General features: G+C 36.5%; 7 protein-coding genes across 12 annotated transcripts; 4 read left to right on the top strand and 3 right to left on the bottom strand.

The window, feature by feature from the left end:
* The first annotated feature begins 93193 nt into the window (after positions 1 to 93193).
* LOC148830690 (cell adhesion molecule 2-like) lies at positions 93194 to 784778 on the top strand. Of its 2 annotated transcripts, XM_088921768.1 has the most exons (11): positions 93194 to 93319; positions 576594 to 576620; positions 636443 to 636592; positions 690131 to 690283; positions 700785 to 700922; positions 734246 to 734407; positions 734763 to 734853; positions 737980 to 738158; positions 751678 to 751797; positions 779507 to 779632; positions 780796 to 784778. In XM_088921768.1, the coding sequence occupies exons 1-11, from the start codon at positions 93262 to 93264 to the stop codon at positions 780912 to 780914; spliced, it is 1323 nt and encodes a 440-aa protein (XP_088777894.1). In that variant the 5' UTR covers positions 93194 to 93261; the 3' UTR covers positions 780915 to 784778. The 2 variants fall into 2 exon arrangements, with proteins under 2 accessions (XP_088777894.1, XP_088777895.1); XM_088921769.1 differs by lacking the exon at positions 751678 to 751797.
* A 173993-nt stretch (positions 784779 to 958771) lies between these two features.
* ltn1 (listerin E3 ubiquitin protein ligase 1) lies at positions 958772 to 990739 on the bottom strand. Its single transcript, XM_088921853.1, has 30 exons — positions 990629 to 990739; positions 989305 to 989508; positions 988778 to 988876; positions 987387 to 987617; positions 987093 to 987145; positions 986430 to 986610; positions 985345 to 985518; positions 983852 to 984042; positions 983016 to 983163; positions 981707 to 982510; positions 981141 to 981182; positions 980637 to 980826; positions 980039 to 980278; positions 979181 to 979334; positions 977911 to 978061; positions 977147 to 977351; positions 976640 to 976802; positions 976311 to 976415; positions 975702 to 975844; positions 974503 to 974638; positions 972903 to 973047; positions 970402 to 970615; positions 969042 to 969279; positions 968505 to 968585; positions 967608 to 967794; positions 965842 to 966013; positions 965093 to 965313; positions 963691 to 963885; positions 962303 to 962470; positions 958772 to 960384 (listed from the first exon to the last, which is right to left on the bottom strand). Exons 1-30 carry the CDS (start codon positions 990668 to 990670, stop codon positions 960322 to 960324), a joined length of 5340 nt encoding a protein of 1779 aa, XP_088777979.1. The 5' UTR covers positions 990671 to 990739; the 3' UTR covers positions 958772 to 960321.
* A 786-nt stretch (positions 990740 to 991525) lies between these two features.
* rwdd2b (RWD domain containing 2B) lies at positions 991526 to 995760 on the bottom strand. The gene is made up of 5 exons (XM_088921292.1): positions 995681 to 995760; positions 994971 to 995188; positions 994044 to 994111; positions 993469 to 993831; positions 991526 to 992127 (listed from the first exon to the last, which is right to left on the bottom strand). Exons 2-5 carry the CDS (start codon positions 995175 to 995177, stop codon positions 991881 to 991883), a joined length of 885 nt encoding a protein of 294 aa, XP_088777418.1. The 5' UTR covers positions 995178 to 995188; positions 995681 to 995760; the 3' UTR covers positions 991526 to 991880.
* Positions 995761 to 995797: 37 nt separating this feature from the next.
* Positions 995798 to 1012325, top strand: usp16 (ubiquitin specific peptidase 16). Of its 3 annotated transcripts, none has more exons than XM_088921792.1 (18): positions 995798 to 996087; positions 996587 to 996665; positions 999884 to 1000062; positions 1001498 to 1001601; positions 1003161 to 1003276; positions 1003665 to 1003879; positions 1004346 to 1004441; positions 1004542 to 1004672; positions 1005530 to 1005617; positions 1006135 to 1006216; positions 1006499 to 1006590; positions 1007095 to 1007148; positions 1007476 to 1007640; positions 1007978 to 1008614; positions 1009366 to 1009457; positions 1010341 to 1010427; positions 1010967 to 1011117; positions 1011548 to 1012325. In XM_088921792.1, exons 2-18 carry the CDS (start codon positions 996605 to 996607, stop codon positions 1011670 to 1011672), a joined length of 2475 nt encoding a protein of 824 aa, XP_088777918.1. In that variant the 5' UTR covers positions 995798 to 996087; positions 996587 to 996604; the 3' UTR covers positions 1011673 to 1012325. The 3 variants fall into 3 exon arrangements, with proteins under 3 accessions (XP_088777918.1, XP_088777920.1, XP_088777919.1); XM_088921794.1 differs by having other exon boundaries at positions 1003668 to 1003879; XM_088921793.1 differs by lacking the exon at positions 995798 to 996087 and having other exon boundaries at positions 996548 to 996665.
* Positions 1012326 to 1013999: 1674 nt separating this feature from the next.
* Positions 1014000 to 1023226, bottom strand: cct8 (chaperonin containing TCP1, subunit 8 (theta)). Of its 2 annotated transcripts, XM_088921795.1 has the most exons (16): positions 1023073 to 1023226; positions 1021613 to 1021703; positions 1021232 to 1021311; positions 1020241 to 1020390; positions 1019874 to 1020054; positions 1019570 to 1019631; positions 1019355 to 1019492; positions 1018855 to 1019033; positions 1018549 to 1018615; positions 1017986 to 1018073; positions 1017458 to 1017573; positions 1017127 to 1017198; positions 1016873 to 1017037; positions 1016279 to 1016398; positions 1015589 to 1015706; positions 1014000 to 1014282 (listed from the first exon to the last, which is right to left on the bottom strand). In XM_088921795.1, the coding sequence occupies exons 1-15, from the start codon at positions 1023130 to 1023132 to the stop codon at positions 1015599 to 1015601; spliced, it is 1677 nt and encodes a 558-aa protein (XP_088777921.1). In that variant the 5' UTR covers positions 1023133 to 1023226; the 3' UTR covers positions 1014000 to 1014282; positions 1015589 to 1015598. The 2 variants fall into 2 exon arrangements, with proteins under 2 accessions (XP_088777921.1, XP_088777922.1); XM_088921796.1 differs by lacking the exon at positions 1015589 to 1015706.
* Positions 1023227 to 1025682: 2456 nt separating this feature from the next.
* Positions 1025683 to 1048487, top strand: map3k7cl (map3k7 C-terminal like). 2 transcript variants are annotated; one of them, XM_088921797.1, is made up of 5 exons: positions 1025683 to 1026083; positions 1028458 to 1028538; positions 1030784 to 1030845; positions 1042061 to 1042176; positions 1046760 to 1048487. In XM_088921797.1, the coding sequence occupies exons 2-5, from the start codon at positions 1028463 to 1028465 to the stop codon at positions 1046938 to 1046940; spliced, it is 435 nt and encodes a 144-aa protein (XP_088777923.1). In that variant the 5' UTR covers positions 1025683 to 1026083; positions 1028458 to 1028462; the 3' UTR covers positions 1046941 to 1048487. The 2 variants fall into 2 exon arrangements, with proteins under 2 accessions (XP_088777923.1, XP_088777925.1); XM_088921799.1 differs by lacking the exon at positions 1046760 to 1048487 and adding an exon at positions 1040461 to 1040692 and having other exon boundaries at positions 1025707 to 1026083; positions 1042061 to 1042168.
* An 8472-nt stretch (positions 1048488 to 1056959) lies between these two features.
* On the top strand, positions 1056960 to 1072006 carry bach1b (BACH transcriptional regulator 1b). Its single transcript, XM_088921380.1, has 5 exons — positions 1056960 to 1057093; positions 1059897 to 1060142; positions 1060775 to 1062079; positions 1066751 to 1066957; positions 1068434 to 1072006. Exons 2-5 carry the CDS (start codon positions 1059909 to 1059911, stop codon positions 1068815 to 1068817), a joined length of 2130 nt encoding a protein of 709 aa, XP_088777506.1. The 5' UTR covers positions 1056960 to 1057093; positions 1059897 to 1059908; the 3' UTR covers positions 1068818 to 1072006.
* The last annotated feature ends 28091 nt before the right edge of the window (positions 1072007 to 1100097 follow it).

The following is a 1100097-nucleotide window of genomic DNA, read 5'->3' on the forward strand; positions in this document are numbered from 1 at the left end:
ATGAAAAAAAATTGTATTCAAGAACACATGTACAATAAAGTCTATGAAATTGAAGGAACAAACTTTTTATATATATCCCTATACTCAACCTAAAGCAGCTCTCTTTAAAGCATTTCTATGTAAGTGGTGTTACCTGTCAAGTGTTGTTAAAGCTGTAATAATGGCAAAATGAAAGCATGGCAACTGAAAAGAACCACTTGGAAAATGTCACTTCTTGACTTTTCTTACAATACTAGCAGAGAGTCTTAAGTTGTCCATAAAAGATGTAGAAAACAAGATGCCTTTTGCCCTTGAGAGCTTAAATAACTTAAACTTTTAGCATCCAGTGACCTTGGTACTGTTTGGAAAGGTGGATGCAAGCATGAGACTGTCAACTGCTTAATTGACAGGAGTATACTGTAGCTTACAAACAGAGGCAAATTGTACCTTGTGTTTGATTATATTTTTAAACCTACAGTATACAGTAATCAGCATACAACTGATTTATTGATTTATTTATTCATTAGTAGGTTTCTGAAAATGACGGACATTTATAAGGGAAAGCACATACTGTACATCCACATGTAGCCATACCTGTACATATAATGGAATATAGTATTTTTTCACCTTTGGAATATTGGGTTGTAGAGATCCTGTGCATGTCGGTGCAGCTTCAATTTCCAACTGTTACTTGTCTCTGTCTTTATAAAGGTTGAGGTCTAGAAAGGGGAGAAAGGTGGTCTAGATAATGTCACAGTTTTATAAATATCTGTAATTATTTTGCAAATGTCTTGGATATTTCACAGGTAAAGGACAATGAAGTCTTTAAATCCATCTTAAAATGTCCTAATTTTCAAAATATAGGCTGTGTGATATGAAACCAAATAATGTTTGTGCTTGCAATTATGAACAACAAGAAATGGACTGTCATTTGAACAATCTAGGACATTGATTGTTGCTAATTTTCACAAGTCTTGTGCAACTGAAAAACTCAGACTTGCCATGTCTTGCAGATATTGGTATGATCTCAGAAGAGAGAAACTGGATCTGGTCATTATTGGGATGAGAAACCTTCAAGGATAGGTAGGACCTATCCAGTAGGACTCCAGCAGGACCCTCTTGACCACAATTTCCAAATCAACGTACAGTACAAATATGTTATTCCCGGACAATATGCTATAGGAGGTACCACCTATGGATGAGGTATTTATCTGAAGTTCTGACTAATTGGTCATTACCCCATGGCGCTGTTTAGAAGATTCTATAAAATAATAAAAATAATATAAAATGCTTTTATGTATTTCCTCAATCTGCCCTACAGTACATAAAGATCCCTCTTAATCCAACTGGTGAAGCAGTTTCTCACTTCCCTACTCAATTTGTTGTATATAATATAATCTGTCTGCAGCACTTTACAGACCAATTCAGATATTATGTTGATGCTGCCACACGATAGGCCTTTACTGAAATATCAGTCTAAATGATGGCAGAAGCCAAATGCCTAAAGCATTAGGACTAGGATGTCACTGTCTCTTTAAACCTGAAGTGGCCACTGAGACTCCAAAAACCAACTGCAACACAGCAGTAGAACCTTGAAAAAGTGTGCAAAGTAAACAAGTTAGCCATAGCACAGACATCACAGAAAAATGCAACGACATCAGGCTCCATGATTTAACAATGCCTTGTAGGGCAATGACCAGCATTCTTTAATTTAGGTAATTAAATTTGCACCTACAGTAAGACCCTGTGGAATGTGCATTTTATATCCACTAACTGACCAAGCATTCTAGATCCATAAGAGACTAACAGTGTTTCGATTGTCTTTCAGTCCCATTTGGTACTGAATGGTGAAATTGGAATTAGTGGGAGATCTGTACTGTTATTTAATTAAATTTAGTTTAACCTTGCAATGTATATAGACACTTTGAGGTCCTTCCAGAAATGGCCAGTTGATTTTTTGTGATTGATGAGCTACAGTTGTTAAAACAATGATCATTTTTGATCCAACCTAATCTAACAACCAAGTAGATCCAACCTAATCTAACAACCAAGTAGTAAAAAGACTCAACAACTAAGAAATAAAAACAAGCACTATTGTACTTGCTCTTCATATATCCACAGGGCAGGAGACCTATGTGTACATAGTTATTTAAGAATACTGAAGTTCTTGTTCTGAAGTGAAAAGTTATACAGACCTATAAACTGTGTAACGGCGAGGCTTATTAAAGTACAGGAATTAAGTTTTCTGCTCCCTTGCCAGTCCCTCTCTCCTTCATCTCAGTGGTGCTTGATACAGAGAGGCCATTCCATTTGGTTCACATCTAAGGTGTTTTTCTAGCTGATACAGTGTCCTGATAAGGAACAACTCCCAAGGCTGAGACACATCAACCACCCTAACAAATGGCCATCTCTGGCACCTCAAAGTCTGGGAGATTCTGGGAGAGTCTTATTCAAAGTTGTTTACAACTATAAGGCCAGAGTGCATTGTTACTCATCATCAGCCAATCAGGAACTGGTAGGGCAGGTTAACCCCACGTGGGTCTCTGATGCCCATGAGACTTTCAACCAATGAACGACCTGCAGTCCCTCCAGGTAAAACAGGCAACACAGAGCCCCTCTCAAAGCAGGACATTCTTTGAGAGGCCTCCTGGACATTCAGCCTCAGGGCTCCTCCTGAACATCCTCAGACTCAGCCCGGACCACCACGTAATAGCCTGTGTGTCCGAGTGCCAGGACTTTCCTTTGTTCTAAGAGTCGAGAACGGAGGCTGCCAGCGTGTAACCAAAGGATCCACCCGAGGTTAGCCCTCGTGAACCCACCGCGAATGCTCACCTGATCAACAAGTGAACTACGGTCGGAACTGTGGACACCTGAACAAAAGGGTTCAGGACTAGCGCTTCATCAGGAACGAACCGGTCTTCTTCCTGACCTGCTGGGACCCGCAGTCCCTTTTCTCCTGTGCACAAACTTTGCTAGTTTCAGCCAACACTAACTAGCTGGTCTTCAGAGAGCATCAGCAGCGTACCGCAGTAGGAATCTCTCCCACCACGTCGCACACCGCAACAGCACTGCCTGGCACAGAGCCAGAGAGCACCGACTGGACAGCAACAAGCTTGCCACTGCTTCTTTGTGTCAGCGGGAGATCTGAACCCACACAGATTAGATGAGTATTCAACCTTTTGCATTACAGCTCGAGAATTCAATTGTTATCTCAACCAGTTGATATCAATTTAATTCCTATGAGTGATATACTTGCTTTTGAGTATCTAGTGTAGAAGTTGTAACCAAGTTAATTTACGAAACGGTCTAAATGAATGATATACTGAACGCATGTCCCTCTTGGTATTTGTACCTCTTCGTGACTGAATATATGCCTTTTGGATTCTGCTAACCCTCACGATAAGATCTGTTATGTTTATATGCACATTTTATGTATTAATAAATTTATTCCTGTGTATTAGTACCCGTGTGTGTGCGTTGTTTGAGTTATCCCACAAGGTTGATTCTAATACCATCAAAAGAATCATTTTGTGACTTACTGCTACAATTAATAAGTGTCCCAGTTAAGCACAAAACCCCTACATTTACTGGGTCCTCGTGAGAGGATGCCTACAACTGTCTCCAAACAATGTACACTGATGATCTTATAAAACAAACATAACTACCTCAGGCATTGTTCAAAATTAGCTACATCAATGGCCAAATAGAGCAGCAATGTTTTGATACCAAAAGAGCATCATATTTCAAAAGCCACTGATGTGCCAATTATTGAAGTTGCGTCACTCATTTTACCTAATTAATAATGCTTTTCAGAAACAAAATACCTGGATTTTTGCAAAAATTCTAACATGGTCACTACTATAATTTTTCATGTCCCAGAAAAAAAAATAGGCTTACAAGTTAGTTTCAGGTCCAGAATACTTAATGCATTATTCCATATTTCCATACATCTTCTCATTCACTTTTTATTCATTTTATGGATAAACCTTTTTTATTCCACAATGAATTCACAAAGATATCATGAGCCAAGGACAAAATGTAAAAAAAACATAAAGGACATTCTGGTCAGACTTAATATCTGAAAAAAATGTAATTTCTGCGGATTGTAGAGAAATAATAATGTAAAAAACCATTGCAGAGAATGGAAAACTTAGATTAAATGAGCTAGACATTCTTTAACTCTTTTTTTAAAGATTTATCATTTATTTTTAAGTATTTTGAGACAGTTGAATATTTATGCTTTTATTTTGTCTGGTAAACCACCAACAACAAACAACTTCCTTGGATTACCTTCTCATCACTGATCTAAAAAAGGAAGATTGTTTATGTGCAAAACGTGCAATGTTCATGAGAATTATGTGTGTGTACTGCATATCTTTCTAAAATTACAGAATTAAAGTGGTTTGAATAATTGTTCCTACTTTCTAATTAGGAACAATTTAATGTGCATTCATGAGCTTCTTAATTATTCTGTACAGTATATTGGGGTGGTTTGAATCGCTAGTCCAACATGTTGAGGATTTAAACTGAATAGCAGGTTATTCAGGTCCTTCTTAATCATCAGTGAATTTAACTGAACATATGTCCATCATTCTGTTTATTGTGTGAATGCTTAGCATGCATTTGTTTTAAATTTGCAACTTTACAACTAAAAATAAGTAATGTTGAACCTTTCAAACAACATTATGTTAACAAAGTTTTGTAGCTGGGAAAAACCTGCAAAACCTTCATCAACTGGCAAGGGCAAATATACAATATTGGTATCACAACAATGTAAATTATTTAGCAGTCTTCAACAAATATCATTGTAAGCCATACCTGTCTCATTTTCATTTAGGCTCAAACTGGATGACATTAAAATCCACCTCAAATAAATGTAAGGTTTCTAAAATGCTCTACTCATATAATTTACCAAAGAAAGGGCTCAAAAAGACAGTGAAGCCGGGGAGGCTGACTGTCCATTTCTGAGTACAGTAAGGCATGATTCAACAATTCAATCCTATGAATTGTTTATGCCAATAAAATATTTTTTCTTATTCATGATGGTGGCTAATAAAGAACGGTATTTCAAATAGATTCGCAACACTCCCTCTCATTATCACAATCTAGAATGTGTCACTTAAAACAGGGATACTTGTTATATGTGTTAATTGGAAAATAAGATCGCAAGCTAAGATTCCCTGACTTTCCATCTATATTGAATCTACGCATGTTTTTAGTACTAATTCCTTATCAAAGGAAAACTATCCCCTGATAACTGAAATATCTAACTGATTTGCTCCTGTGTCCTGTTTCTTATGTGGACAGAGCTGTATGTTATTTTATCACAAAGACACCAATATGCACAGAAAAAAATTAACAAAAATGAACATTACACAGTGGATTGATCACATGAAAAGAATGAAGCATACAGTTCATTTCACCTTTACAATACATCAGCCATATATACTCTGTTAATGAAAACATTTATGTAATTTATACATTACTATAAAGTATTTGTATAATAGGAAATCAGACTGTTATATAATAGGAAATCAGACTGATGGATTTAGAAAAGATCCCTGAATTTATGCCACTGAAAAATAAAACGGATTCCCTGTAGATCAGACTCGCGTTTTAAATTTTTAGAGGAATTAAAGCATTTTCAAATTGATGGTATGATGGCCTTTTTTCTCTCCTTGAGTGAAATATAAAAGTTTATTTCTTATTGTGTGATTATAATAGCAGGATAAGGGAGATTAAAGTATAATAAGGGATTTTTAACATGACTACATTTCCAATTATAAATACCATGGTAGAGCTTACCTACCATTGTCATTGGTAGTGTCTGCATGCATTTGTGGATGAGATGTCATTGAATTAAACTAGTTTAATGTAATTTGATTTAATAATTAAATGTAGTATTTATCTGTATATTTTATTGGTTCACATCTTTAATTGTTTTGCCTTAGTTTATCTAACAGTAAACTAAATTTAGACGTGAAGTATAAACTCCTGAAAATAGAAGTCCCAAAAGTAATTCTCATAAATGAATAAGCAGTTAAGCCACTTACCAGCTTCAGGCTTATTTTGCCCTTTTGTTTAACTCTATGCCTCAAAACTATTTCATTACTGGAGTAAAGTATGTACATGCATATCTTATACAATCAAGTTAGTTTTAGTTAAAGTCCTCCCTGACTGGATGTGTCTCCTGGGGACAGTGGTTATCTCAGCTTCTGTATTGTTTAGCAAACAGAGTACGCAATACCCCCTGGGTGAGTTTCTAGTCTATCACAGGTTAATCTCTTGCAGTGCTTGAATACACTATATATATCTAGGATGTCTGGAGCAAGCTGGATTAAAAACCTTGATCAAGGATATAGTTCTTGCTAAGACTTGTACCTCTAGCAATGGGCCTGAGATACAACTGAGTGTCACCTATGAAATAGTAGAAATTACAATGCTTTATCACATAGCCTAAACTTTGCAAAAAGTTGCTAATTTGATCTTAAAATTAATATAAAAGTTATATTTTAGATCTAAAAGCATAAAATATGCAAAAAAAAAGAAATTCCTCTTAAATTGCTCCAATATTATATTTAATCCACTATGAGTACCATGATTTTTCCTAGTGTTTTACCTGATTTATGGGAAATCATTTCTGGATACAATATATTGAACTCTTAAAATTCTCTTGTGCACTTAAAGCTAAGTAGGGTTATGATATGCTTTTCATTGCTTTTCAGTATCAAGCAGATATAGTACATTTACAGTAGGTTACTTATTATCTTAGGATATATTTTTTCCTTTTCTATATTTTATCTTATGTGAAGAGCATAGTGTGTTCAGTGTGCATAAACATTAAAATGGCACTTGATTTAAGTATTCAAAGTCCTGAAAAGAATCGACAAAATTAATCTAACGGCTTCAGTAATCTTTGTAACGTTTAGAGGGTTTGAAAGTCATTTTATTCCTGTGTCCGTGGCTCACTGAAAGAGAAGAATAATCACCAAACAATAGGAAAAAGTGCGTTCTTCAGATACACAAAAGGCTTTTGTTCCTGCTCAACAAAGTGGAAAGTTTAGACTGCATTCTGCTCCTGCATATTCGTTTCATTAAAAGAGACACTAACTGAGTGACCCTAATACAAAGGACAGTACATGGTGTCGGAGTATCCACAAACAAGCTGAAAGCTAACAATGGACATTGCTGGCATTCCTGCACCAAAGATGGACTGGGATTCCAGAAATCTCTCAGACTCATGGCAGCGATTCAAAAAAACATGCTGAGTTCATGTTCTCAGACTGAAGAAAAGCAGTTACCTACTACTCTGAGAGGGCAGAAAAGGAAAGGGGATATCAGAACCTAGAGAATCAGTGAACAAGATGCAAGGGTTCTAAAAAGGTGCTGTAAAAGGGATGGAAGCATATGCTGCACATAAAACAGACCAGATTTTTTTTGCTAGAACTATTTTTTTATAATATTCAGAGCATTTTACAATTGTGATTGATTTGCACCTTATTATGTGCTGTGGTATCAAAATAGTGACAATATGGTAAGAGAATGCATTTTCTTTATTACCAAACCACTGAAGAAATTAAAAGTGAAGGCCCACAGAATATTTAAAAATAGGCTATAGTTAAGTTTAAAAAAAGTACAACACTTCATGAAAATAATGGGCAGCAAACTAAATAGCATGCAGAATGATAGTTATATGTTCAAAACAGCACATGTGAAGTATATGGTAACAAACCAAAGCCTTCCAAAAACCACTGGGAAACAAAACAAGAGCAGTAGATCTATGTGTGCAGCTTTTGGAAGAAAACAGTGCTCAAGATAAAAGACCACTATAGAGGTGGGAAGTTTACAAGATTTAAGAAAAAGAATTATTTTGTGACTGAATGTGAGCCAAATACACATACATGCACACAGCTGATAAAAATAAGGCAGGTGAAAAACATTTGAAAGGGCTGTTTTAACACAAGAGTACTGAGTCATATAAGGAACTCAATGGAGACCAGTCCATAGTGGATGGCAGTTTGATGTACATGCACACAAAAGAAGAACATGATGCAAAAACTCAGCAAGAAGTTGAAGTATCTAAATGTGGACTTGGTGCTGGACAATTACAGGAAAGGAGGTTGGTCACTTACTGTACACTTCATATTTTTTCTGTTACTGGAGAAAAAATATGTACAGAGAAAAAGCCCTGTGTAATTTCTAAACAGTTCTGTCAATACTTCCACAATTGTAATGTTAGTGCTGAGGCAAACCATAAACCTTTTGGATCCATAAAGGCAGCACTTGAAAGATGACTTCATAAACTTCAGAGACAGTCAAGAAATAAAAGGATTGTTTACAATTACAGCAGCCTTACCAAACCTAAAGTGTTGACAGAATATGGATTATTGGAAGTACAATGAACTATTTTCTTTCAGTATTATTTAAAACAAGGCAGATCTACAGTAAGAATATTCAGAAATACATTGATCATTTGTTAACGAATTGCTAGAAAATGGGTCTTTCATCAGTGAACAAAAGATTAGTTCTGCTCAATAAAACAGACAAAAATTAAATATATTCTCATTTTGTGTGTTTCTGTAAAATAGATACCAAATAAATGATCCTAAAAAAGTACAGTGCACAAAGAGCAGTAGTGTCTGGACCAAACTACCTTGTTACTTAAGTTCTTTCCATCAGATTATTCAAGAAACCAATGGATGAGACCCTTGATTGTCATACTGATTTGCCTCCTCTTATTTTAAACTTATGTTCTCTGCATCTTGAGAGGTTTGACTATCACGCAATATGTTTCAGCAAGTTAAAACTGACCTTAACTATACTAGCTGTTACGTACTGTATGTAAATCAGAAATATTTGTTAATGTGCTGTGCTCAAACTTACAGTAGTTAAAAGGCAGGTGTATTGCCAGAGCAACTATAAATGTTAAGTGGCAGATATTTAAATCAAAACATTGGTCATAATGACTTTTTAATTGTCCAACATACAGTATATGATACACAAATTTTCCTTTTCTATACTGTTTGGGGAAAAATAATTTTAGCATAAAAATAAGTATAACTTAAGAAACAAAAGGAAAAAGCTGAGCACCTGATACCAGTTTACACTTTCCTTTAAAATGTGAATTTTAAACAAATCAAATGGTCAGGACCCATAAAAAACACACCTGTTTTACTGAAAAGACACATGAATAAATCCTATGTCCTTTCATTGGGCCACTGGGAATAAATTGCTCTCTAGTGGTTCTCAATACATTTAGAATTGATTGACCATGCACTGTTCAGCAAAAGCACTGGCTGCTGACACAGGAAGTTGGTATTGCAAAAAGCAGTAGTAATTCCATTGTCAGTCTGGGATGGTGAAAGTCACTAAAAGCAACGCTTTATGTTTCACCTTCAAAGACAGAACCTAGGACTTAATGCTTCATGCAAAATGCTGCCCATTTAAGATTATCACATCTTAATTCAAAAACTGTGGCTTTAATGTCATCATTACAGCTTTAATAGGTATTAGATTCAATTAATCCAGGCAATTTAAAATTTGTCTTTGAATCATACTGTACATGTGAAGCTCACGTGATGGGCATTAAGCAAAATTGTCATATGGGGATTAAATTAACCCCTTCTATACACATTTTAAGATGTCTTCTGACCTTTAGCCTAAGCATAGTGAAAGCATAATTGAATGTATGACATGATTTGCAACAAACACCATTTCAATTTGACATTGTGATGTTAGTAATTTGATCTTTTGCAGCATCTCTAGTGATCTGTTGATTTTTGTTTTTAATATTTAAAACCAGACTGTTTCTACTTAGAGCCAAGGATCAGTTTATTTATGACTATTCTGACCAATATCTTTAAGCCTTTTGTTGTGCTATTTTGTACATTGAAATTGTGTCAACCTGTCTTTGAACTTGAACTCAATGTAATTAATGTAATGCATTATACTCATTTTGCTCTTGGTAGTTTATTGAATATATACAGTAAAATGTTACTATTATACATCAGTGCATCTGCATGCAGTTGAAATGAATGACAGACTGAGCTTTTTTTCCCCTATTGTTGCTATTCCCCCTATTATTAGCTTATGTTCTTAAGCACTGTAAGTGTAATTGCATTGGTTCTGCTCAGCAATGTAGGGTTTGAGAACTCAATAAATAACAGCACATGTATTGTAGTCAATAGCAACAACTATCAAGAAAGGATTTTCACTGAACAAAAGAAAGTTGGAATTGTCCTCTGAATCAAAGCTTTTGTAATGTTTTTGTGGTGATAACTTCTTAATTGTACAACCAATCATAAAAATGTCCTCCAAACACATGAGGCTTCAGCAAAAGGTATAACCAACTTACACTTATCAAGGTTTGATGAGAAATACTGAAGTCAAAAGAAGCACCACAATCTGTGCAAGATTTCACATACAGGTCCTTTACTTGCTCAGTATCCTTGCCTCATCTTGATTTTATTTTTGAAAAATACTGTTCTTTAAAATAACCCTGTCACCTTCATTCCCCAGAGGCACAGGCAACCCAGCTCAATCTTCCACAAATCTCTCCACTTTGTCCCAAGACTATGGACTTATTTGCCACTTTTCTGACCTTGAAAGCAGCTTCAAACCTTGTAGAAAACCCGACCTTTGAGTCATTAAAATCCAATCACATCCTGGGCATGTTTCCATATTTATCAGAACAAGAGGAAGATATATTTGAGCATGCTTCTGAAAATACCAGTGCATTAATCAGACGTTTCCCATCTTCCTTGACAGATCCTGATTACAATCTTGAACAGCAAAACCACAGTAAGGTTAGAACAGAAAATTTGTTCATTATGGTTTTTGGGAGCAAAGCAAAAGTCTGAACGACAATCTGAAATTATCTGACTTATAATGGTCTTGTATAAACTTCTTGAAAATTGTTTGCCTTTTCCGATGATTAGTTACACCAGATGTAACACCAGATGTTTTACTGGTGTCATGATGCGTAATTTTTCTTACTGTTTTTTCTGTATCCATTTTGATTTCGAAACAACATGGCATATATATGGAGCAAAATGGAATACAGCCTATTTACTACATTAATACCTTTGCAGTAGATTCTTATTCTACCATAGAACATTTCCAGAACATGTATGACATGGTACTGCATAATTGCTGCCTGGTGTCATCTGACCTTTAAGGATGCTTGCTTTCTTGTATTCTTGGCACTATTTTAACAGCATTATTAAAGCTTTCTGCAACCCGCATCACATTCTTACCTGGTATTTCATTCACTTACTCAAGGAAGCCTCTGGTATAATTGAATTCAAGCTATTATGGAAATCTGTAGGAGTCAATTACATGATGTAGCAGAAAAAAAGGGATTTCTCCTTTTTATTTTAAAAAGATATTAGCTTTTAGTGGAAAAATGTATATGGAATTTACAGTATATACTGTACTATATATATCCACACTTTTAGGTGTAAATCTGAATCTCTCACATTCTTCAATAGCTATATACAGTATTTCCATGAGTACTACAGTAGCTGCATTCTAATGTCTGTTCCATTGTTTTCAGGGTGTGAATATCGGAGGCTAAAACCTAGGGAAGATTAAAGCTTCCAACCCACCAACAGACTCTCTACAAATTCCAAACCTAATACTGTGCTAATTGGTAGCTTTCCCTTGGTAAGATGCAACAGGCAAAGAAGAGACCCCACCATCAAGTGACATGGTTAGAATTAGCAAACAGTAAATAGGATAAAGGTGTAATTGTTACATATTTACAACATAGTTACATATTAGGTTGATTAATGAAATGCTTCTACCCACTACAGCAAGTCAGTGCAGAGCTGTTTAATCAACACTGAGAAAAAAAAATAATTTAGAAGTTCTTATTTGCTCAGCATGGTTTACAAAGTTTTACTTTTGTTAATCTACACATAATGGGTCTACACTCCTGCCTTATAACTCTAGATTACTATGTTTGACTTTATTCCTCTGTATCTTTCAGTATGGAGTTTGTCTCACTCCCAAAATGTTAGGTTTATTTTCCCTGTTTTCTGTGTGGCCCTGCAATGAGCTAGCTTCCTATCTAAGGGGAGAAGAATGATGTGCTACCTGTCCTTCATTGTGCTCTGTGCCTTGGGGATAGTCTGGGGATAGGCACGACCTTCACCATGATAAACACTGTTCCAATAAGAGATAATAATAGATGGATGCATGTAGAGTACACCATTGTTAAGTGTGGTAACATACTTTTATTGTACATGATAAAGAAACCTCATTGCAGAAACCTCATCAAAAACAACACTCAAAACGTCGAGTCTGTCTTCAGTTCGTTAACAAATAGGGATGATTCTCACACTTTCCACATAGGCTGAAGCTCACTTTTGAATTTTTCACATACAAAAGCAACGGGGAGAAAATAAAAGGGAAGTCAGGAAGGAACTAAAAAAAGGTTTGTAATATCATAACTTTTATTGTTAGCAACCTAACAATCACATTACAAAACAAACACCTGAAGAAGGCACCACAGCCAATTTTTTTTGGAATGAATCTTTACTTGTTCCTTTGCAGCTCACATGTTGATGTTCTCCCTACGCACAGCATAAACAATGTCTACTTTTGATGAAATGGATAAAGAGAAAATGAGCAACACGGGTATGAAAAAAACTGAAGCAACACATTAAAAATAACCACAGAAGATCTGACATGTTAGGCTGCTTCTAGTACAAGAAGAGCATTAGAAAGTTTTAAACTTATCTTAAAATATTTTGAGAACATTTGACAAAGTGGAGATAGCATGCTTAAGAGGTCTGATGAAAAATGGTTCATATAGCCTATAGAAAAGCTGAGCCTTTGGTCCCCTGATGGGTGCAGCCTATGGTGAAAAACCTTTGAGGATGATGTGAAATCTTATTTCAAACTAATGAGGAGATGGTGCATTTCAGAGAACGAGTTATGCTATGAAGATTGGCACAAATTGAAAAGAAAATGTAAAAGTGCATTCATGCTGACTTAATGCATCATGCAGAGAGTCAGAGAGGCTCATTACTCCAGCATTTAAAGTTCACAGTATCAAGTTTAAGAAGCAGAGGTAACAGCAAGTGGCAGAATTCAGACTCCTAAGGAGATTAGAGGTAAATCAATATGTACATTTCTTCTCCATATCATAATGTTGCCAGTTCCTGGCCTGACCACATTTTGTACAGCTAGCAGTCAGTACACTTTGCATACATGTGTTCTTCCATCCATTCTCTAATCACTTTATCCAGGGCAGGGTCACAGAAGAGCATGAGACTGCCCCAGTAAGCAAAGGGCACAAGGCAGGATACAGCATGATCAAGATGCCAGGACAAGCACAGACACTAACACATACACATTCACTCCTGGGCAATTTTTTCCAGAAACCAGTGACCCTACCAGTATTTGTTTGGAATGTGGCAAGAAACTGGAACACCCACTGAAAATCAATTTTAACACAGGGAGAACATACTGTAACGCTACGGGGTTCACGTGGGCGCCCTTGCCGCTGCTGCATCAGGTCGGCCCCCCACTGTCGGGGACTCGAACCTGGGCCTCCGGCATGACTCAACAGGGACCCAGCCTGTTGAGCTAAAGAGAGATCTCCCCTCAGCCCAGTGGCTGCGGGCCCTGCTATTCACAGGGGAGGGCGGTGACGTCACCGCTCTAGTAAGCCGGCTCTTATCAATGGTGGCCATATGTGTTACAATACAATCTCCATGCAGATACCCCAGGGATTGAAGTCAGGGCCCCAGCACTGTGAGGTACTGTAGCAAAGCTAACCACTGCAAAGCCTTGTCGCCCAGGTATACACATTTTTTGGAGAAAATTAATTTTAAAGATAATGGAGAACTATAAAAAAACATATTTAAACAGTTTAGCTGACATGAATAAAACATGTTCAACAATGTTCATTGTGGATTTTTTTTGCCTCCATTGTTTTAGAGACAGTGTAATAGGGAAAACAAGTTCAACAACAGGAGTGGCAAACAGAGAATTTAAACGTGTGTATGATGAAAATTATCCTCAATAATTCCTACTGAGCCTAAGATATTCTCATTCTCCCCGAGACTGGCGGTGAGAGGAGCACTGGCAATCTGTGAGGAGTTTCTTCTGGTGGTAGTCGAGTGCAGAAACAAGAGTCAGTGGCTTTAGTTTCATATCTGCTCCATTTTTATTTTAAGTTTTAAGGGCTGTATATACTGTTTAACCAACCCAGCTCTTGTGTCTGACCCTGTGTACAAAAGCCCATATTACTATATTTAAATGTAGACTACACTTCCTCTGAACATCTATAATTTTGTCACTAAACTTGATTATTTACAGTGATAATTGGTAGACAGTGGTACAGTGGCATTGGTAGGTAATTACAGCTTTAAAGTAACAGTTAACTTCTTGTGTGCAGCATAGCATGTCCTAACCCCCCCCAAAAAATGACAACTGGTCCTAAAGCTAAATACTTTCTAAAAAGATAACCCATATTTCAAACATTGTTACTACATGGTCAGTGTGAGAGTGCAATTTTTTAATTAAAATCCCCAGAAACCTCAGGGGGAATGTGCTGTTGCTCCAAAGTCACCTGACCAGTTGATGGAAGAAGACAACTGGACAGGTAACAGTTTTAAAACCAGGAAGTAGAGGCTTTCTGGGTTGGTTAATATGATGTATGGAAGCACAGGACAGATCCTCTGCACTCTCACAACAGGAATGGAGGAAAGAAGTGATAGACCAAGGGAAAAGGAACTTTTGAGAATTTTGGAGGCACTTATTTTGTGCGGAGACAAATGTTGGTTTAGTTGGAAGAATTTTGTGAAGCCTCAGGGCGAGACTGAAACCAAGCTTTGCGTTTGACTAACTCTGGAAGAGAAAGTATTTAGATGCCAGTAAGCTGTTCAGCAGCCCAGTATGACCGTTAAGGCCTTCATGAAGAAGTTTAGCCAGTACCCCAGGTGGAGCTAGGTTTAGTTTTTGGTGTCTGTTTGTGGTGGCTGTTGATACTTCTCTCATTGTAAAATAAAGATCGCTGGTATGTTTTTCAGCCTTACTGCGTTTGGTGTTTCTGTTGTCCTAGAGCTAACTATGTAAAAGATCTCATTATGACGTGCCCAACAGACTGTCGCATCACAAATTGAGTTAAAAATTAATGTGGTCCGATAATGTGTTTCCTCACAGACTGAATAGAAATTTGTAAATCACAAACAAAAATCCTATTTAAACTACAGTATAGAGACTTGGTAAAATCTGAAATTTCACAATGTTTTAATTCATAAAGGACAGACAAAATATAGAGATTTTAAGATTTTAAAATGGACAAATGAATTATGCAATAACACCTTTTGCAAACTTGTTACCTTACAAGTAGGTTTATAAAACTAGATCTTTTCACAAGGAGAACTGGGAGATAGAATAATCTACATTTTTAAAACTGACTTCACAGGATCCCCATAGGAAACAAACAGATCCCTTGGATAAAGATACTAACCACCTTATAGTAAAATTGTGTTTTCATTCAAAGAGCAGGTTTTCAGTTTAGGATTAAATTAGTCTAGAATTTCATCTTCGCTAAAGTTGTTTGAATGGAGTCTCCAGCTTTGGTCCTAATTACTGTAATGCATACTAATTAAGATGATGTCTTGGCACAGACAACAGATCTACAGGGTAACAGCAGCAGTTTGGAAAATGTGGAAAAATAGTTTTTCAGGGTAGGAAGGACACCAATCAAGAGGGAGGTTGTTACCTTAAAATACATTTAAGAACCTATTGGTGACTATTGTAGGGGTTATGTGTCCATAGAGGGTTAAATGGGTCATCTATACACAGTACTTACTGTACTTTGAACCATCCACTTTGTATTTATTCTTCAGACTTGTCTTTAGGTTTTTTATGGATATGGCTTTACTTAAGTTATTTCTATATATCTGTTGTTTCAGAAAGTAAGATGCAAGAAAAAATGCAAGGCTTTCATAAAAAAATGCTGAATAGACTTTTAAAGTTTGGAAACATCTGCTAATTAGTCAAATCTATAGTGACTAATCATGGAGAGAAATTAAAGCTGCAGGCTCCTGAAGTTGTGTGCAAGAGAAATTTGCATCACTGTTCTAATTCAAATTATTAAAAAAGGTTGTCATTTTCATACTGCTGTATGTCACACTAGATAGATTTTGAATTGTACAAGGAGATGACCCACATATGATTAAAAAAGTAAAATTTCATTAAATAAGTGAAATGTGAATCATTTGTACAGCTTGTCTTCATAATTTTGTTTATATTCTGTAGTTGATTGTAGTGATTTCCATAATGGATTAAATTACAATTAAACATATGTTAGAGACTTTTAGGAAATAATGTATTCACAAAAATACAATAGTGCAATCATCTAGTCTAAGATTTGCAATTTTTTTAGTATGCAAAAGAAATGCATATTTAGTATGCAACATTCTTCAAAAATCCTTTAGGAAATAGTTTCACAAAGGCAGGAACTACTAGATTCACTAATAACCATTCTAAGCAGTATGAGATTAAGAAACAATATTAAAGTATAATTCAATTCAGTCACGGTTGATGTACAGTAGCACTGAAACTGTACAGCAGAAAGGTCCTGTAGTATCCTTCACATGCTGTAATGTTTTCAGAAGAAAACATGTAAGATAGATATAGGATGGACAGAATTAAGTTTGAGCTGGTAAAATCTAAGAAAGCGCTAGAGAAGATTTGATAAAATTTACCCAGCAGCATGTTAAACCATGTGGAAAATCCTCTGTACAGGTTTAGAAAGTGACTGCCAACTGATGAAATGGCTATATGTGTCCTCTGTTGTCATCAGTTAAAGATTTTATATGAGGAAAGTTGCTTTTTTTATACTAGCAACACACTGACCTCGGTGGGGTTATGCTTCTGGGTAAATTGAGTTTACATTTCACTATGCATTTGCTGAGATACACAAAACAATTTCAAACAGCATCAAAAATATTACTACCTCATATTTTAAGCCAGCCAAACTACTAACACATAAATGAGATCTGGACGTCTGGGATTTTTCTAAAATGCTGACCACACATGAAACGGTCTTTGATATTTGAAGAAACAATGGCTGCAGCATATTTTTCCAATGATGCACTACCCTGGTTGAGATGGCTATCATCATTATCATCATCATCATGCCCAAAACAGCACAGTATAGAGAAAATCAATAAATAAAGACTGGCACCTCTGAGAGTTTCAAACAGTAAAGCTACTTTCAGAGGGAAACCCAGCCAACACTGGTTTTATCCAGTATCACTAGTTAGCTGTGAATAGGATTCTCCATAATTGAAAGTACTAACAGAGTGGGGTGGACATTATCATTATCTTCAACACAGAGCAATCTTGTATTGAAGAGAACTCTGACTTGCCAGACACAAGGAGTTCCAAGCTGCTATAAAGCACAGTGAAGTTCAGTGCATGTCAAAAGATGAGTGGCTCTGAAAGACAGATCTGTCAGAGAAGCATGTCCTGCAGGTACTCATGGCTACAGCTCTTGCACTGCACAGTGAGAGTAAGACAAGTCATAAACAATTGTCATTCTAGAACTAGGTTGGCAGATACTGTAATAGTAGACTAGGTCTTGTCTTTATTTTTATACAGTATTTGTATTAACGTCTAAAGCAGTAGCTCAGCATAACTACTTTAATTCTTAATAATGACATTTTATCATTTGGATGAAGTGGGCATCTTCAAAAGACCTCAAACACTTGAAAAAAAAATGTAAACTGAATCTAAGTGACCAAGGTTTAGCTACAGGTACACCTGCTTCACCTTGATCTGTGCACTATTAAGTTTAGAAAATTAGGGAAGATATGCTGGCCAGGAGCAAATGGATTTTTCTACAGATTATGTAGATTTTCTTTGATTTTGGAAATACATTTTTTTGTGGGAAAATAAGAATTCAAAATGATGGCAGCATATGGGCTGAGTTATAGGGGCCCTAATGGCTTCACAGATGCTTGAATAGACTAGCTCCAGAAATTGCCATTTGTCTAATAGGCTCATGAAAAACACAGTGACATTGAAAACCATTTTATCATCTGCTGGAAAGAACCTACCGAATCTGGTAAGTATGCTCAGTATTCAATACAAATTGTTAACTATACAAGTGTTTTGCAAAAGTATTCAGAACCTTACTATCGTATCCCATTTTCTGAAATTGTGAAATGAAGTATGCACATTTTTGTAAACTTAATTTTATTCAAAACCTTAATGCTCACTCTGAATACTTCTTAGGGTTAGATAAGTTCCACTAAATGTAAGCATAAACTAAAGAAAAAAATACAGATTCCATATGCTTCCAGATCCCTGGATTGAATATTTGGTGAAAGCATTTTTGGCAGAGATTATAGCTGCAAGTCTTTTTGGATAAATCTGTCAACTGTGATGCCAGCTTGGTGCAGTTTTTGCCCATTTTACCCAGTGCAGTTGCTCAAGCTTTCTCAAGTTGTTTGAGATCACTTATGGACAATACCACTTAAGGACATTCACTTTCATATTCTTATGCCACTCCATTGCTTTTTTGAATCACTATCCCAAAGACAGACAAATGTTTATCCCAGTTTTAGGTCTAAAGCAATTATTTCTCAAATATTTGTCAATACTTTGCTCCACTTACTGTACAGATGCAGCCATTCAAAATGCGTGAGGTATTTCGCGGCATACCCCGGTGGGCGTGTCACAGTATCACGCGGTATGACGCAGTTAACGTGGTGTCACGTGGTTAACTATCCGGCGTCGCCTTGTAAAACCGCCAGGGGGAGCTTAACCTCTCATGTACAGCATTTGAAACTTTAATTTTGAACTGTGTATTACAGCATGTTAATCATCAGTCATTAAAATGTTGGTATATTTTATGAAAGCAAGATTGCTCAGTTGGACAAAAGTACACAACCTACCTTTATCAGAAATATTTATGCATCAAAGCCTTTACTGAAGATATTACTAATAGTATTAATAATGGATGACTTTAGACAAGCTGTATACTCAAAGTATAATTTCTTTAGCACATTTGTACAAGCACTTGGAATCTGTCCAAGCCATACTTTGTCAGGCATTTTGTTTTACTTCAACGGGCATAAAAACTTCCTTGCTTTTAACAGGGCGTTTCATAATTTCTAACTACGAAAATGATTTAAAATGCGACACTTATCATTCAACTAGAGCTCAAAATATCACAAGGATCCTCAAGAGCACAGCAAAGAGTGTATTAAAAGACACTTGTATTTATCAACGCTTTCTTTTCCGTATACCAGATTTTATGGAACCACTTCAGAGGGGTGTCAGCCAGTCAGATTCCAGGAATCGGCACTTTAAAGGAAAAATACACACCGGTATTCCATTTCTCCCTAACGATTTTAAGCATCGAAGTATTTAACTATCATGTGAAATAGCGTGTGAAAAAGTGGTAGTTTTAAGCTTTTCTGCTAATATAATATGGAATCGCGTATCTAAAGAATTTAATAACAGTATTCGTGTGCTGCGACAGGGCTGTGTAGGGCTGTTTCGCCTGCCTGTTCATGCGAGTTGTCTTGTAGCCGACTGGTCTAGGTGCGTGACTCCCAGCTGACAGGTTGTGTGGTCGAATCCAGCTGGTGCTGGACTTTTCTTTTAACAAACATTTCTTCGAAAAAATAGAATAGCGATATTATGGACAATCAATTGACTTTTATATTTCAAAATATCGCAACATGATCAATATTTGCGATATTTTGAACATATCTTCCCTTCTGACAGCGGTGCCTGCTTCTATTGTGTGTGTGTGTGCAACAGAGTAAATTTTTATAGAGAAATGGAGGCTGGACAGTATGCGTTACAATATAAACATTTATATTGATTTAAATCGTGTTCTGATTTAAATCGCAAACGCGTGTTTAATTATATGTGTTTTTTAATCATAATCAGGCTAATGCAACATAAATTGATACAGTATCTTTGTCTTCTAAGTATCTTAATAAACTTTCAGCATAGCTTTCTACCCGTCAAGATTTATATTTCTTGGGATTTTGGGATCAAACGTGGAAGGATTAGATAATAATCGTTTTTATTTGTCAAATACGTGATTGTATTTCTGAATGTTATGTGACACCTACAGTAGTTCACTGCTTTAAATACATCGAATTAAGAAAGTTATGTGTAGCACTTTAGATCTTTTTTCTGAACCAGGGAAAATCTGATCATGTTTCTCTATAACAATAATAAAAAAAACTTTATTTTACATATCGCCTTTAAAAGTGGCATCTCAAAGCAATACAGTAGATCGAAAAACAGTTAAAAGGGACCAAATTAAATACCAGACAATCGCAAACGCATTTTCAATAAAATTATTTTATTCATTCAGCAGTTTGTGAGAGGAACATCCAGCAGGGAGAGACACACACACCGGTTTTCATTGACAAAATTGTTTTTTTTCAATTCCTCTTGTCTAACAGGAATGTTTTGTTTGTGGACAGACTGTTAGACAAGAGGAAAAGACCGCCTCCTCCTACGAAGCATTAATCGCGTATCTAAGGAAAATTGCAGTATACCTTTGTTCATGCACATCATTATACAGTACAGTATCTCAATTTGTATTTCGATAAAAAAAAAATCGTTTGCCCAGCCACTACTGTTGTTATTGTTTTTATCCTGTAAAGCGTTTCCTTTTTCTGCGTTTTCCATTTCCTTTTTCTGATCACTCGCTTTCTGGATACACATCTCACCTGTCCTGTTCTTTGTTTTCCTGGTTTGCTGATTATGCCTGCTGCGGTCCACTCCTACCCTCACACCTAAAGAATACTATTTTAAATTTCTTGGCGCAGTTCATTAACCCTTGTATGTGCTGTCCGCGCCCAAAATGCAATTAAAAAAAAAGTAAAAAACCGCGCTCAAAATGCAATTTAGAGCTTAATAAGATACACTCCACAGGCAAAATTAAAGACAAAATTAAAGACGATTAAAATCTGTAATCTTTCCACTTGTACTGTGAGTCATCGGAGAGTTTCTGCTTTGTGTAAGGATGGTGAGAAAGCTGTGTTCAATGTATTTAAGGGACTCAAAAGTAAAAGAAGATGCTTCATATTGCTTGACTAATTTTAAAAACCAAGTTATAAATGCAGACGCTCCCTCGGTGCCGCGCCGGGTGTAAATATCAAAGTATACATTCCCAACACTGCTTGTACCCATCTGTCATGCAAATAAAACACCTTGAATTGAATTGAGGGAGAGATGGGGGTAGTGGGACAGAGATACTGTAGACAGACTCAAGGCAAATAAGATACTTATGGGTACGTAGGCATTCACGACAGCAACATACGAAACGTTTGCACGTACTGTATAGTTATTACTTGGTTTTCAAAGTGCAACGAAATACAATATTGTTGTTGCTGCTGTTCTGGTTGTTTTTATCCCGTAAAGCGTTTTGAGAAGCCACCTTTAAAGGCGATATATACTGTAAAACCACTGATTCTTATGGAATGTGTTCCGCAGGAGATTCAAATTTTTATTTATTTATTTTTTAATCGCGTATCTTAGGAAATCTCAGTATAACTTTGTTCATGAACAGTGGCATGTTACATTATCATTCGTTTTTTTAACAAGGCTCGCCAGCTAATGTGAATCAAAACCTGTCTTGCTAGCTTTTAAAGTCGTGCATGTGTAAACTGTACTAGAGGGCATGCAAGTTACTCTGCCCCTTTCAGCTGCAGGGAGTCCCTCTGCTGCAACACACAGCAGACAGAACGGGAGACTATTGCCTTTCATATCTGACACCAGTGAAGTAAAAGGGGTGTCTAAAGGGGTGATTTCAGACCACATTTTAGTTACTTTATTTTGTTTACTTTTAACATTTCTGTAATTTACAGTAGATGTCACAATAGAAGCCCGAAGCCTATTATACTCAGTCTAGCCTTGGATCCTCTGAGTCCCTTGACTCAGTTATTGCATATTAATTTCTTGAGATACGCGATTCCATATTATATTCCCTTTTAATCAAATTCTAAAAGTATGCTTGTTGACTCCGGTATCGCGTTAGTTAAAGACTTCGATGCTTAAAATGTTTAGGGAGAAATGGAATACTGGTGTGTATGTTTTCTTTAAAGTACCGAGACCAGCCATATACTGTATGTTTAAGTTCCAAAATTAATATCGTTTATGGACTTCACACGCGTTGCAGTATGCTCCTATTCTTTTTATGCTCAGGCACTAAGATCTCCCTTCTGCTTTGTGTAAGGATGGTATCAAGAGCAATCTTAAGTGGTGAGAAAGCTGTGTTCAATGTATTTAAGGGACTCAAAAGTAAAAGAAGATGCTTCATATTGCTTGACTAATTTTAAAAACCAAGTTATAAATGCAGACGCTCCCTCGGTGCGCTGCTCTGGTGCGCCGGCTCTTACACAGTGCCTGTCTGCCGTAAGCGTTACAATATACATACCCAACACTGCTTGTACCCATCTGTCATGCAAATAAAACACCTTGAATTGAATTGAATTGAGGGGAGAGGGGGGGAATACTAAAGCCAATACTGGCTCAATACCCTCAATGGGCTTTGACGTGCTAATGCGTTGGTTTAACAGTCCGGGTGTGGCAGGCTTCCAATGTCAACTCGACTCGATTGGAAGACAATGAACGTATTTTAGCCCTAAATGAATAAAAATTTACTCTGTTGCACACACACACACACACAATAGAAGCAGGCACCGCTGTCAGAAGGGAAGATATGTTCAAAATATCGCAAATATCGATCATGTTGCGATATTTTGAAATATAAAAGTCAATTGATTGTCCATAATATCGCTATTCTATTTTTTCGAAGAAATGTTTGTTAAAAGGAAAGTCCAGCACCAGCTGGATTCGACCACACAACCTGTCAGCTGGGAGTCACGCACCTAGACCAGTCGGCTACAAGACAACTCGCATGAACAGGCAGGCGAAACAGCCCTACACAGCCCTGTCGCAGCACATGAATACCGTTATTAAATTCTTTAGATACGCGATTCCATATTATATTCCCTTTTAATCAAATTCTAAAAGTATGCTTGTTGACTCCGGTATCGCGTTAGTTAAAGACTTCGAAGCTTAAAATGTTTAGGGAGAAATGGAATACTGGTGTGTATTTTTTTCTTTAAAGTACCAAGACCAGCTATACACTGTATGTTTATGTTCCAAAATTAATATCGTTTATGGCCTTCACACGCGTTACAGTATGCTCCTATTCTTTTTATGCTCAGCTACTAAGATTTCCCTTCAGTGGTAAAATTCAATACCTACAACGGGCACAGCAAAGACGTTTACAGTAAGTCTTTCTACGACAGACCAACGGACCACGAGTGCCCCTGTCGGTCAACCAATCACGTACTGCGGTGCCACGCGTCATCTTGCGTCATACTGAGCGACGTCACCTGCGGTACGTGTCTGTAACGCGCACTTTGAATGGCTGCATCTGTATGTTACCATCGGTCTTGACAAGCTTCCCAGTCCCTGTTGATGAGAAGCAGATCTATTAAAATGCAGACAAACCTGGCAGGAAGACCATGCTTCACAGAAGAGATGGTGTTGAATAAGTGTTGCACTATCTTGAGTTTATACAGTATAAAATGTAATACTTTGCATTTAGACTAGAAGGTTCCACATTTGTCCTGTTTTTGTAGTCTTATTTTTGCCACATCTGCAATATCAATCTAAATAGAAACCAACAGGTAAATGTTTGGGGGGAGAAGCTGGGGGCACTCCTCCCTTTCATTCAATTATCTCTTTCTTATTTAAACCTTAAACATGCTGATACACACGTCTAAAGTTTTGAATTCTCTCCACCTCCCTCCTCCTCCTCCTCCTCTTTCTTTCGTGTTGCCTTTGCATCCAGGTTTTCTCCGGGGGGTAAGTAGAGGTCTGCAGCACCACCGTGACCCCTCCTGGGGAGGTTCTCACAGCATTAGCCAGAGGGGACCCCCGGCCACATTGTTCTCAGCAGCTCTAACCTACTAATTCAGTCCCCTGAGGGACTTGCCCAGTTGCAAGACAGCTCTTTCTCTTCATTCTCAACCCCTGGTGCAGCTCCTCTCAAAGTGATTCCTCCAGTCAAGGGATACTTTCATTTTCTCATTTTGGGATTCGCTCCCAGTTGCGAGGCAGGGCCTCTTAAAGCAACTCTCAGAGAGTCAAGGGGTCTATCTCCTCCTTTCTATCCCCTGTGGGCATAGCCCAGTTGTGAGGCAGCACTTCTCAAAGTGACTCTCGGGCAGTCAGGGGAGTTTTCCTCTTCCTTCTCTTCCCCTGAAGACCCAGCTCCAAGTCACAAGGCAGCACCAGTATCTTGGTGCTTTCCACTTCTTAATGCACAGCTTCAACGTGATCAAACAGATATCAAGGGTATTTGAAATGTTTTTTATATCCTTCGCTTCAAATGTCTTTCTACAAATTTATCCTCAAGTTGCTTTGAAAGCTCACTGGTCTTCATGATTAAATCTTTGCTTAAAAGTCACTCCTTGACTGAACTGACCTTATAGAGATAACAATAGATGGCAAACCACTATTATTGCACACAGAGTTCACTCAACTAATTGCGTGGCTCATTAAGGCAAATCTGTGCACCTACGTTAATTTACTCTATGTTTGTGACAGCAAAGGGTTTGAGTACTTCTGCAATCTTGATTTTTTCCTTTTTGCTTCATATTTTCTATTTACTTAATTTTTCGTTGAATATTTGGAGGAGGTTGTGCATATCTTGGATATGAGTAGTCTGTCACAGGGTACAGATAGCACAGAAAATACAACATGCATACACCTTCCATTGAGCGGTTGCTAGATAAGTTCCTGAGGGTGCACACTCAGAGCTTGACTAGTAACTGCTATTACTTAATTTCATATACATTCACGTACATGAACATACCTAATTTCACATACATTCAAATACTTAAACACAGGTATGAGTGAGTATTGTGGTGTGAATGGAGAGCGCTCTCAAAATGGATGTTACTCACTGTTTGTTTGGTGTCAGTACTTCCGGGGTGAGTCAGCCTATGGTGGCCTCAAAAGGTCAAACCTAACCCCAGTTCTCAAGGGTTATTTATGGAAAGGGGAAAAACCACTTTGAATTAGAGAAATGGTTTGTTCCAGAGGGGGAGGGGCTTACAAGCTATTTAAGCTGGCTCCTCAGCCTAAGAGTTTGGTTAGGTGGTTAGGTGGTGTCATATTGATTGATGGAGAGATGATGGAGGATTTACCTTTATTTGAATAATTAGTTTTTGTTTCTTTTTTTGGGGTGGGTTGTATTCTGATGTGGGGGACTGGGAGCAGTGTAAATAGACTGAACTTGTTTGCTTGGGTGCTTTTGCGGCAGAGCCAGTTTGAAATAAAACGGACCTACTTTGGCCTTGCTCAGGCCGTTGTGTGACATAGTTCAAAGTGTTCATTTTAAACTAATAAATGGTCTGAATATGTTTGCAAGGCACAGTATATCAATGGTGGGTAGTGTGTTGTTTCAGTCTTTTAATCTATTTTGCAGACAGTCCAAAGATTCACAATAAATGTTAACAGTATCAAGAATAACATTTGTATATTGAAACTGTCAAGGTAGAAGAAAGACCATTTGTTCTATGTTTGGAGTGTGTTTGTAGGCTACCTTGATACTGAGTAAGTACACCTCTGGGGATCCACAGCTATACTAATGACCATTCCCTTAGGCACTCTAGCCCATATACAGGTCTTACAGGACTGTCAGAGAGAGCAAAATGTTCATTTGTGACATCTAATCCCTTAATAAAGGAATTAATTATTGGTTGAGTCACTTATCTTCTCAGACTATTGTTTGAGCATTGCAGTCCACACCTGTTCATCAGAACACAAATGTTCATCAGAAGTTCAGCACTTGGCTCTGTCATTATACAGAGGGTGGCACAGAATTAGTTGTGTACTGCTAGAGTCAGACAGGTTTGAAATCCTTGCCACAATGAAAAACAACAATAATCTCTCTGGGCTTGCAGTGTGTTATCAGTAAGGGCTACTTCATTCCTCCATTTGAAGTCTTAGTTTTCTTGTTAGAGCTTTGGACTTGTAACTCCTGCACAAAATGTAAAAAAAAAACTGACAAACAGGTACTGTATACAGTTTGGTGTACCAGACTTGATCATTGCCATGCCAGCCCACTGTTAAAAAAGTAGGCAGTTATTGAGAAACTGGGTTGGGTTCTCTGCTGATACAGTGTTTGGGTAAAGAGGGAGTTAGGTGAGCTTTTATTTACAAAAATATAGAGAGGGAAAGTATAGTAATATCAGGGTTATTCCTAAACTCCCCTATGTGCTACTCCACTAAATTGAGGGGGACCTGTGAGAAGTCTTTAAATAGGTTGTATTTAAATAGGTGGAATAACTAGCAATCCCAAAAACTGGGCCCAAAAAAAAAATAATTGATGAAAATTCAAGCATACAGTATTTGCTGTAGTAAAATTAATGTTTAGATTACCCTATTCTCACATTTAACTGCCATTTTCCATAAATAAAACCCTAAAGTTTCTTAGACATGTCATTCCACCAATAGCTTTACATTAGCTTTGTTGGTTCTTATCCCAATCTAAAACATTCATATTGTGTTGTCTTGTGATAGGAACTTTTGCTTCTGATACAATACACTGTTGAAAATGATAAATATTTCATTTTAGCTTTTTATGCATATGTCTTGCTTATTTTGACTGGTTGTTGCCTTATTAAAACTAAAAAAATAATGTTTGCATTGTTTTATTGCAGACAGAATCAACTTGTGTCTCCAGACGTGATGCATACAGATTTACAAAAATATTGTGAGCTTTCATGTTGTAGCATTGTCATATTTTAAGACCTACTCCCTGAGAGGTCTATGTTAATTTGGCAGCTATTTTAGCATTGACTTTGCATCAAAGTATTAGTACTTTTCAAGATCCTGTTTTTTTTTTTAAACTTTCAGAACCTGGGGAAACCAGATGACTTTGCAAGAATTACTACTGTATATAAATAGACAAGGTAAAATGAAAAGTAAAAATGGCCAGTTGATATTGTGTTTTATGGAGCTATTCAGCTGTTTAGTTTTTTATTCTTCAATCAAAATACTTCACTGAGTCTTCACTGAGGTTCACTGTAAGAATAGGGAACCGACAAACCTTTAGACATGAAATTAGAAATCAAAGACCAGTTTTTCTAAAGCAATAACCATCAATAAGGATGTAATCAGTTGTAAGTTGTCAAAGGCAGTTAAGTACAGTATCTCTTCAACACAGAGGTCTAATAGCTTGCTTTCCACATTTCAACCATCAAATTCTCACCCAAACAGGTTACATTTAGTAGACACATGGAAAGCTTTGTTACTTTACCTAGTTTTGATCAAGACTACATGTAAAAAGAAACTTACCACTAAGTTGTAAATTGTGAATTAATAAATTATAAGAAACAAATTAGTAATAGTGTTGGAAAGATTAACTTCATGATCATGCCTTATCTGTGTAATATTTATCTACACTTAACATCCAAAGGTTGAGGTAAGATTGCTGGTAGCAGTTAGATATCCTTGGCTTTAGAATAACGTTTTGCCTTTCTGTTTTTGCAAAAAATGCTGGAGAAATGCTGAAGTATCTCTCAATAGTATTTTAAGAACCTATTTAAAGCCTACTAGAAGTGAAGTTCTTTGTTGGATAAACTTCACATTAGGAGACTTCACAATAAGGGATATGAAGAAATGTAAACATAGCATTGAGAAAACATTTAAATTGTTTGAATAGATGAGATATTAATATGTACATTATTGAAAAACTTCTTCAGTTTTTCATTATTGTTCATCAGGGGTGTGAGAATTTTTGGCCATTATCATCTCTCTCCTGCAAAATGAAAATACAGTTTGTTGAATCAGAAATGTGACCTTCAAAGTTTTTGCGAATTCAAAAGGCCACAGTGTTGCATTTAATGAGTAAAATGAAATATGAAAAGGCAAAGAAACAATGCTCAGTTGATTCATTGACTCAAAGATCTGTATCACACTTTTCTATTAGATCCTTTCTCAGCTGTTAGCTTCAGAAAACTGCCCCCAGGGGGCAAATCTCTTCAGTTAAGAGTCAGCTGGGGAAAAATGACAACCTGACTACATTTTGGTTTGACTTTCAATACCCATTGTATTTAACCCAGATTTTCAAAGTAAGCCTGCACTACACTGTACTAAAACCATGTGCAAAAACCACCCCCATGTTGATAGAACAAGGTGACATTCACCTTCACAGCTGCAATTGTTTGAATTCTCAAGTACATTACACCTGCTGCAAACTATGTGCTACTGTATCTATATTTTACATTGACAAAGAATTTCACTTTTGATTTCCCACTTAAAAGTTATCTTACTTATGAAACAAAAAGAGTAAGAAGGGACAATTCACCAAGTCATGAATCAGAATTTTTTATTAAAGATTTTCATTCCCTTTAGTGTAAATTACTGCATGCAACCCTAAGGAGAAAACCTTGGGAATACAACTACAGATGCATCCCTACAATTCATGCTATGCTTGTAATGGTCCCCAATGAGGTACTGCTCTGTGAAGCTTTGAGTAAATAATTTGAGACATCTGTTATCAAATACAAATGACATGTCTCAGCCTGTTTCCTCTGTCTCACAGAAAGATGCTTGGTCATATATTGAGAAAGAGCACAAAGGTGAAAATCAGAGCCTATGAAAACTAATTTCAAACAAAGAGTAAGCAGCACAGAGATTCGTGACTAAGATTCTACTATTGATAGTCCTTGGTATTGCAAGTGTAGGATGTCTGATGAGACCCCCAGACTCAAATCATCACTAGAAGCACACATCGTAGTTCCCCATCCACAACTCCTGGCAAATCCAGACAAGTACATAACCTGTCCTCCCAAAATATTACCCCTTACTCAGGGAGATTCAACATTCTGAAGCTGTGCTACCCAAAGCTGGTATGGGAGTATCTCTGTGTTTTCTGGTTTTCATTCTAAGAGACCCTTTTTGGCTCATCAGCTCTTAAACTGAACCATTGGCCTTGTATTTTCAAATCCATTGCAATTTTATTATAGCAAAAAAAGTTAGAAATGAACACGAGACCTGTGCCAGATGCTGGCAGAGAATAAGCCATAAGAATTCCTATTATAAGAATTAACGATGTCATTCCCACTTTTGTCTGCACATCATTATTTGATAAGAGCGCTTTACAGAACCATAGGGAAGCAAACATTTTAAACTTCTTGCTCACTATGTTTCCAAGAAGTGGAATGCATAAAGAAGAATTGCGAGACAGTCATGAATGCAGTAAACTATTAAATTTGATCAGTTTGTCCATCTATGTTTTCAATAAGCTTTGATTAAAACCTCAGAGTGAAAAAAAATGGAAGAAACTCCATGATCCAGGATTAGGAAATACCGCTTTTTTTTAGTATATCTGATGTGATCTTTTCTAAGCAATAATCTGTGTTGTATATATTTTTTGGTAACACAAAGAAAGCCTTGTTATTATAGGTGTTTGCCACAATATCATAAAAAATAAAACCGCATTTAGAACATTTTCCCATTCCTGTCAGTCCAATCCAATGCTATATTTCAACAGTTTCCACTGAGGTTTAACTTAATATGGTCAATTACATGTTGTGTAACATCAGTGGCTATGTAAATATCACTTTAAAATGAACCAGGTGTCGTGCTGGCCAGGAAATGTGTTCACTGTATTAGGGCATAGCCACAAGTGATAACTGGATATCAATCAATCAAGCAATATATAATATTTAAAATACACAGAGAAATGGGTTACCTGCATATTATCTGTGTTTTGCAGGTTATGCTCAGAGGACAGTCAGACCTACTAGACTGAGAATGGAAAAGGTGGCCTTTGACTGGAGATTTAAACAAATTAAATCTTCTCACAGTGCCGCAAGCCCACAAGTGTCACTGTTGCACAGAGAGCTGAGGATACCCAACTCAATCCTAGCCAGCTCCCTGACTGGCACACAGCCAATTGAATGCTGCAAGCTGGGAATCCTGATTACAGCTGGTTAATTGATAGGCTGGCTTGTAATGATGATTTCTTAAATAGAGAGTTCAATCAGAACTTTGAACTCCAAACGTACTTCCAAAGGCAGAGTTTCAGTAACAACCTTTAAGATGGTCATTCCTTAAATGGTAGAGTCAGTTGTTTGGAGTTTTGGATGTTGAGGCTGTTCTTACTGTTAATTTTCTAAGGAAGTTTGCCACCAATGCAGTGCAACTGAATCAAAGACTTCCTGGAGTTTTAAAAAATTACAGGTAACATTACAATGGCAGACGTTTCACATGTACATCACTCTTACACTTAATTATCTACATATACATTGACATATTCAATACAAGGTCTCGTTACTCACTTTTAAGGCTCTAGATAATCTGGCTGCATCGTGCATCTCTGTCCTCCATCATATTTACACTCCCTCCCATAGGCTCCATTCAGTTTTAGGCTGGTCCTTAGCTCATTGTGCTTATGACTAAATGTCAGACTATTGGTGACTATGCTTTTGCTGCAACTGCTCCACTGTTACAGAATGCCCTTCCTCTGACACTTCAGGAGATGAATTCTTTGACTCTTTTCAAATCTTAGTTTAAAACTTACCTTTTCATGAGGACTTATTGTACATCTAATTTATCCAGTTTATCCTGTTTAATTATTTTAATTGTTGTATTTTTTTCTCTTTTTATCACTATGTACAGGATCCTTGAATCTGGAAAGGCTCTTTATAAATAAAAGTTTTCTTATTATTACAAACCTCCCAGGAGACACCTTTTCCTAAACTTGTGATAGGGGCCACTCACTTGCTTTAGGCTAATGATAATCTGTTTTATTATCTAAGCACAGTACATTATCAAAATATTGACTTAGGATGTTTTTACAACTGTAGCTCTGATCATCTCTTTAGAAGAGATAATAGCATATTGGGAAATTGTCATAAAATGGTAATCTCCATTCTTTATTGCTGTATAAAATATACAGTATTCTGAGCAAACTCTAAATTTTGTAATTCATACATAAATATTAAGACTTTAGCTTCATTATGCTTGTAAGGTTAAATGCATTGTAAACGTTAATTCCAATAATGCGAAGTTTCATATCATTAGCTGTTCTTTTTATGAATAATAAATAATAAATCCTACCCAGAAACCTCCTACATTTTTTCTTCTCTACAGTATATCCATAAAAAGCAAAGTACAGGGCTTAGAAGTAAAATGCTAATTGGATGAAAGAACTTCAGATTTACTGGTAAAACACTTCTTTGGAAGACAAGATCATTAATAAGTAATACTGTTAATTGTACTACAGTAACAGCTACAGGAGTACCTTTTTATGGTTAAAGGTGGCAGCATAGTGGAATTGTGGTTAGTGCTACTGGGCTCAGCCCTTACCAGGATCAAGCAGCTTGCTGATAGTGGATGAGTGATTTAAGTAATAAAAGGTGATAGAGAATGTACAGATGAAACAATAAAATTATTTTCAATAGACTGCTTGCAACAGTCACTTCTCCATTGCCTGTCTCAAGGCTTTAGTACTGACCGACTCTTGTTCTCATTCCAGTTGAGCTCTGTCAGACAGCACTATAGAAAATCAGTCTCTTTCAGACATGCCAGCGGTGAAGCACAAGTGAATGTGTACCAGAGGAAATGGCATGCTATTTCTATGGAGTTTTGCCAAAAACCTGCAATTGCTATGGCAGATTGCAACCTGAAAGGTCAGCAGGCTAAATATTGGTTATGTTGTGCTGGTGCTTCCAATCAAAGCTCCTACATTATGTCCAACATTTAAGAAAATCTGTCATTTATTAATGTATAGTCACAGTTCTACATTTGAAATAAATAATATGTACAGTATATTTTATGTTTAAAATTAGGACATTGGTATTACTTTACTTATTGAGAATTTGTATCAAGAGCGAGGGATATTTTGCTGTCCCAGAAATGATATACAGTAATGTTAATCTAAGTTCGCAGGCTACTGAATATCTGCACATAATCAAGATGTAAAATAGAGTTGCCCATGGGTGGGTCTGATCAAATCCCACAGGGAGTACCTTATAGTCATATTAGCACTATGACCCAAACAGAAAAGATGCCTCAGATTAGTTACTGAGATTGCTATGGAAGAAGTGGAGGAATTTGGAGGGATAAAATGTAACAAGTCTTATTTGAAATTGAGTTGGTTGCATACAAGGTGATGTCACTCCCTTGGAACCTGTAAAGCATTGAAGGTTCCCACTGCAGGAGGCCCTGCCTTTTGGCCCATGAACAGATGAGAATTTCAGCAAGGGCAAAGCTGCACTTGTCATACTGATAATCAGGAACTTTATTACTTCACATTCTGTCAGTCCACAAAAGTAGTACATTTTATTAATTGTGGAATGCTGGTTAGTGCCAGGTTACAGAGATCTGAGGTTAAGTGTAATACTTTTCTGCTATATTGATTTTGAATTATGAAGACAAGCTTAAAGCATTTAGCTAATGCATATTGTGCATTACAAATCAAGTAGAAATCAAGGGTTATAATACCGGTCAAACAGTAGTTCTCTGGATCAAAATTGATTACAATTGTAGCAGGTTAATTTGGTTCATCACACATCACATGATAAAAGGAGAACCTTTCTTCATTCAAAAGTGTAGGGGATGCAGGCATACTATTACCTGTACTGAAAGCCTCAAACAAAAGCAGTATTTGAGAGATCTGATTAAGGATTTCAAAATCCAATCCCAAAGGGGTTAGACAAAAAAAATAACAGTATGGCATATTTTCAGGAAATGCCAAAAATAAATCCGATAATATTTTCTATTCTTTCATGAGTATAAAGTTGAATAATATATTAAATGTTGGAATATATTTTGATATTTACATATGTGTATTAAATGTTTTGCTATGCATTACAGCACTTACAAATGCTCGTAGCACAAATTGCAGGAAAAAATGAAATTTATAAAAGCTTACCCAAGACTTACTGTACACTCTGATTCACAGGCCCTCGGGTAAAAAAAGGCTTTGCCCTTTTCAGTGCCACTATCAGCTTTCAAAGATGAAGGGAAAGAAAATCACATAAAACACAAGTGTCAGGCAGCATACAGTAATAGCTGCCCATTCAGTATAACCAAGGACCTCTATGACACCTCCATGTTTTCTAATCCTTTGCTGGGTGAAGTTTGATGGACATGCTGATTGTTTTATGATGTACTGTATGCAAACAGAGGAATTTGCATTATATCATGAATTAATTTTGTCAAAGATCTATATGGCAGACAACAAACAATGATATGACTAGGACATGTCTTTACAGTATACCACAATTTAAAATGCATTCCAAAAGCTACACACATTTTTTAATTTTTTTTCAGACCATTAATTGTAGACTGAGTATCGTTTTTCAATATATCCAGGTCATTTTATTGTATTACTTATTTTGAATGCAGTCTGTGCTCTCGTTCCTTATAATACTGCAAGTCTTTTCTGAATATACCACACAAAAAAAGAACTAGAACTGCAACTTTTTTTGAAACACATTTTGAAAAGGTTCAAAACATTATTAATGCCAATGCCAAGATCTTGTGCAGCATGGCGGTGAATTAAATGGCCTTGGTCATTGTACAAACGAGCAGCTGTTAAAGAACAGATAATTAGAAGGATCTACAATAGGTCTGGTTGTGATTCTATATAAACGTACAGAAAACAAAGTGTGTTTCAGCCTCTTCTGAAGGCTATTCCAGGGCACTGGTAGATAGTTCAAAGAAAGATCCACCAGGAATAGAAAATGTGACAAAGAACAGAGAGGGAAAAGGTGAATAGGTGAAGACTTGCATTTTGAAATGAGAACTACAGTGAAATCATGTACAGCTGACAATTTCAGCTGTGTAATTTTTTTCTGATACAGCAGAAGTAAAGATGAATTTCAATTAAGGAAAGTAGGGATAATGGTACATTTCAAGAGAAACAGTCCACTGAACACAAAAAGGTAACATTCAATACCACTTCACACTATTTCTCAATATACTGATATTGTCTGAAAAGTATTTTTAATACATTATTGCAATGTTATACTACTGTACCGTCTGATAATTCATTGCATCTTGATCCACAACAAAATGAATAAAAGTGCTGTGTTTGGACAAATTCATATTTTACGCACTTGAACTTTTACTGTAATCGCATCCTTATAAACCAGTCTCTGATTTTTTTAAAAAAGCAAACAATTTATGTACTCAAAGACCGATTTTTACATAAGATAGACTGGTAATTTTCCATGCACAGGCAAAGGCATAGTTAAATTGAAGAGCTTATTTTTTTTTATGCTGGAAGGTTGTAAAAATCTGTTGCATTTTTAAAATGAGGAAATCATCCATGCCAGGGAATACATTTAAGCAAAGCCCAACTCCTTTCTTTTAAATAAAAAACACAATGTAATAAATGGTGAATTACTTTCTTTTCCTTTCTAGTTCTTTTGATATATATATATGTTTTCCTACTAGTCCCTAAAAAATTGTAATGCAGAAGTAGCTACATCCATGTCTTTTATACTGTCAGCTGAGAAACATTCCATTAAAATAAACCTAAAGCATGATGACCTTTCTCAATGATGTCTATGACTCAAAAGGTATCTTCTACAGTTTTCTTTTTTGAAACATCAAGTAGGAGGGAAGCCTTAGACCAGATACTCCCAGGTTTGTAATAATACACCTGAAACAACATTTCCTATTTGGTGAAAGGTCACCTGAAGTAGTATCCATGGAATAACAGACAGGTGTGCTTAACTCTTCTTTGGCTAAACACCAAGTTTTCACAAAAAAATATATATTTCTTTTACTGCAGTTTGAGACCTACAGTACATATTGTATATTGCTGATTCAAGCCTGAGCTATGCTATTAGACTGCTGAGACCGGATTCCATCTGTAGAGGCAAATTAACTGAGCTCTGGGTTGAGTTCACTTGAGTCAGCCTGTATATTCTCACTTTTCTATGCAGTAATGCCTCATGTAACCTGCCAGGCATACAGTAAGTAGTGAAATGTATCGCAACAAGTGTACGTTTCAAAGGAAAGCACCTGTGGTTTCTTCCCTTTCCTGTTCCTTCCTATTGTTTTCACCCTATAATTCAAACAAACCTGAAGAAGGAAATCACACTACCTTTCACACTAGAGTGTGAACATTAGTGGCATTACTCATTTCTGTCATTTGAATAAGAAAACAACTCCAAGTAATATTATTTTACTAGGGACAACAACATCCAATGATTGAATGTTTGTAAATGTTTGGAATATTTCAGTATAATTTGGCTTTGCCTCTTTGTCCTCTTGGTTAGTGGTTACCTGGCCACAGGATGAGGCTCGAACCTCATTCAAGGGTGAACCAAGGGGTAGCTGTAAGGTGAAGAGGGGATGGAAGATGGATGCTTGAAAGTAATGTGAAGGGAGGCGTTTGAGTGCAGTTTATGTACAGTACCTGTAGCTAGTTTTGTGGTGACGATGATTAGGTGCAGCTGTGTGAGATTGACTTGTCTTTGTTATCCCTCCAGAACTTCAGTTCATATCTTCTATTTTATTACTTTCCCTGAGCAATAGGGTATAAACTTGGCTGATGTCAAGAAAATGTTACACAATTGTTTTTCGATTTAAAAAATATGTAGGTTTTGATTTATGTTACAGCTGGGAAATAAATGACTAGCTAAATATATACAAAAGTTCTTTGGTGACTGAGTTGATTTTTTCAGCACATTTGTTAAATGTAAGTATTAAAATGAAAGCAACATTTTAACAGCAGAGCATAACTAACAGAAATGAAAGCAGTCCATTCAGCTGGTTTTAACTATCTATTCACCTAAAGATTACTGATCCACAACCCTTATCTGTTTTTTTTAATGAAAGCTTCTACAGAACTCAGGCTACCTCAGCACAGAGCACACCCACCCAAAAAAAGCAGAACATTTGTCAGTTTAGTCACGTATGAATACAGGGCCCTTAGGGGTAAAAAACTTCCTTATTAAACCAATTTAACACCTTTCTTAGTCTTAAGCACTAAATCAATTTATCCATGCAGTCATGCCACACTGTGGCCCTTCAGGACTTGAGCTGTATAGCTGTTGATAATATAATCTTTTTTAAAGAATACAACATACCCTGTTTTGTTCTAGAAATCTTAATTTAGTTCACCACCTTCTAATGTGTGAAGACCTCACTGAAAAATATATCCCTGCTTGGAACTTGCCTGTCAGGTTAATTTTACTATTTGCTTCATGAAAAACACAAGCTGGCCAAGACCTGTTTGAAAATAATCTACAACCATATGTTTCTGTGGGTAGGTTACAACAAAAATCAGAACAAGAAACGTATTCATCTATTAATTTTACCATAAGAAAGTCACTGCATCTCCCTCCTGTGTTATTCAAAAATGTTTACAGACACAGTTCACATTTCCAGCTGTGGTTGCTGAGTTAATATTTATAGGTGCATTCTTTAAGACTGAAACACTGCAGATAGTTCAAATAAGCCTTATATTTCTCATCTGTGAACTAAAAAAAACAAGACCCCAGAAGGAAACTGAAATTTGTGAACTGTGTGATGCCACAGAAGCAGTGCCCTGCTGTATCATAGTTGCCAACACCAACTACATTCTGGCATACCGGGTACTTCAACTGTTTGCCACAGAACCATGCATTTTGGTATCATGTACAACAGTAGTACATAAACCTGACTGCAAACACTATGACCATTAGTTCCTTCTGACATGTATTGTCAGTATCCATGAAAACATGTTCTCGCTGGTCTCATTTGTACTTAATATTGCCATCGCATGCTAGACTTTTTGCAGTCCAGTTGCATAATTTGACAACTTTCTAAGCACCCAAACATGGCTCTTCTGTGAACTCTCCAAAATTTCAAAGCATGACTAATCAACATGCAAATTAAAACTTCAAATCAATACAATAGGATTTGAAGGCACAATTCCCTACTTATAATCTCCCACCCAGAATCTAAATTGTTTAACAACACAAGAGGCTGCTTCCAAACTAATAAAGCTGGTAAAAAAATAACACCCAGGGGAACTACTAAGGCAATTTGTTCTTCACTTCTTCTCGGTCCTGCAGATTTTTGAATTTCATTGTGTTACATTATGGCAGACATTATAATATAGGTTTTATAATGCAGAGACTGCTATTGAATGTATGGGTATTGTTCCATTGCGGTAAAGGCAAAGTAACAGAAACTTACATCTTTTTTAACCACTCTTGTGCTATATTGGAAAATGATGGAAAATAGAGAATGAGTTACAGATTTGTTTTTTACTTGCTCGGTTTTATCAATGTTATCCCTATAAGAACCCTTCATTTCTGAGACAACCAATAATTGCACCTGTCAATCTAGTAAAGAAATGCTGAATCTTGGTACATTTCGATCCTGGTACAGTGGCACATTTATTGCTCAATGTACATACTGTGCAGTATGTGTGTGAAATGATCTTTAATGTAATCCTGGTTCTTTTTTGAAAGACTGAAGTGGAAAAAACACTTAAAGAGTCATTGACCTAAGAGTCCCAATGGGATCGGAGATGCGTCTTGGTATCCTGGTGAAATCATCCCTAGAATATATTAAATTGTGTTATTGACAATCTGTGGATGGTCTGGGCCAATTGTACTAAGATATACTCTGCAGCCATAAGGCTTCTGGATCTACCATCTCTGGTCTCTTATCAGGTCTAGAAGTCAAGTCCCCAGTTGTTTTTAGGACTATCAACTGCTACTATAACTGAAAAGTACCTTAGAATCTGACAGAGCACACCAGGTCTTCAAGGACAGGAACAGCTTATCTCTGATTTGGGACTATAGTGAACATTCCTAGGCCTGTATAGGAACAATCCAGCAAGCCTTCCTAGCAATCCTTAAATATCAGTTAAAAACACATTTATGAAAATTGGAATTCACATTCCTTTGCCAAATAACCTCTAATTTAATTTCGAAAAATTAGCTGCTTAAGCAGTAAATTACTATTTTTTTTTCAATTGTATTTCCTATCAAACCTTACATACATCTAATAATGGCTATGCCTGCTAGATGGCATTCTGTTGCCCCTTTCCAATATTTTCTACTGCTTTCATAAAGCGGCTGTGCTTTCAAGTCACACATTAAATCCTAGTCTTATACACAGGATCTTTCTAATGTTAGTGTTATCGAGTGTTGATGTGTTTACTATGTTTTTAATTGTAAAGCATGTTTGTTTATGAAAGGTGCTAAATTATAATATAGCAATCATAAATATTAACATAATATATTCATAAATATAAAAGTGATGACAGCTAATATCATGAGGGGCTAAAGAAATCCACACACTATACTGGCTTTCATTTGCTAAAAAGTGTCACAATTGTAACAATCTTATACTTTTCTTTTCATGAAGCTAAAAGTACATTTGTATTAAAAAAACTGTTGTATCTTTGCTACAAGAACAATGTAACTCACTTCTGACTGGGAGCATGATTCTTTGCATCAAACTATCTCATCCCAGTTAACTGATGAGGTCAGGCAAAAGTTACTAAGGAGGAGCTCAGTTCTTGCATTCAATTAGATTCAGTTTGATCTGTAAGTGAAAGGATCTGGATATGAAAACTTCTTCAGAGTCAGAATCACCTTTGCTCATCAATTTCATGTTTCGGGTGTATTTGGTGCTACAAAAACATTCTATATATACTGAATCATACACAAACAAGACAACAGACACTAAGATAGTTCACATGTAACTAGTAATTCTGGTTAAGCAAAAAAGCAACCCTATGAAATAAGCTTTTCAAATACCACATTGTTCTGGTTTTAATAGACCAATTGTGTCTTCCTAAGGGTGGTGTATGGAACAGCAATCTTTCCTGCTCCCTTCTTTGTTCTGGAATTGTACAAATCATCAATACAAGGCAAATGAAAGCCAATGACCCTCTCCACACAGCAAACACCGCAGTTCGGAACAGGCAGAACTCTCGCTAAACAGTTATGGAGGCAGTTAGAATGCTCAAAATAATAGCTCAGTAAAAGAATTGTTAGAATTGTTTGAGAGATATGAAAGCTTTCAGCTGGCACTAAAAGTATGGCATGTTCTCTGCTTTGCTTTCTTTGTGATATTGGTGATATCCATATCCCATTTAAGGGTATTAGAGATCAAAGTTTGCAAAACAGCCACATCATGATTACAAGGGAGAGTGATTTTGGAGAATGTTTTCAGAAATCAACCATCATTTCTACTGTTTTATGAGTATTAAGTTCCGATGTTGTTAGTACACCATAATATACCAACTGACTCTCATCCCTCCTGTACATGGTTTATTCATCATTAGGGATGAGATCTATAAGGGTGATATCTTCCACAAACTTAATGGTTTTGATGGGAGAGTTGCTGGAAGTGCAGTTTTCATGTACAAGAAGTAGAGAGGTGAGGAAAGAATACAGTACATCCTTGAGGTACACTAATATTCACAGACAATCTGACAAAAAAGAGTCTAACCGCACCCATTACCTTCTATCTCAGAAAAAGCTGGCAGATGGAAAATGGAACATTCAACCATAATTTATGGTACAGTAAATGAGTTCTGAAAGAATAATGTTAAATGCAGAGCTAAAATCCACAAAACAAATGTTGCATATGAGCCTTAGGATCCTAGATGTTGCAAAATGCAGTGAAGGCCCATGTTAAGAGCATCATCCACTGACCAGTTGGCCTTACATGCAAATTGTAGAGGATCGAGATGTGAATCTATAATACTGTTGAGATAAAATATAGTATACATTTGAAAGTCTTCAGTATAACAGAACTCAGAGGAACTGGCCTATAGTCATTAAGACTAGATATTTTGTCCCTCTTTGGTACAGGAACAATAATAGAGGGTGGGGACAATCTTAAATTTATTCAGTCTCTAGATCAGTGCATCAGTGAACACCATGGCGAACTGCTCTGCCCAATGCTTCAATTTAGCAGGGGAGGCCAGGTCAGGTCCAGTGTTTTTTTCCTGCAATTCTGCCTTGCAAAGAGCTTTTGAACTTCCCATTCTTTGAAAATTAGATGTTGAAGAGGGGAGGGGCAAATTGAGAACTCAATGTGTACTAGTTGCCACTAAAGGGAAGAGGGAATGAACAAGGGCAATGAAGTAGCAGAATTTGAAATGATTAGAATGCATGAACTACTGTATGATCATCATTAGGCCTCTGTTTTTCCAACCTACAATAAAACTCATTCAGTCTATCTGGCAGAGACAAGTCAGATATAACATTGGGAGGCTTCTTCTTATAATTTGTGATAATCTGAGGGCTCTTCCAAACAGTATGGGTCAAACAGAACACTTCCCATTTAAGAAATGGACATGTTGAGTGGACCTAATTGTCAATTGGTCAGATGACTGTCTAAAATATCTGGCAGAGGAAGCTTCCACAGTCAATATGGAGGAGTGGATGCCTACTGTTGAAGGTGTTAGAAAGCAGAACCCCTGTTCTGTACTCACCAGAGAAGAGAAAGTGAAGGTGAAAAAGCTTTGTGAACATTTTCTGAAAGGCTTAAATGATAAAGAATGTGATAGAGAGACTGTTTATTTGAAAAATTGAAGGGGAGTCTAAGCAAATTTAAGACTAAGCAAGTAAGCTGTTTAGCTGCTTGGCTCAGTTATGTTAGGGACCTGAAGAATTTCAGGTAGAAGCTCAAAGAAGAGCATAGGCTCCTTTGTTTTAGTGTTTGGTTTGTATCTTTAATACCCTGCACTGTAAATAAAAGCACCAGTGACTCTTACAGCTATGTTTTGTGTCTGTTGGCCTGGACTCACTTATTTTAAAGATCTCATTACAACATGCCTATTTCACAGAGTATATAGACTTCTGACAATCTATGGCTAATGTAGCTAATCAATTAAAAATTCACAATCTCTGTAAACAAATTGTGGTGGCATATTAAGGCCTTGCACATTTAATTCAATAGAATGTAAAGGAACGTTATGTCCAGAACCAGTTCCCTTTGTGTGATAGTTCTTGTTCTATTAATGTACATTAGTACAGTACCTGCAGGGCAGCACAGTGTGTTTCTACAAAAGATTTTAAAGACAATTCCCTTCGACTTCATTCAGTGACTTTTTTTAAACATGGAAAAGAATGTGCAACCCTTGACAACACTTTAAAATTGGTCTTTTTCTAAGTTGACTCATGAGAACGAAAGAGGAGAATGCACTAAGGGAAAATAAATGTAAAAGAGATGCTTGATACAGTTGCACAGTAGTCTACTAAATTAATAGGAAATTGTTGGAATGTGAGTGACAGTTGCATTACCTTAGGGGACTTCAGCATGAAAATCAAAAAAAGACTCAGAGGATTCCTAAAACAAATGTCAAAAAGTTCATCTGCAAAGGTTACCAATCACAGAGAGGATAGCAGTTAATGAAAAAGGATGGAAGAGTGTTACTAACATCTTTTAATAGAAAAGACTTTACAGAGGTTTCATTTTTAGCTTTTTTTTCCCAAGCCACTCTCTCTCCTTTTGTTACATATGAAACTTTCATCTTTGCATATCTTCTACTTGTTAGTTTTCAACACTTGGGGAAAACTTATTCTAATTTTCTTGCCATAAATGAGAGATCATTGCTTTGCACAGTACAATGATGCAAGTCTTATCCCTAGGGCTTATCGGATACATTTCATCCACTCTAATTGGAGAATCCACTTCCATCTAGCGATATCACCAAGACAGCTTACAATTAGCAACTATAGTGATGAAAAACAGTATGATCCAAAACAGCAGCATCCCTGAGTTATCAAACATAACTAGCTTGCAATAATGTGTAGAAGTAAACCTAGCAAAACCTAATTGTACACACAATTTGCAGAATATGGTTTTGAGATCTTAAGACGAGGTATCTTATCAGCAGGATGAGTGTTAACAAACTAGTTTTATCAGACATGACTATGCTCAGCATTATTTTTAGAGATGTTTAATAGTGTAAGGATATAAAAAATATCCTACTGAAACCTTTGAAAATGTGATGGTGGTTAATATGAATATTCATAGGAATGAAAAATCATACATCTGTATATCAATAGATGGTACTGCAATGGTGGCACTGTTGACTTTGAATTAAAAAAGAGAATCTCTTACAAAAGTGGGGGATGTCACAGAAGCTGATAACTTCTCATTTAGGATGGTATAGGTAAACCGGTACTAATTAAGGATCTCTTTACAATACGGGTGATTGGTGTATGAAACAGGCTACGTAACTATGTTCCTGAAGCTAATTGAGACCCTGAATCAACTGGCTTCTTATAACAAAATATAGGGCAAAAGCAGCAAGTCAATGATCTTCCAACTGACTGTTCACAAAGTCAATAGCCCTCCTGTGGGTAGTGGATCTGTGAACTGGTGGTACTCCCTATGGTTTTTGGTATACACTATTTAGAAATATTTTGGAATAAACCGCTTGGGGGATAGGAGGGTTTCTTTTTAATCTCAAAAGTCAAGCTTTACAATTATCAATCCCAGATCAAACACAATAAGTTACACTATTACTGGGAGAAGACATTGATGGGAAGGAAAGGCAGGGAGAAAAAAATCTAATTTTATTTGTAGACAACTCCAGGTAATGCAACACTGCAAAACAGTTTCCTCTTTAAAGCTCTATTTTCCTTAATTTAATTGACAAGGATGAAGAGGAACCAAAACAGGTATTAGGGGGCATAGGTGGAAAGGTGCAACTCTCCAGTAAGTGTGCTTATCTCCTTCTATTGTAATATGTTGGATTCTAAATAGGGAATTATGCCTGACTGCAGAAAAAGACTAACAGAGGTGAGTTTGGTTGTTCTTATCATTGACCATGGAACCTGTTTGAGTTTTTCCATCTGTGAAGCTATGTAGCTGGGGTTCTGTGGTGAAAGGAGCTATCCATCAAGGAAGTTGTTTTGCCTTTTCCCTCTTCTATCTACCTCAGTTTTTTTTTTTCCAACACCAGGCCTTAGAGTATGTAGAAGTGTTCTTTCAATGCATTTTTGTATGCCTGTTACTCACAAAGTATAAAGAAGTAGCTCTCTAATCTAATCCATTTCTCCCATTGTACTCTTCCCAGTAGACATTAATAAAGTCTATGAAATGAAATCATTGCCACACTAAAAAACACTGACATTTAAGGTGGGTGTCTACTTTACAAATAATAAGTGTTGCCAAGATAAAAAAAAACAGTAGACACACTTTCATTATAGTGCACTATACTTCTGTAACAATCCTTGTGAACTGACAAAAAAATACCAATAAACTGAAGGAAAAATGAAACCAAACATTTTTCATTTTCAAAAAAGTTCAAAACAATTTGAGGCACTTAAAATAATATTAAATACCCCCAGATGACATTGTAATTTGATATTCATTTTTTCCCTCTGGAAGGCAATTTTAAAAGATTTAGAAACTATGGTCACTTGCTCTTCCTGAAAGGAACCCACAGCACACAATGTAACATGACCTCTAGCTCTGACACTACCAATCTAATTATACTGTGATGCAGAAAAACACTTTCTCAACAAACAAAACAAGTGAACAGAACACCATTCTATTTACAACTAGATAGATTATAATGATTTTTTGCTTCCTTTCACTAATATTTGTTCAACCTGTTGAACAGTCACATCAAGGTCATGTTCTATGATGTGGTTTGGTTCTTTCAGGAAGAACAAATGTCCAGAGCCTCTGAAATGACAGCTGCATGTTTACATTTATGAATAATTAAATATAGCCCTCCAGACTAAAGTGTTTGGGGGAAAACAACAAATCATACCAAATCATTTGAGATTCTTGGAAAATTTAATCAGGGTTTAATTGTGGCTTAAGTCATGGAATATGTAAAGATATTTATTATAATGTTAATATGAAGACTTCCAACCAAGCATATTGTTTCTAAATCATCACATTTGTAGCTATGTGTTCTTTTACACTTTGTCCAAAACATTTAATTCATGAGAGATGTTCATGTGCAAATTCAAAAACTACTCATTAAAGCTAGAAACACGATGCAAAAAAGTGTTGAAGACAAATCTTTTTCGCTTCTTCAAGGAAAGCAATCTTTGTTTGAACAAAGAGATGTGTTACAAATAATTATGATTGTGTGATTAATATCATCTCTGGACAATCATAAAGGTTTTTTTCTTTCAAGTTAATGGTGTTGGGCAGATAATTATGCCATGAAAGGAAACATACAAGATCAGCAGGTCCTTTGGTATTTTGTTTGAAACGCAAATGGACCCCAGTCTACAGTAGTTTCCCACCACAGCCTTTTGTAACATTACAGTTAATGGACAGCTCCCTGTGGCTCCTGCAGACATACAGTACTGGCAACTCTGGTCAACAGGAATTCAAATTGTCAAGATTTGTGACTTTTGTGGCATCGGCTGTTTTTCAAATGCTCCTTAGTTTTTTTTACTATAATATGTTCAAAAAGTGTAAATAGGAGTTCATGTTTAAATTCTACAGTATGTAATGCAGAAAGTAACTGAGATGTGATATAATTACTATGTGATATAACTCAGAGATACTTAGTGATTGTAAAATGTAATGTTCAAAACAGTGTGCATGCCATGCCTCTACTTCCCACCTGATAGTACCAAGTATGATGATGCCAACCTGTATAAAAACAATGCATGTGCTATCCAAGTGTCTTATCTAGTTATGCCACCCATTTGATCTCTGTGATCCTGGGCTAAAGCTTGGGTCATTTCACTAGCGAGCTTTGACCAGGACCCATGTACAGTTGGCTAAGTGTTGCCCAGTGTATTGTGGGATCAGTCAGCCACAGATGTCTTGGCTTTCAGCAACCCGATGACCCCTGCGGCCTCCTGCACAGGCTTGCGGTTTTGTTGCTGATTGACACACGTCTCTCCAATCAGTGCTGAACCGCCAGCTTGTTGCTATGTTTTCTGTAATGCGTTCTAAGAAAAATGGTTCAAAGGTTCAGTCTGCCTACACTTCCTCATTCTCCCATGAGAGGTCACACGGCTCATAGCAGCAAGCCGAGAAATGAAAAACACAACTGATTATTTTAAATCAGATGGGTATAGCAATTCTAAATTTAAAGAATAAACATAGAGAAAGCAATTAATGCCATCTTTGTTAATTTAGCTTAGCCTAACTTTTAACTGGTCTTCATTGAAATTCTGTTCAGGAGCCTGTCTCTTATTGTTAAATCCAGAACTTAAATGTTTTTGGAATGAAGGCTGCAAGAGCTCTGAGTTACAGTATTACATTATTAGGAAGAAGTGAACATTTTGCGCTACAGTACATGTGGATTAACTACAGGAAATTAACGGTTGCTTGTAACAATAACTTTTGAAGCTTTGTTAGAAAATGTGGAGGACACAGTAAGATAAATTATCGGTAAAATAACCTCACATGATGTTTAGGCTAGTTAGTTGGCATTCCTACTTATCTGAGAACATAAAAGTTACAAATAAAAGGAGGTTATTCGATCCTTTTAGATCAGGGGTCGACAAACTTTTTAGAGCAAAGGCCACAAAAAAATTTTACTAACCTTTGCTGGGCATCTGAGTGAAATCCTCTATCTAGCCGATAAACTCACTGACTGGAATAGGTCGCGTTTCTCTGGGCACATCTCCTCCACGACCTCTTGCATACACTGCTTAATAAACTCACCATCCATGAAGGGTTTGCCAGCTGCTGCTAGAAGCTGTGATACTCATGAACTAGCTCGGGTAGCTGCAACATTTTCTTCAAATTTTCTTTTTAACAATTTTTGCTGCCCCTGAAGCAACTTTTTCAACTGTTCTAATTTTTCCCTCCATCCATCTCCTGTGCATTCAGAAAACGTAACCTGATGTTTTGTCTCATAATGCCATTTTATGTTGTATTCTTTAATCAAGTCGATTGTTTCCCAACACATACAGTAAGACACATTACCTGTTCTTTGCAAGGGACACAAAAGTAATCTTCTGACCATTTGTCATTGAATTTTCGACCCTCTGCATCAATCTTTTTTTTCGAACATGGCAGGAATAACTTACAGTTAGCCTCTTGTCAGTTATAACTTTTAGAAACATTTGAAATCATTACCTGCTTTCAAACAAGATAGCATACACTGGAAGTCATTTGGGTGACTGAGCCAATCACAGTAGGCAACAAAAATCCAAATGTATTTACAGTAAGAATCAGTTGTAGCACAGGCGTATGTAACCTAGGCTAAAGCTCACATCTGATAGGCTAAAAGTAAAATTCAGTGTTGCTCTGCAATTGACGGTTAGTGCTGAGAGAGCAGCACAGCTAACACGTATAGTAGAGGCCATTGGCAGAAGATTTTCAATATCTGATGCAAAAAATAACCCTCAAGATACAAACAGTAGTGAGCTGCGGGCCACTCAAAAGTTCAGTGGGCCGGATTTGGCCCCTGGGCCGTAGTTTGCTGACGCCTGATTTAGATCGTTTCCACTAACTAATTGATGACAGGATCTTATCCAGGCATTTATTGAAATAGTATCCAAGGTATCATTTTCAACAACATTGCTGGGTAAATTGTTACAGACTCTGGAACACCTACACAGTAGAAAAATACAGTAATGTGAAAAAGTACACCTTCTTGCGATTCTATGGTTTCACAAATTAAGACATACAGTATCTGACCTTTATCTAGTCTTTACCAAGTTATCAGTAGATAAATCTAATCTCATGTGACACATAAAACAGATAATTTTTATTTTGTCATTATGTGTTTCACAAAAAATCAGACAGCATTCAGAATCCTTGTGTGAAAAAGTACACCCGTGATTCAGTAACCTGTGGAACCTCCTTTAGCAGCAATAACTTTAAGTCAACATTTCTTGTAAAAAATGTATCAGTCTCACATCATCTGGGAGGAATTCTGGCCCCTTCCTCCTTACAAACTTCTTCAGCTTCCCATTCCAAATTTGGACATTCCAAAATCCTGATTTTTTTCTTTTTCAGCCATTTAGTTGTAGATTTACAGGTGTGTTTCTGGATCATTGTCCTGTTGCATGACCCATTTGCAGCTAAGCCTTAGCTGTTGGATAGATGGTTCCATGTTTTCCTCTCAGAATGTGCTGGTATAGAAATTCAAAGTAGACAATAATTGTGAGGCAAAGGAGACCCAAATCATCACCCCTCAACCACCATGCTTCATGATTGGTATGAGGTTCTTGTGGTGATATGCAGTGTTTAACTTTCCCCAAACATGTCGTTTTGCATTACAGTCAAACAACTCTACTCTACTCTCATCTGTCCAAAATACATTGTTTATTTAGGTGCTGTTTAACAAACCTAAGCTAGCAGCTACAGTATCACCCTACAACTCACAACTGCCAATGCACTGAAGCTTACCAGGTGTGAGGAAATCTTCTGGGACGCTCACTCCTTGATTAGACTGACAACTGTATTGAACTTTCTTCATTTGTTAATTATCTTTTTCATTGTGGAAAAATTGACTTCATATTGTTTCAAAAATGCTTTATATAACCCTTCCCAACCAGACTCAAAAGCAGCAACAATTCTTTCTCTGAGACCATCACAGATATCTTTTGACCTAGGTATGATGTGTTACCACAAATGTTAATGCTCAATATCAACATGACCAAGTTTCTGATTTTATCAGGTACAGTATTAGCACCCCCTGATTAACTAATCATATAAACGTGTTTAGCAGCACCTGATTCACCTGTCTTAATATGTAAAACCATTGAATCTTCAGTGGATGTGCTTTCATTTTCACATCACCAAACTGTAGGTGTTTGTTGACATTTTCACCACCTCAAATTTGTACAGAAGCAAAGTAGGATCTAAAATTAAAAGTATAACAAATGGGTACAATATATTAATATAGTACAACTAAAAACTAGTACCTAGAATAAAATTATACAACTAAAACTTAAATTTTTCAAAAAAATTTTTTAAAGAAAATATGTATTTATTCTGCTAAGGGTAAATGCTATCATGCCACAATGGTACAGTATGTAGTCAATAGTGGCATTGTAGCTCATGGGTCCTGAATTAGATTCTGGCTTGGCACACAGTCTCTGTGAAATTTGCGTGATCTTATTGTAATTTTTTTTTTTTATAGGGATCACTGCAAAGGGACTTTTTAGGTTAAATTACTACTTTATGTCTATAAAGTGTCCTACAATGGATTGGCATCCTGACTAAGCCGAACCCTGAACCCTGTCAAGTTACGTTCTGGCTCACTACAACCCTATAAGCCATCAATGTAGCTGAATGAATTTATCTTGTTAACTACTGGGTTTATTTTTTTAGTTTTGGAAATGCTTTAGTTTTCTTTAAAGAAAAACCCTGTTCAAGCAGTTTACTGGGTCGATTGAGGATTTTGAGTTCTTGAATCAAATTTTTTCTTTGCAAGATGTTGACCACACCTGCACACCCTATTTATTGTAAATAAGGTTTTACTAATGCGTGGTATAAATTTAACATACATCTTATTTAAATACTATGCTTGTATGAAATATAATTAGCATCCTGCATATGCATTTGTATACATAATGTTCAATTTAATTAACCTCAATTTTGTAATGACTATATTAGAAAAAGAAATATTGAATAGCTATTAAAATAGATACAGTAATAAACCAATGTTTCTAATGTCCATAATGCATTGCATGTCATGTTATATTGAAATTCCAAGCAAGGAATTGAAATGTCTCCACTTTGAAGTCTGAGAGCAATTTTGGATTTTGCTGTTATTTCTAAAATAAAAGCTGACATGTTCCATCATATTCAACTATGTTTGCTCTAGATACAAAAGATGTCTTTATAAATAATAGTAATGCAAGCCCCAGAATTAAAAAAAGTGAACAAGCTGTTTCAATTATAAATGAAAGGGTGCATCATTGTACTGTATGTAACAAATTTGGATAGAAGACAGCAATATTTTCACATATTTAAAAAAGGAGGAACATGTAGCCTGTAAGTGAAGCTAAGTAAATTGCTTTGCTCTTAGCTATACGACAAGCCAGGATTATTTTTCAAAGCCCATATTTTGAAGAGAAAAGTACTGTACATCAATGAGAGTCAACCTAAACAGAATTTCTGAAACTGCTACAGAGAAAACATTTTTTAGATGCTTCCTTATATACTGTAATTTAATCATAGTTCTTCACTTGGGTGACATTTTCCAATTCTCCCCATTGTTTCATTCAGCAATCAAGCTGTTTTTTTTTCTTTAGCCGTTTATTCATGGGAAATGTACTTCCACTGCAAATTTAAGGTTATACAAGAAGTCTGGAATACTAATACTCTAATTTGACCTGACAGTGGCATTTAATTTTAAAGCTTAAGCCAGAATTAATGATCAAACTGATGCAAAGAGCATTTTTTTCTACAGAGAAAAAATCTAGTTAAGAATAAAAAGATCGTAAGATGGAAACATTTCCTGTCTCACATTACACCTCATTATAATTGTACAAGTCAAACTGCTAGCTAACTTGTTGCCTATGGACACATTTCTTTGCTTAAAACTTAAAATCATTTGGTAATGTTAAGTACTGTAATTCTACAGTACTTCACAGGTACTTGATTTTATTAACACAGTTCTTAAGATTTTAATTTTCTGTTTTGCTACAAATGCCTAGACAGTTAGCAATGCAAAATACTTTCAGAGTGTTTATATCATACTTTTAGTGAGTTTAGTGGATAGGTCTCCTTCTGGGAGATCTGGGTTTGATTCCTGCTTAGGGCACAAGTTTTTCTTTGAACAAATACTCTTTTTAAAAATAAAATGGTAAATATTATGTACACTATATTAACAGTTATTTATTATTTTTTGCATAACACAACATATTCAATATTAAAAGATAATAATAAAATAAAAACGTGAATGAGCAAACATGAATACTGTCAACAGTGGGAGTAAAAAGCAGTTCAGCCAATTTAATTAAAACCAATTCAAATACCTTTCTCATCCCAATGGGGCAATTTAACACACACAACAAGCCTCAAAATGAAATTGTATTTATTATAATCGAGAATAACAAAGTGGTATTAAAAATACCACTGAAACCATAATAATGTATCTGATCATTATTAACGGTATTAATTTATTAATAAATCATTTAAAAATGTTTTTATTTTTTTCCAGAATCATCTGTTTTCTCTGGTTTTCATACCCATCGCTTTCTTATTAAAACACCTATTTATAAGACAATGTTTCAGATGTCAATGACCTATAAAATGACACAAAACCTTCAAACCACAGGCATTTTAAAGATCACTATTTGTGAACATTTTCACAGCATTTATTTAAAAAATACCTAGTACCTGGTGGAATTTTAAGAAATCTTAGTTTGAATAAAGTGGATCCCAGGTGAAAGCGAGTTCATAATATGAGAACGCATTATGCTACATTTTTTATGCATTAGTCGAAGCATTCTGGATTCTCTCAAAAAAGTAAAAAACTGTAACATTGGCACAATGGGCAACTGATTCTTTTAATTAAAAACAAACAATAATGTGTCCCTGCCTAAATTAGTCATTTGCATGACTTTGAAAGCTATAAAAACGAGTTTAGACAGTTAAAAAACACTTGTGTGAAAAACGGGTGATTTTTCTTCCTTGTGACCAGCTTAGAATCTTTATGTAAGCTGAGAGTTTTTTTTATTCTAATTAAACATTTAAAACACATTTTGTAAATGCAAATGCAACACGCGTTTCAAAGAGAAAAAAATCACATTCTCCCCTTTTCCTGTGGTGTGAAGCAGATTAACAGGTCTAGTAATAACGAATGATCCTCCAGACCATCTCCAGGATACTCAGAAAGGAGGGATTGTGAGATAATTACTTGTTTTACAGCATTCACAAAGATTCTAAGCTGATCACCAGGAAGAAAAATCATCCGCTTTTTGTGCATAATAAGTGGTGTTTAATGATCTAAAAACATTTTTATAGCAAGGCAGATGTTTTATCGAAAGCAGGTTTAAGTCTCTGTTTAGTGGGATGTTTTAGATGTTAAATTGAGGAAGGGAGACAATCCCATCCCCTGGACAGACAAATGTGATAAAGGTGATACAAATCCATTTAAAATTGTCCAGTGTGTTAACAACTCTGCTAACAGAGCCGCTTGTAAGAGCAAGGTGACTTCTACTCAATTAAATGAGAGTTACAGTACTGCAGACAGTACGCGTCCACACACGCGAATCCCATGAAGTCAAATCCACAGATATACCAAAACAGTAGCACACACGGCAATGAACGTCAGTGTGTTCAAATACTGTATACATACTAAGTACAGATCCAGCCATTCAAATGTGTGAGGTATGCTACATTAAAATGCGGTGGGCATGGCGCAATACATCGCATCATACCGCATGTTAATTAAAATATGATAATAGTATCCGGAAGCACCTTGTAAAACCGCCAGGTGGAACTAATAAAGCTTTACATCTCATGTACAGCATTTGAGCTGTGGGCAGAAAATGCCCGGTTTCGAATCCCAGTCACTGCTGAGGGACAATCTTTTTCCATTTAAGAATTTAATTTATATACTCTTTAGACATTTAATAATTTTAAACTGTGTATTACAGCATGTTAATCATTAAACATTAAAAAGTCTATATATTTTAGAAAATCAAGATTTTGTTGGACAGTTGGACAAAAGTACACAACCTTCCACCTTCATCATAAATATTTTATGCATCAAAGTCTTTAACTTGGTCATTTACATGGGTTCTGGTTTTAACATGCTTTTTTTAACATTATTAAGCTTATATTCTGTACTACATGAAAAGTTATAATGTGTTATCCTTCTCTAAGACTACGTAGTAAGAACACCACTTGCTGTTATTGTAAAAAGATAAATGTTGTATCACTTGATAGTTATATTAATATGGAATCATGTAACTAAGCAGCTAAAATATCACATGTGGACATTTTGGAAACATTTTGACATTCGTTTCTTTTAAAAAAAAAATTCTATTGTCCCTGTAGTGGTAATGAGCACTGTAATGTAGCAAGCTGCGCCCAGGCAGTTCAAAGCGCAATCAGAGCATTACTTTTGGTCTGTTTCTCAGAGCTGAATGCATAAAAATAGTCTGTCCACTATTATAGGTTATTGTGAACATGATGTGTCTCTTTCAGGTTTACACCCGAATTGAGAAAATCTATATTTTGTCTTAATCCAAATGTCAGCGGCCAGTAATCAGCCAACAATTTAACTTGGAATTTTAAAAAAAGTTTAAACTGTCTATATAGTACACCACCTGGAATTGAACCCGGTCCCTCAGTGTTAATCAACAGGGAACCAGCTGGATGAATTATAATATGTGATGGTTTTTTGTTTAAGGATTTCTTCACTGAAATCTTTAAATTAAACAAGGGAGGGGGGAAAGATTATTTTTTAAAATTGCCAGTAATCGAGGAACAGTTTATCAACACGATGGGCAAACGTTTATTTTTTCATTTTTAAAAACAATAAAAAATAAGATACAATGACGTGTTCCTGCCTAACTCAAACATTGCATGACTTTAAAAGCTGTAAATAACTGGTTTAGATAGTTAAACACTTTTTATGCATGACAAACAGGTGGTTTTTCTTCCTCGTGATCAGCTTAGAATCTTTGTGTACGCTGTAAGATTTTTACTTTTTAATTAATCATTTAAAATACTTGAATTTCATAAAAGTTGTACTGATTTAATACCTCTTGATAATAATATTAATATGGAGTCGTGTAACTGAGCAGCTAAAATATCACAAGGGAACCTTTTGGAAACATTTGATGCTCGTTTTTAAAATATATATATATATTGACGTTATAATGGTAATAGGCAATGAACTGTCATGTAGTGCGCTGCACTCAGGCGGTTCAAAGCCCGATCAGATAATTACTTTGTTTCTTACAAAGCCGAATATATAGATATAAATAGTCCATTATTATAGCTTGTTGTTGGCTACAGTGTTAGTGTGTGTATCTGGATGAATTATTATAAATGGTTTCATGATTTAGGATTTCTTCATGCAATTCTTTAAGTTAAAGGAGGGAAAGGGTTATATTTACACGTTATGTATCGCCTCTTCTTATATTTGTAAAAACATTCCAATTTAAATGCAATACAGAATATATTATTAAAATAACATTGTAACAAATTCAGATTCTTGGGCTTGTGCCCTCGCTGCTCCTGCCCCAGATCACCCTTCCCCAGATGAGCTACAAAAGACCTTTCAGCACCAGCGGCCAGGAGCCCTGTTATGCGCAGGGAAGAAGAGGCCTGTAATGTCACCGCTCTGCAACCAGCTTGTACCATCTGTATGCCTGCCATTCGTTACAATATTAATAATGAATGACCATGGATGAGCTGTACACTGAAGAGTTAGAGAAGACACGTTGAGTCTTGTCTTTTCAGCTTGGATCCCTGGATTGGAAAATGGATTGGATTAATAACTGGAGCAAGAAAAGATATTTCACACATACTTTGAAACCATATGGCTTTGGAACAGAGGGAGGCAAGACCCGGCTGGGGTGGGTGGGTATTTTGATATTCCCTGAGGCATGTTGTTCAAATTTCGGAAAGATAAAAAATAAACCTTTGTTGAGTTCGCACGAGAGACAAAAAGTACCTTTTGAGAAGTTGTGTACTGCTTGCAAAGTAGCAGATTTTGACAAACAGTTAATTTTGCTTGAGTAATTTAAAATCTGTCTCTACTATAGCTTCATTTAATTGAGCAGAAAGCCACCTTGCTCTTACAAGCAAAAGTTTGTGTTAACACACCACACCCTTTTGAATGAGTTTTAATCAACTTTGTTAGTGAAAAAAATGACCACAGGCACTTTTCCTTCCCCCCTGGTGTGAGGTGATAATGTGGAAAACTTATTTTTATTTTACTGTGTGAACATTTGGTGAGCACTGGGGCATACATTGAGACTAACACGGTGAGATTACTTCTTTAAGTTAAACAAAGGAGGTAAGAAGGGTTATTTTTACAATTGGCACTCAGATTCTGACTGACTTAATTCCCATCATTTAGCTGAAATGGATAAAGAAATCATGCAGTAGTTACAGTATATGTATTGGAAGGTGCTCTGTTTTATTAACAGACACTCCGACTCAAACCTGTGTCGTACAATGATATAGACGTGGGTAATGTCATCCCCTTTAAACAATGTTCTTATTGTGCAAATCCTGCTAAATTAGAAGCAATGCAGGAGGTGATAAACTGCACATTATTTACTGGAGCGCAGTTGAGTTCAAAGAAGGAAGTCTGTGAAGCCCCCCTGTTTATTGGTACCAAACATTGATGAGACGTCACAGTTCTGTACAGATTACAGAAAACGAATGCTGAAACTCCACCAGACGCTGTTCCCATTTGTAACAGTGTTACTCCCTGGAAATTAGTTCCTTCTAACTCGGAGTCTGTAATGTCGGGCACTCTGAATGAGTTAATAATAATAATAATAATAAACTTTATTTTATATACCGCATTTAAAGTTGGCTTCTCAAAGTGCTTTACAGGACAACAACAATAAATAAGAATACATAAGATAAAACACAATTACAATATATAGAGAAGACCATGGATGGTGGTACTAAGAAGAGCAGAGGGGTGAAGAATGGAACCAGTTAAGTAAAGGCTTTTCTGAAGAACGGGGTTTTGAGTCTGGATTTGAAGGAGTTTAGAGAGGGTGACTCTCTGATATCCTTGGGGAGAGAGTTCCAGAGCTTGGGGGCATAACAGGAGAAGGCCCTGTCACCCATACAATGTAGACGGGCTTGGGGGACAGCAAGGAGAGCAGAATTAGAAGAGCGAAGGTTGCGAGGTGGGGAGTAGGGCGATAATAGTTCAGACAAGTACTGAGGTGCCAAGCCATGCAGAGCCTTACAGGTGAGCATGAGGATTTTAAAGTCTACACGGAATTTGACCGGAAGCCAGTGCAAGGACTCCAAGATAGGAGTAATGTGAACACTTGCACTAGACCTGGTCAGGATTCTGGCTGCTGAATTTTGGACATACTGCAGTTTGTTGATTTAGTAGATGAGCAGATTTAGATACCCCAGCGAGTAGAGCATTACAGTAGTCAATTCGAGAGAACACAAATGTGTTGATCAGCTTTTCAGCCACAGTTAATGATAACATAGGGCGTAGTCTAGCGATATTTCTAAGGTGAAAAAAAGATGTTTTGACAGTATGCTGCACATTTCGGTCGAATGTTAAGCCAGAATCAAATATAACCCTAAGGTTTTTCAATTTTGATTGAAGCTCAAGTACAGAACCATCTACAGATAGGGTTACAGGACTGGCTTTACGAAGTTAATGGGGGGTGCGAATAAGCATGACTTCAGTCTTGTCGCAGTTAAGATGAAGGAAGTTCTGAGTCATACACATTTTTATGTCAGAGATGCAATTAGATAGAATAGAGACAGCCACATCAGTGTCAGGTTTGGTATGGATGTATATTTGAGTATCATCAGCGTAAAAATGAAAGCTGTGGCCATGTGATCTTAAAAGCTGACCAAGTGGGAACATGTAAATGCTGAAGAGCAAGGGGCCCAGTATTGAGCCCTGAGGAACACCAGACTTAACAAGACCAATTTCAGACCTGTACCCATTAAGAGAAACAAAGTGACAGCGATCAGTGAGGTAAGATTTGAACCATTTGAGAGCAGTGTCAGAAACTCCAAACACAGTCTCAAGACGAGAAAGTAAGATGTTATGGTCAACAGTGTCAAAAGCAGCACTGAGATCAAGAAGGATGAGTATAGAAAGAGAACCAGAATCAGAAGCTATTAGATGATCGTTGGTGACTTTGACCAGGGCAGTTTCTGTGCTGTGAAGTTGACGGAAGCCAGATTGGAGGGGTTCGAAAAGGTTGTTTATCATGAGGTGGTTGTGTAACTGAAGTGTGACAGCACGTTCTAGAATTTTAGCAAGAAAGGGTAAGTTGGAGATGGGGTGAAAATTGTTAAGATTGTCGAGAGCCATGTAAGGCTTTTTTGGCACGGGGGTAATGAGGATGAGGAAGGAGGAGGTATGGAAATGATGTGTAGTGGAAAGGATGTGATGCCGGATGTTGTCAATCTTAGAACTAAAGAAATCTAAGAATGTGTTGCAAGTTGTGATGAGGCAGGTAATGTGGTTGGGCAGTTTGGCTTGAGCAGTCTGTTGATGGTGGAGAAAAGATGTCTGGGGTTGTTTTGGTGATTTTCAATGATGTGAGAGAAGTAGATGGATCTAGCAGACTCTATAGTAACCTTATATTCAGATAAGTATTCTCTCCAAGCCTGATAATGTACATTTAGGCCAGAAAGATGCCACCTACGCTCAAGTTTACGAGAGGCTGCCTTCATGGATCGCAGATGGTCATTGTACCAGGGGGCAGGGCAAGAGATGGTTCGAGTTTTTAAAGGAGCAAAGGTGTCGAGGGTAGATAAAATAGCACTCTCAAATAACTGTATTTTGTCCTTTTGAGGGTCAGAGCAAGAGAAACAAGATAAGGAGGACAGAGCAGAATTTGCAAACCTTGGGTGATCAATTGATCGCCAGTTGTGGAAATTTACAGAGCGTGGGGGGGGAAGTGTTAGAAACAGGTAATTCCAGATTGAAAAGAATGGCTAAGTGGTCAGAGAGGCCTAGATCAAGGGGAGAGCAGAGGGAGACAAAAGAGTCATTTGCAATAATTAAATCTAAGGTGTGTCCTTTGTTATGTGTAGGGGTACAAACAAACTGAGTAAGATCAAAGCATCCCAATAGAGAAAGGAAGTCTTTAGCCAGACTGGAAGACCTTGAATTCATGTGTATATTAAAGTCCCCTAGAATAAGGATCCTTTTAAATTTAAGGCATAAAAATGAGAGAAAATCAGCAAACTCACCTAAGAAGGCTTCACTGGGTTTGGGTGGTCTATAAACTGTGGCAATAATAGTATATTGGGGGATGGAAACATTTAAAACAAGACACTCAAAAGAAGAGGGAAGAGGTATAGTAATAGGACTTAGACTGTGAAAAAGGTTGTAAATAACAATGATGCCCCCGCCTCTGCCTGAAAGACGCGGAAGGTCAAACAAACCATATCCAGGAGGGACTAGTTGGTTGAACAGGAGTCCATCGTTTTGTTTGTGCCAGGTTTCAGTTAAGCACAGAAGGTCCAAGAAGAGCCTTGTTGTTTATGGAGCGGGTTTTGAGTAGCACTGATCTGGCCAGTCTCTGGGATGCAGGGGGAAGCGGAGTGTGTTCCAGGTGCGGTAGTAAGAGGAGATTTTTTAGGTCAGCGCCGGTACGGGATGGACTTACAGTCGTGCGCCGAAAGGCAGGGATAGAGATTCCGCTGGCAGACGAATGAAAGAAACGGGGGCCTGTGCTGCGATGGATGTAGCGACTCAGTCGTAAAATCCCAGTAAAACTGCAATAATCGAATGTGTCTTTCACCAAGAAGTAGCTTTGTTTTAGTTGAAGTTGCAGTGCAGTGTACCTCAGAGACATGATCGATGAATCAAGACGGTGTAACAAGACAGGAAGGAAATCCAGGGTAAGGCGGTAGCAAGTGGTGAAGGTCTTCAGTTGAGCAAATTCACAATGCAAGTGGAAGTCGCATTTGTGAATTTGTAACGTGAGGCAGATAACGTGAAGCGGATAAAAATAGATACATTAGAAATCAGTGTTGCCGAGAAGAAAAAGGAAAAAAAAAGACATAAATAAGTTGATAAAAAATGAAAAACTGGTGAGAGGAGCGGCAGCCAAACGCGCTAGCATTCCCTCTCGACCGGAACCAGAAACCGGAAATGATAAATAAATGATGATCATTGATGCATGATAAATAAATGTTTTTTCCACGAGCTATACTGTAGTATTTAAAACTATACAACATCCCGCTGTTTGCATGTGGCATGTCTTTGTTCAAGTTTTAAAACTACAGAATGGAAAAACGAGTGTTAAGAAAAAACAGGACATTTGATTGATTGTTGCCTTACGTTAAACAGCAACAATGACAACAGAGCATGCTACTGAAAATTCCTTTCCATCCCCCAGAATTGTCTATTCTACATAACATTACACAGCGTGGTGTTAACAGTCTTAGCCTTTGTGAGAAGTACGGAGCTGTGTTACATAAAGTGGCTGCAATGGAATATACTAGAAGGTAAAAGTTAATTCCAAGCTGAAAAGAAAAGACAACGTGTTTCCTCTATAAATCTTCAGTTTACAGACTGTTCAAGGTCATTTATTATTAATAATATCTTCCATATTGGAAGAATTGGAACGTTTTTTACAAGTGTAAATTCACCTATTTTCTGACTGCTTTATCCAGGACAGGTAATAGTTTCACCCCTCCCCCTTCCCTCTGCCTGCCTGACCTGTTCCCATTTTTAACCATTCTGTGTCTGAATGGCAGCAGTTGAGAGAGTAGGGATAGACAGAAAAAAAGTGAACCCTGTTTTTTTTGATAGACAGATTTAATGGATGTTTGAACACAGTCTTGCAAATTAATGTTTTTACAATATGTGGGTGCAATAATTGATCACAGTGCAAATTTTAATACTAATTATTCATTAAAATTAAAAATTAAAAATAAAACATGTTTACAAAGAAAGTGGATTATAGTAATACTTCCAGCTATATGAATATATATTTAGATCCTTAAATTAATATAGTCATTAATTTTTTTAGATGCGAATTTTATATTCCATATTATATTCCTTATTTAGCAGATTTTAAAAAAACATGAGTTTTTTTACAGCAATAACAAGTGCAAGTATTCATAGAAAAGGTTAAAACATGGAATACAGAGGGAGTTTCAGAAATTAAACAGAGGTCTGGAACACCCTGTCTCAAAAATATGTTTAATAAATTGAAGTTTGTGAAAACAGTGACAAATCACCCCGAACAAAATACAATTTTAAAATACAAGCAGTTTGAAATTATTAGTTATTAATAAATCACTTAACTTTGAACATGTTGTGATATTTAGAAATAGCAACAAAATCAATATAGTGTCGATAATACTATTATTTTAGTTTTTTAAAGAAATGTTTGTTAACGAAAACTCATGGTGAGAGCTGGGTTCAAACCCCCACCCTCCAGCCTGCAAGGCACACTCCTAAGCCATTACACCAACATGCCACTTAACAACTTAAGCTATAGCTGAAAAGGGGAGGCAAAAGTTTCCAAGTAATCGCAGGTGAAGAGGTCAAATTGATGCAGATGTTTACAAAGAAAGTGTACTACTGTAATAATTTGAGCTATATGAATATAATTATATCGTTATTAATTTCTTTAGATACGTGACTCCATATTATATTCCCTTTTAATCAAATTCTAAAAAGTATGCGTTTCTTTTACTGCAATAACGATCGCAAGTACTCATAGAAAAGGTTAAAACATTATAACTTTATGAAGTATATAAACTTAATAAAGTCAGAAGGAGCACGTAAAAACGTTTCCAAAATAACCACTGTAGACAACCGAATGAAAGACTTTTATGCTTAAAATGTTTATGGAAAAAGTAATACTGGTGTGTTTTTTTATATTAAAACTACCAATACCAGCCATATACAGTTTACATAATGTTTATAATTCTAAATTAATATCCTTTATGACCTTAAGACACGTTATGCTCCTCTTCTTTTTATGCTCAGCTTCTAAAATTTAGTTGTAAAATTCCATATCAATATTCAATACTAAGCAGATTATACGTGCACAGTAAAGAGATTAAATGATGCAATCGCTTCACTAACAACCAATGCACCACAAGTGCGCCTGTCTGTCATTTTGGCCAGCCAATCATATACTGCACTAAACTGTAGATCATTTCGCGCGGTACAGGGTTTTACCGTGCATTTTGAATGGCTGCATCTGTATGATACCATATGGTTTCAAAACCACTACAGTACAGTATGTGTGAACCATATTTCTTAATCAAAATTTAAAGTTAAATTTCTCATTGCTGAAATTTGTATTAAGCCAAATTTCAAATTAGCCAAAAGGATCTCTCTAAAGGTTAATTCCAAGCTGAAAAGACAAGACTCAACGTATCTTCTCTATAACTCTTCAGCTTACAGCTTATCCATGGTCATTCATTATTAATATTATTAATAATATATTCCGTATTGCATTTAAATTGGAACATTACGAGTATAAAAAGAGGTGATACACAACTTGTTTCCTCTACAACTCTTCAGTTTACAGAAAAAATAACCCAGAGCCACACAACATTGTCCTTGTCTTTTTCTGTCTAAGTCCCAGGAAGTAACCCTATTACAAAAGGGAACAGCGCATCAGTCCTTCATTATGGTTAAATAGTACATACTAGTTGTCTGATGGAATTTCTGCGTTCACTTTTGTTATCTGTAGAGAAACCCATCAAAGTTTGTTACCAATAAACAGGAAGAACTCCACGGACCTCCTTGTTTGAAATAAACTGTATAGTATAGTATATCACTTTCTGCAATGCTTCTAGATTAGCAGGATTCACGCGATAAGCAAATTTTAATGGGGATGACATTACCCACGTCTATATTGTTTGAGTCGGAGTGTCTGTTAATAAAACAGAGCGCCTTCCAATGAATTTAACGACATCTTTTTTCCGTTTCACCATGTGTATACCACTCCACATGGTCCGTGTGTTGCAGCCATGATAATATGACTCTAGTTTTACTCTGTAGTTGTATTTAGCTCTTTTGATGGCTTTCCTGAGGTCGTATCTGGATTTTTTGTATTTACCCATATCGCCAGAATTGAAAGCAGCTGTCCTAGCTTTCAGTTTGGCGCGTATCTCACCATTTATCCACGGTTTCCGATTTGGATATGTGCGAACAGTAATCCTGGGAACCACGTCTTCAATACATTTACTGATGTAGCCAGTAACATAGTCCGTATACAGATTGATATTATTTTCGGCAGCTTCGCGGAAGATCTGCCAGTCAGTGGTAGCAAAACAGTGATTTAGTATAAAATCTGATTCATCCGACCAACGTTGAATGGTTCTTAACGCTGGCCTCTCCTGTTTAAGCTTCTGCTTGTAAACGGGAAGTAGCAGAACGGAGGTGTGATCAGATTTGCCGAAAGGAGGTCGGGGGAGGGCTTTGTAACCATCCTGGAAGGGAGTGTAAACATTGTCCAAAGTGTTTGTTCCGCGCGTCGGGCAGTCGATGTGTTGATGTAGATTAGGCATTGTTTTTTTCAAGTTCGCACCATTGAAATCACCCGCTATGATGAATGCCCCCTCAGGATGTGTATTCTCGTGTCTGTTAAGGTGAGAGTGTAGTTCATCCAGTGCCTTTGTGTAATTTGCCTGCGACGGAATATACACCACTGTGAAAACTACCGATGTGAACTCCCTCGGGAGATAGAAAGGGCGACATTTTATTGTCAAATGTTCAAGATGTGTAGAGCAAGATGTTGAAATAATCTCCACGTCTGTACACCAGGAATTGTTTACCATGAAGCATACCCCGTCGCCTTTGCTCTTACCCGAATCCATTGTTCTGTCCTGACGGTGAATAGAAAATCCTCCCGGGAGAATAGCAGAGTCCGGAACAGATGGGTCAAGCCAGGTTTCAGTGAATGCCAGCACGTTGCAGTTCTTGATGTCCCATTGGAAAGCAAGCCTTGCTCTCAGTTCATCCAGTTTATTGTCCAGTGACTGAACATTAGCAAGAAGTATACTCAGGAGCGGGGCGCGATTGCTGCGTTGCCTCAATCTTACCAGAATGCCTGCCCGTTTACCCCTCTTCCTACGAAGCCGTCTTCTTCCCAGTACAGGTACAGGTGAGACACCACAGTCCATATAGTCGGCAGTAATTATTGGTGTAGATTTAACTGTGCCAATATTCGATCTTATGTTCATAAGTGTTTGTCGGTCATAACTAATCACCGAGCAAGCAGTATGTGCAGTTAGCAGTATGAAAAACAACAAAAAATAAAGAAATAGACAAGGACGAATGGGAGCTCGCAGGACGGCAGCCTTCCCTGTCGGCGCCATCTTGGCACCATTACAGACTACAAAACGCAACCCAGCTATATCACACAACAGTCTGCCTCTCTTCCTGATGAGCTAAATTCGTTCTATGCTCGGTTTGAGGTCAGCAACACAGATCCAGTCAGGAAGATTCCAGAAATCCAAGACAGAAACCCACTGATCATATCCAGAGCGGATGTGTGTAAAATTTTTAAAAAGACCAATCCACGCAAGGCTCCTGGCCCTGATGCCATCCCTGGCCGCGTTCTGAAGGCATGTGCAGACCAGCTGGCAGATGTCTTCTCGGACATATTCAATCTCTCCCTAGCTCAGTCTATAGTTCCTTCCTGCTTTAAGAAAACCACCATTGTCCCTGTTCCTAAAAAATCCAGAGTTATCTGCCTAAATGACTACCACCCTGTTGCACTTACATCAGTTATCATGAAGTGCTTCGAGCGGTTGGTCAAAGCATACATCACCTCCTCACTGCCTGACACCCTAGACCCACTGCAATTTGCATACCGCCAGAACAGGTCAACAGAAGATGCTATTGCCACTGCCCTCCATACTGCCCTCTCACACCTGGATAAGAAAGGAACATATGTGAGAATGCTGTTTGTTGATTACAGCTCAGCATTCAATACCATAGTGCCCTCAAAGCTCGTCATCAAACTCCAGGACCTGGGACTGAACACCTCCCTCTGTAATTTGATCCTGGACTTCTTGATGGAACGTCCGCAGGTGGTGAAGGTGGGCACCAACATATCCTCTACCCCGACTCTAAACACTGGAGCCCCCCAAGGCTGCGTGCTTAGTCCTGTCCTCTACTCCTTATTTACCCATGACTGTGTCACCAGGCATAACTCAAACTCCATCATCAAGTTTGCGGACGATACAACAGTCATTGGCCTGATCACAGATGGTGAGGTGTCTGCATACAGGGAGGAGGTTGAAACCCTGGCAGTATGGTGCCAGGAGAACAACCTCTCTCTGAACATCAGTAAGACTAAGGAGATGATTGTGGACTATAGGAAACATCAGGGTGGAGACCACACACCTATTCATATCAATGGGACTGCAGTGGAGAGGGTCAACAGCTTTAAGTTCCTGGGAGTTAACATCTCAGAGGATTTAACCTGGACCCACCACACCAACACCGTGGTCAAGACAGCACGGCAGCGCCTGTTCTTTCTCTGCAGGCTAAAGAAGTTCTGCATGCCATCACATATCCAGGCCAACTTCTACAAGTGCACTATTGAGAGCATCCTGACTGGTTGCATCTCTGCCTGGTATGGGAGCTGCTCCGCACAGGATCGCAAAGTATTGTTAGAGGGTGGTGAAGTCAGCGCAGCTTATCACCAGCTGTGAGATACCAAGCATCCAGGAGATCTACTCAGCTAGATGTCTGAAGAAGGCTAGGTCCATTCTCAAGGACCCCAGTCATCCCAGTCACAAACTGTTTTCCCTCCTACCATCTGGTAAACGGTACCAAAGCATTCGGTCCAAGTCCAACAGACTATGGAACAGCTTCTACCTCCAGGCAATAAGACTGCTAAATAGCCAACCTGTAGCTCCTTAGCAAATCACCTGTAATGGCTACACGGACACACAATTCTCACTATATTCAGCATAACTGCACTACATGTATATATTGCATACACCATGATCACATAACAGCTCTACTCACATTGAGTTTTTATTCAATTTCAAAAATGTAACCTCAATTTTGTGATTTTTGTGTTTTTGTGAATTTTTGTGATTTTTGCGATTCTTGTAATTTTTGTGAGCTCGCAGAAAAAGACATTTCATTGCCAGCAACTACTGCTGCACGCCATATTGTTGTGCATTTGATAAATAAACTTTGATTTGATTTGATTTTTGATGAGGCGAATAAAACGTCAAATCAGTCAGGATCTTTGAGTTTAATTAACGAGCGCTTTGGTCTAAAATACAGCAATAACAGCAAGTGGTGTTCTTACTACTGTACATATTCTTAGAAAAGGATAAAACATAACTTTTTTTTGTGAAGTACAGCATATAAACTTTATAATGTTAGAACAAGCATATTAAAACTTTTCCATAACCCACTGTAAGTCACCAAGTTAAAGACTTTGATGCATAAAATATCTGTGAAGAAGGTGGAATACTGTTATGTGCTTTTTTATATTTAGCTACAAATACCATCTACTGTGTGAACATTAGGTATATACAGTATTATGTTATACTTCTGTTTTTATTTTCTGCAACCAAAATTTACCTTTGGATTTTCTCTATGTAGATGTAAACCTGAAAGAGGCACATTACATTCGCAAGCTACAGTATAATAATAAACTCTTTATATATCCAACTGAGCAATCTTGTTTTTATAAAATATACCTATTTTTTAATTAGTTTAATATTTATCATGCTGTAATACATAGTTTAAAATTAATAAAAGTCTAAACAGTATACAGCTTAAATTATATAATTGGAAAAAGGTTGTCTCTCAGCATTGACCAGGATTCGAAACCAAGTTCCAATCTACTTAATCTGAAATTATTTATCTTAAAATAACCAAAGATGGTATCCAGAACAAAATGACAGTTCTATAAAGTATTGTCAGAAGTGTTGAAATAAAAGCAACTGAAAGACATTACACTAAAGAATGTGAAGAAATAAGACATGATTGAATAAGACATGTCTCACATGACTCCTAAGTGAGAGAAGTGTATGCTTTCATATCATGCAAAACATCCCAAAAGCATGTCCCTAAACTATTTTTGACCATAAAATAATTTTAACTCAGTGCAGCACATTTGATTCTTGAAAAAGTCCTAAAAAGTAAAAGGAGCAGAAATATGTTGTACAATATGCCACTTTATAGCAGAAGAAATTACTTAAAGAATTACAAGAAGTCATTGTAACATTCTGAAGTTTACTATTATATAAACCACCTTAAATCTTACTTAAAATGTATGTCTTGTTAAATGAAAAACAGATGACCATGTTGCCCAATATAATCTAACATCTACAGATGCAGCCATTCAAAGTGCACGGCACAGACACGTACCGGAGGTAATTGGCTACGGCCTCGCGCGTCACGATGCAAAATACCGCAGTACATGATTGGTTGACCGACAGGGGCACTCGTGGTACGTTGGTCGGTCGTAGAAAGATATAAATGTCTTTACTGTGCCCGTTTTAGTATTGAATATTTATATGGAATTTTACCACTGAAGGGAAATCTTAGTAGCTGAGCATAAAAAGAATAGGAGCATACTGTAATGTGTGTGAAGGCCATAAACGATATTAATTTTGGAATATAAACATACAGTATATGGCTGGTCTCGGTACTTTAAAGAAAAAATACACACCAGTATTCCATTTCTCCCTAAACATTTTAAGCATTGAAGTCTTTGACGAACGTGATACCGGAGTCAACAAGCATACTTTTAGAATTTGATTAAAAGGGAATATAATATGGAATCGCGTATCTAAAGAAATTAATAACGATATAATTATATTCATGTACCGCAACACAAGAATAGTACACGCTGTACGATGTCTGTTGATAATGTTTGTAGGGCTTTTTCAACACTCCTCAGGTGACCTTGTCGGTGGCGCTGTGGGTTAGGTTCCTGACTCCTATATCACACGTTGTGTGTTCGAATCCAGCTGGAGCCATGACTTTTTTTTTAACAAACATTTCTTTGAAAAAATAAAACATTTCCCTGGGTCAGAGATTAAATAAAACTTCACTCGCACCAAACAAATTCATATTTCTAAATATCACAACATGATCGAATTTAAGTCATTTTAATAACAATGAATAGTCACCTATGAGTTACAATATAAACATTTATATTGATTTAAATCGCGTTTAAATCACCTTTATTTAAAACCCATAAATAAAGCTGATACTGTTTAGACTTTTAATTATTTAAAACTGTATTACAGCAGCACAATGCACAATGCACAATGCAACATAAATCGCTATCTTTGTCTTCTGCGTAATAATGTTCACCTCTCTGTCCAGCAAATTAACAATAGTAATAATAATGAACTTTATTGTATATGGCGCCTTTAAAGGTGGCTCCTCAAAGCGCTTTACAGGATAAAAACAATAACAATAATACTGTTAGGCTGGGCAAACGATTTTTTTTTAAGAAATACAAAATGAGATATAATGATGTGTTCCGGCTTAGACATTAACGAAGAGCATAACACGTGGCCGGCGTAGCGGTCGGCTCTGGCTTTCCCATCTATATCGATGCACTGCAAGTACAACCCCCCTCTCTGCGGGAGTGCTGGCTGTGACGAATTAAACCAGTTTCACAGGTATTTTCAAAGTAGAAGGGGGAGAGATTTCCAGCGAAAGACACCTCCCCCCCTCCAAAACCCAGTAAGTACAGTACTTACTAGTTAAGAAAGCTAGGCTCCTTAATGAAATCGCTTTAACATGCTAATGCGTTGGTGTAACATTCCGGGCGTGGCAAGCTTCTAATGTCTCCCGACTACGGCGAAAGGAACCTTTCTTTCATTGGAAGACAATGAACATATTCTAGCCCTAAATGAATTAATAGCAAACATGGTTTACATAAAAGACATTTTTCCAAGACAGTTTAGCCTTTGTCACTAATGAAACCACTAAATAAAGACATAAATATAGAAATCTTAAGATTTTTAAAATACATGACTTTGCTAAAATTTATTTTAAAATAAAAACGATTACAAACGCCAGCGGAGAGAGAGAACAGGGGAGGGATGTTGGTTTTGCATAAGGGGCGGGGCTATGGAAATGAGGTCTATTTGGGAATGTGGAGTTACATGTTCTGGCTGTTTGTGAATTATCGTTGTTGAGTATGGAGTGTTGAGGTATTGATTTTGTGTAATGCTTAATGTTGAAAACTGAGGTGGATTTTGTTTATGATAAAGAGGATAAACTGGGATGGGAGGAGGGTTTGGTTTTGCATAAGGGGCGGGATTATGATAACTGGAGGAATTTGAGAGAGTTTGCGGGCTATTTTTGGTTTGTATTATGAATAATTCGTACAAGATATTGAGATTTGTTGATAATTGGAGGACGGTTTTGCTTTAATGGTTTGATATATTTGATTTTGTATTGGGTTGTTATCTATGTTTTTGGTTGGTATTATGTTTATATGGTTGTTTTTGTTGGTTGGTCGTTATTATGGTTATTATGTTTATTGTGTCATTTTTGATTATTGGATGTAATAATCAAAAGAGAGAGAGAGAGAGCGAGCGCCTTCTTTTTACTTTTGTAGCCAAAGGGCCTTGCAGATCAGATTCCCTTCCCCCTACGGAAAGACAGACATGTTTTCACAGTTTAGAAGCCGCTATTCAGACGCAGGCGAGGCGAGCAGCCCCTAGATAAAACATCAACTTTATTTAAACTCCAACGAAAGTATTAATGGTTTTTAATTACCGTACTCTTATGGAACATGCCACCAGCCATCTGCATTGAACGATTAAAAATAAAAACGATTACGATTGGCACTCCTGTAGCTTTTTCACGGAACCTCCTTTTTCATGAAACTTCCAACATAGCTGTTCAACCGGTTTTTATCGGGCACCTCTTATGTCAGGCGTAAGTGATAAATATACAGTATTTAGCTGAAAAGCTGTACAACGCAAGACATTTCGTTACTCTAGGAGGATTCGTGAAAAAGCACATTGTGCTGCTGTAATAGTTTAAAAAAAAGTCTAAACAGTATCAGCTTATGTATGGGTTGTAATTTAAAAAAAGTCAAAAACCGCACTCAAAATGCAATTTAGCGCTTTTAGATAAGCAATTCCATGTTTTTCTTTAATCCCTGGCGGGACCGGGCGTCCATAAGAATCAAGTTATAGGTTTCATTGCGCTTTGACAGAAGGCAAATTATATCATTTTTAATTTCTTTAGATACGCGATTCCACATTATATTCCCTATTAATCAAATTCTAAAAGTATGCCTGTTGACTCCGGTATCGAGCGTATTCGCAGAAAAGCTTAAACCTACCACTTTTTATACACATGTTATTTCACATTAGTTAAAGACTGCGATGCTTAAAACGTTTAGGGAGAAATGGAATACTGGTGTGTATTTTTTCTTTAAAGTACCGAGACCACCCATATACAGTTTACATACTGTTTGTTTATGTTCCAAAACTAATATCGTTTATGGATTTCACACACGTTATGGTAAAATTCCATATAAATATTCAATACTTAAACGGGCACAGTAAAGACATTAAATATACATATACATACTGTATACAGTACAGTATACATGTTCCTAAATCAATATCTTCTATGAGCATGTGAAAGGCATGGTGAATGTGGACCAGGGAAATACTTTGAGTTTACAGCTTGTCCAAGGTCAATCATTATACTGTAAATACTATTAGTAATATCTTCGGTAAAGACTTTGATGGCGACAGCTCAAACATGCTCCCCCCCTCCCTCTCTCGATTCATTTCAATTTAAGGTGCTTTATTAGCATGACAGATGGGTACAATCAGTGTTGGGTATTTACTTTGTAATCTGTATTGCTTTGAGATGCCACTTTTAAAGGTGATATATAAAATCAAGGCTTTAACTTGCTTTAACTCCACAAGTCTGAGTTCTTGTGTCCGTCCTATCCGAGCCCGAAAGTATTACAATATATATCTTTATAGCAGGTGGTGTACAGCTTTTTAGTATAGATTACACTTTTCTAAAATGTATTTAAAAAATATTAACGATTACAATCTAATCTTTCCACGTTTGATCCCAAGATCCCAAGAAAAATAAATCTAAATGGGGAGAAAGCTATGCTGAAAGTTTATTAAGATACTTAGAAGACAAAGATATCAATTTATGTTGCATTTGTCAAAACGCGATTTAAATCAATATAAATGTTTATATTGTAACGCATAGGTGACTATTCATTGTTATTAAAATGACTTAAATTCGATCATGTTGTGATATTTAGAAATATAAAAGTCAATTAATTTCTTTAGATACGCGATTCCACATTATATTAGCAGAAAAGCTTAAAACTACCACTTTTTTACACGCTATTTCACGTTAGTTAAGGACTTCGATGCTTAAAATGTTTAGGGAGAAATGGAATACCGGTGTGTATTTTTTCTTTAAAGTACCGATTCCTGGAATCTGACTGGCTGACACCCTTCTGAAGTGGTTCCATAATATCTGGTATACGGAAAAGAAAGCGTTGATAAAAAAGCCTGGATTCTCATGTATCTGATACAAGTATCTTTTAATACAGTCTTTGATGTGCTCTTGAGGATCCTTGTGATATTTTGAGCTCTGGTTGAATGATAAGTGTCGCAGTTTAAATAATTTTCGTAGTTAGAAATTATGAAATGCTCTGTTAAAAGCAAGGGAGTTTTTATGTCCGTTGCAGTAAAAGAAAATGCCTGACAAAGTAGGGCTTGGACAGATTCCAAGTGCTTGTGCAAATGTGCTAAAGAAATTAGCAAAAAAAGTCATTCCTTTATCGTATTGGCTAGCTAATGTCCTGTCCTCGTTAGTTAGATCAACGAAATGCTGTGGTGTTTGTCAAAGAAAAAACTAAAAGTAGTTTTGTTAAAAATGACGGTTAGAAAGAATGTGGACCAGCGTAATACTTTGAGTTTACAGCTTGTCCAAAGTCATTCATTATTAATACTATTAGTAATATCTTCGGTAAAGGCTTTGATGCATATGTAGCGGCGAGGCTTAATAATAAGGCAGAATTAAGTGTTTCTGAGCTTCCCAAATGAGGCCCCATTTCTCTGTTCATCTCTGTGGTGCCACAGAGAAACTATTCATGCAAGATGATTTAAGGTTTCCTAGGACAGCTCCCAAAGGGGGATGCACTTAGCTAAGTCTGGCTATCATGATCAATGGTCATCCACTGGCGCCTATCAGTCTAGGGAGTGCCGGATGGACATCTGGACTGCATTACTAAGTGTCAGGACTAAGTGACTCATATCTCACCTTGATCAACCAATCAGGGACTGGTAGGGCTGAGTAACCCACGTGGGACTCTGATGCCCATGGAACTTTCAGCCAATCAACGAGCTGAAGTTCCTCCAGGTAAAAACAGGCAACACAGAGAGCCTGAGAGATTCAACAAGATTCAGATTCAACAAGATTCAGATTCGGGAGATTCAGTAAGATTCTGGAGAGGATTCTGTGGACTGTTCTAAAGGGAATTCAAAGGAGAATTCCAGGGCAGGACGGCCCAGGAGCAGAAGGCTCCCAAGGGCAGGACATTCTCGCAGCGCGCCTCCTGACCATCCCGAGACTCAGCCCGGACAACCACGGAACGGCCAGTGTGTCCGAGTGCCAGAACTTTCCTTTGTTCTAAGAGTCTAGAGTGGAGGTTGCCAGAGAGTAACCAGCAGCAGGCCTCATGAACAGGTCGGAACTGTGGACAGCTGAATCACTATTCAGAACTAGCTCTTCATCAGGAACGAACCGGTCCTCTTCCTGACTTGCTGGGATCCACAGTCATCTTTTCTCCTGTGCACAAACTTTGCTAGTTAAAGCCAACACTAACTAGCCGGTCAGTGAGCATCTGCAGCGCACCGTCGCAAGCCGCACAGCACAGCCTGGCACGGAGCCAGAGAGCGCGGATTGGACAGCAACAAGCCTGCAGCTGATTGTTTGTGCCTGCAGGAGATCTGAATCCCCAGAAATTGGATGAGTATTCAACTTCAATGCATTACAGCTCGAGAATTCAATTGTTATCCAAACCAGTTGATATCAGTTTAATTCCTAAGAGTTATGTACTTGTTTTGAGTATCTAATGTAGAAGTTGTAACCAAGTTCATTTATGAAACGGTCTTAATGAATGATATACTGAACGTATGTCCTCTTGATGTGTAACACTTCGTAACTGATTGAATATATACCTTTTGTATTCTGATAACCCTCTCGATAAGATCTGTTAGGTTTACATGCATATTCTATGTATTAATAAATGTATCCTCGTGTATTAGTACCTGTGTGTGTGCGTTGTTTGAGTTATGTCGCATGGTTGGATTCTAAAGCCATCAAAAGAATCAATTTTGTGATTTACTGCTACAATTAATAATTGTCTCAGTAAATGCCCAAACCCTACAGAACTGGTGCCTTCAGAGAGCCACTATGGTTACATATTTGGCTTCCCTGAACGGCTATGAAACACTACACATAAATATTTCTGATAAAGGTAGGTTGTGTACTTTTGTCCAACTGAGCAATCTTGTTTTCATAAAATATACCAACTTTTTAATGACTGATGATTAACATGCTGTAATACACAGTTTAAATTTAAAAGCTCAAATGCTGTACATGAGAGGTTAAGCTTTATTGGCTCCTCCTGGCGGTTTTACAAGGTGATTCCGGATACTTTCCGGCATGACGTCAAATGACGCGATATACCGCGTGATACTGCGTTTTGATGCGACACGCCCACCAGGGTATACCGCGAAACACCCCACCCGTTTTGAATGGCTGCATCTGTACATATTGTTTTTACAGTATGTATAATACTTATTTTTTGTCCATAGCCACATTTCATATGTGACCAGTGTATTAAGAATGTAGTACCAGCAAATCTTTTACAAGCAAATCTTTTAGCTATATAAAGTATATATATACACTGTATATAAACCTTTAAGATTAAGATGGTGTTTGTCTGAGAATGTGGTCTTGGAAGGTCTCTTGATTGACACTGATGAAGGTGTTTCCAGGGAACTCTTTGATAGTCAATTTATCATCCATGTGGGTTAAAATTACTCTGATTCAATCAAACTGGTCTTGATGAAATCATGTAGCCAAAATGTTTAAACCTAAGCTTAAACCTAATTATTCAGCAACTCTAATGTTGAGTTCTTCTGCTATACACTATGGCCTGTACTTGTCAAAATTACTAATACTTCATTATAAACATGTTTGAAAGCTCCGATATCTATTTATGGAGGATATACAAACATTTTGTATGATGGCATATCTGGATAAAAGCCTATACAACTGGAATTGGTGAAGAAAATAACATTTGTAACACATTAAGAAGTACTTAGAATGAAACTGCAGTTCTACAGTAAGTACTATTACAAAGAAGTACTAAGAAAAATTGCAGAGCAAACACAGACACAAACATGCATACACTTACACCAAGGCCAATTTTCCCATAAGCCACTTAACCACCAGTGTGTCAGTGGAACACCTGGAAGAAACCCATGAGAACATGGGGAGAACATACAAACCAAACAGATAGCACCCCAGGGCCCTAGTGTTGCAAGGCAGTAATGTTAACCACTGCCCCACCACACCACCCTGTTTTTTTACAATGCATCTTAATCTTGCCTTAACCCCAATAATTCTTCCAACCTAAACAGAATGAAAATTGTAGGCCAAATTAAAAATTGTAAAATACGTGTTAACTCTGCATGCATATCACATTGGAACATTTCTGAAGTGAAATGCATCACATTACTCATCACTCATGCGTCACATTAGTCATTACGGTGACCAGTGAGTAGGAAGGGCTGCGTAGGGTTGCAAATTGTGGGAACTTGAATGCGAGTTAGCGAAAAAAAATGGCGACATACAGTAGTTTTACAAAGTCCACGATTTTGAACTTTGTAAATTTTTTCTAGAATGTCAATGAATTTATTTTTTTTACAGAGAGACAACCGGTCAAAGAAATTGGGACTGCAGTTCCTTTAAGAAAGTTGAGAGTATTTGATAATAATGGCTACAGTATCTAAGCATTCCTTAAAGACTCAATTTTGCATTTGACATGGAGGAGAGATCAAAGATCTTAAGAAGTTGCCATTTTGTCTAGCTTTATTCAAGTGAAGACAATCTCCAAAGTGGCAGCCAAATTGGGTGATCATTTCAAGGGGAATGAACATGTCTACAACATCAGAGCTGTATTGTCAATTGATTAAAAGTGCAGTGAAAGAAAAAAAAAACTGAACAATATGGTTCTAGCTACAACTTTGCTTGGCCTCCTAACTAAGAATCATAGTAATTTATATTAATTAGCTCTTCATTTCTCAAAACTGAATAGTCTTGTAATTCTGCTTTAGATATAAAACCAAGGGCAGCAGGTGCTGTACATAACACAAAGTTACTGCTTACTTTTACCCCGAAAGGTTTTTAATGTGCCAGCAAAAATAGGGTCAAAAAATGAAAAACAAATACAATATTTTTTTTGTATTTTGTAGGATATGTAAAAGACTAATCTGGAAGAGGGAAGAACAAAACACACAATAGAAATGGCATGCCAAGAAAAAAAATCCAACAATTCGTTTTAAGTTTCCCTCCAAAACCTGAGGCAAAGGCTCCCTCTGCTACAGTCAGGAAATGTGTCTAGAATAGCAGTTCCCTGTACCTCAAACCACAGGGACTTACAGTATGACATCAAGGAAAGCCAACAGAGAGCCCTCTAGAGGCTGCAGCTAGTCACAGAAAGCATTTTAATACAGCAGTTAAAAAGCACATGGACAGAAGAAAAGGTGATGCGTTTAACCAGATCAGCTGTGATAAATTCTAATTCTTTTTTTTATTAGGCCATTTGTGCTTGTACTTATTAGATTTTAATTTATCAACAACACCCAGAATTTGACTCTTCAAAACCATGCACTAGAATGCTTAATTATGCATTTAGATAGGAAAATAATACAAAAGAATAAAACCTACAGTAAATAGCCATTAATACTGGCAATAAAATCATTATGATGTTTAAATTTTTTGTCAATGTTATTAATTTGTCACTGATTGATATGGTTTAAACATAGATCAGGTAATTTGTTATCTTAAGTAAACATTTTAAAAATATGAAAGCTTTCAACTATGTGTTGTACAAAAATAAAATGTATCTACTCCAATATTGTATATTACTGTACACAGTTAGCAAGTAGATTAGTAGGATTCTTGAAATGTTGCAATGTAAGAAATGTTTTACAGATGTCTTCTTTAGCCCATGAAAACATACATTTAAGCTATTGTAAGTTTAAGAAGCTTTTGTGTGACCAGAAACAAAGCTTGGAATGTGTAGTCAACAATACATTGGAACTGAGCTTCTTGACTGTCAAAGAGCACTATAGCCATTACCACTAAACAGTGGTGCATGATGCCAGAGCATAACAAAAGCAAAAGATGTAGCTGTAATGTTTATTCACTAATTTGTCATATTGTTGCTGACAAATTCTCATTGCACATTACACAAATGAAAAAATTATATTCTGTCTTGAAAGTATTTAAAATGTAATTTACTGCCATTTAAGAGGCAAAGCACAAATAATTTAATATCCTAGAAAAATGTTAGAATGTAATAAAAGAATTTTATATTGTAGTGTTGAAATTATACAATACACTAGTAAGATTTCATTTAGAATGAGCTGTGTTACAAAACCATGTTAAAAAAAACAGTAATACTGCTTACTACTGCTTTGGAATTGGCACAGAGAAAAGAGATCAGATATATTCCCAGGCTTAAAGGAATGCCCTTCCCAGACAGACATTAAGACCTGCATTTTTTTTCATCTCGAATAGGAAAGTCTACAAGGGGTCCTAATTCAGGTATTCAAAATTCTGAAGTGTAGGGAGACAGTCAAACCAACAGACTTTTGAATCAACATGCACCAGAAGGTACAAATTGGAAATGCATTTAAAACTAAAGACTGAAGGTACGTTTTTACACGAATGGTTGTGGGAGTCTTGAACAACCCATCAAGCTCTATTGTTGCAGTGGATACTCAAGCTTCATTCAAGAACAGGCTGAATAAGATTGTCTGACTACTAACCCAACTGATGGGCTGATCTAATTTTGGTGTAGCTCAACTGATTATTATATTTTAAAATCAACAATTTTCTTAAACTTTCCTGCAAATGTTACTGCAGGGAGAGAACTACTGAATAGCCAGTAACTGTCTACATAATAGATTTTTAGAAACTTGTTTGTATTCAGAGATTGGGAATTTATTTATTTATTGTGGGAACACAATTAATCTGATATAAAAATGCACTATTAATTATACTGATGATATTTTATGATAATGATTAAGGAATTATGATAGTATCAGTGGCTTGATAAATTTAATAGAATTGTTAAATCACAGTCAGGCATTTTGAGATCTATACCATCAAATGGATTACAAAATATAGAACAATACACTAGATGAATCTGATAATCTGTGAAAACCTGTGAACTATGATTATACAGTAGCAGTGCAGTATAAATATGATAGAGGTGGATTTTATAAGTTTTCAAGGTCAGTTACATCTATGGCAACTTGCATTCTCATTTCATTCCTATCATGCTTAAAGGATTTCTATTTTGCACACATTTCTATCACCTAATGCATTTGTTGGTTGTATTACAGTAGCTAATAAGGTGCATGCCTAATGCAATCACCTGTTTCAGTTTAGCAATGTATCTCACCTGCTGTATGTTTGCCCCTATTTAGACATCTTGCATTGTGCTCACACATATAGTGAAAGGGCTGAGTATCCTCATGATCAAGCGCTAATCTATGGGAATAGCTATAGTAGATGTCTATGCAGATCAAGAAGTCCTTATCCAGTGCTTAATTTCTGGATTTGAAAATATTAAATTAATTGATAACATAATCAATCATTAAACTATGATATGTTTTCTGAAAATCCAGACTTAACAAAAAAAAAAGACATTGTGCATTTGTGCAGTACCTGTAATGTCAAAAGTTACAGCGGCCTTGCATTTTCACATGTACGGTCATTCAGAGAATTCAGATGTGGATAGGCAGGGTCTTTTTACTATCTTCCATTTCCAAGTGCTTCACCAAGGTTACAATCTAATCACGCACCTTACTAAATTCATTCATTTCCCTATTTCAGAGATAGAGAAGTGAAAAGGAGAAATTTACTATACTTTCTGCTTTCTCCAAGTGATAGGCTGCATAGGTTGCACACATTACAGTTAAACCTCCAACTGTGATAATGCAGCATTCAGAAATAGGAAACATGATCTTTCCTTAAATGTTCAGATAATATGAATTATCAGAATTGTCAGCATTCCAGCCAATTTTCACAGATTATGCCACAGTGCTACCTTCCTGCCACAGAGCGAAGTATACAGAATGTTAGGATGCATGGTTATTATGGATGTATAGCTATGAGGTAACCATTGTAGTTGCAGATAATGCATTCTTTATGTTCAATTCAGCAACATGTATTCATGTTATAAAATCTCTACAGGCGAAAGTGGGTTCCTCTTGAAATCTTGGCTTTGCACTCCCCTTCTGAATTAGCAACAGCAAGCTGAGACAGCATGTAATGAAGTGTACTGTACCAGCAGGAACGTGACAGAAAGGGCCTTTGGGACCTTGAAAGCTTGTTTAAACTGCCTCAGTCTTGGCAATGGGTTTCAACACTCAGCAAAAAGAACAGTGGCATGGGCCACACTACACAACACTGGATGACATTGATAAAAGAAGTAGCCATCAGTGAAAATGTTTGGAATTAGATATTCCAGTTCCGGGTGGTGCCAGAGATGGACGTGCTCTTATCAGATATTTTATACAAAAGTATAAAAGGAAAGCCTACTTAGAAAAAAATATGAGCAAATAATTTTATTAAACAGACCCTTAGCATAATTCAATCTATCTATTTTCTAACCACGACATCCAATTCAGTGTCATGGGGGAGCCAGAGCCTATCTTGGCAAGCAATAGGCGTGAGGCAAGGTACACCCTGGACATGACGTTAGTCCCCCTGTCATATCTAATATCTATAATTTCAGTTGGATGTATTTCCCTCATAGCCTTTGAGCAGTTTTAAATTTGAAAAGTAGTTCAAATTAATTAGACATTGTTTTGTTTAAATACAGAATGTACCATTTTCTTACATTTTTTCCCCAAATGTCTCTTGTGGTATGGAGTACGGTCTCTGTCACCAAGAACAGTGTGCCCACTCAAACTGGTGATGTTCAATCCTGATAGTTCAGATTGCACTGAAGCACCATTGTTTTTCTCATTTTTTTTCAGGTCTTTATGAAGTGGCTGTGGAACTAATTAGCTTTTTTTTTTAAAGATGCCACTGTAGGTTTAAAATTCAGGAATAATATTCACTCATTTGCTGTTAAAAGTAATAAAGCTGAATTCCTTATGACCTCAGGAAATGGCCTTAAGTGATGACAATTGGACCAAATTGTAGCATAGTAATTAATGATTTATTTCTGTTGTTGTTTGATAAGTCAATATAAAATTTAATCTTGATGCTTCCTGAAGGATCCACATTGCAGGAAGACACCCACAACTCTTCGTGAAAAAATGAGTTTTATGTTCTCTACCAGTTTTCCAATTCACCCCTTGTTGCCCTTTTGCTACAGAGTCTGAATCATATCCTTCGGGATGACCCTCTGTGTACTCCTAAGGATATTTTATACTTACAGTATTTCAAGTTCTGTTTCAGTCTCCTTTGTTTTAAACTGAAGAGATTCAGGCTCATTTAACAGGTTTGCTAAAAAAATCCCCTGAAACCAAGAATCATCCTTGTCCCTTTTCTTTGAACTCTTTTTAAGGCAATAATATCCTTTTTGCTCTATTGTGACCAAAACCGAATACAAATGGGAGCTAACACCATATAAAGGAAGAGCAAAACTTCCTCAGTTTCCCTGCCATATAAGTATACAAAAATTAAATTTCCTTTATTGCTTCCCTGCATTATTTTGCTGAGGACATACAGTACTGTATCCAGATCAGCCCAGATGCCTTTCATACATGCTGTATTTTAGTATAGCTCGGAATTTTCAATGTGATATACTGTATGTACATTTTCTAATGTTCATCTTCCTACATGAATTACTTTCTATTCCATTTGTCAAATATTTTAAGATTGTAAATTTTTATAAGTCCTTTACTGCTGATTCTGTTTGCCATGAACCCCCTTTTTGTAGCATATGCAAATTTAATTAGTTGGTTAATTATATAGGGCTGATATAGGGCTGCATGGTGCATGTTAATTGGCGACTAAGTTGCTAAGTTGACAAAGTTAATTAGCGATTTTAAATTCCTCCTGTGTGTGGAGTCCAATGGACTGGTGTTACTGCTCAATTTAACTAGTTCCTTCCTAGTGCACCAGTTTAGGATTTAGACCCCACTTTTAAAGATTGAAAATAGACAAGATCTACTATATTATGGTCACAACCCTCTATGGTTCTGTCACATTTACTCCCTTTGTTCTGTTCTGGTGGTACAAACAGATTAGAATCCTCTAGTAGGTGCCTTTATGAATAGAGTTAAGAGAAAAATCAACAACCATTACACTTACTGTATATAAACGTCTGTATTTCCCATCCAATTTGATGTGTTAGAATTTAAAATCCATCATTAATAATGCTACATTGCTGCATCCTTCCTCATCTCATTACACACTATGGGCAGTTTGCACCCTTGTCTCTGTGAAGTTGTGTGTGTATTGTAGACATTCATAATCCCTTAACATTCAAAATTACTGGTTATACAGTAAAGTGAAAATTTAACATATCATTTTACTGACTTTTTTTTTACACACTTGTCCTGTGGTGGAAGCTATAGGAGGCTTGATGGTAATTACAGGCTGTTTGTGCTACATAAATATTAAAATACAAGATACAAAAACTGAGTTCAAGATCAAATTAAACTGTGAAATGAACTTCTGATCAACTACTAGCACTAGGACGGTACTGTACCTTTATTTTGAATTTTAACGGGTAAGCAACTATACTATACACATTTTTTTTGTTTAAAAAAATTTGCAGCATTTAACATAACTGCCGCGCCACATGTTTGATGGAAATAGTAGGGGAACAGCTCCTATTAAAATAGATTTTTCCATGGGTAAATTATAGACTTTTCTGTTTCACATTACACATTAAGTTTATTTTAAGAATTAGACTGAGTGGGTGTATTTATCACTCAGAAAACTTTAACTGACCTTGTTTTTATTGTTCTACATAATAAAAGCCATTTTAATTCTTCCAAAACATGATTGTGGTACTTTTATGCAAGTGTGTCAGAGACCCATCACTGACTAACCTGCAGTGACTATTGCTATCAGTGATAAAAATGAATACTAACTGTACAGTATGTTGAACAGAAAATGTAGCATTGAATGCTGTATGTACAGTACAGTATATAACACAATGTTGTATAGATACACACTATACTGCATACAGTATAATGTTATTTACAAAATATACTAAAACACATCTGGCACTGGTAAAATGCTGGGAAAGAGCACTGTAAATGTAATTCACCTACAAAACAAATCTTAATATTTGCTTTCTGAATTGTCAAACTATCCACTGTCAAACTATCCACTGTTACTTGTTCCAACATGAACTTCATACTTGTTATGGTTCATACTTCTTCATACTGTGGGTAACATTATTAGGCAGGCAACACACCAAGACTCATTCTCACTTGTGCTCACTACGCTGCCTATCCTATACCACTAATTGCAGAACATCCTACCATCACTATCTCCCAGTTTTTAGAGAAGTGGGGATCTTGGCTACCCTAAAGCCACTCTGTCTTCCCATGTTGTTTCCAGGCTGTCATTGTACAGATGTGTTTCCATTAGGGTGGTCACTAGGATCCTGAAAAACTAAACACCTTGAACCTGAACATTTTGTTTTTTTAAATAAAATAAAAGTAAACTGAGTGAGTGCCTAATGTTCACTAAAAGTTTATTACTAAGTATTGCCATATCATTTTGACTAATATCAGAAACTTAACCTTAAGTTTACTTTCTCCTTCAATTAAAATGTTTCAATTATCTGATGAATAGTAGTAATAGAAGTCGGCTAATTTGTAGTGACCTATCAGATCAAATACTAACCTAACCACCTGTTCTCAGTCTGATCTGTGACAAGAATTTAAGGATGAGTGGAGGTAGCATTGCCTTGTTCTCAGATATATAATAGTATTGCCTTCAATCTCAGAACAACTTCAAAATCCTGGTCTGTCTGAAGCTGTCCAGTTTTATTGAAGCTTGATCACCAGTCTAATCTTAAGTAAGGCCTGGTAGCAGTTCCACATATCAATGCCTGGAGACACTGCACAGAGAAGGGTGCAGGTCTTTTCCAGTGGTATGCTGTCTTGTCAGTATGCACAATCTCCCTAAAGAAGTGGGTTTTAAAATTTGCTCACAACACAGCAAAAGAAATATACCCATCTAATTAAATACTAAATTATACTTTTATGAACAGAAATGTGAAAAAAATGCAGAAAAAAACTGTTTAGTCCCCAAATTACAATTGCGACTAAATGACCAACACACTTCTAAAAAGCAACTTAGTTATTTAACTTTACTTTAAATTGTAGAGTCATTAGCTAAACTGTATTTAGACATTAAGGCACTATATTAGACAGTAGGAAAAAAAAAGATGCATATCATATATAAACACACACTACAACTACTTTAACTTAGAGCAATAATTTAATGTAAAATCTGGCTGCCTGCTTATCTTGAATTGTTTTTGATTAGAACTAATCCTGAGAAGGTAAAAAACCTACAGTAAGAATAAATTCTGATAAAGAAAAACCATGGAAAAATCTTCCTTTGTTCTTTCAGGTGGCCAGAAATGCATTCTGGAAGCAAAGCTGATGTAACTGAAACCAAAAAAATACCCTGAAGAACGTAAAAAGGTTTAAGTCAGACAAACAGCACACAAAAATTTATGTTACATTCTCCCTCTTCCAGTCTCAGTAATTTTGTCTTGATTAAATTGTCATGAAATGTATTGTTCTTTCACAGTTACAGTATGTCTACCTGAGATTAAGTCAGTAGTTAAAGTACTCTTCAGAGAACAACTGACAACCCTCAGAAACCTGGGACAACATAATATCATCATGTATAACTCATACTGTATTTACCTTTTGTTTGACTGGAAAATGGCAATTTTAAAAAGCATAATACTTTCTAAAACATTTTTCAAAATAAAAAAAAAGCTTTATTTGACATTTTGCATTGTTTGATAGTGGTGTGCTTTAAGGCTGTGTTTTTAGGATATGAACATTAGGTTAGTATGCTTTTAATGTGCATAAATATATAATGCAGACTGATATAAATATTTAATTACAGATGGATTGGAGCAAGTAAATCATTTAAAAATTCCCACGATATGTGGATTATGATTAGGCTAGACAGAATTCCAGTTTTTATGGCACACCGATGCATAAAATCTAGATGTGTAAAAAATAACAGCTGGTTGTGTCTTTTATTTACTGTTTTTTATTTTAAAGTCCTTTTAAACAACTTATTTTACCCCACTAAAAACTAATTTTCTTAGGTGGGAATGAAGAGAGTAAATAAAGAAGGTGGTTTTACTGATAGGTCAAAATTCTATGTAAAATTTTAAATGTTTCACAACATTTACAGTATCAATTTAAATTAAACAGGGTCATATTTAGGAATAAACATAAGTTAGTGGCATATTTATGTTAGTACATAATTCCTACATTTTGTTGCATGAAATTAGTGCTGTGTATATACTGTACAGTATGGTATTCGAACAGGCACACAGAACTAGAGTGTCCCTCAAAAGTAAACCATTTTGGGATAAAGTCCAAAGAAGCTTACAGTTGTGGCTGTATATAGTCAGAAGAGGTCAGCAGATAAGTGTAATTAGAAGTAAATCTATGAAGTGCTGGGCAAGTAAGTATAAGAGATTCAAAAGATTTGAAATCTAAAAGGCAGACTGAAAATGAGCCAGATGTGGAGTTGTAAGTTCATGCTGCTTGTTAGCAATGAGAATTCTAGCTACTGCATTTTGCATCCAGCTGGTGCCCCTTGATAGAGTGCAAATAGAACATGCAATTCTTTGCTATTCCAGACATTTGTAGAGAAAGGTATGACAGAGAAACTCAGAGTCTCAAGCAGAAATACATTCTTAATGTTCCAGGGACAGACGTTGTAAACATCTTCATAGTGGAGAATTAGCCTAATAGCCATAGGAAGTGTCTAGTGAACAAGGACATGACATGATGTCTAAGCTGAAGCCTGTACTTCTATGTTTTGAGGTAGCAAGAGGCTGCAAAGATTAAACCTGTGTACAGTACATGCATCAGTCATAATGTGCAATGATACAAACATAAGACAAAGTTTACAAATAGGAGGAATATGTTGGGCTCATCTAATTGGCTACAAGTAGCTCATTGATCCAAGTAACTTGTTCAGTCATTTGTTGAAAGAAGATTGGGTTTCTGATTGAACATGACTGAGCAGCTTGTTCACAATCCTCGGTGAGCTACATTATGTATTTACTTTCAAACTCGGAGCATACTTCTAGGCTTTATCACTAAAGAGCTGACATGTACTGCCTTTCCTAAAAATAGCTCAGCCATGCGGACTCTAGATCTGTAACTTAAGGACATTTGTGCACAGCAGGCCAGTGATTTCCCAGCTAATAAGAGCCCATACCTCTAGAAATGCTCAAATTGTTAGTCACTATAGTAGAGGACCCCTGTCATGGGTAATCCCCCAGTCCAAAGTATTGCTTCCTGGTCCCATAACACCAGGACATTTTGACAAGACAAATTTCAAATTTAAAAGCTGTTCCTGAATGTAAGGATTTGTTTTGTTTAAATAGCCAGCAGTTATATCACCATGCAGCTCACAACTGGCAACCCACTGAAGCTAAGCAGGACTTAGATGGGAGACCTCCTGAGAAAGGTAAGGTTGCTGCCAAAAGAGGTACTAGTGAGACCAGTAGGGAATGCTCACCTTGTGGTCTGTGTGGATCCTAAAGCCCCAGCATAGTGATGGGGACACCATATTGTAAAAACAAAAGGTACCTTCCTTCAAATGAGACTCTCTGTGGTCACTGAAAATTCCAGGGTGCTTCTTGAAAAGAATAGGGGTGTTAATCCTGGCCAAATTCCCCCCTGGCTTTTACTAATCATGGCCTCCTAAAAATCCCCATCTATGAATTGTCTTCATCACTCTGCCCTCCTGCCCACCGATGGCCGGTGTGTGGTGAGTGTACTGGCACACTTTACTGCCATTGCTACAGTGGTTTGCATCAGGATTTTTTGGTACCATTATTCTATCCCAAGGATTAAAGCGTAGCAAATATCTTACTGCTATATTGCAAAATTCAAATAAGACTTATCTTTAAGTTCAATTTTACGTTTTTAAGTAGGAACTATATTTCCTGCTTATTTTCGTAGCTGTTCACATAACTGGCTCCTGTATCCATAAGAGAGAAGGAGGGATCACCTCTTGAGTGCCAGTAGAACATTTGTACTGTACAGTATGTCTCTCACTGATTTCATCATTCTAGAATGCTGTAGGGGTCAGTGTTTTACCAAAACCTGAGAAAGCTCATCCCAAACAATCCCAACCAAGCCACTGGAAGTGTTGAGCCCATCATGCACTACCACAGAGTATCTTTGTCATAGTCAGCTAGCGATATGACTCAGGCTTCAACCCATGACGTCTGGATCTTAGGGCTCAACATACACTCAATGTGAAAATAGGCTGAGCCATTCTGTAACCTGCCAGCTTCCCTTAAGATTTTCACCTTTACAGGAACATGTTTTGTTTTCTTTCTGAAATCTCATCACATTAAATGACTGCCTTGATATGCCCCTGTACAGAATCTTCAAAGCAAAAAAAAATTACTAAGATCATTGTATGAAAGTTGGAAGCTATTGTTGTGCTTTCTTTGTTTTGTACCAGCAGGCTTTGAGCTGCAATCTTTTTATTTTGTGTAAAGCAACAGAACCATGGTGTGGAAAGTCCACACCATACACCATACCTCTTGGTTGAAAGTCTTAAGTTGAACCACAAATGATTCCACCTTAAGAAACTTGTTTATGTATCATGTCAAACATAATAGGACATCAGTGTCGCCATACTCAACTCAAATGCATCTTTTAGTTATATAAAGTAAGCAGCATATTGAAAAAGCCAGAGGTCTAGAATGTGTTCGCAACTGTGGTTTATAAGCAGGTCTTTAAGTCATCAAGACTAACACCTGAAGAAATCAATTACAGTATATTGATCAACTTAAAGCAGGGCTGTCCAGTCCTCATCAAAGAAGGTCAGTTTGTTTTTCCAAGTTTTATTAATCACCCTTTAATTTCTAAAAAATAAATCATTCTGAACACTTCAGCACATGACGTTCAGAGATCATCTGAACTAAAAACACTAACAATGCAGCACTCAAGGACAGCAGCTGGCCATTTCTGGAGGACTCATTGGCTATAACCAATGAGATTATATCAAACTGTAAAGATTTGAAACAAATACGTTTTGATCAATTTTATATTACAGGCAATCTATAAGACCTGTCCTAGATCCAAGGACTATGAAACTGTTGATTAAATCTGACTGTAATATCGCCACTCAATCTAATATACCGCACTTTAAGCAAAATGTTTTCATGCAAATTTCTAGAGCCAGTAGTTACAAGTTTAGTAAAGACAGTCACCAACATCACATGCAGTATCTGTTTTGAAATTAATAGACATTTTTCCTCTCCATGTGGAGGCAAGTATCTCAAGTTACAATTTGGAATTGTGTATGCTTTGGGATCCACTATTTTACTTCTCTATAAAAAGAAGTGGATTTCCCACCTCTATGAAAATCCAATTTCTCTTCTACCACCAATGGTCAGTTACCCTCAGCTTTACAGTACAAGTGCTCAAGACAGGTGTTAAACCTAATAGGTTATAGTGTTTAAGTACTAGTACCAAGATCCACTAGATTGAATGAGCTCTGAGTTTCATGTTTGAATACTGTACTTATCAGGAAAATTATATTACTGTATATAATTATATACTACATCTTATTATAGCTTAAGGTACAGGGATATATAGTGTGTACTCTGAAGGAATTGAATGATACAGTATGTGCAAACAGGAAACAAATACGAATGATATGCATGTTGTCTATGATTGCAATTTTCATGTTAATAGAAAACAGTGCTGAAAGGGAAAGCCAAAATAGGCCAATTTAGTAGCAATCCTGGGATCTTTCTGCATTAAACCTGATCAAGAAACTTGTTCTCAAAGGTGGCCAAATTGCATAAGACTAGTTGATTACTGCGTAACAGCAAAGGGGTCAATAAGTGACAATAAAGAAAAATGCACTGATGTTTAATTAAATCTTTGACTCCAGGCCAAATGATGCTTTGGAGATGTGGCAAGAGTTTTATTTTTTAAAGAACATCTCCTGCCAAGTCAAATGTTTATTTAAAGTCTGAAAAAGAACAGCCTTTGCAAGACGTATTTTTAGACAGGTAGGCCAGCAGTAGTAGGGGAAACACTCAATATGTTTGTAACCAGGCCCGCACAGCTTGTACAAACATTCAAATACTGTTAGCCATTGATGAAACTATAAGAGACCAAGTCTCTGATAACCACCTGTTGAGCAAACTATGATGGTCATCTCTAAGTGCATGAATCGTAACAAACCTTGGATATAGAAACTAATATTCATCTCCGCTCAGAGTGCTAAAATCTTCTGCCAAATGCTTCTTGTCATTCCAGGGGTAATATTATGTTTGTTTTCTTTTAAAGTTTATTTCATGTTGGAATAAAGGGTATTTGCTTTGATGGTCATCAATACAAAATACAGGCTCAATGGCTCTATTACAAAGCAATTACTCATCCCAGAATCATCCAAAGATTCAAGATCTACAATGATGTAAGGAGTGATAAAGGTGATAAACATGATAAAACTTAGGTTCTGTTTGGATGCAACAATACTGTAACTTCAGCACTTAATTCAGAGGATTTAAAAATTTGCCTCAAAGACTCAGGACGTAACCTAGGCATCATATTAGACACAAGGCTCTCATGTAGCTCTCATGTTAAAACAGTATCTAAAACATGCTTCCTACAGTTAAGAAATATTGCAAAACTAAGGCAGTTTCTCTCCACTCAAGACACAGAGAAATTAATACATGCTCTTGTATACAGCAGGTTAGACTATTGCAATGCCCTACTATCAGGGAGCACCCACTACTCTTTCAACACCTTACAGCGAATTCAGAATGCAGCAGCTAGAATTGTTACGAGGAGCAGAAAGTATGACCATATAACCCCCATACTAAGCTCTCTTCATTGGCTTCCTGTCAGGTACAGGGCAGACTTCAAAATCCTTTTACTTACAGTACTTACAAGGCTCTCAGAGGTCATCACCTATCTATCTAATGGAACTTATTAATGTTTACCATCCAAGTCGCCTGTTTAGATCACAAAATGCAGGTCTTTTCCATATTCCACGCATTAATAAAATAACAGTTGGCATTAAAGCCTTTAGTTACAGGGCTCCTAGCTTATGGAACAGACTCCCACCCCATATTCAGGATGCCGAGTCAATCGCAGTATTCAAATGCAGACCGAAGACCTATTACTTCACCCGAGCCTGTTCACACCTTACATCATAGCCTGCTGCAACCATGGCTGCTGGTGCTGTTGTACAAGCCATTATATGTCTCTGTGTTGGCCCACCAGGTAGATACATCTGTTCTGACCAAACTATCCTATTCTCCTCCTCACATGTCTGGATGGCACCCGGGCTAAGCACCATCTGAGTTGGATGCTGCATCACTGCCATGGATCCAAGAGGAACATTGTGGATATAGCTATAGTTTAGGAGGAATTTACTGGTCTACAGAGATCTGCATGGAGTACTAACACACAGAAGACATTATGGATGGATTAAAACCCTCATTAATTTATTTCCTTTTTTAAATTATATAATGTTAGCATGCCCAAAGAGGTTGGGCAACCAGTTGACCTTGGACCCCTAGAGGGTTTTTTCTCCTTACTAAGGAGTTTTTTGGTTCCTCTCCTCTGTTGTCTTCTGGTCTTCTGTTCTGTATTGACAAAATGTATGGTCACTTGCATTGTTAAGCGCCTTGGGGCAACCTTGTTGTGAAAGGCACTATATAAAAATAAATTGAATTGAATTGATAAAGCTAAGTACAACTTGGGCAACACAAATTGTGGTCCAGCACCAGCTTTTTGATTCGTACAAGTGAAGAATGCAAATTAGAATACCATAAAAATGTACTGCTGCATGACAGTAAAACACCATCTGGGGTGGTAGCTTTTACAAACCAGAGGGCACAAGGGAAACTAAGTGGAAACTGAAAACGGGGTCTTTTAAATGTTCTAGGCTTAAAGAGTACAAGAAGAAGTCTAAGACGTTAAGCTTCAGAGGAGAACAAAAAAACGGGAGACAGTTCTCTTCACGGACAGGGTTGGAGGTTGGAGCAAACTTTCTAGCTTCTGTGAAATCCATTAAGAAAACAGTTGATAATATTCTTGTATCATTTAGCTGTTTTTTAAAAAAGATTAAATAAATAACTTCTTCCATTCTTAACCTTCAATCTGTTTCTTATGAGGTATTCATGGTGGTACACAGTACATTTTAAACTTTGACTTTGTTCTTAAAACTTTTTTCCTAGCATTAAAAACAAAAAGGCATGACTACTCAGCACTCAAGCTTCTAAATGCCATAAAAACCCATACAGGGATGGAAACAAATAGGCAGATAATCCACCCATTAAACAAATAAAGGTGGACTGCATTTAGTGAATACAAATCAGATTCAACACTGTATTCAGCGCAAAAAACATTTTAGAACTGTTCACAGCAAAAATGTTCTTCCTTCTTTACATTTGAGCAGCTTATGTAGTACTCAATACACCCTTCTTTGTTTTATTTGAATATATATCTTACTATACCTACAGTACAAGTCTTCTACAGAGTGAAACAATTGATCAATTGCCATCTGTTTTTTTCATTTGTAAAGAACTGTAGACAATAGCTAGTTGCTTAGTTTCCAGTAAAAGTAGTATTGTTCATTTTTGGCTTGCAATTCTCAGAATCTTGAACATAAATATTGGAATTTACAACATTCAGAAATTCTGTTGTCATAATGGATTTTTTTAATGACCGCAAAAAAGTTTACAAATTCAATGGACAATGGTGTAGAGGAATTTTACATACAGAAATATTTTATGAAATTGGTTCCAATTAATCAATCTAAATGTGAATGTAATTAAAGTTTACCAGTGAGAAAATCACAGGTACTCAAAAAAGCAGTGACTCAATTGTATCTTGGGCATTAAGACTTAATTTGTGCCAGCTGATATTTGGACATCCATAGTCTGAAGACCTTGATTATGTGGTTGATTCAACTGAAGTGATTTCCAATTCCATGCATGCTGGCTTGTTCTCCTGGATTCTTTTCAGTTATCTGTACTATAGATGAAATGGCCTGATTTTACAATTGGATTTTATCAGAGTCCCTATAAAGCACGTTTCCAGAAGGTGCAATGTCTTGCAAAGAATCATGCAAAGCACCAGATCAGAGTTGCTAGGATTGATAAACACAAACTGATTCACTTTACTAAAGCTTATAACTACCTCATATTGTACAATACGTTATCAGATTGTGGATGAAAACTGTTTAGCTGTCTCAAAAGACTACCTAATTGTTCCACCTGTAAGTTAAGAAAATTAACATACAGTATAATGTATACTATTTTTTTTTCTATGCAAAACATTCACTGGGCAGCCTCTTCATAGCATTGGGAAATCCACTGAAAAACATGATCAAACGTTCAGTCTAATGGAACTGTTTGTCCCATTTTCAAAGCTATCGCAAGAGCAGGTTTACCAAATATGGACAAGATAGAGTTCCTATTTCACCACCAAACTTGGGAAAGCAAATACTGGATGTAATGTCACCAGCCTGGATTGCACAACATCATAACAACTGGAACATTTTAAAAGTCGTGCATCATTGATTTTAATGTTGCCTACTAAGCTGATGTAGCAGCTGAGACCAGCTTAAACAGAAATTCTAACAGTATACTTTGCTAAAGTCAAAGCGACATGAGTCTTTGAGTCCAAAGCATGAAGGTTTGTCTTATTTTAAAATATTAGTGACATGAAATAGCTTCTTAAATTTCACGGCAAATAAATTCTACCACTCACTTTTTTCTAGCCACACCGCAGTGCAGGAAATGACAGTTTCTCAAATTTTTAATACATTGGGAACTCCTCACAGATGCTTGGTATTCCCTAAATACATAGCAATTTCTACACATTTTAAGGCATGATGACTGCATGATCACTTCTCTAATCGGTTAAAGTAGCTCATGAAACATGTTTATTTTGTACTGATTGGTGACCTTTAAAGCGGTCTACTTGAAGGACACTTGACTTTTATTCAGGTTTTCTGTGGAAACCACTGTCTGAAAAAATGTATCAAAATGTTACCTTTAAAAATTCTCAGTCAACTTCCTGTAAGCAAGCCAATGTTTAAATCTTGCTTTTATTTTAGTTATTTTTGTGGGTGATCATTTTGACCTGTTTTCAGTGCTGTAGATTTCAAAAAGTAACCTTTGAAAATAGCAAGTTACTTCACTTAATTTTAACCTTTAATTAAATTAATGACAAAATAGCTAATTGTGCAATAATCTGAGAGTAAGCAGTAGCTTCAGCTAGCTATTACATCTTTGATAAATAAATGTCAGGAATGTAAAAATATTGCAAATATGTTCAAGTATACAGCCAAAGGGGCGTTTTACTGTCCACTATGTGTTCGCACAAGCAGTCAGATTTGTTGGCCTTTGCACTTTTCTTGAAACAGCAGTGTACAATCTCAAGATTCTAAAGATGATAAACAATACAACTCCCAAGTGGCACACAAGTTTGAAATGTTGCTTGAGAAAATCCACAAAATCCTCTGCAATTGCTACCACATTAGCCGTTCAGTATTTCTATGGCTTCAGACATCTGCTAAAATATCCTGGAATGAATTATGAAATCCAAGACAAATGTTGAGTAGGCTACTTCATGGATGTAGCTTCCAAAAATTTAAATACAAATGGCAAATGGAAAGAATTTTCAGTGTTTTGGCATATGGTTTTTGAAAATATCTCATTGTTTCTTTGCTTTAGTTAAAAAAACAAACATCCATCTACATACACCCATTTTGTTAACCAAAACATAATTATTATGCATATTATTGTTGTTTTTAATTACATTTATACAAGGAATTTCTGGAAACTCCACTCAAAGCACTTTACAGGTAATGGGGACTTCCCTCCACCATCACCAATATGTAGCACCCACCTGGATGATGCGACGGCAGCCACAGTACAGACAGTATGCTTACCATATATCAGCTATCAGTGGGGAGGAGAACAGAGTAATGCAGCCAATACATAGATGGGATTATTAGGAGGCCATGGTTGGTAAAGGCAAATGGCAAAATTGGCCAAGATGCCAGGGTAATATCCCTACTCATTTTGAGAAACAACCTGATTTTTAATGACCACAGATAGTTAGGACAGTTTTATGTCTCATCCGCAGGACAGTGTCTTTTTACTGTATAATGTCCCCGTCACTACACTGGGGCATTATAACCAACAGACTGCAGGGTTAACACCCCCTACTGGCCCCTCTAATACATCTTCCAGCAGCAACCTTAGTTTCTCCCAGGAGGTCTCCCTTCCAGGTACTGAGCAGGCTCACACCTGCTTAGCTTCAGTGCATTGTGTGTTTCAGGGTGATATGGCTCTAGCCAAAACTTACATTTCTTTGAAATTCAAAGAAATAACTAACAAAGTTAGCTGTATTTCTGTTTTTGTATGTACATATACAGTACCTAAAGCATACGCAAATGTGCCTAGGATATAAAAACACTCTGAATGTAAACATTGCACATTACGGAAACTGCACTGTGATCCACATTTTATTCTTAAATGTTAACATTGCAACACCAAGTACTTGAAAATGAGGAAAGAAGAAATGTCATTCTGTCTAATAAATAATGGAAGACTGTTGCATTGGACAGTACATTGAAAATCTTTAGGATTCAGGATATTTTAGAAATTGGACAGGGACTGTAACCATTCCCGTACCCCTGGGACACAAACGTGTATCGACCAAGTTACTATTCTTAGATATCATCGTCTTCTACAAAAACATAAAAAGAAGAGAGGCTGCTTGGGTGGGATATCATGCCAACATGAGAATGACCTAGGTCAAATAGCAAGTGTGAAATTAGGGACTGAAATGGCAAAATATTGCTGGATATAATTTGTAAAAAATACCTTTTCTTCTGTACCAAGAAGCATTGAAAAGCAACTTATAGACTGAGTATTGTGCCTGCTCTGCTGCTGTAAAGTCAAAATAAGAAAAAAAAACAAAGTGTCTATACCTAAAGTAGAAGCTATTTGTTATTCTAGTAAAATTTACATTTAATGTGTTTTTGCTCAAATCACTTATCACTTATAATAATGTCTTACAATAAATCAGTGAAAACCACAAAGAATTAAGTCTTCATAGTGCATTTTCAGATGGTTTTTCCTGTAATGTAAAGTGCAAAACTACCTTCTGGAACATGTATAAAACGTAAAAATCAGAACAGAACTTCATTGCTTTCTTTTTGCAACGAATTGCATTGTTTTTCTAGTTTTATAAGATTTAGAAAAGTTCACAGATCTGACCCTTCTTTCTGATCACCTCTGCTGTACATCTATCCTGATGAAATCTAATGTGACATTTCACTAAAGAATATAGTGTCTTGAAAACAAAATATGCAGAGTACAAAACCTACGTTTACATAGACAATACTAAAATTAGCAACTATCAAATCTTGTTATCTTACAAATCAGTCAGCAAATGCCAGAAGCTCAGCCAAGGAAGTATATTTTAAGGGAATATAAAACCGGTTTTCAATAAACTGTTTTGATTAAATGCTGCAGGAAAATACTAAAGAGGAATTTTGACAGAGTACTTAGTGTATGAGTTTAAGAACAAACAGCGGTTCATGAAACTGAATGAAAATGCTTTTTTAAACATTAAACATTTCCTCACAAGTGGTAAAGTTCTCCATACCATCACGCAGACAGAAAAGATGCATATATTCAAATATCTGGATCAAAGTTGAGAAAGGTTGTGTTATAAGTTAAGACTAAGTAATAAAACACGTGTTGTAGTCATACCAAAATGCCAAAGCCATGGATACTCTATCGATACTTAACATTACAGTCTGTGACCATGTGTTATCCCAGTTTGATTAACTTGTTTTTCCAAACGCCATAGTGGAATGGACCCATCTGTAACTGGCTCTAAACAATCATTTTACTGTGGGAACATCTCTGTATACAGTAGATATACAATAACAGACCCACTTAAAGTGGGAATAACAATGAGCTATGGTCCAATTTACTCAAGAGTAAATGTGGGGTAGAAAAAAAAGTCCAAGAGAAAGGGAAGCGGTTGTCAGCGCTACACCAATTTAGATCTGTGTCTGAGTTCAATTGTACTGCTAAAGCATTAAAAAAAATTCTACGTTGCCATAATTCAGATTAGATAAAGTCAAATTAAGTTATATACTATATATAAACTGTATATAATCAATTTTCCTTCGGGATCAATAAAGTCTTATCTATCTATAATTTTACAACCGGACATGTTTTAAACTATGTGCGCTTTCAAAAATGAAAATGTTTAACTGTTCATAACACTATGACATCGTGAGAGTTCTGTAGTGAACAAAGGGCAAGGTACCTGTATACTGTACGTGGTAATACTGTGGGTGGAAAGGCAAATCAAATACTGAGAGTTCAGTAAATATCGCATAATATGATGTGTAATTTAATTTATGGTACACGCAGTTTCTTTAGGCAAACGAGCGGTAAACTTGAATAAACTTTGAATTCAAGGTCTGGTTCCTCTAGCAGCGTGAGCAGTCATTGTCCTTTCAGAAACACACTTGTCCTTCCCAAGTAAGAAGGGGAATCTTTATTTTAACAGTGCTCATCTTAACTTCAACGCTTCTGATTGGGTTACAATTGCCAGCAACCATATAACAAGGCGGAGCACCTGCTAATAAGTCTCACAGGATCCGATACTGGACGGTTGCCTTTAGCTTGAAATTACTGGATAATCAAGCGCAAAGGCGATTTGAATTGGACATTGTACATGCCAATCTCCGCGCACAGCTCAGTGCCTGCTCTTTGTTTTCCCTGGGTTTCTCTCGCCCAGCGGTTTCCAAAGCCACAGCTCGTGGAATATTTGTAGGCGCCCGCTATTGGTGAAGCGTCTTCATCTGTCAAATACGTAGGCGGGACTCGGTTTGCTGCGGCTCCTGGGCTAGGGAGGCTGAAACTGCACTTCTCTGTTTCATAGCAAGAGCATCTCTTAGCAAGCAGTCACAGTAACGGTGTCTCAGCGCCAGGATCGGGAGAACTGTGGGACCTGACAAACATCACCATTCGCACAGGAGCGTATAATTCTCCACTGTTTAAATTGCACGCCTCACCTGGATACACCACAGTCTTCATAAGGAAAAGAAGCGAGACGAGTTGCCAGCTCACTTAGCTGAAGGAAAGGAGAAGAATGATTCTCAAGCAGCATTTACTTATTCTTTACAGCTTCTGTGGGATCGTTTTAAAAGGTAAAGTAAAACTTTAAAGTTAAACGACTTGCGATATAGGTTTTTGGCCAGACTCTTCTGACTTTTCCAATTATAATCCTGGCACGTTGGATGCGAGTGGGTATAGGGGTATTTTATAACGAATGCTTTAAGATGTGATGGAATGACAATTCTGATGTTTTCATTTGATAAAAAATGCATTTTGTTAGGCTGCAGGCTCTCAAAATACCATCGTAATTAAAAACAAAATAACGTGGAATGTTCTTATTTCGCAAAAGACAAAAGCATAAGATTAAGCAGTTAAGCATTGCGTAGCATGTATTAACGCTAATCACATTTTAAGTAATTGAAATTAAGCAAGTTACCAGAGCATTTCTTTGGACGATTATATTAAAATGGAGGTGAACCCCTGATACTAGATACAGTATTTTCCTAGTTTAAAAAAATCAAATCTCAGAGGCGAAAGCAATAAAAATGAAAATGGTTATACCTTAACTTGGGAAAAATCTATTCAAAAACTTATATTTTTTGTTTGCGGGTGATGAGAGTATTTTTTTTCTTTTTGCTGGTTGTAGATTTAAGCGTTGTTAAAGGATAGGTTGTGTTTGCTACAGTACTTAACTAGCGCATTAACATTATGCTAACTGCAACGAGGTCTGGGCTTTACACATTGAGTATCAGGATGTTCCATCATTTACGGTGCATTAAATGGATGCATTTCATTTCTAATGATGACATGCAGCAAATGATTAAACTTTTAAGTTAAGTTCTTAAATAACCACGATAAGACACGTAAGATACTGTGCATTGCTATAGACAATTTAAAAATAATTTCTGTGAAGGAAGGCACTATCACTGAAACTAGTGTGAGATGGGATTCTCGGTATCTTCCGTACATTTTGCAGAAACTGAAATTACTCTTTTGTTCGTTATTTAATATATGCATTGAAACATTGTATGGTTAATTGCGTTATGGGCATTCATTTGGAGGGTTTAATTGGTTGCTTTTTACCATTTTATTTGTTTTTATGGTTTAAATTGTTGGCATTCCACATGGATTCTTCGCTGACCTGAATATGGTATTTGCAGCAGTCTGCATCTTGGGGTCGTAGTAGCATAAGCTTTTATTTTTCTGGGCGGCTCAGGAACGATTCTCTCTTTGATTCTGTCAAGGTTGATCTGTGAATCAGCCTTTCCTTTACCACAAATTTAAATCTACAATTATACAATATGTACAGTATCTGTATATAAGGTATTGGAAAGTATGACTGTTTCCTGCATTTTACTGCTCTCCATCTATCCGTGTTGCTCAAAAATAGTATTTATGCGGAACACTACATGATATAGTATACGTATGAACTGTCTTTGCTATTGATATGAATTCAATGACCTCTCTCGATTACTCCATACACCTTAGCGTAAAAGTTAAGGAATAGTCTACGCACGTACCAGCGTCCAAGGTCAGAATACTAGTAAGTGATTTAGGTTACATGATATTTTGTTAAAGGTGTAATTTGAATGTTTGAAAGGGTTTTAAATATTTCTGAAAAGAATGAGGCGCTTCTCTTCAGAGCAGTGATGATCGTGGATGATAGTTTCGAATTATGCAGATTTTGACTGAATGAAAACGCGCACAAAGAAAAACAGACAATATGACTATTTTACAAGTCAGTATAAGACTTCAGTCAAATTCATTAAAAGCGTTTAAAAATGTGGCTTTTTATCCTTTTGTCGATTCACTCTGTCCCACCAATGCCTTAAGATGCAAAGCCACCGCCCAGCAATACTGTTAATGGATTTCATGTTTTCGCCAGTTATCTTTCTTGCGATTTTTTTTTACTTTTTAAATTCTGCACTTAAAAAAAAGCTTTATTAAGGAAACATTACAACAATTTTCTTCATCTTTCAAAGTGAACACGGGGCTTAGAAAAGTTACTATTAGCAATTGCTGGTATGGTGAAACGTGCCTCGTCTTTCAAATGTGTAACTGATGGTTTCATCGCCTTGTTTTTTCCCCTTCTTCCTTTGTAGTACACAACACATTCGAACTAAAAGTGCATAAGGTTTTTTTGCGATCTTAGTAACCAGCGGCAATTTAGCGTTGCTAGTGTATCTAACCATAAAGTCTGGCCACTGCCTAGTACAGTACTGTACGTCAATGCTACAACTTCATTTGTTCGGACCCGTTTCTCCCATAACATTATTAATAAAGATAAGCGAAAAATAATATCGGAAACAAAACATACAGTACTTTAAGAAGAATACCCGTAAGATGTGGAGTAATTGAATAGTGGCGCTAGGTTAAATTTGTAACATTCCCATTTGCAGTGACACGGTTTAAGGATACTGGGTTACTAAAAAAAAAGACTGGAAAAATAAGTTACTCAGTCAGCCTCTCCCGAGAAAGGCCTTCGCAATCTGTAATCTGAGTTAATTAACGGATTTTGATCGATTTCAGCTCCAACCATCACAGGGATGCGAGAACGGAAGGAACACATCATTCTTATATCCCCTTTCTGGCTGATATTGACGCTACACCCTTTAGAATAGGTTGAAGTTCCGAGAGAATTTAGCTCATTGCTGCTTGTGATGTTGACTGTTTTCAAGGTGGCAGAAGTTACTTCTACAGGATTGAAGATGACATCAGAATTAAAACGTATTTTTAAATGCCTGAGACATTTCCCTATCAGTAACCTGGAGTGATATTAAAATGAGTGCCAGGTAAAATTGTTTCTGTATAGAATGAAAAAGGCCATTTCCCCCGTTTTTGGTCTCTTTAGTTTTCTTTTATTCACAGACTCCTTGTAAAAAAGTTGCTTTTTCCCCCCCCCCGCACAAAATTAAAGAATCTGTCAATGTATTGTTTGCATAGATAGCATTCTGTCATTTATTACAAGACGTGGTATTTATATTTGGTGTGCACAGCTTAAAGTGACTAATAAACTGTGATGCCCACAGTTAAGTTTTTCATTTCTGTGAATACACTATTAATCATTGCTTTATTTTTCTACTCAGTAAATTTCATGATCTCTAATCCTGTCATATAAATGAGTAACTGAAATGCATTGCTTCCTCCCCCCCCCCCATTTTTATGTCAGTGTCATGAACTGTGAAGTGGTTTTCAAGTAACTTGGCTTGGGGAAAGGTTATAAATTATTGATCTGGAGATGATTCATTTCTCAAGTCTGGTTTGCAGGTGCTCTCTAGGCTTTTATATTTAAAAGCCCGAAAAACTTATGCAACGAGACAACCTCTAAAAGCAAATTTCAGAAAATCCCACAACATCACATATCCTCAATGAAATTTGAATATTGTCACATACAGCTGTTGACTTTCTACCAGCATGACAGATGGTACTGGGTTCTAGTAGAATCCTAGAAGCGCTGTCTGGTAAAGTGTTAGCCAGAGCAGGTTACTGGACAAAAGATGAGGATGTTCAATGTCAAATGTCAATTTGACATTGAGGTTCAATTGGAACCGAGTTTGCAGCAGTAGTTAATGTAACATACTTTATTCTTGCTCTCTATAAATTGTTCTGTGTTAAATGATATCCCATTTTAATAATACACTATATCAAAATCTCAAAGTATTTATATTTAAATGGATTAGTTAAATTGTGTTTCAAGAACTTTATCATACTGTAAGTATACATGCAGGCCAAACTCTGCAGTCTTGATGGCGGACATAGTAAGTACAGCCATTGTACTTTGGAAGGGCTGTACAAAAATGGGATCTTTCAAATCCATGCCACTGCAGGATAATCAGTACCTTACTGTATGTCTTACATTGATCGTGTTAAACATTAAAGAATTGCCTGAATAAGAAATCTTCAGTGTAACCTTATTTTATGATAATTCAGGTGGACACCTGCTTCAGCATTCATAGGCTGCAAAGGAACAAGTAATAGGTTTGTTCCATGCTGAAAAGAGAAGAAAACACAACGTTTCGTAATATACTGTACACAAGGTTTCAACGTAATTGAAAGACTCCATGGCCGAAACATTGTGTTTTCTTTATCTTTTCAGCATGGAATAGACCTATTACTTGTTATTTTATGCTATCCAGGTACATCTATTTCTAAAGACAGCTCTGGGACTTGAAACACCATATTACAAGATTACATAATTGGTTCAAGTTCTAAGTTTTTCAAGCACATAAACCTCTCCAAAGCTGCAGAAAAAGGTACTGTTAAAATTAATTTTGCTGGTTAGTGGAGAAATATAGCCTCTATTTGACAGTTCAATTGCATGTTAAAGTTTAAAAAAAAACATTGATCATCATTTGAAGAAGCAGCAATATAATTTATACAAGGTTTATTGCATTATGGTCAACATGCTATGGGGTGCATCTTGTGTCCAGAGGCACCACAAAAGGGGAAGCATCTAAGATTGAGAATGGCCTCAGTGTTGGGAATGACACTCTTCCATGTGTACAGAATATATTCATATAGTAAATATTGATTGATGTGTCATTTACAAAGCAGTAAGTTACATGTGATCTAAATCTTAGGATACTGCCCAGCAAACAACAGAGTCAGGTAAATAGAAATGATTTGTACAGTATATGATTCAGAAGTGGAGGGATACATGGTAATTAACAGGTTTTACACATAGGTAAGAACAATAAAGGATAGTTAATGTGAGGTGCAGAATTAAGACATAGTGGGTTAAAGAACAAAGAAAAAATATTCCCAACATCTAAGCAATGCAGTGTAAAATGGAATGATAGGTTACATACTCTAGTAAAGAGTGTAGTATACAAATCAAGACAGGGTTAAACTGTACAATGCATTGGTTAGATCACATCTAGACACTTCATACAGGTATACAAGAATCCAGAGAAGTGCAACAAAATTCATTCCACACTTACTGTAATGAAATGGGTTGTGAAGAGAGGTTGAAGAAACTTAGCCCTTACAATCTTAGTACAGTACACAATATAGAGAGAGATCTAATATTAAAGTAAACCAACAAAGTTGATTCCAGTGGTTATTCCAGGTAATGTTCAGTGATTGGAGTGTGGAGACATTAGTGGAAACTGTAAAATTACATAATAGAAAAAATATTGAGAGCTTTTAATATGTGGAGAGCATTTTCCAGATTGTTGGATGCTGTGATGGGAAGTGGAGAAGTGGAATGAAGTATTTCTGCTCTGCCGTGGGTTACCCAATCCCTGCAGAATGACTAGGATGTTGAGTGCCAGTCACCACTTTTTTCCCCTTTAAACTGCAGTACTGTATGCTGTATAAATATGCTAGCAAGAGGAGACCGCCATGTCTATATCAAACTTCATTGCAACTGTAGTGTCTTCAGATCACATCTATAGTACATGGGTAAGACAGAAAAACATGTATTTGGACAAGTGATAAATACAGTCATCAGTTGCCAGTTTTGTTGGCTGTCATGCATTTTTGTTTTTCATTAATTTCTTGGCCAACACATTGGAAAAGGGTGTTTTTCAATTTCAGTTTTTTCCCCTTTGGGTTTCCATTTTTTAAAGAATTAGTTTTAATTATCAAGGAGTATTCTACAGATTGCCTCATGTCAGAATTTGCATTATGTAGTTTGTTCAGAATTGTCAGGGACAAAAGCAATCATGGCAGAATAACGACAAAACAAGACTAGACCTGCAGAATTTATTTCCTACATAATAGCAGTTTTCCTCAATGTATTCCATGCAGTGTCCTTTCTGTTCCCTCCTCCCCATCTCTAGTGTGACACCTGCTGAGATATTAGGAATTTCCAATGATCAAAGAAGCTCTTTTGTTCTTTGAGGTGATAAAAAAGTAGAATGAAAGGTTATTAGGAGCAGAAAGTATACTTCTTCAGAATAGTGTACACCTTCAGTATATTTCAAACTCTTTAGAGAATGAGCTTTGAAAAGATCATCTGTTTATATCATATAGAATTTACAGTGACAACACACATTACGAATTGAATGGGTCTTTGACCCTTTCGCATAAGCAGAACAAAAATAATTGAATGCTTTTGATTAGGCACGCATATCTTACCTCTGATTCCCCCCCCATGGAGTTCCACTTATTAATTTTTTTAAATTAAAATTTTATTTTTAATGAGAATATTCAGGTGTTTGTCTGCTTAAAGAGCCTGTAAGATTTACTTTTACAGTTAGATTAATTAGTTGCAATCAAATTTGTTCGGTAGCAAATTCTTCTGCTTTCCAAAAGTAAAGATGGAAAAATGGCCTGAAATACAATAAATTGAATATATGTTATGCATATACGAGATGCAAAAAAGCTCATTTCCATACACTGTAGTTACTTGCTTATCGTTGCTTATCGTTAATTTTGCCATGGATCCTATAACAGGCTCATCATTGCCTGCTTTGCTATATGTACTGTAGAACATGAAAATGGTTTTGTGGCTTGCATGACAGCAGTTACTGTACATGGGTTATTTTACACTTGATAGAAAATTGGTGATTCAAAAACTGAAATAGTGAATACTAGGAATGGAGTTGTTTGTGGTTTTATAAATGTAGAAAGGATTTGGTAAACCAAACTTTCGGTGCATATGGATAAATTAACAGTTTTTAAAACCATGTCATTGGCTCTTTAGGTTATTGAGAAAAATGTGTATGTCTCTCCTTGAAATGCATTTGGCAAATGAAACAATTCAATGAGTCCGATCTGTGTAAAACAGTGGAGATGACCCCTCCTTTGTTTTTAACAGTGTAAATGTGATGCTTAACAGAAATCTTTCTACCAGGTAATGTTTTATTGAATGGTGCATTTTATTGAGAGTTGCATCTTTATCATAAGTTACTCTCAGTAAGCATTTAAAGTAATAACTAATTTTTCCTTGTATAAATCACATTCTTAAGGTGATTTAAGTTTGATGTCAATCATACAAAAGTACAGTAGATAAAGATATCTTCAGGACACAAAACCTAGACCATCTCCTACGTCTACAGTAGCAATGTCAGTCTAATACCATGATTGTTTAAATACAATATAGACTGAAGTAGAAGTAGGAACAAAGTATAACAAAAAGTCTAATGACAAATACTTAGTCTGGAGCATTGTTTCTTTTTGAAAAGAGTCTGCCATCTTGTCAAGGGGCTGTGAATCTATTAAAGAAATAAAACTGAAGCAAAACAACGTAAGAAATAAGATTTCAGACTTCATTACCAGAAGAATCTTTTTTCTTGACAGAGAAGAATGTATAAAGATACACTTTGAAAGATGTCGTAAGTCTGTGAGACAACAGCCATAATTGGGATCTGTCCATTACAAGGACACATCCATTTAAGTTTTCAGAATAGAAAGTGCAATAATTGTCTTCGATTTTGAATGCATTTTTCTCACGAGTAGGAAGCCTTTCAAACAATGATATCTGCCACCAGAGGTCATCTATATTCATTGGCAGGTGAGGATCAGGAATAAATGGGGTCACAAATAAAACCCTGTGTTATTTGGATATGTTGTGAAGTACAGTATATTAAAAGAATTTTCTGACATTTGACTATTCTGAAGTTTATAGTTGATCTTAGAAAAATCTTTGTTAGAAAGCTAAGGGAGTTCATTTAACGTTAAAGGGAAGAATATAACACCTGGTTATTTAAAAATACTTAAGAACTTGTGAAAATAAGCATATTTTCTTAATACCAGTTACATTACATGATTGCACGAAATAGCAATTTTTAAGAATAGTTGTATTTTGTAACATTAATTAAAAGTTGGAGTTGAGAAAAAAAAGGTGGAAAAATTCTACTACCCTATTGATTTCCCGTAAGGTTGATCTACTGATGTACAGTAGCTCTGCAAGTTACCAGCAAAGAAATGTTCAACTAGTATACAGCACTGGGTGGGATAGCTGACTTTCCAAAGGGTCGTACATCAGAACCTATTGTATCTGTGTAGTCAGAGGCCCCGGCGGCTGAGTGGACGGAAGCACCGGTGTGAGGTTAACAGGGACCAAAAATACAAAAAGAGTGGAAAAAATGCAACAACAACAAAAAAAAGAAAGAGTACTGCTGTGCTGCGTTACCTCAAGATAGGCTTACCCTATATAACGGGGTCCAGCCTGGGAAAAAAAGAGCCGCTAGCACAGCGGTGACCAGACTGGACTTACCCTATTTAGAGGGGACCAGTCTGGCGAGTAGGGCGCGTAAGGTCAAATCAAAACGAGAACTGAGTGCGTAACAAAAATGCATGTGTATGCCTGCCCCAGTGAAAGTGTGTGATGGGACAGGCAAAAAGAAAAAGAAAACCTTAAATCGGTTGCAATCCCCTCCTGGGCTGTCGGAAAAAAACTCCTCCCCCCCCCCCCCACTTTCCTGTTGTCCCCCTGCTCATCCAGTCGGAGGGTGTCCAGTGTGTCTTTATAGGACCAGCCCAGCTGGAAGCCAAAACAGCTGGGACTACAGAGGCAAGGCGTCACCCTTCTACCAGAGATCCGCCTCCACACTGGACACGCCCCCACGTAATGCCAGACTAGTATAACCAAGTGTAAAAACCTACCTGAAGGCATTACTTAAGATGTATCCTAATTAACCAGTCTAAAAACCTCTGACATGTACCCAAATTTACAGACATTAAAAAAGCACTTTCAATTACATTGGGCAGCTTGTTCTAGTCACGCAACATTTATGTAAAAGACGACCTTGTGTACTTCTGGTTCAAGTTCTAGTTTTTCCATTATGTCAGTAAATACTGAAGGCATATAGATTATTCTGATTTGGACATTGGTCCTGCAGTCATCTTTAGTTCACAACTATTGTAGTTTTTATTTTTTATAGACTTATTTAGTGTATGGACCAATAAACGTTTGAATGTGTCGGAAATATGAAATTCTCAGGTGACAGTAATTTTCACTTATGAACTGGCATATTTAAATGCCATTTCAACTGGTGTGGTTACTTGAACAGGACACTTTTGGTTACTGGAAACAATTACTGTACCAGCATACAGTAAGAGAATGAAAATTAATATACAAAGATAATTGATTCTTTCCATACTTCACAATAGTACATTAGATGTGGCCCTTTTTCCAGGAGATCTCCTTTCTTTCTTTATAAAAATGGCAAACCAATATAAATAGGTATATTACTAATTTCTGTGCAGTCTGCATTGCAGATTTCTGAAATTTTGACAGGATCATCTGACTGCTGCACCCTCTCTCCTGTCTTTCAGCCTGTTGTGTTTGGTTTATAGGGTGGTAACACCATCTGTTGCATGTGGGCTGTAATTTCACACCTAGACCAACACTGAACAATCAATTAATCTGGAACATGATGCAAGCAACATAAGTATTTATGAACAGAATAACTGTGCTGAATAAATATCGGAAGCCAAGAGTTTCCTTGTCCATTACTAACTAGTCAGAGTTGTTTTTTTTTTTCCCTGGGTGCCAGTTTCATAAGCTTTGTCCATCCATTTTCTGCTGCAGCACTCTTATAAATATATACATGATAAAGCGGAAATTTGGCTTTGGTTTAATGTAATAATTCTACTTTTGACATTAATCTAAAACAGTAATCTGAGCCAGTGGACAAATACCTGAAAGGCAAATAAACCTAACATTCAGATGTTTGACAGATAATTTGGTATAAAACATTAAATGACACCTCCAGGCTTGCACTGCAAATATGACTTAGTGCAGAGAAGGTGGACATATAAAATGCTCAGCAAAACAGCCCTCTGCCACCTACTAATATTATATAATAGGGCTGTCCAGGACTAGTCTAAAATCATTTAAAATTCAACTGACAATACCTAATCCTAAAGAACAATTAACATTAGTTTGGGTTGTTGTTGTATTGAAGACTATCGTGTAGTACAGTGCAGAGCTCTGTGAAATTGAGCACTTCTGCAGTGCAAGTCCTTTATTTTCTCTACATGCACTTTGTCTGATAATGGTAATAAGGTTTAGTTATGAAGAGCATGTTCCGAGAAGAATGAGAGTCCAATGGCTAGAAGCTTGCAAATCACTCAGGTTGTGCAAACTTAGGTATGTATGCAATTACAGTTCTTTACCTCTTTAAAGAGCTCCCTAATAAGAGAAAAGATACACTGGACAGATTACAATAGCCGAAAAGACAAATGTTTCTATGACATAGTCAATTAATATGGACACCTACCCTGGGGGAAACTGACACATTAATTAGGCTCTGTTTGGAGTCCGCAGATGACAGGAAAAAAAAATGTAAATGAGACTTGATTTTTTTTAACCTGAATTTCTAACTCTTATAAATTAAAGATCAAAGGAATAAGGTTTTACAGTGGAAGTTTGCTGTAGTGGCTTTCATGCTATCTTTTTCTGCTCATACAATAGATGGAATACAATATATTCCTCTTTGCTATATTGCACTCATGACATCTCTCCTCATCAAAACAATAGAGTGAAGTGTAGATTAAATAGCAGTGATACAGTATGCCTGACGTTGTAACTGCAAAAGGTGTTTAACTTCTGTTCTGTATGATGGGCGATAAACCCACACAGTATCAGATTTGGTGTTTGTTATAAGGCTAAAATAAAAAAAAACTATACAAATGATGCCATCATAGAATACTGATGTATGCATCCAGAGATACTCGTTGATATTTTGGTGAAATAAACATACCACGCTATTTGAACGTCTCACTCCTAAGTATATGTGAAGCTAAATGTCACCATAATGCAGAACTGTTCATTTATAACAGGAACTAGAACTGCGTGTACATTCAAAGAGCAGGTGAAGGAGCAAATACAAATGTAGCCCAACCTGTGTGCTTCATCTCCCTACCATCTTAACAGACAGATGATTAGATTGATCTTTCTCAGTGACCATTCAGTACTGCCCTCATATCTGGAACTGCCTTGAAGGATAACTGGTTGTGTTGAATTTTATAAAGGGGAATAATATTTCACAGGACAAGACAGCAAGGTCCTCTGTCTTGTGTCCTCAGTTGCATTCAAACGGACTCTGGAGGTTAAAGCACAAAGGGCTAATGAATTAACCTGCCACAACAATGACTTACGCAAGGCTCTCCATGGAAAATGAGACTGTAGTGAAGGAGAGGTTGGCATAAATGGGCTTTTCTTATTCTTGAAGTTTTTTCTTGCTTCACATTGCTAGGGCAACCTGGGGGAGCAATTCTGAAATTCTACAGCAGCTCGTATAAAACCAGTGTTTGCTCCCGAAAGAAAGGGCACTCTCTGAAGTTTTTTTCATAACTTTGGAGTCTTCTGCAATTTTAAAATCAAACTGCTTTCCTTTTGTCTTTGGGAGTATGATCTATAAATTAACAGCTTGGCAAAGCCCGTTGGAATGGAGAAGATCTGTATCTAAAGCCTGCGAGTTCTGGTCCTAGTCTCTAATAAAATATTTTACAGCATGAGCAGTCGTGCATTACTTCAGCAGTATATCATGAATAATCTAATACAAGAAGTATTTTCAATCCATTTTCAAATCAGCCTGCCAGACCTTAGTACCTTCAGATAGCATAACCTTTATAGGAATGTGTGGAGTAGAGGATTTTATCAGAGCCTGTAGAATAAAGAAAAAAAACTCCAGTTGAATACAGCATGAATATATGTTGATTTGCTTTTATTAGATTAAAGCTGTCAATCCCTAAATTGTACAGTGTACAATTGTACAGTGAGTCTTAAAGTAAAACCTATAGTGCTTATTTTATTACAGAAGTAACAGATGCCTAACCACCTTTAATTTTCTCTTCACAACCCAGACAGCTAGATACTATATTTACTAGTACTGTAGGCAGATGGTTTTCTTCCCCACCTTTGCTGAATTGAGGTACATTCAGATTGGAGCTAAATTGTTCTGCTTGGTAGTTTTCAGTTGGACGCTCTGATCTGAACTGAGTGAAACTTAACTGTGGGGAAATGTTTGAAACTCAATTGTGATGCTATATCTGCATGAGGCCGTTGCGAAGGACTCAAGTGGAACAATTTATAACGGTGGAAAAAAAGAAATGAACTGCGACCTGGGTTCAGTGAATGCATACATAATGGGCTTTCAGGATTATTCCCTTGTGCATTGTTGTGTTGGAGGCAAATATCAGTAGACAGAAAACCTTAGCACCATCTGTCTTGCACTGCCACATTACAAATCCATTATAAAGAATGCATGAGGGGGAAGAACAGCAGGTTTTACTTATTGATTGGACATTAAAGGAGCCAGAAAGTGTTTTCATACTGGAGAAATTATCAGTGTTGGTTCTCTGCTTCATAAACAAGGCGACTGTGCATCAAGTTGTAGTGAGACTTAATTTATAGCACTGTTCCGATTACAGCCGCCTCTTTTATTTGAAAGGAATCAATGTCCCCTACATTATTCAGACATCCCTTTCTTCATATAAAAAAGTACATCCAATTGTCTTGTTGGTCTTTGAAATTCAACAGCAGCTTTCATGTTTTTTCATGAGTAAAGAAATGAACATAGTAAATACCTACAGAATATGGTTTAAAAAAATAGCAATTTTACATGTGATTTAATTGTCATTTTAATACTAAAATCCGGTTAAGTGATATTGCCTTTGAATTCTTTTGTCACTAAAAGGTGTTTGTAAAATACTTTTCATTAAGTAACAATCTCAAAGTTCGGGGGTGAATTAGGGATTAAAGTGTTCTAGCTGATTATGGTCAATAACATCTTTAGGGCCCAGAATAAAACAGGATTCCTACTCCATTTTGCAAATCCCAAACTCAATGCTTAAGAGCATCTTTACAGATTTACAAATCTTTTGCAGACAGAAACCAGGGGGCATGTTGGGGATTTGCCGTTGGTGACTGGAGAAATTCAGTGACTCTTAAATGTGGTTATAATTAAACACTATAAGAGAACATGGCAGACAAATTACATGTTTCATTTCATAAATAAAAAATTGTATTGTCCCTTCTTCAAAGTATAAAATTAAGCAATACATTAAAAAAACTTAGAAGCATTTAAAGAAAGTAAAAGCAATATGGATTCCTCATGTGCTTGCCTTAATTTTACTAGCCATTACAACTTGACTCACCAAAGTCTGGTGTTTCCCCGTCATGCTTTGTATTTGTCAGCTTTGGTTTTTCTTTGGTGCTTCAGAAAAACTGTTGCATGTAGCACTAGATTAAAGACGGGTAATTTTTCCATGTGTTAAACATCTCCTGAAGATATTTGGGGTTTCAGGTCACTGCAGATAGCTGTTCCATTTTAGGCTCTGGGATTTTCTACAGATACAGTTTGTTTTCCAGGTGCAGAGTTATCAAAAAGGAACAAATGTCTAACTCCCACTGGAGTTCCTAACTCAATCAGCAAATCCTGCCTAAACAGCCAGATATCTAATCCCTTTACTGACTAATCAAGGCAGTATTTAAACTGCTTCACTTAAGTAGAAAGCCTTTGCTTTTTAATTTCAGTTCCAAGCATCACCATTGGTGTCTTTTTTTTAGATTTAAGAAAATTCTCACAAAGCCAATCTCAAACTATAGGTCTAAAGTTGTGTTTGCCACGCCCTTTTATACTCTGAAACACAGCCTAATTAACAACATCTGTTCCCCCTAGCTCAGCAAAGTACCAATCCTCCTGTTGCTCACTGGGATATGTAGTACTTTCCATGGTACGCCTTCAATATGTACTTTATAGAACAGAGCTGTTGAGGGTGGAGGCCTCTTAACATTCTTTATACACAATGCACTATTTCTATATCCCAGCTCCACAACATATAGTATACTGTATATACACAATATGTATGTACTGTATGTAATAAGATATTCACTTTATTGTATCACCAAAATGATTTATTGTATCATGGGGAAATTGAATTTAGGACAATGAACTATTAAAAAAGTCCATCATTATGATAATACAAAACCTTTACAAGTGTCTTCTAAAAAAATAGGCAGTTTTTCTTCCATTTTAATTTTGTTTCTTTAACCACTAATGCATTTGTGTAGCAGTAAATTTCAATGGTACTATAACACATTCCTTGTCTATATAAGAGACCAAATAACATTGTCTTCACTATATTCTCTTATATTTGTACCATGTTTTAGTAAGTATTAAATACAGTAATAGTACAGTAAAATACCACATTAAACACTCAGGAAAACACAAAAGGAAAATACTGAATATTTGGTGAAATACAATAAAAAGTTGAATGATAAATGCCCTTGTTTTCATAAATAAATTTAAATGTATGAATAAGTCTCTTACCTTTTCTTGTTCCCAATGGCAACTGACAGTATGAAGACAGCACATTTTCTTTCATCTTGTTTTTCTCTACATAACCACATAGGTTTTTCATAGTAAATTTTCTTTACTGGGACAACACTGCATGTCCCTTTCGTTTTAGCATGGACTCTGCTATTCAGAATTTTATTCCAAATTTCTCAGATTTCTTTGTCATGCTTTGTGCTCAGAAATACTGTGATTTTCTAGAAAATCTTCCTGCCCACTGTAATATTCTCTGCTTTGTTAAATTGCAGAAATTTTTCTTTTCATCAGTCCTGATGGCAACTTCCATATGAAGAAGTGTTTTTTCTCTCTTTTGCTTTGTATACAATCACAATAATGGGTTTTAACAAGCATTACCACAATATAACCTGATCTTGTCAGATCCTCGCTGGGGTGCCACAGTAGTACAGTGGTAAGCATTGCTGCCTCGCAGTGCGGGAGTATTATGTTCTGGATTCTGGACTTGGGGCATCTACGCAGAATTGTTATGTTCTCCCTATGTTCATGTGGGTTTTTACTAGGTGCTACAGTCAAAAGACATATAGTACTTGTAGTATTTGCCCTGGTGTGAGTGACTTTTGGCATTTGAGATCCGATGGCACTGTTGGTAAGAGTTGGGGTGTGACCCTCGGTGTCCTGACTAAATTCCATTCTGTTCTTGTACAAATTGCTTCCTGGCATTCTCCCTTTACTCAGTTGTTGCAGTTGGGACGCTGGTGCCAGGGCCGGATTTTGGTATTCGTAGGCCCTAGGCACTTTCACTCCGAAATGTGCAAAATGAGATATAAACACCAATTGAATTACTGTATGTCAATTGGCATGATGCACTTTGAACTATTCTAATGCTAAACCACGTGACTGATGGAGCGACCATCACTTCGATACTTCTAGTTTCTTGACCAGCCGCTAGATAGCATGTTATTATTTTTTTGGAGCACCTAGAGTCGATCGCAAGCATGTTGTTTCAGCTTGTTTTTTGTTAGTCCCTAGTGTTTCCCTCCTTCATAGGCCTTAAAAATTTTGTAGGCCCTTTGTAGGTACCTTTGTAGGTACCCATAGTACCTAATGGGAAATCCGGCCCTGGCTGGTGCACAATTGGTGCTGTGGTGGAAGAAGCTGATCTCTTTGTTATTTGTTCTTTGAGATAATAAGTGGTGCATTAAAGCAAAGCATTTTCTACTTTCCACCAGCCCTACAATAAAATAAGAAAAAAATCTTTATTTTGGTTTGACCATCTCATATTCAATAATGCACAAACTAAAATTATAGATAGACTTCAATATAGGGTACAGGCTAGTTGCAATATATATATAAATAAAAGACACCCTTGATCCCTGTTTTTAAAATGCTGAATAAAGTGATGAATATTTTGGCAGAATCTTGTTTTAAGTACTAGTTGACTTCACAATTATGGGATATGCATTGACAAATATGTTTTCCATTTTTTCAATTTTCTGTATTTTTAACATTGCATTATGCACAGTTTTAACTGTGTTTCGTTAGTTAATGATTAATCAGCATGTTTTTATCATGACTTGAAGAGAGGAGTGTAAATTAAAAATTAGACTTGTAAATTTACATCTATAAATTGAATCATCTTGTGATTGAATTTATGCAAATACAATATTAAAATCTTGTGACTTTTTTGCCAAAAAAGTCTGCTCTCAGTTATATTTCCTAATCCCAGATATTCTCTTAGATATTATATGTACCTACAGTACATCCAGTTCTAAATTAGACTCCCTTACAGTATTTGAAAGAATGTCTTTAATTTACGAGACCATCTGCAATTCTGCACCATGCGGTGAAATTTTATTCTGTTAATGGGGTTGCCGTGATACATCCTGAAATTATTTATGTTGGGCAATTTGAATATATTTTTCATTCTAAAGTGCACTTTTTGCTTTAAAATGTTATTTTGTTACAGACTGTATTGAATCTGTGGGCATAAAAACTATATATATTTAAAACTTTGAAGTTTGATGTCGTCAGTGTGCTGATTATCATCAATTAATATGAAAAAAGATCAACCCCAAGAGTCCTGAGATTTGTCTTATGTTTATTACATCTATTCATTGAGCCCTGAACAGCATGCAGTTTTTCATACTAAAGTATGTTGTTTTCCAGTTCTGTGAATTTTAACAACTATGTGTTGTTCAAACAATAAAATGTAATTGATATTGAAACACAAATTCTGTTCGAATTAAGAAAACATGAGGATGATTTTCAGGGACCTAAAACTATTAACAGAATTGTTTTTCTTTATCTGAAGGTTTCTAAATAAATTAATAAGAAATAGATTTTACAATGTCAAATTGGTATCCCAAGAAGAAAAACACCTCTCAGCCATACGTTTATATATAATTTTTGTGTATTGTTTCTAATGAAAATAACGTACAGCAAAAGTCCCAAGCTGTGTGGTTCATTGGATGTATTTTTGCCTTTTCATTGGTAGTCTAGAAGCGTGTTCACCCTGAAGCAAAACATGGGAAGATATTGCCTTAGGATGTGGTGCCTGAGGAATTCATATGGAAATGTGATCTGAGGTGACAGAACAGTAGAGACCTGAATATATCAACAGATGTATTGAGCAGCTAGCAAAACTGTTTTTTTAAGTAAGCAACAACATTTCAGAAGTTTGTCTCTGAGCAAGTATAAGTATCAGAAGAAGTCAAAAACAATCTTTTGGGCTCAAAATTAAGATAGAAATGCATAGGAGCTGATCCAGGGTGGAAGTGAACTTTTGTGTTTATGGCAGATTCTGAAGAGCATCTTATCAGACTCAGACTCACATGTGCTACGAATGAAACTGTAGGTTCATTTTATCCCATTTGTTATTGTAACCTATGTGAGTTTCTCGGTAATCCTTCACAGGCTCATGAAGGTGGGCAATTTACAGTTTTTCAGTGTCATTTTGTGGTGCTCTTCCCATTCTCACTTTCCTTAAACCAGGTCATCACTTAACACAGAATTCATTAGTACTGATAATATTTTAACAGCCATGTTACAAAGTAGATTCTGCAGTTTAAGACCAAGAATATGTGACATTTTTAATTACATTATTAAGCCATAGTAACACAACATGCACAGATTTTTTTTTCATGTTCTGGTAACTTTTAAAGTGGTGACTTGGATGCTGATGCAGAGTATTTTGAGGTATATACTTACACTACGTGCTGTTTTTGAGTGCACTTGTTCTAAACAGAAATGCGTAAAACATTGGCTTGGTGCATGGTTTGTAATGGAGAGTGCATTATTCCAGTGTTTCATATTTTTTGCAACATACAGCAAAAATACGGTCTGAACAAAGACTGAGAATACTGAGGATCAACTTCCAGTCCTCAACTATAATTTGCAGCAGATAACCTATTTTGTTATATAGTATATAATATATAACATAGATATTGTAAAGACATACTGTATTACTATACTGTACCTAAAGCAACTGTAGTATAAAATGTCAGTACATAGCTTTTTATAAAGGTTAAATGTGTATAGAAAATTTAGTGTGTCATATACAGTAAACATTATCTATCAATGGTAGGACAGTAAAAATACTGAACTATAAATACTGTTGTAATCTTTCATGGTGGAGGTGAGATGGGTCATATTTAAAATGTGGAGGGGGTGTATAGAGAACCAAAGGGCTACCTTATAATATGTTTCAGGGGATGTGCCTAGAGGGGAAATCACTTCCTATTTTTTATTCCTTTCTAACATTCCCTGTTTATTTAGGCTAGGGAACTACTTTACCAGGATCATTTAAAAAAGGGGTTGTATAGTGAAAATTCAGACTACTGTCTTTGTTCTTCTTTTCTTTACAAACCTTTCCAGTACAGGTCATACTGGGAATAATCCCCTCAACTATGGAATCCCTTTGAACATCCCCACTCCTTGGGAACGTAATCAATCAGACCTAATTAGTTTGCATGAGAAAACTGGAGCACTTGACAAAAATCCACTCATATGCATGGGGATATGCAATTTACACATAGGCAAGCACCTCAAAACTGGAAATAAACCCAAGACCCTACAGCTGTGAGGCAGTAGTGCTAACTGATATACTGCCCAAAGTAAAATAAAATGGACCCTCTATCCTTCAGTATAAAGCTGAGTATCTGTGACATAACATTTCCCAATGAAGCTTAAAGTCACTGTATTAATGCTTCTGATCCCAGAATTTACAACTGATAAAAGAATTAGTGGCAGCTCCATGGTCTTGTTTCAGAACTATTAATCTACTGTAGGGAGGCCCCTGCCACCCTCAGTCTTTGTATCTAAGCCCTGGGTTTAGACCTGCTTCACAGCAGGTATTCCCATATTGTAAAACTGAATGTGGAACAAAGAGAGATTAATCCATGAGAAAAACAACACCAGGAATGCTAAAAATGAACTCACATACATCACCTTGGGGATTTAGATCCAAGTGTAACTAATGAAAAGTTTTTTTTCCCTGTTGTTTCCATATCCCCCAAAACCAGTACACCAAATCTTAAAAACCTGAGGGAATTAACTAGAGTTTTGATTTACCTACTTACAGTAAATATCACAAAGTATTAGCGGAAAGTGCCAGATGTTCATTAGCAAAATCCTTAAACCAGTAAATCAAATTGAATAAAAAAGGAGCAAGGTGTTGAATAAAAAAAGTAGGGAAATCAGCAGTAAACTGGTATAATATGCCATTCCATACACATCTCAATGTCTGAGTGTCTGAGTCTAATTAATACATTTAAAGAACTGACAGCTTTTAAATGAAGTAAAATAGGATGTGCATGGTGAAATGATTACAAGGTATTCCTGGAAGGTTGGTTCAGCAACATTTTGGCAATGTGAATTACTCCTACTAAAGTGCTAATTATACCACTGAACTTGGAGTTTTGGGTTGTGATCTAGTTCATTGTGCCTGCCTTTAGTAATGCGATTAACTTTTTGTGTGAAGAGACATCTTTTGCGTTGCATTTCTGCATGTTGGCCCAGAAACCAACAAGAACAGATACAGCTGGAGCAAATTGTAAGTGTAAAGATTAAGGGCACACAAGCAAGTACCATTTAATACAGTGTGTATTAGTAAGATTATAGGGTTGTAAAATAATTGATTTATGTCTTTAATTCAGTGCTAGGAACAATTTAATGTAATCAGATGAAGAGCAAGCCTGCAACTATAATTCCGGTATGGTTGTGACTCACACTTAATATCTACAGATTGTGCATTGGGGAGCAGGAAGGGATACAGTATTTCACTGGGAACGTTTTTGACCCTAAGAGCCTTTGCCCTTTCAAGCTTCAACGACATAATCTCAAAATGCCCATGTACTCAAAAACAGTGCCCAATCCACCTGTATGTGTCTAAGGGAGCTAGCAGATTGGTGTTATTGTCAGCTAGTAAGCATCCTGGTTAAATCCTCAACCATCAGGGGATTAAAGTGTGGTTTCCAGAATGTAGCATACAGTAAGTGCAATTCTCAAGTTACAAATGTTGAAGTTTCTCATTATTGAAATTTCTTCAGTTGCACAATGTTGCTCATTTAAACCTCTAACAGGAGAAAGAAGCAACTGACATGTTGTCTTAGAGCTTCTTCTGCATAACAATAAATGACCAGTTAGTGGTATGCAATATTGCTTATCACCTTCTTTTTACCAAAATCTCAGGGCATATAATTTAAAGACACTACAGCCTACCGGTTTGCTTAACCTTTAACGGCATACATTCTCCCTAAGTAGTTATATTTAAAAAAATATATAATCTAATAGCATTTTGGTCTCATGTGCTGAATCTTTGTAATTATGTGCATATGTAAAGACCCATTGCAACATGTCTCATAGTATAAAATGAGTCTCTTATGTTAACAACACACCCTAGGTCTCTCGAGTGTTAAGGTTCCCCATGGAAAGGGGATGCTTTTTTTTCATAGGGGGTGTTCTCTAGCTTATCTTGGCTGTTCTGACTGATTGCTCAGTTGAGCTTCTGACAATTGGATTTGAGGGTCTGAATGTGTACTGTATGCTTCAATCTTCACATTCTGGGGATACATCTGCTAATCTGATAGGTGGTGAGTTCAAAGAAATTCCAACCAAATATTACATTAATTGTATCCCTAACCCTGATCCAAATATCCCTATCCTCATCCTAACATTGCACTAACTATATCCCTATCCCCACACCACTATAACCATCTCTGAAAGTGCATTTATCAAAAGTACTCTGAATGCATTATGAGTAAAATTACACAAAAGTTTGATAGTAATTCTTTGAGCTGAAATGAAAATAGGAAATTGACAAAAAATGTTGGTTGGCAGGTTCTTATTAGTTTTACAAACTTTTCCAGCTCTGTATGGATAAAGTAGAAAAGGTGTTAAAACTTGCATGTGCCTAAATGCCTTGTTTCTAAATTGCATTCACTTCAAAAGCCATTTAACACTTGTTTAACAGTTAATTAGAGCCTCTGGCCTTATGAAGCTGTGAATAACATTTAATAGTTACCCTCTTTTGCTTATTTTAAATCAGACAAGGGTAGTTGGCAACAAAAAATTATCTGATTTAATGTAAAACTTAGCACTCCACAGCCAACTGCTTGAACCCTTCAGGGAGTTTTCCTTCTGAGGAAATTAAATGATTAACTGATTACTTTTGCAGCTGCATTTTGCCTTGATTTTTAACATTAATTTTCTCGGTTTTGGAGTTCAACTGCTTCTGAAGAAATGTCATCCAAAACCTTAATCAGTCCTCCACCTTGTTGATGAAATTAGTCTGGGTTCAGCTTTTTCTTCCAAAATAAATTACTTGCTTAAAATATATTGGTGTAGAGATTCAAAATGAGAAAAGAATTGCATTTTGCTCCCTGTTTTGTTATTTTTTCTTTACCTGAACTATTGTACAATATCTGGCTTAACATCATAATGGTTTTTGGGGTTGTGTCACCTTCAGATGTTTTATTCATTTTGAACATAGTTTGAAATTTGCAAAATTCATTTTCAGCTTTAACTACAGAATGCATAAATAGTCTATCAGTCCTTCTTATGTGGCTGATAATGGAATTGCAGAAAGAAGATAAAAAATAAGGAAAACTAAATGAATCTCTTATTAATTTTAAATAACTACTATTAAGATAACGATTTTGGCCATGCTTGTCTCAGAAAACTATCTAGGAAGGAAATTCTCTTAGGCATATTTACTTTGAAACACACTATAAACCTTGCATGACACTAAAGTGCCAATAAATTTGGCACTATTTGCCAATAAATTTGGCTGTAGTGGACTGACTGCATTCTTATGCTCTGAGTTGTTTTTGGACTTAGATTAAAATCTAGAGGTTTGTCCAGAGGACAAACTAATGACTATATGATTTTGTGTATATTGTGTAACATTTTCACAAGGACAGTAAAAAAACAAGAACAAATAAAGCATGTGTGTAACTTGCAACAACAAGTTTGTATTAGCAAATGTATTTATTGGCATTGAGCTTTTGTGAATGGTGTGATGTATTAAGCATTTTGCAGAGTGTGAAGTGTTAACAGAAAGAAAGAGGTAGTAATAGTAACTGAAAAGTCAAAAATCATTTTACTGAAATATACTGTATACAAGCAACATGCTGGAGTTTGGCTCCACTGCGACCCTAAATTAGAAGAAGCAGTTAGAAAATTAATTAATAGATAAGCTGTTTACAGTACTGTATATACAGTAGTATATTAACTTTTTGCCTCATTTTAGTAAAATAAATACTTAAGTAGGTGGAATAACTGGAAAAAAAACAAATGTACTGTTGCTTTGAAAGTTGCAGTATTATACTGTATCTTTCAAGGAGATCGTATTGTGACAGTTAAAAGTTTGAAAGGGGCAGAACGATTCAGCCATTATCTTAACTTGTTGACCTTAGGTATCAAAGAAATTAAGTGCTGGAAGACAACACATCTTTATATAAGGGTGTGTGGGTGTAAGGCACGAACAGCCAAGTCATATCGTGGAAGCTGATTGAGTAAAGTCATTAAAAGAAGAATGTTTTGATGTGCTTTCCAGATCAATAAGCTGCTACAAGATAGACGTTAAACACAATTTAAGGAGGCTCCAATTGCTTGTTACCTCTTTTGTATTCCAAAAGATTTTGCATAGCCTTCAAAGAACAAATTAACTAACATGTGTATTAAATAAATTAAAAGACATTCCAATCAGTAATAGCTACTGTATATCTATAATGTGCTGTTATATAAAACGATCTAATACAGTATATATTCATGTGATCAGCACACTATAAATTGAAATTTTGTAGAATAATTATAAACTGTCTATAGATACATTTTAGTATTTCTACTAATCCAAACCAAAACCAAACCCTAAACTCTACACTTAACCTCTTTTCTGTGGTACTCATTATCTCTTTACTGTACAGTATATCTATTAATGGAATATGTACGAAACCTCCATTTATACAAATTATTCATTAATTTCAAATTATAATATTGCTGTATTCTATTGGTGCCCTCTATTTTTGCACAATGTTGAATTTGAGATACATATTTCTTGATTCTGTGGTTTGTGGTAATTGAATATCTGAAGGAAACATTCTTATTTGGAAACCAACAAACACATTAAAATGCAGGAGCTCATTCTGATGCTATTAAGCTTTCACCATTAAATTAAATGCTTACCCACGTGTTTTGTAGTAAAAACATATGGTTAGGCTGATATTACCATGTATTAACATGCGCAGGGTGTGTACATGAGTCAATATAATAGCAAAGCGTATTTTAATATCAATAAATGCAGATGTGAAAGTAAAACATTTAGGCTTCCTTGACAAATTATCCTGGTGTCCAGTCTTTCGTATCATTTAAATTATCTTTGGGCATCTATAAATGTTAAAAGGTCATTGCAAATATTAATGTTTATGCTTCTTTGCAAGAAATTTGGGGTTATTATTTTTGATGAAAAGTATCAGTCATGATATAATCAAAAATTGATTCTTGCAGTAATTACAGTATTGATTCTATTTTAACAGGGCCATTGGTTATCAAAATTACAGCTGGGGATTAGAGATTAGACAAGAGATGACCTTTGCACTGCATTTGTTCATAATATGTCCGCTGTTATTACAGTCATTGTGTTTAATGTGTTTCGTGCCAGGATATTTAATTAAGAAAGTGTCACTAGCACAAGATTGATCTGAGTTACCTTGTGTTTATGACCTAGCTGTTTGATGCAAATGGCTTGTGAAGTTATTGGTCTTATGCGTAAACAAAGCTCACTGTCACAGGGTAATCATACAGGTACACATACTGTAAGCAAGTCAATAGATTTGAACTGAAAAAAATAAATCTTGCAATGATGCCAAATATGTGTGTGTGTATGAATGTGTAATCTTTCTATAAGAAAGGCCATGTACATTATCTCTCTAATTATCTATAGTATTTAGTCTAGATTCAAGAGGCCATACTGTATGTTTCTCAAAATATCTCTGTAGTTATTGATGGTATATAGAGAATATATAAAAAAATATATTATATACAGTACAGCAATTGACTAGCTGCTTTGCAGTGTGTGAACCTCTGTTTTCACCATTAAGATAAGGGTTAGATAAGATCTTTATTGTGAATCCTCTTCTTAATATGACCTGGGCTTTGTGCTTCGGTCAGCATAGAGAAAGATTAGATTTCCTATGGGACTCTTTCGAGTGACCATGCTTTCCACATTATACTATATAGGATTAAATAATTTATGCATAGAAAGACTGGCAGATTATACATAAAATGTGGATAAAGTGGATCTGCAGTTCATTTTAAGAACATGAAAAGTAAGGGGAGGACAGCGGGGCAGTCTAGTGTATTTGATTTTTAGTAGTCAATTGACTTGAGTACAGTATGTCATCCAGTTGATGATACTGTAGGTGGTACTGTGGTTGGTACTGCATGCAGTGCTGGGGCCCTTTGTTCAATTCCTGACTTGGGGTGCTATCTGTGTGGAGTTTGAATGTTCTCCCCAGCTTTGCGTAGGCTTCCTCTGGATGCTCCAATTTCCTCCTGCAGTCCAAAACCTTCTCCTTGCTTCTGGGAAAATTTGCCCTACAGTAGGTGTGTGTTTCTTTTTCTTTTTGGTGTCTGCCTTGTGCCTGTTGCTTGCTGAGAAAGGGTCCGGCTCTCCCATGAACCTGAATCGGAAGAAGTGGTTAGAAAATGGATGGATGGATTTCACTCAGTCATTTCTTGAAAGAGTCCAGAGTCCAACATTATGGCAGGGTACCTTGCTTCATACTCCCATAACTTTGTGGGTAAAAAATGTAACTCCTAATCTTAGTTTTTATGTAGAATTATCACATACTTTCCATTTTATGTAGAATTATTACATATTTTCCACTTGTGTCCTCTGGTTTCCGCTTCACTTTTAATCTTGAAGAAGTCTGTCAGATTGACTTTGTCTCTTGAGGTCTTTGAATATTTGTATCAGATCCATCTGCAGTCTTTCCTGTTTGAGACCAAACAGGTTCAGCTCTTTTAACCTGTCAGAGGCTCTCAACGGGTTTCTCTTCTCTGACTGATTCTGAAAGAGCAATATCTTTCTTGAATCATGATTACCAACGTTGTGCACGATATTTTTAATGGACTCTTACTAGTGCATTGTGCAGCTATGCAATGCAACATGGATATTAGAAAAAGCAGTTACTGAAACAATTTGCCTAGAACGTTACACATCTCAATTTACAAGTGTGGCAGGTTGCTGGCAGAAGATTCAAGTAACAATAGAACTGCCACCAGGGGCAGCCAAATCAGGTTCAAGAACTTCTCAAATTTGAATATACTGTAGCATTCATCAGTTGTATTTCCATTCACTAATTGCTAAGGCTGCCATTATATTGGAATGTATAAGTCTTCAAAGAGGCCTTTCTTGTTTAAATAAATTCATCTGTCAGTCACAGTCACTTGGTTCATTCTGTTGTTTTAGCCTGTCAGTGCAGGATATTCTTTTAAGCCTGGGAATACTGTATATCCGCTTGCTATTATCTGTACTTATTCCAGAGCAGCAATTTTGTTCTTGTACTGTGGTGACCAAAATTGTATGCAGCTTTCTAAATGAGATTTTACTAGTCCCGTGCTTTTAATTATACTGTATATCCTAACACTTTAATGTATTTTTTATTGCTTTCATTGTCTGATATACATTATCTTATAAATACCTTTTAATATAATACTTTTTTTGTAAGTAGCCTGTTTTAGTTCAGTGTTTCCTATTGTGTAACAATGGTTTATGTATTGTCTACCTACTGTATATAGAGTAAGTTTTTGTACTTGTCTAACTTAAACTTAACTAAACTTAAAATGTGTTTGGATTTAATTTGATGCTTCTATAGTGTTTGCCATTCTGATGTCTTTGTATTAGTTGTAAACGTGATGTTACAAAATATACCAGAATCCAGATCATTGATATAAATTGCGATATGAAGCACAGTGTACAGGTTCTTGTGGTACTCCACTTTGTATATCCAAAATGTTGTTTGTGTTACACAATTGTTTAGATTATTGCTTTTAAGAGTTTCTGTATTTTTGTGTCTACTTTGGTACAGATTAGCTCCTAAATTGTCTAACAGGTCAGCAGCAGTTGCAAGAGCAGCTTGCATGGTTTGGGTGTTTAGAGAACCATATAAAGGGTTAAACTGGGCTAAGGGATTGAGGAGGATTAGAGAGATCTGGGAAAATGTGTACATGTGGGTAAGAACACACATTTTCATGTGAGATCTCCCATCATATAGCTACCACTCCCCTGTTACAATTGACATTAAACCATTTCAATATTGTGTGGAGCCATTGGAAATCATAAAAAAAATATATATTAACAGGGATCTGTCCTGCATTTTATATTGTCAGATTTAGAAGATAAAACAACCAGTTGTGAAACATTTTATTTACAATAGGCACCCTAGACATTAGAAATTTCACATACAGTATTTAAGGTTCTCTGGAGATTTGTTCTTTAATAGACTTATATGAAAAAAATATAAGTGACAGATAAGTTAACAGGATTCAACCTAATTTTCTCATGTTAAGTAATTAAACTTGGCAGCTGTCTGCAAAATTGCTCTCCATTTCTTAGTTTTAAAATTTGAATGTAGTTAAGACCTGAAATGTGGACAAGATTCGTATAACTCCTCATAAACACATGGCATACATAAAGATTTAGCAACATATATTGTAGATAAATGTTGTTCTTGAACAACAGTGACAATCTTATGTAATACAGTATGTCTTGGCCCACACTTTTAAGGTGTGTGCTTCCATGGATATTCTTTGTATTTTATATCTTACGTAATTAGATTTTATTCAGTATTGGCAGCTTCTGTAACTGAATTGTATACTGTAGATGTACAGTATATCTTTTCTGCCCATAGCTTTTCAACTGTCTCTCTTTACTGTATATTCAGTATATAGGACCTATTTTATGCCTTCTTTCATAGCACACACATTTCTTTATCGTGTTTATTATTCCATTTTAATAGAGATGACCGAGATCTGTCAAAACCCTAGAATTATATCAACTTATGTTTAAAGACATTTCATTTTCTGTATTACTTATTAGTTCCAAAAACAAGTGTGACATTAGTTATTTATTTACATGGTGTAAAAATTCATGTTTTGTGTGATTTGACCTTTGTGGAAGCTTAATGAAGAGTATACTGTAGCTGCACTTAAAAAGCACAATACCCTAAAATGGTACTGAGGAAAGCAATGTTAACAATAACAAAACAATATGTTTTGTTCTCTTGGCCTACTACTGTGTTATTCCAAAAAGGATACAGTATTGTGTAACTTAGTAAGAGAGCAATACCTAAGGGCATTTTGAAGTTCTCTTTCTAGTATTGGTTCTTTGGTTCATCAAAATTGAATTAAGGTGCAGGACCTGAGTGGCTTTACCTTGAAAGGAGCTTGCTGAGAGTGTGGGTTAAGTCCCATATTCCAGTCATTGCCAATCTGTGGCTTGGCTATGTAGTTAGCTGAATGCAACCACAATTCCCCAAGCAGAAGCACACAATTGGCTCACTACTGCTGGGACTGGGAAAGTTTCACTTGGCCAGATTAGTCTATGCCTGCCACATAACAGCAACCCCTGTTACTAACTGTGAGCTTAGTGTTGGCAGTGAGAGTCGCATCACTCTTCCAAGCACTACGGGGCTTTCAGTGGGAAGGATGGTTGAAGACTCTGACAAGGGTGGTTAGAGGGAAATGTGAATGGTCCTTATCCCCCCACTGCTTGCACTCAGCCATTAGCTGAGTTGATTTGCAATAGTTTGTTCCAAATGTGACATGCACTGCTGCATAGTGTATAGTAAATCTTACATTATATGCATGGTATGAGCATTTTCACTCATATTCTCCACTTGTATTTTCTATTAGTATAACAAATTTGAATAATGAACAGAGATAATTTTGGGTGAGGGACCAAGGATGTCATTTAGCTTTTTTTTTCAGATCGATCAGATTTGTTCAAAGGTAAAACTTAAAATTCAGAAGCCAATATGAAGTGTTGTACTAATTGACACATTCTCTGTTTTTAAGTATTTCCCATCGTTAGAATAATTTATTCCTCTCTACAGATCCATAAAGCTAAATTGCTAAGTTTTGCATTAGGGCATACACTACAGTTCTAATAGGACTAACAGTTAGATTGAAACAAAAAGGTTAAATTTTCAGTATATACTCACCATAGATTTGTGGTTCTGCAAAACAATGCAACATATTGAAAGAACAATTCACAACACTAAATTAAAAAAAAATAAAACAAAATATTGGAAAGTATGAATACAATTTGTTTAAACATCAGGTTAATAGTGCATGCTATTGGAGAAAGTGAAAACAATAATCTTTATTAAGTTTCCTTGCTGCATGACAAATATTGTTTAAACCTTCTCAAGCTTCAGCTTTTGGATATTTTCTCAGCTGTTGTCTTATCTCAGTTACGGGTGGCCCAAGAGCTACAAACAAAATGACTATGAGAGAAAAATAATAGAGGGAATGACTTAACCGTAAAATTGACTTCTGCAACCTTAAAATAGTCAGCACTTGCAGTTTCTATGCTTAAGAAAAGGATAGTGCCCACTCCAGCAGTCTTCTTTTCCTTGCTGGCTGTCACATTGTCCTTACACTCTGTTTCTGAAATATTCTAAACTACATTTCTGTACAGTCTCTAACATAGCTATATTCATATGGCTTTCTGTTCTTTGTACAGGGCCTTTTGCTCTGTTTTAACCTCCAGAAACTATACAGTAGAATACATGGTCTTTTTAAACGTACTGTATAAACCTGAACAAGAGTGGCGTTTGGCATAAATTTTAACACCAGTTCATAAAGGACAACAGCATGCAAAATTCAGATGCTTTTGTGAATATTCTCATATTTACCTAGGATAGGATGAGCAGGCCTGACCCCCATTCAAGTTCAGGAGTTAAACAAGGGGTGTGTGAGGTGGGGGAGTGTTGTATTAAGCAAATGTGAAAAGAGGTGTTTGCATTAGATATATACAGTATATACAGCTAATTTTGGTAATGATTATGATAAAGAACAGCTGAGTGAGACCGACTAGTTGTCCCTTCCAAACGTCTATTCATAACATCCCGTAAATCCATTTACAATAGTGTAGAAATTGCTAGTTTTATAGTATTCAAGTAGAAAGCAATGTGCCATGTATGTAAAAATGAATATTCTGTTCTAATACTTGCATATTCTGATACTAAAAATGGATATACTGTACTAATTAATTCAGTGAATGCTTAATCCTTCTCAAATGAACAGGAATAACTTTAAATCTGTATTTTTTTTTAAAATGCAAGTTTTTTAATAGAGTAAGAAACTGAAAGTAAATTGTGTTAATTAGGGAGGCAAGCAACAAAGCTGCTGTAACCATGTTATTGTTATTGTTGTTTTTTTCGCTGGAATATTCCAATTCTGAAACTTGGGCATGATACTACAGTACTTCATTTTTTTCGTCCAGCATTTTAACATCAGGACAGTTTGTTAATTTTTTTAACCCGTCTATTGGGAATAAAATTAATACAGTACATATAAATTGAGGTTCTCTCTCTCCATTGTTTGCCACAAGTTTCTACATTAAACATGTGGCCACTGCAGGCCAATCAAATTAGAGAAGTGATTAATATAGTATACAGACATTTACTTATGTTGTGATGTACATCTGTAGAATATGACAGGTTTGAGAATCATTACAAAATTAATAGGGTTAATGGGAATTATAGTCCAAAATTGACTAATACTGATAGGTAACATGGTTTGGCAGCTGTATAAGACCTAAGACCTCCCACTCTGGTCAAATTCAAGATTCGTTTATAATTTCATAATGAATGCAGATAAGGTCATTGATGTTATACAGTAGAACACAAATAGAAACCCTTCAATGCTCTGATTAAAAATGACCTTGCTTGTGATCCCAAACCTTTCCTGAAGGTCATACGCAAAATCTGGAATCCCTTACGGAGTGTATTATGAAACACATATAGGATATTACATTTGCTTTATTTAAATATTCTTAGCCATGAACTTTGATATCTTTTAAAGGGAAAATACAAAACTATTACAGCTCCTTATAGAATGCTTTGAGGACCACGATCCTCTGGAACACATATAAAAACCCATATATACATTATGCATCTTCCAAAAACAATATTCTAGTGACTTTTGGCCTGTAATTAAGGTGAAATGCAAAATGAGCTTATACAGTAACTCCTAACATAGTGTAGACAGGGTCATAGATACTGTACCATGGAGCACTTATATGGTTTGTTCAAACATTTATTGAACCTTTATGAAAGGTCAGTGATCATGCTTAAGGAAATATTTTCACAGGTATATGTGTCTCATAATAACTTTTTTACACTTTAGAAAGGGTCATAATTATTATGAGATGCATATCCCATTATGAAAGTAATATCCTTCCTCTGATCTCTGACATCTCTTAAAAATGTGTCTTCCCTGCATGCAGATATATGTTTTTTCATTATAACCAGTAATGCCAAGTTTTTTCTTTGTTAATGTAATTTCAGTTTTTATTACTGCAGCAGGGGTGCTGTGGTGGCAGACTGGTTAGCATTACTGTCTCACAGCACTGGGGCCCAGGGTTCACTTCCAACATGGTGTTTGTATGTTCTCCCCATGTTTGCATGGGTTTCTTCTCACAGTCCAAAGACATACTTGTAGATTAATTGGCTTCTGCAAAAAATGGCCCTGTGGTATGTGTGTCTGTTTTTATCTGCCTGCTCTGTGGCGGACTGGCATGCTGTCCACGGTGCATCCCGCGTTGCACCCATTGCTTACCAGGTTAGGCTCAGGCTCTCCTGCGATTGGATAAAGCATTTAGAGATGGATGGATGAACTTCTGGAGCAACTAATGAAATAGAGGTACTCATTGCCTTGTACTTGGTGACTGCTTGAAGATTGTCTTCCTAAGAACCTAAGAATGTTTGCAAATGAGAGGAGGCCATTTGGCTGTTATACAGTAGCCTGTTTTGTATTAACTAATTGATTTAAGGATCTCATCCAGATGTTTCTTGGAGGACGCCAGGATATCAGCTTCAACAACAAGATTGGGTAGCTTGTTTCACTTGAACTCCTCTATAGTTTCCACTTACATCCTGTAGTTTATGTTTCACAGTTGATGCTGAAGAAATGTGTAAGATTGATTTTGTCTAAATGAGTGCTTACAGTTTGTTGGACTGTACTGTATGTTGAGAAACCAAAATTTATTAAAATACTGTAATAATCCAGTATATTTAACAATGTAAGATTCTGGTGTAGACCAATGCCATCAAATGGATCTTTTGAATCGGCCTGATTGTTTTTGAAATGCAGCCCATTATTTAAACGAACAGTTTGTTTTATATATTGACTATTGTTCATGGCCCAATTGGACAATCATTTATTCAGTAGTTCAGTTAGATCCTAAATAATGTGATAGAGGTACAAAATGTGTAGAGGGTATTTGTCAAAATAACCAGCTCACAGCCCCTCACTATTGCGAGGACTAAGCTAGAGCTGCTGAAAGAATGGAGATGGGATGGTTGAAGGACAGCGAGAGACATACGTTAAAGGATGTCCTGGGTACAACACTATACAGAAGCTAGCGGAAGTGTGCCACCTGAAGAACTTCCGTTATAAACTCCATTAATCATAACTATTCATCTGTGTGAATGTTTAAAGTCACTTATGTTCCACATATTCAGTAAGATCAGACTGTCACATCTGGCAAGTGTGTCACTTTCTTTCTGAAAACTTATTTTAAATGTGACTTGCTTATCAATGTATATTGTATATTTGTACATAAAATGTATAGTATATCTGTATAGGAAACACATTCTCTATAATCAGTGCTGTTTAAACCTACATTGAAAGTACAGTATAGTAGTCTCTACTAGGTTTATAATCAGTAATTGTCTGTGAGTTTATACCCGCTTAATGTAAATCCAAATTCAGACTTGCTGCTTTCACACTTTCAATTTTCATGAGTCACCAGCTGAAATGCCAGAAGTGTTTTTTTTTCTATTTCACTTTTAATGACAATAATTCATTAGAATGGGATATCATCACAGTTGGAGACACTGAAATGCATCAGGACCATCAAGCAGAGAAGAAGGGTATAATACATTTGTTCTTTTTCAAAGGAACAGTTTTAAAACACTCAGTCATAAAAAGTTTAATAACACTCAGTGTAGCCTAATTTTGGAAGAGACATTTCAACATTTATCTTTATTGACTTTAATGTTATTTTGTGTGTTCTTATCGATGCCCTTTTTGATTTTCTTTGATGTTAGAATCACAAAATCATTCTTGCTGTCATTTGCTTTTGTACAATTTTTCTGTTTGCCTTTTCTATCTGCAACCTTATGTGAAATTGGTGGAACAACTTTTATTGAGCAGCTTTTAGTAATTGTGTACTCTTATCCATAATTTAGTAAATGTCAGGCCTATAGAGCTGTGGCAGGTTTGGCAATAATAAAGCACTAATTCACTCCAAGTGAGTTATGGAGTTGTTTTCTTTCTTTTAAACAAAAAAAGCCTAAAGTAAAAAAAACGCTTACCTTTCCTAACACAAATCTGTGCTGTTTTAGTGATTTATTTTTTAAGAAGTTATTACATTTTTTGAAGCTTGAAGATTTATGTGAGGCAAGATTACAATTGCACTGGGAAAACGATAGCATTCAGAAACTTCATGTCCTTATACAGACAAATCTGCAGTTTGCACAGGACTTGCATACAGATTTGAAAATGGAATGCACAGTTGGTGTGCACAGTTTACTGAAATGACTGGCTTCACAGCTAAGTTGAACAGAAAGACTGGATTTTTTTTCTGTGCTTCATATGGCGTGGCTGCAAAAACATTTGGGAACTGAACAGTGAACACTTAAAAAAAGTGTTAGTCACAGACCAGTGGTGTTATTCGCACGGGAAACAGATGAATAATTCCCTTGTTGATGAAATAAATATGACCTTCTGTTAATTAAACTCTATCCCAATTTGCAATTCTTAAACTGGTGTGTTTTATAATCAATGCCAGTGATCATGTGAATCATTGCTGGAAAGTGCTTTCCTGTCAAATCATGGTAGATTTCTGTTTTGTACTCCTGAATGCTTAAACTGTTGTATTCATTCTCAAATGAAAGTACATGTAGTGTTCATTTTATTTTCTTTAAGATCTGTACTGATGTGTTTGTCTGGTGATACAAAGCATTTTCCATTGGTTGATCATTTTCAGCACATCATACTGGTTTGATATACAGTACATAGATTCGATATGTATCCTTTGTCACCATTGCATTTACTTCAAAATGAATTTTGTTTTTGATTGAGGAAATTTAGCAAATAAGATGTGTAAGGTAGAAATAAGTAACTGGAATGGCATGGGACTCGTCACATTTTTGAAGATACACATTTTTTTCAAATTTCAAAATAGGTATATTTGTACCAAAAGGAAAAGTTTATTTCAGTATTGGTACAAATCAGCACATCAGATGTTCATTGGTTTTGCTTTGAGAATGTAACCTGTATGTTAAGCTAAGTTGTAGTTCTTGATTGTTTTGTTAGACCTCAAGTCATTTGTTTAAGGAAACAACTAGCAAATGGTCTTTAAAGTGTTAGGATACACAGTTTTAAGGTTTCTCCACAGTTAACATTTAAAGGAATTTTGACTCCTCAGTCTGCCCCTATAGTTTAATAAGCCAAACATTTATATTAAACCATGCTCAGCCACATGTGACCAGAGAATTAATTGAAGTTTTAATCACATCCTATTACATGGGTTTGCCTGTAAATACTCCACCTGGCGACCTTACCAGCTGTTTAATATAGACTAATGGTCAGTTTACTATTTTGTGTGTGACATTAATGGGAAAGCCTAACAGAAAATACTTTGGAGTTATAAAATATGAAGTGCATTGGTCTTTGGTTCAGCAGTGCTCACTCTTGTAAAATGCAGAGCAACAATAATACAGCATTTAAGGTTAAAAGCATTTCCAGTTGTGCTTATACTTTTCCGATCAGCAATCCAGAGGCAGTCACCACTAAGCAATTAGGCGCCACCCTGGAAGTAGCTATGAGTTTAAATAATGAATGTCAACACTATGATAAATGTTTTGAATTTTGAAATGAAAAGCATTTCAAATTGAAGCTATAACTCTTTGCAATATTTCCATTAGCATGACTTTGTCTTTTTATGTTTTCTAGAATTCTACCCTTGCTTGCACAGCAATATTTATGCAATTTATTGGTAATTTGTCAGTGGGTTCAGCATTAGGTAACTAATTTAAAAGCCATCCTCCATTATTCAACTTTTTGCATAGTCTTTCCATTCAGGTTAGATGGGTATAATCAGCTAAGTATCTCAATTGCTTCAAAGTATTTTCCTATTCAATTAAATATTTATTTAGAATAGGACCACTTAGTGCATCTTCTTACCTGGTGAAATCATATAAATGCGTGGAGGTCTAAAGTGGATGAAATATGCCACAACGACACCACTAAAAATTCAACCAATATGAACTGTAAGAAGATGGCATAATTGCAGGATAGATTCTGCAACAAAACTAGTGAGCCAAATCTAATTAAACAGCTGCATGTTGTTTCAAAAGAATCATATTTTTCACTTAAGGAACAGGCATAATCAAAGTGTGGAAATTTCAGACCTAAGCTATAGTGATGGCCAAAGAAATACACCAGAATTTAATTTAATTTGTGAATTGTGAACACAGTGCAATACTTTGAGGAGTGGCAAAGATATAATTACCATTGGGCCAAGCTGCTTGATGCTAGCGGGTTCTACAGTATAACCCTGTTTTCTTAACCACACAGATGTAATACAGTATATTAAGCCACATTGTATGATTCTCCTACAATTGTGGTTACTATTGAAGGGAATAGTATGAATTTGTTAAATTCAAATAAGACAAAATAGATGGTATGTTGGTCTTGCCATTACATACATATGAACTTAAATCTACAAGGCTATGGCTGTTCAATATCTTGTGATGATTATTGAACAGTAGTAATTATGGGACAGTGGTGAGAAAAAAAGATCTTTCTAACATGAAGCATTACACTGTCATCATGCATTACAAACAAACATTGATTATAGCCATTGGATTGCTGAATAAAAATCAAAAGAAATTAAATTTTGTGTTTGATAACCTAAAACAGCAGAGAATAATAAAGGATGAATTGGCAAGAATAATTGGCAATGTCTGCTTAGAAACTGGTCTTGTAGTGCATACTCATTGCTATAGTTAATACTGTATGACCACTTTTTTGTTCATATCTGTGTTGATTAAATACTTTATCCCATTGGTGGCTTTATACTGACAGTAAACCAAGTCTGTGCTATACAGAACATAGAAAAAAACAACTTTCCCCTTATTACTCTAGTTCCTAAACCTATTTTTATATAAAAACTTTACTATCCAGGATAAATCCCTTGAGATGCAACACCTCATTGAAGAGAGGGTACCAGGGGGTCTGTATGTGGTACACAAACAACTCTTCTCCAAATAGTTGCACATATCAAATGGGCTATAACATTTACTGTCTTTGCAAGCATTGCTTTATCTAGAATTATCTCTTAAGGACCTGATATCTCTCCCAGTCATACAGGTTTCTGTGTCAAATATGTGTTTTACTAAGATCCCTTGGAACTTTAAAAAGAACTGCAGTGGCTAATGATTATTAAAATTTGACTTATTTTAAACTAATAGCACAATTTGGATTGAATTAAATCAACAGTCCATCAGCAGGCTAGTTTTTACCAGATGTTCATTGTTTCGCTACTTACAAATGTGCACAATTTGGTTTGTGATGTTTTCAGATTTTATGAACACTTAGTTTTTCGGCTGCATCTGCTGTTTATGCATGGCTTAACAAGGCTAAATTCATTGTAGCGATTAGGTTTTTTTTTTTCAGAGTAAATACTTTCTGATAATTGTACCCATAGCCCTGCATACTGTGTTTCTTTCCATATTCTTAAATTCGCAGTGACTTGTGACTGGCGGTCAGGTTTCTTTTAAATACCCATAAACAAATGTGGTGTACAGCCACTCAAAGTTCAGCCTTTTAATTTGCATCTCATGCCTTTTATGGCACACAAACATCTCTGTTTGTTTCCTTTCACTGTGGCTCACTTTCTTAGGCCTTGCTGTATGTCACCTGTGGCCGGCCAGTGTCTGTTCTATTCCAGCTGGATGTCCAGTGGACACCAACATCATTGTTATTGTAATTCTGCTTTTTTCCCTCCATCATGTATTTTTTGTTATTCTACACTTTGTCTCTGAATAAATAAACAATCCAAACAGAATATGAACAACCAGCATTCAGTCATGTCCACAATAACTTATGTATTAAAACATATCCAACACAATATAGAAAAGATGCTGCTCCTTTTTTATTAGATACAGTAATGAATGTGCCACTTACAGTAGATCTTGATTTTTGGCAATTACACTTATAACTGTGCTCTGTGTTAACTTCCTTCATAATTCAGCTTTATAGCTGGAAAACTAAAAGTCTTCTGCAAGATGTGTACTCATATTTTACTGAAAAGACATAACATGGGTAAAATTCATTAAGTTGGTTAATATTTGTCATCAACAAGTTTAGTCAACAGGAAGTCTGTAAAGTCTGCCTGTTGTTAAACTTAGAAAAGGATGTGCTTCTTCATTGGTATTTGACCTCTAGATGTCACATTACATCCAAGCTCATCCCACATGAAACTGCATCCAATTTTGTTGACTTTCAACAGGTTAAACAACCACATCACTCATGTCCAATCAACTTTTACATTAAAGAGGTGTAATTTAGTGTATGATTTATAATTTATATAACAGTCATCACTGCCAGTCATGAATTGCATCAATTGCACCAAAAACCTTTAATTATTATCCAAAATCCATTTATTTAAGTTTTCAATATACTGTATACTGGTGAAAAAAAGAAACATCACATTTTCTGGAATAAGAATACAATAGTTAGCTCATGTACTTTCACAAAAAGTTGTCAATTTGTTTTAAGCCTTCTGACCAGCAATACAGTTTGTGCAGTGAGGCATTGCAACTTGCCAATCACACAAAAACTCGTTAGGTGCACTTTTACCCAATGAGGTCCAGGTGGAAAAATGTCTTTAAAAAGGCCTTAATTCAAAGCCTAGCGAATTGGGTCACTGCAAGAAAAAGGCCACACTTAGTTTTCCATGCATTCCATAATGCCTCGAATGTCACCAGAAGCAAGGCAGGCATGTCATATGCCAGCGTTGCCAGACACTATGGAGTAAGCTGCTCCACTGTGTCCCGACTGCAGAGAAGGTTTCAGCACACCGGCAGGACAGATGACCATCCAAGATCCGGTCGCCCTCGAGTGACCGCACCAGAGCAGGACCAACACATCAGTCTGGTCCATCTGAGAGATCATTTCAGATCTGCCACCCATACTGCTGCTGAAATGCCCGCATCAGTGACAGGACAGTGAGGCTCCTTGCCGCTGACCTTAGAGCAAGGGGACCTATCAGAGGCCCTCTGCTCATACCTCCTAGATGTCACACTTGACTGGCTTGGGCCAGTCCGAGGCTGCAGTGGACTCGTCAGCAGTGGTATCAGGTCCTCTTTACGGATGAGTCACTCTTCAGCCTGTTCCACGCAGACGGGAGGGCCAGAGTGTGGAGGAGGATTTCTTTTTTCCATCTATATATATACTGTATATACAGAGTGATGCATTTCTTGTGTAACTCAGTATAAAAGTGATAAAAATACTGTTACGGTCGGCATCCCCTCCTCCAGAGGGTGTTCCAATCCTCTCTTGGTATTCCTTTTAATAATTACTTGTATTACTTTCTGGTGTGTCTAGTTATGGCTCCCTGTTTAAGTTTACTTTCTCCTTCGGGGCTCAGCTTTGGAAGATGGTTGCCTGATGGCCAGTCTACATAGGCCTGTTATAGTCACCCTGCCCTTCTGAGCCCGGGACATGGAGCGAAGCCCCATAATCCCTAGTTCCTGTTCTTCGTGTGTACTTGTCTCCATTTGTCTCTGGATAGATTTCCTGTTAATGGATCTACGGACTGTTTCCCGATTCCCCTTAGGACCCGCCTGGGTTTGTTTGCTATCGGACACCTACCCTTCACTACTGCATGGGCTTCCCTGTTACCAGTGTGAGCACTAACAAACTTTGTGTGTCTTCCCTGAAGTCCATCTCCAATTCCTTTCCGGATTTGCCGCCTCGCATAGGGACTTAACTACACCCTCCACGGAAGGCTGACCTTGTTGTTAAATTTAACTCTACTTTTTAGATAACAGTAAAGGCTTAAATGGTTATATACTGTATTTATTTTTTTCAGTGACAAAGTTATTTTTATCATTTGCCTTTTCCTTTCTTTTCTGTGTTTTTTTAACAATACAATAATAATGCAATAATGCAAAACTGCTAGTCAGAAATAAACGTCAAAGCTCAAGAGTGCAAAAACAAAGTTCAGGTTAAACTCCTAGAGGGAGGTTGATTACAAACATATAAAATCTGGTCTTGTTCAGTCTCATAATTTTGTTTTTTAAAAGCAATTCTTTGACATATTCTGCCAGCTGGGTATGTAACAAAATGTAGAATTTCAAGAACAATGAAAGCAAATATTATGGAACAATAATTAAGTCTTTTAAATGTTTTAACACCTTTCCAAAACACTCCACACACTCCAGTTGAATGTACAGTATACAGTATGTAACAAGATTTTTAGGTGTATAAATTTAAAGTGAAATTATTTCTGACATGTCACAAATACTTCTACAGAACCATGAAGAAGGCTGGATGGAGCCCTGCATGCTATAGAGACCCGCCAACTTGACAAAATATATAAATGTGCATTCCTCAGGGACTCAGAAAAATACTGTGCTTCCCAGTCATATTTTTTACTTGAGTAGAAACGTTCTCTCTCCACACAAAAAAACAAGGAAGTGGTCTTAGTTTACACCCTGGAGAATACTAAGCTGCTACACTACTGCCATTCGCTTTAACTGCCTAAGATTTTAAGATTAAGATTCCCGTAGTGTCTTTATGTGTTGAGGTGACATATGAACATTCCTCTCTTGCTTTTCAAGTTAACCTTTAGTAATAAAGTGTATGGCTCATAAATACACCTCCAGAAAAACAGAACATTTCCCAATTATGAAGATGTACAACTAATTGTCTAGGGCAAACAATAACAATTAGTTTATTATTAGTTTATTATAACTAATAATAAAAAATAACAGCAAAATCAGTTAGTATCTGTGCATCTTTCTGGTTGACAGAGAAATGTGCTTCTGTTGCTGAGGCAGCTGCCTATTAAAAGAGGGAAAATTCCAGCAGTCAGGGAGGAGCAATTTAGAGATCTCTTAGATGCTTTTCAGTACAAGACAAGAGAGATATCTTTACCTTATTCCAAGTGGGGGATCCTAAAATCCCACACTTGGAATAAGGTTTACGAATTGGAGAGGTCTCACCACTCCACAACTGGACTACAGCACCCACTCTGACATCAGCTCCACTACACAGCATATTACAGTACCTACAAAACCGATATACTGCTTCAGAAAAATGAAACCACCACCTACAGTATGCTACATCAAAGTAATTTTAATGCCTACAATGTGGATAGTTTTTCACTTTTTTCAATGCTTGATGACTCAGAATGACCATAGATACACCTTCGAAAACAGAAATGTTCTATACATTTGAGCGTTGAAATTGTTCTAAGTGCATTCATTTGTGCTTAAATAACTGAAAATATTAAATGAGTCTAGCAGAATAGATTAACAAAATCAGAGCACACACATCCTTACCATTCAATTACCAATTAGCCCCCTCCTTTTTTCTGTTGCCAACACACTGTTTGCATCACATTAATTTGCTTCTAGTCTTAAAGCTGTGGCTCAGAATTTACAGATTAGGCAAAAAGAAGGCTCTTATTCTGTAGGTCCTGGGAATATGTGTTATGTATTCATTTTCTGGACTTTCACAGAGTCAGAGATGATTTCCAGGAGCTAGTCTATTACTAGTGAAAGATTGCTTTGCCGTGCATTATTTTATTGATTGGAATAGAAACATATCTGAGTTCTGGATGATACCATTACTGTTTAAAATAACTTGCAATAACTTGCAATAGGGGCTCCACAGAGGTAGACAATCTTTTTTTCGGGACACTAATGAAACAATCAATCTTTGGCATTGCCGATATTCCCAAGGCACTTTTTTGTTAATTGGGTTTTGTTTTGTAATACTGTCCTCAGATTTCAACTTATAACTGACTCCCCATAGACACACTGTGGCAGACACCCACCCCCATATTGTCCACTTTAATCTGTTTTGCTCTTGGTATGAACTGTCACTCACATTCTATCTTTTATAGTGACATACTGTAAGACTGAAAATCGGTTACGTATAAAACTTTCACTTGGTAAATTACGTGGCAAATAACCACGCCCATATACATTATAAAGGGGCATATTTTAATTTATTCATTTTTAATTTTTTACTCTGAGGTACATTCATTTTGCTTTTAGTGTTTTCCCTTCAGTCCTACATTTTTCTATGTTTTACATTATTGATATATCTAAAGCCTTCTGAAGTCCAATACATATTTTACTTTGAGGATTTGAATGAATGCTCTTGGACCCAGACATTAATGTGCAGTAAATGGCACTAGTTGTAATGAATACCATTTAAAGTGCTCAAAGCCTGTCGGCTTTATGGCATAATGGTAGTCTGTGAACGCCGAGTCCCTGACGTCTTAAGTTTGGATCTCTGTGCAGGACTTCAGGGAAAGGCACCTTCAGTGCTCAAGGCTTGGATTTATGCAGGTTTTTGCAGGTACTGTACATTTTTTAAAATAAAAATGTGTTCAGATCTAAAAAAAAAAATACATGTGATTTGACTTCTTGGAAATCTTGTGGCGAACTAAATGCATTCCTTTGTCCTTTAATAATTGAAAATGGGGAATGAGTATAGCAGACTGGAATAGTAACTTGGGAATTCGATTAGGTAATTAAGATCAGCAGCGGGATGAAAACCAGAGGACCTTGCAGCCTTCAAGGACTGCTGTTGCCTATCCCTGCTCCATACATAAGTACAAATGATTTCCATATACTTTGTATCTTAGGTCTAAGGTACTGTAATTTCTTTTTTCAAATATAAGCTGTTAAAGTCCTGTGCTGCTGCATCTCAGACAGGTACAGTAGGCTACTGCTACTGGAGCACTAGAAAGCTGCAGCTATCCTTCAAGTGGAATGCATTGGACTCTTTTTCCATTAACTCTGCTGATGATGCATACATCCACTCCGGTTAAGCATCATGCATTGTTTATATTGTATATTGTCTCTGGGACAATCCATCTGAGTGCTGCAGTATACCGTATTTACAATATTTCCTCTGTTTTGATGTTCCCAGGAGAAAAGCTTGTATCTCTTGCATGATTTCAGTGGAGTCTGAAATGTAGCCCAACTCACTAGACACAATTCCAAGGTGGAACAATATAGAAAACAAAGAACTGAAAAGCAGGAAATGAGATTTCCCCTTAGTCCAAATTATCTAAAAACTGCAATATGTTTGCTATCACAGTTGCACTACCTAGAATAAAAAAGGTTGTTGGTAGTCTTAAGAACAATGAGGCATTTAAAAGATACAGTTTGGCAGCTCCATCATGAATGCAACATCTACCTCCTGATTTAGAAGCTGGTTTGATGTTTTCTTCAAATAGTATGATGTTCAGGACTGGACAGAACCTGGCAATGAGCCACACAACTCCCAAGATTAAAGGACAGCAGTCTCTGAACAAATTTGAAAGAAAGTATTTTGTGATGGACAGGTGGCCATGATAGGAAAAGGAGCTTTGATTTAAAGTTCTTTCTTAACTGAAGAACACAAGATTGTTCAGAAAAACAGGTCCGTCTGAGCCTGCATGAATTCTCTATCAAAGACATTGCAATGGCGCATCCAGCATTTTTGGATGATCACCATGTATTTTAATCATAATCTCATAGGTATAGATCTTGCATCAGCTCTGAACCGGCTTTTACGAAGTTACCTTTTATCTCCCTATGTTTCTCATGGTGAAATAAGTTTGAAATACCCATCTGTAATTGCTTTGTTGATGGACACACATAGAAGCATCATAGAAAAGATGGCTTTCTGGAAAAAAAAAGTAGGTAGGAATTGTTTTTTTACAAGGAGACATTTTTAGTGCAGGAATGTAATTTTTTGAGCGGGGGTGTGGGTGAGTTGATAGTTTCTTAGCCTCTACTGAAAACGTTAATGAGCAAATGAAATCCCATTTGAACAGCTCATTAGTAATCTTTTTATGCATACAAATTAACATTTTTCCCCTTCCCAGTCAAAAGAGCAATGAAGCAACGAAGGTCATTACTAGATAGTCTCAGATTCACTGTGTCAATCATCCTTAATCTTGTCCCAAGAGTCCCACCCAGTATTCTTCTAGGTTAGGAGTTTTGTAGTAGAGGTGACATAGACTTGGCAATTCTCAGTTCAAGCCACCTTCATGACTTCTTTTACAACCAATTATGACATTTGGCTTGTGGTTTGAAGACAGCTCTATCTTCGTTTTAATATTAAATGCATTTGCCTCATCAAGTTTAATGTTTCCACATATACCCTACTGTATGTGGAGAAAAAAAGGGCTCATATATTCATCACTGAAGGGGAAATACATTATTCAGAATTGTTCCATTCTGGGATTTGATTTTCAGTTATGTTTTAATAGGTTTAAATGTGTCTCTGATACTTTTAATGTATTTTTAAATAAGAACACATTACAAAGTTATCTTAAATTTGAAAAGGCTATCTGAGGGGCTAAAATCCAGTATTCTTTAATACAAGATTAAATAAACAGGATTTTCATATAATATAACAGCAAGTGACACAAGCCTAGGATTAAACTGTAATATATTCAGTACATCCATTTTCTAACCACCCTATCGAGTACAGGGATGCAGATGCAAAGCCTATCCTTGCAAGCAACAGGAGCAGGGCAGGATACACCTTGGCACGGGATACCAGTCTATCACAGCTCACCCAGAGTCACAAACACACACCCACACTACGGCCAATTTTCCCAGAGGTCAGTTGACCTACAAGTATTTCTTCAGGCTGGGGGAGGAAACTTGGGCACCCAGAGGAAACGCACATGAACACGGAGAGAACATACAGACTCCACACAGATAGCACCCTAGGAATTAAACCCATGGACTCTGCACTGTGAGGCAAGTACTGTATGTTAACAATTTCACTACTGTGCTGCCCATAATATATACATGAAACAGGTAATTTATTGTGGTGCCTGTAATGTACCTTCTCACAAAGCTCAAATCTCTTCATGACTTTAGTGCGGTTTGATGTAATTATAGATCTACTCTGCAACCACAGAAGTTACATATTTGAATCTATTTGGATAAAAGACTCAATCTTTTTGCTTAAAAATAATTCTAAAGGCTCCAATTCCACTCTTAATGTTACCAATATAAGTATTTTGAATGCATTATTTAAAAAAGAAATTAAGAAGATGTGCACTTCGCAGAAGGTTTTGATTTTTTTTCCACAATGTGAAAGTGAATGGCCATTTTATGGTGATATACCAAAAACTTTTATTGCTAAAAAGAAAAATACTGTTTCTTTTATAAAATACTTTAAGGATCATATGTGTCACATGAAAAAAACAACAACAGAATAACCTTTTATTTTTTAAAATAGACTTTTCTGTATATTTGTTAATGTCTTTTGGGGGATTATGGTGGAAAGACATTCTTCCTATCAAGAGCCAAAAAACAGAAGTGGAAGTAAGAGTAATGTATTTTGGTATTAGGCTTTTGAAGTCAATGTCACAGCAGGATTTCCAATTGTTTATTTTTTGAATGGCACATAAAACTACCTTGTAAATGACTTGGCTACATCCAGCCAGTTGGCCAGTAATCCCAATTATTTTAGTTATGTGGAGCTTCACAACCGCCACAGATAACATGACCTCAAAAGCAGCACTAAAACTTTGCATGCCAACTCACACATTAACATTTTGATAAAGCTATGTTAGTTATTCAATACATTTCTTGGCAACAGCATGAAAAGGTGAAGTCAATATTAGAAAATATTAGAAGCATACTTTATAAGTTAGCCCGTTAACAAATGCTTTGAATGTGTGATGATGTGAGTAGAATATACTGTGTATGTGTTTTTCTGTAAAATAATTATTCAAAATGACTGTTTTCATCTTATTAAAAACTATAATATGCAGGGATGACCCTAGTGTTACTATGCTTAAAGACAGTGGCTTTTGCTTGAAAAGTATGTCAGTTTGCAACTCTAAAAAGTACAAATGGAAGTTATTAGCACAAGTTCAGGTGGGATGACAATGACAAGTCAATCTCACACTGCTGTACCTAATCACCATCGTTATGAAATTAACTGTTTATACCAAACTCAAATGCCACCCTTCACATTCATCTCAAGCGTCCCTCTTCCACCCCATCTTCACCTGGCCGCTGCCCCTTGGTTCACTCCTTTTGAATGTGGTTCAGGCTTCCTTGTGCTGTGGCCAGGGGGCTACCCATTAACCAAGCGGGTTATGCCAAACCTAAACCAAGCACACTAAAAATTCACAAAGCATTCAATACTACTGATACTGTATGTTATTCTCTCAGAATGCCATATTACCATCCATGTGATATAGGTTTTTTGCATCTACACATCTAGAAAGCTAACCCTTAATGTGTGTAATTTGTTATCAGATTTGTAATGTTTTGGCTCCCATATCAAGCATAATACCGTCAGACCTGAACATTGCAGGTCTTCACCACAGAGCACAGAGGACCACAATTCCCCAGCATCCTGCTCTGTGAAACTGAAACTCAACATGGTACATAGAGTGAGAAAAGTTTAAACACGATACTTAAGATTCTCAAGGTAGAATCTATGTTGAACTTGTTTCGATTTTGTTTTTTACTTACTGTATATGTCTCATATGTTCGGCCAGTCACCCCTGGTAAGCAATTAAATGATACTAATGATAAGATTTTATACAAGTAGGATACAAGAACAAAAAAATAGTTTTCTTGTCTTTTCTTAGTACAACTGACTCCAATGAGGGTTGCTTAAAAGGAAAAATATGCTGAGCTGAAGACAATGAATTTATTAGAGTGTTTTATTTTCTTGCTTTATGCTATAACATCAGCAGGGAATCACAGACTATAAACTAAACGAGGGCATAGTAATCCAGCATGCACTTAGGAGATCAACCCAGTTTTAAAGCAAGCATACGGTGGATGTGATGCTTTTAGAAGCATGCCATTAGGCAGGTTTCTATTAGTGAGTATACAAAATAGTGTTTTGATTTGTTTTATAGAATGCTTTTTAGACTTGCTTTTCTGACACAATTTTTTCTGTGGGTAAAACACCAGCCTTGTATTTAATAGGTTTATGTCAGTTTGCTTGTCTTATGTTTAATTATCCAAAACATGTGCAGCCATTATACATTAAGGCACAGCAAAATTAAGTATTTTTTAGAAAATGTGAGAAAGGGGTTTTAATTTTTTTTGAAAAAATCCAATAAAGATGAAACATGGACATACAGTATCATATTTGTACAAAGTCAGGGCTCTTACACTGTATTTCTTTCTAGAATCAAATATCCATTAGTATTACAAAACAATAATGTACTGTATATAAATTTCCTGAGGTTCTGTTATTTATAATTCACAACATTTCTCACAAATTACAATATGTAAAGAAGAGAGCGGTGCAAACTTGTGGTGGAATAGTGGTTTATACACAGCATATATTTGGCTTGCGGGCAATTCAAATTATTTGAGCTACACAAATGCCACAACGTGTTATAATACAAATACCATGGTCTCCTTATTATGGATCCCAACTGTGTATTTTAACTGGGTAAATAAAACATGATATGAATATGGAAGGCACAAGGGCTAATTCCATACTGAAAAATAGAATAAAAGAGAGAGTAAAACACAAAAAGTTTCAGCCCTGGAGACTTACTCAGTTGTGTGAGAGGTGGGGTGCGGAAAGCAAAGGAAAAACAAATTGAGAACGGCTGGGGATGAAGGTAGAGAAATGGTGAGGTGAAATCCAAGGTGAGGTGTGAAAGGCAGCAGTCTGTGAGCTGATCTCAATATACCGGATAACCTAGCAGGGCTAAACTGGAAAGCAGACAAAAGGGGAACACTTCCTGTTATCAAATGTCTTGCCTTAAAAGAGTGAGGCTGTTGCCATCACATCCATTTTTCTGACAACATTCCTTTCGGTTGAGTGTTGTAAAGCGTCACCGTTCAGGCACACTGTTTGTAATCCTTGGGTCTGTTTCAAGGGTACTGTCTTTTCACAAGTTGTTTTAAGACTATTGTTCTTGTCAGAAACAGCCCTCTCATGTTTATCAACACCACATATCAAACTTGAGCCACAAATTTGAAGCTGAGTAGGGGACATTTTTCAGACTGGAGAAGAGTCAAATCAGAGAACAACCAAGATTACACTTATCCTTTTCAGGTTGTGTTAGCTGGAAGGGAAAATACTTTATTTTCAGAAACAGCCTTCCATATAATGTTATTTTTAAATTGGTTATGCAGAAAAAAAACATTTTGTGAATGCAAGTAATGAAGTAGTGAAAGTTGAGGTTGAGGTCTTATTGCTAGGGTACTGATGACCCCACTGTCTACCTTAAACTTTGTTGTGAAAATTAACCTATTAGAATGAGATATGAGGTGCCTCATTTATATGTGACAGTGTCATTTCTTCTCAACCGGGCAGGTTAGCATTAATCCTCCTTAAATTAATCTGACCTTCTTTGGTGATCTTTATTTCTCCTTTTAAGACTGAAGCATGCACAGGGTTAGACTTAATCAGCTTGGATCCAATTCATAGTCATGCAAGACAGGGCTCACTAAATTGAGCTGGCTGTGCTGAAAACTGTCCAGTATGCATAACAAACACGATTGCTGCAATGCCCAGCAGTATTTCTGTAAGATTTGCACTTTTTAAGAAAGCGTCCATTTTGCTTTTTCAGTGGTTCTGATAACTTCTGCATCGTAACAAAGGAATGGTCGAAACAGTTTGTGTCTTTTGAATCTTTCCTACTGAGTGGTTGCAGCCGTGGTACTGTATGTCCGTTATGGCTCTTGTTCAGATTCAATCTGTCATTTCAAACACAGCAACTCACATAGTAAAGGAAAAGAAAAGTGTGAAACCTACATCTGCTGAGGAAAAAAATGTAGAAAAGCAGGAGTAATCTACATAATGAAGCAGTTCACGTGTTTGACGTGGTTGACTGAGCATCCTCAACTGCCAGCAGACACGCTTGTCTGAGGGGAGGTTTTACCTTTGATGGTTTTGAAAGGCTAAAATAATAAAGTAGAGAACGATCAGCCACTTCCTGAAGTGCTGCATATTTCTATACTGTACCTGTCTGCATGAAAATTAATTTAAATAGTAAGTATCATACTGTATATACAGTATATATATATATTCATATATTATCCATAATGGTCATTCAAATAAATACAATTAAAAAGTGTCAAAATAAAACCTTAAGATATCAGTGTGACTAAATTACCTGGCAGTAACTCCAGGCTTATAGAAGTAATGAATAATAGGCCAAACACAAAAATTAAGTGCAAAACCAGTGATTGTTTACTGAAGTGCTCTGGTGGAAGAATGATATTTACAATGTAAGGAGAAAAAAGCTTAATAGAAGATAAACTGTAGTTTCTCCAAGGGATTTCCCACTAGCACCTTTTAAAGAGGCACTGGCTTGAGAATAATCCAAGATGTGTAACATCACATGCTACAAGCATACATTCAACACAAAGACTAATTGCTACACAGTGTGCGCCATCTTAAATACTTAATCTCCACCCCCAGCTTGATTAACAAGTAATCCTCCATTTAAACCAGAGGTGAATCAAGGTCTGTAACCCGTCACAAAGTAATGAAATGGACAGGAGACAAGGACCGCACTATGGATCCACGGCAGGTACAGTATAACAAATACAAGTAACAGCCAATGCATCCAATATTTGTACTTAAATGAAAATATTAAAATAAAAAAATAAGTACTGTACTGTGTAACGTACTGTATGGTTAAACATCCTTTTCATGTCTTCCGGAATGACTTTCATGGTGAAACAGGTAAACTAGAAATGATAATGAGAGATTATGAGGGACCTCTTCAGAGGTCGTGCTGCGATGGTTTGCAATAGCCATTTATCACAATCTCCTTCAGAGAAACAGTGACCAAGTTCTTAATTCTTGTTTCCCAGACTTCCTGACAGTTACTTATGGTAATTTGTGGTAATGTACTTGCTTTATGAGTAACAAAGATGCTCAATTCACTCTTTGAAATTATGGATTATCTACATCGCCAGAATCCCCTAGACTTAATTCCACGATAGAACTCTAGCAAAGGCATTAAACCTTCTTTTTCTTCCTATTGAAGGGAGATTCCTTCCTTACCCAAACTTTCAATCCGCTGGTTCTTGGTTCCATTGTGATTTCACAGGCTGCTCACAGGAAAAGAATGGGCTCTAAATGCACACTTTTAACTGGGGGCTATGCACACAATAGAGGCACACAATAGGTAAATGTGATTTCAATGAAACCTCAAAGACTACTTCTGGGTCACAGTAGCAGGGCAGCGTAAAATCAGAGTGATGCTTTTACTGAATAGGAAAATGAAAAACGTGTCAAGTGAGGAATGAGACATTTTACAGGAGCAAGACCCATTTGTGCGCCTTAAGCAGCTTTTAAGTTGTTTTGTTGCATAATCATTCTTTGTTAAGTACAGTATAAGGCTGTTCTTTCTAAAATTACAAAACTTCATAAATGGTGCTAAATTTGATTTAAAAAATTGTTCTCTTCTCCAGTGGATATTCTAAAAAAAGTGAATACCAGATCAATGTTTCATAGTATGCAGACCATTTCTCATAACTTTGCATTGGAAAGTTTGAAACTTAAAAAAAAAACTGTTTTGAATGACTGAATTGCTTTTCTTTGTATTGAGTATGATATTTAATTTAGTACAGAGTAAAGGTTTTCATCCGTATGGCCATATGGTGTGTTTATGCTAATTTCATTATTCATTGTCCTGTAACAACTTTATTTTCAGTTAGACCTCAGTGAAAGACTTCGTCTTGTAACACTATCTTTATACAATCGTATGGAGGATAACTGTATTTAATTCAGCAGTGTATACTTATGCTAGTTCATGTTTTTTAGTTTCTATCTGTCAGTGTTTTTAAAGCTCTCAGCATGTTCTGGTGTTTTGCTGAAGGGGGAAGGAACACTTTGGTAATACAGTACTTCCTTTATGTTCCTGTGAAGTTAAACTTTGAAATAACAGATGGGCCTTTCCTGCACCATTTTAAAGGTACTTTCTGTACTGATTAAGTATTTCTCCATAGCAACATATGCTGTTATTTCATTTTTTAAGTCACAGGTTCCTTGGATGCATGGTATGAGAGCCTTTATGATTCAGCTTTTTAATGAAAATAGAATTATTTTCCCCTAGAGTGCAAAAAAGAACTCCTGCTTGCATTAAGGAGCTCAGTTAAACATCTTGCTCTTTGTTTTTAAGCAGTGAAACAATTCTCTGAAAATGCAGATGGGTGAATGAGGTAGATTCACCATAAGAGATTTTGATTTTTTGAGAGGAGTCGTCACAAATATCCTGAAGGGCAACACACTGTGAAGAAAGGTTAGAATGGGAATGTTCAGAGGGAAGAGAAGCCTGAACAGCATTTCAGCTTTGTCTTCAAAGTGGAGTTAAAGCAAGAGGCCTCTTAGAGAGGTTGTCAGCTGGTCCTTTTTTACACCATCTCCGTTCTACCTCAGTGCCTGTTGTAGTATGTCAGCATAATGCTCTAACTCAGAAGAGTGCCTCCCTGCTGACTTATCAACAGTGCTTTGTAGAGGTTGTTTGAGTAATTTGTTGCATCCATCCTTCTTCTCAGCCTCCTGTACAGGACCAAAAGAGATCCAAGTCCACTGATGTGGCTTCAAACTGTTATGCATTTAAAAAGTGATTTTGTTTTCAGTTCTTCTTAATCAATAACAGGCTTGCCACATTAACATTTGAATTCATTACAATTGTACTGTATGTGTCATTAAGCCCAGGCCTTTAATGATATTTTGAAAAGCTCACGGCCAACAAGGGAACAAAGACTCGCTTACTGGGGGATTCAGAACCTGAAACGTATTAAAGAGATGGTATTAGTAGGAGGTTACTTGTGAATTAAGAAGAAGCACAATTTGCAGAATAAGAAGGGAGGCTAGACTCATTTACATGTTATTGTATTTTAATTAACCCTGGGTTTATGAAAAGCAACTCTAAAAGAAGTGACATTGTTCATATTTTTAAGGTTGTCTTTATTATCCTTCTAAGTTTTTGGGAGTCATTCTAAGCATTTAAAGTGTCTCAATCCATTGTGAGATGTAGAGAAAGCTGCTGAAAAGAAACAGAACGAGGAAGGCAGCAGGTGGAATGCTGGAGTGAAAGGTGGGAGTGTGTGAGTGTAGGGGGAGTTTCTTACCTTGATTCTTCAGCAACCGCAGTCTGCGCTGGGCATTCCGCCAACTCTGTTACCAAAAGACGGAAATAAATGACACCTAATTAAATAAATACAAAACCCCAAACATTCTATTGACAGTTTTAAAGACGTCTTGAGAAATCAGTACTCAAAATGCTTGGCTTCATTCAATGGGAGGACATGGAAAAAGACACCTTCCCTTTTTTCAATTCACTTTTCCCTTCTTGCTAACAAGTAGACTCGATTGAGATGTGCACTGTAGACAGATTACATTTTATTTAGTTGTCTGTCTTGGGTGTTTTTGAACCCTGCCAAATGTCTAGAGTGAATTACAGTAGGGTATAGGAGCTACTCAATAGAAGTCTCTTTTACCACTTTTTTTTTCCTGGAGTAAGTATAAGAAGGAAAAAGAAACAACTGTTTCTCATAAATAAAAATATATATATACTGTATACAGTATATGAAGTCCTAGTAGTTGTGGGTTACATGTAATTAATATATTTGGAAACAAACTATGAACAATGTAATATTCCTTCCACTTTTTAATGGATAGTTATATCTTATACAGTATATCAGCCCTGTCCTATAAAACTGTAATTATTGTGGAGATTGTATTCTGATTCAGTCATATACTGTAGTAAACCTATATTCATATGTGACTCATAACCTTAATCACAATGCACCATAAAGTTCATACTTAAGTATTGAGTGTCTTCAGTAAAAATGATAATCTTGTCCTCTTTTGTGGCACTAGACACTTTTGGGCTGAACTATAATGTTTGCCGCATAGAATCTTTCATAGCAGATGGCTCCTATTGCCAGCAGTAGAGCAGAATACCCCAGATACACATGTAAAATATTGTTCACAAATGATTGCGGGAAGGAAGAAGATATGGCTATCAAATGATATGATAACATTAGAAAGCCCACGGGCACTGCACAGGTCTCTCCAATTGAGTGAGACACTGACCACACCCTCATTCAAGCCTGTTTTACTCTAGGGACTATTGGACAGTTACAGTATGTGGTGCTATTTTGGGGAACAACAGTTGGTGAATGCAATACCTAGAAGTCAGTAATAATGCATGTGGGCTTCTCATACTATTATGTATGAAGTGTTATAGTAAGCTGCAATTCATTAAATGTAGAGTACCTGTATTTTTTCTAGATGTACTGTATGTGGTGCTTTAGGTAACGCATGGCTCAAAGTAGACTTCAGAGAATGGAAGTGACCTGCTAAGTACAAGAACAAATTGAAATCTGGAATTTGCATGTTACTTTTGAAAATGTGAATATGGACGGGCCTTTTTTAGGTCACTGATTACCAAGTCTTAAGGAATTTTTGATCAGTGTGTTGGTATAATTTTTACTATACGGAATTAAACAGGAATGTTTAGTAACATTTTTGATCTATAATAATAAAATATATTCTCTTACTGAAGCGATTTTTTTATTGTAATAGCAATGACTGGAAAACATCTTGATATTGATTTGAATATTAATGTCAGTTAAAGAATACTATGAAACTATGATTACAGGTATATTGCTTTAGCATTTTATTGGACAGTAATTTACTTCTGTTGATAATAGTAAGTATTCCAGGTAAATTGAAATTAGATTGCAAACCCCTGTCTGGTACTTTAGTGTTAAATTTGTTTTAAAAAGTTTTCTTGAGCTGTTGACTTTTGTAGTGGATGATTAAAAAAAACTGGTGTGTCATTATTTTATTATTTCCTTTGAATTAAATAGTTCAATTTAGTTTTTATAGTAGCGGCGGCGGCAAAATACCAGTTTGTCAGCACAATATAAAAGTCTTTTTTTTTAACTACAGATCAATGTTTTTTTTCAAGTCAGGTTGACTTTAGAGAAATAGTAGTTAAAACAAGACATTAACAACTCACCCATTGATGTTCATAAAATAACAAGCATGTTATGCATGAAAAGCATGAAAATGCATGTTTTGCATGAAAAGAGAAAAAAATGTATTTAACTTGATTTATATGAATACGGGCATCCAAGATCTTATTGACCGTGTAGGAAGGTAGACCGTCAATGAGTCGTGGTGGGGGTGGAGGTGGCCGAAGCCAGGAGAGGGGGGATCTGTGGTAGGGTTTCAGGAGAGAGACATGGAAGGAGGGGTGCACCCTGAGAGTTGGAGGAAGAGCAAGACGATAGGTTACAGGGGTGAGCTGGGAGAGGATGCGAAAAGGTCCAATATAACGGGGTCCCAACTTATGTGAAGGCTGTCTAAGGGGTAAGTTTCTAGTAGACAGCCAGACAAATTGTCCTCGTCGTAGTCTGGGCACAGGTCGTCGATGACGGTCAGCGGTGGTCTTCTGCCGCAAGGAGGTCTTCAGAAGGGCGGATCTGGCTTGTCTCCAAATTCTCCTGAGGAAAGTGAGGTGCGTCTGGAGGCAGGGAATATCCGAATCAGGGATAGAGTCCGGGAGAAGAGAGGGTTGGTATCCTAGAGAGCAATAGAAGGGGGACATCCCAGTGGTGGAGGAAGAGAGAGAGTTATGGGCGTATTCAGCCCAGGGGAGGAGAGAGACCCAGTCATCTTGAGAAGCAGAGACGTAAGATCGAAGGTAAGTAAGAAGGTCCTGGTTGGTTCTTTCTGTCAGTCCATTGGATTCAGGATGATAGCCAGACGTGAGAGATGTGAAAGTCCCAAGAGATTTGCAAAAAGTTCTCCAGAATCTTGAAATGAATTGAGGTCCTCGATCTGATACGATATCCGCAGGAATGCCGTGAAGTCTGAAGACATGAAGAATGAAGAGGTCGAACATGTCTTGGGCAGATGGAAGGGCAGGAAGAGGAATGAAATGGGCCGACTTCGAGAATCTATCTACCACGACCATAATGGTAGTTTTGCCTTGACTCTCGGGACGATCCGTAAGAAAGTCCACTGAGATGTGGGACCAAGGTCTTCTAGGGGTTGGGAGTGGTTGGAGTAAACGGGGCTTCTTAAGACGGGAGGATTTGGACATGGCACAGATGGGACAGGCCTGCACATACCCAGTAACATCAGTCCTCATAGAAGGCCACCAGAAATGTCTAGAGATGAATTCCAAGGTACGTTTGACACCGGGGTGACCTGCAAACAGTGAATCATGACATTGGGGGGGGAACGGTTTGGTTGTGAAGTGCACGTTTGATTTGGTTCTCCAGGTCCCATCTAATAGCAGCACGATTCTCTCAGGGGGTATAATAGGTTCAGGAGGGTCCAAAAAGCCAGGAGGATCATGGAGGCGAGATAGGGCGTCAGCCTTTATGTTCTTGGATCCCGGTGTATAAGTAATGAAAAAATGGAACCTAGAAAAGAAAAGTGACCAGCGGGCCTGGCGCGGGTTCAAACGTTTGGCAGTCTGTAGGCATTTTTATGATCCGTAAGAATAGTAAAAGGGTGTAGGGCCCCCTCCAACCAGTGTCTCCATTCCTCCAGGGCGAGTTTGATAGCCAGAAGTTCTCGGTCTCCAACATCATAATTGGTCTCGGCCTGGGACAATTTTTTGGAGAAAAAGGCGGAGGGGTGGAGGATACCCTTCTCTCCATGACGTTGAGATAATATGGCACCGAGTCCGTTGGCTGAGGCATCCACCTCGAGAACGAATGGAAGGTTGGGATCTGGGTGACTGTGGTGAACAGTCTCTTGAGATGAAGGAAAGCTTGGTCTGCCTCAGGGTTCCATCTCCCTTGATCAGGACCTTTTCGGGTCAGGGCAGTAATGGGGGAGGCGACAGAGCTGAAATTCCTAATAAAACGGCGGTAAAAATTGGAAAATCCCAGGAAGCGTTGAATTTGTTTTAAATTCTGGGGGGGTTGGCCAGTTCTGTATGGATTCAGTCTTGGCAGGGTTAATTTCAATGCCCAGGGGTGACAGGATGTAGCCAAGGAAGTGGATTCTGGGAATGTGGCAAGTACACTTTTCCAATTTGGCGTAGAGTTTGTTCTGAATCAAATGGTGAAGAACCTCGCGCACATGAGAGACATGCTCCTGGAGACTGCGGGGAAAAAAATAGAATATCATCCAGGTATACCAAGGCATATTTGTGCAAGATATCCCTTAAAATGTCATTCATGAACTCCTGAAAGACAGCAGGACCATTAACCAGTCCAAACGGTATTACTTGGTATTCATAATGACCATGGGTAGTAATGAATGCCGTCTTCCATTCGTCACCCTCCCGAATGCGGATCAAATTATAAGCACCGCGGAGATCCAATTTAGAAAAAATAGTGGCGCCCCGGAGTGATTCCAAAGCCGATGAAATTAGAGGAAGGGGATAACCGTTCTTGATAGTTATGTTGTTCAGACCGCGATAATCAATGAAGGGTCTGAGAGAGCCGTCTTTCTTTTTAACAAAGAAGAAACCGGCGCAGGCAGGTGAGGAAGAGGGGTGGATGAAACCAGATTCCAAGGATTCCTGGATATAATCTTCCATAGCCTGAGTCTCCTCGTGGGAGAGTGAATAGACATGGCCCTTAGGGGGTAGAACCCCCGGAATTAGGTCTATAGGACAGTCAGATGGGCGATGAGGTGGGAGGGATAGAGCCTTCTGTTTACTGAAGGCTAGGTGTAGATCCGAGTACTGGGAAATAATATTGGGGAGGTTATCTTGAGATATACAGGAGATGGAAACTTTCTGAGGGAGCTGACAATGCGAAAGGCAATGGGAACCCTAGGCTGCGAGTTCCCTTTGTGACCAGGAAATGTGTGGGTTGTGAATCTGTAACCAAGGGAAACCAAGAACCAATGGGTGAGAAGGGGATTGGATGAGAAAGAACTGAATGACTTCCTGGTGGGTGGCGCCGATGCTAAGAGTGAGGGGAGGGGTCTGCCACTTCACCAGACCAGGGGGGAGGGGGGAGCCATCCAGAGTGAGGAGCCGAATGGGCGTGGTGACTGGCAACCGGGGAATATTCCAGGACGAAGCGAGTCCAGAGTCTAGGAAGTTCTCTTCGGAGCCCGAATCAACAAAAGCAGAGAGAGGTTTGTCCAGTAGTCCATGACAGGGTGGCTGGGAGAAAGAGTCCGGATCCGGGAGAGGAAGAAGTGACACTGGCCATAACAGCGGGTGGATAGGAGCGAGGAGAGCGACTGGGGCAGGCTGCTCCGAGGTGATCGGGGAACCGCAGTAAAGACATTGCCCCTCACGAAGTCGGCAATCTCTCTCCTCAGAGGTCAGTCTATGGAAGGAAGGCAGTTGGGAGGGGTTCGATTGTCCGACCTTTGCTGTTGAAGCCTGACCTCTAGTTCAAAAACTCGAGAAATGAAGGATTCAAGTGATGGGAAGTCCAAGGGCAGGTGCACCACGTGATCCTTGAGTTCATCAGATAATCCGAGGCGGAAGTAGTGAATCAGGGCATTGTGATCCCAAGCGAGTTGAGCAGCCAGAAAACGGAATTCAGAAGAGTAGTCCTGAAAATTAGATCTTTGAGTGAGGGAAGTGAGGCGTGCAACAATAAGGTGGCAAGTGCAACTGCCCAAAGGCAGATTGTAGAGCTGTCTGAAAAAGGTGGAAGTTGGCAGTCTCAGGAGCGTTTCGAGAGAGGAGATGTGCAGCCCACTCCAGAGCTCGTCCAGAGAGGTAAGATACCATAAAAGCAATTTTTTCCTCCATCGGTGGGGAAGCAGTCTGGGCGGATGTGGAAAGCCATCTGACATTGAGTCAGAACGCCCTGACAGCTGGAGGAGTCGCCATCAAATTTTTCCGGGAGGGGAGGGGAGGGGGTAGAAGATTAATTTGCATTTGAAGCGGGGGTGCAGGGGCAGGAACTGCAGGTGGTGTTCGTGGAGAATAGAAAGTTGACCCTGGTCCACTGGATCCATTTTAATATGGCTCACTATTATGTCAGGGAACCTATAGGTGGAATAGGAGGATCCTTATGCGTGACCAGAATCCCACAGAACGCAGAGTAGCAAAGGGACGATCCGAAAGACGAAATCCAAAGGCTGGGTCAATAAGGGAGGCAGAGGGTCCGGTAACGAGAGATATCCAAAAACAATCCAAAAGTCAAAATCCAGGAGGCAAGGTTGAAAAGGGAGGCTAAGGGTCCAGCAATGAAAGATATCCAAAACAATCCAAAAGTCGAAATCCAGAAGGAGGAGTCAAAAGGCGGAAGCAGAAGATTCGTAACAGGAGATCAGTCAAAAGGCTTGGAAACACACACTGGAGAATACTACAAAAGGCTTCTCAATAGTGAGCATGGGAAGGTGTGCGAAGGGGGTTTAAATACTGAAAGGAAAGGGGTGTGATTGGATGATTGGTTAGGGAGTGAGAATTTGAGGAATCTGATGCATGTGAGAATGTGATGGGTTCAATCAGGGATGAGATTGTGAAGCAGAGGTTCCGGGAATGTAACGTTGTTTGCGAGGGAGAGTGTGGAATGTGACAGGGACAGAACGGCGTTTCCGAGGTAGAGTGTGGGGCGTGACAGCTGGGGGAATGGCAGCCTATCTGAGCCTATTAGTCCCAATTAAGTATCTAACTAACATTTTCTGTTTCTAAGGCTAACTTTCTAAAAGCTCTTTTTATAGTTTATTTCTGTAATTAGTGTTACATGCTTTTGTACAAAGATGACCCATGTGAGAATTCCTCACATTCCACCAACTATCATCACAAACCATCTGTCATAGGTAAATTCTAAAAAAAAAACTTTAGATTTTCAGGCTGTCTCCAGTAGAGTATTATACAGTTTAGCCTATTGTAATGGCCCTATTGTCACTTCAACCATTCCATGGGCAGCCACATTTGTTAAAGGTGGGAGGAGCAGTAGGCCAATTCCTTTACTCAATTTGAAATGCACAGTTCTTTAAATAGTGAAAGAGGTCTCCCCTTCCATTATGTGGTTCAGAATGATGAAGTCTGTCTTGAGAAAGGATGTCTGTCAGAATCCAGTGTCAGCTTGCCGTTGTGAATGTGTTTATGTATCTTCGTTTACTTGGAACCATTTTCTATATTAATCTAATTACATTTTCAAGGCAAACTGACCAGATACGTGATAAAGTAGGTTTCCTAATTTTAGTCCCACTATAAATTCCACCACGAGGCAAGGACAATTATGTGTTTATTTATACTTCTTTGTAAATTTATCAAACCAAAAGCATTCAAAATGATCTTAGACTTGAAATTGATGTAATTTAGAAAAAAATAACATTTGAAAACTATTGGAGTCTTTCAGAAATGCAGGGACGTTTTTCGACTTGCATGTTGCATTATTTAATATAATATCTGATCATCAGTTTTTAAAAGGGCACAAATAGCTCCACGAGGGATTTAAGGCCTTTATGGCAATGACAGTGGAAGAATCACCATCATATCCAATACATCACCAAACCCCTTGATACATGTGGAACAAGACATGTGGCTGTGGCTCCTAAAGTACTAATGAGTCAGTTCATTATGGTTTCATAACTTTAATTGCTCCAGAACTATCACACTTGAGAAATTGGTTAGCTCCTTTATTTACTGTAGACAGAAGATAAAGTAGCCAGGATACTATGGCAGATTTTAACAGAGTGTGAATTATTCATGGTTGGAAAATGGTGCTTTCCTTTTCTCCAGGCCTCTATTTTTGATATTCCAAAGCTGCCGCTAAAAAAACAATCCTACAGAGTCATACAGTGATTAGCAAGTTCTTATTTTAATGTCATTGCCAGGGAGGGCCAGATGGCAAAAAGACGCCTAAAGAGAAAAGTCTTAAAAGCATCTGTTAACTGCCTTTGTACATGCGTACAAAAGTAGCCGTGGGAGAGTCATTAATGTTCGATAGCTCTTCTTTCGTGTGTTTTTTAATGTTATTCTCCAACTGTTGACTCTTCTAGACCCCCCTGATAAAAGGTCACATTGTATATCACTTGGTATCCATCCTGGGAGCAAAAAATAGAAAGGACATTCAGCTAATGCATTTATTTCAATAGATCAATCCTTCCCCCTTACCCAAAGAGAGAATAGATAAAGCTTTGAATAAAATGCTGTACGTTACTATACACATGAAAAATCTGCTAAAAAACACAGGAAAATAGGCAGGATTTAAAGTATTGCCAGCTTTGAAAATTAGCTGCAGGATACCTTAGAAATAAAACAGGAATGTCAGCAGAGAAAAAAATGCCTTAATGTTAATACAAAGTGATGAACTTCAGGTTATTGGGTTATCCTAGAAGTGAAAGGAATCCAATCATGTGAATGCAAATGAATGAATGTCATCACCGATATCTCTAAATCTAGTTTCTAAACTCTAAATTTTAAAAATGAATGCTTGTGGGCATTTAGCTGGAATATATTTAGGTATAAAGATCAAGTGTGTGGGTTGAAAAAGATTTAGATAGAATTCAAGACTTGGCAAATGTCAGGCAGATGAGCCTTTGATGTAGACAAGTGCTTTGTTTTACATACAGGTAGTAAGAACAAACTTTAAATACAAAATGGGAACGCTGAACTAGAAAGGGCTACTTATTAAAAATGCTTGGGTGTATTCGTATACTGTATCATTTACATCTTGTAGAAAATACCTTTTAAAACGCTGACAAAATGATAGAATGTACACTTAAAAGTATGTTATGTTCAAATTGTAAAATGCACTAGTAAGGCCTGATTTAGAACACAGTGTACAATGTTGGTCACCACATTACAGAAAAGACATTTCTGCTCTGGAATCAGTCCAGAGAAGAGAAACCAGATACATGATGGAAATGTCCTACACTGACAGGCTGAAAGAACAGATTCTTTTTAATCTTCAACATAGGGCTTTATAAGGGGACATGATACTATACAAGGATTCGAAATCCCCAGAGGCACTGACAGGCTCAACCCAGTGGATTTCTTCAGAATGAACAATGAAATTTGAACTAGAGGGAACATGTGGAAACTACATGGCTTTAAACCCAATAACATGGGAGATATGTCTTTACTCAACGGGCTGTAGGAGTGTGGAACAAGCTAACCGGCAATGTTGTTGAAGCCATTTCTCTGACTTGTGCAGTTTCCAATTTGAACATAACATACTTTTACGTGTACGTTCTTTCATTTTGTCTGCCTTTTAAATGGTATTTTCTACATGATGTAAATGATACAGTATATGAATACACCCAAGCATTTTTCAGGCAATAAGACTGCTGAACAGCCAACCTGCTGCTCCTTTAGCAAATCACCCGTAATGGCTACATGGACATATAGTTTTCATTATATTCAGCATACTGCACTACTTGGATATAATATATTGCATACAGCATGGACACATAGCAGCTCTATTCATATTGAGTTTCATTCAATTTCTATTACATTATTATCTATGATTATGTAACCTTTTTTTTGTAACCTTAATTTTGTGATTTTTGTGATTCTTGTGATTTTTTTGAGCTTGCAGAAAAGACATTTCATTGCCAGCAACTACTGCTGCACACTGTATTGTTGTGCATTTGATAAATACACTTTGATTTGATTTGATTTGACTTCTTTCACACAACAGCCGAATGCAATTTTTGGATCAATTAACTGCTAGCAACCAAAGGGAATAGATGGATTCCTTTAGAAGATAGAATTTAATTCATTTAAACTTCTCATGGCTTCCTCTTGTTTGTAACCTTTCTTGTGTTCTTGTGTAGTATATCCTTCTATATTGCTACTGTACATCTAACATACTGTACTGTTACTGTAAGTGAAGAATGTTGAACTCTGTCTGATTCCATTTTTAAGATGGTTTCTGTTATAGACTGTTTTTCTTGTGTGGCTTAAAGTTCTTGCTTTAAATGTTAATGCCCAAGTGTCTGGAATGGTAACGTAGTATTGACAATCAAAGATGTCATAGACAAAAAGGAAAGCTGAAGCTCATGTGTTTAAAAAAAAAAACACTCCGGGGCCATGCTATGGCCTCTATACCAAACAACAAATGCACAAGAGACAAAGCATTTTGACAGCACAAAGAGATGAGCATCTTTTTGCAATACAAATTTGAACTAGCAAAAGAAAGTATAGCTATGCTGCATTAACTGTTGGAGTACATGAAGAAGTGTAACATTTTTGAAACCCTGTTTGCTTGTTCTTTGAGCATAATGACTGAAAGATGTTATGTTGTTTAACATGTTTTATTCTGTGTCATAATGGCTTGTTTCAGAGCCCCAGTTTCTGAAATCTGGGTTAAAATCCTGGTTGGGATGCTCCTGCTGTTCTCCCCTTTAGCAAAGGATTTGCCCCAGTAAATGCCCTGCTGTATGAATGGGGCTTCAGGCCGTAAATGTAACTGCAAATGAGAATGTTATCTCAATTGACTTACCTGGTAAAATAAAAGAAAAAAGTATCATGTAAAATAAATTCAGAAATACTAAAATGGCTGAAATGTTTTTTTTTTTCCTGGGGGAGTATCCTTTTCTAAAGGATGAGTACAGAGGAATGTGAAAACTGGAGGAAACCCATTAGTCTTTGAAATGAACGGTCGACAAAAAATGATAAGGCTGGTACGGAATGAGGCCTGTGAGTGAATGCTGAAAGTAGGTAGAGAGGACTGCTCCATACTCGCTATTTGATAAAGTGTTCCTGACATGGTTATTGTGGCAAAATGAATCTGCCAATATTCTAAATGGATTTTGTGGAAACATTGCTTGTCTGAGCCAGGGGAGTGAAAGGGAAGTGTGGGGGTGAACACGACACGTCAGACAGATAAGTTGCTTACTATGAGGGTAGAAGAGCTGAATGTTTAGTGCTGGTGGAGCTTGTGGGTCTGCTCTGTGCTGTGAAAATGCTGAAATCTCTCGGAGTAACATAAAACAAATCCCTTTCCCTGAAATAATTTGACCCTTGGAGGGGGTTTTCCTTTTTGGAAAATGCAATTACTGGCCTATAAAAAAGGATTTGTATTCAGGGAGGAGAGCAAATTAGCTCTTTGAGCATTTGAGGGAAAACTTGCATCTTGTATTTTCTGTGAAAGGAGAGGAATGGCAAGTGAGTTTGTGGACCAGAGAGGCTTGTGTCCCAGGTACATTTGTTCATTTACCATGTCTTGCTTCTCCAAAGAAGAGAGAGAAATGCCATTTCTAATCCTCCTCTGGTCTATTTCTACTGCCAATTAACTGTTCACACAGTAAGATGCATGGCCTCTCTAACGAAAGGAAGGCCAGGCAGCTTAGTCCAGTGGTCAGAACCGTTCCAAGCTACAAACAAATTAAAAAAAAAACATGAATAAAATTATTCCTGTGGGAAGAGGAGGGGGTCACATTTTTGCAACTTGGGAAGGGGAAGTGGGATTCACTCTATGCTTTTCTGCATCCCTGCAGTCCCAAAACATAATTTTCAATGTCCACTGGCAACTGGCAATCTCTCAAGAATGTAGAAGTATAGTTTCACTTCTGCATTCTGCATTTGTTTCCTCCATCAGGGGCATTGATTCATCCCACCACAGACAAGTGTTTTCCTGCATTGACATAATTGCCATTTCAAGAAGCATGGTAGAGCAATAGGGACACAAGTATTTCAAAAGAAAACTCACATCTGAGATGACACTAGGTTCAGGGAAATGAAAATCCTTGGCTTTGTTAGAAAAGAATTGTCACCTGTTTTGTTAGTTGTTCTTCATTATTAGGAATTTCAGTAAGGCTCACAAAAGCTGTTCTTTGTGATAGTAGGGGTCAAAAGGGAAGCCATTCTCTAGAGATCCTCAATGTGAATGAATGTACACTATGCACTTCTCTGGCAATCATTTTTTATTATTATTTAAGTGCAGTCAGAATATACAATACATTTATAAAGTTAGGAAGGTTTTGAAAATAAAGCAGATGTTTGATGAAACAGTTTGGATGAAATGTTATCCAGTGGGTAGTCTTGAACTATTGCACATTCATTTCTATAAATCTGTTAAGGATTCATGGCCATTTATATGTGTCTGAATATAAACTTGTGGGGATATTTATAGTATAACTGCAGTAGTTTTGTCATTCTGATTTTGTTGCTACTATGAATATCAGTCGATGAAAGATCCAATTTAGAAAAAGGAAAGACTTTGTCTTAAGTATCATTAATGTAGGTGAAAGATGGAATCAATGGACATAGTTTGTACTTCCTTCAACGCTAAGACTCATTCTGCTTTAATGTAAAGGGCTCTATTTAAACCATTTGTAATAGCAGCATGAATGTTATAAAAAGAAGAAAAAACATTTCTTTGGGATACTAAAAAAATGGTTTCCGAATGATTGCTCATTGAAAGACTGATGTAAATGCTTTTCACAGAGCTTCCTTGAACCCTTGATATGAAGCTAGTCTCTTGTGTTGTCCATCCTAGGAGTATTGTCAAATTTATTTTACACATTTTGGGAAGGCCATTAACAAGATATGGTTAATGCTTTTAAAAATTACACCAAACAAAAATACACAAATCTGCAGTATCGAATTAATATGTACCAGTAATTACTCCTGTAAGATACTATTAATTTATTCCTTAAGCATTTATACCGTACAGTACGTACCTTTCTCCCCATAATGCAAAGACTGTATACAGTATATGATATGAACCTCACAACAATCTTATAGTATCATCTATTGCCTGTCCCTGATGATTGTGTTTGAGATTATGACAATACCGACACTAGTTTTACCGGTGGCTTAATCTCAAAAGAAGAAAATGAAAGCATGGAATTTCATCATTGAGCCTTTGTCTCACTTTTCAAAAGCAAACAAAGTTGGTAAAGCTGTTGATTTTGCATTAAATGATCATATCCTACTGAGGAGAATCAGTACAAATGAATTTGCAAACAAAAAATATTGGATATATTGTCACATCAAACTGTTTGTTTGTCCTTTCTGCAAGTGTTACTCTTCTTGCCCCGAAAGTGATGTATTTGCTGTTTTTCTCATAAAATTTGCTCCCTGTAGTAGTTTTGTAATGAAAATGCCATTTACATGTAGCTGTGTGACTGATGCTCTTATTTCAAAAGCGCAACGAGTTAAGAAAATGATTGAGGAGGTGCTAGATTTTTTTTCTGGAGGATCACACTGAGGCACCTGTTTTTGACAGCCTAATTTATTAATTGTGTCAAATTGATGGTTTCTGTTGTCGTAAGCACTTCAGGTTGGACTGGAGGTGTTTTGAGAAATAATGCAAGCTACCTTGCTCCTATCAGGGGTGCAAGGAAGGAAACTAATCTATAGTATGTGGCTGCCCTTGTGGAGCCCATATCATCTGAAAAGCAAAGCACATTAAATCACTGTTAAACTACGTTAAAACAAGAAGAAACCATGCTGATATTAAAGTGCAGCAGAGGCATGAGGAAACCATTAAAAAAGCTGGAAGAGAAAATACTATGCTGGTTAATCATGGCAAAATTTGCTAAATGTGCATGTAGTTTTCAGTTTACCCAATGGATGCATTCCTGATAAACATGTCTCTCCTGACAACCAGGTGTTCAATTCAAGCATTTCAAACCTTTTGTCCAAAAAGCCAAAGTAAAATAGAAATAAATATATATATATATTAGACTTTAATATGCATGGAAATATGACCTTGACTAAAGGTTATGATAACCATTTTTATTATTGGCTTTAAAATGTTACATTTTATACTCTTATTAGTCATTAAAAAAATCGGTTCTTCAAGTTTCAGGCAATTGCCTTTGATTAGATATAAAAACTTTAAAATGTCTTTTCACTTTAATTTGGAATAAATATCATATACCAAACTTTACTTTTTTTTTCCTTGCACCATTTATCTGTGATTTTAATGTAGCCAACAAAGTAGTGACAGGGTCACAGGTCTTTTAACTTTTAGCTCATTTATATCCCTTGACAAATAATCAAAGGGATTTTTTTCATCCTTTTCATTTCAAACCAAAAGGGTTAAAGAATGTTTAATTTAACAAAGTTCTATATAAAGTACTGAACTTCAACTGTTTGGTTTGTGCTCTGTAATTGATTGGTGTGGAATTGCTTTTACTGAATGAATTTCTTTTTACACTTTATGGGACTAATGGAGTCAGAAAAATATTGTTTTATTGATTTGAAGCTAATACATGCTATGCATGGTACAGCTACTTTTATTGTTATCACCTCATTCCTAAAGGGATGCAAATAAAGCCTACCATTTAATATTCAGTCATAAACTTTAAAGTGTGTCTTAATGGTGCTATATGGAACTAGTCCTCACCAAAATCCATTTAAAGACTTGCAGATTGCATTAAATGCAAGCTATTTGCAGATGGTGTTAATAAGTTGTCAAGTGCTGCTGTCTCACACTCAATATTGTTTTTCAAATGACAAAACCTGGAATATCTAGTATGTCAGTAATGTTTGTCATGGCACATGGCACAAATTAAAACTAAATGAAATGCTGTTATTTGTTCTATGTTGGCACTTTATTTGTTTGACTATCTTAACAGCTGTTAATTTTCCTGCTTAAAGCATCACCACACTTTACCCCATCTGAAAATAGGCATACTCACGCCAATCCTTCGATGGATGTTCCTAGCTAATGAAATGGTTGTGATGCTTGTGTTAAAATGAATTCATTTCTGTGGAAGACAAGCTTTAGAGTTTATGAGCTTTGCTTTCTGGAGGTTTATAGTAATTTAATATGCAGCATCACAAGGAGGTTGCTTGTCAAACATAACTTTGAAGCCAGTGCAATTATCTACTGCTCAAGTGGGAAGTTTATTGCAGAAATTTTATAGATTTATGTCCATTATGGCGCTGACTTTTGTGTGTATTTTTGAAGCCTTTATTATGGAAATTAAGGCAATAAAATTTGTTTTTAATACAAAAGATTGCTTTCATAGCTCTTTCATTCTTTATTTTAAACTACCTATTGTATTTCAGATTAATGATACAAGATGGCAACACCAGCAACTTCAAGTGGTATTTACAGCTAGAGCAAGTTCTATTATATGTTTATACAGTATGTTGTCCCTGGGCTTGTGTGGGTTTCCTCCGGGTGCTCTTGTTTCCTCCCACAGTTCAAAAACACAATGGTAGGTTAATTGACTTCTGGGAAAATCGGCCCTGGGTGTAATTATGTTTGTGATGGATTAGCATCCTGTCCAGGTTGTACCCTATTTTGCACCCATTGCTTGCCATGATAGGCTCCAGTTCTCCTCACGACCCTGAATTGGAGGAAGTGGTTAGAAAATGGATGGATGAAAGAACATTAGGAAGGTTACAAATGAGAGCAGGCCATCCAGCTTATCTATTGTGTTTGCTTGATTTAATGTGTATCAACAAGATGGCTGTAACTTTTGTTCCAGAGTACCACAACAACTTCACAACAGCATCACCACTGCCTAGATTTATCTTGTCACATTTTAAAAGCTGAGCAAGGCTAGGCCTTGTGAGTACTGGGAGGGGAAAACGCAAAGGAAAACCAGGTTGCTGCTGTCAAATATACAGGTGGCACTGTTCTCTCTGGCCCAAAATTTCCAAATGAGTGCCACAGTATGGTGACTGTGTAAACTTTGTGTAGAAGGTACTGTTTTTTCAGTAGAGATGTTAAGTCAAGATTCTGACTACTTGTCATTAAAGATCCCATGGCACCCCAACATACATACAGAATAGAAGCTTAACCCAGATGACCTGGCTGAATTCTACATTGGGCTTGTACAGTTTGAACTACCTAGGTGTCCATTCACATTTTTCAAGTTTTTAATCATTGGTTTTGTCTCTGTAAAATTGTTCCTATTTGCCCTACAACTGTTATAAAACCACCCGCTTATTGACCAGTTTCACTGGCTGTTATGGACCATTTTTTGTAAGATGCAAGGACAGAATTAACTTTTTACACTTTATTTCAAATGCATTACATAACAAAAATGTGAACATGAAGCAATGGTAAAGTTATGCTAACAGGCATGCAATGTCAATTTTATACCTGCATGAAGAAGGAAGGCATAAAAAATTAGACCAAATAAGATGTTTTCATGAACCTGGTAAGTTCCAGGGCTACATTTGCATTATAGAACTGAACATTAAGCCCCTCACACAATAATATGCCAGTGGAGGAAATGAAAAATGAATAAACACTTTAATTGGAAATTTTTGTTTTTTGTTCATCGGTCTCATATTTTTTTTACAACTATGTACAAAAACCTAGAGCATTTTTGACATTTTGCTTTGAGATGAGCAGTTCTATTTATATTAGTTTAAGCAGAACTACTGATTTATATAAAATAGGGTCTGGACTCATGTATAGTTATATGCAGCATGTTCTAATAGTGCTTGATTTATTGGACACAGGTAAAAGTTGACAATATCTGGAATGTCACCTTTAGAATCAGGAAGGATTACTTTAAACTCATATATTTTTGTGGTTCTAATGCTTATGGATTACCTTTTGGTCCCATCTACAGTATTTGGTACACTAGGATAATCCAACAGTTATGCCCTTAGCAAATGGAATTGACAATTTATTAGTTCAGGTGGGTAGCTGATCCGCATGCGTAGGCTGTCAAAATGGACAATTTATTTCCTTCAGTGCTTTTATCTGGTAAATCCCACTAACCATGAGATCTCCTTTTCAAGGGGAACCCAATTAGTAAGATTGGAAACTAAGCAACCTTTCACTCAATTAAGGAATGGAGTCCTTAAATAGGCCAAGTTTGTTTTGCAGAGGGCAGGTAAGATTGGTACTGTAGGTATGATTTCTCCTGTCAAATGTGCTTTAGTATCTTGTAATGTCTCCCTGTAATATCTCAAACAGGAAACATAATTTTACACCCCCTTACTCCCACTCAACTGTGGCACTGTATTGGACCTGTTTAGAATCCCTGGTACAGAAGAAAGGCTGTCAGCTACTTGTCCACCAACACTATGCCTGGTGGCAACCCAAATTTCCATAGCTGTCTCCCTTCCAGGTACTGACTTGTTAGATTCTGAGATTTGATGAGATCAGGTTTGATAGTGACATAGCTGCTGAATATAATAGTTGTTAAACATGCCAAAGGTGTTTCTCACTGTCCTTGGTGCAATTTTGTGCAGAGCGGCCATAACAGGTGGCTGCATTATCATCTTAAAAGTAGCAGCTGCTAACAGAGTACAAGTATTGCATTGCTTTGTCCAAAATCATGTTCCAGAGAAATCAAATTTCCCTGGGCACTTGACTGACCTTTCTCACACTAGTTGCTAACAGTTATTGTTTCTCCAGCAGGGATGACATGTCACATGAGTGTAGTAGAAAAGTGTATGTGGTTTTATATGAATTTGTGGGCACCTATGCACCCTTCTCTCAGGATTAAAATTGAATGCTTCTGTACATCTGTACAGTATATCTGCTTTCAATGTCCACTGTGTTGTACTGCATAGTATGGTACATTAAAAAGAAAGATGTGATATACTTTCATAAACACCAGCTGGTTGATTCCATTTGCTTGCTTTTATATTGATGCTTCTGTTTATTTATATATTTTCTTTTTCTCTCCTTGTTTTCAACAATAGCATGTCTCTTGTCTTGACTGAATTTGTTTTTAGATTCTGGTCAAGAGTGGCACTTGTATAATTTACATTTAAGTAGTGATTTTAAAAGAAAAACAAATTCCTGCAAAACTGAAAATCAGAAGATACTTTAAAAAAAATGAAGGACACCAAAGTGCAGTGTGCAGCAAGGTGGGTTGTAAATCAAGGTAATCAGAGGTAAATAGTAGAGATGACTTCTGACAGGATATTTATATCAGCAATGTTTAATAAATTATATAATACTGGGGACAAAAATCAGTGTCAGGAGTTGGTCCAGTTGCCAATGCCAGTTGGAATTGTAAAGGATAGTAACTGAGAAAAAAAAGATTTAAATATCACAATACAATTGTAGGATATTTTACAGTGGAGTGTCAAATCCAGTGACATTCAATGGATAGTTAGCAGTTCCTGAAGAAATGCAAAGCACAACATACATTTTATAGCTGTTTTTTAATCAAAACAAAGCCTCCTGTTTTGTTCTGATGCTGTAGGCAAACAAATGCCCCTCAGTTAAACCTTAGATAATTTTCTATCCAGTCAATCCAGCTTTGGATGTGTACCAATATCTGTTAGGAGCAAAAACTGCAGGCAAAATATTTCATAAATATTCAAGAGGATGTGCTCTCATCTTTCTTCCCAACTTCATAAAGCTTCATAGAGAAATCATTGCTAATTAAAGAATAATGAGAAATGAGGAGGAAGAATAATAATGAATATTGTTTAGTAACCCAGTTTTAAAGGGCATGGAGCATGTTTACAAATTTTAGATACTGTATACAGTAAACTGTGTTCTATAGTGCTGTTAAAAGAGCAAACAAAATTATTTTGGTCTTCTAAAGGGAAGCCCAAACCATGCAAATGAGCATATTCTAGGTTGAGAAAGCTGAGTTTTTTGATTGAAGTGTGGTGTCAAGAGGGAAAGAAACAAGCTTCAGGATAAAAAAAAAAATATATATCTGGTTCAACTTTCCAGTTCAAACCTTCAAAATCTGCAAAGAAGGCAGTATACTATACTAGAGAGCAGTGGAAGGGGCAGTAATTTGCAAAATGTGCAAAGATCCAAAGGTTAGTTGGTAATAAATTCTGTAAATACAGATTTTTTTTTTATTACATACATTTGAAGTTCCATGTATAGTCTTAAATATTACAGTATATAGAATCTCCTGGTTTTGTTCTAGACATTATTTCAGTGTGTTATTCAGTGTTTGATCTGATACTTAACTTTACCACCTATGTTTATGAATATCTACCCAACGCTGGAGCTTCCGACTGTTATAATGACATGATTTAAGCAATTCAACATTATTAAGGGAAATACTGTGTAGTTTTAATACACATTTACCTACATTACTTTGCATAGCAAGTATTTCACAGTTGCAAGCTGCTTCATAGCTCTGAAGAAGGTTTTAATTTACAAAGTACGGTATGTACTTGAACTGTTAGCTTTTTACAGGAATCTATAGAAATCGTTAAAATTTTCACCAAAAAAGTAATAAAATAATGTAATGCCATTTTCTATCTGGAATGAGATTAAATGCAAAAGTTTTTTTTTTTAAGTCAAAACTGCTCTTGCATGAATACAACCTCACAGCATGCTGATTCCATAATGAACATCTTCTTATTGGCATCATTGAGTGAAACTTTCTCATCATTTCATTGTTTATCTCCATTCCAGCTCTGACTCCACTATTTGATACAGCATGACTTGAATTCATTTCATCCTCTATAAATTATTCAGTGTTTTGCATCGACTAACTGCCACATACATAAGGATGTGGGCCAGAGCCCTCAGTGCACTTTGCATGTTAATACTATCGGCATTCAGAATATTATGGACACAAGCATTCCATTCCTAATACCTCCATTAAATCTGATTAACACTGAAAGTCCGTCTGCCTTCTGCTTGCAATTTGTGTATAAAACACTTGAATTTTCATTTATGCTGTCATCAATTATTTAACACTAAAAGTATTCCCAGGTTGGCTATTATTAAACAATTGAAGGTCAAATTATAGGGGGTAATTTGCAATTTTTTCATGTGCTTGAGTGAAATTCAAACAGTCTTAAGTCAGAGTTGTAGAAGTTGTAAGAGATGGAAGTTATAAGTACTCAACATCTGTTCTTCCCATCAAGGGTACTCTGGGTATAAAGAATGTACGTACAGTATCTAGGGAAGATCTAAAGATCTAAAGAATCTAATCAAGTACAACAACTTTTCTTCACTTTTATTTTTTGCCTTCTGTAAAAGCCTTGGGTTGTAAGAAACTGTGTTTATTTACTTATAATTTAGGTATACATTACTTAAATTAATTAGGTTTTACATCATTTTTAGGGATAGGCCATTTCATACAGTATGAGCTATTGCTAAATTGAACAAGGGTACAAGAGGTTAAAGTTGTATTGCCATTTCACAAATGCTAATACCTGGATATTGTTGTACTGTAGGTGAAAGGAGAGTGTCAAGTCAAAAGTAATTAAAACTACTAAAAATGCTTGACCTTCAGGACAAGCTGTGGAAGGTAAAAGAGGCAGACAATTTATTTACAGTGAAAATTTCTCATTTAATTTGTAACTGATTCAAAGACAGATGGTAATGGGGCTTCAAGGAACTTGTGAATCAATTGCCATGAAATGGTGGGTTTAAGTCAGAAGATCACCCAAATAGCCAAAAGTGTTAAAATATCTCTTATAGTTTCAATATGTGTGGAGGGAAAGCTGCCCAGAGTTAAACACTTTTGCAGCAGAGTGACATCAAGGGTGTGGACAACTAACTGTTGTCTGGTTTGCTTGGGACGTGACCCTCATGTAACCCTGTAGTAATAGTAGTTTATTTTCCATCTTAAAATATTGACTGCTTAATGCCATCTGCTCTAGCCCAGAAAGCCTCAGCAGACTGAAGCTGCAATAAGCAGAGATCCATTTTCAGACACATTTAGCTTCTTCTGAATGTAGAGTGAGTAAGAGGGGACCCAGTGCATCTTTGTTTTGAGGTACTTTTTCCAACATGTGTTTGAAGTGAAAATATACCTCTGCATTTACATACAGTCCATCAAAAAGAAAGAGAAAGTATGAAAGTAATGTACTATATATAGTAACTGCCCCCCCCTATACGTTCACCGGGAATAACATCATCCAATAAGAAAATGAGTTCAAGATGAGTTCAGCATAAGATATTTTGTCTTAACCCAATTGGCTAAGAGCAAACCTACTGTCTGTAGGATGAGAGAATCACAACCCCAATACAGAAAGAAATTTAACCAAGCTGCAGAGGTGGAGAGGGGAAGGAAGATCCATAAAGATAAATGTGAGAGAGAGAGACTTACAGAGAATTACAGTATTCATAGCTGATTTGAGTGACATCATGGACAATTATGAGTTAATTTAACAGAGGGAGACCATGGTTGCTGTCATCCCTCCCACACTTTTGTCAAAATCTCCATGAATATCCTGTGAACTCCATGAATAATCTTTTTCTTAGAGGCAAGCAATAACTTCTATGTCACAACCTCAACTGAAGTAATCCTGTTAGAACAATGAGAAGGACCTAGGTTGCAGACTAGTTATACAGTACATAAGTTCTAAGTACATAAGGTATAAGAACTTATGAAATACAGTTTGAGTAGTGTCCAGTTTAAAGATGTTCTTTGCACTGACACAGGGTCAACACATTATTAGTGGGTGTGACAGTCTAGTCAGTAAATTGAGAGCTTTAAACTGTGAAAATATTTACTTCACCTTGCTTAGTGGTGGAGCTGGAGGGACTATGTCGTTAGACTACCCTAAAGTCAAATTGCATCATAAACAGCATATTTTTAATTGTTTCAGAGTGTATTGGACATGCAAGTGATCTCCAGTACCATCTAAACCATTAAATTTGCTTTAACAACAGTGAAACTATTTTTTAAATGAACAAATCAATGACACAGCACTAACTTTAGAAACAATGTTACATACAGCCCTACCCGCTTCTACAGGTTTTCATCACCTTTTATCAGCAAAATCAAAACACGGCACAACACACCATATTCAGTACTTTATCAGAAGAAATAAGAAAACCAGTCATTTAAAATTTTCTGAATTTGCAGTATAAATAGGTGAGCTATGTTCAAAGTCCACAACCTGCTAATTTATCATTTTTGTCTGTAAAAAATATAATAGCAAATCTTGGCAAATCACAAAATATCAAAAACCCAGTGTCCTTACTGTGAAGCTGCAAATGCATTTTCCTAATTGCTGGAGATAAATCCAAATTAGAACACAAAAAAAGAAGGATCAAGAACTGGGTCTTTATGAAGAATTCTTAAGAAGCGCCCCACTTTGCAGTTAACTTTGCTGCTCTAATTGGTGAAACTAGCTGTCACTCAATGAATTCTGACCATTTAGGAATTTATGGAAGGTTTAAAGGTGTCCAGAGGAAACACCAGAAGTTTTGTTTTCCCCCAAAATGCTATCATTTTGTTATCTGTTTGGCTCCTACAGCCTAGAAGGTATTTTTACAGTATAACCACAATAAGTACAGTAGTCAGCCTTATAAACCTATAGCTGTATAATAATAATAATAATGGAACTTTCATTCTTTTCAGTAAGGCAACCATGTCAAGACCTGGCTTTTGTCTTTGTTTTCTCAGTCTCAGATTTTTATCCAAAGTAGTAGACATATTGGAGGAGTCCTGGAAAAAAAATGGGTTTCTACTGTACTGTACCTACGCTACAACTTGGAAAAAATGACTTCTGTCGAAAGTGACTTTCTTGTTTTTTTTCTGTTTTTATTTTGAATATTTTTCTAGTGTGCGTACTAAGACATGCTGTATAAAAAATCCAGTGCTTCAGACGTGATGTCCAAGGGGTTACCCAGCATTCAAGCCCTCAACAAGGCCTGGCTTGTCTATACTTTCAAAGATGATGCAAGATGTTGAAGGGCACATAATTCCAGGTAGAAATCACCTCTGCAGGGCTGTAGGTAGTAAGAGAGGTATTAACAGTTCATATAAAACTTTTAAACACTATACAGACGTTACCTTCTTATTACGATATCTGTGGCACACAATTATATAGGTTTTGCAATTCAAGATAACAAACCATCACATTTTGGAAACCAAATATCAGTTAGAACTTTAAATAGTCTTGAAAATTAGTTTTTCATGAGAAATAATTAATATTAATGTATATATAACGACATTAATATATTATACATTTTCCAATTTGAATTTGAATTTGATCTTCTTAAAGGGCCTGTGCTGCTCTGCTCTTTTAAGTAATTGCAATTAATCTTCTGACAAAAGTGATTATTGAATTGTGCAGGATCTGTTAAGACATTTGCTTCCCATTAATTTTTATTTTAATGTGCCAGTGTATTACAGTTCCAAATAAACTTAATTCTTTATCATTACAATCTAAATATTTATGCTAGAAGAATGTTAATATAAAATAATGTTACAAATATTGATATTTGGTAAATTTCACAGAATAAAGATTTTTTGTATATTAATAATCCAATTATTTTGTCAACAGTAGGTTAGTTCATGATGAATTTGGTGTTCTGAGAGGCTACTTGGCTTGCATTAGTGTTGCTCAACATGATTAATTTGTTTTTACAGTCCACAATTATTGTAATCTAAACCTGGCTGTTAATTTTCATTTTCCTGAAATACATTTATCTCATTGCTGGTTGTGGTAAAAACCTCCTATCTCTAAATACATGCGTTTCTCCATTAAACAGTTCAAATAACTTTTCATTTTCTGTCTAATATGGGTTTATATTTAACATATTCAACACAAACAATTTTAAGGGTTCTCTGATTTATAACAATGGTTTAAGGCAACGGATGCCAAATTCACATAATGCTAAACCCTGTTCTTGCCATATTTATTATTTATGACTAATGTGTTTTTTACTTATTTGGACTTGCAATGGTTATAGTAAAAGAAAACTGCATTGCAGATACCATTCAAATCAGGTTACAAAGGCCAGTGCAGTATAGAGTAGGAAATGTAGAAGAAGAATAGTTAATGTGTTAATACTTAACACTATATGGAGTGGGTATGATAGCAACTGTACAGTAAGGGGAAAAAGTAGGAGACCATTTTACCTTGGCATCTGAAGATGGTGTGAGATGGTGCAATGCTGATATTTTCTGGCTGTTGATTCAACCAAACCATGGTGGGCGTGAGGAAGGTGTTAGAGGCCAGGAATCAAGGAAAGGGCAGGAGTGGTTGGCCAAGGCAACGTGAGCAGGACTGGATTGGATGCAAAAACTGTGCAGTTAAAGAGAAGCAGAAAGAATACGAACTACATCCCACCAACATGAAACGATCTCTTGAGAAGAGCACTTGCTGCCCACATGTCACAGATTTTTTTTAGATTCACAAAGCTTTAAATTAGTTCTTGTCCAGGGAACCAAGTGACACAAAATGAGAGTTATTCAGGTTTTATGATTGCAATATTACCACTGAGATAGAGAAGGAAAGAATAGCTTAGCCATTTCCTACTGTGACATCAAAATCAAAAAAAGCATTAAGATCCGGCAAATGGGTTAACATCATCTATTAAATCAACTGCTCTGGCTTCTCAGTTGTTTTACATTTAAATGCCTCTATCCGGTAATGTAACTAGCAGACGAAACAGGGTACAAGTCTCCCTTAATATACCTTAATGCACTCATTTTGTGTTCAATCTTTTTTTTTCCTTTCTGTCATTTTTTGTGTTTATTCATCTTTTAGAGTGCAAAAAAACATATCCTTTGCTTATACCCGATAGCATTGGCCTGACTCATTGCTCAATTTGCTATAGTATAATCTCACTGCGGTCTGAGAAGACACAGAGCTACATGAATCATGGAAAGCTTTCCATAACTTCCATTTTCACCTTGAGCTCATATTTGAGATTTCTCCAATTGTATCAGACAAAACCACACCTTTACCTTTAGATGTGAAAAGTGCTCAGGTCCGAGCAAAATGTTAGAGCGACCATATTTATTGTATTAAAGTAACACTTTATTTAACCTGTGAGATGTGTGTATATAAGGGTAAAGAGCATTTTCTAACCACATTATCCAATACAGGGTCATGGGGGAGCTGAAGCTTATCCTGGCAAGCAACAGGTGTAAGGTGGGATTAACCTGGACAGGACACAACAGACACACACACACTCACACCAGAGTCAATTTTCCCAGAAGTCAATTAACCTACAAGTATGTTTTTGGACTGAGAGAGGAAACTGGAACATCCAGAGGAAACCCACACAAACACAGGGAGGACATACAAACTCCACAATAATAGCACCCTGGAAATTGAACCTAGGACCCAGAGCTGCAAGACAGCAAAGTAAACCACTGCTGTACTGTACTGCCTAGGTAAAGAGCATACTACTTATAAAAATGATGGGGAACTGCTTTAAAGTATCAGCTTGGAATTGCTAATTAATTAGAGTCTTCATTGATTTATCAGTCATTTACGTACCCTAAACACATGACTAATAGATTAAAGGGCATGGATAACAGCAAGTTGCTAATTAGCAAGTATGTACTTAATAATTACCAATTAAACAAATCTCCCCAAAGTCATTGATGAGTGATTTATCTTCAGTTGATAATTCGTGGTTAATACATGCCTGAACGTAAGCTTCCCCATAGCTATTTAGCTGAGAGTCCGTCAGTTCTAATTAGCTAGCCATTCATGCTTAGTACTCGTCTGCTGCCTTAATCATGAAGCCTAAACTTTGTCGTAAATTTATAGAGCTGTGGAATATAAACTGTCTTGCACACACAATCTTTCACAGGGCACTAACATCTCATTTCTTGCACAAGTGGATTGAATTGGTTCTGTCGAGCTGTGTCATTTCCCATAAAACAGTTCTTAGTGGTGAATGCAGATATTGTTAGTCATAATGATAAACTATTTAAATCAGCCTACATGTTGCCTTTTTGAGTGTTTTTTTTCATTTTCTTTTTAAAAATGTAGCAAAGGACAAAAGGGATGCCGGTGCATAAAGGGCCTCATTGCAGCGCCCAGGCATAATACTGTAGTTGCCTGGTGATAGTCATGTTGGGGGTGTCCCTTTGATGTTCAGTCTTGAAAGATTCATCATGCACATCTAAAGGGATTAAATATGTTGGTTGGTTTATTGTATGAACCTCCAGGAAGGAGCGGCAGTGGCAGTCTGCTTGCTGAAAAGGACTGTAGGTGGGCGACAGTAGTTAATGTTCTACTTGCTACTGCAAATTTCACACTCTGCCTTTGGTTAATCAAACAAGGCTCCACAGAAGGCCAAGGAGGCCCATTCCTTTATCTGCAAAAAGGATATGTCTAGTCTGTGAGGGAAAAGGACACTTTTCATTGTCCATATTGAGAGTTCAGCAGGGCATTTGCATTTTGTTATCCAAGTGGAAAATAAAATATATCCTCCGAAACAGATATTTATTTCTCAGTTGTTTTCTACATTTATGTTACAGCGCAGGAGGATTATGTCTTAAGTTCCCAAAGCATCTTCTGCTTGTTTTCTTTTTTGAAAATAGTTTACATCTTGAGGTACAGTAAATATTGTGTATTTAATCTCAAACTAAGCAAGCATGTATCGTCACAGCTTTCATGGTGTGCCTACCAAATTGTGTAACTTTTAAAAATAAGAATCAAGAGTTTTCTTATTTAATGCAGGTACAGTATAAAGTTTTAAGTAAGACAACAACAGTTGAACAGCACTTTGTAAGAATAAGCTTGTATTTGTATTGTAAAAGTAATTATTCGAGCTAGCAAACTACAGTATAAAGTAAAACTAGTAATAAATGAGCAACAAATTAGTTTTAATTTGTGTCAAACACACCAGGGTTTTAATTGCTGTACTAGTACAGTAAGTAATTTTGCATCTTTTTAACCTTCAAACTCAAAAATATTGAAGATGAGAAAAGAACTATGGAATTGCTCATGGGACAATAATTGTAGTCAACTGTGTTGTCCATCTTTATCAATCTCTGTGATATTTTATTTTTAACACTAAGGTAACTTGTATTCCAGATTGTTCTGAGTTATTGTATTTACATTTGTTAATCTAAAGAGCATATTTAATAAAACATACTGTTGGTTACTTACAATGTGAGTATTCTGTGCATGTATCTGCTGAGTAGACAGCTTCTCCAAGGAGATCACACAGGGTTGTGACAGAGCTGGCAAATACAGTATCTGATTTGTTACAAGTCTGTCTACGTCATCCTCAAATCAATCCCTAAATCTAGGTCATGTTTTAAAATTATCCACAGTGTACACTTTAAATGATGTTTTCAGCAGGATTTGATATATAGATGATTCCAGATGGTATTAAGCACATGGTTTGCATTTTAAACTGCTTGTTTTTGAAATGGGACAATCCAATATTGCATTTACAGAGTTTTCTGTTGGTGGGGGAAATGCATATCTTCTGGTAGCATTGTTAGCTACATTGGTAACAATGTTAGGATGAAGGTGATTGAATTTAGTCAGAAGATACTGTACATATGCAGACACATCACATGCAGAACATTAGTTTGGAACATAACTGCAAACGCAGCTTTTTTGTGCAACTAAGTACAAAAAATTGGCCTTCAGAAGGTAAATGCATTTTAGCCTATGCTATTTTGTCAAATCTAAGTTAGAATCAGAATTGATGGTAGCTCTATTTCTTGGGCATACACCCTGGGTTTGAAGTAACAAGAAAACACAAAGTCATGGGATGGTTCTATTTTTGTAGACACATTTGTCAGTTCCTTTCACTTGAACTCAGAAAATATGTTTTTTTATAAAAGAATTGAGATAAAAAGAATAATACCCCCAAAAAACGAAAAGCCCAGACATTCCTTGGAGTGACAGCCCAGAAATATTCTGAAGTGTTGACACAGAGACCCCAGTGGAAATGCATTGCAAAAATAAACAGGTTTTCTTCTTTAGTATATAAATTAGTTGAAAAATGTACTATATGAAAATGCCTCCATTCCTTCACTCTCCTGTCAACCATTTTAAGTTAAGAATTATAAACAAGTCACTCAAATTGGTAAAATATATGAATAACATTATTTCTTGTAGTTTTCTTACGACTAAAATACACAGTTCTAAAATGCTTTTTATTCTTGCACATATTAAAAGTGAAAACTGTGCATGTTGTAATGATATTTGGAGTTTAAAGTCTGGAAAAACTCTCTTTTAGTCCTACATTGTGATGGACTGCTTTGACCTCTTTTCTTTGACTTTACAGAAGTGAACCTGTTTAAAAGAAATTGCGAATGAAACAATGCTTCTTATTACTAACAGGTGAATGAATATAGTTTTTACTCCAAGAAAATTGTTTTGGATTATTTAACATTTGCATGAAGGTATTGTAAAAGATGGAGATCCTTGTCTGATCTGCATTCTGAGAATGCTGTTGGGAATCATCTTCCTTCAGTCACCATAACAGTTGAAAGAACAGAATTGGTCAGGTGATAATTAAAAAAAAACTTCAAGAAGCAGAGGTCTCCAATGTTCAATATTTACCATCTGGGGACAAAGGAAAATCTTTTGCCAATACATTTCACAAAATTTCACTAAGGGGAGAAAAAGATGACAGAGAAAGAGAATTTTGACAGAAACTTGGGTAAGCAGTTAAGCATCTTAGTTGTCCAATGTGTACAGTATAGAGAGGAACATAAAGAAGTCTAGGTACAGTATTAGTTTTTAAGGAAGTGCCTAGGCATTTGTTCTGCAATTTTGATTAATTTCCTGCACTGTTAATAAAACCAGCTGGTTTTTGTACTTTGTGGCTGCATTTGTTCTTGGTTTCCTGAGACATACCTGTTAAAAGGTTGCTTACAATAGGACCTCCAACCTCTAGGTGTGCCACAATACCCCTAGGCAAATTCTAGGCAGGATTTTATTACAGTCCATCAAAAAATGAACAAAAACTTCATATATCATGCAATTGTCATATAGATTAAATGAACAAAAAAATGCAATATTTGAACCGGATTAAAACCTGGCATAACCAAACATTTTTATATAAAATGTGTGTCATAAACTATGAAGACCCATTATACATTTTTATATTATAAGTACATGCTAAAAGGTCAGCAGGTGAGATGGGTACTAAAGTTCTCTGAAAGTTTAACCACATGGTTTTACTACTAAATCTCTTCACAAATATGTTTTGGATTAGGTTTTAATGAAAGTGGACACATCTATGCTGTTACAGTAAAAATGTTTATGTTTTATTAAATTCATTTTGACCACAGCATTACAGAACCAGTCTAAAATACTTGTTGGCCCCCGCTCTGATAAAAACAAGATATCTTACCCTATCTTAGTGTTGAGTTTTCTCTGGCAAATGAGATTAGCATCAGTTTTAATACTGGATATGGCATTCCAATACGTGGTTTGCCATTCCACTCCTGTTTTCATAAGCGTAATTATGATAACCCTTTGGAGCTTGTAGTCATTACAGAAGGAGACTTGGGAGCTGTAGTGCATGACTCGAACATTAGCAAATTGAAACTGTTCTACTTTTCCTGAGTTTTAGTTCCTCCTATAAACCTCTCTCCATATACCATTAAAAGTCTCCCATGCAGGTCTGTGTTCTCTCCTGTGGCACTGAGAGTAATTACAAACTACTGTAGATGCTTGCTCCCTTCAGAAGGTGGAGTAGAGTTACGCCCATTAAAACTCCCAGCCCCATATTTGCTGTCAATGTTTTTGTGACCACCTTAAACATCACTTCATATTTTAGTTTTGAAAGCACTCTCTGAAAATAGTTTTTTTTGTAAACGTTTCTGTTGAAATGATAGGAGAACATTACTGTGAAAAGGAAATTATTTCAGTAATTTTAAAGTGGAGAACCTTTATAAATTCTTTCATTCCAAATGTCTGCTGTAAATTAATAAAAACATAAAAAATTACCTGGAGAGATGGATGTTTAGCATTTACTCAGTGAAAGGGTGGAATAATAATAGAAGAATGATCTTTATTTTATATGTCTCCCCTCATGTAAGAACCATCCCAAAGTGATTCTCAAGAATAAAATAAATTACATAATATTATATTATGCAATATATTATATTATGAATACAGTATATACTTTTCATACAACAGAAGACAGTAAAGAACCAAACAGTAAAACCTCAAGTATTAAATCAAGCCTTTAATGTAATTTATTGCTCAATGCTTTAGCTGTTAATAGTAGAATATTAAATTTGCCTGTAACTCCACTGGGACTCGATGCTCTAGACTTAATACTTGTAACCTATTTGTAGGAATTTGTTTTAAAATCTAAGTGGCTGAATTTTGCACATATTGCAACTTAAGGACAGTTCTTGAATCAGCAGTAAGTCTATTATACTGATTGTACATACAAGTGATTGTAATATACAATATATGTACAGTGTATGTATTCATTTCTTTGCATCTGTCTGAGAAAACAATGTTACAGGGATGATAAAAGACACCTGAGTAGCTATAATGAGAAATTTCCAAGTGTGCATTTATGTAAATATGCAATGCAGTAGCACCCTTGAGTTGTTTTTCTTACCAGTTAAAGTTCTTAAATGATAACAAATCAAATTAATTCATTAGGGAGATTGGTATTGACTGTTAACTTATTTACTTAATTGTAGTTTTAAGGTCTGGATTTAACTGTTTTTTTGTAATGAAAGTATTCAGTTGTTTGACATATCTTTTATCTTTCATCTTTACGTTTGCCTCCAAAAATGTTCTTTTAAAAAGAAATGCTTTCATTTTAATAGTAGTCACAGGATTAAGACTTTATTTCGAGATATTGTTATGATTTTCATAGTCCCTGGGTATTGGCAATCAGCCATTAATGAGGCCAGCAGCCCCAGTACACAACAGCTCAGGTGGAGAAGTAAGAAATTGCTTCAACCACTTCAATGAAATATAGAATTACCTGTTATACCGGGTAGAACCACTACTCTTAATAAAAGTTCCACAGGATATTCACTGAACAGTCCTGATCAATAGTGAGGATCTTAGTTTGTCTCATCCAAAGATGACTGGTTCATCACTGGTCTCACTAGTCCACCCGCCAAACTTACAGCAACAACTTGGATTTTCATCTCCAAACTCAGTACTGACCAGGCCCAGCCTTGCAAATGTCAAAGAGAGAGCAAGGAACATTTATACCCTTTCGATCTTGTCACGCCCTCTACAGCTAGAGAGCGCTCCTACTCTGTCCTGTTCCTAGTTTCACTTTGCTTTGCTTGTCCTTCCGGTTTGTCTTTGTTTGGGGCTGTATATTTCGGGGTCACCCTTTCCTCCTCGCTCAGCATTGAGGGATCGGATGTCTTGAGAGCCACCTAGCACCAGGTTGTCTCCTACACAGCCTGAGGGCATAGGTTTTACCTGCCATTGTCTGACCTCCTGAGCCTGGGCTAACCCCCGTTTTGCCACTACACATAGGGTCTTTATTGCTCTCCTGGCCTTTCTGACATCCTTGACGGATCTGGGAGACCCGATTCTCAAATACAGTAAGTTCATCTTGCTGCTACAACCCTTATTTCAGACTACAGGAGAAATGAAAACTTCCCTCACTATTCCTCCAAAACACATACTAATCAAACTAATCAACTGTTTCAGGTTTCATGTGAGTGTACGCACATGCTGGACACTGTTGGCCAATGTTGTAGTCCAGCTTGAACTGATATTGTCGCCACTATAAAGAACTTTTGGAGAGCTCCACACTACCTGCAGTTCTGTTAAAATTAAAATAATCTTTGTCACTGGAGACAATGGATATGACAATTACTGTACATATCGTACTTGGATTTTGGAGACAATGAGACTGGGGGTCTGGATGGGTTGTGTGAAATCTGGAAGCACAAGATGTTATGAGAGGTGGTTATTGTTCAAAATAGGTGTTCTCTCATGATGGGAATGCTGACATCTGGATCCCATCAGAAGTTATCCCTGAAATGATGTTTTAGTACTACCCCCAAGGAAGTCTATGAAAGGGAGGATCTTACAGGAGTGATGTCTGTTAATGAGTACGACTGCTGAGGTGTTTCTTTGGTCAGTTGAGCTTCCTTTTCAGGTCAGAAGGTGTCTGAAGTAATGGAAGGACATATAGGCTTTCTTGCATAAAACTAAAGGATAAGTTACTAAAACTACCAGCAGCACCAATATACACTGTGTGTGTTTATACCGTAAAGGTAATAGGAATTTGCTATTGTACCATATTCACTTACTCAGATGAACCAAAACCGTCAAGCACACATCCCACTCAAACACACATTAGCCAGAAGCACCCTAATAAAATCCCTGAGTTGGAAATGCTGTTTTTTACAAATAAATAGAAATGCAGTTTTTTTACAAATAAATAATTAAATTCCAGAGGTAAAGATTTTTTTTAGTTATCAAATATATCACAGCATAAAATATGTGATGTAAAATATAAACATGTACTGTATATGTATACATATACTGTAGTAAAATAATGTATGTAACTGTACAATACATATATTATCCAGATCAGACACTGGGATGTGGTATTATAATGCAGGATGTTTGTACAGAATTAAAATTTCAAGTTTATTAAAAAGGGTGATGTTTTGATGTGATTAAGCAAATAATTTAGCTCTTTTATTTAAAGCCACTTTCTGCCTTTTGTTATCATCTAGACAATTCAATACAAGAAATTAGTTTCAATCAGATTAATTTGATTTTTTACTTGCCAGTGGCATATCATAATACTTATACTGTAAGTATTGAGTATATTAACAAGAACATCAGAAAGTGACATGAGATATTTTCCATTATGGAAGTTATTGGATCTTATGGATATTTTAATTCTTATTTTTTTATGAATGTTTGTCTGTACAGTATCTTGCTCAAATATGTATAGATTCCATAAACACTAAATGAAACAGACCAGCTATACTGCATGTGGTTTAATTGTCATGCTTTTTAACAACGCCCTTTAAAACCATAGATGTCGGTATGTCATTCTTTGAAGATTTTGTGTTGAATTTTGTATATTAGATTGTATTGCTTTGCTTGGTGGCTGTAGGTATGTCATTGATGACACTGGCTGTGTCATTTCCGGAGGAACTACAGTACAAACAGTGCTCTAGTGCTCTAGAGCAAAATGTGTCTTCCTTGAAATTAAATCTAACAAAACAGAACTAAATTTTGTTCTGTGAAGAAAAACATCTAACATCACCAAGCTCATAGGTGAACACCTCTTTGTTGTGTTTTTTTTATTAAGAAAAAAATAAAATGGTGGTTATTTGTGTTTTAATGATACAATATCCTCTGTATACGAAACAGAAGTCAAATTAAGTGAGAGCTGGAAATTAGTAGTGTTTATTGATTCAATTTGACTATCATGTTAACTACTGTACAATATTTGCTCATGAGCATTTTTGTGTTTCTCCCATCATCACCCTTGTAACAATTGCCATTTCTTAATGGCTCTCATCAACTCTTTCAAGCCAGGTTTTGTTTGCATAAAACCCTTTAAGCATGGAATACCTTAAGTATTAAGTATGGGCTCAGTTACCCTTAACAAGGCTATTGATTTCAATGTGTTAAACTGCTTTTGTGCAGCACTTAAGCAAACATACATAGAGAAGATTATGGAATGCGTTAACTTATTTTGTGTATCAAGCCACTAGACCTGATTGCACAAACATTTTTAGTATTCAGTACATGTGTAGAACTATTGTAGTTATGGGTACTTTCCCCCCATTAGTTTGTTATTGCCTTCATTGTGTTCAGCTGATTTGTGGAATATCAATAAACACAAGGAACATTTAAGGCTGGGAAAGCTTCATTTCAAGGTGTTTTATTCAACCTGTAGCAGGCTCTCCTATCTAAAAGAAAACAAACTGATTAAGAACCATGTTAGTCTCTCTAAAATACCTTTACTTTTTAGTTATAACTAAGATGATGTATTTTTAAACTGTAGCACGTGTGCATTTAGAAAAATGACTGCTATTTATTTTATCCAAGAAATGGACCCCCTGGAAGTATGCAATTTGTCTGCATAGTGTCTGCATAGAACCTATGCAACACAGAATTCATAGAAGAATAAAGGATAGTAAACAGCTCTTATAACAGACCCATGTTTTTATTATTATGATGTCACCCTAAATATTTTATTCTAAGCATAACTAAACTTACAGCTTCCATTCATCCCTCCATTATCAGAAATTTGATTATCTCTAGTAAGAGCCTTAGCTCTCCAGAGCCTGTCATTGAAGCACAGGGAGCAAAGCAGGACTGCACCCTGTACAGGATGCCAGTCCATCACAGGTCACAAATATACACACATTATCAAAGTGACAATTAAAAGACACACTTTCTACTTAAGAAAGGAAGGTAGAAGGAAAGCAAATCTCCTGGTGAAAATGCACACAGACGTGAGAAGAAAGTGCAAAACATCAGTGGAAGTTGTGACTTCCACAGTGATTTCAAATGTAAAATAACCCTTTTATGTTCTAGGACTGTCTACCAGGTAAAGGCTATGTGTTAATCACTGGTTTTTGGAAAGATCATTTTATGTACAGAAAAGAATCATTACAGTTCCACAGTACTTTGTACATGCGGCAACATTTCCAACAGTAAGATTTGTATGTATACTCACCTCCGTTTGTCTTGCCACTTCTCTTGATTTTACTTGCAAATAAAGCTAATCAACCAATTTGGCTTAATGATGCTCAAGTGCCACAATAACTTTAACAGCGTGCTCCACTTGATTTCCCCAGTTTGCAAAGAGCACAGGAAAGTGCATGCTCTTGTGGTTATTACCTGATTATCTGACTTTAAGCTCTCAGTGATCAGAGAGAGGGTTGTATGCTAGTACTAATCAAAAGATGCCCACTTGTGTTGTCTGGAAATCTGTTCTCTAAGTACCAAATTAGCTAAAGTATGCAATGTCATCTTTTAAAATTCTTAAACTGTGTCTAGAGGAACACACTATACTGTACTTCATTCCCATTTCGTATTGTGAGTCAGATAACAGTTTGTTTAGTGTGCTATATTTATTTAGAATGCATTTGAGCAAAGCCAGGTACCTGATACATGCATGTAATTCAATTTTTTACAGAATCATATCTGAAAAGGGCTGGTATTTCTTTTGTATTTGATCAGAAATTACTGAGGTCTGTGTATCATGTTTGGGACCATAGAAACCTACTGTACAAATAAAAAAAATAAAACAATAGGAAGATTTCAGTTTTTACAGCACTGACATGTAGACAAGCTAAAAAGAGCCTGGCTAAGGTGACCAGTACTCCAAAGTGTGTGGCATACTGTTAAATGAGACAAAGAAAAGTACTTGAGAGAGTTAAATGAATGTCTTTTTAGTGGTGCTTTGTTTAGTTCAAATAAAGAGTTGCATTAGTTTAGTAGCTTAGTTTGTGAGATATTTATTGTAAGAACCTAAACAAAATAAGTACTAAATCATAATGATTCATAGAAAGACCCAGGCATTTGAAGAAAGCATTGTGCTATTGTAAATACTGTAAATAGAAGTAGTAAAAAGTGACGAGTGATAAAAAGACTAAAGGTTGTCTTATTTTTTATTATTATTAATGGACTTATAGAGTCCACCCTTCTGTTTGATCATATTTCATGTTCTTAAAATCAGGATTTCTCACTGCAAATCCTAGCCCTGATTTCGTTGCCAAATCAAAAGCTTACAAATGTAATGTACTTTCCTCCATAATGTGAATGGTGAGAGGTCGCTTTATGATCATTATTTGCAAGAAACAAGCATAAACCAATTTTCTCTTCACACTAAAATAAAACTCTCTTTTTTAAGTTCCTGTGTGAACTGTCTAGAGATTTGATGCATATAAGCTCTCAATCACATGCCAGCACATAAATGTTGAATTGTGTAAGACTCCCAGTCAAACATCTCCCCTTATGGTAAAAAATACAATTTTTCATTGTAAGTCTAAAAAGCATCCTTTTAAAGTTATCTGCTGTAGCCCGTTGTATCCTAGCAGAGAATTACCTGTCAGCGCAATGACCAAAGTAATGAACAGGAGGAGTGCATGATAGTGGAAATGACACTGGAAAAATATGTGGATATGCATTGCACCAAGATGAGAGAAAAAGAAAAAGAAATTCTCTTTGAAATCAGTGTACTGTATTTGCCTGACCTTTAAGTTTGCATTGTCTTTCAATTCTCGGCTTTGCAGAATGCTTTCTGAACAGGAAAGAGAATACATTATAGTGAGGCGAGTAAAGCATCTCCTTTTGGTTGCATTAGATGAGGAGCATCTAACAGACTGCTAACAAAATCATTGTCAACCCTGAGCGTCAACTAACTCTTCTAATGGATTACTCTAATTTCCGAAAACGCATCAATATTGTCTGGCCTTTACTGTTGTTCTTAATCATTTTCTGAAATGCAAAGGTTATCAATCACCACATGTCCAAAGCAGCGGAGGGCTGAAGATCAAGAGTTCTGTGTGTTTTCTTTCAGAATTCCTGGGTCCAGTAAAGATCACACATGCTTTAAGTTTTGTTGTATGAATTGAGTTACATGTGCATTTTAAATTGCAGTATGCCTCTAAGATGTTAAAATAGTTCTGCACTTACCTGTTATGAAAATTTTAAACAAAACTAATTGTAAAGAGCCGTTAGTATTACACACTAAAATGTCGCATAACAACGTAGGGTGTTGTTCTAAAACATGCTCCGAACTGAATGAGCCTCCAAGATCATAAATAAACACAGAAATTGTTTTGTATCATTCAGGCTAACAGCCATTTTACCCATTTACTGTACCTTGTTTTCTCAGGAATATGCAGGTAGGCTGTGTAAAAGTTAAGTCTATGGACTATCAACACAGAATTGCATATTCAAGTTTACTACAGCAGACTCACTATGGCAGCCCTTTAATTTTAGCATTTCCTATATTCTTTATTTGATTCTTTATTTCTGAATGCAACAGCATGTTAGTGTGTTTGCTTGTACTGATTGGGAGGAGAAAGCTCTTAATTTTCAGCCTCTTTGCTCCCATATTTTAAATTATTTAAGCCTCTTTCGTATGAGCACGCTCCTGTCCCACTGAGGGTGAACAATTGAATCTGCGCTGTAAACACATCTCAAATGCCTGGGAAGATAGAGCAGTGTCAGAAAACCCTGGAGAGAATTTGTTTACAGATCTCCCGCTGATACACTGATACAAGGCAGAGAAGTGCCGCTGTGTTTTAGCAGGTTTCAAATAAAGTCCAGGGTGGAAATAAATTACATGAACTTGGTGGAGCTCATTTCTCTCTTGCTTACAGAGAAGGAGATTGTAAGACAAAAGCCTTTTTTATTTCACAAGATTGCTTACCCTGCAATGCAGTGTAAGAAGGGTAATTTAAAGACAAGAAAAGAAGATATGTGCACACATTTAAATATCTAAAAATGTGCTTAGGTGAGGATCATTTATCTAAATAGGATCAATGACTACATAGACCAAATGATGATTTAATTGATGTATGTGTTCTAAGCATTGGAAATCAGTCGCTGACCTACGCAATACAGTACAGTGACTGGCAGAGGAGTCTGTTGCACAAAACTACACTGTAAAAATGTAATTGTTTTAGCACTATACTGTATGCATATACCGTAGTTACATTGTGAATTTATACAGTATAATAAAATACTAAATTATATCTGAAGCTTCAGGGGTATTGATATTATTGAAGCCATTTAAAATGATATTATTTAAAAAATAATTTCATCTGTCCTTTAAAAACATTCCTTGTGATTTTTGTTTCTTAAAATGTGTGAAATAACATGATTGGTCTATAGATTTCACATTCATATAGTGCTTTTTATATCTTTTAATAGTGCCTCTTATCCCAAAGAATCCCAAGCTGCACTAAATCGCAACATGTAACTACAGTACTGTAAGTCATCACGCACCAGCAGCCCTACTGCCTCACAGATGTTATAGAGAAGTACAACATGTTCACCAATGGTGGCACCTTCTACAGCACAGTGTCTCCAGTCACCATACCAGGGTTTGAAAGTTCTGGTCTAGAGGGAAGTGAGCCACCTACTGGTCCATGAACACAACTTGCTGTAGCAACCTGGATTTCTTTGAAAACCTCCCATTTGTATAGCGATTTTGGCAACCAAATCAGCCTTAAAGGATAAAGCCTTACTTAGCTTGATAGATCTAACTACAAACTGGCAGTGCTGATTTTGCCAAATAAAGGAACACTGATTTTTCATTTGTATAACTTCACTTTGATTTTTAAATAGAAAGGAAACCATGTGAATATAAGTCCTGCCTGTCTGAATGTAGAGTTAGTTTTGAGGGATTTGCGATGGTCAATGCAAAGAAAAACCTGTTGAATCCATCTGAGTCTTATGCAAAATCAGTATTCACACCTTTCACGTCTGTTGGTTATTTACCTATTTCTATTGGCAGAGCTGTCCAATAACAATAACATGTCTGTTTTATATCTATTTCTTGTGATAGTGTAGCTTAATAGGTAGGTTTATTGAATGAACTCTTCCAGGTGTCATGTAATGTATTTAGTTGTGTAAATGTGAAGTCTATATTACCATATACAAAGCAAACTGCTTTCAAATTATCTATATTTAAATAGTTAGCAAAAATCCTGTATATAAATATTAGCTAGTTATTAGTTTAATAACCAAGCAGTGAAATGAGAAGAAAAATAAGGAAAGCTTAACGTTACTTAGATATCTCTAGCCTGAATGACAAATACATGTTGTCTGAAGTACTTGAAATTCTGATTTTAGTAGCCTTGTAAATATTTATACTTCTTATTAGCTTTCTGCAGTTTTAACAGCAGTGGAGGTTTAACAGTAGTAGAAAGGTAGCGCATGATCCTTTCTAAGTAAATATACAGTAGTATACATTTCTTAATTTTGCAGATGTTTTGAAGAATGCACATATTAGAAAGGAAAACAAAGAGCAGCACTAATGACGTGGTGTGCTTTTTGGTCTCTGTTATTCATGTAAGGAAGCAAAACGAGTGATTTTCGCACTCTTTTAAGTCTGGAAGTGGCTGTAAATTACATATCCTAGGGACCGCATCCACAAATAGAAAACAGCCATATAATGACATTTATTACATGCTAACTGTGACCCTAAATATTGCTTTAAATATGTTCTGTTCATTCAATTAATTTGCTTCTGTTGCAAAACAGAACAATTCAGATCTAATATAGCCTCCAGAACACATCTGACTGATAAAATGCAGAAATTAGCATTGCATTAATACTGCAGCTTTACTGTATATTAGTTGTTACCAATATTGACAAGGGTACAAAAGAGATGTAGTTTACATTTCTTGGAATTATATCACATATATATATTTATAAGGTCAATACATTGCAAGGACTGAAAAAATAAATACAGTACATTATTGTCATACCTCGCAGATTTCAGGTTTAATCATTGGTCAATGCAACAGTAATGAGAAACAAATCCTTTGAGTCTTTTGCTAAGCTGAGGAGTGAAGGGGGGCTTCCAATATACACATTCTCACCACATCTTTTCACAAAGGTCAAGAACCTCAAGCAGTTGCTCAGAAAGATTTTGTGCTTTTTAATGAAGATAACGCAGACTCTTTAAACAATTTATCTGGAGCATGCACTGTAGAAGAAAAGACTTGCTGGGAGTTTTTCTATAGTATGTCCTTTATTAATCTTACCTAATCTCTTTTTTTTCATCATTGCATGCTCTTTACAGGAATTAGTCCAAAAATAAATTTGACTTCATTAATATCCTTCCCAGCACTGAAGAAAATTATAGAAACCTGAAATCTGTTAATGCTTCAAGTTTATGAGTGTCCTCCATTATCAGTTTAATAAGCCACGAAATACAAATGCTCCATGGTTTTTTTTTTAACATGGAGACTATTGTGTTGCCTTAAACAGACAGTAGCTGCTTAAACCTAAAGGTTGCCTGTCGTTCAGCCATTTCGTTCTTCTTTAATGCCTGTTGTCCCTAACAATGTTTAAATTGCTTTATAAAATTCTAGATAATAAAATGTCACCTTACTTTGAACTGCTAAGTAATATGTTATTTTCTGTTAAAAACATCCATCTGTTTTCTTACCACTTAGAAAATCCAATCCAGCCTCCTGGCAAGCAATGGGTGCAAAGTGGGTTACGCACTGGATCGGATGTCAGTCCATAACAGGGAAGATGTACTGTACACACACTCAGACCAGAGTCAGTTTTCCCAAAAACCAATTAACCTACCAGTATGTCTTTGGACTGTGGGAGGAAAATGGAACACCTTGTGGTGCTCCATGAGAACTCATGAGAACATGGGTAGAACATAAAACTCCACTCAGATAGCACCCCAAGTCCAGTATTGAACCCAAGGCAGGAATGCTAAACACCATGCTGCCCATCTGGTAAGAACAGAAATGCACTAGATTGAAGTGTTGTTGGCACATGGACCAAGCTGCCATGCCATGTTGTTGAAGCCAATACCCTGGTATCTTTCAAGATATGACTGGATACAGTCCTTGGATCAATTAACTATTAATTAAGCAGATGGGCCCTCTTCTCACATGTACTGTACCTTTTAATAATAATAATTAAAAATTGCTTATACTTATATAGCACTATTCTGGACACTCCACTCAAAGCGCTTTACAGGTAATGGGGACTCCCCTCCACCACCACCAACGTGCAGCACCCACCTGGATGATGCGACAGCAGCCATAGTGCGCCAGAACGCTCACTACACATCAGCTATCAGTGGGGAAGAGAGCAGAGTAATGAAGCCAATTCATAGATGGGGATTATTAGGAGGCCATGATTGGTAAGGGCCAATGGGAAATTTGGCCAGGACACCGGGGCTACACCCCTACTTTTTTCGAGAAATGCCCTGGGATTTTTAATGACCACAGAGAGTCAGGACCTTGGTTTTACGTCTCATCCAAAGGACGGCACCTGTTTACAGTATAGTGTCCCCATCACTATACCGGGGAATTAGGACCCATATGGACTGCAGGGTGAGTACCCCCTGCTGGCCCCACTAACACCTCTTCCAGCAGCAACCTTAGTTTTTCCCAGAAGGTCTCCCATCCAGGTACTGACCAGGCTCACACCTGCTTAGCTTCAGTGGGTTGCCAGTTGTGAGTTGCAGAGTGATATGGCTGCTGGCTGCTTTCTTATGTTCTTAAATCAGATACAATAAATATACCCCATACATACTTTTTGATTAATCCTGCTTTAATCCTGCAGCTGGCAAGGTCTTTGGGGGCTTATAGTCAATGTACCACCTGTCCTCTCAGTTGACATTTGTTCATTGCTTTAACACACATGAAGTCATTCATTTATTAAAGATGAGAGACTTAAAAGGCTTCAGTTTAATGAGGTTTAGGACCAAGTATGCTCTATCTATGTCCTTTGTCTGCTCCTCAAAGCCAAGTATTGCTTGCTGATTGAAGTGAATGTCGCTGTACATGTTTTAATGTTATTTTTATGTTATGATATTTTTTTCCATTTAAGACTTGGTTGAGATTCTCTCAGATAACTTTGTGGGTGTTTGATGTACATGAAGTTTGAGTGTGTAACTAGCAGTAGGTACAGTAGGTGTTTCTTAGAACCTGCCGGTTTTATTAGGTATGGCCTTGGACACTGGTTTCACATGGCTTTACATGTCATTCTGTATAGAATTCACCGTGGCAAAAGTTTAGAGACCACTGTATTCTCCATCAACCTGGCACCTTGTTTATGTCATTTAAGTGGTAAATATAATTTGAGTGACAATACACCTAACATATAATGGAATTGGGTTATTGGGGCGTAAGAAGCCGGCTCGATATTTTGCCTACAAGTTTCAGCCTATTATTGCCTTGCAACAGTCATACCAATTGGCTTGAAACTTTGTGGGTTCTGTGCACTAAGATGGAAATTCAGACCACTGCCCAGCAGGCTGCAGTAATAGTCAGTGCTTTTATTATTTTTCATTTATATGTTTTATTAATCCACTTCGAGTCATCACCTTCATGGCAAAACATGGTCCCTGGTAATATAATATCTACTTCTAAAAAACTGTTAGGCCCACTGTTAAATACGTTCACACTTGGGAGGTACGGTATCATTGCAGTGACACTGCAATTATAACACGGTGAATAGAGTTCTGTATCACTCAGGCAGACCCTCTGTCCTGTCTTTGACCTTTTCTTCTCTTGTATACAGTATGCAGTATGTGTCCTAAACCACATACAAAACTGTTTCATTCTAGTGACATACTGTACTATATAATAAATGTTGAAATAAGGCTCCTGCTTAAACCAGGGTGATAGACTTGTCTTTCTTCACAAACTACCAACTACCACTAGAACAAATTGACTTGTAAGTTGGCATGTTTCATTACACTAATCAATGCTTCAAACACATGCAGTTACACTTTTTATTCCCACAGTAGTTCATCACCTTGGTAAAACTGCCAACTACTCTTCACAAACTGTTCAGCCAGGGTTTACCAACCTGTGTCATTCTAGATTCTGCTTCAGTCGCAATCAACTCACAATTTAAAGTAAGTTAGTAGGGACTTGCCTGGGAGCCTTTAAGCCTTCACTAGGGTGTTCACCCCTTGAAACAGAATACAAAGGATACCAACATTTGTAGTGGAAACAGGTGCCTCTCTATGTTCTCTAATAGTTGGTCTTCCAGTTCATCCCCTTTCTCAAACCCCCCAGTAAAGATGCTGCTCAAAACACATTTATTACAATGGAGAGTTGAATCATACACTTTTTTTAACCCACCCTTTGCACTGTAAGAAAAGACTTTTCTTGCCAAGATATTCACTGTTCAAGTGTTAGTAGATATGCATGGTTTAATCATCATTGGCAGCTCTTCTGCTCCACTGAAATTCATTATCATTTAATGTGGTGGTGCTCTTTTTGTTTGAAATTGACCTTGTTAAGAAATGGCCTTTGGAGTGTTAATTTTTCATCATAAACGCCTTGTCAACAGTTCCGTTGGGATCCATGTCTGTAGGGATCTACATTACGATCACCAAATTCAGGCTTCTTACAAATGAGAGTCAGATTTGTATTATCACAAACCCTGAGATACACAAATTTCAAATTTCCCTGGGACTAATATAATCTGCTATGACAAACAAGAGACTAGCTAGAACTTGTGAAGATGAAAATTGACGTTGACCTTAACACTGTTCAGTTGTTCCTAACAATGAATGATTAATGGTGTTATTTAAAAAAAATGGAAGAAGGTCAAATGCTAACCTCACACTTCCACTCTCCTACATATAAATACTCGCTGGCTGCACACATCTCTGCACACATCTTTTCTAGCTCCTCTCTCTCCACACTACTGTAGCTTTTTGCCAGTGTTTGAAGTTATGGGACTTCACAAGACCAATAGCTACTGTACATGAGACAATTTTCAATGCTGGGTAAAATTTATATTAATAATTATATTGTATTAATTGTAAATAATTGTATTATTTATATTAATAAATGATAATGCTTTTGGAGAAATAGAAGTTTTATTAAAAGGAAGCAGAATATCTATTTTTCTTGTATCTCTAAACTTTCATTTTGTATACAAACATAAAAAATGCTTTAAAACAAAAACACAGGTACTGTAATAGAATCCCTGGGTTTTCTAGTGTTGATAGGAAATCTAGGCTGGTTATTGGAGACTGGGTTAGCCATAATAAGGAAGCTGGTTTGGAGAGTTTGAAAGTCATAGGTTAACAATAAATAACGACATAGATTCCATTCTCAAGTCAATACCCCACCACTCAAGTCTATAGTCTCTTGTGAATCAGAACCATGTGCGGGATGTGTTTTCTAATGAGGCACACTAATGGTATGCTGCCAATCGCTTTTCTCTTCAGCATCTGGGAACTAACTCAAGTATACACTGTGTTTAATTGGCATTTCAGGTCATGTTTCACAGCAAACAAATAAATGGTGTATTATTTTGCAATGGTCTACTAACAGTTTATTATTATACTGTACATCCATCAGGAAGGTAGGTTTCTATATTGCAATTTACAGGAAGCAGCCATTTTGTTGTACCTTCAAAACATGGCACCATGAGATAAACTGTCACTTTTCACACATTTTCATCCTGTGACTATTCAAACACAAATCCAGTGCCTTGAGGGTCTGGTCCTGAAACAAGCAAAGCCAAAAAGATGTGATATAAAAGGGATTTGAACTACAATGAGTCTGACAGATATGTGCTCAGAGCCAACTTCAACAACTTGAGCAAAGCATTACTAATTGCATCTCTTTTAGACAAGACTGAGATGTGAATGTTCAATTTAATTCAGTTTGCCTCTGTGCTTTTGAATATGCAGAATTTGCTTTCAAAGAGAAAGCAAAGAGAAGTTTATCATTCCCGTATTAAGAAATTATTCATCACTGTATCTTAGTAACAGTAATATTTGCTTCTTTATAAGGAGCAATGTGTTCTATCATTTCCAGAATGTTTTAGCCATACTGTATGCAGTATTAAGGACTGCCAGAAAGCATCTTCATAGTGAAAAGACCTACTGCTTCCCTTTAATTCCTAAAAGATTTTTTGTCACCTTCTACCAAAGTAGCTATACAGTATAATGTGACAGGACTAACACTATTGTGGTTTTTCAGGAGAAGGCAGCCTAGGCCAGTGATTGAGCCCAGACTGCCTGCTCTGCAGGCAACTTTATTTCTGTAGTGCCAAAAGCCCACAAACCACATGGCAGGAAGGTCTTTGGCTGCTGTCATTGTGCATCCATTTGGAACTGTACTGGAGGGTATGCACATTATTTTCCATTTATTTATCTTTTCACTTTAAAGTAATTTTACTGTTTGTGATGGTTAAAGAACAAAGAGCTTTTAAAGAATTTCTTGTGCCCCAGCTACCAAACTGTCTTTCTTAAAAATAGAATGTAATTTTGTCCAATCCACAATCGTAACAAAATAATATAAAAAAATATATCCTACTGTATACAGTACCTCATAAACTCTGCAACTGTTTAAATAATAGAACTGTTACTGTATGTTCTGCATTTCTGTTTTTATTGTGATCCATTCATCATCCATTTTGATAATATTTAATCTTACAACAAGATACTCTTGTTTCCCTCCAACCCTCCATGCTTTTGTCTCCAGAAAGCATTCTAAGAGACGAAGCTTGTTGTATTTTGACAACAAGTGAGTTTTCTTAATAACAGAAGACAGACTGTGGTTTGTTTTTCAGCATTTCATAATTTGCTTGCAAAACTTGTCCCTGAGCATCATCTGTGGCCATAAGGTTTAGACAGTTATAAGGTCTGAAAGGATAAAATGTCAGCATAGAGGTGATTGGATTCAGGGCTTGGTTGGATCCAGCTTATTGAATTGGGGGTGAAGACAGTTGGGCCATCAGAATAATTAAATGAACATGTTGCCACTGAACCATGGTGCACAAACAGTTGTGCTTAGCAATATAATGGGGTGAGGCTTGAATGCATAAGGTTGATGGGTAGTAAATGGAGAATGATTTGTATTGCATACATATATCTATCATAGAATACAGTTTTGCAGAGATGGAAATAGCTTGTTTAATTGAATGATTTCTGATTACTTCCTAATGCGCTACCTTTTCAGAAATTGGCAATTGTTGTCTGAGAGATTCTGCATTTTAATATGGTTAGTAATAGATTTTTACTCATATAACTGTGGGTAGATTATGGGATTCTTTTTCCTTCTCAGCTGCTCCCCTCCCCCCCAAAGATGACTTTTTTTTAGTCATTTTTGACACCAGAATGATGCAATTTATAATTAATCTTTGCAAACTGGATTCTTTTTTCATTTTCTAAAAAAATGTGTGCCTTCAGGAGAATATTGACACTTCTACACTTCATTTCTGACATTACAGTGTTGCACAAAAAATGAATATTGTATAGGTTGGCATTGCATGCATGTAATTCAACAAAATAATATTGAACATTAATATACCAGTACTGTTTCCATCCTAAAATGTCTTTTGTTTGGATTAACCTGAAGAAGACTCCCAAACATCATCCTTGAGATTTTCACTGACTTGACCTGAGGACTATAAAGTGTTCAATATGTCCAAGTCTCATAATTTGCACAGTATATATATCCCTGATGATCTGAAGGACTAACTGTTGGATGATGTAGGTTGGCTGAGGTCACATGAGGGGACAGACTTTTCTTACCGAGGAGTGATCAACAAAATAAAGTAGAACTACTGTTGTTTGAGCTAATCCCATACATTTTTCAGAGAGTTGCAGAATATTTTACATTTATAGATATTAAAAACCAATTTACAGTAAATCCAAACCTATGGATGTTGAGATTTTTCATTAGCACTGAATAAAATTTGAATGTGTTTCAGGCATTTTTGGTGGGAAATGATTTGTGAAAAACCCTGTGAAGATAATTTAGTTAATGTGAATTGTAGTTTGTTCTTCATGGAAACTTAAATTACCATAAAGTAGAGATGAGTAAACATGTTTGTACATGTAAGTGATGTAACTATTTAAAAGTATTGAATACAAAAATGAAAGTACTTTAATCAAGAGTATAATTCTAACTGGAAAGATAGCTACTCTACATTGTGGACATATAACATTTTTATCTGACTTATGCAATTTGAGTTCAAAATTCCTGTATCAGTATTTTAATTACACTATTTAGTTAATAAAAACATAAAAGTGACAATGTGACATGATCACACAGCTACCTTTACATTATTTTGACAAAAATACATATTCAGTATCATTGAGGCTACATGTGGTAAAGCAATCTGCAGTGTACGGTTACATTTCCAAAGCTTTGCAATTGAACAATTCAGAGATAAATTATAGTAATTGAAAATATAGCCCAACAATAAATATAGTAGAAATTCAGTACGATTATGGGTAATATTAATTTATTGTAGTTATTTGACTTATTGTATGTTAGAGGAAAGTGCACCAGTACTACTGAAACTGGCAAGTAAAATGACTGTTAGAAAATCAGCGATTATTATACTGTTTAATGATAACCAGTGACTCTGAAAAAGTGCTTGTGCACCAGGCATGCAGTTAGTCAATTATTCTTACTCCTGGCCCAGGAGAGTTAGTCTTCTGGTTTCCACTTCAGATAAAGTCTTAATGACTATCTTCAATTTTTAAATATCAATATATAATATTCTCAAAAAGCAAATGAACTGATTAACTGATCATTAAAGAGAAAATAAAAGGACAAGGAACAGCTAGACACTTGTGACTAACCAAATACTGGGTCTTATTAAGAGTCAATAGATATCATACTGTACTACATCCATTTCTAACTACTTTGTCCAATACAGGGTCACGGGGGAGCCAGAGTCTATCCAGGCAAGCAACAGGCACAAGGCAGAGCACATCCTGGATGAGACACCAGTACATCACAGGGCAGACCCACACACTCACACCAGGACCAGTTTTCCCAGAAGCCAATTAACCTACCTATCAATATGTCTTTTCACTCTGGGAGGAACCTGGAGCACCCAGTGGAAAGCCACACAAACATGAGAAGAACACACAAACACAAACATACACACAGATTGCACTGCAGGTCCGGAATTGAACCCAGAGCCCCAGCATGCAAGGCAGCCATGCTAACTACTACAAAAACAGGACATTTAATGTCATTGAACAGGAAAAACTCTGCTTTTTAAGTTTGAGTGATTTCTGGTGTCCTTCTAACATACAGTCATGTACAATGGAAATCATGGGGCAATCTACAGTTTGACCTGAAGGATGTGACATCTTTTGTTCCAGATTATGACTTTAAGTGTAAATAGCATTCTATTTACAGTATTTGTTTACAGTAAATAAAGTTTTAAGGTAACTCCTTGCATCTAAGTGTCCTTGTTCCCATTGTTATTTCTACTAGTAATGAAGCTCTAACTGAATGTTTCAGTAGACAGTAAACCCCTCAGTGCCTTTGTCTCATTGCGAGTGTCAAGGGTTTACTTAAAGAGAATATCAATTGGATTTTCAGATGGTTCTAAAAGCAGGATCAAGGCATCAGGGATCATATCCTGTTGACCTTGCTAGAGGAGTTCTGATTTATTTCATCTTTCATTGATTTTTTTTTTGCCAGATGATGTTCATCCCAGCACAAGCACACACTAACAGAATCTCTATTAACTTCTGCCTGGAAAAAAAAAGATACCAAGATTACATTTTCCATCAAAATAAGCCTCTCTTCGACTTCAGAAAACAAAGGGGAATGTATTTTCTTAAGTATTGGGATGGGACTATTTTCAAAGTGTTCAAGTAGCTTAACAATCCACAGGATAAGGAACACTTAGAAAAGAAAAACAAAAATGGCACTTTAACTTGTGGTACTTATACAAATAACTACAGTAAGTTTAGTGATTCCCGGTATTACAGGGACAGTTCACAAATGGTCCAGAAATGGAATAATATGGACTAAAAAAGTCCTGAAATCTTTGCATACTGGGAGGACAAATGCAGTAGGCCTGTCATGCTGCTACCTGCTGTGTAGGTTCAACATGGCCACACTAGTCAAGCTGAGCCTCATCCTTTCCCACTGTTAAGATACAGTGAAGGAAGATAAGCTATTTGTTAATTTGCTGGAGGGGTGGCACATAGGGCAATTTCCATAGTTCCATTAGATTTCATTTAAAAAGGAAGATGCACAGTACAGTATGTTTTTTTCTTTGTTCCATTAAAAAATGTAAGAGATATTGTCAATCATTTAATCTGGTTCGATTCATAAGCTTGAGGTTGTAGGAAGAGTTTGGGGAAAGCAGATAACTGACATGAGCTCAGTTGTATGATCATGGTACAGTATATATTCTTTGTTGTGCGAAGGGTTTATGATTGAAGGAAGAGGTTTTAAAGTCATCACGTTCTTATCATATTTTCCTGTGGCTTGCATAAAAAATAAGGTGATTCTGAAAATTAACCCAGAGTCTGCTTTTGGAGTAGCAGAAAATATATACTAATGGAAATTTGGCAATTTAAGCTTTAAACACATCTGATTTTACTACTTTCAAGCACATGCTTATGAGTTTTATCTCCACAAGCATCAGAGTAGTATGCCATACACATGTCCTGATCTCAGTTTGAACTTAAGCATTGTGCCAAAAGAGGTAGAATTCTAAAGTGTTTAACAGATAGCACTAATGCTCTTACTGTATGTACAATTACAAAATTTATGTGCACATATTTGTAAACACAAAAATGTCATTTTGGTGCATATTTTGATATCTGATTAAATTTTTCAACCATTTACAAGAATCATCACAATATTTTCTTACAGTATCTGCGCTATATACTGTACTTAATACATAATTCTTTCCCCAACTAAAAAAAGAAACTAGTCACAAAATGTCAAGATTAAAAAAAGTAGTTTTTATTTTGACCGAAATTCAGTCCTGAAATGCTCATTTTGAGATGCAACAGTATGAATGGCAAAATCCCAATTTTTCCATGTTAAGTGACAGTGGAAAGAAATGCATCAGTTTCTCCTATAAGTAATTAGCATGCAATTCCTCCTGGTTGGTGTTGGAGAACACTATTTTATTTAAAATTCAAAGTTCACCCTTTTATTTATATTATTTGTTTTTTTTCTGGTGGAGTGAAGACTCGCTTTGCTTTACCAAGCCTTGTCACTTTAGGAGCTTCTTTATGTCTCCCTGAACTCTGTAAAAGGTTGATTCTAATACTTGTCTTACAGTATATGGCTTTGAACATTTCCAAGTTTAGAATTCCATCTGGAAATAGGTTGTGGTAAAAAACACCTTTGATGCAATAGATTCTCTTAGGTTACTGCCTACATTAGCAATAAAAATACTGGTATTCAACCTTAATTTGATTTCAAGATCAATTACAAGGGTATGGACTCAAACACCCTGGCGCCAATGTAACACCAAGCTATACTTTGCACACTTGTTACCTCAGGGTTTCTGTTCATGATGGTCTCTAATAGCATGAATTGTATTACTGAGATTGAGTTACAACAGCCCATATTTCCTTAGGTTTTACTGTATTTTAAAAACTGAAAGACTCACCATTTAACTTCTCAATATATTTTAGCCACTCAAAGCAAGAAGTCAGTTGTTTCTTTACTCTAGTTTATCATATTCCATGTGTTTGAGATGGACTGTCTCTGTTTCAGAAATAATATTACAATGTATTATGACCATTACATGAGTCAGAATCTACAAAAAATATATAGTTTTTTGACATTATTCTGTTTTTCACTTTTCCTGGAAACCATGTTTTTTTCAATCAAGTATCTAGTTTGATTTATGCATGTTTTATTTCATTGCTAGGGGGCACTTGAACCCTAAGACTGAGATGAAATTTGCAGTCACATCTTCTTAAATAGTTGAAATTGTTAAGTTGTGGTATTTACTATTTAGTAACCACCAGCTGTGCAGCACTCCATCTCCTACATTCTGGCATTTGGAATTTATTCAGTGATTTCATGACGCAGAACAATTTCTCATGTAGGCAGCAGAGGCAGAATTATACAGAAAAAAACTGCCAACACTTAAAAATTTCAATGCAGCTAAATGAAATTTGTATTTAGAAATTATGCATTTAAATGATGCTGTTTCCACAGCTCCCATAGGAGGTGCTTTTCAATATTTCATGCAAATTAGCAAATTATGCATTTAAGCAATATGCATTAAAGTAGAGTGCACTGTACCTTAGCAACTTTGTGCTACAGCGTAGTCACTTGAAACATAAATTTTCTAAAATGAAGCTATATTCTTATGAATATGTACACAAAATATTTGCTTCTAATTTACAGGAGGTACAGAACTAAAATGCAGAATCTAATTCAATTGAGTGTTCAAACACTGGATTTTTAGAAGCAGAAACATCTTGGTAAGAAAGAGATTAATCAGATTCAATTAAATTGCATTTTGCCAGAATGAACTGACATTGTCCAAGTCAAAATCTATTCTTTGACTTGTTTCTTTTCAGTTTGACCTCATGGTCTGGCCTTCCCAGAAGGCCCATGACGTTTAGCAGCCTTCAGAAGAAGAGGGCAAACCTCCTTGATCTCTTTAAAAGTCGCTTCTTAAATGGTTTGGTTGTGAAAGGGAGGTAAATGTCAACAACCATTGGGGAATACATGCTCTGTTATTGAGGAGCCTCAGAAACAGCTTCAGTTCTAAATTAGATATTTTACCTACTATGACCCACAACCCATGAATGACTGTGTAGTGGTGTTTGGCATTCTGGGGTATCTTCTGTAGACAGAAACAAATTGTCTCTTGAAACAATTTTAAGGCAGCATGTTGCTTTCTTCTTTTATACAGCCATAAAATTAGTTTTGCACCTTTCCTTATTCAACATTTAATGACTATTGATTTTTACCATATATACTGTACCGTATTTTTGATTATTAAATTATAAGAACACTAGGGGATAAAGCTGTTGTTTTCTTAGGTTTCTTTACTCTGTTTAGCACTTTTCTCAGATAAAATCTAGATAAAAAGATGTTTGTTCTTTAATACTTTACTAGCAATGACTGGAAAGTAAGTCAGCCTTGCACAATACAGTAGTTGCCTGTCTGTTGTAAATGTCAGTATTTGACAGTTAATTGTACAGTACAATCCCCAGAGACTTCTTTACTGTAGCAGAACTGAAACTACTCGCTCAGGGTATGTTTTCTGAGAGATTGGTTGCAAATTCCTTAAGAGTTCCTCAAAATTTTTCTATTTAACCACTTTAAGAAGAAAGATTAAGGTCTTTCACAAACCTACTGGCTCACTGGTGCCAGAATGTATCCCATTTTCTACAGTGTTAAGTGAACTCAGAATAGAATATTATTTTATAGAACAGAAGAGAATAGAATAGAATTCTCTAGTATACTGTATTGCCAATTAACCCCCAGAGCCATGGGTAGCACCCATTTATACAGCTAGTTGGCCTGGAGTAATCAGAATAAAGCACCTTACTCAAGAAGGCATCAGCTCTCTCTGTGTTTTGGGGCTTGAATCCACAAACCTTTCGTAGTGGCTCCCAAATCCTAATCAATGCTGTGTGCTTCCCTTCTCTGCATTTTAAAAGAAATGCATTTAATAGATTCTATATTGTTGTTGAAGCTGTTACTAGTAAAAAAATCATGGTGCACAAAATAATAAAAAACCCTGCATAATTATTGCAAGTTATTGAAAAAAATAAAATACTGTTGGTTTGCCAGTTTACTTAGCCAGTTACAAAGGTTTCAGGGGTTGTTAATGTGATGTGAAAATAATGTTAGTGAAAATAGAATTACTATTTTTGCAGCAATTCATGTTAGTGTACACATAGGCGGAACGTCTATGTGGTATATTTTCACATAAAAAATAAATACAATTCTCAGAAGCAATAGAAAAAATATAATTAAGGTGTGACACCTGCATAGCTAGAGTCAAATTGCAAATGAACTGAAATGGAATTATAAAACTTTATCCTGTGCATTTTCAAGAAAATTGCTTGACACCTTTTGATCACAGTAAATTAACAATTAGTCCATATACACACCTATCAGGTTACAGTATTAACATGCTTTGATGTACTGTATGTATTCAATAGAGTTCATCTAGTTCAGATACACCATTGTAGAAAAGCTACAGATACAGTACTTGTTTCCTTATTTTATTTTTTTTTAACTTGGTGGGGTTGATTTCTTACGGCATGGCATAAGAACGTATGTATAGTACCTATACGTACAGTCTATATACTGTATATATATGTTTTGTTGAACAGCTGCATCTGGATACTGCAAACTTGACTCACATGTTTTACTGCTTTTATGTACAAGAGTCATGTGGCAATAGCAATATGTCCTGGCAACTGTTTTGCACAATAAGACATTAATGATTTTTAATTAAGAATAACTGAAGAATCTATGATTTGCAGTATGCATATACAAAAAATGAAGCCACAGTTGTGTTTATAGCTCGGTAATGTTCAGAGGCATGGTTCTGATAAGTATGTCAGCATCTTTTTATATTCCTCTGAGGTTAGAAAAATAAGTTTCAAAACACACAAAAGTTTTAGACGGCGATAAAAATCATATTTCAAAAGCATACGTAGATTAAAAGAGGGAGAAAGACCTTTTTGTTAATACTTTATTTCTTAATGTTAGGGTGATGTGCACTGATATTTAAAAACAAGCCACGGCCTTTTCAGTTTTTAGAGACACTTTCCTTCCAGAGATTATTCAGTATATAGCTACCCTTCTTCAAATCTTTTAAATGCACCCATGACATTTTTATTGAAGAAAACGTCTCTGAAATGAATATGTTTTGCATTGTGAACTTGAACAAAAATGGCTAAATTACAAAATGACATTAAAAGTGGAGAGCTTAGAAATAGATTCCAAGTTAAAAGAAAGGGTCACAAGCAACCAAGCATATTTTTTTAAATTATGTGCTTTTGCCTCTGGCTCCTTGAAAACAAAAGTGCATTTAAAATCTCAACTTACTTTATGGAATATTGTAAATTTCCATCAACAAAGACTTCATAGCCAAATTTGTTTACAACATTATTGTGAAAAATGTATATTATTTCCAAGCGATATTTATTATTGTTAATGGTAAATAGTGTTTTAATATAAAAGGATACTACTGAGATTTGAACCCAGGGGTTCTTGTAGGCTACTTACAGTAAGTGCTGTTTATTTGTTTTTTCTACAAAACCAGCAGTTCAAAGCCCTTTTGAGTGTAATTTCCAAACATTTCACATAACACTGTGCTATACATGAAAATTAAATATTATACAGCAAAGTCCTTATATAAGCAATGTGCTTAGCCCTTTATGCCCAGTTTTCCAAGTTCACTTTAATCAGTACCAAATCACCTTCTGAGTCACTGGAGTCTTATAAGCCATCCATCCATTTTCTAATGACTTTCTCCAATACACTGTCACACAGGAGCTGAAGCCTATCCCAGCAAGTAATAGGTGCAAGGCAGGATGCATGGTGGACAGGACATCAGTCCATCACAGGGCATGCACAGACACACACTTACTGTACACCCGGGTAATTGTTAGCCTACCAGTAGGACTTTGGTCTGTGGGAGGAAACCAACATAAGCACAGGGAAAAAATACAAACTCCACACAGATAGTAATTCAGGAATTGAATGCCGGGTCCCAGCAGTGGGATAACAGCAGTGCTGACTATTGTGCCACCCCCTTATAAATTAAATAATGGAATATTCTGTCCAAGAAATTGAGCTGCAAACCACTATTTTTCCTGCAGAAGTCATTTGTTTCTAATCATAATCTTTGTAAGTCTTTCCCTCTCACACCTATCAAACTCTCTACCACAGAGGCTGCAAATGTGTCTGCTGATATTAAAGTACAGGAGCGAACCTGTGCTTCCTTTCTTACAGGAGCCTAACCACAAACTAGTTGTTCTTTTCCTCTTGGCTACTATTACATACAGTACCAGCTCAGTAATCTAGTGGAGTGTCCAAATACACATGGAGTCTGTTTGCTCTTTTCCTTAGAATCTCACTCCTACTGGATGCCAATTATCTAATTAAGCCAGGTGTATCTTTTATCTTTTATCTTTTATACTCAAATAGGGAGCTTTCAAACAAAGCCCATACTTGCAAATTCACAGATTGAAAACTTTTATCTGAATTTTAAAATGAACAAAATAACTGTCGTATGGCATGTTCATGTTTTTTACTACTGTCCCTCTCATAGTAATGTTGCCCTGCAGTTTAGGTGGTGATAAACTTTTGATTTGCACTCTTGCAAATGGCTCTTTACTGCGTTATAAAAAATAAAGGCAGGTCCAAGAAGAAGTTTTCTTCTGTCAAAAAGGACATTAACTGCTGTATGTTAGCCGCTCTTACAGTATGTCAGTTTTTAAAAGACAAGCTATCAGATTCACAGTACTTATACATATGATTATAACAAGGCAATATTTCTTACAAGAAATGTCACAATGCAAAGGAAGCAGTCTATAAGTAAATTATGGAAATATTCATATTGGACTGTGGAGTGCTTTCTCTTGTGATCCACACTCATTATATACTGTTAAAATGCATCACTTATATACAATATGCTTGAGTTTTGTGTTTTCTCCCATTAAGAAAAATGTCTGGAAAATATGACTAATAATCTGAAAAATAATAAAAATATCAGATCTTTAGATGATTGGGGTGCTTTTTTATCAGACTCTATTCTTGCTGTTTTATTAGTATACATTTTTAAAATTTCTTTAATGTTAATACATTATCTTCCATAACTTACAGTAAGATAATGTTTGCCTGTCTATTAAATGCTAGCATTAACAGCTGTGGCTGTTACACCATTACATCTCCTACAGCTTAATGTCATTAAATGTGCTACAGTACGAGCCGAAATGTCTCATGCGGCCCCTTTTACCTTTCAAAATTGAAGCCTTTTAAGGGGTGATCTGGTTTAGAGGCATTCAGTCATAATCCCACAGGTGGACACTTTGACTCTTTGGCTCCTCAGCTAAGTACAGACACCAATTGTCTGAAACTGCAGTTGCTCTTGCAGCAGAATTGCTATTATAACAGCACGTCATCAGCAGAGCAAAACGAACCTTTGATATAACAAACAGGAAGCAGAAAATTTAGCGAAGGTTAAGGAAGACTGCAGGGTTTCTGTTAGAAACATAACATCTGTAAAAAACAGAAGCCATTCATTCTGAGACTTGACAGAAGTCAAACAGTACTGTACTGTAGGTACAGAAGTAGGTCTTCATTTCAAATGATGGATATTTCATGCTTTTGTAGGTAAATGCCCATTTTTAAAACAAATACACTGTTCGATAAAAGTCAGAATAATTCTAATTCTAATTCTATTATGAAATTTATCTTTAGTTTTGTTGATGGCATTTTAAAAATGATAATTCGTGCATATCATTAAATAAATGGTGCTTTGGCTGATTAAATATTATACATCTGAAAAAATAAATAAGTGGTCTATCCACATATACAGTATATAGACATATACAGTTTCCTAGCCTTTTCTAAGATGGCATTGTGTCCTTCTCAATAGTATTCCACCCAGACCTGAACACAGCTTTAAAAATGTAGACCAATCAGGGTATTGAACAATGTCACTTGCAATCTCTGTGGATATGTATTCTATCCTCACCAAAACTATACCCAAGTAACACATACAGTATACCTTTTCATTCCTTCTCCCAAATGCCTGGAAGATGTCTATCTTTTTTTCCAGAAGGCACTACCTATTTTTCAGTCATTTATTTGACACGTTTTTTATTTCTAAGCTGCATCAGTTTGCATTTGTTATTGTTAAATATCCTTTGAATTGTGTTTTTTTGGTGTCTGTTACTTTTTTCTATCTGCCTAAGAGGTGGATATGAAAATGTTGGCTGTTCCTCATATTCTTGTGTCATGAACATATTAACATGTCCAGATTGTTTACATGTATTAGTGGGAGCAAATGGCTCAACATTGAGCCCTATGGGAATCTGTGTTTTTTTTTTCCATTGCCTGCCTCCTAGAGCCAACAACAGAGAATACAAACATTGCTTTTTTATAGGACACATTTACACACTTAACAGCACATTTGCCTTAGAAATCAGTTGTTAAGAGTAGAAAAAGTTTAATGCTGCAACACTAGGTAAATGAGTGCCGTATAAAAAAATGCAAGAAATGTAAGAATATTGTTAACATTGAAATACAGTTCATTACACTGTTATGTCAACATGAAGCAACTGCTGCTAATGGGGCTGCAAGATTGCAATACTGTATGTACTGTAAGACCACCCAAGGCATGGAATGCAGAGGGGCAAAGCTTCTCCTTGCGAAGCATGTGCCTTTAAAAGCCTGCAGCTATAGATAGTGATTTGGCGACCGACAAGTGTGGGTGGCCTTAAAGAGATATTACTTACATGAGCTGCTTGTCTCTCCTAAGGGAGAGAGCTGGCAGGACACTGAAAGGAAGGAGGAGAATGTTCCTCCCAAGCAGTGTGTTTCTCTAGGCTGTGTTGTTGTTGTGTTCGCCTAGCACATGAGGAGGTGCAGAAAGCAAAAGCAGCCGGCCTGGAGCTGTGGTGATGCCGGCATGTGTTTGTCTGTGTTAGTGTTGTGAGCTTGCAGACTGTGTTTTGTGTGCAAGCGGTTTCGCTATATGTAAGCAGCCAGTTATACAGCAGAAGGCTGGCAGCTGCATGTGTAGTTGTGTGATATGGGAAGCCTGGAAGCAAAGCAGGCTGCAGCTTTCTCCCCTGGAAGGGGAGTGAGTGAGTTCAACAGTAGGAATGCCTGTATGTGAGTTACACTGTGTGATGCGAGTTAGCACTCTAAGCACCACTTAAATGGTCTTAATTTGTAATTGTAATTTTTGTGCCTGCAATCCCGTTGGTATTAAGACTGTGGTGTTTAAAGAGACAGCCTGTTCTAGGAGTAACAGGAAACAGGGCTGTCTGAGAGACGTTCCACTTAGTACAAGTTTAGTGAATTACTGAGTGATGCCCAGGGAGCAGAGGGGTGGCCAAAAAGATCCCAAGAAGATGACTAGCTGTTCATCTCTGGCAGTGGTGTGGATCATAGGCTGGCAGAACACAAGGTGTGCCAGTAGTTTCTGGTTGTAACAGGGAGGCTGGGCATGAGGAAGGTGCTCTGGCACCTGTGTATTGTATGAATGCATTTTGTTTATTTTTAATTTTGCAGAAAGGCGGCACCCACATGCGCCAGCAGCTGATAATTAACCCAGCCTGGTGGTATAAGGTAGCCAGCGGCTGTATGCCAATGGAAAGTCAAAGGGCAGACTGGCTAGGAGCCAGGCGCACTGGCAATTGCTATTAGTGCATTTATAGTCTGACATTATGTTGATGCCACCAATGGGAAGTTGAAGACCAGACTGGTTGGGTGCCATGTGTGCCAATTAGTGTGTGATCAGTAATGTCTATTATAGCCTGGTGGAGCAAGACTGGGGGGCCAGCAGCTGTATTCAGACAGGGGGTGAAGGGACAGTCTGACCCAGGGCGAGTTAAGCCAGCAGCTGTCAGGATGTTTAAATACACTGAGGAGCCGGGCGCTTGGAGTTATAGTTCTACTTAGAGTGTTATAATTTCACTGAGGAGCCAAGTACTCTGATTAAATACACCACAGAGCTAGGGGCTCTGAGTTACAAAAATGCTTCAGAATAATAGCAGACTTGGTCATTGCCATGTTGTCCTGCCGGCAAGGTAATGTGATGATTACGTAGGATCCTGTAGCAGTATCGGTCAGCAGCAGAATAGGCAAGGTAGAGAAAGGAAAACCAAACAAAAACACTAGGCAGAAGCCTGGTCAAAAATAGGTGAGGGTCAAAACCAAGAGAAAACCACAGGGTCGAAATCCAGAGGAAGCAAGGGTCAAGACACATATTGAAGTCTGTAGAAAGCAAGGATCAAAACCAGATATAGCAACACAAATAGAAAAGAAAGAACACAGACTGAAACAAGCTTCAGGTCTAAGCAGTGAGTGAATAGAGAAGCTGGTTTAAACAGCAGTCTTAATTATATTCTAATGCAGGCGTGATAAATACTAAAGTGGTGTGGTGGTAAATAGTCAGAGGAAAAATTCTGATGTGGAAGGAACATGGTAGCTCTGAGGGTTCAATATTTGCTGCCACACAATAAGCAAAAATGATAAAATCACAATTTTGAACTGCATATTACCATGCCTCACTGGTAAAGAAAGCAGTAGAATGGTGCCAGCCAAATGGAAATTATCAAGAACTGGGTTTTCCACTGCTCCTGCCTGCATGGGCTCTTCATTCTGTTATGCTCTGAATCCATTAATAAGGGGCCAGGAGCACGGGCAGTGTCAAGCCTTAGCTTGCAAGAGGTAGGTAATGGTGTATGGATTGTTGAGCCTCGCATTCCACTAGAAAAGAGTTCAGTAATCCCTAGTTCAGGCTTCGAGCATGAGTTCAGAGGAGCTCATAAAAGGTAGATCTGAGGCGTGAGAGGGATAACACAGGGAGTTTGTGGAACCACTGAGGGTGATGTAGCTTGGCAGACAGGCCTCTGAGCCTGGGCTACTATGAAAAAAGGGATCAGAGATCTATAGTTAAGTCATCACTCAGATGTATTCTAGAAAAAATATCTGGAGGCATGCCTGTTTATAACCCTGATGCCTCAGGTACTAACCTTTCCTGAAAGGGCGCTGAAATTCAACAATACTCTTGGACTGCGATGGGGTGTGTTGGCTGGTCTGGACCCGCTTGGATCAATGCCCCTAATGTGAGCTGCCCCACTCAACATCACAGTATGAACAGTGCAGTGCTGATGTTATAAAGGTTATAATTCCCTTCTCAATTCATTTGAAGAACAGATTTTTTTGGGAGATATTTGCATTCGGAAAATGAAGCTACACAACCTCATAAACCATACAGTATTTCAATGAAATATTGCTTTTGTAAAGAAGGTCCTAGAGATTGTTTATCTCCTCTTCTTTCTACTGTATCCTCTCTTTCACCTCCAATTTCCTGGAAGATCTTTTCTAACAATGTGAAAAATGACAATACAGTATATACTTCCAACATATCAACTGTATGAAGGTTAGTGTGGTTAAACTGAGGGATCAGTAGGTTTTTGGTCAATATGATATCCCCTTTTATTTACTGATATTATTTTGCAAAGTTTGCACCCAACCTGAACATTTCCTTCTATTGAATGTTATCAAAAGACAGTGTAGCTTTTAAAGTCTTGTAGATAATATCCCTCATCTTGCTAAAAGCTCTGAGGACAATACCACCAGGTCCTGGAGACTGATTTGATTTAATAGTCTGCTGTCTGTTCTATTAAACACAATTCCTGTGTATTGATTGTACCTAATAGTACAGGGAAAATATCTGTAATATTATAAATAAATTTCCTGTCTTCCTTAATGAAGATAACATGCCTCTAATGTATCAATACTTATTATTCACAGTGGATTTGTTACAGTGCTGTACAATATTTTTGACGGATATTTAAGGTTGAAAAATGAAAAATAAGATTTTGGGTATGAGATGGAGCAGGTGATAGCATAGGGGTTATTGCCTCAATGGCAGTGTTCTTTCTTATTAGATTTTCCTTATTTTTCCTATTTCCTACTTTTGTAATGTTGATTGAAGATTTCAGGATGCTTGTGTATACTGTACACCCTAACTTCCTGTGTGGATCATTTCTCACTGTTGTGATCCATGTAAATTGAGACAGCCCAATTAATAATGTGGGCTTCAGCTCTGAGAATATTATGGAATCACTGTCTACATAGAATAATGTTATACTGGTTTGTTATACTGTGTTAATGACAACCACCCTGGTGTTGTAGAACGCATGCCTATTTTTCTTTTTACTTTTCCTGACAGCCATTTTGCCCTGGCTTTGTTTTGGTGTCTCGCTTATTTTATTCCTATTTACTTCTTACTTAGTGATCAAAAGCCTTCGATCCTATTCTTCAAAATTAGCATTCTGAAATGTTAATGACATAAATCTGTGTACCTGTCTTTTCAACTGCTGTTGTAATACTACTTCTGTTTTAATTTTCGTTTTTATGGAATTTGGCTTTCAAATTTTTGACACATATACAGTCAATACATAAGATAAGAGATAAGATCACTTTATTAGCCATATACAATTGCTTGCATTAGGAATTCATCTTTTCACATACTCCATCTTGCTCTCCATAAGACACACAGACACAGAGAGAAGCTTGGGGTCAGAGTGCAGGGTCAGCCATAGTATAGCGCCCCTGGAGCAGCTGGGGTTAAGGGTGTTGCTCAGGGGCCCAATGGAGCAGGATTCTTCTGCCGGCCATGGGATTTGAACTGGCAAATTTCTAGCCATAGGCGCAGATCCTTAGACACAGAGCCACTGCTCAGCCCTGAACATTATACAGTATACATTATAATTTACCTTCCTAGTAGTTTTAGCAGTTATAGTGTAGTTTTAGTTTAAAAACTACTGATATGTTGAGACCAAAACTGATAAATTAACCATGGCCTAACTGAAAGGCTTAAGGTCATAATCTAGTATGTTACTCTTTGCTATTGAAGCCACAAAACGTAACTTAAAATTTAATTTACAGTTACAATTTCATTTGGTTTGTGCTCTGATATTGTTTAAAAAATAAAAAGGAAAGTATCTTACATTTGTCACTGAGAGGAATTCTCAGTAAATAAAAAGCCTCAGATAAACACAATTAAAATTAAACATTTTCAGTTTATAGATTAACGTTTAGCTTAATGAGAGGAAAGCATGCTATTAATAAAAGCAGTCATGCAGATGAATGTAATTTTTGTTTTCATAATACTTTATATTGTAGTTCACAGATGCCAAGCCTTTATTTTTCTATTTGAACTATGCAGTAGAATTTTTTCCCCTCACAAAAAAGGCCTATTGATTGTTTTATTAGATATTGACTTTTTCATATATTCATCAGTGAGACCAATAATGAGTTCTTTAAGTAAACCTGCTAGTGTGTGTGATACTGTCCATGGTGCTGAAGCTGTATTCTTTGGTGTATACAGTAGTATCTTCTAGATAAGGCTGCAAAATTTCAGATCTCAAACTACTGTACATGCAGTTTCTGAACCTTTTGTAATGATTGTTTCTAATACAATGGTTTTATTATTCACAAGAACATTAGACCTTCATTAGACCATATAACAGAACAAATTAAAAAAGACAGTATTTTAGCAAGAATTTAAGCAATTAATTGCTCCATTAATTATGAATTTGGAATAAGATCATTCTTAAGTGCAATAACACATTGAAAATATTTTTTTTGTTTTGTGGCATGTGGCATATTTAAGTACTCATCTCAATAAACTTGAATTTTTATAGTACTATTTTAAATAAAAAGAACCTTTTGTATTATAATTACAGTTTTATTTCTTTCATGTTGTATTTTAATAGTCCAAGAAGTTGAAAAACAGACTGTCCTTTAAAACATCAGCCTGACCAATACCTGTGTATTTGAATGTTTTTTTCAGTCAGTATATACTTTTCTCTGTGCTGTTTCCATTTAATTTACAGGCTATGAAAAATGAGTAATCAATACCTTTAGAGGTTGAAACATCCTTTTCATCCACAAACATTATGGGAAGGCCTTGTGCCAGCTTCCCTTAATACGGCAGCGCTGGCCCATACCAGAATCCCTGGGTTGAGGTTAGAGGATCATTTATTTCCATGATTAATCACTATACTGTCAGCTTTCCTTTCAAGTAAGTTATATTTAATTGCATTAAATTGTCTGTTGTAAAGATATACAAACTCAAAGCTAAACACTCAGATAATATATGTGGAATATATGTGGAATGAAATAACACTATATTAATATGAACATATACAGTCTGTGTTTCCATAAATTTACTTAATAATTTCAGTTAAGTTGCTATATAGACTGCCATTTTACTGTTTTTTAACTACTGTGTGTCTGGTTTTCATTAACTTTTGCTTTCAACTAGCATTATTATATGAAGCCTCTTTTCTTATTTTCTGAATATTAGTCTACCTTTCTGAATATTAGTCTACCTTGTGTTATTCATGACAACGGAACATGGTTTCAAAATCTTCTGCCTTAAGGCAAACCTGAGTTTTGTGAAATACAGTGGTACAGTGGTAATTAATCACCTTCCATAATATTAACATGAATATTTCAATACCCAGTCAATAAACAACTGTATAGCACTAAAACTAAAGTGTCAAAGTTAGATCAGTTAAATTACAAAATTTTATAGATATTAATGTCTGTGACTTGCACTCATCATGCCATGAATTTCTTCTTGCTTGTAATATAAAATGTATTACATGTCTTTTACTGCAGTTTTTTTGGTACCTGGATTTACCATAACCATCACTATATGGTCACAGGTTAGCAGAGCAGGACAATCTTTAAATCTTCTGAAACGGGTCTGTTTAAAAAAAAAACAACTAAAAGAAATCTGCATAATCTGTCCTTCCCTTTCTGATTTTCAGTTAAGAAGTGATTTTAAATCACTAAATAAATGTGTTAAACTTCACTTCTTAAATGTCCTGAAATACTGAAATTTTACAAAACCAAGCTAAAGAAGACCAGACTCTCAGATCTTTCAGCCAGAGATTTGCATGCTCTCTCTCTGTTTTGTAAATCAGCTAGAATTGAATGTTGTGTGGCCTCCATGGGTGTTCTTTGAGCCAGTGTCCGTGCATATTTGAAATACTCTTAGCTGTTAGGAAATCACGAACATTCATGTGGGGGTTTAATGTTATTAGCCATGTATCTCTCTTTTGAAAAAAACAAAAGGAAAAAAGTGTTTTTTAGGGATGATGGCAATAGCATTTTGACAATGTACTGTATTCAGTTGATGCTTATGAAATGATGAGGTCAACAGGATCCAAGAACATCTTGTGGAAAATTAACAGAATATCAATCAAAAGCTAGCCAGTGCCATATGAGCAGAACAGCTAAGGTACTCATTGCACTCATCCCCCCTTGATTGCAGTCTGCTTAAGATAGTGCAGTTGTGTTCTGTTGTTCGATGAATTCCTGGAATTGAAATTTATCTGGCAAGATAGATTACTCATTGATTTTCAAAGCAAAATGGTTCTGTGAGTTTTAAAATGCAGTCCTTCTGAGCTTTGAAAATGCACCCTTTCTCTTTCAATAATAATATAGTGCCATACAGTACTATCCTGAGATGTACATATACTACAGTATATGTATATTATACATGTACAATACATAGTATGTGAATACTGTCTTTTTATATACAGTATGCACGTGGAATTCTTACCTTTATCCTTCCTATAGCATTCCCCTATTTGAGCTATTCTAAATCTATTCTTACTCTACTGTTTGAGTCTTTATTAAGGCTGTTATATAGTGCAGGCAATGGTTAAAATAAAATACTGAACTATATTGGAAGACTGAAGATAGCCTCCCAGATATTATAAAAATATGCATGAACAGCTATGCAAGCTTATTTACACATCTTGGTTTCTTTTTTTAATGCCATTTTTAATGCTATGTATTATGATTACATTATTGACTACTGTATGTCTCCATTTGCTATAATTGCTTCAGTCAAACCTTTAGACCAACCAGAGGCTGCGGGAACAAGAGATGAGAATGTATGCTCTCACAAAACCTTTTTCAGATGATGAAAAGGTTAAGCACACTTCTCAAGGCAACCCACAGTGAGCCAACAGCAAAAACTAAGAATGAACTGGCATCTTCCTGTTAAGAAGCCCTGGTCCTGTTCACCTGGGCCAAATAGCCACCCTGCCTTTGCTGAATGATGATTTAAATGCTGAAACATTCTTAACAGTTTGGTTATCATCATGCTCACTTATTGCATTGCTAAATTGGACTATGGTTAGCTGCAATTCATTGAGGCAGTAAACTGAATGAAGTCGTAAAGTATGATGTAATGGAGAAAATGCTTGAGGCCTCATTCAATAATTTATCCAAAGACTTATAAAAGAGTTTTAGGTTTTTATTGTAGGTTGATCATTAAAAAAATCAATACAAATCTTGGTTTATTTTCTTCTCTGTTAAGGGTGCAGAGCCTACCTGTGGCACTTTATTTCAAATTCAGTGCTTGAGGGCCCAGTGCAGCAGAGTCTTTAAAAGATTACCCAATTCAGACCTAAGACCTGATTTGCATGGAGCACCTTCAGAGGAAGTATACAATGTATCCTATCACAATGTTTTTAATGATTGCTTATTTATTTGAAATAGTTAGCCTCTGTAGCCACTAGGTGGAATTGTGTTGGAGCTGAAACATTGATTCTGTTTTCAAGAGCTGGCTTGTGGTAGTTCAAACTGGTGCCTCCAGGCTTTACTTTTCTAACAGCGAATAGGGTCTACTTCTGACAGATGCTTTGTCTAAATGCTCAATCCATTGTTCGCTTTGCTATTTGTTTGCCTGCATATACATTTTTTATAATTTTAATACATATATCCTCTTATTAATGTATAAACAGCAGGATACAGTGGTAGTGCTTGAGGCTTTGTTTTTGTCTATGTGAAAGTACTTTTCTCTCAGATGTTAGAATTGAAATGTTCTATGCATTATGTAATTTTGAGTCATTACTGTTATAAGGACCTCTAAGGGACTTATCAACATGTATTAAACAAATATACAATCGCTATATAAGATATATCATATTTAATTGCACAGCTAAAACAGAAACCAAACAACTCAGATGACTCCAGGTTCAAAAAGCTATTTAAATATTTTTAATCACCTACTGTAAGTAGGTAGCAGCTTGCTAGTCGTTTTCAGCACTGGAATTTCCTTTGACTCCTGGTATAGCAGACCAAGGGCTTCCATGGAAATGTATGAGTTTGTTAGGATGGAGAGGATTTTGGTCTCGGAGGCTCTTTCATAAGGATGTGCGACAAAGCTGGTGTGAGTTTGTCGCTTAAACATGTGTGATCTGTTTGTGATACTTGAAAGGCACTTTCTTCCATCTCAGCTAGGACCTTGTGTTCAGCCACAAGTTTACTTTAATGGATATATAATCTTTTATAGTTCTTTGAAATTTCTGATAGTTTCCAGTTTCCACAGGGTATAGAAAGAAAATACTCCCACACGATGTGCTTTGCAAATGTCACTATTTCCTAAATAGCTAACATTTTGTTCTTCTCACCACCTTCACTGGTGTACTGATTTTCTTACTCTTACATCATGTCAATTTAAAATACTGTATACTGTATGCTGTTGAACAATACTGTAGGTGGTTGCATGCATGGTGCACAACATTATTATTCATATGAACAAGTAATAGGTTTATTCCATGCTGAAAAAAAAAAGAAAGAAAACACGTTTCGGCTGTGGATCCTTCTTCCGGTGTGAACTCACACCTGAAGAAGGCTCCACGGCCAAAACATTGTGTTTTCTTTCTTCTTTTTTTCAGCATGGAATAAACCTATTACTTGTTCCTTTGCAGCCTACGCACGCTGACGCAGCTACCCACATGAATTATTATTCATATGTTCCAAATTGTAAAAAGAGGCTTGATAATGCAATAACACAATGCACATAAGTTACTGGAAATAAATACAAACACATAAACAATAATGATTTGATGCCCATGAAATGCAAAGAGATGGGGATTACTCTCAAAGACATGACGTAAGATCTTTCGTTAAACAAGCTTTGCAAGAACTAACATTGCCCTCTGTAATTCAAATTAGCAACTAATTTGAGGTCTATTAGTGCGAGATACAGATGCATTTCTCTGGGGCTCCTAAGGCATTTAAAATGTAAAATGTATATTGTTGCAGACAGGCGTTAACTATGTGACAAAGGCCAGTGAATAACCCTAGGCATTAAAATATTTTGACAGGGAGTGTTAATCTTTTGCTTTGAGAAAACTGACTGCTGTCCTTTCTTACCTAATGTGAAATAATTTAATTTGCACATAAGTGTGTATCACCTCTTTCACACAATCCTCTTCTATATAAGTGCTAATTGCACTTATTTGTTTTAGCAAACAGGGAATACTGTACATTTCTATGGGGTCCTTACATTGCTGGTTTGTATTCACACTGTACAGTACACGTTTGAAATTGTTCCTGATGTTTAATTTTGATTTGGAAGGGAGTTGACCTACTTTATGACACTTTTACTTTTGTTAATTAATACACAGTAAATAATTAATAGATGCATGTGTAAATATAAAAGGTTACTATATGTAATGTTTTCACATTTTTATATAACCTTGTATTTTTCAGTGTTGCGTACAGTATATGTTTTTAATATTTTGAATTTCTTAACTTTATAAAAATGTTACATACTGGAAAATGTTGGAAAACAGTCACGGAATCATTGATGTACTGTTCTTACAAGATCCTTTTTGGTTGTATGTACATAAAATGCAAACTTTATATATGATTGCAATTTCTGAAGATAAGTGTATCTGCTAAGTAAACGCATCATAAGAATAATATTGTTGCTTTCAGAGTGGAGATTTCTGTAAACACAGTACAGTGATGTACAGTACAACTGCAAAAGCAAACTAGATAGGCCTGCTACTATTTGTAATATTCCTTATGTTTTTAATTGAATTGACCTGCCTTTCTCACTTCAAAAAGTTTTTTTTTAATATAGCATGCAAATGGCTGGGTTCTGCTGTCTTGTTTTGTTATCCCATGGGAGATGGGTACTGTAGGTATGTTTGTGGAGAAAAAGGAGTTAAAAAAACAAGTGGATCATCGCTTCCTTCCTTGGGATTGCTATCATTAATGCTGCCAAGAGGTGAGCCTGAGAACTATTGTAGTTCAAAAGTTATTGTGATCTTAAATGTTGACAATAAGCACATTTGCACTGACGTCTTTGATTTGGATAAGTAACATGCAATTCTGCTTAAAATTTGAATTTTAACACTGCTGGATCAGAACAAATTCTCATCACAGGTACTGTACATGATACAGATCAGGATAAAATGATATTACTTGATGCACAGTGCTATTAACATGGTTTAGTAAGCGGTAGAAAAAAAAACATTCCAGAATTATCCATCCAAGGAGAAAACAGGGATTCATTTTTTTTATTGATAAAATATGTTTACAGCTTCCTGTGAAAACCAGTGTGTACTTGCTCCTGTGTTGTTCAGGGGTATGTCATAGTATGCAACCACAAGAGTTATTGACTTCTACTCAAACTGCACATGGGAAGCTCTCAGGGTTTCTCAAATTTGACCTGTGTACCACGTGACGTGCCAGCACATCACACAGCACGCTTAATGTTCCCTGTGACACACTGGTGGTTCACAGTTATATTTTAAAGGTAATATTTCTGTGCGGCAATTCACTCTAGATACTGCAAATAGCATTCAGCAGGGTGGTAATGATGTCCTTGATGAAGCCACAAAAAAGTTTGGGCGTATAAGTGAAAGAGTGATATCTCTTTCTATTCTGTATTCAGCACAGTAAATAATAATGTGTTGTTGTTAGAAAACATCATATAATACTTTGAAATCTCATAAAAAATGAAAAAAAACTTTTTTTTTCTGAAACCCATTTTCACATCTGAATTAAAAAAATATTTGGTCTTCAAGCAATATTTCGTCTTCTGAAAATTACTATTACTATTATATGGTCAACATCAATAGTGGCATTTATTTTCCTGGCAGTAAAAAGCACATCAAATATATAAATTACATAGCGGGCTGTAACCTGTGACCATATTATAAATCTGGATTCAATTAGAGATTTGTATGGCACATGGCACCTGGAGCAGAATTCTTCAATTATATGGTGAAAGCCAACAGGGCAAACATAGAGGCAGGCAAATGTACCTCGTTCAAATATTCTGGAACATGCGGTCCGGTTCAGAAATGGCTTTGTAAGTGCAGCTAATGTGCAAGTTTATTTTATTTTCTTTCGACCTTTGAATTTCAGCTAAGTGCCACGTTTGTGAAACTGCGCATGCTTCCATGCTGTTTCATTTTGATCAATTTGTCTTCATTGCTTCCCCACCCCACCCCCAACTCATCGACTTCTGCTCGGGAGCAATTTGTTTTCGCTCAGTTGTGACAAATGTAACCTTCAAAGACAAATTCAGAATTGTTGGTAGGTCATATTTCCCCCTTCCAGATACATGTTAATTTTATTAAAGAGATGATGGATGGGGAGGTCTGATGTGGTCTCAGATGTCCACTTCTAAGGGTGCAGTGAAGGACTTGTAACATCACGGATGTGACTGACCTTGGCTTTCAGGTCAATCAGACACCTTCGGTTAATGTGTTTTCACAAAATTTTGAAACAAACACCCATGATGGGAAAAAAAAAACTCATGCCACTGATCTAAATTCTTGCCCTTTTGTCCATTTCTCTAGATTTTTCTCTGACTTATTCCATCAGCCATACTGTACTGTTTCCCTCACAGCTTCCTTCATGTGGGGGTGTTAGCCTTATTCTCATATCCAAGGGTTCAATCACCAGCCAAACTGTTTAAGCCAAATGTGCTTTGCATAACCTGTAAAACAAGTTAAATAGTGGGGGTATTCCCTGTATCTCCTTCTTAAATTCCTAGTTAAAGTAGTGGTGATACACATAAAAAGAATAAAATGTTCATTCTTTTTTTAACTTTAAGGTTAAGGAAAACAAGGACAGAATTTCTAGAATGAGGAATATTTAAGAGAGACCTCAATGAAGACATAATAGAGGAAAAGGAAAAGAATTTTGTTGCAAACATAAAAGACATGTCAGCAACATTTACAATGCAGGTTTACCTCAGGGGCTAGGCATTAGGACGTGAGATGCGCACACCACCTTAAAATACTTATAGCAATTCCTGCTTTGAATGAGCACACAAAAGAAAATAGCAAAATAAACGTGTACAATTATCTCATTTAGATTAAGGCTTTTTTTCTTTTCATAACAAGGTTTATATGTCCCCTGCCATGTCTCTTTAAGACACATTAACAGTTCAAAATTAAATTGCCTTACAAACGACTTAGTTTCAAATAAACTGGATGCTGCCTTTTTGGTTTAAATTATTCATTGAGTATGAGTGTTTTACTTAAATGTTAATTCTGAAAGAAGAAAAAGATCTATATTGAACTTCTAGAATTTTAACATTTGAATGTCACCGTCTAATGCCTGTATAATGAGTTTTCACTGCATATTTTGCTTGGCTAAGAGTCAGCTTCCTGGAAAAAAATATTACAAGTTCTTAGTGATGGAGCAGAAATAAGTAAATCAAATGCTTTTCCTCAAATGTGACATTATGCACTGCTGCCCTGAAAAGAGTTCGGTGATGAGAATTAACAGGATTAATTCCCAATATCTAATGTCATACTGTACAGTACATAGACTGGTTAAAGTCATTGGACAACTTTGCTCCTGAACAGAAGACATTTTGAGTTGATTAACAACAATTATAAAGAAATAGTAGCCTTGGTTATAAGATGGAGGTGTCTAAAATAGAAAGGTTCTGCAGGAAATAAGGGCATGCTAAGGTCAAGATAAATATCATGTATATTAAAAGACCCCAAGGCAAATAGCTGTTCAGATGTGTGGTGATGTGAAAATATTGCAAAATTGCCTTGAATTTGAGTTGGGTTAGAAATAGTGATTGGAATTTGTTGCTAATTATCTGTTAAATGTAGTAATTATCTGTAAACATCCTGGGAATACATAATTGCTAGGGTACAGAAAAATGAAACCTGAGTCAGTAGTTTTCCAGTAAAATTAGGTGGATTAGTGGAAATGAGAGGAGATTGAGGCACCTTGGAGCTGCTATTAGAGCTATTTGAGCTGATGGATTCAGACCTCTATAAATGTCACCTACTGTATGTACTGTATAGTGCATTCCTGTTTTGTTATTAGTGGTATCAAGTAACTTTTGATATTGAAAAATTCCTAATATCATTAATAAGAAAGACACTAATTTAATGTTCAGCAATGGCATCTACTGTGTTCCTCTTTTCCTATGACATTAGTACAGAATCATCAACTTGTCAAAGATAGCAAATGTGCACATCACATTATTTTCTTGATGTAATCATTTATATAAATGTTTTTTTATGTACTGACATTACCAAAATAGCAGTAGTGCCCCAAATATGATCCTTCTGCTGCCACTGATTGAACCCTTGAGGTATTCTGCCACAAATATGCTTTCTTAAGTGTTGCATTTATTTTCACATTAAAATGAATGCTAATGTTTGGATTTAATTTTTGATTGGCAAGGTGTGCATCCTAATTTGTGTAATTCTGCATTATTTTGTTACAGCATTTCATATAAACAGAATTTTGAATATTGATAAGGGATTGCTAGGATTTTCTGTATATTGGACTAAGAAGAGGTTAATTCAATCCTGGAAAACAAACAGAAGACAAAAAAACAAAAAACTTGAATAAGCCATATAATATAACTACCTTGTTGAAGCAAATTTTTATGTGATTCTTTTACAAATTGACTTGAGGGATTCTAACATCATGGAGCTTCTAGCATCATAGCAAGCAAGGCTAAATGGCTTTTTGTTTGTAACCTTTCATATGACCTTAGGTTTTTAGAGATAACAATCTTTTACTAAAATACAGAGTCACACCCTACATCATAAAGAATTGGGATATCTCAAATCTGCTATACCCTGGGCAATAGCTTAATATGTCCCCTTTGAGTATATTACCTTTGCATTGTCAGACTAAAGTTTCATTTCCTGTGTATCAGTTTGTGTGTTTTGCTAATGACACAATTATAGTTTCACTTAGTAACAGTTTGGCTCTTTTCACTGTAACAATAATTCATATCTGCTATGTGTTGTTAGCAGCTTTTGATTTACCGTAAAAGATGGGTGGATTAGAATCCAAAATCCCTTTTCCAGTAGAAAAAAAAATGATGTTCAAATAGCCAGGTATGCTCTCTGGGTTATTGAAACTATTATTTTTAATCGACTACTTGATAGGTTTCAACCATTGTGAAGTGAATTTTATCTTGCTACTGGCCCCAGCACCTTTAATGGGTTGAAGCAAGTGGAGTTTTTCATCGTTTGGAAGAATATCAAGACGTAGTAGCATTTCTAAGTGTTTAAGGGTCACAGGTTTCTTCTATGAAGGGTATTTTCACAGGTTCTCTGACCAGAGAACAATACCTCTCCAGGGGTGTTATCACAGGTGATCCGGGGATAATTATTGGTGCTTTCTCAACCTGGGAAAGGTAGTCTTGTGTGTCAAGGGACAAAAGAAAAGTGAAAATGTAATTTTCTTGTTTGTTTGACACCTGTCAATATACTCATGTACTAACCTTGAGATAACCCTGAAATACAGTAAGTGCCAGAGCCAGGTTACTTTGTTCATCAGAAAGAGAGTAAAGACAATTAGTAATGTAAACATCTGTTAACAAGCTACAGTATGTATTGTAGGTTCTAATTGTAATAGGCCATTCAAACAAACAGTACAGTCTGTTTTAATTGAAAGGACATGATAGATCCCTTGTATTAATTTGAAAGAGTACATTAAAGAACTCCTTGTTGCATCAAGTAATAATATAACCTAGCAGCTCAACAGGAAACAGGCTTAGAGTTTTTTTTTCAGTACCAAGCTATTACGGCTTCAAGAATAGAATAGATCAGAACAAGAATTTTTACCTCACTGGCAGGTTATTCAAGTAGAAATTCAGGAGAAAATCTTTCAAACTTGCAGTTCTATCCAACTAAATGGATAGAAATGTTAACACATAATGGGAAAGCTTTATTTTTTGTAAAGTGAGGAACAAAATTGAAAAATGTGAGATGCGAGTAATGTTAAAGCCTCTCATTTCCTCAAGGCTCATTTTGTATTTGTTTGACACCCTTAAATGTAGGGTTAGATGAAATTCAAAGTCCAACTTTCCCACTCATTGTACATTGCGAGCACTGTCCTACTGGTGAAAAACTGCTGTCAAAGTGACCATCCAGAACCAGCTTTGCAATTGTGAATATTATTGGGTTGGATTTTTATCATTTAATCCTGTACATATAGATATTTTACATCTTCAGTTACATAAAGAATTCTGACCTTTCTGCTTGAAAGTATGTCCTAATGGACAGCTAGTATTGTCCTGTATCTTCTAAGTATGAAGTTATTTGTTCTTTCTGTTTATCTTTCTTTTTTATTTATCTTTTATTGTTCTTATTTTATTACAACTTTCCTAATTTTTATTTATTTCTTTTTCAAGCATAAATTGACATTTATGTTGCTTTACTGCATTACTGTGTTTTCCTTTACCACTGAAAGTATATCTTTTAATTTTAAGATTTAATTTTTACGCTTGGTTTGTAAAGCACTTTGAGCTGCTATTTGTATGAAAGGTGCTCTATAAAAAAAGTTTATTACTATTATATTATTATTATTTTCATTGTTATTAATATTAATATGATTAAGTATTGGTTCTACTATTTGCAGGTAAGTGAAAAGAAGAAATGTTCAAAGGAACTTTATCTGCATCATTTGTGAAGCAAAAATGAAAATTAAAATTAAAATTAGCTGAGGTCCATGCTTAAATTCCTTTGCAGCACAGTTTTCAATAGACTGTTTTTTAACTTAATGGAGTAAGTAGCAAGCAGTGGAAGTGTTAGAACTTCAGTGACAGGGTTACTGTTCACAGCACAGTCCAATCCATTATCCTTATAATGTCCCACTGATTTTTTAAATTTATGCCTGGAGTTAGCTTTTTTTCCCTAAAACCATATTGGTTTATTTCTTATGAGAAATCCAGCTGGAAAGATCTTTAAAAATGTATTAAGGGGAGGAAAATAATGAAAAACAGCTTGGTTCTTAGAATGAATGACTGGAGACTTGGGTTTGTGATAGAAGTTAGCTTCCAGTTTCTGTAGAAGAAGAGTATTGGTGACTCACCTTCTGAAAGAACTAAGGACTGTTAAGTTGCAAAATTATGTTGCAGAAAATAAGAAGAATGTCTTCTGTTTTTAATGAATTAGATTTTAAAGCCTTAACCTTGTGTTGGACATCCTCACATGTGCCATAAATACAGTAGTTGTTAATTCTGTTTCAGACTTTGTGTGACTTGAAAAGTTAAGTTTGCCCCTTGCCATATAGTGGTGGTGAAATTAATGTTTGGAAAGTTATTTTTAATTTATTATCAAGGTTTGTCCTCTAAAACAGATGGTGAAGTGCTGTTATTAATGGGCTACACTCCAGATGTGATAATCCTGAATTTTAAAGGATACACTTCATGAAATATATCCTACACACAAAAAAACAGCACAAACTATTTTTAACCCAGAGAGACATAGTTCATAGGAAACTGTATTTTGTTCTTAATTGAAACAATGCATACATTAAGCATCCTTGAGCTTGGAAAGGCATGCTCTTATTATGATATGATGATGATAATGTACTGTAGGAAGTCATGCAAACTTAACTTTGTCTTATTATACTTAATAATAATTCTAATAATAAGTTCTTATACTTATATAGCACAATCCATATAGGACACTCCACTCAAAGCGCTTTACACGTAATGGGGACTCTCCTCCACCACCACCGATGTGTACCATCCACCTAGATGATGCGACAGCAGCCATAGTGAACCAGAGCGCTCATCACACACCAGTTATCAGTGGGGAGGAGAGTGATGAAGCTAATTCTTAGATGAGGATTATTAAGAGGCTGTGATTGGTAAAGGCCAATAAGAAATTTGGCCAGGACACCAGGGTAAGACCCCTACTCTTATCGAGGAAAGCCCTGCAATTATTAATGAATTATGTCTCAACCAAAGGACAGTGTCTTTTTACAGTATTGTGTCTCCGTCACTGTACTGGGGCATTAGGACCCACACAGACCACAGAGTGAGTGCCCCCTACTGGCCACACTAACACCATGCCCAGAAGCAACCTTATGTTTTCCAAGGAGGTCTCCCATCCAGGCTCACACCTGCTTAGCTTCAGTGGGTTGTCAATTGAAAGTTGCAAGGTGATAGGGCTGCTAGTTAAACTTATCAGAAAGTCCACTCAATATCAAATATTTATTGTTAATTGCAAATAAAGTACTGTATTAGTGACTGGAGATGTCATCTTTGATTTCACAAATACATCACAAGTAGCGGTAAATAAAAGTTAGAAATAACTACACATAACGTTAAATGTAAGGGTACCCCTACTGATCTCACCAGGAGCAGAAACATTTTCTTCAGCAACTTGCATTGTCTTCTAACTCATTAAAGTGAATGGAAATGGGAAAGCAATATTGCCTTACTGAACTGCCTTGGTCAAAACCTTTAGCTTGGCAGAGGAAGTTGGGAGGGGGCTCGGAGAGATTTGGCCCTTGCAGAAGTAACCAGATGTCTGGGAAGAGGAAGGAGGTAGGGAGCATTGAACAGTATATAGTATGCTAATGCACGAGGATAAGAAAGGGGGATAAATGGATAATTAAGAGATGATTGCCCTTGCAGTGATTGAGAAGGCTTAGTGGGGCTCTCCAGCTGTGATTATTTTCTTTCCTATAAATTTTTCTTTTCTTTTTTAATTGTTGACTACAATCATCAAAATGATATGCCATACTGTATTTCAAGTGACAAATTTTCTTCACATCTTTTTAGTCTTGGTGCTCTGAATAAAGCAGCTCTTACGTTTTATGTGAGTTCAGCATTGTCAGTTGAACAATGCAATTTCAAAATGTAGAATGTCTTCACAAAAAGCTCCTGTCATATATATTTCTGAACTTCCTTGAAGTGATATTATATGTGTTCTGCTTGGTAGTCTCTGTACACTGTATGTTCTGTCATCGACACATATCATTACCCCCAGTAAAACTCATTCCGGATTAATTTTATTTAATTAATTTTTTGACACAGGAAATGTTTTTCCACTTGTTGGAAGAGGTTTAGTTTTGAGACTATTCATAAAAATATTTTGTTCATATAAAGCACAGGCTGAACTATATAGCAGAATGGGGAATGAAATTTAGAAGAGTTTACAGAACATTCTTACCACTTAAGCTGCTACTGGATCCTACTTGATTCAGTCACTTTGCTGGAACAAAATTCCACATTAAAATTCCACATTTAAAGAATATACTGTATGGACTACTTTATTTGCATTTAATGGATGCTCTTCTTTGCCCAATTTCAGACTTACAGTGTAACAAAACTGTGAGATCCTGCATCTTGTTTTAAGCAGTTTTACCATTTGATTTTGACTATATCATATTGCCAGTCCTTTACTAATCTTTGCATTCCTCTCCTCCCAGAGAAAATAAATCTATTCTTTCAGAGCTAGGGCCTCTTAAACAATATGTACAATGAGGCAGAAATGACCAGAAGTCATACAGCACAGATGTGAATAAACACATGTGAAGTGAATTAATTTGCTGCGCAAATCTGGCCTGATGCATTATGTATGCCTTACACTTTATCTTCAGATTAGCCATATTAAAAAGAGTCCTTTCAGCTTTATTCAGTCCTTTATGCAGCATTGCTCTTTTTTTCTATATTTTAACCCTCAATGTCAATTATTTTACTAGTGAACATCACATCATCTTCTGTGTCATATTCATCTTCATTTTTCATTCCCTAACTGTATACTGTCTGAAATAAAGGCTCTAGACCTCACCCATTTTGATTCATGTCTTGATGTACCAGTTATCCCTAGATAAAACCAATGGTTTTAATAACTTCTTCTCACCTTCCAGACATATGCTAAAATGGCACTAGAGAATGATACCCACAGTATTCACATCTGTAGTCGCTTCCCTGCAATGTGGGTGGGGGACAACACCTAGTCAAACTTCTCTTGAACTTGTCATGTAATAAGTCCCACCAATAGTAATATTTTTGGAGCTGAAACAGCTTACATATGACCCACCACATTCTCAAAACGCCCTTTCACATACTGTACTAGCACAGATATCAGAATATGGGTTTGGATTAGGAGTTCAGTTGCTCATTATTGGCCTTGAGCTGTAGTGGTGATGGTTTTGTGCATGAACATTTTTCACATGTGAAAGCTGACTCTGCATATGGTGTTAGCTTAGTGTTAGGCATACTTATTTACTGACAACCTTGCATCTACGCTACCTAATTTAAACTGTATACCTATATTTCTGTTAACACCACAGTATTTAGGAGATTAAGAATCACTAAGATGTAGTGTAAATAAAAACATCATGCTGTTGCTGAAAAAAGGAGTCACTACTTTCATATGTAGCATTCACATATCTACCGTTTAAACTTTGGACTGGACAGGAAACCTTTATATTTAGTTTCAGATACTGTATACTACTACCTTTTGTTATTGCCATACAAAAAGAAAATGGAGGAAACATACTGTGTCTGGATTGTCTGAATGCTTTAGGGGTGCAAGTGTTTTACATTATATTCCCAAGAATTAAGTCAAATACCAAAATGCAACGTAGTATCTGTGGATAACACAGGACTATTTCAAGGCACATTATTTTGAAGGCGATGCCTTTACAATGAAATTTCATAGTTGTGTATCATTTGTTGCTTGAGATTTTGACAGTAAAGAGACACTATACCAGGCCCGAAAAGAATTGCATATAATTATGTACAAGATGAAAAATATAAAATATAATGCTGTACATAATTATGACTCCAGTAAAGAGCAAATCTCAACCCTCATTCTGTAGTTTCTCTCTCCAGTGAGTATAATTGTTATAATGCCTTAGAAAAAAAAATAATTTAGTAGTCTTAAAATCCGTGTGAAACATTAATTTGTCGCTGAATACTTTCTTTTAATCAGCTAGGCAAAGTATTTACTATATACTACAGTATATATATCCTGGAGGTTTTATATGTTTGTAAAATCAAAGCAAGACAATTCTAGACAACACTAGATATCTTCAGAATTAGAACTTAAATACAGTACAGTAGAAATATGCACATGATGTGCTCTGCTCTTTTAATAACCGATACTTTCCTAAAAGTCAAATCCTATTTACAGTACAGTATGAATAAGATGTCTTGAATGAATTCACATTTATTTCTGCTTGCTTCCTCTTTCCATTTTTTTTCTGTTTTATTCTCTGTGTTCTAATTTTATTTTTATTTGCATTTGTCAGCAGTGCATCGGAAACAGGATTGCTCCCTAGAGACAATATCTTTGTACACTCAGGAGTTATTGACAGGCTTGTTTGCAGCAACTTTACAGTTCACTGGAGACCACAAACCTAGAAAGTAAAACAGTATATATTGCAAATTAAAGTTTTACAATATTTGTTATTTTCTACCACAATACTACTGTAACATTTTAAAGTAGAGTTTGGTGTAAACATTACTTTTCCAAATTAAAACAAAAAACATTCTTTATATTAAATCACTTTATTGATGAAACATGGATAGTACTCAACATACTGTATCTAGTGTGTCTTATCAGCAAGTTCAAAGCATTTTATTGAATGGCTTTTTTGCAGGCCCATGTTAAAACAAAACCAGTCTGTGTCTCATGGAGAGCAAGTTGGGATATGTGAAAAGACAAATTCCGAATACAAGAAATTGTATATGGCCAATGAAGTGATCTTACCTCTTATAAGTACTGATCTTATCTTAATTTGATCACTCCTGCTATCGAGAAATCACAAACCCTGGACTTACTAGGAAAAGAAACTAAAAAGCCACCTAATAAGATGTACAGTACATGTAATTCTAGTAATTTATAATTTGTGGTTGGGTCAAATTATTGATATAATGTGATATAAGGCCTTAGTTTTTGCAAGCTCCATTGTTTTGTTTCGCAATGAAGTTTATGTGTGGTGTGTCAAACCTTCCCTATGAAACAAAGCTTTTACTGGCATCTGATGCAATAAAAGAAAGAACTGTTAAATAATCATTAATAACTGATACACATACTGTAGCATCTAATCAGTCATACACACCTTCAAAAGATCTCTCAACAGACATACAAAATACTAATTGTACAGTATATCCAGGTTATAGTGTAGGCTTGTATCATCCGGTGCTGGCTATCCTTATTTTCTGACTGGCTGTCCAGATCACAAAAGTAATTGCTGCTGAAGTTCATGTTTAAACTAGCAATGAAAGTGCCATTGAGGGCTGCATGATTTATGTTAAGACTAATCTTTGTAGATAGGTCATTGTTTCTTTTTTAAATCTTATTCAGTCAAAGCAAAGGCACAAACCGTATGAGAAAAAGAATTTGATTGCACTCAACTGGAATTAATTTAACACAAGCTGCCAAATGATGGCATACTGTACATAGATTCATGTGTATTTGCATTTTATTTTAATAAAATGCCTAAGAAGAGTCTCTTTTGATTGAATGAGATTTTAATGATATGGACGTTAAGATAAGAAATGACTGCTCTGAAGATTTTTGTATTTCCTTTTTTCACCTTGTCACCTTGAAGTCTTGCTCTTTTGAGGACTCCTTGAATTATTTCATGAATAAATGACCAGCCCAAATGTGGGACTTTAATGATTTGTTCATTGTGGAGAACAGCATATACTGTATGATTTTGCTTCATGTCTTCTTGATTGCCGTTGAGCCAGCCAACAGGTGATCTCTTGAAATGGTTAGTGAATTTCCTTTCACTGTGAGTCACTGTGTAATTCACAGTCAAAGACCACTTGTGTGGCTGAGCGGTGAAAGAAAGGGTCACATTCAACAAACAACACTGGATTCTTAGTGTCCTATCTTAGGTGAAATACTGTATTTAAACTGGCCAATTGTTTCATTAAACACATCAGAGCAGTGAGGTTTAGAGATCTCTCTAGGCCAATAGTTCCCCATTTGACCTCAACCAACCATGACAGCCTATTTTTGTGTGTGGTCTTTCACTCGAATTTCAATTACTCCTATACCAGAAAGGCATCAGAAGCCAAATGATCAATAAATCTCGAAATGATGGACTATTATTTTCAATTATATCCAATCATTTGCAAATTTCTTTCTTCCACACTTCTCTCAGAATTTGTCTCTGGAGCCCCTTTATCCTTCCTCACCAATCCATTCATGCTTTTTTTATTTGTTTCTTCTTTTGCTTTAAATTAATGGAATAATAATAATAACATCTTTTGCCAGTCTATGAGAAAGTTGTGGAATTTTGTGTTTGTACCCTCTTTAGAATGAGAGAATCAAAAAAATGTGGAACTATGGTCTTCGGGATGTTATCTGATAAGCAGTAGGTACTTTTATGATGTTTAGCATCAAGGAACATACAGTAGTTATTATTGTACATTAAACATCTGAGATAAATCAAAATGAAACATGTGTAATAACAAGGTCAGGTAAATGGACACAAACTCAACCAAAGTTGAGTAGGGAGAAGTTTAAATCCCTAAACATCAAAGAGTCGTTTTATTATAGAGCTGTCTTGGTAACCATCTATTATCAATCCTACTGTTCTGACACTTGATCTTCCAGAAAATTATTTCTGGTTTGGATTTACTATTTTGAAGGGCAATGGTAGCATTTCATCGACAGCATTTCATTTGGGAAGATAATTGCCCCTGATGGATGTATCCATGCTCGTATCTCTTGTGTTCCATACCAGGGAGGGGGAAATGAAGAGATGATGAAGTTGCTACCAATTCAGTTACACAGGTAGTGGAAAGTACTGGCATACTGACAAAACATCACAAGGCAAAAACTTAATTGACAACAAAACACCATCTCATTAATAAAACTTCATTAAAAATGAAAAGGTCAAAAAGTAGATTATCATTTTATGAAGGCAGATATGGTCATTTTTTTTCATTTTAAGACCAAGGTTTGTATACGCAATAGGGTATATTCATATTTCCTTAACAGAAACAATGTACAAGGTACTTAAGGATGACCTTTCTGTTAATAATGTTCTGGTCAGTTATGCATTAATTCTGCTTCGGAACACTAAACTTTGTCCCTTGTTACTATTAAATAGCAATTTGGAACTACAGTAGATACTAATTGAATGAAGTTTTATTGGTTCATATCCGTAGCCGGGGGACTTGATGTTTTTTTTTATAATACTGTAAATGGATACTATCGTTATCTCACAGTGGTCTGCAAATTCATCTTCTATATGCTTTCTTTACACTTTACATAAGGACAACACTGCCTCATAGAGATAAAGTAGCCTAACAACAGTGCTTTTTCTGAAGTGATGTGGAAAAAGAACAGAATAGCTGAATAAGCATGGCCTCGGATGAATTGCACTGGTGTTGCAAATGTAATGGACATTTTAGCATTTCCTGTAACAGCACACAAATGGAGTCTAGGAAATGTCAATGAAGAACTTTCCATTCACCAATTGAGTGAAGGAAAATTGAAACACTCGCTAAAGTGAATTTCTAAAGATTATTTGAACACGATCACTTCCTGAAAGCAGAGTTTTCATACAGTACCTTCCAGGGTTTCAGGAGCCAGTGGTGAGGATTTTTTTTCAAGAAAGTAGAGTTAGTATTCTATTGTTTAGATTCTAAGTACTTATAGGGCAAGGACATAGCATTTATTTGAAATCAGAGCTGTTTTCTTTGTGCTGTCATTATTAGACGTTCATACTGATAGTCTGCAATGAGTTGACAGCAATTATCTTTTCAAACATTCTCTATCTCTGCTAATGTATTGTTCGAATAACATAAATCTGTATGATCTTTAGTACACTGTGTATTTCACTGAGGGTTATCATACTTTAAATAGACCTGAATGGTAGATACTGTGTTGATGCTAAGACCATGTTTGATGAGATAACATGCAAAATACATTTTTAATAAACATACAATATACAGTATGTATGTTACATAAAATATAATTAAAAAAGACAAAAGCAAAAATTAATGGGTACAATACAATTGAAGCATGACATATCCAATGTATCCTGATATCCTAATATTTTTAATTACTGAGACATGATATTTTAATTTAATCTAAAAACACAGGATTGTTAGTTGTCTTGTAAAGATTGTGTGGGTAAGTCAGAAAATAGCACAAAGGCATGTCTGTCATGAAAAGAATGAGGACATTAAATATTTTATATTATATTTTGTTTCAATGGACACCTTTGTGAACAGAACAGAACATTTTTATGAGAGCCTATCCTGGCAAGGTGGGATACACCCTGGACAGGTTGCCACTGCATTGCAAGGCACACAAAGGCACACAGACATGCACACACTAACAGCAGAGTGAATTTTCCTAGAAGCCAATTGACCTATCAGTATGTCTTTGGACTATGTGTGGAAATCAGAGCACCAATTGAAAACCCAAGTGAACAAAGTGTAGGGAGAACATACAAGCTCCATGCAAATCACACTCCAAATCTGGATTTGAACCTAGTGTCCCAGAACTGTGAGGTGGCAATGCTTACCATGGTGCCAGAGTTCTGTCCAACATTATTATAATGTGATGGAAAATGGAATAAATTGTTAAATATTGACTGGGTGACCCATGGATATTTCACATTTGCCAGCAGAAGTGTGACCATAATTCTGTATAGGTCTGTGTCCCCATACTATTAAGTAGTAAGTGGATCCAGCCTGTCCTGTGTGTCACTAAACAGTAGTGACCACAGCGATGCTCTTATACATCAACCATGACGTTACCATGGTAACAAGGCTGCTTCGTGAGGATACAACCAATAAGGGCTAAATTTGAGCCCAGCATTACTGCACTATTCCGATGTACAATATAGGGGCTCCACTGTTTCTATTACAGAAATTGATTGTTTTCAGAATCCCAGAAAATCACTTGAATTATTTATCTGTATCTAAATATTTATCTGTACGGTATGCATACACGTACTGATGTGTACAGCACATACATATACAATATATACTGTACATATATCCATTCAGTGAAACTCAGTGGAAATATATATTTTTTAATAAAAAATATGAAATTTTAGAATGTCTTGCTTTTACTTTACTGCACTTGCCTAGCTTCCGATAAAAGTTTTGAAATATTTTTAGTTTTAGGCAAAAAATGGCAAAAATCCATATTTTTTGTTGATTCGTGATTTATAAAGATCAGGATTCTATTATACACAACAGTGTGTGTAAAGAACTGATTTGTAGGTCCTACTATCTAGAACACAATCAAATTAATTAACAAAAGCTCATCTGTAAGGATATATGTCACAGTGGGATTTGTCACAAGCTGGAATGTGTTTAATTTGGTCATTGATTTCATCCTGTACTTTTCTTCATTCTCTTCAGATAAGAAACATCATAATTTCATAAGCCCCCCCCCCCCCACTCCCACAGCCCCAATGTAGCTCAGTGAAAAGACACTGATTTAATCCTTTGTGACAGATGTTGCTTAAGTAGGGCATTTTTCTCAAACATCAGAGCCGTAATCTTTTGTATAATCAACTGCCCAATTTCTGAGGTCATTTTTGAAAGAATACATTCTATATTTTTTTTTGTGATATTAGTTTACAGAATTAATAGTATCAGTGGCACTTACTGTACCACCACCAGAAAAAGAACAAAAAACACATAAAATGAATGAATAGCCATTCATGAGAATGACTTAAGTAACCTTGATGAAGGCAGGTTTAATGAACAGTTTAGGACTTATTCTAAATAAGTACATGGGTTACATTATTCTTTTTTCAAGATGGATTTTTACACCATACAGTTTTAAAGCCATTGTCCTTTATCAGGTTGTCACAGAATCTTCCTTAGAATGGAACTAGATTGATCTGGGTGCTGCCAACATATTAAGTGGGGATAGAACTATCCCTTTACTTACCAATATGTTATTTGTGCAATCCAGGGGTGATACACCTCTGCAAAAGCATAGCATTCAAATTTTAATTTCTGTAGATGCTCAACGATAACACAGTCCAATTTTTGTAATGAAATACTGTTTGATCACTGAAATTCTTCTTTTATTTTGAGTTTGCAATGTGTATTTTATTTAAAACTCAACACACTGTTTTTTTTTACTTGAGGGATGACTTTTGCTCTAGCATAAGTTGATCAAATCTCTGAAAAGCACAGCAGGATAAAATGCAGAGTAAGTTTAGATTTGAAATGCATATTGTGATAGCTGAATAGCTCAAAAGTGGATGATACCTTTCTTTTGCTGAAATCATGCTTTTGGTTTAAGAATTGTATCAATTTTTATTATATGGTGAGTTGAGTTTGAATTTACTTAGAAACTGGGGCATTAAAATAATAGGGCCACTATAATTCAATCAATCTGACCAAATAGTGATATACTGTACACACATGGATTCAAAGAATACACTATGCAATTTTAACACAATAGTACTATACGTTCATAAGTTTGGTCAAATCAAGCCTTCAGGGCGGAGTGGTGGCTCTGTGGTTAAGGATCTGTGCCTATGGGTAGAAGGTTGCCGGTTCAAATCCTGCTGCTGGCAGAGGAATCCCACTCTGTTAGGCTCCCGAGCAAGGCCCTTAACCCCAACTACTCCAGGGCTGTTGTACATTGGCAGACCCTGTGCTCTGACCCAAGGCTCTCTCCCTGTCTGTGTGTCTCATGGAGAGCAAGCTGGGGTATGCAAAACGATAATTCATAATACAAGAAATTGTTAAGGGTTAATAAAGTGATGTTGCCATTATATTATTATCCCATGTGAACAACACCAATAGGACATAACCTCTCTTCATGAGGAATAAGCTAGATAGCTGCTTTAAGACCAAGATGGGGTGGAGGGAGGGGAAAGAGAAAGAATTGTGTATGATGTAAATCAACAAGGTAGGAGAGTGGAAGTACAGTTGGTAGGGTTAGATATTTGATGTCCTGTTGAACATTCATTTAAAAGACCATATATTTCAAGTAGACTAATACAAGAGTATATGTGACTCAATCCACAATAATACAGTACATACAGTACATGTGGCTAATCAATATCTTAGGGATTTTAAGAGACACTAACAATGCAGTGTCTCTGAAACCGAGGCTATAATATTCTGGCTAATGCAGTCAGCCTCGTAATAATTTCATAACATCTCAAAACAAGCATCGACATGAAGAAATGCTCTAAAGACAAAATATTGTCACACATAAACACATACTTGTTTGGAATGACATCTTCATTCTCAAGTATAAAAATGTGAGCATTGAAGGTACTGTACTGTATACTCATCAGAATTGAAAACATTTGAACAAGCACAGTTCTGGTGAGGTTTTTTAAGTTCCATGAGGGCAAAAAAGCTGAATCCGTGTCGATGCCTTTCTTATCTTTGTCTACTGGCACTGTGCATCCTATTGGCATGGAAAGAGGGGGGTATAATATTTACACGGTCATCCACTGGAATATTCACATTGGCTTAGGACTTGGAAACAGCACACATAAGAAACAGAAACTTAGGAAGTCTGCTCGCCCATATTTGTTTACCTGCTACACTGAATATTTGCTGATATTCAGGAATATTGATAAATGTCCATCTACTGTATGTTACTGTATGTCCATCTATTGTATGGGCAGGGCGGTGGCTCTGTGGCTAAGGATCTGTGCCTGTGGCTGGAAGGTTGCTGGTTCAAATCCCACAGCTGGCAGAGGAATCCTACTCTGTTGGGCCCTTGAGCAAGGCCCTTAACCCCATCTGCTCTAGGGGTGCCGTACAATGGCTGACCCTGTGCTCTGACCCCAAGCTTCTCTCCCTGTCTGCGTATCTGTGTCACATGGAGAAAAGCTGGGGTATATGAAAAGATGAATTCCTAATGCAAGAGATTGTATAGGGCTAATAAAGAAACATTATTTGAGAATCGTTATTTGAGTGACCATCTATTGTTTCCAGTGTAATCTTGGACATAATTGTGGTTTAAGTAGGGTCAGTCAGCAGTTACTTTCAGCTAAGTTTGTTTGCCATTGCGGTTCAGACAGCGCTGGTCACAGTCATATGATTAGTTTGCTGTCAAGTTGCTGGTGTCCTGCCAAACACTGTAACTGCTTCTGCAGGTACTTTGAAGTTGGATTATCTCAAATGGAGATTGGTCTTGACATCAGCCAGCAGCCATATCACCCTGCAACTCACAACTGGCAATCCACTGAAGTTAAGCAGGTGTGAGCCTGGTCAGTACCTGGATGGGAGACCTCCTGGAAAAAACTAAGGTTGCTGCTGGAAGAGGTGTTAGTGGGGCCAGCAGGGGGTGCTCACCCTGTGGTCCATGTGGGTCTTAATGCACCAGTATAGTGAGGGGGACACTATACTGTAAACAGTATAGTGTCCCCCTTCGGATGAGACGTAAAACCGAGGTCCTGACTCTCTGTGGTCATTAAAAATCCTAGGGCGTTTCTCGAAAAGAGTAGGGGTGTAACCCTGGCATCCTGGCCAAATTTCCCATTGGCCTTTACCAATCATGGCCTCCTAATAATCCCCATCTATACATTGGCTTCATTAGTCTGCTCTCCTCCCCACTGATAGCTGATGTGTGGTGAGTGTTCTGGCGCACTATGGCTGCCGTCGCATCATCCAGGTGGATGCTGCACATTGGTGGTGGTGGAGGGGAGTCCCCATTACCTGTAAAGCGCTTTGAGTGGAGTGTCCAGAAAAGCGCTATATAAGTGTAAGCAATTATTATTATTATCATAAGATATGATGCCAAACCATTTTGCACATTCCTCATTACATCCCTGTCAGTGGATTTATGACAGGTAACCTTTGCTCTGAATCCAGATGTTCCTCCCTCTTGGAGATGTGGACTGACAGACATTACTGGAGGTATCAGGATGATCCCTGAACATCATGCTTATGAGTTCTATCTCAGCAACATTCCTAAAGGGCCGACTCAAATGAATTGAGTAGTTCTAGGACTTTTCAGTTCAAAGACAAAGCACTAGTAAAAAAAAATCTTTCTGAATGCTTAATTCTAAGCATAGTCATAGCATTGTCCCTACAGTGTCATACTGTCGTATACATTTTGCAGACCTTTTTGTAGAATAGTAATATTATATAATATTTTATTGAACATATTTTGTGAAATAGTCACTATATACAGTATACTGTATACACCATATACATATGAAGTTTTTACCCGTCTAAAAACATGAATGTGACCAACAAATCTGTTGTGAAATATTGAAAAATGTGTTCTCAACCATATTGTATTCAGCATGGTTTACATTGATCACATACAGTACCTCATGACTACATGCACATTATGATACACACTTAAATATCCCGCTTTGGACATATAAGGAAAAACACAGAAAATGGTGTTTGTGATGAGTGTTACAGAGTGTCTCATAAATGTGAAGAAACAGTGACTTTAGGAGAAGAACCCAACTATTAAACATAGAGATCAGATATGGGTGACAATTCTAACAAAAACAGAGGAAAATTTAACTTTGCTTTTAAAATTGTTCCTTCTTCCTTTCACAATTTTTTCTGATTTATATATTTCAGTTTCTTTCCTTTCATTTATTTAATGTCTTGTAACTCCAGTTATACTCTGTAATACAAGATGGTGCTTGCTCGCCCACTAAACACTAGGATTAACAGCCTTTGACTATTGCATCATTATGTCTCCTACAGTTTAGCTTCCTTCCACATGCTCAGGTTTTTTGCAGACCCCTTTGGGTTTAACAGGAACAGATTCAAAGGTAGAGTACAAATTCCTGCAGGACCTGACAGGCTTGTGATTTTGCTTTAGAAGTGGGCTGCATCTGTGAAAATAAGGTGCCTTTCAACTGAGCTGGCTTCTCAAAGTGGAAATCTCAGGTGCTGAAATCAAGGTCTCAGGTTTACAAAATAGAATAGATTTTTGCAGATACAGTATGGTATGTACTAGCTTTTTTGTTACAGACTTTAAAATGGCAAGTTAAAACTTGTATGAATAACAGAAAATACATCTATTTTGTTTAATTTGGTTGCTGACATACTGTACATGTCAAACCTTAACACAAAAATTAAAGGGAATTTGTCACCAGAATTCACACCAGTAGAATGTAGAAGAGGTATGTACAGTAGTTCTCTTTATAGTTTCACAAACAGATGCAGGCCAACCCCCAGTCACACAGTGTCACACAGTACCCAAACATGTAGTACAGCAACACTTGAACTTTACAGCCGAAACAGGCAATTAAACATGAAAACTCACAACCCAAGCTTCCAACTTGCTCATGTGGTAATAAAGCCAAAAAACCCCACCTCCAGGGGCCCGTCGCCATTACAATCTATATATTTAATGTGGCATATTTTATATTCTTGCTAGCTATTCTGTACTACTTAATCCTCTCCATGTTGAGTGGAACTACTAAGTAGTCAATCCATGGGCATTACAGATAGTAAATATGTAAAAATAAACAAAAACATGGTATTTTTTGTGTGAGAGAAGCTTAATTCCATTACATCCTATTTACAAACTGGAATTCTGGAAAACAAACTGCAATGACTATTCTTCTGTAGGACTCAGAATTTCTTTAGGAAAAGAAGTTTGAGAAAGCCATTGTACTGAAAGCCTATAACTAAAAATCATTGTGCTTAGAACTTGCATTCTGTGTCACTGTACATATTAACTACTTGACTCAGGAATAAATAAAAATAAAGAACACATTACTGACAAAGAGAATTACTACGAACTGCAAACTAATTTTCAAAAATGAAAAATGCCTACAAGCTGCCTGTCCTTACCTAATGAATTATTCAGACATTCATGAAAGAGAAAAGACCCTAATACAACTAGTGTCCTTGATTTCATTTGCATAGCTATTTTACAGCACAGAGAGATAATTTATTCACTTTGTTTAGCAATAACATCCTTTATTTGAATAACATGTTCCTCATGTGGTTGAAATTCAAAAGTAAGTGTGGTGACTCATTGAACTACGAAGAACTTCTGAAACAACATAAAATTTTAGATGATAACTGGTAAATGGACCCATTTGCTAAAATGTGTTTAGCCAAAATGCTTAACTAACAGTAAGCAGTAAAACAGTCCAGTGAAATTTCACATTATCTCCTGTGTAATTGCCTGAAGTTTTTAATCCTGTGCAATTTTATGCTGACCTTTTTATTTACAATAATTGATGTCTTTGGTTTATTTTCATATAAAATATTAAAAGTATGATATATTGCCAGTAAGACTAGGGGCCTTGCGGGTTTCAATACAAATGAAGAGTTGGATTGTGCTTACCTTACCTAAGTCTATTGGCTCATACTGTATGTGGCTGTCACCAGTGGGAAGCTGAGGCTTCAGGTACACCTCTCATTATACTCCTGTTGTACAACATGCCTTAAACACCGTGGGACTAACCACTTACGCTCTATCAAGTTTATACCTCCTTCTGTGTAGGCAATAGATCTGCTTCTTTCAAAGCAAGTAGAACATCCATTCCTAGGATTACACTGAGTCATCGTCATACAGTATAATGGTGAAAAAACTACATAACAAGAATATTGCAGAATAATTTCAAAGTTGTATCCTTCTCACAAGCACTGTGAGCCCACGCTATTCTTTTTAAGACTTTCAACAAGGCTAATTGTAGTCTTATTATATGAGCTAGCCACAAACTTAGTATAGAAGGGTATGCATTTCTGAGTTTGTAATGGAAGACTTTTTTTTTCCTGCAGTACTTTGCTTTTGTTTTTGACATTTATTTACCTTTCACTTTTCACAGGGACACTGAAAATTTGTAAGGGGTTTCCACGTAACCTGTTCACATAAACTGCAAAATGCAAAAATGTAACATGTATAATTAACCCCGATGATTCATAAATGTGATAATAGCAATCCAAAGCAAATTAATGGTAATAGGCATGGTGACAATAACAGTTACACCAATTAAATGTGTCTGTTTGGTCAATAAGTAGTTTACAATGTTAGATACTAAATAATAGATTCATGGTTTAGATAAATTGTGAAGTGGTCCTTAAAGAGGAGAGGGGGTAAATGTACTTAGATCTTTTTTGTATAAAAAGCCTGTTTTTTAACATATGAGACTACATTGCTGACCTGTGATTGGGACTGTCAAAGACATTTCAATACATGTACTGTATAAGAAAATGGTAATGACAAGGACATGTTCTGTTAAGGTCATACTGCATGTAAAACAAACCATAGTAGCATTTCAGACTAAGTAGTTTCTAAAATGCACAGTACTCAATACTATCAAAAATGAGTTAGAATTGACCATGAATCTAAAACTTTAAGATCTGCTGGAGTCCAGCATGCTGTAAGACAGTCTGCAGGTGTTACGAGTCCAGCTAATAAAACCGAAAGAAATATATAAACCTTTATGCTGGAGCTGGAAAATTAACCTGCAAAAAGATCTTTTCCGCAATTCTAAAAACTAGGTCAAAAGGGGAAGCCAGTAATCCCAAATCAAGAGAGTGTGATTGCCGAGTCAAAGCTGTAATCCAAGAGCCGTAGTTAAGAAGAAAAAGCCAGAAATCCCAAACCAAGAGGGGTACTTGCCAAAGCCAAGCCGAAGGTCCAACAGAGAAAAGCATTTTAAAGCCGAAAAGGTGTAATCGAGAAAAGCATAAAGCAGTAGTGAAGCTCACATGGAAAAAACAATACTGAGCGAGGAGGTTAGGTAAGACTGTGCCTAAGTATATAATGAGATGGAGGTGTGGTGGTGAATAAGTGATCCGATGGGTAACCTAATTCAGTGTGGTCTACACCTTCTTCTGCTAACAGAACTCTGTTGGCGGGAAGCTGGGATTGTAACATTACCCCCCCTCGAGGGGCAGCTCCTGAAGCCCTAGCGGGCCAATTAGGGAAGTTGTGATGGAAGTCCCGGATCAGGGTTGGATCCAGTATATCCTTCTCCGGTACCCACGAACGTTCCTCTGGACCATAGCCTTCCCAGTCAACAAGATACTGGAGGGAGCCACGAGACAAAGGCAGGAAGTCCGTCAATTACCCGAGGCGGTGGGGGCTTGGGTTGGGGTTTTGACAAAGTGGGTCTGTGAAAGGTCTTAAGGAGGGAAATATGGAATGTAGGGTGAATCCTAAGGGTAAGAGGCAAGTCCAGTCGATAAGTTACTGGAGTGATCTGTGTGAGGATGCAAAAAAGGGCCGATGTACCTGAGGGCAAGCTTGAGAGATGGTTGCCTTAGTGGAAGGTTGCGGGTAAACAACCACACAAATTGTCTACATCAAAGTCTGGATATAGTTCGACAGTGCCGGTCTGCCACATTCTTTTGCTGAGCTGCGGTGCAAAGCAGGCTTTTGCTTTTCTCCAGAGGTTTTGCAGATTCGTGATATATTCCTGAGCAGATGGAATCTCCGTGTCTGGAGGGGAGTCTGGGAAAAGAGGAGGCTGGTAACCCAAGGCACATTTGAAGGGTGACATGCCTGTAAAGAACATTGACAAAGAATTATGTGCATATTCTGCCGAGAGGGGTACTTGCCAAAGCTAAGCCACAGGTCCAACAGAGAAAAGCATTTTAAAGCCAAATAGGTGTAATCGAGAAAAGCGTAAAGCTGTAGTGAAGCTCACATGGAAAACAAATACTGAGTGAGGGGGTTAGGGAAGACTGTGCCTAAGTATATAATGAGATGGAGGTGTGGTGGTGAATAAGTGATCCGATAGGTTGCCTAATATCTGTGGTCTGCGCCTTCTTCTGGTAATAGAACTCCGTTGCCGGGAAGCTAGGATCTTAACAGCAGGAGCAATAAAGAAGAAGATTATTTGGACTGTCATTAGAGTCCATTCTCTTGAGTTCAGAAGAAGTATATTTCAAATAGTTGGTGTAGTATAAATATGGTTTGAGGAAGTGATACATTGAATTTGTGAGATGAAGAGTTTGACACACGATGCACCACAAATTATGCTTACTGTGATATCCCATCTTCAGGAAAAGAGGACCATCTGGAAAGAACTATTGCAATGACAGACGATTAAATGCAGTATGCTTCTAAAATCTGGTTAAGCAGTACAGGGCACAATAATTACTGATGACCCAGCAGAGAGGTATTGATAATATTGCATGTAATGTTGTATGGTTCTGTCTCCATTACTTTATCAGCTACTGGCATGAATTATTTTTAAATTTTATTCTCATGTTACAATCTGTGGAAGTAAACATAATTTCCAATTGTGAAATGCATTAAAATGGTACTCAAATCTACTTTATGTTATACATTGTTATTATAATGTAATAAATGTTACAAACAAGAAGAGAACATTCAACCCATTTAGAAGTTGGCTTATAGCAAGTAGCTAAATAATTCAAGGACCTTATCTAGTTGTTTCTAGAAAAACATTAAGGCTGTCAGCTGCAATGACATGTCTGAGCAACTTATTCTAGACTCCAGCAACACTTTATGTAAACAAGCAAACTTTATGTAAACAAGAGAAAGTGGCACTTCAGTGCTTTCTTGACATAAGTCAGAACTACAGCCAACAAAGTAACCAAGTAGCACAATACAACAAAAAATGAGGGAAACTGTGTTAATAAATACAGTACATTTTATATTCTCTAACTGTCTGTAGTTTTGATTTTATTTTGGTTTAATCTGTACTTTAAAAAATGTTTTTTTGTACTCGTGATTTTCATTTATAACCTGCTTTACTACCTTACATATACAGACCACTTCCAAGATGTGCTAAGATATTAAAACAAAAGTGAGTGTCTTTCCATAACTTTGTAACTTAAGGAAGCTGGAGACAGAGTACAGCTTAAAATTCTGCCATTTGCTTTTATATCATGATGACAAGGTAAGCCATTAAACATCTCTTCATATACAATATTAAAACAAACCATTAAGAACCACAGCCTCGTTCAGGGGTGCTCACTGGCTTTCAAAGACATTCCCCTGCTGTCCCTGCCTAATTAAAAGATAAAGCTTTTTACTCTTTCCTTGTTTAATACTTACAACAATGTCACATTTAACACAACTCTCTCCATACCTACTTAATACACTGACCTCCATTGCAGAGATTCTACTGCGCTGTATACTGTATGTTATCTTACACAAATAATGTAGTCAGTTTCTTTACTGATGTAAGAAATCTTCTGCCATTACATTTCACAGCCAACAAAAAATGATGGCAGTTGTAGACTTGTTTGGCAGACTGAAGGTCAGACTGAGGGCAGAAAGCTGCTTCTTACAGTCATGTCTGTCACTGTAAATTTCCATTTTGTGTGGACCAGAATTGACTCGATGCCCTCAAATAAAATGGATTGATATAAAACTACATGTGCATTCATTGACATATACCCACACCGTATTGTGCACCTTATGTAAGTTATTTATGTTGTTTTTTTTCATTCTTCTCAAACCACTTTATATAGCCTCTGATCTGAAAGTTTGTCATGCCTAAAGGTGTTCCACCTTAGGTAAATCCATGGTCTCTTGGACAGAGTTACACTGTGAACTGGAGTTAGACTAAAGCCAGGAAGGCAGAACATTTTTCTCAAATAAAAGCCTTTGCACAGTCCTGTTGAGCAATCTATTCATGCTGGTCGATATTAACTGACTGTTAAAAAAAAGCAGTGACAAAAATAAGTTTATTTCTCTCATATTAGTTCCCATCAGCATGAATTAAATTCCTCCCCTGTGCTGATGACAGCTGGATTTATCTTTTACCAACCACAGCCATCCTTCAGTTGTTGCTCAGAGCTGTTGGCCTGTCTAACTGATGTGGAGGCTCAGTTGTTTGAATATCTCCTGCAACTTAATGCAGTCAAGCGACAGCTTCGTGGAGCTTACTGCTTCCTCTTTTGTGTAAGCAGAGTTCTAAAGCATCCATCACCATTACCCATGAGTTTAGAATTAATTTTTGCATTCTGCATTAATGCCTACACTAGATGATTTTTTTCTGGCTTCCATTTTGGTTGAGTACAATTTTTTCATTCATTGTTTTTTTTGCTTTTTCAGTTAATCCTTTGTGCTTATTTTGTTACAATGTACAGATAAAATTTCCTAAATGTTTTGAACTAAAATTCTTTAAGAAATTTTACTTAACATGTTCTATATGATTTCCACTTGCATTAGAAATAGGAAAATCCTCCCTTCTTCTTGAAAGTTCTAGCAAAGAAATAAAATTGCATTTCAGAATATCCATGTTATAAGCCTATTACCAAGTATGGTGCTGTAGTTAATGCATGCCATTCACACTTAAACAAGGAATTATGATTTGACAACTAATTAGAATGAGAGAGTTTACAAATGAGAGGAGGACATTCAGTTCTTCTAACTCATTTGGTTGCTTCTAGCTATTGTCAAAGTTGGATCTCATCCAACTGTTTCTTGAAAGAAGCAGTGGTATCTGCTTTGACAACATGGCTGTTAAATTTTCCATATTCACACTACCTTATTTCTTTATCAGTACCTGATAAATTCTTTAGCATTTCTTTTTCTGGTAAAGCTGAAGTAAATGCATTTCTGTAATTTCAGAGAGCATGTTCCCTATGGATTTTTGATGACATCATACTGTAAATCTTGAGTTCAGCAATTTTTTATAGCCATAAGAATGACTTAAGAAAGCGCCCTAAACTCTTCAGCCTCAGCAAAGTAATTTGCCTTTCTTCCCCCGTACTGTACAAGTAAGGGAGGTGTACAACATGTTTACACAGTAATTTATAATATAAACTGGGGATGCAGGTGAAGCTTTCAACAAATGTCATTTCTACCTCTTCTTTGTGTGAACTTCAAAGGTGAGCTTGTCTTTGAAGCTGAGGGGGCTGTTGTTGCTTTGCTGTTGTTTATGATTTAAGTAACTTCAGAAATGTCTCAAATTGAAAGCAACACAAAGGTTTTTAGTACATCAAAATGTATGGGGACGTAGTTTTTCATGACTAGATTACTTTATACTACAGGCTGGCTTTGACATCCGAGGCCACACTAGGGGTTACTTTGGAAATCTTATTTGATGTACAATGCAGAATGAGGAGGTAAAATAGTGTCACATTGGAAAATGTGGGGATGCAGACTTTGTATAATATGCCAAAAGCATACTGGAATTTGTTTTTGTAAAAAAAGTCGAATCACCAGCTATTTTCCTTTCACATCCACTCCCATTTGGGAATTCCTACACGCCAGTCAATTCATCTCATCGTTGTGAACCTTGTACTAGCATGAGAGGGATGGTAGTATGAGGCGTTTGCCAGAGCAATCTGTCATTTTATGTGATGTGAGTTCCATGGTGCCTGTACAGGACTGCAGTGTCTTTTCATAGCTCTGATTGGAGGTGTAACAGGAGCTGGTCCAGGCTCCCGCGAAGCGTAGTTCAGGACCCCTATGCAGACGGTATAATCCAGCAGTAAGAGGAGAAGAACATCAGGGGAAGAGACAGAGAGGATCAGGACGGGTTTACAGACAGGGGGGCATGACTACGGTGATCCAGTGCTCAGGGGGCGTGGCGATGGCAAACAAGTTCAGGCAGTCCAAAAGGGGTAATCCGAGGCACAGTCCAAAACCAGGGGATCCATCAAAGACGAAACAAATACAGTTAAAAACCCGGAACATGGACTGGGAATAAAACGAGGGTAACGAGGCCAGGTGCTCCGAGCCCCAGACTCAGACAGTCAGGAGGCCGTAATGAAGCCTATGCCATCGGGTCTCTCCTGGACCCGCAGGTAGGCGGGCTTCTGGGCGTCCATCTCCCAATGCTGAGCCAGGCATAGCAGGAGTGCCCTCCTTAAATAAAGACGGACAAATGGGGCAGGTGCACATAATCAACTAAAATACGAAAGGGCCGGAGTGCCCTTCTGAAGAGGGATTTCGATCGTGACAGGAGGAATGATGTAGCTCTCACTGTCCATACTGCAGTGGCACTAAACTGTCACTGGCACCTACATTATCAAGTCCCAGTGTTCTTGTGGGACTTGTATGTGAATACATTTTGGCCAATTCAGACCTCCCATCCCTGGTGGCATTTTGAGTGTTACTGCTTGGTGATTCCTGGTTATAGGCGGATAATGACAAAGCTGAGTCTCAAAATGGTGAAGTCTAGACATTTGTGCTTATTCTAATTTGAATGAGCATCTTTACTGTATGAGCCACTCTGCAGTTCATTTTTTTTTGTTGTTGATGGTTCTTTAGCGAAATATATATTTGAAGATAATATTTCAATTAGAATGACAAAATACATCATACAACATTATTTTATTTACTGGCAAGTTTTGTATTTTCTAATTCTTTGTACCAATTGACACAGATATACTGTATTTGTGTAAATTTGTAAATCAGATGTGAAAGAAAATAAAAAGGCAGTCGTTTTATTCTTCTTCCTGTGAACATACAGTAGAATTATTTTCAAAGCTCAAATGCACTAGATCAGCTGTCATATAAATGTGAAAATATGCTGCATATAGGGAAGGTACTTTATTGGTGCATCATCTTCTCTATGCCTAATAGGCATACTAAAAAATATTCAAAAGTTTAAAAGCACAATTTGCCACAAAAAGTCTTTCACAGGACATAATGTTTTTACAGAAGAGTATATGAAAAACAGTGGTAATAATTCAGACGGTATGCTCCTTGTTTTTGTATTTACCACAAACAATGGTAAAAGCAGCTTGAGTGTGACACTGATTGCATCAGTGTTGAAATTATGCATGACAAAGGGTTGGTGACCTATCCTTTTAGTGGCCTCTCCATGGAGACTGTGGCTTTGATTGTGTATCAGACTGCTGCGTTACTTGATGCTTGAGGGCTAGAATGAGGTGAGGAGTCGGTGGACACAAGCTCAGGACCAAAAATGGGCCACACTTCTTTACATTTAGGATTGTGGGTCTGTGTTGGAAGCTGACGAACCATGTTGTTGAAGGCATAAAATACCTGCATGAGATCCTTAGGTTAATAAGATACCGGGAACCAAACTGAGCATCCAGGTTTGAATTGTTGTTTATAAGCACAAAAGCATCAGTGTGCTAATACATATAGAATCTAAGTGGATTGAAACTAGAAGTTTTCTTTTTCTCCTTCTTTTTAATATTAGGAGGTTTTGCATGCAGCTTTGCCTCAACAAAACTTTCTGCCAGATGTAGTCTTGGTCTCGGTTTGTACATAAATTGCACTTTGTAAGAATAGTGTTTATTCATAACTTTACATTAGATGGTAATGTATTTCGTTAGCATGAGTGATACAGTAACTCTGTATTCCATTTAATTGCAGAAGTACTATGACAAAAAAAGTCTAAACAATATTTTCATTCATGACAAAAAATAACATTTCCCTTGGCATTTGCATTGCATTTCTTTTTTGAAAGTCTGATTTTGAAATTTTAGTTTTATCCAGAAACATCAAGAACAGGTAAAAGGCTTAGGAACAGAACTGATCACAGGTGTATCTGCCTAACTCACTGCATAAGTGATCATAAGCATCTCTAATTGGAATGTGGTGGCATTCTGTGTCTTGACAGCCTGACAGATTTTTACCTAGTCCTGTCATTGCTTATTGGAGAGACCCAATTATGAAGGACAAAAATATGCATCAATTGTCCTTCCTGTCATTCATGTAGAATGTGAAGTTATGGTAGTGGTGCAGATAGTACCTTTAATGTCTAGTCCTCTGAGGGAGCTATATACTCCTTACATAATAAAATGTCTTTTTGCAAATGATGACATTAAGGGTACTGCAGATCGTCAGAATCTGACAGTTTTTTATTTGAATCTGATTTGTTTAGAAATGTAACTGCAAAAGTTCAACAAAGGTGCATGTGTTTAACTGGGTTTAGGTTTTTATGTAGATTTTAAATTAGAATAGCCATAGGCAAGTATAGAATTTAAAGTAAGTGTTTGTTATGCAATAAGCAGGTGCATTTTCCACAGTTATTTAAAATAGGATTAGAATGGTTTTACTTAGGGATAGAGCTGTTTTGGATTTATATTTTATCTCATCATAAGTTTAGTGATGGTGTTACTTTTGACTTATTCTTATTTTTGTGGTCCATTATGAAGTAATGAAAAATTACATAGAATTATTAAGGAAATATCATCTAGTTTTTATAGTTAATGTCAAATTAGGCTATTTGACATGGGTTCTCAAGTAGCGAGTAATAGTAATAGAGAGAGTAGCCGTCTCTTTCAAACCACTGTTTTCATTGAAAAGAACTGAAATCAGTGTTGTGTCTCATTCTTAGTTAAGCTTGTGTTCAAGGGATGTGAGAAACTGAGAGGTGACTTAAAGAGAAAGCCACCTATGGATGGAAAAAATCTGTAAAAATGAGACACACCTTGGCTGTTTGAAACATTCAGTCAGAGGAAGTGGAATACCATATAAGGGTAAAGAACTGATAGGATGGACTCTTTGTGGATTTGGAAACTTCTTTGCGGCTTAATTGAGAGGTGTATAAGAGCTGCCATGAGGCAAAGAGCTTCAGTCTGTGTCTAGGTTTCAATGGATCGGGATCGGGATCCCACTGCCATTGGGTTGAGCTACCTCAGAGGTCTGTAGGATTCAATAAGTGAGGCTTGAGAAGATAGTTTAGGCTATACCGAGGAGCACCACAGGTGCTGGACAAATGGGCTGCACAGTGATTAAGGGTTTGTTGTTCATTACCCAACAGGCCTGAAGGTGAGGGAGTAATGGCACCCTATGTTCCCATGTGTAGCCATTCATTGTCTGAGCTTGATTAGAGTTGAAGTATGCTAGCGAGAAACAGGGCTGGCCTGCTGAACTTGGGCTGACTAGAAGTGTTGGTACCCAGAGGAGTGGGGAATTGTCTGGCAAGGCAGCAGTGTATCTTCTCCCCACAGCTGAGAGAGGGGCCTACATGGCACAGGTTGACTCCTACAGTAAATACTCCCTGGAATTACCATCAGCAGGCAAATGTGCTGGACAACAAATGAGCTCCTGCTGTGTTAGTTACAGATTGATGCCCCTGACCAAACAAGATCAGTTGGCACAGTTGGTGTCGATGAGTAATTAGTTGCTTGTCAAGATTGTGTGCTTGGTGGAGACCAAGAACGACCAGTTGAAAGAGTAAGAAAAAGAAAAGAATTGAGTGGAGTGTCATAAGAGAAGTGAGGATTGCAATTGGATGATGAAGTGAATTAGATGAATGCTTGGGTGCCCGATTGGATTAGTGAAGTACTGTAAAGAGGTAATGAGTAGAGATAATGATTTTGAGTGGGACATTGAATGGAGAGCAACAAAAAATAAAGACAGTGTAGACATCCCAAAGAGGTGGGGGGAGGGAGGGCTAGGTTCCTGGATTGGGTACTATATGAAAAAATGAAAGATTACGTAATGTGAATAGAAAACAAGGTGAGAGAATTTTGATTAAGGTGGCGTATGTGATGGCTTTGACACAACTGAACCGGATCTTTTTTTAATTTTCAATTTACTGTATTTTTTATGAGAAAGTATGTATACTTCAGATCCTTTTGCATCCTAATACTGTACCAAGGCCTTTGTGCTGTATTTGACTTTAAAAATAATATCTTTCAAATACTTCTAAAATATAATCATCACATATCATCACTTAATGAATAATGATGCTGGCAGTATGAAACTGAACTTAATCTCATACCACTGTATGAGATGGAGGCTACATATTTCTTGTAGTTTTTGTGAGCAAGAATTCAGATATTGTAATCACAAAATGATCATATGAAATGCACATTGTTGACTGTATTAGCCTAGTTTAAATTTTAAGGTTTAAAAAGTGATTACTTATAACATAACAGACAGTGATATAGTTTGTTGGATTTCTTTTGCTGCAAGCAGTATAGAAAAAATAGAAAAAAAAATATGTACTGAAAGTGTAGAAGTACTGTACTGTATACATTGTGATCTGTAAATGGATGTCCTGTCTCATGGAGGATATGATTGTCCTTATGCGATAAAGCAGTTCATATTTAACTGAAATGAACTGTTATGACTGTTGATTAACATATAGGAGGTTGGGTGTTTTAATTTGCTGCAACAATCAGAAATTGTAACAGTAAATTACAAGAGTACTTGATGACTTCTAAGAACCATTCAAACATAATAACTTATAGCCTTGGGTTCAAAATATACTGTACAATATACATTTTATTGATGTAATCAAAGCATTAACAATAAACAATGTGATAGAATGTAATATGCATTGCCTATAATGTTACAGTCTAGTTTGTAGGTTTAATCAATCTCAAGAAACTAAATCACATTTTTATTCTCAGGCACAATTAAATATGCATTGACTATTGTGAACTAAACATTTTGTTTGTAATAATAGTTCAGACAGTGAATTATGATGTATATAACATAATTTTATAATATAAGATTCATGATCCAGCCATCCTTAATGAGTTTAAACTTTACCCTGATAAAAGCTGGCTGGGTTTCTGTAGCAAGACAGAGCATTTCCTTGTGCTGGTCTCAGGCGGCTCTGCCAAAGAATCATCCTGCTGACTTTGGTCTTTAAAACAGTCTGTGCACAGTTTGTCTTCTTGGAGTTCACAAGGTAGGCAAAAGGGGACCCCAGTTCGTTCTGTGCTATAGTTTTGTTCAGAATGTTCTGGATATTCTTTATGTTGACAAAAGTGAGAGTCCAGCTGCCTAATTTTGTTGATCAGGCAAATATAACAGTGGGGTTTGCAAACACAAGATTTCTTCTGCTTCAGGAAGGACTGAATTCTGCACTTTATGACTCATGCTCTCTGCCTGGCTTCTTGGAGAAATGTTTAAGCCCTGACTTGGACTGCCTGCAGTCACATGATCATAAAAGTCCAGTGGCCAGTTTAGAGAGAGATCTTCAAGTCAGTCAGTTAACCAATGAAAAAAACTTGCGTTCCAGTGTATATGGGGGCAAAATCACCAGTTGGTGATTGGCCAAGATGTTATTAGGTATAGCTTTAGTACCAACCCTACAGATGCCCTATTTTTCGATCTTCATTTGGGTGATGCATAGTGACCTTTGACATGTGGTTTTTGGGAATGAACTATCCTGGAAACTGACTGGAGCCCATCTGCACTATCATCATTCCATTGTTTAACTTGATACAGTTTTACATTGTCTCTTATCAATGGGGCATTTTTAGCCACATTCCTATGCTTTTAAGGAGAGGCACCAGGCTGCTTGGTCGAGGCACAGAAATCTTTAATAACATTTAATTCTAAGTGAAAATTTAGACCTTGTCCTTACATTAACTTGTTCCCTTGGGACATATTCTGTGACTTAGGAAACTATTGTATTTTCTTTTTATAACAAGTAGTGAATTACTGGTCTTCATCAGGTGAACAATTGAATTTGTGGTCAGCAAATAAAGTGATCATGTAATAGTTGAACCAAACTCTTGCTACATATTTTCTTTAAAGCTCTAGTAAGAGATCACATGCTGTAGACCACACTAGCGGTGAAGGAAAACAAATGCCAATTGAGCTTTTAATTTTTAGTTACAGTATTCTCACACTGCTGTAATAGTGAAGTGGTCATATGGGGAAAGTTTTATAGGTTTATATCTGAATCTTTATTTTATTGAAGTCCAAACTTTGTTGGAACAATTAGCGGTTTAACTAGAAAACACTAATTCTTTAATGAAGGTGTTAAGACTTCTGTACCAAGTACATCTTTTAAACCAAAGACCTTGAAATGATTTAATGTTCAGCTAAGTATGTACTGTAGTTAGGTCATTAACAGGAATTGGGATGTTATCTTTATGGAAGACCAAGCTTCAGATGACATGCAAACTCCCCACAGCAAAGGATCAGTCTTTCTTTAAAGTGTAAATAGGTGAATTATTCATTCTGCATGTACCTAACTAGGAATTGCAAGTTGTTTCTTTATCTTGATATTGACTTCTGTGCCCACAAAGAAAATTATATGTGCTACAAGCTCTATAGCAACGTTCAAGAGGTTCTGTGCTAATTGTAGAAGGGGTGTGTCCTTTAGTGATGTCACCATGAGTCTGACACCTGAGAAGTCACTGTTTTGGGCCAATGTACTGTATTTCAACACTATCTCCGGCCACATTGAGCCAAGTGGTATCCAAGTGGTATCAACTGTGGTATCCCAGTCACAACAAGCCAAAGCAAACATTTTGCTAAAGTGGATTTGTTGCATGTTTGCACTTTGGAGACTGAACACTTGGAAATATTCCTGAGACTACAGTCCAATCACATGTACTGTATTTGAGTTTTAAATTTCAAAATATTTTCACTAATGTGACCTAATCACTTTGGAACTCTCCCAGTTCTGGAGCAGGAATGAGTTAAAGTGGAAAAGACAATCAAAAGGTTTCTTTTCAAGGATAATTGATTTGTTTGTGGAATTAAAACATCTTGAATATAGGAATTAAGGCAGGTCAGCCAGCGTTTCTATCTATTGTCTGCTCCAGTACAGACCTTATGTTCTTAGAAACACTTGAATAAATTACAGAAATGTTTGTTTTGGATCCAAATCACAAAATATTAAAATAATCTATATTATTATTTGGTTCTGTAATACTGATTTCTGAAACTTTTTATATAACCAAAAATATACAGTGGCTAACATGCTAACAATACTTTGTGAAATGATAAATTTGTAATGCAACATAAAATGCAATAGAATAAACAGTACAGATTTCCATGACTACGATGGATCTGTCTACGAAAGCTAGATATGGTTAGAGATGTTTTAATTTGGAATGCAGTAAATGGCAAAAGTATGAAAGCAGAATATCAGAGCTTAGCTTTTCTGGGAGTACAGTGATGTGCAATTAAACCTCCACCACTGATGGAGATCTGTTATTGCATGTTGAGTACACCCTATATATGAAACATTAGCAGCAGCTATGCAGCAACTGTTGTTTATTGGGGTTTTTTAATATTGATTTTGGTCCCAAAATATTGCTATTGTTCATTTTGTATTGAATAGTAAGTTTTGTGGGAAATATTTTAAATGTTACTGTTCTGCCACAATTTATTTTTGAATATACTGGTGTAGTGTGGTAGCTGTATTTCCCTTTCATTAAGGACATAATCCCTTGTTTTGGAATACTATGGAAGAGCACCATAGGTAACAATGTAATAAGGATAATGTTGCTTTATTAGCCCTATGCAATTTCTTGCATTAGGAATTCATCTTTTTGCATACCCCAGCTTGCTCTCCATGAGATACAGACACAGAGAGAAGCGTGGGGTAAGAATGCAGGGTCAGCCATTGTACAGCACCCCTGGAGCAGTTGGGGTGAAGGGCCTTGCTCAAGGGCCCAACAGAGTAGTATTCCTCTGCCAGCTATGAGATTTGAACCAGCAACCTTCCAGTCAGAGGCAAAGATCCTTAGGCACAAAGCCACTGCTCCGCCTGTATATCCCCCACTATACCACTATACCGCCGGTATAGTGTTATGCAGCCTACTGTACTAAACCTATTACAGTATATATATATAATATATTGGTATATTTTCCTCTCTCATAGCTGTTAAGACTACAGGTTTTTCTGGTAGCATGTGCTGATTAACATTTTTTTTAAAAAAGCTTGTTTCAGCAGGAACATTGTACGCAATTACCAGTGACAGCTTTCTCAAGAATGCCAGCCACTTTCAGGGTTATATTTGGTTATGTACAGTATAATGTGTCCCTTAGCATTTTAATTTAGAGTGTTTAAGGGGACTCTGGATGTAGTGCAAATATATTTTATAAATGTTGGATTATGCAGTTGAGCTTCCGTTACACATTACCTTCTTATGGATCACTTTCTTTTACCATATCAGATAAACCCAGACTAGAATAGAATCAAACGACTGGAAGTTGAGAAGTGGAAAGGAAATGAACATATCTGATTTGATATTCATTGTGCTAGAATACAATAATGATAAAGTATGACATACAGTATTGGAATTTACATGAATCGGGCAATTTGAATTGACGGGGAATGATCTGGTGTCCCTGTTTTTACTGACAGGAAATGATTGTAGCTCTGTTGTTCTGTCCAGCCAATGTGGAAAAAAGAATTACAGAATTAATTGGTCTTAAGGAATTCAAACAAATGGTCAATGAAAAAGACTACTCTTTTCTTGCTAAAGTAATTACTTTAGATTGTTTTTGTTCTAGTGAGCAGTTATTACAGGTCTTTGTTTTATTATAACTTTCATATAAAAATTAAACATTCCAGATATAAACTGTACAATTATACTTCATTATGTTTTTGAATAACATCAAATCTTCATAACCAACACCTTGCTTGTAGTGTTGCAGCCAAATAGCAGCATATTGCAAATCAAATGTGTATTTCGTCACAAATTCATCTGACTAATGAAACTCATTGTTTAAATATCAGAATAGTTTAAAGGCAAAGATGAACTTGATGTTCCAATGCTTAATTCTCCCACAGCTCTAATTTTCTAGCCATGCAATCAACTGTATTTTATCATAAGGCTCCATGAGTGTTGTAAGTGATAGAAGGCATTGGTGGAAATGAGACATGATTGGATTTATCATTATACTTGAAAGAAAGAGTCTGGGACTAAGTATGGATTTTCTTTAGCAATTTTTTAGTATTAATTATTGCATTTATTGAGTCCTGGGGCTGTCATGTTTAATCTTATTGCTTTGAGCCAGTTACTTGCTAACTAGACATCTGGCATTTCTCCAAGCTCAAAAACCAGAACAAAAAAGATTTCCACAGTTTAAAATATGGATGAATAGCTTTACCTTCAGTGTACAAAAAAGCATGACTTTTAAGCCATTAATGGAAAAATCGAAATATCATTTGTGGATTACGAAATTAAGTATATTCAGAGTTTCATATCATGAAAAGCTTTTTTTTTAAATATCTATTTCCACTTTAAGTGGTCATGCTTATCATGATAAAGTCATCAGTATTTTATTGTTGACACTAACTTCTGCACTTAGAAATCCTTGGCAGCTAAGCAGAGCTTCTGGGTAGATCGCGGGTATGTGCTCAGCACAGGTCACAGACTAACAACCTCTTCAAACATTAAACCCGTCCATACTTGAATAGCATCAAAATGGTTTGTGTCGCAAGTAAGGCTATCTAATATTATATTCACCTGTAATGGAAACAAGGTTTTGTTTGGGCACATTGATTTGACATTAAATGACAAATCTGTCTAGGAGATGTCTGTCTGCCTCATAATAAAAGCAAACTGGTTCTGGTATTGTAATACATCCCCAATTGAATTGACAGTGCACTAGGAGGAAAGGTACAGTACCTGCTCTTGAGAGTTTGTTAAACTCTACCCCTATAAAGCTGGACTGGCACCAACCAGGCTGTTTTTTTTTCTTAAACCAAAAATATTTTCTTACATTGTAAATCATATCTCTGTCAGTTTACTCCTTGTGTAGCTGCTAGTGTCAGCAATTAAATCTAGAGCAATATCACATGACTCATCTTTGCTAAACACAACTTTTGGTGTCAGAAGTGTTCATGTAGCACAACAGTGACAATGTACTTTCTCTCAACACTCTGGACTCACCTCCCATGCCGCCACTTTTAAGACTTAATCCCGAAAGGCAGAAAATAAAACTGCTAAGTACACACTACAAAACAAAGTGGAGCTTCTGCATTGTTTCCATGTTGAGTCCTGGCAGTATTTTAATGTCACTAGGTCAGTTCATCTTTGTAGGCGAAGCATATGATGAGTTAGCAGGAAACTGTATCCCATGCCCAAAGCTTTTACGCATTACAATGGGAGCTACTTTAACTATTTGGAAAATATACAAGCAGAAAAGCTTTTAAGCAGGCATTTCAGATTTGGCAGGAGACCCTATCTATGTATGCCTGTACTGAGTATTGTCGGTATCAGTAAAAATAAAGCCTGTTAAGCATGGCTACAAATTTCACAGTGTGTCATTAGGAATGCATTTGCATTCCATTATACAGCCATTGTTCGCTACTCCCACCTCATCATTTGGTGTTTTCAGATCTTGCATCATCCCATATTCAACCCCAGACTAAACTGCTCTTGCTTTACCATGCAGTACTGAAGCCAACAATGTAGAAAGCAGAGAATGACATAGGCTGGAAGCCCAAAGAAATTTATGTATGATTGACTCACCATATTTGCTATTTGTTTGTCTTTACTTCTAAATGTTTATTGCTCCTAAACACATGAGTCTGTAAGCAATCTTTATTTCTGCTATACATTGTAAGACCTACAAAATAAACTCATAATACTTTCTACAGGCACTATATTGTTATCTTACACTAATTAGTTTTTCTACAGTGCATATATTATATGTATGTTGCCTTCCAGTTAACTATTTAGTTTAAAAAAACGTATTTTCTAATTTATTCTCTACACTTGCAGAATGAATAGTACAATCTGCTCACGCATGGAAGTAGACTGTTGGAAATTGCCTTTTAAATATTCATACCATAACTTCTGATCTTTTAACTCAAATCCTATATCAAATGTGCTTCTCTCTGTGAATAACAGCTATGGGCTTGGGCAGTACATCTCCATTTATATAGCTCCAGAAATGTGCATATTAAACAATCATTGGTGTTCTTAACGGTTCCACAAACTGTTTTATTTGGTCTAATAAAGAATTCGATGTGATCCAAATATGGAAACAGGATATTTCAACTGTATACCATACACAGGCAGAAATTAAGGCTCTGTAAAATACAAGTCAACAACCATTGTTTTTAAAATATCTTATGTCTTTTGTGTATCTTATAAAATATCTTAAATATCTTATAAAATATCTTATGTTTTTAAAATGTCTTAGGTGTTCACATACTGTAGATCTTGTAAGATTATATAAAGGTTTAGCATAGTTTAGCATTGAGTATCATCTGCTGGAATGAATGCTTATGTATAGTTTTGAAATAAGATTTTAAGGGAGAATATCCTGCTACCAGGTTGATACTGATTTTAAATTTAGTTTTAAGATTAATTGTACTGCTTTTTGGCAGTTTAATGTGTTAGAAATTAGTGTAGATTCAGGATGCAAAATCTTTATTGAACAGTGTTTTTTTCAAGAACAGGACCAGTTATTTAATGGTTAACTTCCGATTTTAAGATTTGCTTCCTGGAACCAAGTGGTACTTGGCCTAAATCGTCATCTGAAGCAGTGACACTTGCCTCCACTAATATCTCATTTGGAATGAAGGCAATGAAAGCAATGAAATGTGGCTACTGCCAAGATCTATTGGTCAGTCATTCAGTCAGTATCTGGAATGGTGACATTCCCTCCACTAATATCGTATAAATGCCACAACAAGTTGAACGAGCTTTACCTTATTGTGTACATACTTTATTGCAATTATTGTTGATTTGTAATAAATTGTTGATTTACACCTTTGCGAGGCTATTTTAACAATGCAGCACGTACAAAAACCAAAGTACATTGATTTTTACTGTTTCAAGCCTTAGCAAAGCAAATACAAAACACAAACATTTCCCTCATCACAAATAATTCCCTTCCAAATCCTGGTGCTATATCCACTGTAAGAAGCAATTCAAGATGAGTTAATAACTTTAAAATTGGACTCAAATGCACTGGAGCAGGTGGCATCTTTGTAGTTTTAAATGGATCCCTTTGAGTCTGTATAAGATGCACACTCTCAATTGCTTTGCAGTCTTTTTGATATTTGATGGCTGGTTGAATTGATTGGTCCAATCAGCCATGGCAATAAAATAATTTAAGAAGGCCAGACCAGGCCAGATACTGTATTAGCTGTCATTTTCTAGAGAAAAGTTCAACCCAATGCATTTAAGGTAGTCTTTTGAATAGCACTGAGACTAGATGTGATGATTTCTCCGTGCTCATGTTTAATAGATTTAACAAAACACCAGAATAATTTCTTATCTGTATGTATTTACTAATTAGTTAAAAGAGAAGCTTGATTAAATTTGGCAATAGAAGTGGAAAGCCATGGTAGCACTGTTACAGACTTGTAGTCTGATTTCATCATATCTTAGGAATTAAGCAAGACTGGGCCTGGTCACTTTTTTGGGGGTAGGAGCTGTTCTAAGTGATGCTGCTACTTTTATACCTATTTTCATTCCCCTTGACTTGATGAGGGTCGCAAGTTCTTGATTCATGAAGATGCTAATTAACAGTATCTTTTTCATAGAATTACAATGATTACTACATTAAAAATGAATTCTTAAAATCGGAGTGAACTTTATGTTCACAGACAGAGGCAAAACATGACATGAGCATGATTCTACCATTAATGTCTCTGTTTATGTACACTATCCTTGATCCTTAACCAAGAATAACTGACTTTCTAGTAATGGATGGATATATTCTATATTAAAGTGTTTTTCTTCTGTTCATTACATAAGGTAACATTTATTTGTGGTAACATTGTTTCATTTCTATTCTTTTTTTCAGGTGAGTAAAAGATACTTCACACATGGAATACCTCATTTTTGATGTGATACCTTTTGTGAGTATATTGTTTACATACAGGTCCATGAATGTGATTCACACAAACAGAATGGAAGAAGCAGAGGTTAAATTACAATGAGTATTATTTTAATATAATTATCTAATCTACTTTAAAAGCCATGGAATGTTCATGTTGTACAGTATTCTGAAAGGTCTTTTCAATATTGCAAAAATGTATGCCTAGACATTTTTATGTCTTGGATGCTGCTTGTATCTTTACAAGCTCCTGAGGCACCACGGCTGTCAACAGCCTATGAATAAGGGCTAGAATTCAAAGACTACTTGTTAATGTGCCCCCCTCCCCAAGATCCTGAGCAGAGCTGAATCAATATCAGACAATTCAATGTGGAAAAAAAATCAATGTTAGACACTTTCACAGTCATGAGGGATTGAGCGCTAATTTCTCTTGATCTTTATCTTGAAATATTAATATTCAGCAGGCCAAGTTATTCCACCCTGTATGTATTGTCATTTTTCAGTTCCTGACAGTGGTCTTTGATACCAAATATCTGAGGTGTGGAAACAAAGCTGTTCTAAATTTGATTTGAGTTTAGTTGCTTTGTCTAACCCGATGGCAACAGCCAAGATCAGTTTCATTTGTGGTGATGATGTAAACAATTATCAAGGGTAGTGGGAATTCTGTTTTTTTTAGTATCACACCAGTTTGCAATATACTTAATGAGCTGTACAGGGATTTAGAACAGTGGTTGACACTGCTGCTCTTCTTTGAGCGCCTCAGGGTCTTTACCATTTACAAATGAGATAGGACCTTATTTAAACATCTCATCAGAAAGTATCTCCTCCTAGTCACAGTCCCCATAAAGCAGCTTTTCTATGAAGTAAATATGCAGGTGACAAATTCCTTTTGCCTGTATTTAAACTCTAATTATCTTTCTCTGAAGCTAGGCAAAGCCGATGAGTAGTGAGACTGGAAAACCAGGTTGCTGCTGTTAATAGACCAGACCAGAATAGACCAGAAATTACCCCCAAAACAGTGGCTTGTCACACCATTCTGTAGGAAGAGCCATCTTAAAGATGAGACTGGTTCAGAAAGGACTTTTAGATAAGGTGTTTTTGGTCATTTAAGATTCCACACAAAATGACACAAAATCATTAACACTCGTGAGTAAAGGAGTTAACCCTTTTGTCCAGATTAAATTCCACTTGGTGCAATGGGTGAAGTAATTTTTCATTTCTTTAAACCATCTGTTCCTGTTACATAAAGGCTTCTACACATCACCTACGCAAGTTTTTTGGTCACACCTTTAGATTGTAAACCCTACACTTTTATGCTCATACATTACAGTATAATAATGTGGCGAGCAGTTTATTGCTCAGCTATTCTAGTGTTATTGAGAGTTGTTTTCCAATGATCCTGTTCAATATGAAGTGTAGTTTCCAAGTATCCTGTTTTTTTTTATAATATCTTCCATTGCTGTCCTTGATACTGCATCTTGGATATTGAAAACCTTCAGCTGTTTCTTATTTCATTATTGGCTTCAGTAACTATTAACAACTACAAATGTTGTTTCCATTTCTCAATACAAACATTTTTATAAGTACACTCATGTTTTCAACATCATAATTAACAAGAAGGCCGAAGTGTCCAAAGTGCCTGTGCCTTCAGGCACTGTGTTTCTTCAGGTCTTCCATAAGCTTAGAGTAAAATATTTTCCTAAATATGTCATGCATTACTTTTAAAATGTATTCCGTTGTATAGAAAGAGGATGCATAATTGCAGATGAATAGTTGAAACTAATAGTTTTACTTCATCCATACTGTAAGTGATGGCTGATTTGTGTACTGAAAAATGTTTGATTTTGATGTTTACCTTTAGAAAAAAAACATATGTACAACAGTAAACACATAGACTCTAAAATACTGTAGGTACATACACCCCTTCGCCAAAAGAAGAGTAGACAGTCACTTGCCAACAATTTGTTACTGAAAACATTTTAAGTATATGGGTGTACTGTACTGTATGTCTGTGAGTAACTGGAAGCAAAGCATTTTCAAAGATCACAAACCATTTGTTTGAATTTAATGTGCATAAGGAACATTTGTGTGGCATTAAGTTAGTTGAGGTTGCATCCAAAGCTAACTTCTGCTCTTTGTCAAGAGAGCTATAATGTGTAGAAACAAGAACCCATTGAAAAATGTAAAATACTTAGCTTTTTTATCACAATAAATACCACAGTAGCTGGAGGATGAGAGGATGTTGCAAATACTTTTGATGTGCTGAGAACAGCTACCTGTGCTCTCAGGAGAGAATGGTAAAAAAAAAATCTGGACCCACATGCAAGTTGCCATTAAATGGATGACCGCGAGTTACGATACCTGCACAGGTACGTTGCATAAGAATGACAGATCTTTGCAAAAGCTTTCATGGTGCTCAGCCAGCCTGCACAAAACACTCCCTGGACATTAGTGCCAATGCTACACTTACAGTATACACATCCACGTCAAAAAGGAATCCATGCTTGGCGACCTGTGCAGTGACCATGTCTTGCTCCCAGACACATTCAAGCTCGACTTCAGTGGCTTAACTAAGACATGTGTGAGAATGAAGTTGAATGGACTAAAGTACTTTACTGTAATGAATCCTGAATCCAAATTCATTCAAATCCAAATCCAAACTTTTTGGATAGCCTATGGATTATGCTTTTTGGAAACAATCCAAAATCAAAGCAAGAGACAGTTTTCCTTAAGGCCCCCTAGTATTTGGTGAAGTTAATTGAGGTATTAATGCATTGTGGTCATTACAACAAGAGATCATACCAAGTACTGATACTTCATCGGAGAACAGCTCAGCAAGTGATGCTTCAGCAGCAGGGAGATGTATATTTGCAGGTAATTTGTAGAAAAATGTGAACAATATTACTTGTAACCTATAGCCATTTAGTAACACTACAGTAGTATGAACTACCACTGAAAACTAAATCAAAATTACATGTGTGCTGTACAGTATGCATAATTTGTTGAGGAGGGAATTATAATATGTGTTTCTGCAAAAGTGGTCTATAATGCTGTGGGTCTTGTGTATGTCATCTTTTATTTCCTGGGATCTTTAAAGTCTACTTGGAGAAATTGTTTTTCAGAATGTTTTGAATTGTGAACCTAACCCTTTGTAGGCTGGATAGCATTCATATATATGTATATATTTTTCAGTGTTAACTTGGCCACAGATAGACCTTTTTGCTCCATATTTTATTGTTTTTCATTTCCCCTTTCATATGATGAACAGATAGATGAACAGTGTATTGGCACAATGTGAAGCCAGCCAAGTGTGGCTGTGCTTGCCCCTGTCAATTTGATAGAGTGAATATGTTGAAAGAGATAATGGAAACTTTCTATTCAGTGAGGACTGGAATAAAGAAACTGTTCCCAGTCATTCATCAGCATTGATTACCACAGGGCCTGAGGTCTGGATGGGAATCTTCCACTTTATAAAGACACTGTTAAATTTGTAGAAAAAACAACAGATTTTATAGTGAGCAGAAAAAAGGATAATCTTCTTAACGAGGACTTTGACTGAAATAATAAAATAAATCTATGTTCTGTAGAAATAAAATAAATCTCTATTCAATTCACAGAACACCAGCCTCACTCTGGCTCAGCTGTCATTTGTTATAATTTTAGTTTTAGTATTTTTTTATGCAGCAAAAAGATAATAAGTAGTGTTCATTCTTTTTAAAACTATTTTATACATTTTTAAATACTGTATATACTGTAGCTGTGACTACAGAAATTGTCCTCTCTATTGCTGAAATTTTAAATTTTGTTAAACATATAAAAAATACTTCCTGTAGATAATGCTATTATCCCCCTTCTCGTGCTTTTTGCTTACCTGTCCTTTGGTTTGAGTTCTGCATTTTTTGGAAGTCAATTAAATACTATACAAATACACAAAAATATTACAGCAAACTTTAATAAGGGTCCAAACTTTTCAAAACAATATAGTAGGATTTTACTGCATATAAATATTCTGTAACTAAATGAATAAACAAGCCTTCATTTTCTAATATAAAAGTAAGTGTTTATCTGGGAAATACTGCTGGATTATAGGAGCCCTTGTGAATTTCAGCAGAGATTATGGGAATCTGAAACTGCAGTGAAAAAAATGCTGCGGTAAGGGTTACAGCAAATAATTCAGTTTGTATTAACAGGATAACCCTGGGGCCTGTTGAGTGATTGAGACAATAATGAGACTCCTAAACAGATAAACCTTATCGGGAGTTAGATTATTGGCAAGTTCACTTGCTGACCCTTAGAGTTCTCCTTATTACACCTCGGGCTCTTGAGAACCTTTATTTGGAAAGATATTTTTTTCTTTCTTTGGATTTGAAGCTTTTTTTGGGGAGGGTGATTGTCTTTTTTTCAGAATGGCCTGTTTTTGACAGCAATCCTAAAACCTTACCATGCTTTATGGGGTACAGGAAAAATGTGAAACTGCATTTCCAATGTCAAAACAAACGTCCATGTACAAAGAATCGGAGATCTTCAAAATTGTATAACTGTGCTTAGCTAACAACACCCTTATTTTTAAACAAATGAAAATTCCTTGAGGAAAACTATGAAGGTCATCTTAAGGTTGTTCCCAAATACTTCATTCAGCAGTGCTCCCCAGCATTTAAGTATATCCTTACTGGTATATTTGTTTTACATATTCCTGCTTTACACATCCCCACTTATTTTGACAGAGGACACCTATGTTCATATTCTGGAAGTATGCAGTATGAATTCAAGTTTAGAAGAAAACAATAAGAATTTATTGTATCATTTACTGATTCACTGACTCTGATATCGGTAAATGACTCAAATTTGCAGGATTTTCTACAATATATAGAGAACAGGTACAGTAGCATTCTTTTTTTTGCTTGTTTTCCTTGTTGGACACATGTCCAGACTTTATACCAAGTCTGACCCAGTCTAACTACAATGCAAGATGACTCTTTATAATAAGAGTGTGTTTTTTTTTTAAAGATATGCCATGACTGTTCTGTGATGGACAGCACAAGATCATCTTTCATTATGCTAGGACACTGGTTTGCAAGTTCTAGTCTAGAGGGAAGAGGTCCATTCACAGGTCCATTAACATTTATAACATCACCCTGTTGTTCCCTGAAGGTTTACCCAACTAGTACTGACCAGGCCAAACCTTTCTTAGTTTGCTTAAGCTATATTAATTAATATGGTCTTCAATAAGCATACTGTACATCCAGGCTATTGTCCAGTCAAGGTTTATGTAAGGAAGATTTATGCAGTGCAGATCACATTTTAATATACTACTGGCTAAAATAATACTTAAAAAGAATAAAAAATCATACTCTTTGACAAACCAACCCTGAAGAGCATTAGATATTTCTAAATTTTTAGCATGGCATTTAGCATATCCAGACTTAGTGGGTAATATGATGTCATGTGATGAGATGTACAGTATCCAATGTTCTAGTTAACATGCTAAATATTCTCAAGTATAGCAAGGGGAGGGCCAAAGATGATATTGAGAACATAAGATTTTTGTGGATACCAAAAAATTCCAAAGTAGTCCCTCATTTAATGGTAGCAAAACTGTTTTATTAATAATTAACTCAGTTATTTTAAAAGTTTTACTTTAGTATGAATCACAATGTATCCAAATTCATTATTTTTAACCCAGAAATGCCCTTTTGACACTATTGTGAGTTAGAAAGTAAAAAATGACTAAATAAAAGTCTGACATGATAAATAAATGAGTGTATATGGTTGGATTTCAGTGTTATATTTTTTCAGGAAGTCAAAAATAGTGTTCTAGTTTTTGTTTTCTAAATAACATATCAGATACTCTTTCTCAAAAATGCAAATTTCTCAAAATGATATTTAAAGTAGTAAATCAGTAAATGTGTTTCACAATTTGTGAAGTGAATATTAACAATACAAGACTATACTTTTCAGAAACATATTTTTGTGTATATGCAGTATGCACATATTGACAGTCTGCACTTATTTACAAAGCTTTATTTACCTGTGAAGTATGCAGAACATAAACCTGTTTGTGTTGGTTGCACACAGAGTGGTTCTGAATGATTCCCATCATGCTTGATATCAAGGAAATAAACCCATGAAAGAGGTAAACCATTTATGACGCATTTGTGGATTTGTAAACTGAAATGACTTTTGTCTAGAAAAGTGTTTTGCCTTCAGGGGGTTTAAAAAAACTAAAAAAAGTGATACACGTGTTTCGACTATTAATGAAGCGGCAGCATCTGAGGACAAAATTAGCGCTTACGCCTGAAATGAATAATGTACAGCAAATGCTCGATGGAAACACACCAAGTGTTTCTACCTGGGGACATTGGTATTTGTGTTCAAATAAAGTGATGAAATTGGAAAGACAGCTGCCCCCAAAGGAAGATTCAGGATGCTTGTAACTACATAAATTGCTTTTTCAAACAGGACTCTTTCAATTTTAGTAGCAGGCAAGAATAAGGATTTGGCTAGTTCATAAGCCATTATTATTATTTTTTTTTAAGTTTTCCTTTAAGATGGGTGTCAGCCATTACCCAACACTGACATTCTTTCATATTGAAATAATTCAATATGTAACCAGATTCCTTTTGAAGGCTGCAAATAGCTCCACACAAGGCTTTTTGATTGACTGGCACAGAAATAATTGCACTGCAATGTGTTGCTTCAGGATTGCCAATGTCAAAATGCTACATACTGATATTGGCACTTGGGGGATTTTAAAAGGGAGAGACAATGCTAAAATAACTTAATTTTGTGGGACCATAAGATACAGTTTTGCCTAGGGCTATGTAACTGTTATTATAATACTGTATACTGTTATTATAATACTGTGTACAGTATATCAGTTGTGTGACATTTCCCCACACATGAAATATAAAAATAAAAATTAATTAGATCAGGCAAGCTCTAATTTTTTGTCCTTTCTCCATATAGTGGAACAAGAACTTTTTTACACCATTTTTACTTATGGTTTGTCCTTTTTTTAGTAGAAGCACAATTCTATGTTCGTCATCTACCGAAAATGTATATAGTTTTAAACAGTAGATCCTTTGTATTTTGTGCTATACTTTGGCTTTATAGATGTGTAGAAAGTAAAAACAAATGGAGAACACTTCACAATTCAAGTCAAATAGATTTGATTGGAACAGTATACTGTATGTGATGTATTAGATGCTACAGCTGATCCTTTTGGCTGCTTATACTTTATCTTGAGTTGTTTTGGGTTGGTTTGGTAATTCTAGACAATGCAGCATGGGAGTTAGTTTTAGAATGGTATGTTTTCTGTGAAGAGTTCATACTGTATGTGTTCATCTAGCTTTTTTCTAGATAATCTGGTTTCTTGCCGCCTTCCAAAAAGCTACTGTAGATTAATGTCTAGATACATTTTTCCTGCAAGTGCGTGTGTGCCTTGCAATGAATTTTTTTATAATCCAGGCTGTAGTCTCATATAATACCCTGCTCTTCTGGGATAGGCTCTGAATTCCCATAATGCATATGAGGAATAGGTAGCTGTCAGCCAAACTTTTTATTACAGTTGTTCAGCTCTGAGTGACTTCTAATGTCTTAACATATATTGTAACATTGGCACAGAAGTAAACAGGGTATACAGGATACCTGATATACAAAAATGCATATGAACTGTTTCTAATCTTTTTAGAAATTTCAAAGTATATACAGTATGTAGCCATATTATCTGTGCTGCCTTTCATTTGCATTTGGCGTGACTTGTTTTTCTGTTCTTCTGTCTCTTCTTATCTAGTTATTTTTAAGTGTTTGAACCCATTATGAGTCTTTATATATATATATAATATTCTATATATACAGTAGAAGTAGCCAATCCTGCAGCTGCAGACGTTCAGCAGAAGTTCAGCAGATTTAATGGTGCTAGATCAGAAAAAGTCCATTTTTATATTCCGTCCTCTGCCAAAGAAATGCCTAATTGCACCTTTTTTTTCTTTTCGATTGTGAAGTTTTCCCTTTGCATTTTTTGTTTGTTGAATTAATGTGCAGGTCATGATTGTTTTGCTCAGAAACGAAAGTTAATGCCACTGTCATACAGAGTCAACCATGACATGCGCAGCAATTAAAACATTCTTGCTTACAATGGCCTCTGTAATCCCTTATTTGCACTGCTGGTGGTATTTGCAAATCTATAGTGAACATTTAATTAACACCGATTGCACTCTCCGAGTATTTGTCTGCAAAGCATAAGAAAATTCATCAGGAGTCCTTTGCATTAGCAAAACAACCCAAACAATACAAATTACTATTCTTTCACAAAATAGCAGAGTCCAGAAAACACATACTGTATGATTAGCTTCACTGTCATAAAAATGAGTCTAAATTGTATAATTTCCTAAATGCTTAAATTGTGAGCATTGGCAGTATATTAAATGTTCAGATGTCAACCTAAGGCTTAAAATGTTAAATTTTCATAATTCAAGGAGTGCAATCACAATATCATAAGAACAAATTAAACTCTTAATTAGATGATGCTGACTGTAGTATTTAAATAACCTTCAATTTACCTTTTTACTTTAAGGGCAAAAGTTCATTACATTGACAGTTTAAATGATCATCACAAATGAGCAGAGTCTTAGGTGGAATGAAGTGGCCACAGTGCATTCAGAAATCATCCACCAAAGTAAGAAAAAAACACAATTGTAAAGAAATTGTTGCCCGAGGACAATACTTGCAGTTTGGAATTGCTTTGCACTTATGAAATTTCAGTTGCTTTCAGCTTGGCAACAACATTTTGCAGTAGTGACGCTATACTGTACAACAACACACCTCATTCTTAGTTGCAATCCATCTCTTCAGAAGACGGAAAGTGAGGCTGTTAATTAGAATTACTAAACATGGTTGTATTAGTAAAATACATCTTGAGATCCTGTAAAGTAGGTAAAAATGATGGAAGATTAGAATAGAACCTTACTCTGACACAGCAACACAAAGCTTCCCACTCTTTGGCGGGGAGCTGAATGGATGAAAAGGAACAAGGAAGTGGGTGTTTCTGTAATCTACTGTACCACTTAGCAACTCATTTGCCAGGCCAGACAATCTGAAAATCTACTCTTCCGATAAATTTGACTTTTTTTTTTTAGTACAAAAAAGTTCCAATTCAAAGTCGAGGGGGAGCTGGAGCCTATCCTGGCAAGCAACTCACGCAAAGACAGGATACACCCTTGACGGAACGCCAGTCCATCGCAGGGAACAGACAGACAAGCACAAACATGCACACGCTCGTAACAGGAATGGTTTTCCCAGAAGCCAATTAACATACTAGAATGTCTTGGGACTGTCGGAGGATATCAGAGCACCCGGAGGAAGCCCACGTGAGCAAACTCCACACAGATAGCAGCTCAGGAACTGAGCCCTGAGTCCCAGTGCTGCAAAGCAACAGCATGATCTGTAATGTGCTTCGGTGCTGGCCTCATGGCTGCAGAATAGGTAAAATATTTAGAACTGTGTATATCATATATTAATTACATCATAACTAACTACTTAAATAACTATCATGTTTTAATGACTTAAATGCACCACATGCATTTGATTTCAAGAGATGGAATCATTGTGTAGCATGGGCAGTGTGTTTCGAAATTTGGAGGTTCATTTTTGTGCATGATGTTTTAACAGTAATATTGACTCTTAATGCTTTTAATGTTTACCTAACACTCAGGCTTTTGTGGGGATCTTTTTTAGGAGTAGTTTTTATCACAGTCTATTGAAATATGGCCTTATGGCATGCTTATTGTTGACAGGCTCATAATTATGAATTTGTGCTGAAAAATAGAGGACAAAAAGAAAACTAATTGTTCTGGGGAGTTAATCAGAGATAAAGGTAGATAAACTTACAAGACAGTGTAAAGGTGTAAAGTTTAAAATATTTGTGGAAGAAGGATTTAGAAAAAGAGAAGGGTTTCCCTCAACACTGCTCAGCAGGGGAGTGTGATGTATTGGGTCGTCACAGTTGCAGTAGCTATCGGCCTGGCTTCCACTCTGCCTGATCGCCGTGGAGACATATGATGCAGTGCATCTGGCTGTAGTTAGAGTTCTCACTGCAGTAGGTGCTCTGAGGGTATTTAATCCCTGCGCTGTCTCTCCTCGGCGATCTGGCATTGACGTTTCTTCACTTCTGAGCCACCATCCAGCATCTCAGTGGAGCCTTTCTTGTTCCTGGACTCCAGTTCCCTTGGGCTCCACCTAGGAGCTCTGCCCCTGTCTCTGCTGTCAGGAGGATTTCAATGGCTGGAATGCAGAAGGGATCAGAGGTTGGGTCCGAAGTGGGTACCCGACCTCAGCTGAGGTACAGTGCAGTATATGTCGGTTCAGTTCAAATGGCTCCTGGGAAATTGGTTCTTTCCACTTCCAGGCACTTTCCTGGTGGACTGCCTTCCAGGAGTCTGGCTTACAGCACTCACCTGGCTTTGAATTGGCTGGCTCCTGGCCCCCTCCAGTCATGCCTCCTCAAACTGGCACCTGCCCGGCTTTGGAGGTCAAACTCCTCTGTGCTGAGATGCCTGCAGGACTAAGCACAGCTGTGGATTTGTGGCTCATTCCCATCCTACACCAGTTTCCCATGCACTTCCCCTTCCATCGATCCAGTCTGCCAAATGGCTTGTCTGTACCCCGGGTGACTTCAGGAGGCTGTCTGCCATTCCTGTGTGGCCCCAATTCTTGGGAACTTGGTCGCAGGAATCTGTTTTGACGCTGATAAACACGGCACCCCAACCCTCATTTCCTGGTGGGGTGGAGCTGGTCATGCCGAAAAAATATGATATTTCAAATCATTTTCTTGTTCTCATAGCCACGTCTACTCAGAACACTTGAAAGGCATAATTTGGAAGTTTATTTCCTGGAAGATTGATATCTTTACAGCAGAGCTATGCAGGTCAAAGACAATTGTTTTTGTACAGTATACTGTAGCCCTGTCCTTGAGACACAGTAATTAATGTTCAGAGTTAACTCACTTGTTACATGTACTGTTCATTATATGAAATAAATGTCCACAGAGATAGAGGCAGGTAGGGACATTATCCCCAATAAAATGCTTATTTTCATTCTTTGTACAGCAATATGTGAGTGTAGAGCTAATAAGAGGGCCTGATGGCTGGATAAAATTGTACTCTAATTTACTTCATGAGAAGCAGACTGTATGCAGCATCTTCTTTAATATGTTTTATATAAGTGTTTTGCAAGGCCAGCTGCTATTTAACCCTAACATTCCCTTCAGTTTCCAGAAACCACTCAGCCCATTTTTCATTCTGTTCTCTCAGTCATGGTATTTCCTACAGGGAATCGCAATATGAAAATAAATAAAGCATTGCTTCATATAAATCAAATTAATGTACGTGCAACAAGCATAAAACACCCCTGGGTACCCCTAGACTTCATGGTACAAGTAGATGTCAATTATGGCATGTTACATGCTATATCATCAAAATGTATCTATGATAAGCAATGTTTTATTGTTTTCTATTTATTTTTATCGTCTAAGGAACCAACACATACATTCTGTTCCATCTAAAAAATATATATATATTTTTTGTAAAACTTTTTTCTCGTAAAACACAAAAAAAAAACTTTCATTTCACTTAAAGATGACTGTTGGCTAGTAGGATAAATGTATTGTACATATTCAATGAATAGATTAAGGATTTATATATAAAAAATAAAGAAGCACAAAACCCACAAACAATACCTTTATTACTATGAATCATTTTGCCTCTCATCAATTTCCAAAACAACGTAAAACATAGAATGTCTGGGGATGTTTCTTTTATAATATTTCCATTTTTTTCTGATTCTGTTGGATTGCAAACTAGATTTTTTTGTCCAATAATGAGGAAAATCTGTAAGGGACAGTAAAATCAGTAAACGTTTAAGCTGATGAGGTTACTTTATTCAGGTTAAAATATTACCATGTGAAATTTGGCATTCTCTATATACAGTATATTCTCTTTTTCAGTTACACCTCAGATTAAACCATCATCATTCCATGATTTTTATATCTTTGAATTATTTTGCTAAAGTACTATAAATATTTTTCAGAGCTTTACCAGTACAGTAGGATTTGCTTTGTTTTGCTTTAATTATACTTTGGCACAACTCCAAAATGTGCTTTATTCTTTTACATTAATATTTCACTATTCTAAATAAGCATTTCATTATGCAGTGCTTTTCACAGTCTCTGAATTTGACACTGCCTTAGATGACAAATGCACATTCCCAGCAGATCATTATATGCTGTTTTGCATGCATGCGAGTCCTCAAAGTTAAATTAACGGGAAACCGAAGGTTTTAGATTTGCTGACTTGGAAGATGGCTGCAGAATGCTAAGAGTGGTTCAGGAAGCGGATGAAAGAGCTGTAGAAACGCTGGACTGTCATTGCATTTGCTTTGGAGGAACTCTGTTCTTTTTCCACACAACAGTCTCAAGACAAAACAGAGCTAGTAACATACTGGACAGCACCAAGGGACCATGCTTTCTCAGGCTTGCCTAAATCTACTGGACTTAGAATGCCAAGGGAAAGAGGAGATTTATCTTAGCACCTTCAAACACCTCTTTATTGTATATCTTTTTCTATACAGTATGTCAATGGAAATTCACTGGAATTGAGGAGGTGTTTTTCAAACTTTCAATCTGACATCACAGCATGCATGCTAATGTTATCAGAGCTGACCACGTGCTCCTGCAATATCAGACATCAGACAACCAACTGGTTCTTTAGCAAAACATGTCATGCCAACTACAACTCTTTGCCAGCTGGAGACTTCTTTACTTCAACAGTATATCCCATATTTGTTCAAACACAAATTCAATCAGTTTGTGATACTGTATGGCCTTAGGCACCGGAAATGTGCAGCAGATAAGGAAATTATCACTTAAAAATAACACCAGCACATGTGTCAGGCTCACTTGTGTTGATCAATAATTGTTTGCTGGGCTTTAGGCAGTGTCAGTTTGATCAGCACTTGCTGTATAATTTATTAATTAATTTACTGTATCTTTTAATCAAGTAGATAACTAGTTCTAAACTAGTCCCAGTCTGTGGATCTGAAGGAGTGATACTTTTCCTCTAGTGAATTACAGCTTTCATAAGTTTTAATCAAACTCGTTCCAAGTTCATTGCTTAAGTCATTATTTCAGTCAACTTAAAATATCTTAAGTTTTACTTTTCAAGAATTTGGACTTTTTTTATGTGATTGTGTGATGATGTTTCTTCACCACCAATTTTTCAGGGGTTCATTGAGCCCATCTTCTTATGCCGGTGGTATTATTTTAAATATAGTTTTTCATCATTGATATAACTAAGATTGTAGGAAAATTGATATTTGAAAGATTTTTTAGTCAAGTTACAGTATGGCCACGATTTAGATAAACTGTGTTTTTTATTAAATCAAAAATACAACATATTCACACCTGTACTTGGTTTCAATTGAGATCACTTGTTCAAAACAACACAAACAGTGGTGCAAAAAATAAAAATTGAAAGTCAGAACATTAGTTCTTAGCTCTTCCTCCTTATTACCATTTAAATTAAATTTTTTGGGCTTCTTTTCATTATATGTGAAGTGATAACAAGTAGTAAGTTGTACTCACAAAACCGAAGAAAAAAGCTAAAATCTGCACATCCTTGACATCCTATTTGTATAAAAGCCATGCACTTTCAGTCACAACAGTAACAGTAATAACAAATATACAGTACAGTATAGTAGTGCACTTGAGAATCATGATAATGGAAGCTTAGTTGGATTGGATTAAAAACATGTTTACAGAACGAATTTAGATTTCTTACAGCCTTACTGTTGATATAACCTGTATTCAGAAGAAAGGAAATAATCTGTTTCCTTTATTAGATTTCAACAGTAGATTATCAATTATCACATTTATACAAATATGGATAGTATTTTAGCAGTTATGTGTAAAAACGTTCATCTTAACTTTGACATATCCTGCCCATTTCAGTTTCAGTGTTGTGCTAAGTTGGTATTTTTCTGGTAGTTTTATTTTTTCAACTGTTTCTCATACCTTTCAATTACTTCTCGAGCTGTGGTCATTAATTTCAAAATCTGGAGTGGTAACTAAGTGGTATTCCTATTTACGAACTGGTGTCAGGGATCTTCCACAAGTACTAAAAATATATATAGTGATCAGTATCCCTTTAATCTCCATGTAACATCTGTAATAACTACAGTACAAAACCTTCTCTTTTCAACATTCTATTGGTACAGGTACCTTAATGTACATTAAATCAAGATGATACAACTTAGGCACTAAATAGAAGTTAAATGTAGGCAAAAAATAATCAACAGAAGTGCATTTAATATTGATTAGCCTAGACATGTGATAATTCTAGTTTTAAGAAGTGAATATTTCAGTTTCTTGATTTGATTTGTATTGTTTCTCAGACCTTTCAATTCCTTCTCAAGTCATTGTCATTAATTGCACTGCTTTGAGTGGGAACTGGTGGTGTTCCTGTCACTAAACTGCAGTCACATTGGCCTGTGAAATTCTCTTAGACAGATGCCTCATCCTTACCAGCTGAAAAGTAGCAGCTCCACAATTTTCCTTTCATTGGATCAGGCACCTTTTGCAGTCTCTGAAATTGAAAAAAAAATTCACAATTTGTGGATCAGTGAGCAAATTCTACTCTACTCTGCAACCTTTCCTCAACTATTTTGATCAGCTCAACCTACATCACCTTAGTTGATGTTATTTTTTGGCTGAATGACCCAGCCTTCTGATTGCCCAGTGAAACTAAATTTGTTTTTCCTTCTCTTCCTCCTTCTTCTGAAGTCGTTTAGTGTTTTTTTTCAAATTCCCTTGTTATTGTCTAGTTTAGTACTTTTCTAGTTGCCTATTCTATTCTAAAATTAAGTAAAATGATGTATTTTATATACACCCTTATGTACTTGTATTAAATCTCCATAAAGACATGCAGTACTGTAGATTGATGGTTCAGTAATGCTTAATGTGATTTTTAAATAACATCTGTAATTCATGGTATATGAATAGATATTTAGTAACATTTGAGCAAGAAATAGTAATACTTTAAAGTTCAGCTAAGTAATTGGAATGATTTAATGCATAAAATGCAACTAAGGTATTAAATACTGTATGACTTTGCCATTAATGAAATAAGAAAGGAAAGCATAGAATTATCATCAGCTTTGGTAATGTAACTTGCTGTTGCCATAGTATATGCATTTTGCTTAGATACTACCTGTATTGATTACATTTTAAATATACTATACATATTGTTGTGTTTTTTTTCTGGCAATAAAAATGTTAGGACCACTAAAAAGATCAAGTATTCAAAGAAGTAAGAGATTGCACAAATGTGAACTACATATTCACCAGGTCTGGAGATTCTGTAGTTTCCTCTCTTCTGGAGAACCCAGAATCTCTCCCTTCTCCACCTGAATGTCCAAAATAAGCACAGTGTCAAGAATGGCGTTAGAAGCACCTTGTTGGACCCTATGCAGTGCTGAGACTGTAGGTAGCTATTGGTTGGTGTCCAAATCCCAAAAGCAAAAGGCAAAAGTTGTAGTTGAGGTAGAAGAGTCAGGGCGAGATTATCCAAATCCAAAACGAGAGGCGAGACAAAGTCGAAGCAGGAAGAAAACAAGGTTGGGTAGCCAGAAATCAGGTCGAGCACAAGAGAAAGCCAAGGGCTATTCTCAATAGTGAGTGGGGACTGAGTGGAGTGAGAGGGTATAAATAGGGAAGAGCGTGAGGGATGACAATTGATTAGTTAGTGTGTGGGTGTTGGCGGTGAGAGGTGCTTGTAGGAATGCGGTTCGTGACACACAGATGCCTTGTCTCCATATAATATAAATAAAGTCCTTTTCATGCAATTCATGCAAGGTACCTTTTTTGCTCAGATGGGCTAATGATGTATTTTCATATAACAAAAATGCTACTTGAATTTCAATGACTACTAACACCGATTTTAGTAGTCAAACTTAAGTCTTGGTTGAAAACAGGAAATCAGACATACAGCTACTCCTCAGCTGTAGTTATCTGGGCAGACTGGACCTTGTCATTTTTTTTCAGTGTGAGCTCTTAATTAGGTACAGTAACTAATTTTTCACTGGACTAATTAATTGTAGTTTTACAAAGTTAAAGTTTGGAGGGGGGGGGGCGACTCACTTTTCTGTGTGTACATTATCAAGTACAAATATGGGTAAGAAAACACCTTTTTCCAGTTCACTGTTTCTCATTGTATTTGAGCTCCTTGCCTCAACCCAAAAGAGGTGTGTGTGTGGGGGGGGCAGTTCAAATAGCCTTGTCCAAATAAACGGTCAGTCTATCATCCCTCAGTTAAGCATTTTAGAGCCAGGCTCTCTGTACCTTTGTTAACTCATCCACAAAACTTTTCAATTCTATAGGGGTTGTATGAAGTTACTGAAGCATCAGATTATGACCTATTAAAGTCTAATGGACTGTGCTGCTCAAGAGTTGGAGTTGAGAGACACTGCTCTAGGCCTACCTTTAGCTTATATACTGTACCAACATTCCCATTTTTATTTTCAACAGTATTACTTCACTTTGAAAAGTAGAACTATTGCCATGTCATGTGAACTAGGCTTTGAATAGTGCACAATCAATTTCTATCCTTCATGTCTTTACAAATGTAGTAAATTTATTCACCTTCTCCCCTTTTTGTACCTGCTGCTCTAAATCAATACTCTGTCACAGAATAAACCTTTCCCCATATGTAGAACTGTGCTCCATTCGTTCTGGCCTTGTGAGTTATATCATGTAGTAAATCACATTAAACAAAATGTTTCTCTTGAGGGGCTGGAGTATATAACTGAGGCTACAAAGCTGAAGCCAAGGGGAGTGAAAGCCTTTGAGGGACTCCAGTTTTGAATGTTACCGTACGGTACATCTCAGATATTTAGTATGTTTTTCATAACATACTGTCCTATGATTTTTAGATTGAAAATGAAATTCAAATTCCATGAATGAGAATTTGGTGTTGCTATGTGATAACATTATTGTATGTGACATATCAAGGACCAGAAATGCAGCAAGACATTTTGATCTGTGTTATCTACCAGTGGGCTGTAAAGAGTTTTTCTGCAAGCTACAGATTCATGCAAAGCACATGCACAAGTATTTTGAATAGATAATGTTGCCCAAAGGCCAGCAATTCATATGCCCATGAATACAGTTAAAGGCAAAGGTCACCTTGCAGTATATTAACAGACAGTGTGTTTTCTGTGCTTTGTAAATTAACATGACAGAGCAGCTCATTCATTTTTCAAAAAGTGAAGCATCTTGAGATATTAAGATACGCTCATCCATTTGTTGTTAACGATCAGTCAGCTGCTAACTGGATGTCACTTATAGGACCTTGTGACCTATTTTCACAGCCTAGAGTTATTGCCACTTTATCATAAAGCATGCTTTGAAAGGCAGGAAATTATGGCAATGGAAGAAAGTGAAAGAAATATTGCACGATATGCAGTTACTCTGAAAGGCAAATTATACATCGTGCTTCCAACACACTGCTTCTTCAAAAAATGCATGTATATGTTCCACAGGGTATGGAATTTTGCTCTCTATTGTTCTATACATGTCATTTATATTTTGCAGAAATGATTCATTTTGTGTCCTTTGTCTTTTTTCTTTTTCTGGCAATAATTGAAGTTCATGGAAAGAATATGGGAGAAGGACAAACCTCACTTCCCCCTTATCATGGACTCTCTAGGGTAGCACCCCTCCCTACTGCCACCTGCAAAACAGCAACCCTTTGGTTTATTGCATTAATGTTCCAACCTTCATTTTAGGTTTTAGTCTGAATGATAATTTTATTCATTTATGTAATTGGTTACTACCCCTTTCTCACCCGCTTAAATTATTACAGGAAGAAGAAGCTATAATTCTGAGTCACAGTTAAGCCCCTTTTTTGGATATGCTTACTATCAAGTATTGTATTTGTTTCTTTAGGATTATATTTTGGAAAGGTACTTTATTGTACGGTATCACTCATGATGTACAGTAATACTGTGCTTGCAACTGTTAGTTTATCCCCAGAAACCCATCATGGATTCTGGTGCTTAAGTATACAGTAGAACTGAATAGATAATGCTGTTTTTTTTCCCAAAATTGTCTGCACTGTTTAGCGGTTAGGTCTTGTTCGTGCTGCATTACTGAATACACTCAACCGTGTAGCACTAATGGATGGCAAGGTTTAACACATTGTGCAGTATTTGCATAAGCCATGCAATTAAAAGCAGGGCAAGTCTCAGAAATGAGAAGGAACAACATTAAGATGGGTTTTCTGTGGATTGGGTGGCTGGATTAAACCTGAATTCATTTTTAAAATATTAACACACTTTCCTTCCTTTGCTGAAAACTAGAAAAAAAATCCAGAACAGGTCCTTCAAATGAAAAACATGACTGCACTTCCAGTGCTAACCAAATGGGTTTATCATTGCTTTTAAAAATACAGTATTAGATGGTCTGAAAGAGATCTGAGAAAGTAAGCCTACTGTACATTTGCCTAGGATGTGCATTTGCCTTTCTAAATTTTGTGTTTGGTTATCATCAATACTGGATAGTTGTCCTGACTTGAAGACATGTTGCAAGCTTTGTACAGATAAATATTCTTTTGTCACTGAACATTTTTTTTATTGTATTTTGAATAAAGGCAGAATCTTACTTTGATTGTATCTGTCAGAGTTTGTGTTCAAGTGCAAAGTCACTCACACAGCTGTCCTGGGAAACAGGGATCTTCCACAATTGCCAGAGAATACAGAAAACAGTATCCTTTTAATCTCCACATACTGTAACATCTATAAAGCTACTGTACAAGACATTCTCTGATGTAATTCATTCTGTTGGTACCTTCATGTACATTGAGTCACGAAGCTACAATTTAGGCACTAAGTAGCAGTTACAACTTAGACAAAAAATTAGTGAACAGCAATGCATTTAATTAGATGAGCTTTATAATAATTCTAGTGTTAAGCACTGAACATTTCAGTTTCTTGATTTACTTTGTATTGTTGTGGATAGATTGATTTAACATGTCTAATAGGAAATACACTTTGGTTATAGTGCTAAATTCTCTTTTACCAGACTTTATTTCCCCAGTTTTATATAAAAAAAACATTGTTCCTGTTTAATCCTCAGTGCAAATCCCTAAGAGGTCCATATTTTTAACAACCATGGAGTAATATTTTTCTCTTTCTGACATTGAGAACATTCTCCTGTGTTACCACAGTTGAAGAGTGAATTCCAGAATTTACTTAAAAGTGCCCTTGTGGCTTTGTGAGAAAATCAGCGAAACATAACCAAGAAATCAAATAATTTGTGCACAACTAAAATCTTATAAAGTGAAACTATATGTTTCCCTGGAATTTGACTGTAAGACATTTTGGATTCTACTGCAGAATGCAAAGAAATTACAGCTAATGCTTAATGATGAAAATGTGAACAAGGTAAACATGTACAGTATGGATGTGTTAGTGGGAGTAGCATAATGTTAAGCATTAATGCTTTGCAGCTCTTGTGTCTTGGGTAAGATTCCAGATTGGGGTGTCTTTTGTGTAGAGTATTCATGTTCTCCTTTGGTTTGTGTAGGATTTCTCAAGGTAATTCAGTTTCTTCTCATTTTGTAAAGACATGCTGGCTAAGATGACTGGATAATATTTATCATTCACTTGAGTTAATTGCTACTGAAGTATTAAGTACTTCGATTACTACAATTAGCAGTCATACAAAGTTCTGCAAAATCATGTTAGACCATTGCAGTTATGGAGTAACACAATTTAGCCTTGCATTGCACAGTCAGTAACTTGGAGGCTACAGGGTTTCATGCCTGTCACTCCTGTTTGACAAAACTCCAATTTCTGCTCAGGGGAAGAAAGATTTATTTATAGACCTACTTTAACCTCGTGCTTTGGAAGTACTATGGAAATTGTGTAAAATAGTTTGGAAACTACAACCTATTTGATGTTCAATGTGTGGTACCTTATTTTAAGATGTGTCTTATTTGGGTGGAAGAGTCCTTTTCATTTTTCTTTCATATGACCTGCTGTTAGACGTGCATTTTTTTTTCTGTAGTTATTATGGCCCATTTAGTTTGAAGTACATTCTGTAGATGAACAATCTTGAATAGGGGTTACAGCACCATTATTGTGTTGAGTCCAATTGTTCTATTTAGTCTTGATGAGACTGATTAAAAAAGTGACACAAAGACAGTCCCCCTTTGATAAATATGCCACCAATATTTTCTCTGCATCTTTCATCCATTATTTCTTTTCATAGTAGCTTCCTTTACATATTCCTGAAAAAAATGTATTAATTGCATTAGGAAAATCAGTCAGTTATACACACATTATCTTTAATGTAAATAAAAAAACAACTATTTAGTGGACCACATGTAATGGTGTAATAAGAACTTTAAAGCCTCCTGTATGTGGCCTTTGTGCAGACGATTTAAGACACCAATATAGAACAAATATTTTTTTTTAAAAAAGAAAACTTTTCAATATGGATGTGTAAAGAATAAAATAAATTGTTTTAACTTCCTCAAGATTTAAAGAGTACTACTGGGAACTAAATTCCAATTTCTTAGAGAAAAATATGCTATCAATCAAATACTTTATGTAAGCACAGATTCTCTCTGCTATGCTGTCATTTCAATTCTTAGACCATTGTTCTACATCCCTGATCCTTTTTGATTCACTCAGTTTTATAGCTAACTGTTAAATCACCAATTTCTGAAGACTTAGAACAATTTAAGTGAAGTAATTTAGTGGTCATTGGAACAAAATTCTGCATGCCCTTCGGTCCTCAAAGACCAAATTATTTCATTTAACTGTGATCCCCAGTTAAATCCTATTAAAATCATAAATGCTTAATTGATCAATAATGTCTGTAGAAGCTACAGAGGAAATTTAAAAAGATTTAGACAAATTTCAAGGGCAGGACATTTGGCAAACAAATTTTAATCTAGTCAAGTGGGAGGCATGATGTTACAGTGGTTAGCATTGCTCCATTGCAGCTCTGGAGACCTGGGTTCAATTCTGGACCTGGGGTGCTGCCTGTGTGGAGCTTGTATGTTCTTCCCATGTTTGTGTGCTCCTTCTTCCTCCCACAGTCCAAACATGTACTGGTAGGTTAATTGGCTTCTGGGAAAATCATCCCTGATGTAAGTGTGTTTGTGTCTGTGCATGTCCTGCCATTCGTTTCAGGTTAAGTCTTGCCTTGCACTCTTTGCTTGCTGGTATAGGCTCTGGCTCTTCCACAACAGCAAATAGATGGGTGTATGGAATTTAATATAGGCAAGTGCAGAGTGTTACACATGCAGGTAGAAAAAATATAAACCATAGACATAAGATGGATAACACAGATAAGCTTCAGATATGCTTCAATAAGCAACTCATGAAAAAAAACATGGTGTTTATTTTGTTAGGATATACAGTATACAGTTAAAAGCAGAAACTTTAAATCAAAAGAGGTTTTGTTGAAATTTTACTAGTAAGACCTCATTTGGAATATTTTGTACAATTTTGAACTACTTGTTATAAAAAAATAACATCTAGATGCATACTTGAGCTTAAAGGAGTGTCCTATACTGACAGGCTAGATGAACTGAACCTTTTAAGTCTTGAGCAGAGAATTCTACAAGAGGTCCTGATTCAAGTGTCCACAATCCTCAATTCAACTGTGAGACAATGAACAATGAAGCAGAGGATACAAGAGGAAATAATTTGGAATTGCATTTGGCTTGTGCATGTGGTAGAGGTCGGGGGTGGTGCCTTCAAGTGCCACTTGTCCCTACTGTTGTATTTTTAGTGAATCATTTTCATTCACATTAATTTTGCCATCTTAAGGGACAGCAAAACATGCACCAATGAACAAGGCCACAGGATAAAGGTTATGAAATTAATTTCAATGTCCAGCCTACTGTCTAGCCATTTAGTATTGTACTGAATAACAATGGTATTTATGGCCCACAATATTAATATTGCTATTTTCAACAAGCAAGTATTCATGGTGACTCTTTTATCTATCAAAACTTTCTTTTTTGAGGCAGGAATTGAAGTCAATTTCAGCTGTATTTCTTAGGTAGGTTATGATTATGCCTCTAAAGGCATATTTCTTTTTCACCCTATACCATATAGAGTACATTCTAACTTGTAAAGATACATCATACAACTTTTTAATATTAAAAAAATAAAATGGAATGACTTATAATCCCTCTTTACATATTTTGTATAAAGTCAAACTGAAATGGAATTAGCAGCCTGTTTAGATGATTCTACTTAATGTTTTTTTAAAATGCATATTACAATTCACATTCCCCATCATGTACTGTACAGTATAAAGTATGTATTTATTACTCAGTGTTCTTTTTATTACCTCATATTACTGTTAATAGCATTTAATAGCTGCAACTGTTATTATTACAATTATTATTTAGTAGTAAACATGAAGCTGAGAAGCTTTATTTATTTTTAAGTGCAGATGGACATGTTCACTTTTCTCATTGTTTCAATTTTCTGGTTCTTTCCTGCTTGCATGTTCCTTTTGGGAGGTCTGTTTGTAGGAGACAGAAGGCGCTTGAAAGATAGGATTGACTGGGAGAGTGCTTTCGGAATATCTAATGCCCCATAGGGGAACCTCAGCAGATATTGTTTTGTGCTATGTGCCAGTGTCTTTAGATAGCAAACCCCCATGTCTCTTCATGTGACCATACTTGAATGTGCTTGTTTTAGGTTAATGGTATTTTAAATATTTATCATTAAGAACTGTTTCCAAGGCATGATAAGGCAAAATAGGCACATGATATTAATACCAATAAGGAAATGGAGTGGTCTGTGCTAATATTTTTATCCTGTGATCTCAGTAGCCCTTTTAATTCATGATTTTTTATCATAATATAAATATTTAGCTTTCTAATTAATAAGTATCTGCCTAACTATGTAAGGTTTTGGATTTTATTGTTGAGCACATTTACTTATAAGCATAAACCATTTGCTAAAACCAGATCTGATTCTTTGAGAATCTTCTAATGACTTGCCTGAAGACCTCAATCAATTTGGGTGTGATCACTTCTTTTGTTTCAGGTCTGATTGCTCTGATTTGATTGCTCTTAGGGGTTGATCAGCAACTCTGGTCCTGGACATTTAATTTTGTTATTTTATGTTTTTTTTAATTCTCAATGAATAGGGAAATGTGGACTTAGAGTCTGTCGAGTTTAGTCATTCAGCTGGGCCAAATATACAAGTCACTGTTCCTTTGAGACAGATCCCTGCTCTAAAAAAAGACTTACTGTACACTAGAGATACCTTTTACCTGATACTAGGATTCCTGCTCCAAATTCCTTTGTTCCAACTGAGTTCACATTTAGTAATACAATACTTTATTGGCCTAATAATTTAATTATTTTGACCTTTTTAATTTAATTCCGTCATTGATAGTTCCAAGTTTGAAATGATAAACTAGTTTTAAAACCTGAAACCCGAAACTCTTCGGGAACTGAAAACCATGGTAAAAAATCTAATTGAGCAAGTTATTTGTTCAATTAAGGGCTCAATTAAATAACTACAAGCTCAGCTGGAACAAAAACCAGCAGACATAGGGGTCATGAGGAGGAGGAATTGGAAGCTGTTATTTAGAGCTGCAAAAATAGGATTTATTTGAAGCCATTTGATTATAAGAGCATTTGCTCTATTCTGTTAATATGCAGCTAATTTAACAGTTTATGTTTTGGATACCTGCTGCTAAAAGGAATTAATATGGGTTGTATTTTCAGTGCTGTCTGTGATTTCCTGAAGTGAGAGATAAGTGTCATAGAGCCAGAAACCATGGATATGAAGTCCTGTTTAACTCCTGTTTTACTATTGCTGTTATCTCTGTGTTTTCTGGGGTAATTTCCCGATTAAAATGAAGTGGTTATACTGTATGTTACAGAACTCTTCATTTGTACAGTAGTGGGTAGATTCCAGACTTAAAGTTTTATTTTTAATTCTAAATTTTCATTAGATGAATTCTCAAGGGAGCAAGATCAGTGGTTTCCAATTGTAGATTTCAGAGAACCAGAGGCCACCAGGTTTTCTATGTGTCCTTTACTTATAAGCAATACTGTGTGGTTTAACTAGACCAATTTAACTAGACCAGGGTTTGTCATTAACCCTGCCTTGAACAGGCCATGCTATCCTAACATTCAGTTTTCCTTCACCATTGCTTTCCCTGGAAGGTATAAATTTTGTGCCAACAGAAACACATACAGTAAGTCTTTTTGATGAGTAGGTTCTTCAGTCTCATTTTTGACTTTTTATATGTCCAGTATAATGTAATTTATACTGTATGCAATCTTCTTGTTACACTATGCAAGAAATGTTGGTTGTCAGTTTTTTCCTAAACCTCATATTTGGCTTCATCTGTGAACTTTTCTAGGTTACTTACTACATGTACTAAGACAGATCCATGTACTCTATAATGCCATGTCTCCAATTCTAGCTTTGTCAACCAAAAATACATTTCTTTGAATTTATACTGACTGCAATTTGAGAATATATTTTTTATTAACTTTGTTTACAATTTTCTGCAAAGTTAGGATGTTATATTGTATGCTCTGTACATACAGTAACTATTCATGTTGTTACATGTTCAAAAAGTTTGATAAACTAGTGAAGCAAAATTTACTTTTTTTAACTCCATGCTGAAAATCCCTCAGGATCCTATTTCCATATAGGTGACCCACTAGTTTAATTCAAATGATCATTTCCATAAACTTACTGTACAAGCTGTATAATAGAATGCTAATTTTTATATTATGACTTGGTTCGGATTTGTCACTTTCTCTGGAAGGTACTGTACTACATTAGCAATTTTGAAAGCATTACCCCCTTCTTCAGGAACTGAGAATTGAGTTTTTAAAAAAGAGATGAGAATACCATCAGACCTTGGAGATTTCTGAATTGTCTGTAAAACCTTTCACACTTCTACTTTTTCTATGATAATATTGTTTAATATGGAACTTTTTCTATCATTATTCTGAGACATGTTTTTATCCTTGGTAAACTCTTGACTGAAATTTTCATTTCTCCCTCTTGAATTTCCTATTAACTTTTTTTACCTATGCTTGTAAGTCATAATACTAATTTTCTTTAACTAGATCCTCTTCTTGTATGATCATTGTGTAAATTGCTTTCTTCAGCCATTTATTTTTATTAATTGGTACCATTTGGCTCACTGCTTTCTAGCTTTTGATTTACTTACTCTTGGCATAAATCTTTTCTGTGCTTCAAGCAAAATATATTTATACTGTTTCAATCTATCCTCTGATGGCTCTGTATCTGTCCTCTTCTACTTCTGTCATTTTGTCATAGTCTGCTTTACTCTGTACATCTAATTTCATACCACTTGTCCAATTCAGTGTGGCAGGGGAGCCAGAGCCTTATGCAAGCAAAGGGCATAAGGCAGAATATACCCTGGATGCCAGTTATCACAGGGCAGACAGACACAGACACACACTCTCAAACCAGGGCCAGTTTTCCCAGAAGACAATTAACCTACCAGCATGTTTTTGGACTGTGGGAGGGAAATGAAGCACCTACAGGAAACCCATATGACAGCAAAGCTCCATGCACGTAGGCACATACAGTAAGTCAGCAATTGACATTTTAATATAACTGAATCTGTTTGGAACTAAAAACACTGAGACACGAGTGGTTCTCAGCAGTGATTACAGTATGAACTATTTGTTATGTGTATTTTGAAATAAATAGTTTACAGTGTCAGGAATGCAGACTGGGCAGTATGGTAGCATTGCTGCATTGCTGCACAGGTTCACTTCTGGACCTCGGGTGCTACAGTATTTAAGGGACACAATTCAGTACAAAAGTGAAAAATAGAGCTCATACAGATATGGAAGAACTTTATAATTAAACTTTTGAATTTAACCAAGATTGTCTTAAAGGTGCAGAAATCAACTTTGTATAGCAGGTCATAATTATTATTAGAAGAAGTATAATACAAGAACAAAAATGACTGCAGGGGAAAGAAAGACCCTGATAAACAAGAAATTATTTAGGCTTACTGCCTTTCAATTCTTAACTATGCTACACTGAACCTTTTACTTAAAACAGCATGGTGTGATAATCTTGCTCCACTTTAAGCACACCTTAAAGCAAACCACTTAAAGCAAACCTCTCTGGGAACATGTGTGCTTTTCTGACTCTCCTCCTTTCTCCTGCACCAGCTTCACATTTCCTTACAGACATCCAAAACAAGGAAAAGTAAAAGAACCTGACTTCTGCAAGAATGTGTAGTTGAGCCTCTGTTCTCAGTATCTGCAAAGTCTTGAGGGCCCAATTAACAAAAGAACTTGTACATTGCTTGAACTCAGGTCTTTGACATGACTTCTCGGAGGCATCTTCAGTATTGTCTTTTTTTTTAATTAGTACCTACATGTCGAAGTCAGTTAGTACTAGCATCCCTTTCCCCTATACATTTCCCTTTAAAGCTTCATCTGCCTTACTGAGAAACAAAACATTGTCTGTGTTATTCTGAATTGCATCAGTTTGTTTGCATGAAGACCAATGATGTTTTGCAGATCACAAAAAGCCACATTTTTATAAGTGCTTATTGTTTTGTATAACAGCAGTTAATTTTCAACTCTTAGTGTGCTCCATTTTCCTTTTTTTTCAGTGTTGCTGTTTTTTTGTTATAGCTTACATGGATCTTAAGAAGGGATAGTGAAAAACATATAAAATCTGTTGCAGAAAATCTGTTTTTGGAATTCTTTCTCCAACGGGCATAATAAAGTACGTAAAAAGAAACCTGCACAAGACGTACAATCCACACTCCCTGGATGCAATTAAAAGAAATGCTGTTTTTGTCATCAATTTAAAAGCAATGAGATAAATGGATTATGGTCACACAGCATGAAGAGCAATAACCGGTAAAGGAAATAAAATAACTTAAGATAAGGACTGGGAAGAACATTATTATTGCTGATCAGATGAAGAAATTATTCAATTATATCTTGGTAATTAGCTTTAAGAGATGCAAAACACTCACTCTAGCTAGCAAAGCAACTTCCTCACTTTCCTTTTCAATTTGTTAAGCTTCTGGTAAACACAGGATAAGATAAGAGGAATGTCCAATAATCAGACATTAACAAAGAACTTAAAAATCCTCCAGCTTTATATTTGTGTTTACAATCACACCACGCTCAAGTCTACAAGGAGGAAATGATGTGAAAGGTACTAACTGTAATAAGCTCTTCTATCTGAGCGAGTGAAAAAAATGCCTTTTGTACAGTACATGCATCATGATTTTTTTTAATCCAACTTGAGATATCTTCTTCAAAAAACTGTAGCTGAAAAAAAGACCTGACTGTTTAGGTTTTACAGGGTAGTAAACAAGCTACAGTATTTTCACTTTTAAACACAAAACAACGAAGAGCAGAGGGTAGTTGATTATAGATACGAAACCAAAGGTTTTTGCAAAAGGAAAAATAAAAACTTTGAGTGAAGACATTAGTTAAGTGCCACTGGGTTTAGGGTCACCACTCTAATGTAATACACTAATGTAGACTGTCAGGGAGCTGACCCAAATGGTTCAGAGAAATAAAAGATATGAAATGTGAAATGCAAGTCACATGAAAGTATTGTTACATACTGTACATGGGCATTTCACAATTGTAGCCTTTGAAAGGATTGGAGATAGGAACACTGGAAGTAAATGAAATTAGTAATTTTGTAATGTAGTAACTTAGTACCCCAAAATAATGGGTTATTATAATATTATAATGAGCTAATAATATTTTTTCTTTTCATTTGATTTTATGCATAATTGAGTATTCAGTAATTTAGAACCCAATACAGCCTGAAAATCTTCCTCAGATTTTTAAGTGAATGTCTGTGTCATTCTTGAGAATGTGTTGATCTTATTCTGGCATGTTACAGTTTAACTTTTTCTTTTTGACTCTTGGAATCCAGTCCAGTACTATATTTTGTCCAGTGATATAGATATTACAACGGAAGAAGTAATAGGTTCATTCCATGCTGAAAAGAGAAGGAAGGAAACACAATGTTTCGGCTGTGGAGCCTTCTTCAAGAGAAGGCTCCACAGCCGAAACGTTGTGTTTTCTTTCTTTGTTTAGCATGGATTAAACGTATTATTTCTTCCTTTGCAGCCTACGCATGCTGACGCAGCTACCAACCTGAACTAGATATTACAACTCTTTATTGTAGGGTAAATTGAACTTGAAGAGAAGCATGTCGGGGTCTTGTAAACTGTATACAGTATGTTTAATTGATGAAGATATGCTATGAGAATTTTAATTTTCTACACCACTGACAGTGACCAACTATACAAACATTTAATGTATGAAAGAGAGCAGAGTAATGCTATATACGGTTGATTTTTTATCTTCTTTTCACATTGAGACCTTGGTTCATGCACCTTGGCTACAGAGTTTGAAAACAATTCTTAATGAATTGGTCCAGTTGATATGGCTGTTTTTGTGCAATGAGTTATGAGAGAACTGTAGGAGTCTCTAAAAAAACAGAAGATTGCTAGTTAAAATTATGGTTAATAGTAGGAATACTTCATAATCACATTATCACAAAGGTATCATTTTGTTAAACATTTAAAATTTTGCTATCATTTTGTTACATTTTAACATCCACACTTTACACTTCTGGAGAAACCTACAGTATGTATGTGTTGTACTTACCTGCTTGAGCTGCAAAAAATAAATTGGCAGAAACCAATGTAATTGGCAAGGTTGTAAAACTGTAAGTTAACAAAGTTAACAGAGATATAAAGAAGATGGAATTTTGCAGGATGCTTTAATATCAGAAATAAACTGAACAACAGCGCCGTTGTTGTGATTAAATCTGTTGTTTTCAGCATGAAGGAAAGAGCCATTGAGAGTGAAGGCCTGCAACAGCTACAGTAGCTACATTTATCTGTCCTTTGGTTCTTCAAAGGGGTTCACTCTCTCTCTCTCACCATCGCTCCCACTCTCTCCTGAAAGAGTTCATCCATCATATTCACCGCAGACGGCTGCTTTGCTGTGAAACAAATATGACTCATGAACACCTTTCAGATCACCATGAGCCGTCTCTGCGACCAGAAAATTAACAGCTTAGGTTGTTTGCCATGATTGAGCCCAGAGCTCTGACTGTCTGATTTCACCGACCTTCGCTGCTTTTCATTCACTCCTGGAAAAGAATTGAAGTTGAGGCACAGAGGTGTAGGATATTCACAGGAGTTAATCTATGAGAAATTTCATCACAGGGAATGACAATACACAATGTTGTCTGCATGTTGTAGAAAAATAAAGACCAGTGGGGGAAGCTTGATGGGGATGGATTCAGTAATGCTGCGATAGGACCTCTCCGATAAAATATGGAAGTAAAAATGTCCTTATCAGTGAAAAAATGACTTTTTCAGTGATTTTTTATTTGAATCTCAAATTATTTTTTTGCCTATCACCTTAGAATTTGCAGATTACTAAAAAAACTGCTTGACGAATGTGGCCCTCATGTTCTCTGAGGAGGGTTGACTGCCGTGAACACTTTCCACCAAAATGTGCAGTCCTTTGCCATTGTTCAAACTGCATGTTTCACGGTGCCCATGGCACGTCGATGGAATTGATTCAAGGAGTGCTCTGGCTCTCAAGATAACCGTGTCACGCAGGTTAGAGCATCTTTGATACATGTCAAACTAAGGAGAATCCTTGTCATAGTCGTCTAATCACAAAGCTCAATATGCGTTCCTAACAAGCTCTGATAGTGACTTATTTCTGATAATACATAATAAAAAGAAAATAATCAGACTAGTCTGCAAAAATCATTGTATTGTCCCTTCTCCTACAGTCTAAGTAGCCACAATATACTGGTACAGAATGATTTCTGCTTTCTGCTACAGAGAATCAGCCCAAGTCCGATGGTTCAGGAGTGTTAAATACTGTACTTGCCTAACCTTTTGTAACAGTGCAACAATAGGTTTTGTCATCATTTATTTCCAGTTAGATTCTAGAGTTTTCTTGTCAAAAATATATTCCATTTATTAGAAACCACTGATTTGGGAGACCATATACTGTACACAGGTGTCCTTAAAAAATAAATACATTTGGGTTACTCATCCAGTTTTCTGGAATGTGAAGAAGAAGGGATAAAACACCCCCTGTCATCATTTCAAAAAACCAAAGAGTGGTGAACCCCTCCCCCCAACACAAATGTCACAAACCATGGTGTTTTTGTCTTAAATATTATCATCCTAATGATGAAACATAGTTAATGCAATCAAAATAAGTGTATTCCTTTTTCTATTACAGTAACATGTAATACCTTACCCTTAGCTTAAAGGCTATAACTCTTAAAAGGCTATAACTTATTTTGAGAATAATATGTAGATCTATACATAAAGCATCAGAAAAATTCTAGGTCGGTCTTAGCCTCAGTTCTTTTAACAACTGTTAACTGTTAATCCTGTGTCTGTGTTCCAGTACGAATATAAGCACATTATTACAGTATGTTAGTTTTAGAATGACAGTGTTGTGGTAGTTTTTACACCTTTAAATCTTTTTTGTATGGAACAGATTGCAGCTCCCTGCCCCAGTGCACACCTGCAGCGATTTCAATGTTTTGCCCTCTACGGGTGAAACCATGTAGGCCCAATACATGTTAATCTTTGTCAAAATCTTTATTATAGGATGCCAGAACCAGTGAACTGAGATTTTTTACATGAAACCTGACAGCAGCTTTGCTTCAGAGGGTTATGATTTGAGGCATGTGCAGAACAGAAGTACAAGAGCCATAATATCGCCATTGAAGTTTGAGAGCACACAACGCAGATTCATTTCTTTGATTGCTATTCTCGGCATGTTCAAGGGATGCACGTGGCTGACCTTGAAACTCAAGAAAGAAACCTGACCCAGGTTCATTCTTCCTTCTCTGCTTTTAATGCACGAGATGTCAAGAAAGTGAATTGCAGTGGAAATCAATATCAAAATGACAATAATGTCCTTTTTGTAGCATTAAGATTGCAATTAACCTTTGAAAGCTTGATCACTGGGTATCTGATACATTTCCCCCCTTGTCTACGACCCCAGGCCACTTCACAGTGCCATTACCAGGAGAGATTTGTAAATATTTGAGCACTAAGATCGCACTGTTATTTGCTGATGAATCCTGGATCAGTTGAAAGCAATTACTTTATAGAAGCCCTTTTTGGATCGATTTAGTTCACACAAGAGTGATATTCTTTTATTAGGCCATCGATTCATTTTCAATTTTTTATAATCTGTTCACATTTCTCAAACGTCGGTAATATTTCAGCAGTGAACATGAGCTTATTACATGTGTTAAAATAAATGTATAAGCCCATTGTTCAGCCCAGGCAGAAAGGCTAGTGTGTCCTTCACAGGCCAGTACCTTCTGATGATCTCATTTTGCCACAAACACATGAGCACTCTCCGGATTGCAGGCAGGCTCACTGCGACTCTCTGTTCACGCTGTTTTACTTGATGAATCTCTGATTCCAAATTAAATAAATAATACTAATTTAGCTGTATTTGTCTGTTCTGTGCTTGGCCTCTGTAAATTGGATTTGCCTGAGACTTTTTTCCTCTCTGGATTTATTAACATTCCACAGGTGAATCAATATTCATTCTCAGCTAAACGGTTTTTAAATGTAATGCATGAGTCCCATGACCGATGAAAAATAATCCTGCATCCTTTTGAGTGTGTGTCTGTGTGCACATCTGTTTGTTTGGAGGTCATTTCTTTCTAAATAACACACAATTCTATTTAGTCTTTTTTTGTGTGCATTGGTTTGCAATGTAGAATACCTGCAAAGAAGAAGAACTACCATATGCACTATTTGTATCTCCAGATTTTTCATAACACTATTCATGCTTTGGTTTAGGCATTCCCTACAGTGTTAACACTAAGATGTTAACACTTTTGCCTTAGTCAGTATTTCAATATGTAATATTTTACAGAATTGTATTTTACTAGAAAAGATTGGTAATTGTTTTGTTCTTTGAAACATTCCTATTTGTGGACCTACGTTCTTTCTTGTTTGCTATAGCTGAATGAATCACAGCAATTGACAGAGGGAGAAGAAACTAAAATGCGATGCATATCAAACATTATTTCACTATATTTTTTTCAGGAACTGGGAAGAACTGCATGTAAACCCATGCATGAATTCAGTGGAGCCCCCTTTTATTTAAAGAAGCCGTGTTCATTTTTGACTGAATTTGTATACCCTTCTTTAGTACTTTTTTACAATCATACCCATTTAGAACTTTAAATATAGCTGAAATTATGTAGGTTGTACTGTATTTATTCAACTTTTGTACAGCAGCAGTTTTCCTACATATGTTCCAGTTTGGCAATGAGCACCTACTGTATGGTAATAAGCTGACCTTGACTGAAATGAAAATATTATGGATCATGTACAGTAGCTATCGTACTCATTTACTGATTATTAGAGCCCAATGGCGTTTGTTATACAGTAATATGTCCAAAGATAAGATTGTGCTATACATTTTTCACTAGTATTTATTAATTGAACAACAAAAAATATTACCTTTTTACTTATTTTGAACTATCAATACTGTATATGACAGCCCTGTGATGGATTACATCCCATTCCAAGGTGTATCCTGCCTTGTGCCAGTTGTTTGACAGGATAGACTCCAGTTCCTCACGAACTTTTATTGGATAAAACGGTTAGCAAATGTATGGATGGAATATATGATAGAAGAAAGCATGGGGAACTGAGCCTAACACAATGCTGTATTATCAGGAATGCCCGTTTCTAAATAGTTATGCTCTTGCAATAAAAAACTGTAAATCTAATGTGTGGGACTGAGGAAAATGTAGGTCTTTTTTCAAGACCCTATGGTAGAGACATAGCTTTTGTCCTCTTAGTTTGATTAAGTTGCTTTCCTTTTTACAGCCCCCTTTTTTGTGAACCTCAAATATAAATTTTCCCCTCATTATTTTTGTTATAGAATTATGCTCTAATGATAACACCATTATAACACCACTTTTCTTTTCACTTACAATTTTCTTTCTGAAGCATACAAGTAATTGTATGCCTTTACGGAATGACTGTTGGTGTGGTACAGTAACATCTTCAACAGTTTTTCAAATTCTTTTCAGGTAGGGCTGTTTTGAAGTATGCTCATATATAATGGAACTAAGTCCTTTATAAACATTTTTCTATATAGCACTCAATAAAACTCAATAAAAAATTGGGAATTTGGGAAATTCCTTCATGAAACTGAAGAAAAGTTATAAATGTGAATCCTTATGATTTGCAGTTCATATATTATATTTTATGATTGGCCTGAAGATAAGATTGAACAATAAAAATACAAGGCATAGAATAATTGTATGCAATATGACTGACAAACTCATTTTGTTACCCAGAGGTGTTCTTTATTTCTAGTATACAATCAGAATCATAGAGAATTTTCTTCTCTCTGTTATTTTGCCATTTTTTTTAACATTGTGTGGGGTTTTTTCATTTCTTAGTCAATTTAGATGCACTGATTGTGTTATTACGGTACATCTCTGTTCACACCAATGCATACTAGAGAATGAGGCTGGACAGACAAGCTCTTCTGACCTACCCATCCATAAAGCCATTCATCTTTTGACTTGCTGCAAGCTCCACAACACCTCAAGGAAGGTTTAAAGCTGACTGGAGGAGCAGAATGTTTCTCACTGTTATTGAACATACTGTTTGACAGCTTCCTGGGAAGTCACAGGAACTGCTATTATGCCAATTCCTGACCACCTAATCCCAATCCTACCCCTGGTGACACTCTTGACCTTGGGGAATTCCGGTGACATCAGTGAGTTAACCCAGGTGCACACTCTCAAGGTTGTAGGAAATAGCTCAACCTGCAATCTGATTTAGCACCTTTTACAGGTGAAAGTCACTTGGGAGCCTCAAATCATACTCAGTTAATCAGCCCAACTCACAGCTGCAATTTTTTTGCATCACTCCAGTCAATGATGTCAGTACATTCTTTCTACAGTGTCACACCACTCACTATTTCATTCATATTCATTCACATTCACAACTCAGTGTTTTCACCACATTTGAGTGGTAATGTTGCTTTTACCGAAAATACTGTGAACTCGTGCTAGGTGCTGACAAGATTGAGAATGCCCTGGGGGACTCAAAGCTACCATGGTTATGCTAAACCAATTCTAACCTCTTGTTTGAGAAATCCTGATCTCAAAGCTCATGATTAACCTGGTGATATCTAGACTACAGAGGTCAACTTGTGCTCTTAGCTGGTTAAGCCACTCAAGAGCACATTACTACTTCTTGGATAAGGAAAAATATTTTATACAGCTTTCTAAATTTACTTTAAGCATTAGTGAAGGGAGTATGATTTTAAGCAGAGAATAAATGTGTGAACACATTAGGTTTTCTCCACATTTGTGGCAATATCATGATAGAATATACGGAAAGTGCATGCTTAGAGACCAAAAGAAAAGTTTGTCAAAAGTTTGTTGCACATACATTAAGACTACCATTTTCCATGACTGAAACATCCCTTTTGCTGAAGCAGAAGCACTGCTGATGCTGACAATCTGTAGCTGGAATTTCTTTACAGAGGGCATTCCGGCCAATTAAAGCTCTGTGCTCACCCTGCAGCTAAAAAATCAGGGATAATCCCCCTTCGCTATTATTATGATATTGAGCCACCATTATGTGCTATTACCATTCTTCACATGATTGACATTACAAATGCAGGCAGAAGTGACAGTCCAAGAAAAACGAGAAGGCTCAGAGGGAGAAAAAGCAGTCCATGCTGGTAAAATCCCAAGGGCAGAGCTTCAGGGTAAGCTGTCATGTCCCGAAGTCTCTCAGTTGGACTCAGAGAGAGTGAGGAAGGATGGATCAAAGTGCATGGTCTAAGGAGCTACAGCAGCTGTCAAATGATATGAATTGAGACTACATTTTTTACCCAGGGAAATCTGGGAACTCATAAGATGGAGTCAGCAGTGACAGGAGCTGAGGTTTTTAGTTTTCATTATGTATGGTTAATTGCCTTAAGAAGTTGTGCTATAGAAATGTAACTGTATGTCTGTTTAAGGGCTGTGTGGGCATAATAAACCAGCTGTGCTTCAGGATTTAGTATTTCTAAAAATGTGGTTTAAATAAGAACCAGAGTAACTCTGAATTCCATCTTTGTTGAGAAGCTGATTCATTGCAGTTTTAAACCGTCCTTTTCTTAATATTTTGAATTAAATGCAGATGTGGTGCATTGAAGTCATTAAGGCATTAAAACATGTTGATATGTACAGTAATGAATAATATATATTGTATGATATATGGAAGCACATATAGCCCAGAGCCTCTGGGATAAAACCCTGAGATGCTATCTGTGTGAAGGTTGTATGTTCTCCTTGTATTCATGTGGGTTTCCTCCATGTGATCTGGTATACTCCCACAGTCCCAAGACGTTCTTCTAGGTTAATTGGCCTCTGGGAAATGTGGCACTAGGTGCGAGTTTGTGCATGTTTGTGTGTTTGCCCTGTGATGGACTGGCATCCCATCCAGGATGTTTACTGCCTTGTGCATGTTCCTTGTCAGGATGGACTGCAATTACCCCGATACCCTGTATTGGATAGAATGGTTAGAAAATGGATAGATGAATGGATGTTTACTCGGTTTATTCATTTAATCACGACTATAATGGTTTCCTAGTATATTAGATAAAAGCATCAGACGTCTGTGCCATTCATTCTGAATTCAGCTTTTAATACTGTACTTTCTATTATAAATGCAAGATTTTTTATACATTACCATTCACAGTTTAATCAGTACAAAAGAAAAGTTGTGAATGTGAAAAAACTGAAAATTACACAAATTACTTAGATATTAAATTGGAACTGAAACAGATTTGGAGGTTACAAGAAAGTTAAAATAAAGATTTGGAGGTAAAGATGGTTCCTTTCTTTTACAATGATGCTCTTCTGTCTACAATCAAATTTTGCAAGTAAATCTACAGTAAGTGTAGGGCAGAAATTTGAATTGATATCTCCCCTAAAGTAGAGCTGTTGTTTTATTCTGAGAAAAAAAAACTTTTTTTACTTGTATCTACAACAACTTCACAGATTTAATGGGACAATTACATAATTTTTTGGAGAAGGAACATTGTTAGTCTGCACATAATTGGATATAATAAATTTAATGCATATAATAAATATAATAAACATTTTTTCAACAACAGAGTGATTCAGCAGAGGTCTATGTTAACAGGCGAACGATGTGTGTGGCCAATGTTTGCAATAGAACCTACAGCATAGAGTACATCAGTGACACTTTGAGACTAGTTTGCAGATCGTGTGCAATTTTGTACTATTCCTATCATAAAGTCTCAACAAGAATTTGCTTCTTCCTAGATGCCACATCTCGCCAGCTTGTTCCCCAAATTATCAATGGTGCTTATGTCCAGCAAAGGCAACATCCATGATATAAAGGTCACACTCATTTTTACACTACAAGCATGGAGATATGCATTATTTTGATCCCAATGAGATCCCAGGACTACAATAGATCAAAGTAGCACTGTCAAGTGACATTTTCGTCATTCACTACACTGAAAGTTCAGTAGCGCTGATATTGCTGCCCAGAGCATCACACATGACCCTCACCATCAATATTGGCAGTGTGGTGACTACTGCAAGTCTAGGTCTCACACATCATGGCCTGGCCCTGGCAGACTGTGATTGTGTATAATGTCATGAGAGGGTAGAAACTAATGGCTATGAATATTCCACACAGTGAACAACAATGCTTTGACTGATTCCATCCTCCGACATAGTGAGACCACAAAGTTCACTTAATAGGAAGAGCAGATTGGTTCTTACCTGTTGTTTTTTTGTTGATTTTCACTAGGTTTGACATCTTAAATCACCTAATCACCTATGGTGAATCACCTCTATTCGCAATAACATAATTTAATGATTATGTACTGTAACATTCAGTAACTTGAGTGTATCAAGGTCAATCATGAATTATCAATTAATCAAAATAACAACAAAATAATTAATATCCAAAATTGGTAGGCTTAATTGTTTTTATAAAACATATGTGAATTAATAGTGAAAATTTAGTTTTGAGGCTCAACATACTGTACAGTATATAAAGAGTTGGATTTCTTGTGTGTTTCCATACCACATTAGCTAATTAGAGATAAGTGATAGAAACTAAAATTAATTAAACCAGAGATTTAAGTAGAAAGGACAAATGCAATTCAAATCTCTCCCTTCAGTCCGTTTGTACTGTTTATCTGTTACTCATTTTGTGCAGGTTAGGTAGTGGTTCTTAGACATTTGCGTATCTTTAGCCGTATTACTAGATTTAATGTCTGCTAAAACTGTCAAGGTTTTGAACAATGGTGATAGGAGTAGGTTATCTTCTGTACAGTAAAAAAAATGATTGGCTGTTGCTGTAAGAAGGATTCTATGGAAGAGTCACTGAACTTTGAGAGAAACATCCTGGGATGCTTTAGAATGATCGATGGGACTGTGGGTTTATTAGACCTCTTTCCTTGTTTATGAACTTTTACAACCTGCCACTAATTCTTGTTGACATTTTTTTTTTCTTTGGTGGTCGAGAGAAGAACAAGACTATGATTAGTGAAGCAGCGAGGCCATCCTGGTGGCAGCCTGCTCTCCCTAGATAGCTGCATTAGTGTCTGCAGCGGTAGTTAATGGGGTTTATCATTAGTGACAGAGCTTGGCTCCGGCGTCTGCTGCAGCTTTGGCCTGCTGCTTTGCCAGCACCATTTGATGAGCTTCGTAATTTTCATTTCTAGGGAATGATTCCTCATTCCTGTTGTTTTAATTTGTGGATTACCAAGCAGGTCCTTCACCCCCTGTGACATTACCTTTCATTAAACAGTTCTCTTTTGATTGTACTTGTGTTCTGTTCATATGAAGGCAGAGATAGCTACAGACGTCAAATCTTTTTCTTCTGTCTTTGGAGATACCTAAAGTGTTCTTTTGTCAATATTAGGTCAGTACTTTCACTGTGGTAATATGATACTTAAAATTATCATTTATAGTATTTTGTTAAGAATAGGTGTCTCAGAACACCAAAATCGGATATCAGATTTACGGTATTCAGATAATTGATGTTGTATTCCAAGCAAGTTGTGGTAGAAATCACACACTTTTGCTTCACTGTACCTTTAAAAGATAAGCACCAATGAATTGTTTAATTTCTGATCAAATTTAACTACAAGAAAAGCTTGTTCACTTTCTAAACAGAAAGTAAAATCCTTTGCTGAAGCTATTAAAGTGATTTTGAAGTTCTTTGTCCTGAAGGGTTGTTTTAAAACTAAATAGGTATTTCACATGGCTTCTGAAGCCGTTACTGCCAACTGACCATCTTTAAAAAAAGCAAACATCTTATTTGTCATCAAATGCTGAATGTTTATTTTATTTTATTTAATTGACATTCTCCAAAAACATTATACTTCACAATAACTATTGTAACAAAAAGTGATTAGAATTTCCTGACCAGTTTTTGCATTAAATGAGGGGAAATACTTTTGTTTTCAGATCCTTTTATGGTATATTAAAAAATGTAAATACTGTATGCTGAGGAGCTTTTCCTATGCACTGTCTTAATGAGGGACTTTTTTCAATTTTCCACATGTTTGAACGACTTTAAAAATGCATTTTCTGTGTGCTTGTCCATAAAAATACAAGTACCTAATTGTGCTAGAATCCAAAGCAAGTCATTCAGATCTGCAAATAGATTGCTCTCATTAAACAGCAGTATGTTAATGAGAACCAGGATGGATGTTCAGACTTGTGTGGCAGGTCTCTGGGTTGTACCAGTGATGAATACACAACGCCAAATAGTGGAATAGGTGTGCAGAGGTGATTCTTAAGGATTTACTTAGGATTTAAATATTTTGTCTTTTTTCATTCTTTTCACACCGTCAAGTGCTGGAAAAAAAACAAATTTGTTCAAGATGTCTATATCTTAGTAGGAAAACTACAGTCTCCAAGAGTCAGGATTCAGCAAGTTTTCTAGATCTTTTTCAGTCATCAACAGCTTCAGACAAACCTTTGAAAAGTGTTAGATTAGCCCAATTAAGCTAATAATTAGCTCGATTAGGTGATTGGTTGCAGAGGGACTGAGAAAATCTGCAGAAACTGCAGTCCTCCAGGACTGGAATTGTGCACCACTGATTTAATTGAATAGCTGAACACTGGCTTTTCCTTAAGGCAGAACAGGTACTGTATATTCAGTTTAAGGTTGCAGCCTCCCCATAACAGCAGATGGTTAGATCTGGACTGACACTGGACTTGTGAAATAAACCAACTGCTGATTTGGAACTGCAACTGGAAAGTGATAGAAAAATAGTAATCATACAATGCATAAGTAACGTACAGTAAATACAGTATAGAAAATTGTAAGGGAAATAAAATGGAACAAGGTTGTTTATCAGAGTATTTCATATTTTCCCATTTAGTGTTCAGATAGTAATTCAATGTTTTACCTTGCATCTCTAGATTTTTGTGTTCTTCAGTTTCTCCAGCGAAAGTTCTCATACCTTTCCTTCACATTTGGTCACAAAGTTCTGTAGTTCTAGAAATAGATACAGTATAGTAAGTTGCAGTATCAGATTCCCAGACAAACGTCCCAGACCTGGGTTAAAGCGGTCCAAGAAGTCTTGTCTGTGGAGTGACAGATAAGCTTTGATTAAAGTGATATTCCATTTAATTTGCTTTTGACTGAAATGCTGTTACTATATACTGTATCAAGAAAGCCATTACACCTGCTTTGTAAGGTGTTTTCCTACTATATTACACATACTGTACTGTAGAAACACACATAAACAGAACATACTCTATAGAATTAGAGTCATGAGATTGTGCCAGCTTGCTTGTGTTTCCATCCACCTGGCCAATTAACAACCTTCCAAATTGTTGGAGGACACCTTATAAATAGAAAATCCCCCTTTTTGTTGCTGTGTTTTCAGTCATTGCTTTGTGAAACCTATTAAGTAAGTGTTAGAGAAAAAAGAGGCCCGTGTAGCACAATGCATGCTTTTCAGAGCAGCAGTGAAGTAATTGAAGAGCGCAGAGAAATGCCTGGGAAGATTTGGTGAAATAAAATAGCAACAGTAATCAGTGGTGAAACACAAAAAGATTGTTGTGTTAACTGATAGAAAATTTACTGTATATGAGAAATGATTGTACCTGCTGAAACAGGATATGATATGAGTAATGTGATGTTAGGCAATGAAATAATTCCTGCTGTTTTCAGTACTGTAACAGCCTCACCTCTCCAAAGTTGAAAATAACTTCCTTTTGTCTGTTCCTGGGCATGCAGCAGCTATAGGTTAGTGGTACGGTATGTGTCCAGGCTTTTGTAGCTTTTTGCCATAGTGTTTGAAACTCATATTCAGTATTTTAATTTGAATTTAATTACCTTTAAATTCCTTCTTTGATGTTTAAGTAAGGTGAAACACTTTCTATCTACTGTACCCTCTGATCTCCATAACAATCTAGACTGAACTCTCTGAAAACACTTTAAATATTTGTTTCCAATATTCCTTTTCCAGAGATCATTTGGCTCTGTAGTGAAAAGACTGTGCAACCTGGGATGTCAACATGCAGTTGACACAAAGAACATTGAACAGTATATATGATAATATGTTAATAGAATTCAGAATTTTTAGCATTGCAGTTGAAACCTCCAGGAGATAGGGATTCTAAAGAACACCCTTCCAGGTTAAGGTGGGAGTTGAAATTTACAGTACAGGCTAATAATTCATTGTGACTGCTGTTTTTCTAACTACCAGCATAACCTTGGATAGTGTTCTTTCTAGTACTGTGCATAGAGTATACTGTACAGTATATGTCTGTGTCTCTGGTCAAAGTCAGCCATGCCATGCTGATAAGGCCTAATTAGGGTGAAACAGCTGTTGAAGAGTGATAACTTTGACTACATTTGCAAAAAAAATGTAATGAGAAGACAGTTCCATCTTCTGTAGTGTTGGAATTGGATGAAGAGCTGATTAATATTAATACCTATGATAGGTCAATGAATGTGTGTAATCAATAGGCTGCTATTTATCTGGATGCCAAGTAGTTCCCCTTATCTTCAATTTTAAGATCCATACTTAAACTGAGAAATACAATTTAGTTAAGATTTTGAAATACCCAGATTTATTATTACTTTTTATTAGCTTGTTTAATGAATATTCATGTGAGAAATGTGTACTGTACTAGAGCAGTGCCAAAAGATATTTCTTCTAAATACAAAACATATGATAATTAGGGAAGTTGCAGCTGTAATATATGCAGTATCACATGTTTTTCATTCCAGTATTCCAAAGAGACACCTCATGTATTTGCATAATGCTTTTTTAAACTTGATTCAGTTTTTCATTTCTGTAATTGCTGTTTGTTGTTTATTTTATTGTAGTTTTGTACAGTGACGCGCATAGCATATGTAATTATAGTTATTAACTAAGGATGGTTTGTGTGCTGCGGTATTTTATACTGATAACATTGTATTCATTTTCTTTTGGAACTGCAAACAAATGAAAATCAATAGTTTCTACAGCAGTTTTGCATGTTTTGTGATTTTCATGCTTTCTGGAATATCTTGAATGTTTTTTGCTTCTTTCACATATATTTATTTTTCAAAATAAACTGTTGAATTGAAAGAAATGTAGCCTACTGCCTCTCCAATGTCAACACCTTCTTCCAGCTGCTTCACCTTTCCTAGATGTCCTTATTCCGAATGAGTAGTTATGAACCCTGTGCAGGTTGCTGAGAGTCCGATGGCTACGAGTCCGAGAGGAGCAAAGCAGCAGGGTGGTTGGTAGTTCCAGGCTAAAGGTCGGTGTTCGGTTAGAGAAGGCCACGAGGCAAACAATTCAAAAAGTGGCGAGATGAAAGGGTTGTCAAGTCCAAGGCTAGAGGTGTCTGTATGTCGGTAGCCAGAGGTTTGAGGATGTAGCAAGCTCAGGTGGTGGATAGATTCCTAATACTGAGCGAGGACTAGGAGTGAACGGAGGGTTCAAATAATGAGGGACGAGGAGATTGAATAATGAGGGTCAATTGGTGCCAGCTGTTCTCGAAACAGTGCTTCTTTATTTACATTTCAGGAAATGCAGTGCCCTCTAAAAGTATTCATACCAAAGTCAAAACTCTTTTTGTTTTCACAATTGGTGTTTGTGATCACAAGATTAATGTAAATGATACAGTAAGTACCATAAAATAAATGTTTTATTTTGGGTAGTCTCAATCCATGTCTCACATACTGTACACAGAATATGTTTTATTTTTACTGTAGGTGTATTATTTTGATTCTGACATGATCAAATAACTTCTTTGATCACATTAGAAAAAAAAACATATTTTTTGTTCAACCCAGTGATTTCAAGTGACAGTAAGCATTAAGATATCCACTTTGACTACATTTTTAGAGTGTAAAAGTTAGTATCCTTTTGAGGCAATAACTGCATGAAGTTTGTGACCCGTGGCATTGTATGAGCAGGCCTATGCTAGACCGTAGTTTAAACCAGGAAACATGTGCCCCTCTGGGTGGTAATTGTAGAGACTCAGGAGGTCACTCTTACCTACTCTCAAAGCAGCCGTAATTGATTTTTAGGACAACAACATATTCTATGGCTAAAATTGACAACACTTTAAAATCTATTGGCTTTGAGTTCCTCAAACATCACACACTTTCCTCAGCTGAAAGACAGCCTGGCCATTAGGACAAAATAGGCAGTCCTCCTGCTAGCTCACCTCCATGTATTGAATCAAAGGGCTGTTGAAAGAGTTGGGATGGGGGTGTGGAAACAATGATCAGTCTAATATCATTGTGATAAATACAGTAATGCTGGGAAGGAAGCTTTTGATTCTCTCTATTTATACCTGCGCTGGAAGTAAATGACTGAAAGGCATTGTAGGTCTTCTTCCCTAATGAAATTCTCTTGAAACTTTGCATTTCAGAGCTAAACAGAATTATCCAGAACAAACCTTGTGACGTTGCCTTTCAAAAATGCTTTTTTCCTCACTGAGTAAACATCATTAAAATATGCCTAAAAAATGAAGACTTCTAGGCAAGCGGAAAGCAAGAGCTTGTTCTAAACACTATATGCAGCACATACTATATTAGAAATAGCAAATACAGAGTATTTCTCAAGAGATTTGCTTCAATTCAAGAAAATATTGTTCAATGCAAATTTCTGAGAGATTTAATTTGTACTTCACGGGATTGACAACTTTTTTTCGGCTCTCATAGAATTTGCTGGAGTAGTCAAAGTTCCAAACAGAATGGCAGGGAGATTTCAGCTCTAGACAAGATTAAAGATTAAACCAGCTGCAGCTGTCTTCATTTACTCCTGCTTGTCTAGCTTGTCCTAGCAGTGTGGGCTGGGAATATTTACTGTCTATGGCATATTTGTGCATATTCTGTTCACTTATTTGCCCAAAAACATTTAATTTATCTACATTTACAGTACATTAATTACAGCTTGTTCTCTTTTGTGTTCGATTCTGGTATAGATTTCTTTCCAGGGCAACTCTAGATATAGTTTAATTTGCAGTGGCTGTGACACTATATTTCTTGATCTCATCCATTGCTTTCAACTATCCATCCATTTTCTAAACACCCTTCATCCAATTCAGGGTCGCGGGGGAGCCAGAGCCTAGCCCAGTACACCCTGGATGAGACACCAGTCCATCACAGCATTGGTTAAATGTGCTAAAAATATCAAAGTTAACATAAATACAGTGTCTGGGAACATTTAGGAGAATCACAGCCATACATTTTGCAATCAAACTGCTGTGTTAAGGAAGGAGTCCAAGCCCACGGTGATTTCCAGAGAACTGGTACCCTGTAGCTTACTGCTGGTAGCTGGAGTAGAACTTAGTTGTTCAGAGTTAGATTTAAAGCTTCAATTAACAGAGTCTGCCTACAGGGTTGAAACAGAAAGCTCAACTCCCTGTTTAGACTGCTTTATTCACCTAGCGTATGTTCTGCAGTGGGGAGGTAGAACTGTTTTTTTTTTTTGCTTAGTTGAATTCACAGATGCACTGTGGCATACTTTGTAGCTCCAGAGCTTGAGATTGTCAGTGAACAAAACAGTGACAGAATCCTTATTGGGGTAGAATTACATTCACCATGTTTTTATACAGTTGTATTAAATTTCATACAAAATGACCAGCTGTATTTCTAACAAAAACTAGTTGAGGAATTAAGTTAATAAGTATAAATTACATCAATTTATTAGAGTGTAAGCTTTCTTTCTTTACATTTAACAGCAGATGAACTTACTTATCTACTCATACTGAGTGTTATGGTTACTAGTCTGTATTCAGTGTAGTTTCACACTACACACATATTCAGAATGGAATTGAATATGACATTTAGACTTGATTTTTTTCCACTTTCATTTTTTTGTATTTCTCTCACTAGTAGATGATGCCTCAATAAAAGTCAATCAAAACTAAACTTTGGAATGACAAATTAACAATAAATTGTGTTAAAAAAGAAAAAGATGTATTTTCTAAAGTAATTTCTAATTTTATTTGCCATGATACAAGAATAAACCACCTTTGAGTCACAACCGCAGGGAGTTTGGTATTTACCATAGCAATGTCTATTTAGATCTGTCAGCTGCCAGAGGATAAAAGAAACTGTAATTTTTTTTCATTTGGATGAGTTTTTTTTTATTTTTATATGAAAGATTTATTAAAAACATAAAGTCACAGATAACAAAGTAAATTATTATGTGGCTGAATTTCATTTCCCCAATAGAGATGCCATGCTAAGTGTTATTTGCGAGTTTATTGGTTTGTATTTTCTATTGCATTTCTAAATCAATTCCAGAAACCTCTGTGCTCTCAGACACACTCCATGCTGATAATATAATATGCTGGCTTAATTACCTGTTGCTGTTTCCCTTCCTTTGTCAGCAGTAAAGCTAAGCTAATTTAAAATTTTGTAAGCCTAAAAACTAATATTTGGCAAAATCCCTTGTTCTTTAATTCTTGAATTCTAAAGTACAGGTTTAACTTATGAATATAACTTATACTGTATGTTTTATCAAATTAAACTGAACAGCTTTTTACATTTTTTGTGTCCATAAAGACCATACAAAAAAAAAATAAGATACAAAACTAAACTTAGTTTGACCATTTTGGTGCCTGTATGGAGTTGTTTTCAAAATCTTAACGTTAATCTGTATTGATACATGATTCTGTCAAATACAAAAATAATTAATGCTACAAATTGTATAGTCTGATAAGGTCCCTGCAGAGGAGAGAGTCTCTCACTGTTGGAAAAAAGAACATTCCTCCCACTTGGGACCGATGGTATCTTGCATGTAAATGATCCTTAGCTGCTCTTTGTTTCTGATATGTTTATTACCTGGGCTTTGTAAATTATTATTTATAATTTGATTTAGAACTGGCAATTCACATCTTCTATTTAATCTCACTCACAACACAATATAATACAAAGGCTCTTTTAAATAGTTGCTTTAATTCAGGTTAGCTTCTGCATCATTTATCTGCACAAGGTGTAAAGGCTGCCAGGAATCGAAGAAGAAAATAGATTTATTTTGGAAGCAGGCATGCAATTTCATCTTTAAATATGAATTTCACATTAACTCTAATAGTACTCAGATTGCACTTGCCTGGTTAAAACTATTCTGTTTATAACCTTCTGTTTTTATAGCTGGCCAGGAATGCTTAGAAGTATCAGAAGAAAGTAATTAATAAATGTGTTCTGGCAGGTGTAATGACTTTTTGTGGTTACTTAAGAAATTGAGCACTTCATAGACAGGCAATTCAGTGCTGCAGCACCAGAGTTTAATTTAATTATTTATAATGTGTGGACAAAAATTCTTATCAATATAATTTACAGTACAATTTTATCGCAATAGCATTATTTACCAAATTGTGTTCTTCTTTTCTATATCTACTTATATATACAGTATATATTTTAAATTCTGATTACTGGTCATGGCATTAACCTGAATGAAGTATATACAGTTCGTATGGTCTAACCAAACGTCTAAGCATCTTCCGTGCCACAACAAAGATGACTGGAGAAATAATATTCTATTCTTTCTTTGTATTTTACCATTTGGATATCACAGCTAAAATCTTGTTGATGGTAAGATCTCTGTTGTGTGGTTTCAGTTTAAGTGGTTTTAGTGGACTGAGAGAATTCTTTTCACATCTTCTTTTTATGTTTAACACTTTTCACATTCTGGTGCTCAAACTCTGAAACTCAATAACCACTGGTATTTTGGCCATGGATAATGTGTGATACAAAATTATCACAAATTACACAACAAAGTTGTTGTTTTTCATGCAAATTTCTTTAGGTGCAATTTCAAACCTAGCCGTGGTTTATTTTACACTTTCAAAGAAGCCACCTGTTGGTCTTGCATTCTTTGTTCAAACAGTATGATGTAAGGCCCAGCAGGTGCTTTCTCATGCAGACAACTATGCTAGAAAAGGAATACAAAAATGGACAAAGTCCACTTCCACTGAAGCTTTTTCTCAGAAGCAAACCATGTCTATTAGCTATACTGTCAGCCTCATTAATTTCATGATTTGAATTGTATTTTCACTTCCTACAAATGCTGCAAACTGAGTTTTTTTTTCTTTAAGCTCTTTCCAGTCTACTCAAGTTTCTTTTGTGTTAGTCTCTGCATGACCACAACCAAGCTGGATGTCTTATTTTGACATCATCCAGCAAAAGGAAAGTATTTACATGTGAAAGCTGTAAATTGTACAGTATTTCAGTATAATCACGAGCAAAATACGGAAGACGGAAAATATATGGAGAATGCAAAAATAAGAACAAAATAGGTCCACAGTTTTACATAAAATAAAATAGACTTTCTTAAATAATTTATTATTATAAAATTTTTATACAAACTAAAACAGAATTTATCTGGCAGTGTTGCATTTTGATACTGAAACTGTTTTATAGTTTATTCCCTGTTATAGTGCTTTGGTTTAACTTATTTTCTGCAGAACCCTTTGCTCATTTTCTTTTAGTAATTTAGTTAAAAGTACAGAAACTGTCTTATTTCTTTGTGACTAAATGTAACTAAGGGTTTAGTGTTACCAGTGTTGATTATGTTTAGGTATATCTAAAAATAAACTTCTTAAAATTAGATGGGTCACCCACAAAATAAACATTATTAAATGACCAATGTGTACTGTATGATAAGGAAGACAATATATTTGATATACAATACATTGCAAATATTTTAAAGCATTTTTTTAAGAGAAAAGGCATGATTTTGTATATAATCTCAAAGATTACTGACATAGATTACTGAACTCATATATTGAAGACTCCAGAGCAAGTACAGTATGTCTATGACATTTAAAATTGAGTTTTCTTCCAACATAATTACAATATGGTACATTAATAGCACAAGGCACTAGACCTTAGCAATTTTCCTTGAATTTAAATGTGCATTAGTCCACTAACCACTTCTCTTTATATTTAATGCTTCATATTTATATGAAATGGAATCAATTTACAGCAAATTCAGCCGCACTGGAAAACATTGTGGCTGTAGACATCAATAAATAATTCCAAAAACTCAGCAAGAATGAATTGATTTAAGTTTGTTTTTATGTAAGATGGAGTCGATGACCTGTAATTTATAACGTGCCTATTCTTGCTGTTTTTCAAGTTGTTTACCATGTAATGTTAACTCACTAAAGCAGGAGAAGAGAAAGGTGGGCTTCATATCTGATTATAATAATGCAATGCTGCTGGAGAAAAACAACCTCCAGTGTTTGAAGTGTGTGCAGTAACCCTGGAGAGCAAAGTTACAAGTAACTGAAGTCGGTTCTTCTGTGGTGAAGGTGAAACGTCAGGGACTTCAGAGAACACCCAAATCTCTTAGGTCATTATGAAAAATGAGCGCAGTACTCCCTATGGCTTGGAGTAGGCCTGTCTGCTCTGTTTTTATCCAGAGGCTGCTTTTACTTAGAACCAGTTAACTGGTGATATGAAAACTGTGAGTAATTGGCTGAAAGTCAAGGACTCAGTAAGGAATTGTGGCCTAAGTGCACTTGTTTTTTGATTGTTGTGTCTTACCTTACATAATGATTGCAGGAATTGCTATATGAAAGCAAAAGAGAGCTGTTCCCCACAGGGTACTGTATCATTACAAATAAGTTTTTTTAGATTTTTCTTTTTTAAATCTCAGTGGTTTCCTTTTCAATAAAACATTAATAAACAGACACTATGTATAAATGCAAGAAGGCGTTGTTTACATTGTAAATGGATCAGCATATACGCCCAGGGATTGTAGTAAGAATAGTTCCTGGCTCATCACTTTGTTCAGCTTTTTACCTTCCCAGTGTGATCCACACCACAAGAAGTGTTTATATTCTTCATGACATCTTTGTTGGAAACAACCACCACCTGTTTGTACTGTAGATATGAAGAGGATTTACTTTATCCCTAGTCTTTCCTATTCTTCATGTATGTCAGTCTCAGCACCGGCAAGGTGCTGTGGATCACAGCTTTACTCTCCTCACCTGGTTTCTGATCTACAGTTCTTATTTCATGTTCCACTGCAAGGGGTCTAATCTCTTCTCCCCATGGCACTCTTCTCTCATATGAATGAATTCCCCTCCCAGTTATCTGATAGAGAAATAGACAATGGTACTGTAGTTTTGATTTAGGTGCAGTAGAGGATAATACTTTCTTTTCTGCTAAAGACCTACTGTAGCTTAGCTACATTAAATCTGCACATAGAATATACACATGGTATAGCATTACTCTTGGTATTCCAGGGGGAGATTGCTTTCAGAACATCAGAACATCACACATGCCCTCAGAGTGTTATCTGATACCTACAGTATATGTACAGTATTTTTGGGAGAGTCCTGCAATGGAGCAATATTTTAAAAATGATATGGCCTTGGAAGTCAGTGGTGTAACTGTACTACTTGCTGAGCTCCGAACTGTTCCTTTTCAGCAAGGATACCGAAATTGCTATCCATCTCCAGGTCATTTTCTTTTACTGGCAGGTCTAACTAAATAAAAATTGTCCTAATTTTCCTTTTTTATAATGAGGGAACTCCCATTCTTAGTTTTATTTATTGTTGTGTTTGTGGCAAAAATGTTTACTTAAAAGAGAAATATACTGTACTATCCAAGTAATGAACAGGTGATCAGAAGATGCATTCATCCTTACACCAATCCCAGTGCAACGGCAATTTGCTATGGTGGCAACTACAGGGTTTTTTAACTGAGATTGCTGGTTATTGGCAGGATGTTTATGCAGCAGACAAGTGTGAATACTTGACAAATACAGGTACAGTGGTCTGCTGCTGCATATCCAGTCCCAAAGGGACCAGAGTGTAGGCAGATGTGTGAGAAAGCAGATACTGTAAGTGACTGTTGTAATACTGTACAGACTGTATATTGGCAACATACAATATGTAGTTGTAATGATTCAAATAGGAACACAATAATTACATATACAGTAAGTCATTTAGCTTTCAGTGCTTTTCAAAATACATTCCCATATAAAGCTTCTGGGTTTACATTCATTTACAGTGTACAATTGTAAATAAAATGCTATATGAGAAGAATAAAAAATAATATTTCTTTAAACAAAGCACAGGAAACACTAACTTCTGCTTTATTTTGAAATATACAGTTCTTTTGTTATTATCCTGGAGTAATGTACTCAATTTGTGCTTGTTAAAAGAATCTATTTTCCTTTTTTTTGGCCACCACCATATCCAGAAATTTCGCCATTAGCCCTGCATGCTTCACATAGAAGAGATTCTTGTCCTAATAAAAATAGCTCACCAGCCTGGGCACATAAAAGAAAGAATTCCAGTCATGCTGTTGCAGCATTATTTTGTGAAAACAAAAATAAGCTCATTAAGAAGCAATGTGGTTTCAACCACTTGATACTCTCAAAGTCAAAGTTGTCCCTGATTTGTATAATAGAACAAAACATTTTAAGGTGAGTATGATCGATGATAAATAGTTTTGCTATTGTTTTTTAAGTGACTTTATTGTTCAAAAAGTGGAAAATTGATTATTACCGATTTTCTTTTATTTTTATGTTGTTCATAATATTGGACATCTCAAGTACGGTGGGACCTGAAAGGTTCAAGGTGGTACAGAACTGTTCTGAGAATATTGATTGCCAATTTGTGTTCACACATTCATTTCTCTGGCCTTCTCCGTTAGGTCGAAGGCAGATGTGATCGTTTCATCATGTAGCAAATTACTTAAATACAAGCTGGTGAACTTGGCACTCCCCACGATTGAATTCGACTTAGATCAGAGTGCTTTTTTTTGGGTCAGAGGCTGTTTCGCCTCGTCGTTTGCTGGAGATGAATCTTGTCATATCTTCACTCCCTGTTACAGTGATGGAATATGGTGAAGTTGTCAGGGCTTTGGGTCAACACTCTGTGAAGTTCATATTACTAGACATGGGAATTCAGTGATTAAAGCTGTAGTGCTCCTTTACGTTGTTTTGTATACTCTTTGTGGGGGTACTGGGTAAATTAATTCAGCTGAAGCTGTTACTTTATGTTGCTGAGATTTACACACTAGCAACTCTGAGTGTCTAAAGCTCACCATATAAAACAATAATGAAACAGAAGCTGAGGAGGCTATATGCTTCTGCCACAAAAATTAATTTGGTGCTATAACCAGATTTACAGGAATATATTTTGCTTGCTTCCATTTTTCTTTCTTTTATGAATTCTACAATGGTTGCTATATAACATGTTGACAGCCTGTTGTAATAATGTTAGACTAGTAACTGTAAGATGGGCCAGGAAAGGTGCTTCAGATGCACTTGTTCAGAATTAATCCCTCCATTTTTATAAGAGATTTGACAGAATGTTTATGTTCATCTTTTCTATATGTCATTTTCATTTTTTGTTTGATGATTGGATTTCCAAGGTTTGAAATTAAAGCTTCCTACTAAACTGGGATGGACAGCCAGTGATGTTTGCATCACAGTGTCAATACAAATTGAGGGCTTCCTGCCTGGGCCTTGTCATTCACCACATGTAGATCTCGGGGGTAATTCATCTTAAACTCCACACTCCCTTTGAGCCAATAGCACACGACAGCCGTGCCTGTTCCAGTAGCTCTGATCCACAGCTCTAAATCTTTTTGTCACCAAGTGGTACAGGCGGCAATCAATCTTTCTGTGCTGAGCTGAAATGGGATATCCTGTTATAGTGAGAAAAAAATGCATTTGTCGACAAAGAGGCACATCATTTTTGCGCTTTTATTTAACAGTGTATTGGGGAGTTGAAACCTGACCCTGCACTAAGGTTGTGTTGAAAGAAAGAAAAATTATCGTATGCCAACACTCAGGGAGATTATACGAAGGTCTCTTGGTCCAGTGTGAAACTTTATCATTCTCTTATGAATGAAATAGAAAGCATTTTAATATACAGTTTATATATATATATTACTGTAGTAAAATCTTCTCTATTCTTGCCTTCCAAAGAATTTGTTGCTCTTTTATTATCTATCTATAGGAATGTTTTGAATTAAAAGTTAATGGTTAATTTTTGGACTCCTTAATGTTAAATGTTTAATAAATACATATGTTCTGTAATTAAGAGCAGAAGCGATGAGTCCATACATTAACTTTTATGTTCTTCAAGATATCATAAATAAATGATTTATTTTCAGCTAATATACTGTAGCAGCATTCGTCTTATTTTGCTTTGCACTGGATATGATTGGATCTTCGTTTGTATAATTTACCCAGCTGTAAGTGGAACTCTTACAATTCTTAAAAGTAAAATTGATGCATACAGTACATTGGAAATGAACAGGACTCTAAACTTTATTTAATTGTATGTATTAACATTGCATAATGATAATCAAGCAGTCATAATGAAACACAGTACATAACCTTAAGGTGGTTATTTTTACCTAAACCAACATTTTAAAATCGTATTGTTATATGTTTGCTCTTCTTATAGAAACACATTACTTCATGCTTCCTTTATAGTAATGGCTGTAATATACGTAAATCAGTCTTTTTAACTGTGAGTCATCCATCTCTCTTGGAAACAAATATATGCTGCAGTGACAACCCCTCATATCAATAGCCTTGTATTAAAATAAATAAACGGCTCCGTTATTAGTTCAATCACATCTGTTCACACCTGTATCCATAAAACATAAGCATGTCAATAAAAACATCAGAGCCTATGGATTTTAGAATCATTTTATGGATGTTTTTGACAGTGTTTTTCTCAGGATTGAAGATATGTTTTCTGGGACTAGAAAAAATTAAACTCAGACCCCGGCAGCATTAATCCACATTCAAATTACTTATGTGAAGTCTCTTATAATATACTATATCTTAGCATATACAAAATAATTATCTTAGAGATAGATGTCTTTCTCTGCGAATTTCTTAATGAACTTTATAGGAGATAATTTCATCTGTTTTAAATATTTATGCCATAGAAGCTGTTATTGGAGGTTGTAGTTATAGCTGTTAGTTGTAAACGTGTAGAATAATGTCTTCTACAGATAGAAATATACTAGTAATTAAGTTGAGACTGATTTATAAAACTCCTTCTAATTGTGAGATATTAACAAGGCCAAAGGCATTACATCCTGACTTTCTTCTTGGCAGGTGACTGTTGATCTGCAGGGAGCCAAGAGTGCACCTCAGTGTACAGTTGTCTAGCCATATGCTCTTTTCACACCAGAGAGTTTTTTTTCTCTCTCCACATTTACTTTCTGTTCTTAGGTTATGCCTGTTCTCATTAAAAGGATGTCTTGATCCCCAGAAGCCATTTGAGGATTTTCTCTGGTACAGTATGTGGTTCATTATTTAGAATATAGGCAATAAATCATTTGTGTCATTTTGCTGGGTACCATGCCACATATTCTGGAAAACTTAGAAATTCTGGAAAAAAATAGAAATTTGCTATTATTTATTATTATCATATTGCAGTTTTGTTATGTTTACCCAATTAGGTGTTAGTGGCTTTCTATCCGAAAAGTGCATTATTCCCCCATTACACCTTGTGCAATTTTAAAAAATATTTTCCTTGGCGTTTGCTTTATATTTTAAAACTTAACAATATAATCTCATACTGGTTGTCAATTGCAAAAATTAAACAGCCAGGCCGCTTACAGCATGGCCTCATTAATTGACCGAGACTCTAGATGAGTCCCTCAAGTACAGTATAGTATTCTGGCCCTCTCATGGACAATAGGAGTTTCCAGTCTAGAGGCTGGAGACGACATTTTAACTAATGCAAAAGGTGTTCGGCGGGTTGTACCTGAGGTGGCTGAGCTGTCTGTGTAAGATGTGCTGATGCCGAATCACCATGAGCAAATGTGTTATTGCGTTGGAAGATATACAGAGCTTGCTACTTCTGTAGCAGTTCATTAACAAATGCATCATCTGTACACTCTGTATGCACATTACTAGGCATAGGGTCTCTTTCCCATGGGAAGAATGCAGTTTCATATGTTGGCTGAATTGGAATGCTGATCCTTAGACAACCTCTTCTAGCCTTGCATCATCACATCCTTATCTACTTTAATTGGTTTGATTATTTGATTAACTGGAATAATTGCCTTTTAGGGTGAAGTCTGAAAAAAGGTTTTGCTTTATTGTGAAATCAAATGCTACTTTTTTAATCACTGTCTTTGAAACACCTTTGGAAAAAATATTGAGTATGTGAAGTTGAGAACATAATTAGCTCAGGTAAGGTAATTGCTCTCCAGGAAATGTGCTTGATACCATTAGTACTCTAGTCCGATTTGAATGGAGTCAGCATCTTGTACTTATGGTATAAGGAATTTCCCCATGATCTGTTAACAGTCCTTTTGTGCCATATAACCTTATTTCAAATCCCTGTACTGACAACCTGGAACAACCTCAGTACTTCAGCAGTCTTTTCTCATTCCTCTGGCAGCAACCTTGGCATCCTTTGAACAGCCTTTACACTAGTAAAATAAAAATGTTAGAACAGTTTCTCATTTGGCAAAGCATATACAGTACCTGGCACACATTCAGAAAAGGAGCACACATGCTTATGTTTTTATTTGCAGGTGCCCATGGCAGAAGATTCTACCAGCATGTGAAACATGCTTATGTACCATTAATATAATTTTGTTTTCACAAATGATTAAATTTCCTTTGCACCATAAAACATCTTCTGTTTTTGCCTTTGTAATATTACAGGGAATTTAACTGTTTTTATAGCAGACAGTTAAAGCTGGTGGTTGTATAATACCTTTATTTTTTTAAAATATGATTTGCTTATTAATTTGATTTAATACAGTACAATAATATGATGTAGAGTATATCTTCACATAAAGTGCTTGACCCCTTTCTATAAAAGCAAGCTTATAATGGTCACATCAATTGCTTGTGTTTCACAGGATGCCTCGTAAAATATCACTAATTGGGTGCACAGTTTATTTTTAAGGTCACTAAATATTACACATGCTGTTTAATTTTAGTCTATAAAATGTTAACAGATTTTGCAGGGATGTGATGACAAAATTAAGCACATAACTGCAAGAACAGAGTTGGCATCTTGCAGACTGAACTGCAGAAAAAAAAAGAGTGATTTGGATAACAATAAAATTGTGTTAATTACTGAATAATTCCAGCTAGACTAGAATAAAGTTGATTTGTAAGAAACTGTATTGTATTGCATGTATGAATTGAAACGGATAGCAGCATCAGCTGGAAAGGTGAAAGGTTTATTGAGTGTTTTAGTCACAGTAAAACCACTTAGCTAAGGGCCAGCCTCCTGGCCATAGGTGGAGATGGGGTGGGATGGAGGGGGGGATGGAAAAGACATACAATATGCAGAGAAGTTTGATTATGTGTAGAACTTATGATTCTTTAATGTGAGGAAAGTACGTCAGGAATGAGGTATAACTGCAGTTGACTGAACTTGGTCATTGTCATCCCTCCCAGACATTTGTTATAAACTCCATGATGTTTCCTTAGGTACAGTACCTCAATTAGACATTTGGAGTAAAAAAGGTAGTGGAGGCCTCATCGTGCTACTCTGTAGTGACTCCTGGGACATTCTGCCTGTAGAACAGGGCCTTGTGGGAGCATGAGAAGGTTATGTGTGCCCTTTCTCAAAAAAACATCTTAACTGGACTGATAGTTTTCTGTTTTGTATGCAAAAAGCAGTCAGGTCTTGGAGAAAGCTGTTTATCCTTGGTTTCCCCTCATGAGTGTGTGCAGTGATAGAACTAAAATTTGTATCTGTAGAATATTTCAGTAGGATCCCAGTCCTGTTCAGCAAAGTCCAAATTCTGTTAAAACGGCCAGAAATTCACAAAAAAACAAAGAGCCACTGAAGAACTATGGCAATTTTATAACTTGCTTTTGCTATACTTTATTAAATACCTACATGCATCCATAACATTGAAATGATAAAGTTGAAGCCTCACTCAACCACTTACCGTAACCTCAACCACTTAGTGTAACCTCGACCTTCATCATGCTGAGTTCTTAATACCTAATGGACTGTCTGTGATAGAAGCTGCTACACGCGTCATTACCCTGCTTGAACTTCTGTTCTGAGGTTCAAAAACTGCAATGGATTTGTGCATGTTCAATAATTTTTATTGGGTTCCATGCTGAAAACCAAGATTTGTCAAATGTCCAAGGTTCCAGGAATTATATTTGATTGTTATGCTTCATTAATTTCGGATTAATCACTAGTCTCTTACCCTTTTGATCAGACATTCCACTTTGTCTGATTATGGGAGTTGATATTGACGTAAAGGATGGCACAGTGGTGCAGTGGTTAACATTGCAGCCTCGCAGCTCTAAGGCTTGGGTTCAATGGGTGCGATCTGCATGCAGTTTGTATATTCTGCCCGTGAGTTCCTTCAGGTGTTCCAGTTTCCTCCCACAGTCCAAAGGGAAGATAATTGGCTTCTGTGATCATTGGCGTTAGGTTTGAGTGTGCTGGGATTGGATCTGGTTCCCCCACGAGCCTAAATTGAAGCTGCTACAAAATGCATGGATAATGGCATAAACATAATATCCACTTACGTACATACGATTTGCACAAAGCTCTGACAAATTAAAATGACCAGTCTTAACACAGCATTAACAAAGTGGCTGATGGAAAATTGCTGCATTGTCTTTTAGTGCCATATCACTTCTCCAGTTAAGGCTAACTCTGCTGTAAGGCATTATAAGGCTTGCAATGGAATGGCAAATGAGTCTGATACTGTAAGTATGTACAGTACCTTGGAAGTAAGTGTGTACTCTACTTCTTGTGCTGGTATGAAGGTCTTCTTGCTCATATTGACCAACTCCAAGCTGGGGGGGCAGGTGAATTGTTAAAACAATTCAAGAAAAAATAGAAAAAGGTGCAGTCATAATCTGCCTCTATCAATGAGAATCTAGTCCTTTGTCTAGATATAGAGCACCACTTTACTTTAAGCCAGCTCAGCTCATAAGTGCTTATAAAAATCAGCAAGCCACGATACAGCCTGTAATATTGCAGTCATTAATATCAATATATTCATGAATGCTCATCTTTCCTTCATGTCGTATACATCTAATCAAGTTGTCATCGTGAAAATGCAAAGGCCCAGTGGGAAATCTATTAAACATCAATTTGTTATAAACCGTAGATTACCCAATAATTCTGATATGTTTTAGTTTGTCAGAAGTGGGAGACCCTCGCAGCCATGCTTTCATGAAATTGTAAAGACTAATTTAAATTGTCAAGGGCAGGGAGACGAGCACTGGGGAATAGTGTGAATAGCTACACAGACAGTGCAGTGGGAGATGGGAAAATATAGCAGCAGCTTTGCATCAGTTCAGTGGTGTGACCCAAAGAACACTTATTAGTTCTGTATGTTCCTTATTTCATAAATTAAGCCCCACTGCTTTGTATTTGGAATTGTCTCACACACTACAACATGCTCTATTGAACAAAAAGAAGGCAGCACTGTTTTTAAAGACTTTGTTGTGTATTTATTTGTAATTTATCATATGTTTTTTTTAATTTATCCTTTATATTCTTAGTCACCAATCGGTATTTAACTCTACATGTGCCTATGGCCTTGTGTAGGAGTTCATTAAGAAAGATCCATAGTGGTACAACTTGCGTTGAGTTCACAACAAATTAGCAAAGCTTACATATGAAATAGGTGACATGTCCAGTAGGTTTGCTTCTTGTTGTGTTATAGCTTGCAGATTTATTTAGGTTAGTTTCAGCTTATTCCTTAAGTTAATGAGCTGTCAAACATCCTAACAAAGTACAGATTCAGAAAGGCTTATTAAACTTCCCCTGAGAATAAAGCTTCAGTTTTTGGCCATCTCTTTACCCTGCAAATGACCACGTTACTGTTGAAAGCTAGGATTCTCTTTAATGTTATACATTTGTCTGTTTTGGGCTTAAGTCACTCATCCTTCTAATAGATCTTGATGCACTCTTGTGTCCTCAATATTTATTCTGACAACACTATTTAATTCTCTGTTTGTGCCTATTGATACAGTACAATTTATGCTTGTATTTGACTCACATTATGTGCAGACAATTTGTTAATGTATTTTCTGTTGTCTTCAAAGTAAAGATCTTTGGTAGTTAATTATTTGATAAACAGTTGTAAAGTTAACTTGATTTTGCACTCTTTTATTTAATAATTACAGTACATGCAATAATAAGATTGCCATGCTAAAGCTGAAGCCTTCCTCAACCATTTAACATAACCTTAACCACTTTTGGTCTACAGTGTAACTGTAACTGCTGTTTTGCAGTTTTTGCAAAGTTGTCTTATTTAATAATATTTGAATGCAAGTGCTTTTTATTATGTTAAATGTAACTTATACTTTATGTAAGTCTTCCCACTACAGTATGTCATATTCTAGATATGACATACTGTAGATAGCGGGAAGGTGAATGCTTCTCATCTTTAACTGTTCAGTATGGAGAGCTATTTAAAAAAAGAAAAATATGGTCTACATACAAAAAAACTGCAGTGATGTGAGACATTGAGCCTGCAGGGTCATCCTTAAACTAAACTTACTCTCTGACCTAAAATTATCAAAAGTCTCTCTTGGTGAGGTTTCTGAGAGATAAGGTCTAACCCATTTTAAAGGAGACAGTTCCACTAAACCAATTCTGGAGGAGCAGATCTTTATCAGTGAAATTGAAGGGAGTATAAATCCAAAAGGGCAACCCAAAAGGATAGTCTATGTACCATCTTTTAATATTTTATTTTATAACAATTTTATTGTTAATTTTACTCTTACCTCAAACATTTTACTTTTTTTATAAGGATGCGATGAATAAAGAATTAGAAAATATCAGAGGAACAGAAGGCATGTAATTGGTGAAAATGGTTTCGACGTGTGGTAAAACATAATGCTGTAACTCAGTTATAATTACTCTCAAAAGGCTTAAAAAAGGAAGTGAATATCATTAGGACCTGAACACATCTCCATATCATACACAAATGGGAAATATGTCATTGTTCCACCAAGAGCTGTGGAGCTATTATATATTATCAGATAACAAAGTTAAATGGTAAAGACGTCAGCCTCAAAAAATCAATCTTCATGAGTACATACAGTACATGCTGAGTGTAAGCCAGGAGTTTTCAGAAACTGTCTCCAGAAACAAAGCAAAATATTTTACCAAGTTTAGGATGCTTTTATATCATAGTTTTTATAGAGAAATATGTCTGTCTCATTTTGACTACAAACCAGAGGCTGACTATTAGGTTGCTATTCATTACTTGGTTACTTGTAATTGAGCTGAAAAACATGTCCAGCCATTTCTTGAGCAATCACATGGACTCAGCTTCAGCAACAAACACCATATCAGTTAGCGTCATGCTTCCTATTCATAGCTTCCTGTTCTTAAATTGCTTACCATTTAATGTAGCATGCCCAGGTTCTTGGGATAAATTGTCCTGAAGATATCGCATGGATTAACTTTGTCACTATCTTTCATGTTTTGAAAACTTATGTCCAATTTTCATTTAAACTGTCAAGAGACTGAAGAGATGATCAAATTTACCCTAACTGTGTATGATGTATCTTTCAATCAACGACTTAATCAAATGCTTCTTCTTCAGCACTTCAGTGTAATAGTGTAAAAAAGTGACCAGGATTACATAAAATAGTGTAAATGATGGTCTGGTAGGCAAAACAATGCATTGTGTAAATATATCAGAACTTCTTTGGTTTTAAACTGTATGTTTAAATTTTGTTTTCCTGGCATTTCATCCCTTCTTTTCACTGTCAGGCCCTCAGTGGACAGCAATACAAAAGAAAGCAGGAAACAAAATGACATACTGTATGCTTGGTGTAGTCTTCAGTGGACGTCTAACGATCTTATGAAATCTGCCATCTGGTGGTAGGTGATCATACAAAGTAAAGTTTACAAAACAGCACAGCAAAGCAAAGTTTACAAATAATTTACTTTAATTATTTTAAAAAATAATTTATTTTACACATGAGAGCACAGAGCAAAGCATATATTAAGTACATGTTTGTTCAGGGAAATATTTGGTAGAATTAATGTTTGAATACTTTTTTTTGCTTTAAAGCCATGTATGTGCATCAATGGATGTCATGCAAAATAGTCAAATACTGTACATTTTTAAAATTGAAAATCAGCATTCTGGATTAGATGAGTAGTGGCTACATTAAAATTTACTTGAACTATAAAAAAAAGGAAAATAATGCTACAATGTCACACTGCAATGTCAAGAAGTAAAGATAATTTTAGAATTGTATGTTCATTATTAGAAGTGAAGAAATTACACTTCTATGGGTTTTTTTTTGCTTTCTTTGCCCCAAATAAGAAAATGCTATTACAGTATGTACAGTACAAAGCTGTACAGAGCAAATTATTGTTGCAAATGCATGTGGTTCACTCAAGAGTACAAGTTTAGTTTTATTAAATTTTTCTCTTGTGCAAAAAATATATATTCCAATTTATATGACCTAAAGTCATACCTTTCATAACCCACTTCCTCACACTTGGTGCTATCCTTGGTGCTTGAAAATGTTTATTCTTACCGCCTACATGCTGATCTTTGCACTTACAGTAAGTTTCACATTAAATTTCATTTGCCATTTATCTGGCCAGTTGTGAATAGTGTGTAATTCAGTAGCTGCAGGGCAGCTTTTCATATTTTATGATTACAAGTACCATTATTTATAATGATTGTAGACTTCAGTTTGATTTTATTAGTAAATTGGAGGCCCTTATTAATAGATTTTTTTTAAAAGACAGCACAGAGCCTTGCATTAGGATAAGGCATCTTATACACTTATACACACACTTCAAATGTGTGTGTAAGATTGTTTTTTTTTAATGAAAGCAATCCTGGAGAGGGAATGAATTCATGTAAAGCTGAAGGGGAAGAGTGGTGTTTAGGATAATTGAGGATTATATGCTGCTGGCTGGAGTTCCTATTTTTGTTTTTGTCTACACATTTTCAATTTGAACTGTAAACTGTAGGTAGGAGCCATTTTTTTTTTCACGACTGACTCTGGAAACTGCTCACACATCACTACCTTAGCTGAACAATGATCATGGATCTTCATTCAATGAGCCTCAGAGCTGCAGCTGCACTTTATTTCTAAGTCATGTGTAAACATGAGTAAAGTCAGTGCTCTGCAAGTTAACTCTTCAGCAGAATCATAGTGCTTCTGATTTATAAGTAGGTGGCTGTAACTCGCAAGTCAGAGAGGACTTTTGAATATTCAGACTTATTCCATGGTTAGGTTCTACAAAATGAAAAACTTACAGTATATTGTTGGCTCATGTTATCCTCTCCAGAAACTCATTACTCATTACTTGATTTCCTTTGATTTCCTTTGGATTCCTTCTTATGAATGATGTGCTCTGCACAATGTGTATATACAGGTGCACCATTTTTAACCGTTACAGTATCTCTCGCTCTGAAACTGGTAGGTGTGTGTCCCTAAGCCTCTGAGCAAAGAGCTCATTTTGGTGTTTTCGTGCATCTCCTCCCTGTTCCTGTAGTGCAGGTCCCTGTAGTGGAAACTAAAACAAAAATGCCCCACCTGGATGCAGTTGTTAGGAAATAAATACTATACAAAAGCAGAGCGCATTATTTCCGTTTAGTATCCAGAAATTGCTTCATGCCATTGTGGACATCCCTTGATTTGACTGCAAATCTTACCTGAGCACATTAAATACATGCTGGAGTCTTGTTTACAGCTCCCTCTGCTTCATTACGCTGAAGAGGATGTGTCAGATTCAATTAATTTTAGCACCCACTGCAAGCATGAACCCCAGTTTACACATTACTTGCGTTTCATTTACTTCTGTGAAGGAAGCCTGGTAACTCGTTTCCTACGAAATTGAAAAAAATAACACACTAAAAACAGCTTTAATAGAGGTCATGGATGTGGGAGATATGCTGTAGCTACTTTAAAACATGAAAATAAAATATATAGCTTCAGTTGAAAATCTGAAAAAAAAATTGTTTGTATTAAACAGTGGATGGCATGGTGATGCAGTGGTTAGAGCTGCCGCCTCTCAGTGGTGGGGCCCTGGGCTTAATTCCAGACCTGGGGTGCTATCTGAAGTCTGTATGTTCTCCACGTGTTCACAGTGGTTTCCTCCAGGTGCTCTGGTTTCCTCCCACAGTCCAAAGACATTCTGATAGTTTAATTGGCTTCTGGGTAAATTGGCCCTGGTATGAGTTAGTGTGTCTTTGTGTGTTCCCAGCGATGGACTGGTGTCCTGTCCTACCTTGTGCCCATTGCTTGCCGAGATAGACTCAGGGTCCCCAGCGACCCTGAATTGAATGAAGTGGTTAGAAAATGGATGCATTATATTAAACACTAGCCAACTAAACAAAAGTTATTTTCACTTAGTACAGGCCCTAGAGTGACTATATCCCCCTGACCAGAATATTAGAAATGTCTACAAAATCACATTTGAGTTGTACTGTTTGAAATGGCATAGTATTGTGTTCCATTCAGATTCAAATTTTTTGCAGCACACCCTCATCTGATTCATCTACTGTGATCGCTTTCATTCGAGGTCATTGAGTCACAGGTCATTAAGCATCTGAACTGCACATTCCGCCTGTTTTTAAAAACAATGGTTTCTGCCAGGTGCCTCATTCTCTTCAAGCCTGCCATGCATTGCTTTTCATTAAAAAAGTCTGTTTATTTGACTGACTATTCCTAATATTGTGCCCAATCAGTGTAAAAATTAAACATAAATTTATAAAATTAAAGTATTGTCAGATGATAAAAAGTATTGTAGCTATTAACCAAGGGCAGATATCTCACCACAAAAACATAATTGAAAGGTTAAATACAATCCATTTCTGGAACAAATTTAGAACCACTTTGAAATCTGTTTCCTTTTGCACAGCCTCCAGTCCAGCTGTTGAAATTCACTTTGCACCTGAAAGATGTGAACTGGTAACATAATGTAATTAGAATTAACATTGCCAATAATAGATTTTTTCTGTACTACAGATTTTAATAGGAGTTGAGTCCCAGTTAACCTATTAGGATTATGGGCTGGAATGACTCAATCTCCCAAGATCTTTCTTAATAGAAGATTTGACCTAATTAGCTCCCAATGAAAAAGTGCAGTCTTATACGAAGAAAGTATAATTAGGATATTTTAAATAATTGAGGAAAATTGAGGAAAAAGTTTGAACCAGAAATGAAATGACTGAATTGGATAAGAGAAATACTGGAATGAGATTGTCCAGTCCAGTGTACAGTATTAATAAATACACTACAACCAAATATCAAAGGTGTCATAATGCTTAGGATTTTTTTGTTTCAACTTTTTATGTCATTTTAAGTCCATTGGCAAAAGTTTGTCCAAAACAGCAATTAAGTTATATAATTTGTATTTTTAAATTTTGTTTGGATTTAAAGTAATTTTCACACATTCCTATCCATCTAGTCTTTTTTCTATTTTTTTGTTTTTCTTTAGATGAAAAGCATATCTTGAAAATCTGTATTTAATGCCTAAAGTATACAACTCTGCATGAAAAAGTTATCAGAAACATATAATATTGCTGAATACACAAAATGCCACTACCTTAACCCATTCATATTGTGTCTTCACCACAACTCCCTTGAACTGTAGATAAGTCTTTAGACTTCGTCAGAATCTGAAATGCTGAGCTCCCAGTATCCGCTTTTAAATGTCGTAATCCCAAATTCATTTGTCTTGTAGCCTCAGCATTTCCATTTCTTTTCATTATCTCCCATTCCATTTAGCCACTGCATGGTATTAATTATGTTATTTCTATTCTTTGTAGAAAATGGTTTTGAAATACACCCTGCTGCGTTTGAACAGAAACGGTTTTCCTGCAATTTGGAAGTTGTTTTGTGCGGTCACTGTGATTGATTGCAAATCGCATTAGGTTAAGAAGTCATGAAATGAAGTGTCTGTAAGACTAATGGAAAGGCAATCTTATTTGCCAAAGAGGGAATTATTTTGTTCCAATCTACACTTAGGACCCCTCTGATATGTGGGCTGGGAAGTGTTGATATCATTAAGCTTTTAACTTGGCAGCTTGACTCTCTTTAAAAAAAAATGGTTCAAATGATTTAGATTAGATATCAGGATAAAGATGAGCTTCAAACATCACTCATCTGTAGTGGCTACCTTTCAGCTGACTTGCCTATAATTAACCTAGAGCCAAGTGACAGAAAATGGTCATATGGAGTTTGCACTACGAGATTGTGTTGAAAAAAAAACATGTAGCAGTTTATGGTTTAGAAAGTGCATGAAATTGTATCTTCTTTTACAGTATACGAAAGATGCTAAAATGGAAATTCAGCTGAGTTTAAGAAGCTGTTATAACAGTAACTGCAACTGTTGATGTAATGAATTGGTACGACATAGTGCATAGGTCAGTTATGATGATTTGTAGATTTATAGAATCTGAGAATTCAGTAAATTTATTTAAGAAATAAAAATTGACAAGAGAAAACTGTTTTAATAAAGAATGGGCATTTTACATTTTAAACTTTGGCAAACTGATGTAGATCAAACGTACTGTATACTGTGATTAATTGTAACATATCACACATAATGTTTTTACCCTTTAAAGGTTTTTTTGGGGTGATTACATATGTCTTAATATGTTCAGCAGCTGTTAAAATACAAAAAATACGGTACTGTATGTGGTTAGTGTCACAGTGCACATACAGTATTTGGCTCTCTAGCAGACAAGTTCAGGCAGTGGGAAAAAGTGGATTTTTATAATTGAGTTCCTACAAAAATAAATTCAGCTGCCCATAATATTATGATTTTATGTGTTTGGAATCAAATATAGTGTCCCCTCCTGTAAACGTGTAGTAGTTCTAATTATATTTGAGCCATGTGCTGTGACAGCAGGGTCTTTGCACAGTAGATACTCCCATAAGGAGAGGAATAGTCCAACATGACTGGCATTCTGCATAGGTCGCAGGTAGCATGTCTTTTTTTGTTGTACTTAAATGCATACAAACTACCCCACTGACACTGGCAGGATGGAAAGAAAAACCTTTTGTTTGGTGGTAAAATTCTCACTTCTACAAAGTCTGAAACCCACTTGAATACAGGACCTGTTTCTTTTTGCTGCTCTACAAAAATGAGTAGGAACAGGGGTAAATATTTGGTCAGTTGGTCAGATGGCATGTTGTCTAGTTTTCTTTAGCCCATCTTGATAGCTGGTTGCACAGCTTACTGTGTGGGAGAACTGCTGCTACAGTATGTGGTCGTTACATCTAAATTATAAACGTACTGTATTCATGTGAGGAGATTTCAGGTGTTCAGAAGTGAGTTGCATAATTTGAATATAAGCAGCAGTTGTGCTTTTAGGATCATTATCCTAAAACATGTATAGAAATGTATACCCTATGTCTAAAGAAATGTTTAGCATACAGTATAAGTCAGAAATATAGAATATGTCATTTATGTAGAAAACCATTATGTTTGTGATATTAACACAGGATCAGAGTTAAATAGAGACCCAGTGTTTGAGCCCAAATATCAGTCTTAATCAGTTAGCAGCTGTGTTAAGTCTTCAAAGCCAACTGCCTTCATACTATCGGTCAGAAGTGAAAAATGACTGTGAAATTTCAATGTAACATTTCTCCTTGAAAATGACAAGGGGCCAATGTTGAGGAGCCTTCATTTATTTTAGTTCCCTTATAGCTCAACAATAATTATCAAAATTAATTTTACTTTTTAATTAATCATCAAATGAGTTCCTCCAGTGTGGAAGGCTTAATTGGGCTTCCTTCTGGGTGGTAGAGTACTCATTACAGTAAAGTCTGAGGTATTGTAGGGCCTGGTTAACTGACAGCCGTGGTCTCAACTGAAATTAAATTGATTGTGCATACTGTAGGTATTCTGTAATGTAGAGCATTAATAGTCCCTAAATATTAGTTTTAAACTTCAACCTTAAAAGATATATTAATGTGGAAAGTTGTATCTGCATTGATTCTTTCCTATATTTATTCAAAATTCGGAAAGCTTTCTTGACTTACTGTATATACAATATGTTTCACTTTCTTTGATAAGGAAATAGCATTTCAAGCTCTGTTTAGTTTTGTTATCATGTTAATTACACTGGCCAAGTTTTGCACTTGGCTTGTGGTTTCAAGGACTGTTCAGAATCGATTGTGTGGAAGCTTAGTGGGGAAGTAAATTAGTGTTGCACAGTGCTTTGAAGTCTAATCATTTAGTACTCCACCCTTAACACTGACTCTGCTTTCTCTTGTTAAATCTCTAAGGCGAAAAAAAACAATGAGGAAACATCTTTTCTAAGTGCAGTTGTAAGAGAGATAGCAAATAGCTATCCCACTTAGAAAACAACAGTAGATGGAAAAGTGCTAAAGCAGTTCTTTTATTCACAATAATCAGTTTAATGTGCATTTCTACTCTGTGTATTCTCCCTAAACTAAAGAGCACTTACAGTATGTGTTGATTTTAAGATAATAACCTTATGAATGTTTCATTGTTTTTTATTGGTTATACAGTACTATTCAATCCCAATGAGCTTGGTTTTTGAACAGAGGAAGAAAAAATCTACTACTTAAGTGATAGGCATTAAAGAAATGGATAGGTTTGTGCCTTGAAATTACAATGATTGTCAACCTATCATGTTTAAAGTTAACTTGCTTTTAAAAAACTAGTAAAGAAGAAGCTAATTGTATTTGTGAGGTTGCATGAAAAAACGTTTTCAAAGTGATGTGGAGGCTAATAGTGCAAATAAAAGTAGTCCCCTTCCTTTAAAAGACAGGCCAACACAACACAAAATGAAAAGGTGTCACTGCAGCATGTTGAGCAAGAGAGAATCCAGAACTGAATGAATAAAGAAGCATTCACTCTGGCTTTTAAAGATCCTGAAAGAACCTCCTAGTCAGATGATTGAATTATTGCCCATGTGCTGAGAGCAAGACATGTACATTCTCATGCCTGGTCAGTCAGGTCAATAACGTCTCCTGGCAGGAACCTTCACAGCCAATATGGGGGTTGCAGCCTGTCCTGCAACGCTGACCCTTACTCGTTAATGAGCCAAGAATTTTTTGGTCTTTGATTTGTACATCCACAATGTACAAGATTTATATTTGTACTTCTCAGTGACATGTTCGTACACTGTTCCAAAAAACACACGACACATTCCCTAGACAATAGAACAAGCACTTCTGTTGTTCGTTTCCACTCTATGCAATAAAGGGTGAAGGGTGAAGACAATAGATTTCTGCCTTTGAGTAGTGTCTCTAGTAACTGTAACTGAAAATACAGACTTGGTCACTTGACTACATGATATCTCTCTATACAGTACTGTACTGTATATCTCTATATCTCTTATATTTGCATCTACTGTACCTTAGGCCAAAGCTAAGGGCACCTTCAACACATTGTAAGCTATTATCATTAAGCTTTGGTAAATGTAAAGTGTGGAACTTACCTGGACATCGCACGCCTGACTGAACATCATACAAGCCGCTTTGTTCTCACAACTCTTTATATAGATCAGTCTTGAGCTTCTACAAAGCAAGTGCCCGTGCTCATCTACAGTATGTGGCTACACACAGCTACATTCCTGTCTTCAGGGCAATAACTGTGTATTAATCTTTCAGCAGAAATTAGCACATTAAAGAGAGATTAATGCGGTATCCATTACTGCCAGCTGAAATGCAGCTAAACAGCACATAATTGAAACAAAGAGCCCATCTGCACATGAAGAGAATAGATGACTTTCTTGCAGTTGTATGGTGATAGCAAAGATCTATGTGTTGTAGACAATTGGCAGAATATGATTCCTTCTAATCTCGTGCCAACAATAAAACTCAGCTCCTTGAACGAATCACAAAGTAAAAACTGAAAGCAGTTTCAGTTGTTTTATTTCTGTTTTTGACTTGATTTGTTTTGCAGAAAATGCGCTGATTATGCTTAAGATGATATTGGGTGGATGCAGTTACTAGAAATGTACTCAATGTCACTATTGTGACACCATCAAGTCCACAGCACAATGGCAGGGATCTTTTAAAAAGCAGGTCTCAGAGAAACAAACACAGCCATACAGTAAAAAACAAAAGAGTCCTTTTTTGTTCTAAACTTCCATATCCCACACAATAAGACCCCAGCTCCTTTTAGTGCTCAAATTAGATTTATTCTCTTTAATCCTCTTTATAAATAACAAGGAAGTTAAGCTGCTTGCTGAGAACATAACCCTCACCCCTCCCTTCATATATAAAACCTCAAACCTTCCGAAAAACAAATATTCCAAAGTCCAAAGGCTCATCTGTCGGTCAGATGCTTCCTCGATCCTTTCCCTTCTGGTGCAGTACATACAGTATCAGAGGCAAAGGTATCTTCCATGTCAGCAGAGACTGATGGCAACTGTAAGCCTTCAATTCTTCGTTTATAACTGTCACCCAAGCAGTTGTCTTCTACCAAATGGTCAGAATGAGGATGAAAGGACAAGCCCAACTGCCTTCTGGGGAATGTAGTTCTGACAAAATCGTATTCATGTATCGCCCTCTTACTTCATAAACTATTCTCATTGCACAGTGCTTCAATTTTGTTTCATTGCTGTGGTTAACTGTGATGTTTAAAGGCAATTTTAAAATTATATAATTAACTTAAATGGTTTTGAATTGTTTCTTAATATCTTAAACTCCTATGGTTTGTGCTTCCTGTTAAGCAGATGCTGGTCTGTTAACTATCCCTAAGGCCAGACTGTGAACTGTGGGAACACAGGGCATTTATAGTCTATGTGCCAAGGTTGTGGAGCACTCTGCCTCAGTTTATCCACTGTTATGAATCACTGACTATTTATTAAAGCTCATCCATTTTTTTCCATGCTTTCTTTTAATCAATCATTAATTATTATGAGCTGTAACCTGTATGAAGTGATTGCTTACTGCTCTTAATTTGAAATATGTTAATTTGTTAATTCAGCATGGTGATTTAGCAAAGATGAATATTGGTGATTAATTGTCTTGTACAGTGAATGGACAGTATAATACTGGTCAGCTTTTCCCTGCTCTTTATGACTTTATGAACTGCTGAACAATTGTACTGAGATGTTCAGAAGCAGGATTTCAGGTTTGGTCCTATAGAGTTTTAGCATCGTTTCACATTTGCTGTATTCAGGTATCAAACAGTGATTTTCATCTTGGCAAAGGAATTTACAAAATGTTCAATTCCCATCTTTTCTCTGTGTGTCTGTGTCCCAGTGAAATTGAATTATATGGGCATCCTATGCATACAGCAAAAAAACAACAACAACAATATACTGTATATTAAAACAAACACATACATTATCGAAAGATTCTTTCTTCCTGTTACTGCTAATGGTAACACTTCATTAGTCTGGGATGGATAAGGAGAATATCATTAGAAAAATATGGACCTTGTAAAGACATAATTTTGCAATGGCTTTTTTTAACTTTAGCTTCTAAACTCCCTTCAGTCCACTCAAATAATTGATATACAGTAATGCAATGGTAGATCAATAAATAGCTTTACTCTTTTAAGGCCTATTTATCTTGCTTATGTATAGTAAGAGGGATATAAGTATAGAGAAAACTCCTGGATTAGGCAAGCTGTATGAACATAAGAATAATTACAAACGCGAGGAAGCTGTTCAATCCACCTGGCCTGTTTGGTAGTTAGTAGCTTATTGATCCATGGATCTCATCCATCTGTTTCTGGATGCCTGGGTAGCTTGTTCCATACTCGCACAACCCTTTGGGTAAAGAACTGCCTCCTGTTGTCAGTTTTAAATCTACATCCGCATATGTTTTCACTTGTGTTTTATGAAAATAAAATAAACTCATGTTTTCTCTGTTCAAGACTGAAAATGTTGTTTCAGTGCTTTCAGCGTGTAAGTATAGGACATGTCTCATTACGTTGCAATGTATCGGATTACCCCCTTTTATGGACTGCAACACTGTGTCTAATTTTTCTTTTCTGTTCTGTTCTTTTATCTTTCAGGTAAAGACCCCCTTCAACTTCTGTTTCCCGAACTCTTCTGCAGAAAATCTTTTTTTCTTAATTTATTACGATATGAATTAATATAAGAAATGGTAAACACCTGAATGCTCCTTGCTCATAAAAATATCCACTTCTAGTCTCTTGTTCTTCGGAACACACATACTGTAAGAGTTTGTGAAGCTTTAATTGAAGCATATGAAATCAAAGCAAAGGATAGAGAAAAATTAAGTACGGCATTTTCTGTTTTCTGACAAACGGATGGATAGCATTACAGGGAAAAAATGAGAAGCAGTATGCTTGTCTGAATCTTTTTGTTTTGGGGGAAGGGGATAGTGTGGGACACTAGTTCATAACCTAAGTAGCTAAGAGTTCTTCTTTTTATATCTTCTTTTCATAAGCTGTTTTCAAAACATAGAAAAATGAACCATAAAGCTTTTCGTCAATATTGCTTTAGTTTTTTTTAGTCCGATAAATGTCTGTTGCTTGAATAGCCACTGCTCTAGGGGTCAGATGTAGAACAGACATTGTTGTCACAACCTTTATGACAGCTAAATAAAATTATGCATTAAAATTGAAATGATTGATTTCATTTTACTTTCTAATTGTGCTCCATTTTGAATCCTGCAACAATGTGGGTGGATTTGCAGTCTTCAAGTTGACAGGGTTTAATGCTGCCCTTGTTCTCAGAATAGTGCAAACTGCACTTGAACACTTACTGCACCTGCAGCGTTGAGCTCTTTTATGCACAATATTAACTTTCTTTGTAACTTTCACGTGCTCTTTGATATCATAAAACGACCAATAACCTATAATTGCTCAAGCAGCAAGTAATTGGTCATGGAGTAAGAATTATGGAAGAGCAAATGTAAAGAAATGAAAGCATTCATCACTTTTGCCTGCAGCTCTTTTTCAAGGAAAAAGCTTCCTAGTATTTTGTTACAAATCATAAGCAAAGATTGTAGAGCAGATAGGTGCTTTAAAAGTGAATAGGAGGAATGAAATTATCATAAAAAGACATGTTTGACTTTCAGTTTGAACATCAGGAGGAACTAGATGCATGTATAATTGGCTAAACGTGAAAGGCCCCTGATATGAGTTGGGATGAACTGTCAAATATTACTCCAGAATGATTCATGTTCTGTTCCTCTTTAATGATTAAGTGAGGGTCATGCAGTGGTAGCAACTGAATTTAAATTATTTGAAAGCCTACTTTTGTGAAAATCTAGATGTACACTCAGTCTTACAGTGGGTTATTTAATTTTTATCTGATCAATAAAAAAAATTTAAAGAGTCCTCAGGCAGTGTTGATAGCTTACGTAATGAGTATGTTCTATTTCTTTAACCAAGTTTATTTTCAGGTGCCCATAACATGCCATAGATAAGATATTAGGCCCTTATGAAAAAAATATATTGTTAATACTCTAAATGTATTGGATTATTCCTGGGCTTTTAAATTTACATCTAAGCAGAGGCCAGACCAAAATAATCAATGCTAAAAAAAGTTGGAAAACACATTTTTCCTATTAATTATTATCAGGGTAACACGATGCCTCAGTGTTTACCATTTCTGCCTCTCAGCTCTGGGGTTCAGTTCCTGGGGTGCTGTTACATGGAGTTTGTATGTCCTCCTTGTGTTCTCACGGATTTCCTCTGGGTGCTCCGGTTTCCTCCCACAGTCCAAAGACATACTGGTAGGTTAATTGGCCCTGGTGTGAGTGTGTACATGCCTGTGTTTGTGTTAGTGTGTGCTCTATGATGGACTGGTGTTCTGTCCAGGATGTATCCTGCCAGCGGGGATAGGTTCTAGATACTCAAGAGCCCTGGATATTGGACAAAAGGCAAACACTGTAGTTACACCTAAGAACTGAAAATTCATTTAAATGGTTTAGACATGGTACTGATGAATATTTGTCAGATGTAATGGACTGGTGTCCCAAGCATTGTATAGTCCCACCTTACCTCTGGTATTTGCAGAATGATGTGACTGTGGATAGTGGATGGACAGATATATGCAAAGCATTTCAAACCTGTTTATGGTTCTTATTAGTTTACTGCTAATTGACATTCTCAAAGAACAAAACTTCAGAAGTATAGGGTATTGATGACTGTCAATATACTTAAAGCTTTTCAGGCTGAAGATCTACTGTATTCCTTATATTTCTCTGCAATTTTACAATCTGAGATTCTATCATCAGTCTCCAATCTCCAATCAAAAAACTGCATGATACTCCCTGCCGTGCTAATCTGGGGTTTTAAATACCATTGTTAATTAAAATGGAACATTAGAACGTAGACCCCTACTGTGTCCTTACCTTTAGCAGCAGATTTTAAAATAGAGTTCTCATTATTAAGGTGCTTGGAAAAACTTGAAATCATTGGCTGAACACAGAGTACTGTATGTTTTTGTCCTGATATTCTCAAATGTACTGTATGTAAAGGGTTACCAAAACTAAAATGTATATCATTGCACTTATCATTCATATTAATCTCACAATCACAAATAGGAATTACTTGGCTGTAAAGCAAAAATAATGATTCTGTAGTTTTCTATCTAAATACTTTTGTAGGGCAACACACCCAAACAGTCATACATAAAAACATAAATTCATATAATCCTAAAATTATTAAGTATATTTAAATCTTCTACAAACAGCATCATTATTAGAATGTTTTAGAATTGTGTATTTTTTACCTTAATAAATGGATTTCCATTTAAAGAAAAATGACATGATGAAGTTAAGCTAAATGTGGGTTAATCTAATGTATATGTTTGCATTTTATGGTGTGACTTGTCAACAATTATCACTGATCCACAGTCCAATATTTATGTTATATGAAGAAAAAACACACACCTATATATAATTATATTTAAAATGTTTATTTTTCCTCATTGAAGACTAAATTTACTTTTGCAATGACAAGATGAAGACAAATGCAAAAAAAAACCCAACATAACTGAAAAAGTTGTAAATACAGTAAAATATGTACCATCCGCCTGCAATCTTTTCTACTGCCACAGCAGCACTGCTTTGGGAATTGTAGAATTATGGCTCATTACTTTAAAAAAAGCCAGGCTTTAGACTTTACCAATTCCCTTTATGTCAATGCTTAATTAATGAAGGGACTAACCTCTGTACAGATGTTGTTTGGTTCAATTGAAAAATCCCTCTGTGTTCATATATTTCCTGGTCTGATTCATCAGTAATAGAGAAACATTAGAAAACATTTTCAACTGAACACTGGAAGAGTGATGAAAAATGACCAGTTCTTATTCTTTTTTGTTACATACAAATACAGATAATAATATTACAATCATATTACATTTTTGACACATTTCAGAGTTGAAATTGTATTCAAGGAAACAGTTGACCCTTAAGCAATGTAAAGAAGGCTTGATCATGAAAAGGTAATTACAGCAGTAGAAAGACATCAAACAAGATGAACTGGACTTAAAAATAAACAATTAAATACTTGTGTGATAAAAGGACCAGAGACTTCCACATCAACTAATAGCTCATTATCCTAAAACATAATACTGTAAAAGGCACAAGTTACTTTTATATATAATTCACTATGGCTTTAATCTGTAAATCTGACAGGAAAAAGTCTTCCGCCTTCAGTAAAAAGCAAGCAATTACCATCTAATTACACTGAAGCACAAATGGTTAGTTTGTATTTCAGTCTTATATCAAAAAGGTGGGTCAAAGTAACATGCAGGCTTTCGGATCATGGAGTAGAGAAGAGAATCCGTCTTCATTCCAGTTTCTGCTGTGGAGGATTTCTGTCTTTCAAGGTAGATTAAGTCCTGTACTTTTTAACAACGCATCTCTCTTTGTCTGGAAAAGCTGGAATTTGACTGCCCTTCTGCTTTTTGCTAAACAGAAAAATAAATCTTTAAATCCTTCTTTAAAGCAACTTCTGGAAATGTATGCTTGAAGCTATGAACTTGGAAGTGAATATTTTATGTGATATCTAGTTTAAAACCTAGCTTTTTCCTCCATGTTTCATTATCCATATTTTACTGTTTGGTGACAAACATTGGACTACTTATTTCTGTTATTTTATCATAGCAGCATTTTTGGGTGATTTTCTATTTTTTAACATGTGAACCATTTGTTTTGACAGATGCTGCTTCTGGGTTTTCTGCCAAAGAATGGCAAGATTTCAAGGAGCTTTGCTCTACAATATGTGCTCAAACTTTGCCTATTAGACAAGCAGATCCTACAGGAGCCAGATAAAAAGTGATCAATTATCCTTTCCTTCCCGGGTCTATTCCCCTTTTCTCTGCACAGATGAACGAACAGCAGCACAACAGATTATCTTCAAAATTACGTAAAAAATCATGGCTCTGGCAGGGTAGGATTTACAGTACACTGCACGTTTCAGAGTAAAGACATTTTACTTTTTGTGTATCAGATATCCTATTGGATAACTACATTTGGAAAAGATCATTAGAAAAACAGCCTTTTAAATGACATGACACAAACCTTACAGTATACAGTACTGTATATGCTGAGATCTATGCGGTTTTCCATAGGGAATGGCAGAGCCATTCCAGTGTTAGATGGTAGGAATGCACTTTCACATTTCCTTGAAAACAACAGCTTACTGATTTCTTGAGTTATTAGTCGTGACATTCGCAGTATTTACCGATTTATCCATTTTCCTTTTCTTTAGAGCAGAGTGACGGACGTTAATAAGATCATTTATATTCAAGCAACCAAAATAAAAAGGGTAAGCCTCTTATATTGAGGGAAAGGCATTCTAACCTACCTTTACTCCTAAATGTCAATCAAGGACAGATTTTGTATTTTAGGCTTGGAGGTGGATAATCCACAGAGGCAATAACAAACACAGTCCTGACTTTACCAGGAGGCCCGCCTTTGCTTAATGTCCTGTCTTTCTGAGCAGTAAACACAAATGCTGCTGTTTATATAATAGATATTAACCTTCTCCACACCATTCTTCTTTAATTTATGGTATCTCCCAGACATTAGTCGGTAGTCTTGAAATAATCAAGGGAGAGATCATTGCTACCTTTGTGACTATACTTTAAACTATTAAATGTATTTGTTTTGTATAAGCACATTTCTGCAGTGAAGGAGAAGTAAGTACTGTACATGTTTACAAAATATTAACTATATTTTACAGATATGCCATGGAGGCATATTTTTATAGGAGAAAGGGGATAATGAAGGCCAAAAGATGAAATATTTCTTTCTACTGACCACAGAAGTTGTGTTCCATTCCTTAGGCTGTGGACTTGATAGTTACAAGACATGTTAGGAGGATTGCCATTTTAAAATGAACAGGATGAACCAGTATGCCCCTTTTATAAATAAAGACCAGTAGAACTTCCATGAGACTTTTTTAAGGCTAGGATCCCTGAATAATACAGTATATACTGTGTTTATAATGCTTGTCATCAAACACTTTTTGGATATTGATTAAATCTTTTGTTGTCGCTTCAAATAATTGATTATTAATGACTCACTTGGGTGACTTTAACTGTTGCTTAAGCAATAAATCATCTCATTAGTGAAAAAGTTGATTGGGCACAGGTGATGGGGTGATGTAAGCTGCTGAATATCAAGCCTGGTGAAAAATAAAGAAAAAAAACAGAAACTAATTAGTATTCCCCAATTATTAAGTAAACAATGCCTACAGTATGTGCCATTTATATATTACAGTCTGGACTAAATAATCTCAGATGGACTCATCAGCAATAGAGACAAGTCTTCATTAGTGATGAATGGAGATTTTGTGTAGACTGTACAACGCTGCATTGATTAAGTGCTTACTACAGTAGCTTTTCTGCAGGCTCATTCTGATGTGTCAACAGGAGCAGAAAAATGTCCACTTGGTTCATGTAACCATGACTTTCTTGCGGGATGGGAATGTGACATTTATACTGTGAATGTCCTTCTCACCAGACTTCAACCCAGTTGAAACTGGGACCACTTGTGGCAGTTAGGGCTGAGGGACAAGGGAACAGTTTCTTTCGACGCTCAAATGAAATAATAACAAAGTTAGAATGGAAATCTGTGAGAAGGGTAAGTCTCATACTGTATGCCCTAAATAGGCACATCTCTTTCGAACCCCTCCTCTCGTCACCATGCAGCGACCCCCTGGTTCGATCTTTGCAATCAGAGAGGGGGTCTGGGCAGCCTTGTTCTTAAGGTGAGGCTGCCGAATTCCCACCAGCCAGGCAAGCTACTCTATGCCAAATATACAGTACTCTGCATATTTAATCTTTCTCTCACATTAGAATTTAACCAAACTGCAGAATGTAGTCTTAGAAGGTAATTTTAATAATATTGTATGTCATCTGTGACAAAACATGACAAACCTGTCTGCCTGGGATTTTTTTATATTTTTATATAGTGTATATATATGTCTGTCCCTCACTACGTTTCTGAGTGTTAGACATATTTCCTCAGAATTAATCAAAATGTATAATGCACTGTAAAATAGTAATACCTGACAGATTTTGACTTTAAATATATTACTCGGCTTTTGGGAGTTTCTTTTCCATATTTAAGCAATATAAGCATATAAACACAACTGAATTGTTAGAAAATTGCAGCTACAGAGATTCACTGTTACGCCTACAGCTTCAACTGTTCCTTGTCCCCTGTTGTGCAAGATCTACAGTGTAAATTGTTTCTCTCTTATGTTGGTATGCATGCTTTAGCCTGTAATGTGCACAACACAGAGCTTCAGTTATTCATTGTTATAACAGGAACGATCCACTTGAAGCATCTCTTAGGCTGCAGCTAAATCAACTGTACCAAATTTTAACATAATAAAAATCTGCTTTTGCATATGAGCTTCATATTCACACTGATGCGTAATGCATCTGCAGTACATGAAATTAAAACCTAGCACCAGCACAAGATGAAATGCCAAGAAATATATGATTACTGCTTTTCAGAATTTGTACAGCAATACAATAGATTTTAAATTTTGTGCTCAAAATGCTTTGTATAAAATAAAAGCACAGCCATGTGCAAAATTAAGAATATACCATTTCATGAATAAATATAAAGATTAAGAATGGCCATCCCTAATCCAGCAGTGGTCCTTCTCGTTGGATAGGTATTGTTAACTCGTCAAGGACTAATGACCTTGAAACTCTAGCTAGCAGCAAATAATAGGCTCACTTCATTTACTAAAAACTTACTAAAATGGAATGAATGTCAGGAGACTCAGTGGATCATGAGGAGTACAAGATGAGACTACCCTTGATATGCTATTAAAAGCAGTCTCATTTCTTCATAATTAACATATATCTTTAGCAGGATTGTTCTCCACAAAGGCTCCAATGCATATGAATGGTGCACAGATTTATATCAGGGAACTATTGTGAATATACTGTATGCTGTAGTAAAATAAAAATGCATTAATTTAAGTTTTCCATTACTATCTCATACGTAAATAGGCATATACAGTACATATTTTTAAGTTGTAAATAGTGAGTATAATTTTTGGATTGAGTATTACTGTTACTTGAGATGACTAAACACTGACCTTCAATCATGTGGTTTCATAGAAACACCAGGGGCTAAGTATTTGGTATTTTAGTTAATAATGCCAAATTTATTTAGACATCCATTCAGAAAGTTAAATTTTAATTAGTGAAAGAATAGCAAATGATATGACCCTACCTGCTTAAGTGAGGAAGATTCTAGAAACACTTTTAGGGACAGGCCACATCCTTGATGGGTCACAACACTGGTCCTGGATCGTCACATCCATTTGATCCACCTGCATAATCATTTTTAGACTGCAGTGGCTATTGCAACAGAAATTCCAATAAGAAAAAAACTTGAATACCACCAGAATGACTGTAGTTCTCTAGCTGCATGAAAATGAGCTGTATGCTCAGTGTTAACATATTGACAATTGAACAAAATAATCTCCATCTTCTGGAAACCAGAGAACATCTGACCACATGGTGGCAGAAAAGAGAGAGAAAGACTGGAGGAGGTCTTGTTTTGCCCTTGACAGGCCTAATAAAGTACAAGTGAGGAGACATTGTAGTGGGCGTTATAATAAATACTGCACTATTCAATCTAGCTAAAGGGACAATAAAAGTGCTGAACAATATTCTTTAATAGAAGAAAGAGTTTGGTCCAGATTAGAGCTTCTTTACAGATACTACATTGATAACCTTGAGCCTGTAATCTAGAAGTGTTGATGTTTGAGTTGTACAGTATAGTGTCCACACAGTTCTGGAATTACAGTGGCACAACTTTAAAAAATCACCATCAAGGTCTTTCCTTGGCCAGACTTTGCTCCTGACCTGATTCTAACAGAACAGTCTATTGAATGGGACCAACTCCCTGATGTCATTAACAGCAGACAACAGTGACTGACCAAGCTTTGCCAGCTGGCTTTACTGCACAGGAGAGTGCCTGAACATCCAAAACCAGACAGAGTAAGATTAGATCTGTGCATTAGCACTGCCAGGAATATATTAATTCTCAGTGAGATCGTACCTGATAAAACGAATGTTTTATTTTACAGTAAAAATGTCTCATGAAACTACAATCCGTATTTATGTTTACATTTTCTGTGATTTTGTTTGATATCTATTTGGTATATTTCTTTAAACTCTTCTCTTAAACCCTTTTCTTAAACTTTTTTTGTGCATCCTTACCAGAAGCAAAATGAAAATTTTATCTAGCTCTAATTTTATGAAGATGTAGTGGCGCAATCTGTCAAGTCACAATAAGAGAATAAAAGATTGTCAGTGTTCATTTTGTTCCTGTTGGTTTAAGGTCTGCATGAATGCATTAATGAAGCAGGATTTCTTTGTGCTGCTGATGTGTTTGTAAATCCTTCCTTGACCTCTATTCAGGCTTTTAGTTAATGGGTATTGAGCATATTAATTTAGTGTGGTAATCGTTATCATAGCGCAGCATATGTGTAATGCTGGGCACTGCTGAACTCCTGAGATTTGAAAAGTCGTGCCCTTCAACACTATTAATTGTTCTCCAAATCATTTGGGTGTCTTTACCTTTTGTCTTAATCTTATTTTTTTAGTGCAGTTAGCAAATTGAAGAGATTAGGAGTGTATGTTTGAAAGACTGGCTTGGAATAGACTAAAAGGGAGTCAAGATTCTACAATGGGGTAGTTCTTTTATAGGAAATATTTAAAAGTTGAATGACTTATGTATTCGGCTTTATCATATGATACCAATGTGAGAGAGCAAATATTAAAAGATGTGCATGGAACTCCCAAAGCTCTTCGGGCTTTACAAAATAAGCTCTGCATCTTTCTGGTGCTTTATATAATACTGTGCTTTCTTTTTTTTTACTGCAGTACCCTTATTTGCACAGCTTTGCATTATGCATTACATTCATTTCTATTTTTTAGAACTGAACTACAGATTTTTTGGCCTACTCTTATAGTATGAAGGGACATAAAACATCATTAAGCTCCTTCATCATTAAGATACAAAAAAAAATAATGCAGATACTTTTTGTGCTGGTTGTGATTATACAATACTTTCAAGTTTTGTTTCCAGTTTTCAGCAAATCTGCAAGTTCTTTAACCCAAAATGTTTTGTGTGCATCCTCTACTTCGAATAGAGCATACAGTATGTGCTGTAAATGCCTTCCCTGACTTTAATTTAGGACTGAGAATCAGTGGAAATTTCTGTAAGAATTGTTCAAAATTTTGCATCAAAGAAGGGGCAAAATCATTTTAGAATTGCAAATCAATGTTCAAGGACTCAATATCATTGCAATTATTAAGCCAGGCATATATAGAAAATGAAATATATACATCGGGATCATAGAGAAAATAGCACTGTCGGGTTTTGAAATGTATGGTGATGTTTTTCTGCTTTGCTTTCAACTTCAAGAAACCCCACAATTGCCACCTCTAGGGTTTTGTCACTTAGAAACATGCAGTGAACCCTTAACTCCAGGAGACTGGCAACCTGTCATGTCAATACAGCAGGTTACCTTCTAATGTGCAGCATACTGTCCCTTCACACAACCGCGGTCTTCTCTCTGTTACAAACCTTAACTCCCTCAGTAACTGCATATGTAGTCCGTAATGTTCAGCAAAATCAGAGGAAGCTGCACTGTCCCCAGGAGCTGTAGTTCTAAAGTACATTACACTAAAAACAGACACAGTATAAAAAAAAGCTAATACTGTATATACAACTTTGAAAAGCTTTTCACAATGAAATTTCTGTCAGTGTTGTCTCTGTTTTTTTCAGCTTTTTCTGAAAGAAGAACTTGGTGACTGCCATCCTTCCTCAAACAAAATGACATTAGGAAAGCACATTCTTGCAGTCTGGTTGTGACCTGCATTGGTTTACTGCGACCTTGACCATGCCTGAGTGATTTTGATGAGGGAGCACTTGACTTGCAGTGAACAGACACCCCTCAATTTTCAACCCTGGAATCAATTATTTATTGTGGGGGGCAAGAAAGGAGAAGGTTGTTGCCTTGAGAAGTTTTTTTTTTGTTGAAGCAACAAAAGGTAGTCTCAAAAACCAAATTGAGCCTTTCAGAAGATCTTTCCTGGGCTGTGCAATTTCCACTTCGTATATTGTCATTTAGAATGACTGTAAAATTGGTTTCAGCAAGCAGGATTTCAGATACCCTGTTAGCTCATATCCTGTGTTTAAGTGTAGATTTTCTTGGGAAGTATCGACAGACATTTAAAATGACACTTTCCGGTGGCTAGACTTCTTAATTTTCAAGCACTTCTTTTCTCTGCTTATTACTTCCACCTGAGCTGAACACTGCCAGTCATGTAGAAGAAAAAGTTGAAAAGGGTTTAGTTGCCTTTTCAAACCTTGGGCTGAAACACACAAAATAATTGTATTTGCAATTGTATTTGCAGACTGCTTATCTTTTTATCTCTTTAAATGTTTTATATTTTTACTGTTTCCCAATAAATACATTTTCATAATACAGTATAAATGAAAATGGGTGGATTGGTGGCACAGTGATTAGTATTGCTGTCTCACAGTGCCGGGCCCCTGGTTTCAGTTCTGGACCTGGAGTGTTATATGCGTGGAGTTTGTATGTTCAACCTGTGCTTGCATGGATTTTCTCAAGTGCTCTTGTTTTCTCCTACAGTCCAAAGAAAATTGGCTGTGGTGTGAGTCTCTGCATATTTCTGTCTGTGTGTGCCCTGTGATGAACTAGCGTCCCGTCCAGGTTTATTCTGTCTTGCACCCATTGCTTGCTTTAATAGGCTCCGGCTACCCCGGAATCCTGTATTGGATAAAGTGATTCGAAAATTGATGGATGAATGGATAAATGAAGGTAATACTGTAGTACTGGATGAGTATGTGGAATACAATCACTGCTGTGATATACTGTAGTTGGTGGGTTTGAAATAGACCCACAGTACATACTGTATGGCTTTTTAAATGTTTTCTTTTCTTAGTAGTGGTGTTACTACAGTATGTGGAAAAAATATCTAAAGTAGTTTCCGATAATAGATTTGTGTTATCACCCACCACATTAAGATGTATTTAACAGTCCAGAGAGCAATGCCATTGAGCAAATTTGCCTAAGGTGGAGAAAGAACATCCGTCTTCCACCACAGAAAATGTCAAATGAGCATTGCATTGTAATTACAAAAGCATGTAGTAATGCCACTGGAAAGCCTTCTGTATGGCACTGGAACTGAATTATTAATAACTTAAGAACCACTAATAGGAGTCATATAAATATACTGTAACTTACAAGATTGGGAATGGTTTAAAATGTTGTTGCAAAGTGAGTAATTCTAAGCTAATGTGACAGTTTATATAATTGAATTCTTAAATTAAAGTAGTACACAGCATTTTATTGTCAGTATGTTTTATTTGTCGCATTTTATTCTAAGTATTTTATGTCACATAAGGTTGCTTAAAATATTTAAAGGCCTACTGTAATTAAAATTTTGTGCACCTATGATTTTCCCAAGAAAGGGTCTGGTAATGGTACCAGTGTACCACTGATATTATGGTTTTCAGTCAAGTTGAGGTATGAATTACTTAATTGAAGATAAAGTACTGTACATTTAAGGCTTACTACAAGTTGACAGAGACTTTTGTAGAAGTGCCAGAAAAAATGGAAGCTTTTCACCCAAAGTTCAATAGTATTATAGTATTTTAGACTGTGCACAGTCTTGCACAGTGACTCTGCCATGATAGTGATTACAGTAGATGAGCTGACCTGCAGTTCTGATTTTAATACTTTATACTCAATACTGTTTATCAGGTTCTTTATGTTCATTTGGGTTCCATAATTAAATGTATTTTTTTCTGTAAAGTAGGCCCAGCCAGATCATTTTCAAAAACCCTGTCTGTTGTAATCAAGACTAAAGTGAATATGTGACAGTTTTTAGTCTACACACAGAATTTAGTGTCTGTCTTTTTTCACGTGTCTTCTTTCCTGCAAGGTTCCGTACTACTCTATACTGATCTTGATTAGTTTTGCCACTATTGAAACTGCATGCATGAAACAGTCATACCGTTTTATTATTGTTTGCTTTCTCAGTGAGTGCTTCCCAGTCCTTTTTTTTCTCAGATTTTTTGGTGCTTCTAAAGATATTGGTTGAAACTGCTGTATCATGAAAACTGTGCTCTTTGGATCAATGGCATTTGGTGTACCTACAGTATAAGTAGAATCACTGACAGTGACAGTACACAATGATGTTCATAAAAATAATTGGTTTCAAATAGTGAATTCATGGAAGCCATTCTGGAGATAAATAGGAATAAATTTTAAACTGATATTGTGATGGTCATGTGAGCTATTGTCACCTAAATGTGACATATATTACTTATATATACTCTTAATGTTTTCCATAGCTCTGTAAGTGTGCGATTTTATTCCTACTTCAGTGCTCAGTTTTCATGATATTGTTCTTTGAATAGGTCAACTAACTGTAAAAGCCCCAACTGGAAAGGAAAGTACATGTAACCTTTATGTCTTTGAATAAGAATGTGAGAAGTGGTGCTTTGTTATTTATGGGCATTCTAAATGTAATCCATCAAGCAAATATTTATGGGTTGTGTTTCCTCATTAAACCAGCTTTATTTGTTCACCTTTGATTGGAATAAATAATAACGAACCTTTCAGTCACCCAGATGTTTGCCGTAGCTATCAATGATAAACAGTAATGACATTCCAGCATAATAAATCTGGCAGCCTTACAGTAGGGTATTAAAATGAACAATCTTTATAGATTACACATTAAACCATTGACCTCCGGAGTTAGGTTGGAACTTTTGTGTCGTGCTTAACAATAGAGATGCCACACTGAAGACTATAGTTCTTAACAAATAAAATGTGAAAATGACTCTGAAACAATGTAGTGTAAAGTGTTAGTTTAACAACAGTATTGTTTTTTGCTTTGTTTTCTCATTGAAACATCCTGTTTTACCGGATTTCTTTCCACATGCATATACTTCCCTTCAGTAATACGCATATTGTATGCCTAGTCTGTATTAGACTCTAGTCCGATGTATAAAGACAAGAACACCAGAAAGGTTACAAGTGAAAAGAAGGGCATTTGACCAATCTATAGTATCTTCTTGCCACTACCTAATTTATCTGTGAATCCCATACAGTCATTTCCTGAAAGAAGCCAGTTGATTCAACACCATGGCTGAGTACCTTCTTCCAGGCTCCCACAATCCTCTGAGTAAAGACATGCCACTTGTTTTGTTTTAAATGCACTTTCATTTCCGCTTGTGTCCTCTGGTTTGGATTTGTCCATTATGTTGTCAATGTCAACATGAATTTTATACTTGAATCAGATCCCCTTGTAGTCTTAACTGACAAATGCATAAAAAGATTTGTTGGTACCAGATTAGAGATTTATTCTTACAAAACAATCATGTTTTCCATGTCTGCACTGACTCAGGTGGAATCACTTTATTTATGTAGAAATGTGTTTCAGCCACCTTTCTGTGAATAAGAATTGAAAGCCTTGCAATGGACACAATGGAAGAATCATGATGCACATTTTAAAAAATAAATAAATATATATGCAAAAAAAGGTTGTAAAATATAAGAAAAACCTCTGGGAAATATTTTATTTGTTCAAAAACAGCATGTTGTATTCATCTTTCTTGAATGAGCAGTGCATTGAAACTTTTCGGTTCACTAGCGCTAACTTGTCAAAGCGGAACTGCTCACAGCACTTTTGTAGGGATGGAGTCCATAGCAAGGTTGTGCAAAACCTGCTGATGCGTCACCTGGAAGTGTCAGAAAAGTACTATAGACTACAGTTTAGGTGTCAGCTTGTCAGCTTAAAGCATCTTCTGTTTGGAACTCGGCTTGTCAAGAGGTCCCTACTTTTAATTCTTTGAGGACAAAAAGCTTGGCACACCCTTTACAAGCTGCATGGTGATTTGCCTTCAAACTGCTACCTTCTGACTACAGAAATATCATTTTGAAGAGTATCAACAGTTTGTGTACTGTGCTTTCTTGAAACCCTTTCAGAGGAGTGAGATATAGAAAACTCTTCATGTATTGCAGGAAGAAAATTATGTTAACGGAGCCATTACCTTAGTAAACTGTTATATTATGTGATACGTCAGGTGGATAACTTTATTCAGGGCTGCTGAAGATTCTTGCTCATGGGCTTTTTCAAATCCCTGTGCTTAGTGCTCTAGGGACTATGATTATATTGTGTTCCCAATGTTGGGAGAATGTGAAAAGACTGGTATTTAATTTCTCATCAAAACCACACCTGGTCTTACAGTGACATTAGAGATAACTTCTTTTTTGCTCAAGTGTACTGTAGTTTGCAAGACATTATATCTGAATATTTGTTCCCTACTGAGTGCAAAAACAAGCAGGTACTGGGAATAGTTTGTGTGCCAGAACTGATGAAAAACAAATTACAAGAAGAAGTGCTTTAATGTTTGTTGATTGGCATTTTTCTTACTTATCTTATCTTTTGATAACCAGGATTAATTTCTTTCCAAGATATAGAAATTCATACTTCTATTAATAGCTATTATCTATAACAGGTGGACTTCTTTATCAGAATTTATTATCTGGATTAACCTAAGACATTTTGTACTGAAGTCTGAAGCATCTGGTTTGGGAGACTGGTTAGTGGTTGACTCAATTCTTATCAGTTTTACAACAATGAGCATATAATTCTGATCAACAGTATAGCAGAAATGATTTAGAGTATGATTTGTGTCTAGCCGTTTTGCACTATACCATCAAGGAGAAACGCTGAGCTGCTATATTACAAATGGTGCCTTATTGTAAATATCATGAAGCAATTTCATTTAATTTGAAATATAAAGACAACATTTGAAATTGTTCTGTTTAACCTATGCATTAATATGACACGGAAAAAAGACCTTTCAAACCCACATCTATAGAAGCACACAGTAGCAGCTGTGTTGAGGCTTGTACAGTAAATATTCCTACCTGAGATGGTTACTAATTATTGTTCCTTACATTTTTAAAATATGGTAAATTTACAATACCATGACAAAACGACAGAACATTAGGAGAATAAATTGCTTCATGAATGAGATACTTCTTCATTGAATTAGAAATTAGCTTGCTTTTTTCCAACAATTTGGAATCTCCAAATGACTGTTATCATGATCAGTATCAATTATGCATTGCTTGAAAATTTTGTAGAGAAAATGTATGCAAAGACGAGAATTTCATAGAATTTCGTACAGTAGGTCCATTAAAGCAATATAAATGGTTTTCATTTAAGAGTATTTTGAAGTTTACACTTTTTTGACTTCTCTGAAAAAATAATTTCACTAAACAACACTTTCAGTTAAAACATTTAAGGCTTAAATTAGTATCAGCTGCTGTGAGTGTTTTAAAAAAGGTGTAAATGCATTTAAAGTACTTAATTATTGTTGCATAACATTTGTTTTTAGAAAAAAAGGAAAATGCTCTATTCTCTTATATTTCCAGCTGGTAGGATGTGCCAAAAGTTTGTTTTAGAGAAATAAAATGAATCGAAGTTTTTTTTAAGGTTAGTAATTAATTGACCATTGTTTTTTTTAGTTCTTGAGGTCTGAATTTTCTTTCTGCAGAATTTCCTTTTCTCACATTACTGGTGAGTGTTCCAGGTTTGTGGTATAAAGCAGGCTATAGGTTATGAATGGAGTCAATGTAGAATTAAGTTTTCCAGGCATACAGAGTGAATTGAGTTAACAAATAGAATATAATTGCATTCTCATTTGTGTTTATTTTATTTTCCATTAAAAATACTTACATAATATTTGTGAAGTGCTCTTTTTCCCATCTTGACAAACAAGTGCCAAACAGAGACTCTGCAGGACAAGTGGTTAATTAATGGCTAAAAATACCAAGCTGTAAGTAATAATTACATGGCGTTTCTTGATAATGACTCTTCAAACTTAGGCTGAAGTAATGAAATTGGATCCACTGTATAATTCGATGTGACACACTGTTTAGAGGGTGTTGTGGTTTTGACCTTGAATTGTACTTGCTAAGATCTGCACAGAAAGCAGTAGCTGGTGTGGTGGGTGGAGGAAGAAGAGGGGGAGGCATTGTGCTGTTATAAAGGAATAACTGTTCAACATAATGAAAATAATTGAAAAGAGCCCATTAGATCTCCCAACCTTCCTAAAGAGAAGACCCACATTTACTATGGTAATTTTGCTTTCCAAGGAGAAATATTTTTTAAAGTTTTTTTTTTCCTCACCAGTTAATGAAATAAACTGCCTTTTTCTTTGGTCAAAATCAGTTTTATTTTATTCTGCCATTAATGGTTTTAGATACCTCCACTAATAAAGTTTATTGTTTTTCTCCACAATCTTTATTAAAACTCGTATTCATCTCATTATAATCTCTATCACCGGAAGGCCATCAGCTCACTTAACTCCAAAGCTAATTATCACAACTGTGCTGCGTGTATGTCTGCTGTATAATATTGAGTATCTTTTTCTTAAGAAGAAAAAAAATACAGGATCTTTGGAGAGTACCGCAGTTACAACCTTCTATATCCCCAAACACAGACATTAAATTTACATTCCATGCCTGCAGGTGATCAAAGAACCTGATGAGCCAGGGAGCTGATATTTTCTGTATAACCATCCATTATCACAAAGCTTCTCATGCCTGGTAACCCAGAGCCTCTCAAATGCAAAGACCACAAGGCAGGACTACACTCCAGACAAATCACCTGTCTCCTGGCTGTATTGTTAATTTTCTAGTAATATTATGAATGGTTACTTAAACACTTCTAGAAAAAAAAATGTAAATGACAGTCCCTGACTGATTCTCAGAGGGTCTTTGGGACTCAACCATATTTGTCACACAGCACAATGTGAAGAGATTTTCTTGTTACCAAGTAAGAATTTTTTATGAGTTTTGGTGTCAGGACCTCACAGAAACATGAAGCGCATGTTGTGTGATGCACGCCTTGGGTATTTCAAAGCTAACTAATTAAAGAGCTGGGCAGGCTGTGGATAGCTGAGATCTGAGAAACAGTTTTGAACTGCTTTCACCAAAAAGGCTTGTTTTTGACATAGGCTTTTCTGCCAAGAAAATATACATTAATTACATGTTGGGTTTTATGGGAAAATGTCATCTGTGGAAGCCAGACTTCAAAGAAGAACTGAAAATTCCCCCTCCTTTTAATTTACTGTAAAGCTGTGTTTAATAATGTAGTCATTTTAAAGGCACTAATACAACTGCATTCACAGGCACGTGCAGTTTAGTTTGTAGTTTGTTTCGCAACATGTTGATTTAAAATTCATCTTTGCCAATGTTATAGGTATGAAACATCTGCAGAATTTAAATATATGTATATGTAAATAAATGTTAATATATTTTTTGCAAATATAAAATATTTTGACCATTTAAGAACACATATATAGTATTATTATTACTAAGGTAGTAACCTCAATGAATCTGATGTTTCTTATAAGTCAGAGCAACTGCTGTTGACATAGAGAGACAATGAAAGAATCTGTGTTTTGACAAACTGTTGCCCAGCCTCACATGTACTGTAAAAGCAGTAAATCTATTTTTTGACTCTCCTATGAAAGCAATAGTAAAATTTCTGCCGGCTCCTTTGAGATGTTTTCAAGTCCTGATTCCACCTGATACTGTACATTCTTAACATTCCTTACCGCGGGTCTCTGCAGAGACTCCCTGAACCACATTTTATGATGATAACCTTTGTTCTCCTTAATTAAAATTGCACTCAGAATCTTAACTGCCTTAACAGGGTATTAAGAGGGTACGAGCCATTTTATTACTCTTTGATTACAGTCATGATATTAAATTTGCATGACAAATTCTTTTAAATCTTGTGATTTGTGAAGACTCAAGCCATGTTAATGAGTTTCCCCCATCATAACCAGTGTTGTAACCTTGACAGTTAATGGCTCTATGCTTGAGTTTTGATCCAATATAAAGAACTGGATGATTTAGGATGATTCAGTCAGATTATTTGTAAAAAGAGTTTTTTTTCATCTTTGAACTATTGTTGTGTGTCAGGTATTGAGTTGATATTAAAATCCATTGTTTACTGTATGTTCAAGGCTCCGTATGATATGGTTCCTCATCATTTAGCTGATATGTTACTTTATTTTAGCTCAGCTGATTTTATTATGTGGTTATTATTATGGTTTATTATGCATTGCCACTATTTGTCTAGAAAATGACACAACCTTTCATTAATCTTCAAAGCTGTGGAATGCCATTCCAAAATAATTTATTTTGAATTATAGCTTTGTGATAATTTCCTTGTATGCTGCTGTGCAAAATAAAGTATTGGATTATTTGAAACAATTGATGGTTTTGCATACACATGATGTACAACAATGTACAATAATCTTGTGTGCTAAATTGAGGAGGAGGCATTTGAAAATTGTGAAATTGATTGAGTTAAGTCAACAGTTAGCATAATCTGGTCATTAAGAGCAAAGCTGAAGCAAGAAACACTCCAGGTCTGGTGTTATTAAAATAACAGATTAAAATCCAGACATCACCAGTCGATGTCTGTGTAGTTCCATTTTTTGACCAGCAATCCCCATGTAACATTTTATAATTTACCAATGGAATGGGCTTGAGTCTTCCATCACAACTGACTTTCTGTGGTCTGTAAAAATTCCAGAGCATTTCCCGAAAAGAGTAGGGGTGTTACCTTGGTGTTCTAGCCAAATTTCCTCTTGGCCTTTACCAATAATGTCCTCCTAATAACCCCCATCTATGAATTAGTTTCATTACTCTCTTCTCCTTTCCACTGTTAACTGATGTGTAGTGAGTGTACTAGCGTACTAGCCTTTCCCATTCACAGATCTATCAATATATATATTTTTTAACAATTTCTGGATTGTTTTCAGAGTTGTCCAGTGCTTTTCGGCAATATACCAACATAGAAGCACAGGTCTGAGAGATTTTCTCTGAGGTGTACAGATACAGTACGTTTAAAACAAGCAACTTATCTGCTTTGAAGTCACCTCTCTTGCAATGTAATCCAACTACAAGATGTCCATGAATGCAAATCTCTCCTGGTGTAAGTCAGAAGTATTCATAGCCTCATTTATATTATTCACTCTAGTAAAACAGCATCTTTTTATGACAACAAGCACATTATTATTATGAGCTTTATAAAAAAAAACACATGTTTGTGCAAAATATACTTCAGTTCTTCGAGTGATGGGTCTCACGACACAATTAACTACTTTTCTGCAACCAAATGGGATTCTTAATTAACACCACGGATGTTTCCACACACAAAAGCCATCTGCTTTCAAGCAATAGGAATCACTGAGGAAATGTTCGTTGAAATACAAACTTGATTGCCTTTGTGGTCTCCCTGCTACAGATTGGTAAAGGGATTAGAAAACAAAAGAGTAATTATTTTCAGTTGCCTCACTGGCACTTTGAGCACAGAAAAAAATTTGGATGCAAGTGGTGAAGTTCTTAAAACAGAGGAATTTGTACTTTGCAGGTAAGTCCTTATCTTGTAGGAAAGGTACAGAATAAATAATTGGTAAATTTGCAACAAGTTAAATGGAAATTTTGTGGAGAATTTTCAGTACCATTGGTTATTCATACTGGATATGAGGAAATCCTTTACTATATGACCGAATATTTTAAATAATTTTCAGAACAATCCAGTATAAATGAGTATAATAAAATATTGAAAGCAGTTCATGGTTTCATAAATTATGAAAACAAATGCAATATCAAATATTGTGTTGTTACGGATGTCGGAAGGGCAAGCTGTGGAATGGCCAGGAGAGCAATAAAGACCCAATGCGTAGCGGTAAAGGGGGGGCAACATGGAGGTTAGCCCAGGCTCAGGGGGTCAGACGATTTCAGTATAGAAACCTATGCCCTCAGGCCACGGACGTGGGGTGACCTGGTGCTAGGCGGGTCTCAGGACTGTTGTACCCTCAATGCTGAGCCAGGAGCGGAGAAGACACAGGAAGTAAATAGGCTACAGAACAAAACACAGACATGAAAAAGACATGAATAATCACAGGGAACTAGGAACAGGACAGAAGTAGAGCGCCCTCTAGGCATACAGGGCATGACGTGTATATTGATCCCACAATGAATCAGAGGGTTTTTTGTCTTTTTAAATAATATTTCTCATTTATCGTATTTCTGCTAATCATTTACTGGCTGCAAGGAAGAAGCAATTATGAAAGCTGAGTAATACGTGTGGTTTACCACTGGATAGTTTGTGCACCTTCCATCCTGCAGTATTCGTCATTATGAAACTGCTTTTCCTCTCATTCTGAGATGAGTTGACTACCTTCTTTAGATTCATTTTCTTGCTGAAGTCTTGACCAAAGTATTTGCTAGGCTTGGCACAGATCAGTGAACCCAATCTTGGTGAAAATTGTGTTGCAATCTTTTCAATCATCAATATTTGACAAATGGAATTGATAGAATTGTTAATTGTGTTTACTTACTGCAGTTACTGCAGTTATTTGTATACATGAGTGGCTGTCTTGGCTCCCAGCAACACTTATTCAACACAGGGCTCTTGGTAGTTTACAGGTTTTTAGTACTCTTGGTGACAGACATGTGTCTCCTCCAATCAGTGCTGAACCTCTGGTACAAGGCTGTGGTGCATGTGACATGTTACCAGTCAAAAGTCTTGTAGGTGGGAGGGTTTTTGAAATCTGCTCATTCTCTGATTACAGCTGAGGGCATTATAGCTGAGAGCTTAAAAATGAAAGACAGCTTCAGAAGCTATTCCAGAATAAAGTGTCTTTTATTTAAGAAAAGGAAGCCATATTTGTCTGTATTCAAATTTCTTTCATTTGGCAAAGGCACTATACCGACCATTTGTTTCCATGATCATGCTGTATATACCTTAGTTCCCCTTCCCCTTCTTTTAAAATACAGTAATAGTGTATTTTATTATGTTTTAATCTATTAATTAATTTAATAATTAATAATCAATCAATTTATTTATTTAATTTATTTCATGGATAAATTGTGGGTGTCAATTCATTTTAGAAACAAATAATAAGATTTTTAAACAGTACTTTGCTGTGGTAGTGGGTTGCTGCATACGCCCCATGAGAATTTTTTTTTCTTGCCCTGAGCCAAGCTCTGGGTAGGTGAGTGCCAGGTTTTGGAGGGGTGGGTTGTAGGAGACGAGGTTAACAGAGGTGATGTCTTCATTGTTTTCCTGTAATGTAACACTCATGCACACTACGAGCTGCTGAAAGCAGTGCTTTCTCAGTAGTCCCCATAGGAAGGCGTCAGGAAGAATCAAGTCAAGGAAGCTGTCTTTCACAGCTCTTTGCCAAAGACCGATGGTTTACTGCGCTTCGTGAACTGCATGGAAAATGTGTTTTGCCAGATTCATACCTTGAGTGTCTATTGTAAATTCCTGCCAAGCAAATAAATATTAGATGTGAATTTTTCTGTTTGATTTGAACTGCTGCATATTTTTTTTCATAACAGTTGCTTAGCATTTCTTGAACATGGTTTGTTTTATTGGTGTAGTTTTAGTTTGTACAGTACATGTATCTATGGTGGGGGGGAGAGGGAAGTGATCATCTTCTTCCTGACTGCATTTGTTTTGCTGCTGTCATGTTGCATTGTATTTCCATTGTGAAGTGTATTCATCACATTTTAAGACCATTTTAAGACATTGTATTATGTGCAATCAAGCAGTCAAAGCCATTATTTGTGAACCTGGCAAACTGGTATAATTGCCCAACAGTAGCAACATCACTTGATTTTTTGTCGCTTCCCATGAGTTATTATTCTTGCTCCAAGATTGCAGGAATTTATAATATTTTACCAGTTTGACCTTGTTTTTACATATTTTGTACAAAAAAGACACTTTAATATGGATAAACAGTCCTGAGTATTACACAAGTTTTGAATATATTATACAATTAGTAGCACATACTATAAAAACCTTAAGGTTTTGACCATGGGTAATTAGTATTTAGTACTGTATATAAGTGGATGATTTCAACAGCAAGAAAGTAAAATTATCTCAAAACCACATTTTCTGTCAAAAATGGTTTTGAGGCATGCTTTTAAAAATGGTAAAGCAAATTGCTGGCATTCAGTAGGTATTCAGGAATGCATTTGTGCATTAATACCACAGATAATACATTTTGCATTGAGAGTAAAACAGAAGAAAGGAATAAATGTTTTATTTTAAAAATTGTAATTAATACATGTTCGGATAGCTTCATTATAACATGCTAGAATGTTTCAAATTTGATAAGGAATGGATTCCAGAGAAATTTATATACCCTGATTGCTGAGTTATGTTCTGAGCAATTACAGATAGGAGGAAATTGTAATTAATAAATTATACTAGAAAGTGCCTTAACTTTGTATTTTTTTAATAGAAAAGTTCTATAGGCAAATAAGTGTGAGCATGATACAGTATAAAGCAACAATTATCTTCCTTTTTTAATTTATCAATGAATGTCGCTTGATGGAATTTGAGCAACATATGCCACAAAGCTGAATTTAAAAAAAAAGGAGCACAGCATATGTTCTTGCAGCATTATAATGTGTCGATCTGAATTAACAAGGAGAAAACTGAAAAAAATTTGCACTTCATATAATTGATTTCCATATTTAGCTTGTTGATTTTTGAGGTGAGTCACTGAAACAATACAGTATAGTTTGGAAAGCCAAAAATCAGTCCGTGTTAATTTCAGTATTAAACCAGATGATGAATCAACAGTGTACTGTATGCTTTTTGTAGTTCTGACAAATACATCAATTATAAGTTTCCTCTGCCAAAATCAAGCTATTTGATATTGCTCCTCAAGATTAAGTTTTGGATTCAGGCAAACTTTTACTGGGCAAAGATCTTGACTATACTTACTTTAAAGCTCTTGTTCAGAGCTAGTATGATTAACAGCTTATTACAAAGAATTAACCTTGAAGAGCTTAGTATAGGGAAAAATGTCACATTTAATTCCTTCTTTATTCATAACTCATCAATTAAATAGGAACAGTGCTCATTTTTGAGTACCTACATTTGAATATTTATTACATCTTGTGTTTTCAATCCATGGAAGGAAGTTAAGAAAAGTGCTTGAAATTTCCACCTGCAGGATATTTTTTGCTGTTTGCTCTGTTCACTGGATGTAAGTGGTAAGAAAAAAAAACTATTTCTGTGCTTAAATTACACATGTCAGATTGTGATAGTGCTTGTGCAGGTCTTGCTCTAAAAATTATCTTGTCAATTTCAATGTGACACTAACCACAGCAGGTACCAGTAATTTCACTCTGATTATGTTAAAATCTCATCTATTATTTAGTCTGTAAGTGACAGCATATATTAAGGCTTAATGAAGGCTTTCAGTTATTCACATACTAAATGTGTCTGCTAGATTTAGAGAAAACGGTTTAGTAGACCTTTGTCATTGTCAAAACGAAGATGGTTGCAACTGTCATTCTAGTTTAAGATTCTGGATTTGTAAGGATAAGTGGTTTCCAAATTTAAGGAAATACCAAGCAGGTATTTTCAATTTATCTCTATGTAAAGGATATGAAATATGTATTTTCTGTGTAGTTTACAAACTTGTGGTAATCGTAAATGCACAGCAAAGACCTGTCAAGGCTGAGTAGGGTATTTCAAAACCTTTATGTTTAATTGACATACAGTAAGTGGGACAAAGCATCATGACAGTAGTATTGATAGCTTGTTATTGATTGCATTTTTTTTCTGTTTATAAAAGATAACATGGATGCCATATACAACACTGAGTTCTTTAGTTAGTATATACTGTACAGTATATACCACTCCATTACTTTAAGGGTTGTGCCACTTTGAATCTGAACACCTAAAAACTTAATTCTGGTTCATTTATAACCCCTGGTGAAGTACAGTATTTCTGAGTTTATTAGTATTTATTTCTTAACATAATTATTAGCCTAGATAGTTTCATTTTATCAGATCAGTCCTGCTGAAAAATATCTTTACTGTATGAGTCAAGTAAAATGTGATTTTATGTAAAATGTGTCTTAAAATGTGTCTCTGTCACAGAATAGCTGTTCTAAACTGTTCAGCAATGAAATAATTTAAAAATGTATCAGGCGCTATACTTTATATTAGTTTTTTTTACTCAGGATTATGTGAGTATTAAATAATGAAAACAGGAAGATGAATATTGTCTGCACTCTGTAAAACAAGCTGTTTGACTAACGGAAACAATGATGTGGCTAGGAATTGTTGTGTAAGTGATGCCACTCTTATGATGTATTATGAAGAGAAACTTAAAATATAAGCCTTTTTATCAAAAATGATTTTTTTTCCAGGAGATTTTTAGATCTCCTACAGTACATGTACTAATCCAGTTAAAAATCTCAACTCATTTGAAATTACCCTGCAAGCAATAAAAAAGTGAAAGAAAACAATGTTAGAGCATGTTGTAGAAGCAATTTGTTTTATTTGTAATATTTGTTTTGTTAAAGTAAACAGGAATTGTGTTGTCCACGTGTGCTTTTTCCAACAAGATATGAATTAAGGGAAATAAGAAATGAAATTGTTCTGTCAATTTCACATTGCTAGAAATACAATGATTTCTGAAATACTTTTAATTTCACTTCATATACTATATTTGTCTGCAAAATAAATACAAAATAACTAGCAGGAATAGTTATATCCGACTCTGAATAGAAACATCTATAGATGCTATGTGTGTGTAGTGCATATTTATTTTACAATCTGATCATCTGGCGAATATAGTTTTGCTCTATTTTCGTAGGGCCAAATTTAGCCAAAGGCTTCTGGGCAAATCCTGTTTGTGAAAATTACCACATCTTTTGAGTCGTCATCCTTAATTCAATAAAGCAAATCTAGATGGGCCCAGAGCATGTAGAAAAGATGCCTGGGCAATTTTTTTTGTTGTTACCAGCAGTTTTCACTTTATTTCTGGGCAACAGTTAAAAATTGCTGGGCTACATACTGTGTTTTTTCCATCAGTGGTAAGAAAACGGCAGGGCATCAGGAATGGTTTTCACAGCTATTAAAGCTACTTACACTTTTTATTATTTCTCTCACTACCAAAAATTGTAACTTACAGTATCTATATACAGTACTTGCACAAATTCTCATGTGATACTACCCACTATTGTCCTTGATTTGCTCATTTTAATAGCGTTTTCTTTTGAGCTTGTTGTTGCTGTTTTTTATTTGCTATTGCAGATTTGTGTTACATCTACAGTACTAATTAATTCCAAAGAGTTTAAAATACAAATATTTCCAGTACGCTTAAACGTTTTTTTTTTTACTGTTGCAGTATAGGAGATATACTCTAGTTTTACATAGCTACACAATTTAGGACATACTGTACACTTTACAGTACTATGAATTTTTACAATATGTATTCAGTAGTATTGTGTATTTCAAGAAATTTGGATTATGATTAAGTTTAATTTCATGCTCTGTAACCTGTAGCAATTTAGTAATGTTACACTTTTTTTCCCTCATTAGAGTCAGAAATATTATTATGCACAGGCAAAGAGATCAAACTCCCACAAAACATTTACAGTTAAAACTCATTTTGACCTTTATTATACTGTGAACAACATTATTAAACCTTTTGTTCAGGTAGTAATAACTGTATGTGAAATATTATACCAACAGCAAAATACTTCCAGTTGATGCCCTTTAAAAGATGTTACCATCAATACTTACAGTAGTTTCATCAATACTTGTTGTAGTTTTTGTAACATTGGAAAGATTCCTAAAGCATTTACACTAGAAAGCTGATGAAATAAAAAAAAACTGTCTTTTCCTTCACTCTGTGTATTTTTATTGTCTAAATAAAACAGTAAATATGGGAAATCTGTGAGCATGACATCTGTCCACAGATACATCTGGTAATTGAAATCTATTTATTTCTAGGGGTTATGTCAACTCCTAAACATCCCAGCAATGCCGAACATATCCCTGCAACACATGACACATGGTGGTACAGGACTGCACCCTGGATGGATTATCCAGTCAGTCCAGCATAGGGACTGAGAAACACAGACAGTTTAGAGACACTGATTAACCCAGAAAGCATATCTCTGGAGTGAAAGGACACTGAAGTATATGGATAAACCCAGCAAGGACACTGAGATTGAGACAGTACAAACTTAGTCAGGAGACTAAACCAAAACTCTACAAGGAAGGATGACCAGTCCAGAAATGAGCCCAGGATTTAAGAATGGTAAAGTAACAGTGTTAACCACGGTTCCACCACACTGCCTATGAGCCATCAACTGTAGTTCAAATAAATATCTACTGTATGCAGAAAGCATATTGATATACTGCAGTCTTGGGGAAAAAAAGCTTAAAAGGTCACAACAGATCCAAAATCTAACATGTTGAATATGCTGCTTAATCTGATATTCTCTCCTAGTTAAATATGAATTACAGAATTTTGTATAAACCATGGAAATCATTGCAGTTCTCCCTCTTTGTGTATGAGCATTTTTTATCTTATTAAGCCTTTGGGGCATTCACCATTGATGTAGAGTTCAGAAACAGCTATTGGGACCTTTATTGAAATAATGATGTAAGAGGCGGGCTGGCCTTTGGCTTTTGATCTTTTTTTGATGTATTTTTGGGCTTACCTGCTTGCAAAATCAAAAAGTCCATCCTAGAATACAGTAATTCAACTGTGCAAATTAAAAATGAGGCGGATCATTGAAATGTTACAGCTGCAAGGAGATCAGTGGTTCAAACGTTCATCTTAGCTAAGGGACTGGAGAGAATGAATCTTCCTCTTTGATAGCTTATAAGTTACAGCCACGAGTTACTGCAAGTTTAGAATGTATTTCTCAATTGAACAGGCTGATATTGGTCATGACCTTTATTACTTGAAAACCTAAGCTGGTCTGTTAACTCATAGTCTACAATTTTAGTCATTTCTTCTTATAATGAAATACAGTTTCCCATTTATAGCAGGAAAATGCCCTTGGAAGAACTGTCATAATCAGATGAGATTCTTTGATGAATTCAACTGAGGTCTTTCACTGTTGTGAATTTTAAAAATAAAAAAGGATAGTTCTTCTAAATTCTCCATATTCCAACAGAAAACGACAGTAGATTCCCATCCCAGTGGAGGCTGCACTTTAAAATTGCAATTCCTTTGGGGTACTATTATGTGGCAACTGAATATTGAACTTTAAGAATTGATTAAAAGCTCTACAGTGTTTGCAGTTTATTAAATGTGAAGAATCGTCATTTAAGGTACATGATTTCTCTCCAAAAACAATGTGTTAGTAAAGATTTCAGATACTTTTATAACTGTGGTGCATGGTAATCAATTCACATTCCACCAGAAATATGCTCAGCCCAAATTCTAACAGATTGGAAAGGTCTGACTGTGACAGGAACAACTACTTCTGCATGTTCTATGAATAGAGAACATTTCCTGACTATTAATCATCCACTACCATCCATCCATTCGCTTTCAGTAATGACATGATCCCTATAGATTTCCTATAAAGCACAGGGTGTAAAGCAGTCTTCATCTGTGACGCAACACAAGTCTATTGCAGTGTACAAAACCATAAAATACACACATGCATATATGAAGCAATTTATAGATGAAAATTAATCCTAAAAATGTGGTATTGGGCTGTGGAGGAAACTCTGTTACCCAGAGAGAACACATGTGGACTTAGGAAGAACATGCAAACTCCACATAGAATGTGCCCAGTCTGGAATCAAACTCAGGGCTTAAGAGCAGTGAGGCAACACCAAAATACTGCTTATGCATCAATAGTACTGTACAACTATCTGAAATAAACTGTTTTATACGTTTTGTCTTAATTTGTGGATACAGTACATGTCTCCAAGCACTTTTGAGCACACTGTTGTCTAGATAAATCATGTCAAATGCCCATTTGTCTAATGTATAACTGGTTGGTTGAAATGAGCATTCTGTATTTACAAATCCAGAGTTGTTTAGTTAGCCTGGCTAAAAATCATGTTCCATTTCACACAATTGAGCTTTAAACACAATGAGGAATGAGAAAATAGGGAAAGAAGAAAAGCAAATAATAAGTCTTGATTCACATAATTTCTGTGCTGCTGTCTCCATTAGTGGTATCCATTTAGCTAAATAACCATTTCTCCAGAAGTGCTAAATGAGTCCAGTAGGTCAAAGTAAAAGAAAACAGAAAAAGCAATGAATACACTTTCAAGAGCAGCACCAGGCTTATTGAACAGAAGTGCTTATTAGAAAACGGGCAGAATCACCATACAAGTTTTCAGATACCTGACTATATGAGAAAGCCTTAACAGGTTCAACATGGCATCTAGCCCAGGATTTGGATTTCAATGGTTTTTTTTAGTTGTTGTTTATCTGGATGCTCCATTTGCGACACGACTTTGTACAGTACATCAATGTACAATGATGTAATGGTGATGTAAATTATTTGGAACCAGAATGTATAATATAGATATACTGTATATGCATATACAGTATATACTGTATATTTACTTATGCAATCCCTTCTGTTTAGAAGGGGAAAACTTTTATTAGTGAGTCTGAGAACAGTACAAATAGGGGATTGACAAAACCTTACAGAGGAACTTTCTAATTATAGACAAAGGCTAAGGCATTTAAAAGACGTGTAACAGCTGATTAGATGAGCTGTCAGAGCAACAGAAGACACCATTTCAGATTCCCTAGTTTATTATGTGTTACATAACTAAATGAAATACACTATCTTTTTAGATAGATACCACATGGGAATAAAATAAGTAGAATTTGTGCTTATAGTATTTTTTTCTTCAATTGAAATGGACTTCTAATGCTTTGTCACTGCTCTATAGCTAGGGATAGACAGCTCAATAAGCAGGAGATTTCTCTCTGCCGCAGGGGTGATATTGCTCTGCATGTTAAGGAATACAGACATAAATTTATAGTGTTTACTGTGCACAGTCGCTGAAGTTTCCTACATCTGCATCTCCTACAGAAAGGTCTGATACTACTTTAGTAAGTCGTGATCCTAATTCTGTGATATTTAGTAAAACTGCATACAAAAAATATTAATGACTTTATTCATTAGCTCAACTGATCAATATAATGTTGTTATTCTATGAAAATGAACATGGATTGCAGTTTCAAACATTTCCTCATGTCACAACATTGTATCTGTTTCGGTTTGCTCAAATTCTGTTTTTTCCTACATGTGAATTTGCTTCCATCTGACCCCACACAGAGCACAGAAAGTCAGATGGCTTCACTGCATGAAACTTGGCCCACAGCTGTTATGTGTGTCCTAGTGTAGTGAAAAAGATTTTCTCCGTATATTGACTGATATTCTCTGTCTGGAATAGAAGTTGTTTGGATGAATCTTCTTCTCCATGATCAAGTAATAGCAATACACAGCCAAGAAAGCTCAATGGGCCAAATTATTTTTATTATCAAATGTAATAACTTATGCGTTGAAAAGAGTCCCCCACTTTTCTTCTTAAATTTGCTTTCATCTTAAGATTTCAAAATGTTTGATTAAGGCCTGGTTTAAATAATATTGTCCTACTTAACCAAATTTTTGATGGCAGGCCATGAAGCTTAAAGTGGCAGACATTTACTGGGTTTATTGTTTTGATTGGCACATGGATCAAACATTTTTTTCTGTCCTATCCTATCTCCATGTGGTATTTAATTGATCCAAGGTTCAGACAGCTATTTCTGGAAAGAAACCAGGGTATCAGCTTCAATGAAATAAGTAATTTAAGACATCACAGACAAATTGCACACATGCACTGTGGTCGAAGGTTTTCACCTTTGGGGTGTTGTGAGGGCACACGTGGTCCAGACAAAGAGTCGGCCTTGTTTAGACCACATTACCCAGAAACCTTTGGACAATGAGGTGCTGCTACCCTCAGACACTTGACCAGCTGGGAAAAAATGATTGGTTAGGTGTGTATTTAATAGGTAGGAAACTGAAACTTCCTTGGTTAGTTACTGAGTGATATTGCCTATCCAGAGAAAGAAGGTAGAGCTGCTGTGCACACAATCACCAGAGTAATGGATAACTGACTAGTAATGGGAAGAGCTGCAGAATGAGACACTGTTAATGTTTGATTTTTGAGGTCTGTATGAGAAGTCTCAGGGAGAGACTGTGTGCCTCTCTAAGACTGTATGAAGGGTCTCAGAGAGAAATTTGGACTTGGTTTCTAAAAAATCCCTGGGAAAGGCTGACATTTTGTTTTGAAGCCAGTAAGCAGCTTAGCTTACTGGTATAGTATGGAGGGACTTGGTGAAGACTTTTAGTCTAGAGTTTAAAGAAGAGCTAGGTCTTTTGTTTGGTTTGTTTATTTTGGTCTACAGCGACTGTTTTTTGTTTCACCTACTTTGAATAAAGAGAACTGTTTTGATCCTTTCAACTGTGTCCCTACTGCAGATGATTATGTTATACCACTCCCCGTGGGCCATCATAGTCTCTGTACTTGATCAAGTTTCTGCTTTTTTCAGCTGGTTTGTAAGTTATCATCTCTTAACTCCTCAAGGTGTTATTTTTTGTCCAGTGGATTGTGGAATTTGTTCACTGAGGTGAATTAGCCATGTTGCAGTCCTATATTTAAAAGCCTTCTAAAATTTCATTTTAACAGTTGCATATACTGTACTGTACATCAATTGCCAGATATCTTGGGTCAGAATGATGGCATTGTGGTTTGTGCTGTTGCTGCACAGCTCTTAGGTTTCTTTTTTGAGCTCTTGCCCTTTCTTTGGGATGTTCACATATCCCTTTAGGTTTTCACCTATTCTGTTCTGCTTTCCTACTGCCTCTAGGATTTTCAACTTAGAATTCATTGGCTCCCCTTTAGCTAACTGAATATGGGTTGTTATGGCATGGCACTGGCAAGAAGCAGGCCAGAAGTTAAAATTATTTTTTTAAAAAGTAGGATGCCTTGGAGATTAGGTTAGTTCAAGTTACTCTTTTGGCAAGCATTATTTAATTTGCAGGTAATCAGCAGTCACTCACAAAAAGGGGTCTTCAGGAAAAGACTTGACAAACATAATCACTAGCTAGTCCATAAAATATGCATTACTACAGTTCAGTTTGTCATTGGAAAGTACCCTGTGTCAATTAATGTAATTTATTCCATTATATAACATAATGCACCACAGAAGACTCCCATCTACTGTGATAATGTGTTTGAACAAAAATAACTAAGTGTCCAATTGCCCCTTATTCAAGTCGCTGAAATGATTCATAATATCAAGTGATAAAATGGAATGTGTATGAAGGAACAGCGAGTAAGTTTAATTCTGGTTCCTTTTTTGGCATACTGTATACTGTAGCCTACTAGAGATTACCTGAAGCATAACCACATGAATATTACTTTTCACTACTGTGTGTGTTTTAATCACATTGTAGTTACACTAGCAATTCAGTTTTCATATAGAAAGAGAAGGTCACATTTGGTTTGCTGTGGATAATATGGACCTTATTCTGACATAACACACCAAACCAACTGGAGATTACAATTTATCTAAAAATGGTATTTGAAAAATAATTGCAAGTGCCACATACATAGTGTATGCCCTCATTTTGTTCCTGAATATCAGCTACTGTACCTTTTTTCTTAATATTGAGATTTATTCATTTTGCACTTTCAAGTAATTTTCTGCAATATACACAAAGTGGAAAGGACAGCTGTTTCTTTTAAACAATAAAATCCTCATGTCTCTCAACTATCTTCACCTTAAGAGGAAAACTTTGGCATTATTTATTCAGTGCAGGGCGTATTCCAGTTCCTATGTATCATATTATTAGTAGTACTGTATGTGAACTCACACATTTCCCTTAAGTTACTACATGGAGCCAAAAACCAGATGACGCTGTAAAGGGCTTCCACACTCATGGTCTTGCAACAGATAAATTAGATAAAGGAAGTTAAAGCAAGCAAGTTCTGTGGCTCTGTTATATTTAAAATGTAAACATTAAAATCAAATAAAATATTATCAAAGAACAGAAAAATAGAACTGTGGATCTGTAATTTAGATTACCATGCAAAAGTGAGAATGTTCTAAGTGTTATCTGTATGATATACAGTTAACATTTTTGTTAAGGAAGACCTTTGAATTTTATGAATAACGAATCAATTCTATTTTGGCTCTAGCCAGCAGCCATATCACTCGGCAACTCACAACTGGCAGCCCACTGAAGCTAAGCAGGTGTGAGCCTGGTCAGTACCTGGATGGCAGACATCCTGGGAAAAACTAAAGTTGCTGCTGGAAGAGGTGTTAGAGGGGCCATCAGAGGGTGCTCACCCTGAGGCCCATGTGGATCTTAATGCCCCAGTATAGTGCCAGGGACATTATACTGTAAACAGGCACCGTCCTTCGGATGAGATGTAAAACCGAGGTCCTGACTCTCTGTGGTCATTAAAAATCCCAGGGCGTTTCTCGAAAAGAGTAGGGGCGTAACCCCGGCGTCCTGGCCAAATTTCCCATTGGTCCTTACTGTACCAATCATGGCCTCCTAATAATCCCCATCTATGAACTGGCTTCATTAATCTGCTCTCTTCCCCACTGATAGCTGATGTGTGGTGAGCGTTCTGGCGCACTATGGCTGCCATCGCATCATCCAGGTGGATGCTGCACATTGGTGGTGGTGAAGGGGAGTCCCCATTACCTGTAAAGCGCTTTGAGTGGAGTGTCCAGAAAAGTGCTATATAAATGTAAGCAATTATTATTATTAAAGCAAGGTATTGGAATATGTTATATTGGTACACAAATCAGTAGTTTCTCTATTTATGAACATATTAGTTTATTTTTGTGTGAGAGATTATCCTCTGTGGTGTCATTTAATATAAATCATACATTGAAATTTATTGTTAAATATTCTTGATATTTAATGTTAAATACTATGGATTCCATTAGTAAGTATATTAGGGTCACTCCCACATTAAGGACATGAGAACCATTTTACTCTATAATATAGTATATATAATATAGTGTAATATAGAGTCTATATGAAGGCATTTTTATAAATTTCTGAAGCTTTTGGTCACAGCAAGGCTATAATTCATCTAATATTGAAGAAAAATAGAAAAGATAAGAAGTTGGGGAATCATCAGTGTGCAACAATCATTTCATAACTGGAAATAAACTATGAAAGTGAATGGTGATTGTGTTAGATATTGCTGTGAGCACATTTTAACTTCAAGATAAATGTTAGGCATGGTTAAAATTGGTTGCACATAAGGAAATTCAGTCTGACTCTTGGGCATTAGACATTGATCTTCTGAGGACTACATTAATCATTAGAAATTCTGCTGGTGATGAGAATGAATTTAAGCAAAATTTGTTGTCTATTGTAGCGATTTTTGTGCAATAAAATGTCTGTGCTGTAAAATAGAATTAGCTGTGTGTATTTCTGTGCATTATTTATACTGTATGCACATATAAGAAAGCTTCAACTTTAATATTAGTTTTTTTTTACAGAAAAGTCGATTTGCTGTTTGACTATACTTGTAGGTATTCCTTTACTGTGCCTTGCTCTAATTTGAAACACTTCATAATGACGGTTTTTAAATGAACATAAATATCTTTCCAGGCAGGCTGTTACAAATATAGAAAAATAATTTCCAATTCCAGAAAAGTGACAAGAAAGGACTTGATTTACAGGAAAATTGAAAGCGTTCCACATTACTGACATCCCGATCTAGTAAACAGTTGAGATAGACGGTATCAACATTGTATAGTCAAAAATACACTCTTAGCTAATGACATTGTCTGACCTATGCATTCTATAGTGTTCAAAATTAATGATCCCTACCTAATTGAAACAGCCATGCAACTAATTACATTGTATTTATCTGTCACTTATGAAATGATTCCTGATTGCAAATGTTTGGATAGCCTCTACATAATTCTAAATAGGTGATTATAAGATGCATTTAATCTCCAAAAAAACTAAGACCTATTTTCTACATTTAGATAATGAAGATTATATGTAAGAATGAAGCTCTGTTTGCAAACATATAGTAGCTGAACACTTCACTGTGTCTCATTGCAATTTTGAATAAAGATAGTGCTCTACCTTTTTGCTCCACACCTCCAATAGAAATAGCAGCTTACAGTAGTTAAATGTGTTCTTGTGAGTTTCCTGTTTCCTTATAGTTTTGCTACTGCATGCTAAGAAATAACTAGTCACACAAGTCAGACAACATTTTCTTTATTACTTTTTTCTTTTGCAAAAGCTTACATTGTGAGCACAACCTGGTATAACTTATAAATATGCAAATTTGTCATGGACTTTGACCTCCAGTGATTTCTGACTTAAGAAAATACATTCTGAGCACCATCCCAGTATGACTTATGAATATGCAAATAAATCAACACCTTGTCCTGTTATAAATGAAATATTTGACTGTATGTTTTCAGGATAGAAGAATATATCTTATCTGGTGTACTTCACTGTTTATCTCCAGCATCATGAACCTTGACCTCCAGTTCTGACTTTGGAAAAGAGCTATTGGATTTACAGCTATACATGTACTGTAATAAAGATTGCTTTATTTTCTTTTACTCTGTATTGCTGAAGGGACATCAATCAGCAAAACTACCAACCAACAGCCTGGGAAGCTGGTGACATTTCCTCTCCATCAATCCATTTTCTATCTGCCTTATCCAGTACAGGGTCGCGGGGGAGCTAGAGCCTATCCTGGCAAGCAGCAGCAAGATTCACATTGGATGGAACACCAGTCCATCGCAGGGAACACAAAGATACAAACACAGACACATACACATTCACACCAGAGCCAGTTTCCCCAGAAGACAATTAACCTACCAATATGTCTTTGGTCTGTGGGAGAAAACTGGAGCTTTTGGAGGAATCCCACACAAACACAGGGAGAACATACAGTACCATCTCGGTTCCAGAATTGAACCCAGGGCCCCAGTGCTGGAAGACAGCAATATTAAACACATGCTGTCCGAGACATTTTCCAAAACCTTAGATACTATATGAACCTGATATTGTTTCTATCCATAGATTTACAAAAGTGATACAAAAGTATGACTGACAACTCTTTCATGTGCCATCTAATTGTGTTGTTTAATTGCTGATGTACAGTATATGCTTGCCATTGTGAAGTCAGGCAGTGTAGAGATTGGTCTGTGGGTTTGGCCTAATCTTAGTTCGCACTCTTCATGTTAAAGAAAGAGGGAAGACTAGTTGTTGGTACTTACTGAAAATGGTGTGTGCCATTCTCTGACGAAAAGACATCGCAATATACATTCTATGTTGGTTTCTAAACATATTATTATACTATGTAGCCCTCTTTACATTTAAAAAAGCACAATACATCATGCATTGATGCAACTTTTGTGACCTGCAATACAAACCTGTTTACTGATATTGACAGACTAGTCACAGTAGAATAAAAAAAGAAGTAGATTAGTTTATGTGAACACTTACAGGTATGTGTAATTAATAACTGTATCAGTGGTATGAATCACTGGAGAGTCAAAGCCGGAGATCCAAGCTGCTAGTCAGGACCATATCCGTGCTTATGTATCGCTTCATAATGTAGTGGTTGAGACAGACTTATTCACATTTCAAAATTGTGCACCAGGATGTGAAGTTTAGGGGAAGGGAAATGCAAGGAGTCTCATTCATTAACTCAATATACAGTAACTGCTGATGTACTGTATCTTTGAGGAAAATACTTCACTCAAATTGCTACTGTAGAACACAGAGCTGTATAATTGGGTACAAATGTAAATTGCTTTGCATAAGAGTGTCAGGCAAATGAAGTATCCTTATTACTAATAACTGTAGAACTTAATATGTATACATGAATAGTGGATTCAGTCACAAACACTTTTAATTAGTTTTCACTTCCCTTTGTCCTGTTATGTTTGTATACTGTGTTGGTCATTCAATCAAAGGATATTCTGTAGTCGCTGAATCTGTTTGCTTGGGGACTACTTAATTGATATCAAAGCAAAATTAATTTTGTGTTTATCATCTTGCTCTTTGAGGAATCTCATTGTAAAAACTGAATGGTTGTGAAATCCCTGGACACATTATAGCACAAAACCTATTGTTTATGCAAGGACTGTGTGGGAATGATTTTGACTCACAGAATTCAGTGGGCTTCAGATAAAGTAGCAGAAGTGGTAACAATTGATCTTTGGGCCTCAATTTCTCAGCATTTATAGAAATCCTCAACAATGACACAACTGTATTCAAGTTTATTTCTCATATTTCTACCAAACTATATAGTTACTGTAATTAAGTGTATCATAGGCACTGATTATTACATTAAGTTCTGAGCTGCTTTTATTCCACCTCACTGTGGAACATTTTTTTTTGTGCAAACATTTACAAATGCAGACCTACTGTAGCTTATTCCCTCAAGCCCAGCTTTTTTTTCCCAAAGCCTGGGAATCATGATCTCTACAGCAGGATCAAACACTGTACTGGTCCTGGACTGATGCTCACTCACAGACCCCGTCCCTTGTGAAAACAGAAAAGCAGATACAGTACCCACCCTGTAGCAGTTGCAGTAATGACAATATACTGTATGCACTTTGTCCATTTTTCTGTTATCAAGCTCTAGACACTGAAAAAGAAAGTAATCAGAATTGCAGTTTACCCAATGCAGCCACTGTCTCCTACTTACAGCCAGCCAAAAATCATACATACAATACTTTCAATAAAATTCTCTTTTAAATGTAATTTTGGTTGTTGTTATTTGGTTTTCTGGTAAACGCGTACGCATTTTATAACTATAAGCTATGTCTGCAGCCAACTATCAGCCTATGTCTGAAATTTAGTCGGTGAGGCAACAGGTACTGTGTATGAACAGCAGCACTGTTAGCTTCACAGTAACAATACGTAAATGTGTGAAGACCAAGGTGTCATGCCCTATTGGATACCAGCATGAATAGACTGCACTGCTGCAGGGATATCTCTCTGCATGAGTCGCTCTTTACAGCATGTGGTCCGACCATCTCAGCATGTATTAAAAACAGTGTGAAGTCCCTGAGGGTTGTGCATTTACTATATCTGCTTTTGACACTGTTCGTGCAGCTACTGTATAACAGAAAGGATTACAAAAAAACTGACATGAATGCTTCTCTGTTTCTTAAATAATTACAAAAAATGCAGAGATATTGCTTGGTTGTCATGTTTAATATGGATTTATCTATCTGATCCCTGAATAGTAATCAAATTGCGTTAAGTATTTAGAGCTATGCATATGAAGCTGACATTTTGGTATTATTTACAGAAAATAATACGTTTTTAAAAAATTACTATATACTGTATGTTTAGGCATTTTTTTTAATTTCTACATAGATTATGAAGGTTTAAATTACTGTGTATAATTGTTCTGTGATTACAAATGTGCGTTTTACTTCTCATTCATAAGATAATAAGTATCTCTATTCTTTGAACACACACAGGCTTTTTTTCTTTTTTTGTTAGGACAATGTTACATAAGTAACTTCACACCAATGTGTTATTGAAATTGACATTTGTTATTTATTAAAGATAGTCAATATTGTTATTTATTCAATGTTTTGAACACATTTGGTGTAATGAATTGATAAGCCTTGCTGTACAGTACATCTTAGTGTATATTTGATAACATCTACACTATGATTTCTAGTGGGGTAAAAACTAGTTTCTAGTGGGGTAAAAACACTTGTTGTAATAATTAAAGTTTTGTTTAGTAAGATACATTTTAAAGCCTCAAAAAATTGAAAATTGCTTCTTAAATGGACACAGTTCAGTTAAAAAAATCTTGAAAATTGTCATTACTTACTACAGACTATTCATATATTTGACTAAGATTAGAACTCTGTTGCAAAGAGAAAAAAACAGATAGAAATAGTTTATCCTTCCATCCTGAAATCTACAGTGCAGTTGATAGCTCATTTTAATCTAATGAAGTTTTTAATTAATACTTGAGAAGGCTCCACATGAAAATCAATCTGTTTCAACACAAACATAATTGTAATTGTCACACTGCCGAGACCAATGTTAAAAAAGTTATGATTAACTCTTGTCTGTTTCCTGGTGACTTAATTGTTCCCAGAACTTCATCTTCATTTTTATGAAAAAATAGTTATTATACAGTAGTCTACACTATTACTACAGTTTAATTAATTTAGATTTGGATCCTGTTTTATTTGGAAAAAAATATGTCAGTTAATCAAAACAGTTCTACTTGTGTAGGAAAATAAACAGATTTTTCATTAGTGGATTTCAGTAACTGATGGGTGAAAGGGCAAAGTAAGATTCATTTGCACTGTTCTTAATGTCCAAACTGTTTTAGGGGACGTGAAAAACATGTAACATAATGGAAGGAGGAGGGAAGATGGAGATCCTTGCCTTTGTCTGGAGAGTTTTAAACTTCTCTATTGTGTCTGAGTGCTAGAGGAGAGTGTAAAAAGAGTTCTGCTGCTGTGCTCAGTAGGCAAAAGTAACATACTATACTGTACATGGTGGTGAATATTGACACAAAGGCTGTGTAATGCTGGAGAACCAAAAGAGACATTTAGAATTACAGGGATGTGATTATAATATATGATCTAATATTGTGCTTCATCAAAAACACAATAAGTACTAGCTTCTGTTGGAGCTGAAAACAACGTCCTCATTCCCTCTCCTATCCAAATTGGGTCAGCTGCCCCCTCATAAATATTATAAATTGTCCAGCTCTCAATTCACTATCTTGTTCACTCTGCCTCTCGTTTGTCTGGCTCCTGCTCCTACTGATATACCACACTTCAGTGAATCAGCTCTCAGTCTACAAGTCGTAGATACATACTGTATCTCGGGAAACTAGTACTTCCTGGCTTCTGAACAGTCACCTGAGCAATGCTTTTCCTCTGACTGGTTGGGAGACAAAAGATGGCAGGTAATGGCCTTCTGGGGAATATGGTTGAGGCAAGGATCACCATCTTACCTCCTCTTACCATTCTGCTACAACAGGGAGAAAAGCCTTGCTACTAAAAACACAGAGTTTGGGTAATTCAAAACAAATGCTATTCAATAAACAAATTAAATTATTAGTAAACTACTTAAATGTTATTTAGTATTCATAAATTGTCATACAGAATTGTCATCAGCTGTAGTGATGCATTAACCCTGATCAAGATTCTAATAAATTTAATATTTATTAGATTCAGATAAATTAAATCAAATAAATTGATGCTAATTGGGGTTAATTTCTTATTGTAACAGATTTGAGGTTAAATCATGCCCGTTCTTTGATGGAATTACAAAATCCATTTGTAAATCAGCCACATGTAGTGTGTGCAGTTCTTTTTCCTACTGTATATCATTATCTGTGATGCACAATAGTTGTTTAAAAGTGTAATTTAAATGAATGGATGTTATTTTAAAATTGCACAAAGCCTTATGTAATGCCTCATTTAGAATATGACGTACAATAGAGAACACTATATTACAAAAATGGTATTGCTATGTTATTGCTACCTGGAAATCAATCCATAGAAGAGGGACTGGATACAAACCAAGTCTGACATTATTAGTCCTTAAGAGGAAAGATGTTAGGGCCCTGACTGAAGTATTCAAAAACCCCAAATCATGGACAAAATCAGCACAGTACTCTTTTTCAGAATCAACAATGATTGAACAGAAGTCAAAAGTAAAAACTATGGGAAAGTGTATTCAAATCTGAAAACAGGAGGCACTTAATTGTTCAAAATGTTGTGGGAGCCTGGAATAAGCTACCCAGCCATGTTGTTGAAGCTGGTATTCTGACATCTTTCAGGAAACAGCTGGGAAAAGCCTAGGATCAATTAGCTACTGGTACTAGCAAGCAAATGAGCTAGGTGGGCTGAGAGAAGCAATCATCACTCTGTGAACTAAACAGCTGGAATTGTTCTACACTCCAGTTCTTAGTGCATTTTAGTGAATAAAATTTTGAGTTTCCAGAACACTTTCTAAGTTATGTTCTCTATTGGCTCTAGAAATGTCCTTCCTAATTGATTAAGCGGTGAGATGCACCAAAATTCATAATGTGCAAATACATAAGAAAGTGCTTGTGGGAAATCCTTCCTTTTTGTGTGAATGTCTCAGTGGAACTTTGTACATAATACACTACTGATATGGGTTTTAAAATCCTGGGGTTATCTATATTATTGCAAAAAAAGTCTCCTACAAAGACTTCTACAAAGTAAACAATACCAGCTTTATTGAAGTTGGCAAATTGGTCAAAGTCTTTGAACTGTAATCCAACAAACACATTCTCAACTACTCCTTAATTGTTCCAGCCTGCTCATTCTCCCATATACAGTATATGTAAACAAACAAATATACATGTGAAAATGTTCATATTCCAAACAATTACACTATTAGGGAACAAGTAATAGGTTTATTCCATGCTGAAAAGAAGGAAGAAGACAGTGTTTTGGCTGTTTGGAATAAAATTATTACTTATTGCTTTACAGCCTACACATGTTGATGCAGCTACCCATCTGAACTAATTACACTAATATACAATCAAGGAATGCAATCAGTAGGTGAGACAACACAGTTGAAAACTATGCATCTCTGAAGCCCCATTTTCGGAAGCCTCTAGAGGCAGGTTTATTGTTATTACCATCTTTCCATGGGACAACCTCCCATATTACCAACAACAGAATGGTACAGTAAATTCTCTTGTTGCAGTAACCTCTTAGGAATATCAAGGTATTATTGTTTCTTTTTGCTTTGTTTTAAAGTAATTCATCTCGCAGGACCTAATAAAATATTAAAATGAAACAAGACAAACAAAGCAGCAAATCAATAGAAAGAAAACCATAGCATTATGCCTTTGGTTTATTTATTTTTCTTATTCATTATTAACTCAAATTTAAATTACATTGAATCTGAAACTGATGCACTGAAATATGCACCATTTCAATATACTGGAATAGTATGTTTTAACATTTTTGTTTTCTTTTACTTCTGAGTTTTCTTAAAGCTGTTCTCTGTGGCTTTAATAGTTCTATTATCAGGATGTAAAACATCTAAAAATGGATTTTATCCAGTATGCTATGCTGTTGTGAAACACCCTTAGAAAATGTGGAAAAAATGACTTAATCTGTCAGTTAACTAATTAATACTAAAATGTAGGATTAATTTCTGGTTTAAAAGTAATAATTTGTCAGATGCCTTTTTCCAAAGAGACATACTGTATGACATTGCAGGGTCGATTGAGAAAAGATAATTACAGTACAAGAAAAGAACATACAGCATAATGCAAAAATGCAGGATTAAAATATGTACAGTGTACAGTATAGATAAAAGTAAATTCTGCTTGTGAAAACAATAGTACAACAAAAACAAGGTAAAAATTTGAAGGTGAGTTACTTATTACTAGATAAATTGAATTTCTTGGACTAAGACAATGATTTGATTTGGACATTCCTTTCATAAACACAATAATTAGTTGTCGCACGTTATGTACTGTAGACATTTGCCATCTTCACCCTTCTGAGAGGCAGGGCTGTGTAAATTGCCTTTCTTGTGTTGATTACAAGACACTGCTGACAGAAAGGCATTGCTGCTCGAGGTTTGGGTGCTTGAACTGTCAAGGAAGTGACACATCTCGTAGGTCTCAGGTCTGACAGCCGAGGACCTGAAGGTTGTATAAAATGAATGTTTTGTTTATGTGACCTTTCTCCCGAAAGCCTCTAAAGATATTCTACACAATATTAAGCAGATTAACACAATTTATGGGGAGTAAAGTCTGTGCATGCAATTAAATATGTCTTTGCAATAGCATTATCACAACAAAACTTTGTAGGAGTCTACATCTATATATATATAAAAAGAGTAGGAGAAACCTGTAAGCCCCTACAGCAACTTTATTACTGACGCACAGTTTGAGTGCTAGCAAATGCCGAACATGTACATTAATATTAAGGTAATGTATTAGTTATTAAATAGCTCTTTATTGTGACAAAAGGTAACATTTTTTTAGAATGGTCAAACCTACTGTATACACAATTGTGCATCACATTTTACAAGATGACATATATGTAAGTATATAACAAATGCCTTCTAGATTTGTCCTCTTCTAAAGCATTATCAACATATTTTTTTACATATCTATTTTAGCAGTTTTCCATTCCCAAAACTTTAATTTCCCCCTGTTTTGTTTGGACCTCTTTGGTTTCTTCCACCATTTACCGTGTACTACATTTTAATACTGCAAACATTTTAGCATCTAAGGTAAATACAAAACATAAAGCTCGAGGTTGTGTTTGTTTTTTAAATAATATCAAAATGTTCTCTATTTATATGGCGTACCTATAGTATTTTATTTGCAGAAGCTGTGCTATCACAGCTGCTTGGCCCTATTTTATTCTATTGTTTTTCTTTGCTGTTTTGGGGATAAATTGTCTTTGCTTGTAAATGACATGGCCTCATCACTATGACAAAGTACAGAAGTAAGATTGTACGCTGTATTGTAGGTAACTCGATGCAGATAGAATAAACTACAGCTGATCAAGATGGATGGATTGCTACCAGTGAAGATGGATATAAAAGCTGTGAATAGTAGTAAAACTTTATTTTATACTCACTGGGTAGAATCATAACATTCCACTGGGGTATTGGGAAATTGTAAGCTGTTAAGGCAGATGTGTATACAGCAACACTGAGAAATTCAGTTAATGGTATAACATTGCTGTTGTATCAGGGTAGGTACCTTATTTACTCTGTGCAACAATCATTTACTCAACATTGATCTTGATCACTATAGGGATCTGAAAACTATCACTACTGTACCAAACATCATGTGGAACATTTGTGAGGGAATTCATGTCAAATGCTTTTACAATTACTGTTGATGCCACGTGCTGACAGCTGATTAAAATAGAACCGAGAAAGCTCATGGTGTGAATATTTGCAAACATTTTGTGAAAAAGCAAACAAACCAAACAGAATATCTAGGAAATTACTTGCAATGTAAGGTAAAAAAAATCTATATTGTTGAAGCTGAAGGAGGAATGCAATTAATTTCTTTTCTTACCTCTTAAAATTTCTATTTTTAACTGGACCCTCTTTCTTGTCACCTAAAAGTGTGTCTCCTGCCACATATTAGATTAGATCTACTGTTAAATAAAGAGGGTTTTACAAATATGCTCTATGTAGATTTAGGGGCTCATAATAAGTAACACTCAAATTTAAGTTGTCATCTCTGAAACTTTCTTGTCTGTTTTGCTTATTTTAATAATAGGTTAATCTCATCATTGAACATTCTAGTTTTACAAAACAGGTATGAAACAATTAACTGACTTGTTTATAAAATTCATGTCAGCTTTAAAGTATTCAGGTGTGCCTCATCATTAAGAGACATGCATTGTAATCATTAAAAGGAGAAAACTTGGCCATGTCAGTTACTGCTTTAAAGATGGGCTTGACCATTCTAAAAACAAATACAAGAAAAAAAGAACCGAACATCTTTAAGATGTTACCAAGCAACGGCAATTGAGATGTGTAGGCTGTTGCAAATGAGCTTTCTGGGGGATTCTGAAAGGTAAAGTTTAATTAATGCACAATGGGGACTTTCATGCAAGAAATGGAATAAGTCAGCATGGGTTTTTTTAAGTTGTTGTGTTATTTCTGTGCACAGTGATACTCCTGAGTTTACTATGGCATTCCCTGCCCTGGAATATTCAAAATGACTAATAAAAAATGACAGGCAGTCATATAGGTATTTTTCTTAGACCTAATTGAATTGCCTCTGGGTCTGCATGTGAAATTGATTTCCCTATCCATGTTATGTGAAAAGCATTTGTGTCTTTTCTACAGCTACAGTATGTCACCGAACTGAAGATGTGGGTGCACAATCAGTCACAACCTTGTCTTTTTCTCACTTGAAACTTGAAAAAGTATCTCTTTGAGGTCTTAGGTTTGTGTTCTAGTGAAACAGACTTGTTAAACTTTTCTCACCAGGGGGGAATCCAAAGTAAATCCTTTACCTGCACTCGACTCTCCACCAGCTGCTCTTAGAGCATTCTGGCATTGCCTGAACATACCGTATACTGTTTTTTTTTTACTGAAAGCTTTCTCTGATACCACTTATAAAGTTTAACACAATTAAACACAACGTGTGTTTGTAAGATATAAGGTTCTGTATTTGCATAGTGATGCACAAGACTGCTTAGCTCAGGACACAATGCTGAAATACAATAAAGTTTGCATAACACTAATGAGTGAGTTGGGATATCAGTGATTCAGAGTGGATTGTCAGTCAAAACGATATAAGGCAGGAGCATGTACTGTACTTGAAGCTTATCTGAATTGATCCCAGTTTGTTTTATGTACTGTACTGTTGACAGAAAGAGTGAAAAAAAACAAACAAACAAGGTCACCAGATTTTTCCGCATTTCTAGAGAGAAGTGTACTTACTGTATTAGGGCTTTCTTCAAGTCAGAAAGCAACTTCATAGAGAGAGTGAAGGAGTGAAAGCTGATAATAGCATCACTGAAAACACCTACCTGTAGATAGAAAAAAAACAATTATCGTATAATTATTGACAAGTATTGTCTAGTGGTCAAAGGGGAGTGGAATATGACCAACCCCTTTCCCGGGCATTAGCTGGGACATAATTAGTCAATTAGTTTGATAATGCCACTGTGTATACTGCTGAGAAATTATTTGGGTGAGATTAGTCTTCTGGGGTTTAATTTTAAGATAAGAGTTTATTTAGACTGAAGAGACTAGACATCAGAGAGCAATAATCTCCCTTGAGTCTCCTAGATAATAGTTTATAATTTGAATATGGTTTTGTACTGTAATTTGGGGTAATGTGTATTCTGTGCTAAAATTAGAATATATTTATATATTTGTAAAAAAATGACTGTCAGCATTATTATGCATGGCATTGGACCACTGCTTAAAAGACATGAACAGCAGCACAAAAACCCAACTAATTAAGGTTTAATTAGTTTTATTGAAATTGCAAAAGCAAAAATCCCCCCTTCGTTTTTGGTCTAATCAATTTCCCTTGACACATCCAAGAGGTTAAGTGTAGCTGACATCATATGAAATGAAACTTTTGTATGTTCACTCCTATATTTCTATATCCTGCATATGGTCCTATTAAATTTCTATATGTTAGTATCCTAATATCTGAGAATTTATATTGATTTAATGTAAATTTAAAATTATTTTTTTTCTTTTTTCCATGTGTTACTATATGTCTTTAGCGAGTTATCTTAAAATAATTCACAAAACATTGAGCAAACCAATAGCAAATTCTGTTCTTTGAAAATCTCTTTGTCGGTCTCAGTTTTTTATCATTCTATCATATCTAAGCAAACCACTGGACAAGTTTCACTCCACATTCATACACAGATAGAAATATTTAATGTTTGCAGATGTTCATAGATGTACAGTATCAGGCTTTTGTCCACTGTTGCTTTAACAACAACAATGCCGAAGAGCCAAGTGAAATATCACTTCATATAAGTAGACAGAATGGCAGTTGGTCTTGCAGTTATCTCCTGAAATGTATACCTCTCTCATTCCTTAGCTGTGTTGAAGGTCATTCATCTGTCTTGCCGTTTTCTTTCTGTTGATTTTCAATATGTGAGGTGTGTTATTCTGTTCAATATCACTGGCCCTGGCAATACTCTACAGCACAATAAATCACACTGCCGACAGACAAACTATTTATTTGCATTCAGTTTTTGTCAGCTTTAAAGTCAGAGATCTTGAATTGAATATTTTTTTTCAAGCATGGGTTGTGATCCCAAAGTTTGATAGTGTATCCTTCGTTTTCCGTCTCAGCACTGCATGTCTCTTGAATATTCCCAGATTTTGGTTTCCGCTCTTTGGATACAGACCAGAGAAGAACTGTTTCCCCTGTGGGCAATGACTGTGACCTAAACTGATAAGTTAAGAGAATTCAACCTTTTAGCCAAGAGCAAATAAATTGTATGGGAGAGTTGCTCTGGAGAATTCCCTGTGGATGACATTTAGCTTTTTTTGTTACTCCCATTTTTTTAAAACTCTGCATAGTCACTAATTCCAGGTGATACATTAGAAACATCCTTTGCTCAGAAAATAGAAGTTACTGTTTAATGTAGCTGAACGGTGTACATACTGTATATTTTTTTAGCAATACAGTAGGTATTGGGTATTATATGTCCTTGGGTATTATATTATATGTACAGTATTATATAATATTGTGTATGTCCTTTAGATTTACTCTCAACAAAGAATCAGCTAAAGCAAAAATTCAGTTTGTAGGAATGAACTAAACTACCTCATGCCTTATGTTTGTGGCTTTTCTTGTGCTATAATGATTTGTCAAGAGGAAATCAAAGGGCATCTTTGCAGATAACAAAATGTACTGTAAGTGAAAGTGGGCTGCAGATCTCTAAACTGAACCTGGTAGGAACTGTGCTTTTGTCATGCACTTACTGTGTCATGTGAAAAGAGAAACTTTTGTGATGGACACTGTTATACACAAATGACTTGGTAATATTAACATTATCACTGTAAGTTATTAGTTCATTAAATATAATCACTCATAACATTTCTTAAGAAAACAAGAAACATATACTGTACAGTATAAGTTTCAATAAAACTAAAACTCTGACTTTCTTACCAATTGTGAATTGCAAATATGTCACTGAAACAATGCATATAGAAAGGTACCATAAACCACTAAGAATGATGGGCATACAGTTGTAATTAGCAAGGAGGGCTGCTAATATCATGATCTATGCCAAGAGGTACCCACATTTCTTTAAACGTTTATAGTATATTTTATGGATTCCATCACCTTTGCAACAGGGTTTATCCTGTGTTATATCAAGTGAGGACTCCACAAAGTGTTCTGTATTATGCCTTGTGTTTAAGTTATGTTCCTTTGCAAATATCAACATACTGGTCTGATGGCTTTGAAACATTCAGATGAACAGACTAATCCATATTCTTCTCATCTCCTTCTCCAGTGTTTTTTTATTACTCTTGTTGCTTCTTGTAGTGCTCTGACCTGTTTCTTCATTCAGGTTAGAGGAAATGTTTGAAAAGACTGCACTCAAGGATTGCATGTGTGGAATATGTGGAATAGGATATGTGGACAAAAGTGCAAGACAATTAAAAACTATCAACACATGTATGGAAAATTGGGTATAAATGTACAGTATGTATATGAAATATGAAGCGAGTGCTTCATGCTAAATGGCATTAATGCTAAATGCCATTTAATGCTAAACAGCCTACTAATAGTTATTTACTTATTGTTTTCTTTTACTTCTGCTGTAGCTTGTGTGATTTCTCTTTACCTTAATAGTATACAGTATTTCTCACTGAATTACCTAGAAAAATCTGTCTGTTCAGTTTGCATTATTTGATTAAAAAAATAATCATTTTATAGTGCTAAAGATAATTCAATAAATGTAAATATTACAAGACATAGTTTACTAAATTAATAATAGGTGGTATAAGGAATTACACACGAATCAATTAATTTAATTTGTTAGAGCACATTGTACAAGAAATATAATGAACAGGCTTTTCATCCAAACAAATTTGTTTATGCCATTTTAATCTCAAAACGTAACATTTTTGTACAGTATATACTATACAAAATGTATATTCGTTTTTGTTTGTCCTTGTATGAGTGTAGACACCTGTAATTATGCTTTTCTTCAGATGTGAATGGTAATAAAATACAAGCATGCTAACTTTTTTTTTCAATAAAATAAAGCAGCAACATCAAATCTTAAAATGAAATACACTCCTCATGTTTAGATTGATGGATCTATAAGAGCTTCCCTATCAGTTGTGCCTCCAACTGGTGTAAGACAGCTCGCATTATGCCACACCCCAGATGACATGACGTTCCTAAGCTGTGTTGTATCGTGCAACATCAGCCATCTTGACTGCTCTCAGCCTTGAAGTCAGAGCCATGACAGGAGGACTATGCAGTCTTTCACTCCCTCATGGGGCCCATAGCCCTCTAAAGCAGTTGTATTTGGGAATGTACAGATCTTTTCAATGCCCATGGCAGTTACCATGTAAAACCCACTTCCTGACACTGTACAGAGGTTTCTCATCAGAACGGAGCTGCAGCTTGTTCTGAACCAGACTGCGTATGACCTTTACATCTTGCAGTAAAAGGTCAAACACTGTATATTTTATATCCAGTATGCTATCGTGATCTGGTCAGACCTAGTATGTTTGAAATCTCATTAGGTGAATCTCAAAGACTTTACATTCATTTCCACTTGAAGTTTCTGCCCCACATCACCAGTACAGTGCAACACAGCAAAGGACATTCCACACTTTTTTTAAAAAATGGTGCAGTGTTATGTCTTTTCACAACATTGTGAGCCAAACTATTTTTCTGTTACAGTCCGCACTGTTGGTCTGTAGAAGGGGATGATTTCCTTTGCTCACTGGAACCTCAGATACAGTGTAAAGTAAAAAAAACACCACTGAAATGTATGAATAATGCAACTGAAGCCTTGCATTAGGGCATTGTAGTCCTGAACACTAATAAAATGAATAGAATGTTTTTTTAAAAAAAGGGGAATGTTGGAGAAGTGTGTGAACATGAGTTGTATCTACTGTATAAGAGAAGCGCCCTGATTTCAATTTAAGTTGATATCAAACAGAAAATAATTGGGGATTCCTATTATTCTTTGTGTAGTTTGCATGTTCTCCCTGTCATCATGTTCCCCGGGTGTTCTCTGGGTACCTTTGTTTCCTATCATAGTCCAAAAACATCCTGCTTAAATTAATCTGTGTTTCTAAATTGGGCCTTGTGTGTGAGTTCTGTCATGGACTGTCATCCAAACCTACAGTAGGTGTCTTCCAATATTGCACCCTATATGTACTGTATGTCTGCCATTCCAGGCTTCAGCTTACCGCAGCCCTACAATATTAAAGGGTTTGTTGAAAACTGATGCATGAATTTATTGCTGAATTATAGTATCTATAGAAAATCTATATACAGTACAGAATTTATATATGTCCAATAGCTACAGTATACTGTATATAGTATATAAATGACATCTATATCCAACAAAGCAGATTTCCTCTACATGGAAGTGCATTTGTAACTGAGAACAGGAGGCAAATCTTTACCTGAAGGGTTGTGGGAGTCTGGAACAAGCTACCCAGCTATGCTGTTGAAGCAGATATGTTGGTTTCGTTCAAGTCCAACTGGATGAGATTCTTGTATCAACTAACTATTAACTGCCATGCAATGGACAAAATGGTATCCTTTTCTTTGGAAACTGTCTTATCCTTATATAGTTTTTAAAAAAAGATTACAAGAGTTAATGTAAAGGCCATTCAGTTCAATAGATCTTATCAATTTCATATTTCAAGTTCAAGGAAGCGATTGCTAGTGTACATCACCAAGAATGGGATAAACATTCCTCTCTTTATTATAGTGCAGAGTCACATACAAGCCAGATTTATTTTTTTGGTTTTTGTTGTAACTTGGCATCTGTTTTTGATATCTCTGGTTTGAATATAATTTTTTCATAATGTTTTTGCTATAGAGTTAAAATAACCACTGGATTTAATCTTGTTAGGCTTTAAAATATTAAATACTGTACCTCAGTCAATAATATCACTCTTCTTCATGACACAGACATCATCTTCAAAGGTTTGCATGCACTATAGAATCTTGATACAAGCTACTGTAGAATAATGTCACCCATGATGCTGCTAGAAGACTACAGCATTATAGTCCTGTAGTAGAGTGAAGATCAAAAGATCAAACAATCTACTGTATACAGTATGTGAGATGCTACAGGCATGGGAAAGGACCAAGTGGGATTTCTAACTACAGCTTACAGAATGTTCAGTGTATACTGAGTTAATCACTTAAAATTTTCTTATTACTTTTTCTTACTAAAAAGACATCAAAGTGCTACATAGAGCATCCATTCTGTTTAGGACAACTAATCCTAGCATTCCGATCATTTCTGGTTTGTATGAAGTTATTTACATGTGAAATAATTTCATTTTTGAACTGTTTCTTCCTTGATGAAAGGTGTTTTTTATTGTAGAAAACCTCTCTGTAATGTCCCCTTTCGCAGTTGGGACTGGATCTGTGAAGTACTTGGATGGGAGACCTCCTGGGAAAGCTAAGGTTGCTGCTGGAAGAGGTGTTAGTGAGACCAGTAGGGAGAGTTTGCTCTGTGGTCTGTGTGGGTCTGTGAGATGTAAAACCGAGGTCCTGACTCTCTGTGGTCATTAAAAATCCCAGGGTGTTTCTTAAAAAGTGGGGGATCTTAACCCCATGTCCTGGCCATATTCCCCCCTGGCCTTTATTAATCATGACCTCCTAATAATCCCCATATTCATTTCTCTGAAAAGTGTAGTGTTCTCACTCTCTGTGAACAGTTCTCACTGATAGCTTTGTGGCGTGTAAGTGTACTGGAGCACCTCAGATCATCCAGGTGGGTCTACACATTGGTGGTGGTGGAGGAGAGTCCCCATTATCTGTTAAGCTCTTTGAGTGGAGTGTCCATATACAGTAAATGGAAGCATTTGTCTTCTTCTTATCATTAAATTGGACATGTATGATTTGTGTAGTTGCCCTCTGTTTTAGGATAAGCAGAGCTATTTTACACCATGGTTTTCCTATACATCTAAATATTTTTTTAATATAAATTATGTATACTGTATTATTACATTTGCTCTCATTTAAAGGGCTAATATAATACTACATAGTGGTGGGGTAAATGTAAGAATAGAATGAGTATTGTATCTCTGATTGAAGAAGAAAATCCAGCCTCCATTGTTAGATCAGATTTTGCCGGTTTTATTGCATGTGGTGTTTCTTTTATCACCTCATTTTCATTTTTGTTTTCTTGGCTGTAATTCGACGCTTTCTGAAGTATGTACAAGTGGCACTCCCGTGCAATGCTAGAAGAATATCCCAGTTTATTGTCTCATTCTGATGTGAAAGCACTGAATTTAAGTACTGGCAGGCAGAATATGCCAAAGGGAATTTGGAGAGCTATAGATTGCTATGGGTTGTTTTTTTTGTTCTGCTGCCACAGGAGAGCACTGCTTGTAAATTCTGTTTTCTTGTACTGCTAAGGCGATCCAGTGAATACTGTGTGTACAATATACAGTACATACAGTATAGTAATATCTCTGTTAATTGCACATCACCAGTGAATTTTCTTTTCCAGACTATTTCCTCAGAGATTTTGTTTCGGACCTACAGTATAGTGCTGGACATTTTATAATAATGTTTGTACCACTGCAAACACTATGCTGTAGTTCGAATTTGTGTTCAAGGGGTTTTCTTTTTTTTTTCTAAAACAATGGAATTATTTGTATATAATAAAAATAAAGTTTTTTACCTAACAACTTAACTTTACCATATAGGACAATACTGGACACATCTTAATTACAAGTAAAATGTTGTACAGAATTAAAAAAAAAAGAATTCTGTATTCATAAATATATAGTATATACTGTACTGTACATATTTAAAACAAGTTCACTTTTCCTCTGTATGTCAATTTTGAAGTTCAGAGAACTACCTTTTTTTTACACCTTGTTTCTTTTGATGATGTCAAAGTTATGAGGACAAACATGTAGGGCTACTTTTAAAAGAGCAGTAATTGGACCTATCGGGCACATTGTGAGCACTGGGAACAAGGAGGCTCACTGTAACTGTAAGTATCAACCCTTTAAAATCTGCATTCTCCTGAAAATCTTCAGAGGTTCAACAGATAATGAAATATAAGGCTGGCAGTTTGAAGAGAATCAGCTAATCAATAATGTGCTTTTATTATAAAGCATTTGTAAAGTTTACCTTAAAGCACTAACTAAAATTAGGGAGTAAAACTGAATGAGAGGAAATAATACCAAAAGACTGTGAAATGGGAGGAAACATAAATAAATATAAAAATAAAAAATAAAGCAATACAGAGAAACTGTCAAAGAAGTGAAAATTATATTGTATAAAATGTCAGATCATAAACTTGTGTTTTTAATTTTTCATTGAAGACAATAACTTAGAGAGCCACAGCAGGGCTCCATCCTGTCACATTAGTGACCACTTAGGACAACAGTTCTGTTAAACATGAGGGACTACAATGTTTCAGAGCTTTATACAGTATGTCAGAAGAACATCTTTAACATCAGTCCAGAACCAGACTGAAAGCAGTTGTAAATACTGTAGGCCTTTCCAAGGGTAATACTAATATGTTCAAATTTCTTTGTTCGTATTAAACTTCTGGCAACAGCATTTTGTGCAACTTGTAGTTTGGATATATTATAGTATGATTGGAATTACCTGAGCAAAATGCATTATAGTAATATAAACATAAAGACTCTCAGCAGCAGACAACAAAATAATAATAAAAACCAAAATGAATCTCATATGAATTTGCAAGGAGTTGTGAAATACAGATTTTAAAAGGTTGTAAGCCGGTAAGGTTTTTTTCTTGCTGTTACAATGATTATTTTTCTGTGGTTCTTCTCTTTTCATTTTCTAATGATTTCTCCAGATTTGTTTCTGTCACATTTATTTTCATTCTAGAGAGGTGACCTCTGGATATTCTTAGTCTAGACAAGATTAAATAGGAACATATCCATTGGTGACATGCACATTCTTCTCATACATACTGTAGTGAGGGAAAAGACAATATTTTAGAATTTAAATGAGTAAAGAAGAATTTCCACAGAATGATCTAAACTAATTCGACAGTGATGAAGGAAAATGATACAAGAAACTCGGTGATAGTGGTAGGTTTTACAAACAGGAAAACAGAAAAACCTAATACCAAACATATTCAGAAGCACATTTCACTCTATATGTTTTGCCATTTTCTAATGTCTTTCCATAGAATTTGGCAAAGAGTCTTTTGCTGTCTCTGAACAGTTTTTTTTACCTCATCTGCACTTCTGCAGACTAACAGAAGGTAAGCTTATCAGTGCTGATTAAGGTAACTTCTGCAAATTAAAAGCAATCACTTCATAAAGAGCTGTGTTTAAAATAGACAAAATTGCTAATTGTAAGTACATTAGTACATGCATACCAGTAGAAAGTATATGAATTTGTAATTTTCAGGTGCAAAATACAAAAATAAAATCTGTGTGCATTCTAAACCCAGGAAGAATTACATTCCCTGATTAGATCTAACACTTCAGGATCAGAGGAAAGAAAGTCTATGAAGTAGTCCTTTTACAGATAAGTAACACAATGAAAGTCCAATAGAAGTTTCAGTTTTAAACAGCCTCCTGAAATTAATTTGGCCCAGAATTATTAAGAACTGCTGCACTGCAAACACTTTAAATAACATTTAGCACATATTATGGATTGGTTGCTATAGTAACCAAACTAATAAACTTAATTGTAACATGTATGACTGATTCAACTGTCGCCTCAAGCTTGTGAATTTGCATTTCCGATACCCTTTCTTCTGTGAAAATGGAGCTTAAAACTTAATTTAGGACTTCATCTGTACAATAAAGTTATTACATCTGCAAATATCTGAAATTAAATCTATCATACTTAAAATCACTAATAATTTTAAAATTATAAAAAACAAGTAGGCAAGTCTGTGATACACACTTTGGTTAACATTTAAAAATGTTTTAAAACTGTTTAAGTAGTCCCTCTTCCCCAGAAAGGTTTTATTCCATCATCACTCACTCAAGAATATTGTATTTTTTATAGAAAAGTGTGTGAATGCAATTCTTTAGTGTGTCTGAGAGTGATGAGAATCACATTTCACAACTATGTGTATAATACCCTTGTTAGTCATGTGCTGATAGTTACACTGCCCACTTTACTATCATTTATTAGCTACAGTATGGGATTGTAAAATGGCCAAAGTACCTAATTACCATACCTGTTTGAATGTGTACATGTTACAGCATATAATGACTTGTGCTATTGCTTCTATCAGTCCAGTTACTGTAGAGTGGGACATGGACCAGAGCAGAAATCTCAGATACACTGTAAATAATGTCTGAATTGGATGGGTTATCGGGTGGTACAGTGGCGCTGTGGATCGCAGCGCTGCCTCACAGTTAGACCGATAGACAGTTATCAAGTGATACAGTATGATGTCATATTACAGCAAGTGTTATACGCTTTTCAATAAAATTAAATTGCTACTATAAATTCATATTCATACAGTATATGTATTGTGAAGACAACACATTTCCAAGTGGTACAGAAAATGTGGGATAAGCGTCAAACCCGCTTTCTTTCAACATACAGTACACATTACTTGAACTGCAGTTTCCACAGTGTCTTAAAGGGGAGTTAGCAGGGATTGGTTAATGATGTTTCTTTCAACAACCATGCCTCAAGTTCACAGGTATGTGGCACGTCAATTAGCATCACTGAAATGCAGCAAGCTCCATACAGCTTACGCCTATCCAATTGAATGGTATCTAGCAAATTGTACACTTTCAGCGTAATCTTAAATATCACTAACTTGCATGACAAAGAGAAGTTCAGAAGTGACCAGAAGAAGTGGTTGTCAATACCATGGACAGACATTGAGATTATCATTATCGCTAGACAGATAAAAAAAAGTTATTTTACAGCATTACAAGCTTTAATATGTTAAAACCTTTGATTTTAAATTATTTTGCCTCCAACTAAGGGATATTGTAAGTAAATGGGAAAAAAAACACATAGATAATGTTTTTTAAAGCATTACTGCCATCTCTATAGATATCTATCCTTATTTATTCTAATATAAAATAGCTTTCTTAAAAATATACAGTATAGTATCACAAGATTATATTACCTTTATCCAATGAAATTGTATATACTGTATACATGAGTGGCATGGTGAAACAGTGGTTGGCATTGCCTCTTTGCAACAATTCTAACTATTGTATAGCAAAATTGTTTTTATTTCTTGAAGAAAACCTTTTTCTAACTCAATACGACAATTTCTATTTTACATAATTCTCAACATCTCCCTTTGGATATTGTGCTTTTTGAACAAATAAAATTTAATAATGCAAGATAAACTGTAAGTAAGAAGAGAATTATTTTTTAAAATCAGAGCTATAATTATGAATGCAGAGACATCCTCAGGTCAGTTCACTTAAATAGTTTTTTTAACACAAACTATACACACAGCAATGTTAAGTGCCATTTATTTTATATAGAGATCCTGTGGTTACATGGAAAAACACACTGGTTAAGGCTTACAGTTCTGTCTTTACATTCTAATTCACAAGTGCTCTAAATGACTTGACATTTATGGAATTTATAAAAGGAATTTAAATACTGCTGATGATTAAAGGCCGGGTCTGCAAAGAATGGCTGTAATTATTCATCAACAGAGGCCAGAGCTATAGGCTTTTGAAAAGGAACAAAAAGGTGGTTTTATAGTAAATTCAGTAGTCAGGAATCAGGAGAGACAGGTTAGCAACACCAAAAAACACGGTTAAACCGATTCAAACTATTTTTGTAGTTAAACATTAGAAAATTCTGTGAAAGATTCATACATGTGAACTGTACATTTAGTCGATATACAGTATCAGAAAATCTTTGGTGTAATTTCCATAGCCTGAGGAACACGTGACATTACATTAAATACATAAAGCAGTACAGCAAAAGGAGAAGTTACTAAATGAATATCCTATTCCATGGACACCCATTAAGAGAGCAGGTTGTTTTTTGTTGTCCAGGAGTCACTGATCTGAATCTTGGCTGTGCTGTTAGTTGATCGTTACTACAATTCCCCAAACAGCCGGGGCTCACAACTGGCTGAGCAATTCTATGGGCAGGTAGGTTTCTAACTGACTGTGTATTCTTAGCTTCTTGTGTACTATACAGACCTAATTCTTCTGGTGCTTTAGCTCTACCATTGGTCTGACGGTGCATGTTTTGGAGGATATGTACACACACATTGTCCTAATAGTAACTAATAAGGCTGTTGCAGTGTGCATAGTGGATAATAGAATTGATGGTTACAAATCTGTGGTGGCATAAAAAGAAAAAAAGTTCACTTTAAATTAAATTTTGGAAAATGTTTAGCATGGTTTACCAACTATGATAAGGGCGTGGCTGAATCTGTCTTTGGTTGGACAAAGAGAGTAGTACAGTAAATAAAAATAAAGTGCATGCCTCCAAAAAGCAAGAGGAAATTAGCTGTCATATTGATCCTATATGTTACTTGATTTACAGTCTTTCATCTCTTTGTACTGCTACAATCAGATGCAGGCCATATCTGTATTAGTTTGAGATGTACAGTAACACTCACTTTACAGCAAATATTGTGTGCTGTGGATACAATAAATATGGACATAAATTCTTATAAAGATTTTGAGCACTGGATGTGTCAGGCACCAACCAAATGATCTTCTTGCTATTTATGATAAATTAGTTCACATCTAGTAGCTCAATTGTCATGGAAAACTATAAGATGAGGGGTGTACAGAAAAACTGAAGAAGTACTGAAGAAGTGTACACCGTACACTATGTACAGTACATCAGGAGTATTGTGAAAGAATTAGCGAACTGCTATGTAGAGTACATCAGGAGTATTGTGAAGGATTAGCGAACTGCATTTCCTGTGGTAGGTGTTGAGTTCATAGTCAACAATACTATAGACTTACAGTATGATCATGAGTAAATTGAAGTGTGTCAACCCTAACTCTGTCCCTAACCTTGAAAGTAATGGTTTATACAGTACATGTTCAAATGCACCTGGTTATATGGATCATGGTTCCCCAATGCAGAACTGAAAACACAGCCCACACTAAATTTCAGTCTAAATCCACTCTGTGACCAGCAAGAACAACTTAAAGAGAATGTGCCATATATTCCACAATGTTTTATATTTCACAATATTTTGAGGTTTTTTGCAGCCTGGTCCCATCACAATCTAGCAGGCTCGCCTTGAGCTGAGGTTGTGATGAGGGTAATGGTGTGTGGGATTGAACTGCACGTTCTGCTGGTTCCACCAGTTTCCAGTAGGACTGAGATCTGAGGATTGCTCTGGCAAAAGGAGGTAATGGATATATATCTCGTGCTATGGAAGCCAATCATACATTTCCTGAGAAAAATGTATTCCTTTGGTTGGGGATCTAATATTTTGGCCAGTGAGGGTATAAATTGCATTTCTTTTCTGTGTCTGACCTTGATCACAGTTCTTATACAGTACATACTGATAGGTGAGGGCAGAGTGTTCTTACTGGGGTGATCCTATAACACAACAAAACTACATTTTCTCTTGTTTTTACTTGTTTTGTGTCTACACTACTGTTAAGAATTTTCTAATATGTCTGTTTTGATGTCCATTTTGATCAGGACTGCTGAGTCTTCTAGTCCCACATCTTGTTGTTCTTTTAAGCCCAGTTGAAATGTATCTTTTTCTTCTCAAAAAACAATATTTTTTTCTTCACTTTCCAAGCTATAGTTTATTGTTAGGAAAGGACGGTTCTTCTAAAGTCCAGGATATAAAAAGATAAAAGCTCTGTAACCTACCACAGATTTCCAGGAGAGTACATGAAAGAGCATAATAAATATACTCTCTGTTTGGAATAATAATACTCAAACAACAGTTTGTGCCAAGAACATTTCATGTTCTGCTAATTTCTGTAGCACTACAATAGTACTCAACTTTAATTTTTCCTGTTTACACACAACATTTCCAAAGGTTGTCCACAGCAATGGAAGTGTCTTGAAATAATGTGAATTCTAACATTTTTTAAAAAAAGTTTCAATTTGGAATTAATGACAATAAAGGCAAGCTGGGTAATATACTGTATGCCTACAGTACATAAGTAAATAAACATATGGCTCACGAAAGAGTAAAAGAAAATTATATATACTGTAGATGTACTGTATAAGCAAACCTGTAGTTGCCTACAGTACCTGGTACTGTTATCTACGATATGCCTAATGAATAACATACTTCAAAGATTAGCTGCACTGAAGCTAGGCCTTAGGCATTTTGAAAAGGCTGGGTTTAACAGCCAATTGGTGCAAAACAGGTTCTTTTTTGTTATTGCTGATATTGCTGAAAAATATGAATAATTTTTCTAAAAATGGATGATTACGTCTGTGTGAATCCAAGAGAATATATTAATTTGTGCTTTCCATGATCAGAAATAATGCATGGAGGAATTCAAAGATAGTAGATATTTGAACATTTGACTGTAAACTCTATCCAGACATTTTTGAATTTTTTGAACATTTTGATGTATTTTTGATTATACTATGCTTTTTTTGGTCTGGCCTCAATATTGTGCTCTAAGATCTTTTGGGATTCAGTCAGGACTAGCTGCTTCTAACTGATGTGGGTCTTCTACACTATGGTCTGTGAATCCATGTGTTCTACCTGTGGCTATCTAACAAGCTTATTGGACTTTTTATATTCATTACCAAAAGAGAGAAATATAACCATCACAGATGGAGAAGGATCAGCACTACTACCTGTATGTCTGTGTTATTTAGACCAGCCTATAATGCACAATTTTATGCATTATAAACACAGTGTATGTTATGCACGGTTTTGAATTGGGAATGGTTGCAGTTGTACTGAATGACTGTCTGGGCTTTTCCGACCACTTACAGGACACCTGTTCACAGGGTATAATAAGGAAATTACATATTTAAAACATGTCAACTTAGTCTGATAAGCCATGTGATTCCATCATTAGAAATGTGTATAAATGACAAGAAATAAGCTTTTACAAAGATGAAAAGAAATTCAAATGAAAAAGGACAACTTCATGGAAGAAGAAGCAGAATTTCTGTGGATAACTCCAAAAGGAGAAGTTCAGTTAGAGGTTAGGTAATTTCTGCTAGCTTCAACCGTGAAATGCTTTAGGTTATTATAAAGAACCTGCAATTAAAGAATTTAATGATGCAGACTTCTATTTGGTTTGATTCTGATTTGCTTTTTCAGGGAAGTGTGAACTTCTTGCTTTTATGTGCCCATGAAAGAGCATGTTTACAAGACGTTGTGATAGTAAAATTGTTCTCTAAGTCTCACTGTGGTACTAATAAGGCAAATTATATTTTTAAATAAAAAATGTGTTTTAAAATTAAGAGACACATGTCAGCCTTTCAAAAATTCATAATATGATGAGGCAGTAAATCAACAGGCACCAAACCCACAGTGAAATTATCTCATAAATTTAACCCATACTGTACATCTGTTGTCAGAAAGCCACTTTCTGATAGAAGGACAGGGCATCAGTTGGTAATTGGGAATTATAAGTCTACAGGATAGCGTATAATAGTGCATTGTAAGATTCACACATGGACATTTACAGTGAACAAACAAAACATGCCCCAGTACAAATGTGATCACAGAAACCAAGAGCTGTGAGACCGTGATACTAACCACTGTATCTCAATCACTTGCTTCATCAAGTAAATATTTATGAAAATGGATTTAATTTTGAGTGGAACAGTGGTGCACTGGTTAGTATTGCTATCTGGCAGCACTAGGGCCTTTGGTTCAAATCTAGACTTGAGTGCTATCTGCATGGAGTTTGTATGTTCTCCCCATATTTGCATAGGTTTCTTCTGTATGCTCCAGTTTCCTCCCATTGTCTAAAGACATACTGGTACTGTAGGTTAATTGCTCTCCTGCTCCTCTGCAACACTCTATTGCATATAGCAAGTTAAAAAAAATGGTGATGAATTTATTTATGAAGTTATAGTTATTCCTCTTTCATTATGGAAAGAGGAAGAGATATAATAAAAGTAAGCATTTTTGGACAGCTCATTTAGTTTTTGCATATGAATTAAACAATTGATAATGTCTTGTCCCAGTTTCCTAAATCCTCTATAATCCTTTGTCATAAAACTGGAAACAGTGTTACTGTTTTACTGTTATACATTTGAGTATATAATGAAACACTGTTGAACTGGAAACACAGATTCAGGTTGACCCTTAAATGACAGAAAATGGCAACTTTTATTCGGTTAGCTTATAAAAGCACTGGAAAATCCTAGAAAGACATGCCTTAATTTTCATCTGTTATATTTATTTTATCTTCCAACTCCCTTTAGATGCATGTCTGGTTCGACTCTTCCTTTTAGTCAAGAATACTCTTTCAGGTTTTTCATCTATAAATCTGACAGTTTTTTTGTGGTTTTACAATGATCATACCAGGCATTTATTTTGATTTTGCTGTGGTTTTCCACCATTTGTATAGTGTATTACCATAACTCTCTATCATTCTTATTAATTTAGTCATGGCTTCGATGTGCTTTACTAAACTTCAGAACCTTTATGATGGTAAAATACATTAAATTCGTATAAAGGCACTAAACTGTGCCTACAGCAGTAAACTTTGGTTTCTTTTTTTAATTTGCACCTTCAAATTCCACATGAGGGCTTCTACTTTTGCAGTATAGAGTATTTTATTTCGGATTGAATTACACTTAAGATTCAGGAGTGTTTTCTAATATTTGCTCAGAACTTTTTTTTTAATACACAAACAGTGCCTTTTGTGAGGCGGAGCTGTGATTTCTCTCCAAGATAAAAGCTGCTCAAATCTTCCCAGTTCAGAAACTACTGTAGCAAACTAAAGCTGTTGGCTGAACACATCATCATTGTAAGCCAAAAATCACTGAGTCCAGAGCAGGCGAACATATGTGTCAGAGGCTGTGTTAAAGTTGGTTTGCATTTTCCACCCCTGAAGTTCTTCAGATCACCCATTTGGAAATGTCTCAGGTAATTGGGTTCACAGCCAGCAGTGAGATCAAAGACTCGAGCCATTAAAACATTTATGGAGAATGCTGGTAGCACTTGTTTTTTTTTAATCTTCTACAGTAAACCTGAAAAGAGATGTTGGCCTATCATTGCCAATGACAGCGAAGAGGCCAGATAAAACATGTATGTGGGCAAAAGATCGAATACCTCCATCTGTGCTCTTGTTTGCTTTCATATTTTATCAAAGTAGATGAAAGATCATTTTAATTCATTCTGTATGAGAATTGAATGAGGTTTGACCCCAATTAAAAAGGATAATAAAAAATGAATGAAAATGTAATATTTCTGCCTTATTTCTTTTTAAACTTTTTTTCTTTGTATGATTTTTATTGCATGCTTTATAGATATATTTTAGCTTTGAGTATGCACTTGCTTGTCATCATCATTGTCTAAGAAATGGCAACAACCGAGTGTTAAGGTTCACTATTATTCCATTTTCAAGCTATTGACATTTTGTTTAAGATAAAAAAGGAACAACCATCCAGCTATTTTCTAATCACTTTATCCAATACATGGTTGCAGGGGAGCCAGAGACTATCCCAGCAAAAAAAATGGGTGCAAGGTAGGATACATCCTAGACGCGATACCTGTCCATTGCAAGGCACACACAGACACAGACGCCCACACACTCACACCAGGTTCAATTATCCCAGAAGCCAATTAACTTACCAGTATGACTTTGGTAGAATCCCATGTGAAAATTAGGAGAACATACAAACTCCATGCAGAAAATTGAGTCCAGGGCCCCAGCACTGTGACACAGCAATACTTACCACTGTGCTGTCCTAAAAACTATATTTTTTTCTTAGTGTTTTCTTACTGACATTATATAGCTGTACTTTATTTACGCTATGTAAAGCAGTTTGGGACCCTGAAGGATAAGAAGCATTATGTAAAGTCAAAGAATATGTTTTGTTAAATAGAAAGGTTTAGGAGTGGCTCAGTTGTGCAGTGATTATCATTGCTGCCTTGTAGCACTAGGGCTTTGGGTTCAATTGTTATCTGTGTGGAGTCTGTCTGCACTCCCTTTGTTCAGTTGTTTTCCTCTCACAATCCAAAGACATACTGGTAGGATAATTGGCTTCTGGAAAAATTAACCCTGCTTTGAGTGTCAGCGTGTTTGTATTCGTGTTTGTGTGTGCCCTGCAGTGGACTGACATCCAGTGTGTACCCTGCCTTGCGACCATTGCTGTCTGGGATAAATTCTGGCTCCTCTGCAACCCTGAATTGGATGAAATGGTTAGAAAATGGATGGATGGATAAAAGGTTTAGTTTAACCTTAAAATATTTGGCTATGAGTTTTAAATTCCAGGTCTTGTGTGTATCTTGCATCTATGCAGTAGGCTCTGGATTACAAGAGTAATTAGACCCAACAGACATCAGCTGTGCTTTGTCATTGTCAAAATGTCTGAAGCCTGAAAAAGGCTTTTGTAATTATATCACATGTACCTAAATAATGCAACTCCAATGCAACTCCAACTGCTATCAAGCATCACAGGTGCAGAGCTTCCTTAAATGTCTCATACCGTGCCATCATCACAAAGGCATGTCTCTGTTGCCATGACAATGAGTTTTGCACAAAATACCAATAGTACAATGATACTGGAAGCTGCAGCAGAGTTACAAAGACTTCAGTAGTCCTCCCAATCTTACTGTGCTCTGCCTCCCACCAACAACCCACATTCAGAGTGGAAATTTTGTACAGTAATTTGAACAGTGAGTTGAAGAAATGAAAAAATAATTATTTTTGCCATAATGATCTTGTATAGACACAAATACACAAAATTGCCATTACTTCATCTTTCAAATTTGTTGAACAGGTGAACAAGGTAACAGATTGCATGAGCTACCATTCTACCTGGGGTAATCAGCAGTACTTCATTAACACTGGGTGCAAAGGGAACTGTGATTGTTATCACTGGAAACTGAGTGTTTAGCTTCCATTACTATTCAAGTCACATGGTGTGGAGCTTCTGTCAGATATCATTGTGTACTCTGCTTGTTTTACTTTTGCAGAGATGCAGTCTATTAGTATAAATTAGTAATCTCGTTAGAGCAAGCCTGAAATTTCCATGACACTTCAGTTCATTGTGAAGTCAGCGGACATGGTAAATGCCAGGGGAGGAGGATTAAGGAAAGTAGAACTGTCTTTTTTGATGCTGAAAACGACTATTAATTCAGAAGAATAGATCCCCAATGATCATTATGGCAACAAAGGTTTTTAGAATGACGCAGTTTAAGGCAAAGATGACCTAGTTCATATGATCAAAGTGGTTCATTTAAAAAAGAAAGTAAACACCATTTAAGATTACAGAGATACTGCCTTTCTCAACACAGGTATTAACAACGCACTTTAATATTGGCCTCTGAGGGCTTTATCATCTTAATTTTCCTGCAGCAGTACTCAAAGGATAATCTGACAATTTTACCTAGGTGTTGAAATTATACAGTACTGAGAACTAGACCTTAGCTTCATTGAGGAATTGATCCACTGATTATAATGCACCTTTAAAGGAAAGACAGCATTTACATACAAATGTTGAAGGGCTGCTTTATTGGCAGTACGTTTTTGTAACTTACTGTAGGCAGTGTACAGTAAGTACAGACTGTCCTCCATTTTCTGTACATGAAAGCTCTAATAATCATTCACCAAGTTGAATTTTACATTTGTTGGAGGTCACTTTACAGCTAAGTGCTAGTTAACTGTTAAACCTTAATGGTAGAAAGTTCCTGTTGTCCTATTCTATTCTATGCACTACTTAGCCCTTATGAATGCATTTTAAAATGTAATGAAGACACTTAATTCTGTAATAAAATTATTCATGAATTAAACAAACTTTGTAGAAATCAAAACTCATGGAATAAATACTGTAATTTATGAAATTATGCTATGTGGCCATAAATACTTCCTTTCTATGCATATCCATAAAAAATGTACTGTATGGAAATCTCAATTTTTGGATTCATTTATTGTGTTTTGCTGAATTTAGTTTTTTCAAATTTTATTTGAAAGCAAAGGTTCCAATTTCAAACTGAATGTGTCACTTTCTCTGTAATGTAACAATTTTACCTACTGTAGATAGAATGAGACATACAGTATATATTGGGATCATCACTAGCAAGATGCTTCAATAGCAGCACAGCATTCATTGTATGTACAGTAGATACAGCATAAAATGTCCTTCCTAAGGTAGACCCACATCCTTTATTTTAGAGTTTTTTGGCATTGTTCATGGTGAAATGTGTTAGTGGAAATTCTGATTTCATCTTAAATGAAAATCGAGGAAGCAGAAATAGAGGAGGAAAAAAAGCTGACAAGCTGAAGTTTAAAAAAATAATAAACTAAAAGTATAAATGAGGTACAGTATTGTAATGAGAAATGTTTCCAGTACAGCAGAGGTAAAAAAAAAACATTTAGGGGTCTGAGGGTTCTGATTATTGGTGCTCTTGTATATCATTATGGTTATTAGAACTCCAACCACTTATTCCTGCTGGTGATAAGTGGGCAGCACAGCAGTCACACTGCTCTGGGTCAGACCACTTGAGGCTTGTTTAGTATGCAGCCTTAGTCCCACTGTTCTAACTGCTTGCGAGAGATGGTGTAGTGCATGTATGTGTGTACATAATATATGTTCCTTTTGGGTCAGTGAAGATGGAATGGACTCTGATGATATCTTTTTGGACTGGGCTGCATAAAATTGATAAAAGGGGCAGCTTTACAAATTAAGGAATGCCATTGCCACATCGGCTTCTCATTCCCTCAGTCGTTTCTGTGAACTGTATGATTTTTTATTTGTGTGTTTAAGAAATTATGCATATTTTAGAAAAGAGCACCATGTCTGACTGTGGTGACATCCATAGTTGTCAAGCCTGCCATTTGGAAAATGTATATACAGGTATATATATAATTTGCCAATCATTTTTATAAGTTCTGACCCCCTTATGATTCTGTGACAACACTGTTTTCACTACAAAATTTTTGAAACTCAAAGTTCATTTTAGAATTATGTAAAGTACTGTACAAGAATCCTAGGAGACCGTTATATAAAACATGGTCACATCACTAGAGTTTCTCTTTAAAACATGGTTTTAATCTCATTTCTGTAAATCCGTCCAAATGGCCCTGACGTTAAAATCACTCAAGATAACACAGTAAATAATCAATGGCACTTGCTTAACAAAGTCCTTTCAAGCAGCTTGGGCTCTCTTATTTATTTACACTGATTAAGCTGTATGAAAGAGTGCATACAGACTCCCAGATGTTCCAACTTGTCTCCTTCAATAAAAGCAAAAAAACTTTCTCAAGACTGATAACAAAATAAAAGTGACACTTGCTGCCCTTGTGGCTTTGACCCTTTGATGCATATGCTTACAGATGAAAGTTACAGTCCTTTAAAGTGTACATAGGATGCAAATATTTTTGTGCTTAGAAATGTGCACTTATACAGTAAAACTGGGATTTCAGTATGCATTATATACATTATACTGTATGTGCAGTATACAGTAAATATTATTTTCCTTTTTTAATTTCATTTGGATTTAGTCTCTGCTTGTATTGTAAATATTTGAATACTTGCCATGCTTTGTTTTCCATTACATTAAAATGATCATTACATTAAAAAACACAAAAATTTGTCAGTATTTTGATATGCACGTGACATGATTTAAAATTAAATTGTACAGTATACAGCAATAAACACTCCCCATAGATTTAAAAAAACACTAAAATCTTACTGCATGAAAAATATTCTGATATGCAAATCACAGGACTTCAGAATATGCAGCTGTCATTTTTTCATGAAGGATGAAGATGGAAAATGGCAAACGTTCATTCACAACTGTATAATGAAGGTTTAAATGTCACACAATACTTGATTAGTTTTGTCTGGACATTTACAGCCATTTACATATTCATAATTATCACAAATTGCCACTGATTCCTAGAAAGGGCTACAGCAGCCTGTAGCCCATTCTGCAAGCACAAGGCTTAAGGAAGAACTATACTACATTCTGGATGGAATGTCAGTCCATGAAAGAGTGCACATATTTGCACACACATGATCGGAGGGAGAATTCAGAAACACGAGCTAGACAGTATGGTTTTGGGAGGTGGAAAAAACAGATTTTCTCCAGAGAAAACCCACATGAGAAGAAGACCATGAGGGGAGATTAAGGAACCTACACATAGAAGACAAGAAGTTAACACAGGACCCTGTAATGAATTCAATGGAACCTAATAGCTATGATGCAGGAGCACTGCCACCACATCAACATGTCTCCTAACCTATGGGCTGTATTTCAATACTGGTATGGTGCCAGCTAGCAAGGTCTGTTGGTGACAGTAATATTGAGTCATTGTTGTATTTAGAGCAAGGATTGAGATGGATTGAAGGAGTTCTCAGGTCTTTTCAATATAATTACTGTCTTTTGGTGTTCTCATGGATGCCTTCTTACAAGCACTATGTGACAATCTAGTACATTAAAAATATTAGGTGCTAACTCTATCCTGAAAGAAAAACACAGCATCTTAGCTGTGGACCCTCCTTCACCTGACGTTTTTCACACCTGAAACTCGTTTTATTTTTCAAGTACATTAACCTGTACTCTGTTCCTAGCATTAATACACTAATACTGTACAACTCCTGTTTTTAACATAGAAAAGAGTAATAAAAATTTGTAAACAAAATAGCTATTATAATAAAAAACAGAATCAAGCTAAAAATATCACCCTGCAACTTACAATTGTCAGCCCACTGAAGCTGAGCAGGTGTGAGCCTGGTCAGTACCTGGATGGGAGACCTCCTGGAAAAACTAAGGTTGCTGCTGGAAGAGGTGTTAGTGAGGCCAGAAGGGGGCACTCACCCTGCGGTCCATGTTGGCCCTAATGTCCCAGTATAGTGACGGGGACACTATACTGTAAACAAGCGCCGTCTTTGGGATGAGACGTAAAACCGAGGTCCTGACTCCCTGTGGTGAAAAAATCCCAGGGTGTTTCTCGAAAAGAGTAGGGGTGTAACCCCGGCGTCCTGGCCAAATTTCCTATGCCTCCTAATAATCCCCCTCTATGAATTGGCTACACTACTTTGTTCTCCTCTCCCCCCCCCACTTTGACGGCAGGCGGAGCGACGCGCCGGTTGGAGTATTCTCGGTCGCATTTAATGGCAACGTCAGCTCAAAGATTTGGTTCAAACCACCAAATGGAGACAGGCGTGTCGACAAGTGACCCTGCTGATGCGGGATTAACGCTAGGATGAGAGAGAGAGTCAAGCTAAAAATATGACATGATATGTCATCTTGTAGCTTGTACTAACACAACATCCTTGATATACTGTATGTTTTATCTGTTTCTTTTCGATCAAAAGCACTCCCTATTTTTCAAAATTGATATAGTATATGCTCTTGTTTAAAAAAAAAGCAAAGCTATGTTACACAGTAGTCTTCTGTGAACACTAGCTGAAAAGCATGGATACTCAGCTGCAGCACAGCCATGAACAATCTCTGGCAGTGTAGTCCTAGAGAATGTTGTTTTCCCGGTCCCTTTTATGGACCAGCCCTCGAAGAGCTGGGCAATAAGCCACACATACAGTATTAAACACCTGTGCTCATAATATTCTTTAAAAAAGTGTTAAAGAATGTTTAATCATGTTCCACAATAAAGTGGAAAATCAGGGGTCTATTTGCAGTAATGTTATAGACCTTTTTTTGGTAAGCTGATGTTCTGTGATTTGATAAGTGACTTATTCTGAGGGCATCTTTGGGAATTTGAGTCTCATTTTCCTCTCTGCGCTGTTGCCCCTGATCAAAGACAAACAAGATTCATTCATTTATCCTCCACCTGGAGACCCTTAGTCTTTATATCTTTAATGTTGAGGGCCATTGGAGATGTTGCCTTAACAGGATTCATTCTTTCCTCCTCTCTCAGTACTCACATGCTAACAGATGTATTCACATGCAGTAGACTGTAAAAAGGAAAAAAAAAAGTGACAGATGTCTGGAATAATGTGGTTAAACTAAGCAATCCCCCAAGGGGTATCTTTTAAAGTAAAGACTAAACAGGATTCATTGCTAAAGTAAATATCTAATACTGCCATTGGTCACTGGCTGAGAAGCGTTGCACTCCAGGTCACAAAGCAAACCCAAGGGCATTTCAGTTACCTAAGGGGACAGTGCTTTATTACACTGGTGCAATTACATTGAAGCGATGGAGAAAAGATGCCCTCTAGACTTTCTGAGCCAGATGGCAATGTTGTTGATGGCTTGCAATATATTTTCTCAAATATAATTCAAAGTTAAAGTATTGTAAAACTACCCCTTAGCATATCCCAGCACCTCCTGGGCAATATCTTTATTTCAGTGCAGTAGTAGTGTCCGAAAGCGATAAGCAGAGTGGAGTGACACATTGTATAGTATGTGTAAGATCTCTTTTGCCATACTTGAGACGAACAGCTAGGGCCATTGTTTCATTCAGTTAAAATGCTGCAATACATTCTATAAGCAGGCTTTCGGAATGTGCTTACTGCTGCTTGTGTTAAGTGAAACGAGAGTACTCTGTGAATAGTTTTGATGGCTTTGAGCAATGGAAAATTAAGACATAACTAGCCTGCTTCAGACCGTGTAGTTCTAATAGTGTAGGCATTTAATTAAGAATCGCCTTAATTAAATTAGCCAAATCAATGAAACTTGATATGTAAATGTTTAAAACATGATTAAAAAAAGAAAAAAAAATCAGCAAATACTTGCATGATGGAGTAACCACACATAGGGCTGTGTAGTTAATTTGAGTGTTATTCTTTTAATTCATTTTATGTTGTTTAAAAGGTTGTCTTTTCCCTATCGTTTCAGTGCAAGATAATGCCATTTCCGCCTTAGTTATCAGTTTTGAATGCTGGTTGAATTGTCTTTTATCTTAAATTGCATCCTTGTTAACATTATTCAGGATATACAGTAGTCATAACAGAAATATAAAGGTAAATAAAATTTTCAAACTTACTATATAGTGGTCAAAGAGGCTGTGGAATCTGGAATGAAGACTTTCTAATGGTACTGTATTTTAACAGTGTTCAATTAAGCTTCTGATGATGGATATGTTCTTCAAAAGAGCTCCAGAGATCCGGGGAAAAAACAGGAAGAATTTGTATGTATTTATAATTAGGAACTGTTAGGGATCAAATGGAGGTGGTCTTGAAGTTTGCAAGATCTGTCAAGCTGAAAAATTTAAAGCCATAAAAATGCAAACTGTGTACATTTCAGAGTCAACGGCTCCAAAAGGGCCTGTGAAAACCAGAATAACAATCTTAGCTTACATAAACATGTGATCAAGCAGGTGACTCCTACCTCACCTTGGATACAGATATAATATTACTGTACATGTAGAAGGAACCTGTTATTTGACCTTTGATTAGTACTGGGTTCAAACATTGTCAAATACCGAAATTAGTCTGATTACAAGTGCTTCAAAAAAGACTTTTAATGGATATGCCCTCCTGTTTAGTTTGTAAATTTTTTAATTATGAACAAGCTTTAGAAATAGTCATTTTTTTAAGGGGAGAAACACTTCTATCATCCATTCTCTAACCTCTTCATCCAATTCAGGATCACAGAGGTGCCAGAGCTTGTCTTGGCAAACAATGGGCACAAGGCAGGGCTACACCCTGGATGAGACTCTAGTCCATTGCAGGGCATAGACAGATATACAGTACAGTAGATGCAGGCACATACACATTCCACACCAGGGCCAATTTTTCCAAAAGCCAGTAAGCCTACCAGAATCGGAGCATCCAGAGAAAACACATGCACACACAGGAAGAACATACAAACTCCATGCAGAAAGCACCCCAGGTCTGGAATTAAGCCCATTGCCCCCAGCACTGTGAGGCAGCAATTCTGACCACTTTATAGCTGTGCTGCCCTAGAGAAGAAATCAAGCATGTGAATTCGGAATGTGCAGTATCTTGAATGTGTCTCATTAACATGAGGGAATTGTGTCAAGACTTGAGTTAAATAAGCACATACAGTAATTGTATTTAGAAGTGCAGTATTAAAATTAATTAGAAAAAGTCAACATAAGAAAAGTTAGAAATGAGAGGATGCCATTGAGACCATTTAGCCCATTTGGTAGTTACTACAGTAGCTAATTGTTTCAAGGATCTCATCCAGCTGTTTCTGGAAAGAAACCAGGGAATCAGTTTCAACAACATGGCTGGAAAGCTTGTTCCATACTCCGACAACCCTTTGGGTGAAGTGCTTCCTGTTCTCGGTTTTGAATGTCCTACTGTGATTCTTCCATCCCCTTCCATGCACAGAATGATTAATTATGAACACTGCAAGAGTTAATTTGTTTTATTTAATTTAGTTAATTCACCCAAAGTATGGATCAAGTTACTAAAAATGGACAAACATTTATCCTGATTTTGGACCACAACACGTTCAGGATATTTAGCACTTTGTATCTCAGGACCTTACTGATTTGGGTTGATGTCATAAATAGACAAATTAGTGAAGATACAATAGTTCTACTAATGGAGTCACTAATGCAATGGCCACCATTGTAGATTTTTCCCAGTAGGTTTAAGTGTTTGTTGTGTTTAAGCCTTTAATTATATTGTATTACATTTTTCAGTCCACAATACATTTTCAAGGTGTTTTACACAGCACAAAAATAACAAATAAATAAAAAAAGGGCAAGGCAAAATCTCAACGGGAAAAAAAGGAAATTGTGTAGTAATTATAGGCACTAGACTTAAAAATGATCAGAAAGAGAGTTTTAAAAGATGGGGTTTGCACTCATAAAAGCTGGTTCTACTCTTCAATCCCTGGAATTTCAAGAAGCGCAGACTTGTAGGCACGCTGTAGTTTATAATGTGGAAGCATTTCTGTAATGTATTCTGGGAACATTTTATTTTTTTGCTTTAAAGGTAATCAATGCAATCTTAAAGTCAATACTATATTTTACTGGGAAACATTGTAAGGAAGCCAGTGTTGGAGTAATACAGCAGATACTGCAACTAGCTGTGAGAAGGCTTGGTTAGAGGAACTAGTAGAAAGAACATTCTAAGAGTCTAGTCATGATGTACTAAATACAGTACATAAACCAGTTTCTCAACAGGTGAAATAAATTATATTATTTAGTAGTGCGTCTATGGTGATAAAAACTCTTAGATCTTACATTATTCTTGATGTCTGTCTTACTTCATTAGACTTAACATTGGAAGTTAAAACAGTTCAGTTTTAAGAAATGGTTAGGCATCCATATTGCTGGCAATATAAGGTGGACATATTGCACACTACTTGAAGTACAGTATAAACATGTTTGGCAGGAATGTACAATTGTGTGTCATCAGTACAAAATTGAAAATTTACACTGTACTGTATATGGATTATATCATTTTTTACTTCTATGCCAATGACATACAGTTGTTTATCCCTGTAAACTGACAGTAGTGTAAACCATCCATAGACATGACATTATTTATCTGACACTTTTCAAATGGACTGAAACAAACCACTAACCACTGTACAGTATAAGGAGGAGACAGCATGTATTAGCTGGATTATAAAGGGACAAAAATACATGAAGAGTGACCCTTTCTCCAGCTTGTAGAAATGAATGGGGGGAATCAAAAGTAAGGCTAGTAAAACTAAGATGTGATGTGTTCATTTGTCCCTTAGGTGTCAGTCTAAGCCATTCCGGTAAGGTTCGGTACAGAACCGGTTCTGGATCTTTGGAAAAAGTAGAGCACAAGCCACCAGAGTTCAAAAGTGTAAGAAGATGTAAATTAATCTGCTGCTGCACCTACAGGTACTCTGCTGTGATAGAAATACTTCTCTGTATTCAGAATCCCTATTTCTTATTCACTTAAGGTAATCTGTAGAGGCATTGTATTGAAAAAAAAACAGCTTCAAACTAAATGCCACCAGCTAGTGTTATTCTACTTGTGTGTGATAGATTTAGAATTCAGTTGTGTTGGTGTAAAGTAAAAAAAAAGATGGTGACATTTCTGCAAGACTGCTCCATCCCACCCACTTCACACTTGAGTCAAAATAAAGTGCAGTTCTGCAGTCACATATATGTGTATATGTACACTAAAGCAATCATTGGGCTCTTCATTATTAATATTGTACAGAAATATCTTGTACTGTATCATGGGCTTCATCTGGCCTTAACTGGAAACAGGGTCACAGCTAATGAAAATGTAGGCTGTGATGTCTTTACAGCCCTCCTCTAGGTTTCTTTTTTCATATTTTTAATTGTGCTGATATGTTGCCTTGTTAAATCACAACTAGGTGCTACAATTATTGCATTGTGCGAATAGAAAGAGAAGTGGAAAGAAATCAAAGAATGAAAAGGCAATATTAGAGAAGGCCTCATGTCTTTCCAAATTGATTTAGTCATAACCCAGCAATTGAGGAAAGAAAGGAGGGCGAGAGGTCTAGATGGATTTTGAAAAGGCCAGATTAAACTGTTGGGTTAAGCAAAAGAGGTTCAAAGTGTCACTCTCACTGAAACATGAGGGTGAAGGGTTTTGATGGCTGATAACTTAATTATCTGCCACCATTGGTTTGGTAGATCTCTTTAGTGTGTCTAAAATGTCCATAGAAATTTCCAGCATGAGTGATGCAAGATTAAAAAGGGCTAAGGGTAACATTTTATTTTTAACCATTTTTTTAACCCAAATTGTGAGAGACCGAGATGAATTGCGTACTTTATATTTGCTAACAAATTGTTGTTTCCTTTTTGACCATAATAAAGCTGTTCCACATAGTAGCAGTTATACTCATTTGTATTATATTTAAGGAACTTAAACCAAATTTAGCACATTGTAGACAAAATAAGATGCAATGTACAATTTTGGAACTAAATTGCCAGCAGCTATATCACCCTGCAACTCACAATTGCCAACCCACTTAAGCTAAGCAGGTGTCCTGGCCAAATTTCCCATTGCACTTTATCAATCATGGACTACTAATAATCTCCATCTACTGTATGAATTGGCTTCATCACTCTGTTCTCCTCCACACTGATAGCTGACGTGTGGTGAGCATACTGTGTTACCGTCGTATCAACCAAGTGGAGTTCAAAGTGCTTTGGGTGAAGTGTCCAAAAAATGGGGCTATATAAGTGAAAAGAATTATTATTAAATTACAGATTTAATTTTAGAGGACAGAGGACTTAAAGACCCTGTAGTGGGCAGTCGGGGGAGAGAGTAGCACAGAGATGGATAACCCCTGTTTACTGGAGTTCAGATGTTAGGAAAGGGCAGTGCAGTAGTCCATCTATGAGATGGAAACTAATGATTAGCCTTTTACAGATTAGTCTAGCATGTCAGTGAAACAGTTAATCGGACACAGTGCTGTGTCACATAAAAGCAAATTGAACTATGTGCTGTGGGTTTTCATTTAAACCTAAAAATCTAGGGCTCGTAATGAATTTAAAAAACATCACACATTTCCACTTTCATTATTCCAATTGAGCTGCATATGCGGGAACCATTGGACATAGATTGTTTTTTTAATAAGTAAGAATCCTTTTTAGTATTGGAAGTAATAGCATTTGTTGTTTGTTGCATTTTAATGTTTTTTTTTTCTGTATATTAAAAAGAAATTGAAAAATGGTGATAATTTTAATACCTATAGAAATTAGAAAAAGAAGAATAAAAGAACATTTACAAATGAGAAGAGTCCATTGAGTTTATCTAACTCAACAAATTCTCCACTTTTAACTATATACTATTATTGTTAGTTTTTTATTGTTTCCTTACATTATCAAGAAGCTGCAAAATAATGTGTCAGTAGAAGCACCAAAATGTGTATCATTTGTTGTTTCTTAAAGCTTAGTTTTGTCCTATTTTATATTTATAATGTTTTTTCCACCTGTATGTACCTCTTATCTCGCAGATTGTTTTATACCAGTCCTGAATTGGATATATATTGTATATATCTTTTTGGAAGTTATTTCAACATACTTCTACAGTGTTTGATAATCCTTATCCTTAATCCCTATTTTAAAATCATTGGCAGACCTGCAGTTTAATAACTGCGTTGAAAACTAGATCATTGATACAAAACCAGTGGTCCTAAAACACATTTCTGATGTACTCCATTAATTTCATCACCCCAATGAGTACTCACCTCTTATCTTCAACCTGTTTCCAGTTGATTAACCAGTTCTCATTTTTTAAATGCTTGCTGCCCTCAAATTGGGAATTAATCTTTTATGGGGAACTTTATCAGCAGCCATCTTAAAATCTAAATATATCATATCATATGCTCTATTGATGTGGTATATTTAGATTATATGATATGATATACTTTGATTAAGGTCTTCTGAAAGCTGAATAGTGATAAAATACTGGTCTGAATTTAATACTCGTAGATGTAGGGAAGTGTACATTTAATGGAAAAATTACTCCAAGGCTTTGACTGAGTCAATCCAAATGTGTTTGTTCAAGTTCCTTAACATTACAAGGACCTGGGTACAGAACTGTGAAATTTTAGGACTATTCAGAACAGAAAACAGTAGATAATTCTCCACACAGAGATGTAGGGAATTCTGGATGAACTCTACTGTATAACCATGTTTTTGAAAACTAACTCTGCAAGATACTTTAGCACACTGCATTGTGCACCTCTTGGATCATGAGGCTACCATCAAACAAGATAGGTTGAATAGTCTCTTATTGCCTGTAACCTTTCACATGTGCTTGAGGTTTTAAAATTGCTCAAATCCTTTATAGCAGTACCATGTTTCTTAGCATATTGCAAAAATATCAAAATACTATACGATCAACACTTATATATAGTTATAAAGAGAGGAGTAGACATTCACCTTTGTTGCTTTAGTTCTAAAACTAACAGGTTTTCAGAACATGTAGTGTACTGTATATTCACATTTTTTGTCTTCTGTCAAACTCTGTAAACATCCTGAAGCATTTATTTTCTGCTTATACAGTGTATGTTTCTGTTTTTGGTACTAACCAGACCTCCTTGAAACTCAATTTTGAAGCCCATCATTAGATTCTAAAGCTGTACTGTATATCCAAAATCAAATTGGCCTACTCATACATTCAGCTACTGCAGCACTGGTGAATGGTATTTTCAAGCTCTGGTTGATACTGGAGTGGATAAATGTTAATGCTTTGGAAAAGGTAGGAGGATCACAGTGCAGCAGAAGTAGGTAATTTATAAAGGCATCAAGCTCTTAAATCATTTCACAATTATAAGTGGATAACAATCTTGCTATCTTTGGCACTGCAGCTGGTAAATTATTTTTATTTATTCACAACCGACGGCACATATTTATTCAAAACTAATAGGAATTGGACTAAACATAAGAAATTAAGAAATAGCTGCCTACAGTACAATATATTTCCATGCTATGGATAGCTTGTTCAGCCTTAGATGTACTGTAAGTAAACCAGAAAAGGGTGTTACTACAAGCTGTTATTTTCTGAGCCAATGCATAAGCATCCTCATTTTTTTCCCAGTGGAGACCAATGTAATTTTTTAATACAATAATTCTATTGGGATTTCATATTTCAATTAAAAGAACACTTATAGATAATTTAACTCATTACTGTTTTGCTTAACAGGTGTAAAGGACATCCTGATATATGAAATTTTATTGCATCTGAAAATAATTTTTAAATAAATTGTTGATGAGCTTTTAGCAAAAAAAGGGCAGAGATTCTTATACCTCATAAAAGTAGAAGTGCGGAACCAAATCAGCCATGAACACTTAAGATAATTAACATTAACAAACTGTGTGGAGAGGAAATATTGAAGTTCATCACAGAATGGCAGAAAGTGGCAGTATTCAACTGCAGAAAAAACATGGATTCTTAACCACAGCCAAACACTTTGCATAGCAGGTCATACAGACTACAACGTGTTGCCTTTTGTTTTTGTTGGAAATGCAAATCAAAGATGTAGGTGGAAAAAAGAAGACTGGAACTAGAATGTTTTTGTCCTGCCATGAAGCAAACTATACAGACCTTTTTCAACCCAGCCTTAACTGAACTTGTTAATTAATGAATCATACATATTTTCTTGGTCTTTGGTTTGTGTTTCAGTGATGCATCATTACTGTTCAGATTACCCAGCAGCCATGTTCAAATTGTTTGAACAAAGGGCAATTTTTTAAAAAAAGGGTCAGAAAAAAGGTCAGAAAACTGGTACAAAAGGTCAGAAAACTGGAGGAAAACACAGGACCGTAAACAATGTTTTAACTCAAGGGCTTTCACTGTCGCACAGACACTATGTACTGTAGCAACGTAGAGATGGCAAACATTCCATTAAGGCTGAATAGAAGCTGAAAGAAATAAATGTTTGATAATCATTTTTAATTTATCCGATAAATTCTTTTCAATATCCTGTGAAACAGTACAAATAATGGAGTGTTTGAAATGAACAGCACTGATTATTCATATGAGATGTCATATAATATAATATCAATATGCAAATACAGAATAACTGAAAATGCACAACATGTGGATTATTCCTGTTTTAAAAGTGATTTTTGTGCTCAGAAACCAGATATTTTCAAATGTTTAGTGGATGCACATCTAACGTAGTAATATTAATTTAAAAAATGACCACCTCTTGAATACTGCAATAATCATTAATGGATTCATTTGGTGAACCTACAAAAATGGGAGTTCTAGAAAATGACCTTCTGAGTGCTCTGCTCACATCTTGAGATACTGATAGTAATATTGATGCTGGTAGTTTCGTCGCTTGCTCAGAGACATGACTCAGCTGCGGCTCTGGAGAGTTATTGCACTGCAATGATTTCATTTCAGTTGATATGTAGAGGCATTTGGCACATCCCAGGTATCTAGACTCAGAGTTGTGGAGTTGTGTTAGTGATTCAGAGTCAGAAGACAGCCTGGACTGCATATGGCTCCCGAGTCTCAACATTTGACCACATCCGGAGTGCTTGTCCCAGCACTTCTGGATACTGCAATGCTAATACAGTTATTGTGTCGGATTTGAAAACTCTTACAGCAGATGAATGAGATTCTGTGCTTCCTCTAAATTTAGATTAAACGCTGGTTACAAGTGAAGGTGAGAGTGAGTCTTCTCCATTTGTGGTTTAACTGCTTCAATCAGTCTTTAAAAACTTGACTCTTTGTAGATGTCACATTTTATGAGGCTCGGAATTATATTCTAACCTGTTTTTGTACTTGTTATTGTATTCTGATAGTTTAGCTGCATTGGATCTTTCATTTGACAGAAAACACTAAACATCCATGTGGTATTCGTTGTCACGTTTATTACCAGGATTTCATATAATTCAGGTCTCAGGTACAGCTGCAGCCATAAAGGCAAGCGGATGGGGTAGAATTAAAGACACAAGCCCCAGAGGAGAAATATCCAGTTCCTGAGTCAAGTGTATTCATGTGGACATTCAGTAAGGTGTAAAAACTAATGCAGTAATTGTACTACACCTGTCCTGAAAGATACGTGTTGTTTGAAAAAAGAATGAAAGCAATTGTGTGGCGATATACAGTAGTTCTTCTTATTCACATTGGCATTCAGACAAAAGAAGCTATGTCGACACCAAATTATTGTGCTGTCAAAAATTGCTGATTTTTGAGCCACTGCAGGTGTAATCTTTTCATTTCTGATCAAATGGCTGAACAGGTCCTGGTATTTTCATTTACTACAAAACTGCATAACAACAAAATTAAGATTGCCACTGAAAAGCATTAATCACAATTGGACAAAAATACGAAGGTGCTTTTAGAGTTTACCTTTATTAATTACATCAATTAATAATACTAAACGCAGCATAAAAAATTATGTTGATTAGTCGCTGCAGCAATCAGTCATGTATGAATGTAATCAATGTAATCATATATTGTACCATATGTTGGGATGATCACAAATACAGTTCCTTCATTTTCTACTGCCTAGGTATTTCTGCTTTTCTGTTTTACAGTCTGCTGTATCCTACAATATTCTGATGTTGGCAGGATCTGACTTCTCTGCCACCCAGCATGTAACACTGTCTACCTGGGGCTGAGCTCACCCAATTCCTGTAGGAGCTTCTATTCACTTTGGTTCTGGTGATAAGTGACATCCTAATTACAGATTGCTACAGCCTGAGAGGAGCAGATTTCTTCAATAAGACTAAATTAAGAAAGGGAAGTGTTTCTCATTCACTGCATGCACACGTCTCCAATGTGATGTGAAGTTTAAAAAATCTGTGAGTGTTCAATCAAAACATAACCCAAAAACAACAGAAGGTAACTGTGTGACCTTTTAGGGGTTACTGAGCTGATATCTACAGTACTCCCAGAAACAGGTGAACTCTAAAAAAATATTTTAAACTAATACATTGGTTTTCTCAAATATTTCTTTTCAGTTCCACTTAGTTACCTCACAAGTTCTGGCTGGCTTGCACCCCGCTGTGAGTGAATGCTTGTGGAATAACCAGGAAAATTCCATAAGGAAAGGGCAGCAAAAATATGTCACTTCCTTTGAACTGAAGTCAACTCATTGTAATTCAGCCCTAATATCAGGCTCGGTTGAAGTAAAGCTTAAGCAAGTAGTTTTGCTTCCTGGCTTGAAAGAGGAACATCAATAGTTTTTTTTTTTCCTGGTGATGGTACTGAATGCAAAGTGCAGGTAATTATGAAACCACTAAAGCAGTAAATAGCTGCAGGTTTTGTGGGTTCTTTTATTTATTACCCCATTCAAGTGTTTGTAATGTAATTGTGCAGCGCAGCTAGACAGTACACAGATAAGTCAGAGAAAAACAATGTTAGCAAACCAATATCCACCAAACCAGCCTGTACATATACAGTATCTGAATATATACTGTATACAGTACTGTATATACAGTATTTAAACATTAAATTGTACATTATTTGTATATCACCATGTCTAGGTGTTTGGAATGAGATTTGATCTGGCTGGGGCTCCAGTTTGTTAGAAAAAAATCGTATTTATGTTCATTTTTCATGCTATCTGTTTGTTTTGTCAGTTTGTTTTGGTGTAAAATTCTGTACTATCAGATGTTATAGATCTATCCAGCAGGTAGGCAAATAAATCAATGCTTTCAGTGTGTAAGCAATCATCAATATTTTACCCTTTTGACCATGAAGTGTGTGCTTCAGTGCTTTTAAAAACAAGTTATTATGCTGTAAGTTGCTCAAATGGAAAGAAAGAAAAGGTCTGCAAATCAGGTACTTCAGGACAGGCATCTAACGTTCCCCAGAGAAAACACTAAAACTAGCACTATCCATGGATACAAGTTCAAATGTGAATTAGCTCCAGTTTTCACCTCACTTGCTCTGTAAAGATTTGACTATTTTTTCTTTGAAATGTGCTTTTACAGTATCTCCCCTTTAAGTGATGTTATATTAGAAGATTTTGATTAAAAACACAATGTATTATACAGTATTACACTATCATCACTTTTACCTTCATAAAACTGGAAATGAAGTATCTTTTGCACTAGAAAATTGCTCTTGAATTTGTAAGCAACTGGACCATTTGCAACTAACTGTATTTAGTTTTCTTTTTACATCTGACAAGTAGAAGCAGTTGTCAACAATGATCAGTGTTTAGCTTCTACAGTGTACATGATTTTAAAATGACTGTGAATTTGCACTTTATGCCTGAGATAGAAAGTCAATTGGAAAAAACACTCCTCTGCTAAACAGAATGGAACCCTGTTTATAGCAAGCTTCCATTAATAGTTTTTTTTAAAGAAAGTATCAAACCCTTGGTGCTTTACTAAATGTTTTTGGTGCATGCTTTTTGGTGAAGTATCATTTATTCATTCTTGACTACTTTTAAAGGAATGATGTCTTAAATGTTCATCATACTGTAGTTGTGTAAGAGGAAATATCAGTTGCAAATTTACACCTAACAAATGTACTAAAAAGCCAGTGGGAGTGAATATATATAGAAATTTGTATTTATGTTGCAACAATTTGCCAAATGAACATTGCATCCCCATTATGAAAAGGAAATATGTTAATGATTAGAGCTGCAAATACAAATTTAAATATTTATTGAGACACTTTAGCAAGCATGTTGCTTTGTGACAGCTTTCAACATAAACATCGGTATCTTGCAGTTAGCCTGACACCTGCAACACCACTTCAGTGTTGTTGAGGAAAAATAAAAGTATTCTTGAGTCATGTCCATATGTATGTCTCCAAGATCACAATTTGGCACTTCTGGTAGAGGAAACGGTTAAGAAATTCTGTGCAGAAGTGGGGCATGACATATTTGATTTCTGTCAGCTGGGTTGAAATGAGGCTGCGCTTAAGAATAAATGAGTTGTGAGCTAAATTGTGATATCCAGTTGTGAATTATTAAACTTGGAATCATATACCACCTGTTTATTGACACTATAGGTGTTTTCCATATTACTATACAAATACCCAGAAAACATGGGAGATTTAAGCAGCACATGTGTATAGCCTATTGCTCTCAGCATGTTTGGAAAACCAGAAATTTATTTTCAACGCTTGGACGTCAATCCACACTTTTAAGGAAAAATAGGAATGTGTGGATTTATCTCAATAAGGCATGAAGCACAACTAATAATGCATGAGAAAATGTGGACTGGGAGATCCAGTAACTGCTGCCACACTCCCCTGAAGACAGCTGCAGGCAATAACATGCAGGGTGGAAATAATAGTTTCTCCACAGCATGGATGGTATGGCTTCTCTTGGTGAGAGTCTCCAGGTTATGATTTCGATCATCCAATACCTGTTGCTAATTCATATAACCGGAAGAAACTACTGAGGATAAAAATACTCTTTCCTTTTTTCACCCTATGTTTCACTTGTTGTTGCTGAATGTTACATGTCTCTTTCTTGCTGCAATTACAATAGCCAAGCTTAAGGGACAACATTTATTACACATTGACATTGCAGGGTTTGATGATTTTCACTCTCAAGATGTGTTTGCAAAAGATATTAACAAATTAGCACAATTCTTAGTCACAGTTCCCAGTAGTTTTAGTGAACACTCTTTTAATATTCTATTTTTTTTCATTTGATTTAATTTGCATTGAGTGATATTTGGAGTTATTATAACCTTTTAAAATATTTGCTTTTCTGCTTCTTCTCTACAGCCTATACTGTACAAGTATGTTAAATTTCTAAATACTGAACCAATCAATCTCTTTCACAATATAATTGAAGTGGCTTTTGATATTGGTACAGTATAGTGTAGCATTAATTACTGATATCGAGCTCTCTTTTACTCATTGGAATTCTTAATTGTTTTAATTTGGTAATTTGGACTAATTTGCATAGTTTAGACATTTGTAGGGTTTTCAATGACTTTGTTATATGCAACTTTTTAAGAGCTGAAAACTATCAAAGCTCTAGTTCATCAAATGGTTAGTGCAATTAAGTACTCAATTTAGTCATTGTTATGTCATCTGCAATGAAAACTAGTAGATGCTGAGGTTCCAGCATGCTACACTGCTCTCTGATGTTTCATTAGGATCTACATTTAGAAACAAAATCCTTGATTTAGCTTTAAGAAAGGATATAAACTGCTGCCCGTTTTCCTTATAGTTAGAATTTCAGTAGGTGGAACTATGCAAATCTTGCTCCAGAGCTACAGAGTAGGGAATGACATCAATTAACTTATTTGCCTATATCCTATGTAATGGGACTACTGGACATTATCGTTTTATTGAGAGTGTGCAACAGGGATTATTCTGTTTAACTTTAATTTTTTTTTTTTTCTGAACTATTGGTATGAAACAGTTTGTAAAAGGTTTCATTTGCTCTGTAATTATGACTAATAAGTAGCCTGCTGTGCCCTTTTCATTGGTGAACCTGCAAATTACCATTGATCCATGGCACACTGAAAGCAGACTAACATGAGAACATGCTGTCCTGCCTCCTGAGATTTTGAATCCTGTTTTGGCATTTTTTTATTTATTTTCATATGTAATTTTAAGAAATAATGGCTGAACCTGACTGTTATCTTAAAACACCATGAACACTCCCTTGAATATTTTTTCTTATTAAATTGGTGTAAATGTGAGAGAATGAGTATAATGCCTTTCAATTCACGAGGAATGACAACACCCCAAAATCAAAGCGTGGTGAACTATTGTGGAGTGAATATTTGGCTTAACCCGCTTGGCTGAGGGCCAACCTCCTGGCTGTAGGACTAGGAGGCCAGGACCCCCCTGCAAGGTAACCAAGGGGCAGCTGCAGAGGTGGAGTTGAGGTGGAGGTGGGATGCAAAAGTTGCACATGAGGGAGAGGGAGATATTGCATTTGGTATTTATAGCATTCGGTGGAGGAAGGATGAAGGGAATGATTGCTAATCGCTGACGGCTGGGGATGATTGAGCGTGGTTGTTGTCATCCCTCCCGAACTTTAGTTAAATAAACTCCATTTATTCTCTAAATTATTAGAATAGGATGCCTGCATTTCTATTTTTTGCACCAAAGGAAGTAGCAGTAGTAAATCCTTATAAACAAACCATAATGTTTTCATTAATTTCTCAGAATGCAATTTCCTAAAATTAATATCCACCTTAAAACATGATTATTTACCTCATATCTCGTTATTCTCACTGTTCTCACATAATGTCTCATTATTAGTTATCATTGTCACATTATTAATCTCTCATTAAAGAATAATGATCTAATTTTTACATGTATTGATTTTTTATTTTTCTGCAGTTTCCAAACATATTTTGCAATTATTTTGCAACAAAATACTTTCTTAATGAGTGATTTTGAGAGATGAAATTCAGCATACACTGTTTTGCAAAAACTCTTTAAAAAATCTTGTTAAAAAAGCATTCCTACTGAAGGAAATGAAGAAATAACAGAATGAATTCCCATTAAACAACAACCTGACTCTATGTACTGTACAGTATTTTGCTTGTATGCTGCACCAGGGTTGATCTAATAGAAGGCCTTGAAATGTTGGCTTGTTAACAATTGATAATTCATTGATCTACTGTAAATGTGCAAAACCTTTATTGGAAAATATTAGAAGGTTACTATGTTATTGTCCCTGCATTAAAGGTAAGTGGTATAATGATTCAGCAGACTTATATTTTAACATTCTTTTAACATTACAGCAAATGTTTAACACTTTTACCAGTGTAAAATCATGCTCTATACGAAGGGTTGGCAACTTGGTTCCTTCTGGATCTCACTCCTCTAGCTTTTATAGATCTCTTTAATTCAACAACATCTGTACAAATGCAAAATCTGCATTTACCAATAGTCCAATAGCTAGTTTTAATTAAATTAATAGCCATGCTTAAAAGAAAAACTGCAGGGTCACTAAGGGCCACTAAGGCTGCGTTTAGGAACCTTTGATCAACAAAGAAATATTTGTAGTCTTTACATTATGTCCTAGAGAAGAGACATCTTAACTTTTAAAAATGTACTAAAAATAAGTCATGATTTTGGTCTTCAAACTATTAAAAAAAAAACATCTGTACAGAAATATTCTGTGCTTTTACACTCCCCTTGATGTTACACTGTAGGTTTGGTGGCTTTAAGATAACTAGGCAATTATGTTTTATTATGTGATTTTCCATAAGAGAAACACTGTAGTGACTCTGTGTATCAGATGTACTGTATATGTTTTGTCTTGCTTTACTGTTGATATGTTTAAAGAATTTAGGGACTCAACAGCAAATTTTCTTTTAGTGTAAATGACTGAATGCTGTATTGACATGCAAAAATGACCTCTTCAACACCACCAGCTCATTATAAACTTTTAATATTTGTTTCCTTCCTGTGTAAGTTCATGTGGAAAGAGGCAGCATACAGTATATTCTAATATAGCAAGTCATGAGTCAACAAAAAATGCTTTCTTCCTTTATCCATTCACAGAAAGCACATTTGAGCTGTACTTTTAATCAAAAAATAAAAATCCTGCTTTTCAGACAAATTTCAACTTGGAGAATATAAGGTTTTCATTCTCACTAAAATTGATATCTTCCACCATCTTAACTTTATCAGAATAGTTTGAAAACTTTGAAGTGTTCTCTTTATATCTCTACCTTTTTTTGACTTGTTGATGAAATACATTTGACTTTGTGTAACTAATTTCCCAGTACTGTCTTTATAAAAGGTTTGAGATCATTTTCCTTTGTGTTCCCTGATCACTCTGATGTCACTGTGCACAGAATAGTATAATGGATTTTAAATAAAAACATCAAAGCAGTTACTACATGTTGTTTACATAAATATACTGTGAAATGTATATAAATATAAATGGGAAGAAAAGGGAGCTGTGAGGCTAATTGTAATGTAAATATGGAGGTGGAGATATTTATCGAAGATGCACTCAATGGAGTCTGTGGCTGAAAGCAAAGTATTTCAGACATACTGAAGTAATAGAGAATCATTTCTGAGAAGGTCTTCTGGTCTTAATTCCTGCTAGAACGTCACATATTTAGTGGAACTTATTTTAAGTTTTATATGTCATGATAAATTCAAGATTTAGACACTCTCTGATGACATATGCAGTACAGAACGTTGTAGAATATACTGCCCAACACTGGTGGTTAAAAGCAATTAACTCAAAAGGATAAGTTTGTAGGTTCATTGACATGATTCATTACTTAATTTCAAATGGGACCATCTCCCCACAGCTGTGTAGAATATATATATATATTTGGATTTGGAAGCATACCTGCCAACTACATTAAAACACAAATTTAAGTGGGCCTGTGAAAATGTTTACTTCTTCCCTGAAGAGCAGCCCAGTAAAGGTAATTGGAGTAAAGGCATCAGAGGATGTGACTGAATTGAATACATGCTTCAGTATGTGCGTTTAGACAAGGGGCTCTTGGGGGAAAGATCTTGTAGCAGAGATCACAGGTATAATCCAGGGTGTGCCCTTAGCCTGCAGTTCCTAGGAGTGTCTAGTTGTGGTGTAACATCAGCCATTTGCTGCAGGGACAGCATGGGGCAGAGCACACTGGGGAATTTCGAATTGCTGTGTGATAACAGCACCAATTATGTTCCTGCAGCCCTGGGAGGTATCAAAGGAAGTATATGAATCCTTCAGTCTGTACCTACTGGCTGCTGTTTTCTTTTCCAGATTTGAAGTAGGGAAGAGAATTGTATAGTATATGTATTGACTACATTTGTGTTGGAGGATATCTGTGTTCTGTACAGTATATGTTTGTTCTAGGGCATGCTGTCTTTGCTGGAATATGGTGTATTCATTTGGCAAAAAAAAAAAAAATTAAATTTTGGGAATTAAAAAACAGAAAGAAGATAACCACAGTTTTGTTTTTTGTTTCCCAAGTAATGTATGAATGGTTAATAATACATCATTCTTGTACCATGAATGTCTTAAGGGTTGATTAAAATGGAAACATAATACATATTCTTTCCCACCTTAAAAAAAGCATACATGAAGCCTTACAGCTCAGGGATTCATTAATATCCCTGCATGTTCATTTCCCAAAGTAATATTTTTCCATTTCTGAGATGTAAGCTGTTATTTGTCAGATACATGGTAGCTCATGGTGGAATAGTTATTTAAGAGGGTGATCTGTGATATTCTGTGAGCACAATTTCTCAGAATTGACCTTTTGATCTCTGTTAATTGGTCAAGGTGGTATAGAAAAAATAAAATATCTTAATAGTGTAAAACACTAACATTATGCTAAAAAATCAGCATGTGTGGGTGTATAACAACAGAGTAAATGTTATGAATGTGATGCAAAAGCATATTATTACAAAAGCATATGTTAAAGGTGACTTTCAGTACCACATTAGAAAATCCATACTGCAGCTCAGGGGGTATGACTTTCTGAGAACATTACTGGGCACAGTTTTAATTATGAATTCCCTGGGGGCTCCTGATTGGCTCCTTCACTAAAATCTTATAGCAAAGACATCACTGGCTTGAGTGTATGCTATGTCATTAGCTGACTGGGATGTGAGACACAATTAGTCAAGTACCCCTGAGCTTCGGTATCATTATACTGCTCAAGAGTCAACCTCTGCATCTTGTCAGGCTGATTTTGCACTTCTGTTGGTTAGAGTCACTTACCCAGTATGATGGCAACTCTGCTGTGGGTGTTGCATGTGTGGTCAGATTCCATTGGGAATGAATTCACTGTCTCTCAGGCACCTTTCAGCATCCCAAAGTTATATACTGTACAGTAGCTTGAGGCAGTTGAGCAAATCCTGTTAGCCAAAAGACCGGTTATGTGACCCATCCAATTTGCAAAGACTTTCAAGCTCCAAAGGGTTACATCAACATAATGTATTCACACCACATTACCCTTGTTACATTCTCCCCTTAATATCCTAATCCAAATTCCATAGTTTCCCCTTAATATCCTTCTCCAAATTCCGCAGCAGCCTCAGTGACCAATTTAGTGTTGGTGGTCTGACTGAGAGCAGAATAAAAAGAAAAATCTTTGTTCATTCTGAGAGTTTAAAAAAGTGATTTTAATATAATTTGGGGGATAGTACTGTAAATGCATGTTAAAATATGAGGTTCTCTTATCAATTGTTTATGTATTTTTATGTTGATATTATATTTATACTGTTCAAGAGGTCGTAACATTGTACCTCATTAATATGACTTTGAACGAAAGGGTTGCTGCAAAAAGTCAAAATTCTGATTTAAAAATGTTTTCTCAGAAACAGTTGTGCTATGAAAAGACTTAGCCAGTCTATCACTCTAAAAACCTATCTGCAGTACTTCCAAGTCAAATAAGGACATTACTGTATCTGTACTCTTGGCTTGAAGACAAGACCCAAAAAATTGAATGTATTTTTGTAGAAATGCTTTGCACTGGTGATGTGTAATGGGACTAAGTTTCAAGATATCAGGTCACATTATCAGATGGATCTACTTGCATAACGTATATTTCCACTAAACTAATGCAATATTGATGCTGTATGCATTGCATTACAAGATGGGAGTATTAAAATCAAGTAAGGAATAAAAAACAATAAATATCAAATAGATGTATAAATATCTCATTTGAAATAGCCTGAGGATTGAATCTGGGCAATGAGCAATTTTTGGTTTTGTGTTTATAAAGAATATACAGCAGGGTCTCAACATCTGTGAATTTAACAATTGCAAATTAGCTTAATCATGACTTACAGTAGTTTGACTGATGGGGTCTTATATGGAAGAACAAAATTAGAAGCACATTAGAAGCACAACAGACAAGGATTGTAAGATGAATCTAGGTAGTGAGTGAACTAGTGAGCTCTCCATGCCAACTGCCCAAGCACTCTCCAGCGTCAACATCTCAGCATGGTCTTGTTTTTGTATTGTAACAAACTTTCCAGCTTCTACAGTATGCCCATTACAATACAGTAGGCCATGCTAATCATGCAGGCAGAAAGAGAAAGTGCATGTTGGACATAGAGGAGGGATTTGTGTCATTTATTTTAATGGATTGCTATACAGTAAGTTTGGTACTAGTGTTACATAACGTAAAGCCACTGCATTAGCACTTTATTATATGTGAACTTGGCTATTTGTGATGGTTCTCTACATTGAAACCTTGCAAATGTCAAGACCCTTATGGATCACAAAAGTGTTCATTCTGGAACTGTACACTAGAGAATACTGATATAAGTTTGTTATTAGATAGCAACATGCATAATGTACTATATATATACAGTATACAATATGTAAAACATGCAGTAGCACATAAGGATGCAAAGAAGAGAGAGGTATTTGGCCTGTCAAGATCAAGATTCATTGGTTTGTGAGTTTATCCAAGGCCACATCCAGTTGTCTCTTTTAGGGCGCAATGGTATGGGCTTTAGCCACATGACTGAATATCTTGTTCCAAACCCCCCAAATTTTTTGTGGAAAAACATTCCTCATGTTCTGAGTTTTTAACAGATTTTGCTGTAGTTTCCACTTCGGTCCTCTTGCTTGTGTTTTGCTTCTGGTTCTGGAGGTCATTGAGTTGATTCTGTAAATTCCTTTACAAAATTCTGAATAGTTGAATTGGTTTACTCATAGTGACCAATCCTTTCAAGATTAAAAATATTTGGTTGTTTACTCTAGAAGAGTAGTGTCAAAGCCTGACTGGTTTCTCTTTTTTTGACTGATTGCAGACCAGAAATAACTTTTGCAAATGTTAACATTTTGTGATAACCAAAATCGTGCACAATAACCGTTCTGATATCTTGCTAGTACATTGTACTTTTTTAATATAACATTCCTTGAGTCCACACTTTTAATTACAGTGTACTGTACACCCTGACTTACATTCTTTTCAGCCTTTTCACACTCAATGTTTTCCATGTTTTCATCTTTAATTTTCTTTTTACATTGGTATGTGTACATTCAATTTAATTTACCAGGTAGTTTGTATAGATCTCTTTGAATTAGTTTTGCAGGTTCTGCTAATTGTCTGCTAATTCTTCTATTTTTTTATTATGTGTAAACATCACTATTTTACTAACGCTACCAGAACTTATAGCATTGGTATACAGTATATCAGGAAGAATAATGGCCCTGATAAAGTTGTACTGCACTAATTACATCCCACTAATTGAAGCATTCACTGCATATCTGTACTGCATTTATTCAGTTAATTAATAAGCTGTCAAATGAAATTCCTGCATTATCTAAAAAACACCTGCAATTTGAAAATACACGTTAAATAAGGAACTTTGTAACTTTCTAAAACTGTAAATATGCCATATCAAATGCTTTGTTTGCATCCATTAATGGAAAAGACCATTTACAGTACCTTCCTGGTAAACAATCTGGGAATGGATATGGCTTCGTCAGGAAACATTTGTACAGATTAAGTGAGGATAACACAGATATGCTCAGTGTATATTTGCAGGGGATGTCCAGGCCACAACATAGGTGAGACTCCTTGACTCTCCTTCATTTCATGTTCACTTTGCTGTCTGGATGGTCACAGCAGGTAGTCTGCAAAAGCACCGTCATTTCTGACTTTAAAGAAGGGACTAGTATTATAGAAAGATTGTGTCTATACTACACTGCCATTGTGACATAAAGATAGAAAGAGTCAGGATAACACAATTTGTCTGTGGTTTGACCCAACAGTGATCACGCTGCGCAAGGATCCTAGCGTAATGCAGTTTTTCACATTATTCAGGCAGGAATCTCACTGCACACCCCAAGAAATATTGCCATTTTTTTTCTTTGAAAGAGATCTGAGAAAATAACATTGGACCAATGAACAGTGATACCACAACAAAACACCTGGCTTTATTTTGAATCTTAGCTCTATTTTTTGCTGGACAATCTGATTATCTACCTGATAAAAGTAAAGCATTTTACTACAGTACATACATAAAAAAATATGTGAACCATTGTGTTTTAAATAGACTGTATTACGTCCACAATTGACTCTGCTCATGCACTTTTTAGCACATCAAAACAGTAATCACATTGAGATTTCAATTGTTTTCTCCCTATGTTCTTATACTGTAGCTTTCTCTTCTTCTAAATGAGTGGTATAGCTGTTTATTGTATAATCTGACCAATTATCCAGACACACCTCTTACCAATTGTTTGGAAAATAACCAGCATTTTGTAGCCACCAACCATTACTCTGGTTGTCACTCTTTTACACCTTTAAACCCATTTCCTGTGACTTCATAATTCAGGTTCTGTTTCAGCAATGAGTCCTAAACCCATACAGTACCTTAGGAAATTACTTTCTTGTATTTATCTAAACATTACCACATATTAATATTTCATAATGTTCCTTTCTTTATGACAGCAATGCACTTATGTATTATGAACCTACAGAAAATAAGACTTATTTCAACCTAAAGGTGCATAGAATTTTTTTTTTCTCTCATAGTATTTTGTCTGCATTATCTTACTGTAGGTGTCCTGTAATTGTGTGTCATTTTCATGCTACAACAACCATTGCAGTTACAGTAAACAGTAACGTTTTTTTTTTCTTTAGGAATGGAAATTTGCATTGGTTCATACATTTGTTTCATTCCTAGCCACATGGACAAATGGCTGTAGCTACAGCACAGCCTGATACTAAAATTAGCTATACCAGTAAAACATGAAGCACAGTCTGGCACAGTTTATCAGCACATAGACGTGCAGAATTCTATATGGAATTATAACAAAGCTATAATAGAAATTTGGAATGAAAGGTATATACAGTATGTAATATACTGTAAGGTGTATACATCTTGACCTGGGACTTCCCATAGCATTTCTCTCTTGTATCTTTTCCACCACCCCATTTACACCCCAGCAGCAGCTCCCTGGCTCAATCCTTCTTAAAGAGTGATGTCTTGGCAGCATCATCTTTTTGGTAAGGCTGTCAAATTCCCTCAACCAGGTGACCTACTGTATACTAAATATACCCTGCATGTTTTATCTCTTTCTCACATTTGTTGCGATCTTACTGAGTTACTGACATACAGTACATGTTATACAGTATATGCACAGTGTATCTGCTACCTATATATTTTCAAAAAAGATATAGAATAGTTTGTGTTTATATACACACACAGTACACTATTATATAATCCTGACTATCTTGGCACCTTAGCTTTAAGCTTCTGACAGGTCAATCCTAGGAAGTGTATTTTTTTCCACATTTGTTGCATTATGCTTAGTGTAACAGACTCTGTATACTCCTTGGTAATAGAGTTGAAGCTTAATGTGTGTTCAAAAATTGGTTGTGCAGTATGAAATATTTATAGGATTTCATCGCTTTCCTTATCATGCACTGGCACACACGTGGCTGCTGAAAGAGAACCTACCATCCTACTATGTTGCATGGAAGCCTACACATTTTTATATAATTTTTAAAAATGAAAATGGTATCCAAAAAGGTCATCACTGGGTACACTCAGGATACGTAGTTTTATATGTTTCCTGCCACATAGAAAAATAATTACCCAATATAAGACACAAAGCAATATGAATAAAAGGATGGAAATAATAGGTTTTTATGGTTTGTTTCCTTATCTATCACACAGGCAAATGCTCAAATATATTGGTTTGTGGGTAAGTTTACAGAACACTGATAAAAGATTTATACCAAGACATTTTAAATGTGCTTAGATTAAGAATCTTTAGTTAGGGGAAAAAGGAATCTTAAATGATATCAACTGCTGGTACTCCATATTTTAGCGTCCTTTTAATATGATATTTCCTTCTTCTCTCCTTAAGGATCTGTAGAAAATGTGGACATTGTTCACATGTTCTGCTATCTTGGTGCAAGAAAGAATATCCTAGAAGCTTAGGTTTATTGATTACATCCTATTTTGAATTTGAAATGTGAGAGCTGCCTTTGTTTATAGGAACAGAGGAAATTTTATGTGGAAGAAAAGGCTGTTTAAGAGGCCTTCTCAACACTGTCTGCATCATAAATCAGTCTTTACTCCAATTGCAACATTGTGGGAAAATCATTAAGCCTGATTAAAAAATGCCATAAATATTTTTTTTCCTTCTAAGTGTTTTAAAACAATTAAAAAAATGCCAGTTTTACTGGCCTATGGTTAAAATTAAAATAAATTGGCTGCATGTTTTATGCATTTACTTAAGTTTGATGTTTATGGTTATTTTGACTTTGTTTTAAACCTAACTGCTACAAATAATCTCAAATGTAAAACCAATCAAATGTGAGATTATGGCATGTTGAGCTTTTATGTAGGTTCATAACAAACATATTGTATCTAAATATAGTTCCTTGTGTAGGAAACAACTACACAGTACAGGGGATGATTGTTGTCATGCTTCATGCAATAGACCTAGCTTTTACAGAAGCGCGAAGTATAAGGCAAAAGATTTGGGAGATTGTTTTGGTATAGTTAGTCCTCTGGGTGGATTTCAGTAACCTGCATTTCTGTATCACTTAAAACATGTTATAAGTTGCAGGTCTTAAAAACCATGCAAAATGACACAACTGCATAGAACAGCACAACAAAGATTCTCTTTCTCTGATGAATAGTCAGTCCCCTTTAATCTACCTAGCTCCACAGAAAACACCACAAAGAAAAACAGCCTGAAAGAGAAACAATACTGTAGATACAATCTCCAATTCAGTCTAAACAAAACACCTCTTACTTTCTTTGGTTTTATGTGTGATAAATCTAAAATTAGTTAATACAGCTAACACCTCGGTGACAATATTAATTTGTTTTTTTTTATCTTGCCTGCAGACAACCACAAAAATACAGATTTTTTTTCTTCATCACAATCTAACTTTATTTTTAATGGAATACATATCCCACATCTTTTGTTGTGTTTCCTTCACATGAGGACAGGCAATGCTGTGTGTCCACGTAGCAAAGTAATTTGCACAACTTATGCCAAGCAATGTATCCTGCAAAATGTATTTACAGAATACTGTACAGTATGCACGTAATGACTTGAAAACAGGAGATTGCAGCTAAACTGATTTTTGCTTAATACTCTAGATTAATTTAATTCAATTTAGGTATTCATCATTGTATAAACAAAGTTGTGAATAATACGGTAGCATCGACTTGTTCACCACCTTGCCTCCATTTTCTTTTTATTTAACTGTTATTAACATTTATCTTGGAATAAAGGGAGTACCATGATTAATTTGCATGATTTCTTCTTTTACTCAAAATGCATGGACAATAGTTTTCTTCCCAAGAACATTACCTTATTTTGACCTTGTGATAATAGTCTTCGCTCCAGCTGCTGTTGTGAATGTAGGAAAAAGATCAAAAAGAGTACAAAAAATATTTAAGAAAAATATCAGTAACAGTGTTTTCTCAGAAACACCAAACTGAAAAAGGTCAACATTATGTTTTTATCACCTATAAAATTGCTAATGATAATCCTTTTCTTCACCCTCTGTTCACTTAAAGCTACTCCCCTGGATCAGTGTTTCATCTTGAAAGCAGTGCCTATTGGGAGAGTGGCCCTAGGGTTTTTTACAGCTTCTCTGCATCTTGCAGTATAGAACAAACTCTACAGTACATCCACAAAAATAGAACATCTGTATTCTTCTCATCACCATGCCCTCTCGTTATCCTCTCATCCAGAGAATCTATGCGGTCCACTTACGTTCAAAATCTAATGACTGCATAATTGCCTGTAAACAGAAAAAAAGTAGAAATAATATTTTTTTTCTTATTTGGCCTCCTTAGCTACTGTATGTATTCTGATGGATTACTTTGTTTAAAGTTATCTAGATTTTTTTCCAACAACGGATTCTTGAGAGATTTTTTTTGGCCAATTGGTGTAAGTGCTTTTTTTTTTCTCTTGTTGAATATAGAACACATTTGCATTTTGTGAACATGTTGGCTTTTTTTTTTACAGAAAATGCCTCAGGTTTATATCCATCTTTGAAATCTTATGTTTCCTTATGGGACAATAACGGAGTCAAGTCAGAGAAAAAAAAGCAAAAAAGAAGTAATACAGTTGAAAAATATCCTGCAGACTTTTTGTCATCCAAGTCCATGGCTGACCACAAATGAAATATGGAAGAGGATGTTGGTGTAGCAGTTAGTACTTCTGATTCACAGCTTTAGGGTCCTGGGTTAAATTCTCTCCTTGGGTACTTGTGTGTGTGGAGTTTGCATGTTCCTCCATGTGTTTATGTGCATTTTCTCAGGGAGCTCTGCTTTCCACCCAAATCCTAGAGACATGGTGTCCAGGATTGTCCAGGATTGACTGACTATACTAATTTGTCCTATAGTTTATAGCACTGTTATGGACTGGCATCCTATCCCATTGGAGTCTAGGGCATTAGGAATTGGCTAAGGCTTACCATAGCCTTTATAAATTAATAAATGCAAAACATATACAGTACATTGTTTCTCATGTCATAAAATGTCCCTTCTCTTCTAATATAGAAGTAATACACTTATCCACATTCACGTGATGTTCATAAACATGACTGTTTTTTGCTTTGGAGCTGTATGCATTCATATCAACTAAGAATGATTCCACTAAGACACTACGTAACATCAAATCAGCATGGATGTTATCCTTATATAACCTAACCAGACACATTTTTAAGGATCAAGGAAGCTTTTCATTCACTTCTACAGGGGCGTGCATAAATCTGAACTTTATTTACTACAGGGATTCAGCTATGATGGAGTTGTGACTGCATTTTGCATTAGTGTTATTTTTACAGGTAGTCAAAACTTCCTACCTAGCCTTTTCAAGCATAAGGGAGCTGAAAAGTTTAATTGTCCATATCAAGGGGCAGTAAAAGTTCAGTTAGAGTGCAGATCACACTTACAGCATGGATTTTCCAAATCTGACCTCAAGCTCTGCATTTCACTGTGGGTAGATAGCTTGTAGTTGGCTGAGTGCTGCTCTGTGGTAGAATGAAGCCAATGAAAACCTTCCTAAAGTCACACACATTGCGATGACCCTTGTCATAGGCAAAGGTTCTATGTGACTGAGAATTAGCAGTTTAAGTCATGTCTGCCTTCTGTTTGACACTACAAACTCTGTTGTTTGCATTCCCAAGGTCCCAGTGTGAAAAAAATGTTGATGCTAGAGTCTCTAAGGAGAGCTGGCGCATGGTGTTTTTATCTCCTCCAGTGCAGTTCATGGCAGTGCAGCAACATGAAGTATAAAAGAAAAAAGGAATCTCCGGTCCTTCTTTGAAAGAGATTCTCTTTGTGAAGTACATTTACTGAAAGTGAAGAGTTGTTACATCTTTGCTTTGTTTCTGTTTGCCATTAAGCATCAAGTTGACAGTGGTTTTCACCTCTTTTTGATCATTTCAAACTACTTGGTTTCAACACGGCAGGTGCAGTAGTGAAAGTAATAAAGACTTTCCAGTTAACTGATGATAAGGTCAGTACAGGGTTGGTCCAGAGTAATTCAGTTTGGTACTTTAAATTTTGAATGCCACAATCTTAGATGAGAAAACCAAGATTAACCACACTTGCACACCAAAGCAGAGTGTTTATTTTTTACAATTTGACAATTGTATGTATCCCTATGGTTTTGAATGCCAAATACTATTGCCAAATAAAATATTCAAAGTTTAGTTGTGGCATAAATAAGAAGACGAAAAGAAGGTGACAGCTCATTTGTCGATGTTAGACTAGAAATAAAAAACATTAAACCAGAGGAACTGTTTAATATATCGAACACTTTCAATATAATTACTGTAAATTCTCATACTCATCAACTCATTTTCATACCCTAGTGGCTCATCAGAGGTTGGCAGTATCCTAGGTTCTGTATTATTAAATAGTCTGAAAGTATCTGGTCCCCCCTGGTTTTTATCCCAACACTAGTACTGTTTACAGTGAGGTAGACTGTTTACAGTGAGGTAGGAGTGATTAGGGTAAATTTCCTTGCTCAAGGGTAGAGCAGCAACATCCACAACAGAAACTCAATCCCTTAACTTTCTGGTTGGGAGTCTTGAGGCCTAAACCCAACTCTATACTAGGCAAGGCAATAAGTGTAGGAATCTAGACCGTGCCAAGCAAGTATGTCATGTTAATATTTTTTTTAATTTTTGCTATGACCAAAATAATGTCGACCAACAAAAAAACATTTAAATTAATAGCCTGAAACAGAAAATAGATAAAGGAAAATTGAAAAAAAAATCTAAACATTGAAAATCATTGGAGACAAGATTCATCACATCTGTTATTTCTGCATACAGTTTATTTAGTTTATGTGTTATTATTGTTAAATAATTAGTTCTGAATAATTGCAAACTTCAGTATCTGTGTAGTTATATTGTATACAGCATGTTAGTACAGAGAAGCCTGAAGTATTATAGGTACTAGACGGATTTAAGGAAATCTCCAGGGTAATTCTACCAATTGTACTAAAGGAAAGAAGAGTTGGTATTCATAGGCCATTAACAAAACTCTTCCAACAGTCACTCTATGAAGGAATAATATTCACTGTAAAAATACTGATGCCACACACATTCATTAAGGGATAGCAAATCTCAACCAAGTAATTAAAGTACAAATGTACCTTAATATACTGTATGTAACCTCATGTTACATGTAACGTTAATGAAATAATCATTAAAACTAAACAAGAGCTAATATTTGCTAATAGGATTCTAGGGGATAGTCAACACAGAATCAAAAAAGATAAGACATGATTAACTTCCTAACAGCTGTTTGTATAGCAACAGCAATAATAGATACAAACAGTATATGATATGATGTATTTTAGATTTCTAAAGTTTTTTAATAAAATTCCCCATAAGACATTAGTGATCAAATCCCAGGTGATAGTTAAAGAATTACATATATTTGGATTGGGGAAATGGTTTATGGATAAAACCAGTATGTAGGACAAAAAGCTCAGACTGAGGTTGTGTGACATACGTAATTAGTTGAGTACTACAGAATTCTGTATTATCATACTGCTCTTTCTAATTTATATCAGTGGTCTAGCTACTGCTATAATTAAGAAGCTAAGCATGACTAGGCCTGGTATGAATCAGGGTGGGAAATCTCTAAAGAGAATCAGATTGCTGCTGCAAGTGGTTTTAGAAGACCAGTAGGTGGCACTTTTCACTCCAGACTTGAATTTTAAATCAAATCCCACTGGTTTGGTGAGTTGAGTCACTGTACTGTAAAAGGTACCATCCTTTGAATGGCACATTAAACTGACATCCTGAATATGTAATTTCTTACTTCTCCATCAGATCTGCTGTGAAGTGGAGTGAGGCTGGTAGATTATGATGTCTGCCAGTCCTGCATCATTAAGATGTGTTCTGCACCTTAGCATAGGATATAAGAAGTGCCCACCAATATGTAAAATGCAGTTGGAGTCTTTGGGATGAAAAGTGAAAGAAAGTGTAGTTGTAGCAGTTGTAGTAAATTAGTCAAGTTATCAGATGTTTTTCAAAATAGGAGGATGAAAAGGTACTTATGAAAAATACTTTTATGTTTTATGTTAAAAGGGGTTTATGTTAACACATCATACTGTATCCATTTTCTAGAATTGTGAAGAAACAACAGTGAAAACAAACAAATATTATAATATGCACTGTGTATAGTAAAAGTGTAAGATTTAAATCAGGGGATATTACAATTGTTCAACACTCTAGGGGTAGTCGAACTCATAGGGTAGCAGTCTAGATCAGAGAATATCTTTAAGTGGATCTTGTACAGATATTCAAAATGGCATTTACAGCATGATGAACTTCTTTAGAATAAAAAATAAAATGATAATTTACTATCAACCAAACATGCTAAATGGGAAAGATCTCCTCCTCTGATATGGAACCTTTTTGATGTCTTAGTCAACAGTGGAGAAACAAAACTGGGTTCTAGGTCTCCCCTGTGAGTCATAATTCTTATGCCTCAAAGCAAAAAAATGGGAATTGTTTCACTTGGTCATTTGTAAAGAGTTAATTTCTTACTAAGAAATCAAGTAATTTAAGGAAACGTTACTCTGATCGGACTGAATGGAAATGTCTAAATATCATTTCAGATTCAGTGATATTGTGTGACTGTATAATTTTACTACTGTATGTCAAAATGCTAGTTTTGCATGATCTGGACAGATGATCCTCTCTGACACAGTTATGTCCAAATAAAGATATCTTATGACAAGCATATTCAATCTTGATAGAAAAAAGACTTTCACAAATAAACTTTCAAATAAAGTTTTTGCATCTGAGTTGTTAGCATGAAGTAGCACGTACTGTAGTGAAATCCCTGCTTCGTGCTACTTTTTAAATTACCAGTATATTTGGAAACTGGGCACATGCATTTTTCTTATATGTTTGAATGCTCAGCAAGATTACTTAGGTGTAGAATACAAAGGCATGACATTACAATGGACTTTTCTTATTGTATAGAATTGGCTGCCTACAGTCACGTTTAAAATGTTTTAAAGGACAGGGTAAATTACAGAAAAATAGACAAAAAACATGGTTAGGTTTTGAAATGCATAGTAAAATGTGGTCCAAACCATAGAAACCCATAAAAAGTAAAATAAACTGTTGATAAAAAGCATGGGGAAATAAAAGGTGTTCATTTACTATGGTAAACCTTCTTCAGGACTTCAGGAGAAGTGGATAAGACATTGTTTTTTTTCAAAATACATAACATGAACTACTGTATATAACAACACTTTTATAAGATGTTCTGTTCTCCCCATTGGCAATTACAGTATGTTCCAGGAGATGTAAAGGAGTATTATCACCCCAACTGTAAAAGAAAGGTAAAATGACAGTCTATTGATGTTGGTGTCCCTCTGTTCTTTTGTTTCCACAGGTAAGCAGATTTCCAGTTCATGCTGAGATTCATGCTGATATGTTGGTTGTTGACCTTTTGAATGGAAGAAAAGGAATACAAAAACTCCTTGTGGCATTGTGAACATTAGAGATGAAGTACATCAGATGGTAATGTTGATAGTAATACCCACTGGATGGCTGAAGAAGATAAAATAGTGCTTCCAAAGATCTTTACAGTGATTCTTAGCTGAATTATGACCAAATTATGGTAAGCATTGTTGTTTTCTAAACTGACTTTTAAAATGAGTACAATCATTTCCATGGGGATAACTTTCTTCATGTAGCTTTTGAATTAAAAAAAAGTGTTCCATTTCTAAACCTTTTTTAAATTAATTGCATTTAAATGTTGTTAGAAAATCTACAGTATGTGATTGGTTATGTACTATATAAGGCTTTGGCTCCTGAGGATCCCTCCATTGTTAATTGTGTAGAGACATGGGCACAAGTAAAATATATTCTGCATATTTCATAGTTCTGGCCTCTTCCACCAACGGAAGTTATCTAATTCAACGTGTTGTAAAAAGTTTCCTTTAGAAGTTTTATATAGTAACTCGAGGCCTTCAAAATCCATAGGATAAAAGTGGAGATACTCAAGACTGTCGCGTAGTGTGATTTCTTAAGTCACATAGTTTCAGTACAGTTACTCTCAATTAAATTACAGTAACTCTAAATCCAGTTACATAAGTGGCCATGCATTCACACCATGACAGGTTAAGACACTAGTATAGCTATTCACAGAAAGGTTTGATAGAAAATAAATTAACTTATACAGTACAAAAGGAGGAAAATACCATAAAAAAGCAAATACTCCACTACACAACAGCCTAATGTTGTGCTTCCAAAACATATGAATAAATTATAGAAAACTTAGGAAACCACTTATTCGAATCCCTCCTTTTCTGACATACTGTAATTTAAATTCCAAGACCTTCAACATCCACATTTTCCCCTATCATACTGTATAGAACAGCCATTCTTCTGCAGGGAATTATGAATTCTTTTGTGTTAATATCAATAGTTAATATCACTGAATAAACTACTGTATATGTTGGCCAGCAATATCATAGAAAACTAGGTTATTAATGGTAATTGAAAGCATGACATGATCAACTGAAGCAAGGTTAAGAAAGTTAAGTATAAGTGTAGTTACATAACAAAGGAAAAACACTACAAAGAACATTATATGCAGAACTGCAATATAGTGGTCTTTAACAACAAGCATTATGTTAAAAAAATAATTCTGTAAGAGGTGCTTGTCATCTGGTCTTTGTAGTAGGTGGTGTCAGACTACAGCATTGGCTGTAACAGTTTATAAGTTGTAAGGTGAATTTAAAGACATGTTTATGTATAAATGTGTATCAGTTAATACCTATTTAATACATACAGTATATACTGTAAACGGAGCATTACATACATTAAACTATTATATTTTGCTTATGACACTTTAAACTCCTTCCTTACAAAATGAAGAAGCAATCCCTAATTGAGCTTATGTAGCGGAGCTGGTTGAAGCGCGGTGACATCACTGCCCTCCCTGTGCATAACTGGGAACTTAGACGCCCGGGCTGAGGGAGTTCTCCTTTAGCTCAGCCGGCTGGTCGTCTGGTTGTTTGGGCCCAGGTAGTGAGGGACGAACCAGCAGGGCAGACCGACAAGGGCATGAGCCCGCGCGGAACCACGACGGTCACACTTAGTATGAATCATCATAAAAGTCCCATATAGAGTCAGTATATACTATAAATAAAGATGTACAGTATGTGCATTTTTCAGCATTTAAACATGCACCAGTTATAAAATCCTATTTTTGAGGAACTGTAAATAAATGTAGCACCCTTTAATGTCAAAGAAGACAACCTGTCTGAATTTCCACAAAGCTGAAAAATGCTCCAGGAAATCAGTGTACTGAAGGTATTTTGACTCGAGTATTGTGCATCCTGTATAGTTATGCACTCTTACAGTTTGGAAGTTGACACCTGGTTTTTATTTAAGGAAATCAGTCTTAATCAGTTTAAAATGGAAAAATGGGAAATCAATTACTTTTCATTTTAATGTCATGATTGTGGATATCTACAGTATGATGAAATCAAATTCAAATGTACCACCGAACAGCCCCCTTGATTTCACATGTTATGTGGTTTTTATAGTGCATAGAAGGGACCATTTTTGAGCTCAGAAGATTCTGCCATGTTGAGTTGCATGATGCATTCCTAGGACCACTTCATCAAAATAGCAAACTAATCCATATGCTGTACAGTTATTATCAATAGCATGTTGAGGTGACTTTTTGAAAGAGAAGTCAATTTTCATCTTGAATCTTGGCACATGCAAGCTTCAGATAGTTAGCTAATATATTTGGGATAATCGATTTGGTGTGATCAAATGCTTTTCTTTTGATTTACACCCGATTGAGTATCTTAGACACAGATAGTCAGCTTTAGTCTCTCCCAAATCCTAGCAGACAGGAGGTGAACAGATTTTAAAATGGTATTCTCAAGGTCAGAATCAAGATCTGATGAGGTCAGTCGTACTAATGTAATACAATCACAGCTAAAAGTGGTGGGCATACCCAATACTGATGTCAGCCTTACCATGTCTGAAACAGCAAGGACAATTAACAGGAAAAGAAACACAGTATACATAAAACTGCCTGCAAATGATGCTGAGATGTTGGAGTACTGTTGTATTACTAATAAAATACAGAACATAAGAGTACATCTTTGCTATTTCTGCAGTTTCGTTTGCTGGAGAATACTGTATTTTTGCATTTTAAGTGTCAGATGCTTTATGAAAATTCACATTTAATAACACGAACTAAAGTTATCAGAACACAGTTTAGAAACATCTAATAGCCTTTATATTTAGAAGGCTCTAAAAATAAGTTGTTTTTTTCATTGTATTATAAGGCTATAAAATCTTTTGGGAATGTGGTGCCTATGCCAATTTGGCAATGTGTTGTAACCTACAGTACACACAAGTTCCACTTTGTTATTCTAAAGCTACAGTACCTGCACCAGCTCTGTTCTGTTGCCTTTGATGTTGTGCCTTTTCAATAGAAAACTACTTTTGACTACCTGAGAAGCTCATTAGTCCCTAAACCACGGTATAATAAGCAAATGTTTTAGTTAGACAAGCAGTACTGAACAGAACAGAGTAAGCAGTGTCAGAAATAATGGCAGTAGGATATAAGGAAAAAATGCCTTCTTTGCACTTTCTCGTCGAAAGAGGAATAATGAACTCTTTGGGTCTTCCCTCTCTGGTGGGATCTGCTTTTGCACTCTATCGAGTGACAGAGTTTGATAGTGTTTCTATTGCTGCAAAGAACATGATTTATTAGGAGCTATTTTATTGTTAAATCTAATTGGATATTATGTATGCAATCTCTGTAACAGGCCCTGCAGTGTAAAAATGATAACTTCAACACAGCTGGGGATAAAAACCTATTGATTCTTAAAAATAAAGCACCATAAAAACATACTGTAAAAGGTGCTTAAAATGATTGAAATTAGTTGCTTTTTGTATTTCAGTGAGAGGTGCTCCTTTTGGCCTATGAATAATAATGAATAATAATGAGATGGAATGTCTTATTGGGCCCTGGAAAAAATAGGATCAAGATTTCTATCCCATATCAGGACATTGCTTCACACATGAAATGTCTAAATTAGGTTTTAATATATACAGTACCATAGTGTGCGGATAATCTTTGTCTGAAAAAAATGAAAAAAATAGCTGCTGATATTTCTTTGTATTTTTATTAGTATCAGGTAAGGTCATAAACTGTTTCTGGTCAATTTAAATAATTTCCTAGATATACTGTACAGTAAGAACTATCAAACCACTGAAATAATAGATCAATAGATCACTTTAGGCAAAAGTGACAAAAAATGTCAGCATGTGTAAAAAAGTAGCCATTGCTCTCTTAAGTTAATTGCTGCAATCATGTCACATGATCTTTCTATAATATAATTTTCCAGCCTTTAGATGTCATTATTTTTCTAATCCAATGACATGTTCCAGAGTAGCAAAGAGTTATGAGTTTTCATGCCATCCTTTGCCTTCTTAACTAAAAATTTTTTTTTCCCTCTGCATTTTAGATGATTATGTTTCCCTAGCTTATGAGGATCATGTTTTTCTTCCATTATTATATACAGCAGTTGTTAAAAACATCTCTGTTTTTTAGTTTATGTTTATCCCTCTCAAACCCTCTCTCTTACTCTTTCTCTCCATTTCTGGTTATGCATCCAACCCACTGCATCTGCCTAATCTGCTTGTGTTTGCTAATTTTCTCTCTACCCCTTCCCCAGTTCTCCCATTGTTGTCCCCTTATGCCAACTTTTCCCTAATGGTGTGAATGCATAGCATCAATCTGCATTGTATTTGGGTCCCTCTCTCCTTCCCCTTGTAGCCTCCTGTGACATGGTGATCAGAATTGCAGTTCTTTAGTTATTTGATTCAATTCTGACCTGGGGTGCCTTCTGTGTGGATTTTTTCAGTGTCTGCTTATGTTTTCATGGGTCTTCTGCAGCCACACAAGTTGTTTCAAACATTTTATTCAGATAAACTGCTGAAGTTCGATTGGCTGTGGTAGATATGTAGTATTTCCATATCTGAACTATATAGTATTTATGTACAATAGTTGAAAAGCACAATTGCTGAGGAAGAAGTTCAGAAAAGGAATGTGATTGTTGCCTTTCAAAAATAAAATATATACCTTTTTATGTAGTCAGATCTTCAAGCTCCTCAAAATGTGATCTTTTGAATGTCTAAATTCTAATCATCTTAGATTAAAAGTCTACATAGTTCAAAATCAGTGGACCTTCTAATTGTGCTCACCAAGAGGAAGAGGAAGAACATAAAAGTGTCCAAACTAGAGGACACCATTTAGCCCATTAAGTTTATTTTGTTGCTAGTGGTTAATTGATCGAAGGAGATCTCATCTAGCATTTTCAATTAGCTTCTACCTGTAGCAAACAAATGAGCTACAGTATATGGGCTGAATACAATGATGAAAAGTTTAAAGGTATTGCTTGAATCAGTGGGTGGTGTGTGAGTGTGTGGCAGGTCTGTTTTATAAGCAAAACGTGTCAAGTGATGACATGAGACCTGCAACGTGCTTGAGAAAAGCAATCTTGCATCTTTCCAATTACTTGCTGCTAAACTTCACTGGGTCGGGGGTTGCAGGCACAAGGTCTTTTTTATCCGCAAGGCCCAATTAAAATGATGCATTCTAATCAATAAAATGATTTGTAATACAATTGAAGCATGCCTCCCTGGGTCTTGCTAATTAAATATTGTGAGGTTTGGTAGAAGACCTATAAATGCTGTTGCCTGACTTGTGCAATGGCAGACACAGGACATTAAAGTACTTCAGCAGTGAAAAATGAGTAAACGTGAATTCAGTATGGCTGAAAAGAATAAGCATTAAAATTCTGGAGATAACACACTTCATAACAAATAGATTCATTGGAGCTTGGAGGTTTTGTTTAATTATTTGATCTGTATTTAATATACAGTATACTTATGTATAGGCATTTAAGGCTGTTTTCATTGTCATTTTTAAATTCTTATTTGTGCAACATTGTACCCTCTGTCTCTTATGAACCTTATTGCATGTCCCCTTATCTCCTAAGTCTTGGCCTGATAGGATGTTTATCCTCAAGCAGATGTGTCAGTAATGTGATGCAGGTAGTAAAGCAGTTGGCGTTATGGGTTTCAGAACAAATTAACGCTTGTAAATCGTGCAGAACTTCATTAGAATAATGAAATATAATTAGTCAGCTCTTCCGATGACTCCTGGTGATGCAGGAGCCCAGTACTCCACCAGAAAGATAAATGGTGTTTACTTAGGCCTGAAATAAAGCACTTACCGTGTGATGCTCTGTTGAATTTGAATAGTGTAAGCCTTTTCTGTTTCTAGCCCACCAGATGCTTTAAAATAAATACAAAAAAATGACTTACTGTACATACAAATACATTTACATACTGTATAACAGCTTTATTACACCAAGAGTGCTTTTAGAACAATAGAGAATTCAATAACTCTGTGCTTCATTTTCCTAAGGTTTACAGTATGCTTCTGAGATGTTGTGCTGTTGTTGCAGCACAATCTGTTGCTTTCAGAGCTTGTACTGTACACATGTTATTGAATTAAATTAATAAGAAACCATGAAATCTTTTGCTAATATCAGTGGTGCAGTTGCAGTTTCTTTTATAGCTGCCTTTTTAAAATCAAATGACACATTGCAAAAATAATATTCATGAGCAAGTCTTACATGGAATTTAGCCAGTTACCTTTCCACACATATAAATATAGCCATAGGATCTTGAGGGACTATGACTATTTCAGACCTTGGCCTGATATCTCTTACACAATACAACACCTCCTAAATCACAATTTTCTCTATATCCATACTGGGGTATTCGTTTCGGTTTTCCTGGGTCTAGAGGGAAGAGTGCCACCTGCTGTTCTGCCAAAACCACTTTTCAGTAGTAAACTTCTCACTAGTAAAGTTTTCTTAGGGGTCCTGCATCCAAATTCTGATCAAGCACAGTGTTGCTTACTTTCTGAGATCAGGTTTTAATGTGGCACAACCACTATCTCTTTCTTTGTGTCAATTCCAATCTTCTCATTCCATTTCAGTTAATTTCAGAAATTGACTATCTTTGTTAAGTGCAAATGTAATGGTCTAGGGTGCTTTAAAACACTTTGCTCAGTGTGATACAGTATGTACAGCACACCTGCAAGGTGTTCAAAGTCTAGAAAGTTTCAAGGCAAGACTTTCCTTAATTACAATAAGGACATTCTTACCTTCTGGTCTCAATGGAAAGTGGCCAAATCAATAAGTTACACAAATTAAATATATGCAAACCATGTCTTTCAGATGAAGTAATCAATGCGATTTGCAATTCAGTATTTTGTTTTACATTTTAATTCTCTACTTTGGCATAAGTGGCTAATTGTTTAAGTCAGCTTGTTAACTGTATTTTGTTTTATTTTGATATTATTCTTTGAATTGGCAAATGGGCAGTGATTTAAAATTTTTCAAGTAATTAAACTAATTTTTGACAGTAACCTCATCACTCTATTGTATTTTAAGACAGATTTATGACTTTTATTTTATATTGTAACTGACTGTTGATTGCAATTAATGCATGTATTTCTTTGAGTTGGTAGGAGCTTTTGCTTGCTAGATTGCTACTGTTAGAAAAATAGAACCTTAAAAAGAGATACAGGGGTCTCTTTCTACAGAGAAAGTGATACAGATAGAGGAATACTAAACTAACTGTATTGATTTTGATAGCTTTGATAAAAATTCAGGTTAAGCACAAAAGTTGGATTTACAAACACTTCAAAAATATACTATGGCCTTTCTGTGTTCCATAATATCTTGGGAAATTATAGCTATGATACCGGTTCTTGGGTGTGAGCAAAATAATATCCTAACAAAATAGTTGAAAACATTTTCTTATTTTCTTAAATGGTTTTCTTGGATGGAGCTAATGTACAGAACAGAATGTCATACAAACCCCTCCATTTATTTTAGTACACATCTTTAAAGGGGAAGAAGAAACACACATTTTCACAGTTGCAAAAACATAAGGGAATACAATGCTATGATTTGTTTTTCAGAACTCTGCTTCTTGGCTGTTTATAAATTAACAGTTCCAAGTGGTTAAAGTCTGTTAATTTGCTATTTATCAGATGGTAACAGTAACCTTTAATATACAGTATAGTCCAGAATGATGTGAGGATGATTTTGGTAACTCAAAATTAATATAGTTTGTTTATTAGTAAGTAAGAAAAGTCGTATTGCTTTATTCCTTCTAAAATGCATTCCATTAGCTTCTTAAAGCTTGTCCAAAATGATGGGTTATCTTCTTTTACAATGTTGGAGGTAAAGAAGAAATGCAGTCAGTACATTGTTCTTTGTCCCTAATAATGATCAGCTGCAGGATCCTTCTGTTTTTCTACATTATCTCTGGCACACTTCTGCTTTGGGAATCAGCCAGCAGCAGTGAGCCAAGAAATGCTACCATCCTTTGGCATAATTTTCTGTTATAAATGTAGGCTCTTCCCTTTTATTAAACACTGAATCCTGTAAAAGAACTGGTTTAATTTCATACATTATTCTCTACTGCTTTCTTGCGGTGGAAATCCTTGTTGCACTGAATGAAGAGGTTTTAAATTAACCCTGAATGTGATGAACCTGTACTGGATCTACTATAAGTAATTGTATTTAAAAATCTAATCAAAAATACAATATACTGCATGTGTATTAGAGTTGAACAGAAATCAACAGATAAATGATAAATGCCTGTAACTTGAGAAGTCATAGGAAGTCATGGGACACTTGCATCTAGTTGGGTTTTTGCAGTAACAAAGAGATGCCACCCAGGAGGCTTATTCTGTGTTCACCATAGTCTTGAGTATAGGTCAAGATCGCGGTGTTTGAATTCAGTGTCAGTTTTACAACTGCAGCTTGTACTGTGGTCACTTGTGCCTATTTCCCTTAACCATGCAGAATGTCAGAATGATATCTTTCTTCCTGTCTGCAAGTAATTAACTTGTCCTCCATGTATGTAGAACCCAGTTAACCTTTTGATGACAAATCAACCTCCAGATGTCTGCATTTCTGTTGAGATACTACAAATTCTGTGTGCAATGTCAGTTTTCCTTTTTCTGACGGCAGTTTTCACTTCAGCTTTAGTGAGGTTCAAGGCAGGAAATGTTGATATCTTCAGGTGCTGTTGCTACAACTTGCAAGAGGTCATCAAAGTGGGAAAACAAAATATGATTCAGCATTTAGCGTGGTACTGTAGTTGCTGCTTCGTCTCACTGGTCATTAGCATCTATTTTTAGGCTGGAATTTTGTAGTTGGGAAAAGCATCTGTGATGTAGCCATTTTCATGTTTCCTCTACAGCAGATGTATGAATGGGTCTTGGATCACTTTCAGGGTCCTTGTAGTCTTTTTACACTTGTAGCTGTGTTTTGTGTTGTTTTCTCTATTACAATTTGTCTTTATTTGCCGATCTATCCCATTTTATTGTTGCTGCAGGTTCTGAGGCAGGTCAGCATAAGGTGGTTCTGTTGGCAGAGACTTAAAACAGTTCCCAGTCTATCCACTCTTCATTTGAGAGAGCACTAATTTGGTGTTAATGTAAAATTGTTTTGTTCTTTGAGTTTTTGATGTTGTAAAGGGGGGATGGTGGAAACCTTCTATTGGTCATTGATAGTTGCAATAACAGGGTGTATGTGAAATGCCAGGCTGCACTATATTCAGCACATTTTCTGTTTTGAAATGATAAGCATGTTGTCAGTTTCCTTTTCTATATACTTTTACACTTTCTACATTCTGTACTGCTAATGTTTGAGTAACAAGTAAACCTGTAAGTGCTGTGCCACTAGATCCATAAGACACTTATTTTTTTTCCTGTACAGAAATGCACAAGCCTTTCTGAGTTTCTGCTAGCGATGCTGTTGTTACGTTGGCCAGCTGTGGCTTGGACATCATCTTCAGAGGTATCAGAGACAATGCTGAATATCCAAAGCACAGAAGCTCAGTTATTTGGTGCAAGCACTATGGCAATAGATACTGTAGATCACAGAGGATGTCTGTAAGTCTGGTGACCTCATAATGTACTGTAGGGCAACGGTTTACCTAGCAAGTTGGAAAATACCATTCAGGGGCTGGGCTGGGAGCACAGGGTAATCCACGTTTCTGCAGTATTGTCATTGGCACAATACCAATACAGTATATACTGGTGCTGATTCAAATTATTTCCCTTCTTGGGTTTTCTTTCCCCTTGGACATATCGTCACACTGTGCTGGACCCGACACAACAGCTGTAGGCACAGCATCTTCTCAGGAACCTGTTATTATCAAGAGACACAAAGCTGCATGTACTGTAGATGATACATAGGGAGAAGGCATGAGAAAGTGTTTGTACACATTTGTGGAGATGAGCATCTAAATAGTATTCTACAGTATACTGTATATGTCAGCTGCCTTTTCATTCATAATGTATGTGCATTCTTGAGTGTAAAAACCTAATGGTTTTGTCCTGCCTTCCTTGGAGAGCCCTCATTCTTGGTCACATCTTGGCATTGAAGGATCCAATTCAGCATTTATTAATTTGAACTATTCTTTTTTTCTGTGTGTCCAGTCTATAACTATTTTCTCACCCTTACAATGTTTTCACATAATCTTGTTTGTATTCTAAGCCTTTCATTTATCTTTCTCTCTTTCAGAATATATAATATTATGCTTTTCAACTGACCACATCACTGTCATCTAAGATCATGAAGTTTCTGTCCTTGTGAGGGATTTTAATGACCATTATAACACTGCCTAGGTGATACTAATAGGATCACAGAAGAGTGTGAACACCACCTGAGCAGTGTTAAGAGTTTCTAGGAATACCTGTGGTTTTAACCACAATCAAAGACAGGAAGAAAATTAGTATGGGGACACTCAAAGCTATTGTATAGTTTTTACTCATTGATGACTTTGGAATCCAAGCTGAATTACCTTCTGAGTTAAAACTCACATGTGCTAGAATTGCTCGTTGAGGCGATTTGAGGCAAAAATAAAAAATGAAATCTGCACTGATGTATTCCAACACTGTGTTCTTAAGAAGGCTGATTTGTCAGAAAAATAAAATGTTCAGGCTTTGAACATCACTTAAAGAACAGAAGAACTGATATTATCACTTTGCTGTGAGTCTCTTTTGAGAGTCTCTTTTGATATACAAGCTGAAGGATTTTCTGTGTTGCATACAGTGCGGCATTTTTATAATTTTCATATCTTTTTTTACTTTCTTGGATGTAGAAAGACTTTGATCGATCAAATTCATAATTGTACATGGAAAACAAGAGTTCTGTTCCCTCAAAAATAAAATCTTAAAGAGTAGACAATAGCAATGTACTGTAACAGCAACTTGACTGAGATTCTAGAAGCCAAATGATGAGCTTTTTGCTCAAACCTACAGGAAAACCCTTTCTGCAATGAGGTTTGTAATTGAGAATATTCTGAGAATCCTTTTTAATTATACACACGTTTTTGTGTTCTCAGTGTTTCTCCATGTTGGTTACTTTTATAGAAATAAAGTCTTTTTAGTTAATTATTTCAGTAAATATTGATTTACGGAACCAATTTGCCTAGACATAGATTTATTCTGTTTTTTTTCTTTAAATAGTGTTCATCAAGGTTCTTTTTCTATCGATTCTGTTGACATTGTAGCTAATGAGAAAATCTTTTTATTGATCATGGTACGTGTTGCATGATATTGCAACTTTCGCAGAATAAAAATGTTTGACACTATCCTATTTTTTTCAGCAGTACCAGATTTCTCTGTTTGCATCACTGGGTTCCGGAGATGAAATGCTGGGAAATAATCCACTTCATTTATTTAGCACCCTCTTGCTTTTTCTGGCTTCTGTCCTTCATTACAACTGTTCTTGCATACAGACCAAAAACTAATTTAAATCCAGGTGCGCTGATGTGGATGTAGTCCTTTTTGCCTTTCTTTTTTTTTTATTTTTGTTATTTGCCCCATTAGGTCTGCTGGAACAGAACTGTTGAAAATAGAATTGGCAGCAGGGCCTCGATTACTGTGTCATCAGAGAGCTAAGGCTGCTAATGACTACAGAATCCATTAGTGAGGGTGACTTATTTCACTATTAAATGTTCTGTGTCTAAAGTTCATAAATACGACTTCACCATGACCTTTTTTGTTTGTTTTGTTTTTCTTAAAGTAGTCACTGTGGTTTCTTTCTTGCCCCACAACCCAGGAGAACTGAGGGTCAGTGGGTGTCTTCCCATCTCCAGACCGACCCTTCAATAGCTGTGCTGTTTTGTTTTTCCTTATATGGGTACACACTTTTATTGTTTGTTTTTTTGGTTAGAGTATTTATTCACAGGAGTCAGCCAATACTGTTTTTTTGCACCACAGCTGCAAGTTGCAATCATTTATCTCAATCAGTCAGGGATCATCCATCCATCCATTTTCTAACCACTTTATCCAATTTAGGTTTGCAAGGGAGCAAGCATGAGGCACAGGGTGGGATACATCCTGGATGGAACGCCAGTCCATCACAGAGCAGACAAATAGACAGGCACACACTCATACAAGGGCCAATTAGCCTGCCACTATGTCTCTGGACTGTTGGAGGAAACCAGAGCACCCTGAGGAAACCCATGTGAACACAGTAGAGAACATATAAAATCCACATGGAGAGCATCCCAGGTTTTTAATTGAACCCAAGTCCCCAGCACTGTGAGGCCAAAATGCCACCACTGTGCCATCCCAATCAGGGATAAAAAACACATTTCTGTTTTATGTTTATATCATATTGAGCCAATGCACACATTGAGAAATAATCAGTTCAGAACTCAGCAAGTTTAAAAAATGCATTAAAATACCCCCCTCGAGACTGAAGTTGCATAGAGGATAGAACTAATGTTGTATTTTAATGACTTCTGTTTAATTTCATGAGTAGTAAAAAAGCCATTAAAATCTATACAGGTTAGTCCCAATTAGTATGTTTCTTCAAATAGTAATCAAAACACAAGACAAAAATTAATTGTATTGGGAATTCAAAATTACATACATTAAAAATAACATAACATACAACATTTAAACTTTACAACATACAACTTTAAAAACTGAAACAAAAGTGGCAAGGGGAATTTAGTTTTGAATCATGTGTCGTCATTTTTTTTGTTTTACATATGGATTCTGCATTGTGTGCCCAGAGATTAACTGGGTACATGCTGCATTGGGTGTAAATACATGCCTACCTTCCCCTAACATCACCTTCTGACTCTCTCTCTCTCTTTCTGAAATGTAACCAAAAGGCTTTAACTGTCTCCTTCATATTATAATAGATTACAGAGTGCCATTAGCTCATCTGAGTAAGAGATTAACCTATATTTATAACTCCTTCTGAATTAATTTCTTTAAATTAAATTTTTGGGTGGAGAGCAGCTTCAGCTTTTATTAAACAAATACTGTAGCAGTTTGAGGTATGCCTGCTACTATGTTGTTCATCTTTTCCATTTTGACGGTAGAGTCAGGACTTTTTAAGGGCACATACGTTTACTTCTAATAGCTCTGATGCTATAGCAACAGATAGATTTTATAAAGTGTTTCTATGGAAATAAAGCATTTTGCTGTCAGTCCTATTGTTCCAATAGGTGCTTGTTACATTAGTAAACTCTTCTGTTTTTTAGTGGTATTTTCAGACTTTTTCCAGACCTTGGAATGTGTGACCAACCATGTTTTTCCAATGGTTTACATAATAAAATAATAATACAAAAGTTTGCTGTTTATTAATTCCACAGTTTAGCATGACTGTAACAATGGGAAAAGATCATGACTGATAAAAGGAACTTTGAAGGACATTCATTTTCTAGCAGTACAAAAATAAAATATTTTCATTGAAAGCAGAGGAGTGCCTTCACATATATTTTCCCCTCAGGAAATTTTAGACTGTGACCCAGATTGGTGAGACACTGGTCCCAGAACAGCTTGATATGTTACAGGTCTGGATAACACTTTAGAATAGGAGGCACCTGTAATCAAACACTATTGCCTTATTTCCAAAACACAGCTTGTTGCCTTATTAGTGATACATGAAAGGTATATATTAGTTAATTGTAACCGACAAAAAGCAATAAGTAGCTATCCAGCCTTACTCAGAGGTTGTCCGTCATGTGTTAAGTGCAAGTATATAATTAATACAGACCTAATGCATCATTTATTGGTGTCTCCTGCTCAAGTGTTACCTAGGACTAGAGAGATTTTGAAGACAACTAACCAATTAAAAAAGTAGAAAATTACAAAGGAGAAAAGGAGTCAGGCTTGTCATGGCCTCTATAATTTATCCTTAAAATATGGTCTCACAGATTTAGGTAATGCTAATAAATGAGATGCAAACACAAGAAACAGGATTAGAGTTATAATTGAATCCTTATACTGTACATCAAAAGCCAGCTTTTACAATATAAAGTATTCACAGAGAAGGTTAGACTGGGGAACTGTGTCGACTTGGAGGCTTCAAAGAAACAATTAGAGGTTAATTTTACGCTGAAAAGTAAAAATAAGGCATAAAACACATGTTTCAGACAAAGTGAGACAAAATCCAAGAGAGTGTGAAAGGCAGCAATCTGAACACAACATAAATGACAAACCACAGGCTGCCTTTCACACACCTCTTTGGATTTTATCTCACTGTTCCTTTACCTTCATCTCCAGCCATTCTCAAATTTTCTATTTTTTACTTTCCCCACCATTACACAACTGAAAAGGGCTCCAGAGCTCAATCGTTTGTTATTTACTCTTTGTTAACTCTTTCTTTTTATTTTTTCAGAGTGGAATTAACCTCCACATGTTCTTTCACTGATAAAATAATCAGTTGTAAAGCTATAGAGCTTTGCTTTTCATATGAAAGAAAAATGTTCCATTAAACAAACTCAAACTCATTAGACTCCAAAGACTAAAGTTGAATGGTGTTACTGCCATTAAGGAAGGTAATGCCAGGCTTTTCTAATTTAAGGATTAATTCTAAACCTTTGATTTTCTTAAATAAGTCTTTCATTATCTTTTAAAATAATGTGATTTCAGGTGGCATGGTGGTACTGTGGTTAGTGCTGGGGCCCATGGTTCAATTCCTGTGGTGCTGTCTGCATGGACTTTTAATATGCTGACCATGTTTGTGTGAGTTTCCTCCAGGTGCTCCAGTTTCCTTCTACAGTCCAAAGACATACAGTACTTGTAAGTTAATTGACTGTAAAATTGGCCCTGGTGTAAGTGTGTACGTGTGTGCATGTTTGCATCTGTGCCTTCCTTGCAATGGACTGACATCTCATCTATGGTGTATCCTGCCATGTGCTTGCTGGGTAAGGCTCCAGCTCCCCCACAACACTGTACAGGATAAAGTGGTTTAGAAAATAGATATATAGTCAGCTAATGTGATTTGAGTCCAGGTATGATGAAAGAATCTGAAAGTAAATCGATGGGTGGTCATAGAAAAACACTCATAAAAATTGTGTCTGTTACTGTTGTCTGTTACTAGTAGTTCTCTCTGCAAAAACTATTTACAAAAAGAGAAGACAAAATACCCTAAAGCAGAAAACTGCAGTCTTTTTAGGAAGGTTCTAGCAATTTCAAAGATTTACAGTAGTAGACACCAGGCTACTGTATGTTACTCACAGCCAGGAGTGCAATACAGGTTACAATACCAAAGACTTAGACAAAAGACTACTTTCTACAGGTTAAATACTCCAAGCTCCAGCCCCAGTTCCTATTGATGGACAGGAAGCCACCATTTAAACCAGGAATGAGACAGGCTCTGTATGGTAATTCTCACACAACGTGGCAAAACTAACAGATAAGGACAAGACTTTGGATCTGTAATGGGTAAAAACATAACCAGGACATAGATCAATGTATTACAATACTTTACATCAAAGTACACAGGAAGTGATTTTGTTTCAATAAGCAATAACTATAGGTGAGCAAGTGAATAGATATTGCTGTTGACCTGTTGAGGTCATGTGATGAGGGTCAAAAAAATGGATCTTCCATCACACCAGCACCTGACCCTTTATGAGATGATAAAAACATTTTACAAACATACAAACACAGTACACCTTTAAAATTTTGGAAATGTGGTATAGTTATAGACTTATTTTGTTTGAAATTCTTATGCTTGAAATGTTATTAATTAAATGTACAACTTATGTTTATGGTATTTTTGCTTAATACTAAAAACATTGAAATAATGAAAAGTGTGCACTGCTGCAATACATACTGTATGTCTATGAAAGTACATGGAACAGGAGATATTGGTATATTGACTCATAGTTTTCTTAATCTGGGGAGAAGACATTTAAAACAAACCTTGCTAATAAGCTGCGACAAGCTCGGTGTCACTCTGTGAAAGTTTTCATGTCTGTCATTACTGATCAATTTCAAACACAGTAATGCATGTACAGCATATGTAATGGCACATTCATTTCAGCTTATATTAGTCATTTGGTATAAGATTCACAATTTTGTCCATTTAGTCAATTTGCATTTTAGAGTAACATGTAGAGTAAGTTGTAACTTTTCTTTTTGAATAAAAATAAACATACAAGATAGTGTGTAGACATTTAAGACAAAGCAGCTGTACTCATGCTAGTCTTTTTTTTTTTGAATTCTTAATTTGCAATATGTTATGCATCAATGCACAGCTCTCGTATTTCCTAGAGGCAGTAAACACTGATAGCATAATAAAAAATGTGATGTTTGTTTTCTCATGCTTCTCCACTCAAATGTCCCAAAACATTATATTCTTTCTCACAGTTAACTCTGAACAATGCAACTGTCTGATCTTCATAACATTCAGTGAGAAAATAAACTTGAAATGTATATGTAGCACTTGATCTCCAGTTTACATCATTATTGAGTCTGAACTGGTGATCTCTGAGACACTTGGCTGGCCTCACAAATCGTGAAAAGAATACCAAACATTGGAGCAGGAAAAATATTCGGGAAGTGAAGATACGATTATAACAGATCTATTTTGGTACTGCAGTCCCAAAGCAAATGTTGCGTCTTGAATGAACTTACACCTGCCATATCACATGCAGATGTACAATTTTATTTTGTGTCTTAGGGGTATTCTCACATAGGGTTCTGCCTTGGCAATTGATCTGGCCTTAAAAGACAAAATTTCTCTCAGTTTCTAGTATTTTCATTTCTTAAGCAATTTGTTTTTTTTATTAGTTTTTAATCAGTCAGAAGTGAAAATTCTTTTTTTCAAATAACATTAAATGCTGTGCAGGTTGCACAAAAGGATGAAACCTACCTTCTCTTGGGCGAAAAAGACACTGAAATCACTAACATTCGTTATTTAGAAAATGGTACTGATAGGTATTTACTGTATATAAATACTCTCGGTTACCTTGAATGCAATAACAGAAACCAGCTAAACATAAATGTTAGAAATATAGATTCAAAAAGCTGAAAAACTGCTGTGCTGAGCAGTTAAATAGCAATATTGCAATAAATGTCCAATATCAATAACAGCATTGGTAGCATTTTAAGCAGAGTTTGTTAATCAATACAGTTTCATTACAGAAATATTTGTACTGAAAAAAAGGATAGTGACAGGTCTGTACATTACACCTTTTATCAGTGACTATATTGCAAGAATGTGTTACTTGAGAGTGAGTAAATTTTTCTAATCATGTCAGATTTTTCTCTTGTAACATTTTTTGGAGAAGTTCTCAAATACTTATTTTATTAACAGTATTAACATTTTTAATTCACAGAATTTGATTATATCTACAAATGAATTGACAAAAATAAGGTCAATGATGCATTGCTTGAGAGCACCTGCCCCAATCTTTTGGAGGAGGCAACTTTATCCTCACTCTTAGATAATTGTTACATCAATCTCCTACCTATAGCTTTGTTGTTGAATATACAGTAGTATACCATAAAAATCCTAGCTACCATGATTTGTCTAAGCTGCAAAGCCACGTTTGTAGAACAATATTAGCTTAATTACCTATAATTGCCTTATAATCAATGACAAAATGTCAAATGTGTACATACATATTAACAATTGAGGTAATAAAGATTTACATTGATCATTTATTTATATAATAATATTACATTAGATACAAAGAAACAAGTATACTGTAGCAATGGAGCTCATATTCCTAAAGGTTCTTAATTAAAATACGTGAATACATTTCATTCATAACAACCAAGGAGCAAATGGGAAATTTCCTGTACTCCAGATTTTAAAGTGTACAAGACAAAACTGTCATTAGTACAAAAATAATAAGTGTCCTAAAGTATCTATAGCTCTTTAAGGAAATAATGAGATTACTTCAAATAAAGTATAGCGAATTGTACAGTATGTCTTTTAATTTTGAACTCTGCAGCCATTTTTTTCTGCTCATGTATCAGTATCAAGTTCTTAAAACTATAGTAGGCTACCGATGGCTGAACCGTCTTACAAATAAAACAGAACAAAAAAAAAGCAAAAAGGATGGGGATAGATGGGCACATACTGCAGTGATTCGGGGAAAAACAAGGGAAGGTCAATACAATTCATACCTCATGCATCCTCAGAAACATACTGTACAAGATACTGTAGGAAATTTGTAATATTCTAAGAGTGGAAAAAAGGCTATTTAGCCTCAGAAATAAATAGGCTGCTACAGTATGTAAGATTAAACATATTTTTTTATTTGTTTATAGAATCACCTGATTTTTGTTCATGTTTAGTAGAGAAAACTATGGAAAACAATTATGACAAACACTAATATCAGAAAGGTCTGTTTCCTTAGACTCAATATACAAGTCTGCAGGTCTCCTTAACCTTAGGCAAAGGTGTCTGGAGTTCAAATGTGTTTACTGTGCATTTGCATAGTGGTTTTTACCTTACATATTCATACCAGGAACTTGTGTAGCCAGGAAGTCAAGTTTATTTGATTAGGCCAGCAAGATCCAAGAAATGGAATCATGTGCACATCATGACAAAGAAGCTGCAAGCTTTTCTATGCTCATTGAGATTGTTTTAGGGCTGTACAGTATATGGTTCAGCTTGAGAGAATCTCAAACAGTTTAAAGTACATCTTGGAAGCACAGAGACAGTGGGGTGCAAGGGATCACTGAACGGATTAATTCACCAGCCCTTTGCAGTCTTTCATAAAATGATGTACTGTACTTTAAACTGTTTGAAATTCTCTCAAGCTGAACCATACAGTACTGTACAGCACAGCCATAAAACAATATATCTGCACAAAGATTCTTCTCAAGTTGTTGGTCAAGTTTCAAGAGCGCATCTGTCCATGTAAGCGATTTTCAGAGCCCTCCCAGTGGAAGGTTTGGGATTGAATATTCAAACTTGCCTGCATGCTTTTTTAACATTAAGATCCATAAAGCATGAACATGGAGTAAGATGGAGTAAAGTGCCTTTGCAATATCCCCTTTGAAAGGCATTATATTCTTATGGCCTACATTTTACCATAATCTTACCAAATAGTCCAAACTGATTTAAAGATAAAAGTAAGTCAGATACAGCAGGCTGACAAAATTATGTAATTTGTGATGGGTGTTTCAGTATTAGTAAATTAAATGTTTTGTTCAAATAGTAAACTCAGAGGAGTGAAAGTTAATACCTACAGTATGTCTGCATGGCTTTCATTGAATATTTACATTAAATTTCAGCCCCAAAGCACAGATGTACAGTACATTCATTTTCTGAGCATGACTGCCACAACCTATGAGATTCAAAAAGGCTTGGTCAAATAACCTGCAACTGCTGGTCCATCATTTCTGCCCTGATCTATTGGCAACATAATAAAATTTGGGGTAATTTTTATCCATAGTGAGCTGAAATCACTGGGCAAATAACTTCATGTGATTGGCATATTTGACAATGCAGGCTTAATATTAATAAACAATGTAATCCTGTTGGACTGCTGTGTGTAATATAAATCCAGGGAGGTAGCCCTGTAGTAGTAAGTTAGCAAAAATTAAGTTAACAAATATTGGCCCGGAACGGTTACTGTACAAATGCTTACATTTACTGTACTTACCTGGGTTCCCAAGGGGTCAGTTATGTAAATCTATCCATGTCTATTAGGTGAATCCAAATTTGAAGCCTGTCTCTCACACCAGTCAAGATCGTTCCATGTGATTAATGTGGAAGAAATGAAAGAACACACAAATATTTAATAAGCAGATTAATCAATGTCACACTAGCGAGAGGACCCAGACTATTTCGCTGGAATTAGTGGTCTGACAGTCATTCTGTGCTTCTGTACATTGCGTCAAAACCCATTGCTTACATTTAATCTGGAAAAGTGAGACAGCGGAATAGAATACAACTTTACAGTGCAGTACATGTGTGCTATGAGCTCTGAGATTGTGGTCAGGCAGGCATCGAAATAACTACTCCCCACTCACCATGTTCATTGCAGAGTTTGAAAAGGGCAGTGCAAAAAGAAGATGAATGGCTGTTTTTTCATCACTTCACACTTGTTCATTTTACTGTATGCTGAGGGAAAGCAGTGAGCAGCAGAGAAGGGGCAAGGTGCTGATGATGATGTTCAACAGGAAATCTGGAGCTGTAGGTAATTGACCTCCAGTATTGTAAACATTCTGAAATGCACCTGCCACTGTTGCATTTGTGATTCGATGTGTCAGATATGATTAGAGCAGCCAGCTGCATATCTTTTTCTATCAACCCCTATACATAGCAGTTGAATAAAAGTAGATTTGCTTTTAATAGAGTGATCTCAAAGTTTTGTTTTTTTTATTTTCCTTTTCAAGCTTTGTTTTTTTATTTTTGTCTGTTACTCTCTAATTTAAATCAGCCTACACAAATCCATCAAAAGAGGAGTCTTCTTCATAAAATCTTTTGGCTTATGCAGTACAGTACTGTATGTGATTGCGAAGGAATGAGATGCAATGTATGCAGTTGCACATTGTCATTCTTTCATTCCTTTTTTGGTTGGTGTTTTTCTCTTAGATGACAAGAGCTCATTCTTTCCTACTCAAAAGAGAAAGTTTTTAGATTAGTGTCTTGCCATATATTAATAATATGTCTACTTCAGAATGCTCAGATTTCTTGTTTACTACTTCATTGATAGAATTCTGTCTGATATTTCTGAATATTTAGCTCCAAGGTAACTTGCCAATATGTTCAGCTCTGTTATGAAAAAATCTGACACAAATGTACATCCTCTGCAAGATATTGTCAGAAAAACTGTTTTTCTACCCTTGTACTTTTGAAATAGATAAGGTACCGTTTATGGGTTAGCTGAAGGACAGACACAGTTGTTACACATGCAGCTCATGGCTCTCAGCTAGTGAGTTGGGGTCACAATTGAGCAGTAAACACATATTTCAGCACTCAATCAGACGTAGCCCTGGCCTGCACTCTCCCAATGTTCTTTTTCTGCCTCTGGGACCTCTAGCTACTGTCAGCAAAGAGGCACAGCTTAAATATGAACCAGCACTCCCCAGATAGTAAGAGTTTGGCAGGGTTTATCAGAATGAGAAACTTAAAAGGTTTATGATGCCAAACCTTCAAATAAATTTCCCTAACTACACACTGAAGGGGAAATGTAGTGATATGCCCAGTAAATTAGTAATATCACTGTTTATCTGAAACCAGTGGACCACACTGAATATGCAGGGAGTGATATACTGTATCACATGGTATAGGGAGGATTTAATCAGTGCATCTAGAGTAATGAGCATGAATGGAATTTATTTAATGAAAGTTTGGGAGGGATGACAACAACCACGCTCAATCATTCCCAGTCGTCAGTGATTAGCAATCACTCTCTTCGTCCTTCCTCCACCGAATGCTATAAATACCAAATGTGATATCTCTCTCCCTCGCGTGCGACTTTTGCATCCCACCTCCACCCCAACTCCACCTCTGCAGCTGCCCCTTGGTTACCCTGCGTTGGGGTCCTGGCCTCCTCATCCTACGGCCGGGAGGTCAGCCTTCAGCCAAGCGGGTTAAGCCACAATAGTTCGTTACGCTTTGATTTTGGGCGTTGTCATTCCTTGTGAATTGAAGTTTTAGCCAGTAACTGAAACCTATGAACTATGTTACACAACACAGTTGCATTTAGCTGAAGTGCTCCAACTAGATTGTGGGAGACTGTGAAAATGATATATTACTTTTGTTGTATTATATATTATTTTTAAATATAGATATTATTTTCCTTCATAATCTTGTTGTTTTTCCTTCCTGTTTTTATTATTTATTTTAAACACTCAAATTTTATATTTTATATTTTATATCCTTTTTTCAGTCAGGTATAAGAAGAAGTTCAGGATCAGTACACACAATGCTTTACAGTGGCAAGTACTTTATTGCAGTCTTTATTGAAGTCTTACTTTTAGTAGTTCAACAGGTCATGTTTTCATTCTGTAATCTTCAAAATAACATACAGTATGCAGCCTTTTATGAATTTCTCAAGCATATGGGGATACTATAAAGAAAATATTCTGTTTAAACAGTACAGTATGTGGTTTAAGGAAAGGTTTACTTGCAGTGCATACACACTTTACATGTTGTTTTCATGTTGTGAAAATATTTTCCTGCTGATTCAATGATTGATAATATCACTTTCAGTTTCAAATTCTGAACTTGGAGTTAAAAAAAATATCCACCAGCAAGCCAATTACAATTCTATACTAAACCACAGTGGGTTTCACTTTTCACAGTTGACATATCCCAGTGCACTGATTCCACGATTCATCAGAAGAACAACCTTTATTAAGTAAATTCACCACTGAGAAGAAGATGTAGGACATTCCCACTGGGAAGAAAGAGACCTTAAGCACTTGATTGAGAATCTCACTAAATCTGTAATAGCTTTCCTAATAAGTAGCAATTGTTAACATTTTAACAGCACAAGGCATTCAAGCAATTTAAACCTCTTTATAAGGTTGAAATAAATAAATGTCAATTTCAGAATTATTGTGATCTTAGAATAAGGGCTTCATTTATGGATTTAAAATGAAAATCTGATACAGTTATTTAGAACAAAGTGCCATCAAAGTGGATTCTGTTTTGTTTTCCTGTCATAAAGTACAAATATGCAGTAGAAGTGGTAATCTTGAAAAAAATATATATACACTGTATTTGATGCTATTAAAATCCGCAAATAATTGAATTTTAAATGATGTGCGTTAAGGGACTAATCTAATAGAGCTTCTGAAACAACAGATTATGAGTAAGAAATTGACTTTGAGGTTGGGAACAGAACAGTAATTACTAGCCTGAGTGCACATGTGCTTACGGATATCATCTCACTGGGGATATTCTTGAGAGCAGAGGGGTAGCTAAAAGTTTTGTTCTCTAAAGAATAATAACGATGTTAACCATTTAAATATACATATAGTATTGCCAGTGTAAATCCAACAGTTCATAAGAATTTCCTTAAACCAATAAAGCATACTTATTAGTTTACTCTTATAGTAGAAGGCAAAAATAAAACAAAACATTTTCCTCATAACAGGAAAGAGTCATTTTAGATGTTACAGACAATTAAAGTGTTTCCTGAACTAGCAGTTTCAATGTATTTTTAATCTCAAGCAGGGTGTTCTAATAAGTCTAAAGAAGTTGTGGAAGAAAAAATGTGGATTTAGAAAGAACCATTTTACTGAAAATAAAGTTTTAGAAAAAAAGGTTGTGGTAGCTTGGCTGTAAGCATTGCTGCCTCACAGCTCTTGGGTCAATTGAGATTGATTGTGGACTAAGGTGCCAGTCCATGTTCTCTTCATCTTCTTATGTTTTTTTAATCGAAGAGCTCATGCGTCATCCTAGCTCCCAAAGTGTAAATTGATCTAGTTCTGAAATTTATAAATTCTCCTTGTGTGCAGCCTGTAACAGACTGGTGTTCAGTACAGAGTGCAGTCCCATCTTGCACCCTCAGTTTCAAGGATAGGCACCAGGTTGCCACAGCCTTCACCAGAAGGAAGTACAGTAGCTTTCTGATAAATCGTTGGACATACAGAAAATCAATTAGAATCTATTCAGGGTTCAAATAATTGATTTCGGTGCACAGAGAGTCAGGACCTCAATTTTAGATCTCATCAGAAGGAAGGTGCCTTTTTACAGTATAGTGTCCCAGTCACTATACTGGGGCATTAGGACCCACACAGACCACAGGGTGAGCACCACTACTGGCCCCAGTGACACCACTTCCAGCAGCAACCTTAGTTTTTTTCCCAGGAGGTCTCCCATTCAGGTACTGACCAGGCTCACGCCTGCTTAGCTTAAGTGGGTTACCAGTTGTGAACTGCAGGGTGATATGGCTGCTGGTTAGTCATCATGTTTCAGCATTCCAAGTGCAAATGGGCTTTACAGCGCAACTATTTTTCCTCTCAGTATTCTCAAAAAACATAGGTCTATGAATGTATATCAATGATAATAATAATAAATTTTATTTTATATAGCGCCTTTAAAGGTGGCGTCTGAAAGCGCTTTACAGAATGACAACAACAATAAATAAAAAGAATACACAAGATAAAACACAATTACAATATACAGAGGAAACTGTGGATGGTGGTACTAAGAAAAGTAGAAGCAGAGCGGTAAAAATGGAACCAGTTAAGTAAAGGCTCTTCTAAAAAAGAAGGTTTTGAGTCTGGAGTTGACGGAGTTTAGAGAAGGTGACTCTCTGATATCCTTGGGCAGAGAGTTCCAGAGCATTGGGGCATAACAGGAGAAGGCCCTGTCACCCATACAATGTAGATGAGCTTGGGAGACAGTTGGGAGAAGAGCAAAGGTAGCATGGTGGGGAGTAGGGCGATAATAGTTCAGACAGGTACTGAGGTGCCAAGCCATGCAGAGCCTTATGGGTGAGCATGAAGATTTTAATGTCCACACAGAATTTGATAGGAAGCCAGTACAAGGACTCCAGGATAGGAGTAATGTGATCACTTAATAATGAGAGACACATACAGCAGAGTACAAAAACCACTCCATTTCATATACTGTAGGATAGGTATTAGTTGGTGTTTGATCATTTTAGCTATTCAGGAATGATAGCCATCCCATATTTGCAAAAGCACCACTTTTGAGCATTCTTTTATTTAAAATAGCAAAACCACAAGCTTTTTGTGTTTATTCTAAAGAGATTTATCAAAATTAATCTTACTTGAGTTAAGTTCAGTAGCCCAAAAAAGTTTTTTTAAGCCTGACCTAACTTCCTCTGAAGTTTATTTTTATTCAATTTATCTGTCTATCATTGAAGCTACACATTCCTTTATTCTCCCTTGTGCCAATCCTTCTGAATGATTCTGAGACATTGCTATATTTTACTTTCTTTAAAGTGTAATCTGAGTTTCTGTTGGCAATGCATACATGATGTCTCTGTGGTGATGTTTTCTGTTTGATAAAAGGATATGGAAATGCAGAGAAACTAAACTGAAGTGCATATCAAGTTTTTTTTTCCTCCCTGTTTATGGCAGTGTAGGGCTTCCACATCAGATTTGCAGAATGAAATCCATCTTTGATCCAGGAAGCAAAACTTTACGATTTCATCAGTGAATCAAGACAGATTTTCAGCTTAATTCCCCCCTGCAGCTCTCTGAACGAATAAAATAGACAACAATCATTGGTACTCCTGCCAATACAAAACATCCATTTTAAGCATTTTCAACAGATAGCCAATAATATGAAATGGCTGTTTTGCTTATGTCAGGATTTAAAGACAGGGAGTCAGTCAATAGCAATGTATAACAATATCACCTGATGTCACAATTTCAGTGGAGCATGAGATCATACAGTGAAGGTTGATAAGTCTGTTTTCTTATTGCTTCAGACAGATTTGCAGGGGAAAAAAGAATGTATGTGTTCCAGTTTTACATAGATAGATAGATACTTTATTGATCCCGTGAGGGAAATTGCAGAAAGTTGAAGACATGATGAAAGTTTAGACCTTACTAATTGCAGCCTTTTTGTCTTCTTCCCCACTGAACATAAATGTAAAATGCACACTCTGTTCACAATTGAATATTGCTAAAATCACTTTAGCATTGCTGCAACTAGCAAGCAGTATTTCTTTCCTTTTCTCAGAGACCACATGCAGGAAGCACTTTTAATTTATTGCACTTTTGCAATAAAGAGAAAAATTGCACTGCTGAGATTAGCAGATAGCTTTAGAAAAGGTTTACCATCAAGGACATTTGGAAAAAGAAAAAAGAACAGTGAGCTCGATCTATAGTAATTTGCAGAGTAAAGCCCTCTGTAATTGATTGAAATTGTTATCTGTAATTTGTAAATGCTATGGTAACAATCAGTGTGATCCGGCACTGAAGAATAGTGAAAAGCTCATTCATTATACAGTATATTGGGCAACTAGGTAAACTGCAACTAGGTAAACAGTGTAAAGTGATTTTCTTTTATGAGACTGAAAGGTAATGAGAAAATACAAAATAGGTATTTCTGGCTTAGGTGGAAGAACATAAACTAAACTGTAAACAACTGCTTATATACAGTAGTATATCACTGGCAATAAGAAGAACACTTCAGACATGAAGGCTTTTAGCACTGACCGTGTCATTGAGAAAAAAGAGGAAAGAAAAATAAATAGAAAATACAGATAAGTAGGGGTTCTGGTGTTTGATTATATCTAAATGACAGGATGCTCATTTCTATATTTCCTGGTGTTGTTTTCAATATTTATGTCTCTTGAAAAATGGCATGTTAAAAGCCATTCAATTTTACTGAGCCTACAATTTTCTACATCAGTCTACATTTTGTGTACACTTATTTCTTTCAGCACTTAATCTTTAGAAAATTAGGGATGGTTTTATAAATCTGTATTAGCTATTAGTCTGAAATTATAGTCCTGACATAAAATTAGGTTTCAGTAGTCCAGGAACAGTGATAACCAGAGTCTGTGATACCACTGGTAAAACCCATAGTGGGCTCCTGCTCTTGGAAAATGCCATACAAAATTGGTGTTCATTTCTCAGGTGTACAGTATATTCTACTCTTGGGCTATATCTTTATTTATTCAATAATGTAATTGACTTATTCACAAAGGTAAACATTACTTATTTCCCCCACCTCCTTAGCAAGTTCTAGTTGATATGAATTTTGCATTGCAAAAACTTCATTCTCTATATAATAAACCATTGTAACAAACATATAAATTATGCCTTTTGACATGTATTCAGCATTTCTGCACTCCTTGCAAATACATTATCTTTGGCCAACATTATCAACCTTCAGTTCTCTGGTCCTGCTTTTACAGACACAGAGTGAAGTGCAATTTGCTGTGAGCTGCTGTTTTAGTTGTAGCGCTTTGATCTCCTTGATAAATTAGCTTCCACTGCATATTGCAGTTTTTTACTCTTTGCTTTGTCTCCTTCACTCCTTCAACATGGCGAAGTGGTTTCTTTTCGAAGGAGTGTCTTTCAAGAGGCTTTCTATGATGTGAATGCAAGTGCCCCACACTGCTGTTCAAATTAGATGGCAAATTCTGACAGTCTTCTCCCCGTTATAGAAATGTATTTTTAAACTTTGTCAAAGTCTATATAAGGGAGTGCATTAGAACATGCACAAAGCAGTAGAAGCACTTGCCTGTGGCTTCTTCTGCGATGTTAACCGAAGTATACAGTAGGGAATGGTCTTTGGAGACTACAGAGTTTAAAATAATCCTTCTATTATTAGCTAGTTAGGAGAGGCAATATGTCTAATTAACTGACTTGCATCTTCTTCATTTTCAGGGCAAGGATCATTCTCATTTCAGAGTGGTTTGATCCATTTTGGTGTAGATGGGTTGCGGGCTGTTGTTCAAAGTGTGTACATGAAGCAAAAAAAATATATTACTAATCAGCATTAATTCCTCACGTACTGTGCAGTATGTCTTCGCAAATATACTCAAAATTGAAAAAAGGTTCAAAGGTGCTGACTTTAATTGCAGCTTGCCACTTAAAACAAAATAGCCGAGTAAAAATAACTCTGTGAGAGAAGTCTTCCCTAAAAGAAGTCTTTTTAAATGTGAGAAGTAATATTCGGGATTACACAAAGTAAATTTCTCATGAGGGCACCATCACTATTAAATAAACTGCAGTACCAATTCTAATCCTTAGCAATCTTCACCTAGAAATGTATCATTGCTCATGGCATGATTTTGGTGTCCAGACAACTTTGGTGCCTAATCCAAGTAGTATTTGGAGAATTTACCAGAATTGGTAACTGAACTGTAGGAAGTGAAGTCTTCTAAAAGAAGAGGAATTACACTTAATATACACATTATTGTTATAAGTTCCTCTCAGTGAATAGTAAGGCATACATACTGTATACATATTAAGGACTCAGGTTTTTTTTCATGTTTCAGCTGCTTACTTTTATTTAGAAATCCCACATAGGCATACAAAAGTGAAAACATAGGGGAAGCAGGGCAAAGAGATCCTCATCATGTCTGTGATGAAACCGAGTATGAAATGGAATAACAAGATGTATTCTATGACTAAATTCAGGGATTTCATCTGTGCCTAATGCATTTAATTTGCTTAATGACGCACCATGCTGTGCAGCACTGGGTATGAAAGGATGTCACTTTGAGGACACGAGTCTCTATCCCTAGTTCTCATTGCCTAACATAAACTCTGTGTAAAATGTAAAATGACAGCGGGAAAGGATAAAAAGAATTTTAAAAAAATCAATGACGAACATAATGCATATTACTCACCCTGGTGAGCGCAGCGCTGTTTGGGTCTTGCAGGGATAAAAGCATGCAAAAGAAAAGGCCAGTTAAAAACTTTCACTGTGGATGGCCTGGGGGCAATGAGCAGCTGCTGCAACACCATGAGATGACTCATTGTGATACTGGGATGACTTTACATTATCGGCTCAAAATTATTTTGTGCACCATGAAATCCCTATCTGTGCATGAAAACCAGGGCTTAGTTATTGGAGCACTAAATATGGTCCACAGTGTAGAAAGTTAAAAATGAATCTGTTTAAAATGCTTGATCTGGATCAAGTGATTTTCGTGTTGCAAAGCAAGTGAGTGCCAAGTGGGGAGCTGGGGGTGATTGAAACTGGCAGTGGTGGGCGTTCTTTGTGTTGTTGTTCTGCCAAGAAAGTGGATTTTTCATCAAGTACAATAATTCCTACTAATAAACTGATGGTTGGTATAAATCATTACCTTGTTGCACTCACTATCTGCCAAAGAGTTATGTAATCATTATATTTGCCGGATATTTGCTTCTACCTAAAGAAAACATGCAACTGCAAAACCCAATGCACTTTTGTACTTCCTCTAAGAAGAAGAAAGACATCTCCAAAATGTCCCCCTTTGTTTGCAAACTAGTCACCTTGTTGTTTAGTAACAAACTTTAAAAGTTGTTTCTGGATTAAGTCAGGTTTTTCCATAATTGATTCAGCATTCAATAATATATCAGTTATGGTGCACTAAGGTGTTATGACTTTCACCTACATATCAACTACTTGGGCTAGTCATAATTAATTTATAATTTTGTACTTTATGTTGCTGACCTCACAGTATATTGGTGCATTAGGTACAGTACTAGCAATGTCACTGCACCACACCAAAAAACAGGGTTAAGCCTTTACAGATTTTTACACCATTCACTATAACAGTACTGAAAATGACTGTGATGCAGACATCTACTGTATATAGCCCTGGGCACTCAGCTATACACGATGAAGAGCTTAAACTGAGAGTAGTTTCTTTTGCTTCAGATAGTGTTCTTTCTTTAAGTGAAAATGTACAAACAATGCATACAAAGGACTTAATGCATATTATTGAAGAAGTTCAAGTACAGTAGGTATAGTAGCTGTGTCAGCTTGCATAGGCTGCAAAGGAGCAGGTAAATTTTATTCCACACTGAAAGAAAAAGAAAAGAGACACAAAAGAAGAGCCTTCTTTAGGAGTCACACCTGTCAAACAACTGTTTGTATGTAAATTATGCTCAACCTGTGTATCTACTGAGTATATCTAAACAAACATTCAACAGTCATCAAAGCATGCATTGATTGGTTATGCATAATGATGTTTAAATGGATAAAAATGGATCCTTGATATAATGTTCTAAAATGAAACAATGTAGATTTTGTGTGGTTGTGTTGAAAGAACATTAACCTTAACCTAATGTGTTACAAGGTAGCGAAACTGAGGTATGCATCTGTATGCATGCTGGCATCTCTCTCTGTGTGCATTGGAAAGTGGACTGAATGCTAATAATCTTGTATTGTGCGTCCATGCAATTACCAGGGTAATAAAATAATTTCAGGGAATGAGATGTTTTTCTGACTTCTTCATAGACTATGCCCATTAATGATGATTAAAGCTGTTGTTGAACAGTGCTTACTGCTAATTTGCTGGGACCAGAAACACTACAGGAACAATAAGGAACTTGGATGTTTTTTAATCCTGTCTGAATGTAGCAGTTACAGTACAAAGTGCCTATGTCCAAACAACAACATTTACGTAAATGAAAATTCATGGTTGGTAAGATTTTTTTTTAATTGATTTTAAACTCTCTATGGGAAATCAAATAGTGTTTAAGCATTATAATGCAATAAAACATAAATGTATGTTTTTTTTAAATTTAACAAGTAAATATTCCATTTTAGACAAGGCAAAATCCTCAAAAGGGCACCATCATAAATAAACTGCAATACCGATTATATTCCTTGGCAATCGTTAGCAATTTATCATTGCTTATGGCATGATAATATCAAACAACAGATTTATTAGCTTGATGTGGTAATTTCATTCTGATGTTACAGTGACCCAGTTATATGCAGTACACATTTTAATTAATCTTGTGAAATTATGAACATACTGTACAAGTACACACTCTTTCACATGTACTTAATTGACATTGCCTATATAGCATATATGGTGGAACACATGCACACCAGGGTGCAGAAGAAACAGGAAAAATATGCACATAAATGCCTAAATGCTCCAAAAAAGTTTTTATTTCACATCACACCCGTAATGGTCAATATTTTGACCTGATCGGAGACCTTGATCAACAAGAAGAATTCAAATGACTTCAAGTTCCGTGAAGTTGCCCCCCCTACAAACAGCATAAACGATTAAACCCACTTCATTCGCTAGTGCCGGTTTGTGCTGTTAAAAGTAGCATTTGTGCTGTTTTCGTTTCCAAGATATAGCACCTTGTTTTTTCGGGGTCGTGACGTCACGTATCCCCCCTACAACGTCATAAGGGACCCGGACCAGTCTCATTCGTTTGCATTTGTGCCGGTTTGTGCTGTTGAAAGTTATTTCCCAACAACTTTCGTTCCTGAGATATAAGACTTTTTTTTTCGGGGGTGACCTTGCCCAGCCCCCCTACAATGTCACAGGGGCACCGGACCGGTCTCATTCATTAGTGCTGCGTTTGTGCCGGTTTGTGCTGTTGAAAGTAACGTTTGTGCTGCTTTCATTCCAGAGATGTAGCGCCTTGGTTTTCGGGTGATCACATGACCACGCAAGGTGACTTTGACCGTCAGTAACCCCGTCTGCCGAGTACAAAGACAACAGTACAATTTCACATTACACATCCCCTCACAGTTGTCTAATACCAAATCACATCAATTTGTCTAATGATCGGGGCAGTCAAGTCAATCAACCAATAAAGGCCCTGTCTTTGTGAGTGCAGATTGAGCTGTACAGTATGTTCTAGGTGTCACAGTTTCAAGCTTGGATTATGTCATTAGCTCAGACATCTGGCTGAGTGTCGTGCTGTGATTGAGGGATGCACTTCTCCTCCAGTTGGTACTAAACCACCTACTAGATAGAGTGGAGTAGCCATAATACTGTATGTTGAAGGTGAAAGACTCAAAGGAAGAAAGAAAAGTGGAGTTTTTCTACACTTCCTCGTTCTGAGTGTGACTGCAGTGTTAATAGCCATGAGCTAAGACTTGTAAGACAAACATCTAACGATACTGAATTAGGTTTTTTTACTCTTTTACAAAATAAATAGAGAAAAATTGTTCAACGTGGTAAAAAAAAAAGTCAAACAGAAGATAAAGTATATTACATTTAAATATTTATTGTCAAAATCAGCATTTTGTTATAAGTACTAGTCTAAACATCATTGAATTACAGTACAGTACCTGTATATACTGTATATAGTACATATACTGTGCAGTATATTTAATATATTTAAAAAAACTGTAAATAGATATCAATCTGAAAGTTTCATGAAAAAGTAAAATTGCTATGCAAACATACAGTAGTTCAATATTGAACCAAGAGCCTGAGTTTTAGACAGGATTAAATCTCATTATAGTCCTCATTAAAACCACTAGATGATAATGTTTGTACAAGTACAGTACATAAAACAGAAAATATCTATCATGCTGGTAAAGAGATCCACTGTAAGTCATATATATTCTACACTGAGACCTGTCATATTAAACCTAGTAAAAAATGTCAGGTTTATCATAAAGGTAATATAATACATCTAGACATAATGCCATCTTCAGAAATGCAGCAGACAAAAACACATTTGTAACTGCTAGCCAGGCTTTGTGCATAATACAAGGCCTGAAGCATATGGTTGTTCAAAAAAGGCATTCTTATGTAATATACAAGGGCCTTTATACATACTAATTTAGTTTATGTATACGGTGTATACATTAGGACTGACAGTTGTTCGTAATAGTGCAGTGTTGAGTCCTCTGTTCTAAACACCTGCCTACACAGAAGTTCCCCTGTTTATAGCTGTCTCTTGAGGGTGGTGCAAAAGATGAAGTAGGGAACCCTTATTGTGAGAGTCAATGTCAAACACCTGTCATGGAATCTTCTACAGGTCATGAACCAGGATGTTTCCCCCGACCCAGTGAATCACTGTCCCATACTGTATGTCCTAGCCAGGGCTCACGAATTTCCAGGATGCTTATCCATCCATCCATCTCTAACTGTTTTATCTAATGCAGGATTGCTGAGGAGTCAGAGCTTATCCTAGCAAGCAATGAGCACAAGACAAGATACACCCTGGATAGGATACCAGTCCATCCCAGGGAACACACACACCAGGGCCGGTTTTCCAGAAGCCAATTAAGCTACCAATACTGTATGTCTTTGGACTGTGGGAGGAAACCAGAGCATCTGGAGGAAATCCGCTCAAACATGGGGAGAACATACAAACTCCACACAGATAGCACCCCAGGTCCATAATTGAGACCACTGTTCCACTGTGCCTTCTCGTGTTCTTATGATCTATAAAAATATTATGGGGTCTGAAATACTGTATCTTACAGACGTAAACATTCAAATAGTATTTTTTCATTGAATTTCAGGGAGAAATAATGTGTAGGTCTTTTGGAAGTGCATATAGTCTAATATAAATTATGGTCTCCAATTTCAAGAACAGTCAGGCCATCAATAAGAATTATGGTTAAAAAAATAATTCCTTTTTTTAATTTACTCTGTTGTGGCAAAAAAGAGGTAATATGCTCTGGACTTGAAATACATTGCAGGGAATTATTTACATTCTCTTGTGTGAATTCTATTCCAAATGTTTTCAGAAGCTGTTCAACTGACTTTCTGAACCTTCTTTAGATCACTTCTAGCATGTTCTAGTCAAGATGTTAATTAATTTCCCTGTCCTGGCACTCCTACTCTCATTTGCCCTGTGGAGGTAATCCATCATCTTGCTCAAGTAAGAGAAATTCAATCCATCACTGCTGGATTCTGATAGAAGGCTATAAAGGAGATGCAAGTCATCTCTCCAGCAGTAATCAAACAGCTGTGATACATGCCATTTTCAGGCTGTATCATCACATAATAGATGCCTTTTTCTCAGCCTGTGAGTTGGCTTCAAATGGGCAGGCAGATGGGATGAGTATCAGAGGTACCATTTTATGCACTTTGAGGCTGAAAACTTGGTTATTGACAAATTTCTTCTCATCAGTTCCACTTGAAGTCACAAACCAATAACTGGAACATCAGCACTAATCCCCCTTTAATCGGCCTTAAAACGATCGGCTTATATTGATGAGTGAGCAGAGACACCGGATTTTGTTTGTAGTCATCTGAAATGTAACTATGGAGTGCTCTCGTTTGAATGACCTTGGTCAGTACCATTCTCGAAGCTCCCTCACCCACAATGCAGGCCAGATCAGAAGTGATGTCACTGAACTGCATGACAAACATTTCCTTCTTTTTAAACCCTGGTGTAATGCTACTTAGAAAACAATACTATGCAAATGCAAATGAGACATGAAACAAATGTTGCAATGCATGTTCAGTTGAAGTATGAGAATTGTAATAGTATTTGGGATATACAGTATACCTATTCTATACTGAAGCACTGAAAAGACGATTACTTGTTATCTTCTCTAGATCTTCTTAACTTAGTAGAGTAAAGTATGTAAACTCTGCATTGGCCTTAGAATCTGTTTTAATCTGTTTTTTTCACTTTTACAGTAGATGAACAGTGATTTACAATACCAGGAAGGTAGTGCAAAAAGGGCAACATATTGCTCAGGGATTTGTTTTCCAAATGGAAAGTAAAAGGTGCTTGCATTACAATAAAAGTGTGATGTTTGAAAAAAGCAAACAGTACTGTGAAGGGTGCATAGGTTAATGTGAACAACTTAAATTGGAAAGGCCAAGACTGACCTGGTCCTAACAGTCCCTATGTGTCCAATGCATAGTTTGCATTTATTTGTAACTATACATACTGTATTTCTAAGAGTGTATCTGTTTTGCCAAGTCAAACCAATTTTATTTTTTTATCTGGTTATTCTCTCTGCCAATTGATTTTGTAATTAATATTACATGCATGAATTAATCTCTTTAGTATTGATTAGTAATGCTGTTTTTGTGAGTTACAATTACTGTATATGCAGTCACACCAGGATTTTGTAAGGTTACTGTACAGTATAACACCCAACATATAACAAGTACAGTGTACTACAGGGTTGAAATGTGCTTGGAAAGTGTTGCACACCTGAAATCCCTTTGATGTGCAATGCCTTACAATATGCACAGACCCCATGGTGTCCTATTTTGTAAAATGGCAAAATGATGTATGAACAGAAAACGTGCAGTCAGGCCACACACTGATGATAGTTCTAGTGTTAATTACCATCAGGTGGCGTTGCTACTGTATGACATGCTCTAGCACTGGCTCCTTAGCTAATCCCTGGGTGATGGTATGAAACCTTTGAACGAATACTTCCTTTATATATACCTGAACCTGTATAGTCCTTAACCATAACATGTTCTTTCATAAAATTTCAATGACCAGCACTGTAAGAGAAAGAAGTACCAGGTGGAATTAAAATTAAATACAATCTAAAGTAGTTTAAAATGCACGTTAAAATGCAGTATGCAGTATGCACTGTGGTGGTACATACTGTACAGTATCCTGTATACTGTATACAGTATACTGTATGTACTGCACAAAATGCTTAAGTTATATACTGTATCAGTGTTGTAGCTATTTGAAACTACAATTAATAAAAGATTTTCAAAACATGTGATGGATTGGCACCCTAATTCCGCCTTGCTTGCTGGGTTAGGCACTGGACCCTGTTTTGCTTAATAATGTTAGAAAAGTAGCAAACCTTCTATGAACTTTGTGAAAGTTCCTTCTGCATCCTCACTTCTTCTCACCTGCATTAGACTGGGAGCAGCCTGTTCTGAGGTAAAGACAAGGGGCTTATTGCTCTCTCTAAATTCACTTAATTTAATATGTTAACAACCTATGTGCTACATGAGCTACATGCCACCATAAATGATCATATTTTCTTTCAATATCATTCTCATCTTTTGCACTTGAATAGTTTGTGGAGCAGTATACACTTCTGTTTATATTCCTTGAGATGTAATTCTATAATATTATATACAGTAGGCTGTAAATACAGATAAGTATTACACATTTTGAAGGGATACTTGTGTCTAAAGTTCAGTGTTAATTATAGAATACGCCTGAACAATTCAACAATTAATGCATATAGCCTGTCTAATAAACACATAAATCAAAATTCAAGCCTTTCAAAACCAAATAGATTAGACTTTGAAACCCTGTACATCATTGCACCTGTTTCTCCGGGCTTTAGATTCAGCTGAGCTTTCAATAAGTTAATTGAAAACATAGCCCAGCTCATGCTTTGTCTGATTATATCTTTCTAACTCTATAAATACTTTCAAAACACATGAAGATTTCAAGTCAACATTTAAATTGAATGATCAAGAAGGAGTATGCTTCTTTTAAGGATGGCATTTTTTAACTGACCTTGAAGTCAGTTAATCAAAGTTTATTTTAATTGCAGATTTTAGCAATTAACTGAGAACTCATTTGAAAGGTAAACTAGAAGATTAAAAGGGTATTTTAGACAGATCCATGTAATAATTGTCTACACCATAAGTCAGTTCTGCCAGCTTTTGTAATCATATGTACAGTATTAAGCCATTTTCAAAATGTTTTTTCACAATACTCTCACAGCCACAGCCTAAATTAACATAGCCTCACTGTAATTTTCTGTTGATGGCTATGGATTTGGTAAAATTGTGGCATGCTAATAACATCTATAAAACATTGCCAAGTAACATCTAAAAACACAGACATAAGCTAAATATCTTATGTTTTGCAATATTGCAATAAGGCTACACCTGACAAAACAGGACAGTATTCTTCCTATAACACTTTTAAAAAGTTATAAAGCATTTTGTCAAAACATAAAGATAGAGGATTATGGTAGTGTGATAATACGTGTTGCTTAAAGCCTTAAATCATTAGGGATTTTGTGTAATATACATGTTTTCTCTGTATTCAGGATTTTTTATTCCAGGTTCTGTACATTGTTTTCCTTCTCTCCCAATGGCAAAATTGTCTTGGTTTTGTTGTCTTTTTAAATTGTCTCTATCTCTATTCTCTGTTGTCCTACAATGAACGAGCCAAAATCCAGAATTGTTGTTTTAATATAATTCTATGTCTATATCTGTAATTTCCATTTGACTTCTAAGATGATTTTAAAGCAAGAATATGAATGAGTGATTACATGTGGTTATATCACAGACGTAACCAGTGCAAATCCTTTTGTCTATTCTGATAAAAACACCTGAAAAGAATAAACGTTTCACTAAAGAATGCAATAGTGGGTTACAGAAGTGATAATAGCAATATCAGTGTATGAAACAGTAGTGGTTGTCAGATGCAAAAATGGATTCCCTTAGAGAATGTTGCACCCTTTTAAATTCTATTATTTGTTTTAACAGAACATACATGTATCTACAGTATGGAACTGCTGCTCATAATAGTGGCACCACCTGAGTGGTGGCTTTGTGGCTAAGGATCTGCGCCTGTGACTGGAAGGTTGCTGGTTTGTATCCTGCAGCTAGCAGAGGAATCCTACTTCATTAGACCCCTGAGCGAGGCCCTTAACTCCAACTGCTCCAGGGGTGCTGTATACAGTAAATGTATGACTCCAAGCTTTTCTCCCTGTCTGTATGTCTTATGGAAAGCAAGTTGGGGTATATGACAAGATAAATTCCTAATACAAGAAATTGTATATGGCCAATAAAATGATCTCTCTCTCTCTCTCATAAGTTCAAAGAACTGTTACCTTACCTGTTTAGTTATCAGACTTTTTAAGTAGCATTAAAAAACATGGAAGCTGTTACTTCAGCAGCTTTGATGGACTAATGTGCTTTTCTACACAAGAAACCATTTAAATGTTGCTAAATTTGTTGGAAGTTTAGCTGCAGCAATAAAACATCCTATTTAATGAAGATATCAACAGGATTAGGCAAATGATGTTGAAGAAAAGAGCCTAGTAACTGTTCTAAGAAGTTCCCAGTTCAAATCTTGATCTCTCCACTGACTCAACATGCTATCCTGAACAGGTTACTTTATGTATATGTTCTCTGTCCTTTAGTTAAAGGGAAAACTGAAATTTTCTTGCACAGTTCACTCGCTCTATTCTTCTCAAAGCACCGCGGAATTACTTTATTTAATGTTAACTCAATTTCCTGATTAAAATGTAGATTATAGTTTTATAGACTGTGCCAATAGACTTTGTGTTGGCTTTTACAAATTGCGATAGAGTTCTCCTGACATATACAGTATCTTGTTTATACTTTTTCAGTGTAATTTATTCTAAATATAGCTTATGTTTCGACCATGAAAAAAAATGTTTGTTCTCTTTTAAAAATTACCACTGTTGTTGTGAAGGTCAAAAGCGGATTTTTGAAATATAATTTTACACAACATGCTCTCAGTTTATCTCTGTGGGATTACTGCTGGTATGGTTCCTTATACAAATTTGAAGGCGGACTGTAATTCATATGAACAACAATATATTTGATTTAGTTTAAGTCTCCCACTTGGATAGGCGAACCTTGGACCTACAGATTGCAAATACTGGAGGTATAATTTACAAAGGCTCATTTATCGCAACTTGAGCTGAATAACAGTAATTCATTTGAGTTATTTTTTATCAGAGTATTCTTCATTTGATTGGAACGACTGCTGTCTGATAATTACTACTTTTGTCCCTTTTCAGAAAGCAAAGATTACTAAATTACGTGCAAGGGAAAACACGCTTCGAATACCATACTTTTTATTCCAGTTTAGGTTGAAGTTTCCTAACAAACAAGGTGATTCAGAAATCCTGCATCATTGCAATGAAAACTATTTGCAACAGTTCTATTTTGTAATCTTCAGCCAGGATGTACACTTCTGTAAATCTGTCACATTTGCCACATGTGTGGCAACATCCCATTAATTAATACAGTATTCATTAGAACTCACTTGCAAATACTAAGGATAGTTGGATAGAAACCAATGAGATCATATACTCTGTTAACTGTATTGCTTACTCGTTGACTGTGAGAATAAAGTGTGAGTAAACCATTTCATCTTTGAATCCAACTATAAATCCAAGAACTACACAGTGAAGCTCATCTAAAACTTTTAGTGGACTGTTAAGCTTTTCTAATGGGGTATCATGTTGAGATTTTCAGATTTAGTATGCGCATGCTCTGATTGAACAGGAATAACTATTAATCACTGTATTGTTCCGAAATACAGGAGCCTGTTCCGAAATAAAGGAGCCTGCATTATAATTTATGTTTTAGAAACAGATGGAATCTGCATGAAATGTATATCTACCATACTGTTTTACAAATAAAAGACAATCATCTCCTGCAATCTGAAATGATATCATGTTAAAAATGTTGGGGTGCCACAATCTCATTTAAGGTCATCATAGTACAATTCTGAGGGTTCTCTGTGGCTCCTAATAGGCAGTGTGCCAGGAACACACAGGCTGTTTCCCTGAGGATATCTGGCCAGGTATCCATGTAGCTTACACAAATCCTAGCTCTTAATCACTGCTACATTAGTCACACAAAAGGTATATTGGAGCTATATCTACAATGTGATGTTGTAGAACATACAGTAGAAGGGAAGAGAGCAGATGGAAAGGGAGATTGTCATTTTTTAACAAAAATGGATCAACTATTGAAAATTACTAACATTTCAATGTTACTAAAACTATCTTTTCCCCTTTCTGAAGTTGTTTTTTCCAAATAGTGACCTAGCAACTGAGGACAAATTAAAAGGTTTCAGTTTTCTTCACTGGTGTGCAAAAAATGTCAAATGCTGCCAAAAGCACGTTCTCAAATTTTGTGTATAGAGGAATAGAAATGTCTCCCTTTAAGGGTTTCATTAGTTCAGTTAGATCAGAATGAATGAGAAAGGGAGAAGAGTGTGTAAAGTATATGTAAAGTGTTTGGTGTTACTTGTCTTGCTGATGGAATGAAAGCCTAGCAATGGGAAAAGGCTACCCAGTCCCCCTCAGTATAGCAAAGATTGAGCTAGAAAGTTTCCTGAAACAGTGTACTGTAGATGTGGAGGCAGGATGAATGCAAGAGAGATATGCAAGGGACAAACCTGGGTGCAAGACTTATACAAACTGCTTATACAGTATATGTAGGTGAGCAGAAGTGTGGATCTAACCTTTCTCCTGATCTTCTGTTATAAACTCCATTTATTGTATTAAAAAAGGGCTGAACTTTATTCCCAATATGATAATTTGCAAAATGACGTCTAATGTACAGTAAATTCATTATATTAAATGTCTTCATCCTCTTATTAATTTTAATCACTGTCGCCTGTCTAATCAGTTGTCCTTCCTTTTATTATTCTGGTTGCAAAATTGTTTATGTAGGTATAGCTGCAGCATTATCCATAAGCGGACCCTGCTGATGTGGGATTAACGCTAGGAAAGAGAGAGAGAGCTGCAGCATTATCCATACTTTATAATGTTTTCTCCATTATTAAAATTTTATGATCCTTTGGTTGAATTATCTGATAATGTTATCATGGCAGAATTAAACTAAACCAAAATAACTACCCTTCAGGACCCTATTAACAATACTGCTTAATTGTAATATCATAGTGGTGTAGTTTAATTTTAATATAATTGTGCTGTGTCCTGTGTGTTGTTTTGTTTTGTTCAATGGAACAGCTCTTGAAGATTAAGGTAATTATGCTGCAACTAGGTCATAATCCCCTGAAGAGAGAAAAGTAATACAACTGAAGAGACAGGACTTCAATATCATCCTCCCAGCGCAGTTTAGGTGTCCAGTCTAAGTCCTGTCAGGAGGCTTCACTTCATCATTTCTGCCTGGCATCATGGCCTCTATGGAAATAATGAAGCATGTGAGAAAAGTAGGGGATATCTTTAGATAAAATAATTCTGTCGTGGATTGTAGTCCCCAACCAATAAATAGCATGGTGTGCGCTGTAGAAATTGATGTACCGAGAGGGATGCCCCCCTCCCCACCTTTAAAAAAAAAAAAACTTCATTAAACTGTGATACAATAGAAAAAAACTCCAGAACTTACAACCTGGACTGCAGGGAGTGTGTTAGTCTATCTACTGAAAGATGTGTGAATACTTCTCATCTAACTTGACCTACTGTACCTGCTACTTTAAAATAAGAGTGAAGTGCCTGAATACTCAAGCAAAGAGTTATTTTCAATATGTGAGATATGTATAATAAGCAATAGTGTTGTTTCTTATATTCTCATTCTACATTTGTGTGTGAAATTAACCATTACTTGTTCCTTCATAGTTTGCATGCTGACACAAGTCCCTTCTAGATACTCCCAGAAATGTAATCTGTAGTTTATACAGCCAATATATTTATACACAGTACAGAGAATTCCGTACTATACTTTATATGTTTAGTGTCTTTAAGTATTATCTGTTTTCCATAAGTTTTAAAATGTATAACAGAAAAATATTTATTTCATGTAAAAGCTATTTGGATGCAACAGCTACATCAAGAATATGTCAGTCTCAAAGTTTTAAATTATGAAGACAACAGCTCTCCTTTATCATCCATTATGACTATGAACATGTTACTTTTCAGATCTTCAGTTATTCACACATTATAGTAGTCAGTAGTTTAAAATGAATAAAAAGATCTGTCCTGTTTCAAAGATTTGTAAATGTACATACAGTAGCAAAATAAAGGGTTAATCAAATCTCTCACTCTGCGTGTTCTGCCATAGTAATGCATGTAATGCAGTACAAAATTATAGCTTAAAAAGAGAAGGGTCATAATAATCTGAACATCTAATACTGGGGTCTTCAAACTATTTGCCTGAAGCAGAGAAATAAATTAGTAAGTGAATAAATTTAATGAGATTTTTCTGTTGTTATTGTGCTGTGGGACACACAAGTTAAAGGCTTGCTGTATACAGCTTTGAGAATCATTAAACAGAACACCAGCCAGACTTGTATTCTATTTATGGGTATATTTGTTTATCTTTGAAAGCTGATCTGTCCCCAAATGTTCATTTTCTAAATCGAGAACTCAGTGTGGCACACCCCCTGAAGATCCATATAACCTACAGAATTATTGGTTACCTTAATCTACAATGAGGAAAAGTGTACCAGGAAAACCTGCCAGGCAAACTCTCAGACTTGATAAAAGTATGTGAGATTCTGTCAGCCCTCAGTATACTGAATATTGGAAATGGGACTTCTGGCTATATCTGGAAGACGAAAGGGCAAAAACTTATTAAAAACTGCAAACCAGAGGGGCTAATACTGTCTGTATCGATTTTAATGCAGTTGAACTGTACACTCTTGCCTGCAAGCAGTTTTAGTGGGGGAGATTAATTAAATTGAACTTAACTTTCTAGGGGTGAAAATAAATTGTAATACAATGTTTTTTTTTTCATGTTCAGTAGTGGCCATTGTTATCTTGATATACAGTAGCATTTTTTTTTTCAGATTGCTTGTGCAAACTTCGAAGGATAATGGCAAACCGCATATAATCCTCTGTCACCCACAAAGGGGTACATTTTAGTATTTTTTAGTTTTGGATGGGTTAGGATTTGCAGCATTGATATTTTTTTTAAACATTAAATAATTTTAAACCTACAACACAGTACGTTCCAATAATGATGATTTAGACCTGTGAAATATAGAATTGAATAGAGGACTCTCCAACACTATCAGAGTTATCTGTTGCACAAAATGAATAAAGGTTCTGGTATTCTACTCAGAATGAGACACATCTATTACATTCAAAATATTTCAGTGTAAGTTTATTTCCAAGCTACAGAACTTACAGACAGTCTCTCATTAACTGGTACTGGACATGCAGCATCTAATGTCACTACAGTTTTGTTATCAAAAGGTTTTTGATTTATTTGGAAAAATAAAGTAGTGCCTCTGACCACAACCTTAGCTTAACTTTTTTTTTAAGGTTGGCTGTTAGAGCCCTGGATGAGCAATGCTTGAGCCATCATGTGTACTGCAAGATGTAGGAGATTAATAGGGGCTTTATTTTTTTTTTACATGAACACTGTTTATCTCCAGACTTCCAGTGCTGACATGCACAGTAGAATGTTGAATTGATCTGTAATGGAATAGGGAATCCTGATCGAGTGAGGATGTGAAATCTGTAATGGTATGATAGCATGAAAAATAATTACTACAATAATATACTCATGCAGAACAAACATTTTAAATACTGTATACACAGTAATAAGTGAACAAAATTGTAATAAATGTTGCTTGAATTTAATTTGCATGTATATTTTTTATAATATATTTATATACTGTAGCATATCTATAATAATGCATTTCAAACACATTTGTTCCAAATAGATGTCAGTAATGAAGATGATCAGATTGAACAAATCTACTCTATTTTAATAAATCTGCTATCAATAACTATTAAAGCATTCAACACTGTTCAGCACTCACAGTATTTTGCTCAGCATGGTAATCCTGTGGGTACTCTTTCTGAAAAAGGTAAAACTGATCTTTTATAACTGGGTATTACTACATGGTTAAATAATTAAATAAAATACATATTTTTAAAAAATATCCTGATTTTCCCTGCTCCTATTGAGTCCCACAAAATGACTGAAATCATCTGCATTACACTACTACTTTGCATAATCTTTTTCTTCGAAAGTTCTGGATGTCTCTGTTAAAGCATGCCATATAGTTTGTAAGGTGACTCAATGCCCTGGAGCTTCTGAAGTGCTAAATGTGATAAAGTTGCTTGTCTGTAGTTTAGGTTGAATTCAGACATTGGAGGTGTACTCTAGGCTTAGCACTGTTGTAATGAGGCAGAGTTGAGTCAGGTAGGATATACTGTACCTGATACTGTATATCCCTGAGCTGCAACCCATGTACTGTAATTTGTGTAGTTTATTTATTCTTAATAAATTGAGCTTATTTTGACTTAATGTTTAATTACCCTGTATAAATATTGTAACGTATATGGCCGACATTGCAGGTTGTGCGAGCCGGCTTACCAGCAGGGTGACGTCACCGCCCTTCCCTGTGAATAGCAGGGACCGCAGCCACTGGGCTGATGGGAGATTTCCCTTTAGCTCAACTGGCTGGCACGTCAACCCGAGAGCGCTACAATGATATCTTGCATTATTGCTTCAGTATTTCTGAAGTAGCTTGGACACATATTTTCTAGTTTTGTCTTGAAGTACAGTAGGTTTAAAGAGCATTTACAAAAATCAAGAAGTTTTGCATTTTCTTGTTTGTCGGGGAAACTGCTGTGCAAACTTATGACTGTTTACCATATTTATTATCTTGTAAAAAAAAAGAAAAAGTTGATGACATTCTTTCAAGTATATTGTCTGTACCTATTTGCATGAAGAAGCTTTGGACAGAGTGTCAGACTTCTCCTTGTATGACAGCTTTTCAGAATTATGACAAACACAAACTGTGCCCAGTCGGCTAGTTACTTCACAGCTGAGTGGGATTTGAATTGTTTAGAAAGGGATAGGCTATTTATTAATGATCTTGCTGTCACAAATTGGAATGAGAAGTCTGAATACATTCTGAAGAAGAATTAGAATTAGAAACAAAGAAACTAATTGACTATGATCTTTTTCTTGCAGAATATTTTATAAACTCTGCATCCTTGCTCTCACTGTCTCTGACATCTTAAAAGTATTTTCTTGGTACTACTGTATATGGCAAAGACTGATTTCTGAAAGCATAACATTGAGAAGCACATTTCTTCTTTTCTGCTATACAAACCCTGTTGTATGCAGATTGTGTATAATTAATGCACTTTATCTGATTATGTGGATAGATCAATAGCTTGCTGTTGAATTTTATCTAGAAGAATAGAAAGAATTATTAAAAAGCATAGAAAAATAAAATCTTTATATATTGCATTTGAAGGCATTCCTTCAGTTAAAATAATTTTATTTTGCCATTTTTATATACAGTATTTATTTTTATATCTGTATATTTGGATTAATTAATTACTGTCTGCATACAGTACATCAGTAGTAGTTTATTCTTTGTCCATGGATTCTAATGTACTGTATAGAGCATCATAACGACAGCTCTGTTAAGATAACTCTTTTCAGAAAACATGGACAAATCTGATGATTGTTAGTCTAAGAAAGAAGTGTGGGGAAGGCTGTTAAAGATATCACTTTAGACAGTTCAAAATTACATGTTACACAGAAAGGATACAAAACAAGTGAAAGTGACACATGCTCTGCAAAATCCTAAAGTCTAGCAGCAAACACAGAATATGCAATTAGATAGCAAGTGAAACTGCCAATTTTCTGATCTTTAATGGCAGGAAGTATTTTATTACTGTACAGAAATCCAAGGCACTTCATCTTTACCTCAAATGAGGTCTTTTTTGAGAGAACTATGCTCAGAGTTAAAAGAATGCCTGGAAATAAACAGTTTTAATGACTATGTTCATCGTGGTCTCTATAGTATATGAATGAAGACATACAGTAAGAAAATAAAAAGACAGAAATGTAAAGGGGTCATTTTAGCCTCTAAATAATTGTGTGTTTCCGTAGTGTTTTTTCTGATCTTCACTTGGACTAACTGCAGCCTACAGTTAGGATAGAAAACCACTAAAACATAACTAATACATACTGTCCTGGAGAACACACAGGAAACAAACAAAAGTTTATTTGTGACTCAAAAATCAGGTGTATAATGCACTTTGTAATGACTAATTAAAAATGTAACTAAACCAAATGACAAGAATTTTACAGTAATAGCCCTTTATAATTCACTGGACATAAAAAGGCAAAGAACCCTTATTTTGACGAAAGCCTATATACTGTACATCTCCTCAGGGAAAGAAAAAACTTCCCTCGTTCCTTTAGTGGAAAACTTGCCGGTCATTGCAGGATTTTTTTCAATATGCCCTTGATTTGTTATCAATATTGTTCGGAAGTGATTGCATATTGTTCCAGACATTAAATCAAATAAGAATAAAATAATAAAAAGATTTTTTTTAATCTTATGACATTCATGCTCACTTTCCATAAACTAATTCTGTTTCCTAATTACAAAACTAAAACTTATAATTGAAAAGCAAGGAGAGCTGCTTTTCATTTAGTACCAGAGTCGCTGAGTGTTTTGCTTCATCAACCCTTCAAGCAGAGTTTACAGGTGAATGCTGATCACTGATCACAGAGCCTGTTTAATTTGCGGTTCAGTCCAGCATTTTCACAATTTCGCTTGGAGTGGATTTTATTTATAGTTGCAGGTTTAATTTTTCCAGCAGTTAAGCAAGATATCTGAACAAATATTCTGTTGAGCAGAATGGAGATGTACAGGACATAGAAAAATATAATCTAAAGTGCATTAGCTAATACTAATCAAAAATCATCCTGTATGCTGAAGAATTGCCAAACTGGAATTAAGTTTCTGTTAAAGGAAGAGAATCAGTTAAAAAATAATAATCAAATAAATTGAGAAGCTCTAAATATGCTGCATACAGTATTTCTTCCATTTGTGCTGTTTGTTTTCTGAACTCTTCTGTTTCTATTCTTAACAACATGTTCTCATTTAAGAGGAACATTTTCAAGAAGTTTCTTTTTTAATTGTAATACTAACCTTTCATTGTTATTATTTACTGCACATTTATTGGAATTCGTCATATAATAGGAGCAAATTAATTTACTGCCATTTGTAACACTCAATTAATATATAAACTATACATTATCATATATTGTTTAAAAGCTATAAATTACATCAGTTTTACAACTATTGTGGGTAGTCTGAATTCTTGATGTTTGCCACTGTTTACTTTAAGGCTGGCTGTCAATTATGCACGTGGTACTTAATTTAAGTAAAATATCAGACTTATGATTTAATATATTTTTGTGCATTGTAGTCTGTTATGGTTTAACATCTATTTCTTGACCTAGTTAGTATGTGAAAAAGCATTGCTGAGTTTTAAATAGCTTTCATTCAGTGCTTTAAAGGAGATACCTGAAGTAGATGCACATTTAGAATAAAACACATAATGGAGGTGAGTTACAGCAGAAGAAAATAATTTCCCATTAAGAGATAAATGGCAGTTTTCTCATTTGCCACTTGGGCTTCATGAGCCATAAGTAAAATACAGCTTTTATTTTTCATGGCATGTAAAAATGGAAACTAAACTGCTAGAAAATTAAACCTGCATTTAAAAAACGAGGAAAAAAACAATGTTTCGGCTGTGGAGCCTTCTTAGGGTGGCAATGGTAGTTGATGTTAATGAATCAAAGTAATAGGTAAGGTAATATTTCAACAATGTTGCAATCTGTAGTTCAAAGTGTAAGTTAAAATCTTTGTACTTTACTATCATAGGGTCTTATGGAACACTTTCACAGACTTTTCGTTAAATAAAATTAAAATTGAGCCAGCAGCCATATCACCCTGCAACTCACAACTGGCAACCCACTGAAGCTAAGCAGGTGTGAGCCTGGTCAATAATAATAATAATAATAATAATAATAATAATAATCTCTCATTAATCCCGCATCAGCAGGGTCCGCTTGTCGGCACGCCCGTCTCCATTTGGTGGTTTGAACCAAATCTTTGAGCTGACATTGCCATTAAATGCGACCGAGAATAATAATAATAATAATAAACTTTGTTTTATATAGCGTCTTTAAAGATGACTTTACAGAATGACAACAACAATAAATAAAAAGAATACACAAGATAAAATTTACAATACAATATACAGAGAAGAACATGAATGGTGGTACTAAGAAAAGTAGAAGCAGAGGGGTAAAGAATGGAACCAGTTAAGTAAAGGCTCTTCTAAAAAAGAAGGTTTTGAGTCTGGAGTTGAAGGAGTTTAGAGAATGTGACTCTGATATCTTTGGGCAGAGAGTTCCAGAGCCTAGGGGCATAACAGGAGAAGGCCCTGTCACCCATACAATGTAGATGAGCTTGGGGGACAGTTAGGAGAAGAGCGAAGATTGCGAGGTGGGGAGTAGGGCGATAATAGTTCAGACAGGTACTGAGGTGCCAAGCCATGCAGAGCCTTATACAGTAGGTGAGCATGAGGACACGGACTTTGACAGGAGGCAAATGTCAAGGACTCCAGGATAGACGTAATGTGACCACTTGCCCTAGACCTGGTCAGGATTCTGGCTGCTGAATTTTTGACATACTTCAGTTTGTTCAAAGTAGATTTAGATACCCCAGCGAGTAGAGCATATACAGTAGTCAATTTGAGAGAACACAAATGCATTGATCAGCTTTTCAGCCACAGTTAGTGATAACATAGAGTGTATTCTAGCGATATTTCTGAGGTGAAAAAAAGATGTTTTGACAATATGCTGCACATGTGGGTCGAATGTTAGGCCAGAATCGAATATCACCCCAAGGTTTTTCAATTAAGACTGAAGCTGAAGTACAGAACCATCTACAGATAGGGTTACCTGTCTGTAGGTACCTGCAGGGGAGACCTCTTGGGAAAAATTAAGGTTGCTGCTGGAAGAGGTGCTCACCCAGCCGTCTATGTGGGTCCTAATGCCACAGTACAGTGATGGTAGGGTATAACCCCGGCATCCTGGCCAAATTTCCCATTGCCACTTACCAATCATGGCCACCTAATAATCCCCATCTATGAATTGGCTTCATTACTCTGTTCTCCTCCCCACTAATAGCTGATGTGTGGTGAGCGTTCACTATGGCTGCCATCGCATCATCCAGGTGGATGCTGCACATTGGTGTTGGTGGAGGGGATTCCCCATTACCTGTAAAGCACTTTAAGTGGAGTGTCCAGAAAAGCACTATATAAGTGTAAGCAATTATTATTATTATTATTATTATTATTATTAATTAAAATACATTATTACAGCTGTAATAAGATTATTTTCTAAAAGACTATGAAAAGTATGAATCCTGTAGTCCATGTCAAGGTAATGATCAGTGTGAGATTAAATTTTTTGAGGCAGGGATATTGGACCAAACTGGGCCGAATGCTATGGTGAAATATACAGTAGGCTCCTCTGTATGAAATATGGACCCTGAGGATGCATTTATCAAACCATACCTCTAAATTTCATAATTGATATGAGTGTTCCTGTGGGTGCTTTATATGTTACTTTATAGTGTGACACATGAATAAATGTGCAAGCACCATTTCATCAATACAAAACATACTGTATCTTTCATCCACAGATAATAGTGTCCTTAACGAGAGAATAGTTTTTCCCTAGACTAAACACAATGTCATTTTAAGTGCAGCTTGTTATATACTGTATTTAAACATTTGACTGTACATAAGCTGACTTATGTCATTTGCTGTAATGCTGTTATGAAGATAATACTGTGTATCTAAATATATTTTCTTAAAATAAAATAGAATAAATTATTTTTACTTACCAGAAAATGGTTTAGGGAAGAGGATAGAATTTAATTTTGCACTAAAAATTGAAGCAAATTGTGAGGTACCTTCACCCTAGCTTCACCCTAAATGGTTTTTCAATCTAATACATATTATTTAGTGACATGTCATTATTTATGACATCTATTGCTTCTTAACATGACATGCTTTGCCTTTATAATTGAATTAACGTAGGGTCCTTAACTTTCTACAGTGTTTCTTATTTCATAAAATAATCACTATAAAACATTACATGAAAGTCGGAAATTTGAGATTTGCATGAAATGTTCAAGTCTTTTAGATAATAAGGGATATGCAAAATCCTTTGAGTTGATTAAGTGAGCTTAGTTTCAAGCTGTAAAACTATAATTGTTTAGTTCTTTATCAACACCAAAAATAGCCTTTAGAGACGTTAAGAATAACCCTTATAAGCACCAGGGATATTATGGTGAGTGTTGTGATACTGCCTGGGGAATCACACAGGAAGATTTATGGAGTCAATGACAAATTAATAATAAATCTAAATCTCTTCAACAGCATTAAATTTGCAACATATATTCTACTTTTTGCTAAATAATTATGGGAAGTATCCACTGTAAAATAAATTTTTACTTTGACAAATTTAAAATGACTTTCTTATAATGTTTTATGTTGGTCGACAAACAAGCGAGGGTACATGAGTCATATCATGAACAGTGGGATCCTGACTTAGAAATTATATACAGTAGAAGTCAAAAACAAAGCAGTAGTTTTTCTTAATATTTTCTTCATAAAATATTTGCCAATATGATGCATGTATTAAAATTTACTCTGTTTCAGTTTATTATATTTTATAAAAACGTGTTTGCATTCAAGTTAGCTAAACCTCGCCACAGCTGTTAAACACCAGTAGCTGTTACCAGATCAGTTACCCTAATAGGTCATCTGTTTTTAAGATTGGCAACACCTGTAAATTATCAATGGCATAAACAAGCAATCAATTTATTTAAAAAACCTCTGGTCACTAAGGGCAGAAGACTAAATGTGAGCATTACTCAACATGTAACCCAATCCTCTCCATTTCAGAGTTTTGATCAAATCCCTTATCATTATCATTTATTTAACTGATATTAAGTTAAATCTACTTTCTCTGTTTCTGAAGCTTTTTTAAAGATTTTATTCATATTGTGTTAATATTCACTGATCTCCACAGTGACTTTTCAACTACTGTACATTTGCCTCAGATCTTCACATGGCTAAAATAATTTTTACTTCTTTTCTTTACTTACTCCTATGAGGAACTTGGAAGCAGACTGTGATATTCAGAAAAGTGTTTAGACACAATGGCTTTCCTTTTTTACTTACTAAGATCAAATGTAATTGAAAACTGAACTAGGTTAACCTGCATTCATCCCAGTTCCATATCTGATACCATGGGAACTGGAAACTTTATTAAACATTGCAGAAATACCTAACCTTGATGACGAGGTCATTGCAAAATGTGTCAATTGTATTTTATATTGCTGTTATCAATGTGAGCTCTCACTAAAGTTCTATTCATATACATTGTCCTTTTCACTACTTATTCATTTAATGACAGCAGTTGGTATTTTGGAAGTAGAAACTCACAGGTGAGGGAATTGTGATCCCCTAGTAATACAACTGTAGCACCAACTTAAATTTGCTTTAATTTTTTTTATCGGGACGAGCATTCTCAACTCTGACCCACAAAGATTGACTATGGTAATTTCTCCAAGTACCAGATTGCACTGTTGTCATAACTCGGGTTCTCCAATAGCAGAACAGATAAGGAACTGAAAACAAGCTAAATGTCAATTCACAAAGTGTCAAGAACCAACTTTCCAGCCTCTCTATTTACTTTGAATCTGACATTCTGGGATTCAATCCAGAAGTATAAAATTTGGGGATCAAATACTGTAACTGCTAGCAATCAAATGGAAAAGTTTTCTTTTCTTTTTTCCTTTCCTTCTTTTGTTTTGGTGGGCCTTTCAGATATTCTCAACAAGAATTGTTGTCTTCTGCACTGATTCAGTGAGGCAAAAATAGACAAAATTGCAGTGGCAATGTTTTTGTATGGTATTTAATTATCTTCCTCTAAAAAAAAAAATCACAATAAAAGGGTCCTTTCAGAGAACATAAAGAAAAGTACAGCAGCCGGCAGCTTTTATTTCCAGTCATTATTTCAAGGTTTATATCCCCTTTCACTCTCCATTGATCAGAGCCTGTTACCTAAATGAAACATATTTGGTGCTGGAAATAGAACTCAAGCAAGGTTGATTGAAAGGGTACATTTGCACTTGGTGTTACAGTATCAACCAGCACAGAATATCAGTGTGACCTTCTTAACTCTCCCAGTTAGAGAATAAGTGGCACAAACCTTATCACAGTTTGTGTTGTCTGGCCTGTATTGTGTTCTGTCAGTCATGCTGCTGGTGGCATTATTGCCCCTGATTGTTAAATTCCTGGAGGCTAAGCTGATATTTCAGTCCTTGATCGCAGTAATGCAGATTATTTTTCACCCTCTGCCACTTTCCAGTTCTTTCTTTCCTTTCAGGCAGAAATATCAGGGACCTATTTTTAATCAACTGCAGGTGCCTGTTCCTAAAAGAGTTTCTTAACAGACTTAGGAAACAAGCTGTGATGGTTTACCTGGGGCACAGACCACAGTCTGCTGCTTTTTGCGACTCAAATTGACACCAGTGTAGTTAAAAACACTCATTCAGCATGTGTGAAAACTAGGGTTTTTAAAGAGATTTCTATCAGTATTTCTATGGAGCAAATCCTTTAAAGGCAACATAAACAAGAGAGTCCATATTTGCAGTGCTTAAATCAGGATTAAAGTATCGGAAATGGAGTTTACAGGTGTAAAAGCAACATAAACAAGAGAGTCCATATTTGCAGCTCTTAAATCAGTAGAGTAATGAAATGTTGGAGACTATTTGCGTTAATTTTTTTCTAAATTTAATCACCTACTTTATTCTCTGCATACTGGAGTATAGTATAGGCTTAGACAATTTGAGCACTTATTTTCCTCCTATACAGGCACAGGATTAGAAGAGACAACTGGTGAGCATGTCACTGTGATTTCTAACACTTTCAACTCAAATTTAGTGCATCCAGACAGCACTTGCTGAAATGATTCGCCATTCCTTTCCAGAAATGCTGTTAGCCTCCGATGGAGTACACTCAGTGTGCTACTTTTGTTTGTGCTCTTATTTTTAGATTTTGTGCTTCAGAGATAAGCTTTGACAAAAACACAATTTGAAATGAATGCGACTTAAATGATCAAATGTGAACGAGGAATCAAAATGCAATTGTCTTCAGGACATATCCAAGTTGATGTGAACCAGTTATACACAGGTGTAATTTGTTTTAGATTCTGTTTACAAAGGCTGTTTCAATCCTTTTGCATTTTGCATTTTTCTTTTAAATCCCACTACTTTTAATCCTCATCTGTAATTTCTAAGCAGTTTTGCAGGTCACCCTATCATTTTACTATTGCATTAATACACCAACCAAGAAACATAAGAACATAAGAGAGATTTCAAACGAGAAGAGCTCATTTACCCCATCTAGCCTGTTTAGAAATGATCAAGAAATTGATCTAAGGATCTCAGACAGTCATGTTTTTAAAATAAGTTTTTTTTTTTGAAAAGGCAGTTTATTCCAAAGACATCCACTGGGTTGACTTTGTCATTGCAGATTTTCGATACTTAAACCAGTTTCCCTTGTAGTCTTCTCTCTTTAGGAATAAAAAGGTTCATCTCTTTCAATGTGTCAGTATAGGATGTTCCGTTAGAACTTTTTTTTTTGCACTTCCTTTGATTGATTCCAGAGCAGAAATATCCTTTTTATAACATGGTAGCCATAATTGCGTAAATGAGGTCATACTCGTATTTTCTACAAATGTAATACAAATATTAAAATAAAATCTACACTTTTAATTATATATAGTATCTTAAGATTTAAGTGGCCTATTTATTGCTTTCCCTCATTTTTCCCTAAAATATGTAAATAACGTGTCAACATAAGCCCAGTATTTCCCATTGTTTTTATAGTTAGTTTTTTTCTACCTGCATGTAATATTCTGCACTTGTCTACATAAAACAACATCTGCCAGATGTCCTGAATTGTATCTAAGTGTTCTTGAATTTTGTTTGCTGCTTCTACAAATGTGTTTGGTGCTGCCTGAGATGTTTTTTACTTCTTACTTAGCGAACACCTGAGTTAAGTAGTCCTTTAGAACATTAGTCATTTCCTTTCCAGCACATAGATGTTTTTCAATATTGTCCCGGATACATTTGATTTAATCCTTTACATTTTTTTCTGCTTCAGTACTGAAAGAATATTTTGTTACTTATTTTACCCTCAAGTATTTTAGTTTGCAATACTTATTTCCATCTCTTTCTTGGATTTTCTAATATCCTTTTTTCCCTATGTTTGGAATTTCTTTGTATATTTTTTCTTTAACTGGATCCTATTGTTTTTATTTTATCAAGTGTTCCTTTTCCTTTATATTTTTCTTAAATGATTTGTCTGGGATACTGTTTTTAGATTTTGATTTACCTATGGCAAAAAACTATTCTGTGCTTGAAGCAAAATACTTGCCACCCAATCTCAACCAATTACAGTATATACAGTATCTATCTCATACTTTTCATAAGCTGTCTCATTCCTTCAAACTCTGTTTTCCTGAAATTGTAAACTTTTGATTTGGACTCAGTGTACATTTTCAAACTATAGATCAGAGAACCTCACATTGTGATCACAGTTCCCTAATGGTTGTCTGAAAAACTGAGTAGTATAACAGTTATCAACGAAGTCTGTCTTTTTAGTTTCTGCTGCCGATATTCCTATGGCTTTTATCCAGTTTTTATTTCTCTAGTTATCTATTTGAAACAATTGTTCACTTGGTCTGTATTACCTGTTTCTTTTCCTCTGAATCTTTACTCACTGAGTTTACTCACTGAGTATAGCAGGGAAATCTGTACATAAAACTGACCCATAATAATGGATGCCAATTGGACCACCCTGATGGTATGATGCCTTCCCAACCTAATGCTTGTGTGAATGAAGGCACAGCTAGTTGCCCCTTTAAACAGATAGTAACAGTGGCAATCTGTCTCAGTTGAACCTGTTTGGCCAGTCTTCCAAATACTGTCTTCTTTCTTACCAGCAGCTAACACTTCCAATTCGAGGCTGTTAATCAAAATATGCAGAGATAATCGTTTTCACCGACAGTAACCTGTATTTTTTAAATGTGAAGTTTATTTATATAGGGTGCTTTTTCTGTAGGTACTGTATCTCATTTTGCTTCAGAGTGGAGAAAAAGCTTAGTATCAATTAACAAATCACCAACAGCTAAAAGCTGCCCCCCACCACCACCTCCTCCTCCCCCTTCATGCTATACTCAGTTTGGTGCCGAGGAAGATTCTGGGGAAAGTTAAATAGCCACACTTTGTATTTTTGTTTAGGTGTCAAATGACTCTCGTAGAAGGTAATTTACCACATGACTGCTTATAAGATAAATTTTCAATTTCATACCCTGTGTGACCTTGCAGAGCTGCGAATAATGGTCAAGCAGACAGATCCCAATCTGTAATTTCTCTATGACGAATATTTGAGAATGAGGTGTGGGCAAGGTAAACAGGGGATACAAAATACAGATGCAGTGACTGTGCTGTTTAAAAGTGTACCATTATATAACAAGGTTCTTAAGAAATGTTGCTCATTTAGATTCTCTTGTTTATGCTCTTGTTGATACAATTCACAACAGAGTCTAACAGATTTTAAATCGTCAGGCATTTTCTTGACTGCAAAAGTCTCGCGGTGGATGTTGCAATGCGTCCATTCATTTCTGCAGCAACTTCTCTATATCGTGCAACTACATCGCTGTGTCGGCTTGTCATTGCTCTAGCACCGTCTGTACAAACTCCGACACATTTTATCCAGTCGATGCCATTCTCTTCGATAAATTCATTCAGAAGCTGAAATATGTGCTCTCCTGTAGTTCCTGTTGGTAGTGGCTTACAGAACAGAAAGTCCTCATGGGACATGCCCTCAAACTCGTATCTAAAGTAAAACGAGCAAATTGGCCAAATCGACTACAGACTCATCTAATTGCAGTGAAAAACATCTGCTCATCTTAACTCTATCAGCGTACTTTTGATATAATCCTTAATTTCAATAATTCTATGAGTGACTGTGTCTTTCGGGGTGGCAGCAGGTCGAGCTGTTTAGCAGCTTTTTCTCCACACATAATACGTGTCAGCTCTTTTGCCAACGGTAAATAATGTTCTTCAAAAATAGTGTGGCTTACCTGCTTTAGCAATCCGCAAGCTTGCATTTTTCCGCGTTTCCGTTTTTATTTCCGTATTTATTTTAAATTTTTATTTCATGCGCATGGGAGCAAAACACAGAGACGCTCGGTGTATTTTTCTCAAATTAACTTAGAACAGTTCTTTGAACTTCTTAGTTCTTAGAACAGATAATTTTTCTGTTATCTATCACGCTTTCCTGTGCTCACAAGATTACCAGCATTCGTAGCACGTGTTTCTATGCATTCCTGTGCTTACACCATTGGCATTGTTTCAAAATCACGCACATTCTCCTACCTCCCTATTTGCTGGAGATACAGTAGCTTTTTTTTAAAATACAATTGGTCACTTGCGTCCATAGCACGCATTCCTATAGAGTGGTATAGAATTACAGTGTATCTCTTGTGTCCACTGAAGTATTAGCGCGCACTGTATCGTATCCCAATTTTTCAGCGCACACAACACAGTTCTAGGGTCATTTGGAGTACCACCTGGCGGTACCACAGTTTGAGAACCACTGCATTAACAGAATCATGGACAGCTATAATTGTATAATGCCATTTCTTAACGTGAGTGACCTGATTCTGCTGATTTTATCAAGAAACCAATAGCCCACCTTAATTCAATCATAATCGAGCACTGAAGTCAGAGAAAGAACAGTGTTTGACATAGGTGGAATTTGTATTGGTACTGTATGCTAATATTTATTTTTTGCTTACTTGAAGAGACTCTCAAACAGCATTGGAAGCCAGTTAAGATGAAGACTTACTGACAGATTCTTTTGAAACTACAGCTGGATTTCTTTTTTTTACAGCACTAGTAGTTTTAGTCATTTGAACTTATGTGGTGTTGAATCCTCTTTAGTTTTTTCCCCATTACTTTTTTTTTCTCAGTAGTTGCCTTTATGTAAATGTACAGTATAATTTTTAAAAAGCTTCTTGAGGATCCTATTTCATTTTATAGGACATTTTTTCTCAACATATCAGGCTGCTTTAGTAGTGTGAAGCAGCACTGGAATCAAAACATCTTTGCCTACTAAGTTGTACAAAAGAATGAATGATTGAAGCTCATCATGCAGTGGCATTAAAAAGGAACAGTCACCCTCCCACATGCTTATGCAACCTGTGTTTATGACCAACAGCTCTGTGCTTCCCCTGGCATGGAATGATTAATTGCATAGCTATGGGGCTTCCAGTATATGCTCATATTCAGGATGCCTAGTGATTTCATGCAGTTAACTTTTACTTGCTGCAGAAAACATTAACAATAGCCAAGCAATACAAACCATAAAAACATTGCAACTAAGGGGATCTCATTAAATTGATTTAGTTCATTTAGGTGCTCCAGACTCCTCCAGCCCCTTGTGTAAAGTAATTCTTCTGTTTCTCCTTTTTAAATCCACTTTCTCATTATTTCTCTTCGTATTCTCTGGTTCCTATTTAGCTAATGATTCTGAGCCCATTGGGGTGATTGCGTCCTGCACCATGCAATATCTGCAACTCATGAATCACGTGAAAAAGCTTCTTGCTTCAGTATATTACTAAAAGTATCCTTGTTTTTCACCTTAATGAGGATTTTGATGTTCTCTTGCCAGTGAAAACAGATGTTAAACCTCTGCCCACTACCCCCATCTTTCATGATGGATCGCTTTTATTTCCTTCTAAATGCAATTTCTTACTGATTTGTTCTTCACCTTCAGTATCAATTCTTATATTAGCAATGTGAAAGATTAGAGACTGAACTCAGCATTTACTCTATATTAGCTTGGTTATTTTTTTTTTGTATTTCAGTAGCTGACCAACTTTTCCTTATTGAGCTGGTTACCTCAGCTTTATTTTGACATTGCCTCTGCTCTCCACGCAGCCCTTCACAAGAAGAATTCTGAACTTTGACACCTGCAATTCCATTTCCATTGCAGGGGGCTTTCCAATGTAGGCAACACCAATTCAATAATGACATTAAATCAAAGCGAAAACAGAATAAAAAAGAGCAATGCAAAAATTGAATTATATATCTAAAGGCATCAATTTTCCACCTATTTTATTGTGATTGCGTCATTTCTTACTGATAAGATTTCTTACTGTGAGTATAAACACTTTACTGTAAAACACAATACAGCTTAAAAGTTAATTAGATACTCAACCTGCCTCTAATGAACAGGCTGTCACCTAAGGAAATGCATTAGTTGCGAAGTGTTTCAAGTACAATTAGACCTAACCTCTTAAAACGTGGATTAAAAAAAATGTGATTGCTTGCTTTACAGATTAAGCAGGATCCTTCCCTTCATGATGCCAAGTCTCAGTGCACTTTCCCTGTTGCACAAGTACAATTCTCATAATTAAGTGCATTTTAAAAAGCTTACGAGTCTATTCAAGTCAGCCCTATCTGACAGCACGGCTTTGATTTCCATTTCCAGCAAGCACTCGGAGTACAATGGCTGCTACATTTGCCATCTTCTAAACACTTTTTTTGTGTGCATGTGTGTGGAGATAAATTCATGGTGGGTGGGTTATATTATAAACCCCCCATGTTGGTGCATTTCATGTGCTGAATCTACATAAAATATGAAAAGAATAAACCAGGACCTATAGGTGGTGGTGGTTAATGCACCGAACAATCTTTTACATTTTGAACTAACAAAGTGTGCTAGGCAAAGTGCTTAATGTGTGTGCTCAGAAGCTCACATAATGAATGATTACATGGAGAATAAACTACTATCCTGGCCCTGTTAAGTGGCTTGCAGCTGCAAATGCTGTGTTCAGTCATAGTACTACAGCAATCTAAGACCTGGTCTGCTGCATCAGAACTCACTGCATACAACAACCTGTTGTTTTTTTGCAAAATGTAACTTCTGCTAATCTTGGAAGGAATGCAGTCTGGTGGCTTGCAGCTTCTGTAGTGTAGTGTAAGACATAGGGTAGCCTGTATGACAAAAGGATAAGTGAAACGGTAGAGTAAAAGTCTTTTACCAGCTAAAAGACTATTAGCTAAAAACTGAATATCTGCCCTCCTGTTCTTTTCTTCATTTTCCCACATAGTAAAGTTCCTATTAATCCTGTTTAAAACTTTTAGACGAAAGAGGTTTAATATTTGTATATAATGTATTTTGCTGATTTTGATGCATGGATTTTGCTTTTGTGTATTTGTTGAGCATTCATTTTAAAATGTAATGTTTTCATTTTTCAGGAATTTCATCGTGCATTACCATAAACACATTTAGCAGTGTAAACAAACATTTGCTAAAAACAAATGCTAATGGCCTAGGATAGCAAATGTTAGGGGCCTCAATAAAACAAATACCAATAACAGGCGGAATAAGAAAAGAGATAGCTCGTATAAAAAGCCAAGTTCTTTAAACTGCTATCAATGATGTAATGTTACAAAGTGAAAATGTAATTTTTTCCACTTTTAAAATAATTCATCATCTTTCTCAACCTGGTATTGCAAGCAGAGGTGTGAGGCCTTCCAAGAATTGCTTTGGCTTAATGCAGAAGAAGTATACTGCTGTGAGCCTTCTTGGGGATGGCTCTCATGGTACATGGGATTGGATCAGCAAACTCCCTGGGCGATATTCAGAAGAAGGCTGTGATATAATTATAGCTGACAGCTATTCGGAATAAAGTCTCAAGGCTTCCTCAAAACTCAGGGCTCATTTATTGTGATGCCAGTTTTCGAGCAACTTTACTCAGTCCCAATGCAATTTTGTTACAGAGTGTTTGTGGGTTCCAAAAGGTATCAAGATAATCTCACCTTATTTTTTTTCATTCCTCTTTCTCCTCAGTAATGTGCAGTTTCTCACTTCCAGCTTAGGTCGATCAGATGACAGTGATAAGTAATGGTTTTCTAGTTCACAATATAAAATGTGAGAAAAACGGGGAAGTAGTGTCCTGCTGAAACAATTAAGTTCCCAGCTAATATAGCTGACCTTTATGACTTTTGAATTTAAGCAAAAGATGCTAAAAATAAATGGATTGAAAATATTTTCTAGAAATCCCTGTTCTGTGGATAGTGACATCTGTGGAATTGCATACACAAAATGCATTTCTTATTGCTTCTGTAGGTGAAAAGAACTCTTTGTTCTCCTTTGCAGTAGTTTATACTGTACTTTTACAAAGTCAGCATCATGCCATAATCCAACACATTCCATGCATTAACTTCTTCAGTTATCTAACAGTTAGCAACTAAATCCCTATCTACCCCCACCCCCCAAATAGGAGACAAGGTCAATGCTCTCCTGAAATGAAGAACTATAGTAAGAAGATCAGTCTTAGATGTTGACAAGTTATGTTTATTTAAATTGTTTAAAAAAAATCTAGGGGTAAAATGAATTAAATTCCTAATTTTTTTATGTGATTCTCTAACTAGAGACTTTAATGAATTTCTGTAGACAAAGCCAAGCATGATTCTAGTTCTGTAGTACAAGGCTAACTCACAATTTAGTTCACATCTCTATTTTACAATTAAATAACCCGTTCTTATGCTTTGAGAACGGTAAAATGACAATAGTAGACATTATACTGTACGTTTTTCAGTTATTTCATTCTAACATAGGTGAAGCTTCAGAAAAATAAACTGGATCTGTCAGTCTTGCAATCATTGACATCTAATTAAATATTTTACATAATTTCTTATGCATCACTTTCTTAAAATGCATTCTATTATTTTCTTACTAATGGCCTTGGCAAAATAGTGGCAAATGCTATCCCTTTCCTCTCTCTCTTTCTCCTAATGAAACTGTTTTGAAAGTTTCCTTAAGAAGATTTGTACATTTTATACTGTATGTTTCGCATAACCATGTTCCTTAATTTAGAAAGTAATACATCAATGTCACTGGAATGTGACCAAATCAGAAGCTTTCCCTTTATGTTAAAAATAAAAAAGATAACATAGGCTAAAAAATCTTCATGTCGAATTACAAAAGTCCGTTAGCTTAATTGCTTTACATGAAATTGTTGATAAATGTAGTCATTGAAAAAGCTTCAACAAAAAAACATAACTCAAAAGAACTATCTCAGCTGCGCATTAACTGTTTTAGGACATCCAAATAGTCTTTAATATTTATACCCTTAATTTATCCATTATAATCACAGTAATAGCAACACTTTAAAAATCAATGTAATTCAAGCTTTTGAGCACATGAAGTAATATGTAATTTTTTTTTTCTACTGCTAAAATATTAGGGTTTTGTTTGATTGTGTAGAAAATTAGTGTTCATGTGACCCAAATGTGTCTGCATTGAAGCCTGAAAAAATGTCCAATAAAATAGTCCTATACAAATTTAAATTGATTATTTTCCAACAATTGTATACCTTTAGAAGCATTTAATTATAGAAATTTCAAACAAAAGTCCACAAAGACGTATACTCTGTGTTTGTGGTTTAATATGGAAGACTGCAAGTATCCAAGACATTTGTATTTATTATTTTTTAAACAGAATTGGAAATGAGATTAGAAAACGGGTTCATTATCCTCATTATAGTGTTTCATTGAACATATCACCTGAGGCTGGAATTTTGATGTCTGATTACTTTGCATTTTTATATTAAATTTTCTAGTGGATCAGCAGCAGAAACATACAGTATAGTCACTAACTACTGTATTACCTTAAGACTCCTAATTATTTTTTCACTAATGTGGCTATAGAAATTATGATACAGAATTTTTAAAGACATTCAGTATTCTGAAGGTCACGGGCCATAGTGTTTTTGACGCCTGTCAAGAAAGAATTGACAAGCATATTTGCTCTTAACCTTAAGCCTGAAAGACAATACAATATGCAATATTGTATACAATACAATATGCATATCCAATTTTGCACAAAACAGAAGAATAAAAATAAAAACTTTTATTTGGATATAACTGAATTAGAAAATAGGCACTGATTAGCTTAAAATCATTATAGAAAAGAAAAACAAGACAACAGTTTTTACAACAGAATGGCAAGAGAATAAAGAATGAAAGTGGAAAATACTGTATACCACCAGGGAAAGAAGCAAAGGAGTTAGAGCAATTGCAGATAACATGAATACAGAGACTGGAGTTTTATTTAGTTCTTGTAAATAAGGATGACACACACAAATACACAAAATAGCTGTAAACAGTCAGGGGCACAGTTTTTATTCCTTAAAAGCCAGTATATAGCATCTGTGAAATTCAAATAGTGTGTTCTGCTGCTCAGGTGTAGCAAAGCCTTGAATACAGTCCTTTCTTCCTTAGCAGTGGCTGGTTCTATTTAACCTGATAATAAGCTGATTTAAGGTAAGAGCTGAGCTGGAATAAAAACACAAAGATGCAGTGAACACAATGAGACAAATGAACTCACCATGAAGGCATGCCTGGACTACAATTGGACACCCCTGAATTGGAATCAAATTAATTAAAATATACCACTGCTTAACAGTTAGGTGACCTTTATACCAAAACTGCAAAAAAGGTTAAAACAGCCAGCCCCTTGGGCATATTCCAAACTACTGATTAATCTTAAGATTTATTTAAATGTATTCATTTTTACATTTCTTGCAATGACAGCTACATTGCTGTAAGGCTGCACAAACGTACAAGATCTTTAGATATCTGTTTGAATGCCTCTCTCAGAAAGTCTGACAAAATGGTTTGTACTTTGTTCTTTTTTGTTTGGCAGTTTTGCTCTACCATAGCCTTTGTCTTGCTAAAGCTGAACAGAAAAGTAGTACAGTCAAAGCATTGAGTCATCATATGAATAATGCCTGAAGCGTAGTCTCTTTAAAGCTGACCAAGATATAATCTAGCAAAGTAAGCAAACACACTCACAGAAATTTGAGGACATTTCACAATTCCGTTTTATCTACTACTGTACTCTGATAATTATGTATTTGTAATTGTGCATTGAAGGATGCCTTAAAAGCTGCAAATAAAACATTAAGTCACATAATCTTCAGGGCTATGAAATAGACAATTGCATTTATGGATGTATTTATGAATATAAATGTAATTGCATTAATATTAAATTCTTAATGTTGGTTAACCAGCTACAGTAGGTATACTGTAGGCCAGGAATAATGAGGACACATTAGCACTTTCTTCTCAAAACTCAAGCCATTTGTCATTTCTCACACAAGGATTCCCACAGTGCTTACAGGAGTGTTATCTTTAAGGACACAATATGGTCATCTCCGACAACATTACAAATTCACAGATATGACTCACCAGAGTTACTGTTGCACAGAAAACCAACGTTAACATTGTTGCTCAAGCTCAGCCAACGCCAGTTTCAACGCTGCTGCATGGAGACTTCAAGCCTGAGTCTGCTAATTACATAGCCCAGAAATAGACTGGACTACAGGGGTCCACCTGTCTTCTTAACAAGGAAATTTATATATACATGTACTGTATATGATAATGAATATGCTACATATATATAAACTAAATATGCTATGTACATAGTATACATTTTTGTGTAGCATGCAATTAAGTAATAAGGAATGGCATTCTAGGCTCTGTACTATAAGCTTTCATGAGTTATTGAATGATTTATTTCATCATGAATTATGAATAAACTACTTTTTTGATTCCAGGAGATATTAAAGATGATTAATAGTCATTAAATATTAATTTCAAAGGAATAGTTTACATTGGATGCTTTTAAGCATTAAATTCCCTTTATGAAAGTTTGGCAGGTTTGAGAAATGTCTGCTCAATGACGTCTGGCACCACATAAGCTTTGCCATTCTGAAAATAATAATACACCTGTGATTTATATGCAGTTCTGCACATATATTTGAAGAGTGCCTTTGGCGCCAGTGTAACATGACAAAATGCACCCCATCAAAAAGTTCCCCCCATTCACTTCCTTGGGCATTAATCTGCATGAACTGTCCATGCTACCCAATGAGGATGTTTATTTTTAATGCAGTTTTATCATTACTTAGGGAACAAACATTACAATTTCATACTAACATGCTACAAGTACTGTGGAAAGATCCACTTGTGATCTTTCTAAAGAAATTGAAGACAAGAACCTGTATTTCTTTCATCTATCATGAGCAGGCTTATGAGAAATCATATCAAATGGCAAATACTGTTGGACGAATTGAGAACCAGAGTATCACCAGGTCATTGTGTTAAGTGAAAGTTAACAGCCACAGACAGCATGATTAAGATTCATAGCTTTAACCATTAACTGTGGCAAAGCAAAGTAGAATTAGAAGTCCAAAGGCAGTCCTGCTTGTCAAAATTGTGAAACTGAAAGTAAAATATTCATTTCCACAATTCATAGCAACTGCTTGCTCTTAAAACACACTGTATTGTTACAGACTGAGCCATGGAAGAATTTCTCAATCCTGATTCCAGCTGCACTCTTGATTATGTAGGATAATTGAGCCCTTTGATTGAACTATTTGTTTGATAAGCCCTTTTTTGGTTTTCTGCTCTTAAAAAGTTAGTTGGGTTTAATAGCTAACATTAACCCTATAACAGAGGTGAAGTCTCTTCATTAGGCATTTTGTTGTAATTAACAGGTTACCAGGATACTGAAACTTATACAGTACATGTAGGTTCATATAGAACTAATATTGTTTAAAAATTGATAATTTGACACAGTGTGAATCCCTACCTGTGGATGTGTCTTTAATTTTTAACCTATGAAGAGCAAATTGGAGTGGTTTAGATGTCTATGGAGGAACAACATTTTGTTAAACAAGTGTTTTTGTTTTGCTAAGTATCTCAGCAACTACACATCTAGATCAGTGTATGATTCATAAATACATGACTAAGTGCAAAAATATATTTAAGAAACCTGTTCAGAAAACTTTAAATGATTAATACCTCATCTGGAAAAAAAGCTCTAAATGTACAGAGGGTCCAAAAGACTATGACTGAGAAATTCTATTCTATGTAACCTGTATACAACACATAAAACCTTGAATCTAGTTCCTTCACACCAGCCCAGCAATAGTCAAGTTCTGGGTGTCACACATCAGTAAGCTGGCACAGCATATAATTCAAAAGGTGTGCCATTTTTTCTGATGCATCATTCCGGCCTAGTTGTGTAAACTGGGCTTCAGTATTGGCTAGTAAAATAAGCTTTGGCATTCCCTTAGGTCATAGTGAGAAAACTGGCAGGATTTTGATGAGCTTACCTGCACCACAGCCAACCTTAATGAGACGACACGCAGTGAAGCCAAGCAGAGATCTGCTTGGCTGACTTCAACTGTTCTAGCAATGTCTTCTGAGCATGCTCATCGGGCGATAACAAACCATGAGCTCCCAGTACCTGTCTACACAGAGCTACAAAAGGATAACCTTAAAACAAAAATTCAGTGTTTTAGTCCTAAATCATTGGGTTTTCTCTATATCTATTTACATACTTTTACTATGTAATGTAAAGTACAAATCAATTCAGATAATAATCACAGTCTTGTTACAGACCATTCCATGGCAATTATTATTTGTAATTATTATTGAAGTACAGGTCTATGTTTCTTTATACAGTAGTCATCATGCTCATGCTTGATAGAGATACTGAGAAAATACTGTAAATGGGCAACAGGAAACCTTTCTTAACATACCAAGAAAATGTACTCCTCATGATTCTTTTAGTGATTGTACTGAATTGATTTGAGGGGATGAAAACCATGTCTTCATTGCTTTCACTGCTATGCCAGAAGAAGTGGCCTTCTTGCTGAGGATGTAGATTATGACTTAAAACCAGGTTCATTACACTCTTTTCTCAAGAGATCAGTCACTCATTTTATTCCTTCTAGTTGGATATAGACCATATTATGCCAGAGAGGCAAGATTTCATACTAAATATGTTGAATGAGCTAATCTTTTTTCTCAAGTCATTATTTTCTTTTATATTTTGAAAGAAAAAAACGCACTTTTAAACTTCAAATAAATAAAAATGATGCCTAAGGGACCAAAAATTTAATTCCTTACATGTTAATATCAGGACCTGTAAGTTTTTTTTTCTCTATCTTGTACAGAGACTCTGTGGAGAAAATGGCTTTGTGAGGTTCCCTGAAGGTGCTGAAAAATGATAGTTGATTAAAGGCTACATTGAAATCCCCACTCCTTCCTCCTAAATGATTCACAATCACCTAAAAGATCTTGTTACTCTGGGTTTGAAATGAAGCTTGTTAAAGATGACTCCTGACTTTGCCTCTGGCAATTAGACAGTAAACAGTGATGGGAACAGGTGCATCCAGCATAATTCAGCAACAGAAGCTCTTCCCTAGAATATCCATTGCATAGGAATAGTGGTATTTGGAGAAAAAAGCATTTTCAGGGATTTTTGCATACTGTGTACTTTTTGAATAAAAGGTTTTGTGAGGACCACAGGCTGTTGTTCTTAAAAGGTGAAAAGGCTAGGAGATAGATCTTAATTGTAATCTGACCCAGTCAGTAACCTGTTACTTTGAAGAATATAATGCATGATTGAATATATTTTTTTAATAATTTATATAAAAATACCTCAAGAAAATTTTACTTTAATAGTTTTTCTAAATGGCATACAGAAGAAAATAAAAGGTCTGGAACTCTGATTTCCAGCTAGAAAGCTAAAGCCTTAAGACTATTATTTTAAAAAAATTCCTACACTGACATGCATCAAGAGAGACATGAAAAATACTGTTAGAGGCTGGGAATGGTCACATAATTACAGGGACATGATAATCTATGTTGCAGAGCAAGATGAAACGTATTCATGAATAATCTATAGGAATAAGGTTTGATTGTCACAGCATCAACCATACTTTAAGTTTAAGGATGTACTGTAATTATAGAAGTTAAGCATTGGTATGTACTGTAGATATTTTTAAAAAGATATTACAGGAAGACGCTTTCTACCCTTTATATACAATAATATACAGTTCTTATGCTTGCAAAATTAACCATTATATGAAATGTTTGAGCAACAAAATATTGAAGGTGTATGTTGACCTTGTAAATACAAGATTTCCCCTGTGATTTTGAAAGCTGGAATAGCACACCAGAGAATACAAAGAAGATCTACTGTATCTCCTGATCTTCTCAACTGGTTTATTTGATCCAATAATCAAAACCATTAAACAGCAGCACTCAACTTTGTTAGCCAGTCTGGTAGACCTTTAATTAACATTGTTCTTCACTATAATCCACATGCAGGACATTTTGGGTATATGGGAACTAAATATTGATACTTACAGTAATGACTTTGTCTGGAGGTCTATGTTGTCATCCTTTTGAACATGGATATTAGGAACCATTAGAAACCAATGATCCTTTGTTTTTTTTTTCTTTTTCTATAACATAAACATAATGTTTGTAGTGCTTTCTATGTAATCTGCTGGCATGAAAATTTGTTTATTGAAGAATTCCTCATTAGCATTTTTTTTTACCTAAATCCATTGAGGTTGTTTTAAAGACTAAACAAGCAAAACAAAATCCAGTGATGGAGTGTGTAAATCATTGAAGGAGTATTCATGCCTCTGGATTACATTGTGAAACAAATGGTATTAAAATGATTGAGCTTCAGTTTGACTTTGCACTCATTGTGCAGAATACAGAAAGACTGTTGGTTTTATTTTTTATTTTTTAAAAAAAGGACATTGAAAGGTTACAAATATAGTGCAATAGGGTTTCTCTGCAAGAATGCTGTTATTAACTTGTCTAAAAAACAGGTTCAGAACTATTCAAGCTATATCCTCTGTGAAAGATGAGAGACTGGACAGTAACAGATATCGCTGCCTTGCTTTTGTTTGGCCAAGAAATGCTAGGAATAGCTTTATGACCTTGAGACATGATTAACTCATACAACGAAATCCTATAGTGAAATTTAATAGACCTGTTTTCTTCTGCACCTAATCCCCATCTGTTACATTTGAATGGAAAAGCAATTCCTTGTTCCCATCACTGCTATCTCCAGCTTTGTCCGTTACACTAAAGTGCATGTTACCATCAATGCCTTGGGCATATACAGTATTGTGCTATGCTGTATGTCCAACAGACGTAATGCTAAAATCATATGATGCACTAGATACACTATATTTGGATTATTGGGTTCTCTGTTACAGATAGCACTACAAAGATAAATTACTGTTCTGCAAGCAATACAAAAGATGTGTATCGGATTGAATCCCAGTCTGCAAAGAGTGATGATGAGACGTGTTAAGGGAATATGCTTGAAATTAATGACATTTAATAGGAACTTGATCAAGGCATTCAAAATCCTGAAAGGTGTTAATAATATTAGTCCGGATGGCATCTTCATGACCAATAACAGTACAAAGATCTGAAGGCACAAGTGGAATTTAAATTTAGGAGATGTTTGAGGAAGAGAACTTGAGACAATTTCTTTTATTGTACCAAGAGTCTTGGGACTATGGAACAAACCCCAGTCTGTTGGGGTTCTTTGAGAAATAGGTAGATGTTAATTCTACACTAGAAAGGACAAAGCCCAAAAATGTTTTTTTTAATCTTTAAACTAACTGAGGTAGCACTAGATTATTTTTAAATCAGTATCCAGTCATGTCTGCATATTCTGCTCAGTTAACATATATTGGAACAGCTACTAGAGAGTACCTTATCGTTCTGTTCTGAGAACCCCAAACTCCTTCATCTGGCCTTTGTAACTCTTTAAGTCAAGGAAAGAGCTGTGTTGCTGTTGCCTTTCTCTGGGCTTTAGGAAATGGTTAATTTCATAAAATGGGAACCAGAATTGTATGCAGAACTCTAGATGTGGTCTAATGGTGTATTCTGCAGTTTCAGTCTTTCTAGACTTGTATTCTATCTACTGTATTCTATCCTTAATGCCATGTATCCAATCATTATATTTGCTTTTCTTATTTCTCCTTTGCATTCTTAATATACAAGTGTATATTAAGTGTATATTAAGTGAATCTACTATTTAGACTAGTGTACTTTCAAATTCTGCACCTTCAATGTTTTAACTGTCATGTATTTTTTTTTCCATTTTGCACACATTTATGCTTTCTAACATCTAAATTTATTTTGCCGAGTACAGTATTTGCCACCTTCTGAATCATACCAGATCTGCCTATATTGACCTTTCTGAACCTTGACTGCTTGCCGTTTCTCCAAGCTTTGTATCATCAACACATTTATCAATTTAATCTTTGTATGCATGGAAGGACACAGGACCCAGCACCAACCCCTGTGGAACTCCATCCCATACTGTACTTTGGCTAATCCAGATGCTTTTCCTTTATTATTACTCACAATACAGTTGTTTTTCGATTGATCTGAGATGGTGAACCATTCATATCCAGATTAAGATCTGTCCTTCTGAGAAACCGATGTTGATTGCTGCCAATAATAGCCTTGTTATACAAATATGATTTTAATTTGTCCCTAATGATGGACTCCAGAGTTTACCTGTTCTATGTGTTATCAGTACTGGCCCTTAAATTCTTTGTTAAATACATTCAGTACACATTGGTATAATTCTGGCAGTATTTCAATATCTGGGAATTACTTTAATTTGATTGACAGACAAAATATTTCTGTTAGTGCCTTTTTAAATAACCTCTCTGATCTCTTTAAGAACCCTGTTTTACAATAAACCAACTGGTCCTGGTGACTTATTTTCTGTGTTTACTTATATACAGTGTTATCTGCAATGAGCATAATTTATGGCAGTTTAATTAGTGAAGACATCAGTGAAGTACTTTAGTTATTGAGCATATCTGCGATTTAAGTTTCATTTCTGTCACGCCCTCTGCAGCCAGAGGGCGCTCCTTCTCTGTCCTGTCTCTCATTTCCGGTTCTCTGCTGTCCTTCCGGTGTTTCTCTCTCTGGGGCTATATATTTCCGGGTCTTTCATTCTGCTTTCACTCAGCATTGACATTCGGATGTCTTGAAACCCACCTAGCACCAGGTTGCCCCACGTCCGCTACCTGAGGGCATAGGTTTCTATACAGGATTTCCTGAACAGCTGAGCCCGGGCTAACCCCCGTCTCGCCGCTACGCATAGGGTCTTCTCGCTCTCCTGTCATTCTCCGGTTCGTCCTTTCCGACATCCTTGACAATTTCATTACTACTTCTAGTGCACTTTACCTCCTTATTAAACTTCTTTTCCCTATTATAATACTGGTGTAACGGGAGCCAGTCCAGGCTCCTGCGAAGCGCAGTTCAGGACTCTATGCAGACGGTATAATCCGGAAGCAAGTGGAGAAGGACATCAGAGGAAGGTACAGCAGGATTGGATGACAGGGGGGTGTGACGATAGTGATCCAGTTCTCGGGGGACGTGGCAAGGGCAAAAAGATCCACAAAGTTCAAAAGGGGGAATCCGGGGAGCAGTCCAAAGTCCAAAACTGGGGTATCCATCCAAGACGAGAAAAACACAGTTAAAATCCGGAATGGGATCCAGAATAAAACCAAGGTAACGAGGCCAGGGGCTCCGAGTCCCGGGTTCAGCCAGTCAGGATGCCATGATGAAGCCTATGCTGTCGAGTTTCTCCCGGACCCATTGGTAGGTGGGCTTCTGGGCGTCCATGTCCCAATGCTGAGCCAGGAATAGCAATTACGATTATGAAAATTGACGCTTCATACAGGATTAATTTGTGTAAGAACTTAAAAATGGCAAATAATTACAAATAAGAATATGCCATCTAGCCCATTTGGTAGTTAGGAGTTAATTGATTTAAAGATCTCGCCAATCAGTTTCTTGAACAAAACTAGAGCACAACATGGCAGAGTAACTTGTGTCATACTCACACAACCCTTTGGGTAAAGAAGTACCACCTCTTCTTGTTTTTGAAGGCCCTTCTATGTAGTTTCCACTTATATCCTCTGTTTGAAATTTGTTCATTCTAAAGAAATCTGCTGGGTTTGAATCTGTCCATAATCTGTCCATTTTGATGTTTTTGAATACTTGTACCGTGTCCCTTTGTAATCTATTCAAGATTAAAAATTGTATTTCCTCCATCATGTTAGTATTGAACATTTCCTAAAGCCCAATAATGTATCTTGTTGCTCTTTTTTGGACAGATTCCAGACTGTCAATGTCTTTTCTATGACATGATGACTACAATTATGCACAATATTCTAAATGAAGCCTTAATTGTGTGTTATTTAATATCCCTTGATTTATGATAAGATAAAATATATTATATAATACAGTACTTTTGGTTTCAATAGTGCTGGTCTGGGCTAAAAGAGTTCAGACATTTTTATGGCAACATAACCCCTTTTCAATTATAGTATTCCAATTATCATAGAAAACAAGGTCAACTTCTCATTGTTGTATTGATATACTGTGTTAAATTGCATACTCTACTGTGATATGCTGTTGTTCACTATATCCAACAATTTGTTAAGCTTGTCCAGTTGGTGAAGTCATATCAAAATCTCCCAGAGTTATACAGTATAGTGAGTTACTGTCTGATCCTGAGAGCTTGTAGTTTATACCCCTCATCATGTTTTCCCATAGGTTTAAGCCATATATTTTCACAAGGGTTTTTTAGATGTGAAAAAACTGCTCCTCCTCTTGGTCCGTTTTGCCTAAAGGGATTACTGTACAGTATATACAGTACACCAATTTCATACTCCTCTCTAACATCCATGTTTAACAGAGTGTCTATAATACCCTTACTATCATAAGTATGAAAGTTCATATAAACTAGTTTTGGCAAATCATCGAGAATACTCCTAGCGTTTAAACATAAATGCTTCATGGTTTCTCTAACTTTGCTTGTTGCACTGTGGTCTGCCTATTGATTGACTGGGTTATACCATCTGAACCTGCTGCTTCCATTAATTGAGTCAGATGTTTAATACAGACCGTATTCATTTCATCCCTACTGGTTCCCTGAGAAATATTATAATACAAAATCTACCCCCAGTTCCCTGATTTATTACAATATACTGAACATTTTCTCTTCTAATATTTAATATTCACACATTATTGCATAATTTATCTTATGTATGCATATACAGTATGTTTTTTATAGGGAGAACAATTGTCTCAATACCCATGTTGAAAGTAGCTAGCATTCACTATAGGCAACTATCTTGATATGCAGTGAGGACTGATTCTCTTGGCAGGAGGTATCAGCAAAGAGCTCTGAGAAAAAGCTGGATTGAAAGTGATGGATGCATTTGCAAATTGTTCTTTTTTGTGAGCATTAGGCAGTAGAGTTTATTAAAACAGAGGTACAGTACAGGTCCAAAATGCAAATACAATTTATTGGAATGAAAATTGGTTTTTAGGCTGGAGCACAATTAACCAACAAAGATCCTTTGTTATTTAGACCCTTTCTCTTTATAATCATGTAAGAGAACTTGTTACATTTTCCTCTTAAACTGCACTCTATTCAAATGAGATTTTGGCATTTCTCATAGTTTTAATGCTCATCATGAATGGGTTAGGAAAGTGTAGTTCCATGCAACATCATATATGACAGAGTTAATCATAAATATTGAAAATATATGTTCAGGTGGGTAGCTGCGTCAGCATGCGTAGGCTGCAAAGGAACAAGTAATAGGTTTATTCCATGCTGAAAAAAAGAAGAAAGAAATTACAACGTTTTGGCCGTGGTAGTTGGAGAACAAAGGCTGGGAGAGAGGAGGAGCGAGAGGCGGGAGTAGGGGACCGACAGAGTGGCCAATCAAGAGGTGTGAAGTCAGAATAGGCATAGAGAGGTGTGAAATGAAACCTCCAATGAATGGAGAAAATTTAGAAGAAAAGTAGTCTGTCGTTAAGAGAAGGGGGAAGGTGTGATCCTAGCTGCAGTATAATCTTGGTTTCTGTAGTCTTTCTGATGTATGAGTTCGGAAAGCCCTCAGAGGTGAAATGGGAAATAATGGGCTTGGAGAAATCTTTAATCTTCACAGCCCTAACATGTTCTCTGAAGCGGTCTCCGAGTCTCCTTCCTGTTTCTCCAATGTAGATGGCTGGGCATTTACTGCAAGAGATACAGTAAATAAGGTTGCTGAAGGTACAAGATGCCATCTGGGTGATCCAGAATTGTCCTGAGGGGCCTTGAATGAGTGTGGTACATTGTAAATATATGCCAACTTTTAACAACTGTAGGAAAAAAAAGATTTAAAAATATAACATATGTTGTCAGATTCTGAATGTGAATTGTTATCAGACACACAGAGCACAGGACATACTGTACAGTACTGTGTATGCTTTTAACCTGCTGCTACTGAAAAGTTATTCCTTTATTGTGTTGGGTTTGAATGTTCTTGGTAGACCCCAAGGAGTCATTGTAACAGAATTAGCCTTGATTATGAAAACTAAGACCCTAATGCTTTATGTATGCACAGTAACACTTGAGAAATATCCATCGCCCAATGGTATTGCAGCCCTGGCTTGATTCTTGTGATTGTTTAGAACATCTTGACTTGATGCCTGGGGGCCTTTTTAAACTTTGGGTTTTAATATGCAGCTTGATACTAAATAGAGAGCCAGACTCTGAGAGCTTACATTACCAAAAGAGAAATAAAAAAAATAAAAAAAGGAGTTGTCATGCAAATTTAGTAAAGCAGCCCGTCACAGTGGGGCCTAAAGGGATGTCTTAGTATAATAATTTTCTGCATCAGTTGTGTCAGCCTTCTTTGTAGCCGGTACCGCTTACTAAGTATTTCTAACTGGATAACTGTTCATCCATTTTGTACACACACAAGTGAAATAAAGGATTGACTTAGACAGAAATGAAGACAGGAGCTCATAACTTAAAAAAAGTTTCCTCCATATACTGTAGTACTGCCATACTTCTGTCAATATAACTTGAGATTGAAGGATATGAAGGGTATTAATAGTGGTCGAATTTAATGAGTTCTTTTATTTCTAAGCATAGAATAATTAAATTAATAAATAAAAACATGTTTTTGTTCTTTCTTTGTAGAACATGAATCCATATGCACAGTTTTCTGCAAGACATTCTAAGTGTATATGTATATTTCTCTTTCATCGTCTTTGATTAAATTTGACCTTGGTTCATCTGAAGTTTCTTTCATTTATTTTAAAAAGAAAAAAAAGTAATGTAAAAAGCAAATGTTCATCTTTTGACAGCAGATTTTTTTCTCTTTCATAACAGAATGTGCAAAACCAAAAGTCTTTTTTGTCAGCATTGTTTCCAATTAATCAGTGGATTAATGGATAGTTAAAACAATAAGATGTAGAGAATCTTACTGAGAAAGGGATTTCAACTTCATTGTTTTTCAGTAGCTACAGCAGTTTGCAAGTTATTGCCAACATCAATTAATTTGCTGACAGCTGAATAAGAATTAATTTTCTGTGGCTAGGGAACTAGAAGCATTAGGCCCAAACATACAGCAGCAGTATGCCATCAAGCTAGAAACGGTTATTAAATGCAACAAATGTTTCTAAATTGCGGAGGCTTACACTGCATTAAAGCACACAGAATGTGTATGACCCACAAGGCATAGAATAACTAGTTCTGGACTGTATGTACAATTTTCTACATGATGTAAAATTGAATTATTTATACTATACTGAGGACAAATGCAGAAAGAATGCTTAGAATGGTATAATTCATATGGATTTGGATTCAGCAACCATATTACTCTTCCTTGTTCCTTTTCCAATCAAGTATAGAAGATTTGAAAGCTTAGCCTGGATCTCATTTTTTCCCTTGAAATTGAAGTTTCCATTTTAAAAAGGAAGTTAGTTACACTTGCTTATTTCAGCCTTTGGAGTTTTAGAACTGTACTGTGCAACTATAAAATTAATTAGGAAGGCCTCTGCAACAGTTGTTCTGTGTTCCTTGGAAAGCAGTCTTCTGAGTTCAGCATGCCTTTCTAGGCCATAGTATAAATTACTGTAGGAACAGATACCCACTTTGTTCCAAACTGGAAACTACAGTATATTACTGAAAATGTATTTAATCCATCACTTTAGAAAGGCCTTGATTTTTTGCATTTAGTTATTTATAGGTTTTTATCATGCCAAAAATAGTTGTAAACAGCAAAAATCTTGTAAACTTCATGTTTTGAGTTTCATTAAGCCACATGATCCGCATGTCCAGTTAATAACTACTAAAAGTGCTTAGGTGGAGAAACCAGGTTTATCTTTATTAAAGCAAACATAAAATTGCCGATAAATCTTCCCCAACAAACAGAATACAAATTTCACAGCAAGACACTAAGCAAAACTTCAACCCACCTGCCAGCCGCAAATTGGAAACTCAGCACTTGGATGGTTTCCACTGAGTTAAAGTAAGAAGCTTCTGACAAGCAAAAAACTACTATTAAGCATGTTTAATTCAGAGCCTGAGAGATATTTCTTTCTGGAGTCTGGTCACATCTGGTGGTGTGTCAGGCCACCAAATCAGCAACATTACAACTCCAGTGTCTAGAGAGTAGGAATGGGGTGCTTCCTACCTCCTTGGAACTAGACTGAGACTGAACTTGTTACTGTCAGTACTTTACTCGCCGGCTAAGTTACCTGGACCCCTCTAAGACACCGAGGCAAAGCTGAAGTCTTCATTCACCAAAATGTACTGTTTCAATGAATCAACACATGGAGACCCACTTCAAAGCCCTGCAGGCTAACTGGACATTGCTCTGAGGAAGAAAGAAAACAGAGATGTCTGTGATCTTTCTGACCAAACAAACTAAACTCACAGGCAACTGGCAGCCTTTTACCTGTGAATCTCTTGGTCAATACAACACATTGAAAGACTTTAAAAAATCCTAAATAACCTATAAAAATTAAATAGCAAACGACCCCCTGTATACAGTATAAACACTATCTTCTTTCTCACATATTAAATCCTTTGTCCCTTTTTATGTACTGTACTACATATGCATGTGTATTATGCATTTTGAGGCAGGTGTAAGATATTGATACTTAATGGCTAAACCACAAAGTTAAATATCAAAATATTTAAACATCAGTAAAAAGGCTATGAGGTATCCCTGTCATCAAGTGTGGAGAATAGTGCTGTAGATCACCTTTTTTTAGGAAATCACATTGATCACTCTCATTTTCAAAATGAGCAAATCAAACTATATAATTGTCCAGGTTTTTCTCAGCCTTGTCAGCCTTGTGCATCTGCATGCAGTAGATATTTAGGACCTGACATTCTGCCACAAATTCTGGAATATACAGTATGTGTGCTTCTACAGTATCATACAGTATGTTAAAGAAATGCTTTTTTGTTTTTCTTTTCTTACTTATGTCCTGCTGGATGGTTGCCACTATGACATGTTCAATGATGTATGGATACACTAAAGGTATGTTGGGACCTTATTATCTTTTCTCTAATTAGGACAAAAAAAATCAGCACCATGACTGCCTCAAAAGGATGGATAACCACAACACATCACAAATTAACATTTTCATTCATCCACTGTGTGAATACATATAGAATGTGGCAATGATCGTAAAATAAGGATTAGAATCTGTTTGGTTGTGATGAGAGAAAAAAAAATATTCAAGTGTTCAAGTGCCTCTTTCAGTGGAAGTTATTTGAACTGAGATTACTAACCTATAAAAGTTGAAAATGATAATACAAATACTATAAATAAAACCTTCTGACTTTTCATTGTTTTGAAAGAATAAACCATTTTCAGATAAAACTAAGAATTGACTGTAAATTATTTTTAAAATTAATTTGATTTAATTTTATGTGTGACAAAACCTTCACAAACATAAAAAAAATAATTTTACATAGCGCATTTCAAATGGGCTACAAACTTTGCTACTAAAAAAATTGGTAAGATCTGATTTCTTCAGTTATCACTAAAGTAATTGGCTAAGAATAATCAGTGATCAAGAGCTCACAGATTTAAACTATTTTTTTTTGTGTCAGTCCCAGATGCTGTGTTTTAAAGATGAAAGTTAAAGCCTCAAGGAACTGGGACCTCTTTGGGTGTAACGCATTAGATGGGATCAGGTTTTCCAAAGAGATGACTTGAAAACTGGGGGTCAAGGTATACTGGAACTAATACATTTCTTTAATGGCCTTAGATGAAAAGATAACTCACAGAACTGCTGGTTCAGTATACTGTATATGAAGCACTGTCTTGTGTGCTTTATTGCAGTGCCAAAATAATGAACTGCTCTCACTTTGCTGTGTGTAATCTTTACTCACTGCAGAGTTGTAGTGTGGAGAAGTGTACTGTCACATGTAGTTTGGATTTAACAGCACTCACACCACATTGTAGGCCGCTCTTTTGTGCTCTTTTAAATTCTAAAGTTTCTGTTCAAAGCAAAGCTTTACTACATACACATGGAGCCCAGACTAATTAATAAACAAGGCACTGCAAACAGAGAAACAGCTTTACTGGGATATGGCATGCCTTTCACAAGGTTTTGAAAATTTTTGCTGTGTGATCTCATATCATTCATCTCATAGGACTGCCTTTACTTGTGGTTGTGAAGAAGGTAATGGTATACAGTATAACCTTGAACTACATATTCCCCCTTTTCCACTGGTTTCCAATAGGATTTAGTACCAGAGATTATTTTAGTTCTCCAATATGGTACAAGATAGATTTCAAAGTTCTCCTTCTAACATATAAAGCATTGAAGGGGCTGTCTCTGCCCTATACTGTAGGACAATATACAGTATACTCCAGATTTAGCACTCTAGACCCAGCACTGCTGTTATCACATGATTATGAGAATCTCCAAAAGTGCTGTAGTAACTTTAGTAACAAGCTTTTAGTAACAGTGCCCCTAAGCCTCCTTAAAAGACTTGGAATCCAAAAGGTTGGCTACTCAGCCATAAACACACCACATTTCACCACAATCACTCAGAATATAGTGCACAAACGTATTTCCTGTGTTTGTAATTTATGTATTGAATGATATTTTCTAGCTGTTTAAGACTAAATGAGAATTTTGCTTTCTATAACTTTGTCAGCTGTTTTGCTAGTGCTGAATGTTTCTTTACACAAATCTGTATTGTAGGGCTGTGTTCTCTTTTAGGCATAGTGTTAATGTACCATAGAAATGTCCCTTTAAGGACGTTAGAACTGTCTCCTCCCTGCCACTTTGTAAATCTGGGAAGACTTCAACAGATTCTGCATGCTCTGTGTAAATAAAATCCCCCCAGGATGTGATTAATATGGACAGAGTGCTGTGTATTACTTTGAAATTGATTGAAGGATGGCATTGACCTAGAGTAGTTTGTCTTTCCAATTTTATTAGCCAAGTGTTGGTGGACCTCCTGTTTTTCCTTATTTTGCATGACCTGCTTTTTTTTGTCTTTGCAAAACCTAATTGGTTGTTGAAGGACTTCTGCATGAAATGTTTGTGTGAAATGGAAATAATACATATTTCTGAATTATAAAGTCCAATGTGCCAAAGGCAGAGAAAATAGTAAACCTAATCCATCATTCATTTATTTCAGTGGTTGCTTTAGTCAGAAATAGTGTGTTACAAATAACAAGCAGCCATGATTTTGTTTGAGAACTGTTTACTGAATGAAATGAAAAATAAAACACCATGAAATGGACATTTGACCAGAATGCTAGTCCCTTTAAGACACACATACTGTACAGTATTGTATGTCATGTCTTTAAGAAGGATGATTTACTATTTATTAAATATTCACTTCTTTACTTTTTTTTGTCCTGTGGATGCCTCCCTCTACTCTTAGATCTGTTACTACTCTAATGTTATACTAATGAATACAGTACCTTAAGTTTTCCATTGGTATTATGATGTTTGAAATTGGCTTTTTCCTTTATACTTGTGATTGTTTGAATGTGCACCATTTTGTTGAGAGAGCAAGTGTTTTTTTAAGTAACAGATCCAAGACAGCCTACTGTTCTTTGCACTGAGACCCAATGGGTAGGATCCATAATGTGTTACAACTCCTGTTCTTCATCCATTACAGCAAAGCTTATGAACGCACTAAAGGAACTGAATGAAAGGAATGTTAACATTTGAAAACTTATGTTAACAGGATGAGATGGGTCTGTCTGTCCCTACTACTTACCATGGTTTAAACACCCTTTACTGTGCTCTTACAGTTTAATGCCACAGTAACATTTTATAAGCTAATTGTACTGTAGCTAATTTCTTGTTATGGCTGTAATACTTTATAACCTGTTTAATGCATCTTCCTCCAAGGAAGATTACTGGACCGATTTCCTGTGCTTAATTTCATAGTCCTTTCCTAGTGCAGTCACAAAGGACAGCTTTTCAGATATTGATCTGTTCACTATATGCTCTGTTAGATATCTTGCCTCTGCCCACCAGCCTGCAGGTTTAGGTTGGCTTAGCAAATCAGGCAATCAGCTTACTGTAGGTGTTAATGTAGACACTCAGACCTCAGCCCAAGATTGTCCAATTAGATACCAAAGGTAAAGAAAAAAGCAAGGTGATCATCCGTGGATGCAGAAATCAATAGAATTCATGTATGTTAGGAGACAGAAATGTGGAAAAAATCTATTGAGGAGTTCATTGATACCAGTCTTTATATTAAAACCTAAAATTGATAGTTTTCAAGAAACACTTTATTTTTTATCTCAAAATTTATAGACAATCATATGTTACTAAGGGGCAAACTACTGTACAGTTCAATTGAAACACCTGCTGAAAATCCATTGTAAAAAAGCTTCCATTTAGGTTAGGAAATGAATAAACCGGATGTGCTCTGGGAGCAGTACTGTGTCAGATGTCACTTGTGCTATTTGATATGTGCTTTCAAAGTTGAATATCAAAATTGAAAGCACAATACTGGAAAACAATGATCACATCAGTAAAACGTTTCCATCTTATTCCTGTACAATTGCTGTTAAAAATGTTAAGCATGCACAAGCATTGAAGACAGCAATGTACAATATTTTTTTGCAACACTACACATGGTGTGATCCATACCATGGCAAACACAGTGAAAATGGACATTTAGATGGATGGATGATGTTGAGAATGCAGTTAAAGGTGTAGTGAACAACTGTCATTAGCTGCTTCAGAGCAAGATGTTTTTCATGCATATTTGAGTGTTTGTCAGATTTTCTCCAATGCTAGTTACAGAGTATTTGAATCACTGTCAGCTGCTTCTCACAGTGATTCAGCTTGGCAAGGGGACGATTAGAGAATAGACTATTAGCTCCATGAAGTCAATGCCCAGTGCAGGGGAAGAGACCGCACTGCCTGCAGTGGTACTATATCAAGCTGCCTGGCTTGAGTAATTCACTCATTCTGTGGAAAACCAGTCATCCTGTCAGAGTGAAGACCAACCCCTAATGATCTAGAGGGTTTGTGCTTTGTAAAGGTCATCACAAATCCTAGGAACACAGCATGTGCTGCTGCTACTGACTGGCTTCTTTCTAGCGTCAACACAGTGCTTTGTGCTTTTGCCAATTGAAATCCCAGCACCTTAGCTTAATGCATTAAATACTAAATAGATAACTGTCGTTAAAATCCTCTATACTCTTAAACTAGCAAGGGATGTGTGGCTTGTGATCAATGTTGATTTGTGGACCAGTAATAGGCTTAAGTACACAGGCAGCAGAGGATGCATATTTAGACAGAATTTGTTCTGATTTTATTGGCTTTGCTACAAGTAAATCATATCAGTCAGACACAACTGATACATTTATCACCTGCTGTAATAAAATAAAAGTTGGAAATCACCAATTATTTTTGTACCATACTGTATACTCTACCCATCCTAATGTTGTATAGTTTGGAGTCTGCCAACATTGTAGGACTCATCTCTCCAGCAGCAAGTCATGTACCTACTTGGGAGAGAATAACACATGAAGGCATGCTTCTCTGACATGCAGTCATTTGACCTTTGACATACTCCAAGATCCACAGAGCCTGACAGGACAGTTATCACTAATTGGAAGAGTAATGCATCTCTGACTGATGACACTACAAGACTTAAAGTGAATGTGTAAGTTGCAAGAGTCGATCCTTCACCGAGAGTTAAGAAAGCCCTGGGTAAAAACTTACCTTCCCCTGTAGGTGTCTGCTAATATTATGCTGTCATTTTCAGAAGCTCAGTCACAGTTCACGTGTGACACAACCCAGGGTCAAACTAGCATCATTCGAGTTAAAAGCTGATATTTTTAATATTTCCTTAATTAGCTCTTTCTAGAATTACTAGCAAGGAGGCACAGTGGTTAGCATTGCTACCTTGCAGTGCTGGGGCCATGGGCTCAATTTCTGGGGTGCTCTCTAAGTGGAGTTTGTATGTTCTCCCCATATTTGCGTGGGTTTCCTCTGAGTGCTCCGGTTTCTCCCATAATCCAAAAACATACTCTACTGGTAGGTTAATTGGCTTCTGGGAAACTTGACCCTGGTGTGAGTATACAGTATGTACTGTATGTTTGTGTCTATTTCTGTGCGCGCCCTGCAATGAACTGGCATCCCATCCTGGGTGTATCATGCCTTGAGCCCTTTGCTTGCCAGGATAGGCTACAACTCCCCCATGACCCCATTCTGGATAAAGAGGTTCGAAAGTGGATAGATGGATAGAATTACTAGCATTTAGTAGATTAATACTTCAAATATATTAGAAACTGTGATACTGTGTGTGAATAAATAGAAATACTGTAGATACACTTCCAGAAATAAGTAATACCTACAAAAAATACAATGCTGCTTTTACTTTTATGCTTTAGGTACACTATTGGATAAAGCAATTAGAAAATGGATAGATGTTAGAATTGTGCAGACAATTATTATTATTCCAAATGTATTGTACATTCTGAAAAGAATGAAAATAATAGCTGACTATGTAAAACAAAGAAATACAACGTTATTAATACTCCTATTTAGACTGCTGTAGAAAGAAGAGAAAGATGACAACAGAAATCTACCTGCTGCAATATAATCTATTTTCAAAGTTCAGGGTCAGCAGGCAAGGCCAGGATACCAGATCCAGAGAAAGCTTATCACCTTCATTTTGAGGCTTCAGCAATGAATTCTAATCCCGTTGGTATCTGTAAATTGATGCAAACATGACTGCAGATTCTGAATCTAGTAGAGGGAGGGTGTTTTCCTATTTATCGCTTTTATACTCCACCCTGAGGAGTAAAATATAGTACACAAGTGAAGTAATTTCTTTTAACATATACATTTTATGGTACCTACAAGCTTTTCATTTTCCTGATATGTGTGATAAGACTCAATTTCAGATGCTTTACAATTCACTGCTAGTGGTAGTAAATGTTGTACAAGTTGTACAACAATTGTACAAATTCATGGGATATGTCCTGTAAAGGATATTAAACCTCTGAAAAGAGAATACAGTATATGTGTTTTTTTGTATCTCTTTTTAATAATTACTAGTTGCTATTTATTTGGTTAAATGGATGAAGAGTTGTAGTAATGCAAAAAGCTCAAAGAACATAATTCAAAAGCACCTCAACAGTGATTTGTACAGCTTTATGGCACAATGTAAGAAAATTCAAGTTTGCTCTACAGTTGAAAGTAGCCCAGAATGGTTAATTCCCTCTGAGCACACAAGCACACCTGACGTTGCAGCAATTATTTCTGTTCCCTAATATTAATCTCACATTTAAATATACCTTTGAATAGAATCCCAATGTGCCACTCTTCAATATTGCTCTGGGGGGTGTAGTGGCATCATTTGCTATACATTGGAACATAGGAGTAAGACTGCAGATATCTTTAATAGCCACTTGGGACCTCTCAGTGAGACTATTTGAATTAAATTAGGTAGCAGGAAACTTCACTGGTACTGCATTCTATTTACTGGGGATCTCCCCAAAGACTTTTCCTCTTTACCGCTCCATGCCCTATAATTGTATTTAGGACAGAAAATTTCCAGAATATGCAAGAAAAGCAAGAAGAAGAAAAGAAGTAAGATAAAATCTTCATTAACTGTAGCTATGTTATTTGCTCTGCCGCATGTAAAGCAAGCAGAAACAAATTGCCCCCTTTTTTGTCAGAGGAAGGTCATGCACTCTTCTAAGTTAATAAGGCCATTATGGCTGATTCAGATATAAAGTAGCAGCCTCATGTCGGGCACAGAAGCAGAAAGAATATCAATGTTCTCACTTAATATAGTATTTATTTCCAATGCCATAGGTGTATGTGTAATCCATTCTTAATACTAATTTAAATACTATGTGAACTGTGCATAATACCGCCATTATTTCAAACAATATATTACTGTTTACAGAAGCATCCTTAAACACATTTTTATCGCTTATAGTATTAGGATGTATTATAATTTAACAGGTTACAGTTTAGTTTTGGGGTTGCAATTAAACTTTATACATACAGTACATGCTATCAAGATTTATACACTTATAGTGACCACTAAATGTATTCATACCCCCGATGAATTTGGAACAATAAACATCATACAACAGAAAGATAACAGGTTGGATAATATTTTTCTTTCTTAAGAAATATAAATGTTCCACAACAATGTTAATGGTATTGCAAAGTACAAAGCCATGTGTTTTCATAAATAATTTGTCCAAAAAACATGAGGATCAGATTTATTCATACCTCTGTAGTTAGTGTGTCCTAAAACTACCTCTGAATGCACTAACTACACACCGCCTGTACTGTGTGATGAGGTTTTGGCACTTCAGAGTGGAAATACATGAACATTTCTCCATGAAGATTGAAGTCCTTCAGACCCTCTGGTTTCCATTAAATAGCTGCCATTCTGAGTTCAAATTGCATACAGTATGTTCAATTAAAATGAGGTATGGAGATTGAAATGGCCTGTTGAGAACATTTATTTTGTGGGCAGTTAACAATTCTTTTGTTGGTATGGACATTGCCCAAGCTTGTGCTTCTTGGCAGAAAAAAATGAGGCGTCTGGCCAAAATGTCCTGTTTTGCGTTGGAGCTCATGATTCCCCCAGCAGCTTTGTGTGTTTTTATTCCCAATATAATGCAGATGATGTCCCAAAATCTATTTTGTCCCTTTCTAATTGTTATTCAAATGATTTTCAGTAACTTTGAATTGATTTATTTATGATTTGCCCTAACAAGAAGCTTCTTTCTTGCAACCCAGATATGAATGCTATATTCAGGCAGGTTTTGGTTGCAACTTCTGTTGCCTCTGGATTTATGGTTGCCTTCCAAACACCTTGTTTCACGGCCTGTGGTGGATTGATATAATCCTCTTCCTCACAGTGTGGCCATTGCACTTGTACCCTAAAATGTCTTAGTAGTGGAAAGTGGTTGATTTTTGTGAAATCTTTTATAGCCATCCCCAACTTGAAAAGGGTCAATGCAGTCTTTTGAGACCTTTCTGACCATAACCATGATGATGCATGCTCCTGCTGAATGGATTCTTCATGATACCTCTTTTTGTACCCCGGGGAAACAGGAAACCTTCAGAGGCTTTTATATAATTCCTGAGGCTTGCGTTGCACTTCCATAGAGCAAAATGTTGTAGATTTGTATTTTTTACTTGCAGAAATACTTAATGGCATGAATAATATGACCTTTTTGTTATGGGGAATTAAATAAGTGACAAATATATAGCTCTCTCCAATGAGAAATAGTTCATGCAGTTATGATTACAGTATAAAATTAATAGATTTTTTTTTTACATGAGACACAATCTCCCATCCATATCTCATTCTAATATATGATGTTTTTTGTTGTTGTTTCATTGGTAGTAGGAATAAATCTAGTGGGCCTCTATATATTGTATGTTTTATATGCAAAAATAAGTTTTAATAATTATAATATGGTGGGTGGCATAATAGTAAACATTGCTGTCTCACAGTGTTGGGCCCTGAGTTCAATATCTGTGTGGTGTTTGTGTGAAGACCAGCCCTGGTGTAAGTGTGTGTGTGTTTGTGTCTATGTGTGCCCAGCAAGGGACCCATGTTCTGTATTGAATGATTTTGGAGCAAACTGCCCAGCCATGTTCTTTAACTTCTTTCCCAGGTATCTTTCAACAGATGACTAGATGAGAATTTTAGTTAAGTAACAAAATGGGTATCATATAACCCTTCTCTATTTTACTTCTATTTCATGTCATGATTTTATGTCTTTAACTCATGTTAGGGCTAATTGTAGTCTTAAAAATATTTTTAACCTTATTGGTTGCAATTAGAACATCTGTAAATATGAAAGACAACAGTGGAAATCTTCAGTAGACCTCTTTTTAAAAGGGGTGTAAGGATTTCCTTACTGACAGACAGAATATGCATGGGCCAAAATATTATTACTTTAATTAAAACTGATAATTAAACTGAGTAATTATTAAAAGGATGATGTCAACTAATTTGATTTACAGAATCAGGGCTGTGTTGCAGTAGTTGATTTGTTTAATTTTAAAACTTTTTAGTGATTTTTGTTCTTTCTATTTTTTGAGTCCTGATTACTAGAGATAGAGAATATACAGTATACCCTAAGGGGAATGTTTCTTAAAGGTAATTATTTTATGCACTAAACAATTATATGCATGCATAGGTTTTTTTTAAACAGATGCCTAGCCCATCAATATCATTCATCCAGTTTCTAACCACTTCATCCACTTCTGGGGAGCTGGAGCCCATCTTGGCGTGCAATGGGTGCAAGTCAGGATACACTTAAGACAGGATGCCAGTCCATCACAGGATGCCAATTTTCCCAGAAGCCAGTGAACCTACCAATATGTCTTTGGACTGTGGAAGGAAACTATGGCACCCAGAGTTAACTCAACAGAACTCAAAATAATAATAAAAACAATACTAATAATCATCATCATCATCATCATTATTATTATTACAGTATACTTACTTACTAGTTCTACGTATTACAAATGATATACTGAAAGCGCATTTTTTAAGTGAATATTTTAAGCCAAATGTGAATTCCAAAACCTAACACTTTTATGGAGGAAATAAGTTAAACGTCAGCAAAACAGGCTTAGGAAAATAAAAAAATATAAGATGTTGATTGTATATGTATTTACCCCTTTTCTATGGTGAACGTAAAATAGATCAGTTGCACAAAATTACTGTACTGTCACGAGTCACACAATTAGCTGAATGTCCCCTGTCTGTGTGCGTCAATAGTGGCTCACATGATTTCTGAATTTCAAGTTATTATTATTATTATTATTATTATTATTATTAAAGATAAAATCATGATGACCAAAGAACTTTCAAAACCGAGGGAAAAGGTTAAAGACATTTACTTTACAGACCAGGACAGAGGCATAAAAAAATCAAAAGAACACTATAAGAGCACTATAAATCTAATCATCAAGAAGTAAAAGATGTATTGTACCATGCAGGCACTGTCTAGATCAAGCTGTCCCTCCAAACTGAGCAGTAGTGCAAGAAGATATCTGGACAGGGATACATGAGGCCAATATCAACTTTGAATGAGCAATAGAGTTCAGTAGCTGAGATGGGATTAAATATCCTTAAGTCAATGCTAGCCCATACGGCAGAATGACAATCTGGAAGCCATTACTGAAAAGAAAAGATATCCCACAAGAAATTTGAAACAAGGCACTTAAGTGAGGCTGCAAACATCTGGTAAAAGGTTTTACAGTCAGACAAGACACAACTGGAAGTGTTTGGTCTAAATTCAAAGCATTATGTCCAGTGCAAAAAAAAATACAATGCATCACCCGGTCAACACCATCCCTGCCAAATGCAATTGTGGCAGCATTGTGTTACAGTTCTACTTCTCATCAGCTGGGACTGGAAAGCTTGTCAAGATTGAAGGGAAAATAGATGAAGCAATGTACAGGAAAATCTTAGAGGAAAACCTGTCTTATAAAGCTAGAAAACCGGGATGAAAATTCACCTTTCACAAGGACAATAACTCAAACCATTATGTCAAAGCTACACTAGAGTCACTTAACAAGATGAAAGTGAATGTTCTTCACTGGCCTAATGAAAGCTGTGACTTGAATCTGATAGAAAATTTGTAGCAATGCTTGAAAATTACTGTCAAAATTAGAAAAAGATAGTTATTCAAATATTGCTACCAAATAGTCTTCCATTATGTATTGTGTCAGAGGGGTGACTGTTAAGTTCATACTTTAAGTTAATGTTTTTGCAAGGCACTGTATATTTCAATTTTTATAGCCATGGTTTTCTCATACAGTAGTAACAGAAATGTGCTAAGAGTCAGTGGAGAAAATGTATGAAAAGTAAGCATGTTTCTTGAATATCACATATGAATCTTCATCCACAGTCTAAATCATATGTTTTAGTTCTGAAAATGATGAAGAAATCTTTCCTTTTGGATTATGGTGAAGGGATGATGAGACCTGCAAAAAATGTTCCAAATTCAATTAAATTTAGAGCATATGATGATACTTTTGGTTTCTCCCTCAGTTCTGTCCTCTATTGATTATTACATGCAGTTCTGAAAATGAGCTCTTCTCTTTCTTTCACTTTGATGATGTCACCTGATTGGCCACCCAGGTGCCAGCATAACATTAGAATTACTGGACAGGTGGCACTATTTGAGAAGATAGTTTCAGAACCATAATAATGAGGAAAATGCCAACTGGTCTTCCATCTGTTGCTGTGAGTAGTGCTGTGGGCTATTAAATCATGGTCTTTAAAGTATCATTTGAGAAAATATCTCAGGAACCTTCTGTAATGCATCTTCCGCCAATGTTTCTGTTTGATAATAACCATGTTGTTTTAGCAATATAAACTGACATTATAACTTTGATTCATCAGAATTGTCACCTTTTCAACCTTATTTTTTTCTCCTGTTTTCCTTTGCTGTTTTTGATTACATTTAAGCTGAATCCTACCAAAGTACCCAGTCTCACTTGGGGGTCATGATTGAATTGTAGGAGGTACAGTATTTAAGTCAAGAGCATCGGTGATTGCTGGTTGTAGAATTATTCATATCGTAACTCAATGAAACATTTCAAACTCCAAATTAAAGCAGTCAGAAAATAAAACTCCCTATACTGCTGTCTTGACTAAGGAACATTGAGTGTTCATAAAGTCTAATAGCCTTGTGTTTTTGTATTCTTCCTTCAGTTTTTAAAAGTAGGACATGCTATTGTGTGATATTGTTGGCTGCTTGACATACTGTCACTTTGCCTATTCACATAACTCAGCTTAATTTCATGCAATAGTAAAGACTACAGAAACCAATGGATAAAAAACACACTACAGTGGTCAGCAATTCAATTGGAGGTGAATTTCATGCTCTGTGTCTAAGAAGAAATGCATCAGATCAGAAGAAAAAATATGGAATTTATTTTGTCCTCTATCACTGGCACAGGAGCTGTATGTTCGAACTGGAATTCTGAAAACAAAGAGCACACAGATTATTCACAGGTATTGATGTGAGAAGATGGTTTAAAAGTAAATGGACAACCACTGAGACATGATTACAGATAGCATATGACATACTGTAGGATGCTGCAATATTTTTCCTTTTCCTCCATATCTGAGAAAATATCTTTGAGACATCACAACTGACAAAGAATGACACTCCATAAAATGATAAGGTGTGACTTATAGAATGATCTGTGATGCAGGGGTTATTTTACCAACCTGTATTTTCAATGTTGATAATGGACTGTGCTTCAGCACAGCAGGGTGTTTGAAGTAGCTGCGACTCTCAAGCTGTAGGTGTGCTACGTTTCAGCTGATTTCTATTTGTGATGCCTTCTGGCACTGGTTATGATTTAACCAAGTGGGGTTTAATATTGTTTTGACAGATGGTTTATCTGGAAGAAGACAGAAATGGGATTTTAAATCACAATACAGTATGTTCCTGTACTGCCATGTACTGTACAGTAGACAGTGCAAATTGCGATTAGCTGGCTCATGTGAGCGACCTATGAAATAAGCACACAGCAGTGACTCCTCCCAGTGTTGTTTCCTTCTGCTGTAAGTTTCCTTCTTACAGGCATACATACTGTACACATCTATCCTCACATACTGTAGTGCTCAGCACTCCTATGAAACATTAATTTTATTTAATGGAAGTAACCTCAGACTAACCACTTTTAAGATATTAAAAGTAAGTGCATAATATGTACTTTAAGATTTACTTTATTAATTACAGTGTTTAAATGTTAATTGTTCATTATTACTAGTTTGAAAGTAAGTCTTGCATGTATTAGGAGTAATGGTTTGTAAGACTATTTTCAAGCAGTAGAGATCATAGTTTGTATCAGTATTTATTTCACCCAAAGCATGAGAATTCAATGATGGTTATTTCATAGTAGCACTCATTTAATGTCAAATGTATTCCACATCTGCTGTTATCTCACTTTCATTAAAAATACTATACACCACATAATGTTGAGGGAGGTATGATTCACCCAAAATAAATGTGTATTCTTCATACAGTAGTTACAAATTTAATTGCTCAAATTTACTTAGGGAACATGTTATTACAGATTTATTTATTATACTGTATCATTAAACAAACAAAAGGTAATACAGCAAAAAGACTTAGTATTATCCTGTTTCATAGGGGGACCAGACAGAGAGTAAATCACATACAGTACAACTACCACATCAAGTCTGTATTCAAACTAGCTCATAGCATTTCCTTAAATTTAAAATATATTTTATATATAACAAGACTTGAGACACAAATACATAAAGAACTAATTAAGGTAAATGTTACTGACAATGTATTGTATTGGTTTTAAGTCCATCATCTTCTGGATGATCATCATTTTCTGTCCTTGGTGAAACAAAAACGATAAAGCAAAAATAGCTACAAAAATAAGGTCTCCTCTAAAAACCTATTGCATGTTCATATTGTAGATATTATTGTACAGTAACTCATCTTTCTGAGAAAAATGTTGAAGAAGGAAAAATTGTTTCCATATATTGAGAAGTTTCCTTTAACATTGTTGTTCAGAAACCTTACAGAGCAAAAGTATTGTAAAACACATATATTGATATAATTTGTGTTTCAGTCCTATTCCACATTTTTTGGTAGAAGATATATGGACAATATTAAAACTTTTTTTCTCTTTAATACTTTTGAAATTTCTTATATTGTCAAGAAGGGTAAAATCACAAAATCTGATTCTAAATTTTGGTCTTCATAAAAGCAAAATTTTAATGCATATCAATGGGCACGCCCTTGAATCTCTAACAGACAACTTTAACTGAATCTGGCTTACAGTATGTAGCACATGAGCCTTACATATTACACACTTATATATACATACAGTATATTGCACAACCTTAAAGTCTGTAATGAGATATGGCAATTTAAGGATACGCCCACTCTAAAAGATTAAGGAAGGTCTAATATACTCCTCTGCCTACTGTATCTGTCAAGGTTCCTGGCCTGCCAACTCTTTGAGTCATTCATAATTTGACGGACAACAAGTCTGTAGTGATGAGTGATGTAATGAAGTACATAAAAGTTAGCCCCAATTTAAGGAGAGGTGCATCCCTCACTGTTATCACCACAAGCTTACATTTACTGAGAAGGTCTCAGGTCCCACAGACCTACATGGGGATGAAAGAGCACTAGACAATGAATCCCAACCCAGTGTTCAGCCAATACCAGTGACATTATCTTTTCTTAACATAATATCCTGGATCAAAGAGCTCAACCAGCCACCTAGACATGATTCATTATCTTCAGCAAGAACATTCATGCACATATTTTGCATTACATGAAAACCTTCTAGTGAACCGTGGCATCAAATCCATTAGATAAAAGTCTAAAGTTGCCTAAGGCAAGTATGTATTGAGAGGACAACATATACTACACCTTTTAGATGAAACATAACTGCTTCCCTGCCACTGAAGATGAAAGTAGAGAAAAAATAAAGAGTCTGTTCTGGAAACCAAAATATTCAAAATTAACCTTTTGTGTTCAGGTTTTGCTGACATTTAATATTAATTATTTAGAGGAGCTCTTACAGGCCTGAGCAGCAGGAGTCAGTGGTGTTATGTGGTTAATTTCTCTTGTGTGGTCTAATAAACAGAAACCAACAGTGAGCTACTTCATTGTCATTAGTCAGACTATCACTCAAGCAGCATGGAATGGTGATCTGTGCACTGACCTTCAAGATGTGTTTCTTTCATACAGATACATTTGTTTTCTTCATAGATACAGGACAAGGAAATGTACTGTACAGCACACCTTATACTGTTATTCACATACTGTAATTACATAATTCATTTATATAACTTTATTTTTGTTTAACTGGTTTATTCTTCCCCTCTTTTGGGGTTAAAAAATCATTAAGCTTTCCCGTCTCATGTCACCATACTTTCCTTTTACAGAAGCTATTTTTGTTGATGCTGAGTAAGTGCAGTCAACAACTCAGAATGATACACACAATGTGCAAAAGAACAAATGAATGGAGGTCATTCTATACCTGTCTAGTCTGGTTGGTTGCTAGCTGCTAACTGATCCAAGAATCATTTCTTGAAAGATTCCAGGTGACTGGCATACAGTACTTCACCAGTGTGACTGGGTAGCTCCAAACTCCCATAACCCTTTATCTATAGTATGCTTCCTGTTTTTGGTCTCAGCCCGCCTTCTCATGCCAACCCATCTTTTGTTTTCTGTCCAGGATGCTGCATAAAATCTAATGTTATATTCTTTACCATCACCCTCTGTTAGCCTGTCTGGGATTCCAATCACATCATAATCATATGCAAATACAGCAGCTTCTGTCTCTTTTGTACTTTCTTCCTAATAATCCTAATAAGCTCTTAAGTACCTGGTCCTTTGATGTTGTGTTTTTCCCTTGGGGTCTGTTTTTGACATCATGTATCTCCCCTGAAGATTTTGTTGGGATTCTTACTCTTTCCATTCTAGTTTAAGATATAAATTCTCTGTAGATCAATTCCATAATCCTTCACATTTATGCGAAAAAAAAGGTTTCCAGAGTCTGAAAAACTGGTTTAACAAACAATGTCCTTGAACAAGAGTGGTGTTATGGATGAACATTTGCCCTTGCTCACCTTTGTATGGTGAAGGCAGGATCCATGAGACGACCTCTGTTTTCTCCTACTCTGCAGTTTTTCAAACTATTATCTTTAAATTTGTTTTCTACTGTATGCTAGTGTTGTGTTTGTCAATAAAAACAATACAATTGAGTCTTGACCTGTTCCTGCATTTATGCTGAGTAGATGATGCCAGCATTGCACTCTTTCAGGGAGAAAGACATTTTGCTGCACCAGGGCTCATTGTATTCAAATCTATTTAATTATGTCTATACAGATTTGTTTTACATATAAATAAATAAATAGATTGGTGTCCAGGAACTGAGAACATGGAAGCCTTTGCCATGTGTTGTCATGACTTAACATTTCCAGTTGTTCACCACTGCGATCCCCAAGAACACCACTGATCTGTTCCTAGTCTTTCATCTGTTGCCAAGATCTTTAAATAGTTTTCATTTGGAAAGTGTTCTGTTTATGCCAATGCCAACATGTTAACAGTTTGATCAATCTGCCTTTGCTTTCTTGTCTGTGGTCAATGTCAGCCACCTCTGTTCCAGGGAGAAAGCATACTGTTGTTGATTCATCGTCCCAGCTGCATTTCTCACTCACAACGTTCCTGAAAATAGAGTCTCCAGCAGCCAGCAGTTCTGTTTTTCTAATAGTTTTAGTGTCACTGCCGCTGATTGCAGTTATTGTGACTGGTGTCTGAACTTCAGTGGCTATATCAGTGGTGCTCTGAGAGCTGTTGTCTTGAGTTCCGAAGTCCTGAATGTCTATTTCCAAGTTCTAAAGTGCAGCACACAAGCTTGTCGATGTGGTGCTAGGTGAGATGTCAGGATAGGCTGCACAGTTTTCCTTCCTTAGACTGAAGAATTAGGTGTGCAGACAACCTAAATTGTGTCAATTTCTACCATGTTTCAATATAATTTTACATTCTCTATTTACTTGAGAAAGGGAAAGAGATTTGAACAGTTATCTAACATTGAGGAAACATCAAAGAGCACTGCCTTTGAATCCATTTGCAGTCCATAAAAATTCTGTTTGAACATTCATTATATCCTAGATATTTTTTTCCTTACTGTAGGTGTTTGTTAGTAGCTAAAATGTACTTGAGGCCAGTAAACGAAATCAAAATCCATAATTTTGATTTAATAAAAAATCTAATATAAATAAAATCAATATTTTAAAACATATTTTGATTTTTTTTCTGTTTTACACCCCCACTCTGAATCTGAAATTGCCAGTTGTACTAATGGGATCAGTGACACAGTCATCTGTCAGAGCTATTTGTCATCTGACCTACTGCAAACATTACAGTGATTGTATACCGCAGACTATATACCACAGACAATGTGTAATATACCACAGATGAGAAAAATACAGACAAAACAACCAGTATGGTACAGAATTCACAGTTTCACCAAAACCTGAAGCCATCTGAATTTTATTCACTCCTGGATGCATTCAGCCAGTTATGCACTAAGGCTTTGGAAATCCTTGTCTTGTGATTTTGATTCAAAGAATCTTTTGAAATCCTCATCAATGTATGTGCAAAATTGAAAGCCATTGAATACAAAGCTGCTCTCTCTCAAAGAGTGTGTTTAGATCAAGAAAATAGATGTCACAAGAATAGGGAATGATATGCAAAATAATGAGAATTTGTTTTGTTTTTTTATTTTTCTCTGCTTATTCACAAAAACCTGCTCAGTAAATGTCAAAACTAATACAGTTTTATCAGGTTTCTGAACATCCAACCCTTACCACAATTTCCTGATAATTGTTACAAAGTGGGAAATCAGTGAAAGCTGCCAGTTCCTAAACAATAGAGGAATCAATAGAACCCAGGAGTGAAACATTCTGGGAAATGTTTACGTCAGTGTAACACTTATCAATTGCTTTACTGGCCCCTTTAGTCATTTATTGTACGTCTGCAAACTCCCAAGTAACATTGTACTCATGGCCCTTGCGCTTATTAAAGCTAACTTCCTTCACATAGTGGTGTGAAAATGCCACAAGGTATGATAAAAAAAAACAGCCTGACCCTACTGTCCTTAACATTGTACCATTTGTGATACTGTTTTGCCAGGAGCCAACAAATGGAAGTTATTTTTAACTTTATTGAAAATGGATTAAGAGGACTGTTCATAACTGTATTATTTTACAGCGGACTGTGAAATTCATATGTCATACCATTTTGTTCCATTGATCCATTTCCTAACTGTTTTATCCAATACAAGGTCACAGTGGAGTCAGAGCCTATCCCGGTTAGCAATGAATGCAAGGTGGGATACACCCTGGATGGGATGCCAGTCCATTGCAGGGCACAGACACACTCACACCAGGGCCAATTTTCCCAGAAGCCAATTAACCTACCATGTCTTTGGACTCTGGAAGGAAACCATTTTTTCACCACTTTTAAAATTAATTTCCATTATAGTCCTGTACTGTATAACCTGTCATCCAGTATGAGATTTCCCTGGTTGGCAATGAACGTATCGTGGTTTAAACACTCTGTTAAATATTGTGTATTTTAGTGTGCAATCATAAGTGAATGGTGGAGTAAAGACAAAAAATGGAGCAAGTAGATCAGAGGGTGTGAGTGTAATGTTGTTAACATCATGATCTGGGATTTGGTCCATGTTTGGTTTTAATGAGAAGGAGGAGTACCCAACCTCAATAGCTGCCCAACAGTAGAGACCCCCTAATGCTTTTCTTGATAGTAAGTAGTAAAAGTTAAGGAGTTGATTATCAAAGGCAAATGCAATGATACTGTACTGTATATACAGTATGTATATGCTGCTTTATCTTGTGACAAAAAACTGAAAATGTGAGTGCATTTTTTTCCCCCTTTGAAACAGTTTTGTATCTCTAGTTTTGTATTTCTAGTCCTTAGGCACCATACATTTTAAATGTAAAGATTCTGGTGATTACTAGAAATAAATAGAAATTATGAGGTTGTTATTTTTTCAAGATTTGTTCATTCAAGATTGTGAGTAAACTTTAATTGTGAGTTGGATTTTTCTTTTAATTGCTTGCCATACTGATTGTCTTTTCTGTTTTGGAAAGAGCAGAATACTCCTGAGTACTTGAATGATATTTTTCTATTTTTAATTTTACTACTATTTCTATTTTTAATCTACTTTTAATTGCCAAATTGTACAGTATGTGAGTTTAATTTAAATAAGTGATGGATCTGAAAATCTTTCTGACTATATTCTAAAGTATATCCATCAAGGTAGAAATATTCAAAATTTTCTTCTACCTTCTTCTTCATTGTATTATTATATTTCAGGTGGGTAGCTGCGTCAGCATGCGTAGGCTGCAAAGGAACAAGTAATAGGTTTATTCCATGCTGAAAAGAGAAGAAACAGAACACAACGTTTTTTTTCAGCATGGAATAAACCTATTACTTGTTCCATTGTATTATTATTTTGTGAGAGCTTGTTTCTAATGCTAAAACACTTCAAGGTATTGATGGTCAATTCAGAGATCATCTGAATTGACAATGAGAGAAGGACCCAGGAATTTACAGTTACTCCCTTGCCATTCTGTTGAAGCTTGCTATGTGGGATCCTTACAGAAATTACATCTTAGGTCATTACTTTATTATTAATTTACTTAGGTAATTAGATGAATTAAGGGTATTTGAAAAGAATAGAAAATTATGTTTTACATTTTTCTTTTAGGTTTCTTTTATGCTATGCACCAGAATGATTTCCAAGTACTGTATGTATAAATTTGTGATTGTGTGTATTTCCCCTATATCCCCAACCTGGACACTGGACCTACTGTAGGTTCAGTACTCACCATACTGGGTGAGGGTACAGTAGGTGAATCTAAGGTTTATACAGTATCTTATATACTTTTGCATGCAAATGAAGCAATCTTATAAGTTTAATACAGTAAGTGTATTAGTATTGAGACAAAAAAGGGATACAGCACTTAAAGATATGGAACCTCTGCAGAGCTCTATTAAGTACAAAGGTGTGGATACAGTGATCTCTACCTTACAGAAAAGGGTCTTACACCATTATATATATGGTATTATTTTTAAAAGAAAATATAGAATAGAGAGAATTGTAGTGAATTCTATAAGAATGTATCTAGTGATAGATGTATAATTTATTATACTGTATATATAATGCACGTCTTCCATAACTTTGAAGTTATAACATTATGACGCTACGATACAAAAATATAGATGCAGAATCTGACTACCAAATTATGTTGTTAGTCTGACACACAACTGACCCCAATTACTGGCTAATGTCAGCCTTGTTTTTCTCCCAAGGGTTACAGTGTATAAAGCACTATGGCATTTGACACTTTCCCCCTTACTTTAATGATACATTAGTTTCCAATGTCTTTTAAACGGACAGTCAATTTCAGTTATTTCCCCTCAACTCATTCAATTAGTGCTTCTACAGAAAAAGTAAGTCAAGCCATTCCAATTGTCTCTTCCATGGGCATTTACACTTTCTTCAGCAAATTAATCCTGACAACCATCCCTGTTATTTAAATCTTATGACACATGCCCAGCTACTGGAACTGCAGAAAACCTTTCAGCTAATATATTCCCATTTGTATGAACAAACAGGTCTGCTCCACAAAGAGACAGTGGCCTTAGAGCAGCTTTGTTCTTTTGATGTCCTGATGAAACTAATTTTCCAAGTAATGATGCACATTTCAGTTGATTAGCAGCTGCTAGATAATGGGAGATGGCAGTCAACAAGGAATAATACCGGTATTCCCCTGACTGTTCAACAAGGATTTATTCTCTTTTCTCTAACACAAATTATACAATCATTGTAATGTGCTCTATTGAATGTTACAACTTCAGCAGCTCTTATGAATAAACCCACTTATGACATACAATCTGTTGTTCTATTATATAATTTCCTTCTCCTGAAACATAAACTGTTTTCAACTTTAGAGTACCTAATTAGTAACGCTACCTTTACCTTAAAAATGAACATCTAAAATCATGAGAAGGATTAAAAGTAGCATGGGGTTAACCCCTTAACCCTCAATCTAATTTCTTCTGTCATTCTATCATGTTTTTAAATACATGTGTTTATTCTTTATGTACTGTATGTTTATTTTCTCTGCTGTTTATTGTCATTTTCTAAATCAGTACTTAATATCTAGCAGTAAATCACATGTAAATGATCTTGCTTTATTAGGGAGAAGTCAGAGATAATCTTGGGAGATGTTCAGTTCGTGTAATGTGCTTCATGCTGTGAAATGCTTGTTAGATGACCTTCAGTACTTAAGGTGTAGGGGAAATAAGTGAATTAAAAGGCAATCATTTATCTTTAGATTTACTGTATCCAGATACACAGTATTACTGTATTTGCATTTTCTGTTTATGATGTTAGAAACCTCACAAGAAACTCAAACTACTCTCCTAGAGTTCACTCATAAGTAAATGTGAGTAATGGCATTTTAGTTGAAAGCTGGGAAGAAAATCAAATCAACCTAATCTCATCCATTTCCTCTCTCCTGTGTCTATAGTATGTTTCACCCATTCTTGCATCTTTTCTTGAACATCTCCCTCTACCCATCATGCTGGCAACAGCTCCCTGGTTAATTCCTCTTATCCTCATGGCTAGGATGCTGGTCCCTCAGGCGGGACACCAATTAAATAACAAATTCGTATCACACCTCTGGTTTGCATTAATTAGGTTTGGCTGAACTGCAGCACCACAGTGTGGTGTTCAGCACAATATCCATTTTGCATGCATTTTACCAGCCTTTACCTACAATTGCTTTTACATTTATTCATTTAGTAAAGGCTTTTTTATCCAAAGTTGCATCCAATCAAGGGAAAAGATTACATAAAATAGTAATAATACTGTACGTACATTTACTAGTAGAATCCGAGAATCAATTGAGGCTGAGCTTTTAGAAGTGGAAACATTGTTTCAAAGGATCATTTAGAAATCCAATAAAAAGGAAGAAGAAGAAAATAATATTGTCACGTTCTTGATATTGTGGTTGCTTGATGGCAACAGATATTTTGTTTTTCCAGTTTTCAAGACTAGAGTGCCTGTGTTATATCTGTGTGCTTTCCACAAAGCACTGTTTTAGAAAAGCAGAATTTACAGATTTTGTTTTAAATGTTCATGCTGAATTGCTTGCACTGTCATTTGCTCAGGTAAGGATTTGGTTAGTAAAAGAAATGTGGGATATGGATTTGCTGCGTTAAATATTAGATGAAAAGTTACATGCTTACTGTACTTTTTTAATGTACTCTGAAACAACTAAATGCAAAAAGAGAACTTTAGTATAAAGAGTATAAGATAAGATCATTTTTTTGGTCATATACAATATCTTGTATTATGAATTTGTCTTTTCGCATACCCCAGCTTGCTCTCCATGTGACAGACAGACAGGGAGAGAAGCGGGGGGTCAGAGCGCTGGGTCAGCTCTTTATATGGCACCCCTGGAGCAGTTGGGTTAAGGGCCTTGCTCAGGAGCCAAACGGAGTAGGTCTCCTCTGCTGGCTGCAGGATACGAACCAGCAAACTTCCAACCACAGGCGCAGATCCTTAGCACCCACACCACCCATTACATTATAGTATTACAATTTGTGGATTATATTAAATAACATTAGCCACACTAGCCACAAAAAAAACTATGCCAACAGAAAGCTCTCATGAAATGATACTGTTGGAGTCTGTATGAGATGTAATTGACAGACCTGTGAATTACTGAAGTAATAAACACACTCTCTCAAAAGAAACTGTCAAGACTCCTTTTTCACAAAAGCTTGAAAAATCCTATTTAAATTAGAAAAAAATGTAAAACATGCAAATAAAGCTTGCACTTAGAAACAAAATAGCCATGTCAGAAACAAATATTAATTAAAATAATACTGTGCTTTACTCACATTAGAGTGACATTACACATTTAAAAACAAACTCTGTATCTGATATGTACAGTATTTGTGGCCTTTCAGATTACATACAGTATAGACAACTGCACTGAACTGTGCAATATATTGCACATAATGAAGTGACAGTTTTCAGATACTTGATATTAAAATGAATTGACTCCAAATGATTTATTACTCACATAATCAATATCTTCTTCAATATGTGCAACAAATCGTTTTTACCGTACATCTCCCAAAGCATGTTCTATACAGCAGAAACATTACAACTCTATTGACACACAACACTCAATATGCCATCTGTTATAAATTAGTTTTAACATACTGTACACTCGCTATTTACCTCCCCTTCATTAGAAATCCAGTTTATGGGATCATTTGCTTGGTGCTAAGGGGAAGAGATGAGATTTTGTTTGAAATATTTGGTTTGTCTGAAATACCTTTAAGCTTGAAAGAAAAAAAAATCCATTTGGCTGATAAGTCACCCTCCCTATTGAGGGGCGTTTGCTGTAAGCAGTGTGTTTTGGTTGCTAGTCTCGGAAAGGTTATGGCATTTGTCATTACAAGGTACTAAGGAGAAATGTTAGCTGCAGTGGCCAGAAGTGTATGTGAGCTATTTTTCTGCTAATTGCTAACTGATGTGAATCAGTTGCAATGTGACAAGGAGAAAATGGCTTTGCCTAGTGCTGAGCATAACTCATTTGGTGCTACCTTTGTTTCTGACAGCCGTGTCACATGATTGATTTTCAACCCTGAGGCCATAAATTGCAACAGTGGTTCTACCTTGTCTTGTGTTTCAGAGTAATTTCATATAGTTGATAATGCACATATATACACAGTGTATACTGTACACCGTAAACTGACCTAGGTTTCTGTTGAGTATGAAATATTTTGTGAGTATTACAGCATTTTAATATTACAGTTGTGTCAATGACACAAATGCAGATTTTTAATGTCTTTAAAGTCATGTTTAAAACAGTTTTGTTTTGGTCTGATTTTGCACTCCTGCTTTATGAAGGTAAATCAAGCATTTATAGTAAGTTTGCATACATTAACTTTGCCCATTTGTTATGAGTTTGGTTTGAATTTGTTTTAGGTTACCAGCATTGCCAATATTTTATACCTTGTAAAACTCATTCTGATTAAGGAGAATGTCTTCAATCTCTGTTAGCCTAGACAATTTTGCACATACTGTAATAACAATTGTGGTTACAGATCAAATACACACATGATTTTCTTTCATTTTGATTTTTTTTTTGCATTTCATACCTACCCCATTTACAGTCCTCTATATTACAGTACATAGGGACAATAAGGGCTTAAGTCATTTCATAAAGATATTTGATGTTTGTTGAGTGCAGAACAGTGGCACTGTTAGCATTGTTGTCTCACAGCACTGGGGCACTGGGTTCAATCCCACGCCTGAGGTGTTATCTGTGTGGAGTTTGTATGTTTGCGTGGGTTTCCAGGTATCTCAGGGTCGGCCTGTGCCCTGAACATATCTGTTTGAGAAACAGGTGATTTTTTTTATTTTAATATGTAAAATAAAATACAAATGGAAAATCAAAATATAAACTACCACAATGATAAACGTTTTACAGCTTTTGGGTTCCTGAGTTCAAATTCAGGCTGCAGCACCTTCTATGCAGAGTTTGCACATTCGTCCTGTATTGGGAACATGGGTTTTTTTCCATATGCTCTGATATCCTCCCAACTCCAAAATATGTGACCGTGAATGCTGTCTCTCGAATGTCTCTGGTTGCATGTTTGTTTCTATGTGTATGGCCTGTGATGAACTGGTGTCGTCTCCAGGGAGTCTTATCATGCACCCTGTGTCTGCTAGGATTTGGCTCTGGCTTGCTGCAGCCAACTATAGCAGAATCCCAAATCCTTGTCCTGAAGGATTCATGTGTTTACAGTGTTTCAGTCCATCTGGGATCTTAATGAGTTGAATCAGCTCATCATTGGCTTAACTGGACCATGTTAACAGCTTCACAGAGCTTTTCATTTGCTGGTGCTTTAAAGAGCCCTGGTAAATCTGGAGACACATTAGCCTTTCAGACCTCTGCTCTGTATGATAAAGAGCCAATGGATAAAAGATGGCGGAAAGGACTACACTGTTTTTCACAATGTCATATTTAAATGGTTGCCTTAGTTCTGAACAGAACAGAGAGCACACTAGTTTCCAAAAAAATGAGTGGACCATCCTGTAGCATCAATATGTATTTTAGAAAAAATCCAGAATCCCAGAATTATGGAATTAACAGTTTGACTCTCTAGGAAACTAATCACAGTTATAGTATCTGTATGATTGTCCATACAGGTGCTTCTACCGATTTCCACACAGGTGCATGATTTGGAGTAACACAATGGATGGTTGTTGACTGGTAGTTAAAGTCAGACATTATGCCCTTCATACAGTGTGTTGCTGTAGTGTATAGTAATGGCCATTTTCTAAAATGTCTAGCAATTAACCTTTCTTCAGTTTTTTTTTTAACAATGCAAACGCTTTCATCCTAAGGTGTTTATGAAGTCGCACCATTCTCAGAGACAATAGATCATGAAGTGAAGTTGTGTAGGAAAGTGATTTTTAATTAATCTTTAATTAACAGAAATGTAACAGTTACAGTTACGGATTCTTAAGTTTGAAGACAAAGTTTCATGCTGCCTTAAAGGTCACTGTCAATATTTTGCCTGTGATAATTAATAAGTACTGTAGGCTTGCTCTACCACTGATGTAACCTTAAATTTGGTGGAATATGCATGGAATTGCCTTGAAAAAATTATGTTTTAGTAACTAGGAAGTTCAGTTGTCATGTGAAACCTTGAAATTGGTGAGGTTGCCACGATTTCCAAGTAATAAAATGTTTAAAAAGATACCATCTGAAGTCAGTACAAAAATGCATTAGTTTTTAGCTATACAGCATGAATTAACTTGTTCTTTTTTGAGAATGAAAGGTACAAAAATATACCAATTTTTGTTATATCCTGTACTTTAACCTAATTTCAGCTTCTGCACTTTTTAATGTGTTTCATACTTTATACTAGTTTGAAATGTCCACTTCTAATTCTTTCTCCCTGGTCTGACAATTTCCTGAAGCTGTAAAAGATCTCCCAAGCTTTGTCAAGCCTCATGGATTATATAGGAAGGCCACACCATTTTTTCCTCCATTTAAAATAAGATGAGATAAAAAGGAATCAGATGATCATCAAATTTCCTTGGTCCTGTGTGGGCTTAATCAGTGGGCTGAAAATGTACTTCAGCTTAAAAGTCAAGAAACTTAAATGGTCAAAAAAGAAACTGCATTTTTTTTCCTGCTCTTCCTTAGATTGTAGGTCTAAGAATCAAACCAGTTTCTGTGTTGTGAACATGCTATTTTGAAGTGATGCCATGAAGCATTTGTATCATTGCGTTCTCGAAAGGGCAAGTCACACACAAACTGTTCTCACCTTTGCGTTCCTATAATAACCTTCAAAATGCCAATTAGAATGTCCTTACAGCTGCAAGGCAGTTTTTTTGTTGTTTTCCGGAGATGTTTTCTTTTTAACTAAGCTTCAGAGGTCCAGGCCAGTGACAGTTTGACACTAAGGGCCCATGACAAATCAAAAGAAAGTAGTTTGACCTTACAACTGATTCAATTATACATTTATCAGCAAGCCCACACAATTTCCATAAGGAGCCAATTGAATCTAAAGCTCATTTTTTATCAAAAGAAACAGATTTTATTTAGTCAGATGTCATGTTTTACTTTTGGAGGAACGTGAAAAATGAGTCTTATTATCAGAAAGCTTCTGGATAGGACTTTAGTGCAGAAAAGAGGCCTGAGACAATTGAAACGCATCTTTTAAGTTGTTGCATTTTGCTCCTAGGAAGAAAGTTTGCTTTACATCACTCTTTCTTGAGTTACAGTTTATTTACAACTGGAAGCCCATTAGTAACAAGGTTGAAGGATAAAAAAATAAAATAAAATGTTGCCCATATACTGTATAGGATATTATTGATTATATTTTTACTTCAGTTATGCATAAATGCAGTATACTGTAAAGTGTAAATGAAAATACTTTAAATTTATAAACCACCTTTAAAAAAGATTTTTGTTAAGAACTGTGTTTTTTAGTAATTGATAACGATCGCTGCTGAGTTGACTTATTGTTTTCTTCTGCAAAAACAATATAAGTTAACTCAGGTAATAGACTCCTCTCTACAAAACCAAAGAACTGATTTTACGTTTTACTTATATATTCATAACATGGTCTGTACAATGTACAGTATTTATCTTAGATGATTCTGTTCTCTGAGTGCACTATTTTTTCTGTGTTTAAAGTACTCCTTATGTATCCTCTCGTGTCTTTTAAATTAAATCTCTCAAGAATGCTAATACAGTACAATGCAACATCAATATTTCATATTAATGTTGTGTAGACAGCATTATTTCATGATTTTAAGGTTTACCAGAATCAAAATTATACAGATCTCTAATTAAACCAAAGGGGAATTTGTTGTTTTGAGTTTTACAGGCATATGGTTGGTGACATTAGAATGCACATTTGTTTTTTAACTCCCATTACAAGGTTTGGCTTTGTTATTGTGCTTAATGAGAAGCAGGTGATTTCCTGGGACAAGAAAACACGAGACCTGTTTCTGCCTGTTCAGCACTTCCAGCAATTGTCTCAGAGCTTTTCCCATCACAGTGAGAACCTCTGAGCAGGCGATGTAATTTATTTTGCATATTAACAGCAACAGCAAGAATGCATGAAGTTCAATAAATTAAAGCGTGCTTGCAAAAGCTGGAGTAGCAATGCTATACTGTAATGTCTTGAAATGGCCCATATTATTTTGTTTTATTTTTATTTATTAAATATTTAATTTCCATCTGATAAGATGCTTTGTCTGATCGAGTCAGTGGGCTCTCTGGAGACATTGTATTCAAAAAGGAGCTCATTCAAACACTTGATTTATGTGTTTATTTACTTACTAACTTCTCCCTCCAAGGCTCATTTGGTTTTTAATTAGTTGCTACATACCAAACAAAAGCTCACCTCACAATTACTGTCACTGTTTAACTTCTTCAACTTTTTTTTAATTATCTTTTTTTCACCTAATAAAGCAGCATTCTGTTTGCGCTTTAAGTGAAGTGATTGTATCTCTTTGGAATTACAGCTCCAATAATTGATACAGACATCAGTGATTTATAAACTTAATTAGAATTTTCCTTTCCCTCGCTCTCAATTATGTTGAGTTTCACATGACACCTCGGTGCTTGTTAGACGTCTAACCTATGTCTTTGCTGGCAGAATTTGATCAAATCAGACAATCTTCTGCTATGAGTGCAATTTTCATAAATGAGGTTTCACGCACTACATCGGGACTCATGTACACTCAAGTGCTTTTGTAAAGCTGTAGATTTGCATTTTCAGTGAGTTCTCATTCAGTGCTGTATTTTGACCTGGACATCACTCCACTAAAACAGAAGAAGTCATAGTCTTCTTATCCCCAGGTTTTGGATATTCCATCCATCTATCCATTTTCTAAACACTTCTTCCAATCCAGGGTTAAGCGATTTAAATATTCTCCATTTGCCATTCACTCGGATGTCAGGTCAAATGGAATTAATACAGTATAGTTCAATCCATCTCTACCAGCATACAACAACACATTCCGATCTTTTGGGGAATGTAATGCATGATAACATTCCGTGGTGCATGGCTTGTCACCATTTTGCTTAATGTACTGTACATTGCTGCGTGCTGTCTTCCAGTTGAGCGCCTGCAAACATCTTGTTACATCGACACTGTTCAAGTTCAATTTAAAAGGTATGGGACATATGATATACTGTACTGTAGATACAGACATGTGATTCAGACAGCAACATTGTGTGGATGAAGATGGCAATTATGGTCTGCCATTCCTTACAGTTCATTCCTAGAAAATATTCTATGACAGAGATTTCTGAGACGGTTTTGCTGGAATACATCTACTAGATTCAGTAAAGAATATCCTACACACATACCTGTAGACCACTATGAGAATGTATTTAGTACTTTGGGACTTTGCCCACTGACTCTCTTCTCTCTCTACATGATGAGTGGTACCACATAATCTGCTGGCCATAGCTAATAGTAATCAGTCCAAAGAAGTGTGCAGTTAGTGACTGCACTTTAATTGTGAGCTTGTGTCAAACAATAAAATGCAAATTTCATTTTAGGTTATGGGAACTGCCATGAAACATGACTTTTATGCTGAGATTTGTAACATGTTCTAAATCTAAAATTCTACTTTAACATGATATTATGAACATTTAGGTGAAATTGGGACAATTCAAATGAGATTATTGCAAAGGGAAGCATTTTAATTCCAGCATTCAATATATGACTATATGGCTTTCATCATGGTGGTGATTAGGTAAAGCTGTGTGAGATTGACTTTTGTTATCTCTCCCGAACTTCGGTTAATAACTTCCATATAATAAATATTTCTGCAATTTCTAAAAAGATAGGGAGTGGTGTGAGCATGGCTCAGCTTCATTTTATTTTTTAAATTTATGCATCATTATACTTTATAAGTGCATATTATAGTAACATGTGAGTAATGCTGTACTGATGAGAGTAAATTAATTACTATTTAAATCATATTTTACAGTATTGTGCTTAAAGAATGTAGATGCTTGTTCTTGTCATACCTGTTAATTGGGCTAATTAAAATTAAAATTGCTACAATTATTATGGTGACAATGTTAAACGCTGAACTTCTACGTTAAGTATTTTAATAAGCTTTTATTTTAGATCACAAAGAACATATTTTTGAAAACATTCAAAATCGGAATGTCTATCAATGACCTGTTCTTTATAGAAACAAAATTATTTCCACTGCATTTGAAATAATCCTGTAGTGGTTTGGTTTGATATTTATATCATCTCTAGGTGGAGTTTGTATGTTCTCCCTGTGTTTTGCATGGTTTTCTCCAGATGGTCCAGTTTCCTCCCACAGTTCAAAGACCTCCTGGTAGGTTAATTGACTTCTGGGACATTTGGTGTGAGTGTCTGTGTGTACTGTACCATGTGATGGACTGGCCTCCCATCCAGGGAGTACATTGCCTTGTGTCCATTGCTTGCCATTGCTCCCATGCGACCCTGAAATGGAAAAAGCTAGAAAAGGGATGTCTGGAATTGTATCATCTAATTTTTTAATGCTGTTCAAACTGTTATTCGAACATGTTTATAGGTAACAGTTAAGTTCCGCAAGTCTTTCCAGTCTTAGCCTCATGAGACAATAAACGAGCCTAAATCACCTTTGGATCACCAATTGATTATTTTGTTGACACTACAGTACTGTACGTACAGTATGTTCATACACTGAACATGGTTCCCACCCAGTTGAGATGTATGCACTATAAAAATGCTTTTCCTTTGTTATTGTAAGACCGGAAGATTTTAATTTGGCTGCTCTGAATATTCCAGGGGGAGAAAGAATGCAAAAAATGGAGAGTATCTAGGATCAGTCAAATACTTCAAAGAAAGGAATTCAACAAGCTACAGTATTTGGAATATGTTAAAGTGTTGTATCCATTGTTTATCCATTTCTTTAGTGCCTTTAAACCCCTTTAAAAAGATAATATAAAATGCAAAACCCTCAAGGTCATAGAAGCTGGTAACGTCCTTGAAACAGGTAAATTGCCTTTCAGTTTTGTAATACCTCCTCCATGTTGTATTCTGAACTTCCCAGCTAGTTTTGGTCACAAGGGGATTTTAACTCAATAGTCTCATCTAAAGGGAGAGAAGATTTTTTTTTTCCTGGAATAGGAAGAAGAATAGTCTCTAAAAAGAATGAATACCTTTTAGGAGGGGACAAATTGCTTTCTCTCTTGTTGTAAATATGTTCTGGAACACTGGCAAGTGGCAAATATGAAAAAAGAGAAGTGAAACAGATCCTGCATTTTAAAATTCTATGCCTTTTGTTTCACTTTTACATTGTCTTTTCCTTGTTTTAAAAGAGCTGCCCTGTTTCTGCCAAGGGAGGAAAAGGGCATAGTCCAGAACAGAGCACAGTGGCTTATCGGACCAGAGCTTATGCTGATTACCACTGTGACAATCGGACAAAGAGCATGTGGATGATGTGCCCATTCATCACTGGGATTACACCCTACCTATATTGGTCCCCACAAATACAGCTGGGTGGACTGGAGCAGCTGGGGGTAAAGTAGTATATTGGGCTTGCACTGTCCAGTTATGAGATCAGTTATGGTATGGCTTATGGGTACCCAGTACTACTTTATGTACTCTTCTGCAATCTAAGAACCGGCATACCTGAGAGGGTGTTTAAATTAAGTGTATCGAGTTTGAAACGCATGTGGCAGCAGACGCAAAACTCCAAGCTTGCCTAAGTATGTTATCTCTTAATGCCTACCTGATATTTAAACACCATTTTGAAATTGTGTTAAGGAAGCACTAGCCTTTGTTTGTGCTCTTTTATCGTGTTTAACCTTTATACACTTCCAATTCATCTTATCTTTAACCTTGTTAGGAATTTCTACATCTGACCAATGGAAAAAAGCATCTGTTTTGCAAAAACATAAAGACCTTAATGCTGTCTGTATATAAGAAGATAAACCATTTTTGTGTCAGCTGGGGCATTAATGTCACAGGCACTTCATGGTATTTTTCTCTGTTAAGTTTAAAGCTTTATACTAAAGGAAATCTAATTTAAGATCTCAGATATTGATTGCTAGACTTTACAGGGGGCAAATGATATGTGGTAGAGGAACATTATCAGGAAAAAAGTGCTTCAAGTGGGGGGGACACACATATAGAGTACTGTATGTGTCCTTTGTTTTTTACACAAAGCTGCAATAACATAAACACATGAAAAAATGTAGACCAAAATGACATTGCATGACATTTTGCATGACATTTTAGTAATTCTCCAGCAAAGGAATGGCTGCATTATCATTCCTGTGCATTATTACAGAACAATGTCAAGTGTGCTTTCTACAAGAACAACACACAAAGTAAAAAAGTTAGAAGAGCTAATGACGAGACCATTCAGCTCATCAGTGCTTGTCATTATTCTGTACACAAGTGATTCTGTCACAGTGTCTTACTTTAACTTGCTAACTCCCATGGTGTCTGCCTCCATGGCGTTTTCTGGTAATACATTCCAAATGCACTGTTAACGCCATGTGTTTTATAGCATGTAGGAACAATCTCAACTGCAAGACAAATGCAAAGTGAAGTGAGAACAGGACCTCAATGTTCAAGACATCTTTTTCAAAATTCATGACATGAATGCAAGTGCAGAACATGATGCTTTGAAAGAATGTAAAACACCTAACATTAAATTAATGAGTAATTAAATGGAGCAATTCATAGGCAAGGTATGTACATACTGTATGTATAGAATGACTGGCATTTCATTCATACAGTAGCTTAATTATGTGGGTTGTCAGGTCTCCCCATAGTACACATTATTAACTTAATGTCACATGACAAATAACTTGTCTCCTCACATCTTTTAAAGATTCACTTTGCTTTTTTGTAGTTTTTATACTATATTCTGGCCAGTAGTGTACTTTCAAATGTAACCGATTAATAAGCCCCAGTTCTATACCCTACAGATGTCAAGCTGGTGTAGTTACAGTACGTGCCCAGGAATAATTGTGTAATTGCCATTAATAGACTGCTGATTATAATCTTTTGTATGGGTGGTTTAAGGTTATTTTTTTCAGATGAAAATCTAGACTATGGGCTAGAAAATGTTTGTTTTTACCCTCTAGTGCTTGTTCTGTAGCATCATCATTGAACCAATTGCATAAGTTGAAGCATAATGTAGTTTCTTTTTTTCTTTTTAAGCGCAAAGGCACTTGGCTAAAATAATGAATTAAAATAGACTGCTGTCAGAATGTAATTATTCCTGACCCTGGATTTAGCCCGTTAATATAATTTACTGTAAATCTGCACAGTTATATTTTGTAGGCCATGGATATTTTACATTTTTTTATTTGATTATTTCATTTAGTTGTTTATGTATTATTCAACATTTTTCTTATTATTGTTTATCTGTCCAACTATCAGAATGTATTCTGCATCTATCTGTAAAACTGTCACTCTGTTTTTGATTTAATATTAGAATTTAAATTAGTTTATTTATCTTTTTGGTATGTTGCTTTAATAACGTTTAATAATTTCCATAGGAGTATTTTATGTTTCTGATCAAGGGTGTTTGAGGTATACTGTATACAGTAGCACTAGGAAGTGAAAAGGACTCAGCACAGAACCCTGTGGCTGTATATAATATCTCTTTTAAAGCCTGTTAAAAAGTAGGAGTAAGAGGAGTAAGAGTAAGAGTATGTCTTTTGGATGAGACATTTAGGCTAAGTCCAATTACAGTGTTTTTAGAGTAAGGGTATGAACTCCAAGACCCCTTTTAAAATTTACTTAGGGCTTGTCTAATATGATATCCCTAAATATCCCCCTTGATTCAACTGATGAAGTAGGTTCTCACTTCTCCACCTGACTTGCTGTATAGTTGGTTGCTAGTACAAAATGAAGGTCATGTGCATCCCAGATGACATATCAGTGGTATATAAAGTAATTATCTTCCTATATGTGAGCTGCTTTGGGAGTCCCTGGGATAGAATGCACTATAAAAATACATCCATTCAGTTTCTAACCGCTACTGTACAGTATATCCAATACAGGGTCACAGGGGAGCTAGAGCCTATCCTGACAAGCAACAGTTGCAAGGCAGGATACACGGTACCCTGGGATGGGATACCAGTTCATTGCAGAGCACACACAGACACAAACATTCACAGCAGGGCCATTTTTTTCAGAAGCCAATTAACCTACCAATATGCCTTTGGACTGTGGGAGGAAACCGAAGGAAACCCACATGAACATTCGGAGAACATAGAAACTGAACACTGATTGCACCCCAGGAATTAAAACCCAGGGCCCCAGTGCTGCGAGACAGTAATGCTAACCACTGTGTGGTAGTGCCACCCTCTACAAATACAGATAATAATTATTATTGTTGTTGTTGTTATTCTGTCTACTGTAGCTTTCCCAGTTTTGTGCAAAGAGCACCAATAATTGTTTGTGTGTTTTAAATTCTAAAAAATAATTCCATGCAGTAGTTTGGCTAAAGCTTTCTACAAACCAAACAAACCTTAACTTTTATGTCTTCTATAATTTAATTGTTCTATTCACCACAGAGTGCTTTTTATGTGTATAGTGCTAAAAGCCTTTGAAGATCCTTTTTGGTCTCCTGCTCAGAGAAAGTCCTTTGTCAGTCTGTAGATGTCAGGTACCTCTGGAGTTGTCAGTCTTCTGTGACCTCATTTTGAAATGGAATGCTGATTTTGAAATACCTTTTAGATAACAATAAGCATGATCTTTAGAACCTCTGTTTTTCTTCTTTCAATCCCTGAGGCTGTGTTGGTTGGAAACCTTCGGTCCATGACAACACTGTCTCCTATCGATTGTGTTTCTGTGATGCTTTCCTCAAGTTACTTCATCAACTGGGGGCTCTCATGTGGGAAATGCAGCATTAGGCAGTGTGCAAAAAGTGTAGGCTTTATTTTTAAATTGCCGTTTGAAAGTGCTTGCAAATAGATGCAGCATAATTTGGAAATATACAGTAAGCCCTTATACTGTATAGCATATATCACATGGTATTGTTTTTAGTACTCTTTAAGGTGCTTAAAGGTTTCTGGTTTCTGACTTAGTTTTAAAAATTGTTTAGCTAGCCTGAAATTCTACTACCTACTGTACCAACTTTCCAGCCCAACTTTAAAAACACCTTTTAAACAGTACTTTACTGTACAAGCACAAAAAACAGCTGCTTATCATACTGTTAAAGAACAAATAACAAGTTGCAAAAAGTTAAATATGTATGTGAAATACAGTATACCATAATATATTATAATGCATTGCCTTTATTTCAAGTGTATTAAGGCCATAAATTAAATTTTAAAGTTTGACAAGCCACCAGGCACAAAATCAGAGACTCACTGCAAGTATTCCATGGAAAAATACTGTAAGCTTTTGATTTTGGAATGATTTTTGAATAATTTCCAACAAATTAAATTTGGACCTAAATCAATCATATTTGCTGTCAGATGTCTGTATACCATATGGTATGGGTTAACTCTAGCATGTGACAGGAGATAGCTGGCAAACTTAATCACCAGTGCTGATGTAAAGCTTGTTACTGTATTACCAGAAGGACTGGATTGTACCACCCTGACATTGTACCCGAAGGCATGCCTATTACAATGTAGATTGATGTACTTAATGTTTAAATGGCACCATGCGTACACCAGAAATGAACATTAGCACTGGGAAAACAGTCTACCAATGTGTGTTATTCATGTTGTGTAGTCACTAGCACTGAATGTTTTTCTTTCTCATTTATGCAACCTTAACATGCTGTTGGAAATATGTCGTCTTTAGGTATGTGTCTTTTATCTATTACTTATTTCTTATGGTCTTTTAACACCATAACATCCACAAGAATAAAAAAAAACTTTTGATTGTCAGTAAAAGATACAAGATGAATAAAAACTCAAGATGTGGATACATATAAATAAAATCACTTTATTAGCCATATACAGTTTTTTGTATTAGGAATTCATCTTTTCGCATACCCCAGCTTGCTCTCCATGAGACACAGACACACAGAGGGAGAGAAGCTTTGGGTCAGAGCACAGGGTCAGCCATTGTACAGAGCCCCTGGAGCAGTTGGGGTTAAGGGCCTTGCTCAGGGGCCCAACAGAGTAGGATTTCTCTGCTGGCCGCAGGATTTGAACCGGAAACCGTCCAGCCACAGGTGGAGATCCTAAGCCACAGTGCCACAGCTCCCCCATGGCTATATAAATAAAGCTATATAAATATATTAAACTTATACAGCAACTGCTTCACAACTTTTGGTCTTGCATTTGACCAGGGGGCCTTATGCACTGAGTTTTCAAGTTCTGCATGGTGTTTCTCTAGGTTCTCTAGTTCCCTCCCATTTTCCAGATGTGTGCTGGTTAGGATGATTACCTATTAATTGTCCCACATTGGGTTTGTGTGTCCTGGAATAGACTAGCATCCCACCTAGTTCCTGGTGCATTTGGGATAGGCTCCAAGTTGCCACAACCCTTACCAGGAATAAATGGCTTCCTGATATATGGATAAATTGACATTATAGCTCTATTTGCCTAACCATCTTCAACCTTCTTAATCCTTCATGCTGGTCTAAAGTGTTTAAGAAAAATATAATAAAATAATATAACATAATAAATTATATTATATAATAAAATTATATAATATAAGAAAAATATTTGTATATTTTAATCTTTTACTTCTTTGCTCTCACATTGCACTGTGTCTTGTTTTTTTTCCTGACTGAAGTATTAAGTACTGTATGTTTACTGCCTGGTATGCAGCAGCTGTATGCTAAAGGTGTTTTGAAAGCACTGTGATAAGGACATCCTCTGTGAAAACTCTGTGATGAGCCTTGCCTTAAGTCTGTATTGCCTCTTGTGCCTCACTTCCTCTCTCCTCCTGCAGCACTGTTATCCTCTCAGATGTGCTTCAGTCAGAGTCTCTTTTTCTGCAGCATCACTACCTCTAATATACAGGAGTATCCCTTAGCCAAAGCAGTGTATCATTCAGCCTAATCTGCACAACATTTCTCCTGCCTTGTGAACATTTTAACGTAACCCTGGCTTCTGAGAGTGGCTTCAGAAAACCATCCCATGTAATTAATGCAAGAAAGCTGAGCGTGTATTATTAATGACACTCATTAAGGAGGAAATCCTGTTCTTTTTCAACGGGCAAAGAAAATTAAGTAAAAAAGAAGGAGCGTCACACTTTGAAAGCTTGAGTGCCCTTTGTGGCGAGCCAGCAACTTTACTGAGTTGCGTGAAACTGTCTCAAGGAAGAGCAGTTATGTCATTGAAGTTTACACAAGGTTATGTGTCTCTTTCCTCCTGTGTGGCTCTGATGTGGATCAATGCGCAGTGGTGCAGACAGCTGAGGAAGACTGATTCAGACATTGAAGTGTCAGCGAGTTGACAGGCTGACCGCTTGATGTCTAATGTGTCGTTTCAGACCTGACAATAGGCACATGGAAGAGAAGAAAATAGAAAATGATAAAATACATTGAGGTTTTCCATTGTTTCCATTTGTGTTATTTTTTCATTTCATTTTCAGTAAATGAAATTTACAGAATTTATTGATGTGTTAGCCTCATCCTGGATTAGTTTGATATGGCTTTGCAACTAATGTGTGACACCCTTTCAAAACCTATTAAGGAATAAACTTCAGTGAAATATAATAAAGTGCTTGATACTCTGAGTGAACCTTTGGATGTCAGCATATCAAGGACCTTCCAGCTTCCACATTTCATCAATGGAATCACAGACAAATAGCAAATGTGATGCTGTGGTCAGCAATATACTGTATAGCTGTATATCGTGTAGGGTACATTTCAGTTTACAATATATTGATTTATGATGTTAGGGTATAAGAATGTAAGGTTGAGGTACTGTAAATGTTATATTTAAAGTCAGGGTTGGGATTTGCACCCCCATGGCCTTCTGGAGTTACGGTCTGGAATGGTTTAAAGGCTTTCCTCTACAGTATCTTCAGTTTATAAAAAAAATATTTAATCTTTTTGATTCAGCAGTGAATTTGACAAATTAAAGTCATTTTGTTCCCGGAACAGTGGAGAGTGGCATTTTATTTTCCAGGTTTATTTAATCAAACAAGTTCCTTGATTAAGAGTTCAAAATAAATCTTCTCCAGAAGTTTCAAAAATGAGCACATAAAGAGAACTGATCTTACTTTTACAGCATTTCAGTATCAAAACTGACACTGCATGGTGTCCAACATGGTTGTGAAATTCAGCTTGGAAACCCTGATGGAGTCCTTCAAATTTTTGTTGGACATACAGGTTCAAAATTTTCATAAAGTTAATTTTGACTTTTAAAACATTAACTAGAGGTCACAAATGAAAACTAGATAATCATGGAAGATGAGACATTTTTTTTGCCCAAAGGGTTGTGGGAGTCTGAAACAAGCTACTCAACTACAGCATCTTGAAACCTATACCATGGCTACATTCATGAAATGGCTTGATGAAATCTTTTGATCTACTAGCTCCTAACTACCAACTGGCTGAATGGCCTCCTCACCTCTTGTAATGATTGTTGTAACTTTTAATATTTTCCTATATGAAAAGGTGGATTCTCAAAGATATGTAGAAGCTAACAAGAAAGCTACTTTTTAAAGTGTAGATCTTACTGACGATTTCTTTGATATCAATTGGACAACAATTTGCAGATGGATAATCTCCATTTTCAAAGCTAGAGTACCATCCAGGTTAAACAGCAAGCTAATGTTTTCAGAACTGAAGCTGGTTCATAGACATCCACTTCTATGAAGGGGTTTCAAATATACAGTATGTCATGCTTGCCTCTGGCTGCTGGCAATCATTATAAAATTCTACGCCTAACCTGGTAAAGAGGTCACCATACTTGCAAATGTTCCTGGGGTTAGCAGAGGCTGCCTTGTCTGCCTGGATTTGGAGCACAGAAACTAAATGTCTTTCTTTTTCACTTTTTTCTGCAGTTTAGGTAATCAAAGGTTACGTTGTGATTTCACTGCACTAATCATGTGTTTAATTGTCCTGAGTTTCCTTTTCAACTGTCCATTATGAAGTATGCAAGTACAGTATATATTTTCATTGTTACACTACATTACAACATCACAGGCTAGGTCACATATTTTTAAATTAAACTGAATGCATAGGGTAAGTATCCGAATAAATATTTTGGAAAAAAAAAATTAATGTATCGATTAGGTATTTTAAATGCAATTGTTTCAAAACTTAATAATGGGAGCTCCTCTTGGCAGATGGCAAGATTTCAGTTACTCACAATGGATTGTAACAGGAATAATAATATAAGTAAAGATTGTAAAGTTCACTGTCAAAGCTCTTTAGTTTTCTCAAGAATGTGGCTTGAATACAGAGGTGGATCTGGTTCTGTTCAGTCTCAAATGCTGCAGACTGTCCTTGACATTCATAAAACAATGTCAACAGAACTTGAGTTGATTAGTCCAACTGCTGGACTATTTGTTTTCTAATCAGTTTCTGGACAGTTCTGAACTACAAGTTAAGATTTTCTCTGTGTACTGTGCTGAATGTTTATCTGGTTTTCAAGAAAAGGCTAAGCTTTACCTTTTGACCTTTACTTCTGTCGCTTTTACGCCTTATGTCAAAAGTGACAATATTATGATGAATGACTTATGAAGGCACTAATAATCATACTGTTCACTATTCACTAATTTCACTGTTTCACTGTTTCTTTCTTGTCATACATGTCCAGGGTACTGTGTACATTTTAACAGATACTTTAGACACATACTGTAGCATCTGTATTTTTCTAAGGGAGTTTCATTCATTTTGAATGATAGTTTGTTTTTTTATGTCTGTAAGCTGGTAAGAAATGTATCCAACTGTTTTGTGTATTCAATAAATTGTTTGTAGATGATTATAGAATAGAATAGTAAGGTTTCTGTCCTTAAGGAAGCAAGTATCATTAACGTCATCATTGACAATTATTGGTCAAATATACAGTAGTTACTGTGCACAGTGACAGATGGACCCCTTAATTAACTTCTGAAGTCGTGGTTCTTTGTTAGGCACACAAATATTAGCTTAATACTCCTCAAAGGTCAGTGTAAAAATTATACTTTACAATTAACAGGGCTGGTGCTTCATTAAAAAGACAGAGTTTTCCTTGGTATTAGCATTAGTATTATATTAGTATTAGTATTGTGATTTTTTTGCTACTAAAAGCATGCTCAGTTTCTATATTTCTCTGTTGTTGTTTTTGTTCCTAATGCAGCACATTGCAATTTTGTAAAGAATGAGAAACACTACAGAATAGTGTTGGTTTAGGATGCACTATGAAGCTTTTGTGTAGGTACAGTATTTTGTTTGGCATTAAATGTGCTCAGTATTAACTGTTAATTTTCATTTTGTGGTCTTATTGTATGAACATTTTAATTTAGATTATTTGCTTCAATTAGCATCCTATTGATTCATAAAAGTTTCTCAGCTCGATTAGTAGTTGTAGCGAATGCGTAGGTCTTTTGACTCATCCAGTCTCTTCGGTAGCTGGTACAGTAGCTAATTGATCTGAGGATACTACCCAGTCATTACAGGGTGTCAGCTTCAACAACAGCACTGGATAGATTGTTCCAAAAACCCACAACCCTTTGGTAAAGAACTAACTGCCACCTGTTCTCAATTTTAAATGCACTTCCATATTATTTCTACCTGAATCACCAGTTTTTTATTTCACTGTTCAGTTTGAAGAGGTCCCCTGTGTTGACTTTGTCAAGGAAATTAAGGATTCCAAATACTTGTACCAAGTGTTCTCTGTTGGTCTCTGTTTAAAACTAAAATGTTCATTTCCTATAGCATCCTGTCAGCATAGGACATTCATTTAAACCCCAGGATGTATCTGGTTGCTCTTCTTTGAACTGATTCTAGGGTAGCAATATATTTTCTGTAATGTTGTGATTAAACCACTCTCTCAGTAAATCCAGGGATGGTTGCAAAAGTCATGAAAAATAGACAGAACACAAAAAATAAAGTTAAAGAACAATAACTATTGACTGAAGGGCTTTTGTTCACAGGAATATATTTACAAAAGCAAAAAAAACCACAGCATTCAACAAAATTAAACTGCAGTTTCTTAAGGGAACATCCTACTGATAGTTTTAAAGGTGCTGGTTTACTATAAACTGAGCTTAAAGCATATAAATGCACACAGACATACACCACAACGATTAAGATAAGAATAATTGACTACTAGACCATAACTTCCAGACTAAATACAGTAACATAAGTTCCAACCTCAACTCCTCATGTTTGACAGGTAACTTCAGAGTCAGTGTCTGTTACCCAACTTAAAATGGTGTAACAGAGGTACAGTAACATAGTGAGGGTGTACAACAGCTGTTTAGCACAAAGTGACCACAGTATCCTAAATGAGTTAGTATGTAACTTATCCATTATATAGTTTTGACATAAACCCCTCAATTTAAATTCTTATTCTAATTCTATTTAATTCTTATTCAAATTTAATTCAAATTTAATTAATTTCTAACTATATCTAGACCTGTGTCAAGAAAATATATATGTTGTGTCAACATAAACTGTCAACTCTGTATAAATAAGAATTCTTATATTACCTATCATATTCAGATATCAGAGACAAGAGTTGTATTGTTCAGGTGGTTTAAAAAAGAATGGCACTGCTCTTTTTGAAGCTGTTCTGCTTTTTATTCTTAAGAGATATTGATACAATATGTACAGTATGAGTGCAACTGTGTTTCTTAGTGCAGTTAGTGCAACTGTGTTTCTTTGTGTAGTTATCTCAGAAATAAGAGAATTACAGAGCATATACAGTACTGACTCTTCATACAGTAGCACCAGTATACATCTTCAATAGTTCTTTTTTAATATGTTAATATTATTTTAGTATTTTTCAACTGTTTCTACCAATCTACTGTCATCTTTAGAAATAATGCATGCCTGAATTCTTATGATTTGATACAGGACACAGCTGTTCTTTTTCCTGCTGACTGATCTGGCTCGCATTTCACTTTGCATTTTAATTAAAGGACAACTGAAGAAGAAATACAAGTTTTTCCCTTTATTGTTCCCACAAAACATGCAAGTATAAACTACTTCACATTAGGCCAGAAAGCTCTTATCTCAGGACCAATTTTGTTGACATCTGTTTAACCTAGTTTTTAAAAGAAACAAATCAGTCTGAATTAGTAATTACTTTTGCAGCCAAACTAACTTGTGAAAGGTAGTTTGTGTACCATTACATTCAATTTTAAAAGATGAGACTAGTATATCAACAATGATTTACAGTACTTGTCATCCATATTAAGAATAAATGGCTTTAATATGCACTTACTTTATTAACCATTTTAATTGATAAAATTGGCAAGATGTGTTTCTGCATTTTAGATGTGTAGTCTGCATTTTAAATAGCGCAAGAGTGGTTCATTATGCAAAACGGCCACATATTTAGAAAATAAAAGCTGAATCTAGGCAATGGGTTACATTGTACATGTTATAAAATAAACAATGTTTCAAAGAGGAATTTGTGTCTGGCACAAATATAAACATTAAAAATCTTAAAATACTTTACTTGGTGTACTCCAGTAGAAATAACATATAATCACGTTAAACAGGTAAGTTCCTTGAGAACTATTACAGTGCTATTATTACTATTAACTATTACATTCTATCATGACAAAGTCAGTAACAATTCAAGGCTCGTTTTTCAATTTTTAAATTTTACTTGCTGCTTTTATTTATTTAAATTAATCAAATAATATGTATTTAATTATTTAGAATTCTGAAACACAATACTAACCCTAAACCCTAAAGGGTTTGAACTTTTGTCATTATAATCGTTCTGTGAGGAAATGTGGCTTGTTTGTTACTTACAGCTTTGTGAAAAACCTCCAAAATACTTCTTTTAAGTTGCTTTCTTGCTTTTCTTAGGAGATGCTTATATTCAAAATTACTCAGTTCATTCCTTTTTAACATCACCATAAAAACTGTTTCTGGGGCTCCCAGAAAGTGTGCTTATTTGCAGCACAGGCTAAGCCTTATAGTCCGAACATCATTGGTCTGAACGGGCTGTGTCCGGGATTCCTCCTGGGGTTGGCAAGACCCCAAGAGGGATATGATTCAGGCGGTTTGGAATCTGTCAGGGAATCCCCAGCCTATCACACAACTTCATGCCCTGTGGCTTGCCAGACTCCTGCGGGCTTGCAGTGCTGTATTAGTCATAACTGTATCAGTACTCCATCTGATGCTCACTCTCCTGTGAATGTTAGAGCTTATTGCACACCTTAAAGGATGCAAGCACAGTCCTCCCCCTCCTGTGCTAATATGCAGGTTGCAGCAGGGAGCTAAGTTGATTGGCAATAAGTCTAAACCGTAAGTTTGTGTTGTGAAGACAGAAGTTAATAATTGATACAAACAAGAGGAGACCTTTTGGCATGACTTGTCCGCTTGGTGGTAAATAAATATTTGATCCAAGGACATCATCCAGTCAAAAATAAAATCAACCTACTGTAGCACTCCTATCCTGATAGAGATACTGTGTTTCTTTACATCTCTCTACATTGCTATACACTCATATATATACACGCGATAAAATTTGTGCTGGAAAGTGCAGACTATGAACATGTTTGAACCCAGGCTTACAAGTAAATCAAATTTAGCTCATAGACATCCTGTGCTTATTCTGTACTTGAGCTCGATTTCTAACTATAATCACTTCCAGTACAACTGACAATGAGATGCTCTTAGATCCTCTGCTATTATATAAGAGAAAGATTATATACTTAATGTGATGTAAATATGCAGCTTTCATCTTTTATTTCTATTTTCGTAACAGAAATATGGGGTAAAGAGGTGTTCGCTAGCAACAAATTATCATTCTTTAAATAAAAGAGAATGAATAAAAATGTCAAGTTATCATATTGCCTGTTGTGAGTTGAAATAAACCTTGAAGGATATGATATTATAATGATGATTATTATTATTATCTCTACTATTATATGCATACAAAATCAGTCTGATGAATTCTAATGGCTGCCAAATGTCTTTAGCTGAGACCCTTAGTAGGCATATTATATATCCTGTTTTGTAAAAGACATTCAAATGCAAATGTATCTTGTTTAGAATGAGCACAAATGCCACCATCGTGAGTGATGAGGGCTTTTGATCGCAGCACTCCAGAACTGCAATCTTCAGAAGGAGTAGAGTATTCACACAAGCATCTGCCTCCTTCTGAATTAATAATCGGATCCACATTATTTATAAATCTCTTTGAAAGGATGTTTTTAGGGTATTTGAGAAGAGCCCTTTTCCCTTGAGGTCTGACAGTTTTCTCCCTCTTCCTTCCAAAAGCTGTTCCAGCCACGTCACATATATGAAGGGATGTTTTGCCAGCTGTGTGGTTAAACAGCAATTAGATCTTTATATCTTGAAATAAAAGAAGGTTGGAGATGAAAAAGTGCAATCATGGAGTGCCTGCATAAATCTTTGGAAGTCAATTTTAGGCAGACAGATTTTGTTTTGCATGTCACTGTAATGAGGTTAGAGATGCTAATCATGTTTAAAGTCTTGTGCTATAAATATAGTAAAGCTCTTCTGTTCAGGTGCAGAGAATTTTGTGAATCTCTGCCTTTTGGAGTCTCATTATCAATGCCTATTATGAATCAGTCTTTTATTTTAAAAAAATAGCTTTCTAACTGCAGAAAACTGTGAGACATTTCATATGTTGTCAGTTACCAAATGATAATAACTTTGATATGAGGGCAGTCACGTGTTATACAGTACATTACAGTTGCTGTGTTTCTGTCTTTACAATAATATAAGATAGTCTCTCCATCAATCCATCCATCCCATTTTCTAACCACTTTATCCAATACATGGTCACAGGGGAGGCAGAGCCTGCCCCAGCAAGCAATGAACTCAAGACAGGATACACCCCGAATGGGATGTCAATCCATTGTATGAATATTGTACACAAACACAAACATGCATACACTCATACCAGGGCCGATTTTCTCTGATTAAACTATCAGAATGTCTCTGGACTGTGGCAGGAAACCACACCACCTGGAGGAAGCCAACATGAGCACAAGGTGAACTCACAAATCCCACACAGATAGCACACCAGGCCCAGTTTTCCCAGAAGCCAATTAGCCAACAAGTATGTCTTTGGGCTGTGGGTGGAAACCAGAGCCCAGAGGAGAACCCATGAGAACAAGGAGAGAACATAGAAACCCATTAACATGGAGGTCAGGAATTGAACCCTGGACTCCAACGCTGCAATGCTAACCACTGCTCCAGTATGCTGTCCCAGGAAGATAGTTTACATTTAAACAAGACTAGAAGGGCATATCTGCCATGAACGTGTGTTTAAAGCCATCTCCAGCTTCGAAACATTTTATTACAGACCCTACCCTTAAATAAGGTGGCCACAGAGACCTAAACACAAAATAATTTATCAGGTTGACAGTGAATGGTACAGGAGGCTTTGTATTACAGAATATATATGCAAAATTTCAGTAGGTTTTACACTTAAAATCTCCAAAGAACCAGTACAACCTCTCTGTACTACCTAAATCAATAACAATATTCAGTACACTACTTCCTAACCCCAGCCACCCACTGAAATCCAATGTACTGTATACAATAATAGCCCCAGTGAGCCTATTTACAATAGTTAGAGGTTTTTGGTGACCTCTAGTGGCAGTTTCTTGGCTATTACATTCCCTCCTGAGACCACCCTGCCACAAATATATCTCAAAATATCAATACAGTTTGGGCCTTAATGGCAGAGCCCTCTAAGAATCACAAAGATCTTGAGTGTACCTGCAATATTTTTGACCACAAAAAATGTACCTGCGATGAAAACCAACAATTTCAGTAGACAATGTGTGGCCAAAGCCATTTATCTTTTAAGGCTTCTCCTTCTTTGCTACTGTACAGCCTGTCTGTCAGGGTCCCTTGATTTCTTCAGAACTGTGAAAAGTGACAGAAAAAACTGCAATACAGATAAATGTGAAATCTACTGAAAAAGTAATGAGGGCAAGAAGTGTTTTTTTAAGAATTGTGGAACATTTGTGGAGGTTTATATGTAAACCATTAAAGTAGGAGTCAGCAGTCCTAGATGCCTAGTGTGTATGTTTTTTCCAGCTCATCTCTTAATAGTATATATCAGCTCATTATTGGCTTAACTGAACTAATTCAGCAACTCTTCCCAGCTCTTCAGGTGCATCGGCTTTGAAGAGACCTAGAAAACTTGCAGACACACCGGCTCTGCTTTGAAGGATTGACAGGCTTTAAGTACGGAAGAGGGGGCAAATATATTGTGAATAGTAATAAAGGTTTAAACCTTTACATTTTATACATTTAGATGATGAAAGCTAGATTGCTGGGAGGAGGAGTGTTTAATAAACTCACTGCAGTTCACATTGTAGATGGATTATAGTCATCATACAAAACAGAAAAGAATACAAAAGAAACATACTGTACAATCCTAAGAGGCTGAGCCATAAGTACTAGATTTTTAAAGGTCACGCCAAAGGTCTGCCTTTTCCAGAATCAGTGTACACATTTTAAAATGAAGAAACTATTGTAAAATGCTATGTTTATAGCTAACTATGTTGACTACTGTACAAAACAGTTATAAGGAACACTTTTTAACAGGCCAACTAAAGAAGTTTTAAATTGCTTTTATTCCTAAAAAAAATCTTCCTTGTTCGTGTTGTTCTCATTTCTGACGGTACTGCTACTCTGTGAAGCATTTGTTAACATCCAGTTTGGTGTGCTGTACTGTATGGGGCAGGCTTTTCCAGATGGTAAAAGCTTCTTCCCCAGGTATTAATGCTTAATTATGTGTGTCAAATTTGAGCCATTATATCAAGATAATAAAAGCTGGAATTGCTCAAACCAGAAGGTGTAAAAAAAGACAGTTGAAAATGATTAAAACATAATTTAAACTGCAGAGATCCATCTGTAGTAATGATGGTTTGCATTGCTGGAGGATTCTTATTGCTCAGAATTGTAATGCTGGTTGTGGTTCCTGTAATTGAATTTTGCAGGGTCAGATTTAATTAAATAGACATCATTCAAAGTGCAATCACCCTGAAAGCCACACACAATAGTAAACAAATTCCCTTCTCTCTTGATCCAAAATCCAGCCACCAAAGCTTCCTCCTAAGCTTCCTTCCTTCACCAAATCCAGTTATGTATCCAATTTTGCAGTTTGAAATGTAGACTGAAGGATGTGTTATAGCAAACCCAAAGCAGAAAGGGATTCCTCATGTAAATGAAAAATATTTTTCCTTGCACTCTCTGACTTCTTAAACAAGAATCAGGTCTTCATAATATTATTATTTTTCAGTCTCAGTCTCTGCACACCAGGCACATGCTGGTTAGGTTAACTGGTGTCTCAAACCTGTCCCTCTGCTTGCATGTGTAAGGGACAGGCACATCAAAGGGTGTGTACTTGTATGGACTGATGTCCCTGTCTAAATGCATGTAGGCCTGCATTGAGTCCTGAGCTTTCAGGTTACGCTTTTTGCTGCTGGAGCCCTTCTGCAGAATAATCATCTTTCTGATCATGGATGGATGGATGCCTTCATTATTCATACACCATGAGTGGTACAAAGCGTGGTGCAAAATCAAACTGTGATATCAATAATCCCTTGAGCGGTAGGGAAATTGATGCAATGTGAAGGATGGAGTAATTCCACGTTAGGGAGCAGCTTAATCATTAAGATCTGTTCTTTGAACTTCATTTGAGCCCAATGCTGTAAGGATTCCCTCCCTACCAAACCCCCAAACACATTATTTCCAGGGAAACAAATTATGGACAAAACCATATTCTTGATATTAACTTGGGAATATGTGACATTCTGTTAATATCAATGAAAAATTACCAGCCATACAAATGAGTTCTAGCTCACTTAATATCAGATTAGACACATTATTTATACTTTACTACATTTTGACTGTGCAATTTTACCCTCTCCAGCAATCATACAATTCTAACAAAAAAAAGTTTTGTCCAGTCACTCACTTTCATAAATAACTTTAAAGATGAAAAAATTGAGTGGATTCCTCAAATCTACTGAATTGCTAAAGTTTAACAGGTTTTATGAAGACCATTAAGCATGTCTGAATGGGGGTACTTTTAAGAAATATCTACTGTACATATTGAAATGAATCCTGTCCCATCATTATGAATTACAACTGAATATTCCAGGCTATCCCTCTTTGTAATACTGTTTGTAATGAAACCCCAACAGTACTGTGCTATATACATACAATATAAAAGATAACTGGAAGCAGGTATTTTACTAGGTTATTAGAGCACTCCTGGTAAAGTCACCTTTGCTTATGTCATTATTTGCTCAGTCCCTTTGAGGTGGAATTAAGAGGGTCTCACTGTGTACCAGCTGACAAGTAAAGTCAAATGCATATTGTCAAACAAAACCTTAGCTCAGAATGGAAAGTGACTATTTATAAGCACTCCGCAAAACAGCGGGGCATGGCATTATCTGTTCTTGAGGCAGAAGTAATGAAAGGTGAAGTCATGCGGTCAGCCTTGTTCAACATCAAGAAAAGCTGTAGCTCTTCGCTGCTTGTTTACCTCAGCTGACTCGGGTGTTGGTGACTGAGTAGGCAGCAGGATCCCCCTCTGTAGCAGGGGAAGGTCATCTGCCTGGAGCCGCAGATGCCTGGAATAATATGCCACCGCCCACACGTGGTGCTTCCAAGCATTACACTTTGCGACCTGTATACCGAGTATTCCTAGAACTTTGGTAGGAGGTCTTTTTAGTGTTTTAAGTTTTAAGGAGAAAAAAAGACACGCTATGAACTATAGAGTTTAAATAAAGCTGGGATAAACATCTTTCCCCTTCATGTTTATGAATTTACAACAGCCTACTGTGACTTTGCCAGACTGAGAAATTTGTGTTTACCTGCTAGGGTCTCTGTAGAATGTGTGATATTTTTTCTGAGCAGCTGGCTATTCTATAGAATTTGTATTTTTACTGTATTCTTGCCACAGAGGCTTTTTTTCTAATGTAACATTTATGGTAACAAAGAAGGTTGTTTGTGGCCACATCCAAGGCGATGTGGCGTTTAATGAGCATATTGTACCTTGGCATCTCTCTGGTCAGCTGTCTGACTTACTTCAACATTACACTGAACTGTGCATTGACTTCTTGCATTCCCACATAGCAATAGTAAAGAGTTTACACGCCCTGTAATCGCATTACATCAGAATTCTTTAAAAATGCAGAAGTTTCATCTTACCTTAAAAAGATAGACTTCCTTTAAAACTATGGTAAAGCTTCTGTACTCCAATGTGCAGTGAAGAGAGTAAAGAGGGAAGCAAATGAGTTTAACCGACTTAAATATTAGAATATGATGACATAAACTATGGAAGACATGGTAGCACAGTGGTTAGCACTATCTCAATTTCATGCCTGCGATGCCATCTGCAGAGTGGAGCTTGGACAGTATGTTGTCCCTGTGTTTGTGTGGGTTTCCTCTCACAGTCCAAAGACATACTGGTACTTTAGGTTAATTGGCTCATGGGGAAATTGGCTCATGGTGTGATGTGTGCATGTCTGTGTGTGTGTCCTGGAATGGATTGGTGTCCATTCCAGGGGGTATCCCACCTTGCACAAGTTGCTTGCAGGGATAGGCTACCCTGCAACCATGAATTGGACGAAGCACTTAGAAAATGGTTGGATGGATTTAAACTATGATGTTAATACCCTTATACTGAAATGTTTTATTGGTGATTAACACGTTAGATCTCTTATCAACAATCAACAAACCATATATTTAATATTTGTCTGGTTAAATTCTTTAACATAAACACCCTTTTCCTTTTAGTCAGTCTTCCAAAAAAGCTTTCCAGTATTGTTTTAGAGACACTATATTTCACAGGACTTTTCAAACCAAATAGAAGAAACAAGTAAAGGTTTATTCCATGCTGAAAAGAGAAGAAAGGAAACACAATGTTCAAAGAGTATTGTGGTCTGCTTGTTAAATGTTGTATAGAGAGTGGAAAATGGAAGTTCTAACATTGTTGTCTCTTCTTTTCTTTTTCTCATGGAAACTACAATGTTCCAAAATTAAAAAAAGAAACATTTCAATAACGCTTTGGTATTTCTAACTCAATTTTCAGAAAGTAAATATGCAACTGATGTAAATAAATACCTCAGAAATAACTAATAGGTGTTACCCCTAACTGAGGGGTAAGACTATAGTAGTTCTAGAAGTGAATAACTGCAGAATATCGTTGCACAGATTTTGTTAGATCTTCACTGGTGTCTGTAGAAATATAGAACCCTTCACCAAATAAAAGTAGCTGTCAGAACTCCATATGAAGAGTGGGCAGCAATTCAGTAATGTCTTATAATGCTTCCTTTAGCCTGTATTCTTCCAGGTTGTCTGAATTGATCTATTAGCCAAGTCTGTTGCTGTAGTCAGATGTCATGCTCCAGGTGACTGTACCACTGTTTTCAGTGTTAGGGTCATTGTAAATCAGGCACTTCCCATCCTCCATATATCCTTCACTTCACATTTTTGTGAGTGTTTTCTTGCTTGGTCAGTTCTGCACCATTATTATATACATGTAAACACTATCAGATTTGAACAGTCTTAATTGTATAGTAAAAAAAGGACTAAGCTGAATTTCCTTATTATTCTGTGTCTATGTGTGCCCTGCTGAGACAAGCTCTGAATTGGGGTAGAAAATGGATGAATAGAATTGCAGTTCCTTAACTGGTGCACAAACATGCAGAACCTGATCTGAACTCAAATTTATAATAATTCCTGTACACATTGCATTGTAGACTTTCCTGAAACATGCTTGTCTGAGAGATGTTTTGCACAGCAGCATAACCCAAATAGTTATGATTATAGTAGCCCAGAGGTAAACAGGACAAAACTGTAATGAACTTGGGTATTGTGGGTGTTAGGGAATAATACTCTTAAAATAATGTAAATCAGTAAGAGTTTTACTGTGTGTCACTTGTGTCATGGATTACTTTCTAAACTTAGCAAACCTGAGTAAAAAATACTCTTTAAAATGATCATTTGTATAAATACTACATTGTGTACATTATATAGTTACTATGTAAAGGAGCACTGCCTCTTTAAAGCAATTTTGTGCAAAGTTGTCATGAATTTAAAAAAAAATCCCTTAAAGAAAAACTTGTTACTATAACTGACAACTGCTTGAAATTGACTTTCCACAACACTAGCAGTAGCCCAGTGTATCTGTCACACAATATGTCCACAATGGCAAAGGAAAATCCTATTTAATGGCCTAAAATACAAAGATAAGGATGACATCATAAACCATTGAGCAAACCAACATCAAACACACTTGCTTACACATTGACACATAGAATACTGAAAGTACAGAAAGAAGTATAGAGCTTGAAAATAGATTCCGCAACTTTTAAAGCAATAGTGAATTAGCTCAAGAACTAAGAAAACTGTGGCTGATTTCTCTCCTAATAATAGACATTCTTAGTCTTGTTGTTTTGCATGATAATGAAGATGCAAATGCAGTAGTTGGTAAAACAGGATTTTCCAGAACTGAAGTGTATGTTTATTTTAAATAAAGCAACAAGGCAATGGCTTCAATAGAGCTCAATGTCACGGGAGCTGGTCCTGACTCCCGTGTAGTACGTATTTAGGACCCTATGCAGACAGTAAAATCTGGAAGAGACTGGAGAAGGACATAGGGAAAACACGGAGAGTAATGGATGGGAGTGAGGGGGTGGTGCCGACAGTGATCCAAGTGCAAGGGGGAGCACAGGCGAACAAGTCCAGTGGAAGTCCGATAGGGAAAACCAGGGCTCTTTCCAAAGTCCAGGTAGCCGGGAGATCAATCCAAGACAAACAGTAAAAAACAGGAACAGGAACGGGAACAGGAACAGGGAAGTTAAAAACACAATGACGATGCCAGGAGCTCCAAGCCCCGGGCCCAGATGGTCAGGGCACTGGGGAATAAGACCGTCCCTCAGGCTACCCATGATCCCGGAGAATAGGCAAGCCTTGTGCCATCCATCTTCCAATACTGAGTGCAGAGCTTAGGAGGCACATAACTTATATAATGACGAGTTAAACAATAGACAGGTGCACGTAATAATGAAACTAATAATAAAAGGTTAGAGCGCCCTCTAGAAGAGGAATGACGATCGTGACACTCAACAATTTCCACTGTCTAGTCTCCAATACAAGGAAAACAAACTCATTTTATAGAGGTAGAAAATGACTGATTACTAATTGCTCTAGCTGAGTAATTGACTGATTGACCATCCAACTCATGAAAATGTGTTTGGCTATATTCTCATGTCATCAGTTAATCAATCAATCAATCAATCTTTTAGAAGTATGTGTGATACAAGTATTTTTTTTATTTTAGAAGAATATAACGTATAAATCAGGATTTAACTGTGTTATTTCACTCCGTGTCATGTGGGAATATTCTGGTCTCTCAACCAGTTCTTCATATAACATTTGCATGCAGAACTGCTTTAATGGAATATAACATTGAGAAAATGTATACAAAGTACTTTCATGTTCATCAACTCTGCTTGCTAATAGAGATTCTTGCTGTTGTGACAACTCCATGGACTTTCACTTCACCCAAGTACAAGCAGAGGAAATAAAACACATGTACTAATTGAACTTCATGCTTCTGAACCTGATGTCTAAAATTATTTGAATCTGTGAATTGTGACATGTAAAATGCTCTAGTTACTAAATTTCCAGGGTGGCATGGTGGTACAGTAGTTAGGATTGCTGCCTTAAAGTGCTGGGTCCCTGTGTTCAGTTCTGGATCTAGGGTGTTATCTGCATTGAGTCTGTACTATACAGTATGTTGTGCTCATGGTCATGTGGATTTCCTTTGTGTACTCCAGTTTCTTTCCACAATTCAAAGACATATTGTATTGGCAGGTTAATTAGCTTCTGGAGAAATTGGCACTGGTACAGTATGAGTGTGTGCATGTTTGTGTTTGTGTATGCCCTACGATGGACTGGCATCCTGTCCAGGGTGTATCTTACATCTGTTGCTTGCTGGGATAGGCTCTGGTTCCCCTGTGGTCCTGTATTGAATACAATGGTTAGAAAATGGATAGATGTACTGTATGCTTCCAGGTGTCCAGGGCTATTGCACAGACAATTGTCTTTTTAGAATTTGCTTAATTTTCAATGTGAAAAAAAGACAGGAGCTGTTTTTGTTATTGTTGATGTTGTTGTTTCTTTTTAAATCAGAACTCACTGAGATTGGTTTATTCATTTCTTGGGCTTCAGCCAAGTTTTATTTTTAATACATGACAGATTGACACTTTGATACTCACTTCCACAATCTGATTGCACCTTAATTCTAACAAGTCTGTCAATGTTCCTGTTTTTAGAACTTGACATTTGCCTCCTCACCACATCCATCTGTGTGTTTGTACTCTGTCATAGGTCTAATTTACATAATTCTGCGCTTGGCCACCTTTAAAAAACGAAAAACTGTATCACCTTTCAAACTGTATGGACAAACCTGTTTTAAAATCTATACAATTTTGGTAGCTTCAGATTAGCCCTCTGAGATTCACTGCAATATGATAAAACACTTTAGAAGAAAGACAGAATATCCCTTACTAAGTCACTTAAAGGGTGATATCTCCAGGGCAAGTTTGAGGAACATTACAGAAGAATTGCAAAAATAAGATTTGCTTATATGCTAAGATCATAACGTAATTATGTCGTAATTACGTAATTTAGTCTGTAATCCCACTTTTTTACACCTTAAATGTGCAAGACAGGCATTAGATTGCTGTAAAATTATGAAATACTCTATTTCAGAATGTAAGATACAAAAATATTGATATACTGTAGCTTTTATGGTTTTCCCATCATAGCTATAAAATATAGTGGAATATTTGTATTCAACTGATCGTTATACATAGTTGTGCTATTCTAATAATTTAAGATAGTCAAAATTAGTATAAATTTAATTTTACATGGAAAATACTACATTTAAAAACATGTTTAATGTTCAATGTGTCCTTTTATACACTTAACCATGTTCTGAAAACATACAGTCAAATTCCACAATTTACTATGAAGTGTATCATGAAAAATCAAATAAACTGTTTTTTACTATGTCGGTAATAGCAAGAGGGCACTGCGGTCTCACGTTAGTAAATGTTACTGCCTTGCAGTGCTGGAGCCCTGTGTTCAATTCCCAGGCAGCTTTTTTCATAGAGTTTCTAGGTTCTCTCCCTGTTAATGTGGGTTTTCACTGGTGTTCCGGTTTCCTCCCACAGTCCGGAGACATACTGGTACTGTATGTTAATTGACTTCTGGGAAAATTGGCTCTGAAGTGTGTTTATGTCTGTGTGTGTCCTGTGATGGACTGGTGTCCCTTCCAGGGTGTATCCTGCCTTGCGCCAGGATAGGCTCTAGCTTTCACATGACCCTGAATTCCATAATATCGTTAGAAAAAGGATTGATTGACAGCAATAGAGAGAAAAAGCATAACATCATTTTCCACATTTTACTTTATGTCACTGTTTATTGAAGAAAACCATAAAGCTGAAACAAATTTGCTCTTTATTGTTTTGTTTTCATACAAAAGATAGTGCCATTGATTAACAATTTTTAAGATGGTGTCAGATATGTTAATGTGAATAAAATGTTTTTCTTGTCATTAACCACTGCCCTCTGCAGGGCGTAGTCCTGCTTTGCGCTATGTAATTCCAGGATAGGCTCAGAGTTGCCTCAGTGGTATTTATAAAGTGTAATACCACTAGATTATTTTTGAAACTGTGTGCAATTAACAACAATTTGTATCTAATTGCTTCTATCAATTTTTGCATCTGTCAGCTTTTAAAATTATACTTTGATAGTTGCTATGCATGCAGCATACCTCCTCCTGAGCATTTATGAAGACTAGAAACATACCAATAGGAAGAGGCAAATTGGCCTGTCTTGTACATTTGATGGTTTAGTAGCTAAGTGACCCTAATTTTTTTTTCACCTACTTCCTCAAGGAGATTTAAAGACGTGTTTCTTTATTCTCCATCTTAAATTTAAATTTCCTTTTTACTTTCCTGTTGTGACACAGTGACCTTGTTTCACAGCTGAACCTGAAGTAACCACCATAATTAACCCTGTCTATTTCATATGCATTCCATATCCCATCTTAATTCCCATAGTTCTCTTCAAACCATATTTCAGTTATTATAGTATCAGTATAATAACTAATAGCCTTGAGATCTTGCATTTTATTTCTTATGCTTCTAGCATTGAGATTTAGGCAATTAATAATGGGTTTACTTAAATATAAATGATCTCACTAGAAGCTATTATAGATGTTTCTTGAGGATAAATTAGCAGACAAGCCGCACTGAGTGAAATGCTGATATTATATGAATGCACACCATCCCAGCACTAGTCAAGACTGATTAAAAAGATTTTTTAATGAATGAAAACATACATCAATAGTATTAAAGAGTATAGGAAACATTGTGAACCAACATGGAATTTTAGAATGAAAAGTAACATATTATAAAGTAGTGATAAGTGGTTGTCATTGATTTTCTTCTCAACTCTGGTTATTTATACAGTGTAGGCATTTGAAAATAGATCTTAGACTACAAAGGGCTTGGCTCATACTCAGGGGTACTGTACCTAAGCTGCTGTACTAGAAATGCTCTCACTGGACATGAATGTCAATAGTGCTTCTCCTGTTTCTCTATTGCCAAGGGATATGTAGCTGCCAGTAAGGATGGTGTTTTTAGAATCATTCAAGTTTTCATTAAAAAAAACAGACCAAGGTCACATGCTTTACTTGCGCTTGGAGCCACAATTCCTTTAGAAACCTTTTCCTGCTGTGTCTGCTTGGTTTCTGAAGGTCCTGCAATGAGGTCAGGAAAAGCTTAATGAAAAGTCATTTTTGAAAAAGCTTTGTCAGCATTGATTTGCTGGTCATTGAAGAAAAGTGCACATTAGAAACGGATAAACTTTTCTCATGCTTTCATCAGTGGGAGACAGCTTTCTCAATACCAACTAAATGTTTTGAAATGTGATGGTGACTGTTAAATAAATTATTAAAGGACTCACCATCAACAAGAATCAATTATGTTTTATGTTAATCCTTGTTCTCTTTTTGAGGTTTTTGTTCTTGTGTAGAGAGGGTGAGTTTCAATCAGCATTTATAATTTTCCACTCTTTTCAATATAAAGGCTACATTGAGCTTCTGAATCTCAGAAATGAATTGATAAGTCTTGCATACTTCTCATTTTTAGCTCTTGATATATTTACAAAATAGAAATTATTAAAGATGAATTTGGGAAGAGGTAATTTTATGTATGAATTTACTAATCTTAAAAGATTATGCCAGCTTTTTTCAATGAAGCCAAATCAACTTGGAGGCACGAAAAGTACTTTTGATATTTAAATGGTTAATTGTTCCACTGCCAAATTCTTGTTCATTTTCAAGATAGATGAGAGACCTAACTAAGTTACCAAGAGCCAAAGCAGCTTTCAAATATTGCTAATGCTTTATTTGAATGTTAATGCATTAAAGCTTAATAATGCTTCCGTAAGTGCTACACTATACAATATGCTATAATAAAATGCATAAGTACATACAAATAACACAACCCACAGTAGGTATAAGAGGTCATTATACAGCATTAGGTAACATCATTCAAATAAAGTGTTACCCAAATCCCACACTGTATCTACTCACAAGGTGCAGTTTTTTTTGCATTTGACAATATTGCCAGAGTATCAGTCTATTTTAAATATGCAGTTCCAAACATGCTTGCTTTGAAAATATAATAAAGAGTAATTCCGGGACTAGGTGTGTTCTAAATGGCTATAGATCACCAAATTAAAGCAAATTTGCATTTTCCCCCGCTGTATTTTTAGAAATACTGGTACTTTTTTTGACATTCGCTTTTGTTTTTTTCTTAACTAGGAGGAAGCAAAGCAGCCTGGCAATTAGTGCTATTAGCTCACAACTTACTGTTGTGTCTGAGTGTCATTCCAGACAGGGGCACCGTCTGTAGAGTTTGTACTGTACAGTATGTCCTCTTTTTGCACCTTTCAAAGACATGCTGGTTAGACCACTTGGTGCTTGAAATTTGTCTCTGTCTGTGTATCCACCCTGCAATGGACTGTCTTACTGTCCTGGCTGCAATTGTTACGCCGGGCCCGTAGGAGGAAAGAAAAAGGGCACGACAAAGTAATTGTTCTCAGAGTCTGATTAGCAGTGAAGATTACAGAGTTTATTTTGTGATTGCGTGATAATGTAGTAAAGGGAAACAGAAAAGAAAATGGCAGCTAGCTGAGATGTGCAGGGGAAGGAGTCAGATGGGGATGATAGATAGTTAGCGAGTGGCAGTGCTGGGAACAGGAACCGGAAGGCTGTGAAACTGTAAAGTAACTCCTGGAAAGCCTGAAACAAATAGCAAACATACACATTCTTGTTAGTCAACTCAATGTCAGACCCCTGAGGAATGGTTCCTCGCGCTTTAAATAGTGTCCGAGGCTCTTAATGAGGTTGATAAGACCGGCCTGATCTCATTAGAGATGGCACTGATGAGCTCCTTGCACGTGTGGAATGTGCCGTGGTGATTGAGGGTGCTGATGCAGGAGCACCGGAGCTCGTCAGGGCATTACAGTAATAAGACAGGATGCTAGTCCATCTCAGGGCAAGCACATAGACACAAAGACAGACCTGTACACACTTACACCTGGGCCAATTTTCCCATAAAGTACTGTACCAATAGAGTATGTCTTTGGACTGGGGGATGATATGGGAGCACCTGGAGGAAACCAACATAAGCACTGGGTGTACAGTATATACAGTACAAAGTGCACACACCAAATAGCACCCCAGGTCTGAACCCCGGGCTCCAGTGCTACAAGGCAGCAATGCTAACCAATGCACCACCATGATAATATATCAAGTTTAATTTTTATGAGACTCCCATTACAAGTTATGCAGGCTTTATAGCTTGACAACAGCACTAGAAACATGAAAATCATGAAACATGGTAAAATCTTATCGCATATTGTGCCAAAGTGTTGTTTTTCTTTCAAGAGATTTTGATTTGAAAGAAGAAATATATTGACAATACATCCAGACAGATAAAAATGAAATACTTTTATGCTTAGGATAAGAAGTATTATGTATTTGCATTTTGTAATGTTTTTCTAAGTTATAAAAATAGATATTTAAAGTACTTTTTAACTAAAATAATGTTAGAAGTTGTACTTTTATTATTGCAATACTTCCAGTTGTGCCATTTAAAATTATCTGCATCTTTAAGCAAAATTAGAGGTGATTATTAAAATTGAACATATTATTAAGAGAATATCAGTGAGCACTGCTGCTTTTTGTAAATGTTAATGAAGTTTGCAACAGAGACTGTCTGTGCATGCTGTTTGCAGACATAAAACAAACAAGCTATTAAAAGCTGAATTTCCAAAATCTGATCCTCAGGACACTAATGTCCTTTTTCCAGATGAACTCACAGTTACAGAAATAGAGCCCTTCAATACACTAAAAATGCATTTAATTATAAAATTATTTGATTATTATTGTTTTTCAATCTGCCAAAAACAATCACTTTAAATCTTACATTTTAAACTCCATGAACTCTGCAATACTTTAGCAGCTGGACCTGGAACTGCATAATGAGGAACACTATTTACAATTCAAATCTTTTTTGTCTGTAAGACACTTTATGTTGTTTTAAAAATACATTTTAAAGAAATACAAATTTAGTTAGTAAATTTGGTAAGTTCAATTCATACATTATAAAGTTATATTATTTGGTAGTGTAAGTATTAAAATGAACTAATAATTAGAAAAATATCTACAGATATTTTATAGTTGTCTTTTTAAAGTTTTAATTTTTATAACTATTCAGCTAGTATGAATAAATTTGTTTAATGCACATATTCATCCCCAGTTTTATATTACATATTTTGCACTTAGTGACAGACTTCTAGTGTTCCCCTGTTTATGTGTGATTAAGTGGCCTACGTCACTTCCAGGCCTAAGCATGTCGCCTCATGTCACTATTTGTTCTTATTGTTATTAAGTAGTAGCATATTAAATTCAGAATAATAATGCTGGGAAATCAGTGGTTGGATTCCATATGTTCAATAAATCAAACTTGCAGTAGTGAACTGCATTCAAATACATCTTCATAAGACTGTAAACCTGCTGATAAAAAGCAAGGAGTTGATATGACCAATACTAATACTGTATGCATTTTAATTTTCCTGTTAATTTAGCTCATCTCCTTAATCTACAGTATCTCATATTCTCTCACAGATTTACAGTAAAAATGAGGATTATGCTCTCAATTGACTCAAATGCCAGTAAAGCAGAGCAATTAGAAATAATCAATCATAGTAAACATTTTAAGGCTGTGGGGCTCCTCTGCAAATGAATAAGCGTAGTGAGTTATTATGGCATTGCCCTGTGTTTCTTCTTTCTTAGACGATGTGGCATTTGATGAGTGAATCAGGTTATGGTTCCTGATTTTCTCCATCCAGCCATGCCAATAAACCTCTCTAATTGAGACCCAGACTTACTGAGTGTAAGAAAAGGGGGGATGCGTAAAACTGACCCCTTTCGGGGGAAGTGGTTTAGCTGCTAGTGAGCGAAAAAGGGAGGAAAATAAAGAACTGACTGCAACTGACAGCCTGGTGGGAAAAAGGAGGCTATTTTTCACAGGTGAGGGGTTCTATTAAAACAGCCGACCCAAACCCTCCAAGGAGATTTGGCCTGAGATGCCTATTCAGAAGTCTACCAAGTCTAGTTTTAATTACATCCTTCGGTAACCCTGCTCCTTCCTCTTGAGCTGAGACACTTCATTTGCTGTCCATTATTTTCTCTCTAATTATTTTTTACCCCAAGTCAAGAATTTTTCTCCTCAAATGTAGGATTATCTAGGTTTGTATTTAGATGCCTACAGTGTGCTAGAGCCTTACCATACATGAAAATGGTTTAAAACTTAAGATACTTTAAATGGAAATTCTGACAGTTTTTTTTAAAGACTATAAGCCTGCAATCAAAAAGTCTATGCAACATAGAAATATAACATTACAGAAAGTTCACCAATTAAATTAAATGCGTATTTGTAGCAGAGCTAGTTCGGATACGGTGATGTCATTGCCCTCACTGCGCGTAGCAGGGACCTCAGCTGCCTGGGCTGAGGGAGATATCCTTTAGCTCGTGCGGCTGGTTCCCTGTTGCGTTACACCGGAGACCGGGGTTCGCGCCCCATGTGCTGCAGGGCGGGACGGAACGGGGTGGCGGAATGCATGAGACCGCGTGGAACCGCGACGGTCATGTACCATTCTTTATGTAATCGGTGAATGGTGTAGTAGGGGGTGTTATTCAATATCACAGAGGATATCTGATATCTCTTAAATAGACTTTTTAAAAATACTAAGTTTAAAAATATGAAGATATAAAGAATGTTGTAATAATAATGGAGGGGACTTTAAATCTATTAAGTAGAATAATCACAATAAAATCATTTTTGCTAATTGAATCAGATTTCCAAAGCTGAGCTCCAAGAGAAAGTTTTTTTTTCTTTTCTATAGGGAATTTAAGATGGATTATTTTGCAGTGTGAGGCTTAAATACTCTAATTACATGCAAGAGATCTTTAATTAATATTTTACGTTGTTTGTGCTGAGTTTTGAAATGTCAGCAGGTTTTCATCCTCTGTTGGAAAAAACAAAATAATTAAAAAAACATTGCTCCTGATGCCAAGCATTGCAAATCAGGCCCTTTGGGTTCTCCTTGTGGCTTAAACAAAGCCTTTTAGAGTCTTCAGCACTGGTAATAAAACAGAAATCAATGTAGAAAAATGAACAAGGTATATGGGAACACTGTCTAAAGAGAAACTGGGTGGAACAATACAACTTTTCCTTAATATTAAATGTACCGTACCCAATTACAGTAGGTTAAATTACACCCGAGAAACATTTATTAATTTAAAAACAATATTGAGGTCCTTATTAAATTCAATGAAAACACCTCACATACTGTATGCAGTAGTATGAATAGATAATGTACATAACTCTCTTTTGGCTGTGTGAGTTTCTTCCTAAATCTTATGCAAAGTTCATTATTCTGGGTAGGACACTGGGAGTATATCTTCAGTCAAGTCCAATTTAGAAAACCAAGTTTTTTTCTGAATAACAGCTCGTTTCTAACTTGATTCTGTATGACTGCAAATAAAACTAAGACCAACCATTGTCAATAATAGCACAAAATTGACTTTTATAGTCTTGTTTCATTGTGCCACTGGGAATTCTGTATAGTAATATTCTCCCTTGTTCAAAGAAAATATCTCAGACCACAGGTATTCTGGTCATCTAATTTTCTCCCTTGATATTGATTGCAAGGAACCTGATCACATGATAGAAAGGAAGGATTTTGTACACTGCTAAATTTAGTAATGTCCTTACAGAAAATAGCAATTATACACGACATATTGTACACTGAAAATTGGTCTTCTTTTATTGTCTGTATATGTACCCTTGATAGGAGTCCAAAAAGATTTTTGGAAATATTTTGTTTATTGAAGAAATCTCCACAAAATCCAAAATTATTTTCCTTTATTTCATAATCTGAAAGACATTGTGAAGGACTTCCTTGCATATTCAAACATTTTCTTGACAGTATTTACCTTAGGTTGTTAAATTGGCCAATTTTGTTTCTTTATACAGTATAGCTGCAGGATGTGAACTATTACTCAAAATGCAACATTTTCACAATGAAAGATGATTTGTACTCTGGAAAAGCTGACAGATTTATTGATCTCCCTAGGGCTTATAGCATGAGCTTTTTAAAAAAAGCTTAGTTTTCTGTCTTGAAAAATCCCATGTTAGAATATCACCCTGGCTATTGGATAATAAATCTCATGATGTGTTTAACATGTGTAGAAAAAGTACTTGAAATTTGAATTTAAGACTCATGCTAGATACTGTAAGTGCTGTATATTTCATTGCTGCAGATAATGGGAGGGTAAGGTATGGGGCTTCTTGGTGTTCATCTTTCCTATTACTGTTGCAGCTTTATGATTCAGTTTAACAGAAGATCATCCATATCCATCTTCCAAAAATGATGAAGCTAGAAAAACTTCATGGACATATTTTTACATGATGAGACTCATTTTCCAGCAAAGCTGAAATGGCTAAGAACTGCGGAATGATATTCCTGGCCTTTTGCTTTGCTCTTCAGTACAATAGAGATGTGTATTCTTTTCATCCATATGCAAATAGGATCTGGAATGACAACATTAAAAAAAAACTCTTTGAGTATATTATATGCCCACATTCTTTGAGTATATTATATGCCCACATTCTTTATTGCTTCAGCTTGGTAAAGTCTGCATTCCAGGAAATACAAAATGCATTTTGATGTTTATTTGTTTTCCACATACACTACCTTTAAAATATAGCAAAGTGTCTCTTCCAGTGTGTAGGAAGCCAATGCAACTGTGTAAAAAGACAAATACAGTTATCCTTGTACAAATAATTTAATTCATGCGAAAAAAAAAGATTTAATGTGTGCCCCTGGTGTTTGCCAACTATATAACAAACAGGCATCAAAAGAAACATCATTTGTACCTGCAACAAATTTTCAAAGATAATACCAGGAAAAGAATGTCATTTTTGCAGCATGTGTACTGACAGTTTATCTAATACATCATGACAGTGGCAACTTCATTATGTAGATTAACATTTGCTGTGAACAGGGGTCTACTGTAAAAGTCACAGGGTAGGAGTGTGTGTCCACCATTGGAAGCAATACATGCTGTACATCTGTGATGCATGTTTTGCAGATGCTGTTTAGTGCAAAAGTGGATTGTATTCCACTTTTATTGTTGTTACGGCAGCCCGGTGTTACGAAGCATTTTTCAGGACTCTATGCAGATGATAGAATCCGGAAGGGAGTGCAACAAACATGGGGAGGAGACGGGGAGGAACTGGGCAGGTTCACGAGACGACAACAAGACAAAGTTAAAAACCGGAACGGGATCCTGTGCAGGGAGATGGAATAAAAACAGGGGATAACTGGACCAGGTGCTCTTAGACCCGGACTCAGATTGGTCAGGACGCTGATAGGAGGCCTATGCCCTCAAGCTGCGGGTATAGGGCAACTTAGTGGTAGGCGGGGCTCCGGACGTCTGTCTTCCAACGCAGAGTGAGCGTCTGGCTTTTAAGGAGGGGCTGGATAGGATGCAGGTGCACATGATCAAGTAAAACATAAAAACAGCCAGAGCGCCCTTAAAAGGAGGGATTACAATCGTGACACTGGGGGCTAGCCGTGGAGAGAGACCGTCGAGACGAGAGAACCCTATGCGTAGCGGTAGGAACGGAGCAAATGAGAGGGTTCGGTCCGGACTCAAGGTATTGGGTGGAGTCAGAACGAGACATAAGCCCTCGGGTAGCAGACGTGGGGCGACCTGGTGAGGCAAGCCTCTCGACATCCAATTCCAATGCCGAGCAAGGAGGATAGGAAGACCGGAAATATTGTATAAAGCCCCTGACAACCAGACACACTGGAAGAACAAGTAAAGCACAGGGAAACTAGATGTGGAGGGTGTGACAATTGTTGGCAAGCATTTGGACTCATTAGCATGAGTCCACAGGTAAGACAGTGAGTGTGGTCCCAAGACTTGATTGACACAACACCATGAAGTCTTGTTGCCACCAACTAACCAAGTAATGTTCTGTAATGACTAGACACATCTGTCCAGACCATCACACCATGATCTTGGAGTTATGATTCATGGTCTCCCAGATAATGGGCTCTTGTTTACAGAATCTGTTTGTCTGGAACAACTTTCCAGGTCATAAAATAACTGTGGACACTCCATATGGCAAGTTGCAGTACATTGAGTTGTTTTTTCATAGCTCATTACCCTTATTATACCTTACATACAATTTATAGTGTTCACAAGAGGAGAAAGTTACATAGCTCTCAAAAATGGCCATATCAATAGTATATAAACATGCTGCTTAAACTAGAGGTAGTTGGGAAAAAAACAGGTATGGAACCAAAATGAGTTTCTGTCAATGTTTGGGGGGCTGTGTGAAAATAACAGTTTACTTATCTAAAGAGACATAGTAGTTTTTAAGATATACAGTATGCACTTTTTTCATGGAAACAGTAATAATCTCAGTGATGGTCCTTTAGAGGACTTCTTTTTAGGGACGTCAAAAAGTAACCAACAATAGACATTATTTAATATTAAGATACAGTTTATGCTTTCAAAATATATTTAATTCTAGAATTAAATAATTGTCACAAACAATTCAAATGGCATTTAGATCAGCATACAGTTTTGTAGTTGCCTGCAAAATAAGTTATGTTTGTCCATTTCTAAACGGGTATTATCACAATAGATCAGAGGAAAGTTCCAGATATGGGCATCACTGTCTTCATGGTCATAAAGATTACAGATTATATGGTTTAAAAAGAGATTAAGTGGATATATTTCAGAAGGTCACAGAGTCCAAGAGTCTTGTTGAAAAAGCATCTGTGGAATAAATCCATACTCTCTCTTGTGTAAAAGCTGTGACATTCTTGGTGCTAAAAGGATGAGCATCTAAATATTTCCAATCTTCAGTCTTAAATACAGACAAGCTATGTATTTGTTTCTTATCTGTTTACCCTAATTATGTGTTTAAACCACAATTTTGGATTGTTGGTTTCTGAATACTCTCCATCAAAATCAACTTTTCTTTTTCTCTCTGTGTAGTACATTATTGTTTTAGATGTCCTTGGAAAATGGATCAGAAGATGCTATATTAATTTAATTTATTGCATTTTAATTACTGATGACAGTAGTTTTTTTCAGGTGTGCCAGACTGAAAAAAATATTTCTATATGTAGTTAATGGAGCGTGCTAAATCCGCAGACAAATACACTAAATGCACTTACTGTATAGCACATTAAACAAATCTAGATTATAACTCATTATAATTATAATTCAGTTTCAAATCTCAAACCTTCTTAGGCTTTCGTTGTTTTCTTTAAAATTTACAGTCGATAATTATTTTATACCTACCTAAGCTGCAATTGACAATTAATTAAAAACACATTTCACAGGATCACTCAACCCCACCAGTGATCATGTGCTGCAGCTACAGGAAATCACATCACATTCAGCTTTGCTGTAGCTCAGGCTCAAACTGGCACCATCTGGGCTCTAGGGCACCACCTGCACTCTGAGTGAGTCACTGAGTGAGCCACTTGGGAGCCCACTTACTGTAGCTTATTTTTTTCTAGACCTACTGCAGAGCATTTGGTACATCTGTATTCAAACTTTCCACCACCAGCACGTTCAGGACTAAGATGCAGAGGAACTTTAAACTGTAACTGCAGTGCAATAGCAGAAAAGAGGTATTGAGGTGACTACTGACCTTGTTCCTTAGGTGTTTCTTGTGCTTAAACAATTATTTTCCTAAGAGCAACATCCAATAACAAACTGGTGCTTTTAGTATGATTTTAATTAAGAAATACTGACTATAACACATTTTTCTAAACTGTATTCTATGCACATTGCAATTCACCCTTTCTTACATTTCATACATGTCAAGCAGACCAGTGCACATCACAGAGGATACCTCCTGTCTTTTTTCCCAGAGAGTGTTTTTATATATATGTCAACCTGTCATGGTCTTTCATGAAGCTTAGCCTTTGTAGCTATGACATATTTACCCCTATTGCAGCCTTTTGTAAATTCTACCTTTAAAGTGTTATAATGACAAAAGGATCTTGAGAAGGGGAAAAACTTTGCAAACATTCTACAAAAGGTTTTATTCAATAATGAATCAAGTTTCCCTGTCTTATATGTACCTTGCAAAGGAACAAGTAATAGGTTTATTCCATGCTGAAAAAAAGAAGAAAGAGAACACAACGTTTCGGCTGTGGAGCCTTCTTCAGGTGTGAGCTCACACCTGAAGAAGGCTCCACGGCCGAAACGTTGTGTTCTCTTTCTTCTTTTTTTCAGCATGGAATAAACCTATTACTTGTTCCTTTGCAGCCTACGCATGCTGACGCAGCTACCCACTTGAACTTATATGTACCTTGTTGGTTATTAGAGTATTGCTCTTCTATGCATTCCTGTTCTGACATGTGGTGGACATGCCATGAAGTTTAATTTTAAAAACCATTAAATACAAATTAAGTACATTATTCTACTTTTGCTGCATACAAACTGTAGAAAACTATTACTATTTTTACTGCAAATGTAATTTTTTTAATGCATTTATAGAAAGAGGTAAAATGTACATATTTAGGAGCAAGTTTAATAGAAACAATTATGCAGTTTTACACCTTTAAATTTCTACATCAATGTTACAAAAACTGTATTATCTAAAAAATATTTTTCCCTCATTCTCCATCCTTAGAATTTTCCCTGCAGTTTTATAAACCCTGGAAAGATATAAAGAATGAAAACAAGACATAAAGAATTCTCTTTAGGTGCATATGTATTGTGTGTGGAGTTGAAATCCATATCTCAGCTCTGTTTTAAGATTTCAAAATTTACGCCTTTTACTTTTAAGAAGAATGGCATTTTGACTCTTCTGGAGTTTTTGTGTCCACAGGCAGGAAGAACATGCTGCCTTGTAGATGTGTTCTGAGAGTCAGTCTCGTTGAAGGCTGGCAGGTGCTTCTCTCCCAGGACTGTCTTGCTTACTTTTTGAAGGAGGAGCTGGCAAGGTTGAATTGTAATCTCCATATTATATAAAACATACACTACAAGTTAAGGTAATCTGATCACTGCTGCCAATGTTTTGTGTAGGGATGCAAGAAATCACAGTGTAGCTCAGTAAAGTTTTGAAATGTGTTAATTTTTGTTATAAAAAAGCCTGTTCAGAGATCAAATCAGGAACATATCTTCTCCTGCAGTGCTCTCAATACAGTCATTCTCAAGGGATTTTTATAATCTCAGAGCAAGCCCAGCCAATCTCTTGTATTACCATAAATGTCAAGACATGGAATGTAAGAACATTAAAAAAACAGAATGTTAAAGGAATACATACTGGTCACAGAACAACATTCTAATGTTCAAATGTCTGAGAAAATCATGAAGCCATCTGAACAGCTAAACATTTAACGCCAAATAAACAAGGCCTGGATATGCCTGCATGAATTCTACATTAGGGAGACAAAAAAAAAAGAATTTGGTACCAAGATCAAATCTTAAATCAAGATCAGAGACCATTACATACAGTATACTAACTTTTTAGAAAATGACAAACCATTAAACTTTTTAAAAGTTTATGTTTGACAGAATTTGTCCTTGGTTTTTTAAATTTTTTTGTAGCAGCTGCCTCTCAGAGATACAACAGAGTAATAATCACAACAATTAGTGAGGTTAGTATTCAGAACCATGGCTTGTCACTATACTGTAAGTTACACAAAGGAGAAAGGTTGGCATTGATGCCATGTGATTTGTTTTTATCACTTGTTTTTTCCTAGTTGGAAAGCTCTTCTCAAATCTACAATTTGAATTGTAGTGTTTCATGGGTAGGCTGCTGTGACCTGGGTCATGTGAACTGCTTATACTGTAGTATATTCTCTTTTCTTCAGTTTCACTTATCATGCTTTTCCTGTCCTAAGTGACCGGGAAATCTTGCTTTGTATTTTCTACTCTTATAGAGGCACATCAGAGTCTAAAGTCTAGCACGTGGACAAGTTTAAATATTGAAATTCATCCATTTTTGTTCAGGGAATTATATATACAGTATATTGTATTGAGTTTGGAAATTATTGTAGTATGCAGCAGGGGAATTACATTCACCATACAAATATTTGAGTCTAAAGTACAACAGTGATTTTACAGATACTGGTAGAACACGTTTCAAAATAGAACACACTGATGTAGAAGATGCAACATATAAAAAAAAAACTGTGGTGCTTTTTTTTATAAAAAAAATGTGAACAATTTGGTTACTGCAATATACGAATATATTGGCTGTCCAGAGTAGAGCACTCAGATACATTCTGGGGCAGAATGGAATGTCTGTACTAAGAGGCTGAAGGAAAATATTAGGAGGGGACCTGATACAAGAATTCAAAATCCTCAAAGCAATTGACAAAGTAAACCCAGCAGTTTTCTTCAGAATGAACAGTGAAACATGATCCAAGGGGCACACGTTGACATTATGTGGAAGTGTGACTTGATGTGGAAGTAGGGTGCCAATGGTTGTTCAACAAGGTTTCATTTAGAACATCCAAGAGACAACACAAAAGCATCTCACTTTGTGTTTTCCATTCTTACATCACTCCCGTTCTAATCATGAAATATCAGCTAAGTCATACACAATTACACTTACATATCACCACAAAGTGCATTTAAAACCAAAATCAGGAGGCACTTATATACAAAAAGAGTTGTAAGGGTACAAACTAACAAGCTATCAAGCCATGTTGTTAAAGCTGATATGCCGGCTTCCTTCAAGAAATGCCTGGATGAGATTGTTATATCAATTAAGATGTGCTTTAATGGTCTCCTCTCATTTGTATCTTTTTAGGTTCTTATTTACAATGTAACTGTTGTGGAACGTCCACAGGGGCACTCACTGTGAGAGAGCGGGTCAGAGAAGAATAGATGCTATGGGTTATCTCAATGAGGCAATATGCTTAATTGTTGTTTCCATGACAGACTGTTGCATCACAGCTGTCACTTTTAGTAACAGACAGTATTTTAAGTTTGGAAATTGTAGAGAGAGAGGTGGTGTCAAAACATATTTGCACGATGTTACTTTACATCACTTTACAACAGGGTTGTGTTAATTCAATTAATGAATTTGGGTGACTATATAATCTCATTTACTGTATAATTCTTAGACTTTTATATAATGCTTTTCGTTCCAAAGGATTCATTAGTGCTTTACATATACGAGGGGGCTCACTTCATCCACCCATGTGGATGATACATGACAGCCAATGCTTTATTACAGTTTATAATTTATTACAGCCAGAAACTGTTGGAAAAGAAGAACGTGGTTCTGAAAGGACACTCTGCTTATCAATCAAATGCATCCACACAAGTTCTGTAAATATATTCCTTGTCCTGTTGCTGTGTGTTTACTTAGCCCCTGCAACCTCTTACTGCTGCCTTGTCTCTCTGTCCAGCCTGCTGACTTTATTACATTCATTTTTTTCTATTTTACAGTCCAAGCCAATGGGCCCCTGTCAAACATATTGTCAAATTATCACCATGGAGATTCTTTTTTAATGTAAACATGAGCTGAGAACTACAGTTTGGTTTTCTCACCCTTCCACTGGATTACCGAGAGTCCAGATAATGGCTTTTCTCCAGTCACTTCATGCTGGGTTTAAAATGCCATTCACAGATGCTAAGATGCTTTAGTTCAAAGCTGATTAGCAACCTTGAAGCGTTCAGAGCCAGGGCATGCTGCCTTTCTCAGAAAAAGCCAGAGACAGACGTACTGTAATAATAGCAGAAGATATAGTAAACAAGAACGTAAATGAAGCTACAGATGCAGCCATTCAAAATGCGCGGGCGATACCGCATTATTTTCCGGTACGCTGTACGCAGTCTACCGCAAGCTACCGGTAAATACCGCGAGTTACCGGTAAATACCGCTAGCAAAATAATAGTATCCGGAATTTCCGCAAGGTGGAGCTAATAAAGCTCAACCTCTCATGTTTGAGCTGTAGCCATCAAAGTCTTTAACGAAGATATTAATAATAGTATTAATAATAAATGACCTTGGACAAGCTGTAAACTCAAAGTATTGCCCTGGTCCACATTCTTTTTTTCATTGACCGTCTTTGTAAAAGTAACGCCACAGCATTTCGCAATCACGCATTTTTTTCCAATCATGCAAAGTACAGTGATTCACCATGCCTTTCACATGCTCATAAAAGAGATTGATTTAGGGACATAAACATATTACCGTATGCAAACTGTACTGTATACAGTATGTATATGTATATTTAATGTCTTAACTGTGCCCGTTTAAGTATTGAATATTCATATCTAATTTTACCACTGAAGGGAAATCTTAGTAGCTGAGCATAAAAACAATAGGAGCATACTGCAACGCGTGTGAAGGCCATAAACGATATTAATTTTGGAACATAAACATACAGTATATGGCTGGTCTCGGTACTTTAAAGAAAACATACACGAAACATGGTTTCATTATGACCAGAATCTTGAGATATTTTTAACTTGATTTACAGTATTTGAGAGGTATGTCTTAACACCGATACTACAGTGCTTAAGTACTACTCACGTATATGTTTCTAGGTTTATATTATGCATTTCATACGGTCAAATTACTTTTGAGCAACTAATAAGAAGCGCGAAACGGTATGCGTTTTACTTTCGTTTCGTGCTGGGACCCGTGGATTGATTAGAGATATCAAGTACATACAAGTCATTTTTTAAATGTTGTAGTTCGTCTTGAAAAAATGTTACGAGTACATCATCTATCAACAATTACACAGGTTCTGTTTCCATATTGCGGATTTTGGTTACGTAATATTATTTTCTAGATTTCACGTTGTGAATATATGATTTGGGCAAACAGAGCCGCAAAGAAGTACATTATGGGTTGTTGTTTTTTTTTGCAGTTTTATCTAGAACAAGCGATGCTTAAACCTTTGTCTGATTCTTGTGAAACTATCCACACGACAGTTACAGTACCTAGGAGTTGACTTCAGTGATGTCACTGATGGGATGTTTCTAAAAATCCATCCTCTGTAAAACGTCTTCTCTAGTTGTCCTGCATATGTATTCGCTAATGAAGCTGTGTGTTCTGAGCCTGGATCTCTACATTTCTGTATGAACCACCTTAGAGGGCTAAAGACAGCTTGTGTTTAAATTGAGTGTAAGGCAATTTATGCTTCTAAAGTCATGGTCAGCATTTTTGTACTGTGCTGTAAACTTGTTCTGTGCCTAGTCACATTATTTTATAGCGTTTTCATAGCGTTATCAAATCTGGTGGCGCTGTGTTAGTTTCCTGACTCCCATGTCACATGGTCTGTGATTGTAACCTGTAATACCGGTTTAATTCGTCACAGCCAGCACTCCGGTTGTAAAGTAGAAGCAGGCGAGATTTCCAGCGAAAAACACCTCCCCCTTCTTCAGGTGTGAGGGTCTTCTGCTCAGAATGAAACGCTAAAATGTAATGTAGGCTCTGAATGGGTTCTGACTTGCTTTAACAAAATATGTTTACAAATCCTTTCACCTGGCATTTTCGTAGTTAGAAATTATGGAACGCTCTGTTAAAAGCAAGGGAGTTTTTATGTCCGTTGCAGTTCTTTTGCAACATGAATATAATTATATCGTTATTAATTTCTTGAGATACGCGATTCCATATTATATTCCCTTTTAATCAAATTCTAAAAGTATGCTTGTTGACTCCGGTATCGCGTTAGTTAAAGACTTCGATGCTTAAAATGTTTAGGAGAAATGGAATACTGGTGTGTATGTTTTCTTTAAAGTACCGAGACCAGCCATATACTGTATGTTTAAGTTCCAAAATTAATATCGTTTATGGACTTCACACGCGTTGCAGTATGCTCCTATTCTTTTTATGCTCAGGCACTAAGTAAAAGGAGATGCTTCATATTGCTTGACTAATTTTAAAAACTAAGTTAGAAATGCAGACGCTCCCTCGGTGCGCTGCTCTGGTGCGCCGGCTCTTACACAGTGCCTGTCTGCCGTAAGCGTTACAATATACATACCCAACACTGCTTGTACCCATCTGTCATGCAAATAAAACACCTTGAATTGAATTGAATTGAGGGGAGAGGGGGGAATACTAAAGGCAATACTGGCTCAATACCCTCGATGGGCTTTGACGTGCTAATGCGTTGGTTTAACAGTCCGGGTGTGGCAGGCTTCCAATGTCAACTCGACTCGATTGGAAGACAATGAACGTATTTTGTGATATTTAGAAATATAAATTTGTTTGGTGCGAGTGAGGTTTTATTTAATCTCTGACCAAGGGAAACGTTTCATTTTTTCAAAGAAATGTTTGTTAAAAAATAAAGTCATAGTTCTATGGGATTCAATCACAGACCATGTGACAAGGGAGTCAGGAAACTACTCTAACACACAGCGCCACCGGATTTAATAACGCAATAAAAACGCTATAAAATAATGTGACTAGGCACAGAAAAAGTTTACAGCACAGTACAATAATAAATGCTGACCATGACTTTAGAAGCATAAATTACCTTACACTCAATTTAAACACAAGCTGTCTTTCTGTATGAACCTCTAAGCTGGTTCATACAGAAAATGTAGAAATGCATTAGCCTGATTATGATTAAAAAACACATAATTAAACACGCGTTTGCGATTTAAATCAGAACACGATTTAAATCAATATAAATGTTTATATTGTAACGCATACTGTCCAGCCTCCATTTCTCTATAAAAATTTACTCTGTTGCACACACACACACAATAGAAGGAGGAACCGCTGTCAGAAGGGAAGATATGTTCAAAATATCGCAAATATCGTTCATGTTGCGATATTTTGAAATATAAAAGTCAATTTATTGTCCATAATATCGCTATTCTATTTTTTCGAAGAAATGTTTGTTAAAAGAAAAGTCCGGCACCAGCTGGATTCGATCACACAACCTCCCAGTTGCTAGTCACGCACCTAGACCAGTCGGCTAGAAGACAGCTCGCATGAACAGGCAGGCGAAAAAGCCCTACACAGCCCTGTCGCAGCACACGAATACCGTTATTAAATTCTTTAGATACGCGATTCCATATTATATTCCCTTTTAATCAAATTCTAAAAGTATGCTTGTTGACTCCGGTATCATGTTAGTTAAAGACTTCAAAGCTTAAAATGTTTAGGGAGAAATGGAATACTGGTGTGTATTTTTTTCTTTAAAGTACCAAGACCAGCTACAGTATATACTGTATGTTTATGTTCCAAAATTAATATCGTTTATGGCCTTCACACGCGTTACAGTATGCTCCTATTCTTTTTATGCTCAGCTACTAAGATTTCCCTTCAGTGGTAAAATTCAATATCTACAACGGGCACAGCAAAGACGTTTTTACTGTAAGTCTTTCTACGACAGACCAACGGACCACGAGTGCCCCTGTCGGTCAACCAATCACGTACTGCGGTGCCACGCGTCATCTTGCGTCATACTGAGCGACGTCACCTGCGGTACGTGTCTGTGACGCGCACTTTGAATGGCTGCATCTGTATAAGATACCATAAAACTTTAATAAATCAATGGAAAGTGCCAGGGAGCAATATCATAATGAGATTTCTACACTGTGCACTTGAAATTAAGATGGAATAGAAAGGCACAACAGAGCAGTCCCTCAGTGGGAACAAAGACGTTATGCTGGGAAGAAAAACTACAGCTCCAAGCTCCAGAAAATAACAGAATCAAATGGACTGTCACAACCTGGCATTCAGAAAAAAGGATGGCAATACACACACAGTCTGCTGACTGCAAACCCAGGCTTATGTTTCTTGATTCTTTTTCTATATCTTTGTATTTCAAATATAGTCCAATGCCCTGCTATAAATGCACTGAGCTCTGACCACTTGTTGGAGTTTTTTTTATTACTGTATGTACCCTTTGGGCTATATTCAGTGGCAATTTTAAATATCTTACTTTGCAATTTTAACATAATGTATAGTATACAGCATATAGAAGCAGGAGTAATATATTTCTGAGGAGTAATATATTATGTGATTTATAATGATAACCACTTGTTGGATTCAAAGGTATAATATTAAAATCTGTGCTTGTATATATTTGATAAAGGCTAAATAAATATGTTGATAGCTTTAAAGAAGTAAATAGTGCTTTTCAATATGTAAACCCATTAACTAGAAGTTAAATGCCAACATCACAACTCTGCATACCTTTTCTATCTGTCCTGTACTGAGGTTTTTTTTTTCCTGTCTGGATTGCAACTCATCAAAGTAATTCAATGGACCAAGCATTTTTTCAATTTATTTAGCTGTTGAAAGTAATTGAGCTCTTTCCTTGGACACAATGTACAATGATTGTAACAGAAATTTAATGCTGAGATGATGGCCTCCATCACTCCCTGCATCTATGCTACCTCAGCTGGAAAGAGTATTACATGCCTTTTGAATGTAATTATCACAAGGTGCTCTTTGTAACAAGCAGATTATTTGTACACATGAAGAGACACTTACAGTACACATATGTATAGACTAGCACATCATTCATGTCCAGCTGTAAGACATTTTCTGTTGTTTTATACAGAGCTGAATTGTAGTTTGCTACAAAGTGCCATTTACCATTTCAATCTCCCATGACCAGTAGTTTAAGTTTGCCAAAGGCAATGTTTTCCACAATGCCACACTGACCCAGCTCCTGTAAGAATGTGAAAAGGCTTGGGAGATATTATAGGGTGCAGCCATGAATGATTGTACCTAATTGATGATTATTACTTACAGTAGATTGATATTGTGAAACATTGGTGATAGAAGTAGTCATAACTCCAATTCAGTTTCAGCCTGAATTGATGGGAAGACTTTCCTTTGCAGTTGCGTATACTGTATATTACTATTTAATACTTTTACAGTTGTAACAGGGTCATAAAGTGTTCACTTAATAATTGTGACAGTTCTTCTTTGTTGGGTTAGGAAACATAGTAAAAACCTATTAAAAATCTTAATCCTCTGGCAATTGCCTCCAAATAATCCCTTTACAGAAACATGTGAGCCTGTCTTTGGTGCATTTCAGTGCAAATAGAAAGCACAACATTAATTACTGTCATTTAGTGGAAGACAGCCTGGCAATACACACGTGTAAACAGAAACAGCATCCTTTGGGAAGATGCAGTGAATTATAAATAATAAACTTCTGACTTTCCTAATTACATTTTTAGTTATTTAGCTCAGAGTCCAACAGAAATATGAAAGTCATTACAAACAGGATATGATATGATAAGTTAATAAAAAATGTAGCAAGGAACCGAAACTGACATGGGAAGCAAATTGTGTCAGGACAATCTTATGAACTACACTATTCCTAATTTAATTGAACATGTATTTGCAGTGATTTCTGAATATGACGGATTTGAAATTGAAAGACCCAGTCCTGGTCTCAGCTGTGCCAGCCACTAAGTTGCTTTGTTGAGCTCAAAATTATGCTAGCTTAGTCAAATTGAATGCAGTTTTCTGGACTTTGAGGAAAACTGCCACATAACTCAATATCATGTTTCTTTGTATTAATGTTTCCTTTGAACAGCAACATTTTAATGCTCTTAGTTTTTTTAAAAATAAAACTGAAGGTCAGAGATGGGTTTTTGAAGAATTTGCATGTGGTGTGAAGATGACAAATTACTCTCTGGGGAGCATATCTGTCTTGGTCATTGGCTAGTTGTGCTGATGTCACTTCATTATGAACATGTAATGCATTTATTTCCTTTCCTTTTTGATTAATTCTGTGCACGAAATTTGAAATCTACTGAAATGCATTACCATTTGCAATTTTCTTTTCACTACTTTCATCCTTACTTAGGAAAGGAGAATTAATATTCAACAGCCACATTTAAATCGCTTGCCTTAATGGATGGTTTTTAATGACACTATTTACAAGCATGCATTTTGTGATGCGTACTGTATATCACCAAATTCTTAAAGCTCCTGTATATTTCTGAAAATGCCTGCTGCATGTAGTCTGATCACTGATTTCTCAGCACTGAAGATACTGCAAGGTTAGGTTTTGGTTGGATATTAGAAAGGGTATATTTACTGTATGCATTTTGTCAGACATGAAAGTTAGAATATCCAATATCAAAGCTTGTGTGCAACAGTTTACTCTGCTATCATACCGAGGTGTGTAGAAAGAAAATGTAAATATTTCATTTTTTTTTGCTGTGTGGCAAATCTTTTCTTTTAGAGTTAGACAGCATATATTGTGCTCACTCACATTTTAAATTAATTAAGCGAATTTCAATAAATGGGTCATACATTTGCCACCACTCCAGGTGATAAGAAGCATCCAGAAGAGTCTTAACAAACTGGCCTGAAGTGCCAACAAGCAGGATTGGGTACCAACCTTCGGAGCATTACTTTTATCTTCACAACGTGAAAATGTATTAGTTTACATAGGTAAAAGAGTGGCACAATAATGAAGTGGTTATCATTGCTGCATCGCAGTGCTGGACCTGGTTCAATTCCTGGGGATTAATATATAATATAATATAATACAATATAATATAACATAATATAATATAATATAATATAATATTATATATGTGTGGAGTTTGTATGCTCCAGTTTCTACCAGCTTCCAAAGACATGCTGGTAGGTTAAGTGGCTTCTGTGAAAATTGGTCCTGGAATGAGTGTATGCATGTCCAGGGTGTATCCTGCCTTGCACCTGTTGCTTGCCAGGATATGCTCTGGCTCCCTTGTGACCCTGTATTGGATAAAGTGGTAAAAGAATGGATGGAGGCAAGGTAATGTGCAAAAAACATCTGTTAAATATTGGAATATTTTTTTAACATAAATGGCAATATACTGCCAATTTAACTCAAGTTTTCCTATATTTGGTAAGTTGGCTGTCATGAGCAAACAAAAAAAAATACAGGCACAGTATACTCTTGTCTACATTGTCTGCGTGTAAAATCAGTGGGATACCCTCAGCACTTTTTGTAGTGTATAAGAGTAAGAGTAAGAATAAGAACAAGAGTTTTATTTGGGGATGTAAAGTTTAAATTTGTACAAAGTATAAAGTACAAAGAACAGTACAAAGGAAAGCAACCTGCATAGTTCTTCATATGTAAGAAAAATCTTACACAGATTGGGAAACTATATTTTTTAAGGAGAGATTATTGCTACAACTAAGAACTCAATTTATGTATTCAAAATTCAAGTTAAGTCATCTCCAAGCACAAGAAATGATACAAACCAACAGGAAACACTGGTTGTCGTAGGTCTCTGGAACAAATTGTTTAAACATCTTGCTGATGCTGAGAAATTGATGTGATTTTTGGATCATTAAGCTACTTGCTACCAAACAAACAAGATAGTTTCTTGCTCTAGTGAAATTGTTCATATGTTCCAGCTTCATCATTTTCCAAAAGAAGAAAACTATTAATTTGTTACCTTCATCTCGGGGACCTCTATTCTCAAATGACAGGTGGAAAAAAGTGCATAAAATATCTATGAAAACTATTCCAGTATCTATATCTTGTCACTCTTTTTTCACAACGTCTACTGTGTTTTACCTACAGTAGCTGATAATGAAACAGCTTGAAAAACTAAACTGAACTTTCCTTAATCTAGAACTAAAACCTCTAAAAATGTACTACTTTACAGTATATTGCATACTGATGGTTGTGAATAAATACATGGATACATTTCGGACACACTTCATGTAGGCATTAATAGTTTATGAGTATTTACAAAAGTGATGAAGCTGGAAATTACTTTTAAATTCAGATAACTGTGTTTTCTGGTATATCAGGGTGTTTGTTGCAGCAGAATACAGAATAATAATATGGAAGTAGCAGAGAAGAACATGACTCACCTCTGTTGTTTCTGTTTCTAAGTGCACACATGTTTTCGTGTTATGTATTAAGTGCCTTGCTTTTAGTGTCACACTAGTGAGGACTGTTGACTTCATTTTGCCCTTAGGCTAGAGTTTTAAAGCCTTTCTTTCATTGTTTTTTTTGTTCTGCTAAAAGATGTACATAAGTGCTTTTTTATCATAGTGTCTTTGAACGAGCTGCGGAAAAGGCCTGAAGTCATTGCCAGCAGAGAAAAAAAATACATAAATAACACAAATGCTTATGACACCACTGTGCAATTCTTTGGTACATCTTTTTTTTTACCCCAAGGAGTTGAAGTGCTGCAGTCTAGATCATGTCTGTAAAAAAAATATCAATTATGCAAGAGTACTAAATTATTCATACGACGAGCCACAGGTAAAGGGACACTACTAAGTTCTCTGGATAACATATAGCATGCCATGTCATTTAATGCACTGTTAAGAGGATATGCTGTTTCAAGCTAACTGTTAAATTGGGAGGAGACAATAATTAACAAACAGCAATCTATGCACGTTTAACTCATGAACCTTTTTTGACCCATTTAGATGTTTAATTTATTCTAAAAGGTGTACTCAGTAAATGAAACATTTCTAACATATGCACAAATGATTTCACATTCTTATGCTTTAAAGCTTGCAGTCATTATGTTTTGAAGAAGAGATTAAGATTTGTTATGCACACAAAGAACTCCACACACCATGCAGGTGTGCAAATTTGGTACTTACCCAAAATGACTTGGAGCCATAATTGCTGCCAATAGTGCTTCCACAAAATATTGAGTAAATGGGTCTAAATACTAATACAATAAACCAATTTCAGTTTTTTTTTCTCTTTAGTATTTTTCCTGACATTTACTGTAACTTAATTTACTCATATAAGTTTTCAGATTGAGCATTTAAGGTTTTGAATAATTTACTAAATATTAGTGTTTGCATCATTTTGTAATTTCGTAACCTAGGACACCATAGTAAGGGTCTGCATACATTTACAAGGCACTGTATTTGTTTGCATGTATCTCTACGTTAGTGTTTATATGTTGCAATTACAAAATGTATTTGCATGTAGTATAAGGCAGAAAAGTATACAAGTAGCAAAGCGTTTTGATCAATACAAACAATATAAACAGAACAAATACATCATGAACATTGTATATAATTACAAAATATGTTTAAAAAATATAATTTAATTTTTGTAAAGCATATAAAATAAAACTATTTTTATTTCTACATGCATATTGCAACATATTTTACGTGTAAGCATATGCAAATAGCCAAAAGCATTTATACAAATATTTTAAGCTAACGCAAATCTGTGTAAAATGAAAACAAAATACATTAAAACAAAACAAAGTACATCCACAGTACCTCTATGTTTTATGGTTCTTGATTACCCCTGCTCTTCTGAAGAGTGCAATGTGAATTTTAATGGCCCTTAGTTTTCAAGACCTCAATTTAATGTGTCATTGATAGGACATATCCTACAGCACAGTGTCCCCAGTTCACCATAATTGGATATTGGTATAGAAATTCTGGACCAGTCTGGACTGGTCCACTAACAGCTGAAACACATGTTTTCTTTGAGCTATTGAATTGTAGTACTGAGCAGACCCAGCCTGATTTTGTTTCTGAGGCTATGAGGTGTTAACAGTGTTGCTGATGGTAACAATAATTGTCTTTAAATAACAACAGAGGAGCTAAGATAAGGTGTTCTAAAATAAGTGTGGGGTAACAGTAAAAATACAAATATTAGTAATCAACACATACAGTACAAACGGTATGCTCCACTGACACCACTCTAGATCATAGTGCCCTTTTTCAAATCAGTTCTACACAAAATCCAGGAATGTGCTGTATAACATTTCAGACAAGAAGACAAATGTTGCATTAAACAAATCTGAAATGTTGTAACGAAACCCAGATATTTTTGGGGGTATACTGTATATTGAGTTTAATGTTAGTTTGGCTAGTACTAGCTGGAATATGAGCCATTGAATACCAAAGGTAGTCTTTTAGGAAAATGATTGAAAAAGGTGGAAAATATCCAGTTGTAGGGTGGGCAAAATTGTTATCTGCAGTACAATATGTAGCAGACACATGATGGTCTGTTAAACAAATCACCATGGGGACCAGCACATGCAGTTAAGTCTCATGGCTGCAGCTTCAGAGCAGGAAAGGTCTGCCAGAAAATAAATGCATTCAGGCTTATAGTATAGAACTGTAGCCCTGGAAACCTTAGACGGGGAAATACATCTACTTGAAGGTCAAGAGCCACACTGAAACCTAGAGACTGGGAGGTCCATTTTAACTGAAAGAAATTTGGCAGTATCTTCTATGAGGTCTAAAGCAGCTCTCACCCCATTTGTTATGCTTTGGGCTTCTTGACTTAAAAGCATAGTGCTACAAAAAGGCACTGTATCAGAGAGACAGTTAAGCATGTCTTGGAAAAGAAATTATTTATTGGAAACAATCATCATCTGACTGTAAGTGGAGGTTACGTTTTGTAAATTGGAGTTTAGCGACACAAAGATATAAAATACATTCCATACTGTTTTTGCGAGGGCTGATTATTATCTCTCTGGAATTTGACTTGAAAATTTAATTATACAATTAAAAGTACCTAACAGTTTAAAGGAAAGAATCTTTATTCACTTACGGAATGGAACTTAAACCTAAACAAAGTTTCATTAGAAGGTCCTAAACCTCACCTCACCTGCCTCCTCTCACCTAAGCACAGGTATCCGTTTCTAGTACAACTTCTTAAACTTTGTTTCTTTTCATGCCTTCTTCCACTCTGTCATAGACCTCACACCAGATCCTGGGTTCATTCCAGATAGTGTAAGCTTTGTCTTTATGATTCCTCTCAACCAATTGTCTTAAATCAATAACCAAAAATCATTTAAGCAATAAAACTTAATAACTTCTTTCACTCCATTTGAATGGGGGTAAATAGAACAATAGAGTAGTTATTTACATCAAAGTGTTTAATAATTGCATTCATATTATACTTATATAAAACAATAAAAGAAAGCCAATTATTTTGGAGCATTTTCCTCCGCTATATGCACAGCAAAAGATACTACTTAATTTATGAGCACTGTGATATCAAACACATTTTAAATTATTTTTCAATAAACAACAATTGATGCTTTAGGCAAAAAGCCGAACAATTCACTGGTTTAAAAGGAAACTCAATGTTCTGTTTAAATTGTGGTATTTTGCCATGAACATGAGACGCAATATCTTAATGTCCTCATCCATGAAGATGTTTCAGAACTTTGTATTTGTTTTGGCAAACTTAATTTCGTGTTATTGCTTTTTGGAGGTTTTGGAGATCTTTACAGTTGTAGTAAACATGCTGAATAAAAAAAAAAACTTTAAGTATAGAGAAGAATCCTGAGATTGTTTACGCACTGTAGTTAAAGCAGTTGACAAATATATTGGTATGCCTACAGAGTAATTTCAAACCTCTCAGCACAGCCAAGAGAATCTTATCCCCATTTCTGACTTTGTCAACACTATTAGATTTAGGAACCAGAGAGGATGTCAGAGATTAATAACTTCCATGTAAGACGTGGAAAAAAAGTTTCTCTGGTGTCAGAAATAATGAGTTTTCAGTTATCCTGTTGGTGGTAGCAATTCTATTCACTCAGTACTATATAATGTGTGCTGGCTGACAGACTCTTCATTTGAGGACCCTGATCTGTAGATAACACATGCTTTTGTGCTAGATTAATGAAAAATTACATTATCCTTTTAAAGTTTAGCTTTGGCATCATTTACAGCTCTCACAGTAAAAGTCTTTAAAATGCTAAACCATTCCTATTTAAAGGAGAAAGGCAAGAAATATAGGCAGTTTTTTAAACATGAAACTAGTGACTAAAACCAGTAGAGGAGAAAGATCTTTTTTGAAGAATATGAAACACATGAAACACATCATCTTCTAATCACATATCTTTCATTAACAAAAATGACTTAACATATCACATATTTAATATTACTGTTCCGTGTGTTAAATTAAAATTAAAATTAAATTAGATGCAGACTCCTGATTGTTTTCCTGAATCAGACTTGTTAAGAGATAGTAATTTAGTTATGAATGGGAAATAAAGAAATGTCCCATTTTACAGAGTGAAGTTATAGAGAGTAACTGTTACAATGCAGCTGGATACAGCTGAGGGGGTGGTTACTGGTCAGGGACCAGAGAGTGGTGGAGAGTCCTGACAGATTAGACAGCAGTAATGCAATAAGAGAATAATAGATTATTAGAATAATAATAGAATAATAGATCACTGTCCTGCAGGGCAGAGAAAGAGAAAAGGCAAAGACATGGGTCTGAGAGCATTTGCATCCCAGGCAAAAAACGGAGAAAAGGTGGCATGGCAAACTGCCGGCCTTTAAAGAAACTGCCCACCTCAGACCGTCAATCGGAATGCGAGACCCTTGGATCTTGGGGTATCGTTCTCTTGGCTTCAGAACGGATTCCTACTACCGAGCTCACGGAAAGGGGGGATCACACGGCCCTGGTGGGCAGCCTCTCTAAATAGCCTAGGGTGCAGGCAGATGGACTGCCTGCCTTGTAATGGAAATTACAAGGAAACAAATAAGAAATACTGGCCAACAGAGCAAGGATTGCCTAGCTAGGTCATCAAAAAAAGAGTAGGGGCAGGCAAGTGGCCTTTGGACCAAACCTGGGAGATGTCTGCAGGAAGCGTGTCATGAAGGGACTCCTTTTCTAGTCCCCTCTCAACTTCCAGAGCCCAGGGTCAACACAGCTGCGGAGCGGAGCTCCCAGTTGGAGCCAGGAAGCTCAGGAACTCTCAGGGAGTCTAGGCTAACGGGGTGCCGCTCTTTCTGCCACAGAGCAGATTTCTACTTCAGATTTCTAGGAAGGAAGGGAAGGGCTCTGCTGGGAGCTGAAAGATGGCTAAAAAGGAAAGAATAGAAAAACATGACCCAGACAGCCCGAGAAAAGAGGTTGAGAAATAGGAAAGAGTCCTGAAGATCTGCGGCAAAACTGCCCTAAAGAGAATCCAAAAAGACGGCAGTCGAAGAGAGTGCCAGTGTACAGGACCCTCTGTGGGACAGGAATGGGGATGCTACCCTGAGGGAAGATGACTGCATGGAAAGAACCTGGCATTTTGGATGACGGAGACTGCCCCCAAAGTGAGTTGGACAATTGACGGAGAAGTGGAGGCCAGTGGAATAGAGTTCAGGGTTCCAGGGCAAAGACCAGGAGCTGCTGTGCAGACTGAACACAGAACAGAGTGAAGACTTGGAACTGGAGCTGCAATGCAGGATGGAGTGAAGACTTGGAACTGAAACTGAAGGTTCAGTCCGCTGAAATGGAGAATAATGGAGAGAGTGGAGAGAGAACTGCAGACAGGGTGCAAGCGGTGCCTCAGCAGTAAATAGGGAAACAGAGCACTTGAATAATTGAAACCATAATTGTTCATGGGGACAGATCACCAAGTCTGGTCAGAGCAGCAAGCCCTGGAAAACCATGAGCCCTTGTGAGAATGTGACAGTTTTCCAGGGTAAGGCCAAGGAAAGCTGCAGGACAGTGGTCATAACAGTAACTTTTTGTTGTTATATTCTTTCTTCGTAAACCTGAACTCTAGCTTTTACTATATGAAGTCAATTTCTGATAAAAATGTCACCTTTTGTTCTTCAAGCAAGAATTCCTAAAAGATCATTTTATGAACATACAGTAACAGACTTCCAAAAAACATGAAACAGTGTGTTCTTTGTTTTTATTAAACTACTCCCACTGAAAATATCTGTTTCATATTCGTATTCAATTCCTTTAGAGAAGAACATTGTCTATTTTAGGGCTAAGATGCATTAGAAAAAGTGTTTAAAACATTTAATGGAAAGAACCCTGTATAGATTTGGTGGATGTGTCCAATATTTACAGCAAACGCAGTAATAAAACACAGTTGCTCAATTGAGAAATGTCACTGGATTTTCTTCTTTGGTTATACAGAAGAAAAAGGTACTGTATAACATAAACTGGATGAAAATGATGTTCAGACTTTAACTTTTCTTCACCATTGAGCACAAGGTCAGGGATCTGATTGTTAGTCAAAATCCTTCTGACACAACTCTTAGGGAAAAGATACATCTTTGAATAAAGTGAACAAATTCGATCAGAATGTTGCTTTTGTATGAGATTGAAATCTGCACTGAATACTGTTTCTCTCCATTCTTGCCTAATGAAAGCCCTAATCTATCGTTGTCTGTTCTTCCCCTTCCTTTCTCCCTTCCCCCTGTGATCCCAGCAACTGCAACGAAAAACAAAGTGAAAGGTGAGTTATCTCTCCTGTCTCTTCAGTGCATGATTTATGGTGAACACAATTCCCAATAAACAGTGTGCAGATAGCCCTTTATCTCATATTCAAGAGGCAAGCATTAACATATAGTCAGTAATGTGGACCCAAGAGTTAGAGAGCTGATAAATTGACCTTTTGCATATCCATTATGTGCTGAAGTGTTGTTTTTTTCCTTGGTTTAGAAGATAACCACGCTGTTTATTAGGGATGTGTCACTTAAAAGAAGTTCTATAGTTTTTTTTTCCCCATGTAGTCTTGTACTCTGGAAGCCTGTTCCTTTTTTTAATTATATGTTTCTTTAAATTTTCTTGATTTCTTAGTTGCTGCTTTTGTGAGTGTACTGTAACTACAACAGCTGTCTAGCTGCCAAGCTGAGAGACATTGATGCATAATTCTCATTCTCTGGGAGGCAGTCCTAGAGTCCATTTAAATTTACTGGAAGAGGTTCTGTAGAACATTTTATCAAGTTAAAGTCTTGTATGATAGAGTGTGGAGAATTCTCAAGCACTGAAGAAGCTTGTGGCACTACCCCGTCAGGAATCTGTGGTAATCATATAAATGTGGCCTCTTACCATTTTGATCTTGCATTTGAATTCTTCGTTAGGCAGCATAAGAGCTAATCTATTTCTGTGTGTGCTTCTTTTAGCCTCTTCAGTTGTTTTTAGCAACTTTTAATTGTAACATTGTTATTCATAAAGAATTTAGAAATTATTGCCTTGTATTTTAGATCTGTGTTCTTTAAGTGATAAGACATTAGACAATCATTTGTTGTTCATCTTTGATTTACTGTATCATGTATTACGATCTCACTATAGTTTAGGCACAGGTCTGCTGTTAGTTTTACTAGTGTTTTATTGTCATGTCCATTACAGCTGATTGCTTCAAGCTGACAGCAAAAAAAAAAGGTTTACTAAAGAACACTTACTGGTGTTTTTCAAGAGGTGTCATCATTTATGGAGTGCTTTTATAACCATGTACCTAAAATCTGTTATGTTGCATTTGATCAGTACCTATTGAAACTTGGCTTAGCATAATATTAGTTGTAAAACAGAACACAATTTAAATGTTCTCTTTGGATAATCCAACAATTTTGTCAATTTAAGATGTAGGAGTAACAGACCTTGTCTGCACTGCATGACCAATTTTGACAGTTCAAAATGATATACTTCTACTACATGGAAGTGATATGTAACCAGGTTTAATTCATTCAACTGCCTCTAAAATAATTCTGTTATAGTTTCTATTGGCAACTTAGACACTGAAATTAATAAATTACAGTACATATCAACATGCTTTTATTGATTCAATGATTACAGATTACAGACAACATTGAAGATGCTGTTTTATATCTTTATATATATTTTAAATTCTGAAGTTATTCTTTAATACTGATATACATATGATATTAGTAAGTATCTGACCAGTGTCTTCCCTGATTCAGTTTTTCTGTAACCTTAAAATTACAAATTGTAAGACACAGTTTATAGCCATTCGCTACTTTGTTCTCTTTGGATGCATGTTTTGAGTACTATATTTGCAAGTCTCTTTTGCTAAACACCCAATGCAATTCAATAGCTTTTTGGGATATGGGGATGTTGTCAATTAATAATATTGCATATCTGCTTCTGAAAAACCGTGTTAACCGACATGATCAACATTAGAACATTTTGAAACTATCCCCTGATTGCATTCATTTGCATTCATGTTTACATGAACTGTAAGTACTGTAGTATTTTTGGTTTGATTTCATGCCATTGAATATTCTTTAAGTGCATTGTGGGGACAGGGGTTATGTTAATTCCTTTTCTAACATTTTTTTAACACTGGAATTACTACTAATAATTTCTGAATGGACAATATGATTGGGATTTACATTGGATAAAATATACTAATAAGCAGAAAGTAGTATTTTTGTAAAAAAAATTTGGAAATGCATTCCATTTATTTCAGTTTACTTATACGAAATATTTAATCTTTTTGATAGAAAAATAATTAAAACCAGAATGATTTGCTACAATAAATCAGGAAAAACAAAATTACAAGATCTGTAAAAGCCCTCTCCTACAGTGTACAGTATATTACTTCTTTCAATCCCATGACAAGTGCAGCACAAGTGAGTTTTATGTTTTACAGCAATATCGTGATGAATTTATTCATGCATTGTTTCAGCCTTTTGATTGATTGGGCCTGGAAATTTGACCTTACAGCAATAAAATATAACCACCAAATATTGTTCTAATTTTTTTTTTTACTTATGCACCGCATAACATACAGGAAAAAGTATTGTTGATTTTAATTAAAAGCATCAAATTAATGAAATTTGCTCACCTGTGCTATTTTGTGAATGTATGCTCTCACACAAATGCATAGCATTGTATGTAAAGACATGCCAAGTTGAGGCTACATTCCTCTTTATTTCCCTAATTTATTTAGATATTCCCTCAGACTTCAAATCTAATGAGCAAATACTCATGTCAAAACAATTAAGATACCCCTAGCAGCATCTAAGCCAAACAACCACAGATGCTGCTCGGGAGGAGGTGTTGGAGCACTACTGAAAGAGACAAGAAAATGCACAAGGCAGATACTGTACAGACAGAGAAACCAGTGTTTTCAACTAACAGTAGCATTTCACAAGGACGGGGCTGCACATTAGCTTCTGAAGAGACATCACTAGACAATGAAAGCTGTAACTTTAAATAAAGATTCAAACTGCCATCTACAGCAGTACCCTAGAGCCCAGTTATCATTTGATCAATGTACATATGAGAAAATCCTGATCTCCCTCAACAAATGTGGTCAACTGTAATTGATTGCTTCTCTTTCTTTATGGCTGCTATATATAAAACGTACAACATGCATTACTTCCAGTGGTGGCCATGTACAGTATGCTGCTGGCTTCTGATATTTACTGTAGACTATTAATGATACATTTGAATAATAATGAATGATGAATAAGGAAGTTATCTACAGTATGCAATTGTTTTTAACAAAATATCACAGCACCTAGAACAATGTCTCTCTCTGTAGAACTGCACCAGAACCCAGCTATTTCTTTGCAAGGCTATCTATATAAAAGTGTACCTGGTAAATTTATTTTGATTATGGAGTTTGCAGCCAACAGCCATATCACTCTGCAACTCACAACTGTCAACCCACTGAAGCTAAGCAGCTGTGAGCCTGGTCAGTACCTGGATGGGAGACCTCCTAGGAAAAACTAAGGTTGCTGCTGGAACAGGTGTTAGTGGAGCCAGCAGGGGGTGCTCACCCTGCAATCCATGTGGGTCCTAATGCCCCAGTATAGTATAGTGCTGTCCTTTGAATAAGATGTAAAACTGAGGTCCTGACTCTCTGTGGTCATTTAGAAATCCCAGGGTGTTTCTTTGACAAGAGTAGGGGTGTAACCCCAGTGTCCTGGTCAAATTTCCCATTGGCCCTTACCAATCATAGTAATGCCCATCTATGAACTGGCTTCATTACTCTGCTCCCCTCCCCACTGATACCTGATGTGTGGTGAGTGTTCTGGTGCACGATGGCTGCTGTCGCATCATCCAGGTGGATGCTGCACATTGATGATGGTGGAGGGGAGTCCCCATTACCTGTAAAGTGCTTTGAGTGGAGTGTCCAGAAAAGTGCTACAGGATATACGTGTAAGCAATTTTTTTTTCATGTTTTTACCTTAATTTACTTGTATAGACCACAGTAATATAATAATATGTCATAACAGAGGATTCCAAGGAAAGCACTTTCTCTCATCCTAGCGTTAATCCTGCATCAGCAGGGTCCGCTTATCGGCACGCCCGTCTCCATTTGGTGGTTTGAACCAAATCTTTGAGCTGACATTGCCATTAAATGCAACCAAGAATACTTCAAACAGCGCGTCGCTTTGCCTGCTGTCAGAGAGAAAGGAGAACAAAGTAATGTAGCCAATTTACAGAGGGGGATTATTAGGAGGCATGGGAAATTTGGCCAGGACGCCAGGGTTACACCTCTACTCTTTTCGAGAAACAGTCGGATTTTTAATGACCACAGAGAGTCAGGACCTCGGTTTTACATCTCATCCGAAAGATGGCACTTGTTTACAGTATAGTGTCCCCGTCACTATGCAGGGGCATTAGGACCCACATGGACCGCAGTGTGAGCACCCCGTGCTGGCCTCACTAACACCTCTTCCAGCAGCAACCTTAGTTTTTCCCAGGAGGTGTCCCATCCAGGTACTGACCAGGCTCACACCTGCTTAGCTTCAGTGGGTTGCCAATTGGAAGTTGCAGGGTGACATGGCTGCTGGCATTCCCAGAAAAGCACTAAGGAAGTTTTTACTCTAATGAAATAAACTCATGAATGAAATCATGTTAATCACTTAAGAAATCCCGAATAAACAAATGCACTTTAATATTATGATACATTTTACTCTGAAAAACCTTTGTTATAAGCCACAACATACTGTATTATAGGCTTTAAGTTTGGAAAAATTTAGAATTTGGTGTGTTATCCAATTTTTCTTTACTTTATAAATCGTTGTCAGTCATTTAACTGTCCTTACTGTGCCTTATATACATTTTGTCATAATACATACCTTAGTCTTATTTCCTCTGTCATGGGCTATTGAGCCTTAAGGTTTATACAGGATTTTACAGCTTTACTTGTGGCATGACGTTAGCAGAACTCTCCCCTGTTGCGTGCAATGTAGTATATCTTGATTTGTGCAATTCCAGGAGGACCAGCAGTCATAGATGATATTTGGCCTCAATATTTGATAGGCAGGAAGATTACAAGTGTTAAGAATAGGGATAGTCTAACTTCTAGATTTAGCAGTTATTAGTGATACTTAAATTACAGTGTACTTGACATCACAAATGCAGCTGATGCGCTTTCTTTACTCACCCTTATTTTTAACTTATTTGACATTTTTACCAGCTACCACTTGGATAAGGATTTATCTTTATGTTAATTTAATTGCTTTAAAACTTTTTTAAAAATGTAAGAGTTACTGTATGTTAATTGGGAACATATACTGAGACATTCCCATCATCAAATGTAAAAAGCAAATTTCATAATGAGAGAAATATTGATTTCTCCAGCTGCAAATTGAGATTATGCATTTCCTGTACAGGAGAGGTCCTGAAAATTTCTGCAAGAAGAAATGAATGCTACTTCTGTCACACCTAAATACTAAGTCACATGCTTCAACAATTTCTGTTGATTTTTTTTAGAAAATGTCTATGATGGAAGAAACTTTTAATGGCATGGTATCAATAGTGTTGAAAAGTGCTATCATCAGGAGCCACATGAACATGCATACATTGTGTAAAACTCCAGTCATGTAACTACAAAAGGCCATTTCCTTCCATAGACCACTTTTCTACTTGTTCATTCTGATGTTTTAGACACAGCACAAACGTTTTACAGGAAACGCACATCTCCACTTGCATGCTCAATGCATTTTACTGCTGGGCTGCACAATCTCTTGCCACATCTCACCCAAAGCTGTCTGCATATCATCGAACATCAGATGACTGTTAAACTCTACAAAGACGGAGCACAAAGTACACACACAATACCCACATCACAAAAGATTTATTTTACAGTCCCCCTGAGGATGAAGTTAAGATTATGTGTCATACAGTTGTAGGGTTTTTTTTGCATTTACTGGGCAATTATTAATTGTAGCAGTACTGTAAGTCACAAAATGATTCTTTGATGGTTATTAGAAAACCGACCTTGCGGGATAACTCAGCAACGCACACACACGGATACTAATACACGAGAATACATGTATTAATACATAAAATGTGCATATAAACATAACAGATCTTTTAGTGAGGGTTAGCAGAATACAAAAGATATATATTCATAAACAAAGATTTACAAACCAAGAAGGACATACATTCAGTATACCATTCATTTATACTGTTTCATAAATAAACTTTACGAAACTGATTACAACTTCTACACTAGATACTCAAAGGCAAGTACATCACTCATAGGAATTAAATTAATATCAACTGGGTTGAGGTAACAATTGAATTCTCGAGCTGTAATGCAGAATGTTGAATACTCATCCAATCTGTGTGGATTCAGATTTTCCGCGGACACAAGGAAACAGCGACAGGCTGTTGCTGCGTCCAATCGGCGTCCTCTGGCCCGGTGCCAGGCAGTGCTGGTACGGTGTGAGGTGTGGGAGAAGGAGGGAGAGATTCCTGCTGCATCGCGCTGGCAGTTACTCTCTGAAGACCGGCTAGTTAGTGTTGGCTGAACTAGCAAGAGTTTGTGCACATGAAAAATGACTGCGGGTCCAAACAAGTCACACTCTTTAGACAGGAAGAAGATCGGTTCGTTCTCGATGTAGCGCTAGCCCTGAATACTGAGGTTCAGTTGTCGACAGTTCCGACCGTAGTTCACTTGTTGATCAGGCGAGTGGGGTACCGGCGTTTCACGAGGCTTGCTGTTGGGCTAACCTCGGGTGGATCTTTTGGTTACGTGTGGGCGACTCTGGTCTCGACTCTTAGAACAAAGTCCTGGCACTCGGACACACTGGCCGTCATGTGATTGTCCATGCTGAGTCTGAGAATGTCCTGGAGGGGCCCCTTCTGGGTCCTGTGCTGCCTATTTTATCTGGAGGAACTATGGTCGTTCATTGGTTTAAAGTTCCGGGGGCATTCGAGACCCACGTGGGGTTATCCTGCCCTACCAGTTCCTGATTGGCTGATTGAGGTGGAGGATGAGTAACAATGCACTCTGACCTTAGGGTTGTAAACCGTGGGATGAGACTCTCCCATGGAATCTCCCAGACAGTAAGGTGCCAGAGATGACCATTTATTAGGTTGGCTAGAGAATCTCAGCCTTGGGAGTTGTTCCTTATCAGGAAACTCTATCAGCTAGAAAAACACCTTAAATCTGAAACAAATGGAATGGCTTCTCTGTGTCCAGCACCATTGAGGGAGAGAGGGACTGGAATGGGAGCAGCAATATACGTGCTGTACATTGCAGACATATTACCTTTTCATTCACTGCTCAATCACAATTACTGTATCTGTACATGTCCTGATGTCATAGAAGCACAATCAGGGCTGAAGAATTTCCATTATATATACAGTACTGTATATTTCCTATGTAATCCACTATTTTCCCAAAGCTTTCTTTATGATAGTATAAATACTTTCTTTAATCACTTTACACTCTGTTTTCTCACTATCTGATACATAGTGACAACTGCTTTCTCAATAATGATGTGGACTCATCTGCAAAAAAATGTACTTCTTCAGTTCCAGTGCATTTTTTAACTGTAAACAATTTTCTGCCAGTCCTACGCACCTTTTTATAATAGATAAGTCATCCCCATTGACCTGTTGCAAGTGTTGGTGATGGCGGCAAAAGTGGAACAGATTTTCTTGTTGAACAGAATGCTCAACCCAAAGAAATAGAAATGGAAAATTGAAAAAAGAACAGCTCTGTTTTCTACATTCTGCTTGGAATCAGGCTGATGTGGTTAATCAGGCCTGTCTTTTAATGATCCAAGAATCCCATCATGCCTCTTTTTCAAGGGTTGTGTGGATACATCTTCAATAACCTGTACAGGGTGTTTGATCCAAATCCTCCAACTCTCTGTAGCTTGTTGGTTTCCTGCATCCTGCATCCTGCAATAGTAGTCTAAAACTGTACCTGTAGCTTATAAAGTGTGAATTTCTTCAGAAACCTCATCTCTATCTGCAGTGTATTTACTTTGAAATGCTTGACTTTATAAATGACTTGCAAAGTTAAAAAGTTTGGGAAATTAATTACTTTATATTATTATTTTCAGAACTTGACATACTGTATGAATAGCCCACAAATTGAACTCATCATAATATGAAATGATGTAGATTCAGTCAAACTGGTCTCTGTTCAGTTCTACAACTTAATGGTAATAATAATGCCTTGCACTTATATACCGCTTTTCTGGACACTCCACTCAAAGCGCTTTACAGGTAATGAGGACTCAACTCCACTACCACCAATATGCAGTTCCCACCTGGATGATGCAATGCCAGCCATAGTGCACCAGAACGCTCACCACTCATCAGCTATCAGTGAGGAGGAGAACAGAGTGATGACGCCAATTCATAGATGGGGATTATTAGGAGACCATGATTAGGATGGCCTTTTTACAATATAGTGTCCCCGTCACTTTACTGGGGCATTAGGACCCACACAGACCATGGGGTGAGCGCCCCCTACTGGCCCCTCTAATACCTCTTTCAGTAGCAACCTTAGTTTTTCCCAGGAGGTATTGACCAGGCTCACACCTGCTTAGTTTCAGTGGGCTGTCAGTTCTAGGTTGCAGGGGGATATGGCTGTTTAATTGATTTATTGCCATATTTCCAGGCTAGATTTGATAACCACGTATCAAAGCACTACAGAAATAAAGACATATCTAATCAAAACACAAAGATGCCATATACAGTATATATTATCCTTTTCTTGTCTCATTGATTCCTTAGACATTTTCTTTATTAAATAATGTACTGTATCTGCTGCAGGAAGAGCTGAAAAAGACATAAGAAAAATCATGGAAGCTTTAGTTTAGTATCAAAAAAGATATATGTTCAAAAAGCGAATTTAAGGAATATTTAAGTATTGATTGGTCCAAGCTGCCTGTAGACAGAAGTTTGATATGAAATAAAATATGAAAAGCAGCAGAGTTCTGTTTTGTGGGAATGGAAGGAGTTGGCAGAAGTTGCTGCACATTGATGTGTCAAGTGCACTACCTCGTGAGTTCAGAAGAGCTGTGGTGGATTCTTTTCCCCCACATTGTGAGTGAAATTTGTTTATCTGTTGTCTCACACCGGACATAATACCATCGACTGCTTCAAATGTACATCCCACAGAACCAATGCTTTTATTTCCAAAATAGTTACCCTGGCAGCCTTTGACAAGTATGTAATGGGGGTGACATTGTAAAAGCGAGATAACAAGAATGACAGACAGAGGCCAGGGCTAGAATTGGAGTAGTTAAAGTAGAAAGCAGAATTAAAATTGAACCATTGGGATCTTTAGGTCCCCGAGTGACAGTGCAGAAGTAGCTAATGAGGAGAAGAGGGAAATGGACAGGGTATTTAAGACGCACTGCATTCATCAGGAGAGGCAGAGCTTTTGCTGAGGGGACAAAAATCAAGGAGCACGCTGCGTTTCACCCACCTCAGAGGCTATCAAACTGTGCCCACACATTTACCTGTGGTTTCTTCAAAACCGCGGTCTCTCTCCACAGAAGTTCTGATTATACTTAAGAGATAACGGATGGCCACCAGGAGAATGGAAGAAAATGAACTCCCGTGGTGTGAAATCTTCTGAGTTTACAGTTTCCTGCCTGTGCGATTTATTCTCCTGTTTATCTTTTGTCACTGGGATTCCAGCTTCACTGCCTGTTATGTGCAAGCAAGAGATGGTAAATAAGGATGAAAACGTTGCTGCTGATAGACCGATATTCAGGGGTATAAAAAAAATGATTTTATTAATTCGAAAAATAATTTCAATACGGATTATGCCATACTGTATGTGTGACTTACTACTTCTGCTTCATCACTGGATAATTAGACTTGGAATAAATGTTTTTTTACCAGATTCAAAAAGAGAGATCAAAATTTGGAAAATCAGGCTTTCTACTGAATGTATTTATAGATTGCACAAAGGTATACATGAGGTAGTTTATACATTCTGGAGTAATAAGCAGCTTTGCAATAGTCTTGCATTCTTTTTCCAAATAAATGTACAAACTGTTTTGAGGTGATATAGCACGCTTACCTTTTCGCTGATTTAAATTTGATTTTTTCATCTTCCTGTGGGAATGGCATATAAATCAGGATATTGCTTTCTATTACCATTTTTGATTTTTTGATTTTTCTTTAAATTTTGCAACAAATATGTAAACAACTGTCTTTGATTGTAAGGAATGTTTTGCTTCAATTTCTCCCACATAAGAAGAACCAATAGAGCTACTTCTCATGATATGATCACTATTATACAACATTGTTTTGTAAATTTGTACATTTGATGTGCATTTTATTTCTAATTTACATTCGGAATACTGGCATGGTTGATTTGATCTAGGTTTCACAAACAAGAGAAACTGGAATATTCCATCCCAGCCAACAGTAAATACAGTATGCAATTTTAGCACTATGCATTCATAATGAAATTGTGAATTCTAGTTCGTTAAAATCTAAAAGGAGGTATACTGAAAACAGATTCAAGATAAGGCTAACTGTGAAACAAACCAGTAAAACAAGACAAGACAAGTTAATAGAAATGAATCCCTTTAGACTTGAACAAAATAGGTGAAAAGCGCACTCAATACAAGTACAGTATTTGAAATTTGGAAAGGTATTTACAGTCAAACCAGTGGACTACTGGTCTAAGCTCTACAATGAAACAAGGACCTAATGAAACAAGTGGCAATGTATTTATTTTGAGTGAAGATAGATAAACTGATTTTTTTCTGTGGCTCATGTTTCTCATTTGAATTCTTTTGCATTAGCTGTAATTGCCTGGGCAGTTTAAATGTCTTGAGCTCCCACATGGTGGACACTAGCTGAGGCCAAAACTTGGACTGATTTGCATTAATGACATTTCACCTGAGCTACAGCCAGCAGTTTGGGATTGAGTTGTCCTTTTATTATTAAGTTCTTCAATTTTGTAATGTGAAACTGGCACTGATCAGAAAAAAAGGTTGAATCTCTTAAAGCTAATAGAAAGCATATCAGAATTGCTCCCATTACTATACAGTACATGACTCCAAACATGCAATTTATGCTGATGATATACTTTTGTATTTATGTGATATTCCAGTTCATCTATCCACATTCTGGTTGTATTTGATAATTGTGGCAGACCTTTTGGATATAAAATAGAAACAAACAGTTTTTTATGACCTTGAAAAGTAGATTTCTTCCTCCTTTCCTTCCTGCTCTGCATAGTAGACTCTCCATTATAAAATAAACATACTTCCTTGCATCTATTACTTGCTTTTTGTGATCCCCATTTCTTTCACTTCAAAATTTGTACAAAAACTTAATTCCATCCATCCTTTTTGTAATGCCATTATCCAATACAGGATTGCAGGGGAGACAGAGCCTATCTGATCAAGCATCAGCCGCAAGGCAGGATACACCCTGCATGCCTGTCCTTTGGAGAGCACACTGATTAACCTACTGTACCACTACTGTATGTCTTTAGACTGTGGCAGGAAACCAGAGCACCTGGCCAAAACCCACAAGATCACAGGAATAACATACACACTTCACACAGATAGCGCACCAGGTTCAAAATTGAACCTAGGGCCCCAGCACTGTGAGACAGCAATGCTAACCACAGAGCCATTGTGATGCCCACAAATTAAATCAATCTTAACAAATTTATTTGGAGGGGATGTCAGCTAAGGGTTTGATTGACACTTTTACAGTGCTCTAAATTTTAAAGGGACTTGCCTGTATATCAAAGTTTCATGTGTTAATCCTCTTCAGAATCTTTTGTCTCTACAAACAGGTCTTTCTCTCTTTGAATGAGCCCTATCATGGCATACACACTGGACACTGGAAAAAAGTTAAATGCTTTTTTGAAACTATACCAAAGTTTACCATCTATCACTAATTTGGAGTAATTGTGTATTATTTCTTGGTTCTCCAACTTTTACCTACTAGTACTCATAGTCCTTAAAACAATTCACATTCATGATAGTTTTGATAACAGACAGCTATGACCTCCAGACTATCCCTACTGGTGTCAGTTTCTTTTGCTGGTGTTTTTTTTTTTAGTGCAAGCAAAATTTCTATTTTGTGACGCTGCATTTTGTGCTTATCCAAAAGAGTATAGCAAAACCTCCTATTGAAAAAATCTGTTTTAGCCTGAACATTTAGTTTTATTTACTAAATGTGTTTAATTGGAACTCTTTAACTTCTTTTACTTCTTTTTGAATCAGTTTATGATGCTGTGTTCTGTGTTCGTTTCATAATAATGTTTTAAAGAGTATAAGTGAAGCCCTCGGAGAAAACATTAGTTGGAGCCTACAAATGGTCATTAAGAAGCATAAAGGAAATGCACAGAGAACAACCAATGTATTTAAAATTGGATGATGGTAAAAATGTAGGGAATGAAAAACTTTACAACTGAACCTCCTGAAATAAGCCTGAAAGTCTGAAAGTTCAGCAGGAACAGTCACGATTCTGATCTTTTACAGTAGTTTTGATTGTAATGAATCTGCAAATGAATCTGCACTGTGACAGATACAACATTGATCTAAACGGTTCTTTACTGCAGAAATGGAAAATCACATACTGTAGTAAGATGGGATAGTTTTATTTTCCTGTACAGGGTGATTATATGTTGAGAAATAGATATTTTGTCATGACCCAAATTACAAATAAAGATTCCTGCAGCGCTCAAATTGCAACCCTTTGTGTCTTTACCTATTGAAATAATCTTGTGCTTCTCATGACCTTGTAGCAAGTAACAATGTTAGTGCTGCTTCTGGTCACCCTGTATTTCTTATGTCCCCCTTTTAGTTTTTGTTTTCATTTTCCCTGTTCTGCAAAATGAAAAATAAGATGTCATTGTTATTCTCAACAGAGCAGAGCAGTCTGCACACACTGTTCATACCGCTGGCAGCGTTCTCCTGCAGAGACAATCCACGGGAGATTACCACTTTCCTTGAAATATAATTGTCAGTGCACTGGAAGATGTCTTGCATTATCACCTTCAAAAAGGAAGCCTTATAGATTCACCTAGATGTTCAGAAAGGTACTAGCAACATCCCAAGGCTGTTATTTACCAGGAGCACAGTTTATTAACTAACCACCCCTCATTTTGTGCATTAAAGTGAGATGAACACTGAGCAGCCAGTTGTCCGTCAGACTGAAGAAGCTGATAAGGAAATCTTTTCTGCAACTGTCTGTACAAAAGTTCCGATTAATTTTTTTACAACAAAATAAAGTATCACACTCAGCTGTGAACCTTTCTTACACAAGCCAGACTTAAGTTCAGTTTATCATGCTATTATATTTTTATATCCTCCAGCTAAATATCACTCAATCTTGCCACTAAATTTATTTCATTATCCGTGCTGCTGATGCAATGGTCAGGGCTGATGAAAGTCAATTGCATGACTATGTTATTAGGTTTTGTGTTTTTCACAATTGTGTTGTTTTAGACTGTGTCAGAAAAATAACGCAATTGAATTATTATTTGGCACCGAACTGCCAGATATTGTTGACTTTTATAACCCTTTATGTGCCAGTGATAAGAATCCAGTGTTGCTAAGTATTAAGAGCATGAGATAACAGAGTGCAATTGATTTTTCTAACTCCAAATTTTAGCTGTTGAAAACATTTATTAATTTAAAAAAGTGTGTAACTTATTTAAGCATTATATCCTGTTTTTATTTGTTGACAAAGCATATGCAATATCTTGAATTTATCTTAAAGCTCTAATGATTTTTGCTTGTCACCTTTGTGTCTCTGAATTTGGTATCAAGATGATTGGCCCAATTATCTAATGGAGGGCTTCCTAATTGCAGTCTTGGGGACCATGCTGCTACTGGTTATCTCTCCAAGCGAGTTCTGAAAAAGATTAAACTTTTATGAGATTTTTAGAACTAAGTATAATGTAACAGCTAAATTGTAAAATCCAACATGTTGAAGAAACAAAGGTATTTCAAATATGTCTTATTACTAGTTCAATTGTTTAATTATGTGACTGAGAGCCAGATACTGTAGAACAAAACCTAATGTGTTGAAGGTACTCAAGGACTCAGACTATGAACCTGTCTGGAACTTAGTTCACTGATTCATGGCCACAATTACAGGTATCCTGTGTCTATCAAGTCTTTGTTCAACAACAGTATGCTTAGAGACAGACATAATTTAGTGCTTTCAAACATGATTTAAAGTCTACATAGAAATACAGTATATACTGTAGACTTGTCACCATGACTGAATAGTCATTTTTTTCCTTGTGGTAGCCTTATGTCTCCTGTCTTTGGCTGATAGATGAGGGGACACATTCTTGTGCTGTTACAATATTGTAATATAAAGCAGAAATTAGCTACTCTACATCATACTAATTCATTACAAAATATCCAATATCCAAAGCTCATCCAACAGAAATGCCAGTTTGGTAGTTTTGTCTAAGGCTTTCAGCTGCTTAGGTTAAACATGGTTTTGCATTTTCTCAGAATAAGCAGGCACAAGTTCCGCTCTGTTGCCAAATCTATACTCATTAAAACTTGTTGAGATTTCGGTGCTTCTTTTCAAAAGACTGTCAATCATTGTAAATTACAAAATAGACTGCATGTGTTTAAACAGATGTAGAGATTTGTTTCCCTGTGTTCTTACAGTCTGTTGTCCCCTTCCCATTCTACATCCTGAGGAACATTACATGGACTCAGAAGGTAATTGCAAAATAATCAACAGTAGATTGTGTTGAGTTGGTTTCATCATTGATTTGTGTTATTTTACAGTAACACATCTTGGCCTTCGTAAGTTTCAGATGGCAAAGGGGAGGTTAGTAGACACTGTTTACATTCACATTTCACTGAGCAGCACTGAGACTTTGTTTAAGCTTCGAAATACAGTATCCTGATCTTCATACCAGATCATTCCAAATTCCAGATGGCCATTATTTTAAAAAAATATTTTTTATATTACTTTACATATACCACCAGTCTTAATAACTTAATTTTAATTTTATGTTTTGCATTGTGAATCTGTCAAAAAACAGGGGAAAATACTGCAGTAGCTTACAAAAGTATGTTTGTACATCTCTTTCTATAACGCTCCATTCCACTCTTATAAGTAGCATATTGGAATATGTTTATATACTAAAACTAATATACTTAAAACAATGTAAGTAGTGTCAGTTTTAAATAAATGGTGAAAACCATTTAATGTACATTTATCTCAATGTACAGGTAATATAGTTTGCTAAAGTTGTTTCAATTCTTGCCAGCAATTGCTACAAACAAAACATGGTGGACTATGACAATAAGGGTAGGGTGAGATTAGTCAGCCATGGCTCTCTTAACTATCAGTAACTCGGAAAACCCCTGAAGCTACCTTGGGCTTGCAGGCATGAGAGAATGTCAGTGATGGATTTTCTGCTCCTCCAATTAACACGAAACCTCTACTACAGGGCTGCGATGTGTTTAAGGATGAATGACTTGAAAGTGGGCAAGCTGCAGGAGTTTGCTTTCACTTTCTCAGCGTTTTTTCTTTGTGGATTCCATAGCTGTGAGCAGAGATGTGAAAAACATACAACTGGCTGAAGGGTACTGTATAACAAATAGAGTTTAGTTGTTTGGGAGGAAGGTTAAATCCTAATCGTGTCAACTTCTGCTTTCCTACATACAGTATATACAGTATATAGTGTACAGTACATCTTGCTTTTCACTTGCATGCCTCTGCTGCTTAGTTCATCTCTTGAAATGTCGGGTGGGGGGTTGGTCAACGTCATTATTTGTCCTCTAAAACGTTCATCCCTCTAATGCATTCATTAGGATCTATACAAACTACTGAAAAAAATAACTGGCAATTTTTTCTGTTCTTGTAGATTAATTCTGAAGGTACAGCCTGATACTGTAAATCATGATATTCCTCTTTCAGAATTATTTTTAACTTCTCAGGGGAAGCCTTGAGGTAATTTAAATCTTATTAAAAGAATAGAAAAAATGTAAATAAATAAGGAATATTAAGTGTTCTTTTAAAAGATACAGAAAGAGAGTCCCACAGGGTTCAATATTTGGCCCCCTGTCGTTTGTTGTTCAGTCTTCATATTAATGGCCTACCAAAGGTATGTTTAGGGGGCCTCCATTCTACATTCTTCTACTGTATATGAATGAGCTAAGACTTGTAATGAAGCTACATACAAATAAACTAACCAGCTGAAAAAATAACTACTTATCCGAACATGGGGTGAAAAAAACATAATGTCTAAGATTGAATGTACTGTACAATAGTCCAAGAAGCTCCTGAGCTGAAATGTCTAGGTGTTAGTTTGGGCTCTCAATTAAAAAATTATAAAACATCTCCATTTTAAAATAAGTCTGTATCAATTTAGGTATGTTAATTTACTGTATTATTAACTTATGACAGACTTAAAACATTTTTGGGACCGCTTTCAATTAAGAGTACAATTTTCTGAAGCTCATTATCAAATATGTTTAAGCTTTACACAGTTCTGGCACTTTTAGAAAGATTGTCATTAATCTAAATGCATTTTCTGATTTTGAGACGATCAATTGTTTCCTGAACAATGGCACGGTTAGAAAATCCCATCTTTAATGTCTTAATAATATTTCTCATTTTTTTGTTAGTGAAGTAGTTCTTCTCTCTGGAATTACCAGTGGAAATTAGGCAGAAAGAATTTTGGAATTAGAATTTTCCCTGGTGGTTACTGTTAGAAGTATGAAATGTCAGGCAATAATAAGTACTGAATCTACTGTAATACAGGTCTGTGAATTACAGGGTTCAAAAAGTTGTTTTCAAGCACATGAAAGATTGTTTTATTAAATTACATGAATAATGATGAGCCCATTATGAGAAATAAGGGCTTTTATATATTTGCTTTTATCTCTTGTCAAATCAGTTTTGTGATTAATTCTTAAGTATTTTTTTAACACAGGGACTTGCTGGTCCTTCTGCAGTACGATAGGCTACCATTCTTTTCCTTAGTGATGTTTTTTTTTATATTTCTCTCAAAAAATCAGAATATTTTTTCATCATCATTCTAATGTATTCTTCCCTAAACAGGTAGTATTTAGAGATTTAGACAGTGCTAACCTTCTTGTGAGGCAGTGTGTAGCTTGGAGTATGAAATGGCAAATGGGCTTATTAACAGGAGGAGAACACATGAAATTCTGTTCCAGCTGTGCTCAGCTGTATGAGATCAGTAAAACTACTACAGCTTCAACATGAGTAAGAGTATTTTAGAAAACTAAGAACATAAGAAATGTTACAAAAGCAGTCCATTTGACCCATGTAACTCATCAGTTATCTGGCAGTTAATGGACCCAAGAATCCAAACATTTTTTGAAAGAAAACAGGTTATTGGCTTCAACAACATGGCTGGACAGTTTGTCTCATATTTGTATTTTAGAAAGCTACAATGACACTTGTCAACACAGTTTCAGTGTTGCAGTACTATTGACAGTACTATTGACAGTACTGCAGATGTGTATTACATTATTGATTAAAATTCCATTTTTGTACCACATAATTTAAGAAGCTATCATGAGAAAAAAAAACAGTTTTCTCAAAGGCAGGTTGGCAGCTTATTTGCTTTTGTTCCCCAGGGTCATCACCTGGTCTCTATAGAACCTTGAGAGCACTTTCTTTGCCCTTCTGATGGGAGAAATGAACTGGAGCTCTGGTAATTCAGAGGTACAGAAAAAATCAGCATTCATAAAAAAATATCTGTTAAGGATCTTCTAATGACAAGGATGCAGAACAAATTCAAATGTTTATTCAAAAAGCATTCATAGCTAATAACACTATAACCCTCTAAGGTAAAGCAGTTATGGATGGAAATAATAACAATGGCTTAGTCCAAGTGTGTTAGCAAATTGCTTTCTCCCCTGGCTCAAATAGGATGTTTGTTCTTAACTATTAAGTATATATTTACCATATAGAAGACAAATTATATGTTAATAGGTATGGAAATAGAATAAAGGAAAGTAAACGTCCAAATTTACTTGAAGTCTAATTATTAGTGCTGTTGATTCAAGACTTATTTCCTAGCACTTGTTTATATCAGCTGGGACCAAATTTTCCTATGACATTAAAGGAGATTTTACTCATCAGTCATAAATATTTAGCATTGTGCATAATCCTGCTTAAAAAAGCACAGGTCTTAATACATAAACATTTGAAGGATCTTGCATTATTCTCGACTATATGATGTCAAGCTTTCAACTTGGCCTACAAACATCTCATCTTGGATGTAGCCAAACAGCACGTTCCTGTGTTCTTAGATTGAAACTGCATCCACAGTAGAGCATAAATGGGAAGAAATATTCTTTTTGATGCATCTGAATCTGAATAATTGCAAGTTTTACACAGTAGTCATATTTTAATATAAATAAAATAAACAAGGTTTTAGTGATCTCACACTGGCTGTCTTGCAAAATGCAACTTACATATCCACAAATTCAGACTATTTAAAAAAATATACTGTATTAAACACACTCCCAGTATTTTTATAAGATTTTGACATGTTACTAACTATAAAAAACAGAAATGGATGTATGCAAAAAAGTAAGTTTTTTTTGTTTCTTGTTAATTGCTGTGATATTAACTAGTTTGGAACCAACATTGAAATTCAGTGTAATTTCACTAGATGTACACAGTCATTTGTGCTCTTAAAAGCTTTCAAATTCACAAAATTATAAGGTTCTATTTTGGATACTATAGTGCTATTTATTCTTGGAAATATAATAAGCATGATTTTATGGTAGTCTTTTGAAAGCTTTGTGTCAGATGACCTAATTTGTAGTTTAAACAATAGTTTTGAGCGATCTTTGGTGTGGATTTTAATTAAATTTATTTTTAGATCCACTGGTGTTTGATTTGCATTGATTGTTTCTATTGTACACTACTTCCAATTCACCTTTATTTCTTTTTTTAATTTTGTTTGTTTCTTGTTGGTTGTACTTTTTTCTTAAATTTCTTTCTTTTCTTTGAAATAAAAAGGCCCTTTGTGGTATACAGTACATTTTAGTGCAGAAAATTTTACCTAGCTATATTGTCAGGTTCTTTCTTGCTTAACTTAAGTTCAAATCCTTGATTTGCAAATCACAACAAATCAACAAATCACAACAACAGCAGATTCTATAGCACCAGTAAGAACATCTGTTTGATACTCTTTCAAATCTTTTAAGAAAAGAGAAGTATTTGATTAAGAACTTGTTTTAAAATTAATAACTTAATTTTATACAGTAACCAGTACTGGACACGGTAACAGAGTTACTGGAGGATATTTTTTTTGCTTTAGTTTCATTCATGATAACAAAGATATGTGGTATACTATTCTGTTGAATTTTTTATGGTGGTTATACAGTACATTTACCAGTCTATGCCAAGACATTAGGATGCAATCCTTGCGTAATACTGAAAAAGAAGTAAATCGTAATACAGTATTAGGATTTTATGATAGTTGAAATAAAGAGATTGAAACTTGTTTTCAGTACTGCAGTCCAAAGCTCAGGTGATTGTACACTGTAAAAAACCTGGCTGTTCTCTAGACTGAATGGTACAGAAAGCATTCATGTCCTTTCCTATGCTACAATAAACTCAATGCAATAGAAGGTTAGGGACATAGCCTTTGCGAAATAAAAATTTAATGCCTTATGCAGGGTTTATAAAATGCAATCTATCTGCCACAGAGAGCATGTTGGAGATCATTCACATCATCCCCATTCATTTCCTTTTGAAATTGCTCAGCAGTATAACTGAAGTGGTGTGAATTTGAGACTCATACTCACGGAGACAAAACACAGATGAGAACCAGAAGAAAAGATTCAACAGAACAAAAACAAATATCCTGCTAAAGCCAATGGAGAAGAAGGAATAAATATTGCTCAGTGTATTGCTTAATATAAACATTATAAATACAGGCAAATGTAATGCCTAAAGTGTTGTACAAAAGTTTGCAGTTTTACTGTTTGGGGTTCCGTTTTGCAGTCTGGAAACACTGTTTTTGGTGATTGATCTAACACATTAATTACTGGCTAAATGGCTAAATGTTAATAATACTGTATATCAAGCTAATGGACAAACGTTATTCCTATTGCTTCTTATAAGAACATCTTGACAACATATTTTACTAGAAGCACATACTGTACAGTACACAGTAAACCTGAAGCATACTGTAGATGAAAAATGCCTAAAATTGAATTGAAATACAGTAGAAACATATGGGAGAACCTCTTTGTACAACAATCAAGTAAACGTCACATCAAGATCTAAATCAAATTCTCTTTCTGGAGTGGAAAAATATATAATTAGCTATCATTCAAAACATTGTGCTTGGAAAGGTGCAGATAATTTTGAAAGAACTAATGAGCAGTGGCACCTCATTAGGTGAAGCAAAAATTAATTAAAGGGGATTCTGATCATTCTCCCCTTTACAAATAATTTAACAGAAACAGTTACTCAAAATGGTTTTAATTGCTAGGTCCCCCTCTTTTTCAATCTGTTTGCTATGTTGGTATGCTAAACTTAACAGGACAGGATAAAGGCTTTTTAGTCTGAATCAGACAATCCTACTGTATATCACACTGTTAGATCAATTTATTTGATCATTGATTATTTATGGTATTTAATTTAGCGTCCACTAATATGGAGTAAGAAATTTACTGTATGTATCAATGTATTTAAATACAGATGTGTTTTTCTCCTCAGTGCCTGATACTGAAAATAACCCACAGATTGCATATGAATGTGAAAGCACAAAAAAATAATCTTGTACTTCACAAGAGTTTGGCATAGTTTTCTCCATTCAATTACCATACGAATTGAAATGTGTATAAATCAAGGAATTATCAAAGTAGCATTTAAAATAGTTCGTATATCACATCACATGCTACCACTGCTATTCAGGAAATAAGAATTCAACCACCATTTGGTTGGTGGAATCATTTATATTTTCTCTCTGAGGTGGATATACTGTACAGTATAAATGCAACATCTCACTGGACAATAAGAACAGTTTCTCATTCCTATACTCCTGAATACTCATAGTGATTTAATGTTTAGGTTTTGTTACATTAGATGCACATAAAGTACACAAAGATGCACTGTATCTTTTAATACTGCTTATTTTTTTCTTATTATCTGGTACCTACAGTATACAGAAACATTAAGAGAATTATAATATAGTAAAACTCACCTTTACCAAGTTGAAATGACAACAGGCAGTACTGAAGTACAATTCATTTGAAAAGTACATCATGAGCAGCTGTTGTTATATTTACTGCATTCAATATCCAATAGCTAACCCCAGTAAAAGACAGGTTAATAAAAACAGACAAAAAACTGTGCAGATTCATGTAAATGTAGCATTGTGTACAAAGAGTAATTTTTCCATTTCATTGTAACATATTATAATCTACTCTATGTCACATTTCCCACCTGTATGCAGGACCCATTTGCTGTAAAGTACTAAATAAATCTTGCCTGAGCTGTACTGGCTTTCATCTGAAGCCATTACAATTCTGTAAGCATTCATGGATAGAAATGCAGCCACACCCTTTGCAGCCAATAAAAAATAAGAAAGTTTTTTTCTGAAGTAATTAGTTTCCCTCCAAATACTCCAAAAGAGACATAATGTTAAACAATTCACAATTATGTTAGGGTCCTTGAGTGATGCATTAAATATGATCAATCTGCTCAAGAGCAGGATAAGCAGGGATTTCAACCCTGCTCCTGCAGAGTTCCAATCCAGTGAGTTTTTTATAAGTAGCCCTAAATCATCCATTTCATCCATAGAGTGAGAACACATGTACTATATGTCCATCCACTGATAAATCTATTCAATTCAAGCTTTATTGTCTCATGTGGGTCAATTTGTTTTATAGCACACTCCCAGAATGACAACACAATGACTGACAAAATTTACCAACCAAGAAGTCAGTGCAACTTTCTCCCTCAATGTGTGAAGGGTGTTCAGACTTTTGATTTCTAAACTACTTGAAAATATCACTTACTTAATTTAGCTAATTAAATTGTTCTGTGACTTTAGAATTTTACAATTTAATGATTATCTATGAAACCTGCTAGCCTGGGAGTCCAGGACTAGACTTGGCTGTATGTTGATTAGCAGTGCGTATTGGCCTAATTTTGCCCTGCACACATTGGTGTTTTTATCTGTGCGTAGAGATTGTTCTTACAGAACTGTATGCGCAGGGTTTGTATGGGGGGTTTGTTCCATTTTGTAAAGCAGTGCATGAAGAGGTTAAGTGCTGCCCGAGTTTGACTAGATTGAATTGAAGGGACAAAACCTGAGTTTACCACTCATCGAGGCAGACAAACCTCTGTGAGACTGGCCTTTATTAAGGAGCTGTGTCTGTTTTCTGTGTTAATGCCAAAGCAGTACTCGTGGGTTGCAATGCAAACAAGTTTACAATTCTTTGACTGTGAGTGATTGAAATTTGTGGTAACACTTCAGTATAGGGGTGTAAATTTATGTATAGACCCTTTATAATAAATAATACATAAAGGAAACATTAATACACTTGCAGTTTCCTTATTGAAGGATGCAACCTGCCTTCCGAAAGAGGACAAGCCTCTTCTTAATGTATGAACAAATGAAATGCTCTGTATATTTTTCCTGCTTATGACATGGAAACTTGAAAAATGTCATTTACATATTTAAACTTAAAACTTAAAAAACTTAAAACGGATTAACAACAGCAAATTCTTCAGTGATAATTAGTGATACAATTCTGCTGTCATGGAAACATTAAACAGTGATTTATGTGAAACAAAACAGATTTTACTTTACTACAGTATCGGGAAAAATATAATTATAGAAATAGAATGATTTAAAATAAGATCATTTCTTTAATAAATAAATATTGTTATAGAATATATGAAAATGTTATCTCAAAACACAACTCTGACTAATTTGGCAATGGAACATACTGTAGTTACTTCCTGACATATAAAAATATATATTTTGAGTTGACATTTTTATTTGATTTGAGAAGAATACCTTTGTTGAAAAGTTGGACTTACTCAGTTAAACTGTATGGAAGATGTCTCACTGTCTTGTGTTGTTTTGAACCAGGTAAACTGGGTAGTAAAATACTCCATTTCATTACATTGAATCCTATAGTTCATCCCCCACTCGCCTCGAAAAACCTGCTTTTAGTCTACATTTTATAGTATTATCTGTATTGATTACGACAGTTGGATCCCACAAGTAAATCTTTTAAATTAAAAAAAAAAAAGAACTTGGCCTTCTGCAGTTTTATTGCATTTTCAGAAAAAAAATGAAATAATGATATCTGCTACCACTTTTGTAAGTGATTGCATTGCACACAGATGCACAGCTGAAATCTCATTCCAGTCTAAACATACTCCCATGCACCCTGCTAACAAAGAAAATAATAAGCCAGTAAAGTAAATGTAAATGTCATTGTGTGCACTCCATTATTTACTTCTTAGTGTTCAGATTCATGTTATTAATATTCAGAGCTGATGAATAGATATAGTAGTTTATTCATACACATGAGCTTGATGGAATTTTGTCTGCAGCTGTCGTTCAAAGCTCCCAAACTAGAAAGAATAGCAACTCTGGCCAACAGTATTCTCTCACTGATACTATAAACTCCAGACACATAGCCAGCAACATAGTCTGGAGTTAAGTGTATGATTTGTCACCAAGCTACTCCAGATCTTCCAGGTCTTTACTTTCTTCTTTAGAACTCACTGTTTAATCCTCTTCAGTCTGCCTTCACACAACATTTTGACTGAAATTCCACTCCTCTCTGTCATGGATTTTCTTTAGTTTGCTTGTGCTATTTTATCCTTTTTGATTTTTTTGATACTGTGCAACATTGTATTGTCTTGCCAATGCTTACTGAGCTGGGAATTTCTGGTACTGCTCACTCTTGATTTTCCTATCTTGCTGATTACACACATGACAAGATTTCTGCTTATTTCTATCACTCTACTGATGTCCCCCAAGGCTCTATCCTTGGTCCTCTACTATTTTCTTTCTACACCCACATGCTTGGTCCTGTCATCTTCTCATAGTGTTTTTACTATCATTTTTATGTTTCTGATATATGTGATACTGTATTGTAATAATGTGTTCCTCTCTTTTCCTACCTCCAATGCTCAGAAATGGCTTCCAAACATCTTGTTCTCAACCTCTTGAAGTCCAGCCTACTAATCCTCCCTTTCTTTTCTCCTTCCTCTGTGGATGTCTCCTTCTCTTTTCCTCTTCATTCCACCATCTAGTACTTTTGTTCTTTGGGACACTCCTCACATTTACATTTGAAGCACAAATCACAAAGTTAACTCCTTCCTGACAAAGTATTCTACAGTATATACTGTACCTTCTGTCCAGGGCATGGTACTCTTTTCCTCAAACTGTTGTTAATCCCTCTGCCACCACTGTAACCATTTCAGCTGATATGTAATTCTTCTGTCTTTATCTTTTCGCTTCTGTGCTTTCGTAATGCTACTTCATTACACCAGCCACTCCTTATTGCTGCATATATCCATTTATCGCCTACCATTGTCTCAGTCACTTTCTTAAGTCTCTCTGCACCCACTCTTGCCCTCTGCATTCATGTACATCAGCCAGACTGTTGATGGCCCCTTGTCTATTCTCCCATTTCCAGACAACTCGGTCCATGACCACCTTTAGACCTCTGTCATATAACAGATGACTCTCATCTGTTTATCCCACACCTATGACCTCTCATGTCTTTTGCACAGCCTTTAGTAACTATTACACTGTATTGCACTAATGTTTTTAATTCTCAAACTGGTAGTCATTTGTGAAATACACTTATTCAATCTAAACATGAAATAGAAGTACACAGTGTTGTTTGTACCCACACTATATATATATAATATATATGCTTGCTGTTTTTTTTATTTTTGCTATCTTTATAGTCATTTTATGTTTTAATGCTATATTCTGTATTTTGCTGTACTTGCATGTTATCATATCTATTGTACTTACACTAAATTTTGTATACGTTATAAGTAACCTAGATAAGGGGGTCCGATAAGAAACAAAATCCAACAGTATTTTAAGATGGGACAGGTTTGAATTATACACTAAACTGAAAGGAATCAAGAACTACAGTGGCTGGCACTGGATCTCATACCATTACAGAAGAAATGAGTTTCTAGTTCTTGCTAGGACTTTGTGTACTGAGAATAGGTATTGTATAACAGTGAAATAGTACACCAGAAATAGAACACTTTTATTACTGTACATCTTACACATTAAACTACTATTGGATTCAGACACATAGTCAACACTGTCTGAAACTACATTAAAAAAAAACTTCATATTTTCATCCTTTCCAAATTAGGTTGGAGAATATATCTTTCTTAAAATTGTTATTAATTTTCTTTTAATTATTATTCATTCCATGCTCCCACAAACTGTTCTTTGCCCCTGATCAAACAGAGATCATTGTATTAATTCCTGACTGTCAGCCAGAATTAAAGTGATCAAACTGAATTATTTATGCATGTCAAAACTAAAGGCACTTTTTTTTCTGATATTATAGCAATGATATCATAAAAAACCTTGAACTTCATAACCTGTGTTTCATTAAACGTTTACAGGGTAAACCAGGGTTTACAGGGTGGCCAGATTAGCTGAGCAGCAAACCAAGATCTTCCAAAACCATCCATCTATTTTCTACCTAATCTCTGTTGTATTTGCCAGTTTTGAGTTGTTATTCATAAGTCTGGTCTTACATCATCAGTTCTGAAACCTTAAGGCCCGACCTACCATTCTGGTCAGAGGAATTTACTTGATAAGACATTGGAAGCCCTTGGAGTGTATTTTTTTACTTTGAAATCAGTAAATCCAATACAAGGCCAGAGTGAAACAGAACCTAGCACGGGAGACAATGGGGACAACCCATGATATACCCTGGACGAGATGCCAATCCATCACAGCAAACACTGCAAATTATATTTAATGCTTAAAATATGTTTCAAAAGTGTTGCATTTCTCCTTGCATACAAAAAGTCAGTTAAAGCAATAGATTGTTAGGCCTACTGCTGAGAACTCAGTTTTGACAATTTTATAAAAGAGCCACAACAGCAAAAAGTTCTAGGTGGATAAATATTGTGCCTTTGGCTTTTCATGGTATAGCCCTCAGTTCACTAAAGAAGATGGATTTCACAGTGTGCAAATAGCTATTTTACATCACCATAAAAAATGGTCAGTGCTGCAGGAATATGTATAAAAAGTAAATATACTGAAGTCTCATCTTGAGCTTCTTTCTCAATGTGCTTAAATGATCTTCTATTGCTGTTTCCTTCTTTAATTAGCAAAAACAATTTTGCCTTTTCTGTTCAGACTGAAAAAGATCATTTATATTTTTAGATACCCTGTCAGACTATGCAACAAATTATGATTTTTGTTTGCTTTTGCATTACTGTGTTATCTTCTCTGTTAGCAGGGGACATGGAATTGTAATTAAATTGGAACAGGATTTTAAATGTGCATCAGCCTGCATTATCATGACCTTGTAGAAATGCTGCAGCTAAATTCATTTTATTATATCTGAAAACAATGCAATAAAACTGCATGTCAAGTTTATGGTAGCTTCCGTACTGCTTCATTAAGATTCTCCTTCTTTTATGCTTGTTTATAATTTCATAGACAGAATTATACAGGTTGTTTGGAAAGCAACACACGGCAGGGAAAAACATCTAAAATATTTATGTTTTTTAAAGGTGTTTCTTATCAATTACAGCTATCCTTTATCTACTTGTCCTTGAACTGATCATCTGATCATCCCTTGTCATCATGTAATTTCAGGCAATGCTTTTAACTTTAAATTGTATTTTGAACAAGTAGTAGGATGTACATTTAAAATAAATATTATATTAAAAAAGTAACATTCCCCCAATCACTTTATCCGTATTCTGGTGCAAGAAAATAATGATCTCCAAAACTGCACACACCACGAATACCCCATCCAGTTCAATCACTTAGTCAGTTGTGTGCACGTGCCTGGGAAATGCCAAACAGAAAAGCTTTGTAACTGAGAGTTTATCCTTATCAAACAGGGTACAGTTTTGATATATCAAGAGTCTCTGGCATTTAACAACATATATGATACACACAGCTTTGTACATTTCTTTTTTGTGCAATTTATTTGTTGGATGCTGAAAAAAACTTTTCACTGTTTACACTTGGGATATCTTCAGTCAGTTCTAGATTATAGGAGGTTAGGACCAGAGTTGATTAATAATGTCAAAGGCTTACATGCTAATCCTTTGTTCAGAAATGTGGGCTTAGGGAATGCCCTGGTGTATAGTATAACCAGTACTGTTTAATTGATATGAGTGGTCAGACAAATATCTGGTTCCAATATTTATGACTGTTTCTTAAAGGCTTCATATAAATCCCTTGCAATAAGTAATTGTCAAGTTATCTATTGGAACACAGTTTGAAATAGAATAGTTTGTGCATTTAAAAAGTATTACATTGTTCATATCCGGGCAGTGTATATTAACCCCTTACAGGTGTTCCATGAAAAGGTTTATTTCTAATCAGTTGTGTGTTGCAAGGGTGTCCAGATCCACCATGTCACAGTCCAAGTGTCATTATGGTCTGTGTTCAATTTACTTTGGCTTTATCAACTTGGAACAGGTATGGAACAGTCTCTGCCGTTCTTTCTCTGCCAAGAACCTCAGCATCACTTTTGATCCTTCCCTTTCCTATTTCCAACACATTTCCTCTCTGGCAGGGGACAGATATTCTACACATATGGTAGTCCAATATCTGGTACTGTCTTGCTTGGACTATTGTAACTCCATCTTTGCAGGATTCCTGGCTAAAACTGTCTAAAATTCTACCATTTGCCTTGTTTTTTCCCTTCCTTGGTTTTATCATGCTATAGTTAGGCCTGTGCTTCCACCAATTCCCTGTCAACACAAAAATCCAATTAAAACCTTGATCTACCTACCATTTTCTCGACCATTCTGTTTCTATGGCACCTATCTTCAGTCATCTGTCCCTATACCCTCTACCACACTCTTTATTCCTCTTCTGCCACACATTCTGTATCCCCTCTCCACCATCGTATTTCCAGAGCTAGTTCACTCTCCACCTTTGCTCTATAGTGGTGATTTGAATTACCCACAGCAATCAAAACTCTGCACCACCTGACCAACCTTCAGTGCTTTCTCAACACTCAATTGTAGTATCTCAAATCTCATTTATATTCTTCATTGATTTGCTTCTGAAGTTTGCAAATTTCTCTTGTCCACTGTGAACATGGAGTACACCAGACTGTCTTCCATACTAGGTGTAGGATAACAATAAAAAGAAAATGCAAAGTATTTTCCTGAAGTATTTTAATCTATAATACTTCAGGATGTATTTAAGTATAGAGAGGCTTAAAACTGTACAGAAGTGCATGAACAGAGAACACCCCAAAATTACATACTGTAAATATAACATGCATTTGAAATAATAAAGTAATATATATACTGCATATAGTTTTGTTTAATTTGAAATATTTTGATGAATTAAAAAGTTGTTTATGAATCAATTATAAATAGAAAACCTTAGAAACTGAATATTAAATTAATATGAAACCAATACGTTACAGAGCCAGGATGTAACCCTGTACATGAATATACTGTGACATGTAAGTGGTAGCTGTGAAGGGAGCTTGCATGGTTAGGTTGTCTAGGGTGTCTAGAGAGCCATAGGAAGGGTTAAATAATGTTAATAGATTGAGAAAGGTTAATAGACTGATAGGCACAAATGGGTGTCAAGTGCACTGTTTATACATGAAGGTATGTTACTCGGCTCTCACGTGCAACAGAGTGCACTTAACCTACTTGTTCAACTACTTAACCTACTTCCCCATGCCACTAGTACTGCTCTTTCACAATATATAAATAATAAAAAATATAAATTATGCTTTCATTAAAGCCCTGCTCTTTGTTTTGGGTTTTTTTAATGGCCAGATATATCCAGTGCCACACACATAATTTAACAAAAAAACAAATTGATTTGAATGATAACTTATAAAACAGATTTTAATTTTGAATGGAGCTGCCAAGTAATTATTTTTAAAATTTGTTCCCAAAATACCATTGAAATTGTTGCTTTTTAATTCATACAAACTCATTTGTGTGACGCTTTCCAAAGTTCTCTACTATATTTCCAGTGTAAGTAATTCTAAAGAACATCATAAAGAACATCAAATTCAGCAATCTAGGGAGCCATGCAAAAAAGGGTCATGATGTGCAGTATATACTGTAGGACTCACAATCATTTGTGTATCATCAAAGCTACAAATACAACTCTGCATAAAATCTACATTATTCCTTTCCCACTGGCTATTATAGTAAAATACCACGGTAATTAGAACAGCACTTTATGAATATTTGTTAACAAATGATCAACAGCTGAGGTCTGATCTAATTCTGCAAATGAGAATAAAATTGCCAAGCATGCTTATTGTTTTGTAATTAATTATGCTTATGAATTAAAACTGTGGCTTGTCTCTAAATATTTGCCGTCCAAGCTGTACACAGTAATGGATGTCTTTCTGAGCTTTAATTGAATTTGTTTCCATTAACCATCTATCTATTAATGACATATTTCCCAAGCTGTGCTGCCACATTATAATGTTTTGTAAAACACAATAAAATATGCAGTTACTTTCCTTCTAAATGTTTGTCATGGTGAACCTGATCATTATGACAAAAAGTCACAAAGTTCTTACTTGTGCAATATTTTGCTGCTGTTTTAACATGCCTTCACAATGGTGTCCTTCAATAGAAATACTATCCATAGAAACACCTTTCAGGGCTTTTCATGTTATTCCTGTTGTCCAACATGCTAAACAAAAGCAAGGACATAGGGGTTTAAAACAGAAGCAAAAGCAAAGTGAAACTATAGAAAAAGTGTGGGAAAAGAACCCAGTAAATCCAGCGTTATCAACTTCCGCATGAGATTGCTTTGGGAATCCTACTGTGATATTTTCTGTATGTAAGAATATTTTTTTCACAAAAAAAGCTTTAACAAAACAGAGAGAAATAATCTCAAGGCTCGCATGTCCCACATGCAGTTGGCATTTGTGGGAGAATGAACCTAAGCTTTCTTCGCGCTTAAATTGGCTGACTTTGACTCAGATCTCCTATACATATGATTGTAGTTGATGAGGTGTGAAATTCAGAAGCTGCAGAATGGAATTAAACTGTCGTGCAAAACACAAGCCTATGACTAGCGTCAGCAAGGAGATTAGGCAGATCAGGTTTTGAGAACAGCAGACGCAATCATCAAGGCATATGTTTTTTTTCCGCATTTTTCTGCTAACTTTTAAAACAGCTTTAAAGTGGCACTAAGAAACATCGACAGAACACCTGATTAAAGTTTTCTTGATGAGCAGTCGGGTAAACTAGCTGACAAAGGTTGATAAATTATGTATACAAGGAGACTAACGTTCTGCATGTGCTGAAGGGAGGGAACAGGGAGAGTGCCAGCGTGTTGAAGTAAAGAGCATTATAATTTTAAATGGCAGCTGTGTTCCAAATAGCATTTAATTGCAAGCTCTGAAAGAAGAGAGGTGTCATCGTGAAGCAAGGAAAAGCAAAGAAATGAGCACTCGTTAGATCACATTCTTCGGAACACCAAGGCTCACCAGTAATTGGCAGGTTCTGCTGGTTTACTCTGTGTTCCGTTATGCAAGCCATCATATTTTTATGGACCTGTCTGATTACTAGGGAAACCCGCAAAGGTTTTTGTGCATATGACTGTCTTTATGGCTACCATGCTGTGCTGCATAGCACCATTTAAAAGTTTGATAACACCATATACAGTAGAGAGGAGACTGGGAAGTGAAAAACATTTTTCTTACTGTAATCTTTTGATTCAATAAAATCATTGTATGCCAGCACAGATTACATTCTCTGTAATAATATACAACAGACATTGATGTCAATTCTAATTCATCTGTGAAGAACAGCAAGGAAACTTCCGAGCTGAGTAGAAGTCGACATCAAAAAGAAGAGGGGGGACACAATTGGATTTAATAGACACTTAAATTTGCAGACGCAGTTTAGGGAGGCCGAAAGGACAAATAGAGTCTCTGGGGGAACTGAGTGAAAATGCTGATGATGCAACGAGGAGTTTCAAAATTAGACATAAGATTCCCGCAGTCTACATTAAGCTTGACCTGAAGACTGTTCTAATTTCCATTTTCCAGCTGTGCTCCAACCCCTCCCCCATCTGCCTTCATGAAGGTGAACATTAAAAGAAACCATGTGGTTTTAATTAAAACGTACACATCGTTTTGTGGCTTAAGGTTTCAGCAACATTATACTGTACATTAGGCACTGGAAGTGTTAATACAGAAGAAAACTGCATAAGGAAAATGGAAATGTCTCCACAGATTCAGATGAAAGGTTCAGTGAAAAGAAAGCGGATTGATATATATATCGGATAGGAAATGCACAGGATAGTGTCTTTGGGTGTACTGACTTGTACAGTGTTTGTTAAATGTACTGTATATTTGGTTGTGATATCAAAGTGAGCCTGGTGAATGCTGAGCCTGAGGCCTAACTGAACCCTGATTCCCAAGAAACAGGTTTAAGTTACTTAACTGCATCTTTCACTGAATGGTTCATAGCACATATCTTGCTGATTTTACTCTGAGATGTTCCAAAACATCCATCATTCATTGACCTGCTATGAGATTCAAATCTTACACACCATATCTGGAAATACCAAATGTCTGAAAAGGGGATTAAGCTTTTGGATTTAAACTGTTCATTGCTAAAATCAATGTACATCCACTGTTTTTTCCTTCTTACAGTATTACAATACTTTATTAGAAATTACTTTCAGACTTGATGTTTACACATTGCCTAGTTATGAGGCTTGTAATTTCATTTCAATGCAATTGCATAATTGACTTTCAAATGTTTGATTTAGTAGCAGAGCTGCCAGAATGCCAGGCATGGGAATACAGTTTTTACAGTCCAGGGTTTTGTGATTAGTTTAATATATGTTCTTTATCAACATTTCAATCATTATTATTGTTGTTATTATTTGTTATTTATTAATTTACCACATAGCATACTTGTTGTATATGTTTTCAAGGCCAGGGAAAAGCACTTTTTAAAGTTACAAAAGTCTATCCAAAAGTTTAACAATTAAGGTTCAGTAAAGGTTAACATTTTTAAAATAAATTTGAGCTAATAATAATAATATAACATATTATGCATACTATGCATATTTTGCCAGTAAAAACAAAAATGTTGTGCAATACAGAAAAACACATCACAATAAAAAATCTTGATTAAACATTAGTGTTGAAAATAAAGGAAATACAGGAAATCATCACAAGAAAAGTATAGAATACATGGTAAGAACAATTTAAAATATTTTAGAGCATCAGTAGTTGATATACTTGTTCACCCCTAAGTCTGTAAGTGGCTGTGGATTAAAGCACCTGTTACATTACTACTGTAATTATTATGTTTCTTTACACTAATGTGGCATCTGCAAGATGAGAAGTTCACTTTTGGGAATAATCATAAATACATAGGTAGTACCACATTGTCAAAAATAGATGTTCATTGTTCCATCTGGTCTATGCTAGAAATTACAGCTGCAGACTATTCTTCTGCCATACAAACTCAGCATTGTTATTTTTATAAACTCCTAGACACTTCTCCACAAGGTGCTTTTCAGCATCAAGTTGAAAGTTTAAAAAGTACTAGCGTTTGCATTTTCCCCCCTGATTTATTTCTGTGGTCTTTGTAGTTAGTCTGTAATGTTGGTTTGACTACTAACTCAGCTTCATCAATCAATATGTTGAACCCATACAGTGTTTCAGAAAGGAATCACATTAACAAGATTTCTTGTTAACTGATTTCTTTCACAGTAAAAGTTAAGATAACAAAAATGCAACAACACCTAAAAATAAGGTTCAGATCAATGGATAATGGAATTGTATAGGCAGAGAGACGTGTTATCTTGCATGTGAGATATACAGATATACAGTATAGTATTTTATCAAAATCATATGGGTCATTGTGACCTTGTATGGGAATTCTTAGTGCCACATTTGGAGAGCTGAGCTCAAAGATCGCCATGACCAGGTGTTCTCCATACAGATATACATAATTGCAGATGCACTCTGTGAAAAACAATTGCAGCCTTACCTAATTTATAAGGGGGAAATGTTGATTGTTGCATGCCAGTAAGTGGAAATCATTTCACACTACTAACCTTCTGTAAACTACCATTCTGGATTAGACCAATGATCTAGTTGCGCATCACTGGAGTCCATCTGCCTCACAGCAGTCTCTCTGACACCTGTGCTCCCTATAGCTTTCCTGAGGGTGGAGGGCATTGGAAGTTTTATAATTTGCAGCTCTTCCCTGAGAACCAGGGTTAGGATCTCACATCTTAAGTAAAGAAAATCCACTGTCTACTCTGTATCTATGTATACATTAAATGTGGATCTTTCAACAAAATAGAGAATACCTCTATTCTCTATTTACTCTACTAGCAGATCAGTCTACTTCCAGTTGTGATTACAGATTTAACATCTTGCAGTATTGATTTTGCTAGATGTTCATTTACTGTATATCTGTGGAGATATGGGGTGACTCAAACAACAGCGGTTGACATTATTGTGTAAGATGTGCACAATTCAGTTATTTCTTGCAGCTTTAGCTTTGCTACTTGTTGTTGCCACCAACTCATCAGCATTAGCTCTTATATCACTACAATAGGTCACTTACATCAGCGGTTGTTCCCATAGTACACTATACTAAACAACAGATATAGAAAACCTACTATTATACAATCAGCAGGGATCATGGCATATTTGATGCACTGGACTTTTCAATGCTGGAGGTCACTGGTTACAACTATAGAACTTTTATAGTTATGCTTTAATAATTCAATAGGGAACTCATATGAAAACAAACTTGACTGATGCTTAAACTGTGTGAAGTATAGCTTTATCATGAATTGTTTCACGAGGAGTGTAATACAAAAACATCCCATTTCAGTCCCTCTTTCCATGTTAGATTTTTTTCAAGGTGGATTTGAAATGATGCTCAATAATACAACCAAGTGGTGAAGATGCGATTAAACTAGCACGTAGCTACTGTAATTGATTTAAAGATCTCATCCAACCAAAGTAATAGCTTCTACCACACAGCATGTTCCTTACTCCCACAACTCTTTGTTTAAAAATGTTCTTCCTCTCTCCATGCTAATAAAAGAGTGATAGCTACTGTATGTAAAGCTGTATTTATTAACAGTTGCAGAGTTCCAAAATGGATGGGCTATGGAAATGTAAAAAAGAAAATAAAAAAGACTCCAAAAATCTATGTTTGATAATAATATTGAGGTACAGTAGTTGCCACATTACATTTTTTCCAAACAGTAATTAACTGTTTACTTTTGAGGCAGGTATTTTCCAAAACAATGATGAATTACTTTTGTACATTCCCTATGTACACAAATATATCTTATTGAAGTGCAATATGGTCTTTCAAAACTGAAATCTTATGCTGTTTAAATGCATTGCCTCTCCTTGTCATCACAAAAGCAGGAAGCATTATGTATGCAAATGGTGTCATGCAAATGCAGATGATGTTGCAGCTGAATATCTGTCGTGGGGAGGATTAAACTGTTGAGGAGTCAGTATTCAAACTGTGGCAGTTATTGATGACCCAAATAATATATGGTATGCTCATAATCCTTTTTTTTAAGTGGGAGTCGAAGTGTGTGTAACTTTAGAAGGAGTTTTGATGCTGCAGACATGAGCACAAAAGTAATAGGTCAGCCATGTTTCAACTGCAAGCAAGAAGAGTGGGTGGATGACACTTGGTTTTAATGAGAGTAAAAAAAAGAGAGAAGAATAACAGTGGAAAATTAATGATGTGTTGCAAATTTACAGCACAGTGTGGTACAAAAGATGTTGCGGACCTATTGCAAGGTCACTGATATTATATCAGATTTTAAAGAGGTAATAAGAAAGGATGTAATAGCAAGGTCAACAATCAACATTTATAAAGGACATTCAGAATGTTTTGAATAGTTGCAAACTCTGATTATTGTGTGGTTCATATGCATTTTTGAAAGCAATATATGTGCTTTCATAATTAATGCCTTCTTTCATGTTCATATCATCATTTACGGATGACTAATAATGTACATCTCCTTTTTTTATGGACTTTTCAAAGTTTAAGCAAAGTTTGGTTATATTTTTATGAAAAAGGAGTAAAGCAAGCTCCTGTCTTTTGTGTTAGGTGCCCTTTGTGTTAGATGCCCTTTTGATATTCTAGCACTGCAATGAGTTCACACATGGCAGAGGATTGATTGGAGATGACTCAAGGTGTAGACAACACTTAGATTCAACAAGTCCAGAAAAAAAATCTGTCTTCTGGACAGCAAAATTGGACATTCCCACTTTTGACATTTAGATTTTTGCTGTGCAAAAAATACCATATTGAAACATTTTTAAAGATAATTGTTTTTTTATTTAAAGATAATCATTTTGCCTAAAATGACTTTGACACCTGGTAATTGCTTTCCCAGTCTAACTGGGGGCTTGGGAGCTTCTCCATTTATAGTTATAACTGTTGGTTAATTAGCTGTGTACGGTATGTTTTTATACTAATCCTAAACATAATGCTGTGAAAAACATATATTTTTAACAATTGAAAAATGAGGGATAGGCATTCAAATGTTTACAGTGTTTTAAATATTTAAATATTTCATGTGAAAGTCTTAAAACAGTTGTATCATTAACTTTAAAAGGTGAGGGGCAAATTTTAAATAGTAAAATACATGTTCTGTACAGTTATACTGCACATGCTACTGTAAATGTTCAAGTTAACAATCCTTTTGGATCAAAAAGGTGGTGTTTTATTATAAGATTTTATGCACAGCACAACTAGAAATGTAGAAAATTAGGAAACCTAACATAATATTGTTTTATTGCTAAGGAGGCATTTTACAAAATCACATTTGTGTAATACTTTATACCAGAGACTGGACTCCAGGAATTGTTGTCAAAATATTTCGAGCAGAGACTCTCTCATCTGGTTAGTGACACTTGAATCATTGACCCTACATCACAGACATAAGACCTGATTGACTATTATTTGGTCTGACATTTGAAGTCTTTGCTGTGCAGTACATGGTTTTAAGATAACCTTTCTGTGTGCCAGAGGTTAAAGGAGCTTCAAATTGCTGTATTATGAAAACATTGCTCTACACTGTAGTAGTTTTAAGGTCAAACAGATAAAGGATGAGGCTAAAGTTCAGTCCTATGTTAAAGGCTATGTTGGAGGTTGGCCAGCTTAGTCCAGGATTCCCAAGGATGAAGACTGTGCAAAGCAAGTGCACTGGACTTGACTGGGGTCTCCTAGGCCTGCTGTGCAACAGAAATCTCTGTGACTTGCAAGACTGCAATGGATCTCGCAGTGTTGTCTTTGAAAGCTGCCTCACTCCTCCCATTGGCACTGCGGGCTGCATAGTGTGAAAAATGGCAGATGGCACTGAAAATGCATTTCAGGGCCTCTTGAGTGGCTCAAATGATAAAGGCACCTATCCAAGCACATGCACACAATTGGCTGAATGACTCTAAGGGTAGGGTGGGATTAAATGGCCAGAGCCTCCCGGTGCAGTTGCTGGCAAGTGTCAGTGACGAATGCACCTCTCCTCTAATCAGTGCTAAGCCTTCAGTATGGAGCCGTTTTGCCTGAGATGTGAAAAAGAAGAGTGCCTGCCATTTTTTTTCTCCCTTTTTTGTAATTCCAACACTTTAATTCTTGTAACCCTGTGTACAAACTACTCTCTCACAAAAGCTCTGCCTCTGCACATGAAAAAAAAAATGCTGTTGCCTCTTTTACAGCTCTGTCCCACCAAAGGTTAATAGCGATATTCCCTCACTTTCCCTTCATGGAGAAAGGGCAATATGCTACAGCGTTATAAAGGGCATTTGAGTTGTTTCATGTCTTTCTTATTTGCTGTTTAAAATCTCATATTCTGTGTTCAATGAAGTCAATGAAATCAGCTCAGAATTCCCATGCCACAGTAAATAATTCTACTATTGTTAACTTGATTCAGCTTAGACATGGCAGGAGAGTAGGGCTATTGTTTCAGTTGTTAGTCTGCTGCTTGGTAATGACTGAAGTAGAGTACCGGTGTTATGAAAGCTGTTAGTAAAGGACAAGGCATAACCATGTTTTGTTACTCAGAGAAAAAAATACAATGTCTGTAAATTATCATTTAAATTTCTGAATATATCTAAAAAAACATTTCTGGCACAATGTAGGTGGGGTATGTGAATGCAATTATTGAAAACCTTTATTCTTCTTCCCAGGAGAAAAAGAAAAATATATTTTTTAACTGCTTTCACTCAATTTTAATTTCCATGTGGTTCTTAAATGTCTACAGTATTTCCATTTATTTTCATTGGTAAATGTTGTCAAAAAAGATAAATGGTATTGATATAATTTCAAGTTAAAAGTGCAATTAAGGCTTGTGTTTCAGCTGTGACATTTTGCTAATACTACTACTAATAATACTACTACTTAATAATAATAATAATAACAATCAATTAAAGGTAGCTTCAAAGTGAACCGTATCTGCCACCAAAATACCATAATTTAGATCTGGGCTTTCAAATTCACTTCCTGACAGGCCTAGGGTTCCGCCCACATTCTCAGTTACATTTACTTCTGGTCTAATTATTTAATTTGCTGCATGATTGATATACTTTTGTCCAGACTCTGAGGTGATTTATAAGTAACTGTACATTTAATGAAGTGAAGATCTTGAGTAATCAACTATTAAAATCCTTCAGAAAAAAACACTAATTGTCTAATTTAGAAAATAATGAGGTTAAGTACTTAATTGACTACTCAGGTTGGAACAAAAACCAAAAGACACAAGGTCCTCTAGGAACTGAATTTGAAACCCCTGCTTTAGAGTTTTATGTGTATGGTACAAAAACAGGCTGCAACCTCCGTTTAAACTGTGGTCCAAAGTCATATGACAGAAATCACTCTTATGTTCAGAGTGACTGAAATTACTCGCTGTCAAAATAAAATCTTCCACCTCCAGTCCTAGTGGGTCACCATGAAACAAGATCTCTTTAAATCGGCAGCACCTGGAAATAAGATGTTTATCTCTTGTTAAACTCCAGTTAGTCCAATCATCTGGCCATTTGGCTTATGATCTGAGTTGGCATGAAATCTTTAGACAGTGGACCCTCAGGACTAATGTTGGACAACCCTGTTTTATATGATTAAAACAAATCACATTCATTTACACCAGGGCTGTCCAATCAATGTCCTGAAGGTCCAATGTGTCTACTGGCTCTCGTTACAACTCAACTCTTAATGGTCTGAATAGGTTTAGTATTATCTTAATTGAACCAATTTAGTAACATCTCCCAGATCTTCGAGTACCTCTTTAAAACAGACAAAGAAAACCAGCTCTGGCCTCCAGGACCGGGACTGGGCAACAATGGGAGCTACACAGTTCAGATTAATCTCATCATGGGATTATCTGAAGAACTTTATCTAATCTAATTTTCAGATAATTCCAATAATAGTCAAATATCCTCTCTTAAAATTGCACTTTATTTATTAAAGCTCCTGATGGTATAAAATAGGGCTAAACAACTAAAGTCCTTGAGTGATAGATTTCTGCAGCTTTTAGAGCTTCCTTAATCTGATTTTGTTTTCCATTTAATTAGTTCAATTAAATCATTAAGGCCTAAAATGGAATGAAAAAAAGAAGCATGCAATATGTGGTGTTGTACACTACAGTATAATTCTGTTGTTCAGCATGTGGGTGCCAAGCTAGCTTTTGTCATTTGGCTGGTCCATAAAAAAACTTTACTCCGCATTAAAGAGAACTCCAGTCCTAGTACAGTAACTCCACTGAGGTCTTGCTTTAACATACTGTACACATGAAGAATTTTTCTCTTGAGCAGAAGGATTTAATTGTTCTTTTCTTGAACTTCAGTGTTTGACAATATTTTAAATCACCTTATCATTTGAGTGCAATCAAATCATTCACTAAAGCAGTAATTTGGTGTTTATTCAACAGGTGTCCAAGAGAAAAAACTGTATCCTGATCAGTCATGAATGATAAGTTTAGAAAAATGATTGGGAAAACATTTAATCAGTCTCCAAAATCTGTATACTTTATCTATCTATTTTCTAACTGCTTCATCCAATTCAGGGTAACAGATGAGCTGTTACATATCGAGTGAGATGCACCCTGGATTGGACACCAGTCTATCAAGGGGCACACAGAGACACTCACACACACACCCTCAAAACAGGTTCAGTTTTCCCGGAAGCCAATTAACCTACCAAAATGTCTGTGGACTGTTGGACTGTGAGAGAAAATTGGAGCACCTGACGAAAACATACAGACTCCATCCAGATAGCACTCCAGGTCCAAATGTGAACCCAGGGCCCCAGAATTGTGAAGCAGGAATGCTAAACACTATCACCATGCCACCAGTATCTACTTTATTTTAAAAAAAAATTGCTTTACTTCAAACAAATGGCAGTTTCATTTGTTGCTCATTTTACTTCCCTGAAACTGTCACTAATTTTGCTTTGGCTGCTACTTCAAACTTTAGCTGCAGTACCTTTGTTCCTAAACCTCCTGCTCCCCGTTTCCCTCCCAGTCTTTCTTTTACTACGACTACATTAAGATTATTTTTTCTTTGTAGCATATTCCATTTTTGTTTCTCAAACATATATATATATACAGTAGTATGCATGCTTGATTAAAAAGGTTGCTATTGCCTCTGTAGACATCAGACTTAATTAAGGATGTTTGAGTGGGTAGCTGCATCAGTGTACATTGGCTGCAAAGACACAACTAAAGGTTAATTCCACACTGAAAAGTAGAAAGAATAAATAACATTTCTGCTGCTGTGTCTTCTTCAGGCGTGAGGAAAAAGATCGAACTGTTGAAATAAAGTGTTTCTTGTTTCTGCTTTTCAATTCATGTCTTCCTTAATTAAGGATTATAATTGAAATTGTGAAATGTAGTAAAAATTAATGAAAGATTAACCTGCTCTACAGTTTACTTTAAACACTAGTTTAAAGAATATATGTCAAGAAATGTCTGTGTAGATTGATCTGAGTAGTATGCTTTTCTCTTAATACATTTTTACTTTAGAAAAAACTTCAAAAGATAAGAAATGTCTGCAAACATTGAACCAATGCTTTTCTTAGTACATTTTTAGGTTTTAGTTATTTGTACTGCAGTTAGGCGAAAAGGTTAAACTGATACAGTATTCAGGTGCAAGCGATAATATCTCTAGCAAAGAGAAACCATGAACTTTTGTAGTAATCTATAGTATGGAATGCCTTAACAGTTCTATGCCAAGGGTAGTTGCTGGAGTTCTTGTCTGACCAGGGAAATGATACAACCTGTGACTGGATACAAGGTTACAGGGAGAGGAGCAGAGGAATGCTGATTGTGTGAATATTTAATATAGAGGCTTTTGATATCACAAAGCATGGTCCCAGTGGATGCATTTCAAATGGAGTTTAAAGGCTAGGAAAATAAGCTACAGCTGTAATTTTTTGCTGATTTATCATAGAACTTTTGATGAAAGTCCTGATAAACTAATGGGGTTTCTTTTTTTCTGTTTAGAAGACTGTACACTGTACATTCTGCAGCCAATATCATTTACCTGCTTCCGCCTCTGTTAAAATATATGTAATTGTGTAAAAACATTTTTTTATTTAAATTGACACCACTTTTTAAGTCTGTTTTTGAACTTGCACTATTTTCCAAAGTGTAGTTACTTCTGTCTATGGCTGTACAGTACATTCTGAATTTACTAAATTTTATCTGTGTGCTACCCAGTGTGCTCAGCTTGGAAGAAGAATTTTGAAAGAACCTTGAAACAGCATACAGTAAATCAATGAAAATCCAGAACAACATCTGAAAAATCCAAACTTATTACTGATCCTCTTGAATCTTACTACCTCAGCTAGAAAGCAGATCACCAGCATATTGAATAAATGAACAGCTTGAAGTGGTAGATGGAAAATTATGAAAGCAGTTCTAAAAATGAGGCCTGAGACATAGAGCAGTGGTCTATAAATTGGGTATCCTGTAGTATCTTCAGGGCTTTACTGGGACCTGTAATTAAAATTTCCATTCATAGAAGCTCCCAGTAAGAAGCTCAAAAACAAACATTGTCCTTTTCATCAATATATTTGCTTAAGAAAGGCTTTGGTGAATGTCTCAGTTAGTCATAAAAGTTCCATTTTCTATCCTTCACAGCCTAAGCTGATTTAATGGCATCAATTAAGTTTGCAAACCTCCTACGTTAATAAGAATTCTCTAGTTGCACCTCATAATGTTATTAAATCCACTCATGGATATTAAAACTTGGAATAAGTCTGACAGTCTGTTCTCACAAGTGGTTTGGGAGCTCTAATGGAAAGCAAACAACAGGAGCCAGTGACAAAGGCCTTGCAATGATTCATTGCAAATTAATTGTTGAGTGTGCATTCATCACAAACTGTTTTCGTAACTAATCCACACCAAAATCAACCAGTGACCAACAGACATTACGGGTACAATATATTCACATTGCAAGCCTTTAAAGGCAGTTTTAGTAAGAGAGGTTACTACATTAGTTTGAGCCATCTTGAGATCTACACATTGATGAGCTATTTTACATACTGTATAATGTAATTTCTGTGTGCATTACTTTCAAAGTCTCCAGCAATTGGAGTTTACAGAGATGTATTGTTCTGCTTTAATATGTGATAACTGGACTTCATGGTGTATTTATGTGATAGACTTCTATAAAGGAGGTTTTGCTACAGTATTTGATATACCACAGTACATAGAGGCACAATACTGGCTTCAGCCAAATTAGAATAAAAGCTAGAAAAATCCTGTTGTCATTTTACCGTATATAGAATAGGGCTCATAGGCCCAAAACCTGAGATTAATTTGTGGGTGTAAATGGTGTAGTGCTTCTAGTATGGTGTTTCTGAGTACACCTTAACAATATACGTGTAACACCAATATGAAAACCCAAATAATTATTATAGACTGAGAAAAAAAAGTTAAAATCATATTTTTTTCTTCTGGAGACATTAACAAAATAGTAATTGTTATATGGGTTACAAAATCTCAATTCATCAATAGCCAACTCATAGAAAGGTGCTATTCTAAATATATTAAATTATATATATATATTTGGGTGAAAATGCAGAATGAAGAGTTAAGGCTGGATCAATAATCACATCTCTGAAGGCATTTGCTAAAATGCTGTGATTTTCTATTATTACCATCTAGTAGGAGGAAGCGACACTGTGTGCAAAAATTAATCAGTGTCTCCTGTATTCACTAAATTAATGATATGCATAATTAATGCATGGGAAATGTGAAACAGCAAGTGGTTTGCAGACAACAAAGGTTCATAAGGACACTGAAAGGTAATGTACATGTACAGTACGTAACCATGTCAAATGCCATACAAATCCCCTCCACTCCCAAATATTAAAGTATAACAGGTTAACAGGAAAAATATAAAGGACTAAAACGTGCTCCAATATGTTGGTCTTCTTCAGAGCTTTGAAATGTACTCACAGTTTTATACATTTGCACACTTAGCTCAAACATTCCCAACATACACAACAAATTCACTCAAATAAAAACAATATCATACAAAATAGGCAATTCAGTGACAATTATCCAATTGTCTAAAGATGTGAATATGATTTGGTTAAATCTCTTGTTCCCTTTGCCTTCTCTTTATTAAAGAGCTTACAAATTAGAATGATCTAATTAACTGAAAAAGTAATGCTTACAGATATACTGTAGATACTGATAAAGATGCTGATCACAGTATAAATGCTTAAAGACACAGAGTAAAGGCTCAAGGGAAGAGACACCTCATAAAGAAAGCAAAATTCAAAAACTGTCCCAAAATTCAAGAACAGCACAGATGCCCACTTCATTTGAATCTTTAAGTCTTAAATAGTTATTCATTTAAGCTCAAAGTGGTTACTGGAAATCAACCTGTTATTTATGACATTTTAACCATGGCCTTCTACATTCTAAAATGTCTGGGGCATGCAGTGTTTAATTCTCATTTTAATCTGTATAAATATTTCTTCTAGTCCAAGGTTAAAATAATGCATGATGGCCTTCATATGTTGTTGACAATATTATGATTAATGTAAAGTGCCACAATGTTCCAAGCAGGCCAGGAGGCATGATTGCTAACATCAGGATAGATGTTATCATATATGGCTACCAGGTTACATGCTTCTGTTTTCTTTCATTGGATCATAATGTACAAAAACGGGCCTCGGCTAACCTCCCTTTTTTGATTAAGTTGTTTTGTTCTAAAGAATGTAATGAGATGATGAGTGGTCTGCTGTCTGCCTCCTCTATTCAATTTTGTTACTGCCTTTCTATGCTTGGGTAGTCATCCCCATCATTAAAGACCTGCTTTCCTTATTATGATGCAGTTGGTTTGGGAACATATTGTATGGCCTCTTCCCATGTCCTTGATTTCTTATTCTCAGCTAAAAAGACAATGTCATTATAATTGTTTTACATTTGCTTAATATTTTAAATAAAAAGGACCATTTACATATCTTTCAGAAGGCATATCTATACCGTATAAGCATAACTGAGGCAAAGAGTATTCTAATGAACCATATGAAACCAAATAAAAACAATCAAAATAAGTAGCTGCCTACTTTACTACAAATTTTAAGCATAAAAGGAGACATTGCATCTGGACACTGACGCAATGAGGTTAGTAATGAAGGATTTGTTTTTTAAAATGACCTTATTACATATGTATACAAGTTATAGTTGAGAGATGCAGATAGCAGAATAACCTGCCTTAGCATGATATTTTACTTTCTGTGTTAAGTAAACTGCTGGTACAAAAAGCTGTTTGTGTTTCATCCTACAACATCACATTATTCTATTTGAACTGGCATTCAGTTAATTGATACACACTGCTCCAAACACCAGATTCACAAGACTAGATTAGAGTGGTAGTCTCAGAGAAATATTATCTTGATGATGCCAAAGTTTCTTGGGGATTCATAATGATTGTCCTTGAATCTAGGCCCCAAACAGTTACAACTGCACATTTTAGTCAAACTTTTGTGTGTCTTACTGGTAGGATAGGAGCCATTCCATTAGCCGTGAACTTCCTAATGATACCACAGCAAGAAGTAGTGTTCATCATCCTGTGTCTTTTTTATTGACGTCATTAAAGGAGGTCAGAAATCCTTCGCTGGAGAACATCTGACACTTCTCTTTGTTGAGAATAATGATGAATGTTTCTGACTTACTTTCTTGAGCATCCAGAATCCTGTTGGTAATCAAGGTCACTTTGCAAGATGACCAAAAACATTGGAGAAGATTGCATTTTTGTAAATTTCCAAATGGTGAAAACCTCAAAACCACCATGTACTCTTTTAGTTTTTGTTTTACTACATCAACTGTTAACTATACTTTTATCGAGTGTTTGAATATATTTGGAGGCAACTGAAGAAAACAAGACAAAGTTGATAAATTTTTATATAAAAGATCAAATAAATGTCCATGGCTCTTCACTCTACTTTATTGTAACACAACACCTTAATCACAGCAGCAGTTACTAGGAGCCATGTTACTTAGTAAAAATATACAGGGAAGGAGTTTCAAGAGAACCTTTTGATAGTCTTTTCCTGTGCATGAACTGTGGAGTAGGAAGGATAATGGGTATGGAGCACATCTTTCGTTTAAAATAATAAGTAATTTTAAACATTGATATTAAATATCTCTTATTGTCTTTTTTCCACATGGTTACTTGATACTTCATTAAGTAAGGCATTTTCAGTCAATAATCTGACTGCAAATAAATAAATGAGTGTTCTGTAATTTGGGAAATCTCTCACAAATCTGTTGGGTAAACGGAGAAAATTACTGCTGTAAGAGACATCAAAGCTGAGCAAAATATGGCGAGTCATGCTTCATGCAAAATCTCATGAATAATGTATGCTTCTAACCCAAAGTAATACAGATTCATTTCTCTGTAATTTTTTCATCTTCAACACACACTGTTAACCATGAGGGACCTTAATCAATACTATAAATATAGTGACCTCGGTTTCTCACCTTTCCTTGCATTTAAAATTCAGCAGAGTCTGCATGCATTCAGCACACTCATTATGCCATTTCAAAAACTGTTTTTGAACTGTTATTGGCTGTTTTTTTTCTTTTTGGGGAAAGCCATGTTAGATAAATCAATCAATTAATTTTCCTTTCATTTAAAGATGCAGTCTGTCATAATGTAATGCAACATTTAAATGTAAGTTTACAGGAGTGAAAGGATTTTTAAGATTAGCCATCAAATTTTAAGTGAAGTTATATAGTGTTTGTTCTAATTTCACTTCAGCCATTTTTAAGTTAGTATAAAAAGTGATGATATTTTTAACTGAAGAAAATATTTTTAACAGTAATTGGTGTGCAAATAATAGGAGGGGTTAGTTTTAAGGGTGCCAGCTAGATAGAATTCACTAAATTGTTTATTCATTTTCTTCAAATTAGTCAGGGAATCTCTGAGGATATAAGGTGCTGACATTCTAATCAGTTTATTCCATAAAGCACAAGCCTAAATGATTAAAGCATTCATGGTCTGTGCATTTTCTAGTTTAATAAAAGGAACATCTCGTTTCATTAAACTGTTATCTTCCTAATGTTGTACTTACAAAAGATAAGAACTTGGAGAATCAGAAATGCCTTAGAGAGTTCTGCCTGTCAGAAAGAATTCAGGATCAGCTTTCCTCAGTCTTCTGAATCATTAAGTTTTTAAGAGGCTATTTCATGGAAATAAAATAAATATCTCTAATATATGCTCTCAAAGTGGACAAGCCCCAACAACTTTTTTGATCCAATCTTTAAGCAGATGGTAAATTGACACTTGATTTTTGCTTCATAAAAATGACTGAATAGAAGCCCTTCTTTGATATTGAACATTTACTGTATTCTAGTCTTGAAAATGTGAATTTCAGTGTTAATGCCTTCTTTCCTTTTGTGTTGAAAAGCTGCATATATCTTCCCTAAATAGATTTCACATATCCTTTGTAATGAGACAGAATAAAAAATTCTAATCCAGAGAGCCAAGATAGTTATTTTCACAAAAACAGCTGACATTTTAAAACAAAAGGAAAGATAAGAACTGGATCTCATCTTCATAAATGCCAAAGAATTATTTAATATTGATTTTTTTTAAATGTTATTTCACTGTATTGTATTGTTGAAGTATTCTTTTCAAATGTTTCAATTCAAAATAAATATATAGAGAAGTAACATTATAGTAAATTGATTGAAAGAAAAGAAAGATAATTAATTAAAAGATTTCTAGTGTCATCCTGATGTACTGATTTAATAGATACAGTGTACAAAGTCACCACAAATGTAAATATATTATAATGGTTTAGCAAATTGTAAGAGAAAACAATTAAACTCGATATAATGAACCACTCTAGAAATGATTATATACAATATTGCTTAACATGTAAAAACATGTACAAAAAACAAATGTACAGAAACTAGAACTGTAGCATTACTTCATATGTCAAATGAGAAACCAGGTGCAAAGCCTATGGAAAAGTGGCAAGAACTACAGTACTTTAAGACTATAGGGATCTACTGATGCATCATTCTTTTCCTTTCACTGAGATGCACTGAGCCAGATTTTGATAATTGAACCAAGTATTATGTCTCTGGCAAATGGATAGATTTGGTATCATATTATCACGATCAAAGTCAAGGCAAAGCCTTATTTATGTTGCCGTGTGATTTTGGATTCATGATTCAGTCATGCTTTTAGCACTGGTGTAATGACAGTGGTTGGCATTGTACATAAGTCATGGGCTTATTAACAGTTCTTTGCGAAGTGATTTTGATGATGACAGAAACCTCACAAATGTCTTTCTATGTGCTATCCCAGGAAGCTAGGAAGGAACGGTTTCATTCCTGTGGGAAAAGGGCTAAAAGTACATAAAATAAATGTAGTATGTACTCCAAAAACACAGAAATATTTCATTTACAGCTACTATTCTAAAGTTGGAAAGTAACATTAACAGTATTTTAAATGGTAAATCTGACACTCAAATGTTGGTTAACTTAATGCTTTTTGTGATTATAAGGAAACAGAATTGTGAGAACTATAAAAAAATATTTCATAAAACACTTTGTACTTCAGTGTTTAAAAAGATAATTCCTGCTTTTAATCAGATTTTTATGATCTTCAACAATCACAATGGCAAATAGTTTCACTTTACAGATCAATCCATCCATTTTCTAACAGCTAAGGGTCGTGGGGGAGCTGGGCATCCGGCACAAGGCAGCTTACACCCTGGATGGGACACCAGTCCATCACAGGGCACACACAGACACACTTACACCAGGGCCAATTATCCCACAAGCCAGTTAACCTACCAGGATGTCTTTGGACTGTGGGAGGACATCAGAGCACCTGGCGAAACCCCACGTGATCATAGGGAGAACATACAAACAGGGTCCAGAATTGAATCCAGGGCCCCAGCACTCTGAGGCAGCAATACCTACCACTGCATCACTGTGCCACGGTATTTTGCAGCTGAAAATTCTTATTATTATTCTTCTTTTGTGAAACAAATATCAAATAGAAAAGTGTGTCTGCCTTGTGCTCCTTTCTAGCTGTCCAGAAAAGAAGTACCTGTATATACAATACAAACGTTTGTGACTGCCAGTTAGGATTTCTTCATGCAGGTTTGGTTTGGGTCATTGTGTGGGCATCATAAACAGTTGAGTTGCCAATCAATTCTTTTGATCACTTAGTAAAAAGTAGTGCTAATTTGAATGCTGATGATGGGTAGGGCTGTTTGCAATTTCCCTGCATCACTGTAGAAATATGTTGGTAAGCCAACCCTTTGAGAAATGCTTAGATAAAGCAGGATAAAAGCACAGAGGTGTTAATTTTGAATCGGATGTTATATATTTGATCATTTTAGTTAAAAGGCTTGAATGTCTAACAGTCTGCTTCAACACTGTAGAATGGATAGCTCTGAAGTATCCATATTTAAAATACACTTGAAATAAGCTCGGGGTTTCACTGGCACCTCAGGATGAATGAACAACTGAACTACAACAATATCTTTGAAGGCAGCTCAACTTCTGGGTTGATATACTGTATTCTAGCAGCTACAAGAAACTCTTGGAGAAGAAGGCATTAGACTATGATATGTACAGTACCTGCAAGCAGAAACATTTCAGTCGCTCTCCTTTTCTTTGCCACTGGCTAATTCAAGTGAACTATTGATTATACAGCAGGCATCAGCCACATCATCTGCATTGTAGCATGTAACAGCTGCTTGTAACAGCTGATTTTATTATTCAGTCTCCTGCCTGTGTTGAACCACGGCAGAATGCATACAACGTTCTGTGTTTGAGATTATGCTTTCCTGTTGCTTGTGCATCAAATATTCACATAAATGCATGGCTATAGGCACCAAAGTAGAGACCAGTTTTGAAAATGTGTGAATTTAAGTGCTTCTCCTTTGCTTGGCCTCAGTTGAGACTGGCCTCCTTTTGGAAGACCTGAGCCATATAATAATCAATATTATCAAATGTACTAAAAAATGATCACAAAAGATTCCTTGATGAATGTACATTGTATGAATATTTACCATCTATGGTCAGATATAATACCGCTAAAAAGCTGTAATTTGTTCTTTGTGAAATGGGTTTATTTTTAAACCCATGCAATATAGGAAAGATATCAAGCTTTGTAGCTAAAAAATCCAAACACAACATGGGGTAGATGCAGACATCCATATGCAATACTTTTGGCTTAGAGCATAGGTAATATTGTAAATGAGAAGCAGCCATTTAGCCCATCTAGCTTATTTTTTTGTAAATAAGTACCTGTCCTGTTCACTGAAGCGTATTCAGTTTTGAATAATCTTACCTAATTGTCTATTAGTGTCCTCTGATTCTAGCTTCATGAACCAAAGTTCATAGGGCTTTGTCAATGTTTTTAAGAATATTTGAATAATTGAATAGGGTCCCCTCATAGTTCATATTAAGCATTTTGAAAATCTGAGTGCTTCTAGTACCTCTAATACTTTTCCACCATATATACTTCTTGCAACAGCATGCAATTATATATGCCACATACTGTAGAATGTCGTTGACTACTTTGATTGGAAACACCAGAACAAAACGTATTAAATATATCAGCCATTTTGCCTTTTCCTTCTGAACATTTCCCATTTTTAACTCTGACATGTTCCTTCATCCATTAGTATTCTATTTTTGTTGTGTTATGAAACATATTTTCTGTTAGAGGGCTCTATAAGATTTTTAAGTATCTTTATTAACAGCTTACTTCAAATATGTTAAAGTTATAGGCCTTGGTATTCTTCTACTAAGAAAGAATTCATTTTAAAATAATGTCAGCAAATTCTTCTGGAAAGTGTTTAATGCTGCAAGAACCAGAATCAGCTCTTGTTTGGACTTTATCTTTATTTTATACATTGCACAGTGCATAATGTACAGCACATTCTGTACTTATAAAAAATGCAGAAAAAAGGCACAACCACAATACCACACATTGTCACTTTATATAAGTTATTTATCATCTTTATCTATGCATAGAAATGCTTTCATTTTATCTGTAGTATATACAGTATTCTCTATATGTGTTTATTTTGCCTTAGGTACCCTGACTAGAACCATTACTGCCTATTTTTTGCTGCCTACCAGCAGCTCCAATTCCCATTGTTCTCTCAGGGTGTGTAGTCTTCCAATATACCTCATCATTGCTGATAGCAGTACACAATTGTTCTTAAAGGGAATGTAAGTCCCCATACATTGATTTTCACTTTTTCTGTTTTTGCTCCCAATGTCTGCTTATTCTCAATAGAAATGCTGGCATTACGACTTTCCTACTGTAAGACTTCTAGCCTGCATAATATAACCTGTAGCCAATTGAAAGCACACTGATAGATGTTCATTTTCATGACTCCTCATGCTTTTTGTGTCGGTTTTGTTTTTCATTTTACATATAAATTGCAAATTGTAACAATAATAGCATACATTTTTAAAATGGCTATCAGAAAATACAGTTTGACCATATCTTACCAGAAATAGTGCAACTTGGAGTTATTTTCTGTGTTTTCCCTGAACCTTTATACTTTCATTTTAACTTGTAATTTAATCTTCATTAATACATCTACGTTTGGGAATTACAACATATAAAGTATTTTGTTCTGTGTGAAATGGGTTTATTTTTTTATCCCATGGTATGTAGCAAAGATATCAAGCTCTGTTATTTATACCCTGAGAAAAAAAATAAAAGAGGTAATGCCATAGTTTAATAGCCGACTCATTTTTTAAATTAATTACAGAAATAAATGCCAGAATCACCAAGTATTGGCTGTTTTCTCTGGCCCTTTAGTGATCAAAACACTACATCCATGTTTTAAGAATCTAAAGGCTTTACAATATGAGTAAAGCATAGTTTTACACAATTTACCATGATGCAGTGTACAGTATGTTTTACTTTGTAGTTTGAGTTAGTATCCGCTTGGTCACCTGAACATGTCAGCTTCTCGGCTCCATTGGATCATCTGTTTTAGTGAATAAAGAGGATCAATGAAAAGCGCCGTGATGCATTTACTTTCTTACAAGACACTGTGGGTAATGATTAGTTACCAAATCAAACTGATTACTTTATATGATGCAATTAAGATGATAAAGAATCACTCAATGTAAACTGCTTCCAAAACACTTTCCTCCTTTTTGTCCTTGGTAATTTATAGGAATTATACAGACGTACAGAATAAATACTGTGACCTTAGGAAGTCAAGTATTTGAAAATGTATTTGGATTTTGTCACATTAAAATGGATTATATTTTATATCTTAACATGCTTTACGTAAAAATATGTATTTTTTAGTTTTTAAATGTAAAGAAGCAATTAAGTAGAAACACCTGATAAATGTTCCAAGATGGTACGTTGCAGAATTGTGTTTTTTTACATTAATTAGGGGTTGGTGAGGTGGTAAATTGGTAGTTTTTGATTTATGATTAACACCTGCCTGCCATTTATATTGTATTGAAAGCCATGCACAGGTCTATTTCATTTGTATTCAAAATCAGTGCAGTTTGCCACTCACATGAGATTTAGAGGGATTTAAATAAGCAACTACAGTACGTGCAGCTGGCAAAACATACTGTACGGCAAAAGCATATGGAGATACTATGTTGCGTTTCTTTTCTTATAAAACAGACACTATGAGCAGTTATCAAATCAAGCTAATTGTTGTATATGCTGTAATTAAAACTGTAAGGAAACCAGAAGTGTTTGAAGTAAATTGCTTCTAAACACTTGTCTCTGATGTGGGTTTTTTTTCAGATCCAAAAAGTACACTCCTATTTTCCTTTAGTCTAGAAGAAAGATGTTAGTAGAGCAACACAAGAAAGACACATCATACAGTGGTTTTCTCATTAAATGTTGGCTTGCACGTGGGCTTTTTACTTAACCTAGGAGGGTTTTCTATTAAATGTAATCTGTTCCACAGGCAGTGATTTACACTCCACAGTAAAATTGTCTTCTTGCGTGAAAAAGAAAGCTTTTTCCACATGCTCAATAAGTAGAAATGTTTAAAGATTCTTCAGGAGTCTCTCTATGTCTCTCTATTGCCTTCTCTTAGCAGTGATTTACTCCCAGGTTCTCAAGTCTTCCCTGGGGGGTCCCTAGGGGTGCCAGCTTCGTTTACAAATCATTTCTTATACTGGAAAACCTTTATTCACATTTCTCTTTTCAATCTTGTGCTGGAGGGCAGTTAAAATGTGGAATCAGTCCTGCCAACAGACCAGCACTTTCCTTTTAACAGCTGGACCATGCTTAATTTACTCCAGCCGAAACTACACACAAGTAGATAATTAACATGTAGCCCCAGCTTTTATTTTGTAGCCAAAAGCCTCGAGGGCAGAACTTATAATTAATTCCCCAGAACCTTTAAATGCATATTTTCACTGTGTTCTTGTGATATTCAAAATCTAAGCAAAATAAGCACAAAAAAAGGCTGAGCTGATATGAATGGAAAGAATTTGACAGAAAGATTCAATAGAGAGGGCAGTGGTTTTAAAACCCTGGGGTTGGCAACTAGGTCTGGAAGGATTTTGTTCTGAAAAAGAAGTTACAGTACTGTATATGTCTTCCCAGGACTTCATTTCATTTATCTGCAAATGATTGGATTTTGTCTTGCTTAGACTGCAGTGTAATTACAAAAAACACAGTACTTTTGAGAACAATAGCAGTCTTTTAGGAAGAGCATAGATTAAGCATTGATTGTTTTTTGTCTTTAGAGTGCATTCTATTTTACTACTGTATGTCCCCTAAGAAATGGATTCCCAGCTCACACTCCTGCTGGTTTTCATTTCAGCTGAACTCTTAGTTACATAATTGAACCATTGATTGATCTAATAAGTAGGTTCATCTGAACTTCTTTCTCTGCTTTGACTTTGTGAATATCACATTTATTAAATTTCTAACTTTTGAATTTATAGAAAAACATGCAAAGGTTCTGATTTAATTAAGTAAAGAGTGTCTATAACAAAAACTAGCCGGTGAATGGGTTCAATGGAACAGTTTTGAGAACCCCTGTTTCAAGACACATGCTACTCTATTACTTCTTCAAGTTACATAAAAGGTGTAGTGTTTTATTCAGCAAGCGCTTTAGTATATAATATGTGGAATTGATCCACGTTAAACACCACGTTTAACACCCCTAATCTTTCACATAGTGCTGTGATCTTATGGTATAATGACCAAGTAGTCAGGATCTCATTTTAACATCTGATCAACAAGGATGTCAGCTCCTAACAGAACAATGTCCTTGGTTACCGTACCTGGGCATTGGTTTGGAAATTCTGCTTCAAATGGAAAAAAAAACTGCATACTGGTCTACAAACACAACTTAAGATAGCAACCTGATGTTTCCTGAAAATCTCCCATCCCACTTTTGAGCAGTCCCAGCCTTCCTTAGCTTTTGAGATCTACTGTATAAAGATGACACTACAATGTCATAACATTCCTGCCAATTAACTTTTTTCTGCAAGACTTGTATGCAATGTAAATGCTTCCAGTTTCAAGAAGTGCTATGGTACGTACATTACTACATCCATATTGCTGTGCGTATTGTGTATTGCTGTGTGTATGGGCTACAGAAAGTGCAACTTTAAACTTTACCTTTAAAATAACATTTGGAATTAATATTATTGTGTGAAACTTTTTTTTCCTTTTTTAGATATAGCTCATTTTGTAAGGAGCTTCTTATACTTTAACTTAATATATCCAATTTCTAACTGCTCTATTCAGTACAGGATACTGAGGAAGCTAGAGCCTATCCCAGCAAGCAATGCGTTCAAGGAGTGATAAAAGCTAGATAGTACACTAGTCCATCACAGGGCAGTCACAGATAAGCACACACACCAGGGCCAATTTCCCAGAAGCCAATTAACCTACCAATATGTTTTTAGACTGTGAAACCCCTGTGAACACAGGGCGAACATACAAGCTCCACACAGATAGCACCCCAGGACCCCATCACAGCAAGACAGCAATGTTAACTGCCCTACTTAAGCTACAGCTGACCATAAATAGAATGAGAAATCAAATGTTCTGTCAGCACATGTCCAGATATGTTATTATTTCTGCTATGTTTTTTTGTAAAGATTGCCCTCTCTAACTGATCAGTAAATATAGAACCATGATTTTTGTTCTATAGCAAAAACGTCCAAAGCAGTTAAGCAAAGATAAGCTCATTGGTTGCAGAAAATTGTTACATTGATGCAGCCACTGCTAAATTATCTTAGACAACCTGTGCACACTGTCAACCCAAAGATTATATACATCAAGCAAAAATTGGCAACTGGCAGGTACTGTTTAGTAATAACCCTTTCCTTCTCTATTTCCATCCATCCATTTTCTAACCGATTTATCCAATGTAGGGTCACAGGGGAGCCAGAACCTATTCCAACATGCACTGGGCACAAGGCAGGATATATCACACACAGACACAAACATGCACACAATCACACCAGTGCCAATTAACCTATCAGTATGTCACTGGACTGTGGGAGGAAACGAAAGCACCTGGAACATGTGGAGAACATTCAACTTCCATGCAGATAGCACCCTAGAAAGTGAACCTAGGGCCCAAGTCCTGTGAGGCAGTAATGCTAACCCATCATGCAGCCACTTTACTATTCATAAATGAGTAATCCAATACAATCCTGTTTTCTGAACTTTGGTAGGTCCCCCTTATTAGATAGAATGGCATCTGAGAACCTTCGTGCCATTTTTACTATTATGCCATATACAGTAGTTATAAAACTATGTTACAGAACAGTGTTTGGTAAATTGCAGAGAATTGAAAAGCAGGTCTAAGGCTGCACCAAGCATATTGTAATAATTTTCTCACTCTAAATTATTTCCTAACCTGCTTCTAGTGACTGGATTCCCATTATGTCTAAACCTTATGGCAGGAGAGTGAACTATGCTGCTTCTTTTTTAACCTAACCTAGGAAGGGGAGAGTGAACCAACCTTTTCCCTCTTAACCCTATGGGATACGCAGCCTCTCTCCTCTGAAATATATGGAAAACATTTCAGTTGGTGGCTGAACTGCCAGCCCTCCTTTCTCTGCCAAGTACCTTCTCTCTTCCCTGTTCTAACTGATAACGCTTAAGCTGCACTCACTGTGACTAGACCAATTTCATTAATAGACAATTAGATAACTTCCCCTGTGTTCTTCACCTATTTTAATAGATGACTAATAAAATTCAGTTGCAGTAAATTTCCATCTTGTAACCTCATGTAAATGCCTGCACTTATTTTCTCTCCAAAATGGTCTTTAAGCTTCCCACCCACAGCTCAAACTGATATAGACAGTTTAGAGAGACAGCTGGTCCATTATATGAACCCATTTGAAATAGCTGGTTGCTGTTATGGCAGGAGTGCTTTAAGACTAAAATGGAATGCGTGCAGTGAGAAAGGATGGGTTACTTGGGGTTACCATGTCAAATTACTTGAATATGAACTGGAATGCTTGGGATTAATGTTGCATTCTAAAGTAATGGTTAATTAGACAGTAAAACAACTCAAGATAGATACTGTATGCTTATTTTAGTTGTTTTAAGAATATAGATATTTAGCTCACTAATATTAAATATTAGTAAATATTTCCCAGAGATGATATAACCATACTAGTAATGCAATTGTTATCTGATGTGCAGCCAGACCACATTAAATACTGTAGGCAATAAAACTATTTAAGATCTCTTGCGTTTATACATCTTTGTGGTACAAAGAAAAGCGATATCCAATCCAATAACACCCATTATTACATGGATACGTTTATGCTGCATGCACACAGGTATAAAGCTTTCAGAGTGACTGTCATTTTAAACATTTGAGCTTTGCCAGCCTGGAAAACATTCACGAGATTGATTCCAGAGATGCAAATCAGAGCTTTAGATATGCTACATGCCAGACTGTAGGTGCCTGAGGTTAACAAAAGTGCACTGCCACCATCCAGCTGTTACAATACTTTGGAAATATTACAGAAGGAAAGGCAGCATTAGGGACTGCCCCTATTCTCGTCAGTCACACTAACAGAGAAGCTCACCCAGCTGATGTGTTGACGTTTGTTCTGAAGCTGTTTTCAGACATCGTCAACATTTTATACCCATCTCAACATGACAAGCAGGGGCTCCTGTGGCTGGAATAGCTGTCACAGTACCTCCAGTATCCCAGACCTTCTGTAGCTGGCCTTGTCACCTGGTATGGCATCAATTAAGCACCTCAGGGAAATGAGTGGATTGAGGCTGCAGTGGTGCTTCCTGCCGTGTCAGCTGTCAGTGTCATTGTTGTGCAGCATTTGTTGTTGCTGTTCATTTTCCTACTACTGGCATAGGTTAATCACAACCCATAACCATCATGGATGTTAATACACCTCCCACTTTGCAAACTTGAGCTGCATACATACAGGATATATATTTGTAGATAGAAGGGCTTTACGTCCGTTAATTCTCCAGAAATGCCTCTTTCTGGTTAAAGGAAAGCTAACATTGCCAACCGTTCAGTTTTTATATAGACAGTCCCGTTGTTAGCAGCCAGTCAGCAGCAATAAACCAGCCTCAATGGCCTGTTTTTAAGAGACACAGCACTATCAACAGCCTTACTTTACATTATTTCCTAAAGGATTTATATATATCCTATTAGACCTCTATGATTTGGTATCTCAATATCCTACTTTAATGTTATAACATAACAACACTGGATAAGAAAACAATAATTTGTTATTCTAAATAAAATACATAATTACCTTTTTTCAGATCTAGACAACCAATTATATTGTATTACAAAGGTTCATTTTTATGTTTTATACAAAAGATGTACTTTTTTCACACAGGTGCCCTTTATCATTTTATGTGATTTTTGTGACCTTCTCTCCACAGTGAGCACTACTCCATGCTTCAGTGCCTAGGTGCCCCCTCTGGGAGCCTTAGTTAAGAAGGTTCATTGAAACCTAGAGCTTGGATATGTAGAAGGACCCTCATTTCTCTCAACCTCTGCTGACCTTAATACTAAAGAGAGGAACAACTAATCCTCTGCAGCTAACAGGCTGAGCTGAGCTTGGTGTGTGAATGACAGAACTGTGATACAATCGCATAAACCTCTGAGGTAGGGAATCAATACACATGTGGACATCTGTTTAGACAAACTGAAGGCAGAAAGAGTAATGTTTTTCAAAGCTATAAACCATATACCCTCCGTGCACATGGTGTAAATTACACTATTTTTAGATGTTAATCCTAAAATTATTTTCAGATTTTGGGTCAGTTTTTTTTTATCCAGCACTATTTATCAAAAATAATAAAACATTGTATTGTGGATGACATGGTGGTGCCGTGGTTAGCATTGCTGCCTCTTAGTGCAGGGGCCTTGGGTTCAGTTCCTGGTGTGCAGTATGTGTGGAGTTTGTATATTCTCCCTGTGCTCATGTGTTTTGTCTCCAGGTGCTCTGGTTTCCTCTTCCAGTCCAAAGACAACAGACTGGCTTCCTGTCCAGAGTGTATCCTGCCTCGATTGCTCGGATAGGCTCCGTCTCCCCCATTATTCTGCATTGAATAAAGTGGTTTTATTCAATGGATAGATGGGTGTATTATAATAGTTTGCATTTATATTTAAACAAAGAGTTTTGGGAGTCCTAAACAAGCTACCCAGCCATGATGATGAAGCTGAAACCCCGGCTTCTCCCATTAAATGGGTAGATAAGATCACCAGAAGATTTAGCTGCTGAAACCCAAATGGGTTAGATGAACCAAATGTCCTCCTCGGTTATTGTAAACATTCTTATGTTGTTATTCATTCATTATTACACTGCATCATTAGCCCTGGGCCAGTCCTTGATGGTGCCCAAGTTCTGGAAGCAAGCTCTCCAAAGCTTGACTTGCATGTTCGGTGGCAATTACTTACGCAGCCACTCCTGCACTTTTGGAACAAGAAAGCAAGTCGGGTTTAGAGAGGAGAAGGCAAATTCAATTTGTTGAATTAACAGATAGCTTCAAAAATCTACTTATATTATTTATTAGTTTTATTGAGAGATGAAAGTCACAGCAAGGCATGGAATCACAGGGTTTCCAGAGCTTCCTTTATAGTCTCTGCGAAGCCTTTTGATATTGAAATAAGGATACTTTTAAAAGGCAATATTCAACCAATCCCCACTTGAAAATACAAGGACATATACAACTTACTGTATGTACAACATATGCACAATATATACAGGGCATACACATGTCCCCTTAAGCAAGCCTGTTGGTTGATGTAACTTGCAGTGTAAAAACAGCCCAGTGCCCGGGGGCAGAGAATTTCTATGACCTGTTATTATTACCAGGGCACCATCCCCATGTGAAAGACTGAAATGTCTTTCCGATTTATGTGACCTTCACTTACAGTGGTTAATCATTTAGAGTCTCTCAGTGGGCCAGATAAGAAGTGTTTACTATATGTAATTTGGGACAAGCAGGCCCCATAGAGTATAAAATGTTTCCAACTTAAAGTTCAGTATGGGTTATGTGATGTTGTTGTTATACCATCTTTTCTATTCACTTTGTTTTTGGATATGCCGACATGTTACCTAAGGTTGATGTAATATTTACAGCACTGGGTGACCTGAATTTTCCCATTTTGTGATAGTCATTTCTTTTATCTCCTTGAGAGGCAACCAAGACAAAAGGGAAAAACTTAATGAGTTTCACATTTATTTGCAATATAGACCTGTTACACTTTTTGTTTAATGCTGAATGTGAGTTTATTAAGATAGCTGTTAAAAAGTGCTTTGAAATATATTGAATTACTACAGTAAGTACAATATCAAAGCTGATTTATCTGTGGTATTTTTACAAAAGGGCAAACTAGGCTGCAGCTCTAATGGAATGTGTTTTAATGGAATTTTTGCTTGTTTTTATTCTTTAAAACATTCTGTAGTTAGGGAAACCCAAAACACTGAAGTAAGACTTCTAGAAAGTAATTAAAAGACTTCAGACGAATAAACCTTTTCAAATATTTCAAAATGAAAGCTTTGTGATTATGAGAATTTTATCCCTGTGTTCACCATCATGAATTGCTGTATTTATGCATCATCTTGGTGCGAAGAGCCGTATGTTTGGGATTATGTGCCAATTTACCACCCAGTTGCAAAAGCAGACACTTAAATGCAGAACATAACCGACACTAATTGGGCCATGCTGCCAATTAGAGGCAAAGAACAATGTGACGAAGAATAGCTGCAAAGTAGCACCCTTGTTTTACACTGAATTCATAAGAAACTGTTCTTTCTTGCTTGTGCTCACTCTTGTTGTTTGACTGCTATGATTTAGAATTTCCGTGATGCTTTTACCTTACACCTATTCCATTTCTCTTGCTTTTAGATGAACATTATGCTTATAGTGGGCCTTGCTGTGCTGTATCCCCATGCTTCTGTTATGCCTGTCTCTTATGATGAACTCCTGAGCATTTGAGTTAAACACTGTCTATAGCCGTGTCTGTTGCATGGCTCAGAGAGTTTTGGAGCTTTAGACACGCTGACAGCGTGTTTGATTTGGAGCCACGCAATCCCAGTTCAATTCTCTGAAACTGTCCTTAATAGAAAACTAAGGATGCTGACACACCATTTCAGCAGCTCCTTACATTATGCATTGTCATGCTGTCCCCCTGCATTACCGATTTTTTGTTTTTCATTTTTCTCTGTAAACTGCAGTCAACCTTTTTAAGGAATGTAAACTTACTGACTTGTTTTTCTCTTTCTTTATTGACACAGTTCTCACTGCTGGTGTAATTGCTCTGTTGACTTGTTTGTCTCCCTTCAACTGAAAAGTATAATTCAATCACCATGTTAACATGGTTACATTTAAAGTAATTGAAGGGTAGTTTGCTGTCTAGCTCAGGTGGAAGTTGACAGTGTAGACATCATGAAAGGATCTGAAGCAATCAGTGAAAATTACCGGTAAACAGATAAACACCCACTCCCTTATGGTTAATAATATCCTTCACAAAGTTTTCACTCTGAATATACATTCCCTGACTGTATTGTTAAGAAAACTGTGCTGATTTTCCATTGGAAAAGGTTATTAGGAAAAACAGGTCTTTACCTGTACAAAAGAATCATATTTTATTTAATTATTTTGATCCAAAAACTTTTTTCTTTGCTTGAAGTCATTGTAATGATACATCTGTTAGTTATAAGTGGAAAATATACAGTATGTGCTAGAAAGGCCCTGCGTTAGCTTTGAAATAGATGCATTCTTAACCTTTTCTTTGAGACTTACTGTAGCTGTGAGGGAGACTCATGATAATATCTCTCTCTTTTATAGCATGAATACTAAAAAACAAAACAGGTTACTTTATTTTGTATTTTTCTTTTCTCTCTCTCTGTCACAGGCGGCCAAGGGCAGTTTCCAATTGCTCAGAATGTGACAGTCACAGAAGGAGGAACGGTAAACCTGACCTGCCGGGTGGATCACAATGACAACACTTCCCTCCAGTGGTCAAATCCAGCTCAACAGACTCTCTATTTTGGTGATAAGAAAGGTTAGTGTGCTGGTTTCTACCCAGTTGTTCCTTTCTGTGTCATAAACCTAATTTCCTTTCAGTTTGTTGTTGTTTTTGGTTTGCGACATGTATTAGACAAAGGAGAAGAACAATTCTGAAAGCCCAAGAGAAAGCATTTGCAACTGTACCAATGTGATGTAAAATGTTTAGCTTTCTGAGGAATGCTCACAATAAGGGTTTTTGATTTTAAGTGCAACACAACTGCATTTATATCAGTACTTTACTGTCAGAGTCGAAGATGCCTTTAGCTCTGTCTTGACTGGCAAACATAATTTCAGTGTCTTCCCAGTAAACAATAATTTCTGTCATTCCACCTACAGTACATGACAAAAGCCTGTTTCCGCTCTTGGCAGGTTTAGTTGTCTTTGTTAAAGCAAATAAAACTGATTTGCATGTTAGTTTAGTCATGCTCTATCTCCCCTCACTGAACACCTCACCATTTGTGGCTGCCATCACCTTGCAGAATTGTTTTTTGATAAAATGAAATTGGTCCATGATGGATGCCAGTAATTCAATTAAAAAAAACAATTATGCAGCCAAAGTTTGCATTACAATTGTACTGATTTAAAGAAAATGATTATGCCTGCTTTTAGAGATGTGCTTCTGTTGAGATAGCATCAAACAGGTATATATTTGTATGTGGTCACACAACAAAAGCAGAATGTCTCATAGATTAGCTTCAATCACAAAGCCACTCAGAATATCCAGCCTCCATCAGAGTTGAAGCAAGATCACTTGCTCTGGCATTCTAGTGCATGCCTTGCATTTTATCAGTTCTTTTGTCCTAATACTGCTAAAACTGCCTTTCTTTGGTAAACAGTCAGTTTCATACCTGCACTTCTTGTTTTTCCATGGCAATCATCACAACCACATCATCTCCTGTAATGATAAAAAGGGAGAGGTATTTTTCTGTCTTCTTAACTTTAAACTTTAACACATGCAAACCTGGCATTACTGTACATGACATGATCATTGTGCTATTATGCAAGACAAAGAGGTGACAGGCGTCTGAGTCACAAATGAAACCAATCTACAGTATTTTAAATCTGTTATTAGACGTTGTCCCTGATCATGCAATCATTGAGTTTCTTTCTGAAAGTTTATTGTCAAAGCTCAGGAGCCCTGTCATGCTATTTGTGATGGCTGAGCATAAATGACGCAATGGGAAATGTAAAATGACAGGAAGACGGGGTTAGTCTTGCACTGGTGGATTGAGGCCTGCTTGTAGCTGTGCCTGCAGAAATGCCATGCACATTTACAGCTGCTCGAGTTGAGTGTTACATCCCCAAAGAAAGCGAAAGATTACTTGTCCCCACACAAAAAAAAAACAAGAAGTAGGACAGCAAGGTGATTAATGTTGCAAACTTATAACAAATTATATTTCTATCAGACACTTGATAAATGAACTCAACGTGGGGAAGAAATAGAGCAGGTGGCCCTGTAGGAAGAAAGAGACACAGAGCACAGCTCACTTCTTATTATACTGCCCTATGGGACTGAAGGCTTAGCACAGACTTGTGAGACTGGTGCTTCCAGTGCTGAGCCTACCTGAGGGACCCCTTTATCAATGTTGCATAAAGGAAGGACCAAAGTCTCTGGTGGTTTCTTCCCGTACTTTCACTTTCATGTACAGTATTTATCAGTAGAAGAAGAGGTGTATCATGATTTTTTTTTACGTTTCACCTCCTGCACTGATTTTACTAGTTGGCCATTGGTGATTCTGAAGTTTTCCTTAACTTCAAGAAATATTACAATATCATAGTTGTTGAAATAATATTTATAAGAAATATTTTTTGCTTACCCTTGAGAATAAACTTGTGTATGTGAAAGCTCCTCCTGAAGTCTTGAAGAATGATTGTTAAAGCCTTGCAGCAAATGAGAATGAAGGAGCTCATTAGTTAGCACCAGGGGGCGATGTCATTGGTCTTGGTACAAAAATTAGTTTAGTCCTGAAGTTCTCTGTTAATGCAGAAATTAATTTACGTGTTAGAGATACCCATTTTGCTTATTATCAATCATTGGATGTGTATTACTTCACTTTAATGAGAAAAACTCAATATCTTACCACAATAAAAATAGTAATAGATTAAACGAGATTCCTTGCTCCTGTTTTTTATTAATCTACTATACCGAAAGGTGTACATTCAAATGTTGTAAAACCATCAAATAGATAAAAGGATCTTGGAGCTATTTTGGATTTGTTAAAAGAAAGTAAATCTATTTAAAAAATATGTGAATCGTTTTGTTATCACTGAACAAAAAATATAACAAAAAAGTCTTTTTCTTCAGCTTTCTATAATTCAAAGTTTACCCTGGAATTTTTTCTATTACTTGGAAATGTTTCCTCAAAAAGCCCCAATCTAGTATCAATAGATGCTTGCAGAAGCTGGTTGAGGTCCAATACTACACATAAAAGAATAAAGAGAATGAGTTTCATTTTAATTAGGAAGGATTACAGGGGCGGATTAAGGTGATCAGAGGCCCCTAGGCTGCACGTTGTGTAGGCCCCACCTACCCATCCCAATAACCTGCGAGAGAAAATATTGTAATATACCAGTATACCAATATACCAGACTCTGTAACAGCTTTTTTTCCACAGGCTGTCAGGCTCCTCAACACCCTGGTACCTACTGCACCTACTCCAAATCTGGAAACTTAGTTCTTTTTTGCCTAATGTCAGGCATAGTGTCTGATGTATTCTTTGCACAACTTTTGCACAATCCTTAAAGTAAATTGCACTACGCACATTGCACTTTATGAACCCTGGACTCTGTCAAAAAATGTCTATGTCAACATTGTCTTTAGCATTGTCTTGTCAGTGTCTTGTCTGTATTGGCACCGTAGACCTGGAGAACGATATCTCGCTCTTCTGTATACTTGTATATGGCTGGAATAACAAATAAACTTGAATTGAACTGAGCTAAACTGAACTGAACTAATAATTCAGTGACGGGTTTGGAGTAAGAGCGTGCTACCGTTGATTCAAACAGAATATGACGCTGTACACACAGGGAACATGTACACACACCACTATAGCCTGTAAATTAATGTAAGTACAGCACTGCAACCAATAAATCAGATTTACAGCCAATCTACGAGCTAGCTCGTCATCATGATCTGTGTTGATGTGGTCTGCGCCTAGGCTAGAACTAGCTGCAGCTAACCTCTCAACCACAGTTATTGTATCACTGGCTGCAACGTAAGCAGTAAACTCAGGGTAGGGGTCTGTCTCAAGCTGACTGGATGACGATCTAGGCTGACTGGATGACCAGTCATTCTGGGGACTTTTTAAGTAGATCCTGCTCACGCTGATCTTTTAACCACTGTGCTTTTCATTTTTACACCCCACTAATATATTGTAACGAACATACAGGTTATATGAGCCGGTTGCAGCATGGTGACGGCACTGCTCTCTACTCCCCTCCACATAACAGGGATGTTGGCCACCAGGGCAAGTGAAGGTCTCCTTCAGCTCAGCTGACAAGACAAGAATATTGAGCAACACCAGAGACCTGGGTTCAAGCCCATGCAGTGAAAGCACAAGCCTGAGAACTTGAACTTGTTACAATATTTTCTAGCCCACATTTTGATGCTAACCACTGTAAACTTGCACCAGAGATGATCCACTGAGTGACACAACAGTGAAATAAAATCTGGCAAAATAAATTTGATCTGCATCTAACCCATTGCATCTAACCAATCATCGGTTCACAAATAATTTAACATTTTTATGGACCAATGTGGGCCCACAGGTCTGTTACAAAACTAAAAAAAACAATAATTCTGGCCAATCAGGGGCCCCTGATTATTCTGGGCCCCTAGGCTACAGCTTTTGCCAGCCTGTTCGTTAATCCGCCCCAGGGAAGGAAATATGTTTAAGAGCACAGTTTGATCCATGTTTCCTGCAGCACTGCCAAGTCAAATAATAAACTCCACTCCAAATCAAATTGGCCTTCGTAAACCCCACCAAGTGCTTATCTGATCATCAGAAGATGACTTCTTCTTTTGCTTGATTACAGCTAAAAGAAAGTGTGGGTTGAAAATGAATGAAAAGTCATTAAAATCCATCAAATAATAAACACATTTTCCAATGATTCCGTTTTAAATCCCACTTGAAAAATATCAAGGTGTGTTTTTCAAAAATCCAGCATTAACAACAAGAATGATGGATCTCATGTCTTAACTCTCAATCTATCTGATAAAAACCTCATATAAAGGCTGCTGATAAGCGCTATCTGAAACAGAGATATATTTGGGATATTGTTTGAAATTTAGTTGCTTTGCTATAAGTTCAGCCATAGTACCTGTCTGAGAAGTCAAAAGTTTCCTAATGGGTCTCATTACTACCATCATGTGTGCTCTGAACCCTCAGGGAGTAACTTGCTCCTTTTTAATGTGATATGGGATTGCTCAGATATAGTTATGTTTTCAGAGTGGGTTACTTCACTCTTTTTGAGCAAAAAATTCCCTTCTACTTTGGTCTAATTTTCTCGACTGACAGCTCATCACTAAATGTATCAGTGCAACAGAGGCAGATTTGACTGGCTGGCATTGCTGCTCCGGCAAAGATAAGCACTCAGTGCTGGCAGCCTTTTCATTCCCTTCCATGCCATCAGTGCCCCCCCTCTTTTCTTGATGTAGTGTACTGTATATAGAGCTCCATTGTGTAAGTACAGTACATAGGTCCAGGGAGCACACTGTCCAAGGCTGGGTACTTCTTGCACTTAGATTTTCTTATCTCAAGGTGTGTGTGTTCTCTGTTGTTGGGAAGGGTGGAGATTGCCCCTTAGGGAAAAAAAAGATGGGTTGGTGTGAGCAGGTGTTAATGGGAGTTCATCTGTGGGAGAGGTTTGAGAAATGGAGTCAAAGTGGCAGAATAAAAAGGGGAATATCCTTTTTTTCTTGCTTTGTTAATTTTTTTGCTTTGTAGAAAATAACTGATAGCAACAGATAGATTTCTTTTGTTTCTTTGATTTGAGTTTATTCTAATCATGTAGCTGCAGTCACACTGAGTTCATTTATCATAAAAAACTGGTCAATACTCTATTTCTGGGTTAAATTATATCTCAATATCAAAGTATCCACTCTTTCTGTAACTTCCTGGAAGGCCTCTGGTATGAGGCTGTATCTGCAGTCTGTGGAGCCTAGAGTGTACCATAGAAATTTCAGTCCAGCTTTCCTGTTCAACTAAGCACCTGTTATCAAATACCAGCGACACTTGTGTCATTTCCTGAGAACTAATTGAATATCATAGGGTGTAAATGGAAGATACTCTTGTTCTCACCATGTAATGACAAATATTGGGCCTACTAAAGTTGCTGTAGGACTATATAGTCTCAGTGGTAGTTCTTCCTGCCTTCTCCAACAAGTAAGGAAGCTTAGTCAATCCATTTTTTCAATTTTGGTATTGAAAGAGAGGTAGCGTTTGTAATCAGCATCTTTGGGCTGCTGCAGAAGTTAAATTGTGCAGTAAGCTGAAAAGCAAATGGCAAGGATCTTGAACTGGGGTAAAAATGATGATTTCACAATTTTTTAAGTTATGCATGTTGCTAAAATCATGTTTTCGCTGTTAAATGCACATTCTAAAATGCACCATATGCTTCTGTTGCGTACAGTATTTGTATTCAACCCTTTCCGTGGTTATGGAGTAAAGATATTTCTGTTTGCAATATTGGGCTTAATATAATGGAGATTTTTTAATTAAGATGCTTCAGAAAGTTGCTTTTTCTTCAGAAAAGGCTAAAGGTTGTTCTGTTTAAAGTATAGTATGTATCTAAAGTTAAAGGTCTATCCACGACCTTTATGATAATACTAAGGCTTAGGATGCAAAGTAAAACTATATTCACAGGTATATGGGTTTTAATTGAGCACTACATTAACAGAAGAAAAACAAACTAATATTAGCAGCTAACACTTTCACACTATTAAATTCATTTAAACTCCCCTGTGGTTGGGGAGGGCTGAAGGTTGAAGACCCAACTTGAAATACTGTATGCACCTGGTGTATACCAGGACCTACTGTAGGTCTGTCTTACTCGCACTCCAAAGTAAAAAATGCTCAATAAATCCAAAATTAACCTCTCAAATGATAAATGCAAGATATTTTGCATCCTGTTCTTTAATTAAGCTTACCAAAACCGTCTTTTTGTATCTATTGAACAGGTTTGATAGAGCCTCCTGTTCTTATTCTGGATTTCACAGATTCTATGTTCAACACCTAACCAGAAAGCCTTGCATTAATCTCATTCCTATGGACAATAATGTGATTGTTAATTATGTTGCGAAAGGTCTGTAGACTCTGCACCACCTCATTACACATGCATGTAAAAAACAATAAGCTACTGTGCCCCATGATTATACAGTATATGCACTTAGGAAGGGAAGGTAGTTACAACATATTAGACTGATCGGCTTCTGGAGGTGGCGTGGTATTTTAGCAGTAAGAAAACAACATTTAGTTTGAACATTTTCCTAAAGTAATTTGTCTAATGAAATGGGGCAGGACCATCAATTTGAGCAGTGAGCATACATATTTTGTGTAATTTGGGTCAAACAAAAATAAATAGACCAATACATGACAGCACCGTAGAACTGTAATAGTAACTTCTAGACCAATGACAAAACAGCTGCCAGCTGTATTTTGTGGAAGAGACGTGGCAAAGGCTGTAGAAGAAAGATGTATTTTTGTTGCGGACATTGCACTTCAGTGTGGGAAAGAGCATTTGTAATGCTTAGCACATTCTTCTGTGATGTTAAAGACGAAAGGAAATGTATTCTGCTCAGCAGAGGTTGCCTGGGCTAAGTGTGAAACACTTACATTCCATCTCCTTTTAAACAGCCAGATGAAAAGGTTTTTGGCACAACTAATACAATGGCAGTGCGAAAATGAAGAATGGGAGGCTGGGAACAGTACAGAATTGCGCTTTTGAGCTTTGCCGGGGGGGAATTTCTGGGAAGATTTACAGCAGCATTGGCTCATTGCTTAATCGGGTGGCAGAAAGCTATTCTGTCTTAGTGTGTGTCCCCTACACCTTTAAAATAAGATTTATATGTGTTATATTAGGGATAGATGATCCTTGAATGATGTGGCTCAGTTCAGCTCTAACTCAAATTCATTGTCCAGTCAGGGTTAATCAATCAATCAATCAAACAAGTTTACTTTCTCAAATGCTTTTTTAGGGTAGTTGTAACAGGGCTCATAGTATATAGTTAGTTGGTCTTGGTCAAGTCATTCCTCCTGGTTCCAAAGAGGTCCCCCACATCACGCAGCTGTTTTTTGCTACAGTGTTTTTGATGCAGGTTTGAGTTGGTACTCTCTAGGACCTCTGGGTACTGGCTTGGACATATTTCTGAGACAGAGATTCATCATCATACACATCTGTATAACTCCAGGGGTTATGCACACCTCTCCACAAAAACAAAAAAAATGTCATAACACGAGTCTTGGGTTTCTTAATAGTTTATCTCACATTTCTTTGTCCCTTTGCCTTATTTTTCAGCTCCATTTTAAATGCAAGAAACAAAACAGAATGTTTTCTCCTCAAATTATGCAAGGACAGGAAAGGAAAACACAGGTTAAAATTGCAGCCATGATTTCCTAGGTTAAAATTACACTCTGCTGGATTTTACTGTATGCGCATATGTGAAGTGATTCAAAATCTTGTGAGAATTTGAGGATTTGAGAAGTCTGCAACAAAACACAAAGCAGAAACAGACAAATGCATTGAGATGCAAGAAATAGTTTATTTTTTCATAGATAGGCATAGAAGCCATAGAATCTTTAATATATAAAAATAGAACTTCTGTATATGGATATTAATTAGCTTGCCGAATCACAATATTTGCAAGATGTAAATATCTTGTGGTTTTGTAAATCTGCCCTTAGCATATAAAGTCAAGGTCACCAGCTGTTCACCCTTATTAGGACTTATCAATGTGGCATAATCAACTTTGACTTTATATATGCAAAAAGCGGAAGTAGAAGCCTTGTGAGTATTGTATCTCCCAAGTGTTGCAATAGAGGATGAGCTAATTAAAATTTGAACCCATACTTCCTGGTGTCTGCATAGTCTTAAAAAGCCATAATAATACTAATGGGAACCTCTTGTGTATACAATACATTATCTCTATTCATTACTTTTGTTTTAATCATCAATGAGACAGAGTTGAACTATATACTTTAAAGTGAAACAAGGGCAAAACAAAGCCTCAAGCGGTAGTCTAAAAATGAAACATTTGTGGTAGTTTTTTTTTCATAAAAATAATAGATTACAGTCTTACCTTACAACACAGTGTTCAACTACTGTACCTGCTAAGCATGTGGTTGAGCTGCACTCAGACCTCACTTCAGTGGATGTAAATGAAGCAATTTGGAGCAGAGCAAATAGTGCACAAAGCAATGAGCACAGCAGTATGCAGTACATTTATTTTTGCACAAACCTTGTGCATCTTTAAATCATTAGTAAAAATGTCAGTACTAACAATGTAATGATACTAATGACTTTCACTGATGCATAAGCACTAAAACTCCTCATTAGTAAGAGAGTTGTTTGGGCAGAGGTGATGCGATGATTTAACCTGTGGAATCTCAAGCTTGGTTAAAATAAAAAAGAAAGAACAGAGAAAGGAGAGAGTGTGCCCCACTTATCAAGAAAACAATGACTATGTGCTGTACCATTGGTACATTGGTAGCTAGACTATGGCACCTCAGGCGGTTGTGACAGCAATGGAACCAAGTTCTCTTTAGCAAGTAATTAAAGTTTTATGTACAACTCCTTGGTCTGCGAACATAGTACAGTTGGGCAGAACAATATGTTACCTGTTTTGTTAAATGGACCAATCCAAGGGTGATGGTCTGAGCAGGATTGTATAGTTGGTGCTGCACTTGCAGTGATTGTTGGCAATTTCACCACTTAGTGTTACATTGATCAAGCTCTGGGACCTTACTTGATGCCATTCCTGTAGACAACACATGTCCTCAGGCTGCTTGTGTAACAATGGCTTTCTAGAAAGATGAGAATTCATTCATGCCTTGCTCAAGAGTTGTGAGCTCATTTAAATATCTGTGGGATGAGCCGAGGTCATTGAAAAGACACGTGATTATCCAGACAGGAATGAGACACCCTTTCCCCTATCAAGGGGAATCCCTTGAAATAACATCTATGACCTGGTGCAAAGTACACATCGCAGACGTACAGCTTGTATTTCTTTCATTGGTGGATACACAGGCTGCTAGCAATAGACCTCTTTTTGATCCTATGCCATGGCTGATCAATAAAATGTCAGTGCACCCAGTGCACATGCTAAAAAAATATTCTCTTTTATCTCATTACTGTTACCTAACAGTAGATTGGTGTCCTAATTCTTGCTGCACAGTACAGTATATAATTTGACATGAAAAGGCCATGAGTTCCAATTATTTTAAATTCATTTCAAAATACTGTACATTGAGCCACAGATCTTAACTTTTTCATAAAACTTTTATTTTCTGGTGTTCAGGTTAAACACGTTTAGCAAGAATTTCAGCAAGGAGCAATCTCAACTTTATTTTGCTTGCTGATGACTGGTTTGATTTCCTCTGTACTTTGTAAATAAAAAGCACAGTTCCAACCTCACAGCTTGTGTTTGGCGTATGTCCATTGGTCAGGTACTCGCTTATTTGTGTGCACTCTAATGACCAAGGTCCCCAGTGACATCACACCGAAACATCCTAGGAATGCTTGCAGATCAGTGGTGCCCAATGCCAGCTTCAAGACCCAGAATTCAACAGGTTTTGTTGTTTTTTTTTAGTTACAAACCCCTGGGAGAAGACTTAAACTTATCCAATTAATATTTGACTGGAAAATTTTATCCCATCACAGTCTAGATGTCACGATCGGAATCCCTCCTGTTAAGGGTGCTCCGGTCCTTTCATATTTTAGTTGAATATGTGCACCTGCCCTCTGTTTGTCCCTCCTTATTTAGGCCTGGTGCTCTCGCTACTCCTGGCTCTACAGTGGAAGACAGTCGCCCTATGTCCGTAGCTTGAAGCCATAGGCCTCCTATCGGCGTCCGGGGCTCGGAGTGCCTGGCCTCGTCAGTCTATTTTTAACTTCCTTGTTCCTGGTTCCTTGTCCCCATTCCTTGTTTTTATTTTTGTCTTCGTCTTGGATGGATCTCCCAGCTTTTGGTTTTGGACTCGTTTGCCTGCGCCATGCCCCCCGAGCACCAGATCATTATATTCATGCCCCCCTGTCTGCCAACCCATCCTGATCCTTATTGTCTCCTCCCTGTTGTCCTTCTCCACTTACTTCCGGATTATGTAGTCTGCATAGGGTCCTGATCTACACTTCGCAGGAACCTGTACCGGCTCCCGTTACACTCGAACTGTCGATGATTTTAGATACTTAAAGATGCTGCTGAATTCTGAATCTCTAAATCACGTATTTAAGTCATATAAGTCAAATCCTGGTCTGCATTTCCTAACCAGCTGCATCACTTCCTGGTATGGTAACTGCTCTGCCCGAGAGCGCAAGGTACTCCAGAGGGTGGTGACACTGGCTCAAAGTATTACCGGCTGTGTGTTACCAAACATCGAGGGTATCTACTCTGTTAGATACCTCAAGAAGGTCAAGTCTATCCTCAGGAACCCCAGTCACCCAAACCACAACTTGTTCTCTCTACTACCATCTGGAAAATGATACTGAAGTACAGACCAAATACAGACCAAGACCAACAGGTTTCAAAACAGCTTCTTCCCCCAGGCAATAAGACTGCTAAACAGCCAATCACAGCAGACACCTGTAATTACCCAAACGGCCGCTGGCGAATAGGCAACCTACTTGATCTGATAGTGTGCACTGGCACCCTCCTGTCACTTTGCACTCTCGGGACACATATGAACAGTGCTAAATACCTTCACTTTCGCACAATCTGTAAACTGTATTGTTAATTGCAATTGTATAATTTATTGTATCGTAATCTTAACCAAATCCCTATAAACTTCTGTCCTTCTAGTCTTCTATCCCTCTTAACCAGCTCACGGATAAAGCATTTCATGCTGTACAGTTCGTGCATTGATAAATAAATCTTGATTGATTGATTGGCTTCTAGTGGTTTTCATTTTGAATGAGCTCTAAGTTTTAGTATCCATAAGTGGCTTAAAACAATTGCTTTCAATGCTGATTTGAAAGTGGTAAAATGATCAGTTTAAAATCTCTTATCAGTTTAAAAGTTTTAAAATGTTTCAATTAAGGATTCAGTTTGGAACTCAAGTGAAACAAATACCAGAAGAACAAGGTACTCATCTAACAAAGCAATCTGAAAGGCTTCCTTTACAAGCATCACACAAGAATAATGCTTTTGCAAACTCTTGATGCATTACCTATTTTTATTGCAAAGATACTGTTTTTAAGGGCATGATTTTGAGGGGTTTACAGAAACTGACATATGAGAGTGGCTATACAAACATCTTAATTGTACAGTCAACCCTCACAAAAGCACTGAGAGATCACAAAATGAGTGATAGAAATCGAATAGAACATTAGCATATTATTCTAAAATGTCATGCGTCCTATGATCTAACATCTATACTGCTTTAACAGAGTGCATTTTTGTGGCACAGAGCTCTACAAAAGCCTTTTGAGTGCCTGAAAGGGAAGCTTCTGTGCTTTAGTTGTAATGTATAAACAGAAACTCACCTGAAAGACATTTTGGCATGACATAGTTTGGTCTAATCACATCATAAAGCACTGAGGAGACATGGTACCACCACTGGCCTTTAAGCAGTGCTACCACATGCAGTGCATGATGGAAGTGATGAAACTGGCTGTCCTCAACAGTGTTTGATGGGATCATTGTCCTTCCGAAAGGTTACATTTGCACTACAAAAAGCTCTATGGTAACCTGGGAGGGTATTCTCCAAGATCATTCTACGATTATACTGCTCAGCATTCAACAGAGTAGACATCTCGTGGCCAGAAACACAATGTGCCCACAGTGTCGAATGATAACCGCTGTGCTGCACTGTGAGTTCTGGACGTTCCTGGTCCAAAAGGTATCTCCTTTTGATTGTCTGCAGACCCATACTCATCCATTGCATTGGTCGAGTTTCTCATTACTCCACAGGATGGTAGGCCCAATCTCACAGATGTACAGTATTAGCAGATGTCATTGTCACTTATTAGAAGCCTTCCTGCAGTTCATGCATTTGTGTAGAGTTTGTCATTCAGTCCACGTGCCCTTTGGAGATTCAACAGAAGCTGAGAGGAGCTCAGAGGATTGTTGCTGTATGGCATGATGGAAGTTATCCGCTTTGCTATTTTTGCATTAAGATAAACTTATCTTACTAAGACAATACCTTTAAATTAGTACCACCTTTCAGTTTAAGTTCCTCAGCTAAGCAAGGTACTGTTGACTTTGTAAGACACTAATGTAAACTTTCGTTTATGTGTAAAAACATCTGGCAGATAGCTGTGAAGCTTCCCACAAAAAGTAATGGGTCACAGCCTCTTTACCAATTATATATTACATAATGCATTACATAATTAATTATACTGTTATATGTCCTTTTTCTTATTTTGAATTCTGAAAATGATATGATTTTTTGGTGATATTAACTCAGGAAGATTCCATGTAAAACAAATCCTCAATGTATTTGTGAACTTATTGCTTTATCATTACATGGAAAACATTTACTCACTAAAAAATAGTTCTTAGTCAATCAATCTTGGTGCTACCACCAAGCCATTCTATTGAATTTAAATCTGGGCTTAGAGCCACCCATGCTAATAATTGAATTCCTTGATCTTCTTTCCAGACTTCAGCTTTTACTGGCTTTGAGGCAGGGTGCTCCTTCTTCTCAGAGAATATGTAATTTTTATTGAGTTTTTCCTGATTAGAAAAGTGACAATTTCCCTTTGGCAATGCTGTTGTTCTATTTTTCAGCATTTACAGTAGTTGGTAATTTAACTGCTTTCTGTATCACAATGTCATATTGGTCGGGTTTCACATTTGCTTCCAAGACATTTCCAGTCTTTTCTTGCCAATATTTTCCATCTTTTTTTCATCAGTCCTGAACAGATGTTTTGGCAGACCCTGTTTGCAAATTAGCACACATGTCAAGTGACTTCTCTGTTTCTACTCACCCAAAGTATAATCACCCCCTATGTTTTGTGTATTTGTTCTTTTATTCCTGTAAGCAACACTTATCCTAGTTGTTAGTGTTGGGTAAAGTGATATAAATTATGCCCTTCCTCTATACATTAACCCTCCTATTTTTTCTGCCAGCGCCCTTTATGCAATGCCATCCTGTCTTAAATTGATTGGCTGCACAATTCTCCATTTAATTTTTCACAGAGAGTTAATTTTTCTTTCTTGGGTTTCCCACACTGAAGATCAATCACTTTTGTTTTTGTAAACGTGTCAATATCTAAATAATTTATCTCTTTCCAACGTGTACATAAAATGTTCTCATCTGTTTTCAGGTTCTGTCAGCTCACCAGACCATTAAATTATCAAATTTAGTTGTGATTTACGCTGTGATTTAAATGATTTTGGAAGACGTAATATGAGATTACACTATGTGTAGGTGTGTATACATAGATTGTATCTCCATTCATACCTTAATTTCTTTAAAACTTCTCATTTTGTCCATTATGTCAGCTTACTTTTTGTTCTTTAAACAGTAAACTAAAGTGAAAACACAATTCAATATGTTTTAAAGGATATAATAAGGATTTAACAATAAAATGGAAGAAACAATAATAAGAGAGTCACAATAATATGTTGAAACTTTCTAATATGAGAAAACCAATCAGCCCAAACTATTATGTGCACTATGCCATGCATAAATACTGATTTTCATATAGCAAAATGGATCAGTTGTAAGCTCTGTGTATTTTTTTCTCTTTTAATATTAACTGGTTGTATGTTTTTTACCTTTCTTGCAGGGGTAATACAGTGATTCTGTACAGTTCTTTTTGATTGCAAAGTACAGTTGAACATTGCGGAAAATGAAGAACAGGGAGCTAAATTCCTAGGCAGACAAAAATAATTCTCTCATTCTTTGGTGTAAGCTGTGGTGTAAATCTTTATAGTCTCTGTAAGTACTATGATAAAAGGCAGACTTCCCTCTTCTATCAAACTTCCAAAAAACTAACTCTTGCTGCCCCTTTTCCCAGTCAAATCTTAATAATATTCAACATTTTATCTCCACAAAAGGCAACCCTAGGGAACAGGCCAAATGTTGAACCAAGCTTCACACAACACAACTGTCAACTCCCAGTCATTTGTCCTCCCTCCATGTCTTTTCAAAAATGGTGGGAATGACTCAGGTCTCTATTCCTCCACGTGTATGCCATTGTAACTCATTTAAGGCACAAAATCATTCTAAGCTCCAATTCCTCACAGAAAGAATTATCTGCTTCCTCCATCAATATAACTACAGTATACTGTACTAATAACCTACTGAGAATGAGAGGTAAGTGGTGCCTAACATCCAACAGATACATCAGGTAAGGCAACTAGCATTATGCAGTAGTCATATTAATGTGATTAATTTTCAGAAAGCACTTATATATCAAGAAATGGGCTCTGTGAAATTCCTATACTTTCATAAATAACAAAAAAAGGGCATATTATTCTGATATGAACATGCATTCATGCACACATGCTGTAAATATGTATGCTTTGCAAAGTGCCATGCAGCATTGGGAACAGGAAAAAACAGAGGAGAGCTGTTCAGTATTCATACCAACAAACACATCTGTACGTGCTACTTAGCTTAGCCATCACAGCACCTGATGATCATGTCCATAGAGACAAGAGACCATTTAACCAACAGAAGTTGACATAGCTCTGCACAAGATGTAGACAGCAGTTACGAAGCTTCTAACTGCCTGAATTGCACTTCTTTTTTATCTGCCAGCTCCTGCCTTTTAGACCTTGTGTCTGTCTGAATTGACAAATTTATCAGGTCTGTTGTTACCTTCAGCAATGCACAAGGGGCACCTACACCAACAATTATGGTCCATGTGAAGTAATGTACATTAGCTTTCTTTCCTGAGGAAAAGGCTTGATCTACTACTAGTTTACATTTCTCATGAATCATAAGATATGCTATACTAGATCACTGGCCATTCCCTGATGACAGGATTTGTTATTTGTTACCTATAGAATACACCATTTTATAATACTTTTGAGGAGCAGTGTCTGTGTTATAATCAGGACAACAGGTCAGTAAAGTTTGTGATGATAAAATTCCTTTAAAATACTGAGGCTTACTGAGGAGCAACACATTTTGATGATGAATTAGTTCATTGTCTTTAAACTTTTGGTCTAAATCTAACATTGATCTTAGCAAATATGGCTTAGACTGATGATTGGAGAAAAGAGATCATGAATGTTTCATCTCTCTGAATGGAGACAGGGTGAATTTAGATCAAAATGATTGAGGGAGGTCACCAATTGTACTAGCTCTGCATCAGAGTGCCTTATTACAGAGCTCATCCTTCACTTGAATGAGTCAAGGCTTCTAAGGGCCATGCAAAGCAGTGCAGATTCATCATGATACAAACAGAATACTTGGATGATGTCTAGCACTGTATTGTTGGTGCAGTCACTAAAGTCTCCAGGTGACAGAAAAAAAATGTATATCGTCCACTTCCTAGCTGAAGATTTATGCACACAACACTCTTTGATTACTGGTCTTCCCCACTGATTTCCTTAAATGATTGCACAAAAGTGAAAGGTACAGAAACATTATAGGTACTGTATACAAATAAAAAACATCCAAAGGCCTCTTCAAGACTTTAAACAAACATCTGTCATTAGCTATACTGTACTCATTTATCTTATTCCTGCAAATGTACATTTTTCCTTCAATCTGACATGAGTCTCATCTTGATCATTTTTTCTGTATTTGTTATTTCCTTTGTGATTTTGATGTCAGATACTTTAGTTTATGTTCTAATCCATTTCAGGTTATTCATCTGTCACGTTCATAAACCCCTCCTCTTAAGGACGCTTCAGCCCTTCCTTGTTTTCTACTCATCCACTGCACCTACCCCCTGTTCCAACCCCCTTTTCAGTTTTCCTCAAAAGCCAGACGCTGACTCTGTTCCAGGCTTTGCTCTGGTTTCTGTACCAGCTGAGTCCGGGACCTGGAAGCGTCTGGTCCCGTTAAGGTTTTAGTTTCTGTTCCTGTTCCGGTGCCAACCCGGCTCCCGTTTTTAACCCCGTTTGTCTTGGATGGACCGCCCGGTTTTGGACTTTTGCCTCTGCTTGGATTCCCCCTTGGACTTTCTTCTGGATTGTTTGCCTCAGCCACACCTCCCCCGAACACCAGCGCACCATGGACACGCCTCCCTGTTTTTCATTTCCGATTACCCCATGCTTTTTTCCCCTTGTTTTCCTCACTCATCCCCAGATGAGTGTCATCTGCATAGGATCTGGAAAGAACGCCTTCATTACATCATCAGGCTTTTAATTTGATTGTTTTTTTGGGGGGGGGTTTGGTATATTTTCTTCCATTCAGGGTTTCTTGGCGGCATCCATACAGATCCATTCAGAAGCATGTTTTCATATTATCTGTTCTCAAAATAATACTTTTCTGTTGTGATGGGCTTTGGCCTGCCATTCCTCACAAGATTATTATGCTTCATTCCACTTTGAAGATAAGAAAAAAAAAGGTTTCTAATGAGAAATGCTATTCAACTGATCATGCTTGTTTGTTTGCTAGTAATCTATTGATCCAAGGATGTCAGTCAGCTAATTCTTGAAGGTTCACAGGAAACTGGCTTCAACATCATTGTTTAGATATTTGTTGGAGACAAAGGAGATGTCAGTTCAGATACATGGCATAACTTGGGAATTTTCCAGGAAACAAACTACAGCTTCTATGGTTCATCTTTAGACTAAAGATTGCATTAATCTTTCATAGCTTTTATATTTCTCTATCAGAACATTTAATTATTGTTTATTTCACTTCTGTTTTCTTTGACCATCCATCAAAACTAAATACTATGTGACAGATATACTGTATTGTTTTGTAGAACTAGTATTTATATAAAAGAAAACTTCAGCAGGATTTACAAACTTTAAAAAGAAGTACATAATACAAGTTTACATCTATACTGAACCTGTGGAGTGACATTAAAAGTGCTATCTATTAATATTTTTTTACTTGAGACTTTGTGCATAGAAAATGCCAATTACTGCTTACTTTTGGATCAATTTATTCTTTAAGGGGCACTATCTTTTAACCATTATCCCCTGAAGTGTCTTGCCTGCCTTATTTATTTCTGTAGAGGATGCCACTTTAAAAGGCTGTATAAAACAAGTTGAAGTATTTGAAAGAATTGGTGTAATCAAAGAATTCAACGGCTGTAAAACAAAGACAGCACTTGTAGCCGTGGAAACCTTGAACACTGAAATTGTTGGGATTGCAGCTTGAAGCCCAGTTCATGGCCTCTAGGCCTGCTCAGCATAAGCCGCTGAGAAAGAAAGCTGTTTGGATCGAGTGCACAGTCAAGCCTATTTTGTCAGAAGCTGCGTATCAACAATTCCAGGAGAGCAATATACACTGTCATTTTGTTTGTCCTTTTTGGAGTGTGCTTAGCTGTTATTCTCCTGGGGTATGTATTAACTGTTACTCTCAAGCTGATGGGCACTTGTGGAATCCTGCTGCAAGATTCCATTGCAGAGAATGAATATTTTCTGTAGCTCAGAATTTTATATCAGTTTTGTCTTTTTTAACTTTGCAGATCCACATTTAATGCTGGCTTTCCTGACAATCAATCACATACAGTACATAGACATTGTATATTCACAGTATCCTTGTCAAATTCAATCTTTATCGAACTACAATAGTTGCCATCTTACACTCTAATTGCAGCTCCCCCAGCTATGTCAGGCTTCTCTTTCATTCAATACAACCTCTTTGTTGTCTTGAGTGTGTTAGGAACCCATGACAGCATTTTAATCAAATGAAGCCTAGGTTTCTTTATACTGTATAAATGGATAACAATAATGAAACATATTCAGACCATTTATGAAATTTAATACCTTTATTTTTTGGTATCAGTTTATGTTTACATATCCTAAGCAATTATATAGTCATCCATTTCAGAAAGACCCTGATTCCAGAATTACATACCATACCTATAGTAATAAATGTATAATTGTATTACGTACTGTAGGATATTTAATTCCACAGGATTCCAAAGTGTTTACAAGAGCAGGGACCTGCTTTCATCCCTCTCCCATGTATCAGGTCTTTCTGTGCTCCTCAGTACAGAGTAAAAACTGTGGAAAAGTGAAAAATGGTTCACTCAATTAAACCAGAGGGAAGATTTGTAAGTAGGCCAGTTTTACAAAGCTTCAGCTGGAATTTATTCTGGGTCACTACTCCTCCTTTTCTTCATTGTGCCATGCAGTCTTTAGTGACTGTGAGAGGTCAAAACATCAGTTTAACATCACATCCTAAGGATGGATATAAAGTATCAGGCAAAACTCCACAGCTGAAATTAAAATCTTAAGGTCTTACTGACATACACCTGGTAGTGTTTAATGCAGTGCCTAATGTAAGACAGAATGTGGGTTGAATAACTAAATGATAGGACTCCCTGCAATGTCTTTCTGAATAAGACATTGCTGTTGGTGCTTTCAGCTTTGAAGACTGAAAGTTAGATCCCTGCCTTTGCTCTGTTGTAAAGAATCCAGAATGAGGGAATCAATATTGCGCACGGAGATAGGGCTTTTACTGTATAAAGATGCTTACTTTGCATAGTATAGTAACCTCTTTCTGGGCAAAATCAGTGAGACGTATGGCCATCTGTGTGATGTTTTATCTTGTATGAAATTACTGCCTGAAACTATTCAGATGCTTATTTCAATCATAGGTCCAGGGAAGTGGTGGTCCTGTGTTGTATTTGAAGATCATATGTCTGATATATAACAGAAAATCAATTTGAATTGTTACAATAGGAAAAGAAATAATTATGGCATCGTACTTAGCATTCCTGTCTTATGGCTCTAGGGTCCTGGGTTCTGGCCCAGGGGCACCTTCTGGGTGCAATCTGCCTTGTGTCCACATCTTCTCACACAGTCCAAACACATGGTCTCCAAGTTAATTGGCATTTAATTGCTTTCCAGATACAATTTTTGTATGTGCCTGTGATGGGCTGGTATTCCATTAAGGAAGTAGCCCTGGCTTGTGTTCTGTGCCTGTGGGGTTGGACTCCACCATGATTCTATTCTATATTCTATCTTTATTCTATATAAAGAATTAAACTGTTAATAAAATGGATAGATAAAGTATTTCAGACTATTTTACTTAATTTATTTTTTCATTTTAATGCATTTTATTTAAGGTTGTAATCTCAGAATGAAATAAAAATGAAATAATTTAGATTTCTATTTTTAAAGAGGCTGCGGCTGTTAGCTGACATGCCCAGTCACATGCTGAAAGCAGGATCTATTTGTAGACATCTTATCACCAGGATTTGTATGCGTGCGTTTTCTTTAAATACCATTAGCTTCTGTTAGCTGATTCTTTTGTTTTTGCAATTACTGGATTTTTGTAAGATTCATTCTTCAGTCATTTTGCCACTCTTTGCTAAAAAGTGTGAAAATAAGGACATACTGTAAGGACTCCTATTTAGTTGTTTAGAATTCCAAACAGCAACAAAATACAAATAAAACAAAGCACTTCCCCTAAAATAAATACTTATAAAAAGGCACAACAATACGTTTAACCCGGTATTATATCATTACCGTGATTCATGACTTACAGTATTATATCACTACCATGAGTGATACTCTTTTCCCTTTACAGTCTCCACACAGTATACCCAAAAGGGAGTCCAGCAGGGATTTTGCAGTCTTCTGCTTCAGTATATTTATTACACATTAAGACCCTTGGTTGTATTCTTTTTAATATAATGAGACATAAATCACAAAAGCTATTGACTGTCTGCACGAAGCACATTAGGAATTTATAAGGGAAACTGCTGTTATGAGTGTTTGCGCAAGTGTTTTTTTGTAAAGCTATGTAGCAGCACGTAGGATGGCACAGTATCAGTGAGGTTTAATTGAAATGCTGCTGCCCCAGCCTCCAGTGGATTGATGACTTTTGCTGGACTTGCAGCACTAAGGAATGTGAGGTAGTCTAACCACCATTCTATTGGTGAAGGGCATTAATCTTGATACTGAACTTGTATTATAAAAATAGCTTTGTCTGCCAATACCCGGGATTTTTTTTTCTGTATCATTACAATGCCTGCTGTAGCCTTTAATGGGATACAAGGAAACAAAATCCATTTCCTATAATAAATGTCCTTCACTTCATAAAGCCATATGTTAGTTAGATTTCAGTTATATTAATACTAAATTAAGAACACGGTTCAAAAAGAAAAACAAAGAGGTGGAGAGTGCAGATGGGAAGCTCTGGTGAGTTTAAATTAACTGACCAAAATTACATAAATGACATTCAATATCCACATTAATATATGAGACACTAAATTTTGCAGATTTTCACCTGATCTATGACAGTTTGATAGAATTAAACCTCTAGGGTAGACCTCCTAAAGGTTTTATGTTATATTTACCCTCCCCTCCATTTTTAAAAAGGAAGCAAACTCTTTACATATGTTAAAAAAAAATCAAAAATAAAATCTGAGTTTTGGTAACACACATTTTGTGAGATTTATATAAGACTTTTAGACTTTTCAATTCTTTTTGTTGTATTTACTATGAAGAAAAAAACAGGTTTCAGTATAATTGCTGTGATAAATGTTTTGTAATCAGCATATATTGCACACAGTTTGTGAACTATACTGCACATATATTGTATATACTGTATAAACTGTTATGCAGAACATCCTGAAAGCCACATCAGAGCTATTGAGCAAAGATTGCTTTGTAAAATCTATTATATATACACAAACCTAACAATCTCAGGGAGAAAAGCAGATGCATTACAAACTATGTGTCATGATCACTCAGTAGAACAATCCAGGAAGCAAGGCATGGCATCAATGTGTGAGCATACTCTGCTTTGATTCACACACCACACAGTCACTGTGGTTAGCTGGAGTCCTTCTGGAATATAGATGAAGTGTCGTCCTCTTGGCTGTGCATCGGGGGACCTTGTTGTGAGGCACAGTTTCAGTAAAGGATAGAGTGCTGCAGCTTCCCAGAGGGAATAAAGAGTCGTTTGTATCTGGAGGACATAAGGATTGTCTGAGACAGGAAGAGAAAGAAGGATGCATTAATTAGTCTGTGCAGTGTGCCCATTACTCCCAGTATGCATATGTGATAAGGAGGAACACCTAGAACTAGAAATATTAGAAGTCTGGCACTTACCAGCAAAGCATTTCAGGTTTGAGTGCTAGACACCAAAACAAAACACCTAAGTACCTTCAGAGTGGCTGATGGGAGGATGTGTTTATTTTTTTGTAGCTACTGCACTAAGAATTGTGGTATTTTGTCAGGAAATAAAATGTTGTTTAAAATCACTGCTGTGCACAATTAACACCCATGTAAACTAAAACTTTCAGATCTAGTCTATTTCATCCTGTGACAAATGGAAAATAAATCAGCTATGGCAAATCTCAGCCTACAGTATGTAAGGATGATGCTAGAAGAATCAAAAGCAGTTGTGTACAAGAAAACTCTGGAATAGTTTAACTGTGAAGTAGTATACAAAATCTCAGAAACTGCATTAGTAGGGAACAGACTAAATCAAAACTGACCCCCCCCCCCCCATTGCAAATTACGGAAATGTTAATTGATGAAGGGTTTACTTAATTCAGGAGTTAAGGACTGACAGGTGGGTCAAAATAAGGGAAAAAGTGATAAGAGAAAAATAGACTAATATGAGAAAATGCATTTACAAAGACATTTTTTGATTATTTAATTTATTGCATACATCCACGTATTCTCTTGTCCAGTCGTTTAAGCAATTCAAATCTATTCAACAAGTGCCTAACTAATATTACAAGCACTCCACCAGTGTAAGATAATTTTAAACACCTTGATTATTCAGCCCACTGGGCAACTCTAATGGTGATTGGTGGTCTGTCTCAAAGGTATTCCATATGCTGCACATACTGTATTCTGCACTTGTTTTTGCACAAATGTTTTTTCAAGCTCAAAAACTGATGCAGTCAATCCTATATGCAATTTACAAATTTTAACAATACACAATCGTTATATGACTTACTTTATTGTATTTATTAGTGGATACAGAATGCTACATTGTCTTATAATGTCCAGAATATGTGTCAAATAGGAGCAAATTAAAATTTGAGTTAATCTGAATGTACAGTAGTTACTTAACCAGGAGCTCACTATACAGTAGCTTGCCTTTGTAGAGCAGGAAATGGTAGAGTCCAATGTTAGAGAAACTGAGGAACATGTTAAAAACCCTGTATCTTTTGCATCTCATGCTTTGTAAAACATAACATTCAAGCACTATTTCATTTAATTTAAGCAAATCCTGTAGCAGTAAAAATATAAATATACTGTAGTAATTCCTTGCTATACGAGCAACCACTATATGTGTTGTCATTGTACTGTACTGTACTATATGTGTAGTGGATGTACTGTAGTAATTCCTACTAGTTTTTTGTTTTTATTTTTAACAAGCAGATTTTTCACTCTTATGAACTGGGCTCTCATAAAGCATTGCAGATATTCTTCTTTTCTTGCATCTTCATTGGTGCATAATTAACTTTATTATTTATATTACAATTAATAAAGTTTTTATTAATTATAAACCCATCACTAAGCAACACTTCTAATTTTAATTAATAAAAACTAAAAAAACTAGAAGTGTTAATGAGACATAAATTAATGAAGGGTTTATTTGATAGGAAGCTTCATTTTCCATTACATGGCAAAGAGAAATTACTGTATATATTATGTATAAATATTATATATAAACAACAAATAATTAAAATTACCAAGATATTATAGCTTGCTAAGGACATGAAACCAAACAAGCCAGAAGTTTCAGAAGTAAAACAATATGAGTAAAACATGCTGACTGAAAAGTATATAAAATTATTGAGAAACAAACCATATTATCGAGAAACAGCATATTAAAAATCAAAAACATTTTGCTCCTTGAAGAGAATATGTAAGAGTTACCTTAAAATCCAGAAGCTTGAATGCCAGAATGCTGACAGTAACTGAACAGACTTTAGTATTTTTTTTTATTATTATTATTATTTTTAGTCTACTTTTATACATTTCTACATTACTGCATTTCTGACTGTTAATTAAAAACAATAACACAAATATGGGAAAATAATCAACACATTGTTTACTATATATAGTAGCGTTCTAGCCAGCTGTTGCCCATACTGTACTGTATGTGAATTTTATCAAAATATTTTTCAATTTTATTTTTTATGTTTCTACAGTGTTTGCTAATCCTCCCAAATGATCTTTAAACATTACTAGTTTACTAGGTTTAATTTACTATTGAATTGCATAAAGGTTTGAAAAGGTTACTGTATATCTTGGGACACAGAGGTGTGACTAACAGACTACTCCCAGATGAGAGTGGTGTCAATTCACAGTGGATAGAGTGTGCCACATACTAAATAATGCTCTTGGCCTTCTTTAGAATCCTCTGTTTATAGGGGGTATTTAGGCCATTTAAGTTTATTTAGTTTGCTGCTTATCTTCACAAACTTTCTCAACAGACTACAATTAACAGTACTGATGTTTCCAATCCAATAAGTAAGGAAGCGTCTAAAATCACATTTGAAAAGTATTAAAAAATGTTTTGTGTCTCTCGTAAAGAAGCAGAGTTTCTAAAGAAAACTATAATGTCCCTGTTTTCTAAATGGTGTCTCAAAATTTGTCTCTTTTGTCAATTGACAAAAACAACAATGAGTCAATTTACATGATAAAGGCACCTCTTGAGCAATTTAATGGCTTTCTGCCAACTGCTGGCAATGTTTTGGAGCAGGGGAAGGAAAATGAATGCCAATGCTCTCTCCTTGAATATCATGGATATACAGCACTTCATAAGTCCCTTGACCCATATTTATTTTAAGTTTGTGTTTATCTAAAGAGCAAATCAATTTTAAATCACAAAATACCCATAATGGTACTACTTTTTTTTCTCACAAACTTCACATTTAAAATAAAAATTTTCATCAATTTGAGCAAATTAGATAATATTCCCCTTTCTTGCATAATACAAACCAATCAAAATATTAAAATACTATTTAAGACAAATAAATGTACAGTATAAGTAACATAATTAACCTCAGTATAACACAGTTGACATGATAACATGACATAGATGACAACAGTAATCATTTATTTCAAATTAATGACAAATAAGCTAATATAATTTAATTGAATCAATTTGCAAAATTGAGTAAAAACTAATTTTCATATTTGAGGGGACATGTACTTAAGAAGTTATGAAGGAAAATTTAATTCCAAAATAATGCAGGAGAAAGAAAACTGAAAATACTCACAAAAACTGCACCTCACAGAATTTCATGGTTCTGCTTCCTTGCTTCCTGCAGGTCCCACCCAGCCTTGGTGGTTTATAAGTACTTACAGTATATAACTCATATTTCTTCAGTTATATGTTGCTTATTGTTTGTAATTTGAACTTTGTAAGTGTTCATGGGAAATGTAGTTAAAAGGGGCATGTTAAAGCTTTCCAAAAATAACAACAGCAAGTGTTCATGGGAAAAGTATTAAAAGGAAACCTTCAAAACTTTACCAAAGTTAATGATAGCAAGTAACCATGTTAAAGAATTTGATGCATAAAATGTTTCTGAAGAAGGTGGAATACTTTTGTACCTTATTTTTTATTTCAGGTACTACAACCATATATTTATATTATAAATATAATATATATATTAGATTATATAAAATTTATATTTTAAAATATTCATATGAAACAATAAATATCATTAATAGTGTACGGAAACATTATTATACTTATGTTATTTTTATTTTTGGCTACCGAAATTTCTCTTTAAGTTACTTGATTCCATATTAAGTGAATTTAAAAAAGTAGGCTTCCAGTACATTAATGTTACAGTATTTCACTTCAAAGTCTAACACGAGAGCTTTTAATCTAATCCAGGCTCCATTCATGTCTTGTAATCCCCTTTTCAGAAAAAAAACTGTACAGCCACTTTACGGTAAACGGTAGCTAGGCTTTTTATTCTATATGTTTACAGTATATAACTTGTAGAATATTTTATATTTTCACTAAATGTGCTGATTAGACTTAGAAAAAAGACATTAAAAGAAGCTACCATTTCACTAACATATTCAACAACACACTACACATACTGTATAAGTCTTCTTTGAGCACTGAAATGCTAAATTCGGTATGCTAGAACAGACTGCAGTATACCAGATTTTGTTTTCTGATGACATGTGATTTTGATTGATATTATTTTACAGTGTAGTATCTTACAGTATGTTTATGCATTTGCCATCAACTGTAATGATGTTACTATTGTACTGTATTATGCTATTATACTATACCTGTTTCCCACCTATCATTTATGGTAGGAAAACAATAACACTCTTGTTCACTTATGATTCAGTATGGTTATTATGGATGGTATTTATTACTTATTATGATTGTAAGTATGTTAGTCAAATAATTAACCAGGACTGCTATTACTTTCATACTTAAGTAACATGTTGTGCTGTATTAAGGTGAAATTTAGGTGTTTGAGGGAACATTTTTGATTTCTGGAACCAATAGGAGGTTATAACATGGGAAGTAGTAATTTTCCAATATACGAGTTTTCACTTTCCAAGTTTTTGAGGAATGAATTAAGCTTGCATATCGAGGGATTACTGTACACAGATATATTTAAATATAAGTGAAAGGAATGTTCCACAGGAGTGGCCCATTCTGTCCATAAGAAGATAAGGAGCTTCAATGCTCAAGATTTTTCCTACTCAAGTCAGTTATCAGCACATACAGTATGTACTGCTATAGCACTATGTCTATTAAATAATACAGTATGCACAGATAGTTATAATGAAATTAGTAACTTTGCAGTAGGAAGTTGGATGAGGACTGCTGAAGGATTATGGGAAGATTTTCATTCAGTAGCAGATTGATAAAACCTGTAGATGTTGATGAAAGTGAAAAAGTTAATGAAATATTCAACTTTAATTGTACATTCTAGAGGTACTCTTTAATTTGATTTATTAACTGCATGTGTTACTCCTGTAGTTCTCTGAAAAGCCAGCTGGGCAGATAGTCTTATACCATAATGGACATGCTGAACTGTACTTATTAACTTATAAATAATGAAGGTTGCCCTGTAGATGCCCTCAGCTCCTCGTGGTTCCTTTATCTCAAGAGAGAATTGGCTAAGCTAGAGGGCATCTTAAACTGCCCAGAGATCATTTGTGGCAGAAGATAGATTATAGAAATAACTGCCCAGACTTTCCATTAATACATCAGCGCAATTAGAAATGATGGCCTTCTGCTGTTACATCTAGAACCACTAAAAATCAATTTGTATCACATGCCGCCCATTCACATTTGTAACTTTTCTTTTTATACGTTAGCAATTTTTGAAAGATTTTTAACTGTGAATGAACAATTGAGAATGAAACTCTAACACACAAAAACCACAGAAAATTATTTGGAGGAAAGTTAAATGTATGCAACATTACTTAGAAAATCTGTGAATTGCTGAATGCCAAAGAGCAAAACACAAATATGCTCTAGATTCTTGATGTATAATAATACTGAATTTGATGTCAAAATATTTATTATATATTGTAACTATGGATACAATTAAGTGTCCTGTCACTGATACATCTAGCCTTCTTTTGTTTTTCACAAAATTGCATAGATAGATCTTGCACATTTTCTTTCCCCATGAATTCAAAATGTAATATCTTAATGTTTCAAGATATTAGCAGTGTGCTGTAAAAATGTCTCCCAGTAAGTCATTGGTAAATTGATGTCTGGGTGAAATGTGCAAACTATCAAAATACTGGTCACAGTGTCAAACTGTAGTCCTTAATAGGATTTTCAGTTGAGATGCTGACACACAGAAATTAACTTGTGTATTTATTAAAGTTATATATAATTAGATTATGATGTAAAATACAGCAATAATTCCTAAGGTGAAGAAAGCCATGCTGTGTTGCATTCAAAAGTGCATTGCTGTATAAAAAAACACATTCATGACCAAGAGAATGAAACAATTTCATAACAAAAGATATTCACTTAATCTGACTTCACTTGCACATTTGTTTTGCGTCTGTGAAAAAAAAATCATTTACTTTTCCAGACAATTGACAGTAAAGGAACAGTGTTTAGGAACTGTGTTTGTGCATGTGTCCAAGTTGTTGGAATTTGACTATTGGGGACATGAATAGAACATTGTGAATAGTTATTCAAACATTCACCTTCAATTAACTTCTCAAACTATTGAATCACCATTCATGGTACTCCTTGTTTAACAAAACCCTCACATTCACCCTCACATTAACTGAATATGCTTGCACTCAAATTCTCCTGGTGTCTCCTTGTCTTCATTTCTCCTTTGAGCTTGAAATAGTGGTTAAGGTTGACTTTAGTAGCCCCTTGTGGGATTTTCAATACCTCTATCAAATCTGTCCAAGGTTTTCTTTGTGCTGAGGTACAAGGATTCCTATTTATTTTTTATCTATGTGAGAAGGACACATGATTACAGTATGTTCTAGGTTCTTTAGAACTCTCTGCCAAAGTCCTATTTCTGTCATGGTGGCCAAAACTTTGGATAGTACTTAACTAACATCACAGAATATACTGTCTAAACATTACCACTCTGAAGAATACAACAACCTCTTATTTACAATGCATATTAGAGTTTTTCAATAAAAAAAACGAATTATTAAATCATTCCTAAATGAAAGCAATCAATTTGTTAATGAGAATGGCATTATCATTAGTAGAGGTCTGGTTGTACCAGGTTATTCATACTATATTAATTGTTAGAATATTTCATTTGACAGTCTTAGAAAAAATGCTTATTAATGTATTTCATGATTATTTGTAATCTGTTATTTCTTAGATTACTCTGATAGCACTTCATAACCTCCCGTGTATTGCATATGTGTAACAGCTTAACTATTTTCATCCATGTTTAATTCTATATCTAATGTTTTAATTTCACCAACAGGTAATAGAATTTATGTATTTATTAGAAGATCGTTTTCTCTCATTAGTACTTAATTTGTTCGCATCAGCACCATGGATTTTAAATAGCCTGTAAAATCCTTCAGGAAGAATGGCCATCCTGTAGGATATTGTCACAGATTATCTCGAAAACAAGAATTACTCATGCTTCATGCATAACTACGCCACCTAGCAATTTAAAGGATGCTAGGACCTTTTCTCTTTGCCACAGTTTCTGTTCATCTTCCAGAATCAGCAGTGCATACACAGACCAACAATTAACATTAGTGTTCAGTATATAGTAAGTATCCTTTTTTTATTTTCTAAAAATACAACAGTTAATACTGTCTATCCAACACCCAGGGCAAATACAAACCCAAATCTAAAATTTCAGGCTGGCCATAAGCACCTCATTGGACAGTAGTTACCCAATAAATGTCCCAAGTTAATTCAGTCATGCAGTTCTGTTCTCTGTGTAGCTCTTTGATAGTTCTTAGGCATCTTTTCCAGTCCTGGTTGTCCTGAACAATGTGTCCCTGATGTTCTCCCCCTCTACCTGTTTGTTTCCAAGTCCAGTTTTGTCACGATCGCTAACCCCTCCTCTTAAGGGCGCTCCAGCTCTTCCTTGTTCCCTCCCATTGTCTGTACCTGTTCCCTATCCCCGCTCCCCCTTAAAAGCCAGACGCGGACCTCACTCCTGGTTCCTCATTGATTTCCGCATCGTGAGAGCCCAGGGTCCTGCTGCGTCTGGCTCCATTATGGTTTTAACTTTCTGTTCCTGATCCCCTGACCCGGCTCATGGTTTTAACCCCTGGATGGATCTCCTGGCTTTGGACTCTACTCTCCCGTTTGGATTCCCCGTTTGGACTTTGGCTTTGTTTGTTCGCCCGGACTCACTTCCCCAGGACACCTGCTCACCTTGGACACGCCCCCCTGTATCCTGACCCTTTCCTGCATGACTTTCTCCCTCATGTATCTTCACTATTCCGGATCGCGTCGTCCGTATAGGGCCCAGAAGGAACTGCTTTGTGACAGTTTTGGGTAGAGAGTAGAGGAAGATGATGCCGGGGTCTTCCTCTGTTGCTCGCAGTCCCTGGTATCTCAGTCCTCTCCTGGGTCCAACTACTACAATTTGTCTCGCAAATCTTCCTTCTTCCATAGGTCCCAGTTTTGTCTTGACTGGAGCTTTTTAAGTCTTCTAGACATACTGTAGGTCCCGTAGAGTTCCAATCCAGCAGATCTTATTAGTCATTATTAAATCACAAATGTTTTTAATTCCATTTTGATCACGTTAGGTAATTTGTTAAATTAATTAATAAAGAGATCATTTACGACTAAGATCTAGGTACTTTCATATGCTTAAGTGATGCCTCTCTTAAAAAAATAGGTGTCTTATAAGATGAAGTGAAATTTGGCCCTACAGGACCACGGTTAGAGACTAGCACTGGTTTGCAATTGTTTAAGGACTCACATGTTGATTAACAATTTGATATTTCTGATTGGCCTGTGTAATGAAAGTGCAATCAGGGCTCCAACAGATGAGCTTTTTCCTGTCTTGTAACTGCCTTGATCTTTTATGGAATGTTGGTTTGGACTGAGTGCACTTCTGAAAATAAAGCACAATGTCACTTAGCATGGAAATCTGTTCCCATGTCTGTTCCTGTGCTTCCCACACTAGAGCACAAAGGTGGAAGAGGACAGCCACCAGTGATCCAATATCCTCAAGTCATCACTATGAAGTTCTTGAAATATTAGTAATGTACAGTATCCTATCTACATATTCTAAGAGATGGTCACTATGAATTTAACAATGACAGCTCCTTTCTGACCAATTTATTAAATTTCCTTAAGCAAGCATAAATAGGAATAGATTTCAGAAAACTGTTGATAATGCTTCATATTAAAGATGGCTTGTCTTGCTTGTCTAACAATCAATAAGACATTCTTATATAGATATATAGTATGTACATGATTATTACTGTCTGACTTTGAATGGTAACACCAGCACATGGAGCAAGCAAAGAACCCACAAAAGAATGCAGATCCTCTTTTTATTTTAATAACCTTGCTTCCCAGTGGGTAATTTGGGAACAGCTTGATCTGCATCTCCTTTTTGATTATAAGGTTTTAGTAAAAATTCCAAGAATGGTGTTTGAAAAACATAAGAGAATTTTAAGGCCACCCTTTTGTACTGCACAAGTCTTTCTTTAATCAATAAGTCAGTCTAATAAACTTCTTAAAGAGTAATGTACAGTAATTGTGTTAGGTACTCTTATCATCTTGCTGACCCTGAACTTACAACTTTGAAGTTAGGATTAATAAAAGTGAAACATCTTTCAACAGGTAATTTTGAATTTCAGCAAATGTTGTGAATGTAAAGTACAGTACTTTGAAAAAAGCCACAGATGAGAAATAATATAAGGAGCCAATATACTGTCTGAAAAACCTGTTGCAGATTACAAACTCAAAATATTTGGAAAGAAAATGTGTGCTTTTCATGGAGGGTGAATATATATGGATGAATTACATTTTGATTTATTAATTAAATTATTCATTTTTCATACTAGTGTAGTGGTTTGATGGGTTTACTGAGACAATTATTAATTGTAACAGTAATCATGAGGCTGTTCGTTGTAGCTTTTAGAAAATCAATCGTCAGAACAACTAACAACGCACACACACGGGTTCAATACACGAGATACATTTATTAATATAAATTGTGCACCAAAGATATACTAGTCTGCCTGGATACGAGCGGCAGACCTTACTGTGAGGGTTATCAATATACAAGGTATATAATCTCGAAGAGATGCAAACACAAAGAGATACACAACAGAGAATATATGTCAATATATATCGTTCGGTTACCAAATCGCTAATCAGTGTTATTACCCACTGTTACTCTAAACTCGGAAGTAAATACATTACTCATGAATTAAATTGATAACAACTTGTGTTGAGGTACAATTGAATTCTCGAGACGCAATGTAAAACATGGGGTTTACTTATCCACTGTGTATGGATTTGGAATCTCCCGGCACGAACACCAAACCAGCTGATAGGCTCTGTTGCAGCCTCTGTTGCAGCGGTTGTCCAATGGGCGTTGTGTCGGCGTCCTCTGGCTACCGGCCAACCAGTCAAGGTGCAGCTCGGAGTAGGACGGGCGGAGGAATCTGACTGCGGCGCGCAGGGCAGTCATTGCTCCGAGGGGATCTACCAGCAATCCGGCTGGCTAGTAGAAAGTCTCTATGCACAGAGTGTGACCGCGAGTCCTCACAAGTCACTCTTTTGCCCGGGAAGAAGCTGGTTCGTTCCCGGTCCAGCGCTGCTTCTGAATAAGCTATTCAGGTTGTCGACGAGGGTCCAACTGTAGGCTGCCGTTGATCAAGCGGAGCATTCACGTTGGTAGAATTCTGAGTACGTACGGGATCCTCGGCCTCGCGCTTAGAACAAAGTCCAAGTCCTTTTGCAGACAACAGCAGTTGTCACGTGATTGTCTCTGAGGATGCGCGAAAATGGCCAAGGAGAGCCCCGATCTGAGCTTGCGCTCCCTTTTTGACCAAGACCCAGATGTGTGCTGATTGGTTGAGAGTTTGGCGGGCATTGGAGACCCACGTGGTATTACCACGCCCTGCCAGTCCCTGATTGGCTGGTCAAGATGAGATATAAGTCACTTACTCTTGACACTTAGGAATGCAGTCCAGATGTCCATTCGGCACTCCCTAGACTGATAGGCGCCAATGGATGACCATTGATCATGATAGATAGATAGATACTTTATTGATCCCGTGAGGGAAATTGCAGTGCAACAGCAGCTTAACACACACAACACAGCCACAGTGTAACGAATTATATAATAATAGTACAATACATACAATACAATACAAGAGTTACTCACAGTCCGGACGCACAAGAACAAACTAGAACAGAACAGTACACAGAAAATCGTATCACACTCATATCACACATATGAATATAAATATAGATGTAACTATAGATATAAATATAAATGTATTGCACAGGTCCCTGGCATATATTGCACAAAAAGTGGTTGTAAACGGGAAAAAGAAAAAGAAAAAGAAAGAGAACAGATGTAGCAGTAGATGTGTAGATGCGTTTAGTCCAGAAACAGGTCACTGTCGATGTTGCCTCTGCCAAGACGCAAGGTGGATGCATTGTACAGTCTTATGGCAGACGGCAAGAATGACCTCCTGTAGTGCTCCCTGTCGCACCGTGGATGAATCAGTCTATTGCTGAACGTGCTCTTCATTCCTGCAAGCCTGTCATAGAGGGGATGGGAGAAGTTGTCCATGATGGCCTCTAGTTTGGGTTTGACCTGGACCTCCAAGGAGTCCAGGTCAAACCCAATGACAGAGCTTGCTCTCCTGATGAGCTTGTTCAGCCTTTTGGAATCTACTGCTCTAATCCCAGAGCCCCAGCACACCACTGCGTAGAAAATGGCACTCGCTACCACCGACTGATAGAACATGTGTAGCATCTTACTACACACATTGAAGGACCTGAGCCTCCTCAAGAAGTAGAGTCGGCTCTGTCCCTTCTTATAGATGGCCTCGATGTTCTTAGACCATTCCAGTCTATCGTCGATGTGCACTCCCAGGTACTTGTACGAGTCCACCATCTCCACGCCACTCCCATGGATGTAGACAGGAGTAGGTTTGACCTTTTTCCTCCTGAAATCTACCACCAGTTCCTTTGTCTTTGTAACATTCAGATAGCCAGGCTTAGCTAAGTGCATCCCCGTCTGGGAGCTTGTTCCTTATCAAAAGAAAACATCTTAAATCAGCCTGCATGAATACTTTCTCTGTGGCTGCACCACAGAGATGGAGGGTGAGATGGGGCCTCCTTTAGGACAGCATACCAACGCTTAATTCTGTCTTATTAACAAGCATTGCCGCTACACTAGTAGTGTCCTGAAAATTAAACTGTGCATCAGTAATACTTAGAAATGTATTAAAAGTAACTGAGTCATTTCAGGGCTCAAAAGACTGCAAGTGGCCACTTTACTTCATTTCTAACTGTAAAATTGGTCAGATCTCTTTCGTGAAGCTGTCTGCTGTCTGTTGCACATGGCTCACTGCTCACCAGTCTAGTGCTCCAGACCAAACAGTCAGCCGGCAGATGTGTTTCTGTTCACACAGTGTCACTTACCATAAGGGCCACATCAGCAGTAAAGGGGTGTTGGATCACACATATGCCTTGATTTTCATTAAGAGAAAAGGTCAGCGAACACTTGGAGTCAAAATTATATATAATTTCCATTGATTGTCTTTGCAGCTTCCGAGAAAATATAGGTGAGCACCACACTTCCAATAGTGTAAACCATACAATTTGAATGTCATGAAACAGGAAACTCACTGTCTCAAAAAGATTCCCAACATTTCAACATTCAAACAAACAATGTAGGTTTTGCAGGTTTTTAGTTTTGGTGCTTCTGGACCAGTGTTTCTGGAAACATAACATTTTGGTAACAAATTTCTCACTAGGCTTTGAAAATGTTTAAGTAAATAAACAGACTGATACAAAAGTACATATATACAGTATTCTTTTCTACAAAGTGCATTAATACAATCTGTCTAGAAGAAATTGTATTCTGTACAGTACTGTATGTATTGAATTACATTTTGAAAACCTTCACAGATTATAATTTTGATAATATGATAGGTTAGATATTCTGGGATATTTATTAAAAGCACAAAGCTTGGTTGGTACTTTGATTGTCCACTACTCTGCTTTACTATTTCAACAATAAACATGAACTATCTTCTGTTTACATCATTAAATGATCCATTTTCCATAGGGACCCAGGATTTCTGGGATGTAAGAAATCATAATCACTGTTCCATATAACCTATTTATTTAAAATATCAAAAGCAGGGACTATTGTTCTTCATCTTCGCCATTTTTTTATATCATCAGTGTACATTTGTTGGTCCACTACATCAACATATTTTTCATTATAATGTACACTGGTTGTTCAAGTTAAAATAGTGTAAAGATGATTTTTTTTTTATGCATGTGAGTCACATTAATGTTTAAGACCACCTTTTTGTCATTTTAATTTCAAATGGACAAGCACAAACCAGATAATTCGCAATCATAACTTAATACACAATGACTGAAAATAAATGTACAGTATTAGTTATCCTCTGGCTCTGAAACAGCATCGAGACTTAGTTGTGTGAGAACTACTGTAAGACTTGTCAGAACTACTGAAATTGAAGTGGCTATCAAAACCATTTGTGCATTTTTATAAAAATAAAATCAATGTGAAGGTCTCCGCTAAACAAACTTAATTTCCATTCATCATGAAACAGCACCTGCGAGTTTACCTAACTTGTAAAATTAAATGTGACTGATATTAGTAATTCTGACGTTAAGATGAAGCAAATAGTTTTTGACAACACTCTAACTACTTTGTTGAGAAAAATGTATGTCAAGACATTCAAAATGGACAAAGCTCTTCTATCAAATTACCTTTGAATGTCTAAATCCAAAATTAAAATCAGTATTTGAAAGGTAATGTAAAATAATTCCAACAAAACAAAAACCTTTCCTGAGAATTTCAGATAAAAAACATATAGGAGAATTGTGGAAAACATGCAGGAAATGCTCTACAAGGAAATTTGTTTTAAATAGATGAAAAAAAATTGAGACAGAAAACTGAAAGCCTTTTGAAAATGTCAGAAAATGTTTTGATATATCATTGCACAGCATCTGGCTAACTTGACATAAGAGCTGACTACTGCAACTAACCCCCCCTTCATATTCTGAGAACTTCATTACCCATCTGCATTGTCTAATAGACAGGACACATATCTCAATTTCTCACACATCCTTTGCTAAAACTGTTTCATGGTAATAATGACCTATAATGTCAACCTCTCACTCTGAAATGTGGTACAACAGGGTCTTAAAAAAACTATTTCTGGAAAGTAGTGATACCAGCCGCAGGCTTCTCTATAAGGTAACACTAGGTTATTATCTTAAAAACAATCTGACACAGATAGATGGGTGAAGTTAAAAAATATATATTTAATATATTTACTTTTCTGCTTCATCAGTACAGTGAGTGCTTTAACACCTATAAATAGGTCAATGAATCAGGAGGCAAGAATAGAAACTTTATGGTAGCGCCTTAAGACTCAGAGGCACTTCTTTACCCAAAGAGTTGATACTACGGCTAGATGAGATTTTTGTATCAATAGACAACTTTGAAACAGGCTAGATGGCCAGCTTTTTCTCTTCTATTTTTTTCCGTAGCTCAGTGTTGACTTAATGTAATCGTATTTAAATGGTATTAACTAAGGACATTCCAAAGCATTTATTTATTGGAGAATTAAGATTTGCTGAAGTGAGCGAAATATTTATTTCTGCCATTTTTTAGTTTAGCCTAATTTTGTTAGTTTTCCTTTAATCCATCTCAGACCGGAGATGAAAACTAACATTTGAAAATATTGAATTAGAAAGGAATAAGTGGTAATAATAAGGAAGTTAAACTAGTAACAAGTAGTCCTAATCTAAAATGTCTTAGTCTATGTTTTCACTTGTTGAAAGCCTGAGACTAGGTAATAGTTTTGTTGTTCCTTTTAATTAAGCATCCCTTTGTGCAAATGTTTAGTTAGGTCTCTCAATCTTTATTTTGATCGTATTTTACTTGGTAACAGCCATTTACTTATGACAAATAGTAGTATACGTTTTCAACAAAAAGAATGGTGACATGTCTTATTTTACCCCCTGTCATTTTGTATGCATCAATTAAAGCACAAAAATGTTTTCCTATTGTCTATTATCAGTTTTAGTCCAGCTTTAGAAGAGACTTCAAACACCATCTCTTTTCCAGGCCACAGCTGAATTAAAACTACTGTCCAAAATTCAAACAGAAATAAATAGTCTTTGCAGAACAAAACCTGAAAGTCACCTATTCCCGTAAGATTCAACTCTTGTTAATGTGTGCCCAGAGCTACGATCCAACGACCATATTCTGATTTTAGTATAAGACTTTCTTTCTTTTTTTAACTGATATTTTTTCCATATAATGCAGTCTATGTTTAACAGTTTATTTATAATAAAAGGAATATATAATGTCATCTTAAAAACTTTTCTCATTTACACTTTTAAAATGAATACCCAGTAGGTTCAGCCCGGTATCACACTTTTATATAGTTATAGGAGCCCCCAAAATAGTCTGTTATGACAAGGGTTGAGAGGAAGTGTAATGTTGTCAGTGTATACTACTTAAAATAATGACTTCTGCAAACTCACTGAGGAAAAAAATAAACTTCTCAGGTTTATTAGGCTCATAGTTCTCCAGTTTAAAACAGAGAATGATCACTTCAATATCAATTTTAAACAGGACATTCTGACATCTTTATCATTGGACAAGTGGGTAGTGCAGACATACTTTTTTGTGGTGAAAGCTATTGCGTAGGCTCCAGCAATTTCTTGACAGCAGTTCAGTTTTCCAGAGCAGGATGTTCTGCATTGAACTGATGTATAACTGTAAACTCAAGCTCACAACTCTGTTAGTTTTAACTGACTAAGACATTACAAGTTACAGTATGTATAAATACATCTTGTCAGTCTTGGCCTTTACCTTTCTCAGTTTAAATTCTCTCTCAGTGCAGAACTTTAAATCAGACACCAATACATCACAAAGTCTAATTGCATTTTTAATGGATTCCCAAATGTTCCCTTGAAGTATATTAAAGCTGTAGCATTTTAAAGTATTTTACTTACTTTCCGAAGTTTGGAGGTTTTCAATCCTCGATCAAGAGGACAATGGGAAATGACTGTATCATTGGTTCTACCGTGTACAAATTCTCTTCAGAAAGTGTAATGGAATTTTAAGTGCATAGCAATACCTGAGGCCATATGTAGTAATGATAGGCATTCACCAGGGCAATGTGTGAAATTGCATTCTACAAGTTATGTTGATAAAATAGGCCTTTTTTGTTCGTTTTTCTGTTGTAATACGTTCATGAAAAAAGATGTTTGTCTCATTGGACGAGCATACAGCCCTCCAAGACATTTGCTTTGAATGTATGGTGGCGTAGTAGTGCTGCTTCCTCACAACATTTAATGGTCAATTCTATTCCACCCTGGGTTGTCTCCTGGGTGGTATTTATATCCCCTCCCCCCAGGAGATAAATACAGAGAGTTTTCCCTCCTCTTATGGGGGACTGGAGGATCTAGTTTCATACCACCTTCCAAACAGAGGCTGTTCTAAAATTGACCCTCTCATCTCTCTCCGTGGAGTGTGGGGTTAAGGGGATTTCATATTTGGGGTAGCTGTTCCCAGTAAAACCAGTATTGGGTACAGAAAAAAAATACAAAGTGATTAGCTTAATGTGTGTTCTGCAATGGATCAGTCCAGGACCACAGTACATTATATTTCTGGGACAGAGTCAGGGTTGCTCTGAACCTTACCAAGAATAAGTGGCAAGAACATTGTCAGACATACCCGATCTATCTGGATATACCCACACTGTGTTCATTCTCAACTGCACGGCTGAGAGTGAACACTTAGTAATTCTGTTACTAATTTATGAAAGGTATACTGTCTGTGTTCTGGGAGTCTTTTCTGACACTTTTTTCCATAATCTACAATCATCAATCACGTTGGTGCATACGTGAGAAAGATCTGTAGCCAGCAGGACCTTGTTCTACAGTATATATACTCTCAAATGAATTAGCTTGGTTTCCCCTGGGGTTGTAGTCAGATTTGAGGTCTCTTTGATCGGCATCAATTTATTTGTAGCCACTGAAAGATAACTTAGAGAGAAACACATGATCAAGTATATACAGTATGAAGTTAATTTTGCTGATCTTTCCAACATTACATCTTGAAAATATTATTAACTTATATTCCATTGCTTTTTTGTGTATGTTACTCTTTCTTTTTAATAAATACTGTATTTTATATTGGGTGTCTGAATATATTTTGCTTGCCTCTCTACAACCTGCCATGCATCTGCCAATGATCAGTCAAGGGAAATAAAGAAAAGATGAGAGATTAATATCTGTATATATATCCTTCTGTCATGGTAGAATTTCCTTTTATCTGGTTAAAATTAGGACTGCATCACACAATACAGCTGTTCTCTTCTCTCACAGCATCGCAGCAATGTGCACTGCATTGCTTTCATTACTGACCCATCCAGTGCATTTGTTTGTCAATTATCACCATTGCACATCCAAAACAGGAAAAAGAAACTACCTTCTTGCCGTTGCTTGTTATGTATAGATTTCATTGTGTTCTTTTCTCAGATGAAGAAATATGTCTGCATCACATTTTTGCTCTGTTCTCGTTCATTGTAAGTCATCTTAGACAGTCATACTGTACAATTCAGTTTAAGCACTTTACAGTATTTCCTGTTGCAACAATTTGATAACAGATTTCATCAATTATAAAAGAGATCATGACTTTTGATTAATAAAAGGTTAGTACTATTATCTGTAACCCAGAATGTATGTTATTGCTAGTACCATGCCACCCTGTGCTAACAGTACGCTGTACCTGATTTTAAAGTGTACAGTAACTAATGATAAGGTTAAAAGGTACAATAAAAACACACATTTTGTTACTGTAGTGATGCTACTGTACAAATCAGTGTCTGCAATGTTGATACATCATGTCATGAACAGTTCTTTCCTGACCCTATGCTGATGACACAATCCGGGTTAAAGTGAGAAAACACAAGGGAAAAAGTCATGCAGGAGACGGGAATAAAGACAGGGGGGCGTGTCCATAGAGTGCTGGTGATCCAGGGAGGTGTGGCCGATTCAAACAATCCGAAGGATAAATCCATAGGCGAATCCAAGAAATGGGCAAAAGTCCATGACCAGGTGATCCATCTAAAATGCAGGATTAAAAACAGGAACCGGGTCAGAACCAGCAAGGGGAACTGGAACAAGAACATGCTTAGAAACTTAAAAACATAACAGAGCTAGGCACAACCAGGTCCCAGGCTCACACGATTAGGGAACCAGATGCAGAGCCTCAAGTGAAGTGAGCGCCTGGCTTTTAAAGGTGAACTGATACAGGGTAGGAACAAGGAACAGGTGTGGGAAATGAGGCAAACGAGGAAGGGCTGGAGCACCCTTAAGAGGAGGGGTTTGCAATCGTGACACATCATCTTTATCGATAGTAATCTGTTTTCATTTCCATTATTCATCTGTATCTGTAATGTAAGCAACAGCATGAAGAATCAAATATATATTTTTAGGAGATATAATTTATTTTTGGAAGTCAAGAAGCAAGGAGCCAAACCATATCATTTGTTTGCTGTCAAGAGAATGGTTTGTTGCAGGTTTGCACAGTAATATTAGAATTTATTGGAACAAAAAGTTCATCGAATGTTTAATTAGATTCCTTTTCTAGAAATTTCAATGGCTTTAAGTAGCTCAGTCATGTACATGTGAGATATTTTAACATTTTTTCTCTGGGAGGAAGGCTGAGGAGGATAATCCATTACTATGAAATACTACAATGCTCCCCTCACCATCTTAGGAGCCACTTATTGATATCTGGCACCTGCCATCCATTAAAGGATCTCAGAGCTATTAGGAACAATGACTCATCAGAACCAGCTATCATTCTCTTAATTGCAGACACCTGCTTGATGGAACATAAGTCCCAGTCTCCACTTTAGCACTTGGTATTCAGCCATCCCTATGTTCACTTACTGACCCGATGAATTTGCCAACAAGCTGCTTGAGCTTCAAATACTGTATTTGGTTGCATCTGCATTTTTTTGCAACCTGCATTGCCATCAGCTGAGATGCCCACTAGAAGACAGTCATGTGGTGGCACTAAACACCGCCATCCAGTCAGTGCCCACAGCAGGGCCTGCATTGTAACTGAATTCATCCATTATAATTCATTTCATGTGAAGTGAGCTGTTTGCCTATGGGGGAAAGCAAAGATCTACAGTATGTGTAGCAAAGGTAGTGAATGGAAATGGAAAGTAATTGGCAGATTGGATTCATGTACAAAAAAGTAATTGAAAACAATGAAAATGTTGCAAATTTAATTTTCTTACTTATTCTGTATTTTTATTAGCAGCAAACCCGTGAGACTATGTCAGATGTATCTTGCTCAGAAATGTTGATTTTCTCTTTGGATAGGAACAAAGTAACTCTTTTTCAAAATTCTTTACCATGCCTTCTGTACCAAACAGTGATAATACAGCAAAAAAGTTGCTATTATGATTATTATGATTATTAATATCAACACTGTCATCAATAGCTGTAAGTCATGAATCACCAAATGACCAAAATATCTCCTAGCATTACTATCACTATGGATTTATAAACACCAGCCTCATGATGAGACACTGTTTTCCTCCCAGACACAGTGCATGAAAGAAAATCAATGAAGCACCAAGACAGCAAGAGAATGTTGCTTACTAACATGGCCTGTGGTGTGGGTGAGTGTCACAGGAGTACGGGAAACAGTATTTTGTTACAACGACTGGTTTTAAAAATATGCAGTCCCCAAGAGGCTACTCAAACGTCAGTAAGAGTTAGTGATATGAGGTGGCCTTGGGATGGTTTCTATCAGAAGGAAAATACAGAGCAATTGAAGCCAGCTCATAAGACTGTAACAGACAAGGTCACAGTGCAGATTTATATGCGTCACCCTTTGCTGTGGTACAAATTCTAAAAATTAATATCATATAACTCCAGGTTCAGGAGGTTGAACAAAAAAAGGCTTTTGAAAAAGGCCAATGAAAAAAAAAAACTTTTTTTTTTTCATCAAGTTCTTAATCATTAAAAAACCCCTAGCAGTAGATATTATGCACCAATCCTCTCAGTTCATCCCAATTATTGGAGTAATTTGCCTTAATGTCCCTTATGGCAGCAATGTATAAAATAAACACCTGGAAAAAAATATACTTAGCTTAATGGAAATCATCATGAAGAGTATTATAAAAAATACAAATGAATCCACTGCATATTGTAATGTATGACTGAAACATTTTTTCATTATATTTGAAAATGAATAATATCAATCATATTTGTTTCATTATCAGATATATGTGTTGATATTTCTGAACTTCTTAAAATTTGCAGGCATATTGTCCATAATTACAGTATATCTTCCCTGAATGCATTTTAATTTTCTGAGCATGGGAAAATCAGGACTTTTAATTTCTCACTTGTTCACTAAATGTTTTAGAGCCTAAAAGTAAAATGATATTCACAACTATAGCAAATACAGACATTTCTTGTTTATAATGCAATAGCTGAATGTTACTTCTTTGCAAAACATTCTTAAGGAAGAGCTTATTGTTATTACTGATATTAATCATTAGAAATTGTCTCATGTTGTCATATGTCATAATATGTAACATAAAAGCGTGTAGTTTATATGTAACACTTCCAGAGGAGGGTTTTGGGCTTAAATTCAATTTATTATATTACATGTGATGTATTTTATCTATAATATTAGTCAGCGATAATATAGCCTTGACTGTAAAAAGTTGTCAAGGGTGGTTTTAGATGCATAGTGCTTGGATTCATGAATGTTTCAATTCCCTGATTAGTAAAAATACTTTTTTTAAAATAAATATTTATCATTTTAATATTTCTGGGGACAATAGCAAACACTCAAATAAGCCAGCACACTGGTATAACAGCAATAACTGATATTTTCTACATATTTTCAATTAAATATAATTAATATTTTCCATGACTATGCTTGTTCCATACTTCCCATCCTCTGGAAATAATTCAAAACTTTGTTTTAATTATTTTTCATCTTGAAACACATTTGTTTACTTAGATGTTGCTTTCAACATCAATTAATATTTGTGACACAGAAATATCAAAATCTCTTCCTCCAAACCTGTCATTATGGGTTAATTGTTTGCTTCACTGGTACTATTGATGTATTTTTATGAAATATTACAAGAAAGGAAAATCTGCCTTCCTGTGATTATGAGAGTAGAAGGTAATTAAAGTGTCCATTAACTGCTCTGAACATTGCACATATTTATCAATCATGTTGTAATTTATGGGGTAATTATCCATGATAATTAGATGGTTGTTCAATCACAGAGAAATAAATGGCATCAGGTTTTGTGTGATGAACATTGGGCTGTGTGACGGCATGCTTCAGAATGTTTTGTGGTCTGTGCCAACGCAAGCATGCTGTAAAGGAAAATAAAATAAACAAATTGACTTTGTTTTGGGGACATTTTATTAATTTTTAAATACTTTGATTCATTTGAAATGTTTTCAGCTCAACATTTTAAATTCTTCCTAACTTTAGCAGTTTTCATTGAAACAAGTATCTTCCTCACTGCCTTTTCACCTTATATTTGCTGTCTATGATTCAGCACCAAGGTCAGGCAGGTAAAAGATAATATGATTTTGCAAAACACACCAGGTAATTGTTGTGTTTTTCTTTTTTGTGCTTAATTTGGAGATCTTAAAGACTTTACAGATCATTGAACATACTGTATATCCATCCATTTTCTAACCAGTTCAGGCTCACAGGGAAGCCAAAACAAACAATGAGCGCAAGGTTGGGTACACCCTGGATGGGACACTAGTCCATCGTAAGGCACACACAGACACACACACTCACACCAGGGCAGTTTTGCCAGAAGCAAATTAAACTACTAGTATGTCTGTTGACTGTGGGAGGAAATCAGAAGTACAGAAAGAAACCCATACCAATATGGGAAGGACATAGCTCCACGCAGATAGCAATCCAGGGCTCCAGTGCTGCAAGGGAGAAATGCTAATTACTGTGCCACCATGCCATCGTGAACACACACACACACATATATAAATGTATTCTGTTCTATGCTTAAAGATACACATTTATTGAGTTAAAGGGTATACCTTCATAGCTCATAGACATACACTGGAAAATTCATAAGCTTTCCCAGTTAAAGCACATGCATCTAATGAATACCTGCATTAGTTTGACAAGCCTGTCTTTAAAAAAAAATATGAGACGACTAAACAAGAGATCATTTTCTTCATTGTCTTAGCAAGCAGACAAGAACTGTATAATATCTATAGCAAAGGTTTAGATTCAGCAAATCTGAAGTAGGTTCTACAATTCTCTCTAGATCCTCTATATAAATATTAAACTTTTTAATTAGATTCCACGGAAGTTTCGTCCACTGTGAGTAAGAGAGACTACTTGGTACAGAATATGCTAACGGCTGCTACCGCAGAGTTTCTCACAACAGGACTCGGCTTCATTTAATTATTTGTTTAAGCTACTACTACTGTAGGTACTACTATTAATGATGTGTGGAGGTCCATTCCCACCTGTATATTTTAATACTAATGAGAGGGATTTAAAGCTGTAGTTTCAGCATTCTTTTAAATGACAGTAAATGATGGGTATTGTGCTTGCCTCATTCCTTCCCTTTTCTGTTCTTTTTAAAAAAAAACAAAGACAAGTTGGATATTTAGTGGAATATTTCAATTCTTCTAATGAAGGATTAGATATTTAGATTGCCTCATTCCTTTACTTTTCTGCTGCCTTCTTGTTTAATTCTAGGCTGAGCAGTTGTTTTTCATGGTTTGCTATTTTAAAAAAAACGCTGTTATCTTTTGTTATTTTTGAGCTTGCTTCTACTTTTTGCTGTTGCTTGCATAAGCTCAGTGCCTTCTCCACTTTTTTCTGCCTAGTTTTTAGAAGTTGAAAACAAGCACTGACAAAAAGAGAAGCAAAGATTGATAGTGTACAGCAGACTTCTGCTATTGGACTGCACATCTCATCAAAGTTTTACATCTGTCCTTCTTGCTTTGAGTCAAGCCATTGATATGTAGCTCTGTGCTCTGTGTTTCTGTGTATTCCAGAACCCAGCGCTTTCACAAATCTCTTCCCTCCTTTCCTTCGTCAAATCTCTATCTAACTTCAGTTCTTCTGTGCTTCTTCCCCTTACCGCTCCACAACCCATGAGAACCAATGCCTACATTTCCATTTAACAGCTCTTTAATGTGAATGTTGGTGCCCTGTATAGGTCCTTCCGAATACCTTGCCTCTGTGAGTGTCAGTAATACATGTGTACCCTGCTTTTTCAGTGCCTGGTACCCCCATGCATTTAGTGCTTCCAAGAAGCCCTTCCATATCTTTGCAATCCTTTGACATCTTGTTCTCCAGTGCCTCATTCACCTCTGTACCCCCTGTACACCTCTGCGCCCCATTGCACAGAAAAGAAAAAACAAAACCCCATGATGATTTCTGAGGATACTGTGTTGTATCAGATGATGTTCTTCTCAGGAGGGATTCAACTGAAATCCTGATGAGTTTACTTCAATGTTCTGGCTAAACCTAACCCTGGAAATGTAGAATCTTGCCTTCCAAATTCCCCCCCTAATTCAAATGACAATGCATTTCATAGCATTCTACCTGATGTGCTGTGCAGTGGTGATAAAGGCACATCATGATTGCTACATGTCACACAGTTGGGTAGTGAATCAGCTGTGAATGAAAAAACCTACTGTATATAAATCCAATTAATGAATTATTTTTATACTGTGTGACTTTATGTACTGGATGATGTTATGCACCTTGGTGCTGCATGTAGTAACTTTAATTGTAGCCTTATTTTCTTTGCTGTTTAGATGTTTAGAGCAACTCAGGTGCTTTATTGGCTACACATCCCAAACAAAAACCAGTCGAGGCATAATGCTAAAGAAACAGGGCAGGGAAACAAAAATGACCGTGCATGTCATATAGACAATCAACTGGATAATATATTATAATATAATAGCTTGCACCCCTCTATTGGCTTTCTATAAGATAAGAGAGATAAGAAAGTAGAACTTCTGAGTAGAGTAGAACTTTCTGCTTGTAGAACCAATAAAATGCCATGAAAGGATATGCAAAGATTGGTTTACTTATTCTTTACATTCTAACCCACTGGGATCCCTTCGATTTCCTCCGGGTTGGTTTTGATTCTCTGCAAAGTCTTAAAAATAAACTTAGAAATACAGGAAAGAGAAGTGCTGTATGAAACACAGGGGCACATACTGTACGTACAGTAATAGGGAGCAAAGGCAATAAGCTATTACCTTATTCTACCTTTTTCTACTTTATTGCAGAAAAGAGGTATTTGGCTCCTTACAGATGGTGTTTTATTTTCCAGATTTACCTGTGGAAATCAGCTCCAATCCTGCTAAAAAAACAGCAGAAGTTGAGAACAGAATCCATGAGCAGTTCTTTTACAACAATTACACCCCTCACCTGTTATGATAAGCATGTGCTGGGCATGTGTTGGACATGTGTTGTGTTGGCAAAACTGAAAGGAAATATACTTTCCAATAATCCCTTGTATTCTAATGTAAAAGCTCAAAAGATGCATTCATCTGAGAATCAAGTACACTTTCCATTTGAACAACAGATGAAAGGCAATGAATCAAAAATCAGTTGGGCCAATTCATCCCTTTGTTCCTACAGCTTCTAGTGCAATGCAAGAATTATTATGTTGCAGTTTATTTAACATCTTCCTTTATTGAACTTATTACAACCTTTTCATCTGTAGGCTTTCTTTTGAATATAATATTTTAAAAGAAAATTAAAGTCTCAAGGGGTGTTTGAAAACATTAGAATGTAACACGTAACTGAGCATCAGATCTATATTTGCAGAGGGGCTGGGAATTAAATTTTCCTTTTTTCCTATTCAGTCTAATCTGCATTATTTGGCGGACCTGCAGCAAGAAGAAAAACGCTTGATTTAAGAGGATTTATAAAGGAGCGAGTGTTGCAGTCATCAATGAGTTTTAATGAGATGTTCTGACAGAACATTTTCCACACAAACTGAATTCTTATAATCTAGGAAAATGTCCTTCTGGGAAGCAGGCAAGGACATAAAGGTTTTCTTATTGATACTGGACTTTGGAAAACTGAATGTCTAACCATAGATCAAGTTTATAAATTGAAATAAAAGGTGCATAGTTTCTGAAAATAGTTCTGCAAATGTTTTATTGAACACTGCAGAACTGGCTTCTGTTATATTAAATACAGGAGAGGCTTGCAATCAAGACTTTGTTTTGGTGGCTTTTCCTTTTTGAGAAAATTCTATTTTTACACTTTGAATTGTTCTCACGTTTGGGCTTTTTATTTATTACCAATACATGAAAATACAATTTCTCTCAAAGGTACAAAACACAATCTGTCAAAACAAATTAATGCAGAGTTTGTTCCTTACTGATCATCATCCTTAACACAACAGTGCAGAAAAAAAAAGATAGTGACCCTGAAACATTCTTTGCTATTATTGCATTAATGCAAAATGAAAATACACCAGTAATTATCCACTAAATCATTATGTATAAGCATTTACCTTGCTTATATTTAATATGCTATATATGGTTTATTTAAAATCTTTTCATGCCATTGAACTCTACATAAGACCATTTTGTGGTCTAGAGTGTACACTATGTTTTTCAGTTTGTATTTTAATTGAGGGTGATCAATTCTGCCCTTTCTAAAATAATTTATAGAGGATGTTAAGGTTTCTGCAGAAATGTTTCTCCTTTGGATTTTTACGGTTACTAAATTCCAGTTGAAACAAGCATTGATCAAACCAGTAGATGTGTACTGAGGCAATGATTAATACAGGGAATAAAGTTCCCAAAGCTTTGTGAATGCCACCCATTATTGTGCTTTCAAAAGCACATTCCAGCTCAACTTGGAGCAGTTTACAAAATATTAACAGACAATCAGCTGCAATTATTTTCCTTTGTACTGCCATTGTAGTAATAGCTTTTATCACAATTTAAGTTGAACGCCATGTCATGATTGACCCAAATTATATTCAGTTATTCTGACAAGCTCTATTGCTTAGAAAGTAATTCTCATGTTGTTTCTATTGTGAGACAGATTTGTAAAGATAAGAGAATAGCCACCATTGTACATGTATTGAAAAGAATGATTGCAATCCAATGAGTTATGTTAAATACTACAATCATGTCGGGACAAGAGCTGAGCATAGTTGTGTGAGCCTTGATTAGTCACCCATTCATTGGAAGACAACAAATAAGTCAGTTTAACAGGAACTAAAAATGCCATGTTCAATGTTATTATATCGTTGTCTTTTTATTTTTATTTTATCACCAACAATGCTGAGGTTGTAAATTAAAAGCAGTTTCATAAAAAGGATTAATGTTACATTCTTTTCTGTTTCATTTATATCTCTTATTTGAACAGGCCTTCTCAGCAAATATGATAATGTGTTCAGCTGACTAGTAACTAGTAGGACTAGTGGTCCTGGATTGTTCCTTCACATGAAATTAGTTTCATAATAATGTTATAAAGTGGTCCATCCATTCCATTGTTCTTTCTTCCACTCTGTCCATAGTGTGTCACATTTAGATAGGGATACCTGAACATTACAAGTACAAGTACAATAAGAGCATTCATGTAAACTAACTGCAGTTAAAAATGCGTTGCTAAGTAAAGATACTTAGCGTTGCTAGATCTTTAATGATAACTGGAGAATGAATAATTTATGTCACTTTACAGGATCATTTAAACTAATGTACAGTATGTATCTACAGTAGTACTACTTTTTAAATTTTGGGGGGGGGGTGAAATTTAATAATGGCACACTGCCATAAGGTCAAGCTTGGTATAGAGGTTCTCATGATATGCTTGCTTGATACAGTGTATAGGATTTAATTGGAAAAATTTAACAAAATTATATTTGTGTAAAACTAGGAGGGCATCCCTGAATTACACAGACTGATAACTGCTGCAAATCTGTTCAGCTGAGAGCTTATACAGCAATAAGAAAACAGACTTGCAGTATGTCATCTTCACAACAACTTGGGAATGATGTAGTCTTCAAAAACAAAAGCTGTTATTTTATTTCTCTTGTGCTTTGGGGACATACTGTACAGGCAATAGGAAGCTAGACTGTCTCACTGTCTCTTTGATTGTAAAGATGCTGATATGAACTTTGATATCCCAAATCCCTTAGAGCCTGTGTGGCCTTGATCCTCTCACTCCATAGTATGTTTTACCACCACAAAGTCCATACCAGTGCAGTCAGGATTCTGGTTTCCTGTCAGAGTCTCTCCATCAGTACTTGGCATTAAATAGGAACACTGTAAAGGCTAAAGAGGAATAGTGTACAAAAAATGTTTGTGTGAGAAGTAGAGGCAACCTGAGGACACACCATCATGGTTCAAAAGATACTGTATATACTTGGAGTTACTTAGTATAGTTCCCAGCTTATTCAAATGAAATTCTGTTGTTTCTGATTTTTTTTATCTAGTGTTGCTTAAATATAAGTTGCTTATTGCATTTAGAAAAGTAATTGTCTTATTACATAGCCCTGCTGAAATTATTGAACATGATCAGAGTTCATGTACTGTAAGTCTTTCTAATGTCTGAGTCTAAGACTTTCAATATCCAAACCATTCTGAACATTCAATATCATTTAACCTCTTCATGACTTAACAGAGACACATATTGCCTGCAGCAGAAACTGTTTGGGTGCACTCCCTATAAAAGAATATTTTAATTTTGGCTTAAATTTATACAAAGAGATTAATGAGGTTATACATGCTTAAATGCTATGCACATTACAGTAACATAACATCAATATCAGCAACTTGTTTGGTCATCATGCTACTCTATATATCCATACACCTATTTTCAGTCTATTTGTTTTAGTGAAGGTTACAGTATATTACCATACAGTATATTATTATATTATATACAGTATGTATAATATATTATATTATTAGAGAGTTAGGTATCGATTTTATCATCTAAACACCACTGTGTTGCAATATGTTATTTGTATGTTAATTTCCTTGTATTTTTCAATTTAGATTAGTTATGAAGAGGAGGTTTGATTTAAATACAGTTAACATACAGTACAGTAGATGGATGCAGTCATATATCTTGTTACCTATGCTTACAACAAAGTTGATACATTAATTAATTGAGCAAGATAAATATTTTTGTTCAGCTATACCTCAGTCTTAATTCTGTCTTTTCTGTGTTTAGAAACGTAGAAGACATTGTAGAGATGTTCTCGCTAGATTCTCAGTATTTAGCACAAAATTACCATTACATGTTTACTGTAATTATGTCTGCCACTTGTGTGAATTAGCAGCCTACATCTTAATATGGTATCTTAATGTGGTGTAATACACCTAATCCTTCCCAATATACCTTAATACTTCAATATAAGGATGTCTTTTGTATTCAATTTGATTTTTGTCTTTTCAGTTTTGGTGTTATTTAACACAGTGGAAAGCTGTAATTGCTTTCTATGGTTTCTTTCCTTAAGATGTGTAGCATCATTTTTTCTGGGCTTATCTTCTGAATCTCAGAGCTTCATCTTGTCAGTGTTTAGTCTCATGATATCTCTGGAGACACAAGTAAAAGAGAGATGCCAGGAGGAAACTGTCAAGAAGGACAAACTAAAAAGAAACTGCATTGCTTGTGAGGGAAAAAAATGCAAATGAAGTATACATTTAAATAAACAAATTAATAATTTAATTAAATCCATTAAAACAAGGCTCCATTGCTTTATTTAATCTAAACCCTAATGTCACTGACACTGATTTCTATACTGTATACAGTATATTGGATTCTTAGCCCTAATTGCGTTAGTTGTGATCTTTCACCAGTATGAATTTCATATCAAATCTTTCATATGGTAAGATTCAAAGCACTTCTGGAAAGTTGGTTGCCATGTGTTTGTCCTACATTTTAGGAAAACATTTCTCTTAGAAGTCTGATACTGTACATTAAGCATGCTCTTGATCTTTCTTGTGCATAGCAGCACAAAAAAGGCTACAAAGAGGTGGGCATTTGACTCATTTGATGTGACTGGCTACTGGTTTCTTATTGATGTACTGTATACCTTCCTAGTCACTCTTGTTTAAAGTGTTTATCCAAATGGCACAGTAACTAATTTTGGAATTGGCTCCTCTACATTGTCCACAAGAGAATACCAATAAGTCAATAAACTCTATAAATTCTTTCAAACACTGCTTCTTCAAGATCAGTGCTACCTGCATTCAATTTATGATGTATATTGTTGGAACCTGCATTCAGTGCTTTGCACCTGTCTGACTACTACAATTAAGTGTGAATCTAATAAAGCAATCTTCTGATTTTACACTACAACCTTTTAATCCTTTTATAAACTTGTGAGTTGTTGAGATTGATCGGTCCATTATTACCTACTTTAATTTTGTCATTGTTCTTGTGTCCATTTAACTATTGCCACATGTGTGTTTAAGTGATCCTTTGAAAGTCTGCTAGTGATGTGATTAATAGCCTTCATTTATCTTGGCTCAATAGGATAGATAGTATCTCTTTTAGGTGTGACTTATCTTTTCAGTTTTTTTTACTTCCCAATCAGACATTCTCTTGGTACATTCCTTTGATGACACCTTCACAATGTGTGTGTTTGTGTGTTTGTATTAATGCACATCATTAATTTTAATTGAACTCTTCTCTCTTGCCTTAAGCATTCTCAAACCTTCTGATAATATATGTTATTTTCAATTGGGGCTAACCAAAGTTTGCATTCTGTATGGTTTCTTTGCACATTACCAGATTTTGTGAGAAAAGACTTTTAAAAGCCATGCTTCAATTTATTGAAGAATGTTTTAAAAGCTGTGTTATTATTGATCTAAATGAATAAAATAATTTTGATGTGTTTTAAAGAAATCAACTTCAATCATCAATCATGTACATTGTATTCACATACAGGTTATCTCTCCTGTGTAGATGTATTTATTCGGTATAAAGTACATAAAGGCTGGCAAATCATTACAAATTGATTCTTTTGGAAGTGTATATTGAAAGCCCTCCAAACTTCTCTGGGTGTCCAAAATTATATTACTCAAAGTAAATAAATACGGCAGGCATTCTGAAAAAGTCTCATGCAGAAAAACTTTTGGTGATTGTGAACATAGATTTAGATTCTAGCATGATCATGTATCTCTGTTGTGCTTAAAAAGTCATTTAAAAAAACTAAGAAAAAGTCCACTAAGCTGAAAAATGATTGACATTTTACTGAATTGCTTTACTAATTTCAAATGGATTCTACCAACTTAAACAATTGAAAACAATGAGGTGGGGTTTTGGAATAATGTATGACCCATTCTTTTAATGCTGGCAACTCTAGAGACTTTTATCCATTTTTATTAATGTTATCTCCTCATTCCCTCTTTGGTCATCCTCCATTATTAATAGGCCAATTCTGCAATCCTTATTTTCATGGGTTCATGGCTCCTAAAACACTGACGAGTACAAATGCATACAGGGGTGAAAAATGCGGTGTCTTTACTTTAGCCAATTTTCATTAACATGTTAACTAGGATTGCCCTGTATAATGGAACTCATTAAGTCCAATTATTTAAAAGTAGTGTCTATCCTGGGGGACCACTGCCAAATCCTTTAGGGAGGAGAACTTTAGTTTGGAAGTGTAATTTATATAATTAAGAGTCTGGACTCTTTTTAATATTATTATTCTTCCAGCAGATGATCGTGTATTTTAAGCACTCCATATCTCCTTTGAGACACTTGAGAAACTTCCATGACCTTTCTGTAGGGCTCACATTGTTTTTTTTTCCTTTCAGCTGCAGCAGGTTGACCCCATTTTTGAAGGTGTTTGAAAGCATAAATTAGCTGCAAACTTTAAACACATTACTTCAGCGAGAGTGTTATACTGCCTGTAAATCTTTAGTTTTAAGTGACACGTTATTGGCTCAATATTGCGAAGAAAGACTATGCAAGGTCAGTCTGTGGTTAATAAGTTTGTAAGCTTGCATTGTCCAGAAATCATCAGCTAGAGTTAGTTGTGGATAAGTGAAAGAATATATTATCCTTTGTATCTAAATGTCAGTATACTTCCACATACCAAGGGATGAAAATCTTACAGAAAAGATACACAGTTAATTCATAGCTCAGTTTTTTAACCCTACAGAATAAAATATAGAAACTTATCTTTAATTCAAGATGCAGTGAGTCTGCCTAGTGCTCAGATTGGATATGTCTTTAATGTATTTTGTAATTAGCGGACAAAGTATGCACACCCTCTAGTTTTAGAATATTAGAAGAAATATTACATGATAGGAGGCCTTTCAGCTTGCCTTGTGCATTTGTTTGCTTCTAGCTTATTTACAGCATTCAAGGATTTTATCCTGACATTGCTTGAAAAAATCTTGGGAATCAGTTTCAACAACCTGGCTTAGCTCCTTGTTCCAGAAACCCACCATCTAATATAAAGAAGTGCTTCATATCTTTATCATTCTTCAGAATAAAATACAGAATAAAAATATTTTTTTTTTTTTCTTTCTAAAACTCCTGATTTGAAACCTTGAGTTTTCAATCAACTTATTTTAATGGTTCAAAGGAGGGATAAGGACTCAGAAATGCTTTACATGATGGTGCAGGTTTGCTCACAGGCACCCATTAAACCATTGTGCAGCAAGCCAACGGTTTTTGGGCTTACTCAACCCATCCATACCATGTGGCACTCAAATAGTGGTTGTACATCTTCTCTGAGAATTCTGTTCACAGCTTGGTCATGAAAATCCACTCTGAAATTAGTAAGTTCTGAACTCATGAACCAAGGGGGCCCATTGCTAATGGCACTTCTTTGGAAAACATCTTTCATGAATCTTTTAAACACAAGCTTTTGCATACAGATAAGTAAAGTTGAATCAACTCATAGTCATTTCAAGCTAACAAAATTCTCTGTTTGGACTGTACTTCTGAAACCTTTTTTTTTATTTAATTTTGTACAGCACCATTTTTACAAGTTTTCAGTCGTATTTTTTTTTAGATTGTGACAACCAGTTCTGTCACTGTTTATTATTAAGAATGGATTCTCCAGAAACAAACATTTTTGCAGTTATCCTTCAAAACTGTTTTTTTTTCTTTCTCCCAAAAGACACCTTAATTGACTCAGATACCAAGGGCTAAAAATACACTTAATCACTGAAAGCTATAATCTTGATAAATCCATATTTCTTTTGCCTCTGGATGATATATCATTATAATACTCATATACCCTTTTTCTTAATGATTGATTTCAATACTCTTATTAATTTTTGTTCAGAAGAGCATTTAAAAAGTCAAATACCTCTCTTTTTTTCTCTGGGTTATACAATCAGAAAAAAAAATTTAAAATTAATTTCTGGGTCTGTATTAACACTGATGCCATACAATAAAAAAAGACTGTTCCCAAGGTAATTTAAGTATTAAAGAATTCTCATGAATCTTTGATGTCTTGAGGAATTTGCATAAATGGTGCAAGTGTGAGGTGACCGTCCTTGTAATGGGGTTGTTAAAGATCATTTACTCTTTTAAATTTATTTTGCAGCCCTGAGGGACAACCGGATCGAACTGGTTCGAGCTTCGTGGCACGAGCTGAGCATCAGCATCAGCGATGTGACCCTGTCAGACGAAGGACAGTACACCTGCTCCCTCTTCACGATGCCTGTCAAGACTGCCAAGGCCTTCCTGACAGTGCTAGGTGAGTACATGCACTTGAAAATAAAGGGCTGCATTGAGCTCACTTTGATTGAGAGCATGTGGAATTCCCAGTCACTGTGAACTGATGAAACATACAGTATAATATCTTAAGTTTATTTCTTTACCTTCAACACTCTTGCAGGGACTTCTATGAAATCTTTGCTTTATTTCTCAAAATGTAAGATTTTATACATGTATCTTGGTATACTGCTCCAAAACCTCCATGAGCTAATTATCACTGCAAGCTCAGAGATGCCTAGCAATTACTAGGGCTTATTATTGCTTTCTAGTCCTAGATCTTCCTAAGCTGAGATCACCTACTGTAGCTCCCAATTTAGTGAACCAGTTGTTTTGTACTTTGAAAATAGTCTTTTTTGTTACTTGTTTTCACAATTCAAATTATCTACTATTACACCTCTTGTATCTGCACATTGGATAGGAATGAAGATCTTGCACCCTTTCAGGTTACAGACCACAGTTCCTTGTAACTGAGGTAGTATTCCCTGGAGAATTCATGCTGCTTAGGTTTCCAGCTTGCAGGTGTTGCTGTTTAGAGCCTGAACACACCTTTTCTGACTGAAGTCTGTCCTACCCCAGGCAATTATGCATCACTTGCAATCAACTCAGACAGCCTAGATGTGAGCCACCAATGTCTGGAGTACTGACTCTAAAAGCATTTTACTTTAAATAGCTTCTGATCTTAGAACCTACACTGTATGGTGATGCAGCTCTTAGTACGCAAAGCTGGCATACTGACTAGGCTAGGAGTGAATAGACCATTGCATTTTTATTATTGAGATTAAATACAGATGTCCTTAGAGCAGGACTAGACCAATCCTAATCTTGGTGCTGGTTTATCTGAAGGTTTCCATTCCAGCTGCCTCGCTATACTCTTTGTTGGCTACTAACTTAATCATTGGCTTAATTTTACCAGTTTTACAACTTCTTCCACGTTTTCATGTATTGGTGCTTTAAAGAGACCTAGAAAACTGATATACAGTATTGTACATCAGTACATGTGTTCCACTATAGGATTAGTACAGTATGTACATACAGTATGTTTATTGTAATTAATGATCTTAAAATATACTTGAATCTAAATGAGAACTATTTATAGAAATAATTTAAAATGAGCACATTTCTCCATGAATACTGGGACAATTACTAGGGCAGTAGTAAAGGGTTTTACATTTTTATTTAAATTGAAAATATTGCACATTTGCCAGGATGGATGCAGTTGTGTAATCACAATGCAAGGTATTCCATTCAGCTGATTTACTTTTCCTGAGAGTGTTCAGCCTGAAAGAAGAGCTGATCAGTGTTTCTGATGGGAGTGATTGGGAGAGAATATTTTTATTAATGTGAATCAGTGACCTTAACATATTCATGACTTGAAATAAAGCATATTAACCAGTATTTTTCTGAATATTTAAGTGCATACTGGGAAAGTTATCTTACCTAATTTATCTAACTCAATAAAGAAATTAAGAGACCAGATGGAACAGAAAGAAAACTGAAATATCCCTTTAAGGCTAGATTAAAGCAGATCTAATTTGCTGAGTTTGTGGAAATATACATGTTTTGCCCTCTTAGTTTTTCACTATATACCCACACAATCTGGAATATCCAATTTTTTTAAAGAGTTTACAACAACTTCGGCACCTAAAAAACCTACAATCATACGCTTTCTTCTTCAATACTCATCTCCAGAGACATTCAAAGTGAGACACCCTGCAAGCTCCACTGCGCTTAACAGGAGAGTTAGCACTAACTGGAGGAGCAAATACACATCTCGCCCTGATATCAAGACTATTGGTCCCCAAGAAGTAACATACAGTAAGTTGGTGTATGCTTGAAATCTAAGAGAGACCTGGCAGATCTCTGTCTGTTTTGTGCCACCACTGTAGGAATTCCTAATTGGGCAGTGATTTTGTCAATTCAGGCTAAAGAAAAATAATTTTGACGCTAATGGGAGCAGTATAATAGAATATCTCAAGGACTGCGCACATTTTGAGGACAAACTGCTGCTAAAATAGCGAGGAAGTGTTAACCAATAGTTGCATTTTTAAGTGCAGGGACCAACCTACCTAAATGTTTAGTTCCTGAAATGCATTTGAAAATTAAACATCCTCAATAAACTGTTGGTGTCCCTCATCTCCAGCTCATTCTGAAAGGTCAGGATGGAAACATCTTTAAATTATTGACATTGCTTTTGTGCTGCCTTTGAACAAGAGGAAATAGCAAGGGAAAATAGTGTTTACTCTTTTGGTGATTTTAATTAACAATATCTTTCAGTCTCCCAAAGCAAACACATGGTTCAGCAAAACACTTTAGAATACACCTGCGCAGGAAACGTAATTAGATTTTATTGTAAAAAATATCTAGTCATTTTCCCTTGAGCTTTAAACCTTGTATTTGTTCAGGGACATTTCTGCTGCATTTCTAACTTGTTTGATGGGCAAATGCCCTCTTAGCTTTCTTAGATGTATGTTTGAAATACTTAATTAGTCTTCTGATACCATACTTTCCTGGATTATGGAAAATTCTTAATTATTTATTACCAAACTACATTTCCTTTTATTGTTTTGCCTGTATTTCTGTGTTTAAATTTTGCTGGAATTGACAACATCGTATTATCTCATTTGTAAATGTTACAGTAATTACTGTACTGTAGGTGCCCAATTAACTCACCTGATTTTAATAATTTGACCTGCACAATGGCAGGCATTAATGGTCTGTACTTGACAACAAGCATACATAACATCAAGCCCTATTCATTTTAAGCTTGACACTTTTTAGTACAGTGCAATGTGATACAAAATAATTAAATAAATCTTTAAACCTGTATAGACATTTAAACAACAGTGGTTTATGTCTGTTAAGCAATTGGAAAAAGATGCTAATTATACTGTCCAGAGTTTTTGAGGCAATTACTTATCATGGTAGCATATGTTGGACAAAATCAGAAACTACATTTGGATTCCTGTTTAACAGTTGCACTTATGGGCAATAAACTTAACAAATAACCAATGCAATGTTAGAACATCAAAAAGAAAGAAAACATGTTTAAACATATTCCATATTGTATTGTAAATTAATCATCCTGTCAAAGCTCTTCTTATAATTAAATACTACCATTTTAGAACATATCTGAGTCACACAGTATGTTTTAATTGCTGTAAAAGCTGAAGGATAACTACTTTCAAAAATTAGGGATTAAAATGTGTGACAGTGTGGTTCTTAGTTACTTTCTTAAGTCTTATTAAAGGAGCAATCTATAAAAGTAGAATAGTTGTTGAAACACTTAGCTCTTCCATACCAGTAGTATGTCTGCATTGTGAAAGACAAATAGCATCTGTCAGATGAAGAGCAGGTAGAAAGGAGAAGCAGCCTGAGACACTTTTTAATGGAATGAATGATGCCGCTCAGTTCAATAACCGTATGTGTCTTGCTACTCACCGCTTTGACAAACAGCACTTTGTCATTCCTCATTTACATGTGAGCATTCACAGTGGCAGATTTAACACTTTTTTATGTAAGAACAGCTGGCACAGCCCTTAAGAAGGTGTCTGATGCAGGACTAATTCAAGCAACATCTCCATTGCTTTCACGATGTGGGACACTTCCTTCTATGTAGCATAGCTGCTAATGAAAATGTCTTCTTTTTTTGTTGTTAGCAGTGTAATGTACTGTATTGTTACATCCAGAAAGGCAAAGAAGCCTCTCCAACAGTTTGTAGTTTCAAAGTCAATCCATTGGAAACAGGATTAAGCTGTTCTGAAACTTAATAATGTAGACATTTTTGTTTTATCACATCACACAGCTGTCTCACACCTGATGTGACATATCTAACTGCAGCAGCAAAAACAATTCATTTATCGCTAGACACAAAGCACTGCATGCAGTCTGAAAAGAACGATTTGTGTTTTCGCATCCAGTTGGTGGGGGGGGGGGGTAATTTATTAACCTAACAATGGCCAAAACATAAGGGTTTATAAATACATTTTGTAAAAGCAGAATTATTGTTTTTCTCTACAAAACTGATTCCCAAAATATATTGACGTATCAAGGTTTTTGAAAGGTCATTCAGAATATCTGTCACTACAGTATATGCTTTTCTTCTTTATGGAGGTTATAAGTTGATTATTGCAAATTTTCACTTGATATAAACATTAGAAATGTCATTTGCTCATGTACTCTAGGTTAATAACAGTTATGCCTAATGAGTATTTCTGTATCATGTTTTAAAAGTACAGTGATTTAGCTGTCATGCTCCCAGTACTTAAATGCTCTCCTAACTGAATTAAAGATCTCATCTGTGATACCATTTCATTTATCGTCAAAAGAAACCAATATCTCATTTTCCTGAGTTATGCTTTTATTGATTCCTATACTCTCTTGTCTCCTATAAGCAAGAATTATGCTTCAGTTCTGAAGATTGTTTCATACTGATTATTATATTTTTTCCAATACTGAATGTAAGCCAGAAAAAATGGAAATGAATCATACATGCCAGTCAAAAGAAAATGAAATAAAAAACAACCCCATTAAAGGTTTTTTTCCCCATTGAAACTTTGCTCGTATGGAGCTTATGCAGTACTTTCCATTTCAGCCATTATATGATACTTATTATATACTTGTTATTATGGCATTTTCTGGATTAAGGGGTTGTGCAAGTTTTCAACAGTTAAGTGCATTGTTCCAAAACATTTTAGAATATGCATAAAACAAAAGTCCATATACTGACATACTGACAACATGTTTAAAAGAGTGAATTTCAAAACTTTCAACTGTGTTTCTGAAAAGTCTATAACTATGAATAACTATGAAGAGATTGTTGTACAATGTACATGTCAAAACCCCTTTGAGGAATGGATTACTTCCCACATCCTAATGGTTCCTGTTTTTTTACTGTTTGCCTTTTACTGAGTATACTTGGCTCTCATAAGTCTCTTCATCCATAAATAATGAAAGCAGGTGATTGTGAGAGTCTCAATATTTCTTTCCATTTCTTAATTTCAGGGAGCTCATGAGTTAAGAAGGCTTTCCCCTCAGCACTTTCATAAATCATGAATCTCCAGCCTTATCCCAAATCCCTAATCCAGTCTTAACACTGCCACCTATCACCATCTATCAGTTTGCTTCCCAATTGTCTGGATATTATTTTATATATTTTTTCCCACCAGTGTAACAGAATTATGTTCAGGGGGAAGGTCTTCAAATGTATTACTGTGAATACAGTATGTCATGTGGTCTGTTCACAAGTGAAAAGCAGTTCATCCTAGAGGGATGTTCATCCAACCATCAATTTAAAGCAAGTTAGATCCTAACCCTCCAGAAACAGGGTGCAAGGTGAGATTACACCTTAAAAAGGATGCCAGTCCAATGCAGGGCAATTTTATAAAAACACACACTGGGGCATTTTGGAAGACACCAATTACACTAGACAGCATGTCATTGGATGGAAGGAGGACCTCAGTTTCACGCCCTACAATCTACCTCAGAAACGCCTTTCTATCCCTGCCACACCCCACACTCTCCCTCGCAAACGACGTTGCATTCCCAGAACCACTGCTTCACAATCTCATCCCTGATTGAACCCATCACATTCTCACATGCACCAGATTCCTCAAATTCTCACTCCTTAACCAATCATCCAATCACACCCCTTTCCTTTCAGTATTTAAACTCCCCTCACACCTTCCCACGCTCACTATTGAGAAGCCTCTTGTAGTATTCTCCAGTATGTGTTTCCAAGCCTTTTGACTGATCTCCCGTTATGAATCTTCTGCTTCCGTCTCTTGACCTCGCCTTCTGGATTTTGACTTTTGGATTGTTTTGGATATCTCTCATTGCCAGACCCTTAGCCTCCCTTATCGACCTTGCCTTCTGGATTTTGACTTTTGGATTGTTTTTGGATATCTCTCGTTACCGAACCCTTTGCCTCCCTTATCGACCCAGCCTTTGGATTTCGTCTTTCGGATCGTCCCTTTGCTACTCTGCATTCTGTGGGATTCCTGTCACGCATAAGGATCCTCCCATTCTACCTATAGGTTCCCTGACACTCAGAGCATCTGGAGAAAAAGCACACAAACAGGAAGAATACATAAGGAGGGATATGGGAATGTAAAACTTTAACAAAAGATGAGACCATTCATTGCTGCAGAGATACTTTTAAGTCATTAATTTTATTCAGCCAATATTTCTTGAAAGAAGTGAGGGTATCTTCTCAGCATGCTGAGTAAGGGTATTGGCTCAGCATGCTGAGTAAGTGAGGGTATCGGCAAAACATGCTGAGGGTATTGGCACAACATGTTTGAGACTCCCACAATCCTTTGTAGAAAGGTTAGATGAGCTTTGAGGTTGTAACACCACGTTCAGTCTAAAAATAATTAATGCCCTATAACTATTGTTTTTACATCTGTGCATTATTTTAAAAGCTGTGCTGTATCATAAAAATTGGAATGTTTTTAAAACAAACTAATCTATCCATTTTATTTAGAGTGAACTATCTGTTGAACTGCAAAAGAATCAGAACATAAAACAGACCATAGACTGAGACAGAAAAGGAATGACTCATTGCCACCTTGAAAACAAGCACAAAACTGTCCTGTAATAAAAGCCAGCAGGAATTATACACTGATTTCTGCACTGATATCAGCAGTCAGCACTTTAAAAACCATAGCCTTGAAGGGACTTGGGAAGTTACCCCTCCCCTATTGTACTGTGAGGTGTTACTATGAAGGCCGTAGAAGTACAGCATATTATAAGGAAGGAAAAAGAAAAAAAATATGCTCCAAGTGATTTCAATAAAATAGAAAAATGTTTAATCCCAGTCTTTGTAAAACAATACTACCTTATAATCTTATACACAGTGCATGTTTCTAAAACTATAAGTGTGTTCAGTGGCAGAAATAATAAGAACAAATAACATGTTGGACTTTTGTGTGCAGCATGAATGGCTTACAGCAGGGTGTATTTCAGAAGCTTTTAAAATAAATTAAACCTAGTCCCAGTCATTATCTTCTTGGTTGAAGTTGACTGAAGTACATGTATTAATCTATAATATTAAAGTGTATGTTTGCATTGTAATTCTGTAAATTCTGTATTTTATTAATGATTGAATATAAAATTCAATAGAAGACATACTTATGAAGAATGTTTGGGTTCCAGCATTCCAGCAATCCCCAACTGTGATAAAATACCATCAACAAATAGTTTTAATTTGTAAATGGAACGACAAGTCCAGTCACCAGAAGAATTGCAGTGTTAAATGCCAAAAAGCTTAAATATTACTGATTGAAAACCATTAAAGATAATGGTGTAACATGTATCATTTTTTAAAAGCCCTTCCTGGCAGCAATGACTTTAAAAGGGAGAATTAGAGAGTGATTCTAGTATCAGTGGTTCTTCCTCCACCAGTTGTTCTTAAAGCAGGGAGCTAAGCAGAATGTGTTTCACAAGTAACCTTGCAAGGTCAGCTTTGGGATATCCTTTGCAGAAGAAAGAGTTGCATCCAATTCCTCATAAAAAAACATTTTAAAAATCTCAAAAGATATCTGCAAAGATATTAACGGCAACAAAAACCATCTGACATAGCTTCTCACTAACACAAAAAACTTGAGAGCTTATGCTGCCTATTAAGTAAGCAATATTAGTTAAACTGCCCCTGGTTTTAGTCAGAGTTTGCAAGCATATGGGAAGTATATGGGAATTCTCAAATACTAAGAGCAGTGTGGTTAGTGTGGTTAGTGCTGACAGAGAAACAGACAGCGACAAGCAATGAATGAGATCCCCCAGGGAATAGACTCATTTGTAAAATATTCAGAACAGGACAAAGTGTATTTGCTAAATACGACGTAATCAAAAAAAGGAAGACATGGTAATCATGTACATACTGTACTGTATGTACAGTAACTTTTGTATGTTTCTCACTAGTACAAACAGTAAGAACATACGTTCATAAATGCATTTCCATATGGTATCCACCTGTGTCCTCCGGACTGTGATTCACAGTTTAAAAAGAACCCACTGCAAAAAGCATTACTGGAAAAGTGGGTCACAATTTGTCAAAGGATGGTACTATCTAAATGCAATAACTAATGTTATTCTGCCCATTGACTTTTGTCAAGCAAGCAGAAACTGCCCATTAAAGGAATTTAATCTGTAATCCATATGTTGGTTAATGTTTGTGTTGTCAAAGTCATGTGACGTCTTCTTTACAGCAGTAATTTTGAAAATCGCTTGAAATTCTGTTCATACAGTTTAGTTTCACATTCAAGAAAATATCACTAATTCAGAAAAAAGTGACCTGTGTAAAGCTATTACATCCTAAATAGATGCATTTATTTAATCATGTAAAACCATCCTTGAATCTAAATGTTATGACTTTAGAATTTATTTGAATAATTAAAAAAAATATTTACTGAAATAAATTCCTCAACAGAAAAACAAGATGTTACCAGAACTATTTGGTAAAATGTATATTTTATGTATGAAATGCAAAAATTAGTTTGTGAATTGATTGTAATAAAATAATGCTTCACTGACAGCACCACTTGATATAAGACTAAGGTTGAAAATCCCTGTTATCTTTTTTCTCTGCAATTACTTTGCACCTCACACTGTCAAATTACCTTCAATTAAATTCCTTAATCCCCCACTTCTTCATCTACATCAATGATTTGCAATAAGTCTCCTAATTACTGCTACAACATTAAGATTAATTCCTAAATATTACATTGTACTGTAGAACTTGTGCCTTATCAACATATCGATATTTTTCTGAGATAATCCGTTTTCTATACTATGGTACATCCAATGTGAATTGCCAGAGGCAAACAAAGGCAGTGGTATATCTATTGGCACTTTTAATGTAGTCTTTCGATCCATTTTCTTTTTGTTTGAGGCTGTTGGAATCTATGAATATTATTAAGAGCTGTAAAATTCTCAGAGTCATTAGGACTGGATGTATTTCGTAAATGAATTCCAAGATGCCAGATGGTTTATGTGAAAAGAAAGCAGAAAGACGAGCTATGGTACAGCAGGATGTAGCTGATCAAACTGTGGACATAATGTTACTTATTTTCATCACTGGTTGTAATTTATAACAGAGCGACAACAATTCATATTCCCTCTAGGCACTGTTAAGATTTATTCTAGCTCTCTATGTCCCAGACAATTCACAGGTAAAAATAGTTTTCTCTAGATGAAAATGGGGTGCATAAAAAAGGCAGGAACTTCATAAATGTGTGGAAATCAGCTACTTATTGTTTTGCTGTTATATTGTTATGGAAGAATGACTTGATTATTTCCTGGTCTCTAAGCATTGCCCTATACAGTATATATAGTACAAGCTAAAGGAACTTCCTCTCTGTAGTCAATCAAATGGGTTACTTTAGTGTTAACAATGAAGGCATAGAGGTTGGGTTATGAAAATGTTAAAAAAAATAAGATGCACTAAGGACTGAAAATAAATATTGCTTTACAAAAAGAGCTGTGGGTGTCTGGAACAAGTAGTCTGGAACAAGCCACAGTATTGAAACTAATACTCTGGGATCCCCTATAACAAGACTTTGAGAATCAATTAGCAATGAACAGCCAAACAGGACTGGCACGAAAAAGCCTCCTCTCAACCATAACTATTCATATGTTCTGCTGAGTGAGTCTCCCCAAAGTGCAGTTTCGAAAAGCCATTTTAGATTTAAATTTAAACAGATGGGACAACAAAAAGGCTTAATTTTTGTGTAAGTAGGAATTAATACACAGTACATTTACCAAGCTGTTTTTGCATATTTCAGTTGAAAAGTAAAAAATAAGAATTCTGATAAATAAAACCCTCAATATCTTCTTTCAACCAAAAGGCACTTCTTCTAGTCTCCAACAATAGGAACAGTTTTATAAGCCGTCTAAATCTCATAAGTGAGAGAGATAGAGAGACATGTGGAAGCCAATGACAACCTTTAAAAACAACATCAAAGAGAGAAAGATAAATTGCTTGTAAAGAGCATACTCTATATTTTCATGGTAGTATATGGTAAGGTCAGATTTATTCTTTCATCTGTGTGACAGTGCTGTTGGAATGCAGACAATAATCTACAGGTGTCATATTTTTCCATGGGATAAGAAAATAATGTCTGTTGATGAATTATGAATTTTATTAGTATAAAGCATCCTGCCAAGTAGGGAAAAGTAAAAAGAAAGTCTATTTTTATTAAATTAGCTGTGGGAATGGACTTTTTTGGACCACATGCATTATATTGTAGTTCACTTTGTTTTATGTCTTCTTGTTGCCTTGAGTTGACCTATATTCTAATATTTCTTCATTTTGAAGTGTTATAGCTTGCAGCCAAACATTTGTGTATATAAATATCTGTAGTGTCTCTGACCTTTAAGGTAAACAATGCAGTCTTTTGTTCACTATCATTTTTCTGTAAGGAAGCATTTTAATATATGTGGGCAAAGATTCCAAAAAAATAAAAATAGACTTTCTGTTTCTGCAGGAGTCCCTGAAAAACCACAGATTGGTGGTTTTACAAAGCCTGCCATGGAGGGAGACCAGATCACACTTACCTGTATGACCTCTGGGAGCAAGCCCGCAGCCGATATCCGATGGTTCAGGAATGAAAAAGAGATTAAAGGTAATGCATTGTGTGGGATTGATGCCTTCATTGCATTCAGCATTGGTTCTTTGGATTACAGCCTTTTGCAAAGGTGAGAGTTTTGCAGCAGGACTGATGTCTTCTTCCACCTCTACCTAAAAGGAGCTCTGAATTAATAATGGTGTGAAAAACACCATTTGACTACAGTACAAGCATAGGATGACTATATAAATAGAATGTGTCAGTGCTAATAATTAAGTCAATAATTATATTTTCTGTTTTAAAGTACACTTATTAACCATTTTTGTAATTAACACTTTAACATTAACAACTTATTAACATGATCTCTTGCTGACCTTTGTGATTGCCGATTCATCCTGGAAAGTCATAATTTCAGATTAGAAGTTAGAGTTCAGACAGGAGGCATCAACATTTTTACATCTTCTGCTCCATTGATATCTACTGTAATGTCTTCTGTGTAAATATGGAATATCACAGTTGAAATTAATTTTCTTGACTGCTGGAATCTTTTCAATATCAAATATCATGTATTATACAATACAGGTTTAGCGGCAATACCCACATTTCCTCTAGCTTTGGACTAGAGCAAAACCCTCCCAATGAAACAGTGAAACCAGCTTCAAACCATAAATGTGCATTTATGTCCACATTTCTAAAGACTATTTTAACAAAAGCATATTTGTCACTCCCTCTAAAGCTAGAGGGTGCTCCTACTCTGTCCTGTCCCTTGTTTCCCTGTGCTTTGCTTGTCCTTCCGGTGTGTCTCTGGGGCTATATATTTCCATGTCACACTTTCCACCTCACTCAACATTGAGGATTCGGATGTCTTGAGACCCGCCTATCACCAGGTCGTCTCCTCCGCGGCCTGAGGGCATAGGTTTCTACCCGATATCATCTGACCTGCTGAGCCCAGGCTAATCCCCATTCCACCGTTACTCATAGGGTCTTTTTCGCTCTCCCACCATTCCACGGCATGCCTTTCCTACATCTCTGATAATATTGATATTAGATTGGTGGTGCGGTGGATCTGTGGCTAAGAATCTGCGCCTGTGGCTGGAAAGTTGGCGGATTATATCCCGCGGCCGGCAGAGGAATCCTATGCCGTTGGGCCCCTGAGCAAGGCCCTTAATCCCAACTGCTCCAGGGGCGCCATACTATATAAATGGCTGAACCTGCGCTCTGACCCCAAGTTTCTCTCCCTGTTTGTGTGTCTCATGGAATTGTATATGGCCAATAAAGTGATTTGATCTTATTTTATTAGATTGGTAAATAATGTACATTGTACTATACATACAATACATACAGTATGGCTATGTAGGTAAGATTTTTTGTCGGTCAATACAAGCGTTAAATAGTTTGCAGTGAGATCAGTCACAGAAAGTTAGTGTTCTATCACTTTGCCCTTAAGTTTCATTTAGATTTGGGGTGAATACATTTTAAAGAGCAGTGACATCTCCATTAATATTTTTATTGTGAAAGTAAAGTACTTGCTAATTAAAATAGAAAGCACAATGATAATTAGATAATTAAAGTTCAATTAGATAACTAAAATACTTTGAAAAGCTGGTAGAAAAGTGACAATTAACCAAGTGAGTGTTTATTCTAGGTTTATGATGCATTATTAGGCTTTAGGGTTCCAAAGTCTACTGTAAGTCCTTGTCCTCTCTGTGGAAGTTTGGTAATAAATAACGAATAGGGGTCAGCACTGACAGGGTGAATTACAAAATTCCTCTAATGGATTTCACATCAAGAGTGAAATTGCCAACCGGTTTCATAAATTCCTTGATGGAATTAATAGGTGCCTCATGACTCTTTATCTCAAGTTAGCATATTCACATTCACATTTGGAGCACCTACTCCAAATTCTTACAAAGTAACAAGAAGGACAGGCTTGTTTTATTTAGGAATATCACAGCCAGCGCTAGAAAAGATGCCAGCCTCTGGAATGCATGCATTAACAAGGACGAAATTGGAAAAGTCCAAAGTCATTTTACTAGACTTCTTAACAAATGCACAGTGTATGGGTTTGTAATCACTAACACCCTGTTTCTCTAGAAAAAAAAGATGCAGAACATCCTGGCAACATCCACAATCCAAAGATATCTGATTGATTACTTCACTGTCTATGCCTGGAATTACAAAGATATTTGCATCACCAGAGCAATGTCATTTAGAATACTGACTCACAAACATCACTGGAAATCATAATTGAAGCACTGGGGGGATCCAGTCCAAAGATATTTTATATATAAGCCATTACAACCATAAAGCTGAAATCAAACCAATGATCTGCTGTAAAGCAGCATTCCTATGTCATTCCAACACTCATATCATCAGTGCCATTTTCATAAAATTTTACATATCAAGTGAGAAAACTACTGCACCTGAAGCAGTAGTAATCTCCCATCATCTCCATTGGTTTGATCATGATGTCCAGATGTGGTACTCCAGGCTCTCATAGAATGTCTTATTCTCCCAGCATAGCCCAGCAAATCACATCAAAAGTGGATAGAAGAAGCATTTAACATGGTAAAAGCAAGCATGAAGAAATGTTGTTTCAATGTCATCTCCTGGGGGGTGAGTTATATCTGGGAAGGGGCCCAGCAATTTGAAACTGAAGATATCAGAATGAAGACAAAAATTGAAAGGTGAACTCTAACAGAGCTCACCATAACTAGAATGCACAGTGCATGACCAGATTTTTCCCAAGATAACAGAGACTCACCCTGCCAGAGAGTGTGTAGATCCCTATTGGTCTTATCAGTGAACTTTAGAGCTCACAGAAGATAATCGCCCTCAGCAAACAAGGGATATTCTATGAACAAAGTGAACATATTGTAGCTATTATTGGTGCCATTGACTTGAATTTGGATTTTGTTTTCTCCTTTAATTTACAGTGGGATAATTTAATTTGAAGAAAAGCTCCTAATCATTCCTATTTAAAACAAACAATTCCTTACCTGTGTGTATCCCATACATTGTAATACTTGAGCCTCGGTAGTGAATTATAATAATTGAAGCAAAACTGTAAAAGTGGTCTTGTACATTATGGAAATGCTACAACTTAAAGCTCAGTTTTCTGTCAAAGTCACCAGTTGTAAAAGACCTCATGATCTGGCTGTTCTGCTAGGTCAACACATCTTTGCATACATACATGGAGTACTAGAACACAATTTTTAAGCTAACTACTTGTGTTTCTTTAAGAAATGGCTTAAGGGGTCATTTGGTTACTGGCTACTGAATGTATGGGATGGAATGTATGAATGACCTCCTGTTATTCATAACAACAATATTCTTAAGAAGATAACATAAAGGCCATACATTGGCTCCAGATATCAGTGATGATTGGACAAAGACAGACAAGAACAATGAGTGCTTTTGGAACTCACAATTTTTTTATGACTGAATTTTGTTGTCTTAAAAAAGTGATTCCACTTACAGTAATTCCATTAAAAATGGTGAGGAATGTGCATTTTTTGCAGTTCTAAAGAAAAATCAAAGTACATAGTGAATGTTGCTTGACATTTCGATCCCTAATTACTATTCTATTAGCTGTACAGACGAAAGAAGCATGTGGCACTGATTTATTATTAGATGGCTAAAAACACTCTTACTGACTTATGCCCTGCTGTCATAAAGATGTAGACAGGCAATTTAAATAAGTGAGGCAGGTTAGATTTTTAATTTATCTATGGCCTCAACCTTAAAAATTATAAATACATTTAATAAATACTTCCATACTGTGGAAGTATGGAACAAGCTATCCAGCCATGATCCTGAAGCCAATACCCAGGTGTCTTTCAAGAAATGGCTGGATGAGATTCTTAGATTAATTAGCTGTTAACAACCAATCCAATTAAGAGTGCCTCCACTCGTTTGTTACTATTCTTATAAAGTAGTATAGCACAATAAAAACAGATTAAAGTGCAGAGAAACCATAAGGAAAAGAGAATTATCAAATTTACTATAGCAACATGAGGGTATGTTTAATATAAGTGTATGTTTCATTGTTGCTATTGCTAATGCTACATTCCTTTAATTGCATGTTCAGATTTTTTAAATTAAACTAGTTACACTTTTATCTAAGAAATGTGCCCAATTGTTCTTTCACTTTTAATTGGATTGAGTGTCATTGTGCAAATAAGTTCATTACTTACCCTTGATCCCATTTAAAAAGAGAGACACTTATGCATTTGTCTAATTTTGATTTCCAATCGATTTTCCCTTTAATTCTTCTTGTTTTATTTTATCTGTTTAACAAGAGTGACTCCAGGCAGAATTTAAGAAATGGGTACAGCATCCACGATTTCAATAACAAAATGAAAGAAAATCTCATTTGAAGAGTGCTGATGGCTAAATTAAAGTGCTATCCTATTCATTAACAGCTATCAGTTATTTCATTAATAAACAGAGAATTTGACAATGTCAAATATAGTATTAAGGACAGGTAAACCTTTCAGAAAGAACACAAAAAAACACATATAGCATGCCTTGTTTTCCGGGTTAGGTTTTGTAGTTTCTTTAAAATGGAAATCACAGGATTTCTAATTTAAATGTTATAAATACTGTTATATTGTAATTCTGTATCGCTATTAATCTGTTATAATCTTACATTTTATGTAAATACTGTAGCAGTAGATAGACTGATGTGAACATGTAGAAAGAGCAGATTTCAGTGGAATCCAGAACATTTACAAATGATCAAAAGCTATTCAACTCTAGATTTTTTGGTTTTTAAGTATTTAATTAATCCACAGATCTTTTTCAGCTGTTTCTTGAAACCAGGGCATTAGTTTTAACAACGTAGCTTGGCAGCTTGCTATAGGCTGCCACAACCATTTGTATAAAGAAGTACCTCTTGTTCTGAGTTTTGCCCTTCCACATAATTTCCATGTGTCCTCTAGCTCATGTTTCGCTATGTCAATGCCTTTGAGTAGTCTGAATGTCTTAACTCATGTCCCATCACATATGTATAAAAAAATTAAACTATTTTAACCTATCACTGTAGGACTCTCTAAGGGAAGCCTCATTTTTTTTCAACTGAATTCATGTTTTAGTAAACTTTACTACTGTGTGAATTACTGTATAACATCTTTCCACAAATCTATGTGAGCTTGTCTATTTAAAGAGTTAAAACTGAGCCAAGAAAAGATTGTCCAGTGCAACAATGATAGATGTTTTCAATAAGGTAAGGCTGAGTTTCTGGACACCCATCACAAAGACGGACAAATTGTAAAATACGTTAGCACATTTTTATTATGTCTTATCTACAAAGTGTTGTGAAAGATATTGCTTTTTGGTCCATATGTTTTGGTACAGGCATTTCCTGTAATCATTCTTCTTGTCAGAAACGGTGACAGATCGTGCATTGGAAAGCATTTTGTATTACTGGTACCTGAATTGCCAAAGTTTTGTTTTCTCTCAGAGACACTCAAGCTGGCATTAGCATGACCAGTGATGCTGAAATGCTGTGCCTCTCTCAGAAAACCATGACCATTGTTGACCACAAAGTTCCACAGTAAAATAGGAATCATGAATCATGAACAAGAACTAGTGCAAGCATTTCACACTTGTGCTGTGCAGTTATAAATTGAAAGGTTCCATGGTCTCACTTTTTTAAACAATTTATTTAATTCATAATCGGCACCAAATAGAACCAAACAACATAGTGCAGCAAATATAAGATAACATGCAGGAAACTGGAGCTCACATGAAAAAGGTGTAATGACATGTGACCATGAAACCACTAGCAAAATGTAATCTAACTGTACTTCTTACTGTAAGAGCAATTTCTGCAAATAAACAAGTGTGGTTTAGATGTAGCTCTACCGAGTCTCATAAAATATATTTTTGGATGAGGATGTACCTGCACGTGAAATGTGCTGTCTCTGAAGATTGATATCATCTTCAGTATTGTCATCAAGAAGGAATCTGCAAAGGCTCAGTGAAACAGTCACATCAATAAAGCATATTAGTCACACCTAATAATACCTGACAATATTTAATCATGGGACATTCCCAAAGCATGAAGAGGAACATCCCTCGAACATAACAATAAGAGATGGCCTAATCCTTGTTTCTTCCTATGCCCTCACATTATACCCTTGTTTTTCTAAATTATTTCTCTACCAAACACAGCTATTGGAAAGATTAACACTGAGTCTCTTTCTGTTCTTAAAGTATACAAGAGGAGAATATAAGATGTTTTAGAAACTTAATAAGGTCTAGTTAATTTGGCTGCTAGGAACTAAATGACACAAGGATCTTGTCCAGCCAGGGTGTCAGTTTCCTGGTATCTTGTTCAACCACTGTCACAGCCCAAAAACAAATGGGATGTAGTGGCAGGGGGGTTCCAGCTCCTTTAGGCCCGGATTTCCCAGTCCTGATCTGGGAGGCCTGTATGCTTTCTGGTTTTTATTCCATTTGAGTTGTTTACTCAATAAAAGTAAACATTTAATTGAACTAACTAGTTATATTTTTTTCTATTTGAAATTTGGAGTTTTTCACCTACCTGAAAATGTGATAATTAAATGGCAATCGGGCTGGAGCAGTGGTACTGTGGCTAAGGATCTGCGCCTGTGGCTGGAAAGTTGCTGGTTCAAATCCCACTCCCAGCAGTTGAATCCTACTCCATTGAGCACCGGAGAAAGGCCCTTAACCCCAGCTGCTGCCAGAGCGCCATATAAATGGCTGACCCTGTGCTCTGACCCCAAGCTTCTCTCTCCCTGTCTGTGTGCCTTTGTGACTCATGGAGAGCAAGCTGAGGAATGTGAAAATATAATGCAATTATCTAATGCAAGAAATTGTATATGGCTAATAAAGTGATCTCTGTAATGTATTAAAAGCTCAAAACAAATAACTCAGATCAATCCTAATTGAATTAATATTTCAATTAAGCAAGAAATTGGACAGCTGGAACAAAACCCAACAGGTGTAGGAACCCTCCAGGACTAGGACTGGGCAACCCTGTTTTAGGTTGCCATTGGGATCAGCCTCCTCTGTAGCTGCTACCTTCCTGGACTGGGCTCTGATCCCTTCATTTTGCAGGTCACTGACTTCCTTGCCCCTCTCTCATCTAGGCTAGGGGAAGCTCTTTATTGCTTTCAGCCTTCTCTTCTCCTCTCTGGGTGAAATCATTTTTGGCCTGCCCTCCTGAGACCTTTGTAACACTGAAAATATAACACCTTTTATAGCTCCAAAGAAGGCTTATTATTCTATTAAAACAAAGTGTTAACCACATTATTATCAATTAAAAATGATGTTACTGGTGTTAGTAGCAGTAATAATACCTTTATCCAAGAACACAGTAAGAGTAATTAAAACAGATAAAGAAAAAATGTTGAAGCTGTGTACATACAGTAAGTTATTTTAACCTAATAACCTTCCACTTAATAACAGTAAGTGGAATCTGTCATTATTGTATAGAATATTATTATTATCAAGGCCCTGGAAGTCACAATATTAATTCTTTTCATCCTACAGTATTTCTCGGTTTCTTATTTTAAATCAGGAGCAAGGTGAAATTATCATTGTGTTGTTTTAAAGCTTGCCTTTCTAGGCATTGGACTTAAGCTCATATAACACACACTGGGCCCCACACTATCCTTTGAAAAAATGGACACATCTGAAAGCAGCCTTCATCTCTTTTCATAAAACTGACTCTTACTTTTATGTTCTTATGCCCGGACCACTGAAACATTTCCGGATCACTTAAAATAAAAATAATAAAGTAATAAAATAAGGTCATGGTTCCCTTTAATATGGACTTTAAAATTTCTAAGCCCAGTGACTGATCTTTAAATCCCTTAATCTAATCCATTGCATATGGAGCAAATGACATTGTGCTACAGCATGACATAGCAAATATAATATTTTCGACCTGAGTATAAAATTCATAAGACTTCCTGCAAATTTCTTTCCAAATTTGAACATGCAGCCCTCAGAGATGGACTCAGATGTTCCCACGGAAGTAATAATATTGGTACTCCATATCCTTGAATTTCATTTTGGGGAAATTAAAGTTACAGTATGTTTCTTAGAATGCTTTTCTGCACACTATGGGATTCTTGCCATATTCCCTTAGAACAATGGATTTTGGCTTTCTACTTAAAATTGAACTTTTTGAACTGAATAATTACATTTTGCATTGCTGACACTGTTTCAGACTTATTTTGTGGACCAATGTAATACTTGCACCTCAGAGCAAGCCTTTTGTTTTGTTTTTTTGGCGCACACAAGAGCTTATTTTTTCCACTTCAGAAGAGATTTCAAAATTACAGCTCTCATTTTTTTTTATTACCTGCAGCTTTTAACAAGGATTTCCACTCAAGCATGTATTATGTACTTTAGTTGTAGTTGTGTTCTAACAATTTTTAAAACTATATGAACTGATATACTGTATTGATGCCACCACTGAATGAATGTTATATAAACCCTCTATAATTTGTTTAAATAGAATTTCCAATGAGAAATAAAACTTTTAAAATTTAAGTATGCATTTGCTTTTTCTTAACATCTACAAATTTATATAATTGGATATTAAAATTGCTCAACGTTCTAAAATTAAAACCTGAAAGAAAATCCTGTTACGACATTAGTGAGGAATACTTCTCATTTAACTGGTATGCAATCCATCAGTAAATTTGAACTTTCTCATATGTTCAAAATATATTTAATTGCTCCCCCCTCTGCCTGTGAGTTTAGTCTGAGCTCACATTCCCTGTATTGAAAAACAATTTAATCACTGTGTTAATGAAACACAATACTTTGGAGTCAGTGAAGTGAGGTCTGAAAAACCATTGAATTGCATGATGTAAACTGGGACATGGCTCCCAGTTGGCCTAATCAATAGTGCTAGGTTAGAGCACAGGGTGAGCCCAGACGCAGCCTAGGCTGGAATTCCCCAAGCACTGGCACACACTTGGTTGAGTGCTTCCAGGGTTGGGTAGGTTCAACTCAACCAGGATATCACTTTCTTGCTGTGCAGCAGCAATTCCTGGGGCACGCCAGGGACTTGTGAGCTTTCACTGTTGTCAGTTAGAGTTCTCTTCTTTTTGGTGCTTCCCTGTAGGAAAACTGGGGGTGGCAGTTAGTCAAATAAAGGCTCTGGTAGATGGGTGTGTCAGAGAAGCACATGCTCAAAAATGTCCTCAATCTCCCTACTAAGACTAAGATAATTTATAATTTTTCAGTTCTACGTGGGGAGGGCATGATCAGAATAACTAATTGTAAAAAACATATTTATTTAGCTTATTTATTTATTTTCAGTAAACCTCGAGAGAGTCTTGTGAGCTATGCATTGAGCATTAATAACTAATGTCTCATAATGGCATTTTGAATCAGACCTGGTCTTCCACTGCATGCCCTTCCACTTATTTGGAAAATTCTATATCGGATATTGAAATTTAAAATGGCAATTTGCCGCAGTCTGATTTCTTATTTTCTGGTAGGATTCTGGAAAGAAGAAAAGTATCTAAGTTGTTTTTTTTTTCTTCATGGCAACACACAGGACCATGAACAGCCCTGAAATTACATGGGCAAAAGAAATGGAAATTTCTGACAGGGCAAAAATTAACAGAAAGCATTTCAGTGCTTATGATTCCCTTACCCTTTGTAATTAATTAATTTGTGTAGTTTACTGAAAAAGTGTTTGGACAACCCATGTAGGCACTGAAAGTAAATTGACTTAGTCAAGAAAATACTGATTATCTGGTGACAATTTAAAGATTTTTAAGTGTCAGTATTGGTATATTTTAATATTACAGTAATAGAGGAACAACATAATAACTTTGAATTACACAGTACACTAGATTTGAGAAATATTAAATTGTAATTTTAAAAAGTCAGTAAGTCTAATGGCAGGTGCAACAGATGTAGTATTTTCCCACTTACTATGATTTGCTCTAAGGCAACATAATCGCATTTAGAGTCTTGTTCTGACTAAATCACAACACAGACATTTCAAACTGTGCATTGCTGTTCAGTGGCCTGTGTTATTATGCAGTCTTCATGTTTTATGTAGTAGTGTGCAGTGTTACACACAAATACAGAGTGTCTGAGCAGTGTTGTAGTGTCTTTGAATGAATCTGAAATGCATCTTAATGGGTCCCTCATCACATCAGACACTTCACTAGAAAACGCACAAGCATAACAGCCTCTTGGAACAGCACTGAAGTGAGATAGAGTTGTATTTAGATTTTTCTTTTCAAATGGGTTTATAATAGCCTATAGAATGTTTTACAAAGTAAAACATTATTCCACCCACTGCTCTTTGTATTTCACTGCAATCTTAGACTCTTAAGAAATGTCAGCTTACAATGTAGCCTATAGTGCAGGAGCTGATTCACATGTTCAATATAAGCAGCCATGGTAAGATGAATGTCTCCCAGTAGATTCAATCATGTACATTTTGGCATAGCCAATGGGAAATCCTAATCATTGCATAGGATCGGTAGAGCACTTAATCGACATAAGCATTCTTCCGGCCACAGGACCAGTCATAAAAGATGGATGGAAGTTTTTACCTGATATACTATTCAGAAACACCTAGAGATTTAATTATTATTTTTATGCTGAATATGAAATATATTACATGAGCCCTGCAGAGCACAACCCAAATGTGCTGGATATCTCATGTAATTCAAATCCATTTTCCCGTTGAGCATTATGCTCAAATGGGTTTAACCAAAGCTGCATTCTTTTACATATACAGAATATACTGTATATATCTTTTCAGTGAATGTTTCATTGCTGAAAGGCAGGTGGCCAATTATGGATCTCTCTTACTGCTAAGGATGTTTGAGAAGTGTGACGTCCAGCTGGTGCAGCAGTACCCACATTAGTGAAGACTTAGCATGAGTTCTGCTTTTAAATCTTTTTTTGCATATTAGAAATGCACATGGTTAGTATTTATGTTAAATTGAGCCATAAACTGAAGCCAGTTCACTGTAGTGTGTTCTAATGCTCAGTGAGTTACTTCCTCCATTCTGACTGTCCTATTCCCTTTAACAGTTTTATTGTTGCTTTATTTTACTTAACATTAACTTCGCATTTGTATTCCCATCAAAGCCTTATGTAGGCCTTACTGAAATGTGTCTACAGTTCCTCCACAGGCACATCAGTTGTTCATTTACGCTAGAAAACGTTTGTCTTCTTTCTGAAAAAAGCTAAATCTATGCATTCTAAACATTTAATGCATGCCTCTTGCAATTATTGTGTGTATGTCATTTAGACAATAGCTCAGCTTATTAGGAGTTCCATGTATCTCCATGTTTAGATCCTCTTTGAAAGTAAAGAAAACAAACTTTGTTGCATCTCTGATAGTCTGTTTAACTTCTAAAATAAAATATCTGCTTTTTACAATGTTGTTCATATTCATGTTGTGAAATTAGCATGGTTTTGTACAAAGACATTGATTAACCATACTGCCCATGTATAGTTATGAAAGGAGTACAAACAGGTCTTAGGTCTGTGAATTTTGTTTGAAAGATGTTAAGGTTATTTCTGGGTAAAGTTTATTTTAAAGAAAATCTTTCTCTCAATTTGTGAATTCCAATGCCTGAATTTCAAAGTGTTGCAACATAACAGTTTGACAAATCTTTTTAGAAATGTTTTGATAAATATTTCAATTACGATAACTCTGTAGTATCTGAAATGCATCCCTCATGCACCTGCATATTATTTTATGAGCCTCCATTGACAAATCTAGAAAAAAACTGTTTAATAATTCTCGGATAATAGAAAAAGTAAAAGGTAAGTCCAGACCAGAGCTAGATCAGCACACTGGGCCAAAGGTCATCCTTGTTTATGTAGCATAAAGCAGATTGAGAACATGTGATCTGTGCAGGGGAACAGGTTACTGTAACCATGTCTTTAAGGGACGAGTTCAAAGATTTTACCACTATGTTATTTTAATGCCTCTCACATAATAAATAAATGTATTGATTCTCCATAAGAAGAACTTGAGGAATAGACACTAAAGTATACTTTGTTTAGAACTTAGAGTCAACAATTATTTTTCATTAGATATCCTCCCACTTTGGAATCACCAACAGTGTCTTTATGGGTTGGCTAACAGTGATGATCCCTTTGCCTACATGGGGAGAAGGAGGATGTCCAGATTCTCTAACTGTCAGGTCATTCATCTTCTAACATAGCTAGCTCTGTGCGATGTAAGGAGGCTCAGCATCAACTGGAGGAGAGGTGCACTGCTCACTGTTGTCACTGTGAGCTTGCAGATGCCCAGGAAATGGCCATTGTCATTAAAGGCCAAGAACTCCCAGGTCAACTCCCAGTATGGCTGAATACCAGTTGTGTGCTACCTCACGGAGAGTGTATGGCAGTTGACATGAGCCAAGTTCGAACTCATGGTGTTTGGATGTAATCTGCCCATTCAGGCACCTCCACTGAATGATTATTGGCAGCCCTGCACATGACTAGAGGCATAACGTCCTTGACTGAGAGGTGCTGGAACTGTGTTCAGTCTTTGTTCTGTAAGCAGGGACTGGAGGCTACACCAGGACAGTCCATTCCAGAAGCAAAAGTGTTTCATTAAGTATGAGATGCTGGTTTCATTATACAGTACATCGACTCTTTCTTCTTCAGTATTTTTCAGTACTGATGAGCTACTCCCACTCATTAGATTTGAAACCAAACTAATTAATTCAGGAGTAAAAACAGTGAAAAGCATTACTAAATTATGGAACAAGTAAAGGTTTATTCCATGCTGAAAAGAGACCACATCTAAAGAAGGCTCCACAACCGAAACGTTGTGTTTCCTTTCTTCTCTTTTCAGCATGGAATAAAACTTTACTTGTTCCTTTGCAACATACACATGCTGATGCAACTACAGTACCTATTTGAATTACTAACTTATGGTGTTGAAGGTAAAATGTTGCAAAAAGTTTGATTACATGTTTCTTCCTTTTTGTACAGTGGTGAGATGTTTGTTGCTTGGTAGCTAGCTGATTGTCTTAGATGTTCTCATGGGTGCAAATGCACTGTTTAAGATCTGTTTGGAAGAAAATTATTTTTTCATGCACTGTGCCTACTGGTTTGGTACATGTTTGAAGCCAATGAGATGCAAAAATATTTTGTTTCAGAGATTAATGTTGAGTTACTTTTTGAGGGAGAAGAAATGCCAGAGGGTATTTTGCCTAGAAAAGCACCTGAGCATGTGTGTTTTGTATTCTAAAGATGTGCTTGAATTGAGCTACAAATTTGCTGACTCAATAGTGTATGACGACATCTTTGAGTGTCGCAGTCCTGGATTATCCCAGTGCTGCTGATTAAAGTAGAAACATTTTACTTGTATGTAGTTCTTTATTTGAATAATTTAATTTGAAATCAAATGCCAGAATAAATTATGTAAGGACAACAATGCAATGGTAGTTTTTGAAAATTATTTTTATTCTCTATTGTTCTTAACAACTAACTAAAGAAATCATAGGAAATGGAAAAAATGGCATCTGTAGCTTTCTCATCTGTTGACGCGGTCAGTAGCACAACCAAAACAGAGACTAAATTTCTGTTTCCTTTTGCTGTGTGGAGCCCAGTAAGTCAGACTTTGTCCTTAGCATGTTTATGTGAAACAAAATGTGTTTTCACACTAGCAAATATTCCAGCAAGAAAACAATTTCAGGCTTTCGAAAAAGTATATATGCTTATAAAGTATATGTTTAGTAGCATTTATCTGTGAAACACTAGGTAAATCCTGTCCTTAATAAATCCTTGCAAGGTCTTTGTTTTTCCAGATTGTAGATGATATGCCAACCTTACCTTACTTTTCTGAATAATAGTCTAGATGATGTGTTTGGACATTTGGATAGTGGACATAATTAACCTTTCTCAGGAGTATGCCATGCATCTGGGAAATTCATTTTCAATTTGTTAATAATGTATTCATCTTTACTAATATAGAGGCAAGATAAAGATGATTAAGTTAAATCCTAGACGGATGCACCCCGATGTTGCAGTTAAGGACTGTATATGCTTGGGGTTCAAAGTTTACTTACTGTTTTCAGAACCTGATCACGTCTTCACACACGCCCAGACTATTATACCAGAAATTGCATTGTAAACTCACATTAAAGTACTTCTGCAGAGAAACCTTTTCAGCACTGAAGTTATTGAAAAACAGAAATGAAAATCTATGCTCTTATTTAACCTTTGACATGTTTTTCAGTTGTACCTCTCTGAGGATGAAACCTTCTGTTAAACAGCTGGGATTTCTCAATTCTTCTTAGATTAGTTGATTATACGAGATAAAGAAAGAGCACTTAACTCTTCCTTAAGTTTTGAAAATCTTTTATGTTTAAGATATGCATAAAAGTTAAAGAAGACAGAACAAAATAACAGTTGTGCCAACAGCTGCCATTTTTTTACTGGTGCAATCTGAACTTTTCTGTAGTATTCTACACCATCAACACAATGGCTAATTTTAGAAAACAAGATGAGCCATGTATTTTGTTTGGCCGAGGTACTGTAAATGCAGTCAAATATTGAATGCAAGAAAGGCATTAATCTTACCCTGGTGACAAATTAGAAAGCAGTATGAAAAATCATGATTTTATGAACACTAAAATTACAGATAAGAATAAATAAATAAGCAGCCTTCCAAATGAACCTTAAACTAAACAGGTACTGTATGTGCTAAAATGATTATACAGTTTTATTTGTGAACAGTAAGACTCTTTTTCTGCAGATGCAGAAACATGCTGGTTTTTAACACATAATCCATGCAATCAAAGTTAAAGATCAGAATATCTCAATACATATGTGCATACCTCTGTAAAAGTTGTGTTAAACAGCTAGACATCCTGGTTACAAACGATTACTCCATCTGTTGTTCCATCAGACAACTAAATGAATTTGCTGTTTTTTTCACCAAATACAGCTAAAAAAGATGTCCAAGTGCATCCATAATATGCTTACAACAGGAAATTTAGCAAAGTAAAACAAAATCATAACAATAACAAAATTACATGTAAACCAATTAGCATTTTTGTACTACTGTACTGGAAATAGGTGCAAAACAATAAAATAATACTTTACACTTTGTGTTGAATGCTGGTTTCACAAAAAAATCCTTTATTTATTATTCAGTATACCCTAATTCTGAAGACATAGCTGCATTTTTCATCTTTTTATTTCTTATATATAACATCATGGAACATGTCATTGTCAAGTGTTAAGCATTTTATTTGTATTCCTCTATGTGATAAGTAATAAATGAGAATTTGAAGAAGCAGGTCCGTAATTGTGTGAATTGTACGGCATGTATTGTGGTCTTGCATTTCATTTTAAATGTGAGAAATTGACTCCTTTTTTTTCAACTCTGTTGATGCAAACACAGGCAAAAGCAGCCTCTGTTGTCAGGGTGAAATACTGTTTTCATTCTACTGAGCTCTACATCGCTTAGACTAATCAAACATTTTAATTGAACTGTTTGTTTGATAAGACCCTTTTTCCCTGTTTTTTAGTTCTGAGTAAAAAACTATAAAGGTGTTAAGAAGATAAGAAGCTAGAATATCATTAGATCTGACAAACTGATACAATGCAATTCCCACATAATCAATGATGTATTCTAGCATTATTAATAGATAATAAGTTAATTAAATAATAGAAGTGTGACTGATAATCAAGTTGAGGCAGCTTGAACAGACTTTTGTATTCTCACTGCCTTGGAAATACTCTGGCAACAAGGTATTTCTGAAACTAAGGTTAGTAAACAGTTAAAAAAAAAAGAAAAATGCTATTTGTGAACAAATGAACAACTTAATAAGCAGCTTTAGATCAGGGGTGCATAATTCTAGTCCGGAAGAGCTAGAAGGTTTCTTGTTTTCTTTTTACCTGAGTCCTTAATTACCTAATTTTATTTGCTTAATTGGACAAGTTGAAGCCTTTCCCTGCTCTTGAGAAGCTGGAGTTTTAAAGAGACCTATAAAACCTGCTAGACAGCAGCTCCTGAGGATGGAATCTAGGCAATCCTGGTTTAGAACTTTAGAGTTCAGCAATGAAGTCCAGGAAACACAGTTTCACAGCCCAGTTTTGAGAACATCCTTTTTCAGTAACCATTTTGTTGTTAGAGCAGGGCTGAACAACTAACCGTCATGTCAGCCCACTCCAGATCATGGTTTTGCCGCAGGGAGATCTTTAATTATTTTTGTTAATAATTAGCAGAATCGATTTAGCATTTAAAGAACAGGTTGTATCAAAATACTGTAATGGAGTAGATTGGAAGGGCCAAAATTGAGTAGCCCTGACTTGGAGGGTCTCAGTGTAAATAGAGCACCTGATTTAAAATTGTGTGAAGTAAATGGGAGATTCAACCTTAAACATAAAAACGTTCCCAATGGTACTTCTTGTATGAGTGTTTGTTTCAGTTTGTTTATGTATGTAGTGACATTTCTTTCCTTTCTTCAACTTTTTTAAAACCATAGCATCATATTCCTTCCTTAAAATATTATGCACCTTCCCCTTGGGGAAATGACTGAAAATCACAATGTGAATGTCATGCTTACAAACCTGTAATCTTCAATAAGGATTTTCAGTTTCTACATGAGTTGAGTTTAACCAGTATTGGGTAACTGCTGTCTAAGGAAATTGTGTAGAAACAGCATAGCTTCTAAAACTTTCATGTCATTTGCCTTTGGCAATACATTTTGTTAATCGGAATTTTTACTCTTCTCCTAGTCTGACTGCAGAACTGCATTAAATCCAATTTTATAGAAAATGCATGATAGATCATGATTAGAATTCAAACCTAGGAACCTAGGAGTCAGTGTAGTACTGTATGTAATAATTATCTAACACCATATTTAAATAGAAATAGCTAAATGCAAACTGACACATTTCAGTTTAATATTTAATTAATTGTGATTGCCTGTTTATTGTACCTGGAACAGTTTGTTTATACTACTAAATATTCAGCTAACCACTGTGTGTATTGAAAGCTTTATTGGCAGATCATTTATTAGCTCATTTAAACTGATTTTCAGAGAAGCTTACACTGTTAAGCAACTACTCAAAAGCTGTCCTTTCTCACGTTTTTCCATCTTCGCAGCCCAAGTAAAACAATGCCTCTATTACCGAGCTCTGTGTTCTGCAATTCCAATAATAAAACTTATCATGATAATACAAGTCAATGGAACATAATTCTTAGTTCTCAATACTTCCAGCAGTGGAACATGTCAACAGCAAGAGGTTGTTGTTTCATTGCCTTTAGTTTTATTTGATATTAAAACATTTTAGCCACTTACGGCCACTTACTATATGTCTGTCCTCTTCTGTACACCACGCCTTTTTCCATTTATTCTATCCATCTTACATTTACAGTATATGAGAGAAGACAACAACTTGGATGGGTAGCATACTACAAAGTAAATGAATCCGCATGTTGTACAGGATAAACAACTTTTCATACACACCTACTGTACATTGAGATACTCATCTTTAAGATAGAATAAAGACTGGTTTATTAATCCTTACTGTTACTTTTAAAGGTGTGATATTTAAATGAAAGATATACTGTACATAAATATAGTATAAAAAGTGTGCTACACTGCTTTTTAAAAAATGTAATGCTATAACCAGCTGGTTTTCAACATGATTATTTCTTTTCAACTCTTTTGTGGTTGGCCTCTGTGATTATTTTCATTAGAAATGATTTAATTAAAAAATGGCACGGGCATTTTCATCACAGTGCAAAAAATGATTTGAGGTTAATTAGTGTTGACTGCACCTTCTGGTAGGATATAATTGATTGATTTATTATACAGGTTTAAAGCACTTTTAAAGTTACTGAAGGTTTTCTGCTTTTCAAACAGTGGAAGCTCATTGGGGATACATTGGACAGAAAAATGATAAGAGGGATTATGGCTTCTCTGGCTTCTAGTTTACTTTTTCTACATAAAATTTATGGTTTGGAAAGATTTTTTGCATACTTATTAGAAGACTGAAGATGTTTGAGTAGGTGATAGCCTTTATTTTGTGAAGTGGAGGTTAAGGTTATACTGTACAGTATGACCGTGGATTCTGATCTCACGTGAGGATAGTATTGTTCAACACTTGGGTAAGGTAGCAAACCCTTTATAAGGGGAATTGATTAATTGATACCACACTTTGTATTCCAAAAAATGTTATCTCTATAAATTACTTTAAATCATTAGTAATAGTCTTAGTTTTAGAAAATAATCTGTAGAGGTAGTATGCATTTCTTGGGGGTGTACTCTGAAGAACTTTGTACAACAGCATTGAAAATCCAGACAGTTTGTGCTAAGTGCTGTGAAGATTACCCAAACTGGTGCCGAGCAAGCTCTTTTCAGACCCGCTATATGCAGCATGTCATTCACTTACATTTATGCCGTATCTGCAAGGTACAAGTGGTAATGTTTTGATAAGCGTGTAATTGTGGAAATTAGGAAAAGCCAAGTAAATGATTCTGTAAACATTAGTGAAGAGCATTTACTTTGGTAATACTTTGCAGTGTCTAACGGCGTGTTTGCCATTTTTAAAATCGAACACCCCAGGCTGGTTGTCTATGAAAAATATATGAAAGCATCTGTTTAGAGATGCTGCTTGTTTCTCCATTTGTGGCCTTTTTCCTGGGGTAATGGTGTTGCTGTTATTATATTTCCATGGCATAAGTAATTCTAAATGACTTGTAGGCATAGTTACTTCAGGTTTTATTTATCAATGTCACCCTCGACACATTGTGTTAAACAGAAGCAGATAAATAGAGGATGCCATGTGAACATTAATTAAGTACTTTATTTATTTCACAATGAAAATGGGCTCACTAACCCTAAAGGGTACAGCCTGTACTTCTAAGAAACATTTGGAATGATTCCCTTTTGTGTTGGGATCATATTGTACTAGACTCTTAAATTTATCCATTTTGGTGGATTGTGATAGGTAGCTGTGTGACACATATTTTAAAAAGGTGCTGTGTGCACAAAAGTAAAGCAAAACTATTGTAAAAGTTATATATCATGTGTTTTCAGCTTTAACTAAATATGTTTTTCTCAGATTTGACCAAATTGAATACTTTCATTTATCAAGTACTTGCACCACAGCCAATGTTTACCAGATTACTATAAACATGTGGAGGAATACAGTAGTTCTAGAAGATAGTATGACACAAGTTTGGCTAAGCACAGCACTATGGGATGTTAAGACCTCCATGTTGTCCAGAACAGTTGTCTCACTGTATCTGGCTGTATGACAGCCACAGCGAGAATGTTCAGGTCGTGATGGGGGTCTCTTTCTTGGAGAGTATTCACTGACAGTATGTTAATGAAATTAGCTTAGTGCTTGCAGCTAGCTTGCAATGGGATGTGACTCAAACCTGCTGCTTGATATATCAATTTATATATGCGAGAACTCAAGAGACTCCTTTCAAAATGACTTTCACTGTGTGTTTGCGAATGCTTCATATTGTTTCCCTCTGTTCATGTAGATGTTCCCCTCAGTTGCTCCTAATTTCTGTCTGCATTGGGTGCTCCTCCCACATGGTTCAGGATGTTGCTTGAGTAGTGGGTCCCTTTGTCCTATGAGGCAGTGGGGTTTGTTACCGTGTCCCTACATGCCCCAGTGCTGCACCCACCAGTAGAAAGAGATACAGTATGAGTTAAGGGCATCTACCATTTCTAATAGGAGCACTACACAAAATGGTATTTGTCTGCTAGCTGCTAGAACACATAAAAATTATTAAATTACTACAGTGCTACTATATGTCACCCAGTTGTTTGGAACCCATCTGTTCAGAAGTAGGGTCAGACTCAACAATACCTATAGCTATAGAATTATAGGATTTGCATACAATAGCTAAATGTATTGTGATACACTCTCAAATTACATATAATTTGCATACATTTAGAAAGGTTTGCAATTCTTAGCTTTTGTAATTCCTCAGAGGGTGTGTTAAGGGTATGACATACCAGTGCATGATTATTGACTTAAGGAAATCCTTTTTTTTCTGTTCCGCAATTCACAGGCTAAACTTTATAACAACTCTGTCAGCCATTCAATAAACTGCATACCTCTGAGCTGCAAATCCTGGTCAGACTAGTATGTAATACTAGGGTTAATCAGTCAAGCGTCTTTGTTTCCGTAGTTGTTCTAAATTCCCGCTGCTTGAGGAAAATAAGCATTTAAATTTGGATTTACTTTGTAAATGAAATGTTAATCTTTTTCAGTCAGCCCCCGCGTATGCAACAGCTATCACTAAACAACAGGAAAGCAAACCAATTTAAGGAGCTCTGAGACTCATACCCTCAAACTGAAATTAGAAGTGTTAAGCATACTTTTATTTGCAGAAAATTATATCCTGCTATGAGCATAATTATACGAGTTGCTGTGTATAATAAAGATTAGAATTCATTTTTTTCCAAGCTCTATTGTATAAAAAATACTGAGAGTCTAGGTCACATTTTCAGTTTCTCTTCAGAGATTTGCAGTCATACATATTAATGTAATGCCTTAAGACTATTGCTGTTTAGCAGTATATCTTCACATCACTAATATACTACAGTGCCCTAGCAAAAGGAAATGAACACCTGTGTCATATATATATTGTATATATAAAAGCACAAATAACAAGATGGACTAATAACTACCGAACAAAGAACACTTTCTTGGGCTGTTTGTGAAATACAGTTTGCTTGTTAAGTATTTTATGGAAGTCTGAAACCATGTATTTTGTGACAAAGGTTCTAAGGTTCTAAGGTCAGTACCAATACTGTTGAGGTGATGAGGTTGAATTTCAAGAGTTACACCACTTTTCCTGTCACTAGAGTGTTGTACAGCAAGTATTAACCACAACAGTGGATTTGAGATCTCAATGTAGTTCACGTTTTCTTCAAGAATGAATTATACCACCAAAGCAGAAGCAGATGCTGTGAAAATGGTAGAGCACAGGAGTAGCAAGGGGAAGTTTATAAAGCATACAACCACAGCTCATCCTTCATCTTAATGAGGACCTCTGGTCTTTGGAGGAAAAAATGGCTTCTACTAAAGAACAAATCCCTCAACTCAATAAATGTATACAGTATCTGTATACAGTAGTTGTCTTTGCCTTCGATGATACAGATGTTACATTTTAGTTAAGAATTAATATATGGCCCAAAGGATTTGCTCAGAAATTAAACTATTTTTTTTTTTTAATTTGGAACCGGTAACTTTTTATCTTTTTATTCATTTTATGACCACCCAATCTGAAATCAGCAGTTGTCATTTAGCTTGGTTTACCACTATGACCCTTACTAGCCAACTACACATTTGGCATTTTCATCTTAAAATGAACTAAGTCATAACTATTCATCATGCACTTCCCACAGCACCCATCAAAGAGGTAGCCTTGAGCAGAGAATAGTTAACATTGACTGAAGAAGAGTTAACATTAGCCAGAAAAGAGTTTGCCTCAAGTTGTGAAGAATTACCCTCAAGTGGAGAAACGTTAGTCTTGGCTAGCAGCTGTTGTGCAAGATGTCAAAGACATGCTGACACAAATCCATCCAATCCAAGCTGTGTTTGAAATCTAAATTTGTGCCAATTATAGGGGAATTCTGGTTATAATCATCTAAAGACATACAGTAGCAAGATCCAGGAATCTTTTTTAACTGTTTCATGGAGGAAGCCAGATTATCAGCTTCAGCAACATGTCTGTCTGTTTAAATTCTGAACACTTGGATCAGAAGTCATTATATTAATCGTGCTCATAGTCAATGAGCAACAGTTTGATGAATTTGACAATGTCTTTTTCACTATCTTCAGCAGCTTCTACAAGGTTTGCTTATCTACAGAGTCTGATATTATCAGCCAACATGGGTAATTTGCAGTGAATCCTCACAGTACATTTTTGGTTCAAAATTATGGTCAGTATGTAGTTGACTCATCCTGTCTCATCTGTTTGGCAAGATCTTACTGTTAACCTTTTCCCCATTCCAATGAAGATGTAATTTGTCATACACTACCTTTTAAAAGCGGCATGTGGTATGGGGTGAAGTTCAGAATAACATCAGTTTTAAAAGCTGCATATTGAGCAGCTACTCCAGTGAAAGCCATCTGTAGTACTTGTAAAGTGGTGAATAGATAGCACTGAGCAGGATTGTGAAGGTACAGCAGCCCGCAAAATTAGTGTACAACTATAGCTGGCAAACATCTACATGAAGCAAATAGTGCAGAAGGCCAATATAATCATTGACTGTCAAAACCACCCCTTGCACGGTGAATTTGACCTCTTTCCATCTCTGAGTGCCTAGATTCAAGTGCAACAGAACTAAGTAGTTGTTTAGTTCCACAGATACAGTATTAACCTGCTCAATTTGGACAATTCACTGCAATTTACTGTATATATTCACTTTTTTATATATTTTTTCTTTCTCATCATACTCAACACATTCTCAACATGTCTCTTATTTATGAGTTCATGTTGCACTAAATGTATTGTGTAATGTATTATGTCTTTTACCTGCCTGCACAGCACATTTTCCTGTCTGGGACAATAAAGTATATAAGTAAAGTAAGATACCGTGGAATCGACTATATGACAATGTACTCTCACTAGGCAGCCAGGCTCTGTTGTGATGTAGTGACATGTGATTATGTTTGATATACTGTAGTGACATGTGAGTGTCCAGTTAGTAAGTAGGGGTAAATACCCAATGAGTACACACAGTGGGTGACAGTGACATTGACAGGTAAGAAAACTGAGTTAAAGTTGTAAATATGACAATCAATCATAGTTCTGTTTAAAACTTTAAAATAGACAATGGCTATCATGAATCACCAGATGATGAACACAAACCCAAGTACTTTGGCTTACAGTATCTGCCCATACTAATGTTAGGGGAAACAAACAGCCTGCTTAATTTGGCTGTAGACACATAAGAATCTCCAGTCATTCATCACACCTATAAAGAAGGAGTCAATCAATAAATAATATTGCTAAACATAAATAGCTTCATAACAAATAATGCAACATACAGCTGAACAAACAAAATGAGAAACAAATCTGATCCCTGATCTTGTCAGCTGATTGTGTTCCAAGGAATATGTGTATTTCAAACGATAAAAAAAAATTGTCAAAGGATGTGTGGTATTTTATTTTTCTGTGCAATTCTCCCACTTCCCTGCTGTTAACCTTGGATAATGCAATCTTTGCCTCTTTGAAATATGATGATGCTTCACCTTTTTAGATTCATAAACTGAGGTTTTATTGAAAATCGAAAATAAATCTTGAAAGATGGCAGGAAGACCTTCTTTAAACACGTCAGCCAGCAAGGCAGAAACTGAACATGGCAAAATCCATTTAATTAAAATGTGTTTCAAAAGCAGTGAGGAAGAATAAAACATACATAGGAAATTCATGGATAATGAAAACCTGTCGAAAAAGAAATATACCAGTAAAAGCTACAATGCTGCCAAAGCCCAGGCAGATTTAAAATGTTGTTGTTTTTTTATTGAAAAAGCAACAAGAAGGATGGTATTCTGAATGTTTGTGTTTCCTTAATTCTAAATCAGCTTTACACTTAGATCTTTCTTTTTAGCAATAGATCAAATTCATCTCCTGCAAAAAATATCCCAGATGGAAACGTGATACTAAACAAGAGGCTAACCTGAGCATATACTTTTTCAGCACAGAGCCTTGAGTCAGAAGAGGGTTTTATCACTAGCTCCTTTTATGTAGCACAGAAAAAAATTGTAGTTGAAAGCTAAAAAAACATTTTTTTTTTTACGTCGGAGAGTAGGGAGAAAAGTTGTGACCATCTTGAAAAAGCTTCCTAGCCAGGGAGATGAGACTCAAACTCTGGGCTCTTTCAAGAAACAGCTGAATGAAATGTAAGATCTGATGAGCTATTAAATTACCGTATGAGACCTCTTCTGATTTGGATCTTCTTTCATTTGCACCCTTTATTATGTTCTTATTTGTTTCCCTATAAAGTATCCACATTCTTGATTAATAAACATTTCAGAAATGTACCTTTTTATTTTCATGAGATAGCTTGTAGTTTTTCAGTGCTGTCCTGTTTTCTTTCCAAACTACTATATATAAATGGAAAGCACTATAAGGTGAATAGGTTAGATTTTACCCTGATACTGTGGTTCTGAGAAACCGAGCAAGAATTGAGTTTAACAAAGGTTTCTCATGCATATGGAAACACCTGCTAGAAAATGTTTATTTTGGATTTGTGTGTTACTTCAAATCCAAGAGTGAGCTATTTTTTTCACTATTTGCAACAAACTTCAAAACATATGTGTGAACTGGATGCCTCTCATTACAGCCTAGCAGAGTTTGTTTATTTGTTTGTTATTCTGAAGAAAGTGTTCCTCTCCCACGAGTATCAGACTCGAAGCAATATACCTCTTTCTTTCCGTTCTCCAGTCTTGCAAATTATATTTTTGCATGCTCAGATGGTCCTGAACAGAATGGCAATCCTTGGTTTTCCCTGTGGATGCTGTTGAATGACAGCTCCAGCACGATAGCATTAATGCCATAAGGAGGAACGGAAGAAGCTCTGTTACTTGGAGAAAGAGATTCACTATGCACTGGAGTTTTAGCTTCACGACCCCCGCTACTTTGACAAAGCATCCCCCAGAGTCTTTCTGGCTTCCTATAAAGCTTCAAACTGAAGGCTAACATCTTGTGCAACTACAATCAACTGTATTTTACATAAAATATTTCTTTATAAAGATTGGATGAGAGACAAACCTAGACAGACAGTTCTGTGTTTTCATTTTCATGTTTTTCTGAAGACCACAAATACACAGGAACGATCTCTGTAACTTCCACAAGGCACCAGAAGTCAAGTTTTAGAATTGCAATAGTAGTGTTTTCACATTTCTAAAAGGCATATTGATAACAAAAGAGCTTGAAAATGTACAACTTATTTCAAGTGCATGCACATTAAAAAATTAGATGGGCCTATAATAAATTCTAGAGGAAGAGATTTCAGAAAACTGGTGCACAGAAAAATGCAGGAATACCTCAGCCTTTTGCTTTAAAATTACCACTGTTTTTGTGTTTTGTGCACACATCAGCATTATCTTACCTTTAATGAAAAAGGACATTATAATAAAGACTAATTCAACAAATAGGATATTTTAGACTGCTGTCTGCAATTAGTCCATATCTGCCATATCTGCTGAGTTTGATCCTAAGCTTTTATTTTAAAGGGAACTACAGGCTTGCATAATTTCTTTAGATAAACATTAAAACTATAGATCTTTACTGCACTGAAGGCAGAGCTAATAGACTGGGACAGAGAACACTGTGAAAGCAGCCTTGGGGATATATTTCAGATGAAACACATTTTTGAATTACATACTGAAATGGCCAAACTCATTTTGAAGAAAATACAGCTTTCTTTTCTCAAAATGTAAGTATAGCAGGGCCACAACAAGCTCAATATTGTATAGATATCATATATGTGTGTGAGTGTGTGCAATAGTGTGCTTGTGTGTAAAAAATAAGTTATGCTTGAGCCTATCATGACTTATCATGCCAAAGGTTAAGCTGCTCTCTGTAACATTAAGCAAACTGACAGTACATGACTCATCTTTAGATGGGACATACAGTACAGTAGATCAATTGCAGAATTGCTCCTTGCAAAGTTTTAACTTAGTTTGTTTAACAGTGAAAGCACACTACTCTAAAGCTGCACCAGAGTTACTAAAAAGCTAATTTACATCTGTAGTCCCTAGGCAGGACTCAACCTACAAAACACAAGACATGGTTGGTATCCATTCATTCAGCTGCATGGACTGAAGCAAACAGGGCAGAGGGCTTTACTCAAGGATAAAGGAGAACAGCAGTGGGATTATGATTCCATGCCAGTTTAGACTCCTAACCACTACTGTATGCTGCCTGGAAATGCAATCATTTTCTGCCATTTCTTTTAAGGCTGCTTTGTAAGGGATTTTGTTTCATAATAAATGTAATTTTAAACCTATATGGCCTAATGTGTCTGGAAGTGTCTGGTGGAAAGGAAAGAATTTTACTGTTAGCTGAAGGGAATATTATGTGCACGGTACATCATTGCTAAGCCATGCTTGTAACTAATTAGCAGTAACTAGTTTTATCTGACTAGAAGCAAATTGCAAATCTATAATTTATAGGCAAATTAGGCTTCCTTAGGTCTCCTTGGCCATGATATTGATTGAATTGGAATATGTGTTGAGCAGAGGCCCCTTAAATCTTCATTATGCTCCAACCCACAATTATTCTTTGAGACATGAGGCAGCAACCCATTAGTCATAATGTGAGTACAGTTTGCAGTCTCGCTCTCCAAGGGAGAGATGTGGCTTCTAGTGCAGCAAGCCTTTCAAAGAAAATGTATGAATCAAATGCACTGACAAGGGTAATAAAATGACTTAAATTACTTTTTTGTGGTTTTCTGTCTCTTCCAGTTGTAATCCTGTTGAATCTGTGGTATAAACATTTATTGATGCGTTGCCAAAATTTGAGGAAAGAAATGGCTTTTTAAGTAGATTTCATAATTTGTAATTGGATAATGCAGATTAATGATAATGGAAGTGTATACATTTATCACAAACAAATGATTGCATTTAATTTGAAGAGTTTCTGTTTTTACAGAATCCCCATAACAAATAAGGACATGTATGTGACTGGTGTCACTAAAGAATACACAGTTCTTTACACTCAACACAGGTATATATCAATATCACAAAATTCACAAATTTTGTTATTTTTCTCCCGGAATTGAATTTTTTATTGTTAACCATGCTTTTAGTTAGAGAAAATGTGATAGGTTATCAGATTGGTAATAGTTTATACTTTTTCTTAGTACAGTACTTCTATTTAAGAAACCCCATTAAGAATAAAGGTGCATATTATTAAAGTATGCCCTGAAGATTTTAAATTCATAATTTATGCTTCCAAATTGCTTAAACCCTCTTGTGATTCATTGTAGTTAAATTCTAGATGCAGTTTATGCAGTGCCCTGTCAAGGTAAATTATAGTCATAATCCAAAGGACGTTTTACAATATAGTATACATACAGTATATGTGCTTGCTGTATAAGTGGATGTTATCTGTATGATTTTTGGTGTCATTTTTCAGTTAGATTTTTTTGCCATTATTCTCTTTGAATGTAAGTATTAGTGCTGTATTAATTTTTTGCTTGGTATATACAGTAAGGGATTAAAAAAAAGGGAAATACAGTGCCACATCTGTTTGCAAAGACATCAGTAAATGAGGGATTACTCTGTAGTATCAATATATATCAACAGTATTGTTTCACCAAGAGAAACAAATGAAACCTGAAGGATGATTGTTCCAGTCTACTTTCCATCTAGAGAGTGGAAAATATCCAGAATAAGTATTTTGTCATAATGTTATACTGTATTTGAAACTAAATGTGAAAAAATCTTGCAAAAAAAAATTACACATTGGAGGCACGTTCATATTAAAATCCTTACTGTTCTCAAAATTACCATAAAATTGCTTCTAGAATAACCCTAGAGTGTAAACCTTACTGACCCTTTTTTATTTTGCTGTAGTCCCTGGGAAAGCCTTCAGCTTACTTTGTATGTAATTACTTTGCTTGTATTCATGCTGAATACATTTTGGGAGTACAAGCAACAGTATCCTGGAAGTTGAAGTTCACCAGTGTCGCAAAACATCATATTTTAGGAATTGTGCATCAGTATGACATCCCTTAAAACACACTGGCACTTTGTTTAACCTCCGCCATTACCCATGTGATAAACTGCACAATATAACACATTTTAAAGTCCTGCATAAGATGTTAGTTGTACAGCACAGTGGCGTAGTGTTTTTTTTTTTTTTTGTTGCCTCATAGAGTTCAGTTCCAGACCAGGGGTGTTATCTCTGTAGAATTTGTATGTTGTTCCTGTGTTCCCATGGGTTTCCTCTGGATGCTCTGGTTTCCTCCCATAGTCCCAAGTGTGAGTGTGTGCGTGTCTGTGTTTGTGTCTTTACGTCTGTCCTGAGATGGATGATCCCATTTAGGGTGTGCCCTGTCTTGTGCTTGTTGCTTGCCAGGGTAGGCTGCGGCTCCACTGCGACCCTAAATGGGAAGAAGTGGTTAGAAAATGTATCGATGGGTAATATCTACAATACATTGTGAATCTATGGACAAATGCTTTGTAATAGAGAAATTGTCTTTTTGTTCTCCATTGAAAGTAGTGCCCGCAGACAGTCCATAAACATTTATTTTAACATTTAGCTAGTATATCTTTCTATTCTTATCTAATGTTGAGATGATACAAAGCAAACTCTGCATAGATTTGGATCTATGTGGTACCTGGTATTCTATTTCATATTATTATATTATATTATCATATTATTGTATGTATATGACTATTTCATATTATTGTATGTGAGGACGAGATTGTGTATTATTCATTGCAAAATAATGCCTAAAACAAGGTATTTAATTGCTCTTTATAATCAGGTGATGGTTACTCTAAAAAGCTGGATTGCTCAGTGTGGTTCAGAAGCCACCTGGGAAAAAATACTAGACCTGTATAATCCTTTGGTATTATTCAGGACCTCTTCTAGTTTGTGAAATGTCAGAAGCTCTTCATGGTTGGTGATTCTTTCCCTCTCAAATCCACTTTTCTCGCATTCCTTTTTACAAAGCCATCCTGTATTTCGTACAGATCTATACATCCTGACCTCTCTCACCTTGTGTAACTTTAGTCTTTGTAAAGAAACCAGCTCAAACTCTAAAAAATAAAACAAAATCCTTAATGTAGAAAGTATCTGAATAAATTCCTTTGTTGCTCCTGTCATTCTTAAGTGTAGAAACGTTCAAGCATAATATAAGCACTATCAGACTGAATTAAAGAAATAATATTAAAAAGACAATTTAAAATATAAGTTTCCAGCCTCCAGATCTTGCGTGAACGGTAACAGCTTTAGAAATATTTATTTTAATTTGCTGCTAACACAGATGAATCACTTTTAATAACATTTCAATCTCATTTAATCCTACCTTGTTAACAGAATATGTTTGTACTGCACACTGTACAGAGTTGCAAATACAAACTTTATTTTGTCTAGAGTGTTCTAGTGGTTGACCTTGATATTTAGCCTTCATTATAATTTAAATTAAATGTTGTAATTTAACTGAAAAAGCGATTAAATGTCTTTTTCTTTCTTGGTAGTTGTTAATGACATCTTTTGTGCTTCAGCAGTAATTCAAAATGGGAATTGCAAACTTCATGTTTTATTCAAAATATGTTGATTTTATCTAATGATTTAAAGTGGTTCTCTGTGATTATTCTTATGGTGTATTTTACTTGATTTTGTTGATTTCAAATAACAGGTACCACAGAACTATGGTTATTTTGTATTTTCATTATGTTTTAAACTAACCTTGTATAATTTAAATTACATTAATAATCCTATTTATAAACAAGAGCCATCTTCTGTTATTAAAATGTGTAATTCCTGCAAGACAAATTTTCCGATAATAGTAAGCATATTAAAAGCAAAACTTTAGGAGGGAGAATTTGTGAGTTTATTATTTAAATATTGATTTGGCACACTGCCAAGTGATATATACATACAGTACCAATACTGTTTGCCATTGCAATGCCACATCACTTTGTTTAGAGACCTTTGCCCTCAACCTCTGTGACACCTCTGTCTTCAGATTAAGTCAATGATTCTTAGCATCCTTGATCAGAGACAAGTCCTAAGCAAGGGGTAAAGCACCTGTCATCCGCATTATCAGACAAAAACCCAATGAGGACAATGAGGAGAGAGGAAGAGAATTCAAATGCAAAAAAGAGTGATTAGTTGAAGTACCAATTCATTGGACATTTTTGTGTTACTAATTATCAAAGTCTTTACGTTCTGACTTACACTGTTATGTGTAGAAACTTCAACAGATCATGAATATAGTTTGTGTGTTATTGGATTCTATATAATAGGTTTTAGATGGTATTATAGTAGTTCTGTGCTGATTTTGTACAGTAGTTAAGTTCTATATGACTTTATTAACTGTATTCAAGATTGATTTAAACAATTTAGCCTTTGAATGATTCCTCTTTTTATGTTCTTTCACATAAGGGATTTTTCAACCTGTTAATAACCCCTACGGTATAAATTGATTATTTACTGACATTTATTTTTGGAAACTAAGTAAACGTTATCTCTGCTCTTGAGAATTTAGGATGTTAATTAAGTGGTAATTTTTCAATTTTTTTCTACATAATTTAAGGAATGTTGCTGCAGTAAATAGACCAGATTAAGGTGTAAATTTGATTAAATGCACTTTGGAACAAGGAAACCTTCATAAGTCAACCTTTTATTCCTGAAACACATCTTTGCCTGTGGAAAATTAATTCTAAAGACAGAGGAAGTTCCTCTCTATAGAGTTGTGCAGTCTAGCCTCATCTACCACTAGTACTGATTTAACTTGACAATGTACAGTATTTGCTTATTTTACAAATTGACAAAGGAGCCTTTCTTTTTTTTGACAGGAATGAAACTAGTATTTTCATTTAGGGCATTGACAAGGGTAATCCAGCCACCTGAAAGTTTTATGAAAGAAACCTCTCTATTTATTGGACCTACTGTAGAGCTTCTGTGGCCAAGTCCAGACATGGATGTCTATTGCCCTGTAGAGTTTCTAAATATCTTTAGCCTGTACAATTAAGAAACACAAGCAACAAATCCAGTTAAGAAACCCCAGCAGTGCAGAGAAACTGATATCCTTTTTGATTGCACTTGATAGTATTCAGTTGCAAATTTTGTTGTTAAGAGAAATAGTATAAAAGACATAGTTAAGAGAAATAGTACCTAGAAGACTAAGTTCCGGATTTCTAGAACAAAAACAATGACAACAATGTGTCTTATTATAAAATGTTTCCTTATTAAATTATCTTAGTATATGCTATTTTACTGTTGTCTTGTTTCTGTGGAACTAAATCCTCAAAAATAAGAAACTCAAACCAAAATCCCTAAGATCTACAGTGGATTGTGAGGGCAGATTAATCAGGAATCATTCACAGCACTCTCAGACTGGCCACACTTATGAATTTATTCAATCAAGTATTATCTTCCCAAGTCTTTAAGAACCAAGAAAAGAAAAACTGCAGACCCCAGTGTTTGCTGAAGTTTGTTGCAGTTACAGTAGATAGTTTCCACCCATGGTTTTAGTTTAGTTATTTCATTCCTGTATAGCATAGGGTGTTGAACACTCTGGAAATATTAAACTCTCGTGTCTTGCCTTTGTTTTTATTATATTATATTATCTTACATATAAATTTTATTAAAACAAAAAAGTAAACTTTTGTCTTTTTGGCTATGTTTCTCCAAAGTCATTTCCTGATTATTAAGGCTCTCTACACTAGGTTTTAAGATGCCAAATGTTCAGTCTCCACTCTTCTGTAGGGGTTCCAACACAGGTAGTGAACAATCATCATACTGCGCACCTGTCTTTGTACTATTTAGGGAGCAGCTGCTTGTGTTCACTTGAGGTAGAGCTTTAAAGTAATGCAATAATTCAGCCATTCAATATTCCGGTGCACCTGAGCCTTCATACATAGTTGACATGGATATTACTGGTTTAATCCACACTCACTGCCTTTAGTAATGATTTTTAGCGCTGGTTTCTCGCAGATGTGGACCTGCTGAGCCTCAGTCTGTTTCCCTGAGCCTGTAAATAAAAATAATCTGAAGCTTATGCCCCTCACTATATTACAGTAACCCCCTATTGAACACACATCTGGTGAGATCAGTCAGAGGTTAAGCCAATGTGATTCCCATCATACTGCCATCAGTCGCATGACAACTTCAAGTTTATTCTTAGAAAGCTTTTTTTGCTTTTTCTGATATGTTTGAGCACAGCATTCCAGTTCTGGAGGTAATGTTGGAAAAAAAGGCAGTGAAGCTTTAATTTCTACATTATTTAACAATTCTACATTAATAGTGCTAATGCTGTTAAAACAGCTATAAAAATATTAAATTCGTTTAGGGTTTGGGGTTTGATTCAGGCTGTGATCAGGGTTATGGCTTTGTTAATAATATCCAGTTATTCTATTACAGAGGTTAGTTATTTAGTTATTGCAAAATGTATCTCACTCTTTTAAAAGTTCAATCCATCCGTCCATTTTCTAACATCTTTGTCCAATTCACAGTCATGGGGGTCGGGCAGCGTACGCCCAGGACGGGTCACCAATCCATCGCAGGGCACACACAAAGACACATACACAAACGTGAACACACTCGCACATGATCAATTTTCCCAAAAGCAAATTAACCTGCCAGCATGTTTTTGGACTGTGGCAGGATACTAGAGTACAGTACCTGGAGGAAACTCAAGTGAACACACTGAGAATATACAAACATGCAGATAGCACCCCAGTTCTGGAATTGAACCAATTATGTGAGGTAGCACAGCTAACCACTGTACCACTGCTCCACCTTCTTTAAATATTTTATAAACATGTTATATCTGTTTACATGATATACTGTATAAAGTATTTAAATTACATTTGCCCCTTATCTAAAATTTTATCCAAAAAGCTAACTAGCTAGTGTGGGAAAATTAAAACATTATTATTTTGTGTTCCCTTTTGAAAGATTTGTAACTTCATACCTAAGGTCTTCTAAACGTATTTTAGATATTTGTGAAAGATCTTAGAACAAATTTATATAATCTATATATATAAAACAGAGTACAGGAAATAAAGTACATGTATATCCTTGTCTTACATCAGTGTTTCAGTAGATTATTTTATCTTTGACTTGCTGGGATGAATAGGTGTTATGGAATCTCATAATGTATTTATCATATACAGTATAACAATAATCATTCATTATTCATTGCATCTCCTAAGTTAGTAATTAATAATTTCAGATATGTATTATGTCTGCAACTGTGTTCATTGAGTATATAAAAGTGTTGGGCAAAATATCAGGAAAAAAACCCAGTAAAATGAATATACTGTAATCCCCATGGCAAGATATGTTCAGTACAGTATGGTTAGTTAGTTTAAGGAGCAGGAGACTTCCATCACCTTCCTCGTTAAGAACAAGGTCTGCTCAGGTCTCTGCCCTTTTGAAAACAGGTGGAAGATACTGTATATTCCAGTCGCATACAGTATATCATTACTCTTATAAAAAATGAAAGTATTTGCTAGAGACTGCAAACTGAGATACAAATTATTAGAACATTATGGTGTCCATACCACAATACATGTCCATTTCAAACTGTATATGCTGCTCACAGAAGCCCAACACTTAGGGGTAGGGGTTCCTAATATTTTGTCCACAAAGTGTAGCCTATCTGTGAAGGTAAGTGTTGTTGGTTTTATTTAAGTATGTTTTATTTGAAACTCCAAAGGTGCAAAGGAAGTGAATGCCAGTGGAAAGACCTTTACGGTGACAAGTACCTTGCAGCTGCAGGTGGATCGCAATGATGACGGAGTTGCCTACACCTGCAGGGTAGACCACGTTGCCCTGAACACCTCACCACAGCAAACCACTCAGGTCCTGGAGGTGCACTGTAAGTCACACTTATCTTTAAAAGTGCTGGTCCTGATGGCAAATAGGAGTCCAATGTGCTTGAGGTGCCATTTGTGAAAGCTTGTGTGGGAAGGTATTTGACGGCTGTCATTGTACCAGTTAGACACCAGGATAAGGGGGGTAAGAGGTTTGGGGTCGTCTTGCAGATTCACATGTCAAGAGGTTTCTTGAATCAAGAAAAACTTGTCTAAAACACAAAAATAGTTCTCCTCATAATCTGTACAATTGTCTTAAATCTAGAATACGGTAATTAAGATTTCATGGATATGCTAGATTGTTTCACAACAATATCGTCTGTATAGGTTTCAAACTGCCTTGTCATTTATTTTTTACAGATGCCCCCTATGTGGAAATCACCCACCCACTGGTTTTTCCTCAAGAAGGGCAGTATTTTAAACTGGAATGCATTTCCAAAGGAAATCCTGTGTAAGTTTGTGTTTGCTTTTTCATAATAGATAATATTTCATTTTATTATAAAAAGAACATTGCACAGGCTAATAGAATAAAAACAAACATGTAAAACTGAAAAATTGAAAAGTTTTGAATGTAAAATTCAATTTATTGTAGCCATGTTAGATATAATATTTATATTTGGAATTAATTCCATAGCTACATGTGTGTGTCTTATAAAAAAAGATATATAGTGTTGTCATTGTGTGTAAGGTCATAAACAAAGAAATAATTTGTAATGAAATCCCTTCTCTTTTATACAACAGCTCTCAACATCACATTGTAAAGAATATTCTTATCTTCCCGATTTTCATTGTGATTATTTTGCTATTAAAATAAACTTGCTAATAATGTAAAGGGAGGTAAATAATTATAAATGATTTGTATAAAATAGACATAAGACAGTTTGTAAATAAGATATCAAGTTCATTTACTTTTAGTTTGGAAAATATATTTTTCTCATCAACAACCATAATCATAATCAAGAGCTTAGTTGTATGAACAGTCAAAACTATAGGCAAATGTACACATGCTGTTGTAAGAATAACTCTTTCATTGCTTTACTTCTCCTTTCAAAATGTTTTTGTTTGTAATTTTTTGTTGCTTCCTGGCATTCTCCAAGATTTTAACATGCAACTAAAATCAATTGGGTTTTAGAATTCCCAATCAATGTCCATTTTTCAAAGTTACTATGTAATAACCCTAAGTAAAAAAAAATCACAGCTTAATATTTAAAAGGATTTTATTATGTCATATAATTATAGGGAAATTGTAATCCATGACATTTAACAACCACTTTGACCTTTCTCTAGTACCTTGCTTGAATACATTAGATGAAATTTCACTGTAATTCTTAAAAGACAGTAAAACTCAGAAGTTTTGTGATAAACTTTATTGGAAATGGTAGAATATTGTACAGCACATACTGTACATGTGTTCTTAGTTTATATAAAACAAAATAAAGTTACTTTAAAGAATACATTTAGATTAAAACATTTTCTATTGTAGAGGCTATATTGGAATCAGATTTTTTATATTTTGTTATGATTTTTTTAAAATAGTGAAATAGAATTTAACCAGGAAAAAAGACTGATGAAACTAAAGTTCCCCTTTTAGATTTGCTGCTTATATAAAAGTAATAGGTATACGTAAAAGTAAAGGTCAAATGTCATTATAGTGTTTGCCCATCTTAGAAATTCACATACTGAAATGGAGTATGCTTGTTCCTATTTTCCAAAGTCCTCATTCATGATGTTATACACAATGTTCAATTAAACTACTTTACTTCAATATGATACATAGTAGTACAGGCCTTCTTGAAATGAGATCACAGGTAGAAAGAATAATGAAAAGAGTATGTTACACATGTAACAAAACCCTACAGTATGTTGTTGTTACCACTTGAAGTTTCTTATATTACCACTTAGTTTCAAATATTATAAACACTTATACATCACTGATAAATTAACCAAGTGATTCAATATAGTTTTTTTTTTTATTTTGTTACAATTAGCACTAAACTAGTGAATTCAACATATCATGTGTTTACCTGATCACAGATACTGTAAATTGTTCCAAGTCTACAGATACTCCAGGAACGACTTTGCAGACCCTTTAGACCCTAGCTGTACAACTCCAGCCCATGAGGACAAGATCCAACAGATTTTCTAATTTTCTAGGTCTCTTGATGACGACTATTGATAGGAGTTAAAATGGTCCAGCAAAGATACTGATCAGCTCAGTTAGGTCACTGGGAGAATTGTTGGATCAGCACATATACAGCAACCACCGACAATGTGTCCACTGGGATTTGATTTCAGCACCACTCATTTAAATCCACTTGTCCACTTTAAAACAAGCATATTTGACATCTGAATTCAAAGCCATTTTATCTGAACCATAACCTAACGTTTTAGTGCGTTAACCTATCCTAATTCAACTTTGCTATTTCTTTGCAATAGCAATTACTAGGGGATTGTATCATAAGAATATAAGAAAGGTTACCAAAAAGAAGAGGCCATTGGTCCATGTAGACTGTTTGGTAGTTAATAACTATTAAAAACGAATTGATCTGTGGACTACATCCAGGCATTTCTTCAAATAATTCAGGGTATAGGCTTCAACAACTTGGCTAGGTACTATAGCTTGTTTAAAAAAAAATCCTTGAATATACTTATGTATGAATGTAACCCTGAATCAAAATGATCTACAATACCTAAGTTATTTTCATAAGTAATTTCTTCAAGCTCAGTGTTTCAATTTTTCAGTCAGTGGACCCCTGTATCAACTGACTGTTGGAAGAGTTTTGTTAATGGCTTATGAATGTAAAGCTGGTAGGAAATCATCAGGTCCTGCAGACTTCTTAATGTGTTTTTAGCACATGTTAAACTTTTGACTCTTTTAATGCTAAATCCGTTTAATACAGAACTTTTGATTCCAGAGGCATGATGTTTTTTCTTCCTATGTAAACACACAGTGAAGTACTAATTTAATGTAATTAATTTAATATATCAGCCATTTCGCATTCATCATCTAGAACTTTCCAGTTTTATTGTTTAGATTCCTTACCTCATCTTTTGCTGTTGTAATACTGGAAAAAATGAATTTATGTCTCTCTTTTCTAAATATCTTTTTTTTTACTTGTGCTTGTAATTCATTAGTCCTCTAATTTTACCTTATCCCATTATTTTTAAATTCAAATAGATTTCTTAAGCCAACTGGGACTCTTGGGGTGAATCTGCCCTGTGTTTATAGCAGAATATCTTTAAACTGTGACCAGCAATTCTCTACTCATTCCATAGCTATCCTATCCTATTCTACTTCTCTAAAACCCTGTCTCCATTTTTCATGGCCTGATTTCCTGGAATTGTAAACCTTTTCTTTTTTTAACTCTAGCTGCACAGTTTCAAAATATACTTCAGAGTCTACAATATTATACAGTAAGCTTCAATTACACTGGACATCCTGGAGAGTGAAGTCATCATATTGCACATCTTACACACTTATCTTACACACCATGAGACCTGTTAGATTTGCACCAAGTTGATTGGAGGGTTTGCTTGCTAGTGAATTATTTTCACTTTGCTTTTCTGTTTTCCATAGACCTGACCCAGTGCTATGGACAAAAGATGGTGGGGAGTTGCCTGATCTTGACCGAATGATTGTCGATGGTAGGGAACTGACCATTATGGCTCTGAACAAGACAGACAATGGCACTTACCGCTGTGAAGCCAGCAACCACCTTGGGAAGAGCAGTGCAGAGTACAATTTGTATGTGTATGGTGAGTATTTACACCAAAGAAAAAAAACGAATATTTGAAAGGCAGTCAGAAAATGACAAGAGGCCATTCAACATCCATCTTCTGTTTTCCAGCATCTAGAACATAAGGTAAAATACTTCCTGAAGTCCAAGTATGTGTAAGACAGCATGATAATAGGTACTATAGATAGATGTGCCTCTCCTGCTTCAAAAATAATTACTTTTTTGTCTATTGAAACTTTTTTTTACTATTCTATCAAATCTATCCTGTTCTCCTGCCTTGAAGTCCAGGTTTATCTGCATGTTTGTGGATTTCTAAAGGAATGCTTGAAACAATTGTTGTAACGGACTCAAATTAAGCACTAAATTACCGTATACATTTTCTCACAGTGTTACAGTTTCACAAAATAAAAGTGAATTGATGTGGGACACCCATGATTTTTTTAGCCTGTTGTGAAACCCACAAGTGGCTGTTCTCCTGCCCATAAATGCTTATCAATATTAAGGATTCAGTAAAACCCAACAGTCTCAGTTGCAGTTTTTTTTTAGGTTCCAGATTTTTTAAGTCAGTATTTCAGTGTCTTTATAAACACCTGTTGTTTTCTCAGTCCTGAATAAATTTGTAATTTCACTAAGTCATATTTTTTTTGTTTGAGAGTCAAGCGAAGGTCATAATAATAGTTTGAGGATTTCGAATACATTATTCAGAACTTTTTTTCTTCCCATAATAAAGTCTCAGTAATTTGTATTTGTTTGCATGTGACATATTCTTTGACTATTAAACCATACTACTTGTGTTTTTCTTTCCAATAGACTAATACATTGTAAGCAGGGTCACACAAGGGCATTGCCAAAATTTGTATGTTTTCCATTTTTCACTGTTTCACTTGATTTCATTGATGGGGACATTAATGAATCCTCAGAAGTACAGCACCACTCTTCACTAACAGGACTATTCATGTTCAGTGCCAAATGTCTGACATTCATTAAGTGTACCGACATACTGATTTGTGACATCTTGCAGTTGGTGCCCAGGAACAGATCTCTCACTGCATTTCTTCAGTTGATGTTGTCATCATTATTGTGGTTGGTGTTCTTTGTTATTTTTTGCTAATTTGGCTTGGTATCGTAGTAACTTACAATAAATGTAATCAGCAAACTGTGTTGTACAGTAATATGGGCATTTGAACAACCCAATTAAAGCCTTAATACAGTACGTCTATTAAGGCCAGTGACAGTAATTAAGAATTATAATTATTTGTCATTAATTAATTTAATTAATTACTATGTTTAAAAAAGCCTTCCAAACATTCTGTATTCTAGACCCATTATTGTATTTTATGATGAATTCCACCTGTGGCCATTTTTATCCAATGCATCCCTGCAGATTAAAAAAAAAAACCTTGCAATAATTTAGCCTCTCAGCAGTTGCAAGCTGTTGGACACATCCAATAACTTGCTTATCTTTTGCCTCTATGGGCAAGTACCTCAGGTGTTTTATTTTTCCAAAGAAGAGTGCACAAAAAATTGCAAAGGATGCAATATTTAGTGCTGTGATATGGAGCATACTGAGCAAAAAGAGAAGTTAATCCATGAACGGCAGGAAGGCATTAACAGAAAGAGACTAAATGTCAGAGAAAACAGATTGTGAAGGATTCCACAAGAGCTGGAGATAGCATATGTCAGAGCCAATAAACCTAAGAAGGTTGCTACTGAATATCTGAAATGGGTGCAGATAAAATGTTTAAGGAACAAACAAGCTGGCATGTGGCGATGTTTTTTCACTTGTTTGTTTTTTTCCAAGTGACTGACTTACAAACTGGTGTTTGCCAAAGATTAGACTGATTTGTAATGGAATTATGGCTTAAGAATGGATACAAATACACATGCTTAGGAGTACAGGACTCAATGTTGAAGCTGTACCCTAAACTTTCATTTCAGAAATTTTTATTTGGAATTAGTTCTTTTAACAAAGATACATTGACTTGCATTAATAATTTTCATGTAGGTTTTGTTCATTAGTGGGTGTGATACTGTAGATTGCTTCACTTTAACAATTTGTGTGTTCTGAACTGAGCAATATCATGATGAAAAAGGGACACACACTGCACCCAAGACCAGGAATATTTTATGAATAAAGACATGTCTTGATGAATATAAGGTCAAAATTTCCATAATAATTATAGGCACTTGTTAGTAAACTTCAAGGACATTCAGCTCCTCACAAGAGATGCTGCTTTGCTTCTCATAAAAGTCATTTATTGAAAGCCATCAGGCTAAGGGAATCAATTAAACAGGCCTCATCCCAAGATAACTACCACAGAAACAGACATAAAGTCCTCATTCAAAAACTTGATCATTTTATAATTAATTGGGATGGATCACAATAAAACTAGTATTATTACAAAAAAAACTAGTATTATCACAATACTAGTATTAGCTCTTTAATCAAGCAGCCAATACTAGTGTGAGTTTTACAGCTGTAATGTGTGTAATTTCTGCAGTTTATGAAATTGAAATTCTCCTATCTTATCCAAAAGTCCATAAAAGCAGACCACGGCATAAAAATGGCAAACTCAAAGTTAGTAATTTCGTAAAAATACAAATAATGTACACCTAGAGACCTAGAACACCTTGTAGTTAAATGTATACACTTTTAGAATGATGATAGAGTCTGGTTACTATTTTGGAACTGTACAAAAAAAGGATAGTTTGTTGACAAGGGGATTAACCAATAAAATTCCTCCTATGTACAGTAGTCATAGTTTTTTTTTCAAACAGACAGCTGCATTACTAGATTTCTTTAGTCTAGCCTGCATAAACACTGATGCTAAAAGAAAACACTTTAACACAGATCATTTTAAACACATTTTTGCAATGCCAAAATTCTGCAGAGGATTACAGCTAAAAGGTGACTAACATATTTATAGTAGACATTCATGCAGACTTTGAACTGACTGGTGTAAATGCAGGTTATAGAATGAAAAAGAGCCTCATTAGCTTTGACAGAAATTCTTGTGAAATACATTTGGCTGCCGTGAACTGATATTCATCAAGAGCTAAAGATTCAGGATCATCTTATTGACTGAGCGTGGCTCTCCTATGAACCTAATTTGCTAATGACACAAGTGCAGAAAGCAATAAATGTCATCTGAAGTTGGTAGCCTGCAATTTATCACCATTTTCAATTTTAATTCTAATTTATTAAATGTATCCGTGGAAAGCACACATTAAGACTCTGAAGATACATGATAAAGCATATATCTGAGACCATAAAGAATGATAAATAGTCACATTGAGTTAAACCGACCTCCAGACTCATCTATAAAATCACAAGTTGCAAATGGTCCTGTAATGTGAGAGCACAGCGTGTGCCTTTTCAATACCAATATTCTCTCAACACTTTTTGTTGAAAGGGCTGCAGGGTGCTGTCTTCATTAACGACTTACTCTCTTAAGAACATACGAAACATTACAAATGTGAGGAGACCATTTATTGGTTATGAGTCGCTAATTGAACCAAGGATCTCATCCAGCCATTTCTTGGAAGAAGACAGGGTGTCAGCTTTGATAATATGTCTGGGTATTAATGTCATATAAGTAATGTAAAAAAAAAGGTACCTGCTGTTCTCAGATGTAAATGCACTTTCCTTAGTTTAGATTTTTGTCCTCTGATTCATATTTCACTATTGATTCTGCAACCCCTCAGAAGTTGAGTACGGTTCTTTAGAAATATCCTCCCTGCATAGGACAATTCCTTTAAGCCTAAGAACATACAGTACATTATCTTGTTGTATTCTGCACTGATTCCAGAGAAGGAATATCATTAGTCAATGTGGTTACCATGATTTATGCACAATACTCTAATATTCTTATTACTGTATTTCAACACATCTCTTCATTTAAATTCTCTGTTTAACTATGTACAGTATATCCCAGCATATGTTTGCCTTTTTATTTTTTCGGCACAAACAATCTGTCAACATAAGCACCTGCTGTAAGTCTACCTCTAAGAGGCTTCTTCAAGTTCAGCACTTCTCTGCCTTATGTTTTGTTTGATTTTCACAATCTACACTAAACTATATTTAAAGTCATCTGTGACATGTTGACCCGGTCTTGAATTTTACTTTTTTAAATTCCCGTTAGTTTGTTGATCCTCCATGTTCAATAACATCTGTGAACTTGACTAGTTTATTAACAGGTTAGCTTATCAAGACCTACCAATCCATGTTGACTACTCCCTAGAATCTTATTGCCATACTGATAATTCTCATTTTTAGGTCTAATTATTATTTCTACACCCTTACATGTAGTAGAAGTAAAACTTATTGGCTTAAAATTACTTGGTTGAGTTTTTCTTTTTTTTATAAATGGGTGCTACATTATCTACTTTCCAGTCAATGGACTTTATCTTTATACAACTGATGCAATGCTTTCAGGCCCTGTTGATTACTTTTAGTGTTTCTAGTATTTGTAATACAACTGTCTTATTATGCTAAAGGTATTCTATTTAGAACTTATATTTTCTCATACACAGGCATAAATGTCAGTTTCTTCCTTGGAGAACACTTGAGTGAAATATTAATTTAATGCATCAGCTAGTCTGATAAAATCTTCTAATTTTTATCCCTGAGATGCTTTTTTCAATAATTACCCATCTTTTGCACTGAAAAAAACTTTTAAGCACTTTTGTTGTTCTTTTTGCATTTCTACTACTGTATTTTTTTCATGTTTTAAATTATTTTTTCTCCCTTTCATGTAAGTATGGGTCTAAGCAAACTACTGTATATTAATCAAATATTTCCCTCATGGTTCACCTCTGTTGTTTTTACTTAATTGTAATGGTTTGAAAAGACTAGATTAATAATTAAGGTGCTATGAAAACTGAGTAAGGAAACAATCATTAGCCATGTCTGTCTTTGCAGTTTCAGTTGCTGACATCACATACTGTACATACAGAACCTGGTGTCTTTTCCCAATATTTTTGAAAATTGAAATCTCCCATAATAAGCATTTCTTCTTTTACTCATATTTTCCTGGTTTCGTTATATAACACATCATTATAATTAATAAACTACAATAAATTGCATTTTAAATTATAGTTAAGTGGCCCAAAGTATAGTACACCTTCTTCTAACAGTCTTTTCTGACCATATAGATTCTGAAACTCTTCAATCATCCAGATTTATTTCCTGTATCTTCCATTTCTCTTTATAATTCTGTGTATCCACTAATGCTGCAGTCACCATTTATGTTTGTCATTTTTTTGTTATTTCCAATTACATTATAATTACATGCCAGTTCTATTTTTTCTAGTTCATTCATAATAGTCCTGACATTTAGGTGTAAGCATTTAATTACGTTGTCCTTTGACATTTGATTTTTCCCTGCATTTCTCTTCTTCATTCTGTTCCAGTATGTCTCCCTTACAGTTTTCCCCACTTCCATTCTAGTTTAAATGAATTTTTATGTAGTTAAGTCTTTTCTCAGGCTGACTCATGCCCACCTTGTTTAGATATGTTTTACCATGTCTGTAGTTAGATGGTCTTGGTCCAGTTGCCAAAAGTGAAAAACCTATACAGTATTTGCAGATTCATATTTTTATTGGTTCAGCTTTGCAATGGTACAGGAGGGATTGTTGAGAAAAAGCACTGATGTAGATCTACTCTTGTTTTCAAAATATCAAAAGGTATTGGAGTTTGGTTTGTCTGAAAAGTGTGCTGTTTATGCCAATGTTGTATTGTATGTCTCAACATGCACATCAACAACTAGGCTTTGTAGTAGTGTTACAGTAAGCAGAATTAATTAGGTTATTACAAAAATAACACTTAATGTTACCAAAAAATATAATAGTGACCACTGTCAAATACTTAATGTCACACTTTTTTCTTGTTGAAATTTCTCTTTTTTTGTAGTCATGATTGAAACCTCAAAGCTTAGGAAGTTGTCTCAAGTAAAAAGCCAATAAAAGATCCGTGTAATCGATGCCAATAAACGATGGGGAATTTCAACCTCAGATTCAGTTAATTCCCTTTCTGAGGTTGCTTTGATGACTGATTGAAGAGAATTAAGCACTCAGCCTTTTCATTTTGAAAAAAGGAAAACCTTTTTTTTTCTTCAAAAGAGCCAAAGAAATTTAATTAGCACTTACATTTGTAACCTTTCTTATGTTATTATATTCTATGTACTAATTCAGCGTGACAAAAAGTGTGGTCACGCTGAGAAAGTTTGTTGTTTTTTAAGTGAAAAGAAAAATTAAGGCTTTCAATGCAATTTAAGAAATGGAGCAAGCTGCTTTTTTAAGCACAGAGAACAAATACTTGTTCCTGTTTACAGGACTGTGAGGGGAGTGACCAGATTAAAAATCACAAATACAACTCTTTAATTCTGCAGGTGTGAGAATGCCTCCAGACTTGATGACTGCTGCAGTTCTTTAGAAACTGTTAGCATCCAGCCTTTTCATTTTGAAAAAGAAAATGTCTTGCCATTTGTATTTTCAGAAGGCCAAAAGAAATTTAATTAGCACTTCCATTCAATGTTCTTAAAACCCAAGCAGCTTCTCCTGGTGTTCTGAAATGTCAGCCTTCATGTAGCAACAACAGTAACACAAAAACATTAAATGATGCTGATGTTATAAATCTGACAACTTTGCAGTGCAAAGGTAATTAGGTGCCACAGAAAAAGAGTACACTGCCAGAATTCATTAGTGTAATTGAAAATGCACAACCTACTCATTTTATTCATCAATGATTTGGGCGCCTTTCGACATTAAAGAAGCACCCAAATATTTCAAGTAGGTACAGTACAGTAGCTGTGAAAGCAGACACCTGAAGAAGGCTCCACAGAAGAAACATTGTGTTTCCTTTCTTCTCTTTACAGCATGGAATAAACCTTTACTTGTTTCTTTCCACCCAAATATTCCTTAAGAAGGATTTTAATTAAACATAAATAGAAGTAAACTTTTAGAATCTGTTTATTTTCAACAGAGTGCTTTAAACATAAGCTATGAAGGAAAGAAAGCTGCATTTTGGACATAATTTATTTTGCTGTGACATTTTGTTGTTGAACCGAACCTGGAGCTCCTACAGTTTTAGCAAATGTGCCATGATTGTGCATAGAAAAAAACATAATGGTATCCTACTGACTTTAATTCTGTCAAGTGTTGTTACAATAGTAGTGTTTAAACTCATTTTCCCCTACTGGTTTGTTTCGCTATGTGAAAATATCTCATTTTAATTAAGCTTTTCAACTTCATTATCACCTCTGTGGGCTATTATATTATGTGCTAGAATATGTCAGAGTAGCATGTAATATATGCACCACATTTCAAGATTTCAAAGGCTGATTGAACAAGAAAACTGTGCTAGTTTTCTTCAAAGAGATATTATTTGCTGAATCATCCCTTTCCATTTATAATTTTCTTGCATTCAATTTCTTACGTTGTTTCATGTTCACCATCTCTTACAAGTGCTACAAATATCTATCTCCATTGTTATCCTTTTCCTCAAAAATGTATTTGTTTTATTAATTTTAGTACTATCGAATCAAAGATTATCATTTATTTTAGGCAAAGAGTGTGTGATATTTTCGTTTTTTCACTGGAAAACTTTTATGATGGTACTGTGCATTTTTGACTCCCTTCAATATGCCCCTACATGTAGCTTTATCATTAAGAAAAGGGCACTTTATTATTATGAAAAGCGATTTGTGTTATTTTTATGTCACTTAGTATGAATTTCTCAAATATTATGTGAGCTATAAATCTGAATTTTTAGTCATATAAGCTTTTGAAGTAGGATTATTTCACTTATTGTTTCTAACAGTATTACCCAGGATTCATGTTTTATTGAATAATATTGAATATTATGCACATAAAGTAATTAAGATATTCTCCTTTGGAATTTGGATGTAAGAAGATGGAATATGTTATATGGCTCTTATTTAAATTCTTCAAAGTGATTCCATACAGTAGAGAATACCACAATCACTTTTTCTCTCCTTACTACAGTATAGTATATACTGTATTGTATAAAATACAGTATACAATATAAACTGCTGTATTCTGTATTCTATTTTCAATCTGCTTGTTCTTGTGAGGTCCCTAGATGCAGCTTGTTGAGTAGGGAAGACCAGACGTCTTTTTTCTCTGCAACAGATTCCAGCTTCTTCTGGAGAACTCACAAGTATTGATGAATTCTGTCCCGAACAGTTCTTTCAGGGCCCTGTGCAGACAACACGATCCGAAGGGAAGTGAGGAATACACGAGGAAAGAGGCATGCTAGGGGCTGGAAGGAAAACGGGGGGGGCGTGTCCATGGTGCGCTAGTGTTCAGGGGAGGTGTGGCCAAGGCGAACAGTCCAAGGGAGTCCGATGCAAATCCAAGAATGAAGCGAAAGTCCAACGCTGGGTAATCCATCCTGACAGACACACAGAAGAATTAAAAACCGGAGCGGGATCTGGTGGAGGGTCGGGGGAATAAAAGGGGGTAACGGGACCAGATGCTCCCTGATCCTGGACCCAGATGGTCAGGATGCCGTAGCGAAGCCTATGTCGTTGAGCCGCTCCTGGACTCGCGGGTGAGCGGGCTTCCGGGCGTCCATGTTCCAAAGCTGAGCCCCGATAGGCAGGAACGTCTGGTTTAAATAACACAGGGGCTGGAACTGGAGACAGGTGCTGGAGATGAATGAAAACAAAGCAGGGCTGGAGCGTCCTTAAGGGGAGGGGTTTACGATTGTGACAAATTTGTTCCCAGTTAGTCAAGTTACCCCTGTTTGAATGGGAATGCAAGCCCACCAGTCCTCTGATGCAGTATGACATGGAGAGTTTTCTTTTTCCTTTGCTTGTTTTTCTATTGAAAAAGTAGATTGGATGTTGTAAAATCCTTAGAATCTACATGTGCCATTGGAAAATTCATATTCCTTGTTTATTTTCTAACGTATATACAGTGTATATCTTTTCAATTCAGATACAGACACAGCCATCTAGAATGCAGGGACTGTTAGTTAGTATACATTGTAGGCACCAAGGTATCACAGAAAGCACTGCATCATGGCCGTTTTATTTCTTTCCAAAAATGAGACAGAATGTTCTTATCTCCCTGCTACCTTAACTCCAAATTATATACTGTATGTCACAATACTGTATTACACAAACATAATTATTGTTTTTTGTAATTAATACAGCATGCAATATAATTGTGTATCAATACTTAATAGAAAAAAGATCATTTTATTTTAGATTTTAATTATGAAAAATATATTATACATCGTGACTTTAAGAAATATTGTATTTTGTAGGAAAAGATGCCAGATTAAAATAAATGTTTTGTGTAGTGATTTGAGTGACTTTGTCATGTACATTGTAGATGATATTCGTCACTATACTATATTTAGATACTATATTTAGATCAATACCGTATTTACCGTGTTGATATTGCAATTTGCCATTGAGTTACAGTATTGTAAGAAAACCGGCTCAGGGACGCCAAATATGTAATCATAGCCAAAATGTAAATGTAGTGGCTCTCTGAAGGCACCAGTTCTGTAGGGTTTGGGCATTTACTGAGACAATTATTAATTGTAGCAGTAAATCACAAAGTTGATTCTTTTGATGGCTTTAGAATCCAACCATGCGACATAACTCAAACAACGCACACACACAGGTACTAATACGCGAGGATACATTTATTAATACATAGAATATGCATATAAACCTAACAGATCTTATCGAGAGGGTTATCAGAATACAAAAGATATATATTCAATCAGTTACAAAGTGTTACACATATCAAGAGGACATACGTTCAGTATATCATTCATTAAGACCGTTTCATAAATGAACTTGGTTATAACTTCTACATTAGATACTCAAAACAAGTACATAACTCTTAGGAATTAAATTGATATCAACTGGTTGGGATAACAATTTAATTCTCGAGCTGTAATGCATTGAAGTTGAATACTCATCCAATCTCTGGGGATTCATATCTCCTGCAGGCACAAACAATCAGCTGCAGGCTTGTTGCTGTCCAATCTGCGCTCTCTGGCTCCGTGCCAGGCTGTGCTGTGCGGCTTGCGACGGTACGCTGCTGATGCTCGCTGACCGGCTAGTTAGTGTTGGCTTTAACTAGCAAAGTTTGTGCACAGGAGAAAAGATGACTGTGGGTCCCAGCAAGTCAGGAAGAGGACCGGTTCGTTCCTGATGAAGAGCTAGTTCTGAATAGTGATTCAGCTTTCCACAGTTCCGACCTGTTCACGAGGCCTGCTGCTGGTTACTCTCTGGGAACCTCCACTCTAGACTCTTAGAACAAAGGAAAGTTCTGGCACTCGGACACACTGGCCGTTCCGTGGTTGTCCGGGCTGAATCTCAGGATGGACAGGAGGCGCGCTGCGAGAATGTCCTGCCCTTGGGAGCCTTCTGCTCCTGGGCCGTCCTGCCCTGGAATTCTCCTTTGAATTCCCTTTAGAACAGTCCATAGAATTCTCCACAGAATCTTTTGAATCACTCAGGCTCTCTGTGTTGCCTGTTTTTACCTGGAGGAACTTCAGCTCGTTCATTGGCTGAAAGTTCCATGGGCATCAGAGTCCCACGTGGGTTACTCGGCCCTACCAGTCCCTGATTGGTTGATCAAGGTGAGATATGAGTCACTTACTCCTGACACCTAGGAATGCAGTCCAGATGTCCATCTGGCACTCCCTAGACAGATAGGCGCCAATGGATGACCATTGATCATGATAGCCAGCTTAGCTAATTGCATCCCCGTCTGGGAGCTTGCTTCTTATCAAAAGAAAACATCTTAAATCAGCCTGCATGAATACTTTCTCTGTGGCTGCACCACAGAGATGGAGGATGAGATGGGGCCTCCTTTAGGACAGCATACCAACGCTTAATTCTGTCTTATTAACAAGCATTGCCGCTACAGTATGCACTACTCAAAATGTTTTAATATAACTTTAATGATCACTTGCAAAACAGTGGTGTAAGTAATGGCATCATAATGAAGACAGTCTGCAAGAACAATCCTAATATTATACTGTACAGTAAAAATATTACTTCACTGTATTTTTTAATGTGTGTGGCACATCAGGAAATGTAGGGTTTTTTTTATATGTTTTTGGTTCACATTGCCAAGTTAAAAACTACATGCTGTGAAAGAGACACTTCATGTTCTCTTTTAAATAGACTCTTTTAAAATAAAAAAAACATTAAACACGATTCTGTGATGTCAGACGACACATTGGAATATAAATTTAAAAAGAACATACTGGCTTACCTGCATGGATATACACAAATGTATATACCTGTATATATATATATTCATCATAAAATTAAAGAAAGGTGTCTGCAGGGAGAATCAATATCCCTAAAGTTCTGCACAGCCACATTTCAAGCAGTTTCTAAGATACTGAATCGGGACGGAAAAAAAAAGAAGATTAATGGAACCTTCTTATATAGTCCATGATTCTCTGACTGCATAATTAAATTTGTACTAAACCCAAAGGAACTGCAATTACAATTTTAAGAGATATATGAACCTAGCATCCAAGCAGAACTGAGAATGAATTTAAATGTTCGCACCTTACAGTTACAGTTTACTTAAGGAAACTAAAGCAAATACTGTTAAGCTACAGTACAAAACATCAACAGCTTTGTGCATTGGAAGAACTATAATCATCTTAAAAGAACATACAGTATATAGCATCTGCAATGATTTTGGAATATCAAGTATGATTCTAAAGGGTAATCTGCCTATACCTATATAACAAGGTTTTTGGCTACTGTTGCTTATGTTAACATATGGAAGTAAAACATAAACACCAGCAAAAACAACAGAGAGACCACAGAGCACCTAGAGACACATGGAAAGATACACATGTAGGATAACAAGGAGAGTCAGAAGAGAAAATAAATGGATTGGAGCACAAACAAAAGTGTATGGCATTGTTATAACAGCGAAGAGACTGAAATGTCAGTGGGTCAAACACACAACAGGAAGGACAGATCATTGTTGGTAGCTGGATCCCAAGAGGCCAAAAACAACCAAGAAGATAACCTCCTGTAAGATAAAAAGGTGGAATTAATGCTAACAAGACGCTTGTGGAGACCTTCATTTAGCATTGGATCGATAAAGGCTAGAGGTGATTTGAATGTTTAGACATGTCTTTAAATCACTAACAAAAACTGTGTCAACATGAAAAATAATGAACACATTACAAAATATAATAGCTATAAAAATGGAAATCCTTGAAGGAAATTCCACATTGCTAAAAACAATTGTCGTACTCTTTTCACTTTGACTTCCTTCCACATGCCCAAATGTCTTACAGAACCCTTTATACGGTATATAATAGAAACAGATATTAAAAAATAATAGAACATTGAACTAAACTTCCTGCAAAATCTGACAGGCTTTTAAGTTAGAAATGTGTCATACTGTATCTGTAAAAATCAGCAAATTTTCAACAAGTCAGTTAGCTCAGCAGGTAAGTGACATGTGCTTAATGTATTAATTATTTAGGATATTTTTGCAGTACAAGCATCTTTTAAAACATAAGCCCATCATATAAATATATAAGCCCAAAATATGAATAAAGTATGTGCCAAATATAACAAATAGATACAAACATCAGAATACCTGCATATTTTGGTTACTTTTGTCATTGATATGTGTTATTGGAGAATGTAAAGTCAAAATGGTTGACATGGTTGTTTTATAAAAGTGGTTGTTTTATAAAACAACACAGGCAAAAATAATGGTTTTACATGAAATCAATTTTCAACAATACTTTCATGCACATGGTATTAATATCAGTATGTTTTTGTACCTATTCATTTTGTTCTCACATGTGTGAAATAACATGAAAGTTAAAGTTTTTAGAGATACAACTTTTCAGAATTGAGAGCATGGTTATATAAAACTATGACAGAAGTAAAACTTCCAGAAGATAAGAAGGAGGAGAAGAAGCATAAAACCTCACTTTGGTGATTTATTGCCTAATGTGTACTTGTTAACATTCTAACTCAGATGTTTAGGCAAACAAAAGATCTCCAATCTCTGGCACCATTACCTTCAGAGCAGTATCCTCTATCCTAGACAGAAATTGAACAATAGGGTCATTAATATGCATTCAATGTGTACAAGGTCATTCATTTAAACCAAGACATTCATATCCCAATGGTTTTATCTACACATTCTTTCTACATTTTTCTTTTACTTTTCAAGTTATAGTCTTGCTCGTCTTGCCATTCAGCTAGGAAAAGTCTTCTTACAGTACATGCCAAAATTGTTTAGAGATTTTCCAGTAAGGGCAGCAGGAAAATAAGTACAGAATATCACTTGTATGTTGTGTCTTTATGTGTACTGTATGTATACATTTGTGAATGCTGAATGCTTTGCACGCTCCCATTTTTGTTAGTGAAATGTTTATATATTTTCTTGCTTTTGACAGTTTGACTTGTTTGCCTGTATTTTTTTTCATTTTCATCTTGATAAGTTTTTTTGTTTGTTTGCTTGTTTGTTTTTGTTTCTGTTTCATTCACCAGATTTACCTACCACTATGCCTCCATCTTCAACAGCCCCTTCCCAAACCACCACAACAGCCACAACCACTGTATTATTAGAAACCACTGCCACCACTTCAGCAACAACCAGCATCTCTGGAGGTATAGTATTGTACCAAAAGGTGTATGTATTACTATGTTCTTCAGCCTATAATCAGTTTCCTGTCTGAAGATACTTCTATTAACTACCATAAACTTTTGTCTTCATGCTTCTGCAAACTCCATCTTATCATTTCTCAAAGGTCTTCCTTGAGGTTTTTCTAGTCTTTTAAACCAAAAATTACTTTCTTGTTTGGCCATGAACCTTTTTGATCTATGCCATGTACTGTATATTCACAATTTACTGTACATTTACTCTTAACGTGACATCATAAACTTCTGTGACCCAAACCTGTTCATCTCTCTTCCTGTCTACTTATTCCAAGCATATGTCTTGACTTACTTCTCTAGGACTTAATTTTTATGTTCAGGTTCCAGATTGCACATCCATATCTTATCACAGGCAACCCATGCTGATTTTTAAATGTATTTGACTTTCTGACACTTGACTGTTGATTTTGAAGGACAAACCACTTCCATAAAAACCTACACCAACAGTAGTGAACTAGCAAACAAAAGGTAGAACAGTTAAAATTCCAGACATGGAAAAATTAGGAGAGCACCAGGAGATGATAGCATATTGATTGATATAGATGTTTGAACATTTGCAGAATGTTTCTGCATTTCAAAGCAGATGTATAAATACCTCAGGTATTACAGGCCAATAGACTTGTTTCTAATTGTCTGTGTTCTCTTTACCAAGGTATTGATAAACAGGCTACAAGGAAAATTGGACTCAGTCCAGTCATCATAATGGGCACATTTGAGAAATAGATTGAACACCATGGACCTGCAAGTTGTAGGACAAGTATTTCAAACTCACAGCAGCACAAAAGACCACCATTAATAGGAATCAATGACTATGAGAAAGCATTTATCTCTGTATACACACAGGATATGTGTTGGAAGGCTTAAAATTATAACCACTGTATTAAAAATCATTTCATGAGTTAAATTCGTACCAGTGAGAAAAAAACAACATCAGAAAGGTAACACAAATATATTGAGAATATCAAGGCCAAGAAAGAGGATACAATATCTCAAAATCTTTTTATAGGCACTTTAGGAAATATGTTCAAGTCTCAGGATAGGTATGACAAGAATCTGAAGTTTAATGGAGCCTACTTAGTATTACTTCTATAAATCAAAATTGTACCCCATACCTTCACAGTCACATACCGTTTCCCAATACTGAAAGGAAATGAGAGATATTTATAGACAAAACTGAACCAAGAAAATGTAAATCAATCAGGCTTATGTCTGTTAAAGGTAAAGTTTTGGAAATTATAGAGCTAAGCTTAGAAAGCATTAACATTTTAGGGAACAGCTTGTATATATTTGGAAGGGGAAGGTCTTGCAGTAAGCTTTTGTAAAGGTCTTTAGTAAAGGGTTTTAAAAAATGTAATCTGAGGTAATGTTTACACATTTCATCAATGGATAAAGAACTTTTCAATGGAGAGAAACAGATTGTCATCTTAAATGACACATCTTTTAATTTGGACCATGTAAGTAGTGGTGTGCCACAGGGATCCATTTGACAGTATATCAATAATTCAATAGTTCTCATCAAAAAAATCTGTAGATTCATTAAAAAGGCAAAAAAATGCTTGGGTTTGTAGTATAGCAAAAAATGTGTAATTCAAAACATGTCATGTTTAAGTTTTACTATGTCCTAGAAAGACCTCATGTAGGACATTTTTTTGATCACCTCAACACAAAAGGTATAGTTGTATAAAGAGGTCTAAGAATATCAACATGAATGATTCCTCATGTAGAGACAGGATAATGGAAATAAATAAATTTCTAGAGCAAAGGAGATTAAGAGCAGAATGGATGCAAGTATTTAAGATTCCAAGGGGTATAGATATGGTCAATCCTGGGGAGTGTTTAGAAATAGTCAGAAGCAAAACCAGGACATGTGGTCACTAAAAGGGAATTAATTTTCCCTTTTAGGAAAATCTTCTTTATACAGAGTACTGGATATCAGGCTTTCCAGCAAGGTAGGGGTCCATACTCTTTTAAGAAATAACAATATATAATTTTAGTTTAATTTAGCTACTAAACTATGAATTGAACAAAATGGGCCAGATGGCCTCATCTCACTTACAGTATATCCTTTCTTATATTTTTCAAATTCAACTCAAATGTGAAATGGAAAAAAAAAACACTCATGTCATGCAGAGCGGATGTAATCTAAGAAAATGAGCTATTCCAGGAATCACATTAGAAACCATATACTGTTGATATTGCAGCTAAATGCTCTAAATCGTGTTGCCAAGCAGCATATACAGTACCACCCCTAGGTATTTGGGATATCATGCAGTATAAACATTTTGAATATCCAAACTCTCCATGCAGATCTTCAAAATTTTAACTCTGCTCATGTACTGTAAGTCAACGATCTAAATCATTTATTCATTATGTGAAAAAACAAGTGCAATTTTACATTTTAATCAAGCTTCAGTTTAGTAGATTAGGATAGTTATAACTCCCCTAAAAGTGAAAAAGAAAGTTTACAGTATTTGAGAATATTCTGGTTAGATTTCCAGTGTGCAATTTTCTTACTTTTTCAGCATTTAATGTTGTAATGATGGGTCATTAGGGAAATGAGAGAAGACCCTCAAGGGTCTGTGGGCATCATGGTGATCGTGATTTTAATGAGACCATGGATTTGGTTTTAAACAGTTATCATTAAATGAGCACAGTTTCAGCTGAAAGGTACAGTATAGTGAATCTCTAGTGCCCGAGAGTACAGGAGGTTTTAAATACATTTATATTTCTGGTAAATCTGGCATATTCAGAATATTTCAAGAAGATAGCTCAGATCTGACAACGATCTTGAATTCTGTAAATCTTCTAAAATTGAAAACTGTAAGTTGTTTCAAGAGCATATTTTTCTTATTTGTTTTCTGCTTATATTAAGCTGTCTAGGAGGGCTCAATGGTTATAAATAGGGTATTTCAACATAAACGGAAATCGCAAATAATTGGGAGAATATTAATGGGAAATGTAAATATTGAAAGTCCCACTATGTTACACATTTTAATTCAAATCATCCCAGAATGCATTTGACAAAAAATACTTATTTTTTTGTCTGCAAAATTATTTCCTCATATCCCTCACAATTAAATGTACATAATTAGATCAATGGATTCTTTCAGTGGCACCTTATACTAAAGCACCATTCATATGAGAAACCGAAATCAAGTGTAAGGGCTAAAAACTAGCATGCTAGATGACCACAATTATGCCTACGTCAAGTTCTCTGCACTTTCGGATTTTAGTATTTTTACAAAACTAGTAATTCATTTTTGGAAAACCTATGGTGATTTAATAGATCAGAAAATGGTACTACTATAGTCATTTTTTAAGAAAGGGTGTAGTACTGTACAGTACATTCATTACATGACTCAAAAAATGCCAAACATTCCCAATTTCATTGACTCTTCTTATGGTCATTTTAAACAAAGCAGCGGCAGAGATAGAGGCATCTATACAGAAGATTCATTTGATCCCATTGAATGCCCACTGAAGATGCTGAGTATGCACAGCATGATCTGTAAATAACTGCACAACTTAACCGTTTATGTTTTTTGAAAATCTTATGAAAAATAGAACATTGACAATTTGAATTGAAAATTGAAAGTACAGTACATTTTTTCAGCAAAAATACACTATATAAAAAAATCATGACCTTGAGCTTTAACATTGTATCCAACGTCTCCTCTTGAACTTCTTCTCAGGACAATTCTGCTTTGATTTTACTACTTTTAGTCTCTGGGGATGCTAGTCTAGGCTTTTTCTCTTACCTTGCCATTCAGTATTTAGCCAAAATAATGTTGCACTGCTTTTCATTGCAGGTCACCATTATACTTTGCTCATCTTGTGGTAATGTGTATTGCAGTTGTATACGATCAGACAGTGTTAGTGGAGCAAAGTTACTGGTAAAACTGCTGAAAGCATTATTTTTATGGATATAAATTGGATAAGTTTGTTTTTCAAAAAATAAATTAAAGTTGTGCAAGGCTTTGGCTTTTCTGCAGCCCTGCAGGAGGACTGGATGAACTGGGGAATTAGTTCGAAAATGGGCGGGTAGATGGATGGATGGTTTGGATTTTAAATCTTGAAATGTTTGCTGTCATTACTCAGTGCAGATACGTCTCAGTACAGCACTTAGCAGTTTCGGCTCACTTTTCAAGATTCAAACTTCATGCTGTTAGGCCTTTCTTTTTTAACACAGAGAACTATTTTCTTTTATGTAATGGTGATCTATTCTGCTTGCCTGCAATTGCCCTGCACAGCAATTGCAGTTTACAAGAAAGTGCTGTGTTTTATTATCATTACTGTACAAAAATACCTTATTTTAAAAATAACTTAATCCTTGTACCTCTAAAAATAACTCAATATCTCACAGACCTGAAAACCAGACTCAGAACTACTAACCAGTCTTTCATAATGTTACATGTCGGCAGGTTGTGATCAAATAATATAAATGAGGCTAAAATTCCAAATATACAATCAAGCCCTAACCTCAGTTTACCAACTGATTTGTGAAACTTACTGTTGTCAGTGAATACAATGGCGATAATAAATGAAAGCATTTGGGTTCTTTGTTTCTAATTTATAATTATTTATAGAAAGAAACAAACGTAGAATGTCTACTACTGTTATTTACAATTATTTAAATAAACTGTCAATACCTGGGACCAGCATTATACACAATCTGTAAGCCTTCCTTGCTAATGAGGGAAAAAATAAATGAACATTTTTATTCATTTATAATAGTATTCATATATGCACAGCTATAAAATAAAAGTCACTTTGCCTAAATTCTAAGATAGATATCTTCTAGGCTCAAACAGCCTGGTAGATTTCCTTAGAGTTGCCTGCAAAGAGGAAACCTACTCACAGTGCTATTTTGTCCTCACTGGTAAGCGAGATCACAGAGCTTCGAGTGGGAATGTACTGTATGAATGGTGGCTGTTTTGTTTGCTATCATAAAAAGGGGTTGCTTTCTGGCCTCAAGACTTTTCTAGTAATTTCAAGATGTTTCTAAACCTGTCTGGACACCTGGCCTCTGGACATTGTGCCTGCCTCAATAGATAAGGGACAGTTGTAGTGCTCCAATCAGTCTGACTCCAATAGTCCAGAGGCTGCACATTATCTTGCCTTAAAGATAAGGAATACTGATATGTCTAGTTAATCTCTTGATACCCAGTCACACACAACAGTAAAATAATCAACTCTTCCTTTGAAGTTTTTGTTAAAAAGGCATTCTGTGAAGCAAATTTGCAAACTAATAAACCTGCATTTTTTCATTTGGCTAAATTTTCACATGCTGACAAAAGACAAGCAGTGCTCCTATTTTAGATTTTGGCACTGAAGGACGTCTTTGGTAAATGGGTGAAACGGTAAGTGGGAACATGTAGCAATATATGACCAATAGCCAACGCAGGTCAACGCAGGTTATAATCCATCATATAATCCATCACCCCTTTTTTGTTCAGTTAAAAGTTTCATTAGTTTCTAAGACTATCTTGATTATAATCTTGATTGCAATGGAAAGAATATAAATTCAAAATAAGGGTTCATAGTGTCTAATTAAGACACATCTCGAAAAGGTGGAGACCACAATGTAATTAGAATGTGTCACTCAGAGACAAAGGCTTTTCAGTTCTAGATCTGCATTTGCTTGTAATCAAGCACTAAGCTGTGCTTCCTTTGAAAAGAAGAATCAGGTTCAGGAATTATACTATCTAGCTTTGTTAGATTGCCTTATAATCATAAACTGGTTGCTGATTTCCACTTAATTTAAATTTAATCCCCAGAATAAAATTTATTGTAAATATGGTTTGGGTGGGATGGTGGTGCAGTGGTTAGCATTCCTGCCTCACAGAGTTGGGACCCTGTGTTCAGTTCCAGATCTGGTGTGCTATCTGTGTGGAGATTGTATGTTCTCCCTGTGTTCATATGGGTTTCATCTGGGTGCTCCAGTTTCCTCCCACAGTCAAAGAAGATACTGGTAGGCTAATTGGCTTTTGGGAAAATTTGCACTGGTGTGCGTATTTGTGTCTGTGTAGAATTTATCTTTTTGGGGACAGAAAGTGCATATGGTTTCCTCTCCTGGCAGTTTCAAGCTTTCTTTTGCAGTTTTACGTACTGTCTATAATGCTCAGCACCTTAGACAAGCAAAAGCATAGTTGTAAAAGTTTTGATTTTTTTCCTCTTATCATTTGTTGATTAAAGTCAAAGTTCAAGTCTGCTGTTTTTGAGTGCTGGCAATGTGCTTCAGGTGTGGTTTCAAATCTGAAGCACAGTTTTCAGAGCATTGTCATTGTATGCATACTGGTCCAGTTGAGCAAAAGGATGTGATTTGTTCTGTCTTCATGTGACTCTTTTTATCCGTGATATTGTTCCCCTCATCTTCTTTTATTGCTTACACTGCCTGCAGCCATGACAACACCCAAAGAATTACCAGGCCCTGCAAAAGGTAAATATGTTCTACCTTTTCTGACACAGAGAGCATCACAGAAGATATAGATAAGGCACTGATTAAGTCACTCCATGGGCTCTTCACAGCATGATCAATACTTTTCCTGCATGAAAAGTGCAATTTTCTAGATAATTATTGCCTTCCTGATCAATTTTCTCTTTTCACTAAATATGAACGTAATCAGTGAAGTTTTTAGATTTTTGACCTGATCACCAGGCTTCATGATGGTAAGGTAAGCTGAGCAGTGTTAGGAGAAATGTGCCTGGAACATTGCTGGTTATTCTTTATTATACATGAAAACACACAGGGATGAGGGTGATCTTGGAGGTTGATTCACTTAAAGGTATCTACTCCTTGGACACCCTCTGAGCTTAAGGAACACTCACAAGTATTACTTCTTGTTGTCATATATGGGTTGCAGGGGAGACAAAAATTAGACATTTGATCAGCATTGAAAATCGGACCTCCAAACCAATGTATTAATAAATAATAATAAATCAAACACATGCAATTCAACCCAATATAAAAATAATAATAAATCAAACACATGCAATTCAACCCAATATAAAAATAATAATAAATTAAGCACGTGTAATTCAACCCAATGAAATCGTTAAAAGCACAACAAAAAATAAAACTGGCAAAACAAGAACATTATTTATTGGAATCTATGGCATATTTTAGAATCATTTTGATTATTGTGTTTTTTTAAAGCATCCTTGTTTGCAGTAAGACCACATCTAACTTTTTTCACTTTGATGAAAAAATGATGATCCACTTTCATAGGGTAGCTGCTGCAGGGCAATTTATTTAAATTCAAGCAGCTGTTTTTCAATAGAAGTGATTAATTACTATGAGATATATATTTTGCTCCCTCTGGGACAGCTCGCCTCAGTTAATGAAACAATCATTTAATAGATTACTCTATTAAAAGTAGGAAGTAATATTTTAATATTTAACCTTTTCAATGCAGGATATGTACAGTACTTTTGTAGAATACTGAATCATCTGCAATTTATTATAAGAAGATAACTTCATGGAGGAATTTTGATATAATAGAAACCATCAATGACTAATTGAGACAGAGAACCAAATGATTTGACACAAACAAATCAAACTGAAACACAGACAGTAGTACTATTATGAAGGAAACTGTCATGGCAAATGTTTTGCCTTGCAAAGATAAAACAGTAACATGTTTAAAACATGTTTTAAGGACTTGCTTTAATTTATAAATATTTATTTATTGAAGAAGCTCTAAAGAATGTCTGCACCATTTTTTTGACAGTGATATTATTTGAGGATTAAGAATTAAGTCTTTAATTGTGATATGTAAGACAGCTGCTCCCAGTTTCCAAGCACATGCACTTTGGTTGCCAAAATAATCAACATTATTATGACATTTGGTGTATTAGTTGTACAGAACCACAAAATGAAAGCAATTTGAACACCTTTGTTCAACATTCAGAAACAGACTGCATTATATTTCATGTTTATGTATTTATAGAACCAAATCTCTCTTCTACTTTGTCCTGAATATACTGTATAGATGGAAATGAGACATCCCTTGCTTTTCTAACATAATAATTAGGTTTATGAAAGGTATGCAGCAGTTCCTTTCGGTAAATAATTACTTAAGTAAATTTTTGTTAATGAAAGTGTTATTCATATTTATTTTTTTACTTTTGGAAACAAATGCTTTGTCTTATTATAAACAGCTTGAATAGATTATCTTAGGTCAATGTCAGAACTTTTGTTCTGTCCTTCTCTTAATGCATACTTAAAAATAGGAGTGCACCATCATTGCACACACCACGACTCCAGGGGCACCCCATAGCTTTTTCATACACTGATATTAATCATGATTAAAAGTCCATTAATGGAACTTAACAATTTAATAGTGTGGCATTACCAGGGGAATGGTGTATCAGGATATTTTTTTATAGGTGACAGACATACAAAGACAGAAGTAAGGTAAAATATAAGAGTGCTCGTTATAAATCAAATAAAATCAAAGCCAAACAGTAAGCTGGCTATTACTTCAAGCTGTAACTATCTATAAGTAACTGGGCAGTTAAGATGGTTATCAGCCTAAAAAAAACCTCTCTTCCACAAAGTACATCTGTCAAGGAAATTCTTTTCTAAAATGAAATTCCTGCAAAAACCATACTCTTCTGAAAGATCACACTATAGCGTGCATCAATCCTTCAGTTGCCATCTTGAACTTTCTATACTTTGGTGCTGCAAATAACAAAGGATAAAGGGAGTAAGAAGGTAATCAAATAACATTGTTCTAGCAAATAGAGGTCACAAGCCATCTTGGAAGCCTCCACTTGCTGTTATTAACTGTCACCTGTCTGTTTGTCTTCTTCCAATTGGTCAGATAGTTGAGGTCAGCAGGCCATTGGCCACAGCTTTCTGGGAAAGCAGTTCTATTTGTCTTCATCTAATTGGTCAGGTAGTTGAGGTCAGCAGGCCATTGACCACAGCTTTCTGGGTATGTAGTTCTATTTGTCTTCTTCCAGTTAGTGACGTAGTTGAAGGCAGCAGGTCATTAGCCACAGCTTTGTGGGGAATGTAGTACTATTTGTCTTCCAATGGATCAGGCAGTTGAGGGCAGCAGGTTTTTAGCCACAGCTTTCTGGGGAATGTTCTGTCAGCATATTATTATGACAAGCACTCACATGTGATGAGAATTTCACACAAGAGGAAGACGTTGTGTTCCTTATGATTCAATAATATTTAGAAGCCTGATGTTGATTAATTACCATCTTCACTAGAATTTCTCTGACATACATACAGGTAAATAGAGTATATAATGAAATGTGACACAAACCACAAAACACATTTAAACCAGTAATGTTAAAGGAGTTTTTATTAAACCACAATGTGTTCTATTGAACAGAAACACTACTATCTCCAACAGGAGTAATTTGAACCACAAAAGAAAATATAGATACAATATGCTTTTTCACAGTTATTTTAATAAAAACGTACATGCAATGTTTGGTTAATATAACCAAACAAACTGACCAATAAAAAGATTTTGCTAGAGAGCCCTGGGAATATGTTTTATTAATGTTCTCCTTTCTAAAACTTACCAAATTATTTTAGAATATGGATTAAAAAATGGACAGTAACTTAAAGTTTACTTTAAATCTGTGAAATGTCTGGTATGCAGATAATATAATTCCAGTAATTTTATTTAGCACTTGAGAATGATACATAATTGTATTTATGTATTAACAATAACTTATGTGCTGGTGTTTTGTAATTTGAGTATGGGTACAGGGCATTTCCCAGATGATACAAAATTTCCAGCTACAGGTTTCCCAAGCAGCTCAACCAATAAAGGCATCTATTGCAAGGAATAAAATAGCAGAGTCTGATGGATCGAAGTCAACCGCTTCGTATGCCTTGCAGCAGCACTCCCTCTGTTTGCAGGGCTCTTGTGAACCTGGAGTGTATTGTGTGAGAGCTGCATCAATACTCCTACTGGAGCTTTAACTCTGCTGCAGGCGAAGGGCACATCACAGTGTAAATCAAGTGGATGGCCTGAAAGTTCATGGTTCAGAGCATGAGTATATACTGCCTTCATCTCTCTTTAGCTCTTATGAAGGCAGTAATTGTCAATTCCATACTGGAGGGAATGGTTTCTATTTTATTAAAAGTAACTACAGATAGCACCTTAAAAAAACAGAATTCTGATTAGAGTTCAGTATATGCCCTGGAAATACAGACATTCTATGATGGGGTGCTAAACTGGCCTTATTACCAATTGGATCAACAGTGACATCAGCTAAGACTACATACTGTATAAATAACTCTCTCTCTCAATTGGCATTGTTTATCAAATGTTGCCACAGCTGTTAATTGATGCCAGTAATTGTTTATCATTCAAATTCATTTTGTATGTTCATAAACAAATTTTAAGAGGGTTTACACTCTATTAGGATAGGTGTGTCCATTCAGATTGCCATCTGCAATATCTAACATCATTAGCTTGTCTGCAAAACCTGCTGCCTTGGCAGCTGATCTAACCACTTTTTCCTCAGCAGCTGAGAGAGGTGCCGAATGCTTCTTCAGCAAGTGAGCTTCCATCTCGAAGCTGAGGACATCAGACTTAGAAATAAACAAAATGTCAGGATCTAAGTAATATATAAAATAAGACAAGATAGTGCAATTTGTCTCACCCCTTGCTCTGTAATTATCTTTTTCATGGTTCTTTAATGGTAAAATAGGTTAAATAACATTTTATTTCTTTTTACAGTAAGGGCCATTCAAGAGGAACATTTTTATTTAAAATGGAAAAGACCGTTTTAGACAATTCTTTATGATACCCTCAAAGATCTTAAGTATTCCAAGTAGGCGGCTACTTTTTTTTGCAACAGCCATATTGATTCAGCCTAACCGGTCAGGCATGTTTATATCTCTGTGGTCCCCAGAGAAACAGTAAAAGAGGAAATGAGCATCCTGAGTGCCTCTTACCCCCTTTCTTTGAAAATGATAGGCACACTAGAGGAACTGAAATGTAATGTAAAGGTCTTTTTACTTTGTCATATTTTGCAGTTATTGATGGTCTGCCACATTAAGCTTGCATCAAAGGAAGAAATATTGCTACAGTTTAAAATAAAGCACAAGGAAAAAATCATTAAACACTGGAGTGGAATATGAATTACTCCAAATATTCGCTTATTCATTAAATTTCAATAGAGACACTTTAAATAATCTTAGAAACCACATTACAAGTTCCACTTTTGCTTTTATGGTTTTCTACTGAAGAGCTAGAAATTAAGACAATTTGGTCCCTTTGTCCTCAATGAATTGAAATTTCAAGTAGCCATCATACTTGTTTCAGGTTAAAAAAAACGTTTCTTAAAATGACAGTCTCCTACCAGATTCCCAATATTTAACAATTAGGCTCTGTAATTTGTTTTTCAATCTAATTAAACCACCACGACCCACAACAAACACCTTTGTGCATTCATTTCTTTTTAATCAGTCTGAAGTATCCAGTGCCTCTAAATTGACTAATTATTCAGTCATCTGTCTTAAGGTGGACTGCCTGTGAAGAGGAGCTGACAAAATATATATTTTCATATTTGTTAATTTCTTTGCTCTATTGCACTTTAAAAGCTGAATTCAAAAGCGATTACTGCCGCAACCCATATGTGAGGTGCTCAGCATTAACAAGCATCCTTAAATCTCATTGTCTTGGCGACTGCCTACCATCCCCACGTCAGATGCAAATTGCTGAATTTTGAATTCAGCAGGAAATTGGCATAATTGACTTATTGAACCGTCTAGTCAGTAATTTTAATTTTAATCTTTTTGATGTGAATCATCCTCACCTGCTTATATAACCCAACAGCCTCCCCCATCAAGCAGTAAAACACAGTACAGCTGTCTTTAACAACATAGCATGGCCTGATCCTTTTTACTCTGTCTAAAAATGTTTTAACTGCATGGTTCACACTGCAAGCTGCATGGGAAGTGCAAAGCCAAGGTGCCTAGAAGTTACTTAGAACAGATAAAAATGGAAAAGAAACGCACTATTCCTAAGAGTAAGCAGTGATGTTTCTGACAGCATATTTTGTTGTGCGTTCCTGTGTTGCTAGAGTTGTTTTAATAATATACCTGCCATTTTTCATCCCATAGTTAACATTAGTGTTATCATAAGTGTGAAATCCATTTGCACTGTGTTTTCAGGATGTCTTTGTTCATGCATTCACTATCAGCTCAAGATGTAGCGGGTGGCATGATCAACTGGTGTCCTTTGATTCCTTCCTACAGGATGTCAACACAAAATCCATTGACTTATTGCTATTACTGCACACACCACTGTATAAATACTGAGCTGTGAACACACCAACATCAGCCTGTAATATCACAGGGAATAGTAAAGCTAAGGCATTTGCTGTGCTGTTTTTTATGATCTTCTGGTGATCCTGAAGGGCATATCAGAGGTGTAAAAGCCTAACAAGGACTTCATCCTCTCATAGTGAACAATTGTAAAAAGATATCTATAACAGGAATTAAAAATTCAATCCGGTTTGTCACCTGTTAAGCCTCTGGACTTCTGACTGGAAAGTTGTGGGTTCAAGTCTAACTCGAATGGACACTGCACTTCTGCTGTGTGTTTGAGTAAGGTACTTTATCCTGATTGCCCTAGTTCATGCATCAAAAATCATACCCTGCAGTGGGTTAGCATCTCTTGCTAGGGGGGAATCACATACTGTCAGACCACTTAACACAGCAAAAAAGTGGTATAAGCTCCAGTGTGATAAGCCCCAAGGCTCAAACATGAACTTTACACAATTGTAAGAAATACATGGTGATGCATAACAATAATGTTTCTATTTAAAAAAAATACCTCAAAATTGTAATCAGTGAATCTTTTCAGTGCATCCTTTTCCAAAAATGCCTATTTTTGCATACATTCAATGCATAATTGATGAGGTATATTTTTATGAATCATCACTTCATAAATGTAGTTTTGAAATTCAGAAAAATAGAAATGGAAAGATGATAAAAGGTATTTTGAGACTACCGTATAAGCGTTATTCTAAATGTTATTTACAGTACATCATGTTGCATCTTTCAGAACAGAATCTCAGAACCGCTTAAAAAGATTATTTTGAGAATTCTGTGTATGTTTTATTAATACTACTTTTTCAGAAAACAGCATTTTAGGGTACTTTACAATGAAACAAAGTAAAGATACACATTAATGTGAATGTATGCCTTCTCAGATTAATTATAGTTATTTAACACATTTATTTATCACAGTACATTATACATAATTAAAAAATGTATAAAATTATATAAAACTATTATTTTTATTAATAATAATTATTAGTTAATTTATTATTATTACATCTATAATTATTAAATAAAAAGACAATGTTTTAAAGTGCAGAATGACTTGCTAGAACAGGCTGGAAGGTCAGTCTGCAGCCTTGTAACAAATAAAATACACAACTCAATACTCAGAGCCCAATTTCGGGACCTGTTGATCAGAGTACAAAAACTACAAACACTTAAACTTAATACACTTCAAGTGTTATTCTGATGACTATGGGGAGCCATTGTAAGGAACTAAAAAGGGAAGTATGATTGTCAATTCTAATTTTAGTTAAGATCCAAACAGCCACGTTTTGAATACATTGCATCTTGTTAAGAGCACACACGCACAAGCAAGGCATTAAAATAATTAAACCTGGAAAAGACAAATACATGCAGTAGCTTCTCTGCATCAGAATGGGAGAAATATGAGCAGGCAAGGAGAAACATGAGCAGGCAAAGTCAATGTTATAAAGATTAAAATTACCCACTTTTACAACATTACAATCGTGAGCCTCAAATGTAAGACTCAAATGAAAGATGACACCAAGATTCCTGACCTGAGTACTTGGAGTGATACCAAGTCCAATACCATGACTAGTCAAACTGACTATTGTAGTTTTGCTGGTGCAGAGTTGATAAGAAGAGACAATCAGCATAATTGTTAGCTTGTCAGGGTTGAAATGTAAAATATTAGGTTGCATGCCTTTTTAACATAATCTAAGTAGTGTGACAAGGCAGATAGAGTTTGATTAACATCAAGTTTTGTGTGAACATAAATTTGAGTGTTATTAACATAGAAATAACACTGATATACCTATTAAGGATCTGAACTGGTACAGTACAAACAATTAGAAACCAAATAAATTAGATCAAGAGCCCAACAACAGAACCCTGTGTGACACCCACAAGCAAGGCATTAAAATCATTAAACCTGGATAAGACAAATGCATACATAATATTCTTGCCAATAGGACAGAGAACTGAAAAATTGAAATAACGTAAATCTGTGACAAAAGGATGCTAGGCACATTTCAATAGTTCGGTTAGACCCTAGAGAAAGCAAAATACATATACAGTATGTATTGTAGGTAAATGGTAGTGTGAAAGATCAGGATCTAACCTTCCTCTCGAACTTCATTTATAAACTCCATTCCCCATTTCAATGACCATTTCATATATCTGGTGAAGAAGAAATGTATAGAACCCTGCAACCAGAAACACAGTAAACTTGAAAGTACAAAACAATGCTTGCGGCTTGAGTCACAGGACAGTCTAACCTCTAAAGTTATCAATTTCAGAATGAAAAAGAAAATTGATTGCATTGGTTCATAGACTCTTAAAGAGAGTTATCCTTAACTGGATTGAAAAGATTAGTTGTAGAAAAGGGTTTCTAGAATTACTTTTTCCATGTTCTATTACAGTAGTTTCCCAAAATATGCTGAAGTAGTTACAACCAGTGCATATTTTTTGCAGGATTGTTGGTGTTGCTTGAAAGCAATTAAATGAACAGATAATTCAATCTCCCTTATTCTTCATTCATGTTTACAGAGATCAAATTTCAATTTAGTTTGCATAATCAATTATTTTCAAAGCACAAGCATAATTTTGTCCAAGTCAGTATCATTCTTTAATGTTGTTTTTAATTAGACTAACACTGTTGACACATACTCACAACCTTGTGTTTGGCTTACTGATATTTATGCTCACCTTAACAAAAACATTTACACAATTATTTTGCTGCAAAGAGAAGAACACATTTTTTCTTTGAAAATGGAAATGTTTAAAAAATGTTGAGCATTTAATTTGTTAGATTTAATTTTTTTTTTATTTGCTAATGGAGCATAATAATTAAGACTTTATAGCTATATTGTTTAAAAATTCTATCAAATTAAGAGATTAATTTGTAGTAAAATCTCTATTAACTATTCAACTGTACTTTAATCTTAGTTGCTTTGAAAATATATTAATTCAGAATATTGATTACTTGTTTATGTCTTCATATATTTCTATTAGTGTTTAATGGGAAAAAATCATGTACTGTATATCTTCAATTGATAATTTAATCTCTAGTGGAAACTTCAGGTCCGTTCAGTACAAATTAGCAAGTAACATCTTACTGGTCTCAAATTCTAGTTAAATTCTACTTGTTTAATAATTTTCAGTAGAATGTAAAATGTCTCTTGTGTACTAGTGGTGTGCTAAATCCTGTGTCCTGAAAGGCATGGGTCATCGATAGATACTGTACCACTGGATCTTTTTCTACTGCATTTCCACTAGGAATGTAATCCTAGATTTTAAAGCCTGCTTGCCTTTTAAAATTGTGTGTTTGAATGCCATTTTATGGGAACTCATGCCTGATGTAATTCAAAATGTTCAATCACTTAAGAGCAAGTTACAAGCTCATATCCCTCACTAGGAAAAACAACCTCAAAATTGATGGATAGATAAATATTATTAAGCATGACAAACGGGGTTAATGAAATTAACTGCTCCATTAACAAATTACACCTTCTGCATTGGATACTAATCATAAGGGTCAAAAGGAGTGCTCATCATCATAGATACTGTATTTTATTCATTCATTAAACAAATTATTTTTTTATGGCTGAAGTGCTTGTTAAACATGAAAGCAGGGTACCACGAGCATTTCTTAATGCATATAAAATAAAAAAAATCAAATTATGCCAGAGTTGTAGTTTGTTTACCTGTCTCTGGTAAGACTAAAAAAGCCCCTCAATCATTTCAAATTTCTGAAATAAGGAGTTAAATCATAAGACTGCTTTCAAGGTCAAAAAGTCAACACGATAATACCAACCTTAAAGTGGTTCTTCCTTGAGGCAAGTTTTAGTATATTGGGGTGTTCCATTCTTTGGCAAATAAAAACAGAATAGTATTATGTGACATAAACTATAGTTAATTTCAATTTTCCTCTGAAGTGAAATCACTTTTATTTTATAAGCATATGATATGTCACAGTCATGCTTAGTTTGTCATTTGGAAAAAGTGACAAAATGACAGGTCAGATCGTTATATGTATTGTTACTTGTACAAGAAACCAACTTCACTCTTGAATTTAATTTTTTTCTATGTATTTCATTATTATGGGCTTTTTATTCACATAAATCTTATAATAATTTGTCATGATTCAAACCTTTTTTTGCAAGTGTTACTAAAAGAACAAACAATAGGTAATTGGGGTTATGGTTAATTTTGTTTTATTGGTTTTGGTTTTTTAAGTTACTGTATATTATTATGGTACATTGTCATCATTGTGCTACATTAGAAAAATTGCATTGATGCAGTCTCAAGGATATTATTAGAGATAATCAGAGATCATAGAAGTGCTTTAGAAAATAAATGTGTACAGTAGGTTTCAGTGCCATTGAAAAGCAACAGTGAATTGTTTGATGTTTCATGTCTGCTTATATGGGAAAGAATGGGTATTTTACTTGTGCCTGTGACTGCTGTAGAGTAATTTACTGTCCTTCAATTTTCTTATAATGGATCTGTGCTTTCAAACTTCCTTTAACATGCCAAGGTTTGCTCAGAGCTTGTATAAAATCTTTTACAGATGGTTTACAGACAAAGGCATTAATTAATCCCTGAGTAGATCTAGCCTAGAGTCTTAATTGAGGAATGCATAATCAACCAAGGCTACAGTGATACAATCCCAACATGAATTTGTTACTTTAAATATCAGATAATTCTCACCCCATTCAATATGAAACAATAATAGTGGCTTGTAATTGAAACAGACTACATTGAACTGATATGGAAATTCAGCATGACTAATTCCCTTATTTATTTTATTCATAATCAAGGTGTCAATGTCAGTAAATTTAAATTTTGTCTGGTTATTTATTCATTAGCAAAATAGAGTTGCATTTAAACTATAAAGACTATAAAGACTTAATTAAAGTTCACCGAAAAGGATTAAATTTTCCATTTTAATTTAAATATCAAATTAGCCAACTACAATGCAAATGCATTGATTACCAATGGGCTGATGCAAACAAAACTAATGGTAAGGATGAAAGAATGAAAGAAGGCACCTATAATAGGGCTTGGTTAATTAGTGGTATACCACAGGAACCTATCTTAGGAACATCACACACTTTTTTAAACACATATCAATGATCATACAAAAATAAGTCACTACTGTAATAGCAGTATCAAGTATCAGATGCAAAAAATAGATATTCATATCTATCTTTATGAAATTGTAGATATTAGACTGTTTTTTTGCATACTGTCAAATATACTACATGCAGGTAGTAGAAATGTACTGCAAACAGCAAATGTGTAGCTTTTTAAAAAAAACAGCTTATGAAATGGATTTAGTAAGTTACACTGACTCATCAGTGCTCAATATTCTGTATATAATACTGAAAAAATGCCAACAGAATATTCTGAATTATAACAAATATGTACAGTTCTAACTGAAAGAAGTTGTACTTCTGTATATTATAACCAGCACTAATAAAACATTGAGTTCAACAATATGGTGAGGTGTGGTCATCACCTACAGTAACATAAGGGATATTGCCATCTTGAAGGAGTTCAGATACAAGTGACCAGACTAATTCCTGGTCTCAAATGAATTTCATGTAGAGACAGGCAAAAGGAACTGACTTCCTTTGGTCTCAAAAAGAGTAGATTACAAGGGGATTTGATTCAGGTTCTTAGAATCCTCAGGGGTATTTAAAAGGTCAAACCATGAGATTGCTGTCAAGTTAAACTACAAAAAATGGACACTTTGTCACATGGAAAATAAGAGAAAGTGCATTTAGCAATGACAATAAGATTTTCTTTCTCTTGTGGAGACAGTCTGGGATATTTAAAAAAATAGGGGTGGGTGAAATGTTGGTGGCAAATTCATTTCTAACAATTAATTTCTAACAGGGTGGACAGTATCTCATTTTGTAACACAGTATATTTTCTTATGTTTTGGTAAAAAACCTAATTGCTGCTCACACCTTCTAACAGTATTGTCTGGATTTGCCTTTTTATGGGTGTTTCTTTGTACAACAGTGATTAAAATGTCAGTCTACAGCCTGGTTTTCATCATCTTTATTTTTATTCTGTTATTTTGTTTTGAGTGGTTTCACAGTATTATCTGTATATAACCACATTTACGTATTTCTGCTTTTTTTTGTTTCCCAATATCAGTTACAGTTCATTAAAATGGAACCCCACTGTCCTTTCCAAGTACTTACTGTATTCAATTACCGTTATATACTGTATACTGTAATATTGATGTAATGAACAATGTAAATGATTGCACAATATTTGAGCTTGCTATCCTGACAAACACACAGAAGGTGCCAGCTTCATTAATATTAATTTTTAACCTTGAAATATCCCTGGAAGAGAAGTTGTCATCTATAGTATGAGCAATGAGTGTCTTTGTGGTTTTAGAGTATTGACAGTGAGTTTCATGAAAAAGGAATTGCTCCAGAAATCATAGCTATTTTGTGTCTTAAAACAAACCAGTGCAATGCTTTAAAGAAGAAAGCAGTGTCTTTTCTATTACTGAAAAATCCATGCTGTTTATTTTTTGTCTTACAGATTTATGTCACTGGAGCGCTTTTGGCACTGTTTTTGTTACTATACAACTATTCAGAAACAAAAGTTATGGAAAATAGTTCTGAAACCATTTTATGAGTCTTTATCTCAGATGGATGAAAGAATGTTACAATTTAAAAATCTGTGTAGAAAATAATACAGAATACAGAAAAGGCAATGCACAGGCATGTAAACATTTCTGCATGCGAAACAGAATAACATTATCTGAATAAATTCCATTTATTAGAGGAAAATTTGCAATGCAGGGATTGAGGATTGGAATATAAATATTTAAACAGAAATTTGCACACATATTCCAATATTAAATCATATAGAAAGGTCTGTCTCCGGTCTTATTAAAAGATAATGTGTTCTGCAGTGCGAAAAATGTATATTTTTTTTCTTGCTTCTACTTCTATCTGTTAAGAGCCAGTGGTGATGAATTCTGTCAATCTGTAGCAGATGAAATGTAAATTTATTAAGCCGCCATATTTCCAAGAGAAATAATGAACCCCAAAACATCAGAGAGTAATGAAATGTGCTGTATTATTCATATCAATCTTTAGAACTGAAGAAATTAGTTTTCATATTATTATCCATTTTGGTTAAAGTGTTGGCAGTCAGTAAATTTGCCTTGGGAGCGTTTATAGGGTGGCCTGCTACATGATGATCATAAATAGTCTCTGCTCATGATATCCAATTATAAAAACATTGGAGTGCTTGCCTCAGGTAGCTCACAATAGTTTGGGAGATCATTGAAATATTAATATTGAATAATAGCAAGCATCGCTGGAAGCAGTTTAGAACACACGTTACATTACCCTTTCTTTATTCTTAAGTGATTCTCCTTCTTCCTTAAAGTAAGTGCATAGTTTCACACTTCGAAATATGCATTTTAGCTTTGCACTTGCAAATCCTAACCTGGAAAGCTGTTGTTATTAAATACTCTCCTCTCTTCTGCGTGCAGTAATGCAAGTGCTGTAGCAAGGCTGGATAAATTAAGAACTGTGCAGGGGGGAGGTGGCTTTGAGAGATTCATAGGCATTGCAGTACATCCATTATGCGAGCCATTCAGGTTTACATTTATGTACTGTTCATGGTAATATTCTAACCCTCACAGAAAAGGTGTGGTAATTGCTAAATGTTTGTCACGGATGTCAGAAGGGACGAACCGTGGAGAGGCAGGAGAGCGGAAAAGGACCCTGTGCGTAGCGGTGGAATGGGGGATTAGCCCGGGCTCAGCAGTTCAGGAGTCGTATAGAAACCAATGCCCTCAGGCAGCGGATGTGGGGTGACCTGGATTCTAGGCGGGTCTCAGGACATCCGAACGTCAATGCTGAGCAGAGGTGTAGTTAAAGTTATAAAAGTGATCCATGAGCTAGAATGATATACATGGAAAGAAAAATATACACACCCAAGCCCATATTTTTAGAAACCAGTTAAGCTGTTCTTTAAACCGACTGGACATGGACTTAGAATTGTCCAGGATTCCAGCTAGGCTCGTATTTTACACTAGCTGTATTTTGTGAGTCTTTCCTTCTGGTTGGTCATTTTTAATGTGGTGTTGATATGGTCCTTACATAGCTGCTAATCATGTTCTATAGATTTCATGTCCAGCTTCTGAGAATGGAAGACGTTGAAACCAATTTCCTTGCCTCTGGTCAAATTGTTGTTTTGGAGACATGGCACAATCCACCATCTTATTATAGTTTATGTCTTCCAAACAGTATAGCACCTTGATGAAACAGCAATAAGAGACTGTTCTCAAGCGCAGAAGCCTTAGGTTGTGAATTGAGGCATCCCTTATTGAACATTTTGCCAGTGTATAGTACCGCATGAATCATCTCCTTGGAAATGAAAAGCAAAGGCTATAGGTACTTCTACTGGAGAGTTGTAAAGATGTCTTTCCAGAAAATCCATGAAAATGTGTGTTATAATTTCTGTCATTTAATGACATCTCCAAATACTTTCTGACACAAATTGCAAAACTATATTTAAGGTATGTACAGTATACAGTACATTTTTATTTCTTTCTTCTAAACTAGAAGTTGTCTCTTTCTAAGGAAGCACATATAAAATATAGTTTTCTCACCATGTTTAATCACCAATGTGAAAACATGAGCCAAGCAAAAAGCATCAAGTACAGTGTTTGGATGCGATCTGCATCCCATTTCTACGAATGCTTATGCTAAATAACACTAAAAAAATATATTGGAAAATACAGGTGTGGAAAGTTACAGTATTTTGTTATCTTCCTCTGATTAAAGCAGGAGTGGATTACATTACCATTGGATGTGGTTTGTTAAAAGCTAGTCTAGAAAATTAGCAGGTTGGGGCAAAAGGAGATCATAGATGAAAAGCAGTCATGAGTATATGGATTAAGATCCAAGAACAAAATCTAGCAGCAATCTATTTGTAACTGTTTTTAGGAAGATGTTTCTAAAGCAACAGAGAAATTACAGTTGAAACCAATAAATATGGAAGTCTGCCGCAGTATGATTGCAAGAAAAAAAAACGTACTTCTTAATGGATCATGTTTTGGAATGAACAGCAACACATAATAATACACACATAATGTATTATTACTTAGAAAACAATTTATATGGCCAACTGATTTGATAGAATTATACTATATTAGAATAAGTACCAACTCCACCTCACATACCTTACAGTACCTTGAGGGGCTGTGGATGTCCATTCCTTTGCTGTTTTTGTGCTCCTCACTTTAAGACTTCAACATAACATCATCGCTCAAATTATTTATTGGCTTTACAATTACAGTTTTGTGTTGAGCCCTGTCTTTATCATAGGACATACAGTAATCTGTATCATCTGTTTATTGTATCTATACTGTACCACAACAGCTGTTTTTATTGGTATGCACCAGGGGTCACTATTGGGCCCTCACTTAATTGCCATTATATACTACTTTTACATGTTAATTGTCAATGCAAAAGTGATAAAAAATTTTGAATTCCTACATTCAGTAATACTCTAATGAAATATTCCCAACAGATTTGCAACAGGATGTATAGTTCAGACATACACAGATATGCTGCATAATGTTTAAATTAGTCACACCCTGGAAAAGTGAAGAAATGAAATATATAATTTCTCAATGTGATAGGAACTGGTGTAATTGATATGACCATGGCTGTACAACTGTTTGTTTATAGAAAACCATCTGGAATCAACAATCCTAACACCCGCCTGACCTCCTCACCATCACTAATCAATTATTTCTGATTTTAACCAGTATTTAGTGACAGTGACAGACCTTGCGTGTTGCTAGGCAACAGAATGCCAAGTGTAGGGCTTTAGAAGTGCTTCATTCAAAAAAACTTTAATGAAATATAGTCCAGTTTAATTTTACTAGAAAATGCTGTGAGACTAGAAACCCTGATGATTTCTGACAGTCCTCATCAGTCACTGTTCCATCATTCTCTAAAAAAGACATTTGAGGAAGAATGAGGTTGGAGGCTAATCTGTGCAGTGTTTCTTGGTTCAGAAAATATAAGTGACTTCATTAAGATTAAAGCAGTGTGTTTTGCTTTATATGTGTAAAGAGATGAGTCCATTACTTCTTGTGCTTGCATTGATTACTCTTTCATATCAAAGGGATATAGGAACCGGAAAGATGCCTCCCAATTACTTATCTACACAGGACAGAAACGGCAGCATTTTCAAAAGTAGAAACAATAAGAATTATCTAGCAAAGTTATTTTTAATTTTTGATTTGAGTAACTGAATATCTTTATATTTTATATGGGTCTGTTTAGAGTTCTAGAGGTTCCTAGGGGCTTTGTCATCTAGTTTTTTTTTTACAATAATGCACAAATGGTTTTGCCAGAAAACTGTGGTTTAAGAAATTCTTATCAAATCATCCCTTAATGTAAGCAAGCATCTGCTCTCAGTTCTTGAGCTGAAGAAAAGGGTTCACTGTTCTTGATTTGTGATAACATTTATAGATCTAAAATGCATAGCTAGTTTGAGTTTTGCATGATGTGGAGATAGAACAATCTGATTCAAAACTGATGGTAGTAGTAATAGTTTACATTTTTAGTTCTCTTTGGTTGCAGGGCTTGTACCCTCTGTTGACATTTTTATTTTTCCAAAATCTAGCACCTTTGCATATTGTGAAAACAAATGGATCCTATGTGAAGCTGTCTCTCTCCAGTGATACATCCACATACAATGCACAACATTTTGTTTAGATGTTCATAGGTTGTATGGGGGGTCAATGTTAGGGTCAGTGGAAAACACTGTTCTGGTCAGAAACATTTTTTTTTCATTCTGGATTTAGCTTAGAATATCATATTCAGAGTATCTTCACTATATCCTAGGGTGGGGTTACTGTTTTTGTGGGTTGTTGGGTTGTTGCAATAAGTACTGTAGCAAGGGCAGGTAGATTTAGTAATAAGCAACAACATTTACATGTAGAAATTTAAAAAGACCTATTTTCTAGTTCATTCTTGCTTATTATTAAATAAGCAAAAGACATTCTTTAAATAATGTAATTATTTATGTATTAATAGATATTGAATGGTCCTGTTTATTTTTGTTTTGGATGGGTTTTAAGTGAAATACCTGCCATGATGGAAAGGTTTAATTTATGGTCAGAAAAGGCTTAGGGGTGCTTTCTGAGCATCTGTGTAGCTACGATATATGTCCATGTGAGGAAGAAATGCAACTGGCTTTAGGTTAATGATTCATTGAAGGTCTAGCCATGAGGGATCTCCATGTGTTTTTGTGAAGCATGCTTAGGTCTTACTGTGCTGTTGTGAAGAGTGCAGCAGGGCTCCCCATGAGTCCCGGTACAAGTTCCTTAGCCTACTGTAGCTATCCGTCTGAGTTGGGCTTTTCATTGCCTAGTTATCCATGGAGAGCAGTCATATGTTTCACAGGCAGTTTTGACAAGACACTCTGCAGGAGGGAAGGAAACTTTTATGCTGTTTTAACAAGATAAAACAGAGAAGGATATGCAGTCTTCTGGCTGCATTTGTTAAGAATGCTTTGCCAAGGTAAAGTTTTCATTGTTGCTTAAAAAATATGATTACTAAATGAAAATAAAAGTGTTGCCGAGGTAGTGACCTGTGATGAAATGGTAACTAGCCAGGGTGTATCATGCCTTGCTTTCATGGCACTCTGTATTGGATAATGTGGTTAAAAAAGGATGGATGGATGTTTGTGCTGGACATAGTACAGTTTAGAATAATGAGTAAGGTCCCAGGTGTATAAAACATTTGTTGCGTAAAGTAAATTCCTTAAGTATTAAATGTAGATTTTTGCCTTGTGAACTTTGCTACTGATGTCAGTATGTTAGACTGCTTTGTGCAAAACCCTAAATCTTGAGGGTACGCTTAAAATTGAAATGATTGGAAATTAAATTATCGGTCAACGTTTATGCAACTGGCCTCTGCAGATTTATGGTTGCAGATCTGAGGGAAAGGTGAACCACATGTGAAGTGGTTCTCAAAGTTCCTCAGGCAGAACACCCACAGCAGTCATCATCAAAACATTGTTCTCCACATGCATCACTCAGAAATTAAGCTTATATTAAATTTATTCTGAAGTTTCCGCTAATTATTTGGTGGCACTCTATGGCATAAACCCAGGCCTTCTGACTTCCTCAGTGCTCATCATGCTAACGCCCATTCCCAATCCTAAGTACCACTGCCAGTGCACCAAGACTTGATTATCATAGAGAGCTTCCAACTTCCTCATCCATGTGGTCAGGTGATTTAGAGGTCATTTAGAGCATGCAGGAAAAAGCCAAACATATGAATAAATGTACTGTAGGTTTGCTATTTTATTTTGAAGTCTAAAAGAGCATCCAAGCCATGTGCTGAGACAGGATCTACCACATAATGCATATTCTAGATTTTTAACGTTTCCATAATTAAGTGTGTTATTGTTCTCTGCAATTGTTTGACGGCAGAAATAATTCAATACTACAAGTTGCTCTTCAAAGACCTTTGTTCTGTTAGTCAACATGACAGTTTTGGTCTCCTCAGTCGAATGGCTTTTGAAAATATCTGTTGCGTATTTCCTCATGAAAGAAATGCAGTCATTATGTGAAAAGAGAAAAGATTTGTATTATTTCTGCATTGCTGGAAAACCATTACTTTAACACTAACATCTTTTGATGTTTAGGGTTTTAATATCTTGCATATTAAGAAACATGTTTACGTTTACCCCTCATTGGTGTTGTTTTTGCAAAACCTAAAGTCCTTTACTGAAGTAAATTGGTACAAGATTAGTAGGTTGTCCTTGTTGTACTAATGTAGTTCAAGGCCACACAGCCATTAAGAATTACTAAACTATGTGAATAAATAACTTAACAGTGAGGATAATTATTTTAGCAAAATCTGTTTACAAGACCTCCATGCAACCATGGTCGTTGACAAAACAAAAAAACACAGTTGCTGGTAGTAAAAGCCATTAATCAAGATGAACTAATGAGAGCGTACAAGTGGCATAATTAAAGAGAGATGCAAAACTAGCACTTGAATAATGACGCGTAAGCATTTTGTGGTATGTCTCTTGGTTTTAATGAAGTTTAAAAGACAACAAAAACAAAAAAATCTGGGCAGCACCCAATGAGAACTCAACACTGAAATGAATTGCAATATTATTCCTCACCTGAACATCTTGTTTTTTGATTTGACAAGAGACCCATCATATATAAGAGATGAATTGAATGAAAATGTGGCACCTTGCTTTCTAAAGCTACTGCATGGCTTATGGGTTATATTTAAATGTTATTTAGTACTCTAAACTGTAGATGCTATGTGAAAGCTGATCTACAAAGGTACAGCTCAAACATTTTTTCATCTGCATTTTCCTGTTATTTAGGCTGGCTTCCCTAAAACAGCTACTGTCAAGTCACACAGAAAAAAAAACATCACTTCGAAGGAGAGAGTCATCAGAAGTATCTTTCAAAATGTTAAATTCAGAGTCCCAGAAGGCTCTTTACATGTTTCTGTGGGATTCTACAACAGCTAGAGTGTTTTTCTTTACCTAAAATCAGCATAGCAGAAAATACAGAAATATGACTTTTGATTTGTTAGATATTGTACTGTGTTCTGTTAAATGTCTTTTGCATGACTGTATTCTTATGTTTCAGTTTATTTCTTATGCCACCTACAAAAGCATTAAGACATGTCTTGTAAAAAAACATAGAAGGGCTTCTATGTGGCTCTGCCAGCCAGGTAAAGGTTCAGACTAAGCTCTGTCTTTCACAAACATCAGAATCATGGGTAAAGCACTGCAGGGGGCAGAGTTGAGTTAAGCAGCTGGGACTTGGAACTCTCAGAGAAGCAGTAGCTCCTGTGGATTCTTGGTGTTGTCAGTGGTTGACATGCCATTATTCCAATCAGAACTAACTTTTCTGTCAGGCACTGTGGAGCTTTAAGAATGTCAAGGATGAAAGGCTTGATGAGTGGGTGGATAAGGGAAACATGTCTGCCCTTCCTTATTCATGTGCAGCACAGAAATTATTACTGTGGGCCAAGACACAAAGAAAGAATGGGGAAGTTGAAATTTAAGCAAGGGCACACCCAACAGTTTCAAATTGTAAACTTAATAGTTTAATACCAACTTTTTGTTTCTTCAGTATGTGTGGCTGAACTCCAAATCTAAACTGTTATCACAGAGACTCATAATTTTCTAATGCAAAAAGACCACTTGGCACATGGAATTTGACGTCTCCTGAAAGATCCCCAGAGACAATTGTAGTAAGCTCACAATGATGTCTCTTACAGTTTATTAGCTAATGCTTTATCTTTTTCTACCTGACAGAACCGCACTATGGAGTACTACATAGAAGCTGGACATATATCCCAGTGTTATATCCATAAGAACAGAAGTTGGTCAATTTCTTATGAAAATCTTGCTGGAGTGAGCAAAATTAGTGCTTCCTTTTTTAACATTTTCATATTTTTAATTTTATAGTCAACCAATTTGGATGTGTCAAATTCTAAAGTTTCCTTATGTTTTCTGTAATGCACAGAGAGAAAATGTAAAGGCAGATATCTTCCTCTCCCATTCAGATTCAGATATCTTTGGCATCACTGAAAGCCTATAGCTGACCATTAAAAATTAAAAGACTCACCATTCTGACTGGAAAGCCCTGGTTGATTGATCCTATGCCTGCCCCAGAAGTGCTCTAATATCATTGGAATCCTAGTTGTAGTCAGTGGCATGACCCAAACTCAAACGTGACATCTGGACCACAAAGCTCAAGTTTGTGCTGAGACTGAGCCACTTGGGAGCCCCAAAAATAGTTGGACTCAAAACTCATAACTGCAGTTATGAGCAGTAAAGATTAGGAATGTCATTTCACTTCACACTAAAAACAGTTGTCACATGCTGTGTCCACCCATCCTTTTGACACAAGAATTTAACTTAGAAACAGGCTTCTCTCTTCCAATTTAATTTACAGTTCAAGTGCAGCACTGGAGAGACTCAGGAGCCTTTAAATCCTTTAAGTCAGCTTTTTTTCCTATATTCTTGGCAGTCTGTTCATCTGCTTGAAACATTGACTTCAGGGGGTTTCTAAATTATTCAGCATACCACCCAGCGCTTGTACTGTATTTCCACTCTAAGAGTCTGTAAGAGCTTTGCACCTCTTTATTTTAGCATCAGCTTTGATTTTTCATTATTCTGCTGCAAATATTCAGTAACGGTGGATGAACGCGTGACTGTGCACAAAAATGTGAAAAGATGACACAATATCTCAGAACATTAAAGAAGAGGTAACATAAGTTTGTTTTCACTCTCTTTCTTTCTCTCCATGCACCTGTCTAGATCCCAACGCCCTGAATGATCAGAATGGGCCAGATCATGCCGTCATTGGAGGAGTAGTTGCTGTTGTTGTCTTCGTCACCTTGTGTTTAATAATTGTCCTTGGCCGATATCTGGCAAGACATAAAGGTATGTTTCACATCAGTGTCATTTCTGTATACTCCTCTGGTCATTCATGAGCAAAGGAGCATACAGACTATATTCAATAGGAATATACAGTATAGGACAATATAAGAGTATACATACAGTACTATATATTCTTATTGAGGAGTATGCAGGCTATGTTGAAACAAACTAGATCACAGAGACCCAGATGGCTGACTTTTCACATTTTAAACCTATACTTATGAGCAACTGAGCTTACAACAAAGTTTCCTGGGTCAGTATATTTGCTTTTTCTGTTTTAAACAACAAGAACAACATAAAGCAATGCTAGTACCGAAATGTAATGATAGATATGTTCAGTCATGTTTAATAGGATTAGGTATTGTACAAATTGAACATGATGCAAAAGGCAAAAAAGAGCAGTACTGTTGATGAGATGAGACCACAGGCGATGCTGAAGTGACACTAGGGCAAAGTAAAATATAGAACTGCGCTCTCATTTCACAGATCTGCTGCAGCACAGCTAGGGAGCTGAACAGTGTAGTAACAGAACTGGTCATACCTTGTAAAGTATGTATATATTAGCATATTTTTGTTGTATTAAAATAAACATAAAAGTAAAAAAATATAAAGTAAAAAAGCACATAACCTGTTTAAAGTTTAATTGAAATGGGTTGCATTTCAATTTTATTTTATATAGTGGCCTCACAGCCAACTCATCCCAGAGCCCTTTACAAAATTGGAAACAAGAAAAGGTCACAAGCAGCACAGACTGGATTTGCAATTATCAGTAGTTACATAAAAGCATATTCAAACAATTCTGTTTTCTGTTTGGACTTTAGAAAGTCGAGATTTTCAGCAATCCTGCTGTGAACTTTAATTTGAATGCACTATGTCTGCACTGTATGCTGAGAATAGTTTAATATAAAACTACTTGCAAAATATCATAGTGTACAATGGACAGGATGTCTCTAACAAATATTATAACTGTTGGGAGCACACCATTCTGTTTTGAATAGCACATTTGTGTCTGCCAAGAGCTCAGAGGTCTGCCTATGAGGGAATTTCACAATTTCAATCCCCTGAATTTCACAGGGGTCCAACCATGAACATTTCACATATTTCAAAATATCTTCTTAAAATTGCAAATGTCCTTATTATTTTGTTGCTCTTGTTTTTCTACACAGGGACATATTTAACGAATGAAGCCAAAGGAGCTGAAGATGCCCCTGATGCAGATACAGCCATCATCAATGCAGAAGGCAATCAGGCCAATGCAGAGGAAAAAAAAGAGTATTTTATTTAGACTCGGGCTCCATTCTGCTTATTTGAGTTGCTTAAAGTAGAAACCGGCAAATCACCTAAGCTCATTATTATTCAGTTTCATTTCCTGCCCTGGTACTCTTTCTTTTTCATTGTAATTCTTTAAAAAAACTTCAACAGCCTTCTGTTAATGGCCGGTTTTTACAAGCAACGAGCTGCTGAAGATGTCGCCTTTTATATTTACATTCTATCCATATAACAAAAGCCTCCAGTACCATTTAGACCATACTGTTTACCCCTTGCTTACACAGTGCCTAAATATACAGACATCCATTGAAGTTTGTTGGCTTAATTCATGTATCCCATAGAAAGGAGCTTGCTTCTTTAATTTAATTTTACTCTTTTAATTTGTCTGGAGACAGAAGGGAAGGTGAAGGAAATAATTAGTTCCACATGTAAGTCAAACAATGTAAACTTGTGCCATCACAAGAACCAAATGTTCAGATGCAGGAAAGTGCTTTACCCTTTTATTTTAACATCTCATAGCAAACCAAACAAAAAAGGAGATATTGTTCCTGTGTCTGTCTGTATATGGAACTTTCTGTACTGTTTATAAATTGGCTGAAGCAAGGTCATTTACTTAAAGTATATAGTTTTTAGATGTGAAAAAGTGGATCTAAAGACAGTCATGCAGACGTTAAGGTTTCTAGGTGGTTGCTTGTGGTACCACCTGGTAGTATTTGAAAAGTAGCTAATTGTAAGATACAGTGGATCACAATAAACATGTCTCACTAAAGGTCTGAGTCCTGACCTGAATTTGTGCCCATTTAAACACAGAAATACACATAAAGTGTCTAACGTAGATGTAAATGTCTGGTCTCTCACACACATTAAAGCACAAGGTGAAGCTATAATCTTGTATGATAATTTGTGTTGCATCCTTAATGAATATTTAAAATTTTTGTCTGTATATTCCAGCACTGTTTAGCAGTAGGCTTTTTCTCTGATCATAGTTTGATAAAAGAAATGGAAGCACAAATATCTAAGGAGAAACAGTATTAATCTACCAGCCTGTAGACTGCCTCAGGATTTGAACTAACTCTGTTAGGCTATCAAGAGATGTGATTTGTAATTGGCTGTTCCTGACTTAGGCCAATTAAGAAATACTGTTGGTTAAGCAAACTAGTCTACATTCAACAAGGAAAAAATATCCTTTTGAACATAAAAATCTGCATCTTTTATTTTCTCTTTATATAATAAATAAGCTCCCTTGTTAATACAGCTGTATATTATGTCTGCTAAATGTGGTTAATAGTGAAAATTGTTGTTAGACTTTGAATCCCTCATACCTTAAATTTGTATATTAGCCAATTTATCTATTGAAAATAATCTATAAATATTTTCAATTTATCTGTTATTTGTCATTGCTCATATTAAAAAATGACAACTTTGTTTTCTTTCACCAGAAAGCATGTATATACAGTGTAAGTACTAAAATTTAGTAATACATATTTGTTGATTTTTTTCAATTTTTTATTTTTTTCTGTAACTGCTCTGCAAACATTTAAATACCAGTCTGTTAATTTTGAAGGGGGGTCGTCAGCATTAAAGTCTGAAACCTTCAGTAGTCACATTAAAAGTTTGCTGAGAAGGTAAAAACTGCTGCAATACCAGATTTCACGCGATAAGTTTCACATAGTGGGTGGAAAATAGAAATGCGTAAAAATAATTAATTGAGCTCAACACAGTGTTAACTAAGGCCGAGAATACACTTTTTCACCTTGACCAGTCATTTTGTATGGTATGATCGTCATTCATTATTTTAGGCGTAGGCGAGATAAACTGCATTTCTGAAGTGCGCTGCTCAATTGATTTTGTTATCTCCTAACTTGAGCTTTAAACATTCAAGTAGCAACTCTTCATTTTTGGCACTTGAAAAAGAAGGCTATTTTGACTTGTTTGTGCTTACTTGCAAACTGTTCCTTTTTTGTTTTGCATTTTGTTCTTACTGTACTGTTTCTTCATCACATATATATATGGAAATCCTTACAACAATGGGAGAAGGAAAACTACTTATTATTCGTGCAGAATGACTATGTTTGGAGAATTTTGCTGGTTCATAATTAAGGTCATTTGGAACTCCAGTCTTGTAGATGAACTTCTCTTCACCAAGGCAAAAGTCATCAATGAATATTTAAATGACTTAATCAAGCAGCTTCAATATAACAATCACCATGATTGCCTTTGTGTTCGCAGCAAACAATGTTGATGGCATGTTGAATAGTAAGCCCTAATATGGGAAATTACTGTTCACCCCAAAATGTCAGAAAAATTCTATCAAAGATGAAAACACTTAACACAAATGTGGATACAGTCAAGCATGATTTGAACTTTTTTCTACTGATTTTATTTTCTTTATTAAGTTGTTTTATTGCCTTCTTTTTTGGAGTGTGTGAAGTGTTTGTGTTTCCAGTGTTAAAATGTCTATTTTCAAAGCTATTGAAACACCATTGTAAAAATAAATCAATAAAACAACTAAAAAAATAAGAAGTGGTGTAGAGTAAAATGTTATAAAAAAGGCTACATACTGTATCATTTTGTTTTGTTCTCTAGGTAGGCTATTGTTATTCATTGGCCAGGCAGAGGCCTGTAAGCAGGAATTAAAAAAAAACTCCAGATCTACTGTAGCACCAATGCAATACTTCAACAGAGAGTTTTGTTCTCTCCTTTGTACTAAAAAATACTCCTCAAAACATTGGTGTTTTACTGTGCCCTTATCCAGACTTTTATTTACTGTCTCTACACATCTATGGTAAAAAAAGTATTGTATTGAAAGTTTGTTTAAAGAACTGTTTTTAGGTGAAATTGTGTTGTTAGCAAACTGATTAACAATATTCTGGACAATCGCAAAGTTCACTGAAACAAAGTTGAGACCTCATGTTGAATGCGGAAGCAAGACAGTGTCACCTCTAAACAAGGGTAAAGAAAACTGGGACATTTGTGCCTTCCATAAGGTCAAAATATCTCCCTTTCTCCTGTCTCGCCCCTCAGTATATAATTTGGCTCCAGCTTTTAGAGGTAAAATAGGGATCTCCAAAACTTTTCTGTCAACATAAGAGGTTAATGTTGTATGTGTTGCATTTGTAGCCTGTATCTTTTTTATTGTAATTATTTTAAAACAGCAAGCTTTAATAACTTTTGACCTTATGTTTTGTGTTTGCTACTAAAACTGGGAAATGTTTCTTTCCCCTTAAGGCACTATGGATAATAATACAGCATTTATATAAAGCAGAAGAATTTCTCTCAACCTGTAAGCAACACATATTAACCTCATTTTGTTATTTGAAAAAAAAAACACTGATGTTCTTTAATGTGAGTATGGGCTTGAGTAGGAAAGATATCTTTTAGGATAAATGTTTTCCTGGATAAAAAAAATGTGGAAAAAAACAGCAAAATCAAAAACACAAAAAAAATCCAAGACAATGTTCTTGCATATACTGTAGATGGTCTGGTGTTTAAACAGTTCAAACTGGTTGCATGACATTCAGTGGCTTCCACATAATGTATTTTTTAACATTTGAAATAAAGGACAGTATCTGTGTGTGTTGAAACAAATAATGGAAACAAGACATTTTAACATTTCGCACTGTTCTTCACCATTTTCATTACTAATTTATGTATGTTTTAATTTTGAAGCCATAAAAAGCTTGTTACATAAATTTAGGCTAGTACAGCATATCATAATTAAAAGTAGTGGAGTTTTTTTTTTGCATCTCAGGAATATGTTTCAACTGGTTCCTGTTCAGAACCAGAACACTCTTCACCCTGTTTCCCCCAGTTCATTGAAACCCTGGTTATGTTGGGTTTTTAACCATTAAACTGTTAATAAAAAAGAATTTCGTGTTTTCATTGTCTGATGTCTACTTTATTTCTTTGCCTTAAAAACATAACTTGTTATGTTTGTTACAGACCACATAAAGACACTGAAAATTAATTATCAACATTGGTAATATACAATATAACAGTTAAAAGTTTTAGTACAGCCACACAGAACAATAATATTTTTTAGATAAAAATTATCTTTGCCTGATACAAGGATTTTGCCAACATTTCATTGTTGATTACCTTACCAAACTGTACGGCTTTGAAAATTTGAGACCGTACATAAATAACCAAAGAGTTAAATTTCATTATCAAGTTAATCATCCAATTCAGAGTGAGAAAAACATAAAAATGATAACATTTAGTTTTTAGTAATTTCATAAGATTAGTTGGTTTTTTTGACAGCACAAAAAAGTCAGTGTGTGGAAACTAGTATCATCAGTTAATTTCCTGAGTGTGTTTAAAAGAAATAAAAATGTGTGCAGAAGATTATGTCTCCATTTTTCTTCCACTGTGAGGGAAAACAGCTCACCAGTTTTGACAGCAAAACCTCTTTGTCCATCACTGCTTGCAGGTGTCTCTTGTATTTCCCCTTGGGTTGTGTTTGGTTTAACAGTGTTAACCTACTGAAGGGAACGAGCTGAAAACATTTTTAGACATAAAAACAAAAAGCGCAGAGGTGAGATACTCACTTTTAACTTTTCCTGATAGTGTTGTCTGTGAAAACCAAGGGGAAGTGAAGGCTTGCTCTCTTTGCATTTGTGTCCAGAATTAAATGATCCAGAATCTTTAGATCAGGAGAAAAAAAGATGCTCAAAGGCTTTTCAACATCTCAATTTAATGCAAAACCACGTCAAATAAAACCTGCAAGATAACTCTGACCTGGTTAAACTTTTTTGTTTAATATTATGCATTGACCTTTAAGATGAGCAGCATAATTTCCATCACTGTTGTCCTTCAGGGTCCCTCACCTACTGCATTAATAGGCAGAAGCATCTGCTCCTTTTTATCTCTAATGGCGATACCGAGATGCCAAGCCTTTACATAAAAGAGAGGGTACTGATAAAGGTCATTTTAACAAGAAAAGCAGCATCCCTCTGGGTCGTCTTCCTTTAGGGAATCTCAGTTTACTCCATGTTCAGTATTTTATTTGTTGTACTCTTGAAAAGTTTCAAAGTGAAGTTTCCATTTGGATGGGCAGAGGAACTACTGTAGGTCTATTGCAGGGTGACCTTGAGATGTGGCGTCCGGTACAAATTATGACAGTTTTCCTGTTAAAATTCCATTGAAGTTGTACTGTGGTTTCGTTCACCACTAGAAACCGCCGCATAGAGAAAATAGTTTGTCGACAGATTCACCTGGGTTCACTGATTGTATTGTAAATTGAAGGGAATGTGGGATGCACATGTAGGAGAGCTAGAATAGAAGGGACAAAGGGAAGATCTAAGTTGTAATATGGAGGTTGGAACCTAATGAAATGGTAAAAAAAAGAAAGAGCTGTGGTCTCTAGTTCATTTATTTGTCAGTGAAGTGATTCAGCACTCAGGATCCTAGAGGACCAGCTACATTTTACCAACTGTGTCTTTATTGCTTTATTGCTTGTGATATCTATTATGCATTACAACTTTGCAACATGGAGTAATCCTTGCTTTCATTCCTAATGTGCTTTAATGTGCTTGAAAAACATCAATTATTTGTTGTAATGAATTCTGTACATAGAATTTTTAACTAAAACCTATGAAGTTGGATGATAATTCTTCATGAAAAGAATGATAATGTGGTAATGCTGAATGACAGTGTAATTACTGAGTAAGTATTTCTCTGTATGAACTGTTTGTTTACAGAAAGGCTTTTTTAAAAAAAACACAGCTTTTGGAAGTAAATTGTAAATGGTAATTTGTATCCAAGGCCCCATGGGGGGGAAGGATCAGCCTTTTATATTGCAATGTGACTGTCTGAAATATAAAACATGAAAAACGTAGAACTCTATTTGTGATGTTATGTTACAAAATATTCCTTTAGGACTCTCTATTGTACCTTATTTTGTTAGGAAGAAATTGATCTACCATTAAAAGGAGATGCCTTTCATTGAGAACAGAGCCCATTTAGAAACTTCTGGCTGCATGAAAGATTAGAATCATGGCATTGAATTAAGCATTAATTATTTAATCAGACAAGGTAGTTTTCATTTTCATGAATTTCATCAAGCATAATTAGTGCTGTTCTTTTGCTGATTCTTATTTTGGAGGTATGCTGAAATTACTTTAACTCTTTAGTAACCTTCACACATGCATTTACATCATGGTAAATGAACTACGGGTGTTCTATTGGCATTATTTTCTGTTCAATGCAATGAAGTTCTTTTACGCAGTATCGCTCTATGTCCTCTTACTTAAGAATTAATAGTCACTACATTCACATTCTGACTTTCAAAAAACAATGCAGAACATGACATACTATAAATTAAATTTATTTGGATTACTTCTGTTAAGACAGTTAAATAAGATGAGTTTAATATCATGGAATAATGATTGAAAAAGATTTTACCTACTGTATGTTCAATTATCTTGCTTTGATTCCTAGAGTGTGCCAATAAGCCCATTTCTCAGAATTTTCCAAAGTGTGCGAGGAATTCCCTTTTCTATGTAATGAAAGCATATTGCACACTGAAAAAATATCATTTGGAATACATAAAATAACAAAGTCATTTTATTCAAAATTAATACAACGTTACGGCTCACTGATTTGGTTAGATTCTGCACACAGTTTCTTGTAGCTTGTAATTGACCTATATTTTATGATTGAAGTTACCACCCCAAAGACAAGATGGCCAAGGATGAGTGGAGGAGTATTAGGAGATAAAAGGTGGGCCAAAGTCCTGTATCAGGTGTATTGAAGTACTTTTTTTATTCTTATATTTTAGTTTCCCCACTAGAAATAATAGTTTCTCAGTTCAGAAAGAAATGGAAAGAAATGCATCTGGAAAAACAAAGTACTGCCTTGGACACTTTATGGATGATTCTTTTACAATTGCTGTCATGCACCTTGGATATAAAGAAATCAAATGGAGCATTCTAAGCCCATCATGTATTAGTAAACTGCAAGGAAATAGTACTGTATAGAATAAAATAAAAATCGGAAGTGCAGCAGGCCAGGAGACTGCAATTTTGACAAATGTATTGTGAAAAAACAATGCAGGTAAAAAAGCTGACCACAAATGATCATGTCATCACCTTCATTTTTTTAATTGCTATTTAAAGGTAGACGAAGACAAATTTTTCCTAGAAAACAAAGTTCTTAGTGACCCTTTATGGTCACTAAAAGGGTCCCTTTATGTCCCTTGACAAAGGAAACATTTTCTCTTGATAATTGATCAATTCTGCTACTACTTCCATTTGTATTCTGCAATGTTAAAAAAAACACATTAAATGTACCTGTGATTGTTTAATTAACGCAATTGTATACATAGTAAATAATTTAACAATAGTCTAGAAATAAAACACAAAAACATTTCTTCTAAGAAAATACCTACTGTAGCTATGTTTTGTTTGTGGAGATGATAAATTCTGTCATCTCCTGACTGCTTTCTTCATCGTAATGTAATTGTAATTGGTTGCATTGATGGAGTCTCCTTTTTTATGGCTGAATTTTCTCACACAGCTGCAACCGATTAAACCTGTGATCTCTAGCGACTCATTTTCAATTCTAGCTTTAGTTGTCAGAGCTGACTTTTTAAAGTTAAACCTTATTGCTTGTGTTACAGTATATTAAATGCAACTAATAGAATTGTTCTCAATGTTTCCCCTATTTACATTGATTAGTTTCTAAGTAGGCAGATGAAAAACCACTCAATATATGACCCCTGGTAGAGGCATTTGCACATTGTTTTAGAGTTCCTTGCCTTAAAATGTCAGCTGTGCAAATGTCTGAGTTTCTTGATAAATTTAGAAACTCAGACATTTTGAACCTTGTCTTAGGGAGCATTTATTTTTATATACAGTATTTTGTGGATGTACTGTACTACCAACTGTGTCTGCAATATTAAAAGTAATAAACAGGGTCCTATTAAGTGTGATGGCATGTCCAGCCTTTTTCAAACTCCTTTATCTGATATAGGGTCACAGGGAAGTCAGAGCCTATCTTGGCAAACAATGGGCACAAGACTGGATACACCCTGGATGGGATGCCAGTTCATCACAGGACAGTGTAACCACTATGACACTGTGACAACCATGGTACATGCAGTATAATGATGCACAAAAGAAATGCAACACTTGTGCTTTAACGGATTTAATCAAATATCTTAAACTTAGTTTATAAAAAAAAGAATCATTAGCTTGATAATATTTTAATAAGCTTTAACAAAATCAAATTTTGAGGATAAAGTGGCACATTATTTGTTGATGTTTGAAAGCTGCCTAAGAAACAAAGCAGACATAACCCCAAATGATAATATTATAATGCAGATATAACTTTCAGATTGAACACATCACATTAACACACAAGATAACAGATCCAATAAATGAAACATAATTAGTAGGGAAGAGAAAAAACGCCATTGTGTAAAATGTTAATACTTTTGTGACTGAGCAAGAATGATTTTGAATATATTAGCAGTAAGCTAATATACTGGTTGGTTTTGCATATTTGAATTGAGGAGTAAAGTCTGTAAAGTAAAGTTTGTCCAAGGGAATGAGCTAGTCTGAAACCCAAGCTGATTTTACTTATGCCAAAGCATAATATAAATATTAAAATAAAGACATATCTAGTTACAGGATTAGCAATTAAAGTACAAGTTTAGGAGAGATAACCATTAAATAAATATAGATACAGTAGTTCCATCCATGACATTGTAAGGAGATGGGGAATTTAGATTATACTGTAGGTATATTTGAGATTAACCTGCCGGGGAAGAGGGACAGCAGCCAGGACATGAGGAAGAGTCTGTCAGACCCTCAGGGAAGTAAATCAAATGAGTTCCCCATACTATAAGGCAGAATAAATGCAAATCCTATGATAACACACTTACAGAGTTAAATAAAGTATTCCAAACTGTTCTGATGGAGAGTAAGCTTGAATGGCCATGGGGAACTGAAGAAGAAAGCAAGTAGTCAGCAGTTTGAGTGGAAGAATGCAGTTGTGAAGTGCAGACAGGGATTGGAATTTTTAGTGGTTGAAAGTTAAGAGGGAAGAGAGAAACAACAGAGAAACCAATCTTTCTCCCAGAAAACCAAGAACATTGTGTCCAAGGATGCCCTTTCTACCTCCCTCAGCACAGTTTGCCACCCCAAAAAGCTGTCGAGGACATCTCAAACAGTAACAGGCATGCAGACAATATTAGGATGGTAACAACTAAAACAAAACAGCAAATACACATGCAACACCTGTCTCACTAAATCACAAATCACAGTAAGTCACAAAATGATTCTTTGATGGCTATTAGAAGACCAACCTTGCGAGATAACTCAAACAACACACACAGACGGACACTAATACACGAGAATAAATTTATTAATGCATAAAATGTGCATATAAACATAACAGATCTTATCGTAAGGGTTAGCAGAATACAAAAGGTACGATCTTCAATCACGAAGAGTTACAAACCAAGAGGGACATACGTTCAGTATACCATTCATTTAGACCATTTCATAAATGAACTTGGTTACAACTTCTACTCTAGATACTCAAAAGCAAGTACATCACTCATAGGAATTAAATTGATATCAACTGTGGTTGAGGTAACAATTGAATTCTCGAGCTGTAATGCAGAATGTTGAATACTCATCCAATCTGTGTGGATTCAGATCTCCCGCGGACACAAACAGCGGCAGGCTTGTTGCTGTGTCCAATCGGAGTTCTCTGGCTCGGTGACAGGCAGTGCTCAGTGCGGCTGGTGGTGTGGGAGAAGGAGGGAGAGATTCCTGCTGCAACACACTGCTGATGCTCTCTGAAGACCGGCTAGTTAGTTCTGGCTTTACTAGCGAGATTGTGCACAGGAGAGAAGTGACTACAGGTCCAAGCAGGTCACACTCTTTAGGCAGGAAGAAGACTGGTACATTCCTGATGTAGCGCTAGTCCTGAATACTTAGATTCAGCTGTCCACAGTTCCAACCGTAGTTCACTTGTTGATCAGGTGAGGTTTTGCAGTGGGTTCACGAGGCTTGCTGCTGGGCTAACCTCGGGTGGATCCGTTGGTTATGCACTGGCGACCTCCGTTCTCGACTCTTAGAACAAAGTAAAGTCCTGGCACTCGGACACACTGGCCGTTACGTGGTTGTCTGAGCTGAGTCTTAGAATTTCCAGGAGGAGCTGAGTCTGAGAATGTCCAGGAGGCGCCCTGAGTCTGAGAATGTCCAGGAGGTGCGCCTGAGGAGCTCTGTGCTGCCTGTTTTACCTGGAGGAACTACGGTCATTCATTGGTTGAAAGTTCCATGGGCATCCGAGACCCACGTGGGGTTAACCTGCCCTACCAGTTCCTGATTGGCTGATGATGAGTAACAATGCACTCTGACCTTAGAGTTGTAAACAACTTTGAATGAGACTCTCCCTTGGAATCTCCCAGACAGTGAGGCGCCAGAGATGACCATTTATTAGGGTTGCTGGAGAATCTCAGCTTTGGGAGTTGTTCCTTATCAGGACACTCTATCAGCTAGAAAAACACCTTAGATGTGAACCAAATGGAATGGCCTCTCTGTATCCAGCACCACTGAGATGAAGGAGAGAGAGACTGGCAAGGGAGCAGCAAACTTAATTCCTGTATTTTAATAAGCCTTGCCACTACACTACCAAAGGTGCTTCCACCAAGTATTGGCTCAAGGGGAGGTGATAACATATGCAATCAGCATGTTTGACATCTTGTACCTCCAGCAACCTTATTTACTGTATCTCTTGCAGTAAATGCCCAGCCATTTACTTAGAGGAAACAGGAAGGAGACTCGGAGACTGCTTCAGAGAACATGTTAGGACTGTGAAGATTAAAGATTTCTCCAAGCCTATTTTTTCTTATTTCCCCTCTTAAGGCCATGATCACACTAATCTCTCCATCTGTGTTCTCAAAGATGGTTTTCCTATCTCCTACATCAGAAAGACTACAGAAGCTAAGATTATCCTGCAGCTAGGATCACACCTTTCCCCTTCTCAACAACAGACTAATTTTCTTCTATATTCTCTCTATTCATTGTAGGTTTTATTTCACACGTCTCTTCACCTATCCTAACTTCACACTACCTGATTGGCCACTCTGTCTGTCCCCTGCTCCCGCCTCCCGCTCCTCCTCTCTTCCAGCTTTTGTTCTCCTGCTACCTTTTGTTTACTGCCCTGTCTTTCTCACACCTGAAGAAGTCTCCATTGCTGAAACGTTGTGTTTTCTTTCTTCTCTTTTCAGCATGGAATGAATCTATTACTTGTTTTTGTTGATGTTTAAGTTCCTTTAATCATAAGTGATCAGTTGGAACATTCACATTTAAACTGAAATATTCTTTTAAAAAATACATCTGTAATCTACGATATGGGGCATCATTGCAAGGGGAATGTAATTCCAAGGCATCGCCACTACACAAAATTTTGAGTACACAATGTTTTTTTTTGTGGGAGGGGGGAGAGTTGTACTTAAATCTAAATACTTGAAGTTATACAATATAAATACAAGGAGCACACAAATACAAAGGTTTGGAAGAATACACTAGTTATTGAACAATACACTGTTCCATAACTGTATAAACCTGAAGCAAAAATATGAAACCAAGCAAAATAATTAAAATGTTTTTCCTCCTGAATAGCTCTCTGTATTGGTAATAATAATGGTATTTAAGGTTATTTATATTGAATAAAAAATGTTCAACCTAGCAGATGAGCCTGACACATTTTGTTCACAAATGAGTTTCAGATAAGTGGTATAAATTGTCAAGCAAAGACAGCTAGAGGTTCCCATAGAGACAGAACATGTCTCTGACCCTAACCAATTATAGACTTTCATTTTACATACTCAAATGGAAAGACTGCATGTTGAAGATGTCAGGGTTCACTGTAAAAGTCTGATTATTATTATCTATATTAGGAAATGGAAGCATCTAATTTTTGTCAAAATGGCAGAACAAATATGAAAGAAAGTCTCCCCACTTTAATTAAACTATTGCCTGAATTACAAGTTGAATCACTCTACAACACATACTGTAGTGTGAGCACAAATTTTATTGTTATGTGTTTTCTGTTAACTGAATAATACAGCATTTAATGTGGAACTTGAATGCATTGAAGAGGCAGAACAACATTGCAATAGGTTCTTTCTTAGCCTCAGTTCCTGGCTCCCCCTCTCATTTTTTTAAAATTTATGCCAAATGCATAATGCAAATGTTTTGGATCATGTTAAACTATCTTTTCCATCATAATATAAACCCCAAATAAAAAAAAAATCATAATTGCACATTTAAAAAAAATAAGTTAGTCCCTTAAAGTCAACCTTGTTGGGGTTAAGTAGACTTTCTCTTCCATCCTCAATACATGGAAGAAGAAAAAGATTTGTAACTGGTCGTCATCTTAAGTCGTGTTTAAGTTACTTATTAGTGCTACTCATTAGTACAGTATGTTTTAAGAATTTCCAACCTGTTATATTTTAAGAATTTAAGAATCTATTTTAAGAATTTCCAACTTGGTGGAATTCTCTGTCATCAGGCATAATTTAGTTCTCAATCTTTAAACAACCCAGAGAAAACAGATGGCAAACCCACAACTGGGTGGCAAAGGGGAAATGTGTTATCGGTGCACCTCCAGATGACTATCTGTGGGTTTGTTAATAGTTCCTATGCTACATGTAGCCAGGTTGTCGAAATATGATGTATATCTCTGCCCAGACATTATTTCTGTGCTCATGTGGTATCAGTGGGGTCAGGTGTAATTCCAATGAACTCAACAGATGTTGAATAGGTAACTGTTAAAGATGAAGATATTCATCTTGTGAAGACACACCAGAGAAACACGTTCGTAATCCATATTAAATGCCTGAGAGTACAACAACATTCCCAGAGGTTCCTCTTTAAGAATTTCTGTGATAGGTGACTTTCTCCCTTTAAAGGTTAGCTGTGTTATATAAATTAAAAAGGGGGCATTTTGATATTGTATACATTGAAATGTAAGAGCTGACATTTGATTGCTTTTAAATTGGTGTACCCTTACTGAATGATGGGCTATTAATTAATAGTGATAGCAAAGCTATCATAGCAGCAAGCTTGTCCTTATGCCTTACTCTAAGCTTGATACCTTTTACAAGCTGAAAGGACAATGAAATGAACCTCATTGAGTTATTAGCAGAGTTCTTAAAATGCTAAGTAGCAATATAATTAAGCACTTGGGGAATCTTAAAGCTTTAAAGGAACAGAAGACAAGTCGTCTTGTTTATTATGGCTGAAACGTGTATGAATTTGCAACTGAAGTGAGCAGTAAGCTGCTGTTAAAAGCAAAGCACTGCTGTCCAATACCAAGTCTCTCTGACTTCTCTCTCTGACATCAGCAAGTTGATATAATCATATAATTAACTCTGTAATTTACTTATTAAATTTAACTTGTCAGGAATCTCAGCTGATGCAGCAGCCTTTATGGTCATGTTGCATTTCATAGCAGGAGGCTGTCATTCCACATTCTTTGTGGATTTCTGGAAACTCAGAGGAAATTCCATTTAAAAAGTAGAAAAATGACAATTGATAAATTTCATCTGCAACTCTACAAATCTTACCGCGGGGGTTTCTGTAATAGGAAACAGTTGCGATTCTGTTTTTAAAAATAAAAAATTTGGTTGTGTAGTGCTTATCTGGAACATGCAGGTTTCACCATATGCAAGTTGTCAAATGTTTTTGTGCTACCGTATATGCATAATTCATATTAAATCTAGCTTTCTAATTAATTTGCATTTCATGCCTCAAATTGCAAGATATATGCCCCTCCCAAAGCATCGACTTTCTCAATTTATAGTGTAATAACTAATTTTATTATTATTCCACAGTGCATTAAGGATGTTCCACTGTGTGTGTTAAGAAAGGTATAAGAGCTCAGCAGAACACAATGAAGAAGCTGCCATACAAGGTTACAACACAGGAACATGTTTTTGCTTAGGACAGTTACTAATATGTCTTCACACTCTGTGAAAGGAAAATGAGTTTCCAAGTAAATTCATGATAGGACTGTACTTGTTGTGACACTGTTTAAATTAACATTCTGTAGTTGATGAATCCTCCTCTGGTGTGGTATTACACTGACAGACTTGTGTAGTGTGCTACAGATCCCAACCATCCGGGCCACAAACTGTTTTCTCCACTGCTTTCCGGCATTATTAAAGCACAGACCACTAGACTTAAGAACAGCTTCTACTCTATGGTAGTGTGCATCATAAACAACCAACTGTGCAATGCCTCAGAACCCAGTGCACCTTTACACTATGCACTTTTGACTTAGACTTTTTTTACTTGTTCACTACCACATATTTATTGTTCTACTGTACATACTATTACTATTTTGTAATGTACTATCTACATTGTGTGATTCTCTACACTACTCTAAACACAGATGAGAAAAAGCTCAAATTTCTGACCATAAAACATGGTTTCAGTTGTCATTCAGGTGTACAGTAGTTTGATAAAATCACTTATTTTTATGGTTCACTCATAGTAGAGGCTTCTTCTGATAATAGTTTGTGTTGAAGATCAGCAGTTGTTGTCTTTGGATTTATGGTTGCCTCACAGTGGCAAGGTACACTTTTGTCACCTTTCTGGCTTTACTATGCTGCAAAACCTTCATAGGTTCCATTGCACTCCCAAAGAGCAGAATATTTTGCAGATATGTTTTGGTGGACTTTACTTTAAAATAAATGTCTATCAAGAATAATTTTGACCTTCATGTTTTCTAGAATTTAAATAATTTGTGTCTTAGACATAAATGTGACTTACTTTTTGTCATGCTGCTTTAATTACAGAATTTCATTTAAGAAAGACAAATTATCCAGCCCATAAGTCCTTCTGTTATATTATATTTTTCCCTTTTCCATCAGGCATCTAAATGAACCTGGAGAGCATTGTATCTTGTGCAGGTGTGGTGATACACGGCTATCCACGTGTTGAACTCCTCTCAGCTGTGAATGAATATCTTAACCAAAATCTTTGGCTACATTGTAATGGCTCTCTGTATATATTTTTTTGTATAGGACAAGGAGGATCAGAGAAAGCAACTGTGAATCTTAGTACCTTTTTATGTTGGGTAAAATATGCCCTGAACCTTAATGTGCAGATATGCTAATGCTGCCTGTTTCAGAAACTGTTAGGAGCAAAAACCCAAAGACAGCATGCAATTGTAAGCTGTTCAGATAAAGTGACACATTGTTTTTTTCAGGTTAACACAGAACATTTGACCTTGATTGTACAATAGGGTAGATAGATCAGATAGCACTATGCTCAAGTGCAAAATATTGGGTCATATTTACTAATGGGTCTTTGCTTAACAAAATTAGCTGAAGTACACATTGGTTGTTTGCAGCTTTTTCAAGGACAAGAAATCTGGCTTGTGTCATGGTATCTTGCTTAAAATAAGTGTTTTCTTAATATGTTATTTTGTGGACATTTTACAAACATTTATTGTCTCAATATACTGTATATTGTATATATACTGTATAAAACTATTCGTCTTCGATATGTCAAACTGACACTTTTACATTACGTGTATTTCAATACTACAGTATTCTGTATGTCCTGTCTGTATGTCTGTATATTCTGTAAGAAAAGGAATTCACATTATAGTAATGGCTATGGCGAGAATAATTAATTAGCTCACATCCAATTGCAACATAATGGGAACCTGAACTGCCTTATGACTTCTCAGTCTGTTTTTCTGTACATAAAAAGTCACAATTAGTAGCCACAGAGGTTCACTCTTATTGCAGTTCGTCACTGTGACAGTTTTCATTAAAATAAAATGGACTAGTTTTATGATGCATTTCGATTGTTGAACTATACATGTATAGCTATAAAAGCATTTTCCTTCATTCTAATTTTAATAAATCATAGATGGGTTTTTTTATTTAATGTTTGTGCCATATTGTTTTAAACAATTTAAGATGCATCCACTAAGTCTTTCTGTGCCTGAAAACCCTCTGCTGTGAACCAAGAAAACCTATCATTCATTTTTGTTGCCACTAATTGACTTGATTAAATGTGTCATTTGATTTGTGGTTTGCTTACTTTAAAACCAATTTTTTAACTAAAACTAATGCATTACTGTTAATGCTTTCTTGGAAATGCATCTATCAGCACTCATAATTCAGACAGTTTCTGCCGAATTCCCTGCCCACAGGTAAGCAAAATTCAGTAGGCCCTAATCATGTTCCAGCAGCAGTTTGATTTGTTTGTGGATATTTTTAATTCCTAGCTTTAAAAGCCAGCTGTTTAAATTCAGTTCAGTTTATTGTCATATGCACAAGTGTAATGAAATGCTGATTTGCATGTATGATCTAATACAAAGACATTAACGAAAACACAAAAACATAAACACAGAACTGCGGCAACAACAACAAGTTAAATAACATACAACTTAAAAAACAGCAGTTTGAGACAGTGGTAGGGGTAGAGTTCAGTAATCTCACATTTTGTGGGAAGAAACCGTCTCTGAATCTTGAAGTGCATGCCTTTATGCTTCTATAACGCTTACCAGAGGGAAGGGTGCAGAAAAATAAGAAACCAGGATGACTGGTATCCTTAGCGATACTTCCAGCCCTCCTGAGACAGCGAGTTGTAAAAATGTTAGAGATAGAGGGGAGCTGTACTCCAATGTTGGACTGGGCTAACCTGATCACCTCCTGTAACGCCTTGTGGTCAGACAATGAGCTGCTGCCAAACCACACTGTAATACCACAAGTGAGCACACTCTCAATAGCACACCTGTAAAATGTTGTAAGGACAGTTGAAGAGAGACCAAATGTTTTCAACCATCTGAGGAAGTAAAGGTGCTGTTGTGCCTTCTTTATAGCTCCAGTTACATGCTGGTGTCACGTTAAATCAATAGTAATGAAGGTACTGTATCCAGGAATTTTTGTAATGCTAAACATCTCTACAGTCATCTCATTGATGTGAATAGGGGTGTGGTTCCCACCCTGCTTTCTAAAATTGATGACCAGCTCTTTGGTTTTGCTGACATTGAGGGAGAGATTATTGTCGAGGCACCACTCCACCAGGTTCCTGACCTCATCCCTGTAGGCTGTCTCATCATTAGCAGTGATTCGGCCAATGATGGTAGTGTCATCGGCATATTTGTAGATATTGTTGGAGCTATGTCTGGCCACACAGTAATGGGTAAACAAGGAAAACAGCAGGGGGATAAGCACACAGCCCTGAGGGGCACCAATATTTGCGGTCAGCGTGGAAGAAAGCTTTCCATCGACCCTCACATTCTGTTGTCTCCCAGTCAGGAAATCTGACTCAGCCATTGCTATTTGGCAAATACATTGCTTGTTTTCTTACAGTTTGAGCTGATTTCTTTACAACTTATGACAGCAATATTTAATGCCTTTTCTGGTAAGGATGTTTCTTAGGTCACTCCAGTAGTCAAAGGAGACAGACGTTCATTCCTTTACGTGTTAATTATAATGTGTGCAAGCTGTTTAGCTAGTTACATATCCTGTCTTGTGGGAATCTCTCTGAATCCTCTCATAGAGCCTGGACATGCCTGTTCAGTGCTTGTGAAGATGGCTGGTGAGTAAGACCCATGGTGCAACATTGTTCTTACATGCCATTGTTACACAAGCAGCATGAGGACCTGCGCTGTCCTGATGGAAGGCCAGGATGAGACCTCATAGCTCATGAGGTCTCATAGCTTTTTCTACATAGTGCCATACAATTACATTGCTGTCTATCACTACTGTACAGTTAAAGCTTTTAAATAGACTATTGTCATTTCAATTGCAGTTACTCTTCCCTCTCTTTTAATATTTATAAATATTATACTTTCTTTCATTTTTTTATTATTTCCCCTACCAACATTAAAAATATCAGTTTCACTCAGATGACTAGGTATCACTCTAAAAATATTCCGGCTACTGCATTTGATTAATTTTCCGTTCTCCTGTACTGTGCATTTGTATGTATGTATGTTTTTTATTGCCCATTCAACACACTTGTCTATATGTTTAATTTATCTGTTTCAGTGTTTGGTTATGAAGCAAACAAATTAAAAATCAAAATTTTAAAGCAACTAAATGCTTCTGGTCAAATCATGACACTTCAACTTCCCCATTGATCTAGGCAAGGTGTAATGATTCTAGATCTCCCAGATTGTGGCTTATGACTGATGAGTGGTGTTTGGCTTTTGTAAAGTCTTGTCTTAGGTTAGAAATTAAGTTGTGAACACCCAGGATGGCAATCCCCTTTTATAGCTCCAAAATGCTTAAAAAACAAGGGCATTATTACTCTATCTTGATAAGCGGGGCATATTTTCTCCTTTCTGTGTTCTTTATTGATTTACATCAGACTTGACATTCAGTGGGTTAAATCCCAGCACCTGTGCCTAATCAACTCCCTCATTAATGAGGTGGTTTAATGTTTAAGCAACAGTCAGTCACTTGACTCTATCACAGTCATGAATAATCATTTAATCAAAATTATGTCAACCATATTTAATCAATTTACTATTCAACATCTGTATACTTTTTCTAAAAACATACATAAATGGAATACAAAATGTATTTTGATGCTCATTATAGGGTGTATATATATATATGTGTGTGTTCTGTATGTGCTCTGCCCTAAATAACTGAATGGGAAAGAAAGCACAAATAAACAGTCTCACAAGAGGCATGTTGTTGCAGGCATCTGTGAGGCCATCACTGAAGTCAGTGGTGCACCTGGATAATATGTTAGTTCAGACAGCCTTTGTAAGCTATGGCTATTGGTTAAAAAACACCAACTTGATATGCAATTCAGACTTCAGGATGCTGCTGAATTAAAAGTTTCATATGGTGTGAGATGACCAGTTAGTGGTCTCATATCGCCATGGACATCTATTAACATGTATTGAAATTGGAAGGAGAAAGAATCTGATAACGTGCTAAGAAAGTATAGAAAATAATATATTTGAAATACCAAACGAAAAATAATTTCACCAAATGAATGACCGTTCCTTGCAAATGTTTTCACCCCCTTCTATGTCCCATTTTTTTAATTACAAAAAACAAACACATTTTTTTCCAAATGAAGAATGTGAATGCTTTAACCAAATACTTTTAAGAGTAAAATAAGTTAAGTAGTGGCAAAAAATGTCCACCCTTCTGAGCCATTACTTGGTGGAAGCATCTTTAGCAGCAATTACAGCTGTGAGTCTTTTTGGGCAAGTTACTTTCATCTTTGGAAGACAACCCACACAAACAAGGGGAGATAATACAAACTCCACATAGATAGCACCTAGGTCCAGAATTGAATCAAGTCATGATTCAGTATATTGTAACTCCCTATAACTTGCTACTCAGGCATGAGAGAATGGAAATGCCTCAACTGAAGTACTTTTCATGTGATAACACTGTTGGGTCAGTGTGGTCTCTGAAAAACATTATGCTAAAAGACTAGACACAGGACATGTGCTGTCACAGTCGGGCATTTTCCATCCAGACCTCCGGAGGACTGTTTTGAGTAAAACTAATTTGATGGTACCTGATCCCCACAGGTCTGTCAATGTCTCTCTGCATGATTAACACATACAACTGAGAACACAGCTGCTTGTATGTAACCACCAATGCCATTGTATTCTAAATGGTCTAAGTCCTCTTCAACTGAAATGGTGTTAAACTGTGCTATGAAGGGTCTGGCTGTTTTAAACATGTACAGAAGACTCTGATACTTCCGCAACTCCATATACTGTGCAAGGTAATATTGAGACCAATAAGGTTAAACTGGAATTTAGAATTGTTATAAAAAACAGTGATTAAGGCTCAGTACTGCTTACTTGTAGATGTGATTTGCAGGCCCTATTTTTCTATGTGTTTTCAGTACATTTTATAACACTTACTGTATATTCTGCTGGTGGGAGCAGAGGCAGACCAGACAACCCACCATTCAAATCTTCTTAGGCCATCCCATTGCTTAAGGACCCTCCTTGGTTTTTATTTAACATGATTTGTCCAAACCCAGCTATTTAATTTGATACTATAATTTTTATAGAACTGCAGTTTAGTTAGGAATTCTTGTTGATAGGCGTTTGAGCTATCGGACACAATTTTAAAAGATTTAGGCATTTCTATTTAATGAGCCCTGCCTTTCCAAAGGATCTGTTCCTTGTCCAAGAAACAAGGTGAATTGGGTTAGCATCCGAATTACAAAATGAAGCTTATACATTTAAATTCTGTTTCTGTATATTTTGCCCAATGTATCACAATGTAGCACCAGAGCACAGAACTTACCTTTCAGAAAAGAAATAGAATCCTAACAGCTAAGATGTGAACAGCATTTATAAAGTGTCGCCAGTATTTTGAAGGGAATGCCCCAGCATTCTTACCAAGGTCAGAAAATAATTTTTACAAAGCTTTCTTGAGGTCGCTTAAGAAATTAACTCAGACTGAAGTTCCTTTCTAAATTTGTTAACAACAGGCAATGATTTGCAAGTTATTAGTAGAATGACTAATCCTTTTTTTAAGTTCTCCTGTAATCTGCATGTTCAGGAGCAAGTATTAGGTTTATTCCATGCTGAAAAAAAGAAGAAAGAAAACACAACGTTTCAGCCATGGAGCCTTCTTCAGGTGTGCATGTTTATCTGAATACATGGATAAAAAAGGTTTCTTGATGTGTAGCAGCAAACATTTTCACAGCAAAAATAGAATTTTCTCCATTTTCTTCATCTTTTCTTCACCTTTTTATCTTGAGAACAATCAAGGCCTCCCGTGCATTATTCTTCAGTAAACTAGATTTCTCATTATAATTACCTTATGTTTATTTATCGAAATATAATAGGTTAAGAGAATTTCTTAAGAGCAGTGTTTTGATTAAACAGTGGGATTGGTAGGTACAGTAGGGTACCACATGTGACGGAATGGGCTTACTTGTTAACTACAGATAGAGCAGAGGATGTAGATGTAAAAGTCTGGGAAAAAGTATTTTTTACAATAGGTTTTGATAGAGCAGGTGATGTGCTAAAACAGCTATCAATTATCAATTCATTAATTAGAATGTTTAGAAACAGTGAACTATTCTACTCTTTAATATTATTTTCATCTGTATTTTGTTCTTCAGACCTTGTTAAGGATCTGAGATTGAGACTAACATAAGTGATAAGTGTTGTAAAATTTTGCAATATGGAATAAAAAAACAGTTTAGTTAAAAATGTTAAGGAGTATTTACTGCCCCAGTTTAAAATAGGTTATGATGTACAGTGAAAAGTCATTTTAACTAATAAATTATCACATATCACAACAAGGTTGTTAGTGGTTCAATTAAAGTGTTGCCTTAACTATGTTCTATTTGTAAACAAGATCATCATCAGACTTCATAATTTTTTCACCAACAAAGAACAAAGAGAATAGTCGCTTGAACTACAGGAGAAGACCAACTCTTCAGCACACAGTTCACTTTATGTGCAGAAGTACAGTATTACTTACACTGAAACTAGTGATGTGATGATTGCTTTAAACACCGCTGTGAACATTTTATAACACCTGGTTATAGGTGATGGCACTGGCACCAACGGCCTATTTTCACATTTGCAGAGTTTTCTTCTGGATTTTATAACAAGATTAATGTACTGTACAGTGATGTCCATGCTTTTCAAACAGTAGGCAGCACATGTGTTGTGGAAGGTGGTAATGGATAAGTACAGACACAGCAGTATGTAGACCACCAATAATATATGGTGGAGTTGAATCTGTTAGGAATCCTTAATGAAGAGATATGGATCCTGTGCAGACACAGGGGTAGGCAGGAGACATGGCAGGTGTACAATCCAATGCGAAAGGCGAGTTCGTGGTCCAAAGGAAAAGGCGGTTCAGTATCCAGGAAGTCCGATAGAAGCAAACAATCCGAAACAAGAGGTGAGGTCGTGGTAGAAAGGAGTAAGGTAGGTCGAAATCCGGGAATTACACTGGTGGCAAACAATCCGAGTCGAGAGGCGAGGTCCGAAGTCAAAAGGCAAAAGGGAAGTCCAAAATCCAAGGTCATACGAGGAACAGTAATCACCAGGTAGAGCTCACAGGGAGTAGACTCAATACCGAGCAGTGGGAAGTGGGTTGGAATGGCTTAAATACTGCAGCCTGCCGCACGGTAGGGCGTCTGGTGCCGAGTTAACACGTGCGGCAGCACTTGTAAGTATCGCCCCACTGCTGGCACTGATTAGGTCTCTTGGGGGCTGGTCTGGGCAGGTTGGTGGTCGTGACAGAATCATGTTCACCATTTCTGTAATGATCATTATTCAATTTTGTAGCTAAAGTTTAATGAGAAAGACACACAGGAACAATTAGCCTGGGCTTTTTAGATCTGAGGAGCTTCTTTAAAGCCAAGCTACAGTAATTTTTAATTGTATTAAGTACAGTATTTATTATGTAATAACTGCAATTCTGGTGACTAAGATGCAGCATGCGCAGTAAAAAGATGACTCTCAAAACATCTTGAATTTTGAATGCATACTGTAGTTGCGTGCATATTGTACATACTGTAGTTGTGTGAATAGTAACTGTATATACTGATGTATTTATTGAATGGACCACAGATCTCCTCCAGAATAAAACGTTAGTGACTGAAGGTGAGTTAATTTTTTGCTGCAGCCTTAAACACATATGTTGCCTTATTTGCAAAATTATTTTGGGTTGCAATATTGTTTGCATTGAAAAAAACCATAATTTACATTTTTTCTTGCTTGTCAGGGATATTGATCTGCCAGAAACACATGAAAGAATTGCATTAAATCATTCATTTTCTTTTATGCATCAGCCTGTGGAGAGAGTTTGCTGTATAAATGTCCCCATTACATTGCCTCCCACTTCCCACAAAGCAGACTCTGGGCTGATGCAGGTAAGCCCCCCCTCAGTGTAAAATAAGGGATGACAGGAAATACGGTAAATCTGCAAACTGGGTAATGGTTCCATGTGGTGGTTGGAGTCCAACATAAGATTTAACAGGGTTCAGTCAGTGAAATATAGTCATCCTTATAAGTAGTGCCAACAACTGTCAAGGACCAGCTTTATAGCCAAGCATTCTTTTTCAGAAACTGAATGCAGAATTTCCTGAGGCTGCCGTTTCCTGCCAACTGGTTGCCCATTACCCCTTCTGTTTGTGCCATCTCTGTTCCTAGTCCAATATCAGATGCAACAGGCTAACTACAAAGGGCAGATTGACCGCAAAGAACAACGTCATGAGTGATAGGCATTAGGTTCCTGAAATGTTTACATTTGCAATTCCTCAGTCTTTGTTCCCTTTCAATGTAATAGTTGAAAAATCCTAGCTAGGGTCTATGAATAACATCCCAGCATGTCCTTAAGTATGATGGGGAAAACCAGTGATTTATTGTTTTTTGTCAGAACATGAAGCGTCAATTATGCTGATGTTAGCCAGACCACTAGTTTGTTCTGTAACATGGTAAGTTTTATTGATGTCTTCTTATATAAAGAGCTATATGAAATGTTTGCTAAAATCAAATCATTATTTTCTTTCATTTACAGCTCCTTTACTGTTGTAGTACAGCAGAAAATGCTTTACTTTATTTTTTTTTTGCCTCTGATGTGATATTAATTACTGTTTCCCTCTTGGCAAGTTTTTTTAAGCTGTTTCTGTAGCTCCAAATACTCCTTGGACCTCTTTCAGAATATGCGGAGCACTCTCTTCTAATTATTTTATTAAATTTTCCATTTGACCATCTAGGCCAGTGTTTTCCTAGATTTACACTAAGTATGACCACCCTTCGTTTACTGACTCTATAACCATCTGTTTCCACATCACTGCTTGTAAGCTCTGCCTCAGTCTGCAGCCTGGGAAACAGGCAGGCAACACATCACATGAGGCAATATGCCATTCCTCCCAATTTCTTTCAGGCTGTCAGTACCCTTCCCTGTGGCTGTGGCTTATGGTCACCCATTTATCTCCACCTTTCTGGTCGGAATCGCCCTGCCACTCTGCTGATGGCACTGCACACTCCCTTTGGGAGTGACAGATACTGTAGCTTCTGCAACTCTCCTAACTGTGTTGCAATGGAGGTTTACAAGCTGGGGCTCAAGCCGTCTTATCCTGGACTCAGTTAGAGTCTTTCTGAAAGTCCGTGTCTAGAAAGCCAATCATGCTGCAAAGGCCACACTTTGCTTTTTATTTTTGTTTAAAAATTTTAAAAATCGTTGAATTATAAAATATCCTTATTAACCTTATTAACATTAATTTTTAAATATAAAAATTGTTTAAAAAGCCTTTAAAAACTGTCTGTGATGAATGCAAAAACAAAAATGTTAAGGAGAACAAAACATGACAGAAACAGAAGAATAGAAAAGAATATCTCATTAGACAAACTGCACCAAATGTCTTATATTTATTATGTATTGGTATCGTTACATGAATAGTAAAACAACACTAAAACATTAAATTTATACTTTATAACACCTAGCAATAGAAATTAAAAATGTGTGCAACAATGTGTCTGATCACACACTGTAAATCTTTTCTCCTAGTTTAATCACAGAAACCCTACACACCCATAGCAGGAATGATTGTGGTCAATTGTCACTATGTACAGTATGTCTGGTGATCATACAGCAATGCTTTAATGCTAGAATTATTTTGAAGAATTATGAATTATTAAGATAATTAAGAATAATAATTCTTAATTATTAAATAATTAAGAATTATTTTACAGTTCATAAGAATCCAAAATGAGCCTCTCGCTGTTCTTCAGTTTGTGCTTTAGTATGGCTTTAGTGTGTATTTTACTCAAACTTCAATTGCTGAGGAGATGTGAATGTCTGGAAATGCTTTAGAATGTTCTGTTTGTAGAAAGCCGATTAAGACAGGCACCCTATATTAAGGCATGTGGTAAGGACATGCCTTCTTTGCCAAACTGACCCAATGGTACAGGCTCCCTAAATATTTTAGTTTTTTTTCACTTCCTCTTTCAGACCCAATGCTTAATGAGCAATCTGAATTACACCAGCAGCACTAATAGGTTTTCTGTATTATATGCAGTATAATGCATCAGCTGATTTGGTTCCACCATGACACTGCAGCTTTGGACTTTTTTTATTGTGAAGAACATGTTGGTTCCAATGTGAATTTTAATAATATACACTTGTCAAAATTACGTTTTTTTTTCTGTATCTGAATCTAATGAGCATTGTGTTTCACCCCCAAATGAATGAACCTCTAGGCTTTCTAATATTGTGTTTAAAACTCATGCAAGGCTTCTTTAAAAATGTTTTTACCTCTATAGAGGCAGAATATTTTAAAGTAATTAAAACACAATTTTGGAAACAGCTCCTAATTGCTAAGTAGTCTACTTATTTGAAAATAAGGAGGGTTACTGAGTGGGTGGGTGGGGGACTCACTCATGTTTGCCTCTTGACGTAAATAAGCTGGTTTGTTCACTTCTATTCACCTTTTAATCTCATTAGAAGTTGATATGACTGGATGACTGAATCATGTGAATAACTAAATATGAAATCTGTAAAACAATGTAATAACCTATTGACTTATATAACTAGGCACTTTTATAGCTTAACAATACAACACAGGATTCTAACCCTTATTTGCATTTTCTATTTTATGACTACTCAAATGCCCTTGTTTAATAGGATATTTGATATGAATATTATCCCGAGGGTTTTGAGTATGCATGTAAACTGACTGACATGGGATCTCAGTCCCTGTGATGGTTTCAAAGCTCTGTGAACACACAGTCCACTCTGGTATTTCTCAGTTAGAGAATCCTTTCTCTACAAATACATGACTTACAGTCATGTGACCCTCTGACCCCAACACACAGACACAACTGATTTCTTTTATTGTGTGTGTTGTGTGATTGTCAGAACTTTGTTTCTACTACTAATGTGTAATGTCACTGTTCTGGGTCATTTTCACAAGTAATAGCTCTCTGCTGTATATCACCATGACTAGTTCTGCCAGTAAATGGAGCTGGGAGCTTACAAGGAAAAGCCCAAGGCATCTATAAGAAAATCCTCAGATACCCAACTCTTGATCCTCGTTCTTGTGGTTAAAAGAAACGTGTAAAACCTTAATTATGTATTAGAAATGAAAAGAAAAAATATCTTCATTAAAGAAAGCCATGCTAAACTCCGTTAGGACAAGGCAACCATGTGTTTAAAACCAGAAATCTGCCCTAACTGTGCACCAGTAAATTGCTCATTACAGATAATTATTTTTGCTTCTTACTATCTCTCAGTCTTATATTCTTGTATTTTCTTTGTGCTGGAGATTTTACAAGACAGTCTTTATTTATTAATAAGAATGTGGCTTGATGTATTTTAGAGCTCGTCTAATAATTTTAGTTAAATGTGTGTTGTAAATAACATTTTAAGGAATTATATGGTTACATAGTCAAAAATCCAACATTTTTCTCACTATGGTTTATGCTTCATTTTTCTATATACTGTAGGGCTGTTTTGCAGCTCTGTTGGACAATGAACCCAGTCTTAAAGTGACACCTAGTGGGAGACTACCAGTACCAAAGGGGATTAGTCATGGGTATCATGGGGTCTTTAGGGTTCGTATTTAATGCATTCCAAAAGCCAAAAGGTGAAATGATGTAGAAATAATTACACTATATTCTCAAAATAAGGGACTTTTTTAAGACTTGACTTGCTTTCTGCATATATCTTAATAAACATTTTCTTTTTCATTTTTTAAAACCGTGAACAAAATGAGTGATCGATTTACAGAAAGAACAAATTGACTGTATACAATATTCTGAGACACAGATGCATTGATTCCATATTGAAATGAACACTCTCAAATTGAACTGAATTGTTTCTTACCACATTTCTGCACTTGTGATATCAATATCAGGATTGTGTTGTATACAGCAAATTTCTTTGTCAGACTCTGCATCATAGACAGAGATGCTGCTTTGTTTGGGTCTTCACCATTTTGTGTTCTGTGCAGGCATTCCTGTTTAATTAACGGGGAATAGGGGGTGTTACTGTATATGAATAGTACGTGAATGCATTGTACCTTAAAGTACATTCCACATTTTCTTCATAGGAAACGCGGTATTATTATGTTAATTACAAAAAAGAATACAGCATCTTTTTCCTGTCTTACCTCTAACAAGGATGCCACCCTTTCAATGAAAGTTTTTTTAATTTCAAAACAGACCAAAAAAATTGAATTTTAAGTAATGTCAAGATCACAAAAGTCATTAGAATTAGGAAAAACATGGAAATCAGTACTACTTTTTATAACCAGTTTTATAATCATGCCTGTTCTTTTCCAGTACTTTAAATTAGGGAGGTTAAAACACATTGTTTAAAATCCATTTAAATATTCAGTTACGGTAGTTTACATTATGGACATACCATAATGCAGTATCAACACTGCATTGTATTTTAGGTTTGGAATAAACTTTAACTTATAAACTGCTGAACATAAAACAATGAAAAGCAAATTATAGAGAAGAAAACAAAATAAATAGTAAAACCAAAAACCAATGTATTAATCAAAATTAGTTCAAAGAAATGTTTTTAAATGAGATATAAAAGCATCCAATGTGTCAGATTCTCTAATATCTGTTGAAAATCCATTACACAGTCTAGGTGTGCAGACACAGGAGGCTCATGATCCACAGCAAGAGACCACGCAGACAAGATCCCTGCCAAAGTGTATCAAAGATTGTAGGTGGGAGTCTACCTGCCCATAACATCAGTGATGGAGGCTAGAATAAGGCATTTAAAGTAAAAAACAGTTCATAATTTTGTATTTGTCTGATTTCTGGTATTGTACAAGGTTTTCCAATTGTCTTCCACTACAATGTAAAGTCACACACTTTTGAAACATGTGGCCCTGATTTACCTCGGCAAAGAGCCTACCTAGGGAAAGAGAATCCTATTCCTAGGAATTCTGCAGGATAGATGCAGCACAATATCCCATAAATGCTCAGTTGGTTTCAGATTTCTTGACCAAACATCAATGTTATGCTCATTAGTCCACTACACATGGTCTGTGGATGGGGACCATATTACAGGCAGGAAAGAAATGCTGCAACATGGGGTGAAGATTGTGGCTCAGGACCATTAAGTAGTGATTAACCTTAGCCTTGACCTTGCCTTCTAAGAGAATGGCTGCACCCTACTATAATACAGAACCACCAGACCCCTTCACTGTCGGAATGAAGCACTGAGTGCTGTAGAGTTGTTCAGGTTGACACCACACCTGTACTCATCTGACCATATCACATTTCTCCACTTCTCAGTAGTCCAATGCCTGTGCTCTTTGCATCACTGGACTCACAAATGTGCACAGCTGGTAGAATGGATATTTTGAGTACTGCAACCCAACTCGGTGGAGTTCTTGGTAGACCATGAACAGCTCTTATCCTAGGTTGAAATTTGCACTTGATCTGCAGTTGCTCACATGTTTTGCCTTGCACTTCAAATTAATGGATGTCATGATACCACCTTGGTCACTGAAGCTCCTGCCAAAACCACCCCAAAAGTCACTGAGCTTTCCCCTTGCAGCTGTGATAGCTTTAATCATAAGAAATCTGACATGTCCAGCATGTTATTCACGACCTACTGTAAAACATACCAGAATGGTATACAGTATGTTCAATAAATATATTCCTCCTGTTTGGAAGCCCTGGCTTTCAATATAATTAGAGTTCCTCATTTACCCATATGTTTGCATTTGTTGTCCACTATCAGTATTTATTTACAGTACCCTCCTACTTCCTATAGGAACAAAATATTAGATAAAAGAATGACTAGTTTAGATAATGGAACAAGTAAAGGTTTATTCCATGCTGAAAAGAGAAGAACAGAAACACAACATTTCAGCTATGGAGCCTTCTACTGGTGTGAAGAAGAAGGGGGTATTAAGAACACCCGAAGAAGGCTCCACAGCCCAAACGTTGTTTTTCTGTTCTTCTCTTTCCAGCATGGAATAAACTATTACTTGTTCCTTTGCAGCCTACACAAGCTGATGCAGCTAATGCAGATAATGTCTGGCTTAAAAAATTCTGATAGTATTACACAAAGCAAAACCACATTTGTCTCACTTCAATTTCAGAAAGCACAAGGGTCACGTTTATTTACATCTCTAAGTTTTAAAAAAATGTTTTTTATTTAATCTAACAAAAACAAACCTACAACATCATCCTGAACTTTGGAAGTGCAGATGAAGCCCCTGGAACTATATAAAATCCTCTGAAGGTTTCCTGTTTCCCTGGGGTATAAAAGGAGGTAATACAAAGAAAATTTAGCAGAAGACTGCTGGTCATTGGCTATAAAATAATCCACAAAAAGCTAAATCATTCCTACCACCAATGGACACTACTGTCTACTGTAGTGTCCATTAAGAAATTTATAGCTACTGGTATAGTGGCAACCCTGCTAGAAAATATACTTTGGTACCTAGGGCTGTGAGACAAGTGATTGAGGAGGCAACTGTAAATCTAATGGTGGCATTTTGAGACAGATTGTTTTTTGAAGATACAATGTGTTGAAAATTACCACTCAACATTGACTGCATAACAGTAGTACTGTATTCACGGCTTGATTGAAAGGAACAGGCTCTTCTGACAGTGAACCATAAAATGAGGCAACTGAGTTTACCAGCCTACATCTGAATGACATTTTAAAGAATATGCACCTGCCCATTGTGAAATATGGTTGGGGTCTGTAATGTTCTGGGGTTGTTCTGCTTCTATGGGCCCTAGAGGCCTTGTTAAAATGAAGGAATCATAACCTCTAACACATTTCAGGAAATTTTGGCCCAACACTACTGTAAGTTCCCTCTGCCAAAAAGCTCTAGTTTAGTCTAAAATGGACATTCCAGCAACTTCTCAGGAGTGCCAGAATCTAATGATATACTGTAATACAGCAGGCATCTTGTCAGTGTAGTGAGTGTAATCCATGACAAGAGATTACTTGTAGTGAATTCTCACTACAGGGATGTGAATAAATGTGCCTAGTGTTTTCTACACTTTACTTCACTGACAAATATCTCTTTTCTATGAGCAATTCCATTCAGATTACAGTAAAATATTTTTAGAACTGCAAGACACATTACCCACCTAGTAAATCTGTTTGATATATGATGTATTTTGTTCCTATTTCTCCATTTCACCAGGAATATGAATAAATCTGGAGGGCACGGTTTACAGTAATAATGTAATGTGTACTAATGTGTTTTTAGAGGGTTCTTGAGATACAGTATAAATGCTTTTCAGTATCATAGATGCCGAATGATCATATTTCCAGTTTAATATTGTATTTGAAAGTATCTTCAGGGTTTTGCTTGCTGTTCAGAACTAATTGCTTGGAAGCTAGAGGAAAGCCTGGAAACTGGAAACTCTGATGAAGGGTGTTCCAGCAGTACAGGCAGCACATATGTAAAAAAAAACAAGTGCTAAAGTATTATGTCATGAAATATAAAAATTTGGCAAGAATTAATTACAATAAGTACTACTTATTGCTGTGATGTAAGTTTGGATATGAAAGAGAATCATTAGATTTGACTTACTGTAGATGCCTCCTGGTGCAAGTACAGTATATCCTAAAGTGAGTGAAACAGAAATACTGTTTTATTTCTGAAGATGGATTGAAAAGTAATAGAACTTTTACAGCCTTTAGAGCCATGTCTCTTACTGGGTGGTGGTTAAATAGCATTTCCAGATTTTTTTAGAAACATCATTCTTTTCTGATATAGAAGAACATTGATGTTTATTGAGTTTAACATTGATGGTAATTGTAATCTAATCTACAATCTTCAGTGGTTGTGTTGCACAATTTAGAGGTATTGTAATAGAAGTAGAGAGTCAAACAAATTATTTAGATGTTTTGCCCCAAGGTTTTTTGAGGTACAGTAATAAGCAAGGATGCCAGTTTTTAGAAACATACTGTATGTCATCTTCATATTCTAGTTTGAAGAGAACACGTTGAGGCCAAAGAATGATTTGTTGTCTCGTTCTTGTAACAGTTTCACTATAGTCACTTACAAAGTTAAATTTAGTGAGAGAGGTATCCAGCATTCTACTTTAGGGGCATGAAGCGATGAAGGAAAGGTTAACAGAAAATTTGTTATTAGTGGGACGAGACTGTGAAAACTGCATCCCTGTATCCTTAAGGTTGATACTATTATATTTAATTACTTTTGTAAGTGAATTTCAAGGCTGATCAACACCAGTGTTCACCCATCAAATCAGGTTAGTCATGAACTTACTGGACTTTAGACCTACTGTACCTGATACATTTTAACCTGTGAACAAAAAAAATGGAAAACCTTCTATATCATATCTTGGAGGATGTCTTGGCATAAACTCCAAAAAAATGTTATCAGCCAAATAAAATGTGTCATACTGTAAGTGCTAATCTACTGTAAGTGATAACAAAGACCATGTTCCCTTCTAAAATTGTTTCTGCTTGTATGGAAGATTGAAAATGGGAATGTGCTACAAGATATTCATATCACATAGTAGATTCCATGATGATGTCACAGAAATAAAAGAAGTCCGTAAATTTTACCATAACACCTTTTCTTTCTCTTAACACCCCATTTTCTCAAGGTAATTTTTCATCCACTGTATTCTATGTTATGGGTAGCATATTTTTTTCAGAACATAAGGACAACAACAGGTTAAAATGAAAATGAGGCCAATACCATCTTGCTTGGTTGCTAGCAGCTAATTGGTGTTATCTGAATTTTATCCAGCTGTTGCTGAAGGATCCTAGAGATCATGAGTGTTCTACACACCTTTATTAACTCATTTATCTCAGTTAATTTCCACTTTTAACCCAAGGCATTTATTTCAGTTTTGAGCTTCAGGTAATCATTTGAGTTGACTTTGTCAATATTGTTTAAGCATTAATTCAAATACATATGTGGTCTTCTCAATTTTCAAAACTGAGGAGTTTCCGTTTTTTTAATCTATCAGGTTTAAAGCCTCAGGCAGATCTTTGGGTAGGATTTTCTAGTACTGTACATCTATTATATTATTTACACGTTTTCTAGTAAAGGTTTTATTTCTTCTTTGGCATGTTAGATTCACATTTACAGGTCAAAGGTCCAAAACCAGTTGTAAAAGGATCAGCTCTCAAACATTTTATGATTAACAATATTATCGAAAGACCACATCTGAATATTCTTGAATTTTGTTCTTGAAACTTTTCAATAGCAAAATGAAAGTAATGAAGTAAGCAGTAACTCTATAGTCAGACTGGTGTTGTATATTGTTACTGTATTAATGCATCACAGCGTGTTGTTAATGTTTTGTTCGATATGCATTTATAAGCCATTAGATTGAAGTGTTACCAAAGAAACTAAACCTAGTATGGTTTTGGTAAATCTCTGTACCACTCCAAAAGATCACTGTAAATTTTATTCATCAAGCTACTGAAGACACTGGTGTATATCTATTATTAGTCCTGTTCTATTTATGAATACATAAAACCTCTGCTTAAAACATGGTAAGAAATATTTGCTGTAACAAAATGCAGTTTCATTTGATATTCATTTCCTTAAAATTCTAAAGCCTTTCTGACAAGTTATCACACTCCCTAAAGGTATACTGTGGTCACAGTTGCCTGTCAACATCCTCCCTCAAGGTGCATATTTCAGCTGTAGCTGCTTGTCAGCCTACTGCCTAAGAGAGTGTAATTCTGCAATAGATGCTGGTCATAAGCCTCTCTTAATGCAAATTTTGTCAAGTTACTGTCAGTGCTCTCACGAAAGTTAAAGCCAGAGCTGCCTGTTGGCACACTCCCAGAAGGGTCACACACCACTGTTCTATCAAAGTGCCAGAGAAAAGCTGTTTTGTTTATAAAACCAGCTTCCCCAGACACTTACAATAAGTAACAAACAGAACATTTCTGAACGGAATACAGGATTCCACAGGTGCTGAAAGCTGGGATTTTGTATTTATCTCTGTTTTTCACTCCTGCCCTTTCCTATTTCCATACTGTATCTCAGACTCCTCACAGTTTAATATCAGGTCAGTTTTGTAATAATATTAACCTGGTAAATGCCTAGTTTATGTAAGAAGCACTTAGCTCCTTTGGTTTGTTTGCCTGCTTTTGGCTTGATTTTGGTTGACTGTGTCATTAAAAAAATACAGTTCTTTGTTCTCCACCTCAGGTGAAAATGAAAGTGTCCAAAGGGGAAAGAGTTCAGCTCCGAGATTCTCTCTGAAGGTTCTGGTCCGTGTATTTGAGGTATTGCAGACATGGCCTGTTTTAGAAGACAGCATCAAATCACTCCTGTGGGTCTGTTTTTCTCTTAGGGTACATAGTGATGGTTATGTAATTATCCCAGTGCAGTTCTGCGTTCAGAAGCGACTCAGTGAACAGGTGCGTGTTGTTGTTGTTCCATCTTTATGGGTTACTGATTTCTTTTTTGCTCTGTTGCTGCTACGCTTAGAAGACAGACGACACCCCACCGATAGGTATTGTCGAGAGAGAAGATAAATATTTTTGACTGGTGTGAAGTGTGAACTTGTTTCACGTCCTTTAGAAACCAAAGATGGTTAACTGTAGGGCAAGGCTTTTAAACATTTTCTAGCTGTAGTTTTTTTCCAAGAATATCCTTCTACTTATTTAATAAATGTAATTAATATATTTATTTAATTACTCCCCTTTTAAACTACAAAACTAGTCAATCTAAAGTCTGTAATTATTACAATTTATGCTACTATTCATTATAAAAGAAATTAAAGGTAGATTTCCATGTCAATGCATTAACTACAAGTACTGTTCCAGATCCACCATATGCAATGCAGGTGATTTTACATCATCATCATTTGGAAGAGGGGTGACAAAATGTTCTTTTTAAACTTATTGTTAGACTCATATAATACACATTAATAAATGCTTGATCTACTGTATGGAAACAACTCACTCATTAACTATTAGCAACTGACCTGGGAACCCAATTTCCTAAAATTGTATGCCATTTAACACAAGATAATCTCAGATGCTCTAGAATTTCATCTGTCCTGAATTGAAAATGTGATTGCCTGATCACAAAAATCCAATTTTTAGGTGCAAACAGTGATAGCACGTTACATCTATAATAAGAACTGTTCAACCAATGCAGGATTTCATAACAACATAATTTCTTCATCCTTTAATTTATCATTAGAAGGATCACTATAATCAAGATGCAGACTGCACTAATGTGCTACAGCGTACTACGAGGGAGTGGGTAAGAAAGACAGGGTATGGTAGCCCTGATCCATGACTTAACAAAAAAAACTTATAAAATTAGATCACATGTTGCTGCCAAAGACAAACCTTTGTCCGGACTGAATTAAATTTAACTCATTCACTACTTGTAGGCTATAGACCTGTACCATTGTTTTGTGTAGGACTTCTTATTCTATTAAATCGAAACTTGTCTTCAACTACTGATTTGTGATTAGTGCATATTAGTGGTTTTGTACACTCTGGGGGACCTACATGAAACAGCTGATTCCCCAGTTGTCTGAAAGGTGAAGTAGGACCAAATGCCTCAACCACTGCAATTAACAAATCGGTGAGGAATGGAAGGAGAGCAGATGTCAGCATCTGTACTGTCATTATGATGTTACGAATAAGAAGTTTTTTTATGGACAAATCCCAAGAAAATCACAATGAAAAAACAACACACTGGCCTATAAAAGTATTTGATTAAGCAGTAAGCAATTATTAGACAAAATATTTGGAACATAGTATCAGAAAAAAAAACATTTTTGGATTGAAGAGACTTTTACTTTCCATTGCACATGGCACATTACACTCCCCAGATCTCAACTGTATTAAAAACCTGAGAAATGTGTAGCTCAATAACAAACACCATTGCCATCATCGCAACCTCATCTGATTGTTTTATGTTACTAGAAAAAGGGATAAATTTCAGTTGAAATATGCATGGATCGGTGTCATATGAGACGTCCAGTATTTTATTTGGTGGGGGCTCATAATATTAAACTGGGTTTAATGTTAATATGTTCTTGCTTGATACAAGACAATTTTGCAACAATGAATTTACAAAGATTTTAAAACTTTTGGGAAACTAGGCAGCTAATCTACTATATAAACCAATTTCAGCCATTTCAAATCCTAATTTAAGAACAACATATGTGATTTGAATTATGTATACAGTATATGCTTTATGTACTGTATTTTTATACGGCAGAACTTGCCTGTCTGAACGAACAATACTGTCAGAAATCCTTCCCCCAATTTTAGAGGGATGATCTAGTTTCTGGAAAAATGATGAGGGAGTGATGTGTTTCTGAATGCAGATGCCATGCAGATGCAGAATCCAGATGGCAATTTATCAACATAAGGATTTCTCGAAATCCAAAATATTTACTGAGTTCTCTAACATGAAAAAAATATGTCATTCCTGTTTAGAGTCCTAATGAAAAAAACTACTGTAGGTTTTTTCATCACGATACTGTCTGAAGACTGGCTAGCTGTCTCACATCCAAACATAAACAATACACTTCTCAAATGTCTTTTTGTAAAAATAAATTTTAAATTTAAAAATGTCTCAAATTGTTTATTTCTAAGTATTTTTTTTGTCTATCTCCAAGCTGTGGCAAAGAGAGGAGATCTCCCAAAACAAAAAAGGAATACCGTCCATCAACCTTGTCTCTAATTTAAGGACAATTTTGTCAACTAACCAAGTATAAAATATCTAGTCCATTTTAAGATCCCATGGGACTTCTTGGCTGCCCTTACTGAAGAGGACTGCAGGGAATATAAATTTTGTAGCGCCCTTGGTCCTTATTACTTTACTCACGCAATCTGTCTCAAAAGAAACAGTTCTCACTCAGTATATGCTACCAAGCCTCAGACGATTAGTGGAGCAGAAGAAAAGCAGGGGTGATTTTAAAAAGGGAGCAATATGGAGAGAGACAATATGTATTTGTGCAAAATTTTTCTGCACTTAAGCTGCTGGTATGGAAGAGCAGTGTCATGAAATAAGGCAGTGTGGAGGGACAGCCATACATTTAATACAAGTCTTACAGCAGCTCTCTATTTTTTTTACTTTACTTTTTTGTACTCTGTAATTACTTTACTTCATATGAGATTTTCCTTGTTCAGAATAATCAGTGCATTGTTTGTCTCATCACAAACCAGTTCATCACTTAAGCTGCAGAAGGAACATTTAATTTCAAGAAATGTCTTCTTTCTTTGCAGAACATCTAGTTTCTTATTTTGTTAATTTCCTATAGGAATTAGTAAGAGAAGCACAATATCTAAACTCCAATCCTTTTCTTCCATTTCAGATCCTTCCAATGCCCCTACAGGTATGTGGATTCAGCTTAATAACTCAATTTTATTGAAGGTAGTCTAGCAGTATAGTGAAACCAAACAGTGACCTTAAAAAAGCCAGGCTGCCTTTAGTACTTCTTTTCATTACTGAGAAGAATACCTTTTGTGACATTTCAATAAGATTTGTGTCATGTCACTGGGCAAACCCGAAGAACTGCACAGAAATCTATTCTTGTATGCTATTTTTCAAGGTTATGGCTGAAAAAGCTTAATACCTTAATTTTTAAATAGGCTAAAGAGACCACTCATTCCTCATGACTGTGCATTCTAGAATACTGTACTCTGAATCCCCTCAGGTGCTCACAGAAGCATTCATACACACCAATAAAGTCTGCTTTGCTTTCACATCTATGCAGTTTCCGACGTGAGCTTTGCATGGGTTTTCAATTATCAGTATGCAAACAGAAGGAAATGTGATAGATACATGCATTTGTCATGCACAGTTTAGTTTGTGACTGATAGCTATTTGCTCATATAATAGCAAGCTGTGATTACATGTACAGTACATCCTTCTCACAGGAGAGGTGCAAGGTTTCCCAAGGTATTGGATTGGAGTGGGTTGTTAGGATTCCTACCTTTCTCAGAGAAGTATGAGATTAATACATAAAGCAAGGGCTAAATTTAAGCAACATTAAGTTCTCTGTGCTCAATGAAACATCCATGCTTTTTTAAATCATTTTATCCAATGCAGGGCTGTGGGGGAGCAAGAGCTTATCCCAGCAAGCAATGGGTGTAAGCAGTGGGCGGAGTGGTGGATCTGTGGCTAAGGATCTGCACCTGTGGCTAGAAGGTTGCCAGCTCATATCCCGCAGTTGGATCCTACTCCGTTGGGCCCCTGAGCCAGGCCCTTAACTCCAGCTGCTCCAGGGGTGCAGTATAAATGGCTGACACTGTTACAATCCCTGCCTCCCGGCAACGGAAGAGGCAGAAGAAGGCGTAGCCTTACTCCATCAGTTTACCTATCAGTTTTCTTATTCACCACCACACCCCCGTCTCATCCTGTACTTAAACACCTGTCTTTCCCTACCTCCTTGCTCAGTTTTGGTTTTCCTTTAGAGCTTCCTGGTTGCGCTACTCCTTCTTCTGTCTTCTATCATTCCCGGTTTTCGGATTACGGATTTTCTCCCTTTGACGACGGTTTTTCGGATCACGGCTTGGCTTCGGTACTCACGCTCTGTTTTGGATCTCTGGCTTCCCCTGGACTCTCGGCTCGTTTCTTCGACTACGGCTTTCTTTGGATCATGGCTAGGCTTTATCAGCTCCTGCAAGTGGGTTCATTCACTGGTTTCGGTTTCTCTTACCGAATCCTTAACAGACACTGTGCTCTGACCCCAAGCTTCTTTCTCCCCACCTGTGTGTCTCATGGTGAGCAAGCTGGGGTTTGTGAAAAGACAAATTCCTAATCCAAGAAATTGTATATGGCTAATAAAGTGATCTTATAAGGCAGGAAATACCCTGGACAGGATCACAGGACAGACACAGACACAAACATGCACACATTCACACCAGGGCCAATTTTCCAGAAAACAATTAACCTACCAGTATATTATAGTACATTATAGTAAACTGTAGGAGGAAACCAGAGGATCTAGCTGAAACCATGTGAACACAGAGAGAACATACAGTACACAATCTACACATACCTGTACTATCTACATCAGGACCCCAGGAATTTAACCAGGGCCCCAGTACTGCAAGGTAGCAATGCTAACCACTAGGCCACCATGCCACCATGCCTCCCTGAATGAAAAAGGCTTTATTACCAAAAATATATTGCTTCCCTGAGAAGGATAGCAAAGAAAATAACCAAGCTAAATGGTGCCTCATTCTCTAAAACACTAAAACATGAAATAACTCAATCCCATTAGCTATGGGCACAGAGGAATTTAGAAAGAATGGACTCAAGTGTACAGTCTGCCAGGATTTTGTAAAAAATATCAGTTAAGTGAGCAGGTTAAAGAAAGAAACTAAGCCTAGCGGAGACAAATGGGGTGCAATTGCCAGTGCATTTATGTGAATAAATGGGTAGTGCTGTTTTGTACAAACATCAGCAGGTGTTTGGGACTGCCATCTTTGTTAAAAGCTGATTCACTTTAAACATTTAGGAAGCAGATTAATGAGGCTTTTAGAGCAAAAGACTACTTGTTTCTAAACAACCAAGATAATAAAATACAAGTGTAACAATTTTAAATACTTATGCATTCAGTATTCAATAAAATCTCAGCCTTTGAAACTTGCAGCTTCAATAACTAACACATAACACAGCTGTAGCTTTGTGTCCTCTGTAAAGAAGATGCACAAGACTCCAGATGGCAGGGCCCAAAGATGTTTTAAGGATAATTGTTTGCCATTATACTGTCATTAACCTTATTAAGTGCCCCTCCACTCATATTGTGCATCAAGTGTGGTCTCCAAACAGTTCCAGTTTTCCAGCTGTGCTCTTTGTTCTAAATGATGAGAGAGCAGATGAAAATGTAAAGACGGTACGTGTCATCTTTTGTCCAAGTTCTTAAAACTAAAGAAATACACCCAAAAGAATCAACTGAAACACAGAGAAACATGCAAACTCCACACAAGCTGCATCAGACAGCAAGTATACCCAGAACCCAAGAGCTACCAAACAGCAACGCTAACTGCCATAACTTCTGATTGTTTGATAAAAAAAGGATCTTATTTACATATATATATTTCTATTTATTATATTATTTGTATATATTTTTTTCTATTTTGTGTTTTTACACATTGTGTCATTGTTCTTAAATTTTGTGTGGGTTTTTGTTTAGGTTTTTTGAGATAACCGATGTCAGCATATTAACCAAGTTAATATGGGAATTGCTGTCTTATAAGAGCATATTGCACATGTGTAGTTTTTTTGGTAGTAGCTAACTGATCTGAGGATCTCATTTCGACATTACTTAATTAGCCAGAGTTTTGGCTTCAAACAAAACAGCTTGATATATTGATTCCCAAAATTCTATGCAACTAAGTTTCCTCTTATCTATTTCTACCTACTGGACAATATGAAATACTGCTTCCCCATAGTTTCTACATGTGTCCTCTCATCCATGTTTAACTCTAAATTTTGAAAAAGTCCATTGAGATTACTTTAAGAATTAGGAACACTTGAATCAGCAGGTCTCCACATAGTCTTCTTTGTTTAAGACTTAATAAGATTCTGCTCTTGTAACCCACCCATATAGCACACTCATTTAAGATTGGGAATGTACACTATTCTTATCCCATGAGCTGATTTGAGATTCCAACAATCTTTTCTGTCACACCAGATCATCGTAGGCCAAAACTAACCTGTTTCAAAACCTTCTAAACCTTGGGGAACATTTGAATGCTTTTTGAGATTTATTCCACCTTTCACCTATTGGTTGCTGAAAAAGGCTCCAACTCTCCCTCAACCCTCTATCGGATAAAGCAGTTAAAAATGGATGGATGAATGGATTTCACTTAGGAATAATGAGATGTATAGTTCTTTCTGTGCAAGACAGTCTGCTAGCCTCCCTACATGAACTCAGCATGTCATGCACTTCTTATATGCATTGTATTTTAAATTATGACTTTGACCATGATTTCTTAGAGAAGCAGTGACATCGGGTGCCTGAGAAAAAAAACAGCCAATGAAGCAGGCCCTCTTACAATAGAATTCCTTCTGCTCACTGCCTTGCAACCTTGAAAGTTAGCTATATCCTTGCTTATCCTCATTGTATTCATAATGGCATGAGAACTTCTGGAGTCTTATGGCTCAGCGGGTCACCTGATAAATCACCTCTTCTGTCAGCACTCCTTATGAAAATAAATGGCTTATTCATCACAAGTACAGAGGGAAGGGGAGGTGGGGCAATAATGTGGCTGATTAGCGTACATGTCAGAAAGAAGCCCTTCAATCATAAGTATCAGGCTTTGTTTTTATTCCCCATAGCTGAACAGAGGTTTAATTCACAGACAACCAATCACACATTTCACCTGGCTTTCTTTTCATTCTTTTAATGGAAGTGCATTTTTGGTTATGATAACAAAGATACTATATCTGTATATAATATAGATTATACATATCGAAAGGGATTCCCTTCTTAGTTATCGTGTGTCTTATGAGTAAGCAGGCGCAAATGTTTATGTGTATGAACAATAGTTCATTTGCACGCAATTATAACCCATCTCTGGCAGTGATAAGAGTGGACAAGAGGTAATTAATATTCATGCCCATACATGTTCTACTATAAAAAGTACAGTAAAAGGTAGATGACATTCATACCATGGTAGCTCATCAGACCACTGCTTTTCCTGGTTTCTTTATCATTAAGAGGACTAGAGAACACCTGACTTTGCCAGACCATCATAGGGATTACCACTCAGCAATGCAGTGGTCCAACCCTTATATATCTGCAGTGGGGACTTGAATGTACAACCTGTCAGTCAGCAGTCCAAAGGCTAATCTCATACTACATACAGTATTTATGAATAAATCTGTATGAACCACTTTCTATAGTTTTAACAAAACAATCCTTAAGTATGCCCACCTATGCTTTTGCACCATGCATTAAGAATGTCAAATCCCTGATTTAATTAGAAATGCATACATGGCAGCATGTGGAAATTGCAATGTGGTAAATTTTTCCTTGGAGAATCGGAGGTCATCTTGCTGTCATTTCATCAAACACTTGTTTAATATTTATGACTGCAGCTGTGTCCCCAGCCAATATCAAACAAAATTAAATCTTGATAAAATCTACAGCTTTATAACATGTATGACATTCAATTCAACATGGTTTGGTAGAGGAGTCACACATTTCTGGGTGATTACAGTGGCACATCTGTAATATATTGTCTATTTGTCCCAGTGGAATCATACAGTTAAATGGATACCTTTGTCCACGTGAAAATAAACAGCACTTGAAATGGAAAAAGAATGCAGCAGGTGAATATAAAGTCAGCCCTTTTTTCACCCCCTCAAGCACAAGCAAACCTTACAAGGCACTGCAGAAATATTTTGGTGAAATCATCACTGCTTCATGGATAATAAAAACACATTAAGGTGAGCAGGGATCACAGGTAATATCAATTATCAAAATCTATTAAAACCTTCCCGTAAACATCAAATGTAGGACTTTGAAAGATACGGTTTATAAAAAAAAAGATATTCCACTGAAGCCAGAGAAACAGAAAGGGGAAAGGGTTACAGAGCTCTGTTCGTCTGTGACAGATAGGGTTGAAGACCAGTGCAGTTTTGGAGGCTGTTGGTTAGGAGGGATAAGAGTCCCAGAAAACAGAGAGAAAATAGACATTTTGAATAAACTAAACCTGAAAAAGAGAGCACAAGATGACACAGGACGAAAAGTCTACCTTTGAGCTCCAGATCTGTCTTAACAAAAAAGAACAATTCTGTTAAGACAATACTTTGGAATTTTGTGTTAGTGCACCAGATATTCCCTCTTACACTGTAGCATAAATAAAATTTTAATAATCATTGCACATTTGCTGCACTACAGAATTTATACCTAATAAGCCATTTGTAGAAACATATTTCATATAAATATTAAGAGAGCATCTTGCTAAAATTAAACCTAGAGGATCATCCAGCCAGAGTATACCCTTTCTTCTGTATCACTAAGCTGTCTGAGTGTACAGTACATGTCAGCCTACTGGATGGAACAGTAGTCCATCATAGGATTACATCCAGCAATGTTGCCACCCATTCATATCATTAAATGTAGAAGGTCAATAGTATTCAAAGTACCTTGCTTTCTTGGAACAGTTCTAAAATAGAAATTTGAACAAGCAAACAAACATCTCAATTTAATGAAAAATTTTAACCACTATTCTGCTCTCCCACTAAATTTTGCTTTATATTAATTAATAATTGTGAATTAAGGCATTCAGCAAAATGCTCATGTTTACAAAATGCTTGTGTTTTACTTCATTCATAATAAATCTCTGTTAACAAAAATTGTTTGGTAATGCTTTAAAATAAGGTATACAATATTTAATAGCTTACAAAGGTTAAATAGACCAAGCATCAAATGAAACTACACACTCCATGCAGTTTTGGAAATTGCCGAATTTATGCAGCATCATTTTGGTTAATTGACCATTCTTGACTGACCACAATACATTTGAGTGGGTCTGACTGCTCCTTATTAAGAGCAATTAATGACCTCAGTAGCAAGTTAATCTATTGGGAACAGGTGATGATGTGATTTGACCTGTTCAATGTCAAACCTGGTGCAAATCAGAGAACAAATGACTAAGGAAGCAGCATACCCCACTTATTCAGGAAAGCTTTGTGCCACAATTATGCTGGAGGGTGGACAAAATAATAGCACTGTCGTTTGCCATGGAACCAAGTATTCTTTAGCAATGGACCTACATACTGTAGATATCACAAAGTATGGTGCAGATATGCAGAATCATATGCTAGTTGTTATGTACAACAGACCAATTAAAGGGAAGATCCAACTGTGACAAAGTGGCCACGAGTCTCTGATTACCACAGAACAGTACTTATACTGATTGAAGGCACTCTACATGCTTGGTGTTACATTGATCTGCTCCTGGAACCTCACTTGCTGTCCTTTCTGATTTGACATCATTCCAGTAGGTGAATGTGAGTACCAGTGAATATTTGTGGGTCAAGCTGTACAGTATGACAGGACACATGAAAGCCTATGGCTCAGAGACAAGTGATCAGGCACATGGTGGTCCATGACATATGAGAAGAATAGGAAAGAATCCCACAAATCTGCAACTTGATGCAAAATATGTGTCGCAGATGTACAGTTTTATTGTACAGCTTGTACAGCTTGTATTGCTTCCAGCAGTGGCCCCTCCTGTTTCTAGCCTGTGGCTTTTACAGTAAATCCCATGATGATCAATCCTGTTGATGACAAATGTTAATTAACATAATTAATGTACAGTATCTATACCATGCCTTTTCTATAAAATATCAGTGCACCTGCTCCTCCTCCAATAAATATAATGCATTTGTTGCAATAATCAGTGATATGGTACCCGATATAGTTTAGATTATGTATAACAGTCTATGGATAAATGTTAATACTGTATCTAATAGTTAGCAAGAACCAATTAAAAAGGATGGTGAAGGAATTATTATTGTTTATCCTTAAAATACCATTTAACCACTGTCTATAGTATTTAGCCTTGGCAGATTGTTTATTAACTATTTATGGGTACTGTTTCCAAAAGCATTACCATTTTGTGTTTGTAAAATTACCTAGCAGAAACATTATTTCCAAAATGTCCAAACGTTCTAGCTAATACTGACAGTTTAGGAAAGGGTTCTCTGTCCTGAAGCACAGTCACACAAACTCACACACCAAAGCTTTGGAGAAAGTTGTTATTATAACCTTCCTGTTCTATACTGTGCTCTAGAGCTGAAGCAGAATGTACTATTGTACAGGAGTACAGATGTTCAGGAGTGGAACTTATCAGCTTCCAAAAACTCTTGGAACTGTACTCAAATTGTACGTCTATCCCTTTTAATCACACTGTATTCTCCCACACAAATTGACTTTAAAGGAATGCTGTCTTTTATGTGCAATTGCTATGATTATTTTTAAATCTCTTTACCAACCGAATGCCTCATAATATCCGAAATTCTTTTTCAGTCTTATCTGAATGGATCCCCATACTCATATCAACATTGTTAACTTTAAACAGCATGAATATTGATACCAAATCTTCATTATTAAACAAATGTGCATACAGTACAGTAGGGTATCTCAGGTAAATTCTATCTCAAGCAATTCATTCTCCATCTTGTTAACATCATGGCAGCTTTAAGACTGACAAGTTTTGTTCATACTTTCATTTTCTATATTTTTCTGTTTATTCCTATCCACATGCAGCACATACCCCTTGAACATTGGATGCTGTGTACTCAACTAAACTATCCCCAAAAAACTGAAGATGTTAACTCACCAAATTCTTGTAATTATGAGTGGTTGCTGTCACACCCAATATGAAAAATGCCAAAACCTCAAAATTCTGTATATCTGAAACAAACATCCTTCATAAAATTTTATCATGTTTGCTATCTAGCAATCTGTAGCTGATGTGACCTCTGTTTGCCATGTACTATTCAATACTGGATGTTTTAAAGTAGCAATAAAGATGGAAAACACCATCTTTATAAAAGAATATAAAAGCTTAAACCTACTTTGAAATAGTAGCCAATTGAACATTTCTGTTAATTCATTAGGCTTTCAAATTCATTGACTTCAGGGGTGTATCAACTCAACCTATGATTTACAATGCCCTTTGGATATTAGAAACTGTAAGATGACATTGATTAATTAGAAAGTCAAGTGTTTTACTAAGAGCACAATGTGACCAAACAGCATTTTGCTAGCCTACACTGTAGTAATCATATTACACTAAAACTGGAGAGAGCTCATTCTATGGTTCTATTAATAGATTTATTTACTGTAGGCTGAAATAAGATAGAAAGACTATCAAATGAATTAAAGCTGTTTTTCATATCATTGGCATTTCACAGAGATTTTAGAATTAAATTATATTGTAACTTATTAATGTAACGGCTGTCCTTCACAACTGAGGATGATTGTTTTATATAACATGAATTTATAAGGCCAATATGGGATCTGCACAGTCTCTTACATCTTGAGCAGGTGTTGTCGAGAATTTCTACCACATGTTCTACAACTGAAGCTTGTTTCCCACAGCCCTGTTTGTTGAGTGTGAGGATGTAAGAATCCTAACAGACGTTCATTGAAACCAAAGCAGCTCTGAAACTGATTAAGTCCTACTCTTGCTGGCCCCACATGAGTCATCACTAAGTCTTAGGGACAAGGGAGAGGACTTTGGAACCCTTTAATTTCAGTAGTTTGGTTAAACCTTAACTAAGGCAAAGAGGAAATTTGAATTGTTAATTTGGGATGAACCTGGGAGTTGCTACAAAGGAGAAGATGAGGCAAAAGAAGACATGCAAAAATGAAACTTGCAAGCAAGGTTCCTAATAAATGTTGATAGCTCCTAATAAATTAATTTAAATCTAGAGTATTTAGCCAGAAACCCAACAGTTTGTTGAAGATTGCTGTGTGCCTTCCAGAGTGTCCTTGAAAGAGAGTGTACTGCAATAGTTCCCTAAGAATGATACTGTATTTACTGGTGTTACCCATGGGAATATATTCCTTGAGGAATATATTCCTTACTGTACTTGTACAATTCTGTGGTTGACTGATCACAGTTTCTATGACACAATTGAATTGTTTGGATAGGCTGACATGCTTTATGCAATCAATGTAAAATTGTCGTACAGTATATACTGTACAGTAGGTAGACTATTTTATGCACTTCTCCAAAAGGAGAAGAAAAGCATAATTTAATTCATCCCTCATATTTATCCCTAGTGATAAACCTTGTTGTAAGTGGATTTATGCGCCTTCACATAAACAATACAGTCTAAACAATAAGGAAAGATTAATGTGTCATTTATACAGTGCTGTGAAAACGTAAGTACACCCCCATGAAAAGGTGTGTGATTTCTAACATATTTGCATGTATGGATATTTGATCTTCATTTCAACAATATTGATAGATAAAGTTGATTTAATTTAACACATAACAATGGAAATAATTCTTTGCAATCATTTATTCAACAAAAAAGTCTGAAATGCAACTGTGTGCTGTGGAAAAAATAACTACACCCCCTAGCTTCAATAGCTGGTGTTGCCCCCTTTGGCAGAAATCACTTCTTGTAGGCGTTTCTTGTAATTGTCTATCAGTTGCCTAAATCGACTTGGAATAATTTCTGCCCACTCCTCCTTATAGAACATCTTCAACTGTGTGATGTTTGAGGGCTTTCTTGCATGTACTACCCACTTCAAGTCCCCCCCCAGCATTTCTATAGGGTTAAGATCTGGGCTTTGACATGGCCATTCCATAACTCTGCATTTCTTCTTTATGAGCCATTCTTTTGTGGATTTGCTTGAGTGTTTTGGGTCATTGTCTTGTTGCAAGGTTCACTTACGGTTCAGCTTCAGCTTTTTGACAGGCCTTACATTCTCCTCAAGTACTCTCTGGTACAATGTGAAATTCGTGGTTGACTCTATGATGGCACACTGGCCAGGCCGTGAGGCAGAAAAGCAGCCCCAAACCATAATGGTTCCACCACCATGCTTTACAGTTGTATGAGGTTCTTAAGGCAATTTTTGGTTTTCACCAAACATAACACCTAACATTGTGGCCAAACAGTTCTGCCTTAGTCTCATCCGTCTAGAGCACATTGTTCCAATAGTCCTGATCTTCACCTACTGTAGGTGTTGTCTGACAAACTTCATTTGTACATCTACAGTATATTCTTTTATTGAGAGCAGAGGCTTCTTCCTTCCTGACCTTGCATGTAGGGCAAAGTTGTACAGTCTCTTTCTGTTGGTTGACTCATGCACTTTGACATTGACTGAGGCAAGACTTGCCTTTAAATACCTTGATGTTATCCTGGGGTTCTTGGATACTTCCTGCAGCATCTTTTGGTCAGCTCTTGGGCTGATTTTGTTGGAACGACCTGGCCTGGATAGATTGCCAATGGTTTGAAATTTTGTCCATTTGTAGATGATCTTTTGGAAAGTGAAATGATTGACTAAGAATTGCTTGGAAATGGCTTCAAAACCTTTCCCAGACTCATAGAGCTCTTTTGATCTTGAGCCATACACCTCCATTGCTAAGACCAAACCAGACCACAGGTTTCTGATGTTTATATGAGGCAATGCCCTCCAAGTTACTCTCTAATGATGTTCTAATCATTTGCACCTTTTCTGGTGCACCTGATTCTAATTTTAGGCATTTGATGCAATAATAAAGGTAGGGCTGTACTAACTGTTTCCGCACAAGGAAATTGCATTTCTGTTTATTTAAATAGTAGAAATGAGTGCAAAATGTAATTTTTCAATGTTATTTTTTAAAATTAGATCACCTTTATCTATCAGTATTGTTGAAATGACGATCAAATATCCTTTTGTCCAAAAATGTAAAAAAAGGGATGTACTTCATGGGATGTACTTACTTTTTCACACCACTGAAAGTGAATTATCAAAAAAAAGAAGATAACTTTGTTTTTAAAATCTTCATTAATGATCTTTACCTCAGGTGTCAGTAGGAGAGATCTTGAATCTTTAATTATTTTCTACATATTGAAGCTTAATACATCACTATAAGCTGTATACTTTGACAAATTATTGTCAAACTATTAACAGTCTGTTATTATGTTATTATTAACTATTATTATGTAACTGATTAATAAAAGTTCTCAATAAATATCTCTTCACCTGAGTTTAAAAAACCTAAACCGGGTTAATTTCTAAAGATGTGAGATAGGAGTTAGTACAATAGTTAAAGGAGTTAGTACAATACTGTATGTACCCAGCAGGCAGACAGTAAAAGGTTCCTATTGTTCTTATTGTTAATCGTTTATTTTCTGGAAATGAATAAATCTATATTATGCCTGGGGACTGAAAGTAATGAGAGTATTATCAATAATTCTAACCAATTGGAGTATTTAGGAATGTGTTTCATTTTGGTAGGGTAGCATAGTAGTGTACTGGTTAGCATAGCTGCCTTGCAGTGCTGGGGCACTGGGTTCCATTCTTCTGGTGCTATCTGCATAGTCTGTATGTTCTTCTCAGGTTCATGTGGGTTTCCTCCTGGAGCTCTTGTTTCCTCTCACAGTCCAAAGATGTATTGGTAGGTTAATTGGCTTCTGGGAAAATTGGCCCTGGTGTGTGTGTTTGTGTCTGTGTGGGCCATGTAATGGACTGGCATCTTGTCCAGAGTGTATCCTGCCTTGCTCTCCAGCTCCCCCAAGACCCTATATTGGATAAAACCATTAGAAAATTAATGAATAGATCATTTTGGTTTTCAGGCATTTAATGATTTTCGCTGTACTCTGACCTTTAAGCCTCAACAACAGCAAGATTAAACCATCGGGTTTCGGGACAAAGTATTGTAATTTTCACACATTAGCACGGCTTCTAGAGAGTAAAGTCTCAAGAGGTCTTTATTTGATATGTAGAAGGAAATTGATTTGTATACAGCACAAGTCAGGATTCTTCATCTTGGCTTTAGAAAAGGAGAACAGATACAGGGAAATATTTCATGTTAATTGCGTGTTTTTACTTACAAATGTGGCCCAAGAGTACTTGGATATATTTTACAACTAAATACTGCAGTTTCCTTTTTGTTCCCCTTTAAAGAAGTAAATGCAGTAGCTACACAACAGAGCAATACAACAGAGTTTGAGCAGCACAAGTTAGAATACACATTTTGATTATCTTTTTAGAAAAACTAAAGATAATCAGAAGAAAAACTGAACTCTAAACTGAAAAAATACATGAAAACGAAAATCCTCTGTATATATCAGCTTGGCCAAGACCTTCAGTGCTTATGGGCCTGACAACATCTTGTGAAATAATGTAATTTTTAGAAAAGAATAAGATAATCTAATTACGAATAGATAAACATTTGGGATGTTAAGTTTAATGCATACCCCACGTACCATACCAAGTCCACAACACTGTAAAATCTCAGAGACTGATTAGGAAGTATCTGCACATACTGTATAGTATTTTCATACCCTTAATGAGTTCTATTATTGATGACCATTTGCATTGGAAATATATTTTTCCCCACAAAATGAGGCTGCTTTCAGTTCCAAATTATTTTCTGGAAAGAAAAAATGGGGTTTAAATGTTAAAAAGAGGTTTGACCAATTTTAGGATGGGCACATAAAAACATTGTCTTTTCTCAGGCTAACCATAACTGCTTTGCCAAAACACGTGGCTGATTACTGCCATCTACAGATGAAAATAAAAGTTTCTTCCTTATCAAAAATTTGCAACAGTCTCTAACTGGGGCTGAACTGCAGGGACATATCTAGAACATGTTCCCTTGACTGTGTGTAGGGTTGCTGTAAAATGAAAATGATTAATGCAATCACAAAAAAGGCCAATACTAGACTAGCATAGGGTGCAAATGACACAATACAGAGGCAGATGGAATATACCACAAAATCCCCTTTTCTTTCACTCATTGTCTATAGATAATTGCAAAATATACTTTGTTCTTGATTGCTCAGTCTGTTTTAAATATATTGCTGCTTTCATGATGGTATGTTGGCAGTTTTGGCTGGAATATGCAATAGGATACATTAAGGATCAGTGTCAAAAATAGTCAATATTATTCAGCTTTTTAACTATTATAAGTGTAATCCCACATGTTTTTTTATGTTTGGAGCTTCACACTTTTAACTGTTATTAATTATCAATTAAAAGTGAAGAATTAAGCTTGCTTATTCAGTGCCGCTGAAAAATGGGTGCAAGTCCAAATAATGATGTCTGGTCATATCCCAGAGAGAGCAGACTGATAATTATAATTAACAGTTAATTAATAATTTTAGCCACTTATTTGTCACAACCACCACTTCTAAAGATATGTCAACTTGAGAAGTGTTTAGTTTTTTTACTGTAAAATGTTTTTTTTTTGCTTACAAACATTTTATTATTGAATGTAACGATTGCATAACGAAGTCCAGCATGTCTTGACTTAGTCACCAGTGTGTAAAAGAAACACTAGGAGGCGGTAAGTAGTCTTTTATTTGATCTTTTTTCAACATTGGTAAAATCTCAATTTAATGTGACATGCTAGTGGGGAATGGGACGTCTGCTTCCAAAATTAAATCATGTGGATACAGTCTTTCTTATTCACACATTGTAGCTTAATCAAAATTCTCTTATAATGTTAAATAAATGTGAAAAAATGGATACAAGTCAAGAAATGTGAAAGGTCTGAAACTGGAGAGCTTAAGACAAGAAAAACAGCAGTACAGTAACAGCAGCAAAAATAATAAACACATTCTGGGTATTTCTGTATTGGGAAAAATATTTTCGCCCTTTCTTTTCTAGCTTCATTTGATTTATTTTCTCTTGATGAGAAACAGTCATTTCAGACATTGAACATGAGCAAGATATTCATTGAATTGTGTTTTTTTTTATATACGGAGGCCTCACAGAATTTCAATTAAACCCTGTGGTAAAGACATCTAAGCAGCACACACTCTTAATACAGCTTCTCATCCCATACAGCTGATGTTTTTTCATATAGAATGCTATGTAGCGCTGACCTAATAAGAGCCTGTTAGCCTATGATCTACTTGAATTCCTTGGGCAATTTGTATAAACTGAGCCATGCGTATTCTGAATAGCATGTCACACTTTGATTTTTCATTATTCTGACAACAAAAGCCCCCTTCTCATGCCTCTGGATGACAGTGTTATGAATTCATTTATGGAGATTCAATATATTTATTCATGCTAGATATTAGTATAGACATTTGGCTGAGACACAGACAAACAAAAGGGAATCTACAAGGCGAAGGTCATAGACCCACAGTATAAAGATAGAAGAGTATGTAAATTAAATAAAAGCTTTAAATTTAGGGTAATATACAGTACTGGTTGTATTAGAAATTTAAAAGCACATAGTATATAGTACAACATGCATAGTTTATACACATTTCCTTAGCTTTAATGAAAAATATTTAAGTGAACTACAAAATGTCTGGTTACTAAACTTTATTCATTTATTTTCTACCCCATGATCTAAAACAAGATGACAGTGTATTTTTTACATCTGTACCAAAAAATCATTGCACTTGAAAACAGGATGACAGAATTTTATGTTTGAACAATTTAAAAATGAATACAATGCACAACTGAGAAAATGTATCTGGATTTATGATGGAAAAGCTGCCCCCTCTAATCACTCATTTCTGTTGGAACTATCTTTGTGTGTGACAGCTTTAGGCAATTATGGAAAGTGGATGATTTTTGAAATAATGCCTTAACCATCATTTAAAAAGAATATAATAAGCGTTTTAATTAACTTTAGGTATCATTTAATTACTGTTTTCACTCTATTTAGGAAGCAAAAGATTAACATTGTTCTAAAAGTCTAGATTTCTTTCAATTATTTTTACTGTAGCTCACACCCTTTTAAAACAGAAACAAGACAATACAAGGGTGTTAGAATCAATAAACTGGAAAACTATCAATTGGGCTAAATTGAAAAATAAAAATTCTAAAGGTTTAGCAAATGTTATATGCTACATATTTACATAGTTTACTGTAATGAGATCTGGAAAGTACAGTATGTACTGTGGCAAAGGTGAGACATTATTAATGAGTAATTTTGACTTCCCATCCACAATCTGGGGAAATAAGAGATGCAGAAGCTGAATTTTTATATATTTGAAATAGTTAATGATTGTTTTAGTTAAATCTTTTGTTATACTGGACATTTTCAGATATCAAGGATAAAATAAAAGGATTGTATAACAGAATCACAGGTAATTGTAACCATACTATGGTAACCTTTGATGTATGCTCTAAACTTGTAAAGGTTGAATACAAAATTATGTTTTGTGGATTATAAAGCATTTTTAGAAATGCATTTCTCAAAAAGCAGACTATGAAGGAATGAGGCAGAACTTACAGTTAATTTGGGAACAGATGGATTCAAAGTCAATCTAAGAAGGACAGTTATACAGTACCAGTAGGGCAACATGACATAAATGACTCAATGGAGAAGAACAAAATCATATGGAAGAGAGCATACTTCAGATTACATAAAAGGATCCAAGATTCAAAAGAAGAAAGAGGGTATATGGAGTACACACTACAGGTGCAACTGAAAAAAACATTAGATTCATGGAGAGAGAAAAAATAATTATAGCGTAGGCTAAAATTAATGCAAAACTATTTCTTCAGTACTATAACAGTAGTACTATAGTATTCCTTTAGCTGTAAAGGGTGAAGGAAACATTTTGCATAATAATGTGGAATTAATTCTAGAATATGAAATAAGAAAAGACTGTTTCATAATAAAATGTGTTTCATAATGAAATGTCAACAACATGGCTAAGGTTATGGATGGCGCTCTATCAGTTTAAAGTAAGTTCAGCATAACTTCCAATGAGGTATTACAGGGAATTGGATGGCTTCAAAATAATAAATCACCATGATGTAGCAGTATTTTCCCAGTGGTATCTCAGGATATGATGGATATTATTCATAAACCAGGATATTTCAGTTGTCAGGATGGGAGCAGGATTCACAGATTGAAGAACTACAAATTTAGCACCAATTCATTTTGGCAAAACTGAACCAGGATTCAGTTTTACAGTACTTCTATTGCTAGTAAAAGTATGGAGCCGATGGTTAGAGTTAAACTAAAAAACCATTTACAAAATAATGTTATTTATGAGACTTAGAAAAAAAGTATGAATTGGGCATACACTTTGCAAATTAAATTTTACAAATTTAAATGCAAAGTGATCCATGCAAGATCTAGTAACATACAGTATACAGAACTATACTGTACATAACATAAGAGCAGCAGGAACAGCAGACTGCTACATGTGCAAGAAATCTGGGTCTCAAGACAATGCAAGATAAAAACAAGCATAAAGCTTAAGAATATAGCAAGAATTATGGAATTTACAGTAAATTAATTAAAGTTTATGTGTTCAGTTTTGCTTACCATGCCACAAAAAATACTACAACCTTAGAAAGTGTTCAGAAAGCAGAAATAAAAATAATTCTTGGATTCAGAAAATTGTCATATGCACACAGATTAATAGATACTAAGATACTAAACTCTTCAGTCTAGAAGAGATGTAAATTACTGACGATCCAAGTGAATAAAAATCTAAAGGGTAAATATAAAGTCAATTTGATGTACTGTTTTAGGTTCAGAAGTATAACAAGGACACAGCATCAAACTAAAAAGGAATTGAGAATAAGAAACACTTTGTGTAAAACAGTGTGTGTTTCTGGAGCAGGCTTCCATGACTTAGTTGAGGACCAAGCTCTCTACTCTTTTAGGAAGCAGCATAATGAATTCTTAGGTTTACTCAGCTTCTGAACTACCAAGATGGGATGAACGGCATAATGTCGTCATCAATTTGAAAAGCCAATGCTGTAACTTTGTCTGTGGATGATACTGTACTTCAGCTTCAGTCTAAATTGAAAACGTGTTGGTGATATTAGATTGAGGCTTAGCATTCGACCCAGATGTGCAACATATTCTCAAAATATCATTCTTTCATCTCAGAAATATCGCTAGACTATGCCCTGTTATCTCTAACTGTTGCTGAAAAGCTGATCAACACATTTGTCTACTCCCGAATTGACTAATGTGTAATACTCTACTCGCAGGGGTTTCTAAATCCACATTAAACAAACTCCAGTATGTCCAAAATTCGGCAGCCAGAATCCTGACCAAGTCTAGTGCAAGCAATCGCATTATTCCTATCCTGGAGTCTTTGCACTGGTTTCATGTTCACTTCAAAATCCTCATGCTCACCTATAAGGCTCTGCATGGCTTTGCACCTCAGTACCTGTCCGAGCCACTATCATCCTACTCTCCACCTCGCAACCTTCACTCTTTGAATTCTGGTCTCCTATCTGTCTACCAAGACCGTCGACACTCTATGGATGACATGACCTTCTCCTGTTATGCCCCAAAGCTCTGGAACTCTATCCTTAAGGGTATCACAGAGTCACCTTCCCTACCATATTCAGTACCCCCATCTCCTCTCATTGTGTATTCTCATTGTGCATATCTTCTGTATTTTTTTGTTGTTGTCGTCATTCTGTAAAGCGCTTTGAGAAGCCAGCTTTAAAGGCACTATATAAAATAAAGCTTATTATTTATTATATTATGTCTTATATTGTCTTACATAGAACCTTTATTATATTCTGCTTCTGTCATGAAAATTATGGAGGAAAAATGCTTCAATTAGGCTGTGAGCATCAAAAATGTAAAATATTAAAACCTAGATGGCTGTTTTCACCATGTTCCCCACAATATTAGAATAGTATTCTTTTTAACCTGCTAGAGAATCTACATGCAAAGTGATGCTAATTGGAAAAAGATCAATTTCTTTTATTTACACTGTAGCTTTTAAGTATAATGTATACCTTAATTGCTTATGGGAAATAGATACTGTATCTTCTCAATTTCTAAGTACCTTTAAGGGGCGTTGCTAATGCTTGTGAGAAAAAAAAAATCCTGTTAACATTACTTTTACAAGTGTTTGATTAATTTTTAGATACTGTAGAATTTTGCCATTGCTCCACTTAATTTTTACCAAGCTGTCTAATTTTACAGTTGCTTTAGAACTGATGAGTTCCAGATAAGGACAATAATATCCAAGATATATAAGCTATTTTATGTGAATTGGGTTGGTTCAAAAGAGGACTAAAAGATCATAATCAGTTAAAATATTGCAAAATAAATTAACGAAAGTAAGTAATCTTTACAGATGAGATATGAAGGTAAATACAGTATTATTTTGCACAGCAAAAGGAGCATATTCTTATGTGCATCCATATAGAAGCAGGAAGCCACTAATTACTAGTGAAGATTACACCAATATAGAGTCTGTCAGGTAAGCACCGGGTGCAAGGAAACAGGAGAGATACCATTTCATTCCACAGCAGACACAGGCATTACGTGACAATTTGAGACACCAATTAGCCTAACTGCATGTTTTGGATAGTAAGGGGAAACCAGTTAATCTGAACAAAGCCCACACAGACAACACACAAGGTCAATAATTGAACACAACCACAATGCTGCCTCTGTATTCTTATAAAAATACCGGCATAGCAGATTGTTCTGAAATATGTATTTCATTAACATATATGCTTCAGATATGTTTTTTTCCTTAGCGTGTTTTTTTTTTTTTAGGCACGGAGCCTTTCATATCTTTACGTTCGGCAATTTGCATATTTGACAGATTGTAATGGTCGTTTGCTTATATGGATTTATTAACATCTGGTTATGATATATACACGATTTGTATGATGGAGGCGTTCTTCAATTGTTATAATTATTTTGTGATATGCAATTGCTTTGACATAATTGTTTTTTTGATCTTGCTTTAAATTTAGAGGTCCAAATGCAAGACAGATTGTGTTTTGATATCCACAGCATTGCTTTTATTGTATGTCTGTTTTCTTCAGTGCGAAAGACTTGCATTTTGGGAGTTGGATGTCAGCGAATGTAATCAGCTACTGTATATTCATCACTCTGCAGGGCACATGAATGTTTAAGAGTGACATAAATTCCATCCAATTATTTTTAATTTCTATAAAATATTGTCTTAGGAAAAAAAAACATTTTACCTGACATTATCAAAGTCTACTGTATGTTAACACTGTTTCACAAAAATAGTACTATGTTCCAATAAGCCATAATAATGGCTAGTTGTATCTTGCACAATGTCAGTAAATATTCTGTAATGAAAAACGTAGAATGTTCAAATTTTGTTTCTTTGATAAATCTGTATATTTTGATTTAATTTTATTTAATGTATCTCTTATCTTCAAAGCAAATTGACCACAGTTATTAAGGGTTTTTTTTGTTTACTTTTCACATGATTTTCTTTCATTGTTGGCCTTGTCAGTATTTACCATTGCTCAGTGGTCTCTCTTTCTTCACAAAATCAGAGTTAAGTGGGCAAAAAAGCTTTTCTCATTTTGGTGAGCACTAAGCTTGTGGAACACTACCTTCCACATGTGTGCCCCTCAGAATATAAAGAGCTCTCACTGAGATTACGAGTTTACTGTCACAGCCCATGAGTCAATTTCTAGTTCGAATTTTAAAATATACAGTACATAAAGCCATTAAGAGACAGGTACATCCTAAGAAAACCTATTTTTCAATATTGTGTGAATTGTATTAAAAAATACATTCTGTAGCAATTATAGACTCTACTGTATGTGTATAATACACATTCGTTTTGAATTGAGTGAATTAACTTCCTGGCATTTAAACATTACTACATGTATCAATAATATGCTTAAAACACGTCTTTTACATTAGTTTAATAAAATAGCTCAATCTGATGGATTTACGTCAATAACAAGAATTAAACTAGTATGGGAAGCCTTTTCCGATTTATAAAAAATTAAACTCCTAATGGAGTTTTTAAACAGAGGTTCAGGGGGTCAAGCTTTAGTCTTATCCACGTCTGGTCTCCTACAGTATATACAGTATAAATATTGTAACGCTTACGGCCAACAGTGACTGTGTAAGAGCCGGCTTACCAGAGCGGTGACGTCACCGCCCTTCCCTGTAATAGCAGGACCACAGCCACTGTTCCCTGTTGAGTGACGCTGGAGGCCCAGGTTTGCGTCCCCGATGGTGGGGGGCCGACCTGTGTAGGCAGCAGGCGAGGGCGCCCATGTGAACCCCGAAGCGTTACAATATCTTGTCTCATGAGAACCCTTTTGTGCTTCTTTCTTCCAGACAGGCTTTGCCTCCCAATTCTTCAGCTCTTATTATATGCTTTATCATTCTAGCTCATCCCCTATATTTGACGCCTCCATCCTGCCCTTCCTGCAGCTTAGTTCGTCACTCGACTTCTGGACAATAATCTGCTTTCACTCACAGGCTTTTTTAGCACAGCTAAACCTAGCGATCCTGCCATCATTCACCTCTTCCAAGCTAGTGTGGGGAGTCTCCTTCTCACTCCACTTCAAGCAAGCAGCTCTTAATATAAGTAACAATAATATTACTTCTCCCTCTCCATGCTCCACAGAAAGCAAGCAGCTCCCCATAGCTGTTATGTTGTCCGCTCTGCTCTTCTTGATCTTTTCTATGTCAATACCCCTCCCCAGAGCTCCACCACAGCCATGCCCACCGGGCCACTTCCGGTTTCCCTCTCCTCTTCGCCCTTTCCTCCCATTATAACAAATAAACCCAACCTTTAAACAGTGCGAGCTTTGAAAAAGTAAAATCTCTTGATTTTAAGACATACCAATTACCGCTGTTAGACATTCAGGTCTTGAAAGTTAATATCTATTGGAAAGATTTTACAGACAGTCCTGTTTTGCCTACAAACATACAAACAAGCATTGACCGACAAGCATCGAGTGCCCCTGTCGGTCATTTTGGCCAGCCAGTCACATACCGCTGTAGGGCGCGGTGGCGCACGCGTAGTTGCCTGCAGTACGAGTTTGTACCGTGCATTTTGAATGGGTGCATCTGTATATATGTACCACCTCCACCTTGGACTAACCAAGGACGACCTCTTTTCTGTCTTACCCTCTGCCAAGCTTGGTGCCAATAGCTTCCACTTAACAATTTCTGCTCTCCTACACATAAATGTCTCAACTCCTGAGCACAGTTTTGCACAACTTTCTTGTACCTCTATTTTCACCCCACCACCACCCTAGCAGCAACTCCCAGCTCATTCCTTACAAAACAAAGGGAGTAACGTCATCCTCGACATTATGGTCAGGTTGCAATTTCTTCAGCTAGGCAAATTATGCTAAATGAACCCTATAACCTCCCTATGACCTCCATCACCTTGTTGTATCAATTAGAGCTTGACTGAATGACTGAAACAGTAATTTGGAACTTTTCATCACCAGAATCCATTTCAGTCGATGTTGGTTTTTTTTTTAATTTTGGAACTAGGACTCAAGCATTATAAATTAAATTACAAATCCTGGCTCCAATTTGATAAGTTTAAAAAATTCTATGTATTTTTAAGCATTCAGAAGAATGTTTAATGTATGGAGGAATATGTAGGCTGTTAATATTTTTCTGTAGAGTAACATTCAAGGAAAATATTTACAGGAGGTTTTTCGTTTGACTGTTTGGATAGCTAAACAGTAGTCTTAATTGGGCTTTACTATGGGAATATAAATGCCAAGAATTCTATTATTATACCTTCAATTAATAGACTGTACTCTATCAGTTTTCATCTTGCACTTTATGAACCAGATAAGACATATTTTGTTCATCACTGAAGAGTGTGCTGCTCATCATCTGATGTGTTTTTCTGGAGCACATTTTGTACCACAACTTGTCATCTGAAACAAATGGTGTGAAAGGATGAGTAACCCAACAATACTCATATGAACAGAATGTGTTGAATTGCCTTCTTTCATTTGTAGGCATTGCTTTGTATCCTTATGTTCAAAGCAAAAAGAGAAGTGAGAAATTATACTTTCTTGCGTCAGATTTGGACTATACTCTGTAACAGCCATAGCCACTGCATAATGGCTTCATAATGTCTTTGTAACTGCTACACAAGATGTTATAATCACATCTTGCTATGTACAAATGACATAACATGTCCAAGAAGTCATGCCATTTGCCAGTCATAGTACCAGCTACTAAAAGTGATGCTAAAACAGATGCCATGACCCATGCACACGTTATGTCATTTGCACATGACCCTGTGAAGTATGTGATTAAAATATCTTCTGTAGCAGTTATGAATGGATTATGAAGCCATTATGCAGCAATTTTTAAATAACATGTTACTGTAATTACTTTCAAAACCTTTTCTAGAGGGGAACATTTAGATCACCAGCCATATAAATCCTGAACTGAATGTAACCAGGGCACAACATTTAGTAGTTGCACTTACTGCTGTGACATGTTTTTTTGCATAAAGTAAACAGGCTGATCGTGTTCAGTGCTGACCTTTTCTCAATCAGATTTATGTACCATAAGCTTAAAGTGTCTTCCAGAAATACTGATCATTCAGCCATGAAGCAGCACTGGCAGCTGTTATGGCACATGGTAATGATGTAAACTAGTTTTACTCCTGATCCTACATATAGCATAGTGTTGGAGATTTAAAATGTAACTTAAAATTATAAATGCAACAATAATTGATATAGTGGCACTTAAGACCAGTTAATTTCATAAGGGGCTAATTAAGTCATTAAGAGTTCATGTACATGGAAAAAAAAACAGAAGACACTGGCTCTCAAAGATCAGGAGTGAGTATCATTGATCTTCGCAGTAAAGGAATGATGCCTTTCTAAATCACTGCCATTTACAAGCTGTACAAGGGTTGTATTCTAGTTATAGCATGCTGTACATGGAACTAATCTGGAAAATGGACTGGTATACTTGCCGGGTCATTATAGCAATGTCCCTTTAACGACCCTCAGAGACAATAATATTACGCTGAAACACAACCATTAATTACAAGTCAATTTCAAATTGCAGAGATTTTAGTTTCATAACCACTGGTGCAATTACAGAAGTCCCCCTAGCTTATATAAGCCATCCACGTATAAGTAATTTGTTATTCTGTATCAAAAATCAATAGGTATGTTTCATATGTAAGATGTCACAAAATCCTCCTCATTCATCTATTATCATGGCACCAACAGCAGTCATTAAAGGTCAAATCTATTTTAACTTACAAGTGTCTCTGAATTACCACCCCCAGAGCTAGAAAGATGGATAGCCATTATGGCTGCAGATTCAAACAACATAGAGAATGTACTGTAGATCTGTAGGAGTTTAGGTGGTAGAGTGCTGTAGGTTTTGACATCTGTCTTTCAGCTATAATATCAATAAATCTATTTTTGCCAAATACTATACAGTATATGTTTATAAAACAGGCTTTTGGAAGTGTGAGGATTTCTTGTCAATTATTTTGGTTGTACCCTCCCTATTTGGTTGTTTTCTGAAATTAAAAGAATAACTGCTAAGTATCAATTCAGGCTATTGAACATTTAAAAGAATATATATGACATTTAGATTCATGCTGAAAGACATCTAAAAGAAGATCACCTTTTGTGAAATGCTCCATCTATTTAGCACAGTAGGAGCTTGCAAAGAGCAAAACAGGTGATAAGTATATATTAATTAAGCAAACACATCTAATGAGTGGGAAGGAATGAATGACAAGGTTCTCATTTGAAGGTGAAAACAAGAGGCACTTCGTTATGCAAATAATTGTGGAGGTATGTACTAAGCTACCCAGCCATGTTGTTGAACTGTAGCTTACATCAAGAAACAGCTGGATGAAATTCTTTAATTAATAAGGGGCTAACTGTCAAACTTGATGGGACGAATGGCTTCCTCTTGTTTGTATCTGCTCCTAAAGATATTTAAAGCTATCTACATTAAACAGTAGTGTTGAGCATTTCGGATTCATTTTCACTGATGACTGTGTTTGGTTCTGTGTGGCACCTTTGTCCTTGTTCTTATGGTTTCTGTTCAAGTCTACTTCCTGGGGGCTATTCACAAGTTATTTTGATTTGGACTATGCTACTTTCAACCTGCTTATTGCTTATTGGCTGCCCACACTGCCTGTCCTGCTGAGCTTGTTTAGCAAAAGAGCTTATTGCTAGCATCCAACCCTGCAGAATAGCTACAGTGCATCTATACAGTTCTGTTATGCTTTCTGCTTCTCTTATTTGGTGCCAGCTTGTGCATAAAGTTCTTGCTTCTCCAGATCTAATTGTTCCCTTTCATACAGAATGCAGTTATCACCAAAGGGGAGGAGCAGAACTGAAGCACTGAGAGCTTTATATGTTTGCTTGACCCTTGCATGCCGACACCTCATTCTGAGTCATCAGTCCCATGACCAATTTGGTTTCCATTCTTCCCATCTAGGAATGAAAGGGACACTGCCCAGGGGGCTGGGACTGGGACATAGCAAATTAACAGAACTGCTGAGGAATCTGAAGTCTGTGGTTTTCAGGTTGCATGCAGGAGAACCAGAGTGTGAAGCCAACAGTGGGCCTTTGGAAGTCAGTGAATGTCCTGCTAAAACAGTGTTTCTCAACTTACCCATCCCACAGCACAATTGCATACTGTAAATCTAATCATATTGTGGCATACCACCCCTCTCCATCCACATTGAGCTATTATCACTATAAACTCAATCACAATCACCCTATCCTGGAAGGAATTGATGCCAGTGAAATACAGAGCTCTTGCTCTGCCATTCTCAGACTTTATATGTCTGACAGACCATAAAAACTTAACTCACACCACACTGTATTCCCAGAGCATTGCCTTTTTTTAAGCATATACTGTACTATACACTGAAGGTACAAAGTAATACTTCAGTTACCTCATAAAGATATCTAAATATTTTTTTCTCATATGTGACTTTTCCAAAATTATGGAGCACAGCATTGTGCCACAGCAGATGAGTTAAGTAACGTTGCTCTAAGATAGCCTCCAGGCCATTACATGGAAGCAGGAGGATTTTTACTCCACCTTCGTCCTGGTCCCAAAAAGATAGATCCCTCTTGCCCATTTTGGACCTCTGGTGGTTAAATCCACTTAAAGTCTTTAAGGTCCCATGAGTTTAACAAGTGCTGGCCTTGGTCAATGCTGGCAATTGGTGCCCATGGACATCAAATATGCATACTGTATTTTCACAGCGCAAAAACAGAAGCACACAGATTGAGGTTTTTAGTATGAGCTCCACTTCCGTCTCTTTCTGGATCTGTGAGCAGCATGTGGAAATTCTTGGATACTGTCCTGACACCTCTGTGTCTGCATACGCACACTCCAAATTAAGGCACTGTGACATGTGGATGGTTTATTATCTGCAAATTGGCCCACAAGCCAGCTTTCACCAATCCAGGACAGTTTACCTGGGAGTTTGTATGAACTCCAACTTAATGATTAACCACAAGTAGTGACTGAGCCACTTATTGCTTGGTGGAGGAAATATAGTATGTGGCTTTGCTGACATTTTGATGTTTAAATAAATAGAAGTGTAGTTCTATTTATTATGCATATATTACATTTCTTAGTTTACCCATTGTAATGCAACCAGAGATAGTGATTGCAAGGGCGTTACTTTTTTCCGCAAAGCTCCTTCCCAGGGGCGGGGAGTGTATTGCTGCCTGAGATACGCACTGCGAGAGCAACACTTCTCCTCTGTCCAAGGGGGAGGGAAGGTAAAGCCACCGAAGGTATCAAGGGAAGAGCTTCTTGGTTTAAAGCAGCATCTTTAAGGGCCTACAAATGACAAATGACAGCTGTCGGCTTTGTTACAGCAGCATTGTTTAAAGGTATTACTTGCCAGCCTCCTAGGAGGAAGAGTGCTGGCAGGAGAGGAATAATGTATGCTCATAGGAAATAATATATACTTGTATCCAATAACAGATAACGTATACCCTGGACGTATTCCTCCCATAGCACTACAGTATACTGCGAGGCTATATTGCTGATGTGTGTGTTGAAGCAATTGCTTACTTAGTAAGGCTGGCTGCTCCTTGTGTGTTGAAAGCAACCAGGTATTTGGTAAGGTTGGCCACTGAATATGTTGAGAACAGTCAGTATTCAGTAACGCTGACCACTGCATGTGTGTTTAAAGCAGCCTGGTTTTCAGTGAGGCTGGCTGCTGAGTGTGCGTGTTTTAACAACAGGTTATCGAGGTTAACCAGGTAACAGAAAACTACAAAATTAAGCAGACCTAGCTGCAGTTCCCCCTGGGAAAGGCAGTGAGTGAATTCTAGGAACGTGGAAATGTTCGTACCCCAAGACTTTAAAACCGGTATGTTCAGGAGGCATGCCAAAGGAACAGGGCTGTAGAAGCTGCAGTCTACAGAGTGAAATCCAGAGAGCAGGAGCAGCCATAGAGGCAATAGCCTCTGACAGTGTATGAGAATTATATTGCTTCTCTGTGTGATTTATGTGTGTGAAGTACATGTATATTTGTGTTTTAATATTGCTGACCGGTGCTACTGGCTGTATGCTGATGCAATGTTGCAGGATAGAATGGCAGATTGCAGAGTGAACTGATATGTGCTATACAGTAGCTGTTATGGAGTTCAGTCCATGTCTGATGCAGATGTCAAGGAGTAACCAACACAATGTCAAGGGGAATACTGGCTGGATGCTAGGATAACAATAGCTGGTACAGTATATAGTGTCTGTTTATATTTAAAGTCTTAGTAAGGTCAATGTGTTCATGTTTGGTGAGTGTCTCTGAGCAGTTAATGCACCACAGAACGAGGTGCTCTGAGTAAATGCTTCAGTAGTTTTTAGTGGGTGTTTATGATCAGTAAATATACCGCAGAGCCAAGTTCTCTGAGAAAATGCACTGATAGAGTTTGGTGGGTGTCTGTAAGCACTAAATACACCACAGAGCCAGGTCCTCCAAGTAAATGAAAAGGTTGTGTTCGGTGTCTGCGAGCAGTGAATGCCGATGAGCTAGATGTGGATGATGGTGCAGAATGGAGGAGCTGTATGCTGACAAGAAGATGATGGGCAGCCTGGTGTAACACCAGATGAGCCAGCTGCTGCAAAAGCAGCAGTAATTGAAGAGCCGGGTGTTATGATATAAATCCACCGTGGACCGTGGTGCTATGAATTGAATACAGCAGTGAGCTGGGAGCTCCAAACCTAGTAGCAGACTTGGTTGTTGCCAGGAAGGAAGGAGGAAGAGCAGTTCTGGTTCAAGAATGGCCGAGAGTCATGGTTTCCGCTGCTACTACCCCTGAGAGACCAGTGTGCAAGACAACTGTTCATGTCTTGATGCCCTGAGTCCACGAGTGAGCTTAGCTTGAGAGAGGTGGGAACTGGTTGCAGGGGGATGCTGAACCTGGTGTACCATTAGAAAAGGATCCTGTGTTCCAAACTAAAGCATGACAGCTAGGCACCTTAAAACTGACATACATAATGAGCTTCAAAATTCAAAATTCATGGCAGTTGAAAGCACACCGCAGTATTGTTCAGGCTGGCATGCTGCTTTTAGCCTTTCACATCCCCAAACAGATCAATAGGTGGTATTTGCAGTGCATCAGATGTTACTGAAATGATAACTTCATGTTATGTTTTCTCTAATAATCATATTCTTGAAAAAATGTTTTATAATTTATAAGTATATAAACAAAAAATACATAGCCTAGCTACCATTTTAAAATGTAAAATGTCTGTACAGCTTTGTTCTGAAAAGGGGATTAATGCAATGAATGGAGTCTGGATTTATTAGAGTGAAAGCTCTCACATTAGACCATTATTTACAGTATGGTACTTCATGTACTGGATGCCTACTTCTTTAAATCCACTTAATATGGATTAATGTAACTACAGGAAAATACTGGCAGATGAAAATAAAAATAACGTTTCCAAACTGTATTAACAATGTTATTAACATCATTATTTTATGAATACTGTTTAGATATAATTTATTTTTATAGCTGATGGTGATAGATGAATATAAAAAGGGTACAAATCAGAATTCCACCTTCTACATAAACATTTCCTGCACTGAATTCTTTGAATCTTTGTTTTTTTGGAAATTTTATTTTATTGCTGAAAAGCTTGTTTCCCATGGACACTTACGAGGTTTAAATAAAAAAAAACAACAACATATGATTGAAGATAAGTTCTAAAAATCTACCAAGTCTGGACAGGACCTGCAGAACTCAAGAATACAGAACCATGGAGTTTTTTTTCAGCAAATGAAAAGACTGGCCATCTAGATTTATGTTTTACTTTTTTTGGAAGCTGAAAAAAAAAGAAATACTTTAGAAAGTTTTATTGACAAACTGCAATGGTGGCACAGTACACAAGTACAGCTAGTGGGTAACTATGCTAGTCACAAGTTGTATACATGTTATTCAGTTTACACTACAGATGAATACTCTGTCTACTTTGAGTATTGTGTGTTGATTATAGCCACAAAATTGTATAGTTCACTGCTCATCAAGAGATTCTTATTTCATATTTATTTTGCAATCCATAAACATTACTCAAAAAGGAAAGTTTAACTATGAATTTAAACTAATTGTATTTCTGGATCCCTTAAGAAGGGTTACAGCAGGAACTTGGAACTCCTATGGGTCATGGCAATAGGACTCCTTATGGCGTAGGGGTTGTTCTGAAGAGAACAGTTGACAGATTGGTTAACCAAGGAATGAATACTCCTAATGCTCATCATTTGTTCAGGGCATTGAGTGATGCAGGCCCAATTGCGAATCTGTTTTACATTGACAAGGACACTGCAGACAAAGCCACAAAAAATAGTGCTCAACTCTACCAGTTGTATTCTTGACAATACAGATTCATCAACACTTATCTCAGGGAAGATTACATATAGACATGGGAGTTGTCTGTGCTCAGAGTAAGAAGTGCTAGAATGTGATTGCTTCAGCTTTCCCAATCAGACTTCTACCCAGTTTTCTCCAGAGCCACGTGTTATTGTGGAATTATCTGTTCCTTCTCTGATTGAATAACATCTTCATTACATATCCCCTCAAATATGAAAATGTTTTTCCTCAAAAAGCTTTTTGCGCATTTTAGAAATAAATTATATGAATTAGTTATAATTAATTTGAAATAAATTATTACTGCTGTGAACTATATTACTTTCATGTCTTCTGCATTGCCCTCATATTAACTTGTACTATACATTTGTTTGTTTAAAATTTGTAATATTTTAATTAAATTATTTAATTTGTTTTGTTTGGCAAAAATATACAGTCTTTTACAATCTCATTTGTGCAAATTTATGAAAGCTTTCATTTGAAATGTGATTTTCAAATGTAAGAAGAAAAACACCACAATGTGTTTTTTGTGATTTCATCTTTAAGTGATGTTTAATACAGTGTAAGTTTCTTTTTAAAAACATAAAAACAAATGAAAAAATCAAAATAAGTCAAGGAACTTACAGTATAAAGTGTTGTACTGTACCTGTATATCCATGAATTGTTCTTTAATGATCCAAACACATTTCTAAATTATGTGATGTATGTACAGTATATATATTTGAAGCAAGTTATCATAAAAAAGCTTTTTGAAAAAAATATTGTCTGCTATTTTGATAAGTGTTCACAAATGCTCAAATCATTTTCAGCAGTTGGCAAAAAGCTGTTTGGCATTAAATTGCATGGGACGTGTCTTTGTCATGTAAATCAACCCAGAAACCAGTTATTCAAATGACTCCTTGTCTTTCTGTCTTTAGAAATATTCCTTGCTGTGTAATGGAAAAATGGAACTCCCTGTCAAATAAACTCATCACAAAGCAACGCATATAGTTTGTAATTTAGCTTGTGGCATTAAACATATGAACTAAGAAACTGCATTTCCCAGTGTCCCACACATTCAGTCATCCAATCAGAGTGACACACCACTGCAATAATATATAATGTGTTTGGGAAGAAATGTTTTTGAAAAACAGTGAAAAGATGTTCAGTGTTGCCCTTGTAGATCTTGTAGTCTTCCATGTACAGTGCCTTTCAGTGTCCACCCCACTGCAAGGATACAATGCAACTATCAAGGTACAAAACTGTTTTAGAAGTTAAAAATCACTTTTTCATGCACAAAAAAATAGTGCTTTTTCATCCTCCTTATTATCTTAGAATCTGTGTGTATGCTTCCCTGTACCACTAGGGAACACAATCATTTTCTCACATGTAGAGTATTCATTTATTTTTTCTTTGTTAGTTCAGCTCTAGCTGTGGTTCAGGCCATCTGAATCTGAAACAAATAAAAACTAATGATAATTAATAAAATTAATGAGGACAGAATCCTGTTAAAATTCTCTGACAAATTAGATTTTTCTAATTAGATTAGATTAGATTAGATTTTCAGTTGATACAATATTTCCATTAATTTTTCATTCCCATACAGGACTAAACAATACAGAATCGCAGATTTGGTGCTTCATTTTTTGAAATCACATTCACAGTTGAATACTTTCTTATTCATACAATGGAGTCATTTATGAAGTTTATTGCAAGCACTGTCAGTGAGACAATAGTGTTCTCCTACTTTATGTTAATCAGACTTCAAATGGCTATCAAGGAAATAAAACTTTGGATGTGTATAACCAAGAGTTGTAATTCTGATAAAATAGTCATGTATAAATATGCGATTTTCACACTTTGAGATTTATCTGCTAGTCATTGAGATAGCTCTGTTGTTCCGAGCAGATGGTAAAACATTATCTGAATACTCAGTCATACCAAAATGTACACTATAAGACAATATTGCTCCATTACAGAAATAATTTTTTTAAAAAATAGTGAACTTTATAGGCTGTCCTCAACTTAATCATAAACCTGAGTCCTATTTACAGCATACATAAACATCTTAAGTATTTAGGTTCTGAAAGGTATTTGGTAATTAAACTCTGGTCCAGAACTAGATAAGTAATGAGCAGCAATTGATAACAATAACTCAATAACTCTTAGATCATTTGAGTCCACGTAACTAAAGCTAATCAATTTTAGCGCTCTGTGCATGTTTGTATGAAGCAATGTTCCCATTGGACACAATATGTCTTTTCAGTGCCATGGCCTAATATCCCCCTCCCCCCCCCCCCCCCCCCAGAAAAAAAAATGAAAAGGAAATGTTATAATTGGTCAACTTGGTCCACATTCAAAACCTTCATACTCCTATGCAAGATGCAAGTCGATACATAAAATGCATCCTTCAAAACATGAAACATCAGGCCATCTGCTTCACAGCTCTAGAGAACAGACTCCAGTCACAGTGGTTGCTATTGGACAACAAACCCATGTAAACCACAGCCAAATTCAAACCCTTTCAATCCTCGTTGCCAATAACATATCATCCCCAGGGTAATTCTACTCAAAGATGGCAAATTATAAAGCCCAGATTTGAACCAGCATTTCAAGTAGAGGCTTCTGCTTGAGCCATGCAAGAATGCCCTTTTCTATTTTTTCTCATTCACTGTTTCTCACATTCATTTGTATTGCACTCCATGTGTGCATCCTCTCCTTGGGAACTATACTGTAGATTAACTTGTAAAACAAAGAGTAACTCATTGAGAGGGATTTGATTCACACCTTTGCAAGAACACATGGATATTTTCAAATTTGCACACATGTATTTGTCTGGGCATTTGTGCTAGAATGAGCAACTGTGATTAAACAAATAGAAAAATCATTCTCGTAAACTGTGGGATGTTCACATGACTTCTGTTAAGATTTCTGGTTGTGTCACATTTTGGATCTTGTTTAATAATGCAAATGGAGGGTCTTTGTGACACTGACATTCCCATGGGAGGACAGCCACAGAATCAGTTGTGTTTCACTTCACTAATCCCAACAGCAAGAATCTCTGTATAGTGTCACAGCAAGGTGCACTTTAAAGGGGATAGGCACCCTTCCATCATTCATTATGACAGACAGCATGTGCTCCTTCCAACATGTCACCGATAGAAAACAAGCAGGCTTGTAAACCTCAAACGATGGATTAAGAGTTCAGCATCAGTTCATTTAAAGCTGTTAAGAAGACACAGTCATAAAAGGTAGAAAAGAAAAGAAAAATAGATTATTTCTGAATTGTTTTTGATGCAAAAAAAAACAAGCAACTGGCACAACAGCCGGATACATCCTCGACAGGATACCAGTGCTTTGTAGAGCACACTCAAAAACAAACACACAAACACCACACCAGGGCCAACTTTCTAGAAGCCAATTAACCTACCAGGATATCTTTGGACTGTGAGAGAAGACCTGAGCACCTGGAAGAAACCCATATAATAACAGGAAAAAACATATAAACACCAAGTAGCATCCCAGGAATTGAATACTGGGACCCAGTATTTTATGGCTGAAATGCTAGTTACGGTGTCACTGTGTTGCCTTATTATTATTGTTGTTGTTAGTGCATTTAGGAATCAAAATAGGATATTTCTTTAGCTGAAGGGCTCTTGGAGAATTATATCAACTGTTCAACCATGTTGAACAGAGAACCACAAAGGAGCTTCTCTGGGATTCTGTGAGAAAGGATCATGTGAGATCCTTAAATCTATAAGCCACTACAGTAGCTATTAAATAAGACAGGTCAAATATCCTCCTCTTATTTGTAGCCTGTGCTGCCTATTTTTCTCATGCGGATGAACTTACACTTCCTATGTGCTATTATCTCTGAGCTGGAAGGCTTTTCTGTAAATTTCATCCATCTGCAAGGAGTGATTAAAACACAGTCACCAAGGAAAATGGAAGTTATGAACTTGAAGATAGGGGACTGTAAAACAAATTACATATACTATTTCATTAAATTACTCTGATTACAGAAAATATGGATGAATCAAACAGAAATTGTTGTTCCTGACAAACTGCTTTCTACTCCATTTGTAAACGTATTCTGTGTTTGATAAAATCAACTTAGAAATTTAGCCCTTTTTTCCCGTGCATTCAACCACTTACAGTGAGGAGGGGGGTCAGCACTGAAATGAAAAAAAAAAAACACTAGTGTAAATGTTCTTTTTTTACATGCTCATTGGAAATTTTAAAACAATCTTAATAAATCTGAAGCATTAATGTTTTTCCTACATTTAATTGGACCCACAATGTAGAATGCATGTTTATACCAAAACAAGTTTTTATATTTTGTGGGGAAAAATAGATCTCTAATTTTTATATGAAGATGAATGTGGATCAGAGGTTGATGGCTTTGAAACACATTTTAAAATAATTTATGAATTCCTGGACCAGTAGAGCAAGCATTTTCCTTTGTCTCCTAAGGACAATTATCTCTTGCTCTTCTATGAAGCCATGTAATTTATTACAGTTGTTTTGTTTTCTATTCAGTAATAGGAAGACTGTTAAGCTCAACATTTTCCATGGTCTTATCCCTTCAGAAAATCTGTTTTTGTTTATTTATAAAGTAGAGAAAAGAGTACTGCATTTTCTGGCCTAACCTTCTAATAATAATTATAAGGGCTCACATTTATATTGAAATACTCATTCCAAGGGATCCCAAAGAACTTCAGCATTTGAGGAGACCAACCTCAAACCATTGAAGTGCAGCTCCTACCTGGGTGAAGCAAAGTGCACCATTGTGCACCAGCAGTTGTCTTGTACAGCAGATCAGAAGTAAGAAATGGCTTGACTAATTGAATTATGGGATAGATTGTACAAGCCAAGAGCAGACATTAGCCAGGACTCCAGTATTAACATTCCTGTTATGACAAACAGTACCATGAGATCTTTAATGACTGAGTGATCACGACCTTGGATTAACATCTCATCTAAAGATCTAAAGAGTTTTGGTTTGGAAACTCTGGTCCAGGAGAACGGTTATCACCTACAACACCACTTGCAACAGCAAATTAGCTTTTACTTAAAGGTCTCTCTTTTCAGTACTGACCAGATTCCAAATCAGCCTAATCTTAAATAGGATGATTGTATGTTAGAAGTTCTGGAGTTTGATCTAATTTCATCCAATATTTAAAAGCTTAGAAAAGCTTAGAAAAGGATGTCATGTGAAAATTGTATTATGCATTAGTAAGGCTTCATTTAGAATACCGTGTACAATTTGAGTCACCACATTACAAAAAAGATATTGGTGCTCTGGAATTCATTCAGAGAAGAGCTGATGCTGTCATGCCCAGGAGAGCTCTCCTCAGAGATCAAGCACATTCCCACGAGAGACAGCATACTGCCCAGGGAAATCAGAGGTTATTTGGGCCAAGTATCTTAGGCTCCTTCATCCATTTAACAGGTCCTTCACTGATTGTATCTCATTATTTAAATGCTTTTATGTCACTGGGACAGTGGTCTATCATCGGGTTGCTTTCAGACACTCAGTAGTGCTTTCAGTACTGACCTGCATCTCCCCAAGTTTGTCTTGCCTGAATCTGCCCGAGACTCCCTAGTCAGCCCTGAACCTCACTCACCAGAGAACGTCAGCCTCCTACTCAGCACCAGGTCAGTGGCTCTGTCTCTGCCGCCATTCTCCCTCACAGCAGTGCAGATTCCCCAAATCTGTTCTTGCCCTGGCGACTGCACTCACCCTCTTTTCAGCCCTGCTCAAAACTGCCGTTTCCAGTCATCATCTTCCTCCTTCCTCAGCCTTCTCCTGCAGCCTCCATATTCCACCTCTTTGGCAATCTCCTTAGGGCCCCGGAGATCACCAAGCTCCAAACATTTGGATTCCAAGCCTGTCTGTAAGAGGTGACTGTTAGTGTCAGTTAGCTGCGTCATAACAGATGCATTTTGAGAAATGTCTTAAATGATACAGGCCAAACTGAACCTTTTAGTTGTGAATGCAGACAACCATGAGGGGACCTGATGAAACTATTCAAAAATCTTTGGCATTGATAAAAGTTATCCCAGTAAACCATGAACCAGAGGGTACACATGGAAACTACATGGAAGTGCATTTAAAAGTTAGAATAGGAGGCACTTCTTTACCCAAAGAATTGGTGGAGCATTGAATAACTTACCCAGCCAAACAACTGAAGCCAATACCTTCAAGAAAACATGGCTGTTATTCTGTTCTTATGTTTCAGCCCAGCAATAACATCTAAAACTTTACTTCCAGGTCAATACATTCATTGCCTTAACAGCAGTAACTCACATACATGTAGTTCATAAAAGTGTCTCTTCATTTCATCATACACCAGAGTTAGATCTGGAAGATAAGGCTTTACCAGCATATGAACTCCCTTTAACTGACAAGGCCCATGTCTTTCAGAATTTTTAGTACCTGAATCAAGACCCATCATCTCTGTTCCAGGTTAAACGGATTAATTTCCCTGAGTACAGCGGTATTCATTCTTGGAGAGATTCATACACCAGTGACATAATTCACTTGGCTTTATGGGTAGTTTTTATCCTCCATAACTGGAGACCTGGAAAAAGTGGCAATATAGACCAATTAAGTGAATAATTGGTTTAAATCAAGCAATTTAAGAGTCGAAGGTGGAATAAAAATTAGAACTGTCCAAATATGAAATTCCCTTCAGGCCTGGAAAAAATACAGACCTCAACCATCTTATCAGACTTGGAACAAACATATTACTTGTGCTTTTCCACTGTACCTTTGAACTGAGAACTCTCAGATGTTTTCTTCAAAGACTGGATTTCCTCTTTTTGGATTCTTCTTTTAAATGTATAATTGCCTCTGATAAAGAGCCACAGTGGCAGCCTTAAAATACATAATACAAGATAATTTATGTGTTCTCCATGTATTTGTGTACCCTGACAGACCTGTAATTGAACATGAAAATCAATGACAAAATGACGAGTTGGTCCTGTCCTATAACTGTAATTGAGAGTCCTGTAGAAATAACACTTCAATAGAAGTTTATGGCTTTGGTGAAAGAACCTTAATTACTTAAAGCCTCAGAGGGCATGCTACAATAATTACTTTGTCTTTGATACTCTGACCCAGCAGTATTCTCCAGGGCTTGAGCCAATTACTAACCGTAAGTCTGCAGACTTTAGTAATAAAATATTGCTAACACATCTTAGTATTAACTGTTCCAGTTCCACACCTGTCAAACATGCTTGGATGTTGTTCAAACAAATGAGGTCTCTTTCCATTTCGGAATTAAATATTTCTGAAGGCAGCAAGATCTATGAGCATGTTTGCTAAAGTAAAACATGTATAACTACAGTACACATTTTGATATATTATTATTATTAATAATAATAATAAAATGGTGATGATGATGATTTGGTGACTTTAGGGTCTTAATCAAAAGAAAACTGGTCACTCACCAAATCTTGTGAAGTGATATTGCAGTGTTTGGGGGGCATTTTTGTGGAGAGATCAGTCTTTCTGTTGTAAAATTCGTGTCTTTGAAGGCTTCTAAAATATTCACTTGTGATTTCTTCACTAGGTTTAAAATGTATGAAATTAAAATAATACATTGTTGCCATTATATTGTCTCCCTCTGTAGATACAATGCTGTGTATCTTTAATAATATTTAATATTCTCTTTTTTCATAATGTTGTTTACAGAAATATTGAATTATGAGTGTAATTCCATTTGATTGCCTGCAGCAGATGAATTTAATTAAGACAGGTTAGCAAAATAAGGTGCAGTGTAAAATAAAAAAATAATTACCCTTATTTATCTATTCATTCATGATAAACATTTATTCAGGCATACTAAGTTTATGTATTCATTACCATTACACAGGTTTCTAAAATGAAAAGGAGTCAGGTTGAACAATATTTTAACAGTAAGTAATGTGGTGTATTTTCTATTTTCTTTAATTTTCATGGGATTCCTTATTTATAGGTTCCAAGCAGAACTAGTCTAATTTCATAGTTAATTAAAAAAATACACTGTTATGTGGATGAGATCTTTTCTGTATATATATTTATCTTCACCTAGGAAATTATATAAAATAACATGAATTGAAAATAAACAGCTATACTGATTGCGTGCAAATGCAAATCAAGACTCACAAAACAAACATATTTTTTATCTTCTTTTAACTTACAGTTGCATTTCAATTCTGGGTGCCTGTAAATGGAATTAGTGACAGTTACCATATTCTAATTTTGAAGGTACTATTATGACCGTCAGTTAGCCTTGAGGGCTAATAATAAGACACTAAATTAAGCAAAAATCACCATCCTGCTTAACTTATATAGATATATTTGATGACATTCGGATAGTCTCATCAGCATGTGGAATTCTTACAGTGGATATCTGGAGGATGTTATATTTAAAATAATAACCAAGACTGAGCTGGAAACAACTCCTTTTTTCCTGCCCAAATCCACTGAGATTTACTTATATTTATACTCCTGCTAGATCAAAGTATTGTTCATATATATCTCTACTTCCTCATCCCATTATTCATCTTTATTTGGATAAGGCAGATAAAGCAGCCAGTAAGAATGTAACACTGTGAAAATGGCATGTGACATTTTCTGGGATACTCTTTACTCTTTCTCCAGCATGAACCCTGGCTTTAGATCTTCACACAATTGTTTAGTTGTTGTTTAGTTGTTACACTAAAAAGTTCACTTTTTGCCATATGTCCACACAGTGCATATTTAAATGAATGCTCTATGGATTATGTTTGTTTTAAAAGCAATTTGGCAAATATCCTGGCCAATTGGATTCCCTTAGTTGGGGTCAGCAATGTTCCTGAGACAAAGCCAAAAAATCATGGGTAGTCAAGGAGGAGGTGACAGCACAGAGTAATTGTTGTATATGACTTTGCCAAACTTATTCACAGTGGAGTATCTCATGACACAGGAGATAAGAGGATCTCAAATGCATCACGAACATACTTTGAATACACTTAAGTTACACAAGTGGGTTCCATGCTGGAACCATTGCTTTAGCTTGATGGAAGTTAACATTTATTTTGCCATGTGTCCATACAGTATGTATTTACAGTAAAATAATGTTTTATGGATTATATCTAGCCCATATGGATTGGTTGCAGAACATTTGCTGTGACAATAAGACTGTTGCAAAGACAGTAGTGGACAACATACTGTAGCTGGGGTTCACAGGTTTCTTCAAATCACTGAACACCAAAACAACTAAACTGGATCAGATGATACCTGATGATAAATTACTATTACAGAGCTGTCAAGCACATGACACAGTGGTGTGGCGAGTTGTTGCCTTACATCACTTGGGTTAAAGGTTTAATTCTGGCGCCTTCTGTACCTGTACCTGAAACTGTGCTTCCTCCCACAATCCAAAGACAAACGTTTTAGGTTAACTGGCATCTCTAAGTTGCCCAACATGTCTGCAATATACAGTACACAATATATTGTGTGTATTGTGCAATATTCGCGCAAGGGGTTCATGTATTTTGTTTGATAACAAGGTGATTCATCAGGTGATGTTTTTACAGAGTGTTTCTTTCTGTGCAAAAGAATAAAATTACTAGGATAGTTCTTTTACTCACCTTTGCTAGGACACCAATTTGAAGGCATAAAATAATTGGTTTCCCCAAGGGAGTCTATTTGCATCTATTTTTTAATTAGCTTTTTCCTCCGTGCATTTTCTCACTATTCACCTTAGCACATTATTCCTACATTCCATTGATTTACAGTAGGTTCCATTGATTCTACCTACTGTACTTCACATTGTGTATCAATGTGAGACACGTCCATAGCATTATTTTTAAACCCTAGTAAAAAGGAAAAATGGGGCTGAAATTAAATCTACAGACCATGAAGTTTTCTGAAACCCTTAAAAAGCTCTGCACGAAAAAGACAATGCTAAAGCAGACTGCCATGTACCTAGAATGGGTACAACAGAGGCAATTTAGTTTCAGGTGCTTTCAATTTTCAGACAGCTGCAAACTAGATGGTAATAGGACCTTCATCAACTTAACTGCAACATACTTCTATTTACCCTCATGCAACCAGTATATTCTGCACACACTATCCTGTTCAAATTCTACAGTTGTGTAGCCCTCATTGTGAAAGCCACAGTTTCTTCAGTGAACATAATACCACATAAAAAAGCTAAAAGCCTCAGCGGCTCATCTGTCCAGGGCCCATCCTGGTTTCTGTAGCGTTCAAGGATTACTCTTCTGTTGGACCCCATTCATACTGTAAACAGCTAGTGGGTGGACTTGAAAAAGTGGTTTAATATACAGGTACCTCATTCAAGGTACCACAACATGTCAGTTATTATCCCAAAAGGCACTGTGCCACAACCACATAATATGGTTACACCAGATAAACTTTTTATTCACCAGGTAGAAATAACAAAGAATTACAGGTCAGAAGATGAAAAGGCACATAACTAATGTTCAAAGAATCAAACATTAACATAAACAAAAAGTACAAGTACTAACATAAAAAGTACAAGTAAAGTTCATAATGTTATTTTAATATTGATAATATGTTTTCTTTTAAATAACTGGTCAAATTGATATAGACCTGAACAAGATGACAACAAGTTAAATTTGATGAAGATTCAGGTATCAGGATTCACAGGTATATTTAGCCTGTGATACCTGATGAACACCTAAGCAGTGGCCTATGAAAGTGTTTGATGTGACTTTACTATACGTGTCATTACATGTCATTTTATTACATCAAACTTCTTTTATAAGAAAACTTTGGAATAATTTTAAATTCCTCATAAGAATCGTGTGCCATTAATGAAAATTAAAGGGTCAGTTGAAAACCGAATATATGGAGAAAACAAAATGCATAACCCGGGCAAATAAATAAAGTACATGTACTGATGTGTGCAAACAAAATTCTTAGTTCGTTATTAAAACGTGACTTAACAAAAATATTTGACCATGTGTCAAATTGTTAGTAAAGTTTATTACATCATTACTTTTCAGTCTGGACAAACTATTTTTGCTGTGAAGCTATGATATTTCTGCCATTTAATATTTCTTTGACTTTACTTTCTGCTTGAATCCTTGATGGCCTTATTGAATCAATTATTCACTTAATTGATCCATAATAGCTCTGTTTTACTTGTATCAATGGAGGATGTTGACTTACAGTACTAATAAAGATTTCAGGATTTGATTCTCTGAGACCAAGGGTAAACATCACTACTCTACTGAATGCACAAAGCTTTATTCTCCAGTGTATTTACTCTGTTCTTGCTAGGCAGCATAGGATAATATCTAGCAATGTCTTTGCTGATATATCTTTGGATTTTCTTTTGATCGCTATGATTATCATTCTCTTGTGAGGTGGATAAAGAATTATGTATTACCTAACTGGTCTCTGCTGGGAACAGAATGTATGTGCAGCAGTATCAAATAACCAGCTACCAAATAATTAAGAGCCATTTTTTAAATAAAATGTTGTGTTTCACATGCATTGACAGCCGATTCAAACTGAAATTATTTTCGTTGTTCTGCCAAAGACATTCACTAACTTGTGTTCATGTGGAATTAAACATGGAAGTCGTTAAATATGCTATTTACCGACCTTCATATGAATGAATTATTTATTTGCATCTCTTCAAATCTCAGTAAAATCCCCTTGCCATTAACTATAATCTTCTACAATGAAAACACAACAGTCTTATTTTTATGACAAGAGCTCAATGGGCACATTTGAAACTGCTCATTTGGCACCTAAGCCCATTACGGTGATGTAATCCCCTTGGAACAACAATAGTCTTGAATTATCACATGACAGGAGACAAGCATTTTGGCATAACAGAATACACTTCTTTTTGTGGAGGCTCTGTATGGCTTTGGGCTGGGAGGTGACTGAGAGATCATGATTAAATCCAGGCAGGAGCTTGAGTTTCACACACCACATATACATATTTTTGCTTACTATTAATTACTATTAATGTAAATGTTTAAGTGGCATTGTTCCTTGGCAGCATAAAAATACTATAAGGAGCTCAAGTCTAATTTAATAGTTATGATCACTTCAATGAGCTGATCAAGAATCATAAACAGTCATTCAAAAAGATGCGATTTTAATTGATGCTAGAACAAAAAAAAGATATGACCACATCTCATTTAAGTAAAAAATATGAATACTGTGTGGATGCTGTGTGGTAAGGGTTGGTAAGGATCAGTATGGGGTATGAAGTGTTCTGCTTCAACAATCTAAAGACTAGTCCAGAGGAAACAGCAAACCAGCATTGAATGTAAGGAGTAGTTCACCACACACAACCAGAACCATCATCATATGATGGAGATGCCTGGTGGGCTGTTATGCTGACATGATTAACTCAATCAGTGACATATAAAGATCTCAGTAAATGAATGGTTGCTGCATTTGTCTGCCTGTCGTTTGCTAACTTTCATATACAGTAGTACTGTACTGTAATTTTAGATATCTATTAAATGTTAAATAAGGGAAAGTTAACTATACTAGAGAATGTTCTACCCAAGAATGGTAATGAGTACAAGCACATATTTTGAAATTGAGGTAAAATTTCATTAGATTGCTTTTCTTGCAGTCACAAGTCATCAGATCACCAGCTGTCAAGACTTGACAGTAGATTTCTGGTCAGTAAGAGCACTCCTGGTTTAAAATCATCAGGAGTTTGTCTGATCTGTTATACAGGTAGAAATGTAATTCACTTAAGTGCTTCCACAGGAATCCTGCCAAGGTAAATTTAGTTGCTCAAAAGGAAGTAGTAATTTCCCTAAAGAGAAAGGGCTGAGCTATGCAAATGAGATGTGCTACTAGTGCTTCTGAAAATAAAAAAAAAACATACTTCAAATTGGATGTTCTGATACTGGAAAATAAAAGCAGGTACTAAGCTCACAAAGATATCCATCTGTTTTCAATCAAAGCATCTAGTAAAAGACATGCTTAACTTTAGTTAAAATATACAAGCACTTTTACATATACTGTACAGTATGCTGGTTTAAGTAGAGGTGACAAGATTCCACTGCAAATTGTGTGGCTCTACAATTTGAAGAACTAAGACTTTTAACTTCAAAGTATTATCTAGGTTAGCAGTTTTTTAATATGCTCATTAGCACACAATTCTCTAAGGTGAAATTCAACAGACCAAATTTCTACAAATTAATGGAGGATAGCAGTTAACATTAAATGTAAGCTTTGTTCTTTGTGCGTTCAAATGTAAGTCTGCATTCTCTAGGTGACTGATAAAGAGAGCTTTTATTTTACTTTTAAATCAATCAGTTCCATGCATATCAGTATTACTTTAAAAGCAGTATGTTGGAAAGAACAGCTATTCATGAAAACTACTATGTGAACAAGAAAAGCCTGCTTTCTCTCCACATTGCATTCTGACAATAAATTTGAACTTGGAGTTGTTGTGTTGTGTGAAGTCTCTCTGAAAACGAGAAAATAATTGCTTATGCAATTTTGAAGAGAACAGCATGATGGATGGCCTGAATTTACTGTTTTTACTTTTTCTTATACTAGGGTGATAGTGCCTGATTAATAGCTGAATAAACCATTTACAAAAGACCCTAGACTTCAGTAGATCAGCTTGATAGTTTGATTTCCTAACAGCATGAAGATTGCACATAATTGTCTTTAGCATGCTGAGAAAATTTTAACTAGCCTAATTTAGCAATGTTGTTATTAGTTTAGCTTTTGTGACAAAGTTGTTTTGACTGCTTTATTGCCATTTAAACTAGATTCTAATTTTGTTTGTATTAAATTATCGCACTTTGTGCTGGATTTTATTGCAGCTTTAATTACCTCCAGTTCATTCGGTAACACAATATGTTTTTTTATTACAAAAATGTTTCAACAACACCTCCAAAAGGGCTGCCACTTGCAGTCAAAATTATATTTGAAAATTCAAACTGTGAGCTGCCTTATGCTATGTTGTTTTCACTACCGGTATAAGAGCAAATCCAAGAAAAATAAGCCTTTTCAGATTTTATTTAAATATTGAAATTTGTGTACATGAATTATTAATGTAAAATATTTTAATGTGTAAAGAAAATCTGTCATACTTCATAAACTTTGTGATTGAACTGCAGCCACTATTAATTTCATTTTTAGTAAGTAAAGTCTTTACATTTAAAAGGGTGGACTGCAAATATGTCTAGCACTTTCTGCTCATTAATGAAAATTGTAAGCTGTGTTGTGAGACAAAAGTTAAAAGTATTAAAATCTGCAAAATTAGCAGTAAATTGTAAAAGCATTGCAGTACACATTTTACAGATAGGTTACTTCAAGTGTGTAATTATTACCGCTGTGAGTTTAATTGCACAGCATTTGTACTTTCATCGCTAGTGAAGGCAGTGATGGCATTTTCAATACAGTGGGAGGGCAAGGTCTTGTTCATCCTAATCACCAAAATTACATTTTAAAGCAATGTTCTAACAACTAATTTTAAGGTAGGGTAACTGTTATATGAAGCTTATTCAATGGCTGTGGAGAAAGTTCCTTGTAAGAAGCATTACTTATCCCTAGGAAAAAAAGTGCTCCTAAGGAAAAAGGAGAATATCAAAATGAGCACAAAGTCTGTTTTAAGTGTTTAAATAAAAACAATTTGGGTCTGAGCTGAAAAATGAATGTTAAAACCAAGTGTTGAAACCTGTAATGTTAAAAGCAGTAGAGGGAAATTATGCTTGCAGAAGCAACCTTAACAGCACAGAGAAATGTAAGACTTTTGAACCATTAATGAAGGTTGGGAACGCTTTACCAGAGTTGTATTAGTAGTATTAATCATCAACAGAACTTTTCAAGTCCAATCCCTGAAGTCTTCTAAGAAAGATGCTTCCCCATCTTTGGTTCTTCACATCAGTTTTAGTCCTGCAAATTTCCTAATGCCATCTTTCCTGTTCAATCTTCTCTCTTTGGATCTGTTTTAGAATTTCCCTGGTTTTGTGCTGATCCGTTTGTATTGATACAGTATGTTTGCAGCCTATTATTTCAATACTCCCCTCACTCTATCTCACTCTTTTCTACCCTTCCATGCTATTCAGAGTCCAGGTTTTACACCAGGTTTTACATTATTTTTCATTTATCTAGTTGATGCCTTTATCCAAGATGCCTTACGTCCAAAACAATCACTGAGCTGTACTGTATGTTTTAGAGTAGCTATGAGTGGTGTACCTAAGTGTACTAGGGATTGGATATCTTCAATACAGAGTGAAAGGTCATGGATTCATGTCCCAGGTAGGTTGTTGCTGCTCAAGTACTTTTCTCAAATTGCTCCAATAGGTGCCCTGCTGTATAAATGGATGTTTCGGTTGTCATTGTAAATGAGAATTTGTTATCAATTGACGTTCCTGTTGGAATACTATAAAGCATCTTGCAAACGTATTCTGATCCTTACTATGGAGTCACATTTTGTGGAATTCTTTTTTTTTTTTGGCTTTGAATGCATGGAATAGGTTGTGTAAAATGTATAATGTGTATTACTTAAGATCACTATATTGGCCATATACAATTTCTTATATTAAAAATTTGTCTTTTCGCATACCCCAACTTGCTCTCTATGAGACACAGAGACAGGGAGAGAAGCCTGAGGTCAGAGCGCAGGGTCAGCCATTTATACGGCGCTCCTGGAGCAGTTGGGGTTAAGGGCCTTGCTCAGGGGCCCAACAGAGTAGGATTCCTCTGTTGGTCATGGGATACAAACCGGCAACCTTACAGCCACAGGCACAGATCCTTAGACACAGAGCCACTGCACCGCCCAGTAGTAATTTCTACTTCAAACTGCCATGACCAAGCTTTAATGCAACAAAATCTGACAACTGTGATTTTGCAAGGCACTTTATACTGTATATATAGTGTGAAAAATTCCAAAACAGCATTATTATTATTTATTACAGTAATTATTATAATAATTATTATTATTATTACAGTGTGAACTGAAGGATCACAACATGATAAACGACACCTGATGAGCAAACAAAATTCATCATTACCAACCTGAAGTAATGCATTGTAAATAAATGTTCATCCTAAAAAGAATTAAGCTCATGATGGCAAACTCTGAAACCCACCTGTACCAGAAGATACAGAAGCATTTACACCTCAGCTGTTTTGCTGAGGAAAGACCTTATCCATGTAGCAGAAACACAAAAACATTCCAACTCAATTGTATTAAAAACTTTTATTTTCCCTAGGAGGTCAGACTTAAATTGAAGTACAGTTACTCCTTTTTATTCTGTGAATGATTATTCATTTCCAAATATCTGACAGCCTTTTTAGCAGGAATGAACAGTTTCCATTGGAAATTCACCTGGCACACTGGCACTGTCACTTTCCAGCTCCTATGGCCACAGTGCTGAACAAAATAACTCATGACTATTTTTCCATCTTTATAATGGTAGCACTGCATCATACCCACTCCCTTTACATTGCATTGTCACACCTAATAGGATTTCTAAAAAAAATATCTACTGAAAACATCAAAATAAAGACACAGCTAAAATTGTGTGCTCATCCTACAGCATGTAGAGCAAACCTTTTCCATTATTGATCTACTATAACAAGGTCATCATAATTGTCTGATTACTGATTTTCATGGTTTTGCTTTTCACAGCAATGTATGATGAAGAAAAGTCTAGATATGAGGAGGAACTTGAATGGCTCAACTAGTGAAGGGACTCACTTCAAGTGCAGATTGAGCACTAAAATTCAGACAGTGTGGGTGGATTGAAGGAGCATGTCTACCCATCTGGATTCTCGTCAAGCAGCAAAGCAATCATTGATGGGAGCTGGGAAGTAAAGACAGAGAAGTTGTGTAGGTGGGTAAGAAATGAAAAATAGTCAAACAAAAGAACTGACTTTTTTCTAACCAACAGCCAACTCATAGTTGCTGCTTCATTCATTAAGTAAGCATAAGCACATTGCTTATGGATGATCAAGCTTGTTTGTTTAGCTGAAAATTGATTTCCTGTTAAAGAGCTATTTTGGGTATTCAGACATTGTTTTTAAAAAGGTTACACTTATGAACCCAACCATTTTGCAAAACACTGTAAATGTTGTTAAAGGACATCCCAGACATCCCAGAGCAACCATTAGTGCCTACTTAATGAGTGCTGAATAATACTTGAATCAAAACAACTGTAATCTTTTAATACATTACAGTTCCCATCAGCAACAGTGAGTGGTAAACTTTTACCTGTGCCTAATTCAAACCACTTTCAAAATGTCCCTAATGTAACAGACTTGCCTCTTGATCTGGATTTCTGAAACTCAAATCATAAAATTAAGAGAATAAAAACAAAAAAATGCATTCTATTTCTGCAAATGTTCAGCACTTCTAACAATTTCAAGCAACTTCAAATCCATCCATACTGCCTTATCATTAAAATGATATATACTTTACACGTATAATTTTATACTGTATACTGTATTTACTGTAAAACAGTTTAAGTTAACTTTTTGTCCCGATTTTCCAGTAGTAGTTTAATAAATATACAGTAGAACAACAAAAATAAATGAAATCTTATTTCTTTTGAAATATCCAAAAATATATTACTTATTGGAAAGGAACAAGTAAAAGGTTTGTTCCATGCTGAAAAGAGAAGAAAGGAAACACAATGTTTTGGCTGTGGAGCCTATTTCGGATGTGAGAAAGACAGGGAAGTCAGCAGAGATTATATAGCTTTGGAGAACAAAAGCCAGGAGTGTAGAGGAGGCGGGAGCAGGGGGAGGCAGAGTGGGCACTCAGGTGGTGAGAAGTCGAGAGTGGTGAAGAGAGGTGTGAAGTCAAAACCTGCAAATGAATAGAGAGGATTAGAAGAAAATGAGTCTGTCATTAAGAGAAGTGGGAAGGTGTGAACCAAGCTTCAGGATAATTTTGGTTTCGGATGGCTTTCTGACATAGTTAAGAAACCTTCTTTGAGAACACAGAGATGGAGAGATCAGTGTGATCTTGGCCATTAGAGGTGAAACGAGATACTATGGGCTTGGAGAAATCTTTGATCTTCACAGCCCTAACATGTTCTCTGAATTGGTCTCCCAGTCTCCTTCCTGTTTCCCCAATATGAATTAAATGATAACGATGAGACGGTTCACTTCCTGGGGGAGTTCCTTGCTGTTGAAAAGAAGAGAGATGGTGGATACCACTTCTTTTTGGTAGTCAGTGGTAGGATCCTGTTGGAGAGGATGGTAGGCGGAAGTGTTGGTTAGTTGTCTGAAGGCTTCATTGATGTATAGGTCTTTTTGTCAAACTACAACAGTGCCTTCTATGTCCACTGGTTTGATGACAATATAATCTCTGTTGCAGAGAGATTGGAGCACCTGAATTTCTCCTTGGGTGAGGTTATACCTGGGTTTTCATATGGGTGTGGAAAAGGTCTTGGGAGCTTGATTGTTGCATTGATTAATGAAGTAATCGACTGGTGGAAAACAGCTGGAAGGGGGAGTCCAACAGCTCTGTTTAGGATTGATATTGTTAATGGCATCGATAACCGGGTTGTTGTCAGCTGCCGGTGAGGATGTGTCATCAGCAAAATGTGCTCTGAGCCGAATTCTGCAGTAAAAGCGGTTGAGGTCAACTTGGGGTTGGGGAGATGTCCAGTGTCTGGTGGCTTAGGAAGGTGGTGAAAGGGTTCTAAAAGCCCCTGAGTTGTAATATAATTATCTTTGTGGTGGTGTAACAGTAGGAGTAACAGTTTAACAGATAAGAGATACTGTATCTTCATCCTCCATTTCTATATGTCAGCTGCAGATTTCAAACACAAAACTTCTTTTCTATTTTTTGCTAGTGGTAGAAGGAATTAAACCTCACACATAAAGTTGAGTTTGTAATTTGCTTTTAGTGGATGGATGGCAGCTTAAACATAATTGCCTATGATTAGTCATCTAACTACAGTAAGTATTCTGTGGAAAAACTGGCCCTGGTGTCTCTATGTGTCCTGTGACAGACTGGTGCCCCATACAGGGTGTATCCCGCCTTGCACTCTACTTGCTGGGATAGGCTCTGGCTCCACTGTGACCCTGAATTGGATGAAGCGGTTAGAAAATGGATGGATCAGCAAGGAATTCATCTCTACTTGTTCCAAATTAAATTGTTGCTGCACATCAATACATTCATCCCAGGAAATCTGCCAAATCTCAATTCACAAGAGTATCCAAATTGATATTTTAGTCTGATTTTTATAACAATTTTGCTGCTTGTTTTTGTAGAATTATAGGGTGCTTACTAGGGTGATTCTGTTTCACTTCTCTCAACAGCAGTTGGTTTGGGATCTCTGGTGTCTGTTTGTGTCACGTTTGTACATTATCTCACTGTCCACATGGGAGTTTGCATATTTTTTTCTACCTCACACTTACTATTTTATTTGATCTCTTTTGTCTAAAAAGCAACTTATGTTTCTATTCACTTATACAAAAGGGCATTTTCCTGTAGCAAATACTGTAGAAGAGAAACACCTTACCTCTACAAGGGCACAGCAGCAGTATCCCATATCCCATAGACATGCCGATTAAGATTATTACCTTTTCCTGATCGAAAATGGCATGATAAGGCTCCTCATTGTATATGGCATTAACAACATAATTAAGATCTAGTGGTTCAGGCAAAAATATTAAACAAGAAAATAACAAAGGTTAGAAACTGTTACTAACTCCTAGAATTAATAATGTAAAACAAATTGACAAGTTTTGAGCCGTAACATTTCTAAATTTTCAGGTATTTAAATGAGGTTATCTCTGACAACTAATTCTTTCTCTGTGTTACTCTGTTAGCTGTTGATCTGAATAATGTCTGTAGTCATGTGATTTTGAAATAGGGCCTTGTAAAAGACAATAAAGGGCCAGTGTCACATGTTCTAAAGGGTAATCCCAGCAGCACTGAAGCTATGGAGGTGTGAGCCTGGTCAGTACCTGGATGGGAGACCTCCTAGGGAAAAAGCTAAGGTTGCTGCTGGAAGAGGTGTTAGTGGGGCCAGCAGGGGGCGCTCACACCATGTGGGTCCTAATGCCCCAGTATAGTGACAGGGACGCTATACTGTAAACAGGCGCCATCCTTTGGATGATATGTAAAACCGAGTTCCTGTCTCTCTGTGGTCATTAAAAATCCCTGGTCGTTTCTTGAAAAATGTAGGGGTGTAACCCCAGTGTCCTGGCCAAATTTCCCATTGGCCTTTACCAATCATGGCCTCCTAATAATCCCCATCTATGCACTGGCTTCATCACTATTTTCTTCTCCCCACTGATAGCTGATGTGTGGTGAGCTTACTGGTGCACTATGGCTGCCGTCGAATCATCCAGGTGGGTGCTGCACATTGGTGCTTGAGGGACTTTCCCATTACCTGTAAAGTGCTTTGAATGTAAGGAGTCCAGAAAAGTGCTATACTGTATAAGTGTAAGGAATTGTTATTACAATTGGCATTTTTCTTTTTAAAAAGAAAAGCCTATGGAAGAGCAAAACATTTACAGCTATAACCAAGTGATTTGGGCAAAAGGTGAAGCTTATTTTCCTTTCTATGTGTCAACCAAGACTCTGAAGATGAGCATCACCTCCAAGGGCACAGAAGGACAGAGACGATGAGAAGCTCCCTTCAATATTCAGATGCATTTCCTTTTAGTGCGTTAGATCTCAGTAATAAAATTTTAAAATCAATTCCGAACTTTGCTGGAAGTCAATTTACTGAGCAGGAGCCATGGCAATACAGACTCTTTCTTACATATACTGAGAATCTAAGCCACTGCATTCTGCATTGCCTGCAGATGTGACTGTTCATGGCCAAGAACACCAGAAATGTGGATATTTAACACCATTTGTCTTTGATATAAATAAAACTGGAGTTACAGATTGCCTAAAGAAAAAAAACTGTCCACTTTATTTTACCAGAGTTTATGGGGATCCCATATATCAAAGCTGAGACTGCTGAGCTAATTGGAAGAGAAAGAAAGTACATGATATAAATAACTTCTTTGATCATTATACTGCAAATCCAAATTCGAATTCCTCACTTAAATGAACCTTTAAAGTCTGCCATGAAGTGAGTTGTGAGCTGAAAGAATAAAAATAAGGATTTATTTGTGTGCTTTGTGAGGATTTGGATTATCAGGTCTTAAACCTTTGACCCTTGAAATAGAATCTACGTTTTTAAAGGCTTTCTCTGGATGATTGTTGCATGCAGCAAGAGTAAACTACACCTCTTTTTTTCTCATAGAACTTCAACTGTTTCAAGCTTTCTTTTGTTTGTGAAATAATTTCATTGTGGTTCGAATTTATAGGCTCTTTGAGAGACAGTGTCAAGGACATTTTACATGTGTTTACAATGTGAACATTGTGTTCACATGTTCAATACAGTTATTTTCTTTGTATATTCAAAGGAAATATTACTCATAAAACTCCCTTTCACCCCACTTACATTTCTGAAAACATTTGTAGGCTGCTTATCTTTAAACTTTTCCTTATTCTATTTCTGTCTCCATCTCCTTTGCAGAAACTTACAGTAAATTTAATGAACAAAAATAATTTTAATTTTCTTTTGAGAACCTAATTTTTTTCTTCATATGTAGCAACCATGAATTTGAACATTTATTCTAGGGAAAAACTTAATTGCTTTGCTGTTGTCATTTGCCACTAGAGACTGCAAAAAATATAAAAAAGTCAGACACTGAACTGTTAATATGTACAGTATGTTGACTGAATAATTGCAGGCTACATTTAGAAAAATACTTGTATTATAATTATTTTTATTTAACACTATTTCACATGTTTAAACTCTACTAAAGCGTCCCTTTTACCTAAATAAGGATGATTGTTTGCATATGTTTTTATAAAACACAAATTTAGTATGTGAATTTCTGGCAGTATGTGTGGAAGGAACCCCCGAGGATGGTGTACTGTATCTGTTAGTGGTTGCTGTACTAATGTGAAGCCAGGCCACCTGGTGCATCAAAATCCCAGTTGTGTCTGCCAGAATTTTATGAGTGGGGCACACCCACTAGTACGTGTTTTCTGCTGTTACGCTTTGTACTGTGTTATACTATACCGATTTGGGGCGGTATAATGTCAAAGGGGTTAGGATTGCGGCCTTGTTGCACTAGGGCCCAGCGTTCAGTTCCAGGGGTGCTTTCTTTGTGTTCTGCCTGTGTTCATGTGAGTTTCCACTGGGTTCTCCAAAGACATACTGGCAGGTTAGCTTCTGTGAACATTGTCCTGATGTGATTGTGTGTGGGTTTGTGTCTGTCTGCCCTTCAATAGGCTGACATCCTGTCCAGGATATACCTGCTTTGCATCCATTGCTTGTGAGTATAAGCTCTGGCTACCGCGCAATCCTGAATTGAATATCTATTGGCCTGTAGTTAACTAATCATAAAATACTGTCCCTTACAGTATTTTACCATATATTTTTGTCCAGCACAGCTGAGTGACTGTCAAAAGAGCTTGCATGCTTTACACATTTCAGAACCTAGAGCTTTGGTGTCATGGATGTCTGAAAAAAGGGACAAACCGTGTCGAGGCAGGAGAGCGGAAAATGACACATATGCGTAGCGGCGAGACGGGAAAAAGGCCCGGGCTCCTTAGTGCAAAGAGTTCAGGAGTGCCGTATAGAAACCTATGCCCTCAGGTTGCGGACGTGGGGCGACCTGGTGCTAGGCAGGTCTTAGGACATCCGAACGTCAATGGTGAGCGCTGGCAGAGTCCAAGACCCGGAAATATATAGCCCCACAGAGAGAGAAACACTGGAAGGACAGCAAATAACCGGAAATGAGAGACAGGAAAGAGAAGGAGCGCCCTCTGGCTGCAGAGGGCGTGACAGTACCCCCCCCTTCAAGGGCGGCTCCTGACGCCCATACAGATAAATAAGCTGCACAGCACTGGGGGGAGGAAAAACCTCATTTAACTGAAAGGAAACCTCCGGGAGTCCACGGCTGAGAGCAACCCCCTCCTCCGGGGTATAAACCTTTATTGGATAGAGGAAGGGGGGGTCAGGTAGAGCTCCGGAGGCCAAAAAAAACAGAAGACGTACACAAGCACAAACCACAAAAACAAGAACCAGGGAGAACAGGGAGACAAACTACAAAACACAGCTAGGAACCAAAAGAGACACAAGGAGCTGGGGGGACCAAAAAGGAGGGGAAACCAGGAAGAGAAAAATCAAAACAGGCAAAAAACAAGAATAAAAAACAAAAAAATGTGAAGAAAAACTTGGCAATAAATCCAGGGGTGGTCACAAAAGTCATAAAACATTAAAAAAGCTGTTTGTTTACTAAAAGCATCATGTGTTGAAAAATATTTACAAAAAGAGAAAAAAAACAATCAGCAAAAAAGTAAACTGCAATCTTTCAAGGAAGGATCCAATTAGCAGTTTCAAGACTTAGTCAACTTAAACCAACACCAGGCTGTGCTACACAGACAAAATGCAATAAACATACTACACCACCAAAGGTTAGAAAAAGAGTTACTTGCTACAGATAAAATACTCTTAAGCTCCACCCAAAGCTCTTATTGATAGACAGGAAGTCACCATTCAAACAATGCCTAACAGAGCCTATTGTACAGGCTCTGTACAATAACTCGCAAAACATGGCAGAACAAACAGATAAGAGCAATATTGTGGGTCTACAACAGATAATATACATACAGTACAAAACAACAAATACAGTACATTTATTAGTTTATTTACAATAATTATACAGTAATTATAAAGAGGTTGACACGTTGAAGTACAGTATAATGACAACAGACGAATAAAAGTTTGTGAAAGACCTCACCAGAGGTCATGTGATGAAGGAGTGCACCAGCTGTTTGTCAAATTTGCAAAAGTAGGCCCTTGTCATCCTCAAATAATAACTCCCTAATGTAATGTTTGGGACCTTAGTCCCTGTACAGAGGGAAAGGGGAAGGATGATGGAGGCACCACAAGGGCAGCAAGGTATTTAGCATCTGGATTAATGAGTTTATTGTAACAGGGATTATAATTAGAATATCAAACTTCTTGACATTAGAACCACAGTTGTTACTTCTATGGCAATTGGCTGATGTGTCTAACAAGAGCCAACACAACTCTGGTTTGCAATGAGAGTTGCCCTTTTGTAAGCATATACTGGTCCACATTTTAAGCCTCTTATTACCTCATTGTTCAGTACACAGGCCCAAGCAGAGTTTCCTATGCCTGCCACCACATGGACATGTCTGTACACTGGATACCCAAATGCCTACTGGAAAAGTGTAAATCGAAAATTGCTGCTGTAATATTTTCAGAGGTAGTGGATTAAAAAAGAAAAACTAACAGTAGGCTGACCGAGAAAGCACAGAAAATTATAGGCATTAAAAGTGAAAGTTACAGCAACTTGGAAAATATTAGAGCTACTTTTTGACAGCGCAGACTGCTCTTGGCAATCCTCAACTATTTAATGAGTCTCTCATCATTTTTGAAGCCTCTCCTAACAGTCATTAAACAAAAGCTTTTTACCTAGGCTTGAGTCTTAATGCTGTGCTGCCATCACTGCTACTGTAATACCTTTGAAATAATATGATTCTCAAGTGGAGAATTGCTGTTGCTCAGAACATTAGAGTTAGGCTCCTACTCCCTCTTCAGAATAATGGAGAGAGGTGTGTTATAGTGATGGAGTGATTTAATCACAGATTCATGTTCAGGTATTGTCAGGTTAGTCAGTATGAGCTGTTTAAGGTCGAGCAACTTTGAATTGTTTCAGGGTTTAGATCTACTTTTTCAAGGCAGTTTGTAATAAATTTACAGTAGCTTACTGTACATTTCAACATAATATTCAAAACAAGTCCCAAACATGACTATTTGTCTAACAGACTTGGTCAGACATTAATACTCATTTATTAAATAATAAACAAAACCTAGAATGAGTAATACGATTTCCTTTCAATTTTAATAAAAAGGGAATGTATAAATGCTTCAAACATATTCATTCATTCTATGAAAGTATTTCTACAAAAATATTTCTGTATGTATACGAAGTGAATTGTTGCATACTATCATAATTGCAATTTAACAATTAAAATTGAATTTAAACAAAAAATGTTATAGTATCTGAGTTAATAGGAATGTCAAATTCCTTGAGTGTGTAGATAGTAGTAGTAGATAGTCTTTAACTTTCAGTTTTGTTTCCCTAAAAAATAAATATCTAAAGGTACAGATTAATATTGTATTTCAAATGAATAAAATATGCAGAGACCTCACTGAATGTCAATACCTGCTAGCATACTGAAGTGAGGCAACCACTGAAGTATTAACATTATTCTGACTGTTCTATTAAATTCTAAAGAAATTTAGATGTTAGACTACTGTCAACAAATATTTTAAATTATGTATAATGTGGCACTAGTATGTTTGCTGACATTGCAGTAAAGGGAGAGTTATAGCTGAGCTTACTCAATGCAGTTGAGAGGAGTGTCACTCTTGTTGCACACTGATGTGTTGTGTCACTCGCAGTTTAAAGATGATGTCTCTTTTACAGTCAGCCAGGGATCTGGGCAACTATAATTGAGTGATTGTCTGTGGTCAGCTTTCTGCTACTGTTGAATAAGCCAAAATTAACTAATTGCTTTTATGTCCTATACTCACTGTAAGACTACCCTTTTCCTTCCTTGTAATGCATACACAATGTTACCAAATTCCACTGCTTAAGAAAAGGGTGATCCTTAATCTTTTGTATCTCTAACGAGGTCTATTTGGGGTTCTGCAACCGAGAAGTCAATGGATATTTTGAATAGTCCTTATTAAAGGCACTGATTTCCCAGCTTAAATATACACTATAAGCAGGGAGAACTCTTAGACAATCAGGTACACCACACCCAAACCACTAACACACACAGGGGCAAAAAATCTCTTCTGCCACCCTGACTGGATCCATTTAAGGTGAGATACACACAGGTGTAAAAAAAGCACATGGTAACTTTGTCATGGATTTGAAGAAGTGAAGTAAACTACATTATACTATATGAATAAAAGGGTGCCAAATCAAGAAAAATAGCTATGAAACAAGCTTAACAGTGATGTAATAAATCACAGAAAAAGAAACTAGGATTCATCAAACACTGAGATAAAAGTAACACTTAGGGGAATACCATAGACTTAAGAGCTAGACTTCAGCTTTAGATACAAGATATAAGCATTTTAGGGTGGTATTTTGGTTACTGAGACCCAGGCCCCTCACTAAACAAGCAACTGCTCATAGAGAAACTATCTGACCAGCAGAAAAATTAGTTACATGTTTCAGGGTGGTATTTTTGTCACAAAAAGTTTTTTTAAGAACAACAGAATCTTGTCACGACCACCAGGCAGTCAAGACCAAATCGTAAGCGAGCTAATCAGCCCCAGCAGCGGGTGATTATTAACAAACGCCGCCGCACGAGTTAAACCACCTGCGCACACTCACTGTGCGGTGCGCACTGCTATTTATACCATCTTCACCTGCTTCCCACTGCTCGGTATTGAGTCTATTCCTTGAGAGCTCTACCTGGCGTTTTTCCCCGTACCTCGTTTATTCTGGATTTTGGATTCCCCTTCTGCCTTTTCGACTTTGCACCTCGCCTCTCGCCTCGGACTGTTCTCTACCGGAGAACTTCCTGGATTACGATTTGCCTTTCGCCTTTTGACTACGACCTTGCCTCTCGTTTTGGTTTGTTCGCCTGCCTCATCTATTACCCGTGCCTGCGTCTGCACAGGATCCTTGTATCTTCCCACCAGGGATTCCTAACAGAATACCGAGCCCCAAGATGGATCCCGCGGACGCACAAGCTTTTTGCTCACTTTTCAATCGCCATTCCCAAGCTCTCACCCAGCTTCAATCTTCACTCCACATTCTCTCCAATCACGTCGCTAGCCTTCCGCCCTCCCCTGTCCCTTCGCCTCCAGCACAGACCACTGCTCCAATCCCTGTAACCCCGCCCACCTCTCCCGTAGCCTCACCGTTTGTTCTCCCGGAAAGATATGACGGCAACACCGCGGGCTGTAGGGGTTTTATTGCGCAATGCTCCTTGGCTTTCCAGTTGCATCCTGAGCATTTTTTTTCTCCCTGGGAGCAGATCGGTTTCGCCCTTTCCTTGCTCACTGGCAAGGCTCTGGACTGGGCAGCTGTGTTGCTTGCTAGGGGAGATTTTCAGTTTGCTGATTTCCAGCTTTTTGCTGACCAGCTCCAGGCACGTTTTTCTCCAGTCAACCCGGACCTGACTCATCTCCGGCTCGCCTCGCTTCGTCAGGGTGATGGATCTCTGAATGATTATGTGGCTGACTTCCAAGCCCTCGCCACGGAGTCTGACTGGAACCCTGAAGCCCTGATTTGCCTTTTTTATAAGGGTCTCTCTGAGGATCTAAAGGACCACCTGGTGCTCTCGCCACTTCACAACCGCTCTCTCGAATCGGCAATCGCTCAGGTGGTTGAACTGGACACCCGCATTCGGCTGCGGAGAGCAGAGAGTCATGATGGAAGCAGTCCTGGCCGTCCTGAAGGTACTACCCCCACGGTGCCCACTCGGCATCATGCACCCCTTTCCTCGGAGGAAAAGGAAAGGCGCCGTCGGGAGGGACTGTGTCTCTATTGCTCTGCACCTGATCACCTTCTCTCTGCTTGTCCCTTGAGACCCCCTTATCCCTCTCGAACCCTTCCGCAGCCTACTGTTAGAGTCAGTAGTACTGTTTTTTCTCAAACCTCGTCAGGCCCTTTATTCCCAGCTGAAATTTCTTGGACTGACGCACAACTTCCCCTTTTGGTTTTTGTTGACTCGGGGGCAGCGGGGAACTTTATAGACGTCACTTTTGCTAAGAAGTGGGATATTCCCCTGGCTCCGGTCTCACCCCCGATCTGTATTCAAGCTCTGGATGGATCCCCGATTGCACCTGGACGGATTACATGGCAGACCGTCCCTCTCTCTCTAACAGTTGGTGCTACTCATGTTGAGGAAATTTCACTCCTTCTCCTGGACTCGCCTGCCTACCCGGTAATCCTGGGTCTTCCCTGGCTCAAGAAGCACGATCCCCACATCTCCTGGGACAAGAACGAGCTCATTGCCTGGAGCCACTCCTGTCATGTCAACTGTTGTCGTCAGCCGGTTAAGGTTGCTGCTGCAGTAACCTCTATGGAGGAGCACTCTACCATCCCACCCCAATATAGGCATCTGAAACAAGCCTTTGATAAGCGGAAGGCTCTTTCGCTTCCAACCTGTGACTGTGCTATAGAGTTGCTCCCTGGAACCCTTCCACCCAAAGGACGGATCTACCCTCTCACTCAGGCAGAAAATCAGGCTTTGCAAGATTATATTAAGGAGGCTCTGGAGTCAGGATTCATTCGTCCCTCCTCTTCTCCAGCCTGTGCGGGTTTTTTCTTTATTGGGAAGAAGGACGGCTCCTTGCGGCCGTGTATTGATTACAGAGGATTGAACTCCATTACGGTTAAACATCGTTACCCCCTGCCTTTAATTCCAGCCGCTTTGGAGTCCGTACGGGGAGCTTCCATCTTCTCGAAATTAGATCTACGGGGAGCTTACAACCTAATCAGGATACGTGAAGGGGATGAGTGGAAGATGGCCTTTATGACCACCCATGGACATTATGAATATCAGGTGATGCCTTTTGGTCTTGTTAATGCCCCGGCTGTCTTCCAGTCATTCATGAATGACATCTTTAGGGACATTATTAGGAATTTTGTTTTGGTTTACCTGGATGATATCCTCATCTTTTCTGCCAACCCTAGGGATCATGTCCACCACGTCCAGGAGGTCCTGACTAGACTCATTAACAACAAACTCTACGCCAAGCTTGAGAAGTGCGTTTTCCACGCCTCTAAAATTCACTTTCTGGGTTACATCATTTCCTCATTTGGTGTAGAGATGGACTCTGCTAAGGTGGCGGCCATCAATGACTGGCCAGCCCCTCGTAACTTAAAGCAAATTCAACGTTTTCTAGGTTTTGCCAACTTCTATAGACGTTTCATCCGGAACTTTAGCTCCGTCGTGGCGCCTATCACCGCACGAACCCACAATCGACCAGGCTTGGGTAAATGGAACCCGGAGGCTAACCAGGCTTTTTTACGCTTAAAACAACTCTTCAGTTCGGCACCACTTCTGCGACACCCGGATCCCTCTCAGCCATTCATTGTGGAGGTTGACGCCTCAGCCTATGGGGTCGGGGCAGTCCTCTCCCAGCGCCACGGGGATAAGCACATTCCACATCCCTGTGCCTTCTTTTTGAGGAAACTCTCCCCTGCCGAGGTTAATTATGATGTCGGTAATCGTGAACTCTTAGCTATCAAGCTGGCCCTGGAGGAATGGAGACACTGGTTGGAGGGGGCTCATCACCCCTTTGTCATTATCACGGACCATAAGAACCTGGCCTACATTCAGTCGGCCAAACGCCTCAATTCCTGTCAGGCCCGTTGGTCTCTTTTCTTTTCTCGATTTAATTTTGTGATCACCTATACGCCTGGCTCGAAGAATGGGAGGGCTGATGCTCTCTCTCGGCTCCATGATCCCCCGGATCTGGACTACACACCGGAACCAATCATTTCATCTAACAGAATCCTCGGGGCGATCCACTGCTCTATTGAAGACCAGATCAGACATGCCCTCAAGGGAGCTATAGTTCCTTTGTGCTGCCCCCCGGATAAGCTTTTTGTACCGGACAACTTGCGTTCGGCTGTCCTGCAATGGGGGCATGACTCTCGGTTTGCAGGCCATCCCGGGTGCAGACGCACTCTGGACCTACTCACCAGAGATTTCTGGTGGCCTTCCATGCGATCAGATGCTGCAGAGTACGTCCGAGCTTGCCCGGTCTGTGCCAGGATCAAGACTCCGCGTGCCAAGAAGACCGGTCTCCTTCACCCTACCCCGATCCCACACCGCCCTTGGTCCCACATAGCTGTGGACTTCATTACGGACCTTCCTAGCAGTCAAGGTCATACGGTAATCTTGGTGATATCTGATCGTTTTTCCAAGGCAGCCCATTTCGTCCCCCTCCCAGCATTGCCCACAGCCCAGGAAATGGCGTCACTGTTTGTGCAACAGGTCGTTAGGATACATGGGTTGCCCAACGATGTGGTCTCAGACAGGGGACCTCAATTTGTCTCGGCCTTTTGGAAGGCGTTCTGCCAAGCTTTAGGGACCCATGTATCTCTGACTTCGGGTTATCATCCTGAGGCCAATGGTCAGGTGGAACGGACCAACCAAAGCCTCCTTACCTTTTTGAGAGCCTTCACCTCCAACTCGCAGGATGACTGGTCATCGCTACTTCCCTGGGCAGAGTATGCCCATAATTTTCTTACCTCCTCCTCCACAGGTCTCTCTCCCTTTCTCTGTTCACTAGGTTATCAACCCACTCTCATTCCTGCCACCCCTCCGGACACGGCTGTGCCATCGGTGCGTCAATATATTTCCAAGCTGCGCAGGACCTGGAGAATGGGGAGGACAGCTCTCACCAAGTCAACCCAGCGCCAGGCCAAATTCGCAAACCGACACCGCAGACCAGCCCCCCGTTTTTGCAGAGGACAGTTTGTTTGGCTATCAACAAGGAACCTACCTCTACACCTGCCTTCCAAGAAGCTCGGGCCTAGGTATATCGGCCCCTTCAGGATACTCTCCCGGATCACCCCAGTTACCTTCCGTCTTGCACATCCCCCCACCCTTAAAATCCACCCGTCTTTCCACGTCTCCCTCCTGAAACCCTTCTACTGCTCACCTCTTGCAGCTCCCCAACGTCGCCCGCCACCCCCGCGTCGCATTCTGGGGCACCAGGCATATACAGTCCACAAAATCCTCGACTCTAGATGGAACCGCGGTACCCTTCAGTATCTGGTTGACTGGGAGGGTTATGGCCCTGAAGAAAGATCGTGGGTTCCGGAGAGGGATATTTTGGACCCTACGCTAATCGGAGACTTCCACAGGGACCATCCCGATCGGCCGTCTCGGGCGTCGGGAGCCGCCCGTGAAGGGGGGGGTACTGTCACGACCACCAGGCAGTCAAGACCAAATCGTAAGCGAGCTAATCAGCCCCAGCAGCGGGTGATTATTAACAAACGCCGCCGCATGAGTTAAACCACCTGCGCACACTCACTGTGCGGTGCGCACTGCTATTTATACCATCTTCACCTGCTTCCCACTGCTCGGTATTGAGTCTATTCCTTGAGAGCTCTACCTGGCGTTTTTCCCCATACCTCGTTTATTCTGGATTTTGGATTCCCCTTCTGCCTTTTCGACTTTGCACCTCGCCTCTCGCCTCGGACTGTTCGCTACCGGAGAACTTCCTGGATTACGATTTGCCTTTCGCCTTTTGACTACGACCTTGCCTCTCGTTTTGGTTTGTTCGCCTGCCTCATCTATTACCCGTGCCTGCGTCTACACAGGATCCTTGTATCTTCCCACCAGGGATTCCTAACAAATCTTTGGATGTACAGTATATTTAAAAGTATAGGATTCATATAAGAGAAACATTATTAAAAGCATGCAAGACACTAGTTAGAACCCATTTGGAATATTGTGGTCATCATGCTACAGGAGAGCTGCTCTAGAGGCAGTACAAAAGACATCTAAAAAATGTCATACACAGGTTTTGATTTTTGAGGAGACTTGAATCAGGTATGTGGGTGGCATGGTGGCTCCGTGGATAGCACTGTTGCCTCAAAGCAGAAGGGCCTGGGTTCAGTTCCTGTGATGCTATCTGGGTTTAGTTTGTATGTTCTCCCTGGGTTCACATGGGTTTTCTGCAGGTGCTCCAGTTCTCTCCTACAGTCCAAAGAGCCAGACTGGTACAGTAGGTTAATTGGCTTCTGGGAACATTGGCCCTGGTGTGAGTGTGTGCTTGTTTTGTGTTTGTGTGCCCTGCAATGAACTGTCATCCAAAGTGTACCCTGCCTTGCCTCTGTTGCTTGCCAAGACAGGCTACAGCTCCCCTGCAACTCTGTCTTAGTTAAAGTGGTTAGAAAATGGATGTATCAGGTATTCAACATCCTGACATGGCTACTGTAAATCTGGAGACATGTGCAATGTCAGCAGCAACAAAAGAAACAGACATACAAGTGGAAATGAAGTCTCTGACAATTCTGTTGAATAAAAAGGAGAAGCATCTCTACACAGTTGTGATTTTTGGTTAAAAACAAAATTAGCCCTGTTGTTGAAGCTGACACTGTGATATTCTTTAAAAATGGCTTGATATGATCTTTATAGGATTCACAGATCATTAAGCTACCAGCCAGCAAACAAGTGTGATAAGTAGAATAATATCTTCTTGTTTGGAACCCTTTTCATGTTCTTGTTTTTTTGTTAAAATCTGTTAACGTACAGTAATTGTGTTTTTCAAGCACAATGCTATGTAGTTTCCCATGGAAGAGAAACGTTAACTTGCTTGCTAACTATAGTTAATACTTCGAAAAGCTAGCTAGAAATAAGAACATAAGAAAGGTTAGGAACAAGAGGGGTTTTGGTTGCTAGTAGTTAATTGATCTAAGAATGGCCCACTGTTTCTAAACAAAACAAGGCATCAGAATCAGAATCAAAAACATGACAGGGAAGGTTGATTCAGACTCCCAAGACTTTTGTGTGCAAAAATGTTCTTGTTTTGTATAGCATTTGTTTAAATACACTTCCCTGTAGTTTCCATGTGTGTTTGTGGTTTAAGTGTCACTGGTGACTCTGTTTTTAATTCTTCTGCATACTGTAAATGATGCATGAGAATAAACTCCAAAGCATTTTTCAGACAGAGTTTTTTCTAGTTCAGTGTTTCCCAGTTTATATTTACAGTTTGTGCTTGCACTCTGCATTTAACACTCTGCAATTGTAATTACAATTGTTACTGTTGTTCTTTCAGTCATCTAACTGGTTAGTTAAGCAAGACCTAGATTTTCTAAATCTGTACTGACTATCTGTTAGAACACCATTGTCATATATACGATCTTCTTGTTTAATTCCAATTAATGTTTTCATAATCTTACAAATAAGACTTACTTGTTTTGCCAAACCTGTTACTACATTAGCAATTTTCCAGTCAACGGGAATTACTTCTGTCTTTTGTGAATGTAGGAATAGTTTTGTAACAGCCCATGAATAGAATCTTGTTTCCTTAAGTATTATTGATAGAATACCATTAGACCGTGGAGTTTTGTTTCATTTAAGTGCTACTAGTAACTATAACAAAGGGAGCACAGTGGGGCAGTGGGTAGCATTGCTGCCTCTCAGTATTGAGGCCCTGGGGTGAACTCTGTGTGGAAGTTGTATCTCCACGTTCTTGTTTACATTGGGTTTTCTCCAGCAGTCTAAACACATGCTAGAAGGTTAGTTGGCTTCTATAAAATTGGCACTGGTGTGAGTGTGTGTGTCTGTGATACACATTAATTTGTCGTGCAATGTACTGGTGTCCCATCTATGGTTTAGGCTGCCTTGCACCTATTGCTTGATGGGATAGGCACTGGCTCCCCCTCATTGGTAAAGCAGTTGGAAAATGCATGGTTGGATAGTACCTGTAATGTTTCTGTCTTTGCCATGCAAACATCATTTAATACTGAAGTTTGTCTTAACTTCGCCTAAGGCATGTTTTTCATTTCTTCCTTCACAAACACTTGAATGAAATTTAATATATTACCCATTTCCCTTTCATCATCTAAAAAATTAAAGTTTACTTTTCCTCATCCTCTACAATGTATATATTTTTTTTATTTGTTGCATTCTTTTTTCAATTGCAATGTTATTATCCATCTCTTGCTTGGTATCTGCCTGCAATTCATTAGATTCCTTGTCTATAATTGAAACCTGTTCTTTTTTAATCATTGTATTAACTGTTTTCTTCCTTATTATGGTTTTCTTAAACGTATTTCTCACTGTAGTACTCACGTACACCAAAGTACACTTAATTCTAAAAAATTGGAGCATTATCACATTAAAACAGGGGTTTGTTATATGAATGTAAAGGGCAATTTATTTGTTTGTTCTCTATACATGTTCCAAACTATGTACGAAAAGGACCATTGATTTTTTTATGGAACTCAAAAAACATCAGGAGATTATATCGTTAAAAATCAATATTCTAGATACACAGTGCTAGACTTGTTCTTGAAGATGGCATCATATATCTTGAGCAATTGTGGAAATTTGTTGTTGGAGTGAAAATTGGCTGCCCTTGTTTAAAGGAAGGACTGAAAGTTGATAATGTTTCATCAAAATAGTGGCAGATCAGTCACAACTAATATCCTTACTACAGCTCACTAGAGGCCATTAAGGACCCTGTTGTCTCTTTGTAGGTTCACATGGGGTACATTGGTAAGTTAATGGTGAGGGGCTAAAAGCCACATTCTCACATGAGGATAAATTAAGACTCTTTGGTACAGCATATAAAGGAACTCATTGTAGTCATTGGCATTGAGTTGATTTTGAGAAAGTCTTCTTAGAGTGTATCAAGAAGTATTGGCTGTATAATAATGCCTTTTTTCAAGATTTTTTGCTATCAGTGTCAGGCTCCACATACCCAGGCCTCACAAACCACCTGTTTGGAAGGAATCCTGGCACAAACAGAAAACTTTGAATGTAAAATTCTTTCAAGAGGGTGCCTTGAAATCCATTATTAAAAATCCTCTTGGTCACCCGACCTTGTACCTGTGAGGATACCTGAAAGGTCAAATACTCCAGCCTAGCCCACAAACTATTGTGGATTTAAATGGAAAATGGAATAAAGTACAATCTCACTGGATACACTTCAGGCTACTGCAGAATTTAACTGTACACCTGCAAAATGGGAAAATTTGAAGAATATAGAGAAAGCCATGCGGAACATGTTTTGAAAGTCTGTATAAATTTTCAGTATTTAAAGATCATTAACATGCTAATCAGGTGTAAGTTGCTAATGTAATTAAAATATAATAACCATGTTAGAGCCACACATAATCAAACTTATATGCAATGCCCTTGTAGAATAAAATGAGCACACCTAAAAATATTTATTTTTCATAAATTATAAAATACTGTTACCCATAAAACTTCATGTGTAAAAGATATATACAGTAGAGGCAATACGTTACTGTATCTAAGTATCAGATCTGTCATTAGAATGTCATGCACAATTTGTATTCAGGTTATTTTTCCCTTTACAAAAGTTTATAAAAAGGGTCAATTTAAATGGAGCCAGAGTGAGGGAGATATCATATGACCTCTCAGCGTGTCAAATGGATGTGTGGATAACATCGTCTTCCAGTTTAATCACAACAGCTGCCATCCATTGCTCTAGATGTCAGTCAAGTGTTACATCACATGACAAAAAGGCACTGATAAGGCACTTTCAAAAAGACCCCCCTCAGAACCCGTCAGATATTTCAGAAACAGCAGGCAGGGCTGATGATGCAGTGAGTCAGATCCTGTACAGCTACAAAAGGCTTGTAGCTCTGAAGAAGTCTTTGGTGGCTACAGCAGATGTAAGGCAGAAATTTTCCTGGGCACTGAAATGCATCACCATCTTATGTTCTGAAGGACAGCAGTAATCTCTAAAGAATCCTGATTTTAGCAGTTCTGTTACAGAAGAGATGTATGATTGTGAAGAAAACAGAATGACAAATTCCAGCCATCCTGTTGCACAGAACAGCTCAACATGTTGATGTCAGCATTATGGTGAGGCCTGGTACTAGGAATGGTGGGGAAAAAGAGACATGGCTTTCACTGACAATCACTGAACCAACTCCTACCATTCCCCTTTTCCAAGAAGGTGTTTCATAGTCTTTCAAAAATTCATTTCAGAAACGATCTGCCACACAGCCAAGTTACCAGTAATGTAGAAGGAGACAAGGCTGTAAATCTAGACCTCACAGAGCCTCTGTGAGCGCTTCTGTAGGAAGCCAAGGAAAACACTTCCACTGTCCACCAATGGAGAGCAGCTGAAGAGCACACTCCTCCATACAGGGCAGAACCTGGTCCAAGGTGTTATTCAAACACTGCTTGACACTACCAAATCACATCCAAGGATTATCCAATACATATACAAGTAAATGCTAATACATACGTGTAGATTTTATATTTAATACAATTTCAATTAAATAAAAATTGTACTCTCACTGGTTAATGGGTGAAATTTAAAGTACCAGGGTATAAATTATGATATTTCAAATATCTGCATACTGGGCATGTTTTTATTATTAACCTTCCACTCTTTCCGCTTTCATTGACATAACTGGAATGTAGAAATACAAAACCAAATTCCTCCAGTCTTCTTAGCCTCATTGAAAAAGAAGAATACATGATACCAGAAGTGCTTCAATGTATGGAGTAAGAAAATCAATTGTGTTTGAGAACTTCCATAGGCATTTTACCCTATTACATCTTCCCTATCTGCCACATACCCTATCACTTTGCTGTCAGAACCTGTAGAATCGTTAGCCTAATTAAGTCTCTTGCAGTTTGTTTCAATTTGCTTTTGGCATTTCCATTCCAGCATTGTTGAACATGTTGGTTGTCAGTAGGTCCTACATTATAAGGAGGGGAATTAGTGCAACTTGGCTATACTGTAATTCAGCCTGAACCGTGAAAATGTCAGTTCAGCCATTTCGAATGAAACTGATCTGAATAGAAATTAAGTAATGGACTCAACTACTGACACAAATGATTATAAAACTGTTTATAGAAGCCCTCTCAGCTTCGATGTATAATAACAGCTGCTCTCCAGTTGATTCATTTAAAGACAAAGCTCAGGTGAAGGTCTAAAAAGTATTGGACCACTCTGGAAAGGCTGCAAGAAAGATTTTTAATCACTCTCGCAAATAAAACTAAAAAAGGTACTACAAGCATTGTCTTACCAAACATATGAGAGATGTACCGCAAAAGAGAAAACAAAGTCTTAAATGCTGTAAGTAACAAAATATTTTGCATTGTATTGTAATGCTTCCAAAATGGCAAAAGGTTTTATCTTAAAAAGTTAGTGATACAAAAGGCCAGGAACGTCTTGCAAACATCGGGAGAATATGCACACCCAACACACACTGACAGACAGGCTGAGCTTGAACATGATTTGGGGTTTCCCCATGCTGAGAGGAAGCAGCACTATGTGCAATGCCTTCCACCCCACTGTCATGAAAATTGCCACCTCTCTTTGCTATAATAAACATGTACATATGACAGCGAATGGCATATTTATGAGTGTAAGAGGTGGTACTGTGGCACTGCTGCATCATGACTTTAACACAAAACCATACCCGAGAGGTGTTAATGATTTCCAACAGTTTTTAATTTATCCAGGAAGTGTGGATCCGAAGTTCAGACCCTGGGGTTGTACTGTAAATATCACACTAGCCTAGTCTCGCTTTATGCAGATATCCAGCTTTATGAGGAAAACTGTATTTCATACCAAAGATCTGGACTCCAATTCAAGAACAGGGTAGTACAGCTACTTTACGTGTATATTATTTTTAATTACAGTACATGTGCCTGAAGGGTTCAAGACCTCTCTGCTCTATAAAGTTCACCATAGGAGCTTTCATCAGCATAATGGCTGGTAATTTTGATATGTGAGTTTCAGCAGCCTAGGCTATTTGTGACTTGAAGTGGTATCATCTCTCAACTGAAAAGCCAAAATCCCAATCAGAACCAAAATATCTTGTTCACTTTCAGCAAGACCTCCGTTAATCTGATTATACAGCCTTTGACTTAAGCCAGGATCTTCATTTTCATTCCCTGTCCTTCCTTTAAATGGAAAGATTGCTATCTCCATGATTTTGAAGAGGTGCTCAAGTAATTTAAAAGTAATGTTTTTTAATAGCTTCCCAACACTCCTGTAAATATTTAGTAAAGATGTGCCATTAAGATTTCGCATCAGCATCATAGCGTTAATAATCAGCAAACATTAGTTGTTTGAATTCTTTAATGCACTTCTGAGTGAAAAGTGTGTTCCTCAGTGCTGTAGAGAGTACCGTTGAAGGCTGATTCTACATCATAGAACGAGTTTTTAAAAAATTCAATTTTGTATTCCAGTGAATTTTGTAAAGTTCATCTTTACAACTTCTTACAAGTTCGCAAAACCATGGTCACCTCTTCTATTTTTTTCTGCAAATCTCACGTCTTGCTTTTGATATTGACTTTGCTCTTTCCTTTTTGAAATAAACATTGAAAAACAACAACAGATTTATTCTTGAGCACATATTCAAAATAAACAGAAATGAGCTTGTTATTAATTGCTTTTATTGTGCAAAAGTACTTGAAATATTCTTGCTGGAGCTTTACATTTTGTTTACCTAACCCTAAACCAATTTATAAAAATAAATGGAATCATACTATTTGCTTACAGTAATGCAAGAACTTGATACAAAATTAATATAAGAGGTTTTTTAAAGTGACACTTATTAACTGAAGAAATTTAAAAGAAAATTACTTTCCATTCTTGATCAGATCTTGAACTGTAGTTAATTAAGGTATGTTGCCAAAAATCAGACAGCAGTGTTATTGCCTTTTAACCTGATCTCATCAGTTCGTGTTAGCTAAAGAAGACCTAGTCAGTACCGGGATAAAAGACTGCTAAGGAAGGACAGGTTGCTCCTGTAGATGATGTTGGTGGGTCAATAAGTGTTACTCATCACTCTAGACTAAAAGATACTATGACACTGATTTAAATACTGCAGTCCTGGCTAGATTCCATTCTAGGCTTGCACAATGTAACCTCTCTCATGTTTAATTTCATTTAATTGTTGATGGAAACGTAATTCACCTGGTGAAATAGTTTCTCACTTTTTTTATCAAATCTGTTATGTATTAAGGTTACTGAAACATACAGATAATGGCTGCTGTGTGTCATCCAGAGGGGTGTTGCACTTTAGTGGTAGATCCTTGTGGAAGAAAAGTGTGATATTCTAACGAATGCAATAGAGAGACGAAATGACAGAAAAACAAAACGCAACACCCTCTCCTCCACACTCTGAGCCTCCCGTCTGCGTAGAACAAGCTGAAGAGTGACTCATCCATGAAGAGGACCTGATGCCACTGCTGACTAGTCCATCTCAGCCTCTGTCTGGCCCAAGCCAGTTGGATGTAATGTCTAGGAGGTGTGAGCAGAGGGCCTCTGATAGGTTGCCTTGCTCTAACGTCAGCAGCATGGAGCCTCACTGTCCTGTCACTGATGCGGGCATTGTGTCTGCCGGCAGTGTCAGCAGCAGTACGGGTGGCAGATCTGAAACAATCTCTCAGATGGACCAGTCTGATGTGTCCGTCCTGCTCTGGTGTGGTCACTCGAGGGCGACCGGATCTTGGACAGTCATCTGGACTACCTACTGCTGAAACCTTCTCTGCAGTCAGGACACAGTGGAGAGGCTAACTCCATAGTGTCTGGCAACGCTGGCATATGACATGCCTGCCCGCAGCATGCTAATGACCCTCTCCCTTGTTCCTGGTGACATTCGAGGCGTTATGAAAACTGACTAAGTGTGGCCATTTTCTTGCAGTGACCTAAGCTTTGAATTAATGCCTTTTTAAAGGTGACCTGATCAGGCATTGTTCCACCTGGTCCTCGTTGGGTGAAAGACCACCTAACGAGCTTTCATGTGATTAGCAAGTTGCAATGCCTTACTGCACAAGCTGTATTGCTGGTCAGAGGGCTTAAAACAAATTGACAACTTTTTGTGAAAGTACATAAGCTACAGTGTGTTTCTTTGTATAGTGTATTTGGCATGACGCACCTAATAGCAGCCTAGCTGTGAGGATAAGGTGCCCAAACCCCCCTCACTATTGTGAGGAGTGAGCTAGGGAGCTGCTGCAAGGGTTTAGATGTGGAGGTGAGGGTGATGCAAGAGAGACATGTGAAGGGAAGCCCTTTTCATGAGATATATATGCACTGGCCAGTGGAACTGTCAAAGATTAGGATCTAATCTCCCTTCCAGACCTCTCTTATAAACTCCATTAAATGTATTAATTATTTGACACCACTAGTTTAATTATTTTTCTATATTGTGAGTTTTCACACATTTATTAATAGTTTTCATATGCGGGCAATGTAGAAACACTAATTAACCTGTCCTGGTGATGCTCTTCTACCAAATACGTCTTTGTGTATGGCGGATGAACTCTGTATCTTTGAATTTGTGAAGTGAAGCCCCAATTATGTCATTTACCAATGACAGTGAAGGTTTTCCAGCCAGCAATAGTGCCAAATTAGCTGTGCAGCATTGACTTGGCAGTGTCAAAAAGAGCTGGGTCTGTCTCCTGCTTAGCAGTGCTCTACTGTGTGTATTCTCACTGGCAGCATATATAGTCTACTGGTGTGATTGTAGATCTCATAGGCCATTATGCATTAATGCTTGGCTCAATTTAGTGGATTTGGGAGTTGTCAAAGTGACTCCAAACTGAGGTATACAAGGGAGAAAAAAGGGGATGCAAAAATATTTTTTCATGAGAATTTAGATATATATATTTTAAAATCGTGCTAAAATTCAGGAACAGTTTGCATTACATGAAAAGAGAGATTTTTTTTTCGTTAGATTTTCTGGTTGCCTTCATTATTCCCTTTTCTTATTAAATCACTAATATTTTTGCATTCATGGGTCAGAAAAATAGATACTGTACAGTATATACAGTATTCAAGATTTAGATTAGTATTAGTATTCAAAGTTAGAGATTATTAAGAATGAAGGATAATTCAATTAAAAAATAAAGATATTCTATTTATCCGAAATGCTAAAACGTCTGAAAGTCCTTTGTATATATCTCACGAGTATAGCTTTTATTCATAAAAGCTTAAATTCACTAGTATACCTTTTAATTCAAACACTTTTTGATCATACATTCTGCTATATTACAATTATAAAATCGATGGGTGATCAAACCTGGTCAGCTGAAATGACACAGACAATTAAACTGGTTTATACCTGTTTAGACTCACTGTGAACACTTCTGTTATCATATCTCAGAGTATATAAGGATAAGGATGTTATTGACACAGTCATTGTACCTACCCTTCAGAGCTAGTTTTTCCAGATATTATTTCATGTTGGGCTCTTGTTAATTAATCTACAGTATTTACTGTACAACATCCAGAAAAACAGAATTTTCATTACTAATGAGTACCTAAATGTATTTCCTTTTTGTCATAATTTATCATGTGTTCAATATTTTCCTAGGTCATTAAACAACACATCAACTAGCAGTCAAAGTAGGTGACTATACTATCTGACACAAAACATAATATTTAGCATTTTGTACAGACAATCCTATGGTCACAAAAAAGCAAAAACACATTCACCCATGATTCAGCAGTAATAGTGCTTGAGTACATAAGGTACCTTCTGTACAAATCTGGCTCCTATGTGACTAGCCATCACTAGATCTTCAGACTTACAAGTTTACTTGTAACACTTTACAGAGGGAACTTCTAGCTTCTCCTGTCATCTTTTATATTTTCTTTTGCAAAGAAAATCACAGAAGCAGTTTCTTCTCATTCAACCAATTTCTTCTCCCATGTGTGGTGAAGTAGAAACTTACAATAGCTCAACAGCACGCAGTTTTGATTTCCATTTTGTTCTTAAACTGAGTAACCCATTTATTATTTATCAAACGGTATTTATTGCCTTGCAAGAAATTCCCCTGCTGTTTCCATTACAGATGAATCAAAATTGTACACTTAGTTAGTCAGCATGGCACATCAAACAACCTAGATCAGGATTAGGCTTTCTAATGAGATCAACAACATGCTAATTCTCTTTGGCTTGATCTGTGCTGAGAGCCACTGGTCTCTCTGCCAAAAGTTTGATCTTTTACCAGCAAAACAAGGAGAACAACTCTCAGATTTTACATCCTGTTGTGTGCTACAGAACTTGACTCATCAGCTCCACTTGAATGCCACTTTCCATTTAATTACATATATTCGACAACAATCAGGCTTTGTATCTATGAATCAGCAGGGGATCAATGATCAATTTCAAAATTTCTACATAACTTTCAAATGTCTAAACCTCCTGTGGATTCTTTTTTAATAGATTCATGACAAAAAACTTTTTTAATATTCAAAGTATTGATCTCAACTCTGAAGATTTTTCGCACAGAATTTTTATTTGTGATGTAATAACACAAAATACTGATTTCTGAGTTTTTATTAGGTTTTATAAACATTTCTGTGTCTTTCTTTCTTCAATTGTGTACAGTGGGATCTTCTTTGATGGTTTTAAAATTGTCCTATCTTGTGATATAGCCTGCTTATGTCATAAAGGAAAGAACAATTAATAAATAGGTAATGAACATTCAAATCATCCAGATCTCCATGTCATCAGTCACAGACCTGTAGCAGTAATAATAAAGGTAGTAAGATAAGGTATAATTATAATAATCTCAAAAAGCTGATAAATAACACTTAAAACACATGCGCCAAGCTCTTAAAGTAACCTTTACATTATAGTACTGATTTTACAGTAATGCATTTAATAATAAAGGTAGTGACATAATAAGAAAGATGTTTTTTGAGGCTCTTAACATGCTCTTCAAATTACACATTTTTAAAAGTAAAGCCAAATACATAATTGGTTCTCCAATAATACTTTAATTTGCAGTATTATCATTTATCTGTTTTTTAGATTGTACCTACCAATTATAAAGGCCTCCTGTATTCCCTACTCTTGTCACAGATGTCGAAAGGGATGAACCATGGAATGGCAGGAGAGCGAAAAAAGACCCTATGCATAGTGGCAGGACGGGGTTTAGCCCGGGCACAGCTGTTCAGGAAATGCCGTATAGAAACCTATGCCCTCAGGCCATGGACAAGAGGAGCGACCTGGTGCTAGGCGGGTCTCAGGACATCCGAACCTCAATGCTGAGCGAGGAGCAGAGCAGACACAGGAAGTAAATAGATTACACAACAAGACACACCAGAGAGACATGAATAATCACAGGGAACTAGGAACAGGACAGAAGTAGAGCCCCCTCTAGGTGTACTGGGCGTGACACTCTGGTGTCAGAGAGACATTTCCTTTCTTGTTATTGTATGTATGGAGTTCTCCCTTACATGAATCCATGGAGCCAGGAAGGGGACTATCCAAGGCTGGGGTTTAGCAATGGGATTCCATCTAAACCTTGTTGACCCCCTGCTTTAAATACTTGTATCTGATGGAGATAGATTTTTGGGGTCCTGTGTGGCTGGGGAGGTGAAGCACCCATTTAATTTGAATGACGTGCCTGATGCAAAAGAGCAGACCTTCTGCAACATCAACAAAAAAGGCAGATCTTCAAGTCCATGTTAAAAAATAAAGATAAAAAAGTAAAAAGTAAAGTAAATAAACAAGCCTATTTGATTTCTGTTTGCTTTGCTCATCTGGAATTCTGTATTGGGGCGATTAATGTCTGATTGAGCCCTCTGTGCCTGGGGAGAGGGGATCCTTGGTCATGGAGGAAGGAGGATTTCTCTTAATTTTTGTTCTTTGTTATATTATTTTTAAGCCACACTCCAAAAAGAACATTCTCACAAAAAAGTAACCAAGGTTTCTAACTAATAAGATTGAACATGCTGGTAAATGATGGGTGCATTTAATTTAAAATGTGGAGAGTTCATTTAGAAATCACGTCCATATTTTCACCAATCTGGCTCTGTACTAATGAATAAGATGAATAAAATATAAATGAGAGTAAGGCTGATAAGGTCACACAGCCAAACATATATAAATGGGTTCCATCCTGTTGTGTAAAACAGAACTTGACCTATCAGCCTGTCACAAATGATTCTCCAACTAATTACGTATGTTCAACAATAATCTGGTTTGGTATCTATGGATCTAAACTCTATGTCCACAAAAATGCATGAATGCTATAAACGGTCAGAAATTAGAATAAACTGTTAGTAGCAAGCTCATTTCAAAATCTCGAAGTCATTCAAATTTCAAATTCCATTGAAAACTACAGGGCCAGTAGTTCTGTTGCCTAGCAGTGAAATGATGTATAAAAATGAAGGAAACAGCAGTGTTTAAGAATATAATTGCATAGGAAGCACAAACAATAGGAGGTTGTTTGGTCTATCTTGCTTGTATGGTAGCTAGAAGCTTAATGAAACTTAATGATCCAAGCATTCCATGAAACCATTTCTTACTGGGATCCCATGGAGTCAGCTTTCTACAACATAACTAGAATTTTGATCACCTGCGTCAAGGCCATGCAAACATTTTTGTTAAAAAGATTTAGTTCCCTAAAATTAAATGTGGCACTGCTTTTATGAAGCAAAAATCTGAACCTATTGAAGATATTCTCTAAAAGTATACCTTTTAAGTTTAGGGGGTTTTGTTTGCTTACAGTTTAATTCTGGCATTATTCCTATACTTTGAGCAATTGTTTACAAATGAGTATACTGAGTAATTTGTAAGTAATTTTAATACCAAGTGGTAAGGTCAGCCCAAATCAAGTTATGAAATGACAAAGGAACAACAGTTAATCTCTTCCCATTGTTTTTTCTGCTGTTGAAAGTATTTTTGTGGATATGCTAAATTACCCATAAGCACCATTATACTTTAAATAGTGCCATACTGGAATTTCTTCATGCAAATGAGAAAGATTTCCATTACCTGCTATGCAGTAAAAGCAATAGGTCACCACAGCAAGATACTCAGGTATATCTTCATGCATCATATTGCTGTGGTCATCAGAAGCGACTATTGAAATATTTTAAGAATGTTTAAATAAATAATTAACACCTGGCTTCTCTCAATATTTACAGTTCTTGGGGAGCTTCAAAGCAAGAGAGGAACTGAGGTGTTTACTGAGTTGTACTTGGTCTGAGACACACTGATCAAAGGAATCATCTGGCTTACCTTGGTTAATTACTGTAAGTTCTGGGTAAATAATTAAGTGTCATCAACAGTCCAGAAACTCAGCATAAAAAAGCAGGAAAAGGACAGAACATAGAAGAGAAAAGAAGAATCAGAGAAACGTACAGTACATATTTGGCTGTATGACCTTAGTACAAGAGAAAAGAAGTACAGGAAAAAGAACAATGTGTGCCAAGAAAAAGGTCCTTCTCCAGATCATCTGTATAGACCAGATTTTGATAAAGTATTTGAACCTTGTTAAGAGAAGTTCCCATTCTGTTGTTTTTAAGAAACTCTGATTTTCTGTATCAAGGATTCCTTGATTCTTCTGGTTAGATGATGCATTTTTGGAATAGGGAGGTTGGTTCCCCATTCATTTTGAAGGATCTATGTTTATAGAAAGAGAGATTTATCTCTAGGTTGTATTCTGTTAGGTGCAGATGACAGATTTATCTCTTTTGTTGGTCTGTGTAGGTATTATGTACAGTAGGAATAGTTGAATACTTGGTAGCAGTCTGATATTTTCTGGTTGTTCAAGACATAGGTCTCTGGGACTCCTTTGTAAATAGCATAATTTGTATGTCGTATGTTTATGTTGTGTGTTGCTTAGTTGTTGTGTACTGTCATTATTAAATAACAAATATTCATGAATAATGACATTTCATATTTGTTTAACCCACTGTACCTGACTTATTAGGCTTTTTATCAAAGTTGTGCCAGTGAACAAAGAACTCAGTTGCCTCCAATTATACCAACTTTCTGGGTGCATTCTTACCAAAATCTTTACAATTGTAGGCTATGGTTATTTATTTTAATATTTATTAACCTGCTCAGTCATTTTCTTAAACTCACTATTTTTGTAACCTCTATTTTTAACAATATGTTTTACAAAAGTCCTGAAAAATGCTGCATTTAATATAGTTGTACATAACAAGAAATTCCAATTTTAAGATAATGTTATGTGTTAAATAGTAAAAAATGTTAAAGTAATACATATTGAGTATGTATTCATGTTGCACTTTTCTTATCAATCCTTTCATTTTCATCCAATTCAGTCACAGGGGAGCCAGAGCCAAACAACGGACACAAGGCGGGATTTACACTCTGGATAGGACGCCTGTCCATCGCATAGCACACAACTAGACACATACACGCACACACTCACACCAGGGCCAATTAACCTACCAGCATGTCTTTGGACTGTGGAAGGAAACCAGAGCCCCTGGAGGAAACAAACAGGGGGAGAACAAATAAACTCCACACAGGCCTGGAACTGAACCAAGGGCCCCAGTACTACAAAGCAGCAGTGCTAACCACTGTGCCACTCTACATGTTTATCTGAAAACAATCAATTTAAAAAAAACATTCTAATGGAGTTTTTCATGTTTTAAAAGAAATAATTTACCCACAAAAAAGCTACTCCATGGCCTTTGCCCATCCTTATATTTAGGAGCTCCAGTTTTGTACGTATTGTACTGTATATAGTAATACGGTATGTTTCTAGTTTAAAATGTCTGTCAGACCCTGCAGGAAACTTCGCTCAGTGGCTGATAAAAAAGCAGTTGTCTTTGTTACATTCAAAGGGTTCTGTGAAAAATTTGAGCATGTAGGAGGCATTCAATAGGTAGACAACAATGGTGTTATAGTCACAGGCATTAAAAGGGACATGAGGCATGCATATGGAAAATAAATGACATAATCTTATTAGTAAATGAGCTAGAATAAATTAGAATAAATATCAAAACAGTGCAAATTCTGTCTGAAACAATGATCCTCTACAGTAAATGTGTTCTGATTTTACCTGTATTTATTTATTTTCTACACCTATTAAGGCCCCATGGCACCTGACCTTCTAACAGTTAAAGCAGCCTAGAGCGATTAACTTCATCACCTCTAGCTCTACAGTGCATCGCTTATGTAGCAATCTAGTTTAGTTTCTGAGCATACAGTTTCAGAATTCTCAGGAAGTCACAGGAGGGGTCTGTAAACTAGAATAAGTTTTGAATAGAGTTACTATTTATAGAGAATAGAGAACTAGAGTTTTGAATAATCTTGTACAGTACATAGGATATAGATCAAGTAGCATAAAGAGCATACACAAACAGAATATGTTTTCTGAAAAATAAAAATGGTAAAGAAAGAAATCTTCTTATGTCTATAATTCCCAAGTAGTAGCCTTCCAACACCTAAAGACTTCATCACTAATGGTGCAATTGTGATGGCAGCTGTCACTGTTCAGTTCACAGGAAAGCAACAGGTTGCAAATGGTTTGAATGTGAACAGGATCCATTTTACTCTGTTAGGCACAATGCTCTATTAAGTGATTTGCGGGCAAAGAATGTATTGTACTTATTGACCACCCAAAGGGTTTATAGTAAAATATTACAGTTGTTTTGCATTAGGATACCTTTCTGAATACTCCACTCAAAGAGCTTCAGAGGTAATGGGGACTTCACTCCACTACCACCCATCTGGATGATGTGACAACAACCAGTGCACCTGTAAACTCACTACACATCAGCTACTGTATCAGTGGGGAGGAGAACAGAGTAATGAAGTTAAATCACAGTTGGGGATTAGGGGGCCATGACTGATAAAGGCAAGAGGGATATTTGGCCAGAATACTGGAGTAACACCCCTACTCTTTTAGAGCAACACCCTGGAATTTTTTTAACCCACCTCCACCCCCCCTCCCCAACTTTTTTTTCACTCTCTCATTTTTGTTCTTATTAGACAATAACAAAAAATATACATTCATTCACAAAATGGATGTATATTACATTACATTCACAAAAAAAATATTAATTCAAAAACTTCCTACTAATATTCTTAACATTCAGTACTTTTCAAGTATATCTCTAATGGGCCCCAAACATTTGTAAACTCATTAAGTTTCCCCTGTAAATTATAGGAAGTCTTTTTCAATTTAACTTGTGATACAGCCTCTTTAATCCATTCTTTGTACGACGGTCCTATACTGTCCACCCATTTTCACAATATTATTTTTTTTAGCAGTAATACAGAGAATCAAAAAAGTGTTTTTATATTGAATTGCTACTTTAACCTTTGATAAATCACCAAGAATATATGTAATGGGATTAAGTGGAATTTAGATATTTAGGTACCTGAGCTTTAAAGCTCATGAATTCACATCCTAAAAAGATATTGACGCACCAAATAAAAAATTAAAGACAAACCAAAAGACACAAGTGGATGCTATGTAGAAACACATTTAAAACTGAGAACAGGAGGTACTTCTTGACTCAAAGGTCCATGGGAGTATGGAAGAAGGTATATTGTAAGCAATAGAGCCAGCCATGCTCTTGAAATCGATATCCTCAACAAACGACTGGATGGGATTCTCAGATCCTCAGATCAGTTAGCTACTAGACCGAAAGCCTTACTCTTGTTTGTAAGTTTTCTTATCTTTATAAGTTAAATGTTCTTAAGTATATTTCAAGTCTGGTAATAAAGCTAATTAATTCTGTTTTTGGTATGGTAATAAAACAGTTTCTATTAGTTGTTTACAGAAATTTGGCACTTTTATTGGCATAGAAGCAACTCCCCCTCTAGTATATGAAAGACGGGCAAAGTTGGATTTGTTAACTGGGGTTGATATACATACAATTAACATAATAAATTATATTTATGAAATTCTAGTATAGTACCACAAAAAAATTCTTGTAAAAAGGAAAACTTTGCGAGTATTGGTTGTTGTTCTCTTTCTAATATTGTTCTTTCATGAAAAAACAGAAATCATTGTTAAAAAGAAAAATATCAACACAATGTTAAACACTAAATTGTTATAATGGATGCTGGTGAACAGAAGCAGAACAAAATATCTGCAGTATTCTGAAATTAAATATTTGGAGGATTGGTTGTTTATTTAGATTATTGTTATTTTTTACTTTTTTGATTCAGTTCAGAAATAGTTGTTTCAAATCTGCTGAGGCAGAAGAGATTAGAAATGAAATCCCCTTCTTCAGCACGCCTTGGAGACTTAATTTTGCTTGTGTATCATTCCTGCCAAGTCAGAATCAATGCAGGGTTTATATTAGTCATAAACTACTGAAATGAAAATAAATGCATATTCTTCACACTATCCAAGAGTGATTGTTGAAATAATCCTAGATGTGATTAGTCTGGAATAAAAGGATCTGGGGATTTCCACAGATGGGGTCCAGTTAATGTAAAAACGACACTGTTTATTCTGTTTTTAAGTCAGCACAGAGAAAGCCTGATTAACTTCTTAAGGAGATGTAGTGCTGGCATCCGCCTGATTCATTTATTTTACCTTAATAGGAATCTTAGTTCAACTAAACAATGCAGCATGTGTATTCAGCTGCTTAGCATGCTAAAACACAGAAGTGGTGCATTGTGAAAATATTAATAAACAATGCTCTCAGTAGTATATGATATGCTAAATATGTACAGCACCTGCTCAGTAGCTTTCGAAAAATTTGCGTTCTGCAAAGAAATGATGCTTATCTGGGGTGATTATGGTTCCAATCAACTCACATGATGAAAGACTTAAATGCATTTGCACCTTTCATAAACTATCCAAAATTAATATTTAAATTAACATTAAGAATAAGCCATAAAATATTTGATTGGGTGAAATAATATCATGTCTACACAAAACAATTCCTCCAAATACAAGGCTGACCACTGCCAACAATTGTTACGCAATGACAGATATCAATGGACTTTTCTAATATTTTATAACAATTTCAAAATGTAATGTCACATAGCCAGTAATATCTTTTTACTAACTACAAGATAGATGGGCTAGATGGGCCCAATGTTCTTATTTATATATTTACTAACATGAGCCACCAAGTAGACACTTACTGTAATTTCATATATTAAAAGTGAAATACAGTACTTTTTATATCCAAATGTGAAGTGGATAGGAGTAACTAAAAAAAACACTTTAGTCAGATTTTTCTGTTTCCTGTAGTTCCCAGACCTTCAACTCACAATGATTTTTGATCTCTGACTAGATCATAGACATCATTGTGAGGAAAGTCAGGTGCTGTCTATACAGCCCTCTTATCAGACAGAAAGCCAGACAGTTCCAAGAAGAAGAGCCTTCACCCTGTCACAGGTTAATTAAGATACAAATCATCCTCTGGCATACAGAATGGAGATTTGGATAATTGTGTGTTGTCTGGTCAAACTCTGCAGCAATGGTGGATCATCTGGGAATACATATTGCAGAGTGTGTCTGTAAAGAACATAAATGTAAATGCCAGAAGCTATCAGACAAAGAGAATTAGGACATTATTTAATAATATCTCTAATTATATTAAAAGTTGATATCTTTGAGTTATATTAAATTGTGTGTAAGATAATTTTAGAGATTTTAGACTACCAGTGTAAACAACAAGTGTGGTAACAAATGAGTGGAAACATCAAGCTAATGCCTTTTTGCATTTAAAAAACCCTCCATTTTAATTATTTAAAATGAATCAGAGCTAGTGTATTGTTTTATCACATACGGCTTCATTACCTTTCTAATTCCGCAGCCCCTGTTTTTAGCTTTGTATAAAATATCATGACTCTTGTTGTCCCTATGTATTTAACCTTTGTTTAGAGTGTGGAACATCAAGTTGACAATGAAGTCCATCCATTAATTTAAAGTAAAAACTTTGTTCTTGGAGGGTCTCAGTGAACTGGATACTTATTCAGCAGACTTAGGGTTTACACCATGAATTGCAAAGCCAATTAACATGGAAAGAAGTTCCATGTGGACACAGTAAAAATGTGCCGACCCCTTACAAAAAATACCTCTAGTCTAGAATCAAGCCTAGAACTCAAATTCTGGGAGGGCACTGCATTAACTACAAAGCCACTTTGTTATGCAACATTGAATTCATTAACAGTGTAGCAATATAATGTCTTTAATGTCTTTACAATACACTGGTACAAATAAATGCACATCTATGACTGCAGGTACATTTCTACATTGTTTTTTCAAATTGTTTATTGAGCTCTTCTTACTTTAAAATCTTTCTTTATTTTCATGTATTTAGAAACCACGGCTTCTGTTGAACTGGCATGTTTTCACAAATCAAATTAATTTTTGCTCCCTGGCAGATGGTCTCTCAACAACTTTGCATTTTTTAATTATACTGTTAAATGTACTTTGCAACACTTTATTACATTCCCTTGCAGGTGTTGTTTAACAATGTGTAGTTTCAAAAACATTAACTGAATGTAAAAAGTAGACAAACAGAGGTTTAATTTGAGGTATATATGACATTTTTCTTTTGCAATTCTTGGTATCCAATTTTTCTTTCATAGGATGTTGCCTTAACTTTACATAAGCATACCCCATAACTGCATTACTGGGACATGCAATAAAGCAAAAAGTAGCTCTATGTCTGGGGTACACAGAGAATATCTGACCCCTCAATTACAATACCACTTTGTTCACTAAATCGTATGTTGGAAATAGGAGAGGTATCTTTTTTCAATCAATGCCATTTTATTGATGTATAGATATTTGTATTACAGCACAGTCAGTGGCTTGTTGCTTTAGTGATTTACTGACTACATTCCTGCCTATAGTTCTTTGGAAATGCCATTCTTATGCAAAGCATTACATGGACTAGATTAAAGGATACGAAGTAATCAAATATGGCTAGCTGGTTTATAGAAAGGTGTGACTGTATAGAAGACTTGTGAGTATGAGAGTATGTTTGCATTTTGTCTTGTTGTGTAGTGACTTATTGTATTAGACAAGAGTTACTACATACCTTCTTGTTCTACAGTATATCCAAAGGAGTTCTTTCACAGAAGGAAACAACAAGTTTCTTAAGAATAATGTTACAACCATGTGCAGCATAACGTTCTTCAGTCATGTTGACAATTCTTCATCCCACTGACCACCATGGGCATCATGTTTAAAATGGCAGGTTGTCTTTCTGTACCAAGCAGGTATTGGGTCATGTGGAGCTTCAGGCTTCCAAAGAAAAAAAAGTTTTTGATTTCAAGTACCTAGTCACTGTTGTTGACTCACAGAAAATGCACAATCCCACAAATACCACAAATACAATAATAAATAATGTCAGGTGCCCTGCAACTCAACACTGGCAGGTGTGAGATCCTGGCCAGTACCTAGATTGAAGACCTCCTGGGAAAACCTAAGGTTGCTTCTGAAAGTGGTGTTAGTGGGGCAGAGTAGGGGCTGCTCACCCTGTGGTCTATGTGGGCCCTAATGCCCTGGTATAGTGACAGGGACACTATACTGTAAAAAGGCACCATCCTTCAGATAAGATGTAAAACCAAGGTCCCGACTCTCTGTGGTCATTAAAAATCCCTGGCATCCTGATCAAATTTCCCATTGGCCTTTACCAATCATGACCTCCTAATAACCCCAACTGCTGTATGAATTGGCTTCATCACTCTGTTCTCCTCCCCACTGATAACTGATGTGTGGTGAACTTACTGGTGCACTTGTCTGCAGTTTTTATTATTCAGAGTCCTCTGTATTGTTTCATACTGTATGTTCTAATAAGTAGCCAACATTGTATCAAAGAAATACAGTTATTAATGTTTATTAAAATTAAGTTAATTTTTATTTTTAGATTTAATTAAGTTCATGTTTATTAAAATTTTTCAATAAGAGAATATGAGCAACATAAAATGGCCTTTAATTGGCCCACATTAAAATTTAACATGCAAATACAAGTCAATTCAATGCCATGCTAAATTAATCATTACCTAATTAATTTTGTCAACGATATATTTCATAATAAGACACAATTGTAAATTGAAACAGAAAAAGGTTATATGCAATATATATATACTGTATTTATAGGAGCAAACAATCTATTGAAAGAGAAACCCAGACAAAACAGTACCTCATGTTGGGATGTTAACGCTGTACTTAATACCAGGACATCTGGACAACTTGTTGAAATAGACTTCTAAATTAAATATTACCATTTAATTTCCATGTTGCCACCTGTCTCTATGTTTACTTCAGAGGTTTTCTGTTTTCATGTTCCTACATGGTTACATTATGAAAAGGAACAAGTAATAGGTTTATTCCATGCTGAAAAAAAGAAGAAAGAGAACACAACGTTTCGGCCGTGGAGCCTTCTTCAGGTGTGAGAGAGACAGGGCAGTAGGCAAAGGTAAAGTAGCGGGAGAACAAAGGTTGGGAGGGAGGAGGAGTGAGAGGCGGGAGCAGGGGACAGAAAGAGAGGCCAATCAAGAGGTGTGAAGTCAGAATGGGTGCAGAGAGGTGTGAAATGAAACTTCCAATGAATGGAGAAAATTTAAAAGAACAGTAGTCTGTCGTTAAGGGAAGGGAGAAGGTGTGATCCTAGCTGCAGAATAATTTTAGTTTCGGTGGTCTTTCTGATGTATGAGTTTGGAAAACCGTCTTTGAGAACACAGACGGAGAGATTAGAGTGGTCGTGGCCGTCAGAGGTGAAATGAGAAACAATGGGCTTGGAGAGATCTTTAATCTTTACAGCCCTGACGTGTTCTCTGAAACGGTCTCCGAGTCTCCTTCCTGTTTCTCCAATGTAGATGGCTGGGCATTTACTGCAAGAGATACAGTAAATAAGGTTGCTGGAGGTACAAGATGCTGTCTGGGTGATCCGGAATTGTCCTGAGGGGCCTTGAATGAGTGTGGTGGTGGCTGTGTATTTGCAGGTGATACAGCGAGCTCTGTTGCAAGGGAAAGTGCCTGGTGTGGATGGTTGTTGAGGGCGGTCAAGGGAGCTGTGAACAAGGAGGTTACGCAGATTAGGTGGTCGGCGATATGAGATGATAGGGCGATCAGAAAAGAGGGCCCCAATGGAGGGATCATCCTGTAGGATGGAAAAGTTGTGGTTAATGGTCCTGGGGATAGGAAGTGTGTTAGGGTGGTAAGGAAGCACTAGAGGAATGCGGTTGTTACGGCGGGAGTTCCTGATCGGGTTGATGGTCCGGGGGGTGTTTTTGGCTCGGGCAAGGGCCCTGTCAATCACACTGCTGGGGTATCCTCTGTTGATGAAAAATGAGTACATTTCGAGGGCTTGGTTCTCGAAGTCGATGTCGTCGCTGCATAATCGTCGTAACCTAAGGAACTGTGAAAAAGGAAGAGAGTTTTTAGTGTGGTTGGGGTGAAATGAGCTGTACAGGAGGTAGCTGTGTGAATCCGTGGGTTTGTAATAAACTGAAGTGGACAATCGGGGGTAGTTGATAGACAAGTGGATGTCTAGAAACGGAAGAGTAGTGGAAGATATGTTAATCGTATATTTGAGGGACGGGTGGAAGTTGGTGAAATGGTGCAGGAAGAACTCAAGCTGATCGTTGGAGCATGTGGCGGCACCGACGCAGTCATCAATATATCGTTTGTAGAGGTCAGGGACATAGCCAGTGTAGGAAGCGAAGAAGCGTTCTTCTACCCAGCCGACAAAAATGTTGGCATAGCTGGGACCCATTCTGGTGCCCATGGCAACTCCACTGACCTGTTGGTAAAAAAGATTATTGAAAGAGAATGCGTTCAGTGTGAGGACCAATTCTGCAAGGCGTACCAGGGTGTGGGTGGGTGGATCAAGCACTGTGCGTTTGTCCAGCATGTGCTTGAGTGCTGTAAGGCCGTCATTATGGGGAATGACGGTGTACAGAGATGTGATGTCCATTGTAAAAATGTAGCATTCGGTACCCTGAAATTGGAAATCATTAAAAAGTTGGAGCGCGTGGTTGGTGTCTTTGATGTATGAGGGAAGATCTTCAACCAGCGGTCTCATGAGGCTGTCGAGAAAGGCTGAGATGTAAGTAGTTGGACAGTTACATGCTGATACGATGGGGTGTCCAGGGGTGTCCGGTTTGTGGATTTTGGGGAGGAGGTAAAATTGAGATACCTGTGGATGTTCCATGATGAGCCGGTTTGCCTCCTGGGGGAGCTCATTACTGCTGATAAGAAGAGAAATGGTGGATACCACTTCCTTTTGGTAGTCAGTGGTAGGGTCCTGTTGGAGAGGGAGGTAGGCAGAAGTTTCAGTTAGTTGTCTAGAGGCTTCAGAGATGTATAGATCCTTACGCCACACCACAACAGCGCCTCCTTTGTCCGCTGGTTTGATGACGATATCATCCCAACCTTTGTTCTCCCGCTACTTTACCTTTGCCTACTGCCCTGTCTCTCTCACACCTGAAGAAGGCTCCACGGCCGAAACGTTGTGTTCTCTTTCTTCTTTTTTTCAGCATGGAATAAACCTATTACTTGTTCCTTTGCAGCCTACGCATGCTGACGCAGCTACCCACCTGAACTACTACCACCTACAGCTGCTGCGACCCACTATGCCTTCCTCCAAATCTCTTTCTAGATCTCTTCGTCATACCTTCTCTTCCTCCCTGGGCCACTTGCCCTCTTCTCTCACTAAACCAGCATTCCGTCTCTTCACAGCTATCTGTTCCAAGACCAGGCTTTCTAACCACCTTCTATTCCTTTACAGATGTCGTCGACATAATATCATCCCTAAAGGATTTCGCCTTAAATTTAATACCTTTTCTTTTGACTCTGATACCACCCAGAGTAACACTCAGAGACTTCTAAAACAATTTTCTAGGAAACTAATGCTCTCTACCATTTTCTCCCTCAAAAAACAGATTATCCTTTCCGACAACAACATCAAAGAGGCTAAGGAATTTCTACGGCTTACAGCTCCACATCATCTTCCCTTCATAACTAACCTCATTAGATCTCTCAACTCTAAACTCTACCAGTTTCTCACTACAGAGAAGGACAAAAAACTCAGTCATCTTCTACAGAAGAAAACCATCAACACCCCGAACACCCTCACCAACCCTAACCTTGTTGTCACCATACCTTCTGACCTTTCCCTTTCACAGGATGAGCGATCCCTCCTCAGCAAAGGGCTCAGTTTTGTACCAGTTCCCAGGAAGCTGGACATCCCCCAGACCAATGTCGACCTTAACCGCTTTTACCGCAGGATCCGTCTCAGAGCACATTTTGCCGACAATTCCTCTTCACAGGCAGCTGATAACAACCCGGTTATTGATGTCATTAACAACATTAATCCCAAACAGAGCTGTTGGACTCCCTCCTCTGGCCATTTTCCACCAGTTGATTATTTCATCAACCAATGCACTAATCAAGCTCCCAAGGCACTCTCTATACCCAGTAAACATAGGTCTAACCTCACCCAAGGAGAAAATCAGGCGCTCCAGTCTCTCCGCAACAGGGATGATATCGTCATCAAACCAGCGGACAAAGGAGGCGCTGTTGTGGTGTGGCGTAAGGATCTATACATCTCTGAAGCCTCTAGACAACTAACTGACACTTCTGCCTACCTCCCTCTCCAACAGGACCCTACCACTGACTACCAAAAGGAAGTGGTATCCACCATTTCTCTTCTTATCAGCAGTAATGAGCTCCCCCAGGAGGCAAACCGGCTCATCATGGAACATCCACAGGTATCTCAATTTTACCTCCTCCCCAAAATCCACAAACCGGACACCCCTGGACACCCCATCGTATCAGCATGTAACTGTCCAACTACTTACATCTCAGCCTTTCTCGACAGCCTCATGAGACCGCTGGTTGAAGATCTTCCCTCATACATCAAAGACACCAACCACGCGCTCCAACTTTTTAATGATTTCCAATTTCAGGGTACCGAATGCTACATTTTTACAATGGACATCACATCTCTGTACACCGTCATTCCCCATAATGACGGCCTTACAGCACTCAAGCACATGCTGGACAAACGCACAGTGCTTGATCCACCCACCCACACCCTGGTACGCCTTGCAGAATTGGTCCTCACACTGAACGCATTCTCTTTCAATAATCTTTTTTACCAACAGGTCAGTGGAGTTGCCATGGGCACCAGAATGGGTCCCAGCTATGCCAACATTTTTGTCGGCTGGGTAGAAGAACGCTTCTTCGCTTCCTACACTGGCTATGTCCCTGACCTCTACAAACGATATATTGATGACTGCGTCGGTGCCGCCACATGCTCCAACGATCAGCTTGAGTTCTTCCTGCACCATTTCACCAACTTCCACCCGTCCCTCAAATATACGATTAACATATCTTCCACTACTCTTCCGTTTCTAGACATCCACTTGTCTATCAACTACCCCCGATTGTCCACTTCAGTTTATTACAAACCCACGGATTCACACAGCTACCTCCTGTACAGCTCATTTCACCCCAACCACACTAAAAACTCTCTTCCTTTTTCACAGTTCCTTAGGTTACGACGATTATGCAGCGACGACATCGACTTCGAGAACCAAGCCCTCGAAATGTACTCATTTTTCATCAACAGAGGATACCCCAGCAGTGTGATTGACAGGGCCCTTGCCCGAGCCAAAAACACCCCCCGGACCATCAACCCGATCAGGAACTCCCGCCGTAACAACCGCATTCCTCTGGTGCTTCCTTACCACCCTAACACACTTCCTATCCCCAGGACCATTAACCACAACTTTTCCATCCTACAGGATGATCCCTCCATTGGGGCCCTCTTTTCTGATCGCCCTATCATCTCATATCGCCGACCACCTAATCTGCGTAACCTCCTTGTTCACAGCTCCCTTGACCGCCCTCAACAACCATCCACACCAGGCACTTTCCCTTGCAACAGAGCTCGCTGTATCACCTGCAAATACACAGCCACCACCACACTCATTCAAGGCCCCTCAGGACAATTCCGGATCACCCAGACAGCATCTTGTACCTCCAGCAACCTTATTTACTGTATCTCTTGCAGTAAATGCCCAGCCATCTACATTGGAGAAACAGGAAGGAGACTCGGAGACCGTTTCAGAGAACACGTCAGGGCTGTAAAGATTAAAGATCTCTCCAAGCCCATTGTTTCTCATTTCACCTCTGACGGCCACGACCACTCTAATCTCTCCGTCTGTGTTCTCAAAGACGGTTTTCCAAACTCATACATCAGAAAGACCACCGAAACTAAAATTATTCTGCAGCTAGGATCACACCTTCTCCCTTCCCTTAACGACAGACTACTGTTCTTTTAAATTTTCTCCATTCATTGGAAGTTTCATTTCACACCTCTCTGCACCCATTCTGACTTCACACCTCTTGATTGGCCTCTCTTTCTGTCCCCTGCTCCCGCCTCTCACTCCTCCTCCCTCCCAACCTTTGTTCTCCCGCTACTTTACCTTTGCCTACTGCCCTGTCTCTCTCACACCTGAAGAAGGCTCCACGGCCGAAACATTGTGTTCTCTTTCTTCTTTTTTTCAGCATGGAATAAACCTATTACTTGTTCCTTTTTTCAGCATGGAATAAACCTATTACTTGTTCCTTTGCAGCCTACGCATGCTGACGCAGCTACCCACCTGAACTACATTATGAAAAGACTAGTTACTCCTACCAGAATTCTGAACCGTTTTCAGCCCAGCTCCTTATAGAGACCAACCTTGCTGTTGAATCCATATGAAATAAGCAGTAATAATAAGCTAGTGAGATCAGTATCTTTCTTTTATTGCCACATCTTAAGGAGCAAGAACTGCTGTTCGATAATATCTTAGTTTACCTGTTTCTGCTCATTAAACACTTGTTTTTTTCTGTCAGTTTTGTTTCCACTGCTTTTCTTTGTTTTCCATCTTTTCTTTGTTCATTCCATATGTAACTTGAGTATTCAGTATATTATCACTTGTATGAGTAAAAGTACATCTTTTCAACACTTTATATTGTCTTTAATGTGTTATTGTCTCTGTTTATTTATAAGCACTGTTAAGCAAGGAATAGAAATGTTATGTCTGCTGTTGCCTAGAATTATTGACTTCAGTCCTGATGTAACTTCAAACACCACATCTGCTCCAGGACTGAAAACAGCACACTGAATTCTGACAGGAATAAATGCACAATAATGGCACAATAAACAGGTTTGTATACATTGCTGTTTTCATTAGTTGTTTATGAGAGAAACAAGTCCAGAAACTGGCAAACTATGCTTTGATGAGGTATAGTAAACTCTGAGAAGACACCTGCACACACCTGCAGTGTGATTTGATATAAAGGTACACAATTCATTTATCATGCAAACATAAATACTTGTGCTTTGGAACCATGTGAGAACCTTTTATGCTACAAACTGTGACACTAAATAAAAACATGACAGATACATGTAACTACATATTTTACAATTTGTAAATACATTGGTGTTGGTGTTCACACACCTGAAGAAAGATCAAAAGCCAAAACCTTTTTTCAGTAAACACATGCAGGGACAGCTCCTTACTCAAAACTCTTCATACATCAAACATATATCAAATGAGAATTTTGTTGTTGGAAGTCAAACTATGACTAAGTTATGTGCATTTACTGCAATGTGCATTTACTGTACAATTGCCATATAATTACAATTACCACCTAGGGTTCCAGGGTGGCTTCTAACAAGGGTATTTACTAATTTTCTAGTAATAATTACCATTTATTGTGTTTAACTTTGAGTAATTGGCTAACCTATCTGATATCAAATCTGTCTTGTTAAGTGATTTTAGTTTACTTTTCATGTCATTCTAACCTATCAAACATATTTCTTCATGGATTTAATTTTCCTTAGCTTAATCCAGTGCAGATCACCAATACAGTATAAGGGCTCCTGCATCCTGCCATACAGATTTAACAGCCTAACAAGGAAATGTTGTTTAATAATGTTTAAGCTTCTAGCTTGTCAGTTCTAGTCTGAATTCTCTGCAGTCAAAGATAGTCAGCCTTGACACTCCATACCTTTATAGGACTTTGATACTTCCAATAAATTAATAACTGAAATTGATCCTTAACTGCTTAATTAACTCAGGCAGTGAAGATCATTGATAATTACGGATTACCTAGAGCAGGGGTTCTCAAAGTTCTATGGTCCACTGACCACTTACACCAAGTCACAGATGCGGTGGACCACCTATGCCTACGTCCACCTCTTACCCTGTAAAAATCATCACCTACTAATGTACTAAAAATAACTAATATTGAATAAAATTTTATGAAAAGTACTAATCAAAGCTGCATATTTTGCTTATGTTTTTATTACTTAAAGTTAATGTGAAAAATTGAGCTGCTTTTGTTGAGCAATCGGAGAAAGGCTGGTGAAACTCCTATACCTAGAACCAACACAAAGCTTGCAGTTCTTAACAGTGCTTCATAGCGGACACTACAATATTCTTTCTGCTGACTTAAACAGCGTAGACTTGCTTTAAGAAAGATTATTAGGTCAGCTCGTGGACGACCTGGCGCACGCTCCTGGACCACTGGTGGTCCGCGGACCACACTTTGAGAACCACTGACCTAGAGCAAAGAGTTCATGCTGACTATTCTAGCTACTGTACAGTATATGGAGTGTTAATCTTATTTTAATGACAGAGAAGGGGTTACCCATTGTGTAAGTGTTGTTCAGCAGGTAAAACCTTGGGTGTAAATTAAAAAAAAAGAAAATAATAATCCCAAGGGAACACAGACATCTTGGTGAGACCAAACACCATTTTTTTAATGTGTGATTTGAGAGCAGAAATTACTTGCCTTAATTCAGCCATCATGTTTCCAGTGGCCTTTCCAATAGATACCATAAATATTGACTGGAAGCTGATAGATAATACTGAGTCACTTTCATTGTTTTAGCAGTTTTTAATATTAATAAATATTGTCAGATGTTTAATGAAGATGGTGTAGAAGAAACAATTTTCTTCCCAAGATGTTTTTCATTTATTAACCAATTCACTTTTTGTAGATAATTAAAATCCCCATCTAGTTTTCTTTTGTTTCCTTAGATCAAAGTGTTCTGAATGATCAATTATTTTAAACTCTGAACTCACATGTCAGATTTTTCCCATCATATTTTAGAAGTACCCTTCATCAGCTTATTTACCAGAAATGAATGAAAAAGTGATCAAAGAAGGACATTAAAATCTGCAGTTGATGTTTAACATGCAAAATATACAGTTCTCTGTTTACCCACACACAACATAAGATTTTGAGCTGTTGGCTTACTTTCCTTGATCAAGAAACTGATGCATATATTTTTGCAAGAGCTTAATATTTTTCTTTTTTTTACTGTGCTGTCTATAAACAGAATTTAATTGCTAGTACATTTCCCTAAAATATAGATGTCTACAAAGAAAAGAAAAAGCAAAACCAAATACAAAACATTTGGAAAGTACAATTTTCTATTCATGCTAAAACTTCTATTTCTCCTCCAACTCTCTTTCACCTGGCAATCAAATTACCTTGAAAAAAAAATAAATATAAATTTAAATTTCTTCCAAGTGTCTCAATCTCACCATGTGTCCTGCCCCTCTCTACATCTTTTTTCATTCTGTTACCTTTCAATTCAGAGTTTGTCCTAGATTCAATGGCATTATTAGTATGAGTACAATTGAAAACCTTCCTGTCCTGTCAGATGCGGTCCGTACAAACCTGACAATAACACACAAGGAACTGTGAAGTGGTTTATCTTTTAATATCCCTTTTGATCAAGTGCATACATTTCAAATTTATTCTCCTGAATAATTCATTGTTCATCAACATGCAACTAATAAAATGGGAAGATAAAACTGAACAAGAAGAAAAAAACATTTTGCAGAAAAATATGTAGTAGTATCCAATGAATAATGCAAAATGCATTATTCTTCGTGAAGGATAATGCATTTGTGCTGTGAAATCATATTACCTGCTACATGAAATGGTCTCTTGATTGATCTGTTGAAGATCTGGAAACCTTAAGTAAGCATATATCTGCTTGAGCATTCTAAACAAGGGTGCAGTTTAAAGAGAGTTTGCACTCATTGAATAATGCTCACTTTGATGCCACATGCTTGTACATCTGGATGTGAACATTTAAGTTGAGTTGGGGCAATTGCACACAGGGGAATGACATTCAAGATGGCGTGGTTGCTTCTCTATGAAAATGACCGTCCAGGACCAGCTCCTGCCAGAATGTGAACTTCATGTCCCATCACAGCCAAGAGCATCTTTATACAGGAGATAAGTGTCACGGTTCCCCATAATCTGAAACAAGCCTCTTCCAATTCCAGAAGATGCAGACATCAGAACTAATGATCCAATCACGCCCCTCTGTTCACCACCACTCGTCCAGGTTTCACCACTACCACAGTGCTCAGTATTGGGTATACCAGTAGAGCTCCTCATTTAAGTCCTTGTAACAACTCGCTAGTTCTCTCTCTCAAATCTTTGGCTTCCTGATCTGCGCTTCCCCTCGACTACTTTTTCAGATTCCATGTTTTGGCTCGATCCCTGCTCTCTGACCTGCTACCTCATAGGGTCCTGACTTCCTACAACACTGGCCAGCATAGTCGTAACAATAAGCCTTTTCCAGACTCTATGAGAGAGCTTCGCAACTCTCATAGGTGTAGTGTTACCCTTTCTGGGTCCGTAAAATAAAAGGCCCATATCCTTTTTAAGATTGTAACAGTCTTCTCTAAGAGTTTATGACCAGAATCAGCATCATGGCATGAAGTTGCTAACTTCATTAAACCTTTGATTAATTAAAAATCTAGGAGTTACTGGTGTTACCCTGCTCTATTATCAATCCATTTTCTAATTCAGTGTCGTAGGGGAGCGAGAGCTTATGCTGGGAAGTAATGGATTCGAGATAGGGTACACCCTGGCCAGGATGCCAGTCCATCGCAGGGCAGACAGACACAATTATAGACATGCATATAGTCACACAAGGGCCAATTTTTCCATAAAGCAAACCTACCAGTATGTTTTTGGTGCTGACCCTGTAATATTGTTTGAGGAGATATTTAAAAATATAAGGCTATTTTCCACCTGTCAAGGATTCCTCAGGTAACACCCTTTCTCTGCCTGTCTGCAGAATGCCTGTGGACCTCTTTGCCAAATCACTCTGCACCGTATGTGTCATTTACACTTACTCTTTGTTGGCTGTACTTTTTATTTCCAGTTTCTTCTTACTTTTGTAGTGTACTGCATGAACATACAAATCATATTATTATCACAATACAAATCAGATTATTATTATTATTAATAATAGTATCTATTTGTTGAAAAATGAATTTGTAACAGACTACATTCTGACTCTAACAACATTACTCTACTTAAGAATCCTGAATATATGCTTTGAATGACCACATTTGCTCATCAAATGAATCCCAGACATACTAATTTTTTTTGTGGGAGCATTGGAACACAATACGAGCAAACTGTCAGATTAGCTGGTGTTAAATTAAAAAGCTCCAACTCCTAAAGATTATAGTCTCGGAACAGGGTTGTTTTCACCAACATCATCATTTTTTTGTGGCTTTTGCAATAAAGAAAAGGAGATAAATGGGATGTCTGCGAGGTTAGAATGAAATTTACCTCTTTGTAAGAGGTACCTGTTTGACAGAAACCCGTGCCATATTGCAGTTTCTTTTATAGGAAAGAACTCTCTGGAAATAACTCTGGGACATAGCTATCAAAATTTTACAAGGCAACATACATTTGACACAGACATGACTGTGAAAACCTAAAACAAAAGTGATTAAAGTACTTGTTAACAAGAATGTTTGTGTTAAAAAGAAAAGCTATTAGACCCTTGGCTCAGTCGGTCCTCTTCTGAGTGTTGCTGTAAATGTTTTTAGTGCCTCAGGACCAAGGTGACAGACTTAAAAACGCTCATCCATTACTAAACCAATCTGGCTGACTATAGGAAACAATTTGGACACAGAAATGAGGTCTCTACAGTTAGTACGGAGCTTGAATGGTGGAGGGTGAAGGTAGAAAAGACCTTTACACTAACATTAGTGATGCTTTTGTAAAATAACGAAAGTTCTGTGGATAACGTCTAGTATACTGTATGCTGTTAAATACACAGTGATACCACTACCTAGAATGACCAAAAGGAATTCACATTCAAAAGGAAAGGCAATAAAGGAGCCACCAATGATTGACCTAATCAGAAGAGTGACTTCACTCAACAATATGCCATATAACAGAATAACATTTGCGTGGGCAGATTTCCTACCAGCCTTGGCATATCTTGATATGTCTTGCGGAATAAGCTCTAAGTCAACATTAAAAAGTGTTCTCTGATCACAGAAAGTGAAGACACAAGTTATTTCCCCCAGAATAAACACTCTAGTAACACCCTATGGGGTGTTCTTTATTAATTGTAAGTATGTCTGCAAACAATTGCAGTTTTAAAAAGACAAATTAGATCATATTTAATTGTACTGTTTCACTAAATCAAAAATCTTTTTTTAGTGATTGCTTTTTAATAAACCATCCATACACCTGTGAATGGTTTTGGCACAACCAACTCACATTAACTGTGTCTTAAAATGATAATTTGATCAATCTCATAATTAAGGGACTGGCTGCTTCAAACACCTGTATATGAGCGCATTGTGAGGTCTTCAGTTGACTTCTCCATGCAAGATTGTTGGTTCCTTTGAGACTATATCGTTAAACCTTAAAACATGGTGTCAAACTCCATTTCTGGAAGGCAACGTCTTCTGATTTTCATCCCAGGCGCAGTTACTTAATTAATCTAGTTTTTTGCTTAATTAGGATTTTAAGATTTTTAGTATTTTCTTTTTTTATGATGCAGCAGATACTTCAAATGATACAATATCTATAGAACCTTTTGAAGCCTGCAGAGAAATATTCAATTCATCCTGTTAATGAGGCAATTAAATAGCAGTTAACCAATTAGGTAGCTGAGAGCTTGATTGAAATGAAAGCCAGAAGCACTACAGCTTTTCAGGAATGTAGTTTATTTCCCTACCTTATTAAATCTCCAGTGAGGGACAGCAGGGTTCTGGTTGATTCGGTGTTTCATCTTTCCATATAGCATTTCAGTGATCATACTCATATAATACAGTAAGTAATTATTACATATCACTACTCTATGACAATAGCTACTATGAATAATTACAGTATGTTATCATTGTCAATGTAACAGGAATTATTAACATAGAAAATTCTGTCTTTTGTTGGATAAATAGTAATTACGAATTGATTAATTGAAATTGTCAAACATTTGAAATGCATTCTGTGTTCTAAAGCCTTAAGCATTAAAAAGACACTACAAAAAATTAAAAGGAAATAAACTTTAAGTCAATAAATAATGTGCATACATAATGCAAAAGGATCTCAGCTACTTACAAAAGGTACTTAGAACAAAGCACTTTTGATTTTGCTGTTCCTGGCAAGCAAATGTTGACTGTTGACAAACATTGAGCAAACGAATACATTATGGTTGCTCACTTTATTATATTTGGGTTTGCAGAAAGAAGAAAATGTATGTGTATTGCTTTAGTTTGGCAGGTTAGTGCCTTCTAATTGTTCTTTTCCTCATCCAAGTGTCATGACTGGTCAGGTGTTTGGCTTAGGAATGCTAGAAAAGGTAATGTCGGTTACTTTGCAATACTAAGAGCAACACTACAATTGTGTGCTGTATCTTGTATATTCCAACAGTAGTGTTTCATAAGACTGTGAAAACTCTCTTATCTAGTGGGTGTTCCTTCTCTGAGAAACAACATTGTACTCGTACTTTCTTGTTTCCCTTCATAAAACATTCCATAAATGTCACACCCAACACCCCTCCCTAAAAACCCACCCCTAAAAATCAAATCAAATCAAATCAAAGTTTATTTATCAAATGCACAACAATACGGCGTGCAGCAGTAGTTGCTAGCAATAAAATGTCTTTTTCTGCGAGCTCACAAAAATTACAAGAATCACAAAAATTCACGAAAACACAAAAATCACAAAATTGAGGTTACATTTTTGAAATTGAATAAAAACTCAATGTGAGTAGAGCTGTTATGTGACCATGGTGTATACAATATATACATGTAGTGCAGCTATGCTGAATATAGTGAGAATTGTGTGTCCATGTAGCCATTACAGGTGATTTGCTAAGGAGCTACAGGTTGGCTATTTAGCAGTCTTATCGCCTGGAGGTAGAAGCTGTTCCGTAGTCTGTTGGACTTGGACCGAATGCTTTGGTACCTCTGGTATCAGTGAGAAATCCATCCTGGGACGTGACAAGGTTAAAATCCCTGGGAGGGGGGAACACACGGAGAGACAAAACATGGAGGTCCAAGGGTGACGGGGCGAGATCCTCCAGACCCCGGGCTCAAGAAGAGGGAGGTGTCGGGGATGAGACCTATGCCCTCAGGAGACGGACATAGGGTCCATCCCTAGAGGGCGCTCCACTACTCCCGTTATTGTGTGATTAAGCTCCCCAGGTGTACCTTCTTAGGTGTATTATTTAAAGACTAGCTCCTCCAGTCCTCAGGGCTCATCATTAGGGTAAGGATGTCGCAAGGCCCGCCTGGCATCAGGAAACCCTACGTCCGTCTCCTGAGGGCATAGGCCTCATCCCCGACACCTCCCTCTTCCTGAGCCCGGGGTCTGGAGGATCTCGCCCCGTCACCCTTGGACCTCCATGTTTTGTCTCTCCGTGTGTTCCCCCTCCCAGGGATTTTAACCTCGTTGCGTCCCAGGATGGATTTCTCGCTGATGGACTCTCGGACTGTACCCTGACCTGCCTTTGGACCCGTTTGGATTTGGATGCCGTTCTTTGTCTTCCCCATTCACTGTTTCACGGATTGTCACTATTTTGTGCACTATTAAACCCCTGTGTGTTCCCTTTTACCACACCTCCTGTTTTCTCCAGCTCTTACCGCATCGCATAGGGTCTACTATAAGACCTGACACGGATTTCAGTCCGTGTCCGTGACAAACATTTTAATGATGTAATGCCTGATTAAACATAAAGGTACCATCTATTCCTATTGAGCAAGCAGTCAGCAGACTTTTTCTGACTTATCTGAAGAAACATACTGACTAAAACACAGAAAGACTAACATACAGTCAATCTTAATGCCTTCTTCTGTCCCTTAAGATTCTTTTTTTCAAACAGAAAATGTATTTAATCAGCTATCCTTACATAGAGCATAATATCAAAAGCTTCTGACTCAGTAGGAGAAAAAGTCTGTGTGAAGTCACAGAGTAAACATTTCTGTTAATGGGTTTTGCATTCAAATGGCAAATGAAATTTTCAATTATGAATAAAGGTTGTCTGACAATAATAGTTATATAATATTCATTGGTCTTATGTTATTAAAAGTTTTTTTAATAAGGAAGTGCTTATGACATAGTGTGAAGGTCATTTCAGGATGACAGAATACAACAAAGAAAGTTAAGCATGCCAGTTAATTTCTTGGTTTGACTGCCTTTCTTAATTATTTCATTAAAAACCTAAAGTTGTGCTAACCCTGTGTAATTTAGATGTAATCCTTAGCACAAGTCTCTCACAATCACTGCTCAGTAAATGTGCAAAAAATATAATTGATCAATATATATGGATCAATTCATAATGTTTATTAAAGTAAATGAATTGCAGAAAACATTTTCAGACAAAGGATGCCTATTATTTTGTCCACAGTTCTTCCAGGAACTCCACTCTTTTGTGTTGTGGAATCCAGCCCAGTATTTCCTTTTTCCAGTGATGATCCATTCTTTTTGCTGTATTTCCAGACCATTGCTATTTTAGTCTCGTCCCCATTGCATTGACATCACAGACTCCTGTTTGCACTCTAACCACTTTCATTTCTTTTGCTGTCTCTTCTTATCAATTGGCAGTTGTCACATATATGTCAGATATTTCTTTCTCATATAGCAAAAGTTGTAATAACAGAAGCAAGAGTACAGTTCAGAATTTTAATGTTGTGTGAGGACTAAACACATTGTGGAGTGCAAAGAAGCTGCTGCTCTTTATCCTGTGTGGTGTGGTACTCCAGGGAATAGGAAATACCTGGGCTGTTTAAATAAGCACGATCTTGGTACATAAACCTCTATGACAAACAAGTAAGTCAGACAAAACAGCTGTGCAGTTGTTGTTTAGAAGCAATGGTACAACCTTAAAATGAAAAAAGTACATTAGAATAAAGCTTATAATTTTTATGTGCCTGATAAAAATGTCTTGGTTTACTAACAGTAATCAGCTAAGTAGTAATTAATGTTTTTTGATGGCAGAGAGGAATACATTTTGTCCAGCATTTGGCCTTTTCTTTTTTTGAACATATCAGCACAGCTTGTTGTTGACCTTTGAATACACCCTTTCTTTTGCTTTCCTGTTTCAGCCCATTAATTTCAGCCTTTTGCAGTCTGATCAGGCGTTTAGCTTGGACCAGTGCGGGAGTACACAGTTTAGATAAAATATTCTTTTGCATTAATATGCTCCTAAAGATACACATTCTGTCAATATCCACCTTCTTTTTATGTCAAGGGAACCCATCTGTGTCAGTGATCACCGTTCTCAGCACCTGCAGTTTTCTCTCCTGAGGCAATGATTGACAGAGTTTCACTCAGCTGGCTTTAATGAAAATCATTTACTCCTTGCAACAGCACTCCTCTAAGGAAGCTGTCAGAGAAGAACAGTCAAACAGAAAGGGAAAACCTGCCTTTTAAAAGCAATTAAAAGGGATAATCTTTCTAGTCTGATTTAGCCTGGTCACATCAGGTCTCAGAAGCTGATCAAGGTATGTCCAGTGGTGTCATAGTATTGTAACGCAACGGGGGCTCAGGCGGGCGCCCTTGCCGCATCTGGTCGGCCCAAAGTATAGGTGGCTCGAACCCGGGACTTCCGCGTCTCTCTGCAGCGACCCAGCACCGTGAGCTAAAGAGAGATCTCTTCACAGCCCAGTAGCTGTAGTCCTGCTATCACAGGGAAGGGCGGTGACGTCACCTGCTCTGGTACGCCGGCTCTTACACAGTACCTGTCGGCCGTAAGCGTTACACTCTCCCCCGCTTAAATCGCCGTCCCCGGCGAAGGGCTATCCCACCCCGCTTCTGACACCAATGTAACGCAACGGGGGCTCAGGCGGGCGCCCTTGCCGCATCTGGTCGGCCCAAAGTATAGGTGGCTCGAACCCGGGACTTCCGCGTCTCTCTGCAGCGACCCAGCACCGTGAGCTAAAGAGAGATCTCTTCACAGCCCAGTAGCTGTAGTCCTGCTATCACAGGGAAGGGCGGTGACGTCACCTGCTCTGGTACGCCGGCTCTTACACAGTACCTGTCGGCCGTAAGCGTTACACTCTCCCCCGCTTAAATCGCCGTCCCCGGCGAAGGGCTATCCCATCCCGCTTCTGACACCAATGTAACGCAACGGGGGCTCCGGCGGGCGCCCTTGCCGCATCTGGTCGGCCCCATCCCGACTGAGGCTCGAACCCGGGACTTCCGCGTCTCTCTGCAGCGACCTAGCCCCGTGAGCTAAAGAGAGATCTCTATCCAGCCCAGTAGCTGTAGTCCTGCTATCATAGGGAAGGGCGGTGACGTCACCTGCTCTGGTACGCCGGCTCTTACACAGTACCTGACGGCCGTAAGCGTTACAGTATTTTCAATGAATACAAGTACAGTAACTACAACCCCAGTTTAATCCATCAATTCTCTAACTGCTTTATCCAATACAGTATCTAGGTGGAAGATGGAGCTTAGCCCAGCAAGCAATGGACGCAAGGTAGAATATACCTTGCCACACACAGAGACAAACATGCGTACACCAGGGCCAATTTTACAGAAGCCAATTAACTTACCACTATGTCTTTGGATAGTGGGAGGAAACCAGAGCAGGAAGAGGAAAACCACATCAGCATGAGGAGAACATGCAAACTTCATACGGATATTACCCAAGGAATTGAATGCAGGGCCCAAGCACCATGAGGCAGCAATTCTAAACACTGCACCCCTCAGCCAGGGATGTATTAATACATGGTCTTACTGGGGCTGAAGCCCAGGGGAGGCCCAGCTGGGGCACTTGAGGTATAATTAGGAGATAACAATAGATTACTGCAATTGAGCAAGTAATAGGTTTATTCCATGCTGAAAAAAAGAAGAGAGAAAACACAACGTTTCGGCCGTGGAGCCTCCACTTATAGTAGCATATAATATTGTGTTATTAAGAAATAATTCTAACTTATCTTAAGTTCTGTTTTTGTACATTTTGAACAAGATTTGAATTTTAAATGTAATGACACATACTGTAGGGCACAGTTGTGTTTGTTGGTTGGGAGTGGTGTGTGTTCCCTGAAAATCTATTGCCCTGCAGCCCTTTTAATACTGTTTAATACGGGATTTTAAAGATGTCACTTTCTTCATTAGAGTTTTCCAAGACCGCTTATTTGGAATTTCTGATTAAGAGCACAAAGCAACACCTAGAAGTCCCCCAACACCACTTCTAAAACTGAAAAACATGCACCTTTGCTTACCCTTAAACTTAAGTTTTGCACATTCTGTTTCCCAGTTTGTTTTTCCCTAAAATTAGATAACTTTGAAGCAAGGTAAGTTTATTTTTGTAAAACCTGAACTGCAGGTAATATATTTTGCCAACACGATATTAAAAATAGTTTGTCAAAGATAAAAACCACTAAGCAAGAGGGATCAAAAGAGAAGCTACTATAGATGCGACAAAAATGGCCATGTACAGTACAAATGAGTATAACATACTGGCTCCAATTGGTCTGATAATAACACTAAATTACTCGCCCCTCCAAACCACAGCTACAAGTTGTCTAAATAGGGGGTGTGTCTGAGATTCCACTAAACTTCCACAAGATAATAATAATAATTGCTTACACTTATATAGCGCTTTTCTGGATGTTCCACTCAAAGCACTTTACAGGTAACGGGGACTCCCCTCCACCACCACCAATGTGCAGCCCCACCTGGATGATGTGACAGCAGCCATAGTGCGCCAGAATGCTCACCACACATCAGCTATCAGTGAGGGAGAGCAGAGTAATGAAGCCAGTTCATAGATGGCGATTATTAGGAGGCCATGACTGGTATGGGCCAATGGGAAATGACTAGCTCAATTTAAAACATTTTAAACAAAAGTAGTTAATTGATCCAAAGGCGTCATCCATTTCTTGAATAAAACCATGGTATTGCCTTCAACCAACAGGGGAGATTGTTTGATACTCTCATATTTACAAACCAAAAACGAATGAAATATTTCTATGCAAATTACACCATCCAGTGCCTTGACCATTTAAAGATGCTTTTCCTTCCCTGTATACTTAATAAAAAATACCTCAAATTTATTTTCAAAATTACCTTAAACCAAAAAAATAACTAAAATTCTTACCATAATGTGTGGATGTCACATTTGCCCTTAAAAGAAAGATTTTGTATAATAGAAATTATGAAATAAGCAAAGTTGCACAACATTGCCATGAAACTCCAGAGAATTACTCTGAGAAGCTCTGGGGGTCAGGGACAGCTGTTCTAGGTAATCCCCACCACATTGACCACATTGAGCTAAAGGGATTGTGACCAAAGATGAAACTGGAAACTCGCCATGAATTAGACATTGAAACAAATATAATAGAATATAGTTATATAGAAGGACTAAGACTATGCCAAAACACTGGCTATACTTGTGAAGACACCCCAAAGCATTGTTGTACCTAAAAGGACAACTTGTTCTCTAAGCCACCTTTTACCAAAGCACTATCACAGAAGCTCTGTGCATTTTGTCTCTTTGGTCCTTTGACCTTTCCCTATTTTCTCTGCAAGTGCTATACCAAACAATCAGAGTAATTGCTTTCTTAAATAAGAAATTTTATAATTTGGTACAGATTTGGTACTGGGTTACAAGGCTGGCCATGAGGAGCACCCTACTAGGCAGAATTTACCAAGTACCTGCTGCATCAAGGGAAACAGGAAGGGATGCATAGCAACAATCACTAGGAAAGGCAAGCATGTTATTTCTATGAAGTTGGACAAAGTTAAAGCTTTATTGTAACTGTAAAATTTCAATTTACAGCGATACATTTTATGTAGGTTTGTGCTTATAAAGTTATTTTCCAGTATTTTCTTATATGGTTCTATAGTTTCTGGAAAACTTTACGAGTTTTACAAATCCAAACAGCATTAATAAGAAAAAGAAAATACAGGGTTTTAAAATTCACTTAGTTTCTTGCGCAGTTTGTCATATTGTCTTGGTACATAGTTATAGGCTTTCGGCTGAATGTAATGTGTATTGTAAGTAAATTCTTAAGTATGAACGTGCACAGGTTATCCTGGGAGTCTGAATTTGATAGAAAGTTCTTTATTACTATTATTTTACAATCCATCAGAAGGACAGGAGTAAACAACTGAATGTAATACGCTGTAAAAGAGATTTACTTTCATCATGCAATATAGATTTTATTCATGTATAACAAATAGCACCTGCCATACTTTCAAATGAAGGATACATTATTGATTTTTAGACTATATCGTACATTGGAGAAATCGTGGTTCAAGATATCTGCATCATATCACACATTTGAAAATGACATTACCAAGAGTGTGCAGATACCCTCCATGCTTTTCTCCAGAAGAAAATGGATGGATTACTTCAGAGTTGCTAAGACTTAAACATTTGCCACAGCTACATATAAATATATTTGTTTACAATGGTGCTTTAATAAAAGATACTTGTTTTGAAAGTTGTTTGGCTTTCATAGTGACAGGCAAAAGATGTGAGAAACCAGCTTCATAGGAAAAGTAAAAAAGATTACCAAAGAGAGGGCATTCAGCCCATTTTGTTTACTGGAGTGCTATTAGCTTTATGAACTCAGAATCCCATCAGGCCCAATCTTAAATTATTTCACAGAATCAGTTTTAACAAAATGGCTTGGATGTTTTTCCTAGACCCCTGATTTTGTGTGAAGAAGTCTTTCCTTGTTTTCTGTCCTAAATTCTCCTAAACTTAATTTGACTCATTACAGATGTATGACAAACTACAGTATCATCTCTCAAAAACTAATCAATAAATAAATAATGCAAAATTATATTCATAAAGACAATCTGACTACTGTTAGTTAACATGCAATTAATCACCAGTAGGATTCTGTTTTACCTATATCTGTTTTGTTTTTTTTGCTTTGAATGTGTGAAATAGGTTGTGTACAAAACAAATGTTAACTGCTAGATTTGTAAAATGTTAGATTTTTTTACTGCAAGACCCGAAGCAACAAAATACTAAACAAAATGTGCAAGGATTTGAATACTTTTCCAAGGCACTCTCTAAGAACATCTTAATTTTGAAGTGACACCCATTCAAAATGTGCATACTGGCCTTCAATTTATTTTTCCTTCAATTGAAAATTTGTTTTATTACCATATAAAAAACTGTTCTGGTCTTACTTTTCTATTGTACTGCTAAAACTATGCATTTCACTTGGTATTTTGTATTTTGTTTTCTAAAGTCTCTGGACTTAACATCTCTGGGCTTAATTGTCAGGCAGTTTCTCCTGGATTATCTAAATTAGTGTTGATTTTTGTGTACCCCTCCGCTTTATGGTTTCTGAATTTTTGTAAAGGGTCTGGAAGGGTAGATCCTCACTAAAGACATGATATAGATCTAAATGGTAATGTATTATACCTGTATATGCCAACTAATGCTAAATCAGACAAAGAAAGCTGTAGAATGTAGGTTTGATAGAAGGTACATGGTATATTGAGTGAGAGAGGTGAGGAAGAAGGGAAAAGATTTAAAATCTTCATCCCTTCAATGTTGTCATTAGATCAAGTGGGAAATAATTAGAATCCTGTTTTCTGCTAAAGCATAAAAATAAAGTGAGGTTTGACCTTTACCTTGCTATCCCATTCACTCCTGAGTGGCATGATGAATAGAAAGCACTTAATTCCAGACTATGATGTGTTATGCATTTCTAACAAGTGATGTCAGACAAAATGCCCTAAAGCATAAAGAATGAGCAGGTATAAGAAGACAGAAGGATTCTGATGAATATCATTCATTATAGCATGCACAGTCCTATCTGATTTATAAAACTTGTATTTGTTCCATTTAGTTTTTTTTAGCTCATTCCACTCAGTCATCATTCTGCTCATGTTTCCGAAATGCATATAGCTGCTACTTAGCAGTAACCTAGCAACCAGCTAGGTACAGAGAAGCTAAGAACAATTTAAGTAGAAATCTCACAGGTGTAAGAAAGGGTGACTATTTTATTCTCTTTCCCGCTAATCATCCCAGCAGCAGGTGTTTATGTATTTCTTATTAGTCTAATTTCAATTAATTTCTTGAAAACCTCTAATTTCATGAAGCTTAACACTAGAAATAAGGGTGATTTACACATACTTTATTACACACCTTTGCAGGAATCTAAAAAGTCTAAAAAGTCTTTGTCGGAAGAACAAATACAAAATGTGTATTAAAGGCAATGCTTTTTGTTCTTTTTTTAATTTAAAATTTCCATTTACATTCATTTTTAAATTTAATACTATCTGGGACTACTTCCCAAATTTTTAATTAGCTGGGCTTATTGCTATGAGGACATGGGCAAACACTTTGTGAACGTGTTACAGCTGTTAGCTCCATAGCTGCCTATAACAGAGCTAGTACCAACTGGACGAAAGACATGTCCCACTGCTGTCTCTGGCAGGAGTCCAGCAGATCGTAGAAATCTCTTTTACACAGCTAGCCAAGGAACATCTGAAGGATTCGAATCCACCAAATCTAAGTGATGCTTGTCCAGTTGTGCACTGTTGTACGGGGAATTCTCAACTGCTAATAACACCATCCAAGGTCAAATCAGCAATTACTGGGCTGAACATGAGCTCCAAACAAGCACTGGTTACTGGTTGAGCCACTTAGGATCCTGAGTATCTCAGAAGATGAAAGTAAAACATGCCTGCATAGGTTTTGCAAGTATTATCTAGGTTATTTGAATAGTAGATCAGAAATGAAGTATATTGTCCTTTAACTTAAACTTCCATTGATCCTATTTTTTGTCTGAGTATTTCATGTCATTTTCTGTTTGACACACTAACTTTATGAGCTAATAGAAGACCCTAAAACCAGATGGAAAATTAAATTCCTTACATTCACTTTCCTGTGTAATCTATGGATAGATCAAGCTAATCTCATCTGTTTTATACCATAGCACATTCCATTGCAACACTGAACTATGCACATAACATTTATTAACTGGTTCTCTCAATTGTACATGAACATTTCTGTTAAAACCTTGCTATAAGCTTCATTTAATTGAAAATCTTTTAACATCTCTGAGCTGCTAATAGTTTAGTGATGCTCATCAAAGATGGCTGCCTGTAGACTGGAACTTTCCTTTTCCAGTGCATATGATGAATGTGTCATGTAAACTGACAGTGCATTATCAAAATTACTCCCTCATACACTTACAGTATTTAGCCCCTAAACTGCCTGTGTTCCATCAACCTGGGATTGGAAAGCTGCAGTCTTTAACCAGACATTCCATTTGGACTAACTTTCATGCAATGAAGGTTATGCACCTTGTGCCTAGAATTCATTTTTTTAACACCACACAGCAGTTTCAAAAGTAGTTTTTCTATCCTATTTTGGATCTGTCATTGCATGTTTCTATTAAGTGTGATGAAGGATGTGGCAAGAGGTAGGCCAGGACAGTCGAAAACAAGACTGTTACTGAACTATTAGCTCCATGGGTTTGACCTTTCTTGTAGAGAGAAAATGTGCCACCTCCTGGTTCAATCATAGTGTTTCTACTGCAAACTGAAATCTTTAGAGGCCTCTCATTCCAGAAATAACCCACCACACTTAGATCTGATAAGACTAGGCTTCAAACTGGCATTATTAATTAAAGTAAAGACGAACATTGTCTCCATATCTCTGGCCCTCAGTGCCTAAATTGGATCATTTTTTTTAAATGGCATCAATCCATTTACTGTGTAATTAAGCTCTTTCTTAAAACAGTCTCAAATACATGTCGTTCCAATCCTAAAAGCAATTATAAACAGAACATGGTAATTGACAAATGGACAAATCTGAAATGCGATGACATTTTTCATAAAGCCTTAGAGTTGCCTGGTTATTTTAATTTATCACTTACTTTTTACATCAGAATATTAATAGAATTGAAATTGATTCCACCATATGCCTTTTTTATATGTTCTCTGTTTTAAATAGCTAGGTTTCAAGGAGTATGAGAATTCTCCCTTTCTCATCTGTCCTTTGGTTAATTAAATAAGTTTTATTGCATTTAAATACAATCATGTTTGTTATTGATCATAAAAATGCTCAAATTATCTACGCTAAATCTTATTTTCTTGAAATTACTGAACACTGATTACCATTGTTCATTCACATATCCATCTATTGGTAAACTGAAGAGTGAATTGACATTATTCATTTCAAGCAATTCATTATTTTCACAGCAGATCAGTCTTTTTCTTCAGTAGCTTTCAGTATGGATCTAAATGCTTCTGACATTGCACAAATGTTTGATTCGTGACGTCCTATTTCCATTTCATACTTATTGTTAAGCTGGTCCACAGCTCAGAAAACAAGGAATGGACCCTATTCAGGGTTCAAGGTCACAAAAATCCTAAGACAGTAAATAAGGGAAATCCAAGGCCAGGGTCTTGTCCAAAGCGCAAGTCCAAAGCAAGAAGACAAATTTAGGGCCAGAAACACAATCCAAAAGCCCAGGTCAGGAAACAGACCAAAATCCAAAAGTCAGGCAAGGAGTCCAGGAAGAATCCAGCAAAGGCTAGATCAAGAGCTCAAAGAGTTGAAAACAATACTGAGCACAGCTTGAACAAAGAGCTTTAAGTTACTTACTTTAAGGATTTAAGTAAGTTTTGAGGGGAGGAGTGGTGTGGTAGGGACACTTGGCAAACAGGGATTGGCTACTGCCATCTGCTTGATCTGCACCTCTGCTGCACAGATGAAGTAGGTACTAGAGGTTGGGGTGCCATCTGGTGGCAGGATGCTAGAACTGTAGCAGTTATTAGGATTTTTCAGTTTGAGTTCAATTCAATTCAACTTTATTTGTCATTATACTTACACGGGTGCGTAGTATAGTGAAAAGTGTTTCTCATAAGTCACTCAGGTGCAGTATATAAATAGAACAGAAGACAAGACAATAGACAGTAACACAATAACAATAACAGTGTAATAACATAACTGTAATCAAAACTGTGCAAATACTCAAACAGAGAAAATAATACAACACGACAAAAACAGTGCAAAAGTAATTCGGGGAACAGTGCAAAAATAATACGGTGTTTAATAAATATTACAACTGGTAGTTTTAAGTACAATTTCAGTTGCCGTGTATGCAGTGGTGTTGGAGTACAGTCATTGTGGGTACAGGAAGAAGTGAGGAGAGATCATAGTATGATGGGAGGGAGTGGGAGCGTCACCAGCTTGATGGCTCTGGGGAAGAAGCTATTTTGGAGTCTAGCTGTGTGCGACTGGAGCGTTCAGAACCTTCTGCCAGATGGTAGGGGGACAAACAAGTTATGACCGGGGTGAGTGGGGTCAGACATAATTATGGTGGCTTTTTTCAGACACCTAGTGTTGTAGATTTCCTGGATGGATGGTAAGGCACTGCCAATGATGTGTTGGGCAGTTTTGACCACCCTCTGCAGTGCCTTACGGTCGGATGCGGTGTAGTTGCCGTACCAGACTGTGATGCAGCTGGTCAGTTTGCCCTCCACTGTACATCTAAGAAGTTGATGAGGATCTGTGGATGCAGGCGTATTTTCTTCAGCCTTCTCAGGATGTACAGCCGCTTTGTGCCTTCTTGATGAGACTGGAGGCGTTGAGTGCCCATGTGAGGTCCTTAGAGATGTGAACACCTAGGAATTTGAAGTTATTCATCATCTCCACCGCAGACCCTTCAATGTAGATGGGGGAGTGGACTTTTCCTTGTCTCCTGAAGTCAACGATCAGCTCTCTTGTTTTGCTGATGTTGAGACGTAGGTTGTTGGTTCAGCACCAGTCTGCAAGTTGTTTTATCTCCTCCCTGTAGGCAGTCTCATCGTTGTCAGTGATCAGGCCCACAACTGTGGTATTGTCGGCATACTTGATGATGGTGTTTGTGCTGAACTTGGAGGTACAGTCGTGGGTGAACAGGGAGTAAAGCAGTGGGCTGAGCACACAGCCTTAAGGGGCACCGGTGTTATGGGTGAGCATGTTGGAGGTGAGATTGCCAATCCTGACAGTCTGGGGTCTGCTAGTGAGGAAGTCTAGGATCCAGTTACAGAGGATGGTATCTAAACCTAGAGCCCTGAGTTTGGTAGCAAGTTTTATGGGTATGATGGTGTTAAATGCTGAGTTAAAGACAATGAACAGCATTCTTGTATGGATGTTCCTTTTCATTTCGCTTTGCTTCATTTCACTTTTGGTTTTTGCTTCGGTTTTGTTGGTTTGTTGTTTTGCTTTGTGTGTGTGTATTTTCATATAGCTTCAGCTTTTGTTGGTTTCTGTTCGTCTCTTTGTACTTTTGTTTGTTTGTGTTTATCCTTTATTTTGCCATTACCTTGCCCAAACTTGTTATGTTCAACCTTTGTGTTCTTCTGTACCCTGTTCCTGTTGACTACTCTTGTTTTCCCTTATTGGTATTTCTAGTTCACTTGTGTATTTGTGTGAACTTTTGTGTATAGGGTTAGTTTAGGTTGTTGGGTACATTCTGCACGCATAGTTGATTTTTGTATTAGTCACACTAGTTAGTACAAGTTGTCTTGTATGGTTTTGGGTAGTCAGTGGAGGTTAGCTAGGGTGTTTGAAGATGCTGAAGACCTTGTGTTTCGGGTTTTCTTTTGTAGTTAGGTCAGCTTTCCCTCACTTTCTTAGCCAGTTAAATTTTGTTTGTTGTTTTCTGTTCTTTTGCACTACTCTAGTTCCTTTTCACTGTGTGTTATTGTGTCCTGTTTCGTACAAGTCACTTATTCACCTTTAAATAATCACTTTTGCACCAACCCTTGTTGTAACACTTCCCAAGTCCCTCACCAGAACCCACCTGCATCCAAAAATTATCCTAAATGTTACACCCCTTTACCCCTAGACACTTAGGGTCATAACATTTTTGGGGGCTAAGGATTTTTTTTTGGTTGCAGAATTTTGGTGTTTGTACTTTTGTGCATATTGGGACTGGTTAGCATTATTTGGTATTTTTGTAGAATAAGGACTGGTTTAGGATTCTGAGTTTTGGATTGTGTTTTAGGCAAGGTAGTTATGGCTACTTTTGATTTTCGAAAGTTTATGGAGGAACCTTCCTTTGATCAGCTGGACAAGTGTAGGAAGGATGAATTGCTCCAAATTGCAGATCACTTCTGGATTCAGGTATCAAAAACAAGCTCTTAAAAGGGACATCAAGAGAGCTGTGATTGATAGGTTGTTGGAGTTAGAGGTCTTTGCACCATCAAACAAGGATGCTGGTTCTCCTGGGGCTGGTGCTAAACCTACTATGGCTAAGGAAGAACAGGACGAGGTGCAGGTGGTGGCTAAAGACTTAGCAAGGTCTAAAGGCTGAGGTCAAGGTCACATTACCTCCCTTTGAACCGTTCTCTCCGGTCTCCACTGGGTCAAAAAGCAAGACTGGCCTGGAAGTTCGTTTGGCCTGCTTGCAAATGGAGGCACAGGAACAAGCCCAGGTACGCCAGGCAGAATTTGAACTGCGCCTTGAAATTCCTAAAATGGAGATCGAGGTGGAGAAAGAGGTTAAGCTCCGACAGCTTTAACTAGAAGCAAGAAGAAATACTCCTGGTGCGCAGCCGACCCACTCTGAGGCCTCCTTTGCAAGATCCATTCTCTACCACCTTCGATGTAAGTAAGCAGATTGCTTTAGTTCCTCTATTTAGGGAGACTGAAGTAGATTCGTACTTTGGTGCATTTGAGCGAATTGCCACATCGCTTCGCTGGCCTAAAGAGTTCTGGTAACTGGTTTTGCAGTGTAGATTAGTGGGCAAAGCTCAGGAAGTTTGCTCTACACTTTCTCTGGAAGAAAGTTTGCACTATAATACTGTGAAGGCTGCAATCCTACGTGCATATGAACTGGTTCCTGAAACTTATAGACAACGATTCCAAAATCATCGTAAAGTGTGAGGTATTTTTTGTGGAATAAGGAAAGTTTATGGAGGAACCTTCCTTTGAGCAGCTGGACAAGTGTAGGAAGGACGAATTGCTCCAAATTGCAGATCACTTCCAGAATCAGGTATCGAAACAAACTCTTAAAAGGGACATCAAGAAAGTATGGCCCTATTGTGAGTGTGTGTGTCCGCATCAGTGTTTGTGTCTGTCTGCCCTGCAATGGACCTTTCCCGTTGCTTGCGGAGATGACCCCATGACCCTGAATTGGAAGAAATGGTTAGTAAATGGATGGATGTAGGAATGATTTGCAAATTGGCTCCTATTAGCCTGCTAGATGTCTGGATGAAAAGGAAAGAGGAGGCGTGGTTTAATGTTGGTCTACTCCAGGACAAAAACATACAAGAGCATTACCAAATCACCCTCTCAAACTGATTCCAATCTCTCATTACCCATGAGGAAGAGGTAACACAAACACAGGAACAAAGACAACAGAGGTAGCAAAGACTGCCGAGGGAATGGAAAGAGGAATCCTGTGGCAGGTAAACAAGATGGCAAAAAGAATGGATTGCAGTTGAATGACTCAGAACAATCCAAGCAAGGAAACAAGCTAAACAGTGCCACAACAACTGTAGCACCAGAGCTGCAAAAGCAGAACAAAAAGTGAAAAAAAGAGCATCAAAAGAAACAAAAAGCAACACAATCAAAAACTTGGCAAACCAAGCAGAAAATGCAGCCACTCAAAATAAGGAGCTCTACAATACCACTCAAAAGCTGGCAGGAAGACACGCTGCCCCTGACAGACCAGTCACAGATAAAAATGTTAAAACATAAAGCAAGATGATCAACTAAGGAGATGGGACGAACATTTCAGGGAGATCTTAAAGAGGCTCGCACCACCAGTGCCAGCTGACATCCCCCCATCAGAACACCCCCTGCAGGTTAAAACCAGCAACTCCCCCCAAACAAGAAATAAACAAAGCAATAAAAATCTGATAGAATACTTCCAGATTCCATTAAAGTACATGCAGCCAAATCAATATACCTGCTACACCAACACTTTGGGCGGAGGTGGGAGGAGAAAGAAGTATCCAGAGAGTTGACAGAAAGTCATTTAGTAAAACTCCAACAAAAAGGCAATTTCTGCTACAGCTACAGGGGTATCATGCCTTTATCTGTGCCAGGGAAAGGGATATTGAGCAGGATCATCCTGTGAAGGCTGTCAAAAGCTCTGGATAAAGAACTGAGAGACCAGCAAGCAGGATTTAGACAGGACAGATCATGCATCAATCAGATTGCTACACTGCATATCATTGTCAAACAGACCATAGAGTGGAATATATCCTTACACTCTCTCACATTTGAGGACTTCCAGAAAGCCTTTGACAGCCTTGATCAAAAAAACTTATGGAAACTCAGGGAATATTATGAATTTTGAAATATTATGAAATGAGTATTAATCAAATAATAGGCGAATAGGCGAGCCCATCACATGTGATGGAAAAGAACAGGAGAAAGTGGATACCTTCACTTATCTAGGAAGTGTCTTTGGGAAAGACAGAGGGAGTGACAAAGACATCCAGACCAGAATAGGGCAGGCTAGAACAGCTTTTCTAAAGATACAACAAATATGGCGCTCCAAATATATATCAACAAAGACCAAAGTATGAATATTTCAATCCAATGTCAAGTCAGTTTTATTATACAATACAGAGACATGGAGGATAAGAAGAAACACAAAAAAATCAACTTCAAAACTTCATAAACAAATGCCTGAGAAATATCCTTGACATACACTGGCCAAACTTTTAAATGCAGAGATTAAATGCAGAAAATGGTGCTGGATCAGACATAGAATGTGGAAACCACAACTAAGGCAAGTCCTTACTTGGAACCCACAGAGGAAGAGAAAGTGTAGTAAGCCAAGACAACTGGAGAACAGTGGAGGTTGGACAAAAAGAAACAGGACCATCATGTAGGGAGATGGTGGTGCACACGTGGGACAAGGAGGTGAGCGAGACCAAGACTTAGGTGTCTGAATATCTTTACTTTGTTTTATTGTAAGTCCTGATTTTTATAAAATGATTAATTGGAAATAACCACTGTACATCTACATGGTCAATGTCCTTAGGGTGTGTGGATTGGATGAGACATAGTTTTAATTTAGTGGATTAGTATTTTAGTGGATAGTGGACAGTTCTTACCTTTATTACCATAGTGTTACGGAATATTAATGAGGACCATATGCAGAGTAATCAGAATGAACTTCAGAGGTATAGTCGATTAAACAGTCCAAGATCCAAAAGCCGAAGGAAAACAATCCGATGCAAAAGTACAAAATCAGAAAGCAGAGCTGTAAGCCGTGAGGAAGCCGAAAGTCTAAGACCGAACAATAATCAAAGTACCAAAACAAAACCAGGAGACGCAGTCGAAGAACAAACCAAGGTCAGGAAGCCAAAAACCAGACGTAACTAATCGCAGGAAGATGGGGTAGCTCTAGCCAGGAAAACCTAATACTGAGCACCGGGGAGAGTCTGAAGCAGCATTAAATAGACTGGGGAAAAGGGCTGATTGGGAACTGTGCTGCAATGTGAGGTGGAATGCAGAGTCCTCCAGGGGTTTGTCATAACACATAGTTAGCTGTTTTATTTTTAATTAACCTGTACTTGTGCCTGAGGCCATTTGCCAGCTGGTATAGCCTTGCTGTATTAGTAATGTAGAGGGGTGCCATTTGCCTAGATTATAGAATTTAACACTTTTTAAATTCTCCCATATACTGTAGGAGTCTTGAACACCCCTGAAAGTCCTAAGTACTAATGTCATCTTATACAGGAGATCTGTTAGACAAACCAGTACAGTATGTGAACAGGAACTGAACATCAATAGCTGTCCTCAAAATTTAATCCAGGTATATTCTCTTTCTAATTAGAACTTATAATTGGATGCTTTCTGGTAATTGAATCCCAGAAGATGGAATTTAGCTAAAATCAAGTGATTTCCATCTGCCTCTTCCAAGCATTTAGGTGTGCCAGAGTATGTAAAATATTATATACCTCTGAAGTTGAGTATGATACCAGTGAGCATCTGGCAACTTTTTTAAAGAACTTAAAGCCACTTCTTTGACAGCCTTGGAGAATATGCGGCACAAAAATGCATGTGAGAAGAGGTGAGTATAAAAATAGCGTACCATCTGTTTCAATCATAGGCAAGAAAATGCTTTCTGTATCTCAACAGGGACTCAATTAAAAGCAAAATATGTATTCGATGGCAGAAGCAGCACATTCCAATACTTCTAAGAAGTAACCCAGGTAAAGATTAGTTGTTTGTTTCTAAATGAATCCCTAAGAGTAGCTATTATGTTTTCAATTTTTATCCATTTCACTTTATTGGGAACAAAAACAGAATGCATCACATCCGAAATATTGCAAAGATCGGGGGCAAGGAAAATCCTAATTTGATCAATTATTTTGTGTTATATAATTATTGAAAAACGTTTTAAATGAGAAGTTCAATTAATTACAATTATACAGGTGAATGTATTGGTTGCACCGTGGTGACCAGCTGTTTTCTAGGACAAGGTAAATCCTGTAAATCCTGCTGCTGGTCTCCTAGTTTCTAAGGACTTGCACTTGTTTCTATGCAGTTTGTTGAAAAAGAGCATCTCATGCTCTGGGAAACGTCTCTCACAGACAGGCCACATTCCACCAAGACCATATCAGCTTTATACTGTACCTGCACACGGTATGGTCTTACTGTATATTATATGTATGCATTAAAATAATGTATTTTTGAATATCTATTTATATGGGTTCTTAATCATCTTATTTTGGCAATTCTGTCCCAACTCAATTTCTAAATGTTGAGCTTTTTAATAAAATCCCATGACTTGACTATCCTAAGGAACAGTAATAATCAATAAATCTATCTAATCAGTATTTTTCTTTTCCTCTATTCCTGTATCACCACAACAATACAGGAAGCCAGGAGGTTGTTGGGATCACTGGTGTGCTGGAAACTGAGAGTCCTGGCCTAATCTCTAACCTTGGGTGATTCCGTGCTGATTTCTTCTGATACTGAGTTGAATCTGAGCTGAAGTTTGGAGAAATCTGATCACAGGTGGCTAATGATGTGACCAGGTTCAAACTTGCAATGTCTTGATCATCAAATCTCGACCTGCACTTCCTGCAAGAACTTTCACACCTTGAGCTACTGGGAGCAACATCAGCAATTTGTAATAAAAACCAATGTAAAAATACTGACATACAACATAACATCTTGAGAGAACCACAATGCGTGGGGCACATACTGTGTATAGAAATACTCTAGCACCCAATCTTAACAGGCTGCTCCAAATGTCGGTCTTCAGGAGCATATATATTTAGCAAAGTGACATTCTTTCTTCAAGACGTTTGAGCATTCCCAGTGCAAAACCATTTTCAACAAAAAAAACATGAAGAACATGTTAGAAATCTAAAGAAGCACCCTGCTGATTTTAAATATTATGTTCTTTTATGATTTCTGGAAAATCTATATCTGGGCCTAATACTGTATTTATCAAAATACCTTGTAAATTCATAAATCATAGTTATATGGGCACAACCATACTGCATTAGTACATAAAGAACTCTGAAAAATACTTGGAAATGACCAAAGGAATTGGTTTGATTAAAATGCTCTAGTTTATAAATGACTGAAGTCCTTTCTGATACAAGGACACTTTGTAATATTGATAAATTGGGAAAACAAAGCCTCATACCTCTCTATATTAAACCCAACAATTTAGAAATAAAATTAGGTTTTGTCATAACAGACAACAGATCAAGTGGATTAGACAAATGCCCCAAGGTTTATTTTAAAGGAATGCAATCTAACCGGGCTACAATTGAACCTTAGTTCTAAACAATGCCATTAAAAATTTTACAATAATAGTATTCTTAAATTTATTTCTTGTATAATGCAAGAATCTTTGTACTTTGTTACTTGAAGATTTGTTATATTAACAAGGGCCCCATTACTTTTTTCAACTTGTTTATAACCCAGAAAACTGCCAGGAACAAATTTATTAATTTGAAATCTCTACATAAAAACCTTATATGTATAATTAAAAGGAAAATAACCTAATTGTTTCTGCAACCAGTGATTTAAGAAGGCAATCTTGCCTGCCTCATTAGTGTATACTTGTACTGGAGGTTAAAGAAAAACCCGCTGTTACAAACACAAATATGTGTCCAAAGAAAAATTGTTTAAATCATAAAATGAAAAATTAACAAGGCTAAATAATGTATCCCTGTTCTCAGCAGCTTGTTAGTAGTGTTATCTATGATGTGAAATTGGAATGAGGCAGGAGGAGGAAAATGTGCTAAATGATTCACAGATTCTGTGAATTAAATGTCAAAGTCCCAGAGAAAACTATAACCTAATGGCATATAGTCAGTTTAAAAACAAACAAAAACGAAAATGAGTGATTTATCAATGTATTGTCACAGTCTCAATTAACAAGAAAAAAGTGGAGTACACAGCTCATTTAAGGTCATAAAATGAAATAGTTTTGCTCTTACACTGTTGTAAGACAATGTGGAAGCAATTGATACATCTCCTTTAATGAGTTTTATTCGATGATAATAAAATGGTTCTAACGACGTATTTATTATTGCATGAGGCACAAACGGAGTCATTCATTCTGATGCATTGGATGCTCAATAAGAGTTTGAGATGCTGAAAGGCACACAAAACAGCAATGCTAAAATGGGTGTAATAATATATTGTCGCACCAAATGTCCAGTGTCACAGCTAAGGAGAAAGAATTCCTGGGATTTTTTCATGCATTGTATTTGAGGTTGATGGTTGTCTGAGCAGAACCTAAGAAGGCAGTGGATGGCTAGAGGGACCAGAGAGAGACATCAGGGGACTCCTGGAGAAGCTGCACAAAAGGAAGGATTTTCCACTTACTGTCTTGAGACACAGAAAAAATGTGTATGCATCTTTTTATCTAAGCATGGACACCATTTGTGGATTCAGAATATTCAGGTAATGTCTACAATCAAGGTGGAATTGTAGAAGCACTATCTGTTTCTTGTGTAATGCAAACTTAAAGTTGGTATCTTTATCATTAAAGCCAAGAGGGTGTCAAGCCAGCAAAACTGCAGAGAGTGGGTAGGCAACCTACATAGTTCAGCACAAATCCTAAGCAGCAAAGAAAGTTAAAAAACACGTGGAGGACATTCTGCCCATCTAGCCTGTGTTGTAGTTAGTAGTTAATTGATCCAAGGATCTCAACCAGCAGTTTCTTGAAAGAAACCTGGGTATCTGCTTCTATTTCACGACTGGGCAACTTGTTCCAGACTCCCGCACTTCTTCTGGTTTGTATTTCACTGTTAATTCTGAAGTCTACCGTATTGAGTTTGTTAACCTGTGTAATCTCACCATGGTTTTGCCAGTGGAAGTAGTGATAATGTTTGATAGGTGTATTTTATCAAGCATGGAGAGGTCCATTTTTGTGGTTAAAACTTGTTAAGATGCTTCTAGGCTACGTTCTGTCCCACAATTTAAATGAGAATATGAGGGGCAATAAATCCTAAATGAAAGAAAGACACGGATGAGATAACCAAGGATAAAAAAGGGCCGATGGTACTGAGAATAGCTTAGGTTTAGAACATCACAGTAAATCCCATGGTGTAAAATTCATAACTTCAGCCTCATCACTGAAGCATTTTACTTCGCCACTCTAAAAAGCGAAATTGGAACCTCCTGAGACATTTTCAAAATGAGCTGAACCACGTTTTAAAATGCACACGCACTATAAATCTTTGTAATGCCAGTCATCTCAGCAGCTAGCCATGGGGATTACTCACAGACAGATATCTTAGTGAGACTGATTAAGTACGTTGGGAAGAAACACGGAAAATGATTAATTTGAGATGTATTTAGCATGCACAGAATGAGCAAACATATGTATGATCACCTTCATAGGTCAACTTTATAAAAGAGTCCTCAGAGTAAAAGTTCAATTACTGTAGTTCTAAATGATGTTTTAAATATAAATTATGTCATATATCTGATAATATTTTAATCATATTTTAAAAATGCAGCTCATACAATTTAAAGGTTCAGTCCTGGGAAAACAATACAGTGAAAATGGATACAGTGCCTTAGAAAAGCTCTTGTTTTATTATGAGCAAACTGCACAATTGCGCCGTATAAGTGTGGACGCTCCACATTAAATAAAGCATTTAAAGAAACCCCAAAAAGGACAGTCAATGATAGTGCTTCCTAATCCTGGTTGGTTTTTTAGTTGTTTAACCATTGCTAGTTTGGCTCATTAAGTACTTACATTAAACTGTTTGGCTGCTTTTTTAAACAATTTCAACTCTTAAACAGAAGAAAGAAGATAGAAATTAGAGTTAAACCCGAGCCAGATGTGGGGCATGTCTTATCTAATTTAGGTTTTTTTAAGGTACTAAAAAGGTGTATGTTAGTGTTATTAAAGCTGTGTTATGTGTCAGACTGTGTCAATCTCACCAGTAATTAAAAAAAAATAAGGAATGTTCCTTAACCTTAATTTAAATTTCCTCAATCAATAACTTTCCACTAACAGACCTTCTAGATAGCATCCACAAGTATACTGGTTTTTATTTGCTTTTCAATTCAGAACAAGGAAAAAGCTATTTGAACAAAAATAAACCATGTACAGAAAATGTGAGTTCTCAGGCTAAGAAACAAAAGGGAAAGAGGATTAAATAAGCAGGTTCTGGAGCTGAGAGAAAGCAACAGACCATACTATAACAATTTTTTGCACTAGCAAAATCTAATCTTGCCATGTTTCTAAGAGCGATTTCTGCAAATGAAAGCCACCAAATCTAAAGATCTAAGATCTAAAGATGTCTCAATCCAGACACATAAGGAAGATGTGTAGGCTTTAGTCTGACCTGCCAGTAAAACATGTGCTTACTGGAAGTAACCAGAGACTAACTTGAGAGTCATCAATGAAAAGGAAACATTCATGAACTAACGCCACAGAAAAAAATGGCTGCACCTGAAAGTGCATTTGTCACATACTGTAAACCCCAAACCAGTCTGTCACAGGAGTACCATAATTGGTGCAGGTGAAATGAGTACACACTAAGTGCATCTAGGACAGAGGGGATTAGGCACAATCTTCATCTCTTCCAGCTCGGTATGTGGAATACATCAAGTTACACCATCCAGATGATCACCCGATCCAGTAACAAGGAGGTCAAAGGAAATTAAAGTTTTGATATTTCAAAATCTTCTCATTTTTGGTGGTGCAATATGTGCATCCCACCACACAATTTCTGAAAGTTTTAAATGTTTTGCATCATAATCTTAATGAGCATTACTCTAGTTACATGACAGTCCATTTGTTACACTTTACTTCTTATGCTATTGTACAACAACTTTAACTTTGAAAAGCTTCTACAAATCATGTGTTTGGTATAAAATACATATCCATAAAACATTTGCTTAATGTTTTCCATAAAAATAACAGTAACTGCTATCTCTGTCCAACAGGCACAGTTCTCACATCCATTAATCCTGTACACCACACACTGCTAAATTGTCTGTCAGCATATTCATTACAGCACCAGAGGATAAATGTACCTATTGGTAAAAAAGTAAGAATCTCTTACGGATACCTTGAACAAAGACTTTTAGCTCAGTTTTCAAGAACCCTTTTGTTATCCTCACTTTTGTGCTACAGTGATGTTAACAAGATATCTGAGGTTCTAAAATCAAGGAAAAAAAGTACAAATAAAAGAAAATGGATGTAATCCATACAGGGAACTAATAATGCTACATGCTGTTTCAAATTAATATTCTAAGACTAAATATGAATAAATATACATTGATGTTGATCAATGTTGATATGAGAATTAATATGGGTGATTACAAACTGGATTGAATATTGTATCTGCTTATGAAATATCCATCATTGAAAATTAAGAATGTTTTCAACCCAAACATTTTATGGGGGGGTAAACTCCATTGATGGTAATAGAACTTGAATATGCTATAAAAAAAATTTAAAGATGTTGCCAATAGTTGCTCACACATGATAAGGATACAACTCTTAAAGTAGCCAAAAGGCTATATACTAGTATTGGGTGTTTCTTTGGATGTCTGAACTCTGTAACACAGATGTCTTTATGCAGTAGAATGAAGGCGTTCAAAAAAGTAAAGATCTGAAATTGAACTTTCAGTCATTCTCTTGGGAATGCAAGTAAGACAGGCCCGATAAGCAAAATGTGTTGGGATTCCACCAAAAACTAGAACATTATAAAATGGGCACATTAACTCCTACAATGAACAATTCCAATAAAGAACTGAACACAGCACTGCCTCTAAGTCTACCTCTCCAAGAGGGAGAGATATCTGGAGATATCTGGATGTAACGAACAGTTCTTTCCGGACCCTATGCGGACGACACAGTCCGACGGAGTGGGGAAACACTGGGGAAACGTCATGCAGGAATACGGGGCTGAAGACAGGGGGGCGTGTCCAAGGTGCGCTGGTGCACGGGGGAGGTGTGGCCGAGGCGAACAATCCGAGAGAGTAGTCCTTAGGGAATATCCAAAACACAAGGGTAAGTCCAAAACCAGAAGATCCATCAGAAGAAAGAATTAAAACCACGAAGGCCGGGTCGGAACCGGCGGACGGGGAACAGGAACGGGAACAGAGGTTAAAACCTTAACGGGACCAGGCGCTTCCAGGTCCCGGACTCGCACGATATGGAAATCAGATGCAGAGCCCGGATGAGCGTCAGCGCCTGGCTTTTAAGGTGGGCTGGGAATAGGGAACAGGTGCAGAGAATAAAGTCTTAGTGAAAGGGCTGGAGCACCCTTAAGGAGGGGGGACTATAATCGTGACACTGGATATCTGGATATCTAACCCCAGCTGGAGATCACCTGTCAATACATGTCCAATCACCACTCATAGTGGATTCACTTAAAAGTCAAGCAACTGGGATTCTTTCTTTAGCACTTTGAGACCCTGGCAACTTTCCTGCTAAATAATCATGTTAGTGCAAACACTGCTGTCTTACCTGAAGCTGCAACTGACATAACTGAATGTAAACTGTCAGACTCACAGGGATTATTACATCAAAATTCTGCCTGAGACTACTAAAAAAAAAGTCTTGAGAAGAACTTCTCAATGTTAATTTCACCCGATTACTGAAATAACACCGTTGAACTTTTGTTCAACTTTTGAACATCAACACACATTCAGTGTAACAGCCAGAAAGAAGAGCAAGCCGACTGTCTCGTCATTTAAATCTTGACTTCTGGATATTCCTGATTGTTGAATTTTTGCATACAACCTACGCTCAGTGTGACGCTTCTCCCTTTCTGTGCTACAAGGACTTCCTCTGGCAGAGGTGCAGTGGACATGACCTGGATCCAACATTTCTCTTCTTGTCAGAATTTTTAAAGTCTCTGCAGAATGCCATGGTCAAACAATTCTAGGTTGGATGAGTATACTGTTATTTCAGTGTTTACATTATAATCCTCTACAATTAAGTATTGTACCACAAATGCATTTGATAAAGATTAATTCACAACAATAATTAAATATTTACTTCTCTTTGAAGTGTAAGAATGTTGATGTGTTACGTGAGACATAGTGAGACATGAAGTGAGCTGACTACAATAACAACCATTATATTCAATGTATTTTTACTATCATACAACATTTATATTTATAATGATAGTCAATGTATATCATAGTTAATGTATTTTTACGTTCTTTTATTCTTTGTAATCACTGAGTAAGTGATCAGTCATTTGTATCAAGGCAGATCCATGTACTGTATATTTGTACTCTTCCAATGGTTTGTTTTGCACATTTTATTTTTGTATTAATAAAAATTCTGTATTGTACCCTTTGAATTCACAATATGTGTTGCCATTTATTAAGATTGATTAACTCCCATCAAGAGTATAAAAATAAGAGAGGCCTTCCAAGTAACTCAACCAGTAACTGCGGATAGATTGAGTTTTATAATCATTGGTTCAAGACTGGGTCATCTTGTTTTTGTACTGTGACTGTGAAAGACCAAGTGACTGCAAAGATATCATATACATATACTCAGCCTTCTGTTCATTGCTTTACAAAACACCCCTTCAGAACCCACCATTAATTAAAATTGTATATGACTATGAAGCCTAGGCATTGTCAACAAGCCATATTTATTTTTTTTATTTTTTATGTTTGTATTTTCAGTCAAATTATCAACATAAAATGTCAAATATGTAGCACTATGTCAGTTATGCACACAAAAAAACTAAAAACATTTGCAGGCAACTTTTGAACAGAAACCCCAAGGAGTTAAAAGTAGACAGACACAGTAAAATGAAGCAGAAACACCTGTGAGTACAAAAGACCTCTGTTTTAATCATAATGCGGATCTAAGGTGAATGACAGTTTTCTATAAAAGGTTGGTTTTCAAAGAATGTCTTGTGTAAGGAGGGAAGTTATCTTCTGAAAATGCGTCACCTGGGAAATGCTGTCTACCAAGGAAAAAGGGGACTTGATTTCTGAAAGAAGATCACAAATGTCCATTCCCTACTGACTCCCTGTGGTCTTGCATATACCAATCACTTTTAAAATCAAGCCCTGAGGCTCTACTGGCAGTAGAGATACTGAGATCCAGTGCTGGTGAAATATTTTCAAATCACAATTGGCCCCAATAAAACACAATCGCAGCTTACTTTCTTTTAAGAGGAATTTCCATATACTGTATATCTTGTGGTGGGAATGAACAGTGATTAAATTGGGCCTGCTGGGACTAATTTTGAAAGGTTGTATTTATAGACATGCGTAAAGTAATTTGGCAATTGTGCTGCAACTCTACTTTTACCTCTTACAGCTATATAAATGTGCAGGTATCATTGGAGAAGCAGCATTGTCTTTTGTCTCATTACAGGCTTTATGGACTAAATGCCCGAAACACAGTTAAAAAATACATCTAGAAAATAATTGGTAGTTTGATTCAAAACAAGGTCTGTTGTCAATTAAACGTTCTTATGTTTGTGAGTTTTAGCACATATTGGCTATAAGCACTTTAAAATGTACTTTTTTAAAAACAACAATGAAATAACATTTACAGTTCTTTCAGGAGATGGGAACAACACTGTAAAATGAATAATAAAGTATAATACTTAATCTGAGTAATCAGATTAACTGAAACCCTTCAATATGGAAACCATTAATAGCTGTGGACTCAGTAAGGTGAAAAGAGCACAAATATAAACCCTAATGATTGTGAGATTGTTTTTATTCTTTCATGGTAAGTTTAATTGAAAGTGTTGAAAGTTTACTTGAAATTGAACAGATGTTTCTTCTCTAAAACATTTACTTCAAATGCACACTGTACAAAGACTCAGCTCACAGTCTGTTGCAAATATTTAAGTCCTATTTAACATTTATCCCCGCTATTTGTTTCCAAAAGTCTTTCTAAGTAAGAAGATAGTGTAGTGGCGAGACTTATTAAAATACAGGAATTAAGCTTTCTGTTCTCTTGCCAGTCCCTCTCTCCTTCATCTCAGTGGTGCCTGATACAGAGAGGCCATTCCATTTGATTCACATTTAAGGTGTTTTTTTAGATGATAGAGTGTCCTGATAAGGAGCAACTCCCAATGCTGATATTCTCCAGCAACTTTAATAAATGGTCATCTGGCGCCTCAAAGTCTGGGAGATTCCAAGGAAAAGTGTTATTCAAAGTTGGTTTACAACCCTAAGGTCAGAGTGCATGGTTACTCATCATCAGCCAATCAGGAACTGGTAGGGCAGGTTAACCCCACATGGGTCTCTGATGCCCATGAAACTTTCATGGAATTCTTATTTGCATTGCCATGACTCAGGTGACAAAAACTAACACATTTATGGAATCTTCGGTCGTCTCAGTTAATGGAGTCAAAAGCTTCTGTGAGATCGCAGCAGGTCATTTAGGAAGGTGGCTTAGGATATTTTTGCTGTATCTGGTGAGAAGTAAAAATCATGTCTGTTGTGCCCAAGAGTTTCTAAATGGAGCTCTTAAGCAAGTAGAAGGAGTTGATTCAAGAGGTCTCCCACAATTATTTTTCCTTTGATGGATAGCAAGGCAATCCCTATTTCTTTTTTGAAGATTGTCAAGGTCAGGACATCCCTTTGCCTTATCTTCCCTCCATCTGTTCATCATGCCACAGATCCTCCTTTGAACCTTGATTTTTGTTGTTGATTCAGTTTCTATGCTTGAAATTTGTGTCATTGTAGTTCCTTAATCCAAGGATCTTGTCCAGCCATTTCTTGAGAGAAGCCAAAATATCAACTTAGTTAACTTAACTGACAACATAGTTAAGCAACTTGTAACACTGTAACAGCTACAACCCTTTGCCAAACATCTTCCATCTTTGGGTTAAAATGCACTTTTCCATAGTTTCCTCTTGTCTATCATGTCTATACAAACCTTCTTCAGCACACCATGTTTAAAGCCACATGTTTGCAGATTCATATTTATAATTCTTTGCCTTTGTTCTGGGTCTCTGAGAAGTCCACTGATTGTGATCTTGTGAGTTTGTGTCCAAGGTCTTTGAATTTGTTATGAATGGAAATTAATACCATGCCATTTGTCCCAACCTAAACAGTAGCTGGGTCTTCATTAGGTCTTCACTTGCATTTGCTAGAAATCTGTTCACTCTTTGGTTAAAATGAGCCACCTCAGCTTGCAAAAGTATAAAGTTATTGATCCAATGCCCTTGATGTATATTTTACTCACAGTGCTTCAATTTGACATTTGAGTGTCATCGGCACCGATTAAAGATGTTCTGTGACTGATTTGTGGACTTCAGTGTGGGTAATCAGGGTTTCTTAGGAACTATTGCCTTGAATTTCTAGTTTGTGATCATCAGCCACCAAGTTCTACAGTTGAGCAAACCTATTCAGTGATAGCCTATAGATGTTACCTGGTACCACCTCCTCTTTGTCAGTTCCTCTGTGTTGGCCAGTGTTTCTTAGTTCCTTCATCTTAAAATGTTATTTCAGTTCCCGTAGTTTCACCTCCAATGCATTTACTCTTAGAAGGAGGAATTTGATTTTATGGTGGGTGTCTTAGATGTTATCAAAACCAATTCAAGTGTCACTTCAAAGGCATTAATCGCGATACACTTGAGGGTACCCTAAACATTTCTGGCACTTTCCCACTCTTGTTGGTTGGAGCTCATTAATCTTTAATTTCAGCACAATAGGAAGAGGTCTTGCTTGATTGGGTCCTTGAATTCCTTCAATGTTGAATTGCTGTCAGCATTGCTTCTGCTGAAACTCCCTGATGTTTGGTGATTGGTCTCATAATTGTTCCTACTATGGAATGAACAATGACACACAATAGCACAGTCAATCAAAAGTCAATATGAGTTGTTATGCAGCCTTTTACTGGTTTTACTGGTGGAATAGGGTGTTAATGATGGTCTTTTTCCGTGCATTTGGGCAGGAGCAGGATACCAGTAGAGGTTATCTTGCTTTGGCAAGACATCTGTGTTCATGATGTATGGCAATGATGTAACACTGTAGAATATTTGTTTTCTCTGGAATACCTTTTGATTTTGTTTTTCAAAACCAGTACCAGCTCTTGACATTTGAACATTGACAGATCTTTGTGTGATAAACATTAATGAACATATGACAGAATAGCAATAAGGAGTGTAACATTCTTGTGAATTTATGCACTGCAAAATGGCTAAGTCCTTCTGTCTATGTTTACTGTATTTAGGCCAAGCTGCAACCTGGAGAAAAACATAACATGTTGAGATATATATTAAATTTATAATTTCTATGTCTAGCAAGAGGACAAGATTCCTTTTGCTTTTTTAGATCTTTATTAATGGCACTTTACTATCAGCAAATGGTTTCATGATTTTTAATTATACTTAGCAGCAGGTCATATTCATTTTTATTGGTAAGTCTTATGTCAACTTGTTAACCTCTTTCGCCTGGATGCTATACAGGGAGATTTGATACACTGAGATTAGTTTATTGCTGTGCTTTTCATTCATGATATTGGGACTGGCTGATGAATTTGGTTATTTCTCCCATTAAAACTCTGCCTTTCTTTTCGTTCAGAGGCAACACGTGGTGATACTACTGAATTGGGTGTTTTACTGTACATGTGCTCTGTACATCAAAGGCAAAACCCTTAAATGCTTGCTCCTCCCATGCCACCCCTGCACTGCACCCTCTTTACTGGCAATTTATTTCATATTAAACCTCACCTTGGTCTTGGTCTGCATTTGCAGCTCTCTTCATCTCTCTGCTCCCTTGTTTCCTCATCTGCTGGTTGTAGAGTTTTTCTACTTTGCACTCTCCTGCTTCTTTCTGCTCATTCTCCTCTCTGTCACCCTTGGGACTGAACCAGACACCTACAGTACTGTAGCAGGACTATGACTGCAACATCTTCCAGACGTTTGAGTACCTCATTAAGAACCAACTGTGCTTTACCTCAGAATTACAATAAGTCCTTTACGTTGGATTGTATTCAGTTATTTAATTTAGTAAGTTTAATTACTGTAGTTCTTTTTGATGATCACACTCTCCATTATGGCACTGTATTGTATTTACAGGATTGTTTCAGATTATTTGGATGAATATATTATTTAAATGTAATTATTTATATTATTAATTAATTATAATAATATGTTTGTAGCAGTAGTACTCAAAACTATTCACCATGGCTCAAGCAAATACTATAAACTTATGATGTATCATGCGATGCCAAACCCTTCTTCCGTTGAGTTAGGGACAGCGTTACTGCCACAATGTAATGTTATAGTAGAAATATATTGCTGACTCAGTGATACAATACTGCACAAGTTAAATTTGTTTTTAATGCATGTCACTTTGCATGAATGTATAATATACAGTGAAAAGGTATTTGCCCTGATTTCTGATTTCCTCTATTATTGCAGATTTGTGACACTGAATGTTTTCAACCAAAATCTGATATTAGATAAAGGGAACCTGAGTGAACAAATAACACTTTTTTTTACTTATTTCATTTATTTAATGAACAAAGGTATCCAACACCAGCTGGCACTGTGTGAAAAAGCAATCAACCCAATTAAAGGGATAATTTAGAGTCAGCTGGTTGATTACAGCCAGCCCTGCTCAATATAAACCTCACTTTTCTTTACCCTTACCATCAGAGTCAAGATACGAGCACAAAGATTCAACAAGCACATTATGCCACGATCAAAGGACATTCCTAAAGAGATCAGAAGAAAGTTGTTGATATCTATCAATGTGGAAAGGGTTACAAAGCCATTTCTAAGGCTCTGGGACTCCACTGAACCACACTGAGAGCCATAATCTCCAAATGGAGAACACTTGGAACAGTAGTAAATTGAAGGAACTATAAATTCTGCTCTGTATCAGGAAATTCTTAAGTAGAATGTCCGGTCATCTGTCCATGAGCTGAAGCTGAAGCATAGTTGGGTCATGCAGCAAGATAATGATCCAAAACACAATAGCAAGCCCACATCAGAATGGCTGAAAAGCAGCAAAATGAAAGTTTTGGAGTGGCCTAGTCAAAGTCCAGACCTAAACCCAATAGAGATGATGTGACAGGACCTGAAAGTTTATGCTCGAAGACCTACCAGTGTTTCTGAATGAAAGCAGTTCTGCGAGGAAGAGTGGGCTAAAATGCCTCCACAGTGATGTGAAAGAATTATAAGAAGCGTTGGGTTGCAGTTATTGCAGCTAAAGGTGGAGCAACCAGTTATTAAGTGTAAGGGGGCAATTAATTTTTCACACAGGGGAATTAATAATAAAAAAGTGGTATTTGTTCACTCAGGTTCCCTTTATCGAATACTAGATTTTGTCTAAAGATCTGAAAACATCCACTGTGACAAATATGCAATAACAGAGGAAATCAGGCACTTTTTCTCGGCACTGTGTACAATTTGGTGAATGTAGTTGCCTTGCTATGGACACACATCCCACCCAGGGATGCCTTGTGCCCATTGTGGGCCAGTTTAAGCTCCACCTCACCATGACACTATATTGGAGTAAGTTGTTATTGAGAGTGGATGAAAGGATGATTCTCCAGAGAAGCAAAATTCCACTTTTCTGTGCAGTACACGTGTCCTGTTTTGCCTGGGCTTAAAAGACAGAAATCACAAGTACAGTCATAGCAGAGAAGGAGAGAATATTGATTTTGTCAGTTCGTGGGTGAAGACCACTTTAAATTTACATTTCTTTTGGGAGCAACTAGCTAGTTTTAAACTGTCTGCAAAAATTGTTCATCCACATGTCTCCTGCTGTTCAAAGTTATAGTGGACTCAGAAATTGGCTCCACAGTGTAAAATCCTGCAGTCTCCTTAGCTCTTTTAAAAGGATTTGAAAAATGGTATTTCCAGCAACTTTCTACATTACTCTCTTGCCTTTTCATCTTGTGACAGCTCTGACCTTGTTAGAATGTGAAACTAAGATGTCTTCTTTGAAGTCACGCAGCATTGAAGGCTTATTGCGCTTTTATTCGCTTCAGCCTTGAAAAAAAGTTCAACACCCATTGAGCCCATCATTGCCAGCATTTGAATTGTGCTCAACTAGCGAACCTAGACAAATATGTGGTTTCTTTCAGATTATGGTTTAAATAATTCAACTGATTCCCTTTGTGACTTTGCGTGAGTATGCTAGCCCAGAGTAAAACCTTTTAACTGTTAAGACTCCTTATTAATTACTTATGATCCCGATTTGAATATATGTGGAGGTATCAAGTGATAGAATATGATTCAAGACACCTAAGGAAAATATAGAATATTATCATTCAATTACATGACAAATATTATTTTCACACTGAAAGGTAATGGTTTGAAGTTTGCTCATAAATATTGAGCAAATACTGTGTTAGTGATTGGAAAAAGTCTGTCTTGGTTTGTGTCTTTTTGTGGCTCATTGGCAACTATACATACAGTAGTAGTAGTTCTGTGTGATTGCATTGCTGGTTTCCAGTATTAGGATGTTCTTCATTGTTGTTTTCCAGTTTTAGGATGTTTTCCAGTATTAGCTGTTATGTAATGTCATGGTTTATTTTTTTTTCTTTCCAGGGCTTTCAAAAATTATGTAATGTGTTATATAAGCTCTCTCCCCCAGACTTTAATTCTAGGAATTTCTCATTTCTCCACCCGTAAAAAAGAGTTATTTAACTGCAAGAAACTACTATTCTTAGTGTACATCATATGAATGGAGTTGCAGTCTAAAGTTATCAAAAATCATTTTGAAATCACATTCTATAAGATGATGCTTATGAATCTTTCGAGATACTCTAAGTTCGTATGAGTCAAGATGCTACTTTCAAATAGGAGGTCAACATAAAGCAACAGTTTCTTGTGAAAGAAAGTAAATGTGGGAAGTAAAATAAAATAGGAACTTATACTGTAGTGAGCTAGTAAGAGATAGTATCACTGCAAAAGACTACGCAAATCAAGGTTCATAATGTGAATATTTAACCATATATTTTTCAAAGAAGCACCTAAACTAAGACGAGCCCATTCTGAAACAATCTCAGTTGCTAGGCAACATTGGAACACCTGTACTTGTGCTGTTGCTGATCCATCTATCTGTGCCCTGCACTGTGCTTAATACTACTGCTTACTGTGGCTTGTCTATATACACTCTCTCTGTAGGTACCATAAAGTCCACTTCTCACATCCAGCCTGTTATCTCTTTCTGAACATCTGTTACCTTTGCTATTTGCCGAGTTCTGTCCCTCTCAATCCCCCTGCTGCTCTCAGAATTATAAAGATTTTCTCTCCCAGGCAACACCCCATTTCATTTTCCAATATTTTACCCAGGCACATTCTACACAAGACAATCATGTTCCCAGCTCATAGGAAGTGCCAGATTTTATCACAGTAGCCAAGAAAAAATCGTAAGTGGTAAAAACTCAAACAAGGAGCCTGCACAAATGCCAGGAAATACAAAATGTTTAAAGAAAGAAGAAATACAAATATGCAAATACTGTAAATATATTACACAATAGATTTGTAACTTCCTGGATAGATACTGTAAAATACATACAGGTACATATACAAAGTAAAAAAATGCACAGCATCTTGAGCCACTATGACCTGAGGTCACCTTGGACGTGAATTCACCTCTGTCCTTCCTGGAAATAAATTACATTAAATGTGAAATTCATCCTCGCAAGTACAGTATAAGACGTGATATTTCAGAAAAGAAATTGATTCTCGTGTTGACCCCCCCCCCCCAAAACTAAGAAATTACAACCTGCATTTCGTTTTGTTTAAGGATTTCACTTTTAGTGCATTTAAGTATTTCACAGTGTTTTGAGAAGCAGAAAGTTAAAATTAGTTAACCAGGGAATTGAGGCTTACATACTGTATAAAGCATAAAATCCCCAGAAATACATTTCTTTTTTTTCCAAGACATGTAAAATGGGTTACATCTGTGAAGCCAGGGTATCAGCTTCAACAACATGGATGGATAGCTTGTTCCATACTCCCACACCCCATCTGTGTAAAGAACTTTCCACTTGTGCCCTCTGGTTTGTGTTTCACTGTTCATTCTGAAAAAGTCTGCAGACTGCAGACTTTTTCCAGTGCTTTTGAGGTCCCCTAATAGTCTTCTCTGTTCAATACAAAAAATATTCTTTTAAGCTGTCAGCAAAGGACATTCTTAGCCCTGAAACATATTTGGTTGCTCTTCTCTGGACTGATCCCAGAGCATCAATATTTAATTTTTTACCTTGTGACCAAAAGGTAAATTTTACCCAATACCCAATACTTTAAATGTTGTTTGACTAGTGCATTGACAATTTTACCATAACAGTCCTCAAATTAAATTCTATTTTAACAATCCCTTTAGAAAAAAAACAAGGAATATTGAATTCACAGGATCTACATCACCCTTCAAAACCCACAACATATTGATCTGTGAAGAGAGTGAAACACATTAAAACTTCATTGTGAGACTGAGCTGTCAAGAAAATAGTGAAAATTCCCCTCCTCCCTGTGTACCACAGCAGAAAAGAAATACAGAAAATTGGAAAATGTACATTCAGAGGCATCATTTGGGTAATATAAAGCTATGCAATGCGATGGAAGAGAAACAAATATTTAGATTTGTCCACACAGTTTTACGTCTGAGAGATCTCCTAGTCTGATTGTCCCAAAATCACTATAAACTTTAAAGTAGAACAGAGTTTCAGACTAATGTGTGCAGATTTGGTTTGGAAAGTGAGATTTCCTTCTAATTTCGTTATGATTTTCTTCTCTTGTTTTTCCAGTTGATCTCGATTGTTATTTCTTCCATACTCCATGTGAGAAAAGTTTTTCTTCTCTTTGTTTGAAGAAGTGCAAATCTGAAATTGCTGACCAGAAAAGCACTATATACAGTAAGTGTATGCAAGTATTTTCTTTTTTGGAGGAGTGTGAATTATTAAAAATGATGAGTAGAAATGGGGAGGGGAAGTTTGCAGTTTTGGACGTGATGAAAAACATCAGTGCGGCAGTTTCTGACAGTGAACCCAGTAGCAACAGCCTGTTGACAGAAAGGTTAAACAGGTATATAGCTGCAGGTAAAGTGGGTGAAAAAGGGTTACAATTGCCTACAAAGAACCATCTAATCAGACGCCACCTCATACTCACACACATGGCACTCCTCGTACTTCAGATTGACACCACAACCAATTGCACACATGAGCAACTTTTTCTATCATATATTTTTGCCTCAAAGCAAAAGGTATTTCTGAGTCACCAATAAGGATAAAGGCAAGTGCAAAAGTAAAAAAAATACCTGTTGGTATGCAGGAATTATATCAATTTCTTTCTCATAATGATAGTGATAAGGTCTGTCAGGGGACGACATATTTGGAGAGGTAATGTCGCTTTGAGATACGATTTCTCACAATTGCTGAAAATGGGGACACAACACAGTCACAAAGGTGAAGGTGAAAATTACTAGGGCAAAGGCATTGAAAATTACTGTATAATCTATGGTGTAGTGAACACTGTGTGGAAGCGTTCAGCAGTATAGAAGGTTTTCTACAGCTGCTAGGCAGTATTGAAAAAAAGTATTGAAAAGGTGGACTCAAAGACAAAACGACATAGATTACAGGGCCAAAAGCAGTTGATAACAGGGTTTGTTTGTATTGTCCAGTAATTGTTAGTTGGTGCAAGAAACAACTTCATTGCTCTGTAGTTTTGAGCTTTCAGAAGGCCCCATGTTCCAGAAGCCTGTAAGGAACCACAACCTATGGCAGCAGTGAACTTGACCAACTCTAAAAAGGACAGTTTGGGGAATACTTGAACTTGAACTTGGACGTGAATTGTATTGCCATATGTAACTGGTACATGTACTGGTACAATGGAATTCTTAGTTACAGAAAGTCTCTCAATTGTTAAAACAAGTGTAAAAACACAAAGTGCAGACAGTGCATCAAGACAATATAAACAAACAGTAGACAATGTACAAGTAAACAAGTAAACAGTTTGAATGTAAACAATACAGAAGTGTAAACAATGACTGGAGATGTGCAATAAATAAGAAATCATAATGGTGCAGGTGTGGTCCGAGGGGATGGCTAAATGTGTTCGCCAATCGCACTGTTTGTGGATAGAAGCTATTGAAGAATCTAGTGCTCTGTATGCTCTTGTATCTCTTGCCTGAGGGCAGTGGGATGAAGAGCTCATGCCCGAGGTGGTGACTGTCCTCTGTGATGGCCAGAATTCTACCACAACAGTGGTCCACATGGAGCTGTTTAATCTCGGTGAGACCACAGCCGATGATCTTCTAGGCCATATTGACCATTCTCTGCAGTGCCTTTCTTTCTCAAGAAGAGGTGTTGCCGTACCACACGGTGATCCCGTTGGTGAGGATGCTCTTGATGGTGCAGCGGCAGAAGTTCACCAACACAGGTACTGGCATTCCCCATCGCTTGAGGCACCTCAAGAAATAAAGGCGCTGCTGAGCCTTCTTCATGATAGAGTCAGTGTTCACAGTCCAGGTTAGATCTTTAGAGATGTGAATTCCCAAAAACCTAAAACTGGTGACTGTTTCCACTTCCGTTCCATCAATACTGAGTGGGCTGTGAGTGTATGGGCTGTGTCTCTGAAAGTCCACTATTAGCTCTTTTGTTTTATTTACATTCAAGTCGAGGTTATTGCTATGACACCACCTAAGCAGCTGTATGACTTCATCCCTGTAAGTGGGCTCGTCATCATCACTGATCAGTCCTATTATAGTGGTGTCATCCTCAAACTTGATGCGGTTGTTGTTGTGTCTTGCTGTGCAGTCGTGAGTCAACAGGGAGTACAACCTTGGACTCAGACACCAGCCTTGTGGGGTTCTAGCGCTCAGGGTGAGTGGTGTTGATGTTTTATTGCCTATCCGCACCACCTGTGGTCTCTCGATTAAAAAGTCCAGCAGCCAGTTACAGACAGAGTTGCACAGACCTAATCCCCTGAGCTTTGTCACCAGTTGACTGGGTATAATGGAATTGAATGCTGAACTGTAGTCCACAAACAGCATTCTCACATACGAGTTCTTAGTGTCCAGGTGTTCCAGGGCTGTATGTAGAGACAGGGAAACAGTATCATCAACTGATCTGTTGTTCTGGTAGGCAAACTGCAAGGGGTCCAGGGACTCCTTGATGGAGGAGTTGATGTGTGACAACACCAGCTTCTCCAGGCATTTCATCATCACAGATGTTAATGCTACTGGGCGGTAATCGTTCAGGCACATCACTTTTGCCTTTTTGGGGAGTGGAACAATAGTGTAGAATAGCAGTGTTTTTTAAAGTAGTGCTGAAGTGAGATTGATTTTTTAAAATGTTGACATGTTTGGTATTCAGGTAGGTCCTTTGAATTAAATGGGCAGAGCACTGTGAGTTAACTAACGCAATCTCAACCTAACAAGACTAATTAAAATCTAAGAAATATTCCAATTGACAACCTATTTGGAGCCTCTTGATTATGTGTTTGCTTGTTTATTATCAGTTTATTCATCCCAGAATCTCAACCTGCCATTACTTAATAGTAATCACCTAGTAAACTGTTCCAGACACATATCACATTTTATACATATCTCTATTAAACATCCATGACTACAGCATAAGTTAAACATTTGCATCAAAAAGCAAACTTAAAACTTGCTTCATATTCCAACATCCTTTCTCCACTTTTAAAATGCTACAGTTAAAGGAATTTGGCTTAACCTACCCCAGAGGTTTTTTTTTTATAGCACCCGGCTTTGAGCATTCCAGTGAATAAACAAGAAATAATGAAAACTGAGGTGTCCTTTTGCCCTGTGACTCTAATTTAGATATCCCCGTTCACAAATGGAAGAGATTAAAGACTCTGAGATGAAAGGATCTACCCAACTGTTTTTCTTGAAGACTACGGGCAATTTGGGTCCCATTTCATATCAAGACTCCTCTGCCTCCACTCATAATGAAATCCAAACCATAAAGCAGCATTCTCAGATGGAAATATTGATAGAGATTAATGGTGAGGGAGATGAAACGGCCTGTTCAACGGAACATAATGAGTGTGAGATACACATACTTGGCCTGCATAGATTCCAGTTGTTACAATAGGCTTTCTTGAAAAAAAATAATCATCAAAGAAAACTGTTCAGGGGCAATTGCTTAGTCCTGGTGGTCTGGTTCTGTAATTCAGTAAAAGGTATGTGTTATTGACTATAAAGGGTATTTTAAAATTTATATAAATTTGAGTTTTGGTTTAACGAGAAAAGTTAATTTTGTTCCTTGCTACTACTGCTTCTCTTGGTTCGACACTAAACAAAAGGAAATTGCTAAGCCCAGTGCATTGTTTGTTACATTAACATGTTTTCCCGTTGCCATAATTACATTCAGTTTTTATTACATATTTCAGCTTAAAAGCCCTTGGAAAAAGGGAAAAAAAACGTAGTGCTGGAGCCCTTTTTGTTATTAACATACAAATTGAGATTGTGGTGTGTGTAGTTATCTTTCAATCCCCTCCTTAGTAATATTGAGATACGTAGTCAAGGACAAATGTTTACATTTAATTCAAGCTCTTTCTTAGATGTGGAAATACCTTTTGATTCCTATACTATATCTTTCACATAAAACAGTCTGCATAAAAATGCCTATATAAAAATAATGAGATTTTTAAAATATTGAACTCAACAATGATTTGATATCATCAATGATGAAAAAATGTCAAAGAACAGATAAGTCATACATGATGAAATTAATGTTAAGATGAATTCACAACAGTAATTAACAGGTAAAAGATAAACCAACAAATCAGAAGATAGTTGGTTTTGACAGCAGGCATACATCTATATACTCCTATCAGGACATTTGACTTGTAAAACTTTAGGAAGAGAGTCCAGTGTTGCATTTGGATGTGTTTCTGGCTCAAATCTCTCTAAAACTTCGGACACCATCAAAATCTGTAATTGAAAACAACCACTGATTGCTACATGTACTCAAACCAGAACTGACCTTTCTTGGTTTTCTTCAGTTTGGGGAAACCATGGTTTCATGCACCACTTAAGGAGTCATCTGAAGTGTTGAGTCTCATGTATTATTAATGCCTCTCTGGATGTTGTTGGTTTATTGGTATTCTGAAGATTCAAGACAATTTATTAGAGGCAATTGCAATTCACCTTATGTCCCATACAAAGTGCAGAAAATGTCAGATGATTAAGGTAAACAATCATAACTGTGAAACAGGCAAAACAGAATTAACTAATGGAGATATAGATGTTTAAGAAGCTAAAACAACATAAACAATAATTACATTATACGTAGCTATAATTCATGTAGCTTAATTCTTGCAGGCTTGACCTGTATTAGCGATAGCTTTATAATTTAATACAGGTAGATAGTATGGTAAACATACAAGTCCAAATTTAAATCATTGCTGAAGTTGATATTTAAGACGCAACAGTTATGGTTCATTTTTAGTAGTGATGCTTAGCTTTCATAGTTAATATGGTTTGAGAGGCCATGAATAAACTCTGCTTGCTGATTTTGTTGTTATTTATTAGATACAAGGGAGAATGCAATGTCAGTTATCAATAGGAAAAGGGAAAAGAAGAGCTGTGATTTTCCTCCAGTCAAGTGATCTATATTCAGCCGCTGTTACTTCTTTATATTTAACTAATTTGTAAAATCCTGCCACATAAGATAATAATGCCTGTGTCAAATAGAATTGTTAATAAAGAGGAAAAGAAGGAATTTCATAAAACTTTAATAAGGCCATTTGCAAGCCAAGATGCAACACATATTAAAATGTTCAAGGCCATGAGTTTTAAGATACTGTTAGAAATCGTTGCATTTCATTGAGAGTACAATGTAATTGGGCATGACCAAGTCCCAGAATGCAACAAATGAAAATAAACTAAAAGGGTGTGGCTAAATGATAGAGGCAGGGGATATGCTGGACTCATTGATTTGCAAAGTGTTATAATGCAGAAAGGCAGAGATGGTAGTGGACACATGTCTATCCTTTATTCACCATGTCACAGAACTGCCTGACAAAATGGCTGTGAGCTCAAAATTCACTCATGCTGTCATGAAATATCAAAACATGAACACAACATTGTCGCAACTTCAAACCTTACACCTTACATGTGCTGACATAACAGGTAGGATCACGAAAAACTGAAGTACTGAGAGTTGAAAACATGACAGAACCTTGACAGTTGCAAAAGACAAAAACACACCATGTACATTGCAATGAATGACGCATGGGCCGATATTCATCACTTACCATTAAATTACATATAGATACAGATATACAAATGTATATGAACCATAACGTTAATAAAGAATGACTTAGTCATGCAGAGCATCCATAAATTAGACCATGTGTGCTGTGACTTAATGCATTATCATTTTCATTCATATGGTGTTCCTTTTTAAAAAAGGTTGATAATAGAGGAATTACATTAAACCTTTCCTGAATTCAGGGCACTGTAACAAACTCCTTGACTAAAATATGTGCACCACAGCAGGCATTTTTGATGCAGTCTTATTTGTAGGGACAACAGCAGCATTATTGAATTACTGAATACAAAGCATTTGAGAATAGACCCACAATTAAACAAAACTTGGACCAAGCAAGCACTGCAAAGAAAATTTAGAAAGCTACGATAGCCAGTGTTCAGCACCAATTAACACCAGATATTTAAATATCCTTCCTTACATTGGATGTTAATAAACAAAATAGTGCTGTGTACTTGCTGTAATTGTAGAGTAATAACTAGAGCTGCTCTGTTTAACTTTAAGTACCCTGCTTTATATCTTACTGTATGATAATGAAATCCTTTTGTTTGTTGTAACATTAGGCAGCACATTGCCATAGTGGTTTGCAAAGCTGCCCCACAGTTCTTGATTCCAGATGGACTGGTCTTTGTGTGGAGATTTTAAGTTCATCTGGATTTACTCTGGGTGCTCTGGTCTCCTCCCACCTTCTGAAGACACTCTAGCTGTGTTAATTGGGGTGACTAAATGGCCTCTGCTCGTATTGTATGTGCTCCACTTGTCACGATCGTAAGCCCCTGCTCTTAAGGACGCTCTGGCTCTTGTTTGTCTTGAGTTTTTGCACCACCCTACTGTTCCAGCCCCTTCCTACAAAGGCCAGACGCTTCCACCATTCCAAGATCAACTTTGGAAGATGGACGCCCAGAAGCCCGCCTACCAGCAAGTCAAGGAGTGACTCGACGGCATGAGCTTCGTAACGGTATCCTGACCATCTGGGTCCGGGGCTTGGAGCGCCTGGTCCTGTTAACCCTTTTCATTCCCCCGACCCTTCGCCAGATCCCGCTCCAGCTTTTAACTTCTGTCATGTCTCTGTCTTGGATGGATTACCCGGCTATGGACTCTTGCCTACTCAGGATTACTCTACGGACTCCCTTTGGACTTGTTTGCCTTGGATCATGACCCCCTGAGCACCAGCGCACCATCGACACGCCCCCTGTTCTTCTTCCAGCCCCGATCCTAGTGTTCTTTCCCGGTGTTTGTTTCACTCCCCTCCAGATTCTGCTGTCTGCATAGGGTCCTGAAAAATGCTTTGTGACACCACTATCGACTGGCTTCCCCTACACGGTGGAGTCTTGCCCTTGTCTACCAGGACAAACTCGCCATAGCTCTCCTTAGGATGAAGGATGTTAAGCCACTCTATACCCTAAACTTCAGCTTTAAATCTATATAATTCAGGACCTGTTCTCAGAGTGAGTCATGTTTGATAAAGGTGGCAGTTAAATAACAATAGTGTTAAAACTAAGTAGATAGTTACAGTATTTACGAACAAGAATGTGGAATCAACCACTATGTTCCACCAGCACTGAAGGTGAACACCCTTGGTTATACATGTATTTTACACTGAACATTAATGGGTTTTTTTTTTAAGAACTGAAGTTAACTGCAGACTAGAATCACCCATACAATAACACACCACAAAACCAATATCTCGTCATTCAGGTGCTGTGGATGCATGAAAACTCGTACCTGATAACCATAACATTCAAGCCTCAAGTCTTGTATTACAAAGAAAATCTAAAACTTTTTTTAGGTTGTTTAGGTTGTTTTTTCTGACAGACCTAATCTAGGGTGGAGACAATTTACAATATTTGCTCAGAATGTAGGGGAAAAAAAGTGATTTTCTAAAATGTGTTTGCTGTGTGAATGAAATTTCTTAAGTTACTAAAGGTTCCTCTTTATTACATCCCCAAAAAAGAAAAAAAATGTATTAATATTGTTTTGAATATAAGATTTAGAAAAACAACAGAATCAGATTTTTCTTCCTGTACCAATTCATGGCCACTGACGAATTTACAATTTGACAGTGAATGGGTGCCATCTTCTGTGTAAAACACTGAATTGCAAATGAAACCTTACAAAAACACCCTCTGATATTGCAGGATTATAATTCCATCCATCATGTTCACCACAATGAATTCAATATGTGCATCTCTGATACCTCATGCCCACTAGCCAATAAATTATTTTACACATGATCTGAAAAGCATATTGTGTAACTGAATGCAACTGATGCCAGGCATTTCTATCATATTAAAAGTGTTTACTGAAATAATGAGCCAATGGCTATGCTGCTTGTAAACATAATATATTGGTAGGTATTTATATCCATCCTTATGATCAGCCATCGTGGAAATGGGTTTTAGAAAACTGCTGTATTTAAAACTGCGTCTCTCCACTAACTCTTACACTCTTTCCACACTAAATAGTAGGTGCAGAGACTGGGATATCTGTCTGATTTGAATAAAACTGAATTATGACCCTCATAATCCATATTTAATAATAATTAGAAGTTCTAAATCTGGATAGCTGTACTGAGTTGTGAAGAATGTTTTGAATTAATTTTACTTGCAGTGATATCAAAATAAAGGTACTAATGAAGTTGTTTCTTTTGTTAGAGAAACCCTTAAACTTTCCTAATGAAGATTCATGTGTTGGCTTTTTGTGCACACCTGTGCTTCTCCTTTCATCCCAACATTTCAACATTTTTAAAGCTGATGAGTAATGAAAGGATACTGCAATTTTTTATAGTTGCAGAACTTAGATTCATCACTTATTAATAACACTTCCTTGATGACAGACTGCGTATGTGTTTTTTATCATAATTTGATATATTACTAAAAATAAGATACTGGATTTCATTACCAAAATAACCTTATTCATCTATTCACTATTTTGATTGGGCTCCTGACAGGTTAATCTCTTCAGTGCTTCAGAATCTTTGCTACTGTTTATTTCTAAAATCAAACATCTGCAAGAATATTAAATCTCTTTCAGAGATGCTTATCTATGCTCTGCAAACATACACTTAAGACATTTCCTTTAAATAAGCTACATACTTATTATACTAACACACAATGAATACACATTAAGTCTTAATTTTTACATAAATTACTCATCAGGCAGAAATGTGTTATTTACATTTTAAGTGATAGATTTATTGATTGTTTGAGTAATATTTGTCCTTAGCATTAACATAGTGCTCATCTAAAGACCGACAGGACTAGTGTATTTTGGTATTTGAAGTTAAAATAAGTTAAAATTGCACTAATGTGTTGATAAAGAATCAATGTGCAGTAAATAACAATTCGAAACAATATGAATTGAAATAACATAAGAATGGTGAAAGACACCTACCTGGAGTAATGAAGATCATCTGGTTGCTATGGGCATGATTGAACATAGTCTGTTTATTTTGCCAATAGAAACCAGGAGTGTTCTGAAAGACAGTAGGTCATCACACCAGCCTATGGAAGTCACATCCATGTAATCCATCTAAATAATCATTCTCAGACTGCAGTGACTATAGCATGTGAAATTCCAGGAAGAAGTAAGACAACACCAGACTAGAACTAGAGCTCAAAATGTACATTAAAACGATCTGTATGCTCAAAGGTGGTTCAATAGTAACATGATGCCAATTGAGAATTTCTGTCTTTTGAGTTAGAGGGTAACTGATTATTGCAGTTTTTGCCTTGATAAGACTGAAAGAAGACCACAGGTATCACTACATTGTGATGAGCATTATGCTAAAGTTCCAATGGTAGTGTGAGCATATGGGGAGGAATCGCATTTCAGAGCACCTTTGATATAGAATGAGGGCCTCATTACTGTACACTGATAAAAGTCCTTGGACCAACAAGTTTTTTTTTTGTTCAACCTTCAAGACAGACAATGCAATAATTAAGCAGAGCAGTAATTAAAATCAACACCACTGGAACAGTGGTTAATTTGCCAGGAAAAGGACGCAAGCTCATCTTGTCCCCACGCACAGTGAGAAGGATGGTGAGGGTGGCAAAGAAACATCCAAAGGGTTTAGTTAAAGAAATACAAGGATTGGTGGCATCGTGGGGTCATCCTGTTTCAAAAACGATTATTAGACAACATCTCCATGCCAACAAGCTATTTGGAAGGGTTGCCAGAAGAAAGCCCCTGCTGTTGCGAAGGGACAAATTGAAGTGCCTAGAATTTGCCAAACGCTATTGACACTTTGAGTGGGAGCAGGTGCTGTGGTCAGATGAGAACAAAATTGAACTTTTTAGCCACAGTCACCACAGGTATGTGGGGCGTAAGAAGAGGGAGGCATATACCAAAAAGAGCATCACACCTACTGTAAGATATTGTGGGGGATCTTTGATGCTCTGGGGCTGCTTTGCTCTGCTAGTGGTCCTGGGGCCCTTGTTAAGATCGATGGCATCATGAATTTTCAAAAGTACCAGGATGTTTTGGCCAAAAACCTAGTTGCCTCTGCCAGGAGGCTGTGTGGATCTTTCAACATGACAATATTCCAAAACATGCTTCAAAATCAACAAAGAAATGGTTGACAGAAAAGAAAATCAGCATTTTGCTTGTTTATCCCATTTAATCATTAATTCGGGATAATTAATTCCCTAGGTTGGAAATATATTTCAGTGCTTAATGAACTCTATTTGTTTTAGACTTCTTTTTTTCATCATATTTAGCAAGAGGTGCCAGTCCACTGTAGATTTTGAGATGACTCCTAGTACTTTCATGTAGAAAAACTATAATTTTCCAAACTTGTTAACAGAGACTGCTCATTTTATTTCAGAAAAAGACAAATCACAGGGAAGAAAAGTGATAATTCTGCCCTTATTTAATTAAGAAAGGAAAAACAAACGAATAACTAATGCACATTTCAATATTTTTCTTTTATGACTTTGGTAACTATGTTACAGTCAAGTTATCTTATTTAGGGTTATAATTTATCTTACACACCAGATGTACTCAAAATCTCAAGAACGCTGCAGAGGGAATTGCCTAGTGATGCACTGGGAAAACACCTTCAAACAACTGGTTCATCTGGGCAGGGTTTTCACCCACTGCTGGGGGTATCACACCAAATTCCTACATCACTACAGTGCTGTCCAAAGCATAAGAGAACCCAGATTCTCCCTGCATTGCAAGATCTTTGCCAAAGCACCTTGTAGAGAAAAACTCACTTTGATATTTTTGGATCATTTCTTAAGAACTAGAACTAAAATAAATCAAAACCTGAAAACATCCAAGTACATCAGAATGGCTACAAATGAGAGGGGGCTGTTACACCTGTCATTGCATAACTTAGAGGGGCTTAAATGTAGTATCCTAAGCCGAAGCCAGAGTACTTGGAGAAAACCCACTACAACGCAGGAAGACTATGCAGAATTCATTCAGAAAGGTGTCTGAATGACCCAAGACTCATGGGCTATGAGGAAGCTACAGCAGCCACGTCACCATGGCGCCTAAACTGGATTGCAGCCTAACATGTGACTAAAGCTTCTCTGAATCAAACGATGGACTGTGGCACTGAGAGCACCAAATCCTCATCACTAGGCTACCAGGGCACTAAAATATAAGTAATAGCATTTTTCCAACAGAGTGGAGGAGCATACATATACCCTGTAGATCAGTAATATGCCACAGAGGGAAGGAATAGTTCCCTCTTTTATCAATTTTGTCAGAAACATGGGAAATACTTTAAATCAGCCTGAAAAATAAAGGCATTTCCTATTTAGAGGATTAATGTGTGGCTTTGCAACAGTGCAAACTCTTTGCAACAGTGTTCCATAATTGGTTAAAGGGACAACTGAACCAGTAACAACATATCTTTAGTGATTTATTGATCAGTGACTTCTACTGACTTTTCTTCTTGTTGTAGTTCTCTCTGCAGACAAGCACAAGTTGTGTAAGTTACCAAATGTGTAGCTGTATAACTGAACTGTAAATTCTGTTTTAATACAGAATCCACAGTAAATACCCAAAAGTGTATGAATCATCTAGGTTATAAAGCTGTAAGAAAAAATGGAATATAAACACATTAAATATTTAAAACACTCAGACAACTAGAGGATACAATTGTTCTGCATCTAAAATGGTTGGACACATTATGTAAGGGAGCAATAATTTACCTCAGACTCATTACATTTTTCTTGCAACTGGTTATTACTTTTCCTAGTCACATACAAAGTACTTTTAATGGCTACACAGCCTGTACAATACTTCTAAAGCAGTATAACAAAAAGATTTTAACAACAAAGTTTGAATTTTTTTGGCTGATGACCTCTTGGTACAACAGGCATTCAAGGCGGCATTCACCAATTTGACCTTGTATTCTGTGTTATAGTAAACGACACCATCACCCTTCCCCTTTAGGCATTAAGCATTGAACTCATTTCAGTCTAGGGTTCAGGAAACTGGCAGGAACACAATAGATTACTTAATTCTAGTGTCACTCACAGATGTGACTTTTACCTTAAACCACTGGAGTTTTTAGAACTTTAGAGTTTATCCGTGACTGAACACTTTTAGCAAAATAAGCATTGTCAGATTTAAATCTGGCAATCAAAACATAGGCTGTTTTGAAAGCTGCTTAGTCTTCATGGTGGAATCTTTGAGGGATCTTATAGAGACAGCTGTATTCTGAAATCATTTAAACCAATAATATTGCACAAAGAGGCTATCAACTAATTGTGAGACTTGTTCAAATAAAATTATGCACCTGAGACAATTTAGGTTTGCCAGAGCAAAATGGGGGAATATTTATCCAATCCACATACTTTAGTTTTTGACTTTCTTTGCAGTTTTATGCTGTCATACATGAATGTCTTTGGTCTTGTTTTAAAATGTTCAATTTAATTAAATATGTATACACCACTTTAAAATTTGAATATTTTTACCAATAGTTGAATAAGGCATTCCACTAGATAATCTTTTCAGCTGAATGAAAATGTACACAGAGTATTGTAAATGGAAATACAGTTGTTAATAATTAAAACATTAAAAAGGTGTATTACTGTCCCAAAAGATTTGTCAGAAGCAGATCATTTCCCAACCTGTTTTGTGTTTTCTTGTAAGGCAAAAGGAGGTGTTAATTCAGCACAATGATAAGGTTCTGAGAAGAATATATGTGGAAAGTAAAATACTCGAAAAACATTATCCTATCCATGAGCATAAAGTATGCAATACATACTATATTCTTAACAGAGGGAAAAACAGAATGACACCCACTTAGATAAAACCAGCGTTCATTCAGTTCCATTGTTTATTCATAGTAATACTTTCCAAGGCAAGGAAAAAAAACAGTAAGATAAAACGTATTGATCTTTAAAAAGTACAATCAAATTTGTAGCCTCCAAATCACCTTTTCACTCTGAATGTTCAGTGGTAGTATTAAATATTTACAGTTCAAACAATATCTTGGCCTTGCATGATTTGATCAAGAGCAGTTTTCATCTTGACAACACTGTCTTCTAAAAAGGCCTTGCTCGAGACTTCAATACATCAAGTATTCTTCGTGCATTACCTACTGTACCTCTGCACCTAAAAAAACCCTCTTGGCGTTATCTTGCAGATTCTTTCAGGATCCTCAAGAGCTGCTCTGCAAAATCAGATAAGAGGTGCAATTTTCTGATCTCCTGTACAGAGATCTTTTGTTTAAAAAATCTCAAACTTTGTTTTTTATTATGTGCCAGGAACATCCACCACAAACAGGAGTGCCAAGGGGAAAGGTATCAAGGATGCAGGTGACCTGAAATCAGAAATGCATCAAGCCATTTACTTCTTACTCAGGCTGTGAGCCAAGAGAACCTGCAAGAAGAGAGCTAGGGCTCAGGCTCTTTCCAGTAAAACTGCAAGCTCACAGCTGTCTGGCAAGATACAGTGTTCACTGTCACAGTTGAGGATGTCCTAGTCATTTCCCTCTCATCCTTCCCCAGCCGCACACAGCCTACAGCGTACCAACATTTAAGAACTTCCATTTAAGGAAGGAATTATGGTTAATGTGCCACTAACATCTAAACTCCGTGGCCCAACCTATAATCCCATTTTTATGGCATTGAGGCACTCCAACATGTTCAAGTTTGATGTCTATGTATTGTAACTGATAAACAGCTTGGTTACACTACAAAGGGACTCAAATTTCAGTTGTAAAAATCACTCCTGCTGACAACGTTCAAACCACACGTCACAAGTACAATCTTTCAGATTTCATCAGCTTGGAAAAGTTCACTGATTATTTTCATTAGGAAAACATGCATGTGTGTACTTCTGTGGGCGTGTGTTATGTTGGAAAAATTGTTTGTAAACATTTAATTTTCTGACAATTATTGTCTTGAAAGCTATGAAGCTGCATAAAGCATACCAATTCCAATTCTCAGAAAAAAAACAAAGTTCCTTTCAATTTTGATCACATTTGTACTGTTTAATCATCCAGATCATCATGCTCAGGAAATGAACACTGTTGGAAATTCTCGCTGGTTTATGCAGCTTGCACTTTTCACTAGCCAGATGTGACAAATAATGAAGGAGGCATGTACATTTTTTTAGTCTTAAACGATTGATTCTTCCTGTAGATTTTATGGCTCAACTCATCTCTTAAGGCAAAACTCTGGCATAATTCAGTCCAATCTTTTCCAGTGAAGCACTGCTTCTTAGTTTGTGATAAGTCATACCTTCTAAACTCCTAAGTTACACAGTCCTTGTGTTACAACAGATACACTGGTTTACTTAATTAATTATTTACAAATATACAAATGCAGACAGCAGAAAGCTCTTCTTGGTTTTCTTCAAGATGCATACATTAGAAGAAGGTTTCTCTGCACAGGGGGCATGTCGATTTGTTACTTGAAGTGAACCACTTGTACTGCAAGGCAAAAGAAAAGCTTTATTAATGATTATTTTTTTACACAGAGTAGATATTCTGATTCTGTTTGCTTAAATAGGTCTGACAGGTGATACAACCTCTACTTTAACCAGAGTGATGATACTGTAAACAAAATCTACCTGTGGTGCTGGATAAGTAGCTAGACCTACCCAATCAATAAATTCAATAAAACCTGTTACTTGGACTTCATAGCAGCTGACTCTTGCACGTCTGCTTAAAAATAACAAAAACAATAGTATATATTTTTTAGAATTCTAATACTCTAACTTTTATCAATCAAATTTGTCATCAAAACTATCTCTGTATTTCTATCCTATCACTTGAGTGAAATAATCACATCTATTTCAACTTTAGAAACTTAGCACTATGATGCTTTTCAGAGGTCTTAAACACCAGTGGCCAATGAAGGTAATATTCCCCTTCAGTTATGTAAAGACAAGATAGTCCTTATCATTCACACTGCACTATGATAATGAGTACCTAACTGATGTAGAAAAGCAAGCCAGACTAGACTTGACTATACTTCACCTGCATAACTAATGGTATCAGAACATGTCCACAGCTGACAAGCAAGATGGTACTGAATATATTTTACAAACTTTCCTTTGACAGCTATTTTCATTGCTTCTGACCCTGTATACGTGTACTGGTGACAACCAATATAATTTGACCAGTTTCAGAACGCACTTGATAGGCAATTAATGAAAATGTTCAAAACTGATCAATACAAGTATGTTATACTTTACAAGTAAATTGTTTTCAGGGTCACTGCCTGGCAAAAAAGTATATTATTTTGAGCAAAAGCATTCTGACATATGCTTACTACACTACTAACTACAGTACAAATCAAATGGTAGTTAATTTTCCATTTTAAAAAATGTACTTAGAATCCAGCATAGTACTTTTTGGAGACTGTGAAAAAGTATTTAGAAAATGTTATTTGAAAAGTGAAGCCTCAATGAATGTATACTGCAAAGTCCTAATTGGATCTGACGAAGTGGGGATATCTGGAATTAGAGACCTGTGTGTGTTGCGGCACCTGGTGACAGAGTTCAGGGCTCTGCCATTGAGTTTGAACATGGAGCATCTTTGTCTCTGTGTTTGCCCCTGTGTTTAGCTTAGCTGGTTCTCTGGCACCTGCCTCATCTCCCAACTGTGTCGGCTTTGACCCTGGCTTTTAACTTGGACTGGACCTTGACTTAACTCCTGGATGGTGCGGTGGCTCTGTGGCTAAGGATCTATGCCTGTGGCTGGAAGGTTGCCGGTTCGTATCCAGCAGCCGGCAGAGGAATCCTACTACGTTGGGCCCCTGAGTAAAGGCCCTTAACCCAACTGCTCCAGGGGCGCAGTATAAATGGCTGACCCTGCGCTCTGACCCCAAGCTTCTCTCCCTGTCTGTGTGCCTCATGGAGAGCAAGTTGGGGTATGCGAAAAGACAAATTCCTAATACAAGAAATTGTACAGTATATGGCCATTAAAGTGATCTTATCTTAAATCCCCTAGTGCTTCGTTACAGTGTCTCCCTGGTAACAACCTTTGCTAATTTGGGATTTTGACCCTAAACTGTTTGCCTGCATCACACTCTGGTACCCCAGATAGCCACAGCACCTGCCTGCATGCGTGGCTACTTGGCTCTCCAGTCTGCAAACAGCCTGCTCCTCATTCCGAGAGAGTGCATTCCCCGCTCCCTTTGGATTCAGTAACATGTAGCTCTTTTCATTCAGCAGGTGGGGCTCTCTGACTCTCCTGGATTCCGCTCCAAGTCAAACCCCGGTTGTGCAACATTACAATGCCATGACGACACACAGTAAATACAAAAAATGGAATAGCTCAATCTTTTAGTACCATATGGTTTCTAATGATCTAAGAAGGTGATTGTTAGAACAGCATTTCTTACCAGACATGCAGAATGGAATTTCTTCTTGCAAGTCCTGCAGGCCTTCTTTGGAAGAGAATAATTGGAGCCATGGATAACGGAAAAGCAGATCATGCAGTCTTCCACTCCTTCAAAGCGCTTGTCGACATTGTTCTTCCAGAGTGCGAGGCCTTCCATGATGCTGCCGTTCTGAAGTCCACAGAGAAAACAACACAGCAGGTTATCTATAGCCAGCAGCAATATCACCCTGCAACTCACAATTGACAACACACTGAAGTTTAGCAGGTGTGAGCCTGGTCAGTACCTGGATGGGAGACGACCTGGGAAAAACGAAGGCTGCTCCTGGAAGAGGTGTTAGTGGGGCCAGGAGGGGGCGCTCACCCTGAGTGATCTGTGTGGGCCCTAATGCCCCAGTATAGTGATGGGGACACTCTACTGTAAAAAGGCACTGCCCTTTGGATGAAACGTAAAACCAAGATCCTGACTCTGCGGTCATTAAAAATCCCAGGGTGGTTCTCGAAAAGACTAGGGGTGTTACCCTAACATCCTAGCCAAATTTTCCATTGGCCTTCACCAATCATGGCCTCCTAATAATCCCCATCTATGAATTAGCTTAATCTCTCTGTTCTCCTCCCACTGGTAGCTGATATGTGGTGAGTGTACTGGAGCACTTTGGCTGCTGTTGCATCATCCAGGTGGGGCTGCACACCAGTGGTGGTGAAGGGGGTCCCCATTACCTGTAATGTGCTTTGAGTGGAGTTTCCAGAAAAGTGCTATATAAGTGTAAATAATTATTATTATTTATTATCTTGGCTCTCAAAGGCCCCTCTGGCATTAACATCACGTAGGGGAAGTTCTTATGAAGCATTACATGCTTGGTAAATTCAGCTTTTTTTCTCCTTTTTCTTTTTTAGTCAAGTCAACCTGATTTTCAATTACTGTTCTCACTCTTTCTGCAGTTTGTATTATACCATATCCCTAACATGATCCAGGAAAGTGTGAACTTTACTGAGGCAAGTGATAGCCAGTTCCATACTCCTGGATTCATGAGCTTGGCATGATCGATTAGGCTATAAAGACTAAAATGGGAACAAAAGTCCCATTTCCCATTAAAATTGCAAGACAAAAAATCTATATATTTTTTATAGACAATAGGAAAGCATGGAATACTAGAATTGGTTATTTTTAAATGGTCTCAAAAAACTGAAAAGATAAAATGCTATACAAAATATATAATAACTCAAGCATTATTACATCCATTTTCTTATCCAATACAGGGAGCTGGAGCCTAACCTGATGGGTGCAAGGCAGCCTGGACCAAGCCTAATCCTACATTCTTTACTCCATTCTTAACCCCATCTAACCAGAATTACTGAATTGCCTGTTGCCTCCCACTAGACTTAGTGTACCTGATGGGTGAGGTAAGTACTGAGCTGGAGCATCCAGTTGCGCCACTGTTGAACAGCAACCCCGACTCTCCTCCCGCTTTCCACCGATATAGAGCCCAGCGGATAGTTGGGCGGCAACTGGATCACCAGCTCGATGAAAATGTCATCCACTGAGTAGGTCGCGATCACTTCTCGAGTGGCAGAGCGTGCCTTTACCTGATACAGAGAAAACAAAGGTACACACCCATACCAGAATGCTTTTTGACAGGGTTCTGTTTTCTTCAAGTACTTTTGATTCCAAATTTTCTTCAAACCTGCTGCATTAGCACCTATATTCAATTATTATATTTACGGCTCAGATCATTTATTGAATGATTTATTTAATCTTGAGGAATTTTTGCCACTAAATGTGTCTCATTGAGTGAAGATCAGCACAGTTTGTAAGTGATAACTTATGTATTATGATGTTTTTCACATTCCCATTTTAACTGTGCAGTTTAAAATGAGTTATTTGGAATGCATAATTTTCAGACTGCATTCACATATTGAAAATTAAAGCATAAGAAATGCTTTAATTAAATACAAATAAATACACAAATAACCTGTTTGCAAACAGTGTCTCTTAAAATAAACAGAATAAACAGGATGGTTTCTAGGTCTTTAAAAAGTGTTCAGAGGAACAGGGGTGTCTGACTGACCTGAAGAATCTGTCATGTCTCCACATAATCTGCTGTGAATTGGGTCTTTATTAATACTAATACTTTGTATAGCTCTTTTTTAAACCTAAGGATCTAAAAGTATTTCAAGTACAGATGGGGTCCCATTTCATCTGCCACTGAAGTGATCAAACTTGATAGACCACAGCCATCACACCACACCTAGACAGTTTACTGCAAACCCACTGCACAACAGATTAGATAAAGAACTGAGAAACTAGCTTCACTAGTTTAATTAAGAGGAAACTTTAGGGATGAAAGATTAAGCAATTAAACCTACATTAATAATCTTCTGAATTGCTACAATTTCTCTGCTTTGTTCCATAAAATCATTTAAAAATTTAAGCTAACTACTTCAAATTACAGAAAACACAAAAAATTACAATTAGTGAAACTCTGCCAGAAACTCGTGTAAGGCAAACAAAGAGGGTTATAACACAGAAGTGCAATTAATGAGCATTAAAAAATAATTTGTCTTTAATTAACTGCCTGAGCCTTAGTAATAAGGGAATGTTGATTAAGTGATATGTTAAATGATTATTCACCACCTCTTGTTTTTATTGAACGTTCATTCTTCCTAGTAATTGGCAGCTGAGATGTTTCAGTAATTCACATGTCCCCAGCAGTTAATTCTGCGACTGTTTGGCACATACAGTTTAGAAGGCAAAATAAAACTGAAAAGTAACCTTTCTATTACCAAAACTTACTGTCATGCTCTCAAATGTTTGCGTGCTTGTGTGCACGGATGTAATCTCCTGGGAGGACAGCACGCTGCTCACATATTTGCTGGTAAATTTATCGACGGTGTTGAAGACGCGCTTCTCCTGACCGTTCCACCAAAGCCGGACCATTGCTGGCAGGTCTTTCAATGTGCTGTAGTAGACGGAGCACGCCAGGTGGGGAATCTCCCACTTCAAGCCATCTGATTCTGGAAGCAAGGCATGACGTTACTGCAACCGGACGTCTATTAACCCAGTGTACTGAGAGGGCTTTAATACTTCAACCACGAACTCCAATCAAAAGTTTCCATTTTTCATTTTTCACATTAAAGCTTGCGCACAAAATTGTAATTGTTTCGTCTGACCTCTACGCCCATGTGGATTAGCGAACCATTCTCGCCACAATGGTCCCGAAATTACCCAAGTGAACAACGACAAACAACGTCTCCAAAACTGAGGACTCCTGGAGGCTCTTTCCACGGCGAAGCAAAATGAACTGCTAAATGGGTAAATGTGCTCTTCTATCACTAGGTTCCTGAGACGCCTAGCCAGAGACAGGAGACACTCAGATTAGATGAGGATTCACTTGCCAGCATCACTGCATGCTTTTCTGAAAGTATTCAGACTATTTTGGCTTTATCATGGGAGATTCCTAAACTGACACTTTTTTTTAATCAGATGAACCACTCAGGAATGCCCTGAACTAGATCTGCCACTACTGCGATTGTCAAACTTACCTCTAACAGACAGAAGGAGGCTCTCTGTGAAAAAGGTCCTGCTGTCCTTGGTCCCTGGCTCTACCGCCTGGCTTGGATACACTGGGTTCTCCGGCATCAAGCGGAACAGATGGAAGAGCAGCTTGTTCAGAGATTTGCTTTTCCGCAAATAGAGGGAATACTGCACCCTCAACTGAAGAGAGCAGAAGAGCACGGTCAGCTTAAAAGATAAAACCTTGTAGTCTAGTTGTACAGAGGATTTATGAAGAATTTTAAATGTCTTTAGGTTTTCAGATTTTGTCACAAAATGTTGCATGCTATTTCACATGGATAATTAAGTTTTAAAAGCATTTTCCTGACTCAAAGAGACTGTTTATGACTCAAATAATTATAATTACAGTTGACAGATGAACATTAAAGTTGCCAATAGATACCATGGATTTGGAGCTGGACAGTAATCAAGTGCAGAAATTAGAGTGAACAGATTTAAACAAATTTAAATAAAAGTTACCACCCTTCGGAAAACTGTCACCAGCACAAAAGCTCAGCTGCACAATACATGAAAGACTGGTAGGAAGCCAGTGAAAGTTCCAAGCAAATTTAGCACAAGATCTTTAGTTTGTTAAACAGAAGACTGGAATTCTTATTTACAATGCATTTCATTTAACTTAATGTTCAAAGACTCTATGTAAGGGTTACACCACTGCAACATCTTGTTTGTTTAAAAGTGTCATTCCACAATCTTGACATGTTCTTGTTCCTGCAGAGCCACACTAAAGGACATAATTGGAATCTTGATACATGGGATATATTTCAAGACAATTTATGAAGGTAGACACACTTTTAGAACTCTAGTTGATTTACTGATAGACCTGTCAGGCATCTCGTGAAATAAAACAAGAACTGTTGCTCTTCAAAGAATCTCTATAAAAACAGCTCACAAAAAAGCCAACTGCTCAAAATAAAGAATGCCACACCATATATAAAATGTTCTGTGCAAATAAATACCATAATGGGCAGGAACGAGCTTCTGGTAGACAATTAATAAACAGCCAGTGCCCTAGGAGTGATCATATGCACCATAAGTACACCATGGTTGATGGTATGACTTCCAAAAGGTTAGGGCAAGTTTTTCTTACACATTTACAAGAACACAATTCTGATTTGCCTTAACATTTTTAGTGGTATCTGTTATTCATTTATACATTTTATACAGTGCTAATATCTATGCAGATATACTGTAGTTGGGGTGCATTCACCTGATCAAAAGTCCCACTGGCACTGTTTTCCAGAATGTTGCCTTTGCAAAATTATCACTATAAAAGGTTTCTGGCTTATGATTTTATAAACACATCAAAAACACAACATTCTTAATTTTATATCATCATTAAATCAACAAAATCAACAATTATGAATGGTGAGCTAATACACATTGAGAAGATTATATAGATTTTAATGGTGGATTTTAAGTCTAAGACTTTCATATTTTGTTTTTATACTCAATATTATTTATAGTTTGGAGAGCTTTGAGAAGCCACTTAAAAAGGCATTATTATTATTAATAATAAATATTCATGCTTGTGTAAATTGATTTGATAAACAACATTGTCATCATGCAGTGCAGGAAAACACTTTCTAAAGGGATAAAATGACTAAAATGATTTTTTTTTTCCTTTAATCTTTCTTATGTAACATGTTGAAAGAGACAAGTCATCAGTTTTGACTAAAATGTAAAATTCCTGCCTATGTTTGACTCTTTATTGAAAAAAAAAGTGTTGAAAGCTTACATGAGAGGAAGAAGCTTTGAAGAAAGTCAGAACCAACTTCCAGGTCAGCAGATACCCCAATATGCAACAATACTCGTCACTTAAGCTCTGGACAACTGCAAATTCTCCGACCTGGACACCCCCAAGAATGTTATCTAGCAGTTCTTCAGTCGCAGCAAACACTGACATTAGAGCAGCAGGTGGTGACCTACATTTATGAAACAAAGATTAAAAGCATAATGATACATGACATATCAAAGTATGGTAATAAAAACAGCCTCATTAACTAAGAATTCTAGAAGCCTTTCAATGTATACTACATGAGAACATATATTCAAAACCACTCTAAAATATCTAATACCGAGGTGGTCAGCTCTGGTCCTATAGGGCTGGTGTGTATGCAGGTTATTAAGAGTGAAACCATCAAGCCAATAATGAGCTGAACTTGTTAAGAGGTTAGTTGGAATGAAAACCTGCAGACAAACAGGCCTGCAGGACCAGGATTCGATATGCCTAGTGTACTCATCCATCAACTAACTAATTCAGGGTCGCCGGGGAGCTGGAGCCTATCCTGGCAAGCAAAAGGGCGCAAGAAAGGCAAACACTCTGGACAGGACACCAGTCTATTGCAGGGCACACATAGACACACTCACACCAGAGCCTATTTTCCTAGAAGCCAATTAACCTACCACCATGTCTTTGGACTGTGGCAGGAAACCAAGCACCTGAAGGAAAAACACCCACATGAACACAGGGAGAACAAAAAAACTCCATACAGATAGCACCCCAGGAACTGAACCCAGGGCCCCAGTGCTGCAAGGCAGAACTGCTAACCACTGAGCCACCATGACTCCCCCGCCAAAATTAGTAAAGCCGTATTGAGACTGTGCTGGGGTGTTATAGGTTAAAGACACTTACAAGGATGGCTCTTCGCCCTCGTCATCCTCAGACCTGGAACTGTCACTCTCACTGTCAAACTCTGGAAGCTGAGGCATCACCCTTGAGAGAAAAAAAACAAATTTAAATCTAAAACAAAGTAAAACACATGTAAGTAAACTTTTTAAATTTCCAATTATAAAACAGAAAGAAATATAATTTATCTGTCATTTGTATCACAATTATTAGCATCAATAGATTTACTGTAATGATTAATACACTTGTACAGATTCTACGGCAGGCATGACTTTTCATTATTACTAATGAAGCAATTACCTGTGTCACAAAAAAACTGAATCTTTAAAAGTAACTTGCTGGGTTCACGTGTGACTGGAGATTAAGTAATCACATTGAGTGGATGTAATATCAGATAGAAGATGTTAAAGCACCACTGCAATTTTCAAATTTTATCTCATTTACTTAAAAAACAAAACTCCTGAATAGCACGACAATATGACTGTATTAGTTTCCAATTAAAGAAGGGATAATAATTGGTTCACACACTAACTTTCAACTTACTTGTTCAACATCTGGAAGACTGCGATCTGGACAGGCCTGGCTTTAAACAGCAGGAGTGGGGCAAGAGTGTTAAGTAAAGTCTGTAATTTATCTGGCAGGTTTGTTCTCTGTCCTGCTATAAACCTGGGAGGCAGTTTATTTTGGATCAGTTGCTGAACTGGAATATAACTCAGGGCATCGCCTAAAGCCTTCAGTACAGGAAGAGGGAAGAGGGGATCATCTGGTTCAGTAAACTCTTCTGTAGAGAGAGAGAACAAGAGATTAGTTCATTTTTATAATACATGTAGATTAAACTAAAACTGAGGTGATAATGCCACACATCAATTATTCTGAAAATGACTGCTATCACTGTATAAAACAGCCAAATTTAATTCATTTCTCCATGAATTAAATTTGATATCAATAAGCTTTTTTGAAACAGATCCAGCTGCAAACACAATGCCTTTGCAAAAGTATTCACCCCTACCACTAATCTCATATTCTGATGAATAACAAGTCATCTGAAGTTTTTCAAATGAACATTTTTATTCAAAAATGTAATAATCAAACTGAATATTCTTATTGGTGAAGGATGTTGAATGTCAGAAAAATCTGCAAAAAGGATCAACAATGTGAAAGTTACTGATTACATATGTATTCAGACCCCTAACTAAATACCTGGGTGGAAACATTTTTGACAGTAATTCCTACTATAAGTAGTTTGGAAAGGTCTCTACCAACTTTGCACAGCTGATAGCTGATGAACAATTGTCAAGCCTCACCATACACTGTCTTTAGGATTCAGTCCAGGAGTTTGACTGGGCCACTCAAGGATATTCTCTTCTTCTCTAACCCCACCAGTGTGGTTTGGTCTAGTGCATCAGTTTATTGTTCTGCTGAAATCTAGATTCGCCTATAGTAATATTCCTAATGATGGACTTCACTGTACTCGAAGGAAAAAAAAACTTTATTCTGATCTGTGCGGTGATCTGTGTTCAAAAGCTCCTTGATCTTCATGGTTCCTGTAACTGCCTCAAGCTGTGCTGTTCACTTATCACATTTACTAAAATAAAGTATATCACAAAGGCATTTTTTTTCTTGGTTTTAGAACTATTGGTTACACCAGCATTAGGTGAAACCAAAACATCACAATAGTGCAAAGTGTCGGGTAACAGGCTTGCAAGTGATTTTTCATAATTTGACAGTTTGAAAATGCTTTTGTGCAGTACTTTTCATCGCTGTTGAATTGTAACCCTAGTTTCTCTATTCCTATTAAAAAGCTTGAAAGTGTCTCGCACTTTTATTCTACACACAGTTTCAGTATTCAAAAGTAAAACTGGAGGCTAAGAAAGAGATTGAGCAAAAGAAGGACTGTGCTCACCTGTGATCTTTACCAGCAACGGTAGAAGCAGGCTATGCACTCCCTCAGCAAAGAACTCCTCCCATTCGCTCATCAGGTTAACTGGGAGGAGCTCCACCACAGCTGCAGGGGGTGCTGTGAAAAATCCACTCAGAGCCACAATTAAGTCACATGTCTGGCACACAAACAGCTGTACCCAAGGATTCCAATACAGTGAAGTGTTCTCACTTGCAGTCTAAAAGAAAGGATGGGAAGCAATCATTATTGGAGCAACACTTTTTTTGCAACATTAGTAAAAGCCTGTAATAAAAGTGTTGGAACACATCGCCAGCACTTTAATCCTTGCAAGGATTAGCTTAACTGAAAAACAAAGTACTTATTAGACTTTTCTGGAGGCTTTCAAAATATTGATAAGGACTCATAATTTCAACCAAAAGTGCTACTCAAAAATCACTACAATCAAAATAAAATTAGACAGAATATGTGTGAAATCATTAAAATTCTGCAATACTGAATAAATTGTGGGTGGCACAGTGGTTAGCATTGCTGTCTTGCAGCTTTGGGGCCCTGGGTTCAGTTCTGGACCTGGGCTGCTATGTGCACGTTTGTATGTTCTCCCTGTGTTCATGTGGGTTTCCTCTAGGTGCTCCAGTTCAGTTTCCTCCCACAGTACAAAGACATTCTGGTAGGTTAATTGGCTTCTGAGAAAATTGGCCCTAGATGTGTGTGCACGTGTTTTTGTTTGCGTGTGTGCGACTGGCATCCCATCAAAAGTGTACCCTGCCCTGCGCCAGTTGCTTGCTGAATTGGAAGAAACAGTTAGAAAAAAGATGAATAGATTCTGAAAAACACTCACTTTAAAATCCTTTTGACCCAGGAGGAGTGGCAATATTTGCAAAAACAAGGTTAAAAAAATCTTACAATAGATCTTACAATATCGTTTGCTTGTTTTTCTGGCTATACCATAGGTGGTTTAAAGGGAAGGTAAAACACATGATAAAACGTGTGTTTCTGATGATTTACTCAGGATAATGAACTTCATGGTAAATCATTAGAACTACAATAAAGGATAGAGATTCAACACATCCGAAATACAGAGGCAAGGGAGAGAGAAAACAAGGAAAAAAGACAAAGAAACAGAGAAGACAAAGAAAGGAAAGAGAAGGAATATCACCACCACCCTCCTCTTTGAGCTTGAGCAATGCAAGAGGACCTTTTTCTGACTTCTTCATGACTGGAATCTAAAGCATGAAGTCTAACTTAGTTTAGGAAATTTTGGTTTCCTATATTGTGCAATACTCAGGACTTCTATCCTATTTTATTTTGGGGTGGAGCGTTGGATCTGTGGCTGGAAGGTTGCCGGTTCAAATCCCATGGCTGGCAGAGGAATCCTACTCTGTTGGGCTCCTGAGCAAGGCCCTTTACCCCAACTGCTCCAGGGGTGCTGTACAATGGCTGACCCTGTGCTTTGACCCCAAGCTTCTCTCCCTGTCTGTGTGTCTCATGGAGAGCAAGCTGGGATTTGCGAAAAGACAAATTCCTAATGCAAGAAATTGTATGTGGCTAATAAAGTGATCTGATCTGATCTGATTTTAGTGCTCCATTTTTAAAACAGGAATTGATTCCCATTCACTTTGGGGCATCAATGTTGGAGGAAGTTAAATTTAATTATGTTTAGGATCCTTTACTTAAAGATGCAGATTACTCTAATTTTTTATGGTGTTTCCTAGTGTTTTCTAATTACAGGACTAGAATTGTGGGTGTTCTAGGTCTGTAGGCCTCCTGATCACATACTGTAGATTTGTACATGTATGTTATAATACTTGGGTTATTTCCTGGCCCTGCTAACTTGTAATAATATTATATATAATGTATATATAAAGTATGAATGGTATGGCGATTAGCACTGCAGCCTCACAGCTCTTGGGTCCTAGGTTCGCTTTTGGTTTGAGGTGCTATCTGTATGGAGGACGAATGTTCTACTGGGTTGCATGGGTTTTCTCTGGGTGCTCTGCTTTTCTTCTCCCTCCCTTAGACACATCCTAACAGCTAACTCTAAATTTTCCATGTGTGTGCTGTGATAGACAGATATCCCAGTCCTTCCTTATGCCCTATACTTCCAGGTTGCTATGACCAAGATTATGCATATATTTATATTAACTTATTTTAAGATCTTAACTCTTAAAATACATTTTAAACTTCTTTGCATTTAGTACAAACACTTTTATTAACCAATTTCTCACCAGAAACAACAGCTTTTATTGTTTAAAAACAATATATAAACTGAAATTGCAAAACTTAATGATCAGTTGAGTCTGTTTAAAAAGAAACACAGGCAAAACCTCCAGTTTCACCTTTCCTTTTAAACTAAGAAATGTGAAATAACCACTATCAGAGAGAGTTTTATATCCTAGTCTTTCATAATAAAATTTGAATAACCACTTTTCCATGAGAACATTTTCAACAAGCCTCCTGACAGTGAAAATACAAGTGAAAATTGAAATGAACTGACATAACCTTACCTCCAGCCAAGCTAGCATTGAGCAGAGGATGAAATCCCACTGAGAATCTTTCAGAAAAGATGGAGAGTGACTTGACAGCCAACTAAGGAAGCGAATCATTTCTACATTGAGAGCCAAGAGTTCTGGAGAAGCCTCCTTTAGGTCACTTGAACACAAGAAGGAAAATCAGATGACAAAGCATGTCTTTAACATTAGCTTGTAAACTGAGATGTAGTTAGTAAAAGGGAGCAGAACACTTTTGATTACACATAATTTAGCTAAACATCCAATTTCTATGGAGAGCAAAAAAAAATGAAAACATATACTGCTGTGAAAAAATCTTAGCTATTGTAGAAACAATCAGGAGTCACAATGTATGTATATTAAGAGCATCATCAAATAACTCAATAATTAACTCAAAGCTTTCAGAAGAATTTTCTGCTATTATAGCAAGTTTATTAACACTGCTTAGCTTGGGTGAGAAGAAAAAGCTTGTCACTTAAATCCAATAACTCACATGAGTCAGTCTTCAAAAACCTTATCACAGCTAATAAGATGTGTTTGAGTAACTAATCCATCACTTTTACTTATTAAATCTACCTGCTGGGTGTTCTTCGTCCTTCTGTTCCACAATATATATTCAAAAAGGTGAATTTAGTTTTTTTATGCTGCAAATTACAGATCTATCAGGATGAACTATTATGTTAAAACAAAATAGCTGAAATCATTTGTGTTTTTAATTACCAAAAATTTTCTACACTTACCAGGGAAACAGATTTGAAATATTCTTTACAATAATTATTTTAAAATAATTTTGAAAAAATATTTTACTGGATTGAAGAATTAAGGCGGGAGACCTTAATTTACAATAATACATTTTATTCAGTCATACTTTCCAGCTGTTTCAAAAACAGCTGGAGATGCAGTGAATCCCAATGATTAATATTTTGATTAATATTAATATGGTTAATATTTTGGAAGATTAATGGACCAAATAGGCCTCAATTTATCCTTGTTCTTTCCAGCATTCAAATAACATTTGAGGATTTGAATGTGTTTAATTCATTTTTTGTGACAGCAGAATTCAGATATCGGATCTGCAATAACCTAACTTCCGTCGGTGAGAGACGGAAGAAAAGCTACAAGTGCAACAAAACTGTCAATTCTAAAGTAAACTACTCTGGCTACTTTTAGTGACACTTATCATATACCAGAGAAGGCTAATTCTTAAGACCACGGATATTATTTACTAACAAAATAGAAACAAATACACTTCAAGACTGCCATATATAAAATCATAAAAGTAATCAATAAGGTTAACCTCAACGGTTCTTTCAAGCAAGCAGAACAGAAGCACAAGTGAAATGATGTTAATAGTCAAGTCTGCACTGCTATAAGAGTTTGTTATAACTAATTTTGAATACATGGAACATGTAAGCCAAATTGTGATGGCACAAAAGATGGATTTTTAAAGAACACAAGAAGGTTCAATGCTGATTTAATTAAAGAATTAATTATGGTATTATAGTTTTATGATCGGCATGAATAGCATAGTGAATTTAGCAGACTTTGCAAAAATAGCAAATTCTGATATAGAACTTTCATTTTAAAAATCACTTACAAATTAAAGAGAAATGACTCCTCTTTGCTGTTCCTCCACTCCATCATTGTGGTAAGAAATGCCAGTAAGACTTCCTGGTCTACAGTGATTTCACTTCTTAAACAGCAGTGGAGGACAGCTAGGCACCCACGGCCACCTACAGCAGCACAATGTTAAAAAAAAAAAGATTTACGTAAAAGGACGAATCCATCTGAATATGAGATCGAAGAAAAAGGATACCAAATAGGTTTTTATTCCAGTCTCATCTATTGTCTATGATGTCTACACTCATCTTAAGACTGCAAAGGTTTTGCCACTTTGCTTTGTTCTGGTGATTGTATTGCAAAATTACATTAGATTTCCTCTTTTCTTGATACCACTTAATACTGACCAGTTTTTAATAAAATCACCTCATTTGGAATTGTCCTGTTGGTTTTTAAAAACTTGGTTCTTTGGCAACAACTTCAGTACCCGCATGGAGGGGGAAAAGAATAAGACAGGTAAAAGTGCCCCTCTAACACTCACACCTGCAGAACCATTTGTTATCTGACGTGCTGTAAACTGGCACACGCGTCTCCTGGCAGGCGCCTCACTCATCAATGCTACTGCAAGCCCACAGGCTCCTGGCAAACTGCAGTAATCACTGTTTCACTTATGCCCAGCAGTGCGTAGCCAATCTGTGCAGCTGCTTGGGGAAATCATGGTTACTGCCAGCCCATAACAGGGCCCCAGCTGTAACTTGTGATATCTGGGTCATAGACCTCAACCTGCTCTTGAGACAAGCACCTTTACTGATTTAGCTGCTCAGGAGGCCTGAAAATTGTGCATTTTTATACTGTTAAGTGGTTTTCTTTCCAACTGCTTTCAAAAATGGTCGTGAAATCAATAAGCTTAAAAACCTCAGTTATCACTATGAGCAAAGCACTCATTTTAACCACTTGGAAGAAGTTAAAAGCAAAAGGTTCTGAAACTGAGTGTACAACACTACAGACGAGCTTGTATGGACAAAGAGCACACAAAGGAAATAACCTAACCATCTGAGTTCTTCTCCTTAAAATATAAATACTATTACTGAAAGGACAATAATAATTTGAAGAAAAATATTTTAAACAATTTCTTTAAGGAATTAACTGTGTGGTTTAATAAACAGTGTCATTAACTTTCAACATGATACAGCTATTATTGGCATTACTGAATTAAAAAACACATTTAGCACTTACTTTGAATGCTGGAGAGACTGGTCTCTTGCCACCTCATAAGCTCTGCAATGGAGAGAGCCACTAATGACTCCTGTTCATCTCTTGACAGGAACGAACAGAGGCCTTGGATGGTGGAGATGTTTTGTTCGGTCAGTGGGAAGAAGCTAAGAAAAAGCAGGAGCGGTTATTATCATCCCCGTTTTCACTTGTATAAAATGTCTTGACGAGCCAGTTTAAATCATGCAGCACATTTCCTTTTCTTGCCTATTGCACATTTTTCACAATGTCATCACAGCAATAATCTTTTCTTGCAAGGAGCTTTTAAAAATATTTCCCAAAACCAATTACAAGGACTATGGAAAAGTTTTATAAAGTTTTAGAATAATGTATCTCTGCTGTCCTGCTTGAGTCTATGATCTGACACATGTAAGCCCCCTATCAAAACCAAAGGAATACAACCTTTACAAGATTCACAAACCAAGCAGTAATGGGTGTATGTAAGCACAACTGTAACTTAAACAATGGCAATAAGACTTTGTAATATGTAACATTTAAACATATGTAACATTTTTAAAATGCCGGCAACATTTATCAATTTTATGGATTAATCACTTCACGTGAAGCCCTTACCTCTCTACTGTTCCATATAGGTTCTTAATGTCATAATTCCTGGGGCCTCTTCTTTCAATGTATTTAGCCAGAGTCAGGGCCCACAACGAGCCTTCCTCCAAAGACCTAATTGAAGAAGAAATTCTGTTTGAGAAATTCAGCTTTTGGATTGTTTTGGGAAGTGATTTTATCAGACCCCCGTTATTTTGAGAGAAAAGTTCACATTTATATGAAAAAACAATAGATGAAGCAAGGGGCTATAACAAACGAGATAAGAAGCACAGAAAAACCCAAACAAAAAAGTTACTGTCAATTAAAATAGCATTTAAAAGATTATGGTAAAAAGTCACCTAGAATACAGTGTTTCAAGCACGTCACACCATGCTCCACTCTCTCTACTAATTCTGTCTTGTGTTATGTTCATTTCTTGAAGTATTCCATGATATTCCGATACAACAGTAGGAGAATATTCCATTTCTTCGCACCACTGTAGGGCATAAAGGATTTCTGAGACTAATTAGAAAAACAGAAAGAGTAATTTCATTAGACATCAAATATATCACTATCAAATGCATACACTTCAAAAAAGACTATGCAAAGTGAAAAACAAAAAAAAACAGGAAATATGTACCAAACTTCCCCTTAAAAATGCTTTGGGAAAATAATGTGAAATGAATTAGGCAAAATCAGTTCTTTCTCATCAATACCACATAAAGATGCTCTTAGATCCTCTCAGATATGCTTATTCCCATTTCATAATAGGACGATAAATCTCTAACAACTCAATGAGGAAGATAGGCCTCTTCTTGCTTGTAACTTTTCTTATGTGAACTTGATCTCAAAATGATCTGTATTACCTGTGCGCTTCATGTCAGGAAGATGAAGAGAGTCTTTCTCATGAAAGCTTTCCAAGCTTGAAGCAGTGAAGATGATTCGGCCCAGCAGAGCTGAGGCACAGAGGTGACTGGGAACCTTAAGAGAGGCACGAAACTTCCACACCTCCAAACACGGATATTCACAATTTACCCGCAGCCTCCCAGATAGCAGAGGATATTTCAACCACTGCAGAACCAAATTGACAAAACGCAAGTTATACAAAATCAAGTTTTCCAAGACAAGGCTCTTCATTAGTAATTTACGTAGGAAGGACATGATTCCAAAAAATCATTCTCCACAAAGTATTGCTAATCTTACCAATACACCATTTCAGGGTCTTTCAAACACATGCAATTACAGCCTCTTTTCAATCAGATGAAGAAACAGTTGTTAAATAAAATGAAAACCTGAATTTGCACGAAAAGGAAAAAAGTCTCCAACTACTTACAAAGCGCTCTTAGCTGTAGCACCACTTTTTCTGGTTCTTACAGCAGTTGTCAGGGTTAATTACACAAACTGTTAACATTTAGTGTATAAAACCCCCCATGAATCTGTATACGTGAGGTCTTGCTTTATAAAAGACTACAAATCAGACTTTCACATTAGAAGAATGAGTCACTGGATACTTCATAACTCATAATATAAAACCTTTTAGAAAAATCCCCGCACTTATTATTAAAGCAAAGATGGGATTACGGCACTACAGAAACCTACAACGTCTGATAACGTGCAATTTTCTCACAACCTGTGGAGGCAGTGCCCGTCTCATCATCTTCCATTCCAAATCAGTGGGTGTTAAACAAGAAAGGAATTTTTCCAAAAGCTTATGGCTGGATTTATTGGCCTTTATGAGGGTTTCTGCCAAACTCTGCACAGCAGAAACAAGTACTTGTAGGCTGAAAAAAAAATTCAAATCATATTTCTAGTCAGTAAACAGTCACTTAAGCATCCCCACAATGTCATTTCACAGTCCAAGCCTGCCATTTCCATCTCATTTAGATGTTGTGCTTAACACATGGCTTTCAGTGTCACAAAATGCATGCATTAGCACTGCATACTAAGCAGCCAGTAACCACAGATTGGGGGTACTTGAGATATCAGGGTAACTTTAAACATTATGGCAAGGATATCAATAAGATAAAAAAGCAATTGCACTCTGCATAATGCTTTCATCATCTCACGCTATCATTACAATAGAAGGCTGGCATCTTATCTGTCTATCCTAACACCCAAGTGTCCTCAGTTTATTGGACATCATCACAAAACTGAAGCTCCCAAATTTTGTTTCTAAGAAACAAAAATAACAGGGACAAAATGAAGTCTCGTCTCTGATTCCGTTTACGGCTACAAGAATAAAGTTAAGAAAGAGCTTTACAAGTACAGTATATAAATATAATCTAAATACAGACCATCTTAAAACTCTTTAGGGCTTATAGAAGACTAAAAAGTTTGCATTATTTTCAGAAGCCTCATAACTCAAAATTCATTGCTAACGCCAACCTATTTTTCTTCATTTTCAGTTACACTGAATCCCATTTTATGATAAGGACGTCCATCTGTTTTCAAAACCCACTTTGTCTAACAGTGTCATGATGAGCTGGAGCCTAGCAGACACTAGGCACAAGGCAGGATAAACAAGGCGTCTGAGTCCTATTCTGCAAAGCAAGCCCTAGGCAGTGATCAGAATACATTTACTGTATTAACAAAAATGTTTGTGATATTTTGCAATTCACATAAAATATTTGTAATTCATAATATTAATATGTATTTGTATGCAGATTCACACATTAATCATGCTTAAATCTACAAATGTAGCAGGATTTTGTTGCAAATTAAATAGGGCTAAATGACCTATCTTGCGAATTTTATTGCTGTATTATCTTATTTGCTACAAAGCTGATCCAGATTGCTTGAACAACATGTCTAGGCAGTTAAAATAGTCTTCTGACTTTCCATGTGCCGTTAAGCGATTCAAGCATAATGTTCACCAAGAAACAAACAAAAAAAACAATTACCTTTTCACACCAAAAGATGAATTCAGAATTTGTTTCTTGACCCAAAGTGCAGCACTGTGCAGGAAGGTCCCTTCATTAAAGTCTGTGTCCAAACAGCTCACCAACGAGTGCACTCCAGTGAAACAAGTGTGGCTAAGCTTCTGAAGGAGCGAATCTGTCACAAACAAGCCAGCAGGTCACCAATGCTCACAAAGAAGACATGATCTGTTATACGAGTTGTCAGTATGGAAAGAAAAACTGCATTAGATGAGCACAGTGTTTATTGCAGGACTAGACAACAATGGTTCAGCAGGCCTGGAGTCATGCATGTTTTACAGAAACACGTAGCACCTGGCTCAAATAAGTCGTTATGAACAGAGGTAGAATAAGAACAAAAGGCAACAATAGCCTACAAACATTGGTGTTAATATCTGATGCATCCTTTCAAGATAGAGATCCGAACTGCTGACCTGTGCAATGCCTAGTAGCAATACTTCTCAGATGTATATAGATCAGCTCATTGTTTCATTAGATGGCAAACTAAAGAGAAGTTAACTAATAGACAAGAGCGACTCTATGTTTAATACAAACAAGAACATGGCAAAACCAGCTCAATCCAAAATTCAATAAAAATTAACATGAGGAAAAAGTCTACCTGCAAAAGAGGTTAAAATGCGATGTGAAGGAAGCATCCCTCCTTCCACATACCACCAAATCTGTAACAGGCACTGAAAACGTGAGTTGGGAAACGTTATAGAGAGGCTAATACAAGCCAACTGAACTGCGGCATAAAGCCATTCAAAAGAGAAACTGCCCAAAATTCAGAAATAAAGTGCGACAGCTGTGTATTCATGAGAAAAAGACTGTCAATGTTATTACCTGACAGGTGAGTAATTTCCTGTCCTTGTGCACACAGCTGAAATAAAGTGAGCAGAAGCTCCTCGGCCGACGACAGCAGCAGGCAGTCCTTCACAGAGCCAAAGAAGTTAGAGGCCACATCACAGATGAAGGACACCAGAGGCTCAATGTTACCAGCATCAGACAGATTTTTAGCTTTCGACAGAGTGCTGTGGAGCTTATCGATGATTTTTTCCACATAGGCTTCGCCAATAAGAGATTCTGTCAAAAAAAACAACAGAAACAAATACTTGTGAAGACGCCTGTGCTGAAAAAAGTAAAACCAAACAATTAAATAAATCACACTTTAAGAGCAGTCATAACAATGTTGTCTAATCACTAAAACAAGCATAAATGTATCTGACACCAATGCCAGAACCTTAACAGAAATGTAGATAAGCAATAAAACTTTACAATTCATAAGCCTGGTATAGAGTACTAAAGGAGAATGAAACACAGGATGGACTCCTTCAATATGGGCCACTGTGATGCCTTCTCAGGAAGTTGTTGCAGTAAAATGTACTGCATCAATCCCATTTAATTTTTGTTTTGTCTGTTTTTTTATTAGATATTTACTTACCATTTTGAACGTGCTGTGATAGCGCCATGCTAATTAGAGCCCAGCTGTCTGAATGGCTGGGCTTCATAGCAGAGATCTCTTTCAGCCCTGTGTCACACAGGGCCTCTGCCAGCACCACCAGTTTCTCACCCAGCACTCCTCCTTTAAGCCAGCCTGAAGTGGCTTCAAACGTTGCTGAATCTGCGCAGGCCTTAAACACAAAGCATCGGCTTTTAAGAAGGCAGCTGTCCTCAGCTGCACCCAAAATCCTACAGACATTTAATTCAGCAAAACAAAACACTTGATTTAAAAAATCCAATCCTCTAGAAACAACAAGACAAATGACAAGAAAAATGTATTAAATGTATTTATACTTAAATAAAAAACATTCTGAGGTCCATCATTGGAGTTTGACCAATACAAGAAATAGAAGCAATGTTATTCCAATATTCTAAAAGCCAGAGGCATCTTTCCTCAAAAAAATGAAAAGAATATAATGAAATGAAATGAAAATGAAAAGAGTACCTTTTGTATGATCTGAAGTAGGATTCCCCATTTAAGATCCATCTAAAAAATGTTAGCATAGGAAAAAGATTAGAATTTCAGAAAAAAAACAGCAATACTTTTTTCCCCCCAATATTGGTAATCCTCATGAGAAAGGTTTAATAAAGTTGTGATCAATAATTTTGACTTTCTTTCAGCTCAGTAAACTCTGTTTGAACTGCTGAAATACCTTTTAGCACTTCAATACACTAACTACATACACAAGACAAACCAAGTTACACCATCTTAATTACTTTTATGAATGTAATTAACATACGGTTAAAGAAGTAAAGGTTTATGACCTGTCAGTTAAGGAGCATAACAACAGAATTAGAATCAAAGATAAAGATTATGTCAAAATGATGTGTGCTCAAAAAGCTACACAAATAATCTCCTTGCTTTACTCAAACCAAAAATCCCTTTATTATATTTTTACGTCTTGTAAATGATGGTATTTGCCCATAAAATATTACCTCTTACATCTGGTGTAAGCAAGGTTTTGCACGACAACAGATTTTAGATAATCTCTGCAGGTAAAAAAAAAATACCTTAGTAATATGATCCAAAATGAGCCTTTTTTCCTCCTTGGTGCTGCAGCAGTGAAGAACACTAAACACCATATTGACTAGGAAATCTGTGTCTTTTCTATGGTCTTGTTTGAGCCACATGATTACTTTCTGCAAAAGAAACTGGACGGCTGGGTTCTGAGCTACTGCGCTCCCTAGCTCACCACAGTTCTCTGGCTCACCACTCTGCCCCAGGACCCTTCCTTCCATCCGATCGTGGGTGTCCAGGAGCACTTCAAAGAGCCGTCGGGAGGAGAAGGAACCGACGAGCAAGGAGAGGAACTTCAGGTGTTTTTCGGAGTTCTGCTCGTTCACGTACACCATGTTCAGTTCTGCCAGCTGGCACACAAGTTCTTCCAGATGCCCCGATTTCAGAGGCAACTGCTCGGAGCACAGCGGCACATGCTTGCTTTCCTCCTCAGCTGGCTGATCTTTCACATCCCCCTCCTTCCCGTCGGAGCCTTCCAGACCGGAGAAGCAAATCCTCACCGCTTTCTTTTTGGACTGCTTCCTGGTCCCCCCTGGGTTCTGCATGGCCTGCAGTAAGGTCGAGATGCCGGAGAGCGCGCCTTCCTCTGCGTCAGTCCTGTCGACCTGCTGCACGCAAAGGCGCATGAGCCCCTCCCAGAAGTCTGTCAGGAGCCTGTGGAAAGTGTCCCCCGAGACGCTGTCACTTGCAGAATCTGCTCGTTTTTCCCAGGAAACCAGCATGTCCGTTACATGGTAGAAAAGAGGGCCGCCCTGCAGCCTAGGGTTCTTCAGGGCACAGTCCACCAAGGGCAGGAGCTGTACAGGGGGAGGAAAGTTTGAGTTATACTTCTTTCTTATCTTGTAATTCTCAATTTTAGACTGTTGTGAAGTCTGAAAATAGACTACACGGCGGGGCTTGAGTGAACCACTTCTTTCAAATTTTCAACCACTTCATAAATCAAAAAATAAAAGCAAAAGTTTTGGAATACATTAGCCTAATATTCCATCCATCCATTTTCTAACCACAGGACGGTGAGATAGCATTACCCTAATACTATATTAGCAAATACTTCAATTGAGTATTTGAGTACAAATGAGTATATTTAACTGATATTTCAATTGAGCAACTGTGTACTGCATGTGATACCATACCTTGTCATAGCATAATAAGCAAATTCAGAGAACTGATAGCAGGTATGGCAGTAACATACAGTTTAGCATTACTTCAATTTTAAATTGGGGGTCCTTCATGATTTCATTCTGTAAAAGTCTTCAAAACTCAAGCTCTGAATAGTTAGTTCAGTGGAGAGAGTGCTTTTACCTGGTCTGCGATAAGCATCTGCTGGATTTTACGACTCTCCTCCTCCTCACTACAGTTCTGCAGAAGACTAAAACGAAGGCACTCCATGGTGGCCAAAACAATGGCAGCACTCTCAGAGGGACTGACCACAGCACGCTCGCTTGATAACCTAGAAGAAGGGAGCGAATAAACATCTATAGCAGGTCCTCGGCAACATCTGCATAAAATACGATCGATCAAAAGGCACCCACATTTTTAATGAACAACTCACATCTTTTTTTCTTTAAACTGGGGTAGATTTTTTGTCAACAGGCAAAATTACATGCTAGAACGTTTACTGAATTCTTCCCTTTTATTTGCAGTTAACTTGAATGAAGCCTAGACTGAACCAAAAGGCATCAGGCAATCAGAAAATACCTGGGTGGACATATAAACCTGAGAGTCTGATATTGGAAAGGTGTCACATTTCTATTTTATCCAACTCATGAATTTCTATGCAATATTTTCCCTTCTCTCTATCAGTAATGTTCCAAACTAAGGCTACAGAAATGTCTATCACATCCAGTTTCTTCTACCATCAAAATACATAAACCTTCTACTTTTTATCCATGCAGGTGATCATTAGTGATGTCCTTCCTGTTGTAATTTATGAACTGAGATCAGCTTGCCCTGTCAAGCATAAGATATGTTGGAAAACAAATATGAAAGATTTCTAGTCTCCACACCAAAAAGAAACAATATTCCTGTAATAAACATGGAGTAGTGAAACTACATTTTACTATTTTCACAATTTGGATTAACTTCATGCTGTATGATTTTCTTTAACTGTAGAGAACTGGAGAGGAGTGGATTCTTACCCAAGGATAATGGAAGTGAAGAATGTGTTGTAAAATTCTAGTTTGGGGTCGATGACTTCACTGGGTAACTTACTAACAAAAGGCAGAAGGTTGGGATGTAAGACTGTGGCTAAGCCTTTGCCTCCTTCTTTGAGCAAAAGCCACAATTTTGGCAAAAAACCTTTCTTTGAGTTAACATAATTCCAGCAGTCCTGAAAAACACAAAGCACTGTTAACACAGAAGAGCAACACTCAAAGCAAGCTTACGACTACAAGTATAGAACACTGACAAACATCAATGTATTTTAAATGCATTTGCAAGCAGACAGCAGACAAAAACACCACTCAGACATCCTCTATAAAAGTCTGTTTTGTTCATTTCTCAAAATGAAAAATCCTTCAAAATAATACAGATTACTAAACAAAAGCAACTAATTATTAACTTAACTCTCATTATAGTTCATTTCAGACCAATGAAGTAAAATTTGGGTTCACATGTGTCTAAAAGCCACACTTACGTGCTAAATATTAATTTAGGTGCAATCAGGTGAGGAAAAAGCTTTCAAAACTTCCAACAAGCTTTTAACTACAGAGGAAGAAACTACTCTTTCAAAGATACTGGGCAATCTATTTTTAGGATGGGAAAATATGTAATGTAATGTTTGTCATATCTCTTGTCTGTTGTCCCCACAATCTGCATTTTCCTGCTACAATAGTTCATTTTGCATTTTGTTTTGCATTGTGCTTGAGTGCCTTTCTGTTCAGGCTGTGGTATGAACAGCCATATTAAAATTCCAGAAAGAATTTTCTTAAAAGTACACAAAGAAGCTGTGAAGAAAGGAAGCTAGCATTTCAAGAAAGAAATGGCGTTCATAGCAGAACAGTCTTCCAGATAATCAATTTACCAGACATATCCTTCCCACTCACTCAGCTTTCACAAGTAGTTTTTTTCTGAGACATTACACTACAGTGTACCACTTGGAGCAAACACAAACTATGAAAAGCCAAAGAGAAACAGAATAAATTATCTTATGAATCAAAAAGAAATTATTACTGATGACAGGCTGAAGGAACAGAACCTTTTTAGTCTCTAACAGGGAAGACTATGAGAGGACCTGATACAAATATCAAGAATTCAAAATCCTCAAAGGAATTCAAGTCAACTCAGCAGGTTTCTTACATATTAACAGTGAAACACAAACCACGGGACATAAGTGTAAAAGGCACTGAAGTGCATTTAAAACCAAGAACATGAGGCATTTCAACCCAGAGGGGTGTGGCAGTATGGAACACACTTCCAAGTCATGTTGCTGACGCAGACATCTTGGCTTCCTCCATAAAACAGGTGGATGAGAACCTTGGGTGAATTAACAACTAACAAACTAATGAAATGGGCACCATGATTTCCTTGTGTTTATAACAGATCAGATGTTTTTACTGATACACCTGGGACAAATTCCTTAAAACTATAGTCTTGAGAATTCCTGTGGCAGCAAATGAGCCGTTGTACTCACGGGGATGTTAGTAATGATGTGAAGAACTGCCTCCCACAGGGAAGGCACAACCACAGGGTCAGTGTCATCGATGCTCAGCAGCACTGCAGGGCAGGCCCGGCTACCTTCGTTCTGGATCAGCTCTGGGGTCCGTTCACACAGAGCGGCCACAGCTTCGAAGAAAGCCCCCCGGATCTGTAAGATCATGTGCCTAGTAAATTCTTAAAAGATTACACATTTTCTTTACACAATCTGCACCAATAAATATGTTAATTATTGCTTACACTTATATAGCACTTTTCTGGAAACTCCACTCAAAGCGGTTTACAGGTAATGGGGACTCCCCTCCACCACCACCAATGTGCAGCATCTACCTGGATGATGCGACGGCAGCCATAGTGCACCAGAACGCTCACCACACATCAGCTATCAGTGGGGAGGAGAACAGAGTGATGAAGCCAATTCATAGATGGGGATTATTAGGTGGCAATGATTGGTAAAGGCCAATGGGAAATTTGGTCAGGACACCAGAGTAATACCCTAATTCTTTTCGAAAAACACCCTGGGATTTTTAATGACCACAGAGGGTCAGGACCTCGGTTTTACGTTTCATCTGAAGGACGGCGCCTTTTCACAGTATAGTGTCCCCGTCACTATACTGGGGCTTTTGGACCCACACAGACAACAGGGTGAGCACTCTCTATTGATCCCTCTAACACCTCTTTCAGCAGCAACCTTAGCTTTCCCAGGATCCTGCTTGGCTTCAGTGGGTTGCCAGTTGTGAGTTGCAGGGCGATACAGCTGCTGGATATCTTACATTTTATTCATATATTTATTAGTTAAGACAGCTGGCTGAGTCTTACAGTCCAGACACCACTAGTACCTACAAAAACATACAACCAAATGAAACTCGGCAAAGGCATATGCATTTTTTTCTCAAAAACAATTCTGGGTAAGAAAACTTTGCTCCTGTAGCTTACCACAAATAAAAATGTTTATTTTGCATTGTTTTGTGCAACTGACTTCTCAAAGTGTTTAGAACAGCAATATTAATAGTAGCTTTAAATAACATTCACAGCATCAATACAGTTTAGTAGAATGATTACCTGTGAGGTTTTGTGTTTGCTGTATTTCCAGAACTTGCTTTGCGATATGAGCTGAGTCAGCCTCTCTGTCAGACAATCAATTTCTTGTTTGGGCAGTGTGACGAGAAGCTTCTTTACAGCTAAAAGAGAGCTGGTAACCAGACGGGCATACTTAGCCTCTCTTTCTTCCTCTGGTACACTTCTGAGCAAAGACAGAAGACATAAGCAACACCTTTTACTTTCTGAGTTTAAGGTGATATGATTTATAGGCCTGAATTGGATGAAACAGTTAGAAAAATGAAAAATGGAGGATATACGATTTAAAGTAGGAAGCACGTTACCATGAAAAAGGCCTATGATCGTTCCAAACATTTAAATTGACAACTTAATGAGTATTCAGAAAATTTGTATGGTTAAAACAGCTGCTTTTTACATTTTAATCCATTAAGTGCTTTATTATGATCTTTGCAAACTTAATGCACCAGGCTGAATTCTGTCCTAAAATTACACACTAATACACAACCAATTATTGACAATATATTAAACTTTCAACACCACATTGTTTCTCACACGGAATCTATGTCTCCTATCTCAGTTTTAAATGCTGTCATTTACCAGGAAGAATAAAGCCAACTAAAATAAAGGAAAAGGTTTGATTAGTTTAGTCAGAATGGGAAAACGTACTGAGGATCACTGAGTGTATCCGGAGTTTCCTTCAGAAGGTTATCTTGAAGAATCTGGGAAGAGAATCACAGATCATTTTTTAACAGCCCCGTAGAAATGTATTTTAACTTCAGTTTATTCACAATCTTTCCAAAGCCAACAAAAAACTAAAAGGCTGTTTTTTTAATCAATACCTTTGCATATGAAAACCACATGAATACAAAATTGTTTCAACAGAATAGCTAAGCTGTGTCAATAAAATTAAGACAGATGACCCTGAAAGGATTTCTATTGGAAGCTGTTTTTCATACTTACATTCAGGACTTCTTCCTTGCAAAAGGCTAGAGCCTCCGATTGCTTGCATATTGGAAAAGCAGCTTGAAATGCAAGGTTTGCAGCTGATGCTGCAGGGGAGTAAGTATCACACTGTGCAATTAACCAGTGTCCCATGATGCTTTTCAAGTAAGGGGCCAGATTCCTCTTCACTTTCAGAATGAGCTGTTCAAAAGCCTGCTGTGTGGCTTCACGAACACGCCGGTCATGATCCTGTTTAAAAGGACACAAACTCAGAAATCCAGGCTATTCTACAAAACCGGGGGAATATTGCAAAAAAACTGCATATTGTTGCCATCCAGAGTGAAATGTCACATGCCTAAATTAAACAAATACATTTATCCAGCAGCACTGTATACTTGTATTGAAAATAACAGTAAGAGATGAAATTTTGGGCATGGTAATCTATTAATATTATATTAACATAATTATGATCTATGAATATTTCTGAAATCTTGAAAAAAGAATTTAAGGCAATTTTGTGCATAACTTTCCACAGTGCCTGACAGGAAAATTAGACCCAACTGGAAGAGCTGTGTCTCTCTAACTTAAATCCCTGCAGGTTGAAGACTGCACAGGCCCAGTAAATTACAAGAAACCACTGCCTGCACATTTCAGGCCAAACTCAGCAGCACTCTTACAAACATACGTTACTGCTTGGACACTCCAGGTCACGGCTGGCTAGTAACAGGTCCCCGGCTCAAACCCTTGATCACAGAACTCAGCCTGTACTCAGGCAACCACCTTATTCACTTAAGTCATTCAGGAAGCTCCAAATGAGTTGGTACCACAAATTGCTTTATTTGACCTTTCCTCTAGATATAAACAATTATTATTGTAAAAATGACAGATGGCAAGGATTACTTATACTTTTGCTAAAATTTAGACTGTCTTGGTGTTTTTTTCCCTCCTCAACAGCTGTGTAAGGCTGACATGTAAATACCTATTTACAAAGGTATTTACCCATTATTTATGCTTGAAAATCTTCTTATATTCAGGCCTAGCATAATCACTGCCAGTTACCTATTTCTTCACCTTTGACTTTCTATATAATTGAAGCCTTGTTTTCATGGTAGTTATTGGGAATTTGAAGCTATTTGTCTAGATTAAGTGAAAAACTATATTACTGCACTGCACTCTCTAAAGTGATTGAGCCATTTGGAAGCTCAAAAGTGTAGCGTACAGAAAACAGGGCACCATAGACAGCTTTCTATTGAACCAAGTGTATAACAATATCAAAGCTAAGTTTATGAAAATGTACATTTTTAGTACAAGTATCTAGAAAGGAAATAAAAGTTTCCAGATACGTTTCAGGACACAGAGACTTAAAACTTTGACTTTAAATAAGGTACTATAAGCTCTCAAAGTCTTACCACTGATATCTTGCAGTATATCCTGGGCCAGTAAGGCAGAACACCTTTCACAATCTCCGAATCTCTCTCTTTGCACATTGCCCCAAACTCTTGCACTGCCTTAAAATAAAGCATTTTCACATAAGATTAAGAATGGTTAAGCAAAGGAAGGACATTTTCTTGAAAGAAGCCCTAGTGTCAGCTTCATTTACAAAATAGTTGGCTTGTTATTTTTATTTGGGAGTTTCAATTAAATATAATACAAAACTCAATCAGTGAGTATCTGGTTGTGAGGAACATATGAAAGATACATATGAAAGTTATTAAAGCAAATTTAGAAAATAAGACTGGCAGTCTCTGAAAAACTGAAGACATAGCACTGCTAGTGTTTTCTTCTGTTCAGCTGTACATACATGGTCTTTTTTCTATCCTTTTAGCGTTGCTGTAATTTTAGAAAATTGTGCTAACAGTGAAATAAACAGTAATCAGATTTTTTCAGACCCTTATAACGATCTATTCTAGACAAACAAAAAAAAATTGACATTTACCTTTAATTTTGTAACCGTGTCCCTTTTTGAGAGTTTACGCAAAACCATGCGAAAATCAGCATCCACAAGACTATCAATTTCCTCCACGCCATGTACCGCAGGGACGTAGCCCAGGTCAGCTGATGACGTGCTGAACCCCACAAACCCAGGCACTGACCCCCTCTCTCGCGCCAGCAGCTCTGCGGCCCTGCCACTGCTAGACGGCTATAAATGAAATGGGACAAAAAAGCATCATTAGGACTCAGGGATGCAAAGGGATGCCATGAACCAACAGCCAAATGCTGAAGATCCTCCCGTTCAAAATAAAAAAACATTATGAAGAGCCCAAATTTTAACAGCAATAAACCTTTCGATGTCACATGCATTTCCGCCGCTTTTTCTACTTGATCTCAGGGCTAACTGGGCAAAATGTTCAAAAATGTACTTTTGAGCACTCACTGAACTTTGTGAGAAAAAAAAATCCAAGATGGGCTTATAAAGTTCATCAGCTTCTCCGGTCTTGATCACAGTGCCATTTGTAATTAATTCTTCCTTAGTTAATCCCTTAAATTTCCAAGCAATCTTAATTGAAGTAGAACACAAAGATGCTTATAAAAGTACAAAAACATTCATTAGTTGTGATTGGTCCTTTTTTCTTATCTGATTAACTCCAAAGTGACACACAGCTGGTGATAAGCTAGTCTTATTTTTTTATACAGTGGCATTAAAGGTCACTAAAAGTTACCTTTCTCAAAACGACATGAACAACATCTGTATCTCTATGAACAAAAATATCACACACTAATCATAAAATACAAACAAACTGTGCATATAAAGCTTTTGATAACTTCATATTATTGCATTCTTTTCGATTTTTTAACTCCTGTGCAAGCGTCGCCGCTTGCTGGGAAAAAGGGCCACAATAATCAGTTATCACCAATTGGTAAATTGAATGCTTACCACAAGCGTTGTTATTTTAGTATTTTAATATAATCTACAATTGCCATATTTCGTTTCTTTCTCTTATGTATCGCTCCAACACTAAAATCCATGATCGCGTAGGGAGAACATCAGAACTCAGACACAAGACTAAACACTTTGACAGATACCGACACGACACATCCTGGTAGAAATATTTTATGAAACGACCGATTTTTTTTAATTATTGGAAGTTATATACACGATCTTATAAGCTCCAGAAAGAAGTTATATAAGCAGATCTGTCATTGACAGTGTCAACGCACATGGGCTGAATAATCTAAAAAATACAGGAATGGATTTGGACATTCAAGATCCTTGGGAGACGTACAAATCAGAAGTGGTCATTAAAATGGAAATAACTTACCCGAACATTTCCTTTTGTTCGCTGTTTATTCTTCCCTCCCATGTTTTAAAGGTTTAAAGGTCTACGAACTTATTCACTGTACAATAGTGACGCTCTAGACAGAGACATGAAACTAGCTCTCCTCTGCCAGCACTGCTTGTAACCAGGAAGGTCGGGACGGACACGGAAACACGTATACCACTTGTGGCTAGATGTGTACATGAAGGAAGCCATCTTTAGTACTGGCACAAGGTGACGTGTTTCCAATTCTGAAGTCTGGAATACCGAGGATAATTTTAACTGTCCCCTGCAGTTGATAAAACAGTCTTTTTAATCAAAATCCCCAAATGATTATAGATAAATTATATTTAAGGCATGTCAGAAAGTTTGTATTTGCACGTTGCTTTCACGTTATATAACAACCTTTTAGCCCGCATTAAGTATACTGTAACGCAACGGGGGCTCCGGCGGGCGCCCTTGCCGCATCAGGTCGGCCCCACACCGTCCGGGGCTCGAACCCGGGACTTCCGCGTCTCTCTGCAGCGACCTAGCCCCGTGAGCTAAAGAGAGATCTCCCTACTGCCCAGTAGCTGTAGTCCTGCTATCACAGGGAAGGGCGGTGACGTCACCTGCTCTGGTAAGCCGGCTCTTACACAGTACCTGTCGGCCGTAAGCGTTACAATACCTTTACACAACGTGAATAAATAGGGTGACTATTAACATTTTTAACTATACCACATATTTTATGGCTATTTAATGGCTTTTGTGTAAAATATAAAGTTTAGAAAATTAAATTTGATAAGGCCAAGTAACAGTAAAAATGCAGTCATCTCACACATATTGTCCCCACAAGTTTTATTTTTAAAATTGGCAATAACAATGCTATTTATGCCATAAAAACCACAGTAAGAGGAGCTGCGTAGTTCAAATAATTTTTAATAAAATGTACAATCCTGGAACTGAAATGGGGAAAAACAAAATTCTTAAATGTGAAATTTTAGAACTTTACTTCCAAAAAACAATGCAATAATTGTATAATGGTCAAGCTAGTTTCTCGGCATTATCACTATCCAACTTAATTTGCCTCATTTATAATGAGTATTTTCTTGGTTTTCATTTTTACAGTTCAGTAGTGGCTGTACACAATATAACAACAAGTCACCAGTCTCAACTGCAAAAGCTAGAGCACCTTCAAAAAGATGTGGAACAATTAATCAATAATAGCATTTCATACTAAAATAATGCTCTTCATATACAAAGTGTTTAACATTAGCTACCTTCCTTCAATTCCAAAGTAAAGCTGAAAAACATCGCCACAGCCCTTCTCACTCAAAAAATGATAGAGCTGCCCAAGGTCCATGTGATTTCCCCTGTTTCCATGTGCATCAAATATCGCTTCCTCAAACCCAGTGAATCGACGATGCAAATCGAGCTCTATGGGAGCATCGACACCATCCCTGTCCAGAGGAATGTCTTCCCTATGGCGAATCATGATTCTTTGCCACGTCAAACGCCTAACCCTAGGAAATAAAGAACAGAAAAGAACACTATTAACATTTATTACAAAATGTTAACCATTTTGTACAAGTGGATGGGTCTGATGAGTGTTGCTACCAAGTCATGAAACCACTTCAGTCTAGAAGAGGTTTCCAAATTCTCTGTAATTTCACTGACCTGAAAGCAAAAATACATGTAAAATGCACACATTTCCAGGATATTTGCTGCAAAAACAAATATATTAAGAAATAAATAAGGTTAATGATTCAAGAGGGCAAGGATCATTCCCACTTTCTTCTGCATTATCTATGAAGAGACGTAATTCTGGTGCGGTAGAAGTAACAGCTAACTTTCCAAAATCACTGGTCATGTAAGACTTCTGGGCTGCTTAACTTGTGAAGGCTAGTCCAGTGCAGCTCCTCCCCTCTGGATTCTGGGCTATGTTATTTCAAAATGGAATTCTGTCAAATGGGTTTGTATTTGCCAAGGTGTCCTTGGTTGGTCTTGTTAAATCTCTACTAAGCAAGGCTGGGTCTGGTCAGTACTGGGACGGGAGAGCTCAAAGGAAATTACTACAATAAGTGATGTTTGTGGACAAGCAGAATTTTTAAACCAGCGTCCCATTGGTGACTGGGTGCCATTGTGCAGTAGGTGGTGCTGTATTTCAGATGAGATGTTAAACTGAAGTCCCATCTTCTTTGTCCCAGAAAACGTTCAAAAGAGTAGGGGAACTAACCAGTGTCCTGGTTAAATTCCACCCTAATGTTCCTCCTAAAGCTTCCCTTTGTGTTAAGTAATTTGTGTTCTCTATCTTTGTCTAATCTGAGTGCTGAGTAGGGTAGCTGGCACATAATGGCAGCTGTACCTCAGTAATGGATTAAATCACCCCTGCATTCCGTAACATTTTTATGATCTTTTAGGATTTCCTTATTAACATCTACTGCCTGTCATTTTATCAGTAAGAGCCACATCAGGCCACCACTTTTTGCTTCTGCTCCTTTAGGTGCCAAGGGGCTCAGGGTGACACAAAATAGCAGATAACCAACATGGCTGTCATCTCTCCTATACTTCTATAAAGGTTTTATGTCAAGGTGATGGACTATCTGAGATTTCAATTTGTTGGAATATTGAAAATAAGAAAAATACCCCAAATGTAAAAACCTGCAACAAAAACTCATTGACTGATTTGTTTATTTTATAGAATTCATGCTGTTTTCAAGTCCTCCTCTCCTTGCATGCACATTCAAAACAATGTTCACAAGCAACAAACCAAGTACACATCAATGAGACAATATTGATTTGGACAAAGCTTAAGATCTTTAGTGAATGGCTCTTTAAAACTAGATTTAAAAGATTAACTATACCTTGCCCAAAACTCCTCACAAGCAGACCGGGGTCCTTCAACACACACGACACCAGGCTTCCCAGGCATGCTGAACCCAGTTAATCCCAGCTCTTTGGACCAGTCCAGAATATTCTTCCTCTTCTGCTTGTTGTAAATGTGATGGCTGTAAATCCAGAGCCTCGAAAACATATTTTCTAGCACCGAAGAATCCACCTGCTTCTTCAGAGCTGGAGTTGGGATTTTATTCATATAGAGATGAGCATTGTCCTTAACCCATTCAATCGCAGCCAAGACACAGACGTCCCCACAGCAGGTATCATTCAAGTATGCATTTAGATCTGTATGTAACTGAGTCTGTTGTGTCCTATTGAGTTCTGAAGACCTAAAAAGAAAGCACAATGTTGGAAGGGTAAGGGGTGAATGGTTATAATATTACTCTGTATATTATAATATATAATACAGTATATATATATACTCTGTATATTATAATATTACTACTCTGTACCTTTCATTTTGTACTTGTTTCTTATTATGTATGCTTTACCATGATTTAGTTTTCATCCTTTACTCAACACCCCTTTCTTCAATACATACCTGACAGTGATTTCTGGTAGAACTGTGGGATAGTTTACAAGATAGGAGCAGGAGATTGAGAAAGTCACCTGCAACAAGAAACAGCCCATGGAAAATTTTCCGTGCCACTACAGCAAAACCATCTACCAACATGGTAGAGGCAAGAGTTTCTATTAGCAACAAAACTTCAGAAAGATAAAGGGTGGATGTGTAGAAGGAATTATAGCAGGTGGCTGTCTCAGCATGCATAGGCTGAAAAGGAACAAGTAAAGGTTTATTCCATACTGTAGAGAGAAGAAAAGAAACACAATGTTTCGGCTGTGGAGCCTTCTTCAGATGCCGAAACGTTGTGTTTCTTCTCTTCTCTTTTCAGTGTGGATGTGTATACTAGGATCCTGAAGAGCTACAGTCCAGCAGGTCTTATAGGTCACCATTAAATAATCACACTTGAAAAGACTTCTAAAGTGCATAAATTTGATCAACTCAATAAACTAACTGATTCAGTCAAGTCAGGAATTTACAACTGTGATTCTTGTGAGTTATGAGGTGTTAGCATTTTCATTTCCAAATATTTCTCAACCACTTAGTCGGTTAGAATTTCTAAAACTTTATTTGTCATCATAACAAAATTGTTTGAAGTGCTCAAAACATGACTGGAGGCTGACCCAATATAACCTGTCGTGAAAATGAAGCTAGACGCAGATTTAACAGTTATGTACCTAGAGTATTAACCATGGCTAACAACATTTATTTCAGTCAGCAAATATTTTCTCAAAACGGATCAGTGATGACTGTACAATCAAGGGCTACTGCTTGTAAATTGTGCTTTAACCGCTGTACACTAACAGGTTTAAGGTGAAAACAAGCTGGTGTCGACTTGTTCCTTATTGGTACAATTATGCAAGCGGAAAGAAGACAATGTCTCATGTTGCAGTGACCAATATTTACCAGGTTCTCACTGTTAATGTCCAGTTTTTGCTGTATGGTAAACTGAGGCCTGGAGGTGGGAATGGCATTTGTTCTACCTTCAACATAGTCTCTGAGCTCTGCTAAAGCCAGCTGGTCATCAAGGACCAACTCTTCCTGACTAGGAAACATGCTCAACAGCAGCTCAATTTCAGAAAGCTGTTTGCCTGCTTCTTCTATCCCAGCCATGTCTAAATTATCTGCAATAAAAGAAAAAACAGACACCGACTTGATTTTAATACATGAAACAGGAGAATTAGCAAGATTCCTGTTGCACTGCATTCTGCAAAATCTGAGGTTTCAGGGGAATGGTATTATTAGTATTAGTCGTAATACTATTATATTATACTACTAACGCTAATTTAAAGACGCTAAAGAAATAAAGTTTTAAAGATTCGATAACTTCACTATGCAGATACAAAATCAAGGTTTTTAAGATATGTTTTAAGTTTAAAACATTAAGAAATGTGAAATACTAAGATAATTATACCCAATAAAACGTAACAGTGCGTGTGACAAAATTATACAATAGTATCATTGAGAACTTTACTGCGGTATTAATGCTGTTTTTATCTTCTTATACCTTTTCAGTTAACACAGTTATTAAATACTTAAAGGCATGGTTCTATGCTTTTATGCAGAAGTAATAAAACATATCAAAGTTGAACTTGATTTTTAAAATTGTGAATTACCTCAGCGGATATGTATTTTTAGAGCCACTGTAACATTACCCAGACACAATCAAAACAAGTCCACGTTTTGACGTTGAACTGATTCCGGGATCATAGGAAACACGTGCTCTGTCTATCAGTATGACCCCGGATATGGGAAGCGGCTCACGTTACACGTTACACGTATTGCTGCAAGTAAAACCATATGCAGGTCTCAGCGTAAATATACCGGTGTTATGTTAGCTTTTGTGTTTTATTTCTGTTAGATTTAGTAGAAAGGATTTGTATTTTTCTAGAATAGGTAGTTGCCTGTCAAGATCATACAGTACTTTTATTTACCAGCAAAAGTGTGCATGCGAAATCTATATACCTAGTATTGAGGTTATAGTGGGGGTCTCAGTCTTACAGTGACTGATCACTTTAAACAGGTAATGATATAAGATGTTGTGAGGTTACAAAACACTCAGTTTTCTGCTTTTGTACTTCAAATGCTTACCATGTGTGTTCTACCTCGGTAATAAAGTTGATGGTATAACGAAGTGAGAAATGGGATTATCGCTAAACAGTACGAGAGCACGCACTTCAAACAGTGCTGTAGCTAATCAAGGAGATGGTTTCTGATAATACTTCTTGTGCTTGTTAAGTGATATACACATACGTCTGAAAATTAGTTTCTTCTGTCTTAGAAATGTTTTTCTTGCGCAGTTACCCCATCAGACAGTTGTAGCAGTAGACAATTTAGTTCACTCAAAATGAGTATCATACTGAGTACTGTATTGCAGCGTACTGTTAGAAAAAAAGTAACGAGAAAAAGTGTGTGATCATTGTATTGTATTAATGTCCTGCGTTATTTTGGAAAAAAAAAGAGCAATCGAAAGCCACCTTTATTTTCTTTTTAACTTTTTAGTTGTTCTTTGTCACATATAGTCACCCTGCTGGAGAGTAATGGGTAAGAAGAGAGCAAAGGAAAAACATCTCAGAGATGAAGATCCAGTTGACGTTACAGGTAAGAAAAGGAAGATAACTGAAGTATTTTAAATTTTCCTCAGTTGTTCTCAAATCTAGAGTTACTGCCACTTACATGTTCACATCTCAATTGGATCTAAACTGTTAAACCTGTCTGTCTCTTAGAATGTTGTTGGTTCTACTAACCATAACTTTTTAATTGGTATGTTTGGTATTCTTATCTTTTAATATGTGTTGTAGGTCTGTGTTGAATCTGTCTAGCTTCATTTAAATGTGTAACGCCCCTGTTTAAAACTGCAAGTACTTTGGATTCAGGTCGTTGCTTTTTGGTTTGTTATAGTACTGAATAGAAGACAATTTGTACTGTTTTCCGATGCCTTAATGACTTTGATGGAAGTCATTTTAATTATATTTTTTTAACAAAACTAGACATTTATAGTAAACCCTTGGTTTAAAGGACTTCAGATTCAACAGACAAAATCTGCTAAAGGGGAATTACATAGGTAAAATCCAAAATACTGACGTTCCCTGCAATAATGTTGAAATGACAGAATAAAGCAAAGTTTAAATAAATACTATGTTTGAAATTCAAGAATATCTGTTGTGGTTTAATGTGGTAGGTTAATTGCTTGCGATAGGTTTGTGTTTCTTATGATTTAGCAAATCTTATACAGTATGTTTATGACAGAAATAAAGAGCTTATTTGTGTATGTTCAAAGGCTTTAGGAACAATTTTCATTGACTGTGCTGATTACAGTTGTTAAAAAAGTCAAAAGATCCAGTAAGCATACAGTGGTGTGAAAAAGTGTTTGCCCCCTTCCTGATTTCTTATTTTTTTGCATGTTTGTCACACTGAAATGTTTCAGATCATCAAACAAATTGAAATATTAGACAAAGATAACACAAGTAAACACAAAATGCAGTTTTTAAATGAAGGTTTTTATTATTAAGGGAAAAAAAAAATCCAAATCTACATGGCCCTGTGTGAAAAAGTGATTGCCCCCCCTGTTAAAACATAAATCAACTGTGGTTTATCACATCTTTGGAAAGCTGAGTTCAATTTCTCTAGCCACACCCAGGCCTGATTACTGCCACACCTGTTCTCAATCAAGAAATCACTTAAATAGGACCTGCCTGACAAAGTGAAGTAGACCAAAAGATCCTCAAAAGCTAGACATCATGCTGCGATCCAAAGAAATTCAGGAACAAATGAGACACAGAGTAATTGAGATTTATCAGTCTGGAAAAGGTTATAAAGCCATTTCTAAAGCTTTGGGACTCCAGCGAACCACAGTGAGAGCCATTATCCACAAATGGCGAAAACATGGAACAGTGGTGAACCTTCCCAGGAGTGGCCGGCCGACCAAAATTACCCCAAGAGCGCAGCAACGACTCATCCAAGAGGTCAGAAAAAACCCCACAACAACATCCAAAGAACTGCAGGCTTCACTTGCCTCAGTTAAGGTTAGTGTTCATGACTCCACCATAAGAAAGAGACTGGGCAAAAATGGCCTGCATGGCAGAGTTCCAAGACGAAAACCACTGCTGAGCAAAAAGAACATAAAGGCTCGTCTCAGTTTTGCCAGAAAACATCTTGATGACTTTTGGGAAAATACTCTGTGGACTGACGAGACAAAAGTTGAACTTTTTGGAAGGTGTGTGTCCCATTACATCTGGCGTAAAAGTAACACAGCATTTCAGAAAAGGAACATCATACCAACAGTAAAATATGGTGGTGGTAGTGTGATGGTCTGGGGCTGTTTCGCTGCTTCAGGACCTGGAAGACTTGCTGTGGTAAATGGAACCATGAATTCTGCTGTCTACCAAAAAATCCTGAAGGAGAATGTCCGGCCATCTGTTCGTGACCTCAAGCTGAAGCGCACTTGGGTTCTGCAGCAGGACAATGATCCAAAACACACCAGCAAGTCCACCTCTGAATGGCTTAAGAAAAATAAAATGAAGACTTTGGAGTGGCCTAGTCAAAGTCCTGACCTGAATCCGATTGAGATGTTGTGGCATGACCTTAAAAAAGCGGTTAAGGCTCGAAAACCCTCCAATGTGGCTGAATTACAACAATTCTGCAAAGATGAGTGGGCCAAAATTCCTCCACAGCGCTGTAAAAAGACTCATTGCCAGTTATCGCAAACGCTTGATTGCAGTTGTTGCTGCTAAGGGTGGCCCAACCAGTTATTAGGTTTAGGGGGCAATCACTTTTTCACACAGGGCCATGTAGGTTTGGATTTTTTTTTTCCCTTAATAATAAAAACCTTTATTTAAAAACTGCATTTTGTGTTTACTTATGTTATCTTTGTCTAATATTTCAATTTGTTTGATGATCTGAAACATTTCAGTGTGACAAACATGCAAAAAAATAAGAAATCAGGAAGGGGGCAAACACTTTTTCACACCACTGTATAGTGTGTATATGTATGTTTTTTTTTTTTCTCATATAATAGTGTGTTTTGGGGCTGAAAAAGTCATTTGTAATTTACTAGACATTCAACAACAATGGACACCCCTTCTCTGAGGGTTTACTGTATGTTCTTAAATTTGGACCCATTTTCATGTGACATCCCTTTAAGGTTTGATAAAGATACCCCAAAGTTTTAGAGTTTAGAGTGAAACATAAACCAAGGGTGGAAACTGTGGGAAGTGCACTTAAAATCAAGAACAAAAAGCATTTCTTTATGTAAAGAATTGTGGTAGTGAGTAACAAGCTGCCCAGCCATAATACTCTAGTTTCTTTGAAAAATAACAGCAAACAATACAGATGGACCAAATAGCCTAATCTGTTTTGGAACCTTTCTTATGTTCTCATGGTATGTTCTTAATTAAATCCGCAGTCATTTTATTGTTAGGTTTGTTTAACTGTCTTGATTGTGAATTCACATTTGACTGTTGATAATGAGTTCATCCCTTAAAGGAGATGTCCTGTGAAATGCTGTTTGAGCAGAAATAGCCATGTTTAAATTGTACACCTAAATTGTTTTTTAAATCTTTGTATAAGTATTAAACTAGAAACTTATGTGAAAAGTTGCTGTGGATATAATCTAAGATTAAGGAATTAGTATATTGCTGATTGAATTAGAGAATATATATATATATCTTATTACTGTGTATATAGTTTGCAGTTAAAATGTTACACAGGAGCTTGGCTACTTTACAAAGTTATTTTAAATATTTTTTTAATAAAGTTTATGAGGGACAAATTATTTTTATTTCAGTGAGAGTGAGAAAGTACTGAACTCTTTCTTGTAGGGCCTAATTGCAGACACATTCGGAAAGGAATAGACAACAGTCTGCTTAAAAAGACTGTGCAAGATGTCAATTGGAATGCCTGCCAAGACTGTAAAGGTGATGAGAGTCCTGCATCCACATCTGCGGAAGAAAACAGTGAAGGCCCAGCGATTTGGGTCTGCCTCAAATGTGGTCACCGGGTAAATATCTATGACATCAGAGACATGAATCAAAGGTGTAAACAAATTGAATTCATGTACTTAACAATAATACTAGACAGTTTTAAAGAAGAGATCTGGTTAGCCTCAGTTATACGATCAGTTTATTGGCCATATACAATTTCTTGTATTAGAAATGTATCTTTTCCAATACCCCAACTTTCTCTCTATGAGACACACAGACAGGGAGAGAAGCTTGGGGTCAGAGCTGACCTTGCAGCCATTTCTGCAGTGCCCCTGGAGCAGTTGGGGTTAGTTATTGAAGAGGCTGTAACCAATGCTGAAACTGCTTATTGGCCAAAATATTAGGAAATCCCAATCGGACCACTTAGTGGCTGCCAGTGGATTAAGCGTTCATGAGAAAGATATAACCATATATTTTGCTGAACAGAATAATCCCAAGATTTCTTACTGAAAACCAGTGGAACTGGTAGAAATGTGTATTTCAGTAGCAGTTAACCCATGACATTCTCAACCAATGGCTTTCCTGCAAGAACAATCGGTTGCTTTTGGAGGTTCCTACTATTTTGAGTGGATTTTTAACTCCTTCCAGCATCTTTTTAGGTTGAGTCAATATTTTGACTTGCTGTAAATAAAACAATTCTACACGGATTTGTCTTCTCTGTATATTTTTAAAGTTTCATCCCCCCTTTATCCTCATGAAGTTGTGGCATAGTGTGGCCTTTAGGTTCATGGCTAACAGGTTGTGGGTTTGAGTCCCCACTGCATGCAGACATGGCTTTCATATCCTTAAGTGAAGTTCTTTGCCCCAGTGTCTCCAGTCTACCCAGCTATATACATGGGAACAGGCATTGCTGGGGGGTAATCGCAGTGATGGACTGGAGTCCCCTAGCCCTCCGAACACTACAGAAATCAGAATTAGCTAATGAAGGGCTCTTCACCTCTTTTTTTCTGTACATCAGTTAAATGGGTTGAACCTGCTTCTTTTGATCTCTCTTAATACTGTAGATCTCAACAATAAGAAACTGTAAGTGAATGTGATCACCTATTCAAAATTGAATTTAAACTTGAAAGTTAATTTGTTAAGGTGATTTAAAGCTATAAAAGTGCTTTAAAGGAGCCACAGCACCTATGTTTAGTAGTTGTACCGGTCAAAAAAATTGTCAAAAAACAGACAATTTGCAACAGAAAGGCCAATCATAATTCACAGAAAAACTAAGGTCAGCTAGTAATTTGTTTGCTTGTTATTGGTTTTCTTTAAAAATCTGCTAGATCTGAATAAGGTTAAACCCTTGAGAGAATGTTCATGCTTTAAAAGCATATCAGTTCTAATTAAGCTAATTAGACAGTGCACTCCAAGTCATTTTCGATCCATACTGATGGATGTTGCATCGTCAATTTCAATGACACCTACGACTCTGACTTTGTTAAGGAAGTGATTTTCTGTGTGTTAAAGGGTTGTGGAAGACACTCTGAAAATCAGCATGCCATTAAGCACTATGAGAAGCCTCATTCAGACCCGCATTGCTTGGTGCTCAGCCCGGACACCTGGAGTGTTTGGTGAGTTGAAAAGTGAGAGAAAGCAGTTTAGTTGAATGGTAATTTATACCTGCCAAAGTTTTTTGCCCTGTAATCTTCTTTAGCTTATGAAGCATATTAATTAACAGTAAAATTACTTTAAGTGAAACCTCTTTTCATGCCACACTGAGCAGCTGTATTAAATTATTTGTCAGGTCCTCCAGCAGATGCAGGCAGGTTGTACATTAAACATGGTTTTCAATGAAAATGATTAATGGATCTCCTCAACTGTTTTCATTGTTAGTTGTGCTTTTCCGCTGTGCTTCGTTCTACAGCAGTTTAATTTCTGTACTTCAAATGTAGTAAATATTTTGTACAGCAAGCAGTGTGATGTGACAAGGTTGGTTGCTTTAGCAAATGTAAAGCTAACAGTAGCGATTTCTTTTTTGTTCCTCCTATCACTTCACTTGCTTAAAATATTTTAATTATTTAAACATTTAGTATCTGTGAATTGTGTTTAATACGTAAATTATTATATTCATTTTCAAAATGTGTTCAGCAAGTGCTCACATTCCTCAAGCAAGCAGTCACGTTTCACAATATACTGAGGCATTTCTCACCTTCCTCAACTGCTGCCTTTATATTCTCAATAGTGTGTAGCTTGGACTAAGAATATGTCACCCTTCCCTTGGATTCAGCTCAGGTGGTGTGAATGACTTAAGTCTTCCATTGGTGATATTAGTGAACCTGTTTAAAAGATGTCACTATAAATGTTTAGAGCAGGGTATTGTCCGTATATAAAAACTTTCAAATAAATAATGATTTTTTCTTTACATAGCCTCAGTGCTTTCATTTTTTGTACTTCTTTAATAACTGTATTGTTTTATTTTGAGATACCTGAAGATTTGATTCTCCTCCCTTTTGCAGGTTCAGGAAATAAGTACACCATGGTTCAAACATGACAGAGTTCTGAATGCTTAGAACAATCAGATGAATATAAAAATTGCCCTGTATTAATACTGGCTTCACCATCATCAGATATCATGTTGACGAGTTATTTAAAAAGTAGATATGATATGAATTGGCCAGCATAGTAATGCAGTGGTTAGCATTGCTGCCTCACAGTTGCCGGGGCCCTGGTTCAGTTCCTGGGGTTTTGTCTGTGTAGAGTTTGTATGTTCTCCCTGGTGATAGACGGGTGTCCTGTCCAGGGTGTATCCTGCCTTGCATCCGTTGCTTGCTGGGATAGGCTCCTACTGGCATATGACTCTGTATTGGATAAAGTAGTTAGAAAAGTTATGGATGGATGTGATAAGAATTCTGTTGATATGTTTAAAAGTAGTTGCAGAGGACAAAAAGAAACATTGAAAGATAGCAACTGTGAACATTTAGACTGGGACTAATTCAGCATTGTATTGCCAATATTCTTGTCAGCATTTGTGCTGTGCAGAGATGAACACACACTGAAACAAGTGATATTAACTACTGTGCTAAGAACTTAATGCGAGTCAAACCTAATCTCTAATTTGCGTCATTCCTGTGAACATTTGATAGCAGGTTTTCAGGTTAACCTGCTGTATTGTCTGTGTATTTTGGTACAGGTGCTATATGTGTGATGATGAGGTTCAGTATTCCCGTACTGGACAACTGGCTCAGCTCGTGAACAACATTCGGAAGCAAGCCCTTTCAGAGGTGACCAAGAAAACTCTGACTAAAAGTAAGTCCAGCTTTGCTTGCTTTCCTCTGTTGTCCTACAAGAATAGTGGTATTTAAAACATTAGGCATGTCTGTTCAGAAATTTCACCCTAAATCATCTGTCTGCCTCATTTCCCACAAACCCACATTGAGCTTCTGCAGTTGATTTTTTTCAGTGTCATGCTTTCATAACATAACATCACTTTATTAGCCCTATACAATTCTGTGTTAGGAATTCGTCTTTTCGCATACTCCAGCTTGCTTTCCATGAGACACACAGACACGCAGATAGGGAGAGAGCCTATCCTCTATCATTTCCCTTTACAGTTTTAAGTTCAAACCCAAATGCAGATGTGAGATCATACTTGGCATTATCCAAAGTCCACATTCTTTTTTTGTAAATCCTACAGCAGTCATAGATCCTGAAATTCCCAAGGAAACACTAAATGACACAGCATCTGAGGAGAACAAGAATGACCAGAAGAAGGACACTAAAGCAGACATCACTGGAAAAAAAGAAGAAAAGCTGTCGCTCAAGAAGGCACCTCAGACCAATAGCAATAGTGTAGCTGTTAAAGGGCTCAGCAACCTTGGAAACACATGTTTCTTCAATGCTGTTTTACAGGTAAAATCATTAAGCTACAGCAGAATAGAATGTGCCCAAGCAGATTTGTTTGTTATTTGCTCTTATTGTCTAGATACTTAATGTGGGTCTTCAGATAGTTGAAGAAAAACATCAACGTATTTCACTGCTTTGTATGTGTTGGTATTTTTTCAAACATTAAGAACAGTTATCTTCCCACTCCTTGTATAGACACCTATGTCTTATTGGATTTTTTCACAGTTGAAAATGCCTATTTTCTCTATAGGCAGTAGAAGCCAGTATTTATACAAATGAGATAAAATAAAAGAAAATTACAATCACTCCTTATGTAAATCCTTGGACATAGTGCTGGTTGGTATGTGTCTTGGGTGTAATGTGTGCTTTAGTTCTGGGAAAAGGTTCTTGGATATCAACAAAGTAAAAAAAAATAAACATGCCTAGATTTTAAAATGTATCCTTATATTGTAGTTTCAATTTATTCTAACAGAACCTTTCCCAGACTCAGTTCCTGAGACAGCTTCTCAATGAAATGAAAGATGAAAAGACTACTCTTCAAATTACACCACATCTGTCCTCTCAACTGGTATGTCACAACTGTGTGCATTTTGTTCTTTTCCTGGTTTGTACCTGACATGAATGAAAAGGCATGCCGATGATGATTGCGGAAACTGATGTATTTTTAGGAGCCCCTTGTCATCAACCTGGACAGACCTGGCTCTCTGACACTGGCGATGTGTCAGGTGCTGAATGAAATTCAAGAAACTAAGAAGGGTGTTGTTACTCCAAAAGAACTTTTCTCCCAAGTCTGTAAAAAGTAAGTTCAAAGAAGAGTGTTCTTCTTCATCTTCTCAGTCACTGAATGAAAGTGGGATAATACTTTGCTTACTATTCAGGAAGTTGTTCAGTTGTTCACAAAAAAACTGTATTTTTTTAATGGATAAAATGTTGCAGGTTCTCTCTTCTTCAGCCTCAATTCTTGTAGGTTAGAAAATGGGAATAAATGGATTGTGTAAGGGTGGTCATATTGTCGACTAAGCCTGTTTGCATACCCAGGGGACTGATTCATCTATTGCAGTGGGTTTGGGGCTTATATGAGTTGTGCAGTTTGACATCTCCTGTTATGTATGGGGTCAGACCCCATATTCAATAACTATTTCAGCCACACATTAAATGGCTTAATCCCCTATTACAAAAGATCAGTCCCTTCCTGCATAGAGTGTTAAATGCTTTTTAATCTTGAGTCCTGAGTAGTAACATCGTCCTAGCATTCTTGCCTTACACCGTGAGACCTGTGTACACTCTCCTCAGCAAACACGGTGTGTGATAGGCATCATTCTCGTTGATCCGGGTCCAGATTACACTTGCCATCTCACTAATACTTCTGAGAACCTAATCCAAACATCGCATGGTTTATCTAGTGACATCCACGGCACTGATGTCACAGGTAACAGGTTGGCTAGCAGGACTGGTGGTGTAGGCTGGGCCAGTCTGGTGTTCAACCACTTGAGCTACACTTTCATTCTCCACCTTGCATCCTCCATCCTTTGAAATGAACAAGGATGTGTGAAGCTCATTTTTGTGGCTTGGCATCTGTTGCTCAACCACAGCTAAATGTCTACGGCACTGTAAAAAATGGTAAAAAATAAGAATGTTCTTTGCTGTGTTATCCAGGGCCGCTAGATTCAAAGGCTTTCAGCAACAAGACAGCCAGGAGCTTTTACGTTACTTATTGGATGGTATGAAGGCTGAAGAGATGAAGGTGAGTAAACCTAGAGCAGAGCTGCTTTCTATGTGCCAAGGGTTCCAAGTAGTAGTGTCTTAGAATTGGTACCAAGCAAATACTTAAGACCTATGCACTGAATCTGTGCATTTACCCATTATAGTTGTATGGACATATCTACTCTGTGTCACTAAGACTTTAGTATTTATTCAGTATCAGACGTTATCTGTTGCTCCAGGTAGGAAGGTTTCTTCTCCAATGCCTTTTACTGCAAGTTAGAAAAGCAACAGTATTCTGTGTCCAGCTTTATCTGATACTTGCATTTTCAAAAGACAACAATCTTCTTGGAAAGTTCTGCAGATTGCAACTTTTATCAGATTGCCTGTAGTACTGTTGCATACAGCTGGCACACATCAGATTGGCAGGGACCCAAAAAAGTCATCATGTTACAAAGTGCATGTTCACTGTAAAGTCTTCATTGTTTTTAATTAAATGGTATTAAAGTAATCTTGAAATTGATGTCCTTTCATATTTTTCCTGTTTTTTTTTTCTGTAGAGAGTAAGTTCAGGAATACTGGAAGCATTAAATAATTCTGGCAAACTCATAGAGGCAGAAGAATCCAAAAAATTAGTTAAAGGTAAGCGATTACGTAGCATGACAATACGTTATTGTAATTTGAATTCCCCTTTAAGAGAAGTTGTGTTAATCAGTCATTAGATTAATCAGTATTTAAAAATGTATAATAATTTCCTCAAATGTGGGGGAATTTAAGTACCTCATTTAAATACTTCATTTAAAATAACCATGTTGGTGACGAAGAAACTTTTCTGTTTTGCTCTAGAAATAGCTAGTTGGGTTTTACTTTGAAGCAAAGTATTTAGTCCCTGAACAGTAATGAATCGCCATTCTGTCCTCCTAGAGTATGAAAAGAACGGAGCACCTCGGAACTTTGTTGACCAGGTGTTCGGTGGAGAGCTCACTAGTACGGTTATGTGTAAGGAATGCAAAACTGTAAGTGGCAAATCTGATTTTTCCTCATTTGTGTTCACCTAGTCTGTTGCAACTGTTTTTGATATCAAACAGCAATCTTAAAACTCATTGCTTACCCAAAAGAAAAAAGGAGAAACTAAATAAATCAGGAATTTACATCCAAAGCAATGTGAAGTATGACACGTTTATGCTTCAGACTGTATGATACTGATCTTGTATAAACCATCCTTTGTTCGCTGCTTAAACTAATGTACTGTTTTTTCCTTCTCTTAGGTTCTTATATGGAAGTTTTTAATAGAGGCAAAACATGAACATGACTTTTCTGCAGCTATTACATAGCATTCAGTTTAAAACGTTTAAAGCAACACTGAAAGGATTCTGGTTTCTCTATTATTTGGGTGATACTTAGTGTCAGCTGGATACTTTGCTAATGGTGTCTCCTCCAGGAGTTCAAACCAATGACCATTCCAGTGCCTTAACCACTACTCTACACAGCCACCCCATTCAAGTTGCTCTGTTTTCCAGGTCTCTCTAGTCACTGAGATGTTCTTGGATCTGTCTCTCCCTGTTTCAGATGAGGTAATAATTCCTTTACAAAGTGTTGTTTAAAATGATGGTAAATAAGCTAGTGGTGCTGAAATCTGCATCTGTTATTTCTGTTTTCATTTTTCTCTCACCAATAGAGTTATATTCAGAATTCTGGTACATGTGACAGACATGGAAAAACAGATTGGAGAACAAATAATGAGTGTGTGAGGCTTCATACACACATTACTGTATCTGTTCTGTACATGTTACTGCACACAGTATTATAGGTTACAATGAAGTAGTCTCATATACAAAAATATTTTTTCTTGCCCACCCAGTGGTTTTCCTGTTTTTTTTCCATGTTCTGTCCTTTTCAAGGCTTATAGGAAGAAGTCCACAAAGAAAGTGGTGAGGAGGACCAGTGAAAATGAGGAAGGTGATTCTAAGAAGACTTCTGTGTCTCCTGCTGAAAACGAGGAACTTCCCTCTGGCAGCAAATATCAGCAAAAGAAAGCAAAGAAACAAGCAAAGAAGCAAGCAAAGGTAGAAGAGTCACATTGGGTGGTGTTCTGTTTTTTAAAAACATTTACAGTTTGCAAAATCTTTTTATTTTTCATATTGTGCTCAAGCACAACCTGTGTACTTCAAGGGGGAACTGCAGTCACAATTTCTGAGACCAGTTATTAAATCTCGATAACAAAATAAATTGATTGACAGTATCACGAATACCTGCAACCTTGAATTAGATGAAGCGGTTAAAAAATTGATGGATTGAGGTACATACAATTTATGCAGTATATACCACTGCATCTATGAAAATCACATGATTGTACAATACGATGTAAATTTTGAAATAGCTTGACATGCATCTTGCTTCCAGATCCAAAGGCGTCAACAGAAACAGGCAGGGAAGCTGGGACTTGGCTCCACATCCAGTCAAGACTTAGAGCATGTTAATGGGGACGAGTCGCCAGCACAGGAAGAGATCAATCAGTCCGAACCGGGAGCCACAACACAAGGAGAAGCATGTTCGGAAAGCAGTGAACCGAATAACGCACCGCCAAGCAACTCACAGAACAGCAAACCACCAGACCAGTGCGATGAGGATACGCACACGGGAGATGAAGCACAGCCTGAAGATTGTGAACCTTCGGGTTCTTGTAGTGACAACCGCTTCAAAGCCCTGGATAACGAGGAGGGCTTAGGGGAAGATGAACTTGTTAAGGATATGAATTCCCTTACCGTAAACGAGGATTTCATATCTCCCGATGACATAGACTTCGAAATCGATAGCTGCGGTGATGCAGTAGACACGAAGGCATACACTGTGGTGGACCAAGACCCAGAACTGGCTTTCACCACTCTTGCGGAGCGAGAGGCCCCAGGGAAACAGGACTGCTCTGTCCAGTCCTGCTTGTACCAGTTCACCGAAGTGGAACACCTCACCACCAACAACAGCCTGCAGTGCGTTACTTGTACTCAGCACAAAAACAAGGGGTCCAGATCTTCCTCAGATGGTATTGTTGTTGTTTTTTTAATACATTTCACAATACCGCAAAGTAAAACACCTAGGTACTGTAGGGTAGCTCCATTGTTTGAGGTCCAAAGCATCCTTTGGCTTTGATTTAAACTCTGAGCTTAATAATTTAACTGAATCAGAAGTCAAACTGCCTACTATTATGTCTTTATTTGTTTCCAGTTTAAAAGTACCTGGCTCTTGAGGAGTGGAGGTGCCCCATACCCGCTGTAGGGGTTTGCAAAAGAACAAAATGCTTTTGTAAATTAGCAATATTTGATTGTCCCTCAGGCTTTTATGTCGCTGAAAAATCGATTAGAATGTGTTTGACAAAGTTATGTAATTCTAACCATTTAACATTTTGTAGTTTAACATTTGCACCGGCAATTAAATTATTATTCTAAAATGATATGCCTCACTAAAAAGATCACCTTGGTCTAAGACTAAAATCTAGTGCTCCTTTTCTGATTTTACTTCTCATGTGCAGACTAGTCCTAAATCTAGACATTTTGATCTGCTAGGCTTGCCAGAGAGTAACAAGCGTGTCCTTTGGTTTTTCTCTAAGGAAGGTGAACTGGCAGTCTTGTAGTGTTTTTCCTCCACGCAGTGCAAGTGTTAGTGGCTTTAGACCTGCAGCAGAGCACAGCAGCAGTCTGATTTGAGTCGCTTCAAAATGAAATGAAAGCACTACTCCCCACAGCAAATATCTAATTGTGCTAATCTGATGCTTCTTTCGAATCCCTGCTGGCCAGGCGAGAAGTGTGTATATACCGATGCCCTAAAGCAGATGCTCATCTCTTTGCCTCCACCAGTGCTTACTCTTCATTTAAAACGATTCCAGCAGGTAAAGTTTCACCCTTTACTTTAATCTGCTCCGGTGAGCGTAGCATTAGGTTATTAGGAAGATGTTGTGCTGAAACCTTTGTTTTTGTTGCATTGTGATTATCTTATTTTTGTGTTTTACTTAACAGAATTGAATTGAACCTGTCAAGGTTTTATAAGAACAGTTTCAAATGCGAGGACAGGCCTTTGGCCTCATCTCTCAATTTTTCGGTTTTTCAGTAACTAATTGATCCAGTGACCTCAATCCGCCATTTCTTTGAAAGAAGTGAAATGAACAAAGTGGCTGGGTTGCTTGTTGTCCCACAATCTTTGTGCCTCATGTTGTTAGTATTAAATGCTTTGTAAAAGAAAAAAAAACATACATTAAAAGTAAATGTAAGATCTAAGATAAAAATTTATCTTTCATAAATCAATAACACACATCTTTTATTCTTTATATAAAGAATAATATAGAACATGTAGTCCTGTCCTTTTTTTAAATTATTTAAATGGACACAACATGATTAATCCAAATCATGTCAGTTTTAGTTCATTTGTAACCATTGCAATATTTAACACTGTGGGCAGGAACCGGCGTTCTACCAGTACAGAACATTTTGAACAAAATGACCTATAATGTGAAAGCATTTGCCACCAGTTTGGTGTTATCATTAATTAAAACTGACTTTAACATCATATCTATAAAATAGGCAGTTTATTGCTACTTACTTTATTGTCTCTTTACTTTTGTTTTAATCCTTGGAAATAGCAAATATGTGATATTTCTGAATGCAGGTCAATATGACATGAACCAGATGAAAGGTGATCTAAACACATATTCCAAGCTGTCAGTTTAGCCTGCATCTACAACACGTTATTTATTGTCTCTTGCTTTTTTATTCTAGGTTGGATACAGTGTGTGTAAAATGAATAGGCATGTCATTTTTCCTCAAGTCCTAGACTTGGCCCCTTTCTGCACTACAAACTGCAAGGTAACTTTTTTTTTAATTGAAGTTTTTTAGACTGTTTTATAGCCTTGGAAAAGTTCTGAGGCAATGCACACATGCTCCTTCAACCCCCACCTGCAGAGCCATTTGCCATTTGACACCTCACAAGTCACCCGGCATCCCGACAGGAGAGTGAAAACTGAGTGGCTAGGAGGCACATCTCTCCCCGACATCACAGTGAACCCGTAGGCAACTGATCAGTAACTAATGGCAAGTCAACAGGAGGTGCTGTTTACCAGACTACTGAGATGGCCAGCAGACTAATCCCAGTCCGACCATCACAGAACTCAATTGCATGTCTCTGGAATCCTGGTCAAAATTGGCTCGAGCTAGGGACTCCTGGACTTTAGAGGTCAATCCACTTTCATGGTGAGCACCTTCAGTGACTGAGCCACTCAGAACCACCTCAACATAACTTTTAACATATCTTACCAGAAAAAGGAATTGTGGGAAATCTGAATGCTGCACCATATGTGCTTGAAAATCTTAAACAGAATATATTTCACCTTTGTGTTTCTTTACAGAACGTACCTGAAGGAGAGAAAAAAGTGCTGTACCGTCTCTATGGAATAGTGGAACACAGTGGCACAATGAGGTCGGGCCATTACACAGCTTATGTCAAAGTTCGACCAAACAACTGTCTTACTAATCAGCTCAATGGACTTACGCCTCAAGGTATGTATTAGAACATGTATAATTCCAGTTAAACCATCTACAGGGGCACTGCTGTTTTTCAGCTATCTTTTTAAAATATTTAAGGGCACAAACACAGTGGGCCATTGACTCTTATTTGTCTCACAGTGACACGTGGTCCTGTTTGACTCATTGTTCATGCTTTTTACCAACAGGTTTTAGAGTTGTCTTCACCTGTTGTAAGATTTTTTTTTTTGCAGAAAGAAAGCATCTTTGATTAAATTTGAACTGGATTTAGGGTTATAAGAATTAAATATTAAGTTACTTTCATTTACTATGTTCAAGACTCTGATAAAGAGCTGTCAGAATTTACTGCACTATTGCACCATGCAACTGGATGTGGATTATCATGATTATGAGGGCAGTCTTATAAGAAATACTAACTCAAATACTAAAATCTTTTTTCTCCTAGCAAGTGATAGTGAATCAGTGAAAGGATCGTGGTTCCATATAAGTGATACAAGCGTCCAAGCCGTACCTGAAACCAAGGTGCTGAACTCACAAGCCTACCTTCTCTTCTACGAGAGGATTCTGTAACTGACAATTTGGAAACACCAAAAAACTGAACCTCAGCTGCTTTGGAAACTGCTGTGTTGCCTGGAAGAACAATACAGTATACCGTTTCTTGGATATTTAAATTACCAATAATCCCATAAAAAATGCAAGATGTTTAATTCTATTAAAATTAGCAATAAAATTATTTAATGTATTTTCCTGCTTCTGAATCCCTAATTCACAGCACTTTGTAGAATGTATGTTGCGTGTGGTGTTATGGTAGATGCATTCCCAGAGTCCGCCACTGGGGGGAACCAGTTCATTGTTATAGCAATAATAACCTCACTAGCGTCCTATAAGCAATCCTGGAAAGAAAATGTGTCACAAGTCGTACATTAGTAAGCTGTGATCCCAGGTGGCGAATTCTGCAAACAGCACATTCAGCTTGACGTCATGTGTATGTGTATGTGGATTTGTTACATTGCAGTGAAAGGACTCTGTATGTTGTGGAATACATCAAGTAACTTTATTGCTTAACTCTAGGAACTCTAGGAGCTAAAATAATGTACTGAAAAGCAGTAAACTTGAATTGACTGAAAATATTTCAGATAAACTTAATTTGTATGCAATACAAGATTTATTTCTGTAACCTTTTATATTATATTGCAAAAACAATTAAAAAGTATTTTTATTTTATACATTGTGAATTGTGATGGTTTTTGTAAGATTTTCCCTAAAGCTATGAAGTTTGTAAAATTTTACTTCTTCTGATTGACATTGAGCAGGTGTATGGAGAAAATCACTCTTACCTTGGATTCTGTAGAATCCGTGACCACAGATTTTAAGTCTAGCATAAAATACAAGGTGTAGCGCTTTTACACTGCAGAACTGCTATTAAAAAGATTCCAAAATCTATTCCAGAATGGGTGTGTCAAAATGACATGGCAGTCTGCTACCTTGACGTTATTTAATCCAAAGAACGGGGTCACCTTCTGAGTGGAGTTTGCATGTTCCTTGTGCGCACACTTGGAATTCTTTCACTCACAATTAATGTATCTTAATAGTCCCTGTATGCTTGTGAGGATGTGCCCTGCAATAGACTGGTGTCTTATTCAGGATGTTCCAATACTAACCAGGACTTTGTATACTGTATGTAGTGTTAAAACTTTTCAAACTTGTTTCTTCTGTGTCTTTTTATAAACAAGCTTATAAATGGTTCTGTAAGTTTTTAACTTTGTTCTGGTGCCTTTCTAACACACCATTTTTATTTATTTTTTTCAGTCACCTCCTGAAGTATTTGTGTGTAAAGAATGGGTTTTTCTAAAGCAACTCATCTAGCAAACATTAAACGAGAACGATAGATCCCTGTAAACATAAGATTCTTTTGTCTTTGCTGACGAATCTACAGTATACCTTAACAGTTCAAGTGGATTCATCTAGGCAAGTTTCTTTTGTCTCCATCTCATTCCTGATCACATAACTAGTCAAAAGAGCTACAAATTTGAATCTATTCCATGAGTAACTAACTTTATGGTTTCAGTTCTACTCCAAAAAGCATTGCAAGTATTCCTCAAAGCAGTATGACTCCCAATAGTCACTTTATTCCATTCATATCACACATTGGATGTAGCTAGAAGCAAAAACATGTAACAGGTAGCAGTATCATCCTTAAAGCAGCTTGCGTTTCATACAGTAACGCTAGTACACATACGATCCAGTGCTGAAGAGCAGTGCAATGGTAGGATGTTTTCTCTGTGAACGTGGGATGACCCACCTCATGTCAGACTTCCAATTGTGGAAAGATTAGAGGTATTGTAGAGGAGACTGTTTCATGTGGAGTTCATTTAAGTAAACAGTAACAGGTTCTTTAAAAAGGTGGCTCAACAGTGACACTTGAATTATTAGTTCAACTACTTCCAACAGCATAATCTATTCTGACTTTGAGTCAACATCAGATAGATTTTAATGTCTCAGTTCTAGCCAGATGGGAGTCTGATAAGAACTATAGCAAAATATAGCTAATTTACTAATATAAACTTATGTTTCTTTTCAGCATGGAATAAACCTTTACTTGTTCCTTTGAAGCTTACACATGCTGATGCAGCTACCTACTTTAACTAATATAAACTAATGTGATGGGAGCTCATGAATAATTTTAGAAATGTAAATCTTTTATTTCAATTTAAATGTGAAATTGCACTGGAATGCAAATCATTAAGTGAAATCTATATAAACTTTACTTCTGTTTACTTGGACCTACTGAGAATGAAAAGCAACAATTCAACAATCCCATTAAAACAATGTAGTACCATCATAAAAAAAAACAATGAACCTTACAGCTGTGTAGAAAAGAAAAGACAATGAAACAGTTCAGAAAAACACTGACAGCTGAAGTGCCTTTTTATTAGGGGACAAAAGCTTCATCACAATTCAGTTTCCCTAAAAATATTAATAACGTGGCTCACGACAGATTAAATAAATGTGAAACAGAATATGGGATAGACTGATAAACCGATTGGTCTGAGTCAGTCCAGTTCTACCCAGAGTCAGTAAGGGGAAGAGAACCAGCACACTGACTCAGTCTTGGTCTTCATCCCAGTCCTTCTTTCCTTGAGGGGGTTTAGGTCCGCCTGCTGGCTTGGCCATGATGATCTGTGAAGAGGCAAGAGAAGTGTATCAGTGGACAGATCACAACTGAGGCCCAGACTGACCGTGTGATTTCCATGTCCAACAATTCCAACCATTTAACTGAATTTTCCTCTACTTTTTCATAGTTTGCTAACATCACAAGACTGTGATTTTATTATTAAGGACAATAGAATCACAAAGTGTTTTGCTCTTTAACAGAACTTGCAGAATTGTGATAAACGCTTGTGCAGCTACTGTATACTGTTCTAATTATGGTGCCTATTCAGACAACAATTTGGAAAAGCAGACTTGATTAAGCAATGAGGCTTGGTACACATACAGATGGTACCATGTGTAACACTACAATGGGCAACAACTCTAAACTCAAAAGGGCAAACACTGGTAGGAGACTATTTTATATATTTAGAATGGAATGTACGGCTTATGGTGGACACTGGAAATGTGGATACCTTGTGGTATGTAGTCATTGTCAATTGGTTAGCATTTCTCATGGTTTAAAATCATGGTGCACCAAATTTCATTACTCCACGATGCAGTTTTCATCATATAGTTTCATAGTTGTCTGAGTAGGCCCACAAAATAATATGCACAATGACCTTTTAAAAAAAATAAAGGTCAATAAACTGTCCTTCTCCCGTTCGGACATCATGCGTAACTGTTCTGACAACACGGTTACTCTCTCCATGCAAAATACATGCAAGAAATCCATGCACATCTCTTTCATTTGTATTGTAACAATATATTTGCACTAAATCAAAAGGTGCAACATTGCAGGCATGTACAAAAAACTAAAATATTCTAAAATTACATAACGGCCACTAATTTTCCATATTATTTCCATAAGAGCTTTTAAAAATATAGGACAATATTTTCCCCAATCTGTGATTTTTCACATCTATACACACAATTTTGTTGTGGTATTATGTACTTTAAACAAAAACATACTGAAAAGCTCCACAAATGGCTCTTAAAATGCCCAAAATCCACTACTCTCACTTTCTGTCCTTAATTTAAAACTTTAGCAAGACATCACGGACATCTATCTATGAAGAAGCTCACAATAAATGAAATTACAAATTAATAATGAAATCTAAATCAAACTTCGACAACTTGTGCAAAATGATGTTGAGACACCTGGTAAAGTTAGTATTGGTTAGTTTCAAGTAGTGTTTTTAACTAAACTCTTTCTACTTTACTCATGTTAGTGTCAACAGACTGTGACATAGGAATTGCACTTTCACACGCAAAAACAGTGCTCAACATTGTGGCATGTCCCATTCCATTAAAACACTCCCGACACTCATGGCACCTTTTTAAAATTAAAAATGGGTGTTAAATTTATCTGGTTCATCTTCCCAACTGTCTTTGTCCCAATGTCCTTGCTGTTTGGGAGGTCTGGGTCCACCTGCTGGCTTAGCCATAATAATCTGACAGATTACACAAAAAGGATTGAAACATCAATATGTGAAAAACCAAAACAAGACGGCTACCATAGATCTAATATGGGATCTACAGTGTATCTGAACTTCAGAACCATGCTCCAGCCAGGCACTTAACGAACACTTGGAACAGAATGGTTCTAGTGTGGGATTTAAAAGTGAGAAATATCTTCAAGATACATAGTGAGGATTCTGCTACAAATCAAATGGTTAAAACTTGAACGGCTGGAATGTCAATTCATGAGTATTTCAATAAATGTACACAAAATGTTATCGGGGGCAGGAAGTTCAGCTGTATTATGCAATAACACGGTGTACCTCTCCTCCAGGGTATTACAGTGTGAATAACTGTAAGGAAATCATCACTGTTTCTATTTCAAATAATATGTAAAATAAATTAATCTGTCTCCCATGGAACCGAGTTATCCAGAGGAGATGGTGTTTGCAGCGTAAAAACAACCTTTACATAAAAGCTATATAACGGACATTTTGTGACAAAGCTGCCTTTTCATTCTTATTACTTAAACTTTTCTAAGGGATACCAGAAACACTGATCTCACCTGATCCACCCTAAGAACTGTGACGGCAGCATTTGTGGCCAGTTTGATTCCCCAGTACTTCACCAGGTAGGGGTCCATGATACCTGCTTCCAGCATGTCTTTGACAGCAGCACCTTCACCCTTTATACAAACAGAAGGTTTATTTTTAAGATAGGTTTCCAAATCAGAAAATAAGAAGATCACAATGTACATAAACTTTGAATCATCCCTGTCCCAATATGGTCCCCAAACTATCACGCATCACACCACATTTCAGCTAATGCTTTATACAGTATCTACAGTCCTAGATGTTTGTGTTGAAACGCATGCAGTGACAGCCATCCATTCACTCCAAAAGTCACACAATGGATTTACTCCACATTGAAGACTAAGACTTAAGTTTATAAATATCCCTTAGTTCCTTTGAAATGTTCTGAAAGTGTCTGAATCTCATTTTGTAGGATACATCATGTTTGTACCCCAGAGATCTTAAGAAAGTCTAATGTCCACAACCACTATTCTCCACTGATTTGAATTTTCTTCTTTTTAACATACCGAATACTTATCATGACAGTGTCTTTTTAAAATGACAGCTGTTGTATCCTTTCACCTCACCTCAATATCAAATCCAATGTTTCTGTTGCCTTCATGATGAACTGCGTACAGCTTGGAAATAAGTTCTTTGCCTTTCACTCCAGAGTTCTCTGCCAGAGATCGGGGTACACATTCAAAGGCCTCTGCAAACTTCTTGATGGCATACTGCTCAAGACCTGGACACGACTGAAACAAACAAAAAAAACAGTGCAGTAAGGGTAGAAGCTTCAGACTGCAGGCACACAGATCGGACATTGTGATTTCCCCAAACTTACCTCTCCGTAGGACGTGATCCGTTTGGCCAGCTCAATCTCAGTTGCTCCAGCTCCTGGTAGAAGACGTTTATCCTAGAAAGAGTAATTGGGTGGGGGCATCAAGAAAGCAGTCTTTTTTGAAGACATTAATCCAATTGATTATATAAAACTTGAAATTTAATATAATCTTCAATTATGCAAATGTATGTTTATGTTTAGTTTTCAAATGCAGAGCAATATATTATCGGATTTCAGGTTATGTGTATTTTATTGTTAAACTCAATTAGAAATCTTAGGCAAGTACTACTTTCATTAGCTCTTTTAATACAACACACTGTTTTGTTTAACATACCCTCACAAGAACTTTGAATGTATTGACTCCATCGTCTACGGCCCGTTCAACATCATCCATGAGATTGTCTGTCGAGCCTCGGATTACAATAGTAGAGATGGCACCATCCTCTTTTTCTGAAATTGTTAAAAAGCAACGTTGTTAGTACAAACTTCAGAAAAAATAATTCATTTAATTTCATACATACAGTTAATTAATGAAAGTTCACGAATAAGTCATTCACAAAAGCAGGCTCAAAAATGCTTAAAAGAATTTCTCAGCGTTAATTATTAAACATATATAACTCTTGCCACAGAACGATTGCTTCCCCATTACTTTTATCATAATTAACTACTAGGGACAAAGTATAAGCTCAGAGATACCATTTTATGTTCTTTATTTTAAGTGTGGATGTTCACAAAAACAAGTGGATTCAGATAAAAAATGTCTCAATTTCTCTAAATTTTCACAAATAAGCAAGGTTTTCTTGTCTAGGGCAATTTTGTTTCTTCAAACCTTCACAAAGAATCATGAATTCAAGATGCCTACCATGTTTGAAGACAACAACCTGTGTGTCCCCAACTTCTGAGAGATAAACACTGTCACAGTGTCCCATCTCTTCGGGAGTAGGTGGTGTCTGTGGAAAGAGTTAAAGGTTAGAGTCCATGGATTTCAACTAAAACTATGAATGTGATACTCAGATCAACTTGTTTCACCGTGAAATACAAATATTTATTTGAAATAGAAATCTCCATATCACACATGAAATGTATGAAAGCATAATCAATTCACACTAATTACAACCTATACCTATAGCAAAGCAGGCAATATAGATCAATATAGCTATATAGGCGTTACTAATTGACTGTAATGAATAGAATTGGCATTTCAACATTACAATAAATATTTGAATGCTCAAACTAAACACTGTTAGGTTTTTTTATTTTTCTGTGTTACTCTTTCCCCAATAAATGTTTGGCTTTAAGCACTCAGGTCTTGATTACAAATTCAACAAAATGGAAGGAGGTGAATATTTTTGAAAGGCACTGTATATGTATCATTCATGTATATGTATCATTCATTCACTCGTGAGTTTCATTTATAAAACTTACCAATCTGGGTAGTGCTACTGCTCCCAATGTTTTACACAATCTTCTTAAGTCCCACTTAGAATTAAGCCTGTGAAATAACAAATACTGTATTAAATACATAACTTAGAAAATTCACTTAAGAACTAATGCTGGACCTGTTTGTAGTTGAGCTCCTCAGAGTGACATGTAATGAAACTCTTTTATAGTTCCCTGTGCCTGAAAAGAAGTACTAAAACTATCATACAAAAGGTCAAAACAACAACAATACACCTTTTCCAGCTCCAAAACAGAAGAAGCAGTTGAATTTTTCACAGCTGTTCCCCTTACCTCACCACCATCAGCTGGTATTTGTTGGCATAGTGCAGAGCCATGTCTGCCACTTTGCCACCTGTTACCACTACATTGGCTCCAGCTTCAGCAATGGCTTTGACTTGAGTCTCCATCAGATTCTCCTCTCCCCGGCTGAAGGTCATCAACTCCTCTGCGTTCTTAATTAAGACGGTTCCCTGATGTAGGCAATGACATGTGTTAAAGTACTTTGGCGTTGTATCACAGATCCACCTAACAACACCAATCAGCTTATACTCCTTCCTTCATACCTCCCCCCCACCCTGGGAAAGGAGATCCAAGCCTGATTTCCATGGATGAATCCCAGATGACTATTTCTAACCCACAATGTGACACTACTTCCCCACACACGACAATATGAATCTAACAGATATAAATAATCCATAAATGGTATTTTCTTAATCCTAGGAAAATGCTTAAATATAATAACGTACACGATACAAATATGAATTATCACCTTCAGTCAACCACTGCCTTACCTTGGTCTCTGTAACCATACAGTCAAATGGACAGGAAAATACAGCTATTTTTGCATCTTTGACGGTAGTGATATCTCCTTCTGTTTCTCTTTTGAACACCATTCCATGCAAAACGGAGGAGGCAGTCAATCCACTACCCTGTAGTGACAACAATAGTCATTAGTACAACAGATAGCACCTGCTCTATTTAAATTATTATAGATCACGGGGCTTACCAAAATCTTGCACACTCTGACATTGTCCACATTGAAATTACCGGAGTCAGGGAAAATAGAAACTGCAAAACAAATAATTGTGCATTGTATAAAACTCTACCCAAGTACTGAAAAAGATAAAACCTCTTTCCTACAGGTACCTTAGTTTGTACTCTGATCATCAACTCAACAATTAATTTTTCATCATTTACATTTTTGCATTTCTGAAATATTTGGTTAGTGCTTTCTTAGCATTTAAACCACTTTTTCTCAGCGAGGTTTGAAAACTTGCAATCTATCCAAATGTACAGTAAAAATATCTCACCACAAGCCTGTGCAATGAGATTTGACAGGAAGTCTTCATTTCCATACTGCTTGCTCATCACAGAAGGACGAATCAGAGAGGTGGCCTCCTCCACATCATGGAGGTTCTTGGCTGAAGAGCACACACAGTCTGGAAGTATTTCCAGAGCTTTCTTGCATGCCATTTCATATCCTTCAATCACCTACATTGAAAAAGACATTAAATTCCTTGTACTCCTAAGAAGCAGAACAGTTTTAAACAAAACCCCAAACAGCTCACAAGCCCCAGGCCACAAAACAGAGGAATGAAAATAAGAAATTCCGTAAGTATTACATGTGTACTTCATGTCCTAAACTGAACTGGAAAGTGAGCGATTCTGCAGACTCACCTCAGACACTGACAGTCCCATTCTGAGAAGCTCTTCTGCCAGTTCCAGCAGCGCCCCAGCAAACACCAGAACAAAGTTGGTCCCATCCCCAACCTCCTGCTCTTGCATGTGGGAAGCCATGACGATCATTTTAGCTGCAGGGTGCTGAACCTGGTGGGTGCACAAACAAAAAACAAAAAGATCTTATGCACCTTGTTTCTTCTTTAATTCTCTCACTGTACACATGTCACTGAATACCTTTCTCCTGCAATGGGGAACTTTATCAAAAGCTTTTTGAAAATCTAAATTTGCCAATCTAAATATTATATGCTCCATGTGTTTAATTAGTTCTGGTACTTGTTCAAAGGACTCTATATTCCATACAGGTAATCCTCTAGGTTAGTTCTAATAACTAATTCCATAACCTTACATGTAATAGAATTCAGACTAATTGATCTATAATTATTTGGGACGGTTTGGGCACTTGTTTTATTGATGGGCACTACACAATCTATTCTACAGTTCATAGGTACTATCCCTGTCTTTTTTTAGATTTCACCATTACAAGTTCCTCTGCCTTTACAACTATAGCATGAAGACTAGCGGTTTTATTCAAATATTATTTTACGTATTCCTAGCCTGACATACAATGATGGAGACAGCAGCTGCACACTCTCTGATAGAGTACAAAATATTTAAGCCACAGGGTGAAGTACTACATAGACAGTAAAGGTTTAATAAAAGGAATACTGGTCCTAGAACGATATTCTGATTTTTGTTCAAAATGATCTCTAAATTAATTAAGTCAACCGCCTTGTTAATTGATCATAGATAAATTGTTCCAAACCTTTATGAACTTTACCTATAAAAACTTTTGGACTGGGTTCCACATTACCAGAGTTGGAAATCCATCATTAAGATATTAACAGTTTCTGCTGATCTCTGTCTTCAGCTTTTCTCACAAAACACTAAGCAATTAGGAATTAAGGCGGTTCAAAAATGAACTAAATACCTCAAGTTCTCGCAGAATAGTTGCAGCATCATTAGTGACAAAGAGCTTTTCCAAGTGGTTGATGACCATTTTATTCATGCCTGAAAAGAAGTAAAAAGGCACCGATATTAAAAACAGAATTCTGCATTCCTATAGATTCATGTTTATGTGTAGTTTCTGTAGGCTTATAGCATTAAACACACATCCTGAAAATATCAAATCAGTAGTAGTGCACCCAGTCACATCTCTTTAAACTATTTAAAAATACATTTTAAAATTATTCATTATCCACATAGGTCTTAAATCACAGAATCTCATTTAAAAATAGACTCAACCTCTATTGTAATATTGTATTGGGCACTGATAAAACATCTGATATTGACAAGCACAGTCCAGACCTACCATTTGGACCGTAGGCTGTCCGTGTGGTCTGTGCCAGCTCTTTGCAGGCCTGAATGTTTCGGAAGACTGCCTCCTCCAAGCCAGAGTAGTGCTGAAATGAACAGGTTTGAAAAAATAAAGCAACTTATTTAAAACAGCTAGCCTAACGATTAACTGAAAATGGATCTGGTCTGCCCTGCATCAGTGAATGCCACTCCTTTCACTGTCATCACCATAACATTTACTAACAATACAATATTTGTTTTGGGAAGTACTGCACGGAAGAGCTATGTCTATACTGTTGTATATGGGACATTCCATACAGACTGTGTTGTGTTCATGGAGCCTAATTATTCCACTAAAACAGGTTATAGAACCAATGATGACCTAATAGTACTAAGCATATATTTAGTAGTAATATTCAGCTCCCTGAACACATCTGCCATGTGTCAAGCAATTATTTCTGATGTTAACATTTGGATAGCTGTCTCCTGAACTAGAGTAACTGCATGAAAGTGTGTATAAACAAACTACTGTATGGCTGCAGGCCTATATTCATGTAAATTATTTATTTTACATAGAGTAACAACTTTAAATCAAATTAGGCATTGTACTGCTTGTGCTATCTTTATCACCTGGGTTCAGACTGAATTAACGTTAAACAACAATGCTTCCAGAAATAGTAGTGATAAAACAATAAGCCCAGCATTTACCATAGATTCAATTACAATTTTGAGTTCGAGTCTACTGCCGCGACACTGCTGTAGAATTGACATCAGTTACGGCAACTTTGCCTGGCAACGCCCTGTAGCATCATGCCGAATACGTTTGTGTTGCATATACAATTGTTACTTTAAGTGCAGAAGCGTAAAACAAGACTTTAAAACAAGCCCTTCTCTATTATAAATCCGAATTAGTCTGAATTCGGAAAATTCAGTTCATGAAAATCAACTAGCGTATGCTTGGTACTAACTGTTCCCCCATGAACAACGGCGTTAGGAATAATAATACTACGGATTTTAGCTACATTCCTGTTCGAGAGCTGTTTTAACACCGAATGGCAGCTCCCGAAATATCGCCATGTATGGGTAAAAACGGAGCGTGTCAATGAATGATTTCCACTACGGCTGCCGTTAGAAAGCACATGTCCCTCGTCTTACTGCATTTAGCTACAGTACAGAAAATGTTTTAAAAGGCACTGATTACACAAATATACTGCAAGATCGTTTAATAAGTTATGATTTACGAGTTATTTGTGCCACAACATCCTACAATTTCAAAAAGCCCGTACAAAACGAGCAAACGAATGCTATATATCACAATAGGATGAACTAATCTAACCGTGGCCTACACAGGCTTTTTCTAGAAGTGTCCCACATGACACAGCGTCCAACTGCACTTCCCTTGCAATTGATGCAAAACTGGACATAAACGGTCATACATAGGTTAATCTTTAAAACAGACGACTAAATGTTCTTTACCTTTGCACCATCCTTTAACATCTGGGCGAAGCCCGGAGCCTTAGGGACGTGAAGAGCCATATTTCAAGTGGTTTTGCTCCCCGGTACAGACAGAAAAAGAACCGGTGCGTGTGCGGAGCGTCAGGACAATCGAGCTTCGAGCAAAGGCGGAGCAGGAATAGTAAATCGAGTATCGAGTTCATCGCTGTAGCTGCTAGTGGGCTGAACCTGTCGATGTGCGTCAACTCGTATACTTTTCATCATGAGATTAACATCTACCTGTTTTTATTGATGGTAGATTAAACTCGTGATTACTTCGTTTCCATCATTATTAATATTTTATTATTCTTATAAAAACGTTATTTAAAAAGGCATACAAGTAATTTTAAAAGAGCAATGCCATGTGTATTATTTTATGAAATTGTTTTAGTGATCTTTCAAAGCTTTTCTTATCATTTAAACGTCCATATGTGTATTCATTGAAAGGTGTCCCTACTCACCGTACATTTTGAATATTATCAAAATCATAATAGCTGTCGCTAAACTATTTTGTTAATAATGGGTGATATGATGTATTTGTAACAAGGAATGAAACACTTGTATATTGAGGATCAAGTAATAGGTTTATTCCATGTTGAAAAGAGAAGAGAGAAAACAACGTTTCGGCAGTGGAGTCTTCTTCGGGTGTAAAGTGTGGCACCTGATGACATCTGAAGAAGGCTCCACTGCCGAAAAGTTGTGTTTTCTCTCTTCTCTTTTCAGCATGGAATAAACCTATTACTCGTTCCTTTGCAGATTACGCATGCTGACGCAGCTACCCACCTGTACTACTTATATATTAATCCTTAGAGAAAAGTGCTTTAGCCATTATTAAGCAAATATGTCGTGGTGGGCACCCTCTTGATTTAATTTATGTTTTCTTCTTTAAAATCTGATTTTAAATTGCCTGATGGTAATCTGTGACTTTAAATTAGTGAAGTTGGACAATATTTTAAAAGAGTGGTATCTCTGATGTATTACAAACTGTATAAATAAATATAAAAGGCATAATAACTAGGATAAGATGCAGCCTGATGAGTCAATGATCTTGAGTATTAACTTAATTTATGCACATAATCACTTCAATCAATCAGTTGAGACTTCACTCTCAAACAGATTTAATGTAATTTTTAATTTGTACTGTAGGTACAGTACATATCCAGTGACTCATGGCCCAACTAGAGCTGGTGGACCATTCAAAGGACCATGGACCTTGTCATAAAACACCTAGCCTGGATTTAAAGGTAGCACTTGAGACATTGGTAACAATCAATTAAACACAGCAGAAAAGGTCACAAATGAGAGCCCACTTAGCTCATTTGGTTCTCTCTTTCTATACTCACTTAACCAGTACTTCTTGCAATCTCGTTAGCCCGGCACCATAAATTGAGAATTTAGTGTAGCCAACATGTTGAGGGGAGGTGGGAGTACACTGGAGCACCTGTTGAAAATCCACATGAACCTGCGGATGGCATGCAAACTCCACACAGACAAACCAGAATCTGTCCTGGATCCCAGAGGCAGCAATACTAACCACTATGCCACCATTTCTTCACTACTGCATGTATAGTTACACATTGTACTTTCTGACTATTTGGTAGTAAAGGTTAACACTGCCCAGCCCTGCTCATGTGTAAATGATCCTAAATGTTTTCTGAACTCAGCAATATCTTCAGTTTAGTGCTTGCTGAAGTCAATACACTATGCTACACAAGAGTGGAATTATCTGGATTGCGTCATATTCTCATTATTCTCACTAGGTAGTGTTGTTTGGCATCTATTTACAGTATGTGGTCTACAACCTTAATTTAGTCTTAAATTATCATGTTATGGAAACTCTGAACCTGCTCTCTACATTGTAAAAAAGGCATAGTGCACAAGAAAGGCAGCGGAGAATTATTTTTAAAGGTTCCAGGGAGGAGAGCCTTGGAAGAAAGACACCCTCAGAACAAAGGGAGAAGGAACATGTTTACAGAAATCATGAAAGCTTTTAAGTATGGCACATGACACTGTGAGTTATTGAAAATGAAACAGCAAGACACTTGAAGAAGAAACTTGATGCAGTCATGAGGATAAATGTCATCAGAAGATTAGTTGTGGATTCCCAGAGTGTTCTCTCCCTCCTAACTACTGTAGCAACTATTACTTGTCTGGATTGTTCATGCATCAAATTAACTGGACATAGATGAGTCCTGTGGCATCTGTTTGATCTGAACTTGCCTTATATTCTCTTGTTGTTTATGTTCAGTTTGGTTTTTTTTCCGAGTCATCATACCATGTCAAAGGCAATGCTTCTGTTAGCCCATTCCTCTATGTAGTCTTAATTTAATTTACATTTTATAAAAGAAAACATTTTTATCCAGCTGGTCCTTTTCTTTTATATGCTGAATGCGTCAGCAGGGAGCATTGCACTGCAAAGGTTAAGGTTGTGCCCAAGTAATTAGGCAGCCTCTTTCTGGTACACTGCATCATTCCAGAGTTATTGCGTTCAGTCCAGCACAACTATGTCACTCAAAGCTGATTGGAGCTGGAGGCATTTTTCGTGTCTAGAGTCATGCCATCTGAGCCATTTAATTGGAACCCAACTGACAGACAGGGGCATGCCGACAACGTCCCTCAGCTGCCAAGCGCTGTCTGTGTTGTAAGCTATCTCAATGTGAACATGTTCGGAGGCGACTGACTGTGTGCAGTGAAGAGCTTGCTAAGCGCCCTTCGTGAGAAGGTTTCTCTCTAGACATCCTTGTGAGCATAAACGGGAATTCCCATCAAAAACCGAGGACAAAATCTAAAGCTCACCCACAAAGAAGGGAGACTAGAGTTTAGAAATACACCAGAGAAAGGACAGTTAGTAGCAATATGCAATCTTTACCCATCTCTGGTCTTAACTTATAAGTGCTGACAGCAGCCGGCTGTCAGATCTTTTGTTTGTAGGAGAGCAAGGCAAACAAGGCTGGCCCTGGTTTTACCTCACCCTTAGGATTGACTTCCTAAAGGTAAGTCAGTGTGAATTAATATTGCCTTTATCCTTTTGTAATTGGATCCTTATTGAAGTACATACTGTATAAATAAAGCATGGCATGATATATTATTGCATCTGGTTAACTTTTCACCCAAAATGTGCCTGTAATGTTTAACATAAAGCATCTTCTCTCCTGAACTGGTAGCTCTACAGATTTCTAATCAACTGTCAGAATACTGTGCTGCTCTGTGCCTACTGAGTTTCGTTCTCAGCTTCTAGTAGAGGGTAGTTCCTGCCTTCTCTAGCGAGCATATGTTTTTGAAAGAATTTCTCACTGCTTCAGTGCTTTGTTGGCATTGGCAGCTTGCAGTCATTCATTTTGATCTATTTCAAATATAATATTGTCATTTTCAGATGTAGCTGTTAGTTTAATTTTGACAGGTACAAATTCAAATGGAGTCAAATTAGGCCCCTCCTACTTTGAGAAACTTTCTATTTTGGAACATTTTATATGACAGTCTGTATTCAAACAAAATTGTCTCTCCCCAGAAAATCTTGGGAAACATTGACAGACTAGCAAGATACACTGTTGCACTTGTTTGTATTTTAATTGATTTATAATAGTAATGTCTATTTCAAATTGTGTGTATTCACTGTTTTATCCTGTTTATCAGTGAAGGTAGTATATTAAGTTTTTTTCTCTATCCATGTTGGGATCATTTATTTGTTTTACGAGACCCAGCTGAAAGGCAAGCCTATGTGATTTGCTTTGTATTTTTGTATTGGTTACAACAGGGTCTCTGTGGTAATTCAAACAATTTAACAGGAAAAGTGTTAACAATATTGACAATATAAGGAAGAAGATCAACATTTCTTCATCAGACTGATAGTTTGGACTTCATAATATGCGTTTGTACCTTTTAACTTCCACTGCTTTTTAAATATACTTTATTGGATAGATAATAAATAGATGTTCTCAGTATGTATTAATATAAGGTTGTATATCATCATTTTCCATATACTCAGTCACACTGCTGGACATTAGGGACTGTAAAATTATGTTGAGTTGTTTCAGATATAAATTACAATTCTTTATATATTAGTGTTTGAAATTGTTTTGAGTTTTCAGCTTTGATTAATAACACAAGATTCAAAGCTGAGAATAAAACAATATTGTTTAAATATGGTACAGCTAAAACCACTCCACAAAATAGAAGTATTAATTATTAAAGATACAGAAAGTTAGTTAAAATAGTTCTTCAAGCTGTGGTAATTATAGAGGTTTAGAGAGCTTTGTGCCTACACATAAGCCTAAGACATTTCCAACAAAGAACCAGAACAGAAATAAACCTTCTCAGTACAGTTTCATGCGGTAAAATTATGATGGGACGTAAATAATTTGTGAGCAACATGGTGGCACGGTGGTTAGCATTGTGCGGGGGCCCTGGGGTGCTTTCTGCCTGGAGTGTATATGACCTCCTTGTTTGTGTAGGTTTCCTCTGGGTGCTCCAAAGACATAATGGTGCGCAGGTTAATTGGCTTCTGAGAAAATTGTCCCTGTTGTGATTGTGTGTGCATGTTTGTGCCTGTGTGTGTTCTGAGGTCGGCTAAGGTCCTGTCCAAAGTCTATCCTGCCATGTGGTCATTGCTTGACAAAATATGCTCCGCTGTGACCCTGTATCATTTATTGTGACCCTCACCAGGACAAGTGAGCCAAAAAAAAGAATTAATTTCCACCATGCTTAAGGCCTTTACTGTTCAAGGTCTATGCTATTCACTTATCAACAGAATTCCATAAGACTTAGAATATTGGGTAACAGTAACTAATCGCTAAGCCGTGACTCCTACATAAAGACCTGGTTGGGAGAGGCCCCTCAATATCCATGGCAACACTTTGAAAACAATCTCAAACCAACAGTGTTGGATTCATGTTACACTTATTTCTGGCAGAGATCTGGGCAGGGAAGAGGCATTTGGAACATGCCTGACAATTGTTAACAACATCCTTGTGAATCTCTGGACCAGACAACCTAAAAAAATCTTGCTTAGGGTTGTCCCTCAAATACACAATAACCCCCTAAGGATTTTTACAGGGTACTGTAAATCTTTTATTACTGAGTCTTCTAAAAAATCAATAACAGCTGAAGACTAAGTTCTCCTCTTAGTTTAATATGATTATATTATATTGTATATTGACTTAGGTTTCAATTTGAAATTCAAACACATTATTAGTGTAATATGGATGATTGCAAAAGAAAATAATTCCAATGACAGTGTTGTTTTATAATTGATTATTGTATGTCCACTTTTGTTATTCAATACAACAGTGGGTTCACTGATTTATTATAATCGGAACCCATTGCTCCTATATAGCTGCTGTTTCAGTTATGTTTTTATTTCTTTAAAAGGATAAATGATCACCACAACAAGGCACGTGTCTCCTGATAAACCAGAAGTCCGAATAGCCTTCAGTTTACATGATTCCACAGGTAAGAGGTTAAGTTCTGTTGTCTCATTTTGGTATTTGAAAAGCCCAAGGTGATTGGGCTTGAATTCAAACAAAGTCAACCTAGTATATTTCTTCAGAATAGATGTTGAAACATGAACTAGTAGGCACAACTGGAAAACAGAACCCAAAATAGAAAACACTTCTTTGCTCAAAGGGTTGTGGGAGTATGGAACAAGCTATCCATTCATGTGGTTGAAACTGATACTGTGGCATCTTTCAATAAATTGCTGGATGAGATCCTTGGATCATTTAACTACTAACAACAAAGTGGGCTAGAAGGCTGAAGGCTAAAAATCTTCCTCTCGTTTGTAAAATGTATTATATTGTTTTTTCTAATTTAAAGCCATTCAAGGCAGGTTTAGCCTCTTCACTATTGCAAAAATGCTAAGTTAGAATTTTCTGTCAATAACATAAAATACATATTTTCTTTGTAAGTATCAAGAAGTCCCCCAATTTTCCTAAAATATCTTACCATCTAGTGGGTTCAAATATGGCAACTAAGACTACTGTATATGGCATGGTTGTTTTTTGAAAATGAGCAAAACACTCAGAAATTAATTTAAAATTGACACTGAAATTTAGCCTTGACAATGTAATAATATGTTTATATCAATATATGTGCTCCACATAAAAAGTGACACACCTGTCACACCTGGAATGAGGGGGTAATTATTAATATTGTAACAAAAGAGGTACTCTGGTTTTAAAAGGACATAATATGTGGCCACAATAAATAAAGAAACAAAGAAAAGTAAAGGGATGCTGAGATTCATTGTCATGGTCTCATTTTTGTTTCTTTTTGGTCTTAATAAAATCACCCGTCTCTCAGTTTTCCACTGGGTTTCTCTGTGGGAAACTTCCAGAGCTTATTCACCACAGGCCTTTGTGTGTTTTATCAGTTTAATTTTAGTCATTCTTTAGCCTGGCAAGTGTTCTCTATTTTGGTAAGCTTTGGCATTTTAAAAACAAAATATCACCCTAACTGCACAGTGGGACTCTCTGTTATACTGCTGTCAAAGTGTTTTACAGCTATTCAGCCAAATGCTTCAAGAGCAGCTGAACAGCTGACATCCTGGCATCATATTTCCTGTTTAATACCTCTATGGCGCATGATTCACTCATTTGCTTTTAGAATACTGACCTCTATTTAAAAACATTTAACACTTCACCTGCCACTATTGACTTCCTACTTGACTGTGAACACTCAACAGTAGTCCCAGAACACTTGGAAATTGCAGTCTCTATACACTATAATATACAAAATTTTATATCAACATAATTTCAAGCCTTAATTGCAGCAAACCCTAGAACTTAAATTAATGATGACTGTGACACTCCCACATTGTAGGAGATCTTAAAAATGTTATGGATGTTATAATTCATTTTCTTAGCATTATGACGATAATTTAGCTGACACATTATCCAAGGCGACTTTACATCTGAAATAATAAAAGACTTGTAAAAGTTTAATGGTGCAAAACACAATCTAGGGTAGTGTAAACTAAAAGAAATTAGTTAACACAGTAAAGAATTTTGTTAACTAAATAACTCAGTACAAGGTCCAGAAATTAGAATAATTAGTTGAACAATGGGCTCTAGAGGTACAGTCAATAAATATGTGTGTTCAATTATATAGTACATTACACATACTGTACTTACTGGATATATTTTGCATTATACAAATTGGCATGTAAAGTGTTTTAAAAAACTTATGATGTTCTTTCTACAGTACTAAAACATATACACTAACATACATAATACATTACACAACTTTAAAGCTGAAAAAAACACTTCTACAGCAGCCCTAGGACATATACTGTAAAAACATAATCAAGCATTCTCAGGCCAAATGCTGTGAAGTGACACCTTAATGGCACCAACTCAAGGGTAATTTTGGTGAATTGTAACTGAATCCTGCTAAGACCAGCCTTGCAGGGAATAGACCTAATTTTAAAACAGTTCCAAAGAAACCGACAATAAATATTCATTGGAGTTTACCAGTGCAGCCACTGTGAAGTATTTTAAGTAAGTGTTCTTTTTGTGCTGATAATGTTGCACTTTTGCAGCAGGACACTGAGCAAGATTAAAGAAAAGGCTAGGTAAAGCCTTGTATTGATTTCTGTATATAATGTTTTGCCAAAACATATTTTAAAGAGTTTGAATTTGCTCTGCTAAAGAAACTTTGTTGATTTAAAATAATGTTTTTTGGTCAATTTTTTTTATAGATCTGAAGGATGCTGAAGAGTCATTACCCTTGACTTTTCCAGATCTTGAGCAGCAATTACAGGTAAGTTTTAACACCTGAGTAGCATTGTGGTACTCCAAAACCATGTGACATTCCCAAGAAATTTATGCAGAAGTCAATTTCTGAACAGTACTGTAAAGTATAGGAACAACATGACAGGCTGGGCATTGTCACTGATCAAAAGATGTTGTTACAAAGTTTTTACTGCTGTGCATTCTATTGCCTCTTACTTTAATAAACTAAAATGATGGGATGAAACTTTTGTGATGATCTGTGACACTCAAACTAGAGGACACATGTGGAAACTAAGCAATGGTGTATTAAAACTAATATCTGGAAGCGCTTCTTTACACAAAGGGTGGTGGGAGTCTGAAACAAGCTTCCAGTGCCCTGGATCACGAGGTCCACTGGTATCACCTGCAACGCTGCCACTATCGGCTCCAGGAATGGGTGAAAAGTTCAACACAGCTCCTGGAGAAAAAAAAACTGATCAGGTGTTGAAGCCTGGTGCTACTCTGTAAGCATCACTACTGTCTGGACTGAATCCACTCTTGCTCCCAAAAACAAAGAGATCTGAAGCAGCGACAGAGAGCTCTTCCCCAGGTTCATTCAAATCCCAGATCAGTTACAGTAGGTGGTGCAGAAGCAGTATAAAAATGAAAGGAGTAGAGTTAGGTGTCCTCAGATTCTGAATGGACCAGAGAGAGTCATCCCTTTATAGAACTGCAAAGTAATTAGAAAAAAACTCTTTGTCTCAATGAAAGAGCAGCACTAAGAAGGTTGCACTACTGTGTAACAGGAAATTCACCTCCTACCAATGCAGCAACTAGAAATGTGTTGTTCCAAGGCTGGAGAAGAGAGCCAAGCACTGAGAAACTGGAGGTAGCAGCTCCAGTGTGATCAACAATTGATCTGAATGGCCCACAGGTCAGGAACATCTTTTCTGCCTAGTACAGCAGCTGGTCTGTAACCCTGCAGCTCAGGACCTGCAGCATCAGCAAGAAGATGGTCAGTAGCAGTGAGGATGTCCGGGTATGCAGGTCATCTCTAAGACCCTAAAGTCCGTTAGGAAGGCTTTCAGTTGCTCAGTTTGAACCTTAATGGAATTAACATTGTAATTAACAAAAGCTTTTTAAGAGCTTTCTATTCGATATTATTTGACTTTTTCAAGTTACTGAGGGCTTTTTTAGTTCAGGTAAAATCTCTTTTCCAATACAGAAAACAAATCGAAATGATTTAATTTGAATATTATGAGCTGATTGCGGTGTTCAATTAAGTAAGCCCAAAATCTAGCAGAAAATGGGCTCACAAGGAAGGGGAGCTGGAAGCCTTAGTATTTGTCCGTATTTTAATGGCTGTTGTTGGGTCAAGCAATGCATCCACAGTAAAATTAAAATACACATGGAAACTCCCTCAAATATTGATGCAGCAGCTATGTCTTCTGTACATGAAGAGGGATTCATTTTACAAAGCAATAAATGTAACCAAATTTCTTTAAAGCGTATTTACCCTTATAAATCAGATAGATTTCCAACAATTGAGTAAAAGTGCTGCAAGCAAGAGTATTTTCCAAAGAATGGCGTTGTTATATGCGATAAATTGATATCCACTAGAGACCGCCAAACCACAGTTTTGTTTTCTCTTACCATGAGGAAGTAAAAGCAGACAGTGATACAGTTAACATGCTCCCCAGCCAAAGGTAAGAGAAAAGAACAACTGTGTACACACTGTGAAGAGGAGTTTCCTATAGTTTTTCATTCACTGCCCAGAATGAAGATTAATAAGGCAAACAGATTTAATGCTGCATACTGTATGTACGTAGAGATATCTGAGGGTTGGTATGTGTCTGTTCATGCTTAGCATGCATATTCATGCTTACAACATTGTGTTGACACAAACCTGATTTTTCTGAATCGACTATTTTCTTGGACTGCAGTGCATATTGGAAGCACATTTTCAGAATATGCCAGAATAAACTCTACTCACTTAGTGGACTTTAATACCATGATCATCAAGCAAACAAGTTTGTGAAGCTCTAATAAGTCACTGATTAAGACAGGCTTAGTTATGTGTTGCGTTTTAAATACCTTTAATTGTTCACATAAATCGCATGGGTACAAAAATGTGTTTCCTTCCATATGCAAGTTAAAAAAGTGCTGCTACTACTTCTGCCCCAAGGCTCTTGGGTCCTGGGTTGGATTCAGACCAGCACCATTTATGTGGAGTTTGCATGTTTTTGTATATAGAGTTTCTGTCCAGGTTAATTGCCTATTTTCCCTATATTGCTCCTTCTCATCATCGCGTGTGGGCCCTGAAATCAACTGGTATCCCAGCATGCTTGTAGTCCCACCTTGAACCCTGTACCTGCCATGTTATGCTCCAGCGTAAAACCTAACCTAAGGACCCTCTATGAAAATGGATGGAATGGCCAGTATTGCCCCATGTGGAAGTATTTAAAACCGAGAACAGGAGAATGTTTTTACCCAAAGGGTTGTGGGAGTATGAAACAAGCTACCCAGCAATAATATTGAAACTAAAACACTGGTTTCTTTCAAGAAACAGCCAAATGAGACCCATCACCCTTGATCAATTACTGTAACTTCTAACTACTAAATATATTGCCAGTAGCCATGTCACCCTGCAATTCACATCTGGCAACCTGCTGAAGCTAAGCAGGTGTGAGCTTGGTCAATACCTGGATGGAGACCTTCTGGGAAAAACTAAGGTTGCTGCTGGAAGAGGTGTTAGTGGAGTCAGCAGGGGGCACTCACCGTGAGGGTCCTAATGCCCCAGTATAGTGATGGGAACACTATACTGTAAAAAGGTGCCGTCCTTCGGATGAGACATAAAACCAAGGTCCTGACTCTCTGTGGTCATTAAAAATCCCAGAGCATTTCTCGAAAAAAGTAGGGGTGTAACCCTGGCGTCCTGGCCAAATTTCTCATTTACCAATTAAGGCTTCCTGATAATCCCCATGTATGAATTGGTTTCATGTGATAGCTGATGTGTGGTGAGTGTTCTAGCGCACTATGTCTGACGTCGCATCATCTGGGTGGGTGCTGCAGATTGGTGGTGGTGGAGGAGAGTCCCCATTATCTGTAAAGCGCTTTCATGGAGTGTCCAGAAAAGAGCTATGTAGGTATAAGCAATTATTATTATTATTATTATTATTATAAATGAAGGGACACTAAAATGTTTAAAGAAATGTGCTCTGAAAATACATTTATTTATATTTAAATATTCAATTCAATTCAATTTATGTTTATATAGGGCCTTTCACAACAAGGTTGCCCCAAGGTGCTTAACAAAGCAAGTGACCATACATGTTGTGAATGCAGAACAGAAAAGACAAGAGACAACTGAGGAGAGGAACCAAAAACTCCTTAGTAAGGAGAAAAAAAATCTCTAGGGGTCCAAGGACAACTGTTTGCCTAAACCCTTTGGGGATGCTAACATTATACAATTAAAAACAGGGTATTAATCCATCTATCATGTCTTCTGTATGTCAGTACTCCATGCAGATCTCTGTAGACCAGCAAAATCCTCCTAAACGATAGCTATATCCACGATGTCCCTCTTGGATCCACGGCAGTGATCCAGCATCCAACTCAGATGGTGCCCAGCCCGGGCGCCATCAGGACATGTGGGAAGGAAAATAGAAAAGTTTAGTCAGAACAGATGTATCTACCTGGTGGGCCAACATAGGGACACACTATGGCACGTACAGCAGCACCAGCAGCCATGGTTGCAGCAGGCTATGATGTAAGGTGTGAGTATTCTCAGCTGAAGTAATAGGTTTTCAGTCTGGATTTGAATACTGAGATTGACTTGGCATCCCAAACATGGGATCCGTAAGCTAGGGGCCCTGTAACTAAAGGCTTTACCGCCAACTGTTTTTTTTTATTAATGTGTGGAATATGAAGAAGACCTGCATTCTGTGATCTAAGCGGGCGACTTGGATTGTATACATTAATGAGTTCCATTAGATAGACAGGTGCCTGACCTCTGAGAGTCTTATAAGTAAGTAGAGGGATTTTGAAGTCCGCCCTGTACCTGACAAGAAGCCAATGAAGAGAGCTAAGTCTTAATACAACTCAGGCACATTTGTACAGTCACAGATGAAAGAAGACGTTCAGCTGAAAAATGTAATTTATTGATTTATTTAATTACTTATTTTTTTAGTTTTGTTTATTGAGCTATTGAGCTATGGTCAATATCTATCTATATATTTCTAATCCTAACTTTATAAGAAAAAAAATTTAAATGTGTTTTTTTACTTTGTTGGTATCCAAGAACCTTTTCTCAGAACTAAAGCACACATTACACCCAAGACACACACTGTACCAACCAGCACTATGTCCAAGGATTTACATAAGGAGTGATTGTAATTTTCATTTATTTTACCTCATTTGTATAAATACTGGCTTCTACTGCCTATAGAGAAAATAGGCATTTTCAACTGTGAAAAAATTCGATAAGACATAGACGTCTATACAAGGAGTGAAAAGATTACTGTTCTTAATGTTTGAAAAAATACCAACACATACAAAGCAGTGAAATAACTGTTGAAGTTTTTCTTCAACTATCTGAAGACCCACATTAAATAACTAGACAATAACAACAAAGCAAGGAGATAGCTGTGCAGAATATCAGCATTAACAAACAAACCTGCTTGGGCACATTCTGTTCTTTATGAAGCTTTATGAAGACAGATTTTACCTGTAAAACAGCATTGAAGAAACATGTGTTTCTAAGGTTGCTGAGCCCTTTAACAGCTACACTATTGCTATTGGTCTGAGGCGCCTTCTTGAGCGACAGCTTTTCTTCTTTTTTTCCAGCGATGTCTGCTTTAGTGTCCTTCTTCTGGTCATTCTTGTTCTCCTCAGATGTTGTGTCATTTAGTGTTTCCTTGGGAATTTCATGGTCTATGACTGCTGTGGGATTTATAAAAAAAAGAATGTGGACTTTTGATAATGCCAAGAATGATCTCACATCTGCATTTGGGCTTGAACTTAAAACTGTAAAGGCAAATGGTAGAGGAAATAATTCAAATGTAACAAGCACAACACAGCTATAATAGTTTAGTGGTTGATACCCATTACTGAAATCAGATTTGCATGAATGAGCTATTTTGATACATTCATCCACACTGAACCTCTAAACTCCAAATACCACTCATGATGAAGTTTTGTAACTGGTAAATTTGCAATCAGACATTTACCAATACATGCTTGCCAAAATATTCTGAATGATCTGAATGACCCAGTAACACAACGGACCTCTGCGAGTATCAAGAGTATCAAGTTGAAAAGGATGTGGCATTTTTTTCAGATAGAGGAATATTTAAATATCACAGGTGGTTAGCTGTGTCAACATGCGTAGGCTGCAAAGGAACAAGTAATAGTTTTATTCCATGCTGAAAAGAGAGAAAGAAAACACAACATTCCGGCCATGGAGGCTTCTTCAGGTGTGAGAAAGACAGGGCAGTAAGCAAAGGTAATGTAGCAGTAGAACAAAAGCTGGGAGAGAGGAGGAGCGGGAGGCGGGAGCAGGGGACAGACAGAGTGGTCAATCAGGTAGTGTGAAGTCAGGATAGGTAGAGAGAGGTGTGAAATGAAACCTACAATGAAAAGAGAGAATTTAGAAGAAAATTAGTCTGTCATTGAGAAAAGAGGGAAAGTATGATCCTAGCAGCAGGATAATTTTAGTTTCTGTAGCCTTTCTGATGTAGGAGTTAGGAAAACCATCTTTGAGAACACAGACGGAGAGATTAGTGTGATCATGGCCGTCAGAGGTGAAATGAGAAACAAAAGACAAACAATAGACAATAGACGTTTCTAGACATCAACTTCTCCATTAGCTGCATACAGCTATCTTCTGTCTAGCTCATTTCACCCCAAACACACTAAAAACTCTCTCCCTTTTTCACAGTTCCTTCGGCTACGACGACTCTGCAGCAACGACATCGATTTCCAGAACCAAGCCCTCAAAATGTACTCTTTTTTCATCAACAGAGGATACCCTAACAGTGTTATTGACAGGGGCCTTGCCCTCGGACCATCAACTCGATCAGGAACTCCCACCGTAACAACCGCATTCCTTTGGTGCTTCCCTACCACCCCAACACACTTCCTATTCCCAGGACTATTAATGACAACTTTTCCATCCTACAGGATGATCCCTCCATTGGGGCCCTCTTTTCTGACTGCCCCATCATCTCATATCGCCGACCACCTAATCTGCGTAACCTTCTTGTTCACAGCTCCCTTGACCACCCTCAGCAATCATCCACATCAGGCACTTTCCCCTGCAACAGAGCTCGCTGTATCACCTGCGAGTGAAGTAGATATCTAACACCACACTCATTCAAGGCCCCTCAAGACAATTCCGGATCACTCAAATGACATTGTGTACCTCCAGCAACCTTATTTACTGTATCTCTTGCAGTAAATGTCCACCCATCTACATTGGGGAAACAGGAAAGGCTCTTAAGATTAAAGATTTCTTCAAGCCTATTGTTTCTCATTTCACCTCTGACAGCCGTCTGTGTTCCCAAAGATGGTTTTCCGAACTCTTACATCAGAAAGACGACAGAAACTAAAATTATCCTGCAGCTAGGATCACACCTTCCCTTTTCTCTCAACGACAGGCTAATTTTCTTCTAAATTCTCTCTATTCATTGTAGGTTTCATTTCACACCTCTCTCTACCTATCCTGACTTCACACTACCTGATTGACCACTCTGTCTGTCCCCTGCTCCCGCCTCCCGCTCCTCCTCTCTCCCAGCTTTTGTTCTCCTGCTACATTACCTTTGCTTACTGCCCTGTCTTTCTCACACCTGAAGAAGACTAAACAGCCAAAACATAGTGTTTTCTTTCTTCTCTTTTCAGCATGGAATAAACCTATTACTTGTTCTTATATATATTTCAGTCTTTATCTATATTTTTCAGTCTTTAATGAACACTTATTCATTGCAGCTAACAGTACTAATAATTTCATGTGTATTAAATGAATGTAGAAAGGGGGGACCAATATTAATATAGATACAGTATATCCCTGACCCCTGGCTCACAGTAAATTGGAGCTCTGCTCAGTAAATATACAATATGTATGTACAGTATATGGTGCCTTGCTAAAGTATTCAGAACTTGGCACATTTTTCACATTATGTTGCTTTAAAGCTTTCCATCATGATGCTGAAAATTATGACTGCATATGTATTCCAGCCCTTTGCTTTGGCAAATGCACGATTCAAAATAAATATAAATCTCAGGATTTCAAAATAAATACATCTGTATATCTATCTTAATAATATATCAACCTTCAACCACAAAGACCAAAGAACTTTTAAAACAACTCAGGAATAAAGTTGTATAAACAAACAGATCAGGAGATGGCGAAAAAAAATCAAAGACCCTTAATATCTCTTTGTGATGGTGAAGTTGATCATTAAGAAGTGTAAGGCATTGGGTGCACTGCCTAGATCAGAGCATCACTCCTAATGGAGCAGCCAGTCAAGGAGGAAACTGGTTAATGAGACCACCATGAAGTCAATGGTCACTTTTAAAGAATTAGATAAGAACCTGAGATGGGAGAAAACATCTCTGGTTCAACGTACTGTATTCCAGTCATCTCACAAAGGGGTTTGTATAGAACTGAAAAGAAAACATCTCACATGGGGTTTTGCAACAGAACACTTTCTATAAATGATATTGCAAACATGTGGCAAAAAGCTAGGTGGTCAGACCTGCCAACATTCGGATTATTTGGTCTAAATGCAAAGTATTACATCTCAATCAAACCCAGCATGGGGCATCTCTCAGTCAGCAACCTTCCTGCTGTTAAACATGAATGGTGGCAGCATTGTGTTATAGTTCAGCAGCCGGGGATGAAAATCTCGTCAAGACTAATGGAAACATAGATGGAACAAAGCACGTGCAAATCTTAGAGGAAAACCTGCCTCAGACTTAAAACTGGGACAAAAATTCCCCTTTTTGCCGGGACAGGGACCCAAAGCACAAATCTACCACGACACTGGATTGACTTAAAAAGAATAAATTGAATGTCCTTGAGTGGCCCAGTCAAAGTTCTGACTTGAATCCTGTTGACTCCTACTGCTGCCTGTAAGTGATCCCCAAGCAACATGAGAGAGCTTGAGCAAATCTGCTATGAAAAAAGCCGATGTGTACCATTGGCACAGACTTACCTAAAAAGACTTGCAGCTGTAATTGCTACTAGAGGTGCCCCCACAAAATATTGAACTCAAGAGTCTGATTAATAATGCAATCAATACATTTTAGACTTTCCTATTTAGTTTTTGCTTACATTTACTGCAACTTTTCTAACCCTTAGGAGTCTTCAGTTTGAGCAATTAGGTTTTGAACTCAAATATTCAATCTAAAAGAAGAGTATCATTTTGTAATTTCACAAAAAGGGAAACCCTAGGAAGGATCTGAATACTTTTGCAGTACTGTACTCTACTGTATGTGTGCAGAATATATCTTGGTATTATAGGGCGGAGGGCAGGACTGTACCTTCGGTGGGACCCAGTCCATTACATTGCATGGTCCTAGCCAGTATGTCTTTAGGAGGTAGGAAGAAATACAAGCTCCCAGAAAAAAACCCTGTCAAAAACAAGGAGAACAGGCAAACTGCAATCTGGAACCAAACCCATAACCTCTGAGGTAGCAGCACTTGCATTTTTGCGTATTTCGTTTCTACTGGGTATGCATTCTGTTTACGGAGGCATGAATATTATACACAGTATAATGTAATATATATAGAGTATATTACATGTTTATTTCTATTCAGTTCAGACCACCATATACTACAGAAACCAAAATGCTATAGACAATGAAACACACTGTAAGATGTGTCTTTTTCTTTGACACTTGGTAACTGTCCAGATTTTAATTTAAATATCAAACATGTCCAATTAAGGGATTAAATGCAAATAACCAACATTTGCTGTTTGTTAAAAAAAAATCTATATTTGAATTACTTACAATACGTTGACCATGATTAGGGCATGGTCCAAACCTTTTCTAAGGTGTGTGGTCTGAAACCTTAGTGTATTTAGTATTACAGTATATTAGTACTTATTAAACACATGATCTCAGACACAACAGAAGTTAAAAGGCATTCACAGTGGGAATTAAAAGGGAATTAAAGCTCCAGAAAGAGCTAGTCAGAGTCTCAAAGGGAAATTTATTTTTAACTTGTCTGTTCTGTCTCATACCGAAAGCAGAAGTAAGAACCACAGGGAACACATGGGAAGTGGTGCTGCCATCGAATTTCCATGTGTTGTAACTGTTTTCAGAGCATGTGTGTGGGCTGCTACTGTTTGTCCCCCATGAGGGTTTCCCTCTAAAAACCCATTTTACAGTTGCTGTGGCTTCACGTATAATGCACTTCATTTCTTTCCAGATGGTCCCACTTATAAGAACAAAGACTCAGGCTCCTTTGGTTCAGTTCTTTCACTCTTGGGAAGACAGAGTAATACTGTCAAAGACTTGCCAAGACATCATGTCAGAATTTTCCAATGTACAAAAGCTCTGAAGTAGGTCTTCCTAAGATGTACAGTATATTGCACATGCACTTCTAAATAGTCATCCATCCATTTGCTAATAGCTTCATCCAACACTTTATCCAATGCAGGGTGCCTATCTCAGCAAGCAACAGGCGCAAGCCAGGATACACTCTGGACTGGATGCCAGTCCATTGCAGGGCACCATCAAAATTACACCAAGGCCAAATTTCCCAGAAGCCAATAATACTACCAGAATGTCTTGGACTGTGGAAGTAAACCGGAGCATCCAGAAGACCCACATGAACACGGGTGTGCATACTAACTCCACACAGATTGAATCCAGGACCCTAGCGCTTCGAGGTAGCAATGTTATCTACCTCACCACCAAGTCACTCTTCTAAATAGACATCTATAATTCATATACGATACAATAATATTACAGAGTCTGATTTCTCAAAAACTAGTTTGTGTCTAAGCAGCTATGTTTTACACACAGAAAAATACCTACAAGAATCTACAAACAATATGTATAAACTTCACATTAAAAGTAAGTAAAATTACTTTAACCCACATATTTTCCTTATAGCACTCCTACAGGAATCCTCACAGTTTACCAGAACCTGAAAGTTTACTCCCCCAGCAATCACAATTAGCCGCTCTAATTGCACAATATCCCTTGTATATCTTGATTTTTAGGCTTTTCTTTGTGTATCTTTCTGCAGGTATGATTTATGAAGTATTCTACCTCTCATCTCAAATTCCTTAGATATTTTGCTAACATGCATCCCTCAGATGGGGCTCTTAAAAAACAGACAATACAAAAATTATTATTATAATAATTATAATTATATACGAATCTGTACAGTTAGAGCACACAATAAACCTACAGTACATACTTTCATGAAGGAATAAGCTAAATGTTTTGATTGTATTATTATAACTACATCCATTTTAAGCCAAGTTACTATACACCCTTGGATTTGGCAGTTTAATTCTTGTAGATGGGACCAATTTGAAGAAATAAACATGTTAGCATATGTTAAAAGAAAAGGAAATACAAGATACAGTATTATTATTTATGGCTCAAGGTTGGAACTTTCATCCATTGTGGGTCTCCTCCACATCCCAAGTGCCATATAAATGCCCTGGATTATTATGATTTATTTAGCAATTAGCATAAGCATTACAGTACAAAACAACAATAAATTCATATAAGGGAAAATGCGGCATTAATGAGCAAATGTGGACCCTTACAGAATCTTCACTGGTATAACAAGGGAAAAGCAGAGTAAGGATTAGTAAGGCGTGAGAAAACATAAATATAGATACTGCATATGGTAAAATGATAAATGAGAAATGCTGTGTCGTAGTAAAGTAAATGTGAGTTTTAATACAATAAAATTGTTGGAAAAACGTCAAAAAATGGTGCACGAAATTATCGACATAAACTTTTATTACTGTCTTTCTCAGCTTTTTTGGGGTTGCCCTGTTTCCTTAGTCAGTCAAGTGAAGACAAGAGTGTCATCTTCATGCCAGAGGCAGCTTGCTTAAGCTCTCACAGCAGTGCTGAAAGTTGACTGGCCTTTGCTGATAGGCTTATCACACCCCTTTCAGTTGTTATTTCTGACCTGCTTCTCAACATGCCCCAGCTTCCACTTGGCTTTTATCAGAATGCTTATCCCTGCCTCTTCTCATGCATACAAATTCATTTCTTCACTTCTTCTCCAGCCGCTGCCTCCCTATCAGTCATTGCCTGAATCCCTGCAAGTGTACAAGGACCACTGCAAAATGGCCAAAGAGTTTCACGATGTCAAGAAGGAGATTGCTCGGCTGGAGGAACGGAAGTAAGTCATTGCAAATAGGAGTTTTGGAAAATGCAAATTGACATCTTTTATAGGAATGGAGCATCAGAAAGTTCACAAAACAAGCAATATTTTGTAGCCAGCTAAGTAGGTTTTCAATTCATCTCTAGGTATGTTGTTTGCTGATGTCATCCTTCCTGTTTTATTATGTCATTTACTTTCACTTCTTTAAGGTAAGAAATGTACAGTGAAAACAAATTTCCATTTCACATTTCCTAATGCTGGTAATATTAGTGGCTCAGTAACTTGGCATAGGTTTCAACCACAATTCACTATGCTACTTTCCTTTTGAAAACTATCAAAATCACTTCTAGTTTTATCTAAGCCCCCATGCATGAACTATGAACAAATACAGATTTGTACACAGAGAAACAGGCTACTTAGACTTTTATGTTCTCCCTGTGTTTGTGTAAGTTTCCTCTGGATTCTCTGGTTTCTTCCCACAGTCCAAAGACATACTGGTCGGTTAATTGGCCTCTGGGAAAATTGGCCGTGGTGAAAGAGCATACATGTCAGTGTTTGGGTCTGTCTGCCCTGGGATGGGCATTGGATGGGCATGGGATGGACTGGGTTGGGCATGACATCTGGATGGGATGGACTGGGATGGGCATGACATGGGGATGGGATGGGGCCTGGGATGTGCATGGGATGGACTGGCGCCTCACACCCGCTGCTTGCCAGGATTGGCTCCGGCTCCCCAGTGACCCTGAACTGGATGAAGTGGTTAAGAAATGAATGGATGGATTATCTGGACTTGTATCAAGATATAAACACTATAGCTGTACTTATAGATCCAAAGAAGGAATGAGGTTTCATTTCTAGAACCTCTTTACATTAAAAGATTACAACGGAGTCTCTTCCGTGTCACTCCAGCCCCTGCCCCCTATAAAAAAGGAGCTTAGTCAACTTTATTTTAAGATCACTTTGTATATGAAATCAGGGGATTTCCAGGTTGCGTCAATGTTTTTATTTTGAAATAGTAAAACAAACTCCATGGAAATGAATATTTAATGTCTTAAAAGTGCACAGTTGCTCACATGTAGAGTAGGTATTCACTATTCAGCAATTTTAAGTCTAGTTCTGAGGTTAGGCCATGATTGAGATAAGGCAGAACATTAAAATTACAGTTTGGGGTGTGTAGAGTGATAGGGGAATTCTGTCTGTGAATTAATTTCAGTTTAGGAGAACTTGGACAGGCAGTTTTTTTCTGAACAGCTTGAATCAAATCATGTATAACTACAGGTTACATGCTCTAGTGTTTGCAAAACAAATGTCTGGAATCTTGAATAACCACACTGTAGAAAGAGCTATTTCTCTCATGACTCCTATACCAGTAGCGTCAATTATATTGCTGTGGTTGAAATATTCCTTTTATAAACATAATCCCGTTTCCCTGAACATAACTCAGCAAAAGTGTTAAAAAAAACTGTCTGTTGGGTTGTTTATTTATGTTTACCATAGTGAAACCACACCATACCTTGGCTGACATTTTAGGACACATTATGAATTAAAAAAAAGAATAAATGTAATTGTTTTAATGAACCTGTAATTGAAGCCATTCAACCTTGCAGAGTCCATTGCCAGTCTGACACAATTCCACACACTGTGCTCAGCACTGAATGACCTGGAGGTAACCATGCTGATGTGCTGTGGCATTGTTCAAAAATACACCCTATAATTACATCAATCACGTGTTACAGTACCTCTAATACCTTGTCATTTTCAAAATACATCATTATAAAATAGCTCTCTACTCAATCAAAAACAAACAGCAGTAAATATTCTGAAAAGCCCTATCTTCCCAACCCATATTTCAACAAATCTCTAACGTTAAAAGTTATTATTTTTTTATTACTTTGTCTTAAGATACTCCCTGAAAGTCAGCTTTTAACATAATATTTTATGTGCCCTATTCATCATGAAAACCCCTTATTTTACTGAAAATTCTAATCCCTAGCAAAAGAAAAAGGATAATGATCTTCAAGAATTTGCCATAAAGGCTGAAAAACTAATGCAGAACACTCTAGGGAGTCACGCCTTCATTTTCCAGGACTATAAGGAACTTTTGTAACTTTCCGGAGAATGTCTTGAATACAAGAGTAGATTCTTCAGAAAAAAATATGTTACTCTACATACAGTATGTCATAATGATATATAACAATGCCAGATCTGTGAACACGTATGATAAAACTACTGAAAACTTTTAAAAAGATGTGCTAATATCCCAGATTAGGTTAGAAGGATAGTCCTGTTCTCCCAACTTGACTTTCGGCAGTGGGCTGTAGCATGACCCAAGATTTATGTGAAAGAAAAAAATGCGCAAAATCATAAATGTATACTTTCACTTATTCAAAGGAAATAAATAACAGCAGTCACATGTTCTATTAGTCTGAATTGATTCCATCTCAGATTTGGGTCAGTGGCCAGATGTACTGTAAATAAAACATATAATACAAGTACTTGTCCAGAAAAAATATAGCAAATTCACCTCATTACAGTTGTTATGCATTAATGCTGTAGTTAAAGTACATCATTACAAAGGACTTTTAAAGCTTACAAAATGAATCACAGGGAAAGCAAATCAGCAAAGAATCAAACCTTATTTATTAAAATCATGTTACTTAGTGTCTTTTGAGGATCCGCCGCTTGAGGTTTGTTAATCTGGTTCTTCTTATACTCATCTTCATTAACTAGTCTGCTTTTATGGGAGAAAAAGATAATACTTTTCACACGGGATAAGTTTTGGATTTATAAAACTTAACATAATATGAACAATAACAGAAGACATGCTCACAGAGGTAAGATCATTACACTTTGGTGCTGGAAGGACAGAAAAAGAAAAATTCAAATAATCAGCTGTTTATTACAGCACAGAGTATTATCTAGATAAGAAATGCAACTACAGCTTATACCCTGCATGAGCATGAAAAGTGAGAGAAACATACTGTACAGTAAAATTCCAGAATAAAAAGGGAGAATAATTTCAAATCCATTTCCCGGGGTGCTATGTGCATGGAGTTTGTGTGTTCTCCCTGTGTTTGTGTGCATTTCCTCCAGTTTCCTCCCACAGTCCAAAAACATACTGGTATGTTAATTGGCTGTGACTCCCCTGTGATCCTGAATTGGAAGAAGTGGCTAGGAAATTAATGACTGGGTGAAGTCTACATTTCTTCACAGTCTGAGAAATTCTTTTGCTCAAACATACATGAGCTACACACAACTGGTTGTGCATTATTGCCAAGACTCATCTGAGTTTTAAGTCATGGGACAAGGTTGATTTTACTTCTACTGTGGTAGGAAACCAAAATAAGCTCTGGCCTGATGAGTCACTGTGGCTCTGATACGGACTTTACTTTTTTTGTACTGCAGCAACCAGTGACACATACTGCTCCCCCATATGCTCTGAAATGAAACATAAGAAGTTGCATTATTAACATAAATCCTTAGCACTTATCAAATAATTCGTTTTTGAGTTCAAAGGACATTCTATTGTGTTTATGTACAGTACGTGCTTGCTGTTTATAGGGAGAAAATAGAAAACACAGTGACTTGGCATGAATGTTTCAGGGCACAGTGTTAAATATTTATTGGATTAAACAAAACAGAAATGAATGTTCACACTTCAAATACAGCAATATTTGTCTATAAACAAGACTTTATTTTCCTTTAATTGGCTATAGTTCATAGTGCTTCCTTGTCATTATAAAAGTCAGTTTTCTGCATTTTTATGGCCTAACTACAATGCTTAGTTTGGAATTTATCCAAGGTTATTGCACCATACTTTACTGTACCTCCCCTCAGCACAACACAAAAAAGTGTTTCTGTGTACAAAGGCCAGTTTTTACAAGCTTTTCCACGTGTTCCTTTTTTGTGTTGTTGATCTACAGAGGCATATCAGCATGAAGCCTGTAACAGTTAAATACTTATCAGCAACACACAGGTTGTAAGACTGGAAACAATCCTTGTCTCTGTGCTCTCTGCTGTGTTTGACAGGAAATTCAAGTGTGTCACAGGGAAATGCCCTGCTGAGATTTCAATTCCTCAATTCGATTCATTTGGAAAAAAAGGCATAGAGATTAATTTCCTCATAAAATCAAACAAAGAAACACATATGTTTTCTTTCAGCTAAATCCCATTCATGAACAGATTTTTTTTTCTGCAGTGTTTGGCTCATGCATTGGAATTAAAAAAATCTGCAGCACCGGCAAATCAGTTTTATATTAATAATGATAATAGAACATGACGTTTTTCCTGACTTTAATGTAAGAGTTCATCTTGACATTAAGCATGGGGAAGGAAACACAAATTTGGCACTTTTGGTCAGTGTTAAGTTTCATGTCCTTGAACTTACCTTGAACAGATTTTCTGAGTCAGATTGTTTTCCACTCTGGTTCTGATGGAACCAAAATAGTACAACGTCTCAAATATATTTTATTTTTCAGTTTCACCCCACTATTAGTTCTAAATTTAATTCTGGAACTTTGAATGCCTCATTCTTTTCAGCTGTTACCAGTTAAAAAAGTATAAAATATGGGAATATGACAGATTCCTCTTTTTTGTCACAGGAAAGAGCTGATAGCTGCCCTGGTTGAAGATGAAATGATGAGCCAGGAAGCTGCTCATCTTCAGGAGGAGTTCAGCGTGCTTGCCGAGGAGAATCGGACGCTGATAACAGTCCACAACCAGCGCAGTGAGCAGCTGGAGAAACTCCGCGTACTGAACCAGAAGAGACAGGGATCCTCATGACCCTTGCAGTAGGACCTTTAAGCCAGTATCAGCCAGGGCTGACAATGGAGTATCCTAGCCCTGCCAGTGGATTTCTGCAATTCCGTGGCACATTGTGGTTTGTACTGCTCTTTGAGAGAGGCCCCAACACAGAGGCCAAGGAAAAACAAGGTCATGATGTCTTGGGAATGGAATAGTACACACAGTGATGCCCCTTCATTCTTGCCCTTCAGACTGATCAGTAAAAACTACTACTGGGGATGCACTGAAAAGTACTACTAATAGTTGGTTTGTCGTTATTATTTCCACTCCAGATACGTCAAAATGTTTCACTGAATTATAGCATAATTAAAATTAGACAAATTAGGAGTATTATTAAAGTCCAATGTAAAAATGTTTGAATCTCATTTTTGCAAGGTCTGTTGTTTGTTAGCTCATTTGCTTTAACTGCACGTGAAATGGCACCAATGACAATTTTTAGAGACCTTTTAAACCAAACCGAAAGCAGTAAAAACTGTGAATGGGGACTTACATGACAGAAACACAAAAAAACTAATTTTGCCCCTTTTCTAGAAACTTTGTTCCCCATAATAGAACCAATCCAGACTTTTAAACAAAACCAGACAAAATGAATATATAAAAATAAAAAAACTAACATATTAACTTTACTTTGGTTATCTAATTAAAGGCCTATTTGTTATTCTTGAGGTCTTTAACTAAAAGGTTATTTCAAAGTTGGTTTTCTAGTATTCAAAATAAAAAATATTTTAAATATAAAAATTTTAAAAAATATGTAGGTGCCCTCAGTGTATTTTTTCTGCAAACCATGTTCAATGTATACACTAATGCTAAGACAGTTGAAATCTTTACGAAAGGTTGAGAAATTTTCAAATTGATAAAATCCAGTTTAGGTAGTACTCTGACTAAATAAACAAAGTGTGATAATGAATACAAGTACTAAAGATTTAGATCTCTGCATTTATTACTCAGGTAGAACTGTTTATTGAAGTATTATCAGGTATTGTCATCTACTGTATAATGGTACAGATAGTACAGTAATTCAACATTAAGAACAGATGCTTGAAGTTGTGCTACATCATTAAAATAAAACAAAGAAATATGTGAAATTCCTTGTGAAAGTATCTGAATCAGAAAACATAGACAAATTTACAAATCATTGAATCAGGCTATTACGCTAAATTTCTTTTGTTTCATTAGAAAGTAATGTTTCATTAGAAAATGATAAGCCTAATTTCTTATAAGCCTATTTTTATTCAGTTAAATCAGATATTATCTTAAGATGGAGTAGGTTTATCTTCTATATCTTCTCATTTTCTCTCTTTACTCCACTTTATCTCACTGCTTCACCCACTATACAGTATCTCTTTCCACCACATACAGTACCTGAAAAAGGCTCTACAGCACAAACTTTGTGTCCTTTCTTTTTTCTTTTCAGTGTGAGCTTGTTTCTTCTCAGCTCCCCACTCTATCCTCTTCATATTTTGTTGCCTCCAAAATTGAGAATTTTTTTTTAATTGTTTTTTCACTGGGAGTAAAAATTCTAACAAGATAAGGTGTCACCTTGTTGTGTTTTCTGTGGTCTTTTGTTTGATTCTCCTGTTGGCTCAAAAGATACTCTCTCATGCTAAATAACTGCTTGAAAAAAACAAGAACAACTACAGAAGAATTTGGAGAAACGTAGTAGCAAAATCAATTAGGAAAGTGTGGGTGTCCTAGTGGTTTTCAATTTGTGGGTGCAAGGATATACGGAATACTCAGGTAGGTCACTATTGTCTGTTTTAAAATGTAAATTTGAAAATTACAGTTGACATTATTATTGTAGGATTTGTGTTAAAACTGTGAAAGGGTGGAATCAGTGGTATCCATCTGCTTGGAGTATACAATATTTGAATGGCAGACACTGTGAAATAGCATCTGCATGTTTTCGCAATCAGCATTCAGCAGGAGTGTGGCACAAAATGTGACACACAACATGCAGGTACAATATAATTTTCAGCAACCTCTGCAACAGGAGACTAGAATGGCAATACAACTAACAATTATCCGTATGTTTTTTTTCAAAGTACATTTTATTATAAATCCAAGTGTTTTTGTATAGTATATACTGGTGGGCCATTGGGTTAAAAAGCTTAAAAGCCAGTCTTTGGAAAGATTATTTTTAAATAACTCGTGGCTGAAGTCTGCAGCTTCAGAAAAGTCAATTTAATTGGGATGTTCACACCGGGGAATCTGCAATAGAAATCATACAGCTTCTGTTGCAACCTTTTAAGTTCTATTGGCATTCCTTTCTTATCTGTTTTCTCCTATACTGGTCTTTTAGTTTGGCTGACTCTAGATGATGTTCATCTGAGTATGTGATGGGCTGTGGCTCCTGAATTGTTGCTTCATGTTTGGAGGTTCTTGGTGTATGCTGTCTGTGGCTACATGTACATTGTTAAACAATAAAGAATTGTTCTCCAAGAAAAGAAAAGTCCATTTACACGTGTACGTCAGACTGAGCAGAGAGCCATGTAACAGAACAGAAGGAGGAACAACGTGCGACACTTTGTGGGTATGCGGCACAAACTATCATGTCACATTGCAGTTGCCAAGCCCCTGAGGGTAGCATGAGAAGAACCTTAACAGGGTTTGAAGCGACAAACAGATAAGGGGTAGTCAAGCAAGCTGTACATGGTCTCTTCTCATCTGCACCTTGGTGTGGGCAATAATTATTAGCAGGAAAACAGGGCAACACTTTAAAATAAGTGTAATTGGAACATACGTACTGTATAGGCCATTTGTCCCGTCATGAACATTTTGAAGTTTAGTAAAATAAAATATACTTTGTAAAGAAACCCAGAGTTTGAACCTCAAAACATGTTCCATACACCCACAATTCTTAGTGTAAAGAGTTTTTTTATTATTCACCCTACATTAACTCCCTTTTAGCTTCCAACAACATTTCTTTTTTCCACTGCTGAGGTCTTCATAAATTCTTAGTCTTATTTTTGTTTTCTGCAGAATTAGAAAAAGACACATGGAATGTATATATAATTACCTACATATATATTAGTAATACTCCTAGGAAAAAAAAAGACTAACTCTCACATAATCCAGAATTCTACAGGAAATTTAATAGAAACAAGACTTAGTGCTCTATAGGTTCTTGTTTTATCTCCCTTCTAATAACTTAATAGTTTGGCTTAAAATTACTCAATACCAGTGGAACTGCTTATTTAACAAAGAACATTTGATTAACATATTTTATAAACACATGTGTGATTTACTATTTTCATTTTTATCTTCCAGTATTAATCCCTAATTATTTCATGAACTGTTTATTTCCATCTCTCTCTCCAATGAACTAAGGCACATTTAAAAACACAAAAATGACCGATACTTCTTTGTTGTTAAAGTCTCTCATTATATATTAATTGAAATGCAATAATACATTTACAGTAAATAAGATAATTTAATATGGCTTTCATATCAAATGCATTTGAAGTAAACACACAGAAATAATCTACATACATTCATGGCATTTCCCTCTTTCGAAATGCGATGATCAACATCATTATCATAAAGCAGTACCAGAAATTTCTGATTTCATGTCAAGGCAGACGGAGAGTCAGCTAATGCTAACATGGTAACACTACTCTTATTTTTGTTTTCAGCAGAATTAGCGAAACACAAACGGAATGTAAACAGTATATAATTACCCACATACATAATAATAATACTCTTTGAAAAAAAATCGTCCAACTTCAGCAATTACTCATGAAAAATCTGATTTTCTTCTTTAAGTTCAACTGAAATGTGTGGCATTTTAATGCACTTCCTACTCAATTGTTTCACATCCAGGTCTGACAGAGCCTTCCCCAGGCTATGACTAAAATGGGAAATATCACACTGTGCATAATCTGAAAAAGACATTAAGTAACAGGAAAATGCATGTGATGTGTGCTGTTGCTTCAAAAATGATCCACCTTTCATTAGTAAGAAAGAGAACACAGATTCCTTTACTTTCTTATCCCATCTCAAACAATTTCAGTCAAGACAACCACATTACAGTACTTGCCCCTGCAGTCCAGATTGAATCGCATCCTCAATAGGGAATTGTACCACTGACCTGAATGAAGGATGTGATCTAATTATTGAATGCACAATTCATGTTTACAGCAGTGACATATTTTACAACTGGCTTTATCAGCAGTGTGGAAGAACGATGAGTGTTCTGGACTCCCAGCCAATGGGCTGTAGGCCCAAGTCCTGGGTAGGACACTGGTATTGTCTCCATGAGCATGATATTTCACTTACTGTACATGTAACTGCCTTGCTGTACACATGGGTCATAAGGTCATCATTGTAAATGAGAATTTGTTTTCTAACTGAGTTATTTGTAAGTTATCTGATTAAATAAAAGGTTAAAATATCCATCCATCCATTTTCTTACAGCATTATCAAATAAGGTTTGCAGGGTGGCCAGAGCCTATCCTGGCAAGCAACGGGGGCAAGGCAGGATATACCCTGGATGGGATGCCAGCCCATTGCATTGCACACAGACACAAATATGCACATACTCACACCAGGCATGTTTTCCCAGACATCAATTAACCTACCCCTATGTCAAAGAGTGAGATTTTTTATCGGAACTGGAGGGAACAAGTTAGAACATGATCTTGAACTTCGAGAGAACAGAACTAAGATCCTGGGAGTGTATTTTTGGAGAAGGGATGGAAACGGTGAATTGGCAGAAAAAACTGCCAATCCTAAATAGGAAACATGTGCAGTGGAAAGACCGGGACCTCATCCTGACAGGGTGGGTGGTTACTAAAGTCGAGCTCCTGCCTGCAATGATATTTCTGGCTTCCACCTTCTTAAACTCTCATGGTTATGCGGCAGTGTTGAGGAGACTGATATTTCAATCTATGGGTGGGAAGCAGGAAAGATTAAGGGGAAAAATAATATATAGGCTGCTATCCTTTGGGTAGACGTCTGTCCCAGATGTTACTACTAGGCTGGTGTGCGTCTTCCATACCTCTGTACTGAAGGGCTTCGCGACAGCACCTGATCTGGGTATCTGGACTTATTTTGCTTTAGGTAAGTAGGGAGGTGTTCAGACCCAAGCTGGATGTCCTGTTCTCTGACACATGCCCAGTACTTTATGGGATGTTAAGAAACTTTTTAAGATCTTATTTAATTGGTCACATTCCCCTCAGAGAGGTCAGCATGCAAAAACTGGAGGATCTGGACATGCCTCATAAATATAGATTGAGCACTGTGGACATTTTAACAGAAGCCCAAACAAGAAAAGTGTGGAAACACACATCCACTGCATTTTAGTGTGACATTCACAAAAACTTGGACTGGAGCACACAAACCTTCTTGTACCACAGGGGCCAAGCTCCCAGCCCTCGCTGTGTTAGAATGGCCTGTTGTGAGGTAGATACTGTGACCCCTCTCTTCTAGGCTCAGCGTATAGGCCTTTTTGCCTAACTTTTCCCTTACCACTGCTTTCATTATGCTTGGCATCTCTCCTGTCAAACTACCCCCCGACATCTTTGACAGGTTTTGGGCTATAATAAACAGTGAAAAAGACACCCCCTGGGAAGTGAGGAATATGGGGGTGTTCAAAAGGCATCGAAGTTCCAGTCAAAGGAGCGGGTAGTCTGGCGCTATCCATTCTTAAAGATAACTATTACCTCTGAGATGAAGGAGGAAACAGAAAATCTGTGTAAAATAGAGGGAGTAGGATTGCATCTCAAAACTCTGTAATAATGAAAAGAAAAATCATGCAAGGAAAAATGTAATTTCTCATGAAAAAACACCCCAGCAAATGTTCTTCAGAAGATGATATATGATCTAATTTACCTGAGCAAATATACTTTTCTTTTGGCTTTGCAATCTTCTCAGAATGTGTGCATATATACTGTTTTAGCTATATAATATTGTAAAGTTTCTTCTTTGTGTTATTCTGTATCTATTTGTGAAAGGAAATAAAAGTTCTTAAAAATCGAAATCCAGTATGTTTTTGGACTTTGGGAGGAAACCAGATCACTGAGAGGAAACCTACACAAACATGGGGCGAACATGTAAACTCCACCCAGATAGTACCCAAGGTCTAGAATTGAACCCAGGGCCCCAGCACCGCAAGCCTGTGAGGCAGCAATAACAAATGTGCCAGTCGGGTTTAACCTAAATAAAATCATAAAATATCCAAAGCAGATGGTAGAAAATGGCAGGATCTGGTATTCATTTTAAAATCTCGATGTAATTACTTAATTGATTTAAGTGAGCTCACTATTTGGATAGGATCAGACAGTCAACCTACTTGTAAGATCACCAGTGGGAGTACTGATGCTTCGTTGAGTTTCATTTGCTAAATGGAATCTAAAAGTACAATCTTCAAGACTCAGGTCCTTGAGGACGGGGGTTCCCATTCTCTGACAGTCATTACAATGCTAATTCCAAATGTACGGTCAACTGACTGATTCCCATGACTCCTGGAAGAGTTTTCTCTTTAGAGCTGTCTTGGTATCAATTTGCTGAGGTGCACTTATTCTCAAGGAATTATGTTGTTGATAACATTTGACATTTTAAGGCAAATAAATTGTGGTGTTCTGCACAAACATCTTAAAATGAACATTTCTGTTTATTTTAGTGATGTTTACACTATTCAGCATTGCTCAGTTTTAATGTTATGACATATTTATATACTCAGTTGTACACAAGCCTCCATTAATTCATTATCTAAGCTGCTGGATGGAGTGTACACACCATGCACTATTACTTTAATTACAAGACCAGCTGAGAGCCAACCTATTAGACGAGTGGGGTGTAGTTGGACTGCAGATAGTTCAAGTTCCATGAGACCTCCTGTTCAACCTTTTCTTACTGGTCTCAAGGGACCATAACATTACTCAATAGGGATTCCTGAAATTTCGGCCACCACATACTTTTACATAAATTTTAATTTAGAGATTATTTAAGTTCAAATGCCTTGTTTTCAATCTTATGTTTTTTTTAATTATCCTTTACACAAGCAGAAGAATACAATGCTGTCAATTTCATACTTTCAATGATTGTTACACTATGAAATGAGGAGCTTAGTGTATTGAACTGAAGAATTCTTTTTTTAATCACAGAAAAGGAAACATACTCGCTTTGCAATTCTGTTTGCTCTGTACTAATAATTCTTCCTGATTTTTGAGAGACAAATGAACAGTTAATCTGTTTCTGTCCTTACCCCTGTGACTGTGTTATGCGTAATGTACAAAATGTAACACTTTTGCCCAAAACATCGACTTACTTTTACACAATCCGGGAAAATTTATTTCACAATTCAGCCAATAACTCCGAAAAAACCATCAGCTGATCGTGGTTTCTCCAGGAAGCTGCGTGGATGACAGCATTGGTGGTGACCTTCAGTTTGGGCACTGCCCCTTAAGGAGAACATCTGCTTGATAAATATGGATATACAGTAGGTTCAATCAAAAATTACTATCACACATCGCAAATATTAAAGCACAAGACGTATCCTGCAAGAGGAATGCTATTTTACTATTTATTAACTTAGGCTTAACTTGGCTAATGATTTTATCCAAAACAACTTACATTTGCATCCATTTATATAACTGTATATTTTCTTAGAGCAATTCTGGGGGAGGTACAGTACCTTGCTCAATGTTACTACTGCAGTGTCTCATCTGAAATTTGTACCCACACACCTCCAGTTAAAATTCCAGAACCCTAACTACTGCTCTATCCTGCTTCCAATGTTAAAAAAATAAATAGTATAAAAAGATACAGAAGATCCCAGAAATTAATGTTGTTGCCTGCGCAAACTATGAAATTAAATTTGACCAGGACATGAAATACTGGGAACCTCACAGTGGCGCACTGTGCATTGCTGCCTCACAACACTGGGGACTTGGGCCCAATTCCTGGGGTGCTGTCTGTGTGGTTTGAATTTTCTCTCGGTGTTTTCTTCTGTTTTCCTCAAGTTCCAGTTTCCTCCTACAGTCCAAAGACATACTAGCAGGCTAATTGCCTTTTGGGAAAATAGGCTCTGATGTGAGTATGACTATGTTTGTGTCTGTGTGTGTTCTTTGACAGACAGGCAACCCATCCAGGGTGTATCCTTGTGTCCACTGCTTGCTGGAATAGGCTATGGCTTCCCCACAACCCTGTGCTGGATAAAATGGTTACAAAATGAATGCATGACAACACCACAAGATCTCTGTAAGATCTCTTTAACACATTACAGTTTAAAGACAAGAGCCTACAGTAGGACATAAACAATCCCAGCAAATAAAAAAAATACACATCTCCCTGAACTACAGCTTTTTCAAAACAGAAGTCAAATGTGTTAGCAGCAAAACTGTAAAGGAATTTCATAGGAATGTCTTCTACAGTTTTGCTTTTCTAAGGCGATCAATTCAATAACCACTCTTGTCTTTAGTCTCATAATCACAAAGCACGGTTTTCTGCCACAAAATTAGTTCTTAGAGTCTATCTTAAAACCAAGCGAACAAGGAAGAAAACAGATAAAATACTTTTGTCAAACAGTCCTCTATTTTCCACATTAAAAGTAATCCATCATGCACCACATATACTCTGATGCAGTTTTAAAACCAGTTGAAAACCTTTTTTTTTGTCTGGATTTGATACAATTATCATCCTTATTTTTTATGCAAAAAGAAGTTGACACAGCAGTCTGTTCTTATTTACAAATTGCAAAAGATTTGGATAGTGTATAGATGCTGCTGCTTTTAACATCTGTAGTACCTCAAAAGCAGTATTGCCTAAAGTTCAAGATAATAAGAATTATCTTGAAACATCTAGCAAAATGTTCACAGAAAAATAACTTACATTTCTTTGTGGACACACCTCGATATATCTAGTAGATAGCTGGTTGAGCAGGTCATTTCAAACAATCGCTCCTTTTATAAAAAAAAAATTCTAGCTGACTAATTTTTCATTTTATTGTGAACAATTGTAAGTCACTTTTCTGATAGATAATCAAAAATAAGTAAAATCTGTCATAGTTCACAAAAGGTTGGAGCATAAAACACTATTGGAAGAATGAATGGGTACAATTCAACACATAAGACAAATTTACTGGACATAAAGCAAAAAGACAAAGTTACATTCAAGTGAACACTTTAAGGTCAATGTAGAGTGAAATGAGCATTTTTCTTTCAAACCCACATTATATCACATCTGTCAACATCCGCCTCCATTTATAACTTTCAAATTCAGTTAGAATGTGCCAAATTATTGGAAGCCAGAGATTCTTAATAACACTTATTTGTCACAGTCATGTTACTATTAATCTCACCTAATGTACAACTGGTTCTTCAAATCAGACTCTTCATTGGCTCCTTATACTGTATCTGCACCCATTCAGTACAAAACTCTTGTTCTTAGCTGCTCCTACCTCCAAGACATTCTCTAAATTCTTTAAATTAAAGACTAAAAAGAACTAAAATTTTTAAGTGCAGTTGTAGTCTAGTACCTTTCTACATGGTTTTGACCAGGAACATTTAGAAACAGAAGATTTTGAATTATATAAAACTTACAAGTCTCAGAAAGGTTTTAGTTTATAGCGTTTTTAAAAAAGTTTATAATTACTGACACACGTTTAATACCCGAAATACCTGTACGTAGATTGTTCCTAAGGTGCTTTGAATACGATGTGTTTAAACCCCCGAGTCCATGTTTAGGTAGTATTTTTGTTATCATGCATTACTTTAATTTTTTCGTGTTCTCACTCAGTGCAAAGCACTTTTGATTTCTGTCGCTCTGCGACCGTCCCTTTATGGCAAACTGATCGTGCCAGTCTTCTCTGAAAATGAAAAAAAAAAAGATCAGGATTCTGAAAGCAAACCCACAAAGCCACCCAGTTGAAGCTTATCAGTGCCTGAAACCGGAAGTGAGGGTTTATAAAAATACATGAAGCTGGCAGTCATTTCGGCCAATAGCAGGAAAGAGCTGCGCGGTAGAGGGCGGGACGAGGACGCCCTGGGTTAAAGTCACATGATCGCAGCCCGAGCGAAGGGCTTGCAGTCAGGCAGGGTTCTAATGGGGCTAGGTAGTAGGAGGATGTTTACTGCCACAGCACGGGGCTCCTTGGTAAAAGTCCGAATCGATTCTTGCTGAGGAGATGTGACAGGTTAGTAAGCCTCTTCTGGCATTCTCTCGCATGTCAGGATTGATGTAAACAGCGCACGAAGCGCTCGGTGCCACGGAGTGTCTTGCGATGTGTTGTGGTGGTACGGAGGAACTTTGCAGTTGTCGGGCTGGGAGGGGGCATTTGGGAGAATCCCAGCCTTTAAAGTTTCGGTAGGCCCAGCAAATGTCACGGTGAAATCTGTAGCTGTGCACGCCAATATGTGTATCTGGTAAGGCTAATTTGGATTTTGTCGTGGGTGACAAACTAAATGTGTGTCTTTTCCTGCAGTGGTAGTTTACGGCTGTTAAGAAATTCCTTACTCGGGCAAAGAGGATGATAGTAGTAGAGACTTATTACGGTAGGAACACATGTGGTATTTAGCTGGTGCCATTACTATTCGTTACAAAATGATCTGTGTGTTTCGTGCTAATTGGACATCTACGAGAAATCATTTAAACAAAACAAAAATTTGGACGATCGTAGTGGTCTATTTGGTCTATGGTTAGTAAAGTCTGTTATCTCAGGATAAATGTCTTCCTGTTTATTTCACGTCCCACTTTTCTTGTGTAACAGGGTTTCATCATCGAGAGGGAGATCAGAGTGTACACACTGATGCAGCATGGCTAGCCGTGGTATCTTAAGCTATTCACCTCAGCTAACGTTTCTGGATTACAGAAACCCGAAAATATACGATGAAAGGTGTCGTGTGCCACGCAGTTTAAACAAATCCGGGATTCGCGTTGGGATGCGGGGAAAAATACTTTGCGTTTCTCTCTTACAAGTCACGATTTAGAGTATCTTCTTCCGCACGAGTTCAGTTGTGAGAATATGATGTGGCATTTCATATCTGGAAAGACGTTACGCAAACCCTAGATAAAATACGGGTTGTATAAAAGCAAACAGAGCAGGTTTCTCTTCCTCTTTTTCAAACCGCTTAAAAAACAATATCCAAGGAAATAGCCATGCGCTGCAAGAAAAGGGCTGCCATAAAATACGAAAACGCGAAGCTTGGGGCTGAAGGGCTAGCCTTTCCAGACACTGTAGATTATTATTTTAGTACCTGCACCATTCACCAGATGACATGATGCATATTTTAACAGTGGAAACCGACATTTGTTTACACGCTCAAAAAAGAAGAAAAAAACATCACCCTTTTCAGAGACCTTCATCATACATTTAGCAGTTACAGCGACTAGACTGCTATTGTCTAATAATAATATATCACCGAATGCTGCCTCGGTTAGGTAACGAAGTTGTTTGCGGGAACTAATGAACGGAGAAGCAGGAAAATGCTTGTTCATCCTTTATCAGCAGAAGCGAGTGAGTCAGCACGCTGTTGCTTAACCACACTGCATGACTTAACATAGCTCAGCTGTAGTTGCGCCAAGCTGCAACCTGCTTCATTTAATGAAGCGTTGATCTTACTTTAGGTTTTAAATCGCATTGGCTTAGTAGTAGATATGCATATTATTTTAAATGATTTATACTAGTTCTTACGTTGTCTTAAAGTTGTAAATAGTTTTTTTCTCATATATTTTTGAAATATCTAATTCACACATCCACCCATTTTTTTTTACCACTTCATCCAATTCAGGGTCAAGGGGGAGATAGAGCTTATCTTGACAAGCAGTGGGCGTACCCTGGCTGGGACTCCAGTCCATTACAGGACATGTATACTCACACCATGACCAGTTTTCCCATAAGCCAGTTAACCTGCCAGTATGTTTTCGGACTATGGGAGGAAACCAGATCATCCAGAGGAAACCCACACAACATACAAACTGTTCAGATAGCACCCCTGGTCCAGAACTGAACCCAGGGCCCCAGCGCTGTGAGGCAGTAGTCCAAAACACTATGCCCATAATTCACACATTTGCTTTCACACATAAAACAACACTGACCTCTTTGATAAGATGGAATACAGACGTGCAGATGTTTTCTTTCACACTGTATAAGACAATCAAATCTACCAAAACTGAGCCACAGAAAGATGTGTATCAGAGATGAAATACAAAACCTTTCTAGTTGGAAGTCTTGAGGTCTGCCTGTCACGACTGCATCTCAGACTGATACAGGATCTGTCTGCCTCAGGAACAGCTAGACAGACTGGCTTCTCAAAGTCTGGTGTAGATTAAGGGAAGGCAGTTGGATCTGTAACATTTTACATTTACACTCTGATGCATGGTTTTGTGTGGCTCTGGAAGTATTTTATGGTTTTGTGTTGTATTGTGTACATGGAGGTGACACTGTAATTGGGCAAAGCTGAATAGTTTTTTTTTTATAGTAGTGGCAAGTCCTCCGAAAGCAACCGGTGTAACACACTAGCTGGCATAAATCCTTTAACTCTGAACTAAATCATCCAAACCGACTGCAGTGACTGTAGTTGTGGCCTTTTTTTGAAAGGTACAACACCTGATCCATTTTCAGATTAGTTATATTTTTCTGAAGGGGGCAGTGACAGCTTCCCCATTAGTCCTTGAGTAAGGGAGGTGATTGAACTCTAGAGTCACAGACACACCTCCAGAGGCTTGGTGCTGGCAGTTGAAATGAGCTCCACTACACCCATGAACCGGGTGCAGGGGACAGCCTTGAAAGACCTGGCATTTTCCTTTGAGATACTTGTTGCATTTTAGCGCCCACAGAGAGCAGTGCAGAGAGCAAATCCAATTGAATGTGCAGTGCTCCCATGTAGAAATCTCCAACGTTTGATAGCCGCAGTTCAAAAAAACCTTTCACTACAACATTATGCAACTCTGACAGAATTTGAAGTTTGACTGCGACAATGTTTTGCATTTTCTTGCAGTTGTACTGCACAATGACTTTCGAGAGCATAAGGACGTCGACCTTCAGTTACCAGTCCTCGATACACAGCTCGCACGTCCTTCTGTGCCTTAACGAGCAGAGACAGAAGGGGATTCTGTGCGATGTGACTGTTGTGGTCGAAGACAAGAGCTTTCAAGCTCATCGCTCGGTGCTTGCAGCCTGCAGCGACTACTTCCGGTCAAGAGTCACAAGCCGCATTGACCATGTCATTACACTTCCCAAGGAGGTAAGCTAACGGAGACGTGCACATATTGGTTCATTCCAAAAACTTTGAATTTGTTTTTTAGCAATACTGTCAACTTTCCCTGAGGCCATGCGCATGTACCCAAATGTCCTTCTAACACGAGCTCAGAGCTGGAAATTTTGACATAGCTTTAAACTGGTTTAGTCTAGCTAAAGAATATATCGCATGCATAGAACATAGCCCCTTGCTGTTGCTTGTGCCTGGAGATAGTCTTTTATGCTATGCTGTTGGAGACATAGGCAGATTCTTATGAATAGGGCATGGTTTGTATAAGCCATCTCTCTTGCTGATCTATATTAACTTATTTTCATATAGTATACATTTTAGACAGTGGTCAGGCAGATATGCATTATGAGGAACAGGTAAAGGTTCATTCTGTTGTATGCTGAAAAACCTTTCAGCATGGAATGAACCTTTACCTGTTCATTTACAGCCGACTCATGCTGACAAAACTCCCTACTCTAACCTGTATGCATTATGAGGCTGCTTATCACAATAAACCTCCGTTTTCATTTCCTTTTCAAAGAGTGGATAACTACAAGGAGGGTTATGTTTACTCAGGTATATGGAAAACTTCCTGTTGTGCTTAATTTTACCTTCATATTTTTCTGTAGGTAACAGTGGAAGGGTTCGACCCACTGCTTCAGTTTGCCTACACTGCAAAGCTCCTTTTTACCAAAGAAAATGTCCTTGAGATCCGAAATTGTGCCGAGGTCTTGGGTTTCCACAACTTGGACAAAGCCTGCTTTGATTTTGTTGTTCCAAAGTTTTTTGAGAGTGGAAAAAACACACAAAGAAGTCCAAGAAAATTATGCTGCAGAAGCCGATGTTGGAAAGAGAAATTGCTGGCAGCAGAGTCTGTAAATATAGATGATGTGGGAGAGGATGCCTTGGATACTGAATCCCCTGACACTGGGACTCTGAAAAAGAAGAGTGATACAGTCCAGTGCCCTGAATTGCAGGCAGAAATGCCCGGAGGCTGCAGCCCAAACTGTTCAGAGAGAAGTACCCAGGCTGGTTTCTCTTCTTTGTGTCCAAAATACAGGAAGTTTCAGATTGCTTGTGGGAAAGACAGGTTTTGCCTTGAGAACTGCGGCCAAGAAATACAGCAGTTTTTTCTCTCGACGGCACCTGAAACTTTCAGCCCCAGCAGCCAGCCATGTGGAGCCGGTGACAACAGGAAGGAGAATCCACTGGGAAACGTGACTGGCCAGAGCGATTTGGAAATGGAGGAGCACCATGACAATGGAACATCTGAAACGGACAAGTATCACCCTTGTGCCCAGCAGGTTTTGGAAAATCGCTGTGCCGCGGGGACGTCCACACCGTGCTGTAGTCGATCTCTCGCGTTAAGCTCCCCGGCGTCCAGCAGCTTGTGTCCCGATCCATTGGAAATGTGTGGCGTTCCGGTCGGATGCGACAGGGCCTCGGAGAATGGCGGAAAAGAACAAGCGATCGAAGCTGGCCTGCCAGATCCTGCGCTCCCTGGTCTTGTTCTGAAGGACCAGCCTGGCCCTGGAGAGAGTGGGGAGAGGAGCAGTGTAGAGAGGGAGGTAGCCGAACACCTAGCCAAGGGGTTCTGGAGTGAGCTTTGCCCTCCTCCGGCAGAAGGTTTGGATGGAGATCGGGGTTCTTCGCAGCAGTCCACTTCGGAGGGAAACACAGAGTTTCGCTGGCTGTCCATGAACATCAACAAGAGCTACGAGCAGCTGGATCTGACTGCCAGCACAGCAGACTGCCCCTTCCTGAGGGACCTGGACGCTCAGGACTGTTGCGACCTCACGGAGGAGCAGATCGAGTGCGGGGTCGCCTCGCAGCCGGAGAAGAGCCCTTACATCTCCTCAATCAACTCGGGGGACGACTCGGATTTTGACACAGAGGGGGACAGCGAATCCTTCACAAGAGAGCGAGCCCGTGAGGTGAGTGGGTAGTGGATTTGGGGTTTCTCCTGCACAGCTACCTAAGTGTTGAAACCTGGGTCATCGGTTTTAGTTTTGTGATCCATTTTTGAACAGGTTTAGGCACTTACCCGAGTGCTTTTCCGAAAGAGTAACTCTAATGGTGTTTTTTTTTAAGAGATAGGATGACCTTTGATGGGTGATGGAAGTATACATGATCCAAATGATTACGTTCAAAAGATGGTTGACTTTAAAAAGAAGAGGTAAAAAATGGCACTAATAGTACTTCATAGACGCATTGAATTGTAACTTATGACTCAGAAAAGTTTTAATCTACACACTACACAGAGTTAAAACCTTACCATTGGTCTAGTGTCTTATACAGCTTACTCATTTGTTTTATCAAATCAGTGTAATAAACAAATGGAAAGTGCTATTACACACTGCAGTGTTTAGTTTCAGAATGCAGTACAGCTGCTGTAAGAAAAAACTAAAATCTTATAAATTGAGTCAATAATTATATTCCTTGTACCGATTTTGATATCTTTAAAATAATCAATATGCAGTAAGTTTCCTTGGGCTCTGAAACACAATAGTTCTTTTTGTCCACCAGAGACTTATTTCTCTTTAAAAAATATACAGAGTACACTGAGGAAGTTGACTCAGCTGAGCGTGTCTGTCTTTGTTGGATGGCTGTGCTGTTAGGTGGGGCAGACTGACGTGTAACTGGAAAACTTTTTCCACCACTGCTGAGTGGAGTCTTAGGAGATACCAGGTGTACTGCCCTCCTAAAAGACAATCCGGTCATGTCAAAAATTAAATTGATGGTTAATCAACCAGCTGTTGGAGCCTGTGGTGCTGTTTTTTTATTTATATAATCACAGATGGCTTATTGAGGAGTTATATAGTTTTTATTTATAACATTGGTCATCCTTAGTTCTTTACTTACCTGCTTTTGAGTGCTAAAAATGTAGCCTAGATTCTGTGTAAAATGTAGGGTAGGGTATCCATACAGAATGTTTTGTGTTTCAGTCAGATCGGGTAGTATGCATTTGGAACTTTGGAAAAGAGCATACGATAGGCTTACTGCTTGTGGAAGTTCATAGTGTAATATGTTGTATTGTATCCTGGTGAAATAAAAATGATCTCTTGAAATTCAAACAGTTAGCAATAACCAGGAACAAAACAAAATGGATAACTGTATTTAAACCAAGCCTAACTATTTTGTCATTAAAGTTCCTATGATACTCTTGGTGGGGATATAGGGTATCTAGGTAGGATGTCCTAAATTTCTCTATGGACTTGAACAATTTGGCCTACCTAAAGAACATAAGAATAGTTACAACAAGGGGGGGCATTCTACCCTTCTCGCCTCTCTGATAGTCAACAGTTAATTGATCCAAGGGCTCATCCAGCCATTTTGCTCAAGAAGCTAGGGTATCAACTTTAACAACATGGCTATGTGGCTTGTTCCATACTTCCACAACCCTTTGGGTAAAGAAGTGCCTCGTCTTCTTGTTTTTAATAAACTTCCACATTCCCCCTAACTCCGTTAGCAAAGATGTTTCAGCTGCAGTGAGCCTCCAATACATATGAAAGGTACATCCCCTGTGTATATAGAGTTTGGGCTCCTTTGGGACAAATTCAAGAAATTGATGTCTTGCCTGGTAGTTGAAAAGGGTTTGGGGTTTTATGTGGTGAGGATGGGTTTTTTGAATGTGGTCTTTTATAAAACATTGCAGTCCTGAAATTCAAATCACTTTTTGTTATAGTTCAAGTATTTAGGTGTGTTAGCTTGTGTAGGCTGCAAAGGAACAAGTAAAGGTTTATTCCATGCAGAAAAGAGAAGAAAAGAAACGCAACATTTCAGCTGTGGAGCCTTCTTCGGGTGTGGCCCAAACAAGGTTCCACAGCCGAAACGTTGTTTCTTTTCTTCTCTTTTCAGCATGGAATAAACCTTTACTTGTTCCTTTCCACTTCTTGTTATAATGTCTAAAATGACTTCAACAGTGCAATCTCTAGCACTTTGCTTTAAGGGCAACTGTCTCCGTAACCTGCACATAAAGGTTGTAAGCGACAACTCTACTGGCGACGTTTGCCTCTATCTCTGCTTATTCTGAGGCACAGATGAGCAATGGAAACATTCTGTCATGTAGCCTCTGGATTACCTCAGTTCTATCAAACATAGGAACGCTCAGATGAAAGCTATCCAGATCTGATTTTTTCACTTTTGTGCTGCGTTTTAATTATTGGTTGCAATAGTAAACAGTAACAAGGCTAAAATGGAATATTCAGAGATTTCCCAGTACTCAATCAGTTCTTTTGTTTCAATTTACATCCGATTGCACTTGTAGATATGAAACAGAACTGCAGTTTGGTAAAGCTGTCATACTTATTTTCGAATTGAACTCTCAAATGTTGAATAGGGTCTTTTCAATGGGTGTGCAGTAGCCTTTGCTGTTGATAATGGCAGGAGGAAGTTATAAGAATAATGATTGAATTTTAGAAAACAGTTGGGACTGAAATTAGTTGAGTGTGGTTCATACATGTCTTGTCATGTGTTTACAGTGCCATGTAAAATGATTTGCCCCCCAGTATGATTTTCTACAAATTTGCACATTTTTCACAGTGAATTTGGTTAAGTCTTTTTGTGGGTTGTAGCAGTATATAGTGGAGAGTCTGTGAGGTAAATGACACCAAAGTTACCAAAGTTTGGTGCTTCTTTCATTTGTTTTGGTGTGCAAGGTAATCAAATATGCAATCTTCAGGTGTGAAAAAGTTAGTCTCCCCCAGTGAACTCAACCCAATTAAAGGGCTAATTAGGGTCAGCTGTTTGAATGCTTTGGTTTACAGTCAGACCTGATTTAGGCCAGCCTTTCCCAATATAAATCTTGACTAATTGGTTTGGTTTACATTCAGACCTGATTTAGGCCAGCCTTTCCCAATATAAATTTGACTAATGAGCCGATATCATCAGAGTTGTCAAGTTGTGAGTTGTCAAGCTATGATCAAAAGAAATTCCTGAAAACCTCCATTGTTGATGTCTAGTATCAGTATGAAAGTGTTACAAAGCCATTTCTAAGGCTCTGGAGCTTCACAAAACCACAATCAAACCCATATTGTCCGAATAGAGAAAGTTAAGAAATCTTCCCTGGAGGGGCCATCCTGCCAATATCTACAAGAGCAAAGCGTAAATTTGTCCAGGAAGTTGTAAAGAACCTTAAACAAGATCGAGGGATCTGCAAGCCACTCTCACCTTGGCTAAGGTCAGTGTTCGTGACTCCAGCATCAGAAAGACACTGCTCACTAAGAAGAACATTAGTGTTTGCCAGAATTCACCTGGATCATTCTTCAGATGAGTCAAAAGTAGAACTTATTGGCTGTAGTGGGGCCTGGTATGTCTGGAATAAAACAAACACTGCATTCCACAGTAAGAAACTTGCACTAACAGTCATGGTGGTGGTTGTGTCATGGTTTGGGGATGCTTTGCTGTGTCAGGACCTGGGCAACTTGCCATCATTGAAGGAACCCTGAATTCCATTCTGGATCAGCTAATTCTAGAGGAGAATGTCAGACTGTCTTAGCTGAAATTGAAGCACAGCTGGGTCATGCAACAAGACAATCATCCAAAACACACAAGTAAATGTATATCAGAAAGGTGGAAGAACAAGATATTTTGAGTGGAATGGCCTAGTCTAACCTAAATCTCATTGACATTTTGTGGTAGGACCTAAAACCAGCAGATGATGCTCAAAAACCCACAAGTATCATCAAGCTGAAGCAGTTCTGCATGGAGGAGTATCCCAAGATCCTTCTACCGTACTGTGAGAGACTGATCAATAACTACAGGAAATGTCTGGTTGCAGTTATTGATGCTAAAGGTGGTGTTACCAGTTATTGAGTCTAAGGGAGCCATTACTTCCATTACTACTGTCATCTGGGGCATTGGGTGTTGCATAACTTTCTTTAATAAATTATCAGAACTTTGTGGTATTTATTCACTTAAGGTCCATTTTATATAATATTAGGCTTTGTTTGAAGATTTGATCACATTCAAGGTGAAAAATATGCAGTAATGCAGGAAATCAGATAGGGGGCAAATACTTTTTCATGGCACTGTACATCTGTAATTACAGTAAAGTCTTGGATGAATGGACTGGTAGGGGGAAAGGGGGAAAAATTCTTTTAAAGCACAAATTACATTTTTTCAGCCTAAAAACACACTATGAGGATATAAATACTATTGAAACTAATGCTTTCTTTTGGCTTATTTTTTAACAATTGTGATCAACACAGTCGATTATAGTTGTTCCTGTACCTTTTCATCATAAATATACAAACTCTTTATTTAATGTGTCATAAATATACTGTGTAAAAGCACCCTTCATAAGCAACTGATTTACCCCTGTAGGGCAACATTTGTATCCCCTGAATTATAAACCTATGCGGTATTTGTTTTACCTTGTTTTATTATTTGTGCTTTTCCCATTATTGCAGGGAAAGTCTTTACAGACAAATTTTCCCTTTTGCACATTTAGTCCATTAAATCCAAAGTCTGTTAGACTGAGGGTTTACTCTACCCATTTCTAGCTGACTACCAAATGAGCACCAATTTTAAAAGTATTTAATTCGAAAAAAGTCTTTAAGTCTGTATGGTCAATTGCTAAGTGATTTTTTTTTCTTCGATTTCAGGTAGCATTGCCATTCTCTGTCGAAGAGATTGCCTCCTTGAGCAGAAATGATTTCCAGCAAATGCTGAAATACCACAAACTAACTCGGGAACAGCTGGACTTTGTTCACGACGTAAGGCGACGAAGTAAAAACCGAATTGCAGCCCAGCGATGCCGCAAGAGAAAGCTGGACTGCATTCAAAACCTGGAGTCTGAAATCGATAAGCTGGTGCGTATGCCATTCTGAATGTCCATGTCTAATTATTGTGGCCATGACGGGAAATAAGCAAAACAGCCTATAATTAGGCTCACAACTTTTCAAAATGTTTTTATTAAAAGTAAAACAAGTTCTGCACTTAATCACTCTTTGTGTAGCAGATATAGAATCATAACAAAGGCTATAAGGGATAAGAAGGAACACAACTGTACTTTATCGTATCGGTTAAATTAGACCAGCCCTCACATAAACATAGAAGTTAAAACCAAGTGACAAAGGTGTTACTGTGCTGTAAGGGATTTCCGTAATTTAATGCGTCTCACTCTTGGACTTTAAAATGAAAGAAATCAAGTGAAACAGACAGGCAATTTCTTTTGTGAGACAAAAAAAAAATGAGGCTAGATCTCAGCCTCATTCACTATATGCCGTCACATTACAGGATGAGTAACAAGCACTCATTTAATTATGAACAAGCATGCACTGAATGGAAAGCAAGGGGTTTTTATAGCTACCTCTAAATATCAGTTAGTCTGGACATTTGAACTCAATCCTCCTCCACCTCAGTCTCTGCCCACTTTCTTGACTGGTCTTAAAGATATGATTACAGTTGAACAGCTGTGCTTTGAAAGGTTTCTTACAGCAGGGGTTCCCATTCTTGTCTAGGATCACCAAACACCTAATGGTTTTCATTCCAGCCAAGCGTAATCACCTAATTGTAGCTATCAGGTTTCTGTGTGGAATTTTTTTTTCTGCTAAAAAGTTTGGGATTTTATTTTACTTACGGAAATGCAATAGCTAAAAGGCTGAAGACAGTAGGACAGTTGTAGATAGTAAGGGTTCAATTGACCAACTAAATTCACAGCTAGACAGGAGAACAGCAAGAGTGTAGGCCCAGGTCAGGACTAGGGACCCCCTGACATGGAGGGTAGGCTTACCTCAAAAGATAGGGCCTGTTAAATAATCACTGTGAATTTCTCACTCTGATAATCAGGCATACTTTGTCAAGTCTTTACCGTAATTTCCAGTGCATGGCCTTGTTTTGCAGATTTCTCTTCAGCCAAACACTGACTTCCCCCTGGCTGTGTCAGGTTGTGCCATGTGTCTGTTTCTGTTTTTACCTCCTTTTTACAGTGGTATATCACAAACATTTATTCGGTTAACCACAAAACCGAACCCAGTGTCGGGAGATAAATGACACCAAACCATTTGTTCAGTGAATCAGTCCTCCAGCTCTCATATAACATCCGTTATATGTGCTCATTCCCAGCTTCAGCCCGTGCCTCATTCGTACCCAGGGCCTTGAAATGTATGTGCCTCTGAAATCACACAGCCTATTAGGAATTGTGACTTTTCCCCAAAAATCATGTGCCCCTCTTATATTAAAACTCTTTGCATGTTCGATAACTTTTTGAATCATGTTCAAATGGCTAAAGGTTTGCAGCGGTGAAAGGCACGGTTTTTACCCGTTCAAAACCACTTGTTCTACAGAAAACCGAAAAGGAAAAGCTCCTGGAGGAGAAGCAGCAGCTCAAAATGCGGATGGGAGAGACGCGGCAGGATCTGTCCAAGCTGTACCAGAGGCTATGCAGCGAGGCGGCACTGACGCAGGACCAGCTGCAGGTGTTCGCCAAGTACTCCTCTCCGAACTGCCCCCTTTCCTCGCTGCTTGCATCCAGCGGGAGCCCGGGCTGCCCAGAACTCGGGCCTCTGCTTTCCTCCTTAGCGGGAGACTCTTGTGGTACCGAGCTGACAGGGGAGCCTGAGGGAGAGTCTGCCCCCAGGACTGCAGACACTCCCTCCACAGAGCACTGCTGCCAGAGTGTTATCTCCGACTTCTGTTTGGAAATGACAAGCAAATGTACCACAGAGTAATTACTGCATTTATCATTTATGTACACTTTAAAACCCAATCCCCATTTTAAAATTGCCTTTATTTTGCTTTTTACTTATTAAAAAATGCACATGATAAAGAAATTGCAAATTTCATAAGGAAATTGTAAATACTCCACTACTACGGTACTATAATATTCTTGCTGGAGACCTTTATTACTTTTAACGATGTAATTTCTCAAAACAATAATAAAACAATGTCATTATGCAAGATAATTATAAAGCATTCCCTAAAGCTACACTGGAGTCTTATGTATTTTTCAGGAACTCTAAAGGAGCATACCGTCACTTCAGGAAGCATTATTTAATAAACTTGGTGCCTGATTTTGTCATATCACAGGAGTTAAGCACAGTAGATCCTGGTTAGTGTACTGAGTTGGATTTAAAAGGAAAGTAAGGTGCTGCATCCAGGATAATGGCTCAACACTAGATAGCCTCAGGACCAAGAGATCAACACATACCTCAGGAGTGCGATGCAGCTGAAGGATTCTTTCACAAAATGTTCTTACCAAAACTATTGTCTTGCTTGGTCATTGTGAAAGTCACTAAGCATTTTTTCCCCCATGAAATCTTTCAGAGCTTATGGTGCTTAATAGTATAGAAAGAGTAAGATAACTTGGTGCTGCTCTATGATGTGACCCAATAAAAACACTCAAATGTAGGAATGACAGATTTCTAACTAGGTTCTGTAGTCTTGTCAAGAGTGCACTGAAGTGCACTGTTGCTTTGGAACTTGGACTGGATGCATTTGGATTATGTGGGCTCTACTGCCCACCGGTTGTTGTACAACAGTAACCATCGATCTGTCACAGTTCTGGGCGACAGCAGAATTTGATGTGCACAATCGGAGCCTTGTCTGGTCTTCTACAGGCACTTAAAAGGGCACATTGGGATGTGACTGAGGGCAGAATAAATGACAAGATTTAGCCAGTTTTCTGCTTTGGGGCTGTGATTTGAGGCTTATCCTGTTTGAATCGGTCATGACCATGTTGAGATCCAAGAAGAGCAGACATTTTTGCAGGACTTTATTACTCCTGTGCAGAGAAACATCCATAGTAGATCCCAGTACGTGGTGCAGCTGGTTTCATTGGATGGAAAGTGGTTGCAATTCAGTAAAACAGTATTGTTAAATATTCCTAACTTGTGAAAGGTGCATATGTTAATAATCCTAACAAAACATGTAGGTCCTAAACTGTTAGTGGATCTATTGCATGTTTCATCTTCACTTGCCTCCCAATGTACTGTTTGTGAGCTGTGGTGCTCAATGTGTGCAGTGCCAAAAGTAGTAGTAGACATGACAACAGAAAAATTGGCTGCTTATTAATTACAAATTGCAGTATGACCAGAACAAACAAGCGTATACTACACAATCTGTATGTCCCCTTCTAATTCTTCTGTAAGAGACTTGGTCAGTGATTCCATCTGTTCCTGGAACCAGGCTGTGGTGTGGTTTGACAGAGTAGCTGAGCTGCCATGTTTTACCACCAGATCAAGCAGCTCTTGGCTGGAAGTTGATTGATCTGAATGGACATTGTCATAACATGCTTTAGAATCTCTCCTACACTGTTTAGAAAAGGTGCAATCTGAATCTATTCAAGTTTGTTTTTTATTTAAAAAAAACAAGTTTGTAAGCCTATAAACAACTTCCATGTCGTAAAGGTTTTCTGTGTAAGTCTTTTTGGAAATACAGTTCCAGGGGTAATGACATCACTCCCTGCATCTCCAAATCTTCTAGTTTCTGGTTTCTTAAAAGTATTGTAAATCAAACGTGCTGTTGTTTCTCAGAATACTTCTGTATTTTCTGGTTTTGTATGATTTTGAATTGCTTATTTTCCAGATGGACAGGTGAAAGGTGGAGGTCAGCTGCCCAAGTCTGTGCAATCTGTCATAAGAGACGTGTTCACTTAACACTTACAAAGCCTCCTGATCAGTAAAGAAAAGCATCACTCTGGCTTTTGACTGGCCAGTGCTATTGGTCACACTTTAATTTCCTGATATTTGAACCTTTATTGCTTGTGGTCTAAAAAGAGTGATGTATTGTAGCAGTGCTTTCTTTAATGACGAAATGTGCTCCTGTTGTAAAACAATATTTATGGGAAGATTTTGGAAGTTGTGACAGGTCTCTCTGTACCCACATTGAATCTTCTGATGTTATTAGGTTGATTGATTTGTATTTGTCAATTGTTTTATATAAGGTCTGTGCATCTGATGCTTAGTTAGAAACATACAATTAACAGGTTTATACATTTCCCAAAGATGAGCAAGTTTCATGGAATAGTGATTCAGCTTTTTTTTCAATGAAAAAAGGTGTGTTAAAACTCAAACATGCAGTCTTTTTTCCACCTACTTTCAAGGAATGCAGTGTGTGTACCTGGAATGTGGCCGAGTTTTTTTTTTTAAGTGGAACACAATTCACCATTCACATCCGGCTCTTTAGGAGAAATGTTTGGCCAATGTCCATCTTGCTTCTTCAGTCTAATGTCTTATGACATTACTTTGTAGTTCTGTCAGGCCAGAAGCCCAAAATTCAGAGTTCCTAGACTTTTTCTACTAGCAGGTTCTTTAAGGCCTGATAGGCCATAAAGGGTTAAATGAATGCTGTTTCTAAGGTATTTTTATTTAATGCAAGATATAAGTCTTCCATGTTGGTTTTGTGACTAGTTGCACAAAAAGTTATACTTTTATCATAACTGCATTGACCAGCACACATTCTTTCCTGACGTCCACAATACCTTGTTTCTATGTCTTATTTCCTCCATGTCCTTTAAAACAATTTGAATTTCAAGTTTTCCTGAAATAATACAGAAGTGAAGAACAGGGATCAGCAATTTAAATGTTACTTCCATCATGTATAGCCATGCTTTAAGGCTTTTATTTATAAGAGAAAAGCGGTGTTAATGTTGGGTATAGACAGTCTGGTTAATCAATATTACAGAAATGATCTCCTACTCAGTGTTTTTAATGTAAACAATGCACAAAAGAAGCCATTGTTAAATTACAATTCCCTGTTCTTTGATTCTGTACTAATGTTCTTTTCTTTTTGCTGTCTTTGATTGATGCACTCTTTTTAGTGTGCAATGCACTTGTCTTGTAAACAAGGTAAACTTTGTCTTACTCAAAAACAGTAATGCTGTTTTATTTTAAAAATTAAAGATAAATCCAAGTAGTGTAACTTCTTTTGTGGATAATCCAGGTGAAATGTTTTACATGAGTAACTTTGACTGCTCGCATTAGAGACCTCTGGTATATGGAGAATCAAGCTTCCTAAAGGGCAACCCCTTGTACCAATGTGTGACAGCAGAGCAAAGTCATGAGGCAATAGAAACTTCAAAAACATGTGACATGTTGTTTAAAATGACCAGATACAGGAGTGGACAGTGACAGGCGAGAGGAGCTTAGAGGTATGCTGCTGTTTTTCTCCGTGGGAGTACAGAACTGTGCAGCTACACGGTCAGAGAGGCTTGTTCATACCATCATGTGCTGCAGCCAATAAACGCCACGTTCCCTTGAGAAAGTTCTCTTGGTGTATCGGTGGCAAATTGTCACTTCAGCCTTCTTTGTGAAACTGTGTAGGTGGGGCATCTAGTGTTAGTATTTTAAAATTTAACATGTTTGGTATAACTTTTATGTAATCATTGAACAGACTGAAAAGCATTTTCATTTTTTTTACATTAGCTTGAATTTAGTTATCAGTCTCCTTCAGACCCGCTATTCACATTTAACATCTTATCTATAGGATGTCTAGGTTGGGTTCCCACAGCTAAATCCAGGAGGTCTTCATCTTGCTTGGTGGCACTGGTATACAAGACCTTCATTTGAGTAAGCACTGTTTTTGTGGTTTTAAATTATTTCATATTCAAACACATTATAGAAACAAAAAGCTTCCATTTGTATGAAAATCTCAGTTGCTACCAGTGTTGCACCTTATTTTTAGCAAGTTTCCATAGACCAGGTTTTCATTCATGATTGTCACTGCCTTTTACCAGTATCCTAAAGAAGAAGTTTTGTTTCAGTTCTTTATAAGTTTTGTAAACACTTAGGTACTGTTGTAGAGGTAAACTAGTAACATGAGTACCCTCTACTGGTCAGTTAATGTATTCCTCAGGGCAGGAGATGTGTTAATGGTAAGACAAGGTGCACATTATGTACAGTAGAGTAAATATATCAAGAATTTTAATTCAGAAACAGTAATATGAAATGTTTTTCTAATGCATGATTTAAATTATAAAGGAGAAAATGAAAATTATGTGAAATTTGCAAATCCTCTATCACTGGGATAAGGGTCTTCTGAACATTTAAATCTTTGAAAGCACAAAATTAACCTAGAATGATTTAGAAATGTATAAGCTTATTTATTGAATAAAAGCACTTATAACTTTTAAAATCACGGTGGTTATTTCTTGCTTCCTGAAAGTTATCTTGTCTTTAGATGCAAAAAGAATATGGATTAAAAAAGAATAAATAATTGAAAATCTGTTTTTCTTTGGGGTCATCAGAGCCTATCCCAGTAAGATATGGTACATGGTACACCATGAAAGGGACACCTAGTCCATCCCAAGATACACACATACTCACACCAGGGCCAATTCTCCTTGAAGCCAATTGGCTTGTCAGCTTTTCAGACTTTGGGAAGGAGCCTCAGGCCCCAGGGGAAACCCATACAAACACAAAGAACAGACAAACTCCACACAGCAGCTCTCCAGGCCCAGAGCACAGCAAGCCAGTAATGCTGCCTTCTTTGGGATCAAATGAGATCAAAACCTACCAAAAAGATAGACTTCTGGAAATAGTCAGAAAAATATAAAAAAATATAAAAATACTGTACCTACTGTAGGTCTGTTTTAAATTTCAAGCTTTTGCCTTTTCTGATACGTTTCTGGTAAGTGCAAAACACACAGATGACCCCTCATGAGAGAGGAAACCTGAACCCTAAAATCACAGCATACTGCAGGATCACTTTCCCTAAGTCTTTGAATTCAGTTCAAGCTTTTTTTTTTGAGCCAAATGAAGATTTGCATCCTCTTTGTGTTCCTGTGAACTGTTCACTGTTTCTAGAAAACCCACATCTCTCCTGCACTGTCATGTTAATAAAGGGGGAAAACTGACTTCCATGCACTGACAACGTGTACCGAAGGGAACTGTGTGTGGCGAGGTCACACAACTTCATTTCTGCAAGGCGGGAATACAGTATCTTTATGATTGAGACCCGAGTGCCTGCAGATTTTGTTTCATGTACTGTATAACAAAAGCTTAAGGAACATGTAAACTGCATGTTTTTTTATGAGTGGAAAATGAACAAGTCCAATTTAATCTTAAGTATTAGCTAAGTTGGGGCTTCAGTAAAAATACTGAGATTTGAAAAAGAAAGGCCATCACCGGCCACTGTGATCTGTGGTTGTCAGGTCAGAAACATGTCTTAAAGACAGTGTGGACTGAGAAATATTGGGTATGCAATTGATAAAACAAAATTGATCAAATGTAGTATGCAATGTCATTAAACAGTCAGAGAGAAAACCTGATGACCCAATGTTACCATATGTTATTCCATTGTAACACAGTATAGTACATTTAATTCAGCATCCATTAATACATTTCTTCTATCAGACGTGTTCATCATTTCATATGAAAAAATATCCACATATGGTAATTTGCCTGGCCATATTATTGAACAGATTAAAAAAAAATACAAGAGTCTTGTGGAAGCAACTCCAGCAGAGGGCTGTATCTTCCTATGAAATAATGACACTGTGTTCACTAAGGATGTTTTAGTAAGAATGTCAGTGGAATTCCTTCAACACATAACAGCTAAAAAAAACTAAAGCCAGGCATGAAATGGTTGTGTCACAATTATGTTGACTATTAATACTATAAATGAAGACAACTTAGTGACACAATATTGTATAGTGTCTAGTTCCATAGCTAGATGAAGGTAAAGTACCCAGTATCTTTTAATTTAATTACACTAGAACACCTGCCATTTTCTAGAAAGAATAGAGTTTTAAAAAATTGGGAGTTGGATACAGACATCTAATGTTTACATCTATAATTCCCTATTTACAATATTTGCAAAAATTGCTTCCCAGGACTAGAGTTGGTCACCCCTGATTTAAGTACTTTAGCTTTTGATATTTGTAAGAGATTCTTTGAAATGAAAACATTTCACATTCTACAGCTCTCAAGGTTCTCGGTGGGGCATCCCTGACTCAACAGTTCGAATGAACTTGAAACATCAATCAATAACTCACTTGTTTTGAATTTTTAAAATTGATTATTTAAGAGTGATCAGTTACAAGGTTAAACAGCCTTGGCACTTCTTTTATGCATCACATACTTCAAGTCTTTGTTCCAGCTTTAATTATTGAAGTGATCTTCAGATGTCCTGTCAATTTAATTCTGGTACTGTCTTGAAGTGGGTCACCCTGGAAGGGTTGAGGGTAGCTACTTCTGACCTATCACTCCTGCAAAATGGTGACTCCTTAAGTGAGGTTGGCTGTCTCTGTTGTTTGTAAAGTGATGAGTAATACGATTAATGAATTTGACCTGATGGCAATGTATTTCTAAACAGCAACAGTGATACTCATTGGTGATTGATCTGGCAGTTCTCTGACAAAGACACAAACTGGACAATATTAATATCTCCAGTATTAGTTGAACTTAAGTGCTTAAGGCTTTCGGTTGATTGTTGGCATACCTAAGATACAGATTTCATGACCCTTGCACTATTGCACTATTTTAATGACTATGTGCCACTTCCCGAATCATAAATTGCCTAAAAATCATCCAAAAGCAAAGATTACAATGAATTATAAGTAGTGCAAATTGCCTCAGATATTGTTTTAAAAGCAATTATATTTTGAAGCCAATTATAAATGATGCACCTAATCAGTAAACACAAGCATACTGTATCAATCACAAAAGGTAATTGCCATATAAGTCATTTTAATTAGACTGTAAGAGCTGGATTAATGTGGTAAAGCGATATTCAAGATAAATTGCCACTTCTATTCTGAATCCAAGCTACTTTCCATTTGGCATTATTATTGATCACCTTTCTGAAGCTGTAGCTATCACTTTTTAGAGTAAACATGTTCAGATAAGTATCATGGTTGTTTGTTATCCAGGGTCAATGGCCTTTTACTGCTCACTGCTGTGGTAAACATATTGTTTTCATTAATTCAACCACAGATAACAGAATCTGAGACAACACAATTAATGATGGGTCAGTTGATTAAAAGAGGTTATTAAGACAAAATCAATAAAAAGAGCAACGCAAAAACATTTCAAAGTGTTAGAATAAAATGTGAATTTAATAGTATTTATCTAACCCTACCTTTGCTTAGTTGGCTACTCAGGTCCTGAAGGAACACAGTATCTTCCAGTTTTTGCTCCAGCTGAGCTCTTAATCACAGGCTAATTGATTTCCATTTTTTTTTATCTGGAGCATATTTGTAAATTTGCTTTCAACTCTTAAAAGGTCAGATGGGATTTGTAATCGGTATCATGCCTTGTACCAATTACTGAGTTTCAGAACTGGCCTTATTCAGATGTGCTGCCTGAAATGTAACTAATTGGACCTTTGCAGATGTAAAACTCACTCACTGTGGGCTTGTCTGATACACTGTCATTCCCACCTGTGTCTGTTCATTATCAGCAGATCAGCTAGTAAGGGCTGTTTAGTCAGAAATAGCAATATGCAAATTGAGGAGAACCTCCATAAAGTTCTGGGTGGTGAAGCTGTTGGAAACAGTACTCTTGAAGTAGTGTATGTTTAATGCTCAGAACTGATGTTAAATAGTTTCTGTAAGCAGAACAATTAAGTTATCAATTAGCACTGGAGGAGACTCAGTGCTTCTCCAGGACTAAGTTTGAGAAACGCTTCCCTCTGTCACTTTAAGATTTTGTCATTTGTTTTGATTGAATAGATGTCTTCCAACATTTGGAACAATCCTTTCTATACATGTAGTGTAAAATATAGGTGGGTTTCTTTACAGAGACCTTTCTTTGAATATAGCAATCAATACATTTCTGCTCACATTAAAACTGAATGTTGTGCATATCCAGAACAGACAACATCACCTTAACCCTAACTCCTTCACACGTTTTTTTCGTATAAATAAGACCAGTGATATGACAGTTATTGATTTAATATCTGGCTTGTCTTTTTGTTGGAGCACCTGAAGTCCAGGGAAAACTGAAAAATGCAAATAATGATATCAATCATCTTTGTTGCCCCATGGATGAGCTTTACAAATGCATGATTAATCTATTTGAGTAAAGGATAAGAGCATAAGAAAGATTACAAATAAGAGGAGGTCATTTGAAATATCTAGCCTGTGTGGTAGTAGCCAATTGTGAAATGGATCTCATCCAGATGTTTCCTGAAATACATCAGGGTATTAACAATGTGCCTGGATAGCTTGTTCCATACACCCACAACCCTCTGGGTAAAAGTGCCTCCTGTTCTCAGTTTTAATGGTCTGCTCATTAAAACTGTATTGACCCCAGCATCTCAACAAGCTAGATTGCCAAGCATATAGAATCTGGCTGTCTGCTCCATACACTCTCAACATTTTCATAAAGAAATCTTTCCTTTTCTGGAGTCTTGAGTCTCTTTTTTTGAGGATGGCTTCTGGCCTTTTTTTAATGATAAGCAATTGTGTGTTAACCTTGTGATTACTGTACTGTACTCTCCTTGTGCTTTGGAGAGCAGCAATAAGGTTTGTGGATAGACCCCGTATTTTAAATGATGCAGCAGCACTAGGGATCCATTGATACTGGATACTTTCAAGTAAAACTTTGACTTTGTAATAGAATGGGTTACTATGTTGAAAAGCTGACAGACTGTTCTTGTCATGAGCTCTGTTAATGCTCCAAAGCAGGTGTTCTCAAACTGCAAACTTTCCAATCCAGTTTATTCAGTACATTAGTAACCAGGTCCAATTATTTAATTGTTAAATCGATCCTACTATTTATAAATGAAAGAACAAAGGACCTACTTGATGATTGTGAAGTTGTCTTCAGTTCCTCTGAATTCAACTCAAACTTTTGTGTATTATTGTATGTCCAAGAAATATTTTACAAACTTTTCCTTTGTTTCCCCACATTGAAAAAGGCTTTAATGACTCAGCATATCCACATAATGACTCAAACTCTCTCAAATTTGCTCTTTTTTCTCTGGACGAATTATCATTTCGGGACATGCACTCACTTTCCCAAAGTTTACTTCCCATCCCTACATTCATATTTACATCAGGCCCATATCATTTTTCAAATTCCTTTTCTAGTGGTAGACATTTGCACACACATCCAAAAGGCAATCATCTGCTAATTTCCCAGGTGTGCTGATTGCAGTACGCCAGAGCTGGGAACAACTACCTCATATCACAGTAATTCTGCACTTTGTATGTTAATCACTTTTTATTCTTATGCATGCTCTTAGGACTGTTTACAGTGTATGCTAATGCTTTTCTGAAGGCTTTACCATGCTTATAACTTGAAATGAAGTGATGAAGTGTGTGCTTTTGCTTCCAAACATGTTCTTAATAAGCTGCAGCATGTTTTGTACTCACCAGCTCAGGTCTTACTGAAAACTAAACGTATATCACCTGTTTTAACTTCCTTGCACTGGCTGTCTGTCAAAATCCTGCTGCTCACCTTTTAAGGGCTTGAACAGTTTGGTTTCTGACTACAGTGAGCTGTTTCCCCTCTGTATAGTTACACGTGACTTGGCCTCTTTGGTTTCTGGCCTTCTTTCAGTTCCCAGTAGGAGGCTCCAAACACTGAGAGACCCCAGGAGACTGAGCTTTCTGCTACATTGCTTCAAGGCTGAGGAATGATCTCCCAGCCCATATCAGATCATGCAAGTCAGTCAGCACTTTCAAATCCTGTCTTAAAAATCATTTTTCACTTTAGTTTTTAACTGTTTAAATTTCTATATTTTCTGTAGGCCTGCCTGCTTCTTGTTGTTATATTTTAAAGTACATTGAGATTATGTGTCATGAAAGGTGCTATGCAGTAAAATAAAGATTATTATTCACTCTGCCATGGTTTCCTGCACTTTTCAGCTTTCCTTACGAATCTCTTTTATGCCTTACCATGCATATACAAAGATTTCACTGTGCTTTTTTTATACCCGTCATTGCCTTTACAGTAGCATATCAGAGATAACTTCTATAAGATCACGAAGGCTTAAATCTTCCTTGAGTTTAAGTAACAAGTATTTCATGTGAAATCTTGTCAACACCTTTCTGTAAAAATTCGGTAGATCAATTATATCATATCAGGCAAGGTATGGATATATTTATCAATATTCAAACAGGTTTATTTTAAGCCCCTGTTCTTGAATTTCAGAGCCACATTCAGCTGCCTCTACCCTGTGCATAAGGTAGGCAGGGAACGTATGACTAAGGTTCATATTGGGGAAAAATGTAAGAAAACAGAGGAGAAAAGAGATGAGAGTGGGGAATGGACTAAGTGTGTTTCAGTGCAGTGTGTGAGTACTTTTTAGCAGAGCTGGCCACTAAACTTTCATCCTTCTTCATGAAATATATTGTGAGTACATTAACGCAAAAATTTCCAATAAAGTCGGTTCAAGTTTTGGATCCATTTTAGATCACTGGAAAGTAATGTGATTGATGCAATGCCTTGTGATGAACCCGCCTTGCCCTCGTTGCAATGTTGGTAGGCTCTGACTCCCTCACGACCATACTGTATATTGGATGAAACAGTTAGAAAATGGATGCATGGCTGATTGACACAAAATGACACTTACTGTAAACCACAATATGCATTTTGAGAACACTGTGATGGATCACCTTCAATTTCAGTTTAACAAATAACCTTCTATCCAATATCTTGATATCTTATTCCCAGAATCTCAATTAACTTCATTTCATTAGTTAGTCATTTCAGCAGGAAGTTATAAAAAATAATTTACACAAACTGTCCAAAACAATAGAAACCCCACTAATATGTCAGAACGTCTGAGCAGCAAGGATAAGTTCACCAGGAAGAGCGTAATTCAAGAGGTTTTGAAATATTTGCCATTCAGTCTTCTCCCTTCGAGCAGAATTGCTTTCAGCTAAGGATGTGAAAATGAAGTGCAAAAATGTTCCCCGGTTCTAACAGTTTTCACTGGGGATTGTTCTGGACAGTGATAGTGATTGAAATCTGTCTCATACTCATTCCTTATTCATTAACAAAGGAAAATGATTAATATCAATGAACAGCCTCATCAAATTTGTCAGCTTTTATTGTAAAAGAAAAATTACAGTATCTTTATTCATGTATTGTCACATCCTTGATTGTAAGCTATTTGCATATTATTATCCTGCTTAAAACCAGTTCGATAGTCATTCCACTGTCATTTCAGTTCCAATGAATCATCTTTTTATAGGATTTTGCAGGCGTTTGGTATATAGACTTACTTCTCACAATTGTGGGAGAGTGTGCAACTACACACAAGGGGAAAACATATACGTATGGCGATTATCTAGATATTCCAATTTAAGTTGTTTTCCAATCTTTGAGTCCTTCCGTTTAAACAGACAGTAAAGGTACTATAGAAGTAATAGTACTTAATAGTCTTTTGCTGCAAAGATGACAGCTTTCACTGTACAGATTTTTATGTATCTTTACATACCAATACATATGCGCATACATTTTCTTTAGAAATAAAGGTTTCCTTTTTTTCCTCTCAATAATTGAAAGAATATGTACAGTACATATTGCATATATATATAAATGCATTTACCACCCTGCAACATGATCCTGAAATCATGACACTTTCATATAAGACTTTTAACTAGTGTATATACAACTTACTATATTCCAGTTCAGATGCAGAGGAATAGAGAGAGGTAGAAGGGCACAGCTCAGGAGAAGGTTGCTAATCCCTTTTAATACAATACAAAGCCTAAGGGTAATGTACAGTATATACCACCCAGACAGTACCTTGATAAGGCCGGCTTCCCAAATAGAGTAGGAAACTGGCTGTGCATACAACTGTGCAGCCAACAGTGACTATGAAAGATTTACAAAGTTGGATGTCTCAGATGGGAGTCACTGTTCAAACATTAGCAATGTCATGATCCTTACACAAAGGTGGCCTGTTTAGATAAGTGACAAATAAAAAACTCTTTAGTTGAAAAGACTCACCTTACATCTCCACACAGAGATACTGTATACTGCATACATGTGGCAGAAGAGGTTTTTGGTCAGAAAATTAAAAAAAAAAGGATTTGTTTGAACTAAATAGAGGGCTCTGTGTTTGGCACAATCCTAACGCAATGTGTCTTTCAGTCAACATACTGTAGGAAGGCTTGTCCGAATTAAGGGAGAAAATGGATGCTCCAAATAATTTCAGCAGGAAGCAATGTCCAAGGCCAAAGCCACACTGACATGGTCTAACAGGAAGAGAGCGAATGTCCTTGAGTGATCCAGTCAAAGCACTGACTGCTTCAGTCCAAAAAATAATTTATGGCAAGACTCGACAATTACTGTACATAACGAAAAATGCAAAATTATACTATTACATTACGCAGAGCTGTATGTACTACAAAGATACACCAGAAATGAAAAATGTACTGTATACTTTATGTAATTTCTCCAACCTTAATTTACTTTTAGACTAAAAGACTTTGTAAAAATGCTTGTTTCAGAAACTTTTTTCGTAACTTAAAGAGACTGCACTTTCCTTTAATAGGTGATATCCCTGCTGTTACTGTATATTGTTCTTTTTTTTAACTACTGCTGTGTAATTTCCACCAAATTAAGTCTCTCCTTTGCAGTTGCATCACTATTTTGAAGGTTCTAAAAATTTTGCAGAAAGCAAGATTTGCATCTTTTATATGAAAAAAGAAAACCAAATACCTTGATTTAAGAAAGAGACTGCTGTGCATCAGTGTAAGGTCAAAGGTCTTTAATCCTCTGCCTCATTCAACAAAGATTAAAAACCTGCTTTGAGTATTGATTAAGGATGCAGGGTTAAAAGATTAAATACCACAAAACTAAATTAAAGCGGTTTAAGTCCAATCCCAGAATTCATCAAAGTACCAAAACCTTAAGCTGTCATTACAACATGAGATTAGTACAAAGCTTCCCCGAACCTTTATCTGCTTTTCTATGTTAGCTTCAATGCTCTAGTTTCACATGGAACGGTGGGTATAGACTCTTGAGTATGAATCTTGTGAAATATTGAGCCTAACTTTAATGAGAAATCATTAGGATTTGATGTTATGTATGCAATTTTTTAGTTGTTTTCTTTAATGGAGCATCAACCTTTCATGTAAGGTAACAAACATTGTCTATCCTACCAATTATGTCCTAGAAGTTGCAGGAACTTTTTCGACCTCTTCTCCTTTAGATGTGCTATAATACAGCAAGAGATTTGCATAATTCTTTATTAATGTTTATTCTTCATATTCAGTAAATGCAACTGATATCCTCTATTTTATTTATCTGCTCTCTGGCAGGGTGGACCCAGATCATTATCTGGCAAAGAAAACCTTTGATTAATCTTATACCCCATCACAGCTAAAGACAGGATAAGTCCTATTTCAAAATGAACATCCAAATTAAAGTCATTGTCTTCTAATGAAGCTCTTTCAAAAATTGCAATCAGAAATATACTGTTAATGTGAAATACTTTTTTTTCTTTCATCTCAAGCATTCGTTTTTGAACAACATTAGAATCGGCAATTAATATTTAAATCATCACATTTCCTGTTGGACTGAAACCATTTCTGTGGAATCCCAGTCAGAGTTTGCTAATGTCAATGTCCAGGCTCAAACTAGGGCTGTGTATATTACATTTTATTTCTACTACTGTAATATTAATTTCACTGCCTTTATAGCTGCTGTTGGATCAATGAAGACTTCTAGCCAGACCATCAAAGAGCACACACACAGGGACAATCTGAGACACTGAATAAGTCAACCAGCATGGAATCAGAACAACTGGTCAAAAAGCCATTTGACCATGGAAGGAATATGCAATGCAAGGAACACAAATCTGGAATTGGACCTCATCATCATAATTTCTTATATATTTATTTCATTAGAAAACCACACCACAGGACACCAAATTTAATTTTAACCTCCCCTCCCCTCCCCTAAACCAAACATATATATTTGATGGGAAAGTTAACAAACAAGAGCCATAACCATGTGTACAGTGTGTAGTCCATTATTAAATGTAAAGGCCAGAGTATCCCATGGACTGGATGCTAGTTCATCCCAGAGTTAATCTCTGCAAAGTTGGAAACTAGAGGCTGGAAGCTGGTCGACGCTGGTTCAAATAGGAATAATTGGTGCAAAATGGCTTGTGAAAGGGTGTCTTCAATAGTAACCTGAACCCACAACCTCTCATTGGAGACTCTAAAAAATCAAATTTAAGACTCTGTGATTCCCAAGGAATCATGCATACTCCTGCTTTAAACAGGATCAATGAACACATGCTGTGTGCCAATGCCACACACTGTTTCTCTGAGAAAATGGATGGCTCCTAAAAACTGTAAAGCTGGAAATGTCTAAAAGCTCGAAATGGAATTACTTGGTTAAATGGTGACAAAACATTTCTTTTGAGCCTGAAGAAGAAGCCACAGTTAAAGTCCTTATCTGTCTGGAGCATACATACAATAGTATCATGTGAAGCCAATTGCATTTTTCATTATTTTTTTACACTCTTCGTTCCTCTTACTTTTCATTCCCAGCAAACAGCAGAAGGAGAAAGAGTCAGAAAAGGTGGGCACAGAGGAAGGACAGAGGGTGTCCCCAGGGGGCATAGTTGTACTACAGCCCCATGGCAGGTGTTGTGTCAACAGGTTGGGGTGAGGAAGAAGAGACTCGTCCTCTAATGCTGAGGACTCATGCAGTTTTGTTTTCTCAGGCATTCAGATGTCAGACTGGAGGGTCTTGCTTGCAAAAAATAGATTTAAAGAGGTGCTGGGCTGAAGATGAATTTGACTGCTGGAAAAGTTGAGCCAGAAGATGAGCAGACTCCTGTGGCTGTAAAGGGATAGATTGGATTCACTGTGGTGAAACCAACCATTGACAGCAGAGCTTTGGGGCTTGGTGTCTCTTTCTTAGCTTACTGAGTCGGAAGAAGCGCTGGGCTTTGGCATCCTTCAAGCAAGCAGAAGAAATGGAGGACCCATGGAGAAAAGCAGAGAGTGGTCCGTTGCTTGTGAATGCAAATGCCAAATTCAAAGACAAAGTGCACATGTGACCAAGCAAGAAGTGAGCAAGATTAGAGTTTCACCTCTTTCTAAACTTTTGTTTTAAACCCCATTGGAAAAGATGAAAATGCATATTGTAATTTACATTGTGTTCAAGGATTCAAGAAAGTTTTTAACCAATTGCATTTTTCTAAATCACCAAGCCAGTAATTGCTCTTCCTGATTGGATTTCCCCTTCAGCAGGAATCATTATTTTAGTGCTGAGGATGAGTTAATTACCAAAATAATGTTATGGGCAAAGTGGTGATTTTTAATATTGACAATTTTGCTTGAACAAAATACCTTTGACACACATACATTGACAGACTGCATTGGCAAGACAGAATTGGCAAGTAGGATGCTGGTCTCTGATTAGTGAATCTAGGGCAGAATGCAATATATCAAATTGGCAGAAGATCACAGATAAAGTTCCAACAAGTCTAACCTATCTGCATTAATGTGTATTAATATACCACACCTCCAATGCTGGCTAATGTGACAATGCTGACGAATGAGACAGGAACTATTCTAAAGGGTAAAAGGCTATCTTCCAATGCATTAATCTCATTCTAATGGACAAAAATACGGTGATGTTCATTTCTTTTACTGTAACAAACTGTTGTATAAAAGGAATGAGATACTGCAGGATACCATGTTCAATCCATAATCATTCCACAATAAATCTATAATAGGTCTATAACCTGTCAGAATTTCCCATTTCACTAGTAACCACAGCTTACCCTGTTGCTGGCATTTATGTTTGTTTGGAAATACAATTAACTGCAATTCATTTTGTAAATGAATCTTTTAAGGGCACTAGGCTATGCCAAGACATCCCCCTCAAACATATACTGTATATACACTTTTAATATGTGAAAATTATACATTATTTAATACTTTGAATGTTGTAAACACCTACCCATTTCTCCCCATTTTAAAACAGTCCCTAGAAACAGCTGATGTGGTATCATAATAATTTATTAACTCATCAGTAATAGTCTGCCATCTGCAGATTGGGATTTGGTCAATTCAATATTCATGTCAGGGAACAGGACACTTGCTTAAAGAGATTTGTTTGTTTACACAGAGGCTCAATCTGTTCCTGTGATCCCTTTGTTATGCAACAGGATTGTATACCTCAGAGTTGTTTTTCATTCAGTCTTCAGATTATCTCTTTATTTTTATGAACTTTTGATTCATCCACTTTTAATGAAAGCACATCTAATAACCTACTGTAAGCACTCTTTACTACAAACAAACTAGAGCACAGATGGAAATCTGAACTCTTTCACACTGACCAGCTTCAGTATCTGCAAACTTCATAGGAGAAACTTTTACGAGTGATAGAGGAAAGATTCATTGATAAGCGTCCCTTAGTTAGTTAGCAAATCATTCAGACAGTTTGGCTGAATGCTAGTGTTGTAATTCAGGAACACATTGGCCTGTACCACCTTTTAATCTTGATGAAGGCCCTGTTCCATATACCTGTAGTACCTTTGCTGTATCTTTCAGGCTAACAGTAGGAGAAATTCCCTTCAAGGAGGAGAATGGAATTTTGCTAGAAGAATTCTAATATTGTGTTTTTTTATGAGAAAATCCATAGCATAAAGCATCTTTTGGAAATAATTCCCAAATTATACAGTTCAATGTATTTGTAACCTTCAAGTACACACTTTATGAATCAATCTTCTGACTGAATGTCTCTCTTGTCTAATAACATATTTCAAGGTAATGGTGTCTTAACACCACACTCTTAAGATCTAGAAATTAAAGTAAAATTGTATTTGCTCATACTGTGGAATGCAGAACACGTTTCTTCTAAAATATTGTACTGTGGGTGGGGAGAGGACAAATGAGTCTCAGCGGGGTTTGCAACATTTGTAGTTCCTGGTAATTTACTTCAGTCTGAAGGTTTGAGACACTGTGTATTGTTGTGCCTTCGCCTATATACTATTCATTTGGAATAAAGAAGTTATAATAATATAATAATAAATAAAACTTTAATAATAAAGTTTTGAGGATGTTTATCAAGGATTTTATCCAGCATAAAGGTCCATAGTAGTACATGAGAGTGGACCTTGGAGGAAGGCTGCAGTTTCCCGAGGTTGTACAAACATACCCAAGGCTAGTGATAGGTTTATTCCATGCTGAAAAAAAGAAGAAAGAGAACACAACGTTTCGGCCGTGGAGCCTTCTTCAGGTGTCACCTGAAGAAGGCTCCACGGCCGAAACGTTGTGTTCTCTTTCTTCTTTTTTTCAGCATGGAATAAACCTATTACTCGTTCCTTTGCAGCCTACACATGCTGACGCAGCTACCCACCTGAACTATACCCAAGGCTAGATGTGGTGATGTGGTCCACAGAGGCTAGGAAGATCATCCTCATTGAGTTGACGGTACCATGGGAGGAAGGATATGAGGAAGCCTTTGAGAGGAAAAGTGTCAAACATGAAGATCTGGTAATAGACTGAAGAGGGAAAGGGTGGCAGATGTGGCAGAGGGTGGCATGTTGCAGGTGGAGGTTGAATGCAGAGGATTCCCTGCACAATCAGTGTGGAGAATGCAGACAGCTGTGGGGCTAACTGGGAGGGACAGAAAGACAGCAGTTCAGTGGTTGGGAGAGGCAGCAGAGAGAACTTCATGCTGGCACTGGAACGGGAGAGAGGCGTTAAGATGGAGGACAGGGGTAGATGAGCAGTGACTGGCTATCACTGCTAACCAGTCAGCAGGAGAGCATGATGGGTAAGAGTCGAAATGCCTGATGAAAGCTGGGTTCCATCTGATGACATTGATTCCTGGACAACAGCAATAGCCAATATAACTTTTTACTAAGAAGAGCATCAATAGATGTATACAAGAAGAAGAACTCTTCACAGTATAATGAAATTTGGCTTAACCCACTTAGAATGCAGAGTGAGGGGAGTTAGGCAGATAGCTGCAAAGGTGGAATTGGGGTGGATAATGAATGTGTGAAGAAAAATGAGAAGAGGCATTTAATATATATAGCTTTGAGAAATTAAGTTAGGAATAATTATGATTTAGAAAAGCTAACCAAAAGGCTTGGTTGTCATCTTCCCTCCTAATCTTCTATACAATCAAAGGAGTGTTCCCTATAATAAACTAGATGTCCAGATTCTTGAAGATGTGTCATAAGATAGTGAGATGCCCATTGAGCCAATTGAGGAGAGCATTCAAACTGCTTACATTAAACGTATGTAGAGACTAGCTTCTCTGATCCCTAAGAAGTTCTAATGCGTTCAAACAGATGTTTTAGAGTACCTCAATGCAAGTGTAACAAACAGAGGAATTTCTGTAAACCACATTCAACAAAATTACTCAATGAGAGAGTTGACAATAAAGGAATATTGGTTTAGAGGCAAGGGCAATTAGTGGTTATGTGCAAAAATGAAAGGATATTGTGCAATTTAAAGGGTTTAGGGTGATTGTGGGAGAGTAAACTTACAAGTTCTGGTAACCTGTGTGGATTCCTGTAGGACTGGTGTGTAATGCCTTTGTGTGGGTTGATGTCTTTTATGTAATATTAGATTTATTTTTAACATAATGTTTATGTGTTCTTGTAAGTATCTGTGTGCAAAGCTGCTTGGATGCAAAAGAGAATTCTGAGAAATTTAACAGTAAAAATATTATCATGTGATAATAATTAACTCAGGCTTAACAAAGTCACTGATAGATCATTAAACCAGCTGTATTTAGACATAAATACTGTATTCAACAGTAACTTGTTCATTTTTAGTGAGGTCTTTATGTAGCCTGCACAGGAATAGACCATAACATAAACACAAAAACAGATATACAGACAGGTAAGCAAGGACAGGAGGAAGCCGAGAACAGATGGTCAGCCATCATCATCATCCTGATTTTAATCAGAAGCTTTTGCTGTGAGAGAGTGCCCCTGTTATGCTTGAAACCAGATTCTCAGAGCTTTATTATATAGGAGAACTTGCTGTCTTATTTATTTGGAAATTTTGATTCCCCTTATTGTGGAATCCACAGACTAAAACCATGTCTCCTGTTTCAGAGGATCATTGTTAGAATAGGAACATTTGTTCCTATTGAGGATCCATTTAGAGGGAGATTTAGTGCTGGTTAGGATATGTTTTGTTTATTAGGATGGACACTTAACTATTCCATTCGTTAGAGTTATCTTATCCCATTGACAAGCTCTGATAAGTGTAAAGTAGGTGTCTCTGTCTATTAACATTGACCATATGTTAATTGTACCGTTCCTTCTACGACACATACAGTATAAAGCAATTCCATTGGTCAAAATTAGCTACTGTATGCCCTGCTCATGTGTCCTAATATGGGACAAATGGCTGTTTGTAGCTGCTTACTTTGACTTTATAAATGCAAAAATGAATTAGAATTATTTTCAGATTGTTCTGCTTTTTAGCTCCATGAAACAGTGAGAGCAAATTAATATTTACATTCCAACAATTTCAAATTAATCTGTAGAATATCAGCGAAGAACAATTATTATATTATTAACAAAATATAAACCCAGTGGTGTTGGTAATTCAGGGTTTAAGCTGGCAGTTTATAGTTTATCTTTTTAAAGCTGAAGCAGTTGTAGAAAATTGTCTTAATATGGACTGGCGTCTTGTCCAGGGTGTATCCTGCCTTGTGTTTGTTGCTTGCCGGGTTAGGCTCCAGCTTTCTGGTGACCCTGTATTGGATAAAGTAATCAGAAAATGAAAGGGTGGATTTGTAGAATATGTAAGCAAAAATATGACAGAAAACAGCAGACATGACACAGACATGATGGACATTTTCTAGTGGTAAATGCACAAAACAGTTTCCCCTAGCTCCTCATCCCCCCATGATCCCTGCAATGAGACTCACTTGGGGAAATACATTGAACTCCAGGCTTAAAATCTTATCTGATCCAGCGCTCAAGATTTATTTAACAGCATTCAGCATATCCGTCCGTAAGCTTGGAGAGTATTAGCTGCTGGACATCTTAAGGCAGAAAACCTATAGCTCCTGCATTCTTATCCCTCATCCCATTAATTGTTTAGAAGGGTCAAAGGCAGGAAGCTGGTACTGTGTAGGAATTAAACAAAAAAAAAACATCTGTTAGGTGACAGGTGGTGAGTGAAAGATTCTGGAGAGGAAGTAGAAGGAATTTGAAGCACACTGGATATTTCATACATGCAGTGCACGGAAGGAATAAAATATTTATGAGGGGCTTGATAAGCCAGAGTGATAATTCTTTTGTCTCTTATGTACCTGCAACCTTGAGCAGCTTGCCTACTAGTGAGCCAGTGGTGTCACTTATCCCCTTCTCCAATAACATGGATATTATTGATGGTAGAATCATCTGGGAATACGTTCGATGTTTTCTTTAGCTAAAGTGCTTAACAATTTGAAAAGCAAAAAAAAAAAAGGAATTTCTGCCTAAAACCAACTAAGACTAAACTAGCTCTCACTAGGCTTTATGTGGGATGATGGGCATAGATAAGAATATTTTGACTTCTTGGGAAGAACCACAGTGCTCCCCTGTGCGCTGATTTCTTCATTTTATTTGTATTTAAGAAATACAAATTGTAAATTTGAGATTGTAAGACATTGTAAATTAAAGCAGATATCAAACAGATTTAATTATTTAATTCCCCCATGAGCATTCATACTATACAATTGCTGCTTCTACATAATTTTAAACTGTACAGCCAGGGCATAATCAAGCAAGTTACAAAATACAGTCCCTATTTTCAATAACAAAATAGGGACTATTCAGCTAAAAAAAGTTATTTCGGACATCCTATAATGTATTATGATAGGATGTATGTCTTGTGCTTTCTTAATGATTTTGTAAAAAAAAAAATACTATATCATTGACTGTTTCAGGATTGCTGCCTTACAGTGCTGGGGCCCTGGGTTCATGTCCTCTGTGCTATCTGGATGGAGTTTGTATGTTCTTCTCATCTATGTGTAACTTTCCTTTAGGATCTCCAATTTTTTCCCACAGTCCAAAAACATACTTGTAGGTTAATTGGATTCCTAGAAGGAATGGCCCTGCTGCTTAGCATGTGATCTTCATGAATGTGATAAAGGGATGAAATATGTCGACAGTATTTGGTTTGACTAACACCCCCCCACCATTGCAAGGAGTGGGCTAGGGACCTGCTGCAACTGTGCAGATGGGGTGGTGGGAGGGATGCGAGAGAGATGCAAGAAGGGAAGTCCTGGGTGCAAGAGTTATATACTGTATTAGTTCATGTACAGCAGGTAGCTGCGTCAGCATGCTTAGGCTGCAAAGGAACAAGTAAAGGTTTATTCCATGCTGAAAAGAGATGAAAATAAATGGTTGTGAAGCCTTCTTCAGTTGTGACACCATACCACCACAGCCGAAACGTTGTGTTTCTTTTCATCTCCTTTCAGCATGGAATAAACCTTTACTTGTTCCATATATACTGTATGTAGCAGAAGTGTGTGAAATTAGGATCTAACCTTCCCCCCAACTTCTGTTATAGTTATGTTCTGGCACATAATGAACAGTTGTGAACACTAGTTAGTAAAATCAACCACACACACAAAGTATTTTGAGATACCCTAGGAATCAGTTTAATCATTTACATTAGTTTAATTTATTTATGTTTAGTTCTGGTGTTTTACCTACAAAGGGAATGTGAACATCCAAGTTGGGTATTTTTTTATTTGAGTAAAGTAATTCAAGTGTAATACCTCGTATGATTTCATTTTGCATATATATTGGACCATTACAACTGACAAATCGCATTGTGTGAGATCTTAAATGCATTAAAACACCCACAACTTAATTTGTCTAAGATTATACTTCTACTAGCTAGCACATTTGTTTGCTACAAATGCATCTAAGCACTGATGCATATAACAGAACAGCTTCTAATGGGAAATTCCACAAAGTCTTATACACTTTAACATACACTGAGCAACAAAATACATTCTCTAGACTATTTAAACACATATGTTGTTTCGAAAATTAAAGTATGAATTTTGGATATTCATTAAACGTCTGGTGTCATTAAAAAAAATATTAGTGAGAAAGTTGACTGAGCGCAGATGATAAGGTGACTTAACCCTTTATGGCTTGAATTTTTCAGTAAAAAATAAGAAGTGCTCATATACTGTATGCAGCCATGATTTCTTTGCTAGAAAAATAAACACATTTTCGTGCAAGCAATGGGACTTAGCCAAAATAGGTCTCTCAGCAACCTACAGTAAGTTGACTGTACCAGTGTTGTATATTATGATGTTATAAGGAGCATACTAAATGTGCATATATTATACAAATGATGATAAAACATTTTTCAAGGATGATGAGTGAGATAGAATAATGATTCAGCTACAAAGTGTGACTCAAGAATTGAATGAAAACTTGTATGTGTGGTGTAACTCAAAACCTTTTCTCATTCACACAAAGGAAAACTTTGCAATGCGTGCATCTTTAATGTGACTGAGATTCAGGTTTTCTGTGAGACGGAATGTGCATCTAGCTCTCTGGGAAACTCAACAACAACATTCTGCAGTTTAATGTCTTTTGACATTACTGCCAGAAGCCCAGATTCAGAGCTGATAAACTGTTGAAACCTGGTGAAAATCAGGAAAAAACACAGAAAGGAACTAATATACCACGCTTATTAAGAGGACAATGCCTTTCTATCACCCGTATATTGAAAACTGAACTAAATCAGTGCAGTTCTGCAGCCCGGCAAGACTTTTGTCAGACACAGACAGTTATCACACAGTCTCTCCTCTTCCCATGGTGGTACATAACTGCTAAATGCCAGACTTGGCTCTGAGCTCCACACGGACAGCACAGTAGAGAAGCATACACTCACAAGACCACACATACACTCACACTGACAAGTAGACATGGCAAAAAAAGGAGCACCAGAACTTATATCTTCAGGGCTCCTTCCATCCAACAATTTTCTAACTGATTGATTAAATAGAGGGTCATGTGGGAGCTGAAGCCTGTCCTGGCAAGCAACAGGCACAAAGGCAATATACAGTACTCTCTGGACGGGATGCCAGTCCATCTCAGGGCACATGATTTTTGGACTGTGGGAGAAAACTGGAGCACAAGGAGGAAAGCCACACAAACACGGGGAGAACATATAAACTCCACACATAAAGTATAACACCCCAGGTCCAGAACAGGCCCCAGGGCCCCAGCACTGCAAGGCAGCAATGTTAACCATGGTACCAACATGCTGCCAGACAGAGCTCTATTTCTAGTGTAATATAAAAGTGTACTAATTTTACCTGAAAAACATATATGATATTTTTTCCCCTTATTTTAACTTCAGTGTCTTTTGTTTTATGACAGATCAACTAGATTATGTCCAACAAACATGCATGCATGAATGTACCAGTGCAGTTAATTAATAAAACATAAATTGTATTCTGGGTAATGTGAATGTTGTGCTCCTTTCTGGTTTTGTTGTTATTATTACATCAACAAATATATCAAAAGTACAAAAATGTTTTATATTAACACTTATTCATTTTAGTTCTGGTAGTGTAATCTCACATGTATTGGGTGATCTTCACTGAAGGAAATGTATACACTTAAATAAAGTAACTGAATAAACAGTATATGAAAAGCTGAACACTGGGTATGAATTATGTATTCTCAGTGCCACCATTATGTGTGTTTATGATAGTTATAATTCACATGAGTGCATCTGCAATAAAAGACCATTTGTGTGAAACATCCTATGATGAAGGTTAAACACAGAAACACTACTATGATGGAATTCTTAGCCCTGCAGATAATCTTTTATACAATTGCTGTGATAATGTTGTAAAGACAGTTTGTAATGCTTAAAGGGAAAGTTATTTTTTCTTTAATTTGTTGAGGTTGTCTGTTGTATTGAAACTATATAATCTATTCCATCAATTTGTTTGTTATTTAAGACTTCTAAACAAAGGAGGAAACAAAAAGGCACATAAAATGTTAGGATATGTGGTTAAAAGCTTAAAATGTAAATCAAAGGATGTTATGCTAAAATTGCTTAATACACTAGTACACAGTATTAATACTAGCAATACAGTTTTGGTTAACATGTTACAGTATAGAAAACATATTGCTGTTCTGAAATCAGACCAAAGAAGTGCAACCAGATGCATTCTGGGGCTTAAGGCAATGTCTTACTTTACATTGACAAGCTAAAGGAACTGTACCTTGTTAGTATTAAACAAAGAAAGATCACAATAAGAATTGATTTCAATTTGATGGAATTGATAAAGAAAATTTCAATGAACTTCACAATAAAGTTCCTGCCGCTGGCAGAGGAATCCTACTCCGTTGGGCTCCTGAGCAAGGCCCTTAACCCCAACTGCTCCAGGGGTGCCATACAATGGCAGACCCTGCACTCTGACCCCAAGCTTCTCTCTCCCTGTCTGTGTGTCTGTGTTTCTCATGGAGAGCAAGCTGGGGTATGCGAAAAGATAATTCCTAATGCAAGAAATTGTAAAGGGTTAATAAAGTGATGTTATTATTATTAAAGAGTGAAGCACTAATCAGGCGATACAAGTGAAAGCTATGTGGAAGTGCATTTAAAACTACGAACAGGACAAGCTGCTTTGCCTGAAGGGTTTTGGGAATCTGGAGCAAACTGCTTTACCATGCTGTTGAAACCTATATACTGACTTCTTCTTGGGATTCTGTTGGATGAGATCCTTGGATCAATGAGCTACAAAATGCCAAACAGGGCAGAGGGGTGAAATGGCCTCCTCTCATTTGTAAATGTTATTTTCTTAAGGATTTCCATTGTCTTACTCTTTCCATTGTTCAACGGCCATGTCTGGTCTCCCATTTTGTGATTTGGGTTTACAGCAGTTTTCCAAATGTAATCTATTTTATTGTTCACTATTTCTTCTGATGCATCGTGTCATATAATTTTGAAGTGATTGTGACTCCTCCTGTTGACTTGCTTTTGAATGTTCTATGCAGTAGGTAAATGTGCTTTGAGAATGATGTGGTGGGAAATAATTGTTCTATGTGAAAACAAAACCAAAAAGGTTTAGAGCAGTTTTGGAGGAGATGACTAGGCCAGTAGTTAAGCAAAGGTCTCTGGTCTGGATTATTTTCTTAGCTCTGTGTTGCTTTTCTTTGTTGAGAAAAGGACACCCTGATGTCAAGCTTTTTAGCTCCCTAGACTCTTTTGCTTTGAGCTAGCCCTAGGCGGGAATAATTTTTCTCCCTCCTCAGATGAGCTTTAGAAGAGTCATGATGCCATTATCTGGCCCTGCTCATAATTAAGGCAGGCCTAGAGGCAAAATTTCAATAGGTGAGGTGTAGCCTGTCTGCATATTGATCAACCATAAAACAATGTGGAGATGCAGTGGCCAATGAAATGTTTATTTCATCTGGACAGTAATTAATTTTTAATATACAGTATAAAACAAGTAAAACATTTTTGGTCCTCTAAAGATTGACACCTTGACTTTGCCATAGCCTGCTCAAGTGTCAATTCTAATAAATTATTTTTTTTTAATGGTTGCCATCAACCTTTTTCATACTTTCCTGAAAAGTCCTGGCTTCCATGCCAGAAGTGCACTGAGTAAACTAGTTTATTCTCTATAAGGGACAGAATAATCTGTTTACACATCCCTATATATTACTTTTTGCTTTTAGGTCATCTAAATGTTCCCTTTTTTAATAGCCTCAGCACTTGTCTAGTTCTCTCAAAATCCTACTAAATGCAACATATTCTAATTCCCCACAGTCAGCCTGCAAAGCTACACAAACCTCCAAATGACCTTGTAAAGTCCATTACTTAGTTACACTCAGGGGTCTGTAAAATGGACATTTTTGGTTAAATGTTAGTTTTATCAAACAGGTCCCCTGCCATGAATTTTTCTTTAAGCCGAAAAACACAGTGTAAGTAAAACGGACCACTCTAAATGTTCTTTTTTTTCTTCTTCATTAACAAGCAACCCTTTCACTCCTGTATTTTGTCTAACGTGACCACATAAGATCCCTATTCAGTCTTTGCATTCACTCCATGTTTCCTCGATATCTGCAAAAACCCCAGCCATATTCCTCATGGAGACTCACAGCTTTTATCCCCTGCTTTTCCTAAGCATTATCTCGGCTTCCTTTTGTAAACCTCTCTGTCACCACTTTCCTATCCACCATAATGGAATTCATCCCCCTTGTTTTAACTTTGTTTTTTGAAAAAAAAATATTCCTATAAGCATAATTTACTGTAGTTGGTGTGCAACCTTTGACTCCTGTTGTACCACTCTTCTGAGATTACAAGGCACAGAACAGCTGATTATGAGCACAAAGCATAAAAGAGGGCAGTATTTTATTGAGGATTATGCAATCAGTCCATAATTTGATTATCTTGATGTGATATAAAATACCCTTGCGTATAGTGCAGTGCATCATGGGATCTATGCAATTGGCACAAGTCAGCTTCACAATGATATTGATCATAAATGTTATAAAATGTACTCACTATGTACTCAAGCAAACTTTTCTTATCCTCAGACTTATCCTTCATTCTTTAAGTTCATACCCACTAATCCCCTATTGGATACTGAAGGCACTACAAGCAGTACTACTGAGTTTTTTTTCTCTCAATTGGATGGGTGCTGAAAGCACAGGGGGGATGTGATGTTGAAGCACCACTCATCATGGAAATATCAGTGTTCTTTCCATCTGAAGCAGTTCTTGTTGGCTTATATTCTGTTCAATGGGGTTCAATCACCCTGGTCCCAGAATATCTGTTTTCGGTTTTTAATCTCGGACATTAATGGGTTTATAAGAATGGATAAGAAGGGAAATGAACTTTTCTAGGTCTTAATTGGTTGCTAATGTTAAGGTGTGTCTCAACCCCACTGGAACCCGGCACAAAAGGGCTGGAGCGTTCTACTTCTTGGATAACATCTGCAAAACCCTATTTTAGCCTTGAGTACTGTATAGCATGGCTCTTTGAAATAACTAAAATGAAGTAAAAACTTCTGTACATTTTTACTGAATTTTCACAATATTGCCAATTGTTCACCATGAATGGAGTTAGTTACCTGAACTCTTCATTTTTGGAAGGGCCCTGAACTTTAACTTCTACTGATTTTAAGCTGCTGTGTTGGCTGGTGTTCTTTGTTCATTCTGTACTGGTTTAGCTGGATCTGTTTTGTGCTGCTGAAAAAGAGCTCTCGCGATTATTGAGAGAAGACTAAAGTTCCTTAGTTTCAACTGCATTTGGGTTCCGCTGACACTTAATATGCACTTTTTTAACTGACATTTTCCCTTTTTGTCAGAATGTAAATTAATTTAAAGGTATACCCAATGTGACAAAATCAACCCCAGAGGTCCAACACTGCCAGCGTACTTTAGCCTTTCATGTTTTAAGTGGTCTTAAGACAAGTGTCCTTGTGTTTTAGACCCCCTCCCAGAAGGCTCATCTTCTTTCACAATTATATTTTTTACTGGTCTACTTTCACACTAACACTAGTACTTCATATTCACTCAGTACTATCTCATTTGGGTGGAGTGGTGGCTCTGTGGCTAAGGATCTACACCTGTGGCTGGAAGGTTGCTGGTTCAAATCCTGCAGCTGGCAGAGGAATCCTACTCTGTTGGGCCCCTCAGCAAGGCCCTTAACCTCAACTGCTCCAGGGGTGCTGTACAATGGCTGACCCTATGCTCTGACCCCAAGCTTCTCTCTCCCTGTCTGTGTCTCATGGAGAGCAAGCTAATGCAATAAATGGTATAGGGATAATAAAGTGATGTTATGTTCTTACACTCTTCTACTGAACTCTATCTGCAGGCACTAGAGAATTCAATTCAATACCACTCATTTGCAATATTCACTAAAAAAATGTCTTTTAACTCAGGAGACATTGGAACACCCAGCTCTCAATCTTCACTTTAATCACTGCAATCACAGTTTTCTAAAACTCAACGTAATCACTCTTTTATCATCAACCACTAATTTTTCCCCATCATTAACTTCCAGTTGATTCTGTTTAGCCAGAGACATTGCTTTAAACCAAGACTTGACCCCTGACACAGCAGCAGCAGTCATTTCATAGTTTTCTTTCAAATCATACATTCTGATACTGCCCACCTATCTTAACTGATGTTAAGATTCAGTATAGTTAGCATTCACCCTCCCTTGCTTACGTGACAGCTTTTTATTATTATTATACACCACTACGCTACTGAGCAATGCTTACCATCAGTCTTTATCATACTTAGACTCACAGGCCTATAAACCAACTTAATCTGTTACTAATGAGGCTACCCCCACAGTACCACACTCATTCACACATTACAGCCTAAAGTCTAGACACACTCTTAAACCCCTTTTCTCTCCTGGCTGTTCTTATAATCCTTTTAATTAGCCCAGAGGTGTGACTAATTGCACACTGAGCATATCCTGTTAGTACTTTTTCCTCTCCTCATGTGGAATTTCATTCCCAGGTACGCCTAATTCCATAGGCCTTTTCCAGGTTGCACTCTCACAAAGCTCTCTCTCACTAACTCACAGCCTGCTATGCCCAGTGATTATGTACAGTAGCTGTAATTAGCTATTTATAAGGGCACAAACAACCAATCTTGATGCTGCCTTATATTATTTGACCTTGGGCATTTCTCTTTAAAATGCCTTGCTTTCAAAACAACTAGCTGCTACTTAATGCGCCACCAACATCAAGCTGTGTAGGTATGCAGAACAGCTACTACTCCACTCTAAGGAGAAATCAGAAGGAATGTCGAGGCAGACTGTAATGTGAAGAAAGGGTGTGCAATAGACAGAGAACTCTTTAACCTTATGAGATCCTTCATTGCATTATGGTTTTGAAAGTATGCGTGATCCAATTGGGAAATAAAATCTGTGCAGTTCTCATAAGGTCATAATTCTATACTGTGTTATTTGTTAAATGTGGATGTTTATCAGTTATAAATTTGGCTAGAAGCTACTGCAGCTGATATGTAATGAATCATGTGGGTATGCTGTGGAACTGTCGGTTCTCTGACTAAGCCATCATTTTGCTTAATTGGCTTCTCTAGCCTGTATAGTGGAGATGAGCCACTGTGCGACATGACTGAGATTCAGATTGAAAATCTGTGTAGAACTCATGTTGCTCCATTGACAGTTTTTCTTTATCTAAATAAGTGAAAACCTCCGCAAGATATTTCTCAACAGCACTGGAGATAAAACCCAACCTACACAGTTTTAGGAGCCTTGAACCCTCCGAATATCTGAAAAAAGTAAAAGAGACCACTGACAAATATGAAACCAGCTGTAATTCCTCTTGAGTGCCTGAACTTCCCTGCCATTAGGAATGGGAATGTTCTTGTTCTATTCCAGTGGGTTCATGGTGCTCATATCAAAGACAGCATCAGCATTAATTACATGGATTAACTAACACAACTAACCTGACAAGCCACACCTTGTTCACACAAGCTTCAAAGCTTCAAAGCTTCAAAGACCTTTAAAATCAAACAGAGCTATGACTCCTAATTAGTAACTTAGCTGATGGATTTATGTTGGTTTTTGCCATGTCACAAAAAAAAGGTCATATTCAAGTTAAATTAATATTTTGGTTCTTCAGCAGTCATTCCTTGGTTTCTGAAAACAAAATAATCTGTTTCAGAGACATTCTTACTATGATACTTAGCAGATTGCAGGTATAATGGGGATAATGATATGCACATGGTATTTACAATAAATATTTTTCCCTGTAATATATCACTATGGTTTTAGTGTATGCACTTACTCGCTGTGAACATAAACACATTCTCATCAAGATTAAACAATATCGAGCACCAGTAAATAACGTAATAGTTGTCTTTAAAAGTAGAAAGGAGTGGCAGTGAAGGATAAAGCCTGGGTAGAAATTTACTGAAGTATGTTTTGGCAGTCACTAGGGGATTTCTACACTCTACTCTAGTATTTTTGCAAAGCTGAAACAGCATACCTGTAATAGTGTGATGGTTAGTGTTGCTGACCTAAGGGTCTTGAGTGCAGAGTTTGATTCTGGAGTGAGACTGTAGGTTTGCGTGGTTTCCCCACTTATGTTTTGAAAAGGAGCTAAAGTATTATCTCCTTCACCAATTTCACGCAGGTTAGGTTATCAGTGTCTCTAAATTGTCCTTGTGTGCGTGCCTGGCAATGGACTGGAGTCATCTCCAAGTTGTAGTCCTTCCTTTTACCCTGTGAGCCACTTTCTGATCATAGCTGATTGTGTGACAAGGAGGCAATGAAGGAAATTCCATTTTTCTCTTAGGCTCAAATCATGTTCAGTCTAAAAGCACATTCTTTTTCCTACTTTATCAAGTCTATATTCTAGTAGCGACTAACACTAGAGCTTATTCATTAGACATTATCTGGGCCTCCTATGTTTGTAGTGTAATGTAATATAATTTATGTCATAAAGTACTCTATCTAAAAGTGCATTCTTCAAGAAACCAAAAACACACTTCTTGCCAATACAAATAAAACCCCATAACACTGATGCACAGTTCCTCACAACAAAACTGATGGTACTTGAAGGAGTCTGTGCCGACTTTGAAAGAGAATCTGAAAACTTCTGCTGTAGCAGTCAGTTCTGGTAGGTCTGATGTGTCGGAGATGTAGGAACTGGTAGTGAGTTACCAGTTGAGGATGTTCATCAGAGAATTGAGGGTTGGACAGCATGGATGAGATAAGCAAAGGAAATGTTAAGATTAACAGACTCATAATTGAATCAAGAGTGAAGTAATGAATGTCAGGTCCTTTTGTGTCATTTGAATGAATGAGAATGATTTTTTTTGGTTCCAAGCAGAACCCTAATATATAGCAATGGTGTTTTGAGGTCACATAGGAGTCCAGTACATTTGAGAGGGTATCCACAGGCGCCACAGGTGGAAAAGCACAGGGCGGGAAGAGAGAGTCAGGGACTGAAACTGCACCCGGTTGGGGGAGGGAACCCATTACCATTGCTGTCTGAACTACAACTGGGTTGGTGTTGGTGCCAAGTGCTAAAAATTGCTATAAATTTAGCAAGACAGATTTCTTTTAATTAATTTCAAATATTAAAACTAT

The sequence above is a fragment of the Atractosteus spatula genome, chromosome 7, assembly GCF_055471065.1.
Source record: "Atractosteus spatula isolate fAtrSpa1 chromosome 7, fAtrSpa1.hap1, whole genome shotgun sequence".
NCBI lineage: Eukaryota > Metazoa > Chordata > Actinopteri > Semionotiformes > Lepisosteidae > Atractosteus > Atractosteus spatula.

What these genes read in the sequence shown, in the direction of transcription:
- cct8 (XM_088921795.1), bottom strand. Translation starts at nt 1,023,132, where the DNA reads ATGGCTCTTCACGTCCCTAAGGCTCCGGGCTTCGCCCAGATGTTAAAG. An exon ending in CAGTAGCACTACCCAGATTG is followed by an intron (nt 1,018,074 to 1,018,548) that starts GTAAGTTTTATA and finishes CTCTTTCCACAG; the next exon opens with ACACCACCTACTCCCGAAGA. An exon ending in GGTTGTTGTCTTCAAACATG is followed by an intron (nt 1,017,574 to 1,017,985) that starts GTAGGCATCTTG and finishes TAACAATTTCAG; the next exon opens with AAAAAGAGGATGGTGCCATC.
- LOC148830690 (XM_088921768.1), top strand. Translation starts at nt 93,262, where the DNA reads ATGATTCTCAAGCAGCATTTACTTATTCTTTACAGCTTCTGTGGGATC. An exon ending in CTATTTTGGTGATAAGAAAG is followed by an intron (nt 636,593 to 690,130) that starts GTTAGTGTGCTG and finishes TTTATTTTGCAG; the next exon opens with CCCTGAGGGACAACCGGATC. An exon ending in ATTTCCAAAGGAAATCCTGT is followed by an intron (nt 734,854 to 737,979) that starts GTAAGTTTGTGT and finishes TGTTTTCCATAG; the next exon opens with ACCTGACCCAGTGCTATGGA.
- usp16 (XM_088921792.1), top strand. Translation starts at nt 996,605, where the DNA reads ATGGGTAAGAAGAGAGCAAAGGAAAAACATCTCAGAGATGAAGATCCA. An exon ending in TCTTCAATGCTGTTTTACAG is followed by an intron (nt 1,003,880 to 1,004,345) that starts GTAAAATCATTA and finishes TTATTCTAACAG; the next exon opens with AACCTTTCCCAGACTCAGTT. An exon ending in AAGCAAAGAAGCAAGCAAAG is followed by an intron (nt 1,007,641 to 1,007,977) that starts GTAGAAGAGTCA and finishes TCTTGCTTCCAG; the next exon opens with ATCCAAAGGCGTCAACAGAA.
- bach1b (XM_088921380.1), top strand. Translation starts at nt 1,059,909, where the DNA reads ATGACTTTCGAGAGCATAAGGACGTCGACCTTCAGTTACCAGTCCTCG. An exon ending in CAAGAGAGCGAGCCCGTGAG is followed by an intron (nt 1,062,080 to 1,066,750) that starts GTGAGTGGGTAG and finishes CTTCGATTTCAG; the next exon opens with GTAGCATTGCCATTCTCTGT. An exon ending in AGTCTGAAATCGATAAGCTG is followed by an intron (nt 1,066,958 to 1,068,433) that starts GTGCGTATGCCA and finishes CTTGTTCTACAG; the next exon opens with AAAACCGAAAAGGAAAAGCT.
- map3k7cl (XM_088921797.1), top strand. Translation starts at nt 1,028,463, where the DNA reads ATGATCACCACAACAAGGCACGTGTCTCCTGATAAACCAGAAGTCCGA. An exon ending in CAGTTTACATGATTCCACAG is followed by an intron (nt 1,028,539 to 1,030,783) that starts GTAAGAGGTTAA and finishes TTTTTTTTATAG; the next exon opens with ATCTGAAGGATGCTGAAGAG. An exon ending in ATCTTGAGCAGCAATTACAG is followed by an intron (nt 1,030,846 to 1,042,060) that starts GTAAGTTTTAAC and finishes CTTCTTCTCCAG; the next exon opens with CCGCTGCCTCCCTATCAGTC.
- rwdd2b (XM_088921292.1), bottom strand. Translation starts at nt 995,177, where the DNA reads ATGGCTGGGATAGAAGAAGCAGGCAAACAGCTTTCTGAAATTGAGCTG. An exon ending in ACATTAACAGTGAGAACCTG is followed by an intron (nt 994,112 to 994,970) that starts GTAAATATTGGT and finishes TTCTTGTTGCAG; the next exon opens with GTGACTTTCTCAATCTCCTG. An exon ending in TGTGAGGAGTTTTGGGCAAG is followed by an intron (nt 992,128 to 993,468) that starts GTATAGTTAATC and finishes TTTATTTCCTAG; the next exon opens with GGTTAGGCGTTTGACGTGGC.
- ltn1 (XM_088921853.1), bottom strand. Translation starts at nt 990,670, where the DNA reads ATGGGAGGGAAGAATAAACAGCGAACAAAAGGAAATGTTCGG. An exon ending in TATACTGCAAGATATCAGTG is followed by an intron (nt 987,618 to 988,777) that starts GTAAGACTTTGA and finishes CCTTTTAAACAG; the next exon opens with GATCATGACCGGCGTGTTCG. An exon ending in GTCTTCCAGATGTTGAACAA is followed by an intron (nt 968,586 to 969,041) that starts GTAAGTTGAAAG and finishes TTTTCTCTCAAG; the next exon opens with GGTGATGCCTCAGCTTCCAG.